General features: G+C 44.3%; 6 protein-coding genes, 6 non-coding genes and 1 pseudogene across 12 annotated transcripts in view; 4 read left to right on the forward strand and 9 right to left on the reverse strand.

Annotated features, from left to right (window-relative positions):
• Positions 1–2,827: 2,827 nt before the first annotated feature.
• On the reverse strand, positions 2,828–2,956 carry LOC126012619 (small nucleolar RNA SNORA51). Its single transcript, XR_007497070.1, has one exon. It is a non-coding gene; the product is annotated as a small nucleolar RNA SNORA51 (small nucleolar RNA).
• Positions 2,957–35,804: 32,848 nt separating this feature from the next.
• Positions 35,805–71,179, forward strand: LOC126011890 (protein-L-isoaspartate(D-aspartate) O-methyltransferase-like; annotated as a pseudogene).
• A 1,186-nt stretch (positions 71,180–72,365) lies between these two features.
• Positions 72,366–600,284, forward strand: SLIT3 (slit guidance ligand 3). The gene is made up of 36 exons (XM_049774569.1): positions 72,366–72,565; positions 122,913–122,984; positions 138,077–138,148; positions 199,520–199,591; positions 470,656–470,727; positions 507,384–507,455; positions 525,434–525,505; positions 530,961–531,124; positions 537,118–537,259; positions 542,062–542,133; positions 546,848–546,919; positions 549,995–550,066; positions 554,705–554,848; positions 555,943–556,106; positions 566,302–566,452; positions 567,192–567,266; positions 568,095–568,238; positions 568,901–569,044; positions 569,650–569,813; positions 570,619–570,751; positions 573,017–573,085; positions 574,610–574,681; positions 576,208–576,279; positions 582,795–582,866; positions 583,549–583,712; positions 585,814–585,938; positions 586,553–586,650; positions 587,078–587,217; positions 588,275–588,368; positions 589,916–590,053; positions 590,581–590,821; positions 591,923–592,053; positions 594,727–594,881; positions 595,078–595,363; positions 597,358–597,566; positions 599,770–600,284. The coding sequence occupies exons 1-36, from the start codon at positions 72,366–72,368 to the stop codon at positions 600,003–600,005; spliced, it is 4,575 nt and encodes a 1,524-aa protein (XP_049630526.1). The 3' UTR covers positions 600,006–600,284.
• Positions 337,717–337,823, reverse strand: LOC126012918 (U6 spliceosomal RNA). Its single transcript, XR_007497261.1, has one exon. It is a non-coding gene; the product is annotated as a U6 spliceosomal RNA (small nuclear RNA).
• Positions 405,116–405,222, forward strand: LOC126013014 (U6 spliceosomal RNA). The gene has a single exon (XR_007497352.1). It is a non-coding gene; the product is annotated as a U6 spliceosomal RNA (small nuclear RNA).
• A 19,856-nt stretch (positions 600,285–620,140) lies between the features above and the next one.
• Positions 620,141–620,247, reverse strand: LOC126012900 (U6 spliceosomal RNA). The gene has a single exon (XR_007497244.1). It is a non-coding gene; the product is annotated as a U6 spliceosomal RNA (small nuclear RNA).
• Positions 620,248–656,372: 36,125 nt separating this feature from the next.
• On the forward strand, positions 656,373–681,914 carry PANK3 (pantothenate kinase 3). The gene is made up of 7 exons (XM_049774573.1): positions 656,373–656,699; positions 663,057–663,409; positions 669,316–669,569; positions 672,285–672,461; positions 674,837–674,960; positions 679,490–679,615; positions 681,187–681,914. The coding sequence occupies exons 1-7, from the start codon at positions 656,672–656,674 to the stop codon at positions 681,235–681,237; spliced, it is 1,113 nt and encodes a 370-aa protein (XP_049630530.1). The 5' UTR covers positions 656,373–656,671; the 3' UTR covers positions 681,238–681,914.
• A 17,977-nt stretch (positions 681,915–699,891) lies between these two features.
• On the reverse strand, positions 699,892–701,237 carry FBLL1 (fibrillarin like 1). The gene has a single exon (XM_049775651.1). It carries the CDS (start codon positions 701,235–701,237, stop codon positions 699,957–699,959), a length of 1,281 nt encoding a protein of 426 aa, XP_049631608.1. The 3' UTR covers positions 699,892–699,956.
• A 13,620-nt stretch (positions 701,238–714,857) lies between these two features.
• Positions 714,858–748,599, reverse strand: RARS1 (arginyl-tRNA synthetase 1). The gene is made up of 15 exons (XM_049774572.1): positions 748,503–748,599; positions 747,230–747,364; positions 742,748–742,936; positions 740,700–740,808; positions 739,363–739,463; positions 738,860–738,981; positions 737,186–737,306; positions 734,665–734,794; positions 730,977–731,081; positions 726,970–727,148; positions 725,514–725,623; positions 722,420–722,525; positions 716,694–716,866; positions 716,360–716,607; positions 714,858–715,056 (listed from the first exon to the last, which is right to left on the reverse strand). The coding sequence occupies exons 1-15, from the start codon at positions 748,563–748,565 to the stop codon at positions 714,947–714,949; spliced, it is 2,001 nt and encodes a 666-aa protein (XP_049630529.1). The 5' UTR covers positions 748,566–748,599; the 3' UTR covers positions 714,858–714,946.
• Positions 748,600–752,291: 3,692 nt separating this feature from the next.
• On the reverse strand, positions 752,292–870,132 carry WWC1 (WW and C2 domain containing 1). Its single transcript, XM_049774570.1, has 23 exons — positions 869,871–870,132; positions 818,523–818,632; positions 809,439–809,642; positions 801,442–801,518; positions 799,319–799,398; positions 792,714–792,843; positions 789,070–789,216; positions 787,740–787,813; positions 783,860–784,102; positions 782,221–782,310; positions 778,982–779,508; positions 776,711–776,819; positions 776,405–776,485; positions 775,595–775,681; positions 774,521–774,713; positions 770,195–770,347; positions 769,200–769,291; positions 762,118–762,223; positions 760,054–760,218; positions 758,688–758,780; positions 756,771–757,004; positions 754,227–754,348; positions 752,292–752,682 (listed from the first exon to the last, which is right to left on the reverse strand). Exons 1-23 carry the CDS (start codon positions 869,987–869,989, stop codon positions 752,616–752,618), a joined length of 3,303 nt encoding a protein of 1,100 aa, XP_049630527.1. The 5' UTR covers positions 869,990–870,132; the 3' UTR covers positions 752,292–752,615.
• On the reverse strand, positions 762,658–762,766 carry LOC126012399 (U6 spliceosomal RNA). Its single transcript, XR_007496887.1, has one exon. It is a non-coding gene; the product is annotated as a U6 spliceosomal RNA (small nuclear RNA).
• Positions 870,133–892,004: 21,872 nt separating the features above from the next.
• TENM2 (teneurin transmembrane protein 2) overlaps positions 892,005–1,153,433 on the reverse strand; it is a 1,185,834-nt gene continuing 924,405 nt past the window's right edge. The window contains exons 7-31 of the mRNA XM_049774568.1: positions 1,125,884–1,126,122; positions 1,075,693–1,075,815; positions 1,059,232–1,059,437; positions 1,036,091–1,036,286; positions 1,030,747–1,030,848; positions 1,016,981–1,017,175; positions 1,006,650–1,006,850; positions 1,004,961–1,005,173; positions 974,697–974,843; positions 949,861–950,071; positions 943,786–943,905; positions 942,372–942,633; positions 940,816–941,083; positions 936,690–936,833; positions 935,660–935,909; positions 927,028–927,048; positions 923,885–924,117; positions 921,673–921,827; positions 917,961–918,835; positions 913,873–914,048; positions 912,212–912,447; positions 899,553–899,849; positions 896,512–898,126; positions 893,723–893,853; positions 892,005–893,104 (exon numbers count right to left, since the gene is read on the reverse strand). Of these exons, the coding sequence (XP_049630525.1) occupies positions 892,343–893,104; positions 893,723–893,853; positions 896,512–898,126; positions 899,553–899,849; positions 912,212–912,447; positions 913,873–914,048; positions 917,961–918,835; positions 921,673–921,827; positions 923,885–924,117; positions 927,028–927,048; positions 935,660–935,909; positions 936,690–936,833; positions 940,816–941,083; positions 942,372–942,633; positions 943,786–943,905; positions 949,861–950,071; positions 974,697–974,843; positions 1,004,961–1,005,173; positions 1,006,650–1,006,850; positions 1,016,981–1,017,175; positions 1,030,747–1,030,848; positions 1,036,091–1,036,286; positions 1,059,232–1,059,437; positions 1,075,693–1,075,815; positions 1,125,884–1,126,122 (7,378 nt within the window). The 3' untranslated portion in view covers positions 892,005–892,342. The remainder of the gene's footprint in view (positions 893,105–893,722; positions 893,854–896,511; positions 898,127–899,552; positions 899,850–912,211; positions 912,448–913,872; positions 914,049–917,960; positions 918,836–921,672; positions 921,828–923,884; positions 924,118–927,027; positions 927,049–935,659; positions 935,910–936,689; positions 936,834–940,815; positions 941,084–942,371; positions 942,634–943,785; positions 943,906–949,860; positions 950,072–974,696; positions 974,844–1,004,960; positions 1,005,174–1,006,649; positions 1,006,851–1,016,980; positions 1,017,176–1,030,746; positions 1,030,849–1,036,090; positions 1,036,287–1,059,231; positions 1,059,438–1,075,692; positions 1,075,816–1,125,883; positions 1,126,123–1,153,433) is intronic.
• On the reverse strand, positions 939,270–939,371 carry LOC126013149 (U6 spliceosomal RNA). Its single transcript, XR_007497478.1, has one exon. It is a non-coding gene; the product is annotated as a U6 spliceosomal RNA (small nuclear RNA).

The raw sequence follows: 1,153,433 nt of genomic DNA on the forward strand, positions 1-1,153,433 counted from the left end.
GACTTCAAGTTATTTGAGTTTCTGTGACACCATTGTGAATGGAATTTTTTTTTTTGTCAATGGGAATTTTTAAGGACAATTTCTCTTCTATCATTATTTGTGTATAAGAAGACCAATGATCTTTTTTTTTGTTTTTCTGGCCACACCCGTTTGATGCTCAGGGGTTACTCCTGGCTAAGTGCTCAGAAATTGCCCCTGGCTTGGGGGAACCATATGGTACGCCGGGGGATCAAACCGGGGTCGCGATCTTTCCTTGGCTAGGGCTTGCAAGGCAGACACCTTACCTCAAGCACCACTTTGCTGGCCCCAAGACCAATGATTTTTGCATGTTAATTTTGTAGCCTGAAACTGTGCTATATGAATCTATTGTTTCTAGAAGCTTGTTGGTAGAGTCTTTAGGGTTTTATAAACATAGTATCATGTCATCTCCTAACAGTGAGAGCTTGACTTCTTTCTTTCCTTTTGGATGCCCTTGATATATTTTTCTTGCCTAATTGCTATTTCAAGTACTTCCAGTACGACGTTGAATAGAAGTGGCAAGAGGGGGAAACCTTGTTTTATACTAGATTTTAGAGGAAAGGCTTTTAGTTTATCTCCATTGAGAATACTATTTGCCATTGGCTTGTGGTAGATAGCCTTGACTATATTGAAAAATGTTCCTTTCATACCCATGTTGTTGAGAGGTTTTTTTTTTTTTTTTTTTGGGGGGGGGTTTTGGGCCACACCCGTTTGACGCTCAGGGGTTACTCCTGGCTATGTGCTCAGAAATTGCCCCTGGCTTGGGGGGACCATATGGGACGCCGGGGGATCGAACCGCGGTCCTTCCTTGGCTAGCGCTTGCAAGGCAGACACCTTACCTCCAGCGCCACCTACCCGGCCCCCTAAAACATTTTGTTTATTTGTTTGGGAACCATATTCAGTGATACTCTGGGATTACTCTTTTTTTGTTTTTGTTTTTGGGCCACATCCGGCGGTGCTCAGGGGTTACTCCTGGCTGTCTGCTCAGAAATAGCTCCTGGCAGGCACGGGGGACCATAAGGGACACCGGGATTCGAACCAACCACCTTTGGTCCTGGATCGGCTGCTTGCGAGGCAAATGCCGCTGTGCTATCTCTCCAGGCCCCTGTTGAGAGGTTTTAACATGAATGGGTGCTAGACCTTATCAAATGCTTTCTCTGCATCAATTGATATGATCACATAGTTTTTAATTTTATTTTTGTTGACATTGTGTATTATGTTTATTGATGTACATATGTTAACGATCCTTGCATTCCTGGAATGAAACCTACTTGGTCATGGTGTATGACCTTCTTGATGAGGTATTGGATCCTATTCGCCAGGATTTTGTTGAGGATCTTTGCATCTTTGTTAATCAGGGATAGTTGTCTGTTCTTTTCTTTTTTTTTGCAGCAGCTCTGCCTGGTTTTGGTATCAAGGTGATGTTAGCTTCATAAAAACTATTTGGAAGTGTTTCTGTTCCTTCAATTTCCTGAAAGAAAGATACTGCAAAAGATTGGTAGTATTTCCTCTTAAAAGGTTTGAAAGAATTCATTAGTGAGTCCATCTGTGCATGGGCTTTTGAGGGGGGGTTGGGGCCACACCCAGTGATGCTCAGGGGTTACTCCTGGCTATGCACTCAGAAATCGCTCCTGGCTTGTGGGACCATATGGGATGCCAGGGGATCAAACCATGGTCCATTCTAGGCTAGTGTGTGCAAGGCAGATGCCTTACCTCTAGCACCACTGCTCCGGCTTCATGGGCTTTTGTTTTTGAAGAGGCTTTTTTTTCCTGTGTGGTGGTAGTGGTGGTGGATGAGTGGTGGTGGGTGATGGTGGATGAGTGGTGGTGGTGGTGGTGGTGGTGGTGGTGGTGGTGGTGGTGGTGGTGGTGGTGGTGGTGGTGGAAAGAGACTTTTGATTACCATTTTAATTTTTCTTAATAATGATGGGTCTGCTTAAATATACTAAGTCATCCTGATTCAATTGTATAAGGTTATAAAAGTCCAATAATTTATCCATTTCTTCCAAGTTTTCTTATTTTGTGGCATAGAGTTTCTCAAAAGGAGTCTCTGGTTACCCTTTGAATCTCTGTAGTATCTGTAGTAACTGTGATCTTTCCCTTTTCATTTATAATCTGATTTATTAAGTTTCTCTCCCTTTTTGTAATTTTCTTAGTGGTTTATCAATCTTGTTTAATTTTTCAAATAACTATCTTTTGCTTTCATTGATCTTTCAAATTGTTTTTTGGATGTCACTTCATTGATTTCGTCTCTAAATTTGTTATTTCCCTCTGCCTGCCTATTTTTGTTTAATTTTGTTGATCATTTTATAATTTAAAAGATGTGTCTTTACGGTTTTATGTAGGTCCCTTCTTTCTTCCTGATGTGTGCTTGCAAAGATATAAATTTTTCTGTTAGTCCCACTTTTTCTGTGTTCCATAGATTCTAACAATTTGTGTCTTCATTGTCATTTGTTTCCAGGAATGTTTTGATTGCCTCTTTTGGGGGGTGAATGCCCAGTGATGCTCAGGGGTTACTCTCAGAAATCACTCCTGGCTTGGGGAACCATATGGGACACTGGGGAATCAAATCACAGTCCATCCTGGGTCAGTTGCATGCAAGGCAAATGCTCTACCACTGCACCATTGTTCCGGCCCCTGATTTCTTCTTTGATTTCATCTCTAACCCACTGGTTATTTAGTAGTGAGCTTTTTGCTATCCAGGTGTTAAAGTTTTTCTTCTGTGTTCATTTATAGTTCACTTCTAATTTCAGTGCATTATGATCTAAGAACGTAGTCAGTAAGTACATCCTATTAATCCATCCTCTCTTTTTGTCCTCCAATTCACAATACAGACCAGGCAAAGGGCCTGGGTTGAGGAGTATATGGGGTGCATTTACTGTGCCTCCTCTTTCTATACAGTGTAAAGAACATAGCCTGTGGTAAGAATTGGGAGGCTTAATCCTTCCTCTTGATTATTTTTTTCTTTTTGGGCCACACCATTATGCTCAGGGGTTACTCCTGGTTATGAGCTCAGAAATCGTTCCTGGCTCAGGGGACCATATGGGATACCGGGGGATTGAACCACAATTCGTCTTAGATTGGTTGCATACAAGGCAAATGCCCTACCACTGTGCTATTGCTCAGGCCCCATCCATCCTCTTGATTTTATGGAGGTATGTTTTATGTGCCAGCACGTGACCTATCCTGGAGAATGACCCATGTGAATTGGAAAAGAATGTATATCCTGTTTTCTGGTGATGGGTGCCCTATGTATATTTACGAGGCCACTTTTTCCATTTCTCCTTTTAGAGCTAGTATATTCTTGTAGGGTTTCAGCCTGGTTGACCTATTAAGAGTTGACAGAGTGGTGTTGAGGTCTCCCACTATTATTTTGTTACTATTGATGTCTTTTTTCAAATTTGTCAGTTGTAGTAAATATTTTGCTTGTCCCCCATTGGGTATGTATACATTAAGAAGTGTGATATATTCCTGTTGTACATATTCCTTGATTATTATGAAATGTTCATTTTTGTCCCTTTTAACTTTTCTAAGTCTAAATTTTGTGTCACCTGATATTTATATGACCACTCCAGCTCTTTTAAAGGAGTTGTTTGCTTGAATGATTGTCCTCTAATCTTTGATTTTGAGTCTATGTTTGCTGTGACTATTCAGATGTGTTTCTTGTAGGTAGCAGAATGTTGGATTCAGCTTCTTGATCCATTTTGCCACTCTTTTTCTCCAAAATAGTGTATTTACTCCATTGATGTTGAGAAAGATAATTTTCATGGGATTTAGTGTCATCTTTATGTAGGATTTTGGTGTGTCTCTTGGTCTGTCTTGTCTAAAAGTAGATATTTCAGGTTTTTTTTTAAGGCTGGTCTTGAGTCTGTAAAGTTTCTGAGCTTTTGTTTATTCATATAACTATATATATTTCTTTCAAACCTAAAAGAGAGTCTGGTGGAGTGTAGTATTCTAAGAAAAGCTTTCATTTCTTTGTGTTTTGTTTTCTTTGGTTTGGTTTGGCTTGGTTTAGTTTTTGGGCCACACCCAGTGACACCTAGGGATTACTTCTCACTATGCACTCAGAAGTTGCTCCTGTCTCAGGGGACCATATTGGATGTCAGGGGATTGAACTGAGGACTGTCCTGGATTAGCCACATACAAGGCAAACACTCTACCGCTGTGCTTTCACTCTGATCTCTTCTTTGTGTTTTGTCACTGTATCCCACCATTGCGTTTACCCTTCAGGCATGCAGGAATGGGATGCATGCAGTATTTAACTCTGGGAGTTTCTCTGCAATGATGTCCTTGACTATTGATTCTTCATGGGGGATAATCTTCCTGGGTTTTTGGGACTCTAATGATTTTTATATTGTTTCTGTTGAGTTTATTAAAGACTTCTATTTTTGTCTGTTCACATTCTTTGAGCATTTTTCCCATTGTCTGATTGTTTTAAGGCTCTTTTCCAATCTCTCCTATTGGAGAGTGTATGTTATGTCATCTTCCAGCTCACTGATGCAGTCCTCATCTGCTGTTACTCTCTTGAAGAGGCCTTCCAGTGAGGTTTTTCATTTTGTCTACCAAGTTTTTCAGACATTTTATTTCACTTTGGAATTTTCTCATTTCTATTTTCATATCTTTTAAATTCTTATTTGTGGTTTATTCAGCTTGTTCTTGTTTGTTTGTTTGATTGTTTTAAGGTAAATGCAAGAGAGTTTATTTTAGCATGCTGGGGACCAATATCTCCTAAGAAATGAGGTCCCCATTAATGGCTCACATGTCAAATTTAAAAGGTACATGAGGCTCAGTGTAGAGGATCCTTGCTTCTGGGTATTGATCTTTTAAAATTATTGGTCTTTAGTTCAAGGTTGGCTAGAGTTGGTAGATTTTTTGTTTGATTGTTTTTATTTAAGCACTATGATTACAAACATGATTATAGTTGGGTTATAGTCACAAATGAAATATCCCCCTTCACAAGAGTAACATACCCTCCCTCATATTGTCCCCCTTCCCCCTTCCCATCCCTTGCCTGTATTTGAGGCAGGCATTCTACTACAGTTATTTACTTTTAAGTTCAGTAAATTGTTTTTTTTCCTGAAAGGATGTGTTAAAAAATATAATAGTAAAGGTGTGATAGTGGCAATTGCCATTGTTTGCATAGGCCCTGAAAAATATGGAGAAAATGAAAAAAATCCTTGGCCTTATTACAAAAAGGCCTCATCCCAGAAGTTTGTTGGCATAAGACTGACTCTGGGCTCCAGGTATACCAATCTCTCCAACCTGAGTCATTCTCCGTGTTCCCAGTAAAACTTTTTTACACTTCAGCTGTTGTTGGTACAGGTTCCTATATTTAAAGATTCTGGATTCTATGCATTTCTTTCATCGAAGTCAGGCTAATGTAGAGCATCCTATAGTTTCAGCACACCATTAGATGTGGGGTGATCTTCCCTGCAAGCAAGTTGTTGCTAAGTTGACTGGGTGTTGAGAACACTCTTTGGAGTAAGTCAATGCCAGAGCAGTGTTAGGTCTTCCATGGTAGAAGTTTGTATCCTGGAAATGTTATAGACAATTGTGGTTGTTTCCATAGATGGTATCCATTGTTCAGGGGTGTATGAGTAATGCCCATTCTTCTGAGGCCTAAGCCAAATCATTATACCAATGTTCAGGATATAAGGCCTAACTGCATTACCAAATTTGTGTTCCCATCTCTATTAGATAAGAACTTGTTTGCATCTGGAGTCCAACAGATCAAGTCCAACATTCCCCATAACTTGGTTCAAACATTAATTCTATACAAAGGTACTCTTAACAGCATTGCTTATAAGACATATCTCAATGGGGGAAAAGCAAACAAACAATCAAATAAAAAAAACAGTGGGCAAAATTGTCACTTTATAAGAGGATATTCAGAAAAGAGTTATAGATGTTAAGGAAATACATCTGAGATATACAAAGGAGATATACATGTCCCATTTTTGTTTTAGAAATAGTCGAGGGGGAGGATGTTGTTTCCTGAACACCACTTTGGTCTGTGATTTGGCCACTTAGAGTCTGTAAACAACTCACAGCACCTCATATCAGGAAATGTCCTTGACTGGGGATGTCTTGGAAACTGGTTGTGATAGCAAGCACAGGTACCCAGTGAAGGGAGTTGGAAGATAGGAGTCCATTGATAATAGATTGATAGGAACAGAGTTTTGGTTTCTTCTCAGGCGGAGAGTCTATTTTTTTTATTTTGGGAGCTGGCTGGAAGTTAGCTTGAGAGAGAATAATAATCTGCTTCAGAAGGAGCAAAGAGCTGAGGATAAAAATGGTCACATGTGGGGTGATAAACAGTGAGGGTGAGAGTAAAGGACTAGGAACGAGCCTGTAGGGTAGTGAGCCAGTGGGGGGAGAAAATAATACAACATAGATAATTCTGTATATTTTAAATATATATGAACCCCTATGATATCCTACTTAACTATCTGTACTGTATAATGAAAGTGGATTAAATGATATGATATCCTACATATATATACAAAAATTTTTGAAAATAGGAATTGATAGAAGGTGCGGGGGGCAGCCGAGGCTGCATCTTCCCCTAAGATTGGCCAAAAAGCCTACCTCATGGAGCCATGTCATCCCCATGTTGCCTGCTGAAGCTTCTGGCTCCCTGACAGGCGTTTGCTTCCTAATTGCTGGAAGCCGGAAGTTCAACAGATACTTCCCCGCCCCCTGCAGAAATGGGAAAGCCTGGGGTCTTTTTTAAACTGCTCCTCGCTGGAACCCACTTGCTGGGACCCTGAGCAGGCAGCCAGGGGTAACCCTGGGGCCCAGGAGGAAGGAGAGAAAAGGCTGTGGGGGGGCAGCCGAGGCTGCCTCTTCCCCTAAGATTGGCCAAAAAGCCTACTGCATGGAGCCATGTCATCCCTGTGTTGCCTGCTGAAGCTTCCCTGTTTTTTTTGTTTTTTTTTTTTTTTTTTTTTTTTGAGTTCTATGAGTATCTCCATATTTTTTCTCTAAATTCTTTATCTGAGTAGTGGTTAACACTTTTCTGGTTATCAGAACTGGCATCTTCATTCTCTATGCATGGTGGAGGCCTGTGTTCTTTATCACACTTGTAGTGTGTTTTTTGCTCCCTATGTGTTGTTCTGGTGTTCATTGACAAGGAGAAGTATATGGCCATGGAGTAGAGCAGCCAGAGTTCTTTTACTCCACCCTCCATGGGTGGAGTTAGCTCACCTCCGTTGATGTGGGTTCATCTGGAAGGGTTTGGTTCTAGCACCAGCATCTGTAAGTCTGGATGGCAGCCACATAGAAAAGTGTATGGTGGGGATAAGTAATCTTTTACTATTTTATTTTGAAAACAAATTCATGAACTGTTAAAAATTTCTAGAGATGATATTTTAAGTATCATTTCTCTGGTGCTGAAAATGGTATTGGAGTTTGTCCTCTCAGGAATGGTTTCAGAATATGGGTTTCAAACTCAAATGCAAAGAGTGGCTGAAAAGATATAGTAAACTAATGAAGCATTCTGAGTATAAGTGTAGGCACTAGAATTTAAAAGTTGGGGCAAGCCCCCTGGAAACTTGAGGGAAAACTTTTTCTTTATAAGAGGCAACCACTCTTTACCAGGACTTTCTAATCTTTGAGAGAAATCAGAAATTAAGAATTTAATATTAGATCTTATTTTTAAAATATTGCATCAAATATTATAAATAAAACTGTGTGCCAAACAAAACATGTTTGATTGATGTCTTTGATAAGTTCTTGGCAATCAGCTAAAGCTCAAACAAGCAATAAAATGCAGCAGGAAATGTCTTTACAGCTCTTTGAGAATTGCCTTTCAACCCACAGCCCATTGTCAGATAACTGGACAATTTTAAATGGAAGTCTCACTTCCAAGGTATAGCAGCTGAAGCCTTCAAATTTCAAGTCTCTCTTTTAGAATGAGTCATCTCAAATCTAATTATTGGAGCTCTCCTCTGGGCAGAGTGGGAAATGACTCAGACTGTGGAGCATGCAGTGCCTAATGGCTCCAGTATGTGGGGGGCTTTTGAGATTGCTGGGTTTGATGCTCATGGTGCCCAAAGGGAGTATGGAGGACTAGAGGTTCCAACATCCTTCGGCTAAACTTGCTGCTGGATTCTTTGAACTAAAAGAATTTGAGATATTTTCATCTGACCTCAGTGGTAAAGTAGGCACAGCATCTCAAAAAGATGTATTATTATAAACTTGCATACCCCCACATTATTATAAACTCTTCAGTCTCTGGCCCTCCTGCCTGCAAACTCTGCCCTTTGCAGATGAAATTTCCAAACTTTTTGCAGCTCTTTGAATCTCCTTTATAGCTTCTGTAGCTTTGTATATGCCGTTATGTGTTTATTGTTTTTCTTTTACTCTGTGTGCCTCTGGAAAACCTTGTGCTTTAAAACTTGAATTAGACTACCTGCTTTTGTTTTAAAACTGTCTTTAATATTTCACATTTGGGCTTAAATGTTGGCTTTTCCTTAACACTTCTACCCTTAATTTATCAGAACTCTGCCCTTTCTATTGTCAAAACATTATTGCTTATCTGATTACAGAGAGGCCCTTGAGATCAAGAATTTAGGCTATTCTCTGTTAGGTTTCTTAGTGCCTTATGCATGGGCAGGCCAGAAATAAAGGCTTAGAGAACTGTATTGAAATACCACACATCTCCGAGGTGAAAATGCTTCAGTTCTCTGGGCCAGACCTAAACCATCACTAACTTAACCCATTGAGTTAACTGTGAGCCTAAATGAATTGGTTGGAACAGGAAATACAGGAATGCATAGATAATCTCCAAACTGTTGGTTTCACTCTACCTTATCATTCACTCAAATTTTGCAAGCATTCATTGAATAAAAACTGCCAGCCACTGCTCTAAGTACTTGCAATATGTCAGTCATTAAGAAGAATCTATTTTCTGTTCTACAGATTATATGTGGTATCAATTTGAAACCAAATGTAGATCCATAGAATACTAAACCAAGCAGTGCATCAGAACAGGTCCATATCACATCAAAGGCCTATACATGTTAAGCAATCATCCTAAATCTCTCCTGAGGACCCCAGAGCCTTTTTGAACAATTCATTGTAAAATAGGAGTGAATTTGAAGTCATGCCTAAGCCTTGTGCATTCAGGAGTGACCTGTGGGGCAGCTGACACATATTTCTCTCTTCTAGGAATATCAACCCCTGCCCCTAGCTTCTTTCTTCAAGAAAGGTTCTCTTGTTGCATTTCTTCAAAGTCATGCACAGGATATTAGCTTCCTCCTTATTTGTAATTCATCCTTCCAATTTGCCATCTGGAATATTTTTCTTTTACAAATGCCTAAGTTGTTACATTTTGAGGCAGTTGAATCCTAAATTTGCCATTTTGGGTAATTTATTGTTTTTAATGTTTTCTTCCCCAAATTCAGATTCTGTGGTTTGAAACAGATTCCAGCCTAGATTTCTGCTTTCTAGTTGTTGGTGTTTGTCTTTTCTAGGTCTTCTCTGGGTTTATTTTTTAGTCTCCCATAAGTGACTATCAACATGTTTCTTTAGATAACTTTACCCACTAAACTCATTAATCTTTCCCACACCTTTAATAAACTGAAGTTCTTCATTAGATCCTTTGTGATCAGAAAAATAACTAACAAGAACTAGTAAAAAAGCAATTTTTTTTTATTTTTGGTTTTTGGGTCACACCTGGCAGTCTTCAGGGGTTACTACTGGCTCCATGCACAGAAATCACTCCTGGCAGGCTCAAGGGACCATATAAGGCCCGAAATTCGAACTAATGACCTTCTGCATGAAAGACAAATGCCTTACCTCCATGCTATCTTTCCAGCCCCATAAAACAGCAATTTCAATTGCAACACAAAAGTCTTCCTATCCTTAAGACTTTTTCCTTTCCCCAAGTACTACCTTTAAAAGTTTTTTCTTTTTTGGATACTAGTTACATAAACAATAGATAGAAATGAGTACAAGGGGGCCAGAGCAATAGCAAAAGGTAGGGTATTTGCCTTGCATGCGGCCAACCAGGACAGACAGGGGTTTGATCCCCGGCATCCCATATGGTCCCCTGAGCCTGCCAGGAACAATTTCTGAGTGTAGAGCCAGAAGTAATCCCTGAGCACTGCCATGTGGTATCCAAAAACCAACCAAAAACAACAACAACAACAAAAACAAAGAAATGAGTACAACAAGGGTTTAACAAAAGAGATTAAAGGAGAAGGGATTTTATATTTGTCAAGTATTTATTTGTCAATCCCTTAATGAATGGAATAGGCCACCTGATCCTTACTCTATAGATTGAAAAAACAAGGCTCAGAATAGTTGTCTCAAGGTTTTCTGGGTTTAAAGCTTGAATAGTCTAACTCAAAATCTATGTATTTGTTATTTGTTGGTGCTGTGACTTTAGTACTGTCAGGTTAAAAGAAGAATAGGACACCAAGTGGAGGATAAAAGCCTGTTTTTAGGGAGATTCAAGGGTGGAATAATTGAGTATAATTAAGTCAGGAGGAAGAATGGGGAATATTTGGACATAAGAAATTTCTTTTTTTTTAACATAGTTTTTATTTTGATATAGTGGCTTACATATTGTTGACAATAATATTTTGGTACATATTTACATAAAATCAGGGGGGATTCCCATCACCGGTTTGTCTTCCCTACTCCTCCGTTTTTGTCCTACCTTCCATATCCTCTTCCCTCACCCCCAGGGCTGCTAGAATATGTAGTCCCCTCTGTACCTATCCTATTACTTCGTAGTCTTACACCTGTTTGTTCCTGATGCCTCCTTTATTTCCCCCTCCAATTGGGGGGCAGGACTAGCTAGTTCAAGTTAAGTGGTTTTGTTTGAAGATGAAAAAAATAATAAACTGGGGTAAAAGTCTAATACGCCGGGAATAAGCAGAATTCTTCTAGAGGCTCTCGCCCTCGGTTTGAGAGACGAAAGAGAAAAAGAAGGTGAAACAGTCCACCCCTACGAAATGAAGTGTCAAATATCTATTAAGACTTCCAACATAACGCTAAGCACCTCAAAAACAGAACAAAACAAACAAACAAACAAACAAAAAATGTCGTGGTCTTGAGAAAGGCATCATGGCAGAGCCCATGAAGAGGGAAAAGAAGGGGCCTAAGAGATTACATGGAGGCAAGGCATCTGCCTTTCATGCAGGAGGTCATCGGCTCGAATCTCTGCGCCCCACATGGTCACTCGTGCCCGCCAGGAGCAATCTCTGCGCCCGGAGCCAGGCATAATCCCTGAGCACTGCCGGGTGCCATCCAGAAATCTGACAAAAGAAAAAAAATTTAAAAAAGGGAGAAAAAAAGATAAGTGGGGGACAATAACTTCAATAACCACACTAAAACAAAGAAATCGACCAAAAATAGATAGGTAAATAAAAATAATGATAGTAGTACATGAAGATAAAAAGTGATATATGAAAAATAAACAATGTGTTTTTTTTTCCCTCCTGCCCAGGCACAGTAAATATTGGGGTCATTCAAAAAGGGATTCACATGGCCTAAGAGATATGGGGTTTCTCCACCCTTGGAGTATATTGTCATGGGATCAACTATAGACTCTGTTCATGATTCTTTATTCTCCCGGTGGTGCATTTGTGGAGTTTGGGAGGCTTCTGCTCCGTCCTGGGTGTTATAGTGAGAGCTCTGTACCTAGAGATCTCAGTATTTGCACAGTTACAGGGGTAGGACTTATGATCAAGTCAGTCTTTGTGGTTGTAGAAGTTCTGTTCCCTCCGTGTCACTCCATGGACATAAGAAATGTCTATAACAGGGTACCAGGTACCAGACAGTGGCCCTGTGTTGAATTATTCTTAAAATTATTGAAAACTTTTATGTATTTTATAGATTTCTTACTTAAGGCAAGAGTCACACTTAAGTGAAGGATTACAACCTGCTTCAAAGAGTAGGGCAAGATATTTCCTAAACAACCTTTTTCTTGATTCTCTTTTAAGAGGGATTTTTCTGAAGGTAACAATACTCTGTGGCTTCTCAACTCGGGAACTGGGAATAATTCATGTACTTGGGCCATATCCAAGACCCACTGAGTTGGATTTCTAAGTGTGAGGCCCTGGCACTGTACTCGCTGAAGCTATCCAGGACTGATGTGCAGTCAGAGCTAAAACCACAGCCCCAAGATAAAGGACTTTACTATTTCCCCTTGTTCTGAGGAAAACGCAAAAAACACTGCATAATACTAGGTCGCATAAGAATAATGGGATAAATTTCTAGTACTGAAAAGTGGAAAATAATGTTTCTCTCATTACTAAGGAGAAAAGAACAAGTTTTAACCACTTCACTATATAGCCAAAGAAACAGTCACAGAAAGTCTCTTTGTCCCATATTTTGATGATTCTAATTTTCAGTGTTTAACATTGACCTTGGTGGTATCTGTCCCCATTTTTAAAGCTCAATTCTAACATGCATTACACTCCAAGTTCTCTCTGTCTAACATACTGACTGATAGTCAGGGGGAAATGATTGCTTTGTCAAGTTTATATTGAACCAGTTTCTTACTCAATGTGGAATCAACACTAGGTCTGCCCTCTTAGAATTGCCTCTTCAACTGGAGTACATGTAAGATGGCTCTGGAATGTGATAAGAAAAATAATTATCCCTATAAAATTAACAACAAGAAGTGCTGAGGGAGGCCAGTCTCTGTGTGCCTGTCTGACTCATTGTATCCTAGTAATGTCTATCAGAGGATCAATGGGCACCATGGTCATAGTTCCAATATGTAATCAAGGCTCTCCCTTTTTGGAATTGTTGCAAGACCCCCAAATGGAGTATGTCCCACTGAATTGCTAGAAAAAAATCAGGGTATATAGTTGGTTACCAACTTTGTAAAAAGTATGAAAGTAGAAGAAAGTACATGAACTTAATCATTTAAATTAAACCATTGAAATTGGCATTATTGGTCTGTTTTTGAGATGCTCAGATGATGATGTTTTACCTAATTTTTTTCTTGAGGATATGTAAAAACTATCTGAAAGTGTGTTCTGTATTTGATAATGCTGTTGTCTTTGATAGATGGTGGAGCTGAACTCACTAGGTGAGTTTATATGTGATACCTATTTTATATATAAATCACAGATCTATATATAAATAAAAATAAATATAATATAAATAAAAATAAACTATAAAAGAAGATAGAAACTTCATATAAAGATGAATACAGCCAGCATTTCCCCATTTAAGATTTATTCTGTGTCTGATTTGGGGGAATTTATCACAGCTGAGAAAAGAAGGCAGGAAACAGACTTACTGTCTCTAAATAAGCTATTTGACTAAGAGAAGGCATGCCAACAGGGAGCACATAGAAGTCACATAAACTAAGGAGACCTCTACAGTAAGTTCATCTATCAGGGTTATCAAGAAATGAAATTGTCTTTCTCTACTCATATGAGTTTCTCTTTGGCAAAATCTAATCTTCCTTGCAGAACCCTACCTTTAAACATGTAAGGCTGCTGAAAAGAAAATTGAGAGAATACCAGTATTGACCACAGAGAACATTTTTCAGTCTGTGTAAGAAAATATAGTGAGATGTAACTTTAATTTTTTCTCTTTAAGATATGGTTCTCAATTATATTTTCATCATGCTTGGCAAAACAATGCTAAACATGACTCTTCTGCACTGTACCTTAGGGTATTTCTTAGCAAAATATACACTCTAATATTGCTTCTTTGGGGCAGAGGATGGCAGGAGATCATGAATTGTAAACTTATTTACAGATGAGGAGACTGGAATCCAAGGAGTATCACTAAGGTGCCAGATGTTTCTATCAAAGCCTGAACTTGAATTCTTGACTCTTCAGTAGTCAGGACTGTTCTTGCTTTGAGGGAATGAAAGTTTAGGGAATCAGGCCAGCAAGAAAGGGGAAAGTTGACACTGACAGGAAGGTAAGAAGGGTAGAAATCCAGAGGAAGGTTAAGCATCCGTGTCTCTCCTGATTCTGAGAGAAGAAAACACGAAGGGACTCTGCATGTGTTTTGACCCACAGCCAAGATGAATTTATTAGAGAGGCTGGAGGCTTGAGACCACATCTCAAGCTCTCTTCACATGTGCCTAGAATATGCTATTGCTTCAGACTCAATTAGTAACAGGGAAAACCAGTTCTGTGGAACATGTCGCCTTTATAAATAGAACCAGAATCTAGTGGTTTCTAAACAGTCAGGAGACACTCTGTCTTCTGGTGTCAGCTATTTATTTGTATTTCCGTTTCATAAAATACATCTTATCCATTTCTAGGCTTTGCCTCCTTAGACAAAATCTGTTCTGCCCCAGATGTTTTGCCCAGATTCCTTGGCCTCTTGAATTAAAGATATGAAGGCAGGAACAGTGGGCACTTTTCCCAGCTGTCCCTGTCAAAGTTAGCACTAGGGTGAAGATATTTGGGTTTGTTGCGAAGTGGGAAGGATTTTGATGATCATCCCTCCCTTTGGAAAAGAAGAAAAAGAAAAATGTCTATCTTGACTGCCCCATCTCAGTGACTGTCTCTTTCTCTCTACCAGTGTGCAGTAATTCATTCTTTCTTATTTTGAGTGTGAAGAAGGGCAAGGGTATATCTGGTGATGCTCAGGCCTTATTCCTGGATCTGTGATCAGTGATCAGTCTGGCAGTACTCACAGGACTATTTGTGGTTCTTGGGATTGAACTGGAATCAACTACATGCAACACAAACAACATGCCTTAACCTCTGTACATTCTTTTATCCCTCTGTTAATTTTTTTTTTTACTTTATTTCAGGGGTGGCGAACACTCGGGTCTCGAGCCGCATGCAGCTCCTGGCCAAAATGAATGTGACTCTTTGCCTCTTATCATTATTTTGTATGCAGTAGCTCTTTGCCAAGTTTGGATTTTGCTCTGCTGCTTCTGAGGAGGGACCTCTGAGGAGAGATCTCCCAGAGCGTAGTCCCGCCCCCAGGCTGCGTCCTCCCATCTCCTATCCCTCAGAGACAACTGCACCGGCCAGCGAGCGGGGACCCGTGTGTCGCATGTTGTGTCATATCTGGCCATTAATTCTTAGTGTGGAGGACGCAGCACACCCTCACCATCACTGCAGCATTTTTACCCTCACTCAAAATGGCAAAATGCAATATGTGTTTAATAGATTATTGTTAAAAATTATATGCTTTTGTGTGAGTGTTTGTCTGTTTTGGCAGGACAGTGCATGGTGTGGCTCTCTGACTCTCACAGTTTAAAAATTTGGCTCTGTGTCGAACTGTTCGCCACCCCTGCTTTATTTTGTATGTTTCCATTCTCTTTGGATTGGGTCAGTATTGTTACTCATAGCAAATTAGAAAAGTTAACATTAAAGTCTAATAGCAATATTTAAGCAAGATTTAGCAAATCTTTTAGCAAGCCTACTACCAGTCTAGGATCTTATGTTTCTTCTTTTCACTTTGGCTCTTCTCTCTCTTCTGCTTCAGTTAACAGTTAACTATTCTCTTCTTCAACCAGAAAGGCTTAGAAGCACTTGGGAGTCTCCCCAAAATGAATACTTTCCTTTCCTGATAGATATACAGAAATTTTTATGATTTTATAAAAATCATCATGAAATGGGGAATTCACAACTCAGATTAGTTAGCTGTTTCAATTAGCCAAGGCATGCTTGGTTGCAAATATCAGAAAAGTCAACTAAGACTTGCTTAAGCCAAACTCATTCTCCCAAGAAGGCAATTTAATGATCACATGAAGAACAGATAAGGTATAAAATAACTTCTTAAATGCCTAGATCCAGGAGCTGACATGATGTCACCAGGAACCTGGTCTTTCTATCTCCAGCTTCCTCTATGTAACTTTGTTCTCAACAGAATCATTTCCAGATGTACCAGGATGGCATGCTTATATGTCTGTAGAAATAAAGATAATATCTTCCCACTGTTTAACAAATTTCTGGGATCTGTATCACTGGATCAAAATCAAGCATGTCCCGAACCATTCTCTGGCTATGTCCCATTCATTTGCTTGGCAAAGACTGGTCATGAGCTCATGTTTGGAGCCCCATCTGAGAGGATGTCACCAGAACCAAGGGCAATAGATGCTGGTCAGGAAAAAATACCACAAGTTATTCTATTTATCTTTATCCAATAATTTTCTTATATGCAGTGAGTTGAATTGAAAACTTGCTTCCAAGTAGATACTAGAAACAAAGTCCTGGATAACTTTTGTGCTTCTTTAAGAATGCAGCTCAAGAATTCTGTAAATATTCTCTCATTCCCATCTCAGCAAGAATGGGTATTGCCCTTCATGTTCCTAATATTCTCAGTGCTATGTAGCTGCACATACCACTCAGGATAATATTGATGCTTACTTATTTTTGGCCTCAATTTATCATGTTGTCCTGGAGGATAAATGCTATATTCTATTTGTCTTAGCTTTTTTGATAAGCTAACAGCTGATACAGTCATCTCTCTCAAAATCCTTGGTTGAAAAAAATACGAGTAATGTGAATTCATCTTCCCAGTTCTTGAGAATTTTGTAAGCCCTTTGGGAAGATAGATATGTAACTAACTTATTGAAACACAAAATTATTCTTGAAACAACAGCTATATAAGCAAAAGTCTGAGAAGCATAAAAGAAATGTAGTAGATATTTGAAGATATTCTTTGTTATTTTAAATCTAAATCTGTTTTCCTTTCATGTCTACCTACAGCCTTAGTTCTTGCAAAATTCAGATAAGTCTATCTGTTGTTCTAATATCTGAGACAATACCTGACAACACATATGGTACCCAGTCAGTATTTTGAAAAGAATGAATCACATCAGTGATGGGAAGGGTGGAAATATGCATTGCTGAAGGATGGCATACACTGTATGACTGAAACACAACAATAAACAATTTCATAACTATAGAGCTTAAGTAGAGAAAATTTAAAAGCGATGGTGAAAATTTTAAAAAATTCATGTTCAGAATTTCTGAGGCCCCACAGGACCATAATTGATGAGCACTCACTAAGCTTTCTTCTGAGGATTGCTGCTTTTGCTGCTTTTATTCTGTGATTGAGAATTGTGGAAGCAGAGATAAACAGATGGGAATATATTAAGCTGAGAAACTTCTGCACCTCAAAGAAATAGTGTCCAGGATACAAGAGCCATACACTAAGTGGGAGAAACTATTCACCCAATACCCATCAGATAAGGGGCTAATATCCAAAATATACAAGGCACTGACAGAACTTTACAAGAAAAAACTAAACTCATCAAAAACTGGGGAGAAGAAATGAACAGACACTTCGTCAAAGAAGAAATACAAATGGCCAAAAGACACATGTAAAAGTGCTCCACATCACTAATCATCAGGAAGATGCAAATCAAAAAAACTATGAGGTATCATCTCACACCACAGAGATTGGCACACATCACAAAGAATAAGAACAAGCAGTACTGGCAGGGATGTGGAGAGAAAGGAATTCTTAGTCACTGCTGGTGGGAATGCTGTCTAGTCCAGCCTTTATAGAAAACAATGTGGAGATTTCTCAAAAAACTGAAAATTGAATTCCCATATGATCCAGCTATTCCACTCCTAGGGATATACCCTAGGAACACAAAAATACAATTCAAAAGTCCCTTCCTCACATCTCTATTCATTGCAACACTATTTACAATAGCCAGACTCTGGAAACAACCAAAATGCCCTTCAACAGAGGAATGGCTAAAGAAACTATGGTACCATTTTGCTGGGCCTATGCAAACAACGGCGATTGCCACTTTCACACCTTTACTACTGTATTTTTTGGGGAGGTTTGGCCACACCCGTTTGGCTATGCGCTCAGAAGTCGCTCCTGGCTTGGGGGGACCATATGGGACGCCGGGGGATTGAACCGCGGTCCATCCTACGCTAGCGCTTACAAGGCAAACACCTTACCTCTAGCGCCACCTTCCCGGCCTTACTACTGTATTTTTAACACATATTCTTTAAGAAAGGAAAAAAGCAACCTAATGAACTTAAAAAATATAATAACTGTAGTAGAACACCTTTCTTGAATACAGGCAGGGGATGGGAATGAGGGAGGGGGAAGTAGGGGTGAGAATGTTGCATGGGTGAAGGGGTGTGTTCTGTTTGTGACTAAAACCCAACTATAAGCATGCTTGTAATCATAGTGCTTAAACAAAAAAATTAATAAAAAAAGAAACTGTGGTACCTATACATAATGGAATATTATGCAGCCATCAGGAGAAATGAAGTCATGAAATTTTCTTATACATGATGTGCATGGAATCTTTTATGCTGAGTGAAATAAGCCAGATGGAGAGAGATAGACACAGAATGGTCTCACTCATCTATGAGTTTTTAAAAAAAGTAAAGACATTATTGTTATAATTCCAGAGACAATAAAATAAATGGCTAAAAAGACCAGCCCACAATATGAAGCTCACAACAAAGAGTGGGAAATAACTACACTAACAACTAGCATGACAAAGTTAATGAATGAGAGAAGTAGAATGCCTGTCTTGAATACATTGGAAATCTTAAATGCCATTATCTTTATGTCAGTTATACCACCATAAACCTGGGAGTTAAGGCATTTTGTTTGCATGTGCCAGCCCTAGTTTAAACATTGGCACCTAATGGTCCCTCTGGCATATCCTGGTTCATCCCTGGAAATCTCCAAGTATTCCATATGTGTCCTTGGATTCTGGCATTGAATCTCAGGTCTGGTTGTCTTCGAATTACAAGGGGGGGGGGTCCTTGGGCTTCCTGCTCACTGCTAACAAAACTTATTCTAAAGCACTGAAAGAAAAGGTAGAGCTACAGGCATACCATCAATTTTGCTTTACCTTTATATTCTGAGCATGTATCAAGGTACATAGATAAACTGCATGCCCTAAATAAAGAAATTTTGAAATAACATATATAATCTAGAATCCTTCTATCTTATTGCTGAATTTAGGGAAAATGGGTATATGATTCCAATGTCATTCAAATAAATGAGAGACAGTGATGAGGACTTGAGTGGCTGGATTTTGTACAATCTAAATTGCCCCCTCTGCACCTTCAATTCCTTTTAGATATTTTTAGAAGCCCTACGTCCAAACAAAGCTCTGCAAGGAAAATTTATACCTCCAGCACCATCACCATGTGTGTGCTATGCAGCCAAGCAGAAAAACAATCAGAAGCATATTTGATGAAAGAGAAAGCAGCAGAATGTGAGTCCCTGGGCAAAGCATGTTGAGGAATGTAGCCCAACAGCTGCTTGCATTAGAATGATTGCTTTATATTTACGAAAGACAGGGAACAATAAGTAGTTTATAGCTATAATCTAACACAAATGACTTGGGAAAATATTCTTAATGGATATTTCATTGCAGTGTCCCAGGACATTAAGAAACCCAACAAGGAACACTATGAATTGGCCTTCATTGATCTGACTAATCCCTGGTGACTGACTACATGTTAAACCATTTCTCTAAACAATTTTTAAATAAATGATTTTATTGAAGAGAATTTAGAGAAATGTGAGAAGTGAAAAAAAGACAGTAAGATACAAATTTAGGAGAAAACATGGCTTTCTTTCTCCAGAGGGGGAAAAAGCCTCTGCACAGTTTTTTTTCTTTTTGGGACACACTCAGCAGAGCTTAGGGGTTACTCCTGACTACATGCAGGAATTATTCCTGTGGTGCATGGTGGACCATGTGGGATGCCAGGGATCAAACTCAGGTCAGCCACATGTGAGGCAAAAACCCTACTCTCTGTCATATTGCTCCAGCTCCAAAGCCTCGGTACATTTTTTGCTCTCCCACTTAGAGAGAAATAGACTTTGCCAAAAATCCACAAAACTCCAAGGGCATAGACTCTACGAAAGACTAGCTTCCTGGCTTCTTAGAGATTGAATCCTATATTCTGGGCTGCACCAAAGCAGAGAAATTAAGTGTGACCTTGTAAATATCAGTTCCTTGTTACCCTTCTCCCATTTCCTAATTGCAGGGATGTTACCATGAAAAAAATCATTTTCCAAACTCCATTCTGGAAAATGATATCTATCCGTGTGAATGCTGTGGCCAGGTGTGTTATCAAATTGGCAGGTTGGCAAGGACTCTGGTTTCTATAAGGGGTCAGCTGAAAGAGAGGCAGTGGACTCTGGTAATATTGTGTATTCTCTACTGTATGATCACATGAGAGAGAGAGGACCTAAATAACTAAGGCAGCAGAGGTCAAATGGTATAATGGGAATTCAGAAAGCAATTGTCCTTTCGTATGACCTTCTCTCCAATATCATGGAATTGATTGTGGTTTTCTTAGAATTTTCCTAATAATGTCTAGAAGAGACAAAGAGATCAATGGTGCAAATCAAAGTGTGTTGAGTGTGTGGTCCACTTGAACAGTTATACATACATGTGTACAATATGAAAACTAGCAATGTAAAAGAGTAAGCTCTAACTTTCCTGCCAAAAAGAGCACAAATTAGGAGTGTAGAACAGAAAATGAAGCCCCCGAGCTTGGGAAATCTTAGCAAAGATACAGGGCCTTCAGAAAAACTAAGAGGAGAATAGGCTTAATAGAATAATGACATGAGTAGAGAGCTTTAGGGAAGAAATAGAGGTCAGAGGTAATATAGCAGGCAGGGTTGTTGCTTTTTGCTCACAGACAACCAGAATCTGATCCTTGGCATCCCTTATGGTTTCCTGAGCATGGCCAGGAGTAATTCCTGACTTTAGAGCTATTTTAACCCCTGAGCATCATTGGGTGTGCACCCATCCTCCTACAAGAGTACTGAATTAAAAAAAGTCAAGAGATAGGTTATAAATTGAAGCATCCTATGTGTATTTAGAGAGAGAGAGGGACATAGGGCTAGAGGAAGCTTATACTCCTGGCTAACTGCACATGAATTAGAGGCTATTGAAGTCACACAATATTGGGGTAAGGAAGATAACTCAAAGCTCTACAGAGTGGAGACCTGGCTCTGATTCCTAGAACAACAATGATCCCTCAAGATATTTTACTCAGTGTTAATCCACATAAAATATGGGCTAGACTGCAACATTAATAAAAATTTAGATAAATAATGTGAATCTAGGCCCTGAAGAGATAATACAGGGCTTTAGGTATAAGTGTTGCAAACACTTAATTATTGTTCAGTCCCAGCACCACATGGTCCTCTGAAAATCACAGGTTACAGCCCTGGAGGTCCCTAAGTACTACTGGGGTGGTCTGAGTGCTCCCAAGCACTAGAAGATCTGAGCAGTTCTTTATCTTGGGCTATCACATTCAACTAGCATCCTGGTTAGTTGAAAATTAACAGAGGGTCTCCCAAGTCCCCTGCAAACCACATGGTACATTCCCAATACCCAACAAAAAATAAGAATTTTACAAGTATTTTGCACATCTGATGGCAGTTTAGAGCTCTGTTATCTGACCTTTGTAGAGGAACTTCTTAGTTGGTATGGCTACAAATTGGCATTTGCAGTAAATGAGAGAGGAGTTCCTGGTAGTAGAAATTGCATAAGACCAACAAACACGGGGCCCAGAGAGATAGCACAACAGCGTTTGCCTTGCAAGCAGCCTATCCAGGACCAAAGGTGGTTGGTTCAAATCCCAGTGTCCCATATGGTCCCCCGTGCCTGCCAGGAGCTATTTCTGAGCAGACAGACAGGAGTAACCCCTGAGCAACGTCGGGTATGCCCCCCCCCCAAAAAAAAAACCAACAAACACATATTTTTAATTAGAGAAAAATAGCAAAATTCTTTTCCTTATGTTAATCTCCAGAGGGAATAAGTTTTGAGAGAAGGCAGTCCTTGCCTAGGGGTGTCAGACCCTCCAGTATTCTCAAGTGACAAGAGATGGCTTATACATGGGGTGACTAATATAAATTGTGCCCTTGATATTTTGATGCGCCCTCAAATTAAACTATTTGTGACATGAAGTCATTGAAGTGGTTTCCATAGCTTAGAAGTTTTCTGTGTCAGAAATCTTCTATTCAGTGATCTTTAGTATAAATTCCATTTCCTATCTGTGAAAGGCTAGTTGCAATCTTGTCCCTGGCAACTGGTTACAATCACTTTTTATGTATGTATGTATGTATGTATGTATGTATGTATGTATGTATGTATGTATGTATGTATATTAAGGTATCTCAATTTTACAAAATTTTCTACAGTTGAGTTTTAAGCATATAATGATCCAACACTAAATCCTTCCACCAATCTCTATTTCTCTCCACCACTGTCCCCAGGTTCCCTCTCATGCCCCAGCATGGGACAGGCCCATTTTTAAATTTTAAATTATAATATATATATATATATATACACACACACACACATAAACACCACCATCATTTTGAACTAAACTGAAGTGTTACAGGAGATTTTCAAAAAAAAAGAAAAAACTCACAGGAATATAAAAGATGATGCTTTAAAAAAAAGAAATGTTTGCTGGCTATGCAAATAAAATGAAACTCATAGGAATTTAACAAATAGATTTTGCTAGGTTTTTTCTTTGTCCACCACACCTAAGTCAAAGGATGTACTCAACTATGATGATAGCTCCCTTTCTGGAGTAGGGCCTCTCTAAGTTTTAGTCACTTAAAGGAAAGGTCATGTACTTTTCTGAATCTTTTGACCTTGTCTGACTTCTAGTAAAAACAATCAACATGACAATGCTTGAAGCAGCTGCCTTGTCATATGAGCTTTCCCTTATCTTATCTTCTTTACACTGAAATATGTTTTAACATTTTTTAAATTTTTTATTTAATTATATTTTATTTATTATTTATTTTTTATTTTATTAAAAACATTATAATTTACAAAGTCCCTCATTGTTGTGTTTCAGACATACAATGAATCAGGGCCAATCTCCTGACCAGCATCGACCTTCCTCCACCAACGTTTCCCAGGTGCATCCCCTAGACCAGCCCCCTGCTCCAAAATCTGACAGCCTGACAGGCCAATTTTAAGCTTAGATTGTTAAAGTTTGGGTCTCTTGATTTCACTATTGTTGCCTTTGGCATGGGTATTTTGTTGTCCTTTTTTTAACACTACCAATGCACCTGAGACCACTTGACATCTGAACCCCATTCTTCCATATTTGTGTTTCTCCTCTTCCACTCAGTTTCTTTTGTTCTCCTTGCTATACTCAGGAGCCAATGGTGTTCAATACAACTATCATTTAGACTATTGTGTTTCTTCATGCAGTTGTTCTAAATATCACATAAAAGTGATATCATTCTATACTTATCCTTCTTCTAGCTTCATTTAACATAATATCTTCCCAGTTCCATTCATGTTACTGAAAATTGCATGATTGCATAATTTCTTACAGCTATGTAGTATGCTGTTGTATGTACCACAACTTCATGATCCACTCACCTGTTGTTGAACATCAGGATAATTCCAAGTCTTAGCTATTGTACTGAGTGCTACAGTGAATAGTAGTATTCATTCATTCTTTTGGATGAATGTTTTTCTGTCCTGGGGATAGATATCCAAAAGAGGGATTTCTGGATCATATGGCACCTCAGTTTTGGGTTTATTGAGAAACATCCATAAAGTTTTTCATAGGGTTTAGACCAGGCATAATGCCCAATAGCAGTAGATGAGAGTTGCTTTTTCACGACATCCTCACCAATAGCGGTTGTTCCCAGTATTTTTGATAGGTGCCATACTCACTGGTATAAGATGATATCTCATTGTTGTCTTGATTTAGATTTTCCTAATGATAAATGATGAGTATTTTTTGGGTGGAGAGGGCCACATCCATTTGATGCTTAGGGATTACTCCTGGCTACTCACTCAGAAATCACCCCTGGCTTGGGAGGACCATATGGGATGTGGGGGTATTGAACCATAGTCTGTCCTAGGCTAGCACTTTCAAGGAAGAGGCCTTACCTCTAGCGTCATCTCTCTGGCCCTGATGATGAGTATTTTTTATGTATCTATTGGTCATCTGTTGGTCTTCCTCAGAAGTGTCTGTTTATTTCTTTTCCCCATTTTTGATGGAATTTTTAGCATTTGTGGAGTTCAGCTTTTTGAACACTTTGTATATCCTAGATATCATTTATCTGATGTGTTGAGTGCAGAAATTTTCTCTCAATTAGTTACCCGTCTTCTAATTTTAGTCTGTGTTTCTTTCACCATAAGAAACTTTTTAGATCTATGCCTGCCAAGTGGGGCCCGACTGTGAGAAACTGTGAGTGCTGCCTGTGTGTGTTTGTCTCCTGACCTGTCTCCTGAACCTCTTGGGAGTGGGCTGAAAAGGGCCCAGAAAATTTGCTGTCCCAGAGGCTCATTCAAGGGCCTGAACGCCAAGGAACTGCTTCCAAATGTGAAAACCGGTTATAAGCAGTACTTTGCAGAAGGCAGGTCCCCTGTTTATGACGTCAGGCTGGGAAAATCTAAGAATCTATGCTTACCCAGTGGGGCCCGACTGTGAGAAACTGTGAGTGCTGCCTGTATGTGTTTGTCTCCTGTACTGTCTCCTGAACCTCTTGGGAGTGGGCCGAAAAGGGCTCAGAAAATTCACTCTTCTGGAGGCTCCAGAAGAGCCGCTTCACTATGTGGCTGTGCGCTCTTTCTAATGAAAGAATGCCACTGCAACAAGAAGAAAAAGATTACAGTAAGAACTGTGCTAAATAACTGAAGCCCAGCATTTCTCCCCGGACTGTCTTCTCTGCGGCATGCTCAGCCCTAAGATTTGATCCAGAGTGAGGCTTCATCCACAGAGGACTTCCTTACCTTGGAGACAAGTTGACACAGCCAGAAAGGGCAGAGCCAGAGGAGCATGGCTGTGTACATTATTTAGCCAATGAATACCGCCACAACACGTAGAAAACCCCACAATACAAGTGTGACAATGGGGAAACAATGCAGGCCAGCATCAGACATAGAGAATGAAGATGACAATTCTGATGACCAGAAAATGGCCAACCAACTTACCAATCTCTCAGATAAGGATTTTAGACAAGAAATATGGAAGGTGCTCAAAGAACTCAAAGAAACCATGGATCGAATTGAACAGGACACTAATAAGAACTAGGAAAATATGAAGACAGAAATCACAAAACTTCGGACTTAAATAACAGGTGAAATAACAGGCCTGAGAAACTCAGTAAACTAATTGAATGACAAAATAAATAAGCTCTCAAAAGGATAACAGAAGCTAAGAATAGAATTGGGGCTGTGGAAGATGAGATAAATAAAAACTCCATACAGCGGGAGAGATAGGGAAAAAACTTAAAGCAAATGAACAGACAATGGAAAAATTAGTCAAAGAATGTGAACAGATGAAAATAGAAGTCTATGATAAGCTCAACAGAAACAACTTAAGAATCATTAGAGTCCCAGAAACCCAGGAAGAAAATTTCCAAGAAGAATCAATGGTCAAGAACATTATTAAAGAGAAACTGGTGAATTAAATTAAATTATTAAAGAGAGCTGGAGAATATATGTGATCAAATTGTGCAAGCCCAAAGAGTACCAACCAAAAGAGACCCCAGAGAAAAAAAACACCAAGACACATCCTAGTCACAATGACAAATCCCACAATAGAAACAGAATTCTGAAAGCAGGAATATCAAAAAGGGAAATTACATAAAAGGGAGCATCGTTGAGATTTACAGCAGACCTGTCACCAGAAATACTCAAGGCCAGAAAGCAGTGGTGGGACATACTGACAAAACTCAATGAAATAAATGCATCACCTAGAACACTGTACCCAGCAAAACTCACTTTCAGATTTGATGGAAAAATACATGGTTTCACAGACTAAAAAAACAGCTCAGAAACTTTACAGACTCAAAACCAGTCTGAAGAGAAAAACTGAAAACCTAATTTAAGACAAGACTGACCAAAAGACACACCAAATTTTGATATAAAGATGGCATTAAATCCCAAGACAATTCTTTCAATGTCAATGGACTAAATGCACTAATTAAGAGACAGAGAGTGGCTAAATGGATCAAAAAACTCAATCCAACCTTCTGCTGCCTAAAAGAAACGCACCTGAATAGGCAGAACAAGCATAGACTCAAAATAAAAGGCTGTAGGAAAATTATCCAAGCAAACAACACCCATATAAAAGCTGGAGTGGCCATACTAATATCAGATGATGCAAACTGTTTTTGCAAAGATGTAAGGGAAAAAGTTGTAAGGGAAAGTTGTAAGGGAAAAAGATGGACATATTGTATTAATAAAAAGATATGAAGAGCATGAAAAAAATTACTCTCCAAAATATATATGCACCAAATGAGGGGCCAGAATAATATTTAATACAATTGTTGACAAATCTGAAAATTAATATCAAAAAGAATATACTAAACCTGAGAAGAGAAATGGAAGAAAGATGCCTAGTAGATATATATAGGACACTCCATCCCTAGAAACCTGGATTAATATTTTTCTCAAATGTACATGGGACATTCTCCAGGATAGACTACATGCTAGCACATAAAACATACCTTCATAATATCAAGAAGATAGAAATTTTGCAGGCTACCTTCGCTGACCACAAGGCTCTGAAATTATATGTGAATTACTAAAGGACACAGAAGAAAACCTTTAACACCTGAAAGTTAAACAGCCTCATACTGAATAACCAGTGGGTCTGAGGTGAAATCAAGGAGGAAATCAAAACTTTCCTGGAAACAAATGATAATAAAGACACAAACTATCAGAACTTATGGGACACAGCAAAAGCAGTACTGAGAGAAAAATTTATAGCTTTGCAAGCACACATCAGGAAGTAAGAAGGGGCCTACATAAATAGCTTAATGACACAGCTCACAGAATTAAAAAGTGCTCGACAAAAGGATCCAAAAATAAGGAGACAGAAGGAAATAACAAAGCTGAGAGTAGAAATCAACGAAGTGGAAACCCAAAGAACAATCCGAAAGATCAACGAAAGCAGAAGTTGGTTCTTTCAAAAAATAAACAAGATTGATAGACCACTGGCAAAACTAACAAAGAGACAGAGAGAAACTTGATAACTCGTATTAGTAATGAAAAAGGGGAGATCATTACTGATATGGCAGAGATTTAAAGGGTAATCAGAAACTACTTTGAGAAACTCTATGCCACTAAATATGAGAACCTGGAAGAAATGGATAAATTCTTGGACTCTTATAATCTTCTGCGGTTGAATGAAGAGGATGCAGCATATCTAAAAACCCCCATCACTATTGATGAAATTAAAATGGTAATCAAATGTCTGCCCTAAAACAAAAGTCCAGGCCCAGATGGATTCACTAATGAATTCTTTCAAACTTTCCAAGAGGAACTACTACCAATCCTGGCAAGACTCTTTCATGAATTCGAAAAAACAGAAACACTTTCAAATAGCTTTTATGAAGCCAACATCACCTTGATACCTAAACCAGACAGAGGTACTACGAAAAATAAAAATTGCAGACCAATATCACTGATAAATGCAGATGCAAAGATCCTCAACAAAAATCCTGGTAAATATGATTCAATGCCTCATTAAGAAGATCATCCACTACAATCAAGTAGGTTTCATCCCAGGAATGCAAGGCTGGTTTAACATCCATTAATCTATCAATATAATACACAACATCAATAACAAAAAAATAAAAATGACATGATCATCTCAATAGATGCAGAGAAAGCATTTGATAATGTCCAACACCCATTTGTGATCAAAACTCTCAGCAAGATGGGAATGAAAGGAACCTTTCTCTATATAGTTAAGGCCATCTACCACAAGCCAGTGGCAAATATTATCCTCAATGGAGAAAAAATAAAAATCCTTCCCTCTAAATTCTGGCATAAGACAAGGCTGTGCTCTCTCACCCCTCCTATTCAACATAGCACTGGAAAACTTGCTATAGCGATTAGGAAAAAAAAAGATATCAAGGAAATCCAGATAGGAAAGAAAGAAGTTAAGCTCTTGCTGTTTGCAGATGACATGATACTCTACTCCAGAAAATTCTAAAGACTCTACCAAAAAGCTTCTAGAAACAATAGACTCATACAGCAAGGTGGCAGGCAATAAAATTAACACACAAAAATCAATGGTCTTTCTATACACCAATAGTAATAAGGAAGTAATGGACATTAAAATACAACCCCATTCACAATAGTGCCACGCAAACTCAAATATCTTGGAATCAACTTGACTTAAAATGTGAAGATCTATACAAAGAAAACTATAAAACTCTTCTTCAAGAAATAAGAGAGGACACATGAAAATGGAAACACATACCCTGCTCATGGATTGGCAGGTTTAATATCATCAAAATGGCAACACTCCCCAAAGCATTGTACAGATTTAATGTGATCCCTCTAAAGATACATTCTTCAAAGAAGTGGATCAGGCATTTTGAAATTCATTTGGATCAATAAACACCCTAGAATAGCTAAAGCAATCATTGGGAAAAAGAATATGGGAGGCATTAATTTCTTCAACTTTAAACTTTACTACAAAGCAATAGTTATCAAAACAGTATGGTATTGGAATTAAGAGAGGCCCTCACATCAGTTGAATAGGCTTGAATACTCAGAGAATGTTCCCCAGACATACAGTCACCTAATTTTTTATAAAGGAGCAAGAAATCCTAAATGGAGCAAAGAAAGCCTATTCAACAAGTAATATTGGCACAACTGGCTAGCCACTTGCAAAATATTGAATTTAGACCCCCAGCTAACATCATGCACGAAGGTAAAATCCAAATGGATTAAAGACCTAGATGTCAGACCCAAAACCATAAGATATATAGAACAACACGTAGGCAAACACTCCAGGACATTGAGACTACAGGCATATTCAAGGAGGAAACTGCACTCTTCAAGCAAGTGAAAGCAGAGATTAACAGATGGGAATATATTAAACTGAGAAGCTCCTGCACCTCAAAGAAAATAGCGCCCAGGCTACAAGAGCCACCCACTGAGTGGGAGAAAGTATTCACCCAATACCCATCAGACAAGGGGCTAATCTCCAAAATATACAAGGTACTGACAGAAATTTACAAGGAAAAAACATCTAATCCCATCAAAAAATGGGGAGAAGAAATGGACAGACACTTTGACAAAGAAATACAAATGGCCAAAAGACACATGAAAAAATGCTCCACATCACTAATCATCAGGGAGATGCAAATCAAAACAACGATGAGATACCACCTCACTCCCCAGAGACTGGCACACATCACAAAGAATGAGAACAAACAGTGTTGGTGGGGATGTGTAGAGAAAGGATCTCTTATCCACTGCTGGTGGAAATGCCATCTAGTTCAACCTTTATGGAACTGACATGGAGATCTCTTTAAAAACTGGAAATCGAGCTCCCATATGACCCAGCTATACCACTCCTAAAAATATACCTTAGGAACACAAAAATACAATACAAAAATCCCTTTCTTACACGTATATTTATTGCAGCACTATTTACCATAGCAAGACTCTGGAAACAGCCAAGATACCCATCAACAGATGAATGGCTAAAGAAACTGTGGTACATATACACAATGGAATATTATGCAGCTGTCAGAAGAGATGAAGTCATGAAATTTTCCTATATATGGATGTACATGAAATCTATAATGCTGAGTGAAATAAGTCAGAGAGAGAGAGAGAAAAAAATGCAGAATGGTCTCACTCATCTATGGGTTTTAAGATAAATGAAGGACATTTGTGGCCTTATCCCCCCATTCTTCACAGGTAACTTGATCTTACCTGCAAGAACTGGCGCCCGAACAGGGACCTAATCCCCTGGGTCAAAAGCCTCATATAACCTTCCCAAGACCACTCCCTGGAATGGGAATGGTCTTACAGGTAAGATTACATGTAATATCTGGTTCCAAAGACCCCTCCCAGAAATGGGCCGGTCTCAGGTAGATACACCTACATCCAGGTGGATTTATATAAAGGCAGGGTTAGGATTACAAAAGCTTCATTTTTATTTCAGAGAAGGGGTAAATATGATTCCACCTGGATTTAGGTGTATCTACCTGAGACCCGCCCATTTCTGGGAGGGGTCTTGGGTACCGGATATTACATGTAACCTTACCTGCAAGACCCTCCCATTCCGGGGAGTGGTCTTTGGAAGGTTATATAAGGCTTTTAACCCAGTGGATTAGGTCCCTGTTCGGGCGCCAGTTCTTGCAGGTAAGATCAAGTTACCTGGGAAGAATGGGGGGATGAGGCTATACTGATATGGCCTCATTCCCCCATTCTTCCCAGATTACTTGATCTTACCTGGAAGACCCCGCCCATTCCTGGGAGGAGTCTTGGAAATTTCAGATAAGGCTTTGACCAGAGAGGATTAAGGTCTTTTGGCCTTTTTGGCCCTTTTGGTCTTTGGCCAGGATGGAGGTTGGAGGTGACATGGATGAAAGAATTAAGGTGCAGGGCTAGCAAAGAATGGCGTGCATAAATGGTTAGCAGCCACATTTGTTGGCCAGGGCAATAAAGATGTTATCTCTCTGGAAGCCTGCCTGTGAGTCAGTTCAATACCCGTCGCTTTCCTGGACCAGACCTGCCAGTTAATGGGGGATGGAGCCACATGTCCGAGGTCTAAGGACAAAGGCTTCCATCCACCATCCAAGGCCATCTTAAGGGCTGTTTTGCTATATCTGGCGCCCGGAACTTGGATGTAAACCCTGGACCCAACAAAACAGCAAATATGGTGAGATTTCTGCTTTTCAGTTTGATTTTGGGCTCTTTTCGAATGGACTGAGCCCAAAACCCTGGGCCATGTAGAACCATGTTCAAATATGGCCACAACCCCTTCCAGGGGCACATCAGCTATTAAAACAGAAGAGGGGAAAATATGGATCACCCCCATCCATGGCCCAGAACTGAAACTTTGTTGCTGAAAATTCTTTTTCCAAGGATTTCGGCCTCCTCAGAGACTGATAAAAGGCTTTGGTTGGAAAAGTACCAGGAAGAAAAATCTTCCCTAAATGGACTGTCTCCTGAATATGACCTTCAGCCTGAATTTTGATTTCGACTTTGAAAATTTCGGACTGGACTTTTAACTTGAAACACTTCAAATTTGAACACCCAAATGCACCTGGTGAAGCTGTGGCCAAGAGCTGCGGCAGTGAAACCTGCTTCCAAAATGCCGCAGCTGCAATCAGCCAACAACGCACCAACATCACGGCAAAGAGCTACACTTACAAATTCTGTCCGCTTGTGGAGACGGCAGCTGTAGCTGGCATCACTCTTAAGTGATTCAGGCTGCTTTTACTGTAGCCTGCAGCCGGGCGGGGCAGAAAAACAGCTGAGTGCCCTAGCTGTGGAAGACAAGCTTCTGCTCTGACCAGACGGAAACAAAGAACCCAGCCCTGAAGCAGCTGCAGGACCTGGGACCACATGGTCAGCAAAAAAACTCCATGGCAGTGAAGCCACGTGGTTAGAACAGCGTGGGACAAACTAGTGTCTGGACTTATGGTTTTAGGTGAAGGGTAGTTTACACATAGTTGGTGATGGGATAAGTTTTAGTTATTTAGTGGTTTAAACATTTTAAAAAAGGGGAGTAATACAGCTTAGCCCATTTAAAGATCTTAAATAATAACCGCTTGCATCTAACTTTAATCTAAGTCATGTTCTTGCTAATTTAATGTGCTTTATTGTTTTCCATAGTTAAGGTTTTCATTGGTGTAATGGTTTACTATGTATTTTTATGTATTGAGCCTATTTTTAAAATGTATGTTATGCATTTATGCTGTAGTACTTGTGTTTAGGGAAGGTTAGTAGAAACAGAAAGTTCCCCCAAAATAGTTTAAAAGTATAGGAACATTAAAGTTCCAGTATAGTGCTTGGTAAAAAGCATTAACATAATTTTAAGTTACAAATGTATGGTGTATTTTGCAGAAATGTTATTTTAAGATAGGCTGATATATTAATTTTACACTTTAAAGATTGTTGCTATGGAAATATTACCTGCCTTTGGCTATAGGAGGAAGCCACATAACTTATGCCTTTTGTCTTTATGTAAAAAAAGGGGGGGGGGCAGATGTAGCCCCACCCCCCATTCTAACCAGGTAACTTGATCTTACCTGCAAGACCCCGCCCATTCCTGGGAGGAGTCTTGGAAAGTTTAGATAAGGCTTTGACCAGAGAGGATTAAGGTCTTTTGGCCTTTTGGTCTTTGGCCAGGATGGAGAGGAATTGGCATTTAACTGGATGGAGAGCTATGGCTGAGGGAGAAGCAAAAAATGCAGGGCTGAATGAGTAAATGGTTAGCAGCCACATCTGTTGGCCAGGGCAATAGAGATGTTATCTCTTTGGAAGCCTGCCTGTGAGTGAGTTCAATACCCGTTGCTTTCCTGGACCCAGACCTGCTGGTTAATGGGGGATGGAGCCACGTGGCTGGGGCCTAAAACAAAGGCCTCTATCCTCCATCCAACACCATCCTAAGGGCAGGTTTGCAACAGACATTTTTACAATAATAATTTTCAGACACAAAAGAGAAAAGAGCTGGAAGTTACAGCTCACCTCATGAAGCTCACCACAAAGAATGATGAGTTTAGTTAAAGAAATAACTACATTTTGAACTATCCTAATAATGAGAATGTATGAGGGAAATAGAAAGCCTGTCTAGAGTACAGGCGGGGGTTGGTTGGGGAGGAGGGTTATTTGGGACATTGGTGAGGGGAATGTTGCACTGGTGATAAGTGGTGTTCTTTACATGACTGAAACCCAAACACAATCAAGTTGTTTAAATAAAATATAAAAAAAGAAACTTTTTAGTTTGATGTAGTCCCATTTATCCAGATTTGTTGCTATATCTCTTGCCATTGGTATCTTATCATTAAAGACTTATTTGAGGTCTAAGACTTGGAGTGTTATGCCTATGTTTTCCTCAATAAAATTCATAAATTCTGGTCAATATCAAGGTCCTTAATCCACATTGAATTGATTTATGTTAAGATGTGATATATGAATCAATCTTTAATTTCTTACACGTGGTTATCCTATTATATCAGCACCATTTGTTGAAGAGACTATCTTTATACCATTTCAAATTCTTGACTCCTTTGTCAAAGATTAATTGACCATATACTTGGGGGGGGTAGTTGTCACTGGATAGTCTATTCTGACCCATTTGTCTGAAAGTCTGTCTTTGTTCCAAAACCATGCTATTTTGATGACTGTGGCTTTGTAGTAGGGCTTCAAATTAAGTAATAAAATGCCTCTCAGTTTCTTGTTTTTCAATATAAATTTGACTATCTTATGTCTTTATGGTTCCACACAAACTTTGTAATCTATTGTTCTAAGTCCTTGAAGATTGTCTGAATTAGAATAAATGCTGCATTAAACTTATGTAGTAGTTTAAGTAAGATAGTCATTTTGATGATAGTGATTCTTCCAATCCATGAGCATAGAATGTTCTTCCATTTCCTTAGATCTTCTTCAATTTCCTTCTAAAGTGTTCTGATGTTTTCTTGATATAGGTCTTCCATCTCTCTTGATTGGTTAATTCCTAGGTACTTGAAAGTTTTGGACACTATTTTAAATGGCATGACTCTTTGATCTCTTTCTCCTCTGAATCATTATTTGTATAAAGGAATGGAATTGGATTTTGTGTATTGATTTTGTAGCCAGCCACTTTGCTATATTGGTTTATTGTTTCTAGAAGTCTTTTTTGGGATGCTTCAGGGGTTTCAATTTATACCATCATGTCATCTGTAAATAAAGATATTTTGAGTTCTTCTTTTCAGATTTGGATTCCTTTGATTTTCTTCTCTTGTCTGATTGTTAATGCTAGGACTTCTAATACTTTGTCAAGTAAGAATAGAGACAATAGAAAGCCGTCTTGAATATAGGCTGGGGGAAGAGGGAGATGGAGGGGCATTGGTGGTGGGAAAGTTGTGCTGGTGAAGGGGAGATGTTCTTTATATAACTGACAACCAACTACAATCATGTCTATAATCAAGGTGCTTAAATAAAAATATTATAATTTATAAAAAAAAAGAGGGAAGACAATGAACATCTTTGCCTAGTGCCTTAGTGGAAATGCTTTCATTTTTTTGCCATTAAAAATAATGTTGACTGTGGGCTTTTTATAGTTAGCTTTACTATCTTGAAGAAGGTTCCTTCCACACCTGTTTTGTGAGGATTTTCATAATGAATTGGTGTTGGATTCTGTCATATGCTTTCCTTGCATTGATTGACATAATCCTGTGGTTTTATCACTCCTTTTACTGATGTGGTGTCTGATGTTTATTGATTTGCATATGCTGAAATATCCTTGCAATGCTGGATTGTTGCATTGCTGCAACCCACTTGGTCATGATGTATAATTTTATTGATGTGTTGTTGAGTTTGGTTTACTAAGATTTTATTAATATTTTTGTATATATGTTTATTGGTTTGTAGTTCCTTTCTTTGGAATGAGTGTGATGTTAGCTTCATAGAAGACATTGGGGAGGGTTCCCATTTCTTCAATATTTTGGAAGAGTCTAAGGATCAATGATAATAATTCTTCTCTGAATGTTTGATACAACACAACCATAAAGCCATTTGGGGGAGTTTCTTAATTACTGTTTACATTTTATTACTTGTAATTGGCCTGTTTAGGCTTTCTGCTTCCTCCTCATTCAGATTGAGGATCATATATTTCCAGAAATCTATTCATTTCTTTCAGGTTCTCTAGCTTAACATTATTATAAACAATTGTTCATAATAAGCACTCATGGTGTCTTGGATTTCTTGAGATTCTGTTGTAATCTCTTTCCTTTCATTTCTGATCTGATTTATTTGGATATCTTCCTAATTTTGTGAATTCCCTATGTTTGTCTATTTTGTTCATTCTCTAAAAATACAGCTCTTGATTTCATCAATTGTTTTTATTGTTTTCTTTGTTTCTGTATTTTTTTTTCATTTTGGGGGATTTTGGCCACACCCTCTGATGCTCAGAGATTACTTCTAGCTATGTGCTCAGACATCGCTCCTGGCTTGGGGGACCATCTGGGACGCCGGTGGGGGGGGATCGAACCATGGTCCGTCCTAGGCTAGTGCAGGCAAGGCAGATGCCTTACCCCTAGCGCCACCACTCCAGCCCCACTGTATATTATTTCAGCCATTTTAAAAATTATTTCTTTTATTCTTCTTGTATTTTGGTTCCTTTGCTGATAGTTTTCCAGATATTTAATGTGTGCCTTTAGATTGTAGATTTTTTTTCTTCTCCAGTGCATATGGGTCATTTTCCAGGATAGACCACATGCTGGCCCATAAAACATATCTCCAGAAAATCAAAAGGATAGAAATTGTACGAACTATGTTCTCAGATCATAATGAACTAAAATAAGAAGTGAACTACAGAGGGACACAGAGGAAAAAGTTTAACAACTAAAATTAAACAGCTCACTACTGAATAAACAGTGGGCCAGAGATGAAATCAAGGAGGAAATTAAAAGATTCCTGGAAACAAATGCTAACAAAGACACAAATTATCAAAACTGATGGGACACAGAAAAAGTGGTACTAAGAGAAAATTCATAGCTTTGCAACCAATCAGGAAGGAAGAAGGGGCCTACATAAATATCTTAATTACACAGCTTATAAAATTGGAATGTGATCAATAAAATGAACCAAAATTAGATAGGCAGAAGGAAATCACAAAGCTTAGAGAAATTAACAAATTAGAAATCTAAAGAACAATTCAAAAGATCAATTAAAGCAAAAGTTAGCTATATAAAAAATCAATAAATCAGTAGCAAAACTCACAAAGAAAGAGAAAGAGAAAACTTAATAAGTCAGATTAGAAATGAAAAGGGGGAGGGGAGGAGCGCGCAGCGGCAGTGAAGCCTGCCACAGCCCCAGCGACTGCCATAGCAACAGCCCCAGCGGCTCTGGTGAGGACGAGAGGGCAGCGGCGAGCGGGTGGGAGGTGGTGTCGCTCCTGGGCAAGCTGCTGGGCACCGTTGCCGTGGGCCTCGCGATGGCCTGGAAGTCCGACGGCTCAGCCACTCGGAGTTCATCCACAACCTCCGCAAAAATAGAACCATCAAGACAGATAAAGTATTTGAAGTCATGTTGGCCACCGATCGCTCACACTATGCGACATCAAACCCTTCCATGAATTCTCCACAATCCATAGGATTCCAAGCAACAATTAGTGCTCCACATATGAATGCGTATGCACTAGAACTTCTAGTTGAACAATTGCATGAAGGAGCTAAAGCTCTTGATGTCGAATATGGAAGTGGAATCCTTACTGCATGTTTTACACATATGGTTGGCTCTACAGGGAAAGGTCATAGGAATTGACCATATTAAAGAGTTGGTAGATGACTCGATAAATAAATAACGTTAGAAAGGATGACTCAGCACTTCTGTCTTCAGGGAGAGTGCATTTGGTTGTGGGGGATGGAAGACTGGGATATGCCGAAGAAGCCCCTTAAGATGCTATTCATGTAGGAGCCGCAGCCCCAGTTGTGCCCCAGGCACTCATAGACCAGCTAAAGCCTGGCCGGAAGGTTGATCCTGCCCATGGGCCCCGCTGTGGGGAATCAGATGTTGGCAGTATGTCTGCCTGTCTTTGGGTTTACCTCATACCTTTGGGGAAGGGACGTGAGACTTGGATGGCACACTTTTTCTTTCTTTTTTTAAAGCTACTTTGAGCCAGTTTAGTCATTTCTAAGGGCATCTGGTTATGAACCACTGACGCTGCATTGTGTGTGTGTGTGTGTGTGTGTGTGTGTGTGTGTGTGTGTGTGCTACTAGGCAGTAGCATAATACAGTAGTGGCATAGACTTTAACACATTTGTAACTGCATTGGTAAGATTTTTTTTTAATTTTATTATTTTTTTTTTGTGACTGAAGTTCATTACACAGAATTATTTACGATACATAGTGACAATGAATGAAGGGCATTCCCACCACCAATGTTGTCCTCCCTCCACTCCTGTTCCCAGCATGTCTCCCACATCTCCCTCCTTTACCCCCCAGAATCCTAGTGCAACTGGTCTCCACCTTACAGCTTGTTATAGGGTGGGTATCTATTCTGTTTGGTGTTCCAGTCTGGTCATTTTTTATTTACACTACATGTTCATATGACTGGTCCTGGTATCATTCTTTCCCCCCTCAATTTATGAGGCTGAATGATTCAAATTATGCTATTCTGTTGGAGATAAAAAGGTTAAGGAAAAGAGGAGAAAAAATTTGGTATCAACTACTAAAAAAAAAAAATCACCTAATAATATCCACAAAAGTGGAAAAGAAAGAAAAAAGTGGAAGAAAAAAGAGAAGGAAAATAACATCAAAATAAAAAATAAATAAAACAGGGCCGGGCGGTGGCGCTGGAGGTAAGGTGCCTGCCTTGCCTGCGCTAGCCTAGGACGGACCGCGGTTCGATCCCCCGGTGTCCCATATGGTCCCCCAAGAAGCCAGGAGCAATTTCTGAGCGCATAGCCAGGAGTAACCCCTGAGCGTCACAGGGTGTGGCCCAAAAACCAAAATAAATAAATAAATAAATAAATAAATAAATAAATAAATAAATAAATAAATAAAACAAAACCAGAAAAAGTGCTGCAGTGGCAGGGTTTGGTGTTACCTCACCTTTTTTTTTTTTTGTTTGTTTGTTTTTTTTTGTTTTTTTTTTGTTTGTTTTGTTTTTGTATAGGCACAATAAGTATTGGGGAAGGAAGGAAATTTCCGTGGCCTAAGAGATTCAGGGTTTCTCCACTCTTGAAGCATATTGTCATGAGAACAACCACTGGCTCCATACCTTCTCATTGCCATATCCCAGGGTTTTGTGTGTGTGTGTGTGTGTGTGTGTGTGTGTGTGTGTGTGTGTGTGTGTGTGGTGTCAGGAACCTTTCCTCTCTGTTGTGGATGAGAAAATAAGGCCACTGTACAAGCAATCTTGGTATTTTGACGCTGCATTTTTAATTGTTTGGTAAGTGCTCACTGGCCATGGAAACAAAGGCTTTAGTCTGAAAGGAAGGACACTATCACCTCCTGACCCTCATTCTCCTTTGTGAAGAAAGAAAGGGAAAGGTGCTCCTGACCTAGATTTTGATGGTGTCAGAATTCCACGGGAGACAGAGAATTCTTCCTCTCTGCTTGATTTTTCTCGTGTCAGCTGGAGTCAACGATGTCTGACCCCCTGCTGGTTTTGCATCCAACTTTTTTAGATATGTGGAAAAAAAAACCCATGTTTTTTGGGGGGCATGGTGGGTGGGACCCAGTGCCATTCTCAGGGCAATGTAGAATTGGGAACAAAATCTGGGCTCCTGCTTGCAAAGCATGTGCCCTAGTTCTGTGGGGTTCTCCTGGTCTCACCAACATTTCAAGGCCTTAAACTAAGTTCCTGGAGGGGGGGGACTTTTCTGTAAGCCCTCCCCACTAAGTGCCCAGGTCTCACAAACCCACCCCAGGGCCAGCAGCATGCACCATTATCTCCAGCTCTGCATGCTTCATCATTGCAATGCCTACCTTTGATGTTTTGGCATAATCTGAATATTTTGTTTGAAGCCAAGATCTCTCTTCTTTCACTCCTTCTCCCTCCAGTCCCTAGTCCCCTGGTGGGAAGGAGTGACAGCAAATAATAATAAATAAATAATAAAATAAATAAGTAAATAAATAATAAAAATAATACATAATAATAAATTAGCTACAGATTACTTGAAACTAAATGTGAAAGTAAGAAGGGCTTTGCAATGTCCTTGTTGTAGAATTTAGTTGACAAAAGTACTTATTTTAAGGTTATTTATTTCACTAATAAGTAAAATAGTTTTTATAAGTTTAATCAGCCTTGGTTGTGTCTTCTGGAAAGAATGATACCTTTGGAATGAATGAATGTTGTAAAATGGTTATGAATTGAATTCAATTTGTTCAAAACAGTTTTACTTTTAAATAAATCAGATTGTCAACTTCTGAAAAAAAAATGAAAAGGGGGAAATCACTATATATATTACAGAGATTCAAATGTTAATCAGAGACTACTTTGACAAACTCTATGCCATAAAATAAGAGAACCTGGAAGAAATGGATAAATTCTTGGACTCTTATAATCTTCTATGGTTAAATCAGGATGATCTAGCATATCTAAACAGACCCATCACTATTGAGGAAATTAAAATAATAATCAAAAGTCTTCCCAAAAACAAAATCTCAGGCCCTGATGGATTCACTAATGAATTCTTTCAAATCTTTCAAGAGGATCTACTACCAATCCTTTTAGACTTTCCAGTAAATTGAAGAAACAGAAACATTTTCAAATAGTTTTTATGAATCTAACATTACCCTATTATCAAAAGCTGACAGAGATGCTATTAATAAAGAAAACTGCAGACCAATATCCCTGATAAACAGATTCAAAGATCTTAAGCAAAATCCTAGCAAATAAGATCCAATGCCTCATCAAGAAAAATCATACACCATGACCACATAGGTTTCATGCCAGGGATGCAAGGATGGTTTAACATATGCAAATCAATTAATATAATACACCATATCAACAAAAGAAAAAACTTAAAAACATATGATCATATTTAAAAGATGCAAAGAGTTTGATAAGGTCCAACACCCATTCATGATAAAAGAAAATTCTTAACAAGAAGGAAATGGAAGAATTTATAATTGGGAAAAGTGGTATCTTCCATTTCCTACCTAAGATATATAGAAGAAAACGCATTTTAAATTGTATTACAAAGCAATAGTCATTAAAAGTATGGTATTGGCATAAAGATGGACCTTCAGATCAATGGAATAGACTTGAGTATTCAGAGAATGTTTCCCAGACATTAAATCAATTAATGTTTGATAAAGGGGCAAGAATTGTAAAATGGACCAAGGAAAGTATCTTCAACAAGTGGTGTTGGGATGGCTGGTCTTTAATTTACATAAAGGTCAAATTCAAATAGATTAAAGACCTTGATATCAGACCTGGAATCATAAGGTATATAGAAGAATACATACAGTATTTGCCGGCGTATAAGACAACCTCCTAATTTTGCAGTTAAAACATAGGTTTAGGCCTATATTCGCTGTATCAGACAGAAAGTTCCTGTGCTGCAAGTGTATGTACCACAGTGAGCCAATCACAACAAGCAAAGGTTCAAAGGTTATACTGTAATAGACTTTCTCTCTGACTCTGGCCAATTTGAGCAGGCTTTTTACAGTGTAGATTCGGGTTCAGAATGTTGTTTAATTTGCATGCATAAAAAGCCTGCTTGGATTGGCTGAGTTAGAGAGGCGGTCCGAGCAGCCTTGCAGTGATTGGTGCAGGATCGAGTTGGAAAATTCGTTTTGTGGCAATATTCAGACAATTTTTATTTAGCGGCATATTGAAACATTTTTCAGGATACCTTGGCGTATAAGACAACCCCCGATTTTCGGTTGACTCTTTTTTGTTTCAAAAGTTGTCTTATACACTGGAAAATACGGTAGGTAAAAAACTCCATGACATTTAGACTAAAGGCATCTTCAAGAAGGAAACATTACTGTCCAAACAAGTGGAAACAGAGATAAATAAATGGGACTACATTAAACTAAGAAGCTTCTTTACCTCAAAAAAACAGTGACTAGGACACAAAGCTCACCCACGAATGAGAGAAACTATTCACCCAATACCTATCAGATAAGGGGCTAACAACTAAGATATACAAGTTACTGACAGAATTTAACAATAAAAGCACATCTACCCTCATTAAAAATGGGGAGAAGAAATGAACAGACACTTCCTCAAAGAAGAAATACATGTGGACAAAAGGCATATAAAAATGCTCCACATCACTAATAATGAGGGAAATGCAAATGAGAAAAACAATGAGGTACCATCTCATGCCAGAGATACTGGCACATATTACAAAGAAAAAGAACTATCAGTGCTGGTGGGGATGTAGGGAATAAGGAACTCTCATTTACTGCTATTCGGAATGCCATATAGTCCATCCTTTCTGGAAAAGAATATGGATATTCCTCAAAAAACTGGAAATTCCCTTGCTGTGCACTGTTGTTTGCTACCAGATTCAGTTTCTGAGAAGCCCCCAGCTCGAGGACCTTTCCTATTATGCATCTGCTGGGAACCATTTTTCAGACTCCACAAGACCATATCACATGCTGAAGCTGTGCTCCGAATTCTATCCCCTTCCCAAGACTATTTCAAAAGACTTAGAGGGGATATGTATATCTCCTTTAAATATTTCTTTTTTCCTTTTTGGTTTTTGGGTCACACAGCTGTGCTCAGAGTTTATTCTTGACTCTGCACTTAGAAATTATTCCTGGCAAGCTTGGGGGACCACATGGGATGACTAAATTCAAATCATCACCCATCCTGGGTCAGTTACATGCAAGACAAACACCGCTGTGCTATCTCTCTGGCTCCTCCTTTGAATATTTCTTTAAATGTATTTCCTCAATAGATATAACTCTTATTGTCTATCTTTTTATGTAGCAGCAGTTTCCCCCCATTCCTTTTATTGGATCTATTGAGTAGTAAATTCCAGTACGTAAGTTTCTCTAGTGTTCTGAGTTCATGTTAGAACCAGGTTATCAGGATTGTTTAGCTTGTTATTTTTACCCCCAAATGCACCAGTAGTACCCTGTGACATTGTTCCTTTTGCATAGGCATTGTTCCTTTTTGTATAAAACGGGGGAAATCTTATGAGTGCAAACAAGTTTTATCTAATAGAGATAGGAATACTTGTGAATTGGCTTAGGCTTCAGGAGATCAGACATTAACTGTTCACCCCTGAACCTTAAATTTTACCTATGGAACTAGCACAGTTTTCTACATCAGCACCAAGAATTGGACATTTACCAGGGAAGGCCCTAATGCTGCCCTAGCTTTGACTTGCTCCAGAGTGGGTTCATAGATACCCTGGCGACTTGTAATAGTACCAACCTGCTTTCAGGGTAGGGTTCTCTGCACTGCCACCTAATGGTGATATGAAACCAGAAGTAATCCATGTCCCAATGTTCTAGAAGAAAGGCAGGAGCCCCAATTTAAAAGATAAGATACAAAAAAATACAATAAATAATATAAAGGTGTGTGCATTGCAGGTTTTTGGTGTTTTATGTTTGTTTTGCATAAGCATGGCAAAATATGGGGGAAATAGAAAGAAAAAACATTTGGCCTAAAAACAGGGAGACTGTACCCATGAAGCATCCTGGCATAAAACCAACTACAGGCTCTAGGCATACTAAATTGTCTTACCCCAAATTCTTTCTCTGTGGTCACTGTAAAAGCTCTTCATAATTACAGTTGTTGTGGTCAGGTTTTTAATAATTAGAGACACTGGCTTTTGTACAGATCCTATGTCAAAGTCATGGTGACACAGAGCATCTTCTGGTTTCTTGCTTTGTTCTCAGGAGTGATTCCTAGCCTGACCATATGAGGTACCTGAAATTCAAACCTGTGTGGATGGCATGTGAAATACTAAATAGCAATTATAATTAATAAGTTTTATTTGTATTTTTAGCATATTTACAGCTTAAAATATGCTTATTAGGGGGAAAATTGCAGTGAATAACCACAATATGGTTCCATATAAGGTTTAAACCACAGATGGATACTATATATTACTTATGTACATACAACAAAAGTATAGATACATGAATAAGAAGGTTAAAAGTCATGTTAAAAATACCAGTGACCAAAAAAAAATATACCAGTGACCTCTTGAAAAAAGAGATGAGGGCCCGGAGAGATAGCACAGTGGTGTTTGCCTTGCAAGCAGTCAATCCAGGACCAAAGGTGGTTGGTTCAAATCCCGGTGTCCCATATGGTCCCCCGTGCCTGCCAGAAGCTATTTCTGAGCAGACAGCCAGGAGTAACCCCTGAACACCGCCGGGTGTGACCCAAAAACCACAAAAAAAAAAAAAAAAGAAAGAAAGAAAGAAAGAAAAAAGAAAAAATAGATGAAAATTAAACTGGAGGTCAAGAGAAGCCTTTACTAAAGATAAAAACTTTACAAGAGGAATAAAATCTCCAAGTTTTTACTTTGCACTATCTGAACAACATAGATTTATCTACCCAAAATGGATGTTTGAAGAAACACAGTCCAAGACCAATGAATTATTTGAAGCACTTTACAGAACCAGTTTCACAACATAGAGTACATATGCCTGCCTACTACACTAAGGCAGGGAGAAATGCCTATTGATGAGAGCTCAAAAACAAAAATTAAAATTAAAAATGCTCAAGGAAGTAATACATAAGACAAAGTTAAATTATACCACTAACTGAAGTGAGCCTATCAAATAATCTGCTGTTGTACAACATTCTCAAGAAACAAAATACCAATCAATAAATTCATTCCCATGGTAGGGTATCCTCTCTATGCAGAGATATTCAGAATTACTCCCTTCCATGGACAATTGTTGACTCCCCTTTCCTGTTTCTGAGTTTATTTAGTCACTGAAATTGTCCTATTGGTGTTATACTATTCAGCTGGGAAGAAGGACAGATAGATTTTATTTTGCTACAAAGGCAGAGAGAAGCCATGTCTGGATAGGATAGAGTTTGAAATAGATTAAATGACTAATAAACTTTTAGGTTGTTTTCCTTAAAGGAGGGGTGTGCTTGAGTACATTTTCTCAATGAAAAGAGAGAGGCATGGGACTTTCACTGCTCAGCAAATATTCAATTGATACCCAATTCTTATTTCTACACATTTGTAGTTACATAGAAACACAACCTTTTCTAGGTAGTAAACAGTAACTAGTATGGCACATACCTCTTCTTCACTAAAGCAGAGAAGCAAAGAATGCAGTTATCCCCTTTTTCTTTCTTTCCTCAGCTACAGTGGTAGCTTCATCTTGAGTCAGTTTAGCCACTAGATGGAAACAGCTGTGTTTCTGGAGCACTGCTTGGAAGGCAGCTGCAGACTTTGCAAGAGAGAAAAGTAAACTTTCATGTATTAAGCCAAAACTCATGTTGCATGTGACACTTAAACACACTCACACAAATGCACACACATTCTTTTCCATTGAAAAGAATAACACATACGAACATTAAAACTCTGCAGGAAGGAATAGCAGACTGAAAGCAATAGCAGATACAACAATTTGGTGCTCCCAAAGCCTGAAATCAGGGCATTATTGATCATAAAGATTATATTCAGAAGTACATTTTGAATATTTAAAGTAACACATAAGAAACATTGGGTATTAAGAAAATAAAAATTACTTGATATATAAGAAAATTTGGGGGGCATACTTGGCAATGCTCAGACTTACTTCTGGCTCTGTGCTCAGGGATCACTCCTGGTGGGACTCAGGAGACTCATATAGTGTACAAGGGATCAAGCCTGAGTCATTCATATGCAAGGCTACACCCTACCTACTGTATTATTGTACCAGTCTCCAAATCTTTTAAAAACAAAAACATTGCATTTATTTTTAAAATATGTATGAGGCACACATCTGCTTTCTTTGTTTATGACAAAGGTGAAACTGAAATGCAGTAATAAATAGTCTTTTTAATTAATTTTTATCTACTAGAGACCTATTAAAATTGAAGTTTGATTTGTGCCTTATATAAAAATTCCAGAGATATGATAGAAGTAAATGAAATTTTAGGAGATTTTCCTGGAATTTCTCATGTGCATAAATTAACCACAAGCATTCTTGAAGTGGAAAGCAGATAGTGGAAAAGGAAATCAGAAGAGAGAACCAGAAGAAAGAGTAAAAGAAGTATTAAGATCCAAGTTAATGGAGGAAGAAAAGCACAAGACAAAGAAAGTGGTATAGAAAACAATAAAGTGAATGACAGGTATCCATGTTTTTAAAAACTTATTATTTTATTTTGTCTTTTCAAAAAAGACTCACAATTAGTACTTGATTTCTCTTTACCATGAAAGTCTGTTAAAGCAACCGTTGTAGAAGTAGTACCATTCTGAACAATGAGACTAACATCATCCCTGCCGACTACTTTGCACAGGCTGTGTGTATATATATATATGTATATATATATACAGTATGGTAATGTATATTAGAAAGCCATACCATATATGTCAGGTTTTATGCTTTATTTAAAATGTACTTTTAGATTTTATGTTATTAGAAATTGGCAGGATTAACATCATTAAAATGGCAATACTTCCCAAAGCATTGTGCAGATTTAAAGCAATCTCTCTAAATATACAAGTGATAGTACAATAGGTAGGGCAGTTGCCTTGCATGCAGCTGACCAGGGTTTTATCCCCAAGAGCCCGTGAGTGCACCAGGAATAATCCCTGAACACTGGGTGTAACCCCAAACTCTCAAAAAAAATCCAGGTGTTAATATTGAATAATCAGTTGTACATATAAATTTAGAGTCTTGGATAAAGATGTAAAATTGAGAAACATCAGCATACAGATGTGTTGCAGATCTTAAAACAAGATTAGAACATGGGGCTGTATTGGTAGCACAGCAGTAGGGTGTTTGCCTTCCCTAAAGCTGACCCAGGATGGTGGTGGTTTGAATCCCAGCATCCTATATGTACCCCGTGCCTGCCAGGAGCGACTTCTGAGCACAGAGCCAGGAGTAGCCCCTGAGTGCCATGGGGTGTGGTCCAAAAACAAAATACAAACACCCCCTCCCCAAAAAACAAGATTAGAACAGTGAGGGAATTAGAAAAAATAATAAAAGGGTAAGGATGTGTCCTAGATCTTTTAACTATGAATAAGTTAGGAAGAATGAGCAGAGAATACTGTCAATAACTACAAAAGTAACCATATTTCTTTATTGCCATTTAAATCATTGTCAAATGAGAAGTATGATGAATTATCTCTGGACAGGGACTGGAGAGATAGCTCAAGGATTAAAGAATTTTTTAATCCAGTATTCTATCCCCAGAACCCTATATGTTCCACTGAGTACCACCACGAGTGCTCCTGAGCACAAAGCCCACAATAAACTCTGAGCACTTCTGGGTATTGTACCAAAGTAAATACATTTGGCAACTTAGGATAATATCTTGGGAGCATATTGCTCAGCAGGAAAGGAGTAAAGGTAGTAAACTACAGTGAAAGATTTTATACTAAGAAAGTGATCAATAATATCAAATAGGTCAAGACAAAGACACAGAATGTTTGACCATAGATCCATCCATTCATTCATGGAAGTCACACTGACTGTGATAAGGGATTTTTAGTTGAATGGAAAAGAAACCCTGGTGACAGCCTACATAGAAAATTTCTTTCCCAAAATGAAGTTGGTGAAGGACATTGATGTGAATTCAACAAGATTTTTTTGTTATTTTAATGAAAAAATTAGCATGTTTTACACCAAGGAGAAAGGCCCTATAGAGAAAATTAATTACACAGGAGATAGGGTGGAGGTGTGGGGAAGTAGTGGGACAGCAATGGAAGAGGGGAGGAAATAGAATGCAATTGATTGGGGAGAGGGGGCTGGAACAAATAGCCCAGCAGGAGAGCGTTTGCCTCACACGTGGCCAACTCTGCTGGCCCTGGTCCATCCCTGGCATCCCATATCTCCCCCCAGTACTGTCAGAAATGATGCCTAAGAGCAGTTAGGAGTAACCCTGAATGACTCTGGGTGTGGCCCCAAAGTAAACAAAGGAAAAGAATGCTCTGAAGGGTGCAGGAACTCAACTTTAGATGTTGGTACTGGCCCAGACCAAATGAGTTGGCATAAAAAGTTTGGACGCAAACCATAACAAGAGGGACTAGAGAGTCCCTTTTGATGCAACTCTTCCACCAATGGACCTGAATCTCCTTTATTTATTATTTTAAAATAAATTAATATACTTCAAGGAAAAGAGTGTTCTAGACAACTTCCATTAAAAGCATTGAAGTCCTTCATGCAGTTAAACTAAATGCTACATATTAGTAATATCAGCCTGTATTTATTCTTCTTCTGGATTACTTCATTTAACACAAGATCTTTCAGTTCTATCACTGTTGCAGCAAATTGCATGATTGCATCATTCCTTCAGCTGTGTACTATTCCATTGTATATATGTATCACATCTTCATAATCCACTTATCTCTTTTTGGACATCTAAGTTGACTCCAACTCTTAACTATTGTTCTAAATGCTGAGATGAATAGTATGGCGTGCATATGTCCTTTAGGGTGAATATTTTTCTGTCCTGGGAATAGATATCAAAAAGTAGAATTGCTGGATCATCTGGAAGCTTGATTTTGAGTTTACTGAGAAACCTCCATACTGTTTTTCAAGTTTAGGTTTGAAGGAAGGATACATAGCTTCACGGATAAGCAATAGCTCAGAAACTTTACAGATGCAAAACCAATATTAAAAAGAAAAGATGAAAAGTCTACTTTAAGACAAGACAGACCAAAAAAAAGACAAGACAGACCAACAGACACACCAAATTTATACACAAAGATGACATTAAATCCCATGACAATCATTTCCCTCAACGTTTATGGACTAAATGCACCAGTTAAGAGACTCAAGAGTGGCTTAAATGGATCAAAAAGCTGAATGCAACCTTCTGCTGCATAAAAGAAACACACTTGAATAGTCAGAACACATAGACTCAAAATCAAAGGCTGGAGGAAAATCACTCAAGCAGACAACACCCTTAAAAATATGGAATGGCCATATATAATATCAGACGACACAAACTTTAGACTCAGAAAAGTTGTAAGGGACAAATGAGGACACTTTGTACTAATAAAACACTACAAAACATATATGTGCCCAATGAGAGATCAGTAAAATATCTAATACAATTATTGACAAATTTGAAAGAGGATATCAATAATAATACAATAATTGTGGGAGACCTCAACACAGCCTTGTCAACACTTGATAGGTCAACCAGACTGAAACCAAACAAAAAATACTACCCCTGTAAAGAGTAAAGGAAGAAAGAGGACTAGTCAATATATATAGGAGACTCCATCCCCAGAAACCTGGATACACATTCTTCTTCAATGTACATGGGCCATTCCCTAGGATAGACCACATGCTATCACATAAAACATACCTCCAATAAATCAAGAGGATAGAAACCCTGCAGGCTACCTTCGCTGACCACAGGCTCTGAAATTAAATGTGAACTACAATGGGACACAGAAGAAAAACTTTAACAAATGAAAATTGAACAGCCTACTACTGAACAACCAATGGGTCTGAGACGAAATCAAAGAGGAAATCAAAACTTTTCTGGATACAAATGACAATGAAGACACAAACTATTAGAATCCATGGGACACAGCAAAAGCAGTACTGAGAGGAAAATTTATAGATTTGCTAGCCCACATCAGGAAGGAAGAAGGGACATACCTGAATAGCTTAATGACACAGCCATAAAATTAGAAAGTGATCAACAAAAGAAACCAAAAATACCGTATTTTTCAGCGTCTAAGACGACCCCATAATTTTACAGTTAAAACATATGTGTAGGCCTATATTTGCTGTATAAGATAGACCGATTCCTGTGCTGCAACTGTATGTACCACAGTGAGCCAATCACAACAAGCAAAGGTTCAAAGGTTATACTGTAACAGACTTCCTCTCTGACTATCTGAGCAGGCATTTTACAGTGTAGATTCAGGTACAGAACATTGTATAATTTAAATGCATAAAAAGCCTGCTTGTATTAGCTGAATAAAAGAGGCGGTCCGAGCAGCCTTGCAGTGATTGGTGCAGGATCAATTTGAAAAATTTGTTTCGTGGCAATATCTAGATGATTTTTGTTTAGTGGTGTATTGATTCGTTTTTTGGGATATACTTAGAACATAAGACGACCCCCGATTTTTGGTTGACTTTTTTTTCATTTCAAAAATTATTTTTAAATATTATTTATTTAAACACCATGGTTACAAACATGATTGTGGTTGGGTTTCAGTCATATAAGATGACACCCCCCCCCCCATCACCAGTGTAATATTCCCATCAGCAATGACCCAAATATTCCTCCTCCCCTCTCAGCCCTACCTGTAAACGAGACAGGCTTTCTATTTTCCTCATATATTCTCATTAAGATGGTTCACAATGTAGTTATTTCGCTAACTAAACTCATCACTCTTTGTGGTGAGATTCATGAGGTCAGCTGTAACGTCCAGCCCTCTTCTCTTTTGTCTCTGATGTCTTTCATTTTTCTTATAACCCATATATAAGTGAGATCATTCTCTGTCTTTCTCTTTCTCTCTGACTTATTTCACTCAGCATAATAGATTCCATGTACATCCATGTATAGGAAAATTTCATGATGTCATCTCTCCTGATGGCAGCATAATATTCCATTGTGTATATGTGCCACAGTTTCTTTAGCCATTCATCTGTTAAAGGGCATCTTGGTTGTTTCCAGAGTCTTGCTATGGTAAATAGTGCTGCAATAAATATAGGTGTAAGGAAGGGGGTTTTGTATTGTATTTTTGTGTTCCTAGAGTATATTCTTAGGGGTGGTATAGCTGGATTGTGTGGGAGCTCAATTTCCTGTTTTTTGAAGAATCTCCATATCGTTCTCCAGAAAGGTTGAACTAGTCGGCATTCCCACCAGCAGTGGATAAAAATTCCTGTCTCACCACATCCCCGCCAACACTGCTTATTCTCATTCTTTGTGATCTGTGCCAGTCTCTGTGGTGTGAGGTGGAACCTCATAGTTGTTTTGATTTGCATCTCCCTGATGATTAGTGATGTGCAGTTTTTCACAAGGCAAGGCTGTCCTCTCTCACCACTCCTATTCAACATAGCACTGGAAGTCCTTGCTATAGCGATCAGGCAAGAAAAAGATATCAAGGGTATCCAGATAAAGGAAGAAGTCAAGCTCTCACTGTTTGCAGATGACACGATACTCTACTTAGAAAACCCTAAAGACTCTACCAAAAATGTTTCTAGAAACAATAAACTCATATAGCAAGGTGACAGGCTACAAAATTAACACACAAAAATTAATGTCCTTTCTATACACCAATAATAATAGGGAACAAATGGACATTAAGAAAACAACCCTATTCACATTAGTGCCACGCAAACTCAAATAACTTGGAGTCAACTTGACTAAAGATGTGAAGGACCTATACAAAGAAAACTATAAAACCCTGCTCCAAGAAATAAGAGAGGACACAGGGAAATGGAAACACATACCCTGTTCATGGATTGGCAGGATTAACATCATTAAAATGGCAATACTCCCCAAAGCATTGTGAAGATTTAATGTGATCTCTCTAAATATACCCATGACAGTCTTCAAAGAAGTGAATCAGGCACTTTTGAAATTCATTTCGAACAATAAACAACATCGAATAGCCAAAGCAATTATTAGGAAAAAGAATATGGAAGGCATTACTTACCCCAACTTCAAACTGTACTACAAAGCAATAGTTATCAAAACAGCATGGTATTGGAATAAAGACAGACCCTCAGATCAGTGGAATAGACTTGAGTGCTCAGAGAATGCTCCCCAGACATACAATCATCTAATCTTTGATAAAGGAGCAAGAAGTCCTAAATGGAGCAAAGAAAGCCTCTTCAACAAGTAGTGTTCACACAACTGGCTAGGCACTTGCAAAAAAGCAAACCAGCTAACATCATGTATGAAGGTAAAATTCAAATGGATTAAAGACTTCAATATCAGACCTGAACCCATAAGGTATATAGAAAAACAGGTAGGTATAGCACTCCATGACATTCAGACTAAAGGCATCTTCAAGGAGAAAACTGCACTCTCCAAGCAAGTGAAAGCAGAGATTAACAGATGGGAATATATTAAGCTGAGAAGCTTCTGCACCTCGAAGAAAATAGTGCACAGGATACAAGAGCCACCCACTGATTGGGAGAAACTATTCACCCAATACCCCTCAGATAAGGGGCTAATATCCAAAATATACAGGGCTCTGACAGAACTCTACAAGAAAAATACATCTAATCCCATCAAAAAATGGGGAGAAGAAATTGACAGATACTTTGATAAAGAATTACTAATGGCCAAAAGGCACATGAGAAAATGCTCCACATCACTAATCATCAAAAGTCATCTTATATGGCAGAAAATATGGTAGGTAGACAGAAGGAAATAACAAAGCTTAGAGCAGAAATCAATGAAGTGTAACCCCCCCCCCAAAAAAAACAATCCAAAAGATCAAGAAAACAGAAGTTGGTTTTTTAAAAAAATATACAAGATAGATCGACAACTGGTAAAACTCACAAAGAGAGTGAAAAACTTGATAACCTGTATTAGAAACGAAAAGGGGGAGATCACTACAGATATTGCAGATATTCAAAGGGCAATCAGAGACTATTTTGAGAAACTGTGCCACAAAACATGAGAAACTGGATGATATGGATAAATTCTAGGACTATTATACCACTCCATGGTTGAATAAGGAGGATGTAGCATAAATAAACGCCCTCATCACTATTGAGGAAATTAAAACTATAATTATTGTCTGCCCAAAAAGAAAAGATAGGCCCAGATGGATTCACTAATGAATTCTTTCAAACCTTTCAAGAGGAAGTACTACAAATCCTTGCCAGACTCTTTCATGAAATTGAAAAAACAGAAACACTTTCAAATAGTTTTTATGAAGCCAACATCACCTGTATAACAAAACCATACAGAGATGCCACCAAAAAAGAAAATTACAGATCAACATCCCTGAAGAACACAGATGCAAAGATCCTAAATGAAATCCTGGCAAATAGGATCCAATGCCTCATCAAAAAGGTCATTCACTACAATCAAGTAGGTTTTATGTCAGGAATGCAAGGATGGTTTAACTTCCATAAATCTATCAACATAACACACAACATCACCAACAAGAAAAATAACAACCACATGATTATATCAATAGATGCAGAGAAAGCATTTGATAAGGTCATACACCCATTCTTGATAAAAAAAAAAGTCTCGCAGCAAGATGGGAATGAAAGGAACCTACCACCAGTCAATGGCAAATATTATCCTCAATGGAAAAACTAAAAGCCTTCCCTCTAAATTCTGGTACAAGACAATGCTGTCCTCTCTCACAACTCCTATTCAACTGGAAGTACTTGCTATAGCGATTAGGCAAGAAAAAGATATCAAGGGAATCCAGATAGGAAAGGAAGAAGTCAAGCTCTCACTGTTTGCAGATGACATGATACTATGTGTAGAAAACCTTAAAGACTCTACCAAAAAGCTTCTAGAAACAATTGATTCATATAGCAATGTGGCAGGCTACAAAATTAACACACCAAAATCAATGGCCTTTTTATACACCAATAATGATAGGGAAGAAATGGGCATTAAGAAAACAATTCCATTCACATTAGTGTCGCACAAATTCAAATATCTTGGAGTCTACTTGACTAAAGACATAAAGGACCTATACAAAAAACCCTATAAAACTGTGCTTCAAAAAATAAGAGAGGACATGAGGAAATGGAAACACATACCCTGCTCATGGATTGGCAGGATACACATAATTAAAATGGCAATACTCCCCAAAGCATTGTACAGATTTAATGTGATCCCTCTATAAAGATAACCATGACATTCTTCAAAGAAGTGGATCAAACACTTCTGAAATTAATGCCCACGAATATCTAAAGCAATCCTTGGGAAAAGAAATATAGGAGTCATTACTTTCCCCAATTTTAAACTGTATTACAAAGCAATAGTTATCAAAACAGCATGGTATTGGAATAAAGACTGATATTCAGATTATTCAAATGGCTAAAGAAACTGTGGTACATATACACAACGAAATACTATGCAGCCATCAGAGAGATGAAGTCATGAAATTATCCTATACATGGATGTACAGGGAATATATTATGCTGAATGAAATATGTCAGAGGGAGAAAGACACAGAATGGTCTCACTCATCTATGGGTTTTAAGAAAAATAAAAGACATTTTTGCAATAATTCTCAGAGACAAAAGAGATGAGGGCTGGAAGGTTTAGCTCAGGATATGAAGCTCACCACAAAATGTGGTGAGTGCAGTTAGAAAAATAACTACACTGACAACTATCATAACAATGTGAATGAATGAGTGAAGTAGAAAGCCTGTCTGGAGTACAGGTTGGGGAGAAGAGAGATTTGGGACATTGGTGTTGTAAATGTTGCACTGGTGAAAGGGGTGCTCTTTATATGACTAAAACCCAACTACAATCATATTTGTAATCAAGGTTTTTAAATAAAGATATTTTTAAAAAACGAAGAATTCTTGTATTTTTTATATTTTGAAATAACTTAAAGGTCAGTGGCAGTAATTCTTCTCTATATGTTTGATTAAACTCACCTGTAAACCCATCTGGTCCTGAACTTTTTTATTCTTGGAAAGATTCTTAATCACTGTTTTAATTTCCTTGTTTATAATTGGCTTGTTTAGGCTCTCTACTTTCTTTTCATTCAGTTTTCGGAGATTATATGGTTTCCAGAAATTTGTTCATTTATTTTAGATCTCTAGTTTAACAGAGTAAAGCAGTTCATAGTAATCCCTCATAATAATTTGGATTTCTGGGGATTCCATTGTAATGTTTCCTTTTCATTTCTGATTTAATTTATTTGAACACTTTATATTTTTTCCTCGAAACCCCTACTACATTTTTAAAAATAATTAGTCACTCTGATTTGCAGTACTGTTTCTGATAGAATTTTAGGCATACAATGTTCCAAAAGAATGTCATGTCCTCAAACTTAAACCTGTCTCCTCCCTTGATAAGTTTTATCTCTCAGTTTTATAGTGAAGTTTTCAGGTTTTGGTTTCTTAAAACACTCTTTTGTTGTTGTTTTTGAGGCACACCCTGCTTTTCTTAGAGCTTATTCCTGACACTGCACTCAGAGATCACTCCTGGCCGTGCTTGGGGCACATGGAATACTAGGGCTCAATCCCAGGTTGGCTATGTGTAAGGTAAACAAACATTTATTTACTGTACCATTGCTCCAGCCCCATCACAGACATTTTTGAAGCTCTTCATCAAGTTCTTTTATCCCATATCTGACTCCTATGCAGAATTGAGTGCATATTGCTATTGCTTTCCTAATCACCTTGTTCATATGAATGTCAAATGATATTGCTAATTTTAGACCTTAGATTAATGGGAAATATTATTGGCAGTTTAAATCTAATGTTCTTTTAAAGTTGATATCAATGCTGATACATGATGCAACTATCAATTCGAACAGCTGTGTAGTTTTCACAATATGTGTAATCTGGTATAATTTATTTCTCTATTATTTGGCCAGACATTTATGGCCTTTGTAACAATGTGCATTTGTGAGCAGTGATTGAATCAAAATCTTTTTATATGTGGGCACTTACCTGTAAAGTAGAACTAACAGCTGAGCTTTTCAGGATATAGGTGTGAAATTAATTATTCTTGAGTGGTGTTTAGGGATGGTAACATGTAGCAGAGAGTTGAGAAATGCTGCTCTAACTTTTTCTGAGGTAAAGCTAAGTTTTCTTTCTCTTTCACTTTATAGCTGTAGAATTAGGTGCTACTTCTTGGTTTCTGTGGAAGCTGACAGATCTTGAGAACAGCTTTGGATATGCCTCTCTTGAAGAATTTCAAATTTCAGAGTTGGAGAGATAATAGGTGTTAAGGCTATTTGTTACTTGCCTCTTTCCTATTGACCCTTTTTCAATTCCCCAGATGTCCCCCCAAGCACTTCCAGGGGTCACTACTGAGCACAGAGGCAGGAATAGCCCCCTGGACAATGCTAAGTGTGTCCTCTTCCGCCAAAGAAGAGATTATCAAGCACTAGATGTCACTAGATGACATCTCTAATTCCACCTTTTTCTGTGCTTTTATCTATAGAAAAAAGGGAACAAAATGGGAGCCAGACATGTTCTTTTAGGATAAGGATGGAATATGGCCTTTAACTCTCAGTGGTAATTGGTTACATCATAATAAAAATGATCAGGAAATCACCCATGAACTTGGAGGTGAAGAGTGATGTGATTGATTGGTAATGTGTTTAGTGAGTTGGCTATAGGTTAGTGGTTATATGAGTTTATAGTTTATAGTTACCTGCTTTCATGATTTTTCCACCGGCAGCCACTAAGAAAAACAGTTGTCAGGAGCTTGGCTCCATAATTTTCTATTTAGATTATTAGTATTCATATAGGAAATAAGAATCCATATGAAAATTCCATGGATGTTTTTAATTATTTCAGTTCTGATCAACTCACACTGCGATTGAGGTATACGGTAAGATTCGATTTTTTTTAATTAAAGGGGAGATCTAAAAGTAGTGACTGTCTAGGTTAGAGAAATGGTCTGTCAAATATTTTTCTGAAGTCTCATTCCTTTGTCTTTCCAAAATCTTAATGAAAATTAATTCCACCAAATAAAGCCATAGAAAAATGAGGAGATGAATGAATAGACACTTCTCTGAGAAAGACTGAAAGATGGCCAACAAACACATGAAAACATGCTCAGCTTCACTCATCATAAGGGAAATCCAAATCAAGACAACAATGAGATACTACCTCACACCAGTGAGGATGGCTCACATCAAAAATAATGGGAACAATCTCTGTTGGCGGGGATGTGGTATAAAAAGCACTCTCATCCACTTCTGGTGGGAATGCCCCTTAGTCCAACCCCTATGGAAAACAGTCTGTAGAGTGCTCAAGGAACTCAGAATTGAGCTGCCACTTGTTTTTTGTTGTTGTTGTTTTGTTTTTTGTTTTTGTTTTTGTGGTTTTTGGGTCACACCCGGCAGTGCTCAGGGGTTATTCCTGGCTCCAGGCTCAGAAATTGCTCCTGGCAGGCACAGGGAACCATATGGGGCGCCGGGATTCGAACCGTTGACCTCCTGCATGAAGGGCAAACATCTTACTTCCATGGTATCTCTCCGGCCCCATGAGCTGCCATTTGATTTAGCAATTGCTCTCCTAGGTATCTACCCCCAAATTGGAAGGACATTCATCCCAAAGTATGTGTGCACCCCACTATTTATCGCAGCACTCAGTATAATAGCAAAGTGTTGGAACAAACCGCGATGTCCAACAACTGATGAGTGGATTATAAAGATGTGGTATCTATACACAATGGAATACTACATGGCAGTTAGAAATTATACAGTCATATACTTTGCAGCAACATGGATGGACCTAGAAAATATTAAGTTAAATGAAGTAAGCCAGAAGATGAAAGATAAACACAGAATGATAGCATTATTCTGAAGTACCTAGAATATACACTAGATATACAACCAATACCCCGTGATCAAATAACAGGGTGTAACAGGATAGAAACCTCAAACACTGTAATAATCACCATATACTGGGGAATAGAGCCCAAAACAAAGGGAAGAGAAACAACACAAAGCCCGACTACACATTATATCATAAAGAAACTAGCAACAGCAGAAACAGCAGCGTAGAGAGAACAGGTATGTAGTTAGCGTTTTACTACAAAGACCCATAATAATTTACTAGGGATCTTATACAGGATTACAGGTAAAGATTATGATAGGAAATTACTGATTTCAACAAAAACATTTCAAAAAAATATGTTTGAATGCTTTAACATTACCACATATAAAATAACCTCTCAGTTTTTTTGTTCATAGCGGTTCCTGGATACAAAGGGTGAATATCCTACGGTGGTACCTCGGTGCTCAGTCACAGGAGGCACCATACTCAGTTTACATCATGAAAATGTCCGGATAAAACTCTTTAACATACCCTTTATCTCTATATTGTGCCTTTCTTTAGGACCTGAAGCACATGAACAGCCAGACCACTGAAGCAACAACCGTGACCTACTAATTTATACTACAGGGCCTAAACATCGAGCACGTCTAAGCAAACTAACATGCCCTTGCTCTGTTACCCTCCCCTCTCATTACTTCATATTTTTGGTGTTGTTGTTGTTGTTGTTTGATTGTTGGTTTGTTTTGTTTTTCTTTTCTCTCTTCTTGTCTCCCTCTTCTCCTTCTACCTTCTCCTCCTCATAATCATCAATTCAATCCATGTCAAACAAAAACCACACGGTTACCTACTTTATAGGAAAGGAAAGCTGACATATAGGGTGCTGCGGACAATACTGCAAAGGGTAAACACCTACATAGATAGACTTCACTAACACAAGGATTAGTACTCGAGACACGAATCCTATACACACCCAAAAGTCGATCTATTAGGTTTTTTTTCCTTACAAGTACTTTACTTATCTATCTTTCTATACTCAGTGCATCTCTTGCCCTCCCCACCTCTCTACATTAATATATACCTAAGCTAACTTCTACATGTTGATATGTGGGCAGAAGCACACAGAGATAGGGATCCTCCTCTTAAGGAGGATTAAGACAAGCCTAAACCACAAACAACCAAAACCTATACCCTATATAACCCTTCCCCATTCCCTCTCCACCTTCAGAAATATGACCATCCCTTCACCCCTCAATCCCATCTCCAATATCCCCACCACATCATAACTCTCCACCCTCAGTTCTTAATCCATTAGGCATCAAGACCGACCTCCTACCCCAATGATTCAGTACCCAGTACCCAAGTGAAGAGACTCCCACTCAAACTCACACTTGTTCCCAGCAAGAATAATACAACCAACACCCTGACAGACTCATGCAGTGTGGCCCTCTTAATCACCTCTCCCTAATGTGGACTGTGGCTTGATACCGGACCTAGCTCCAAAAGGACTCCCACTGCAAGAACTCTACCCAAGACCTCCCTGCCTGGAGCCCACACCCCACAAGGAAATCTCAAAAGACAATGGGGAAGCCTATACTTTCATCCTAAGTATAGACCTATATAACACTACCTCTTATCTCGTTTTTCCCCAAATGTAATCTGTATCACTTTCTCCCTTTTTGTTTGTTTTTTTCTTCTTGTTTGTTTTTTGTTTGTTTTGTTTTTTCTTTTTCTTTGTTTGGTTTTTGTTTTTAGATTTGATTTGTTTTTGTTTCTTTTGGGTCATACCTGGCGGCTCTTGGAGGGTACTCCTGGCTCTGTGCTAGAAGATCGCCCCTGGTGGGCACGGGGGACCATGTGGGATGTGGGGATTTGAGTCACCGTCCTTCTGCAGGAAGGACAGATGCCCTGCCTCCATGCTATCTCTCCCGGCCCCACTTTATTCCTTTAATTACATCTTTTATTTAATCTAAAGAAAAGAAAAAATATTTTTTCTTTAGATATGTGTGAGCATATATATTTTTAGTTTTTGTCTTGTATCTGTTTTCTTCTCTCTCCTCTCCCAAATCCACCAGCAATATAATGTAACACCACTTCTTCCTGTGCAAAGGCATATTTAAAAAAGGGGAAATTTTACATGTAAAAACAAGCCCTTATCTACTAGGAATAAGAACTTATACTTTTTTGCAACACAGGGGCATCTCCCACCCTGAACGTATGTCATGTGGAAACAACTTAGACCCCAGGGAATTAAGCACTGACTGTCCAGCCCTGACTCCTGGATCCCAGACATAGAAATGACAGAGTTCTCCACAACAGCTCCAGGAACCAAATCCTCTCCAGGGCATCCATAATGCTGCTCTGACACCAACATGTGCCAGTTCTAAATTGATAACCTGACAACAAAGAAATGAAAAAACTTGATCGACGAGCAAATTGTCCTTCCTCACCAGCCAACAATAAGACAAAATCAGGAGACATGTCACTCTTTGATCTCTGCAAAAGCCAAGATCACTATATACAGATGACTGGTCATTACAAACAGGACTGGACAGTATGCATCCTGGGACCACCACCACCACCAACAATAACAACAAAAAGCACTAGCCTAGCTTTTGGTCTACAATCTGTTCAACAAACAAGATCTCCAATTCCAGAGGTCTGACTTGAGACAATTGCAACTGAACAGGTCTTACGGAAGCATAAAAAAAGACTCTATTCCAGGCTCCATCATAGGAGCAATGTAAAGACCAAGACCACCAACTATAGAAGATGGATTAAAACGACACTGAAGAAGTAGAACTACTAGAACCACAAAGAAAGACTTCATCATAAGCTCCATTCCTTGAGCTGTACAGACACCAAGATCTCTAGATACAGAGGTCCGATTTTACCATCCATGATGAAGCAGAAGTCTTCTATATACCAAAAAAGCACCGAGGGAAGAGTAAATGATCATGCAAGGAGTCTATAGTTAATCCCATGACAGTATACTTCAGAGGTGGAGAAACCCTGTATCTCCTAAGCCAAGGGAATTCCCTCTATAATATCCCCAATAGTTACTGTGCCTATGCAGGAAGAAAAAGAGAGAAAAAGCATAAAATAATCATTTTTCCACATATAAATTTATTGATTGATCAATTTTTATTGACATCTTTTGGTGTAGATATTGAAGTTGATGTCTCCAATTTTATTTTATTTTATTTTATTATTTTATTTTATTTTATATTTTATTTTATTTTATTTTATCTTTTTCTTTCTTTTTGTACTCCGGCATGGTTTGATTTCAGAACTGAGACTAATGTGCAGTGCTTATCTTTATTGCTGTAGTGCTCATTGGATATTTAATTGGTATTTCTTTCTCTATTGATGTGGTGTTTCAATTACCTTTTTCATGTCTTCGCTCAAACTGAGGTTTAAAGCCTCTAGAAGAACCCTGCCATTTCAACTTATTTTATTTATTTATTTATTTATTTTTATTTTTTCTAATTTTTTTACTCCATTCTATTGCTTTTCTTTCCTTCAAACAAAACCACATAACTCGAATTATCGAGCTCCACCTCTCAAATAAAGGGGGAAACAAGGGAGGGTACCAGGACCAAACAGATATATGATCACTAATAGTAAGCTAGACAAAGAGGGGACCACCTACTCTAGCAGCCCGGGGGGTGATGGTGGGGATATGGTTGCAGGAAGGGAACAAGGATGGGGGGAGTACAAATTTGGTGATGAGTATTCCCCTGATTCAATGTTAATATGTACTTAAAATACTACTGTGAAAGATATGTAATCAATATAAAAATTTAAAAAATCTAAAAAAAAATAGAAAATTAATTCCTGGGCCAATAACATATTTCCTAATAACAGGTAGAGCTCTTGATTTCTTGGGTAATGGACACAGATTTAGGCTTATATTTGTATTGGAGAGCAGCTAACCTGAGTGAAGCCATCAATGAATGCTCTGGGTTCCAACTTGTCATAGTAAGATGGTGATCAGATTTCTGTCAAACAACACCAAGAGTCAGACTTAGGACTTTCACAAACTCAATTTCCATTAAATTTTTTCCTGAGATTTCATAGTTTATAATAATATTAAAGTTGCTATATTGTATTTACAGAGATGCACTAATCCCTCCACCAGTGATTTCAGATTCCTTATTATTGTTGTTAAGATTATTAACAAGTAAAATAGTGTCCATAATTGTGCAGTTTATAACTAGATGTGGCTTAGAAAATCCAGCAATGAGTATGTTTAGGGTGTCTGACTCCAGTTGAAATAAATGACTAGAAATTGAAGCTCATTTTCTAGTGGGATCACCGAGGTTATGAAACAAGAGTTACTATTAGGGTTGTAATAGGATGTAAATACAAGCTGAGTTCTGAGGTCAAGTAAGGAAGTAACCTCAACTTTTAGATGAAATGGAAAGGAAGAAAACACAAAATGAATTCAATTATTCTGAGTGAAATTATGTCAGCTATATAAATGCATTTACAAGTCACACTTCTATATGTCAGAACCTTGATAATTCCAGAGCTCTGAGAAAGAAATAGAAATATTTCTGAGAATTTTTCTCTTAACCAACTCGACATTCCATTACACACTAAAAAAAAGAGGGCAGGGCGTGAATTTGAAAGGCAAGTTGTTCTCACCAGGGGTTGTAGTATTTGCTTGGTTCCTTTAAAAACATACTTTTTCCTGTCTCTTTTATTAAATGCCATACTTATTTAAGTGTTGTGTAGTTGCCAGCCCATGAGGAGCATACTATTAGATGCTTATCATAAAAGATAAGAGTGTATTTTTACCAGTGACAAAGAATCACAAACGATAATCAAAGTGATGACTTAGGAATCAGGGTCAGTACAATATTCCTTTTGTTTTTAATTGGGGTAAGACATACCCAGTGGTACTCAGGGGTTACTCTTGAGGGAGAACATACCCAGTGGTACTCAGGGGTTACTCTTGAGGGAGAACATACCCAGTGGTACTCAGGGGTTACTCCTGGTTCTGCACTCTTGAATCATTCCTAGTATGCTCGAGATGCTGGGGATGAAAACCAGTTCAGCCATGTGCAAAGCAAATGCTCTACCTGCTGTAGTATCACTCTAGGCCAGGGTCATTATAATATTCCTATGAGGCAGGAGTTTTGTTTTGTTAGTTGTATGAGCTATACACAATGCTCTGAGACCAGGTGCCACCAGTACCTGGAATTCTGGTTCTTATATGGCACAACCTAGACTGTATACTTGAGGACATTGCTGGTCCAATAAAATAAATTTTAAGAAAAAAGGAACCATGACTACAATTTTATAAATGAAGAAACTGAGACTTGACTGATTATGGAAGGGTCGGGCTTACTGAGATATTCACAGAAAATTAAATATCCTTTAAAGAGAGTAGTTTGCAGTCATGTAACAGAATCATAACTACAATACAGAACATTTCCATCATTCCCTCTTCACTTATACCCGTCTCTCCTCTTTTATCATCTTCTTTCCCCTCTTTCCCCCTTCTCTCCTCTTGTAATAAAATGTCCACTTAGCATGAATCTCAGCCTGCAATACTACACTTAAGGGCCTCATATTCTACCCACTAAGCTGAAAAGTCAGGTGACCAATCAGATGTTCCTGCTTAAATCTGAAGAAAAGTGAGCAGCAGTTTAGGGTAATTATGCTGGAGTTCAGACCAAGGATAATATAATTCAGCTGCATACATCACATTACTATAGAAATGTCCTATTGGAGCTCCAGATAGGAATACCAGTATAAATTTCCATATAGAAATTCCATATATGAAATTTCCAGTAGGAAATTAGGATTCCACATAGGAAATTCCATGGATTATTTTACGTTATTCTCAGTTCTTACTGACTTACCAAGTGTGACATAAAAAAGAAATGGTAAGTTTAGATATTCTTTCCTTATTCATGGTTGTAGGAGGAAAGCATTAATTCTTTTATCATTAGGTAAACTCATTGCAGAACTTTACAAATAGATAGAAGACAAAGTCTTCTATCAAATTTTGTACTTTTTCTATGTTCAGCTTAAAAAGATTTAGTACAAAAATTTGAGAATTTTTGGAGCCAGAAATATAGTACAGTGGGTAGGATGCTTATGTTGCATGTGGTTGGCTGGGTTTGATCCCCACCACTCTATATGATACCCCAAGCATGGCCAGGATTGATTCTTAAGCGTAGAGCTAGTAGTATACATTGAGTACAGCCAGGTGTGACCTCAAATTGAAAAATTTTAATAACAATATGAATACTTTTTCTGAATCAGTCAAAATGATCGTGTATATACACACATATATACAAACCCCTTCTCTTTAATTCTGCTATTGTGCTAATCACAGTTTTTAGTTTTCAAATGTTGAACAAGCTAAAATCTATTTGGTCATTTCATATCTGCCTTTCACCATTGATTCCAACTAATACTATTTAGTAAATTCTTTGTGAGGGGAAATGCATATATATATATTTTTTTATTTTAAGAAATGGCTTTTTACCACTCAAGTGGTAGAGAGCAGAGTTCAATCCCTGGCACTTCATAGCCCTTCTCCCTCAGGACCTCCAGGTATAGTCCTGGTACCCTCTTCCCCACCCCACATTCCCATCCAGAGCAAATCATTGTCAGTAGCAGCCCCAAACTGTCAGGTACACATGCCCATGCTAAATATTGCTAAGAGAACTGAGAGAAACGGACATGAAGTGATCACCCTCATTTGAAAGATGTAAAGCAACAAAAATATGAGACCAGGAGGACAGGTTTATAGTTAAAAGTTTGCACAAAGTGGATGTAGTGTAGTTAGGGTAGAGAAAGGACTACTATGACAATAATTGAAAATAATAACTCTGGACAAAAACTGGGTGCTGAAAAGAGGTAAACTGATAAAACATGATGTCCTCTCGGTATTAGTAATACAAAGCAAGGCCTCTAAAAGGAAAAGGGTGGGCAGAGAGATATTAGAGAAGAAAAGTATCTGCCATAGATGTAGTGGGTGAAAGGAGAAATGATAGAGAACCTTGGAACATTGGTAGTGGGAAATGCACACTGGGGAAAGAAATGATTTTGGAACATTGTATGAAACTCAACTATCGACAACCTTTGAACTCTGTATCTCATGGTGATTTGATTAAAAAAAAAAACCAACCTGAGTACCTCAGGGACTCCAAGAAGGGCTCAGGAGAGCCACCATTAAAAAACCGCATAATGTCTTTGTCTGGTATTGCTATCAGGACAATTATGATCTCATAAATAGGCTGAAATTTCTCTCTTCGATCCTGCTCTCGAGAGTTTACATAAAGCTGGTCATATTTCCCTGAGAAGCTGTCTAATATAGATTCTCTTTGTGAGATTTAAAAAGACATATACTGGATGAGGAGAAAATATTTGTGCACCATAAACAGAAAAAGGACAAATACCCAAGCAATATAAAATTCTTGCAAAGCTCAATAACAACAAAACCTCATCAAAAATTGGTGAGAGAAGATGAAAAGACATCTTTGAGAGCACAAACAAAAAGCCAGTGGACATTTGGACAGTTGTTTGTGATTATTTATTACTAAGGAGATGCAAATAAAATAACAATGAGATATCATGTCATGTTACTGAGAATAACACTGATCAAAAGTATAGGAAACAGCCAGCGTTGGGGCTTGTTAAAAAGAAACCTATTCCCACTATTGCTGGAGATATTTAATTTAGCCTCCAAGGAAAACAATATGGAGACTTTTCTAATCGCTAAGAAAAGTCAACAGAGAGTACAGGGATTAAGGTAACTTTCCTTGCTTGCTAACTCTAGTTCCATTTCTAACACCATATATGCTCCCTCAGGGCAATGATTCCCTCAGTGCATAATTGGTAGTGAACTTCCAGCACAAGCAAGTGAGGCTACAAAACCAAAACAACATTTTTCCCCACAAAGTATAGAGCTACCATATAGTCTCACTATCCCATTTCTTGACATTTATCCTAAAAACACAAAAAGTATCTTCGATATTGACTTAAATCTACCATTTCAATTTTTTCTACTATTTGTCCCATTTGTTATTTTTGTTTTCCTTTCCTGATTTTATAGTAAATATTTTTACTATTTGATTTTTTTTGTTGTGGGGCCACACCTGGCAGTGCTCAGGGGTTACTCCAGGCTCTGCATTCAGAAATCACTCTTGGTGGTCTCAGGGGACCACATAGGATGTTGGGGATCAAACCCGAGTTGGCTTTATGCAAGATAAGTGCCCTACCTGCTGTATTATTGCTTTGGCTCCCAAATTTTTATTATTTTTATTATTTTTGATGGGTTCTTTTTTCTTAAATTTTTTATTTTTAATTATGAAAACAAAGATGCAAAGAAAGAGGACAAGGTAAAGTTACAGTGGAAAGACAATCACCCATAACATAATTCTCAGAAGAAGTCCCCTTGCTGATATCTTAACTTTGAACTTTCAGCCAAAGAACATTAAGATAAATAAGACAGAATCCATGTACAATTACTTTGTCCCTCAAGTCCCCAGATTGAGCTTTCCCGAATGTTCAAGCGCACCATGTACCTTTTTGGGAGCACATATTTGTGTGAAAAGTTATTCTCCACATTGAACTTCAATAAGTCAAAGTACAGGTCTAGACTTAATGATGATCATCTTCAAGCCATACTGAGGGTCTCAACTGCTTCCTCTCTAAAGCCAAATGTGGTTCAGATTTGTGAGAAGAAGCGCTGTCAAGTCTCTGGCAGCAAGGAATAGGCAAAAGATGCCATGTTCTGAAGAACTGTTCATGATCTTCACTCAATGTTCTATTCATGTTCAGAAGAAATAATTAAAACTGTTAATAATGAAAAAAAAGAACATAAAGATAAATAAAACAGAATCCATGTACAATTACTTTGTCCCTCAAGTCCCCAGATTGTAACACATTATAATATTTCTTAACAGCACACAAGGCAATCTAAAGCCATAAAACTTTCGTAACTCCTTAAACTTTAGAGGCATAGTATTTTTTTACATTTCCATGTACATGTATATTAGCTTAAGTTAACCTCAAATTTTAAGAGGTTTTTTTTAAGGATTAGAGTCAAAGGAGCACAATAAAAACAGTGTTAGAGTGGCAATTGTTGTTTGCATAGGCCCACCAAAATATGAGAGGCATGGAAAGAAATAACCTTGGCCTAAAGAGACCCTACCCCTGAAGTTTCCTGGCATAAGACCAACTCTAGGCTCCAGGCAAATTTGTATTATTTTTATTATTTAAAAGTAAAATGACCCTCTTTTAATTAATATCTTTATTTAAACACCTTGATTACAAAAATAATTGTAGTTGGGTTTCAGTCATATAAAGAACACCCCCTTCAACAGTGCAACATTCTCATCACCAATATCCGAAATCTCCCTCCTCCCCACCCCACCCCTGCCTGTACTCTAGACAGGCTTTCTACTTCTCCCATTCATTCACATTGTTATGATAGTTCTAATGTAGTTATTTCTCTGACTGCATTCATCACTCTTTGTGGTGAGCTTTATGTCATGAGCTGGACCTTCCAACCCTCCTCTTTTTGTCTCTGAGAATTATTGCAAAAATGTCTTATTTTTCTTAAAACTCATAGATGAGTGAGACTATTCTGTGTCTGTCTCTCTCCCTCTGGCTTATTTCACTCAGCATAATAGATCCATGTACATCCATGTATAGGAAAATTTCATGACTTCATCTCTCCTGACAGCTGCATAATATTCCATTGTGTATATATACCACAGTTTCTTTAGCCATTCATCTGTTGAAGGACATCTTGGTTGTTTCCAGAGTCTGGCTATTGCAAATAGCACTGCAATGAATATAAGTGTGAGGAAGGAATTTTTGTATTGTACTTTTGTGTTAGTGGTATAGATGGTATAGTTGAATCATATTGGAGCTCAATTTCTAGATTTTGGAGGAATCTCCATATCGGTTTCCATAAAGGTTGGACTAAATGGCATTCCCACCAGCAGTGAATCAGAATTCCTTTCTCTCCACATCCCGCCAGCACTGCTTGTTCTCATTCTTTGTGAAGAGCGTGACCCTCTTTGGTATGATCTGGTAGGTTATTTGGGGGGTTCAGGAAAACTACTACCACCAATTATATGTAAAATATTTTAGCATTACAGAATCCATATTTATTGAGGTATAATTTTATATAGTAAAACTACTCACTTTTATTTATTTTTATTTATTGTTTTAGTTTTGAGGCCACACCTATCAGTGCTCAGGACTTACTTCCTGACTTTAGGCTCAGGGTTCATTCCTAGCAATGCTTGGGGGACAATATGAGGTGACAGGATTTGAATTAGAATCTGTCACATCCAAGGCAAGAATCTTAACCCTTATAGTATCTCTGACTCCAAATCACCCATTGTAAATTCAATTTGATAAGTTTTAGTAAGTTAACTTAATTCTGTGATTAATGCCACAATCTATTCTTAGATAAACTCATCTAATTTATTTCCCAACATTTACTTACAATTATTTGTTTCACTACTCCAGTCTCCGGAAGACACTGATATGCATTCTGTCTCTCTAGGTTCTTTTTCTTTTTACATTATTATGAACATACTCAAAATATGTTGTCTTTTCTTGGTGTCTGGCTTTTTACAGTTAATATTATGTTTCATAGTTTCATCTACCTCAATTTGTACTCTTTAATTAGCAAGCAATATTGCATCACAAGAGACCTCAAAAAGAAAATCTGGAAATGATACTTTTGCACATACATCACTGGTCAAAAGAGCCATGGGGATCCCATATCCCGTATAAGTGCAGGCAAGCCTGGGAAACAGTCTTTCTGTGTCCCTGAGAAGAAGCTGGATCTGTGAGTCTGAAGATCATTCTGCCATTATACAGAAGTTCATTTGGTTGATGTAGAAGGTAGAGAATTAATACAAAAGAAACATTTAAAACAGTACCTTGTTCATTGGGGGGCATCCACAAGTCCAGTCTGGAGCATACGCAAGAGAAGTTTCTCTGAGTTTATTAATCACTGTTTGCTACACCAGGAAGGCATTCTGAAGTTTGTCTCAAGCTTAACAGCTGGGAGGAGAGTTTTGTGAGCCCCAGTGCCCAAATAGGCCAGCCAAGGATACAGATGTCACCACTGAGTCTGTGCAACTCATCCTCACGCTTTGTTTAATCTGGTTCCCTGGGAGGTATGAGTTTTATGAGCAGGTGTTCTGGCTAATTAGGTGATTAATACTCCTCAAATTGGAGAGGTATTTCCCCAGTGACACTTTTTGCTTTAGTCAAATATAAGACAAATCTTCCTTGGGTAGGTTGGAGAGATCTATGTTTGTATTCATCAGTTGACCAGCCTCTCTGGACTAGGCCCTGGCCCTGAGAACCAGGAATCTGACACTTAGCTAAGTCACATTTGAGTGCATCCTTTTAGGGACATAGGAGCTTCCCGAGACATTTGGCCTCAGTTCAGATGAGGTCAAAGTCAATCCAGGAGCACATTTTGAGTCTCTTTTAGGAATTCTTACTAGCATTATATCTCAAGGTCAGAACCATTATCTCTGCACATTTTCAGCTTCTAAAGCAAAATATCCAACTATATTCAAGGGAAAATCAGGCATCAAAGTCTTTTTTTACTTCTTAAATTGTCTCTTACACCATAAAAATCTGCTCCAAAACTCTCTGGTCTTCCACACTTCCAAAGCGTGCCCCTTTTGCACAGATCTTTCTATTCTTACCTCCTTGCCTTTGGTCCCTTCAATATAAAGCCCCCTTTTCTTCCCACTTGTAATAATCTTCCCACAATGTAATTCTTCCCACAATGCAATGATCTTACATTTGTGTCTCTTTCAAAAACTAAAAAGAATACCCCAATCCCTCCAATTCCACTGAATTTTACTGAAATGATTCCAATGAAATGATTTCTTCTCTTCAAACCCACATCAATAAACATTTAATTACATGTCATAGTTTTTATCTTCTTTCTTTCTTAATTTTGTCTTCCTAATTGGGTTATTGGCATCTATAAGTTGTGTCTTCTCTTGAGATGAATTAAATTCACAACGAATGGTAGTTTGATTGCTAAATAAAGCTGGTTGTCACTTAGACTTCTGAAAAATGGGTCAGATAAATTATGTTGAACCAGCTTATATCAGAACATATAAACAGGTTTACTTATTCCTGTCCCTCACATATTCCAGGTCACAAACACAGAGGAGCTGGATATATTTCCCTGGATCTAGTTGGAAAGATGCCAAGGAAGTCTGAAAGGCTCATTTCAGTCATGTGCTCTCTGAGAAAATCTGGGGTGTTGAGAGGAATGTGACCCTCTCAGAATATTCCAAACCACAGTCAGATAATTCTAAGATCAAGAGATGGTGTTCATCTCAGTAGATCTGGCATTTATAAGATTCTATTGCTGTATCTTCTTCGGGATAGGTTATTTTAAATGTACATACTTATGTATCAAATATTTACGTATTCAGAGTAGAGTCTGTCCTATGAAGAAGCTCAGCATATTAGCTAGCTGCAGATCTTTCTGGTCTTTCTTTCAGGAGAGAGAGAAATGATTGGAGCTGAAAAACCTGGCCTTTCCTGTTCTATCAAAGTACCTACTAGTATCTTTCCTTTAATCCTAATCTTCAAAATTGACCTGCAATTCATATAGTTGAGTTATTCTCTTTCCCAGGTGGGCTTCATAGGAACTAGAGTTTCAATGTCAAGTTAAGGTTTATTGTCAACCCCTCCTTTCCTGTTCACCTACCCTCCAGAGATCTGCCTTGATATCCCAGTGAGATATTCTGCATATGGGTTTCAGGGACATCAGGAGGAAACTGATAACACAACTTAAAAGAGTGATCTTTAAAGATGGTTTAGTAAAGGGACTGGCTATAAAGGACTCAGGATTAAGGAATCACCAAGTGATGAGGGTGATGGGGGACTGCCAAAAATTTAGCTTCACAAGGAAACTGCTCCTATTCCTTCCTACCCACTAGAGAAATCAGGCAGTGGGAGATGAAGCTGGGAAGTATTAACTATGATCTTTAGTAGAGGCAAAGAGTAACTCCAAAATCCACTCCTATATCTCATTTAGGTCATTGATCATTTTTTTGCTGGTGACATATTCCAGCGAAATGGGAGCAGACATATCAGAATGAGGGAGAATTATGACGATTCTGAAAGAATGTCACTGCCTCCTCACACCATTGAGTTACACCTTTACAAAAAAAGTTGCTTTTGATAAGCCAATAAAAAATAAGGGAGAAAAAATCCAACTGCTGGCTGGAGCAGATTTTGTAGAATCTGAATATCACATCACAGTGTGTAAAAATCCATCAGTGGCACTTGAACACAAAAAGACCTACTGAGATAACTTAGGAATTGACCCAGACTTCTCTGAGGAGGATAATTATTCTATGGCTGATGCACTTTGCAGGTGCCTTAGAATCAGCGAAGAAGGGTTAGGGAGGAAGCTCCAGAGCAGACACTGGGATGTATGTCCAGTTCCCTCACTGTAAACCTTGAACAGTTTGGACACCATACCAGTCCCTGCTCTCACCAAAACTCCAATACCAAGTTATTAAACACAGGATTGAATTATATTGAAGATTCTCCAGAAACTCCAAGAGTGCTAAGTGTAAATGAGAATGGGTAAGATATATTGTGAAATTGGGTTGAGTACAACTTAAACCCGTTTCATTTCTGCAGGACTTCTCAGCATCTTACACATGTTCATCTGTGATACAAATTTTCAGGAGAAGTAAGGGTGAGCAATATTTCTTAATTTTTCCACAAGAAAAGTTCTTCCTTTCCACCAAGAAACATATGGAACTAGTAACCATAAAACTTACTTGCACAAATGCTGGGTTAGATGATTTTTTAAGGTTGCCCCAGACCCGAAAATTCCCCAGTTCTTGTGCACATCCAGTTTCTTCCTCATGCCTCTTCCTTGGAAAGAAACTCCTGGTCCAGTTCTAAGGTGGATTGTCCAGAAATGACACTCCTGAATGTTTGTGAAATTACTTAAAGTTACATGCAGACTCATGAACCTTCTGGACATTAAAATGGAAAACACAAAATGCAAATGCAAATACACTTCATACCAATCTACCCCTTACTGTGCTCCATGCACAGACCCAGGCCCAGCCAGAAGGGGTTGCAAAAGGAAGTTCAGGCTAGTGTGCAGAGGGGAAAACAAAGAAAATCCCACTCTTCTTTTCCAGACATGCTGAGATGCTTGTGTGCCCTTGGGCCTCGGCCCAGATCTCTTCTCTCATCTGCCTCAGTCCTGGTACTAAATTGGTTCAAGGTTTCGAGGAAAGCTTAAGAAAGGATGTTTAGAGTTCTTAAATGCTGAAGTCACACTATGAACCCACGCAGAACACCTTGATGACCGCCAGAGGGCGATAATAATAGCGTCTGAACAGAAAAAACACTGGATGGAATAAGAGCAGTAAATAGCACTTAATGTGTTTATAAAGGAGAGAAGGGTTGAAGGGTGTGCTTGTGTGGACTAGTATGTACACACACATACACACACGTACCTCTGGGTGCCTGGAGCAACAATGTTGAAAGTCTGCTAAGTACAAGAAAATAAAACCTTCACCTCTGTTACATACTCACAGGATGTGGTCACATAGTTGAATGTTTCCTGGAAGGAAAATGAAGTAGAAGGAACCAGAGGGCATTTGTATGATAGAAAAGGCAAGAACTTAAAGAGCAGAGTTATAGTGTGTGTGTGTGTGTGTGTGTGTGTGTGTGTGTGTGTGTGTGTGTGTGTGTGTGTGTGTAGTATGACGTATATATGTATGTGACAAGAATGGGGACTTATGTTTTGGGTATATGAGTCTAAAGGCTTACGCATATACAAGTGTGTGTGTGTGTGTGTGTGTGTGTGTGTGTGTGTGTGTGTGTGTGCGTGTGCGCGCACGAAGTATGTACAGAGCTCAATCAGACTTTTCCACTGTGAGCAGACCTCAGGGAAGTCTGGGTAATACTTCCCCTAGTTCCTGTCCTTTCCCTCCAAACAAACAAACAAAATCATTCCAACGAGTATTTATGGAGTCTCTGACACATGCCCCTCCCCATCAGCATCTGGCAAAGCTCAGCCCTGGCCTGTTTAGAAGGGGCACTGGAGAAGGAAGGAAGGCACGGGGGCCGGGGAGTGGGGGTGGATGCCTTGCATGCGAATGACTTTTGCAGAAATACCTTCTCTTCTTCCATGCTCCAGACGGCAGAATTGTCACCCTGCATGATGAAACCAAGGCTCAGAGGTGACGGTGCTCACTCAGCAGCTCAAGAACTATGAACACTGGGCGTTACCAAGCCAGAGGTCCATTTTACTGTCATCCCTAGTGTTAGCAGCATGCCAGGCCTGCCAGGCCTGGGGTCTGAGCAAAGCAGACCAGGCCTCAGACCAGCAACTCAAATACCAGGCAAGACTGTTTCGTTTGCTGGAGGCTACGGTGTGCTTCTGTGTGCTTGAATGTCTCTGGTCCCTGGAGTAGGTCCTTGCTAAAGGTCACACGGAGGAGGTCACAGCTTTGTAGGTGAGGCAGGGAGGAAGCTTGGTTGGATGTACAATAAGGTCAAAATTGGGTCAACCAAGGTGTCTCAGGTGTCGTGATTTGGGAGTCCTAGTAGCAAACTGTGACTCAGGCAAGTGACTTCACTTCTCTGGCCTTTGGTTTTTCTGATCTATCATCTATATATAGTAAAGATGGTCAAATGCCTTCTTCTTGGGACCAAAAGCTAGGGGGAACCTAGCTTCGCGCCAGAGCAAAGGCCAAGTCCCATGCGCTGAGGGGCCCCCTAGGCCCCGATTCTGGGTGCAGGCAGGCCGGGCCCTTTCCTTTCGGTCCTTTCCTCGGCGTGCGTCCTCGCTCACTCACCTCCTCCCTCCTTCCAGCTCTCAGTTGCTCCAGCAAAGTTCCCAACTTAGTCGACAACACGACCCGCAGCTCAGCCAATGGGAGGCGGAGCTGGCGCTTGGGGTTGTTTTTTGGGGGGTGGAGGGAGAAAGGAGGGGTGGGCCCCGCGTCTCCGGTGTCTGCCCGGCTCAGTGCGTGGAGAGAGCGCGCGCCCCGCCAGCTCCCAAGTGCAAGTCCCGAGCCGGACCCCCCAGGCGCCCGAAGTCTCGCCTCGCGCGCTCCAGCTCTCCAGCTCTCCAAGAGGCCCGCGGGGCGCTAGGCACCTGGGCACACCGGTGGGGCAAGGCGCCGCGGGGCAGAGCGAGATGGAGATGGAGCTGCCGCCGCCTCCACCGCCGCCGCCTGGCGCGCCCCGCGCCCCGAGTGCCTGAGCGCCGAGCTCGCTCCTCCTCCGCGCCCACTCGGCCGCCCACCCACCTACCCACCCATCCACCCGGCCCGCGCGCCTCCAGCTCCGCACGCTCGGGCCCCGCGCAGGCAGGCAGGCAGGCAGGCAGGCAGCCGGCTCCGGGCGCGGGCCCCGCACGCACACCATGGACCCCGGGCGCACAGGGGCCGGCGCCGCGGTGCGCTCCCGCCTGGCGCTGCTGGCCTGGGCGCTGGCGAGCGTCCTGAGCGGACCCCCCGCCGCCGCCTGCCCCACCAAGTGTACCTGCTCGGCCGCCAGCGTGGACTGCCACGGGCTGGGCCTCCGCGCGGTCCCTCGGGGCATCCCCCGCAACGCCGAGCGCCTGTGAGTACCCCCGGCCCCCCGCCACCGCCCGGCCACCCACCTGGGTCCCTCCCTCCACGCTGGATGCAGCTTCTGTCTGTTCTTTCTCCCCTTCTCCTGGACTTCACCTGGGCCCCGGAGTTGGGGTGGGGGAGTTCTGATTTGGGGCTGGTTGGGATGGGCATGGGAAGGTCCGGCTCCCCGTGATGGAGAGAGAAAGAGAGAGAGAGAGAGATCCTGGCCTTTTGGGGTCAGGGTTCCGGATGGATGGAGGCCCGCTGACAGCTTCTAAGGGGGACAACCTGGCAGGAGGCGCGGGGAGAGAAGGCTGAGTCCAGAGAGGTCTTGCTTGGGGTGAGGGCAAGGATCCCTGCTCTTTCCAGAAGGTGAGGAAGGGAAAGCCCCAAGTGGGCTGGAGATGTCCCCCTGTTGGCAGCTCAGAAGGGTCCTACGCTCCTCGGCTGCCCTGGCAGAAGTTGAGAGTGTGTCCGGTCGCTGCAGAATGGGTGTTGCAAACACCCTACTGCCTCGCTGCAGCACAACCGCCTCCGAGATGCTGCTGAGTTGCAGCCCCAGTGAATCGGTGACTTATTTTTATGGTGGCTTGGGTAGAAGTGCCTCCCCAATAGGTCCAGAGAATGGAAACGCTGACAGCCCTTTACATGAGACCAAGGGTTATAATCTTACAAACCGCACTCAGCCTCGGGATCTTGAGCTTGGCAGCAGCGAGAGAGGCACTTGGAGAGTGGGGTGGATTGACACTCATTTTAACCCCAATTGTGCAACTAAATATTTACTTTTTATATGTCAACGTCTTGGAAACATTTATCACTGGGATCCTCGGACCAAATAAAAAACTTGGACTCTTCCTGGCCTATAGTTAGGTTGTCTGAAAGGTGGGAGAAGCGTTGGCAGTTCGTGCCAACCTGTGAACATCCCAGAATGGATTGAGGGTGTGCGCTGTGTGTAGAATTCCAATCTTGCTCCCCCAGATCGTCACGAGAGTGAGTGCCCAAGTCTTGGATCTGTGCTGTTGGTTTGGGGCTGGAAGAGAATAGCCTTGAAACAGGGAGCAGGTTAAGCTGCTTAATCGCTGGTTATATGCCTTCTTATTCCTCAGGTGTTTCTTACGTCTAAAGAGAACTGTTTTCCCTTCTCCTGAAATTTTGCTTTGGCTCGTGCAACATTTTCCCCCTCCTAAGTAAAGTGCTTATTCTGTGGAATCGAACCACGCAGTTCTCAGGGTTAGAGCTGAACCTTAATTAAACTCACACTGAAAACTCAGAAATGGGAAATGACTTGCCTAAGTTCATGCTGCGATTGAGTTGACGGATGGCACTAAAAGGGCTGGGCTCCAGGTTCCTACAACTTAGTTCAGACATTATTTTCAACTATTTTAGTAAACTGACTTCGGTGGTATTTGGCAGAGGCGTAGAGTCCTTTTTCTCCTCACACCCAGTTGGCTTTATGAGTTGGTAAAATAATGACTGTGGCTAATGTCTAACAAATGTGTTCATGCTTCACTTTGTGAACATGGGTATCTCATGAAATCCTTACAATTGTCTGACTGGTTTCATAGATTATGCATATTGGTCATTTTACAGTTAAGTCATCTTGTCATTTATTTGTTCCAGGTCAGAGAGCTGGTTAAGGATTTCAATCCAAGCTTACTGACTCCCAAGTTTCTCTCCCACCCACTCTACGAGTTCTCCTTGGAATCAGGGTCAGTTTGGGCCAATATCTATAAACAGATGGTCTTGGGAGGGTTCTAGCTGAGCTTGGGTTGCAGAATAGACTGCTTTTGCTGCTGCTTCAGAGATGCCATCCAAACACTGGGTTTTCTTTGACATTAGCACCCCTCTTTGGGGTCTGGAAACTGCTATCCCCACCTTCAAAATTATGTTGCTTGTTTGGCAGACAAAGAGTTGACCTCTCCACTCCTGGCAAGAGGAGAGTTTTCTAGAGCTGCAGGTAGAGCATTGCTGCCAGCATGCCATCCGGCTATCTCCTCTTCAAAGAGACCTGGGAAGCTAGGGATTGCCCATCTGTTCTACCACATGGAAAACTGGATGGACAGTAGCATCCTGAATATCACCAAGGGCTCTCTCTGCTGTAGTCAAGGGAACTGGCAGAATCAGAAGTATGTCTGAATGTGAATCTCATCCACCTTAGGTTTGGTTATAGGGTACCACTTTATTGGACTTCAGGGGCTACCAAGGTCAATTCCTTTTCCCAGTCACTGGGTAAAGATTGCTGCAGGGTGAGGGCAGCTCCACCTACACCCTGCCTTGATCACTCAGATGGAACATCTCAGTCCTTGAAACTCTTGGGGGGCTATTTGGCATTTCTAAGCCATGCCAAGCATTTTTTTTAAAAAGAGGAATGTCTCATTTATTCTTCCCTTTATTCATTCAACAAACATTACTTGAGCCCCTACTGCATTCCAGTGACTGTATATAAAACCATTGCATATACAGAAGAAAATCAGTGATTGAACTTAAAGAATGTAAGCAGAGGATGGAAAGACACTTCCGCTAAGGAGCCTCCTCAACTTCGAAGGGCTATTTTTCTTGGCCCGGGAAGTTTTTCAGCACTGCACTAGTGCTAGACTTTCTGAAAATCCTAGTTTCCTGATACCAACTGTTTTAAGTGTAGCAGGTTTTCCTTTTTTTTTTTTTTTTTTTTTTTCTTCTCCATTCCTGCTACCTTACAACTTCAAAAGAGGCTTTTCTGAAGGTGTGTGTGTGTGTGTGTGAGAGAGAGAGAGAGGAGTGAGTGAGTGAATGAGTGAGTGAGTGAGTGAGTGAGAGAGACAGAGAGAGACCAAGAGAGACAGAGAGGGACAAAGAGACAGAGAAACAGAAAGACACAGAGAGAAAGAGTTATTTCTGTGGGCATTTTGGCTTCTGAAACTTCATCTGTGCATGGAATTACTTTGAGGAGAACTTTGCATGAATATGTCATGAAGGACCATTTAGTCATTGTCTCCAGTCTGGAATGTGGCCTGTGAAATTGTTCACAATTACGCTAATATCAGATTGGGGGGTCTGTATTCCAGCTTCTTATGATGTGAGCACATCACAGAGCAAGAGAAACTCTTGTCTTTATAAACCCTCTGTGAGGAGGTGACACTCACAAGAAAGTAAAATAAACTCTGAGGCACAGGATTCAGTATAATTTATTATTGGAGCAGTACAGATAGAGACAAGAGGAAAGGAAGTGAATGGTGGTGCCTGAAACAAAACATTTACCATGGAGCCCAGAGTAAACAGATGTTGCGTTTACCCTTCTGAGGACAAAAGGAGCCCACAGATGTAATTCCTCTGCAACCACAGTCTTGGCCTGGAGGAGACAGATGAACATGAGCTCTCACACGGGGTTCCCTGCTCCCAGTTCTGATAAAGGCAGGAGGAGTCCCACTTCTCACCCACTGCGATGTGCTGGCCTACGCAGCAGAGAGGGGGCAAGAGTGGACATCTTTGGTATTACATTTGGCTCCAGAACATGCTGGAGACTGCTGTATTTAAATAAACATTTCCTGTTTGCGAAGGAGAATGGGCTAAAGGCTGAAACGTGAGAATGTGGTAACTTAATTTTCTCCATCACTCCAGATGACAGCGAGCTCCTCCGGTGGTTGGGTCCAATAAAAACCGACACTGTGTCATAGACTTTCCCTCACTTGACCACATAGGTCCAGAGGTCAAGTAGGAAACTTTCCAAGACATTCAGAAGCTAAGGCCTGTATCCTGGTACTCCTGGCCCTGAGGGCCAGCTCAGAGGACAGGGGCAAACCCATGAATTATTAGGCCTCTAGAGCTCACTCTGGAGATGTAGGGAAACTCAGTGCTCTCTCTCCTGGAAGCCTTTGGGGCTGGACATAGACAGCTGAGCCCCCCCAGTGAGGTACTGAGTTTCTTGACTTCTCCAGACCTCATTTTCCTGAAAATGTAATTCTAACCATGTATGTACTTTTCTTTTTGACCTGGCCTAAAGTTCACTGGAGAAGTGCCCTATTCGAATCCCTGTGCCTATGACTGGTTCATACTAGGCTTGCAGCAAGTGTGTATTGAGTGAATGAGCCTCAAAAATGCAAATCTTACAAGTGAAAAGTGGACAACTGTAAATTGCATTGTTTAAAGTATGGCTAAGGGCTACGTACTAGGAACTTTTTACATGAGTTACTAAGCGTTCCTAAAGCATGAACTGGAGTTATTACCTTACACATGCAGACTCCTAGTGAGTGAGCCACTCTGGAATCTGGTTGCCAGGCATTACATAGCAACCTTGCAAAACTCCTACTGTGTTCAGGCCTGGTTTAAAAAAAAACTCAGAAGCCCAGAACACTCAGATGGCAGGACTTTCTAATCAGAAGCTCATCAGCGTCATCCTATGCTTTCTTTGGTTGTTGATTGCAGCTTTTCTGGTATTAATTGGTGTGTTACTTACATCATTACTAAGTTTGGCTTATACTAATCTTCTGGGTCTCGTATTATTTTTGCATTTTTGCCACTTTGACTATTATTTTGTTCCACTCCAGTACTGTTTGTGATCACTAAGGAGCAAAAAGTCTAAGACATGTGGGCCCCTGTGGACATAGAGGGCCAGAGCCGGAAGGACTAGGGCATATGGATCAGATAAGCATGGGTTTTAGACAGGCCACTCTGAGTTGAATTCTGGCCCTTTTAAGTCTTCTCTGTGGTAACCTGGAAGATTATCCCATTCCTTTGGGCTGCAGTCTTCTTGCTCCCCAGCTGCTCCATTTTCACACCTGGAGTACAGGTGTGCTAATCACACTGGCCCCATGGGAATATCTTGAACATGGTCCAAGGTAATTCACATCATGTAATGATAAGTAGCACAATGCTCAGCCAGTTTTCTCTCCAGATACTATTCCTTTTCTGTACAACTGTACATAGAAAACATTTTTTGGGGGAAAGTGGAGTCTTAAGAGTAGAGGAGGGAAGGAGTCAATGACATAGTGTGCAGGAAATGTTTAATATGGTACCAGCATATAAGCCTCTATAGCAGGGGTCTCAAACTCAATTTACCTGGGGGCCGCAGGAGACAAAGTCGGGGTGAGGCAGGGCCGCATAAGGGATTTTGCTTACCAAATATTTGCAATAAAAAAATCACATTAAACATTTGCATACCCCAAACGGAACTGCTCGGGGTATGCGAATGTTTAATGCGATTTTTTTTTCTTACTAATGCGATTTTTATTGCGATTATTCGGTAAGCGAATAATCGCTAATACTGCGATATTTGAAGGCCAGCCGCGGGCCACAAAATGTTGTACAGAGGGCCGCAAACGGCCCGCAGGCCTCGAGTTTGAGACCCCTGCTCTATAGACTTTGTGTGTGTGGAGGGGCAAGGGTTGTACTACATCCAGCTTTTATCTGGCTCTCTGTTCAGGAATCATTCCAGGTGCTGCTTGGGGGACCATATGCCATGTTGAGGGTAAGCTGGAGTTAGTCACATGAGGGAAAAGTTAACAAATTGTTAACAATAAGCCACTATGTTGTTCGAAATTTTCACCTCTTCACCTCGAACCCTCAAGCTAGAAGGTTTGAGATGCCTATTCTGCATTTGCCTTGAGAAAACAAACTTTCCCACATACAGGTTCTATCAGTACCCTCATGCTGGTTTCCTTTCCTCTCCAGCAAAGTCCAGCTTGGCCTCTGTTCCATAAAAGGGGATAAGGTTGAAATGGTTTATATATTTTTCCATGGGCATATTGCTTTATGGTATATTTAAATAAAGAATGAGTTTTATTTATTTATTTTGGGAGGATATTTTTAGTAGGCATATGCCTTCCCATTGTTCATTCCTTCTATCTTGCCCTAAATACCTCCTTTTACTGACTTCCCTATCTGCTCTTGTTATTGCTTTGACTTGAAACAGCTGTATTTACTATCCTACTCCATCCTCATCATATAAGGTGGTCCTTAACCCTTTTGAGAACTGCCACACGTTAAAAAACAAAAACACATAAACAGAGAGCTTTTTTGGACAACCCCTAATCCTGAGTAGGGGAGATGCAGAGCATATTGTGTGTGGGGCAGGGTTTTGCATTTTCAAGATTCTGTTGTTTGTCATTCTCCAACCTTAAATCTAAATCAGCCCTTTTTAGGTGTGTCAAGTTCATAAGAGGAACCCTCACTTTTCTGTTCTGAAGACCTGGGCTGCGTTTTCTTGTGGCCAGGCTACCAAAGACTATACTTTTCCTCTCTACTCACTGTGGTATCCATATTTCAGCAGCATGTTGGATACAGCATTTCCTGGGAAATAATTGGCCTCAAGGATGTGATTCAGAGTTCTCCATACTGAGCCACTCCTGGAAGGCAGGGCCAGTAATGATCTCTGTGGACAAAGGTGTTGGACTTCAGGCTGAGACAGGGTGCAGTATTGCTTTACTACTTATTAGCCAGGAGACCTAAGTCTCTGCATTTGGTAAGTGGAAATAAGAATAGCTCCCCTTTATGAAATGATGGGGTATGGGCATTAGCTCACAGGATCACTGGTCCACAATGCCTACTCCACCAAAAAGCCAGATGTTATTCTCACTTTCATTATTATCAACCCCAATATTTCTTTCAGTATAGGCTCAAGATAAAGAAAGCTTGATATGTAAAAATGGACTTTTTTTTTTTGGTTTTTGGGCCACACCGTGACGCTCAGGGGTTATTCCTGACTATGCACTCAGAAATCACTCCTGGTTTAGGGGCCCATATGGGATGCCAGGGGATCGAACTGAGGTCCATCCTAGGTCAGCCGTATGCAAGGCAAACGCTTTACTACTGCACTACCTCTCTGGCCCCTAAAAATGGACTGAAGAGATAGTACAGAGGGTAGGGTGCTTGCCTTACATCTGCTAATGAGGGTTTGATCCTCTATGTCCCATATGGCCCCTCAAGCCCACCAGGAATGATTCCTGAGTGCAAAGCCAGATGTGACCCTCTCAAAAAAGGAAAAAACATAAACTTTGGGTCAGAAAGAGTCCCCTCATATAAATGCTGTCATATGCAAATTGATTTTCCCACTAACATAATTTAGAGCTGACCATTGTCCTTTACCAGTTCTCTCTAAGGCCAGGGGATCGAACTGAGGTCCATCCTAGGTCAGCCGTATGCAAGGCAAACACTTTACTACTGCACTACCTCTCTGGCCCCTAAAAATGGACTGAAGAGATAGTACAGAGGGTAGGGTGCTTGCCTTACATCTGCTAATGAGGGTTTGATCCTCTATGTCCCATATGGCCCCTCAAGCCCACCAGGAATGATTCCTGAGTGCAAAGCCAGATGTGACCCTCCCAAAAAAGGAAAAAACATAAACTTTGGGTCAGAAAGAGTCCCCTCATATAAATGCTGTCATATGCAAATTGATTTTCCCACTAACATAATTTAGAGCTGACCATTGTCCTTTACCAGTTCTCTCTAAGGCAATTTATTCCACTTTTAATAGCAGTTCTAAACTCCCCCTGTAGTCCCCCACCAAAAGTTTTTTGCTTCTTTGTTTATTTTAGGGTCTGAATTTACATTATGTTGTTGCTATTAAGAACAGGTACAATGAAGTTTTGGTTTTCTGTTTTTGTTTTGGTTTTGGTTTTTGTGTCACACATGGCAGCGCTCAAAGATTTCTCCTGGCTTTGTGCTCAGAAATTGCTCCTAGCAGGCTTGGAGGACCATATGGGATGCCAGGATTTGACCAACGACCTTCTGTGCCTAAGGCAAGCGCCTTACCACTGTGCTATCTCTCCGGCCCCAAAGTTATTTTTTTAAATATCTTTTTTTTCTGAATTATAGCATTTATTTTGGTTTACCTATGTAAATCTTAACCTATCTTTATTTAAGCACTTTGATTACAGACATGATTGTAGTTGGGTTTTCTTAATAGCAACTTATTTTATTAAGAACAAGTATACTTTCCTTAAATTTAAAAAAATCTTATTGTAATTGTGCTTCTCACCACTCTCTTCCCTCAGTCTCACCTTTTTTTCCCCACAAACTCTTATAACCACACCAGTCAATCGGTACTTCTTAATAGTTAATTTTTTTTATTTAAGTAAAGAACTGAGGGTTTTGATAGTTGAGTTTTAGCATTTGAAAAAGTGCTCAGCATCACTTATCATTAAGGAAATCCAGATCAAGACAATGATGAGCTATCTCACATCAGTGAGAATGGTACATATCAAAAATAGTAGGAACAATCTATGTTGGCAGGGTTGTGGTGAGATAGAAACTGTCATCCAGTGATGTGGGAATGTTGTCTGATTCAACCCCTGTGAAAAACAGTGGGGAGAGGTCTCAGTAAACTTAAAATCAAGCTGCCATCTGATCCAGAAATTCCACTTTTGGGTATCTATCCCCAGGGTTTGTTTATAGTTTTGAGACAGGCTCTCTCCTCTTTCTTAGTTACATTCCACTAAATAGGTTTCCATCTTCTTTCCCTGTAGAGGCTTCATCAAGGCCTTCCATTCCCTCCTTGACTTATTTGACTTCTGTCAAAGCATGTTAAAGGGACATTTTCACTTCACATCCCTGTGCTGGCTCCTTCCCCAGGCTGTGTTCCAGTGACTCTTGCCCTCAGTCCTGCTGATCTGTTTACCCTCCTCCCAGGCTGTGCAGTTGACTTTTTGGAGTCCAAGTGCAGCACTTTGTATTTATCCTAATTAAATGTTGGCAAATAGTTACATTTCATCAGCTTTTCAGGAACGTGTTCTATTTTGATTTTCTCATCTAGCATGTTAACAATTCCCCATTTCCTCTGCAATTTCAGTGAACTTGCCCAGATTGTCCAATAGAATAAAGTAGATCCTCCTACCTTTAATTATTTTTTTGTTCAGAGTTTCTCTATTACTAGGTTGAATTATGAGACTATATTATTCTGTTCTTTCTGACTGGTTTGATAAAATTGTTAAGGCCTTATTTATTGGCTTGTAGCCAATTCTGTTGGGTTCTATCACTCATATTTTCTCTAGAATTATTTTTTAATAATTCTTTGGCCATTGGATCAAATTTCTTACTTTTCACAACACTTCACACCATGACTTTAGCTTCATCCTTATCCTACAAGGTTGGTACTAGAAACCCTGCCAGCATGGGATATGGAATGTGTTTGTATTTGTGTAAGTGTATGTACATGCATTGGCATTCACTCCTTTAAACTATTTTAGCATGAGAAGTTGGGTCCTCCTGTCAGGAGCATGGCTCAGCAGAGAAATATCAACTTTATGCAATGATTCCTGAGATACCCTGGGCACGGGGCACACCAGTGATTGTATTTCCAGAAATGAGAGGAAAGGAATTGATGAGGAAAGGAATACTGAGGCCTATTTGCTTACCATATCTCTGAAAATAATAATAGTGAAAAGAGTCTCCACCACATTATTTCCCTTGTGGTGAGCCCCATTGTGGTGCCTGGCACCATTCTCACACTTAATGTGCATGGACTCATATAACTATTTAATACTTATGGGATCAGGAAACCACATGAGACACTGTATCAGCAGAGGAAATGGCTTCTCCAGTCAGGCATTGAAAAATCAGGGTTTCTTCAGGTAGACCAGCCTGAAATCTGCTCCAACAGCTCCCTGTACTGTTCTCCCCTAAAGCTTTCAACTCAGCCTTCCTTTCCTGTACCTCAAATTTAATTCTAGACCAACAGCTACAAGATGGAAAACAACAGTGAGTTCCATTGAATATATCTGTTTAATGTGAGAAATCATGAGTAGAAAACCAAAGTCTGGACCCCTGGAGGAAAGGCCTCCCAACTTGGAGAAGTTGGTGATTTTATTTGGAGCTGGAAGCATAGACAGGACGCCCATCAGGAGAAACAGAAATGAGGCTGAGATTTGCAAAATCACCATCGTATGGAACCTAAGCATCAGAGCACATTGTAAATGGATAGGAATTGTGTTTTAGAAAGTCTTGCCTACCAGTGACCTTTAGGATAGAGTGCAGTAGATGGAGACTCAGAAAAAATAAAATCCTTATTATGTGACTAATTAGTATATATTTTTATTTTGTATTTGAGGTTTTTTTTTTTTTTTTGGATCTGAGGGGATAAATCATCTGTGGATCACCTGAGGATTATTAGAGGATGAACCTTCCAAGAACATTTCTCATGAGCCTTCTTCACCAGCATTTACCCCTCTGAAGTACCTGTCTAATTTGGGCAGTGATTAGTTTTCTTTGCAGGTCAATGAATGTCTTGTCTTATCTTAGCCATGATGTCTGTGGTTCCTTCTGTTCTGAGATTGGGCCCCTTGCTAACAGAGGAGGATTTAAGATGCATCCTGACTGAAGACTTGGGACTGCTTCATTTTTCACAGCCTTATCTCTGTGTAGGTGGAGACTCCTCATGTCCGAACCCCTGACTCATTCTGCATTTTGGCAGCAGCTTGCATTGTGGTTTCTGAAAGTGTGCCAGCACCATTAACCACCCACCTTGACTCCCTCTTTGGTTTTTTTAGTTCTTTAGTGTTACTTGTTAGCTACCTGGCATACCCTTGTTTCTTTACTTTCTGGAATTTGAGTCTGCTTTACTCAGACTGCTCTGCATGTTATAGAGTTCAGAGGTTTTTTTTTTTTTTTTTTTTTATCTATTTTGAAGCCTGCAGGCTCAACCAGGGCGTATAAAACTTGGGCTTCTTTCCTTAAGCCTCCACTACTACCGGTATTACCTTGATCCTTTAAATCTTATTCCTTGCCCTGCCTTCCCCTTCGTATAGCTCACCTTATGCTTAGAATTGAACTTGGGGTCCCACCATTTAAGCCTTTGGTTTTAGGATAACATTTTAGGAAGGTCTTTTGGATTTGACCTTTGTTGGGGATTGGCGACTTGCATTCTATCAATGTTTCCTAGAAATAACTGAGGACTGGGTCTTCATGATCAGTGAAAATATTTCATCCCGAGGCGGTGGCGGTGGGGTGGGAAAAAAAAAGAAAATATTTCATCCCACACTGGCTGTATGTAAAAGAACTCAAACCATTACTTACAATAGTGGCTTCCAAATAGTTCAGCTGTGGATCAGTGCTGGTCTGCTGATTTAAAATCACTGACGTACAACTTGGTCTAGATCTTTTTGAGTATATCTTGGAACTAGAGTAGATTATTCTATGATAGAGAACCTTTATTGGAGTGTTATCTTGCTAAGAAATGTGCTGCAGAAGTTTTTGGATTGTCCAGTACCTCTTGACACTGTATTTTTCTTCTCAATCTGCCTGCCATTGGAATAGAAGAATAAAGATATCTTAGATGTGGTTTTCAAAATAGTATTCATGAGAAACCAATGAGGAATACAATTTGATGTAAACTCAAATTAAAAAAAAGACTGAATCCTGGTTTCCATCACTTTGTTTGATTGTAGAACCCTGTAAGAGATTCTTTCTCAGTCTTTGGATCTCAAATGTAACTTTTACATAGTAAGAATAGCACTTCACTCATGAGGCTGATGCAAGGATTAAATGAGATCAGATGTTGACAAATACTTCCTCCATTTAATCTCTGTAATTTGATTTATTAACTTTTGTGTCTGAAAGATGATCAGGGTTCTTCCTAGAATTTTTCATTACAGAGAAGTAATCTAGATGCTCAAAAATTGTGCTCAAAGTCTCCCCCATACTCAGATCTTTTTACTTGAGTTTCTCAAGTTGTATTTACTTAACAGATGCATAGAGCCCTACATTAGCCTTTTCATCTGGTTGGCCAGGTAGCATTTAGATGACTTTATGAATAACTTTATGAGTATTAAGTGGTAGGCAGGGTCCAAGATAACAGAACCAAATATGAGGCTTCATGTAGGATGGAACCATTCAAAAATTATTGAATGCCTATTGTGTGCTAGAAAAAATGATGGATAAAGCAAATGTATTGTCCTTAGAACTGGCTTACAACTGCTTTCCACTAAATGAATGTGGGGAGGAGATGGTCACCATGCTAGGCTCAAAGGAGACTTATAGGATTCAAAATGCAAGGAGGTGACACCAAACTCTTTGGAACCACTGATGGAAGCAAGCTCCACTCATTCTTTGTAGCAAGTACAAATATTCAGATAACTTACACATTGTAAAAAAAAATGTACAAGTGGAATTAGAAGAAAAACTCAGGGAAAATATTAATCTGAGAACAATTGTATCCAAGAAAGCATTCAAGTATGCCTTGGAACTAGCTAGCAAACAGCATGAGCTCTGCATTGTATTAGAGTCCTGACTGCGTAGAACACTGACCTTATTTGAGAGGCATTTCGCAAACACAAACACAGAACACAACAACATTTGTGGCCAGGAGGCTGGTCCAGCTAGAACTAGACCACAGGAGGTGGTTCCCACTCCTCAGGTATTCACCCCCTTATTCTCTTTTAGGCTTAACAAAGCAGGTAGGAATTTCCCCTAAGGGAAAAGGAGGAAGGGAAGCTGGGAAGAAAATTTGCTGTTAGAGCTGGTTTGCCTAAGAGCTGGGTAGATTATGGGGAAAAATTGGCTTTGGAGGGAAAGGGTCTGAGAACTTCCACATAGCCAGGTTTCCTGTGGGGGATTCTAAGTGTGGTCCCTAAGAAGCAGGCACACTCAATCTCTGCCTGTTCGATGCTGGCATTCCTCTTACTATCTGTTGCCAGCTTACACGCCCTGAATTTCTACCATGGAACTCAATTCTGTTTTTTCCTCTCTTGTTTCCTTCTGAAGCCAAGAGGTTTTCAGGCTTTTGAGTATCTCTGTAGAGTATGCAGTGTAACTGTTCCTCATTGTTCTCAACCCACCTGGAAACAGAGACATCTGGAAGCAATGAGAGGAAGGGACCCTCTGAGTGGTGGCGTGTTTCCACCTCTTTCACTGGTCCTCAATAAAGATCCCTTGGAACCATAGGAACTTGAAAGCTAGGAGACACACGAGGGATGGAAACTAAAGAATCATGGTGAGCTGGAGAGGAAGAGATGCCAGATGGGACTTTAAATTTAGGACTGCCCACGAAATTTTCAGTACTTTACATATCCAGGTATGTCTAGAAAGGGGAACTCTCAGTTGGGGGCATGGCTAGGGATAGAGCACTGAGAGCCAGAGTGGGGGCTGGGATTTAGAGTGAAAAACCCACTTACTTCTTGGGGGTTTTTAAGACTCTAGCTGCTCCCATCCCCTTTAATTACCACAAGATGGTAAGCAACCTGCTATTTATTCAACTTAGGCATAGTACATTTTAATACTTGCTGAAATCTTTCCCATAAGCCTCCTCCTGCCACATGCCTTCCTGGTTCATTCTAAAAATTTTTCAAAGACCCAAATCTTCTCTTGTTCTCTCATGATTGGAGTTGCATGATGACCTGAGCCATATTTAACCAGGAGGCCCTGCTCCCTGCTTTTGAACCAGAAGCCTTTCCTTTATAGGGGCAGGCTCCACTGTGTTGTTCCTTGATCTGTTCACACACAGATTTCCCCATGCAAAACAGCATTTTATGAGCAGAGAGAGATTGATAGCACCTCTTGCCAAGTGTGATTATATGGGGGAAATAGATTTGTCAAGAGGAAGGCTCTGGGAGGTGGCTTTGGGGAATTTTTAGCAATTTCAGTATGGAAAAAAATGCTTGTCTGAGAGTATGGGGACCTAATATACTTCTGACATGCTGTGTGACCTTGAACAAATCACTGACCTCTCTGGGTCTTGGTTTCCTCAGCTTTAAAGAGGATGAGGGGAATAGTCTGGCTGATCTCCAAGAATCCTTTCAGTCATATGCAAGCTGTGGGGCAGAGACTTGGGGTTTTGACCTGAGCCAACATCCAGCCAACATAAGGGACTCTCTAGAGGTAATAGAGTCCAGGACAGCTGCTTTGAGGCATGACTGGACCTAAATTATGGCTCAAATATTAGCTGAGCTCCAGAGTGAGCCTTCTGAAATTAAGAAAGAAGGAGATGTTTAGTTTCAAGTACAGTAGTTGTTTTTTTTTTTTAAAAGATGTTGACTTTGTAGTCTTCGTGTACAGCATAAGCTCCCTTCATTTGCCTCAGAGCAGTTTATAGTATCTGTGCTGGACTTAGTGTGATCAGGCTTGAATGCTAGTGCTCATAATCTCAGCTTTGCGCTTTAATGACTGCCTTCTTTATTGGGTTCTGGGAGAATCAAATGAGTTGATACATGTCAATCTCAATGCCTTCCATGAAATAATCATTCAAGAGGTTATTATTGTGAATTCCAGTTCAGCTGAAAACAGCATTACAAAGTTACTGACGTTTTTTGTTTGTTGGTTTTGTTTTTCTAATAATAATATCTTTAAGCACCATGATTACAAACATGTTTGTAGTTGGGCTTCAGTTATAAAATGAACACCCCCCCTTCACCAGTGCAACCTTCCCACCACCAATGTCCCCCATCTTCCTTCTCCTCCATCTCCCACTCCCTGCCTGTATTTGAGACAGGCATTCTATTTCTCTCACACACTACCACATTGTCATAATAGTTTTTTTTTAAGGTGGGGAAACATTTGGCAGTGCTTTAGGCTTACTTTTGGATCTGTACTAAGGGATCACTTCTGGCAGGGTTTGGTGAACCCTGTGGAATGCTGAGTATCAAACCCAGGTCAGCTGTGTGCAGCTCCCTGCTGTACTATTGCTCAGGCACCTGTAGCCATTGTTTTATGTTTCCTGGTTCTGTGGTTCAGTTTTTGGACATGGCTTCTCTCGGTTTCTTGGAGTTTGAGGCATTAGCTAGAGAGTGTGGGAATGACTGGTGGATATGACTGGCTGAGTGCCAGCAATATCTGCACACACAAACATACATACACAAACACACATCTCCCAACACATAGTACAGACTTAAGAAACAGTCCCTGTATGATGTATTACAGACTTAAGATACAGTCCCTGTGTAATGAGTTCTTTAATATTTATCAACGTAACAATAAGGAATTGTCCTTTGTATGTATTTGAATTCATTTGCTCAGATGCCACACAATCCTTCTGGAAGGAGCTGAAAGTCAACCTGATCACAGAGAGTTCTTTTTTTTTTCTTCTTTATTTTATATTTGCCATTGGCTTGTGGTAGATGGCCTTCACTATATTGAGAAAAGTTCCTTTCATTTTCATCTTTTTTTTATATATTTTATTTAAACACCTTGATTGCATACATGATTGTGTTTGGGTTTTAGTCATGTAAAGAACACCACCCATCACCAGTGCAACATTCCCATCACCAGTGTCCCAAATCTCTCTCCTCCCCACCCAACCCCCGCCTGTACTCTAGACAGGCTTTCTATTTCCCTCATACATTCTCATTATTAGGATAGTTCAAAATGTAGTTATTTCTCTAACTAAACTCATCCCTGTTTGTGGTGAGCTTCATGAGGTGAGCTGTAACTTCCATCTTGATCAGCGTTTTTATCAAGAATGGGTGTTGGACCTTATCAAATGCCTTTTCTGCATCTATTGCTATGATTATATGGTTTTTATTTTGTTTTTTTGTTGATATGGTGTATTATGTTGATTGATTTACGTATGATAAACCATCCTTGCTTTCCTGAAACTAAACCTACTTGGTCATGGTGTATGACTTTCTTGATGAGGTATTGAATTCTATTTGCTAGAATTTTGTTGAGGATCTTTGTATCCGTGTTCATCAGAGATATTGGTCTGTAGTTTTCTTTTTTAGCAGCATCTCTCTCTGGTTTTGGTATCAAGGTGATGTTAGCTTCATAAAAACTATTTGGGAGTGTTCCTGATTCTTCAGTTTCATGAAAGAGTCTGAGAAGGATTGGTAACAGTTCCTCTTGAAAGGTTTGAAAGAATTCGTTAGTAAATCCCTCTGGGTTTTTGTTTTGGGGAAGACTTTTGAGACCATCTTAATTTCCTCAGTAGTGATGTGTCTGTTTAGATATGCTAAGTTCATCTTGGTTTAACCATAGAAGAGTATAAGAGTCCAAGAATTTATCCATTTCTTCCAGGTTTTCTTGTTTTGTGGCATAAAGTTTCTCAAAGTAGTCTCTGATTACCCTTTGATTCTCTGCACTATCTGTATTGATCTTCTCCTTTGCATTTCTAATCCAGTTTATTGAGTTTCTCTCTCTATTTCTTTTGAGTTTTGCTAGTGGTTTATCAATCTTGCTTACTTTTTCCAAAAACCAACTTTTGCTTTCATTATCTTTCAGATTTCTTTTTATTTCCACTTCATTGATTTCTGCTCTAAGCTTTGTTATTTCCTTCTGCCTACCTATTTTTGCTTCCTTTTGTTGATCATTTTCTAACTTTATAAGCTGTATCATTAAGCTTTATATAAAGGACCCTTCTCCCTTTCTGATGTGTGCTTGCAAAGCAATAAAGTTTCCTTTTAGTATTGCTTTTGCTGTGTCCCATAAATTCTGATAATTTGTGTCTTCATTGTCATTTGTTTCCAGGAATGTTTTGATTTCCTTTTTCATTTCATCTCTGGCCCACTGGTTATTCAGTAGTGAGCTGTTTAATTTACAGGTGTTAAAGTTTTTCTTCTGTGCTTTTTTGTAGTTCACTTATAATTTCCCCCAAAACTGGATACACATTCTTTTTCAATGCACATGGGTCATTCTCTAGGATAGACTAAATGCTGGTCCATAAAGTCAAGAGGGTAGAAATTTTACAGACTACCTTCTCAGATCACAAGACACTGAAATTTGAAGTGAACAGACAAGCTCTGACAGTGATAACCCAGGCTTTTCTACTGCTTCTCCTCGTACTTCAGAAGGTGTGCCTATAAGTGCAGATGGCAGCAAAATAGAATCCATTGTTCCTTTCATCTTCCTATGGCCAGACACGTGATCCTTTTATCCACCTAATTATCAGAGTACTTCGTTAGGGCTCTCAAGCTCTTCCAATGATCCACACACTACTGAAGTGAAGGGAGTTACTTCTGGGCATTGTGCTTCAGTTACTCCTGGGCATTGTGCTTCAGGTGATGGAAAGCTTAGACATAGTCTCACTCATGAGGACCTTGAACATCTGAGAAACAAGGATGTCTCAAATTTCCTTTTGTTCTGTATCTTCTCCCTATCATGTGCAGCCTATCAGAAGGCTGCAGCTTAGTTTGGCCAGGTAGATGCTATCACTCTGGTAGGGTCCAAAAGAAGTATTCTGCTGTGTCTTCACTAGGTTTTTCTCATACTTTGGAGAAAACCAAGGCTGCTGAAGTATACCTGGACATGGAATTTAGGGTATTGCTTGCAGCCCAGATGCCTGTGTAGCCAGGCCCAAGTAGGGACCCCATGGCAGAATTCCTTCCCAGATCAGCACCGCTTAACCTCTCTGTTGGTTCCTCATCATCTTTTCTCTTCTACTTTCAACATCTACACATGCCAGTGTTAAAGAAGAGTAGGTGCTCAAGCAATTATTCAAACCTATTAACTCAAAGCAGCCTCATTTTCAAGACCATACAGCTTGGTTTCTTAGATCCAGGCATATACTCTCACTGGACTGAGTTCTGACCCTTTGAAAAACTGGTCAGGGAGCCCAGACCAGCTGCATGGGGCAGGACTCTATTGAAACTCAGCCACAGTAGAGTTTTCATTACCCCGGATGGCTTTTGGCCTCAGATAATCCCTGGATTCCTTAAGTTTTACCAATTTTGCTGACAAAGCTACATTTGGATTTACCCTTTTTCTTGCAGTTGTATAACCCCCCCCCCCAAATCCTGCCTCACTCTATGTCTCTTTTCTTTGTCTCCTCTTTAAAGCAGGGTCTTCCTGATTCATGTTTGGAGCACTGTATAGACCTTCCAGTATTGTGCCAAAGAGGACATCAGATTTCATGTTTCCTGATTGCTAGGTAGTTTCTGGGATCTGAAGTTGTTAGGAAGTATTTATTAGGAGGTCCTTCTTTTTTTCTCTAAAATATAAATCTAGAGATATCCTTCTTTTTTGTAATTTTGTTTTATTAGTTTTCCTGGGGAGCAGTCTCTCAAGCAGAGCTATAAAGCATCAGGATATACCTATTCAAGCTCAGGAGGTCTTGAAATGCCAGGGATCAAATTGGGTGCATGCCAGACATAAGCTACATCACTTTGCTATCTCCATGGCCAAAATGATTATCAATATGATAATATGATAAAAATAGGTGGATATTGTCCTCCTTAAAAGAGTACACAAATTCAAAATCACGCAAATGATTCTGACACTATTCACAATCTTCCCAGGTCCCATATTTCTTATGAGTGACCATGTTTTCTTTTCTTTTACATTCCTTCCTTCCTTCCTTCTTCCTTCCTTCCTTCCTCCCTTCCCCCCTCCTCCTTCCCTCCCTCCCTCCCTCCTCCCTCCCTCCCTCCCTCCCTCCCTCCCTCCCTCCCTCCCTCCCTCCTTCCTTCCTTCCTTCCTTCCTTCCTTCCTTCCTTCCTTCCTTCCTTCCTTCCTTCCTTCCTTCCTTCCTTCCTTCCTTCCTTCCTTCTTCCTTCACATGGCCTATAGGATTTTTGCTGAGATCTTTTTGACAATCATAATGTGCCTGTAAGACTGTCATGTCTTTTTGCTTATGTAAGTTCCCCATCTCTCCATCATAGTAGATAGGTGTTGTGCTTTGACTGGTCTAGAATTTTTTAAAGTCTCTCCTTTCCTAGTAGAATATTACCTCCTGAACCCAAAAGATATTGACTGTACATTTGTATTTAGAGATCTTTTTTTGCCTAAACTTAGATATTACATTAGTCGGGCACTTGCTTGGAAACAAAGAAACTGGACATTATGACCTGCTATTTTACTTGGGCATTTGTGCAAAAATCAGATATGCTTCCTTTCCTGTACTGCAGACTTGTTTATATATATATATATATATATATATATATATTTCAGCTGAATCCAGAAGTCCTGATTAGCCTTCTAGTAAATTCCTTTTGTTTTCAAATTTACAACATTACAATGAAGTAACTCTAACAGAAAACCACAGACAACAAGCTTCTGGGGGAAAGTGGCATATATCCAGTGTTTGGAGAAAGCAGGCCGGGGTTTGAGTCATAGTTTTACCATTTGTCAGCTCCCCTGAGCAAATTCATATTTCTCTTTAGGTATCATTGTAAAATCAAAGCATTGAGACCTAAAATCCTGATTTGCAAGTTGGGCTTCATACTTGAATCACCTATACAGATTTGAAAGTTTCTGATGCCCATCTTCAGGAGTTTTGATTTAATAATTTTGTTGTATTTCTTGTATGTTGGGATTCTCTAAAATTCTCAGGCATTTTTGATGTGCAAGAGTATTTGAGAAAACTTACTTAATGAAAGTCTTTAAGTTATAGAAAATATAAAAATAAGTTATGTAAAATATAAAACATATAGTACTATGTAGAGATTAAGGATTATTTTTTCTGTTGTTTTGTTATTTGGAGGGGAAGGGCACACCTAGAGAGGTTCAAGGCTTACTACTGGCTCTGCACTCAGCAATCACTCTTAGCAGTGCTCGGGGAAGTAGGATTAAAACCTAGTTGGCCATGTGCAAGGTAAGAACTTTATCGGCAATATAACCTCTTTGGCCTGGCCCCTCAGTATCCTAAGATGACTTAGAATACTTGCTTTAGCTTCTAGCTCAGTTTTCTTTGGAGTGTTTATAGCAATGTATTACAACCACTATTTGTTATGATCCTGCTTATTTATACTACTTGAGGTAAAAACCAATAAAATGTCATGGAGTTACAGAATAGACAACAATGTGATTATTTTTGCATCTAATGAATTATTAATTCAACAAGGTCTTTTGAGGGTCTTCTAAAATAACTGCTTTTCATGGGTAGATTAAATTGATATATAATTACTATGGCAACAGCAAACCAGAGTGCTCTCCTTCTGGATTATGCTGTCGTCCTGGATTAGGGCCCAAGATGGTTCTCTCCTACATCTGTTCTGCAGCTTGCTGGGTGATCTCAAACTGAGGAGATCAACAGTTCATCTCATAAGTCCTCAGTTTCCCCAGAGCCCATTTCCTGATCAGTGCAGCTGTTAAATAAATAGGTTGATGTGACAGTTTTATGATGATGAAAACTTTCTGTCAGAAAGAGACTGAAAGCAGGATCTTTAGCCTCTCAGAAGAGACAATTATGGGGTGTTGCCTTCCCCTTCTGACAGTCCCTCTCTTCTCTACCCCATATCCCCTCCTGTCTTACCATATAGGGACTTATCCTACATGAAGTCTTTCATGTAAAGAAGATGGGAAAAAAACAGCCCAGGGCTTCTCTGCCTCTGTTTATTGACATTTGGCTGGACTATTTTTATTATTGTTATGGAGGTTCCCCTGCTCATTTGAAAAACTTTAGCAACATCCTTGACCACTACCACCAGATTCCAGTAGCTTTCCTCCTTAATGTGATTACAGTGTTTCCAGACATTGCCAAATTTCCCAGCAGACAGTCACCTGGCTGGGAAGTACTGACCTAGTGTAATTTCAATCAAGTGTGTGTGCATGAACAAAGCTGCAAAAATGCTGTGTGCATACAAGGCAGTGCCACCCTCCAAGGTTTTTGTAGATATCTGGAGCCACACAGCTATCAGAAATGTTTTCTTCCTTTGTTACAGATGGGCCTTCTGAGTTACAGAACAGTTAATAGTAATAATGGTAACTGCAAGAGCTGCTATTTATAGAGTGTTTATTATGTGTTTGTGCATGGCTAAGTGCTTTATATCTCACACTGTCTCAATTAATACTCACATTGATAGAGTTTACAAACCTGTGGCTAGTATGCCAAGTCCAGCCCTTTGAGGTATTGTGTTTGGCTCACACAGTACTGGCTCACATCATTTTTTCAATGTCAATTTCTTGCCAACATTTTAAGATTAGCAAATTAATGTAAAAATCTATTTCTAATTTTATTATAATCAGAAAATTTGGCAGCAGGAGTGAGTGAGAGGTCAACTTGGCTCTGTGGCCGTAATTGATTGCCTGGTAGATGAGTCTGACTTCATTTTGCTATAGTCTCCAACTCTCCCTATGGTGATTTTAATTCTGCAACTGTGTGACTCTTCCAATTTTGGCATCAGCTTGTTTATCTCATGATCATCCCAACTTCTCTCTCATTATCATTTGTCCAGTTCTTCCAGATTGTTAGATTTGTAACTCCTTTCTTACACCCACACTATGTTGCATATATTACTGTTCTCATTTGAAAGATGAAAAAAACTGAGCTCCCAAATTCACACAAAAGATAAGTAAGCTTCAAAGCTGGGAGAAGAATTTGAGCCTTCCCTTCTCATCAGCAGAACCCTGCCTGACCTCACCAAGTAGTTGCTAGTGGTCTCCCAGTCATTGGGACACCTTAGTTGAATCCTCAGCCTCATATGATTTTCTGTAGGATCAAAATTTCTGTATTTTTTCTCTCACTAGGAAAGTCACATGTCACCAGGATAGGAAGAGTGTCCTCTGAGTATGGTTCCTTAGATGTGTCTTTCCTGCATCTCTGCCATTCTTTGGTTTGTGTCCAAAGGCTGCTTACACCCTCCCACGTAGCTGCGAGGCCAGCTGGTATGTGAGCTTCTGCCTGAGATGAGGATGGTTGCCTGTGGGGAGGATGTGATTGCTTTAGGAAATTAAGTGGGAGTGATTAATTAGGAAATGTACTGAGGAGTCTGGAAAGAAATAGCAGAGAAAGGGAAAAATTGGAATCCTAAATAGAGAATGCTTCTGGCCGCATGGCTAAGTATACTGTATTCAGTGGAACTGGAAGCATTTGATGCTTTTATTTCTGCTGTTGAGTTTCGATCCAGCTCCCTTTGTCCAATGCTACTAGAAAGAACCATATAGTCAGAGGCCCCACTGCTCCTGTGAGGTAGAGGGAGAGGAATAGACATAGAATGAGCCCAACCATTTGTTTTATATATATATGTATATATATGTATATATATATATAAGATTACATAGTATTAATATCCAGTGACTATAGAGATAAGAGCCAGGAAGATCAGTCTATGGTAGGAATCTTACCACAAATAGCGGGGTTGGGGGAGATCAGTTAGGGCAGAGAAGGGACCGCTATGACAATGATAATTAGAAATGATTGTCTGGACAAGAACTGGGTATTGAAATGTGGTAATACCACATGATACCACTTCAGAAACAATACTGCAAACCGCCATGTGTCAAAAAAAAAAAAAAAGGAACAGGAGAGAAAGAGAGAGAGAAAAGAAAAATTTCTGTAATAGAGGCAGGCAGGAGAGAGAAAGAGGGAAAGGTGGGGTGGGGGGAAATGGGACATTGGTGGCAGGAAAGTGCACTGGTGAAGGGTGTTGTACATTGTCTAACTGAAATTCAACCACTAACAACTTTATAACTGTGTATCTTGTGATTCAATGAAAGGATTTATTAAAAACCAAAACCCAAACCCCAAAACCAAAAATGGTAAATAAAGTCTTAGAGGACACTAGAAGAAGCCAGGAACATAGGAAGGCAGACCTTGGGACTCAGAGAAATCTGGGTTTGAACTGTTGGCACAGGTTTACTAGATATATAATCTCATGCTAACACCTGAATCTCAGGCTTCTCCCAATGGAGTGCAGGCAGCCTTGACAGTTGCCAAGGATGGTGATCAGAGCACAGTGACTGCTTATGAGTCATGTGATTATGAGTCCCTGCATGGTCAGTCCTGTAGTGCTGCTTGTGTTTTCTATGCTCAATGATCTTATGAGACTCAGACTGATTATGAGCTAATTTTACAGTAAAAACCAAAGACACTGAGAGAGTGGTTTGATTTACTCAGTGTCCATCATTAGTGTCAGAGCTAAGTCTCTTAGGCAGCCTAATTCAAGATTCCCATCACAACCACTAAACCTTGTGTCTCTTAGGTATGTTATATGACTTATAGATACAGAAGAAAGTAGGTCATTTATGTATGAAGTAGCATAGAAACTTGTTAATTATAAAAATAATAGTGTGATCAATTGGATGTATGAAATACCTGTATTCATAGAAAATAATGAGTGATTCCTTGGAATTCATCTTAATATATGATGCATAATTCATTTTATAGAAATTATTTTCTCTCCCCTTTTTATATAGATCACATATCTCTATGTGGATATATATGTACATGTAAATATATATAAAGACAGACAGAAAGTCAAGCAGAGACCCAGCAACTTACAAATTCTTATAAATTCTACAAAACTTACAAATTCTGAATCTTGGCATCTTTCATGTCAGGCTAAACTGAATTCAATTGCCCTTGCTGCATATACCATGATGCTGCAGCATGAAGTCCCACTCTCCCAGCCTCCTAGACTAGCATTTCTCAACTAGGTGTCATGAGCTTATAATATGAAACAAGGGGGGAAGAAAAGGTGAGAAGAGTCAAGTCTGAAGAAGTTTGATAAATACTGCCTTAGATAAGTCCTCCTGCTTTCTCTCAGATCCTCATAGTACATATGCTACAGTTCTTAATGCATTTTGGCTTGTTAACATTTTTGTTGGATACACTACCCAACTCCAATCCTACATGTGAATTGCTCTACACTACAGGAACATTCTGAACTCTTAAGCATGTGGGTTCTGAGTCTACGCAAGAGAGTCTTTTGGTGATAGCCTATTCTCTCTCCAAACTTTGTGCCAAAATAAGCTTGGAGATATCAGTAATACAAAGGCAGAAGATATTTAATCCTGGTCTTGTGTCCAGGATGGCTCTTGACCGTGCCTCTGCATGGCTATTCTAGTCCTTTAAATTGGCCTGGATGGTCATTAAGTGTTGAGCCTGGCTTCTTCCTGGAATTCTTTCCATTTTGCCAAAGTTGTGGGGATTAAAAGCAGCAGCTGAGGTGGGGATCATTTGTTTGTGCATTAGCCTTAAAGCTTCATAATAATAATGTTTGCTGATATCTCGTGTTATTCCACTGTGGTTTTTGTTTTATTTGATCACACAGGACTAGATTTGTTGAGGATTAACAGATTGTTGATGGCCATAACCAGGACACACTGTAGAGTTGTAATTCTGCCTTCTCTGACCCCACAGCTTTGCATTCTCCTCAGTTTAGTCTTCTGACCTTGCAGGCACTTTCAATGGGCTCCCCTGGGTTCTAATGCAGTAAACTTGACTGATTCATCGGCATAGGAACAAAACACAAAGATGGCACAGATGGTTCCCGAATTAAAACCCCAAGTCATTTGTGATCTCAGCTGCTGCCTGTCTCTCTTATAGTGGAGTGGACCTACCTGAAAGAGCTCCAAATCCGGTCCAAAGGAGAGACACGAAGAGTTGCACCAAATACCACATCTAAAGGTGCCACAGTCTCATGCATGGGAGAGCCCACTCCTATGTTCGACGCATATTCTGGTGAATTCTTCACATTTGCCTTTATAGAAAGCAACTATCTCATAATTATTATCATGGCTATAATAAGAAAATAAAAAACAGTAAATTTTGATGAGGATATGGAGAAATTAAAATGTAATGTAAAATTGCTGCAGTTGAGGCTGGAGCGATAGCACAGCAGGTAGGTCATTTGCCTTGAAAAGAGCCAACTGGGTTCAATCCTTGGCATCCCATATGGTCCCTTCTGCCTGCCAGGAGTGATTTCTGAGTGCAGAGCCAGGAATAAACCCTGAATGCCACTTAATGTGACCTCAACCCCACCCACAAATGGTGCAGCTGCTGTGGAAAGCATTATGAAAATTCCTAAAAAAAAGAATAAACAAAAAATTTTTTTATCAGTCAACAATTTTACCTCTGAGTTTATAGTCCAAGGAATTAAAAGCAAGACTTTATCAGAAACTCTGTCACTGTTTATTGTGACAGGTTTTTATAGTAGGTCTCTGGGCTGCCCAGAGAAAATTGGGGGTGATTGCATTCAACAGATAGATAAATAGACTAAAGGTGGGATATGTATCTGATGGAATGTTTGTCAGTCCTAAAGAGTAACTGAGTTCTGGTACACACTGTAATAAGAATGAACTTAAAAATTTTAGTTAAAAGCAAAGTAAGTCAGATACAAAAGGACAAATGTAGTAGGATTCCACTTAGATGAAATATTCAGAATAGGCAAATTCAAAAATACTGAAAATAGAGATTATCAAACCGGTGGTGGGAAAGAAAGGGCTATAAAGACTTACTGTTGAGTGGGCATACTATTTTTATTGTGGGTTGAATAAATTTAGAAATAATGGTGAATTTTTACATTATCAATATACTTTTTTAAATATATTTTCTTTAAAAATTACTTTAGGGGGCTGGAGTGATAGCACAGCGGGCATGGCATTTGCCTTGCACCTGGCTGACCTGAGTTTGATCCCTGGTATCCCATATGGTCCCTATAGCCTGGCAGGAGCAATTTATGAGCATAGGTCCAGGAGTAATTTTTTGTTTTCATGTTTTTTTTTGGTTTTTGGGCCACACCCAGTGACACTCTGGGGTTACTCCTGGCTATGCACTCAGAAATTGCTCCTCGCTTGGGGGACACTGGGGATCGAACCCAGGTCCATCCTGGGTCAGCTACTTGCAAGGCAAATGCCCTACTATCGTGCTATGGCTTCAGTTTCTGTTTTTAAAAAATTTACTTTAAGCATTGTACTTACAAAATTATTTATTATTGAGTTTCTGTCTTATAGTGCACACCACTCTTGTCCCCAGCTCCTTTCTTACCCTCTCCCCCGCCTGTCTCTGGAAAAGACATTTTACTCCTCTCTCTCTTTTTTTCCCCCCCTTTTTTGACACTGTGGTAGTTGCCATATTGTTAAGGAAGGGATATCACTTAATATCACTTTATCACCTTTCAGCACCCAGTTCTTGTCCAAAGTAAACAGTTCCAACTATCATTGTCATAGTAGACCCTTCTTTACCCTAACTGCACTCCCTGCTTTTTGTGCCAAGCTTCCTACCACTGGGTTGTACACTTAAAATGGCTAAGATGAGGTTTATTTTATTTTTGTTTGGAGGTCACTCATGGCTGTGCTCAGTACTTACTATATGCTCTATGCTTAGGGATCTCTCCTGGCAAGGCTCAGGGGGCCATATGTAATGCCAATCAAACCCAGGTTGACTGCATACCCAGAATGACATGCAATACCCTTTGTGGTATCTTTTCACACTTGATCTCAAACAATATTTATTTGACTATAATTTAAAAAATAGTCTTATCACAGGAGAAAAAAATCAACTTAGCAAAGGAGCATATATACACACACATATATATGTGCCACTTTCCATTTAATCTCCAGGCCTGGAATATAGTACATGTACATTTATTTTCCTTCTTCCTTTTACTTACTTATTTTTGATGAACCAAATGGGGACAGAATCCTTCCATTTGTACTTGATAATGACAGCAAGACTGTTAAGTGTAAATTTCACTACCATGGCAACTGTGTAACACAAAGATGATAAATATAAAAATGTCATATTATTTTTGGCAGAAGAGGTCAGCTGGAGGTACCAGGGGCCATTGCAAGTAAAAATAAGATTCGAGGGAGAGTAAATTATTAATAATTGTTATAAAATCTTCAAATTCTGGAGCCAGCATGATAGCACAGCGGGGACGACATTTGATTTGCAAGTGGCCGACTGAAGTTTGATCCCTAGCATCCCATATGGTCTCCTTAGCCTGCCAGGAATGACTTCTGAGTACAGAGCCAGGAGTAACTCCTGAGTGCCACTGGGTGTGGCCTAAAAACAAAAACAAATATAAAATAAAATAAAATCTTCTAAGGATAGATTGTGTCCTCTGTTCTATTCAAAACATCCAGTCAGCTCTTTGGACTGGTTAGGAGGTGAGAGGATGATGCTCCAGGCTGGTATTATTCTCCAGGAAATCTTTGTTCAAAGCATCCAAAGAAAAGAGAGCAACTGCTTCACAACTCAGCTCAGATCCACAGGAGCTTTTGTGGCTCTGCAAATCTTCTGGGCACCAGCATAGCCATAGCTGGGATCTAGGAGGAAGAAGACAGACCACAGTTTGGTACTTAAAGAAATAGACCTGGGAGGAGATAAAAAGGACTCCTCTTGCTATGTCATTTTATGAGTCAGACTGCTTTTAGAGGAGAAAACGGCTTGTGAATGTATGTTCAGTTATTCTGTCTTCATAGAAGCTTAACTCACCATTTTTTGGATCAGGAAGGAAAGTTCTGTTGTTCTACCAGCACTTCTTCCCTCTGACAGACATACAATAGTAAGGGGAACATGCTCATATAGACAGTCATCAGAAAAGGGGAGCAGTCAAATTTAGGTCTTACCTGATCAGTCTGATTTGATCCACCAGATTCCAAGATAATTCCAAGACTCCAGCCTACCTGTGACTTCTCTCTTCCATTCTCAGAGTTTTGAGCTACAACCTCTTTGTGATGCATAAAGTGACACATTACCTCATGAAAGGCCTTCTGACACTGCTTCTGTGGGAGTCACAGTGAGAGCTTTCTAGCTAGGCTGCTTCTGGGATGACTTTATAACAGTACAAAGGCTGCAAGGCTTGAGATTTGGGACGAATTCAAATCCGGACTTTAATCCTTGGTATTACATACTTTATGCACTTTGATTCCTATATGTCACTAAGTCATATGAGTCATATTTCATATGAGTCCCAGGGCTCATATGTGGATAGCACTATGCATAAGAAAGAAGCTGTGGTACATATACACAATGGAATATTATGCAGCCATCAGGAGAGATGAAGTCATGAGATTTTCCTATACATGGATAGACATGGAATCTATTATGCCGAGTGAAATAAGTCAGAGACAGAGAGAAATACACAGAATAGTCTCACTCATTTAAGGGTTTTAAGAAAAATAAAAGATATTATTGAAATAATTCCCAGAGATGAGGGCTGGAAAGATCAGCTCACATTACGAAGCTCACCACAAAAAGTGGTGAGTGCAGTTGGAGAAATAACTACACAGAACTATCATAACAATGTCAATGAGTGAGGGAAGTAGAAAGCCTATCTCAAATACAGGCAGGGGGTGGGGAGGGAGATGGGGGCATTGGTGATGGGACTGTTACACTGGTGAAGGGGGTGTGTGTTCTTTTTATGACTGAAACCTAACTACAACTACAATCATGTTTGTAATGACGGTGTTTAAATAAAGATTTTATTTTAAAAAGAGCACCTGCCTGTAGCCTACTCATTAGTTACCTCTATTGTGGAGAAACCAAACAGCAATTTTGCATTATTTGGATCTGAAACTCCACAAAAAGAAGTGCAGTGGTGCTGGATGCTTGAAAACTCCCAAGCAAAGTCCACAGTGACTTCCAGCTGCATGACATGCTTCTCAGATTGAACATGAGAGCTCAGTTATTCTATTTAAAGCTCCAAGCGAATTGTTTTACATACATTATCACCTTTGATTCTCACAGCCCTGTAGTGCTGGCACTGTTATTATTTTATCCTTTTTTTTAGATAAGGAACTGAGGGTTAATGAAGTTAAATAACTCATTTAAGGCCAATCAACTAGTAAGTCCCAGCACGTGGCCAGTCTGTCTTCAGCTCAGGTACATCGATAGTATATGGACTTCTCTGGCCAGAAAATCCTTCCTGGGTTGCTTTGAAGGCAGAGACAGGAAGATGCCAGCTCAAAATCTGTGATACAATGTGCTCTGACCACTCAGTCTTAGAAATTTCTGCCTTTTTTCTTGAACATTTCTCCATTTGTTTGTTGGATTATACCTCCATTTTATGTTGCCTTTCTATGCTTGCCAGACCCAGTCTCCTTCGATCAGTGAGCTCATTCCTGTTTTTATTTATTGCATCAATGCGTGTTTGCTAAGCATTTATTGTGGCTTCCAGTGCCGGAGGCCACTGATTCAGTACTCACTGGACTCCTATGGAGACAGACATTTTTCTGTGCATTCTTCATGCAACTCTACATGAACTTCCCCTTTTAAAAAGTCTGATTACCATGTACCATTGGTTTCTACTTTGAGTTGGCAAAATAGAGGCCACAGGATATTTAAGAAAATAAATTTCAACAATTATGCCAGAGCCAGGATTTATAGCCTTCAGGACTCTCATCAACCCTAACCAAGAAGGTGTTTTCCCTTTCTTAATGCTTGTAATCAGTGTTCTTGAATTGTGATTCCCAAATTTTTGCAAGCATCAGCATTATTGGGAAAAGGTTTGTTAAAACAAAGATCTGTAGGCCCCACCCAAGAGGTTCTGATTTAGAAAACTAGGGTGAGGCCTGAGAATGTTCATTTCTAATAACTATCTAGTTGATGCTATTGCTCCTGACCAGCGAGCCCTCTTTGAAAACCATTGGTCTCGTTTAGGTCTCTAGATTTGGTCCTCATTTCCCCCACAGTTGAAGAAGCTGATCCAAGATTTTGAAATATGGCGGAAACTTATTTTTATTGTTCCTCAAGTATAGAGATTCCCAAATTTATTTGGCCTAGCTCCCCCTTTAAATAAAATCACTCAACATTTTTATATGAATTTGCTTCCCCCCACTGTATCTAAGCTTGCTGTTGTCTTTCCAGTTCCCCTCAAACCCACCCCAGCCAGTATTACCCACATTAGAAAACTATTCTAGTATCTAGTAGAAACAACTCTTGTAGTTGTACCCTGGCATAAGTAGTTGTTTAATGTGTATTTACTATTTTAAATTCAACCACCACATGTATTTATTTATATGCTGCATTGTGTTTTTTTTTCTCACTGTATAGATTCTTAGGCTTTGCCATTAAAGATTCAGATGTAAATTTCTTTGCATTGCTGGTGGATCCTTGCAGACACTGGACGGTTGGACTAATGTCTGCTCATTGGTTGGCTCAACTAGAGGCCATCATCACTCATGACCCAAATTGTGAATCCAATGAATTCTTGAGACAGTACAAAAGATGCCTAGCACCTACCTGATGCTCGGTCAGACAGAATAATATGTCTCTGTGGCCTTTTGACAAACAAGCTGAGCATTTCTTAACATTCTGAGTCCATTTCGAGCCTGGAAACTCTAACTGGACATTTGAGTAGGTTGATGAAATTTTCTAGAATTTTAATTTATAACAATAAATTTGCAACCTGGAAATTCCTTGGGACTTTAGAATGCTATTGGTACCTGATTTTTACCTTAGAGATTCTGATTTCTTCACAGTAAAGTGTGCACTGGATAGCAAGTCTTCTAAAGTTCCCACTGTGATACTGATGTACACTCTCAATTCTGGATCCTTGGCTGTGAGTGAATACCCAAAGTAACTGTGTGCATATGTACAGATGGGTGAGCACCTGCATAAAGAACCAGAGTGAGTGCTGTGTGCTTCTTGAGTGGTACAAAGTGAGTACCTTTGACATTAGGATGAGGATTCAAAGCCTGAAAATCAAGCTGGGTGTAAAAACTTGGCAGTGACAGAAGGTACTTGAGATCATCAAGCAGGCCTGCCTTCTTCTCCTCTGACCTCTTTTGGCCCACTGCTGGTTGCCACATTCCAAGGCTGAGGGGCTCTGTTTCAAGGCTGATTGAATGGAGGTGGTGGGCTGAATGCAGGTGGTGTAGCTGTTGTAAAGCCCTTTTGTTCACCCTCAGTCTAGAGGGGTTCATCTTCCCAGGGGTTGAGGTGTGGGGTTGAGCATTTGGCACCATGCACAGCAGCATTGAGTTTATTCTTGGATTTCTCAATGGAACTGAACACGGCTATTTGAGACCCATGGACTGGCTTAGAGCACTGGGAAAGGTCATTCCTGGCCCCCCACCCCAGCAGGTTGCTTGACTCAGCACAATCCTGGTGTAATTAAGCATGACAAGAAGAAGGGGAAAGAGTTGGTGCTTACCAGTGTGCACTCAGCCCAGGTCCCAGGAGACCTAGGTATTCAGAAGTTCCAGCTGTTCTCAATTTTGTTGGAGTCAAATTTGGCTCACCTATAGTCATTGCCATCCTTTGTCTCTGAGTGGCTGGGATGCCTGTGATCTAGCAGACCCTCTGAATCAACTCTTCGAGAGATGAATGGGTAAGGAATTTACATTTCCTTCCTGTATCTTCTCTCCTCTCCTTTCATGTCTGTAAAGAACATGTTCACATCAAGATATTGAAATTGTTCACCATTGTTTGAAATAGACCATTGGGAGAGGTACTATGTTGGGTTCTGGGTCAAAGGCAAGTGCTTTCCTTGTGACTTGCTTTCCTAATAAAGATTTTGGTAGACTAGACTGTTTTTTGTTTGTTTTTTTAATGAAAACCATATACAGTTATCTACTAGATCTAATTCATATTAATGGTAAACTAGATTTCCTGAAAAGTCATAGGAATTAATGAGGGCTGAGGGAATCTTTGAACCAAGAACCACATTCTCAGTCCAAAGTGAATTTGTCAAGCAAACAAAACAAAATGGGATTCAAAGGTGGGTGACAAACTCTATACCCATTATATCCACTTTAGGTAGTGATCACTGAGTTAACTGGACCATAGGCTCTCTATGTCTTTATGAGGGTCTGGGACATCCAAGCTCAGAAAGATTGCATGCACCTGGAGATGTTGTTCTTTAGTCAGCTCCAACTGCAGTGGCTGATTGTCATTCTGACATTGACTGAGCATCTGAACCTCTCAAATGCAATGCACCAAATCAAGAATGGAACCTGGCTGGTGGCTCAGGAGGAATTGTCTGGTGGGCCCTTCCTTCAAGAGGTTGATGAAGAAACAGACTTGGGATCATGGAATTAGGGTGATGAGTTATTTTCTCTGGACTTCGAGAATCTATGAAGCATCCGATGATTTCTTGCTTCTGATATGACACTAAATTTTACTCTCTTTGTTCAACTATAAAAGATCCTTTCATAGTATTTTTTTCTATTTTTCCATACATGTACAAGTGTTTTCCCAAGAGTGGGTTGCAGTGAAATGGTTCCCATAAAGCCCCTTGTCTCCTTCCCAAAACAATTCACCCTTGCAGTGTCTCAAGGACCAACACCATGGCCCCCAGCCAAGTCAAAGTGAACAAACCACAGATTGAAATTATAGCCATTTAGGAGAGGAGTCTTTAATTTGGTCTTAAAATAGACCATAGTCTGAGGGTTTGAGAGATCAGAAGCAAGGTGTAATCATAGGAATGAATTTGGGGGACCCAACCCAGTCTGACCCAGAAAAGGTTGTGACAGTGACAAGCATAGAAGTTGAGGCTCTATGCTGGTATTCCCCATAGCTCATGAGAAGTTGTTTACTTCTTGAATTTCTTTCTCAACAGAAAAACAAATGTCAGTGTAGCAGAAACACATAAGTTCTGCCCAAGTTATCTGCCTCTAGTCCACCGCTTTCCTTTAAAATTGTGCAGCAATCTTTGGAACATTTGCTCCAACCAGAACAATTCTCTCTTGAATAACCCCCCCCCCTTAAACAGTTTAATCAACATTTCTGATCATAATAAGAGCAAGATGAATGTTTTGGGACTCAGTGTGTTATTCACTCTTCTTGACATTCATAAACTTGATACATTCTCAACCCAAGAAGGTCACTTTTTTAATATAATTTTTATTTTGATCATAGTGGCTTACATATTGTTGACAATAATAATAATAATAGATACATATTTACATAAAATCAGGGGGGATTCCCATCATCAATTTGTCCTCCCTACACCTCCGTTTTTGTCCTACCTCCCATATCCTCTTCCCTCACCCCCAGGGCTGCTAGAATATGTGGTCCCCTCTGTACCTTGCCTACTACTTAGTAGTCTTGCACCTGTTTGGTCTTGATGCCTCCCTTATTTTCCTTTCTAACTGGGAGGCAGGACTAGCTAGTTCAAGTTACGTGGTTTTGTTTGAAGAAGAGAAAAGTAATAAACTGGGGTAAGTCTAATACGCCGAAAATGGGCGGAATCCTTCTACAGGCTCTCATCATCGGTGTGAGAGATGAAGGAGAAAAAGAAGGTGAACACTCCACCAGTACAAAAGGAAGTGTCAAATATCCAGTGAGAACTCCAACAATAACGATAAGCACCACAAACAAAACAAAACAAAACAAAACAAACAAACAAACAAAAAAAATGCCATGGTCTTGAGATAAGAAACATGGCAGAGCACATAAAGAAAGAAAAGAAGAGAAAAAAATAAGTATAAATGGGGACAACAACTTCAATAACTACACCAAAACAAAGAAATTGACCAAAAATAGATAGGTAAATAAAAATAATAATAATAATAAATGAAGATAAAAAATAATATATAAAAAATAAACAATGTTTTGTGCTTTTTGCTTTTTTTTTCTTCCTGCCCTGGCACAGTAAATATTGGGGTCATTCAAAAAGAAATTCACTTGGCCTAAGAGATATGGGGTTTCTCCACCCTTGGAATATATTGTCACGGGATGAACTATAGACTCTGTTCAGGATCATTTACTCTCCTGGTGGTGCTTTCGTGGTGTTTGGAAGACTTCTGCTCCGTCCTGGGTGATAAAATCAGACCTCTGTATCTAGAGATCTCAATATCTGCACAGGTCCAGGAGTGGGACTTATGATGAAGTCAGTCTTTGTGGTTCTAGAAGTTCTGTGCCCTCAGTGTCATTTTAATCCATCTTCTGTGGTTGGTGGTCTTGGTCTTTGCACTGAACCTAGGATGGCACCTAGGATAGCATCTTTCTTTAGTTTCCAGAAGCCCCATTTCGTTGCAATTGTCTCTGCCAGACCTTTGGAACTGGGGATCATGGTTATTGTGCAGGTCGTAGTTCAAACCCTAGACTAGGGCTTTTTTATTGGTCCCAAGATATATACAGTCTGGTCATGGTTCTAGCAGCCAGTCATCTATAAATCGCGATCTTGGCTTTTGGACCTACCAAAGGGTGACAAGTCTTCTGATTTTGTCTTATCATTAGCTGGTAAGGTAGGATAACCTGCTCTTAAGGTCAAGTTGTTCTTATTTTCCTCATTGTCAGGATATCATATTAGAGCTGGCACTTGTAGGTAACCCAGCAGTATTAAGGCTGTCCCAGATGGGATTTGTTTCCTGCAGCTGTTGTGAAAAACTGTGCCGTTTCTATGTCCGGGATCCAGGGTTCAAGGCTGGACGGATGGTATCTAATCACCTGAGGTCTAAGTTGAGTTCACATGACATATTTTCAAGGTAGGAGATATCCCTGTATTGTAAACAACTATGAGTTCCTATCCCTAGTAGATGAGCTCTTTTTTATATGTAAGATTTCCCCTTTTTTAGTGTGCCTTTGCAGGGAGAAATGGTGCTACATTATATTGTCGGTGCATTTGGGGGTGGACAGAGAGGAAAACAGAAACAGGTCACATACCCAAAAAAGATAAAAAATAGGAATAAAAATGTATGTGCTCACATATGTATATGTAGAACAGACATTTAAAAAAAATGAATTAACGAAGTATTTAAAGGACCAAAGTGATGCAAAAGACTACCTTACTTTTGGGGAAAGCAGGTAAAGAGGTGGTGTAATACAGGTTTTATGCTTATGTTGGAAGTACAGGTTTTCCCATTGTCTTTTGGGTTTTTCTTGTGGTATGTCGGTTCCCAGGCACCTTTCCATCACAAGAAGGTCACTTTTTATATGAAGTTGAGATAACAGAGTTTTGTTTCTGTAGAGTCACATTGCCAGCTCAGTGTACTAAAAGCAGTGATCTTCATTCTGACCCATTGTTTATCACTCTCCAGTTCTTGTGGTGGTGGTTTTTCTCTTCTTTTCCTTAGTATGTGTTTTGATAATAAAATGCCATTTGAACACGTACTAAAATGACCAGGTGCATTGATTTTTTTAGTTCTGGAGGCTCTGAAATCAGGTACTTGCTTGGTCAGTTCTGATGACAGTCCTCTTGTTGGTCCACAATCATCTTCTTTGTGTCTTCACATGAGACAGAATGTGAGAATCTAGTGAGTATTCCTCTTCTATTTTTGCTCTTTTTTGAAGCCACACTTAGCCATGCTCAGAGCTTACTCCAGGATCTTGCTTATGGGGTCACCTTTGGATGGACTAGGGGGGCCATATGTGGTACTCTGGTTTGGGCCTGGGTCAGCCTATGGCTATGGCTATGGCCCTGTCTCTTCCTTTTATAAACTAGGTCCTTTTACAAGTTAGGTCACTGTGGAGCTCTGCCTTTGTGACATCATCCATACCTCATCACCAAAGATTCTATCACTTTGGAAAGATAACTAGGACTTCAACATATAAACTAGTGTCTGTAGTGGGGGCTATGGTTGATACAAAAGTTGTCATAGCACTACCATTTCCTTGTTTGTTTGTTTGTTTGTTTGTTTGTTTTTGTACCCTATTGGGCTAGACAAGCTCTGGATCAGGGTGAGCAAAGGTTCCAGAACAGGGCCACATAGTAAATATTTAGGCTCCAGGGACATAGTGGCAACTATTCAACTCAGCTCCTGAGCTCAAAAGCAACCATAGACAATCTATAAATGGATGAGCATGGCGGTGTTCCAAGAAAACGATATTTATGGATACAGAAATTTGAATTTCATATATAATTTTATGTGTCGTGAAATATTATTCTCTTTTTTCAAAATTTTAAAAATATAAAAAGCATTCTTCACTTCTGGGCCTACAGAAGTGGGCAGCAGGCTCCATTTGGCGTGTGGCTGTTTATTGGCTCTTGTGTTAGAACTGATGGATATGCAGGGTAGCTTTTCTTTAACTTAAGGCTTTCCAAGCTCTCAGTCCTGGACTTATTCCCTTCATAAATGTTAATTGAATGAACGGCCCACCCTATGGAAGTCTCAGAGAGACTTTTTTCAGAGAGTGAATAAGAAATTACCCACCCCCAATAAAGAATAGAAGTCCATGTGTCGCACCAGTGGGACTGTGTAGTAGACATTTTCATCCCAGCCTCTCTTCCTCCAGGCAGCATTCCGAGTCTCCTCCCGAGACTGTAGGTCTTTATAGGCCCAGAGATGATGCACAACGTAGAGCTCTCCTATCTGTGAGAAGAAGCCTCCCACTGCCTCCTGGTTCTCCTGCCGGTATTTGATGGCACGAGCCCAGTTGTTCCCCCATTCGATCATGGTTCCTGGCTTGAGCTTGTATGTCCTCAGCTCATAGATGTTGGGGCCTGCTCGGGGCTGGGGCTCATTCCAGAAGCTGAACTTCCAGTTGCCCACGAGCGAGCAGGGGTAGTCCTCATCCAAGTGGAGCTTGGGCAGCACAGCCTCCGTAAGGCTGTTGTAGGCAATAGGGTATAGGGGTGACTTCCAAACACTTGATTTTCAGAGAGTGAATAAGAAATTACCCACCCCCAATAAAGAATAGAAGTCAATTTTTTGTCACAGTACTGACACAAGTCTCCCTTCTATGGGACATCGTGAATGATTACAAGAAAGTGGAGAGAGATGTTTCCCCCCAATAAAGAGTCAGGATTCATTCTTCATAAATAGACCTATGGAACGTGATTCATAATAGGAAACAGATTTCCCCCCTGAAGATAAATGGAATGTCCCCACCTCCCAAACTGAGAGGAGAATTGTTTCCTTTTTACAAAGGAAACAAGTTGGATTCTCAAAGGAATAATCAGATTTTTTTTAAATTGTCATAATAAGCAAGATATGGTTTCATGAATGATGAAAGGGAGACTTGCCTTCCTAGGGTCTGGACATACTGGACTCCTCTCTTTCCCATCCCCCTTGGCATTTATCAGCTCCAGATGCAGGAGTGTGATTCCCACTGGAATAGGGCTGGGAGGCTCATTCTGTACCCATTGTCTCACTATAACAACATTCTCTTCCTTCCTAGCTCTTCTTCAGTTCTTCACTATGGCATATATTTCAACCCATGAAAAACTTCCTAAAAGTCGGGAGTCATATTATATGCTGGTATACGGCATGCTGAAACTTGTTCCAGCTTCAGGGACGAGTGATCCGCACCCCTCTTACTTTTAAGAAGTAACTTACTTTTAAGACTTTTAGGAAGTTTTTCATGGGTTGAAGGGTCGTCTTATACGCAGGCAAATACAGTAGGTCCCATTCCCCAGCTAAACTTCTGACAGCTATAGTTCATTTTGGGCCATGGGAGAGGGCACTGCAGGTGGGAGATTTGCCTGGCAAAAGCCTGGTGCTCAAAATGAGCCTATTGTGTGTTTGGGAACTGCCTGGGTGAACAAATGGTTCGGACTGTATTTATTTTATGTTCAGACAATTTATTCTTGTCTGAGTGGGGGCAGAAAATCATGTTGCTTGAGGAATAGGTAGCTTGTACCCAAATGGAAATCTACATCTGTGATTATGTGTTTGGTCAAATGTTGTTGGGCGTACTTGACACAAATCAGCATATGAATAAGATTGGGAGATAAAGGAACTGCAGTGCTTTGATACAAAAGCCTTACCTTCACAGTCCTACACTCTGTCCTAAAGATGTGGAGGGGACACTCACATAGCATCATAAAAAAGACAAAAGTAAAATTCTTCAATTCCCCAGAGTCTTTGGAACAATGGCAGGGCCTGCAATCCAACAATCTAGATCTTCCCTTAAGAATCAATACTTAGAAGAAGATATGTAAATTGAAGTGAGTTGTTTATCCACTAAGGACTTCAGTTTTCTGAAAATGGGCATTAAAAATAATAATCTACCTCATAGGATTGCTGGGATGACTCACAGGAGATGAACAGTGCCTGAAACATTATGTGAACTTAGCCCATGGCCAAACATTTGATTATTGTTATTCATTACTATGATATTTTCCTGGCAGTAATAAGTCTCTACATTTGCACACATCTTTTTTTAAATTCATAAAGTCCTTTCTCTTACAATATTTCATTTGATGATCTCAGAAGCTCTCCAAGGTTCAGCATATGCTATTTACCCATTTTTCAGAGGAAATGGGTGACTTTTCAGCACAACACAATGCCACAGACCGGGCTATATATTTTGTGTCTGGTTGTTGTCAACTCTGAAGTTCAACCTCCTTACCTAGATTCAGGGATATGTGATACCTACATATGCATAAAATGTTCTCTGCTTTCCAAGAGCTTATAGTCTAGTTAAAATTGGAGAGCCTTGGTCAAGAAAGTAGAGTCTCCATGCACATGGAAACATGGAGGCCACTTTTGCTGTCTCCAGAAAGAGAAGGCAAGCCAGACACTGACTAGCCAGGAGTCTAATATGGCGCCATCAGATGACACTCAGAATTTTCTTTGTGCTGAACCTGCAGAGACCTGCCTCTGGTTTCCTGCATGTCACTCGGCAAATTTCCTCCATGTGTGAAATGAACAAGGAAGCCAACTCGGTGGATGGTGTGAGCTCCAAGTTGCATCACATTCCCCCTCCTTTGCAACAGACCTTAACATTATTTTGTGATTACTTCGCATCATCCTTCCTAAATGTGCATCAAATTAAAGAGTTATTAGGGCATGGCAGGACATGTTTATAGGGAAGAATTTCCTTTAAAGTCACAACTCAGCCTGAACTCACTTTATTAGTGTTTATACAAAGTATGAAGACTGTTCCAATGCAATACATGTTTCTATTCCAGCAGCAATCATCCTATTCTTTGGACTGCTCCTTCCTGTTTTCTTAAAGTGATTTCTGCACCTATATTAAAAGTTAATAATGTATGTATTCTAGGGCTGGACAGGTTTAGAGCTGTACACCATTCAGAGAATGACAAAACACAGGACCAGTGAACTGTAAACTACATGATGTGGAAGGGGGTTGTGACACCTGTGAATGAGAACAGGGATGTCCGGGCATTCAGGCCTCCCTTTGAGCACTTTCCGTGCCATTCTGCTCTGCCCTGGATATTTTCTGACTCTGACTAGGGATTCCATTCATACTGACTTGCTGAGGGCAGTCCTAACTTTTCCTATTTTGCCTGGTATAAATATTAATAATGATCTCTTGATCACTAAAAACCAGTCAAGTTTGGGTGATAATTTATGTGGTCACTGCAGTCCTCATTGATTTTTAGATTTATTTGTACCAATGAAATAAAGGTGTCACTTTGGATCTTAAGTCATCATTAATAAAGGGCCAATATAATTCAGTTTAACCTGTCAAGCAGTGGCACAGAAGCTAGCACAGCAGGTAAAGTATTTTCCTTGTGTTCAGCCAACCTATGTATGATCTCCAGCATCCCCTATAGTCCCTTGAGTATAGCTAGAGTAATTCCTGAGTGCAGGAATAAGCCCCAAGCATGACCAGGTGTGACCCCAAAGGCAAAAATAAACAAAACCCTGTCAATACAGAGCTCAAGTTTAGATAATTAATTTACTTAACAGTGGTCTGTTTTAACCTTTTATGTGCCAGGCACTATGCTTAACCTTGTGTGTTTACTGCCTTTTCTTAAATAATTGCAGTGCCAGACACTGAACCCAGGGCCTCACATATACTAAGTCCTGGATTTGATTCCCAGTAAGGCAGATGCCCTACTACTGAGCCTCATGCCTTATTCTGAACTGTGGGGATGTGGAGATAAATAAATTAGGACCTTGGCTCCCATGAAGTCGGAGTTTATTCATTAAATAAAGTTTGAACTGTGTTACAAAAATTCTGTGAACTGATTAATTACATTTGTCTTTCACTATCTAGTACTCTATATTTATTTTTTGCTAGTTAATCACTAAGATCTTAGGCACAAATTCCTGACTAAATGGGCATAGGTACCTTATGGTTCTTAGTAGCTTCTGATCATTCTTCTTGTTCTTCATTCATAAAACAGGACTAAAGATGGCACTAGCCTGGTAGGCTAGTTGTAAGCATTATAAGAGGCACATACTACGAAGTGCTTGGCACAAGGTAAAAATCTGATACAAGCTGGCTCTTGCTTAGTAATTGCTATTTCTGTGGATATTTACTTAGACCTGTATGTGGGCTAGCTGACTATAGCTTTTATACCGATGTTGCCAGGAGGACTTAGGTGGTCTTCTTTGAACAAGGGCATTTGGGTCAGGAATGTGGCTAAGGAGTAGAGAAGAGCATTCCTTGTATGTGTGAGGCCTCACAATGTCACTGAGGGTTCAAAGTCAAAATTATCCTGGGAGGTAATTTATGGCCAGAAAACCTCACACCCTGAAAAATCAGACCAGCTTATTTTTCTTCTTTTATACTTTTATTATTTTATTTTTATTCTCTTTCTTTCTCTTTCTTTCCTTCCTTTCTTCCTTCCTTCCTTTCTTTCTCTTCTTCCTTCCTTTCTTTCTCTTCTTTCTCTTCTTCCTTTCTTTCTTTCCTTGTTTCTTTCTTTTCTTTTTCTTTTACTTACTTTCTCTCTCTTCCTTCCTTCCTTCCTTCCTTCCTTCTTTCCTTCTTTCCTTCTTTCTTTCTTTCTTTCTTTCTTTCTTTCTTTCTTTCTTTCTTTCTTTCTTTCTTTCTTTCTTTCTTTCTTTCTTTCTTTCTTTCTTTCTTTCTTTCTTTCTTTCTTTCTTTCTTTCTTTCTTTCTTTCTTTCTTTCTTTCTCCTTTCTTCTTTCTTTCTTTCCTTCCTTCCTTCCCTACACACAGACCTGCTAAGGGTTACTTTCTGATTCTGCTTAGGAATCATTCCTGGTGGGCTCAAAAAACCATATGGAATACTGGGCATTGATTCTAGGTTGGCCATGTTTAAGGCAAATTTCCTACATGTTATACTCTTTTTCTAGCTCCTAAGTTTCTAGTCATTCTATGAGTTAGAAATGAACATGGAGGAAGATCATGGAATAAAAGGATTGGTGGCAAAACTAAGTGTATCACTTCCTTACATCATAATTTCATAGTCCAGTGCAGATCGTATCGGTAGTGGTAGGTGACCCAGATCCCTCATGGTCACTCAGGAGCCTAGGTTTCTTCAAGCTTGGATGTCACCATTTTTGACACCCTGCCCACCCCACACTTCAAGGAAAATAAGTGTAATGTACCAAATATTTTATGGCCCTGCCTGTTTTTGCCATATATCACATGCACATTACTTCATTCAGAAATAAGCTGCATAGTCTCACCTTAATATAAGGGGTGCTGGGAAATTCAATGCAGTTGTTTGACTGTGAAATCGAAATCACTAATAATCACATAGTTGTCCCTGCTATCCCAAATCCAGCATTCTCTTCCATGTTTCCAAAGGCTGATCCTGATCTCTTCTGAGAGTCTGTTTTTCACTGCTCAGAATTTGTGGAGCCATGCCTAAAGATACTCTCATATGCAGTGTGGAGAGATTAAAAAAACAGTCCTTCTAGGAGAGCTCAGAAAGCTTTGAGATTCCTGGAAATAGTAATTGAACACAATGTGAGACTCTCTGAAACTTATTGCTCAGAAAGTAATGTTACCCTTTGTCATCATGGAAAGAATGGGACTGGAGTGGTAGCACAGTGGTGAGGCATTTATCTTGCATGCATCTGACCCAGGATGAATGTGTGTTCAATTCCAGGCATCTCATTTGGTCACCCGAGCCAGGAGCAATTTCTGAGCGCAGAACCGGAAATAACCCCTGAGCACCACTGGGTGTGCCCCCACCCCCACAAAAAAGTGAAAAAAAGAAAAAAAATACATCTTGGAAAGAATAGAGGAAAGATATTTTTCTTTATTTTCTGAGAATGAGAGCTGGCATGTCCTAGAATGTATCACAGAAGGAGAGTTTTTTGTGTGGATGTGAGACCACCAGATGTCATGATAGACTAGGAAGAGGTGTGGATTAAGCCAAGTATCCCTTCAAGACTAGATCTTGAGGTTCCCGGTCCCCTTTTATCTTTTATATGTTTTCACATTTTGCATGAAAAATTTTCAGCATATTGCTGGCAATGATGATTTTTAGAGTAGTTATTATATAATGTGTCCCTACACCACTTTCATCTTATTTAATCCTTATAACATCCCAGGTGTGGGGATCGCCTATGTACTCATTTTACACAGTAGGAAGCAGAGTTTAAGAATGTTCTCATTGGCTTGCATGATATCACAATGCAACTGGATAACATTTGAACCCCAGCAATCTAATTCTAAGACTTACTTTCATAAGCTGTATGTTCTAGAGCAGGTAAATCAAATGCTTTTAAGGAAGCAATTTCATCAGACTCTGAATGGTGATGTGTTGGTCTTGCCCAAATGAGGAATTGGTCTTAATTCCCTTTTACTGTGGCAAAAGGTCTAAGGATATCCAATTGTCTGATTTGGAGGTAATAGACCAAATTGGAAATTAATTTACGAATGATAAAAATCACACAGAAGGCCAGGTAAAACATATCTGCAGGTCAACATTGGCCTCGAGCTACCAATTTTCAAGTTCTACTCTGTGACTTGAGCAAAGAGCTGGATGTGGCTCGGGGAAGCCCTTTCCTGCTGGAGCAAAAAGTCAGCCATCTAGTACTGGACAGGAACATGCTGGAGAGCTCTGTTCTCCTCCCTCACCCCACCACTTTCATTCCTCTAGGATGCCTATTTGGCTGGTCTGCTCTCCTCCCTACAGGTAGCTGTCTGCATGACACTGGCAGAAAACTTTTGCAGGTGTAAAATTATATATGCATAAGTGTTGCCAAGCCAGACATTTAGCCCAAGGAGGCTTAGTTTCCAAACAACTGAGCTCATGTGAAGCCAGTTTTTAAAGTCAGATACACTTGTTTTCTCTTTCTATGTATGTGTATGTGAGTGTGTGTACATATTTGAAATTTGTTTGTGGTTATATAACTGATGAGAATGAAGTGGACAAGTCAGAGAATAGCTGAATAACACTCACTGTTGTACAAGCCCAAGCCAGGAGAGATAGAAGAGATTGGTACATCACGGATGAGGTTGATCCACAGAGAAGCATGGCTACTGTGATCTGGTGGGTTGACCTCCCTGTGGCTCCAGAATATTTGTCATGTCCTCTCTTTCATAACGAAGATAGTTTCTGGCATTGAGTTATTTTGACCAAAGTGATAAAGCAAATATAGTATGACACTACCAGGCAGGGTGATTGAAGCTATTCTTGGGATCATTGAAAAACATATCAGAAGTCAGTGAGAGAACTCCAAGAAATAGACTTTTTGTTTCTTTAGGCTTTCATGCATGAGGCACTGAGTTCAATCCCCTTAGCCACATGGTCATCCCTGATCATTTTTTATTGTGGCCCTAATGGTCGTTAGCTCTACTGAGCTAACATTTACTGAAGTCCCCAGACTTCTGAGCCAAGCTGATAAAATTCTTATGTAGAAAAACAAGAAAGAAATAGAAAAAGAAAGAAATTGCATTTTGGATATTCAGATTTTTAATTATGCTTTAGCCCTGCTGGTAACGTTAGCTATAGAGAGAGTTCTGTCTTGACAGGACTTTTCCAGCATATTTGGGTGGAGTGGAGAGAAGAGGATGCACAAGTAATACATATTTACAGTGAGAAACATTGGCAGCATGAACCAACAAACCGTAGAATGTTTAAAACACAAAACTATTTGCCCCAGCATCCAGAGAAAATTAGTATAGATTTCCCTGAGTGTCTCCAAGGAGTTTCACTTCATTCAACATGTCTGGGAGGAAGTGAGGGACTATAATCTGTGGTCTTGGCTCCCACGGAGCACCACACTCCTTTGGGAGATAGGGCAAACACACAGGAAACAGACAGCAATTTCAAATGTGATGAAAGCCCAAAACAAGTTGTGCAGAGACCAAGTGATGCAGAAGTTTCTCGGTTCAGTGACAGGGAAAATCAATGTAGGATGGAGAGGCTGAAATGCCTGCAGAGGATGGGGCTTTCTGAAGCCCTAAACAGAGTATATTCATTTCCCTAGTGTTACCAAAACAAAGTACCAGAGCCTGAGGTGGCTGAGAATAAGCACATATAATCTGTGACAGTTCCAGGGGTGACAGGAAGCCTTTGAGTCAAAGATGAGGAAGCTAGTAGTGCTGGGCTCACTCTGAAAGCTGCGGGAGAATTTGCCTTTGCCTCCTGCATTCTCCTCCTATATTCTTCTGATGCTAAACCTGATGGTTCTTGAATTGTTGGTCCAGCATCCATCTCTAGAAGTCTTTAGATTGAGTCCACTTCTGTCCTACACATACTTTTCCATGTGTCTTTCTCTCTTAATCCACTTCCAAGTTCTCAAGATAGTTAACCAAATTCGATTTCTTGTAAGCCTGTTTGACTGAGAGGTTTGGGCTCTTGGTGGTCATTGTAAACTTCATGCTTTTATTTAATGTTTTTATTTTATTTCTTGAACAAACAACACTGGCATCATCAATAACTTGCCATATGCCCCTAACTGTCTACTTGCTTCATCACTTATGCCATGACTAGCAAGACAAGCATTGCAGTTGTATGGACATAATCACAGAAACATCATCATTCATTCACATTTGCCATGTTTTATTGGGAAGAAACTAATAGGTCTGACTCACATTCAAGGAGTGGGAGTTACTCGAGGTGCTGCTACTGGGAGACAGAACTGGGCATTATGGAAACCACCTTATAATCAACCACACCCACCAAGAGAAGAAAGGAACTATTTGTTGTTCAACATTCCATTTCTCATCACAAATATAGGTCCAGTCAATAATGAATGTTTAATAGAGGCTAATTGTAGAAAGAATAGGAGGGTGGTGTGGAGACAGGGAATGGGAATGTCTCAGTTCTTCTTGCATCGATTTTGAGGGCCAAATACATCTGTTCAGCACTTATATCCTATGGCATTGCCACTGGGTTTTTATACATGTTTCTTTGACCTGGAATTCTTTTTCTTACTCTCATTTATCTCTATGCCAACCACCTGTCAATGACCATTCTGGAGATCTTAATTAAAATGTTATTTTATCTTGGAAACCTCTTTTTCTCCTTATAACTCCATTATATTTGACTGGCCATCCACTTTTCTTTATATTCTATACGTTTTCATTATAAATCTGACATGGAATGGATCTGAGGTCTTTAAATTAAGCCTCTCATTAAATATAGTCTTAAGTTTATCTTGTAAATGTGGTTTTATTGGATCAAGTCATACTTATTGTTATATTGTCTATTGTTACTTTTATGTGACAAAGCAGAATTAGATTGCCAAAATAAAATATATAGCTAGAAAAGTCTAAATTATTTATTATTTGGTTATTTAAAACTATTTGCTAGTCCCATTTTAGAGTTTATGGTAATTTTTTCTTATCTTTATTTGGAGTGCTTTGGCCAGGGACTATATTAGTCTGGCTCATAACTATACATTACAGTGAATTCAGCTTCTGAAAGCTAATGGTCAATGCAGTTTTGCTTACCCAGTGAGTGAATGAAGTATCAGAAACAAAACAGTTGGAGAACTTAGTTATTCCAAGAGAGTTCATATTCAAAGTGACATTTTTGAGGCTAAGAGTTGTAGAAAAGCAACTTGGACTAAGCATTGGAGCTGTTTTCACCCTCAAAACCGAAGGAATAAATGTTTTGGGGCCAGGAAATGGGCAGTGGTGAAAAGGAGCATGATTTTGATGGAGCCCCTAACTGACTTCAGTGACTCTTAAGGGAAGAGGTTACTTTCTCCTCATTCTGCTCCCTTCCTTCCATTTTCACTCAACCAAAAAAAAAAAGTTAAAGGATATGGGAGCTAGCTTGTTGATTTGATCCTTTCAGGTCAGCTTCCAGCATGGAAAAAAGTAGAGAGTGAATCATTGAAACTGAGGCTACCCCCTTGCCCACTCTTCTGGTTTGGTTGCAATCATCTTTGTTGGTGATAAACAAGTGGTTAGACTGGGTTATAAGGCATCTGCATTCTGCTTCTTTTTAGTCTTTACCTGAGCAGGATTGCCAAAGCTGATTAAGGAGTACTTAACATAAGTGCACCATAACAACTATAGACTTGCTTGGAAGCTTGTTTTCTGTATCCACAGATTGTTCACTTATCTGAGATTCCACCTTAGCAAGATACTTCAGGAAGGCTTTTACTTGTTTGCCTGATCTTACAGCTCTCTCAAATCTCTTCATGCTCCCCATGTAGTCCAGGCTATGTCCCTAAACACTGAACTTTGCAAATTCTTACATTATTATCTTAATGTCTCATAAGTCTTACTTCTCCTTGCCACCATTCCCCCAACTAGATTCTAAATTTCCTGAGACCAAGGCCCTAGCTATATTAGTAATGGAATTAATGACCTCACAATTTTTAGAATTTTACAGATCAAGTAGTCCAGTCCCCTAGCCATCATAAATATTCCTTCAGATGTATGATACTCAGCAAATAGTAATGACTAGTATCTTGTTTGATACCTCTGCAATAGAAGGTGCTCCATTGGGAGGCTGTGCTTTGTAGACACTTGTTCACAGAGCAGGTGATCCTAAAGTCTGAGCTAAATGAATGGCATTCTCTTTAACTCTGTTTGCTGCTCTCTTCTGGGGAAGCCAATCCTAACTGGCACTTCTGCATCTTCTCCCTCAGAGTGGTTGGCTGTGGGTAAAATATTAACTCCATCAGGTGCTATTTAGAAAGTGCTTCTGAGTACACCTTTTCTCTTGAGCCTGTGTAATCTTGTAGAGATAGAATTTGAGGGTCATATTTTACACAGCATCAATAACAACATCAGCAGCCAAGGGTCCATAAAGTTAAGAGACTTTTCCAAAATCACCTGGCTAAGAAGTGAGGAAATGGGGACTTAAAAATCTGTGTCTTTGGGGTTTATGATGAAAGCTCTTTTCTCCACATTATGCTACTTCACTGGAGCTGAGTTTTACTACTCTGCCCCCTCCCTCTACCTTCCCAGCTGTACCAAAAGGGGGAAAGAAAACAAAATTTGCAGGATGCCACAAAATGAATCAAAAGAAGGGTATGAAATTATGTGCCAAGATAGGAACAGCGGCCTGCCCTAGAACATTCTTGTTTCATTTTTTCCAACATTGTTTCAAATTCTTCCTCCCTAACCCACGCAAGGTGTCAAACAGATGTGAAAATACCAGAGTTTCGAGTCACAGCTTTGGTTTATGATTCACTGATTGGGATGGGGAAAATACTTTAGGAGATTACCATGGATCCCATTTTATGAAAGCAACATGGTTGATGATGGGCTGGCAGAAAGACCTGGGTGGACACAGCAAGGAAGCACTTTCCACTGAGCTCTCCATGGGACGTGGTATTCCCACTGTCCCAAGTCTCTCTGGAATATAGTACAGGAAGTGCCTCTTGGCCAGAAGGGGACTAGTAAGGTCATTAGGAGTATCTCTTTGCCTGTTCCAGTAATAAGAGATGGGGCAGGCTCTCCTATCTGCTTTCTAATCAACTCATATTTCACTCAGTCAATAGTGAACTTTATGTAGTGGAAAATACTCAGGTTCTTCGATGGTCCATGTGGTGTGTTGGAGGTGATAAAGTCTGCCTCTCTAGTCTCAAATCTCTGCTTCATTCAGAAGTCTTACCACTTACTGCTTGTAAACTTCATGGAAAGTTGCAGTTTTGCAAAAGTCTTTTAAGCAATGAAGCTGATAGATTCAGTGTCCTTGTGAAAAGTGGGATAAGTCCTTAGCACATAGAATTGCCATATAAACTTAGAGAGAATGATACATACACATTTTGTAGCACTGTGCCCGCCTGGTGCGTAGTTTGGGTCCAATGAATAGCAACTCTTAGAAAGATATTAAGCATTTGGGGAGGATGGTCACACTCAGTGCTACATAGAGCTGCTTAAGGATCACTCTTGGTGACATTTGAGGTGTTATTTCTTATGTTGGAAATCAAATTTCAGTAGTACATGTGCAGTGTAAATGCCCTGCCCCTCTACCATCTCTTCACCCCTGATACTCAGCACTTTTACTTCTAAAGAAATATATTAAGATTTACTTTTCAAAACTGTTGCAAATAGAAAGGGATGAAAAGAACAAAAAACTCCAGGCTTGGTGATACTGTTTTTTGTCAGTGTAGACCTCTCTAACAAATAGCCCCCAGTCTGACTGAAGTGTTGTTTCTTGAACATGGCAGAGTCTGATGTTAAATAGGGAGAAAGGAGTGCAAAATCTTCAGTTCCATATTCAAGATCTTTGGGTCTTTTTGCCATCCTTGATGTTCTCCCATTGGAACTTCCAAATCCAGCCCAAAATGAGAGAAGAGAAAGAATGTGGAAAATTGTACAGGTTTTATGAATCATGCAGATGGCCACATAGATTGTGTCTGCCCAGGGAACAGTGATCAGAACCTATCTACAAAGATAGGAAATGCTGCTTACTTCTAGTGTACCAGATAGATGAAAAATAGTTGCCAGTGTTTAATGAACTGGGAGGTGACAAGCAAGCCTCCAAAAGGGCACAGTACTGAGAGTTGTATGAATAGAGTTCCAATGTTAATAGTAAATTCAGAATTCTGAAGGTGGCTTTCTCTTTTTTATAACTGCAAAATAAGTAACTCCTATATTATGTCTAAAGACATAATAATACTCTGTTTAATATTTTCTCTCCAGGGTGTGTATATGTGTGTGTGTGGGGCGGGGAGGATGAGGAACATTAGTGGCAGGAAAGTTACACTGGTGAAGAGTGGTATACATTTGATTACTGAAATCCAACTACAAACATTTTTTGTAACTATGGTGCTTAAACAAATTATCAAAAATATATTCTCTCGTGGTTTCTGTGGGAAACCTGGGGCTAATGGGATTCTGGGGTGGAAATTCAGGATAAAAGTACCTTACTTCTAGATGCTAGAGAGATTCACACAACCAGGCTAGCATCTGGAATGTCTCCCACTTTCCTCTCTTATGGTCTTACATGATTCAAAGAGCCAAACAGCCATTTATTGCCTCTTCTAATCTATCCTGTCTCTGGTGGTGTCTGTTCTTTGCATGAACAGCTCTCCTTTATTTCTATAGTTCTTCCTCTTCCTTTACCAACACACTGTTTAGTTTGATAGATTCCAACATTACCTCTCTCCATCACAGGTAGTTTAAAAGCAACGTGGGTTGCTGCTTGCAATAACAGAAAAATGACTGGAGGAAGGCAGGTGGTCTTCAGAGAGGGTGTCAAGAACTCACTTGAATTTGTTGCAATATTATTTTCCAGATCAGGAGAATAAACCCTTCTTTAAATTTTATTTTTTCTTCTACAATGAGCTATAATTTAAACATTGTTTCCCTTTTCCTTCTGTGCAATTGAGAATTTTTATTCATTATTCACTTATTTATTCATCTTTCTGAGGTAAAATTACAATAAGGGAAACTTCAGTACCTGACTAGAAAAACCAAAGGGTTACTGGACATTTTAATGGGAATCTGTCACTGGGAAAGTGGCCTAATAATAGCACTTAAATGGTCTGAAGTAAAGCAAATACAGTTACAAATATGTGAAAAAACTCCCACAGGCCATACAAAAACCCTTGGAAAGTTTCCTAAGAAGGCATGGTGACTAGGAATGAGTTTTTCAACAAGTATTATTCAAATTATAAATTATTTAGGTTTCCTTTTTGCATCTACTTTTCTTGGGTAATCTTTGTATACTGGTTCAAAGCTTCATTATTCACTTTGGATTAAACAATTTTTGGACTTCTACCATCTGTGATGTTTCTTCTTTTTTTTTTTTTTTTTAGTTTTTGGGTCACACCCGGCAGTGCTCAGGGGTTACTCCTGGCTGTCTGCTCAGAAATAGCTCCTGGCAGGCACGGGGGACCATATGGGACACCAGGATTCGAACCAACCACCTTTGGTCCTGGATCGGCTGCTTGCAAGGCAAACACCGCTGTGCTATCTCTCCGGGCCTGTGATGTTTCTTCTTAACACCAGAAATATCATATACGCTGCTTTCCATTCTTCTTCATGTACTTGTGTTAGGACCTTATGCCTTTAAGCTAAGGCAGCAGTCATGTGCATAACTGTATTTATAACTAACAGAAGATATGACATATTTACCTTTTCTGTTTGTCAGGCCTACACCCTGATGTTGAACTTTGTAGATAAATGAAGTACAGTTTTTGCCTTTGTGAGATTTGCAAACTACCTGAAAACAGACAACTTCCTAGCTCAGTACCAAAGTACTCCAAAAACCAAAACTTCCACTCAAATTGGCTTAAGTGAAAATATAAATATAAATATTTTATATAATATATTTATATAAAACAGTTATATTTTATAAGTATAAAATATAATGGCTCATATAATCTTGAAAGTCAGAGGTATTTTGCTTTCCATTTGAATGAGTCAAGGCATTTAAAAGATAGCACCAGAAATCAGTTCCTCACAACTAGGCCTCACAACTAGAAAGAATAGGCAAAAGAGAGTTTATGGGAAGCTGAGTCATGAATGCATTTGTGAAACAACTACTGTGTCCAGAGAGAATAAAGATGCTTATAAGTCTGGCCTCAATCAGGCTTTCTACACTCATCTCCATAAGTGGAAAGAGGTCAGTCCCAGTTGTCTGATATATGAGAGTTGTGGTGGGGAGCTTACAAAGAAAAATGTGTTATCAGTGGAATGGACAATGGAAACCAGGCAGCTAAACTAGTAGATGTCTACTCCATACTAGTGAATGGCTTATCCCATACAATATCCTTATGATTATTTGAGCATGTCCAGAGGATGCATTAATCATTGAAATTACCTTCTCTTGGACACGCAATATTTCTGCAGTCCTAGATAGTCCCAGATAGTCTGGGTTGAATTGACCCTAAGTTTAAACCTACAATAATCTGACCCAATTTTTTTCTTTATTATAGTGACCTGGACAGAAATAACATCACCAGGATCACTAAGACGGACTTTGCTGGACTCAAGAACCTCCGAGTCTTGTAAGTATCATGTGATTCTTTAGTGCACTTTCACTTTCAGCTCTTCAACCTTGTGCAAATGTTCTACTGACCTGACATCACACCTATATATACGGGGGGCCTTAGGAGCTCAGTGTTTTACAGAAAAAAGCCTTTCATTAGTATCCTGGGTTTTCACAGTTATCTCATTTGGTGTCTCTGGCTGCTGGCTGGGCTAGCATGGAATGGAAGAAATCAGTTCAAGTGACAGGGAGAACAGAAGGCTGTACATGAATAATAAATCAGCATGCCTAGCTTCTGGATGAAAGCAATGTCAGGTTGACTAACCATGCTCCCCTTCCATTGAGATTATAATTTCTTCTTCAGTTTGTGGATTGATTGAAGGACCCACATTATTGATCTTGTTGCTTAATGGAGAGAAGAGGTGGGAGAAGGAAATTTAGAGAGGGTTAGAACCTTTGCTGAACACCCACAGCTGTGCAGATAGGTAGCAACATTTAAGACCACCATTGGTAGAATAAGGCAGCAAGAAGTATTGGACTTTATTGGAAAACATTGAATATTTTACATCCATTCCTGCCTGTCAGTGATGGACAAGCTTCCCAGATGCTTGTCCATTGACAGGTCTCAGATATTCAGAAGCACATGACATGAGTATAGATCTTTTTTCCTTTAAGTTTTCATCAAAAGTTAATTTTGACCCACAAGCTTGGCTTTATACATTGTGTCTGGGTCCTGTGCGTTTGTTTTTGGAATCTTGACTGATGGGCCCTTACTAGAAGTAATTGCTAAAAGTCTTGGCATCTGAAACAATTCCCTTCCTTTTCACTAATAACTTTTATAGTACAAAGTATTTGTTCTAGAATTAGGAAGTACCACATTTGGTTACTGATTCAAAGGGGCTCAGTTTTCTCAGATTTAAAATAGGCTACGAATAGTTTTTTATTGCTTAGAGCTACTATAACAGAGTGCTACCCTCTGGGTGTCTTAGACAACAGAACTAAGTGGTTTCAAAGTTTGTGAGGTAAATGTCCAAAATCAAGATGTGCAAAATTAACTGCTGGGTATTATAGAGGGCTGTTCAAGAAGGATTTGTCCTAGGTCTCTTTTCAAGCTTCTGGAGGACTTTCATATCTTTAGTTTCCATATTGTCTTTTCTCTGCATCTCTTCACATTTCTCAATGTATGTCTTCTCTGTGTCCAATATTTCTCTTTTTCATAAGGATACCATTGGTTTAGGGCCCACACTGATGTATTTTTTTTTTATTTTTATTGTGACCAAAGTGCATTACAAATCTTTCACTGCATCATTTATGGTACATAGTGACAATGAATGAGGGGCATTCCCACCACCAGTGCTGTCCTCCCTCCGCCCCTATTCCCAGTATGCATCGCATATCTCCCTCCTCTACCCCCCAGTGTGCTAGTGCAACTGGTCTCCACTTTACAGCTTGTTGTAGATTGAGCATGCATTCCACCGTCATTGGAGATAAAAAGGATAAGAAAAAGGGGAGAAAAAAAATTTGGTCACAACTACCAAAAAAAGAAAGGAGAAAAGAAAAAAAAATGGAAGAAAAAAGAAAAAAAAATGGACCCGGCAAATAAAAATAAAAATAAAAATAAATCTCTTAATAATAACCACAACTGTGAAAAAGAAAGAGAAAAGTGGAAGAAAAAGAGGAGGAAAATAAAGTAAAAAACTAACAAATCAACACAAAGCAAGAAAAAGTATGGGTATTGGAGTGGTAGGGTTTGGTGTTCCCCCCACTTTTTTTTTTTTTTTTTTTTTTTGCAGAGGCACAATAAGCATTGGGGAAGAAAGGGAATTCCCGTGGCCTAAGAGATTCAGGGTTTCTCCATCCTTGAAGCTTACCATCATGGGCTCAACTCCTGGCCCCATATATACTCATTACCCCATCCCAAAGGCTTTTTTGTGATGCCAGGAAAGTTTCCTCTCAGTTGTGTGTGAGAAAATCAAGCCACTGTAGCTAGGGATCTTGGTATTTGCGCAGGTTATAGGTCAGGGCCTAGGATAAAGTCTCTAGGTTCTAGAGGTTCCTATCCAACTGATGTAATTTTTTAGTTTGACAATTTGACTACCTAGGTCAATACTCTATCTTCAAATAAGGAAGGAAAGAAAGAAGGAAAGACACTTTATTTGCTACTGATGTCTCAAATAAGAAAGGAAAGAAGGAAGAAAAGACACTTTCATTGCTATTGATGTCTTTCTTCAAATCTATCAGCAATTGTTTTAAATATTTTGTTGGACCCTCATTGGGTACATATATATTTAAGAGTTTGATTCCCTCCCTCCCTTCTTTCTCTCTTCTCTCCCTCCCTCCTTCCTTTCTTCCCTCTCACCTCCTTCCTTCCTCCCTTCTCTCTGCCTCCCTTTCCTACCTTTCTTTCCTCCTTCCATTCTTCCTTTCCCCCTCCTTCCTACCTTCCTTTCTTCCTTCCCTCCATCCCTTCCTCCTTCCCTTCCTTCCTTCCCTCCCTTTCCTTCCTCCCTTCCCTCCCTCTTTCCTTCTGTCCTTCCCTCCCTCTCTCCTTCTTTCCTTTCTTACTTTCTTCCCTCCCTCTCTTTTCTTCATTTCTTTCTTCCCTCCTTCCCTTCTCCTTTCTCTTCCTCCCATCCCTCTCCCCTCCCCTCCTTTCCTCCCTCCCTTCCCTCTCCTCCTTCTCTCTTTTCCCTTTCTCCCTCCCCTCTCTCACCCCTCCTCCTTCCCTCTCTCCCCTCCCTCCCCTTCCCTCTTCTCCCTCTCTTCCTCCCTTCTCTTTATCTCTCCTTTCTCTCACACCTCCCTCCCCCTCCCCTTCCTCTTCTTCCCTCTTCCTCCTCACTCCCCTTCCTCCTCACTCCCCTTCCCTCCTCTTCCTTCCCCTCCCTCCCTCCCTCCCTCCCCTCCCTCTTCTTCCCCTCCCTCCCTCCCTTCCTGCCTTCCTTCTTTCCTTCCTTTCCTTCCTCCCTCCCTCCCCTCCTTTTTCTTCCCTCCTCCCCCTCCCCTTCCCTCCTCCTCCTTCCCCTCCCTCCTTCCCTCCCTACCTTCCTTCCTTCCTTCCTTCCTTCCTTCCTTCCTTCCTTCCTTCCTTCCTTCCTTCCTTCCTTCCTTCCTTTCTCCCTTAGTGATGGTCCAGGCTCTGTACATGGGATTGCTCAAGCAATATTTGAGGAACTACATGGTGCTTGGGGTTAAGTCCTTGCAGTAAATGATGCTTTTTGTTTGTTTTGTTTTGTTTTTGTTTTGTTTTTATGTTTTGTGTTTGGGGCCACCCTGGTGATGATCAGGGGTTACTCCTGGCTATGTGCTTGTAAATCACTCCTGGCTTGGAGGACCATACGGGATGCTGGGATCAAACCCAGGTTGGCCCTGAGTCAGCCACATGCTTGGCAAAGGCCCTACTGCTGTGCTATTACTTCAGCCATGAGATCATGAGTTTGATCCCCAGCTCTGCTGCATGCATAGTGAGATCTTGAAAGCTGTGCTGCTTGTGCCTGGGCTGAGACCTCCAACTCTGTAAGCATGTTTCAGAGAATATAGAGTGTATTCCAGAAGCGCCATGGAGCCCTACAATCCAGAATGTGATCCAATATAACCAAAAAGGTAACCCCCAAGTAAGCATCTGTGCAAGCTGGTGTGTGCCCCCTCTGAGCACTATGACCAAAAAATAGTGTGGGATTATCAGTCACCACAACAAAAGCAGGAAAGGTAAGTGGGGGGGGGGTAGGGAAGGGAATGGAGAATAAAATAAAGCTTTTGCTAGAGACTCCTATATTTTATTTGTCATAGGCATAGATAAGTGACAGAGGTTTTGTTTGCTTGTTTTGCTTGTTTTGAGGACACAAATAGTGGTGCTCATGGTTTACTGTTGGTTCCATGCTCAGCATATTATTGCTCTAGCCCTCAACATTTGATTATTACCTATATTTTCTTTTCTTTTCCTGTTACTAAAGAATTCTGCATACTGTGTGTTTTCAACTTATCAATAAAAATACAGGTGATTCTCATTTGTATTCCCCACTTCCTGTGCTTATGAGTGTCTTTTCTAACTTCTCTTTTCCTTAAAAAACTGATTTTATCCCAGTGGGGTGCTAGAGTTCTTTTTATATTAATATATTTATTCAAACATCTTGATTATAAATATGATTATAGTTGGGTTTTAGTCATGTAAAGAACATCTGCCTTCACCAATGCAACATTTACATCACCAGTGTCCCAAATCTCCTGTCTCCAAACCCCACTCCCAACTGTACTCTAGATAGGCTTTCTAATTCCCTCATTCATTCACATTGTTATGATAGTTCTCAATATAGTTGTATCTCTAACTGCACTCATTACTCTTTGTGGTGAGCTTCATGTCATGAGCTGGACCTTCCAGCCCTCTTCTCTTTTGTCTCTGAGAATTATTGTACAAATGTCTTTTATTTTTCTTAAAACCCATAGATAAGTGAGACTATTTTGCATCTATCTCTCTCCCTCTGACTTATTTCAATCAGCATAATAGATTCCATGTACATCCATGTATAGGAAAATTTCATGACTTCATCTCTCCTGACAGCTGCATAATATTCCATTGTGTATATGTACCACAGTTTTTAGCCATTTATCTGTTGAAGGGCATCTTGGTTGTTTCCAGAGTCTGGCTATTGATAGGAAGGGAAGAAGTCAAGCTCTCACTGTTTGCAGATGATGAAACTGAACTTAAAAAACACTGAAGACTCTACCAAAAATCTTCAAGAAACAATAGATTCATATAGCAATGTGGCAGGCTACAAAATTAAAACACAAAAATCAATGACCTTTTTATGCACCAATATCACCAGTATACACCTTGATATCTTTTTCTTGCCTTATTGCTATAGCAAATAGTTCTAGTACTATGTTGAACAGCAGTTGAGAGAGAGGACAGCCTTGTCTTGTACCAGAATTTAAAGGAAAGGCTTTAAGTTTTCTCCACTGAGAATAATATTTGCCATTGGATTGTGGTAGATGGCCTTAACTATATTGAGAAAGGTCCCTTTCATTTCTATCTTGCTGAGAGTTTTTGTCAAGAATGGGTGCTGGGGGGCCAGGAAGGTGGCGCTAGAGGTACGGTGTCTGCCTTGCAAGCGCTAGCATAGGACGAACAGTGGTTCGATCCCCCGGCGTCCCATATGGTCCCCCCAAGCCAGGGGCGATTTCTGAGCACATAGCCAGGAGTAACCCCTGAGCGTCAAACGGGTGTGGCCCAAAAACCTAAAAAAAAAAAAAAAAAAAAAAAAAAAAGAATGGGTGCTGGACCTTATCAAATACTTTCTCTGCATCTATTCATATGATCGTGTGATTTTTATTTTTCTTGTTGTTGATGTTGTATATTATGTTGATAGATTTATGGATGTTAAACCATCCTTGCATTTCCTGGGATGAAACCTACTTGATCATAATGAATGACCTTCTTGATGAGGCATTGAATCCTATTTGCCAGGATTTTGTTGAGGATCTTTGCATCTGTGTTCAACAGGGATATTGGTCTGTAATTTTCTTTTTTTTTTGGTAGCATCTCTGTCTGGTTTAAGTATCAAGGTTACGTTGGCTTCATCAAAACTTGGAAGTGTTCCCATTTTTTCAATTTTGTGAAAGAGTCTGGCCAGGATTGGTAGTAGTTTATCCTGAAAGGTTTGAAAGAATTCATTAGTGAATCCATCTGTGCCTGTACTTTCATTTTTGGGCAGACATTTGATTATCATTTTAATGTCCTCAATAATGATGGGGTGTTTAGATATGCTACATCCTCCTTATTCAATCATATAATATTATGAGTCCAAGTATTTATTCATTTCTTCCAGGTTCTCATGTTTCATGGCATAGAGTTTCTCAAAGTAGTCTCTATTACTCTGAATCTCTGCAATGTCTGTAGTGATCTCCCCATTTTCATTTCTGATATGTGTTACCAATTTCTCTCTCTTTCTTTGTTAGTTTTGCCAATGATCTATCAATATTGTTTGTTTTTTTTTCAAAGAACCAACTTCTGCTTTCATTGATTTTTCAGATTGTTTTTTGAGTTTCTACTTCATTGATATCTGCTCTAAGCTTTGTTATTTTCTTCTGTCTTACTTCTTGTTCCTTTTGTTGATCAGTTTCTAATTCTATAAGCTGCGTCATTAAGCTATTCAGGTATGCCCCCTCTTCCTTCCTTATATGTGCTTGCAAAGCTATAAATTTTCCTCTCAGTACAGCTTTTGCTGTGTCCCATAGGTTCTGAGAGTTTGTCTTCATTGTCATTTGTTTCCAGGAAAGTTTTGATTTCCTCTTTGATTTTATCTCAGACCCTAGTTGTTCAGTAGTAGGCTATTTAATTTCCAGGTGTTAAAGTTTTTATTCTTTGTCCCTTTGTAGTTGACGTCTAATTTTATAGCCTGTGGTCAGTGAAGGTAGCCTGCAAAATTTTTATCCTCTTGATTTTGTGGAGATGTGTTTAATGTGCCACCATGTGATCTATCCTGGAGAATGACCCATGTACATTAGAGATGAATGTGTATCCAGGTTTCTGTGGGTGGAGTGTTCTAAATATATCTACTAGGCCTCTTTCTTCTATTTCTCTTTTCATGTCTAGTATATTTTTGTTGGGTTTCAGTCTGCTTGACCTATCAAGTGTTGACAGGGCTGTGTCGAGGTCTCCCACAATTATTGTGTTGTTATTGATATCTTTTTCAGATTTGTCAATAATTGTATTAAATATTTTGCTGGTCTCTCATGGAATGCATATATGTTTAGAAGAGTGATTTATTCCTGCTGTACATATCCCTCGATTAGTACAAAATGTCCATCTTTGTCCCTTACGACTTTTCTGAGTTTAAAGTTTGTGTCATTTGATATTAGTATGGCTACTCCAGCTTTTTTTAAGGGTATTGTTTGCTTGCATGATTTTCCTCCAGCCTTTACTTTTGAGTCTATATTTGTTCTGACTATTCAGGTGTGTGTTTCTTGTAGGCAGCAGAAGGTTGGATTCAGTTTTTTTGATCCATTTAGCCACGCTGTGTCTCTTAACAGGTGCTTTTAGTCCATTGACATTGAGAGAGATAATTGTCTTGGGATTTAGAGCTGTCATTGTGTAGATGTTTGGTGTGTCTGTTGTTCAATCTTGTCTTAAAGTAGACCTTTCAGTTTTTCTTTTAAGGCTTGTTTTGAGTCTGTAAAGTTTCTGAGCTGTTTTTATCTGTGAAGCTATGTATACTTCCTACAAACCTGAAAGTGAGTTTTGCTGTGTGCAGTATTCTAGGTGAAGCATCTTTTTCATTGTTTTGTCACTATGTCCCACCACTGCCTTCTGACCTTGAGTGTGTCTTGTGACAGGTCTGCTGTAAATCTTAAGGATGCTCCCTTGAATGTAATTTATTTTTGATCTTGCTGCTTTCTGTATTCTGTCTTTATCTGTGGGATTTGTCATTGTGGCTAGAATGTATCTTGGCGTGTTTTCCCTGGGGTCTCTTTTAGCTGGTACTCTTTGGGCATGCAGAATTTGGTGATATGTATTCTTTACTTCTGGTAGTTTTTCTGTGATGATGTTCTTGACTGTTGATTCTTCCTGGAGATTTTCTTCCTGGGTCTCTGGGACTCAAATGATTCTTAATGTTGTTTCAGTTGAACTTATCAAAGACTTCTATTTTTATCTGTTCGCATTCTTTGAGTAATATTTCCATTGTCTGATAATTTGCTTTAAGGCTTTTTTCCAATCTCTTCTGCTGTATGGAGTTGTTATGCATTCCATCTTCTAGATCACTAATACTATTCTTAACTGCTTTTATCCTTTTGGAGATGCTTTCCATGGACTTTTTCAATTTGTCTACTGAGTTTTTCAGACCTGTTATTTGACCTGTTACGTGAGTTTGGAGTTTTCTGATTTCTATCTTCATATTCTCTTGATTCTTTTTAGTGTTTTGTTTAATTCGATCTATGCTTTCTTTGAGTTCTGTGAACACCCTCCATATTTCTTCTCTAAACTCCATATCTGAGAGACTAACTCGATGATTGGACATTTTTGGTTCATCAAAGTTGTCATCTTCATTCTCTATGCCTGGTGTTGGTCTGTGTTGTTTCCCAATTGTCATGTATTGTGAGTTTTCTACATGTGGTGGTATTCATTATGTAGATAATGTGCACAGCCATGAAGTGAAGTGGAGCAGTCATGCTCCTCTGGCTCCACCCTTTGTGGGCGGGTTAACTCACCTCCAAGGAATAGAAGCCCTCAGGAAAGAATGCCACACAGGATCAGTTCTTAGGCCAAAGCAAACAGAGAAAAGTCCAGAGATGTCTGCTGTGCTACAGACACACGGCAGAACTCCAAATGATGCTTTTCTTGCACCAATCATAGAATTATCTTTCTTGTCCAAGGCAACATTTTCATAGATCCGTGGGATAGAACATAAACATATGATTTTTGTGTGTGGGACTGAGAAGCAATTCAACCTGGAAGAGAGTTTATCTCACTTTTAGTTATCACAAAAATGCTGTATGGTTTTATGAATAGTCTATTCTCACTGCAACTTATGGAACATTATAAAACTTTGTATTTCTGATTGAAAAGTATGCAGTGGTAATGATTATAATCCTGATAGATAAGACCTTTCATAAACCAAGAAGTAACAGATAGGTATTATTTTTAATACCTATTTGTCCATAGGAAACAGACCTAGGTTGATTTTAATGTCCCAAGTCAATTTAGCAGGTAACAAAGTAAGAAGAAGGAAACATAGAATTCTTTCTAATCCCCATGCAGTACTGAAGTTCATTTTCATTATATAACAGGCTTAGAAACCTATGAAGGTGACATTAAACATTTTAATAAAGGCCACTCACAGCAGTGCTGGGGAATTCCAGGGTTGTCTCCAATGTGTGAAGGAAACCGTGTTGTGCTGGGGGTTGAATCTGGAACCCAGTGCATGCCAAGTGTGCATGCCAACTTTTTGAACCATCTGCCCAGCCTATAGGGTATTTTCTATTGAAGAGATATAATCAGTAAATTCTGGTCATTTTAAGAACTGACATTTAGCAGCTGCTTTCTCCTTCTTCCTCCATTTCTCCTCATGCATCTGTAAGAGATTTCCTTTCATAAAAATCAAAATTTTCACTGAATGCTTCCTTTTCTAGCAGTCAAAATAATCCTTTGATTTTCTTACTATTATATTAAAAAGACTAATAAAAATTTTGATGTTTGTTTTCTTTCTGCAAATAGAAAGTTTAAAATAATCATAAAAGATATTATTACCTTTTGGATGGTCTGCTATGTTTCTTTGCAGTTTATCTTTTTAGCTAGGGTTAAGGTTGAATAAATTTTTATTTTGATAAATCATATCAAAATCATCTAATGCCCCTCAACTTGGTTGATATCATAGTATTTTCTTATCTTCTTTAATAGCTCAAACTCTGCCCCGTAATTGCTTCTTTATTACTCAGTGAGAAGCAGCTGGGAAGGAGAACTGAAATTCTCTCTCACTAATTCCAATGAGTTTTTAAATCTAGACATTTAAACCATATTTCCCATAATCTGTCCTTTTCTCTGAGAACTTCGACAATTATCTTTTAAAGATTTAGTCACCTTGGCACATTCCCTGTTTGTTACTTAGAATTTATAATGAAGCTAGAAAAGTCATTCTTATCTTGAACAACTGAATTTGGCACCTATTTTCATACAGAGCAGTTATTACAGTGTAGGTGATTGGTAATATTGGGGAATTTGGGGCTTTATCCTAAGGCATTTTTCTCCAAAAGACAGTGAATTTTAGGAGAAGATATAAAAATTTCCCAGAGAGATCCTTTCACTCACTGGGCAGGAGTAGGGAAAAGTCTCTTCCAGTGGTATCAATTATAGTTTCTGTCTTGGTGGGCTGTCACAAGATGGGAGCCAGCTTTATCTAAAGCGAGGTTTATTAAAGAGTTAAACTCCACCCAACCATCATCATATCCCCATGGGGCCATTTCCGATTCTGATCCAGTTTAAGAAAAAAATTCTAGCTATGCCAAAAGAGCTGAAAATGAACACAGTCTGTGTTCCTTTAACTTAGAACAGACTTAGGCTATAAATTGCTTTTCTAGATGTCCATCCTGAATTCCATATCTTCCTGCTGGTGGCCAGTAAAATTAAAGTGTTATCAATGATTTTAATACAAATTCCTAAATTGCAACTCAGTTTAAAGTCTGAATGGGAGGTTTATAACTCATTCATTCACTGGGTTAATTAAATGTATGCTAGTTGTTGGTTGGCTAGTTTTGCTTGAATCATTAAGGTCAATATTAGATTATGAATAGTTAGGAAATACACCTAAAAAGGACCTGAGATGGGATCTGTTAGGATCCCAGAAGGAAAGAGATGACTTTTCACAAATGACAAATGAGAAGAGATTAAAAATGATCTGGTTTTGGGGCTGGAGCAGTGGCACAAGTGGTAGGGAGTTTGCCTTGCACATGCTAACCTAGGACAGACCATGGTTCGATCCCCCAGCATCCCATATGAGCCCCCACGCCAGGAGTGATTTCTGTGCACATAGCCAGGAGTAACACCCCTGTGTCATTGGGTGTGCCCCCCCAAAAGCAAAAAATGATATGGTTTTATAAAAGTAAAGGGGCACAGTCAACAAGAAGTGATGCTATGGTAAGGGAGCTGGGAATGAATCTCTGGTCTGATTCTCTTTATGTTCCCTGATCTGTCATTGGTAATTCTCATCATCTGACCCCAACAGGAAAAAGCCAGAGTCAAAGACCTTTCTTGATGTAGCTGAGGTAGAGAAAGGAAAGACCTCAAATATATGTATATTTTCAATTCCTACACTTCCCTTTCTGAAAACAAACAAATCTATTAGTGCTAAGTAAATTAGTATAAAATGAAGAGATTTATCAAAAACTAATGTGCCATTGTTGGTCCTGTTATAATTGGGAAATGATGACAAGTTCTGGATGGATTGATTGAGAGTAGAAACACAGTTGAATACGCAAGGTGTATGTAGTTATTCCCATGACAGTATACTTCAAGGGCGGACAAACCTTTTATCTCTTAGGCCAAGGGAATTCCTTTCTAATTTCCCTAATATTTACTGTGCCTTGGGGGGGGGGGTTATGGGAGGAGGATATGGGATACAAGCTGGGAATGGGGGTGGAGGGCGGACAACTTTGGTGATGGGAATTCCCCTGATACATTGTTAATATGTACCTAAAATATTACTGTGAAAGATATGTGAGCCACTTTGGTCAAAATAAAAATTATTGTAATAATTAAAAAAAAAAAAAAGAAACACAGTTGAATAGTAGAAACAGTAGAAACACAGCCTCTAATCCTGTTGTTGAACTGGTTCCCTGTTAGCAAGGTATGCTAATGGAAGCTTCTTAGCATTCTAAGGCCCTCCTAGCCATATGATAGAATGACAGAGGACAAGAAGGGAAGGACAAGAGCCTTCATTGAGCCATCAACTGTACTTCAGACCCTGGATTAAATACTGAAGAGTGGTGTTTTCTCACTGTAATGGGACTTTCCCCCACATTTAAAAAATGAGGAAATTCAGTCTTAAAAGTTGACTAAAAGCTGAATGTCACATCATTAGTTAAAAGAAAGCAGGCAAGGAGTGTTGGAGAGTTGGTACAGTTGGAAAGACACTAACCTTGGACTCTCCTGACCTGGCTTCCATTCCTAGCAGCACATATGGTTCCCTGAACATTGCCAACAGTGATCCCTGAGCACAGAACCTGGAGTAAGTCCTGGTCATTGTTGTTGTTGGCCTAAAAATTTAAAATAATAAGAAAAGAAAAGGGAAGGAAGGAAGGAAGGAAGGAAGGAAGGAAGGAAGGGAGGGAGGGAGGGAGGGAGGGAGGGAGGGAGGGAGGGAGGGAGGGAGGGAGGGAGGGAGGGAGGGAGGAAGGAAGGAAGGAAGGAAGGAAGGAAGGAAGGAAGGAAGGAAGGAAGGAAGGAAGGGGAAGGAAGGAGGAGGGAAGAAGGGAGGAAGAGGGGAAGAAAGTAAGGAAGAAGATGGAAGGAAGAAAAGAGATAGGGAAGAAGGGAGGAGGGGGAAGGAAGGAAGGAGGAAGAGAAGAGAGGGAAGGAAGGAGGGAGGAAGAAAGGAAGGAAGGTTGGAAGGAAGGATGAAAGGAGGAGTGGAAGGAAGGAAAGAGGTAAGGAGGAGGGAGGAGATAGAGAGGGAGGGAGGAAAAGAGGGAAAGAGAAAGAAAGGTAAGGAGGTAAGGAGGGAGGGAGGAAGTAAGGAGAGAGGAAGAAAGGAAGGAAAGAGGTAGGGAGAGAAAAGGAGGGATGGAGGGAGGAAGAAAGGAAGGAGGGAGGGAGAGAGGAGGGAGGAAAGGAAATAAGGAAGGAGGAGGGAGGGAAGGAGTGAAGGAAGGATGGTAGAAGAAAGGAAGGAGGGAAGGAGGAGATAAGGGAGGGAGGGAAGACAGTAAGGAGGAAGGAGCTAAGGAGGGAGGGGTAAGGAGAGAGGAAGAAAGAAAGGAAGGAAAGAGGTAGGGAGGGAGGAAGGAGGAGGGAGGAAAGGAGGTGAGGAAAGATGGAGGAAGAAAGGTAAGATGGAAGGATGGAAGGAAGGAAGAAGGTAGGAGAGAGGGAGAAGGGTGAGAGAGAAGGAAGGAGATAAGGAGTGAGGAAGGGATGTTAGGAAGGATGGAGGAAATAAGGAAGAAAGGAAGGAGGGGGGAAAGAAGGAAGGAGGGGAGGGGAGGGAGGGAGGGAGGGAGGAAGGCAAGGGATTCTAAACTAGAACCTGAGAGCTAGCTGTGTGACTTAATACAAATAGTTTCTCCTTGGAAATCCTTAGGCTTTCCATGTCATTGTATTCATGTCTGTTCATTGAGGAATCCATAAGGGACCCATCTCCAGTGTCCAGGTATCTCATCCATGTCAAAGTATAGCAGACTGGGGACTCAGGTGGCCTCCCTGAGCCATACTCACTCTTCCAAGTTTCAATGTTTAGAAACATGTGCACTGAATTTTTAAAATGAGGTTATTTTGTGGTGTGTACGTATGCTAAGCTTCTTTCTTAATTCTTTCAACAAAGAAATAAAGTGAAATATATAATTCAGCCCAAACAAAATACTCCTCTCTATCACTAAGAAACTGCACAAGTAACTTAGACAAACCTTTTTTTTTTTATTCTGGATGATATGTATGGTGGCCCAAAGTCTCCTATAATTTATCAGTTCATTAGCTTTTATTTTCACTTTTTTACATAATTAATTTGGTAGCTGGGCCACACCCATAGTACTCAGTGCTCAGACAGCACTCCTAGTAGTGTTCAGGTGGCCATATGAGGTACTGAGGATCCAACCTGGATTAGCAACATACAATGTCTATGAAGCTCACCACAAAGAGTGTTGAGTGCAGTTAGCAAAAATAACTACGCTAAAACTATCTGACCATCTTACAGAGTGAAAGAAGTAGAATGCCTGTCTCGAATACAGAAAGGGTTTGGGAAGGAAGTGGGGGGCATTGGTGGTGGGAATGTTGCACTGGTGAAGGAGGCAGTTCTGTCTATGACCGAAACCCAACTACAATCATGCTTAAATATGGTGCTTACATAAAGATTTTATAATAAATAATAAATAAATGTATTTATTTTAAAAAATACCCACAAAGTCAGTGATTTAAACTCCATACTGTTTCTCTGACACCCTTATTTTTATTCTTTTTTTTTTAAAGATTTTTCTTTTTTTATTTTATTTAAACACCTTGATTACATACATTCTTATTTTTATTCTTAATTTCTTAACTTCCCAAGCAGTGCTCAGGGGCCTGAGAGCCACATCAGTGATTTTGGGCCAATCTAGACAGATGGTTGGTCTGGGCCTTATAAATGTGATTGATACTTCTCTGTCCCATCAGTACTTAGGGGTCTCCAGAACTATGCTGGGTGGGACATCACATGCCGCCCAGTACCAGGCATCAAACTTAGGTCTTTGCATGTAGGAGATGTGTATGTCCTGGACCTCAAGCCTTTATTAAGAGGCTTATCTTCTGTATTAGGATTTGTAGTATAAAGGTGAACAGAAGTTCCTATGTTCTTCACCCTTAGGCATAGCAGACAGGGATAGGGGAAGGGGGCATTGGAAGGGTCACTGATGAAGGGGAGTATATATTTTTTTATGACTGAAACCCAACTACAAACATGTTTGGAACCATGATGCTTAAATAAAGATATTTTTATAAAGTTAAAAAATTACCACTTAACAAATAAAGCTTTTCCCCCATTAAAAAAAGTCAAGTCCTCTCTCAAGACAACTTCTGTCCTGGGCATGTCAGACTTCTTCCAGAGGAACCCACACACTTCCTAAGCCCCACCTTCCATCCTGGCATCCTTGCTAATTTCTAGTTATGCCTGGTCTCGGCCTCCTCACTATAAGACAAGCTGCCTTATTGGTTCTTCTTTTCATATCCATGGAATCCATTTTAAACAGTCATTTCTCTAAGTCAGGGAAACACACATTTCATTATGTGCCCAATTCTCAGGCTATGCCACAGACATGAACCACACTCTCATAGCTAGAGTTTATGAGTCTTATTAATCACCTGTTTGGAGCATCTCTGCATTGATAAAACTGTAACTGGGGAATTTTAGCCTTGGTGTGGTATAGCCTCAAGCTCTAGCAACCAGATACAGGGCAAGTGGGGTTCTTGGCAGAGCCAGTAATCCAACAATAGCTTTACCCTATCTGTGAGGTGACCCAGACAACACCAGCCCTTTACAATGAAATATTTTTAAATCCTTGGAGGAGGGAGCTCCAAAAGAATAGATGCTGAATATATGTGTGGTTTTTTTATTTTGGGGGGGGAGCAGGGATTTTTTTTACCTCTTTCTTTCTGTGCAACATCCTGCAGTGCTTGGGGGGACATTTGCTGAGAACATTCTTAAAATAGAGGCATGGAAACCAATCTGTCAGGTAGAAGTGTGCAGGCGGCAAAACCCTGGTAACAGTGACACCAAGCTGGGATGGGAGTTATCTTATCCCACCAGACTGATCATGCTAGAGGGGTCCACAGATTGTTGGGAGGGGCTGGGTGACAGTGCCCACATGGCCTGAAGCCCAGCCTAAGGAGCCCAGAGATTTGCTTCTCCTTGACCTTTGCTGCTGCTCTGATTCTAGGCATCTGGAAGACAACCAGGTGAGCGTCATCGAGAGAGGCGCCTTCCAGGATCTGAAGCAGCTGGAGCGACTGTAAGTACAGCACAACCTCCTTTCTTTGAAAGGGTTTCCTCCTTTCATTTTTAATAAAGTGGCCTCATTGTGACCTTGCTAAAAGAGAGTTTTTAATGTTCAAGAAAATGTTTGCTCTTTAAGGCACCGGAGATGCGTGTTAAAGAGACACAGAGATCCACTTAAACTCCTTTTGTCCTTAAAAGCTGAAAGAACTGGCCTTTGGGGTTTGTTTTTCTTCTTCTTCCCAACCTTGATCTTTTTCTCTCTCTTTCTCTCTCTCCCCCTCTCTCTTTCCTTTCTCTCTTCTCCTTTCCTCTCACTCTCCCTCTCTTCTCTCTCTTTTCCTTTCCTTTCTCTCTCCCCTCTTCTCTTCTCTCTCTTCCCTCCTCTTCCCCTTTCTCTTCCCCACTGCTCTTGCCCAAGCTTCAGGCTTCCCTGTCTGGAAGAAGGAAGTTGCATTTATTCCAGTCAGAGAATCCAAACTTATATACTCTGTAGTCTTCTGCATGCCCGCAGGATCCTCTTCTAACTCCCACCTCCCAAGCCCTCTCACTGGTTTGCATTCTGGTGGGAGAGTGATGCAGCGAGGGGGCAAGGCTGTGAAGTGCTGCCTCTCCTCTGAGAAAGCATCCCCATGCAAAGAAGCCTACATGTTTCCACGACAAAATGCATTGCCCAGATATAAAAATAGGCCACCGCTGCTTCGTTCTGCCTCTGTGAGAAGGTGTGAGGGAGATTGGGGATGGGAGCTGAATGGAGCCTCTATTTGTTCTGTGGATGAGCGCTTTTGTAGAAAACGCTGGGACCATGGGGAAGATGAGACAACTCTGATGGTTAAAGTGGACAACTTCACCTTAATTGCATTCAGCAGTTGCTGACATCTGGATAGTTTGCTTTCTCTCTCTAGGGTGGGCATGGTCCCGGGAATATTTAGTCATGCACGTGGGCGGCTCTCTCCCAAGCCTCCCTAGAAGCATTCTAGAAGATTCACTGCTTTGCCTAATTTCACCTGCAGAAATTCATTTGGGCAAGGTGGAAGGCTTGATGTTGCCAGCTTAAAGCTTTAAGATTTCCCATGCTTTCCCAGCAGTGGACTCAAATTGTCCCCACTCTATAGGGGAAAGAAGTTCCTTAATATTCTTTCTGGTCAGCATCTGTTCTACTTTTGTGATGTTGGAAATCTGACTTTCCTTTCTTCTAAGGGGAAATCACTATAAAATTTATGAATTTTGCCTTTGTTTATACTTTCAATTTTCTTGAAATCTAAATTCTGCTTCTTATTTAGACCTACGGGAAAAATAAATGTCAAATATCTTCTTTTTTAATCAAAGAATCAACATTTGCATGGAAAATAAAAGTCCTTTGTAAGATGGTCTCTTTCTTAGTATTCTAATTGGAAGGGTAAACGAATTCCCAGCTTATTAATTTTGTAGTTGTTGTGGGGGGAACTAATTGCATACCTTAGATTTGCTAGGATCTGCAGGTGTTTTCTCTGTCATTTAATCCTTTTTTACAGGGAATCTTAAGATGTGTTACTACCCTCATCTATAGATGAAAAAACAGGCCCAGGGAGATGAAACTAAAGAACTGTTGGAGGGGGGAAACCACATGTCCCTAACATCAAAACCTGTGTCCTTTCATGTTTCTGTGCTGGCTGTTCATGTACCTATTTAATTCCAGGCAAATTGGGAAACTATTCTGGCAAAAAGGCACATTTCCTTGGCATGGTGAGCATTACTCAAGTACAGTGCTTGCCTTGGAGTCTGATGGATTTTATATAACACAAGAAAAACTTCTCTCCCTTTGGTGCTTGGAAGGTCATGCCAGTTGCTGTGCCTGATTTACTCTCATAGCTTAGCACATTGGAAATGTATTTCTTATTCATGCCAAGCCCACTAGAGTTTAGTGTTTATTTTCTGATTACTGGGTCTCCTTTATTTAAGAGGAGACTTGGGGAATGGGGCTTCTTTCTCTCTTGAGATCTGCCTTCTTTAAATTGTGCCTCCATCATGTCATCACTTGAATCAGGTCATTAGAAAGGAAAGTGGCCTGAAAGTTGGCACAGGGTGGCTTTCAAGCATAGTGTTGGGAAGAGCCTTAGTCACTTCTGATTTTCCCTAAGGATTGTCATACAACCTTAGCAAACTTCAGAGCAAGTAGGAAAGTAGGGGAGATAAATGCCCATAGGAGAGTGAACACACATATTGAGGGCCTGACTTACCTGGAGTGTGTGGTCAGGAAGGAGAGTGGGTTGATAGGCCACTGTTCTGGTATGCACAGTGTGCCCCTCTCACAGGGGCAGTGAGAGGACCTGCACTGTGACAGTATCTTGACTCGGGATGATCTGAGTTTAGTTATTCAGTCTGCTTCCAAACTGATCGAGAACTAGAGAATAATATATTGTATATACACATAAATATGTACATATGCAATATGTTTGTACAGAAAGAAGTAAGCAGGTGGTTGTACTATCTCAGGCTCTGACTCCTGACTTGCTTTCTCTTTCTCTATATTTAATTAATCTTTCTTAATTATACTTTGAATATAGGCTAGAAATGAAATGAGTTTCACTATAATATTTGTTTCCATTTTGAACTGTCATTCTTAGTGGCTCTCTTGAGGTTTAACGTTAAAGAGGAAAGAATTGTGTCCTCTGATTTCAAATGTTCTATTCCAGCATATATGGAATAAGGTGCTCCCAAGAATCCCATGGTTAACTTTTAGCAGCACTTAAACCTTTATGGGGATTTGTTTAAGGGTCACACTTGGTGGTGCTTAGGATTCACTTCTGAAACTCTGTGTTCAGGAATCATCCCTGATAGTCCACAAGATAGTTTCTACAGAAGGAATTACCTGGTCCAACATGTTTAGAGTACAGAAGATGAGAAACTCTACTATTTACCATTATGTGCCATATAACTTTCTAGAAATAATACTTACTATATCTTTAATCCTTAGAACAGTGTTAGGAAGTTGGGAGCAGGAAGTAGGTCAGTGTCAGAGTCCTTGCCTTGTATATGTAATGGATAGGGATATACATTAGTTCTGATACTAGCACCCACACACACTGTTCCTGATAAGAAAAACACAAAATTCAAAGTCTTGTCAGTGAAGTATTATTAACTCAAAATCTACTTTAGTTATATCTTAAGGTCTTGTAAAATAGAAAGGATAGAGAACAAGTTAAATGAAACAAAGAAGAAACTATTTCTGCAAAAGTCGGTATCATCCATGTCATGATAAAGGAACAGTTGATTCTTCTAGTTTCTAAGAAGCTTGGGAGAAAAATAGTGGCCAAGAAAAGGGGAAGGTCAGTGGAATTAAAGTATTCTAACATCTTTTAACTATCCAGGAAATAAAAATACTAATATATATAGTCCCTTGTTAAACAAAGAATATGTATTGTAATCCATAGGATAGCCTCTAATAGAGAAGGAGGTTTAAAATATATAACATACTAAATGGAGAAACAGAATAGAGGACAAAGAAGGAATGATATGCAAATAGGTTATTATTGAAATAAGGATAACAGAAAATAAAGAGGAACATAGAACACATGATACAAATAACACACTGAGATTATACACTTAAACACAAATATAATTATACTGTATGTAAACAACTAATCCTCCAATTAAAAGTCAAATTTCCCAAGTAGGTAAAAGAATAAAGACTACTCTAAGCTGACTACAAAAGAAAAGCATTAATTAGACCTAATAATGGAGAAAGGTTGAAAGTAGAAGAATAGAAAAGTTGAAAGTAGTTACTCAGAATAGACCAAAAGGAGGACTATTCTGTGTGGCTTTATTTATAGAATATGAAATTAGTATACATTCTGCATAAATACAGGAAATATATTGGGGATAAAGAGGTTGTTTTTTTATTGATATATATTTCTTGGTGAACGTGAGAAGACAGTACATATGTTTTGAATATCTAAAGCATAGACTAAAATACATTCATCAAAGGACAGACAAGTTAAAATATAGTTAAAAGACTATTCTTATGGTTGATAGAACCAAGCTACCGAATTATTAGCAACAGTGTGGAGGTTTCTAATGATAAAAATGAGGGCACTGTGAACAATTGCAGAACAAGCAACATTCTTTTTAAGTATACTTGATTCTTTTTATCAAAACTGGTTAAGAAAGGTGGTCTTGGGGCCAGAGAGATAGCATAGAGGTAGGGTGTTTGCCTTGCATGCAGAAGGACAGTGGTTTGAATCCCGACATCCCATATGGTCCCCCGAGCCTGCCAGGAGCGATTTCTGAGCATAAAGCCAGGAGTAACCCCTGAGCGCTGCTGGGTGTGACCCCCCATTTAAAAATACAAAAACAAAAAACAAAAACAAGAGGGGTGGTCTCAACAAATAGTAATGATTGAGGCCGGAGCGATAGCACAGTGGGAGGGCGTTTGCCTTGCACCAGCTGATCCAGGATGGACCTCAGTTTGATTTCCTGCCAGGAGCGATTTCTGAGCACATAGCCAGGAGTAACCCCTGAGCATGACCGGGTATGGCCCAAAAACCAAAAAGAAATAGTAAATGATTGAAGTTATTATTTTTGTAACTACAGCAGAAATATAAAATAAATGAGTGTTTTGAAAAGGAAGAAATCACAAGGTATTTAGAAATTTAATAGCAAAACTCTAAATGATCACTATCTCTTTCTAATCAATCTGCTATCACAATGAAAATTGGAAAAGTATATTTTTCTGATTGTTAATGAAACAGAATATACTAATATATGTGCAAATTAAAGCCAAAGCCAGTCTCTGAGGAAACTTTATAGGGCTTAAGCTATATTAATTCAATTTTAGAAGCTATACATAATATATATTTTAAAAGAAATAATGCTAAAGTCTTGATTAAAGCATACCTCTTAAGCTAGAGAAAAAGCACAATAGAAGAGGGGAAACATTAAAAACAGTTTATAAAATAGAAATGTATAAATAATTCTAAAGACACAAGATTTTATTCTTCAAATAATAAATTTATAAAAATGGGAGAGAGACTCAAAATAGTCTCACACATCTGTGGGATTTAAGAAAAATAAGAGTATGTCAGTTATACCTAGAGACAATAGAGATGAGGGCTGGAAGGACCAGTACACGATATGAAGCTTACCATAAAGAGTGGTGAGTGCAGTTAGAGAAATAACTACACTAACAACTATCATAGCAATGATAGTGAGTGATAGAATTATAATGCCTGTCTTATATACAGGCAGCAGTGGGGGAGAAGGGAGATGGGGACATTGGTGGTGGTAATGTTGCACTAGTGAAGGGGGATGTTCTTTTTTATGACCGAAACCCTACTACAAACACATTTGTAATCATGGTGCTTAAAGATATTATTTAAAAAACCATAAAGGTTCATGCCAGTAAAATAATTATGTGTAGTATAAAATTGGGGGAAATTGATCAAAAAAGGAATACAAAAGTTATTACTGGAGTAGATAAAATTTATGACATATTTTAAACAAATTAATCACCGTGATTGTAAAAATTAAGTAAAATTGAAAACCCAAACAAGAAGACCTATAAACTTTGTGTAGTCTTATTGAAATATTACTCTAAGTATAGTTGAAGCTCAGATAGTTTCACCACTGACCTCCATCAAGTTTTTAGGAACAAATATTAATTTAATTGACATTCGTTTTATATATACATGATTGTTACTTGGACAGCAGAGTCCAGTAAGGGCATTGCAAAAAGATAACATACTTAAGGAATATGCATACAAGTTTCCTAACAAAAACTTAGTAAAATAAATATAGGAAAAAGATTCTTTTACAACCAGAATTGACTCATTTAAGAAAGGCAAGGTTGTTTTAATATTAAAAAAAAATCTTCCCTTTCAAAAGAAGCAGAGTGGCTAGAATAGCAAAACCAAAAACACACAGACAACAAAACAATAAGACTTATTCCAGAATTCTACACCTGCTTCTATCTTAATAGGTGGGGGATAAAACATTGTATTAGCTCCATCAGTATGATCTCTGAGCATAGCCAGGTGTGTCCCCCAAAGCAAAGAAAGAATTTTAAAAAAACAGCATTGGCTTTTCCTCTAAAATCTGGCTTCCCCCTCTCACTACTCCTATTGACCATAAATTTAATTGGGAGTACTTGCCATAGCAATTAGGAAAGAAAAAGATAGCAAAGGCATCCAGATAGGAAAGGAAGAAGCCAGGTTCTCACTGTTTGCAGATGACATGATATTATATTTAGAAAACCATAAGACTAACAGAAAGCTTCTAGAAGCAATATATTTAAATAGCAAAGTGGCAGGCTACAAACTTAAAGCACAAAAGCCAATGCCCTTCCTATATACAGATAATGATAGAGAAGAAATAGATATTAAAAAAATCCCATTCGGAGTAAGAAATGGCTGGCTGTGGGGACTGCCAGGTGAAGTGCTGATTGCTTCACCTGTGGAGTCTCTGCCCTGCTATGCTTCTGAGGAAACTGAGGGCCTGAAGGAAGCCCTGTCCTGTGCTTCTCTGTCTTTTCTGAATCCTTGAAGCTCTCTCCTCAGAGCCCTGGGAAGTGAACCCCCAAAAAACTGCGTTCTGAAGCTACCCAGCGAGCGACTGAGTGAGTGAGTAAGAAATGGCTGACTGTGGGGACTGCCAGGTGAAGTGCTGATTGCTTCACCTGCGGAGTCTCCGCCCAGCTGTGCTTCTTCTGAGGAAACTGAGGACCTGAAGAAATGGCTGACTTTACAAGCCCAGAAAGGGGAAGCCACTGAACTCTGCTGGAACTCAGATGCCAGCACCCCTATCTGCCTGTCTTCTGTGCTGTGCTCCATTTTTGGCCTGATTTCATCCTGTGTGTGGCTCATTTGCGGATGGCTCGCCTTCCCTGGAGCCTTCCCTGGAGGTGAGTTTACAAGCCCAGAAAGGGGAAGCCACTGAACTCTGCTGGAACTCAGATGCCAACACCCCTATCTGCCTGTCTTCTGTGCTGTGCTCCATTTTCGGCCTGATTTCATCCTGTGTGTGGCTCATCTGCGGATGGCTCACCTTCCCTGGAGCCTTCCCTGGAGGTGAGTTTACAAGCCCAGAAAAGATGGAGCCAGAGGAGCACGGCCACTCCACTTCGCTTCCCGGCCGTGCACATCAGCCAATGAATACAACCACAACACGTAGAAAAACTCACAATACAAGTGTGACAATGGGGAAACAATGCAGGCCAGCGCCAGACATAGAGAATGACGATGGCAACTCTGATGACTTGAACATGACCAACCAACTAGTCAGTCTCTCTGATAAGGAGTTTAGAGTCGCAATATGGAAGATGTTCAAAGAACTCAAAGAAAGTATAGAAGAGAACACTAATAAGAATCAAGAGAATATGAAGATAGAAATCAGAAAACTCCAAACTGAAATTTCAGGTCAAATAACAGGTCTGAAAAACTCAGTAGATAAATTGAAGCACAGCACAGAAGACAGGCAGATAAGGGTGCTGGCATCTGAGTTCCAGCAGAGTTCAGTGGCTTCCCCTTTCTGGGCGTGTAAGCTCACCTCCAGGAAAGGCTCCAGGGAAGGTGAGCCATCCGCAGATGAGCCACACACAGGATGAAATCAGGCCGAATATGGAGCACAGCACAGAAGACAGGCAGATAGGGGTGATGGCATCTGAGTTCCAGCAGAGTTCAGCGGCTTCCCCTTTCTGGGCTTGTAAAGTCAGCCATTTCTTACTCACTCGCTTGCTGGGTAGCTTCAGAATGCAATTTTTGGGGGGTTCGCTTCCCAGGGCTCTAAGGAGAGCTTCAAGGATTCAGAAAAGACAGAGAAGCACAGGATAGGGCTCCCTTCAGGTCCTCAGTTTCCTCAGAAGAAGCACAGCAGGGCGGAGACTCCGCAGGTGAAGCAATCAGCACCTCACCTGGCAGTCCCCACAGTCAGCCATTTCTTCTAGGGGCAATTTCTGAGCGCTTCGCCAGGAGTAACCCCTGAGCATCAAATGGGTGTGGCCCCAAAAACCAAATAAATAAATAAATAAAATGTGAGACAGTGTCATATATATATATATATATAGTATATGTATATATATATATAGTACATATATATACTCCCTGGAAGTTTGGTTGGGGACTTATGAGAGAGCTTTGCGATTCTGTGCACTCGCACCGTTATTAATCTTCTTGACTTGTTCTCTTTTCCTTTGCTAGCCAAACAGACAATACTTATATAGAAGTACCCTAGGAAGGTATTCAATGTGCTTTCTAACAGGCATTTGGCTATATGACATGAATAAATAGGATTTTATTATTTTAAGATTAACAATGTATTTAATGATCTTAACAGTAAAGTTATGTCTTTACAGATGCAAAATAGGTATTTGTTAAGAGTCAACACTAGTTCATGGTTTTGCAGCACTGAAAAGAGTAAAATTTAAATGAAAATTCTTTACAAAAAATAAACTCAAACAAGCATAATTAATAGTGAAGTATTGAAAATGTTTCTTCTCGGGCCGGAGAGGTTACACTAGAGGTAAGGTGTCTGCCTTGCAAGCGCTAGCCAAAGAAGGACCCCAGTTCGATCCCCCAGCATCCCATATGGTTCCCCAACCCAGGGGCAATTTCTGAGCACTTAGCCAGGAGTAACCCCTGAGCATCAAATGGGTGTGGCCCAAAAACAAAAACAAACAAACAAACAAACAAAAAAGAAAATGTTCCTTCTCAGAGGCACTTGTCATCGTGACTTCTGTTCATCGTTATATTAAAACTCTTATCCTGGCCACAATTAGACAAAGAACAAGCAAAAAGAAAAAAATGAGAAGGAAAGGAAGCAAAGAGAGAAGGAGGGAGGAAGGATAGGTATACATATTAAATAGAAACACAAATTGTAGAAATTTAGAGGCTGGAGAGATTGAACAATGGAGAGGCTGTTTTGATATGTGCATTTGTGTGAGGGGGCCAAGGGGCAAAGAGGGGAGAGGTAGTACTTTCACGTGGTGCCTCCAGACAGTGTCTGGGTAGCTAGACCGGATAGTTCAATGCTAGGCCCGGGCGATGTATTGTTGCTTGGCTCCAGGGGTGTAGAAGCAACCAGAAATTCCCTATGACAGTGCTTGGTGGTCACCTGGACTATACCTGGCTGAATTTGGGGCTTCCAGAGCAGTGTCCAGCAGTGTTTGAGGGAGCTGTGAAATGCCTGAGATTGAACTCTGGTCCTTATACAAGCAAGGCATCACCCTTTACCCCTGAATGAACTACCTAGTCCCTGGTGTCTTTATTTAAAAAAAATAATTGTTTTAAAAAAGATTTTAGATGCAGAGATAGTTATATGAGTTAAGGTGCTTGCTTTATATGAGGCCTGCCCCAGTTTGATCCTATACCCCATATGGTTGCCTAAACCCTGCTAAGTAATCCCTAAGCACAAAGCCCAAGAGTAAGCCCTGAGCACCACAAAATGTGTTCCTCCCCCAAAACAGAAACAGCTAGAACAATCTAACCTATGCATGACTTTTGATTGAAGTCTGATTTGAAGAAGCAAATGTACAAAATTATATTGAGAGGTGATGATAGGACATTGTTTTAATTTTTTTCAAGTGTAATAATTATCCACTTCTCATTACATAAGAGAAGATCTTTGGTCTTTGCCATGCATCCCTTCCTTACACCTATATTCATTGCAGCACTAGTTGCCATAGCAAGACTCTGGAAACAGCCAAGATACCCTTCAACAGATGAATGGCTAAAGAAACTGTGGTACATATACACAATGGAATATTATGCAGCTGTCAGGAGAGATGAAGTCATGAAATTTTCCTATACATGGATGTACATGGAATCTATTATGCTGAGTGAAATAAGTCAGAGAGAGAGAAAGACTCAGAATGGTCTCACTCATCTATGGGTTTTAAGAAAAATGAAAGACATTCTTGCAATAATAATTTTCAGACACAAAAGAGAAGAGAGCTGGAAGTTACAGCTCACCTCATGAAGCTCACCGCAAACAGGGATGAGTTTAGTTAGAGAAATAACTACGTTTTGAATTATCCCAATAATGAGAATGTACGAGGGAAATAGAAAGCCTATCTAGAGTACAGGTGGGGGCTGCATGGGGAGGAGGGAGATTTTGGACATTGGTGATGGGAATGCTGCACTGGTGATGTGTGGTGTTCTGTACATGACTGAAACCCAAACACAAGCATGTATGTAATAAAGTTGGTTAAATAAAAGAAAAAAATGAAAAAAAAAAACAAATGGTTTTGGGAAAACTGGTCAATTACACTGCTAAAAAGTGAACTCAGACCTTTTTTTAATGCTGTGCACAAAGGTCAGATCAAAATGGATTAAAGTCCTTGATATCAGACCTGAACTATTTTTCTTTAAATTTATTCCTGAAAGGACTTGTACAGTGGATAATGTGTCAGTCTTGCATGCAGCAAATTCAATTTCACTTCTTACTACATAGTCCCTTGAATATTGCCAGGTAAACCCCTCAGGAAAGACCCAAGAAGTGAAGCCCGGGGCACCACCAGATGTGTCCCAATTTCACCCCTCCAATAAAATTAAAATGGATCAGTAAAAAACAATATTGTAATTTGTTTTCAACTGGGGAAATCTGTTTATTTTTGTTTTTCCTATGTTCAAATTTGACACAGTTACAGACAAATTTTCATATAGCAAAACATTTCTTTCTTTCTATAAATACCTATTTTCCTATTAAATACCTTTTGTAATTTTTTTAGATTTTATTTTTTAATTAATTATAATTTACAAAGTTATTGATAGTTGAGTTTTTGGTATATAATATTGCAACATCAATTCCACAACAGTACCAATTCCCATGACCAGTGCTCCCATACTGTTGTCCTCTGACCCCTAAATAACATTCCCCACCCCTTCCTGCCACTTTGGTAGGCATATTAATGCTTGGTAGTTGCAACTTAGATGTCAGGACTTCAGTGTTGTTGAGTCTGTGCTTTGAATATATAGCTATATCACTTTCCCTTATCCCCAATATAACCAAAGCCCAGACACCTTTTACCCCAGTACTTCCCTTTATGTTTTTCCAAATGTAGTAAGTAAAAATTTATGTTCCATCTAAGTTGTAGGCATAGGCTGTTTAGAATAAAATTGTTTTTCTCTGTTTGAAGTTCTTCTTTCAGTTTTTATTGAAAATTGACTTACATAACGCACAATACTGTTAATGATAAGAGTTTCAATCATACAGGACCTGGCCCCACAACCTCCGTCAGTGTCTGTTTTACTCCTACATTGTCCCAATGTCTCCTCCTGTCTATTTTTACCACCCACCATTGGTAAGCTTAGTTCTGTGAACCACCTCCCTTTTGTTTTGCTATGTTTTATTATAACTACATATGAGGGAGATCGTTCTGTAGTTTTTCATCTTCATCTGACTGACTTCACTCAGCATGATACCCTCTGTTTCAATCAATCTAATTGCAAATTGCATGGTTTCATTTTTTCGTATAGCTTAGTAATATTCCCCAGTTTCTTTGCCCAGTCATATGTTCTTGTGTACTTGAATTGTTTCCAGATCTTGGCTATTGTGAATAGCGCTGAAGTGAATATAGAAGTGTAAAATATTTTTTAAAAAGTCTTTTTGAGGCGATGAAAAAAAAAGAAAATAAAAGTCTTTTTGAGGCCTTGGAGTGGATGCTAAGAAGTGGAATTGCTAGGTTATATGGAAAATCAATTCTTAGCTTTTTGGGGAAGTAATTTTATTGTTTTTCAAGACAATGAATCAATTGACATTCCTAGCAACAATGACAAGGGTTCTTTAGTCATTGGTACATATTACCAGCATTAATTGTTTTGGTTTGGTTTGGTTTTGGTTTTGGTTTTCTGTTTGCATTTGGTGTTCCATTGCATAATCCTGGCTTTGCACTGAGGGATCACTTCTGGCGTTCTAGACAGTATGGGATGCTGGGGATTGAATCTAAGCCAGCAATATGCAAGACAAGTATCCTACCCTATTTACTACAACTCTGGACCAAGCTTTTGTTCTTCTTTAAATGTACTAATTTCACTTGTGGGAAGTGATACCTCTGTTGTTTTGATTTGCATTTTCCTAATGATAAGGGATGAAGAGCATCTTTTGAAGTATACCATGGCCATCTCTCTGTATGTCTTTTTTAAAGTAGTGTCTGTTCTCATTTTGATGGGATTGTTTGGATTTTTTATGTGAAGATTCATAAGTGTCATATATCTTGTATATTAACTGTCATATAAATGGTGAGCAAATATTTTCTTCCAATCTGTGAAGGGAGACATCTGTGAGACATTCATTCTAGCTATCTTTTCTTTTGTGATGTAAGACCTTCTTTTTATTATTACTTTATTTAAACATCATTACTTACAAGGTTGTCCAAATACATTTTATTTCACAGTTACAGAGTTGTTCATGTTTCAGCTTCAGCCATATAGTGTAAAACATCCTTCACCAGTGCACATTTCCTACCACTAATGTCCCCAGTTTCCCTCTTTTCTCTCTTCTACCTGCCTCTGTGACAGACATTTTCCCCTTTCTTTTATTTCCTCTTAGATTTCATGGTTTGCAATACTGTTACTAAGGGAAAGGAGCTTTTTTATTCCAAGTTTTTAATTCAACATTTGCAATTAATACTTTTAAAAGTTAAGTCCTTTTCACAGAGAAAATAAACCACTGAAGTTCAGAAAATTAAAGTAAATTAATTAAGATTTGAATTCAGAATTTTGCCCACTGGTTTTTTTTATTTGATTGTTTGCTTTACCCCTTTGAGATCTGTTTTATAAGTAATACTGGTAGAGGAGTATCTCTGTATAGAATTCATGTTTGAACCAAGTTACGGGGAATGTTGGACTTGATCCATCAGATTCACCAACAATATCTTGTGGCATTGCTTCTCTTTTGCATAGGCACATTAAAATGGGAAAATAATACATATACAAACAAGTTCTTATCTAATAGAGATGAGAACACAAATTTGGTAATGCATGTAGGTCTTATACCCTGAACATTGGCATAATGATATGGCTTAGGCCTCAGAAGAATGGGCATCGCCCATACATACCTGAACAATAAATACCATCTATGGAAACAACCACAACTCTATAACATTACCAGGATACAAACTTCTACCATGGAAGACCTACCACTGCTCTGGCATTGACTTACTCCAAAGAGTGCTCTCAACACCCAGACGACTCAGTTAACAACCTGCTTGCAGGGCAGATTGCTCCACATCTAATGGTGTGCAGAAACTAGAGGAAGCTCCACATCAGCCTTACTTCGATGAAAGAAATGCATAGAATCCAGAATCTTTAAATATAGTAACCTGATATCAACAACAACTAAAGTGTGAAAAAGTTTCACCTGGACCACGGAGAATGACTCGGGTTAGACAGACTGATATGCCTGGAGACCAGAATTGGTTTTATGCCAATAAACTTCTGGGGTGAGGCCTTCTTGTATTCAGGCCAAGGATTTCTTTCCTGTTTTCCCCATATTTTTCTGGGCCTATTCCAACAATGGCGATTGCCACTGTCATACCTTTACTATTGTATGTTTTTTTTAAACACTTATCCTTTAAGAAAAAAATACAGTTTACTGAACTTAAAAACAAATAACTGTAGTAGAATGCCTGTTTTGAATACAGGTGGGGGATCGGAAGGGGGAGGGGGGCATTAGGAGGGAAGAATGTTACACTGGTGAAGGGGGATGTTCTGTTTGTGAGTATAACCCAAATATTATTATGTTTGTAATCATGGTGCTTAAAAAAAAGATTTCAATTCAGGACTTTTCCAAATTCAAGTGCTAGGAAAAGAAAACAACTTTGAAATTGTAAGAAGGAAGTGCTGGGGCCGGAGAGATAGCATGGGGGTAAGGCATTTACCTTTCATGCAGAAGGTCATCGGTTCGAATCCCGGCATCCCATATGGTCCCCCGTGCATGCCAGGAGCAATTTCTGAGCGCAGAGCCAGGAAAAACCCCTGAGCACTGCCAGGTGTGACCTAAAAACCACACACAGAAAAAAAGAAGGAAGTGCTGTATTTTTCAGTTTTCTCATTTACATACAAGGAAACAAGCTAGAGAGTAATATAATTTTCATGAAATCTTTTTGTCGGGGGTGGGGGGGACTTTGGGGTTGGGGCAGTCACAGGCAGTGATGCTCAGGGTTTTACTACTTTCTCCAGTGATCAGGTTTCCCTCCTGATAGTGCTCAGAGGTCCATTTTTGATGCTGGGGATCAAACCCATGTTGACCATAAGCAAGGCAAGCACCGTATCTGTGGCACTATCTCTCTGGCATAACCTCTGTGAAATTTTAATGTTGCATGAAGTGTTTAAGGATTTGAGTTGCTTTGGTACTAACTCTGTTTTTCCCAAAACCAGAACACAGGCTATCCTTAACTCTAATCTACTGTTCACATTTATTTACTCTTAAATGAAATATGAAGAAATTAGTTTATGTGTTGTAGTACATGTGTATTTGATATACATACCTATATTTAGATATGCACACAAATAAGTATATATGTATAGTTAACTTGCAAGAGTTATTTCTGTGTTTCTGATAGATAAACCACTGCTTGACCTGCCAATACTAGCATGTATATAATGTTCCTTGAACCAGTCATTTAAAGCCCTGATCCTCAAACAGCCTGTGAATGTGGCCTTTTTCTTCATTCAACCTCATTTGTATTGACATCAAAGCCTTGCCATTATTATTAGCTCAGAATTATGGACAGTGTTTTCTTTGTGAAATTTATAGCATGCCAGTGTCTGCACTTAAATTACCCCACGTCCATGAAAAAAATAAGCTCAGTGTCTGAGATGTGGGTAGAAGCTGCCAACCTTCATGTATCCCCGTTGACAGCTTTTCTATTGGTTTGTATGATTATTATTAAAGCCTTATCTTCTATTTTAGAATATTTTATTTAATTGCTAGATAGGCTGAAGGTAAAGACAGAAGTTGCTAATATTGGGAGAAAAAATAAAAGCTGAAGACTCTAAAAAACATTAGAAAGCTCAAGAAGGACTATGGTTGCATTAAAGGCAGACAGATGGAGAAACTTGTCAGAAGACAAGCATAAAACCTTCAAATGATCATAATCAAGGATGAGGCTATGACCCTCAGAACACTTGTAACCTCTGGGTTTTTTTGTTCTTTTTTTTTTTTTTTTTTGGTGGCTGAAATCTAAATGGACATGTAGGAAGAAACTTGAACATAGCATCTTGGCCATTATTATATGCTGTTTGAGTTTTATACAAGTAAATGAACTCCAGTTGCTTCATCTATATGACATCTGTCTCCTGCCAGAATGATATCATATAGGACAGAGTGTTGGCTTGTGGGAAATGCTCTTAAGTATTTTACAGCAGTCTCTGAAATAAGACTGTAAAAAAATGACTGATAGGATGTTCTTAGGGAATCCCTAAAATGAATAATTTTTTTACTTTTTCCCTCACAACTACCTCACCTATCTTACTTCACTTTAGTCCACCCATATCTAAGGTATGGCTGCAGGCATTATTTTTATTTTGTGCATTGGACAATCCATTGTGACACACATATGTTAGATACTATAATAGATATTAGTACAAGAGTTTTGCCCCAAGCCATTTACCTTCAACTAGAAAATAAATGGTATAAACACAAATCTGTCAGCACAACAGGAACTAGACTTTTAGGAGAAGGAAGAAAATTAAGTCCTCTAGCCATTGAGGCCAGAGAAGGCCATGTGGAGGAAGCATCACTAGAGTCAAATCCTGAAGATCAAATAGATGTAAAAATAAATACTTTTGGCAAAGAATGATGTTTCTGGGGTTATTCAAGGTGGAGGCAAGAATAGCAGCAACCACTGTCTAGAAATAAACAGTCCTTAGATCTGCCAGCATAATTCATGTACTCTTCAAGGGTACTTCACCAAAGATTTAGAGATCAAGAGCATAACTCCAGAGTGATGGTAGTCCTGGATTTGAATCTGGATAAATCCTCTCACCAGCCAAAAAATTCTTAGCAAGTTTTTTTCTGTTTTGTTTGGGGCCACACTTTCCTGACGCCATGCTCATTGGTCACTCCTTTCAGTGATCTGCAGACTATCTGAGGTAGGGGGTCTTGAATAGGAATCAGTTACATGCAAAATGCCTTAATTCTGTACTACCAAGTTTCTAAATACTTTCAGTACCACATTTTAATTGGAAGATAATCATGTATGGAGTTGATTTTTAAACAGAGTATTATTTCTAACGTTGTCAAGACATAAAATGGAATACATTCAGTTATTGATGGTTTATTTTTCATAAACAATTCATGAGAGGTTTATTTCATACTGAGAAGGATCTTGTCTTTGTCAATAGCATGCTGAATGGGATTGGTCTCTTAGAAAAGTACCATTAACCACTGAAATCAACATCAGCCAGATGCCCATCTGGAAAAGTCCAAAGGTCTAGAAGTTGAGGGAGAAGACCATATAGTTCATCAACTGAAGTTACGTGTTGCTTGATCAGTTTGGCAGGACAAACCTTTAATTTTCTTTTCTTTTCTTTGATCTTTGCTGAGTTCCTGACTTCAGTTCACTTATACTTTAAAGGCATATATGACATGGTTCCACTGGTTCCACTGGTCTACTTGACGAGGCTCTCATGAGATTATCCACGTGAAGTATTTCACATAGCAGTCAGCAGATTTCTCAGTATATTTAGCCATTCTCCCAGGCTCTCCATTCTCCACTTCATCATCCTCCAGACCAAGAATGATAGATAAGAAAAGAGAGCCATGTATTTGATCAAGTGAACTTAACCATAGCATTATTTACTCATGCCTTTTATTCCCTCTCTTAGTGGAATGCCTCATGCTAAATACAAACCACATTGCCTTCCACACTTTTGGTTCTCACACCAAAAGTTGCCAAAGAATATTTTTTAATCTGAAAAATGAGCTTAATAATATATTCTGTTTGATAGGAATGAGGGCATTGACAGAAGTCTGAGTCTGCTAAAGTACTCTAAAAAGGCAAAGCCACAAAACATTGCAGCTTATCGTTATGATTTCTGTATCACTATTTGGGGGGGGGCATGGCCACACAACCAGTTTATCATCATGCTCATTTTTTCTTGGAAGAATTTTGCCTTGAAAATAAAAAGAATTAATGTTTCAGGTCCAGGAATTGAACCTAGGATTGAACCTAGCTCGTGCAGGGCAAGCACCTATGCACTGTAATATCTCTCCAGTCTCTTTTAATGTTTCTCTCTTTCTGTTGAATATATAGTTGAATTAAAAATCTGTATCTAAATTTTTTATTTCAAAGTGTAATAAGAATTGATCTAAGCTCTAAGATATGCCCGGCAAACTTTGAGTTTCACAGTGCCTCTGTCTCTGACTGTGTGGGGGTTAGTGTGTCTCTGTCTCTGTCTCTGTGTGTGGGCATCTTCTCCAAGATTTTCAGGCATGGAATAAAAATGATAATTGCCCTTTAACAAGAGAGCCGAGAAAACTGTTTCTATGTATTATATGACTGTGAGCTGGTTTTTAAATGTTTGATTAAGTTTATTAGAGTATTTTGCCTTAGCATAATGCACTATAAATTCACAATTGCCAGCCAAAGCAGTTAGTCCATAGAGCAGAATAGATTGTTTCTGAGAGGTACTTCAAAACCTGGATTTTGCTCTTGGAGAGAAGGGGTATGAACTAAATCGTGTATTACAGATGAGAATTTCTGTAATTAAGGTTCTAATGAGAAAAATCCCTGGGTAAAAGGAAGGATGCTCCAGGACACTTTTCCTTTTCTTCCCTTTTCATTTTAAATTTATGTTTGGGTATGCTGCTTTGGTTTTAGGGGCCAGGAGACTAAACTTCACTCATTAAACATCCACAGTTCAGCCATTCATCTTGGAGCTGTGAGTGCTTTGGGTGGGGGGTGGGGGGTGGGTGGGTGGAGTGACAAGACAAACAAATGCAGAGAAAGAAAAGGCTCCCCAGCTGCCTCATGCTCTGTGAGCTTCCGTTTCTCAAGGTGCCTGTGAACAAACATACCCCCGTAATATTTGGAGCATTTCCCCTTGGTGGATCTCCCCTTCCCCCTCTTAGTATCATGTCATTTCATCTCTGGACAGCTTTTGTGTTTTCAGAGCATGTCCCCCTCCCACTGCTCCTGTAGTCCAGGAAATCTCTCTTAAATGGCTAGACCCCTCTTGGGGGCTTTATTCTGGCTCTCGGCCTCAGAGCCTCTCCCCAAGATTCTTCCAGCTGATTCCTCTAAGTCCCGCAGCCTACCCACAGCACCCCCGGCCCTTCTCGCAGGAGCACCTAAATCAATAAAGTGTAATGAAAAGTATGTGATAGGCTCTTGTACCATTTTATTTATGTGATATATACACACACTAGAGACATTTTTACTGCTCAGTGTACAAATACACCATTTATAATTGATTAAGTAGGGCAATTGTGGCCATTTCTAGGAAAGTATGCCATCTGGCCTGCTGCTAGGAAGCTGGGCATGAACTCTAACATGGTTTCCTTGGGATCCAGTGAAATCCAGTTGATCCTGTGGTCTTTTGCAGAAGCCTACAAGTGCCCCCTGCCTCCAGTGGGATTGCTAGAATGCTTATTTGTGCTGAGATTAGTTTGTGATTAGGAACTCAGCTGTGTTATCAGATTATCTATCTGGGGGTCTTCAGTTCTCCACTGGCCAGCTGTGTAGCTAGAGGCTAGTGACTTAATCTCTCCTCTGTGAAGAGGAGTAATGGTATTACCTACCTTGGAGGCATTGAGAGGGCTAAGTGAAATAATGCATGTCTTGTATCAAACAGTGTGCTTCAAGACAAACTAAGCACATATTACATAGTTGCTGTTAATGACATCATCATTGTCCTGAGATTTTAGTGACAGGATTCAATATATAAAGTGTTTCCTGAGAATGGAATCAAGGGAATTCAGCCATCCCTGAACTCATGACTACTCAGGTTATGTTCATCCAGTATATGTAGTTCATTCCAGGAGGAACCCCATCACCTGTCCATGGTGCAACCCCACTCCCACTCCCACTCCCAGTGGCCTCATGTGTCCCAAGACAAGTAATTACTGGTGGGTTCACTTTTTTTTATAAGCTAGTGCTCATGTCCTATACAATGCTGTGTATGTTGTGTCCACAGGACTGATGGATGCATTCCAGAGCTGGGGGCTGTTTAGATCAAGACATTGCAGCGCTCACTCTGGTCTTTGTATTTCTATTCCTGAGGCATTCTGGGACCACAACATTCAAACACATCCAAGGTGTAGGGTTAGAGAGTAGAAAAGCCCGAATCTTAGCAAGAAATAAATGCAATGCTTCCTTGAGTTTTGCTCAAGGCCTCTGCAGATTGGGATAAAGTGAGAAAAGGGGGTAAGGCTAACAAGCTGACATTTTTGACTTTGGCTTTCTCCTAATCTTTAGAATTGTGAACAGCAGAAGCATGGAACATCCAGGAGTTCTGTACACCCAGTGCCTTGGTATCTCCTCTGAAGGACCCTATATGGCAGGGATGCCATGAAACCTCATCCAGGGGAGTAGACGGATCACTTTGCTTTCAGTGTATAGAGTAGGGACTGGTACTTAGATTCAGCATGTGTCTGGTTCTCCATAGAACTTCTGTGTGGCAGAACTGAGGGAAATGGTTTTTAGACACACTCCATCCTATGCATGCAAAGCAGATGAGGAGTCTGCCCTGCCACCATTGGCACTTCTTACAACAGCTTCTCCATGGAGGTTGGTCTCAACTCTACACTGAATTTCTCTTTTCCCATAAGCTTCTAAGAGCTCACAAGTCTGCCCAGCTCTGCTGGGCATGTGAAGCCACAGGCAGAGGGTAGTGGCCACTTTCTGATAACAACCACTCATTCTCCTCCTGTCTCCGTTCCACTGCTGTAAGGCACCTCTGTCCCCTCAGCACCTTAGGCTAGATAGACCATAGACCTTCCTTGTGACCTGCCTGCTTCCACTTTGCCCCAGGAACCAGAGTTTCCATACCTGGGCTGGGCAGAGTGAGCTCCCCAACTATTGATGAGGCTTAAAATCTCCCCATACTTCCTTTGGCTCTTAATATCCCACTTATCATGATCCCCAAGACCCTGCAGTGTCAGGCTCCTGTCTCTCTCTCTCTCTCTCTCTTCTCTCTCTCCTCTCTCTCTCTCTCTCTCTCTCTCTCTCTCTCTCTCTCTCTCTCTCTCTCTCTCTTCTCTCTCCTCTCTCTCACTCTCTCTCTCTCTCTCTCTCTCTTCTCCTCTCTCTCTCTCTCTCTCTCTCTCCTCTCTTCTCTCTCTCTCTCTCTCTCTCTCTCTCTCTCTCTCTCTCTCTCTCTCTCTCCATTCTCCCCTGTCTGGCTCCTCCCCTTGAATCTTTTAGCTCGAAGTGCTACTTAGCAGACCATCTTCATTGGGGATTTGTCTCTTGCTCACCTCTTACCAGATTCTTGCTTCTTGCCCCTTGTTCAGTCAAAATACACACACACACACACACACACACACACACACACACACACACACACACACACACACACACACATTCTCTCTCTCTCTCTCTCATGAAGCTGGGCTGATGCTTTTCTTCCTCACTAAACGGAATACATGTGTTTCAGCCCAGCATTCCAATTACCTGATAGCACATCTGTACCATATATGCAGACTGACCATTGTCATATGAAAGCAGTATCACTGGCCCCAGTGCGTTGGAAACTCGGGTTATGCTGGGATATGACCCAGATCCATTTCCCTTTCATCTCCAATCACCTGAGTTCTCTGGGGCTGCACCCCACACACTCCATAAGGACATGACAGGCGCCTACGCCTTCCTGACCCACCTTTAAGAGGGGTGTATCCAGCTCAATGAGAGAGAGATCCCTCTTCCAGAACTGACTTGTCACATTGTCACAGATAGCCACCACATAGTAGGTATTCTGCAAATGGCTCTTGGATGCTCACAAGTGTTGCACATTAGAGCTGAACATTAAAGCAGCAACTTTTTAAGTTTGAGATGTAATTTACTATGTATTTTGCTATTTTTAGTCTGTGCATTGCCTTTGAAACACAGCAGTTTGGAGTAAGTTTGAGTAATTACAGTATATCAGTCAGCAGGGCAATCTCCTCTCCTAGTGATTTGCTGTGGAGAGTTGTGCCTTTATTTTCAGGGCAGACCTTACAAACTCCAGTGGATGCCTGAAACTGGGACTCAACTATTCTTCATGTTCATACCTCTGATAAAGTTTAATTTATGAATAAGGTACAGTGAGAAGGTAGCAATAGTAATTGATAAGAAAATAGAGCAGTTATATAAATATATGGTACTAAGAGTTTTGTGACTCTTACTGTACTGAGTCTTTTCTCTCTTCAAATACCCAATGTGTATCATGTATTGCTTTACTTCACACTATCTTCATATATTGGCAAGAATGAAACTGAGAGATTAATCCTTGAGAGATTAATAATTTAACTACAGTATCATTACTTGGAGTTGTTGCAATATATATATATATATATATATATATATAGGTTTTTTATTTTTGGGCCACACCTGGTGTCGCTCAGGGGTTACTCCTGGCTATGCGCTCAGAAATCACTCCTGGCTTGGGGGGACCATATGGGATGCCGGGGGATCGAACCATGGTCCGTCCTACACTAGTACTTGCAAGGCAGACACCTTACCTCTAGTGCCACCTCTCCAGCCCCACCTCTCCAGCCCCAATTGTTGCAATATTTTTTTAAATTTTTTATTTTTAATTATGATGCAAAGAGGACAGGTAAGGTTACAGTGAAAGGACAATCACCCATAAACAGAGTTCTCAGAAGAAATTCCCTTGCTGACGCCTAAATATTGAACTTACAGTCAAAGAACATTAAGAAAAATAAGGCAGAACCCATGCACAATTACTTTGTCCACAGTCCCCAGATTGTAGTACATTATAACATTTCTTAGCAGTACACAAAGCAACCTAAGGCCATGAGATTTATGTGACTCCTTAAACATTGAAGGCATAGTATTTTTTTTATATTTTCATGTGCATACATATTAGTTTAAGTTAACCTCAAAAGTTTAAGAGGTTTTTTTAAGGATTGGTCAAAAGGGCACAGTAAAAATGGTGTTAGTGTGGCAAATATTGTTTGCATAGGCCCACCAAAATATGGGGGACATGGAAAGGAAAAGCCTTGGTCTAAATACAAGGAGACCCCCTATCCCTGAAGTTTCCTGGCATAAGACCAACTCTAGGCTCCAGGAAAACTAGTTTATTCAATCCAAGTCATTGTCTGTAGTGCCAATACAGTTTTATTTTTCATGCAGTCCTATTGTTGGCATCAGGTTTCTGTATTAAAGATCCTGGAATCTGCACATCCTACATTGAAGTCAGGCTGGTGTGGAGTATCATCTAGTTTCACCTCACAATTAAGGGGCAATACAGAAAGCCCTGTCCAGTAAGCAGGTCATTGTTGTTGTTAAGTCTTCTCAGTGTTAAGGGAAGTCTCTTTTGAGTAGGTTGATGTCAGAGCAGTGGTAGGGTCTTCCCTGGTAGAGGATTGCCTCCAGCTGATGTTATAGACAACCTTGGATGTTTTGTAGATGTCTTCTCTAGATCAGGGGTGAATGGAGAATGCCCATTCTTCTGAGGCCTATGCCAGGTCTTTATGTCAATGTTCAGGGTGTAAGGTCCCATTGCACTACAAGATTTGTGTGTTCCCATCTCTATTAGATAAGAACTTATTGTATGTATAGTATTTTCCCGTTTTAGTGTGCCTATGCAAACAAGAAATAAAGCCACATGGCGTTATCAGAGTATATGGGGGCGTAAGAACACATCCAACAATACCCATGACTTGGTTCAAACATAAGCATTAAACTGAGGGTTCTTTCACACCAAATTCCATATTGAACAGTTCACAAAGAGAAGATAAAAAAAGGGGGGGGGGGATCGTCAGTGTATAAGAGAATATTCAGCAAAAGTTATAGCCGTCAAAAAAACACACATAAAATGCTGAAAAGACATACGTGTCCTTTCTATGCCTTTTGGAATAGTTGGGTGGGGTTAACTCCAGGGCACCACTTTGGTCTGTGACTTAGGACTCTACAGTACTTAAATTAAAAAGGGTAAATGAGGAGTAATGATGATAAGGGTTAAGAGAGTTAACGAGAAAAATGATCTTTTGTAGAGGTGTGCAAAAGGGCAGAGTACAAATTGGACATTCTGCATACATGAAAACATGATTCAATGATAGTGAGTACTATTAATGTATATTTTGAAAATATAGACTGGAAAGAGATTACCAGAGACTGCATCAAGAACCTGGGAGGCCAGAAGTTCAGAGCCCCCCCCCCAAAACCCTCCCTAAGGAACCGAATGGGGGAAAGCCTAGGGTACCTTCAAGCTCCGCCAAGGGACCCAACTCGCTGGCTTGCCCAGGCATGTGGCCTGGGGAAGCCCTGGAGATCTGGAGCAAGGCGGTAGAGGGGTGCTGGGGTTACCCAAGTCCCGCACCCCCCCACCAGGCCTAGTTAAGAAGGCCTCTGGCGATTAACAGATGGGAATATATTAAGCTGAGAAGCTTCTGCACCTCAAAGGAAATAGCACCCAGGATAGAAGAGCCACCCACTGAGTGGGAGAAACTATTCACCCAATACCCATCAGATAAGGGGCTAATCTCCAAAATATACAAGGCACTGACAGAAATTTACAAGGAAAAACATCTAATCCCATCAAAAAATGGGGAGAAGAAATGGACAGACACTGTGACAAAGAAGAAATACAAATGGCCAAAAGACACATGAAAAAATGCTCCACATCACTAATCATCAGGGAGATGCAAATCAAAACAACTATGAGGTACCACCTCACACCCCAGAGATTGGCACACATCACAGAGAATGAGAATAAACAGTGTTGGCGGGGATGTGGAGAGAAAGGAACTCTTATCCACTGCTGGTGGGAATGCCGCCTAGTTCAACCTTTAAGGAAAGCGATATGGAGATTCCTCCAAAAACTGGAAATCGAGCTCCCATACGATCCAGCTATACCACTCCTAGGAATATACCCTAGGAACACAAAAATACAATACAAAAATCCGTTCCTTACACCTATATTCATTGCAGCACTATTTACCATAGCAAGACTCTGGAAACAATCAAGATGCCCTTCAACAGACGAATGGCTAAAGAAACTGTGGTACATATACACAATGGAATATTATGCAGCTATCAGGAGAGATGAAGTCATGAAATTTTCCTATACATGGATGTACATGGAATCTATTATGCTGAGTGAAATAAGTCAGAGAGAGAGAAAAACATAGAATGGTCTCACTCATCTATGGGTTATAAGAAAAATGAAAGACATTCTTGGAATAATAATTTTCAGACACAAAAGAGAAAAGAGCTGGAAGTTACAGCTCACCTCAGGAAGCTCACCACAAAGAGTGATGAGTTTAGTTAGAAAAATAACTACATTCTGAACTGTCCTAATAATGAGAATGTATGAGGGAAATGGAAAGCCTGTCTAGAGTACAGGTGAGGGTCGGGTGGGGAGGAGGGAGATTTGGGACATTGGTGATGGGAATGTTGCACTGGTGATGGGTGGTGTTCTTTACATATAAAAGAAGGCCTCTGGCATGGTGGAGGCCTGCCGAATCCCATGCTGCTAGACTCCCGGCTCCCAGGAAGGAAAGAGATCCTTCAAGAAGTGTTGCAATATTTTAAAGCAGCTCTCAGGGCCTCCTAAACAGATGAAGCTCTCTTGCCCATGTCTTCATAAGACCTTAGTGAAGTATGGGGACACTCTGTGTCCTTTGAAAACTGTCTCTAAAAGTAGTGCTAGGGGACTTGCCCAGGAGCTCCTCCCTTCCCTTCCAGGCATTCCCTAGAGATCTGGGAGAGATCCCCTCCCTCATATTGCATCACTAAGGAAACAGATCTGAGACTCTTCTCTCTGAGGGTGGAGAGGGTGAGAAACCCCTTTGCTGGTTTTGTTTTTCTTAGTTGATTTATTTGACAGGGACCCATTTTATACATCATTTTGGAATTTTAACTTTTTCTTTCCTTTTAATCTCCAAAGGTCTTTTCTAAAAAGCAGAGGAAGAAATAAAAGACAAGTTACACATGCTGCTCCCCATGCAGTGCTTTTTAATTCCTTTTTACACTGTTTTCTGACCCTGAGATCACACAGGGTGAAGCTTGGGCTGTGCAGAGCTAAATCCTATCAGGTGGGAGTTGACTGTGTGTCTCTAAAGACATGTCTCATCTCTATCACTGTTGTTTGACTTGGCAAGACACCTAGGTTGCTAAGCCCTGGGGTGGAAGAACATGTGGATTATTCACTCTCACTCGGGGCTTCTCTAGGAGAATTAAAGGTTACAGCAGGCAGCAAAGGAAATATTCCCAACTCTGGTTGGCTGCATTTCAATGACCAGTGATCTTCTTCACCTTCTTTGCCTACCTCTGCAGTTGTAAGCTGGTGTCTGTGGGTCTGTGACTGTCACCGCCAATCATTTACAGAGGCATCCTTCACCCTGGCACAAAGCATGGCAGATGCCGTCGAAACAGGCACCAAGCTACCCTGGGAACTTTCTCCACTTGAACAAGTGTTTCAGCTGTGGGAAAAACACAAGGTCACAGAGGGGATGGGGGACCCTCAAGCTGAATTTACAGTTGCCTTTATTAAAGCTTTAATGCAGCTAAATTTATTAGATCACAGTGTCTCCTTTGAACTGTGGCATGGAATTTTCCATGGACAGTCTGGTTTCTCCTGTGAGAAGCAGACTTCCCCTTTGGTTTGCTCTGTCCTTGTTAGTGAAACTCCATTCCTGAGCCATTTGGTAAGGATCAGCTTTCATAAGGGGTGGGCTGGGACATTTCACCATGACCTTCCATGCTTGTACCATGATTGTACTGTGTCGAAGTCTGTCATTGGTGCCATAGCACCAATCTTTTCTCTTCCTAGCCTAAACTTCTGCATAGAAGTCCTGCACCTCTAGACCATCTTTCTCCTTGACACGTTCAAAATCTAATTGTCGTGCACCACATTTTGTAGATTCTTATCTAGATTGCATTTTTATTCTGTTAAAAATAAAAGCTATGACTTAGTTTTATCCATTTCCTTAGACCCTTCTAAATGAATCAAGGAGTCTTAGTTTTTTAAAAAATATTTTCTGAGTTCCGTTGCCTAAAGATCGTGGGAAAATTAGCTTAGATTCTGAAATAATTTTTCTTTTTATCACCATCCTGACAAATTTTGTTTAATAGTACCTGAGATCAAATCAAATTAGCAAGTTAAAATTGAACACTTTGAATGTGCAAGAGATAGATACCTTGCTAGCTAGGGATAAAGAGTTCAAGACACAATGGGGTCTATTGACTTCTGGGTGATTATTTTTCTTCCATGTGCACCAAGGTGTGACTGACATAACATTTTCATTTTCATGGATTTTTATGGATTTTTTTTCTGTATGTGTGTTAGATAAATGACTCTTCAAACATGTAGCCTTATGGGTATTTTTGCTTAGAATGAGAGCAAGGCAGTCATTTAGCAAAATCAGAAAAGCTAAATTGATTTACAGAAACCTATTAGTTAAATAATATTTTATCATTTCTAGGATGATGCCTAGAAAAGATAACAAGGTGGTACAAGTGAATGATTAGAATCACAAAAGGTACTATGTACTTAAACACGTGTTATTCCTGAGGAAGCAAGCTGGTTTATTATTCAGGGAGGTAAGCCAAGGGCCTTTGAGTATTTGACAATACCTGGTCATTAGCTTGCATGCCTCACTGCACAGCCAACTATAATGGACTTTTAATGAAATTGCTCTTACACATGTCCTTGTGTAGTTCCCATTGTCCACACAACAGTAGCATTGTGATGTAGACCACTCCTACCGACCTTGACTATCAGGGTGAGGAGGGGAAGAGATTTGGGGAAATGTTTCCAATTCATCTTCGATCATACATTCTGTACAATGGCATTGGAAGGGACGAAGCAAATGGCCAGTCTTACCCATAAGCTGATGGCTAGAGGTCAAAGGTGGGACAGAGGAAAAAGAGCTTCTTAAGGTGGGTGGGGACTAGTGGTACCATCTCAGTGACAGTCCATCCCTGCAGTGAATACAACTCTCCACGTGCCCCTCAAAGGAACCATAAACCCATTCAGATGTGTACTACTGTTGGGTGCAGTGAATAGACTCACATCATCTTGGCATCTCTGCAGTAACTAATTTGTGGGCTCTCTGATTTTGTTCTGAGTTAAGTGGTCTTTATGTTCCAATTCTGGCAGCACTAAACAGTGATATATTGTGTCCATGATTCTGCTAGTTTATTAGTGTGCCCATAATGACAGGCAGTTGAATGCGAAGAAGTAGTGCATAAACAGAGTGGCTGAGCCAGAGGGGAAGCACTAATTTCCCAGTCCTATTTGCTCGGAGTTAGTCATGAGTTTTTTCTTCTTAGAGTGTGAGCTGAGGTTTTCAGCCCTGAAACAAACTTAAGTTCACTTTTATGCTAGGAGCTCCAAAAGAGCTCAAGTTAGCTCAGACAGGAAATCAGGAATTAGCACAAAGGCATCTTTATAGATAGAAGACGTGAGTACTGGGATCTTGACCCTTCATGGTGACCAGGGTGGGACCCTCTGGGTTTGGGATTCCAGGAGTCAATCCAATATGCCCCATTCAAGGAAAAGCCTGAGGGCACATCATGGGCAGAAGGCTTTGTCCCAGAAAACCAGATTGGTTGATACAAAGAGTTGGAGCTGGAAAAGGGAGCGAAGTTCAGGGTCACACAGCAAAAAAGGGGCTGGTTTCAAAGGGGAGCAATTGAGGTTGCATGGAGGTGAATACAATGAGCTTGTCCACTGGGCTGTTTCTCACTGCACTGCTATTTGAGTGGGGGAGTAGTTGGCTTGAAGAAGCAATTTGAAGTGATCATAGGACATATCATATTTCTCTCACCAAGTCCACATTCTTTCTCTGGTTATTGCTGACTATTGTTGAAATGGAAATTAATGGATTCTTTATATTCCACTGTACAAAACTGTGAAGGATCACAGTACTTACTAATCCCAGCATCCCTGCCATCTTGATTCCTAGCTCTCTGTCCCAAATCTAGTTATTGTCTCCTTTCTTTGTATACATCCATAAATTACCCTCCACAAATTTAAGAGGTCAGAGGTGTGGTGAGGTTGCATTTATTCTCACACACTAAAGCTTTATCTATGAATATAGAAGATCATCATTTATCTGCTGTGATTGAAGGAAACCAGAAGTTCCCACAGCCAAAATAAGTATATCCCAAGGTTTGATAGGTATCCAGAATGATTTTTGGCTTTTAGGACCACACCTGGTGACACTCAGGGGTTACTCCTGGCTATACGCTCAGAAATTGCTTCTGACTTGGGAGACCATATGGGACTCTGGGGAATCCAACCGTGGTCCATCCTAGGTTAGTGCATGCAAGACAATTCTTTACTGCTTATGACACTACTTCAGCCCCATCCAGGATTTTTCAATTGAGTGTTTTTGGTGATGAGGATTGAATCCAAACCTCATACATATGAAGTATGTTTTGCCATTGTGTTATACTAATCCCAGCAATTTTTATTTTAAGCATTTGAAAATTATTCCTTAGATGAAAAAAAAAACAATAGGACAACTGTTAGAATAATTTTAGATTCATAGCCAAACTGAATATTGAAACTTCCTATCTATCCTTTCCTTCAGTCCAGGCCCTTGACTTCATGTTATCAACATCTCTCACCAAAGTGGGACTTTTGTTACAACCATTAATCCTACAATTGTATTTTATATTTACCCAAAGCCCAGAGTTTTCATTACCATTCACTTTTGGAGTTGTATATTCGATTGTCTTGAGTTTTATTGTCTTTGTTTTTATAAATTAAAATGGAGTTGTGTGTGTGTGTGTGTGTGTGTGGTTAGAATCCACCTGCTAGTTTGTGAATGAAGAATGCCTGCTTGCAAATGAGTATCTTTTAGAGTATCATACCTCTCCCTCTGGAGGGTTCATAAAAATCTTGAACTCATAATCATGGACTTGCCATTGTGATATCAAAAGTATCTTGAGGTCCCAAGAACAAAACAAAGACTGAACAAGAGTGGGATGCCATGGGCATGCAAAATTCAACAGGGAAAGAGATAGTATTTGGGGGAAGGAAACCAGGAGACTTAGCTAAGGACTAAGAAAAAATGTCCCAACTCCTGCAGATGGTTATGATGGTGTGTGAATAAGCTGACCCTGGTTGCAGATGCAGGCACAAAGCCAAGAGGCTGAGATTGCAGACTCAACATTGGACTTTACAGTAGGCTACACACACATACACACACACACACACACACACACACACACACACACACACACAATCTGTAGCCAGAGCCTTCCTGACAGTTGCAGACTCAGAGCTTCTGAGAGCTGCCAAGGAAAAGCCCCCAGAGACTGAGCACCTGTGATAGGCACCTTTGCTAACAGGTGTCCGTCTTTGTACTTAGAGTGAGAAACTCTTCTGTGATTTCATCTTTGAATTTCCATGAGCCTCTTTCCTAGGATTGGAATAGGCATCCCAGAAAGTGTTACCACTTGCTTGTAGACTAGACTGAAAAGGACAGTAAGCCCTCCCTTGCGCAGGGTCTGGGATCTCTAAGGTGGAGCAAGTTTACCCAGCTGCAGCCTGGGCATCAGAGAGAGGGTTTCTGGAGAGACAGAGCAGAGAGTGGCCATTGATTTCTTAAGACACAAAAGATGTGAGTGGTGCCTTCTTCACATGCCTAGAATTCAAGTTCTGCCACTCACTAGTGGTACAGTAGATTATGTAATAAGTAAATCTATTCTACCATCTGTAAAATGCAATTAATACTGGTCTGCACCTGATCAGTTGTTGACAGGATACAATTAAATACCATTAAGCTCTCAGGACACTTCTGGCACGATGCAGTACTACGATTCTCCTCTATCTGCTTTCTTCTGTCTCTGTTGCTTTTTAATGTCATTACCAGCATGACAGTGGGTCAGTCTGAGATGATGCTCTTTCTGTTCCTTCTGGCCATTCAGTTGGCTGGGAAGGACCTGAAGTTGACCTGATTCCTATCTGCTTCCATCTTCAGGGAACGTGGCCTACAGAGGCCCTAGTGTATTTGCTGATCTAATCAAGAGAGTCATTCAGGGCCCATTCCACTGTTTATGCTGGCACTGGGCCTAATCTAGTCTGTCTTGAAATTTGAGTTCATGAAGATGGGCCAGATCTGGTTTAAGTAGACTACAGAGTCGAAGCCTCCAAAGCAACAAGAGTGGTAAATGCATCTGGGAGGGTGACTGGTTTTCTGGAACTTCATCTCAGCATTAGCAGTTCCTCCCTTTAGGTGCATTCTGCTCCCTGACTAGCAGCCAATTGCACCATCATTCTGCCTCCTGTCATGGGCACTGCATTTTGAACAACTGTTGATGGCATTAATTGGGCGCTTACCATTTACAGGCTCTGTGTTAACCAGCTCCATATGCATACACTTGGTTGAACCCCAGAAGACAGCTTGATGGTTTCCTCCTTTGCTTTACTGAGGAAATGGAAGCTTAGGGATGTTAACTCACTCGAGAAGGTCATAGTCCTAGTGGGTGTGGAGTTCTAACCTCTCGCCTCTGCCCTCATGTGTCACCTGGGCACTGGTTCAGCATGGGCAGTTGCTGGCGGGAATATGTGTAGCTTTTCCCACCAGTGCCCAGATATGCCAAAGCTGATGACCCCTGGGCCTGGCTTTGAGTGACAAATTACCAAACTGGAAAGCCACATGGCTTTGGCGTAGTGTGTTCTGTTTGCTTTTCTGCAACTAAGCATTGTCCTCATCCACAGCCGCCTGGCAGTGACTCACTTGGCTACTCATATCCCAAAGCTTGTTCTCTAGGGCTCCCAAGTCTGGTAGAGGGTGAATCCTGTGTGACTTTGGGAAGTGAGAGTGATTGCTCTGCTCATAGATATGGCAAATCAGCCCTTCTCCCTTTTATCCTGAATAATGAATGAGATGGGGAGATCTCTGGTCCTGGCCTGTCACATCCTTTCATTCTCCCTTGAAAAATACTCCAGGAGTCAGTTCTTCCTCAGTCACAACTTTCCTTTGGTATCAAGTCCCAGTGGACTCAATCCTGTGCCATGTAATTCCTCTGGCTTCTCTGCCCCATCCCCAACTGATAGAAAGAGAAGTACAGACTTTTCTCCTCTTAGTAATTTAAGCCATATTTATTTGATAGCTGCTCTGTGAATAAGCTCCTTCATTGAGCCCTTGCTGCTATCCATGGAAGGTTCTATTATTACTGTTAGTTAGCTAATATACACATGGGACAAGAGATTCAAGGTGACCCAGATAGTGAATTTGGCCTTCAGGACTGAACCCAAGTATACTCTAGCACACTCCCCTCTCTATTTTCACTACAACTGGAGGTACCACCATCTAACTTATGCTTAGTCACTTGTTCATTCAACTATTAGACCATAAGTATGTAATAGCATGTTGTCAGGGAATTGAGATACAGTGGCAAGTGATATTTCCAGGATATCCCACCTTTATGAAATCTGACTTCACTCATTACACTTCTGCTACTTGTAAGCCACTCTTCAGAAGTGCTCAGAAATATAACCACTCCCAATGATACTCAGTCCAGTGTTTCTGAGTAAATAGTCCCAGCAGTGCTATGGGTCACCATGATTTCCCCAGTGGTACTGTGAGTGTCACTGTTGCACCCAGTTGTTTGAAGGGGGATAGAACTTGGAGCCTGTGATGTGCAATACATGTGTTTCAACACTTTGAACTATCTCTTATCATTAGCCACATTTTTTTTCTGATTGTTTAACCCATGTGAATTTATATGGTAATTGACTTGGTTTCCTTATCTACAAATAGAGAAAATTGTAGTACTGACCATTGTACTTATAGTACCAAAGGGATACTACAAATCTCCAATGTGATCTTGGATGTAGCACTTAGCACTAGCACAATGAGTAATAATTTTACCTGCATTGCATTTGAGTTAGATTCAGGTTTCTCAACCTACTGTTAAGTCTCCACCAAGCAGTGATCCATTAGCCACTAATCAAGCATCAAGAATGAGTGCTTACTTCTCTTGACAAGATTAACACATGGTTTGGATTCCATGAACTTATTTTCTCTCAATGTTTGAAAACTAATCTCACAATCACTGTCAAGCTCCTACTCATTCTTTGAAGTCCCACACAAATCTTGCTTCTTCCTCTAATGTGGACAATTCTTTTGTTTATTATATTATTTGGGGGAGGTGTTGGGCTTTGGGGCCATACCTGGTGATGCTCAGGAACTATTTCCAGCTCTATGCACAGGAATGACCCCTTTGTGGTGCCAAGGGTCAAACTTGTGTCAGCTGTCAGCAAGGCAAGTGCCTTTAACCCTGTACCTTCTCTCTACCTCTGGTTCCTGATCCTCTTGCAGGGCTAAATTTTCTTCTGACTTATAAATATGTCTGCTTTTCTCACTTCTTATATTTTCATTCAGCAAATATTTTATGAGAGATCCCTCTTTCATAAGCATGTACTTCATAGTGTGACATGTAATGGAATTGGTAACTGTCATGGAGGTGCCATTGAAAGGGGCAGGATGTCATGTCATGATCCAGTAGAACATTTTGTAATATTGGAGATTTTTCGTCTTGGTCCTGTTAATTTTACATCCATGTGTACTATAGGTGGCTATGAAGCACTTTCAAGGTGGCCAGCGAGAAGTACTGGAGTGATTCAAAGGGATAAGTGCATGTTTTGCATATAGGGACCCTGGTACCACTTGCTACCATGGGGTACTGTATGCCTGACTGGGTGTGACCCCAAAAGGCATGTTGGGGTGGTAGGAAAGAAGTGTCTGACCTAGCCTGTTTAGGTAGTGGGCAGAGAAAGCTTTGCTGCAGAAGTGATTATTGACCAAAAATATGAAACTGTTCAAAAGAATTCAAGGAGGACCTCATATCATAGGGGAGCAGCATATACAGATGATCTTTGGTGGAAAAGATCCAAGCCCAATAGATCTCTTGAGTTCAAAATCAGGCTTCCCTTCCCTCATTATTTCTTTGAAAATTTAGAGCACTTAGCATTATAGTGCTATATATATAGTGGAATATTGAACACAATTTCAAGTCTAGCTGCTGAGATCTCCTTGCCTGTATAACCTCACCCACTTACCTTTCTGAAATTCCTGGACCAAAGACCTAAGAAATAGGAGCTTCCATTTCATTTCTGCCCTGGAGCTTCTAGACCAGTGGTCCTTGAACTATGGCTTGTGGGCCACATATTGTATTTGTATCTGTTTTGTTTCTTCATTGCAAAATAAGATATATGCAGTGTGCATAAGAATTCATTCATAAGTTTTGTTTTTACTATAGTCAGACCCTTCAATGGTCTGAGGGACAGTGAACTGGCCCCCTGTTTAAAAAGTTTGAGGACCCCTGTTCTAGACAATAAGGGGACTTGTCTTTTTGTATCAAGGAATTTTCTTTTCTTGGCTGGCCACCTCCCACCTGTCCAGATTAATTTGATGAATAATTTGACTATACTTGGAAGAGTTATGGCCATAGATAAGGATTCACTTGCAATCAAACCTGTGTGTTCTTTCATTCATTCAGTCCATACTTATGAGTGCCTAGGTGTTTAGCATGCTGGGGAAAGAGAATGTCTGTGACCTTCTGGGATTTGTCTAATAGTGAGGACATCCAGGCCAGCCAGGTTGTAGAAGACATAGCCCCCAGCTCTAACTAGTATCTATAGGGTGCTGATAGCAAAGTATAATATTTTCCTGTGGAGTGCTTATACCATGGCATAGTGTTCTCCTGGAATACTGTACAATTTAAACATGCTCCCTAACTCACTCACTAGTATAGGGTCCTAAATACCTCAGTCACACAGTCCTTAGATTGCTAGGTATTTAAGCTGTGGGCTCCTGAGAATGACACATACCTTGCCCTGTATTCTCTATCAGAAACTCTGCCTGCATGCAGGTGGGGTGTGTGTGAGTTCTTTGGAGTCATCATTTTTATTAAGAAACAAATAACCCCTTGTTTTTACCCCAGTCTGTGGTCCCCACACCCATTCCTTATTTGCACCCATGGCTCACAAAGAGCTTAAGTAAAGTTTAATTTCCCAAGGCTGGGGGGCAGTGGGGAGTGTAGAAAGTAATTTTTTTTAACCTACTCAAGGTCTTGTCCAAACGAGTTGTCACCAAAAAATGAAAGCCAGATGTTATTTTAGTGAGAAATAAATATGTGGCCAAGCTGTAGATTGAACCTGAGGTCTCCCTGGATGGTTTCCACGTGTGTCAGTAGCTAGACTCCCATGTACCAGAGGCTCACGTTCTTGCTCTTGTCTTGAAGCTGAGACACAGCACCATAGATGGCTAATGCAATTAGCATCTAGCCATGCAGCCACCATAGTGATGCCCATTGACTCCAAAGTCAGATTCTATTCTGCACTATGAGCTGCCTGGGGCTGCTGAGTTTAGGGTGAAAGGCGGAGATCATATCCAGAAAGTGGGAAAAAGACAACTTCAGACCCTAGTGCTGCCTCTAGCTTCTCATCAAGGCATCTGCTTTCATTGGGAATCCTTAAATCCACATGGGGCACTTGCTTCAGATAACCATCACAGATGGAATCACAGCCTTAGAGCAAAGAGTGGCCCTTTGGGGTTTAACGTTACAGTGCTTCCTCCTTGAGTCAAATTCAATGGTGAGCATTCAGCCAAAGGAAGTGTTTTTGGTAATTGGCCGAATCTCCCTAGGAAGACTACAGTGCTTCTAGCAGAGCATTTCTTCTCTTTGGGGTTTTATTACACTTTTCAAGTTCTACATGCAGTCAGTCAATCCTGCATTGACTTTTGAAACTTATGATGATTTTAGAACTTCTGTGGAGGGCAGAATCAAGGTGAGAAGAAGGAAAAGAGAGAGACTGATCTCAAAGGATTGGTGGGACTCAGAGCAAAGAGAAAACCCCAGAAAAGAAGACACACAGGACGAACTTTGAGCAACACAGAGAAAGAAATGAGGGGGTTTGGAAGGCTGGTAATTCATATGTCCTACCCCAAGCTAGGTATATAGCACTTGGAAAGAGCTAGCCAATGGGAGATCTGGATTCAAGCAGCAAGCCTGGCCAATTGAAGGTCTGGATTCAGGCAGCAAAACTAAGGAAGCCTACCCTAGGGGCTGAATTGCTGGCACCTAGAACAGAAAGTAGGAGTGACCAAGTGTAGAGCCTCATCCTTGAGGAACTTCTATATTTCTGAAGTATCATTTATGCAAATTGAAGATAATAGTTCATAACTCATAGGGTTATTTAGGGGATCAAATAGATTATTCATTGTAAAGTGTTGAAAAGAGTGACACACAATAAAGCTATTATTAAAATTTCCAGGCAGGGATTTAGACAGGAGGGAGCAAGTAAAGACACAGTTCCTAAAAGTTGAATTTGATTCTAGGAAAAGAAGTTTTCCAAGTCAAGGTTAGCATGGCCTTTGAAATGTACCATTTCAAATTAATTTATTCATATATTAATTCAATCTTTTCCTCTTTGGTCAAGAAATCTTTATTGAGCTCCTTTGAAGTGCAGGTACTCATCAAAATTTTAAAATTCAGATGCCAAATAAAGCAGGGGTCTATAAATTGAAGCCCAAAGGACCAAGTGCAAGTGCAGGCCACTGTCCTATTCTGTATATAAAGTTTTATTGGAAGTTTTTATTGATCAGTCCTGGCCATTTGTTTATGGATTAATTATGGTTGCTCTCTTGAAGCACTGACAGGATAGAATAATTGTGACAGCTGCACAGAATCTGAAATATCTTAAAATGATTAGAAGCCATCTCTTTCCTAAGAATGTTTACTGACTCTGATCTACAAAGTTCTTTCAGTACATCATTCACCTTCTAATGAAAAAAATCAGATAAATAAGACATTTCAGTAGAGTAAAATAATTTCAGAGCTCCTAGGGGGGTTTAGACTTGTCAGCCAGCCTTCCTACTAGAGGAAGACCTGGAGGCAGAAAGAATTTGGTGACGTAGAAAAGGAAGAAAAAAGTGTCCTAGAAATAGAAAAATTATTTGCATAGACCAAAAAGGTGAGTTAAAAGCAGAGCATGTTCTGAACTGAACAAAATTGGGAGGACATGACCCCATACATAGAGATCTAAAAGTCGTATCCAGAGTTTGTAGATTGGAATGATAGTACAGCAGGCAGGGTGTTTGCCTTTCATATGGCTTACCCAGGTTTAATCTCTGGCATCTCATATGGTTCCCCTAGTACTACTGTCAGGAGTGATTCCTTAGTGCAAAGTCAGGAGTAGCCCCTGCACATTGCTGGGTGTGACCCCCAAAAAAACAAACAAAAAATGTTATAATGGTTTTTAAGGACAACAGGAAGTTGTTGAAGAGTTTTCCAGAGCGAATTGATCTGATTATAGGAAGATTATTTTACCTGCAATATAGAGAATGTATTCCAAAGTTGAGAAGGAAGGCAAGTGCAAGATTGGTGGCAAGGTGGTCAGTTTGGAGCCCATTTATTAATTATGAGTAAATTATGATACCCTAGAACAGGAAATTTACAAAACAATGAGAAGAATTCAGAGACACCTCAGTCATCATAGCTTAAAGCACACAATACAGGATTATCAGGGGAGGGAGAGTCAAGTGAAAATGAGTAGAGCTTGAATGATGGCCACTCTGACATGGAGACCATATGGACAGTACAAGTTTGGGTGTAGGGCTGTAGCAGAGACTATGATGGACATGTCTGTGGGATATCCATGAAGGATATCATAGTGTTCTTTCAGAGCAGCCTGGGCTATTTATCATTTATTCAGCTTTTAAGACTGGGTGGGGACAAAGACATTAGCAAATTGGCTATCTGTAAAGGGTGTTTTCAAAGTAGAAAGCAATGCAAAGGCTCCAAGGAGATTGTACCCTGATATGACCCCCAATAGTAGCAGGGCACTGTATCTGAAGTAGAGAGAGTAGGAAAGAAGAAGAGGTGAAGTCTGAGGGTCAAAGGGATTTTAAGGTGAGTAGATCATGCAGGCACATGTACTTCATGGACAGTAACTATCATGTTGAGAGACATGGGGTCAGAGGTTGGGGGCGGGTTCATGGGAAGCTGAATGATTTGATTAATAGTGGTTTTGAAAAAGTCACTGGCTACTAGTGGGGAACAAAAACAGGGACAGGGAGACAACTATAGATGTGCACACAACTTCTGCAAGTCAGTTTTCTGTCCAGACAACCTGAGAATTCCAGTGGCAGACAGAAATGTTTTTTCTTCTTCGTGAGTTGGCTGATTTCAGCTGATCTCAGTTAGACTCAGCTGGGCTTGAATTCAGGTTCGAATTGAGGTCATGATCTTCCATGTGACTTCTTAGTCTCCTTGGACCAATTTTCCTGTTTTAGTTGGGGTTTGTGGGATTTTTTTTTGCCCATCCATTCCTAGCTATGTTTCCCTTCTACTGTCAAACAGCCTCACATAATAGTCCCCTTCCCAAGAATGTTCTTGGGAATGTTCTTCCCATGAATCTCTTTCCTTCATATCAGACCTGCTCAAGAAATTTCAGTGACTGGGGGCTGGAGTGATAGTACAGTGGGGAAGGCATTTGTCTTGCACAGAGCTGACTTGGGTTTGATATCTGACATCTCATATTGTTCCTCTAGTCCACCAGGAATAATTTCTAATTGCAAAGCCAAGAGTAAGCCCAAACCAAGCCTGGATGTGACCACCTATCCCACAAAAAGGAAAAGAAATTTCAGTGGCCAGTCAACAAGCAACAAACTTGCACACATACCTCTCAGTTCTATATTTATTTTATCATTTTCCACAAGCAATATAACTTTGTACCATGGCTTAACATTTTCATTAATCTGACTCTAATAAGTCAACTTGTTTTCCTTCACCGTATTTTAAGTATAGTTAAGTTTATCAAAAACCATAAAAATGTATCCTGAATAAAACAGATTATTATTTTCATTCTCAAGTCTCTGCTGGCCTGATTTTTGTACTGGGGTGGCCTCTCCACAGGCTCCCACAGCTTCTGGTACCTGGTGCTTTTCACACTCATCTCTGTGTACTTCCAATGCTGGGGTCTGAAAGTCACCTCACTGTCACTGCATCTGTCACACAGGGTCTCACACCCACTGTATCTGTTGGACACTTCTGGCCTTTTAAACTGGCTTCCTCCATGATTTCCCAGCTTCCAGCGAGCTCCCGTATCTGATTCACTTATAGTCCCTTTGCCCAGATTTTCACTTCCTGCTTCTTTTATCACTCCACATGTTGATCTTGACTCACAAGTGACTTGTGTCTGCACAATCTTTCCCTCTATCTCCTACCAGGAGCTTCACCATTCTTCAAGTGCATGTGATCTTAATGTCCCATTGTAGTGCTTTAACTACCTGCTCTTTTATTTTTTTTTTGAATTTTTTTTATTTAAAGAAAAAGCATCACATAGTTGACATAACTGATCATAATACATGTTTCAAGATAAGGAAAAGCAAAGTTATTGAAAAAGTAGAAAGAAAAACTAAAAATAAAATGGAAGAGAAGAAAAAGAAAGAAGAAAAAGTTCAGTAGCAAGTATATTTGTGACTATCTGCTCTTACCACCCTTTTCCCAGTTTCTATTTTTGCAGCTTTTTCCTTTTCTTTCAAGATGCTCATCAACTCTTGCCTCATGCCCAAAGCCACAGACGTATGTGCCACAGCTCGATATATACACTTCTTTCTATTGTCATCATATGTGCCTGTGGTCAAGTCCCTATCCTGCCCCACCAAACCCTTAACTCTTTAGGAAAGGGTCTTGCTGGATTTTGTGTCCTAAGGAATGACATGGGCACTTAGTAAACTCTTGATGTTTAAACTGTGTAGTAGATTGTCTTTGTGTGCTGGAGATCAAGACAAGGTTATCTGACCAAAGCTACATCGCTGGCCTGAATTTCTTTCATCTTTTTGTTTAATATTCCTGTTTTTTTAGATATGTCCAGTGATATGCAAGGCTTACTTCTGACTACATTAAGAGATCACTCCCGGCAGTGCTCAGGGGTTGAATCTGTGTTGTCTGCATGCAAAGTAAATGCCATATCCACTGTATATTGCTCTGACTCTTGACCTGAAATTATTTTTTTAATTACTTTATTTTAACATTGGGATTACAAGGTTGCTCAGAGTACAGTAGGATATTTTTCAGAGTTATAAAGTGTTCACAATTGAGTTTCAGTCATACAATGTACAACACCCTTCACCAGTGCACATTTTCTTTCACCACTGTCCCCAGTTTCCCTTCTCCCTACCTGCCTCTTTTTCTTCTCTCTCTTTCCTTACAGGCTCTCTTTTTCTCTTTTCTTTTCTCCTTTGAGACAGTATGTTTTGCAAAATTGTTATTGAAGAGGTATTATAAATTCTCAAATTTTTGTGCAGAGTGATCATTTCCATCTATCATTGTCATTTTCTTCCCTAAACTGCACCCTTGCTCATTTGTGGCAAGCTTCCTACCACAGACTGGTCTTCCTGATCCTTGTCTCTATTATCTTTGGATATTATTATCATTCTATATTTTTAAATTTTATTAAAACAATTATAATCTAACAGAGTTCTTCATAGTTGAATTTCAAATATATAATGAGTCAGGGCCATTCCACCATCAGTGTCAACCTCCCTCCACCAATGGATCCAGAACTCCTCCTCTACCACTACCCCTTGCCCCCTGGCCTGTCAGTATAACAGACCCCTTTAGTTTAGGCCCCTTGATTCTATTACTGACTTTGGCTTAGATAGTTAGTTCTGTCCTTATTTCCCCACCAATGCATCTGAGACAACTTGGTCCCTGGCCCTCAGTCTTTCTTTATTCCTTTCTTCTTAGGGTATTTTTGTTTTTTGGTTTATGGGCCACACCCAGCAATGCTCAGGGGTTACTCCTGGCTATGCAATCAGAAATAGCTCCTGGCTTGGGGGATCATATGGGATGCCAGGGATCAAGCCCAGGTCCATCTTGGGTCAGCCGCATGCAAGACAAACACCCTACAACTGTGCTACGACTCCGGCCCTCCTTTCTCATTAGTTTTGTAGAAAAATGTGGGAATATGTGGTAAAACAAAGTAATTCATATCCTAAGATTCTATGAAAAAGTTAGCAGCCCTGATTTAAAATACAAGAAATAAAAAAATAAAATAAAAAATGTTTGTGTGTGGCAGGTTTTGTTTGTTTGTTTTGAATAGGCACAATAAAATATGGGGAAAATAGAAAGAATAAATCTTTGGCTTAAAAACAGGGAGACCTTACCCATCAATAATACTGCCATAAGACCAACCCCAGGTTCCTGGCATACTAAATTGTTAACTTCAAAGTCTTTCTCTGTGGTCCCAGGAAAAGTTCTTCACAATCACAATTATTGCAGATAGGTTTCTATAGTTATTATCATACTAAATTTTTATATCCTGAAAATGAGTGAGATTATTGTGTCTATGCCTCTTTCTCTGACACCATGTATAAGCAAATTATATTACTTCATTTTCTAACAGTTGTGTGTATTTCATTGTGTAAATATGCCACAGTTTCTTTATCTATTATCAGGCAATTGAGTTAGTTGATTTCAGGTTCTGGTTATTGTGACGAGAGCTGCAAAGACAGGCGTATAGAAAGCTTTCTGCATTGTGTTTTTATAAACTTCTAAGATATATTCCCAGGATTGGTATTACTGGCTCATATGGCCACTCAATTTCTAGTTCTTTGAAGAATATCCTATTGTTTTCTAAAAAGGCTGGATCAATCTGCATTCCCACTGGCAGTGAATAAGAATCCCTTTCTCCCCATATCTGCGCCAGCACTGGTTGTTCTTGTTCTGTGTGCCAGTCTTTGTAGTGTGAGATATATCATTGTTGATTTAATTTGCATTTTCCTGGTGATTAGAGACAATAGAAGTATTAGATTAGAAGCATTTTTTCACATGCCCTTTGTTCAAATGTATTTCTTTTTTGACAAAATGTCTGTTCATTTCTTCTCCCCATTTTTAGATGGATTAGATGTTATGTTCTTGCTAGGCTCTACCAATGCTTTGAATATCTTAAATATTAATCCTTTATCAGATGGATATTGGATGAGTAGTTTTTTCCATTCCATGGGTAGACTTTTGTATCCTAGTGACCATTTCCTTTGAGGTGCAGAAGATTCTCAGTTTAATGTAGACCCTTTTCATCTTTGCTACTTCTTGCTTGGTCAGTTGTGTTTTATCCTTAAGATGCCTTTAGTTTCATGGATTGATCTGACTGCATTTTCCGCTATGTATCTTATGGTTTTAGGTCTGATCTTAAGACCTTAAATCCATTTTGACTTGAGTTTTGTGCGAAATTACTGATAGATCTGATTTCACTTGTTTGCATATAGTTGAGCAGCTTTTCCAACAGCATTTGTTTCTTTTTCTTTTTTTTTAAATATATTTTATTTTATTTAAACACCTTGATTACATATATGATTGTGTTTGGGTTTCAGTCATGTAAAGAACACCACCCATCACCAGTGCAACATTCCCATCACCAATGTCCCAAATCTCCCTCCTCCCCACCCAACCCCCCGCCTGTACTCTAGACAGGCTTTCCATTTCCCTCATACATTCTCATTATTAGGACAGTTCAGAATGTAGTTATTTCTCTAACTAAACTCATGACTCTTTGTGGTGAGCTTCCTGAGGTGAGCTGTAACTTCCAGCTCTTTTCTCTTATGTGTCGGAAAATTATTATTGCAAGAATGTCTTTCATTTTTCTTATAACCCATAGATGAGCGAGACCATTCTGCATCTTTCTCTCTCTCTAACTTATTTCATTCAGCATAATAGATTCCATGTACATCCATGTATAGGAAAATTTCATGACTTCATCTCTTCTGACAGCTGCATAATATTCCATTGTGTATATGTACCACAGTGTCTTTAGCCATTTGTCTCTTGAAGGGCATCTAGGTTGTTTCCAGAGTCTTGCTATGGTAAATAGTGCTGAAATGAATATAGGTGTAAGGAAGGGGTTTTTGTATTGTATTTTTGTGTTCCTAGGGTATATTCCTAGGAGTGGTATAGCTGGGTCGTATGGGAGCTTGATTTCCAGTTTTTGGAGGAATCTCCATATCGCTTCCCATAAAGGTTGAACTAGGCGGCATTCCCACCAGCAGTGGATAAGAGTTCCTTTCTCTCCACATCCCCGCCAACACTATTTGTTCTCATTCTTTGTGATGTGTGCCAATCTCTGGGGTGTGAGGTGGTACCTCATAGTTGTTTTGATTTGCATCTCCCTGATGATTACTGATGTGGAGCATTTTTTTTTCATTTGTCTTTTGGCCATTTGTATTTCTTCTTTGTCAAAGTGTCTGTCCATTTCTTCTCCCCAATTTTGATGAGATTAGATGTTTTTTCTTGTAAATTTCTGTCAGTGCCTTGTATATTTTGGAGATTAGCCCCTTATCTGATGGGTATTGGGTGAATAGTTTCTCCTACTCAGTGGGTGTCTCTTGTATCCTGGGCACTATTTCCTTTGAGGTGCAGAAGCTTTTCAGCTTAATATATTCCCATCTGTTAATCTCTGTTTTCACTTGCTTGGAGAGTGCAGTTTCCTCCTTGAATATGCCTGTAGTCTCAATGTCCTGGAATGTTTTGGCTACGTGTTGTTTTATATATCTTATGGTTTCGGGTCTGATATTGAGATCTTTAATCCATTTGGATTTTACCTTTGTACATGATGTTAGCTGGGGGTCTAGGTTCAATTTTTTTCAAGTTGCTAGCCAGTTGTGCCAACACCACTTGTTGAAGAGGCTTTCTTTGCTCCATTTAGGATTTCTTGCTCCTTTATCAAAAATTAGGTGATTGAGGCTTGGAAAATCCATGAAACTACGCCTGCCCAGTGGGGCCCGACTGTGAAAAACTGTGAGTGCTACCTGTGTATGTCTGTCTACTGTCCTCTTGTGTGAAACTCTTGGGAGTGGGCCAAAAAGAGGCCCCAGAAAACTCACTCTCCCAGAGGCTATTTTCAGGGCGGGACTCCAGAACATAAAAACCGGCTAGCTTTTGCAGAAGCCGGGTCCCCTGTTTGTGACATCAGGCTGGGAAAATCCACGAAACTACGCCTGCCCAGTGGGGCCCAACTGTGAAAAACTGTGAGTGCTACCTGTGTATGTCTGTCTACTGCCCTCTTGTGTGAAACTCTTGGGAGTGGGCCAAAAAGAGGCTCCAGCAGAGCATGGCTGCTTTGCTTCACTATGCGGCCATGCGCTCTTTCTAAGAAAAGAACACCATTGCAACAAGAAGAAAAAAATCACACTAAGAACTGTGCTAGATCACAGAAGCAAGCATTTCTCTCCGGACTGTCTTCTCTGTTGCATGCTCGGGCCTAAGATTTGATCCAGTGTGAGGCTTCATCCACGGAGGATTCCCTCCCTTAGAGGCAAGTCAGCCCATCCAGAAAGGGCGGAGCCAGAGGAGTGTGCTGCCTGCATCATATAGCCAATGAATACCACCACAACACATAGAAAAACCCACAATACAAGTGTGACAATGGGAAAACAACACAGGCCAGCATCAGACATAGAGAATGAAGATGACAATTCTGAGGACCAGATAATGACCAACCAACTAATCAACCTCTCAGATAAGGACTTTAGACTAGGAATATGGAAGATGCTCAAAGAACTCAAAGAAACCATGGATAGAGTTGAACAGAACACTAATAAGAACCAAGAAAATATGAAGAGAGAAATCACAAAACTCCAAACTGAAATAACATGTCAACTAACAGGCCTGAAAAAGTCAGTAAATGAAGTGAATGACAAAATGGATAAGCTCTGGGACAGGGTATCAGAAGCTGAGAATAGATTTGGTGCTGTGGAAGATGAGATATATAACAATTCCATACAGCAGGAGAGATTGGAAAAAAAACTTAAAGCAAATGAGCAGACAATGGAAAAATTAGTCAAAGAATGGGAACAGATGAAAATAGAAGTCTATGATAAGATCAACAGAAACAACTTAAGAATCATTGGAGTCCCAGAACCCCAGGAAGAAAATTTCCAGGAAGAATCAAAGGTCAAGAACATCATTAAAGAGAAACTTCCAGAGCTAAAGAATATATGTGGTCAAATCCTGCATGCTCGAAGAGTACCAACCAAAAGAGACCCCAGAAAATCCACCCCAAGACACGTCCTTGTCACAATGACAAGTCCCACAGATAGAGACAGAATTCTGAAAACAGCAAGATCAAAAGGGGAAATTACATTCAAGCAAGCATCCTTGAGATTTACAGCAGACCTGTCACCAGAAACACTCAAGGCCAGAAAGCAGTGTAACATTCCCATCACCAATGTCCCAAATCTCCCTCCATCCTACCCCCCCACCTGAACTCCAGACAGGCTTTCCAGTTTCCTTATTCATTCACATGATTATGGTAGTTCTCTGTGTAGTTATTTCTATAACTGCACTCACCACTCTTTGTGGTGAGCTTCATGAAGTGAGCTGGAAGTTCCAGCCCTCCTCTCATTGTCTCTGAGGATTGTTGCAAAAATGACTTATTTTTCTTAAAACCCATAGATAGTACAATTTTTATGCTCTTGGTTTTATGGAGGTACATTTTATGGCCCAGAATCTGCTCTATCTTTTAAAATGTCCTATATGCATTGAAGAAAAATGTGTGTTCAGCTTTGGGGGATGGAAAACCATATATATGTACATAATATATTAATATATATTAAGCCCCATTTTCTATTACTTCCTTCAAAGTGAGCATATCCTTCTTAATTTTAGCCTGGTTGATCTATCAAGAGGTGATAGAGTGGTGTTGAAGTCTTGAATTACTATTGGGTTTCTATTGATACCTTTCTTCAAGTATATTAGGAGTTGTTTTAAGTATTTTGTTGGCCCCTCATTGGTTCATGTGTTTAGGAGTATGATTTATTCTTGATGTATATATCCCTTATTATTAAGAAATGACCCTCTCTGTCTCTGACCACCTTTTTAAACCAGAAATCTATGACATATGATAGCAATATGGCCACCTCAGTCTTTTTAAGAGTGTTTGCTTGAAATGAGTGTTTGTTTTCAACCTTTTCTTTTTTTAGTCTTTATTTGCTCTGATTATTTATTTGTGTTTCTTGAAGACAGCAAAATGTTTGATTCAATTTTATGATACATTTTGTCTCTCTTAACCAGTTTGTTGACATTGAGATAGATTATTTTTAGGGATTTTTGTAGCATCTTTATATAGAAGTTTTGTGTGTTTGTAGGATTTTTCTTACCTTAAAGTAGTCTTTTCAGTTCTTCCCAGGTTGGTTTTGTAAAGTTTTTTTAAAGTCTGTAAAGTCCCTGAGCTGTTGTTTATCCATGAAGCTGTGAATCTTTACTTCAAACCTGAATGAAAGTCTGACTGGATGAAGTACTCTTAGTGAGATGTTCATTTCATTGAGTTGTTTTTGCACTATATCTACCCAGTGCCTTTGGGCCTGGAGGGTTGCTTGTAATAAATTAGCATAAATCTTAAGGATATTTCTTTGAATGTAATTTCCTTATATGATCTTGCTGTGTTCAGTATTCTATCTCTTCACAATTTCACCATTGTGATTAGGATGCTTTATTTGGGTTTCTTTAAGCTGTCACTCTTTGGGTGTCGAGAATGTGGGTGCACAAACTCTTCAGCTCTGGAAACTTCCCAGAAAGTATGCCTTTAATGATTGATTCTTCATAAGGGTCTTCTTCATAGATTTCTGGGATGCCAATGATTCTGAGTTTCTCTGTTGAATTTATCCCAAAAGTTTATTGTCATTTCTTTACTTACTTTAAGGATTTTTCCATTTTCTATTCATTTATTTTAAGGCTCTTTTCCAACTTCTGTTGTATGGAGTTGTTGTGCAGCTCATCTTTCAGCTCACAGATTTTGTCCTCACTAGCTGTTATTCTATTGAGTTATTCTAGTCAATTTTTCTTTCTTTTTTTTTGGGGGGGGGGCACACACCTGGCGGTGCTCAGGGATTACTCCTGGCTGTCTGTTCAGAAATAGCTCCTGACAGGCACGGGGGCCCATATGGGACACCGGGATTCGAACCAACCACCTTTGGTCCTGGATCGGCTGCTTGCAAGGCAAACGCCGCTGTGCTATCTCTCCGGGCCCCATCTAGTCAATTTTTCATTTTGCTTACCAAGTTTTTTCAGTTCTGTAATTTGTGTTTGAAGTTTTCTCATTTCTACTCTCATATCCTTTTGAGTCTTATTGGCTATTCCATGGTTTCTTTCAGCCTCCTCAACATTTCCTTTCTAGAGTCCTTATTAGAGAAGCTATAATGGTTGCTGATACTAATTAAGTGTTCAGAACTAACATCTTTATTCACTAAGCTTGGTGGGGTTCTGCATTGTTTTCCCATTGTGACCTCTGAAGTGTGATGTTCTCTGTGTTGTTCTCTAGAAGAAATGTGTGGCCATAGAGCAAAACAGAGCAGCCCCACTCTTCTTGACATACACTGACTTGTAAAAATAGTTCTTCTGAGGAGCTTGTTGATGGTCTTTCTCCCCCCACCTCTGTTTTGCAACTGTACTCTTTTCAAGGCGCACTGACCTGGGTTGAAAATGGCCTATTCTGGACTGAACTTCTTAATTAATTTAATCATTGGATTTGAGTAAGACTATATGTGTATTTTCAGTCAGATCTTGTTTTCTCTCTTTTCCTTCCTTTATTACTAAGTTTTCAATAAAATTATTTGTATAGAAAATGTAAAACGTGATCAGAGGTTGACACGGAAACTGATGCCATTTAGAATTCAGAAAATTTCCTTGTACATGGATGGATTTGAGTCTATTACATTGAGTAAAATAAGTCAGAGGAGGAGAGAGATAAGTACAGAATAGTCTACTCATATATGGTATTTAAGAAAAATAAAAGACAGTATAATAATAATAATACCCAGAAAAAATAAAGATGAGGCCAAGAAAGACCAGCCCATAATAACAAGTTTATCACAAAGAATGGTAAATGCAGTTAGAGAAATAACTACACTAACAGCTACCATGACAATGTTAGAAAGAGATATAATGCATGTCTTGAAGACAAGCAGGGGGAGAGGGTAGTTAGGAATGTGGGGACAGTGGTGGTGGAAAAGTTGCACTGGTGAAAGGGGTGTGCATTTTATGGCTGAAACTTAATTGCAAACATATTTGTCACATGGTGTTTAAATGAAGAATTTATCTTAAAAATATATAAATAAATACATAAATAAAAATAAAAGCTGATGCTATTTAAGACAGTTATTCTAAGTTCTTTCAGGCCTAAGTTAATTTTATATGTCCTTTAAATTTTTTATTTTGGGGTCATACATGGCTGTGCTCAAGGTTTATTCTATGCTATGCAATCAAGAGTCACACATGGTGGGATTTGGCATATAATATCGGGTTGGTTGAATCTGGTTGGTCAGATGCAAGGCAAGTCATCTGCCATCTGCTAAGTTGATTTTAAACACCATGTTCATCATGATTTTGGTCATTGGTACACTGTATTTGGAATTTTTCTTTGTGATTAAAAAAAGAAATTCATGTTAGATACTTAGTTCTGTCTATTCTACATCAGCTTGGAATATGGAGATGGTGTCAAATTATATTCAGGATGGAACAGGTACTGTGTGTGTGCACTGTGTGTATGCATGTTTGTGTGTGTATATGTTTCAGAGAAAAAAGGAAAGGGCTATCCAGATGCCAGGACACCTGGAATTTATTTGTGAAGATCACTGGTTCTGTCCACAGAGTGGGTCATTCATTTGTTTCTTACTAAGTGAACGTCTGGGATTCAGTTTGAAATGCGGAAAAGTTTGGATGGGATCTCAAAGCCATAGCTAGGATGGAGAACTGCTCGCCTGATGTGGGAGTAAGAGGTGAGCAAGGCTTTTAAACTATTCTGCAGACTTCAATTTAAATGCAATAGCCAGAGGGTTGAGAAACCCTTCCCATGCTGGAAAATCACTCAAGAAAAGGAATTAACCAAAGAAGATTCAACCAGATCAAAGCAATAATATAATCTGAAAATTCTTCTCTTATCCCTAGTTTCCCTTTTCACCTCACAGTTCTAAATATAGTCAGTTATCTTTCTTTTTTAGGGAAAAGAAGCAACACACACACACACACAAACCTTGGACACACACACACACACACACACACACACAAACCTTGGACCTGAACAAGGAAGGAAATGTTATGAGAAAGTAAAATTCTAATTAGTTATAGATGAGAATTGGTCACAGATAATTATTCTGCATTCCTTGGCTCATGCCCGAGAAGGCTTAAAGGCTCTCTTTTTATTGTTGTTAGACATATAGTAGATACCTAGATAAACACACAGAGAAGCACCATCATTTACAGATCTGCAGTGTGTGAGTGTTTAGAACAAAAATGAAAGGGGAATTTGTCATTCACTAGTTGGAATGTTTGAATCTTTTGCTATTAGACCTCTTTTATTTCCTTTCTTTCTTTTTTTTAACTTTGAACTTTCTCAGAACAAAAGAAAAGGCAAGTAGGTTCAAACAGGTTCATTTTAAACAGTGTACTTCCAGAAAATGTGTGCTGAGTTGCATCTACCCTCTGTGTCATCCACCAGCCAGAGGATTTCTCTTTCAGTTCAGATTTGTCAACTCTTTACTTGTGGGTGGAAGCAGTTGGAGACCCAGCTGAAGAACCTTAAATAATTCCGAAAGAAGAGGCAAGACCCATGGTGGGTGTGCTCAGACCATTCAATTTAAACCAACTTTACTGCATTGTTTCAGGGATTTAATGGAGGAAAATCCTTATAGCTGCCTAACATATTTTTCTCTTGATTCCTGGTACAATTGACTGGACATTAACCCTGGGCTGATAACAGCATGCTTACTGTCCTGATGGAGCATGCTTCCTCAGAACAGTAATAAATTCTAATGAATTCTTTATTCCTGTTATGCCCACAATCTTCTTCCAGTTTCATTCTCAAAAGCTTAGACAAGAGGTGACCTTTGGACCCTTCTACCCCTTTCTTTTAGCATCTTTCACTTTACTGAGATAGCATTTTTTTTTCAGGTGCCCCACCTAATCCCAATGGAACCCTTACTTAGTCTCTAGTTTCACTCATTTCTGAAGTCATGCCTGCTTCGCATTTACACATATCTGGTGTGGACTTCATGCTCTATTTAAGACCTAGACTGTCCTAAGTATGTTGTCAAGTGTTTCATCCATACCCTTGTGTTGCAAACTGTCTGTAACCTACTCTCAATGCCCTAGAAGGTCTGGACCCAGATACACTGATTCTAAAAGACAAAAGTGAAAGCCAGCATGGGGACTTGGATAGTTTTGCAGAGGAACTCCTAGAACTCTAAGTTTTTCACACATACCTGACTATCTTTATCTTGCTTCTTAACTCTTCTGTTGAATAGGAAAAGTGACTATTCACTCATTTATCCTTCCATTCAATGAATCAGAGAACCTGTCAGCCAGTATTTATTGAGAGCGTACTAGTTTCTGGAACTATTCCAAGTTCTGAATTTGAGTAAACAAAGCAGACAGCCTCCTCCCTCTTTTCTCATAGCACTTTAGACTCGAATGGATATTCCAATAGGTATCCTTACTTCCATTTTTCATATGAACAACAACAAAAAAGACATTAGAGAGAATAAAAGTTTATGTGGATGACTCATTCAGTGATGAATTTTGAATTCAAGTCATCTCTCCAGCTCTTCAAATAAGGTGAATAGAATGGGGAGCTTAGAAATCATCTCCTCCACCAACTTATGTTGACATGGAAAGCTGAGATTCAGAGCAGTTCAGTTACACACCTGTGGTGACAGAACTAGGGCCATGGCATGGCTTCCCTAAATCCCTTTGAGTCATTGAGCTCAGACTTATCATAGGAACCTCTAATTCACAGATTTTCCTCTTGTCACTGACCATCAACACCTTAATGACATCTGTCTTAGTCCCTTTAGGACACTGAAACAAAAGATGGCAGATCAGTAGCTCTTCTCCAAGGACAAAGTATATCTTATTGTTCTGGAGGCTCGGAGTCACTCTCCAGGCTCTGTAGACAACCTGCTTTTCACTGCATCCTCAGTGGTGGAAGGGGCAAGAGCTCTTGAAAAGGCACGAATCGCTCATAAGATCATTGCCCTCATGTCTCACTTAGCTCCCAAAGGTCCACCTCCTTATCATTCTGGGAATTTCAGAAAGTGAATTGGGGGGGGCATGTTGGTAGAGGTGACACACACACAAACCTCTTTCACTTTTTTTCCTCTTTTACTTTCTTGAGCAACAAGAAACAATTTTTTGTTTGTTTTTTGGGGGGGAGGCAAAAAAAATCACACCCGGTGATGTGTAGAGGTTACTCCAGCTATGTGCTCAAAAATTGCTCCTAGCTTGGGGAAACATATGGGACTCTGGGGTATCAAACTGAAGTTTGTCCTAGGTCAGCCACATGCAAGGCAAATGCCTTACCACTGCACCACCACTCTGACTCCAAAGAAACACATTTTTAGAATTACTGTGAGCATGTTCTGTCTCCTCATCTTCTATCATGGTTACCTAGATAAACTGTAATCAAAGAAGTTCATTCTTTGATTATTTGTACCTTCTCACCCAGGCAGCTTGGATATAACTGAGAAATAAACACATACTTAAGTGGACAAGGCAATTTCACTTTCAACTCAATATTGCTAACCTCAAGGGGCCTTGTGCTGCCCGTAAAACCCGTAAGCCTTTCCTGGACAATTATTTCTCATTTTTTTCCTCAGTCATCAAACACTTCATTCTCTCTCCCCCTCCAATGACAATTGGATCTCCTTTTTTAAGGAAGAAAGTAGTCAGAAGTCCTACTCCAAATGCTCCACCCGCAGCTGCCATATTCTGGGACTCATTTCCCCTACCTCTGTTGTTGCCCAGGTCACCAATCATTGGCCCTGTCAGAGGTCATTGCCAACCTCATGTATTGGAACTTCCTCCCTTGCCTCATTCAGGAACCTCATTCTAACACCCACATTCCTGCTTTCTGGGTCATTCTCATAAGCATATAAAATATAAATGTAGTGCACCTTGAAAAAATAAAAGTAATCAGATATTTTTAAACTTTATATCCAGAGCTAGGTATTACCCAATATCTATGCTCCTATATAGACCCCAAAATGTCTTCTCTCTGATTTTTTCCTCACATTCATTCTTTAACCACTTCAGCTACTAGTCAAGGCCAGCCTCTATTTGGCTTCTCTTTATTGTTCACCAGTGAGCTCCACATTGCTAGTTCCACACTCAGCTTCTTGTCCCCTGATGGCATTTGGCATGCCAGTCCTTCCTCCTTCCCTCCATCTGCAAAGCCCTCTCTTTTCTTCTAAAACTCTATTTTCTAATGCTTCTTCTCCTAACATCTAACTGTTAATGCCCCCCTCCTTCTCCTTTCTTTAATCTCTAATGGATGATGCAGCCTCAAACCCAATTCTTACTCCTCCATTTTCTTCTTTATGTTCTTCTCCCTTGACAATTATATCTAGGTTCATGACTTGGCCTTATCCCTGAAGTCATTCTTAATTGCATGTTCAATAGTCTAATGGATATCTACACTGATATGTATATATATGCATGTTAGATTTAACATGTTCAAATCTGCCCCTTTCCAAGTCTGTTCTACCCAGTCTCCCCCATCTTGGGTAGCAACTTTCAGTTGCACTGGTTAGCACCTCATTATCATCCTTGAATCCCTTCATTCTCATACCTCATCTCAAATATACCAGCAAATCCTGTTTGTTCCACCTTAGTGTTTTTTCCAGCTTAGCACCTCTGCAGCTGCTACTCTGGGAGTGGGCAAACAGAAACCTCAGAGAGAAAGGAGATTCAGCCAGAACCCTGACTTGGAGGAGGATGCAAAGATGGGGTGTCTCAGTGAGGTCAGGACATGATTCTTGGATCTTAGGAATAGTTGTCCTGCTAGCCCCATTAAATTATATAGAATGAAGAGATCTCTGAGTTCCAACTGAGTCCAGCTTCTACCAAATGGATTTATAGGCAGCTCTGGGAAATAGATCAGACTCCATTAAGACGCATGCAATTGTATCTTCATTTGCAAATGTGTATCAAAGCATGTGTAATAATATGCATGCATAATAAGTATATTTTCTTCTACCTTAGATGTGTGTCCATGGTATTCAAGCCCATAATGTACCAAGTTGGTTTTCAGGTACTGTCCACTAAGAAATCCCCTGGCCAGGGCAGTAGTTCTTAATCAAGTAGCCCATTGGTCATAGCCCTAGGGACCTCCACATTGCTCAGAGCAAAAATTCCTTATGCACTATGAGCAGCTAGCTGCCTGGAACAGGCACTCTCTTCAGTGTCCTTAGTCAGTGCTTTACAAAGCTGGTAGTGCTCAGTAGCAGCTCTTTAGAGGAAAATCTGATCCTTCTGTCTCACTCATTTCTCTCCTTTTGAAATCAAGGCTTTTTTTGAGGAGGGATACTTAGGCTAAAGCTCGGTCAAGGGTCATAAGCAAGCAGATTTGGGTCACAAGTGTGCTCTGCATCCTGCCATAATAGCCGTATAATTGGAGGAAAATTGGTGAATGTAAGGTTCAAAGTAGTTCAGAGGAAGCTGGTTGGGACTCTTAATGCTTCTTTTTGATTTAATACTGGAGTGTTGAGCCAGATTCCAGCAATATGAGGTCCTGGCATGCCCCAGACTTCAATAGATCTATGCTCAGACCCAGGCTACCCAGAGAACTGGCAAGGGCTGAGGATACACTTGAGGAAATTCTTAAGGGACAGATTATATTTAGGTCTGAGAGGGCAGTGAGGACAAATTCTCTATTGGGTTGCTCAGGATTCTAATCCTTTCCTAGGACCCTCACAGTTTGCACCCTATTTTCTAGTTGCAAGGGCAGGATTTCTTTATCTGTATTGATTCTGCTTCTCCAGTTATAAAATTGATATATACTCCTAGCTACTGGTATCCTTCTTTGAATTCTCGGTAGTCCTTTTGGTCAACTAAGCACCAAAGAGAAGTATGGCAAAGAGGTTCAATACATAGGTTTTGATATCAGAGTGATATCAGAGAGACCTTTGAACAAATTTAGTTGTGCAACTTTAGACAAGTTATATAACTTCTCTTTGACTCAGAGTTTTCTCATAGGGGCCACCCCTGGCAGTGCTGGGCATGCAGGGTCATCCCTGCAGAGGTCAGCACAAGCCCAGTGATACTTAGGCGGATGTTGCCTGGGGAGCCACGAGGCCCACATCTAGGAGGCGGGGGATACAGGCAAGGAAGCAGATGGTGCTGGTGTACGTGATCAAACTCATGGTCTTATATTTTCAGATGTGTGGTCGATCTCTTGAGTTGTTTCCTGGACCTGCATCAGTTTTGTTAAGTACAATCATGGCAGTTATAATTATCTACTTCATTTCTGGGGCGTGAGATTTAAAACACAAAAAACACTCTTGTAGGTGCCCCCATGTTGACAGAATAAGGAAGGAACAAGAACAGAGACCACTGCAGTGGTTTTGATGCTCAGACAAGATGCTTTTACTAATTCTTACCGAATAGTCAAATGCCTCAGCCAGTTCCCCAATTCTCTTGCCATTGAACTTGTGCAGTGTGGCTGGTTTTGAAGACACTAGTCCCTCCTATCTAGCAACTTGAGAGCAGGTACAGCTTCTCCCTTCCCTTCTCCTCAGAGCCTGCAGGTTCTAAGTGACTTTGTCTGTGATGGACATGGATTTTTGTCGTGACTGTGAAGACTAAATTTGCTGTGTTCATCCACTCAAATTCTGGAGTCCATATTGTTGCTTCTAATAGCCCAAGTGATCAATATAGTACACTATATTCTTAACCTCTTGACGCATTTAAGGATGGCAATAATTACAGAAATAGACTATAGCTGCTACCACTTACTGAGAAGGAGATGCCTGCACAGCCCTTCAAGATGCAAAACCCTTCAGCTATCTCCCGAAATAATGGATTTGCTACTATAGAATAATCAGTAATAAACTTTAAATTACTGTTTTATTTTTTTTCTGTGGTTTTTGGGTCACACCCGGCAGTGCTCAGGGGTTACTCCTGGCTCCATGCTCAGAAATTGCTCCTGGCAGGCACGGGGGACCATATGGGACGCCGGGATTCGAACCGATGACCTCTTGCATGAAAGGCAAACGCCTTACCTCCATGCTATCTCTCCAGCCCCTAAATTACTGTTTTAAATGGAACTCAAACAACTCATTGAGGGGAAAACTGCTTGCCGAAGCAAGCAGAGAGAAGGCCCAAGATGTCTGACATGCTTCAGAAACACAGCAGAGTTAGCTAGTTCCACAGTCTTCTGGGCAGGGAAGATTCACCTCAGGAGAAGGCAAGTCCTTAGGGAAGGATGCCAGAGATCAAAGTTCCCAGGCTAAAGCAAGCAGAGAGAAGGCTCAAGATGTCTGCTGTCGTGGATCGATTTCTTGTATACCACTGTTGACTATAGTATTGTGTTTATTTTTTCATTTAATGATCATTGATTTATCTTGTTAGGTAAAATCTCTATTCCACTATTTTAATTTTAATTGGGTAATATAGGTGGGAGGTGGGAGCTACTTTCAACATCATATTTGGGGAATACTCCTGGGAGTACTCGGGGGAAATCCAGATTGAAGGATTCAACACGACTTATAGACATGCAAAAAGTGTGTCATCATTCCTATGCTCCCCCTGGTAACACCATTTAAAAATTATTTTGAACTATAAATACCAGATGTAGAATGCACCCTATTTATGGGGTCTCTAAAAACAGTGTGTGGATGGCCACTGAACGCAAGAGATTCAATTTGGGGCCCAATTACAAAGTGTGGCTTCCATCTTTTTCTGAGCTATTTTTCTTAGCCCAAGTCCATCTTTACAAATCCTAAAATATCAAATTATATTTTTACAGGGGCTGGTGAGATAGCACAGCAGTAAGGCATTTGCCTTTCATGTGGCCATCCCAGGATGGACCCGGGTTTGATTACTGGCATTTTATATAGTCCCTTGAGCTTGCCAGGAGTGATTTCTGAGCACAGAGCCAGGAGGAATCCATGAGTGTTGTTTTTGGGTGTGACCCAAAGACATATATATATATGTATATATTCATATATACACACATATGTATATATGTATATATACACATATATGAAAACACTGCAGATATATGCATATATGTATACATATATGTACATATATACATATATATGTGACCCAAAACATATATATGTAGATATATATATATGTAGGAATGTAGACTCTAACAACAAAGTTGTTTCTCTTACAGAAGTACAGAAATGTCAGAAGTAAAGTTTTGGTTTTCCTTTTTTTTTAAAATTACTATTAGGGCATCTTGAAGTCACAGACTAAAAATAACAGGTTTTCAGATCCAGCATAAGCCAATCTAAATGTCACTGATCAAATGATGAATTCCATGGAAGACAAGACTCAGGTCAACTTACTTCAGAACCAGCACAATAAATTGTGGCTTGACCCCTCAAGGCAATTATATCTCAGTACAATTGCTATTGAGAAATCTAGAAATAATTTTAATTAAAAAATTCTCTTGGCTAAAAACAATCTCTCAGCTGAGAAGAATTGTGGTAGATAGTCTTTCCTCCTACATTTGGGGGCCATCTCTAATCAGTATAGTGGTACAAAGCAGCAACCATCACAAATCAAATTTCTTACTGAAAAGAAACAAGTTTTATCCAATATGAAATTTTTAATTGCATAATAGAAATCATGATTTTGGGAGGTTGGTAGATTACACAGGAAGCAAGATAAAAAAAAAAAAACCAGCCTCAAATCAAAGTTCTCTAGATGGTGTGTGACTCTGTCCACAGAATCCTGCTGACATATGGCTGCTAGTGACACCTCAGAGCTGGGGTTCAAAGGGCCCTGCCCTTCCTGGAGCTTCCTAATAACTTTTGGGGTTTCTCTTCTAGGGCCTCCTAGTGACCTTCAGATCCTCCAGCTCCTACGAGGCCTCCTCGTGCATTGAACTTCCCCCCCATTGGCACTTCTGATCCCTGAGTAACATGTTGGTGTCTCTGAAAATGCCAGAAGGCTGGAAAGTAGCCCAGCTGCTTGGAAAAGTAGCTGGGGCAGGGGACCTGATCAGTTTTATTACTAAAGTGTGCATTTGTGGTGACATCTAAGAGTGAGCACACTGATTGCCTCTCTGTATTAGGTCCTTAGCTTGGCAACTAAACATTCCACACCTCCCTGGGACTGCTTTATTAAAGAGTGCTTTATTTTGGACCCTAGCCTGGCCCACCTCTGACAACCAGCTCCCTTTCTACCTAGAACACTCTTCCCTAGAAACCCTAAGCACTACCACATCCTGCTCTACTGTTTAGTAAGGCAGATGAGCCCTAAGACTAGAAGTTTCTGGAGGATGCAAGCAGGATATGCAAACATGAGTCATGTCCCCCAAATAGCTTAACTCCCCTCATCTTTCATAGGAGGCTACTGATCCTTCAGGTTCCCCATATTACTCATTTCTGCACTATAATATAATCTGTGAAAATCAAAGTTTTCAATCTCACAATAGTGTGGGGATGCTCACGTTTAGACACCAAAGAGAGATTTGATATATTGTTTTTTACAATCAAGATCTTTTCAACTTTATGAAAAGGTGAGCTCTTCACATTAGATGTGAAATTGAATTATAATGAAAGCCTTAGGTCAATCATCACTATCCATAATGTACAAGTATCTGACTGCAAATCTTACTACTCTCATTTTGGTCCAGTTTGACTTTGAGCAAGTTCTTTAACCTTTTTATTGTTTCTTTGATATAAGGAAACTAATAGTATGAACTTAAAGTGTTTTTGTGGATGAGGAAATGAGATAATACCTGCAGATGATTAGTTAGGTATCTGGCATACTTTTGATGTTATTAGTAGATACTTCTATTTGGTTATCAAATATTTGAAAGACCCCAATGTCTAGAGATCCAAATCTAAATGCACCATCTTCCTTTTCGATTCTTTTCCGTGGTAAGTAGGGATTTCCAGTAGCCATTCACCCATGTGGGAACCCTGGGTAATGCCTCCTCTCCTGTAATTCCCTCCCTCATATTGGCACAGTCAAAAACCCTAGGTATACCTGTCTCTTACATGCCAATACTACTGTCATCCTTAACCAGTGACACAGTCACATTTTTATGGCAGGAAACCAAAACAGTGTTGATCTTAGAGTGTTCAAGCTTGAACAAGGCAGGAAAGTTCTAGCTCTAGAGACAGGGTGACACATCATAAGTGATGGAGGGCACCATGGCCAGTTGCCATGGTCTGGCCCTTGTTCTAAGAGTACATATCCTCATGTTCCTTTTTTGCTCAAGATCTGAGTAACAGCCCCATGAGAAGGGCACCATTTTAACTCAGAGCCTTCCTCACCACTTTGAGAAGACCTTTCAGGACTCACTAGATTAACTAAGTAAACATGAAGAAATCCTGGAATGAACTGGAAAGGAAAAATAGCATCTGAGTTCTTGTGATAGGGAGAACCAGCATGTGGCCCGCCCAAGCCGAAGCGGAAAGACCCTGAGGCTTTTGGGAAAGGAGCCCAGCTCAGCCTCCCTGGAATCCTCATTCAGGGTTTATGAAGCAGCAGGCAGAGCACAATTGGCTAAACTTGGTTGTATTTTTATTTTTGTCCAGCCACAAATACCGGCAAAGAACTGAAAATGATTCCTTCCCTTGCTGGAGCATTGGCGCCAAAGGGGTTTTATTTTTAGCTTCAACTCTGGTTTAAGGCTTTTAGCACGCTAAACACCCCTGCCCACTGTAGGCAGCCGGGGGCCAGATTTTAGGATTTTTGCCTAGACTGGAGTGTTGGTTGTCTGAGCATAACTCTCACCAGGCTTTGTGCAGCTGTGACAATAGAGGGTGGTTCCAGACAGAACCACAGAGACTCAGTTCTGCCTTGGGAACCATAGAGACCTCCAAGAGAGTCCTTTCAGGGAGGGAAATAACCTCAAGCTGGGGTGGAGGAAGTGGCAACCTTGGATGAAAGGAAATGGAGGGAGAAAAAGAAAGGGAAAGGAGACATCCAATAACAGAGTAGTTCAAAGCCAAGACTCTGCAGCTAGATTGCCAGGGTTCAAATCCTGCCTCTGCTACCTCGTGAGACCTTGGCACCAGGAAATGTGCTCAGCCCCTCCCAGCATCAGGGTTCTTGTCTATAGTTTTTTTTTTTTTTTGATTTTTTGGTTTTGGGGTCATACCTAGCAGCGCTCAGGGGTTACTCCTGACTCTGTACTCAGAAATTGCTCCTGGCAGGCTCAGGGGACTATATGGGATGCTAGGATTTAAACCACTGTCCTTCTCCATGCAAGGCAAATGCCTTACCTCTATGCTATCTCTCTGGCCCCTCTTGTCTTTATAGTAGGGAAATTTATAAGGCCTTCTCCTCATGCACTTGGGACTCTGCAGGCTGCATTTTGTCCTTCTAGCCATGCTCTTTTCTCTGCGCCAAGCCCTGTTCAGTTATTTCTGCACAGTTCCCCAAAACCTTGTTCCAGTCCAATTGTTTCCTGGGGTTTCCACAGTAAGAGCATGACTGACCTAGACCTGAGCTCTCCCACACCACTCACACCACTGCATCTTCTCCACGATAAATGGTTAGCATGGGACTTGTCATGGACTATGAGAACTGCTCAAATGGGAACAAGTTTCTTCTTGACAACTCACTCTCTTTTCTGAGTTTCCTTAACATAAGTAGCACATTAAGAGTGGGTAGCAGAAGTGAGCAGAATCCAGAACACCTTTCTTTTTTTTTATTTCTTTTTTTTATTATTAACATCTTTATTTAAACACCTTGATTACAAATATGATTGTAGTTGGGTTTCAGTCAAGAATACCCCCCTTCACCAGTGCAACATTCCCATCACCAATGTCCCAAATCTCCCTCCTCCCCACCCCACCCCCGCCTGTACTCGAGACAGGCTTTCTTCTTTCCCCATTCATTCACTTTGTTAGGATAGTTCTCAATGTAGTTATTTCTCTAACTGCACTCACCACTCTTTTGTGGTGAGCTTCATGTTGTGAGCTGGACCTTCCAGCCCTCCTCTTTTTTGTCTCTGAAAATTATTGCAAAAAGTTTTTATTTTTCTTTTTTTTTCTTTTTTTTTAATTTTTTTTAAATTTATTTAAACACCTTAATTACATACATGATTGTGTTTGGGTTTCAGTCATGTAAAGAACACCACCCATCACCAGTGCAACATTCCCATCACCAATGTCCCAAGTCTCCCTTCTCCCCACCCGACCCCCGCCTGTACTCTAGACAGGCTCTCTATTTTCCTCATACATTCTCGTTATTAGGACAGTTCAAAATGTAGTTATTTCCCTAACTAAACTCATCACTCTTTGTGGTGAGCTTCCTGAGGTGAGCTGGAACTTCCAGCTCTTTTCTCTTTTGTGTCTGAAAATTATTATTACAAGGGTGTCTTTCATTTTTCTTAAAACCCATAGATGAGTGAGACCATTCTGCGTTTTTCTCTCTCTCTCTCTCTGACTTATTTCACTCAGCATAATAGATTCCGTGTACATCCATGTATAGGAAAATTTCACCTTTCAGGGTGAGGCGATAGCTCAAAATACTAGAGTACATGCTTTGTTCATAGAAGTCCTCTCACTTATCTCCCTGCCTCAAAAAAGACCACTTATCAAATTTATGGAAACAAAGAATGCAATGGTAGCTGTCGGGGACTATGGGACGGGTAGAGCATAACATTCTGCAAGGTGCAAATGCCTAAAGATCTTTTGTACAACAGTGTGAATATACTCAATGCTACTGAACTGCACATGTAAAAGGGTTAACATTTAACTTAAGTGTGGTTTGTGTGTGTGGAAGAGACAGAGAGAGAGAAAGAGTATATGTTTGAGCTCAAGTTTAAACATACTTGTGTTTAAGAACATAAAGAACATAAGAACATAAGGTAGGGCAAGACACTCAGGCTCTTTCTCTGGCTTTCCAATGGAAAACTCTCTAACAGAGTCCTGACACACTCTTTCCACTCCACTTACCCCCTCACCAAACACACAGGAGGCCATCGGGGCTGCATAACTCACCGAAGATAGAGCACTTCACTTCTCTCACATGTTTCTTTTTCCTGTTCAATCTCTTTCTAGTCATCCATCCCTTTGAAGTGTTTGTCACCTGGGATGAACAGGGACGGAGGGACTAGCAGGTTTGAACCCACAGAGCCATGTGTGCTTGGAGCAATGGAGTGAGCATGGAGCCTGTGACACTAAAGTGGGATCAAACAGTTATCTCACGAACCAGACACAGTTCAGCCCTAGCAGAGAAACTAAGCCAGACTCTAAACTATTCTTTTGTTCTTGGGCATTTGATGACATAGAACTCTAGGATTCCTTGGGGAAGAAGGATCAAAGACATAGATTGTGCTTTCATGATTCACGCTGATTGAGAATTGGAAAGAGAAATTGGAGCAAATATAGATCAGATACTAGTTAGTTATGAACTTCCAGGAGAGGCAGACTGCATGCCTTGGGGGGCCTGAGCATCTCAGGTGGTTTGCTCTTCTGTGGACAGCAGTACTGGGAATTCTTGGTTCAAGGAGTGGTGGGTGGGATGGGAGTCTGTACCCTGCATCCTGAGCCAAGTTTTGCCTTCTGCTATAAGCAGACCTCAGTCCTGACCCAGGTTTGAGCCCCTGACACACAGCAGAACCAGTGTCCAAAGCCCTCAGTACTTTGAAGGACCCACACCACAAATGTATATTTTTCTTTAAAATTAGATTAAAAAAAATTTAAATTGTAGTGAATGTTCCAATATCAACCAATGCTAAAATGTTTGTCTTATCCTAAAACAGTTACAAAGTAGAAATTATTTTTAAAGATTAATGGAGGAAAGAACTCACATGGACCAAGTGCCTGGAACTCAGAAAGCAGGTTCTGCTCAGATTCAGGGCAGTGAAGGTGCCATTTGACTTACTTACCTCTGTCCTCTGTTCCTATCCCTGCTCTCTTACCTTCATTTCCCCATTCCATTTAGGATCTCAAATGTTCATTTTTGTCATGTGCCAGTTCTATCATTTGGCAATAGCCATCTAGACCACATGGTGAGAAAAGGTCAGAAGCCTTGTTTGGGGTCCAGGGCAAAGAATGTGCTGATTAGTTAGTGATGTCAATTAGGGACTGCTGTATTGTTGCACATGAATCACCTCTGCATTTTCTGACTTCTTTAACTTAACTGCCTGCTCCTCCAAAACAGAAGGGTCTAGCCGCATGCCACATGCTGAGTAACCCATGCTGAAAGATCTAGGGTCTCTTAATCCCTGTTGATTGATTAATGGGGGTTGTGTCTGTGAATACACTTGATCCAACTGAATGCCCCTTCATCTTTTAAAAAATTTTTTTTCATTTGCAGGCGCCTGAACAAGAATAAGCTCCAAGTCCTTCCAGAAATGCTTTTCCAGAGCACACCGAAGCTCACCAGACTGTGAGTAGCACAGACGTATCTTCTATAGTAGCATCTTGACTGTTTAGTTCATATGGAGAATGTGGTGGTGTTGATTCACAGAGCCTATGTATGTGGCAGAACTCAATGATTAGGCTTAGAGCTTGGAGATGCAAATGGGATGTCAGTGTGAGGCATTAGCCTCCCCATACACATTGATGGTGAGAACTACTTTCTTGTGATAGGGAGGAAGAAAGTATTTCACATGGTCTGACCTTACTCAAGGTAGTTCCATGAAGGTGGGATCTGAGTTGAGTTGAGTTGAGACACTATAGTGATCTGAGATTAGTCTCAGCCTTCCAGCCTCCTCACCATGCTTGCTGAGAGGACTCTGCCCAGTAATTGCTTCTGACTGCTGCTATCTGAGGACATATGGGCCTAAAGGTCTATGACTTTGTGGGAAAAGGAGGAAAAACCTAGAATTTTACCTTATCCTCGTCCAGAATATAACGGCCCTCACCATGCTTGCTGAGAGGCCTCTATGCATTCATACACTGTGAGAACTTGGAAGCTTAGGAACTGGAGATGCTCCTTGGTGTGATTCTTGGATTTCCGGTGTCGAGCAAATGCTAATTTTTTTGTCAACAGCCTTGTGGTTTGGATACCCAAAGTCCTGCTCAAAGGGTTAATATGGACCATGGCATGACCCTTGTTTCCAAAAGTTTGGGTTCGAATTGAGTGACACTATGGGTTATTGCCCAATGGCCAGGTGGTGAGATCCACAAGTTGTCTAGTGAGACTCCAATACAATGGAGAAGGCCCCAGAGAATGGCCACCACCCTCATTTACCATGGCTATGTGTAATACCTACTTATGCAGTTAAACAATGCATGTAGGCTCCAGAATAAATTGGGAAATAGGAAACACATGTCAGCATGTACACTTGAAAATGAGTTTTGTATTAGGAATCTGTGTCTATATCTTTCTCAGAGACTGTATACAGAATTGGATTGCTAAGGGAACTTTGTTGGAACAAGAGCAAGCAGTGATTGGCTGGTCTTTTTGTGGTATATAGTGGTCATACTTGCTTTCTCTTAGAAATAACCTGTGCTGGGGCAAGGCCTCCTCTTGCTGCATACTTCATTTCTATTTCTAGTTTACCTTGCCTTTGTAAATCTGGGAGATGCTATTTCTCTCTTCCCTCCCTTTCACTTTGACTCTATCTGGTGGAACTCAAGGGTAGATAAAGTATGATTTGGAAGACAGAACCTAACAGATAATACCAAAAAGGCCTATGGGACAGCAGTCTAGTTTTTACGTTTTCCTTCCCTGTATAGTTTGCTTCCAAAAGACTCCCATAATGGCTGTCTTTCCAGCCAGGACTGCACTGTGCCTTCTCAGCCTGCTCTTAATTAAGTCCCACAGTCTGTGCCCTTCGTAAAACTCCCAGCATCACTCTTGACAAACAGCGGGGCCAGTAATCTTTGAGGATGGCAGGAACTGAGTGTTTATAGGGGTTGGTTCTTGCTTGTGGGAACCATAACCTTCAGATGCTCCCCACACTCAGCCCATTTTATGCAGGGTTGGTCCAAGAAGGAATTTCAAGTGGTGATAATAGGTCTTTAAGCGCACAGGCCTCAGGTAAGTCACACACACACACACACACACACACACACACACACACACACACACACACACAAATCCCGCTCCTCCCTGGATCACTGTGTGAGAGTCCAGTGTGTGCATGTTTCGGGTTGAAATTGCCCTGTAAATGTGATCAACAAGATAACTGTTGTTTTTCCTTTACTGCCTCCGTTTTCATCTGTTTTTTCTGAGAGTCTTGAAGCACAGAGGGATGGATTTGTGTTCTGAAATATATACCATCAAGATTTTGCTTCAAGTCAGAGATTCTATGTCAGAAAACAGACACTGGGTTGATTTTTGGTATCTGGTATCTTGGTAGCTCCCAAGTCCCAGGAAAACACAGAGTGTGGCACACATACTCACTTAACTGATTAAATAAAGGAACAGATGAATGAACATGAGAGGTCTGAGGATATTAGTGGAACTCTCAGGGAGAATTGACTCTTGTAATTCACCATTACTTTTCTTTCATTCAATCATTCACTCATTTAATCAGCTTCTTTGAGGTGCTTGTCCCAGCCTGGCCTCTGAGTTGGGTGTAGAGGTCTAAACACAAAGAGTATTCATTTATACAGAATCCTTACATGACACTTTTTAAATGGCTGACCAAAACATAAAGATATAAGATATAGATGCATATATATACATATATATATATATATGTATTTAACTGAAGCAACTACATTAACCCAGGTCAAGGCTGCAATCAGCAGCCTCTTTATTTCTCTCTGGGCTTGATCTTTGATTTTTCTTAATGGCCCTATTGTGTTTTTGTCTTATTTTGTCAGCCACTCCAGGACCTTTTTGGAAGTAAGCAGGATACAAATTAGAAATCAATAAATGTGCAATCATGACTGGGTATACATATGCCATTGGCTCTGTTTTGAAAGAGCAATGCATCTCTAAGGATACGGCAAGCTATTTCCTGGGAGTGTTTAATGTGGCTGTTATATTGTTGTCTACTCCTTAGCTTAGCTAGTGAAGGACAGACAGAAGACTGGTAATGACTTTTCTTAGTAGCTCTATGGACAAAAACTGCTTCTTCCTAGAAGTTTGTCCAAAAATTACATTTTAGAAAGTCTATGGGGGTATAATAAGGCATGTTTTTAGTTGCGATGAAAAAGAGAAATAACATCTGTTGAGAACTCAGGCCATTACAAGAACACTAGTACTTAGTACATGACAGAAATGTGACTAAAGTTCATCTAAGCCCAAGAGGAATATACTAGTTTATATGCTTCCAAATTCAGCAGCAGTTATGGGGGGGGGGGGGCAGTGAAACTTCATCTCATCCCATCCATTCATCTTGCTACCTAAGAGTACACATGGCGACTGGCCAAAACAGAGCACCTAAAGGATATTCCTCCATCAAGGGGATAGAGATGTCCTTATCCACAGTTCTGCAAAAAAGGACTGAAGGGAGCTTGCTTAGCTTGTTCACATGTCTATAAGCAAATTATGAGACAATGAATGCCCTTTGTGTAACAAATTTGGGTTGTGTGGAGATGTGAGAATGCAGGGTTTGGGAATGGTTTTCACCAAGGAAAAATCATTTCTCTTAAGTGACTGGAGAAGACTGACATAACCTAAAAGTAACAGTTTTCTTCAAGTTCACTAAGCACCTATTTATGTGGGTGCCATGCTTTGTGAATCCTTATGAGTCTTTGTTAAACAAGCCGAGTGCTAGTATGTGTACTTGTATAAGTCACTTGTTTCCCTTAACCCTTGTGATTATAATTCTATAGAAACTGAAGCTGCAGGAGGTTAGTGAACTTGGTCCCTTATCATACATGTACCAACTTAGTGACAAATTTAGGATTCAAATTCAGGTCATCCAATTCTGGGTTGTTTTCCCCCTCTATTGCCATTATATGTCTATTTTTCTAGGTGAAGAAACTGAAGGTGAGAGTTGAACACCTGGCTAAACAGTCTATATTATTATATGAAGAAACACCCCTCTGGGTACCTTGCCTCAAAGTTCATATTTAACGTTCACATAAAGTCCTGTAAAGAGAATTTTTATTAAATAGACTTGAAGTGTTTTAAATGGTTATCCAGCTTCCCCTGATTTATATAAGCAGATACAATAGAACCAGGACTCGAAGGCAAGTCTGTGTACTCTATTATCCTTTAACTAGATGGGAGTGATAATATAACAGGGAGGGTGATTGCCTTGCATATAGCTTTCTACTCTCTTTCTAGCACTCCATAGGGTCCCCTAAACCCAGCCAGGAGTAATCATCATATGAAGAGCCAGGAATAAGCCTGAAAAAAAAACAGATGTGACCCCAAAACAATAAATAGTCTTTTAGTTTCCTTGCATTCTACTTTAGAGAGCTGGAGTTAGATGAAGAGAGAACTTTTTAATATAATGTATATATATATATATACATATATATATATATATCCACGTACTTCTCTCAGGCCTTCATCGGTTATCATAGGCTCATTCATGTAGAACTGGCACTGCCTGATTTTTATTGACACTCACATTTATTAGTAATGTATTTATCCTCTTAAGCACATAAAGCACACAGAACAGAAATCCTAGGCTTGGAAGAAACCTGATGTTTAGATATTGTTCCCATTTTGAAAACACACAGCAGAGTGCTTGCCAAGCCTTGAGGACACTCAGTAAATGATAGTTCCCTTTCATCTGAATATAGATAAGAAGATTTTTCAGGGGCCGGAGCAATAGCATTGCATCAGGGCATTTGCCTTGCATGCAGTGGATTCAGAATGGACCTAGTTTGATCAACGCCCAGCATCCCATATGATCCCCCTAGCTAGGAGCAATTTCTGAGTGCATAGCCAGGAGTGTCACCTGAGCGTCACCAGGTGTGCCCCCCCCCCACAAAAAAGGGAAGATTTTCAAGTGCTAGGATTATACATCTGCCCTTTCTAGTTTCCTGACAGCCCCTAATCCTAGGGTGAGCGTAAGAGCATAGGAAAATGAAAGGGTGAAGGATTGGCTAGTGGGCTAATTGTTCAATCTCTGGGTGTCAAGTTCCTCTACAGGAAGAAAGAGTAGAACCTCTTATCTTTTCTTTGTGAGGATTCATGAAACTAACTCATGGACAGATTTAAGCATGGATTATAGCACAGAGTGGGTGCTCATTGCGGAAGGGCTGTGATGAACTCTTGGCGGTGATCACCAGGACTGGAGCATATGCTCAGGCATTGTGGTTGGAGGTATGAATTTCAGTGCCTGGAAAGAGTTCAGAGTACCATATAGATGAAGTTTTAGGGGAGCATATGCAGAGCAACCCACATGTTAGCTCCATCTTACACAAACTGTGTGACTGTAGTCATGTTCTTTCACCTCTCTGGGTCTCAAAGGGAATGGAATGGGACACAGCCAATTATGACAGAGTGTACAAACTGCAAATTTCTTTTTGCGGGAAGATCACACACCTGGCAATACTCGGCAATTGCTGCTGGTTTTACACTCAGGAATCACGTATGGCAGTCCTGAGGGGACCATATGGGATGTTGGGAAATGACTCCAGATTAGGTACATGCAAGGCAGGCACCCTACCCCCTTTTATTTTCACGTCCTCTTCCAGCTTCTCTTTGACCTACACATGGGGAGAGACTAAGAAAAGAAGCAAGAGAAAAATTGTAAACAGTAGTTAGAGGCTTTTTTCTGCTCCGCCCCTTGCTTCCACTAGAAGGGAGAGCTTTGAAGGATATCAGAGATGTTATGGTTCTTATATGTTTTAATAAGAACTTAACTTGGCTCTGCGATGCTGAGCACTTCACTTGTTCTAGATTCAAGTCTAAAGAGATGATTAAACCTTCACAAGTGGTTTAAAGCCTTGCAGCTGAAGAAGTGGTTATGCCTGCAGCAAGATAGAGGCCACAAATCACAGACTACTCCCTTCTAGATAGCTATAGAAAATGCCTTTGGTGTCAAACCTGCTGTCACTCACTGGGTCAGTGGACTTACAAGAGACTTGGGAAGTCAATTATCAGAGCACTGAAAATCATGAGATATAATCAGAAATCCCTAGGACTGGGTCTGGGGGAGAGGGAATGCAGGGGTATATGTGGGTTCCCTTTCTTTCCAGGGAAGTTAAGGCCCAGTTTCTGTGGAAAAGTTTCCTCCCAGGAATTCTCACTGCTCTTTGGGGTAACTCTTCTTCAGATTTATCATTTCTAGCTCCTATCACAGTTGTATGAAACCAGTTCTATCTTCCCACACCAAACAAAAGTTGCTTTCTACAAGTTAATATGATAATTCTTGGAGGTAGCCCAAGATTAGAGCAAAAAATGGGACCTTGGAACCATATAGATCTGGATTGGATGCAACCTTGGGTAGGTGACCTCTCTGTGTTCTCAGCCTCTGGCTAGATAATGCTGTGGTAAAGATAGTAATAGTTCTGGATCCTGGCCGGCCCAATTAACGGAATGTGTTTTCTTGTCCTTGTAGAGGCTAGAAGTTTAAGATCAAGTTTCTGTAGATGACTTTCTGGAGACCTTTCTCCATATTTTCTTGCTGCCCCTTTGCAAGGTCATCCCTCAGTACCTCCTCATTGCATCTGCTCTCCTCCCTCTTCTTGCAAGGACAACAGACCTTATTATGGGATAGGAAACCTACTTTATTGGCCTCATTTTAACAACCTCTGAGAAGACTTGATTGGCGAAGACAGTTCCATTTTGAAATACTAAAGGGCAAGGACTTTGAGATATAAATTGGGTGTGTGGTATGGTCCTGCCATGATAGTCCCAAGGATGTATTGTATATTTATTGTGGGCCAGCTGCTGGCTGGTCTGTAAATCTGTATTCTCCCACTCAATCTCAGCTAAGGATGTTGGATACTATACTATTCTCCTCTTAGAGATAAAGGAACATGAGGTTTAGAGGTTTAGATAATTTGCCTGAGTGTCAGAGCCAAAGTTCCAACCCCAGCCCACATCTCTAGCCACAGTTACCAAACTTGAGTTCCAAGCAGTTAAAGAGCCCTTCATATCTTAGGGGAATCTGTTAGCGTGGCATTTCATGATCTCTTTGAGCCCCTCAATGAGCCTAGAGTTGTTGAATGAATGGCTGAGGCATCTACCACTCAGTAATCTCTCCTGCTATCCATAGTTCTTTTTTCAGCCTCCTTGGTCTTCTGAACTAAAATAGAAAACATGACTATATACAATATGTGTCTCCATAAAACTCTGCATTGACATGCACAGTGGTACAAGCATGAAAAGAAAGATCAAATGCAAAGTTTGCTATTCAGTTTTGAAACAGAGTTGTTTGCTAATATGGTGAAATGATGACAGGACAGTAGATAAACAAAGGTACCTGGATGCTGGTGCCTAAAATCCTGCCCCTTGGCTGTTGACACACTCTGCAGAATTAAGGGACTGCTGTTGGGCAACTTACAGTCACCCACACAAGATCAATTTTTCTAAGAGCATAGATACATATAAACTCCTGGAAAATTGTCCTTTCAGACTAAAATGTTTCTCCTTCTCCCCATTTGCCCAGTCTCTGAACATCATGGTGAGACCAGTTTCCTGTTTGTTTCATCAAGTTTCATCATGTGTTAGAAGACTGGCTTACCTTTAATCGCTTGTGGATGTTTAATGGATTATGGTGGGTGCCATGGCATTTCTGTTTTGCATGAGTTGCATTCTCTGTGTAGTATCTTACTTTGGAGCCAGGAAATAAAAGACATGGAAGATTCCTTTCCTCTACTTCTTTGCTACTCGGGCTTTTTTGGAGGGTGAGGGTTGTTTTGCCTGAGCACAGAAGCCTGTTGTCTTATTCACAGTGCCAGTTATAAGGCTTGTATTTTTAATTGTCTCGTAGACTCATACCAGAGCATATCAAAGCTAAGAATATAGACTAACATTTCTCAGACTTTACTGTGCATCTGAACCTCGGAGCCTTGTTAAAATGCAGCTTCTGGTTCAGTCTAGGGAGAGACCCAGGAATGTGTTTCCCACTTCCCCATAATGCTCTTGGCCCAGGAGCATACTTTTCACAGCAGGAGGCATAGGTAGTAGCAATCTCAATCTTGGAAGTTAGAGGAAAGTTTCTAAAGTAATGGTTATAATGCTGACTCCCACAGTGTCCCTACGAGAAATAGTACAGTAAAATTGGAATGAACTTAAGGGGTTACTGAAGAGATTTCTAGGTGATTTTGGTGGGCATACTTTGAGATATATCATACCCAGTTGCTATATTCTTTATTTTCTTTATACATTGGTAGAGGGAACGAACCAAAGATCTCTTGAGCACTGACCATGCACTAGATACCTTGCTCAGTACTATCTTTTTCCCCACAAAGTCAATTATTAGGTCCACTACAAAGATTATGAATTTCAATCTTGTGGAGGTAAACTAACCAGAAATACCCTGGGTATTTCTAACCCCCTTTTAATGTGTTTTTCTACTTTAGAATGTATTTTCTATGCTAAAAGTCACATAAAGAGAGGCTAGGGGATAATCATCAACCTCCACATCTTTCAGGGGGGTTTATTTTCTACTTTGGGGAAGATGTGTACATACATGAGTTTATGTTCCTATTTAACACCTAAGGCATTAGATTTAAATTATTAAAAGAGAAACCTTAGTATACTTCAGCATATGCTTTCCTGTAGACCTTTATAAATTTCTTAGAGTGTATAAAGGTAGAGAAGTTACTTTAGTTCCTTTTTTAAAGTCCTTAGCCATTTGGGCCAACACAAAAATTTCCTAGAGTCATCAGGTAATACTCATATGCAGAAACTTCTGTCACTTTGAAAATTAAAAATAAAATTCTCCAAAGAAAGAAAACCAAGCTGCAACTTTACAGTGCTTTGGAATTACAGAATATGCTTGTAATTTTTACAATTCTGCACAGGCTTCTCTGCCACATCTGGTTGATATTACTGGCAGGGATATAGGGGGGAATAAACCAAGGGCTGGAATGCAAAACATCCCACAGAATGAGTTTCTTCTAGGTTGCTGCATTAAACATTTTGAGTCTTCCTCTTTGAAAGGACAGCTCAAGTGATTTCATGGATTTAGTATTTCTTTGGCTCAATTGTAGAAGTCATGCTGGACTCCTTGGCAGGGTTTCTGTGATGATGTTCTGAAGATGTATATGAAGGGGTTAAACCATTGCAGAGTCGGGCCATGGACTATGGCAAGAAAGACCACCCTGGAAGGAAGTCAGACCAAACACTGGTGAAAAACTCTGGGCACTCACTGGTAAGAACAGGGAAACCCAAACTACCTGAATCTTCTCTCTGGTGGTGCATGAAACAGCCAGTGGCAAGAATAACTTAGTTCTTTACACACTGTCAGAGATTCTGTACTTCTGTGCACCCTTGTGTTGTATGTGAAAGTGGTGAGTCAATAATATGAGAAATAAACAGGCAGTTGATAAGTGAGTTCAGCTGCTTTTCTGTCAGAGAAAAATTGACACAATTCTTAGAAATAAGACAGTGTGATCAAGAACAAGGTATGCTAGGCAACTACTCTGTGTGTATGAATACTGCATGTTGTTGGTCGGGTATCACACAAAACAAGATGTGTTTAATTGGAGCCCAGAGGTTGTGAGCTTGGGTTTCATACCACCTGGCTCTTCTCTGGCTTCCTGGGCTGAGACCCACTAGCAGAACTGGAACTCATCTGCATAGCCCTTCATGTGCTCTGAGCACCTTGAAGTGTGTGGCTGAGCTGACCAGTAGGTCAGAGCTGTGTGGCCATGGCCACACTAGTCAAGATCCAACTCTCCAGTGGTCACATTGCCCTTGGTAGAAGCTGGCCCAGAGGCCAGCCTTGCCCAATCCTAAGAGATTCCTTCTCCTTATCTGGAGTTAGAAATTGTCAAGGGAATTGGAAATGTCATGGAATTACCACATTGTATATAAAAAAAAAATATCAGCCTTTTGAGGTGGACAGACCCCAAACACACATTTTTCAATTGCCTGACTGATGCAAATATACCCACATCTAATAATATTAAAATATTTGTTCTTGAACCACATTGAGCAACAATAGAAATATTTCTAAAGAACCTAATCATCTCTCATTTTCGACCAACATTTGGGAATCTCTCCAGGGGACAAATAGCATTTTAATTTTCTGCCCCAAATTCTAGCATAATTTTAAAGCACACACATGTAAAAGCCTGCGTGCCTGTATGTGTGCACATACACATACACCCACACACACTTTGTAGTTTTGGCTCTCTTTTGACTTTAAAATGGGTTCAGTCTCCTGGATGTTGAACATTAATTTCCATTTGTAAGGTTTACAATCCATTTACAAAGTCCTGGAGATTGAAGCTTGTAATGAAAGTGTTGACACAGTATTAACAACAGCAAAACTATGATAACACAGTACTATCCAAACCAAATAGAAATGGAGAAGTTTAAGTAAATTTCATGGTCCTTGCTTGTATATGGTGTTTTGGACCCAATTTTTTTGATTTATGGTTTAGAATAATATTTGAATGTTTTATTCATGGTGTTCCTTTCTTCCCATCATTCCTTCTTCTCAACCTTTTTATGGTGATGAAGCCTGCTTGGAAGTCTGACTTCTTTTGATTGGCACTGCCTGTTGTATAGCCAAAAAATTCTCCCATTCTTTGGCTAAATAGAGTGTACAGCTATTGGACTGACTATATGGCCTCTCATTGGCATATTAAGGTTTCTGGGGCCCAATTTTTTCACCAGTGAGTCAGCTTTTGATTAAACCATACACAGAATTATATTAATATTTCTTCTGATGAAAGAATCATATTGACTTTTTTGGAGGGCATGAAGGTTAGGGAGGAAACTATTTTTCTAAGTTGAAATTAATACAAAGACTGAACCTCTCATTCTTAATATATCTTATTGGAACTTGTGAGGTGCCATAATATTCAAAGAGACCAAACTAACATTTTTAAGAGTGAAACATCAGTGGTAGTGATATGGGGAAAAGATTTGGGTCATCAGTTTATTCATCGTGTTGTTCTCATCAACACCTTCCTGGGAATCCAGATCTAAATCCATACTCATTCTTTTCCTTTGTTTGTGTTCAAAAGCACATGAACACAACATATTACCTAGCATCTATACACAGCTTCCTCTCTAGAAGATTCTCAGAGAAATAAATGAAAATTTCTGCCTGGTTGCTAACTCAACGCACAGATATAAGTTTGCTTTACTGCAAATCACTGACTTAAATTAGATCAAATTACTGAGCAATACTGTGATAAGAAGAGGGGTGGTATGGTCAGGAAAACAGCAGCCATGGTGGAGGCAGCAGATACTTTGTCTCCTTGGTTCATAATTGGTGTTTTGGGTGTGTGTAGATGGTGGTGTCAGATCTGTGTCAGAGACAGTAAATGATGAGTATGAATGGGTACCTTCTCTTTTCTCCCAAAGAGAAGTGCATAAAGCTGGTTGGGTTTCCACTGGAGACCTTTAGGAGCTTTCACTCCACTTGACCACGGAGCAGAACATTGTCAATCACTTGTTCCTCAGGGCTTAGCTATTGACCAAATTATTTTAGGAAATAATTGTTATGGCTTCCTTTGCCAACAGATCTCCCTGCAGATCCTCTCCCCATGGGTATGGCACTTCCTTTATTTAAATGAGAGTGAGGGATGGAAGATCATTAGATCTAATGAGGCCAGAAAAACAGAAATAGGGGAAGACTGATTGCTCAGGGAGTGCTCTGCTCACCAGTTTCATCAAATGAAGAGTCACTGACAAGAGGAGGGAGGAGATTCAGTAGAATTTGGCAACACTACATCTAACAGTGCATGTCAGTTTGTCCACCATTTTCTGTTTCTGCTTCCTACCCCCCCCTTAGTACCAGGGTCCATCTGACCTCCATTAGACACCTATGAGTACTTCCTCACAAAATTTTATACTTTCTTGAATTCCCTCAAAAAATGAATGAACATCCACTGTTCATTCAGCTACCACCATGATTGTTTCCATCAGATTGTCTCATTCCCTCAGTTTAATCTACCAATGGTGTCACTCTGTCCTAAGAAGAAGCTCAAAATTTCTACTCTCTGTGTAGCCTCTTAGACTATCCTAGGCCTCTGTTGCCACATTTTAACACATGGCAGCCTTATGGGTAACCTTTTTCCCCCTTTTCACACTCTGATCTCTTTTTCAGCACAGGGCCTTGGGCTTGCTGTCACTTCTGTCTGCAACATGTTGACCCCAGATGTCAACATCTCCAACTCTTTCTTGAAATTCAGGTCAATGTCATTCCATTAGAGATCTTTTCCTACTCATCCAACAACAGTGTGCCTTCCTAAATGTCTATGGCATGACCCTGTTTAATTTTATCCACAGCTTCATAAAAATCTCACATTCTTTTTTTAAAGTGTGCAGGAAGAGGTGGCCCACTTGGCAGTGCTCTGGCCTTACTCCTGGGATCATTCCTGAAAGTGCTAGGGGGACCATATGAGTGCCAGGATCAAACCTGGGTAAGAAATTCTAGTTTCTTTTTGGTTGTTATTTTAAAGCCATCCCAATGGTGCTCAGGACTTACTCCTAGCTCTGCATTGGGATCACTCCTGGCAGTGTTCAGAGAACTATATAGGGTACCACTGATTAATCCAGTGTTAGCTACATGCAAGGTGAATGCTCTACTTGCAGCGCTTTATCTCTGGTTTCTATTTGACTTCCTTGCTGATTCATTTACTTTCTCTCTCCATTCCCCAGGACCTCTTGAGGTATGGGTTTTGCCCAACTAATTGATTTTATGATTGCTTATTACTGCATCTATCATACTGTAGATGCTATTGGCATTCAACAAATAATATCTAATGAGTGAAAGAGAGAGGAAGCTGGTGTCTTTAAATCTGTTTTCTCCCCAATATATGCTCAAAGGCACCTTCTATTCAAAACCATAGTCCTCTGCTCATCACTCTGAAAAAAGTCCCAAATCATTGTTTAATAGCCTGTGTGTACCAAAGTTTACACGTAGCACATATACTCATCTAAACACATACACACAGATAATAATGAGGATAAAACTAATGTTCCCGTGGTTTCTGGTCCCTGTATACCCCACACACACACAACTCTTTGTGTGCCAAATGAATTGAGTTTCATAAAATAAAAGGATCCTGAGAGGAAGTGTGTGAGATGTATTCATACACAGGTGGGCTGGGCAGCAGAAGTGAGCTTCAAGCACCAGGATATGAGATTTTATGTTCTCACCAAAGAGAAAGAAATGGCCCAGGGATTTGCCTCCTGCAAATGTGAGCTGGTGCCCAGGATTGAGAAGTGGGATGACAAGTTTGTGTTATGATACAATGCAAGTCTATGATACAATGCAATGTAAAGAAAGGTAAGCTGTGTTTTCTTCCTCTCCAGGGCTCATTGATTTTTCCCCAATGGGCTTTGAAAGGAATTATCTAGCTTATTGGAAGCCTCAGCTCAGAGAAGCTTTACAAAATATAAAGTAAAAGATCTACAGAAACTCGCAACAAAATCCAAACTTTAGTCTGGAAAAAAATGTACTAATTTGCTGAACATTAACCTAAACCTCCAAATTATTTTTTTCTTGATCTCAGATCTAAACCAGAAGTTGTTTGAAAGACATTTGGTAAATTAGCCTAAACCTGAAGTGAACCATATCTTCTAAAATAATTGAACCAGAGCTATGCTAAAACATCAAAATATTGATGTTTTACAAACTAGCTCTCTCTGAATATCTGACTGGTGTATCTATACATCAACCTTCTGTTTCTTGCTCTTCTCCCCCACCCAGCCACTGGCCCCTTTTACTCTCCAACTTCAATTAGTTGGCCAGTCTCTGCACTGGGTAAATATAAGTCTTTAGGATGCTCACAGAATGATGAGAGGTACTTCATCTCTGTACTTTTTCAACAAGTCTTTCAATTCCACAGCACACTAGCCCTTTGAGCTATCTCCTAGACTCCACAAATTAATTTTGCTCTTTATTCCAAAGCAGGTGGAAGAGATTCCTACTTCACACATGCCTCTCCAATCTGCACAGAGCCCATTGTAAACCTTTGTGTTGGACAACAATATATACCATCTTCAGAAGAAGGCAAAAGAGAATAGCTGGAGCTCCAGAACTTCTACCAAAGAGGGTACGGCCCAGATAGAGGGGGAAGCAAAATCCAAGCCTTGCTATTTCTCATCTGGTGCTGTAGGCACAGCTCAAAGTTTCCCCCCATGTCCTTATTTTTCACCAAGTGACATTAGAAGAAAATTTGTTGGCTTACAAAGGATCAAGCATTCAAGATGCTTAATCCAGCTCAGACTGGTTAGGATACCAGTACAATTTTTTTCAGGATATTTTTTGAAAGAGTGATCCAAAGGATAAATTTGCTTATCCTAGTAAGGAAGTAGCTAAGACAAAGTGCTATCAGAGGATGTAAGAAAGAGGTCTGATGCCTCCAGGTGCTAGGAATTGCAACCCAGGGCCAGACATCAGGATAGCCACTCCCAAGATCAAGCCAACAAAGCAGGCAAGGAATAGAAAGCAAAGGCATTTTTCCAGAGAGGAAGACCAAAGATTTCTTGCTGATGGTGTGAAGTACCACCAGTGGGAAAGCAAGAGGAGTCCTGGTGGATCAGGCCTTTGGAGACTGCTTCTCTGAGCATGCATCTCCCCAGGACAGCAAGTCCTGGCACATTCAAAAATTCCACCCCTGGGGATCTTAGAAATTTGAAAGTAAGAGTTATCAAGACCCAACTCTTTCTGCCTATTCATGCCCCAGTAATTTTCACTACAGGCACCTTTTTGTATAAGTAGCCTCTGAACTTGAGAAACAAACAGAAAAATCCCAGCATATGACTTGTTCTGTAGTCACTGAGGGTCTAATCTAATGGTCAGGGTCCCCATAACCTGCTTACCTGTTGTCTCAGCCCATTTGTCTGTTGTTAATTAGCCAGTTCAGTGACAAGTCCCAAATTGCTGTTAATGATGGGCTCCTTCCACTCTCCAAAAGAGCAGGTTTCCCAACTCAGTTCGAGGGACTTTATAATATCTCTTTCCAGATATATAATTTGATTCCACCATGGGAGGCTGCTCTGGTCTTGGGTCGCTTAGCACTAAATCTCTCTCTACATACTCTTTTTACTTAATCTTTCCAAGCCCCTGCCCAGCTCAGACCTCTTATTTATTTATCTGGGGTCCTGTTTACTTCCCTGTTGTAAATTACTTCTGGCTCCTGGCCGTCTGATCAGAGCTACCACATTTGCCTTGTGTGATGAAGCAAATAATGTGCTTAATTATGAGAGAGGAGGGCACCCTCCATTTATTTTAGGGGGGAACATTATGGGTGGTGGTGGGGGAATCATTTACGTCATGGCTACTGGTGGAAGTTGGTGTGATTATGAATAAAGTTATAGGAAATTAATTGCCATATCCATAAACCTAAACCTCCCATTTATCAAGGCAGAAGGGGGATTTCTGTAACTGGTTGTATAAGGTTTGCCCGTTTTTGATGGATTTCTGCAGAAGAATTCTGCAGCTTATCATTGCTCAGCTCTGCTCCTTAGGCTGAAAGAGATTTGACTGTAAGTGGTGGTACAGGGCTAGCTCTTTTTATCAAGTTGTAAGAGTCACAGTCCATATCTTGTTTCCCCAAACTCAGCCTGGATTGCTATGTACTAGAAAACTGTACTATAGCAGAAGGCCTCTAAACACAAGAAAGCAACAATGCTCTACGTTTTTCTTTGTGATGGACAATTTTATTTCTCTCTCTATCATTCTCATTTTTTCTTTCCATCCTTACTTCAATATGACATTGGTGAAAAGGGTATAAGAAATTTTGGTTTCAGAGAAAGGAGAGAAGCCAGATCAATACCTATGTTCTTCCAATTCAGAGGCTATTATCTACTCTATTTTTCTTCACACTATAATGAGGAGATACTGACTTTATGTACTTCTCCCTTCAAAGACAATCCAAGTGCTTCCAAAGAATTTCTAGGTGCTATTTTAGGGATCAGGTATGGGTTCTTGGAAGTGGAACACTTCCACCTTAGTGGATTGATTAGGATTGATTAGGACCCTTGGAAATTGAAATAAATATAAAATGAAGTATAATTAATACAAAAAAAACAGGCATTTATGCCAACAACACAAAACAAGGACATAGGATTAATGGATTAATGCAAAATGTCACAGGACTAGACCAGTGCCCACTGGGTCTCTGCAGGTCTCATCTCTGTATCTTCCAGGAATAACTCAAATATTGAAGAAAGAGAGGAGGAAGAAACATTTGAATGATTGAGAAGGCACCATGACTTTTGTAGAAAATATGACTATATGAATTATTAAGATTGGGAAAATCATATAAAGAAGCAATGCAGACTCATGAAAGGAAGGAAGGGTAACCCTTATTTATAGGTCCTAAGAGGACCTTATTTACACGTCCTTGCACCTGGGAAAGACTTTAGGGTAAGAGAGGACTTGTTGGAACTTTCTTTTACCTCTGTCTTTCTCTATATTTCTTTCTTTTTTTCCCCTTCGGTTTTTGGGTCACACCCAGCAGCACTCAGGGGTTACACCTGGATCCATGTTCAGAAATCGCTCCTGGCAGGCACAGGGGACCATATGGGATGACAGGATTCAAACCAATGACCTTCTGCATGAAAGGCAAACGCCTTACCTCCATGCTATCGCTCTGGCCCCTTTATATTTCTTTCTTGCCATGCCTTATTTCATTTTTCTCTTCCTTTCACAGTTCAGAAATTTCCATGTTTGACTTTCTCTGCCTCTATTCCTTCTTCATCCCACCTGAAAGAATTGTCTCATATCCTGTGTTCTAACTGAATGGCACTCTGGGGAATTAAATTCCCATATCTCCTTCTTTATGAGGCCCAACCCTATGATACTGATCTTAATTAATAGTAAAACTTTCTCTGGCCCCTGTTTCTTGAATGAACCATGATTTCGCATGAGTTCACAGCTCTGAGACTATTGGTAGAGCTATTGTTGGTCTGTCTGTTTTCCCACCAGATTTGTGGGCTACTTGTGAGTGGGATTTATGTTTTTATTTTTTATTAGCAGGGGTTACTGCAGTGCCAAAATATTTTAATGGAAAAATTGAATGAATGGTGTCTTCACTTGTAGACCACTGCAGCAAAGTATCATGGACTAGATGAGCTGAACAAGAAATAATTTGTTCCTTACAATTCTAGAGTCAGGGTGTCTGAGAACAGTTGAGTTCTGGTGAGGACTTTGTTCAACTTGCAGATAATTGTCTTCTTGTGTATTTATAGTGGGGGAGGAGAGAAGGAGAGAGAAATGAATGAATGAATGAATGAATGAAAGAGCATTTTATACTCTGATCTCTTCTTACAAGAACAGTAAGTGCATGAAGAGAACCCTACTCTTTTGACTTCATCTATACTGAAAATAACGCCCCCAAATTTTCCACCTTGGGATACCATCTCTTTGAAGATTAGTGTTTCAACATGCAAATTTCAGGGTAAAGGGCATAATTATCCACAGTTAGACAAGGGAAATAGTGTCATTGATAGTGTCAAATAGTGTCAAAAAGTGTTGGCTTTATGGAATGTATTGCCTCTGAGGGGCTAGAGGCAGAGGATAGGATTATCAGCTTCAAATACTTATTTTCTCAAATCATTCCATCTTAATTGGTGTTCAGTAAAAGAAATGTGCTGTCAAATATGTTTGGGATATGTTCTAGAATTAAAATGGAAAATTCCTTGATTTGCGAGATTTCTTAGAATTCTTCACTCTGCTGATATTAGAATCTTTACTCCACTGATATACATTGTGAAATTCTCAGAAGTGAAAATAAGTATCCAAAGAGTTCCTAATCATTTTTAGTCTGTGGCATCTTTACTCAGGGTCTTTTTGGTGGAACTTCAGCCCATGTAGGACTGGTATTGAGAAAACATGTGGTTAAGGTTTGTGGGAATGCATTGGTGAGGAGGCTGAGAAAAAGGCCAAAAGAAAACTGTTAGGATTACAGCAAATTTGATGGGAAAGTTGCATAGAAGAGAACCACACTCACTGAGCCTAAACCATAACACAGAAGGCTCAGCGAGCATCAACCAACCCAGTAAATCTCAGACAATGACTTCAGTAACACCATTGAGAAATGTAACAGTTACTACAAGTTGATTTTTATTGATCTAAATGTTGATAATTCCATTTGTCTCTGTGTTGTAACGAACAATATTAAGTAAATCTGTGTCTGCAAGGGTGCAGGCTGGGGTGGTGGGTAGAGGGGAAAGTCATGCTAGTGATGGGATTTGAGCTGCAACATTTAATTCCTGAAGCAACTGCATCATGAACAACTTGGCAAATAATATTGTAATAATAAAATACTTTAAATAAAAATAAAAGTCTCCTTTTTAACTCCCCGCCCCCAAAAAGAGAAAAGTCTACTGTCAATTTAGTTCCCCCACAAATAAGAACACAATGATTGGTCAGTCCAGATTGGTGATTCTGAAACTCCAGGCCATCACCATGTTGAATTGGCCTTCAAAAGTCTATAGATTGTTGGTCCTGATTATTTGTCAAGGTCTTTTAGGTACTTGTTTTCATTGAGATAAGAAACATTTCAGAGGCTTTTGAAATATCCCACATCTTTCTCAACTGGTTTGCTGAAAGAAAAGTGGTATTTCCTTTTCATGTCAAACGTGTCTAAACTTGCAGATCCTGGTGAAGTTCTCCTCACCCACCAATCTCCTACCCTTTTGGCTCTGTCTTGGAGGGAGTCCGATGGTCCCAAGGGCAGAGAGTTTCTTAGGCTCCTGAAGCATTCTGGGTGGGTTGTTGAATTCCCTGTCTAAATTCAGTATCCCCACCCAGCTTCCCTTTAGGGGTGGAGTGAATTTTTCCCAGCTGAGTCTTTTGAGTTGGTGCCTGCAAATATTCAACAGCTTCCTCAAAAACAATGTATATTTATGTATTCTCTTGGGGGGCCTGCATTCCAGCCTGGTGGGCAGGGACCTTTCCTGTTTTGCCACCCCATACCTCAGGACTGTGGCTCTGTCCTTGTACCTCCCAGTGGGTAAAGGCCCCTCATCAGCTGAAATCTCATTCCTGAGGCTTCAGATCAAGACAGTGCTCCTCTAGCTGCTGCAGTGTTGGTGTGACTCACTTTCTCAAAGCCCAGAGGGAACATGTTCCCAGACTTCCATCCTTCATCCACACATTCCTTTGACCTCTTGACACTCCCAGACTTCTGAGCATTTTCCTGCCTGGTAAACTTGGTCGCTTGCAAGGTCTGTCCAAATCTAGAGACCATGCCCTCTGGTTCTTCAGAGTGAGATTTATAAATTAAAATATTAGTGCAAACTTGAAATAGATGATTCAATCTGAAGCCCTCAGCACATTACCTCTAACCTAGAGTCCTCAAACTTCAAATTTCCCTTAGTGTAAAGACTCACTCTCCATCCATCTCTCAGACTCATCAGCATGATCCTCAGAACTGTGTTGACCACATCTTTTATGATAGTTTTTTATGTTGCTTCAATTGAACTTATTACTATTCATCTTTGGTATTTTTAAATATATGGCTGAAATGGCTGATATGCTCTTTGTGTCTTTTTCTTCCAATTTGGCCAGAAGTTTGAAGGTTGGTAATTGTCTGATGGGCTAGAATGCATAGAACGGCTGGTTGATTCATTGGTCTATTTGAGTCTCCTATTGGATACTGTCAGAGATTTGAGAAAGGACTTTCATTCTTGCTCCTCTTGCAACTGCCCTTTCATTTAAAGAGGTAGAAAAAATGGTGATCCCATAGGTGGAGTCCTGCCCACAGATGTATTGTTTGTTTTATATAATTTGAAAAGGTCTATTTAAAAATTGAGATAGTGCATCTAAAACATCCAGAATCCTTCCCTTGAGTTGAGAGCTCTTGCAGAATTACAAGGTACTATTGCTCAGCTAGAAACTTACAGAGCCATGTCTTGGATGCTTCCTTGTAGAAACATGCTATTTCCAGTTTTCTAAAAGTCCCATCTTTCCTGTGGTCTACAAGAACCCAACTGATTAATTTTTATGCTCTTGATAGTATTTTAAATTTAGGAACACATTTTTTTTGTTCCTCAGCTGCACTCAGAGCAGAGGACATGTAGGGCAAATAGAAGCAAGGCAACTAATTGATTAGTGATGGTGGAGACCAAAAGGGTAGATTGGGGACCCTATTTCACTTCTCTAGCTGAGGACACAGGACAGATCAAGGCCTCCTTTATCCTTGGTGGGCTGCAAATTGAGAAACTCTTCTGGATATTTCCTTGCTGACTACCACACCACTGAGATCAAGATAGAGCAGACATAATGATTTCCAGTTCATAAATGTGGGCACCCAGAAGCACTTTGGTCTCAGATGTGCTTCTTAAAACTTTTCATGGTCATAGGGTGGGGTGTTCGAGTAACTAGTGGACCAACCTTCACATTCCACTTCTCATCTAGCAAAGCCAAATACCCTCTTGTACATGCAGCCAGGGAAGCAAAGACAGTTCCAGTTCCACTCCTCAGCTGTCTTAAAGAGAACCTTTGCCTGTGAGTAGCACCCCTTTTCTCCAAAGCACATGCTGGAGTTTTCAACTCTACATTGCAGGTGAACCTGGACTTGGTTTCTGAGGCCAGCTCTCACAGCCTCTGGTATTGTATGGTCAAGATCTGGTCTGAAAATTCCTCTCACTGGTGGGGCTTTGCAAATAAGAGGTTTAGATACATGAAGAGGTCTGTTTTTAATAAAAACAGTTACTTCATTTCATCATGGAATCCCTTGGTCATGGCCCTGTCTTGTGGTGACCAAGCTTCTCTCTCAAGTGTAAGCCCCTCTGTTTTCAAGTCTTTGTCATATTGCTGCCAGCAAGTGATTTGGGGTGTACTAATTACCATCTGAATGAAGTAAGCAGCAATTCTCTGATAGGGACCAATTTGTGGTAAGGAAGCTTTCCTTGCCAGGGATCCCCTCTCTAATTTCCTGAACCATGGAAACATCTTCCATTCTTTCTTTTTTGACATTGCTTGGACCTCTGGGCTCGGGACCTTTTTGCATGGAGAGGTTTGAGAGAAACCAGCCAATTTATTTTCCCAAGTTGTGTTATTGAAAACCAAGCCTATTATTTATTCCAGAAAAAAAAAACTCATGTATTTTTCTATCCTTTATGTATAGACATACCATAAAATGATGTATTCATCTGGAAGGGCCCTTTGAGATATTCTTATTTCAGCATGGCAAATAGATTGCATCTTGCATGCCAACTATGATTAGACAAATGATACCCAGGGTAAGATGCTGGAAAAGATTCTGCAGCTCATCCAAGTTCAAAAAAGGGTCCTGTGATTTGTTAAATCTACTTGCCATGGACCTAAGTTCAGCCACCTCACAGGAGGTTTGAGTTCCCCCATTTTACAGGTAAGGAACCTATGACCAGAGATTGGAAGTAACACTCCTCTTTCTTGTCACAGGTAATGACACTTTGTGTGAGTTGGAAACTGCATTTGTCTGTGGTGGAGATGGGTTCAGATTTGGGTTAATCTTAAATAAATGATTACTAAGTTTTTTCAACACCATGTTAGAAGAGGAGTATAGAAAGTAGGTGGTAAGGTCAGTTTCTCATTTGTCTCCCATTGCATTTCTTGTCATTTCTCTTAGAGGGTACATGCAGGTCAGGCCTTAGCTGCAAGCCTCTGGGGACATTCTTTAAAGCAAAGGGCTTTAAGAAGATTCCATGTAAGGAATTCTTTAAGGTTGATAGACCCAGACAGACCTTGGTTTGAATTCTGGCTTTGCTTCTTTGGGGACTATGGCCAACCTTCTTCATATCTCATATATGCACTTTTGTTTTGCAGTAGTGAGAACTAATATTTCTACCTCATCGAGCTGCTGTAAACATTAAATGAGATGGTGCATGTAAAACTATCACAGTGCATGGCATTTAATTAACACTGTCTCAGAAAGGTTTGCTATTTTTATCATCTGACTCTGATGAGCACATTTCTCTCTCTCAAAAGGTTCCAAAGCTGAGAATTTACTGGATTATTGAGCAATTCCAGTGCAGCATTGGAAAAGTGGGGATAAAAAAGATAGAATATCTTTTTAAGTGATTTTTCACCTTACTAAAAACTATGTGAACAATTTTGAAAATAAATATTAAATCAAGGCTTTGTGAAATACATCACCCAATTTCTGGGAACTGTTTTCATGACCGTGGGGTCATAGGAAGGGGCTGACCCATGTTCAGAATGGGTAGCCTAGGAGAATATACTAGATTAGGATTCTGTTGACTTGCAGCATAAAAGAAATTCTGGAAGGGATGAAGAGGCGTTCTTACAGGAAATTCCCTCATTAATGCTGGTCTTCATTGCCAGAAATCTCAACAGAACATTAAAGATCAGATCCTTAGTGTGAGAGGATTGGAAGTTCTTAGGTTATGTTCCAAGAGTGCTGTGTGCAATGCTTTTCCACAAACCAGAGAATTTCCAGGTTTCTCTGCTCCTCTTCTGTCATATTTGTTTCTGTTATACTGTGGCGACCAAGGGGGTGGGTGCTAGGAGGTAGCAGGAGTGGGCAGGACAGTGCCAGCAGTCACCCTGCCTGGGTTTGAATCATCTGCATTCAGTCTCAGTTTTGTGACCTATGAAAAGTGTATGGAAATACCACTCAGTTCAGAGGAATAGAACGAACTCTTGTGTTAGGATGCCTGGAAGCTCCTGCTACCAGTGAACATCCATGTTGCCTAATTCTTGTTAAAGTTAGAGAGTTGCTTTAGAGTATATTCAAGATTCTGCAGAATAGGAAGCACCATTCTTTCTATTTCAACAGTTCCTCTCACCTGTACTTTTAGTGATATTTATGAAATAAACCAGAAGTTGAAAATTTGAGAACTTAGAGGGTAATATTAAGGAAATGGCAAAAGGAGGGAAGGATAACTTTTATGGAACACCTACCAAGTTGCCAGTCCTGTGTTTTATTGATTGGTGTTGTTTAGATTTTGGACCACACACAGCTATGCTCAGGACTTACTCCTAACTCTGCTCTCAGAGATTATTCCTGGTGGTGTTAAGGGGTCCATTGGGGTGCCAGAGATAGAACCTAAATCAGCTGTGTGCTGAAGGTAAATGCCCTACCCTCTGTACTATCACCTGCTATTAAGTATTTACTGCTTTAGCCTAACCATACTTGAGTTCTGCTCAAAGTGTGGAGATGGAAACCAAGAGAAATAAACTGCATTGACCATACTTGAGTTCTGCTCAAAGTGTGGAGATGGAAACCAAGAGAAATAAACTGCATTGACCAAAATTTCACAGCTGTGTTGCCCTAAATTCTCAAGAGGATTAGAATGAGATGTATATGACTCTGAGGACCAGGGTATACATGCTATCTTATATCTCTGTCCTGTTGCTCCAGGAAATATCCACAACCTTCCAACAATAATACCACTGTCCATACCTTGATATGCCCACTGCTAAGTAAAGCATTGAGCATGAACAAGCTGAGTGAATTATCTACCCAAATACAGCCATCTCACTAAGAACGTGTCAGCAAAGAGGCTGTCTTAGCATTAGAAAATCTTTGAAGTGAAGAGCTCTTTGGTCTTCATGGCAAAGATAGCTAAAAACGTAGCAAAGATAGATTGTTGATCCCAGAAGAGAGGAATGAGGGAGAGAAGAAAATGGAGGTAGTTTTAGTGGAAAAACACCTTTCAGTGCAAAGTTGGAAGAATATAATGTGGTTTCTGGATTCCTGTTTAGGCTTTGACCTTTATTGTCTGACCTTGGGCAACTTGTTTAACTTTTCTGTGCTTCCTTTTCTTGATGTGCAATACAGATGTAATGATGTAAATGCCCCCTGCCTCTCAGTTCAAGTACCACATTGTGCTAAAACCTCAGGTATTTTATTTTAGGTGCTAGGGAACAGAGCTGGTAACTAACTAGCAATTCTTTGTTTTGATCAGGATTTGGTTTCATGTCTATAAGAAGGCCAATAAACAAAACAAATAATTTTTGAAAGAAGGATAATAAAAATAGCTGAACTGAGAAGGTCAATGCAGCTGATACATTGGATTTAAGAAACCCTCCCTATCATTATCTTTGAGTAATTAATTTGTGGAAGTGAAAGAGACACAGGTGTTGGATAAAGAGCATTGGGATGGATGAATGGGTAATAGATGAATGGGTGGATGGGTGAATTGATGATGGATATATAGGTGGATGATGGATAGCAGAAGTCTAAATGGATGGATGATGAAGGAATGGATCAGTGGATGATGTACATGAAATACCATCATTATAACTGTAAAACATGCATAATAGCACCTGTTGCATAATATATGCTCAGTAAATGTCACTTTTATATTTAGCAGAACAAGCAATGAAATTGACACACATCCTATGTCTGCCTTTCTGAAAGGTCATTTTCATGATAGACAAGTAGGAAAGTCTCAAGGCCTATTCTGACTTCAATAGCAGTCAGTGTACATCAGGACATTCTTTCAGGTTGTTCTGGGCACAGTTAAGATTCGCAACACATACAAGGATCATTATGTTCTCTGTGGTTTCTCTTCATTCTCCTATAATCCAGAAGGACTTGGGAGGGGGCAGAAGGAGGGAAGGAAATAACTTTTATGGAACACCTATCAAGTTGCCAGTCCTCTGTTGTATTATCACTGCTGTGTGAAAGGCAAGAAAACCAAGCTACTGTTTGGAGAAACCAAACATTCAGTGACTTTCTTGGATTCCATGAGCATCCAAGGGATGATGGATGATGAGATGATGAGTCTTCCCATCTTGATCCCTGTGTGAAGCCTCAATGTGCCACCTGAGGGCTGGCCGTCTTACATAGGACACCAAGGGAGAGGGTCTGTGGTCAGCCTGTCCTTTAAGTGAAGTGTAAAGCAGCCCAGCGAGGCAGGCACAAATCTGGTAATCCTGATTGACAAAACGCCAGTGATGGAGCAACCATAGACCCAGAGAATAATAGCTCCACATTCCTGCAGGAAAGGGCATCATCATTGTCCTACAGCTCAAATAACTGTGCTTTATCCCATAGAGCCAAAGCGTGGAGGGTTTGGCCAGGGACAATCCAAGAAAAGGCTGACTCATAAGAGATGCAAGAACAGTCCAGAGAAATAAGGGAATGCAGAAGCCAAGTGTTCCCCCAGTGATGTATGTTTGGGGGCTGAGTAATGTGACAGATACATCACTCTTTGTACCATCCCACCCAGAGTGGAAGCACATCCTCAAGTCCCAGAAGCAATGTTTACTAAAACAATCAAGATAAAAGAACCACAGATTCTGCTTATTCAAGAAAAGATGGTTCTATACCCACAACTTCTTTCCAAACAGAATCTTTGGGAAACAGCAGTTTCTGCAAAGAAATTGAAATAGCCAAATCCAACTTCAAACTCCGTTTCTGCTATCAGCAACTTCTATTTACTATTCTGATGGGGCGAGGGTGACGCAGTGAGTATATTTAAGAGATTCTAAAATAATAGGCTAGACTTTGAAAATGTGATCATGTGGAAATCAATAGGGCTACTTTTCCTTGGTTGTAAAGGAGCTATAAGAGATCTTGGATACTAAGAGCCTCTAGAACAGAAATCACTGGGTTCTCAGGGGTGGATGTTGGTTGTTGTCAGAACTTGTGAGATAGTTCAGTGCCTGTCCCCATGGTCTTACATCCATATTCTACCTTTTGTTCCTAGGATCTGACTGGGCACTTCCTCTACCAAGCCCAGAAGGAGTTAAAAGTCCAAGGAATTCACCTTGGCAAATTTTACTGGGACACTCACTTAAATATCAGAAGGTTCTGACATTGAAAGAGTATCCTGTCCTTCATCTTTCTGTTGCCCAAGACAATGACACCTCAATTGTTCCAAGACAATTTTATTGTTTGCTTATATGCCCCAGGCAGAAGCATAATGAAGTATCCACCCTTTTCTTTGCCCTTGCTCAGGGCCAAGAGCTCTTGCTCTCTAATCCCTGTGATGAGTTTATAGATCACTGCCCAAGAGGAAGCTTGATCGAATGATTCTGCTAGCTGTTTACTTCTCTTGTTTTACATTCCAGCATGTGAGTCAGTATTTTGGATGTACCCCCAGTGTCAAGAGAATGGGAAGCCACAGAGAATTCCACAGCCTCCTTTCTACACACCCCATAACTGAACAGAACTTGAGTTCTGATCTTGAGTGAAGTTTGTGTCTGAATCTATACCATTGTTGTGAACGTCATGACCTTACAGTTGATATGGTCTCCTTTGGGGATGGGATACCCCTGATCTCCTTTGCTAGGCAGCAGTAGTGCTATTTACTTTTCTGCCTCCAGCCCTCTGTTGAGGATTTTTACCCTGAATTGAAATCAAACTCAAGTTTACATTTGCTTTCAGAGCCCTCTTCCCATCTCCCTTTGTTTTCTCGGTATCTATCAGCTGATAACACATCTTAATGCTGACCCCTGAGATCTTTTTTTTTTTTATTCTTTTGGTGACCAAAGTGCATTACAAATCTTTCACTGCATCATTTATGGTACATAGTGACAATGAATGAGGGTCATTCCCACCACCATTGCTGTCCTCCCTCCGCCCCTGTTCCCAGTATGCATGCCATATCTCCCTCCTTTACCCCCCATAATGCTAGTGCAACTGGTCTCCACTTTACAGCTTGTTGTAGACTGAGCATCCATTCCACCGTCACTGGAGATAAAAAGGATAAGAAAAAAACGGAGAAAAAAATTTGGTGATGACTACCAAAAAAGGAAAGAAGAGAGAGGGAAAAAAATTGAAGAAAAAAGAAAAAAATGGACCCGGCAAATAAAAATAAAAATAAATCTCTAAATAATAACCACAAAAGTGAAAAAGAAAGAGAAAGGTGGAAGAAAAAAGAGAAGGAAAATAAAGTCAAAAATTAACAAATCATTGTACCCTAATCTATTGCTTTTCTTTCCTTCAAACAAAACCACATAACTCAGTTTATCTAGCTCCGCCTCTTAAATAGAGGGGGAAACAAGGGAGGGTAACAGAACCAAACAGATATATGATCACTAATAGTAAGCTAGACAAAGAGGGGACCACCTACTCTAGCAGCCCGGGGGTTGATGGTGGGGGATATGGGCTGCAGAAAGGGAACTGGGATAATTGGGTAGTCCCCTGATTCAATGTTAATATGTACCTAAGATACTACTGTGAAAGATATGTAAGCCATTATGATAAAAAAAATTGCATTTTAATCAGAAATGTTCTTTGACTTACATGTATTATTATATTATATTAATTATATGTTATGTCATGTTACTATATTATGTTATGCTAGTTCATCTCAATATGTTAATCAATTTTGTCTCTTGAATAAATTCTTACAATAAAAAAAAACCAAAAAACTAACAAATCAAAACAAAACAAGAAAAAGTATGGGTGCTGGAGTGGCAGGGTTTGATGTTCCCCCATTTTTTTTTTTGCATAGGCACAGTAAGCATTGGGGAAGAAAGGGAATTCCCATGGCCTAAGAGATTCAGGGTTTCTCCATCCTTGAAGCATACCATCATGGGTTCAACCCGTGGCTCCATATATACTTATTACCCCATCCCAAAGGCTTTTTTGTGATGCCAGGAAAGTTTCCTCTTGGTTGTGTGTGAGAAAATCAAGCCACTGTAGCTAGCAATCTTGTTATTTACGCGGGTTATAGGTCAGGGTCTAGGATAGAGTCTCTAGGTTCTAGAGGTTCCTATCCATTATTGTTGTTGTGTTCAGTCTTCTGTAACACTTGCTCCCTGTTTTCGTTCAGTCCCTAAGCCAAAGCCTAGGATATTTGGATCCAAAGGTTCTGCTCAGACTCTGTTGTCCAAGTTGGACCTCTGCAATAAGACATCTTGTTGTTGTTGTTGTTGTTGTTGTTATTGTTGTTGTTTATGTGTCCTGGGCTACAGCCCCTAGGATTTTCCTTATTAGTCCCAAGGTAGGTTCTGTTCAGTCACAGTTGTCAAAGTCAGTTTTCTGTTGTTGGTGCTCTTATTTTTCACAATTCAAAGGACGATAGCTCTTCTGATTTCCATTTAGTGTTAGGTGATGTGATAGACAGTCTGGTCTTAGGTCAAGTTTTTCTTTCCTCATCATATCAAAACTGGCACAAGTTGGTGCCAGAGCAGTGTTATAAATCTCCCAATGGAGCTTAGTTACTGGTGGTGTTGCCCGGAGCTGTATCATTTCTATGTCGGGGATCTGGGGTTTGGGATTGAACTAACACTGACAATCTCCTGGGGACTGTGTTGTATCCACATGACACATGTTCAGGATGGGAGGCACCCTTCTGCCATAAAAAGTGAGTTCTTATCCCTAGAAGATAAGATCTTGTTTCTGTGTCTATGGTTTTCTCTTTTTTTACTGTGCCCATACAAAAACGTATGGAGTCATACTGTGTTGCTGGTGCTATTCTGGGTAAGGATGACAGGCTGCACACACAGTCTCTGTCGTCTAGTTTTGTTCTGAGCTTTTATCCCAGTCAAGACTTTTTGTACCAAGCAGCACCAAAAATGGTAAGGATAGAGAAAAAATGTATATATTAAAATAGAACAAATAAATAAAACTGAGTTAAAAAGAAAAGGTATTTGAATAAAACAAGTGGTGGAGGAGGCTACCTGTATATTTAGGAATACACATCTTAAGATGTATTGTTATACAGGTATTGAGCTTCCATAGGCAATATAAGATTCCCAATTAGATTTTTTTTTTATATATTCTTGTGGGGAGTAAAAGCCAAGGTACTTTTCGATTCACAGGCCTTGGAATTGAGTTTGAGAGATGCTTTGCTGCATTATGAGACCATATAGTGTCTTTGAGGTGGGGGTTTTGCTGAGGCTGATTCCTGTATCGTGCAACAGTCCAGGATTTGGTGGGGGTGAGAGGGGCTGGTTATAGTTCTTTGCCGAGGCATGAGAACGAGGACCTAGAGGGTGTTTTTCACTGAGGAGCTGGAAGGTGGTTTGTTGGGGCAGGAGGTCAATCTTGGTGCCTACTGAGTTAGGAACTGAGGATAAAGAGGGTTAAATTAGGGGAAGACCATTATCTACTTCCTGACTTGTTGGCCCCTCACACTCTGAGCACTGATACTCTGACTCTCAGTGTGGTCTGCTGCTGGATAACTTTGTGCATGTCTTAGTCTGAGCTTGATGAAGGATTATCCTGTGTGGCAAGAAACTCACATTTCTTTGTGTCCCCAGGAAGACTGTGTTTCTGTCTGTTCGAGAGATGTGTGTGGCTTGTACCAGTTACCAGGAGACAGGAAGGCGGGTGCTTCTCCTCTTGTCTGAGGGGAAAATGGTGTTAAACAGAGCATCTTATCCTTGGGTCATGTTCTTCCAGGGTGCTGATTCAACCCTCTGCTTCTAGGGCTGGAGAGAAGGCTCAGGGGTTAAGGCAACTTGACTTGTATGTGACTGACCTTGGTTCAGTCTTCAGCATTGCATACGGTCCCCTTAGCACTGCCAGAAATGATCCCAGAATACAACTGGGTGTGGCCTAAAACCCCACTGCCAATCTACTTTTTGGTTTCTGAGTACATAGATCTGGGTGGGCCTGGATAATTATTCCATCTACCAAGTTCTTGGGTGATCTGGGACCTCATTTTGTCTGCTGTTGTCACATTGCCATTTTTAGTCTGACCACAGGCACATTTACACAATTCTGGGAGATCGAGGAGAGCTTTCTCTAAGGGATGAGTAATTACCTCAGCTATTGTGAAAGTGAGTTGAATATGATGTGTCTGCGTAGGATTTCTCTACCACCCATAGATGAGACTTCTGCTGTGTGCTGGGTCCCTGCCAGACCTTTCCAAATATGGATCCACTTAATACACATAGAGCCAAGGATCTTTTTGTCTTCATTGGGCAATGAGGGGACAGAGGCTGGAGAGGTTCTGGAGCTTATCCTATGCCCCTGCTTACTAAGTCTGTGTAATGGAGAATCTGCCCAGGAACCTGGTTCTGAAGTACTGAAATAGAGCCCACTAGCCACTGTGTGGGGCACATCTCTTTGGCTTTCAGGTTGGCTTCTTTTCTCTTACCAAAGGGCATAGAGGCCTGTATTCAAACTCACACACAGATTAACCAGCAACTACAAAGAAGGGACATCTAGTTTATTATCCCAGCTTTAAAATCACATGCTTGAAACTCCCTCCCATGGCTGGATGGGAGTGGCTGTTTCTCTTTAAACTTCTCTGGCACCAAGAAGTTTATCATTGCTTGAGAAGAGGGTTTTGAAAGAGGCCTCGTGGATCCAGAGAGTGGAGGAGGTGGGTTGCGGGTCAGTAATAAAAGTGAAGAGCAGTTGGCAGCCCCCATGAAAGCCCTCAGGAGTCTGGCAGGCAGTTGGGTGTGGAGGTATACATAGCCTAAGGAAGGGACAGTGATAGACAGGGCGGGAGGGCAGCAAATAGTTTCAGCCTGGCCGGGTAACTGAAGCTGAGATGGCAAGCAGTGGGAGAATTCCAGCTATGTCATGGGAAATGGCTATGGCCAGGGCTCTGATTAGCAGCCGACCACAAATCCCTTGGGACCTAGCCAGGGGTCAGGAGACTGAGGCGCCTCTAGGATGCCAAGTGCCATATTTCATTGTCAAAAAAAGGAGGCATTTCTGACTATGATCCTTGCATGTGCATGCTGGCACTGCCAGGAGCCAAGAACTGGGTGGGGACGGGGGAGTGAGAGGGAAGCTAGAAAAATTCACTTTTCATTCCATGGAACGTAGAGGAAAGACCAAACCACACAGCTTGGACTTGGCATGCTCTCAAACGTTTTTTTGGCTCCCATCTCTGAAACATTTCTGCCCTTTCTTCTCCTTTCTGCAAGGTGAGGCATCAAAGTCTCTTGTTGCCATGTTAGAAGCACGAAAGGGGAAAATTGACCTAGACCCTTGAAAATGTGAGGGATGGAAACTGCAGGACTCCTGGAGAATGGACTCCACAACTGAACCCCTAGAGTCTGCCTCTTTGACATCATGACTTGGAACTAAGCAACAAGATGTGGGGGGGGGGGGGAACGACAAATTGTAGAATAGATGAGCTCAGTGCTCACCATAATGGGGGCTCCCTAGAGGAAGGGACTGATTTACTTGATTCATTCTTCTTGCTTATTTCAAGGTCCAACAAAACAAAGCCTTTTAAACTGTTGGTTGAAAAAATAGCTTTCTGATTGGCTAGTTGGTTGATCAGATCCAAAGAGAACATTCAAACAGAACTTCTGCAAACTACAAAATGAATAAAACCTTCCACTGAGCTTCTCCCTGTTCTATGTGACTGTAGAAGGAAGCCTTTCAGCAAGACTAGAGAAAATAAGTCAGGTGGCTTTCCTGTAGGGGTTTTATAGTTAAGGCTAATAGTCCAGGCTATAAAATGAAACAGATTAGGTTTATGATCTTGAGCAAGACAATATCATCCAGGACCAGTAGTTTCCTCACTGTTATAAAGTAGAAAAATGCTAATGCTTCTTCCTTGACTCATGAGAATAACCTCTCTATAGGACTTGGTACATTGATAAATACAAACTCTTTGGTATCACTGAGAATTAAATTCTACTATAAGGAACAGTAAACCCACAGGGCTAAAGCAAAGTTGAGGCTTACTTGTCTCTGAATTGAGAATACATGGAGTGGGATTCCAGAAGTGATGCAGACACCTCGATTGCTTTAGCTTTTCTTTGGTCAGTGGTCAATGATTTCATTGTTGTAGCCTGACTTAGTAGTCTAAGTTGAAATGGCAATTATATAATATTTTCAAGAGAAACAATGAAGAAAAATTTAGAAGAAGAAAGCACCAGTGCTGTTGTTAATGTATTTAGATCATTTATATTTAATATAGTGTATGTTTAGCCTTCCATTATATTTTGGATTTCTATTTTTTATATTTTTTTTCACATGCCATAATTTTTATTTTGATCATAGTGTCTTACATATTGTTGACAATAACATTTTAGGTACATATTTATCTGTCTTATAGGTTGCACAAATGTCCTTTAAGAGTTCTATTTTAATTTACTAAGAATGTATGAGGGAAATAGAAAGCCTGTCTAGAGTACAGGTGGGAGCGGGGTGGGGAGGAGGTATATTTGGGACATTGGTGGTGGGAATGTTGCACTGGTGATTGGGGGGGGGTGTCCTCTTATATGACTGAAACCCAACCACAAACATGTTTGTAACCAAGGTGTTTAATAAAAAATATTATTTAAAAATAATAAATTGCTCCTAGCAGGCTCGGGGGACCATATGGGATGCTGGGATTTGAACAAAAAAAAAAAATTTTAATTTATCCATAGTGTTTTGCATGTCTCTTTTTGTGTAGTATTTTGGTCATTTTCATTAGTATTAAATTATATATACTTATCACAGTCAACTGGTGTTGAAAATTTGATAAGTCAAGCAAAGTTTAGAAATTTGAAATCTGTCGAGGTTCCATTTATTTGCCCCAATTTATAATTATCTTAAATATTTTCTTATGTGTATTAACTACCATAACCATGTGAATGAATGAGGGAACTGGAAAGCCTGTCTAGAGTACAGGTGGGGGTGGGGTGGGATGGAGGGAGATTTGGGGCATTGGTGGTGGGAATGTTGCACTGGTGAAGGGGGGTGTTCTTTACATGACTGAAACCTAATCACAATCATATTTGTAATCAAGATGCTTAATTAAAGATATTATAAATAAAAAAATACCAGTGTGTATGGGTGCTGGAGTGATAGCCCAGCAGTAAATTGTTTGCCTTGTACACAGGCAATACAGGACGAACCCCAGTTCGAATCCAGGCATCCCATTTGGTCTTCTGAGCCTGCCAGGAGTGATTTCTGAGTGCAGAGCCAGGAATAACTCCTGAGTGCCACCGCCAGGTGTGACCCAAAAAACCAAAAACAAACAAACAAAAAGTTCTAATGTGTACATATTATATGTGTATTAGGATGTTACAATTTTAATTAATTTATTTATTTAGATTGGGGAGCACATCCTGGAGTGCTCAGATGTTACTCCTGGCTCTATGCTCAGAAATTGCTCTGGCTGGGAACTATATAGGATACCAGGGATTGAACCTGGACTGGCCACAAGCAAGGCAAACACTCTGCTCACCGTGCTATCACCTCACCCCAGGTGTTATCATTTTTGCTTCAACCCCAAACATAATTTAGACAACTTAAGAGAAGGAAATGAATTTACTCAAAGATTATTCTTCTCATTGTTCTTTTCTGGTATTCATTTATTTTCTATTTACAGTCTACCTTGTTGCCATTTTTTGAGGAAAGATAGTCCTACTAATGGTAAATTTTCTTAGTTTTCCTTCATCTAATATTTCCTTAATTCTACCTTAATATTGAAGGATACTGTCTCATGACACCAATGTCATGAGACAATCTCAAGGCACTGTCCATTTCTTTTTTGTTTTCCTGGGGGCTGGGATGATGGTACAAAGTGTCAAGGTGCTTGCCTTACACATGGGCATACACCTAACCCTGTTTTGATCCTGTACTACATATGGTCCCCTGAGTACCACTAGGAGTGATTGCTGAAAACAGAGCTAGTAGTAAGCCCTGAGTCCTGTGTACCCTGCCACATACCCCCAAATAAAAGCCAAAATGGAAATAATTTTTTTCTGTTGACCAGAGTGGATAATTTCAATTGTCCTATCCTCAAAATTAGGGACTTCTTTTTTTTTTTTTTGGGGGGGGGTCCACACCTGGCAGCGCTCAGGGCTACTCCTAGCTCTATGCTCAGAAATCGACCCTGACAGCCCCTGGGGACCATATGGGATGCCGGGATTCGAACCACTGTCCTAGGCAAATGCCCTATCGCTGTGTTATCTCTCCGGCCCCCAAATTAGGGATTTCTTAAACTTCCTTTCTTTTTGCTATGAATCCCCTCTATTGAACTTTTACTTTGATTCTTGTATTTTTTTTTCTTTTCTTTTTTTTTTTTTTTTTGGTTTTTGGGCCACACCCATTTGATGCTCAGGGGTTATTCCTGGCTATGTGCTCAGAAATCGCCCCTGGCTTGGGGGGACCATATGGGACGCCGGGGGATCGAACTGCGGTCCGTTCCTTGGCTAGCGTTTGTAAGGCAGACACCTTACCTCTAGCGCCACCTTCCCGGCCCCTTGATTCTTGTATTTTATTTTCAGTTCTGAAGTCTCTATTATGTTCTTCTAGCATCAGTTTCTTTGCTGAGACCACCTAATTTTTTTGGTTATGTTTTTTTTTTCACTAGTGTCAAACATGTTCTTTGTTGCCCATGGAAGCATTTTTTGTCAGTTGCTTTAAAATCCCTGCTTATTTTAATTGTCTTCTCTTCTCAGTTGTTATTTTCCTTGTTTGTGGTATACTGAGTGATTTTCTGCTGAAATTCAATATATTTGGTAGGTAATATGACTTTGCTTCTAATGTTTTCTGTTCAAGTAGCTTGTAACATTACTCTGACAGGGGTAGAGGATAAAGGTGGGGCTCCATTGGTGCTGCAAAACTGAGGTAAAAATCTGGATTCTCCACTTACCTTCTGTTTATAGCTGGGTGGGAGTGGGAACTTTCACTCCTCATTTGGTCTCTTTCAATACCAAATGACTTAGTGTTATTCTACAATTGGCCACTCCAATACCACTGGGGCAATGGGAAAGTCATAAAGGTGGTCTTACTACTGCTAAGACCTCTTCTATTGTTCCAGTATTGTTCAGTGATTGGATATTTGCAATAGTCACCTTGTTATCTACTACAGGTGAGTATGGAAAGCCAAGCTCCTCACTTTGTCTCCACTGACACTATGGGACAGAGTTTATTATTATCATGAACCATTTGATTTTCTCTGATTCTGTGCCAACAAAGGGTAAGACTGACAAGGTTAGTCATCTATGGGTATGTTGTTGGCCCAGTCAAGGCTCCTAGCAACAAGGCTATGGATTTATCTGGGGTGTTTTACAAGTGTAGAGTGGTTTTCCATTTGCTAACCTGCCACTTCTCTTTCCCTTTGACTTTAGGCAGACTGTTTTTGTCTTTGCACATTGGAACATCAGGGTTGACTTCACAAGCACCATGTCTGGCTAAAGCAAAACAAAACAAAGCAAAGTATAAAACAGGAAAGTCACCACAAGGTTTTTCTTTGGGTTCAACATTTCTAATCAGACTGCTTTTTCTCCCCTTCTTTTAGAATTTTCTGATTTTTATTGCATTTTATGTCCAGGGCTTTAAATTTATCTCAGTGAGAAGAAATAGAAAAAATATCTTCCCAGTAACAGTAGTTCTCAAAAAGAACTTTTAAAATATTTAAAGCATTTCTAAATGGCTCTGGCAATGCACCCTGAACTTTGAGACCAGCATGGTTTGTTCATCTACCACCATTTTAAAAATTTCGCCTTTAAAACTGCTAGTGAATATTTTTAAAAGATTTTGAGTCTCTTCAGCAGAAACTGGCCAAAGATACTTTCTACAAAACTTTATGAGCAACTTCTCTTGAGGGAATAAGTAATTTAGGATACAGGGTAGAGAATGTTCAATGTTCCATTTATTTCCAGAGTTTCTGTCATCATTGATGGTATTTTCTCTTTTTGTTTGTTGGTTGTTGGTTTGGTTTTTGGGCCACACCCAGAAAGGCTAAAGGATTACTTCTGGCTTTGAGCTTAGAAATTACTGCTGGCCTTGCTCGGGGAACTTATATGGGATGCCTGGGAAGGAACCTGGATCAAATGCATGCAAGGCAAGCATCCTACCCACTGAATTATTACTCTGGCCCTGCATCAGGGCAATTTCACTGCTGATCATTAAAAGCAATGTTGCAACGTGTGTGTGCACATGTGCACACAATCAAACCCATGAGCACATCTGTGTGATTGCTCATAGCTTGTGGGCTTCTGAGAGGCATATGTCTTAGAGGAAACCATGTTTTCTTGAGTTCTCTTTGCTCTTATGTTTGTTTCTCCTCACCAGAAGCAATGGGGGATGTGTTGGGATGAGACTCATGGGTGTTCCCTGTGGCAATCAGAAGAATGAACTGGACAGTTTATTATAATAAGCCTGAAGTTTCCCAGAATGTTTCCTTAAACTTCTATGGGCTAGTAAATTAAAAAGTTCTGTGGTCAGAAACATTTGAGAAATACAAGGTTAAAAGAAGTTAAATATGTTTCTTTATTGTGGCACTTCTAAGAACCTTTAATATGCCGGCATACATTGTAAAAGCTGCAGCGTCTCCCAGATTTACCCAAATGGAAATTTGGTTTGTCATGCAGTATGCTTGGGATGGGAGACATCTTGTAGGAAAGGTGGCCCCAGACATGGCTGAGCACCGAAGAGAGGGAGCTGTGGATCCTCTTCCTAAAGAACCCAAACATGCTCCTTCCCATCCATCCAAGCCCACTCTTTTGCCATAGGAAAAGGTGGCACACTTTTTTTTTTCTGTTTCTTTCATTAGAGTGGTGATTTTGTTAGAACCAGCTTTTCTGCAGACTTTCATTTTAAAGGACAAGAAGTGTCAAACTCTGCCTTGGTGCTCCCCAAGGAGTCAAGTTCCTGGGTTACACAGGGTACATACAGGCTTATCCTAGTGATGTGACCTCTGATTATTTCCTCTTCTATCCCTGTATCTACATGAAAATAATAGTCTCACCTCATCATGGACCATTTACTTCTGTGATTTGATTTTACCTAAGCCCAAACAATTCATGCCTGTAGGGGCTTGGGGGACACCAAAGATTTTCAGTTGAATTAATTTCACATCCAAATTGTTGGTGATGTTGCATCATGTCAGTGTGACTTGGACTAGGAGACAACTGATCACTATCAGTTTCAGACCCTGAGGTGTTGACAGCAGTTGGAACAGTCTTGCTTTGTCTGAAGAGGAATGCAACTTCCCAAAGCTCACCACGTCAGTAGAGAACACTTGTGTGTGTTGTCTTCGTGCCTAGGCAAATATGAGGATGTGCTTTTTAGGCTGGCTTTTGTCTGACTCATGTATACAGGGAAATTCAACTCAAATAATAGCCTCTAATAACTTGCAACTAATAACTGTGAACATTGTAGTGACTAACCAGGTTCTGGTGGGAAATGATAGTCCAGATGTACAAAGAACTGCCTTGTCCTATTTGACTCAGAGTTGATTTGTAAATGATGTTCTCTTAAGTAAAGCGTTCTTTTAGCCATGGGATATGGATAAAAGATAGCTTTGTTTGAGATGGCTCTTAACCTAGTTAAGCTTATTATCTCAAAAAGAATATTTTAATTAAGAATAGAGTGATAGTATAGTAGATAGGGCATTTGCCTTGAACATGGCTAGCCCAATTCAATCCTCAGCATCCCATCTGGTCCCTCAAGCCTGTCAGGAGTCATCCCTAAGCAATGCTGGGTGTGGCCCAACTCCTCACTCCCAAAGATTATTCTAATTAAACCCATTTCCTCTGATCTTGGATTTTAAAATAAAATTTAGAATTTCTCAATATGTACACTGGATTCATGCATATCTAGTTAGTATAATAGTTAATATTTATTGTGTACTTACATGGTACCAAGTGTGATTCTTTTTCTATGCACTGTCTGATTTATCTCCTTCACAATTTCATAGCTCTGTCTTGACTTTCCACTGAGTAAATGGAAGCTCAGAGTGATTGAAGAACATGTTTCACAAAATGGGATTTGAACCAATGTGACCTTTGAGCCTGAATAGTTTTCTCTCTCAGGACACACCTGAACATAGCCCTATTCTTCCCAGTGATATGGGATAGGCAGGTACTAAGCTCTGAAAACCTGGGACTAGGCAGAAGAGGACCCAGGCTTAGCTGGAGGAGATGGCTAGGGAGCATAACCAATGAGTGCCAAGAAACTTTCAGCATAAGCAGTACAGTTAGGAGCACTGGAGCAGCACAGTGATGAAGAAGGATGCTAGCTTCCAAGAGCTGGAGAAGCCAGTGGCGCTGTGGAGTTAGTCCAAGACTCAGTGGGGTGAGTGGATGCAGAGCCTGAAACCCTATAATTGACTAGTTCTCAGATGTTACATTTCTGAGACTTGTTCTGAGTTAGAGGGGAGGATCCTCTAACCTGCCATCCTTTGATTTTTCTCCTGTGGATCAAGCTAAATTCCATTACCATAACTAGAGTCCAAGATGCAGAATGGATACTGAAAACAAAAACTGAGCTGGGCTATGGAGGCAGGGAATAGACCACGAGCCATTGGTGAAGGGCTGCTGACACTGGTGGAGGGTTTGGAGCAGGAGCATTGAACAACCAAACTCTGTCAATAACTTGGCCAGTTACTGTGAACACAGCAATTTTAAAAATTAAGCTAAGAGCTTCAAAATATAAGTTAGCTCAGAGTTAGCAGCTGGTGGGATGAGGGGGGACTCATAGAAGTTGAAGTAGGAATCCCAAGGTTCTCTCTGCCTCTCTGATAATTAACTCTTAGTATTGACTCAATACCAATACTTTTGTACCACCTCTCCCAGCCTAGGCTGAATGCAAGCAAACAACCAATTTGCTCTGGACAATGAAGAAACCCAGACCTAGACATTCCAGAAATAGTGGCAGATGTCATAGTGTAGTCTGAAAGCTGATTTGTAGAGAGAAAAGAACATAGCAGAAGTAATAAATAGCAGAGATGGTGTCACAAGGCCTGCTTGTTGAGAGGACCTGGACATGCCATTAGGGCCTATCACTGGCCTGGGAATAATTCCTAAAGACTGAAATTTAAACAGGAAGTTTTTTTTAAATTTCAGGATCTGTTTAGGGAAAGAAATCATCAGAGCTGTCCATTTGCCAAATTGTAGAACCTTGTTGAGTCAAGCAAGGCCCCCCTAGCTTGGGGACCCTTCTGCCCTTCGCTGGGCTTGTACACCATGAAAGGTGTGCTATATGCAACTTGTCACAAGGCAACTTGTTGATCTCAGTGCATGCTGAAAACCTGCCCACCATCAGCCAAATGATTCTTCCCTAGAAGTGTACCACAGTTGTGAAGGAGCTTGAAATCTGACCAAGAAGGCAATTTTAGAATGTTTTTATCCAGAAAAGGCAAAGGGACACCCAACTGGAAACCAAGAAGTGTCAATGGCTCTGAGCTCACCCAAGTCAATATTGGTTTTGAAAAGTCATTGGCTGTGCCCCTGGGGCCAAAATGGGAGCACCTGTCTCTGCCATATCCTGACAATGGCTTACAGGATCAGCTGCCTTCATAGCAGTCACTGTTTAACCAGTAACAAGCACACCTGCAGTGTTGGAGGAGGGAAGAAATGTTCCCACATTTGCGAATGTAGTTCACAAAATACAAAGATAGATTTGAAATCATTGAGAGTCTTGAGTGCACTGAGCATCCCTTGGCTTCCCCCATTCTTTCTTTTGCTTTTTTATTTGGGCCATACTCAGTGCCTAGGTCGCTCAGGGATTGGAGAACCAGATGGGTTGCTGGGAATTGCTACATGCCAGGTAAGCCCATTACCTTCTGTACTATCACTCCAGCCTCCCCCTTTTCTTTGATGAGGACCTGGAAATTTCCAGCCCATCTACACTTGTACCCACAAGAGAGCCTCAACTGAGCACATGAGTCCACAAAATGTGTATAGGGGGTGCCAGTGACAATACAGCAGGTAAGGTGCTTGCTTTACATGTGCTGGCCCAGATTTAATTCCCAGAACCCCTGAATCCTACCAGGAGTGATTCCTAAGCAGACTCAGATGTATATACCCTGATCACCACCAGGTATACCCCAATGATAAAGAAGAAAGAACACATTTACAACATAGAACCGATTTGCTTTTAAAATCTGCTTATGAAGGAGAGCATTTACAGTTCAATACCAAATCCCAAGTTGAGTTATTGTCTTATCTATTACTGGCCCTTTATGTCTGCTACTATAGCCACAAAATATTTGGGGATGAGAAAAGATGAGTTTTGCTTTCTCCATGTTACGAGTATCTCTGGTAAGGTGGCTCCTTAAGACAGAGGTAATTTCTGCAGGGATAGCTGTAGCTACTTTCTATACTCGAGTCCATGGCAGATGCATAGATAGAGCCCCTCTTATTCAGCTTGGAGGTCACAGTGCTAAAGTCATGATCACCAATACAAGCCAAGCTACCTACTTTCCAGACCAACCCTCTCAATTCTCAGCCTCTCACATCCTGATTTCTGAAGGTCAAGAGGCATGAGAGTGGCTGCACCCAATGACCTTATGTCACCATGTAAGGAAAAGTGACTGTGCTTGACTGAAAGAGAAAATGTATGTGTGTTTGTGAACAGAAAGTGGTGGTAGTGGTATGTGTATGCCTTTGCGCACACACATATAGGGTAGGAAGTTGTTCTTTAGTCTCAGGCTTGGCTAGAGATCATTTTTAGACCTTTCCTTATTTAGACCTTTGTTTAGACCTAAATGTCATCTGCTTGTCCCCAAGAACCTGCACAGCCTCACAACTGTGCCTTTATCTTACTTTATATATAACCTCATTAGCCATTTGCAGACCTGGCCTGGACCGGATCATAATGGCAGACACACAAGACCAGGGGCCCTGATGTTTATCTCCACAAGGAGTGTCTGGTGTGGTAATTAACTTTGTGGTTTCAAATGCAACAGGATATGAGGGGAAAATCAGAAAAATTCTTGCTGATTCATAGAACTTTTACGAAACAGAAATCAATTATTTGTTTCTTGCATACAAAACAATTACAAGTGAGATCATAGATATTAGCACAATACATAATAACCAATATATGTATGTGTATAAATTTAAAGGAAATGCCTTGTTTGGATATCAAACTTTCAGAATTGGAATGCCACTTACTCACTTCCTGGCGACTTGATCCTGGAAGTGTTCAGGACCTTGGTTTTCCTCACGAATAAAACAGGAGTAACAAACATGACTAGATGGAGTAGCAGTTAGAGCTCTTGGCCCTGCCCTTGGTGTGTAGGAAGTCAGTGGACACAGTAAACCCTATACTGGCTGCTTGCAGTCTGTGCCCTGGTACATGCAGTGGCCTAACATGAAGCCCCTTACTGCAAGAGTGAGGCCATCGTACCTTGTTCCTTTACGGTTCTGGAGAGCAAAGGCTTCTGGAATTGATTGCTAAGCAAGCACCCTAGGACCTAACTCATTCAGAACTTCATTGCATAATGGAATTTTAGAATATGTTTTACATTATTAATGCCCTTGATCTTGCTGGTGTGCAACACTAGACAATATTCCCCATATTCTTCTATTTCTTTGAATCTAGGGACCGGCGCTGATAGCCACTAGAGGGTGTCCCATGGACCTCTGGGTTCTTTGTCTCCCACTGATAGAAAGAAAAGACTCAAGTGAGTCATTGCAGAGCACTCCTGGGAAGAGCTGAGCATGTTAGAGCAGGGTTGGAGGTAGAATCAATGAGGAGCTTTACAACATGACCTTCCCCCAAGGCCCATGGTGTAGTCCTTTAGGCTATATCTTTATCTAACAAGACCATTTGTAGTGATTTTTAACCCCCCAAATAATCATTGAATGCAAAATGCTTTTCTAGGTGCAATCATAAAATCTGTTAATATTATTTTTTTTATTTTTATGCAATTAGTCATTAGACTCTTCCTCTTTTCTGCTTTCAGAAGCTACGTGGCTGGGGTCAATCTTAGCATTAGAGAAATCAGGGCTTGAGTGCTTTCTCCACTCTCTAGAAGTTTAACTTTGGACATTTTATGTGTGTCGCTTTTCTGAGCCTAAGTTTCTTGCCTATATAATTGGAACAGTGAGCTTCCATCAAAGGACTTCAATGGAGGGTTCAGAGCCATGGTACAGTGGTTAGGACATTTGCCTTTTACATTGCTGATCTGGGTTTGATTCCCAACCCCCAGATGGTTCCCCAAACCCCCCTCAGAGTCACAAATAAACCCTGAGCACTGCCAGGTGTGGACCCCCAACAAAAATAAATCAATTAAAAAATAAAGGACTTCAATGGAGAGTAGAAGAATAGTGAGTGCAATTTTTAGAATAGAGTAACTTTTCCATAAGTGACAGGTATTATGATTATTTTTATTTTTAAATATCACATTGCTAATCACCAGCATCACTGATCTGCCTTGGAGAGCTTGGCCTGCATGATATAAATGAATATGTCAGCTCCTCTACTGGTACAGATTAAATACCATCCGTCCTGTCTCCTTGTTAAGCATTTATTAGACTGTTTAAGCAATAATCATTTTATACAGAGCACCAATACCAAATCACAATTAATGACAATTTTTATGCAACACATAAAAGAGGTCAGAAACTGTTTATGCAAGACAAGAGCCACTGAACAATGTGCAAAGAAAATATTACACATCCTTGGCCATTCCTAACATTTCAAGTCAAGGTGTTGCATTTAATTAATCTCTAGAAGGTTTAATCTCAGACTTATTAAGAGTATTGTTTTATAAGAGCAAACAAATATCTTTGCTAGCAGCACCAAACATGTTTGTTCCAAATAGGTAATTAAATTGTGTTCTTTTCTGTCCTGAAGCTCAAACACTTCTCTGTTTTCCTCCCCAGGTGGACATTTTGTCATCATTCACTTTTATTTACTCTCAGGTCTTTTAAAAAGAAGCACAGAGCAGCAGCCCAAGCATGTATGTAGTTGGAACATTTTGCAAAGTTAAATTGGTTGGGTGCTGGCTCCTGGATCTGTTTTTATTCTTCAAAATCTCAGAAACTTTGAAACCTATCTGAGCACATCTGACCCAGAGCATATGTAACAATAGTGACTGAGTCTGAATGGAAAGCTGGTCTGAGTGGTTGGAAGTCCTTGGTGGGAAAAGCAGTCTAGAACCTTCAGGTCAGGAGAGCAGATGGTGTAAAGTACTTCCTTCTCTGATCTACAAGCCCTTGGATTGCAGCTTTGGGTATATCTCTAAGAAGAAGAAGGACTACCTTTTGGCTTTGGGTACCATCCTTATGTATGTATATGTGTGAGGTGCTAGAAGTGTATAGGAAAAAGATAGTTCTTTTTTTTTTTTTTTTTTTTTTTTTTGATTTTGGGCCACACCCGGCAGAGCTCAGGGGTTACTCCTGGCTATCTGCTCAGAAATAGCTCCTGGCAGGCACAGGGGACCATTTGGGACACCGGGATTCGAACCAACCACCTTAGGTCCTGGATTGGCTGCTTGCAAGGCAAACGCCGCTGTGCTATCTCTCCGGACCCAGGAAAAGATAGTTCTATTGATCTGGGCTTGCATGTGGGGTCAGACTACATCAGGAAGAATTTATTTCTTTCCTTTTTGGGGGTGGTGGGCCTCACTAGAAGTGCTCAGGGCTTACTCCTGACTCTGTGCTCAGGGATCATTCATGGAGGTGCTCCAGGAGCAATATGGAGTGTTGGGAATTGAACCCCAGATTGGCCTCAAGTTCTACTCACTGTATTATTGCTCTGACTCCAAGATTCATTTCTCAGATGTCTAAGATCGAGAGATATTGACCATTTGGTCAGGCTAGACTGGTCACGCTCCACTGAGAAATAGGAAGCTCTCATATTTCTACACATCTTGGCACCCTAGAGCAGGGCAGAAAGAAAGGGGCAGGTACTCCTAAACCAGTCTACAAATAAGTACTTGCAATACAATACTAACAATTCTTAAAGAAAAAAGAAAAAGAAAAACAGATAAAGCCACCTAAATGTGTGGAGAGTGCCAGAAATGTGTCTCAAATGCTTCCTTGGTGTCTAGCCCCCTGATAACCCAACATGACAGGTAGTAAGACAAGTCTGATGAAAGGCAGATCAGCACACAAGCATGTATTGCCTCCAGAATTGGCCTGTTCTGGGCTCATGGCAGTGCTGCACATGCATCTTAGCCACAGTTCCATCCACCCTGTAATCCGGGTGATCAACAATAATAACATTCATGGAACACTTACTAGGAGCCAGGAACTAGGATAAATAGGTCCCTGGCATCAACATCAATCAAATCTACAAGGAAGACACAAATCATTGTTTCTGTTTTACAGATAAGGAAATGACATAAAGAGAAATAAGGCAACTCATCCAACAAGCACATAGCTGGTAAATGGCAGCTCTAGGATTCTGCTGTATAAATGGATAGTGCATAGGATAGTGCAGTAAAGACAGATGGATGAGCAGTTACTGGCCTGGAACATTGGTGTGTGAAACAGTACATGAGCAAACAGGGAGAGAGAGGATTCCGGTCATAAAGGTCTCTTTGAGCTAAAGTTCTGGTCAAAATGCCACAAGGCAGAGAGTAGCCCAGCTGGGCTGGGAAGGTTTTATAAGCATGGAGAGAAGCAGGGAAAGACCCTAGTTGGAGTGAGTTGTACAGGCAGAGCTTGGGTGCACGTTCCTCATTGGCCCACAGCAGACGAGGGTATGAAAAGGGAATCTTAGAGCCATTGTTACTGAACCTAATCAGAAGAAATGGAGTGATCCTAAGTAGTGGAAGGAGCAGGCACCAGGCACCATGGGATCAGAGGCTTCTCTTTTCCTAAGAGTGTAAACTGCCTTTCTGAGAAGGCTTCTGGGCTGACCCTCATCCCTGATTTCTTGGTTACAAGGTCACAAACTGTACTTGAGAGGGCATTTTGTAGCAGTGAGGAGCCAATGCCTGATCTTTGTGCTGGTTCTGCCAACTCTTCTGTGCGCCCTTACAAGAAGGATTTCACTCTATATCTCAGTGGACTGAGAATCATGTGCATGGTATGTGCTAGGGTCTCATGTATGAGTAACATTATGATGATAGCACTGTCATCATTAACTGCAGCTTGAGACCTGAGAAATAATCCATAGTGCTGAGGACAGACCCAGGGAATGCTGAGAATTCTTTTGTGTCTCAGCCATCTGAGGTCACTAGTGACAGGGCTCCAATAAACAGAGCCTGGCTCACCTATGCCCAGACTGTCTTGAACATGGTAGTCTTTGGGGAGTCCATGGTCTCAGCCTGAAGCTGAGATTTTTTCATTTCTGCACACTAGCAATTCAAGAGTAGTGTGGAGGTAAGATGAATTAACACGGACTGCACTGGCCTTCCAAGAAAGACCACTTGCCCTCTACAGGTCTAGTGGGCCTTCGAGAGATAATAAACCATTTTTTCTCTTTATCCAGGAGCCTGGAAGAAGCACCAAATTGGACTCTAATTAACTTGGAAGGAACAATGGGTTTCTCCAGAGCCTGGCTGTTCAATTGGGTCCAAGGAGGTGTCATGCCGACTAGGGAAATAATTGCAGCCTGACGCTACACCTCAAACAAATGCATGTTTCTCCCTCCTCACAAGCTCCGCTGCCCTTAATTGCTACCCTGCTTCATTAGGGGGCAATTAATTTTGCTGCTGGGTTTTAAAAGGCAGTAATTATAAGGCGAGGACCCAGAGCCTGTGGTTAAACATAATCAGGCTGGATGTAAAGGTGCTCCCTGGCAGATTAATGAAGGAAGCAGCGGGCAGGGGAGATGCTTATATCCCTAGCAGAGGACTTTTTTTTTTCTCCTCAGCTTTTCTCTTCCAAAGTCTCAACTCTGTCTGCTTGTTTTAGGCTTGATTAAGGGACTGCTCAGGTCCCAAGATTTATAAGTTGTTGATTTCCAAGTTTCTGGCCAGTGAGTGTTCTTCTGCCATGAAGGTTCACCAGAGGTCTGAGTTAAGCTTACTGAACAGGGGCCTCAGGTAGTAGGCAAGGCTCCCCAAAGAAACTAGAACCCTCCTTAGAATTGTATGTTAGAGGAGCATTCTATTCCTGGACACACATTGATTCATTCATTGCTCACTGGAAATTTTTGGAGAGAACTCTAGGCACAGTGCTAGTAATAGGTGAGAAAAATAAATTTGTCTCATGCTGGCAGGAGCTTAGTATCAGATAGGACAGCTAGAGATTTTTTTTTTATTTTTTACCACTCAGACTACATCCTCTCCCTCTACCCCTTCCAAAGGAAGGGAAGAACAATCATCAATGGTAAAAGGCAGTCACAGAAGCAACAGACAGCTACAGATTTTAACAGGGTAATAACCCAAGGAAGTTGTGGAACAAGGAAGTTAGAAATAGTGGAACATGCCATAAAGAAAATGTGGGTAACTGGAGCACAAATGGAGGCATCAAAGTGACCTCAGTAAATGACCTTAAGAAAGGAACTTTTCAATCAGACAGAGCAGGGAGGAGTAAGGCACATGCCTTGACTGCAGCTAACTTGGTTTGATCCTCAGAACCACCGATCTTTTATACACTCCAAGCATACACTTCAAGTAAGTATAGCCCCTGAACACTGCCATAGGGCCCCAGCATCAATGCATTCTTGAGACATATCACCCAGAATTGCTGGGATGGGTCGCTAGGTCTTCTGAGCATCTCTTGGGAAAACCCACAGTACCACCCAGTTAAGTAAAGGAGCTTCTTGGCTGAGGCCAGTCAGAGTGAAACTTAGCCAGTTAGTGTGGGCTGGAGGGAGCTTCGTCCTGGTCTCAAGAAGCACAGTCCAAGAGCTCTGAGATATGAAAGTGCATGCCACCATCCAAGAACCAAAGAGACATGCAGCGAGCTGGAGTTCAGAGGTTAAGGGCATGAGTATTCCATTCATGAAGTTAAAAAAAAAATTCTTGCTATAAAGACATTGTAAGGGGGCCACAGAACTAGTTTAGCAGGCAGGGAGCTTGCCTTGTGGCCACCCCAGATTTGATCCTCAATATCCCATATTGTCTCTGAAACACTTCCAGGATGTGCACAGAATAGGAATAAGTCCTGAGTTCCACTGAATATGGGCCCCAAACAAAAACAAAATGAAAAATAAAATAAACATAGTAAGAATGAAGAATGAGAATAGTTTTGCTACTGTTACCTGTGCAACAAACAGTATTTAATGCATTATAATATTACCTTGCTCACAGTGGAAATTGTGGAGAATGACTCACAAGTTGGGAATTATTCTCCTAATTCAGAGGTATTCTTTAATTTATTAATGTTGGAAATGTGAGGTAGTATGGCTTTCTCCTTCGCTATTTCCTTATTATTGTTTTATACTATTGTCTTATGTGATCTGCTGATTGGGGATTCTTTATTTCTCACTCTTTCTCTCACACACATCTCATACAACTGTTTATGTTATGTTCTCTGTCTTTGATACACATGAACACATACTGTTTCTTCTAACAGAACCAAATTTTATATGACACCCAGAGTGTGGTGTTTAATGAATATATATATATATAATGAATATATATATATGTATATATCCTGGCTTGATGAATCATTAGCTACATAACCATGACCATGGGACTTTACCTCATCTGTATCTGCAATATGAAGATGAGTGTACCTCCTTCTCTGGTGGTATTTAAACAAGACAACCCATGACAAGCTCTTGGCAAATGTGGGCTGTCAGGAAATAGTCATAATCATAGAACTTCGTTGGCAATGAATGGTTTAGTACAATGTCTAGCAACTGGTAGCTGCTTAATAACCGATATCATAGTTACTAACCAAATAGATACAGGCTCTTTGGGATAAAGATACAGATATATGAATTAAAACTATTGCCCCTTTTCTTTCTTTCTCTTTCTACATCACTCTAGGACAAATGTTCTTTTTTTTCTATTTTTTCTTTATTGAAGCGATGCATACAGTTACAAAGTTGATGATAGTTGAATTTTATCCTTACAATGATCCAACACCCATTCTTTCAACAATGTGCATTTCTTGTCCCCAATTTCCCTCCAGCATTACCCTACCCCTCAGCTTGCCTCTGTGGTAGACACTTTTCTTTTCTTTCTCTTCCCAACTTTTTCCCTTTTAGTCACTGAGGTTCACAACTGTTACTGAAAATGCATGATGCTTTTTCAAATTGTAAAATTATAAATCAATTCTAAAATAAATGTTTGGGGAACACTTTCAGGTCAAAGAATACTTAATTGATATTAATATTATGCTTTGCTCCCTGAACACTTAAATATCCTCCCCAGTGGCTGACATTTCCCTCCAGAGTCCCCTTTTGTTCCAATTGGGGAACACTCTGTAGATGGGGACAAATGCAGTCACCTTTGGCCACCATCATGGTGTCATTTACTGTGGACACATAGGGAGAATTCTGATCTCTGGTTCTTCCAAGTTATGTTCCCTTATCATGTGATGTGTTTGAAAAGGGATTGTCCTCTTCTGTTCTATAAATATAAAATATAGAGTCCTAGTGTTGGAATGAGGCCTTTCTCAGCATGGCACCTGTAGCCCCTTGACCAGTGGGTCTGAAGGTTGCAGGATAACTGAGGAGAGATTCACAAGCAATCAGATGAAGTTTCAGGAAACAGCCAGCTTTATTACATGGCCCTAACTGCTATATACATTTCTCCACATGGCTTCTAAGCTTAGCTTTTCATGCAGCCTCTTTCCTGCTGCCCACTATGATCCCTTGCTGCCTTTCTCTCCTCCCTTTACACCCTCCCACAACACCTTTAACCCAATCACTGACCTCTCCCAGTTGAGTGGGTCTAAATGTCCAGGTGATATTAGTATATGGAATTGGGGAAGGGATAACACTCTTCCATTTCCAATGTGAACAGCCCTAAAGTGGACTCTCCTTAGCTCTATTTAGCCGAATTCTTCACCTCTTAACTACAGTCATGTGTATGTCAACTTGGGGATTGATTGGTAGTCCTAGCAAATGGATAGACTGAAGAAATGTTGATGTGGTGGGATTGGATTCTCCCATAGAAGCTGGAGTGGTTTAGTAGAGACACCTTCTGATTAAGACCCATGACCCAAGTGCTGCTCAGACTCCCATTCCAAATGTTCTTGATCCTAATAATTAGTTCCCCAAAGTTTGTATAGGGGCCTAGACATTTCATAAGTCCCAGTTTACGGTCTGTCTCAGACTTAATGAACTGCTTGAACATTTCATCTCTGAGCTAAATTCAGTGAACAATGACCCAATGCCCAAGTGATTTGTATGTCTGAAGGAGGAGGGAAGAAACTGATTATGGAGTCAGCAATTACTCTGCCCAAACCTATGCCTGGCAGGGCCTTATCATTATTTATAGCTGCCTGAGCCTCCCAGATCCCAGTTTTTGCCCTTGAGTGACTAGAGCACTGCAGTTTTAGTTCATAAAACATTGTTTGTTTATAATACTTAACGGGTTCTGTTTTATTAAAAGAAAAGTTTCTATCTACAATCTAAAGTTAGCTGGTTAAATTTAAGTTTATATTCACAATGCATAGGAAATAGATGGCACTCACCACTGACTTATGCATGCACATGGCCTGACTTTATCTGTCCTCTCCTCTGCCCCAAAAAAGGATGTCTATTTAACATGGAACAAACCTTTTCCAGTAGGTGGAGGGATGGGATGTTGGAATTTAAAACCCTACAAATTACTTTGGATTATTTTTATTTGAATCTTTTTTGGCTTTGTTTGCTTGACAGTATTGTAGGCAGTAGTCTTTGTATACAGAACCATTTCATGATTTAGAGGATGGAGTGGATGTATTTCTAGGACTATTTATATTTGAGTGTGTATACATAGAGAGAGAGAGTGAGAGAGAAACAGAGAGAGCAGAGAGATACAGAAACAGATCTTGCAATTGAAGGGAATAGTGAGGTTTCTTGAGAAGATAGCATCAAAATGAGTCTTGAAGGATGTTTAGATATAGAAAAAATAAAGGAAGGGGAAAATATGAGCCAATTTCATAAGAAAAATAAATTTGAGGACATTTATGATATTTATTATTATTTAATAGGATCGTTTGCAGAGGACATGAAGGTGGCATGAGGAAGATGATATGTAAGGACAGGTTTCTCTAATGGCTGATGACCCTATCCTGGGACCTTACACTCAATTTGGAGAACAAGGAGAGCCTCTGATTGCCTGACTTGTGGCATTTTTCATAAATCTTTGGCCTAGTTAATTCTTCCCTCCAGTACCAACCCTCAGAAACGGTTCTCTCTAAAGCAAGATTCACTCAGACCCCATTCTCGCCAGTTTGCCTCTCACCTTTACTTTTCTTTCTTTCTGCTCTCTGACACTGCAGCAACTCTTGGGGATGTAGGCCCTTCAAGATCTTTATTATTTAAAGGGATGCTGACAGAGCAGAATTTCTGGAGTGAACAGACTTTCCCAAGTCTTAATATTGCTCTAGGACTTCACATGTGATCATGGATGATAGAAAATCTTTCCGGCGTCTTTTGGTAGTAGATTTGTTAATCTAGGAATGAAAGTGAAGAATGTAAAGGTTGTGAAATTCTAAGTGGTACCAATAAAATTCTACCTACACTCCCTCTTGCTTCTTTCCTTCTATTGAATGTATTGTTTTCTGGGCATTCTGCAAATAATACCTCATCATCTCCTTGGAGGATCTGGAGAGACTTCTTGGAAAACAAAGATCAAAGCCTCAGGATTCTCATCTGTCTCTTCTCCCAATCTCCACTTATTTTTTTCCTTTTTTCTAGACTCTGGGGCCAAAGGTGATCTAGGCATTCTTCCTTTAGAGCATTTCATTTTCTTATCCAGTTATTCTAAATACCACATATAAGTAATAAGTTGACACTGGTGGTGGAATTTGTGCTTGAAATTTTGTATGTCTAAAACTCAAACTGTATGTAAACATAGTACTTTAATAAAAATAATAATAAAGCCTTGAACATAAAATAGAAAAACCCCAAGTAAAAATTTATTTATTTATTTATTCATTAGGGGGAGGGGGCACACACCTGGCAATGCTCGGGGGTTTCTCCTGGCTCTGCACATAGGAATTACTCCTGGTGAGGTCAGGAGGACCATATGGGCTGCTGGGGGTCAAACCCAGGTCAGCTGAGTGTAAGGAAAACTTCCTACCAGCTATACTATAGTTTTGACCCTCATTTGTTTTAATATATTTTTAATTCTCAATCTTCTACATTATCCTGCCATTTGGAAAAAGGGAAAATAACTGGCATGTTTGTGTAGATCACAGAACACTCAGCGCCAAGAAAAGGCCTCAGCATTATTCTAGAAACCACTCTCGGCAGCTACTTCTGATCAGTGAGAACTGGCTGCTTGGATTATTCTCTTATCCCTACAGTATATACTCAGACATGACTTTCTTAACATATGACTACAGGCTCACAAGTGCTCCCCCCACCTGTCAGTCCTCTCTGCTCCTCTTTCAGAACCCTAAACTTTCTGTGTTCCTTCAAGACTGAGAAGTCTGGCTGGAGTGATGGTGCAGAAGTAAGGCGTTTGCCTTGCATGCAGCTGACCTAGGATGGAACTGTGGTTTGATCCCCCAGCATCCCATATGGTCCCACAAGCCAGGAGAGATTTCTGAGTGCAGAGCCAAAAGTAACCCCTGAGTGTCACCCCCCTCCCCCAAATATAAACTGAAAAGTCACAATGCATCATCCACCCTGGAAATCGGCAGCAGTGTTTGTGGGTGAAGAGGATGCAGGAATTTAGTCAAGAGTAGTTTCAGGTCTGGATCTGGTACTGCCCTTCTAACAGGAACCTCAGACTTATTTATTTACTTGCTGACATCTCTGCCTTTCATGAGAGTTTGCATAAAGTGTCTAACCCTCCTGACTCTGGCACTGTCTCATAAACTTTACTAACTGTTTCTCTCTTAATCTAAGCAGCAAATTTCCCCCTCTTCCCATAAGCAATGGCAGGAATGACCAGAGGAAGAAAGAGAAACTACTTCCTGTTTGTAGCCTTCAATACTGTGAGATGTAAATAAGAGCTTTGAATTCAGTGTGCTAGTAGGACTCAGTGCTGGGTCTCCACTAGACAGTTGGCATCATTATCACATCTCTTGAGATCCTTGTTCCCTGGGTCCTTCCTCATGGCCTTAATTCACACTTTCCAAAGCCTATTCCTGGAGGTGATGGCAGGCCCCGCAGCGTCTCATGAACAGACTTTGGCTCTGGCCCCAGCCTGCTTGTCACACTTGCTCATCACTGGAAGTTTCTTATCCTGTCCCTTCCCCCACCAATTCTGGTGAGGTGGCCCACAAATTCCTCCCCCAGGAAGCAGCACCCCTTTCTGGCTTGAGGGGGACTGGAGGGTGGCAGCAAGCCAGTCCTGCTACCCCCTGCTGAGGCATGCTTGCTGCACTCAGTGTTTGGGCTGCGGTTAATATATCAATATTTCCTTGGGAGGGTATTTGGCACAGAGCTGGTCCCTGAGATACCGAAAGATAGATGGCCTTCCCTCATAGCATTCTTCCCTTTTGATGGTGGGGGTTACTAGCTGCTGACAGGAATCATGGAAAAGGAACCCCGACTTTTCCCATAAGCACTTGGGTCTCACGACTCAGCTCTGTAGGATGTTGTCAGAGCCTCATGTCTCCCCATCACTCATTGCTTCCTGGAGTATCTCACTCACTCCTCCTCTGTGAGGTTTTGTTCTTCACCCCCCCCCCCTGTTTCCACCACTTATCCAGAAATCCCCGGGAATAAGGCAGGCCCTGGAAGTAGAGCATGGCAACTGGAAATAGGGCCCTGAATCTGTTGCCTGCGATTAGTCCTGCTCTTCTGTGCTAGACTTGAACCAGGATATGCTCCTGAGGCTGTGACCTCAGCACAACCTCTGGAATGTGAGGAAAAAGAAGCTCGAAGAGCTGCAAAGCCTGGGGTGGGGGGCAAACTAGGATGGGGAACAACAGACAGTAGGGTACCATCAGCCCAACCTGTACAGCAGAGAGAGTGCAGTGAAATCATTCTTGTTCTTCCCATCAGTGTGTGCAACCTTCCGTGGGGGACCCCCCGACCCGGGGTCGATTTCTACATTCTTTTTGCTTGCCCAGGTTTCTCCCATCTCTCTGTAAAGAATTCTGGAAAACCTTTAGAGTAGGAAAATTCTTAATACAGGAAAAGGCTTCTGCACTAATGGATTTTCATTCATGAGAAGGGCCCAAGGAAGTGAAGAAAGTAAAGGAAGCAGCAGAATAGGGGAAGCCTCACCTCTGCTCAGCACAGGGAAGGTGCTGATGTCTAGAGATCCCTGAAGATCTTCTCTCCCTGATCTCCCTGGTCCCCTCCTATGAGGCAGCAGGCGCACCTCACTTCTCATGCATTCTTAGTATTCCAAACTTACCCAGAATTCAGTATTCTTCTGCATTTCTGGTATTCCAGAATTTAGTATTCTCATGTATTTCTGGTATTCCAAAATTCCAGTATTTAATACCTGACTATTATATTCCAGTCCTTAGAAGTCAAAACTCCTAGCAGCTGGGTCTGAGAAAACTGAGTGGATACCATCAGCCTCCACTGCTTTAGCTACACCTGATAGGCCCATTATCCAGGTGAGGAAACTGAGGCCAAACAATTTTAAAATATATTACTACTGTGTGGAACCAGTAGTAAGACTCAGGTATTGTCCTCAGAGTCCTTAACCTTACCTTTTCACCTCTCAAAACTCCTGTGTCCCGGAGAACTATAAACCAGCAAACTGAAGGGTGTGACATGGGTCAGGAGGCCTAGAGAGAAGAGAAGGCCTAAGGGGTAAAACTAGACTTTAACCATTTGCAGTGTTGACCCAGTCAGCCAGCTCTGCCCAGAGCTCTCCCAGCTTGCTGAAAACTCTCACCCTGCAGGCAGAAGCAGAGTAGGCTGTGAGGGGGCCAGAGGTGAATGCTTCCTGTGGAAGCCATTAAAGGTAACTCAGTTACCTTAGTAAGGGTGTTTTTGGGGGGTGGGGTGAGGGGTGCAGGCCAGTTAAAAACCCTGGTAGGGGGCTTCTAGCCAGAAGCAGAGCAGAGAGGGTGGTCTGAGATCCAGGGTGGGCTAATGAGAGGAGAGAGTTGCAGCGTCAGAAGAGGAGGGGAGTACATTACCAGCCCCCTGAGGCCTTCTCAGGGAACTTGCCAGAAATAGATACCCTTCTTCTACTTCCCACTTAGAAGCAGGCTGTTTGCTGTGGGGTGGGGGTGGGCGGGTGGAAGAATGTACATTTGAATTAATCCGAAAAGTAAATGTGATGTAGTTAAGTTCCTGCCCACCCTTATAGCTGGTCACTTTGAACAGCCTTATTTGCTCTTCTGAGTCTGAGAACCCAGGTAAGAACCTAGGGTTAAAGATCAAAAGGCAGGATCAGAGAGAATACAGCAAGTGAGACACTTGCCTTGCATGCAACTGACCTGGGTTCACTCCTCAGCACTACATACTGCTAGGAATCATCCCTGAACACAGAGCCAGAGGTAACTCTGAATACTGCTGGGTGTGGCCCCATAAAAAAAAAGAAAAAGAAAGGAGCAAAAAGCAGAAACAGACTCTGGGTCTTCAGGTCTTAGTTCTCATATATTTGTTTCAGATATATGTGATGGATATATGTAAATGCATATACATGTATTTGCATGTATTTATGTATATACACATACATGTGTGTATATAGGTATATGAGCACAAGAACATCTGTGTGCTCACACATATGTGTACATGCACCACAAATACACAAATATACATAAATGTACAAATCACACACACACATACGCACACGCACACAGAACCTTGGACTAGAAAAATACACTGACCTATATTTCCAGTTAGGATACTGAGCTCAGACCCAGGCATACATTAGGCTGTTTTTCAGAATTTGAAAGAAAAGATGACCAAGTGTACCTCTTTAGAGTCATGAAACATCAGCAACACAAACCCAACATTGTGGCAAGTGGTCTGAGCAGGCCCATTACATTGTCCTTCCTGCCTCCATAATGTCCAGGGACACGGGGGGGGGGGGGGGGGGATAGGGGGGGGATGAAGCTCTACCTTAACTCCCATTCTGGTAGGGTCTGTTGAGAAAAGTCACACCATCACCCCACCCCACCCCATCCCACCCCAGGCAGAATCCTGATTCCCTTTGATTCAGGAGCCTCCTTTCAACCCTGTATCTCTTTTTTCAAGCCTATTTTCTAAAGTTTCCCCATCCCTGTGGCTTTGGGAAGACTGCCCCTTTTGAGGAATGCCCTGGGGAAATGGCCCCTCAAACCCCTGAACTGGGTCTGACTGGGATGTCTAGCCTGGCCCCTCCCCATGCAATGGGGCAATGGGGGAGTCCCCTTTGCATCTAGTTCTCCCATTTCCTTCCATTTGGGAGTCTATCCCAGGAGGGAGTAGGCTGAGAAAGGGGCCTTTGTCTTTCCCAGGTCAGGACACAGAAGCCTGTTCTGTTCAGTGTTGTAGGTAAAGGCAGAGAGCACTTCCTGCCTGCCACATACTTGCCCATAGACTGAGTCAGTAGGCCCTCCTGGGGTGGGGTGAGGTGCGCAGTGCAGAAATTTCTTCTCCAATCTCCAGAGGTAGAGAAGGACCTGAGAAGGGCCAATCCAGGAGCATCTTAGGGCTCTCAGAGGGGCAGGCTCTACCTCTTTCCCAGCTCTTGGTGCCTTGAAACCTTTCCTGTCTTCCCACCCTACCCCTTTCACTTCATTTGTGATGATGTTGCACTGACAGGGGTTGTGCTCATGCCTGCTTGCTGCTTGTGATGCTCTTTAGGAGATTTTTAACTGGAAGCCTGTGGTGCTCACTAGTGGACATTGGAGGACTTGAAGCCATGAGAAAACATCTCAGTTTCTGGGCTCATTTGGTGGAATCTTCAAAACTATCTGGTGTGTATTAGTCTGTGTGCCACTGGAGGAGACAGGTAGACTTTACACTGGGACAAAGTAAGCTGACAAATACCAAAGACAGAGCCATGAAACAACACTTCCAGGATCACTGGTATTGAGGCTAAGTATTCTTTTTAGGCTCCTAGTAATTTATAATACTATTTCCTATTTTGGAAGAATTAATTTCAACATCACATAAGAGGTAGTCTTATGAACTCAGGATTAGGGAGCTACCTACAGTTTGAAAACAAGATGATCTCTAGCCTGCAGTTCTGTTTACAGAAAAGACCCAGTGAAAGGAAGTGACATGCCCAGGGTCACCTATGTCACTGTATTTATTGACCAGCTACTAAATACCATGAGCTCTCTTTGGCACTGGATAAATTGTGGCAAACAAATTAGGTATGCATTCTGGGCCTCCCAGTGTTTTGAGTCATGAGGAAGGTAGCAGGAAACAAAAACACAAAGTGACGCAGAAAATAGTGAAGCAAAAGTCAATCAGAGACAGAAAGGAAGCAAGCTGAGTCTAGTGGGGACGATGGGAGGTGTGTCATGCTTTTCACAGGGTGATCAGGAAAGATTTCCTCAAGGATGCAAAATATAAGTCAGGATCTGTTGTCAAGGTTTTCACCTCATTATGGGGTTAGAAAGGGTTAGGAGCAGGAGGTGAAGGAATGTTTTGAAGCAAGGGAGATGTAAGTTTGAAGACCTTGAATGAAAGAAAGTAGACTGAAATTCAGTAAGAAAGTCAGAGTCAGAGGCTATTAGCTTAGAAGCTCCCTTCTGTTGGCTCTTGGTCTGTAGTCATGGTCACTAGGAACCCCTCCCTGGCAGACCTAACACAGACATGTAGACATAGTCTGACCTATGACTTTCAAATGTCCCCCTGACTCATATGAAGAATGGCTGTTTGGATGTTGGGAGACTTCTGGTTTCTAATCCGCAGAATCTTTAGAGAAAAACCAGTGGCCTGGCGCCATGCACCCTTAGAAAGACTGCATTATTAACACAGCATTTGCATCTTAGGAAATGATAAAACAGGCTGCTACATGTAAAAATTAAGTAACTCAATTTGTTCTAACAGCTTGTGCTCTAGTACAGCAATTTGTTTGGCATATACACAGGACTCCATCTGAACAGTAATTATGCCATGTTAATTCTTCTCCTACATTGTGTACATCTGACATTTAATTATGGGAAGGTATGCTAAGCGAGATTTTCTTTCCCCACCCCCACCCTACCCAGCCCACATGACAGGTAGTTTTGTTTCTCGTACCTCTTTCCCACCTACATTGTCTTTATGCCAACTTGTCATCTGCCATGAAACTGTGTTTCCATGACAGCTTTGCTCAGCCATGTTGCCTGTGACTTGCAGACAATCACCAAAATAAACAGTTGACATATTTGTCACTCTCACCCTCTCCACCCATCCACTCCCTCCCCCTTGATCCAGATCCAACCATAAAGACTCTTTTCCTCCCACGTGGAGAAAGGAAGCGATCTTTGTCGGCCTTGAGCATCCTTTGATATGTTGGCCTGTCTCTTGGGAGACTTGCCTGGTGACCTCTGACCTTCTCCATGGTGACTTCTTGCAAGCTGACTCCCATGGCTCTAATTCTACCATGGTGCAGTTCTGCATCTGTGGGTGGTAGGCAGATAGGCTCCAAGCTCTGCATTCCTGGGAATATTGAAAAGGTGGTCTCCCCTGCTCAAGTTCCATCAAGTTGGACTGAAGCTAAGGCATGTGCTTGGAGGTTGTGATTAGCAAACTTTTGAAAGCCAGATTGGCTTGATGCCTACAGAGGTGGGCACAAGGGATAGGGGCCAGGAAGGTGGGGAGAGGGGAAGGAAGTTCCTGCCTTTGTGTAGATATACAAGGATGTTCCTTGGGTTCAAGAGAGGAAAAAGCTACTGAGGAATAGATCTCACCTCTTTCCTGGCTGTCATCTTGGCTGGGTGGATGTAATAGCATCTCCACCAACAGTGCATGACTAGATGCCTCTCTGCTGGATAGAATAGCTGAAGAGAGAAAAGATGCTGAGAAAGAAAGCTCAGAATTGAAAGTCAGCAAAGCACCCAAAGACATTTAAAAAATAGATGTCTTTCTATAGGACTTGAACATACTGTAAATACACATTAAAATACATATAAAAAGCACAGTAAAATATACATGCTGCAGATAGTAAAAGAATGTTCTGGGGCTTTAGAGATAACAGAAGTTCCCTGTGGCCACATCAGGAACTTGTCTCTTTCTATTCATTATATTATCTTGTTACCACCTTTCCAAAAAGTGGTACACTTAAGGAAATAAAGAGCAAAGACACAAAACTCTGTGACTTGGTACTGAATGTACTCTTTAAAAGGGAATGCTTCCTGTTAAGTTCAGCAATCTGAGATTTGGATCTTCCCAACTAACATTTTGCTGTTTCAGACCTAAAACTGCAAACCTTCTGGCTGAGAATTTGTCTCAGTCAGCGATCCTTACTGTTGCCAACTTGCCTGGATCACATGATGATTTGGGGTGGCACACAGACCATCTTTTTAAATGTAGTAATGTATTTATTTTAATTTGCATAAAATATGCATAATCAGCAATCAAACCCAGGTCCTAATGGCTATAATAAAGTTGCTTGTATAAATACTGGTTTGGCCATGCTTCTTTTCCTTCTCTTCCAAGCCTTTTCTCACTTACAAACTTGCTCAAAATTAACCTTTATTTTTTGGGGGCCACACCTGGCAGTGCCCAGAGGTTTCTCTGGGCTTTACTTTCAGGAAGACCATATGAGATGCCAGGAATTGAGCTTGGGTTGGCTGAAGATAAGGCAAATAAATGTTCTACCCACTGAGTTATCTCTCCAATCTCAAATTGACTCTTTTGAGGCATTTTGTCCTTATCGGTTGCACTTGGCTTTTTCCCCCTTCTCTACTTCATCCTCCCTCGACAACTTCTCTTCCTTCTCTTCTTCCCCCTCTCCTCCTCTTCCTCTTCCTCCTCACTCTCCTCCCTGCTATTAGAGCCTCATTTGTACGGGGCATTGGGGTATACACCAATCTGCAGGAGCAGAAGTCCCAGCAGGACTATATTGATTCTAATACCACATACACACACATTCTCCCCACTCTTTGACAGCTTGTAAGTCTTGCTTTTCACACCCCTGAAGTTGGTAGTCAGTAAACTTGGTCGTAAAGTCTAGATTCAGTTTATCACAAATGTCCAAAGGAGGCAGCATCTTCATTTAGAGCTTGATGGGAGGGTTCTGGCACTGAAGGGAAATTAACACTGTACCAAATCAGACAAGATCAGATGAAAAAGCAGCAGTCTTTCTACCCAGCAGCCTGTGTGCAATTCCAGAGTAAGAACATATTGTCTAAGGGGTTAAGAGAGTTTGCTGAGGATGGCAAATGGTAAAGGCAATGGACTCTCCCTCCAGTTCCTATCATAAATTCTGATGCATCCTTGTTCTTTCCATCTCTGTTGTGCTCCCGAAGTGCCTGTGTCTCCCAAAATTCAGTCCTGACTGCCTGGACTCCAATTAAAAGCTCTTCCTCCACCACAGGAGGCCAGGAGCCAGCTACCATTGCAGGCGCCCTGTGATGTTGTCACCAAGAGAAAATTTAATCATCACATTTGCCAGACCCACTGTCTGGCTTGGCCAGCAGCTTGGAGGGATCAGAGGGACCTGAAACAATGTCCAGATTGTTGATTAAGAGTTGTTAAGCTATAGAACAGCGGATCCCAGAAAAGGTCAGATCCTAGAACCTACTAATAGTCATTTTCTTTTTTCAGAAAGGCAGTATTTTGCAACAGTTGGCTTTATATTTATAGATGTAAAATATACATATATTCACTTTATTTTCTTTGTAAATGGATATATATGGTTATTGCTACTGCCCCTTTCATTTATACGACAAAATAAATACTAAAAATTTAGAAAAGTATTTAGAAAATAATATATAAAATTATTTATGATCTATTTTCTAAAAACATTTTTGTTTGTATTTTCACTGTTGCCATCTATATATTTATGTCCCTTTCCCTTGTCACATTATATAAAATACTCTAAAATAGTTTTTATCTAACCATCATGTGTTTGTTAAATACATATTATTTTTACTTGGCACTTAGTTAATTGAATAATTCTATGATACTTTGGGCTGATTTTCAACATTGTAAAGAATGTTTGTGAAAGTAGAGCTCTCTTTGTTTATACATTAAATGCTTTTGGGGGGCACACCTGGTGGTTTTCTGGACTTACTCCTCTCTGCTGAGGGCTCACTCCTGGCAGGGCTTAAAAGACCCTGTGAGGTGCTTGGATAGAGCCCAGGTCAGATGCATGCAAGGCAAGTATCCTATCTTTTCTATTCCAACTGTCTACTTCGAGCTTTGTTTTTCTAACTAAGCTGTTATGAGTGTAGAGAAAGCTGATCGCTTCACATTCTAGATGAGAGGCATAAGATTTGAGCCCAAGAGGAAAAAATGAACACATTTTCTCAGCATGTGGGCAGATCATTTTGTTAGCAGACCAATGCTTGGGCACCTTGCTGCTGCCACCTCCTTTAAACAATCAAAATGCAGTAGGATTTCTAGCAGTAAAAAGTGCAGTTAGGGGTTTCTGCCAGTGGTTTTAGGACATTGCTTGTTTTACTGTATTCTGCATCGGAGAGAAAAGTTTTGGGTCTTCTGTATCTTGCCTTCAGATACTTCTCATTTGTACTCCCCTTTCTTTCATGGGAATTTTGCTCACCACATTCTTTGTGAGGAAGACTTGGTGAGAAATGCACCAATATGACATGGCTTCCCTGTAGGAAAAAACAGCATGTGACTACATTTAACAGTTAAAGCCTCAGTCCAGCTCTGATAATGAATCCACACTCAGTCGTCTGGGGAATATTTTGTCAGAATCGCTTGTGTCATTGAAGTCAGCATAGACTTTTCACTATAATTATGTGGATCGTGAAGTACTAATGACTCCCAGTGGAGCTTGATAAAAAGTAAAGAATGGATCAAGGGGTCATGTGGTTAAGTTTGGGAGAAAATATGAGCCACCAAGGGTGAAGATTGGCTCAGTCTTCATTGGTGGCCAGTGTCAGACATATGCTATTTGTCTTGTCACCTAGGGCTCTGACTCATCCAGGTCTGCCTCCCCAACCTCCTGATACTCAGGCAAGCTCCAAACCCAGAGGCAGGTCCATGAATCTTCACTTTGCTCTTTGCCCCCTGACCCAGACCCCTACACATTGAAGAGCTGAGATCACTATGTACTGGAAGCTGAGCTGCGTGTGAGAGAAAAGCTGGCATGGAGATCTGGAAAAAGTCAGCACTGTGTCCACTGTGATGTCATTAGAGGGGATCAGCCTGACCCTGGCTGTGCTCTTTATGATATCACCATTAAAGTCCCTTGGCTCCAAGTCACTTGTTTCTCTCATGCTAAACATTTTAGTTCATTGGCAATGAGAGGAGAAAAGCTATAAGGATTATTTAGTATTTTACCTCTAGCAATATCCTGCTGGAGAATGAATGAGATCTTGTAGCTCTCCCTGCTCATTCTTTATTTGTCTTTCTTTCCTGTTCACCCTCTCTCTTGGTCTTCTTTATATAAATAGAAAGTCCATTTTATGATTTTTTAAAATAACATTAAACTTTTCCAAATCAAAATGCATGCTAGGATCATGTATAGGAAGACATTCCTACAAGGTCTCTTGAGGTTAATTGGTTGAGGCATTAGAGAGTTCAATGAGGCACATCCTGGGTAGCTGCCATCCTTCTGTACATGCAGAGTCTCCTGTACTCAGGCCATGGTGCTCCTTCTCTGTGATTCCCAATGCAAATGTATTATGAAAAGATGAGCTAAGATTCCTTCATGGGACTTCTGGGATAGCAATTGGTGCTCTTCCAGCAGCCAGACTTGAAGCATAACTCATCTCTTAGCAAACTAGTTTCATCTCTACCTGAGAAGAGATAAAGAACTTTTGCTCAGGAAATGTGAACCGCTGCTCCCAGGCCTTGTTCCCCTCAAACTGATGGACAGGTATGGAAAGAATGCATTTGTTGGCAGGAATTCGATGGTGCTCAGGCACAATTAGAAGTCATGTTCTTATCTGCTCCCTCTCTGCTTAGAATTGAGGGAGCTGGGGTGGAGGGGATGCCCTGCCATGCAAGGGGTACAGAACAAGCTGTCTCAGCCTCAGCCAGCTGCCACTTGTCAACAGATTTCAACAAAGGCATTCTGCACAATGAGTGTAGAAACAGGAATACACCTAATGTGGGAGTTCAGTGACCATTGGAAACTGAGTTAAACATGCCAGCAAGTCAGTGGCAAGCTGCAAAGGCTTTACTTGCCCTGTATGTAATACCCCAGGAAAGATGTGTCACTACCCTGTGTAGTTAGTGAATTGGGCACATCCCACTTTAATTGTGAGGATAACTCTTCACTTTGCTTCTATTTTCAGCTAGATGACTTTGTATAACTAGCAGGGGCTAAAAATGGAATTAAAAAACCTGACTAATCTGAAGTTTCAATCATAGGATTGACTAAACATGTTACAGTTCAAGAGTTCTCTGCATAGTTACTGCAAATGATGGGAATATATCTAGGGTCACATGCAGGATATATATTATAATAATACAATATAAAATGTAATATGACAACTATAAAGCTATGTCCATTGCATGCCAGGATGTTCTTTCTGTACTTACACATTTGGAAAACAATATACATTGAATTAGTCTTTTGTTTTCCAGACAATGAACCTACTTAATTTTCCATTCAGTTTTTCATTATTCTTTATTTCCTTTGACAACTTATAGTTACTCTAGTTCCAGTTCTACCTATATCTGTACTTCAAGACTCTACTTTTCTTCAAACTTCACTGCAGTGTGACAGGCTAATCTTAGACCCGGAACTGGTCAGGAGTGAATTGTCTCTGAAATTGATCTCTTGCTCCAAGAGATGATGCTCTCTTGCATACCTGGACTTTCTATTCCCAAAAGGAGTATCTTTTTCTAGTTCCCAATGGCTCTGAATTTTCCTGAAGTCTGTTTATATGTTCATATTGATCCTTTTGGCCATCTCAAACCATGCCCATGTTGCATTATAAGGGGAATAATTTCCCCTTGTTCATGTGACAGGATTTTTTATGTCAAATTCCGAGTTTAGAAATAGCTGTGTATATGGGATAGGTAAAATTCAAGAAGAGGAGGTTCTTTGGGCCTTGCTACTATGCTATTATGTGCTTAGAATCCATAACTCCTGGAGATGAGAATGGGTCGGGAAAGGAGCAAATCCCTTTCCTTTGAAATAGTAATAAACAGAACAATAAAAGGTAAAATAAAATAATAAAGTAGATAAAATAATAAAATTAAGCCCCCTTATGCCAATAGGAAGTGGACCACCTACTTTATTTATTCCAGGAGATGGTCACAATGTTACTAACCACCTAATTCAGGACACAATGACCATGTGGCTATGCTTTGCCGTGGGAGATGATCCGTTCCTTTCACCCTCTTCTATCTGCAATCCTCTGCAGGGCTTTCCTTCTATTATGGAATGAGGCTTAATAGAGAGAACACACATTAAGCATGCCATATCTGGTAAACTTAAAATAATGGAAACAAAATCCTCCTGGAATCTTTCTCAAGAAAAAGAAGATCTGTGATGAGCCAGTAGAAAATATGGTACCAGAACTTTGATGCACATGATGTGGGAAAGGGAACCAACCACATTCCATAAATAGCTATTCTGACCCCAGATACTGGAGTAGCCTTGCTTTAATTTCAGGTTTACAATAATGACAGTTTTCTGAACCAGCCCAATAGTTATTCTAGGTCCCTCTCTTAACAGTGTGGTTTGAGGGGCCGGGAAGGTGGCGCTAGAGGTAAGGTGTCTGCCTTGCAAGCGCTACCTTAGGACAGACAGCAGTTCGATCCCCAGGCGACCCATATGGTACTCCCAAGCCAGGGGCAATTTCTGAGCGCAATGCCAGGAGTAACCCCTGAGCGTCAAATGGGTGTGGCCCAAAACAAACAAACAAACAAAAAACAGTGTGGTTTGAGACCTGGGTTTGTGTAATCTAAGTATCTAATAGCATTTGATTATGCTCCCCATGAGCTTGTGGCAGTCGTCACTTTGAATTGTTTTTTAGAAATTCTCCTATCTGGGAGTGCCTAAACATAAGCCCAAGTAAGGTACACCTTAGAAGCAGTAACTCCTGCAGTGCATATGGAGCCATATTGATCAACTCCCCATGCTGTAGGAAGCCACAAAAAAATCCCCCTTGTTCCCCATACGTGTTTGGGAGTGATTAAAGGATTTTCTTTTTTAGAAAGGAGGGTCAGAGTCACCAGGATTCCCCCAAGAAACTCTAGAATTCTCAGAGAAGTCAGCAAAACTTGAAACAGTAGGACAGAAGAACATGGTATATTCCAAAGGGATATAGTTTTTAATGATGAGAACTGCTTCTACACCTATCCTAAAACCCAAACCCCAGGCTTAGGCAGCATACTGAAATCGAAAAAATGGACCAACTCGATGCTAGTCTGTGGGTTGTGCTTCAGAGGTAGTTGAACCACAACTATGTCAGAATAAATAGCAGCTCCACATAATACAGTGGCTGTGGGGGTAGGTACAGAGAAGCTAGGTATGCAAGGCAGAGAAGTTGGGCATCATGGGTTGTATTCATTTCTTCCCTTCCTCTACCAATTTGCAACAAGTCTAGGGTCATAAAGAACACAAATGCATTGGTGGGAATGCTGCACTGGTGATGGGGGGTGTTCTTTACATGACAGAAACCCAACCACAATCATATTTGTAATCAAGAGGTTTAAATAAAATATTTTAAAAAGTGCATTGTTTGACAGTTCTGGAGGTCAAAGTCTAGTTTACTGGACTGGAATCCAGATGCTGATGAATTCATTTCCTGGTCCTTTTCTCGATTCTAGAAGTTACCTGCATTCTTTGGCCTATGGCTCTTTCCTCCATCTGCAAAGCAGCAGCAACAAAGCATTGTATCTCACTTCTGATTCTATCATCACATCACCTCTCTCTTTTTAAGCCCTGTCTAGATCACTGGTGGATGGTACTATACAGAGCCCCATCTTTCAAAACACACACACACACACACACACACACAGTATTTCTCCAAATATGTATTCCAACACACACACACACACACACACACACACACACACACACACACACACACACAGTATTTCTCTAAATCTGTATTCCAGAGCAACTATATGGAGAAGGTGAGAAAATTAGGTGTCCCTATATCTTATGTCACTCCAAAGACAAGCATTCTGACTTCATAACTATGATTAAAAAAAAAGATAAATTAAGTCTGAATAAGTGAAATGAAACACAACTAGGACTCCTCTACCTTCTTATTTCAGATACTGTCCTTGATTCTGTTCTCTTCCTGCACCTGGAGTAAGGCTTTAAATCACCTGACCCCAGGATGGATTTTGAAAGCCAACGAGGGCATTTTAAAGAGTTTTATAATGAAAAGGCTTTCATTAGCTTCCCATCAGAGAGCCGATCATTTTTCTTTCTTTAAATAATACGACAAACAAGACTTCTGATATAGTTGTCTTTGGTGCGGTTTCATGAATTGACATAATTAAGAGCCATTTTCACTTGGCAGTGCCGCAAGAAAACCATCCAAGTCAGATGAACAAGGAAATTGCTTAATTAGCAACTCAGGTGAGCACTTGAGAAAGTGGATGTTGAGTTTGGAGTGGAGACAGGAGACTACTGGAGGCCGCATGCCACCTCAGATTGGTTAGCCAAGGGCAAATACCCCCACTATCTCCCTGCTGCTAAAATGAGTATCTGCTGCTTCCAATCCTGAAGCAGGATTTGGGTAGCTTTGACTTACTGTTACTACCAATCTGCATGTCTGTGCTCAGGAAAAATGGCTATGTTTCTGGTCCCCTCCATTTCTCAGAAAAGTATGCATCAACCAGGCAACTCCTAGAAGATTGACTACTACTCACTGAGTACCACTTTGCTCCTTCTGAGTTCATCGTTGTTTTAAACTGCAGCAGCATTGCTCAGTATATTAATTTCTAGGCATTAACAAAGTAGGAAGGTTTTGAGCCCCTTGAATTTTGACAAATTTCCTTTGTCAAAACATCATGAAGATGGAAAATGTACTGCCTTGGGGTGCCAATTCCTAGGAGAGCTACAAATATCCATACTGGGGAGGGAGGATGTTCCTGAGGTTGATTTTTGTTTTAGGTAAGTTATTTATGCTAGACAAGACTAAGGAAGTCTGTTCTCAGGAAACACCACATTCTTTAGCCTCAGTCAGCCAACATCTTCCACATCCTATGTTTCTACCTGCTTTGAGATTTTGAATAGCTCCAAGAGGCAGTCCAGTTTTCAGAGGCCATCCCATCAGATTTATGTTCTGCTCACTGCTCCAGCCCAAACCAGTCAAACCAGGTACAAACCAGGTATTGGGGAGCAAATTAATACAGAGGAATAAATACAGTGATCTGCAGACTATTGTCATAAATGGTATTTTAGAAACTGGAAACACCACTAATATCATTCTAAAAGATTTTTTTGAGACTTCATTCTATCCTGAAGGGAAATTGTGTGTGCAGATCACATGTAAAGAGGTCTGGCATGTCAGCTCTACAGATGAAAAAGTTTTGTGCTGCTGTATATGTATATATACACCCTTTTAAATTTTTACTATCATCTTTAGGTGATTACCAATTTTCTAAGCCCCCCTAACCTAACTATTCATGTGAATCCTGGTTATCTGTTCTCTGGAGTTCCACAACAGACCTAGCTTTAGTTTAAAGAATGCCTCAAGCTCTGCTCTTTGACCCCATTGTTTGAGGGTCAAGCCTAGAGTTGATCTGGTTCGGTTTAGAATTTCAAAAGAACAGAACAGAACCATCAAATCATCTTTTCCCTTCTTTGTCTCACCTCTGTGAAGTCAGAGAATCCTGATTGATGAAGGGAATCCTCCAGGTTCCATCCAGAGGAGACAAACTCACAGCATCCTAGTGCACGATTTTCACCATTATCACACAGCCTATAGGAACTCTGGGCAAATAGGCTCTGATATGCATGCACATCAGAAAGGGGCACCTTTCCAAAAGATTGGAGTAGAAAATGTTCCCTTAGAGAAGCAAATCCCACCACAGTATTCTAGGCTAAGGCGACTTGGCCTGTCTTCATTGCCTTGCTGTGTCATTTATGCTTAGGAAACACTAGAAGTACCAGGAGAAAGATCCCAGGAGAGAACAGAGGGCACATAATGGTGCTCAGAATACATTTTCTAGAATGGGGCCTTCCATTGTGCACTGGAAATAGCATCTTAAACAAATAGAACTTGGACTCACACTGCCCAGCAGTACCTATAGTGCCTAGAAAGCCTCTGTTCCCCCTCACAATGTCAAACTTGAGGTGAAGTTTGGGCTGGCAGAAGCTTGACTTGACCTTCGTGTCCAAACACCATTTTTTTTTCTGGCCTGAATTTGCTTCTCTTGGCAGGCTAGGGCCAAGTCCCAAGGAAACATCCATAGCTGTTAAAACTTTGGGGAAGAAATGCTGGGAGGAACGATGGCACTTGAGCAGGCAGGGGCGAGTGGAGTGCGACCCTGGTGATTGCTGCAAATGAGCCAGTGATGAGAACCTATATCCAGGAAGTCATTTGGGGAGGCCTCTGTTCACACTTCCAGTTTGGCTCTCCCAACACCCTCAGACCATGCACAGAGTGGCCCTTTTTGTAAACAGTCAGTCCACTGTGAAGTGATATATCTTGGCAGCTTGTGGAAAGTGGCTCCTTTATTCTTTGTGATGCCCAGGACAGCCCCAGTACACATACATACATTTGTTGCTGACTTTCCCTTCCATGTCATCCCTGATTCATCAAAGGTGCTGCCTATAGCTCCCCATAGAGAGGGTTGTGCCTTCTGGATGCAGGACAGCCTTCAAGTTTGCTGACTGAGAGGGCCCCATCTGGTCCAGAATGTTGTGGGAATGAAGGAGGAAAGAGGTTGGAGCCCTCCCAGAAAGGTTATATAAATCCAAATGGCTCTGTGGACTTTGAGGCCAGCCCAGAAAAACCTCAACAAATCAGTGAGCCTTTGCTTTTTATTAGATTCTCTCTAAACAAGCGGGCTGTGATTGCCGTGGGAAGCCCAGGACAGGAGGCTGGGTCATGCTTGAGGACCTCTCTCCAGTGCAAATGCCAAGCACTGGGGCCTCTTCTCACAATGAAGGCTGGAGGAAGCTGGTTCTTCTTCCAGAACTGGTGTCTCTGTGTCCAGAGACTAGAATGACTCGAAAGATCCTGTCCATGAGCTGTTGTCAGTGGCCGTTCTCTGAGTCTTTGTCCAGGCACAAACTCTCTTCACTCCATTGTCCCTGTCTTTGGCTTCTTGGATTGTTTTTTCCTCAAACCCAGATCAAGCACCTCATTCTGGCTGTTTATACCCGAGAGACAAACCCACACAAGCCTCCACAATCACTCTCCTGTTATCTTTACACAATGGGTTTCCTACCCCACACTCTTTCTGTAGAAAGTAGATCCAAGTGTTTGGAACTCAAAGCTGTGTAGATGGGCTTTCCTTGGGGGGGTCACTCCTGAAAGTCCTCATCCCTCGAAGAGAACTTATGTCAGTCCAAGTCTCTCCTCCAATTTTCTCCTTTTCTTTCTATTCTGGACACCTTTAGCACTTACCAGCTAAGAACTTACTTTAAACCCCTTCTCAAAAACTCCTCTAAGTTCAGGGTCTGTTTTCTTGTGTGTGTGTGTGTGTGTGTGTGTGTGTGTGTGTGTGTGTGTGTGTGTGTGTGTGTGTGTGTTGGGTCACACCCGGCAGTGCTCAGGAGTTATTTCTGGCTCCATGCTCAGAAATTGCTCCTGGCAGGCACAGGGGACCATATGGGATGCCGGGATTCGAACCGATGACCTTCTGCATGAAAGGCAAACGCCTTACCTCCATGCTATCTCTCCGGCCCCTCAGGGTCTGTTTTCTGCTTTGCTGGCCCCACTGTACTTTTCTTTGCGGGTCTTATTCAAGGTGGGACTGAGCAGATGTTAAAGCCAGGAGCTCCAGTCCATATTAAGAGGACTGAGGCTTGGATCCTGCTGTCTGCATGTGCGACCCCTGGCAAGTCCCTTCATCTCTCCAGTCCCCATTTTCTTATTTGCAAGTAAATGAGGGCATGAGGGCTTATTTGGCAGACATCCGTGTGAGGATTAAATTAGAGCTTCTGCATTAGGCACTTGGCATGGGGCTCAGTGTGTCGTTATTATTATCTTTCTCATGTTGTCGATGTGAGCTGTTGATAGAATCCTGGTAATGGTTCTGCCTTTGGGAGGGCCTGGGTATCTGTCCTGTTCTTCTCTGGAGCCCCACTAAGGGTGCTCTTTGGTCTTAGCTTCTTTTTCATGTGTTTATGGGAAGAACAGGCATATCCCACCTTCCAAACTCACCCCCCACTTTGCTTTGGGTAATTAACTTCAAATACTTGGTTAATAAGAGCACAAAGCTGTGCTGAGAGTCACAAGGTGCCACTGGCCAAGAGTTCTGGCCCATATCATGTCCAGGCCTTACTTTCCTTGGTATGCCTCAGTTTCTCCTATCCTAGAATGAAGCTCTCTCTCTTTCCTCTCTCTTCCTCTCTCTCTTCTCTCTCTCCTCTCTCTCCTCTCTCTCCTCTCCTCTCTCTCTCCTCTCTTCTTCTCTCTCCTCTCTCTCTCCTCTCCTCTCTCTCCTCTCTCTCATCTCTCTTCTCCTCTCTCCTCTCCTCTCTCTCTCCTCTCTCTCCTCTCTCTCCTCTGTCTCTGTCTCTCTGTCTCTCTCTGTCTCTCTGTCTCTGTCTCTCTCTCTCTCTGTCTGTCTCTCTCTCTCTCTCAATGTACTTCAGCATTTCCACGTTCATTTTACTGCTCAGATCAGAGCTGGGAGATCTGTGAGGATTTGGAGAGGTGGTATTCCTAGTTTACAAAACTGGGGTCCTTCAAGTGGGGCTTAGGAAGATAAACAGCCCCCATTTGTTCCAGGCAACTCCTCCAGCCCCTCCAAATGCCTCTCTGTGAATGCAGAGCCACCCCTGAGAGTTGGTGCTGTGGGTCACTGCTCTCCCGCTCACCCCCTCCATTTCATCAGCTTTATCCTGGGCTGGATAAGGTTTCTCTAACTGCCTAATTGGTAGAATTTAGCTGGAAAATTGCCATCATGTTCTCTTTTAAAGGGTGCCAGCAGCCAGAGGCTGCCTGCTGCAATGTCAGTGCAGAATCTGGCTTCCCTGCCACAGAGGCAGGAAGTCCCCCTCTTTCTGCAGCCTGATTTGCTGAGGTTAGAGTGGCCCATTGAGCTACCAAAAGAGACCAGTGAGCAAGACAGAGGAGATCCGGGACACTACTGCCAGCCCAGTCATCTCAACTCCTCCAGCCCTTCCCCTGCCTGCACCCCGGGAGGGAATTCCACTCCGCTGGAATGTCCACAGAACCTTAGCTTTACAGACTCCACTTCTGATTTTAGACTGAGTCTGGGGACTTTCCCAAACACAGGCGAATCTAATTGTGAAGCCTTGAGTCTAAGCTTAAGAAGAGAGTCGAGAGAGAGAGAGAGAGAGAGAGAGAGAGAGAGAGAGAGAGAGAGAGAGAGAGAGAGAGAGAGAGAGAGTGAGTCTGGGTAGAGGAGTGATTTGGAGTCTTTTTTTTATTTTAAACTTGATTGATTGATTGATTTGGGGGGCCATACCCAGCGGTGCTCAGGGGTCACTCCTATCTCTGCACTCAGAAATTGCCCCCAGCAGGCTAGGGGACCATATGGGATGTCGCAAGTAGAAACAGGTTCCTCCCAGGTTGACCGCATGCAAGGCAAATGCCCTACCACTGTGCTATTTCTCCGGCCCCTGATTTGGAGTCTTGTCCTATGTTCTCTAAGTGTTTGGGTGGGTTCAAATATAGATGCTGCTCTAGGAGAGGCACCAAATCTACTGATTTTATCTGATGTAGTCATATCATACATCTACATATGCTGCGTGTACAAGAAAGATCTCTGTTCTACCTGCTGGCCCAGGCTGAGAGCTAATTGATATTTAATATCAATTAGATAGCTAATTGATAGAGAGCTAATTGATAGCTAATGCTATCTTTGTTATTTTTGTTTTGAGGGACCATACCTGACTATGCTCAGGGATTACTTTTGCTCTATGCACAGGGATCATTCCTGAGGTAATCAGGAGACCCAGAAATCAAAACAAGTTAACTATGAGCATGGCAAGTATCTTACCAAGTACTGTCTCTCCAGCCCGTACTCCACCATCTTTAATACTTGGCACCAGAAATCTTTTACAAGATGGGTTCCTGTTCTACAAAAGGATGAGGCATAAAGGATTGCATGAGAGAGGTTTGGACAGCCAAGTATTGAAGGCTTTCATCATAGTCCACTTTTTTTTTTTTTTTTTTGGTTTTTGGGTCACACCCGGCAGCACTCAGGGGTTACTCCTGGCTCTATGCTCAGAAATCACCCTGGCAGGCACGAGGGACCATATGGGATGCCGGGATTTGAACCACTGTCCTTCTGTATGCGAGGCAAACGCCTTACCTCCATGTTCCACTTTAGTCATAATTCACCTGCTAAAATGCAATCATGTGGTCCTGTTCTCACTCTCTGGGGAAGAGCTTTAGCAAATGCCTCCCAGTCTCTGCCCCAGGGATACACACCTCATAACAGTGGGAATTAATTACAGTCTCACTCAGATCATTGTTCAAAGAAATATGGATGCCAGTTTTGGTAGAAACTCAATAGAACTTTCAAATAACTGTTAGAGTTTCAGGATATTTGTACACCCAGGGTTATAATCACATGAACCAACAAGAGAAACCTCTCAAGTTTCTGTATGAATGGATCAGCAAAGTACGGTGCCCAACCATAAAGGAGAAGGAATGACAATGCTCGCTGCAGTGGATAAGCCATCAGGTAGATGTGCTCAGTGAAATAAACCAGTCTTCAAAAGACAAGCACTGATGACTGCACTAACAGGAGGTGCATTGCCTAGATTGAAGAAAAGTGGCTGCTGGGGGACGGAAGAGGGGCGATAAAGATTTTTTTTGTTTTGCAAGATGAAAGGAGTTCTGGAGATGCATGCTGCTGCTGGTGCTGGCATACACAGCGTAAACTCTCTGTGTGAAAAGGTTGGACTCTACTAATCTTGTGCTTAAAAACTGTCAAGTTAAAAGCCCTGCCTGGGCTTGATCTACTGTCACCACACAAAATTGAAAACAAAGAAAGGGAACCAGAGAGATAGTACAGCTGGGTAAGGCTCTTGGCTTGCATGCGTGCAGCTGATCTGGGTTTGATTCCTGGAATCCCATATGGTCCCCTGAGCACTGCCAGGGGTAAATCCTGGGCACAGCCAGATGTGACAAGAAAAGGAAAGGGAAGAGAAGAGGAGGGAGGGAGGGAGAAAGGGAAGGAAGGAAGGAAGGAAGGAAGGAAGGAAGGAAGGAAGGAAGGAAGGAAGGAAGGAAGGAAGGAAGGAAGGAAGGAAGGAAGGAAGGAAGGAAGGAAGGAAGGAAGGAAGGAAGGAAGGAAAAGAAAGAAGAGTAAAGAGAGAGGAAGTGAGGGAAAAGGGGAAGACGGAAGGAAGGAAGGAGAATCAGCTAAAATCAGAGGCCAAAGGAAGTGGGTGATATCCTTCTCTGAATCACCTCCAAGACTTTGGCCAGCAGAGGGCAGCAGACAGATTTGAGGTGGAACAGCACTAGGAAAAGGTTGGTGCAGCCCCGGTTGGTTGTAGCTACTCCAGAGAGAAAGACCCAGAGTGAGAGTAACTCCCTCAAAACCACACTGTTAGCACATGAGCCTCCTGAGGGACAGGGCAACAGAAAGTGCAATATCACATAAATTTTGTGAGGTACCTCATACTGTGCTGCCTTATTCTCCAGGGACAAGAAGAGTGGCCTGCCCTCATGAGGAAACTAATAAACTGTAGATCCCAGGTTGCATACTTCCTTCCCACTACAGAGACCTTTATCTGGGCTCATTGTCACCTGCATCAAGAGACAGCGATGGAATGAGGGCTGATTTACATAATAGAGCATCTGTGTACAGGCTACATAACTTTCCTTACCTGCTGAGCCTTGGGGCCAAGTCCCTCCTCCCCCACAAAAAAAATTAGTATAAAAAACCATGTTCACCAAATTTGCACCAATGAACGTGGCCCTTATGTAGATACCAGAATGTTCACACTCAGAGCACTCAAAATTATGTAACAGCCCTCATTTTGGGCTCTGTCATGAGGTCACCATTTACTCAGCACCTGTCTAGTGCCCTGTGTGAACTAGACATGGGCTCACTCAAGAATATGACATCACCCCAGAACCAGAGATCTAAAACTATGGCCATGGTCCCCTGATGCCTGTATTAGGAAGTCAAGTTTGTTTGTTTGTTTTTTGTTTTTTGTGTCACACCCAGCAGCACTCAGGGGTTACTCCTGGCTCTGTGCTCAGAAATCGCTCCTGGCAGGCTCGGGGGACCCTATGGGATGCCGGGATTTGAACCATCATCCTTCGGCATGCAAGGCAAATGCCCTACCTCCATGGTAACTCTCTGGTCCCCAGGAAGTCAAGTTTTAAAGCTCCCAACCACTCCTTCCTATGAACCCATTGTCATTGAATGCTGCTTCACATCATAGCAGTTCAGCTCAGTAACTGTGACAGGGACAAAACAATTCCCGAAGCCAGCAATATTTGCCATCTGGACCTTCACAGACCAAGCTTGTTGACTCATGATTCAAGCCAAGAGCACAAGTGGTCTGTGCTGTCCAGAAAAGTTCCTCAATGTGGGTTACAGGATCAAACATATATTATTTCACAACTAGGGGTTGGACATCAGGTCACTCTGTCAGCTGGATTCAGTCTTCTTCAGCCTGGGGGTAGGGGGAGGCAGGAATCTGACCTGTGCCTCTTCCCTGGTTTCATGTAACTGCAGGCCTTCAAGGACTTGAAGATGGGTTCTCCCTGACTCTTCTTATTGTTCACTCTTTGTTTGGGCCTATCTGTCTATATGATTTCTTGGGGACATTTATATGGGATTTGGGTACGTACTTATGTCCTCGTCATTCCTGGATTGTTCAGAAAACCATATTACAATCAGTTCATATTCACAGGTGAAAGTTAGGCTATAATCTTTGGCAGAAACACAATTCAAGCCATAACAATACCCACCATAACTCCTTTATTTGTTTGTTTTGGATCACACTTGGTGTTGCTGAGGGTTTACTTATGGCTCTGTATTCAGGAATCACACCTGCAGGCGTGATGTGGGCCAGGTTGGCCGAATATAAGGCAAACATCCTACTTGCTTTACTTCACTTCAGCCCCTACCTAGATTATTTCTCCCTCGACAACAGCTTCTGGAAAAGTATCTTTGTATCTGTGTTGTTGCCAATGTGGTGGTGGTGGTGAGTAAGGTAGTCACACATGCATTGGGGTGGTGCTTGCCAGGAGCCACACACTTCAGTTGCTGTGATCAAGTATGTGTCTGCCAGGCACATTTGTATGGTTAGGATTCTATTGCACATTCTGATGTTGTGCTCATAAAAGGTCACACACCTTAGTTACTATGGTGCTCACATACCTGGCCATGCTCCAGAGGTCTCATATCCTTTGTGGCATCCCAAAAAGCATAACCACCCAGATAATGCCTGGAGTACATGAGTAGCATGGGGATCGAACTCATGATCTTATGCTACAATACAGGAACTTGGAGGCTCTGATCCATCCTCTGGACTCCCTCTGCTTGGCCATTTTGCTCTGCACCATTTCTGTCCTCAGCTACATTGTCCACTTACAGACTGGTCATTTAGGATGTCTATAGACAATATACTGTCTTTTGAAATCCTCCAGAGTATGTTCAGTGGTCAAGCATACAATGTGAAGTGCCCTGAGGACACCTACACCCCTCATCCCCTCTCCTGAAATCTCACTGGCTGTTTCAGTTACTCATGCTGGCCTTCCCCCTAGGGACCATCTTTCTGCTTCACCTATTATTCACATCACCTCTGTGTGTCCAACTCCTCCTGTCCTTCATAGATCACCCTCAACATCCGCCTCTCAGAGAACCATACCTAACCCTAATAAATAGCTCATGTCACCCACTGCTGGCCTTCTAGCACCTTCCTGACAGTTGTCCACAACCATAATGCTCCAGAAATGTGGTGATTCTGAGATAATGTGCCTCTTTATCATCATCAGATCAGATAGTCCCTAAGGATAAGATCTGAATATTCCAATGGAGTTGTTTTCTGCTTTGTATCTTGGTATCTAACACACAGTCAGGCTCTCTGTGAGGTAAGAAGCAAAGAGATTGGGGTGGGGTAGCGGTGAGGCATAGTAGTCAGATCCCTCCCATTTTGGGCCTAAGGCCCAAAAGAAATACATTATAGTGTCTGTTACTGTCCAGCGGCCACACTGAGCTTTATAGGAGCACAAATATGAGTCCCTAGGAAGAGCAGAGTGAGAAAAGGAGAACTCCATGGAAGAAGTGGTGCTAAATCTTAGTTTCACAGGAATCATAGTCCTCTCTTCTCAGATGGAGGACAAGCTGGGTAAAGACTGGGAGCTCTCATCCATTTCTGTTAGATAACCAGTCACTTGAAATGTAGAGGCTCTGAACAAAAACCTATTGATATTCAGCTGGGGTGCTGCTGATCACATTCTCCTCTGGGAGCTTGGCAGGGAGGTATCATACATGCCTTCCCAGTGCTGGCAGTGCCCATGGCTTTGTGCCTTTTACCCTCTGCCATTGCTGAGAGGCTGCACTCATGCCCTTGAATGAGGCTGATCTCAACTTGCCTTGCTTCAGTCTTCAAGGATCAGTGCTATAAAACCCTCCTGAGCTCTCCACTTACTAGTACCATGGCAGGACAGTGGTCCCTGTCACACCACCCCTTGACATCTGTCTCACCATTTTCAGTTATCTCTTCCTTACAAACTACTCTTTGCTCTTAATGATAGTGCAACTAAGCCCTCTATTATCTTAAACTTTTCTTCTTCCTCTCCCCACTCTCCAATTCCATTCCTTTCTGCTCCTGACGAAAACCTCTGGACTTCCAAGGAGTGGGGTATGATTAATCCATGAACTGTCTGCTTCACCATCCACAAATCAGGACTATGTGGTTGGAAGATTTCTTCCAACCTCTACAGTGCTCTTTGTGGTATTGAGAGCTCCCACTGCTCGTTTCCATGTAGAATCTGGAGCACTATGGAACTTTGACCTTTCACCATTGTTCACTGAGTGTGTCACCCATACTAGAACCTGTCCTAGGTGTTGAGAGCAATCAGACTTCTGCCTTTAGCAAGCTCTCAGGGGCAATTCAATAGCCACTAATGCCACCTCACATACAATGGGAAGGACCATAATTCCACTTCGGGGATCATGGGAGAGAGCTACAGGGATGACATCTGTGCTAGGTGGTGAGGCTGAATAAAGCATATCATCTCTGTTTCAGGGGTCACTGAGCTGAAACTCTGAAGAAGAAGGAAGTTAGCCACATAGGCGGGGAGGCAGCTAGAATGGTCAGTAAAGCAGACAGAGGGTAACACATATAGGCTCTACAGCAGAAAGCCCCATGGTGGTTCTTGCTGCAGATGAAATCAGGCCTCCAGATTCAAAGCAGGCACATGCAGAGGCCCTCATCCTCCTCCCTTCCCAGTCTCCCTTGATCCAGACATGGTAGGGGCTCCCATTTATCATTCTGAGGAGCCCTGCCATGCCTCCTCCCTGGGGCTGTCACCCCCTGGGAGAGGTTATCACCACCAGACATCCAACCAATCCTCTCACTGTACTCAAGACTCAGAGCTTAGAATAATAACAGTTTTTGTCAAGCCTTCAGAAATGTCAAACCTACGTCTGCTTGAACGGAAAGGCCCAGGTTAAAGCTCTCGACACTAGGGAAATATGCAGGCCGTGGCTCTTAGGGTACTGGAGAAAGCCAGCAAGTGCATTCAGATCTGCAAAGCCATAAAAGGGATGCCTGCTGGTTGTCCAGGGTGTTCAACCCCCAGCACATTGGGTTTCAGGGCACAAGCTTGAGCACAGATAAGTATGAGCTATAGTGCTGACTCCTGAAGCAGAGACAAAGAGAGATATTCTCACTCATTAGCTCAACAGCAGCAAAGATCAGGGTCTAGCCATATGGAGGATCATGAGGAAGCAAGAACTGAATGCCCAGGTTCAAATAACCCAAGGTCTGACTAAAGTATCTGCAAGGACACCCAACAGAGACTGTTGCTAGCCCTGAGCAGGCAGCGCCAGAAAAAGGCTGGTAGGCACTGCCTTTTTGGGATGCTCTGGCTGACAGGATCTCACCTGCTCCTATAGCCTGTGCTGTGATTGAGATGCATGTGACCTTGGAATGCCCAGGGAAGCTGAGTTTGATGAAAGCTTCTGGAGCCAGCTTTCTAGAGTCATGGCTGTGTCTCCCAAGCTCTCTCTTTTTCTTTAAGGACTTTGAATGTACAGGCTGAAGGACTTGCCACAGCTTGTTTTGCATTTTTGTTTGTCTGTTTGTTTGGGTTGTTTTATAATATCTTTACTTAAGTACCATAATTACAAAATATTTGTAGTTAGGTTTCAGTTATAAAAAAAAAAAGAAAAAGAACACCCCCTTCATCAGTACAACCTTCCCTCCATCAATGGCCCCATCTCTCTCTTCCCCATCCCCCGCCTGTCTTGGGAATAGGCATTATGTTTCTCTCGCTCAGTACTATTGTCATGATTGTTGTTAGTGTAGTTATTTCTCTAACTGCTATGAAACTGTGGTAAGCTTCATATTGTGGGCCGGTCCTTCCAGCCCTCATCTCTACTATCTCTGGGAATTATAAACATACTGTCTTTCATTTTTTTCTTAAATCCCACAGATGAGTGAAACTATTCTGTGTCTATCTCTTTCCCTCTGACACATTTCACTCAGCATAATAGTTTCCATATTCATCTATGTATAGGAAAATGACTTTATTTTCCTGACGGCTGCATAGTGTTCCATTGTGTATGTATGTATACCACAGTTTCTTTAGCCATTCATCTGTTGTCGAGCATATGGGTGCTGCAATGAAAATAGGTGTGCAGAAGACATTTTTGTATTGTGTTTTTGTGTCCCAGGGTATATCCCTAGGAGTGGTATAGTTGGATCATATGGGAGCTCAATTTCCAGTTTTTTTTGAGAAATCTCCATATTATTTTCCACAAAGGCTGAACTAGATGGCATTAACACCAGCAGTGAATGAGAGTTCCTTTCTTATTCTTGTTCTTTGTGATCTGTGCCATGATCTCATGTTATCTGTGGCTTGAGGTGGTACCTAATTGTTGTCCTGATTTTAATCTCCTCGATGATTAATGATGTGGAGCATTTTTCATGTGCCTTTTGGACATTTGTATTTCTTCTTTGAGGAAGTCTCTGTTCATTTCTTCTTCCATTTTTTGATGGAGTTAGATTTTTTCTTCTTAAGTTCTGTCATTACCTTGTATTTCTTAGATATTAGCCCCTTATCTGATAGGTATTGGGTGAATAGTTTCTCCCATTCTGTGGGTGGCCTTTGTATCCTAATCACTATACCCTTTGAGGTGTAGAAGCTTCTCAGTTTAATGTAGTTCCATTTGTTTATTTATGCTTCCACTTTTTTGGACAGTGATGTTTCCTCCTTGAAAATGACTTTAGTCTCAGTGTCATTGAGTGTTTTACCTAAGTTTTTTTCTATATACCTTATGGTTCCAGGTCTAATAATATCAAGGTCTTTAATCCATTTAGATTTGATTTTTGTGCATGGTGTTAGATGGAGATCTGAGTTTGTTTTTTTGCACGTGGCTGACCAGTTGTCCTGACACCACTTGTTGAAGAGACTTTTCCTTGCTCCATTTTGCATTTCTTGCCCCTTTATCAAAGATTAATTGATTATATGTCTGGGTTTCATTCTCTGAATACTCAAATCTATTCCATTGATCTATTTTTATTCCAAAACCATGCTGTTTTAATGACTATTGCTTTGTAGTACAATTTAAAGTTGAGATCACTGTCAAAATGATCATCTTAGGATGACCTGCATTATTGAATCTATGTGACAGTTTCCTCTTCTCTCTTCTCCTTTCACTCCTTTGGCCTACTAGAGCTTCCTCATCACTCCCTCATTACAACAGGCCCAGTATTGGCTGTGTGGTCCTCCCTTTATACTGTGGTCATAGGGCTTGGTTTGGGGGACACAGAGATCACTTCCAGTGATGCTCTGTGTTTTAAGATCTCTGTGGTCCCACAGGGATTAAAACACACACAGTTACCTAGCAAGGAATATATGGCATCTATATTCTGTTGGTCTGTGGATCACTGATTCTGATCTCTGAATCCCATATTTCTACTTCCTTCTGCTCAGGAATTGTTGGTTTATCTAGGCATTGTCATGAACTGGGGCATTGGTCTTCACTGCATTGGCCTGCTGTCTCAAAAGACTCCCCCCCTCCTCAGGGCCCCCATCAGTCGGTAAGTCTGGCTTTACTGAGAGATTGGGTGGAAGGAGCTCAGAGGAATGTTTTCTCAACCCAGTTGTCTGCCCTCCCTGTGATTCTTTGCCTGAAAACTACTTTTTCATGAGGAGTACAATGGACCTAAAAGTATCTATCCTATTTATTTGGCTTAAAGGAAAGAGAGGAGTAAAAAAAACACCTTGATCCATGTGAATCTATGTACATGTATGTACATCAGAATCATTAACGTTCTTTGGGGAGAGAATCCAAGTGATGTGCTTTGGGTTGGAAGCAAGAAACCCCATCCCATTCCATTAAATAGCATCTGGAAGGAAAACGAACAAGAACAAGCACTTGAACTCTACAAGCGTGAGAAAACAAAGGGGAAATTGAAATTGTGAATCTGCCAGAAACCTGCCATTCATTGAGCCCACAAATCACAGGGAAACAAAGAGAAATGGAAAGATTTGGTATTAAAAACCCATTCTCCCCTGAACCTCTGCCAGCATCTATAAAACAATTACATGTGATCATACTTGAGGCTTTTCTGGGATGCTAATTCTTCTCTTGACATTAGAATGTGATGCGGGCTGCTTTCAAAATGTCCAACTGTTAGAAGGGACATGTTCAAAGGCCAGGCTTGATGTGGGACAGACAGGTAAGCCCCCCTCCTGAGCATCCAGACCCTGGGTGGTTTGCTTTCCTTTTCTGCTCTTGAAGCTTCTGAATTTAGATTCCTGGGAAAAGATGAAATTAATCTGATACAAGGCATACTCTTGGGTTGCCCAGAGACCAGACAGGGCTGGATGGTCCCATGAAGCCCATTCCAACATTTGAGAAACACCAAAGTCCAGGATCCAAAAACATCGATAAGGGCTCCCTCGCAGCGTGACCTGAGCTGGAAAGAACATAGGTGCTCCAGGACGGAGAAAGTGGAGCCCTCATCCACGTAGACTTGAAGCTCCCTGTCGCCTTCAATGGGTCTTTGACTTAAGATTAAATAGGGCCCCTGTGTGAAGTCGGCTGTTAGTTTGAAAAAGTCTTTTCATTTTGACAGGTGAAACCCTCATCAGTATTACCCAGTGCAAAGATGTCAGGAAAAATATACAAAAGGAAATTGGAAAATGTGATTGAGCCGAGTGTGCACTTCCCCCACCCAGAGTCTCTGCACAGACACGTTTCTTTTTGACACATTCGTTCCTTGGGCATTTCCTTGCACGGAGTCTATACAAGTGCACCCATGGTTGGTGTTGCTACAGTTTAGTCCTTTCTTGCTGGCCTGGTTTCCTGGGAACACTACTCAGTAGGGGACCCACCTTCAGCTCCATTGCAACAGTATTTTCCAATCAGGCTCTGCAAGCTGGAGCGCCAGAGGAGAGGCAAGAAGAAAAATAGGTGAATTAAGTGAAAAGCATGTTGTGGGCCAATTTAATCAGGGCTAATATATCAGGCCCAGTATTGTTTTTGGAACAGGATTCGGGAGTAACAGGATCCTTGACAAGTTGTAGCCAGCCCTGCTAACAGTGACTCTGGGATTCACAGACCAGTCTGGAGGAAACCCCGGCACACAGCGAGTGGCAGGGCCAGAACATGGGGCCTCCTCAGCTCACTCACTTGCTCTCCTTGGTCTTCCTGCTAGGGAGAAGCAAAAGCTGGATGAAGCCCAGAGTTTTGGGCAGCTCAGCCAACTCCAGGCCTGTGTAGGCCTGCCCCTGGCCAAAGGGAGACATGGATGGGAGTAGGGCGCCAGTCTTGCTTTCCTGCACAGCAGGCTATGAGCAATTTCATCTTGGCCTCATAAAGGGCAGACCTGCCCAGTTCTCTGTCTCAGCACATTCCCCCCGAGGAAGGGGCTTTGAGATGTATAATCCAACCCTTGTCGTTAGCAAGGAGAAAAAACATGCCCACACTCTCTCCCTGTGCACTGCACAATTCCTGACTAGAACGTCACTTGCTTCAAATCAGCAGGGTGGGGCTGGGGACCACATGACTGAGTCTTCACAGCCCCCAGGCTCACTTGAGCGACAGCACTCAGCCACAGTAGCTTTCTCAAAACAGCTCAAGCCATGGGATGTTTTCAGTAGCAGAGAAATGACAGGTGCATCTCCATTTTTGGAAGTGCTCTCAGGATCCCTTGTGGAGATTGAACGAGATAGCAGGGAATAGACGAGGAGAGCAAGGCTCTCTCAGGCAGATGTCTATGGCTTTAAGATTCTCACCCATATGGGTAAAACCTGGCCACTATTACAAAGTGTATGGAGTAAGAATCCAGTCAACCATGTGTTAGCATGGTTCAGTGGAAGAACCTTAGGGTAGATTTCCATGTGTGGCATGGCTGCTCATTACCCAGGCTGAGAAGAGAAACCACTCAGAGGCCCTGTGACAACCTTGGTGGGTGGAAGTGGGGGATATTGTGAATGTTTCTGCTAGATGAGCAATCATGCAACAAGCTGGGATTTCCTTGTCTACACACACAAGAAAGCTTACAGCTTTCTTTTTTAAAGGTGACAGTTCTTTGTTGCCTAAGACATTAAGTGAAAATGGATTTCAAACACCCAGAGGTTCTTAAAATGAGCCTGAACTCTTTGTGAGCTTTTCCTGTGTCACAGCAAATAGGACCTAGAAGTAGTACCTGGAAGGAGGATTTTGATGGCCTGCCTACACCCTGATATACCCTGGGAGGAAGACTCTGGTGGTCTGCTTGTGCCCTGGCTCCCAGGCTGACCTGTTTATTTATTTTTAATTTATTTTCCTATTGAATCACCCTGAGATACAGAACTACAAAATTGTTGTTGATTGAGTTTCAGTAGTACAATATTCTAACACCCATCCTTTCACCTTTCATCTATGTACACTTCCCACCACCAGTATCCCCAGTTTCCCTCCAGCCTCCCTACACAGCCTACCTATAGAGGTATACATACATTTCTCTATCTCTTTCTCTTCCTTTCTCTCCCTATTTTTCTTTTTAGGAACTGTGGTTTGCAATACTTTAAAATAGGAGTTTGGAAAAAGAAGCCAGGAGCAATTTCTTGCCCACAGAGTTCGTTGAGAAATGGGAATTTCTGCTTCTGTCTTTCTCTGTTTTCTGTTGCTCACAGGGAACTGGAATGATTAAATGTAAAGCCCTAACCTTGAGCATTTCTGACTCTGCTGAGGCTGGAGTCACCTAGAATCAGCCTCAAGAACCCTGGAAGGGAAAATGAGGGTATCTGCACTATGCCTGCCTGACACAGGTTTTGGGAAAGCCTCCCAGGGCAGGTGGTCATCTTGAAGATCATAGTTCATGTCCTTTGTGCCTTTTCATCCTCATTTTCCAAAGAAGTGCCCTGGTAAGTTAGGTCACAGTACATAGTGTGTCCACCCCCAGCTCTCCTCCAACTCCCCCATTCACCCATTTCTCCTTTATGCCTGCAGCAGCCCTGTAAAATGGAATCATGTTCCACATCTGACAAATAGCAGAGACTCATCTCCTTTGAAAGATACAATGCAAGCTCCCAAAGAAGCCATTTTATCCTACCAGGACTGAACCCAGTTCACATCAGTACAAAGCATTGCTCCCCACCAGGCCAGTGATGTTTACCATTACCTCCATGCCCTCCTCCCACATTCTTCCTTGGGTCATCTTGCTTTGGACTGACCCTGTACTTACCTACTCTGCCCCAGGCATGGTCCCTGCTTCTCACTTTTTCTGCTCCTTGTCTCCCCCAAGCCTTATTTATCCCAAGCTAGCTTTCACAGCACCAGAGCTAGATTTGACAGGTGATTAGATAAGTGGAGGTGAAGCAGAGCAAGGCAAGGCTGCCAAAGTTAAAGGCCAGTTTCTGCTCTGACTTCTTCTCCCTGGGAAGATGCATTGTCTGGCTCTGGCTCCTGCTCCAAGGGCCTGGTGTATTTGTGACCTCAGCAGAGAAGTCTCAGCAGCCTTTAGGCTGCTACCTACTATCAGGACTGGTGCCCTCCAGTTAGCACTGCTCAAACCATGTTGCCATCCTCATGTGAACAAGCCACCATGCCCAATGCACAGTGTTCACACCAAGGTCATGGCTAGGATTCTGGGAAGCACTACCAGGACAGACAGTAAAGTCAGACTGCCTGGCTGTAAAACTCAAAAGTTGTGTGATCTACTACAAAGACCAGCTCTTGTAAGTCATAAGGGACGACTAGATTTACCCAATGGACTAGTTGTATCAGGCCCTGCATTTCTGTGCTCTTTCTGGTGGTGGTAGGGGATCGTCGTCCAGTGCTTCACCTTCACGTACTGTCCAGGTGTGTGAGCCTCCACCCTCTGGAATGTGACTGGGCTGGAGATGCAATCAGCAATGCTTCTCTGACTTCTCAAGAAAAGCCCCTTTGGGAGGGTGGAGTGCAAACAGGTTGGGAAAATGTGAGTGCTGCTTCTTGTGCCCAAATAATCACCCCATTGTGATGTCTGAGTGCTGGAAAGCACAAGTCTACAGTTTCAAATGAGATCTGTGCCAGAAGTCAGTGCACGGAACTTGCCTATCATTTCATGCATTTGTAGGTGGCTTGTCAGCTTCCTCTACTTTCACTGATGTAATTCTTTGCTGAGCAGTTTATTCCATAACTCTACATGAATGTACCTTCTCCCTATATGGGATTATCCAAGCTGTGCAGATCTAGGACTAGTCATGTGATGTGCGGCATAATAGGTGGGGGGGGTGGTATCCTCTGGTAGATGGTGTCCTTTGTGCCTTGATGTGTGTTCAGATTTTAGTTGAATATGTCTTATTTTTATTTGGTTTGGGGGGCCACACCAGGCCTTGCACAGAGATTACTTCTGGCTTTACACTTAAAAATTATTTGTATCGGACTCAGGGGATCATATGGGTGCTAGGGATTGAATCTTGGTCTGTCACATGAAAGGCAAGTGCCCTACCTGCTGTACTATCATTTCATTCTGGCCCATGAATATTTTAGAAAGTTTCTGCTAAATCTCTAGTCTTTAGTAAAACAAAATCAAAAGAAAACACCTGAAATCCATTCAGATGAATCCACTGAATCTACTATGAATTCATAGTTAGACCAAAAATGTAGTTAAGATTGTGCTAATAGCTCTTGTCTAGCATATTTAAAGCATTTTTAAAAAAGGAAACATTCTGAATGGCCTCATGTTCAGTCCCTCTGGGTTCCCCCACCCTCCATGTCTTTGTAGACAGCTCAGGCTTGACTAGTCTTGACTTTCTAGCTGGCAGGAAGCAGAATGGAAAATGTCCTTTAGTAAATTATACCTGCGGATCTAGGTTCAGACAGAATAAATTGCAGGTGAGGAGCAGCATTCAAGGAACTTCAAAATCACCAGAGAAGCAGCAGAAACTCGGTGTCCAACAGCCATTGCTCTTTCTTCTCCCCAGACCATGTTTTCTCAACTCCTGAAATGGCAGGAATGGAAGTCTGGGAGACAGACCTCTAGAACCATGACACACTTAAGAGTGTGATCTGTTGTGACAAGTCTATGCTTTCTCTCCTAGGGATGCAGCATTTAAGACCATGGGGTCAGGGAAAAGAAAGAACTGTCTGCCATAGATGGGAGAAGGAAATTAAGGACATTGGAAGTGGAAATGTGCACTGGTGTAGGCATGTGTTGGAAGATTGTTTACCTAAAACTCAATCATGAACAACTTTGTAACTATCTCACAGTGATATAAATAAAAAATTATTGATTAAAATAATACCTTACTCTGGAGTCCCACTGGCTGGGCAGGAATACCAGCTCCTTCTACTGCTTGCTCTATGTGTATGACCACCAAGCATTAAGATCTCTGAGATTCAAATCCTTCTACTACCCCTAAGAAGTTAAATGGATTAAATGGGAAGAATTACGTTAACCATGGGCTTGGTGCATTTAAGAAATTCGGCAAATATTCATCATCATTGGTGCTTTGTTGTGAAAAATCACTGAAGATTACCAGGAAACTCGAGGGCAGCAAACTGATCTATGGCCAATCCTGCTCATTGGATGGCTTCTCCCCTCCATGTAATATGGCCATGGATACTTTCAACCAAAAATCAACTCATAGTTATTCATTGTGTTAGGAACCTAATAATATACAGGATCTCTGTTGTTTACTGCCTGTCTCTTTACAGAGTACATTTACCAATTCTTGTTCTAAACACTTACATACAATAAGTAACACATAATCAATCCTGGAGATTGTTCAAGGAAGCATAGACAAAGATAGTTATAGAAAACAAACTAAATATCAGTCAGAAAAGAATGCTGTTCTCATAATAGGCAGAAAACAAAAGAAAAAAATCTATCTGTATTGTATATAGCATCTTCATTAGGGATTGTTGCATATAGAAGAATCTCCAGTAGGGATTATTGCATGGAAAAAAGCAGATATGTCATCATTTGTGTAAAATATGTAAAATGACATTGTATATTATTTTCATCTATAAAAACATAGATACACAGAAAGAACTCTGGAAATGACTGTTACTAAGGCTTAGGAAGAATGGAATTTGGAGGTATGTCAGTTGAGACCTGGAGAGTCATTTTATGTATTTCTTGTTTAATTATAACCCACTGACATAAATTGTGTAGAAAATGTGAATTTGAGCAGAACCTCAGTGGACAGGTCTGATTCTGATAGGCAGAAGACCAGAGAAGAACATCAAATCAGAGAAGAAACTGTAAGACAAAGTCAGTGATAGCTGAAAGTCACTGGGGTTACAGTGAGGACAGGGACAAGTGGGCTCACTGAGTGCAGGAGAAGGGGGAACATGAAAAGAAGTGGCAGTCGGGAAGGTAATAACGGCCACTGGGATCATTCAGCAGAGATTACAGAGAGCATCTCCCTGAGGCTACAGAAGGTGCTGGACCATCTGGCCTATCACTCTGGGATGTGGGGTTTATATCGGAATTTCTTTAGACTGTTCTAGCAAAAGCATGCCAGAAAGCCTCTCTACTTCTTTGGGCTTCATAAAAAAGACTAGACAGTGGCTTTGGTTTGGCACACTGTGGCGAGGGTGGGGGTGGGTGCCTATTTCTAAAGCAGTTGCTTGTACACATCAGTGCTACTCAGATGGGGTAAGATGATTCTGCGTTCCTATTTTTAACAATAGGAAATTCACCCTGTTGAAGGTGAACTTAAATGTATTCTTCAGAATGAGCAGGAGTTACACAGTAGAGAGAAAAACTGATAAAACTGAGTAGGTGACCAGATTTGAGGCTCCCATTTGAAACGATGTTGTGCCTTGGCTAAGAGAGCTTGACAGAGACAAAAAGTGGGACAGGGAAATAGCATTTCAAAACCATAAAAGACTTTCAAGCCCTGTCTCTGTTATTAGGCATTAGGGAAACATTCGTTCCTGACCATCACTCTCCTCTCCAAGGTAGACGATGGAACCCATGTCACAACCCATCCTATGACCTTGCTAGGTAGACTTGGTTGGGGCACTGCTTCTGTAAGGAGTCAAAGAGTAAATCTTTAAAGATATGTGGGATACATTTTTTCTATCACAGTAATTCAGTTCTGCTGTTGTGGCTTGAAAGTGGCCACAGACAGTACTTAGATGACTGGGAAGACAGTTCTGGTACAACTGTGTTTATATTGCAAAAGCATGTGCTTTTGAGCACAAGGAGCCATACTTGGCCAATTTCTGTTTGAGGATGACAGTTCTGCACCCTGGGATATCAGCACTGTGCACTCTCCTAGGGGATTTGGGAAGTGGATAAGGATAGAGGTATTAAATTTTAGCCCAAGCTTTTACACCTGTATGAATGCTGCAACCTCAGAAGGTTTCATAGTATTATCTGTGAAACATGCATAATACCCATTACATTACACTTTGTAGATAGTAAGTTAGGTTAAGGAATAATACAGGATAGCATAATGGATAAAAATAATTATATAAACTACTTATTAATTTGATTCATATCCTGATTCCAGAATTTATTAATGTTTCTTCTCAGGAAAGGTTCTTAATCATCTTATTTTTTATCATTGGTAGAATAGAATTTATAATAGTACTTACCTAGTTGTATATTAGGGCTGTCTTATGATAGGAAGAGCCTAGAATAGTTTTGGGAATGGGATGTTTCTTACTATACATTGGATACTAATAGGAAGCAGTAGATATTATTTTGTTGTTATTAATTTTAATTATTATCTGATGTAAAAGCAAAAACATCAAAGCAGATTCAAGGCTATCCTTGCAATAAAATCAACCTTATTTTGCAATATATTTCTAGAGTGAGGGATTAATGATGCATCTATTTGTCATCAGTAGGATATTCATACCTGGCCACAATCAATAATAAAAAGCAATTAACTTCTACTCAAAACATGGAAATTGTCAAAGAATAGCAGTGTTTTTTTTTTGTGTTAGGCTATATCCAGCTGGTCCTAGAGCTGACTCCTGACTTTGTGCTCAGAGACCACTCCTGAGGGTGCTCAACAGACCATTTATGGTGCTGGAATTTGAACCTGGGTTATCTGAGTGAGACAAGTACCTCACTCACTCTATTATCTCTCTAGACCAGAATAATGTATTTTTAATTATCTTTATTTAAACACCGTTATTACAAATATGATTATAGTTATATGATTACAGTCATGAAAAGAACAACCCCCTTCACCAGTGTAACATTCCCACCACCAATTTCCCAGATCTCCCATTTCCCCACCGCACCCACACCTGTACTCAAGACAGGCTTTCTACTTCCCTCATTCATTCACATTGTTATGGTAGATTTCAGTGTAGTTATTTCTCTAACTGCACCCATCACTCTTTGTGGTGAGCTTCATGTCATGAGCTGCACCTACCAGCCCTCATCTCTCTTGCCTCTGAGATACTGTTAAAAATGTCTTTCATTTTCCTTAAAACCCATAGATGAGTGAAACCATTCTTTGTTTTTCTCTCTCCCTCTGATTTACTTCACTCAGCACAATAGATTCCATGTACATCCATGTATAGGAGAATTTCATGACTTCATCTCTCCTGACGGCTGCATAGTATTCCATTGTGTATATGTACCACAGTTTCTTTAGCCACTCATCTGTTGAAGGGCATCTTGGTTGTTTCCAGAGTCTGGCTATTGTAAATAGTGCTGCAATGAATATAGGTGTGAGGAAGGGATTTTTGTGTTGTATTTTTGTGTTCCTCGGGTATATTCCTAGGAGTGGTATAGCTGGATCATATGGGAGCTCAATTTCCAGTTTGTGGAGGAATCTCCATATCACTTTCCATAAAGGTTGTACTAGACGGCATTCCCACCAGCAGTGAAAAAGAGTTACTATCTCTCCACATCCCCTCCAGCACTGCTTGTTTTCCTTCTTTGTGATGTGTGCCAAACTCAGTGGCATAGTAGTTTTTATTTGCATCTCTCTGAAGATTAGTGATGTTGAGCATCTTTTCGAATAATGTATCTTTTTGAATAATGTATTTTTAATGAGTTACCATGTTGTAAAAATTTACCTCCTATAAAGAAGGAAAATATGCAGGTAGGAGCTAAGTGTTTTCAGCAAAATCCGAGAACATTGAACATTTAATTGAAAGACTCAGCTCTATGACCCAATATAGACCTGAGCCAGATTTCTACTACCCTACCTCACCTCTTCGTGACCTCAAATTAGGGTGACTGACCACATCAGTCTACTTAATTATATGTAGTTAATGAATTGGAGGGAAATTTGGAGGGGCTGAAAAATTTCCTTTTTCTGGTTGGAATCGTTAAACTATAGAATAGAAGCCTGGAGGAGCCAGAGATCAGCATATGCACAGAAGCTACCTTACAATGAAGCTAGTGAAGAGCAAAGCAAGGGACAGGAGTTCTTGATATTATGTACTTCTCCAGGGCCAAAAGTACCTGTATCCTGTTAACCCCATACTTTCCACTTAGTATGTTCCCATGTTCTTGGACTAGTTTCTGTCACTTGTGTCTGTTTTTCTTCAGCCACACCTGTTTGATGCTCAGGGGAAACTCCTGGCTAAGCGCTCAGAAATTGCCCTGGCTTGGGGAGATATGGGACGCCAGGGAATCGAACCATGGTCCTTCCTTAGCTAGTGCTTGCAAGGAAGACACCTTACCTCTAGCGCCACCTCACTGGCCCCCGGTCACTTGTGTCTGAAAGAGGCCTTACAAATATATCCAAACTCTTCTGCCATGACAGTAAAAAAAAAAAAAAAAAAAACATTGAAAATCATCTGCCAATTCTCTTGTCCAGATAAAACATGGCTGGCTTTATTTATTCCATCTTCTCCCAAGTAACCCACAAGTAACACAATTGGGTTGAAGAGCAGCTTTTTTCTTTCACTCTTCATCACTTTGGAGGATTAAAGTTGATTAGTGTATGTGAGGTCACCTTCTCTGAGGGCTCTTGAGAGACTGTGTCCCTGCCTCTACCATCATTCTTTGGCTTGTGTTCATAGCTCTCCTATCTTCCTGCCTCCTTCCTCGGATCCTTTGTTCTAAGTCATTGCTCCCACCACCTCTCTTAAAAGGACACTTAGAGTGGGTTTTAGGTCCTCTCAGTACCCTCAGTCACACACCTCGAGATGCTGGGAAAGATGGTCATGTTTGCTAGTATTCAGAGGGCCCTGGCACCTGGAGTCCATGCTTTCCAGCCTACTTTAAACCCCATCTGGTGAAGGTGACAGAAGGCAGATTTTCTGGAAAAATGGAAGACTGTTGCCTCGAGACCACTTGGCCTTCCATGCCTTCCTTACCCTGATCTGTGCTGTTCTGTGCTCATACTACTCACACTCACCTGTTAGCTGGATCCCATCCAAATCCTTCCAATAAGGTTCATTCTTGGGAACTATGCAGGAAGGGGCTGGAAGGGAAAGCCAGGCTCTGTGACCCCAGTCCCCCTCAGAGGTGGCTGTGTCTCTCCAGGCTTTGGGAATACCCCAGAATGCTGAATCTGTGTGAGGTTTTAGCATTCTTTGTGGGGTTCTTATAAGGGGAGCACAGTGAAGGGAGAGTAGAAAGCCTGGGGGAGGCTGTGGTAGGGATTTCCACAGACCTTTTCTTTTAGTTGTTGTTAACATTATATTTGGTTAACAACATTGCTTAGGTTTCAAGTGTACAGGCTATAATTACATCTCTACAGACACCTCTAGTATCCAAGGTACTTCTAGAATTAATAACAGTGCCTCCCAGTCCCTAGATTCTGATCCACTTATGTGCTCTCCCACAAGTCACTTCTATTCATGGTGGTTGGAGGGAGGGAAGGAGAGAGAGAGAGAGAGAGAGAGAGAGAGAGAGAGAGAGAGAGAGAAGAAAGAAAGAAAGAAAGAAAGAAAGAAAGAAAGAAAGAAAGAAAGAAAGAAAGAAAGAAAGAAAGAAAGAAAGAAAGAAAGAAAGAAAGAAAGAAAGAAAGAAAGAAAGAAAGAAAGAAAATGGAAGGAAGGGAAAGGAAAGAGAGAGGAAGAAAGAAAAAGAAGGGAGGGAGGAAGGAACAAGGAAGGAAAGAGGCAGGGAAGGAAGGAAGGAAGGAAGGAAGGAAGGAAGGAAGGAAGGAAGGAAGGAAGGAAGGAAGGAAGGAAGGAAGGAAGGAAGGAAGGAAGGAAGGAAGGAAGGAAGGAAGGAAGGAAGGAAGGAAGGAAGGAAGGAAGGACTTGTGCCCCTTTGGTTGTGAGCCTATATGACTGAATTTTGAGGATGAAGATTGCTAGCCCTTGTCTGGAGTTTGGTGCTGAGTAGACTGACTACTCCAATCAAGATCTTTAGGAAGTGGTTTGTGAGATACCCTGGAACTAAGGTCAGTGCCAATGCTATAGGACTGAGGCTGCTGCTCAAACGCTGAGCGAGCTGAGGATAGAAGATGCTAAGACTGGGCAGCTTTGGATAAGGGCAAGATAGTATTGCCTATGGCATGACTTTCTGTGGTTTACACAGGTTCTCTTGAAATCTGAAAATCATAGACCAAAGTTTCTGTACTCACAGACCATTCATTATTCCTGAATCCAGAGAAGACATACCAATGCTAGGAAGAGAAGTGTTGTGCCCCCACTTACTAGTCTCTTTAAGATAGTCATACATGTCCAGGGAGATTGCTTCAAGGGCTAGAGCATTTCATATGCAAATAGAACCCAAGTTACACCCCAGAGAAAACATAGTCCCCCTTAAAACCACTGAATCTGGTTCTGGTAGTCTCCAAGCATTTCTGGAAAAGGCCCAAACTAGGAGCCTTGTCTGCCAAAAGGGCTGAGTGTCTGCCTGGCCAGGACAAACTGTGTTTGGTTTGGGTGCTGAGAGTGCAAAGATGTTCTGATTCACAGTAGGGCTCTCCTCCTTGTTTCCATTTCATTCATTTTCATTTAGGCTTAAAAGCCAAGCATGGGTTTTATTTGGGGAACAGGGTTGGATCGGTACATTGAAAGTCCTTTAAGTTTTGCAGAAAAAAAAAAGAAAAGAAAGAAAAATCTGCTTTTCCCCTCTTCATGCCATTCATTCTCCCCATTCCACTTCTCTTTTTATTGTGTTAGTTGAAGCAATTTCAGGGGGATTAATTGACTGTCAGAATGATTTGTATTTTATTGCCCAGCTCTGTCTATTGGGTCAGAAGATGTCATAGAAGCAGGAGCCCAAGGTTGCTGACAGGCTTGCTCTCTGCAAAAAGAAATCAGACCAGCCCTTCTCATTCTTTGTGGCCCAATGTCCACATGTGTTCAAAAATGATCTGCTCTGGCTCTGAAGTCAAATTTTGTGTTTCCCAGAATGTGCATAGAAGTGGGGGCTAAATTTGAGAAAGTAGGAAAGCTAGGCCCTAGATAAGGGTGAATTTGGGTGGCAATTCAGCCAGAACTTTCTCTAGAAACCTAAATAGAAATTCAATTAAGTGTTGGTGCTGCCGAACTTGTAAAAAGTTTATAGCTGTGGGTTCTTGTTGTCTGCAGTGGGATGGGCTACTCTTGTGGGGAGTTGCACGAACAGGCGTGGGTGAGCTGGTCAGGTGGTATCTAGCCCATGGGAGCCTTTTTTTCCTGTGCAAGGCATCTAATCCAGCTTTGATTTCAGATTTTATAGACCCTTCAGCCCACAGACCACATACAGTGTCCTCCATCTGAAAGATGCACCTTACTTGCCTTAAAACCTTTATCTTGCAGGGCTATGAATCCAGTTTGCTAACAGCTTCTGTTTTACTTGGGGGAGGGGGTTATGGGGCATTGTGGTTTGGGCCACACCCAGAAGTACACAGGGACTATTCCTGGCTCTGTGTTGAAAGTGACCCCCTAAAAATAGAGGTCAAGGAGCATAGCTGAGGAACTAGGGTTACATATCTTGCAGGCAAAGGGCCCTAAATTCAATCCCTCACATCACATAGCTCTCCGAGCACTACTGGGGTACTCCTGCGGATTCTCTCCACCTGTGATCCCAGGGCTCTCATATCACACTCTCTGGCCTGTCTCACCAGGAGTGGTCTGCAGGCCCCCTGAACACTGCTTCCGTTTTCCTACCCCCACTCTGGAACTGGAAATGCAAACTGGAAGTATGAAATACTAGCTGCATCTTCAGTTTCTCATCTTCCCTTTATGGCCTTAGAATGAACCCACAAGGGCCAAGTGTGTGAGGAGCAGATAGGAATGCATCTGTAGACTGACATCCTACTGTAAAGGAGTCACCAAGAAGCCACCTCTGTGCCCATGTGTGCACTCCCACAGAATGGCAGCAAAGGAACTGAGCAGTCTGGGATTCTTCATTTTGAGTCTTACACCCAGCTGAGCATGCCCTGGGAAAGAGCCAGTGCCAACTGGGAGCTTGTTCAGACTGGTACCTGTAGGAAGAGAGTGAATGCCAAAGTGGGAGCCACACGCCCTGTGGGGGGTAGCAGGAGCTGGTATTAAATGAGGCAAAGGGACCAAGTGGGGTTGGGGGAGATACTTCTGCCCTAGGTGCTTGTTGAATAGACCACAGTGGATTTAGTCTTTCAACTGTCAAGCAGGCTAGAGGGATCCCAGGTCTCCTGGGGCATCATAAAAGGGGGAAGGTGGGAGGAATTCCTGGATTCCTGGAGAGTGGCTGACATGTGGTTCCCTGGTGGACCCATGTCCTCCCAAGGCCTGTGACCTCGGTCCTGACAGTGTTTGGTCTGCCCTGCTGAGAATGGACTGAGTGTAAGGAGATGGCTAATTAAACTCGAGCTGACAAGCACGCTGGGGAGGCCTCCCCTTTGAAGAGCAGGAGATCACAGGGACAATTTCCGGTTTGTCAATTTGCAGCCACAGAGCTCATCTGGGGTTTGACTAAGTGAGGTTTAACTAAAGCGTGTTGATGGCACTCAGCAGCTGGGAATTCTCACTGCAGAGCGACAGTGACCTTTTCCCCCATTTTATTTTCAGGTATGTGTGCTTTGGGGTGGGGATGGGGAGAGTGCATGATTACACGAGTCAAGTTTTAAGGTTTGGTAACCTGAGAGTCTTTGGTGTGGATATGCCCATCTATGTCTACTCATATATGCCTCTAGATTACCACATATATTTTAAAAGTAAGTAAAAATATGTCTAATCAGTATGGAAGCACAGTCAGCAATGAGGTATTTTCTGTTTATCTAGCAAAAATATAGTCTTGTCTCAACCAACACTCAATCTAGCAGATAGTACAGAGTTCTAAAGAGTTGTACAAACCAAGTGTCTTTGAAAGGCCGAAGAAAACAGAAACAATAAACTTGTGCTAGAAGAAGAAAGGTTGGCTGTAGGATGTGGCAGGAATCTTCCAGGCAAATGACCTTGCAGTGCTGATTAGGTGATTCCATGCCTGAGAGGTGACTGCTACATTTCATTTGTACTTTGGTAACATGGAACTTAGCACAAGGGACTCTATTTTAGATCTGTTGCTGTTTTTTGACAGAGGTTAGTTTGGTTGGGGTCTTTTCTGTATTCTGTTCCCTTCTAGAGTGACCAGTTGGTGCTTCTCACCAATCAGTCTTCTTGCCTTAGAGAAGAGCCTCTCCCTATGGTAAGCTTTCATAGATGGTCAGGTTAGCTACACCTGTCACTGTTCCATCTTCTTCAGAACTGTATGAAAAAAATAGGCAAGAATAAGGTAGAACAGCATTGGGAATGCACCTGTCAGTGACTGTGTGGGTGACATTTTCAAGGCAGAGAGGGTGCAGGAAAAATTAGCTGGAAAAGTAAGATATTCCATCCACTGATTAAAGCACCAACCCTGGGCAAAATATGCATCAGACAAAAGAGGAATGTTAAACAGCATCACATTTCAGTCCATGCCACTTTCCCTAGCAATTCCAGACTATTCAGAACTGGTTAAGTAATAAATTAGGTGTTTGGTCCTAACTTGACCATTTCCCCCATTCTACTATGTATTTTAAACAGGAAGACACACATACATACATACATACACACACACACACACACACACACACACACACACACACACACACACACACACACACACCTCTTACACAGAGACTCACATGCACACAAGTCCTTAGAAACCCTGGATACAGGACATGAGCTGGAGACAGACACCCAACCTTGAGTTTTCACTGCATTGGAAGAGGCTTTCTGTGTTTGTTTGTTTGTTTGTTTGTTTATTTATTTATTTATTTATTTTTGTTTTTTGGGCCACACCCGGTAACGCTCAGGGGTTACTCCTGGCTATGCGCTCAGAAGTTGCTCCTGGCTTGAGGGACCGTATGGGACGCCGGGGGATCGAACCGCGGTCCGTCCAAGGCTAGCGCAGGCAAGGCAGGCACCTTACCTCTAGTGCCACCGCCCGGCCCCTGTGTTTATTATTTTAATGAGCTGTCCTGTTGCTCTTTGGATATGCTTTCAGCATAATGCAAAGGAAAAACTATACCCATAGTATCTTAAGTGAACTTTGGCCAAAAATTCAGCCTGGTAGCTCTTTATTTTAAAAATAAATGGTTTAAAATCACTAATAAAACGCCCACCTTGATCACCAGAATCCCTTCTTTGGAGGTTTATGAGGAATATGGGAAAATGCTAGAATCAATCGAGGGTTTTGTTTGGTTGGGGGGCTTAGAGAATTCTTTTGGTGGTGCTCAGGGTATAAGTCCCAGAACTCAAATTTAGGCCTGCCCCTTGCAAAGCATGTGCTCAGCTATTCCCCCTCAATGGAGTTTGTGCCAAGCATAGAAAGTGAAGGTTTGTCTTCTGAGCTGGTGCCAGTTGTTGAGAGGCCCCAGCTGTGTGATTCTAGCCACCGACCTTTGGGTGCACCTCCTGTTTCTCTGAGCTGTCTGTCATCTGTGAAGCCACCTTCCTAATGAGGATTTCAGAGTCGTTGCTGTTAAAATTGCATATCTCTTTGTCTAATATTCACTCAAGGTCACGGTGTATAGGAACTCTGACCTCAGACCCTAGGTTAATCTCAACCTTTGCATTGGCCTAGCTGTGTGGCCTTGGGCAAACCACTTAGGCCCTCTGGGTTTACTTCCCAGGACTAAAGGCCTGAACTGCTGAGGCTTTCTTTGTGTCTTGTGAGGAGCAGTGCAGTGTATGTAAAAATACAGAGCCTGGCCTTGAAGGACCTTTTTTCTTTTTGAATCTAAGTATTAATAGCTGCCTTTGACAGTCATTTAGTCTCTCCTACTCCCTAGACCATCACTTCTGACTGCTTGATGCTTACACTTCATTCCCACATTCTGTTCCACAGAGTTCAGGGCAGGAATAGGGAATTTTTCTGCCAAGGGCCATTTGGATATTGAACACACTCTTTGTGTGCCATATAAGACAGGCAGGCAGGCAGTCCATGGGCAGCTGAGGAGAGTAGACATGTATGTGTTATCATGCACCAAAGCTGGACATGAGTATTTCATGAATCTTAGAACACACCTACAGGCCAAATAGTTCCCACCCTATTTCCCTGGCTTCTGGAGCTTTCCCTGAGCAGCCCCTCAGTTCGGTATCTCTTCTCCTGGGCAGCCCTGATATAGAAAGGTTATGAAACTTCCAGAAACTCCAAACTGTAAGAGGAAAGAACCTATATCACTTGCCCATTTGGGGACATGGGTATGAGCAAAATGGCCAGGAGCTTCCCACTGCAACCCAGCCTGAGATTCTGGCGGGTTTATAAAGGAGGCCCTTCATTATGATGAATTATGGACCTGGGGTCTCCCCAGTTCAACTGGCTATGAGGGAGGCCCAGCCAACCCCTTCCTGTCAGACTTGAAATCCCTGCCTACCTCCCCTCAAGTCTTCTCACCCACTGCAAGCCCACAGTCTTGTTTAATGAAAGAGAAAGGCTCAAACTCTTCATCGGTCCAGAGCTAGAGTGTGGACACCTGGCTGACTTTATGGGGGTTGGGAGGACTCTCTGGCTACATATCTCTGGCTACTATAAACCCTGTACACAGCCAGGAGGGGAAGTCTGGCCCAGATTTCACAGTGCATTCTTCCCTTCCCCCAACCCCTTCACACACACAGGTCAGAGGTCTTCCTCGGCTTCTCCAGGGTGTGTGGCCTCTAGGTCTGCTGCTGTTTGTTCCTCTACAACTGTGAAATATGGCAAATGGTTGTTAAGAGAAGCCAAGAATACAAGCTTTCTGGATGCACATCCCCCATGTCAAGGTGGGCCACTGAGATCACATTGGGGGATGAGCAGTCAGCTGAGAGCTCTGTGGGATCCTCTGTAGTGTGTGGGCAGTAAAGGGACCCCAGAAGACTGCCAGCTGATCCCTAAGTCTTGAGTGCAAAGGGGTTGTGAAAGGAAAACAGTGGCAGGGAACAAAAGAAACTTCTGGCACCCTCCACTCTCTCCAGAGAGCCCATGAGTACATGTCTCGCCCTTCTGCTCGCATCAAAGTTGCCCCACTCTCCAGCAAGTTACAAGTCTCTACATCCTGCTTCTCATGGGCAAGTGTGCTAGATTGTTTTGGTATGCACCAGCCAACACTGAGTACAGTGCTTGGAACATTTATGCTTGGTGTTTTCCTTACCACCAGCACCATCGGCTAGGGCCATCCTGCTCTGACCCTCATGCCCAGGTAGGCTGCCTGCTCAGTAGCTGTGTGGATTGACATTCTCTGTGCATAGGGTCTCAGATGGAGAAATTTGCTTCTGTTCCTCACTGTGAAATCTGGAAGGAAAGGCCAGAAGGAGGCAGGTGTACAGGGAAAATCTTACCCTATCCTTGCATGGCTTATGCAGTCACAGAGAAAGCCCACCTGAGGTTGGGAGCCCCCTGAAGCTTTTGCTCCCAGATGGACAGAAGTGGATCATGTGAGTCACTGTGGGGGTGTGAGAGGAGAGCCAGGGCGTGGTTTTTTTCTCTTTCCCTGCCTTCCTCACTCACACACACACACACACACACACACACACACACACACACACACACACACACACACACACACACACCCTCTCTCCCTCTCTCTTTTTATTGCTATTTAGAAAGCTGAAGAGACTGATTGTAGGAAATGCTTTGTTCATTCACCATCACAAAACTTGAACTCTGGTGCCCTAAAAAGGGACTATGAGTTTGCACTACAAGGTTGAGAGGGTTAAGTGATTCTAAATTTCAGTTTCCTTTATCATTTGAATTTAAATGATATAAGAGTATAGTAACTCAAAGGCAAGCATTAAGCATTATTAGTTGGGGGGTGTACATTACCTCGCTGTGTGTGCTCAAGGATTACTCTTGGTTCTGTGCTTTGGGATGACTCCTGGAGGTGCTCAAGGTATGATATGCAGTGCCAGTGATTAAAATCTGGCCAGCCATGTGCAAGACAAACACCCTGTTTATTTTTTATGAGTGTAGACCAGCATTTACCATACCAGTCCATGGAATTTTGAATGAACTGAACCACTCCCCTCACTGTGAGATCAGAATCATTTATTGAGATGCCCTGTGTAACAGCCAGAAGCTGTTCATCTTTTCCTCATGCCAGGTATAGTCCTTCAGGAGAGGAAGATGGTTAAAGGCAGGCAAGTGATGGGAAAGGGGAGCTGGGGAGTGAGATAGAAAGAATAGTAGTGGTAATGAGAAGAAAGGGGGTGTCCTACATAAAGGAGATGGCCTTCATCACACTAGGCTAATGTTTTCCATCTGAACCTCTCACCGCCAAATCTTATCTCTGCCATGGGCAAGAGGTAAATAAAAAAATTTGTTTTCCATGTGGTGGGGAGTTAGGGAGAAGTCGAAGTATGGAAGCAAAGTCCTAGCAGACAGAAGGTCTGACATGGCATGGACTCAGAAATCAGAAAAGAAGAGAGAAGCAGTAAAAACAGTGAGATACAGGAGAAACAAAAGGAGAGAACAAGACAGTTTGGGGGGCCTGGAGATATAGCACAGTGGTGTTTGCCTTGCAAGCAGCCGATCCAGGACCAAAGGTGGTTGGTTCGAATCCCGGTGTCCCATATGGTCCCCCGTGCCTGCCAGGAGCTATTTCTGAGCAGACAGGCCAGGAGTAACCCCTGAGCACCGCTGGGTGTGGCCCAAAAACCAAAAAACAAACAAACAAAAAAACCAAACAAACAAAACAAACAAACAAACAAAAAAGACAATTTGGGGTCTCTGACTTCACAGCAGCCTGTTCCTGCTGCTTCTGGCCCCTTTCACTTGGACTGAGATCTGAGGAGTCTCTGTGTATGGTCATTAGCATGTAAGCATCAGTCGTTCCTTCTGGCAGAGGGGTGATTCAGCTAAAGCCATTTGTGGTTGGGTCAGGCGTCAGTAAGGAACATGCAAGGTGTGATCCCTGTGGAGGAAGCAATATGAACACTAAGGCCAACCTGACTGCAGGGGGAAGGGGGGTGGGTTTCCAGGCTTCTGCCAGTTGCAGAAAGCTGTCCTGAACCCATGGGGGTCAAGGGCAGTTTTCACTTGGTGTAGCCAAATAGATAGCAAACTGACTCTGACTGTGTGGGTAGACACTGGACAAGGGCATCAGGAAAGCATTGTGATTGTTTTAAATCGCATTTCATCATCTTTGTAGTGGCATGACACTTTTTATTCAGGAAGGTGTAGGCATTCATTCTGGAAATAAGAAAAATCAGAGGATGAATCACTTAAAATCTCTCATAATCTCACCCTTGACTTTCTGATATGTAAGCCTTAGTGTATAATGGTGTGTGTGTTTGTGTGTGTGCGTGTGTGTCCTTGTGTGCATGCACGTACATACACATTATTCTACTATGTATTCTAGAAATTTGAAGGGCTAGTGCTTCCAATTTTTACATTCTAATATGTTCCTACTTCTTTTTCACTCTCTTGATAAACTGTTTCCTGTCTTTTCTCTCCTCTTAGAGCAAGCAAAAAACCAGAAAAAAAGTACCATTTAGTCTCCTTTTTTCCTGATCTTTTCTTTTTTTTTTTTTTTTTTTTTTTGGTTTTTGGGCCACACCCGGTAACGCTCAGGGGTTACTCCTGGCTATGCGCTCAGAAGTCGCTCCTGGCTTGGGGAACCATATGGGACGCCGGGGGATCGAACCGCGGTCCGTCTCCTAGGCTAGCGCAGGTAAGGCAGGCACCTTACCTCCAGCGCCACCGCCCGGCCCCTGATCTTTTCTTAAGAAGTTTTCAGAAAGCTGGAGAGGGGGCTGTGGAGAAAGGGGTCCTTCAGGAATATTGGGAGTGGAAAGGCAAAGGCAGCAAATGGGAGGCAGAGAAGTTAGGTCCCACCACTATGGGCCTGCACATTCAAGGGATACTTGGGGTTTCTGGGGTCAGTTCTTGGTACCAACCCTCATTTTCCAAACAAGCCTGGTACTAATATTGGGGCTCATTCACCTCTTCAATATGAGAGCACCTTCAATCCCCTGGGTATTTGAATTCTTAAATGATCTGAGAAACTCTGTTTATTGACCCCTATTAAGGTCATGCCTCCCTGAATAGAATCTCCTACAAGGCTCTGCCATGCTCACTCAGGATAGAAACTGTCCTGCCAGTCTTTGGCCACACTCATATGCTCAGTGACCTCAGGCTGGCTAATTAACACCCCCAGATGCTGATACCTTTCCCCTACATACACACACTACTAGTAGGGACTTATAGTATGAAAGGTCTCAGAGAACATGTGGATAGATGAAGGGATGGAAGGTGGAAGATTAGAAGGAGGGCGTGGAAAGGGAGGGAGGGAGGGAGGGAGGAAGGAAGGATAAAAGGATGGAAAAGAACAGTTGCATTTGTGATATTGCTTAAGTGGACTCATTCAAGAAATATTTATTAAGAAAAAAGAGATAAATTTACAAGGCAATATATGTGTGCATTATCTAGAAGAAAGGAATTCTCCTACCAAAAATCTTTTAAAAGGTAAACTGAAACTTTTTTTAAAAAAATTTGAGAGGGCCCGGAGAGACAGCACAGCGGCGTTTGACTTGCAAGCAGCCAATCCAGGACCAAAGGTGGTTGGTTTGAATCCCGGTGTCCCATATGGTCCCCCGTGCCTGCCAGGAGCTATTTCTGAGCAGACAGCAGGAGTAACCCCTGAGCACCGCCAGGTATGGCCCAAAAAAACAAAACACACACAAAAAAAAAAATTTGAGAGGCAACAAGGCCAAAGTGATAGTAAAGCACTTGCCTTGCACTTGCCCAACCCTGATTAGATTCCCCAAACCTCACTAGATAGGAGTGATCCCTGAGCTCAGAGCCAGGTGTCAGCCCTGAGTATTACTGGGTATGGATTAAAAGCTAAAAAATAAAAATAAAAAAGCTAGAAGGTAGAGTTTGGGGTCACACTTGACAGTGTTCAGGGGCTAATCTGAACTCTGAGTTTGGGTCTTTCCCTGTAGTGGTCAAGTGAATGGGCAGTACCAGAGTTTCAGTGGGCCTTATGTAAGACAAGAGCCTTATCCCTAAACTGTCTTTCCAGTCCTGAAAACAAAAATGTAAGCATTTTTTTGAACAAAATATTGTTCCAGTCAGGTAACTCCAAATCATAGATGGCTGGGAGTGCTTAGAGGGCAGGAGCCCGGGGAAAGAAGCCAGCACATCAAACTGTTCTTTACTGCTTAAAGCCTCAGATTGTTTGTGACTGGCCAGTCCTAGTGTTTAGATATTCTAGTCTTGAAGAATTTACAGCCTTAGATTGTCCTCTCTTATGCCACTGCCCCCTCCCCCAAGCTTCAGAACCACCTCAGATGATAGGCCTAGGCTTCTTGCTTAATTAAATAAATGCATAAAGCCACCAAAATGCACGTTGGAAACATCTTTTTTTTTTTTTTTGGTTTTTGGGTCACACCTGGCAGTGCTCAGGGGTTACTCCTGGCGCTATGCTTAGAAATTGCTCCTGGCAGGCTCAGGGGACCATATGGGATTCTGGGATTTGAAGCACCATCCTTCTGCATGGAAGGCAAACGCTTTACCTCCATGCTATCTCTCCGGCCCTGGAAATATCTTAATATTTTGTCTATTATACCTCAATAAAGTTAAAAGTGAGTGAAGATATAGAATAGATGATAGGTAGACAGTACATAAAATAATTTACTTGGACAAAAATAAGGCAGAAATATTATATTGGTGCCTACAATGATGGCCTCAACTCTGAATGCTCTGGTTGGTTGTAAGCAAGACTTCAGTCTCTGAAGTCACACATAGAGGGACAACTCTAGGTCATGCTGAGAACTAGAGAGGGACAATTAGGGGAAGGGATGGTGGTGTGCAGTGATCAGGAGGGCTTTGTGGATAAGAGGCAGGTGGGGAGCCAGAAACCTTTTTTTATTACTTTATTAAAACCATTGTGATCTACAAAACCCTTCATAGTTGGGTTCCAGGCATGCAGTGAATCAGGGACAATCTCATCACCAGTGTCAACTTCCCTCCAATAATGTTCACTGAGTGTATTCCATACAACCATCCCCCGCCCCACCCCCCAGCCTGCTATCATAACTGACCCATTTTAAGTTTAGATTGTTAAAATTTGTGTCTCTTGATTTCATTGTTGTTGGCTTTAGCTTGGATAATTAGTTCTGTCATTTGGGGGGGGGTCAACACGTTTCTGGCAGGAGTGCGACAAGTTTAATTTTTTTATAATTATCTTTATTTAAACACGGTGATTACAAATATGATTATAGTTGTATGATTACAGTCATGTAAAGAACACCCCCTTCACCAGTGCAACATTCCCACCACCAATTTTCCAGATCTTCCTCCTCCCCTTATCAAAGACTTCTATTTTCATCTGCTCATATTCTTCGAGTAATTTCTTCATTGTCTGATCATTTGATTTAAGGCTTTTTTCCAATCTCTTCTGCTGTGTAAAGTTGTTATGCATTGCATCTTCCAGTGCACTAATTCTATCCTCAGCTGCTTTTAACCTGTTGGAAAGCTCATCCATTCATCTACTGAGTTTTTCAGACCTGTTATTTGACCTGATATTTCAGTTTGGAGTTTTCTGATTTCTATCTTCATATTCTCTTGATTTTTACTAGTGTTCTGATCTATACTTTCTTTGAGTTCTGTGAGCATCCTCCATATTTCTTCTCTAAACTCCATTTCTGAAAGACTGCTTAGGTGGTTGGCGATTGTTGGATCATCAGAGTTTCCATCTTCATTCTCTATGGCTGATGTTGGTCTGCGTAGTTTCCCCATTGTCATGCTTATGCTGTGGGTTTTTCTACGTGTTGTAATGGTATTCATTGGCTAGGTGGAGTGCGCAGCCGCGCACTCCTCTGCTTCGACCCCTTATAGGTGGGCTTAAGGGGGCCAGCAGAGTCAGCTTTATCCACAACTCCAGCCCAGAAAGACTGACCTCAGCCGAGGCAAGCCATCAGGGGATTAATGCCAGAGAAGATCAAAGTTCCCAGGTTGAAGCAAGCTGGGGGATGCCCCAAAATGTCTGCCGAGCCTAAGGGGCCCAGCAGTCAGCTTTATCCACAACTCTGGCCCGGAAAGACTCATCTCAGCCAAGGCAAGCCATCAGGGAATGAATGCCAGAGAAGATCAAAGTTCCCAGGTGGAAGCAAGCCGGGGGAAGCTCCAAAATGTCGCCGAGCTTAAGGGGCCCAGCAGAGTCTCTAGTTCTGTCATTTTTTTAACTCCACTAATGTACCTGAGACCACTTGGCTCCTGACTCCATCCTTTCATATTTGCATTTCTCCTTCTGTATTCAGTTTCTTTCCTTCTCCTCATAATACTCTGGGGTCAAGGGTGTTCAAGATAACTCCATTTAGACCATTACATTTCTTTGTGAAGTTATTCTAAATATTACATATAAGTGATATTATTCTATATTTATCCTTCTTTGGGCTCACTTCATTTAACATAATATTCAGTTCTATCCATGTTGTAGCAAATTGCATGATTGCATCATTTCTTACAGTTATGTAGTATTCCATTGTATATATATATCACATCTTCATGATCCACTTGTCTGCTTTGAATAGCAATAGCTATTATTATTGCTGCAATGAATAGTAGTGTGCATATGTCCTTCTGGATGAGTGTCTTTCTGTTCTGATGATTGATACCCAAAAGTGGCATTGCTGGGTTGATCATATGGCAGCTCAATTTTGAGTTTACAGAAATCTACTTCTTTCTCACATTTTCCAGTGCAGAGAGACTCCTTTTGCCCAGAAAACTTTGTTAAAATGTGGGCTTGAATTCAGAAGACCTAGTCAAAGCCTAAGACCTTGTAGTGCTAGTGTGCTAAGTGTGCTAATGCACCAAGGTTTGAGTAGTAAGTTCTGAGTGCTAATGAAGGTCTGCCAGCCTCCAACTTCTTGCAGGAAGGGTGCCAGGCAGGAAAATAGCCCATGGGCAGGCCAGTTCAGCCAGAAGAATGTACTAGATAAAATTGTGGAGAGGAGGGGGAAAAGACATTTCCTGCTTAGCTTTAGAGGAAAAGCACTTCCCTGGACTGTTCTTTGTGGAAGCTCACCATGTCCTGTCAATCCATCACAGATTTTTCCAGGGACCCAGAGAGAAATTTCCTTACAGAGCCCACATTCACACAAATCACCTTTTAGGCAAGCTCACACTCCTCAATCTAGGGTTGGAAGTTTTTTTTAGGGAGACTAGGAAAAATGCTCTCATCTTCACAATTCAGTGCATAACTTCTTGCTTCTGCTATTTCCCAAGTTTGGGGTATACATGCCAGCAATACCAACTTCTACCAACCAAGAAAGCCCCTTGTGCAGAGATTTCCTCCTCAGGGATGCACAAAACTGCCATTGAATGAGAAAAAATGTTAAAAGCCTGGCTGATCTCCTTTTTTCTTCTTTGCATACTGAAGACAGTTATTTTAAGCCTTCTAAGGAGCACATCAGCGAAAATCAACCCCCACCATCATCCTAAAATGTCTGATCCAAAATTAGAACACAGTGAAGGCCATCAATCAGTCCCAGGTGACAAGGCGTGACCCGCTGGCCGCAGAGCCCATGGTGATGGATCATGTTTACACCGTGAGCTTTCCACATGAAACCCTCCATGTGTGGGGGCAGCTTGTCTACTCAGCTCTCAGCCAAGTTGATCCAATGACTGGAGGTGATTCAGGGGTCAGCCATGACCTTTCCAGAGAGCATCCCATCTCCACAGCAGCCAAGCTTGCTCCTGCGGTCCCTGTCTTCAATGCTCTCAGATCCATACGGTGGTCATTCTTTCACTTTAGATCCTGCCCCCTCTTGCTTCTAGCAAAGCAGATCAAAGGTTAAGGTCATGGTTTGTTTCTACTCTGAACAAAGTTCAACTTCACATCTAGGAGCTCTGGAATAGTGTTGGTGTCCCCCCTTTAAAGAATACCCCAGATCCAAGGTAGGCAGGTTGTTTGATTCTTAGTTCTGTACTTGAGCCTGCACTTAAGGATGTGAAGGAAAGGTTGGCACTTGAAAACTCCTCAAAGTGACTTACCTTGCCCAGCCTCTGCCCCCTCAACTGGAAAATTGATGGCCCTCACTTCAAAGGGTCCTTCCTAGAAGTAAGTATGAAAACCAGGGAGCAAGGCCAGAGAGATAGCATGGAGGTAAGGTGTTTGCCTTTCATGCAGAAGGTCATCGGTTCGAATCCCGGCATCCCATATGGTCCCCAGTGCCTGCCAGGAGCAATTTCTGAGCATGGAGCCAGGAGTAACCCCTGAGCACTGCCGGGTGTGACCCAAAAACCACAAAGAAAGAAAGAAAGAAAAAGAAGGAAGGAAGGAAGGAAGGAAGGAAGGAAGGAAGGAAGGAAGGAAGGAAGGAAGGAAGGAAGGAAGGAAGGAGGGAGGGAGGGAGGGAGGGAGGGAGGGAGGGAGGGGGGGAGGGAGGGAGGAAGGAAGGAAGGAAGGAAGGAAGGAAGGAAGGAAGGAAGGAAGGAAGGAAGGAAGGAAGGAAGGAGGGAGGGAGGGAGGGAGGGAGGGAGGGAGGGGGGAGGGAGGAAGGGAGGGAGGGAGGGGGGAGGGAGGGAGGGAGGGGGGAGGGAGGGAGGGAGGGGGGAGGAAGGAAGGAAGGAAGGAAGGAAGGAAGAAGGAAGGAAGGAAGGAAGGAAGAAGGAAGGAAGGAAGGAGGAAGGAAGGAAGAAGGAAGGAAGGAAGGAAGGAAGGAAGGAAGGAAGGAAGGAAGGAAGGAAGGAAGGAAGGAAGGAAGGAAGGAAGGAAGGAAGGAAGGAAGGAAGGAAAAGGAAGGAAGGAAAGAAACCAGGGAGCACTGTGTGGAATGTGGGACTGCTCAGGAGATGCCAGTCGTTGTTACCATAATCCTGCTGTTATTTTTTGTGTCATTTAGTGCATCACTTAGAAGTTCAAGTCTCAAGTTCTGAACTCAGATGTGGCTGATTTGTAGAATTACTATGAATTTTAAAGGATGGCATGCAGCAATGCTCAGATAGCTGGAAATTAAAACTGGAGATGCCATAGCCAAGAATAGAATCAGAAGACCAAGGAAGAGAAGAGTACAGTAAAGGAGATGGTGGGGGGTGTTCAAGTCATGACCTCACTCTGGGATGGGCAGATCTCCCCTGTGTTTCCTGGGCTGTGTGGGTATCTGCCAATACAGTATCAGTTCATGAATATGCTGTATTACTGGGCCAGGCCCTTAGCTGCCAGAAGCTGCATGCATGTTGCAACTAGGCTGGAGTGGCTGTGGTGTTTCAGATTCAGTAAGTGGCTAATGCTCTTCCCAGGAGTAGGGCAGGTTGACCGCTGGCAAGTGCCAGTCAGAGAAAGGTGGTGGAGGCTGAGACGGGCCAGAACAGCATGAATTGGGCATAAGGTTCTTCAAGGGGTTCCTAGGGGCCAGACCCATCCAGACAGAGGAGCTAACAGGGTCTGATTTCCTCTGGCTGGACCCACTACATGGTGTGCCCCACTCCTTCCCCTTGGTGTCTAGAAGCATCTCACCCTCCCCTGGATGGCGATGTCAGGGTGATAATGCCTCTCCAGAGAGGCTAGCAATCTCATGTCTTCACATGAGCATCTGAGACTTTTTAGCCTTAAATTATAAGTCACATCTTCATTTGTACTTACCTTCCATCACAGCAGCTTTGTAACTTGAGAGGCTGAGGTGAATATCACAGGAGCTGATTTTGTACAGAGACATACTGATCTTAAGTCATTTGTTCCTTACAGCTTCTCACAGCGAAGGACCAGTTGGATAATATAAACGTCATTTGCTAGCTAAGGCCTCCAGGGTTCAGGATGTTTATGTGACTTTTCAAAGGTCACTCAGCAACAAGAAAAAGCCTCCATCTTCCCCCACAGTCCCCCCTTCCTCCCTTGCCTCCACAGACCCGTGTCTGATCAATTGTCAGCCTTCCTAGAGATTGGCCTCCTTATCTTCTTTGGGTCTTGCATTCTGTCTGGGAACTCGCCACTTCAGCAAGTAGGAAAGCAACTGGGCATGACAACCTTGGGATTGGGCATGCAACACCTTGTCTGCTCTAAGGATCAAAGGAGAAAACAGAAGAAAAACACTCAATGCAAAGCCAGTCCAGAGCAGCTTTCACTACTGTTCTGATCTTCACAGTTTCCCTTACTCTCCACTGTCCCCAGCTTATTCCTACATCCCAGATCCCAACATCATACCACACCTGCTATCACTCCCAGAAGTCTCCGCTGACCTCACTCACACTAGTCACTGGCTCCATCTTTCTCTGGCCCCTTTTGTCCTGCGGTCGGAAGGTTATTATGCTTGGACATGTGCATAGAGGGGGATTTGGGGAATCAAAACCAGAATGTGGTCCTACATTCCCATTCAAGACAACTGCCATCCCAAAAACAGCAAAGGAAGCTGCTTTCCCTTCTAGTATTTCCTAGTGACATTGCTTGAGAACCCCCACCATCATTCTCCCTTTCCCTCTCTCACTACCATCACCAGGTCCCTCTGCCTGCTCTGCCCACCCCAGTGACTCAAGGGGCAATTGAGAAATCAAGATTGACTGCTTCCTTAACAAGAGGCAAGTCAATGCCAGAGGGATAGCACAGTGAGTAGGGTGTTTGCCTTGCACATGGCCCACCCAGGCTCAATTCCCAGCATTCCATATGGTCTCTGAACCTGTTAGGAGTAATTCCTGAGCACAGAGCCAGGATTAAGCCAGATGTACAGCCAGATGTGTGCCCCATTCCCCACCCCCAAAAAATAAGAGGCCAAGTCAGACCTAGTGATGACTCCAGACCCTTGTGTTCCCCAACCTGACTCCTGCACCGTGAAGGTGGGACTTCCTCCCAGATCCAGGGCATTTCTCTCCCAAGAGCTGGCATTTAACCCATTAAATGGCCTCCAACAAGGAGACACCATCTCTCTTCATAAGTTGCATGGCTAGAATGAGTTAGTGGAACTAGAGAGATGGGTTCTGAAAGCACCTCCAGCATCTCTACCTACTCTGGTGACTCAGAAATTCCTAGCTTCACTTCATGTTACCTTTTTAGCACTTCCTCTGTACCCCTTCACCTGTCAACCAGCATAATACCACCCCTCATGATATGGAGATATCTAGGTGATGGTACCTGGACCGACTTTTGTTCCTCTCCCCTCTCCAACACTGGTTACTGGTGCCTTATCTGTGAAGTCAGAGGATAGTTGTGAGTCCCCAGAGAACTGTGGGAGAGTTACTGTAGTCCTCACAGCACTGACCTCCTTACTTCCCCCACACCTTCAACTCCCCCTACTAACAGCAAACCCTAACCAAAGACAAGCTGAGATTGACTTGTTCCTCAGCTAGTTCTACACTTTAGAAGGTCACTTTTTCAAGGGTACACTACAGAAATGATTCTGTATCCCTTTTTCAAAGGCTTTAATATGTATTTTATTTTTAACATTTTTGAATGAGATTCTGCGGTTTACAACATACTGTTAATAATGTTTCTCATGCACATAATTCTAAAATCACACCTATAATGTATGTGCCCATCTCTCTTCCAAAGACCCCAACACCTCTCCCTTTCAAGTACCATACCCCCTCCACTTAGTTATATGGAACAATTCTCCCATTGTGTTGCATTGGACCCTTTGTTCCTTCCTTGCTGTATATCTTTAAGTCATTCAGTGAGAGATCATTCTGGATTTGTCCCTTTTCATCCTGACTGATTTCACTCAGAATAATATTCTTCAGTTTCATCTATGTACAGAAAATATCAAGATTTTGTTCTTTCTTAAAACTGCATAGTAATCTGTTGCATATATACCACATCTTCTTGATCCATTCATCTGTAGTTGAGCATTTGGATTGTTTCTATATATTATTTATTTTATTTTATTATTATTTATTATTATATTTATTTTATTATTTATTCTATTTATTTTTATTCGTTTTTATATCAGCTATTTATTAAGCACATCAATGAGCACCAGTATCCAGATACCTTTTCAAATGAATGTTTTTGTTTAGGGGATAGATGCTGAGAAGTGGTATCACTTCAGTAGTTCTATTTCTGTTTGGGGGGGATAGGTGTCCAGATTGCTGCCATAATAGCTTTTAACACTTAGATAAAGGTTTAGTCAAAGGTTTACCTAGAGTAGGTGGAATGGAAAATACCACAGCCAATTCCCTGCTCTCCATCATCGAATGCAGTCACTTGGCAGACACATCACTGCTGGGACCCATTGGGTTACACCCACAAGTAACTTGTTCAGTCTGTGCCCAGTGGCATTAGAAGAAGCAGAAGCAGCCCTGGATAGCTTCCAGGACATGAACATTCTGAGGATATCACTCCAGTCCCATTTGGGACCTGGCTGAGGACATTCCTCCCAGCCATAGCTTGCCAGGAAGAACTGCATAAGGTCTAATGGTCCTCAAACTTTTTAAACAGGGGCCAGTTCACTGTCCCTCAGATCGTTGGAGGGCTGGACTATAGTAAAAACAAAAACTATGAACAAATTTCTATGCAGACTGCATATATTTTATTTTGGAGTAAAGAAACAAAATGGGAACAAATACAATATGTGGCCCAGGGGCTGTAGTTTGAGGAACACTGCTGGCTATTGTATTTGGAATGTCACTGTCACTCTGCTATGACCAACAGGCAGCTCAGACTGACCCTTTGGTCTTACCTTAAACAAGTCCCTCTAGAGCTCAGTACCACAGGCCGCAACTCAGTGGCCTGTCCTACTTTTGCTTCTGCTTCCATCTCTTCCCTTTGGCACCTGGCCCACAGTGAATCATTATCAAAGAGAAGCAAGCTTCCTAAATCTAGTGCCAATTGGCTAATTTTCATAATATTTTTCTGTAGAAATATATAGTTGTGACTTAAAATAAAGCAAAATGAAATAAGCAAAGACATTATTACTGGCATTTCTTTTTTTTGTCTCTCCCTCCGCCTTTTATTCCTCCCTCATTGTCTCTTAAAACATAGTGAGTTTCCCCAAAGCAGAATTTATTTTACTTTTACAACCGAATGGGGAATAGTCCTCACCAGCTCGACTGGTGGAAAATTTCCAAGCTGCACAGTTCACTAGTTTATATTACCTAATAGAGAGATAAATAAGCCATGATTCTTCTTAAGGACTGGCTTTTAATTAGATTTTTAATGGACCTGCTTTGACTTTCCCAGACATAAGTACTGCTGTATTAGTTCATTATTGTGATTAAAAGCAGCTAATAATGATCATAACTAAATAACTGTCCTCTCGTGTTCCATCCCCGATTGCTGTCCTGAGTGCCAGCAGTAACTGAACTAAGCCTCTTTCTTTGCCCTGCACATCAGAGCCACTCTCTGGGGAGCCTGCAGACATGGGAAAGTACAGGGGATAGAGGCTTAGAGCTCAGGGTTCCTGTTCTGTATTTAGTGGCATTATATTCACAATACCCTCCACTGCATCAGAGCTGCCAATAAATGTCTTCCTACTGTGATATTTCTCAGATGTATTAAGCCCCAGTATGGGATAAGTGTGGGGAAACCAGAAAGTCCAGGAACTTGAATTTTCAGATGGCTGACTCTGAGACTCCACTACATCTCTATTAGCTTTAGCACTGAAATTTATAACCTACGGTTTCCTCTCTTTGGACCAGTTCTCTTCTTGCCTTAGAGGTATAGAGGAGGATGGATTATCCTGCAGATGATGTAGGGAACCCCAGACCTAGGTAAGAAATTGATCTTCACACACACATACACACGTGCACAGAGAGTTGTGGTCATTGTGAATGTTTTTGAAAATGTCTCAAAAAATCAGATCACAGTTTGTTGAACTATTAACTTTTCATGTTAGTTCTGTCCTTTTTAAAGTATATGAATACATATATATTTTAGAAATGGCATCATGTCAAATTATATAATAATAGATAATGAACATTTTCCTATGCCCTTAAATCATCTTCTATAAGATCATTTAAGTTCTGTAGAATGTCATTACCTAACGCTCCATAATTTATTAATATGTGCCCGTTGTCACACATTTAAATGATTTTAAGATGTATTATAACCACCAATGCAATTAGTATTCTTTTGGAAAAAAGTATTTAAGTACAGCCATAATTATTTTCTTGAATGAAAATTTTAGATTCCAACCAGAGAGAGTCAAGAGTTTCTATTTTTTGTTTGTTTGTTTTTTTGCTCTGGGAATTATGACTTTTATGATGTACATTCTTTTCTGTTTCAGGAACCTAGGAATAGTAGTTGATTTAATTTGTGCTTTTCTTTCCACATATAAATTAGGTTGACTTTTTTCTCATGAATTCAAGTTTCTTTGGCTTCTTATCTTTTGCCCTTCCCCTTTTGCTCCTTGATGGGTCATATGGCTCCATGCCAAGGGGAGGACATGGTGAACTCTGCTTAAAATTGCCATCAAGTCTAGATTTCCCAAACATTTTATTAGGTTTTCTCTAATTCTGACATCTTTGTGTTGTTATTTTTATACCATGTTTAAATACTATCTGTGTTATTTACCCACTTTGTGAATCTGGGCCAGGCTGTCTTACTTCTGTAAGTCTCAATTTCCCCACCAATCAAATGAAATACAGTGACATCTCTATCTGAGTATTAGTTTTGATTTTTTAATAGTCATTGTATAGATTGAATAAAGCACAGTACCTGGCACTAAGATGGCAGTGATCGGAAGCCATTATTATTATTGCTAAAGAGACTGCAGAAGTAAGTTAAATTTTCTGTTCCCATATCACCCTGATGTATATATAACCCTTGACATCTCCTTTCCCTCTCTTCTTTCTTCTTTGGTAATGGGCAATCAAGTAAAATCCCATGTTGTGTAGAAAAGAAGTCTTCCTATCTCCCATGGAATGGGGCCCTCCGAGGTCTTTGCTGATAACCCATTCATGCCCTGGCCTTGGGAATAGATGTTGTCAAGGCAAAGACAAAGAGAAAGTCAAGTTCAGATTTGGAACTTTGGAGTAATCAGTCTCCTTCAATTTATCCCTTGGGACATGGCCTTAGACTATCTGGGGACATCTGGATGTTGGCTCAATTCTACACTTTAGAGAGGCCGCCTGAATGGAGGGAAAGAGGATTTACAATGACTTTGACATAAACCTTGGACCCAGCTGTGGGACATTGTCCATTTGGGATGGAACCGGTTGAAGTTCTATCTGCTTTTGGTTCTAGAATCTTGTGATACCCTATAAACAGTTACAAAGGTAGATGATGCTGAATTTTATTTATAGTTGAAGAGAAGTGATCATGCTTGATCTTTGAGAGAAGGGTTTGTTATTACTTCTTATAAGCATCTACAACTCTCTAAATGTTCTTTTTGAAACATTTGAGTTAGTAGCTACAGTTATAACTATAAACCTTTGTTTGTTTGTTTGTTTTTTGGGTCACACCCAGAAGTGCTCAGGGGTTACTTCTGGCTCTACTCAGGAGCTCAGAAATCTCTCCTGGCAGGCTCAGGGGACCATATGGGATGCTGGGATTCGAACCACCGTCCTTCTGCTTGCAAGGCAAACGTCTTACCTCCATGCTATCTCTTCGGCCCCAACTGTAAACCTTTCATACTACATACTAAGTCTTACATACTAATGCATATCCATGTCGTCTCTTCTCTACTGTGCTTTCTTCCCTTTAAGGACAGTTACCATCATTTCCTCCCCTTCCTCAGAGGAATGTGTCAGTGATTGTGCCAAATAGTAAGAATGAAAGGACAAAGCTAATAGTGTCAAATGAGCAATCAGCTCAGCTGATTTTTGGTTTCCAAACTTTTCAGAGAAAGGGGCCTATGAAGTTTTTATCTCCCCAGTTTTAAAAATGAGATTATTAAAAGAAAGAAAAAGAGGTGGTTGAACATAGACATAAACAGCAGCTCGAACTAAGTAAGTATTGAAGGAAATTGGGCCTCATAGGACAAAAATTGTGAGGAGAGAAGGTGGTAATGGCAGCCAGACCCAGGCAGCCTGCATTAAAAGCATATTTCACTTGGAAGCAAAAGACCTGAGTTCAAATCTTGACTCTGTCCCTTTCAAGGCCATGCACATACCTAGAAATAAGTTAGTTTTCCTCTCTGAGTTCACTTCCTTCCCACTTAAAAGTGGTAGCACTCCTGCTCAGTCCTGTGAGTGGCAGAAGAGGTCATGTATATATGGATGAGTACAGAGATGAGTCCAGAGTCTCACACACCCCAGAACTCACATTGTGCCCCCTATTGCTATTTTACCTGAAGCAGATAAAACATTTTAGCCCCCAAAGAAGCCATAGTGAGTGACCCAGAGCCTAGAAATGTTCGAACAAGGTAGAGATGGCTCAATTCCCTTAGCCCTCCTTGCTTCCCACTCTGCCAACTCCTTCCAGGAAGATATAGGTGAATTGCAAGAGCTGAAGTTGACTTTTGATCATCTAAGAAAGTGCATGCGTTGATCTGTTTTAAAGAGCAGCCCCAGAATTCATGTTTTTGGCACCATGTAGCACACAAAGGTGTTCATTTGTAATGTGCAGCTTTCATACCTCCAACCTCTCCCTTCTGAAAATAATTTACCCTCCTAATTACATCACATTAACCAACCATTCCCATTGCAGATTAAAGGACTGCCTTTTTGAAATCATTCCGTAAATTAAAAGCAGTCTTCCCAGATACATGATTTCATGGATAAATACTACATTTGTGTTGTCAGAATTTATGTCAAGAGGAAATGGAGGAAATGTAGCCTTAAAGAAATATTTTTCAGTAGTTGTTAACACCTTCCACTCCACTCCTTCTGCTCATTGCTTCGAGTATCATAATATCAATGTGCAAGCTGTTAGCCTGGGATGAACATTCTGGGGCTGTGAGGGCCACCTGCCTGCATGGCTGACTGCTTATTTTCAACCCCTCTGCATTTCACAGATTTAAATCGTGCTGGGGCAGATGGAGTCCGCATCATGCACATGGTCTTGCTTTGCTTGCACACGCATCTGAGGAAGACAGTAGTGGTCATGAGTGGGTTTGGGAGGCTTACAGTCCTCAGCAAGGTGTAAGGAACCCCAGCTACTTTTTAATGGGGATGTGAGAGTGACTGAAACCCTCAGTTCAGGTAATTTTATTCCTGCCCCTTTTGTCAGCCACCAGAATTTAGAGAACGTGGGAACACTGAGACAGACTAGCTAAGATGGGTCATTGCAATTGCAGGTAAGGGCTGGGACTCAGTAGGCTCACCAAATACAGGATTGACTGTGGTGTTGTGAACAGTCTCTGAGCACAGCTGGTGCCAGGGCTGGTAGGGATTTAGGGTCCCCACTTTTCATGTGCTGTCCATTGCTGTTTGCTCTAGAGGCAGATTGAGACTTGGCAGACAAGCCAGCAGGTGCCTTTTTCAAACGCGGCTCAAACAAGTCAATTTTCTGTTTTTAATGCAAGAATGATCTCCACAAAGACTTGATTTAGACGAGGTTTAAACAGTAATTCTTCCCCCTCCCTGGAAAGGATACAGTTCAAGATTCTTCCAGTCTTGAAATCACAGCATGCTGGAATTTATGCATATGGTGTTTCATATCTATAGCTTCATACCTATGGTGAAATTTAATTTGTAAATTAGATGCTGCAAGAAATTAAAAGCAATCACTGATAATAAATAGAGCAGTCTAATGTCATACTAGCATTTTAAAAATTATGTGAATTGGGGCTGGAGCGATAGCACAGCAGTAGTGCATTTGCCTTGCAAGCAGCTGATCCAGGACGGACCTTGGTTCATCCCACATGGTCCCTTGAGCCAGTAGCAATTTCTGAGTGGATAGCCAGGAGTAACCCCTGAGCATCACAAGGTGTGGCCCAAAAACCAAAAAAAAAAAATTATGTGAATTTTTTTCTCTCAAAATAACTTTATTTAATATTTTTGACCATCAGTAACAAGCCATGAAATGTGGCTAAAGTAAAGGGAGTAAGGAATGAGTGTTGTAGAACACACACATATTCCACATGCTCATTATAGTTATTGTTTGGAGACCTCACCCTGGGTGCCCCCAGCTCTGTGCATGGGGTAACTTCTAGCGTGCTTCTGTTGGAGGGGGAAATCATCCAATGTTAGGGACTAAAACTGGAACTCTTTAAGACCCAGTATGAGCTCTCTCCAGCCTCCACATCCTCTTCAAAAAACTCGTGTTCATCTTTCTAGATCTTCTTATTTCTAGATTATATTTCTCCACTTCAGCCACGTGAGAGTGTCTTCGTACAAGGGAGATGAGGAGGAAACACCAATGGGTAAATGATAGTCACAGCCATTTTTTAGTGAGAGTGATTTTGTGCAATGGGCTGTGATTTTGTTCTGGTATGATTTTGTATAGGTGTGTTTCTGTGCAGGGGGCAGAATTCGAGAACAGGGAGGTTCTCAGATATCTTGGAGTTTATATTGTCCTGGGGATAGACAAGTCCTATGAACCAAACAAAGGAGTAAATGAAATCATTTCAAGAGTTAGAAAATAGCAAGAAAACACTATAGGATGAGTGCATAATTTGGTGGCAGGGATGAGAAAAAATGGCCAGACTCAACTAGATCAAGGAATTGGCTATGGCAGGAACCAATCTCTTTATCTTATAATTAATAACTATTTAAATTTACTTCTTGATTTACTGTAATTACACAAAGTTGTTGATGGCTGATTTCCAGTCAGACAATGTTCCAAACCACCTTCACCATTGCACTCACTCTTCTCTCAAAATGAGCCCCTGGAAGAACTTCTTAGTTGTTGTAGCCAATCTCATTTGTATCTCAAGCTGCTACTCTTCACAAAGAGGGTGAAGTTAGCCCCAAACCTCTGCAGTAACTGTCAGCTCTTTTCACTAAAGTTGTGACCTCAAGGTGAACTGTTCTCTTCAGGGCCGGTGTTAAGTATTTCAGTGCTGCTTCCATTTCCCTAAGAGGCCTAGAAGGAGCAGGTCCCTGAGCAGGTACCAGTCCATGTACTGGTTCTGCTTCTTTTTGTTGTCTATGAAAACATTTCCATAAGATTATTCTTTGCCTGTTGTCCCACCTGGAAGGGGGCGCTGTTGAGAGCCAAATAAATAGTTTGGGAGCGAGGTATTCAGGGTCTTTTGGCAGAGTTTACTGGCTGGCTCCAGGTGTTTTGGGGAGCTGGTAGTAGGCTCACAAAGGACTCTCTGCGCCCAACCTTTTTACCCCTTTACCCTCCTGTCTGTGTGGATTATTTGCTGTGAATAAATAGTACCAAGATCTCCCCCCTCAAGGGGATAAGGGGATGGGAATCAATTTCTCATTCTGGGAGCTCTTTGAGGACACACAAATAACCAATAAAGGAGTAAACAGGATCCAACACTTTTCTTTTTAGTAATGTCTTTATTTCAGCACTGTGGTTACAAAAATGTTCTTCTGCTCAGCTGGTAGCCTTTGCTCATCCAAGCTGAGACCTTGCCTTTCTGGCTGCATAGAGAAATCCTCCTAATAACTGCCTCCCTTTTGCCTGGTGTCACCCACCATCCCCAGCTTTTCTGGGACTTATATATATGGTTCCCTTCTGGCTTCTTCCCCTCACTCCTCATATGACATGTCACAATGGACCCCCCCAGATCTCCACTTCAAGCCATCCACCATATCACATTCCTCAGAAGGTTAGGTTTAAGTCCTTCTCAGACTCTGCTAACCCAAGTTTTGTTTTTCTGCTCAAGCTTACCATGCTCACGACCATTCTGCCAGGTGAAAGGACACTTGGCAAGGAGGACTCCTCCCAGAAGGGATGGGCAGGACTCCACGTGTGCTCAGCTTCCTCCCACCCATCCTTCCAGTTCTCAGCCCAAAGATAGGGTAACAGATACCTCTACTGCAAGTCTCATCTTTGAATTTTCCCTTGTCCCAGAACATAATTTCTCTTTCTAACAGGGACTCACCACCATACCCTCCACTCACCTGCTCCCCTAAGTTCTGGTGAATGTTACTGCGAGTGCTTCCTCTTCTGTCCTGGAACATCACACTGTGATTAATGCCAGATAGGATAGAGAGAGGGGGGAATCTTACTCACCAGAAAGGAGGAGGTATTTTAAAAACATCAATACTATTTCACTTACAACTGGCTTACACTGGTCATAATGATCAGGACAATGAAATAATAGTGCCTTTCTATTTCACAGCAAGGAAAACAGAGGCTCAGAGAGGCCAAGAAATCTTCCAGGGTCACATAGCCCATGGGTGGCTCAGCTGAGAAGAGCCTGTGAGTGTACTGACTCTGGGTTGAATTCTCTTTTAGGGTAGGCATTCTGTACCCTGCCCCCATCCTACTGCCACTGGAGCCCTGCTCCTCCTCCAGGCTGGGAGGCAGGGGCTGGGAAGTCAGCCACAGGGCACTCTTGACTCTGCCAATCTGTTACCCTGTCCCTTAAAGTGATTATAAAGTGGAAACCATGAAATCAGCAGCTGCAAGAACGGCAGGAATGCTGCCTCAAATAGGCACAAATCCTGGAAACCAGCAGTTAATGCCCAAGTCTCTGTGAGCCTCATTTCATCTTGGTTTTCTTTTCATTTTTTTTTAAAGAGATTACCAGCTATGAATGACTGGGAGGTGGCCAGCAACCTTTTGTAAGCATTGAGTAATTTGTAGGCAAAACCTCTCTATTGATGGCCATGTGATATTGGAATCATTCACCTCAACACTACACATTAAAAAGACAAATCAATTTTGTTCAGCCCTCTCTGAAGGTGGTCGGGGAAGGCAGCCATTGATCCAGGCTTGTATAAACATATATACTCAGCGGAATGCAGAAGGAATCAAATTTGGCATATTAATTGAGGAATCTTTTGGACTCTGCCCTTCTTGCTGGGAAGCCTGCCCAGACAAGAAGCCACAACGCCCCCCAATCAAGCAGGAACCCCCTCTTAATCTCCCAGGCTTAGGAGAAAGTAAGGCTCCTGCTGCCCATAGCAAAGGATCCAGCACCATCCCAGTTTCCTTCCCATATGGTATTGTTGGCTCAAGAAGTCAAAATGGGGAACTGCCCCCTACACACACACACACACACACACACACACACACACACACACACACACAATCTACTTTGTCATTGTCTCTTCTGGGCCATGTATCTTCCACCTGGAGTCTGGAAACCAGCCTCTTCATTCCCAATGACTGTATTTTCACCTTCAGGTCAGCCTGTTGAGAACCCATTAGGTCATGGTTTGCCTCTGCTCAAATCCAGCCACTCCAGGGTCCAGTGTACCTAGAGCAAGACCTTGGTTTCTTATTTTGGCTGGTTTACTGCTTCTTGTTTGTTGTGACTCCTCTCTACTCCTCTGACTTATTTCTTGCCCCACATTTTTCCTCCAGCTGCATCTTTTTCTAGATACTGGTTCTAACTTGGACAGGTCCAGACACCCTTTTTGGAAACTTTTGCTTGGGACTTATATGCTAGCCTGATTGCTACTGGCATTCTCCACCAAGACTCCACCTGTTCTATTTTATTTTATTTTGGTTTATGAACCATGCTCTACTATGCCCAGGGGTTACTCCTGAAACTCTGCTCAGAGATCACTTCTGATGATGCTTATCAAGGGACCATACATATTGTCAGGAGCCAAACCCTGGTTGGCTGCATGCAAGGCACACCCCTTACTATCTCTCTGACCCAAACATGTTTTATTTATTTAGGCATAAGTCTCTATAACTAACTTCCTTACTCAATTTGCCAACTGCAATGGCAAGATCCAAAAATCGGGAACATTGTCTTCTTCAGATATGTAGCCAAAGGACCAGAGAAATACTATAGCAGGGAGGTCATTGCCTTGTACACAGCCAACCCAGATTTGATCCCTGGCACCTCATATGGTCTCCCCAAGCTTTCCAGGAGTAATTTCTGAGTATAGTTTGAGTAGTAATACATGAGCATCACTGGATATAGCATAAATAAATAAATAAATAAATAAATAAATAAATAAATAAGTGAAAAATGTATTCCAAGCACCTAGAGTGTGAGTGCTCCTGAGCTTGTGGCTGTCAAGCTTCCTGAAACATGATGGCTTGCACTGTCACTTTTCTCCGACTAATCAGTGCTTTTCCTTATAGTCTTGTCAAAGTCTACCAGAGATACTGTTCCTTTAAAAAATTATTTATTCAAAGAATAGTACTAATTTCTTACCATGTGCCCATCACCTCTCAGCCAGGCATTTGGAACTACAAAGCAGTCTCTTCTGTGATGTATCAAGATACATAACCAATATGTGTTTCACATGTGCATCAGGTTTATATAAGGGCTTTCAAGAAGTGGTTTCAAATGGATCTGAACCTTGAGGTGTCTCTTGGGGAGGGACAGCAGTTAGATAAAGACAGAGAGAGTGTTGGAAGCAAAGGAAAAGCTGGTCTCCAGAGCCTCCAGGAAGATGCCTCTTCATTCAGCTGCATCGCGGGGCATCCGGGAAGAAGCAGGAGAAAGATGCATGTGGGGCCTGGAATTCTCATTCCTTATTCCCTCTGCTGGGAAAGAGCTTGCACTGAGCTTGAAACCATTGTAAATTCTGAAGAAGGGAAGTGAATTAACATCTGTTGAGGATGACATCTTTGGTCACCATGGAAATGATATTTCAGAGGAGAAAGAAAGGGGACAGTAAAGAGCCCTGAGAAACTGTGGCCTTAAAAAATAAAATAAAACAAAATAAATAAAATAAAATAAACCTGGGCCCAGACTAGAGGGATGTCCCTTTTACCTAAGGTGGCTCTAGCAAAGTGCCATGAATTGGATGGCTCACATAACAGCTCTATGCTGCTCTGGGTCTGCGTCATGGAAACTGGGCGGCCAGCTATGTGCAGGACTCTGCTCACTCAGCTCTTTGACAAGAGACTCCACCTTTGCCTCTCCCAGCACCTGGAGCTCCTAGATATTCCTTTGCTTGTGGCTACATCATCCCAGTTCTTCTTCAGTACCCCAATGGCCCTTGCATCCTGTGACTGTTTTCACCAGCCTCGGTTGATGATTCCCACTACCCCCAGAATAAGCTCACACTCACAACCCTAGGGTAAGAGTTGTCTTATTTCATTCAGACTGCTACAGTATAATGTAATAAAATCATAAACAAGGTGCTTTATAAAGCCACAGAAATCTCTTCCCCTCTGTTCTGGGGGCTTTAAAGTTCACGATGAAGGCCCTTCAAATTTTGAGTCTGGAGAAAGATCCTTAGCATTGCAGATTGTTGGTGTCCTGTATTCTCACAATACCAAAAGGCTGAAGTGCTTTCTGGCATACTTATTAAGAAGCTTTAATTCTGTTTAGGAGGTTCTACCTTGTGGTCTCACCATCTCCTAATGCCATTACTTCTATGTGTGATGTAGGAGTCATTAGGAGTTAATTGAGGACTTTTTAGAACACAGATGCTCTTTATTGAGCACAAGGGTTCAGATGCAATGGCGTTTTTATTGTGGAGGGGAGGAACATAATTCAAACCCATCAGAAGGAATGAGTAGAAAGAAAGGGTGAAATCTCAGAGCTGAATGGGAATGGTTTCCACAAGTCTTGGGTGCTGAGTGGTTGTGAACATTTAAAGGAGAAGGAAGTGATCTAGAAGTAATGCCCTGATTTTTGTTTATGCCTTCCATAAAGATGGAAGCCATTCACTGAAATACTGAATTTTTGTATGGCATAGAAGCCATTAAATACAACACCCAAAACAATCTCAGAGCGGAAACAACACCCTTGGAGAAAGAAATGGTTAGGAAGGCAGTTGCAGAGTTAAAGCCTGAGGAAACAGTATCCTTCACAACTTAGCCAGAAACTAAAATCAAAATCAAAGTACTAGATTCAGTGGGCTTCTTAAAGACTAGTGCCTCACATATACCCCAAATTTTCCTTGTGGAGAAAAAGTAAGGAAGCATTTTTACATGTCTTTTAACTCTTCCTTTATTGGAGAGCCATGTTTATATCAGTAGTGTCTTTTTTCAGTGAGAAAACCTGAGGAAAAGGAGACCAGCTCCAGGAACAAAGATAATTTCTGAGGCACATTCATGGGCATTGGAAGCAGTAAACTCTCCAGGTACAACACCCTTCACTCTGGCTCCAGTAATCCAGAGCCTTTTTCCGAAACAGCTCATCCGGTGCCTGTTCCTGAGCCTCTTTGATATGTAGACCAAGCACACCCCCTTTTCCCAAGGGCTTCAGTGCCTTTCAGCACGTCTACCTGGAGGCACTAGTTCTCGGCAGCCTCCGCCTCAGCTTTGAAACAAGAGTGTGATGGAGGTAGCTGGGGGAAGCCCATGAAAAGGCTGATTGAATCTGTGAGCCCCCAGGCAGGCGATGATGTCTTCTTGCAGCAGTGGTCTGAGAAGGCTCTTAGGCGGTGTGGAATGAAATCTGCTTTCTCCTCCTTGGACTTCACTTCATCCAGGAAGACCCAACCATGAGGCATTAGAAAGTCAAAGCCAAGAATGATATAATGGGTCAGTTTACCTGGATCATTGACTGACTTAGTGGCCCCTCACTCTCTTCTTGGGATGGTTTTCCATGCCTTCTTTCTTTCAGCAATTTTGAAGTCATGTGGGGCCTCAATGGCCTGGACAAGCTTTCTGTTGCTGAAAGCAGAGAAAAATCCCCCCTTCTTCCAGCAATCCAGCTCATTGGCCTTAAGGAAGTAAATTATACAGAAAGCAAAGCTGTCTATGGTGGGTGCCACATAGATCTCCTAAGTACAAGAGCCACAAAGAGTGACCACAGCCTTAAAAATCTCTTGTGACCCCCTGGCCTCAGAGCAATAATAAATAGTGTTCTTGCAGGCTGTCCTGAAGATATGAAGACGTTTTCCAAAAACATCTGGCTTTCATTGACTCAGGAAAGGGAAGGGAGAAAAAAAATCACAAGCCCTGGGACAGAATTTCATTTTCTTTTCATGTTGCCATGTGGGTGAAGGAACTCTCTCGTCTTTGAGCAAATGTGTGTGGAGGGGGAGGGTTAGAGAGTGGTATGTGAGCTCCCTTTCAAGTTTAAAGAGGACATAAAAATGCACATGGAGTTCTGTGAAGAAGTTGGGGAGGGGGCATCTATTTTGAAGAGGTCTGGGGATGTCCGGTTATTGTAACTTGCTGTCGGTATGTCTTCTTGCCCTGGTGCTCCTGTGAAGTTTCCGCTGTGCTGCCCTCTGGGTCATAGATTATGAATTCTGGGGGTTGGTTAGGGGACACCAATACGAAAACCCCAAAAGCTAGCGTGCATGCTCTTTCTTTCACCCCTTCCAGGTCTTTCAAACCAACCTGTCTTGTCCTCTCAAAAGCCCTTAGGAACCTTGTGAGAGGCTGCCTCAGACTAGTATGGCTTCTCTCTTTCCCAAAGGATGATAATTTGCTCTCCATCCTACTCCCCTCCAATGATCAATGAGTTTAAATCAGAATCTGTCTTAGGTGGCCAAAAAGTGGCTTCGAATGTTGGCAAACTCTGGGATCCCATTTAATTTTTAACGGAACTCTAATTTGACCCTTTATGACTTGCTTGATTATCCTGGGCCCCTGAACAGCCATCTATTGATTCCAATTAACATGATTGACATCTCCTCTGGAAGGTACAAGCTAATCAACTATGGGATCCCCACCGAGAATTCATTTCCTTCTGCAGTCACTCCTGGGCAACAGGAAACTTGAATAGTGAATTGAGATTCAGCACCCACAGCTCAGATATACTCTTTTATATACAGCTCTCCATGACTTGTGAAGAGGGTGGTGGTGGGGATTCAAATCTATACATATGTTTTTTAGAAGAATGACAGTTTATATATGGAGTAAAATAGTTAATTCTGTTGGCATTTGTTTTCCTTCCTCTGCTTTTTAGAAATCTAAATTGATCCCCCAAATGTTTTATTTCCTTTTCCTTTCTGCTTCTGAAAAAAAAAAACCCAAATCTACCCTTGATTATTTCAGACAAGTTCAAAAGTTGACTCTGGTGCAGCACAATTTAATTTTACCATCTTCCCCTCCTTTCCTTTTTAGTTATTTGGATGCAGATCTTGGCTTTTTAATGATATTTTCAGATTTAAAAATATGCAAATAAGAGATAAATAATGATGGATAATAAACCAAGCTTCATAAAGATGGTAGAGGGCTAGAATGATACTAAATCCAATCTGAAACATGAAAGAAATTAAGTAAATTCATTCAACACATATTCTGCTTATTATGTGCCAGGTAGATGGAAATTTCCAGAAGGAGTAAATGTGATCTAGCTATCTTTTCTCTCCCTGTGTATCTTCCTAGTTAGAAACAAAATCTATGTGTTAACTTTTGGCAGCAAGATCAATTTTATTGCTTATATGGTTGAAAAAGAAACTGTATTCATTGAACAGTATCCAGTTCAAAGGGGTCAGTAGTTAGGCCAATTCTAACATTAGTTAGCATTTTATTTGTCTATAAATTTCATTATGGCAGACAAGATGTTGGTCTGGCTGATCAGCACATTGTGATAGCCTAGCACAGCAATTGGCATGTCACAGGCACTTGATAGCTATTTGTTGAATGAAGAAATTCTCTGGGTACAGAACCAACAATTTCAAAGCATGAGCCTATTTTGTGGTTAGAAAGCTGATCAGAGCGAATACTCACTGGGTAAATAGACAGAGGTTGGATAGAGAGAGAGATTTATCAGATAACTTGAGATAAGGATCAGGGAGATGAAAAATTTTTGGACAGTTGGCTTAAGATAATTGATAATGGGCAAATGATCCACTTACTTTTAAGGATAAGGAAGAACTCATTGAGATAGGGCAGTTGTTATCAGGAGACAGAACATCACCTCCCTGGCTGTTGAACAACTATTCTGGAGTTGGATTTGAGCATTAAGCAGATTAGAGAATTGAGCATTGAGAATAATTAGACAGTCCTTGACTTCAAACCTTCTGGTCCAGCAAATCCAGGAGTGTTTGGCAAATCTAGTCCATGGCTGACTTAGAAAATATTCTCCCCAATACACCTCTTCCCAGATACCCCATCTGGAGCCATGTTGTCAATAGGAGAAATGGAGAAGATGGGGAAAAGTCACACAAGAACCTAGGTCTCCACACTCCCTAGAAACCAATGCCTCCAGTGCCCACAATCAAATACAATGGCAGCATTACTCAGCCACAGTGGAACCAAGGACAACAAAGAGAAACAATCCTATAAACTCCCACCTGGGACCTCCCCAACACTTTTGTTTCTTTTTGCCCACTTCCCAATTTAGGTTTATGTCCACCAGATTTAAGCATGTTGTCTATCTTTTGTCAACCCTAAATGCCAGCTTCTCTATCTCAATATCACTCCTTCCCACTGCAATAAATCTTCCGACAATTAAGAGCCTCCCACTTCCTGCCAGCAGTTGGGTCCCAGCCAGGACTGTGTCAAAAGAGGTTATGGGTTCACATGTTACCTCCTCCATGACCTATAGAGGTTATTCCTGCTTATATAGCTTTTGCTAGAGGTAGAGGGATGAGTGGTCAGAGACATAAACAAATCAAAACTCAAACAAATCAATACCTTATTGATTCCAATAAAGATGTAGGTTGAGTCCTGTTAACTGACTCTGCTCATCTCAGAACCCTAAAATTCCTTATTTGGGGAGGGGTCTTAATCCCCACCATATCAGACATTTATACTACATGTTCAGGCAATAAAAAGATTAACTCCATTTTTTAAATTACTTTTCTATTTTTCTCATTTGGGGGCCATAACTAATGGTGCTTGGGACTTACTCCTGAGCATTCAGTGGTCACTTCTGGTGAGGCTCAGGGAGTCCGGGGGTAGGAGGGTAGGTAGCAGGTAGCAGGGTAGCAAATGTGGGTCTGCTAAGTACAAAGAAAGCATATCTATCATTCCAGGTCTCACTTTGCTTCTTATAATTTTGATTTTATTTATTTTCTTTCTTTCTTTCTTTTTTTTTTTTTTTTTTTTTTTTTTGGTTTTTGGGTCACACCCGGCGGTGCTCAGGGGTTACTCCTAGCTGTCTGCTCAGAAATAGCTCCTGGCAGGCACGGGGGACCATATGGGACAACGGGATTTGAACCAACCACCTTTGGTCCTGGATCGGCTGTTTGCAAGGCAAACGCTGCTGTGCTATCTCTCAGGGCCCGATTTTACTTATTTTCTACATGTGAAGATTAATTTTTTTTATGCCTCTAAATAATTTCCTGAGCCCTGAGAAAGCTCACAGAAAATACATGTTGCTACCCATATTCCAGGTGTGCACCTCCTCCCTTAAGCAGGCCACTGTTTTTCATAAGGAAATTGCCTAACTTTGTCCCATCATGATGAGTGTCCAGTGCTCTGTAAAGGTCCATTACAAGCATCACCTAGACCCCCACTGTTCTCAGTTCTGTTCTGTTTTTTGCTTGGTCTAGTCTGTACTCTGTTTCCAGAACAATAACTTAACTAAGTGGAGAATTTTCCATAGCAGCTGAAACAGTGAGGCAAAAGGACTTGAGTTCCCTTTTCCAGACTTTGACTCTTTCCAGGAGAATCCCACATCACCTGCAGAGATGAGAGAGATGAGATAGAACCAGTCGCTGGGATGTCATATGACAGTAATTACTGCCTGAGGCAAAAATACCATAGCATTTCCTGTGTTTTACTATGCTAGGATCTGGGTATGTGTTTTCTATCTGCCTGGCCTTCTCTCCTCAGACCTAATATGTACAAACCTTGTTTTAGTCATTGGCAGTGACACTGGAAGAAGTCTGTAGGCAAAACAAATACCTTTGGCTTTGAGCAGTCCTGCCTATTGGGAATGCTAATGACCTGAAACATGCAATTGAAGAAAATCAGTTTCCTTTTTAGATTGTCACACTTCATCTGCCACCCTAATTAGTCTACTGGCTTCCTCAGGACAGAAATGGCCATAAAGTTTGAGGATCTGTATTCAAGGAGAGCTAAGGAGTAATGATATAAAGTATCATTTATTGAATGCTTGGCAGATGTGCGACACTATAATCAACATGCTTTCTATTTTATCCCAATTGGTCCAACCTTCAGTCAGCTCAGTAGACTACCTTACACTCCTCTGCTAAAAAATGAGAAGATTGCTTTATATTTGTAAGCCCTAGATTTGATCCCCCATACTGCATGGTCCCCAGAGCACCGTGGAAATTGGATCCTGAACACTAAGATCTAAAGAGTTTGAGCTCAGGTTTGGAGAGAGAGTACAGTGGGGTACACTGCCTTGCACATGTTCAATCTATGTGTAATCCCCAACACCCAAACCCTAAGCACAGAATCAGGAGTAAGCCCTGAGCACCTTTAGGTATAATTCCCCCCAAGAAAGAGTTTTAGCTCACACAGTGAGTAGTGAGACTTTCAGCTGCTGCAGATCCTATGCTTAGATTCCCTTCTTCTTGTAGGACCTTACTCCAGGGGTGGAAGACACTTAAATGAACATTTCTTCCACAGTATTTCCTCCTTCCCTCTCCTTCCTTCCTCTCCTTTCATCCTGTATCCCAGTCCTGCTCTCAGCTTGCTTGTCTTCTAGAAGCACAACTTTTGCAGGGCTGAGTGCCATTTGAAAATGGCATCCTGGCAGGGAAAGAGATGTCAGCAACATGGGAAAGGCAGGAAAACCCTAAAGCACACAGACTGCTGAGGGTTGATGGTGCAGTAGGGTAGATGGATTGGATTGGCTTAAGTCATGAATGAATTGTATGCAATAAAGGTTATAAGGCTGAATGGAGAGATAGATGAGAACCATTCTGTGACCATTCTGTGTGGGGCTAAAAGTAGAGACACCAGATGGGTATTAGGGCTCACCCTAAAACAGAAGCAGAAATGGGAGTAAAAAGTTGAGTACAAAAGACACTTTTAACTGTAAAGTTCATGAAACTTGAAGATAAATTTGAAAAAGTCAACAGTGGTAGAGGGGTAACTATGTCTGAGGCTTAAGGTAGCTACCACTGAGTTGAAAAGAGTGCTGGTTGCAACACTGAGGATCTAAAGAAGATAGCAGAGAGAAGTCAGCAAGTACCATTTGGAGGTTGTGAGTCTGAGATGGCTATAGAATCCTCAAAGTAGAAATTTTCCTCTCTGGGTTGTTGCATGTTTTTATTGTTGTTGTTATTTTTTCCCCATTCTACAAGTAGAACTTGAATTCTTTTTAAAGAAATACAATTGCCAGTATAAATGTCAGAATTAGTGTGTCCTGACTGTAGCTGGAGCAGATCCCCTGTGGCAAAGCTCCGAATATGGAAAGCAAATGGGATTTCTGGCAGTCTGGGGCATGCTGAGTAGGATGGAGACCTGGAGGAGGGAGCCTGAAACAGTGGGGTGCTTGGTGGATGGAGAGGGGTTGTGTGGAGGAAAAAGTGGGGCAGAAGAATTATCTCTAAAAAGAAATCACTTTTGTTTTTAATTTTGCACACATGGGGCTCATAATACTGCAAGAACAAGGCTTAGCTGTGAGAAAGATGGTGAGATAGAGCGAGCCCGTTCACAAGGGGCTGGAGGGGTACGTTGCTTTCTGAAGAGATTCCAGCACTCTTAAGAAAGGGGAAGGGAAGGAGAAAGTGACTGCCAACCCTTTCTTTCCTGGCTGTCTTCATGCTTTTGCAAATGGTTTGGTCTGCTGACACATCCGTTCCAGAGTCCTCAGCTCTGATGGGGGTCCTCTCTGTGCCTCTGTCTCTCTGTCTCTTTCTCTGTCTGTCTCTGTCTCTATCTTTCTCATCACCATGTTTCTGCTCACTGACTTGCTTGCTTTTAAAGCAGTGTCAACACATTCTGCCCTGGGTTCCCTTCCAGGAGCCTCACCTCCCTTCTTGGATTAATTTAAGAATGTTTCATTTCCACCAAAAGGGTGCTGTGATCTTTGCTTTTCTATGCGGGCCTTTCATCTGCAGCTCTCATGTGCTGTACAGATGTTTCACCTCCAGACCCTGGTACCCCATAATTTGCTTTGAGGTCCTCTGCTTGTTATAGTCCCCCTACGCAATGCCTGCCCCTTTACCTGCAGCTAAGCACACAAACATGGTACCCCTGGAAGAAAGTGCTGCATCCACACACTATCTCAGACTTTTGCCTTTTCCACGAAAGCCTTTTTAGACTTTGCCCTCTCTCTCCCTCATCTATCTAACTTCTGCTCCTCAAGCCTGTTCGTTTGTCCATCCATCAAGTTAAAGTAGAGTTGTACACTGAGGTCTAGTGCTCCCTTTCTCCCCAAGGATGCAACAATGAGTGACACACAGTCACTTCCCCTATGGAGAAGGCTCAGCAGTGCAGAGGTGACAAGAAAAGCCTAAACCAGCAGCTGGTCTATTGGCTGCTAAGAGGGTCAACTCTGGGTGAATGGGGGTGCAGTGTATGAGCCTGGATTCACTGTAGTGAGACAGAGAGTGTAATCCTTTCTGTATTTTGGATCCTGGATCTATAATTTATAAGCTTTATTATTTTGGATAATAACGCTTTGTGCCTTTTCACATATGATCCTGTGGAGCGGGAGAGATAGTACAAGGATTAAGGCACTTGTCTTTCATAAGTCCAATGTCAATTTTATCCTTAGTACCACATGGTCCCTGAAGCATCACCAAGTACAGCCTGGAGGCCTGGGGTGGGGGTAATTCCTGACACCCAGGATACATATAGCCTTTGCATTGAACCACTGGTGGACCAGAAACTTCTAGAATAGTCCCATTGCCTCTTCAGCACTGCTTGAGAGAATCTCCAAAAAATAGATCATGGATAAGTAACATGTGTAGCTCATAATAATTGCTCAGTTATATCACACACTTGCTCATTCGTTCATTCATTCATTCAGCAAATCCCCATTGAGTAACTGCTGCATGCCAGATATGTTCTTGGAAGTGTGTAAATGTAACCCCAGGTTTTAAAATCCTGGTACTTGTTGCACGTGAATTGCTTCTTTCACATCATTTTTTCTTCTGTATATTCTGCATTTTAATTCCTACAGTGGAAAGAAATCTGTAGCGGTGAAGAAATAGCCAGTATAGATTTGCCTAACTGCACATTTCAAGGTTACATCTCACCTCCATTTCCAGACGAGCTTACCTCTCTGTGGATTTAAAGGGGTCTCCCACCCAATCTCCAGTTTAAATCGTGTCAGTGTGACAAGACACATAGGAATGTATTGTTATCCACTATTGTTGTCAGAAATAACCTAAAAACCAAATAGGAGGCCTTTTTACAACCATCCACAGTGTCTGAATACTTGAAATTCTTGGAAATAAATTGCACCGCTCCCAGGAGCTTTTCCTCAGGGAAAACCTGGTTGTCTCATTCCCGTGTCCAGCTGCAGCTATTTCAGGCCCTCATATAGAGCCACTGACCCCACTGAGTCCTTAACATGACCCAACAGGAACCAGAGAAGAGGCCTACTCTGGCTGTGACAGATGGGATCACTGGTTTTCCCAGTGGGATGCTAAAGAAGTTCTCACTGACTGCTCCGGGTTTTTTTTCTTTCTTTTTTTTTTATTTAAACACCGTGATTACAAACATGACTGTACTTGGATTTCAGTCACAAAAAGAATACCCCCCCTTCACCAGTGCAACTGTTCCTGTTGATGTTGCAAAAATGTAACTGGTATCTTCTACAGAAATCCTGAGCTGGGTTCTTTCTCTGTTAAAAAGTTAGGAAAGCACCATAGTCTGAGGTCATACTCTTTCCAGCAAAACCAGTGTTTGGGGACATTCTCTTTCCACCAAACTCTTGCCCTTTCTTTTTCCTTTTATTTGCCTCCTGGATATTAATGTTTAAATAACACAATATTCACCATCTTGAAGTACATAGTTGAGTGGGTTCAGGTACATACACTCACTTTTGCACCCAGTTACCACCAAATCTAACTCCAGGGTCTTCTATTACATATTAATTAGTATCTCTACTTATTTCCCACATTCTTGGCAAATACTATCTACTGTATATATATATAATTGATTTATATATATTTATATATATATAATTGATGTATATATATGATTTACCTGTTCTGAAAATTTCATGTAAATGAACCACACAACATGTGATTGGTTTTCCTTCTAAGCCAACTGCCTTCATCTGGCTTTATTTATTTATTTATTTATTTATTTATTCATGCCATAGCATGCAAATCAATGTCATTTCTTCTGTGGTTAAAGAAGATTCCACTGAATGGCTGTACTACTTTAGATTTAGCCATTCTTCATTTAATGGGCTTTTGGGTTATTTCTTTTGCCTGTTGCCTATAATGCTGCTATGAATAACCATGCACATATTTCTGTGTAGCTGTGTGCTTTCAGTTGTCTTGGGTATACATCCAGAAGGATCTTCATCAGTCATATGGTAGTTTAACTTTTAGAGAAGTGACCAAATCATTTTCCACAGTGGTGTGCCATTTATGGTTGTGCTGAATGTTCTAGTTTTTCCATCTCTTTGTCAATATCAATTGTTCTCCATTTTAAGTAGAGCAATTCTACTGCCTCAAGTGGGTGACCTTTCTAGCATCCATTAGTGTATTAATTTCACCACATTGACTTTTCCACTTCTCTCCATTCATTGTTGCTATCAGTATATATCTCTTCCATCTACAGTCCAGAATTTTTCTTAGAATACAAAGGAAGACAAAAAAAAGTGTAATATTGTCTCTTATAGTCTCCAGGTCTGATTAAAAAAATAATAAGGGCTGGAGTGAAATGCAGCAGTAGGGCATTTGCCTTGCATGCAGCTGACCCAGGATAGACCAAAGTTAGATCCTCAGCGTACCATATGGTCCCCCTAGCCAGGAGCAATTTCTGAGCACAGAGCCAAGAGTAACATCTGAGCATCACCAGGTGTAGCCCCAAAAACAACAACAAAAAAGAATAAGCAAGGAGATGTCTCCTTTCATAGGAAAGTCCCTTGATTTTCTTTATAAACCAGTTTGACATGTGTGTGTGTATATATATATATATATATATTTAGAAGAAATTAAAAGCAAAATTTAATCACTTCAAACACTTTACAATGGAATCATTTGTGGCCCCTCATTAAAAGTCAGTTTTAAGTGTCCTCAGAAGAAAATTTGACATGAATACTATCAAGTTGTACTAAACCAACTTAAAAGAATTAAATATTTTCATGTATTTTAACTCTATTTCTGGTGTCTGTGATTATGCCCGTAGTCTCATGAGATTCGATCCTGAAGGATATGCAGCAAACTCTTGCATCACCAGCACATAGTAGATGATTTTGAACATGGTTTGCAATTCAAACTTTTCAAGCAAATGTAAGCTGTCATGTATCTCAGACAAATTAATGAGGCTTTAAGAGTAAAATCATTGACTGATATCTAACAAGATGGAAATAGTGGAGAGCAAAGCAGAACAGACTCTCACTTGGATTCCAATTCCGCTGTGGCTTATGAGACCTCAGGCAAGTCATTTTTCTCCATATAAAATGAGATGCTGATACGCCGATTGTAGGGCTGTTTTGAGAAGTAAATGAGGTTACTTAAGTAAAGGGAAAGTCACATAAATAGAGGCAGTAATAAAAGAAAGTCATTTGGAGCAACAGTAGAATAATAAATGTACCTTTCTTTAGTGAATAGGTGTGTTCCAGAAAATGGTGCTACTCAAGGCCTTTCTTATTTTTTATTGAACAGTGAAGCATATAACTAGATTGGGGAGCTTATATTTAAGGAGTCCAGAAGTGAGTCCTCTTACATAAGTGGATTCACACTTAGGTATTATCTAAGTGTATAATTAGGTATTATCTGGTTTATATACTTGTTATTTTTGAATAGTGGGCTCCTTAATATGGGACACACCTGTCCAAAATCCCAGGCCCCCAATATTCTGCTTTTGCTTGAGAAATGTCACAGTGGGATATTCCAGTTGGCAATTGCTAGGAAGGGCAACAAATAGTGATAAACACCTCTTGATGTAACTGATGTATGTGGAAGCCTGGAATTTCTAGGTCAAAGGAGATGCTGGCTTCTGGGGGAAAGAAGGAATTTCATAAACTGTATTCTCTCTCGGGCTTTTAGGAGAAATCTCACAAAAAAAAATGTTTAGGTTAAAATGAAAGCAAAAGTGCTCAGATCATAATAATGATGGTAATGATAGTCCTTGGAGAGCAGATGGCACTGGATTTGATAGAGACATTCCTGTAGCACATCTGTCTTTGATAACTTCTGGAGCAGAATCTTTGAAATGAACTGCTTTCTTATAGCAGTGTTTTTAATAGTGCAACTGAGAACTTCTTGTTTGTATAACAGTCCTAACTGGTGTTGACTTTGGGAACTGCACTCAGTTTTCATGAGTTCTTAGTGCTCCAGGCCACCACTCCTGCTGCCTCTCCCAGTTTCTGGGGTTTTCTTTATTTTTGTTTCTCTGTATGCGGTATTAGAGGATTTCAATTTTCTCCTTGGTCTGTCTGGAAGAATGATGTTTGGAAACTCTGAAAGTTCTCTGTAGGGCCTATGAGCTGGCCAATCCCATTTTTCCTGCATTTTCTATTTGCCTTGCACATGCCCAATGGACCAGGATGAATGGGAACAGTAGTGGCTGCCCTCTTGGACAGAGTATGTCCCTTAGAGCAGCTATATGAATGAGGGAATAAATTCATCATTTAATTGGTATTTTGTCATTCCTAAGCCATGAATAGTGCTTGGGGGTTTGCCCAACCCATTTGGGTTTCAAAGAGGAATCCTCATAGTCTGGTATCTTAGACTTGACTAGGAGTAGTAGGGAGTACTTGCTTCATGGTTAGCCTCTTATACGAAACTTAACCTTATTTCTTGCTACTTTGTTTCTCAGACCCACTCTCCATCATCGCTTAGCATCCATGCTATCCTGCAGTGTGAAGTAAAGCCCATAATCATCCATAACCATTTATCAAACAGTATATCAGTGGCAGGAAAATAATCAAAGATACCAGTTAGCTTTCACAGATATGTCACCCTTAAATGGATTGCAAATTTAAGAATTGAGGAGGGTCTGACATTTACTTTAACAGGGAGGAAGGGAGGAAGATGGGGAACATGGCAGGAGGACTGTGGTTGGGTCATTTAGGAGACATGGTCTGTCTGCAGATCCACTGCAAACTCATGAGTCAAAAGAAATGCTTTGGGGCCCGGAGAGATAGCACAGCGGTGTTTGCCTTGCAAGCAGCCGATCCAGGACCAAAGGTGGTTGGTTCGAATCCCGGTGTCCCATATGGTCCCCCGTGCCTGCCAGGAGCTATTTCTGAGCAGACAGCCAGGAGTAACCCCTGAGCACCATCGGGTGTGACCCAAAAAAAAAAAAAAAGAAATGCTTTGAAGACCTTCATGTTCCAGCTTCCCATCTGTGGTCTCTGCCAGTCCTGAGGATACTCCCCTTAGTATCTGGTGCTCCCTCATGCCAACTCAGTGCACACTCAATTGTGGTGGCCTGTGTACATGCCATTCGCCTCAATAGCCTGTGTTCCTGGGCAACAGGGAATTGTTCTGTGTCTCTGTCTTGTTTTACAGAGCTCAGCCTACACATATCCTGGTGACTGTTGAGTGATTTAGGAAGTGTCAGAGGGACCTTGCGAATTAGTTGGGACTTCTTTTCAGAAGAAATGATACTTCAAGAAAACACATCTATTCAAGACATTGCGAACTGACTCAAAAAATACTGCATTTTCATAATTTCATTTGGGCAGAATGTCAGTGGAAATCATGGAAAGAGTGACAGTCTTGTTCTATTAAGAAATTGTGGGCAATCTTCTTCATGTTGTATTGACAGTTCACCTATTAAGCACCACCTCCACCAGCATTCATCTGCCTCCTAGTTATGCATCTATCATCATTTTCAGAAGTGGAAAAGAGAAATAAGTAAGAATGATTTCTGCCCATTGAGGGAAGCTAATCAGCTATGGTCAGTCTGATACCTATTGGTAGACCTCTTCAGGTTATAATGTATGCATAGTCTGTTTTATTTTCCCTTTATTAAGGATAATTGATTGAGGTCAGAAGTTTCATAGAGTTCTGGGAGATTTTTAACCCAGTTCCATCAGCAAAGCTTACTACATCAATAAGACAGTTCCATAGGGGGATGGAGTAATTGAGATGCCACACCAGCTGGAATCCAGATGAAGATACATTTGGAAGCTTAATCACAATCATGTTCTACACTAAATATTCATCCGTCTGTCTCCCAAAGAGGACAGGAAATTAAGTTGTCAAGGGTGGATGTGTGTGTGTGTGTGTGTGAGGGTTTGGCTGAAAGAAGAAACCCACACCTCAACCTTAATCTCTATATGGAAAACTGTCTTGGGTTGTTGCAGGGAAAGTCCTTTTTCTGGTTTTATTTCCTGAGAAATAATTGAGCTGTATATGTACAAACTTATCGGCTTTATAGTTAACAAAAATGGACTATTAGAATAACTCAGCCTTCTCACTGTGGAATATATACAGATAAGCAATGCCATGTCACTAGGAAAAATAAAACCTTTTATTGAGTCAATGTAGAGAAACATTAAAGTCGTGTCAACATGCAGAGGTGATGGGGAAATTCCCAAACAGAGCTGACAGACTATGATGGTATATATGATGGTACAAGATGCAAGTCCTGCTTCTTCCAGAGTCAAACCAAACCCTGGGTAGAGCTACTAGAATCATGTTCTCATTCTTTCTTTTTTAACTTCATGTTAACCTCTTTATAGCCCCTTCAACACATCTAAATTTATTACAATTGGTGATTTGAAAGTGCTCCTACACAGTGGTGGTGCATAAGATGAGCATTTCCTCTCCAGTTTCGGCCCAATTGTGTGGATTAAATACTGACCTCAATTAAAAAGAGCCATTTTTATTTTTATTTTCATCCAAGGTAAAGTCTATTGCCATTTGATCACGTGAAGAGGAGGCATTAGCCAGGTGCCCCCGGTAGCAAGTAATGGAGCAGTGCTCACTGGAGTTTGATCAAAGAATGGCACTTGCTATTGTATACAAGCTTTAGATGAGGGATGCTTCTGGAATGAGGTAATAGAGGGCTCTTGCTCTGTTTCTCTGGGGTTTTCCTGTGGTTCCCCCTTGTGTCAGTACCATTCTGCTCTTAGGTCTTTGAATGAGCACAGGCTACATGCATCAGCTCCAGCAGGTGAGGCCCCTGTGCTCACCTCTCTCCAGGAGGGAGTTAGCATTCCCTTAAAGTTCATTAGCAAACAGAATCTTGCCTGAAACTTACCAGGGGTATTTGATAGGAAAACTTTCATCCTCTTAGTCCTCTCTGGCATGGTGTGGTAAAAAGAAAATTCTGCCATCTGGTCTTTGAATCTTCTGTCACTGATTTGCTGTGTCACCTTGGTAAAACTGACCCTCATTGGTATTGTTGCCTGCCAGTAGATATGAGTATGGGAACAAAGAAGTGAAGTGTGGACCAGAGACAAGAACAGGGCACACTGCTCTCGGTTATTCCTTTCCACAAAGTGGCTCTTCTTGCCAATTTGCCAACCCATGTTTTCTTCTCTTTGTATATAGGTGTCCACTTAGCATCTCTTTCTATATAGTCAGGAGTATATAGTGTATATAGTATAGTGTATCTGCATATAGTTCTATTTGGAAAATGTCATCTTTAGGCATGTAGATAGATGTGTCTATGATGTGTGTGCATGGACCTTCAATGCTTATATTTCAGTATTGAGGAGCTGCTGCCGCACTGTTCTAAGCATTGAGGGTTCTCTTCAGATTAAACTCAAATTTTAATCCACAGTTATGGTGTCCATTAACAAACTGAGTTGCTACTTTGGACAAGATAAATATAAACAGAGTAAACACTGAGACTCCCAAGAAGTTCATCTCTACTAAACAAACCACACCATGTTTGTTTTCTAATACTGGATTTTTGTTTAATGTTCTGTAAACATAGTGTTGTTGCATGAGAGATTTCAAGTTAGGAAAACAGGCCAGCCAATGTGTCCTGGCTCTGCTCAGTCAGACTCACACAGAAGCTGCATGTGACCTCAGAGTTGAATGCTGAGGTTTATTTGAAGGGAGAATTACACAAAGTTGTTAAATAATAGTGCAAACACAACAGTGAGAAAGTAAGTCATGAGACACTCATAAATGACCCAGTGCCACATCAGTGACTGGGACACTGCCTCCCACAGACCCTCACAGGAGGATGCTGTCACCATGCAGACATCATGGGAATGTGGGTTCCTGAGGAGGTACATCTGGTTCAGTTTCCCCTCCATCCTGCATCAGGTTAGGAATCCCATCCCCATTTACTCAGCAGCCTGGTAGCTTCATGTCTTGGTGAATATGAGTCTGCGGATGAAGCAGCTGTAGTTAGGAATCAACCCGCAGTGGGCATGTACTTAAAGACCCTTTTCTGTCCTGCTTGGCAGGCCTTTTGATGTCCTGGTGAAACATGACAAGTCACACAGGCACCACATCATGTGTCAAAGCTGCCTTGGAGCTCCTTCCTGACACTTTAATTGGTATAAGCAAAGGAAGAGGGTGTATTATTTTTCTATTCCAAGATAAAGAGCCTAACACCCGTGACTATTTGGTTATGCCCCAGCCTCAATGTGGTCTCTCCTTTTCAACACATCGCTTATACCCCACTAGGAGAACAGTCCCTGCTAATGAACAGGGACATGAGCCAAGTATCAGAATTGCGACCTCCCCAGAGTCGGGCCTGCTGGTGCTGCCCACCCACGTGTGTTCCTATCCCTGGCCACATGGATGTTTAGTGTTTCCCAACTCTGCAAGTTTCTCAGTCTTAGAAAGTGAAATGTCCAGTGCTCTTATGTATCCCAAATGAGTATTGGCTGTTGACATGAGATAATGCTGGTGACAACAGAATTTCAGTTGCCACCAATTTCATCAGACTAAAGGAGGGGTGGGCACAGAGCCACCACCTGCCATAGGCACCCTCAGCCCATTAACTGGAAGCACCTTGGCCAGGTGAGGTGCCAGGGCTCAGCGATCTGTTCTACCCAGGAAAGAGTCCAGGCATGACCATAGCCCTTTGTCATTGTGAACTTGGCCCTGGGTAATGAGAAACCTGTGCTTTGCTCTCCACTCCCGGAAGAAGGTCATCCAACTTAATGCGAAGTGAAATGTCGGGTCGTCAATAAGCCGCATTCATTTTGACATCTAGACTCCTGTGTAATTAAGACCTCAGGTCTGGCGCTCAGTTTATCAGTGTGTGTCGATTCTCATTTACATAAGACTTTGGCTTTTCCCACATCTCTACACAGCTGCCCGCCAAAAATAATACTATTAACAATGAAAGGTCTGAGGATAGAGTTACACAGCCCATCATGTCCTTAATCCCTGCTTAACATTTCCCTTAAAAAGAACATTGCCCTATTTGGAAATTAAATGCACCGCCTGAGAAGGGAGGTAGATTTTCCACTCCTTTATTCTGAGCTCAGGAAAACATCCGATTTTATTCCCCTTGTTTAACTGTGAAGTAGAATCCACCGCTTCTGGTCTTTCATTTTTGCCACCTCCCTCATACTGATTGTTCAAATTGCTGCTGGACTGAGCCTCCTCAGTGAGTTCATCTCTGACTGTAAGTGGGACTGAATCCTACAAAAGGGAGATAGTGACTCCCCCTGCCCATCCTTCAAGTTTTCTCCAGAGCAAAGGCTAATGGTGGGGTGGGGTGAGGTGGGGTGAGGTGGAGTGGGGTTGGGTGGGGTGAGGGGACTGAACACTCCAAGTGCTGCCTCTTCTAACATTGGTGGCTACAAGATAGGGGTTGTTCTTACTATACAAATGAGAAATACCATGCCCAGAGAAGTGAGGAGGCTGTCATGAAGCTGCACATGTGCTATATATTACTTAGAAATAAGGCAACCTCATTAATGCTCATCTATAAAATGAGCAACAGGTTAAGAAAACCTTTAGCTATGACATACATAATAGTTAGCCCTCAGGTCTGCCTATTAGTAGGTACTACTACTGCTGCTGCTGCTGCTACTTCTAGTAGTAGTTGTTGTAGTACTTCTACTACTACTATCATTGTTTTTACTATTACCACCAATCCAGATAGCTGTATTTCTTTTTAGGGGTGAAGGTTTGGACCATACCTGGAGATGCTCAGGAGTTATTCCTGACTCAGAGTTTATGAATTCCTCCTGGTAGTCTTCATGTGAGGTTCTGGGGTCAAAAATCAAGACCACACAATTGAATTAAAGTTGAACAAAACTTTAATCCATCCACCAACAGCTCCAAACTGACTGGCCAGGATTGACTTTTGCAGGAGATGAACCCCACCCAAGGTCATGAGTCAAATTATATAGGGAGGAGATAAGGAGGTTCTATCTTTTTGATGATCTTTAAAATGAATGGCTGTTGTCTAGGGTACTTTCCTACTACTCCCTGGTGATTTTTCGAGGTGTTAATGGAAATAGGCTTGAGAAAGCCTAACATGTGGCTTATAACATGTGGTCCTTACAAAATGGTATCCCAAAAAAAAAAAAAAAAAAAGAATTCACTTACATCATAGGTGTATTAAACTTCTGGGCCCGGAGAGATAGCACAGCAGCGTTTACCTTGTAAGCAGCCAATCCAAGGACCAAAGGTGGTTGGTTCGAATCCCGGTGTCCCATACGGTCCCCTGTGACTGCCAGGAGCTATTTCTTAGCAGACAGCCAGGAGTAACCCCTGAACACCGCTGGGTGTGGCCCAAAAACCAAAAAAAAAAAAAAATGGTGTCCCTCCTTGCTCAGAACCCAGGACCCCACACCCAGGGAGGCAGGTTGAACCCAAGGTGGCCACATATAGGGCAAGTACCCTACCTACCAGACAAAAGTGGTGAGTGACTACACTGTTCTCCCCATAACCTTCTTCCTTAAAACCTGTCAACCTAGGTCCCCACACAGTTCCTATGAAGCATTTTAAGTATCATTGTCAGTGTTATTCAACCTGTCTTGGTTCATTGTCCAGAGATTTTAACAGTGATTCTGCATTCCAGTGCACATATAAATGGTTCAAGTTATTGTTTCCCAAATGCAGTGTTTGCTACTGGTGTTTTGAGAGAACCTGTTAGTTTACATTATTATGTCTATATGAATAGTTCTGTAATTATTTTTTTAAAAAATATGAAACGCTTCACGAATTTGCGTGTCATCTTTGCACAGGGGCCATGCTAATCTTCTCTGTATCGTTCCAATTTTAGTATATGTGCTGCCAAAGTGAGCACAGTCCTATAATTATTAAGGAAAATTATTGTACCCTATAATTTCATAGGTCAAAATTTCTTTAGGTCAAAAATGTTTTAAAAAGAAACAAAGGAGGGAACATACATATCTAAAAATTATATAAATTCACTTTAATTAAACATATCTAATATTGGGGCTAGAATGGTAGCATAGTATGTAGAACATTTGCCTTATCAACCCAAGTTTGATTCCTGGCATCCTATATGGTCCCCTGAGCCTGCCAGAAGAAATTTCTGAGTGCAGAGCCAATAATAATCTCTGAGCACGGCCAGGTGTGGCCTATAAATATATACCTAATATTGATACATTTCTAATGAAAAACCTAGCTGGTACATAAAAGACTAGGGCTAACACTGGAGAGATGGGTGAAGAATTCGCTTTGCACATAGCCAATTCCTGGTATCCCATATGGTACTCCGAGCCTACCAGTAGTGACAGAGTGTAGAAACAGGCATAAGCCCTGAACACCACTGAGTGTGACCCAAAACAAACAAACAAAAGACTATGACTTATGGAATATGATATAAGAATGATTATAATTCTGAGTAAATATGATCATTTAGTCTAAAGAATGAAATATTCTATTACATACAGAATTACAATTTTAGCAATTACAAAACTATATATTTATGAAATAAGTATGGGGAAATGTGGTGAAATTTCTAACCAAGCTAAGATTAACACAGAATTCTTGGTTTCCAGTAAACTATTGGCAGGACAAAATCTGAGATTTAAAATGTTATTCCATATTTACTCAGAACTATAATTATAATTACTTTGTATATATTGACATGGTTAGTGATAATGACATCCTGCATTTTTAATAATGCCTTACCATTTGCAAAGCACTTGCACTTACATTATTTAATTGGACTTCCTAATAACTTGCTGAGTGAGAGTGGATGGTTTGCCCCTTGTGACAGCTGGGGAAGGCAAGGTGTGGCCCTAGGGTCCTTTGCAAAGCCTCTGCCTACATTCCAGGTGAGCTGAGACAGTGCAGGGCAGAACTTGGTCTTTTCCTTCCAAGGTGCTGCTCGCTGTTGCTCAGCATGCCTCACTTCCATCTGAAGTCTTGCCTGAGCTGCCTACCTCTCTTCTGCATTAACTTGAATTTCTTCAAGGCAGTTCTCACAGCGTCACTGTGGATCTCCTCTATGATAACTATGACTGCACTCATGAGCCTGCCAGGGCCAGAAATGAAGAGCCATTGAACTCAAAGACTCATTTTAGCTGTCTCCACCTCACCTTGGTTCTCTGTGACAGCACATGATAATTCACCTTAAGAAACTGAGATCTGTATTCTAATCCGAACAACGCCACTTATCTGAAATTTATTGGTCAAATGTCAGTTTCCTTACCACTAAAATAGGTTTGTAATATTGCCTCTTCTACTTACCTTGCCTAAGTCAAATCTTAATTTATTGCATTGCTTTGTGGACAAACTTAGATGACAATGAAAAATATTTTGATAGGTAGTTGCATTTTATGTTACTATTTGAGCCCAAGTTCCATAGATATGATTTTTTTTCCGTTAGGGTTTTTAAATGAAAGATACACTGATTTTCATAGCTACAAAGACATTCCAAAGACACAAACATAGTGAAAGAATGAATACATTATTCATTAGCATAGGGTGGGTGGTCAGAAAGAGACAGTGTTCACTAGCAAAAAGATCATTGCCTGCAGATCAGAAGAGATGGGTTTGAACCTACCATCTCATCCAATTACTAGATGTGGGAGTTTGGTGGGTCACATAACCCCTGGAAGCCCCAGTACCCTCCTTTCTAAATTTGTAACAAGTTGCAGTGGGGGGGAAGGAGAATGATAATAACATGAGGTAGTTTGAAGAATCAAGTGCAAAGGCAACTAGCAAAGGTCTTAGGAAACATCAAACTGCCTTGGTGAGGCAAGACTTTAATTATTCAAGCACTTGCATTACTTTGCCAAGGGGCAGTTGAGGAGGTTGTCCGGGAAGGAGGCTCAAAATAGCAGAGACAACAAGATTTTCTTGAAAGCTGGTGGGAGAGTCCAGGTCTGGCAGAAAATATGTGCATCAGACAAGGGTGCAGCCTGTCTTTAGCTAAGGAGAGAATTTATTTCCAAACTGTGGGGCCACAGCCCTCCCACCTCCCTTCCAGGAGCTGAAGGGTTTCTAAGAGACCTGGACTGTAAGTAGAGGATGGCAACCAGGTGGGTAGAATGTGTCAAAAGAATCCCAAGTACACTCAAGGATGTTTGTTTTTGATGAAAAGATAAAGATTAACTGGATTAATGAAGGCTCATGGATGGAGAATGTGCAGACACTAATTGCCCCTAAATTACAGTGGATTCCATTGAAATTGTGTATTCTCCTCACAAACCTCACCACAGTCCCTCCCCGCCTCCCTCTTTGCACTCCCCATACAATGCTAAACGAACATGTCATTATAACTGAGATGAAAAGCCTTGAAATCTATTTCCACTTCCCTCCAAGATCTCTTGTTTGCAAAATATAGGAGGAACTAGGTTACTAATCTAGTTCATTTTATACTCTCCCCACCTCCACAGGGATTCAGTTTCTAGAAGTCTGATTTTTCTTATCACTCCACTGACCCATCAGAATCACTCAGAGTCGCTTCTAATGCATATTTATGAACACCACCCAATCTTACACTTCTTACTAGCTCCCCAGCAATAATGATGGTGGTAGTCCCAGACACTCATATTGAGTATCTCAATACTGGAAAAAATATGAAAATATTGGGGGACAAAAGAATTGAGTCCAAACCTCAAAGTCTTGGGGCAGTGTCTCCTTGGAAGGAGACTAACAGTTGGCCAAGTCAAACATGTTTTCTTGGCCTTGGATTTTATGGAACTTCTGGGTGTTGTTTGGGATAAATTCCCTTTAGGGTAGCATAGGAAATGCAAAAGTAACAGGCATGGATTTTTCCTGGTGGTTCTACTAGCTTCCACCTCTCTGAGCAACACTTCCTCTTCTGTTGATTATGGTGGTCATGTGTCTTTCTATCAGATCTACCTTTTCACCTCCAGAGCCTGGAACACTCCTCAAACATGAAGGCCATCAGCATGTGTCCAATGCTGAGCCATGCTGACCTACTGATCACTTTTGAGGAAGACAGGCTTTCAATTTTCTCAAGCACTGGACCAGGAGGCTGCAGATTGGGACTTTTAACTCTGGCCTTGCATCTGGTTTACCTCATGATAGTGTCAAAGGAAAGTCACTTTAAACCCCTGGGACATTTCTACCTTATATGGGAGAATGAAAGACAAGTATAAGGACTCCCACAGAAAAGTTCATATGTACACATAAATACTTACAAGAGTTGCTTACAATAGTTAGGCTGTTTAAGCAATGATATGTTAATGCGCTGTAATAATTATTGGCACTTATCAAACACCAACTACAACTTTGTGTAGATGATTTGGGGGGGGGGGGGTTTGGGCCACACCCGGTAACGCTCAGGGGTTACTCCTGGCTATGCGCTCAGAAGTTGCTCCTGGCTTGGGGGACCATATGGGACGCCAGGGGATCGAACCGTGGTCCATCCAAGGCTAGTGCAGGCAAGGCAGGCACATTACCTCTAGCACTACCGCCTGACCCCTGTGTAGATGATTTTTAAAGGTTATTTTATTAAATCCCTGCTATAACTCTGATGCCATAATGCCCAATTTTCTAATGAGAAAATTATGGTAGAGAGGGGAAGGGAAGGATTTCATCAAAAGCCAGCAGAATGAGGTGTTTAAGGCAACCAGTGCCATCCTGGTGTTAATGAAGGTTCCCCAAGCATCTGTGAAACTCAAAATTGTCAAGATTCCTATTCCAGAGCTTTTTTCTAGTTTCTTAACTCTGACGATCACATGCTATATAGTGATATTTTTTTTGCATCTTGATTTAGGAAACAAATGTTGGGGCAATATTCCATGCTATTCTCAGGGCTTTTGTGCATCAAGAGGCAGTTGGTAGTACTAGAATTTAAGGGTGGTTTGAAGTTCAGGCTCAGAAGAGCAAGTCACTGTGTCCTTTGTACCTGCCTTAAAAATCAAATGCTTTCTTGGTATTGGAAGAAAGACAGGCCCTCAGATCAGTGGAATAGGCTTGAATACTCAGAGAATGTTCCCCAGACATACAATCACCTAATTTTTGATAAAGGAGCAAGAAATCCTAAATGGAGCAAGGAAAGCCTCTTAAACAAATGGTGTTGGCCCACTTGCAAAAAATTGAACTTAGACCCCCAGCTAACATCATGTACAAAGGTTAAATCCAAATGGATGAAAGACCTCGATATCAGACCCAAAACCATAAGATATATAGAACAACACGTAGGTAAAACACTCCAGGACATTGAGACTAAAGGCATCTTCAAAGAGAAAACTGCACTCTCCGAGCAAGTGAAAGCAGAGATTAACAGATGAGAATATATTAAACTGAGAAGCTTCTGCACCTCAAAAGAAATAGCGCCCAGGATACAAGAGCCCCCCACTGAGTGGGAGAAACTATTCACCAAATACCCATCAGACAAGGGGCTAATCTTCAAAATATACAAGGCACTGACAGAAATTTACAAGGAAAAAACATCTAGGAGAAGAAATGGACAGACACTTTGACAAAGAAGAAATACAATTGGCCAAAAGACACATGAAAAAATACTCCACATCACTAATCATCAGGGAGATGCAAATCAAAACAACTATGAAGTACCACCTCACACCCCAGAGATTGGCTCACATCACAAAGAATGAGAACAAGCAGTGTTGGTGGGGATGTGGAGAGAAAGGAATTCTTATCCACTGCTGGTGGGAATGCCGTCTAGTTCAACCTTTATGGAAAGCAATATGGAGATTGCTCCAAAAACTGGAAATCAAGCTCCCATACGACCCAGCTATACCACTCCTAGGAATATACCCTAGGAACACAAAAATCCCTTCCTTACACCTATATTCATTTCAGCACTATTTACCATAGCAAGACTCTGGAAACAGCTAAGATACCCTTCAACAGATGAATGGCTAAAGAAATTGTGGTACATATACACAATGGAATATTATGCAGCTGTCAGGAGAGATGAAGTCATGAAATTTTCCTATACATGGATGTACATGGAATCTATTATGCTGAATGAAATAAGTCAGAGAGAGAGAGAAAGACACAAAATGGTCTCACTCATCTATGGGTTGTAAGAAAAATGAAAGACATTCTTGCAATAATAACTTTCAGACACAAAGGAGAAAAGAGCTGGAAGTTACAGCTCACCTCATGAAGCTCACCGCAAACAGGGATGAGTTTAGTTAGAGAAATAACTACGTTTTGAACTATCCCAATAATGAGAATGTACGAGGGAAATAGAAAGCCTGTCTAGAGTACAGGTGGGGGTTGGGTGGGGAGGAGGGAGATTTGGGACATTGGTGATGGGAATGTTGCACTGGTGATGGGGGGGTGTTCTTAACATGACTGAAACCCAAACACAATCATGTATGTAATAAAGTTGTTTAAATAAAAAAATTAAAAAAAATCAAATGCTTTCTTAATGCCTTTCTAAGCAAAGGTCACCGCCTCTAAAGCCGGAAGCATCCCATCTCAGCCTGTGCAGGTAGTAATGTGATATAAAGGGCAGTGTCCCTTAATGAAAACCACTCTGCCTCCTGCCAGCAAAGGACTTGGCTTAGTGCATTTCAAGTCCGCTAACACCTCTCCCCAGATCAATGGCTTTTCATAAATACACCAGGACATCTTTGAACCACTAATGCTTCAGGGGCTGTTTAGGTTTGGAGTCAAACTGTTTAATATAACTCTCCTCCAAGTCTGGCTCTCTAAAAAGGTCTCAGGAAACAAGGCAGAGGGATGTATAAAAAGCAGAACTGCCACAGTCTCCTGTTTATACAAGCAAATTGGACCAGGCTGATTACTTCAGGAGGGGTAAGGAAGAATGAAAGGGCTGTTGGTTATGGCAAAGCATTGCCTGCAAAGGAATCCAATCAGACATGCCTTCTGATTGGAATGGAGAAGGACATTTGCTGAGGAAGGGGTCTGAAAGGAGGGAAGCAGAGAGAATACTTAGATGGCTTCATCAGAATTTTAAGTGGCCAGCCGATTAAATAAAAACACCACCCTGTTAGGAAAGTGGGGGCCAGATTAGCCAAGATCCTGGGGAACAATGAGTGCCATTTTATTTAAATATTTGTTTAAATGCTTAAACGCAAGGCAGGCCTGTTTTCAGGGAAAGGTAACTGGCACACACCCAGAGGTTAGTCTGTCCTCTGCTGTGACTTCTGCCTACCTCCACCACACACTTGGCAAAATTGAGCATCAGATGATTGTGGCCACAGCTCCCATTTCCAAGCCCTCCTCCTGCATGCACTGTGGCACTTCTTAACCCATCTATGCCTCACATCCCCTTCAAAGGGACCCTCTAATGTTACACCCAGTGATGCTCAGAGGTTACTCCTGGCTCTTTGCTCAGAAATCGCTCCTGGCTAGGGGGACCATATGGGACACTGGGATGGAACCAAGGTCTGACCTAGGTCAGCCACATGCAAGGCAAATGCCCTACCACTGCACCACCGCTCCAGCCTCTTACCCCACTTTTTTTTCACCCCACTTTCTTTCTTTTCTTTTCTTTCTTTTTTTTTTTTTTTTTTTTTTTTTTTTTTGGTTTTTGGGCCACACCCGGCGGTGCTCAGGGGTGACTCCTGGCTGTCTGCTCAGAAATAGCTCCTGGCAGGCACGGGGGACCATATGGGACACCGGGATTCGAACCAACCACCTTTGGTCCTGGATCGGCTGCACCCCACTTTCTAATGGTAAAATTGAACCTTAAGACTTCTTGGCCAAGGTTACAGCCAACTAGAGGGAGAAACCTCAATGACCTCTTGCCCATCTAACCTCCAAAGTAGGTCTATCTCCCCAGTGCTGAATGCGGGGTCAGCCAAGGTGTTTCCTTGTTTCCTCCTACAGACCTGAAACTTGATACTTGTTTTGTTCTCCCCACATTTAGACTCTAGATCCTTGAAAGGCAGGGAGCTAGCCTTTAAACCCTAGCAACCACTTCTGTTTCTCTGAAAAAATTTATCTAAAAAGTAACTTTTGTTTGTTAGTTGAAGGGAAAGTTAATAACAAACTCAGTGCAAAAAATACTGCACCCAAATCATGAGCATGAAAAGATACATCCAGAAGTAACAGTCACCAGCATTCTTTGGTAGAAAGCCTTCTACTCTTTTCTTGTGCGTTCATATAAAGATTTGCTTGAAATAGGACTCTGTTTGCATGTTGCTTTGCATCCTGGCATTTGCTAACAACCTAGCTAGGGCATCTTTCCACATCAGTTGTCAGGAATCTGCAGGAAGTTTGGAATCAGAATCTTGCACAGTGCTCTGTCGTGTCCCTGGGTCTGATATTTCACTTCTCCACAGGGGCTGGACCTGGGTTGTCGGGATTATTTATTAGTTTCTCTGTAGAGCTGCAGCCAGCATTGCTGCAGTCACACCTCAGTGCTCTTATCTCTCTTGGCCCAGCTTCTTGAAAACCTCACACCCCCAACAGTTGCTTAGATGACAGTTCTAGAAATGGCAAAGCAGATACTCAGTCTGTTTCAGGATGCCTCAGAAGTTTTGCAGTTCAGTTTCCAATATAAAATTGAGATTGTGGCATTTCCCTTGCTAGGAAAGAAAGTTCCTGGTGATCATTCCTCAGCCTATCCATAAGAATATTCTAGTCTCATCTAGCCTCTGGGTTCACTGTTCACTATAGTGTGGCGCTTGGGGCCTTTCCCATAAATGTCCTGGCTACAAAATTGCTGTAGACAGCCAATAAACTTAGGATCAAAGGTTAATGAACCCAACAAGAGCCTAGGGAGAGGAGACCAGCTGGAGAGTTGGGAATTTGGGGAAAATGGATCTCTCCACTTTTCAGGTCATGGGCTCAAGTGCCCTGCTCTGACTTCAGCAGGTGCTGTGACTGACCTGGGCAAAACAGGTAAGGAGAGGTTCTGGGGAACTTGGAACACCAGTGAGAGTTCAGATAAAGTACAGACCCTAGGAGCCCTGTTTGTTATTTTTTATCAGCCAAATGAAGACAATTTTTAGATTCTGATTTTTTTGATGAGTTGTCACCATGGTGATGGAATTGGAAATTCTTTTTCCTGACAACATTGCTGTTAAGCCATTTGTTTAATTATTCGCATACATGGCTAGGAGGTCTCAGAAACCATATCCTTCCCTCTCTTGTTGAGAGGAGAGTTGATCTAGGTCAAATCTGGGGTTCTGTATAATCAGATTCCCTCTATACCTGATTTCTGCCATTCCATAAAAAGAAACTCAAGAGAGAAATGTAGAGTGCAGAGGAAATCAAGAATGTACCATCTATTCCATGGAGACCATTTTGTACTTCTGCTTCTGTTCTGCACATACCTCATTTGGTTTTCTTGCACATTATGTCTGCAAAGTCCACAAGAAGGAGACGGTAAGACCTTCCAAAATGCTCTGGGGACACAGAACTTTATGCTGCTGCTTCCATTACTAAACTACAGCTGGTTCTGAATTCAACCCTGTCTTTCTTTAAGTGCTAGTTTCTTTAAATTTCTGGATGTGTTCAAGATCGTGTTTAATTCATTTATTTAGCAATTGGCTAATTTCAGAACTGTATTTTTTCTAAATGGAAATCCCTTCTACAACAACCCCTATGAGTGCAGAGCCCAGCCAGAGAGGATAGATAGTATTTCAAAACTTATAAGATTTCTCGCCATTCATGACCTATTAAGGCCCAGCCCAAGATGGAGAACAGTTCATCTTATAAATTTGTTTTCTAACTTGGTGACATTTGGAGGTGTCTGCTTGGACTTGCATCTTTTCTTTGCCCCCTTTCTGCTATTATTGTATTACCCCTCATTGGAGGTAGGCAGGGGGTGGGTTTATTCTGGGTTGGTATCAGTTGGCTACTGGAAGATGTGGCACATGTGACAGCTGGTCAAGGCACAGGGCCCAGGTTGTTTGTGTCACATTCCATTCCCACTGACAAACATGGTTGCTTCTCTCCCCATCCAACTCTAATGCCACATATGTTCCACCTTTCTTTGCTGTTTGGATAACTGAAAAATCAGCATGAACTGGAGTGGGCTCTTGGTCTTAGTCTTACCTTTAAAGTTCCACCTCTTTTTATTCCTTCCCAAATAGCACATCCACTCCCAATATTGGGTGAGATATTTTTGACCCAGAACTTCCTAGGACAGTTTTTCTACTATTATTAGGAGTATAGGCCCTGAGCTCATATGGAGATGTGTTTTATTAGGAGAGGTTCTCTCTCCAGAGTCTCAACACACTGCTTATAAAATAATGCACATAGACAGTGTTTGGAACATCTGTAGCACTATAGCTTCTGAACATTCCTTTTTTCCCTTGGTCATCTGGCCTTTCTGGAGTCTCCAAGTTGCTAAATCCCAAAGCTGGAATCCCAGAGAGAACCACTAGTTCTGTGTGTGTGTGTGTGTGTGTTTGTGTGTGTGTGTGTGTGTGTGTGTGTGTGTGTGTGATTCAGCTCCTAATTCAGAGGCTTCCCAACTGAGTGTTGTGTTTCATCATTTATTTTTCTTCCCCAGATTAGGGAAAAGCTTAGCCATAATTTTCTTTTTTTTATATGTTGGGATGCCCTGGAGTGAACCCAAAATTTTCTACATGTGAAGTTTTTTCTGGTACTTTCCAAATGCAAAAGTTAGTCAGATTGATCTTCTCATATCAATCTTGATTGTATCTTTACTTCTCACTCTTTTTCCTTTCTGTTCCTCTAGTTGAATGACTTCCATCCCTCTCTTTTTGAGATTCCTTTTCCCTCCTTGTCACCTGCTGTTGAAATCCTACTGTAAGTTTTTTTTTTTACTTTCTTCTTTAAACACCATGATTACAAACATAATTTTAGTTGGGTTTCAGTCATAACAAGAACACGCCCCCCCTCACCCATGCAACCTTCCCATCGCCAATGCCCCATCTCTTTCCTCCCCCACCCCCTGCCTGTATTCAAAACAGACTTTCTACATCCCTCATTCACTGACACTGTTATGATAGTTCTCAGCGTAGTTATTTCTCTAACTGTACTCACTATTCTTTGTGGTGAGTTTCATATCTTGAGCCAGTTCTTCTGGCCCTCATCTCTGGGAAATATTTCAATGTCTTTAATTTTTTTGAAAAAAAAAACAAAAAACAATAGTTGAGTGAGACTATTGAGACTATTGAGTTCAGTGAGTCCTCTGACTAATTTCACTCAGCGTAATAGATTCCATGTACATCCAAATTTCATGACTTCATCTCTCCTGATGACTGCATAATATTCCATTGTGTATATGTACCATCATTTCTTTAGCCATTCATCTGTTGAAGGGCATCTTGGTTTTGTCCAGAGTCTGACTATTGTAAAAAGTGCTGTGATGAATAGAGGTGTGAGGAAGGGATTTTTGTATTGATTTTTGTGTTCCTAGGGTATATCTCTAGGAGTAGTAGAGCTGAATCAAATGGAAGCTCAATTTTCAGTTTTTTGAGGAATCTCCATATTGTTTTCCATAGTCTGAACTAGACCAGCAGTGAATGAAAGTTCCTTTCTCTCCACATCCCCACCAGCACTGATTGTTCTTATTCTTTTTTTTTTTTTTTTTTTTTTTTGGTTTTTGGTTTTTGGGTCACACCCAGTGGTGCTCAAGGGTTACTCCTGGCTGTCTGCTCAGAAATAGCTCCTGGCAGGCACGGGGGACCATATGGGACACCGGGATTCGAACCAAACACCTTAGATCCTGGATCGGCTGCTTGCAAGGCAAACGCTGCTGTGCTATCTCTTCGGGCCCTGATTGTTCTTATTCTTTGTGATATGTGCCAGTCTCTGTGGTGTGAGATGGTACCTCATTGTAGTTTTGATTTGCATCTCCCTGATGATCAGTGATGTGGAACATTTTTTCATGTGCCTTTTGGTCATTTGTATTTCTTCTTTGAGAAATTGTCTTTTCATTTCTTCTCCCCATTTTAATGGGATTAGAAGTTTTTTTCTTGTTAAGTTCTGTCAATACCTTGTATATCTTATAGATATTAGCACCTTATCTGATGGGTATTGGGTAAATAGCTTCTATTCTGTGGGTGGTTTTTGTATCCTAGGCATTATATCCTTTGAGATGCAGAAGCTTTTCAGCTTAATATAGTCCCGTTTGTGTATCTCTGCTTCAATTTGTTTGGCGAGTGCTGTTTCTTCCTTGAAGATGCCTTTAGTTTCAATATCCTGGAGTGTTTACCTACATGTTGTTCTATATACCTTATGGATTCAGGTCTGATATCAAGGTCTTTAATCCATTTGCATTTGACCTTGGTGCATGGTTGTGCAGTCCCGTTTACTCCTTTGTTATTTGTGTATCCTCATAGAGCTCCCAGAATGAGAAATTGATTCCCATCTCTTACTTCCCTTTTGGGGGGAGATCTTGGTAATATTTATCCACAGGAAATAATCCACACAGACAGGAGGATTAAGGGGTAAAAAGTTGGGCGAAGAGAGTCCTTTGTCAGCCTGCTTGTAGCTCCAAAAAACACCTGGAGCCCCCAGCAAACTCTCCTAAAAGACCCCGAACACCTCGCTCTCAAACTATTTATTCAGCTCTCAACAGCGCCCTCACCTGGAAGTTCAAGGTGGGACAACAGACAAAGATAATCTTACGGAAATATTTTCATATACAACACATGGTGTTAGCTGGAGGTCTGAGTCCATTTTTTGCAAGTGGCTGACTAGTTGTACTAACATCACTTGTTGAAGAGGCTTTTCTTCCTCCATTTTTGCATTTCTTGCCCCTTTATCAAAGATTAATTGATTATATATCTGGGGAGCATTCTCTGAATACCTTAGTCTATTCCACTGGTGAAGGTCTGTCTTTATTCCAATACCATGCTGTTTTAATGACTATTGCTTTGTAATACAATTTAAAGTTGGGAAAAATGATGCCTCCCATATTCCTTTTCCCAAGGGTTACTCTAACAATTCTTGGGTGTTAATTGTTCCAGATGAATTTTAAGATAATTTGATCCACGTCTTTGAAGAATGTTATGGGTATCCTTACCTAATATAAATGGGATTTTTTTTGATATCCACTTTTTCTCTATCATTATTGGTTTAAGAAGGTCATTGATTTCTGTATGTTAATTTTGTATCTGCCATTTTACTATATGAATCTATTGTTTCTAGAAGTTCTTTGGTAGTCTTTAGGGTTTTCTAAATATAGTATCATATCATCTGCAAACAGTGAGAGCTTGATTTCTTTCTTTCCTATCTGGATGCCCTTGAGAACTTCCAGTACTATGTTGAATAGGAGTGGTGAGAGGGGCCAGCTTTGTCTTGTACCAGATTTTAGAGGAAAGGCTTTTAGTTTATCACCATTGAGAATAATATTTGCCATTGGCTTGTGGTAGATTGCCTCTACTATATTGAGAAAAGTTCCTTCTATTCTCATCTTGATGAGAGTTTTTTTTTTTATCAAGAATGGGTGTTGGACCTTATCAAATGCTTTCTCTGCATCTATTGATATGAACATAATGGTTTCTATTTTTCTTTTTGTTGATATGGTGTTGGTATGATATGTTTATTGATTTATGGCTTTTAAACCATCCTTGCATTCCTGGGATGAAACCTACTTGGTCGTGATGAATGACTTTCTTGATGAGGCATTGGATCCTGTTTGCCAGAATTTTGTTGAGGATCTTTGCATTTGTGTTTATCAGGGATACTGGTCTGTAGTTTTCTTTTTTGCAGCATCTTCTGTTTTGGTATCAAGGTGATGTTAGCTTCATAAAAACTGTTTGGGATTGTTTCTGATTCTTCAATTTTATGAAAGAGCCTGAAGAGGATTGGTAGAAGTTCCTCTTGAAAGGTTTGAAAGAATACGGTATTGTATCTATCTGGGCCTGGGCTTTTGTTTTGGGGAAGACTCGATGAACATTTTAATTTCCTCAGTAGAGATGTGCTTGTTTAGATATGCAAGATCATCCTAGTTTGACTGTGGAAGATTATAAGAGTCCAAGAATTTATCCATTTCCTCCAGGTTTTTATGTTTCGTGGCATAATTTCTCAAAGTAATCTCTGATTACCCTTTGAATCTCTGCAGTATCTGTGGTGATCTCCCCTTTTTATTCCTAATGCAGTTAGTGGTTATTGATCCTGTTTATTTTTTCAAAGAACCAACTTTTGCTTTCGTTAATCTTTTGAATTGTTTTTTGGATTTCCATTTTATTGTTTCTGCTCTAAGCTTTGTTATTTCCTTCTGCCTACCTATTTTGGGTTCCTTTTGTTGGTCATTTTCTAGTTCTAAAAGCTGTGTCACTAACTTTATATATAGGCCCCTTCTTTCTTTATGATATATACTTGCAAGGCTATAATTTTTTCTCTTTGTACTGCTTTGGTTGTGTCCCATAAATTCTGACAATTTGTGTCTTCATTGTCATTTGTTTCCAGAAACGTTTGATTTTTTTTATTTCATCTCTGACCCACTGGTTGGTCAGTAGTGAACTGTTTAGTTTCCAGGTATTAAAGTTTTTCTTCTGTGTTTCTTTGTAGTTCATATCTAATTTTAGTGCCTTGTGGTCAGTAAGGTAGTTTGTACAATTTCTATCCTATTGACTTTATGGAGATATGTTTTATGGGCCAGCATGTGGTCTATCCTGGAGAATGACCTGTGTGCATTGGAAAAGAATGTGTATCCAGTTTTCTGGGGATGGAGTGTCATACACACACACACACACACACACACATACACATACACACACACACACCTACTAGTCTACTTTCTTACGTTTCTCTTTTCAGAACTAGTATATTCTTGTTGGGTTTCAGCCTGGTTGACCTATCTAGGGATGCCAGGGAAGGACTCCTACTATTACTGTGTTGCTATTGATGTCTTCTTTCAGGTTTGTCAACAGTTGTATTAAACATTTTGCTGGTCCCTCATTGGGTGCGTATATGTTTAGGAGAGTGATTTCTTCCTGCTGTACATATCCTTTGATGTACAAAATGACCGTCTTTGTCCTTTACAACTTTTCTGAGTCTAAAGTTTGTGTCATCTGATATTAATATGGCCACTCCAGCTTTTTTCTTTTTATCTTTTTTTCTTACTTTGCCAATTTTTTAATATAAATATTTATTTAAGCACCATGATTACAAACATTCGTAGTTGGGCTTCAGTCATAAACAGAATACCCCCCTTCACCAGTGCAACATTCCCACCACCAGTGCCCCCACTAATTCCCCTCCCCTGCCTGTATCTCTACAGGCATTCTACTTCTCTCATTCTTTAGCATTGTCATGCTAGTTGTTAGTGTAGTTATTTCCCTAACAGCATTCACTACTCTTTGTGGTAAGCTTCATATTGTGAGCTGGTCCTTCTGGTCCTTCCAGCCCTTAATTTTATTGTCTCTGGGCCTTATTACAGTAATGTCTTTAATTTTTCTTAAAACCCATTTATGAATGATATTATTCTGTGTCTATCTCTATTCCTCTAACTTATTTCACTCAGCATAATAGATTCCATGTACATCCATGAATAGGAAATTTTCATATTTATATTTATAATGTTCTCAGTATATTTATACTATTTTTCTCTTGAGACTGCTAAGCATCTTTTATAACAATTACTTGGAACACTTTTAGGTAAGTTGCTTATTTCCATTTGGTGTTTGTTGGGTGTTTGTTTTGGAGTTTTAGCACTCATTCAGACCATATTTGTGTTTCTCTGATTTGTTCAACTCCCTGCATGTCATATTGTACATATCTGAGGTACCACCTCTCCTTGTCTCTGTAGAAGCTGCATCTTACTTTTCAACATTGCCCTGCCTCTCTCTTGGCTATAATTCAAATCTTTGTGAAAGTCCAACACCATGTTATATTTTAAATTGCTACCAATGATAGCCTTCAGTGTCCTGAGGGAGAAATTGGTCAGTACCTAGATTCAAGCTGATGAGAAATTATACAGCAGCTTTTGAAAGATGAAAATATTTATTTCTAAGGACACTAGGTGTTTACACCTCTGGCCACCACTCCAGGATGACCTGTTGGTGACTCCTATATAGCAATCATAAGAACTGGAACTCCAGGGGCCAGAGAGAGAGAAAGAGTACAGGATAAGGGTGCTTGCCTTTCAGCAATGTCTGTGGGAGCTTGATCTCTGGCACCACTGTGCCAGAACACTACCAAAAGTGACCATCACTGAGTACCACGAAATCTGGTCTCCAAAGTGAAAAAAAAAAGAATCTGAAACACTGTATTAGTGTCTAAACTTTTTCTGAGATATAACAGTAAACTGTAATAGAGCATAAATGTAGTGCTCCCATCCTATATTCACTGAAGTTTCCCAATGTGAGCCCACGGATGTGGGGAAAACAGAATTTTGTCCCTGAATTCCTGGACAAGCAAATAGGATTCTTTCACAGAAACATTAGGGGTGTGTTTTACCATGCCTTGGACCTATCAAGAAATGTCTTTTCTATTTCTAAAGCCCAAGAAAATACATACATGCATACATACATGCATACATACATACACACAGACACACACACAGACACACACAAACCTCTGACTACTAGTTACTAGTCAGCAATCAAATAGAGTTGCCTAAGCAGTAGATGCCAAAAACACAAAAACAAGAGCACAGGCTTACTTTCTATTCCCAAACATACTGATTCAGAAGCATGTTTGAGAAGAATTCAAGGACGGGACCCCTAACAAAAAGGGGACTTAAATAGTGTCTCCCCAAAATAGAAAAAAGATGGCAACCACCATCTGGTCAAGCAAAAAATGATAGAGTGTAAAGGTTGTGTCCACCAAGCTTTTTTCCAGAGCATATTCTACTAGGCAACTTGGAGTAGGTGTGTTGAGGGTTGGTGGGGAAATGCCTGCATGAAATTTGTGCCCAGTTTTTAGGCCAACTCCTTAGTACATAAGCCTCTTTCACTAAACGTTTATCACAATTACCCCTCAGCTGGGGCTGGTGAATCCCAGCATGAGACCTTTAAGGGTCATTTCTCAGATTGCTACAGCTTTGTGTTCCTGGTATATGTAAGCCCCATACTTTTCTTTGGTTCTGCCACACTCAGCAAAGCTCAGAAGTTACTCCCAGCTCTGTGCTCAGGAATTAGTCCTAACAGTGTGCAGAGAACCCTGTGGAGTGCCAGGAATTGGCCCCAGATTTGATGTGTGCAAGGCTAGAGCTCTAAGTGCTGTACTGTCATGCCAGCTCTCAGTTATGTTTTTAAAGCTGGATGCTTGGGGAGCTCATTTCTTAGGGGCAAATGTGCATAATATCAATAAGTCCAGTCTTGAGTTCCACTCGCCTTCCAAATTGTGTATCTCCTTGCTTGAAGGTGGGCAAGAACTAAGTCCCGAGCTTTCCTGCCCACTTGAACGTGTTTTCCTCTGGTTTATCCACTATGTAGGAGTCACTAAACCAATCTCCTGATTCTTTCTCTCCATAGACTCAGTGTCAATGGGCAGATGTGAATTTAGACTTTTCTTATGTCACCATCTTGAAATAGGTCTTCAGAATCCTCTTCAGTACTTTTGTACTTTATTTAGTTATATACACAGGGGGAAGAGAGCCTCTCTTAACAACAGAAACATGAGCTACTCTTTCTGCAGGCATTTTTGTATATGTAGAGAATATTGTTTAAAATCAGACATGGCTAGCAATTCAGGCATGACAATGCCTTTACCAAGATGGTGGAGTTTTGTTTTGTTTAGTGAATGGCAGAAGGCCTCTTTCTCATTTCTTACAAAATAAAGGATGGCTTTAAGATAGATGGGACATCTTCTTTTGGTGCTGTAAGTGTTTAAGCTTAGAGAATACACTCCATTGTTTACTTAACATGGCTGTTTTTCTCTTGAGAAGAATGTCAGGGACACACACTGGAGAGGAGAATTAATTCTATCTTCTCTATATGCCTAGTATTTAATCTGAAATTGTGAAGGATTTGGAAGCATTTCTTGCATCTGTATGCTTCCCTAGAACTCAGTGTATTTAATAGGATTATTTATTTCCTCTCCCAGAGTTGTGACCAAATTTCGAGGTATTTGCATGGTGACTAACATAAAGAAAGTAGTCTCAGGCATCTTGTTCATAGAATTTAAGGTAATCTATATGTATTAGGATTCAGTGGGGCAATATCTTCTCTATCAACCTGAAGTTCTCCAGGACTCTGGAAACTCTGGAAGGCTGTTTTTCAAGTGAGGCTGCCAATTGCCACCATGAATCTGTCATTCGACCTAATATTTCCCCCAGAAGCCTTGATTCAAGGGAAATTCAGAAAAGCCTGATTTGTCTCCACCTCATTTGTCTCCACATGGTAGAGGGGGCCGCCCATATCTCTTCAGGCCTCAACTTCTATCATGCTTACTCCTCATCCCAACCACTTCCAATCGTGGTATGTGCAGAGGAGGGTAAAAGAGTGACCTCATACTGCATTTCCATCCACGTCTTGGGCAGCCAAGCAATGGATGGAGGTTATTCACACTGACTAATCAAGTGCTGACCAGCTAAGCATCAATGATGGAGATGTTCACTGTGGGCAGCACTGCAGATGTGACTCATGTGACAGAGAAATTGAATAGTTCATTTTTAGATGACTTAAGTTCAAATAATCACAAGGGGCTAGGAACTATAAGGAAGAGGTCTAGATTGTTCAAATTTTAAAAGCTAAGAATTATTACATCTGCTCTTTCTGCTGTGCTGGGGTAATTTGTCCCAGAGGCAAAGGTGAAATACAGCCTGTCTGCTCATGTATCGAATACATACTTGTCTTGAATGGTGCTGTGTGGAATGCATCAGTTTTCACTTCAAAACACTGTCATAGCTAAAGAAGTCAGGTCATGCTGATTGAATCTGAGCCGCTACAATATTCTCCCATTTCCTAAAAATTGCAGACACTGAGGTGTCACTGAAGGACCACAGGGGCCCTGCAAGTCGCTGTGGACATCACTGAGCTGGATAAAGTCCAGCCTGGTTCTGATATTCTAACAAGTGGATTTGATACATTAATGCATGGCTTCCAGAGGATAAAGACTTTCCTTAAGCTATACAACTGATATTTGCAGTCAAGATCTGAGTGCCAGGTAGACAAATCTATGTCAGAGCTCTTTGCAGTGTACTTTGAAGCTTCCTGTAGGGTTTGAGGCTGACACTGGGTTGATCCAAAAAAAAAAAAAAAACTTTAGAGAGAGGGAGCATATCTTTCCAACTAGCTGTGTATAGTGGAACATGGACAGTGATCTTTAGGCTGATCTCAGGGGGTGTGCATGGAAACCCCAAACAAAAGACATTCCCATAACTGCTATTCTCTCTGCATCTACACCTGCTCCCTCTCCTTTATACATATCCACAGTCCCTACACTACACATTCCATCCTCACTGTTGGTAGTGCTAAGGGGGCTTTGATAAAGGAAAAGCCCTTTCTCTTAATACTCTCTAACTTTCAGCCTAATGGAGGAGCTGTGTGTTTATTCAATTAATTCAGGTTTCTATTTCAAATTAGCTTGATATAATATATTTTTTTCAGGAAAGCATCATTCCTGAGCCTTATATTTTAAAAAAGACTCACTCAAATGAATTGAGTCTCTTTTTAAATAATTTTTATTAAAGCACAATGGTTACAAACATGTTTGTAATTGGGCTTCAGTCATAAAATGCACACCCTCTTTCACCATACAACTTTCCTGCCACCATTGCCCTCCCCACTTCCTACCTCCCCCCACCCCCTGCCTGTCTTTAAGACAGGCATTTTATTTCTCTCTATATCATTGTCATAATGACTGTTAGTGTAGTTATTTCTCTTGCTTCTCTCCATTCAAATCCAAAATGACATGTTTTGGGGTGAGTGGTTTGCCTCCAAGTAATGACTTTAGAGACCCAAACTCCTGTCTTACACTCCAAGGTTCCAGGCTTAACTTTCTATGGCATGGAACAGCAATTAGGGAAGATTTATTGGTCAGCCAAACTCACATCTCCCTAGACAGAACTCAGTTACATGACCATGCCTAACTGCAAGGAAAGCTGGGAAATGTAGTCTAGCTCTGTGCCAAGGAAAAGAAGAAAATGGGTTTAATCAGAAGCTTGCACATCTCTATCACCTTTCTAAATCAGCCTGCAAACTTCATTTCTGAAAAATTCCAAGTAGTAAATAATATTAGTTTCTTTGTCCCAGACATGACCCTCTGACTTGGTCATATAAAAGTCATCAGAGACAACTTGGAAACAAAATGATGTGAACATGCTCTAGTAAAACTTTCTCACGAAATCAGACAGGAGGCCTGTTCTTGAACCAAAAACTAAAGTTTGCCCCCTTCTGTCCTAAACCAAGGGAAATGCTGTTCTCCCACAAAACATTGAGAACAGAAGACCAAAATAAAAATAATATATGCATTACAGTTCTGAGTACTGAAGTCAACCTATGAAGAAGCTCTAAAAATGAGTTGAAAGACTTAATTATGTATCCTTTGTAAGAGAAATAGCTCCAGCTCTGATTTGGAGGAAAGGAGTGATAGTTAAGAAGATAATGTGTGGGGCCGGAGCGATAGCACAGCAGTAGGGTGTTGACCTTGCACACAGCCAACATATTACGGACCCTGTAATAATTTATATACAAATGTAGGCTTCAGGATCTTTCCCCCAGGTATCTACATGTTGGACACCCTTTCCCAGCTGCTTTGAATGCTGAGCATAGTTTGCTAAACCAGTAATTTTTCTGGACTCTCTTGGCTGTAACCAATGATTAGCTTTAGGACATAAGATGCACAGAATATGCACTTCTCTGATCTGACTAAAGTTCTACTTTCCTTTTTCTAGGGGAATCTATCAGAATACTAGGGATAGGGTAAGTTTATCGATATCCCTAAATGACTTAAATGAGCGTAGGCAAGACCTTAGGAATAAATGACATGTGTGGTCTCGACATAAATAAATGTAAAAGAGGAAATAGAGCCAAGGTTTCTGGCTTACTGGTGACTTTCAGGCAGTTGTGCTTTTTCAGGCCTTCCATCAAAAAAAAAGTGAGTCCCAGATCTGAGAAAGGACCATGTCTGGACCAGCACAAAAGTTCCAGGTCATAGACACTGTATGAATGCACTGAATGATCCTGCTTTAGTTCTGTGTCTCATTCCTTCCCTTTCCACAGTACAGCTGGAAATTCTCTGAGCTTGAGCCCCTAGTTCAACTCAGAGTGGGAGGGAATTGGCATAGGTGTCAGTTTACGGGACTAATGGTAACCCCAGTTTGAAGGCAGGTCAAAACATGCTGTGGGTCACCTTGGGAACATCCCAATAAGAGAGTCTGGAAGAGTTCCATATGCCAGATCCTGTGTGCATGTTCCAAAGATGTGGGGGCAAGGAAAGGAAAAATTAAGCTGCCTTCAACCAGATCATCCCCCCAAGTCACCTACATGCAGGATCAGTGGGGCTATTGACAGTTCTCTTAGAAAATGGTAAAGCACTGAAGATGAAGAGCAAATCTTCAACTCACCACCCACCACAGAGAATAGTGGAAGAAGAGACGAAGAGTTACTTCTTCTTTACCAGAGATCTGTGTGTGGGCATATTTTCTTCTGGTATCTTCAGGAAGAGACCTGGCAGCCCTCACATTTAGGTGCCTGCCAACTAGTGTTGCCAATGCCAATCCCTCTTCCTCGTCTTAGACACCTGCTGGTGCCCTCCAGCAGAGTAGCCCACTTGGTATAAAGGGCAGCTTTGGGTGTGCTGGCAAAGCCCACCTTCAACAGGAGATGAACTTGTGAGATGTGGGTCAGTGAACTCTTTGCTCTGAGAAATCAGAATCTCTGGTCTGGGTCCTGAAAACTTTCCTTTCCACACCATTTCTCATGCACTTCAATGTAAAGTATGTAAATGATTTTAAAAATGCAGGTAATAAGGCTAGCACCTAAACAGGACGCATACCAGCATCTAGAGAATCAGAGGAAAGCATTGCTTTTTGTGGGTGGTTTGTTTTCACTTTGCTTTGGAATTTTTTGTGAAGAATTTTGGGTAGATTTATGAGTAGAACTGGAGTATCTGCAGTATAATCTAACTAGCTGAGTAGCCTTACACTCAAGTTGGACTGGAACGTTCTTCAGGTTTTTTTTTGTTATTGTTTTTATTTGTTTGGGGGCCACAACCAGTGCTGCTCAGGGATTACTCATGGCTCTGCACTCAGAAATCTCTCCTGGAGGGCCCAAGGGATCGATTGGGATGCCAGAGATCAAATCCAGGTCACCTACTTACATGGCAAATGCCCTACCTACTGTGCTATATCTCCAGCCCCTGAAATGTTCTACAGTTTATAGGACCCACTTTTCTTTGCATCTCAGTGGCTACAGATTATTTATCCGACTTGTCCTTTAATCAGGTGAAACAGGAGCTGCTTGACGACCCTAAACCATTCCTTAGGATGTAGTTGGAGAGGAATTGCTCAGAGTCTCTTCTAAAAACTAATAGCCCAGGCATCTCTGCCACTCTTCTTCCGGCTACAGTAGCAGCAAGTACCTGCAATAACATCCGTTTCTATAGGATGTTTGGCCTGCTGCTACAAAGGCTCATGGGGAGCATTCAGTTGACTTTGAGGAGCTGGCTGCAGATGGTGTGCAATTTGGCTTGCCCTTTTCAGTCCTACTGTAGCAAGGCCTGGCATAAGTGTTACAAATATTCTCTATGCTGCCAAGAGAGCTGTCTCATCTCCTAAAATGCTTCCTTTGCAAGCCTCCAGAAAACATCACTACCCCCTCTGCTGCTTCTGTTTTTTCTCTCTAACCTTGCATGTAGAGATCATGGTTTCCAGCTCAAAAGAAAAAAGAGAAGCAGGTGTGTTCTTGAGAGAGAAGCTACATAGGCTGGCCTGACCTGGCCTTTGTGTTCATTTTTTTCTTAGATTTCAGCCATAGAAAAGTATTGATAGCCTGTCTTTCCCCCATCTCCTCTATTTTACCATCCTCTCTCTGACTCCCAGAGATTTTTTTTTACTTTTGCCAAATTTACACTGACTTTGCTCTCCATAGGGCTAAGGTGTCAGACTTCACCACTTTATGGTTCAGAATATTGGGTAGGTATTTTGAGAAAAGCAATGAGTATGGATAGTGTGGAATGGCATGCAATACCAGATAAATATTTCAAGTTGCTTAGTCCTATGTATAATGTCGTCAAGACTATTATGTTCATCCATGAGTGTTATAAAACGTTTGGACATCTAAAGAGCATAGTCAACCTACCTGTTTCTCTCCATTCCTTCTTTTCTTCCATCTTTCCATACATCCTCCTTTCAGTCCTCCCTTCCATCCATTTTTCATCTATACTTCCATCTTTCTGTCCTTCCATCCTTCCTATCTCCCATCATTCCTTCCATTTTTATTTCATTCCATCCTTATTTTCTTACATCCTTCTTTACTTTTATCCTTTCTTCTATCCTTGCTTCTATCCTTCCTTCCATCCTTCTTTTTTTCTGGTTTCTGGGCCACACCCAGTAACGCTCAGGAGTTACTCCTGGCTATGTGCTCAGAAATTGCTCCTGGCTTGGGGACCATATAGGATGCTGGGGGATTGAACCATAGTCTGTCCTAGGCTAGCATGCAGACACCTTACCATTTGTGCTACCACTCCAGCCCCATCCTTCTATCCTCTATCTATCCTTTCTTTCATTTTCTTTCCTCCCATCCCTCTATCCATCTATCCTTGCTTATTTCTATCCTTCCATCTATCCAGCCATCCTTCCTTTTTTCCTTCCATCTTTCCTCACATTTTTATTCTATCCTTCCATCTTCCCTTCCTCTTTTCATTCTTCCTCTCTATAAAATATTGTATTAGGGGACCAGAGTGATAATACAGTGAACAGAGCATTTATCTTGCACACAGCCAACCTGGGTTCAATCCACAGAATAGCATATGGTCTTCCAAGCTCAGCAGTAGTAGTTCCTGAGCACCATGGGATTCAGTCTAAATCAAAGAACAAAATCATTGTATTCCTTAAGGCCACTTGGTTTGGTGGAAGCAATTTCTAAAATTTATAAAAATTCTTTCCTTTTTTCACATCTGCTTAATCTAAGAACTAAGACAAAAAAATTCTGTTAGAGCCAGGTTTCTAACATAAACATGACTTATCTTAGAACTGATGGCCAGGAGGTGGCAGGCCAAAGCAAGTGACTGAATATACACACGGGGTGCTTTTAGGGTAAAATAGTGGCAAAAACAGTCACAAAGGAGTGTGTGCAGATGTGCTAACAGCTGATTTTTTCCTGGAAGTTTGAGGATTCTAACCATCGGACACCTAGAGGAGAAAGAGCCAGATTTACTATAAAAGCAATTGCCACCTGAGGGGTGGCTCCAGGTCTGGATTACCTGTAGAGCAGAGTTGGGTTCCATGAGGCTCATCCGGTCAGATGAGGCTCAGAGAAAAGGTCAAGAGGCTGCTGAACACAGTAACCCAATCTTGAGGATGAGTAGCCCTTAATAAGCAGCCAGGTAGTCCTTTGAAAATTGAGACTTCTCTGGTCAGTCTCCTAGACCAGAGGGATCCAGTTGCAGTTTTAATTATGAAACCAAAGAGAAACTCACTTTGCTCAATTTTAGCTTCCCCTGGAAGAACCTTCTTGTCTCAGCTCCCCTTTCCAAGGCCAAGGCTACTTTCCTCCAATAGATCCTGGCACTCTGAGCAAGGATGGACTTAAGCTTGTGTCCAATGGGCTCACTAAGTGGTAAGAAGGATGCAGAGGAGATGTGAGTGTCTGAATGATGAAAGGCATGAAGGTGAGGACTGGGCTACCCAGACTGACTGTGATCTGATCTTCTCATTATGACATCACACAAGCCAATGCCAAAGTTACCCCTGCTTTTCCCTCTTGCACAGACCAGACAAAACTGCCACAAAGCCCAGCAGAGCAATGCAGTGGGAAGACCAGGTGTCAGCTGAAGACCCACTGGCCCAAGGAGCATGCTTTGGTGCCTGTTGTATGTGGGATGCTCTATGCAGCCATTGCCAAGTAAGACAGCCTTTTCTGTGATAGGAGTTGTAGTAGAGCTAGATTTTCTTTCAACAGATGTGGAAAGTGGGACTTGGGTTAGGTGCTGGGCCTGAGAAGTCCCCTTCAAGCTGTTGCTTTGCTCCCTATCAGGCCTGTTCTAATAAGATAAATGGGGAGGCCCAACCTATCCTCCTGATGCCACTCTTTAAAATGACTCTGAAGGATACTGGATATAGGCAGATTTCCAGAATTAGCTCAGTCATTAGCTGCTTAACGTATGAATAAGTGGAATTGGGGCCCAGCAGTAAGCTAGGAGAGGCAGAGACAGAGAAGAGAAGGATTCTAAAGCTGAAACTCTTCATGTAACTTCAGTCAATTTTAACAAGGCCCTTTATGAAATCTCATAAAGGCTTTCATTTACAAGCCATTGGTAGATCATACCAAGTCCTAGGCTAAGCCCAAGCACTCCAAAGTAGAGCAGAATGTCCAGCCTAGTGTCCAGAGTGCCACCCAGGGCCAGGCCACTAAATCTTATATGTAAGTTGGTGTCTTGGCCTGAAGAGGTTAAGCCAAAAATTAGCATTAACAGACTCCCCTATTGCTAGTCATTTGGGAAGCAGGAGGAGTATTTTGAACCATACCTGGGAATGCTCAGGTATTACTCCTGTCTCTAAGCTGAGGAATTATTCCTGGCAGTTCTTGAGGGACTGACTACATGGGGTGCCAAGAATTGAACCCCGGTTGGCTATGGGCAAGGCAAGTTGCCTTCCCTGCTGTACTATTGCTCTGACCCCACTAATGCTAGTCAGCTCAGAGCCCACAATAACTTAATTGCTATTCCTTCAGCAGGAAAGATTGTTCTAGAGTTTGGACTCTACTCTAAATCAGGGAATACATGGACTCATGACCTCCTCAAACTTGGTGCTTATCAAATTTAACACTTTTTTTAAGCACCATGATTATAAATGTGTTTCAGTCATTAAATAACTCCCCCAATTGGAAAGCCTGTCTAGAGTACAGGTGAGGGTGGGGTGGGATGGAGGGAGATTTGGGACATTGGTGGTGGGAATGTTGCACTGGTGAAGGGGTTGTTCTTTACATGATTGAAGCCTAATCACAATCATATTTGTAATCAAGATGTTTAAATAAAGATATTATAAAAAATAATAAAATAGCCCCCCCTTTACCAGTGCAATATTACCACCACCAATGCCCACAATTTCTCTCCTTCGCAACCCCTGCCTGTATTCAAGACAGGCAGTCTACTCATTAACATTGTCATGATAGTGTAGTCATCTCTCTAACTAAACTCATCACTTTTTGTGGTGAGCTTCACATTGAAAGCCAATCCTTCCAGCCCTCATCTCTGTTGTCTCTGGGCATTATTACAATAATGTGTTTTTTTTTTAAACTCATAGATGAGTGAAACTATTCTGTGTCTCTCTCCCTCTGACATTTCACTCAGCATAATAGATTCCATGTACATTCATGTATAGGAAAATTTCATGATTTCATCTCTCCTGATGGCTGCATAATATTTCATTGTGTATATGTACCACAGTTTCTTTAGCCATTCATCTGTTGAAGGGCATCTTGGTTGTTTCCAGAACCTGGCTATTGTAAATAGTGCTGCAATAAATATAAGTGTGAGGAAGGCATTTTGTATTGTGTTTTTGTGTTCCTAGGGTACATTCCTAGTAGTGATATTGCTGGATCATATGGGAGCTCAATTTCCAGTCTTTTGAGGAATCTCCATATTGTTTTCCATAAAGGCTGGACAAAAGGGCATTCCTACCAGCAATGAATGAAGTTCCTTTCTCTCCATATATCTGCCAGCACTGATTGTTTTTGTTCTTTGTGATATGTACCGGTCTCTGTGGCATGAGATGGTACCTCATTATTGTTTTGATTTGTATATCCTAGATGATTAGTGATGTGGTGCATTTTTTCATGTACCTTTTGGCCATTTGTATTACTTTGAGAAATTTTCTGTTCATTCTCCCCATTTTTTGATGGGGTTAGATTTTTTTTTCTTGTTAAGTTCTATCAGTGCCTTGTATATTTCCAATATTAGCCCTTTGTCTTATGTATATTGGGTGAATAGTTTCTCTCATTCTGTGGGTGGCTTTTGTATCCTAGGCACTGTTTCCTTTGAGATGCAGAAGCTTCTCAGCTTAATATAGTCTCATTGGTTTATCTCTGATTCCACTTAACTCTCAAATTAATTTCTACCCAAACCCCCAAACTAAGGTTGACAGGTTTAGCACATAAAAGCACAGATGAAGACCGAATCCGATGTCTTTTCAACAGCTTTAGCTGTTCCAGTCGTAGGGGTGTGGGCAGTGTCTTCATAAGGGGAAGCCAAGTACGTTTCCTGGGAGAATTCTGTACCCACCAAATGGCCTTAGCAGTGGTAGCAGTACTCTTGGTCATAGTGATCACTGCTTTATGACCTATATTTGCCTGGATATAGCTCACAGACTTGACTTTAGGACTCTTTCCCTCCCTCTGTGTCTCACTCACCTAATTCTACCTAAGGGCCTAATCCTTCATTTGGAAAGAAAGCCTCCCTCTACTGTGGCTTTCTCCAGGACATTTAGCTTCTTCCTACAAATCCTTCCATGCCTCCCGCTTCCTCCATAAACCTTGATTGAACTCAGGGTTTTTGCTTCCAGAATACCAAAGCCAGGACTTCTTCTATGATAATTCTCCCTTCCCTCTGTTGAGTCTGCAGCAATAAAGGCAACAACTGATTGGTTACTTGCTTGAGAAGTAAGGACAGACGATGAAATAGAAGAATGGGTGCCAGAGCAATAGTACACTTGCATTTTACACAGCCTTCTCTAGTTAAATTCTTGGTATCTAAGAGATGCCAAGTATCACCAAGAGTCATTCCTGAACACAGAGCCAGGAGTAAACTTTGAGCATCACTGGGTATGCCATCCTCAATAAATTAGAGAAAAATACACTTAAGGTAATATGTCAGAATATGTTCACACCCCAGTTGAAGTATTTATTTAACATAAGTGTAATTGTACCGTGCATTATGGCATGTGTTGGTTTTTCCCCAGGGGAACAAGAGGTGCTTTATCTTGTCTGCCCTCTGACTTTAAATATGGCTCTGAGTGTTGATTGAACTTCTTTTGATAACTGCTAGCTACCCAGGATGTATTGGGGCGAAGCATTTACTGAAGATCTTTTACGAGATCCATCCTAAACACCTGTCAATAGGTTTCATGACAAGAAGGACAAAAGCCCCCCTCCTTGTCTAACCGTGTTTCTGTGCCTTATCAGCCTGGAGAGCTGAGTGGACTGAATAGCCTTCCACAGAAAGGTGGCCTGTGAAGAAGCTGGGGACCATCCTAAATGCTTGTTTTCTGGCACAGAGAGACGGGAATGTTTGCAGATGGACTCCCTGGTGACATTTGGCATCAGTTCCAACTAGCACTATCTTTCTAAGGGACTCACAGGCCTTGTCGGCCTATTCCATCAAGTTACGATCACCCAGAGACCCAACTACATAGGGTCTGGAAAGTAAATTAGCAGCCTGTGGTTTCCAGAGCAGCAGGGAGGGAAGCAGGGGAGGGGATGCCAATGCAGAATGGAAAATGAAGACCTTCTCAGTTTGATACTTTTTTTGGGGGGTGGGGAATTTAGCTCTTGTTTTGTGTTCCAGTGTGACTTTTGCCTCCTAATTCCTGCTTCCTTATTTCTTCTAAAGAGAGAAGTATAGTGTTGATACTGAAATATTACCTCTAGTGCAGAAAGGTCGACCGCTCAGGCCCCAGCAGGGCCACTCTAGGGGCTTGACCTAAAACAGTGTGTTCTTCCTGTACCTTCAGCTTTTCTAGAGACGTAAATAGTGGCTACACAGCCAAGCATCTCCATGCAGTAGCTGGGAGCTCGCAGAATAAGCACAGTCATGTGCTAGCTGCAGCACCTGGCATGTGATAAGAAGTGTTGTGTTTGCTATTATTGCTTTGAGAGTCATTCGACTGTCAAAATGGCTAAGATCTCTCATGTTTAGAAGGACATAGTGGGACCAGACTTAGGGGCTTGTCCAGACTTATAAGTCACCCCTGAACTGGACGTGACTTGGACTTCTATTCTGTGGATTCCTTTATCTTTTCCAAAGTGGCAGATCGAGCTCTTAACAATGTCCTCTTTGCCAAACTGCAGCACCCCTCTGCACGGCCAGGCAACCAAGTCCCCTTCTCTTGCACCTCCCTGTTATAAATCCTTCCATCTTTAAGCTTCATTGCTCCCAAGGGTACCCCATCCAAAGGTTGCCTTGTTGTAGAAGCCTTAAAGGAACCTCTTTCCCACAACAAGTGGGTTATTTCCTTATTCACACAGTACGAGTTTCTTTCCATCCCAATTAACAGATCTTGTTTCTGTCTTTTTACTCTCACCCTTCCCTCATATGGTCTTTACCCAGGAGAAGGATAAAGTTTGCATCCTTTCACTAAGAACCAGTTAATTCCAGGAATATCAATCCAACATCACGGCACAGAGACCCACCACAGTGGAACCAAAGGAAAATAGTCAATGCACCTGAGTCTTGGGGGCATAAGGCCAAGAGCCCCCTAGTTGGACTGAAAGAGTTTTCTGGTATTTCATTAAACCAGAAAAAAAGAGATTAGCAAGAAAAGCAAAGTCCAGATTAATACCCAAAGTTGACTTTCTTGGCTCTGAGCATTCATGGGGAGGGAGTGTATTTATGAAGAGCCAAAGATTTCTGAAAACAAAATATGTGTGTGTACACACAAACTTTTGCATTTATAAAATATCTGCATTAAGAAGATATAGCTATCTGTCTTCAGCTCTGATAAACCTCGGAAGAAAAGCTGTTGAGAGTCTTTTTCTATTTAGAAAAAGTCAGCCTAACTGCTACTAGGCATCCAGAAAAGCAAGAGGGACTGTGGTATCTGTAGGCAAATAGATACACAGATGCCAGTGCCCCGGCCATACCACCTGGTACAGAGATCATGAAAATATGTGCACACATCTACCCATCTAGCTAATTTCACTTGAAAACATATTGTTGGAACCATGTAGAAGGAGGTCGTGCGAGAAGAGCCTCATGTTGTGCCCTTTCATTCTTGATTATCAGAACAGATGACCTACAAGTATGCCTCATAAAGGCAGTGAGAGGACAGCTGTAGCTTGGATGAGGAGAGTTGGGAGTACATTGGGGCCATGTGTCAGGACTGGCTCACTGAATGCTAGGCCACTTCTCAGGTATTACCTGTGATTCTGAACACTGGGGAAGAGTAAGGAAGATCCCACTGGAGGAAAATTGGCTTTCCCCTCTAGGGAAATGTTCTTTCTACGTGAACTGGACAGCCTTGGGCAAGCACTAACTCACTGAGGGAACTTTTCAGGGAATAGCCAGAGCTGGAGAAGAGTTGCCTGGAAAATTCACAGTTGAGTTTTTATCCTGTTTCTAATAGTAAAACCCTAGGTTGTAGTCAGCTCTTTAAGCTCAGAGAGGTGTGTGTGTGTGTGTGTGTGTGTGTGTGTGTGTGTGTGTGTGTGTGTGTGAAAAAGAGAGAGGTGGGGGAGGAGAGAGTCTTTAATTTTTAATTGGTCTGCAATGAAAGATTTAACTGTTTTAAAAACAAAACCCTCTTAGTCCCAGACCACAGCTTCTGTGTTAATGTGGGAGGTTGGGGGCTAGTGAAGAAGGAGGGAGGGAGAAGCAGAGGTGTAATCGAGCCCTCCGGAGTCAGCTTTTAAGGGACCAAAGCAGCTGTGTGCATAGTCCGATAGTCACTATATACATGCAGATAGTCCGGATCTCCAAATTCTTTCACTGTCCCAGCTCTCAGGCAGGGAAGGCAATCTTCTGTTTCCTTCATTTCATTATCCTGGAAATGAAATACATGACAAAACCTCACTATCCCCGGCTTCAGAAGAACACCTGGCTAATGTATGGCCTTGAAATATAAGAAACAGTGCCATAGGAGCCCAACTATTTGCATTAGTTTAGGATCTCTCCCTCTTCCACATAGGCTCTGAGCTCTAATCTTGGAGCATTCCCTGAGCCTAAAATTATGCCTGGTATTGAGAAAAGGCCAGCATAAGCCTGTTAGATTCCTTATGTATTTTGGAAAAAGCAGAGCTGCTGTACTTCTATAGTTCTGACTGACAGTTTTTTTTCTCTTGCCAGTTGAAGGCAGCACTAACCTTTGGTAATAATTCAGGTCACCTAAGACACCTTAAGACTCTGCTTGTTCCAACCTCACCCTTTGCCACCCCACTCAGTAGCCGCTGTGGCAGAGGTTCTGAGAGGATGGTTTCAAGTGTTTGAAACTTCGTGAAATGTGTGCTGAACGAATGGGTCTATGGACATATGAACCAATGAGCACCGCAGCTGTCTTTGCCTGCATTCTGGCTGGGAACAAAGCTTGGTTGGGCCTACTGATGCTCCAGCGAGCCCCACTTGTAAAATCTCCTCCAAATGGTGATAAAATTGCTATCATTCAGCCCTGCCTCTGGTTCTGAGGGAAGGAAGGCATTAGTGGTGTGATAATGCCACTGTGAAGGGGAGGGGACTGCTAATGTACCTCCTATATTCCAGGCTCTCTCTGACTCCTGGGATATGCCCCTGAATCTCAGAGCCTCACCACTGTGCAGTTGTTCGATTTTCCTCTGGATACAGAAAGTGATGCTCAGAGGGTTCAGATCTCCTGGCCAAAGCCATAGTTAGAAAGACATTGCAGCGGTGTTTATGTTAACTCTGCTTTGTGGCCTAACCCCGTAGCTTCTCTAGTCCCTATGTCCCACAGACACTGTCAGACAGCATTGGGGTGGGGGAGTCAGCCACAGAAGACAAATTAGCTAGAGTCTGTTAGAGCTTATCTTAAAAGCCTTGTAATGACCACATTTTCTCCAGAGGCACCCTGTACGGCAGCGATTTTCCATGGTCCCCTGGTTTGGAGGGTGGGGGAGATAGCCAGATTCTCCATCCCTTACTTGTATCCCCTGGGGCACCCACCTAGTCCAGCAAGGGTTTTGAGGGAGCTGTTGCCAACTATTCTTTTACAAAAATCTTGTATTTCTTTTTCTTCCAGGCAAGTCATGGGCTTCTAGCCAAAAAAAAAAAATCAAGATCCTTTCAATTAATGCACTAGGAGTAGCACCCATGGAGAAAATGAGAAACAGATAAGGAGGCTCTCGTGCGCAGAGAGGGAAAAGGGAATAACTCTTGGCTTATGCTGATGATTTACCAATGTTTTTCTAACGTGAGAATCGGTCAGCAGGGGCCTGGGTTTCTTATGAGGGAGGAACCTCTTCCTGACAGCCTTCTCCCCAAAAGCTCTGCTCAGTCCCCACACCCCCACTTCCAGCAAGAACACGGCCCCTTCCCAGAGCCGCCGTGTCAAAGCCTGTTCTCTCTGCTGTGCTTATCAGCCTCAACCCCAACATGAGTTCATGCTTGGAATATGAAGCTATTTCATATTCTTGTTGTATCTGGCAAAGAGCTTTAAACAAAAAGAAAAAGTCCCCTGCCGGCGCTGTTCAACTCATATCTTAATAGTCTCCTGAATTGATTTGACAAAGGATCACTGGCCATGGGGGAGACAAACACTCATCTCCGAGCTGCTCAATACATTCTCTTCCTCACATCAACAGGTGCTTTTATGTCAGTCTGGACATGACTGAGGGGCTGGGCTGAGGAATCTGAGCTGTTGCCAACTTGCTTTCTTTGGACCTATACTATGTATAGTTTCAGGGGGAACCCCCAAAATCAATGAGGATGTCCAAAGAGCTGTCAGGAATAGGACATTCACCAAAGTGTCAAATGGAAAGTTTCCTACTAAGCTACCATGAGTTATGGGAAGATTTGTCAAGTGGCCTGCCCTGTTGAGAAGCTGAGGCACAACATTGCCAACCTCAATGAGTCTAGGAGGTCCACACCCTGAGGCGGCAAAAGCCTGAAATAGGGTGTTGTAGGTTGTGTGTGAAGCTGAAGTATGTCTATTTCCTGGGAAAAGGGGACAGATATTTGGAGTTGGCAGCGAAAGGGACAGTGGCCCCAGTCCATCTAAGAACTTTGGAGCAGAGGTTCATTTATTTGTTGGTGGTTTGTGGTGATTATAAAATAATTCCAAATGCCCATGTTTAATCAGTATACTCAGTCTTGTGCTGCCTAATACCTAATGGCGTCCTCTGTGATGCCATTCCACACCCTCCTGGCATGATACTGGTCACAATGGTAACCTGGTAGTGTAGGAAGCACTATCAATGGGCTTTATGCCATTAAAATATGATGTTCACATAGAGCAATTGTCTAACGGTAAATTTCTCAGATGCTATCCTATCTTTAAGTGAGTCATGTCTATGTTTGATTTTCTATGGGATATAGAGAGAGTTTATGAATTCATTAATATCATCAAAATAAAACAAACATATCAGTTTGAATTGAATGATTAATGGGTAAGAATAAAAAATATAGTGTAGAGTAATTTTTGTGCGCTATGGCAGAACTGGTCATTAGTAACTCTGGACAAACTTCAATCAAGGAAGAGAAACGGGCCAGAGAGATAGCACAGTGGTGGGGCATTTGCCTTGCACGCGGCAGACCCAGGACGGATCTGGGTTTGATTCCCAGAATTTCAAATGGTCCCTGAGCCTGCCAAGAGTGATTTCTGAGTGCATAGCCAGGAGTAACCCCTGGGTGCTGCCGGGTGTGGCCCAAAAACAAACAAACAAAAAAAAATGAAAGAGAATGGAAAAACCCAGGCCTCCTCATATGCCTTTGTTCTAACTACAGAGATACTTCACCATGGGGCTTCTGCTTCATGTTATTCTCCTTTTGTTTCCACTGTCATTGTTCTGATACCCACTTGGTGCATAAGACCTTTCTACTCTACGATAGTCCAGAGCTCCCCAGAGTTCTCTAAGCTTTATATGCAATGTCCAAACTCCTCAAACTGAGTTTTTAAGCCCAGCCCAAAGCCTGCTTCCATGATTTCCTCATTTGGGGACTCTTCTCAGGGAATTCATGTCCCCTCTTTCCCTCCCATGCTTCACATTTTTGTATTTTTGCTTTTACTAGCATATTACCTCCATGTCTCTTTGCCTCTTATTCCTCTCTTGAGTCATCTCCCCATACCCACTTTTTATAAAACAACTACTCTTTGCTGTTGTTCCCTGGGTGTCTCCCTTCTCTGGAATACTGCTGACTTACAATTCTTCATGTCGGGAAAATTTAAAAAAAAAAAAGAAAGAAAAATGCAGAGACTTTGGTTAATTACCACTTCATTTGGCACCAGTAAGCCTAGATTAAAAGCAAAGTCTTCGCCAGGAGTCTAAACCCTCCCTTTTGGCTGGTTGAAGTTGTTGACGAAATGGGCTAAGTTTGGGATTAATCATGGAGAAACAAGTGAGATAAACTCCAGGCTTCCAGAGATATTAACTCCTTGGTCCTCATCCCAGCTTAGGTTATCAAAATCAAAAATTGTTCATTTTTCACAGTTTATGAGGTTTATCTTTGGCCTGTCCTGAGATGCTGACAGAAAAAAATGAAATTGGTCTGTTTCTAGTCTGTTTCACTTTCTCATTCCCATTTTCTCATAATAAGTTGAAATGCTCCACTGTAAACACTGCGGGGTGGGGGTTAATAAAACAGAGACATGCATTGTGAATGCGTATGTATCTTGGGGTGGTTATCTCACTTTTTATTGTAAAAACCAAACTTGAGATGGGTGCTTCTTCCATGCAAAGTTAGCACCAGTAATTCAATAGGGATAGGTTTCTGCAAATTACTCAGTTGGGGATACAGGGAGGAGTTTGAGGACTTCATATTTTCTCAAGGTTGGGCAAAGAAGACACAGGTTCAACAATGGAGATATTATATAGGAAATATGTCAGCTGTATCATTTCATCCCCATCAGGCAATCATTAAACACCAGTAAAGCATCTGGACAAACATGGAACAGCTCCCTGCTTCCAGAAAAATAAAACTTGTTTTATTTTAGCTTTTGAATTAAATAAAACTATTTATGCCCCCCCTCTGAATCACAACTTGACTAATAAATAAGATGAGACAGTAAGGTGCTTGTCAAAACCATAGCAGAAATCATGTAGAAAAAAATAACTTTTCTAAAACTATTCAAATGACTAAACAACTATAAAACTTATTCAGATTATTCAAGCTAAATAATTTTAGTTCTAAAATTTTGGAATGTTAGGGGCAATAATGAACCTCTATGATAAAATTAGAAATGACTTAAAACCTAGTTTCTGTTTTATTTAATAGAGTCTGTCCATCAGTATTTATTGGCTACACACTTTGTGCTTGAGGGATGTTTTGTGTTGTTACATGGTTGTTTCTAAGCCTATATTTGTATGAAAATGCTTTCTTTTCCTTTCCTTTTTTTTTTTTGTTTCGGTTTTAGTTTTGGGGCTGCACCCAACACTGCTCAGAACTTACTCCCTGCTCTGTGCTCACAGTTCAGGTCTAGAATCCTGGATCACATAGGATGCCAGTAATCAAATCCAGGTCAGCCATTTGCAAGGTGAAGGCCTTCCCCTCTGTCCTCATTTGCAAGGTGAAAGCCTTCCCCTCTGTCCTATCACTCCAGCCAAAAGATCCATTTTAACTCGCCTTTCACACGTTTGCTGACTCTTTTGCTCAGTAGGTTTGCTTTTTCTCAATCTCTGACTTCTGAGACCACAAACTTTCCATTTCAAGCTCTGACCTAAAGGAGTTTCATTGCCATCAATGGTTTTTAGGTTGTTGAGCACTATCTGCTGTGTAATCTATTATGTGTGTCTCCTTTGCATAATTTTTAATTTTGTAGACTTAAACCTTAAGCAACAGAAAAGATTCTTCAATTCTTTTTTAATAATATCTGTAAGCACCATGATTATAAATATGTTTATAGTTGGGTTTCAGTCATAAAAAGAATTCCCCCCTTCACCAGTGCAATATTCCCACTACCAATGCCCCTCATCTCCCTCCTCCCCCACCCCCTGCCTGTATTTGGGCAGGCATTCTACTTCTCTCATTCATTAGCATTGTCATGATAGTTGTTAGTGTAGTTATTTCTCTAACTGCACTCACCACACTTTGTGGAATGCTTCATATCTTGAGCCGGTCCTTCTAGCCCTCATCTATATTGGATATATCTATATCTGGACATTATTAAAATAATGTCTTATTTTTCTTGAAACCAATAGATGAGTGAGACTATTCTGTGTCTATCTCTCTCCTTCTGACTTATTTCATTCAGCATAATAGTTTTCATAAAACTCTCTAATTCTTAAACAACAGAGCCTGTGGCTAATTTTTAACAGTGTTTGCATTCTTTGTTCATTTTCTTTTTATGGTTTGGTTTTTGCTTGTATATTTTGGGCCACACCTGGTGGTGCTCAGGGGTAACTTCCTGACTCGCACTCAGGAATCACTCCTGGTGGGCTCAAATGACCATATGGGATGCCAGGATTGAACTACGGTCAGCTACATGCAAGGCAAACACCCTTCCCACTCCACTATCACTTTGGCCCCTCTCTTTTCCTTTCCTTTTTTTATTTAATTACCTTATTTAAACACCATTGTTACAAAAGTGTTCATAATACAGTTGGTTGTTTTATTTTTAACAGTTGTAAAGTTGTTCATGATTGAGTTTCAATTACACAATGTACATTTTTATGGCAAATTTACATGTGCTCAGAATGTCCAGCTGGTCCAGCTACAGTGGAGCCACAGCTCCAGGAGGCAGATCACTGGGACATGAACTTGAGCTTCCTCACTCCTGGGCTGTGTCACTCTTAGCTCTATCTGAGCATTTCGCCCCTCCACTTCCTTGTGTGTCAGTCTGAAGCATTCCACCCGCCACAGAGTGACGAGCTTTCAATGGCTGGTTCATCACAGTTCTCCATTGGTACGGAGTTGTGCTCTCCCTTTCTGCCCTTTTTATTTACCTTGCAGCCATGTGGAAATATAACAGCTTTTATTGGGCACTGACTCTGCAAGTGATGGGAAGAAAATGCTTTTGCCTCTATTTCCAGAAGGTTGGAAACATCTAAACCCCAAAAGGAGAACTCTGGACAGTCTTTCATATTCCTCTGTCCCAAAGCTCTGAGCAACAAGGACTGAGACCTGGCCCAAAATGGTCCTCTTCAGTGTGAACGTGCCAGTTCCCAGATGGACCTACTTGTACCTGTAGCCTCCAGGCCAAGACTCCTGGCTGTGCTCGGGGGACATTTGGGATGCCAGGGGATTGAACCTGAATCAGCTGTATGCAAGGCAAGTGCCTTAAGCACTGTCCTATCTCACTGGCCCCTGACATAGCATCTTACTACTATTAATTTCCTTTTTCACCTAGGAAAAGTTGAGAGGAGGAAAAGGTTTTGGAGTGTAGATTATCAAAGTAGTAATGCAGCCTGTTAGTGTGGCCTTTTGGCCTGAAGGACTAATAGGCCTTTTACCTTTCAAAGAAAAGGAAAGCCCATCTCCTCACAAGGAAAAATCCTACCCACTTGCATGAACAAAGGTCTTTTCCAGGTCTCTCTTTACACCAGTGGCTTTAAGTTGCATTTGTTCACAATGATGGGAATGCCACATGACAATGGGGAAGGTCACATGTCTGAGGAAATCCTATTTTAAACACCACCAGTCTCCATGTCTAGGAATTTCTCACCAGTCCAAGAATGTGCACCCTCCTCCACTCCTTACAGGCATCCTTCCAGCTGAAGAAAAAGTTTGCATGTGTGTTACCCAAAAGTATACAAGCAGGACAGCCAGTGCTGGGTCTTTATTGCCCAGGGTCCCAAGGCCCCCACAGCTACACCATCTCTGAGGTCTTCCTGGAAAGGGAAATTTTGTGAATAGGTCTGGAGCAGGAGCCAAGGCCTCTCCCAAATCCTTTCTAGTTTTGGGGGAAGGAGTCCCATTTCTTTCTCCCTTCAAATCTGGCTCTTTCTCCAGAACATGTACTCAGCGCCCAACACTCAGCTCTTCCCAGGAGGACCTTTGCCTGGGCCCAGAACAGGGGCAGAGAGAGGGTTGGCAGCAGAGAACAGATCAGACCCCCAGGGTGTCAGTTTTTAAGTACCCTGAGAGACAGGTTGGCAGCAGCAGGAAGTTCCCTGCTCAGCAGTTTACACTCTCTGAGACCTGGTTTCCAGAGGTGCCAAACCCAGCTCTTTCCAGTTTCCAAGTGAGTCCCCAGAGTGATCTTTCATGGGCTGTTCAACATTGTTTTCTTCAAAAAGGGGTCAGCACATGGATAGCCTTTGGGCTGGCTCTAGGCGCTTGCCCCTCTCTGTCCACGCAGGGAGGTAGAAGGTCATTTGGTTCTCCTCAATCCTATCTATAGAGTGCGTAGTTACCTTATCTACAACTGTGAGGGAGGTTTTCCCTACATACACACCTCTCCAAGGCTATATAGCAGACTAGGAATACAGCACCCCTGGAGAGCTTCAGGCCATTGAGGTTGTACAGAGTCCTGAGAACTCTGAGCTCTGAGAATGAGCACAGACTACTGAGAGCTTCTAGGCAGAGCCGCTTCTTTCTGGACAACTCCCTGCATTTCATTTGCTTCTGCTCCCAGAAGAGGATGCTGCACATTTGAGGCCCAGTAAAGCAAGCTCCCAACAGAGCTTCTATATCCCCAGGCCTGAGGACCAGCACAGTTGTCAAATCATTGATGTGTCCAGAGTGACCTGACTATATGAGGCCAATTCAGTCTGCTGCTGTGATATTTTGCACAACAAGCTTAATTGAAGCTCCCAGGGGGATTCTGAGTTCATTTTTTGTCACCCCAAACACCAGCATCATAAAAGGGGGTTGACTTTGGAACTACAGCCCCAAAAGAATCTCAGCAAGCTTGGAGATTCCGATACCATCTCTCTCATAACCTTTGGGCATATGGACTTAGAAAAGAATATTTTATGGCTGGCCATTAAGAAAATAATGAAACTTTAGCTCCCATCCTCCCTCATCCCATCCCCACTGGCTGAAAATGGAGCCATTTTATGTCACCCTGGTGTGAAACAGGGAAGGATATTTACAGATCAGGTATCCTGAACTGGCTTCAAAATAGATAAATCATGAATGTAGGAAAAGGGGACAGGGACAGGCTCTGTGCAGCTCTGCTTGCAGGCCCCCAACTGGCCTCTGCATCATGGCCTCAGTTGCAAGAGGCAGAGGCTTCCCTGCAAGGGAACTTAGCCCAGGATTCAGGCCCCACATGCACTGAGGTTCTCAGCTGCTTCTGACCACCCTGAGCTTCCATCTGCTTCCTGACTTGGGCCTGAGCCTACATAAACTTGATCATCCCCAAAAGAACATTTTAGACTGGAAAGAACGGAGTTCACCATCATTTAGAAGAGCCTGAAAAAAAAAAAAAAAGCCAGGGTTAGTACAGGACTCCAATGCTAAAGAGTGTGAGTCCTGGCTGTATGTACCCTAGCACTGTGTGGAAGCACTTCTGGATATAGCCCTGGTGGCTTCTAAGCACCCCCCCCCCAGATCAGGAGACCAGCATGAGCCCTCCATGTTGTTTCACTCACATCACTGACAAGATTATAGGTGCCTTTCAGTTACTGTCTCCCATGGGGTCGAAGCTGCCACTTTCCACAAAACAGCACGAAACCCAAATAGGTCCCAGGCCAGCACCCTCTGTGATAGCACAAGTGTCTCTCCTCTCTCTAGTGCTGTGACCACATGATACTTAAGGAAAGTCCCTGTTCAGAGGACCCACTTGCCATTGGACCAGAGGATGGCATGGTTCTGAATCCTGAGGGGATGGTGGGGTTTAGGAGTGGGGGTGACAGTTACCTAATCCCTAAATGGGAAAGTCAGGTCAGAAAGAAAAGGATCAATTTCAGGCTCCTCCTCACCAAAACACAGAAAGATCTCAGCCCAGAAAGCTCACCGCACCAGTTGCTTCCCAGCTCCAAGGAACTCAGGGATCCCTCAGGTCTGAATCTTCCACATCAACAAACAGCCTTCAAATGTTCCTTTTCTGTTGCCTCCCCCAACCACACCCTAGTTAGGGTAAGGTTAGAAGAGAGCCCCACTATCCTGGTTTCTCCCCAGCATGCACACCACCACCATCCTGGTTCTAGAACCCCTGCCAACTTCTGCTGGATACTTGCATTTGCAGACTTAGTGGTTTCCACTTGTGAATTGACATGGTGGCGTAAGGAGACCCCCAGGCCTTGTGGGAAGGGAAAAGGGTTGGAAGATTACTTCTTCCTTCCTGCTGTGCAGCAGTAGGGGGTGGGGGTCTTTTAACAGCCACCTCTGGGATCCCTGCCTTGATTTCTGCCTTCCCTACCAGAAGCCCTTCGTGGTTGCTTAGCAAGCAGGCAAGAAAACAAAGCTTTCCATCTGTCATCAGTCATGGTGGGGAGATGGAGAAGTGTGTAGTCACTTCCAGTGGGTAATCCTTCCAGTTCAAAGCACCTCAGAGTAGGACTCGAGGAACCTTGAACTGATCAGAACAACCTGCCCCCTTGGGAGGGGCTGTGGTTTGTTCTTTCTGCAGGGACCACTGTCCTAACTGTGTACAGAGCATGATGTGAAGCACAGGAGCTAGGGAAACCCCATGCTGGCTGGAGCCTGCAGGCAGCACAGACCAAAGTCCCTGAGCCCTGCTGCAGGCCACAGTCTGTCCCCTCCTAGGGGACCCCATGGCTCTGCACTTGGCCAACAACTCGGATTTTCCACCCCCTTAGGAGCTGGGAGGAAATGTGTGTTTTCAGTTGCAGAAACACATAAATCTCTGGGCTGACAGGCTGTCTCAGGGGCATGCATAGGGCTCTGTTGATGGAGGGACTGACAGTGCATGCGGGCATCTTGACCTCAAAACACCTGCCTACCAGCAGACCCAGAGACAGACCACAGACCCCACTCCCATTTGAAGTGAATGCCATATTTGGTGGTCGCTGTTCAGCATGTAAGGAGACTGTGCTAAGGAGCCCCCTGGCAGGTGGGCATCTCCAAAAGAACAACAGTGCTGATAACACTGAGTGGCAAAGCTACAGTTCCTGCAGTCCAGGCAGATGGTGACCAGAGCAGATGTCCCAAAGGGCAGTTTCTCAGACTCATGCCTTGGAACCCCAAGGCTTTATGCCCTGTGGCAGGAACTGAAATGAAGCCAGGCGCAGAAGGAAAAGGCAGGGACTTGGGGACCAAGGGGGCTGCACCCATGACTGCTCACTTCCAGCTCAGCCAAAGAACAGCTTTTGTCTCATGATATGACCAGGGGGTCTCACTACCAAGGTTTTACTCCTATTAGGAGTCTGCAGGTCACAGGCTGAGGCTGAGGTTCCTTGCAAGTGACTCAGACTGTGATAATACTCAGGGTATAGAAAAAATCAACACCCCCTTTACAAATGGCTGCTATTTTGCCTTGGGTCAAAGGGAATGTGAGCCTCCTCACTAGAACCCTGGTCCTTTCCAGGCTGTATTTGAAGGTTCCTGAGTCACACTGGAGTAAGCCAACTGGGACTCTGTACCAGCCCCTCTAACACAGATGAACTGCATGCCGGGGGGGGGGGGGGGGGGGGGATCTCTTCTCTGCCAGTGGGCAGGCTGAGGGCAAGTCCAGTGGCAAATACAATGGTTTGAGGCCAAATTTGAGTGAAAGATGCCCATTTTCGGGGAAATTAGGAAAATATGCCCAAGGGGAGCTCTTAGAGGGGCCCTTTCACATTACTATTTGTTGCATTTTTTTACATTTAAAACATGAGTGTCTGCCACCTGGAAGAGGCCTCAGGCCCTGGGTCAGAGCTGATGGGGAGTGCAGAAGTGGGTCACATGGGGTACATTGGGGGTTGGGGATGGGACTGGACCTGAGAAAAGGCTTCTATGCTGTGGATAGGGCAGGCTGCTAACAAGACTGAGAAGGAACTTCGGGGGTTCCAGGGAGAGAAGGAAGTGTGCAGCCCATCTTGCACCCCAACTTACCCTATCATGCTGTACAGGTGGGAAAACCAAGCAGAGATGCCCACCCAGGCTTTAAAGTCTGTGAGATTGAACTAGGTTCATTGACAGCTCCCATGGCTGCCCTCCACCCCCCAAGCTTGGCTAGTCCAGACTCAGACAGGTGGCAGGGTGAGGCTAAGCACCCCTTAGTAAGAAGGGAAGGTCTAGAATCCTTCTCATCCTGCTACACCTATTGGGTGCTGTGGGCACCCCAGATGGGAGGTGATGGGTTTCTGTTTCTTCTTTTTGACCCTCATTAGGGCTCTAACTTGCTTTCTCAGAATTATGTCCTTCTGGTGCTGCAGTACCATTGGGTACTACCGTTATGGGGCACTCTTACTCTGTTTGCTTAACGGTTGCTTTTAATATCAGTTTGGGGACTTCTGGGCAGGGAAGCGGGCTTTTGCTGAAAGTTTTGGAGCTAGGATTCGAGCTTCTCCCTGGCCTACCCTCCCCAGGCCCCCTCTTACTCTCTGTTTTGTTGCTCCATTCGGACAGGCAGGGTAAGGAAATAGGCTGAGAAAGAGAAAGTGTGGTGGGCCTGGTGGGCCCTTTGGAAACTTGAGATTCAAAACCCTTATCCAGCTTCAGGAGAAAGGTTTTAGGGTCTAAAGCCCAGGATGGCATGGCCAGTGCAAGTGGACAGTGGTAAAGGAAAGTTAGCAGGGAACAGGAAAGTGTGTGTGTGTGTGTGTGTGTGTGTGTGTGTGTGTGTGTGTGTACTTATGTATGTGTATGTTGGGGACCACACCTGTTAGTGTTCAGGGCTCTCTCCTGCCTCTTTACTCACACATCACTTCTAGTGGCCTTGAGGGATCATATGGGGTGCCAGGGATCAAACCAGGGCCAGCCATGTGCAAGGGAAGCACCTTACTGCTGAACATTCTTCTTCTCTCTCTCTCTCTCTGTCTGTCTGTCTCTGTCTCTCCCTCCTTGTCCCTCCTCCATCCTCCCTCTCCCATTTCCCCTCTCCTCCCCTTCCCCCTCTCTTCCCTGTTCCTTCTCCCTCACCTTCTCCCTCTCCTTCTCTCTCCCTTTCTCCCTCTCCTTCCCTCTCCCCTTTTCCCTCTCCCTCTCCCTTTCTCCTCTGTCTCTCTCTGTCTCTCCTCCCTCTCTCTGTCTCTCTCTGTCTGTCTCTCTGTCTCTCTCTGTCTGTCTCTGTCTCTCTCTGTCTCTGTCTCTGTCTCTCTCTGTCTGTCTCTGTCTCTCTCTGTCTCTCTCTGTCTCTCTCTGTCTCTCTCTGTCTCTCTCTCTGTCTCTCTCTCTGTCTCTCTCTCTCTCTCTCTCTCTCTCTCTCTCTCTCTCTCTCTCTCTCTCTCTCTCTCTCTCTCCCCTTCTCCCTCTCCCCCCTCGCCTGCAACTTAGCTTCTTGACCACAGTGTATCAACTTCGTGTATAATTTCCACATTAATACACATTAGAGGTAGGACATTTGGCCTGACATTCACTGCTCAGGATATAAAAACCAAACACACCTCAGAGATCTGGGGAAGTGGTTGCCGCCCTTTCTGGCCTTCAAAGTCTAGCTCCTGGCCTCTTCCTTGCTTTCTCTGCTTCCATCTAAAGCCAGACCCTAGGGGCCTCCCTGACTTTCATCTTTCAGACCTTCCCACTTTCTCCTGGAGGTTGGTTAACTCAGGCTCACCTTATTCTGAGTTATGGCCAGCTCACACCCAGAACATCTAACTTAGAGTAGGTATGAGAAGTTTGTAGACCTTTTTCTTTTTTTGGGTTTTTGGGCCACACCCGGTAACGCTCAGGGATTACTCCTGGCTATGTGCTCAGAAGTTGCTCCTGGCTTGGGGGACCATATGGGACACCGGGGGATCGAACCGCCGTCCGTCCAAGGCTAGCGCAGGCAAGGCAGGCACCTTACCTTCAGCGCCACCGCCCAGCCCCAAAATTCTTTTTTTTTTTTTGTTTTTTTGTCTTTTTGGGTCACACCTGGCGGTGCTCAGGGGTTACTTACTCCTGGCTGTCTGCTCAGAAATAGCTCCTGGCAGGCACGGGGGACCATGTGGGACACTGGGATTCGAACCAATCACCTTAGGTCCTGGATCAGCTGCTTGCAAGGCAAACGCCGCTGTGCTATCTCTCCGGGCCCCTAGAAGTTTGTAGACTTTTGAACTAAAAAAATTGGACCAGTCTACATTCCCAACAGCAATGAATGAGAATCCCTTTCATCCTGCTTCCACAACAGCACTGGTTCTTTTTTTATCATTTATTTAAAGAATTATTATTTACAAAGTTATTCACAGTTGAGTTGTAGACATACATATATTGTTTTCGCACCAATCTTACTATCAGTGTCAACCTTCCTCCACCAGTATTCCCAGAATCCATCCTATCCTTCCTTCCAACCTGACTCAGCCTGCTATCATAACAGGTGCCTGTTAAAGTTTGGTTGTTCCTATCATGACAATGATAATAAGTGAGAGAAATAGAATGCCTATTTAGAATACAGGCAGGGGTTTAGGAGGTGGGAGGGAGAATATTAGTGGGGGAATATTGCAGTGGTGAAGGGGGGGTGTTCTTTTTATGACTGAAACCCAACTACAATCATGTTTGTAATCATGGTGCTTAAATAAAAGTATTATTTTAAAAATAAAATTTTAAAAAATAAATAAAGTTTGGTTGTTCAAGTTTGGATCTCATGAGTTCAGTGCTGTTGACTTCCTGTTTGGATATTTAGTTCTGTCCTTCCTTAACACCACAAAACACCTGAATCCCCTTGACTCCTGTCACCTGTTATTTCACATCTGTCTTTCTCTTCCTCCATTCTATTTCTTTCCTCTTCCTCAGCACTCTACTCTGGGGCCAAGAATACACTAAGCACCCCCTATTTAAGCCATTGCATTCCTTGATGCAGTTATACCACATATATGTGATATTATCCTGTATGTCTTCTCCTCCTTCTTCTTCTCCTGACTTACTTCATTTCACATAAAATCTTACCATTCCATCTGTGTTGCTGTAGATTGCATGACTGATTTTACCTAGAGCTATATAGTATTCTATGTTTATGTTGCCATATCTTCATGATCCCCTCATCTTCTGTTGGACATCTAGCTTAATTCCAAATCTTTGTTCTTTGCTGAGCAGTACTGGTGTTCTTGAGAAAAAGAAAACGTCATTTAATGAAAGGAGCAAAGTGGCCAAGAAGCCCTACCCTGACCCAGGGTGGCAAGCCATGAAAGGACTTTCTGGGTCAAAATCAACTGTTTTAAACCAGAAAAGCCCTGGACACAGAGTTCACCTTACATGCTCACTTTACACACTATACTGCCTTCCCACTCCGACCATAACTATTGGGACTATGGGACTAAGAGCCCAGACAGCAAAGTTTTTCTAATCCCAAATTTTCTGCTGAAGCCTGCATGAAAGCATGGGCAGAACCAGCCACCCTTCCTAGAGGAATTACACCTGCAAGGGTAATCAGCTTCAGCGCTGCCACTTTGGGAACCTGGGCATCCAAATCGCATTCGCTGACGATGGAAACAGGCACCTGAGGGTTATCAGTCCACCAGCACCAAAAAGAAAAAGAAAAGTTATCTGTATCTTCCATCAGAAATTATTTCATCCTCTCTCCCTGCACTGGGTATAGCAGTTTTCTCCATAATGGATAGACTGCCACCTTGTGGCTGTTTATGGAATAACTGCATGGGAGCACACGGAGCCCGGGGCAGGGTATGCAAAGAACCAGGCAAGCAAATAAATTATAAATTATTGCTTAAAGACTAGAATTAAGTCAGCACAGAACTTGCCGAGTGCTTGTGATAAATATATAACAATATAATTATTTATATATAAATTATATTGCATATTATATTATATTAATTATATAATATATGTTATATATTAATTATATAATTATATATATATATGCTTAGCACTGGAAATGCATTATTCCCAGTCACCCTGACAGGTGGACATAGTTATCACACTTTTCACAGTGAGGAATTAACACCTAGACGAAAGCAGGAATAAATGTCCCTATAAAGATCATAGTCCTGACCCCTCAGTTGTGCTGGAGGTAGTGATTTGCCTGGCAAAGGTTTGGATGTCATGGATTGTCTGTGAGGGAGAAATGAGCTGCGCTGTCATCTGTCATTCTCACATTGCTCTCGGCATGGCTCTCTTATGTGTGATGTTTCTGGATCACCGATTTTTTTTACAAGCACTTGATGGTGCACCCCTAAATCTGATCCGAAGGGACCAGGCAGGGAGTCTGCTGTTAACCAGGTACCCATAATTGTCACCTCCACTGGGGTTTGAAGTAAAGCGCTCTGACATGAATCATGTTTTATCAACACCCATCTGCAAAGCGGCCCAGCCTTCCCATTAGTGTTCTCTAAGCTCTAAGGGGGGAATCCTTTCAGGTGTTGAAAAGGTTGTAAATCTCCCTCCCTCAACCCCCAAGATAGGGCAGGTGAGCAGCTTTCAGAGTTAGCCTGAAATTGCACGAAGTCAGTAAGCCCTTGTGGCCTTGCCCTGATATTTTTCTCTTGGAGCTAAAAAAAATTTCTTCTTCTCTTGTTGGCCTTGGAAAGACATTGTTTCCGCCTTGGCTTCCAGATATTCAGAGGCCAAAACCGAAAAAGACAATTAGGACTAATTGGCAGGAAGTAGGCCAGGTGAGCTCCACTTAATTTGGGCTCTTCTAAGGGGGAGTTTCTTCTCATTTAAAAAATTCAGATTGACTGATTGACTAGTCAGCAACCTGGTGACAGGGAGATGCAACTTTTGGTTTGGGGGGTCAAACCTGTAAACCTACACCTATTCTTTGTGTAACCTTACCTACAAGAAAGGCCTTCCCGTTTCTGGGAGGGGTCTTTGGGAGGTTATAAAAGATTTTGCCTGAGGGGCAAAGGGGGATTTACCTGGATGGAGAAGTTGCAGGAGAAAAGATGGCTGAAAGAAGCTAGACGCAGGGCAAGTTAACAAGACCATGCTTAAATAGGTTTAAGATTATAGGCCACACATACTGGCCAGGGATGAATAAAGCTGATATCTCCCGAAGCCTGCTTGTGAGTGGATTTTCTCCTCACCACCACCCCTACAGCTGAAGGGGGTTGCAGAGCCATGTGGTCCTGGGCTGGAGAAGAAAGGCCTCCATGCATCCCATCACCATCCACCGCCATCCAAGCCCATCCTAAGGGTTCTGATGTAACAGGGGTTCCTCCTGGTTCTCTGCTCAGAAATAGCTCCTGGCAGGCACTGGGGACCATATGAGATGATGGGATTCGAACCACTGTCCATCCTGAAACCGCTGCATGCAAGGCAAACACCCTACAGCTGTGCTATCTCTCCAGCCCCGGGAAATGCGATTTGAGGAGCTTCACCATCCAGAACAGTCCCTGAGGCCTTTTTTCAGTGCACACCCACTCGGTGCTTACTGCTTTCCCTCTCCCTTCTGAGGCTTTTAAGTTATAATTCTGTGCTACCAGGTTCCAAAGTCAAAAAATTCACTGGTGTGTTATCTGTTCATGTATGTTCCCTTCTTTTATACTTTGTGACATAGCATATCAGTTCTCCACTTTCTTTTTTTTAATTTTTAATAAAATATTTATTTAAGCACCATGATTACAAGCATGATTATAGTTGGGTTTCAGTCATAAACAAAACACCCCTTTCACCAGTGCAACATTCCCACCACCAATGCTCCGCTCCCTCCTTCCCAACCCCTGCCTATTTTTGAGACAGATATTCTACTTCTCTCACTCATCAAGATTATCATGATAGTTGTTAGTGTAGTTATTTCCCTAACTGCACTCGCCATTCTTTGTGGTGAGCTTCATATTGTGAGTTGCTCCTTCTGACCCTCATCTCTATTGTCTCTGGGCATTATTACAATAATATCTTTAATTTGTTTTCTTCTTTATTTTCTTTTTTATTTTATTTTCTTCATATTTTTGTTTGTTTGGCTACATGTGACAGTGCTCGGGGCTTATTTTTGGCTCTTCATTCAGGGATCTCTCCTGGTGGTATCTCAGGGGACTGAATAGGATGCCAGATAGGGAACCTGCGTTGACTACATGCAAAGCAAGCACCCTACCCACTGTACTTACTCAGGCCCCTCTCCAGTTCCTTTGTTGTTGTTGTTGTTGTTGTTGGGCCACACTCAGCAGCATTCAGGGGTTACACCTGGCTCTGTGCTCAGAAATCACTCCTGGCAGTCTACTGCTTGGGGACTGAACCCTGGCTGCCAGCATGCAAGGCAAATGCCTTACTTTCTGTGCTCTAATACCGCCTTTCTTTCTTGCAATAATACCCCAACCTAACTTAAGTGGAGATACAAATTTGGGAAGTTTGTTTATTTTTTGAGAAAGAAAAAACATTTTTTATTTCTCTCCCCATATTATGTATCTCAGAAAACCTTTGGAATCTGCTTCAATAAATAATTATAGGAGTAAATATGTGCTACTGTGTACCAGGAAGTTTTGTAAGTGCTTTAGAATTTTATTTTTATACTAATTCTAGGAATAGGTTCCCTGTTTTCTAGATGAGGAAATAAAGACACAGAGAAGTGATGTGATTCACCTCAGATCCTCCTAAAAGGTGATAGGGCAGGGAAGGACTAAAACCCCGAACCACAACCCCCACCCAGACCCAGAAATTGTCGCTCTGAATACCAGGACCTTTCCCACGGGGTATGTGGGATTTGCTGTATTTCTAAAAAAGATATTTGCTCCCATACTGGGGAACAAATTGCAGGGCTTACATGGAGAGAAATTTAGTACTAACTTACTATTGATTTATATGAAAGGATAAATTGGCACCAGACAGGGAAATCCCTGGCTTTAGGTAATATTGGGGAGTTTACCTGTAGAATAAGTCTCAGGAGAGCTAAGACTTATTGAGAAACATTTTATTGCATAGGAAGTGATATTAGGATGGTGACATTACCTACAGCCAGTAGATGCCAGAAGTCTGTGTCAGTGTTTGACTCTCAAATCCCTATGGAACGTGATGGAAATGTGGCTTAAGGAATGGCGATTGGGGCCAGAGAGAGCGTGTTACAGTACTACAGCATGTTACAGCCAGTGTTACAGTGCTGGCCTTGCATCCCACTGACCCCAGTTCAAATCCCCAGCATCCCGACCACTAGGTGAAGCCTAAACCCCTTCCAAAGATAAAAAGAAATAAACAAAAAGACATTATTAAAAGTCAGGAGACATCAGGACCAGATCACATCTTGCTTTTAACTTTGAATATTTTATGTCTGATAGCAGGGCTTCAAAAGTATGATTATTTTTTCTCTAACGAAACTGAGCAGGTAAGTCAAAAGTGTGGACAATAATAATATTTCCACCACACCACTTTTTATTGGGGTTCACATCCAGTGGTATTTGAATCTGCACCAGTGACTTTTAGAGGACCAAAACATGTGGAGAAAAGGGTACAAAACAACTCCACATGTAGCATGCACTCCAGCTCTTTCTACAGAATGGACCCTGCTTTCCCCCAGCTTAAAAAAATAATTTTTAATTATTGATTTAATTAATTTAATTAATTAATTTAATTGTGGAGAGGTAGTATAGCAGGTAAGGTATTTGCTTCGCATACAGCCAACCCAGGTTCATCCCTGGTAATCTCATCTGGTTCCTGAGTCCACCAGGAGTAATTCCTGAGAAGAGAACTAGAAGTAACCCCTGAGAGTATCACTGGGTATGACCCCCCCCCCAATTTTTAATTTTAGCAGAGCTTATTATAGATTTTAAAAAATGCAGTCAGAACAACTTCAAACCCTTATGTTTGACTGATATTGCAATAAGGCAGAGTTCAGAGGGGGAATAGCAGCATTTGAAATAAAGATATTACTAACAAGGTGTCCCTCTGCACAAAACAAGGGGATCAAGCTCTAGAATTCTCTTGGTCTATTGACCTTTCTATCAATCCAGTGTCTCTTTGGAATGACTCCCAGTTGCAGTTCTACTCAAAAGCAAAGCTACACCCAAATACCAGAGAGTATTCAGTGCTTGATTATCTCCATTAATCATAATTTTTAAACATCTAAGGACTAAACCCACACCTGTTTAACACTTCTTAAATTATCTGTAGAGGTAGCTTTTGTTCTTTAAAAAGCAAAGACCAAGTCTATCCTGTGAGCCTAATAGGTCTAGCAACCATAATAAAAACTGACTTATAGAAAAAAATGAAATTAAAAAGACAAATATAGTGGTGAGATACTACAGCAGGTAGCGTGCTTGTCTTGTATGAGGCTGGCCTGAGTTTTCTCTACAGAACCACATATTGCCCCTCAGTTACTGCCAGGAGTGATCCTTGAACACAGAAGCAGGTGTAAGTCCTGAGCACTGCTGGGTATGGCCCAAGAACAAGCAATGTAGACAAAGACCCAGATATTTAATCACAATAGCAAAGAGATCCAGAGTTTCATTTCAGATACTATAACCAGACTATACATAATTAGGATTAAGCACAATACACAAATCCTAAGAAGTATGTTTAATAATATATACTCAAATGTGATGAGGTCCACTTATTAGGAGAGTTTCTAGAAAACTTACTGTCAGCTTCTCTATTTCTGAAACCAGTGATCAACAGTTTGTGGCCTTACAGTGATCATCAAAAGACTTAACAAGATTTCAGTCCTCATTCCAACCTGCAGGGCCCTAAAATAGCCAGGACTGGGGCTGGAGAGGTGGCGCTAGAAGTAAGGCATCTGCTTTGTAAGCGCTAGCCTAGGACAGACTGCAGTTCGATCCCCCAGTGTCCCATATGGTCCCCCCAAGCTAGAGGCGATTTCTGAGCACATAGTCAGGACTAACCCCTGAGCGTCAAATGGGTGTGGCCAAAAAATAAAATAAACATAAATAAATAAATAAATAAATAAATAAATAAATAAACAAATAAATAAAATAGCCAGGATTATGCTAGAAACATCTCAGGAACCCAAATGCCTGTGATAAAGTAAGACAGAGCTGCTGAGCTTAATGTATCTACAGTGGATTAAGCCATATGTCAGAGGAATAGGTGAGCCAGGGATGTTTCTTTAGAATTCAGGCCTGAGAAGAAACTGGTCCTTTGGTTATTAGAGATAGGGTACCTGAGAGTCAGGGGCACCATTGTGCGAATGTCTGTGTGTGTGTGTGTGTGTGTGTGTGTGTGTGTGTGTGTGTGTGTGTGTGTGTGTGTGTGGTAGGGCTTCCAGGTGTGATCATGAGCCAGGGAGTGTTGGATGTTGGCAGGGAACAGTGCAGTGCCTGCTGACTAGGCCCAAGTTTAGCTGCCTTCTTGCTGCCCCTGGCACTTGATACTTTGCTCACTCATGTCATTGTACTGTGCGAGCAATGAGGAGACTCCAAGGAAGAGCAGCCATGTGAGTTGGCACTGTTGTTAAGAGGTGGGTCTGTCTCCCAGCTATAAAGACAGTCTCCTCCACCTTATCCCCACTTCTTCAGATCTCTTCATGAAGCTAGTCTGCTGCATAGTCAAATCCCTGCTCACTGCCCCCCCCCCACAGTGTTCAAATGTACCCTGATGCGTGAACCACAGACACACATTTCCAACCCCATCCCTATGGTTAAGCAAAAACAGCCTTGCTCATTTATAATAACATCATCACTCATATCATGACTAGATCACACACTAGGGCAGTTTGTAAAATTAGTGGCCTGCATGGGATTGCCAGAACGTGTTTTCAATGCCGTTTTTTCTCTTTCAAGCACACACATGGGCACGATCTGGGGAAAGGTGCAAATTAGTTGAAGAAGAATCTTTTTCAGTACTTTTCTTCATTCTTTCCTAGGCAACATCATCTCCCATGGAGGTCTGTTAATCTTATGGATGAGCACTTGCATCCATGCTTCTTGCCTTTCACTGAACATTGTGTTGTAAACATTACATGCCTTTCAGTCATTTTCTAACAATTACCTTGTATTCTCTTGTGTAGAAGTAATATTACTTAACCAATATCCATACTTTTCACCAAACTTCTCCCATTATTAGTGGTATCACTGAACCCCTTCACAAATGTATCTATGTCTTCATTTCTCTCTTTGTTAAAGTCCATCTTCAGCTCTGAGTCAAGGAACACGAACAATTTAGGGCTTTCCAGAGCATTGTGGTATTGCCTAAGTAATTGTGGGAAGACAATAGTGGGCTGTGAAGAAGGGCAACTCTTGGTTATAATCCTTAGCCCGCTTCTTATGAAGCTATGCAGTAAGCTCAGAAGTTCTTTGAATTTTAGCTGCCTTACTATAGCACAGGATTGTCTTAGAGCTCTGTTCTCACAGACCTATCCAGAAGCTGAAATACAATTGTGCATTTCCTCCCCAGAACGGTTCTTGGGTCCAGAACCTTCCACTTGGGATGATGCCCAACAAGCAGGTCCCATCATCAGCTCTGCCACCTCTGTCAGCTTTTACCTGGGCTTCTAACCTGGGCATTGTTCCATGGGACAGTTTAGTTCCAGGGGGGTGGGGTGGGGAAAAGGGGTGCAGAGACCAGAGCTTCCAAGGCTTTCAGAACTGATCTTAGCTCCCCTCCAACTTGAATCAAACCTCTTATGAGGTAAAAAGAAAAAAAAAAAGATTGGGGGTTTGCATTCTCTGAGGTTTGTGTTCCCTGGGCCCAGAGCTGTGTGAATTTACTTCCTTGATGAGTAAGTGACTGAGACAGGCTGTACTGAACTCTCAGGAGGTGAGGGAAGGCCTTTGCCCTGATTCCTGCTCTCCTAGGTTTCTTATGGATGTGAGCCAGGAGAAAGTATGTGCAATGACCCCTCTGGGCTCCGGCCAAACTATACATGCCTCCCTTTGAGCTTCTCAGGCCAGACTTACAAAGGTTAACTTGGAGAAAACCCTTTGGTAAAGTGAGGGCAAGCAGTTAGTTTGGGGTGGGTCTGGGTGAAGGCTGCATCTGCCTTTGACTTTGCTGCAGGCACATGTGTGTGTGTTTGGTTTTTGCAGAAGGGATAAATCACACAAACAGAGCACCTGGGGGACCCTTCCAGGGCAACCCCTCCTGCCCCTTTGTTAAACACATACACTCCTTTCTCCGAGCCTGGGGCATGCATACAAGTTTGCAGCGTCTGAGCTGCTCTCTCTGGAAAACTCATTCTTGGAGAGAACTTTCTTTGTGCAATCATTCAGCCTCTTAGACTAAACACACAAGGAGAAAATAGTGGAGGCCAGAAAAAAAAAATCCGCATTCCTTTGGGCAAACAGAAGGAAAGGATGCAAGGATGCTTCCCTTCTCTATCATGGCTGGGATGCTCCTCTTGTCTCCAGTTCTCATGCCTCTTGGTGACAGCAACACCCAAGCCAAGAAAGATATGAAGGACAGAAAAACAGACCCTCCATCTCACCCCATTCACCAAGAGCCACTTCTCTTTGTTCTCCCAGAGAATATACTGTCCCCTGCAGGCCCCTGCAGGCCTGCGGTCTTTAGCCTGCAGAGCAGTATTTGTTTCAGATCAAAGCTGGGGAGGTTAGTGTGCTGTGAGAAAAATCAGGGAGCATGGTGTTAGTCTTTGGCATGCCGAGGTCTGGGGATGAAGCAGAAAGAGGGGACTAGCTTCCTGGGATGGGGCCCACCAATCTGAGTCCATCCACATAGCAGCTTGAAACCAAAGCCAGACCAGTTTGTCCTTTGCCTTGGCCCTCTGCTTCCCCAAATCAGGCCTAATCTGGGGGGGGGGGGGTGTTGAGAGGGCACACAACCTGTTTTTATTATGAAGAGAATCTCAATTACAGCTCCTTTTGCTACAGACAGACAGGCACAAGCATGTGTATACACACACACACACACACACACACACACACACACACCATTAACCTGTAGAGGGACCCAAAGTTGAGCTTTCAATTGCAGAAGGAGGGAGGGAGGGAGGGAGGGAATCTTGGCCCAGCAATTTCGGGAGACAGTTAAGAGATTAGATAGTAAATTTACTTAACAGAGACTAATCGCCAGGGACTGGGTTTCATATCCTGTTTTGAAATAATGTATTTTCTTTTGTGCTCTGGTCTGAATCTGTCATCTTCCTCTAATAATGAGAGGCAGTGGATTTTTAATCTTTGACCCTCTTCCATATAATCTAATCACGGTGGTTTTCTGATTCTCTCTCTCCTTATTTGGGGAAGTTGGGGCCAGGGGTGAACTCATACTTCTGGCATTGCTGCTTATTCCTCAACTTCCTGTAAGGACCTGGGTGGGTGGGGCAAATCAGGCTCTACCTGTAACATCTTCTGCCTCATGCTCTTTGGATAAATATTAGGGGGAACTACAAGGAGGGAATGTAAAGGAAAAAGAGATGAAAGGAAAGACCCCAAAGTGCCAGCTTCATGAATTAATGAGTCAAGGGCCAGTTTAGGCATTTGCCTAAAATGCAGCCAACCTAGGTTAGATCCCTGGCACCCCCGGTGGCTCCCACAAGCACAACCAGGAATAATTCCTGAGTGTAGGGCCAGGAGTAACCCCAGAGCTTCACCCAGTGTGGAACAAAAACCAAACAAAATGAATGAATGAGATGAATGAAGGGAAATAATGGGAAGGACAGTCAAGTAGTTCGCTGGTCTTTTGCTTCGCACCCTGGAACCCCCCAGAGCTGTGAGTGACCAGCAGGAAGTGTTAGAGAGGTAGCACCTCCCTCCTGGTGCCAAGTTAAGCAGACCCAGTGAGACCCAGGTAATTCCCCAGTTATTTCCCCGTGGAAACTCCAGGCACTATTCAGCCTCCCCTTCCCTGGCAAGCTGAAGGGCAGGAGACACAGTTGTCTTTGGGTGTCTTTTTTTTTTGCTCTTAGGGTTTAGCTCATTCCTATGCAGCTACTTGACCCCACAACACTCTTCCCCCCGCCCCCCAGATACTAGCACTGAGATATCTTTCTTCTGGGCTTATCAGAGGGGCTGGTGTCTCTAGGTTCAGCAATCTGGGATGCAGCCCCCATAGGAATGTGCGTGGACAGAAAGGCTGGTGCAGCTCCAAAAGGAGCAGAAGGAAATGGACACAGTTCATCTTTGGCACTGCCCACACCCATCCATTTATGTCACTGTGGCTGGACACAGTTGATTTCAGCTCCCCCCTTCACCTTCTCCACCTCTCAGGGCTCATTACAGAGAAAGCCAAGCTCTCTGGACACTTTTTTGCCAGGGCAGATGGAGGACACAGAGGAAAACCCCAGACAGGCCAATTTAGCTCAGCCTCCCTGGATCCACTTCTCATGGGAACTGTTGCAGCTTGGTAAGTCTTGCTCTGATGTTTGCAGAGCAGCATAAAAGGCCTCACTGGAGGAAGTGGCAGTGCTGAGGGATGGTGCTGTCCTTCCTGCCACACCCTCCCAGTGCCAGTGTTGCTGCCCCCAAGCCCGCCCTCTTGTCATTCTCAGGTATCACAAACAGACTCCTAGAAACAGTTCAAGCTCTGGCTACACTCAGCTTTTCTCCTGGGCTTCTTTGTTCTCCCCATTTAGATCCTGGCCATCACTTAGATGGTAACTCTCACAGCATATGTGCCCCCCAACTCTTCTACACCTCCATCCTACCTCCTCCCCAAAATTCTTGGCTAAGATCAATAATTCATAGGCAAAATAAATACCCAGCACCCATCCCCAGCTCTGTATAATTACCTCCCTGGGGTGAATCGGTTTTGCCCCTCTGGGAAATGTGAGAAGAGAAACGGGCCCTGTTAGCTGTGCAGTGCTTTATTATTTTGATGCATGTGTGCGGAAGGAATAAGAGACAAAATAAAGTTAATAATACATCGCCGTGTAGATAATTCATCACTTAAATCAATACGAACTGCAGGTCACTGAACTGGAACTGGTGTTACTATGATCCAAACATGGAATTAATAATTGAAACGACACTGATCCATCTTCCTGGAATGGGGAGAGAGACAACCCCAGGGATAGATACATACAGCACAGGAGGAACGAGGTGATGGAGATGGACAGATGATTCATTTAATTCCTACAGCTGTCACATACAGTAAATAGGAAAATCTGCTTTCTATCTGGACTCAACCTCATTTGGGAGCGAGGTTAGTTGAATTATATCCTCGGCTCTGTGTTTATTTTTTCATTTTTTCGTAGGAATCTCAAATGATTGGTTAGCCGGGTGAGTCGCTTTCTCTGAGAAGGAAAAGTGCTCTAGAAACTGCTGGCAGGGGGGTGGTATGTGCAACATATGCAGCCCTAATATCTCCTATATAACCCCTGGCTCATTCAACTTCTCTGTTCTTAGGAAGTTTAGGAGGTCACTGACCACAGGGAGCAACGACAACACAGCAGAGTCAAGAAGATATGTTTGTGGGGTTGGAACAACAGTCAAGTGGGTAGGGCATTTGCCTTGTCTGCTAATAATCTGGGTTCAGTCCCCAGTGTCCCTTGAGACCCCACGATTATGCCTGGAGTAAATTCTGAACAGAAAGCCAGGATGAACCTCAGCGCTGCTGGGTGTAACCAAACCCCTTAAGCCCCAAAAGTGATATGCTAGAAGGAAAATCTTCAACTCTGCACTGTTGAGTAAATTGTACATTCTCTCCCAGCCTCAGTTTCCCTCCCCATAAAAGGAGGCAATGATAGCACCTACCTCCCAGGCACTAAAACACCAAATTCAGTGGTGAATGAATGCAGAGCACTTAGGGTCACAGTGGTGCCTGGCACATTCCAAGGGCCCTTGTTCTTGTGGGCAGCATGGGATCATTTGGCCAGTAAGGTGACATTGGTGGTTTTGAGAGAGTCTAAATTGCTATTTCAAATTAAAGTCAACCCTAATGATATTTTGCCTCTGAAAATCAGAATTGATTATGAGCATTAGTTGGTATTGTTCTTCTTTTGCTTATAAGAGGAGCATCTCACCTAATAAAATGGCAGGCTTTGGTGTAAAGGACAGGTATCTCAGAGGCTCTGAAGAGAGGAAACCCAAGAAGAGAATCCAGGGAAGGCCAGCAGGTAGAGTTTTGCAGAAAATGTGAGTGGAGTTTTAAGAGCAGCTATACCTCTTCCTCATTTTGCAGTCTGTGTATACTCATCTCCACTTGTATCTATAGGGATACTATGTAAGTAAATTTGTTGAACAGGTATGTTCATGTGTGTGAGAATATATGTTGATATGTATGTTTGTGCATAGGGGTATATGTGAGTGGGGGTGTATTTGCATGTGAGTGTGACTGGTATTCATTAATGAAGGTAGCCATGATCAAAATGACTTTTCAGAAGAGACCTCCTCTCTTCTCCAGATGATACCAGGGTTCAACTAAATCTCCTGGTGAGAGCTGATTTTGAAGAGAAATGGTCCATTTCATGCAAATATTTGAGTCTGAAGTCAGCCAGGATTTAAGGCTTGAATATACTCTTGGAAATCCCTATGGCTTCCTTTCATTTCCAGAACCTGGCTCCTTTCAAAGCTCAGGAGCCAAAAAAAAGAAACTTCCTTTGTGTGTGTGTGTGTGTTTGGTTTTTGGGCCACACCTGGTAATGCTCAGGTGTTACTCCTGGCTATGCACTCAGAAATTGCTCCTGGCTTGGGGGACCATATAGGACGCTGGGGATCTAACTAAGGTCCGTACTTGGTAAGCAGTGTGCAAGGCAAATGCCCTGTCGCTGAGCTATCACTGCAGTCCCAGAAACTTCCTTTAAAACTATTCCATTTCCTTTTGGGATATGGCCTTCCCTGGAATAGTAAAGACTAGCTAGCGTAGAGCTGGATGGCTGGTAGTTGCACCCAGGAATTCCCTCATTCTACTGAACACAACAGTTCTGTTCCAACAGCCAAATTTCAGTAAATATGGGGAGTGAAGAGACCATGCTCCTTGCCCTAGGCCAGCGGTCACTCTTGATGACCACCATCTGGTGTGGCCCAGCCCCATACACCTCAAAATAAAGGAGATTCATATAATCCATGCTAAATGTATTCTTCTTTAGGAGTTAATCAGCTAATGCATTATTATGTTTGTCCTTCTTATTAACCAAGAAAAACCCTTCCTTGGCTATGTTCTAGACATTGTATGTGTTGGGCTGAAGACATATTAGGATCAGGTCTTGGTCAACCTTCTAGAGCCTCGGATGAACTGGAGTTATCATATTACCTCTCAGAATGTAAAGATTTGACCATTTAGGCCTAGGCACTGTTTTGGTTTGGTTTGGTTTGGTTTGGGTTGATTTGGTTTGGTTTGATTTGGGTTAGAGTTTAGGTTTGGTTTTGAGGCCATATCCAGCAGAGCTAATGTCTGGCTCTACATGAAGGGATCACTCATGACCACTCATGACTGGACTCAGGGGACCACATGTGGTACTTGAGATTGACCCCACTTACTATCTCTCTAGCACCAAGGACTTTGTCTTTGTTTTAAATAATTACATTTTTACTTATTCACCATAATTTACAGAGTTGTTTAAAATGTGGTTAATATGTACAAGATTTTCACCGTTAGTGTCACTACCCATGACCTCATCCCTTCACAAATAACCCAAATCTTCCTCCTCCCCCAACCCAAATACTTGGCAAATACATTTAAATTTTTAATTACGATAGCTTGGAGCCCATGCTTTTGTGTGTCATGCATAATTCAAAAGTAACTCCCCAAGGACTCTATTAGACAACACTTTTAGGGGATTTACCTCTGACTATGAATTTTTACCTAAATAAAAACCATGAAGATATTGGGCCTTTCACATTCTTTGACAAGGTTCCTTAGATGCACCCCCATGGCCTTTGGCAGGAGTGGGGTAGTGAGAAAGAACCTTGAGGAAAACTCCAACTGCCAAGACTCCAGGCTCCCCTTCTTTCAAGCATACAGCTCTCCTTTTTTCTGATTTATAGATTAAGTTCTTCATGTCTGGTTTTATCTAAAAAAAAAAGGTACATGATGGGAAAGTGTGGGGAGGAGATTATTTGTACAGTCAAAGGTCTCTTATGTCTAGGTTTTTGAGATGTTTAAGTAGAGAAACAGACATGAATCAGAGTTTATGAGCCCTGAACCAAATATCCAACCTCTGCTGGCTTCCAAAAATGAGCTGAGATTCTTCTCCAGTTGCCAAGTCAACCTGGACCATAACATCAGAACCCAGTAGTTCTTTATATGCATGATACACTTTTTTTGGGGGGGGGCCACACCTGGCATGCTCAGGGGTTACTCCTGGCTGTCTGTTCAGAAATAGCCCCTGGCAGGCACAGGGGACCATATGGGACACCGGGATTCGAACCAACCACCTTTGGTCCTGGATCGGCTGCTTGCAAGGCAAACACCGCTGTGCTATCTCTCCGGGCCCGCATGATACACTTTTTGCTAGTCATTCTAGACAACAAATTTGTGTGTGTAGACCCACTGCTCCATGAGGGATTGCTTAGAGAAAATCCTCTTACAATATAAAACTATTCATATGGCAGTGGAACAAGAATTTTAACCTCAACACCCTGACCCTGAACCCAGCTGACTTAGTCTTCTGCCACCACCCAGACTCCCCTCAGCTAGCAGCCATGGGTTTGACTCTAGTTGAGTCTTTATGTGGGATAGCTTAGGTTTTATTTGGTTGGTAGCTGCACTAAACTTATGCAAAAACTCTACGAGGTTCTAGGAGAAGTCTCACAGGACTGATTGGTGCATGTTTTGCCTGAGTGAATCTTGATTTTCATCCCAGCAGTTCACGATAACCCCAGCAACTCCAGAGAGACCCTGAGCAATGCCAGGTGTGCTCCTCCCAAAATCAAACAAAAGCTTTGGAATATTGACTTGGGGGTTATAGATAAATTTGAATAGGCTGATAAACTTGCAAAGATGAAATCTTGCAAATAATGCCCCATCAGCTATTTGTATTCTGGTTGCAGCCCCATGAGTAATACATTCTGCTCTTCATTCATTCCTATGTGCAACACCTATTATGTATCTATTTGCTTACCATGGAGATCGTATGTTGGTCAAATGAGCTGGGCAGGACACCTTGAAGAAGCGAAAGATTGTCCTAGTCTTCTAATGCAGAGAAACTGAGTAAAAACTGATGCGTGGGAAAGAGAAACTAGTAGCCACATGGATCCTTTGTACCCTTCATTGTTCTCTCTCTATTTTCCTGCTACCTCCCACAACTCCTGCTCCTCTAAACACAAGTTTCATTTTCACTAACCTCCTTTCTTGAGGGGCAGGGTAAATTATATTGCATCTGGAGTGCTGGCTGGGCTATCTGAGCGGGCAAGCAGAATCCCTAGCATGGGGACAAGCAGAATCGCCAGCATCTGACAGAGATCAGGAGAGGGTGTGGCATGTGAGAGTCTTCCTCTCATTAGGGGCGATGATCGAGATCTGAGCATCAGTTGGGATTCCCTGTCTATCCTCTGTGGTTATTTAGCTATGTGTTGAGATGTTGTTCTATGTGGCCACAGAGGCCAGAGTGGCAGAAGGCTGTAGGGTGGAGCTATGCCTGTCTGTGAACACTTGTGTTCATGGTGACCTCTTGAGAACATTGTGACGTAGTGGTGAAGTTGTGAGAGCACAGGAAGACCTCAGGTGTCAAGTATGAAAATACATGTCATTCTGAATAAAGGAATATGATTTTTTATCACATCACTAAGGGTTGCAGAGGACATGACCCACCAGAAGGAAAGTTCCCTGGATCAGTCTGTCCTTTCTTATTGGAGTCTCCTCAGAAGGTGAACAAAACTGGTTGATATTTAGGAGCCTCTCATTCCTCTGACATTAAACTCTTGAAGCCTCCATTTATTTATCTCTAAATTTAGGATAATATTAGGTATCACCTCTTGCCAGTTAAATAAGTTAATGCCATGAATTACAAATTTAAGATTGAATTTCAGGTGCACAGTGACCGAGCACTAGCGTCCCCTTTCCTCCACTAATGGGGCAAGGTTATTTCTAGATGAGTTAGCTTCCACTGTCAGAACTGCCCCCCAACCCCCAGCCCTGGCAGACTTGGAAGGCGACAGCAGGAGCTTGTCTCTGCCCCTTTCTGCACCCTGCACTCTGCCAGGACAGTTCCCAGCAGCAATGTGAAGCTGAGGCTTTGCATTCTGCAGCTGGAAAGAATTCCAGGGGTCATCACAAGAAAGTGCAACCCTTCGCTCCCACCTTCTCAACTCAGCCAAATACATCTTAACCTCTGCTTTTACCAGGAAATGACACCTAGAGATGAGAAAGGCACCCCCCCTCCCAAAGCAGGGCCCATGTGAGAGATATTTGTGAACTGAGCTGGGGAGCGGACTGACTGGGAAAGAATTTGATTGACCCCAGGAGTGGGGGCAGAGGGCAGAGTGACAGCAGCTGTCCTGAAGTGTGTGTGACATGTCGCATGTGGTCTCACACAGTATGCAGCAGGGATGAATTTCAAAGGCCAATGGCAGGGAGGAAAAGCAAGAGAAGGGCAGTGAAGAGGGTACCTGTGAGGTACCTTGGATGTCCAAGGCTTAAAGCAGGGGGCTCTGCAGAAGGTGCCCTTTCACCAGTTAGGGAAACTGAGTTTCAAAGTCTATGCTCCAGGGTTGGGGCTGAATAATGAGAGGGAGTTTGACCTTGTGGGTCTCAGCATTGGTTGTAATCACATTGGCTGAGCGACAGGAGACAGCATGGTCCCCTGCCCTGCCAGGCACTGGGGCCTCCCACCCTAGCCAGTTTGTCTTCAAGAAGCCTCCAGGTCTTTCAGACCTCTCCAGGCACTCCTAATCTATGCCCTCAAGTGCTACCTACCCTTTCCAAGGGGGTCCTCTGAGAGGGGCAGCAATAGGCTACAAGGTTCCAGCACTAGGCACACTTGCTGTGCTTCAGCTCTTTCATGCTTCCAGTTCTAGGGAGCAGGAGACTTATTGGCTTTTCCCTCTGACCCATCTGCACTCATGTGTCTGGTCATCATGGTCATATCAGTGCTGTTTTCGGGTGAATAAATCAGGAGACATGTCCTGTCATTACCCACCCACATGGGAATGTTTCCCAGGCTGTTATGGGCTTTTTATTTTGGGGGAGGGTGCTCCTCTCTGCAGACATGGTGCCTAGAGAAGATCATGTGGAATAAGCCAGTCAGACATACCTTTATCCAAGGAGGAGATATGACTGTGTGAGATAGACTAGCACCCAGTGGAAAGGGGGTCCAAGCCAACTCTTACTCTCAGAACAAAAGGGGATTTATCTTGTTCTAGGTTGAGATAAATGAGTTGGATCTCTCTCTCTCTCTCTCTCTCTCTCTCTCTCTCTCTCTCTCAAACACATAGACACACACACACACACACACATACACAACACTCATGCTTATGTTACATTGTCAAACACTCTAAGTCTGAGGTTTTCAACGTGTTCTACAGACAATTGTAGCCCCACAGCAAGTGTGAAGAAAGGTTGAAACTTCAGCCCCGAGTAGTCTGAGTCATGATGAGCAGGTAGCCCAGCTCCATTCTCTTCCCCAGACCCTAGTCCTGGGCTTCCTCATAGAGTTAACTGCCCATCCCCCTGAATGTTTCTTCAGGGCTGGAGCAATGGTACTGAGAGTAGGATGCTTGTCTTGCACATACCCAACCTAGGTTCGATGCCTGGCATCCCAGATGATCTCCTGAACACCACCAGAAGTAAAACCTGAGTATAAAGCCAGGCGTAAGCTTATAGCTTACACATACACATAGCTGATGTGTCCCAAAAACAAAAGTGGATTTCTTCTGATTTGCTTACATTAGTTTCCTATGTTTAAAGGAGAGGGTGGCCAGGAGGATTTAAGGTGCTTCCTTGTCTTCATTTTTTATGAGAAATGTTGTTTTGGGCCCATCAGAGAATGCAGGGAACACCAGGACGGCAGCTAAACAAGCACAGATTCTGGGTTTCTTTCCCATTGGTCACCTGTCAGGAAGCCATCATGATATGTTTATCAGCCAGCGCTCAGAGAGCTGAGCCCACCACCAGCTGCTACTGGCTCTTTCGGGGGGTCCCCCCAAAGACAGGAAAAGAGAAAATAACAAGAGGAGATGGAGAGTCCAAAAAGGAACCTACAGAATCAATGGTCTGAGTCCAGGGCTTGCCACAGTTGACAGAGACAGCTAGCTCTGTCCTTGCCCTGATGCAGGCTATCTCTGTTCTTGTCCAGTTTTATGCCATTCCCTGGGCAGCAAAGGAACTCAAGGGACTTGTCAACTGAGGGGATAATTCAAGCTGAAAACCTCTAGCTAATCTATGCCTTCCAATTCAGAGTTGACTGCCCACTGGCTGGCATTCTGGTTAGCTAGCTTCCTCAACTGTTTGCGCTGTTTAAAGAAACAAACAGAAAAAATCAGCTCAGGGGGTAAGATAAATGAAAACACACACACACACACACACACACACACACACACCAACAAGAAATCTTTGCTTTTATTTCTCAAATTTTTTGTTTCTCTTGATATGTTAAGATTAAAATGATTCTGCATCAGTATTAGGTGACTTTTTGCTATTGCTTCAAATTTGGGATCTCTGCAGGAAAAGGAAACATTAAGATTCTTATTCAGCTAAAGGTTTGTGTGGTAGAAAAGCACTGAGCCAACTGCCAACTCCATCTAAGTTTCCTTCTGCTTTAGAAAATATCCATGCCCAATTGATATTATTGTTACCATTTTTTGCAGATGGAGATCAGAAAATGTGCAGTGAGTTATCCATGGTCACACAGCTAGAAGGAGTCAGAACTAAGACTTGCTCCCTCAGTGTCTTGGTCACCAAATTTTCCTGAGGAGGACACGATGAATAGGTCAGACTGTCACCAGGACTCTGTGGCATTAAGAGTGGCATTGTGGCTGAGAGGGGCTACTGTAAATTTAAAGGGTGTTTGAGGCTGGTAACTGAGTAGGCATTAGTGGGCATGTTCTGTGTGGTTGTCTCACCTAGAGACTAGTATTTGCATGCACCTGGTTACTGCCTGTATTGCCCCCACCAATGCCCTAAACAAGGATAGCACCCCCGGTTTACAAGGACACTGATGACAAGGAAGGCAACAAAGGTGGGTGTCTGCCAGACCGGTGAGAAGCTAGGGCTCCTGCCACAATGAAGAGTTGAGAGAAGACCTGCCATCTTTGTGTGGGAAAGGACAGTTCAAAATTGCAGAAGAGGAGGGAGAAGCCTGTGAGAAGATTTACATGCCATGTTGGGAGAAGCAGGGGAGAAGGGCCAGGCCAGTGCCTATGGGTAAGTGATGCAGCCAGCCCATTGATAAGGCAAGAGCTGAGCTGAGCTAGGCAAGTGTCAGGCTGTGTGAGGGAAAGAATGGCATCTCTCTGGGAGGAGAGAAATAACCTTTTATCTTTGGGTCTAGAGGGAGGGTGGGGGGAATTCCAAGCTCCTGCTGTCTTGTCCAAGCACACAGTGTGCAGTGAGGAAGGAATGAGAGGCTCTACCAGAGCAGGTGAGCTGAGGCTAGATCAGCAGGGGCCAGCAGGGAGAGGCTGGTATCTGGCAGGTGTGCCACCTGGGCACACAGTGCTTGACTCACCTCCTGCCAACTCAGCTGCAGCAGGGAGCAAAGTGAGGAGGAAGCATAGGCCTTCCTGCAAGGAAGGCTGACTGTGTTGGGGGGTGTGAGGGGCACAGGTACCCCAGGTGGCCAGAATGGCTCAGAGCTGAGAGAAGGTATCAGAGGCATGGGAGAAAATGTTATTAATAATTGTACAGGGGATGGAGTTGCTGCAGAGAAGGGACAGACACAAGAGGAACTAGAAGTTGAGAATAATAATTTCTCAATCATCTAGAAATAACCTGCTTCTAAGATTTGTGAATGGCTTTCTCCAGGCCTCCTTACACCCACTCAGATAGGCACACACAAACACATAGACTCACAGGGATGCTCAGAGATACACTCATACAAAGACATACACAATACAAGCACACACAGAAAAACACAAGGATGTCTCAGAGTTAAGTGCCAGAAGGACCAGCTCACAATATGAAGCTCACCACAAAGAGTGGTGAACGCTGTTAGGGAAATAACTACACTAACAACTATCATAACAATGTTAATGAATGCAAGAAGTAGAATGCCTGTCTTGAATATAGACAGGGGAGGGGGACGAGGGAGATCGGGGGCATCGGTGGTGGGAATGTTGCACTGGTGAAAGGGGGTGTTCTGTTTATGACTGAAACCCAACTATAATCATGCTTGTAATTAGGGTGCTTAAATAAAGATTTTATTAAAAAAAAGTATCTCAGAGACACAATGGGACACACAGATGTAAACAAGTATAGACACAAAGACAGACATGCACATCAGATTGCACTATGACTATTCTTTGGACACCTCTTACATTCAGAAATACAAACCAAGTATTTCCCTGAAGTCATTAATGTCACCAGATTGTAAGTGGCTGCTGGACCATGAGGCCTCTTTGCCCATTCAGAAGGGGTTCAGGGAACAACTGTATGCACCAATTTCTTGTACTATCACCAGGTCCTTTCCTCATGAAAATAACAGGTTATGCACACATTAGGAGTGTTTGAGATGTGCTGCCAACTTGCCCAGCAGAAAGAAGCATTACCAGTTCTATTCCTTCCAGAAAGACATAATGAGTGCATCTGGCTGTCCCATCCACACTCGCCCAAGGAGAGGGAGATTTTGGCATTTGCCAAAATCAGCAGTGCTTCAGGTTTGAAAGATGTCCAGGAGTGCCAAGACCAAACTCTGTGGAGTCCCCCTTAGCATGTTTTCAGCAGCAAAGATTCGGCCTTTTGAGAAAGTGACAGTCCCCCATAGTTGGGTTTGTGGGGCTTAAACCACAGATAAAAGAATAATTTAATATATGGGGGTGCTGGTGTCTGCCAGTTTCTGTCTAATTCACTATGGAGACTCAAGACAATTTTTGCCACCAGATCTGATCCTTACAGACAGAACTTATAGGGGTAGGAGAGCAGGCAGGGATGAGAGGTGGCAGAAAATTAAGAGGGCCATGTACCACATCTACTGATTTCCACCCTCTTCTAGTCCTGTGCTTCTGGGGCCTCTAGCAAGCAAGATCTTGAATTTTTGTTCTTTCTTTATAAAAAAAAAATCACCAAGAAGTCCAGTCAACTTCTCCATCTCTTCTCAGTAAAGAACTGAGTCGACTCCCTAACCCAGTGAGCAGACTTGCCAAAGAGCTCATAAGTCTGACAAAAAATGGCCCCATGTGCTCACCTGGGACCCTTGAACTATTTCTCATTCCAAGCACACAGCTCTCATGCTAATCAGATGACCCCTAGCATTTAGTTCATACATCTAGCACACAACTCTCACTTTTCTGTTCTCTCTCTTTTTCTCTTTCTCTCTTCTTTGAGATCCTCAGGTCTGAGTTCTACATCTTTGGGTGACTGGTCCACACAGCAGGTCTTACTTCCCCAGCAGAGCAGGCTGGAGTGATGCTGAGCTGAGGTCACAACTGGGAAGGTGGGTGCCCCTCCCCATGCCTCAACAGGCAGTGTAGAGTGGAGCTCCCTAGAAACCAGAAGCACCCACACAGAAGCCAGGAGATGGAGGCATCATGCTCAATAAGCGACAGAAGAATTCTGTCTGGGGCCCAGACTCTGGGCTAAGGGCCATGCCAGCTGGCAACACTAGCACAGCAGCCTGCTCTGGCTTGAAGTACATTTTGGATGTCAGGGCAAGGCTATGCCCCCAAGGGGGGCCTGCACTTGACTGAGCAGAACTCCTAATTTTCCTCAAGTAACATAATGCCAGTCTCAATGCAGTGGAAACTCGTGACATATTTGGGGAGTGGTGGGGTTCAACCTTGTCATTTAGTCTTTGATTGCTGCCTTGATTTCTCTTAGAAAGGCAGAAGGGAAAACGCCCTTTACCAGCAGATGTGGTAACATAACTCTCTAGGTCTCAAAATTTATTCAGCCTCCTGTTTTCACTTTCCTGAAAGTGTTTTAGAGGTACAGCAGGAAGGCTGCTTGCTTTGCACGTGGTCAACCTGGGTTCCATCTCCGGCATCCCTTATGGTCCCCCAGCACTGCCAGTAGTGATCCCTGAGTGCAGAACCAAGAATAAGTTCTGAGCATCACTGATGTGCCCCCAAAACAAATAAAAAATAAAAAGTTTTAGTATCTTCCCTTGTTGAAGGGAGAAGTTCTCACACTTCTCACTGCTCAAAGAATAAGATAGTGCCATAATTTTGTTCTTTAATATTTTTTCTGCAATAGTTATTGGTCATCATCCCATAGGGTCTCTCAACCTTTTTTTCTGACCATTCCCCCTTTCTGGCCTTGTTGACTTCCTGGGCAATCCTACTTGGCCAGTTATGTGCCTCCCACTGATGTTATTTTTGCCTGTGGCCCCCTGGAATATCCTGAATTTATTTTACAGGGTTCTTTCAATCTGAAGAGCCCAGTTACCCTGGAGACACACCTCCAGATTGAATGAAGCAAGACTACCTTGTTCTCCAGATATGACCAGACAGTCAAATATGGCCTTGGAAATTAAACCACATGCATGCAAAACACACACACACACACACACACACACACACACACTATGCTGCATATCTGTCAGAAACCTTTTCCCCTGGACAAAGCAATGATTTATGAGAGTCCGCTCTATTTCCCGCCTCGCTCTTGCTCTATATTCGGAGACTCCATCCAGATCATGTGTTTTTGCTTAACCTGACACATTCCAAGCAGGCTTTCTATATTCCATGTGCTAGTGAAAGGTCCTCCCTCTAGAGCTAGATGGGGGAAAAAAACAAAGGAGAGGGCGCCCTCCCCCTAGTTTCCCTGGGGATGCCAGAAGAGAAATCATTGTCTAGGTAGTGAATACAGGCCCCCTGCATGAAGTTTTCACAGTCAGATCCAAGAGGCTCCCCACTTTAGGCTCAAAGAAGGTTGAGTATGCTGGGAGATGGCCTCCAGAACCTGTTAGCCAAAACTCTCCTTGCTGTGGGACTGCTGAACCTCACTTTTCTCCTGGGGTCTTCTGACTTCTTCTTATTCCAACTCTCAGTTTTCCCACAGTTCCCCAAATTAGCACGTTCTTGTCCCCTCTACTTCAGCACTACGTTTGTCATTCAGTGATCACATGTGCTGGTGGAACTATTGCCTTCCTGCCTCATACTTGTATTTTCCTGTCACTTGCATTAACTATCGTCACCAGTTAATGTGGTTAAAGTTGCGTGGGGACACAGTCACTCATGTTTCTAACTTTTTCTCTAGATTGCCTGTAGCAGAGGTGGGGCATGGGGGTAGAGATCGGGTGGTTTCCAAACTGAAGAAGTTTACTCTCGATGGAGCTGGAAAGAGTTTCAGGACCCCTGAGTTAGACCACAGGCTCTTCAGGAGACAATATCTGTCTGCATCTGTTCTGTTTCACATCCCTCACGTCTGTACACTGCCTTGGGACCTGGAACCCAGTCTCTAAGAAGCATCTGGGGCACATAGCAAACAGACCTTAAGAAATCCTGCACGGTGCTTGCTTCAGTAGCACATATACTAAAATTGGAACGATACAGAGAAGATTAGCATGGCCCCTGCACAAGGATGACACGCAAATTCATGAAGTATTCCATTAAAAAATAAAAAAATAGAAATGCTTCATGGTGGAGCATTGGCATCTGAGACTTTCTGAATTCTGCCATGTCTCAGGATAGCTTTGTACTTTGAGATTAAAAACTAGGAGAAGATATTTTATTTCTAGAACACAGTGCCTTTTAAGAATAAGAAAGAAGGACAGCAGGTAAAGTTTTAAGATAAAAAATAAAATCTTTCAGGGCTGGAATGATAGCATGGAGGTAAGGCATTTGCCTTGCATGCAGAAGGATGGTGGTTCAAATCCCAGCATCCCATATGGTCCCCTGAGCCTGCCAGGAGCTATTTCTGAGCTTAGAGCCAGGAGTAACCCCTGAGCGCTGCCGGGTGTGACCCAAAAACAAAAACAAAAAAAGAAGCTTTCAAACTAGATATTAAAAGACCATCTACATATACACAATGGAATACTATGCAGCCGTCAGAAGAGATGAGGTCATGAAATTTTCCTATACATGAGTGGAAATGGAATCTATTATGCTGAGTGATATAAGTCAGAAGGAGAGAGATAGACACAGAATATTCTCTCTCCTATGGCTTTTTAGAAAAGTAAAAGGCATTATGTAATACACTGAAACAATAGAGATGAGAGCTAGAAGGCCCAGCCCCACAATACAAAGCTTTCCACAAAGAGTGGTGAGTTCAGTTGGAGAAATGACCACACTGACAACTACCGTGACAATCATAGTGAGTAAGAAAAATAGAATGCCTGCCTTGATTGCAGGAAAGGGGTGAGGGAGGAGGGAGATGGAGGGCGTTGGGGATGTTGCACTGGTAAAGGGTAGTGTTCTTTTTTTAATATATAACTGAAACCCAATTATAAACATGTTTGTAATCATGGTTATTAAATAGAGATATGTATTACAGGAGCTGGAGCAGTGGTGCAAGTGGTAGAGCATTTGCCTTGTATGCACTGACCTAGGTTAGACTGCGGTTCGATCCCCCAGCATTCCATATGGTCCCCCTAGCCAGGAATGATTTCTGAGCACATAACCAGGAGCAACCCCTGAGCATCACTGGCTGTGGCCCAAAAACAAACAAAAAAAGATATGTATTAAAAAACAGACCACCAAAGCCATAAATATGAGTCATTCTGACTTATAAAGCCACAGAGGGTTTCCCTAATTGCAACAAGATCCAAGAGATGGTGACCCAAATGATGCTGTACGGGTGAGGAGAAAGAAACAGTAACAGATATATATGTGTGTGTGTGTGTGTGTGTATACACACACATATATATGAGTTTGAATTTTCTCCAAGTATGCAAAGATTTCCTGTTGCTAAATAGTGAACCCTTCTTCAAATTCTAGTTTCATAAAGCAATGGGGAAAATCCATTTGAACACAATCCGATTTTGGAAGTCATTCAGTCATGGGAAAAAATTAGGGACAATGTAACTGGACTAGGTGCTGGAATCCTTTAAAAATTGTAATTTGATCAGAAACAGCCAGTGTGGGTTTACAGGAGGGACAGTTTAATGCCTGACTGGTTGGAAATAAGCTTCCTGGATAGATGGCTACCAGGGGAGGGAGAAAGACGGGTACTTGAAACTTTCAAGTCCTCCCAGAAACCCTGGTACACAGTTTCAGTTATTAGTGGTCAACAAAACATATGAGGGGAGATTAGGAGACTTTCCTAATACATATTGCCTATCACCTCCAAAAAAATTTTTTTCATAGTTCACTTTCAAGTTGAACAAAGGGTAAAAAATCAGATGCACTTTACCACCCAAAAAAAGCAAAATCTGGGGAAAAAAATACTATTATTTCAAGGCAGTCATATAATGAGTTGTCTAAAATCTTTGACTGGGATGGGGTACATGGAGGCTCTGCTCTGCTTGCCAACTAGGATGAGCCCTGAGGAGGAAGCCACAGCCTGGAAAGGGTCATGAGATCCTCAGCTGCCCAGTATATCTATTGGTCTTCACAGCAGCATGGAAAGCATCTCTGGGCTGTTCCTCGGGTCCCTGATCCATTTGCAGTGAAGAAATCTGTAGAAACTGGGCATCTGGAGCCAGGGCTGCAGGGAAGCTGGCAGAAGCAACACTAAAGGAAGAATTTACTCAGGACAGTCTGTGCTTTGCTCTCTCAAGAGGGTATAAGCCTCCTGAGCGCTGTGCTTAACTCCCACTCATCACCAGATGTTCCACTTAGAACTACCAGGCTCAAGTAGATTGAAAACTTCAGAGAGATGTCATGATTTCCTTTCTTTACAGCAATGTTGCTCCCTGGAGTGGAGTCTCAAATGGACCAGACAGCCTGGTGGGGCTGGAGCTGAGTAGGTGGATGCTTTGGACTCTGGCACTTTGGGGTCCATCTTTCTGCTCATCAGAATATTGAGATGCAGTATTCTTCTGCAGAGGGAGTGTTGACAGAGCCAGGGCCTTGTTGGCTTTGTCACCTTCCTTCCCTGTCCTTGACTCTTTAAAATCCCCAGCTTAATGTATTCCCTGCTCTTTGTTACTTCCTTCCCTCTTTCCCTCCCTTTATCCTTTCTTCCCTCCTTCCTTTATTCTTTCCCTTTTCTTCCTTCATTACTTTCTCAACTTGCTTTTTCTCCTCTTTCTTTTTTCTTTCTTTCTTTTTTTTTTTTAATTTCACACTGGGAATCAGACTTCTCAAATTGAGCCTGGTACAGCACAATCTTTGCTAAAAAATCTTGCCAATGGTCTCACTCATTTATTGGTTTTAAAAAAAATGAAAGACATTTTTGCAATAATTTTTAAAGACAAAAGAGAGGAAGGCTGGAAGTTCCAGCTCAACTCATGAAGCTCACCACAAAGAGTGATGAGCTTAGTTAGAGAAATAACTACATTGAGAACTATCCTAACAATGAGAATGTCTGAGGAAAATAGAAAGCCTGTGTAGAGTATAGGCAGGGGTGGGGTGGGGAGGAGGGAGATTTGGGACATTGGTGATGGAAATGTTGTATTGTGAATGGGGGGTGACAGAAACCCAACCACAATCATGTTTGTAATTAAGGTATTTAAATAAAATATTAAAAAAAATCTTTGCCCTGCCCAGTATTCAGTCTCTGTGTATGTCTGACTTTTTACACATAAGTATAGTACACATACACAGAAATACACACAGATGTATTCATATGCACACACTATAAGTGAGGTTCTGTAGCACTTAAGATTCCTAACCTGGGGGCCAGAGAGATAGCATGGAGGTAAGGCATTTGCCTTTCATGCAGAAGATCGGTGGTTCGAATCCCGACATCCCATATGGTCCCCTGAGCCTGCCAGGAGCGATTTCTGAGCATAGAACCATGAGTAACCCCTGAGCGCTGCCGGGTGTGACCCAAACACCAAAAAAAAAAAAAAGGTTCCTAACCTGGCACAAATTACCCCTGTAGTTAGGCCCTCAGGATCTCTCATCTTTGGACTTACCTTGAACTTGACAATTTCACTGAACTCTCCACCTCTACCAAATCTCCTGCTTCTTTCTGCACAGAGCCTTTGCACATATTTTTCCCTAATGGAGCTCTCTATTCCCTGCTCGCCATTCACCTTATCCTCTGCTCCAATGCCAGGCCTCATCATCCGACCCAGGTTCTCGCCTCTGAATTCTTGTAACACCCCCATATTTACCTTTCAAAGAAAGCATTATCCCTGTCAGTTTGTTTTGTGTTGTGTTGTATTGTTTCTAGGCCTCACTGGCAGCATTCAGGTATTACTCCTGGCTTCAGAAATTACTCCTGGCAGGCTCAGGGGACCATATGGAATGCCAGGGATCAAACCCATACAATGCAAATACCCTATTCACTGTGCTATTGCTCCAGCTCCAAGATATGCTATTCTTACATGTTGATTAATCTCTGGTTAATCTGCCTTCTTGCCTCACACCCCCTCCTCATCAGTCTTTGGGCAACTGGTGCAGGATCTGGGTTGAGTCTATTTTTGGTCTGATGTGTTCATTCATTCTGGCACTAATGGAGTGTCTGCTGAAACTAAATTAGTATCTCCAATGAATGAGTGAATTTGCTGGCTGCAGCCTACTGTGGCACCATCTTGATCCTGTGACCTGAGCATCTTCCCTACCTGCATGTTTAAGCCTCCTATGGACACATTGCCCCCTGGCACGCTGTTTGAGCAGTGAAAGGAGAAGAACAACAGTGCTCCTGGAAAGGAAGGTTTTTCTGAGCCTCGTCCTTGGAGTTCACTGCCTCTTCTTTGAATAGGTGAGGAGATAAAGGTTTTCGAGGTGAGGAGATCATGGTGTTCCCAACTCTCTTCACAGCTCTAGTGCTTATCTATCAAGATACTGATTTCTGCTGGTATGAAGCTGGAGTTTGCTCAGGAGTCTGCTGTCATCTTGGTACATTGAACTTTCCAGGCTATAGCAAACATCTCTCGCTTGCTCTCTCTCTCTCTCTTCTTAAATCAAGGTTATTCTTCAACAAGTGGATTAAATCTCCAGCTTCTTGCCCCCACCCTCTGTACCCCCCTCTCACTACCCACCCCTGATGGACACAGCATCTATACTCCTAAGCCTTCCTCTCCTGACCTTAGATCATCCTCATAACTTACCTGTCTTAGATCCACACCACATCCAACTGAAATAGTGCTCCACTTAATACTCCCATTCTTCTCTGCCCTTGCTCAGAGCCTTCCTTAGAGTCTTCAGTAGGACAATCAAAGAGTCAAGTATGGATGCTCTTATCCCAGCCCTAGTCTGGGCAGAAAAGCTCAAGACTTTCTCTCTCAAGCAAGGATTTCCTGGAGCCTTGGGCCTTTCTGGCTTTTCTACAGCATCAAACCAAACAGACATAATGTAATCACTTTTTTTTTTGGAGGGGGGGTGTTCACACCTGGCAGCACTCAGGAGTTACTCCTGGCTCTACACTCAGAAATTGCTCCTGGCAGGCTCAGGGACCATATGGGATGCCGGGATTCAAACCACCGTCCTGCAGGCAAGGCAAATGCCCTACCTCCATGCTATCTCTTCAGTCCCAATTTAATCACTCTTTCCAGTTAGGTGGGGACCAGACTGAAATCCTAAATGGGATTTTTCACCTGCATGAGTAGTGAAAGTCCTTTAGGCTCCCAGCTCCCACTGAACCATGGAAAATGAAATTCCCTGCACTTCATCCTGGACTCAGTTGTGTTGTTTGGAGCCAATTCTCCCTGTCTGAAATTACCTGCAGCTGTGGGCTGTGTTGCCACTTCCTAAACCTCAACATGCCCATCTGTAAAATGGCTCTGCTTGCTGTTTTGTCCTAGGCACCTGCATGTTCTTCTCTGTCATTGGAGGGAGAGGGACATGAATCAGATTCATTGTCTCAAATCGGGGAGACATGGCTAAGACACCCACATTTTGAAGCAGTGGAATGTGAAATGGAGAGCAGTAGTAACTGCTACTATCCAAGACAAAGGATATCTTTATTTATTTACATATTTATTTATTTATTCATTTATTTATTGAAATCTCTGATATACCTTTCCCTATCAGGGAGAGTATTCACATGGTTAGGGGATTCACTCACCTCTGGCCTCTTGTCGCATGGTTGACTGGTGGAAAATCATCTGAAGCCCCAGACCATCTTGCTTAATTCCAGGAATGCAAGTGTAAATCCATTATGGCTTTGTTGTTCCTAAAGCCAAGGATATAAATCCTTTAAGTATCCTTCAAGATAGTTGGTTAGCCCAAAGTCTGGGGTCTTTCCTGGAACTACATATCTCATTTGCTTTTTCTTCAATTTACAGATGTGGGGGGCAAGAGCATTATGTCGAGTGGTGCTTACACACATGTGGGGTTCTCTTTAATCTGGACCTGGGAGAGTTCTCTTAGGAGTACAAGTACCCCTGATCCAGCGTATCTCACAGAACTTGGAATGTTATCCTCACTCAGTTCTCTAGAGCAGAATTAACTTCTTTCTCCCTTTCCATCCGGGTGAGTTGATATCCAAGTGAGCTATCTGCCAAGCCAGTTTAGTGGAAACTGAGATTCAGACTCAATCTTTCATATTCCCAGATCTGAAAAAGACAATCTCTTGCTTTTCAAATCTCCAGTTGAACCTATGGGTGACATCTGCCTAGACTGTGCATAGGGCAGCCTGTGTGAGGTGCAATTGTGAGCTCAGCCACGTGTCACTCCTGAGTCCTCATGCATGCTCAGTTTTATGAGGGGTGTTACCGGAGCTGGCAGCTGGAGGGAAGATCTAAGGCAGGGGTCTCAAACTCACGGCCCACGGGCCATTTGTGGCCCTCCGTACAACATTTTGTGGCCCTGCCCTAGAGAAATCTTTTTTGTTTTGTTTTGTTTCAGTTGTTTGGGTCTCACCCCCCATTGTTCAAGGCTTACTACTGACTTTGCACTCAAGGATCACCCCGACTTTGCCTCCTGCGGCCCCCAGGTAAATTGAGTTTGAGACCCCTGATCTAAGGTGACAGGTTAGAGAGACTTGGGGCACTGGAGGGACATATGGAGACTATATTAGTGTATCCTTCCACTCTCCCATCACATAACCAAGTACTATCCCTACGTGTACCCCACTAGCACCCTGTCCTTGCCACCTTCTCCTTTGTTACCCAAGGGAAAGTTTTCTCAGGAGCAGTGATCATACATATGTGAGAACGGCAGAGCATTTTGGGGTCTGGACATTAGGCAGGTCACTCATTCTGGCTTGGCACCCCAGCTCCCTTCATCTAAACAGTTACTTTGACAAGTAATTAAGTATTTGGGGGCCTCAATTTTCTTATCTATCGAGTAGAGAGGGTAATGCCCACTTCTCACATTTCACCAGGGTTTTGTGAGGTTTAAAAGAGGGGAAATGTGTTAAAACATAAATTCATTCATTCATTAAGAAACACTGAGGCATGGAGCTGGAGCAATGGCTCAGCCGGTAGGGTGTTTGCCTTGTATGCCACTGACCCAGGACAGGCCTCGGTTCGATGCCCCAGCATCCCATATGGTCCCCCAAACCAGGAGCGATTTCTGAGCGCATAGCCAGAAGTAACACCTGAGCATCAACAGGTGTGACCCAAAAATCTAAAAAACAAACAAATAAACAAAAACATTGATGCCATTCCTGGCATGTAACAAACTCTGGGAAGCTAGCAGGAAGACACAATTGAATCTTGATAGAATAAATCAGAGCAGTGAAGTGTGGCTTGGCCATTCGTCCAGTTGGAGAGCTAATGTATGAACATAGCTATAATCTGAAAGTTTGGAGTCCACAGTGAAGATTCTTAGAAACTGTACAGAGAGCCATGGTGTACCTAAGATCTGAAAATGAGCATGAATGGCATATAAGGTGACTACCTATGTTCAAACATAGCTGTAGCTATTTTATTTTAGAAACTCTGCCTCTACAGTGGCCTGAGTGGTGTGATAATACTGTGGTTCTCAAAACAGTAGCCCTTCAAGTTTCAGAAAAACAACAGAGACTGGGGAGAGAAAATTAAATGCTTTGGTGATCTACTCAGTGGTTGAAATACTTCTACTAAGGAGAGGAAGGAAGGAGTGGACATGTAGGTAACCCAAATGGGCTCTTGACATGAAAGCACCAGCCCCATGGTTGAGAGTTGAGCTCACTGCTAACATGACATATATTCGATCCTTGCCCCCCTTCACATGTTTACTGAAAAACATCCGGTTTAAAGCCTTCTTGCTCAGAACCTTTCAAAGAGCCTGTGAGCAGAACAACATGCTCAAACCAGGTGATTCTGCTATAAAGTTACGTCCAGGTGTGGCCAAGATGCAAGACACTGCCCAGAAGCCTTATGGGAATGGAGGGTTCCAGGCCCCGTTCTGTCTGTGTGTTAACAGGACCCCAATCCCTGCAAAGACCCTGCTGGACTCCCTGGGGCATATTGTCTTCAAAACCTCAGCATGGGGCTCTTTTGCAGTGAGTTTCTTACAGCCTCCATATCAGATGGGCTGGGGATTAACCAAAGCTCTGAGTCCATGCGAATTGGTGTAGAGTGGACTAAGCTTTGACACTGGAGGCAGCTCGGAAGCTGTTGATTTAATATAAAATATAAAGTCTAAAGTCCACGTGTTGGATGAGGCCTCCTTCTGCACCGAGCCTCTAGGGCCTAGAGCAGAGATCCTCAAACTTTTTAAACAGGGGGCCAGTTCACTGTCCCTCAGACCATTGGGGGTCTGACTATAGTAAAAACAAAACTTATGAACGAATTCTTATGCACACTGCATATATCTTATTTTGCAATGAAGAAACAAAACAGATACAAATACAATATGTGGCCGCAGGCCATAGTTTGAGGACCACTGGCCTAGAGTCTAGGCCCTTCGGCCAACAGGTCTGAAGATGCAGCATAATGACAAAAAAATAATCACAAGCTGTCAGTTAAAGTTTCATCAGAGACAGCTCAGTTTATTCTATAACCCAGTCCACCATGTGTATTTCCTCATATGGCTTCTATGCTAAGCCTCTTCCAAGCAGCTTCCTCTTGCTGCTGCTTCTCTGGCTTTCCACCTCTTTATTTTCTTCTCCCTTTCCTCCAAACAGACTTTCTTTATTCAAAATTACCTCCCTATTCCAGGTGTGGGCAGGTCTGACCATCTAGGAGGGATTAACATACATTGGGGGAAGGAATAACTTACAAGCAGCATTTTCCAAGTCTTGAGGATGGGTGTCTCTTCATCACAAGGGCCAGCTGGCAAGGTCTTCTCACCCCAAGTCAGTAGAAAATTCATTTCATCTTTATCATGTATATGACTCTTCTCCCAGTGTCCTTGCTTGTGATGTCTTGTTGCACTCACTTGGTCACTGGGTCTTGTGGTACACTGAGTAAATGGTGGCTGTAGAAAAGCTGATTACTTGGTTTTCAGGTTCTTTGCATCAGTCTCAGCATTTTCAGTGAGTTTTGCACCAGTAACACCCCACTGGCTCTCTACTTTACTGGCAATGGTATAGCCCCAATGTTTTCTTGTCCTTTCTCCCTTCTTGAGCAAGGCTAAAAACAAATGAGGGGGAGGGGGGGCGTGTCACATTCCCAATAGTCTATCAAATTCTTGCTTGTTTTGTTTCGGTTTTGGAGCAACACCCAATGATGCTCAGGGCTCTGCCCTCAGGAATAACTGGCAGTGCTTGGGGGACCCTATAAGACACTGGGTATAAAACCCAAGTCAGCTGCGTGCAAGGCAGTCTTGCTGCCCTCTGGCCTATCACTCTAGCCCTTGCTTTTATGGAAATATTTTGCAGCCTTTTGACCTTTCTGGGTACAGTGAAAACTTGAACGTGGGTCCAAGGTGACCTAATTTTAGAACCTGCTGGATACAGACAGTGCTGTCCTACCGACACTAGAGCATGTGTCTAAGTAATGGCCATGGTCTCAGTGCCCTTCTCACCTAATCTGGGGTATTACAGGAGAAAGAACTCTGGCACCAGAGAAGGGCTGGAGCTATGGGCTGGGAGGCATAGAAGGGCTGGTGGGAGGTGGGAGGGAGCCTTCCCATTAGTGTGTTAACACAGAGCAGACAGCTCCTGACTCAGGGCCTCTGGGGATCACTCCCGCCAACCTGTGCAAATAGAAAAATCATTCTCTTCTCAAACAAAAAACCTGCCTTCCTGACCAGTTGACTTGCTAATGGTTTCTGGCAGCCTTTGTAATAGTCTGAGAAGCCACTCAGACCACCAGCTGACAATGTCAAACTTATAAATTGCTCTCGTTAAAACCTGCGCATCAAAACAAAACAGGGAGCTCCTGCTGAACTGCCCCTGTCAAGGGTTTCCTCAAGGGGAATCTGAAGCATGATCCCAAGAGGAAACTGGGTCCTGCCAAGACACCTTTACCAGGACATTCCGAAGTCCTTTTGGGGGGCTTGGGGAGAGAACTTCAGTCTTGGGCCCAAATCTAACACAGGCACTTTTGTGTTTGTGGATCATTCAAATGCTCCAAGGTTTAATTTTGCTTGACAGACAAGAAATGTAGCCCCTTACTCTGCACTTCAGCATCACTAGTAAACAGATGGACATGTGTGAGATGCGTGAAACTATGTTATGTCTGTGGACTTGTATATTTTGAGCTCTGGGCATTTAGAGAAACAGGATGTATGTGGCCTTGTATTGCCTTGAGAAACAAAGGCCGATTGTAAACCTTGGTTTTCTCATCCCTAAATTTGAGGTGACCTCACCTTCTTTGATAACGGTATCCACTAAACCCAAAGGAGTTTTGAGCTCCAAGGACACTGTTTTTCTCTCTTTTTTAGAGAGGAGTGTGCAGACAAAGGAAGCCACATATAGTAGTAGTCAGAGCTACTCCTGATATAGTGCTTGGGAGATCAATGTAGTGTCAGGGAAAAAGTCCAGGGTGTTCCCAAGTTCTCATCTTTGCCACTATCTCCACAGCCCCATTGTAAAGTATTAAGCAGCTTAAAACTCTGTAGCTGGAATCATGGAATGCCAGTCATTTCTTTATTGCTAGGAGAATGCTTCCAGTTTTATTCCATAGGCCCTTACACAAGGATGATGAGTGATTGGAATATCTAAGGTCTAGGAACAGTCTGATGGACTCACACACTCCTCACTTCCTGTCTGTTTTCTGTGCTCCCTGATGGCCTGGTCAAGCTAGGCTGGTTCCTGCCAAGGCGCTTAGAAAGATAGAGGGGCTCCCAGGCCAGTGAGAAACTTGCCCCAAAAGAAGCATCTTTGCCGAAGCATTTCTCTTACTCTCTTCCCGGCTTCTTCCCCTCTTGTGTCTGATCACTCAAAATAAGACAATTTTCAGTGAATTGTCGGCCTCTGAAGTGACACCTCTCCCCTGCACGCGCACATACACACACACACCCCAGAAAAGAAATGACACCATGGAAGTAAAATCTTTTCACCTCAGAGTTCCACAGGAAAATCTATTTGAGGGCCCATTATGTCTGTGTCCTGGAAGCTGCAAACTCTGAGGCTTAAATATAGCATGTCTTGGAGTTCTCAGCCACTGGCAGCCGGGAAAACACTTTTGAAGGGCAGATAAATATTTATGTCTGAGGATGCTTTGCTCGCAGTGCATGGTTGATTCTGTTGCCCCACTTCCCTGGACTAAGAGTCGATTATGGAGCCGAGAGCATGGGTGGGAGTGGATGAACATTCAGCACCTTCATTCTGCATGGCTGGGGGAGCCATTAGCAGTTTCTCAGGGGCCTGCTGGCAACTTTCTCGCCTCCCCCTTCACTTCATCTGGCAGCATGAGCCGTAGTGGGGTGGCAGCCCAGGTTGCTCAGCCTAGGCTAAGGATGAGCACTTTCACAACCCTGCTCCCTCTCCTCCAGGGTCCTCTCTAAGGAAGCATCTGTTGTCATTCTGAGCCTCATCCTGCCAGTGCAAGGGCAGGACTGGAAGGTAATGGGACTCCATGTTGCCCATTCTCCAGTTCTGGAGACATCAAAGAGGAGAGCCTCTAGGCTTAGGGCATAGCAAGAGAGATTCCCTATCCTTCTGACTCAGTTTCCTCCTCTCTCTCTCTCCCTCCCTTTCTTCCTTTCTCCCTTCCTTCCTCCTCCTTTTCTTCCTCTTCCTTTCCCTCTTCCTTCCCTCCTCTTTCTCCTTCCCTCTCTCCCTTATTTCCTTCCCTGCTTTTCTTTTTCCTGTTGGCCTTTCCCCCCCACGATTTCTGTTTTCTCCTTCCTTCTGTTCCTGTTATTTATATTCTATTTTTCTTCCCCTATCACAACAGCCCCTAAGACATCTAAAATCTCAAGAGGAAATGTCTGCAAGATCTGGAGGTGACAGGGTGGGGGGCAGAGGTAGCAGGGAGGAAAGCACCTAGGCTCTAGGACATTTATGTCTCCATCCCCCACTCTACCTTTATTCTGAAGGGTGATCCATCTTCCCCCAAGTTTATTGGAGGCGGTTTTCCAACACTACTTATAAAATATTACAGGCAGGCCCGTGATTCACGGCCTCATTTATAACCCACAGCACTTGGAAACTTGGGGGAAGGGAAATATATCTCCTCAAAGCCACTTCTCACTTTTGGGGGCTGCCTCCCACTTCTTCCAAGAAGCACCAGGAAATGCAATACGAGTTTGAGGTGTAGGCAGGTACCCTGGTGCTAAGCCAGTAGTTTCAACCATCCTAAGGACTGTTAGCTTTTCTTCCAGGCCTTTACCATCTCTGAGAACATGACCCATGGGTCTGCTTCTGCATGCTTGTATCTGTCTTTGCTTTGAGTGTCCCTTCCTGAGACAGGTTTGTAGAAACAGGGAGAGGGACAGATGGGGCCAGGGCTCCTGGGTCATCAAGAATCTCATTGGTGGTCAAAGACATAGCATAGAGAAGAGGATGCTGCTTTGCATACAGAAGACACTGATTTGATCCCTGGCACCCCGTAAACCACTCCCTGAGCCCCTCTAGGTGTTAAATTTGAGTGTAATCTTGTATGCCCCCCCAATTACAAAAAACTAGTAAGAACTCCTTTATCTGGAGAGACCTTCTGAGTGTGTTAGCCAGAGACTTACCTTGTGGTCCTCCCCTTGAGTGCAGCTCCTTCCTGTTGCCAGGACAGACATTTTTAACACTAACCATTGCCCATCACCTAGATGATGGCTTAGCATGACACCTTACAAGGGCATGTTTCAGTAATGTATTTATGCCAAATTTTGTGTTTTGACATTGTGTTAAAAACAGCAATAACAGGAATTGGAGCAATAGGACAGTGGGGGGTGTTTGCCTTGCACACAGATCACCTAGGATTGATTTCTGCCATCCTTTATGACCCGCCAGCACTGCCTGGAGTGACTTCTGAGTGCACAGCCAAAAATAAGCCCTAAATATCATCAGGTGTGATCCAGAAACAAACACGTGAACCCTAAAATTACAGCAATAAACTGTGGTTGAACTTTCTGGGTATTGAAGAAACTCTCAAGCACTCCTGTCTCATGAACACTCAAAATCATTTGCTCCAGCCTCATGGACTCTTATGGGCCCACTTTTCTTTTGATAGTCACTGACATACCCACTGGCTCCCCTCCTTCCCAGCTGTGATTCAGGCAAGCAAAGCCAGGCAGTCATGACAAGCATAGGGTTGGTTTCTTTAAGTGAATGTTGGCTACTGAATGCGACGGTCACCTTAGTCTTCTGCTTCAGAGGAGGTAGCACAAAGCATTTACATCTAGGATGACCAGCCATACTTGTTTAAAGGGGAGGCTGAACCCACTCAAGCCTCGTTCACACCACCTACATCCTAAGCAGTAGAACTGTTAGGAGACAGAGACTCCTGTCTAATCCCACCCTCTTCACTGTATTCTGTAACCCGCTGTGACTGGAAAGCTGGTCCCCAGCTTCTGGCCCCTGGCCCATTCTTGTCAGGTCATGACAGATACATGGAACCATGAAACCATGGAGTCTTTGTTTGTTTGCTTGCTTTTGGGCCACACCCTGTGGTGCTCAGGGGTTATCCTGGCTATCTGCTCAGAAATAGCTCCTGGCAGGCATGGGGGACCATATGGGATGCCGGGATTCTAACCAACCTCTTTAGGTCCTGGGTCGGCTGCTTACAAGGCAAACGCCGCTGTGCTATCTCTCTGGCCACAGAACCATGAAACTTTAAACATTGACTATCTGGCTCTTGAAGTAAAAGTTCCAAAAGTACCCCAGGCTCTGTAGATGGATTAACTCCTCCCATGGGTTCAATACTGAGAATTGGACCAATGCTATAGTCCAGCAGGTGGGACATTTACCTTGTATGCAGTCAACCCAGGTTAATCCCATATGGTTTCCTGAGTACTGAGAGGAGTGTTTCCTGAGTGCAAAGCCAGGAGTACTTCTGAGCATTGCCAGTTGTGGCCAAACCAAAAAAATGAAAAGAAAAGAAAAAAGAGAAATGGTATTTTCTGAGGCTTAAAGTAGTCCCTGCCACAGCAGCTTCTGAGCCAAACCCCAGGACACAAGGCATGGCATTGAGATTTTGTGCAGTTGATTTCTTTCTGGTCTCATGGGGACGTGGTCATAGCATGTGCCAGTGGGAGGTTCCTGGAGCAATTCTCCAACAGAGAGATCTGTTTTGAATCCAGGAGGCTGCCTTTAGGAGATCTTAGGGACACACCTCTTAGGGATCCTCTTAAGAAAAGGCAAGATCTTAAGAAAAAGGCAAGATCCTTTTACTCTGCATGGTTCCAGAAGTACCAAAGGTTTCCAGTACTGTTTGGTTCCTTTATGGCAGGGAGACTCATGACCAGGATGAAAGCTTAGTTCAGGGGACATGCAAAACTACAGAGCCTAAGGACACTCAGGAGGGAAGAGCCTGACCTGGCTGAGCCAGCCCAGGGTGTCCAGTCCCATGACCAGGCGCCCATCAGCTCTAGCGCTGGCCCAGCAGAACACAGTGGAGGACAATGGGCATCAGAGTTCTGACAAGCTCCATGGAGCACCCAGAGAAGAGCAGTGGGTGGTGTTGTGGGGCTCCCCACACTCTCCCGTGCCCTGAGCCTCAGGAGGGGTGAAGGCCGGGGCCACCTACAGTCTCCATCTATGTGCTTTAATACTGGTTTGAGGGAAGGTCCAAGGCAGGCTTATCCTTTCAATCTATATGCATTAGAGTCATTTTCAGATACATCCCCCCTCTCTCACACATACACCCCTACACCTACCTGCGTGCTTTAGAATCATGTGCAAATATATTCTTTCTTTCACACATTTGTGCATACACAAACATACACACATTTGCATGCATTAGTATCATATTTAAATATGTTCTCTCTCTTCACACACACACACACACACACACACACACACACACACACACACATACACATACACACACCCCTATACCTGCTCATGGGAAACATTTTAACTCTTGCTCAAATGTTCAGGGGATCATCACACCTCCCCCATCAGGTTTCTCCTTTTTTTAAACATTTCTGGAGGGTTGAATCCCTAAACTTGCCTTGGGTATCCCAGACCCACACTCACAGGGGAAGCCCCCCCAATTGGGCCCAGAGCTTCCATAGTGATACACCTACTGATGTGAGACCCTAAGCCAGGCACACGAGGTGAGAAAGGAAGAGGGTAGCCTTCTTCGCATCCTCTAGCATGTTCCCTCCACCTGCCTTTCAGGTAGAGGCTATTTCCACAAATCTTGGCACAGGCATTCTGACCTGCCCTCAGCATTCTTATCCAACCCAACAAAGTATGGGTGGGACAGATACCCACTTGTCCTGTTGGCATCCCTGAAGCTCTGAATAAGCTGTGCATGCAATGACCAAGGAGGGTGCAGGGCACAATTCACCAATGCCTTAGCACCCGACCCCCACTTCCCTAAAGCCCTTTGGGGAGCCTATCCAGTGTCATATCTCTGTGCTGCCACCTCCTGGCCATCGCAAGTAGTGATCGCGTTCAGAAATGAAATGCTAGTGGCGGCAGGCCCCAGAAGTGTCCACAGCTCCCGAGGATCCCAGGAACACCTCAGAATGCAGAGCTGCTTTGGAAGTGACACCTGCAAGCTGTGGAGAGGTGATGGGAAGACAGCTGCTCCCTCAGAGAATGGTCTTGAGGGAAGCTGGGATCTGATCTGTCTTGTTGCATTTCTTTTACTTCTTAGTTTCTCTTGCCTCAGCACCTGCTTTTGTGTGTGTGTGTGTGTGTGTGTGTGTGTGTGTGTGTGTGTGTGTGTGTGTGAGGTGTGCAGCTCCTCAACTAGGACCCCCCATGATATAACAAGGGTGTCCAAGGAGAGAATAGTGTCAATGGGGCAGCCATGGCATGAGGTTAGGGTCCAACCAGTAAGTAAGATAAGGTGAGGGTAGGGGTATAGGAAGGAAACAAAGTTGGAAAGGGAACCCTGACTTTATCTCTGGGGTGTAGGCATTTGTCCCCTTCAATAAGCCACATCACATCCATGAGGCCAGGGGCGAGCGAGCGAGCATGGGAGAGGACAGCATGAGAGGCTGAGACTCAGCACTTGAGCCCCAGAACCTTCTCTGTCCTTGGGCGGTGCTGACAAGTCTTCCAGAATGGAGATAGATGTTTGCAGGGAGCTGTAATGCATTGGGTCTGGGAGGTCTGAGATCTCGTCCCTTACTGTTAGTGGGGGCAGAGAGCTGGGCTCAGGGCAGCCAACATACAAGAGAGAACCCTCATCAGGTTGCACACCTATATCAGCCCTGCCATCCCCTGGACTTTCCCCTGGATGTCACTGTCGCACTGTGAGGATGGCGCGGGGAGACCAGAGAGGCAGGACAGTCCTGGAGGAAGCCCCTGGGGGAGAGGCACAGGGGCGGAGCAAGGCTGCCAGCCCAGACCTACGTACTAATACCAGGAGGCCAGCCTGGCTGAGAGGCAGGGAGTCAGCCCTTCAGTCCCCCGCAGCTCTGGAGCTCTTAGACGAGGCTTCAAGGCTCGACTAACTACCGCAATGGACACAGCTCACAGCCCCCTAAACTGGGAGACTTTCTCACTTCTCAGCCTCCCTTGTGTCACCCACATTATGTAGGAGGCCCCAGTGGGTGCTGTGCGCAATGGCTGGGAGGAAAGGGATCAGAGCTGATAGTGCACCTGCTGGTGTTACTTAGAATTGGTGTAGGGGGAGAGGCAGCACCCCTTCTTTGAGACCACCATGAAAATGAGCATTCATGAAAGAGGAGAATCAGGAACACGTGGAAAAGTCTGTTTGCCCTTGATTTGCTTTCAGGGTCCCCATGGTGCTGGCTTCTGTGTCCTCTAGCCGTGCCTTGGTGTATGTGTTTTCACTGTGTGTGTTTGTTTTTAATTTTTTATTAGTATACCATGATTTCTCGAGTTGGTCATAATACAGTCATTTCAGGCATTAAATATTCAAACACCAATTCCACCACCAGTGGGATCTTCCCTTCACCAGTGCCTCCAATTTCCCACCCATCACCCTAGTTTGCCTCCTTGCAGGCACGAACCAATTTACTTCCTGTTTGTTACAACACCAAGGCAAATGGAATTATCAAAACTTAGATCAACACAGATCAATTTGAAATGATTTTTCTGTCTCCATAATGTTACTAAAGTCAGCGTGTAAGGATTTACTGGTCTGTGGTTGGCACCCACTTTTTAGTCAAACATTTGGGTTGGTTTCTTTAGTTGATTTTTTTTTCTTTCGTGTTGATGCCATTGGAACAAGCTAAAGGTGGGTGAAAACATCTTACAAGCAAAGCCAGAAGCTTACAAGTGTGTTAAGTTACACCTTATTTTACCTAAAACAAAGATCATCCCTGGTTCCTTTGTATGTTTGTTTACAACTTGGATTTACCCCAAAACAGAGCTTGTCATACTAGTAAACCTGGGTGGGACTGGCTCAGGATAGCCTGAGCTCTCTGTCCTTACTACCCCACCCAGAGATGGTCTCCATACTCAATAAAAATGGCAGTTCTGACAAACAGCTGGAGATACGAGGTAGAAGATGGCCAAATTATATGTATTTTGCCCTCTGCCTGGTTTGGATTATTTCATGTACAACCCTGATTCAGACTTGTTCACCTGGGGCTAGAAATACACATGTGGAGTGATTTTACACAGGTCAACAATGAGAAGGGGCACAGTCTCCTCTGCCCAAGGATGGTCAAACTGAAATATATCACTATGGCCCTTCCCCAGACACCCCTCAGCCCCCATGAAGCTGTATGGCCTGAAAGACTATCTTCCTTCCCTACCCTCTTTGCATAACTTTTGCTGTACACTTATGTCTGTCCCATCAACAGTTTCTGGGTAACAGAAGCACGGTCTTTCTAAGCTTGAGATGCTTATATGTGGGACACCCCACTCTGTTTAGTGCAGTGGTTCTCAAATAGTGGGGCACTCCCCCCAGGGGGGGCTTGAGGCTCCATAACGGCGGATGCATTTGACCTCAACAAACACTGTTATAACAAGCTAAGCCCCATGTTTATGTTTCTGTATGTCTCTGGAGCTGAGAGTTTCTGTGTCCTGCTTCAAAACCCGCTTCGAAAAACTATGCATTGCAAAACGTGGTCATTGTAGCCATTCATCCAGACATCACCTCTGATTAAAAAAAATCAGCTCAAATTATTTTATATCTTTTTGTTTTGCAGGTTAAAGTTTTTTAATAAAGATACTATTTACAGTCACATGGGGGGTGTGAAAAATGTTTTCTTCTTCCTAGGAGGGGCATGACAGAAAATAATTGAGAAGCACCAGTTTAGTGTAACTCAGCGGCCAAGATTTTTCAGGTCCCTTTGGGGGGGCGGGGGGTCCCAGCTTGGGGGACTAGCCAAATCAGCCCGGCTTCCCTCTGCCACCCACACATGGATGGGGTAGGTGGCATTTACAAGGACTATGTTTGGCTTTTTTTTTTTTCTTTTTGTTTTTGGGTCACATCCAGCAGTGCTCGGGTTCCTCCTGGTTCTACGCTCAGAAATTGCTCTTGGCAAGCTCGGGGGACCATATGGGATGCTGGGATTCAAACCACCATCCTTCTGCAGGCAAGGCAAATGCCCTACCTCCATACTATCTTTCTGGCCCAGGTGTTTGGCATCTTTATTCCTTGAGAGATGCTGTAACCCTTGCTTCCTCATTGAAAGAAGAAGCATCCCAGAGAGGCTTTGCAAAGTGGGATGTGGGAAGCAAGATAAGGCAAATAAGAGCAAAAAGAGACAGTTACCTTAGCAACTACGAACTAGTTCAAAACCATTTTCTCAATGAGGTTAATTCTTCTCCCCATCCCCACTCCCAAGGAGCACCAACACCTAGGTACCCCAAGTCTTGCAAGGAGCATCCTGTGAAGAGAGTGTCTGACCTGAGAAACAAACTCTTCTGTCTTGCCTCATTCCAGTCCTCTCCTATAACACCCCTGTACCCCCAAGACAAGACAGCTGCTCTCACTCTGTCCTTGGCATCAGCTTTATCACTGGGGTGGGGGTGGGGGCTAGTGTCAGGCAGGGGAGAACACACAGACTCCAGCCAGCTCTGCTTGAAGAGTAGGAATAATTACAGAATCTGGGGCCATTATCCAATTACTCTGACATGTGGCTGTGCTAGGGAGTTCTAACTGGATTAAGTTCATTATAAAGAGATTAGTCTTGGGATGGGGACTTGTGCATAACAAAGTGAACCTTCAGAATCCGTGCTGTTGGGTCCACCAAGGACTTTGGGGGTAAAACTGTGTGAATGACTTGGTTTATTGAATTACTGCTTGGGGATTCACCGAGGAGTTTTTGTTCACCAAGAGTTGGTGGCTTACAGCAACTGTCAGCAGGTGTTTTTCAGCACAGTTCTTCAGGGCCAGTGCACAATGTACTAATCCAAGATATTTGTCCTCAGTGTTCTATCTGAGCACTGAGGTGAGGCTATTGATTAGCGTGATGTGAGACCCACAGAGCTCATAGACTATTCATGGGCTGTGAGCTTACACAGAGGAAGTGTGTGTCCAAACCTTACATTTGCATAACGCCTCACATCTTTACAAAGCACTTCCTGCCCTTCTCTACCTCACATAGCCACACTTGGGGACAAGCAGGTGGCAGGACACTCATTGACAGATAATGCAGCAGAGACTCTCAGGAGATATCTATGGTCACCCAGTTAGACTCCAGAACCTCTGAGCCCAGCTGTTTGCAGACTGACATTCTGGAAACACACATGATCTCAGTTGACAAAGCTATGTCCCATGACTGAGGAATATTCCCATCTGCTGATAGGGTGAGTTTCCATCCTTCATTTGACATGCAGATTATATGAGATTGGGAGCTTTTGAAAGATTCCTCTGTCCCTTAGTGCTTTTTCCTGAGCTCAGAAATCATCCTAGCACTGGGCTCTGGAAAGTTTCTCTCCATCCTGATCATTTCCTGCCATCCTCACTAGAATCTGTCCTTCACTGAATAAAATGGCATTTGACTTTCTTTAATAAAGTTTCCAAGTGTCTCAAGAATCCTGGGGTAGAGGCCATGGAGTTAGGTGCCAATTCAGGACCAAACCTCTCTGAGTGACCTTGTAAACACAGGTTCCAAGTAGGTAAATCAGGCTCCTGATATCTGATAGGCTCAGTTATGCCTCTGCTTTCTCAAGACACTGTGAACAGACCTTCACAGGCTTCTGCTTACCTTGGCCTTCCCTGCCTAGCAGGTCTCAAAACCACTGATCAGGACCAAGAATTGTCCTACAAGTGAGTCTTTTCACCATCCTGATTCTGGACTCTAGGAATCCCCCAGAAAATCCTCAAGACCCAGCTTCCTGAGCAGCTGCTCTTTTGTGTCTCATGTCTTCCTCATGGTCTCCTTTTGTGATCAGCCATTCAAGGACGCAAGCAGGGTCAAAGAGAATGTGAAGTGATCAAAGGGAAGTGAATTAGAGTTCAGAAGCAAATGTCTTCCGAGCACAGTTACAGTCAAGATCAGAGTAGGAGCCAATTTGCCATCAAAGAAAGGAGGTTTTGTGCATAAGCAGAAATCCAAATTGCTGCCAGCCAATGATTATCTAACCTCACCCCCCCCATCCCCCTAAGAAAAATCCATGGATCAAACAGGCATTCTCACAAACTCTTATTTTCTGTAGCACATCATGCTGATAAGCCAAAGTAAAAACAAGTGAGTAAACAATATAAACTCCTGAAATACTGTCTCATTTGCAGATAATGGAACCCATGTTCAAAATGGCTTAAAAGTCAGAGCCGGTGAGATAGCACAGCAGTAAGGTGTTTGCCTTGCATGCGGCCAACACAGGATGGACCCCAGTTCGATTCCCAGCATCCCATATGGTCCCCTAAGCCTGCGAGGAGCGATTTCTGAGTGCAGAGTCAAAAGCAATCCCTGAGTGCCACCAGATGTGACCCAACCCCCACACCCAAAGTCAAAGAGAAAGGAAATAGTTTGGGCTTATTAAATTAAAAATTCAGGCAAAGCTGAACCTAGTGGTTCAATAATGTCATTCAGACTGTTTTTGCCAAGTGTTTTCTCCCAGCACACTCACTGCTTCAGCATAATGGGTTTTTTTATTTTTATTTTTTGGCAGAAGTGGTGTGTGTGTGTGTGTGTGTGTGTGTGTGTTTTACCCTGAAATAGTTTCTTGAACTAACTCCCATTCATTCTGGCTCAATCAGTACTGGAGGCCAGTTGGCCAAATATGGGTCACATGAGGTCCCCAGAGATTTGTTGGGCTCCCACTGGCATCCCCAGAACTTACACCAAGAACGTTGTCTGCTGGGTGGGTTGGAGGAAAAGCTGATAAATTCTGACAGATCACATTTCAGAGAGGCCCGTAGCTTCACAAGTCACTCAGTCCTGACAGATACAAGCTCTTTCTACTCCCACCATCTGCAAAGTTAAGGAAATTTTATATCCAGGGGCTATATTGTAACTCCATGGCATGGACCTAACCCTGGACCTTCAACTGCTCAGACTTTCTCAACTCGACCCTGTTCCTCACAGTCTGGCCTCCAGATTAGTAATAGCATTAGCATCAAATTTTGAAATTCTTCATACATTCACCACTGGAGTTTAGTTTATCTGCTTATGGATGAGCCTTGAACTCCAAATGCATGATAAGGAGACTTGGATTCCCTCTGACGCGTCAGGATTTAGCACCTAAAATTAATAGCAGATATAGTTTTCTTGGACTTGTCATGTGCCTGGTTTTATGCAGCACTTTCAAAGAATATCCTTTGGGGCTGGAGAGATAGAATGGAGGTGGGGCATTTGCCTTGCATGCAGAAGGACAATGGTTCAAATCCCAACATCCTATATGGTCCCCCAAAGCTGCCAGGAGTGATTTCTGAGCATAGAGCCAAGAGTAACCCCTGAGCACTGCCGGGTGTGACCCCAAAACAACAAGAAAAGAATATTCTTTGGTGCTGGAGCAATAGTACAGTAGGGAGAGTGTTTGCCTTGCATGTAGTTGACCCAGGTTCAATCCCAGGCATCCCATCTTTGCTTTAGGCACCACCTGGAGTGAATTCCTGAGCAGAGTCTACAGAGCCAAGAATAAGCACTGATCACAAATGGATGTGACCCCAAAATAAATGAAATCATTAAAACTGTGATTTCTTTTAGCTAGGAAAGGCAAGTCTCCACAAGAAAGAACCTAAATTGGGTGGCGTCCAGGTGAGAGTTGAACCACAGTCTGTGGCCTTCCACAGACTCTCAGAGTCCTCTGTCATAGGCATTTGATTCCCATCACCTGCTTACTAGTTTTAATGTTTATTTGCAAAAGTGATCAAAGAAGGGTGCCAAAAGCTACCATCCCAAACTTGATGGGAGACCAAAAAAGGAGAATAAAATTATATTTTTATCAAATTGCTGGTTACTCAAAAGAAGCAATATTAAGAAACAAAAATAAACACACAAAGTACACACACATACACACACACACACACATACACACACACACACTCTCTCTCTCTCTCTCTCTCTCTCTCTCTCTCTCTCTCTCTCTCTCTCTCTCTCTGAGAGGGAGAGGAGGAAAGAGGGAATATCATGTTTCAAAGATGTCCAGCAGTTAAAACTGACTACATTTGGTTTTTTCTTGAGCCCACTGTGGGGAGGAAGGAGAGATTGTGAGCCGCTCTCTCTGGGGTAGGCCAGGCTGCTCGCCATTACCTGCTCCTGTCACTCTCAGGAATGCCAGTGAACTGAAGACCCTGGGCTGATCTTTCCAGAGGCCCATCAACTGCCTCAAGCAGGCACTGCAGAAATGAAAGACTCTCTCAGGCCTCCCCGCCACCTCCTCAGCACCTCGAACCAGCACATTCACCTCCTTTCCACTTTCCCAGGGCTCATGCCTCATGGCAACCCTGGCAGCTTTCAATTTATTAGGCTGATTAGCAAATAAAACTGTCCTGAAAAGCCCAGATCTGAGGTGGGGAAGATTCATTTCAGGACTGATTTAATGCCTCCTGCCGAGTTTGCTGATTTCTCGTCTGCAGGTTGGATCTAAATCATCCCTGTCTTGTTGATACCTTTCCTATACAGTTGGTGTTTGCAAAACAGATCAGATTGTCAAAGAATTTAAAGACTTTTGTTGCTTTATTTTTTTAAACAGAGGATAAAAATGTTTGATAACTTTGTATGTGCATTTCCGCCCCCCCCATGTCCCATGCCCCCATCAGTGGATGGTTCATATATGTCAGGATGTAGCTATTCCTTGTTTTGTTTTGTTTTGTTTTATTTTGCTTGGGAGGGACTACACTCAGAAATCACTCCTGACAGGCTCATGGAACCATATGATGCCAAGAATTGAACCCAGGTTGGCCACATGCAATGTAAATACCCTTCCCACTGTACTATTATTCCAGCCCCTGCAGCTCTTCTAAATGCTAGGGAAGTCACCTGTTTTCTCTGGAGTCTATACTCTTGGTGAAGGGCTGGTGACATCTAAAATGATGCCACACCTAGAGATGCGTATTCCAGGAACATTTCATCTCAGGCAGCTTCTCTGGGGGGCAGCCATCATAGTTATCCAAGATGAAAGTTTGAGCAGAACCAACCCTGTTATTAGCCATCCTGCCATGGTACTTACCAAGAGCTGTTATTCTGTTAGCACATCTCCCCTCATATAGTTGATACCATTTAATGTCTGAAGTTTTTATTTGGTTTTTATCTTCTGCTTACACACACACACACACACACACACACACACACACATCATTACCATCTGTTCAGAGCATGGAGCCCAGAATGAGTCTAATCCAGTTCAGATCTCTTATACCCCATTTATTAGAGAACCAAAAAAGTGTTGAACATCCCACCCCACCCCATCTTGGCTTGATCAGTTGTACCAAAGAGGCAAATACAGCACCTTCTTGAACAGCTTGTCAAGTGCCTGCAAAGTGTTGTAATAAATGACAGCTGTCATTATTATGGATCATGTAGGGCTAAGAAGATGAAGACTTCTAAGGAAGCGCACCTTTCTGGCTTGTGCTAATGACAGCAGCTGCTGTGTATATGTGGAAACACTTGTTTGTAGGGTCCTCATGGAGGAAATAATCCTCCTCTTGCCATATCATAAAACTGAGCATTCTCAGGTGAGACAGTGCCCCCACAGTGATACATAGGGCAGCCCACTAGGGAAAGAGAGTGAAGAGTTGCTTGGAACACTTGACTTTTCTGGCAGCTCCCAGCTCCCTCCATCTTGTTCGTATCTATCCAGTGAGTCTTACCTCCTTGAAATTTACTTAGTTCATCAGCCCTTCTCCCCACATGCTTCATTCTGCTGTTGCCATGCCCTTGCTTGACTGGGGTGCTTCCTATGTGTTGATTTTGGTGTGAGGAAGATAGCACACTTCTGGTGTTGCTCAAGCACATTCCAGTAGCACACCCCAAGGGTACTGTGGTACTCATGTTGTGCTTGCTAGAGCTGAGCTCATCTAAGTGGGACTCACTGAGGTGGGCGTTGGGGGAGGACGACTTTAGCATCAGTGCTCAAACACACACCTGACTGTGACATACCCAGAAATCACCTCCAGCACCAGGGCTCTTGGACAGCGGAGCTGCGGAAGCTGACCAGCGTATGCAGCTGACATTAGGCATCAAACTCTGGGCCTCATGCTCACAAGCAGATACTGTGGTCACTAAGTCAGCGCCTCACCCACAGATATCCTTAGTAAGGGACAGTCCATCACAAAGAAGGTGGATTACAAATCATATTGCTGTATTCCTAAACTCTCCATCAGGCCCCTCATTGATCATTTTCTGCAGACATCTCACTTTCCTCACACAGGGCCCTTTTTATTCACACACTAGCACCTGATTTTAGAGTCAAATGATTTCTTTAAAAGCTGAGTGTTGGGGTCAGCGAGGTGGTGCTAGAGGTAAGGTGTCTGCCTTGCCTTGCAAGCACTAGCCAAGGAAGGACCATGGTTCGATCCCCCCGGCATCCCATATGCTCCCCCCAAGCTAGGGGCAATTTCTGAGCGCTTAGCCAGGAGTAACCTCTGAGCATCAAACAGGTGTAGCCCAAAAAAAAAAAAAAAAAAGCTGAGTGTTAAATCCATCCACACTGGCAACTTACACTGGCAGGATTTTCAGGTTCTTTTATTGCGCTGAATATTAGGCCAGACAGTGCTTCATGTGCTGTCATTGTGGACAGACCCACCATGAGAGGTACTAGTGGGCAGGGGCCTACCTGTCAGGAAGTCCTGAGGGTGTGTTGGTTTGTCAGAGCAAAGGTTCCCTTGCCATATTCTGGAGATGAAAATACAGGCCTACAGTGATTGGACCAGTCCTAGGATATCATGTAATCATGCTAGTGTATGCATGGCAGAATGTTTTACTTCAAACCATTTTTTGTTTTGTTTTGTTTCGGGCCATACCCGATGGTGCTCAGGAGTTACTCCTGGCTCTGTGCTCAGAAATAGCTCCTGGCAGGCACAGAGGACTATATGGGCTGCTGAGAATTGAACTCGAGTTTGTCCTGTGTTGGCTATGTGCAAGGCAAACACCTTGCCACTGTGCTATCACTCTGGCCCCACTTCAAACCATTTAGATCACACAGTTAGGTGTCAATCTGATGGTTTGCATTGGAAAAAGATTAATGATAATTAGAAATACTGTTGTTTGGGGCTGGAGCAGTGGTGCAGTGGTAGGGTGTTTGCCTTGCAAGTGACTGACCCAGTATGGACTGCGATTCGATCCCTAATCTCCGGTGTCCCATATGGTCCCCCAAGCCAGGAGTGATTTCTGAGCATATAGCCAGGAGTAACCCCTGAGCATCACCAGGTGTGGTCCAAAATCCTCCCCCAAAAATGCTATTGTTTATTGGGATCTTTTATGCTATGTATCTAGATTCTAGCACACATTTTAAAAAAGTACAAGGTTAGGGACAGAACAATAGTACAACAGGTAAGGCATTTGCTTTGCACACAGCTGATCCAGGATCAGTCCCTAATAGAGTCTTCCCAAACCTTCCAAGAGTGATCCCAGAGCACAAAGCCAGGAATAAGCCCTGAGCACCACCAGGTGTGACCTCCAAAGTAAAAAGTACGAGGGAGCTGGTGATATTCTGATTTATTCAGAGGAGGAAAAGGGGGGTGTCAGGAGGAGTTGACCCTTATGAGGCTCCTTGTTAACTGGCAGCTCCTCACGTGTGGCTGATCTTCCTCCCCAATCCCAGTCACCTCCCAACCTCAGAATTCCCAACCACACTCCCCACATCCAACTGTCACTCCCAGGGGTGCTCCTCATCACCCCTACGCCATCTCAGGAGTCTGATGGATGAAACTTCCCAAAAATCATACATACCCATCTACCACCTCCACTGCCACCTCCAAACTGAGGGATCCTATTTAGGACCTCAAGCACCCTTGTCCCTCTGTGAAACCAGCATGTCATTCTCAAATTGCCCTGCACCCCCTTGTTCTCCTGCTCAAAGCAAGACGCGTCCCCCCTTCTCTCTATGTGTAGACACCAGCGCCATCAGCCGAGAGTCACCCATGAATGTAGCTTCATCAACATAGACTGTAGCCCCAGCAACCGTGTGTGTGAGGGCAGATATGAAAACACTTCCCCTGGACCCACCATCACAAGTTCACTCAGCCTCTCAACCCCCTTTCCTCGGCCTGTGACATGTGAGACTTTTTCCCACCATGATGTAAACTTCTCCCTTAATTCCCCAGGTTGACTCCCCTTTTCCAGTTCAAATGTTCCTTTCTCAGAGGGCTTCCTCTGAGATTGTACCCTTGCCTCAGCCTGTGACATAAACCCATTCCCATAGCTTTAAGCCTAATTATAGTTCCAGTTATTGAATCCCTAGGTGACTGCCACACAACTGATAGTGCTACTGTGGACCCAGAGAGATAGTAGAATGGACTGAGTCCATGCTATGCTTGCAGGAGGCCTGGATTTTATCTGCTGGGTGCGACTCACAAGCACCCCAGATACCCCAGGTATAAACCCAATCCCCAAAATGAAAATAAATAAATTCACTCTTCCCATTGTGACTCCAGTTCCCAGCATGAGATATTCAGAAAAATTACCCAATAGGTGCTCAGTGAATCCACGTAGACTGATCCCAACACCTGCTGTGGGTGCTAAATATCACATACACACACATTCTCACACACACATAAATACACTTATACGCATCACACATATAATCACTGACACACCTTCACACAATCTCACACTCACATAATATCTCTCTCTCTCTCTCTCTCTCTCTCTCTCTCTCTCTCTCTCACACACACACACACACACACATTCTGACACTCACACCACAGAGAGCAGTGCTGGCCGGTGAGCCTGCGTCAGCCAGGCTGTTCCAACAGAGCTGTGTGCCTATGTTCCGATGTCCCCCATGCTCTAGATTCGGGAGGCATGGAGTCTTTCTGGTAGATGCTATGGTTTGATGAGATGGCCACTTGCTATGATCCAGGAGGGACACGAGAGGGAGCTGGCCGCACGGTCAGTCTAGACACAGTCTAGGCTGTCGAGCTGCTATGTCCACATTACAGGTTCCTGGACAGTTGTGCAGGCGGGTGCAGGTGGGTGCACTGCAGGTCCTCTGGGTGGACTCAGTGTCCCATTGTGCTGACCTCATGCCTATCTGGTCCTGCCTCCACCAAGCATCCCTGATCCTGCAGGAAGGTGATCACAGCCAAGGAATCTCAGTGTTGCTGCTTGCTATGGATCCTGGGCATTGTTTGAAACTTTGCTTTCTGTCTGCTGCATTTTTTATTTCTGATTGTTATAGTTGCCAGACAAATATAAATATATTTGCTGCCTGAATGTTTACCATCCGACGAGACTAGACTCTCAACAAAAATTAGACACACATAGGCCGAGTCATAGTACAGTGGGTAGGGTGTTTACCTTGAACCTGGGTTCAATCCTGGCATCTCCTATGGTCCTTCAAGCATCTTTGAGGGTAATTCATGAGTGCAGAGCCATCAGTAACTCCTGAGCATAGCTGGATATGGACAAAAACCCCAAAATAATATTTAACTAACAATAAGTAATAATAATAATAAAATTTGGGCTGGAGTGATAGTACAGTGGGGAGGGCTTTGCCTTGCAAGTAGATGACCCAGGTTCTATTTCCAGTTCTCCTTATATACCCCTGAGTGATTCTTGAGCACAGAGCCAGGAGTAAGCCCGAATCACTGCTGGATATGTCCCCAAACCCCCCAAAAATATGAGACACACTTATAAAGTGCACTTCACCAAAAACTGGGAGCTGGGAGCTTTGTTAAGGACTCTGCCTCTTACCAGACCCTCCGAGCTCAGACAGGGGACTTGTCTTAAATTCTCCCTGATCTGTACCCAGGGAACCCTGGTCATCCATCCCATAAAAGCTGAATTCACACCATTTCCCTCTTGGTCAGAAGTCTGAGACACATCAAATCCTGACAGGCATTTCCCTTTCGAAGAAAAATTCTGCTCCTCTGTGTGGCTCAGGAATGAAAGAAAATTCAGTCAGTTCATCCTCCTGAAGAGAATACCAGAGCAAATTGGTGAGCACTCTTCTGAGAGAGTTAGGTGGAGGCTGCTTCCTGCCCCTGAGGAAAAGGTTTTAAATAGAGTAGCTGGGACCAAACATCCTGCAGCTTGATTCAGTCAAGGAAGGCTTTCTGGAGGATGCCAGATATAACTGGAAGACCCAGTATAGTACTTGTTTCAGATGTTGGGGGTACAGTGGGGAGATAACTTAAATCTAAACCCCACTTTCACATTTTTTTTTTGGTTTTGGGTCCATACGCACTGATGCTCAGGGGTTACTCCTGGCTGTGCACTCAGGAATCACTCCTGGCAGTGCTCAGGGAATCCTATTGGATGGAATGAACCTGGGTTGGTCACATTCAAGGCAAACATCCTACCCACTGTACTATCTCTCCAGTATTCTTTGAAGACTTTCTTTTGTCATATTTCACACATCAATGACAGTTTCCCATAGATTGAAGAAGTAAGGACAGCCTGTACTTAGTAACAAGCCCTCAGTACTCACGAATGCCAGGCTTTGCATTATGCTGGTGGCTTTGGTTTCCCAGGTAGGCATTCTGTCCCCCTCTGCAGACTGCCTGTCCTCCTGCTTTTACACTCTTGCCTAGTTTTAGGGCTGACTTTCCTCTCTCCCCATCTGAGCCTGAATGTCAGTTCTAGAAAGAAGCCTCCATCTCACCCAGTGTGACTTTCCCAGTCTTATGCTTCCCCATCATTTTGGTGTGTCTTGGCCTGACATTTCCTGAAGGGACTCTGTCATGTTGGCACCCACTGATTCCCCATACAGGGAATGGAATGAGTGAGTGAGTGAGTGAGTGAGTGATTGAGTGTGAGTAAAAAATGAGTGAATGTGTGAATGAGCAAGTGGGTGTGTAAATAAATGAGTGGGTGAATGAAAGAGTATGAATGGAAAGGGGATGAGAGTATGAATGGATGAGAGAGTGAATGGGTGGACCAGTGATTGGATTGGTGAGTACATGGGTGAGTGAATGAATGCATGGATTAGTGGATAGTGAGTGAATGTATGAATGAGTTTATGGTGAGTGAATAGGTGGGTGAGTGAGTGTATGAATGAGTGGATGGGGAGGGAGGGAGGGAGAAGATGAGTAGGTGGATGCATAGAGAGCGAGTGAGTGAACGAGCGCTGCTGAGGAAGCAGGAAGCAGGGTGGCTGCTATCCCTGCAATGGCTGTTTTCATGGAATCCAGGCCAGCAAGAGGAGACACTAGTATTCTCCAGCAGTCTGACATGCTGGCTAGTCTCTCTGCTGAACAGGATCTCCAGTGGGCTAATTGACCCTTAGGGGAGCTCTCATCTCTGCAGGCAGCTGTGCCATCTGCTGGAGAGCTCTCCCACTCTGGCATATGAACTTCTTTCCTGGATATCCCTAAAGTCCTACAGAGCTGCTGGCAGGCAGCTCTTACCTCTTCCCTCAGAGCCCTGCACTTGGTATATTTATCACCAGTCCAGGGCCACCTCTACCAAGCCAAAAAGTGGGGGCAATATAGTAAAGCAGCACCATGCTCTATAAATCACAACTGAGCAATGATAGAGAAATTCCCACCACTTTTTCCTCTATTGCACGCACCATCCAGTCTTCTAATGAGGACCATCCTTGGGAAACTGCTCCCTCAAGTCAGACCTCGGTTCTCAGGGGCTGCTCCTGGCTCAGTGTTCCAGGCTCATTTCTGGAAGAGCTCAGGGGGACCTTGCAGGCACCCAGGCTTCCTGCATACAGAGTTCCAGCCTCTCATGCAATTATTCTCCCCTACTTCTCCTTCTTGCTGCTCTTAGATTGAAAAATCTTCCTCCCCACCCAAAAATCTGGACTTTTTAACTTCATAAATTTATCCGCTTCCCTTCCCTATGCTGTCACTGCTTTTGCAATGCCAAGGACCAGCAAAACTGGTTGTTAGTTGTACCCTTTTAGTAGTGATGTTTACACATGTCTGGCTGTGTAGCAGCTGCAGATCTCCTGAGGCACCAGGAATTAGATGGCAGAGCTGTCAGTCTATGCTTGGCGCAGACAGGTGGGCTCCAAGGGTCTCACTTATGGCCTCACACTTGCAACCTCCATGCTTTGGTCATTTCCATCAATGCCCCCCAACCACTCAGAAACTGTTGGATTTCACCTCCTCCCCCCCCAAAAAAAAAACACTGACCAAAAAAGTGACATGTACATGCCACTCAGTGCCCACCTTCAGTATAATCTCTGGCCACACAGGAGGGACAGCCCTGGGTAACTCCCTGCACCTCAGAATACTACTTGTGTCCCAGCTTCCAGAAATAGTGTAACAAGAGAGTAGGGAAAGGGATGTAGATATACTTTGTCTCTGAAAGTTCTATTTTAAATAAAATAGTATCTAAATAGTCATTCATTTTGGCTGCTTAAATATAAATAAATAAGCATTTTAAAAATAAAAACTTCTAGGGCCAAGAAGACGGTTCAAAAGGATGGATGGAGTACAAGCTTAGTATGCAAGAGCCCCAGTTCAATCCCCAACATTGCAAAGTGTCCCAAGCTAAACCCTCCCTACACCAATCAAATGTGAAGGCATTCTCCAAGGATGAAGGTAGACTGTCAAATTCTGAAGATTTTGATGTGAGGTTTGGCGTTTTCTCCTTCTGGAATGATTTGTGCACTGACACGCAGGGTAACTGCCAGGAGCACAGTTTCACCCCAAGGTATTTATGCCCTGTCAGTCAACCCACACACACACACACCATTCTGTCCACCTTCTCTATCCAGTCCCTTCTGCATCTGCTCACCTCACTCTGTAAGAAACTAAGATTTTGTAGAGAGGGAGCACTGTTTCTTTCCTTCGTATTCCACATGAGTGAAAGCATGCAGTATTTCCTCAACCCTCAAGATCCACCTATGTTGACTCGAATGTCTCCATAGCTCAGGGATTTTTATGGCTGAGTTGGGTCCCCTTGGTGTGCAGAGACCCCATCTTTTTCCACTCATCTGTCAATGGACACCGAGAACTTGGACAGGCATGTCACCCAGAAAAACCTGCAGCCTCAGTCAGACACATGGAATAATGTTCAGGTTCTCTGACCATTAGAGACGTGTAAATGAAACCACAAGTACCTGTCTGAGGGGTAGTTACACAACAGACAAGAAACAAGTGCCGGCAAAGGTGCATCTAGTGAGGGGGTGGGGTGAGGAGACGGGGTCACCTGTGGTGAGGAGGTAAACCAGAAAGAAAGCTATATGGAAAATGAGATAAAGGAATCTCAAAAATTCAGAACAGAGGATCTGGAGACATAATACAGCAGGTAGGGTATTTGTTGCCTTGCATGTAGCCAATCCAGATTCAATTTCCAGCACCCTATATGGTCCCCTGTGTACAACCAAGAGTGTTTCCTGATTATACAGCCAGGTGAAACCCTGAGTACCACTGATCCATATCAAATAAGCAAACATTGGGCCGGAGAGATAGCTTTTGCAAGCAGTCAATCCAGGACCCAAGGTGGTTGGTTTGAATCCCGGCGTCCCATATGGTCCCCCGTGCCTACCAGGAGCTATTTCTGAGCAGATAGCCAAAAGTAACCCCTGAGCACCGCCGGGTGTGGCCCAAAAATCAAATAAGCAAACACTGATAAGAAAAAAATCAGAATAAATATATGATCCAGCAATTCAGGGTATATATGCATACATATATATATGTATGTATATTTATAATTCAAGATATATATCCAGGGTACATATCTGAATGCTCTGAAAACTTAATTTCAAAGATGTATATATTCCTATATTTGTTGCAGCACTTTTCTTAATAGCCAGGATCAAAAAACAGTTGAGTGTCCATCAACAGATGAATAAAACTCATTCTTTAAACTACTGTTCTCCAATGAATGAGTCAACATAATTTTTAAAAGCATATAGAAGAACCTTTTTTAATATTATAATCATGCATTTCATTTAATAAACAGTGCATCAAACCCTTGATTTTCTAACTAACTTCCTGTTTTTTCTCTCTGTTTTGTTTGGGGAACATATGCTGCATTTCTGGGGTCACCTTTCTAGTCAGAGCTCAGAGTCCCCCATTTTTATAATATATTTAAACACTGTGATTACAAACATGATTGTAGTTGGGTTTCAGTCATACAAAGAACACCCCCCTTCACCAGAGCAACATTCCCACCACAAATGCCCCCATCTCTCTCCTCCCCCACCCCCTGCCTGTATTCAAGACAGGCATTCTACTTCTCTCTCTCATTAACATTGTCATGGTAGTTGTTAGTGCAGTTATTTCTCTAACTTCACTCACCACTCTTTGTGGTGAGCTTCATATTGGTCCTCCCAGCCCACATCTCTGGGCATTATTACAATAATGTTTTTTATTTTCTTAAAATCCATAGATGAGTGAGACTATTTAGAGTCCCACCATTCCCTTTTGATGGTGCTCAGGGGAACTGGGCAGTGCTGGGATTGAATCTGGGGCTCCCATATGCAAAACATATATATATTCTTCCCTTTGCATTCTCCCCCTGATCCTCTTTTTCTTCTTCAAATAGTTTTTAAAATATGAGCCAACTTCAAGGAAAGTACAAGTGAATATGGCAAAGCTCTTGAAGGTCAATGATAAAAGACAAAAGTTTAAGAAAATGTCACATTAGACGACATTCTGAGCTCCCTGTTTTTGCCAAGCATGCTCCCATGTGCCAGGGCTGTCAGGTATTCTATGATCCCTGGCTCCAAGCTCTCTGCCTGGTATAAAGTTTCCTCATCACATTTACAGGAATGCAGTGCAGTGTGCTAGCAGCTCAAGAGGGTGCAAACCAGACCAGACAGAAAAGGGGTCCACTCTTCCAGGCTCACCAACCAGGTCTCTAAATTCAGTTCTCCTCTTTTTGATGCTCTTTCCTTAGAGCATCTTTGCTCTAGATTACCTGGTTGAAAAACTACACACACACACACACACACACACACACACACACACACACACACACACACACACACACGTTAACAGACTAAGGTAGCAGAAGCCAAGAGTTAAGTACAGATTTTTTACTTTTGATGATTTGGGGAGGGTGTTGATGGCCCTAACCCCCAACTTATTCAAGGTCCAGCCTTTCTTGGGTTCAGAGCATGTGCTGGGAAAGGGTGATCTTCTCTTTTCCTTATTTAATTTGAGGAACAAACCGTTCTTCCTAGGATTGTGGTCAGTTTGGGGGAAACTGAAGATCAGGCACATTACCTGGGCCAAGGGAGCAGCAGCTGGGATGGGAATGGGTGGAAGGAGAAGCTAATATGCACATTTCCCAAAATCAACTTTGTCTCATTTTTAATTTTGCTAATGGCTAGTCTTTATTTGAGGTGTCATGCTGAAATAGCTCTTTTAATAAAGGAGAACTAATGCTCTCATTTTTCTCCCCTCCCTCCCTCTGCATCAGCAAGGACTCAGGGTGGTGATGTATATCACCCTGTTATTTTAATTAAGCGGATCGCCGTGAGAGGCTTGTAAAAACGTTGCCAACAGAGAAACGCTTTAACTGATGTGAACTTGAGGTTGGCCTGTCCCATATATCTTGACTGCATAAAATCGCCCTGGCCCTCTTGAACGTGAGGTGAATGGATGAACTTTGGCGTGTTGCATATTTTTGCAGGGAAACAAGGAGGGGAGGTTGACGTTTGAGAATATGACCCCAGGGGCAGTATTGGGAACTTGGGGAAGTTCAGAAAGGACAGGAAGTAATCGTGCACAAGAAAGCAGCCTCTTGTACCAAGTTCTATCCTTTTTTAATTCCATATATTCAATGACAGTTGATGTAAGGCACAGAGATTTCGAGAAAGAAGTTGGGAGTTTAAACCAGAGAGAATCCTGAGTTTTTTAACACCTGACATTGAACCTAAGGTGTCTGCATTCAGTTTTTCTGCTAAGCAACTTGGGCTCTAAAGAAACATTTGTGGGCAGCATTTTGCATGGGTATGGTATTGGAAAAGAGAGAGTTGCAGTGATGCCTCATGCATAAGTGCCCCTTATGCCTGCTCTTTCATTGCAGTGTGGAAAACTTGGAGGGAGAGTAGGGCCTCAGGTTCGTTTATTCAATAGGGAAAGCAATGAGTGAGATAGAGAGAGAGACAGTGAGAGAGAGAGACTTAAAAAAAAGACTTTCTAAAAAGTATCAAAAGAAAAGTGGCCCACAACTTCCTGTCCTCACCCAGAAAATTCTCTTGAACCAGAAACAGGCTGGGTTCTGAATGCATGAGCCTGTCCTCCAAAGGACCTGGAAGGGTTTGTCCAAACACTTGATGAGAGTCAGTATGCTGCTACCTCTCTGGAGTGAGAATCTACATCCATCTGTGAGGCCATGCTAGCCTCCCTGATATGATGATTCCCAAAGCATCCTGACCACTTCCCATTCCCATTCTCTGCTATCACCCTTGCTGTCTTAACTGGTCACTTGGGGTGTGTCAAACTATTGTAGTTATTCTCCAATCATGGCATGCCTGTCTGGAGGGGGGAAGTGAGTGACCAGGTGAAGCCCATGGATCTGATGTCCAGGGATAAGGGGGCAGTGTGGCAGGGTCCGAGGTGTCATGGCACAAATTTTCTGACAACCACAGATAAGTCACACCCAGTGAGTGCAAGCAGATCCACAAAAAATAGATTAGCTTCCATTGTGCTGACCTTCCCCATTCTCTGCTAGAATCCCCATTCCAAATGGGGCCCCAAGTCCAAAAGTTCTTGATTGTCCAGAGTCAAGGTCTCTAGCACTGCATTTCCTTCTTGGGATGCCCCAGATGCTAAAGATTTCTGGTGGCAGGAAAAGAGAGTGGAGTTGGAAGGTTTTCCCATATCATATGGCTATCAAAGCAATGGGAACCCCCCGAAATGATAATTATTTCCACATAGCAAAAGCTAACCCTTCCCTAATGGAATCTAAGTCACTTCACTGATTACAGACTAACTGACAACAGCATCTTCAAGAGAGAAAACCATGTTGGTTAATATTAAATTGGGGCAAATCACCCAAACTTGACATGGAAGTTTTCACACTTCTTGCCGGTTCCCAATCTATGCCAATATGCAAGTGGCATTAAATAGTAAATGTGTCAACTCCATCATCTAATCTCTTTTATTGTTGTTGAAAAATGAAAGCACTTGAGGGTGTTTGGAAAAGCCCAAGGTTTGATTCAAATTCACTTTGTTCAAGAAGATCTTTATCTTCAGTTTTGAATTATAATAATAAATGGTGTTTGTTTTCAGCAAAGTGCTTGCCACTTCATCTTACAATAGAAAAGTCCCTCTCCCTTCTCCATCCTTCTCCACAGAAGTTGTTATTTTAAGCTAGACTGTCTACCCCAGTAGGTTTCTATGTGTGGTGAAATGGGGATGAGCTGTATGCTGCTTGCGATTTCATTTACCTGAGCATGGTTCTGTGTCCATACCAGGGTAGTCTTATTTTTCAGAGACACCATGCAGTATTCTGTCCCCCTGTGCTCTGGAATTTGGTTTAACATTAGTCAGGTAAATCATTGATAGAATGTAATATGACCATGATAGTTGGAAATGATCACTATAGGCAAGAACTGGGAGCTAGCAAGAACTAAAAGGAGCTAAAGTGATATGCATGATACCCCTTCAGTTACAGTATTGTAAACCAAAGTGTCTAAAAAGAAAAGAGAGAGAAGAAAATAACTGCCACAGAGGCAAGCAGGGGACAGAGCAAGGACAGAGGGCAGGAAGGAAACTAGGGACATTGGTGGTAGGAAATGTGCACTGTTGAAGAGTGTTATATATTGTATGTCTGAAACTCAGTCGTGAATAACTTGGTAACTGTGTGTCTCGTGATGATTTAATTAAAGAATTTAGTTTTTAAAAAATAATATCTTCAAGAACCACCATTCTACCTGTACCTTTGTGCCTTTCTCTGCAGGCATCTGTAGGATAGATTACAGATGTGGAGCCAATGAGATGAATTTGCATGCAAAAGGCTGTTGACTAATGAGACCACTACAAGATTCTCAGTTGAGAAGACCAATGGTTCAATGCAGAGCTTAGAGGTGCAGTGATGCTCAGGCTCTGTAGTGCTCAGGACTCCCCATCAGTTCTCAGGCATCTCCAGGGATACACCCAACAATGCAGGGCACCAGGTGGTGCTGGAAGTCTAACCCCAGTTAAACATGCATCCCAGCCTCTCCTGTACTAACTCCCAGCCCCCAGAGGAATACTTTTTCATTGTAGTTACACAGTAGAAGGATGAATTTTATGACTTGTAAACTAATATTTCAATAAGGCTGTTATAGTAACAATACTACAAACCAGAGTTTGCAATACTGCAAGCTGAGAGAGAGAGAGAGAGAGAGAGAGAGAGAGAGAGAGAGAGAGAGAGAGAGAGAGAGAGAGAGAGAGAGGAGGGGAGGGGAGGGGAGGGGAGGGAAAAGGAAGGGAGGGGAGGGAAGGGGTGACAGAACAAAAAAAAATGCCGGCCACAAAAGCAGGCAAAGGGAAGGAAGGATGGGAGGGAAATATTGGATATTGGTGGTGGGAAATATGCACTAGTAAAGGAATAGGTTTTGGATATGTATGACAAACTCAATCCTGAACAACTTTGTAAATATGTCTCATAATGATTCAATTTTAAAAAATACTATAAAACAAGACTTATAAGATAAAAATAAAATGGAAGGAGGTCTTTTTCAGAAGCATTGAAAATATATTTCTATCAAAATATCTCAACTTTTGATAGGCACAGACCATTTTTTTTTTTGATTTTTGGGCCACACCCGGCAGTGCTCAGGGGTTACTCCTGGCTGTCTGCTCAGAAATAGCTCCTGGCAGGCACGGGGGACCATATGGGACACCGGGATTTGAACCAACCACCTTGGGTCCTGGATCGGCTGCTTGCAAGGCAAAGGCCGCTGTGCTATCTCTCGGGGCCCGGCACAGACCATTTTAAATAAGATCTTTTAAAGGACACAAAATGGAGTGTAACTGGCTGAAATGGAAATCCTAGCTATACTACTTACTAACTGAGTGGTCTTAAGCAACTGGACTGTGCAGAACACTTAAAAATATATGAAACAGTCACAAATTGAAGCCCGAGCTCATTGGAGCTGGGGAGAAAGCAGAATATTGTAATCCTGGTCTGATCTCTAGCATATGGCCAGGTTGTCTAAACTCCTTCACTAAAGTAACTTGAGAAACGACCAGATTCCCGAGGGGTGAGTTCCAGCCCCAAGCTGAGTTCTTCCACCTACTGTGATTGGACTGTGAGTGGCACATGTAAATACCAGTCAGGTTGCTCCCCCAGACCCCAAGGCCCAAAGACAGCTGAGGACAAAAGTCCTTCCCCAAAGCTATATCAGACCCTGTGGATTCTGTCTCCTTTTCTTTCTCCCATACCAGAAGAAGAGCACTGACATGCACCTCTGTGTCAGAGAAACGTGGCACACGGCTGAGATTTCTCCTGCTCAGAGGCTCTCTTTGCACTTGGAATTTTTGGACTCTCGAGCTATTTTCAAACGCAGCTTCATTTTTCTTCCCTGTCATTACCTGATTTCATCTGAAAATATCAGCATGTGGCTCTCTTTCCCCTTAATTCATTAGATTTGGCATTGCTGTTTATTATATCAACGTGACATCTGTCTAATATAACATCTTTGAAGCACCAGGATATTTAAAAAAGAGAGAGAGAGAGAGGGTTTGACTCCTCAGGGCAGCTGGAAACTGTTTAAATTTATAGAGGTGACTTTAGCCCTTTGTAGATCTTTCTCTTGATAGAAATAGATTTGTAATCAAAATGATAATTCATATTTTCTCATTCCTCAGCTGAGGTGAATGGAAAGAGACTTGGGGAAAAACCTAGGCTATTTATTTGCAGATTGTTTAAAGTCAGAGTTAGTCTGTCTTGGGAGAGAGATCTTATTAGCTTGATAAACCCTTTCAACCTGGCTGAGGGGGGCAGGGGAGAAAATGACACAATAGCCTGACTAAGGCTTCCTTAGCATCTCCAAGTAGGAATCCTTTTAACACACTTGAGTCCCAGGCCTGCCTGGGCTTCTAGTAGTGATGTGAAAGGGAAAGAGAAGCACTAAGGGATCTTTTTCCCCAGTTTGGTGGACAACAAGAGACATTAGAGTGGACCGCAGGATGTAAGCAGAAAGCTGGCAGAGGTAGTAGTGGAGCAGTGGAGGGCTGTGTCTGGTCTGTCTTTCCCAGAACAATAACCCAGAATTGGTTTCGAAAAATTAACATGACTGCCTGCAGCAAGACACCTTGTTTGAGTTCTGCTTGTATTTCTTGGCTTTGAGTACCAATAAAAGGCAACTTTCCAATATATATTGGGGACCAGTTTTGAGTTTGGGTTTTGTGTGTGTGTGTGTTGTGTATATGTGTCTATTTGTGTGTGTGTGTGTGTGTATGTGTGTGTGTGTGTGTGTGTGTGCTTGGTTTTTGGTTTTTGGGCCACACCCGGTGACACTCAGGGGTTACTCCTGGCTATGCGCTCAGAAATCACTCCACTCCTGGCTTGGGGGACCATATGGGACGTGGGGGCATTGAACCGTGGTCCATCCTAGGTTAGCACGTGCAAGGCAAAAGCCCTACTACTGCGCCACCACTCCAGACCCTGACTGTGCATTTTTTTTTTTACCAGGGATCCATCCCAGGCTTTACAAAAGTTGAGAATGTGTTCCATTATGCTTTCCTGGTTTCCAGAGAAGTCCCAGTTCTTTCCTGCAACTCTACTCATGGATTCCAAAGCAGGCAAGAAAAGGAACTAATGCCCAAAGCTCTTGGAAGCTTAAGCAGAGCAGCAGACTTTTAGAGGCTCTAGAACCCATCTATTTTTATTACTATTGTTCATATGTTTTAATTGAATCGCCATGAGATATACAGTTACAAAGTTGTCCGTGATTGAATTTCAGTCATACAGTGTTCCAATACCCATCCCTGCACCAGTGCATCCCATCACCAGTGTCCCCAGTTTCCCTCCCACCACATACCTAAGTCTGCCTCTATGACAGACCTTCCTTTCTTTCTTTCTTCTTTCTTTCTTTCTTTCTCTTTCTTTCTTTCTTTCTTTCTTTCTTTCTTTCTTCTTTCTTTTCTTTCTTTCTTCCTTGCTTTTTTCTTTTCTTTCTTTTTCCTTCCTTTCTTTCCTCCTTTCTTCCTTTTCCTTCTTTCCTTCCTTCTTTCCTTTCTTTACTTTTTGCTTTTCTGTTATTTTTTGCTTGCTTGCTTTCCTTCCTTCTTTTTTTTCTTGCTTGCTTGCTTTCTCTCTCCCCCCCTCTCCCCTCCCTAACTATCCCTCTCCATCCTTCCCTCTCTCCCATTCTCATTCCCTCCTCCCCCTTTTAGGCATTGTGGTTTGTAATACTGCTACATTGAAAGTGTATCATGTATATCACTTTACCTCCTTTCAGCACCCAGTTCTTGTTCAAAGTGATCCTTTCCAGCTATCATGGAATCAGGAATAGAACCATTTTTACATCCCCCCAGGGTGAAAGATAGCACCAGACTTTCAGAGCTACTAGAGCTATCTCTATAGCCCCCTGAGGTGATAGCACCAGGCTATATAGCATGGAACTGTTGAAGACTCGGACCCTGAGCACACACTCACACTATACTTGACCTTCGAGAGTGTGTTGATTTCCTCATCCTCGAAGAGTCTCTCAGGCCCTCCACTTGAGGATGATTCTGTTATGATGCTCATAACTGTCTGTTTCCACTTATTCATGGTCCCTGCGGAGGGATAGGAGAAACTTCTCTTTAGTGAGCCCTTCATTTATTTCTGTCTCTTTTGAGCATCCTGAGCTGAGTGCATTTGTCATGCTGTAAAACAAGGATTGCAGGATATTCCCAGCTGTTGGGAAGACGAAAGGGAGAGATGACAGGCAGAAAAGCCACTATCAATAATACAAAGCACCGTGGGTGCAGTGTGCCGTGTTCTGGCCATGTCAGCAGGTTCCCCAATCCAGTCAATCTCCTGGATGAGATTCCCGGAGGGACAGAGAGAAAAGTTGTCTGGAACAAGGAGAGGTGAATCTGGGGGGCGGGGGGGAGAAAAGAAAGAAAAAAGAAATGAAAAGAAAAGAAAATTTAAAAAAAGGAACTCAGTAAGTCTGGGAAATGCATTATTTCTAAACTTGGCACTCCTAATTGGTGAGTTTAGTAGAAGTGAGTTACGATGTAAATCAATAGAATTGATAGTTTTCATCCTGAAAGGTCAACTATATTTTTGACACTTACCTATCTCTCAAGCAGCTTGGCTTTTAAGAAAGAAAAAAAAAGAAGATGAAGAAAAGGAATGGGGGGTGGTGGTGGAGGAAATATCCTCTGGGCAAGGAGCCCAAGAGACACTTAATTTAGGACTGATGTTTATGGCTTGGTCATGGACCTTGAACTTCCATTAGCGCTAATGAAGGGCAGTGCCGGCTGAGTCCTGCCTGGTGTTCGGTAAATGACGCACTTGGCGTCCGACCGGAGTGCCTTCCGCCCCCATTCCCAGCTGGTATCCAAGGATCCTGGGTCCTGCTGCCTCTGGCTCAGCCCTGTACCCCAGTTCTGCAGTCAGTCACCCCTGGCGGCATGTTCTCCAAGGAGAAAAGTAGTAGATGTCTAGGGTCGCTGCTCTACTTGGTTTTACCCTCCCAAGCCCAGCAGACTTCAGGCAGATATGCAGCTGGATTCTCCCCTGCTCTATCCAGAAGAGACTTTCTGTCACCAAACGGAGACCCACCAGCTAGACTTAACAGTTACAGGGATTTGGTCATTTGTGATACTTTCTTCTTCTTCTTCTTCTTCTTCTTCTTCTTCTTCTTCTTCTTCTTCTTCTTCTTCTTCTTCTTCTTCTTCTTCTTCTTCTTCTTCTTCTTTTTGATACTTTCAAATATTGTACTAGAATGTAAAAAAAATGTGTTTCTGTGCCTAACACTGAATAAGTTCATAATATCAACCAATACTTAGTCTTTCACATATATTGCCCTAAAAATACTTTAGCAGTTATTTTGTTCCAACAGCTAGACAGTTCTGGTGGTAGGCTTGGGAGTCACACCTCTTTCAGGCTAAATGCACTCCATTGTGCATGATCCCCTCTGTCCACTGTGGTTGCTGAGCACTTGAGACAGGACAAAACTGAGCAAAATTATTTCATGAGTGTGAATTACATACTGAACTCTGAGGACAGTGCTCTTCCAAAAAATATAACAGAGTTCATTCACAATCTTATATTGATTCTCTCTTGAAATGATCATAGTTTGGATATGGTAGGCATAGCAACAGAGAGTATTAAATATTTCCAATGTGCTTTCTTTTCCCTCCTATGTTTCGTTTTCCCAGAAAAGAAGTGGTTGGCATTTGTGGTTCAATTTTTTCTCCTTTCTTGCTGTTCATTGACTTGAAAAAACCAGTTCATAAAGCATTCCCTGCTTTCTGAATTTTTCTTATTGGTCCTCTATACTCGAGTTTAGCTTTTCTAGCTACTAGCTAATTAACTTGCTGAGATACAGATTTAAAGATTTTGACAGTGACACTTTGTGTTTCTTTGATCTTTCTTTCGCTTAGTTTTCTCATCCATTGATAAATTTTTCCTGAATTTCCCAATTGGAAGATAGGGCAAAAAAATTTTTTTCTACCATTAGTATTAGGCATGTGTTTTACCACTCAACCTGTCTCCCTGATTCAAGATTTTACACTTCAACATTATTTTTTAAATTTTGTACCATGCTAAGAATCCAACCTGCAGTCTGTTTCATACCTGCAAAGTAAGTACTCTACTACTGAGCTACTTCCCTGTACCCTAAATTCTTGAATTTGTTTTTAACATTGAAACAGCTAGAAAAGGAATGTTGGCAGTTGGCGTCCATCTCACTCTGTTGGTTCCTATGGGCAGCTGGGAGCTCTGGAGCTTCTAGCATCATCTGGCTTCCATGACCCCACACTTCCCTAGAGCAGAATTTAGTTTTGTCCTTTCCTCTTTTGAGAGACATCTCACCCAGACAGAATTAGCTGTCAGCCACATCCCCAATGTTTCAGTGTTTGCCCCCAGCCCCTGGAACTTGAAGTCCATAAAGATTTGCTGAGCACAGAAAGACAAAACAAGAACAGAAGTGGAACTCAGTCAGAATCCTGGCTCTCGGGACCACCAAGTCCATCCCGCATTAACCAGAGATTGTTCGAGAAAGCACAAGTAGTATCCAGGCAGCTCATATGTGCTCTGCACTGTCCACATGCAGATGAAAGCTTAATGTTGCCATCCCTGAGAGTCCCTGTGACCACAATGAATGAAGAGATTCCCAAACCCTGGGCTGATGCCCCTGGTGGCATTAGCCCTGGTGGCGGCCACTCTGGGGGGACTCGATGTGAACGACTTAGAGTAAATAGAATTAGCGTGGCCTCTTTGCAGGCTCTCTTGGGGGCTATTTATCAAAAATAGAAGTTCATAGACCTTTTAGACCAAGCAATTGCCCTGCTGGGAATTTTCCTAACAGATACATTCTTTGACTAAACTGTGATCTCTGTGCCATGAGAACCACACTCTCCGAGACAGACTTCCTTCCATAGGAGACCAGTTCATCGTTTGATTAGTTGTGTTTTGTTTTTGTTTTATTTTGTTTTGTTGACAGAAGAGAGGAATGGGGCATACTCAGCTGTGCTTACTCCCAGCTCTGAACTCAGGAAATACTTATTCCTGGTGATTCTTAGGGACTATATGGGAATCCAGGAATCCAACCTGGTTGGCTGCATACAAGGCAAATGCCTTCCCTGCTGTCCTATTGCTCTGGCCCCTCTGAAACATTCTGATATGAAAAAATTATGTGGGCTGCTGAAAAGCATTAAAACTACATGTGCAGGTATGGGGAAATACAGTTAAGGAAGAAAAATATACAGCAATGTGTCATTTTCTTTCCCCTTATCCTAAGCAATTTATATCCGTGTCAGCACATATATAAACATTTTAAATAAAAATACACAGGAAATATTAATATCTTTAGAATAAGAGATCAGAGTGAGGGAGAAGGCAGTTGTTACGTTTTATTCTTTAAATATATGTCTTTATGGGCTTTTTAAACCAGACATGTGTTATTTTGAGTGTGGAAAGAAATAGGGGAGACCAGAGGTACAGTGCTTGAACCCCAATTTCTGGACACAGAACAGAAGGACAAGCAGGCTTCTCCAGGCAGCAACAGCCAATATCATTTCCATGTCGCACTTCTGAGCCCTATGCTAAGCACCAAAAGGGGTGCAGGGAGAGAGCCACACGCAAAAGCAAGACATCTTCTGTCAAATGAAGAAGAAAAAAAGCACTTGCTCTAAAATGACTCAGAAACATCACTGCCCATCTGGAATTCAGTGCCCATAGTGGCACCCAGATGCTTGAGACTTTGGAATAACAAAGAGACCCTTTCCCGTAAGACACACAAAGAATCCCTAAAGCAACTGACTTGCTGAGCCCAGATTGGATCTACCTTGGAGAAGGGACAGCAGCAGGGAAAATTTTAGGCAGAGCAAGGGAGCTGAGCAATCAGCTAAGCACTAGGAGGCCAGCCCTGCAGGAAGCTCAAGGGCACCTGGCTCAGGAAGAACCTAGATGGATAGGCTAGCGCCGCAGTAGGCAAACGTCTGCATCCTAGTTCTCTCATCTGTGAAAGCCGGCAAATACTTATCCTGAGGAAGTGCACATCTTCGGCTTGTATGTATGTGGTTCACTCTCAAACCACTTCAGCTCTCCTTAGGGGAAGAGGATGAAAAGTGGGAGAGCAAGAAGGGTAGAGGTAGCATGTGGCAGAAAGGATGGCTTTGAGTCGGGGGTATGATTCTGCTAATGACAGCGGGCTATGCTTACCTCTGGGCCTTTGGTTTCTCAGAATGTTGAATGGGAAGGTAAAGAGGGAGGAGGGAGGGAGAGAGGGTAGATTGAAGAGAGGAAAGAAGGAAAGATGGAAGAAGGGGAAGAAGGAAGAAATAAAGGAAGGAAGGAAGGAAAGATGGAAGAAAGGAATGAAAGAAGGGAGGAACGAAAAGTGAGGAAGAGAGGAAAGATGGAGGGAAATAAGGGAGAAGAAGGATAGAAAGAAAGAAGGATGAAAAGATGGGAGGGAAAAGGAAGGGAAAGGGAGGAAGGAAGGAAGGAAGGAAGGAAGGAAGGAAGGAAGGAAGGAAGGAAGGAAGGAAGGAAGGAAGGAAGGAAGGAAGGAAGGAAGGAAAGAAGGAAGGAAGGAAGAAGAAAGGAAGGAAGAAAGAAGGAAGGAAGGAAAAGAGGGAGGGAGGGAAAGAGAGAGGGAAGGAAGGGAGAAAGGAAGGAAATAAGGAAATGAGGGAGGGAGGAAAAGAAGGTGGGAGGAAGGGAGGGAGGGAGACAGAGAGGGAGAGGGAGGGAGGAGTAGAGGAGTAAGTGCTTTTACTTAGGAAAGACAGCTCAGAATATTGAAGGGTACATGGCATTTCCCATAGTTGATCTGTGCCATCTAGGTTTCAGCAGGTGACTTTGAAATGTACTCTCAGACCCTCGGGGGCCTAGACTATCCCCATGTGAGGAAAGAGCAAGGACAGTGAGGAAACAGTATCTTAGGCAGGGACACGATCTCCTCCTAATTGCCAGCTTTCCCTATCTTAAGCCATGTCTAGCAGCCCCAATGCGAGTGGGTGAAATTGTTGAGAAAAGTTGGAATGCCAAATGAGTGCTGTTCATTCCCAAAGCATGCCTTGTTTCCACACTACTACTGAGTTAGATGCATATCAAGACTGCATAAAAATATAAAAGATATCCTAAGCCAGCATTTTGTTTCATTTAGATGTTTGAAAAACTCTATTTTTGTTTGCTTATTTAAAGGCCCAGCCAGCAATTCTTAGGGCTTACTCTAGCTCTGGGAATCACTCCTGGAGGGCTCAGTGGGCCATGTAAGATGGCAGGGATGGAACCCATGTTGGCTGCATTCATGGCAAGCACTGTTCCCATTGTACTATCTCTCTGCCCCCCCAAAAGACTTCATTTTTAATCAGTCTGTCTCCTCATTTTAAAGGGGGTATTCTTTGCATGCTAATGATTAACCAGAGGAAATAAATCCGAATGCAGTTGGAATCCCGCATGCAGTTATTTGGAGATGGTAGAGAAAAGGGAAAATGAGAACTGACTGGTTCCTGCGGGCCCTGCTTCTCCATCAATTATTCAGCACCCATATACTGCAGTCTCTCACACATTTATCTGTTACATCCATAATAATTATTCCTTCACGAGTGTTTTTTAATAATCATTTGGCATTTTATTAACGTGGGTTATTTATCTTGGGAAGCCTAGTGGAGGTGTGAGTTTGGGACAGAGAGGAGATGGGCTTTCATCAAACCAGCAAAAAGCAACGCAATTTCCAACAAGTATGTCTTTCTTTCTTTCTTTCTTTCTTTCTTTCTTTCTTTCTTTCTTTCTTTCTTTCTTTCTTTCTTTCTTTCTTTCTTTCTTTCTTTCTTTCTTTCTTTCTTTCTTTCTTTCTTTCTTTCTTTCTTTCTTTCTTTCTTTCTTTCTTTCTTTCTTTCTTTCTTTCTTTCCCTGCTCTTGCTTTTGTACCTGTGCAAAACCTATTTGCACACTCCAGTTTCAAGAGTCTAGAATTTTCATTGGTGTTTTCTTTACAGAAGAGGCAATGGGTATCTGACCATTCCAGCACACCCTGCTAGATGGGGCTGCATAAGATCATGCTCATTCAGTGTGGTAAAAAAGATTCTTTTCACAGTCATTTCCATTACATTTATTAAATACATCTGATAAGATCATCTAAGTTTACACTACTGTGCAATCTATTTTATGGCTGTGGATGAATATGTATTTGTGAATATATAGAAGCATATATTTCTTCAAAAATTATATTTGTGTTTATATGATTAGAGGTGTGCTTTTATGGTGAAATTTTTTTTCTCTAAACAAATGGAGTTGGATAGCCTTGGAAATTTTGCTCATGGAAATTTGTTTGTTTATTTTTGTTTTTCATTTGGTTCTGTGACAGCTGTGTGTAATTTCCACTGGATAGTACATAGATTTCTATCTAGAGTCGAAGACATCAGCCAGAGCTGACTCTCAAGGAGTGAAGTGGGTAGTTCTAACACACTGATTTTCAGAGAGATGGTTTGATTCTGCACAAAAGCTGCTTTGCTTCTGTGCTTCTCTCCCAACTGGAATCACTATCCTCTTCCTGTTGAATAGAAAGGGAAACATTTGCACTTTTGTAATAACCCCATTTGTAATAGGGTTAATGGACTTAAAGCAGAAGGTGAAAGGGGGAAAGAGATCCTGATCTGGGAAGAGACTCCAGTGACTATAGTCACAGCTTAGCAGACAGGCAGGAAGTCTCTGCTTAGTGGAGCGTGCGCTTCTGTCCTTGGCCAAATGACTCAGATGCAGAACAGAGACTGGGCATTCAGGCAAGGATGAAGAGGAAACTAGAGCCATTGATGGATTTTTTCTACCTGCTCAAATGCCCAAACAAATATTTGCACTCTGGCACACTTTGGCCCAGGATTGCAACCCAAGTGCCTTCAAGTCATTGAGTGAGGTGAGCAGACACGATAAAGTTATTTCTCTATGATCAGAACAGTGTATGTTGTTTTTTGATGGATTTCAGGGGCCCCAGAGACCACTGTGTCAGGATGAGAATGTGGGACGTCTGCAGATCATCCTTCTCCCCAAATAGAGGAGCTGCTGGCCAGCTCTGTGCATGGCTGAGAGGATCTAGATGGATGGCTACCTGGGTTACTGGACAGATGGCTACCCAGGATTCAACAGCACCAGGGTTCAGCTCTTTACCTCTGCTTTTCACTTTCAGAGGGTGACTCATGTTCTTTTATTAGAACTTGCAAGCCAAAATAAACACTGATTTGCAACATCTGCTGGAGGCCAGGGGAGACTCCACACAAAGTTAAAAAGAAGCTCTTCGTAGTGACCAAACAGACCAGACAAAGCAGGTGGATTTTCCTGGGGAAGGTCTCGGTCCAATCCGTGGCTCCATATGGTCTCCTGAGCAATACCAGAGCATAGAGTCAGGAGTAAATACCTATCCCATACCCTCAGAACCCTACCAGAACCTGTCTGGAAGAGTTTTATTTGAAATACAGGTGGAACGTCTTTTTCAGTACTTGATGTACAATCTAGGATAATGAAGGATAGGGAAATTGCTGTTGAAGTTTATCATCTACTCCCTGCATTTTTTAATATACTTTGGGACAAGAAAGCTCTGTAGTAAGCTCAATTGCTGGTTGTGGTTTTTGTTTGTTTGTGTTTGTTTTAGTGCAGATCTTACATTTTTCCTTGCATAGTTTGTTGCCCTGTGTGTGGCTAACACAGATATAGTCACACACATGAGGTCCTTGAGCAGTGGGTTCCAGGATTCACATCCCTCTTCCCATGAGTGTTCCATGGTTTGGCCAGTCGTCAAACACACATTTAGTCTTGGCCTTGGTCCTGCACAGCCCAGCACAGACTGTAGGAAAAAAGCTAACCTCAGAGACTGTGCTGTAGAGGCTTAGACTCTCCTTTGAGAGAACACAGAATTCCTTCCTTGCTGCCAGAGCCAGTAAACGGACATGCTTAGCCATGCCCATTCATCTTAACCTTGAAGACAACACAATTGACTTGTGAAAGTTCACTATGAAATTTATTTTTAAAACATAAATATCAAAAGTTAATAAAGGAGCCAGAGCAATAGCACAGCAAGAAGGACATTTTCCTTGTATGCAGCCAACCCTGGTTCGATCCCTGGCATCCCATATGATCCCCAGAACCAACCATGAGTGATTTCTAAGAAAAGAACCAGGAGTAATGCCTGAGCACTGCTTGGTGTGGCCCAAAAACAACGTACTAGGGTTAAAGTGATAATACAGAGTGCTTGCTTTGCACATAGCTTACTCAGGTTTGATACCTCTAACACCCTATAGGGTCCCCTTAGCCCACAAGGAATGACCCCTAAGCACAGAGCCTGGAGTCAGCTCTGAACACCACCAGGTGTGACCCCCCACCAAAAAAAAGGAAAACAAAAGTTTATAAGTACATTATGGGGTTATGATTTTCTTTGTCTCTCTACTTTTAATTGTTTTTGTTTGTTCATTTATTTTAAGGCTAGCAAGTCTCCTTAATAAACTCTGCTCTCCTCTCTACTTACCAGAATCTGGGATCCAGACAGGCTTTTTCCCAAGGAGCTTATTATTGTTTTACAGTGAATCTTGGGGAATATCAAAGAATCAGCTTCACACTTCTGTAGTACGGTCATTGTACTAACTCCAGCCACCAAAGTTCCAGTGGCTCTGACTCCAAGCACCCCCTAACCCCCTGCTCACCACCCTAGTATTCATGAGTCTAGGTACTGGTTTTGCTGTTTCTTGTTGTAGTCCATGTTCAGATTCTACATATGGGCAAAACCAACCAGAAATTGTCTCTCACTTTTACACTTACTTTTCTTAGCATCATCACCCCACCCCCATTCCTCCTGTGTAATCTTATCTGCTAATAGACCTTCCATTTCTGGGATCTTTGGTTGATAATAAAAGGCTTTGACCAGAAAGGCAAAAGGGATTTACCTAGATGGAAAAGGAGCAGGAGGAGAGTTGGCTGGAAAAGGCTAGACGCAGAGCAAGCTGACAAGACCATGCTTAAATAGGTTTAAGATTATAGGCCACACATGTTGGCCAGGGAAAATAAAGCTGATATTTCCTGAAGCCTGTTTGTGGATGATTTACTCGCCTCTACCTGAACCTGCTGACCCGCCAGCTGGAGGGGTTTGGAGCCACATGGCCTGGGACAACAGAGAAAAGTCCCTCCATTCATCCCATCACCATCCAAGCTCATCCAAAGGGCTTAATGCAACAGTCCATGTGCTCAGATTCCACATATAGGCAAAACCATCCAGAAATTGTCTCTCACTTTTACACTTACTTTTCTTAGCATCATCACTTCAAATCCTGTTCATTTTGTCACCAAACATCCCAATCTCATTTTTTTTTTTATTTTTTGGGACTACAGCTAACTATGCTCATGGTTTATTCCTAGCTCTCTGCTCAGGGGTCATTCCTGATGGTGCTCAGGAGATTATAGGTGGTTTCAGGGATCAAACCCTGGTCAGCCTTATGCACAACATTTGTCCTGGTAATATCATTCTGGCACCCAATACAAATATTTATTTGTTTATTTTACCATAAAAATGTTTATTATGGGCTGGAGAAATAGTGTAGCAGATAGGAATCAGGTTCCAACCTGATTTCCATTTGGCCCCCAGAATTTGCCAGGAGTTACCCCTGTGCCTATGCACAGCTAGGTGCCCCCAAAACCAAAAAAAAAAATGGTTTAGTGATATTTGACAAGGATGGCATAAGATTGTTTAAAAACAAGCTGGCCACTTTAATCATTTTTATTCTTCTCCATAAGTACAGGATGTCTTATTTTCTTTAAATGGAATTTTTCTGAGGCACTTACATCAAAATTAATAAATATGCACAAATATACAATGAATCTATGCCTATTTATTTTTATTTTTGGGCCAAACCTAGTTGTCCTCAGGGATTACTCCTTTCTCTGCACTCAGGGATCACTCCTGGCAAGCTTGGGGGACCATATGTGGTGCCAGGGATTGAACCTAAGTCTGCTACATGCAAGATAAGTGCCTTACTGTACTATTGCTTAGACCCATGCCCTTAAAAAACAATTAAATTAAACTCTCCAGTTTTTAATTCCTGGAATTTAACCACACTTCTTCTAAGCTCTTTGCCAGAGAATTAATGGTTCCCACATATGAATCACTAAATGCTAAATGTACTCATCAAAGAAAGTGCAATTCATTTGAGAATAACCTAATAAATTACCTGTAATGTTTATCACTGTAACAATACACAATGCCAAGGCAATAAAGGGTTGTACTAAACCAGCCATCAGTTTTCATATAGATGGGCAGTTTTCATTCTTTCTGCAGTTTTCTAAGTATAAAACATGCTATGTCACTTAAGATTTCTTTTCTTTTTTTATTCTTCATTTATGTCTTGAACATTGAAATCCAAAGGGATGGAGGAAAGAAGAATGGTAGTTGTCCTTGATGAAAACACATTGCTAACCCTGACTTTGAATAATCTGAGGGATGTGGGGCAGAAATTAGAACCTGCTGATGAGTGAAGTTCTAGGCTTGCCTTTTTTTGCTCTCTAGAAGAATGCTTGAAGAACCCTGGAATTTCTCTAGCTCTCATCCCTTTACTGCTTTCTTTCTAACAGTGGAAACTTTAACTAAAGTGCTTAATCAGAGTAAGGTTCAAGTGTTTCTTTGTGCTTCTTAACCTGCGATGTCTCTCAGTTTTCAATGATTCATAATACTTTATTATTACTCAAATAGTACTTTCCTTACACACTTCTTTTACACTTGCTAATGCTAGCCCCAGTAAATGAAATTTGTTGTGATAAGACACTATTTTACTCCAGAACATTTCAAATGAGTAGTGAAGGGCCTTTGGTGTTTGGGGGCACAACACAGCAACTTTGTACACTGATATCATAAACAATAGTACTACGTTAACCATGTGGCCTAACTGGCTTCTTAAAGCCAGCCAATAAGGACAGATGATCCCATTACAGAGAACATTTTCTTTCATACATCATGGAAATAAATTACATTCTTGACAAAATGATAGGGATTCACTTAGTATTATTATGTAAATATTCTTATCCACTGTACTCAGTACAGATAGGAGCAACTGTCTCACCCCCAAAATAAAGTTTTTAGGAGCTGGAGTGGTGGCATAAGCAGTAGGGCATTTGCCTTGCTATGCACTAACCTAGGACAGACCGCAGTTTGATCCCCTGGTGTTCCATATGGTCCTCCAAGCCAGGTGCGATTTCTGAGCGCACAGCCAGGAGTAACCCCTGAATGTTACCAGTGTGTTACCAAAAACAAAACAAAAAGTTTTTATTAAATATGATTTTTTAAAAAAGAGTTAGAACTGATGCTTTCCTCTATGATATGGACTCTGGGTGATTCAGGGATGGTGGAGAGTCGTGATCAAGAGTAGAGAATTTAAATTAATGTATGCTTTCTTGTTTATAAATGCCTGATTTTAAAAAGAAAAAAGAGAGTAGAGAATTTGGATTTTTTTCCCTCACAATCCTTCTACTAATCCTATGCTCTAAATTTAACAGAAAAGTCCTCCAAGCCAGGTGCGATTTCTGAGCGCACAGCCAGGAGTAACCCCTGAATGTTACCAGTGTGTTACCAAAAACAAAACAAAAAGTTTTTATTAAATATGATTTTTTAAAAAAGAGTTAGAACTGATGCTTTCCTCTATGATATGGACTCTGGGTGATTCAGGGATGGTGGAGAGTCATGATCAAGAGTAGAGAATTTAAATTAATGTATGCTTTCTTGTTTATAAATGCCTGATTTTAAAAAGAAAAAAGGGAGTAGAGAATTTGGATTTTTTTTTCCTCACAATCCTTCTACTAATCCTATGCTCTAAATTTAACAGAAAAGACCAGAAAAACAGTACAGTGTGGCTTTTCCTATCCAAAATGTTGATGATGCGGTTTACTAAACAATGACCCACTAGGACCAGCGACTTCAGGGTAAAAGATAGCCAAGTCTGCTTTGCGTATGACCACCGTGCTTGGAACATTTATTTCAGAGTGTCTGGGACTGAGGGAGAAAGAAGGGTATGAAAATGAAGCAAGACAGAACCAGAGTCCGGAGCCCTGTCTGTCAGGTGTAAGCCTGCATGCCTGAGTGACATCCTTACTTTTCTTCTCTCTGCTTTCCATCTTTGAGCTAGCAGACACTGGTTACACACAGAAGCCTGCTGATTCAGATATTTCAGAAGGGCCGAAAAAATAGATCACTGAGCTGCCTGCAGGTTTTGTATGATGGAAGAACTGGCTTCAATCAATCCCTGATACTGCATGTCCCGGCCAGGAATGGCTGCAGAGCGTGGCACTGGGAATAGCCCCAGACGTTTCTCCATTCAGAATACAGAAAAAATGCTGCCATTAACCCTGGCTCTTGCCTTCAAGGTTGAGATTTCATACAGAGGTTTGCACACTCCGGGCAAAACTCCTTTCATGCATTTGAACCTTTCCCCCCATTCCTTGTTCTGTTGTAGTTTGTCAGGACAGAGTATATGTCCATGAAGCTCTTGGGAGGCCAGGAATCCAGAAAGACATTATTTTACAATCAAGATCCAAAGAGTCTGAAGAAAGTGAGCATATTTACAGGCTCAAAATATGATGCTTAGAAGCATTGATAAGAAGGATAAGAAAAAGAGGGAAGGAAGGAAGGAAGGAAGGAAGGAAGGAAGGAAGGAAGGAAGGAAGGAAGGAAGGAAGGAAGGAAGGAAGGAAGGAAGGAAGGAAGGAAGGAAGGAAGGAAGGGGAAGGAAGGAAGGAAGGAATGGAGGGAGGAAGGAAGGAAGGAAGGGAGGGAGGGAGGGAGGGAGGGAGGGAGGAAGGAAGGAAGGAAGGAAGGAAGGAAGGAAGGAAGGAAGGAAGGAAGGAAGGAAGGAAGGAAGGAAGGAAGGAAGGAAGGGAGGGAGGGAGGGAGGAAGGAAGGGGAAGGAAGGAGGGAGGGAGGGAGGAAGGAAAGAAAGGGAGGAAGGAAAGAAAGGAAGGAAGGGAGGAAGGAAGGGAGGGAAAGAGGGGAGAAAGAAAAAGAGAGAAGGGAGGAAAGGAGGGAGGGAGAGAGGGAGGGAAAGAGGGAGGGAGGGAGGGAGGGAAGAAGAAAAACTCTTCAAATGCCAGTCCATTGACCAGCTGGCTACTTCCTACCCAGTTTCCATATTGTCAGGAATAATGGTGGGAGGGACAAAGAGGAGGCAAAAATAAAACTGACTTTGGTTCAGAGCCTCAATTATATTCTCTCTTCTTTTAAAACCCCTTTTTACAATTTATTTGATATTTTGAACAGTGGCCAAAAAAGCTATTATAACTATAAAACACATTCATTGCTATAAATCTCATTAAGTCGAACCATCTAATTAAGGTATTGACATGCCTAATTGATACACGGAAGCTGAGGCCGTTTGCATAGTTCATTTCCATATGCTTCTGCTTGAAGTGAGGTTAGGAGCTGGATTTTTCTTGTTCAAGTCTCCCTCCATAAAAATGCTATAGATTCATCTGTCTGACATCCCAGGGGGCCTTTTGCTGCCACTCTTCTTGATTCCCGGCCAGCTTCTCCTCTAAGTGGTGCCACTCAGAGAGGGGTGATGTATTCCCAGCCCAAGTGCCTGTCAGGCCCTCTTATGATCAATAGGAGAATATTTATATTAATAAAGCACCAAGTTAATTAAATAAAACGGTCCTCGGGGTAAACTTAAGATACTAGAGGATGGGCCAGAATCAATAGATTCTGCCATTTGAGCATTAAGTATGTGCCTGGAAATTTGATGCAGCTTTTAAAAACTCACTTTGTAATGTGAAAAGTTTGAAGTCCCCTTGGTACTGGCTGTGGCGGGCAACAGCAAACAGGAAGGGCCTGGAAGACAGACACACCTCCCTCCATCTGGGGCAGGGTCTCTAGGTGTAGGATAAGAGACCTGAGCTCAGAGCAAGGCCAGATCATGGCATCACAGGCTTTCTTGTCCCCCAGCAGCCTTCTAAGCCCCTGGGGAAGAGACTTTGGGCCCCAACCCAGAAGGGTTAAAGTCATTTCTGGGAAGCTCGGGTGCACAGACTCTTCCAGAAGAAGCTCTGCCTCCACAAACACTCACATCACTGCCCCCAAGTGTTTCCACCTGAGGCCTCTAACCTCCTCCCTAGAACCATTTTCCTCTGCATATACCTCACCTCCCTTTCTGCACCTCTCCCTTCTTTGTTTTCTCATTTCAGTATCTGTCCCCACCTACTGTTCTAACTTATTGTCTTCCCTGGAGACCTTTGTCTCTGTCTGTCTACATTCTCTGTGCTTTATCCCTCTGTCTGCCTACCTGTGTCTCTTTCTCCCACTTCTCCTCCTTCACTGTGACTGTGTAGATCTGAGTGTCCTTTTGCCTTTCATCAACTGATCTCTAAGGTCTCTTTCTTAGTTTCCCAGTTCTCCACAGCCAATGTCCTGCCTGCCTGTGCACTCTTTTTCCTTGCAGTTACCAACTCCAATTGGTGTGGAAACAGAAAAAATGGCAGAGATCTCAGCATCTTTTCTGTAGTGTCTACGTCCACCTGCAGAAGTGATGCGCACTTCCTGGCAGGTGACGTCACCCTCACTGTTCCCTTTTTCCTGGTCCACGGGCTATTTTCTTTGCCCTGGCACACATCAGAATCAAGCTCTAAATAAGGATCCTTCATTGCAATGGTGCAGGGCACTAAGGTATTGCTCCTTAGAGGGAGCAAGGTCATTCTGGGAGCTGGTCCTGGTAGCATACATTACTTATCTCCCCACCTTGACTGATGTTCATGTCTCTTGCAGAGGTCCGCACCCCAGGGAGTGCCAGGTGCCCCCAGATTTCTGGGAAGGTGAGGGGAGACAGTCCATGGCCAGATGCTGCTAATCTGTGATGGAACTTTCTTGTTGATGATGTGTGCACCACGTTCTCTTTCATATTCACAAGTAGGGGAAGAGCGTCTATTCTCCTTTGAGCCAGTACAGCACACACGTACCCCAATTTGACAATATGTAAAAGCTGTTAAATGTTCAGTCCTGTGCCCAAAATAGTTTCTCACCACACGAAGCCAGTCATGTGCTGAGGTACCTGTGGAAGGCCACTTTATACTGCAAGCTTGTACCACCCCTACCCTATTCAGCTATCAGTTAACAATGATCTCTCCAAAAATAAATGCATGCTAACTATGTTGCTAATTTACCCCTATGGAGCTCTTTGGCAAAATCAGATGTCACTTTTGCTTGCTTTGGGATGGGGCTTACATTAATTAGATCACACTGGTGGGTGATCTGCTGTGTTGCTTGTGCTTTTCCTTCAGGAGGAAATAGAATAGAATATAGAACAGAGAATGAGTGCTTCAGTATCACCCTCCCCTCCCAGATGGTAATTGAAAACTTGAGCTCTACAAAGAAACATGATTCAAAAGCACATGCACCACCCCCTTGTATTTTGCTAATTACTGCACAGGAAGGTCTTTACCTATAAAATAGGACATCTTAGATCCTAGCCCACCAGGCCACCTTCTGGGAGGTGAATGACAATGTCAAGTCAGCCATTAATCACAAAGTAAGCCAAAGGCACCCTCTCGACTTCCCAGCAATTCCAAAAACATCCCTCCCACTTCCCCACACCCCCCCCCCCCAAGGTCTCATCTCCTAATTGCAAAAGCTTTTTGGTATGGGAATGTCTTGGTGAAGGAGAGAGCACTCAATTTGGGCCATCTCTCCAAAGACACAGGAACAAGGACATTTCTCCAGCTAATCAGCAAATGCTCTGCTCCAGCTCTTGGCCTAAAAGATCGATTTACATAAAGCTACTTTTCAAGATGAATTCATGTCTTTCCCCAGCCCCCACATTCCCTTGTCCAGCCAGCATTAGACATGCAAGTGGATTTCAGATTGACAGTGTCAGCTCCAACAATCGAATTAGGAATGAAAGTCTCCGTGGGCTGCCAAGGGAAGGGGGGACAGTGGGGACGGGTTGGGGTAGGATGTATATCAGCCTCAGTAAAGAATGGATTGTGCAGAGTTGGGACTCTCTCTCTCCAACTCCATTGGGCAGACATGACGCTTCAAACAAAGGTCAAGGAGAAAACACCCCCCATCTTTATCAGACTGGATTCTTTGGGTTCAACACACACATACACACACAGTTTATCGGTTTTGAAAGATGACATGGGGGCTGTCAGATTCATGAGTAGGTCCTCACAATCAAGTCATTTGCAGTGTCCAATTTGTGCATATATTATAAGGACAGCACAACACAATTATACCTGTGGAGTCCACGCTCAGGGGCACATGGGCTAATAGAATCCTAGTGATGGTTTTCTGAACCACTTGTGGACATGGGGTATCTGGCAAGGCATAAATAGCACAATGGGAGTGATACTAAGAGCTCTTTCCAATCCTATGTAATGTAAATGCCTTGTCACTAAATTGTGCTAATCCCAGGGATTAGTGAGCTACTGAGCAGTTCAGCCTCTGTGCCATCCGCTGGAGATCACCAGTCAATTATAATGCTTTTTCATGTGCACAAAGAGCATTAGTTGGGATTGCATAGGATAATCTAATGAAAAGAGCTTCTGGCCGAACTGGAAGTATTGGTTAACTTTGCTGGCCCCAAAAAGGTGGTGATGTGGACTCAGAGGCAGTGTAGTAACTAAGAAGTATCCTGCTCACAAGAAAAATGGCAGTGACAGGACTCTTTTAGGTTAGCCCTAGACCCAGATATTTTCATCTTTGTTTAATTAAAGTAGCATTAGGTTATAATATGATATGAGTAGGAGTCCAGCCTTATAAATCTATGGCAGTCTGTGCTATGTCAGAGTCAGGTCCAATTTCCACTCAACATCATAGTCCTGTTTTACCCAGTTTGCCCACCACCACATCTTCTACTTTTCCTTCTGGAGTCAGAATTTTGAGTACAATGATTTGGAGGGCTTTTGTTATTCACTTATTTCATTTTCTGTGTCTTCCACACAAGTGGCACTGGTGTTTACCTTTTTCCATCCAAATCCATTCACCAAGCCTAAGTGTCTCTTGGTCCATGCAGTTTGCCGCAAATGGCTGTTTCATTTCTTCTTGCAAGCAAGAAGGAAAGCTAAGCCGAGCTCACTGTGTAAATGAATCCCTTTGTTATGGGCACTTAGGTTGTTTCCTACACTTAGGCTTGTGGATAGCACTGAAATGCTCAGGCAGGGGCATCACTGTCTCTTTGAATTTGTGTCATGACATTCATTGAACTATTCCCCAGAAGTAGCCTAACTGAAGTTCTGATTTTGACTTTTCTGTTCTGGCTCGTGGCTGTTGATTGATCCCAGGGCCTTGCGTAAGTTCCTGTGTGCTACTACTTGAACAAAGCCTCTGGCCCCTGATCTTGACTTGTAAGGTGCCTTCCTAGGGTGCCTGACCCTTCTACATTTCTCCCAACAGTGGATCCAGGTTACCTCTCCACGGCATCCTCACCAGCCCTTGCAGATGCTTGTCTGTCTGATGATTGTGTTGCTCTCAACTGGTTCTGGTCTCTCAGTGGACTTTTCTGTGCTTTGCTCTTAAGGGATGTGAACTTCTTTTCATGTGCCTGTCAGCTATCTGTAGATCATCTTTGGAGTTTATTTAACTTGGAAGTTTTCATTTTGCCCTGGTGCTCTCTCTATTTTCTCTCTTCCCATCCTCTCACCCAAATGTAACTCCACATTGGATCCTTTCGGTGGGCTCCAACTCTGAGATTTTCTCTTTCCCTGGCAACCAGCAGGTCCTGGGCTGCCACGTCCAATTTCTCCTTGTTCTGGATCCACATAGTCCCCCAGATATTGGTTGTGTGTGATACCTTGAGCAGTTGAATCATGGCTGGTGACTTGTGGGTTGTATAAAATGCATACCAAATTCTGAGGACTTGGAAAGGAAAAAAGAACATAAAGTAACCCATTTGCTAATGTTCACACTGATTTCATGCTGACGTGATGATATTTCACCCATATGCTAAGAGCCTTCAAGCAGAGAGAGTTGAGGGCCAGAGCAACTCACCATCCTCTGCCAGAGGTTCAAGAGCTCATGAATAATTAGAATCTTCTGTAAACTCTTCCCTGAGAGGGGCTAGAGTACCATGAGTAAAGGGCTCTAGTGGCTGGCCCATATTTGATCTCCAGCATCCCATATGGTTCCCTGAGTATTATTCAGGAATAATTCCTGAATACAGAGGCAGGAGTAACCCCTGAGCATCACTGGGAGGAGTCCCACCACCAAGAAAAATATTTGGGGACCAGAGAGATAGCACCGAGTGCAGGGTGCTTTTTCTGCATACAGCCATAACAGATTTGATCCCCAGTATCCCCTCTGGTTCCCTGAGTTTCACCAGGAGTGATCTCTGTGTGCAGAGCCCAAAGCATGTAATGAATGATCCCCCTGCACCCTTGCAAATGTCTGCCTTGATGCAAAAAAGGACCTTTTTAAAAAAAAAAAAAAACTGTGAAAGGAGAGACTGGGGACCTGAGCCAAGCAAAGCTGTGAAAGAACTCTGGTTTGGTTAGGTGTAAGTAGCAGAGAGAGTTCAAACACAGGGTTAGTCGCCGCTTTATCTCTTCTTTGTAGTTTCTCCATGTTTGTATTCTGATTACATATGCGAAGGGTCCATGTATTTGGATCTGTGATCAGTGTGAATGTGTGAATACAGGAGAGAACTCGTGTGATTGTGCTCATTTCCTGGTATTCAGTGTCTCAGACCTGGAGCACATTTTAGCAGCTCAGTCTATTTCACTGAGCCAAGCCAGTGTGGAATCTACCTGTATTAAACTTGTCTGGGATGTTCCCCATGATCATGGCAGAGGAGGCAGAAAGAAGGAGTGAGGGAGAAAATGTCTTAGATTCTGGCTACCCTGGTAGGAGACTCAGAAGTGACTGTTGGCTAATTCCCTATACACAGAGATTCTTTAGCTCCCTGAGGTGGGTGGCAGTTCTTTCAGATGCTTCCGGACTCCTCTGTGATCTCCTTGGGACAAAGGATGTATGAGGCGCCCTGCTGGAGACATAGATTGGGAGCCTCATTTGGTCTTGACAGTGACCCAATTGCAAACATATAATCTGGTTTATTAAGATAAATTGTCTGCAGAAGAGATTCACCTTTTCAGATCAATCTTCCCTGAAGTCTACATTGTAAAATCCCCCGGGAACAATGTTTCCTGAATGTCTGTCTCCATTGCTTATAAAATCAAGTGAGCAAATCAGGGTCTTTTGTTGCCAGAGCAGTGAACTGTCCGTAGAATGATCCAGATTCCTGTCGACTAGAGTGGGGAGTCATGGCTAGTCCTGGCCAGAGTGGAAGTGTTAAAAGTACAAGAAACATTCAATTCCAGGATTTTCCAGGAAACTGCTTTTAGTCTCTATCTTGGTTTGAATCAATCCATAAGGTACAAATAGTTCCCCTACCTCTACCCTGGACAATACATAAGCAAGTGGTTGATTTTAGGTCAACAGGAAACAGGTACAGGCAAAATCTTTGACTCCCCGATCCCAAATCCAATCCAATCCCATTATAGCATCTAAATGCTTTCAGATCACACCTCCTCCCTGTGCATTGCCTAATCAAGAGCTGATGGTTTGTTTGGTTTGTTTGTTTTTTTTTTTTAATGCTAGTGAAAGGGATCCTGACTGATCTCACTGAAGTTGTCTATAGAAGCAGGCAAAGAAGGTTGGTCAGTGCTCAGCTTTCTCTGGTCAGTTAGCTTCCCCTGAGTTCTCTTGATTGATATTTACTACTGAATATGAAAGTTCTTAGATTTTTTTTTACTTTTCATGGAAACTAGCTTGGAAGCAGCCTTGAATCCTTGTTTGAGGGTTGTTCCCATGGTCCTATTTGCTGATGATGACTCCAATCTTCTGGTCTTTATACTTTTTGCTGAAGGCCATGGCTGCAGCTTTCTTAAGCAGTCCTCTTTTGGGTCCCAAGAGTCACTTTGTCCATCCAATAGAATAGCAAGCAGGACAGGATTTGCATTTCCTTAGGTGGTTTCTGGCCACCATTTGTCTGATGTTCTGCTATAAAGGCCCAGTTCTCTTGCCTAGAGGGAGCCTCTCAGGATATTGGACTCAAGCTCCAATCTGCCTTAATTGTCCTATAGTCCCCTTCCCCAGCCTGTTTTTTCCTCTTCTTACTGATTTCTTCTAGCATTTTGTCAATCTGGCATTTAACCATTCTCACTTCTCGGCTCTGTTTGTGTTTCTGATTAAGTCTAGTCAAAGACAGACCTTCTCTCCTGAATCGACCTCTTACGTTTCATCCAAAAGAATCAAGAACAATAATACAACAGGTAGGGTTTACAGATTCAGGTTCAATCCTTGGTTCCTCATATTGTCCCCTGAGTCCCACCAGGAATCACCCATAAGCACAGAATCAGGAATGAGCCCTAAGCACTGCTTGTTATGCAATTGCCCTTAAAAAAGAACACAAAAGAAAAGAAGACATGAGGCCAGAGAGATAGTACAGCAGGTAGGATGCTTGTGTTTCATTCTTTACAAATGAATAGAGTCCTGAAAAACATCTCCTGTCACATAAATCTAAAGCCACAGAGAAGCAAGTCACAAAATGAAAGAAGTGCCCATTCACTGAATGAGTCCCTCCAGGGTTAGAAGTGCTATGTACTCTGTGTCTCTATCCATCATATCTCTAACATTAATACCTCAACTGTAGCACTAAGGAAACTGAGGCCCAGAGCCTAAGGCTTTGTCATGCAGATAATAAATGACTGCATTCCTGTCAGAAGTAGGAATTCTGGGGCTGGAGCAGTGATATGAAGCAGTAAGGCATATGCCTCGCCGGCACTAGCCTAGGATGGACCACGGTCTGATCCCCCGGCATTCCCTATGGTCCCCTATGGTTCCCTAAGCCAGGAGCAATTTCTGAGTGCATAGCCAGGAGTAACCCCTGAGCATCACTGGGTATGGCCCCAACAAAACAAAACAAACAAAAAAATGACAGGAATTCCCCAGGAATTTGGGGATGCTTCCAAGTCCCCCTTGAGTAACTTCAGAAGTTCTGAGCTTAGCATCTGGGAGCAATTCACAAAATGTAGTTTAACCTTTGGGAGCATAGATGACTCTCAGATGGCACACAGGTCATTCTTCCCTACTCCTTCAGTCAAGATAGCCTTCCTGCTCTCACACAGGTCATTCTTCCCTACTCCTTCAGTCAAGATAGCCTTCCTGCTCTGGCCTGGTGAGCTTACCTGGTAACTTGAGGTGGCCAGGACAGAGTATAGGGGGTGACTGATCCCTCACAGTCATTCTAAGAACAAAGTGTGCCCAGCATGGCAGAAAGATGCCCTAAGATGCATTTCTGAAGCTCCTGGAACTAGACAAATCTCTCCATCCATTTATCAAAGTCTTCGCCCATGCCCATTCGTTTCAAGGGAGATGAAGCAATAATAAATTTGCAAAGAAAGTTAATCTGTGTCCAAAGCATTTTAGTAAATTAAAAAGAGGAGGAGGGAGCAGGTTGGCTGCAAGGGGGATATATTGGTCCTTGCCAGCTCCTATTTGACTAACTGTCTTCTAAAGAAGTTTACCCCAGTCCTATGTTTGGCGATTGGAATAATCTGTCAGTTAATCATTTTCCGGAAGCAAGAAAATGCACTTTAGCTAATGCAGTTGTCCGTTTCTTCCAGAACCCTAATTATTTAAAAAGGCCTCTTGATCCCCATCCCCAACTTCCTAGCTCCGGGTGCCATTTTCAACTGCCTCTTTCCTCTGTCTCTCTAGAATGCAAACACTCCAACCACCCCTCTTTAAGCTTACCCCTCCTCCAACCTTATAGCTTTTGTTGAATTATTTTCTTTATGGCTGCAAGATCCCCAATCCCCTCTCAGCACTTCCCCTTGGAAGAAGAGACCTGAAACCCCCAACAGGCAGTCGGCCTGGACCAAACTCTTGGGCCCTACAGATAGTGATGAGCATTTTTACTTTCTTCTTTATAGTGTCAGCCAAACACAAGTGGGTCTTGTCTCTCTCAAGAATCAGGCTTAACAATGGCTCTGTGCTCCGGCCTCACTCTAAGATTAAACACACTATTAGGAACCCTCACAAAGTACCCCCAGATAATTATGAAGGGACAGTCCAACCCTCAGCCTTCATCCACACCCCATCAGTAACTCCATTCGAGCCACCAGCTTGTCAGCCTGTCAGAGGTAGTTATGAAATCAATACACAGCTGTGTAGATGGATGGATGACAGTGCTGCTGTCAAACTCGAGAGGAGATACTCAATGGAAAATAAAAATGAATAAAATTCGCAAGCGGAGCATAGTGGGGAACAATTAAAGACCCTGCTGGCTAGCTACCATTTTACTCCACTGAGGAGGCACAAGTCCAGTGCAGGTAGAAAGAAAATCATTCTGGAAACAGCCTCCTAAGTGAGGGCAGGCATGGAGGGTTTCATGCAAGGAGATGCACACAAAGACCAAGACAGGGTGTTGTTCCCCTGGGAGCTCTAGCACCCACAAAGCTTTCTGCTTCAATCCAGCTATCTTCTCTGGTTCCCACAGTATTGCCCACCAGAGCCTGGGTGCAGATTCATTTCCTACATATGCTGGGGGCTTCTGATACCTAAGAGGTTAATATGCTGCTGTCACTTGTAACCTGGTTGGAATTTCAAACAGGAATTAAGCTGATAGTTAAAAACATCGCGCAACACACACACACACACACACACACACACACACACACACACACACACCACCTAATTTGGACCACCAACTTTTTGCCAGAAATGTGACTAAGATTTGTGACCAGAGACCCAGCAGGCCAGACTGGTTCTTTGGTTGGTGTCCTAGTCACTAGCCAGGCTTAGTGTCTACAGAGCCATGGAGGACAACCCTAATGCTGGTGGGAAATTGCATTAGGAGAATGACAGGCCCCATCCCCCCTTGTCTCTTGGGGGCTGATGGAGAGTAGTGGCATGGTCTTGGTGACATGTGCTGACCTCTGCTGTCATCAGGGACTCTGTTCAGTGCTCTAACTCCAGTCTGGAGCCCTGCTCATTAAATCAGGCCTTACCAGGGGAGCCAAGAGAGCACTGGGACACACCTAAATGTACTTACATCCCATGCACACAGAGGAAGCTGGACTTGAGGGGAGAGGATGTGTCCTGCTTTTCAGCTCTGGGGTCAGGCCTGTACAGAGAGCAGCATTCTGTCCCCAACTCTGTGTCTGGCTCTGAGACCTCACAGAGTGCCCCAGGCAAGCCCCTCTTGATAGGGTCAGCAGACAAATGTATATCTTGTCTCCTATCCTCTACTTGCTACCTACCTTTTGGGTGCAGAAGGTCCAGCTTTCACAGAGAAGGCAAGGATCTGTCCATTCCAGGAGAGCTCCGGGAAATGGCTATGGGGGATCCATTGATGCCCCAGGGCTCAGTGATGGCTCAGCCTAGGATGTTGCTTCCAACAGAGGCCAAACCCAGCATGGGAGCTGGACATGGGTGCCCAGATCCTTGCTCCTTGAAGTGGCAAACAAATGAACAACCTGCTGTGGGATTGCAGAGCTGTCCGTGCTGGGGCATGGTAGGGAGACTGTGAGTGGTTATGGGCACATGTTCTAACAAAGTAAGCAAAAGAGGAGACCCTGGACTCCCATTCCTACTGGGCTGTGAAATCATCTTAGTCAACTCTGTTTATTTCCTACTCCCAGTAAATATATATAACTCCTACTCCCAGTCGGTATCTGTAACTGTCTGAGCTGGTACCTTTTTGTTTTGTTTAGTTATTTTTGGTTTGGGGTGGCACCTGGCAATGTTCATACATTACTCCTGTTTCTGCACTCAGGAATTACTTCTGGAAATTCTCAGGGGACCATATGCCAGGGATCAAATTCTGGTTGGCCACATGCAAGGCAAGCACCGCACCCTCCATACTGAACTGTCTCTTGGTCCCTGGACAGAGGATACCTTTGAACCTTAGCATTTGAGAACATTGGTCCTAAGACAAACCTTTGCTCTGTGTGTGTATGTGCATATATGTGTGAATATATGTGTGTATAAGTATACAATGTCTCTGGTGTTTGCTGAACCTTTTGGGGGGGTGCATAAGTGTGAGTGTATACAATATGCCTGGTGTGTGTCTGAGTATCTGAGTATGTGCAGGGATATATGTGATGATGTGTGAGTTTGTGTGAGATTATGTGTGAATGTATGTATGTGTATTAAGTTATGTGTGTGGAGATGTGTGTGAGTTGATTCTGTGTGATTGTGTTGATTGTGAGTTGTGTGTGTATGTACATATATGAAATATCTGGTGATTGGAGCCTTCCCACAAGAGAAAGTGTGTCTTTGGAATCTGTAGAAAAGAGTGCTGTTTGCCCATTCCACCTCACCTCTGCCTCACACCCCTTTTTCCCTCCATCTTGATGCTTCCACTTCCTGTGTCTGTAGAGAATTAGAGTCCCAAAGACAGGTACATGGTGTTCCTGGGTTTCTACCATATGGATCATTCCCTGAGCTCCATAACCAGCTCAAGATCAAGTAAAACCAAGTCTGGGTGGAAAAAAAAATGCAGAAAGCACAGTGGAAAAGGGAGTCTGTGTCTCAGAGAAAATGGAGGTGGTGAGGATGTTCCCAAAGCGATGGGCATGGCTGGGTTATGTCACCCAGTCCTGCCTTTCTCCTCACAGCTGCACCTTAGCACTTTGTAATGCTCCTTGAGGTCTCTCATGGGGCCTGTTTTGGATGAGTGTATGGAAATGCATGAATTTTTTGTTTGTTTTGGGCCACACCTGGTAACGCTAAGGGGTTACTCCTGGCTCTGCGCTCAGAAATTGTTCCTGGCTTGGGGGACCTTATGGGATGCTGGGGGATCAAACCATGGTCTGTCCTAGGTCAGCCACGTGCAAGGCAAATGCCCTACTACAGTGCCATCGCTCCAGCCCTGGAAATGCGTGAATTTTGCATGCCTGTCTCTGATGATCAGGGAGCCCCAGGAGTGGGAATGGACTCTGGCCTCTAATATGGGCTGATGCCCACCCCCTCAGGAACTCAGCGGGGCCCTGTGTAGGCAGCCAAAGTGATGGGAAACTGGGCAGTGGGAAACTGGGCAGTGCTGGCCAGTAGTGAGGGGCAGGGAGTAGATTGATGTGTGTGCAACAACTGACCTAGCAGCCTGACTCATGGCCTGAGACCACCCACCAAGCCCACCCTGCTGGCCTCCCAATGACTGGCTCAGCAGAGGCAGCCTCTGCAGGCAGTGAGAGGCTCGTGGCCACACCCCCAGGCCCTGGGCTACAGTTTGCTCTTATGGAGAAAGAGGAGAAAACCAGCCTTGGCCCCTAACTATGTACCTCTTTCTTTTTTTCTTTAATTTTTTTATTTAAACAACTTTATTACATACATGATTGTGTTTGGGTTTCAGTCATGTAAAGAACACCACCCATCACCAGTGCAACATTCCCATCACCAATGTTCCAAATCTCCCTCCTCCCCACCCAACCCCCGCCTGTACTCTAGACGGGCTTTCTATTTCCCTTGTACATTCTCATTATTAGGATAGTTCGAAACTTAGTTGCACCTCTTTCTTTTAGGGACCTGAGTGACAACCAGATCCTGGGCATCCCGAGGAAGGCGTTCCGAGGCATTGCTGATGTCAAGAACCTGTGAGTGATGTTTCCTCTGTGTTTGCTACAGTTGTTCATGCGTGACTCTGGACAGAGCTGGGCTGGTGGGCAGGAACACAACCTCAGGCCAGGGACCTGGAGAGAGGCTAAGGTTTGCACTTCCCTGGATCCACATGTCTAATGCCAAGACAGCCCCCCACCAAAGTCCTGTTGATCTCACCCTAGTTATTGGTCTTGTTTGAACATTGTGGTGTCAGGGCTGGGTCAGAGCTGCACACACCTTCCCTTTAGTCCCTCTGTGGTCTGGGGCTAAGCCAGTGTGCTTCTAAGTTATTTTCTGTCGTGCCCCCCTAGGAAGAGAAAGCATTTTTCACGCCCCCCCATGCGACTGTAAATAGTATCTTTATTTTAAAAAACTTTAACCTGCAAAATAAAAATATATAAAATAATTTGAGCTGATTTTTTAAATCAGAGGTGATGTCTGGATTAATGGCTACAATGAGCATAGCCTTTCAAAGTGGGGTTTGAAGCAGGACACGGCAACTCTCAGCTCCAGAGACATACAGAGACATAAACACGGGGCTTAGCTTGTTATGACAGTGTTTGCCGAGGTCAAATGCATCCCCCTTTACGAAGTCTCACACCCCCCCAGGGGGGCGTACCCACTATTTGAGAAGCACTGTCAGCTTCTGTCAAAGCAGCAAGATCTGGGCTGGGGGTGACACTTGAGCAGTTGCCAAAGTGTTGAATACATTGAGTCAGTGTTTAGTAGAGGCTGAAGAAAGGACAGAACTGATGACGGGGGCTTAGGGCTCCTCTTCACAAGGAGCTGGCCATGTTGAGTGAGACCTGTGTCCCAGAGCCTAGGCAGGCATCCCCAAATAGACTTTCCTGGACATGTGGATTTGGGGATTGTTGTCACCATCATTGTTAGTAACTTGATTCATGGAAGTTTCAGAAACTAGTGAGCAGGTCCATGTACCCTTCTACCCATTCCTCTCTCGTACAAAGCCTCTTAGCTGACTATAGCATCAGCTCAGAACCAGGAAATGAGCCCCAGGCCCACCCACAGACCTTTACATGTGCTACTCATAAAAAATAAAATTATGCAGTTCCCATGAAGTGGGTAGAATTATGCTGAGTGAAATCAGTCAGGAAAGAAACAGATACAGAATGATCTCATTTATGGGACATAAGAAAGTGTGGTGTTGGAACAACAAATTGTCAAAGACAACAGACCCTGAGAACTTGTCAGAAATGAGCTTTCCAAGGGTGGGTTTTCAGGGACTGATCAGTGGAGACCTGAGACAATGGTAGAAGGAAGCAGACATTCTGGTGGGGGGCAAGGCATGGTACTGAAATATTGCAAGTATGGAACTCTATAATGTACTAAAAGCCAGTGTGCTTCAAATAAGAAAATAAAATAAAATAAATCGAATGGCTAGTAAGTGCCTTTCCAGAAGTTTCTATGATATCCAACTTGAAGAAATAGTAGAAAAGCCCGAAGAAACTCATCCCCCTAGTGAACCTGAATCAGCTGTGTGCAAGGAAAATGCCCTCCCTGTAGTATTATTGTTTCAGCTGCATGAGTAGCAATGTTTAAATCCCAGGAAGAGCTCTCCCTGCATTGATCTTTTGAGAATCAGTCCCTGTTCTTTCCTCATCCCCCTTGGGAATAAATGCCATCCTACTATTATTGTGAGTCCAGTGGGAGAAGATAAAGCAAGGGAGGGCTAGTCTTAGAAGAAAATTATAGTAAGATCACAGCTGGTTGGACCAACCTACAATAAGCCACAGGAAAAGGAGGGGGCAAATAAACAGGTCTTTTTTAAATGTTTTAAGTCTTGACATAGATTATTATTTTATTTTATTTTATTATTTTATTCTATTCCAATTTGGCTTTTCTTGACATTTCCACTTCAAGAAGGAAGAGACAGCAATCTCCTATTCCCCAGATACTCAAATCAGATCTTCCTCAGCTTATCTAAGTTGGTAACTGTGAGCAAACAAGATCAAGACTGGCTTCCCCCACTTTCACCCCCTCAGCCAGGCCAATTTTAGACAAGAACAGACAGAGGAGGAACCAAAAGAGGCAGGCAGTGAGCACAGGTAGAGCTGAAATTCTGGAGCCAGCAGACCAGCTGCCGCCTCTGTCAGAACTGGGGGAAGGATTAATAGGGAGGTGGGAACCCAGTAGATAAGAGGATGCTGGGCACCCTGTCCCCTCACCCTTTTCAAGGCAGCAGCAGAAACCCCTAATTGTTTCCTGCTTCTCCAGAAAAAGAAAATCATTAGCTAGGAACCCTGTTTTGCTATGCTTTGTTTAGTTCCTAAAAGCTGGTGTTATGGGCTCTCCTTTGCTGGAAGGAAGCGAGCATGTGTTTAAGGAGAGTTAGTTCGACAAATTGATGTAAAAAAAAAAAAAAAGGCACTCAGACTAACCTGTATTCAGACGAATTTTTGGCATACCTTTATTAAACACCTACTGTACGCTCATGCTGAGTTAGGGGGCTGGTAAAGACAAGGTGAGGAGGAGGACAGAGAAGAGAAGGAATCATCAGAAATCCAGCTCGGAAAGAAAAAAAAAAAAGAAGAAATTGAAAGAAGCCTTGACGTGCACAGGAAAAACAAGTAGAGATTGTTTTAAGAGGAGGGGACAAATTTTGTCCCCTCACCTTATCTTTCTGCGTGCGTATGTTTTCCTCTGTTTTTCAGTTTCTATTTGTGAGGCTTCTGTAGGACATGCATTCCAGAAGGGAAAATCAATAAACCCTGTCTCGGCCAGCTAACAGAATTCGGAATTGACGGCTTCAAAACAAAGCCGGGCAGACGGCCTTTGTGTTCGGCGGCTCCTCTCTCGCTGCCTGCGTCTGCCCGCTGCTTCCGAGATTAATGAGGGTTGTCTCCTCAGGGCGGCGTGATCTCCTAGGAGGAGGAGGAGGCCCGCGCCATCCCCATTAATCGGGAGATCCCCGACCACTCAGCTCACAGCCAGCACAGCAGGGACAAAGTTCCTCTTGCTCTGGCTCAGGCCAGACTGCACCATCTGGAGCCTATTCCAGTCTCTGATGCCTCCCAAGCCCTGCTGCTAGCTCTGTAGCACCTGCAGTTTATCCTGCCCCCCTGCCCCTGGGCCTTTGCACCTGCTACTGCTCAATACCTGCCCCTTCTCTTTCATTCAGGTTCTGCATTCAGCTCTTGTTTCAAGGGGGGCGGGGATCTCCCCCATCCCACCCATAGCAATCCCCACCCAGCCCTCACAGCCCTTCCTCTCTTCTCTCTCTTGTTATGCCCTGGCATCCCACTGAATGTATCTTCATTCTGTCTTTTCAAACAGCCTTTTATACTTAGCTTATCATGGTCTGGGGTTGTTATCAAAGTGAAAGAGAAAATGGTAGAATAAGCTGTGCCCAGGTGTTAAAAGGACCCAATCGAGGGCAAAACAATAAGCTAGGCATGGCAGGACATGGGCAAGGACCTTATCAGTGGTGAAGACATAGGTGGGGTTGGGAGAAAGCAGATAGGTCTGCTAGCTGCCCCTCCCCAGTGATATGATCCAGGTATTGAAGGATGAATAGGAGTTCATCCAGGGAAAGGCGGTTAAGGCTAAATAGGGTGGCCTTGAAAAGTGTCCCACCAAAAAAACAGAGGTGAGTGTTTCTCAGATTCCTGGCTTGTGTGGAGCCAGGTGTTAGGTCCCTGAGTAAGTAACAGGAGGACCGTAACCCACAAAGCAGTGGATATTCATCTTCCTATGGACTTTACCAGGAAAGCAACACAGTTCAATGCAGCTCCAGCCAGTGAATTGAGAGGTGAATGGGAGAGGAGGCTGAACCTGAAGTCCAGAGATCACCAGGGGGCTTTTGTAGGTCAGAAATGAGGGAGGGAGGGTGAACCCCAGGAGGCCACAGCCCACTGCAAAGACTGGCAGAAGCCCCTGGTGTGGACCTTACTAGGCAGAGGTGATGGGCTCTCCATGCCTGAGATAGTCGGAGCTTCAGGGAAATGTGCACCCAGAGGAGACAGCTGCCCATCTCATTCATCCAAGGGCAGCCTTCCCACCTTTGTATGGAGTCCATGAAAGCTGCTCCAGGGGGCCAGACTGGTTGCACAACGGTAGAGTGTTTGCAAGTAGCTGACCCAGGATAGATGCAGGTTCAATCCCTGGCATCCCATATGGTCCCCCAAGCCAGGAGTGATATTTTTTTCTCTTCATATTTATCTTTTTATTTCTTCTTTTATTTAATATATAATTTTTATTTTGACTTATGGATTTACATAACTTTTACAATAATATTTAGGTACATATTAACATTGAACTAGGGGAATTTCCGTCACCAAGTTTGTCCTCCCTCCCCCCCCTTCCCATCCTGCCTCCTATATCCCCCCTCACCCCCCGGGCCGCCAGAACAGGTGGTCCCCTCTGTGTTCAGTTTACTACTTATTGATCATATATCTGTTTGGTCCTGGTATCCTCCTTTATTTCCCCCTCTATTTGAGAGGGGGAAAGTGAGGGGCCAGTGAGGTGGCACTAGAAGTAAGGTGTCTGCCTTGCAAGAGCTAGCCAAGGAAGGACCGGGTTTGATCCCCCGGGGTCCCGGGTCCCATATGGTCCGCCCAAGCCAGGGGCAATTTCTGAGTGTTTAGCCAGGAGTAACCCCTGAGCATCAAACAGGTGTGGCCGAAAGAAGAAATATAAGAAAGAAAAGAACAACAAAAAAGTAGGGTAAAAATCAGATAAGCCGAAAATGGGTGTAGTCCTTCTAGAGGCTCTCAACCTCTGGTTTGAAAGAGGACAGGAAAAAAGGAATTGAAGTACCACAATAATACAAGAAGAAATATCAAATAAAATATTCAGTGAGCACTACAGCACTAAAGGCAAGCACCACATAATAATCTCAGTCCTGCAATAAGACCATACCAGGGCACAAAACTGAAAAGAAAGATAAAATAACATTAGATGGAATTGGAGACATCAACTTCCATATCCACACCAAAACACAGAAATAAAAAAATAGAATAAAAATATAAATAGATAAAAAAAAAGAAGAAAAAAGGAAAATAAGAAAGCAGGAAAAAAAAAGAAAGAAAAAGAGAAAAAGCATAGTAAATGTTGGGGGCATTAGGGATGAAATTTCCTCGGCCTAGGATATACAAGGTTTCTCCCCCCTTGAAGTATGCTGTCATGGGACTGTCTGTAGACTTCCAGGAGTGATTTTTGAGTGCAGAGCCAGGAGTAACTCCTGAACGGTGCTGGGTGTGGCCAAAAATATCAGAAAAGCTGCTCCAGGAAGCTCTGCTGACCCCATCCACCCACCCACCCACACAATCAATGAGGTGCTGCCCAGTAGACTCCACTGTAAGGGTGGCCTGCACACCTCCCTCCTTTCTTCTCATCCCTGCTTCCCTCTCTCTCTGCCTGCCATCACTGGGCCCATCGTCTCACCAGGTTCCAAAGCAACTCCTAGAAATAGAAGGATGAACAGGACACAGAAGTAACAAATGCGAACGTGTAGGACATGAAGAAGGTATTGACCAGGATCAGGACTTTCTCCAGAGTCTACCTCATTCTCTTCCCTCAGCCAACACAGTGAATGGTCAATAAAAACCACTGGTTTGTTCAAGTAAATCCCCTGAAATGAGAAAAATAGTAGCCAGAACAGGTAATTAGATTTCACTCATCTGGAAAGGTGTGAGGTAGTGTAAACCAGGTGAGGAGATAATGAGGCAAGAGCCCTTTCCCCAGCCCTCTCAGGGGCTACATTGATGTTGGAATCTCCACTTGTATTCCCAGCCAAGTTACAGAGGTGACTCAGCTCCCAAAAGGGTCAAAACATGTCCAAAACTGGTCCAAAAATACAGTCCCCAGGCTGGAGAGTTAGTAAAGCACATAGAGTATTTGCCTTGCATATGGCTGGATCCAGGTTCAATCCCAGGTATCCCATATGATCCTTCAAGCCCATCAGAAATAATCCCTGAGCATCTCTGGGTATGACCCCCAAAATACAAAACCAGAAAAACAGAAACACAAAGGAAACACACACACACACACACACACACAACACACACACAAACAGAAAAACAAAACACAGTCCCTGGTGGAGAATTGGTGGTTTGTCCTGTCAATTGTGTGGCTGACTGTATCTGTGGCCTGCAACCATGGTCCAGTGTCACGAGAGCATCTTATTGCACTAATTACTACTCTGATGACATCAGAGTCCACAACAGGCTTCCCCCTCAGTGACTCCAGCCTTCCCATCCTGGTAAAGTCAAAATTCTCTGAAGTCAGGTCAGATGCCAGACACAGATACAAAGAATGGTTGTGGGGATTTGCTTCTTACTACCTGCAAAAGGTCTTTCTCCTCCTGCTACGTAGAGGGGGAAATTGAGCCTATCTCACCTTGAGCCCACCCACCCCAGCCATTTGATTTAGGAATTTGAATCTCAGAGATAGAATTGGCTGCCCTGCAGACAGTGAGCTGGACATTTGATCCCAGGCATTGCCCAGTGACCTCCAGACAGTCCTGCAGTTTGGGAATCCCTTACATTCTAATGACATTCCCTGATGCTCCAGTGAGGGACTCTGCCAGTGTTTGTAATGCCCCACCCCCAGTCATTGCAATAGAAGCAAAAGGGAAGAAGGAAAAACCCAAGTGGGTCCCATGTATGTTTAAGTGCCCAGGAAACAGAAAGCATATGAGAATAAGTGGTGGCTGCAGAGAACCAGGCATGCAGAGAACCAGGCAGATATTGGAGCACAGGCCCCGTGGTATCCAGGAGCAGAAAAGAAAACAAGCCAAACAGCAGACCCAACTCGAAAAGCTTCCATGTTTTCTCTGGATATTAGAGGGAGATCATTGTTTTGGGAGTTACTTAAAAATTTATTACATAGCATATTTCTATGGGGTTGAGGGAGAGATTTTATTTTTAAACAGTTCAAGCACTAGATCTACAGCAAACAGGGAATTTAAGTGTAGCACGTAAAAAAGGATCCTATCCTCTCTGCACCCCAAGACAACCTATTGATTTACCCTCAATCCCTCTGTTTTGAGGCTTGACAAGTACCACTGCACTGGGTCGTGGCCTGGGGTCTTGCAATTCCAAAGAGAGAAGAAAGGCATGAGAGCTTCAGTGGCTTTGAGACTCTACTAACTGTTGATGTCCTCATTCTTGTTCTCGTTGGAGTCGATTTCAGAAGAATGAAAAGCATGGATTTAGGGATCAGGCAGGATTTTCTTTTCATAATTCCAGTTTTGCCTGGTATGACCCAGGCAAAGTATGTAACCCTTTCTGGGTTTCTACTCTGAGAAACAAGGCCAAAACATTAAATAGGAATAAAGCAATGATATCACAATGGCCTTGTAGTTGTCAGTCACAATGCTTTACCAAAGGTATTTTTAATTCATGCAAAAGCATTGCCAGATCATGGAAGGAAAAAAGGTTTTACTGGCCTCTTAGTAGATAGATGGGAAAATTGAGGCTCAAAGCAAGGCTGAAGCTCTCCCGGGGCCCCAGAGCTGGACGGTGGCCACACTAAGGCAGAATCTCAGTCTGGGCCTGATGCGTCAGCACTTTGCTGCTTGTTTTTTCTTCTAAGCCAGGAAAATCCTTGAGACACAGTCGACCCAGAGCTATGTCTTGCAGGAACAGCAGACAAGGATCAGCAGGGTTTTTGATTGGTTGCTTTGTGTTTGGGGCCACACTCGATGGTACTCAGGGCTAAGTCCTGGTCCTGTGATCAGGAATCACTCACTCCTGGCAGGGCTCAGGGGGCTGCATGGGGTGCAAAGGATTGAACTCAGGTCAGTGGTGTGCAAGTCAAATTCCCTCCCCACTAAGATGTGTTCATTCTATGTTTATCCCTCTCCCTCTGACTAAAAAAAAAATAACATGGTACTAATATCTAGATACAATAAAGATCAGGGCCAGGAGGTCCAGTAGATTGTAGGAAGTGTGCCACAAATAATTGGGAAGTGCAGTTACAGCAAGAAGGGACCACTATGACTAGGTACTGAAAAAAGGTAAAGTGATATGCATGATACCCCTTCATGCAAACTACAGTGTCTAAAATGGAAAAGAAGAAGAAGAAGAAGAAGAAGAAGAGAGAGAGAGAGAGAGAGAGAGAGAGAGAGAGAGAGAGAGAGAGAGAGAGAGAGAGAGAGAGAGAGAGAGAAAGGAAATATGTCTCCCACAGTGGCAGGCAGAGGATAGGGCAGGAGGGAAACTGAAGACAAGACATGGTAGCAGGAAATATGCACTGGTGAAGGGTGTTGTACATTGTCTTAAACTCAGGTGTGAACAACTTAGTAATTGTATATCTCACAGTGATTCAGTTAAAAATGTATTTATTAAAAAAATAATAATAAGATCTTTTGGAAAAGCAGGTTCCGTTCAGGGCCTGGGCAGGCATAGACAGTCATTCATAATTTAGGAGAAGCTCTTTTTGTGAAGATTACTGAGCCCTGAGAGTGTGGACACCACCCTCCAGTGGACCAGCGTTAGGGAGCACATCTAGGCTGAGGGAGTAATTGAGTGGAAGGCAACAGAGAGCACCATGAATGAGACACCACTCACCAGCCCTCACTCGGGCCTCTGAAACTCTCTTAAGTCACTAGCTCCTTGAATCAGTGCTCATCTCAGCTATTGAATGGACATGGATGTGCATTAACCTATATCTGCTGGGACTCACATCCCACACTGCCCATGACTAATAGTATGGATCCATCCTCATAGGACTCTGAACTCCCTAAAATTCCCCTCTGTTGGGCCCTTCTCCCCACACCCCACTATCTTATTATTCCCAGAAACACCTAAAGTGTGAGCACTGACCTGGAGCTTATTTTTCTTCTCTGAAGAAGGCAAGTGTCATCCTACAAACTCAGTGCCACAGAGTCAAGACTCGCAGTGGTCTTCAAGCTATGGCCCATGGTCCACATATTGTAATTGTTCTCATTTTGTTTCTTCACTTCAAAATAAAATATATGCAGTGTGCATAGGAATTTTTTCATAATTTTTGTTTTTACTATAGGTCAGCCCTCCAATGGAACCTTGAGGAACAGTGAATTGGTCCCTTGTTTAAAAAGTTTGAGGACCCCTGGCAGAGCAAGGCCTAAGCACCATCATAATTTCCCTCCTTTCCAGAAGCCCCAGATTCCTAGGACCAGCCCATTAGGCATATTAGTGAAAAGTAAAGTATCTACCTGCTCAGGTGCTCAATCTGGCTGCCTAACCCCAAAACCCTGTTCCAGCTCCTCACGTGACCTTATACAAATTACCTGAATGCTTTCTTGGCCTTATTTCCCCAGATATGAACACAAAAAAGACACTGGTTGACCGTGGCCCTTATACAGCTACTGCCAAGTCTATTTGGGCCTTAATCAGGTTCAAATCCTTTACTGGGCCTCAAGGATAATAGAAATGAAGAGCAGACTTTCCCCTTAGTAGGAAGCTTGTCACTGTGGTGGTGGCGGAAGGTGGGGGTCAAAGAAGGAACCATTAGGACAGTGATATAGGGAAGTGGTCACTCTGGAGAGGATGAGGTGCTGGAAGGAGAGAAGGTAATATGCATGATGCCTGATCTATAACAGTATTGCCAACCATAGTGCCTGAAAGGAAGAAAAAAATGAAAGGGAAAGGTGTTTGTCATGGAGAGGGAAACTCGGGACATTGGTGGCAAGAAGTAGACACTGGTGAAGAGATGGGTGTTCAAACAACACACACCTGAAACCAAATCATGAATAACTTTGGAAGTTTGTATTTAATGGAAGAAAGAAGGAAGGAAGGAAGGAAGGAAGGAAGGAAGGAAGGAAGGAAGGAAGGAAGGAGGGAGGGAGGGAGGGAGGGAGGGAGGGAGGGAGGGAGGGAGGGAGGGAGGGAGGGAGGAAGGAAGGAAGGAAGGAAGGAAGGAAGGAAGGAAGGAAGGAAGGAAGGAAGGAAGGAAGGAAGGAAGGAAGGAAGGAAGGAAGGAAGGAAGGAAGGTTGGTTTTAAATTTAAGGAACAAAAAGTATCTTGGCCCACCCTACAACTGAGAATATAGTGTTAGGCCAGAATGAATGCAAGTTTTTTTCAACTTTTCTCCATGGAGACTAAAGGTAGTTGCAAAATTGGATGTGGTCTGTAAAAAAAAGAAAACCCTACCCATCCTAAGCACATTAAAGGCCTTGTGCATCTCATCAGATGGTGCCCACAAGCCTGCACAGTAAGGAAGGCTCCTCTGGACTCCACTCTGCAAGGTTAGGGGGGTTCTCAGAGACACCACACAGCATTCATCAAAGTGAAGTGGACTTAGATTAGGAATTCTACTTAGAGAAATGGGGTGGCGAGAGCATGGACCCAGATGTCAAGGGAGAGGGCCAGACAGCTAGGTGTTGCTGTGCTTTCCACTGATTCAGTCCCAGCAATGCAAAGGATTCCCTGAGCAGAGAGCCAAGAGTAAGCACTGAGCATTGCTGGGTGTGGCTCAACCCCCCACTCACAAACACACACACAAATATAAATGACCATTAAAGTGAGAATGTCAAAGCCTGGAGACAAAGGAGGCAGGATGTCGCCCATGAGCCAGCCCACCTGGTGGTTTTTTGGTTGTTTTTTTTTCTGTTTTTGTTTTTCTTGTTTTTTTATTTGTTTGCTTGTTTGTTTTTTTAGAAAAAAACTGTGGTCAGTGATCAAGATCCTTTTGAGTGTGCTGCCCTAACCTCTCCTCAGCTGCTCTTAAAGTCTCAGTCCTGAGCTCAGTGGAAGAGAACCCCTAACTGTGTCAGGAGCCAGAGAACAAAGCCTCCCTTTCAGATCCTGGAGACTTTTGTCTCCCCTAGCTCACAGAGGGGTGAGGGAGCTCTGGCTTGTTTGGGGGCCTACTGTATAAGCACTGTGAGCTGAACTATGAACTAAAAAAAGTGACCCCCAGCTGAGCAGTATCCTCCATCTGCCCAGAATCAGTGCAGACCCTACTTTCTCCCAGAGCACAGGGAGAAGAATAAAGGCAGGTACCAACCACCAAGATACCCTGACTTACGGGGGCCGGAGAGATAGCATGGAGGTAAGGCATTTGCCTTTCATGCAGAAGGTCATTGGTTCGAATCCCAGCATCCCATATGGTCCACCGAGCCTGCCAGGAGCAATTTCTGAGTCTGGAGCCAGGAGTAATCCCTGAGTGCTGCTGGGTGTGACCCCCAAAAAACAAACAAACAACAAAACCCTGACTTGCTCAATCTGGGTAGGTGGATCTTGTATGCTACTGTAGATCAGGCTCTAGATACACCTCAGAATTTTACAAGCTTAGTGCCAGAGTACTCTGCTAAAGTCAGTACTGCAGCCCAGCAGTTCCTAAGAACTTTTTGGCCTCCTGGTACATGTAAAACTTTTTAGTTCTGCAGTAGAGCTCTGAGTGTATAACAGTATTCTATCTGAAAAGGCAAGGTGTGGGCATTGCAGAGACAGACAGACAGCATGTGTTGCTGGGAAATGGCACCATAGACCCACACTGTGTAGTTACCACAAACTTTCAAATGGTAAAAGCCCTCGGCATCTGGGAAGTGCACTGCAGTGAACCACAATAAAGAGAGGCAAGCCCTGACATAGCTAAAAATTATGATGCGGCACAGACCTTCACCTGGCCTTGACCAAAAGAAATGGGAGCACTCCTGGCTTGCTTCCTGGCATGAGACATGCTACATGTTTTTCCGAACAAGAAGTCATGGAGCTGAGGCAGCCAGGCTCCAGGTCACCTGCCTTTCTGCCACGGCTGACCCTCTATAACTGGAAGCTATAATATCACCATTTGCATAAGTGCAACCACGTTGACCCACAGCTGGTCGTGGCTGCCTGTTTTGAATGAGGCGGTTATTGGTATTCCATGGGCATCTCTGACTGTGGCCTTGGCCAGCCCTGAGATCTCTTTCAACCACGCTCGCCAGCAGCCAACCCCTCTGACCTTTGGGAAATGAATTGGCCTCTCACCCATTGGGCCAACCCCGGCTCTCCTGGTCACATCAAATGTCAATTCGATCCCCAGCTGAATATCACTTTTGTCTACTTAAGCGTTTTCCACTCACAGCCCCACAGATGCTTCTTTTCCTGGGAAAGAGACAACACACAAGTTCTCCGTGTGTCCCTGGCTGCTTGCAGTCACTGAGCCAGTGGCACTTTGATGCATCAGGAAGATACTGTTAGGCAGGGCTGATGATTTTGCAAGCAGCCTGCATTTCATTTGGGTTCACATTCCTCCTGGTCTTCAAAGTATGATGGCTACTGTACGGCATGTTCCAGTACTTGGTTAACCAGCCAGGTCACAGAGAAGACTTGACTAACCCTTCTCTTTAGTGACCCACAGCAGTTACAGAGCTGAAGTAAATGATGGGAAGGAAGGCGCCATTCAATCTGGAATCTCTGCTTAGTGAAAAACTTCCCTGCCAGCATTCTAGCATCTGTTTCTTGAGGGTTTCACTGTGTCTATGAGTGTGTGTGTGTGTGTGTGTGTGTGTGTGTGTGTGTGTGTGTTGGAAGTTATTTGTTTAGTTTATTGTGCCTGAACTCTATGGCATTCTTACAAGAAACAAAGGGATTTTTCAAAAGCTTTCCTAACAGAGAACATCCCATCCCACCTAAATCTGCCTTTTACTGACAAGGCCTTGTTTTATATATCCCAAAGGAATTCTTGGTTTTGAGAAGGTCTGTCTCTTCTAGTCACATCTCTAAAACCCAAACCAACAACAAAAGCATCCTCTCTGCCTGTACAAGCAATTTCCAAGATTGTGATGGAACTCTTCTAGATAGCCTCCTTCATGAGCGATCTCAGGTGCTGGGCACTTAGAAGCAAATCCTCCAGGGTTCTCAAGACAGTTTGAAAGACAGAACTAGACCCATCTTCCTTGTGGAGGTTTTCTAGGAACTTCTCTTCAGCAACTGAACCCTTCCCAGAGTTAAGAAAGTCCATCCTGGTCAACCTGAGCCGTCAAGTCCATTGCTCTGCAGTGTGGCTCCTTGCAGAGAAAAACGCTTTCTCAGTAAGCCTGTCCATCCCAGACCCTTTTCTGAAGTCAGTGCCTTAATGCAATTAGATTTCCTGAAATGAATTCCTTCCTCTGCCCATTTTACTGCTGAGACACGTAGAAGCGGTGCTTTTATAATAAGTGGTTTGGCTGGCTTATACTTCCTCTACGGCAGCCAGCCCGTCTGCCTGTTGAATTAAAGACTTAGAATTCAGGTCTCTCCACTTAGGATCATGAGCTTACCAAGCTAAAAAGGGCTTCAGGAAAAAAAAAAATTCACACCTTCTCTTTGTTTAGGAAGAAAAAAAACACAGATATGCTACTGATCTATAATCATTCCATAAGGACTACTCAGGACCAAAATCTTGGTCCCTTTGACCTTGGTCCCTTTGCTCTTGATTGATGAAGACAGGAAGTAATAATGTGGGGGACCATGGTAAGGCAAGTTTATCATTGCTCACTTTCCTAGAAGTATGGGGTCCACTGTGCCTTCAGGCCACCTGGGCAAGCACCAATTAACAGAAGTAAAACAGAAGTAAGGCCAGAGAGATAAAACACTTGTCTTCCATGCAACCAGTGTGGGTTCAATCCCTGGCATCCCAAATGGTCCCCCAAGCACCACCAGGAGTTATTCCTGAGCACAGACCCAGGAGTAAGTCCTGGACATTTCTGAGTATGGCCAAAGAAAAATAAAAGGAGTCAGAACAGAATAGAAAGAAAATGTCCCTTTATTCAGCATTTCGTGAGGTTTCCATGGAATGACAAGACAGAACAGGTTGAACAGCCTAAGATAGACCAGTTTAAAGAATTCTGGCAAGCTCTGGGACAGAGGGGATGTTGCTAATTGGTTTAATGCCTAGCCATGGGGTCATTGAAGGCAGAAAAATACTGGTTTGGTGTGTAAGAATCATATATCAAGGAGGTAGTTGGTCCTGGGATTTGAGGGGAATGTGGTTTCTAGCTGTTTTCAGCCCTTACTGCTAGCTTTATGCTCAGGGATCACTCCTGGTAAGACATAAAGCATCTTATTCCATGCCAGGGGTTGAACTGGGTTTGATCTGGATTGGTTGCATACAAAAGAGCATCTTATTTGCTAGTTTTGACGTGAAAGGCAAATTGTTTGATCTTTGGTAACCAGCTCTGGGAGGGGTTTCACTACCCTAGCATATCAAACCACTGTAATGTAGAAAAAAATAAAACAGAGTGAATACTCCCTAAATCCCTAGAATGTTTCAATTCTTCCCTACCCTTACAGCCATAGATGAGAGAATCCTGCAGCCCTGGGTCACAGAGATTTTCAGACTTAACAGTACAGCTTAGCTGTACAAGCTGCTGCTGGTGCTCTTAACCTGTCTTCATTGCCGTCGCCTTTATCATCCCACTCCCAAACGGTAGGACCCAAGAGGATCCCTCAAGTCCAAAATATCCTGAATACTCTGGCCCATCCTCACTGGCCCCTCTTCTGTTAAAAGTGATGGGGTGTGGACCCGATGACTCTTTGATTGCTTCCAACACTAATACACACAGTTAAAATCTTCAGGGACCCCCCCCCCGAGCGCTGCTGGGTGTGATCCCAAAAAAACAAAAACAAACAAACAAAAAATCTTCAGGGAATGGGCAGGGTGGGCAGAAAAACAAACAGGAGGAAAGGCACGAGGCTGGCCCGAATTCATATCCCAGCACCACATAGGGTTCCCCCTTACCCCTGAGCCCCACCAAGAATAAGCACAGAGCCAGAGTAAATTCTGAGTATCACCAGGGGTGACCCAAAACAAACAAAATCTTCCAAGAAACAGCTCCTGCTTCAGAGGGAAAGACTTCATCATTGGTGGCAATCTTTATGACAGTAAAGCAAACTGTGGAGTTCTTATGTGAGGTCGACAGATAGGCAGGCTGGTAAGGCACATCCAACCCTCTTTTTGGCTAACAGCAAAGTGCAAGAAATTAACCCTGAAGAAGAGAAAACTTGTTCTGACTGAATCTTAATGCCCTCTTCCTTCCCACTTCACCCTCCTCTCACTCCCCAAAGCAACCCAAAGCAAAGCTTCTCGTACTCAGGAACAGTGCAGTGTTACTCTTTGAGTTTCCTAGCAAATGCAGCCAGAACTCAAATTAGGCAAACACAGAGACAGCAGTTTTGGTCTCATTGAAAAGTAGTTGTCAGAAATACGCCGTTCATTCTGCGTCTCTAAGTGCTCTGTCAAGTTTTAACTTGATTAAAATCGAGAGCCCCAGCGCTTGAAAACCAAATGTGAAATCGAAATCTCTTTACTCAGTGCGCTTACATGCTGAAGCCCAGGCTTATGGATTAGCTTCCGGCTAATTTATGCCATCTTGATGCCATACATTAATTTCGAATATATTTGTTGAAAATTTCCTGTAGCTTGCATTTATGGTTGTCAAAGGGGCTTTTATCTTGAAAAAAATGAGGCTGGTTTTAATTACAATTCTAAATAGCTTCATAACCATCGTGAACCCTGGATCTACATCATCTTTATGACAGGCACGCAATTCCCGCTGTATTGATTTTGTCATTTGCTTCATTACAGCTAATGCAAACCTTTTGTACGGGCCCAATTCTGGCACGACTCCGCTTCTTGAAGGGGTGCAGGGAGGACATTGTGGCCAACACAGACCCCTGTCCCTCCATCCCCTACTTCCACCTCAGTGCTGACTAAAGGGAAAATCAGGACAGAAAATGTTCCAAGTTGGAAATATTCACCCTGCCTAGGGCAGCCCCAGTGGCATTAAGCCGGTCTGTTTTTACAATCCTGTAAGCCAAGCTCATCCAGTAAGAGGACTCTTTCTGCACTGGTCAGAGCCTGGACCCCACACATATTACTTCTTCTGTGAGTGCAGGGAAGGGAAAGTCCATCAAGCATGGAGACAGAGAGGTAACCCTGCTGACCCATGCTTGAGCTGTGCATGTGAGCACCTGAGTAAGTCATGATCCCAGAGGCAGGACTTTGAGAACCAACTTGGCAGGGAGAGGCTAAGAAGGTAGAAGATGCTAGCTAGCAGCTCACTGTGTCTGCCAGTCACAGGCTCCACTTGGTTCTCTGTAAGGAGACATCTATAGACACAAGACCCTACAGATAGGAATCCCAGTGTCAAACTAGATGGGGCCTCATATCTATAGACTCAGTGATGAGTCTTGAGAAGGTTCTAGAAGGCCTGGTCCAGAGATGGCTTTCTCTGATTTGTTTCCCAAGGCTCGGCTTCCCACTTGCAGAGCACTCTCTTCTGGTGCTCTGTTTGATGCAGGTCTGTGGTCTCAGCTTTCCAGGACTACTGCAGATGTCACTGACTGATTTTAAGAAGTCTCTAAGGTTAATGTTGGAGGCATAAGGAAATGTGGTGAGGGTCTGTCTATAAGACTTTTCCATTTTTTGACCAGAAAGAAGTGACTTTACTTTCTTTTGTTTAAATTTATTTCTTTGGGGCTGGAGAGATTTCACAGCAGTAGGATATTGGCCTTGCATGCAGCCGACCCAGGATAGATGGTGGTTCAAATCCCACTACCCCATATGGTCCCCCAAGCCAGCCATGAGTGATTTCTGAGTTTAGAGCTATGAGTAACCCCTGAGTGCTGCCGGATGTGACCCAAAAACAAACAAACAAAAAGTATTTCCTTAAAGAATCACAATTTACAAAGCCATTGTAGTTGAGTTTAAGGCAAATAATATTCCTAACACCAGTACCACCACCAGTGTCAACTTTTCAGTGTCCCCATATTCCATCCCCACTCAAATTTCCATTTTGATGGGCATATGACAAAGTTCTCTGGTTACAGCTTAGCTCTCATAAGAGGATACTTTTTAAGAAGGCCTGGTAGACGGGATCTGTATAGTCTGACCCCTCATTTCTAGCCCCATAAATACATCTCAAGAAGCTTGAGGTTGCAGGCCAGTCCTACTGGAGAAAAGCTACATACCACCTCAAATGTTAAAAAGAGGTCTGAGGACTGGAGTGATAGCATAGTGGTAAGGGGTTTGCCTTGTACGTGGCTGCCCAGGACAAACCTGGATTTGATCTTCGTGTCCCATATGCTCCCCCCTATGGGGGATTTCTGAGCACATAGCCAAGAGTAACCCCTGAGCGTCACCAGGTGTGACCCCCCCCTACCCAAAAAAGAGGTCTGAAATCATGTTTTGGCTTGGGCAAACCAGTTTTCCCAGTACCACTTGTTGAAGAGGCTTTCCTTACTTTATTTCATACTTCTTATTCCCTAATCAGTTATTTAACTGAGGGTTCTGTCTGGATTCTCAATTCTATTACCTTAATCTGCGTACCTGTCCTTATTCCATTATCATGCTGTTTTAAGTACTACCTCTTTGTGGTACAGTTTGAGGTTGGGAAAGTGATGTCTCCCATCTTTTTTTTCTTGAGGATTGCTTTTACTATTGGGGTGGAAATAAGGGAGAACAGGTATTGTTCCAAATGAATTTCAGAATTGAGATTTTGTACGTGAAATTCTATTTCTTTGGAAAATTCCATTGCTATACTTACAAGGACTGAATTGAGCCTGTATTATGTTTTGGAGCTTATTACCCTTTTGGCGATTTCAGTACTCTTAGTCCATGAGCAGAGGTTTTGTTTCCATTTCCTCAAAGCCTTTTTTATTTCTTCTAATAGTGAATTGTACTTTTCTTTGTCAGGTCTTTCACATCTTTTGTTAAACTGATTGCAAGGTACTTAATTTCCTGAGGAATAATTGTGAATGGGATTATTTGCCCTTTGGGCTCCCACCCAACTTTTCTGTTATTTAGCACAAGTATGTGTGTGTGCGTACAAACACACACACACACACACACACACACACACACACACACACGGATCTAATTACTCCCCTGCCTTGCTAATTTTGTCTTTCCTGGTGGTTCTTTGGAGTCAGCCCCAAGTGGCATCTCACCCTAATCCTATAGGGAAAGTGTGTGTGTGTGTGTGTGTGTGTGTGTGTGTGTATGTGTGTGTGTGTGTGTGTGTGTGTTTTAATAATTTTTATTTTGACCACAGTGGATTACAAATTTTCCACAGTACTATTTTAGGTACATAGTGACATAGAATCAGGGGCAACCTACCACCAATGTTGTCCTCCCTCCACCCCTGTTCCCAGCATGCATCCTATATTCCCCTCCTTTGCCCCCCAGGCTGCTAGTATAAGTGGTCCCCTCTGTGTCTAGCTTGTAGATTGGGTATCGATTCTGTTGTCATTGGCTTTGGATTTGGTGTTTTAGTCTGATCATTTTTTATTTCTATTCGATGTTCATATGACTGTTTGGTCCCAAAGGGAAAGTTTTAACCATGCACACCCAAGTGCCAGCTGTGGCCCAAGCAAGAGGATGCCAATTTTTGCCCCTGAATCTCTCTCCTGTTAACCCTGAGTTTGGCAGTAACTTCTGACCAACAGCAGCTGTACAGAGCAAGCTGACTTCTCTCTGAGCATGTTCTTTCTGAGCAGAATGCTACCATGTTAAGATGACCCCCTTTTCAACATTTAATCAAAAACCATCTTCTACCTCTTACCCTGAGATGCATTTCTATTGGTCTGTGCTGCCACTCTTACCTTTGTGGGGTACCACATTAATAATCACTGACCCCACACATTCTAGTACACATGGCCTGACTCCTCTTGCCCAGTTGTCTCAGACCATGCCTGTGATAAGGCCCTTACCTAGCAAAAACTGACTAGAATCTCTGTGACTAGACATTCACCTGTTACAGTAACTTCTCATTCCAAATGTGCCTTTACTCTGCTTGAGAAAACACTAAACTCTTCAGCCTCCCGCTGAGTCCCCAAAAATGCCATGCATTGCCATGTCTCTGTCAGTAAGGACCTGCTATCTATCATCAGAAAACTTCAGTATGCTTCCCGGAAGTGACACCCAAAGTTAAATGGACTTAATTCCCAGAAGTCTAATTGAGAGACATGCAGGGCAATATCTGCGGATTTATTCGTGGCCTCACCTGCCACTCAGGGAAAAACCCTAGCCATCGAGGCCAGAACAATAGTATGGAGGAGATGTTGCTTGCTTTTCACACAGTCAACCCAAGTTTAATCCCACTTACCCCACATAAGACCCCTAGCACTGCCAGGAGTGATTTTTTTTAATAATTTATATTATTTAAATATCATGTTTTATAGTTTACATAGTTGATCATAATATACTTGTTTCTGGGTAAATGGGAACAAGATTATTTTGAAAGAAAGAGAAAAATTGAATACAGCAACAGAAACATTTATGAAAATTATTGTATCATTGTGAACTGCCTCTGCTCTGCTGTGTGCTGGCCATGAACCAACCTGCTAAGAACATTCCCTGAGGGCATGTCATCATAGGTGAACAGCTATCAATGCCTATGAAGGGCAGAGCCATAGGAGCATGGCCACTCTACTTTGTTTCTTGACTGTGCATAATTCCTAGCCAATGAACCCCAGCACAACACAAAGAAATAACCACACTACAAGTGTGACAATGGGGAAACAACATAGGCCAAAAACAAGCATAGAGAATGAGATGGCAACTCTGATGACATAAGAAGTCCCAACCACTTAGTTAGCCTCTCAGATAAGGACTTTAGAGAAGAAATATGGAGGATCCTCATAGAAATCAAAGAAAGCATGAAAAAAGAGAGAGAAAGAGAGAAAGAAAGAAAGAAAGAAAGAAAGAAAGAAAGAAAGAAGGAAGGAAGGAAGGAAGGAAGGAAGGAAGGAAGGAAGGAAGGAAGGAAGGAAGGAAGGAAGGAAGGAAGGAAGGAAAGCATGGATCAAGCTGAAGGAACCACAAATAAGAATCAACAGAATATGAAAATAGAAATAAGAAAACTTCAAACTGAAATAACAGAACTAAAAAACTTAGTAGGTAAAATGAAAACCTCACTGGAAAGTCTATCCTACAGAGTAACAGCAAAGGAACAAAATCAATAAGTTGGAAGATGAGATGCATAACAACTCCATCCAACAGAAGAGTTTGGAAAAGAGCCTTGAAGCAAATGATCAGACAATGGAAAAAATTCTCAAAGACTGTGAACCGAAAATATAGAAGTCTTTAATAAATTCAACAGAAACAACATAAGAATCATCGGAGTTGCAGAGACTGTGAACCAACAAATATAGAAGTCTTTAATAAATTCAACAGAAACAACGTAAGAATCATTGGAGTTGCAGAGACCCTGGAAGAAAATCCCCAGAAAGAATCAACAGTTAAGGATATCACAGTAGAGAAAGTCCCAGAGCTAAAGAATGCCTGCAACCAAATCCTGCATACCTGAAGAGTACCAACTAAAGAGACCCAAAGAAAAGCACCCCAGGACACATCCTAGTCACAAAGATGAATCCCACAGATAGAGATAGAATACTGAAAACAGCAAGATCAAAAAGGAAAATTACATTCAAAGGTGCACCCTTAATATTTACAGCAGACCTGTCACCAGAAACCCTCAAGGCCAGAAGGCAGTGGTGGGATTTTAGTACCAAAACTCAATGAAATGAATGCTTTGCCTAGAATACTTTAACCAGCTAGACTCACATTTAGGTTTAAAAGAAGTATACATTGCTTCATGGATAAACAACAGCTCAGAAACTTTACAGACTCAAAACCAGCCTTAAAAGAAAAACTGAAAGGTCTACTTTTTATTTCTTTTTTTCTGAAAGGACTAGATTAAGACAAGACAGACCAAAAAACACACCAAAGTCCTATATAAAGACACTAAATCCCATGACAATTATCTCTATCAACTTTAATGGACTAAATGCACCAGTTCAGAGAAAAATAGTGGCAAAATGGATCAAGAAGCTAAATCCAACATTCTGCTGCCTACAAAAACACATCTAAATAGTCAGAACAAACATACACTCAAAATCAAAGGTTGGAGGCTAATCATTCAAGCAAACAACTCTCTTAAAAAAGCTGAAGTTAGGGGCCCGGAGAGATAGCACAGTGGCATTTGCCTTGCAAGCAGCCAATCCAGGATCAAAGGTGGTTGGTTCGAATCCTGGTGTCCCATATGGTCCCCTGTGCCTGCCAGGAGCTATTTCTGAGCAGACAGCCAGGAGTAACCCCTGAGCATTGCCGGGTGTGGCTCAAAAAAAACAAAAAAACAAAAACAAAAACAAAAAAAAACTGGAGTTGGGCCTGGAGAGATAGCACAGCGGCGTTTGCCTTGCAAGCAGCCGATCCAGGACCAAAGGTGATTGGTTCGAATCCCGGTGTCCCATATGGTCCCCCGTGCCTGCCAGGAGCTATTTCTGAGCAGACATCCAGGAGTAATCCCTGAGCATCGCTGGGTGTGGCCCAAACCCCCCCCCCAAAAAAAAAGCTGGAGTAGGGGGACAAAAGTGACAGCATGGAGGTAAAGCATTTGCCTTGCATGCAATTCAGTGGTTCAAATCCCGGCATCCCATATGGTCCCCCAAGCCTGTCAGGAGTAATTTCTAAGTGTAGAGCCAGGAGTATAAACCCTGAGCGCTTCAGGGTGTGACCCAAAAAGCAAAAAAACAAACAAAACAAAACAAACAAACAAAAAATAACCACGCACACACAAAGAAAGCACTGATCAAAGACAAAAACAACTAGCCCCCAGGACAGATGCTAAGACCAAACACCAACTTTCTCACCAGCTTCTTGCTAGCTCATCTTAGGATCATTTAAAATGACACACTGCCCTGGGTCTGGAGAGATGACTCAGTCGACTGAGTGAGCACTTGGCATGTCGAAACTCCCTGAGCATTAAGTTAGGAGCAACCCCTGAGCACTGTTTAAAACTCCCACCCCCATAAAATAAAGACCTCCCTGTTATCAGATTCCCCTGTCTTTGTTCTCTGAAGGCCAAAGAGAAGGGAGGAGAGCTTGGAGCATTCCCCTAAACCCCTATTAGGAAACCAAGTTTTGCATGAACTGTTGGAGATTTTTGCTGGGTCCCTATAAGGTGCTACAATTTCTGAACCTTGGTTTCTACCTCAGTTTATAACCTAGGTTCTTTTATGGGTTGGGTGTATGACCAAAAAGTCCTGGACATTTAAAGAGAAAACTTTCCCTTTTTTGTGTTTTATTGAATGGGGCATACATGATGGTACCCAATTATATGCTTAGGGGATCTCTCTCTCTCTCTCTCTCTCTCTCTCTCTCTCTCTCTCTCTCTCTCTCTCTCTCTCTCTCTCTCTCTCTCTCTCTCTCTCTCTCTCTCTCTCTCTCCCTTTTTGTTTTTTGTTTTTGGGTCACACCCGGCAGTGCTCAGGGGTTACTCCTGGCTCTACGCTCAGAAATCACTCCTGGCAGGCTCAGGGGACCATATGGGATGCCAGGATTCCTTCTGCATGAAAGGCAAACGCCTTCCCTCCATGCTATCTCTCCAGCCCCAGGGGATCTCTATGATGGTGCCAGGAATCAAAGCGTGGGATCCTCCATACAATGAATGCACTCAGCTCAATGAATTTTATCCCTGGGCCCCAAGAATACTTCCCTTTGCCTGAATTAATTTGATTTGGTTTGAGGGTCATATCTGGATATACTTGGGGCTTCCTCCTGGCTCTGCATTCAGAGATCACCCAGAAGGACTTGGGAAATCATAATGGGTACCAAGTGACCAACCCAGGTCACTTTTGCCTGAGTCTGTACAGGATAAAAGGGCCAGCATAAAGGGTTTTTTTCTTTTTTCAGGAAAGCAGTATTCCCAAAGATCACAGGGATAGGCAGACTCAGAACCCACATGGTTTCTGTCTCACTGGCTTTCTGTAAATCAATCAGACATTAATAGTCAATGCTACATCACTCCTGTGGCCTTATGCTGTTTCAATTTCTGCTGAAGACTGGTGGACTGATGAAGGAAGTTTGGATTGAGAAATTATGCACCCTAAAGCAAAGACATGGCATCTGTTTCAGGGGCTCAATTCATTGCTATTATTAATTGAAAATGGTGGGCATGAGATGAGGTTAAATGTTGCCATCTCTTTCCTTGTGCTTCTCACCAATAGAAATGCATACGAGGATCCATACTGGCTTCATTCTTCCAGTAGGAGAAAGTTTGTCTTTTGTATAGATTTTTGATGTCTTCTCATATTTCAATCCCATAGCAACAAGGGAAGTACAAAAGCATATGAGTCTGAACCCTTCTCCAGAAACAATATGTTGAATATCACAAATAATAGTCTTTAGTCTGGGAGAGATGAAGGGAAAAAAGGGATCAATTCAAGTCAGAGAAATCCAAGTAAGATAAATAACTTTTTCTTAAGAATCTCATAAGAAATTGACCTCAGATGATATAATTTCAGAGCTGAAAGAGACTTCCGGTGATTATATAGAACAGAGGCCTATGTTTAATATTATTTATTTCAATCCAAGAAAATTTGGTCATGTCAGCTATATTTTAGAGTGCATGCATTTCATTATTTTTCACGCTCAAAATTTCCTATTTTGGGGGTAAGCATTTGTTTATTTTAAGTAATAGAAAACTGAGTCTTAGAATGCTAACTTTGGATGGAGCAGGAGGGAAATGGGGAGGATTGGTGGTGGGAATGTTGCACTGGTGAAGGGGGAGTGTACTTTTATATAACTGAAACCCAACTAAAACATTCTTGTAATCATGGTACTTAAATAAAGATATTAAGGGAAAAAAAAAACTCTCTAGCCTTTACTATTCTTTTTTTTTTACACGTTTGAGCTCATTTTAATTTTTTTTATTTAAACAAATTTATCACATACATGATTGTGTTTGGGTTTCAGTCATGTAAATAACACCACCCATCACCAGTGCAACATTCCCATCACCAATGTCCCAAATCTCCCTCCTCCCCACCCAACCCCCGCCTGAGCTCATTTTAATTTAAAAAAATGCTAGCTTTGGTTCATGTGGGCTTCTCCAACAAAATACCAGATGGGAATAGCTTCTAAACAGCTGAAACTTGTTTCTGGTCACTGGGAAATCCAAGATCAAGGTACAGAAGATTTGGCATCTTAAGAGGGCAAGTTTTTGAGCTGGCTTTCAGTAAAAACCACTTAGAAGGGAAAAGGGAGACTCTAGCATCTTTTGGTAAGATTGAAAGCAGGTAGATTGGGTTTGGGAGCACTCCCAGAAGTGCTTGGGAGCTACTCCAGATCTTGCAGTATAAGTAACTCCTGGAAATGTTGAGGGGTTCATGAGGAGATCAAATTAGCAGTGGCCAGCAAGCCACATAAGTGCCTGAACTGTCTCTCCAAATCCAACTCACTTTTTTTTCTTCTGAGGACACTAATTTCATTCATGAGCTATAGCTCATGACCTAATCACAAAGACCTCCACCCCTTCATACATTCAATCTGAGGGTCTATTTTTTTCATATTAGCTGAGGTAAAGAAAAGCAAATATTAATATTATAAGTGGTCTGCCTATCTCTATCTCACAAAATTCATATCCTTCTCCAAAGACAAAATATTCATGTAAAAATATCCATTTCATCCCAATAGACCCACACTCATTCCAGTATCAACAACAAAATTTAAAGTTCAAAGTCAAATGAATCTCATGTAAATCAGAAGTTTTCAACAGTTGATACTGGTTGCAGGTGTAGAAAATGTTTACAACCCCTGATCTCAGAAGCTAGAGAGATAGGACAGTAGGTATGGCTCTTGCCTTGCACAAAGCTTATCCAGGATTGATATCTGGCACCCCATATCACCCCCCTAGAAGTGCCAGAAGTGATACTCAAGTACAGTGCCAGGAGTAATCATTAAACATTGGCCCATAAATGAAGGGAGGAAGGAAGGAGGGAGGGAAGGAAGGAAGAAGGAAGGAAGGAAGGAAGGAAGGAAGGAAGGAAGGAAGGAAGGAAGGAAGGAAGGAAGAGAGGGAGGGAAGGAAGGAAGGAAGGAAGGAAGGAAGGAAGGAAGGAAGGAAGGAAGGAAGGAAGAGAGGGAGGGAGGAAGAAAGGGAGGGAGGGAGGAAGAGAGGGAGGGAGGAAGGAAGGAAGAAAGGGAGGGGGGAAGGAAGGAAGGAAGGGAGGAAGAAAGGAAAGAAGGGAGGAAGGAAGGAAGAAGAAAGGAAGGGAGGGAGGAAGGAAGTAAGGAAGGAGGAAGGAAGGAGGAAGGAAGGAATAAGGAAGGAAGGGAGGAAGGAAGTAAGGAAGGAGGAAGGAAGGAATAAGGAAGGAAGGAAGGAGGGAGGGAGGGAAGGAAGGAAGGAAGGGAGGGAAGGAGGGAGGGAGGGAACAAAAAATTAAAAACCCCTATCTCATTGCAGGAAGGATAAAGATGAAATATATTCTTTTTGGAACCAGCTGTCAACCCTAAGAAATCAAACCTATTTCTTTCATGACTTCATTTGTACTGATGGCTACATAGTATTCCATTGTGTTTATGGGGTTTTTTTGGTGTTTTTTTTGTTTTGTTTTTGTTTTATTGATGTGTGCCAGTCTCTGTGGTATGAGATGGTACTTCATTGTTGTTTTGATTTATATCTCCCTGATGATATGGATGAGCATGGAAATTATTATGCTGAGTGAAATAAATTAGAGAGAGAAAGATAGACACAGAATAGTTTTACTCATCTATGGGAGTTAAGAAAAACAAAAGACGGGGCCGGGCGGTGGCGCTAAAGGTAAGGTGTCTGCCTTACCTGCGCTAGCCTAGGACGGATGACGGTTCGATCCCCCGGCGTCCCATATGGTCCCCCAAGCCAGGAGCGACTTCTGAGCGCATAGCCAGGAGTAACCCCTGAGCATCACCGGGTGTGGCCCAAAAACCAAAAAAAAAAAACAAACAAACAAAAAAACAAAAAGAAAAACAAAAGACATTGTAATGATGCACATAGACAATAGAGATGTACCACAGCTTCTTTAACCACTTATCTGTTGTTGGGCATCTGGGTTGTTTACAGATTCTGGATTATAAATAGTGCTGTAATGAATATAAGAGTACAGAAGGTATTTTTGTATTGGGTTTTTGTGTTTTTAGGGTATATCCCTAGAGGCTATAATTGGATCATATGGGAGCTCAATTTTCAATTTTTTTTGTTTAGCAGTTTGATATTTTCTTTTTTAATATAATTTTTATTTTAATCATAGTGGCTTACATATCATTCACAGTAATATTTTAGGTACATATTAACATTGAATCAGGGAAATACCCATCACCGAATTGTCCTCCCTCCACTTCCGTTCCCGTCCTGCCTCCCATATCCTCCACCCTCAACCCCGGGGCTGCTAGGATGAGTGGTCCCCTCTGTGCCTAGCTTACTACTTAGTGATCTTACAACTGTTTGGTCATGGTACCTCTATTATATCCCCCTCTAATTGGGAGGCGGGACTAGATAGTTCAAGTTATGTAGTTTTGTTTGAAGAAGAGAAAAGTAACAAAATGCTGTAAAAATCAAATACGCCAAAAATGGGCGGAGTCCTTTTAGAGTCTCTCATCCTCAGTTTGAGAGACAAAGGGGAAAAAGAAGGTGAAACACTACAACAGTATATAAAGAAGTATCAAATAAAATATCCAGTGAGCACTACAGCAATAAAAATAGGCACCACATAATAGCTATGGTCTTAAAATAAAAAACATGACAGAGCACAATACAGAAGAAGAGAAAAGAAGAAAGAAAAATAAATAAATAAAAATGGAGACAAGTTCAATATCCACACTAAATCAAAGAAATCGACAAAAACTAGATAGATAAATTAAAAAAAAAGATTATTTTGTGCTTTTTGTCTTTTTTTTTTCTCTCCTGCATAGGCACAGTAAACATTGGGGTCATTCAAAAAGGAATTCCCTTTGCCTAAGAGATACACAAGGTTTCTCCACCGTTGGAGTATATTGTCATGGGATTAACTCAATTTTCAATTTTTTGAGGAATCTCCATATTGTTTTCCATAAAGGTTGGACTAGACAGCTTTCCCACCAGCAGTGAATGAGAGTTCCTTTCTCTCCCCACATTTTCACCAGTACTGATTGCTTGGGGGTTCTTTTTTGGTGTTTTTTAGTTTGTTTGTTTTTGTTTGTTTTTGTTTTATTGATGTGTGCCAGTCTCTGTGGTATGAGATGGTACTTCATTGTTGTTTTGATTTATATCTCCCTGATGATATGGATGGGCATGGAAATTATTATGCTGAGTGAAATACATTAGAGAGAAAGATAGACACAGAATAGTTTTACTCATCTATGAGATTTAAGAAAACAAAAGACATTGTAATGATACGCATAGACAATAGAGATGAGGGCTGAAAGGACCAGCCCACGATATGAAACTTACCACAAAGAGTGCTGAGTGCAGTTACAAAAATAACTACACTAACGACTATCATGACAATGGCAGTGAGTGAGTGAGAGAAATGTCTGTCTCAAATACAGGCAAGGGTTGGGGGAGGAGGAAGTTGGGGGGGCATTGGTGGTGCAAACGTTGCACTGGTAAAGGGGTGAACTTTATTTTTATGACTGTAACCCAACTACAAATGTGTTTGTAATCATGGTGTTTAAATAAAGATATCTTTTAAAAAAAGAAATCAAACTTATTAAATATGGCTAAGATAGTGGTAGGGCCATGATTCTCATTCTAAAGGAGGGGGGAAGAAGGAAGGAGGGAGGGAGGGTGGGAGGGAGGAAGGAGGGAAGAAAAGAAAGGAAGGAAGGGGTAAGGGAGGGAGGGAAGAATAAGAGGGAAAGAGGAAGGGAGGGAGGAATGGTAAGAGGAAGGGAGGGAGAAATAAGAGAGAAAGAGGGAGGGAGAAGGGAGACAAGAAGGGAGGAAAGAACAATGGAGGAAGGGAAAGAACCATTTGAGTGAGTCTTTGCTTAGAGCATAAGCCCTCACTTGCAACCTCAAGGGTCAATGGAACAGTCAATTTCCCTGCCTATGAAAGTAAAGAACTTGTGTTCTGGTCACTAAAAACCCATAGCAGACATGCAGCACCTGCCTCTGGTTAACTAGTTAGCATGCATTGAAAATAGGAACAACTTCAATGAAGAAATGTCAAACCCAGAGATTCATGAAATTTTCTGAAGGGAATCAGAGGTCTGTAAGTGCTTCACTGCCCTCTGCAGCCTGATGCACCAGCATGGAGCGATGCAGACGGGCTTCTGCCCAGGATTTTGCAGCTTGTGATCTGGACCAGCATGAAAATCTGCCAGGGTCAGAGGCCACATCCCCTTTCCTTTTAGAAAACCCTTGGTTCTGGCTTCCTGCTTCTTGGCCCTATTTATGTTATCTGAAGAATTTCTCTCTTGAGGGTGGGGTGAAATTCCAAGACCCCCCCCCACAGGGGTGAAAATATGAACAAACTCACTGCTATTTGTGGTGGTTGATATTAAAAGAGAGAGCAAGATGTGGGAGATAACTTTCAGGGCTGGTCGCAGAAGCTCATTTCTTCTGCCCGAAGATGGGTATCGCTCCCAAGTGTAACTAGGGAAACCACGAATCTGCCCCATCGCTATGGAGACAGTCTTTTATATGTCCTGTCTCTGAGTGTTCATGACATTAGCGAGGCCACCAAGTAAGACAGAATGCTTCTTGACAGACATTTTCTCTCCCAGCAGTGACAGTGTATGCTGCCCGGTAGAATGGACATTTCTTCTAGGTGCTGCAGAGTTCATGAGAGGTGTACTCACGAAGGGACACCCTGTGCTCTGTGATCCAGGCAGTGTGGCCCCTATGAAAGCTCATGGGACTGAAAGCCAAATCCATGCATCAACAGACCTTTGCAAGTGCAGGCAGCTAAAACTTAGAGTTACAAAGAATATGCCATTTCTGATAGAGTCATCTAGGGTGGGGGAGCAGTCTGGTCATAGAGAAAATCCCACAAACCTGGGCAAGTCAGACTTTCAAGGTGTATAAAAGATCTTTGGTTTCAGCATCAGGTCAACACAGAAAGGAAGGTTCTGGGGCGGGCGGTGGCGCTAGAGGTAAGGTGTCTGCCTTGCCAGTGCTAGCCTAGGACGGACCGCGGTTCGATCCCCTGGTGTCCCATATGGTCCCCCAAGCCAGGAGCGACTTCTGAGCGCATAGCCAGGAGTAACCCCTGAGCGTCACCAGGTGTGGCCCAAAAGCCAAAAAAAAAAGAAAGGAAGGTTCTGTGGCCAAAATAATAGGGTGCTTTTTCTTTTCTTTTCTTTTTAATTAGGGACCAAGATGTAGCTTGATCAGTAGCTCACAGGCTGTATATGTATAAAACCCTGGGTTAGATTTGATCCCTGGCAACACACACACACACACACACACACACACACACACACACACACACACACACACTTTCCCCCTTTTTTGTTGCTCCCAGGGTGATGATCAGACCTTAGCTATGCTGTCCACTGTGGGATTCCTACACTGCTTCCCATTTGCAAGGCACTCTGGACCTTTAACAACAAGCTGCTCTGGGTTCCATTGAAGCCCATTTGGTCAACTTTATTGGTCCCTTGGTCTAATTGCTTATGTACACAGGCACTTTAGTTTTTTGTTTGTTTGTTTTTTGGGTCACACCCAGTGGTACTCAAGAGTTACTCCTGGGTCTGCGCTCAGAAATCACTCCTCACTTGGGGGGCCTTACCAGCGATCAAACCCACGTCCATTTTGGGTCAGCCACATGCAAAGCAAATGCCCTAATGCTGTGCTACCACTCTAGTCCTGCTCTTTTTCTCTCTTTCCCTCCTTTTTTCTTAGATACATTAGTTTTGTGTTGCCCTTTGTTTATTGTTGTTTGATTTATCCACAAATCCACTTTGACTAGAAACCAATCCAAATTAAATGAGAATGCAACTTCTTCCCAGTAACTATCCTTCCTGCTAAATGGTCTTGCAAACATTTCCCTCCCTGCATTGTTCAGCACAAATGCACTTTGCCAAATTCCCAACATGCTGGAAACTATGTAAACACAGCAGTGGCATTATTGATATTTCCTAGCCATGTGTAAAACACCCCTTTATTCTCCAAGGTCTGGTGTGCCTCTTTGTGCTAATCGGCCGTGTGTGCTTGCTTTCGGTAGCATCTACTGGATTCGATGGAAAGAGTTTCCTGCTGGGAAGTTACAAATGTGGAAGAGCAATACAATAGACACTAAAGAAAAAGTTCTAATACTAACTGCACACAAAATACACAGAATGATGCTGATTAAAATAGATTCCTGTCTCAATTTTAATGAATTTCTATGCAGGATATTTTGATCAATTAATTAACCTAGGACTTTATCCTTTATGAAGAAGTTGGGTTAGAATTTGTGGAATGCTGACTGTAGCTCCATTCTCTAAGTGTTTTTGTGTGACTGGACTAAGAATAATAAAATTCAGAGATTGACCCTCATCTTATCTGTGTTTGTGATACATGTGTTCGTTTACCTGCACATAATAGGGAGATGCTGTGTGTAATTATTAATGTAAGGGAAATGCATAAAGTTTCCTGGTTTATAGACAGGATTATTCGTGGCTACATAAATAATTCAAGGATCAGTAAACACCTATCTATATGCATGTATTCTTGGGTCTGGGAGACAAGTGCCCAAAATGTGCGAAATAACAGATTTACCTCTCTGCTCATTTACAGAACAGTTTTTAACATGAAATTACAGTAGCTTCTTAATAATGAGCAGTGGTGACAATTCATTAGCAGATTGTGGCTTATATCAAGCATTTGATGTGCCTCCAAAGTGTGACCAGTACTCAGTTTTATAAAGTATATTCATTGCTTTTGAACATCACTTCTTTTCTTTTTGCCAGTTAAAATAACCTTGAGCTTTATTATTTTCTTTTGAAGACCCCAGCTAGCAGCAGACAAATGTTTCTATAATTTGCTCTTCAGTAATGATTTTTTTGAGAATGTTAAACTGTCATTTAAAAGGAGAAGAGGAAAGAAATAAAACAAACCCTTCACAAGCTCTAGCAGATTTGTTTTCCGCTTGAAGGACAATTGGATAACGAGGAGAAAAGCAGTGACAATGTCAAAGCTACTTCAGGTTTTATCTTTGGGCTTATTTAAAGAAGCAAGGATTCTCAGGTTGGTTTCTTTTTGAAAACTAATTTTCCAGATTTGTTTACTCCCCTGTAGAAAAAACAATGTGCCTCAGAGAGGTCCACATATAAACATTTCTGTCTCATAAAAATTTTTTTTCAAATTTATGTCATTCTTAGAATTCACTGATACCTTTTCAGATGCTTGAATGAAAGAACTGTCCTCCAAGTGCTGTCAAAGGAAGCCTGACCCTCTTGGTCATTCGATCCGTGTTGCAGCTTCCTCCCTTGGCTTCGCTTTTTCTCCTGCCCAGATGTCTGTTTGCAGGGGTTCTGAGAGCACAGGTTTCCAGCCATCCAAACTCTTTAGACCTGCTGTGTGTGGCCAGGGAGTAAGTCCTCCCTGTGAAGTCCATGCTGGTGTCTTTCTGCTTGTTTTTACCCTTTAGTTGACCAGAATTTTGTTCAGAAATCAGCCTGGTATTTACCTTCAAAGAGCTTTAGCTAGTTCTTTTATTCAGCAAACAGATCTTAAAGATCTTTCACTACAGTCTTAAAGCAAAATGCTGCTGCTGGAGATGGGATGAGTGGTGACATAGATGAGACAAGAGGCTGGGGTCCTCTGGAACATCTGGAGAAAAAAAACATCTGGATGGATTTTCCCTGCTCTGTAGACTTCGCATCTAGTGAACTAGTTGAGAATTTCCCTTCTCTTCCCACAATCCAAAGTCTATATCTGGAGTTCTGTTTGCAAAGTATTCAGCATAGGGACCCAAAAGCATCCTTGAAATTATAAAAATATGACTCTGATTCTATCCCTAGTTCCTACAGTTTCCCTAGCTTATGGAATTGACCCCCAAACACGGAACCAGTAGTGGTCCCCAAAAAGCAAACAAAAAATGTTTAAATCATGAAATGTTCTTTTTTACCCGCAGTACTGGTGCTTTTTAATTCATGTTAAGAATTTTGATCACTTTTTTATTATTTTTGGAACCACAGCAATGTCTTGATTTCCCCCCTTCGATTATGAAATTTGAAATTGTGGAAGAAAGAGATGGATTCAGGTGATAATACGCTTGCACTTGGGAATTCTCACGGAAGCGCCGCATCCCTGTCTGGTGCGATGGAGATTATTTTAAGTCCTGACTCATGCTGGCTTTTCTTTCCAGCTTGTTTATGTTTCCCAGAGTACAAAAATACAGTAGTCAAGAAAGCACATGCCAGGGAGTCTGCCTGTAGCTCTCCTCTGAAGATTCCTTTCTAAATGGACTTTGCTATCACTGGAGCTCTCACATTGTTTGCCGAAAGCCCAGCTTCTCGGGGAAATTAGAGCAGTTAATTTAATATCGTGGACATTTGGGGGCTTCTGGGCTTATTCACTAGGCAGAAGAGTATAATTCAAGGAGTATTCAGGATGAAAGAAGAGACAATAAATTTTGCTTCCGAAAGATGGCCAAACCCCACACTCAGTCTGCACTGCCTTCCTGCCCATCTTATCCCAGAGTATGATGCCTTCCCAGGCTCTGTCTCTGGGTATTTACTGCAGAGAGGCAGCTTTCCACTCATGCAGGCAGCAGAGTAGGGTTCAGGACTCCTTTTTCTGCATGCGAGCCCACCTCATTTTTTAACACAAAACTCCTCTGGGGCCAAAGGTGGCTTGGTGAGAAGGCCCTGCCCTTCAGTCATTGCAGTATGCTGAGAGAAAGAAAAGGCTACAGCAACTGCCTTGAAACTCCTGCCCATTGCCAAGGGAAGAGAAACAGTCACAAAGGTGCAAGCTCTGTGCTGTTTCCCGCCTGCCCCCTCTCTGCTGTCCTTCTGCATAGGTCTCTGGAGTAACAGTGTGCCTCTTCAAGGGTGAGACAGCAACTTCTTAAATTTTCCTTTAGAGGGTCTTTGAAGGAGTATTTTCTTTTTTTTTTTTTTCTTTTTTTTTTTTTGACCACACCCGTTTGATGCTCAGGGGTTACTCCTAGCTAAGCGCTCAGAAATTGCCCCTGGTTTGGGGGGGACCATATGGGATGCCGGAGGATCGAACCACAGTCCTTCCTTGGCTAGCGCTTGCAAAGCAGACACCTTACCCCTAGTGCCACCTCGCCGGCCCCTGAAGGAGTATTTTCAAAGGTAGAATACAGGCCTTTGCCCTGAAAGAACCCCAGGAACAGCCCTCCAGCTCCAGAAGCAGATGGCAGGGTTCATTGTGCTAGAAGCTTCTCTGTGAAACTTGGGAATTCTCTACTTCCACAAAGAACTGCTAGGCTTGCTGGTAATTCATCTGCATTCTCATATCAGATTTGACGTGTGTATGTCTTGAGCTGTACTTCAAACGTGGGGGGACAGGAGAGCCCCATCTAAAGCAAATGTGCATTTTATTTTAGGGATCTGGCTTATAGGCTTTTGAAACATCAAAGGGATTGCACACAACGAATGAACTTTTTATGAACACCCCAATACCAAGTGCCACAGAGTTATAATCTCAGGGACATGGAATGTTGCTTTGGATTTGTTTGTGTTTGGGGGGTAGTTGTTTGTTTTTATCTTGATATCATCCATACAGACCTGCACCCAGTAGACTCATGAAATGAAGGATTCAGATTGGAAATATCTCCTGAACTCCTGAGGCCTTTGAGACTGTTTATCTCTGGCTGAAACAAAAAAAAAAAAAAAAAGTCATCGGTGATCATGTCTCCCAGCTAGACATCAGGCATCAATGTTTTATACCTTGATGCATTCTGAAGATTATAAAATAGTCTGAAAAATACACCCACAAGATGCTTATTAATCTCAGCTCAGTTTTCCTGGTTACTGACAAGCAAGTAGGACTTGAGCCACAGCTGCTTAAGCAAGGTGTCATTGTGCCCTGCATCTCTGATCTCACCTCAAAGAACTCTTTCTCCCATCACCTCAGTATCCTGGGGTGTAGGACCTAGGTCTGATACTGAGAAGTGTGCTGGTTGGTTTTTTGGTGGACTTTTTTTTTTTAATATCTTAGATGTTTCTTTCCCAAACTTTTGAAACTCTTTCTATATTTGATCTCCCCTTTCTTCTCTGGGCTTTCCTTACCACTTGGTATGCCTCCTCCCACAAAAATTCTATACATTTAGAGTCTGCTATTGGGTATCTGGAGCTCTCAAAAAGAAAAAAAGGGGAACATAGTGGTGGTGCAACGGTAAAGCATTTGCCTTGCATGCCTCTAACCTAGGACAGAACCACAAGGTTCAATCCCTTTGTGTCCCATATGGTTCCCCAAGCCAGAAGCAATTTCTGAGCACAGAGCCAGGAGTAACCCCTGAGTGTCATCGGATGTGGCCCAAAGTCCAAAAAGAAAAAGGAAGAAAGGAAGGAAGGAAGGAAGGAAGGAAGGAAGGAAGGAAGGAAGGAAGGAAGGAAGGAAGGAAGGAAGGAAGGAAGGAAGGAAGGAAGGAAGGAAGAAAAAGGCAAAGGAATATGGAGCTCTCAAAAAGAAAAGGGAATTGAGACTCTCAAAACAGTGCTATCAAAAAGAAATAAGGACTATGGAGCAGAAGCGATAGTTCAGTGGAGAAGGTGATTGACTTGAACACAGCTGACCTGGGTTCAATCTCCAGCATCCTTTACAGTTTCCCTGATTCTTCCAGGAATGATTCCTAAACATGAAAGTAACCCCCAAGTAACACCAAGTGTGCCCCAAGCTTCCTCCCCGTAAAAATGCATAGAAAAAAAATAAACATCAAAAACCCAGAAAATAAATACTGTACTCCTAGCAAAAACTTATCAGATGTGCCGCACAGATGCAGATGGGCTTCCCACTGTCTTTGTGCTGGGTCTGCCCAATTCCCAATTTATGTCTCTGACGATGAAGGTATTTTCCAATTTGGGTGGATGATGCAGGATGTTGTTGCTTTGCTTTTCTGGTAAGTAAAACACACACACACGCGCACACACACACACACACACACACACACACACACACACACACACACTGCTGAATACAGCATATTTGTTGAACAGTTTACCAGATTCCCAAATACCCTGTACTTCTGCCTGGTAAAACAGGGTGACCTTAGCATTGAATGACCACAATGGATTCATTGGTCTTTCAACAATAATAAATCTCAGTGCTGCCTTATGATACATTTGGTGGGGGGGATCGGTGGTCTCCCTACATTTCTGGGAAATCTCAAAGGCAGATTCAGCTGACACATGTGGACAGGGAGGTCACCCGGATTCTTGGGCATGAGAGGACTAGTAACAGGCTTGAAGACCAGATAAAGAATGCACAGTAGAATGCATTTTGCGACTTCCATTCTTTGTTAGCTTCTATTTCTTTATCCTAAATATCTGTATCTTTGGGTGCAGAGATGGTTTGTGTCTCCTGCCTGTTACGTCTGAAACTCCTAAATCTCTGGGGACCCACTGGGTCCCTGGTGTTTCCAGGCACCTTTATGGAGTCCCCCAGCTGTGCCCTGTCTCTCCAAAGATGCGTGAGCTTTGATTTTACCCCTCGGTGAAGAGGACAGAGTGCAACTCACAATAGCGCTAGTCACCACTATTGTTCTCAACACTCATCAGGGCGAGTTCAGAGTGGAAATTCCAGAATCTGGCCAACGTACAGCATCTTAGAAGGTGTCTCCGCCTTTGGAGACAAAAGAAAGAACAAAGTCTGAGGGTGTTTCCTAGGGTCCCCTCACATCTCCCCAACCGCCCCCATCCTTGGGTTGTTCTGTGTCTACCACATAATGGAGAGCTACCAGATGGACTATGTTTTACAAATCCAGAGGAGTTTCTATAGAAGCTAGGATCTTTAAGTTGGGTGTGGTCATGATGCATATTCCCACTCTGACATCAGAAATGTCTCAGGACAATTGTGTATCTATTTGCCTTGCTTCCACCGCATCCCTCAGCTGTATTAGTCAAGGCATCTTTTTCCAAACCATTCTAAAGCCTGCTAAGATGGAAAGGAAAAATAAAAAGGGAGTCTTGAAATGGGTGCATTTAATCCTGTCCAATTTAAATTTAAATGGTACATATTTAAGGCAATAATGTGAGTCCCTCTTTCCCCCAGCCTCCACCCCCCAAATCAGGAGCATTTCCATCAATGGATTTCTTTAATGTTGATGATGGTTTGGTGCAGTTTGAGGGAATCTGTATTTAGTCAGAAAATGCTTCAATAGAATGACCCACCAGATGGGCCCATAACAAAGCACAGAGGCATCAAACCACCACAGACATTTGGTGCTTAGAATAATAAAAAGACTATAAAATTAGATTAGTCGAGTCTAATTTGGAATTGGTATATTCCCCATGCCCCCTCGCCGCTCTTGGGCAGATAAAGCCCTGAGATTTAGCGCTGTGTCAGAGGCAGGAGACAGCAACTTCCAGTAAAAGGGAGCCGGGGGGTGAGGGGGGGAAGGGAGCGAGGAGAAAAAGCATTCTGGGAGGTCGCAGAGGGCAGAGCAAGTGACCTCCAATGATTTACAGGCCTTTAGCTTAATGAAATTGTTTCACTGGCATGACGGTAAGAGCCCGTAATGGATTGGATGCCCTAATGTAATGAAATTACTCCCTTCTGCCTAAAAAAAAAAATGCGCAATTAATATTTACTGAGACCTGCCAGCCTTTGGTGCGCGCGTCTGTGCGGGTCTCAGACAGTCGGAGAGAAGAGGAGAGACAGAGCAGCGTGGCAGATAGGCTGGCTCTGTGCAAGCTCCCAGCAGGGGCGAGCCAAGCCTGCGGGGTCTGCAGGGGGACAGGCACTCGAGTGGCCCCGTGGCTGCCCAGCTCCCCACCGCAGCACCCGATCTGCCTTCACGCTCTCCCCTTTCTCTCCCACAGGCAACTGGACAACAACCACATCGGCTGCATTGAAGATGGAGCCTTCCGTGCGCTGCGCGATCTGGAGATCCTGTGAGTGGCTTTGGCGACCGCTGCCTTGTGTGTGCGTGTCTCTGTCTGTGTATGTGTGCGTGTGTGTATGTGTGTGTCCGGGCGAGGAGAGAAGAGGGAGAGCGGGTGTGTGCAGGGGGGTCCGTGCAGAAGCTTGCCTGTGCCTCCTGCTGCAGTGCTATTAAAATTGAATCCAGAAGGTCCCTCCGGCTCACCTTGGCCAAAAGTGTTTGCGGGCAGCAAAGTGCCACCTCTCACCCTCCTGCTATCTGGGGTGCCTGCTGACTGAACCGCAATTGAGTCTTTTCTTCCTGGGCACTCTCCCGCGGTATTTGTTCATGTGGGGGGAACAGATGGGCTGAGGTAGCCCCTCAGCGCCTGCCCTGCCATCCAGTGCTGGACTGTGTGCTAAGCGTGGATGTGCAAGGAGACACGGGGTGCAGGTCAGGGAGACTGGGGGAAGGAGAGAGCAACCCAGGAAGACTCGGTGGAATCACCCCGAATCAGAAGGAAACAGTGGTGAAGGGCTGGGGGGCAGTGCCACATGGCCCTGTCAGAACCCAGTGGTTGTCATCACTCCTGACTGCTTCTCCATCCAAACCCAAACTTTCAGTGACAATTGCAGAACGTCTATGGGGAAGGACACAGGCCAGTAGGCGGGCTCCTACCCAGAACCCGCCCTGTGTGCCAGGCTTTAAGGGAGGGAAATAGAGTAACTAGCTCTCTAGGGCTGAGACTGGCTCAGGAACATTTACTGCTGGGGAAGTGGTGGTGAGAGTTGGCTGGCAGGTCTGGGAGGGTAGGGGACATGGGTCAGGCCAACTAAAGCTGACTTGTGTAAGAAAGAAAGAAAAGTGTGTCTGTCCTCATCAAAGCTGCACTTGTCTTTTCCAGTCTGGGGAGACTCCATGGGAAGGTAGGACAGCCCAGTTAGGACTCATGCAGGAAGGAAGCAGGTGAGCAGCCACTTGACCTTGGACCAGTCACCCCCAGCTTTGCGCTTACACCTCTTCTTTCTCCCTTTTGGAAATGAGGTGGCCAGTCATGGTGCTGTTGTCATGGGGGGCTGATCTGCCCCTGCCCAGTTATGTAGTAACTCTCTCGAGCTCCAAAAACATTGTCCTGCCACTGCTTCTGTCACTGAGTGACCAGAATCCCTGGGTCACTGTGTCTGCAGCAGTGAGCAAGTCGGCAGACATAGAGCAGCAAAGATCTGGCTAGGGGTATCCTCACTCCTAGGGAAGAAAGGAATATAGTTCCTTTTCTGCCTGCCTCTGCCCCTTGCCCACAGACCTTAGCAGGAAGATGATTCCGGAGGGATGGCAGGGAAAAGACAGCTGCTGGAGACCAAGGGGAACAAGCGTTCCCCGGACCCAAATTGTCATCCAAAGACAGATGGGCTCTCCTCACTCCATCTCTGATACCCCTCCCCCAGCTGCTGGTGGGGAGAGAAGGTTCCCACTTCTCGTCATAAATAGCCAGTCAGAAAGCTAGAGAGATAGTACAGTGTGTGGGGTGTTTTCTTGCACACAACTAGCCCAGGTTTGATCCCATACAGTTCCTCGAGCACTGTCAGGAATAATTCCTGAGTGTGAAGCTAGAAGTAACTGTTGAGCATTGCAGGTGTAGCCCCAAAGAATAAAGAAGTGACCTCTCAAAGGGATAGTATAACAGGTAGGGTACTTGCCTTACACGTGTCTCACCCAAGTTCAATCCCTTCATATCCCATACAGTACCTGAGCACAGAGCCAGGAGTCAGCCCTGAGCATAGCTGGGTGTGGTGTCATGAGTGGTAAGGCATCTGCTGATCCCCCGGCGTCCCATATGCTCTCCCAAGCCAGGAGCAATTTCTGAGCACAGAGCCAGGAGTAATTCCTGAGTGTCACCAAGGGTGGCCCAAAAATTAAAAAAAAAAAAAAGGCCACCTAATCAAGGTCCCCCTGTGTGGCTCAGAAAGCATCATAGGGAAGGCCCAGAGTGCTCTTCAGTCAATTTTTGGAGAGCAAAAACTCCTCAGGAAAAAAAATGGAAGTCACCAGCTGCTAGAAACAGTTGTACTGACCCCCAGCCCACTTGTGGGCAGGAGAGCCAAGTGCTCCCAGGCAGGCAGACATGCTGGGTTACATGGAATCCCCAAAAGTGGCAGGACTTGGGCCAAGGTTACTGCGCTGCTCCTGAGCATGAAGGAGGGAGAACAATTCAAAGGAGGTGCCCTTCCTTAGCTCCCCTCTAAGCCTGTCTGTACCCCCTCCCCAAGCCCCTGTTCAGAGCTGAAGTAAAAGTGCAACTCTTGGGTAATGGGGATTATTCAGGAAGAGTCTGTCAGTGTCGGGGGGGGCTTCTTTCTACTTGAAGCCTCAAAACCTGGACTGGGAGAGGTGGGGGGAAGTTCTTGGTTCCTGTTGGGGCAGTGGGCCCACGTGATAAAGTGGGCTTTATCTTCTCAGTTTCAAACAAAGCCGATCCGAGTCTGTGTTTGAAAGAAACTCTCCTTCCGCTCCACGTGGCTGAGCATTTAATATTAATTATAATCTGGTTTTTTTTGTTGTTGTTGTATTCCTCTCGCCCCGTGGGTTTTTCATTTCCAACAAAGCCACACAGCTTTGGAACCATCCATCTTCAGGGTGTGCCATCTCAAAATTAGCTGGAGCTGTGTCTCCATTTAAAAAACCTCATCCCAGCCAGGCCTCTGCCACCCCCATCTGTCTCCATGGCGGCATTTGGGGGGACCTTTCCTGATCCTAAGGCACCCTAGGGAATCTGGACAGTGAAGTCCCACATAGCAAGTGAGCAAGAACATCCCATGAACTTGATTCTTTAGAGGCAGGCAAAAAGAGAAGGGGTTCAAATTCCCCAACTCCCCCAGACCTGCTTTCAAGTTTTTGAGATTTCTCAAGTCTGTGCTTAACGAAGCCAACTCCACTTTGAGGGGTTTCTTCTCTCTGGCAGTAGAGAGTGGAAATCGAGGAGATTCATCATGTTTGCACTCGCAAGAAGAACTTATTGAAAGGCGAGTGTTTTATTTATTTGCATATTTCTGTTTTGGGGCCACACTTAGCTGTGTTTAAAAGCTGCTCCCAACTCTATGCTCCAGCATCATTCCCAATGGTGCCAGGAATGGGGAGGGGGGGCAATGCAGTGCCAGGGATTAAATCTGTCCCTCACCCCCCCCCCCCGGCCACATGCAAAGTCTGTGCTCAGCCAGCTAAATTCTTCTCGTAGCCCCACCAATAAGAAGTTTGTGGATGTCTGCTACCAGATATCTGCTATGGGATAGTCACAGGCTCTCCCTGGTACCCTCTTTTCTGAGGTTGGGTGGTCTGATGAGTTATGATGAGTGAGGACTTAGATGAGTGTGGGAGTGAGATGAGATCGGTGCATGAGGGATACTGAATTCTGCATGCTTCCTCTTTGCTTTGGGTTCCTGCTGCAAATCCGGACACCAGGAAACAAGTCAGAAAAGACCTTTTGAGCTGATCCCTTGCTTCCTGAGCAGCAGGGACCCAGGAAAATAGAGCTTCCCCACAGACACCAGGACTTGCCCCATATTTAGTCTCATTCTCCAACATTGCCCTTGGCTTTGAGCACTTGAGAGCACTGGGCTTGGCTTCACTGATAACCCCAAGCAGAGCACCCACCTTGCTTCCTTGGACCTATGAGTTTCTTATAAGTTAGATGCTGCCTTCTTCCTTCACTCCTGTTCCATCCTCTCCATCATTCAGGGACTCGGCTTTCTCCTTCCTTTCATTAATGCCTCTCAAATAATGCCCTGTACATTCAGTTTCCCAAGCCGCTCTGCCCCTTGCATTTCTTCTTGTTTTGTTTTTGGGCCACACTCAGTAGAGTTCTTCGAACTTGGGGATCTCTCCCGGTGGGGCTCTGGGGACCCTGTTCAATTCCACAGATGGAACCCAGGTTGACTACATGCAAAACAAGTATACAAGACTCATTGTACTATCTCTCTGGCTTCTGAGCTGTGGGTTTCTAGTCCCTTTTGTTTGAACACAGTCAAGCCCTTTGCCAATTAGACTAGATCCCACTCTGCCCAGCATGCCAGCTTGGAGAGAAAAGTGTCTAATGACAAGTGAATCAAGAGGCTAGACAGGGTCAAAGCGGTGGCGCAGGCAGTAGAGCATTTGCCTTGTATGCACTAACCTAGGAAGGACTGCAGAACAATCCCCTGGCATCCCATATAGTCCCCCAAGCCAGGAGTGATTTCTGAACACATAGCCAGGGTAAGCCCTGAGCATCACCAAGTGTGGCCCCAAAATCAAAACAAAACAAAAAAAGAGGCTGGACAAAGGAAGTATAACAGGAGCACCCTAGTCAGCACAATGCTTTTTCTGTATGCAGAAGCCCAGAATTTCAGGCGTTGTTTTCTGATGCTATGTCCCGACTCAGGACCACAAATCAAAAGTTCCATAAACATGTGTTGTCACACATGCCTAAACAGAAATGTCAAGAGCACAGCCCCAAAGCCCCGCAACTCCCAGCAAAAGGTCTGCTCTTGATATACCCCAAGACCCAGCCTGCCTAACTGCAAACTGTCCAGCAATGTTCTGCAGAGCCAGACAAAACCATTGAATGTCTGTTGCCAACCTAGGAACTGCAGTGACTGTTCTGTGGGTCAGCCTTAGATGGTTCTCCTTTTGTAGAGAGAAGGTAAAGAGAAGCCTAGAGCCGAGCAGGAGGGCTATGTGTTCTCATAGTCTGCTCCCTTTACCCCGCTTTTCTTTCCCAGCTCCCAGCCCCAGGGCATTATCCACTTGGCATCTAGGACTCAGAATCTCTGCTCCCAAATCCTGATTCCACATTGAGCATCTCTCAACCATGTAGTTATGCCTAGAACGACCCCCGCTAAGTAAGAGTGGGGCTTCTGGCACAATTACCCATCTGAAATCTGTCCTTAGGCATCTGATGTCATTTAGGCAGTAGAGAGGAAGGAAGCTTGTCAATGGCAAAATTAAGAAATGGGAGTTAGAGGTAGAACAGGGGTAAAGCACTTGCCTTACCACAGTTTGATTCCTGGTACTTCCAGATATGTCCCCTAAAACAAAACAAACAAAAAAATTACATCATAGTCAAGACTGTCACTAACTATATTGTCCTAGTAATTTTTCTTTAGTTCTATAGAGTATATCTTTAAGGATTAAAATTGAGCATTTATATTTTATATCATTTTTTTTGTAAACATTGAGATTACTGGCATCATGTATTTGGGCCATATCCAGTGGTGTAGATGATACTCCAGGCTCTGTGCTCTATGCGCTCTGTGCTCAGCACCCTCACTGCTGTAGACTAAACCATCTTGCATGTGCAAAGCCCCTTTGTGTCTCCTCCCAAAATTTCTAGCTCTGAACTGTAGGCCAGTGAGATGTTTGGCCAGTGCGGGGCCATCCTGGGGCACTGCATATATTCCACTTTAGTGGATCAGCTCATGCCCTCCCTTTGATGGGGTGTATTAAAACGACACTCTTGCCCCACTGACCAGCACTCCCCCTTCACTTCCTGCCAGTCCTAGAAGCCACAAGCAAAAAGCTAGGGTTTATAGTCTGCACACCAGGTGCCAAAACCAGTACAGGGAAACTTTAAATACTAAAATTCTGGGGCCAGATGGATAGCACAGCATGTAGGGAGTTTGCCTTGTATGCAGTTGACCCAGGTTCAATTCCCAGCAGCTCATATGGTCCCCTGAACCTGCCAGGAGTAATTTCTGAGCATAGAGCTATCCCCATGCACAAGTGTAGAAAGATTGTGAATCACTAGACCTGGGATTGAAACTCTCAAAACCTGCAAACATCTCAGTCCCAAAGAATTTCCCAGGACTAGAACATCACCAATTCCTTCAATATGAAGGCAAGTAGAATGAAATATTTTGTTGTTGTTTTGAGTTTTATTTATTTATTTTTTTGTGGAGGGGATTTTGGGTCACACCCGGCAGTGCTCAGGGGTTACTCCTGGCAGGCTCGGGGGACCATATGGGATGCCGGGATTCAAACCACCATCCTTCTGCATGTAAGGCAAACGCCCCACCTCCATGCTATCTCTTCGGCCCTGTGAATGAAATATTTTTGAAGATAAGCAGCCAGAGGGGAAACTCTCCCTTCTGCATCCTGTTTTATACACCCCAGCCATTCTCACTAAGTGCATCTGTGTGTTGGACCCACTCTCCAGAGATGAGCCAAGAGTATTAGCTGTCATAGGAACCAAGCAGACATTAGGGTGGTTCTAGATCATCGCATCCTTAAGCATAACATGGGCTTCCTAAGCCCTTTGTAATAGACATACAAGAGAAAGTAGGAACAAACGCCTGGCGAGCCCGGCAGACTTACCTCCTCATCCACCCTCCTCTGCCCAGGGCTGTTGGCTCCAGGTGCTGGACATACACAGTGGCAGCCTCAGTCATGGACATAGATCAAGCCTAGAAAATCCAGAGTTAGATATTTATGGCCACCTTCATCCACTTCAGCCTTACGTCCTGTAGGTGAAGAATTATATGGTCATTCACAGTGATCAGTGACCATCACAATGGCTAATACAGTAGAAATGGATTCCTAAGTGGTATAGGCACATCTGCATCAGATTGACCTTGTAGAGATGGTCATTCACAATGGCCATCACAATGAGCAATATAGTGAGAAAGTAGCCCTGAGTGGTATATGTATTGTTTGTTTGGTTTGGTTTGGTTTGGGGGCCACACCCAGCAATGCTCAGGAAAGCCATATAGGATGCTAGAGATTAAATCTGGGTCAGCTATGTACAAGAAAAATGCCCTACTATACTATCACTCAGATTCCATGGCAAACGTTCTTGGCACTAACAGGACATCTGGCTTTCTTTTCAGTGTGCCCTGTCTTCTGGGCACTGTGATAAGATATCAGGACATCTTACCCTGGGCCAGTCCTCAGCACATCCTTATCATGGGGTGCTATTCCTTTTGTTTCACAAAGGAAAGGTCTTAGGCTCAGAGAATCACCTGCGAGAGACACTGCCAATTTCCAGGGAACAGCTCTATCCCCATGGATCCAGCTCACTTGAGCTCTGCTCCTAAAATGCAAACATAGGAAAGTCTAAATTAAAAAGTATATACTAAAAAGCTGAGGAATAATATAGTTCTGGGGTAAGGTACTTGACTTGCATGATACGGGCCTGGGTTCAATCCTTAGCACCATACATGTTTCCCCAAATACCACCAGGAGTGATTCCTGAGTGAAAAGTCAGGAGTAATTCCTGAGCACCATCAGATATGGCCTCAAAACCAATATCCCCCCAATAAGTATATACAAAAATACACAACCCAGAGAACCGCTTTATGTGGCCATGAAATTACTGACTGTGGTAAACATCCATAATCACTCAGGAAATCTTTTCTTTTAGAAAAATTGATCTGTTGAAGCGTTCAGATCTAACCCAGATGAGCTTAATCAGCATTACATCCAACCCCTCAAAACTGCCCCAGATGTGGAGACTCAAAGCCAAAGTGAGACCTGGAGGAGTTTCAACCTCCCAGACAATTGGCTGTCACACTATCATCACCAAACACCCTGTGGCCCTTATTTAAATGCAGAAATGACTGTACCTATCCCCTACACTAGTTTTGTGACCTCGAAGAGACACAATCATACAGTGTCCAGTGGATCGGGCTGCTGAGAATAGCCTCTGTGGGCACCCACTGCCTTGTCTCTTCACTCGGGCCTGGCATAGAGCAGGTGGTCTATTGAAGTCCAGGCTCCAATGTAAGTTAACTGGGATCAAGCTTTTCCCACCCACACTGTACACTCTGTGTCAGCCCAGGCAGAGCAGAGGCAGTAGTTTTCCCAGAATCCGTTGAAAAGGCAAACGGTGGACTATTGTACTGAAATCACCCTGTTTCTCACATTTTCTTTGTTTTGTTTTTTTCTATCTCTCCAACTAAGTCGCGAAGAGCTTTGTTTTGTTTTGATGGTTTTTTCTTACTAAAATAAACAGAATTAGCCACAGACAGTATCAGTGCTTTCTAACAGACAAAACCCGTTTTTATTTACTTTTAAGTGTCTCATCCAGGTTTCTCCAAACACTGCAGATGTTTTGTCCCTGAAGCTTGGGAAATAAGTTTACTGTTGACATGGCTTTAAAGACCATACTCTTGTCTAATGAAAGTCTTCTTTTGTGTTTTGTTTTGTTTTTGCTTTGAAAGCACGTCTAGCTGTGCCTTACTCCTGACTCTGCACTCAGGACTCACTCCTGTTCATACTCAGGAGATTACATGGGGTACTGAGAATTGCACCTGGGTTAGCTGTGTGCAAGACAAACATCCTCTCTGCCAGGGGTCCTCAAACTTTTTAAACAGGGGGCCAGTTCACTGTCCCTCAGACCATTGGAGGGTCTGACTATAGTAAAAACAAAACTTATGAACGAATTCTTATGCACACTGCATATATCTTACTTTGCAATGAAGAAACAAAACAGATACAAATACAATACGTGGCCTGCGGGCCATAGTTTGAGGACCACTGTGTCTCTGTTATGCTATCTCTGTGCCTCCCCACCCCAATAAAAATCTTAAGGTGTCTCAGGAAGTTTGGAGTTATGTGCTACAAATTATAATCTCTTCAGGGTGTCAGGATTGGATTGAAATCACACTTTGTAGAAAACACTAGTGACTTCTGTTTTGCACCCAGCATGCCAAGATAGAGCCTAGGGGGTCTCCGCAGCTACCTTTATGTCACTTCACACCCAGTCCCTCACTGTCCACACACTACCATCAGGTAATAGTCACACTCTTGAAGTGGCTCGTTTGGTTTTTTGATACCATCTTGAGGCAAAAGTGAAAATGTTGTTGCACTAGATGTCCCATACACAAATAAGCAGTGACTTTAATGGTTCAATTAACTGTTAGGAATATCTCAGAGCTGTGCTTGGGTGACTTGGGGCAATGGAAAATTTGTCCTCAGAAGCTGGGCAGTGAGACCTCCATTATCCTCAGTCCTTAGCTCTGCAGAACTCGGTCCTGGGTCCCACAGGACACATTGGCTTCTCCTACCACTGATCTGCTGGCAGGGTTGGGGACAAGGTAGGTAGGATCTGATGGTGGAGGAGGTTGGAGGGGATGGGAGCAGAGCCCGGAGGGCAAAGCCTCCTTCCTGCCTCTCCCAGAGCCTCCCCAGGCCCAGACAGACCTATGGGAACAAGTAGAGGTAGAGAGAAAGGGGCTCTGAGTCCAGGAATGGGAGTTCACTGTTCCACAGACTGTTACCTTGTAGAAAAGTCCCAGAGAGGAGCTGGAGCATTAGTACAGCAGGAAGGTTGTGTGCTTTTCATGCAGCCAACTTGGGTTCAATCCCCAGCATTCTATATGGTCCCCAAAGCACCATCAGAGAGGGATTCCTATGTATAAAGCCAGAATTAATCCCTGAGTGTCAATGGGTTTGCCCCCCCCCCAAAAAAAAGGAAAATAAAAAAAATGAAAAGCCCCAGAGAGCTCAGTCTTGCTGTCTACAAATCTCAGGACTCCCCTATTGGCCCTGCTGTAATCATGGTTATAGAATATGAAATTTAGTGTGTGTGTTTATTTGTTCATTTGTTTTTTGACTCATTGGTTGATCTTGCCACTGTTTAAAAAGTTTCTGAATATGGGGCCAGAACAATAATACAGTAGAAAAAGCATTTACCTACACACAGCTGACCTGGCTGTGTCATATGGTCCCTCAGCACTGCAAGAGGTGATCCCTGGGCATAGACCCATGAGTAAGCCCTGTGCACCACTGGGTGTATACAAAAAAAAGAAGAAAAAGTTTCTGCATTAGTTTCTGGTACATAAAGCTCAAGCCATTCTACTGGAAAGTGCATGAATCCCCTTGAACATCTGGATGCTATGATCTAGGTGAGAACTTTTAGCTGCAAAGCGGCCTGCAACTTCCCTGTGCCATATTCCCTATGCCAACTCAAAGTATCTTGGGAAAGGAACTGACAGTGTCATGCAAAAACTTGGCATGAGCACCTTTACCTGGCAGGCAAAGACATTCCTGTGTGGGGGAAAAAGCTTCTTCAGGCCACACAGTCCCTGAGTAATGATTGTGGCATAAAATTTGAGAATCAGGGGCCAGAATAGTGGTGCGAGCTTTGTGCGTACTAGCCTAGAATGATCCCCTGGCGTCCCATATGGTCCCCCAAGCCAGGAGCGATTTCTGAGTGCATAGCCAGGGGTAACCCCTGAGCATCATTGGGGGTGGCCGAAAAATAAACAAACAAAAAATTATGTGAATCAGTGGAAGTCCTTGGAGTATTTTGGGGCAGGTGACCATCCCCAGGAGACACGTAGTAGAAATAAGGCTTCTCTGCCATGTGAGTACTTTGACTATACTGGCAGAACTCACATAAATTCACCATTTCTGCCATGCCAGGGCACACAATGTGAATGACCAAATAACTTGAACTGTAGGGTGTAGTAACCAGAACCTGCCATGGCAAGCCAAACCCAGCCCTCATGTGTATAACTAGTGTCCCATAAGGTAATTTTTTTGTGGGCACCCTTACTTTCTTTTTTATAAATACTTACAGGTATCATATAAAAATTCTAGCTATTAGGGCCAGAATGATAGTACAGTGAGGAACGGGCTTACTTTGTATGCAGTCAACCTGGGTTCAATCCCTAACATCCCATGTCATCCCCTCAAACCCTGTCAGGATTAATTCCTGAACACAGAGTTAGGAGTCCTGAGCACTGCAAGATGTGACTCAAAAGACAACATAACAAAATTTCTTGCTATTGAGGTCAGATTGATAGAATAGCGGGGAATGCACTAGCTTTGTTCGAAGTCAACCCAGTTTTGATCCCCAATCTTTGGCTTTCATATGGTCCCTTAAGCATGTCCAGGAGTAAGCCTTCAGCATCACCGGTTGTGGCCCAAAAACAACAACAACAAAGTGTAGTTATCCAGATTTCTCTCAAAAAAAGGGGCAGCTCAGCACCCCTCATAGAACAACCTTGGTTTGACATGGGAGGTGATGACCCAGTAACTGCCTTCCCTTCATGTCATTCTCACCCCTGTAAGCCATCAAGTTTATTCTACTAAATCATCCTAGGAGGCAGTTTGGGGAAAAAGTGTGATTTTTTTTATTTTTATCAAATAATACCACATGCAAGAACCCTGGCCATCCCTTTAATAGAGAGCTTCAGTTCCATGCTGTGTGCCAGATACTGCCTGCACCCCTGCTCAAAGCATACTTGCACCCATCCCCTCCATAGAAGCACATTGGGGGTCTGTAAACACTGTCCTCTCTTCCCATGTGGAACAGCCCCTGCTTGGCTCAGCACCCCACTATCACCTGACTTTTAAAAGCACCTGGCACAAAACAGATGGTTCAGGGTCCCCATCTATAAATGAGGGAATCCAATTGGGAGACTGAGCATTCGTGTTATCTGGGATTCAAACATGACTGTCGCTTAACTAACACAAATTGTCACACCACTCTCCACGTATTCAATCCCTCTCTGGGAGGTGTTGGGCCACACAGATCCCTAGTCAAAGCTGTGATGGTACGAAGCTCAATAAATTAGAGTTGTGTGGGTGCTTGTGAATACTCAAAACTTCCAGGCTTCTGGGGCTGTATGATGATTTGGAAGAACTGACATTCTCCTATGATCTGCACTTTGAGCATTTATTTGAGTGCCATTGCTCCCCCAACTTAACACCCGGGCTTATGCCTGGTGGAAGGAGATGAGGGTCTGCCTGTATCTCTAATGAAGAGCCAGAGGCCAGCCTTTTTGTGAAGGAATCTGGAATCATCAAAGGCCCGACTTGTCAGCTGATTGTTTTTATTTATTTCTGTGGGTTTTTACATGACACCTGGAGACCATTTAAAATGTTCCTTGGCGGTGAGAGCCTGGTGTTTAAAAATAACGCTCGCCCGGCGCCAAATCACTTTAGAGTCGGGTACAAATATTGAGACAAAAACCCCAGCTGTTATTGCTTTGGCTGCTAATTTGAGGTGTCAAATGAGAACTCGGCTGCTATACGTCAGTGAGTAAGGCCCCTTGTGAGATCATTATGTTTTCTAACAGAGGAGAGTAATGGGCTAATCAGTGCAGCATCAGTTGTTTTCATTATATGCCCACACAATGGTTATGAGCTTGAATTTAAACGGTCCACAGGGAGGGTGGGGAACTCAGTCCCTCTCAGCAGCACCCAGGACCGTCCCTGAGAGTGAAGAAGACATGCCAGCCCCCTCCCTTTTTTTTGCCCTGTACCCTCGACACTCCCCTCCGACCCCAGCTGCCCTCAGAGATGCATTACCTACTTCAAACAGGCGGCAGAGAAGCTGTACTTAAGGATTCTTCAGTGTTCTTCAGGGCCTTCCAAAAGGGCCCGTCAATCATCCCAGCCTGAGCAGAGTTTTGGGCAACACTTCGGTCTAAGAGCCAACCCTTGATCATGGACCATTGCAGGCATTGAGACAAACACCCTAAATCATTCCTTCATCACCCAGTTATCTATTTGAGCATTGTCTCTGTCCTCTCTTTCTCTGTGTGTGTCTCTCTCTATCTATATCTCTGTCTCTGGGCCTCTGTCTCTCCTTTCCTCTCCCTCTCTCCTCCACCCCACATTCAATGCATAATGCTATTGCTTGGGGCAGCCTCGAACTTGAACCTCATGTTGCCCGTGGATATGCTCATTCCTCATGTACAGTGGCTTCCAGCATTTTGCCCATGCAGATTGCCGCAGAGGGTGGGCCTGGCCATCCAGCACCCCCATTTGTAGAGAGCAATGCACTCAGGAGATTGGGCCCAGCTCATTCATGTTCTTACAGAAAGGTGTGTCCTATAGTTAGTCAGCTGTCAGAGGGCTGCTGGCTTGTCCTGACCCACCTGACCTATCCTTTGCTCATCGGGGAGGAGAAATCACCCTCTCAGAGTGGCTTTGAGTGGTCCTGGAAGACAAAGAGACAGTCTAGTGGGGAAGGCACTTGCCTTGCAAGCGATCAACCCAAGTTCAATTTCCAGCATTTTATACGATCCATACCACCAGGTGTGGCCCAAAAACAAAAACAAGACATAGATCCTGAATTTTGACTGTTGTTTCTGTAGACATGTGATCTGGGCAGATTTTACTGATGGTTAAGGGCAGTTGTTTGGGGTTATACCTGGCTGTGCCCAGGGCCCATTCCTGCCTTCTACGTTCAGGAATGGCCAGGGACATATACAGTTCAGAGTCTCAAGTGTGTGTGTGTGTGTACTGTGTGCCACAACTCCCTACACCATTTCTCTAGCACCCTCCACCCCCTCAGATTTCTTTGATTTCTGTGGGGTGGAGGAGTCACCAAAATGGAAATGGACAGTGGGATCTCAGAACTGCTGAGAGAATTAAATGAGCTGATGTGAAAGAAGCCCTGGATGTGGTGCCAGCCTTCAGTCTGTGTTCAGTAAGCAGAACTGCCACTATTGTGCTGGGGAACATCTTTCCTAGAACTCAGAAGGCCCCCTGCAAGGCAGTAGAAAGGAAAGCGGCACGTTCCTGGGCAAAACTGTAATCGCAGTTTAGTTTGTCTTCACAGATGCCTGATGGGACATCTTTCTCCATCACTGCTGCAGTTTCCCAGTGCCTCAGGCCAGACTGGAGCCATAGGGAGAAAGGAGGCAGTGGAAAGTCCCAGAAAGTTACCACTGCTGAGGTTGGGGAGTAGGCACCCTGGGTCCAGACAGCGATCCCTGTGATCTCCTGCCACATACCACCTAAGAGTTGATCCAGCTCCACATTCTCATTCCTGGGATCTTGCTCAGTCTTGATTCTGGGTGCCGAGGGAACTGCCACTCCACAGCCCTACGTAATAGTGGGCAAGTGCCTGCTTTCCCCTGTGAACCAGAGAATAAGGTCGGCCCATTTCCCACTAAAGCCAGCAAAAGGGGGAGAAAGGAGGAGCCACCATATCTCTCCTCCAGGCTTCAGGAAACCCCTGATCCCATTTGTGCAGGTCAGCACAGGAGGTGCTACCACAGGATTTGACTGATGGACACAGAACAGTGCAGTCCCTTGTCCACATTCAGGGTGTTGGCGAGGAGATGTCCAGGCTCACTTTCAGAAGACCCCCTGTTACCATGACCACTGATGACTCCCCCAGAGCTTCCTGGGGAGTCCCCTAATTAACACAGCCTGCCTTGAAATCCTGGTGGTGGAGGGGACCAGACTGCTAGTCACTGGATTGGTGACCAGAGCAGTGTCTGTCCCCAGCTGTGTGGAGAGGAGGTGGAGAGCCCTGCCCCACCTCCCCATCTCCTACCACCACCAGAGTCTGCCCTGTGACACTTACTGAGGCCTCCTGAGCAGCAGTGATGTGATCCATACTCCCAGATCACACTGCTGCATTAGGGCCAATTACCCTGCGCCGCAGAGGACACCCCGCACACAGAGCACACCAGAGTCAGGAAGCTCAGAGTGATGAAGCACCGGCCTAATCGGAGGAGATGGAGGGAAATGTCAGGCTTATTACGGTTGCCAGGGTGGCCTGGCTGTACTGGGCTTAGCCACGGGCCTCAGATGGTTATCTTGGGCTGTGCAGGCTAGCAGTCCTCGGGGCTGAGGGGCTCATCGGGCAATGAGTGCCACTGCATCCGGTGAGGGCTGTGCTCTCTCCCAGGACTATGGGCTCCTCCCTGGCCTGAAAATCAGACCCTCCTCGATAAAGATCTCCAAGGGACCAGAGACAAAATAAAGCAGGGAGGGCACTTGCCTTGTACACAGCCAACACAGCACTCCATAGGCTCCCCCAATCACCAGAAGTGATCTCTGAGCACCACAGCATATGGCCCAAAGGAAAGGAAAGAAAGAGGGGCCACCAGTGAGAGCCAAAGGGGCTGTGGCAGGGGTTCGAGGTTGATATTGAAGCTGAGAGTGAGGAGAAGTGCCTGGGAAGGCTACAGGGAGCGTAGAGGATCTCTGAAAGCCACAGAAGGCAGGGAAAGAAACTCACTACCAGCAGCCCCTCCAGAAATTCACTATGAATCCCTATGGAACCCCTGTGGTCCCATGTAGATGCCCTGTGAGTCTCCTGTGAGCCCCCCACAACCCCCATATGTACTTCAGAAGTGCAAATTGAGCCAATAAACTGCTGCTTCCAGCCCCTGACTTTGTAGGCTTCTGGTCCAGCAGCCTTGGACAACTTACCTTGGCCCCATCCTGGAGTCAGGCTAGCTTGAAGATGCCCACTGCTTTTGGGAGATGGAGAGAGAAGAATCAGACCAAAGCACTGTGTGGCCCATCATTATCTTCATGGACCAGAGCAGATAGCATGGGACAGTTTCTGCCCATGGTCCCGGCAGCAGAGAGTGGCATGGCCAGCACCAGAGCTTGCCTCCATCCCTCACCCTCTGCTGCAGGAGGCTGGGTTGATGGGGACAGTACTTCTGAGACAGGGGCCAGCACCCTATAGAGTGCCGTGCTTTCTGGGTGGGCCAGCTTGGGCCAGGCTGGAAATCACAGTCTGTGTTTAGCAGGGAAGCAAAAGTGGGATCTGCCATGGAAATGGGCACCCAAAAGGCTACCACCCCTGACATCCCTGGTCTAGCAAATCCTGAGCTCCTGGACACTGTGTTTAAGTCATCTGAGCCCTGAAATAATTGCTATTATCATTAATGTTTTATGGTCCTCATTACTTCTCACATTTAAATATCAGGGTGGTAATACATTAATAAGTCATGGCTGCCCAGACTCCTGCTGGATCCAGCCAGACCTCAGGCCCGGCATGAGACCCACTGTCTGCTCAGCTGCAGCCTGACTGGCTGGGTGCTCACCCCAGTGATGTGGAGTGTAATCAGACTGAAATGTCTTTTGCAAAGACACCTACTCTTTGCTTCTTAGAGGTGAGGCGGCGACTGCAGCTCAGATTTTATAGGCTATGGGATCCTGAATGCAATCATGGAGAGAAAGCGGGAACACTGGGTGGAAAAGAAGGGGATCAAAGGGATGACTTTAAGCCTGACTCATTCCCCATGCAAGGAAAAGGGCAGGAAGGGCCAGGTCTACAGCCCAGAATGTACCCACACAGAGCCTGGCAGGAAAAGATGCTTCTGCCTATCTAAGGAAGTTTCTGAAGAATTCCTGGATGGACCCACCTGAGACACACACACGACACACACGCACACACACACACACAGACACCCCACATACCAGATACACACATGATAGATATTCACACACAACAGATAAATATATGCACACACAGGAGGAAGCACAAGCCCCACAAAACAAAGCAGCCAGGGAAGTTCAAGCATGGAGACTGGCTGAGGAGAGGCATCCTCAGCCCCCAGTTCCCCTCTCTTCTCTTGATCACCTGACATTTCTAGGGGTGGGAGGCAGGGTTGTTGCCACCCAGGGAGGCAAGACGAAGTTCCATGGACCTAGCCTTTGTGTGCACAAAGGCCTTATAGGCTCCACACATGACGCTCAGACATGGACAGCTAGGGCATGGATAGCATGAGGGCATCACCAGGACCTGCTGTTGGCTGAAGAAAGACCTGAAGCAGGGATGGGGGCCAGCTGTGTGCTGGACAAAGCTCCTTCTGTAGCTTAGGGTTTGAGATTGAGGTAGCAGGAAGGGCCAGGCAAGGTGACTCTGCCCCATGGTGAGTGAGGTGTTCACCTCTATTGACTGAACCTAGGGTCCATCTACCTTCTTCCTTGCTACTAGTACTCTCGCAAGTGAGATGTTAATCATTTGCCTAGCAAGGCTCAGTGTGAGCATGAGTGACTCCATTGGGAATCTGCTGTTCCACATGAGGAAAAGAATGTTTTTGAAATCTAGAGGGCATCATAAGAGGAAAGGGCATTTATTAAGAGCTGAAAGGCACATGAAGACACTTACATAGCAAGGACTGGTGGGGCCATAGCATGGGAAAGAGCTGCCAGGCCGGTACAGCTGGGTAAAGCAGAGCAGAAACAGGTGGCCCTCGAGGTTCATGTGCCCAACACTTGCTGTCTAGGATACAATCTGTGTGGGGTGGGTGGCAGGAGTCCAAGTTTGCTCCCCTTCTCCACATTTTCTCACACACTTAACTGTCACCCCTAACTCTCTCTAGAAGGGCAGGTCTAACACAGGGCCATGCTTGGCCCCTGTCTCATTCAGTTCTTTGGCAAGTCTCCATTCAGTTTGGTCCATGAATGGAGCTCACTTTTCTTTCCTCTTCTTGGTCCAAGGGCAAAGTGGCGTCAGTGCCCATAGGACACTGTTGGAAACTCTAGTATGTGGCATTGGAATGCATGAGAATGAGAAAGAATGTCCCTGCCCACAGGCTTACTTAGCTTCAAGGCACAACAAACACCCACAGATTTAAAAAAATCTGTACAGGCCTTTGGATGTAAGCAGTACATGTGCAAGGGCCATGCATAGCAAGGAGTCTGGCAAAAGTCTGGCTTCAAATCCATCTCCAAAGCTTTTCCACTCTTGATCCTGGGATCTTGAGCTCAGCCTTTTTATCTGTACTCAAGGGCAGTAGTATCTAGCCTTCCAGCTTGTTCTCTCTAAGCAGAGGGTGATAAAATGTTTATAGCTAGGGCAGTGGCAAGGATCAGAGTTACTGTAACTGCATTGTCCAGTGGTACAGGGTACCTGGTGCTCAGAGATACAAAGAATGAGAGGGAGATAGACAACTGACTGATGGTCAATAGTAGTAAGTTTATTAGGGGACGAGACTGTTTATGAGTGATTTCAAGCACTCATTTGAATGAAGTGGGAATGAAGCTATGAATATTTGCCCGTGGCCCAAAACCCAGATAAGATGTTTGTATAAGGTATATCCTAATTGTAAACAACCAGGTTATTCCTGGACTCCAGTGGTAACAAAGTACACAATAAAATTTCAGGGAGCCGGATTGCTGGCCCTCAGTTTGGTTGGGAGAGAAAGGGTAAGGGCAGCAATGGTGTAGCAGGGCTCCTCCTGCCCTCTAAAGATCCATGTACTTGTCTTTCATCACCCACTCTCCCTTTCTGCTTCCTCATTGACCCCAGCCCTTTTCCTGTCTCCACAGCACCCTCAACAACAACAACATCAGCCGCATCCTGGTCACCAGCTTCAACCATATGCCGAAGATCCGGACACTGTGAGTACTGGCCTCTCTGCCCACACCCACCTTTCACTACCCCCAAAATAGCACCTGAGATGGGCCCTGTCATAATTTGACATCCAGTTTCTCCAACCCAGTGTTGCTGCCTTCTGCTGTTAACTAATGGATGGGAAAAACCAAGGACCCCTTTGGTGCTGTCCATGGTCCTGAAACACCATTGCCCAGCAGCTAGCCTAGTCTCTCTGGGCCCAGACATAGGAATCCTTTGTGTTTTCCAAGGGAAAGAATTGATGTTATCACAGGATACACAGGACAGGGGTTGATGAGGTACATTCTCCTTAGCTACTGTTCTGCATCATTACTTCTGATTAGGACTGTGTCCTGCTCTGGGACACCCTCCCAGGGGCAAAGGCTTCTCTCATTCCTCCCTGTCTACACACCTCTCCCCTATCTGCCATCCTTCCACCAAATTTTTTTCTAATTTTGTTTACCAAGTTGTTCATAATACAGTCATATTCACACACCAATCCCACCACCAGTAAGATCTTCCTTTCAACCAGTGTTCCCAGTCTCCCACCCACCATCTTAGATTGCCTCTTGGAGACACAAATTTATTATGTATTGTTTGTTATAACACAAAGGCAAATGGGATTATATAAACTTATATCAGACAGACCAATTTGAAATTATTGGTTCTATATCTCTATAGTGTTAATATAGTCAATGTATAAGGCTTTACTGGGCTATGAGTGGAGTTAGGTGATCCTATCATTACTGTTTAGGCTCACTTGAGCCCTGTAGATGTCTATGTAACTTTCCCATCAGATTTCTTGGGATACTATTATAAAATATTTCAGCCACAAAGAATAGGATTTATAGATATAAAACAAATTTGGTGACTTAAAAGTTTGATAAGGTTAAGCTGTGGAGCTAGGCTGTTTCTGTTGGAGGGTTTAGGGGGTGCCATTGCAGAAAAAGAAATATGTCCTCCCTTTTTCTGAAAAGTACACAGAGGTATCAGCCAGGAGCAGAATGCCCAGAAAGTATCAGCAGCCATTAATTCCCTTTAGAGTATCCACCACAGTTCTTGTCCACATCCTCAATCCACTCATTGTTCACATACTCCCCAGATGAGGTTCTAACCTGGAATTCTGTAACTTGGCTCATGATCTTGGTTATTCCAGATAAATTCTGGCCTTTGGGGCTCAGGGAAGGAGAGAACTCAGAAAATGCCTCTCCCACAGAACACCTGTACCAAGCACAGTTCTCATATCCTTTGGACCAAGTGTTATCCCTCAATTTCAGCTTGAAATTCTTGAATCATTCAGTAGATACATCATAGTAGATCCTGTGGCCTTTCCAGAAAGTTTCATTCCCCTTTCCTTCCCTTTTGTGGTTGTTGCTGTGACTGTTGGGACAGGATCAAGGGGACCCACACACTTGGTTGTGATGCTCATGCATTTGTCTGTGTAAGACTGTGCCACCACATACTTGCTGTAGCATGCTCACACACACACACACAGCTCACCAAGGGCTGACACAGGGTTGTGATTTATGTGGCCTTCATTGTGTCATACAGTTCTGCATGTGACACTCACGGTTGGCTACATTGTGCATGAGTCCATTATGCATTACAGTGCTAAGGGTCACATTTACCTGGGGAATATTGTCTGGATCAAACTCCTGTCTTCAGGCCTGCAGGGCAGTTTCTGGACCACTAGGCATTCTCAGGACCTCATTCTGGTGGTCACAGAGTGTAGGTGGTGTTGACATCCCAGCAACAGCAAGGAACCTGCCCCCAAGAGCAGCTGCAGATTCTTAGAGTCTAGGCAAAGGACTAGGCTTCTTGCTGGTCCCTTATTAGTCCCACCTCTATCACTTACTGTGTAAGCAGGAATGGTGTTGAGCCCCCAAAAAAGATGTGAAGTAGGAAATGTCTGGCATGTAGGAGACAGTCAAAGGCACTGAGTGTTTTCTTTTTATTATATCATCACACTATTAATCAAAATTTAAAAAAAATAATCCTAAGAAACCAGTGTAAATGAGCACCATGATTACACATGGAATCCATAGGGACCAGGAAATCCCAAATTGATAGACCTGGACCAACAGTGTAGCACCCCAGGAAATTGAGAAAGTGGCCTTGGCTGCCTCTTCCAAGATGCAGGGTAGCATGAGGCTTCCTGAGGATGTCCAGGGCTGGAAGGAAGCATGGAACTAGCCAGAAGTCCCCTTATCAAAGGGGAATACAGACCAAGGAGCAGAGAAGCTATGTAGGCAGAAACTGGGGGACTGCTCAGAGCACAGAATGGGAGTTAGACCCATGCAGCCAAGTCTACATACAGCCTTTCCTTGGCCCAGCCACTCACTGTGGAGTCAATTTGTTCACAGTGGCATAAAATACACTTAGCAGGGGAGAGGAGGGAATCTCCTGTGTCCCCTCTTTCTTAGCCCCTTCACATGGCTGTGTGCTTCAGCCCAGGAAGTTGGTTCTTTTCCATCCTTACCCTTAAAAAGCCACCTAGGTTAGATCACTGGCACCACATGTGGTCCCTAAGTGCACCAAGAGTGACCCCTGAGTATAGTAGAGTCAGGAGTAAGTCCTGAGCACTGTTGGGTGTAACCAGAGAGATAGAAAGAGAGAAGAGAGAGAGAGAGACAGAGAGAGGAGAGAGAGAAAGAGAGAGAGAGAGAGAGAGAGAGAGACCATAGTCTGTACAGACTTGCTCATAGTCCTACAGCAGCAGCATTAGATAGACATGACCTATGGATTTAAAAGTGAATTTAGGGACCAGAATGATAATCCAATGGGTAGGACATTTTCCTTGCAAATAGCCAAAACAATTTCCATCCTCAGCATCCCAATTTTGTCCCTGAGCCTGCCATTTCTTAAGAGCAAAGCCAGGAGTATCCCCTGAGCACCACCGAGTGTGACCTGAAACCAAAACAAAAACAAAAAAACAGTGAATTTCAGGGTAGTGGGCTTGCCTTCCCCAGTGGGGAGGAGAGAAATGATCCTGCCCTCCAGAAATTTTTCAGGATTGTGACTCCTCCCCCTTCTTTAGCCCTAGCTGGGAGCAGACGGGCAGAGCCATGGGGTGGGGGGGCGGTTAGTTAACAGGAGATGCTACTGCATCTAGAACGGGGGGGGGGGGGCTTTGTGGTGGAGGGAGAGGAGTGAGAGTATGATGCTGGCCTCATTGCTTTGCTCCTCCTTTCCTGTTCTGGACCACCGGTTTGGCCAACTGCAATGGGTCAATCAGTCCATCTCATCTGCTCTCTTCACTCCCTGCCCACTGCCATTTTCTCTTTAGTTTAATTTCCGAGATGGCTCTGTATGGAACTCCCCAGAGACTGGGCTGACTAACCCCCCTTTGCTGTAATTAAAGTTGGGAGGGGGTGGGACTGGTGGTGGAGAAGGGCTAGGGAGCAGGGGAGAGGGGAGAGAGAGGAAGTATTAAAAAGGATTTCTAAAGAAAAGCCTTTCTGTTGAATCAAGAAAACCACATTTTGCAGGAAACTAATGCTGACCCTCTAAAATGATTGGGTGGAAATGCAATTTGGCTTTTCTGGCTAACAGGCTATGCTTATGCATAGGAGCTTTCCTCCATTCACCTTCTATTCTGTACCTCAGATCCCCCTATGACTGGGTTTTCTGCTCACCAAAGATGGCCAAACTCCCAGAAGGGGTCTGTACCCACCTTGGTGTTGTGAGTAAGCAGTGAGAACCAGCTGGCAGCAACAGCACTGGAATTACTGAAAGCAGGACTGGTCTGAATGTCCTCATCGTCACTGCATTGGTGATGAGAACTAATGTTTCCCCTACTGTTGAGCCTCATGCCTTAAAAACCCTACAGATCCTCAGAATAAGGCACCATGAAATGCTCCCATTTTACAGATGGTAATATAAAAACATAAAAACTGCTGGCATGGCCAGATTGACACTCGGCCCCCTCACCTTCCAGATGGTGAGTCACTGACAGGCCTTGGGGCCTCCTCTTCCCTCTTCATACGTAAGTGCTGGAGATAGTCTTGCCAGGCCCGGACTTGGCCTGATGATCCCAGCATCTTTTTTCTCTAAAATGTCATTGTTAGGGACTACAGAGATAATAAAGAAAGTAGGGTGCTTGCCTTGCACATGGTTGACCTGGGTTTGATACCCAGTCCTCCTAGCCTATCTGTGATCCCTGAGCACAGAGCCAGGAGAATGTCCTGAGCACTACCAGGTATGGCCAAAAAAAGCAAATGTCAATGTTGTGGATGAGAGTGAAATAATCTACTCTCCAGAACATGCCATAAAGAGTACCGTGGTGGGTCCTTGCCAGCTCTATCTGCATGGCACCTTGGGTGAGCCACGTCCAAAGAGACATTCAAGCCAACTAGCAGCCTGGTTGGTGACAAGAGAGCATTCATGTGGTTTCAGCACCTGTTTGCCTCACAATGTCCCATAAAAGAGTCTCCCAGTGTCTGATAGTACATCAGGGACCAGCAAGAGGCAGCTCTTGGGGGCCAGAGAGATAGCATGGATGCAGGGCATTTGCCTTGCATACTGAAAGATGGTGGTTTGAATCCCAGCATCGCATATGGTCCCCCGAGCCTGCCAGGAGCAATTTCTGAGCACAGAGCCAGGAGGAGCCCCTGAATGCTGCCCGATGTCACACACACACACACACACACACACACACACACACACACACAGAGGCAGCCTTCAGAGCTGCCTTCCCAAGGGAAGTCTGAAGTGGTGAGTCTCCCAGACATTACTCAGCTCAGTAAGTAGTTGACTCACCTAAGCCTCCAGTTTGCTGCCATTGATCTCTTACCCCAGATTGAAGCTGACGAGGTTCAGTTGGGGCATTGATCCTCACAGGCCTGTGGTGAGGCGGTTGACAAGACTTCCCTAAAGAAAGCCAAATACTTCTGGATGTCCTAATAGTCTGCACATGAGAAGCATCACCCTCCCTCACTCCTTGCCTCTCCCTCAGCTCAGTTGATGGTGTCTCCACTCAAGCTGCAGCTCCTCAGTATAAAAACAGAGTCCCCTTATTACCACCAACCTTTCTGTAGTGTTGGCCCACTCCAACACCACCAGCCCCCTCTATCCAGGGCACTAAGTGGTCTTTGTGGAATCACTGGGTCTTCCCTTTCCTCTTGGAATAGAATCACCCAAAAGCCAGACAGAAAGCACAGGGATAAAGGCACATGCCTTACACAAGGCCAAACTTGGTTTCATCCCTTGCATCCCATAGGATCCTGCCATCCTGAACCAACCAGGAGATTTCCCTGAACACCACCAGGGTGAAGGGATTTGCTGGATCGAGGGGAGGAAGGGATGGTGAATACATGTGAAGTTGTCACTCGTGGGGTTTCAGGATCTGGGATCTCCCAACAGGGCAGAGGGAAGCATGTCCCCATTATTATGCTGCCACCCCACCCCCTCCCACACACACTTCACACTGTGACTGTGTCTCCCCTCTACACCTTCTCTCCCCAGGCGCCTTCACTCCAACAACCTCCTATGCGACTGTCACCTAGCATGGCTTTCGGATTGGCTGCGGCAGCGGCGGGCCATTGGCCAGTTCACGCTCTGCATGGCCCCCGTGCATCTGCGGGGCTTCAGCGTAGCGGATGTGCAGAAAAAGGAGTACGTATGCCCAGGTGAGGCCACCCCGTAGTACCCCCCCCAATCTCTAGCAGTCCCCTGAGTGTAGAGCCTCTAAGGCTACAGTAGATCTTTTGTCACTTAACACACAGGGGAAGCCTGGAGTGGGGACAGAATGCACCAGAAACTCAGGGACCACTGACTGGCACAGGTTTCTGACCCTTGAAGCAGTCACTTCCCTTTTCTTCAGCCTTTGCTAATTTGCTAATAAGCATGTGCTTAGTACCTGGCTTGTTGCTCAGGGAAATCCAGATAATAATGGCTTGCGGGGACAACCTGCAAGTCTGAAAATCCCAGATCTGCTCCTTACTTAGTATGTGACTTCTGGAGGAAGCTACCCCCAAGTCTGCAGAGCAAAGAAGATAATGGGGAAATAATGACAGAAATAATGCATCAAAAGCACTTGGGGGGCTCCAGTGCAAATTATATAGTCAATTATTTGAGTATAGTGGACACACAGAATGAGCTGCACTGATGCTAGATTTGATCTGTGCACGACTGATGTGGAGACAGAGCATGAATTGCTGCTTCCTGGGGCTTGGGTGTTGTGGGGGGGGGACCGACTGCCTGGGCACCCAGGGACTTGAGGTGGCTATGGGTGCAAGAGAATGTGCTATAGGAAGGGCCAGCCTCTGGGGCTTCAAACTGGCTTGCTCATATTTGTTCTCGCCTCCTCTGCACCCAAGGGGCTCTTTCCTCCTCTTCTGTTGGCAAAAAAAAGTAGAACAAACTCTCGGGATTTTACCTGAATAGAAGGGAGGAAGAGAAAGTTCTCAGGAGACACTTCGAGAACTACATTCCTCATACCTCTTTGGTGGGGTCAGAGGTCTCACCAAAAGTAACCTGTATGAATCCACAAGGGAAATAAGGAATGCACAGTTCTAGAATGGGGTTCTCTTTGATCTCAGAGTTGCTGTGCAAGGAGGAAAGACAGGGGGCTCCATGCTGGGGGCTACTTTCCCCATCATTCATACCTAGTGCCCCTTTCAATAGCAAAGGGATATGAGGGTTTTTTTTTGGGGGGGGGGGTCTACAGAGCAGCCCAGTCCTGCACTGCGAAGCATCAGACGCTTCCTTGCACTCAGCGCTGCCTCACATTCTGCTGCTTCCTCCTGTCAGTATAGCCCATTGCATAAATTATTCCCACCCACCCACTCCCGCAAAAAAAAAAAAAAAAAAAAAAAAAAAAACATTTTTATAAGGCCAGAGCAGTTCCTCGATCATTTCCACTCACCGCCCACTTAGAAATTGCTTCCCATCAAATACGTATGATAAAACCGTTGATCACACAGGCACCAAACTCAAAATATAGTGACTGTAATTACAGTAATTATCAAGCAAAGGGTACAATATCGGCATAAGTGCCCGTGAAAGAAATAATTATAGAGGGAAGAAGTCGACCACCGCAGGGAGAGAGGAAACCTAATTAGAGATGCCATCCTTACAGCCAGGCCTGCTGCCACCAATGCCTACCCCCAGCCAATCAGGAGACGCCTGGCCTACTCCTTCCCACCCCTGGCCAATCAGGAGAGCACTCGACCTGCTCTCACAGCCCCAGCCAATCAGGAGAGCACTTGGCCTGCTCCCACCATCCCTAGCCAATCAGAAGAGTGCCAGGCTCGCTCCCTTGGGGCAACCCAAAGGAACTCATCCTCTACCATCCTGTAGAAGCCAATGGCCCAAGGTTGCATTCGGCAGACAGGTTTCCCAGTGTGGTGCAGCAGGTCCTAACCATGTCTTCTGTCCCTAGTGACTGAGCCAATCCCTGGAGCTGCTCCTTGCACAGCCCTGCCAAGAGTCTTTGGGAGGTGTGATTTTTAGCCCACTGACCCCTCAAGGTCAATGAGCAGTTAAGTTGCACCCCGCCCACCCCAGGAATGAGAGCAAGGAACCCCCTTTTTTTTTCTTTAAGGAACCCCCTTTTAGATACTAACCCGGGTACTCAAGAGTACAAAGGGAGCATGTGTGGTGTGCACACGTGCATATGCGTGAGTGTTGAGGCTTTGCTTTCAGGAGAAACCAATGTCAGATACAATCTGGGGGAAATGGAGATTGGAACCTCTATGGCCAATGACCTGCCCCCAGAATTACTGGATTTCTGGGGTGCAGGAGACAGAACCCTCTTGAAAGGCTGTGTCTCTATTGATTGGTGGAGGGAGAATGCATGAGATGGTGAGCAGTGATGGCAGGAAAATGTGTCCCCATATGCAGCCAGAGGTCATGGAAAGGGCTGTTTGCACATGACTGTCCCATGTCACACACACACACACACACACACACACACACACACACACACACACCTCTACTTGTCCTTCATGAGTGAGAGTCTGCTGTCCTCTCTCTCATGCCACACAGTGCCTAGAAGAGACAGAGTTCAGATGAATGAGTCCCAGCAGATACCACCTCATTACGAAAACTGAAATAGGCCTGGGGTGAAATCTCCCTGGAAACAAGAAACTTGTCCCCCTCTCCTTTTATTTTTTTTTCAAAAATAAAATTGGGGCCTGGTTAGCAAGTATAAAGACAATTAAGGTAAGCTGTGGCTAGCTGCCCATCCCCTTAAGAGCTTTTAATTAAAACACCATAATTGGATATTGCAGGAATTAGATGATTAGGTTTATTTAGCCATTCTCAAAATTATCATGCCTCTGGTATTTAAATCATGTTCATTTATATTCTCATCATAATTGCTGGGGGGTGGGGGCTCAGCTTTGCAGGCTGTTGTTGGCTTTTGAAAGGTCAGAGGCCAATGGAGATGCTTCATTTAAATACTGGAGTTAATTTATTCCCACCAGCTCCCAGGACCAGAAGAGCTTTTGACTCTGGGCACCCCACTGGGGAGAGTTCTGTAGCATACAGACAGGAACTCCGCCCACTTCAGGACAGAGCCTACTCCCCAAGCACCACCTGCTTCCTTTTCCTCCCCACCTCCATACCACAGGTTCTGAGTGACTTCCAGCCCAGCTGGTGAGACTGTGAAAGAGATGGTGGGAAGTGCACTGGGCCATCCTGGGTCTCTGGGACAGATGACTGAACCCACACTTACTCCCTATCCCTATGTTTGTTTCTGAATTTTGTTTGTTTTGTTTGGGGGTTCACACCATCTTCTTATAGGGGAATCACACTATCTCCCTAGGAGAGGTAGCCCAACTCCCTATGGGGGGGACACATACCCTGTATCCCAAGTGGGTGTGCTCTTCCCTCCCCCTGGTATGGGAGCATGTCACACCTGTGCAGAGCTCTAAGCATAGACACTGCACTACTGAAGAGTTTCATGATAAAGTGGGTTGTCAAGCTGTGGCCTCCTAGGGGCGTAGAGAGGGTTTGCTTTTGGCAGAAGGAGGCATCAGCCCTGACCCATACCCCAATCTACCCTGTTACCCTCACAGAAAAGAGTCTCAGTAAGAAATGGAGTGAACTAAGTTATACTTGGAGATTATGGAGAGAGAAAGGGGGAACAGGCAGAGAATAAAGGTGAAATTCTCCTATGGACCAACGGGAACTTCTCAAGTGGAGATGCCATTGACCCCCAGAGAGTGAGGGTCTCCTGTCCTCTTAGTGGTTTTCTCTCAAAACATCCAGCTTTGGCCTTTCTATGTAGACAGAGTCCACTGCCATGGTGTGGAAAGGGGGAATTGGAACTTTTGGTGGCCCACCTCTACATTCTTGTTCCTCTCCCAGAGGGTATTCAGCTTTCTCTAGACTGGGCCTCAGACAGTCAGAGTCTTATTAACCTGGGGTTCTACATCCAGGCAAGACATCTGGCCTTTATGCTTTGAAGACTGGACTGGCTACTTTAAATCACATTGTGGTGTTATTTTTTGAATTTAGAATTATTCAGTGCCAGGACACTGCCCTGCCCCCCCCCCCCCATCTGTCTGCTCTAATGTGGCAACATTCAGGTTCCATGTGTGACTTCAGGGCCCCAGCACTGCTCTCCTCTGGTACCCCAGGAGCTTTGGTGGAGTCCAGTTTTGTGGGCAACACAATATCAGCTACTGTTCTAGTGAAGAGAAACAGTCACAGACCAGCCAGATGTGGCCTGTCCAGAAGAGGGAGCAAATAAGAAGCAGAGGAGGGAGGTTCTCCCTCTCAGCCACAGGGGTATCCTCCAGGTGAGGGTGCTAGAGGAAACCAAGCCCAACTCTCCCATGGGCTTTGCTTCAGCAGGAGGTTGACATCCAGTTGAGCATAAAGAATGTTGCTCTCCAGAACAGAAAAGGTACTGATAGTGACCTGGTGAAGGAGGGCCTGGCCTTTCTCACATACCTTTGTGCCTTGGCATTATCCTTTGAAGCCTGGTGCAGGTGAAGCCATGGAGCACCCATCCCCACTGCAAGTCAGGCACAGTGCCCTCCTGATGGGTTCAGATGGAATTTTTGTCTGCATGGAAGAGTAAAGGGCTCTCAACCTTCTCTCCCACACACCCCAACCCACTCCTGGAAAGAGAACAATGGTGACCCTATGACCTCTGCAGGGTAGCTGTGTCTGGACTCTGGAAGGTACCCAGGGCATCAGGGGCCCTCCCCAGCTGGATCAAGCACCTGCCTTTGATATTCTGGGCAGGTGTGGAGTGTCCTTTGGGGAGCAGCATCTGCATTTCAAAAACCCTGACTTCTAAAGCCCAGTCACTCCTTCCAGCTTCCCTCCTGGAAAGAGAAGGGAGAGGGCAACTTGCACAGAGAGTTCCAGCTGCTTCTGTAGACCTAGAGCAGAGCTGCCCACCTGAGACCCAAAAGGGAGCTACCTCCAGGCCATAGCCCAAGTCTAGGGGGTGAGGTGTTCTTGTATGTAGCAGATCCCAATCTAGTAGCACAGGGTGAGAATAACCCCTAAGCACTGCCCACCACACCCCACAGAGAAATGGCCCTTGGAAATGTGTGCTGGATTCTCCCCCACTGAGCCCAAAGATGCATTGGAGCTGGGGTGTGTGTGTGTGTGTGTGTGTGTGTGTGTGTGTGTGTGGCAATTGACCCCACTAAATGTAACTGAACCACTTCCTGTAACAGTGACAGAACCTGCATCTATGTATCTCCCCTTCTTCAAATCATGACTCCCCAAAGTGGATGATGCCACCTTCCAGAGGCACTTGAACAACTGGGCGGTCAGTATTCCCTCTGGTGTCATTGGGGAGTACATCTGTTTGCTTAAAGGAGGTAAATTTCTAGGGAATAGTAGGTCCAATAAGAATGGGACCTGCTCTAAATATTCTTTATGCGTTCATTTCTCTGTCCACAACTATGCTAGAAAGTGAGTGGCGTTACTCCCGCTCCCACTGTACCTAAAGGGGAAACTGAGGTCCAGGGACATACAGATGAAAGGGTCATGCTGAGAGACCCCAAAGGTCACCCTCTCCTTCTTTAGCTCAGACCCCTCCAGGCTGCCTTTTGGGGATTCCATTTTCTCGAAAATGGTTCCCCCATTTGGGAGTAAGCCAGTCTCACTTGACTGTCAGAGAGCATGAGAGGATGTGTGTACTTATTGTGTCATCTGGCATTTTTTTGGTCTCCATTGGAGCCACTGATGTGACATGGAAACTTTGTGCTTTGTGTTAGACAGTTTGTTCAAGTGTGTGTGTGTGTGTGTGTGTGTGTGTGTGTGTGTGTACGAGAGAGAGAGAGAGAGAGAGAGAGAGAGAGAGAGAGAGAAAGAGAGAGAGAGAAAGAGAGAGAGAGAGAGAAAGAGAGAGGAGAGAAGCTTGGGTCAAGAGATTGCCTTTCTGGCTGGACAAATGTCCCTATTTAAGCCTTAGGCAGCAATCAAGCCCTTACCAGCCTGCAGAAAGCAGAATGCAGGGTGTAGATATTCCACGTGGCTGCCTCAGGATCCTATTGAGGACCTAAGTAGATCTTAGATTCTGCCTTCTGATGGCCTCACCTTCCAGCTCTGCTTCTCCAGGGAGCAGACTCAGGCCCAAATCATTCCTCTTTGCAGATGTCTCCTGAGTCCTGACTTAACCACTGACCTTTGTATTTTGGCTCCTTCCCAGGCCCCCACTCGGAGCCACCCACCTGCAATGCCAATTCCATTTCCTGTCCTTCGGCCTGTACCTGCAGTAATAACATCGTGGACTGTCGAGGGAAGGGCCTGACAGAGATCCCAGCCAACCTCCCGGAGGGCATCGTGGAAATGTAAGTGCTCAGAAATGTTGACCTCTCTCTGACTCTGCCCACACACCCCCATTAAGCAAACAGTGGGGGGGCAATAGTTAGCAGTACTCAGGACCTCTCATGTCCTCCTAGACTCTCCCCAAACCCAAATTGGCAGCTTAGTCATCAAGAGCATGAACGGTAGAGAAGAGCAAGGGACAAAATGCACAGATGAATTTATTTTGTGAATAAATCTTTATTGGTTTGGAGGTCAAGTGCACAGACAACCTCATTTTATAAATAAAGCTCTATTGGATAAAGGGCCAAGAGTACAGACCACCTCCTTTTGTAAATAAAGTTTTATTGGGCTGGGCCCGGAGAGATAGCACAGTGGCGTTTGCCTTGCAAGCAGCCGATCCAGGACCAAAGGTGGTTGGTTCGAATCCCGGTGTCCCATATGGTCCCCCGTGCCTGCCAGGAGCTATTTCTGAGCAGACAGCCAGGAATAACCCCTGAGCAACGCTGGGTATGGCCCAAAAACCCAAAAAAAAAAAAGTTTTATTGGGCTACCTTGTTCACTTGTATTTGGGGACCTTTGTCCTTAGGCAATATGAAGGAGGGACAACCAAGAAACTCTGGGCTCACGACACCTAATGTGTGTTCTGTCTGGCCAATCCCTGCCCAGGCTTCAGACTGTGGTTACAAGCCAGCTCTGCCATTCAGAGTCTGTCTCTGAGCAAGAAAGAATGGCTCTCTTTCATCTTTGTTTTCCTCCTTGCCTCCCTAATAATGTGGTGATTGTAGGCTGAGTCAATGGGTCCTTGTGGGCAGTAAGTGAAAAGCCACATGGAGAGACAGTGCTGGTGATACAGGGGAGATTAGGAAGCCTGAAGCGGTGCCCTCCGTCATTGAAAGCAAGTCTCGTCTTTTGGGCTAGCATTTTAGGTCAGGAGGAAAGGCTTTGTGTGTATTTGTGTATCTCTGGTTCACTCTGGCCTGGGTCTCACTCTAGACTCAAGAAGGGTCCATCTACCATGACGCATTCTCTTTCTTTCTTCTGTTTTCCTTTCACTTCTCTCTTCAGCCTCTCATCTCTTTCTTTCTTTCTCTCCTTCCTCCTCTCTCTCCTGTCAGAACTTTCTTGCTGAGAACCTTGCTAGAATCCCTCAATGACAGCCCTTTTCCTTCTCCTCCCCTCATGTCTCCAGTGCATTTTAACAGTGACTGAGGGCTTGTTCATCCCTCAGAGATTCACCCAAACATCCTCTGAGCCTGGCATGTTAGGGCAGCATTGTACTTGCAGGCAGCCTCAGTCAACACCTGAACTATGTTCGGATTTTACATTCCATGGGTCAGGGCAGCAGCCTGGGGGAGATTAAAAGGTGGTGAGATGGTGGGGGAGGGGGTGGGACAAAGAAAACGGTGATAAGATAGATGAGACAGACATGTTTGGCCAACTGAGGTCCATATTGGGGGGGGGAGGCATTCCCAGGAAGGGTCTCCACAGAGACTGCCAGAGTTGTGCCTACCCATAGCCCAGAGTAGAAGTCGATAGCTCACATCTGGCGGGAAAGAGTGCAGGAAGATGCATGTACTGATACATCCTTAAAAAGTTCCCATATCCCGGGGCCGGGCGGTGGCGCTGGAGGTAAGGTGCCTGCCTTGCCTGCGCTAACCTAGGACGGACCGCGGTTCGATCCCCCGGCGTCCCATATGGTCCCCCAAGAAGCCAGGAGCTACTTCTGAGCACATAGCCAGGAGTAACCCCTGAGCCTCACAGGGTGTGGCCCAAAAACCAAAAAAAAAAGTTCCCATATCCCCTACAAGAAGGTCAGGTGGGTTTTACAGCCATCCTTATTACTCAGGGTAGGGGCCGACATCCTGCTATTCCCCTGCAGTTAGTCCTCCTGATTTATGATATGAGCTGATATCTGATGTCTTCAGGTCTAACCAGACCTTGTGGTGGGGATGGGGATTGCTTGATTTTTTTCCCCACAAACCTTACAGAGATCTCTTGCCCTGGACCCCTCAGGCACCTCGCCTCCTCACCCCCTTCTCTTCCCACCCTTCCACAGTTGTCAAAGGTGCACCTCCACACACAGATCAGTTCCAGGGTGCCATAGACTGAGCCTTCCCTTGGCCAGTGGGTGGGTCAGCCAGAACCCATCCCCAGCATGACAGACAAGAGCTGCAGAGACAGCATTAGCCCCAAGCATAAGGCAAGCACAGGGTGTATACTGGGGCAGATAGACTTATACCCAGACCCTTGGCCCTAAGGTTGCAAACTACTTCTATGCTCTCAGCTTACTCCTTTTATATAGTCACCTTCAGTGTTTCTTTCTCAGCTCCTGCATCTTCTCAGAGGGTCTCCAAGGGGTCTAGAGGAGCAGCAGAGGCTGGCACCCCTACCCCCACATACACACTTATGTTTTCTATGGCCTTGAGAGAGCCAGCGGGACCTCTAGGACTGGAAAGGTTACTTTGGATGGAGCATTGGTCCTTTCGGAGGGGACTTGGGGTGGTTTTATGCTTCTCATCCCCAAGAGCCTCATAGAATCAGGTCTCAAAGGTAACTCTTCTGGCTAGGTTGCCCTTAGCAGAGCTCTCCCCACTGTTGGGTTAACAACAAAGCATCCCTGCAGGGATCCATCTTGGGTGGTCTCTATCATATCAGTTTATCAGTACTGCTCCTTGATCCCCTAATCCCTCACAAGTGGGATTACCTAGGCATGTATGTGTTGGAGAACCTCTAACACAGGCCTGTTGCAAGGCCCCCAAACTTTGCTTCAGCAAACTTGTCTTGCACAAATTGCCCTACTGCCACACATGCACACCACCCTTGAGACATCACTTGGCCACCACTGTACTGCCAAAATGGCAAGTAGATCTGGGATTCCTGAAGCGCCTCAGTCACTAAGCTCTGAGAAATCACTGCTGCAAGGAAGAATGTCCTTGAAACATCTTAGGCAGAGTGGCTGGTGGCGGGAGGCACGCTGTTACACCACCACTCCCATAGTGTCTGGGAACTGCTTCTGGGCTTCACCTACAGTCAGTCAGGCCCAGGGCATCCAGCCTGGATGGATGCATGCCCAGCAGTGCCCTCAACCTGCACCTCCTTTCTCTTCACGTCTTGGCAGTCCCACCTGCTGACTCCATCAGGCAGCCGAGAAGGATCTGACCGGCTCCTCTCAGCCCAGCCTCTGGCCCAGAGAGTGATTTGTCTGTGTTATAGGTAGGCCTGACAAACTGTTCCACATTAGCAGTCGAGATGTTGTTTGCGATGGGAAAATTGCTGGCAAACTGCTCCATTAGTGGTTCCGGTAACAAATACTCTACTGCCCCCAATGAAGATAAGCACATACAGCACAAATTAATAAGTCTGTCTCCCTTGTTCTGCAGCAGCGATTAGTCTTGGAGATGAATGGAATCATCCTGGCCAGAAATGCGTACCCACTCGCCTTGGCCTCCCACCTGATTCTTCTGCCCTCCTCCTTTCCCTCCCCATACTCACAAGCCTTTTCTATGTCTTCTCAGAGGAGCTTTTTAGGGAGTACCAGTGCCAGGTGAGGAGGTGATGAAAAGATAGGTCCCTTGGAGGAAGGCAGATGGATGTGGGCGCTGTGCTGAGTCCTCAGCCTGGGTCACACACACCATCCATCACCTGTAACAGAGCCCCAATTCCCACCCAGGCCTGTCCCTGCCACACCTGTTCTGGGTGACAGGAAGTCATTTGAAAAATGAAAGAATGAAGGATGGAAGTGCTCACATCCACACACCATGTTCTGTCTCTCCCCAGCCTCTGTGTAGGCAAGGTCACCCCTCAGGAAGGTCCAGGACAGGGCCTAGACCCAATGTCCAGCAGAAGCCCCCAAAGAGATCCTGGACCCTCCCAGATGTGATAGGCAAATGCATTGTCATGCTGGGAGCTGGCTTTGCTTCCTTTTTCCTCTTTCTCTATTCTGGAAAAACCTAGAAATGAAGTGACCATCATTTGCTTCTACCTGTGCCCTTTTAACTGGAGTGGGTGCATGGCACCCAGGCAAGAATTATGGCCCACTCCCCACCTGCCCCATCATTTCTTTCAATTATTTTTTGTTTTTGCTGAAAGTCTTCTATTCTAACTCCATTAAGGTTTAATTGATGAGTTAAAAAACACTTAGAGTGAACCATGGGTAGTATTAATATTCACATGCATTGTGGAAAGGACTCTCACAAGCAAGTTAATTAATATAGCTATGGGTGGGGGGAGAGAGAGAGAGAGAAGGAGAGAAAGAGAGAGAGACTAGTAATACTACTACTACTTTCTCACAGTTTCTATCTACATGATCTGCTATATGAACACACAGCATGCTATGAATGTTTTAGCTCCTGTTTAACATTAAATCTCCTAGGACCAGAAAGATAGTACAGTGGATAAAGTTCCAGTTTGACCCCTGGCATCCCATATAGTCACCCTTGCACTGCCAGGAGTGATTCCTGAGTGCAGAGCCAGGAGTGGCCCCTGAGCATTGTGAGTGTAGCCAAAATAAATAAAATAGCAGAGCTCCTTCTTTTCCTAGCCTCTGATTTGCTCAGCAGCAGACTTCTCTCCACAGCTTTTCCTGAGGTAGGGAGCTGTCCACACCGACAGCCCATGAAATGTTAGACTCATACATTCTTGAGAAGTCACCTTCTCCCAATTTCCCTAAGTAGCTGAGTCCTGGGCTAGGCACATCACACCCAGAACATGAACTTGGACACCGTGGTGGCTCCATCTCCTCTGGTCATGGAGGCCACACAATCCTTAAACCCTCAGAGACCACTATGCAAAGTGGATGGCTAATGGACCCCACTTTGCTTTACAGACGCCTGGAGCAGAATTCCATCAAATCCATCCCTGCAGGAGCCTTCACCCAGTACAAGAAGCTGAAGCGCATGTGAGTGTCCCCCTTGAAGAAATGGAAGCCCAAATATTTGCAGGTTGGGGTGGAAGTAGCATGTCTAATATTTTTGTGGGGTTTGACCTCATGGCCAGCCATATCACTCTCTTCCTGACCACCTCTTTGTTGGACTGGGGTGCTGTCCTGAAACTGGCAGATAAGACTCAGAGTGTCACATCCAGATGAGGTGTGTGGGCTCAGGGCAAGGCCAACTAAGCCAAGTCAGGTGGTTTGGGGGAACAGAGTTGGCCTTTGAAGAAACCCACATCTTACTCATTTCTCAAATCTGAAGACAACAAAGTGACAAAGACCCAGTGGAGAAGGCCATAGATGGTGCCATGCAAAAAGGCTAGAGACAGAGGCAGAAATAGTTGGGATCTGGGTAAAGCCTGGCCCCCTGAGCTGGGCTCTCCAGCTCCTTCTCCTCCATGGTGATACATCTAGGTAACAGGCTGTGAGCTGCTACCATGAACACCAATGTGGATCCTGAGGAATTTTTGGAGATAGTTGGGAACTGAGTGAGGTAGCAAGGCTTTTCAAAGGGCACAGAAAACAAGTAACCATGATAGAGAGGTTCTAGAGCCACCTGGGGCAGGGGAGGGGAAAGTGTAAGGTGGTCTTCTACTAGTGGTAGCCCCCAATGGCATCTCTCTGCAGAGGAAAGGAGGGCCAGGAAGGCAGGAAGAGACTGAGTCACAAAGGCATTTGTGAGGGTGCAGGGAGAGACCGAAATAAACATGGAAAAGAAGGAGAGGCAGGTAGGAGCCTAGAAGGATTTCCTATCCTTTATTTCCCATAGAAGACATGCCAACTGGGGCCGGTGAGGTGGCGCTAGAGGTAAGGTGTCTGCCTTGCAAGCACTAGCCAAGGAAGGACTGTGGTTCCATCCCCTGGCGTCCCATATGGTCCCCCCAAGCCAGGGGCAATTTCTGAGCTCTTAGCCAGGAGTAACCCCTGAGTATCAAATGGGTGTGGCCTCAAAAACCAAAAAAGAAAAAAAGAAGAAGAAGACATGCCAACTAGCACCTCCCAAATTCCCACCTGATAACTGTCTATACCTGGTGACACTCTACCAGGGTACCACCATTGGCAGGATCAAAGTCACATGTGTGCCCTCATCCTGGACATTAGGTCACACATGCACTGCCCCTTCCCATCACAGGATCTCCCCAGAAATGGAGTGTGGGGCCCACCTTCCAGGACCCTCTCTCCAGCTATAAAGAATTTGAGTCAGAGAAATAGTACAATGGGGAGGGTATTTGCCTTGAAAGCAGCACACCAAGGTTTAATCCCTGGCATCCCATATGGTCCCCCAACAACCACCAGAAGTGATTCCTGAGTGTAGAACCAGGAGTAACACCTGAGCATTGCCAGTTGTGACCCAAAAACAAAAATAATTTTATATTTATAATCTGGTAAAGAGACTTTCCTGTCCCTTTCCAGGCTGGGAACTCACTTCTGAGCCCACTAAGAAAGGATTGCTTCATTCAAATAAGAGAGGTTCTGCTTTATTCTCTCTGGCTTCCCTGCCGCAGGACAGAGATTGAGCAGAGGTATACCTATCCTTCCAAGCCAGCACTCCTTGTTGCTCCCACCCTGGCCTAGTCATCAAGTGTGCTGATTCCGTTTTGATCCAGAATAAATAGCAGCATCAGATTCCCCCCCTCAGATCTCAGCAATACAACTTCCCATCTCCCCTCTGGAAATCCAAACCAAACCTGATTTTCTCCTGGTTCCCAGCCCAACTCTTGGTATATCCTCCTTCCCTCTGCAGACAGCATTCCTGCCACAGGAGCTATAGAAATAGAGGCCTTAATATTTAAAACCCTGGCCCATTAATCTACTAGTCTTCTAGCTTCCAACATTCTCCCTCCATAGTTCTCTCCCATTCATTTTTAAAGCCCCTCTTGATTATGCAGCCAGATAGTAATTTTAGTGAAAAATGACAAGTCCAGTCGTTGCCCCAGCCTCTAGCTCTTCCATGATTTAAGCTACTGCTCTAATTTTGGTGAGGTCTGGGTAATTTAGAGCTGGACTGAGTTTTACTGTCCTTGCTCCTGCCATAGAATTCCTTAGTCCTCCTTAGTCACAGTCCGGGGAGTGCATTTAATTTTTGTTCACTTCCAGTGCTATTGATATGTGCCATACTGCCCTTTCTCTCTCCTGAGAGGATGATGGGCGGGAAAAGACAGCACTTCAAATAAAATATTTCGACTCTCAGAGCTTCAAAAAGCCTGACTACAGATGGTGAGTTGGGGAAAGCAGAAAGTCTAGGAGGAAGGGTTTTTTTTTTTAACTTTTTAGGGAGGGGCTCCCCAACTGTGCTTGAGAACCCACGATCTCCTCCCAGAGATTTTTGACCCAGTACAGCAAGTTGGTTGCTTGCCTTGAAACGTGGCCCACTCAGGTTCAATATTCAGCACCCCATATAACCCTGCAGGAATGATCTCTGAGCACAGAGCCAGGAGTAAGCCCTGAGCACTGCCTGGTTTGTTTGTATGGTTAATGCCCAGGCCAGTGTGGTTGTGGAAGGAGAAAGAGAGAGATAGGACTACAGCCAAAATCCCCCTATTTTGTACCCATCCTCATGGCTCTAACACCCTAACTGCTCTCGCCCATGACTTCCTGCCCACAGAATTAAGATTTGCAGGGCTGGGATTGATATATAGCAGATGGGGCACTTGCCTACCTTGAATGTGGCTGACCCAGATTCCATCTTGGATGTCCTTTATGGTCCCACAGGCACTACCAGATGTGATCCCTGAGCATAGAACCAGGAGTAAGTCCTAAGTATCACCAAGTGTGTCCCCAAAATGAACAGACTGAAAAAGACAACTGAGTGACAGTCAGGTTAATATCCAGCTTAACTCTCACTTGTCTGCTTTCCACTCCCATATCACCTCCCAAACCTCAAGACCACTCAGCTGGTTTGAAAGTCTGGGCTAGCTGAAATGCCAGTAGTGCTGCTGTCTAAAACAAAAGTTTCCCTCCTCCTGTGTGCTTGTGGCCAGATCAGAAACCCAAGAAACCAACCAATAGGAGCTCCCCAGGCAGCCCAGCTGGAAAGTGTATGGAACCAGGATATTCCCCACAGCATTAACAAGTTAAGACCCTCTGAGGTGGAGCACAAAAGAAAAGCCCCTGTAAGCTGGTAATTGTGGGTGCCCTATCTGCAGATTAGTCAGGGGTGATCCTATCAGTAAGGGATAAACCCAACAGCTGTGTCTAAGAAGTCTTTTTTTTTTTTTTTTTTTTTTTTTTTGGTTTTTGGTTTTTGGGCCACACCCAGCAGTGCTCAGGGGCTACTCCTGGCTGTCTGCTCAGAAATAGCTCCTGGCAGGCACGGGGGACCATATGGGACACCGGGATTAGAACCAACCACCTTAGGTCCTGGATTGGCTGCTTGCAAGGCAAACACCGCTGTGCTATCTCTTGGCCCTCTAAGAAGTCTTAACCTGTGATGCAGCACTCAATTTACAGACTTTGGAAATAGAGAGGGGAGGCATGGAGGATGTCAACAGTGGCCTCCTGGTTCCTCTGGAGGGAATTAAACAGAGAGGTCTTAAGAAGCTGGCCTTGTAAGCAGCTGAACTGGGTTCCATCCCTAATGTCCCTTATGGTCCCCCAAGCACTACCAGGAGTAAGTAATTCCTGAGTGCAGTGTAAGGAGTAAACCCTGACTATTGAAAAAAAAATGAAAAGGAATGAGGGGAAGGAGAAAGGAAGAGAAAAGAAAGTAGAAAGAAGTGAAGGGAAAGGTAAGGAAGGGGAAGAAAGAGAAGGAGAAGAAGAAAGGGAAGGAGGAGGAGGGAAGGGGAGGTGAAGGAGAGGTAAAGGGGAGGGTGCTTGGCATAACCAGGCAGTTTTTATATCTTCTGAGCTTTTCTCCCCCGTCACTCTCTCCTTCTCACTATCCCTCCTAAACCCCAATCCACTTCTGCAAAAAAAGCAAAGATTTATCTATCAGTTTTGTTCAAAAAGAAGGATCTTGCCACTGGCCATGGGAGCCCCCACCCCCACCCCCCGGCCGCCACAGACATAAACCCAGAGTCTGAGCCCAGCTCTGGGGAAGGTCCTCCATCATGGTGAAGAAGCATTGGCCATAACAAGACTCAAGCTCAAAGCCATGAGAAGGCAGCAAAGTGGCCATTCCACCTACAAACACCAGATTCTGAAAGACCTGCTGACCTGCCCAGTGCTGGCAGAACCTCTGGTGCCCTAATGGGCACCCAGACCCAACACCCCAGATCTCCCCTTCCTGGGCTGGGAGTACCTCATCACTGCTTGGTCCCCATTTTCTTTCCAGCCCTAAGAAGGCCCAGACTTAGAGACTTGAGTTGCTGCCTTAAAGCTTCTTTTAAACTGGAAGGGATGTGTGTTGTGAGAGAGCCAAAAGGACTCAGGGATGGGGGAAAAAAACAAAGATTTAAGAAGGCACAAGGCAAGGACTTCGTGCTTTGCCCAGGCTGCTTGGTGATGCCAGTGACCTTCTTTCTGAGGGATGAAGTGTCTCCCTTACAGGTACTCAGCGGCTATGTGGAGCTTGCCCATAGGGTTGCCTCATACAGGGTTGGGAGAGGGATGGGCAGCCGCATAGCCTTGGAGCCCCTTTCCCTGCATGTGGCAGTTCACTCTCACCCACAGCATGTCAGAAATGCTAGGTCCCCACTTGGGGCCTTGAACTTAGTCCCTCTCTCATTGGTGTTTCCAGAGACATAAGCAAGAATCAGATCTCCGACATCGCCCCAGATGCTTTCCAAGGTCTGAAGTCGCTGACATCACTGTAAGTGGGAGGAGGTACTGAGGGGGCTGAAGAGTGGGAGAGTGTCAGGGGGGTGTGTGGGGAAGATGTTTATTGGTGTTTTGTTTCCTCTCACACTCTTTGGCAACTTGGCCCAAGAAATAAATCTCTCCGGTCAGGGAGGAATTGATTTCAGAGAATATTTCTACAACCTAAATGCATTATTTTTATTGATTAAGTGCCCGGCCAGCTTCCCAAGCACTAGCTGTTAATTCGAATACATCTTCCACATGCTCAGCGACCCCCACTCCCACACACACTTTGGCCACACTCTCCTGGGAGGAAGAAGAGTAGGAGGGCACAGAACAGTATCTATTCCCCAGGTACCATTTCTCCCTATTCCCAAGGTCCTGTGAACATAGGTTTTATCTTCCCCCTGATTCTCAGCCATTTTTTTCAAACCCACCTCACAGCCCTTATTCTTGGAAACAACACAAACCCAGTCTGCCCTCTGCTTTTGATAACTCTGTATCCTGCCAGGTTCATATCTAGGGGTTGGAGGGGCTTATGTACCCCAGAAGCAGGGATAAGGCAGAGCAAGGGTGGCTCCGTTCCCCTACTATCAGGGATTGCAAAGCAAGAGTGAGCCCAAAGCCTTGATCTTCCTTACACAGACAAACCCGACTGCAATTACAGTAATCAGTCCTCAGAGTATTTATCACCCAATCAATGCATACTTGGTAGTGCTCTCAGAGTCTTAAATTTTGATCCTCAGAGGAACTTGCAACTAAATCCACCCTTGTTTCTCTCTCACAGTTGAAGTAACTAGTGCCAATGCACACACACTTGCACACACACATACACACACACGTGCACATATATGCATTGCTTTTCTGTTTTGGATGAAGTTTATGGTTCTGGCAGTGTTCAGGAGAATGCTGACCTCCTGCAGGCCAAACCCATAATGGCCTTCTGGACTGTTTCCATCCTGACTTCTGTCTCTGTGCACTGAACTGTAGCAGACACAGAGCGATTGCACACCCCAACATGGGTGCTGGCTAAACAAATCTGACCTCCCGAGCACAGGGGTCAGCAGCAGGGTTGAAAGGCAGCATCTGGCTATACCAGGCACACTGGGCCCCCAGATCTGACACTACCAAGTGAGATAAGGTGAGAAGAAACAGCCAGAGCTGCAGTGGATGTATCATCTGGTATTACTGGTTATGGTACCTGGGCTCAAGCTCTCAGAGGCTTCCTATCTAGGCTGGACCTATCCTTGGCCTAACCTGAGTGTCCAGATATGTAGAGACACTCCCCCTCTTCACTACCCCCTTCATCCCATCTTGCTAGGAAAGGGCTGGGAGGCAGTACAATCTCCACCAATTCTGCAGCTGTCTGCTGCTGGCAGCTAAATAAGCTTTGTTTATCACAGAGAACATCTGGCAGGGAAATCTAAGGCAGGAGCAGTTCCTAGATGACTGTCTGCCCATTGTCCAGAGGAGCACAGAGAAATGGGGCATCTGCACTTGGGATTCCCCCACCCCGTTTCCCCTCAGCTGGGGACAGTCTGAGGACAAGGAGGCTTTTGGTCTTACCCGAAAGGAATGTCAGAACCTGCTTTCCAAATGTTGTGACTTAATGACATGGATGGGCTCCAGGCTGGGGACTGCATCTCTCAGGCTCTGCTGCTCCTCACATCCAGTGGCAGGCCCAGCCAGCTAAACCTCGGGCATGTCGTTCAGTATCTCACCCCACACAGAAGCCTCCCTTGCAGGGAGGCTGGCAAGGGAGGCCCCAAAAATGTAAAGCCTAGGTGAGAGTAGAACATGCTGTTGAGTAATAGATGCAAGTGACAGGATACCAGAAAAGCTTCTCAAGGTTGGGGCATTTGAGCTCAAAAGCAGAGAGATTTGCAGGTCCAAGAAAGCTTTCTTGGGGGATAAAAGGGAGCCAATATGCCCATATGTCCTATGGTAGTCTCAGTCTGCCTGTGAGTGGATTGGAGACATCCCATCAAGAGGAAAGACAAGTGAGTCCTGGACCCTGAACCCCCACCCCACCTTATCCTGGAATCTCCAACTCTGCCTAGAGTAGCTGACAGCCTCATATTATAGCATCAGACACCTATTTGCAGGTGGGAACCGTGGATGAAGCCTTCACACAAACTCTCTTAATTTTTCCTTTACTGAAAACATTCTTGAAACAGCCTTGGGATCTAAGGGATTTGGTTCCCTACTCTCTCCACCTTTTCATCCTCTGGACATGTCCCTTCAGATGTTCCACAGTCTCGTTGTGCCTCCAAGTTAGGGTGGAATCGTGATTCATTCAGGAGGAAGCAGAGAAGTAGGCAGAACCGGCTTTGAGTCTCCCTTACCTGCTGTCAGACAAAGCTGGTTCAGAAAAGTTCAGGGCTTGAGTGAGAGTGGAAGAGGCAGCAGGACCCACCTGCATCAGGCTGGTGAGGAAGGCCCCAGAAACTTGCTCCCCATTCCTTAGCAATCAGTGGAGAGCCTAGGAGTAAGAACCTCTTCTGTCTTTCCCAAAGGAACAGAGGGGAACAGAGTTAAGACTTCTCGCAGCTCCCTCAAGCCAAAAGGCCAGGGGAAGAGGCAGGGCTGTAAAACCACCATGCTCTGAGGTATCAACTTCCTCCTCCCTCATTTCTTCTGAGAGCCAAGCAATAGCCCCTGGCTCATCTGTATAGGACACCCAGGACCCCAAATATCCCCATCTGGATGGTTAATAGAAGTGCTAAGCTCAGGAATTCCTAGCTACAGTGGCATATGGAAAGGAAGCCATCTCCCAGTTGGGCTCAGCCTAATCCATAGCCCTGGAAAAAAAGAAGACACAGACCTGGCCAGAAACCAACATGTCTTACTTATTGCCAGGATGTGAGACAGATCAGCTGCAAAGGGGCCTCTGTTTCAGCTGCCCTAGACCAAGAGCAGATACCCCCACTTTTGCTGGTCTCTGAACATCTCATGCCAGCTGAAGGGCCTGAGAGGAGAAAGCTGGCTCAGGTGGGAAGGAGCTGGCCTGGGCTGCTTACCACACACACAAAGCTGGCCCTGGTGGTGTCTCTGCTCTCAGTGACCGCTGTCCCTCTCTCTTCTCCAGAGTTCTCTATGGGAACAAGATCTCGGAGATTCCCAAGGAGCTGTTTAGTGGGCTGGTGTCACTGCAGCTGCTGTGAGTAGAGCCTTGCTAAGTTGTGATCTCTGGGACCCCCTGCACACTCCCTTACTGGCAGCCGACTGAGGTCATGCCTGCTAGAGAGCTTTTGTGGCCTTTATGCACACCAGGAGTAGGGGTGTACTCAGCCGTTGTGGAGGGAAAGCCAGAGACTGGCAGGTGAAGATAGGGATCGTGTTCACTGAATCTCTACGGTTCTGCTCATAGCCTGCTAGCGGAAGCCAAGGTCTGGAGGGACTGGGGGCTAGGACTTGAATGGCATAAGTCCTCCATGAGGAAGCATGGACCAAGCTAGTAATTCAGGAACTCGTGTGTCCATGTGTTATTTGGATGCTAGTTTTTTTGGAGACAGTTGCTGTTGAAAGGATTTTCAAGGATTCTAGGATTGAAATCCTAGAAAGGATTTCTAAGTCAGTTGCACCAGGGTAGGGCAGAGGGACACCTGATTGTTTGATTTAAGAGAAATGGCTTGTGTTAGATTTTAAGCTCTGAGGTTATTTATTTGCATTTATTTCATTCCTATCCCAAGCTTATAAGTGTTTGAAAAAGATCATTTAAAGTCTTCTGTGGTGGGACCAGAGAGATAGCATGGAGTTAAAGCATTGGCCTTGCATGCAGAAGGTCAGTGGTTCGAATCCCGGCATCCTACATGGTCCCCCGAGTCTGCCAGGAGTGATTTCTGAGCGTAGAGCTGGGAATAACTCCTGAGTACTGCCGGGTGTGACCCAAAAACCCCACCCCACCCCACCCCCAAAAAAAAAAAGGAAAGAAATTCTCCTGTGGTGAGGCAAGGGATTTAGTTCCTCCACATTTCATGATCATATGATACGAAGAGATTGATCTCTGTTCTGTGATATGCTGGTATGTGCATATGTGGTATGTACACTGCTGTGTCTACCCTGAGGCCATGGAGAACACAACTGCCACCAGGGATGGATCTTGGGTGTCCGGTGAGCCTCTAGTCTAACAAGGCCATCAGTCTTAAAGAGGCCCATCACCTGCCCTCAGTCACACAGCAGTCAGTGTTGATGTAGGAGCCAAGCTCTTGTAATTTTGCAGCTCAGAGGGTGCCTCTGGGCACTACAGGGTAAATGCTAACAGCTGGGGCAGGTGTGTGTGCGCACAAGTATATATGTTTGTGTGTAAGGTGTGTGCGCTCATGTGTGCATGTTTAATTGGGTGTTGGCATGTGGGCATTGCTGTGTGTGGGTGTTCATGCGTACAAGTATGCATGTGTGTACTTTTTAATTTCTCTATGTGGGGCCCATGTGTACATCTGTGTATTTATATGTATCAATATGTAAGATACTTGTGCCTGGGTGTTCATGAGTACAGCTGTGTGGGCATGTTGTGTGTAGACAAGCATGTGCATGTACTGACATAGGGTGAGTGTTGTGGTAGCATTTGTGTGTATGCGCATATATGCATGCAGGTGCTCTGAGAAGTCACCTGCTAGCTGGGGCCTCAGCCTCCACACGCCCTGAAGCCAGGCCATGGCACATGTCTGCAAACAGGCTGTGTGGGCCCAGAAGCAGGGCTAGAGAGAAGAAGGCAGGCAGTGTGCCTCACAAGGCAACACGAAAAGTGTCTTGGAGGAAAAGAAAATGACACTTTTCCTCCAATCTCTCCCTGCTCACATCATTCCTCCCTCCCTTTCCCTGTCTCAGACTCAGCCTGACAGACTCTCTGAGGTCTGAATATTCCAGTGGCTTGTCCCTCAGGACACCCAGCCAACTCCCATGTATCAGACTTGCTCTGATAGAACTGCAAGTCAGACACTTCTTTTTGTACTGGTGGAGTGTTTCACCTTCTTTTTCTCCTTCGTCTCTCAAACCGATGAGGAGAGCCTCTAGAAAAATTCCGCTTATTTTCGGCGTATTAGACTTTTACCCCAGTTTATTACTTTCCTCTTCTTCAAACAAAACCACGTAATTTGAACTAGCTAGTCCTGCCCCCCAGTTAGAGGGGGAAATAAGGGAGGCACCAGGACCAAACAGGCGTAAGACTACTAAGTAGTAGGCTAGATACAGAGGGGACCACATATTCTGGCAGCCCTGGGGGTGAGGAAAGAGGATATGAGAGGTAGGACAAAAACGGAGGTGTAGGGAGGACAATTTGGTGATGGGAATCCCCCTGATTTTATGTAAATATGTACCTAAAATATTATTGTCAACAATATGTAAGCCACTATGATCAAAATAAAAATTATATTTTTAAAAAAAAAAAAGAACTGCAAGTCAGAGGAAGAAAATTCTCCTCTGCTCCCCTTCGTGTGTCATCCAGAGCATATGAGGTGGGGTGGGGAGAAGAGATGCACATTCATATCCTGAGGCCCAAATCCTCAATGGACTGCCTTGGTGCAAGTGGGGGCCCCTGTGGGGAGTAGGTCCTCAGAAGGTGGCAGCTGTTGCTTGTAGTCAGGAAGCTCTGGATTGCAGCAGCCGCCAGAGGCCTGTTAACTCCAGGTCTTACTCCCTGGGAAGCAGACAAAAAAATGGTGTTGTCCTTGAGGTCAGCTTTGGGGTGCTGTGTTCTGTGGGGCTGAATGAATAGCTTCCCACATGCTAATGGCTGGTGTGGAAACAGCCTGAAGGAGAAGCGTCAGTGCACCTCACCACAGGTAGTCCCTGTGGTGAAGATTTTTTTAAATGCAGTCCCAGAGAAAGCAATTTCCGTTTAATAGCCCCATGGGAAACAGATGAAGTTGTGAAGCTGGGGATGAAGAACACGTCAGCCAGGCGCCCCCTGCAGGAAATCGAGAGGCAGGTCCCTGTTAGACCCTAATTCCGCCCTGGGGAGATTGCATTTCTCCTCATTAGGCTGGAGCCGCTCTGACTAGAGTACCCTGCTTGTCTGCGTCATTTCCTCTCCTTGGCCCAGCAGGCAGTTAGCACCTCCGAGGGTTCTATTTCCTCCTTCCCACCACAGGCTGCCTTGGACACCATCCACTTGGCAGAGGGTCACCTCAAGCACGGAGGGCAATGGTTGTCTTTTCTCTGGCTTCCTTCCCAGCTGTCCCACCAAAGCAGCCAGGATGGAGCCAGATGCCTCGTTGCCCGCAAGGCCCTGAGCAAAAACACCTAGGAAGTTATTCAGGTCTTCTGCCTTGTGAGAGGAAGTGCAGACACACTCCATGCATTCCATCCCAAACCACTTTTGTTTTGTTCTAGGAGCACTTAGCCCAGAGTCCTCACCATCCTTTTCAACGTGGGAAGCAAGGCAGACTTAGATGTGCCTTCAGCATCTACTTCCCAGATCCTGGGGAGATCATGTGTTTATACCTAGTGGGTATGGGTGCCAATGTGAGCACACGTTTGCATGCATGTTTATGCAGAACATGCGTGTACTTCTCTGTGTTTGTGTGTGCATGCATGGTATAGGTGTGCATGTGTGTACTGGAGGAAGTGCCTACATGGGTCAGCTCACAGCTGGTCAGGACAGGCTTTGCCCCAGCACATGTTCCCATGCTAGGATCTGGCACAACTGAGGTCTCAGAGAAGCCCCTGGGTGCCCTTGGTTCAACTTCCATCCCCAAACCTAAACTCACTCCCCTGCTCACTGTGTCTGTGAAGAAGGTGGGAGGCCCCCAGAAGCATCTTATAGAGCTTGGGTCAGCACCTCCAAAGCAAGAAAAGGGAGAGCAGTGTACTTCTCTGGCTGCTGCATCCCCTCTGCCTTGAAGCTGCAGGCTGTGCTGCCTCTCAGAGGCACTTTCCACTGTGAAGAGGGCACTGTAGAGGACTCTTGAGTTAGTGCTCCAAGAGGGGCCAGAGTAATATCCACTTTGGTTAACCCTTTTTGGGGATGTCCCCTCATTTGGTGCCCAACACTCCCCAGGTCAGTAGCCACAGCTGGACTCTGCCCTGGCTTCTTTGCTATAGACACTTCCTCTGGCCAGGCAGCAGGGAGAGTAAGCAATCGAGAACAGTAAGGACTGTGACAAACAACAGACTGTCTTTGAAGGGCTGTGTCCTTGGTGGTGTTACAATCTATGGAAAATCCATCAAAATTTGGGGAAAGGAATGGGAGGGAGAATATAAGTGTAAGAGAAATAGTGTGTGTCTGCGTCAGCGTGTGTGTATGTGTGAGACAGTATCTGTGTGTAGGAGACAGTAGAAGCGTGCACGTGTGTTTGTGTTGTACAAGTGTGTGAGGGGGAGCGCATGTGTGTGTACATAGGCCTACTCAGAGATTACCTGTTTCCATTAGAGGCTGAGGCTGAGGTTCAGCGATAGAGCATTTGCCTTGCATTTGCAAGGCCCTGAGTTCTACCCCTAGGATCACAAAAAATAAAATATGATCCGGTTCCCAGAAAGCTAGTGCTTTAAAAAAAAAAAAAAGCCCTATAATCAAATAGCCTTTAGTACATCAGTTTCAAGACAGTGATATCTATCGATGACTTCTGGGAGAAGAGAGTAAAGTATAGAGGCCCCATCTCTAGTGCATCTCTCCCGCCCTCCTTCCAGTAAGTATTTGTGGGGGTGGTTCTTGTGCCAATCCCAGACACTCAGGACTGTGTAGATGTCAGTGCCTCTTGCTGCACTGTAGGGCCTCGGTCTGGGACTTGGAGAGAGGGTATAGAGTACTTGGCAGATGCCTAGGGGCAGTCGGTCATCAGGTCTGCCTGGCTTGCAGCCTCCTGAACGCCAACAAGATCAACTGCCTGCGGGTCAACACGTTCCAGGACCTGCAGAGCCTCAGCCTGCTCTCCCTGTATGACAACAAGCTCCAGACCATCAGCAAAGGGCTCTTCACCCCCCTGCAGGCCATCCAGACCCTGTGAGTAGGCTGCTAGCCCACCCCTGACTAGAGAACCCCAGGGTAAAAGCCAGGGAGAGGAGCAGGCTCCAGGCAGAGGGATGGAACAGTGCCACAGCCTCCTATGCCCAAGTGCACACACTGAGGGCTCTCCCTGAAATACCTCCTGCCTCATTGCTGCCCTTTCCCTTTCTCCCCATTTCTGCATGATTCAGAGAGGGTAGATTGTCCGTTCAAGGGGGGCACAGCTAGGGAGAAACCTAATGTGAGTCTAGACGGTGTTGCCCACTGAAACCCTATCTGAGCTGAGTGCATCTTCCAAGCAATCTCTGAGCGAGGTGCTCAGGCTATTAATTGCCTTTCTCAGTGCTTTAGGGTATCTTCCCTCATGTGATTGTGGGGATCTGGGGGTTGGAGCTATGGCACTGGTCTTAGAGGGCACCAGTCCTAAGCTTCACCTTAGTCCATGCCTGACTCTGGGGCCAAGGGACCACCTCAGCTATCTGGAACTTTCTCTCCAGGGAGCCAGAGGTCAGAGCTAGGCCTGTTCCCACATGCTAGGCCTGGTGCTTACTAGGAAGCGTGAGTTGTGGCCCAGGGCCACATACTTTCTGCACAGTGCCCACTGTGCCAGCCATTTGCTGTGCTAGGGTCACTGAGCTCAGAAAAAAATGCACTTGGTCTGCCCTGAGCAGAAGCCCCAAGCCTGGCCCTTGCTTTGCCCATTAGAATGAGCACAGGAGATAGAGTAATAATACAGCAGGGAGTCCACTTGCCTTGTATGTTGCCAACCCAGGTTTGATTCCTGGCATCCCATAGGGTCCCCTGAGCACTGCAGGGTAAGAAACCCCACCCAAAAAATAAAAACAATGTGCACAAGTGAGAGTCCAGGGATTATACTGGGAGCAGCTTGGCCACATGGCTGCTGGCTGCTCCCTGACTGGCTTTTACAGTCAGAGGAGTGTAGTTGCATCCTCTCTGTGGCTAAGGGGATACTGGGGTGAAGGAGCCTAGCTCTCAGCCACTGGGATCGGGCGCAGCCCCACGCTGAGGAGAGGATAGACAACCTCCCAGCTGTCTCTGTCCCCCTCACTACTACCTCCTGCACCCCCCAGCCACCTTGCTCAGAACCCGTTCATGTGCGACTGTCACCTGAAGTGGCTGTCTGAGTTCCTCCAGGACAACCCCATCGAGACAAGTGGGGCCCGCTGCAGTGGCCCTCGCCGGCTGGCCAACAAGCGCATCAGCCAGATCAAGAGCAAGAAGTTCCGCTGCTCAGGTAATGAGGGGCTGGGCTGGGCCCCCTTGCTCCTGCCCCTGTCTGCTGTCAGAGCAGCTGCCCCCAGAGAGATTGCCCTAATTCAATCTGGAGGACAGCGGGCACTGTGACGGCTCCCCAGAGCATCTTTGCAAATTAAATTGGGGAAATTCTGTTAGCCCCACAGAAAACCAATTACCTGATGGATTTAGACTCTCTCCCTCCCTCCTTCCCTTCTCTCTTCTTCCTTCCCAATCTCCCTCTCTCCCCTTCCTTTCTCTTTCTCTCTCTTCCTCCCTCACTCCCTCCTTCCCTCCCTCCCTCTGTCACTTTCTCTCTTCCTCCCTCTCTCTCCTTTCCTTCTCTCTCCTCTTTTTCTTTCATCTCTCCCTCTCCCTCTCCTCTTTCTCTTCTCCTTCCTCCCTTTCCCTCTATATTTCTCTCACTCCTTCTGTTCCTCTCTATCTCTCTCACCTTCCCTCCATCCCTCTCTCCCCTCTTCCTTCTTCCCTTTCTCCCTCTCTCTTTTTCTGTCTCCCCTCCCCCTTCCCTCTCTCCCTAAATCCTTCACTCTTTTTCTCCTTCTCTCCTCTCCTTTCCCTTCTCCACTCTCCTTCCTAGAGACCCAGCCTAGCTTAGGGACTTGGATAAAGCAGGAACTCAGCCTTGTGCCTCCTCACTCCTGCACCCCTCCAAATCTTCCATCCCTCTCCTCAACATTAGTTTCCAAAAGTGATAACAGCAAAAGAACAACAGTGGGGGAAGGGAGGGATAGAGCAGAGCCCCAACAATGGTCTCAGGCTAGACTGCAGGGGGCTTAATCCTGGGGTCCCTCTATCCCCCCTCGGTGCCCCCAGACCATAGTGAATATATTTCAGTGCTCAGCCTTGCTATCTGTCTCATCTCCAGGCAGGGGCACTGCTTTATGGTGATAAAATGCAGACATGGTAGAATAAAGCAGCACTTTGCTGTCCATTCCCTGGGTCTCCCAGATACCACCTGGCCATTGCCACCTCCAGGAAGGGCACAGGGCAAAGTGGGTGATGTTGGAGGCTCCTCAACATCTTGTTTCATCTTGGAAACAGAAGTCATTGTCTCCACTGTGCTGGCACTTCAAAACCACTTTGGTTGTCATTAGCTACTAGGGAGCACAGACAGCTATTATCATCATGTGCCCCAGGATGAGAGACTGACCTAGAGGTAGAGGGGGCCAGGCTGGGAGGGGTAAAACAGAACTCCACTGTCTGTATCTCACCAAGACCCCCCTCTACTGCCTGTCCCCAGAATACCTCACACCTTCAGTCACCTTTCTCCTGGGGAGCAGGCCAGCATCACACCGGCAGCCAATGCCATCTCCTTGTCCCCTGCAGAACTGGCCTTGGTAGCTTCTCTCCATGGGGACACTACAGCAGGGCACTACAGGGAGAAATTGTTCCTTTTGCCCATGTCACTCAAGGGAAATCCAGAATAGTTTTTGGTCTGGGTATTTGTGGTTAAATTTGGGTCCTCCCTTGTGTGCAAGCTCAGGTAGGCAGGGCCAGAGAGCCTCCAATACCCTGGAGCACTAGGGAAGGAGCACTTCCTCCCTGGCTCTGGGCCAGGAGTAGTTTCTTTAATTACTGTCCAGGTAAGAGTCACTTACTATACTGAAACAATGGTGCTAGGACAGAGGGACAGAAGGCAGAGAAGGGCCAGTGACACCCTCTCTCCTGGAATCCTGTCTGGCTCTTGGGCCCCAAATGGATGTCCAATATAAGGTGGAGGTCTCATGGACATAACCCTGTCCTGGTCTAGATTGACAGCATAAGTGGAGGAAGGGTCCCCAAGATGCAGACAAAACCAAGTGAGAGGCAGAGTGAGCAGCCGGATGTTCTCCCAGGAAGTAGCTGTGTCTCCACCTTCTTTCAGGCTTCTCAGAGCAGCCCTGTCTTGGGGGGCAGGTTCTAGACTAGTCCTAGATGAGAACAGAGCTCCCAGCATCCCCGAGATTGCAGAGATCCTGAGGCCACATCTGCCCGGACCCTGTCTCAGCAGACAACAAAACCTGCTCCAGGTTTCCAGGATGGTCCAGAGAGAAGGAAGAGGAGGAAGAGAAAGTGAAGAGGAGGAGAAAGTGAGGAAGAGAAGGAAGGAAGGCAGAGGAATTAGAAGGAAGAAATTAGGAGGAGAAGAAAAATAGGAGGAGGAGGAAGGGCAAGTGACATGGACAGGATCTGACAGATAGCAGCACTCTGCATTTCACTCTCCCCTAAAAGCACTGCCTCTCCTAACGCTGATAGAATTAGAAACCAATTTGTGGGCTATGCCTGATTAGGCCTCCGCCTGCAGGCAGAGGGGCATCTGGTCTCCCAGCATCCACCTCACCCCTGTTCTAGGCAGAGAGATAGACTCAGAGACTCAAGACCTCCTCCTGGGTAGGGCCCCCATCTGGCAGGGGGATAGGAGAGCACGTGTCCATGGGAGATGCTGCCTGGCTTTCATCATATACCCCCCCTCTGTGGGACTCAGGAAGGGGGAGACGAAGTGAAAAGGATGCCCTGGGTGCAGGTGTGGACAGAAGGCTGAGGTCTGTCTCACAAGGAAGGTGACATCTGGGCACTGCAGAGGTGTCTTTATTGGGGATAGATGGGAAGGTGAAGCTTCACTAAGCAAAAGCAGACCAAGAAACAAATTCGCAAGACAAGAGGGAGGCCTCCTATTTATTTATGTATGCATGCTCCATCTGGCTATTACCAAAAGGGCCAGAGCCCCAAATGCAGTTCACATTGGCTTTTATTTGACCTATTTTTAAAAGGTTCTCTACTCTCCAAATTTTAGTCTTTTGGGGGAGGCAGTGCTTGGGGCTTATTGCTGGTATAGCATTCAAGAATCACACTTGGGCCAGGGGATCCTGTGGGGTACAGGGGATGGAAGCCAGGCTGGCCATGTGTGAGGCAAGTGCCCTCCCCACTGTGGTAAGGCTCCAGCTCTTCACGTGGTGCTTTTATTTGTAGGTTCCAGGCTTCTTGAAGAGGGAACAGTTTTTATTTAACGTATCCAGAGATTGCTAATTTATATAGTCAGCAATGAATATGGTTAGTTTCAATTCTACACAGACACGGGCATAGTGTTTTGTCAGCAATTCCTGTTCACTCGCTCTGTTCTGGTCTTAACTCGCACTTTACAAATTATTCATCTTTGTGCAGCTCTTGGAAGGGGCCGCTAAGGGAGTCCCCTCCCCTAAATTTTCACATCATCAGGAAGGGGTTAGAACAGCAGTTCTCAGCCTCTTGCCCTTGTTCTATGGATAAAGATTTGCCCCAGCCCAATCTACCATGTGAGAGAGGATCCTCGATCGCTTTCTCCCCTTTCTGCTCCAGGAAGGGACTCCAAAGAAAAAGGGAGCCTTTCAAAGGCTTCGTGGGGAGCATAGAGGGTATTCCCTACAGGGGAATGGGGAAAACTCTGCTCAAATATGAGTGCAAGAAGAAACCCTCATGCCTGGGATAGTCCTTGTGGAAGCGAGCCTGGTCATACTTGTATCTTGGGAGGACTACCTAGGTCCTGTCACTGTGCCTGAACAAGGGGCACAAAGTCGGTACCCCAGACTCTTAAGACACCAGGAGAATGAGCCTGGCACACGCAGTGGATGTGGGTGCTGCTCTGAGCTGGGGAGGTGAGTTCCTCCCGCCCTGAGCAAGGGGCACGGACCACAGGAGCAGCCATCCCCCTTCTTGCACCCAGAGACACCCCTGGACACCACAGCTCCCACTCTGTGCCACAGTCAGCCAGCCAGCCAAAGTCAGGGCAACCTGGAAGACCCTTCTGAGCTGAACAGTCTCTGGCTTTGCTCAGCCCCTGAGAACATCTCCCACGGGAGGTGCTGAGCAAACCCACTGTCCAACGGCCACCCTGTGTCCCATGTCCTGCCCAGCAGAGGACCAAGTAGCATTTGAGGCTCCGCTGTGCAGATGCCGCAGCTGACCAGGATCCCTGTGAGGAGGCTCCATGAGGGTGGGGTAGACCTTCTGACTGTCCCCTGCCCTCCTGCGTCTCGGGTGGGCAAGGGGAGGAGAGGACAGGGTGGGAGCTGGGATGTGACCTCGGCACCGATCCGCCCAGGGGGAATGCCCCTGGCTGCCGCTGGTCCACGCTGCTTCCTCTGAGCGCATGTCTCTGCCTCGCCTGCTCGCCGGCCACCTGGCCGCGGCGCTTTCCTTTGTGCTTGATCTAACCATGTGGTGGAACGATGGAAACGGAACATGGTTCTGTCAAGCACCGCGGGAAGCTCCGCTCTGCTGCAGCATCGCCGACGCCTCCTCTCTGCTCTGGACCACCCCGACCCCCGCCGCCGCCGACACCTCCTCTCTGCTCTGGACCACCTTGGCCCCCCACGACCTCGCTCACCTCTCCTGCTCTAGCTGTTCCAGGGCGGGGGGGGCACCCCCAGGATCCACAGAGCCTCTCCAAGAGCAGATTCGGGCATGGAGAAGCAACCAGGGGCCAGCAAGCATCTGTGTCCACCTTTCCACACACCTGGAGCTGCCTCCAAACCCCCAAAGGCCTACATAGGGGGGTCTGTGCTCCTCTTACCCCCCCAATTGGGGATCTGTGCATCTCCAACTCCCCAAATAAGCACCCAGGGGTCTGTGCAACTCCAACCCTCCAAACATCCATCAGAGTGCCTGGGTCTTGCCCAGGCTTGCTCCCCAGACTTACAGTGCATCTTCCAGTATTGGAAAGGAAAGGATAGGCAATGACAGGTATAGGCCTTACATATGCATAAGGAACTCCCAGCCCCCACTTCCCAGCAGTGAGCCCCATCACCCACCACCACCATATCCTGTGTAGAAGTGAGCATGAGGACAGGTAAAATTGGCTGGATTCTGCCAGTTTAATCTTAACTCTGCCCCAGTCATATTTATACTTAGCTGCTGCCACCTTCCCAACCTTCCTGAGCAGAAGCCAGAGTGCCAGCTGCTCCCTTGCAGAAACTAGATAGACATCATGTGGGGGCCTATGGACAACCTCACCCTTAGGCTGCCATTCTGCTGGATTCTTGGGAGACCACCTCCTTGGAGAGGCCCCGCTTACTGATCTAGCCAAGCCTATCAGAACATGCACTGGGCCACGTTAGACTCCAGGCACACTGTGGTCCCAGGTCACGCCCTGGCTGGATGTGCTGAGGCTCAGAGGGACTCTCCCAGCAGCCCTGTGTCCTCCCAGCCAATAACAGCTGCTCCAAGCCAGGAGATGGCCCAAGGAATGAGGTATAGGCCTGGTGTTTTCGAGATCCTAAATTCAATCCCCAGCACTGCTCCAGTGGATCCCCAAATTTAAATTAATCTATTTTTGAGGCCATACCCGGGCGATATTCCGGGCTTACTACTACTAACTCTGGAATTCAGGTTAGCACTCAGGAACCACTCCTGGCAGTGCTAAAGGAATCATATGGAACCCAGGTTGGCCACATACAGGGCAAGCACCTTCCCTACTAAAGCTCCAGCCCCACAAGATTCATCTTTTAAATAAAAAGAGCAGGATAGGCCTCTGGTAGCAATAATTTTTCATCTTGGGTTATAAACCTAAATGAGCCTGATAGAAGTCACTAGAAAGAGAGGAATGCTCAGGAGGGTCCCCCCTTCTCGGTCCAAGAATACAAGGTCTGTTGGTACCAAAACCTCTGCCCAAAGGCATCTTCCCTTGCTTTGGAATTCTAGCAGGCCTTGGGCAATTGGTCTCCATGGGCCAGTAGCAGTCACTGGCCTCGAGCACCTCAACTTTACATCTCCACAAGGCAGTCTCCCCAGAGTCCTGGGTCAGATTGTTAATATTGACTGTGGGATGCTGTCCTTGCATGGAATCTATAGCGCTCTCTCTCTCTCTCTCTCTCTCTCTCTCTCTCTCTCTCTCTCTCTCTCTCTCTCTCTCTTTCTCTCTCTCTCTTTCTTACTCTGTCTTCTCTTCTCTCTCCTCATTCTCCTTTCTCTCCTCTTTTTTTCTCTCTCTCCTTTCTCCTCTTTCCCTCTCTCCTCATTTGATGGTCTCTTCTTGTCCACATAACTCTCCAAGCTGATGCAGCCAGACCTCCCCCCATTCCTCTTCTTGCTCTGCCCCTCCCCCTCTCCTCCCTGCCTGCCTTAGGGATGGGATGGGGAGGCTGGACCTGCGTACACATTGCATGTCCACGTCGGTTCATGGGAAGTCTCTGGCTTCTGTTCCACATGCTGGTGGCCCAAAGAATGAGATAAGACACATGTGCTAAGGAGGGCTCTGGGGGCTCCTATCCCCATTTCTGTCTCCTCAGCACCCCTAAAGTGGACACAAGGCAGGGAAGATGTGGATCCCCACCTACCCACCCCATCTATTAAACTCCTCTGCCATCCTGTGCTGAGTGTCCTCTGTGATCTGGTGCCGCGTGCTTTTGAGCTGCCTGCAAAGAGTGGAGGCCAAGGGATGGGGTACGGTGTTCCTAGGTCATCAGTGCCTGCCAGAGGCAGGAATCTCTGCCTCAGGACTTTTGTTTGTCCCTCTCAGCTGACCCCAAAGAGAGGAAGCCATGGTCCCCCTTTACTTCTCCCTCTCTTGCTAAATGTTTCTGGCAGTGACAGATAGGTCTGGAGATGGAAAGTGACTTTTAAATTCCAGAAATGTTAAGAAATAACTTTGGGGTCAATTATGAGCATTGGGCTCATCCAGTGGCTCCACACTGCAATGAAGCAGGAAATGAAAGAAGTGCTGTCTTGGGGTTATTGGCCTGCATACCCTGCATCAAACACAATGGCGACTCCCTCACTCTCAAAAAACAACCGTGAGGCAGCTCTGTCCACTGACTCGAGTTACAGAATTGGTTCATTTCAGTAGGTTGGGGTCACCTTCCAGCTCTGCTGTGACAGGCAGTGGTGCCCACCCAACCCTATGACAAGAGACGCGCGTTTGGGCAGCTTGGGTTGAAGGGAAGCCCCGTTCTGTGCACTTGGTAGGGTTCCTGGTACAGATACCACCTACAGGAAACTAGGCCCACTCTGAGCACCCCTGTTCCCACTTATATGTCACATGCAGGATGTGACCCTATATTAGGGGGCCTCATAGCAGGAGGGCAGAAGGCATCCAAGAAAGTGACTGATCAGGACACATAGGACAGGAGGAAGGAAGAGGGTGGGAAGAGACAGGCCTGCTGACAACCAGCCCTAGAGCCTCTCTCATGTGACACCTGAGAGCAAAGGCAAGTAGCTTCTTATCTCATCTCACCAGGGCCACCTGCTAGGCCCTCCATGAGCACAGGGACAAAGGTGTCCAGATCCATGTACAGTCAAAAGGGAAATCCCTAAAGCCTGGGGAAGTCCACCTGGTGCATCCTCCTGCCTTCACCCTCCTCTAGAAGTCTCAGACTCACTTCGGGGTATTGCCAGGATTGAAGAGGCAGAGCGGGGTATCAGTGGGGACCCAGTCCTTTGAGGTTGGACCCAGTCCTTTGAGGCTGGTTTTGGAGCCATGGGAGCCCTACATCAGAAAATGTCTCCCCTGAGACGTTGATCCTATAAGAGCATCACATGAAAGAACCAGCCACACAGAGTATCAACAGCACCCGGTGACATTCCATGCAGTTCTAAGGGAAAAGCAGCAGAAGTGAATAACAGGCAGGATAGAACTCTTGTTTGTTTGGGGCCACACCCAGGGATGCGCAGGGCTTATTCCTGGCTCTACACTCAGTAATCATTCCTGACAGTGCTTTGGGTAATGGGGTCAAACCTATTCAGCTTTGTACATGTGCCCTGTCCTGCTGCCCCACTTCTCTAATTCATTCTAATGACTTGCCTCCCTCCATTCACCTCTGTGTCCTCCAAATCCCCATAGAAACCCCTGTGCCATGATGGGGTATGGTCCAGAACACCTTGTTGCTAGGTCGCTGGAGAAACCCGCAACACGCCATGTGTGTTTACTAAGGCATCTGTGAGCCACCGTTGGTAGACGCCATGTATCATGTTCACATGTATAACTGTGATAGCATGTGGGCCTTGAATGATGTAGCTCTTCATGATGGCTGGAGGTTAAACCCTCCCATCAGGGCTCTAATTAAACCCTGTCAGGAACATGGAGATGCCACGCACACATGTGGCCACACTCAGATAGTCCTACCCTCAGATCCCAGGTTCATTAGGTCACTGATGGATGCTCAGCCCAGTCAGAGGCAGTGCCCTGAGACTTGAACACTTTATGCGTACAGAATACCCACAAGGAACTAGAGACTCCCTGTTGCACATTAAGCAGATGCTGGTCCAGACACCTTGTCTCTTAGCATTGTGTCCACAAAATGTGGAGGGTGGGAAGATCCACATATCAGCTTCCCTGTTCCTTTTGCAGGGTTTGTGGGCTCACAGAGGGGTCTGGCAGGACCTTTACCCTCATCAAATCAATAGAACCCCACACTGTGACTCAATGGGATGATTCAGGTCTCACAGGCTGAGGTGCAGAGTTCCAATCCCAGCACTACATTTCAAAACCACTGAGTGCCTGATTGTTAAATCAGCATCCCAGGCCTTCTCCCCAGAGACAACTCCCCTCCTTGGAGCTGTTGCCATACTGTGACCAGGAGATAAGTGGGTAAAGCTAAGCTCTCCTTCCACCTCCCAGGAATTGCACACCACTCATGACAATACAGTGCCACTAGCTTGCAGAGGGGTCGAATCGAGGTTGTCCCCGTCTTCACAACATTTAAGATTCAAATATAGGGCCAGAGTGATAGTACAGCAGGAAGGAAGGGTGCTTGTCTTTCACTCAGCTAAACCAGGTTTAATCCCTGGCATCCCATATGGTTTCCCAAGCACCTCCGGGAGTGATTTCTGAGTGCAGAGCCAGGAATAAATCCTGAGCACTGCAGGGTATGGTACCATTCCCCCATTCAAATGCATGGACCAGAGATAAAGTACAAGGGTAAAGTGCTTGCCTGGCCTGTGACCAACCCAATTCAGTTTCTGGCACCACATGTGGTCTCCTGAGCATCACAAGATGTGGTCCCCAAAAAATCCACACAGGTCCAGAGGAATAGTACAGTGAGGCCACTTGCCTTGCATGCAGCCAACGTTGGTTCGATTCCTGGCATTCCATATGGTCTCCCAAGTCCTCCAGGAGAGATCCATGAATGCAGAGTTTCGTGTGCCCCTCCAGAAAAATCACTCACACACACACACACACACACACACACACACACACACACACACTAACATTTCCATGGTCAATATGTATATTTTTTCATCCTTTTTTTTGAATTTTTAGATTTTTTGGGGGGGCCACGCCCGGCTGTGGCTGTTACTCCTGGCTATTTGCTCAGAAATAGCTCCTGGCAGGCACAGGGGACCATATGGGACGCCGGAATTCGAACCAACCACCTTAGGTCCTGGTCCTGCATCAGCTGCTTGCAAGGCAAACACCACTGTGCTATCTCTCTGGCCCCTTTATTGAATTTTTGGGCCACACCCAGTGATGCTCAGGGGTTACTCCTGGCTATGCACTCAGAAATCACTCCTGGCTTGGAGGATCATATGGGATGCTGGAGATCAAACCCAGGTCCATCCTGGGTCAGCTGCATGCAAGGCAAATGCCCTACTGCTGTCATATCTCTCAGGCCCTTCATCTTTTTCTTTTTTAACCAAGCATTGTTCAGAGCCTGGGGAGTCTTGGGACCACACTCAACTGTGTTGGGGGCGGGGAGACCATGTGGTACTCAGGAGCAAATCCAGCCCCTCTTGGGATATGTGCTCCAGTCCCTTGAATTCTGGACAGTAATTTATGGAGTTTCTGGACAAGTCAGTTCCAAATCATAAAGATCACACCCCACTTCCTGTTACCCCTCTTTCATCTTTACCTTCTGCCAATTAAGGCCAGCAGCCCTGTATCCCCTTATACGAGGATATCTCTGCTTCTCTGTCCACCTGCCTAAATCCAGCATCTACCATAGTTTCATATGGATCTGTGAGGCTATCTGCTGAGATGGCCAAGGTGGTCAAGGGTCAGGGACTAAGTGGCCTGTGAGGTTGAAGCCAGGTTCTTCCCCACATGTCTCTCAATAGGACAGGCTCCCCAGCAAGGTCTGTGGCCCACCAGAGACCATGCACCTAGTGACACTGGAGGGACTCTAAGTAAGGAGGGACCAGGACCCAGTGGGAGGGAGACCCCACAAAGCAGTGCTGCAATACTGCCAGACCCCACATTGAGGCTCCCCCTCTGCCCTGCCCAGGCTCAGAGGATTACCGCAACCGCTTCAGCAGTGCTTGCTTCATGGACCTCGTATGCCCAGAGAAGTGCCGTTGCGAGGGCACCGTCGTAGACTGCTCTAATCAGAAGCTGCTCCGCATCCCCAGCCACCTCCCTGAATATGTCACTGACCTGTAAGTGCACCCCTCCTCCCACCATCTAGCACCTAGGCAAGACCCACCCCTTATGGACACACACACAGACACCCCACTCCCACCACCAACACCTACTCAGTCAAGTGGGTGTCCTCGCAGCCCTCTATCCCCTGCACTGCTCGGCAATAGGTTGCCTACCCCTAAGGGCAGCTGACTCCACCCTGGTTCACTCAGCTTATAAAGATGTTGGAAAAGGGTGTGTGAGCATTTAGTACCTCAGGGTCCCCCAGGAAGCCCAGAGGATGGAGATTCTGTAGCAAAGTCAGGTCAGAGAGCAAGTGGGAGGCTCATGTCTGAGGGGCCTCTCTGAGGGGCCTGAAACTCTGGTGGGATGGGGCTGGCAGTTTTTATCCAAGACAGACTTGGTATGAAGTGGGGGTACTGCATGGGGAGTAGATGGGGAGACTGACGCAGAGAGACTGCACCCTGCCATGGAGGTGGATATCACTGCTGCTATCTTTCCTTTGGACCCAACAAGTGGAGGCAGACACGGAGGGCACAGCCTAGTCCTGCAGCCCTCACTGCCACCAGCCATGGGGGCCTGGGTTTTCCCATGTGCCCCTGACAGAGAGGGTCTTAGGCAAGGGCCTGACTCTTTTCTGACCATGGCCCTGTGTCCAAATGGCGTCACACCTGCTGGCATGGCAGAATAGAAATGGGGTATCTCCCCCCATCAACTGCAGCTAACTAGATGCCCCTTTGCTCGGTTCCCATGCAGGCGGCTGAATGACAATGAGATCATGGTTCTGGAGGCCACAGGCATCTTCAAGAAGCTTCCCAACCTGCGCAAGATGTAAGTGTGCCACTGGGTCTAGGATGCTCACTAAGGATGCCAAGCTGGGAGCCAGTGCATGCTGTGGGGTGCAGAAGTACCATCGCTCTCCAATTGAGGATCTCAGAATAATTGATGCCTCACCAAAGCTGCATCCAGAGGGACCTGAGGTTCATAGGCATCAACCCCTGCATTTTCTTCATGGCAATGCTATGGCACAATAGTGGCCAGTTCAATTCCCCTCATGACTTTGTAAACTGCAGAGACAGACCCTTGTCTCTACCTTGTGCTCAGGTCTCCCACCATGAACTCCACAGGCAGGAGAAGATGGACCTTCTGCCCACCAGCTCCCCATTTCTGCCCTGGCAGCTTCCTGGTCTCCTTAAGAGCTTGGCTGTCTTCCTCCCATCTTCCTTATCCACAGAACCTCTGACCCCTATGGCTTCAGGGTCCCAGGGTCTGGTAGGGATAAGAGACAGCAGGTCCCCTATCAGCTCCCAGGATACAGTATGTACACCCTACACCTGCTAGAATAGGTGACTGTTTTCATTCAAGCATGACAGGGACAAGTGTGTGCAGCCTCCAGACAGACACACATGTGGATGAAAGCATAGATCAGCACACCCGACTCTCAAAAAGCAGACAATTCTCTTTCTTGCCCTGAACTGCTCTGACACCCAGTGCTCAGCAAAGCAAATATCCACAGTTTGTAAATCTTCAGGGCTGGGACGTGAGGCCACTCGCTCTGGGCCATGCCAGGCTTTTCTCTCTAGGGTAGCACCCACTCCACCAGGTGCTGGCTTATGGGCTGACTCCCAGGAGATCCTGAGCTGTTTTGTCTCCTCCTAGAAATTTGAGCAACAATAAGATCAAGGAGGTGAAAGAGGGCGCCTTCGACGGGGCAGCCAGCGTGCAGGAGCTCATGCTGACCGGGAACCAGTTGGAAGCAGTGCATGGCCGCATGTTCCGTGGACTCAGTGGCCTCAAGACCTTGTGAGTGGCTGGGCAGAAGAATGGGAGGGTAGCACAGCCCAGACATCCATTCCCAGGCCTGTGCTGGATCCTTCTCCCCACCCTGATGCATAGGAACTCAGTGTGCTCAGCTCCTCCACACTCCACAAATGGGGTGGCTGCAGGAGCTGAGAGGCATGCACGATTCACACACACACATACACACACACACACACACACACACACACACACACAGCACACACATACACAGACTCTAACACACATATACCTTTACATTCTCACAACAGTGGTTGTGGGACTCACTCTCACATACATACATTCAGACACTCACAGCTTCACACATTCAAACACTGTTATACTCACAGTCTCAAATGCTCTAACTGATGTGTATAGTGTACTCATAAACATATATGTAGACTCAAACACACACATGCCTGAACACACATACACACTTGCTCTTGCACTCACACTCATACATCTTTGCACGCATATTCACTCACATGTACAAACATTCTCACACACACCTCTGCACACATCTACACATATACACACATGCTAGCTCTCACACCTTTGCACATGTATGTACAGCTTCATAGGAGCACAGTCACACACATACTCATAGCTTCACATGTATGCTCATTCTCGTGCAAACATTCTGCATTTGCTCCCCCTTAACTCTCCAGGATGCTGCGGAGTAACCTGCTCAGCTGCGTGACCAATGACACCTTCTCGGGCCTGAGCTCCGTCCGCCTGCTGTCCCTGTATGACAATCGGCTTAGCACCATCGCCCCTGGTGCCTTCAGCACACTCGTGTCCCTCTCTACCATGTACGTTCTTGTACCCTCCCTCACTAGGTCCCCTCCTCCTGCTGAGACCCGTTGAGGCACCTAGGTACTATGGGGGCTTCCTGTCATGGCACAGTGAGTGACCTAGCTGGAGGCCTGGCGTGGTCTTTAGGCCCACCTGAGTTCTGTCACATCCTGGAAGAGTGAGAACTGGTTCAAGGGAGAAAATTTTGTGGGTCCTTCAGCCAGAAAAATTTGTGCAAAGACCCTGGGGTGGGCTGGCACAGAATTGACAGGAACTGAGCCCCAGGAGGTCAGCACAGAGTAGAACCAGCCCAGTATGAATCAGAGCTGGAGATGTAAGGAAGTTGTTCCGGGTCCTAAGCCATATTCACATGTCCAAGCCTGGAGTCTCAGTCAGGAAATGTCCACCGACCCAGATCCTTCCAATCTAAGGATCATGCAGGAGACCAGCATGGACCCACAGGCAGGGTCATGTCCATAGGTAGAGGGCTGTTGAGCTGCTCTGGCAAACACCACACACATGCCCCCTTTCCCAGGGTCCCCCCCTTCACATCCCCTGGCCTAGCATATAGCCAGGTTGCAGCACAGGAGGCATTTCTGAGACAGTCCATTTCTCTTGCCAGAAATCTCCTGTCCAACCCCTTCAACTGCAACTGCCACCTGGCCTGGCTGGGCAAGTGGCTACGCCGGAGAAGGGTGGTGAGTGGGAATCCACGCTGCCAGAAGCCTTTCTTCCTCAAGGAGATCCCCATCCAGGATGTGGCCATCCAGGACTTCACCTGCGAAGGTGAGCAGGTTTGCATGGAATGACCTAGAGATCTATGTAGATGATTTAGGAGAAAGGGCCCCTACCCCTGGACACAGGCATTAGTAAAAACCAGGTGGTTGGTTAGTTGCCACATGTGAAACCCTGCCTAGCCTGGTATAGCCTGGTATATGGCTGGGAAAACGATGCCATGGTGCAGTGGGCCACCTGCACACCTGCACATGGCCATCCTGGACCATAGTTTTCCCCTGCCTGCCCCATGAGGAGGCTCGGGGTAGGTGTTCACAAGAATCAGGCTTCAAGGGAAGACTTTGGGGAGGGGGGTGGCCCTTCTTGGCAAAGGGGATGAAAATACAGAGCTGCGAGTGCTGGGCTTGTGCTGTCAGCAGCAATTCCACCAAGAGCTATAAAGATAGAGAAGGAACCATGGCAGTGGCTGGTGGGCCTAGTGGACCTAATGAATAATAGGTGGGGGGAGGCCACACCCATTCTGTGAAGGTCACACCCATCATTGGAGGCCACTCCCATACCATTGGGCCCTGTCTGTCGTGGTCACACCCATCAGGGGTCACGCCCACCCCATGGTTCCTTCTGCTTCTGGCCTTTTGGGATCTCATGTCCTTCCTATCTCAGACTGCTCAGCCACATTCTCAGAATGTAGGCAGCCCCGTTTCCCAGACCAGGCGAACATCTTCCCTGCCAGCACGATGAACATCTGGTAGAGGCCAGCTGCAGCACCTTCTGAGTGGGAGCAGAGGGATTTCCTGTACCCACTTGGGAACCCCAACTGCACCGCCCTACACTCCTCCTTGGCTCTCTTCTACAGGCAACGATGAGAACAGCTGCCGGCTGGGCCCACGCTGCCCAGCACAGTGCACCTGTGTGGACATGGTGGTGAGGTGCAGCAACCAGGGCCTACGTGTCCTGCCCAAGGGTATCCCCAAGGATGTGACAGAGCTGTGAGTGTCTCCCACACCCATGTGATTCTCCTATATCACCCTGGGCTGAGCCAGAAGGGCCTAAGTAGAAGGTTCTGGAAGGTTCTGGAAGCTGGACAACTGCCACCATAGGAGACTTTCCAGCCCATATTCCTTCCTTCTTTCCTTCACCTCACATGGGTATTTCCAGGCACCTTATGTGTTTGCTAACATTAAGGTGGTGAGCAAGAATGGGGGACCATCCTTAGCAGTGCCAGAGGTGTTAGCACATCCACCAAGGCAGTTTGAGACTTGATGAGTGAAAAGTGACAAACTTGAGGCACTAGCTTTTAAGCTGGTCAAACCACCAGGAATCCCTAATGGTTTGATGGTTTTATTCCATCAAATGGAATAAAACCATCAAACGGAATAAAACCATCAAACCATGGTTTTGAGGATGGGAGATGGTTTCCGTGGGGATAGAAGGTAGTGCTACCCTTTGGGGGAGGAGAGGGTGGCACCAATGATTAGGAGGTAGGGATGGGAAGGACCCTTGAGCAGGGCCATGCTGCACTCAGGGTTGGAGCTGACAGAAGCTGGAGCCACTATCACTCATCCCCACTTCTCAGATTTGTTCTGCAGCACCAAACTTTAGGCCAGATTGACTGTGCTCTTAGTCACCCCAGCAGAACCCCCAGACTTAATGCCCAGTCCTCAGCACAGCTTCCACATTGGACCTATGTCTTAGGGAAAAGGTAGATTGTGAGAAGAGAGTGGTGGGTGTTGTCTCTAGGTCTGACTAGAACTGCCTGAACCAGGAGGAAGGAATGGAGAGAGGGAGGGAGAAAATGCCTCATCTTATAGAAAGTGCCTACACACACACACACACACACACACACACACACACACACACACACACACACACACACACACACATTTCTCTGGGCAGGGCAGGGGCCAGTGCGTGAGAGTTGCCATTGCTGATCCTGGGCAGCTCCTTCTGACTGGGCCAAAGCTCCTTCAGACCAAGGGCCAAAGAGCAGAAAATGTGGGAAACAGGCCTGGATGCTTTTCCAAAAGCTCCAGAGTCAGAGATTTATAAAAATGAAGATAACTGACTAATTCTAAAGTCAACTACAGTTTTGGGGAGTTCTGCTTACAGGTTCTGGGTGGCACAGACATAATCCTGGGGTTCCCACAGGGCCTTTACTTCTGTTCCCTCCTCCCCTGCCAACACCCAAGGAAACTGAGTATCTCAGGGGTTCAGGGACTTGAGTTGAGGGGGCTCAGCTCATCCCATTCTGCCCTCAGGGTTCAGGAAACAGTAACTGATGGGGTAGGAAACATGGAAGGGGGAGGAAGGAAACTGCTCAGGCAGGCCCATGCAAGAGAAAATGGAAGAGGATTGTGGGGGAGGGCAAAGAAGGAGTAACATTATGAAGATACATTTTCTGAAGACCTTCCAAAGATGGCAGAATCTGTAAGTCAAGAAACAAAGGAGACCCCAGGGTAGAGAAGCAGAGCAGCAGTGAGACTGGCTAGTGGGCACTGGAACATGGAAGTAAGGTCACTTTGCTTATGACATGCAGATCATGGCTGGTGCTCCCAAGAAAGGCAGGGCAATAACAGGGCATGAAAGCAGTGGTATGGACCTGCTCCAAAAGGCTCACTGTCAAGGGGGTCATTGTTTGGTTTATGATCACATCTGACCAGATGGGCATGCAGAGAGGGAAAGTGTGATATAGCTGTGTGTGTATATGTGTCCCTGTGATGGACTGTGTATCTAGAAATGCACTGACTGGGCCAGAGTAGTAACACAGCAGTAGGGCGTTTGCCTTGCATGTGGCTGACTCAGGACAGATGCAGGTTCAATCCTATGTATCCCATATGTCCCCTTGAGCCAGGAGTGATTTCTGAGCACAGAGCCAAAAGTAACCCCTGAGTACTACCAGATCTGGTCAAAAAAAAATGGAAATGCAATGGGCACCAAGGTGCCAGGCTTTTGGACAAATTTCCTCATGGAAAAGCTCCTTTAATACCACTCATCACTTCCAGTAGCCATTATAGAGAAACAAATACAAGCTCAGAGGGACAAAGTCTCTTCTCCCGTTTCACCCAGCACTGTGCACTGAGCATAAACATGCACTAGACCTTCCACAAGAAACAGAACATGTGCTTAGAGGTCAGCATGATGCATATGTATGGTAAAAATGGGCCTATTTTTGAGGTCAGGGGAAGCTCTGGGAGGCACAGTGAGATTATGGGGTGAACTTCACTAAACCCCATCACTCGCTCATTCTCTTCCAGGTACCTGGAAGGAAACTACTTAACAGCTGTCCCCCGGGAGCTGTCAGCCCTTCGACATCTCACCCTGATGTAAGGAGCTTGTCTTGGGGAGACCTTAGACCTCCTGAGGGGGGGGGCAGGTGCAATGAGCAACAAACTAGGAGTTTCTAACGAATACACAGAGCCTCTGGCACCCCCTTCCTTGCTATGAACCTTTCATTCTGGAGTTCATTTTCATTTCCTGGAGTTCCACACCCACTGCACCTCTCTGCTGCAGTGCTTGCTTGCTCTAAGCTTTGCCAAAAGTGTGATGGTTTTTCCTCTTCCTGAGTCTCTAGAAAGTACTCCTGTTGAAAGGTCTAGGAACTGGGATCTGGGAAGAACTCAGATGGAGTTCTTGAAAGACTCACCTGTTCCCTGAGGGGCCAAGAAGCTTCTAGAACAGAGATCCCCAAACTTACATGTTCTATTGCCCCCTTTTCAGAAATAAAACGTAATCACTCAGAGCATACCCTGGGAATCTGCCTCCTTTACACAATCAAAGCACTCACCAGGGTACCCCTGGGCCAGTGCTGCCTATCTACCCCCCTTCTTCCAACTTTGCTTTCTTCTTTGCTTGCTTTTGCTCCTGTGACTCCTGTCCTAGCAGTTAATCCCCTTAATCTTGTGTCTGGCTCCCCCAGTCCTTATTGACTTGTTTTTCACCTGCTTCCCCCTTGACTTCTCCTAGGGGCACACAGGGATCCACATAAACCCCAGTTTAGAAAAGCTGTCTTAGGGGCCGGCGAGGTGTCTGCCTTGCAAGCGCTAGCCAAGGAAGGACCGCGGTTCGATCCCCCCGGCGTCCCATATGGTCCCCCCAAGCCAGGGGCAATTTCTGAGCTCTTAGCCAGGAGTAACCCCTGAGCATCAAATGGGTATGGCCCGAAAAACAAAAAACAAACACAAAAAAAAAAAAAAAGAAAAGAAAAGCTGTCTTAGATCCAGAGTACTAGTATAGTGGCTAAGTGGCTAGCCTTGGATGCAGCCAGCTATGATTCAATTCCTGGCACCCCATGGGGTCCCCTGAGTCCACCCAGGAGTGATCCCTGAGCACAGAGCCAGAAACCCTAGCTCTTCTGAGTGTGGTTCAAGAACTAAACGTAAATGAATGAAGCAGGTACCTATGATGGATGGATCAGCATCTGCTGCGGTCCTAAACATTGACGCACCTCCACAGGCTTTATTTCCTGAGGAGGCTCCAGGGACTGTGGGTAGTAGAAGGGCCTCCAGTTCCAATTCTCTCAAGAAAGGGGCCGAGAGTTAGACCCCAGGACTGCCAGAAGAGACAGGTGGGAATGGTAAGGAAACTTGGTCCAAGATGCAGAAGGTTCTAGAAGCAGGGAGTCTAGTGTTATATGTTCTGATGTTAGAGTGATGCCAATGTGTATAGAGGAATGGCGGTGGCTGGTAGGGGGTTGGGGAGGTCACAGTGGATGCATCTGGAGGCCTAGAGTCAGAGGAACAGGTGGGTGGGCAAACTAGACATCAGGTAAGCATGTGTTGGTGTACACGCCAACTACACTGGGGTACGGCCAAATTTCAGGTATGATGGTTTTACTTCCCCTGCTCTAGTGACCTGAGCAACAACAGTATCAGCGTGCTGACCAACTATACCTTCAGAAACATGTCTCACCTCTCCACACTGTAAGTATTGGGTTTCATGGTATGGGGGTGGGAAGAGGGAACCTTGGCAGCGTCCTCTGGGCTTAGTCCTCAGCCGAGCAAGCCCCAGAACTGTGGCTTCTCTTCACGTTAAGCGGACTCTCACCATCCAGAGGAAAACAAGGGCCATAGGGGGGAAGATAATGCTGAGGCTAAAGTGGTTACCTCACCAAGTTTAATCACGAGCATGTTGTGATTCCCCAAGTTCAGAGGTGGGAGTAACTTCAAAGCATACTCCCTAATCCCCCAAACTAGCATATGGAATTGGCATAGTTGGAAATGAAGATGAAATTTAGAACCAAGATTGAGAAGATGGGGGCCGGTGAGGTGGTGCTAGTTACAAGTGCTAACCAAGGAAGGATCGAAGTTCAATCCCCCGGCGTCCCATATGGTCCCCCCAAGCCAGGGGCAATTTCTGAGTGCTTAGCCAGGAGTAACCCCTGAGTATCAACCGGTGTGGCCCAAAAAACAAACAAAACAAAAAAAAGATTGAGAAGATGGCATATTTGCAGAAGGGCTATTAAAAATGTAAAACTTGGTTGCATTATTTGTGGAGGCTCAAATGTATGAAGGCTAATATCATACTTTTTCCATTTGTTCTGCATTTTGATTTTTTGTTTTGCTTTGTTTTGTTTTGTTTTGGGGCCACACCCGGCAGTGCTCAGGAGTTACTCCTGGCTATCTGCTCAGAAATAGCTCCTGGTAGGCACGGGGGATCATATGGGATGCTGGGATTCGAACCAACCACCTTAGGTCCTGGGTCGGCTGCTTGCAAGGCAAACACCACTGTGCTATCTCTTTGATTCTTATGAGAAAGTTAACTTTGCCCATTTCTTATTTTTTTAATATTTTTATTTAAACACCATAATTATAAACATGACTGTAGTTGGGTTTCAGTCACAAAAAAGACCACCCCCCCTTCACCAGTACAACATTACCACCACCAATGCCCCCATCTCCCTACTTCCACACCCCCTGCTTATATATGAAACAGGCATTCTACTTCTCTCACTCACTAACATTATCTTGGTAGTTGCTAGTGTTATATTTCTCTAACTGCACTCACTCCTCTTTGAGGTATTGTTTGCCCATTTCTTATCTTAAAAAGCCTATTGTAAAAAAAGAAAGAAAAGAAAATTTATTGTAAAAAAATTAAAATAAGAGTCGAAGAGATAGCACAGTGGTAGGGCTTTGCCTTGCAAGCAGCTGACCCAGGACCAATGGTGGTTTGAATCTCAGCATCCCATATGGTCCCCCAGGCCTGCCAGGTGTGACTTCTGAGCATAGAGCCAGGAATAACACCTTAGCCTGAATGCTGCTGGGTGTGACCCAAAAAACAAACAAACAAAAATTTTAAATAAAGCTGTTGAGGGCTGCAAAGGGGAGCTGCAGTTAAGGGATGTTGCTGAAGGCCCCTTGTGGATGACCTTCTGTGGATCTTCTCTCCTCTGGAGGGACCTCAGATCTCTGGGGTTTGTACCATGTCAGTTCTGCGCCTTCTTCCACAGGATCCTGAGTTACAACCGGCTGCGTTGCATCCCCCAACATGCCTTTGATGGGCTGCGGTCTCTGCGTGTGCTGTGAGTATCCAGCCCGACCCTGGCACCCGCTACCCCAGGGAAGTGAGTGAGCTCACAGTGGTGCTGATGTAGAACCCTTAGAGCATTGGTCAGCCCTGAATACCAGGGTGAGTTGTGGGTAGCAAATTACCCCTGGAGTTTAGTGGGAACCGAAGCACCAGTATTTGCAAACCAACTTGGGGCTTCCTCAGAGCTACACTCTGAGCTCAGTGAGGTCACATTCCTGGTCAGAGTGTTGGTCTCTCTCTATTGGCTTGCATGCCTGGAGTCTTATACTTTCTCTCATCGGGTTCAGCTCTGGTCTGGTGGCTTACAGCTTATAACACAGAGCTTTTGCTCCCAGAACACCCTGTACACTCCAGCTGCTGTAAAATTTGGTTTGGCAGGGTTTCCATGTGGCTGTCGATGGCAGATGTTCATCCACTTGATAGTTGTTTCTAGCAGCCCAGGGCCAAGGCCAACTCATGGATGGCCCTTGGTAGCAAGAGCAGGGCTGTAGCAGAGCATCTTGATTGAAAAAGACCCAAGATTTTCCTGGGTCAATCTTGAGTGATAGTGCAGTGGGAAGGGCACTTGCCTTACAGACATTAAACTTGTCTTCAACCCGCAGTATCCCAGAGGGTCCCCCAAGCACTGTTGGGCATGGCCCAAAAGCCATAAAACTAAAGTTTTTCTGTATTCCTGGGTCACAGCCATTATAGTAAGTAGGACACGTGCCTTACATGCAGTCAACCCAGTTTTGACCCAGCATCCCATAGGGTACCCCAAGCACTGTTGTGTGTGTGTTACAAAATATCCCCCCAAGCAGGAGGTCATCGGTTCGAATCCCGGTGCCCCATATGGTCCCCTGTGCCTGCCAGGAGCAATTTCTGAGCCTGGAGCCAGGAATAACCCCTGAGCACTGCCAGGTGTGACCCAAAAACCAAAAAAAAAAAAAAAAAAAGAAGAGAAAGGAGAGAGATCTCTCTGGCCCCACAACTTTCTGGGCCGGGTAGGTGGCGCTGGAGGTAAGGTGTCTGCCTTGCAAGCGCTAGCCAAGGAAGGACCGCGGTTCGATCCCCCGGCGTCCCATATGGTCCCCCCAAGCCAGGGGCGATTTCTGAGCACATAGCCAGGAGTAACCCCTGAGCGTCAAACGGGTGTGGCCCAAAAACCAAAAAAAAAAAAAAAAAAGAAAAAAAAATATCCCCCCAAAAAATGTCTTCCTGGGTTGCCATAAAATTTCCATGTTGAAGGGCCGGAGAGATAGCATGGAGATAAGGTGTTTGCCTTTCATGCAGAAGGTCATTGGTTCGAATCCCAGCATCCCATATGGTCCCCCGCGCCTGCCAGGAGTGATTTCTATGTGTGGAGCCAGGAGTAACACCTGAGCACTGCCAGGTGTGACCCAAACCGCCCCCAAATGTCCATGTTGAACAGTTTCTCTCTCTCTTTTTCTCTTACTTTAATTGCCACACTCTCTTTGGGATACCAATGAGACTTGATTTTCTCTGTGCTCCATCCACTCCCAAGTGGGGTATCCCCACCCTTACAAGTTTAGGTGCTCATGGCAATCACCTTCAGGGTCTTAGGGGCGTGAGTAAAGCATTTGCCAGGATGGACACCTAATCCTATCCTGCCCCACCCCAGCACCCCAGCTGCCACCTGAACTTTGAGCCCTCTCATGTTGCATGGATTCTGTTGCCTAAGAGGAGATCTGGGTGCTGGTCCCACAAGAACAGTGATGGTAGGTGCTCTGCAGCTTGTCCATGTCTTTTCTAGCTCTTCATCCTCTGAAGAGTGTAGCGAACATGTGAGGGGCATCTCTTTTTGACACTGGTTTACATAACTCCTATGGACACTTCCCCTTGTCAAGAAAGAGAAACTGAGGCCCGGATTGGTGCCATTTATAGCCCCAAACTAAGTGCTGGTAGGAAAAGGAAGTGGCTGAATTCAGCCACCAACCTGGACCCCAGTGGGAAGGGGCGTCCCTCAGCCTCCTGGCTGGCGTGATTTATCGAGGCCCAGAAAACACTGTTGTCAGCGACAACCTCCTGCCACATGTCATCTGCACTGTTATTAAAAATCAATTCTCAGGGGGCCAAAGAATGCCCACAGTGACAGCGTGCCATCCGTTACTGTCACTTATTTATTACCAGCCTTCTCCAGGGACTGGAAGCATCCATCAGCAGAAAGCACAGTCCCTGGTGTCAGAGAGCCACAACCCCCTCCTTGGCAGGGCTGTGGTGGCCCTGGCCCCCCTTATTCTGCCATCCTGGTCCCCCCTCCTCTGCTTAGGCAGCCATGGTCAAGGGTGCAGAGTGCCTCATGGTCAGCCTTTCAAGCTAGCTAGGAAAGAGAGGGGAAGGCACTGCTGTCGAAATGTCCAGCCAGCCACTGTCCACCTGCCCTCAGCGCTACAGTCAGGAGCTTACACAGACTTCCAACACACTGAATTTGGGCACACATGAAGATGAGGCGCTTTAGCCAGAAATATTTGAGAGTCATGGGACATTTTGTAAGCACAAAAGGGTTTTGGAGAGGCCAGAAAGATAGCATGGAGGTAGTGCATTTGCCTTGCATGCAGAAGGACGATGGTTCGAATCTCGGCATCCCATATGGTCCCCCGTGCCTGCCAGGAGCGATTTCTAAACGCAGAGCCAGGAGTAACTTCTGAGCGCTGCCAAGTGTGACCCAAAAACAAAAAAATGGGGAGGGGGGGACTGAAGATACAACTGTGTTGGGCAGAAGGGCCGATACAAAGAATGTGAGCAGGTTACTCTGGACCTCATCTTGCACCCAACATGTGTGTATCTGAAAATTCCTACAGAAGAAGCCCAAGTGGAGAGAGGTCCCTGCCTCCCATCTCAGCCACATAGTTTTTCCTAAGCTGACATGGTGCACAGGTCCCTGGAACAGTACCACAGTAGAGATAGTTAGATGGATGAAAGGCAATGTGCATGTGGCTGGCACTAGGTATAGGCACAGTTGTGGGCAGTTGTGGTCATGAGCTGCAGCACTCACAGGCTGTGTGCCACAATGGGTTCACTTCAGCTTCCAGAACTTGCCCATTGCGTGCCGGAGCGGTAGCACAGTGGTTGGACATTTGCCATGCATTCAGCTGACCCAGGATGGATGTAGGTTCGATTCCTGGCATCCCATATGGTCCCCTGAGCTAGGAGCAATTTCTGAGCACAGAGCCAGAAGTAACCCCTAAGCCCCACCAGATATGGCCCAAACAAAAAACAAAAACAAAACAACAACAAAAAAGGACTTGTCCTTTGCACCCTACCCCTCGTTCTGCTGGCACCCCTGGATCTGTTCTCAACCTCTGCAGACTCTCTTTCATTTGTTTTGCTCTAATTGCTATTCTGGCAGATATGAGGCAATTTCTCAAAGGGGTTTGGCTTGTATTTCATGACACCGAGCAATTTCCCTGTTTTCCTGTGTGAGAAGCAGGATCTTACAGGGATGCAGTGTAGGAAAGTGCCCCTGGAGTGTAAATAGGGGGAGCAAAAGCTACTGTGTACAGAGACTACACTTGTGGTCTGCAATATGTGTGTGGCGTAGGTTCCTGCCAACCCTTTCTGCAAGAGAAGTTAGAGTGAAGAAATAGAGAAAGTGACCTGTGTAAAGAATATGTCTGTGAGGATATGTCTGGGTGATTATATGCATATGAATGTGTAGAGTGAATGTACTTGTGTGAGTGTGTCAAGGGGTTAAGGGTAAAAGTGAGTGAGAGGATGTGTGTCCATGTGTGTCTGTGTGTCTATATGAGTATGTGAGAGAATGTATGTAAGAGAATGTCTGTGTGAGAGTGTGGATTTGTGTGTTCATGTTTGTGAGAATGTGTGTCTATGTGAGACTATGGAGAGTGTGACTGTGTGCGAGAGAATGTTTTGTGTGTGAGGATATAAGAAAGTATGCGTCTGTGAGGAAGTGTGAGAGCATGAAAGTCTATGTGTAAAAGTGTGAATCAGTGCGAGTACATGTGAGAGTGAATACATGAGTATGAATGCATGAGGGAGTGTGGGAGGATGTAATGTGTATATATGTGTGTCTGTGTGAGAGTGTGTGTGAATGTGGGTTGTTTATTGTTGTTGTTGTTTTGGGGTTTGGGGCCACACCTAATGATGCTCAGGGGTTACACCTGACTACGCGCTCAGAAATCACTCTGGGGTCAGACTTGATCCGGTGTGGCTTCATTGCCGGAGGTCTCCCCTCCCTTGGAGGTGAGTCGACCAGCTCACAAAGGGTGGAGCCAGAGGAGCACGGCTGCGTAGCTACCACAACGTATAGGAAAAACCCACAATACAAGCATGACAATGGGGGAAACAATGCAGGCCAGCACCAGGCATAGGGAATGAAGATGACGACAACTCTGATGACCCGAAAACGGCCAACCACTTAGTTAGTCTCTCAGATATGAAGTTTAGAGAAGAAATATGGAGGATGTTCACAGAGTTCAAAGGAAGCATAGATCAAGTTGAACAGAACACTAATTAAAAAAAGCCAAGAAAATATGAAGACAGAAATAAGAAAACTCCAAACTGAAATAACAGGTCAAATAACAGGTCTGAAAAACTCAGTAGACGAATTGAAAGACTCAATGGAAAACCTCTCCATCAGGGTATCAGCAGCTCAGGATAGAATTAGTGAGCTGGAAGATGTTGATGCATAACAACTCCATACAGCAGAAGAGATTGGAAAAAAGAAATTACTCTGGGGGCCAGAGCAGTGACACGAAGCGGTAAGGCAACTGCCTTGCTGATGCTAGCCTAGGACGAATCAAGGTTCAAACCCCCGGCATCCCATATGGTCCCCCCCAAGCCAGGAGCGATTTCTGAGCACATAGCCAGGAGTAACCCCTGAGCATTACTAGGTGTGGCCCAAAAAAAAACAAACAAAAAGAAAAAGCTTAGCAGAAATCGCTCTGGCTCAGGGGACCATATGGGATGCCAGGGGATCGAACCACGGTCCATCCTAGTCAGCCATGTGCAAGGCTGACCCGACTGCTGCACCATCACTCCAGCCCTGTGAATATGTGTTTTAGTGTGTTGTGTATGAGTGTTTGTGTGTGTGAGACTGAGAGTGTGTGATTGACCAGGTGTGTATGAAAGTATGTGTGAATGTGTATCTATACATGACCATGTGTGTGTGTACACTTCAGGAAACTCAGCTTAAAGAGGCACTGAGGGCGCCTTGAGTCTGAAATGCTGCCTGAGAACGACTTGCTCCTACTTTCTTGATCTAAAAAGAGCCAGAATGCTTTCACAGACATTCCAGCCCACCACAGATGTGCATTTTCTGGTTTCTGCCATCTGGAATCACGTGATTCCTGTGTGCGTGTGGTCCCTGCTATCACTCCCCTCCCAGCCCAGGCAGGCCACCTGGAATGGGTTAGCTTGAGGGTAGGGGATATGTGTCTGTGTGTGAGATTGAGAGAGAGTGTGTGAGTCCGTGTGCATGTGTGTGTGATTTGTGTGAGAGTTTGAGTATATATGTGTGGGTCTCATCATCTCCAATTCATTGAGCACTCAGAGACTGAAGAGAGAGAGAGAGCATGTAAGCAGGTGCATGGGTGTGCAGACATGTGTGTATACATGCATCAGCACACTCCCTGGACTGCAGACAGCGCTGCCCATGCCTGCCCATGTCCCTGTAGAATTTGCAGTGTTACTCTCTGTGGGGAATTCACACCCCACGTGACTCAGCTCCAAGTGAACGGGAGTGAGGCAGCTAGCAGGGAGCCGTCTTGTGGGAAGCTGCCTTTAGATCATTGTACGTTTCTAAATCGGGGCTCCACACCTCTCCGAGGCCCAGGCTGCCTTCAGAAATGATTAACCACGGGGCTCATGCATTTGTCAGATGGTAAGCAGCCGTGGCGCCCAGCGAGTTCATCACAAGCAGGAACCCGCCTGGTTCATATATAACCGCACACACTGGAGGTTAAATGATGCTGAAAAGTATCAGAGATGCTCCTGGCCTGCTTCTGGGGTTCTCTTCTTCCTGTCCTGGGACCCGAGGAAAGAGTAGGTCATGGTGATGAAAGTGACACCTGAGGCATCTGTGTGTTTCTCCAAGCAGAAGGAGCCTGGGCAGTCCTGCAGGACCTTTGGGACCCTGTGTCAGATGCCACCATGTGTGTGAATATATGAGAGTGGGGTATGGGAAGGGCCCAAGAATCGCAGTCTATGATATTCATTCAGCTTGTACTTCACAGCTTTGAGAAGGGGATTCAGGCGAAGCTTCGAAAGAGTCATTGTGTTTACTCAGGTCACACAACCAGTGAGTGGCAGCATCCAGGTCTGCCAGCATCCATGGCTCTTCACTTGATTCCTGAAGTCCACCTTTCAGGAGGTTGTGGCCTCACTCCCTATTTCAGCCACAAACACAGAAGTTCAGGAATGAAAGTGGCTTGCCCTAGGTCCCCAGCTCTGACCTCACCCTGCCGCACCCCTACAACCTGCAGGAAAGGGTGTGAGCCCAGCTGAGGAGCCCGGAGCTGGGTTGTAACTTTCTTGTTTCTGTTCTAGAACCCTCCATGGCAATGATATTTCCAGCGTCCCTGAAGGCTCCTTCAACGACCTCACCTCACTGTCCCATCTGTGAGTAGCCCCTGCCCCTTGCCCTCACCCCTTGTGCAGAGATGAGCTATCCTTGGCAGGAGTGAATGGGGTGCAAGGGTTTGTATAGCCTGTCCTCCCAGGCACAGAGATAATGCTTCCTAGTGGCCTGCAGACTCTACCCTCCCCTGCATGCACAGACAGTCAAGCTCATGGCCCAACTTCTACCCCATAGCACCTTGGGACCTCACTACTGTCAGATGGACAGACAGAAGGGTGGTGCATCCCCTCCCATGTCTGTGGGACTTACAGACCCAAAATGACCCATCAAGGAAAGCAGGGACCTGCCAGAGACAGTGACACTACAGGGGCACTCTGGGCCACCAGGACTCCTTCCTGTGGCATAGCCAAGTGCATTTGACACAAAGGAGCAGCCCTGAGATGCACATAGGGCAGGAGCTGCTAGAAGCTTCTCTACAAAATGCAGTGGCCTATGGCCCTGCTGTGGCCTGAGGCGTGAGATCACTAAGAAACATGCCAGCGTAGGCAAATGGGGCTATGGGTAGCCAGACTGCTGCAGCAATTGGGATACATTTGAGAGTTGCACTCTAGTGGTCCCTTTCCCACTGGTTCTCATAGCTGATATGTCCTGCCTATCCCCAGTCTGAATATTAGTTTTGCTGAGTGCCCAGTGGGCTAGCACTGACAGCTTACTTTGTCCTAGGGCCCTGGGGACCAATCCTCTGCACTGCGACTGTCGCCTGCGCTGGCTCTCCGAGTGGGTGAAGGCTGGCTTCAAGGAGCCTGGCATTGCACGCTGTAGTACCCCCGAATCCATGGCCGACCGGCTGCTGCTCACCACCCCCACCCACCGCTTTCAGTGCAAAGGTGGGTGCTGGCCTCCCCCACTTCAGTTCCTCTTCTCTCATTTCCTGTGTACCTGAGTGGTTCCTCATCATCTCCTTAAAGGGGCAGACTTTCCCCTCCTCCTGATTTATTAAAAGGGAGAAATATGGGCTAGATGGTATGGGGTGTAGATACTGAGCTCAGGTAGCCTGCTGGCTCTAGTTCAATTTCCTGGTACTCTGTATGCCTCCCTAAACAAATGTCCAGAGGTCACTTCTGAGCACAGAGCCAAGAATCTCACTGAGTATCACTGGTGTGGCCAAAAAAATGATAGTTGAAGGGATAAATGGGTAAAAAGTGGACAGAGAGAAGCCGAGTGAGAGTACAGCAGGCAAAGTGCTTGCCTTGCATGCAGCTAATGCCGGTTTGATCCCTAGCAATCCATATGGTCCCCCAAGCCTGCCAGGAGTAATCCCTGAGTTCGGATTCAAGGAGTTAAGCACTGAGCCTGACTGTTAGGGCCAAAAAAAAAAAAAAATGAATACAAAAAAAAACTATCTAAATAGAGAATAGGTAGATGAAAAGATAGTAGAATTAAAATGAAGATGCAGAGGCTTCCTGAGATGAGTGACTTCTTGGGATCACACAGGCAGCTTTGGGGTCTTTCAGTTCCAAACTATACACTTGTGCCCACCCCCTGTCATGTCCCAACTCAACCCCAGTTCACCACTGTGCAATGATACCCTGATGCTCAGAGAACAGAATCCCCTTGTCAGGCCATTGCTGAGGCATGTCCACAGTGGGCTGTGCCCATCAGTTCCCCCCCAGTTTCATTAGATACCTGTTATACTCTTATTGTTTATCATTTAGCAATTTCATTTTTTCTATTGATTCTACTGTTTTCCATTGGCTTTTTCATTGATTTCCCATTGATCCCATTGTTTTCCATTGATTTAATCATTTACTATTTATTTATTGATTGATTCCATAGTTTTCACTTATGTCCATTGATTCCATTGTTTTCCATTGATTCCATCCTTTGAAAACTCATAACTGACTATTTATTTGTCTGCCTTTGATCACAAGGGAAAGGGGGGGGGGCCTTTCCAAAATTTCTTCTTTTCTTATATTACATGTCTGTAATGTCCTTGGCCCATTAATGTTTCTCTGGATTCAAAGACATATTTGGTGCCCTCTAAAGCGTCGCTGTGTACCCAGGATACCACATCTCTGTGAGGTAAAGCTGGGACTATCTCCTTAGCCCACCCACAGTGGCCAGACATTCCACCACTCCTGGGGCCCTCTGAATCCAGTCTCCAAATGCACAACTGTTGCCCACTTTTTGAAGATCTGAGTGTCCAGGACTCACTGTCTAGGCTGTACTGTCTGGGCCACAGACCACTACAGTGCTCTGGGCAGAGACAAGGCCTCTCTCCCCAACCCACCTTTTGAAGGCAGTCACAGGACTGGGAGGACACAACGTGCATCTAAGCTCAGTTCTGCTGCCCATCATGGACACCACTGCTGGGTCCTCAGAGCCTTCGACTCAAGGCCCTTCTAGGCATATTTTCTTGACGTCCCTTTGGCCCTGGCCTATGCCCTCCTGAGCCTAGCATAGACAATGCCACAAAAAAGGTTGTTTGAGGGTGGAGGGATGAGAGCCAGATCAGGGAGATAAAAAGATACATGCAAGGAAGGAGGGAAGGGAGGCAGAGAAATAGTATAGAGAAAAGACTACTTTCTTTGCATGCAGTCAACCTGAATTTGATCCCAAGCACTTCATAGGCTCCTCTGAGCCCCACCAGGAGTGATTTCCTGAACTCAGAGCCAGGAGTGAGACCTGAGCATACCCCCAAAACTAAAACAAAGTATAAGGGGCTCCTGATAAAGCCCCAAAGTTTGCAGATTTGTATCCAGAATGGACCAGGCCAGTCTGGAGAAAGGTTAGACACACCTGGTTTCTGGATATGCCCGCCCCCCAGTCTACATCTCCCCCAGACAACTGGCCTCTGGGCTGAGCTGGACAGAGTGGGTGGGCTGTGGTGGTTGAGAAAGAACAGAGCTTGGGTAGGCTGTGGTGGTTGAGAAAGAACAGAGCTTGGGTAGGAGAGGCCTCTCTGACACCCTGCGGTTCTCCTGGCAGGGCTGCCAGATATCAGCATTATGGCCAAGTGCGATGCCTGCCTCTCGGGCCCTTGCAAGAATAATGGGACCTGCACCCAGGACCCTGTGGAGCACTTCCGCTGTGCCTGCCCCTACGGCTACAAGGTAGGGTGGAAACCCTGGGTAACCCCTGGGTCTTCACTGGCCACACACAAATGCATTCACATATTCACATATATGTGGGGGGACTATGGAAAGTGGAGGCTCATCACCTTTCTCATGGACTTAGGTGTAGCAGGGAGCTGAGAGGTGCTGACGAGTCCAACCTTGCCCACAAGACATTTTTCACAGCATGCTGCGGACAGAAATGCCCCTACTGGCCTAGTGATGGGCCATCAAGTGCCAGGTTCTTCTCCTAGAACTGGGAAAAACCCAACGTGCCAATCTCAGACTCTGTGATTGCTGGGGAGTCCCCTATTGAAGCTGGCCCTTGCAAGTGCCAGGTCCTGCCTGGAGTGTCCTTTGGCACCAAAGAGTGTCACTTATCCAGTCCTGTGGCTAAAGAGTCACAAGGAGGGAACTCTGGTTTCAGAGGAAAGTGGAGAAGCCTCTGTGAAGGCCCCTGGTTGGCTCCCCACTTCCTACACTAGTCTTGTGCCCAGCAGCTTGCTCTCTTATTTCTGTGAAAATGATGGGTGGGGAATACATATTCTGGGGTCAGGACAGAGAAGGGCGTAGGCCTCTCTGGATGAAGTCAGTGCTGCCCATCCATTCCCCAGGGCAGAGACTGCTCAGTGCCCATCAACAGCTGTGTTCGGAACCCATGCCAGCATGGTGCCACCTGCCACCTGAGTGACACCCACAAGGAGGGTTTCAGGTAATTCCCATAATATTGGGCTGTTTGAATCTAGGCTCCCCTCCATGGAGCACACTCAGAAGGGAACCCAGGAAATGTTGGGGTTCCCTTCCCCCCTTCTTCCATTCTGAGTGGGAATCACAGAGCTTCAAGTCTGGGTGGGGGCAGGTGCTGGGCAAAATAGCCCCATCATGGTATTAAAGCAACACTTGAGTAGGAAGGGCATTTGTCTTGCATGCAGCCTCCCCTGGTTCAATACCCAGCATCCCATATGGTCCCCTTGAGCACCTCCAGGAGTGCAAAGCCAGAAAAAAGTCCTGAGCACCACAAGGGGTAGCCCCCCAAAAATAAAAAAACAACAAGGCCCCCAACTCCCAGGGTGTTCCCAGGTGGTCTTCCTGGTGAGGAGCAGCTGGCCTTATTCTATCCTCTACCATCACCCCCAAAGCTGCTCCTGTCCTCTGGGCTTTGAGGGACAGCGGTGTGAAATCAACCCTGATGATTGTGAAGACAATGACTGTGAGAACAACGCCACCTGCGTGGACGGCATCAACAACTATGTGTGTGTCTGTCCCCCCAACTACACAGGTGCGTCTGTTCCCCAACTACTCCCCCTCTCCATTTCCACCCTCAGATCTGCATCCTTAAACCATCAGAAAGCACCCCCCAGAGGCACCCAAGGTGCTAGCCCTGTGATTCCAGTGTATGCCCCACTGAGGGATACTTTATGCTTTTTAGAGAGAAAGTTCTAGAAGAGTAACTCATCCTCACCAGGGCCCCCACCACAGCTCTTCAGAGAGACTTGAGTCCTCCGGATGTTCCTAAGGGACTTCCTCAAGACCTTCTCCCCTGAACTCTGGTCCCATATCCTGACTCCAAGGGGATGAACAGAGGTGTCGGGCAGCAGTGCCCACGCTCCTGACTGCTTCCTGGGGCCATGGACTTGGTTTACTCATGAGCCCCTCTTTACTGAACCTCGAAGAAATGTTGTCTTCCTCCCAGAAACCCCTTACAACCCCAAGACCTCAGGGAGCCAGAAACTTGTCTCAGAAACTATAGGTCGGGGCCGGAGAGATAGCATGGAGGTAAAGCGTTTGCCTTTCATGCAGGAGGTCATCGGTTCGAATCCCGGCGTCCCATATGGTCCCCCGTGCCTGCCAGGAGCAATTTCTGAGCCTGGAGCCAGGAATAACCCCTGAGCACTGCCTGGTGTGACCCAAAAACCAAAAAAAAAAAAAAAAAAAGAAACTATAGGTCATCATGAAAATGCAGGTCTGCCTCCAGCCCCCAGCTCTGAGGCCCAGGATGAACCACCCAGAGAAGAGGGCTGGCTCCCCAGGAGCACCCCAAAGCACTCTCAGGGCATCTGCCAGGCCCTGCACCACCAGGAGAGTCCAGCAGAGACCTTACTTGGCCACAGGCTCCCCCAGAAGTCTCCACAAGTGCCCAGCTGAATCTGTTTCCAGACATGAGCAGGCCTAATGGCCCTCAAGTCCCCAGCCAAGGGCATGCTCCGTTCATGGATGTGTGGTCTGAGGGCCTCAGAGAGATGGCCCCACCCAGAATCTGTGCCTGGGATGAGTGTGGGGCTTCTGGCTGAGGCACCCTATTACCTCCCCAACACCCTATTCTCATCCCCATCCAGGAGAGCTGTGTGATGAGGTTATAGATCACTGTGTGCCCGAGCTCAACCTATGCCAGCATGATGCCAAGTGTATCTCCTTGGATCGAGGGTTCAGGTAAGCACCCTGGTGTCTTCCATGCTAACCGGGTTCTGGAGGCTTTCTCCCCCTCATTTTCCCTGTCCTTGTTTTGTGGTACCACACACTCCTCTGTACTTCCTCAACCCATTCACTCAGCCTCTGGTCCTTCCTGACCATCAACCTCATTGCTTCCTTGGATTCCAAAAGGAAGTGGATTCATGTTTCTGGGGGTGGATGAATGGAGAGGTGGAGGTGGGTGCTGGAGGGATGGAAAGAATGAGGGATTGATGCTGACTGAATGGCACTTCTCCTCCAGTAGGTGGCAGAACCTGGTGAAGAGCTTGCCTCAGGCATCCCCAGGCATCTTTTTGTTTTTGGTTTTGGTTTTTTGGTTTTTGGGCCACACCCGGCTATGCTCAGGGGTTACTCCTGGCTATCTGCTCAGAAATGGCTCCTGGCAGGTACGGGGGACCATGTGCCCCGTGATTCAAACCAACCACCTTAGGTCCTGGATCGGCTGCTTGCAAGGCAAACACTGCTGTGCTATCTCTCCAGCCCGAGATTTTTTTCCCCCAGGCATCTTTATTTAAAAACTTTTAGAGGCCAAGAGATAGTACAACAGTAGGGCATTTGCCTTGCATGCAGAAGGACGGTGGTTTGAATCCCGGCATCCCATCTGGTCCCCCGAGCCTGCCAAGGGCTATTTCTGAGCATAGAGCCAGGAGTAGCCCTTGAGCGCTGCTGGGTGTGACCCAAAACCAAAATCAAACAAACAAACAAACAAAAAAACAGACTTTTAAACCAGGGACTGGAGTGATATAGCACAGCAGTAGGCCGTTTGTCTTGCAAGTGGCAGACTCAGACAGACCTGGGTTCAATCCCCAGCATCCTGTATGGTCCCCTGAGCCAGCCAGAAGTGATTTCTTTTTTTTTTTTTTTTTTTTTTTTTTTTTTTGTGGTTTTTGGGTCACACCCGGCAGTGCTCAGGGCTTATTCCTGGCTCCAGGCTCAGAAATTGCTCCTGGCAGGCACGGGGGACCATATGGGACGCCGGGATTCGAACCGATGACCTCCTGCATGAAAGGCAAACACTTTACCTCCATGCTATCTCTCCGGCCCCAGAAGTGATTTCTGATCGCAGAGCCAAGTGTTACTCCTGAGCACCTCTGGGTGTTCCCCCCCCCCCAAAAAAAAAAGCTTTTAAACCAGGGACCAGAGATAGTACAGCACAGCTAGAAAAACATGCACCTTGACCCAGCTCAATCCTCATAAGGTCCCCAAGTCCCCCAGGAGTGAACCCTGAATACAGAATCAGGAGTTATTCCTAAGCCCCACCTAGTGTGACCCAGCCCCCCTTTCCCAGAAAGAAGGTGGGGAGAAGCCACTCCTGGTTAGGTGACAGGTGGGTAGACAGTAGACAGCCACTGGGGGGCGCTGCAGGCGATTACTACCAGACATCCCCTGTGGAGAGGTTCTGACCCCTCACCAGTGTGGTCCTACCTGCCACAGGCAAAATCTGGAGGGGGTCAACGTCTTGGGGATACCCAAAGAGCAGACATCCCCAGTCTGTTGCTGCTTTCCAGGTGCGAGTGTCTCCCTGGCTACAGCGGGAAACTGTGTGAGATGGACGTGGACGAGTGTGTGGGACATATGTGCCAGCATGGTGCCCGCTGTGTGGATGCAGTCAACGGCTACACATGCATCTGCCCCCAGGGGTTCAGGTAGGGCCCCCTGCCCCAGCCTGAGTGCAGTCCTCAGGTCTCCCTTTTCAATGAGTCCATGAGCAAACAGTCCCTGAACCGTGTGGACAGTTATTTCCAGGTGGGTTTGAGTTTTGTCTAGTTAGCACAACTAGACCTGCTTTCTAGAGCAAAGCATCGTCCCTTGCACCCAAACACCTTTCTCCTACCTGCTTTGAGTGGGCAAGCGTTTGTCACTTACCTCCAACCCAGGGAACCCCATGACACTGACAAATCTGAGGGAACCCTTGCTCAGCTCCAGCCCCCATCATATAAAATGGGTAGTACTGGGCTGGAAAGATAGCAGAGTGAGAAAGGGTGCTTGCCTTGCATGTGGCCAGCCCAGCATCTCATATGGTCCCCCAAGTACTACAAAAAGCCAGGAATCACTGAGCATCACCACTAGTCACCCCAAAAAGCGAAAAATAAAAGGAGTGCCATGGTCCCAGGAAAAAGCTTGTGGGGTGCCAGGTCCTCTTGCCTCCCTGATGTTGTCCCCTTCCCCTCAGTGGTGCCCTATGCGAGCAGCCCCCACCCATGGTGCTGCTGCAGACCAGCCCGTGTGACCAGCATGAGTGTCAGAACGGGGCACCCTGCATCTTGCTGGAGCAGGAGCCCACGTGCCGCTGTCCTCCTGGCTTTGCCGGCCCTCGCTGTGAGAAGCTCATCACGGTCAACTTCGGGGGCAAGGACTCCTATGTGGAACTGGCCTCTGCCAAGGTCCGGCCCCAGGCCAACATCTCCCTGCAGGTACCCGAAAAAAGATGCCCCCTCCCTGCCACCCCATATAGGCGTTGGATCAGCTCAGAGGCTGGGTGGCTTCTGAGCACCGTCAGATCCCACCACCTGAACTTGTTTCTCTGTGGAAATGATGGAAACGGCGGGGTGTGGGGGGATACCTCTGGATCTGACAGAAGGGCTGCAGGAGGCCCAGAAAGCAGGGACGGTACCAAAGACAATAAGATCTGCAGGACAGATCTGCTGAGATCTGCAGGACAGAGAGAGGAGTTGGCCTGGGGAATGGTGGGAGAGAGGAGCATGGGGACCCCAACCAAGGACTGAGGCAGCAGCACCTGTAGATTGGAGTCATAGAGAAGGTTCTGAGGGCCACTGAGCTCACACACACACACACACACACACACACACACACACACACACACACACACACACACACACACATACAGGTCTAGCTCCCCAAGACACAGACAAGAGGAAGAAGCCTGCCCTGGGGTGTCCTTAGCGCCCAGAGCCACCAGTGTCTGGATACACCAATGCCTGGAGGTGTCCTCAGGCTATGCTGTGCTTGGGTTTCCCCCAAACTGCCTGCAACAATGCCCAGACGGCACCCTTAGCGAGCCCAGACAGAGGTCAGGGCACTGGCCTTGGTCTTGCCTGGACCCAAGTCAAATTCAATCCCTGGCACTTCATAGTGTCCCCTGAGCACTGCCAGGTGGGATCCTGAGCACTGCGTGATTCCTGACACTGTCAGGTTTGGGATCAAAACAAAAGTTCTCAGCCTCATTTGAGGTGAGCCACTTTCGGATGGGTTTAGGGGCTGCCCCAGCTGTCAGAGCACATGCTTTGCCTCTTGAGCACAGTGTCCCAGAAGGCAGCTATAAGTGTCCAATTCTATGCCACCCCAAGCCCTAAGGGAACAGGCGAGGCCAGTCAGGCCAACAAAGCAGCTCACCCGGCATCTGCTCCCGGCATCCTGGCCACGTCCATGCAGAAGTCCTCTGCTGCATCCACACATGGGTCTCCCTACGGGGGCTCTGTGGGCCCTGTGAGGGAAGAGTTGGAAACCCACCACAGATAGGCCAGACCTCAAGAGCCCCCACTGCATCCCTGCAGGTGGCCACAGACAAGGACAATGGGATCCTGCTGTACAAGGGGGACAATGATCCGCTGGCGCTGGAGCTGTACCAGGGCCACGTGAGGTTGGTCTACGACAGCCTGAGTTCCCCACCGACCACCGTGTACAGGTGAGGACCCCACCACTTTAATCTCACTCCCTGCTCTGACCTAGGTTTGTGGGAACCCATCCCTTCTAGGTCTTGAAATGGGCACATTGCAGACACCAGAAAGCAACACCCACCCTGTCCCTAGCACTAGTCCTAGACTAGCACTGTCTCACTTATTTAATTTGCAGGAGGGGGCGGGAAGCATGGGGACACCCAATTTCAGGGTGTCTGACCTACAGGCCAAGTCTGTCCTCTACTGATTTCTGCTCCCAAGCCCCTGTTTTAGGGGATATAAACCTGGTGCTCTGAGAGACAGGCCGGTGGAGGGTGGGGGCAGCACAGAGCTGGGATTCAAACCCAAACCTGGAAGCATTCAATAAAGACTATGCTTTTCTTTCCTTCAAACAAAACCACATAAGTTGAATTATCTAGCTCCGCCTCTCAAATAGAGGGGAAAACAAGGGAGGGTACCAGGACCAAACAGATATATGATCACTAATAGTTAGCTAGACACAAAAGGGACCACTTACTCTAGCAGCCCCAGGGATAATGGTGGGGGATATGGGTTGCAGGAAGGGAATAGAGATGGGGAGAAGACAAATTTGGTGATGGGTATTCCCCTGATTTAATGTTAATATGTACCTAAAATACTACTGTGTAAGATATGTAAGCCAATACGATCAAAAAAAAAAAAAATGGGACCAGAGAGATAGCATGGAGGTAAGGCGTTTGTCTTTCATGCACAAGATCATTGGTTCGAATTCCAGCATCCCATATGGTCCCCTGAGCCTGCAAGAGCGATTTCTGAGCATAGAGTCAGGAGTAACCCCCTGAGCGTGGCCAAGTGTGACCCAAAAACAAAAACAAATGCAAAAAAAAAAAAAAAAAAAAAAGATTATGGCATGGAGTCTAGGAAGCCGCTTTGGCTCTCATGGGGCTCTGGCGCCACCTATAGGTGTCAGCTCAACACTGAGAATTTCCCACTGTCCCAAGGTGAGGGGATCTAGGAGGGGGCTTTGGTTCCAATCCTTGCAGAGGACCTCAGGCCTTTTTTCTTTCTAAAATAAAGATTTTTATGGGGGCTGTGGGGCGGCTGCAGAAAGGTTGGACTTTGTCAAGATCTGGAGTGGATTCTATAGGACTAATAACTCTGCTCCTGCCAGCCCCATGGCTGTGTGTCCCAGTGTTTGGCTGCCTGCACTCCATATAAACTGTGAGCCACTAGGGTCTCTGATTTCTCTTTTTTTTTTTTTCTTTTCTGGTTTTTGGGTCACACCCGCCAGCGTTCAGGGGTTACTCCTGTCTCTATGCTCAAAAATCGCTCCTAGCAGGCTCGGGGGACCATATGGGATCCTGGGTTTTGAACCACCATCCTTCTGCATGCAAGGCAAACGCCCTACTCCATGCTATCTCTCCAGCCCCAGGTCTCTGATTTCTTGACTCCAGCTTCCACTTGCTGCATTGGTGGTTTGAGTTAGTTAGCTAAGAGAATTTGAGCGAGCAAGTGAGCGATAATGAGCTGGGCCACTGAAACCTAAGTACAGTTCAGAGCAGATAACAGGCAGGGACATGTGTGACAGGGCCCTGCTCCCTCACATCGCCGTCTACCACCACACCCTCCCAGAACTTGGTAGGTTCTGATGAAGCTTGCCTGGGTGAACTCCACCACTCCTTTGTGTCTCTGATGGGGGAGGGATGGGAGGCAAGTTAATTCCCATGTGGTAACAAGGCAAATGTCTGGAAGCCTGACTGTGACATGACTTTGCACAGCTTCTGTACTAGAACAAGCCTGAATTGCTCCAAAGTAGTCTTCATGGGGCCAGAGTGATAGCACAGCAGGAAGGACTCCCTTCTGCTTGCTTTGCATGTAAACAGACCTGGGTTCAGTCCCTGACTTCTGAGCACTACCACAAGTGATTCTTGAGCTCAGTAGCCCTGAGACCATCAGGTGTGGCCCAAATACCAGAAATAAAAAGGAAAAGAAAATGGAGGGTCCAGAGCAATAGCACAGTGGGTAGGGTATTTGCCTTGCATGCAGCCGACCCAGATTAGATCCCTGGGCCTGCCAGGGATTTCTGAGTGCAGAGAACCAGGAGTAACCCCTGAGTGCCGCCAGGTGTGGTCCAAAAACAAAAAAGAAAGGAAAAATCTTCATGGGTTGAAGTCCTTAGCACAACAGATGAGTGTTATTGAGGGGGAAAGGACAGAATAAAGGAAATATTCAGAGCATAATCAAGGTGGTCTCCTGGAAGGATCTGTCTGTGAAATGTAAGAAAGAGTGATGGAGCTTGTGGTGAAACAGAAATGTACTGATCGGACCCTGGGAAATTGGATCTGCTCTCAGCTAGTACTATCCATGCTCCAATCTGAGCCATTTTAGACAGCTCAAAAGCACCAAGTGTTGAGGCCAGAGCAATAGCACAGTAGTAAGGTGTTTGCCATGCATACAGCCAACACAGGATGGACCCCGGTTCGAATCTCAGCCCTGAGCCTGCCAGGAACAACTCTGAGTGCAGAACTAAGTGTGACCCAAAAATAAAACAAAACAAAAAATGTGTCAAGTGTTAAGACAGATAATGAATGAGAAGCAATAGGCCCAATGGGCTGTCAGAGTTCTCTGTGTTGCCTTTACTGGACACCCAAAGTTTGAAGTGCTTCCCAGTGACTCCAGCATTGCTCCCCTTTTTCCCCCAGTGTGGAGACAGTGAATGATGGGCAGTTCCATAGTGTGGAGCTGGTGATGCTGAACCAGACCTTGAACCTGGTGGTGGACAAGGGGGCCCCCAAGAGCCTGGGGAAACTCCAGAAGCAGCTGGCTGTGGGCAGCAACAGCCCCCTCTATCTTGGAGGTAAGGTTCCTGCCAGTGAGGGAGGGCTTCCTGGAGGCAATGGTAGCCACGCTGACTCTAGAAGGGTAAAATAAGGGCTCATCCCCTGAGGCCTCTGTCCACAGAGGACCAAGGGCCCATGCAGGTGCAACTATTCACCAGGGAGGCCCATGCAGTGCTCCAAGGGGTCCTCAGGAAGTCCCCATCATCCTCACAGGCATCCCCACGTCCACGGGCCTGTCTGCCTTGCGCCAGGGCGCGGACCGGCCCCTTGGCGGCTTCCACGGCTGCATCGGCGAGGTGCGCATCAACAATGAGCTGCAGGGCTTCAAGGCGCTGCCACCACGGGCGCTGGGGGTGTCGCCTGGATGCAAGTCGTGCTCTGTGTGTCGGCACGGAATGTGCCGCGTGCTGGAGAAGGACAGTGTGGTGTGTGAGTGCCACCCGGGCTGGACCGGCCCGCTCTGTGACCAGGAGGCCGGAGACCCATGTCTGGACCACAGGTCAGTGCACACTGAGCTGCATACAGCTTTCCATCAGTTTGGCCTTCCTTGACTTCTAGATCTTTCCTTCCCTCTTCTCTTGCTCTGACTTCTCCCACCTTTAACAACTCTCAACTCCCGCTTTTCTGCTTCTGCTCCACCTCTTACATCTTTGCTTCTCTCTGATTCTTCTATTTAGTTCATCTTCTCTTTTCATTCTCTCTTCTTTAATGCCAATCAAACTGTCTTCTCTGCATCTAGTTCTATTCTACACCATTCCTGGCTTCTTGGATTCTCTCTCATTTCTTCCCATCTATCCCTGGTCTTCAGCTTTTTCTTTCTTCCAGTTCTCTGCTTTACTCCACCAAGTGCTTGCAATGATTCAGTAAGGGGCCATCCAAGTGCTTCTGTCGCTGAGAGGATTAGGGTCAGTTATTAAGGCTCAGAGGGCCAAGAATGGCCAAAGCATTTTTCTCAGCAGTGTAGGCGATAGTTCAGGAGGTAACCTATGTAGGTAGGTCTGCAGGAAGGTAGATTAGGGACAGACACATTTCTAGACCAAGGTAGGGAGACAAGAAAGAGAAGTGGGAGGAAGAGAAGGAAAGATGTAATTAGCACAGGAGTGAGGAGAGAAGGAGAGAGGGCAGCAGTATATGTGTAAAAACTTGGTGGGGACTTTGTCTTAGTGTTTGTCATAGTGTCTTAGTATAATAAAACACTCATGTTTTATTATAAATGTGTCTTTATCAGAGTTGGTTCCCAGTGTCTGTACTCCATCTTCCCATTTGCATCTTGAGCCCAGCATCGTCCCTGGACACTCATTGCCCCCCCCCAATGGCCACTCCTCAAAGCACACACCTCCCCATCTCAGGAGCACACTTACTGAGATGCAGCAGCTCTCCCAGAACACAGCAACCTCCTGGGAGCCCCCAACAAGCAGGGAAGAAAGAGACACCCACAGCTGACCTACAGGATCCCAGAGGTGTGTGGCACTGACCTACGGACATTGGCTGTTTCCAGGAGACACCAAGTTAGCTGAGGGGCTCAATAGTGGTGGGGACTGGCCTCCTGTGATAAATAAGGTGGAGATAGCCCTGGACATTAAGGGCTGATGATACACCCTTTATCTATTCATCCGCATCTCATCCCTCTAACTTACGCTTCACCCTGCACCAGAACTGCCCCCAAAACCTCTCCTCATCTGCACCCTGCACCCCATCATCTCCTGTTTCCTTAGCCCTTTATTCTCTGTGCCCTTTCTGGATGCATTCTGTCATCTATTGTTTCCTTAATCCCTCATCTGCTCCTCCAATTGGCCTCCTCTCTTTTTCTAGTTCTGTCCTTTTCTGATACTTCTTTACATTCATTTCATTTCATCTCCCCTCCTTTCAATCTCTGTGTTTACCCCCTCTCAACTCCAACCTCTGTTTATCTTCTCTCTATTTATCCTTCTCTCCTATTTCCACCTTCTTTTCCTTTTCCATTTGACCTCTCTTATTATCATCTCTGGTCTATTTCTCTCATATTCTTCTTTTCTCAATTGTATTCTTTGTCCATCCATCTGTCTTCTTGTCCCTTCTTTGGTGAGGCACATCTGGCGGTGCTCAGGGGACCATATGGGGTGCCAGGGATCAAACCTGGGTTGACCGTGTTTGACCTGGTCATTTACCACAAGGCATATACTTTCCCTCCCCCTTCATTGTACTATTTCTCTGGCCCCATCCTTTTTTCCTCCAACGTCTCTGCTTTTATTCTATCCTCCTATTCTCATTCTCTCTACTTGGCTTTCTCCAGTGGCCCTCTTCAACTACTTTCTCTCCTTCATCTCTCTCTTCCCCTAACTTTTCTCCCTCTGTCCTCCTTGTCCTTATCCCTTTCCCATGTGATGTGCACTCACCGTGATCACTGGTACCGTCCTCAGGACCAGTCCCACCCTGAGCAGCAGCCTTAGTTCTCTGTGTCCTGCATAGAGAAATGCCACAGCTGACATTCACCTATCCATCTTCTCATCACAGCTGCAGCCATGGAAAATGTGTGGCCTCCGGGTCCTCATATACATGCCACTGCGCAGAGGGTTATAGCGGAGACTTGTGTGACCACAAGAATGACTCAACCAGTGCCTGCTCTGCCTCCAAGTGCCAGCATGGGCAGTGCCAGGTCTCAGAACAAGGAGAGCCGTATTGCGTGTGCCAACCCGGCTTCACTGGGCAGCACTGTGAGCAAGGTGAGGTGTCCAGCCACATGGAGCAGGTTTCATCTCTCTGTTTTCACTTGCTCTCACAGCTCAGCCAGGACTGTGCTTACCTGGGGACTCAGGCCTCCCCTGGGTGAGTGTCTGCAGTGGGACTGTACTAGCTGAGTCTACTTCCCATATGCTAGAGCTGTGGCTTTCTTGGCAAACAGATTCCTGAGGGTCCCCAGAACCCCCCAGAGGTATGAACTTTAGGGCTCTTGTGCATGACACAGTGAGCCACTATGTTATCCCATGGACATCACTTCCCATTCTTAGCTGCCAGTCTGTTCTTTATATGTCACCTAAAAATAAAATCTGGGGCCAGAGCACTAGGACAGTGAGTAGGAAGTTTGCCTTACTCAAGGCTAACCCAAGTACAATCCCCAGCATCCCCCAAACCCACTAGGAGTGATTTTTGAGTGCAGAACAAGCATGACCCAAAAACAAAGGAAAAATGAAATACTAAGGTATGTCTTTCTCACTTTATTTACTTAGCATGAACCTGCAAGGCACATTCATATGATCACCAATGACTGAACTGAAATCCATTGCATATAGCTGCATATGTAAAAATGCACATAATTATGTATTTTTTAAATAAGGGATACATTTGTACAAGCTCCTACACACTTAGTCCACTGCAGCATTATCCACAGTAGCCTAATACCTTTTAAAACTAACAGAATCTTGGGGTACCATGACAGTTAAATAGGGGTTATACAAAGCCTGCCCTAGTCTCATCATTCTAGTCAAGACCCTCCCTCCCACTTTCCAAGATGGCATCTTAGCTCCTGCTCCAGGCTCCCCTTTCTTGCCTTCTGGGTGTCTCTTTTATGAGGAGCACAGAGCAGCGGTGTCTCCACTGAAAACATGGCTCCATCTCCTCTCAGGCTCTGTAGACTTTAGCTGCCTGTTTGCTTTAACATGTACAAGAGAGAGGACAGGGACTGAGGCGCTTACCTGCATTCATCCTAATACTGTGCTCCATATAGTGTACTGAGCTAGGGGTGGCCCAAAAACCCCAGAGAAGAGAAGGGCATCTCCACTCCCTCTGTTGAGGAGTATGCTCTTCTGTCTTGCTACATCTCCCGGAAGGTGTTGCCATCCAAGTTGGTCTTTTCAACGTTTGAGGAATCACAAATTACTCATACAAAGGATTTCAGATGTACTTTCTGTTGGCATGAGCATGTCAGGCCAGCATATGGGGCTACTTCTCACCATGCTAACCACCACCATCCTAAGTTCTGCATAGCTCCTGCATAGCTCCCAAAGGAAGGAGGTGCCAAAGAACACACTGAGACATTCCCAGGCCAACAGAGCTGCTCAGACAGTTTGTCTCTGCCATAAAAACAGAATCAGAGGGCAGCCATCTGCACTGTTATAACTAACTTACCAAAACAGATCACCTCTGGGGTTTGAAGTAATTTAAAATATTACAAGGGAGGGAGGAAACAATAGCTTTCTCCTGCTATAGGTCCATGAACCTCCTCCCTTTATAAAGACCTGGAAAATACTCATCAGTGTCCCTGTGACAGTTCATGGCAGCACCTGTAGCCATGCATGCATTACATCCTCACTTGTCCTACTCTTGTGGGCCTGGCCTATGGAAGACATGGAGGAGCCTAAAGAGAGGACAAGGGTTAAAACACTGGCCTTGGGGCCGGGCGGTGGCGCTAAAGGTAAGGTGCCTGACTTGCCTGCGCTAGCCTTGGACGGACCGCGGTTCGATCCCCCGGTGTCCCATATGGTCCCCCAAGCCAGGAGCAACTTCTGAGCACATAGCCAGGAGTAACCCCTGAGCATTACCGGGTGTGGCCCAAAAACCAAAAAAAAAAAAACAAAAAAACAAAAAAATAACACTGGCCTTGTAGCCAGAACAATAGTACCTTACATGTAGCCAACCCAGGTTCAATCCCTGGCATCCCATTTGGTCCCCCCAAGCACTGCCAAGAGTAACTCCAAAATGCAAAGTCCAGAAAAAGCTATGTTGTAGCCCAAAAGAAATGACAACAACAACAACGATAGCAAACCAAAGCGCTGGCCTTGGGTGAAGCCCCCAGAAATGAGCAATGAGGCTCCAGAGAGCAGCTTCTGAGTCACAGTGTTTGTAGGGTTGGGGTGTCCCCTATTTCTGGAATGAAGAGCCATGCCAGCCCGTGTCCTTGGGGATGACCCTGGCCTGTGTCCTCCACAGAAAGCCCCTGTCGTGGGGAGCTGGTCCGAGAGGTGATCCGCCGCCAGAAGGGCTACGCGGCATGCGCCACCGCAGCCAAGGTGCCCACCGTGGAGTGCCGAGGGGGTTGCGGGACACAGTGCTGCGGGCCCACACGCAGCAAGCGGCGGAAGTACGTCTTCCAGTGCACTGATGGCTCTTCATTGGTGGAGGAAGTGGAGCGGCACCTGGAATGCGGCTGCCGGGCCTGCTCCTAGGAGGCGGCCTGGGAGAGAGAGATGAAGTCTATTGTAAAATAAACACCCACAAAAGACAGATAGAACTTATTTTTATTATGGAAAGTGACTATTTTCATCTTTTATTATATAAATATTATCACACCCGGTCAAGTCCTTTGTATCATATAGTGCGTTATTTTCACCAAGTTTTGGTGTTTGTGTATGTGTCGCGTTTGTATGAACAGCTGTTAAAAAAAAAATGTTTTACGGAAACAAAAGACTAATAAACTATGTTTGAAAACCAAAAGTGAAGAATAAGGCCATGAGTGGGAAAAGGAAAAACTGGTTCCATAGCACAGCAGTAAGACATTTACCTTGCATGCTGTCAACACAAGACAAACCTGGTTTGGAGTTGGAATCCCGGTATCCCATATGGTCCCTCAAGCCTGCCAGGATCGACTTCTGAGTGCAGAACCAGGAGTAACCCCTGAGAGCCACTGGGTGTGACCCAAAAACAACAACAACAACAACAAAATCGGTTGTTATTCATGGCCCTAAAATTGTCAGCTTTGGAGCAAGGGGTCCTCAGCGCCCTGACCCCCCACTCTCAGCCTTTCTCCATCTGTACCTAAGGTGGGAGACCCCTTTTTCCCATTAGCTGGGCTAGAACTGCCTGTTTTCAGGCAGGCCTCAGCCACCCAACGCCATGACCAAGGCCCCTGACATACACATTGCTTGCCCAGGTATGCCCACACTGTACCGTTGGCCCCTTTAACCAGCACAGCCCTACACACACACTATGGAGGGTGGTGAGAGCTCACAACCTGCCCTTCCCAAACACCCCTCTTGCCCCTTCTGATCCTCATGCTAATGCTGAGGCCTGGTCTTCTCAGGAGTACCCCCAGTTTTCAGCCCCCAAAGCCTCTGCTGCAGACATATGAGAAGCATAGGGGGCAGTGATGTGCCAGAGGTATGGAAGACAGAGTGGGCATGAGGATACGTGGAAATAAGTCACAGTGTCACAGGCAGGTCACTGTGCAGTGTCACATGGCAATCTGCTCCATGGAGGTTTACAGGTGAATCTTCACAGATGTGCATTCAGTTCTCTAAGCAGACTCAGAGCTCAGACATCTGACCATCTGTAAATGGAGGCATGCAGCAATGAGGCAAGGGAGCTGGTAGGAAGAGGGCACACTGTGGGCCAAGAGCCTCATAGGCTTTGTGGCCATGGACCACCCTTGACAAGGGTTCCGCCTGAGGCATTCCTCAATCCAGGAGCTCAGAAAAGAAAGTCACTTTTTCAGGAATGGAAAAATTATTTAAAAGTGGTGCAGGGTTGGGGCTGGAGCGATGGCGCAGCAGTAGGGCATTTGCCTTGCATGCAGTTGACCCAGGAATGACCGCGGTTCAATCCCCTGACATCGCATATGGTCCCCCAAGCCAGGAGTGATTTCTGAGGGCATAACCAGGAGTAATCCCTGAGCATCGACAGGTGTGGCCCAAAAAGCAAATTAATTAATTAATTGATGGTGCAGGGTAAAGACCAGGAGAGTGCGGTTAGGGCAGAGAAGGAACCACAATGACAATGATAGCTGGAAATAATCATTCTGGACAAAAACTGGATGCTGATGGGGTAAAGTGATATGCATGTTACCCCTTCAATAACAATATTGTCAACAGCAAGTTTTTTAAAGGGAGGGGCTGGACTGATAGCACAGTGGGTAAGGCATTTACCTTGCAGAAGGCTAACCTGGCTTCAATCCCTGGAGTCCCAAAGGGTCCTGAGTCTGCCAGGAGTAAACCCTGATTACCACCAGGTGAGACCCAAAAAGGAAAAATAAAGGAAGAGAGAGAGAAGAAAAATGTCTGCTATAGAGGCAGGTTGGGGTCTAGAGAAACTTGGGACATTGGTGGCAAGAAATGTGCACTGAGGAAGAGGTGAGTGCTTGGACATTGTATTACTGAAACTCAATCATGAGCAACTTTTTAACTGTTTATCTCACATTGATTCAATTAAAAAATTATTTTTAAAAAAAGAGCCTGGGATATAGGACAGGGGTTAAGACACGCGCCTTGAATGTGGCTGACCTTGGTTTCATCCCTGGCATCCATGAGCACATCTGGGCAAGGACCAAAATGAAAGAGTAATGAAAAGCTTGCACAAAGAGCATGCAGAAAACTGAGTTCCATCCTGGCCCTGCATGGTCCTCTGAACACCACCAGGGGTCGCTCCAGAACAACAAAAATTGTCAAAGCACCCTGGAGTATGCCTGGTGGCCCCAGCAATACAAACAAACTCTCAGCACTGAGCTGCCTGGTCTGAGGGACCTCGAGCCCTGTTTGGGAAACCACCATCACCTTTCCCCCCCACCCCCCAAAATGAAGTAGGAGACAACCTAAGTGCTAGAGGTGAGCAGAAGAAGGGAATTAGAGGATGTGGGTAGGCAGGTACTAGCCAGCTGTCTTGGGATTGGGAGTGGGAGTTATACCTAACAGATCCACAAGGTTCTAAGTCTGTGTTTCAGGAACTGGTGACCATGATATGTTCCTCCAGGCCTGGGGACTCCCTGAGGCTCTTTTGGCCTTGCTGTGGCCATACAATGCAAATATCCATAAGGGTCACTAGGTCTTTGTGGGGGTTCAGAGCTGCTTTGGAGGGATTGTTCTGGGGTCTGCTGGTGCCCAGGGCTGAAAAATCACATCCCTCCATCACCCCCTCCACCTGATGGCTTTGTTCCCTCACACCCTCCCCTGCCAGCTCCAGAGCCAGTGGGTCACAGGCTGGAAAGTGGAGTGGGGGTGCCTGCTGCTGGCTGAACTGGCCCTTCCGCAGCCTGGTCGCCTTGGTTACGGGGAGAGAGGATACGGACACGCGCTGATCCCCTAGGGAGAAGCCTGCTTTGCCTGTCAGTTCCTGAGGTTGCAGCAAGAAGACTGATTGGGAGTAGAAGAGCAAGGGGGAAACCAGATCCCCTGGGTGGAGGGGGTAGAGCAAACCTGGAAAACAAACCTAAGGGCCCTCCAATACCCAAGCGGCAGAGAGCTGCTCCCCCTCACTATAGCCCCCTATGTACCCCCATCACCTTGGCAGGGAGCAGCAGTGAGACACGCCCCATTCACCCCCAGAGTAAGCAGCCCCTAGCACAGACCCACACAGAGGGAGGAGCAGCCCCTCCCCTGGGCAGCAGTTCAGCTAGTCTCCAGTCCCTGCTGACAGGTACACCTGACAGAGCACCCCTCCCAGCCAGCTGTAGGGGTGCTCCCCACCTCATTTCCACGCAGGGAGAGAAGTGGGAGATGCTCAGGGGACACTGGCAGGAGTCATAAGAGGCTGTGGGTTCCCAGACCAGATGTGAGAAGTCTTTCAAAGCAATGTCAGGGGCCAGAGAGATAGCATGGAGGTAGGGTTTTGCCCTGCATGCAGAAGGACGATGGTTCGAATCCCGGCATCCCATATGGTTCTCTGAGCCTGCTAGAAGCGATTTCTGAGTGTAGAGCCAGGAGTAACCCCTGAGCGCTACTGGGTGTAATAAAAATAAATAAATAAATAAATAAACAAAAAAAAAGCAATGTCAGAGGTTGAAGCTATAGTACAGGGGGATGGTGCTTGCCTTGCATGCCACTGACCTGAGTTCAATCCTCAGCATCCCATAGGGTCCCTTGAGCTACCAGAAATAATTCCTAAGTGTACAGAGTCTGGAGTCAGCAGTCAGCCCAAGAACTACCAGATGTCCCTCCCCCCTCCACAAGAAAAAAGAAAAACCAAAGCAGTATCAGTGTCCAAGTGCCCCAGGACCCAGAGAAGGAAGTTTGTTTTCCCAAACAAACTGCCACATCCTGATGTGGTTCAAATTCATGGAGGAGTTCCAGAGAATTGAAAGAGACCCAGCTCTGCATCCTTCACCTCTGGATCAGATGGCCCCCAAATGCCCCAGAAAGAACCAGCCATGAGGCTGTGGTGATAAATATAGTGGGATAGACTGGCACGTAGCCCAGCTCAGTTCTATCCCCAGCATCCTGTGTGGTCCCCCAAGAAGTGATCCCTTATCTATAGCCAAGAGTAAGTCCTGAGCACTGCTGAGTGTGGCCCAAAAACAAACAAATTAAAAAGATGCTGGGTTGGGGCCGGAGAGATAGCATGGAGGTAAGGCATTTGCCTTTCATGCAGAAGGTCATCAGTTCGAATCCCGGCGTCCCATATGGTCCCCCGAGCCTGCCAGGGGCGATTTCTGAGCATAGAGCCAGGAGGAAACCCTGAGCACTGCTGGGTGTGACCCAAAAACAAACAAACAAACAAAAAAAAAAACAGAGTACAGGCCCAGAAGTAACCCCTGAACATCACCGGGTGGCCACAACCTATACCCCACATATACCCCCAAAAAAGAACCCTGTAAGGGATCAGAGCAATAGTACAAGTGCTCCTGCCTTGCATACAGCTTATCTGGGTTCAACCCTTGGATTCCATAAAACACCAAGTACAGTCAGGAGTAAACCCTGAGCACCACTGGGTATGGTAAAAAAAAAATAATAATAATAAAATAAAAAAGAAGAAGCTGTGAGGCCCTGCAGAGACAAAGACGCCACTAGCTCTTGAGCCAGCTCTGAGAACACTGCAATTGTACATGTTTTCTGCCAGCTCTTCATAAGTAGTTGGAGAAATTCAAGGCAGGTCTCACTGCGGGAGAGACATTGGAGGGTCTGGGCTTCACAGCACCAGCAAGACTGTGTCTCTGCCTGCCTGGCTCCTGGGCAGATGGGACTGGTGGACAGTTCACACCACTAATTACAGTGGCCAGGGCCAAAGGGCTCTCTGAGTGCCACAGATCAGAAATCAATGGGTGAAAAGGCAGTTACCAAATGAGGTTTGACAGATAAGCTAAGATAGGCCAGTTATTCTATTTCACCATAGATTTGCTACAGGTTTTTAAGTCTTAAAAAATATGTGATGTAATAATTATGTGAAACATTTCCCCCCTTATTCTGCCCACATTTCTTGGGAGTGGGAGGAGAAATGAGAGCAATAATTATGTGTAGGGGTGATTTTGCAGTGATATATGGTTGATAGATGAGAAGACTCAGCTCAGATACTCAGAGACAGAGAACAGGGTCTCCCCACCACCAGCAGTACTTGTGTGGCCCCAAGACTAAGCCAGAGAAATTATGTGATCAGTTGGTCAGGAAGATGATGCTAAGGATACGAAGGCCTACGTTGAATACCCTGAATACCCACCCTATAGGCAACCCCAGCACTGTTAGTAGGTGAGACAGTGACCAGAAAGGGGGGGGGGGGAGGCCCAGAGGCCAAGCCAGAGAGAAAGTACTTGGGTTAAGGCACCTGCATGGCATGCAGCTCACCCTGGCACCCTATCTGATCCTGAGTACAGAGCCAGGAGTAACTCTTGAACACTACTGGGTGTGGCCTTAACACAAGAGCCCTGGGAAAAAAAATTTAAAAGAGTATATAAAATACAAAATAAGGGCCAGGAGATATAGCTTGCCTTGCAAGCAGCCGATCCAGGACCAAAGGTGGTTGGTTCGAATCCCGGTGTCCCATATGGTCCCCTGTGCCTGCCAGGAGCTATTTCTGAGCAGACAGCCAGGAGCAACCCCTGAGCACCGCTGGGTGTGGCCCAAAACCTAAATAAATAAATAAATAAATAAATAAATAAATAAATAAATATAAAAAATAAGAATAATATAATAGAGTCTAGAAAAAAAGGGAAGATAGGCAGAAATCTCTTTTGAATGAAAGAACAAGATAAAAACCCCAAGAGGATAAAGTGATAGAACAGTGGGTAGAGTGCTTGCTTTGCATATGTCTGACATGGGTTCAATCTCCAGCATCCCATATGATCTTGTGAGCCCACCAGGATCGATTCCTGAGTGCAGAACCAGGAAGTAACTGCTGCTGACTAGCTCTTGGGGTCCAGTTTGAAGTAGAGGACTTCTTTGAATCCTCTTGAGGAGAGTGGTTGCACAGGCGGTGAAATATAAAAAAAATGAGAACACACACAATCTGTGTGGAGAACAGCATTCTAATTTTACTATCCAGACTAGGAATTTTTATGAGGGGTATATTGCCAATCACAGGTATAAAATAAAATGCTCACATTTTGCTTCTTTGCAAAGTACAGAAATTTATCAGTGTACATTTTTGATCTTTAAAACAATACACATGGCTCTAGGTGGTTTGAACCTTAGAATGGAATATAGTTCAGTTAGGAGAACAGAGGATAAAAGGAAGGTAAGTTTTTTTGTTTGTTTGTTTGTTTTTTGGTTTTGTGTGTGTGTGTGTGTGTGTGTGTGTGTGTGTGTGTGTGTGTGTGTGTGTGGTTTTTGGGTCACACCCGGCAGTGCTCAGGGGTTATTCCTGGCTCCAGGTTCAGAAATTGCTCCTGGCAGGCTCGGGGGACCATATGGGGCGCCGGGATTCTAACCAATGACCTCCTGCATGAAAGGCAAACGCCTTACCTCCATGCTATCTCTCCATCCTGGAAGGTAAGCTTTTAACATTTCAAAGTAGTTCCTCTTGGGTCATACTGATGTAAATTAAGAGATTAGCAAGAAGCCAGGTGTCCTAATCAAATTTCCTTTACCTAAGGGAAAAGCTTTCTAGATCTAGGGGCTAAGACTAACTTCCTAAGATCTGGTTTTGAAAGAAATAAACTTATATGAAAGTGGTACAGAATCTATACCTAGTAAAATTCAATAGCCTAATGCTATTCTGGCCAAATCTTTTCAGAGTGTAAATTAGTTAGCACATATTCAAAGTGTCAGGGAAGTCCCTGAAGCAAAGCAATCCTTTCTGTTACATACTGTTATGGCATTCAAAGACAAGGAGGATAAACTGTTTTGATGCTAAATTTTCCAGGAAAAGAGAAATGTAATTGAGGATATGTATTTCCTATAAACATGCACAGCAGAAGGGAAAATAATTTTAGATCAAATAATATGAAGGAAATATAATGTTAGTACCATACCATGTGTAACTCCACCCTGGATTTAGGTGTAGCTACCTGAGACCCACCCATTTCTGGGAGGGGTCTTGGGAACTGAATATTAAGTGTGACCTTACCTGCTAGACCCCGCCCATTTCTGGGAGGGGTCTTGAAATAGGTAGATAAACCTTTGAGCGAGGGGATTAGAGAGGGGGTCTGCCCTGCTGAGCTCCCTGGCTTTTGGGTCTCTGCGTTCTGGTCTTTGACCAGCATGGAGCCCAAAGGGAAGATGGCTGAAAGGAATTAAGATGCAGGGCCTAGAATAACTAGTGCTTGAAAGGTTATGAGTAGGCCACACACATGTGGTGAATAGGGCATGAATAAAGTTGATGCTTCCTGATGCCTGTCTCTGGATGAGTTTGTTGCCGCCTTTCACCTGGGCCTGGAACCCGCCGGCTGGATGGGGTTTCGGAGCCACGTGGCCTGGAATGCCATCCACCTCCATCCAGCCCCATCGTTATTTATTTAATTCAACACCATGGATCTCAAAAATATCTCTATGGCATTTCTCCAACTCTCCACCCCATGTTTCCACGGTGAGCCTTTGGTGAAATTTCCTTACGGGCATACGAATAGCCATCCATGCCAGGGACATGACTTCTGGTGGGCCTTCTGTCTGTCCCCCTTATAGAAATATAGAAATTCCTATAGATGGTGGAACAAGTAACTCTTGAACACTGCCAGGTATGGCCTGAAAGACCAAAAAAAAAAAAAAAAAAAATACACACACACATATAACCCCAGAAGAGAGGGTTACAGAAATAAGAAAGATAAGCATATTGCTTGATAGAGTTCCAGGATCATCAAGTTGAAGAGTGAAGTCATTAGTCACTAGAAGATAGAGCATCACATGCAAAGAAGTATCAACAAAGAGAAACTAGGAGAAAGTAACAAGGTTGATTCCCAGCGCACAGTCCAGCACTGCTAGGAATAGCCACAGAGATCCTGAAACATCTGGCTACATCTGAACAACTGTCACTAGAACTGACCTCCATGACCCCTTAAGCACTGCTTAGAAGCACATACACACACAAATATAGCATCTTCAATCAAGGGTGCTGGGAAACATACCATTTGTTCCTCTTTGCACATGCTCCATCAGAGACAGAAATGAGCTCGCATGTGAGACCTAAACCCACGAGACCTCTAAAAGAACTGGATGGAGGGAGAGGAAGAGGCTCTTCAATATACATACCTCTAGAGAGTGATCTTTTAGAAATGAAACCCAAAGCACAAGCAATTACATTGCAGGGGGGGGGGGGTTTGAGTCACACCCAGTGGCACTCAGGGGTTACTTCTGGCTCTGCACTCAGTAGTCACTCTGGGCAGGCACGGGGGATCATATGTCATACTGGGGTTCAAACTACCATCTGTCCTGAATTGGCTGCATGCAAGGCAAATGCACTACTGCTGTGCTATCTCACTGGCCCAAGCATTAAATTTTTAAAAACAAATAGTTACAGGATCACAGAGAAAAAGTAAGTATGTGTGTGTGTGTGTGTGTGTGTGTGTGTGTGAGAGAGAGAGAGAGAGAGAGAGAGAGAGAGAGAGAGAGAGAGAGAGAGAATAGTGTATAGTGGGGAAGGCACTTGTCTTATATAGAGCTGATCCAGGTTCCATCCCCTGCACCCCATAGGTACCCTAAACATACATACATACCCGCCTAAGCATACAGCGAACATCACTGAGCACAGAATCAGAAGTAAAACCTGAGCACTCCTAGGCATAGCCAAAAATAACAAACAACAACAACAACATCAACTAAAAAATAACGGAGGAGCAAGGAAATTATTCAAATAATAGAACACGTGAGATGTGTGTGTTGTCCGTAAATTTCATTCCTGCCATCATAAACCTCTAGCATGTGACCAAGCAGTCTTGGGCCTAACCCCTGAGCTATCAGGCCAACACTCCTATGTCAAGCTTTGGCCCCATGTTGCCCCCAAGCTAGCAGCCGCTCAGCACTGTTGTGTGGCTCCTATATAAATAATAAAAAAAAAATTTATTTTGGTTTTTGGGCCACACCCGGCGGTGCTCAGGGGTTACTTTGGACTGTCTGCTCAGAAATAGCTCCTGGCAGGCACGAGGACCATGTGGGATGCCGGGATTGGAACCAACCACCTTTGGCCCTGGATTGGCTGCTTGCAAGGCAAACGCCACTGTGCTATCTCTCCGGCCCCAAAAATAATAAAATATTTTAAATTGCATCACCTACAGAGCTCTGATACCACCTGGGACTCAGAGCCAGATATAGGCCCTCAGAACTGCCACATGTGGTCCCAAAGCCACCAAAAGAAAAATATAAACAAAAGTTACTACCTGGGGCCAAATGATAATACAACAGGGAGGGCACTTGCTTTGCACGTGGGTGACCAGGCTCTATTCCTAGAACCTCATATGGTTTCCCAGAGCTACCAGGAATGATGCTTGACTGCAGAGCTGGGAGTAACCTCAGAGTACTGATGAGTGTAACCCAAAAACAAACAGAAACAATCAACAGATGAGCTAGAGAGATAGTACAAGTAGAGCGGGTGTCTTGGAGACTGCCAACCCAGATTCAATCCTTGTCACCCCATATGATTCTCTAAGCACTGCCAGGTATGGCCCAAAAGCCAAAAATAAAAAATACAGAATAGGAAAGTAAACATATAAAACATCTATCTGGTAAGAGGTTATTATAAAAAGTTATAAACTTCTACAGCAAATTAATATATAATGCAATTTAAAATGCATATAGGACCTTAATAGACTTTTTTTCCAAAGAAGATATACAAGAGGCTAGGGGTATTGTATAGTGGGGAGGGCATTTCCCTACATATAACTAATGCAAGTTTGATCCCCAACATCTCATTTAGTTCCCAGAGTGATCCCTAAATACAGAGTTCAGAGTGATCTCCGAACACAGATCCAAGAGTAAACCCTGAATACTGTGGAACCACACACACACACACACACACACACACACACACACACACACACACACAGTGCAACTGTGTCTGGTGGTAGATATTAATGAGACAGAATGCAGTGATTACCTCACAGTACATGCAAGTATTGAATCCTGTCCCATACTGGGACAGAACACGAGTTCTGTCAATTACAACATGATTTTAAAAATCAGGAAATCACACCAAAGAAACTCACAGAACAGGAGTACACAGCTTTGGTCACAGATGCCAGCAATGACCATCTTAAAACAGAGTCAAATATAGCTCCTAAGCACACAGCTGTAATATTCCCACACTCCATCCCAGGCACCATATAAGGTCCCTGAGAACCAGCAGGAGTCACTCCTGAGCACAGAGCCTGGAGAAGATCCTGAGCATGGCACAAGCGGTAAGGCATCTGCCTTGTCCACACTAGCCTAGGACAGACCAAGGTTTGATCCCTGGGTGTCCCATATGTTCCCCCAAGCTAGGAGCTATTTCTGAACACATAGCCAGGAGTAACCCCTGAGCACCACTGGGTGTGGCCCAAGAAGGAAGGAAGGAAGGAAGGAAGGAAGGAAGGAAGGAAGGAAGGAAGGAAGGAAGGAAGGAAGGAAGGAAGGAAGGAAGGAAGGAAGGAAGGGAGGGAGGGAGGGAGGGAGGAAGGGAGGGAGGGAGGGAGGGAGGGAGGGAGGGAGGGAGAGAAAGGAAGGGAGGGAGGGAGGGAGAGAAAGGAAGGGAGGGAGGGAGGGAGAGAAAGGAAGGGAGGGAGGGAGGGAGAGAAAGGAAGGGAGGGAGGGAGGGAGAGAAAGGAAGGGAGGGAGGGAGGGAGAGAAAGGAAGGGAGGGAGGGAGGGAAGAAGGGAGAGAGAGAAAGAAGGAAGGAAGGAAAGAAGGAAGGAAGGAAGGAAAGAAGGAAGGAAGGAAGGGAGGGAGGGAGGGAGGGAGGGAGGGAGGGAAGGAGGGAGAGAGAAAGGAAGAAAGGAAGGAAGGAAGGAAAGAAAGAAGGAAAGAAGGAAGGGAGGGAGGGAAGGAGGGAGAGAGAAAGAAAGAAAGGAAGGAAGGGAGGAAGGGAGAGAGAGAAGAAGGAAAGAAGGAAGGAAGGAAAGAAAGAAAGAAAGAAAGAAAGAAAGAAAGAAAGAAAGAAAGAAAGAAAGAAAGAAAGAAAGAAAGAAAGAAAGAAAGAAAGAAAGAAAGAAAGAAAGAAAGAAAGAAAGAAAGAAAGAAAGAAAGAAAGAAAAAAAAGAAAAAGAAAGAAAGAAGAGGGAGGGCCCGGAGAGATAGCACAGCGGCATTTGCCAGGACCAAAGGTGGTTGGTTCCAATCTCGGTGACCCATATGGTCCCCCGTGCCTGCCAGGAGCTATTTCTGAGCAGACAGACAGAAGTAACCCCTGAGCAATGCCGGGTGTGCCCCCCCCCAAAAAAAAAGAAGGAAAGAAAGAAAAAGAGAGAGAGAGAAAGAGAGAGAGATTGGCATATCTATACATCCAAAGCTCATGTTTAACAACACTGAAACCATGAGATCTATGCTGTGACCACCAATCTTTGGAATATGGAGGTGCAGGTGTTGATGGGGATGACTATGAAAGCATTGGTGGAGGGAGGGAAGTTCACACTGATAATGAAATTGGTGTTGAAATATTATGTGCCTAAAGCTCAACTAATAACTGTAAATCACAATTTTTTAATTAAACAAAAATATTTTATTTAAAAGAAAGAAGCAATAAGAGAACACAAAAGAGAAGAGAGAAGAAAAGAAAAGAGAGAAGAAAGAAGACAGAAGTGGGGGAACAGAAGGAAGGGGAGGAAGAGTAAGTAGAGGAAAAAAAGAGGAGGGAAGGAGGAGGAGGTGGTAGGAAAAGAAGAAGGAGAAGAACAAGAACAAGAAGGGAAAGGAGAAAGAAGAGGAGAAGGAGGAGGAGGAAAAGCAAAGGAGGATGAAGAAGGAAGAAGACAGAAGTAGTAGTGAAAGGTCCGGGCGTCCTAATCTAGCTGCCCGACGCAGAGAAATAAGAGGCTGAGGCCCCAGCAAATGCTCCAGTAAGTGCTTTATTACTGACCGGAATGGTCAGGGTCAATGTGTGCCCAGAATGGACAGAGACAAAGACCACGTGGCAGTCTAAATTCGTTCTTATATACCCTAAGAAGGGGGAGGGAGAAGGGGCAGTGACGACTCCCTTAAGGGCGGGATATCCGCCAAGGTAATACGAGTTATTGGTGGGGTCGAGGTAGTGATGACTTCCTTAAGGGCGGGACATCCGCCAAGGTTGGTGGAGGCGGGGTTGACTTCCCTTTTCAGTAGTAGTCTAAGTTGTATTAGTTATAAGGTTCCAGAGTAGAAGGACGAGACCACACAACTGGAATAAAGTTTAATACCTTAATCCGTCTGCCAACAAAACCCCCAGCCTGGCCAGCCAGGGCCATCACCCCAAAAGAGAGGAGCCCGGCGCAAGGTCATGATGAAGATTATATAGGAAAGGAATATAGGGAGGTTCCAGCTTTCTGATGATCCCTAAAATAATTGTCTCTTGTCTAGAGATACTTTCCTACTGCTCCCTGTCCTTCCCTGTTAGGCTACCTGGTATGACCAGGCAGCTTGGGGTGGGGTCTATGGAAATAGGCTTGTGAAGACCAACATGTGATTTACCATTTGGTCCTTACAAAATGGTATCTCTCCCTGCTCAAAACCTAAGAAGCTGCCATGTGACCTTTACAAAATGGCATCCTCCTTGTTCAGAATTAAGGTCCCAACATTAGTAAGTCCTGGTGGGTCAGGTAAGTGGAATGAGTGGAGAGAGTTTATGCCTTGCATGTCTGGTGCCCTATAGTGAGAAAACAGGGTAATCTAGTGGTGGGACACTGTTCTAGCTCTAGAGAGAAAATCACACCCTGGTCCCCTATTCCCTGCACTTAGGGTCCCTGCAGGCTCATGTTCCCATGACTGCAGGACAGGCTTTAAATCCCAGTCCACCATCCACTTAGTGTTTTGGACTTTATCTGAGAGACAGGGGTTGTCTCCCAAGTTGTTCTTAGGGGTGCCCCAGCAATTCTCAGGCAGGGGTATCAATGCAAAAGCTTGGATGAAGGGAATGCCCATGCCACTCCAGCCATACTCGGGGGGGTTGGGATCAAACCAGGGGCAGCCCAGTGTGTGTCCCTCTGCCCTATATCTCCGACCTGTTGACTGTTCTGTGTTTCAAAACTGCCAGGCCAGAGGGCAGCTGACAGGAGCCACAACAAGCTGGCCCCACATGGCAAGTCATGACCCCACTTCCTGCTCCCTAAAACCTACTAGCCTGAGATCACCCGAGGCCCAAATAGGGGCTCTGCTTTCCCTACCCTGAAGCAATCAGCACCACAGGCCCTCTGGCCTTTCCCCCTTTTCCTTCCTGGCTTTAATCCTGGAATTTGGAGTTGTGTGGAGGTTGGAGGGAGTTGAGTTCTTGGGAGATGGGAGGAGGTGGTTGGCCCTAATGCTAAGAGAATGACAGAATAAAAATGAGGGAGGCAGATGGAAGGAGGACAAGGCTGGTCACAAAGGACCCCTTCCACAGGACTGCATAGATACCACCCGGGACAGGCAGTCTGGGGACAGGAGCAGGTGGCCAGAGGCCAGGGCCCAGGAGGAGCTGGAGGAGGGGCTCGAGGACTGAGCCTGTCCAGGGCCCTTTTGTGATGAAAATATTGGCGACTTTCCCAGTGGCAGCCACCGCCTGGCCTGTGGGCTCCTACAAATGACAAGGCACACTGTTTGCTGAAAAAGCTTTGGCTTTTAAGGGGTGTGAATCACCCCTTTGTCAGAAAATGTTTCAGAAACAGGGAAAGGGAAAAAATAGTAAAAGAGGGGCGGGAGAGAGGGAGGAAGATACAGCTGGAGTTAACCCATCCCTGCCCACAGCCAAGCAAAACCCCACATCACTCTTCTTTCTAGTTTAAGAAATTGCTAATCCTGGAGATCCTCTCAGTTTCCCAGTCTCTCCCTCATGTCTCTTTCATTCTTTTTCTCTCCTTCTCTACCCTCTCCCTCCTCACCTCCTCTTCCTCTCTCTCTCCTCTCTCTCTCCTCTCTCTCTTCTCTCTGTCTCTGCCTCTCTGTCTCTCTCTGTCTGTCTCTGTCTCTGTTTTTCTCTCTCTCTTTCTCCCCCTCCCTCACATCCCCCCAACTCAGCTGGCTTGAGGACTTTTGTCTGGTGCCTCTACATTCTTGAGACCACACCTGCTTCTCTGGGGGTCCTGGACTGGTCCATCATGCAATTGGGGCAAAAGCTGCTGGCCCTACTGCTTGCTGTTCACCCCACCAACCCACCACCCCCAGGGAGAAAAGTCCTTATATGGGTCGAGCTGTATATACCTAAGTAGGACAGAACTTGCCTAGTTGGTGTGAGGATGTGGGTTCAACACACAAAACCACAGTCTAAAAAGGAGATGGGGCCGGAGTTTACCTTGCACACAGCCAAGCCAGGTTCAATCCCGACATCCCATAGGCTTCCCCAGGCCAACCAGGAGTGCAAAACTAGGAGTAAGCCCTGAGCACTGCCAGGTATAACCTCCCTGGTCATTGTTAGGGTCCAGAAATGGAAGGACAAGACCACATAAATTGGAGTAAAGTTTAAACTTTATTTACCTGCCAACAGCTCCTAACTGACCGGTCAAGGTTCTCTTCCAGGAGGGATGAAAGAACCCCGCCCAAGGTTGTGAATGGGATTATATAGGATAGGGATATAAGGAGGTTCTAACTTTCTGATGATCTTTAAAATAATTAACTCTTGTCCAGGGGTACCTTCCTATTGCTCCCTTGTCCTTTCCTGATAGGCTACCTAGTATGGCCAGGTAGACTGAGGTGGGGTCTATGGAAATAGGCTTCTGAAGCCCCAGCATGAAGCCCACACCATGTGGTCCTTACAAAATGGTGTTTCTCCCTGCTCAAAACCTAAGAAGAAGTCAGCCTTGTGACTTTTACAGAATGGTGTCCCTCTTTGTTCAGAATTCAGGTCCCAACAGTCATACCTGGCTAAAAAAAAATCATAAACTAGAGAGATAATAGAGCTGGAGATAATAGCACCAACCAGAGATCACAACACCAACTCAAGTTCAGTCTGCAGCATCGTCAGGAATGACCTTTGAGCACTGAGCCTGAACACAGTTGGATGTGGCCCAAGAGAAGGCAAACCTTCACTTCAAACCATCTGAAATAGCCTGGGGAGGGGGAGTGACCCAGCAGCAAGCACATGCCTTGTGTGTATGTGATTCCTGCCACCTGAATAAATAATATAAAGTGATGTGAAAAATATGCACAAAAAGCAACACCTACATGTGACTGAATAGCATTTAATCTACTGAAGATGGGGTGTTCATTTTGTTTTGGTACCGTTGTAGGATTCTATAGTAGAAGGATAAAACCACACAACTGGAATAAAGGTTTTTGTTTTTTTTTTTTTTTAGTTTTTTCAGGGGTTACTTTGATGTTCAGGGGTTACTCCTGACTAAGTGCTCAGAAATTGCCCCTGGCTTGGGGGGACCATATGGGACGCCGGGGGATCGAACCGCGGTCGTGGTCCTTCCTTGGCTAGCGCTTGCAAGGCAGACACCTTACCTCTAGCGCCACTCACTGGCCCCTGGAATAAAGTTTTTTAACACTTTAACCAGTCTGCCAACAAGACTCCTCAGCCTGGCCAGCCAGGGGCCATCCCCTGAAGGAGATGAGCCAGGCCCAAGGTCATGATGAGGATTATATAGGGGTCTATGGAAATAGGCTCACAACATGTGGTCCTTACAAAATGGTGTTTCTCCCTGCTCAGAACCTAAAGAAGCCTGCCATGTGACTTTTACAAAATGGCGCCCCTCCTTATTCAGAATTCAGGTCCCAACAATACATTCACATACAATCACACAAACACATGACAAATACACATATATATTCTCATTCATACTCACATATACAGTTACATACATATATACACACATATACTCACACAAGTGAAACACAGACTCATATACACACTGCCACACAGAGATACACATATATACAGTCATATACTCTCACACAGTGGCACATACTCGTATATACACAAAACCACATGCACATAGTCACACACATACATACATTTTTGCCTTCTGAAGCCCAGTCCCATTCAATTCTTTCCCCTTCCCACATGTGTGATGTGTCTGTGTGCTTGGCCGTGTGCATATGCGCATGTACGTGTGCACATCTTCCCTCCCCTTTCTCTCTGTCTCTGTCTCTCTGTCTCTCTCTGTCTCTGTCTCTGTCTCTCTGTCTCTCTCTGTCTGTCTGTCTGTCTGTCTGTCTCTCTCTCCCCTCTCTCCGTCCCTGGGATTCTTTTTTTTTTGGTTTTTGGGCCACTCCCTGCGGTGCTCAGGGGTTACTCCTGGCTGTCTGCTCAGAAATAGCTCCTGACAGGCAAGGGGGACCATATGGGACACCGGGATTCGAACCAACCACCTTTGGTCCTGGATCGGCTGCTTGCAAGGCAAACGCCGCTGTGCTATCTCTCCGGGCCCCCCCTGGGATTCTTAATGACAGCTGGGAAGAAGGAGGTGAAGAAAAGGGAAGCGTGCAAGCCCACCACAGAGGTATGCACAGCACAGCACAGCACATATTACAACCCTTAACTTCCTCCCTCTCCCCTCTCCCCTCTCCCCTTTCTCCCTTCTCTCCCCTCTCCCTTTTCCCCCTCTCTCCTCTCCCCCCTCCATCTTTCTCTCTCCTCCTCTCCCCCTTTGCCCCCCTCTGCTCTCTCCCTTTTGCCTCCCTCTCTCCCTTCTCCTCCCTCTCCACCCTTTGCTCCCACTCCTCTCCCTCTCCTCTTTACTTGTGGCACAACTAGGAAATTCTTTTCCCTATGAGCTTGAATCTGGGGAGGGAGAGAAGCAGCTCCAGTATCTGCCTTGATGTCCCCTGAGGGCCCTCACACCCACATTGACAATGAAGGCAGCCAGAGCTCAGCATTTGCAGATAAGATGGAGCATCTCAGGGATGACTCTGTGTGTGTGTGTGTGTGTGTGTGTGTGTGTGTGTGTGTGTGTGTGTGCATGTAAATTTTATCCTACACTCTTCTGTTCATTCTTCTGAACCCAACCTTCCTTAAAAAAAAATCCTATTAGGGGCGGGGAAGGTGGCGCTAGAGGTAAGGTGTCTGCCTTGCAAGTGCTAGCGTAGGACGGACCGCAGTTCGATCCCCCGGCGTCCCATATGGTCCCCCCAAGCCAGGGGCAATTTCTGAGTGCATAGCCAGGAGAAACCCCTGAGCGTCAAATGGGTGTGGCCCAAAAACCAAAAAAAAAAAAAAAAAAAAAGGGCCCGGAGAGATAGCACAGCGGTGTTTGCCTTGCAAGCAGCCGATCCAGGACCAAAGTTGGTTGGTTCGAATCCCGGTGTCCCATATGGTCCCCCGTGCCTGCCAGGAGCTATTTCTGAGTAAACAGCCAGGAGTAACCCCTGAGCACCACTGGGTGTGGCCCCCCAAAAAAAAATCCTATTAAAAAAAATAAAGGGTGCTGCCCTGTTTTCTTTCTCTCTAAAAACCCTGATGTGACCCATTCACACAATAGCTTAATTTGAGTCTGTCTTGTGTCTCTCACAGCAAACTTCATAACCAAAAGAAAAAATATATTTGTGGAGAGGCCAAAGTGATAAAACAGCCAGAGAGGGAATTTTTCTTGAATAAGGCTGACCTGGATTTGATCCTTAGTATCTTTTATGGTCCCCTGTGCCTGCCAGGAGGGATCCCTGAGCACAACCAGGTATACCCCCTCCAAAAAAAAAAATGGGGTATTTAAATTCTGGCAAAGAATAAGAGGATTAGGTGTTCCCCATACACAGCAGAAGAAACCTTTGCCGTCACACAAACACAGGCTTTTGCCAAGACTTTCAGCCCAAATATCCAGGCCCCTCCCGTGAAGTTAGCCTTTTCCCAAAGGCCTCTGTACATGGTAGAACTTGCTTCACTGCATTTCACACTGCACTCTGCATCCATCCTCAACCCCATTGTGCAGATCTTTTTGCTCGACTCTCTAGCTTTTTCTCTACCTGGGAGCCAGAAAGATAGTACAGCTTGCCTTGCAGGTAGCCCAAGTCAGGTTTAATCTCCAACATTGCATATGGTTTCTCCCTCATCTCAAGTCCCACCAGAAGTGATCCCCAAGTAAGCCAAACACCCAAATAAATAGCATAACTTATCTTCTGATTGCCAATGCAATAAATGGGAATTACAGGAAATGTGGGTCATAGAAAATAGAAAAAAAGAAAAGAAAGACTTTTCCAAATGGCCAGAGACAACACTAGTCACTCTTTCTTTTTTGGTTCAACTATTTTATTTTTCCTTATTAATATTGAGATCTTCCTGGCTTATTAACTACAGGTAATAAGTACTTCCTCAGTGACTGCAGAGGAATGTTATGAAGAGTAGGAAAAATTGCTTCACACTTGTTCCCCAGAGGCATTTAAATGCCAGGTACCAGCTTCCTGAGGGATTCAATTCATCCCTCATAAGGCCTGGCACACACAAACACACACACACACACACACACACACACACACACACACACACACACACTCAGCATACTGATGCTTGAGGAGTTTAGTGTGGTACAACTTGGTGTTGCTTAATCACCTGAACTTTGCACCTCTGCACTCTGGTTTCGATTCTATCAACACACTTGTCTTGCATGTGGCTGATTCGTGTTTAATTCCCAGCACCCTAATAGATCCCCTAAGCCTCACCAGAAGTGATCCTTGAGCATAGCAGCAGGATGAAACACAGATAACCACTAGGAGTGACTTCCTTACAAAATAAGACTCAAATAAGGTGTATAAGGCATTGCATGCCACACTTAAAACAAAAAACTAGGGCTCTGGGCTTACTGCCAGTCCTTCTCCTCCCTTTTACTCACACAAGATAATGATGAGTTCTGAGAGGTAAACACTCTCACAACTTACTGATAGGTCCTGCTGCCAAAATAACAGAGCTCAGGGAGAGCCATAGAACAGCTGGAGAAGACTTGCTTTGTTAGAGTCAGAGAAGACAAAGGGTTGCCCATCACCCCCAAACCCAGAAAGACAGAGACTGCCAATTGGTGACTCTGGTACTATCAGGATTTATTATTACCTGGGCCCCAGGGGTCTGACAGTCTAGTCTGGTCTGTGAACCCCAAGTGCCAGTTACTTATACTTACAACCTTTATAGCAGTGGTCCTCAAACTACAGCCCATGGGCCACATATTGTATTTGTTCCTATTTTGTTTCTTCATTTCAAAGTAAGATATATTCGGGGCCGGAGAGATAGCATGGAGGTAAGGCATTTGCCTTTCATGCAGAAGGTCATCGGTTCGAATCCCGGCGTCCCATATGGTCCCCGGTGCCTGCCGGGAGCAATTTCTGAGCATGGAGCCAGGAGTGGCCCCTGAGCACTGCCGGGTGTGACCCCCCCCCCAAAAAAAAAAAAAACCACAAAGTAAGATATATTCAGTGTGCATAGGAATTTGTTCATAGTTTTTGTTTTTACTATAGTCTGGCCCTCCAACGATCTGGGAGACAGTGAACTACCCCTCTCTGTTTAAAAAGTTTGAGGAGCACTGCTTTATAGGGTTTCTAAAATGTTACATAGGTCATTTAATAAATCATCAAGCAGCAATTTTAACCACAAGTATCTGCTGCAGGTTGCTTCTGTTCTGCAGCTCCAGTGAAATTTCGATGAATCCACTTCAGGGAAGTGGGATTGCAAGGACCGGCATACAGAAAAATATGAAAAAAATGAGACCACACAATGAATGTATGGGGAAACACGTTCTGGCAAGTGTGCTACAAATTTAATCTCCAAAGTAGGAGTATTTAAGAGGTAAAAGGCCAGTCACACATATGCGAAGAATGCTCACATTTTGTTTCTTTGCAAAGTACAGAAACTTATCAGTGTACATTGTTTGATGTTTAAAACAATACACATGGTTCTAAGTGGTTTGTAATCTTAGAATAGAATATAGTTCAGTTAGAAGCCCAGAGGATAAAAAGAATACATTTTAAAGTAGTGCCTCTCAAACCTGGCCTAGGTGTCATACTGATGTAAATTAAGAGATTAGCAAGAAGTCAGGTTTCCTATAACAAATTTCCTTTACCTAAGGGAACAGGTTTGTAGTTTAGGGGCTTAGAACAACTTCTAATGTCTGTTTTTGAAAGAGATAATACATATATGAAAGGGGTACAGAATTTATACCTAGTAAAAAAAATTTTTTTTAAAAAATATGGAACGCTTCACGAATTTGCGTGTCATCCTTGCGCAGGGGCCATGCTAATCTTCTCTGTAGCGTTCCAATTTTAGTATATGTGCTGCTGAAGCCAGCACTAGTAAAAATTTTAATAGCCCAATGTTGGACTTAAAACTGAATCAACAAAATATTGACACATGGTGAGTGAGTTCACCATGCCTTGAGGCAAAATGTCCATTAAATTACTGCATGGGGGCCCTAATATTGAGAGAAGGAATAGAAAAGGCAAAGCCCTTTCTGCCTTTTGGGTAAATGGAAATGTTATAAAAACAATCTTTTAAGTCAATTTGCTATCAGAGGCCAGTCTTTTAGAATGGCTACTGGTGAAGGTAAGCCATTCAGCATCTTGCCCATCAAAACCATCTGAGAATTACAGACCTAAAATTAGTGAAAAGTCTCCAGTTACCTGATGATTTCTTTTTTTGTTTGTTTGTTTGTTTTTTGGGGGCAGTCACACCTGGCAGTGCTCAGGGGTTACTCCTGGCTCTATGCTCAGAAATTGCTCCTGGCAGGCTCAGGGGACAATATGGAATGCCAGGATTTGAATCATCGACCTTCTGCATGAAAGGCAAACGCTTTACCTCCATGTTATCTCTCCAGTCCCACCTGATGATTTCATAATAACAAATACTGGTGAATTACAATTAGATAAAGAGACTTCAATGTGCCCCAGTTTCAACTACTCATCACTAAGTTTCTAAATGTCTCTAATTTTGTGCTGCGGATGGGCCATTAGAGGATTCAGATTGGAACATCAGATTTTCATTCAATGGGAATGGGTTCTGAGAGCTTTCACCCAGTGGCCCCAACTAAAAAGGTAAAACCATTGATTTAATATACTGGGAGGTGTTTTGGAAAGGGATGTGATATTTTTCCCTCGTTGTTTATGCAAATCATATCCCCATAGACTCAAAGAAACCAAAACAATGTATAATATGAATACTACCTATTGATATTCCAGTCCTATGCACTTCAAATACCTAGCACTCTGGCAAACAGAATTTGGAGGCAAGACCTTTTCTATTCCTTCTAAACTGTTCTGAATTTCTTGTAGGACCCGATTTTGGAGCCAATCTCATAAAGAAATCACAGATACGGGGCTGGCGATGTGGTGCTAGAGGTAAGGTATTTGCCTTGCAAGCACTAGCCAAGGAACGGTTAGATCTCCCGGCATCCCATATGGTTCCCCCAAGCCAGAGGCAATTTCTGAGCGCTTAGCCAGGAGTAACCCCTGAGCATCAAATGGGTGTGGCCCTTAAAACTAAAAAAAGAAAGAAAGAAATCACAGATACTTCAGTGCCAAAGTCAAACATTCTTTCAAACTTCCTGCCCTGAATTTAAAGAGTTAACATTAGATTTTCCTTATGCATTAGCATAAGCTTCAGAGTTAGAACTTCCAAAGTTCCCTTCCCTGATGTGTTTGAACTTTCCAAGCATAACATAAGAAAGTAATAAAGTTTGAACTATATTTTCACATTTCTTAAAGGTTCAGACTGTGGGTACTGAGACAATAACTATTATTCCACTATGTAGTCAGAATCTAATCACCAGGTGAATTACTATTTCTTTGAGCATTAAACTGCTTCTTCCTAAAATCATTCCCAAAGTCCCTGGAGGTATTGGCCCTGTTATGCTAGACCTAATGCTATAAGGGCACTGAGCCCAGCGGATGGGTAAGTCCTCTGGACAGGGGATATATAAACCACAACTTCCAGAGTGGCAAGCTTTAATGAGCTTAAGATGCAGAGTTTTCTTGGTCTAGACTGGGAAGCTGAATTATTGATGCCAAGGTTCACTGATTTTTATGGGGCTAAGGAATGGCTCCTGACTCCGTTTCCCAAAAAAGGTTGATTAAGTCTTTGTCTTGAGGAGCGGGTCCTTGAGCCAGTACAAAAAGAGGTTGTGACCTGCATAGTTTTCATAAATGCCCCATATTACCACTGACCTCCTAGATAAGATTTGGATCCCACCCCCGGTTTCTGGGGAGACTGTAAATAACTGAATGACAGTCTCTTGTACAATGAAGTTTTTTGGAGAAAGCCACTGATCTGATTCCCTGGAGTTTGCATCTGAATAACATATAGTTTTAAAGGTGCAGCAGTGGAAGGCAGGGAGAGATAATTGTAAGTTCCAATATTTCTTTTCTTTTCTTTTCTTTTTTTTTGGTTTTTGGGCCACACCCAGCGGTGCTCAGGGGTTACTCCTGGCTGTCTTCTCAGAAATAGCTCCTGGCAGGCACAGGGGACCATATGGGACACTGGGATTCGAACCAACCACGTTAGGTCCTGGATCGGCTGCTTGCAAGGCAAACACTGCTGTGCTATCTCTCCAGGCCCAAGTTCCAATATTTCTACAAGCATGTAGAAATCCCATGACATCTTCTCTCTCCCTAATTGGATATAAAATATCCTGGCAATTAAACTGGGAAAATATTATACATACAAACAAGTTCTTATCTAATAGAGATATGAACACACAAATCTTGTAATGCAGTGGGCCTTACACCCTGAACATTGTCATAATGACCTGACTCAGGCCTAAGAAGAACGGGCATTATCCATTCACCTCTGAACCAGGGACATCAACTACAAAACAACCATAGTTGTCTATAACATCACCTGGAAGAAATCCTCTACCAGGGAAGACCCTACCGCTGCCCTGGCATCAACTTACTCCAAAGAGGGTTCCCTTAACACCTAGAAGACTTAACAATAACAGCAAACTGCTTTCAGGACATGGCTCTCCATATTGCCCTCTAATTGTGAGGTGAAACTAGAGGATACTCCACATCATCCTGACTTAAATGTAGGATATGCACAGAATCCAGGATCTTTAACTACAGAAACCTGATACCAGCAACAGCGATTGTTCGAAAAAATATATATACTGGGATCACAGAGAATGACTCAGGGGTTGGATAACCTAGTATGCCTGGAGCCCAGAGTTGGTCTTATGCCAGAAAACTTCAGGGGTAAGGTCTCCTGTATTTAGGCCAAGGCTTTTTCTTTCCATTTCCCCCATATTTTGCTGGGCCTATGCAAACAACAATTGCCACACTAACACGATTTTTACTGTATTTCTTTTTTTTTTTTTTTTTGGTTTTTGGGCCACACCCGGTGGTGCTCAGGAGTTACTCCTGGCTGTCTGCTCAGAAATAGCTCCTGGCAGGCACGGGGGACCATATGGGACATCGGGATTCGAACCAACCACCTTTGGTCCTGGATCGGCTGCTTGCAAGGCAAACACCACTGTGCTATCTCTCCGGGCCCTACTGTATTTCTTTAACTCTCATCCTTAAAAAAAAAAAAAAAAAAAAAAAGAAGAGCTTACTAAACCTTCTTCTAGGGCTTTAATGAGTTCATCAGTGATTCAATAATTTTCAAAAATATACTTGCTACTGAACTTTTACTTCTTTCCTTTCTCCATCTCTTTATTTTTTTGTTTTTTGTTTTGTTTTGTTTTGTTTTGGGGGGTGTCACACCTGGCAATTCTCAGGGGTTACTCCTGGCTCTATGCTCAGAAATCACTCCTGGCAGGCTCGGGGAACTATATAGGATGCCAGGATTTGAACCACCGTCCTTTTGCACCTAAGGCAAATGCCTTACTGCTGTGCTATCTCTCCGGCCCCATCTCTTTAGTTTTTATCTCTATTTTTTTAAGTAACTTTGCCTTTGTTCTTTCTTTTTTTTTTTTTTTTTTTTTTTTTTTTTGGTTTTTGGGCCACACCCGGTGACGCTCAGGGGTTACTCCTGGCTATGCGCTCAGAAGTCGCTCCTGGCTTGGGGGACCATATGGGACGCCGGGGGATCGAACCGCGGTCCGTCTCCTACGCTAGCGCAGGTAAGGCAGGCACCTTACCTCCAGCGCCACCGCCCGGCCCCGCCTTTGTTCTTTCTAAAACAAATATATTATGATCAATTGTGTCAATTATGTGATGTATTTTCTTTTTTTTTTTTTTTTTTTTTTTTTTGGTTTTTGGGCCACACCCGGCAGTGCTCAGGGGTTACTCCTGGCTGTCTGCTCAGAAATAGCTCCTGGCAGGCACGGGGGACCATATGGGACACCGGGATTCAAACCAACCACCTTTGGTCCTGGATCGGCTGCTTGCAAGGCAAACGCCGCTGTGCTATCTCTCCGGGCCCTGATGTATTTTCTTTAAATAATTTTTTTTGTTTGTTTGTTTTTGGTTTTTGGGCCACACCCGGCAGTGCTCAGGGGTTACTCCTGGCTGTCTTCTCAGAAATAGCTCCTGGCGGGGCCGGGCGGTGGCGCTGGAGGTAAGGTGCCTGCCTTACCTGCGCTAGCCTAGGAGACGGACCTCGGTTCGATTCCCCGGCGTCCCATATGGTCCCCCAAGCCAGGAGCGACTTCTAAGCGCATAGCCAGGAGTAACCCCTGAGCGTCACCGGGTGTGGCCCAAAAACCAAAAAAAAAAAAAAAAAAAAAAAAAAGAAATAGCTCCTGGCAGGCACGGGGGACCATATGGGACACCGGGATTCGAACCAACCACCTTTGGTCCTGGATCGGCTGCTTGCAAGGCAAACACAGCTGTGCTATCTCTCCGGGCCCTCTTTAAATAATTTTTAAAAAATATCCTGACAATATTCATTGGCATTATCAAAGGCTAAGGTTTACATGAGGAGTTTTTGAATTTCCAAATCTCTAATCTGCCTTCTAGGCATCTCTGTCAATTTCCCTAAAATTCTGCATATGGCTCCATAACTCCCTAAAATGATTTTGTATAACTATCCTTGTACTCAGTTTCTGAGTCAATTTTTTCCTAAGTCTTCAAAGGAAGTTCCCTGACAAGTCTCAAAACAGCACGGGGTAGTCTGCCCCCTTCTTCTATCAGCATTTCATAAAACAATGTGACTCCTGAAACCATCCTTCCAGAGTGATTATTATTATTATTCTCAGGAACGCCAAGTTTGATTCCTTAATGAATGCACATAAAGTCAGGGAGGGAAAACTGAGTTTGCCATGGCCTGCGGTGTTCCTGCAGCTTCAACTCAGAGCTTCTCAGCCACTTTTGGTCCCTTCTGTCCTCCTCCCTGCAACTGCCTTGGGAGAAACTGTATCAGACTGGCATGGCAATGAATGGAAACGTTGTCAAGCCTGAAATGGGGGTGGAGGTGAAGTTGGCTTCTTTCTTTCCCAGAGAAACTGGGCTGAGGCCAAACCTCTTCTCCGAGTCTCTCTCCCATGAGGCTGAAGTGCCTTTCCTAGAAACTGGTTTCTAAGAAAAAGCCAGAAGGATAGGGGCCAGCTGCTGGGACAGTAGTGGATCCCAGTCCCACTGCTCCGTCCTCCTGAACTTTCTTCCAGATACTCTAATTCTCATTCCCTGACTTTCTTGCTCCCTCTAACAGTAATAATAATAATAATAATAATAATAATAATAGTAGTAGTAGTAGTAGTAGTAGTTCAGGGGTTGGAGGGATACTACAGCAGGTATGTCACTTGCCTAACATACAGCCAACTCAGGTTCAATCCCCAGCACCTCATAGGGGCCCCCAACCATAGCCAGGAATGATGCCTAAGAGCAGAGCCAGGAGTAACCCCTAAGCATCACTGTGTGAACCCCCCACAAAACAACAAGCATATTAAAGCGGATGAGCAATGAACCCCTTCCTGGACTCTGCTGCCAGGGGCACCCTGCAGAGGGTGGGTACCAGAGTGGCCCAGGAGTCATGCCCAGTGTTCAGGAGCAGAGTCCCCGGCATGTGACAGACAGAAGTAACCAAAATATAGGTAGGTACACATAGGCCCCCTTAACCCACTTTGGTGCCACTTGCCCTGACCCTTACAAGCCAGCAGGGAGCAGCAAGCAGAATGCAGACACGGGAGGGGCAAGGCTGGGCTTTGTAAATCAGGAAACAAGTGGAGCCCAATGCTGGGACTTCTCAAACTCAAGCAAGTGGCTGGTCTGGGCCATTGTGCAGAATGGGATGTAGAGGGGTGCATGACCACAAACTCAGTATCAAAACTTGCTCAACACCAATGAGCCCCGGTAGCCACCACCATAGCCCACAGGGTCCCTTCTGGGGTTTTGTATATGTTTGTTTGTCTTTTTGTTTGGGGGTCTGAGCACTGGCAGGTGTGGACCAAAAAAAAGTGACCCCTGGTGGTACTCTGGGATCACTTCTGGCAGGGCTCAGAGGACCGACCATATGGGATGCCAGCAATCGACCCCAAGTCTACTGTGTGCTAGGCAAGTACCTTACTTGCTGCTGTATTATGGCTTCAGCCCCCAAAATGAACATGTTTATACATGTATGTAGGGGGTTAGGATCCAGGCATTACGGACATTATAAAAACCTTAAGAGAAGATATAAGGTTTAAGGCACTTGTTTTAACCATTCTTCCCTTTCCTTAGAATTCTTTTTCTGTGAGATGTGAGGGAAATTGATGGGAATCTGGGAACATGAGAAAACTAGCAGAGATGTACAGGCATAAGGGGGAGTGAAGGAAGGTGATGAAGAATTATGAGCAGAAGAAAGGCCTGAATCACCAGAGCAGAGAAACTAAAGCAAGACAGTTCTGTGCAAAACCTTTGTTCTTCAAAGCCACATCAGCCTTAATAACTGCAATTTAGCTTGCTTACTTTTGTGTTTGAGGACATAAAATCAGAGTGGACCCTTTGTTCAGGGCCAAGAGCTGGCAGGCTACCTGAAATCTTGGTCGGTAATAATGAACTCCTCTCTCTTCCACCTACCTTGGACTGCAATCTCCATTTCTTGAACTTTCCCTAACATTTGTGGAGGCCCCTGGAAAATGTGGATAGGATTTCGGACTGGCTTTCCTCTCCTTCCAAGAGCAGCCCCTCTCTCTGGCCAGATTTCATGGCTCCCTGAAAGAAATGGAGTGGCAAGATCATTTCCCATACTGTCTATCTAGTCTAGTTGGGAGACTACTGTGTGGAGCTGGTAATGGATGAAAGGGTCTGTGGTGAATAGAGGCTCAAAACAGACTTCCCTGGGCATGACTTTCATGACCAAAGGGGTCAAGAAAAAAGTGGTAGGCCCCAGGTTGGAGTCTCTCCTCACAGCACATAAATCACTTGCAGTACATGCAAACACAGGATGCATCTACCGGTCTAATTCTGTTGCAATGTAAACTGTTTCCTGATAATCAACAGCACCATAAATTTGTGTGTCTCTCATAAATTGTGTGTGTGTGTGTGTGTGTGTGTGTGTGTGTGTGCATGTCTGAAGTGTCAAAGGGCTCAATAGCCTAATAAAAGATAAAACTGGGGTCAAAGAGAACACAGAGGGTAGGGAATTTGCATGCAGATAACCTGGTTTGGATCCCTAGCACTTGGGAGCAACCAGAAATGATCCCTGAGACAGGAATAAGCCCTGAGCACAGGTAGGAGTGGCTCCAAAACAACAACAACAAATAGTCCAAAAATAAAATTGGGCTTAGAGTGGTGAATGTAGAATAAACACATGTTGATTTGTAATGATGCACACCTTATCCTAATGCATTGTTCTTGGATGCTATTATTTTACAATGTAGTGCACTATAAAACTTATTGCAAAGCACTGTGACTTCCACCCAGAAATGAAACAGGGCAGAGAAAATGGCCCAGAGGTAGAGTGTGTGATGTACATGCCCGAGAGCCGGGTTTTGATTCTGTTATGCAATCAATGCAGAAATAAATGGGCCAATTACAAAGTACTTTGCACTGCCATTACCTGGGCCCCAGTCCTGGAAGTGTAATTTGTGTATTTGCTCAAGCTTTCTCTTCCCATTTGTGTCTCTGAATTAGATCTAGCTGATTTCACCATCTGCCTTCTCTGGAAGCTCTTTTCGACACTGAAATACAGCCTTGAGCTGGTGGACCTTAGACCTGACCTGCCAAGAGCTTCAACTCACCTCAGCCCCTGGAGCATAACTTTCAGAAAACTCTCCAGCCAGAGTTGGTGGGTTATAGGAGTGATCACAGGCCACCTTAGTGTCCACCCAGGTGGGCACTGTGCAGATTTTAATTGGTTCCCATCCACTGCAGAAGTCCAGCTGGCATGGCTGGAGTGATAGCATAGAGGTAGGGCATTTGCCTTGCTCACAGCCCACCCAGGACCCACCTGGGTTTGATCCCTGGTATCCCATATGGTACCCCTGAAACTGCCAGGACGATTTCTGAGTGCAGTGCCAGGAGTAGCACCTGAGTGCCACTAGGTATGGCCTCAAACTCCCCAAAAGAAGTCCAACTGTTTCTAGAGACTCTTGTGACCCTAAAACACAGAGCAAAGCTGTGGGGGTGGGGGGAGGTGTGGGAGATGCCAAGGACAACCTTGACAATGAGTTTTTCTTTTTTTGTTTGTTTTTGTTTTTGTTTTTTGGCCACACCCGGTGATGCTCAGAGGCTAGTTACTCCTGGCTATGAGCTCAGAAATCGCTCCTGGCTTGGGGCACAATATGGGATACTGGGGATCTAACGGAGGTCTGTCCTGGGTCAGCCGCGTACAAGGCAAATGCCCTACTGCTGCTCTATCACTCCAGCCCTGGCAATGAGTTTTTCTTCTGAACAAAAACCAAAATGAAATTTCAAGAAACTGTTTCCCAACACCACCACCACCAGCCTGGCCGCTGAAACCCCTTTGAGCAAATACTGGGCTCTGCGGAGGTGCCATGCATAAAATAAGCCACACTGACATGAAGGGTGGGGAACCCTGGACTAAAGAAGCTGAGGGAGAAACAAAGACTGTGCCAGCTCAGAGTCCAAAGTGCACAATTTGGATTAAGGTGTGTGCAGAGAACTTCAGATAACAATTTAAAAGCCCTGCCAAAGGCAGGAGAGAAATAGAAACAGAGAGAGACAGACAGACAAAGACAGAGACAGAGAGACAGAGACAGAGAATATATTCATACATAATGCATGCATGCATACATACATACATACATACATACATATATATATAATCTTGGGGCTGTGCTCAGTGTTGCTTTGCACATGGCCAACCTAGATTCAATCCTCCACAGTTCATATAGTCCCCAAGCCCTACCAGGAGTGATCCCTGAATGCAGAGTCAGGAGTCAGCCCTGAACACTGCCAGGTGTGGCCCTACCACAAAAAAAAAAAAAAAAGAGTAAGCAAAGAAGAAATAAAAAGCAACTGCACAGACACAAAAAGTCACAAATAGGATAAGAAATAGTTTGGAGATTAGGGCACCTACTCTGTATTTACCATCCCCTTTCCTCAGGGCCACCTAAGCATCCCTTGGGGTAACTCTGGTTCCCAGAGCACTCCTAGTTCTCAGCTTTGACCTGCAGCCCAGTTTGGCTAAGAATGGCTGGGAATGTCTACCAGATCCACTTAGCACGGCATAAAAGACCACCACACCCAGGGGCAATAAAAGACCCCAGTAGGCCAGAGAGATAGCACAGTGGGTAGAGCATTTACCTTGCACATGGAGGACCCAGGTTAGATCCTTGGCATCCCATCTGGTCCACTGAACATCGCCAGGAATGACCCCTGCCTTTCCTGGTGTAAAGCCCCACCAGGAATGATCCCTGAATTCAAAGCAGGAGTAACTCTTGAGCACCATCCGGTATGGCCCAAAAACAAAATAAAATAGATAAGAGACCCAAAGAATGTGCTTTCTACCTTTAAAAATAGGAATTTAGGGGGCCGGCATGGTGGCGCTAGAGGTAAGGTGCCTGCCTTGCCTGTGCTAGCCTAGGACAGACCTAGGTTCGATCCCCCGGTGTTCCATCTGGTCCCCCAAGCCAGGCGCAGTTTATGAGCTCATAGGCAGGAATAACCCCTGAGCATCACCGGGTGTGGGCCAAAAACCAAAAAATAAAAATAAAAGAAATAGGGATTTAGAAGAATCTGCCTAGATGAGACCATTATCCTCATCAGAATATCACTTTATTGTTGTTTGTTAGAGTCACTTCCCTCAGCCCTGCAGTGGAGGTCTGGTTGCTGAGTACTCAAGACCCCACATTGCTTGGGCTAGCAGAGCCCCAAAGAGATGGAGAAGACGTTCAGAGCCTAGGATCAAACTTGCTAGCCCTATGCCCCCTCCCTTAGAGACACAACACTGTCTCCACTTGCCAGAATATATTTGTTTTGGTTTCTTGTGGGTCACACTGGCAGTACTCAGGCTTTACTCAGGCTCTGCACTCAGGAATCACTCTTGCCAGGCTCAAGGGGATCATATGGGATGCCAGGGATCAAACCTGGGTCAGTTTCTTGCAGGGCAAGTACTGTAGTACCTTACCTGCTGTACTATCATCAATCTGACCCCCATGATTTTGTTTTTGGGCCACACCCAGTGACGCTCAGGGGTTACTCCTGGTTATGCTCTCAGAAATTAATCCTGGCTTGGGGGACCATATGGTATGCTGGGGATTGAACCACGGTTCGTTCAGCCACGTGCAAGGCAAATGCCCTACTGCTGTGTCATCACTCTGCCCCTCCCCATGACTTTTTTTTTTTGGTTTTTTGGGCTACACTCGTTTGATGCTCAGGGGTCACTCCTGGCTAAGTGCTCAGAAATCGCTCCTGGCTTGGGGGGACCATATGAGATGCCGGGGGATCGAACCGTGGTTCTTCCTTGGCTAGTGCTTGCAAGGCAGACACCTTACCTCTACCACCACCTCACGGCCCCCCCCCCCATGATTTTTTTAATCAAATCACTCTTTACAGTGCAGTTACAAGCCCGAAGAGATAGCACAGCGGTGTTTGCCTTGCAAGCAGCCGATCCAGGACCAAAGGTGGTTGGTTCGAATCCTGGTGTCCCATATGGTCCCCCGTGCCTGCCAGGAGCTATTTCTGAGCAGACAGCCAGGAGTAACCCCTGAGCACCGCCGGGTGTGACCCAAAAACCAAAAAAAAAAAAAAAAAAACCAAACAAACAATGCAGTTACAAAGTTGTTGATAATTGAGTTTTGGTAATACAATGTGCCAACATCCAAGATATTTTATTTGGTTGATTTTTATGGGGAGGGCCACACTTGGCAATGCTCAAGGGTTATTCTTGGCTTTGCACTTTGGAGTCATCCCTGGTGGGTTCAGGGGACCATATGGGATGCCAGGGATCAAACCCAGGTCAGCTGCTTGCAAGGCAAGTCCTCTACCTGTTGTACTATCACCCTACCCACAATATTTTAAATGAACAACTGGCTTCTTCTCAAATAGCAAGTGTAAACAAAAGCCTTTCTAGGAAACTAAAATCTTTTTATAGTTCTATGAAACAGTCTATAGATAAAATATTCTCTTGCCAAGCAAACTCATTTTCCACAACATGAAAATTCATCTTCCCCACATCTTTCCCATACCCTACTATGAAATTCAGAGTCACATCTAGACACAGCCCCTTCTCCTGTGTGACAAGTGCCAGAACTTTCAACCACATGAGCTGCAGTTTCTCTGCCCTATCAGATCTGGCCCAGTCTGTTTTTCAAGCCAGGATGGCTCAACAGACCTGGTTAATGCTAAATCATTGGAGGTTATGAAACAGGCTAGACAGGTCCATGCCACAAGACTGGCTTAGTCTCTCTTCTCTTGGTGCTGTTCAGTTTGGGTCTAGAGGTGTGGGAGGGGGTGGTAACAAGGAGCCAGATAGGGCTCGGAGAGATAGCACAGCGGCATTTGTCTTGCAAGCAGCCGATCCAGGACCAAAGGTGGTTGGTTCGAATCCCGGTGTCCCATATAGTCCCCTGTGCCTGCCAGGAGCTATTTCTGAGCAGACAGCCAGGAGTAACCCCTGAGCACCGATAGGTGTGGCCAAAACAAACAAACAAACAAACAAAAACAAAACAAACAAAAAAAAAGAGCCAGATAAAAAAAGAAGGGAAAATGCCAATGTGAATGTTTTTGAGCTGTCAGGGGCCTAAGCTTATAGGCAGAAAAATAAGGCTTATAGCTTTTTTGTTGTTGCTTTGTTTTGGGGCTACACCTAGCAGTGATCAAGGGTTGCTCCTATCTCGGCACTCAGGGTTCACTCCAGGCAGTGCCCATATGGGATGCCAGGGATCAAATCTGCATCAGCCATATGCAAGGCAAATGTCCTATTTGCTGTATATATATATATATATATATATATATATATATATATATATATATATATATATATATATATATATATATATATATATATATATATATCAGGTCCCAGAACCTCTAGCTCTCTGTGAAAATTCATGATTTGCAACTGGCAATGATTCTTTTTTATTTTTATTTTTATTTCATTTTTTTGGTTTTTAGGTCACACCCATACCAGGCAGCACTCAGGGGTTACTCTTGGCTCTATACTCAGAAGTCACTCCTGGCAACCTCGGGGCAGCATATGGGATGCCGAGATTCAAACCATTGTCTGTCCTGGGTTGGCTACATGCAAAGTAAATGCTCTACCACTGTGCTATCTCTCCGGCCCCAGGCAGTGATTCTTTTATTATTGTTGTTGTTATTATTATTATTATTGTTTGTTTGTTTGTTTGGGGGCCTCATCCAGTGGTGCTCAGGGGTTACTTCTGGCTCTTTGCTCAGAAATCACTCCTAGTAGGCTCAGGGGACCATATGGGATGCTGGGGATTGAACCTGGGTCAGCCGCATGCAAGACAAATGCCCATCCGTACTATTACTCTGGCCCTGGCAGTGATTCTTGCCTATTTCATCCACCATTCCCTCACCCCATGTGACAATGTGTGGAAACATTTTTGATAATCATAATAGGGTGCAGGGGGGAAGGTTACTACAAAAGTGTTAGCCAAGAGTGTTGCTAAGCATCCCATAGGGTTCAAGATAGTCCCCCAATCAACATCAACACTTATCTCACCAGATTTAAGAAAACATGAGTTGGAGAAAGGTACCCAAATATTTACATTCCATAGCATAAATATACACAGAGTATTGTTTCATTTTCACCCGAATATCACAAAATGAAGCCCATTGCCCAAAGAAAGAAATGATCCCTCCTCCCCCAATTCAGTGAGAACTTTGCACAGCAGGTGACTGGCAGGGGAGGGCTTTGAACTTGGCTCTAGATAATTCTTTTTAGACTTTGAGCTCTGTGAGGGCAGAGACCTTGAGCTACTGCCTCCTCACTTCTGAATCTCCAGAGCCCTGGCAGAAGTTAGTTCAACAACGTTTTTCTTGGAATAGGGAATAAGCCAATGCCTGAACCAAGTTATCTGAGTTCACATTCCTTGTTCCCTTCACACTAGAAAATGCTGGAGACCTTCACAGTGTTTTGCCAGACTCTGGCAAGGCATGTCAGAAGGGAAATCTTCCCAACTGCTCAGGTCAAAGTCAGTGTTTGAGGGGCTCAAGATATAGTATAGCAGATAGAATGCTAGCCTTGCACACAGCCCACCTGTGTTCCATCTCTGGCATCCCATAAGGACCTCTGAACACTGTCAGGAGTGATTCATGAGTGCAGAGCCAGGAGTAACCCCTAAGCACCATTGGGTGTGGACCAAAATCAAACAAACATAAAAAGTCAAAGTTTGGGCCAGAGAGATAACATAGTGGTAGGACGTTTGCCTTAGACACAGAAGGATGGTGGTTCAAATCCCAGAGCCAGGAGTAGACTATGGCTGACTAGATAGATGCCAGTTTTATACGCAGACATGGGATTAGAAAATGAGAAATAGAGATGATGAGTTGAGGACTGGCCTTTAGATATCTGAAGTTCCTATAGAGAATCCAAACAGGCATCAGATATGAAGGTCTGAAGTTGAGACATAAACTACAATTATTAAAATAGAGTGTAGGGCCAGAGAGATAGCACAGCGGTAGGGCACTGGCCTTGTACACCGCCGATCCAGGACAGATGACGGTTAGAATTCCGGCATCCCATATGGTCCCCCAAGCCTGCCAGGAGCGATTTCTGAGCATAGAGCCAGGAGTAACCCCTGAGCACTGCCGGGTGTGACCCAAAAAAACAAAACCAAAAAAAGTATTATTATGTCTATGTAGTAAGACAAAGATGTTTTTTCTTTTTTTTTTTTTTTTTTTGGTTTTTGGGCCACACCCGGTGACACTCAGGGTTTACTCCTGGCTATGCGCTCAGAAGTCGCTCCTGGCTTGGGGGACCATATGGGACGCCAGGGGATCGAACCGCGGTCCGTCCTAGGCTAGCGCAGGCAAGGCAGGTACCTTACTTCTAGCGCCACCGCCCGGCCCAGATGTTTTTTCTTTATTAAGACAAAGATGATCTGGTATTGGCCCAATAGTCTTATATACCAGTGTCCACTCCTATTTTTCCCTAAAAGTCCCACAGCCTCTTTTCCTGGCCCCATTTAGCTCAGTAGCTCCATGAAGTAGGTCTTTGGATATCCCAGTCCTACCTCTCCAGAGAGAAAAAGAGCCAGCTAGACATGAAATGAGATTTCACCCCACACATAACCACAGCTGCCTGGGCAGTCCAATGAGAACCAACAGATGATCCACTTCAACTAGAGGCTTGGGAAACACCAGAACTTTGAGCTGAAGTGATGCCATTTTTTATTTTTATTTTTATTTTTTTTGCTTCAAGAGCTTCCTGAAACAGCTCTCAGAAACCAGAGTGAGTTTCGGTATGGGATGTGGGCTGCTCCTAAAACAGAAACCTGCAGATGTGTCATTGCTACATGTGTGCTCCCAGGAGCCACTTCTGGAGCCAAAGTCAGTATTATTATGTCACAACATCACTGTCATCCCCATGTCAGATCAGAAGGCAGAAGCTAAGGAGTCATAAAGAACCTGTTAAAGAAGACATGATGATGGACTTGAAGGAAAGAGGAAATTGCTCGAAGCTGAGAGAAAAGAAACTTGTCTTGCATAGTGTTGTCACGGCTTCAATCTCCAGCATTCCATAGCATCCCTAAGCCTGCCAAGAGTTTTACCTGAGTGCAGAGCCAGGAATGAGCCCCTGAGCACCAATGGGCATGGCAAAAAAAAAAAAAATGATTCTAAGGAATATGACCATGCCAATGCATCTATAGAGAGATGCAAAACAGAAAAAGGAATTCTGTGGGGCAGTGGAAGGCCACTCCAGTGCTCAGGGCCTCCTAACTCTGTGTTTAGAGATCATTCCTGGAGAAGCTCAGTGAACTTGGTCAGCTTCGTGCAAGACAAGGCCCCTACTAGCTGTTACTCTATCTATAGATCCATATTTTGCTTTTCTTTTATAGGCCAAAACAGAAGCTTAAAAGTTTGGAAAGAAGGGGCCCGGAGAGATAGCACAGCGGCGTTTGCCTTGTAAGCAGCTGATCCAGGACCAAAGGTGGTTGGTTCTAATCCCAGTGTCCCATATGATCCCCCATGCCTGCCAGGAGCTATTTCTGAGCAGACAGCCAGGAGTAACCCCTGAGCATCGCCAGGTGTGGCCCAAAAACCAAAAAAAAAAGTTTGGAAAGAAGGGGCCAGCGTGTTGGCACTAGAGGTAAGGTGTCTGCCTGCCAGCGCTAGCCTAGGATGGACTGCGGTTCGATCCCCCGGTGTCCCATATGGTCCCCCAAGCCAGGAGCGACTTCTGAGCACATAGCCAGAAGTAACCCCTGAGCGTCACCAGGTGTGGCCCAAAATCCATTAAAAAAAAAAAAAAAAAAAAAAAGTTGGGGCCGGGCGGTGGCGCTAAAGGTAAGGTGCCTGCCTTGCCTGCGCTAGCCTTGGACGGACCGCGGTTCGATCCCCCGGTGTCCCATATGGTCCCCCGAGCCAGGAGCAACTTCTGAGCACATAGCCAGGAGTAACCCCTGAGCATTACCGGGTGTGGCCCAAAAACCAAAAAAAAAAAAAAAAAGTTTGAAAGAAAACTATCTCAGGGCTGGGGTAAACTCAACTCCAACTCCTTCTCTACTGAAACTGTGGGGGCTGCACACACAGATCTGTCCTACAACTGCCACCATATCAATGTTCCAGCTTCACCACTTTTCCACTAATATCTGCAGAGACTCTAATTGCAAACACTCCAGATATTTATGGATTTTATGGTAGACATTTTATGGTAGATTTTATGGTAGACATCTCCAGGGACCTTTGGAGCCTACCCCAATGCCCTCTGCCTTAGGTCCCAACACCCCAGAGCCTCCATCAAATAGTATCAGCTCAGTTCTACAGAGCCTGGAGCTCCTGGAGCACACAGCTACATGTACCTCAACTCTCTCAATGACACTCCAGTAGGACGACACCAAATTAGATGGAAAAGCAGCATAGAAGAGCCAACTAAGCTTAATAAGCAAAATAACACAGAAAGCTTAGCTAGCAACAAACAGCTCAGCAAATCCTCGTGACTTAATGATGCCACTGTGTAACAATTTTCTCAAATTTTCTTTTACTAATTTTTAATTATTTATTTTTTTGGTTTTTGGGTCACACCCGGCAGTGCTCAGGAGTTACTCCTGTCTCTACACTCAGAAATCGCCCCTGGCAGGCACAGGGGATCATATGGGATGCCAGGATTCGAACCACCGTCCTTCTGCATGAAAGGCAAATGCCTTACCTCCATGCTATCTCTCTTACTGAATATTTTTAATTATTTCCATTAGCCATTTATTTGTAATAAGCAACATCAATAATCTTGTGCCAACCAAGGTGCTAGAAACTGGGGACAATGGTAGAGAAACTGATACACTGGTGGTGGAATTGGTATCAGTGAATGCCGAAAGCAACTGTATTATGAACATCTTTGTAAACCAAACTTTTTAAATAAAGTTTAACAAAACAAAACTATGGCCTTTATGAAGTAGCCCCTCCAGGGCCAAAGAGAGAGCTCAGAAAACCAAGCACATAGGCTTTGTATCCAGGAAGCCTGGGTTCAATCCCTGGCATCCTGTGATACCCTAACACTAGAGAATAGCTCTACTGAGTACTAGAATACTCTGATTTTACCCAAAACAAAGGCGGTCCCCAGATTCCTCTTTCCTTTGTACCAATTCCTTCGACATGTAAATGTTCACCTAAACCCAATTGATAGGTACTTTGCCTCTCATGTGACCTTCCCCCTCCCCAATGGATTTGAGCTGGTCAAAAAAGACAGGTTTTGGTTAGTTGGTCTGGAGACCATGAGTTTAGAAACCACCAAATTCCATGCTTTTCCCCTCATGGCTTGGTTTATTACTTTTTGGTTTATTAATTTGCATGGCGATTCTGCTTCAGACTTATTCACCCAGGGTTGGAAATTCGGTGTATGAGGTACAACTGAGCTCTGCCAAATGTGCCCCAAAACAAAGGAAAAAAAAGTTAAATCTCTAAATTCTTTCACCTTTCTGTCCTGGAATTTCCTTATGTCTTTGCCTTCCCCTGCCTGAGCTCATTTCTGCAAATGCTGGCTCAGTTGAAAAAAGCAGAAGTGACACTGTGTTCATTTTTGGCCCCATCTTAAGAAATGTTCAGTTTCTGCTACTTCTCTCTGAAGCCAAGGAGATGGCTCAAAGGGCTAAGCACAAATTACACTTGCAGGGCCAGAGAGATAGCATGAAGGTAAGGCATTGGCCTTTTTTTTTTTGTTTTTTTTTTTTTGTTTTTTTTGTTTGTTTGTTTTTGGTGGTTTTTGGGTCACACCCGGCAGTGCTCAGGGGTTATTCCTGGCTCCAGGCTCAGAAATTGCTCCTGGCAGGCACGGGGCACGCCTTACCTCCATGCTATCTCTCCGTCCCGGCATTTGCCTTTAATGTAGAAGGTCATCGGTTCGAATCCCGGCATCCCATATGGTCACCGAGCCTGCCAGAAGTGATTTCTGAGCGTGGAGCCAGGAGCAACCCCTGAGCGCTGCTGGGTGTGACCCAAAAACCAAAAACCAAAAAAAAAAAAAAAAACAAATTACACACCACAGGAGGCAAATCTTGAGCATTGAGCCAAGAGTAGCCCTCCAGCACCTCCTGGTATGACCCCTAAACAACAATCACAAAAACAAAAATTCTAGAGGCTGTAGCCTCTAGAATTGATTTAACCTCTAGAATTGATTGCATGCAGCCAACCTAAATTCAATCTCTGGTATTCCCTATGGTCCCCCTGAGCCTGCTAGGACTTAATCCTGAATGCAGAGCCAGGTGAGGCCCAAACCAATAAAATGAAAGAGAAAGAAAGAAAGAAAGAAAGAAAGAAAGAAAGAAAGAAAGAAAGAAAGAAAGAAAGAAAGAAAGAAAGAAAGACAGAAAGAAACGAAAGAAAGAAAGAAAGAAAGAAGAAGGAAAGGAAAGAAAGAAAGAAAGAAAGAAAGAAAGTAAAGAGAAAGAAAGAAAGAAGAGAAGAAGAAAGAAAGAAAGAAAGGAAAGAAGAGAAGAAAGAAAGAAAGAAAGAAGAAGAAAGAAAGAAAGAAAGAAAGAAAGAAAGAAAGAAGAAAGAGGGGCCGGAGAGATAGCATGGAGGTAAGGCGTTTGCCTTTCATGCAGGAGGTCATCGGTTCGAATCCCGGCGCCCCATATGGTCCCCTGTGCCTGCCAGGAGCAATTTCTGAGCCTGGAGCCAGGAATAACCCCTGAGCACTGCCAGGTGTGACCCAAAAACCAAAAAAAAAAAAAAAAAAAAAAAAAAAAAAAAAAAGAAAGAAAGAAAGAAAGAAAGAGAAACAAAGAAAGAAAGAAAGAAAGAGAGAGAGAAAGAGAGAGAGAGAGAGAGAGAAGGAAGGAAAAGAAAGAAAGAAAGAAAGAAAGAAAGAAAGAAAAGAAAGAAGAAAAGAAAGAAAGTAAAGAAAGAAAGAAAGAAAGAAAGAAAGAAAGAGAAGAGAAGAAAGAAAGAAAGAAAAGAAAAAGGAAAGAAAGAAAGAAAGAAAGAAAGAAAGAAGAAAGAAAGAAAGAAAGAAAAGAAAGAAAGAAAGAAAGAAAAGAAAGAAAGAAAGAATAAAGAAAGAAAGAAAGAAAGAAATAACCTTCCCTGTCTGACCTGTGTGCTTCAGGCATCAGGGATCTTGGAGCAAACAGGCAAGCACGGAGAGATAAAGGGGAGCAGAGAAGCTGCCCCCCTCGAATCCCTGGTGCTGCTTGAACACACAAATTTGGCTTCTGCCTTGTACATGGGGGACTGAGACTAGCTATAAGGCAGTTGGGTCTGCTGGTAGAAGGTTAACGAAAATCTGACTTGCCCGCAGAGGTAAGGTCTGTGCCGTAGAATAGCTAATGCTACAGGAGTTGGCTGAGGGGCAGACTGACTGACTGACTCTGTGTGTGTGTGTGTGTGTGTGTGTGTGTGTGTGTGTGTGTGTGTGTGTGTGTGTGTGTGTGTGTGTGTGCGTGTGTGGTGTTGGCCATACCCAGTGGTACTTGGGAACCATGCAGACATGCAGATGCTGGCTTGGACACAAGGAAAGCATCCCTTCAGCCTGCAGTTCTCTTCAGCTGCTCCTTTGCTTAAAATTCTCAAGTGAGATTTCAGTCTCTTGTTATTTTGTTTGTTTCTTTTTGGGGCCACATCTAGTGGTGCCCCAAAATCTGGCTCTACACTCAGAAATTGCCCCTGGCATGCTTGGGGGACTATATGGGATAACAGGAATGGAGCCCGGGTCCGTCCCAGGTCGGCTGCATGCAAGGCAAATGCCCTACTGCTGTGCTATCACTTTAGCCCCAGTCTCTTGTTCTTCAGAAAAAATCTGAACTCTTTTGTACTGGAAAGATAGTGTAAAGGAAAATTTTCCCCTAAGTTCCTTGACTGCCCTGATCACCTACCCCCCTTCACAATTCTGGGAACTTGTAGACCCAGTTACAGTTTAACTTTCTTTCTGTTCTGACATGGTTCTGACCTGGTCATGTTAACCCTGTAAACTTGCACCTAAACCTTGCAAAAATGTGATTGAGCAAATGCCAGATGTCATGTATTTCCTGAAGCAAACCAATCTACTGTAACTTTCTATTGTTTGAAATACTATATACAGCTTGTAAGTTCATGGCTCGGGGCTGGCAGTTTCTGGCTTATGCTGGATTCTAGTGCAGCCCCTGCATATGCTTGTAAGAAAATAAACCCCCTGCTTTTGCATGAGACTGTGGTCTTGGTGTCTTTGAATGGCGCATCGTTCTCCTGGACTTAACAATAGTGCAGCAGATAGAGTTTGCCTTGCACGATGACTTGGATTCAGTTCCCAGCATTCCACCTGGTCCCTCAAGCATTGCTAGGAGTGATCTGAATATAGAGCCAGAGAACCTCTGAGCATTTTGGGGTGTGACCCAAAAACTAAAAATTAAAAAAAAATCTAAACTCTTAAAACACAGTTATCAAGAAGGGTGGAATGATAATACAGCAGCTGGGATATTTGCTTCACACACAGTTGATCTGGGTTCCATACCCGGCACCCTGCCAGGAGTAATCCCTAAGTACAGATCCTGGAGTAAACCCTGCACATCATAAAGTTTCACCCCTCAAACAACTCCCCCAATAAACAAACCAAAAAAACCCCACAGTGGACAAGAATCTTTATGTTATCATATAAAATCCTCCAGTGGTCTTGCAATGCTTTTAGATTGGGATCCAAACTCTGCTCTGTGCTCCCCTCCCTCACTTCATGCCAGACATTTCTGATTCTCTTGTGTCCCCAAAAGCCTTGGAGCCTCTCGTTGGCTCTGCCCTCTGCCTGAAGGGCTCCAGCTCCAGCTAGCAGGCTCCCTCTTAAACCTCTCAAACGAAGTCCTCTCTCATCACTGGAGCTGTCACTTGTGTGTCAGAGTGGCTGACTGTCTTCACAGTCTTTCTCATAAGCTAACACAGCCTTGGTTCTTTTGGAGCTAGTTCCTACAAAGCTGGAATCCTATCAACTGTGGTGTAGGCAGCATCACACAGGAACAATATCTTCTACAGACTGTGTACCTGTACTGCATTGGGCATAAATTTTATTGGGCCTGAGTCTCTATTTCCAGACTTTGGGTCTACAGCTCAGGGGGCTTTGGGAAAGACTAAAGTAGTAAGGGCTGAGTCAGACTTCTAAAGTTCATGCCCTGGACCAGAGCTACTCAAAACAGTTGGTCAGCAAAATCCTTTCTGGCTGATCTGAATCTAAAGTAACATCATCAAATATTGAGGTGTTATCTTCATGGAGCAGATCTTGGGGCCGGAGTGGTGGCACAAGGCATAAGGTGTCTGCCTTGCGCTCACTAGCCTAGGATGAACCGCAGTTTGATCCCCCAGCGTCCCATATGGTCCCCCAAGCCAGGAATGATTTCTGAGCGCATAGCCAGGAATAACCTGAGTGTCACCGGTGTGGCCAAAAAACAAAAACAAACAAACGAAGAAACAGGGAGCAGATCTTGTCATAAAGAAAGGTGAGAAAAAGTCTCAGCTGAGGATGGGGGTCTGGACAGTGCATAGTACAGTAGGTAGAGCGCTTGCCTTGCACTCAGCTGACCCAGGTTTGATCCCTGGTATCCCATATGGTTCCCTGCACACCACCATGAGTGATCCCTGAGTACAGAACCAGGAATAATAACTCCAGAATATTAACAGATGTGCCCCCCCAAAACAAACAGTCTCAGCTACACTGAACAGCTTGTGCTCTTAGTGATAGAGTGGATGTAGCTCAGCAGCAAGCTCCATTCACTTGGGAACTGACCAGGACATTTAAAGGACCAGGTTTTGAAGTTTATGACTTTCCTCTGGCTTCCCTGCTGGTCTCTCTACCCCTCTGAATCCCCTAAGCCAGTCTTCTCATGAAGTACTGGCTTTATTCCAGGCTCGCCTGCTCATGGCAAATGTCTAGTAACATGTCTCCTAGCTGAGGGTTTGGGTTTTTGTTGTTGTTATTGAATCCTGATTTTCAAAGCCAGTGTTGTTGTTGTTTTACCTGTTTGTTGGAGAAAAGCACACCTACCAGTGCTCAGTGCCAGTGATTGAAGCTGGGCCTCCTGTAAACAAATCACATGCTCTTAATCCACTGAGCGCTCTTGCTATCTATGGTCCTATATATACATGTATATATACATATATATATTATGCACACATAAATACATAAATATATATATAAATTATCCCACTTTTTAGGAACTTTTACAAGATTTCAGGAAGTTATTCCTGTCAGCTGTTTGGCTGAGCTCTCTCTCTCTCTCTCTCTCTCTCTCTCTCTCTCTCTCTCTGGCTGAGCTCTCAAACTCTGAGTTCTAAGCTAAAATGTACAAATCATTCTTTTTGTTGGGGGCTGGAGGATGGGGAAAACATCCCAGCAATGCTTTGGGGCTGTTCATAACTCTCTGAGGAATTATGTGGAGCTGGGGTTCAAACCAGGGTTATTCAGATGAAATGTGACATTAAAAGTCACATTTAAACCCTGTACTTAGCCAGAGAGATAATAAAGTGGGGAGTGGGATTACCTTGCATGTGGCTAAACCTGGTTTCATCCTCAGCATTCTAAAGAATCCCCCAAACCTGCCAGGAGTGGTTCATGATTGCAGAGCCCAGAGTAACCCCTGAGTACCACTGGGTATGGTCTCCAAACCAAAGCCAAACAAAAAAAAAAGTCTGTACAGTCTCTTAGGTTACACACTATTCTTTTTGGTTTGAGGTGTATTTTGAGGGGGGACCACACCCAGCAGTGTTCAAGGCTTGCTTCTGGCTCTGTGCTCAGGAATCACTTCTGGATGGGCTCAGGGGAACATATGCAGCACTGGGAATCAAGTCCGGGTTGGCCACGTGCAAAGCAACTGCCTTTCCTGCTATACTATCTCTCTGGCCTTGCTCCTGAATTATTCTTACATAAATATTGGCCTCACTGTCTAAAAGCATGGACACCTTAAATCCCGATTATGAAGAAATCATCCTGCTGTGTTCCTGTACAGTTATCATGCTCCCTAACTGCCCCACTCCCCATCACTTGGGCTTTCTGCCCAAGTAACATGTGCACGCACACACACACACACACACACACACACACACACACACACACACACAGTCCCTGCCAAAATAACAGGAGAGGTTTGCTCATTTGCTCAAATGTCTTGTGGAAACTTTCAAGGTTCCAAGAACTGTAGGGTTGGAAGATCAAGACCAGAGCAATAGCAAGGTGGAAAAGGTGTTTACCTTGCACAGGCTTGGGTGGATCCCCAACATTCCATATGATACTCCAATCACTGCCAGGAGTGATTCTTGGATGCAGAACCAGAAGTAAGCACTGAACATTGCTGGGTGTGCCTCCAACACCCCAAAAATCCACAGCTGGAGGATTAGGAGTTGGAGACATAATACAAAGGTAAAGTACTTGCCTGGCATGTGACTAATCTTGGTTGGCATCCAGAACTGCCTAACCACTGGGCGACCCACAGGAGTGACCCCTTAGCACAGAGCTAGAACTAGGCACTGAGCACCACTAGATATGGCCCAACCTCATACACACATGCCTGTGAACTAAAGCTTTATTCCTTCTGGCAGCTTTCAGAAAAGGCTGAGAAAGTCACACAGCTAGTGGCACCAGCATCATGAGAAGGGGACGCTGACACCTGCTCTGGCCTATGCATGTGCACTAGCAGAGACAGGAGGGACACTAGTTAGGCATAGAGCTCACTCTGGCCAGGAGTCATTATTCTACCCAGGTATTGGACTGGACTCTGAGACACACAAAGTTTATGTTGGTTCATGTTGCAGAGGCTGAGTGGCATGACAGCCCTGTGCATCCCCACACTGCAACTGAGGGCCAGTGCCAGCTTCCAAGGACAAAGCACACCAGCTGCTGCCCTAATCCTGTCTGATGCCAATGATTCACAAGCCCCGGTCCCCCAGTTCCTCACAGGAAAGCAGCCCTCGTCATCAGTGCCTCAGTATCAGCCCCTTAAAGTCCAAGGACTTCCTCCTACTCAAATGACTTTGTCATCATTGGCCTCTGCTTGTTTGGTCTTTTGAAAAGGATACGATTCTCCTTGTCACAATAGGACTTGGACACAAATACAGTATGAGTCTGTGGTTTGTGAGCTACTATCCCAGTTCAAACCCTAGGCTGGGCTTGGGTATACTATGAAGAGTCCAATAGTATTTACCTTTCTCTGCTGCCCCCTAAAAAAGTCACAACTCTTGCCTTCAGAGTTCATCTGCTCCTGAAGGATAAGCAGAGGGAGGACCATCTGGTTATATAATGAGTAGCCAAGAGAAGTACAGACAGGGTGACAGACATGGCCCAGAAAAACAGTCTTGGGCTAGAGAAATAATACAAAAGGTAAGGCATTTTCTTTGTATGTGGTCAATCCAAGTTTGATTCCTAGTAGCCCATATGTTCCGCTGAGCAACACTGGAGTGATTCCCAAATGCAGAGTCAGGAGTAAGCCCTGAGCATTGCTGGTGTACTCCTCTTCCCCTAAAATAAAAACTAAAAGTAAAAATACAATCATGGGCTAGAGAGATAGCACTGTGGGTACAGTACTCATTTTGCACTCAGCTGATGAAGGTTCCATCCCTGGCATCCAGAGCCCTGCCAGGAGAGACTCCTGAGCACAGAGTCAGGAATAAACCCCAGAAGTGGTCCAAAACCAAAACCAAATCAAGTCTTTGGGGAGGAGGGATTTCTGGTTCTGTTCTGGCAACACACCTGGCAGTGCTCAGGGGTTACACCCATACACAGTGCCTGGTGATAAGGCTGAAGAGATATTGCAGAGGTTAAGGTTCTTGCCTTGCAATCAGTCAACTTCAAATATGGTCATCCCCACCCCCAGCACATAGAAGAGTGAGCCCAAACCCTGGAATAGCCTCTCAGCATCCCCGCCCCTCCTTGCCATAAAAAGAAATCAAACGAATAATAAAACCACTCCTAGTTGTGCTTGGGTTGGGGGGAGGGACCCAGATCTCATGCATATTAAGTGCTCCCTCAGCCTGCTGAGCTTGCTCTCCTGCTCCCCTGGGCTCCAGCTCTGAGAATCTGATACCGGAAATGGGGTGACCGCCTGGGGCAGAATCATGTATTCAGTCTGCTATGAGCAGTTTCAGTCTGACAAACTCATAATGAAGGGTTCACTGGTGCAAGAACTACAGCAACAGGTTCTTAGCAGACCATCCTGCTGGATGGCCCAGGGCCAAGAATTTTATCCTGGTGACAAAGGTGGGTGTGGGGGAAGAGGCTTAGGGAAGAAACAAAAATTACAACAATCCTGCCTGAGCCAATGTTTAAGAAAACTCGTGCTTGGGCCAGGGAGCCAGCTCAAAGGGCTTCAGTATAGGGGCCCAAAGTTTGAGCTGGGCACCCCATGGCTTCTTGAACACCACTGGGGGTCTGGGGGTAATCCCTGAGCACCAACCATTGCCAGCTGTGGCCCCTCAAACAAAAATAAGATATTCTCTAAATAAGAAGAGATGTGGAGGGAGGGAGGGAGAATGAGCTGGAGAGCTAGGAGAGCTAGTCCACTCAGACAATGCATTCATTTATTCTGGCATCTCTAAGGAGAGTTGATAAGGAAGAGGCAGCCAGGGCTTCTGGGAACAAATGGGTGAGACACTGAGGCAGGAAGCCAGGGGAGAGAGATGAGGGTGGACAGGAAAGGAAGAGACTGGATGCATTGAGGTGATGAGGGGCAGGAGTTGTCAGGACTAACGAGCACCTGGGTTCATGGGAAGATGCTGATAGAGGGGGCGGGACACAGAGCAAGACCCTGACAGAAGCGACCCACCCCCTCCCAGTCACCAAGCCAGAAGTAGAGCCCCAAGCATCACCAGGTAGGATCCCAAACCCAACACATAGGAAAGAGTGGTAAGAAGTAGGCCAGATAGATGGGGATCAGCTGTAGAGACACAGGTCCTCTTCCCATCCAGGAGGAAATGAAAAGACACTCCACACACACACTTCATAAAAGGAGAATGAGGGAAGAAGGGAGGCAACACTCAGCTACTGAAATGGGAACAAGGTCCCCATCCCAGTGGTTCGAATTTTGGCTTCCTATATGGTCCCCTGTGCCTGCCAGGGGCGATTTCTGAGCATAGAGCCAGGAGTAACCCCTGAGCGCTGCTGGGTGACCCAAAAACCAAAATAAATAAATAAATAAATAAATAAATAAATAAATAAATAAATAACACCCCAAGCTCAAGCCTGATGATATACAGGCCCTTTATGCTTCCCTTTGCCTCATCCCATCCATCTCCTCTCTCTGGTTCCTGGCATCTCAATCAGCTGGTAATCAGCCCCTCTACTCAGAATTACCCCCCATTTCCTGCTGGCCATCAGGGACAATATCTCCATAACACTTCGTAATCAAAGCCCTTCATTCCAGCCTTTCACCCAATCCTTGACACTTGACAGAAGTCCCTCCCAGGATGTTTCCTAAGTGCTCTCTGGAGCCCCAAACCCCCGATGGCTTTGGTGATGAAGTCACAGAGGAAGAGGAGGAGAAACCTGACCAGAAGTCCACTGTCCAGTCACATACCTTTGCCCCTTTTGACTAAGCATTCCAGAAACATTGACTGGCCGCTGCTCTGCTTAAAATTTAGCTTCTGTGGGCAGAACACAAGAAGGAGGCCAGAGCTCCATCTTTAGTGACCACCCATCCCACTACCACCAACAGGAGTGACCCCAGCACTAAACTGGAAGAAGCTCCCAGCAATGCTAGTGGTGCCTCCCCAAGCAAAGACTTACAATGACCTGAAGTCCACTCGGCCTGCTCCTTCCTTTCCCTTCCCCTTCTCACTGTCCTTTGCAGTCTAGTGCATATACTCTAGCCCAAAGTCCACTGCCTGGGAGAAGGCCCCTCAAGCCACCCCACTGAAGGAGAGACCTCTCCTGCCCTCACTCCCACCTCCCCATTATCTCCTTCATTACACAGTCCTCAGTTTTATTTCATTGGCTTGGTGATTTATTCTTTTTCCTTTTCTCTTGCTTTCACCCACACCCATTCCAGGCATCCCAACCCCCAGCATGGAGTCCAGTGCCCTAACTACTCCAAGCTCAGTCTGAGTTCAGACCTGTATTCCTGCTACCGGGGTGGTGGCAATGCTGCTGCTGCTGAAAGGCAATCATGCTTTCGTGTGTGTGTGTGTGTGTGTGTGTGTGTGTGTGTACCTCAATCCACCAGATCTCCCTCTCTGTCATCACTTGGTACAATCTCCCATCTGTCTCCATGGAGATCCAGTCAGGAAACACAAAAACCAGGTGATGTCAGGTCTCTATGGTTTTGCAAGCCAGGGAGGGTGGACTCATTATGTTTGGAGACCTGGATGCTGACTGGGGCCCCTTTAAAGGCGTTTCCCACCTCCCTCCTTCATTTTGCCAGGAAAGGACTTGAGGAGCCACTAGATAAGGGGTGTCTGGTGGGGGGAGAAATACAGGTGATGTTTGGAAGGATTAGGACATGGGCCTCATCAAGGAGCCTCTAAGAAAAGATTCTGCCAAAACCCAGGTTGGATGGGACAGTCTTAGTAAGGCTGGGAAAAAACTAAAGACAAACCAAGTGAACACACTTCCTAATTGTTCTGATAAGCACACATCCTTTAGTGAACCTCAAAATCAGATATATGGGAAGGGGAAGCAGCTCTAAGAGGACCAGGTTGTTTTTAGAGGGCTCAGAGTTTCAGACTGCATCCAGCAGGGTTCAGATATCACTCCTGATAGGGCTAAGGGGCCGTATGCAGTGCTGCGGGTTGGCCACGTACAAGGCAAGCACCCTATCTACTGTACTATCACTCCAGCTCCCAGAGAGGTGAGATTGAACTCCAGCACTGAATGATCCGTGAATATCCAGCAGGAAATAGCACCTCCAAATCTAAAATAAATACATGGAAAAAAAAAAAAGAAAAAAATCAGAGATGGAAGAATTTTACGTCATTTCATTCATAAATGAGTCATTTGAAGCCCAGAAAAGACCTTTCTTCCCAAGGCCACAGAGAAATTCTGTTGCCGATAAAGATGAGAATATATACTTTTTTAAGATGAGAATTTTAACTCTTCAAAGTTCAGTGTTTTTCTAACACATATCTTCCCAGGGATAGCCTTTTTTTTTTTTTTTGGTTTTTGGGCCACACTCGTTTGACGCTCAGGGGTTACTCCTGGCTATGTGCTCAGAAATCGCCCCTGGCTTGGGGGGACCATATGGGACGCCGGGGGATCGAACCGCGGTCCTTCCTTGGCTAGCGCTTGCAAGGCAGACACCTTACCTCCAGCGCCACCTACCCGGCCCCGAATAGCCTTTTTTTTTAAAAAAAAAAAAATTGTTTCGGGGCTGGTGAGGTGGCACTAGAGGTAAGGTGTCTGCCTTGCAAGCACTACCTAAGGAAGGACCATGGTTCGATCCCCCGGCATCCCATATAGTCCCCCAAGCCAGGGGCAATTTCTGAACCCTTAGCCAGGAGTAATCCCTGAGCATAAAACAGGTGTGACCCCCCCAAAAAAAATTTGTTTCAGGGCCGACGAGGTGTCGCTAGAAGTAAGGTGTCTGCCTTGCAAGCGCTAGCCAAGGAGGGATCAATCCCTGGGCGTCCCATATGGTCCCCCCAAGCCAGGGGCAATTCCTGAGTGCTCAGCCAGGAGTAACCCCTGAGCATCAAACGGGTGTGGCCCAAAAAACCAAAAAAAAAAAAAATTTGTTTCTGGGGCCACAACCATCTATATTCAGGGGTTACTCCCAGATCTGTGCTCAGGTGTCACTTGAGGGAACCTGGGGGACCATATGGGATGCCTGGAATTTTGAATCTGGGTCTGCTGCATTCAAGGCAAACACTCTTCTTATAGTATTGCTTCCCCACCATTAAAAATTTGTTTTAATTCAAAAAAAATTTGACCACACCGCTAGGTGGGACCCAAAAACAAAACAAAACAAAAATTTTTGAACGCATGCCAGCCCCTATCCCTTTAAAAAAATATTGGCTTTTGGGGCCAGAGAAATAGCACAGTGGTAAGACGTTTGCCTTACATGCAGCCAATCCAGGACAAACCTGAGTTTGATCCTGGCATCCCACGTGTCCCCCCAAGCTGGCCAGGAGCAACTTCTGAGCACAGAGCCAGGAGTAACCACTGAGCCTGATTGGGTGTGGCCCCCAAACAAACAAAAATGGCTTCTGGGGCCGAAGAGATAGCATAGAGGTAGGGCGTTTGCCTTGCAGGCAGAAGAACAGTGATTCAAATCCCGGCATCCCATATGGTCCCCTAGCCTGCCAGGAGCGATTTCTGAGCATAGAGCCAGGAGTAAAACCCTTGTGCACTGCCAGGTGGGACCCCCCCCCCAAATTGGCTTTTGAGATACACCTGGTGATGCTTATGGGTTATTTCTGGCTCAATACTCAGAGGACCATATGATGCGAAGGAACAAATCCAGGACTCCTGAATGAAAAGCCTGTCCTCAATCCTGTGAGTTCTCTCTCCAGTCCTAGACTTTCTCATGTATCTCAAAGCAACAAGTCAAATTGTTCCCTCATCCCCCTAAGTTCTTTTTATTTTATTTAATTTTAATTTTAATTTTTTTATTTTTGGGTCACACCAGGCAGCACTCAGGGGTTACTCCTGGCTCTACGCTCAGAAATCACTCCTGGCAGGCTTAGGGGACCATGTGGGATGCTGAGATTCAAACCACCGTCCTGATGCAAGGCACAAACCCTTCATCTATGCTATCTCTCCAGCCCCTCACCCCCCTAAGTTCTACAGCACCCTTTGAGTTAATACCTCCCACTTTCCTTCAGAGCATAGCCTGCATCTTTCTGTTCTACTTCATTTTCTGAAACTAACATGTAAACTGAGTCAGATTAACATGGCATCTAGTTCTGGCTTTATCCACTTGGGTCTCACTCTGTGCAGGTCACAAACTGTCCCAAACAGTGTCATGTCTCTTGCTCATGTTCCTTCCACATTGGCTCACTGTATTAAAACTGTACTGTGTGTCTTTCCACTTACTGGCTGGATGTTTAGGATGGAAACAATATCCACTGTAAGCACCCCACAAGAGTATTTACCTGTGTTTTCTTGCAGTTTTTCTTGAGTTTCTTTTTTTTCCTCCTGGGAAAAATCTAGCAAAAGGCTCATTAAGCAGTCTGGTAGTAAAGGTCTGGCTTTTTAAGAACTGAGAAACTGGGGCCGGGCGGTGGCGCTGGAGGTAAGGTGCCTGCCTTGCCTGCTAGCCTAGGACGGACCGCGGTTCGATCCCCTGCGTCCCAGCTAGCCTAGGACGGACCGCGGTTCGATCCCCCGGCGTCCCATATGGTCCCCCAAGAAGCCAGGAGCAACTTCTGAGCGCATAGCCAGGAGTAACCCCTGAGCGTCACAGGGTGTGGCCCAAAAACCAAAAAAAAAAAAAAAAAAAGAACTGAGAGACTGATTTCAAAAAATTCCTATATAATGTTATCTTTGCATTTCTACCACCAACAAATATGTTGGTCTCTACACATTCTTATTAGCACTTGGCATTTCAAAGTGGATTTATTATTACTATTATTATTTTGGTGTACGGCCAAACTTGATAGTGCTCAGGACTTACTCCTTTTTCTGTGCTCTGGTATCCCTCCTGGTGGAATTCAGGAGACCCTATGTGATGCAAGGAATTAAACCCAGATCAGTTTTATGTAAGGCAAATATCCTACCCTCTGAAGTTCCTAGGTTTGATCCACAGCATTGTTTTTTTGTTTTTTTTGTTTTTGTTTTTTTTTTTTTTTTGGTTTTTGGTTTTTGGGCCACACTCGGCGGTGCTCAGGGGTTACTCCCGACTGTCTGCTTAGAAATAGCTCCTGGCAGGCATGGGGACCATATAGGACACTGGGATTCGAACCAACCACCTTTGGTCCTGGATCGGCTGCTTGCAAGGCAAACACCGCTGTGCTACCTCTCCGGGCCCACACAGCATTGTTTTAAAAGAAAACAAAATAGGGGCCAGAGCAATAGTACAGGGGTAGGTTGTTTGTCTTGCACATGACCAACTGGAGAAGAATCCCGGTTCAATTCCTGGCATCCCATATGGTCCCCAAGCCTGCCAGGAGTGATTTCTGAGCGCGGAGCCAGGAGTTATCACTGAGCGCAGCTGGTTGTGAACCCCAAAAATAAAATAAACAACTATTTAAAAAAAAAACTGCCAAATAACTTTTGAGCTAAATTATGCTAGAACATTCATTCATCTCTGTGGTCACAGAAATTAGCAAGAGATGTATCTAAAATTCACCCAAAACGGGGCTGGAGAGATAGCACAGCGGTGTTTGCCTTGGAAGCAGCCGGTGTAGGACCTAAGGTGTCCCATATGGTCCTCCGTGCCTTCCAGGAGCTATTTCTGAGCAGATAGCCAGGAGTAACCCCTGGACACAGCTGGGTGTGGCCCAAAACCAAAAAAAAAAAAAAAAAATTCACCCAAAGTCCTAGGCTTCTTGTTTCTAGCTGTCCTTCCTCTCAGCCTTGGGCTCCATATCACAAGGCATCTGTCTCACTTCCTCTCTGACTTCCAAGCTCATGTCATCAAACAGGAAACAACCCTCAGATAAATGTGGTTCAAAACCCCCCAAAAGACCCAGGACTTATAGAACTGAGGGTGATTTATGGGATACTGATACTGGTTTCTCCTCTGTTTCTCTAGGGATAGTTCAGTAAGCTTTTATTGAAGCTGTGTCAGATCAGAAATCAGGTCCATCAAGAACAGCTCAAGTTTTGTGGAATGGAGTCACAGGAGGTGACGAAAAATGAAAAGTGACTGAGTTTGACATTTAGGATTCAAGTTATCTGTCTGGGAGCACAAAACAATGCTGCACCAAGAAATGGAATTAATGGGGCTGGAGAGATAGCACAGTAGTAGGGCATTTGCCTTGCACGCAGTCAACCCAGGATGAACCCAGGTTCAAATCCTGGCATCCCATATGGTCCCCTGTGCCTGCCAAGAGCAATTTCTGAGTGCAGAGCCAGGAGTAACTCTTGAGCACCACAAGGTATGACCCAAAAATCAAAAACCAAAATCTAAAAAAACAAAAGGAATGGAATTAAGAAAATTTCTTTCTTTCTTTCTTTTCTTTTTTTTTTCTTTTGGTTTTTGGTTTTTGGGTCACACCCAGTGGCACTCAGGGGTTAATTCCTGGCAGGCACAGGGGACCATGTGGAATTCAAACCACCATCTGTCCTGAATTAGCTGTGTGCAAAGCAAACACCCTACTGTTGTGCTATCTCTCCAGCTCCAGAATTAAGAACATTTCTAAGCAATAAATGTGGACTCTAAGGGAAAAGTCACAAAGTACTAATTAGGAGTTCAGGTCAGAGCAATAGTACAGCAAGTAGATCATTTGCTTTGACATAGTCAACGTGGGTTTGTTACCAGGCATTTCATATAGTTAGTCCCTCAAGCACCGTCAGGAGTGATTCCTGAGTGGACAGCCCTGAGTATCACCCAGTGTGGCCCACCCTCCCCCCAAAAAACTGGGATCCAACTTTAGGTCCAAGTATCTTAGACCTACGCAGTCTACACTTTGGTTTCTTTTTGTTGTTGTTTCTAGGTCACACCCAATTGTGCTCAAGGCTTACTCCTGGCTCTGTACTCAGGGGTCACTCCTAGAGGTATTTGGGAGACAATATGTAATACTGGGGATTGAATGTGTATGGCAAGGGCCCTACTCACTGTACTTCTCCAGTCCCTAGATCTTAACTTTTTTTTTTTTTTTTAATATACCCTGCCTCTCTTCTCTCCCCAAGACCCTAGTTTATTTATTTAGATTTTAAGGCCACACCAGGTGATGCTCAGGAATTACTCCTGACTCTGTGCTCAGAAATCACTCCTAGGGCAGGAGAGATAGCATGGAGGTAAGGCGTTTGCCTTGCATGTAGGATAGTGGTTCGAATCCCGACATCCCATATGGTCCCCCGGGGCCTCCAGGAGCGATTTCTGAGCATAGAGCTAGGAGTAACCCCTGAGCGATGCTGGGTGTGACCCAAAAACAAAAACAAATAAAGAAATCACTTTTGGCAGGCTCAAGGGACCATGTGGGATGCTGGGAATCAAACCTGGGCTCTTCCTGGGTCAGCCACATGCAAGGCAGACACCATATCACTGTGTTATTGCTCTGGCCCCCAAGATCCAACTTATTAAACTGCGAGTTGCCATGCATATGAGGTTATATAGCTGTTTTGCTTTGGGGTTGGCCACATTTGGCAATTCTTAAGCCTTACTCCTAGCTCTGTGATCATGGCTTGACCCTGGGGAAAGTGAATTCAGGTTGGTTGTAAGCAAGGCAAGTTTTGTACTAATTGTTGTACTATCTCTCTGACCCCATTAAATTTCCTTTTAATAATTATATTTCATGAACATTGGATGGGGGATGTAACATTATATGAAATTCAATCATCAACAGCTTTTTAACTTTGTATCTCACAATAATTCAATAAAAATTATTATATTTCAAAGGGTGGTTGAGGGTTGAGTTTAAAATTTACAAAGCAGAGGGCCGGAGAGATAGCATGGAGGTAGTGCATTTGCCTTGCATGCAAAAGGTCAGTGGTTCGAATCCCGGCATCCCATATGGTCCCCTGAGCCTTCCAGGAGCAGTTTCTAAGCATAGACCCAGGAGTATCCTCTGAGGAGCGCTGCCAAGTGTGACCCAAAAACAAACAAACAAAAAAACCCCAAAACAAACAAACAAACAAAAAGCAAAGGGGGCTGGAGAGATAGCATGGAGGTAGGGCATTTGCTTTGCATGCAGAAGGACTGTGGTTCAAATCCCATATGGTCCCCCAGAGCCTGCCAGGAGTGATTTCTGAGCCTAGAGACAGGAGTAACCCCTGAGTGCTGCCAGGTGTGACCCAAAAATAAAACAAATTTACAAAGCAAAGCACCATGCTGAGTGAAGTTAGCCAGAGGCATAGGGACAGATGCAGAAAGATCTTTCATATGCAGAGTATAAAGAAACATAGTTGGGGGGCTGGCGAGGTGGTGCTAGAGGTAAGGTGTTTGCCTTGCAAGCGCTAGCCAAGGATCAGGACCATGGTTCGATCCCCCGGTGTCCCATATGGTCCACCCAAGCCAGGGGCAATTTCTGAGCCCTTAGCCAGGAGTAACCCCTAAGCATCAAACGGGTGTGGCCCGAAAAAACCAAAAACAAACAAACAAACAAACAAAAACCAAAAAAAATAGTTGGAAAACAACAAATATCCAAAGGATGCAGAAATAAAGAGCATGAGAACTGGTCTTTGTTAGAAATCTGGGGGAAAATCCTCCTCTGGGGAGGAAGATGGGGAGGGAACAGGTCAGGGAAGAAACACTATGACAATGATAGAGGGAAATGGTCACTATGAAGGACAGGGTGCTCAAAGGAAGCAAAATGATTTACATGATGTCCTATCACTAACAGTATTGTAAATCACAATGCATAAAAGAAAAAAGAAAAATAAATGCCTGTTATAGAAGTAGTCAGTGTGTGGATAAGAGGGAAACTGAGGATAGTGGTAGAGAGAAGTGGATACTGCTGAAGGAACTGGTGTTGAGACTCAATAAATAACTTTTTTTTTTTTTTTTTTTTGGTTTTTGGGCCGCACCCGGCGGTGCTCAGGGGTTACTCCTGGCTGTCTGCTCAGAAATAGCTCCTGGCAGGCACGGGGGACCATATGGGACACCGGGATTCGAACCAACCACCTTTGGTCCTGGATCAGCTGCTTGCAAGGCAAACGCCGCTGTGCTATGTCTCCGGGCCCTCAATAAATAACTTTACAACTTCATAATTCATAGTGATTCAATAAATAAATAAATAAATATCACAAACCTTATAAAGAACCAACCCTTAGTTTCATGCTCCTTAAATGGTTGTCTGTCTGTCCTTCCTTCTTCCCCTCCCTCCTATTCCCAGGAATGCTCAGGGCTACTCCTGGTGGTGCTCAGGGAACCATTTGCAATGCTGGGGATTGAGCCAGGATGAACCACATACAACAAATGCACATTAACCACTGTACTATATCTATCCCTGTCTCTATCCTGGTCTAACTATATACATAGTACCTCCACCACCATCTCAAGCCACCTCTTGTCTAAGAAACTGAATTCATATTCAGTTAGCCCTTGGACAGAGGCCAGGGATGTGGCTCAGTTGGGAAGCACTTGCATTGCGCAGATGAGGCTCTAGATTTGAGGTTACACATCCGAAAAATAAATGGAGGGGAGAGCCAGAAGATCTCCAATACCTGCCCTTTCCTTTGCAGCTGCGACCTTCTGAATCCAGCAGGCCAAGGGAAAGGTACAGGAGCTTTCTGCCCCAAATGGGACACCTGCCTTTCTCCGTTAGGGACCAAGTTCTTGGAAGCGGGGTGCCCGGAGCACTTGGAGAACAGTGGCAGAGAGCACGTTGTGCTCTGGCAGACTGCTTCTCAGATCCTGTACCTGTTTCAACACCCAAAAACCAGCGAAAGTGAATTAACAGTATGTGATCTGCAGTTTCCCAACTAAAAACAACGATTTGCAATCAGGGTTTCGTAAGTGGTCAGCCTTCAAAAGGTGTCAGGATGGCCATCACCAACCATCAAGCCAACTCCATTAACCTCAGTAAAACTGCTAGGTGTGATTAACAAAGGCACTCGGTGGTCCAGTTGCTTTTTGGGTTTTTTTGTTTGTCAGGGAACGATAACGGGCAGTACTCAGAGCTTCCTCCTGCTTGAAGCTCAGAGATCAACCCTGGTAGGTCTCAAACCAAGGGCCTGGCCAAAGCATGCAAAGAAAGGCTCATGAAGGCCAGAGCCTTTTCCAGCTGTTACTCTCTCTCTCTGTTTTTTGTGGCTTTTGGGTCACACCCGGCAGTGCTCAGGAAAAACTCCTGGCTCCTTGCTCAGAAACTGCTCCTGGCAGGCACGGGGGACCATATGGGAAGCCGGATTCGAACTGATGACTTTCTGCAGGAAAGGCAAACGCCTTACCTCCATGCTATCTCTCCAGACCCGCTGTCACTCTCTTTCCTGCCCTTTCATGATTTGTCTGGAAAGCCACTCAAGAATCCTTTCTAACCATTTTCCCCACATAGGAGAATCCAGCTCCTGCCCAAATGGAGAGGTTGCAACCATGTGGTGAAACAGTCTGGATTTAAAACACACTACAAGCAAAAGGGCCTCAAGCCCCTTCTCTTGCCTTCCTCCTTCCTCCTTTTGTAGCGGGTGGGCGGGGCCTCCGCCACAAACTTCCGCAGCCTGTCCATTTGGAGCCTCCCCATTGGCTGCCGCGCTTCTGGCGTGACTAAGGCCCCGCCCACTTCCTCCTGGGACCACTCTGGGCCGATCTCTTCCCGCGGAGGAGGGTGGGGGCGAAGCTCTGCGCGGCCGCCGCGATGCATTTCGGGATTTGTAGTCCGTTTGCGCAAAAGCCGGCCGAGAATGGGGTAGCACCATCCGGAGAACTACAACTCCCAGCAGCCTGTAGTCAGGGTGGGAGGGGAGAAAGAGGCGGTCACGTGAGCGAGCGGGCCTGGGCGGGCTATTTCCTAGCTCGGGGCTCGGGGCCTTTTGTTTGCAGCAGCTGCTGAGGTTGGGGGGTTCGGGGGGCACCCCCACAACTCCCCGGAGCGGAGAGGCGTGTGGAGAGGCCCCAGCTCTCGGGGTTCCTGCTCCAGCCCTCGTGGGGGTGGGCGCCCCGCCCTCGGCCCGCCCCGTGGGTGGGGAGGACCGGCGGGCCCAGGCCCAAGCCTAAGCCCTGCACCCTCCGCCTTGCAGCCCTTCTGCCCTCGGTGCCCCAGACCCAAGGCCGCCCTGCGCTCCTCGGGCCTTCACCATGAAGATCAAAGATGCCAAGAAACCCTGTAAGATGGGGGCTCAGGCCCACCGGGGTGGGGGAGCAGTTTGGGGTTCCTGAGCAGCCTGACTCCCCAGCCCATGGTGGGGTGGGCCTAGAGACCTGGGTTGCATCCAGCTCCGGGCTCTCTTCCCCGTCCCCCTGGCCCCACACCTCCCCTCTTTCCTGATCTCACTTCCTTCTGCAGATTCCTGAGGTGTGCCAGAGGGATTATTGGGTTTATGGGGTTTGGTCTTGCTAGCCTGGATCAGCTCCCCCTGAGTGATTTGGGGTGATCTTGGTTTGGGTGTCTGTCTGCATTAATTGCCAAGTGACTTACTGGCTTCTTCCTTTGAGTCTTTGAAACCCCAAATGAGTTTCTGGGAGTTTTCACTGGTGTTTCAAAGAGATTCCCTGGGAGGCCGAGCTCATCTTTTCTTCCCTGCCTAGGAGCTTGAGAATTAACTGGCTTATGTATTTTGAAAACACTGACACTGAAAAGAGGTTTACAGCGTCACCCTTATTCCCCTTCTCTCGGGGCCCACCACTCTTCCTGGTATTTGGCGAATGCCCATGGAAATGGGTTCTACGCCTAGATGTGCATGTTCTTCTTCAAGTCCTTCCTAACTGGGAGCAGATCAGTTTTCTTTCGTTGGCTTTTTTTTGGCTTTCAACCACTCAAAAAGCCTTTTACTCCTGGTAATCACCCACTGTTCTGATGGGCATGCGTTTTAACCCATGTTTTCAGAGTTTCTCGGAGTGTGTGTGTTTAAGATCTAATTCGATCTTAGAATTGTATTGATAGTCTAACATATTGTTTGTAGGCCACACCCTGAGACTCTCTGGGGTTACACCTAACTCTGTACTTAAAAATTCCTCCTAGCAGGCTCGGGGGTCCATATGGGATGCGGGGGTCCTTCCCGGGTTAGCAGCGTGCAAGGCAAATTCCCTACCGCTTTACTATCGCTCCAGCCCCAGATATTCCGAATTTTTTAAATTGACCCTCCCTACACTTTTAAGAAATCTGCTTGTGTTTAGGTTTGTTTGTTTTGGGGCCACACACGGAGATAACTGCTTAGGACTTCCCCCACCCCTTCTGCACTAGGGATCACTCCTGGCAGAACCCTGGTCTGGCTTTTTGATTCCTGGAATCGATTCGCAGTCCGATGCATGCCCTACCTTCATACTAACCCCCTGACCCTGAAATCTCTTGTAAGATAGCCATAAACCCACCTCCTAGCAAGGTCTACCTGAAGAAGAAACACTCCAAAGCATTCTGGAAAAATTGCTAATTTTTCAGTTGATTTAAGCATTATTGAAATAGACCAGTTAATGCAGTGTTGGTCTTTTCCATGGAGCATGGGATTTACTAAGCCCCAAAAGAACTTTTCTTCCTGCTTCTCAGCTCCTGAGGCTGGTCAATGACTCTTGATCCAGGGTTTCTTCACCCATGAGGCATACTAGAGTATCCCCAAGAAAAGCAAGAGTTTAAAATGCCCCTTTAAAAATTTGATGGTTTATTGTAAAAGCATAAGAGTTTTTGTTTAAGGATTTAAAAAAAAAATGACAACATAAATGGCAGTGTAAGAATACTTCCAAACTTACATTTGCTGAATACAATTACTGTTTTGTTTGTTTGTTTGTGCCAGACCTGGTGACGGATTACTCCTGGCTCTGCATTCAGAAATGACTTCTGGTAGGGCATATCTGATGCTGGAGATTGAACCCAGGTCGGCTGTGCTAGCACTCCTGCCTATAAGTATTCTTTGAACTGATGGCAATGATATAGAAAACTTAAACAGCTTCCCTAATACCTGCATTTTCCTAGGGCTTTTTGTTGTTGTTTGTTTGGTGCTTGTTAGTTTTGGGGGCCACACCTGCTGCTGTTCAGTGCTTACTCCTGATTCTGAGCACAGGGAGCACTTCTGGCTATGCTTGAGGTACCATATGAGGTGCTAGGATTGAATCCCAGGTCATCACATGCAAGGCAGGTGCCCTCCCTGCTGTGTTATCCCAGCTCCTAACATGTGCAATTTTTGGTTCTTAGAATCTCCTTTTAGAACAAATGAGCTTCACAAGATTGTTTTTTTTTTGTTTGTTTGTTTTTGCCAAGATGATGATTTGGTTCCTTGAGTTTATTCAGATAAAGTATTAATCAGAAGAATACCTCTCTTGTCAGTTTCCAGAAAGGATCCTTTCACGTTTTTTTTTGTTTTTGTTTTTGTTTCATTTTGTTTTGGGGCCACACCCGGCAGTGCTCGGGAATCATTCCTGGCAGGCTCAAAGGATGCCAGGGATGGAATCTGGGTCAGCAAATGTCCTACCATTGCTTGGGCCCCTGTAATACCATTATTGATTTGTTTTTGTTTCTTGGGCCACACTGGATGGCACCGAGGGGTTGCTATTGCTCTGAAATTGGGTCCCTGACATACCACTTTTGTCTATTCATTCACCCACTTGGGGGCATTTGGGTTCGATCCACTTTGTGTCTCTCTCAAATCATGCTGTCATCCGTTTAAGTTTTGGGAAGGTTCTCAGTATTCAGGGATCACTCCTGATTAGTATCAGCTGTGTGCAAAACAAATATCCTCCCAGCTGCCTTATCTCCAGCACTTTGCCCTTCACAACTTTAACCTGCACTCCTTTTTTTGTTTTGTTTTGTTTTTGGACCACACCCAGAGGTGCTCATGGATTATTCCTAGCTCTGCTCAGAAATCACTCTTGGCAGGCTTGGAGGACCATAAGGGATGCTGGGAATCGAATCTGGTTCGGCAGCATGCAAGGCAAAATGCCTCCCTGTTGTGCCATCGCTCTGACACCCCCCTTCTATTTTCTAAGTAAAATTATTTTATTTATTTATTTATTTATTTATTTTGGTTTTGGTCACACCTGGCAGCGCTCAGGGGTTACTCCTGGCTCTACGCTCAGAAATCGCTCCTGGCAGGCTCAGGGGACCATATGGGATGCCAGGATTTGAACCGTCCTTCTGCATTGCAAGGCAAACCCCTTACCTTCATGCTATCTCTCTGGCCCCAGAGGGTCACTCCTGGTAGGGCTCAGAGGATTTTTTGAGGTTCCAATGATGGAATCCATGTCAGCTGCAGGCATGCAGCCCTACCTGCTATATTATCTCTGGCCCCTTGAGTAAATAATGTTTTAAACATTTAGCATTTAAGTACTACTTTACATGTATGGCATCATTTAACCATTTAACAACAGCTCTAGCAATGGAGAAATTTCTTTTTTGTTGGTTCGTTTTTTGGTTATACCTGGTGGTGCTCTCCTGGTTCTGCTCAGAAATTGCTTCTGGCACACCCTGGGGACCAGATGGGATGCTGGGACTCAAACCATCATCTGTCCTGGGTCAGTCATGTGCAAGGCAAATGCCCTACCTACCACTGTGCTATATCTCCCCTTTGTTTTGTCCCCCTTGTTGCCTTGTGGCTCAAATCTAGGGCTGCTCACTAGTAGCCAAGTGTTCTACTGTTCCCTTTAATTGCCTGTTAATTGCTTTTATCTTTGCTTTGCTTCCTATATTCTTTTTTTGTTTTGTTTTGTTTTGGTTTTTGGTTTTTCGGGCCACACCCGTTAGATGCTCAGGGGTTACTCCTGGCTACGCACTCAGAAATTGCCCCTGGCTTGGGGGGACCATATGGGACGCCGGGGGATCGAACCATGGTTCTTTCCTTGGCTAGCACTTGCAAGGCAGACACCTTACCTCTAGCGCCACCTCACCGGCCCCGCTTCCTATATTCTATTTCATTATTCATCATAGTATTAGGAAATCACTAGAGTTTAGCTACATACGTCCCATGTACTGGATTATATATACCAAATGCATGCAATTTAACCAGAAAGTAAAAAAGAGGAAACAGGGCCCGGAGAGATAGCCCGGAGAGATAGCACAGCGGCGTTTGCCTTGCAAGCAGCCTATCCAGGACCAAAGGTGGTTGGTTCGAATCCCGGTGTCCCCCATGGCATGGTCCCCCATGCCTGCCAGGAGCTATTTCTGAGCAGACAGCCAGGAGTAACCCCTGAGCACGGCCGGGTGTGGCTCAAAAACCAAAAAAAAAAAAAAAGAGAGAGAGAGAGAACTATGTATGGGGTCAGAGCAATAACATAGTGAGCAGGTGGGGCTTTTGCCTTGTATGCAGCCAATCTGAGTTCGACCCCAGGCATCCCATATGATCCCTTGAGCCTGCCAGGAGTAATTTCTGAGTGCAGTCAAAAGGGAGGAAGGAAGGGATGGAGGTAGGGAAAGAAGAAGGAAAATGAAAATTAAAACAGTGGAACTATTTGTTTGCAATGACTTGGGTTTTTCACTGGTTTAAATATTAGTTTTGAGGGGCCAGAGCTGATAGCGCAGCAGTAGGGCATTTGACTTGCATGAAGCTAACCCAAGACAGACCTCGTTTTGATCCCTGATGTCCACAGCCAGGAGTAATCCCTGAGTGTCACCAGGTGTGCCCCAAAAACCAAAAAAATACTAGTTTTGAGAAACCCCAGGCATACAATCATTTGTTTCCTATACCTCTACTAACATCTGTTCCCCACCTTGGTTATTTGGAGCCATACCCAGTGAGGCTTGGGGGCTACTTCTGGCTCTTACACTCAAGGGACCCCATTGTCTGGAGAATGAATGCCTTTTGAGCATCTTGAATCATTTTCACCTGCCAACGTAATTTCATTTTTGTTTTCTGGGGGGATTCTGGGCCATGACTACTGGCAGGGGTTGGGGATGGGGTTCCTGGCTGTGTACAGGTGCTATACAGGACAGGATCTGGGGGTCCCACATGAAAATTAGGTACTCTGGCTCTTTGTACCATCTCCTGTGCCCCCTGAGATAAATTAGATGGGGAGCCACTCCTAATGGTACTTGGGAGGACCATAGACCATATTAAGATTCGAACCAGTGTTGTAGCCTTAGCTGCATGCAGGGCAAGCTTCATGCTCTCTCTGGTTCCTCCCAAAGAAAAGTTGTGGGTTTTTTTTTTGTGTGTTTTTGTTTTTTGTTTGTTTGTTTTGTTTTTGGGTCACACCCGGCAGCGCTCAGGGGTTACTCTTGGCTCTGTGCTCAGAAATAGCACCTGGCAGGCTGGAGAGACCATATGGGATGTCGGGATTCGAACCACCGTCCTTCTGCATGCAAGGCAAATGCCCTATCTCCACACTATCTCTCTGGGCCCAAAACATTTTTTAAAATTCAGATTTAGTATAGATTTGGGTGGGGGGGACCTGGCAGTGCTCAGGGCTTGTTCCTGGCTCTGCTCAGAAATTGCTACTGGCAGGCTTGGGGGACCATATGGCATGCCGGAATTTGAACCACTGTCCTTCTGCATGCAAGGCAAACACCCTACCTCCATGCTATCTCTCCAGCCCCTAGATTTTTTCTTTAAACTATTTATATAATTTATTTCTGGACCTGATCTTAGAGCCAGGAGTAGCCACTGAGCGTTGCTGGGTGTGACCCAAAAACCAAAAAAAAAAAGAAGGGAAGAAAAGGAAAAGAAAGTACTTAGTATGTTTTTTTTCCCTTAATATTATCTTCATTTAAACGCCTTAATTACAAACATGATTACTGTAGTTTGGTTCCAGTCATGAAAAGAACACCACCTACCTTCACCACTGCAACATTGCAACATTCCCACCACTAATGCCCCCATCTCCCTTTTCCCTCACCCCCAAGCCTGTATTCGATACAGGCATTCTACTTCTCTCACTGTTGTCATGATAGTTGTTAGTGTAGTTATTTCCCTAACTGCACGCACTATTCTTTGTGGTGAATGTCGTATTGCGAGCCAGTTCTTCTGGTCCTCGTCTCTGGGCATTATTACAATAATGTCTTTTATTTTTCTTAAATCCCATAGATGGGTGATACTATAACCTAGTGTGTTTAAAGATACTTTTTCCTGGGGTAATTTAATGTGATTGTAAACTACTTTATTACCAGAATCTTTAGAAACAAAGATTTTTATGCCACAAGTGATGAGATTTATTAAACCAGTGTGTCCAAATTTTCTAAACTCAAAGGCACTTAATACATAAGGCATTTAATAGAAAGTTCTGAGCTCGGATCAATACTGGAGGGACTTGGGACCATGTGGCGGCTACAGGGATTGCACATGGTCTGCCATATACCTTACCTGCTGTTATATCTCTCTGGCCCCTAATACATAATTTTTAATACATTTATATTTAAACTGAAAAAGAAAGTCTGTCAGACCGGAACTAAAAAGACCCTGGTCCAGCTCCAATCATCTTATGTTAAGGGATTTTAGAAAAATCACAAGTGACGTGACATTTAACAGTTTATGACTGGGGTCTGTGAAGTTTGTGACTGTTTAGCTCCTAATTTGCTTTTTTTTTTCTGCTCCCCAATTCACAGCTTTCCCATGGTTTGGCATGGACATTGGAGGGACTTTAGTAAAGCTCTCGTATTTTGAGCCCATTGATATCACAGCAGAAGAAGAACAAGAAGAAGTTGAAAGTTTAAAAAGTATCCGCAAGTATTTGACTTCTAATGTGGCATATGGCTCCACTGGAATTCGGGACGTACACTTGGAACTCAAGGACTTAACCCTTTTTGGTCGAAGAGGGAACTTGCACTTTATCAGATTTCCAACCCACGACTTGCCTACTTTTATCCAAATGGGAAGAGATAAGAACTTCTCCACATTACACACGGTGCTCTGTGCAACTGGAGGTGGTGCTTACAAGTTTGAAGAAGATTTTCGTACAGTACGTATTGTCTTCTCATCCATAACATGTTACCTTTCTTGACTTGCATGCTGCCAAACGGGTTTAATTCCCAACATTTCGTATGGTGCCCTGAGTGATTCCTGAGTATAGCGCTAGGAATAATTTCTGCACATTGCTGGAAGTTATTCCTAACAAAACAAAACATAAAGCTCAATTTGCCTGTAGCATAGTTCTTAAGTTGGATTCCAGGGATTAAACCCAGGTCAGCCAGGTTTGAAGTAAGTTTAAGTGCCCGACCCACTGTTCAATCATTTTGAACTAGTTTTGTTTAATATGGGGGCTACAGGGATCACTCCTTGAGGAGTTTGGGGTACTCTGCATGATGCCGGGATCATAACCAAGTCCGCTGGCTCTGCAAGGCAAGTACCTCAAATTGTTTACTATCCATCTCCCAGTGCTGGTTATTTATTTTGGTGTTTGGGTCATTCCTAGCAGTGCTCAGGTCAGGGCTCACTCTGTTGGGGCTCAGGGAACCAGATAGGTGCTGGGAATCCAAACTGAGTTAGCTGCACGCAGGGCAACTACCCTCCCCACTGTCCAATCTCTCCAGCCCCCTGGTTGTTTGCTTTTATTTTGTTTTTCTATCAGGAGGCCCAGGGACACTGGTGGTGATACTCTGCCAACCAAGGTAGGGCCCAGTTATGTCACACTGCTCTGACCCAGTAGTTCTGGCAGGGCCACTTGCAGCACCAGGGATTGAGCTCAGGATCTCTTGTAGGCATATACTACTGTTGGCAGATAATTGAAGGTGGGATTCTTACTGGTTTTGTTTTACTGGTGTTTGGTTTTATTTTATTATACTGATTTAAATATAGCTTACTCTGTAATTTGCACTTAAAATGTTATTAATTTGTGACCCATTTGTTTGAATTTGTGGTATATGATGCTTGCCAAAGTTCTTGCCTGAAGTGTATCGGGAAGCTGGCTTTCACCTAGTGGGTGAAGATACAGAGCCGAACCCTGACACAGATACATACAAACAGTTTTAAGATGTGTGTTTTCTTTCTTTTGGGGTGTGTGTGTTGGACCAAATATAATGTTAGGATCAAATAGCCCCTTTACAATGTATTTTCAGCTCCAAATAAGATTTGGGGGCCAGAGTCCTAGTGCAGTGGAAAGGGCATTTGCCTTGCACATGGCCAACCTAGATTCGCTCCCCAACACCTCATATTATCCCCCAGGCTGTCAGAAATGTCCCTGTGCATCAACCAGGAGTAAGCCCTGAATACCACCACCAGGTGTGGCTCAAAATCTAAACAAAAATACTTGAACACATAGCATATGTCATTCATGATGTCAGAAACTGAGAACATGGTCTGATAAAACAGTATGATGGGCCTGTTTTTTTTCCATCTTTTCTTGACTATAGATCCTTTCTGTTTCCTGCCCACTTGCTTCTGTTCTCAATGCTGTGATGCTCACTTGAAGCTATTTTCACCTCTGGCCCACTTGGACTCTCTGTGGGTGGGTGGGGGGTGTCTCTAGGGGCCCTCATTGCCCTTAGTTGGGAAATACTGTACCAGACCAAACAAAACAACTGAACTAAAAGCACAAGTATGATGCAGCACATGCAGTGCTATTGTTGCATCACACAGTGGACTCTACCAAACTGCAGGCAAACCAACTGGCTTCCCAGAGTCACCCCTCATTTTGGGGGGAATGTAAGTGCTCAGGAGTTATTCCCAGCTTGGTGCTGGAAAGATTAAACCCAGGCCTCCTACATGCACTTGTTCTAGTCCTTTGGACTCCCTCTCTGACTCAAATCCTCCCCTCTATTTTTGGGCGGGCGTAGCTTGAGGTGCTCAGGGCTTACTCCTGGCTTTGCTCCATGTGCAGATTGAACCTGGGTGTGTCGTATGCAAAACAAACAAGAGCCTTTCCCACTGTGCTGTCTCTCCAGCTTCACTCAAATCTAGTTCTGTTTTGTTTGTGGACCATTCTCAGTGAGGCATAAGCTGTCCCTGCCTTGACCCCATACTTCTAGGAACACCCATTCTGGGGGTTGAAGTCAGGCCTCCTGGGTGCAAAACATGTGTTCAGCCCATTGAGCTTCTCGGTAGCTGATACTTTAGCTTTTATGAGAAATTGGTTTTAGGAATTTGGGGGGGTTGTTTTCCTGTACCTAGGATTAAATGAAGGACCTCATATATACACACCAGACACTATCACTGAGCTAGCTATCTGTGGTCCACTATAAGTAGTATTTAAGGAGCTGGACGGACACACATTAGCATGCGTACCCAGCACTACCAGGAGTGATCACTGAGCACCATCAGATATGATCCAAAACAAACAAAAAGTGTTTTAACTGGCCAGAGTGATAGCATAACAGTAGGGCAGGCACTTGCATGCTGCCAACCCAGTTCAGACCCAGGGTTCGATGCCTGGCATTTCATACGGTCCCACAAACCTTCCAGGAGCGATTTCTGAGTGCAGAGCCAATAGTAACCCATGACTGCTGCTGGTGTAGCCCAAAAACTTAAAAAAAAAAAAAAAAAAAAAGGTATTTTATTTATTTTTTTTGTCCTCAAGAAGCACCGCCTGGATATGACATGCAGGGGGTACAGGGAGGTACCCCTAAAAAAAGGTATTTTAAGAGTGTTGGAGTGACAGCACATCAGGTAGGGGTCTTGCTTTCATATAGCCAACACAGGTTCAATTCCAGACACCCACCAGAAAATCTTTTAAGTCTATGTGGTCCCCTCAAAAAATAATTTGGAGGGGCTGGAGAGATGGTGCTAGAGGTAAGGTGTCTGCCTTGCAAGCGCTAGCCAAGGAAGGACTGCAGTTGGTTCCCCCAGCGTCCCATATGGTCCCCCCAAGCCAGGGGCAATTTCTGAGCGCTTAGCCAGGAGTAACCCCTGAGCATCAAACGGGTGTGGCCCCCCCAAAAAAATTTTTTGGTGGGGTAAAGCACTTGCCTTGCATGTGGCCAACCCCAGTTTGATCTCTGACACCAAACATGTCCCCTGATCACTGCTAGGAATGATCTATGAGCACAGATCTAGGAGTAAGCCCTGAGCATAGCTGGGTGTAGCCATAAGGGGAAAAAGCACTTTAAATACTGAATTAAATTTTAATAATTCTGTACTTATATGCAAGCCATAAAGAGAAATTATCTGGTATGATAAGAGAAGGCATAACAAATCAATAACAGATTATGGTAAATACCAAAAGCCTCAAGTGTTGCCTTGTTGAATGATTTATTAGAAAATCTACTAGTATAGAGTATTGGGGCTGGAGTGATAGTACAGTGGGGAGAGCAATTGCTTTGCACACAGCTGACCTAGGTTCAATTCCGGTATTCCATATGGTTCCATGAGCCTGCCAGGAGTCAGCCCTAAGCACCACCTAGTGTGTCCTATATACCAAAACACCCCCACTCCCCAATAGTATGAACTTAATTGATATGGTGGCCACATTTTCAGCACACTCAGAATAAAAGCATTAAAAAAGCGATAGCACTTTAATGGGTAGAGTGTTTGCCTTGTATGTGGCTGGCTCAGGTTCAGTCCTTGAGCCTTCCAGAGTAATCCCTGAGTGTTGCCAGTTGTGGCCCCAAAACCAAGAAAAATAAAAATCACACAGAAGCATAATAGATAAAATGCTTCTGGGGAATTTGATTCATGCCCTCTAATGCATGAGGGCTGCTCAGACTCTGCTTGGGGGGGGAGGGGTATTGCCCCCAGAAGTGCTCAGAGCTAAATACTAAGGATATAACTTATATATAGAATATAAAACATATATATGTTCGCTGAGCTGTACAGCTCCCAATAACTGCATGGTTTCCTTGACCTCTGCTAATGTTTCAAAATGCTTAGAGATAATTTAACTCAGAAATTGGAAATTCTCTGTCCTGCCTAAATAACAGCCTCACCCACTACAGAGGTTTGATTTCGGGTCCTTATCTGCATCATGCAATTGGTTCTTCCTTCCTCATCTTTAGAAAGCTAAAAAGCATCCCAGATTTCAATAGTGCCTTCCAGCCTTGGACTTTGCTCTGAAAGCTAGACAACCTCATGAAATTTCTAAGAGATTGTGTGTGTGTGTGTGTGTGTGTGTGTGTGTGCGCGCGCGCGCGCTTGGACTTTGCTCTGAAAGCTAGACAACCTCATGAAATTTCTAAGAGAGAGAGAGAGAGAGAGAGAGAGAGAGAGAGAGAGAGAGTGTGTGTGTGTGTGTGTGTGTGTGTGTGTGTGTGTGTGTCTATCCAAAGTATAAGAGATTGGGGGGGGGTGTCCGTCCGTCCAAGGCATATGCCCTACCCACTGTGTTCTCACTCCGGCCCCTCCTAAGAAATTTTTGTTTGGACTTTGCTCTGAAAGCTAGACAACCTCATGAAATTTCTAAGAGAGAGAGAGAGAGAGAGAGTGTGTGTGTGTGTGTGTGTGTGTGTGTGTGTGTCTGTCCAAAGTATAAGAGATTGGGGGGGGGTGTCCGTCCGTCCAAGGCATATGCCCTACCCACTGTGTTCTCACTCCGGCCCCTCCTAAGAAATTTTTGTTTGGACTTTGCTCTGAAAGCTAGACAACCTCATGAAATTTCTAAGAGATTGTGTGTGTGTGTGTGTGTTTTGCTCTGAAAGCTAGACAACCTCATGAAATTTCTAAGAGAGAGAGAGAGAGAGAGAGAGAGAGAGAGAGAGAGTGTGTGTGTGTGTGTGTGTGTGTGTGTGTGTGTGTCTGTCCAAAGTATAAGAGATTGGGGGGGGGTGTGTCCGTCCGTCCAAGGCATATGCCCTACCCACTGTGTTCTCACTCCGGCCCCTCCTAAGAAATTTTTGTTTGGACTTTGCTCTGAAAGCTAGACAACCTCATGAAATTTCTAAGAGATTGGGGTATGTGTGTGTGTGTGTGAGTGTGATTGGGGGTGTGTGTGTGTCCAAGGCATATGCCCTACCTCCTAAGAGATTGTGTGTGTGTGTGTGTGTGTGTGTGTGTGTGTGTGTGTGTGTGTGTGTGTGTGTGAGATTGGGTATGGGTGGGTTTGTGTCCAAGGCATATGCCCTACCTCCTAAGAAATTTTTGTTAAAAACATGGGGCTGGAGAGATAGCATGAAGGTAAGGCATTTGCCTTGCACGCAGAAGGTCGATGGTTCGAACCCCAGCATTCCATATGGTCCCCTGAGCCTGCCAGGAGCGTAGAGCCAGGAGTAATCCCTGAGTGCTGCCGGGTGTGACCCAAAAAAAAAAATTGATAAGGCCTGGGCGTTAGCACAGTGGAGGGCATTTGCCTTCCACGCAGCTGACCCAGGATGGACCTCAGTTCGATCCCTGGCGTCCTATATGGTCCCCCAAGCTAGGAGTTATTTCTTTTTCTTTTTTGCTTTTTGGGCCACACCCGGTGACACTCAAGGATTACTCCTGACTATGTGCCCAGAAATCGCTCCTGGCTTGGAGGACCATATGGATGCCAGGGGATAGATCCTAGGTTAGTGCATGCAAGGCAAAAGCCTACTGCTTGCACCATCACTGTAGCCCAGGAGTGATTTCTGAGCACTTAGCACTTAGTAACCCCTGAGCGTCACCAAGTGTGTCCCAAAAACCAAAAAAAAAAAAATGTGGTTCATGGATGACTGAGTTTTTCATAAAATACACTAAGGATGGGGCCGGAGCGATAGCATGGAGGTAAGGCGTTTGCCTTTCATGCAGAAGGTCATCGGTTCAAATCCCGGCGTCCCATATGGTCCCCCGTGCCTGCCAGGAGCAATTTCTGAGCATGGAGCCAGGAGTAACCCCTGAGCACTGCCGGGTGTGACCCAAAAACCACATACAAAAAAAAAAACTACACTAAGGAAACCAACTAAGTGCCATTTTAAATGCCTTTTTTACTATCAGAATATTTTTCTTGTGGTGGTGATTATTTGTTTGTTTTTATTTTAACAGATTGGAAACCTCCACTTGCACAAACTGGATGAACTTGATTGCCTTGTAAAGGGCTTGCTGTACATAGACTCCGTCAGTTTCAATGGACAGGCAGAATGTTATTATTTTGCCAATGCCTCAGAGCCTGAGCGATGCCAAAAGATGCCTTTTAACCTGGATGACCCTTACCCGCTGTTGGTCGTCAACATCGGCTCTGGAGTCAGTATTTTAGCAGTCCATTCCAAAGACTGCTATAAACGAGTCACTGGGACAAGGTATCCTTCTTTCTCTGTGGACTCCAATCTTCATACTGTTTTGTATGTAAAGAAATCGTGAAATAACATGAATGTCAATCATTTGTACAGCAGTAGCAAAAAAAAAAAAGTGGGTGTATAAATTGGGACCATCACTCAGTGACAAACAGCAATTTTCACTTAGGTGAGCTCTGTCCTGGATTCAATTTCTGGTGCAGAACCCCCTTGCTACCACCCCGCTTCCAAGTAGTCATTGCTGTATACGAAGTGTTGCAGATAATACTTTGAGTTTTATGTATGTCAGAACTGTTAAGTCATGAAGTATATATATCTGATTTACATTAGACTAATATGTGCCAGGAGTGAAACAGTTGAGGCATTAACTGTGCTGCTGAGCCACATTCCAATCCCTGCAATTTCCGTAATTATAAGGTGCATTTTCTACTTGGAACAATTCCAATAATTTAATAACCAGAGGAAAACAGTTTTTATTCGGTTGTCCCCTTTTATCTCTCTTTTTTCCCCCTTGAGTGAGATCTTCTCCTTTGGGGGGCCTCCAGGGTTGTGCCTAGCAGTGCTTGGAATCCATGTGGTGTTGGGGATGGGGTCGGATACCTAGACCCCTAGACTCTCAGGTTCCACTCCTTATTTTGTTTTACTTTGTTGTAGATAAACTGTAAGTTCTCAGATAACATCATTTTATATAACGTTAATGTGAAGAAGCAAACCCTGGTCCGGTTATGCATTTTATGTGGCTTTTCACTTAAAACCACCTTTTATATAAGTGATAGTAATGCTAATTTGTATCTTGGGGGCTGGGGAATGTTGCTGTGCTCAGGGATTACTCTGGCAGTGCTGGGGGGGGGGGGGGCCCTACACAGTGCCAGGGATTCAAACCTAGGCTTGGCTGCATGCACGACTACTATCCTAATCACTATCCTGTCCCTCAAACCTTGACTTGTTTTTTTTTGTTTGTTTTTTTGACTGCATTTGTTTTTAAGTCTGCATTGAAGCTAAGCTATAGATTGACAGTATTTTTCAAAGAAAGACATTTAACCTATTATTTGAATTCCAAGAGTAAACCAGGATTAGAAACAAATTACACTGGTGAGGGCTGGAGAAAGAATAAAGCAGGTAGGGTGCTTGCCTTTCATGCACCTGACTTGATTTCAACCCCTGGCATTCCATACAGTTCCCTTGGTCTACTCAACCTTTCCAGGAGGGATTCCTGATGCAGAGCCAGGAATAACCCCTGAGCATTGCCAGGTATAGCTCGAATTTAATAAAGACATTATGCAGGATGAGGTAGCAAATGTCTTGAATTTATGTGTTAGAAAGATATGAGCATATAGACAGGGCCAAGCAAGTTTTTATTATTAACTCAGTAACTAATCTGACCAGTTTCCTTAGTATATCATGTAGAACTGATTGCATATCAGTGGGATTTAGACACAGTCATTTCCTGGGTAACATGTTAAGATTCCAAGTCCTATCTTTTGTGTACATAGGATACAGATTCATACAACTTTTCACCTGCATGGAAATCCTTTTTTTTTAGTTAGTTTATTTGCTTTTGTTTTTGGTTTTTGGGTTACACCTGCCCGAGCTCAGGGATTCCTCCTGGCTTTCCGCTCAGAAATTGCTTCTTGCAGGCTAGGGGGACCATATGGGATACCAGGATTCAAACCACCATCTGTCCTGGATCATCTGAGTTCAAGGCAAATGCCTTACTGCTGTGCCTTACTGCTTTGGTCCCTGCATAGACTTTTTTTAAACTTTTTTTTTTTTTAATGGTTTTTGGGTCACACCTAGCAGTGCTCAGGGGTTAATCCTGGCTCCACGCTCAGAAATCGCCCCTGGAAGGCTCGGGGAGACCATATTAGATGCCAGGATTTGAACCACCGTTCTTCTCCATGCGAGGCAAACACCTTACTGCTGTGCTATCTCTCGGGCCCTCTAAACTTTTTTTGTTTTGTTTTTTTGTTTTTGGGCCACACCTGGTGACACTTAGGGGTTACTCCTGGCTCTGCTCTCAGAAATTGCTCCTGGTAGGCCAGGGGCAGTCCATCCTAGGTTAGCGCTTGCAAGGCAAATGCTCTACCACTTGCACTCGCTCTGGCATTATTTTTATTTGGGGCCACACCGGGCAATGCTTAAAGGTTACTCCTGGCTCTGTACTCAGAAATCTGGGGACCATATGGGATGTCTGAGATCAAATCCAGATTGTCTGCATGCAAGACAAATGCCTTACGTGCTGTACTATTCCTCTGACCCCACAGAAACCTTTATAGCAATAGCAATTGAACCAAGACAGCAGGAAACTTACTGGAAGAGAAAGAATTCCTGTTTTGTCTTTGCCTACCCTGTAGGTTCGTCTGCCTGGCAAACTTGGTTTTGCTAAGGAGTTTTCTCATCTTCATTATGCTGATATTTCAGCAGTTGATTTTAGTACTGCATACATTGTCTTATGAATGCATCATGGTTGTATCCCCTTTTACTGTTGAGGAAGAAACCATATGCAGTTTTTTGGTTTTGGGGCCATATCTGGTGGTGCTCAGGGCTTACTCCTGGTTCTGAGCTCAGAAATTGCTCCTGTAGGCTTGGGGAATCATATGGGATGCTGGGAACCCAACCTGGGTCTATCCTGGGTTGGCTGCTCAAAAGGCAAACCCCCCTGCTGCTATCGCTCCGGCCCTAGAAATCATATGTGGATGCCACTTTATTTCTTCCCTTTAGCCTTGGTGGGGGCACCTTCCTAGGATTGTGCAGTTTATTGACGGGCTGCGAAAGCTTTGAAGAGGCTCTTGAAATGGCATCCAAAGGAGACAGTACCCAAGCTGACAAGCTGGTCCGTGATATTTATGGAGGAGACTATGAAAGATTTGGTCTGCCTGGGTGGGCCGTAGCATCCAGGTAAGTAACATTTAACTCTGGTCAAATTTGCTCCAGTGTTTTGTTTGTTTCGAGTTTTGTTTTGTTATGTTTTGGTTTGGTTTGGTTTTTTTTTTGGGGGGGTGAGGGGGGAGCCACACTCAGCTCTGCACTCAGGAATTACTCCTAGCAGTGCTTGAGGAACCATATGGGATGCCAGGGATTGAACCCAGGTTAGCTGCATGCAAGGCAAGCACCCTAACTTCTGTGCTAAATAGAGTTTTGGGGAAGCTTTTATTATATCCACTTAGAATTCCAACTTTGGAACTTTTGTTTCCAAATTCAGTATTGTCTGCCTGGATACTGTTTCAATTCCTTATCTCTGCAAATATAGATTCATAATTTGTATATGCACAGTATATACAGAGATGTGTATTCCTGTTTTCCCCTTCTTTAGAAAGAGTAAAGTGCTGTAGGCGTCTTGCGTCTCAGCATCTCTAGTGGGGAGCAAATCCTGCAACGAGAGGAAAACGGGTAACACAACCGATCGAATATGAAATAATGAAACCATACACAGAGTATGTGGGGTCAACACATCTTATATTTTGAGCAGGGGAATTTATAGGGGTAAAATTAGCCATAGGTGAAGGATAATTATAATCACAAAGCACAGTACAACGTAAGCCTTGAGTGTGACTAAAAATTCTAGGTTACAAAGGAGAAGGTTACAACTCAAGGCAACTCTGCACCAACTCTTTTTTTTTTGGTTTTTGGGCCACACCTGGCGGCGCTCAGGGGTTACTCCTGGCTGTCTGCTTAGAAATAGCTCCTGGCACGGGGACCATATGGGACACCGGGATTCGAACCAACCACCTTAGGTCCTGGATCGGCTGCTTGCAAGGCAAACACCGCTGTTCTATCTCTCCAGGCCCAATGAAAGTCTCTCTCTCTCTCTTTTTTTTTTTTTGGTTTTGGGGCCACACTCGGCAGCACTCAGGGGTTACTCCTGGCTATGTGCTCAGAAATAGCTCCTGGCAGGCACGGGGGGACCATATGGGACACTGGGATTCGAACTAACCAGCTTTGGTCCTGGATCGGCTGCTTGCAAGGCAAAGGCCGCTGTGCTATCTCTCAGGTCCCCTTTGCACCAACTCTTTACACGCTTACTTTAAATGCAAAATTAGGATTATGAGGGAGTAGAAAATATCTAGGAACTTGATCTTTACTGGGCTGGACTCTATTGTTTTAGAGGTTAAGTAAAGGGAGGAGCCAAATCCCCCAAAAAATGAGTTTCCCTTTTTCTTTTATCTTTTTTTTTGGTTTTTGGGTCACACCCGGCGGTGCTCAGGGGTTACTCCTGGCTGTCTGCTCAGAAATAGCTCCTGGCAGGCATGGGGGACCATATGGGACACCAGGATTCGAACCAACCACCTTTGGTCCTGGATCGGCTGCTTGCAAGGCAAAAACCGATGTGCTATCTCTCCAGCCCGAGTTTCCCTTTTTCTAAGGAGAGTTAATAGCCCAGGGTCTGCTTTCTGGCTTCGCCCTTGATTACCAGAAACTGCAGCTGCAAAGACATATTTGAAAAAGAGACAAAACATTGTCTTTGTTTTTAGGGCTAGCTATATCCAGAAAAGGGGTTCTCTTAGTAACCTTTGGTGCTGGAATTTCTGAGCCAAATTATTTGATAGAGATAATTTTGCCTGATATTTACAAAGGAGAGTAGCCAAATACTGACTGAAAATGTAATGCCAAGCCTCTCTTTGGAAATTCCTCAACCATCCACGCAGGGGAAAAAGGCGTTCACAGCGGGCCTTTTGAGGAACCCCATGGGGGCTATTTTAGTTCTCCCCACCAGGAAAATCTGAGGATACATCTGGTGGGCTGAGCCCTTCTAAAAGTTTATATATGCCTTGGCAAGAAAGGGTTTTTTTTTTTTTTTTTTTTTTTTTTTTGGTTTTTGGGCCACACCCGTTTGACGCTCAGGGGTTACTCCTGGCTATGTGCTCAGAAATCGCCCCTGGCTTGGGGGGACCATATGGGACGCCGGGGGATCGAAACCGCGGTCCGTTCCTTGGTAGCGCTTACAAGGCAGACACCTTATCTCTAGCGCCACCTTCCCGGCCCCAAGAAAGGGTTTTTATCTACTTTTGTTACATACTAAAATGCCTTTCTATAACATACTATATATATGCTTGAATAGATCCTAGTCTTCCTTTTTCCCTCCCCTTCTCTCCCTTCCGCCTTCCCCATACTGTTCTCTTCCAACTGATTGACTGTGGGTAGTTTGGTAGGTCAGTGAGTAATCTTGTACCTGCATGTCTTGTTTTTATGTGTCAAGTTCTCTGTAGGATAAATTCTCCAAATGTGTGACGTGGCTCCTAGCAGATTCAATTTTGTTTTCCATCTTTCTGCAGCTTTGGGAATATGATTTATAAGGAGAAGCGAGAAGCTGTTAGTAAAGAGGATCTAGCAAGAGCCACCTTAGTGACCATCACCAATAACATCGGCTCTGTGGCACGGATGTGTGCTGTTAATGAGGTAAAAGTGAATTCTGTAAGGAATGTTAATTGTTTGATTATTGAATAAAATTTTTCAATGTATTTATATCCACATAGTTGAGCAGCCTTTCACATATCCTAAACAGAGCCTTGTGATTAAGATCCCATAGTCATTTAAATTACAACTCTGATGAAGAGTATATGCTATGTATATCTAATTATTGTTCTGTTACCTCTAAAATAACAGATAATCTACAACAGAAACAGGACAAATAGATTACAGCTCCTATTTATACAGAATCCTTCCCACACCTGTAGTATCTCAGTTTATCCAAGAGATGAACATATGTTGAACAGAACACATTTTTTTGTTTTGTTTTGTTTTTTGGGCCACACCCGGCAGTGCTCAGGGGTTACTCCTAGCTGTCTGCTCAGAAATAGCTCCTGGCAGGCACGGGGGACCATATGGGACACTGGGATTCGAACCAACCATCTTAGGTCCTGGATCGGCTGCTTGCAAGGTAAACACCACTGTGCTATCTCTCCGGGCCCCAAACAGAACACATTTTGAAGGGACTGGCTAGTGAATGTTATGCTGTTTTCTGCCATCTGAGCAGTGAAGGGCTGGGAGGTTTTCTCAGCTGCCTTTGGCTTCTTTACAGTGCTGCCTTGTTGCATATGGATCAAGCAGCATTGTACAGGGCTATGAAGGCACTGAGATATGTCTTCACATTGCTTCGGGGCAACCAGCACTCTGAAATAGCACTTTGCTTCAGGGTGGACTTCTGCCTTTGTGTAATAGATTCCCTGCTCACTGATGTTTGTAAATATAAAAGCCTTTAAATGAGTTGAGAAGTTTGCATTGTATTTGTTTGGGGTATTTTAGGAAGTGTGAAAACTGGAGAATCACTCCTGGTGACACACACAGACACACACTCACACACAGACACACACACACAGACACACACACACACACACACACCCGGGATGCTTGTGCACACACACACACACACACACACACACACACACACACACACACACACACACACACACACACACACACACACACACACACACACACACCCGGGATGCTTGTGCATGAATGGAAACTTGGATTTAGCCCTTTCAGCCCTTCCTGGTCCAAGGGAAGTTTACTTTTTAATTTTCTAAATTTTGAGCCATACTCAGTGGTGCTCATGGTTTACTCCTAGAAATGCTTGTGGGATCCTGTGGGATGAACGGTTTGAACCCGGTTTGGCTGTGTACAAGGCAAGCACCCTCCCACTGTACTGTTGCTGGCCTGGAAAATTTGCTTTTTCTTTTCTTACACTTATTTGTTCATTGATTCACTTAATCAGTGAATGAACCCTGAACCTGGGATTGTCTTAGGCACTTGGGTTCTATTAGGGAAGAGAACAAAAATGCCCGACTTTGGCTTGGCTTAGGGCATTGTACGTGGTGCTAGGAATCAAGTTGAGGTTTGCTGCATGCAAGACGTGCCTTACCTGCTATATATGACTTTTTAAAGTTTCTTAAATTTTTTTTAAAAAAATTTTAACATTTATTTAATAACTTCTTGGTTTGGGGGTTACAATGGTAATGCTCAAAGGTTACTCCTTACTGCACTTAGAAATCACTCCTGGTAGTGTTTGGGGGACATGTGGGATCCTGAGGATTGAACACAGGTCGGTTGCATGTCAGGCAAACTCTACCTGCTGTTTTATAGCTCCAACCCCTTAAGTGCTGTTTTTGTTTTTTGGGTCATACCTGGCATTGCTCAGTGGTTACTCCTGGCTCTGTGCTCAGATATCGCTCCAGGCAGGCTCTGGGGACTATATGGGATACTAGGAATCGAACCACTCTGTCCTAGGTGTGAGACAAACGCCCTACAACTGTGCTAAAGGAAGAAAAAGCAGGTTAGGAACCATAAAGATGCTCAGTGGGCTGAGCCCATGGTTTGCATGCAGGAGGCCCAGCATCACCATGTGTGATCCTCAAACAAAAACAAGCTGAGGGTAGCTCAGTGTCAGCGATGAGATGCTAAGTACTTTTGTGGCTAAGGAAAGTTTTACTGAAATGGGAAGCCAGGATGAAGTGTGGGAGGTGAGAGAAGCCTGAACTCTGATCACGAGAAGATTGCTCCAGCCAGAATAGTTCCGCAAAGGCCTGATCCTTTTGAATAATTTTTCCTTTAGGGGGTGACCCACTGGACCTCTCCTGTCCTGTGAATTATTGTCAAATCTGGCAATGTTAGGGGCCTTGCCAAAAGGGACCATTTGTTACTGCGGATTGAACTTGGTTTCCATGTGCAAAGTGTATGCACTTCAGCTCTAGCCCTTTGAGCTAGCTTCCTGGCTTTTTGGGGGTGAGTGTGTGGAGAGGTAGAGGTAGGGTAGGGTTTGTGCCATCGTTAATTACTTAATTCTACAGTACTACACCAGCAATATTTGGGAGATACTTCTGGCTCTGTGCTCTGAGGTCACTCCTGTTGGTATCCAGTATCCTCTCTGGCGCCCTTCTGTTTCCAGACTATAATTTGCTCTTTAGTTTCTTAGCAGTGTGGTCAATTGTAGCAAGTCTTTTAAAGTTTGGTTGGTTGGTTTCTTTTTATTATTTCATTTGTTTATAACGCTTCGCAGTTCTTGTTAGGACCATATCGGGGTTCAAACTGGGGTTGTCTGGATGCAAGGGGGAAATTTCTTAATTCCTGTATTATATCTCCAATCCCTGCTTTACTTTTATTTATTTTTTAAATTTTGGGGCCATACCTGGTGGTGTTCTCAGAGGTTACTCCTGTCCCTGTACTCTCTGGGGATTATGGGGTACGGGGATTGAATCCGGATAAGCTGGGTGCAAGGCAAACACCCTACTTGCTGTTCTATCGCTCCAGCCCCTGCTATAATGTCTTAAAGAGCTGATATAGAAAAGAAGTTTGGGGGCCAGTGTGGTGGCGCTAAAGGTAAGGTGTCTGCCTTGTCAGCGCTAGCCTAGGACGGACTGCGGTTTGATCCCCTGGCGTCCCATATGGTCCCCCAAGCCAGGAGCGACTTCTGAGCACAAAGCCAGGAGCAACCCCTGAGTGTTACTGGATGTGGCCCAAAAACCAAAAAAAAAAAAAAATTATGAAAATATATTTTTTTGGGGGGGTGAGAGATAGGGCAGCGCGGAGGGCTGTCAGATTTCTGGCATCCCATTTGGTCCCCAGGGCACTGTCGGGAGTAATTACTGAGTACAGAGCACAGCCAGGTATGGGCCAAAAACCAAAAGAGGAAGAGGTGGGAGTAAGAGGGAGAATCTATTTTCTTTTTGGTTTTGGCTTTTGGCAGCGCTCAGGGGTTACTCCTGGCTTTGCACTCAGAAATCGCTCCTGGCAGACTCAGGGATGCCGGGATTTGAGCCACCGTCCTTTTGCATGCAAGGCAAATGTCCTACATCTGTGCTATCTCTCCAGCCTCATCAAAATCTTTTTTTTTTTTTTTTTTTTCAGGAAATGTTTTTTTGAAAGCTGACAATAACCTGGGTTTTGTTTTTCTTTTATCCTTTGTTTATAGGTCTAGGTTTTCACTGGCCATTTGATTAGACAGCAGTCAAAGCCATTTACTGTAGCCTTCTCAATACATTGTCAAAATCGTATTACTGTGAGATTAGAAATAGGTTCTCTGAAGATTCAAGCACAAGTTTGTGTAGCTAAGATTTTTGAGATGTAGAGTCCTTGAGGAACACAATCAGTACTCAGAGAATTCTGGAAGCCTGCAGCCTGGATATACATGCCAGCACCTCATCTTGCTCTGCCCCTCAGGATGGTTGCATCTCAATGCTGACTGTTGTACACATTGGCAAAAAGTTTAAAACTTTTCGTGTTTGTGTTTGGGGCCCATACCTGGCAGAGATCAGGGGACCCTATGGAATGGTGGGGATTGGTCCCCATTTGTCAATGTGCAAAAGCAAGTGCCTTACCCTTTGTACTATCTCTTTGCCCTCCCCAGTTTACAATTTAATACTAAATACATTGGGAGTCTGTATAATCACTTCCTAAAATATTTCTAGAACTTTGCTTGTTTGGTGGCCACACCCTGCAATACTTAGGGAATACTCTTGGCTCTGTATTCAGGAATTGTTCCTGGTGGTGTTTGGGGAACCATATAGGATACTGGGATTGAACCCGGGTTGGCTGCGTGCAAGGCAGCCTTCTATTTCTCCTGCATGAGAAATGTTCTTATTTTAGCAAATAGGTAGTGAAATTTCCAAAACTAGTTTTAAATATTCACGTTATAGAGATACACACAAGGAATTCAGTAGACCCTACGGAAATAGATCTTGACCCCACCCCCAGAAAACACCAAAACTTAGAAGGTGTTTTTGGGGTCACATCTGGAGGCGCTCAGGTTACTCCTGGCTCTGTGCTCAAAAATTATTCCTGGCAAGCTTGGGAAATCATATAGAATACCTGGGATTGATCACTGGTCAGATGCCTGCTATTGCTCTAGCCCGCTGAAGTTGTTTTTAACTAAGAGATTTTGTAAGTTATTAGTCATTTTTAAAGTGATTTTCTTTGTTCTTTTCTTTTAGAAAATAAACAGAGTTGTCTTTGTCGGGAATTTTTTACGGGTCAACACTCTGTCAATGAAACTTCTGGCATATGCACTGGATTACTGGTCGAAAGGCCAACTGAAGGCGCTGTTTCTAGAGCATGAGGTATGGTCATGGGAAGACACTGCTGTGTGAAACCTTTGTGTGAAGGTTTCGTTTTGCACCTTGGGGTGGGAGGTACATCCAGTATGCCCTGGGAATAACCTCAGGGTTCCAACATGCAAAACCCCTCATTTATTGGGCTTGTAAAATTTTATTTGGCTCACATATTGATCTTGAGGCTAGGGAAATAACTAGGGACATAGATAGGGACATGTGGGGATAGCCCCTCCCGTACCCTGAGTCATGACTTGGGAGCTCCCCCTCACCCACCCACCCCCAATATATATGCATTCTGTCAATTTCATTTCAGTAAAGGGGTAGAGGGGATGCTTGTGGCATGGCGTGGTGGGTGTCCCATGAAGAAGTGAGTTTGAAAAAAAAAAAAAAAGAAGTGAGTTTGACAGCATTGTCAGGCCTGATCCCCCTCCCCGCACAGATCACAGGGCTGACTTTAGTATCTAAAGGGTGAGATACACACACACACACACACACACACACACACACACACCCCCACGCGCGCGCGCGAGGGAAGGTTATAAAGATATAGATTAAGAAAATAGAGTTTGGTTTGGTTGGGGGGGATTAAGAAAATAGAGTTTGGTTTGGTTGGGGGCAGAGCTTGTGGGACTAGTTCTAGCTCTGTCTTGGGGTCACTCGTGGTTGTGAAAGGGACCAAATGCTTGTGGTGCTAAGGATTGAACCAGATCTTCCTGAATGCGAACATGCTCTTGGCCCATTGAGCTCACTCTCCAGCTCCCAGAATGGCATTTTAAAAATAAATAGGTTGGGGCTGGAGAGATAGCATGGAGGTAAGGGGTTTGCCTTTCATGCAGAAGGTCATTGGTTCGAATCCCGGCATCCCATATGGTGTCCCCCATGCCTGCCAGGGGCGATTTCTGAGCATAGAGCCAGGAGTAACCCCTGAGCGCTGCCGGATGTGACCCAAAAACCAAAATAGGTTTGGTGCAGGAGCGATGGCGTTTCGATAGAGCGCTTGCCTTGCACGCGGCTGACCCAGGACGAACCTTAGTTCCATCCTCAGTGTTCCAAATGGTCCGCCAAGCCAGGAGCAGTTTCTGAGTGCAGAGCCAGGAGTAACCCCTGAGTGTCACCGGGTGTGACCCCTAAACCAAACCAAAAATAAGTAGGTTAATAAGATACTAAAGAGATAGGACAGTACTTGCTTTGCATGTGGCTGACCTGGATTCGATCCCCAGCATCCCCTGCCAAGCTTAATTCCTGAGTGTAGAGCCAGGCATGGCCCCCACAACCAAAAATAGGTTATACATACACGTGTGTTTTTTGTTGTTGTTGTTTTTCGGGCCACACCCATTTGATGCTCAGGGGTTACTCCTGGCTAAGTGCTCAGAAATTGCTCCCGGCTTGGGGGGACCTTATGGGATGCCGGGGGATCGAACCGTGGTCCTTCTTTGGCTAGCGCTTGCAAAGCAGACACCTTACCTCTAGTGCCACCTCGCTGGCCCCACAAGTGTGTTTTTTTTTTTTTAATAGTGATTAATAGTATATGTTTAACTGCAAAGATGTACATTAATCGTCACTTTGACTCTCTGTAGGGGTACTTTGGAGCAGTTGGTGCACTTCTTGGACTGCCAAATTTCAGCTAAAGCATCGGCTTTATCTCTGCTAATAAGTATGACGCAAGAGGAAGCAAGAACCAGAGGCACTATTACTGCATTATTTGTCACTGGGCACCAAAGGAGTTAAGAAAAAAAAAGTGGTTGATTTTTTTTTTTTTTTAATGTCAAAATGGTAAGCTGCTAAGTCGCCGTATCGGAAAAGAGCTTTGTAATATGAAGTGTTTCGAACAGAAATGCTTTCCCCTTTTGTATGCTCAGAGTTGAGTCCTCGATGCAATACGACCTCTGATCATTGAACTTCTTGTCTGGAAAGTTTTCTATTTATTTTATGTACCAGCATTTCAGTACTGTATGCTAAACCAATCTTTTAGTTCATGAGAATAATTGATTCTGAATACTTGTTACCAATCTGTTCTTTGGGGTTATTCGTGAACAGACAGTAACACAAAATTTAATGAAATGGCAATCAGACAAAGATGAACATTTTTCTGGGATTTTAGACACATGAAGGCAATGTTATTGTTATTTTTATTATTGTAGTTTTTCAGTCACCTCACCAAAAGCACGTTTATTGATTTTTCACTCTTAAACTTTTCCCAGATGCCATAATTCGGTTTACACTGTGTTAAATTAGTACCCTAATTTAAACATGAATTCTAGAACATTTTTGGAATATGAATTTTTTTTTCAGAGTGGAGACTTAGTTGCTTATTCTAGCAAGACTCTTTTATTTCCTTATCCGGCTTCTGAGGATTGAACCCAGGTCTCAAGCACTCAACACCAATGCTGTACCACTGAGCCAGATCCCCATCTCTTGCTCATAATATTCTAATGAAGTATGGTTTGAGTGCATTGGTAGGGTTCTAGGTTCTTTTTATACCACATTGTTCTCGGGCCCAAATGTAGTCATTTCTCTCCACTTAGGCTTGCCCATTAAAGCTAAAGATATTGTTCTGCTGTGACAAAAATTACATTTATCATAAATTGATGTTATTGGAAGTTCTAAAAGATGAGCTATTGAGAAATTCTGTGAGCTGAGGCAGTATTACAGAATCATAAAAGAATCAGTGTTTCATACATTCAGGTCATAAAGCCATAGAGTTCCAGAATGCATCGATCTTTTGCCATGGAATTGTTTTGAAGTTATTAAAACGTTAAAAGTTTTCTGAGTTTACTTTGGTAGTAATATATGGGATGCCCAATAATTCAGCCAAGTTATTCAAGATTTATTGTTTAGGAAATAAAAGACTTAAACAGTCTATCTCTTTAAATACCACAAAGTCTTGATATACTTTGAAATCCTTTCAAACTGTTTACAGTATAGGAGGAAAGAAGAATTATGGTATGTGATTTTCTATTATCAGAGGTGCCTGATAAAAACATTTCTCTTGAACTTAGATTTTGTGCTCAATTACTCACTTTTGTTCATTATAGACATGAACATAATGAATTTAGAGGAAAGAATACAGTGTATTTGGGATTTAGAATTCTGGTTTTTGTTTTTTCTTTCTTTGCCACACAGGCACCACTCGGGTTACTCCTGGCTCTGCACTTAGAAATTGCTCTTGATGGGGCCAGAGAGATAGCACAGTGGCGTTTGTCTTTCAAGCAGTCGACCCAAGACCTAAGGTGGTTGGTTTGAATCCCGGTGTTCCATATGGTCACTCTACACTCTGGCCCCTTCTGGTCAATTTTTAAGGAAAAGTTATAAAACCAAATGCTTGAGTATTTTTATTCTATTTACTAGGTATTTTAACCAAAAGCCATATGTGCTTAGTTAATTTGAAATTGTCTTTGCTGGGCATCTGTGCAAAATTTTTTTTGAATGATAGTTACTTCAAATTGTATGTCCTTGGCAAATTGTACTGTGACCGTTACTGGTTTGAGAGTTGTCATTTAAGAGAATGACCAAATTGGATATCCTCTTTTTTGCTTATTGGGGGCTACAATTTATACTTGTCTTTTGAAATGGAAATAAGTGAATAACTATCCTGCCTCTATCAGTACTTTTTTTATGTCTAAATTACCGGAGTTAATAAGAGCACAGAATCATGATCAAAACTGCCAAGAATGCCATTTGCTAGTGTCAAGAAATTCCTTAAGTGGATAGTAGTTTGGTTCTAACCCCTTTGAGTATCATACCTCCAAGCTTTTATACTCTTTTTTTTTAATTTAATTTAAATTTTTTGGTTTTGGGCCACACCCAGGAGCGCTCAAAGGTTTCTCCTCATTCTGTGCTCAGTAATCACACCTGGCAAGCTGGGGGACCATATGGGATACGGGGAATTGAACCTGGGTTCGTCCCAGGTTGGCAGCATGCAAGGCAAAGGCCCTATTGCTATGCTATCACTTCTGGCCCCAATGTTTATGCTCTTAAACAGTGCTGTGTAATAGAAACAAAATGTGAGCCTCAGGGCCAGAGAAATAGCACAGCAGGTAGGCAATCCGAGCATCCCGGGTGGTCCCCTGAGCACCACCAGGTGTGACCCCCCCCCAAAATGTGAGCTTCGTGGAATATTACAATTACTAGTAAATATAAATAAATATAAAAAATGATGAAGTGGGGGCTGGAGAGATAGCATGGAGGTAGGGTGTTTGCCTTGTGTGCAGAAGGACAGTGATTCGAATCCTGACATCCCATATGGTCCCCTGAGCACTGCTGGATATGACCCAAAAACAAAAAAATGATGAAGTGGAGGGAGAACATAGGGCATAAGCTCAGCTCTGCATGATAAAGGCATGGAGTTGGTCCCTGGCACTATTGGGATTTGATTCCTTCCCCCACTCCAGATCTGAGCCAAGAGTAAGTCCAAATGCCCCCCCCCCCCTTGTGGTTCCCAAACACAACAAAATGTGAAATGCGGTACTTTAAAAGTTTCATTATAATCCTATTTTCTTGTCTGTCCCAGTATATCTGATATTGTTACTTCATCAGTTAATATTGTCTGATACTGTTTCTTTAATCAGCACAAAAGGCTATATAGAAGTCACTTTTCCCTTTTTGTGTTTTGGAGGTAGGGGATTTTTTTTTCTTTTTTTTTTCCTTCTCGGTGGTGGTGAGCCCAGACCTCACACATACAAATATTGTGATGTCCCAAATGCTCTGTGGTTGTGCTGTCTTACGTGCTATGTGAACTGTCTTTTTGTCTCTTCTCAGGAGCAGTGGTCTGGGCAGTGGTGACTGCACTAGATAGTGAAATGCTAGAATTATTAACTAAAGGCTTTGGAGTGGGGAGGTGTTGGTTTTCTTTATCCTTTTGCAGTGCCAAGGATCCAGACCAGGGCTTTAGTATGTAGGAGCCCTGGACTTGGTCTGCAGAACTGCCTGCTCCCCAGAGCACTGTTGGGAATGGCCCCATCTGCCCTTCCTTCAGCACAGTACTAGAAGTTCTTCTAGAAGCACACACCAGGCACATGGCCTCCCTCCTCCTCCCAAGTAATTGTCACAATATAAAAAACTTAGGAATATGCACTCTTTAAAGCATGCTTTACAGGGAAAATAGGACAAAAATTTTTTTTGAAATATATTTTCTCACCATTCCAAAATACTTGGCCACTGCCATCCCACCCCCAATGTGCTCAGAGTACTGTGCATGGCAGGGATGAACCTGGAGCCCAGCATGCAAGATGTGCACTCTTAGCTTTGAACTAGCTCTAAAATATCTTCACTTGTATCATTGTAGTGTTGCCATTTTTTATTTTAAATTTAATTTTAGGCGCCTGTTGCATAAAACATACCACAGCCTCCACTGGAGTTTCCCCTTTCCTCCACAGATGTCAGTGTCCTCTCCCACCACACCATATCCAGTGTTACTTTTCCCATTTATACCAATAACATTTCCAGCATGTTTTGACATTTCTAAGCTAATTCAGAAATTAATGTTTTCACTTAAACAAATTTGAGGATTTTACTGCTTAGATTTTCTCTATCTTACTTGATTAAACTCTGAGAACCAATTTCAAAGGATTTTTTTTAAATCACTTGCTGCTTTGTTGCGATCTATGCAAATAATAAAATCTCCTTGGGGGGGGGGAGAGAGAGAGAGTGTGTGTGTGTGTGTATGTGTGGGTGGTTGCCAGCAGTTGCCAGGAGTGTGTGTGTGTGTGTGTGTGTGTGTGTGTGTGTGTGGTTGCCAGCAGTTGCCAGGGCCTACTTCCAGCTCTGCTAGAGGGGATCATGCAGTGCTGGGGATTGAATTAGGGTCAGTTGCATGCCATGCTGACACCCTAACCTCTGCATTCTCCCCAGATTTATTTTTTCCAGTTATCAAAAACTCAGATACCATTTTCATGTTAAATTTGTCCTGGAGCTTAGTAAAGAGCACAGGTTCTAGAACTTTGTCTCACACACCATGACCACACTGTGCCCCCAAATATTGCCTTTTTATTAAACCTTTTTAAAACTTATGGGTTTCAGACTCTTCTCCAAAGACCAGGTATTGTAGACTTGTTTCCCTGCAGACCTGTAAGTGGGGAGTCGGCAATTGGGTAAAGTCAGTCCAGGCCTTTGCCAGCAAAATCCAGTGGTTTTCCAAATACTGGATTCTGTAAACTAGGTTTCTTCCCACTGTGTGTCAAAGTGAGCACTGCTGTAAGTACCAACTCCTGATAGGCTGCTTCTCTAAGCACAATAGAAAGAGCTGCAATAGAAAGGGGGAAAAGTTTTCCTCCCTCTCCTGCACTCTCTTGCCTCTTTCTCACTGCAGCCCACCACACACACACACACACACACACACACACACACACGCACGCACGCACGCATGCACGATGGCTTAATTAAGGCTGTGCTCTTGGGAACCTTTGGGTGTATTTATTTGGGGGACCATCTGGGATGCCAGTAATTGGCAGCGTGCCAGGAGAAAAATGCCCTACCTGCTGTGCTATTGCTTTGGCCCATGGGTGTGTTTTCAATTGCAAAGGAAGTAAGCCAATGTGGTCTCTGTTATGATAGGAGAATCTCAGTTTAAAGTATTTTATAGAGCCCTGTTTCAGTGCTTGCGAAAACGACTTCTCTCGTTTTCTCTTGCACCTAGTAATAACCAGAAAAGATCCCAAAAAAGCTCTTTCCTCCTTTACAGTATTTTAATCAGCAGTTCATTTGAATTGGGGGCTGAGTTTAGCCAAATTTTAAGTCATTTCTAGCGTCAGAAAGCTCAAATGTGTTTCTTACAGCTCTACTTCCTGGTTGTGTTCATAGAAACAGCATCAGTTGCTGGTTTAGCTCCGCTTCTTTGGATTTGTTTTCTCTCTTTTTTTTTTTTTTTTTTTTTGTAAAATGAGAGGTTTGGCCTGTTACTATAGGAAGTGGTTACGTTTCCATGTGGTTCTGAGAGAGATGGTTGCTGTGTTCGGGTTTGTTCTAAAAGGTTTTGTTCAGACCTTTGGCATCATGCTTTGACTCTAGTTTTTATATGTAGGTAGTGATAGGAGTTGGATTTGGACTCACCCTCATACAGTAGATCGATGCTTGTAGTCACAAAGACTAGATGGCTAAGTAGATATGCCCTAAAGAAGTAAGTTTTATTATGTTTGTAAAAGCATACCTACTTTATTCTTTAGAAGGACTTCTGAGTGATACCTGAAAGCATCATGGTTTGAGAGAAGGAACTGGCCCCTCTAAAACAAAGCATGCATATAGTCCTTGGAGCTAACTCCCTAGTCCCAACCAGATGTACTTGAATCTAGAGTGGTCTTCTGTTAGTGTGTTTCCATCAAGATTTTGGACCCTGCATGACAAATCTGGGCTGCTCAATGTTTACTCCTGGTCTGTGCTCAGAAGTGGCTTCGGCTGCTTGAGTTGGTGTCAGGGAGAAAACTAGATTGGGCCACATGCAAGGCCAAGTGCTTAACTTTTGTAACTATCCCTTCAACCTTTTTGGATATGTTTTTCCCAATGGCCCTTTTCTTAAAAAAACTTTTTTTTGTTTTTTGTTTTTTGGGGCCACACCTGGGAATGCTCAGAGGTTATTCCTGGCTCTGTGCTCAGAAATCACTCCTGGCAGGAACCATATGGGATGTTGGGGATTAAACCCGGATCTGTCCCACGTCAGTAGCGTGCAAGGCAAACACCCTACTGCTGTGCTACCACTCCAGCCCCTCTTCAAACTATTTTTGATAATTCAGAGTGTGATAAACTTTCTAGAATTGCTTTTGTCAGGGCCAGAGTGATAGATCTAGATAGGGCACTTGCCTTGAACCTGGCTGGGTTGGATTGCAGGCATCCGATGTGGTCTCCTGAAAGTGCCAGGAGTGATTTCTGAGCACCACTGTGTTAGCCACCTTCCGCTGGCCCCCAAAAAGTAGCTTAAATTTTTTTTTATTATTGATAACTAAAATATTCAAATGTGTTTGAAAATCTTAGATACATTTATCCTTCAGATTGAGAATATGTGAGTTGGACCTGTATCTGACATTCCAGGTCTAAAATAAACATAGCAATGAACTACAACTGGGATTTCAGGTTTAGCTTGTTAATGAATGATGTGTTTGAGAAGAAACTGACCTTATCAGATAACGATCTAAAATGTTTTTGTACATTCCAACACTTTGTGTGGTGAAGGCATTCTTTTTAGATTTATGGCATTTTACTGAAACCTGGCCATAAAACCTGCTTTAAAAGGACTAGTAAGGAATGTTGCTTTTCAAAGGAAGTTAAAAATTTAACTCCTGAGATTCTGGTGATAAATTTTGTCATTGTGGGCTATTTCTTGCATTTTTCTTACATCTAGTGCTTCTGGTTCTCTGCACTTCAAAAGAAAACAGTTAAACTTTTATGTGGTTTACAGAGTATGCATAAATAATATAGATATTTGGGATTAATTTAGCTCTCTAGAACTGGAGTAGCAGGGCCAGAGCTGTGCACTCATTTTTTTTTGTTTGGTTGTTTTCTTTTGGGGGGGGCACACCCAGCGGTGGCGCTCAGGTTACACCTGGCTTTGCACTTAGAAATCGCTTCTGGCAGGCTGGGGGATGCTGGGGATCGAACCCAGGCCCATCCTGGGTTGGCCACGTACAAGGCAAACACCCGACCACTGTACTATCACTCTGGTCCCCCCCCCTCCTTTTTTTGCACCCATTTTGTAGTGTTTCACTGTTGACTTAACAACCTATTTCATTTCCAGCATTTAGACATAAAGGAAAATAATTTAGAAACCTAACATCAATAGCCCAGTCTCCTAGTCTCAAATGGAATGAGTGGAATTAGGGCGTCTGTCATGTTTAAGATGGTCTTTATCTTTGATATATATTATTTGCTTTTGCTTTTCATTTAAACTACAGCAAAACATCGACTTTAAATAAATTTAATGGCGTATTCCCAGTCACTGACCAAAATCATTCATCCCTAGACATTTGTGGGTTCTTTTACTATATACAAGCCATTTCAGTTTCAATTGCCTTATCCTCTTTCTCTTGCATTGTGTTTGATCAAGACTAAGGTTTTGTCATGTTGAAATTCTTCTGACATTGAGTATACAGTGTAAAAAATAATGTATTATGTGATATGCTACAAATTTTATTCATTATAATCTTAAGTTATAGCTTTATACTTCAGAAACATTTCTTGTAAATTGTCTAATTTATTCATTTATGTATAGTTTCATATGTAAATTTTAAAATATTTGTTGTGACCTGTTCTGTAAACATTTTCCTGCCTGTATTCTTTTCACTAATGCTTATTTGCATGAAACAAACTTTTGGTTTTTGCTTGTTTGTACTGTAAGGCAAATAAGCCAGCTACAGTACCCTCTGCCTTCTTTTCTTGTGACTTAACTTTTTCTAGTTTTGTTCATATTCTTAATGTCAAATCATGCTTTTTAATTGCTACTTTCAAAATAAATTCTTTGTTTACTATACGTATTTCTTTATTATTTATTTTATATATGTACTCTTTATTTCCAAATAGATTTAAGATTTTAACTGATGGGGCCAGGAGAGATAGCATGGAGGTACAGCATTTGTCTTGCATGCAGAAGGACGGTGGTTCGAATCCCAGCATCCCATATGGTCCCCCGAGCTTGCCAGAAGTGATTTCTGAGCATAGAGCCAGGAGTAACCCCTGAGTGCTGCTGGATGAGACCCAAAAACAAAATCTCCCCAAAAAAATTTAACTGAAACTAAACACTGTCCTAGAGAATGTCAATTTTGTGTACAAGGATTTCATAAACTTTTTTGTTTGTTCTAATTTTTTTGTTTGGGGCCACATCCCATAATGTTCAGGGCTTGGTTACTCCTGCCTCTGCACTCATAGCAAGGCTTGGGGAGGACCCTCTGGGATGCCAGGAATCAAACCTGGGCTGATTGCATGCAAGAGAAGTGCCCTGTCCCGCTGTACTATTGCTCCAGCCTATAACTTCATAGTCTTATTTGTCTTTATATTCTTGGTACTTGGAACCAAGAAGAGACTCAATGAGTACTTGAGTGAATTCACTGTAGAGAGTGTTCTGGGGACCAGAGAGGTAGTAGTGCAAGGCTTAGGTATTTGGTTGCCTTGTTGTCTAGTATACTCTTGGCCCCAGAGTTTATTGAGGAGAAGGAAAGAAATTGATTGGACGAGGGGCCAGAGCAGTGGCACGAGTGGTGTCTGCCTTGCCCGCACTAGCCTAGGACGGACCACTGTTTGATCCCCCAGCATCCCATATGATCCCCCAAGCCAGAAGCGATTTCTAAGCACATAGCTAGGAGTAACCCCTGAGTGTCACTGGTATGGCCCAAAAACCAAAAAGGAAAATTGAGTGAATGAGGAGAAAGACATGAAATAAAGGGAACTCATATGTATTGGTCGTGTTAAGAAGGGACAGACCAGGGGCCGGGCGGTGGCGCTGGAGGTAAGGTGCCTGCCTTACCTGCGCTAGCCTAGGAGACGGACCGCGGTTCGATCCCCCGGCGTCCCATTTGGTCCCCCAAGCCAGGAGCGACTTCTGAGCGCATAGCCAGGAGTAACCCCTGAGCGTTACCGGGTGTGGCCCAAAAACCAAAAAAAAAAAAAGAAGGGACAGACCTAAATATCCAAGCCATGGAGTCAACACTCATGAAATCATGAGACCCAGCTTTAACAACCAAACTTAAAACTCTCACGATGGCAGGTTGAGGTGGTGGAGTGGTGACAAGGGATGAACTCTGGGAACATTGGCGAAGGGAGGCTGACACTGGTGATTGGATTGGTGCTGAACGTTGTATGTCTAAAGCTCAGCTATGAGTAACGATGCCAGTCATAATGCTTTAATTAAAAATAATTTTTTAATTACAAAATAAGTATATTTTCTCTACTTCCCTTTTCCCAACATTAGAGAGCTGGAGTAATAGTACAGTAGGTAGGGAGGGCACTTGCCTTACACAGGGTTGACTCATGTTCCATTCCACATATAACCCCTGAACCCTACCAGGAGTGATGCCTGAATAAGGGAATGTTGGCCCAAACAACAAGGAAAAATAAAATCTTTCAACTTCAGATATGTTTACTAATATGAAAGTTAGTAAACTTCACATTTCTTCGAAAAAATTTTCTGAACTAACTGAAAGCCAAACCAAAGTGGCCCTAAATAAAGATTTCAGTGGTACCAATCCACAAAAGTAATGCTACTGGTGCTCATGTATCACCATTTGGGAAGAGTTAATACTGAGTCCTTATGAACTTTCTAAAGCCCTGTTCTTCTATTTGTGTTCTGCCAACCAGTGAGGATCTCTAGAAGTGATTTTCTGGGTGGGGGAAGCAAGTCCACCAGAAATTTCCCTCCAATCATGTAGCTGCTTAAGAAACAGCATACATCACACTGGCTGAAAGCTGTCATTGGTGCCAGTGTGATTGCAGGTCATTTGCCTTGCATGTGACTGACCCAAGTTTGTTCCCCTCTGGCATCACATGTGATCCCCCAAGCCTGCCCTGAGCGATTTCTGAGTGTAGAGCCAGGAGTAACCCTGAGCATCCCTGGTGTGGCCCCCAAAAAAACAAAAACAAAAATGTCATTGTGAAATAGTGAATTTGTGGAATATTATCTGCATGAGTTTTGTTTCTGTTCTAGCCATCAATGACCCATAAAATACTGTTTTCCCCAATGTACAAGCTAAAGAAGACTGCTCTTAGCCAAAGTCATTTGGGTACTTTGCAGGGTGAAAGAGCACATAGAGTATGTTTTCAAGGACTTTGCGGTGCTGAGGATCACATTCATGGTCCCCACATGCAAAACATGTGTTCTAATCCTTTGGCCATCTCTCCCACCCCTTGGTGATTTTATCCTTAGAACTGAGAAGTTGGGATAGAGAAATAGTACAACGAATGGGTCTTGCCTTGCACACAGCCAATCTAGGTTTAACCCTGACACCAAATATGGTCTTTGTTCCCACCAGGATTGATCCCTAAACACAGAGCCAAGTGTAAGCTTTAAGCACTGATGGGTCTGGCTCCAAAACCAAAAAAAAAAAAAAAAAAAAAAGTCGAGGTGCTTATAATTTTTATTGGATACTGACTTGTACAGTAAATTTCACTTCACATTTGACCAACATACACAAGAGATGTTTTCTACTTGTAAATTCTATTGGATTCTGAGTTATATTCAAGTTTCTGCCAATATCTGGCTATAATCCCCAACTAATATTTCTCAGTGTTTTACACACACACACACACACACACACACACACACCATGATAATATAAAAAAACTGGGGGCTAGAGAATACATTGAGGGAGCTGCTTGCTTAGCTTATTGCTGACCCTGGTTTTAATCCTGGTAGCCCTTGTATGATTTCCTGTGGCCTGTCAGGAGTGATCTCTCAGTGCCACTGGCTGTGGCTCCTTATGAAAAATAATCAGGAAAAACACCACGTCATAGCTTCTTACAGGCCATAGCTTCATAGTTTTCATAGCTCTTACAGGCCATCCAGGGAAGTTCAAAAACACATTATGATCATCTTCAAAACTGCAAGTAGAGTGTTTGTCTTTTATGTGGCCAATCTGAGTTCTACCATCCTATATGGTCCCCCTGAGCTTGCCTGGAGTATTTGGGGGGGGGGGTTGGGTCACACTCGGCAGCGCTCAGGTTACTCCTGGCAGGCACGGGGGAACATATGGGACACCGGGATTCGAACCAACCCCCTTAGGTCCTGGATCGGCTGCTTGCAAGGCAAACAATGCTGTGCTATCTCTCCGGGCCCTTGCCAGGAGTATTTTTTTATTTTGCTTTATTTTGGTTTTTGTTTTGTTTTGGGGGCCATACCCTGTGGCGCTCAGGGGTTACTCCTGGCAGGTTTGGGGGACCATGTGGGATGCCAGGGCTCGAACCCGGCTGGGTCCATCTCAGGTAGGCCGCATAGAAGGCAAACATCCTACCCCTGTACTATTATCTTTCTAGCCCCTGCTATCTCTTTGGCCCTGCCAGGAGTAGTATCTGAGTGCAGAGCCAGAAGTAACTAACACCTAAGTACTTCCAGGTGTGCTCCACAAAATAAACAATAAAATGCCCTGTATAACAGCAAAATCCACATCACAGAATGAAAGGAAGAATCTAGTTCAAATCTAGGAGAGAAAGTGTATAGTGGGCGGGGCTCTTGTCTTGCATATGTATTTGATCCCTGACATCCATATGGTCCTCCATGTGCCACCAGGAGGAACTCAGTATTGTTGGGAGTGGCTCAAAACAAACAAAAAACCCAAAGCAAAAATCAAATCTGGAACCTTCCCTGGGTTTGAGGCTCAGAAACAATTCATATACTGAACTATTAGCCATATTTTGGTCTCTCTTGCACCATCACCCCTCCCCGTACTAGTGACTCATTCAAGTCCGTGATTCCCTCCAGCTGATTGAGCTGCAGTGTAGTGGGCTGATTAAGAAAGGTCAGACTTCAATTAGATCATTACGGATTTTCATTATTAGATTGGTTACATTTGGGCAGTTTTCCTGTCTCTGGCCACGGAGCCCTCCTGTCGCCATAGTAACCTCTCCAGTATGTGTGCACTGTACATTCTCTGATTTTTATTTGTATTTTCCCAGTGCTCAGGATTGATGTATTGCCTCACACCTTCAAGGTAAGCGCCTCCATTGTTAACTTCCACATCTCCAGACACTTCACGAAGCATCTTGTCTAGGTCCCCAAACCCGAAACAAAATCCCTAGCAGGGCCAGGGATTGAACCGGACCTGCTTGCAGCCTACCGAGCTTTTCCAGCCTCCTGAGGGAGGGTCTTTAATGCTTGTGGGCATCTACTCATGAATCAAGTGGTGCCCATTAAGTACCAGATGCCTGGCTGAAGCCAACTTTCACGTAAATGATGGAAGGGGAGCCGAGACAGCCCTCTATGATCTTGATTCAACTAACAAACAACTAGCGGGCTATGATTCTGCGGTCTGAGCATATTTGAAGCCGTACTCAGGGCAGAAACTAGAGTAGCTGCTCTTAGGCTCTCAGCCTAAAAGGGTTATAAACAAATCAAATGCACTTTGGACAATCCCATGAACACAAAACTGCAGTAGACAAGCCAAGACAAGCCTTATGGGGCACCATTGGCTTGGCTCCTGTCTTTGTACACCCTGGGTAAAACCCAAAACTGCCCCTCCAAGTAGAGCCATAACCAACACCAATTCTCTCATTTGAGAAAAACGAAAATCAAAGGAACACTCAATTTCTGGAGAATAAACAGTCACACTCTGACTTGAAACTCCTTGCTAGCACCTCTACCCTCTTTCCTTGCCTCGTCCTGCCCTTGGCCAGAGCCGAATTTGGGGTTTAACACGCATCATTTTGGCAGGTGTGTTAAGAAACACGCTCGTTTTTCAGGGAATGACTCATCAGCCTTTATGAAGTGACTCATTGGTTTTCCTTCTGCTATTTCTGAAGTTTTAAGAAAAGACCTGTATGCTGAGGACCTTTCTAGGCTTTAGAACAAGACCATGTCCTGGCCATAGGCTTCCACGTCTAGTTCTGACATCCTTCCTGTGTTCTTGTCGCAGCAATCCAGGAAGCTGAATATGATCGTGTCTTAATCTTTATCCTCAAGCCATTAGTTGTGGGGATGTGCTTTAAAACAATACTTGAAAAAAACTGCAAGTGGGCTGAGGTCTTAGGTAAGTCCTTGATAATTAGGAAGGAATGAAGTGAAAAGTCTCAAGTACTCACCACTGCACTGATGTGCCAACACAGAGCTGGGGCTAGCTGAAATCTGCACTCGAAAGGGAACTGGTTTCTTCTGGATAATGTTTCCAGGTTCCAGTGGGTCATGTACTCCCCCCCCCCCCCCCCAGCTCTCCTTTACCAGGAGGCCTCTAGCTTTACCGGCTGTCAGAGTGTAGCTGGGATCTTCATGCCTGCCTCACAATCCTCTGCTCACACTTGGGGCATTTACCTGGTCTTTAATCTTGCAGCACCTACTCTAAGGTGCTTGCAGCTGGTCTGCTGGGCATCTGTGTCAAGCCTAGCTCCTGTGAGGCTGCTGATTCTCTGAAACATCAGTGAGTATTCTCTAGCCTCTGCCCAGAACCAGGACTCTTAGAATTCTCCCTTAGCATTCCCTCTAACTCCCCAATCACCTACTGACTGACCTTTGTGCTCAAGCAGTTCTGAGACTTAGGCATTTTTGTTTGTTTGTTTTTGGGTCCCACCCGGTGGTGCTTCGGGTTACTCCTGGCTCTATGCTCAGAAATCGCCCCTGGCAGGCACAGGGGACCATATGGGGTGCCGGGATTCTAACCACCATCTGTCCTGTGTTGATCGCATGCAAGGCAAACGCCTTACCACTGTGTTGTCGTTCCGGCCCCAAAATTAGGCATTTTATATTGATAATTAAAAAAAATAATGGGTTAGAGAGATGGCTTAAAGGGGCCTAGAGTGCATAGTTTACATGCAGAGTCCTGGGTTCAACACCAGGGTCCCCTGGTGACCAGGAGTATACCTCCCCATACACCTCTCCACACACACAAGAAATTTTTAAAAAGGGGGAACCCCACCCCAAACAAAACAAAACCTAGGGAGACCAGCCTGGACTATGTCATGCACAGATAAAAACTACCTGAATTATAGCAACGAAGTTGAATGTGTGAGAACTTGACCGGGTCATCTTTGTTCAATGTCTCTGGACATGGACAGCGCTTAAAATGTCTCCCACCCCACCTCCTCCAGAGGGAGACGAGATAACTGCCAACACATTCCCATCATTTAAGGAACAGGGAATGTTCTAGTCTTCTCTGTAGATCAGTCGAGCTGCAGCTGCTTGAGCTGAGCTCTGAAAACACCCACCCATCCTGGTGCGCTATGGGGTTGCTCTGCTCCCCGTGATAGTCACGTGCACAAGAAATTCTCACTTGTTACTACTGCAGTGAAGCAACAGCTTTCTGCTGTTTCTGAATTGATGACAATGGCAGGGAAGGAGTGGGAAGGAGGCCACTACTTGCAGAGCACATACAGACAGCGTTACACACGACACGGATCTTCTCAGTCACTCACAGAAGACAGTGGGTAAAACCTCCTTCAGAGCTGTGTCTCCCCCACACCCCACATTTTCCAAGACACAAGTGACTCTCATTGTGACTGCATTTGGAGCTGGAGCCTTTAAGAATGATTTAAGGAAGCTGGAGCTTTGCATATAGGATACTTAGGGTGTGTGTGGGGGGCAATTCAATCCTTGACTCCAAGGCCTGCTGAGTGACCCTGGGAGAATGCCCACTAGTGTAGCCCCCAAAACGAATAAAAATGCATTTATAGGGCCAGAGAGACAGTATAAGGGTTAAGGCATTTGCCTGGCATGTAGCTGACTCCAGATCAAATTCCCAGCATGTCACATAGGTTTCTTTACTTAGTCTCACCAACCTGAACCAGCCAACACTGACTTCTGAGTACAGGGCCAGGAGTAGATGGAACTGTCCAGAGTGTCTCAAAAAAAAAAAAAAAAAGTATTTATGGTTGAATGGGATCCTGAAGGGTCCTAATCTGAGAGAATCGTGTATTTGAAAGAGGAAAAGATTCTCCTTACACCTCCCTCTCCTTTTTCCCCTCTTCCAATCTCTACAAATTGGCCTTCCTCCCACTCTGTCTCCCTCAGTTGGGAAACAGAATTCTACAGAATTGGAGGGAACCCCCAAAATAAACTGAGGGAAAAGGCCTGACTAAAAATTTCCCCAGCTCCAATCTTTTTTTTTTTTTTTTTTTTTTTTTTTTTGTGGTTTTTGGGTCACACCTGGCAGTGCTCAGGGGCCACTCCTGGCTCCATGCTCAGAAATTGCTCCCGGCAGGCACGGGGGACCATATGGGACGCCGGGATTCGAACCGATGACCTTCTGCATGAAAGGCAAACGCCTTACCTTCATGCTATCTCTCCGGCCCCCCAGCTCCAATCTTGCTTGGGCAGGAGAATGCTATGTCTATTGTTTGACCCCCTCCTTCCTCCCACCCCGCCCACACAGTGATGTTTGTTATAATAGTCCCAGTGGTCTAAGACAATTTGAGAAGCTAATGTTGGGGCCAGAGCAATAGCACAGCATGTAGCTGACCCAGAATGGAATGGGACGGACCCAGGTTTGATCTCTGGCATCTCATATGGTCCCCTGAGCCTGCCAGGAGTGATTTTTGAGTGCAAAGCCAGAGTAATCTCTGAGTGGCACCGGGTGTGGCCCATACAAAATGAAACAAACAAAAGAAAAATAGAGAAGCTAATGTAGTGATTGGTTCCAGGTATCCTTGGTTATACTGGCCTGGTGTCTGGTGTCACTGCTACATCCCTGGATGTCCTGAGTATTAGTGCCCACTTCAGTTGCACATCCACACGTACCCCTGCCCTCTTTCTCCAGTGCTAGCTTTCAGCTGCCCACTCTGTGCCCTTATTCCCACATTCCTGTTCTCAACAGGCTTTTGGTCCAGGGACAAATTAGACCTTTTTTTTGTGGAGGGGGGCACACCCAACAGTGTTCAGGAATTACCCCTGGTTCTGTACCCACAAATTACTCCTGGCAGACTTGATGGACCATATTGGATGCGGAGGATCAAACCTAGGTGGGCTGTATGCAAGGCAAATGTCCTACTCACTGTGCTATTGCAGGTTGGGCATTCTTCAGCAGTTCTCTTTCACACCTTCTCTTCTTTGATGGCCCTTATTTCAAGCAACTTCAGACATAGATGCAAATGTGTGTGTTTGCATGTGCATATGTGACCTACCTCCAGAACACAGGCACTCTACAGGGAAGAAGGAAGACCCGCTTGGGAGGTTGAGCCCACTATGAGGAAGGGTCAAACTCTGTCCAAATCTAGTAACATCTTCCTGTTTTCTGGAAGAGTTTCATCTGGGCAATACATTGATTAGCCTAGGAACAAAGAGAGTGCTTTTCAAAGTAGAAAGATCCACAGAGAGGCTGAAGAGATGGCATGGGGATTAAGGTCTTGAATGGATCTTACAAGCATCCAATCCCAGTTTCATTGCCGGCTCTGCTGATGGTTCTCTTGAGCACAGAGCCAGGAGTAGCTCTTCAGCATTGCCAGGTATAGTCCAAAGTTGAAAAAGAAAAAAGGACAAGAAAGAAAGCAGAGAGGTCTTTGTAGAAGGGCCATAGGTTTTGAAGTCACTCCTTTCCGTTTATTTTCCCACTTACAGGGGATCCTAGCAGGACATCTCATCTTTCAGAGGTGTTTTCTCAATTGTCAAGTGGAAATTTGTTTTTCCTGACTCCACATACTGAACAGACATATCTCAACCTTCCTGGAGCATTGACTACTATGAACAGGTGAGGAAGAGACACTGGGGCTAGCAGTAGAGAGAAAACTGTCTTGAAAAATAATTTGCTTTATCTGTTGTTGCTGTTTAGGCAAATGTAGAGTAACTGCAATCTTCTCTTAACACATCTTTGGTTTTTGTTTGTTTGTTTTTGGGAGAAGAAGGGGTGCAGTACTCAAGGACCCATGCAGTGCCAGGCTCATATCAGCCACATGCAAGGCAAATGCCTTAACCCCAGTATTACCATCTCTCTTGCCCAAGGACTCCTGCATGCACTCTTAGCCTCTGAGCCACATCCTTGGCCAAGCATTTCTTTAGGAAGGCAGTCCCTTCCCCCCTCCCCAGAATGCATTAGTGAAGCAATCCTTCCCAGGCTAAATGTTGACAAGTTTGGCAAAAGGCAATGGGAATAAAAAAAAAAAAATGTGTGTGTGAAGGAACTAATAAATAAAAGGCCTGTTGAATGTGGGCTTTGGACTGGTCCCAGCTTTCCAGTCCCACTCTCTTCAGGCTGCTTTGGAGCACCAGAATGGAATGTTCTGAGTCCCACAACGTGCACACACTTGAGAGAGAGAGAGAGAGAGAGAGAGAGAGAGAGAGAGAGAGAGAGAGAGAGAGAGAGAGAGAGACAGAGAGAGAGAGAGAGAGACAGAGACAGAGACAGAGACAGAGAGAACAGACAGAGAGAGAACAGACAGAGAGAGAGAGAAATTATTTTGGGGACTGTTTTCTTTCCTTTCTTTTTTTTTTCTTTTGTCTTCTGTGCTGGGCATTGACCCAGGTCCTCACAGAAGCCAGGCAAGTGCTCTACCACTGAGCTATATTCCTCCCCCCATCCCTGTAGTTTTGTTTTCCCCATTGGGTAGTGACTGGAATAGTTTTAGATGATGAGTTATTGTTAGGTTTAGGGGTTAGGGTCAGGGTTTATATTTAGAATTGAGTTATATTTGGGGATAAGGTCAGGGTCAATGGTTAGACTTAGGTGAAATTTCATTATTACTTGCTTTAGAGTCAAGGTTAAGGCAAGAGTTCCCTAGAATTAGAATTTGGGTCTACAGTCTGTGGGTTTACAGCATCTGGGTTGCCTTTAGAGTTAGAACTAGCTAGAGCTAGGGTTTAGGATGAACATGTCTGGGACCCACCTGTTTTGGACTTTCTCAGACTCTTGGCGAGGGGCCTTTGGCTTTGAGGCTATGCTATGTCTTCTAGCTGGAACAAGAACTCGGTGAGAGGTGATCTCAGCACCTTTCTTCTTTTGTCCCTTTAAGTTCTAAGAAAAGGGGACACAGGCAGGCACCAGGGAGGCTTTGGAGTGGCGCTGTACTGAGACCCATCATCTGTGAGGTGGCCAAGGCAAGGGGGAGCAGAGGTCCCGTAGGTGGCTAGGAACTGCAATGGCTTTGGAGCCCAAGACTGGCTTTGAACACCCTTCTCCTTCCTGGCTGTGGTGGAAGCTTTGGGGAACCACTTTGGAACTGTAGCTCCACAGGGAACCCAGGGAAAAATGGTCATCAAATCTAAACCAAACCATTCTAGGCCTTCACTCTCCCGCCTATTTCCCTGATGACAGGCTGGCTGAGCCAGGAAAGGAAGCAGCACCCTCCCTCGGGAACCCCTAATTCCCTCCCAGACTGTGAAAAGAACACAGTGGGAGGTCGGGCCCCTCCCTTCCATCCCTTCCATCTTCCCCCATTCTCCCCATCTCCCTCTTCACTCAGTCCCCCCACCCACCCCAACTGCTTGTTAGGTTTAAGAACCTGAGAGATAGCCCAGTTTCTAGTGGGGTTGGCCCCACCTGTTGTTACCCAGCTTCCTAGGGCTGCCAGCCCCCATCTCACCCCACTCACCCCATCCACCACCAGACCAATCCACCACACCAGGCTGCAGTTTAGGCCATTTAATAGAATACCAAAGGAAAGCAGAAAACAGCACAGAGAGAAAGCAGGGACACAGTGACACCAACAGCCGGAGGGAGGGAGAGAAGGAGGCCGAGAGATCTTTGGGGATAGGGAGAGAACCCGTGTGCGGGGTTTCGGGGGGCTGGGGTTCGGCGCTGGGAGTCTAGTCGCTGCTACTCGGGCTGGGGCTGGGGCTGGGCGGGGTGGGCCGATAGACCCCGATGACCACGGCGTGGTCCCGCTCGTAGGGCTCGAGCGTGAGCTGCTCCTGTGGCCGCAGGTTCTCGCGCTGCAGCTTGCGCACCTCGGCGGCGAAGACGGCCTCGGGAGCGGCGGCCGAGTCGATGCAGTTGGCCTTGATGGACATGAGGAAGTGGCCGCCGTTGCGCAGGAAGGAGTGCGCGTTGAGGGCCACGATGCGCGACTGGTCGGGCTGCGCCACGTCGGCGAAGAGCACGTCCACCATGCCGATGAGCATGCGGTACTTGAGCGGGTGGCGCGCGTCCTCCAGCACGGGCACGATGTTGGCGCGCCGGCTGGCCACATGCACCAGGTCGCGGCCCGTGCGGCGCGAGAACTCCACGGCGTACACCAGGCCCTCGGGCCCGATGATGTCCGACACGTGCGACACGGTGGTGCCCGACGCGGCGCCCAGGTACAGCACCTTGGCGCGCGGCTTGATGTGGATGCGCGCCACGCCACCCAGGATGGCCGCGGCCAGCTTGGAGCGGAACGGGTCCCACAGGCGGTACTCCACGCTGCCCAGGGCGCCCTGGCGCACCGTCACACGCCGCTCGCCGTACACCGACTGGCCCGGCACCAGGTTCAGCGTGACCAGGGCTTCGGCACTGCCGCGGTAGATGAAGACGCCTTCGTGCCGGTGCGGCTCCACGGTGCTCAGGGCGTTGCGCGCCCGGCGGTGGCGGCCCTTGCCCTTGGCCACGCCGCCGCGCCGTTGCCCGCCGCCGCCGCGGGTCCGGGGGTCGCTCCCGCGGCGCCCTCCGAAGCCGAAGCCGAAGCCGAAGCCGAACCCGCGTGTCCGCGCCCCCGCGCGCCCCGCGCGCTGCCCCGGAGGAACCTGATGCCCGTGCGCACGGCTCTGGCTCCCCGCGCGCCGGCCCTGGCTCCGCGCGCTGCTGCGCCCCTGGCTCCCGGAGCGCCCCGAGCGCCCCGCGCTGCTGCGGCGGCTCTGGCTGCCGGCCCGCCTCTGCCCGCTGCTGCCACCCGAGCGCCGGCTCTGGCTCCCCGAGCGGCGCCTCTGGGCGCTGGGGCTGCGCGCCTGGCCCTGGCTGCTGCTCCCCGGGCCGCGCCTCTGGCTGCTCCCCGAGCGGCCGCCGCTGGCGTCTCTGCGTCCCTGACTGCCATGCCGCCGCCGTCCGCTCCGGCTGCTGCTCCGGCTGCTTCGCGATCTCACTCGGCGACTCAGGCTCACGGCTGATTTCATAGCGCGCCCCGGTTCCCCGGGCGGGCGGTCTCCGTCTCGGGTACCCGCCCGCTCGCTCCCGGGGTAGTCTGGCCGCTGGACCCAAAGGGTTCCGAGGACACCAGGGTCTGGGAGCGTCGGGCACAGTCCGGCAGAGGTTGGCGGTGGTGGTCGAGGGGTTGCCCGCGGCTCTGGCTGTGGGGTTTGGTGCTCGGGGTGTCCCGCTCACTCCTAGCGGTGGTGCTGGAGTAGGACCGAGGCTTCGCCACGCCACGCCACGCCACGACGGGCTCAAGGGACGGGACAGGGCAGGACAGGAGACGGCTGGAACCCGCCGCTACTGCAGTCCCCGCATCTCAGGAGCCGCCCTTTGACGCAGTGGCTGGCGTGATTGCATCACGCCGGCTATGGCTATGGCAACCTGCAGCCCCCCTTGTCGGCGCGCATACGCAGCCCTCTCCCCTGCAGCCCTCTCTCACCCCCTCTCTGCTCACTCGGGGACACCCACACGCACACACCCCACACACCCTCACACACATGCGCGCGCGTTTCTAGGCTCTAGGGGTAGGGGCGGCAGCTCTGCAGGGAGAGGGTAGGGGTGCACAGAAGAAAGGCACTGACTGGGGTGAGGGGTGGGTGCGGCGGTTATGGCCCTTCCCTGGTCACTCACTCTCTTGCTACATAGTCTTGACAAGAGCAGCGGACCATCTCGGAGGAATTCTCTGGATTTCATAATTTCGAAACAGAACATTCCAGTTGTCAATCTTTAAACAGAGATTTTCAAAAGCACCAGGGTAAAGGTGCATGGCCCATCCCTGTTGGACTGGAATCCCCACAAAAATCTGCCCCCCCCCCCCGCACATGGCCAGGAGTAGCCCCGAACCTCCTTTTTTCTTTTCTTTCTTAAAATCATCATTTACATCTATCTCAGCCATGGTACATGCTAAATATTCTATTAGTGCTAGTTCTTAATTTTTTTTAAATGTATTTAATTCGGTCAGTTGACTGTGGTATCCTTCATATACTGCATTTCACATCGTCTCTCGCCCCCTTCTCCCTCTCTCTCAGTTCTAAATGAAAGCATTACTCTTAGAGCATTTTTGCACCAGAAAGGTATTTTGAACTGTTAGGCACAGTTGCTGGAATGCGAAGTGGTATGTTACCAATCTTCTGACAAAACAATGTACCTGTGTTTCAACTTATTTATTCCATGTTGAAAATCTTAGCCTAAAACAAAAAATCTCTGTAGGGAAATCTAGTAGTCAGAACTGCAAGAATGTGGGAGGGTAGCAATGGCAGAGACCATTATCATGGTGAAGGAGAGAAGTAAACATATTTTGGGGGGCAGAGTTGGTGATAACTTACTGTGTTTAGGGGTTGCTCCCAATGGTCTTGGACAGGGGGGAATACTGTGCTGGAGAATGAACCCAGACTGTCGCACACAAAGCTTACACTTGTATGCTATTTAGCCTATAAGGCAAAAATCTCTGTGGTTCTCAAAAGATATTTAGAAGATAGTGTCTGGGGCTGAATGGATAATACAATGGGTAAGTAACTTGCCTTGCCTGCAGCTGGCTTTGGTTCAATTCATACCACGACATAGGGTTTGCTGAGCATTGCCAGGAGTGATCCCTGAATACAGAATCAGGAGTAAGTCCTGAATACTCTCCAAAATTATAGGAATCCAAAATATCTCCAAATTATAGAAATTTTTGGATACCATATTGGTATAGGGGATTGAACTCAGGACTTAATGCATGCTAGACAACTGCTTTATCAATGAGTCACAACCTGACTGAGAACTTTTCTGTTTTTTTTTTTGTTTGGTTTTGGTGCATACCTAGTGCTCAGAAGTTACTCCTAAAAAATGAAATTACTCCTGGCTGACTTGAGGGACCATATGAGATGCCCGGATTAAAATTGGGTTGGCTGTGTACAAGACAAATGCCTTACTCATTGTACTATTGTTCTGGCCCCTGGCTGAACACTTTTTTTTTTTTTTTTATCAATTGGATCTAGTTGCTCAGAAAGTGTAAAATTTCAAGTCCGACATCCAATGCACTGGAGCTTCCCTCCCATAGCTGACAGCCCACAATCCACAACCCTGGTACTTTCTGGTTAGTCTGCTTCTCCCACTCCCTGTCCTGAGACTTGTAGGCAGCAGGAAAAAGGTATGAGTGGAAACATACATTAGCCAGAGTCCTACACCCTATTATATACAATGGGCATCAGAAATCACCAGGCCACCATAATCCTCAACTTCTAGCTTATACATTAAAAAAAAAAAAAACCAACAACTTTGTTTTCACTGTGCCACATCATTTTGAGCTACTTTCCAAAAGAAACATTTGGAAGCACCAAGAACAGTGAAAGGCATGTGCGATCAGCACCACGGACAGCAACAGCATGGCCAGGGGCTAAGGGAGAGAGAAGGCTTGGGGTGGGAGGGCCCTGGTGTGAGAAATCTGCAAATCTCTTGAACAAGAGAGTCAAGCTCCTAGTCTAAGGAGAAAGGAAATGTGGCCCAGCTTTAGGGCAAGTGTCCGGCTGGGGGAACTGAGTGTGAATTCGTCTTGTGTCCATTCTGTCTTGGCCCTAGACTCTGTCTTAAATGCACAAATGGCAAGCCCAGGTTTGACCTTCCATGAGAGTTTATGTGCCTCCTTAGTGGTGTATAGAAATTTCTGTGATAAAATGTGGACCAGGCGGTTGAGAAGACATGAAGTAGATCTCAGTACAGTGTTGCCAACATGAGAGTTTATTTCAAACAATCTGCTCAGAGATTTCTGCTCATTATAAACAGAGGGCCTTGGGGATATGAAGCAAGGGGCCAATAATGACCACTCCCACTCACTTGCATGCCAGATATAAGTAGAAATTTATAAATTAGATAATGTGCATCAGGGATGCAGCTTAGCAGTGAACTGTATGCTTGCATGTGAGATCCTGGGTTTAAGAAAAGGAAAAGTGTGTTTACTAAAGAAAAGTCCACAAGCTCCATAGAGCTTATTTATAGCAGGAGATCAAGTCATACTATCAATACATTCACCACCTGCGTATTGTCTGTATTATTTATTCACCTGTATTAGGCTTTCAAGTCAGCAGAACAGAGTTCTCATGAACGAACATTAATGTTTGTTGCACTGCTGTCCAGGTCCGTGGGGCCTGGGCTTTATGAATAGCTTTTCTTCTCCTTATTCAGGTACTAAGGCCCCACTTCCCACAATGAATTCAACAATCTAGAAAACTGCCAAATCCATCCTCCACTCCAGATGTAAGCCTGAAAGACCACAACTATGGGCACATTTACGCACTTTCCTTTACCACTAAGTTCCACCTCACCCCTATATACTTAGAAAGGTGCCTTACTAGTATGTGTTGCTCATTTTAGAATTGATACACTCAAAGATGTTATGTATTCCCTGGTGATCACTTGAATGGGATCCACTGGGAGGGATGCCTAGTAATTATAAGCTCTAAATCTCACCAACAGCCTTCTATGAAAATGTAATTGTTTCTTGGGAGTAATTAAAGTGCAGTAACAATAAGAGGGCCACCCCACCCACAGTGCCCTGGGCTTGGAGGTTCACTCATTCCCCCAGATTCCCTAACTGGGCTCAGGCAGTTTCCACTGTGCCCTTAACAGTGTCCATTTCTCCTCAAAGTGCTAGGAACTATTCTGGGCTATACTTTCCATGACCCTTCAACCCATTTCTCCTCGTTTCCTCAAAGGTGAAGGCAATTTGTTCATTAGTTTATTAGTAAATTATAGCCCTAAAATCTATCAGTTATCAAGTCTTTTTGGGAGGATATTTTGGGCCACATCTGGGAGTGCTCAGAGGCTATTTCCAGCTCAATTATTGGAGGATCCAAGTGGAGATAAAATCTGGGGCTTCTGCATGCAAAGTTGTCTCCCCATTCCCAATTCAGTTATCAAGACTTTCTTTTTTTTTTTTTTTTTTTGCCATATTCAGGAGCGTTAAGGGGTCACACTTGGCTCTGTGCCCAGGAATCACTCCTGGCAGGCTTGGGGAACTATAATGAAATGCCAGGATCAAACCATATCAACCATATACAAGGCAAACACCCTACCCACTATATTGCTGCTTTTGTTCCTCAGTCATCAAGACTTTGAGTCTGCTGGGGACATGGTGCCATGGCAGAGTGCATGCCTCTTGGTTCAAGCCACTAAATCACAAAACAAAAATCAAATTCAAATAAAACTAGATTTTTTTTGTTTTGGTTTTTGGGCCACACCCAGCGATGCTCAGGGGTTACTCCTGGCTGTCTGCTCAGAAATAGCTCCTGGCAGGCACCGGGGACCATATGGGACACCGGGATTTGAACCAACCACCTTTGGTCCTGAATCGGCTGCTTGCAAGGCAAACGCCGCTGTGCTATCTCTCCGGGCCCAAAACTAGATTTTTTTTATCTACTTGAAAATACTCTAACCTAGGTTCTGGAGTGGTAATACAGTGAGTAGGGCATTTGCAGTGCACATGGCCAACCCAGGTTCAATCCCCAGTATCCCATCATGTCCTCAGAACCCTGCTAGGTGTAATTTCTAAGCACAGACCAGGAAGAACCTCTGAGCATAACTGGGTGCTGCCAGAATAAGAAACTATCCTAACCTACATAAAAATATCCTAATATTTGCATGTGTATGTTGCTAAAGCAGAGACTCAGGTCAACCACTGGCAAATTAAGGGGCTAAGGTTTTCTAGAAACCACTTCGCTAAAATTTCCATCTGAGGGCCAGAGAGATAGCACAGCGTTACATGCAGTTACATGCAGTCAACCTAAGACCAAGATGGTTTGATTCCCGGCATCCCATAATCGATTCCTGGCATCTGATCCTGCCAGGAGCGATTTTTGAGCGTAGACCCACGACTAACCCCAAAGAGTCGTGACCTTTGGGGTATGACCTTCCCCCCCCAAAAAAAACAAAGAAAAAAACGAAGTGCCCCCAGAAGAGACAAAATACTTTTCTCTTGGGGCTGGAGTCGTAGAACAGCGATAGGGCATTTGCCTTGCACATGGCCGACCTGGGTCAGAGCCAGGTTAGATCCCCAGAATCCCACATGGTGCCCTGAATCTGCCAGTAGAGACTTCTGAGCACAGAGCCAGGAGTAACCCCTAGTGCCACCAGATGTGGTTCAAAAACAAAAAAAATTTTTCCATCTGAAATTATGGATAATACTAAAATCTGTCTCTTCTAAAAGCTTTGCTTGCAGGCAGCCCAATGTTCTAAAGAGACAAACTGACATAGTGATTCATACATATTTTTCTGATAGCCTATAAGAATAAATACAACTTTTGATTCAAATTGATTGTTTTTAAGTAAGCAAGATTGAGGTCAGAGTGATAATACAGTAGGTAGTAGGGAACTTGCCTTGTACACAGCTGAAACAGGTTCAATCCCCAGCACTGTGCTCAAAATTTGCTCCTGGCTCCTGGCATCCCATATGGTCTCCCGGGATTTGAACCACTGTCCATCCTGGATCAGCTTCATGCAAGGCAAATGCCCTACCACTGTGCTATCTCTCTGGTCCCTATTGGTCTAATTTTAAGCCAGATATTTTTCCTTTTCTCTAGTCTGTTTTTGGGCCACACCTGGAGGTGCCTGGGTGACTATATGGGAAGCTGGGGATCGAACGCAGGTCAGCCATGTGCAAGGCAAATGCCCTCCCCACTGTGCTATCGTTCCAGCCCCAGATATTTTTTTTCAATTGAGTACTATCAGTTCCTTATATATTGTTATATGTGGCTTATAAATATTCGCTCTCATTCCATAGGTTGCCATTTGCTGTGATCATTTCCCTGCTTTATAGGGAATAATCCCACTTGTTTTTGTGTCCAATGCTTTTGGTGGCCTAGCTTAAAATATCATCTCCAAGACCAAAACCAAGAAGCTTTACCACTTTTTTTTTAGTTTTAGTTACAGATCTTACATCCTATTCTTCATTTAATGTAATCTGTGAGTGTTGAAGATAGGGGTTGGCCTCTTTTTCTGCATAAGTATCACAAACTGCTAAAAATAATCTTTTTCTCATTGAATATTTTTTACTTTTTTTGTGGTGTTTATGTTTGGGCAAACCAGGTGGCACTCGTGTTATTCCTGGACCTGCGCTCAGAAGTCACTCCTGGCAGGCTCGGAGGAACATAAGGGATGCCAGGGATCGAGCCTGGGTCTGTCCTGGGTTGGCTGCCTGCAAGGCAAACGTCTTACTGCTGTCCTATCATTCCGGCCCATACTTTTTTGGGTTAGTTTTTGTCTTATGGCCACACCTGGAAGTGCTTAGGCTCACTCCTGGTTTGTATTCATGCATCACTCCTAGATGTGCTCAGGGGGCCTTTAATGCAGAGCCAGGGATTGAACTGGGAGTTGGCTGCATGCAAGGCAAGTGCCTTACCATCATACCAGCTGTGAGTACCCTCATTAAGCATTTATTTTTGTTTTTATGAGCAGTGATGCTTAGGGCTTACTTCTGGCTTTGCATCCAGGAATTAGTCCTGGTGGTGTTTAGAAGATGCTGGAGATTAAACCCGGATCAGGACCATGTAAGGCAAGTGCCTTACCCACTATACTATCTCTCTAACTCTCATGGAGTATTTTTGATTTCTCATTTGCTGTCTTCATTGTAATCCTCAGGTTGGACCTTAAAATAGTGCTCAATAATGCGCAGATTTTATTTAAAAACAAAACAAAACATTAAGCCAGAGCAGATGCCAATGTGTTTGGCATGCTTTTGTTGATAGATCATGAATCATCATTATTTAACTATACTACAACTTCCAACACAGCCTTTAGGAAGCCAGAAATAGTTAAAGAGTTAAGGTATTTGCCTAGCACATACCTGATTTAATCCTGTTTTGAACTCTCAGCATTGCATATGATCCCCTGAGCACCGACAGGGGTTACTCCTGAACACAGAGCCAGGAGTTTCTTGTAACTGTCTGGATAGTAATTTTCTGAACTACCTTTGTTGTCATCTCTTTTCCATTATCTTAGTGGTTATTTGATGATTAGACAAGCATTTCCTAGAAAGCCTGGAATCCCAAATGTCTTCTAGTTTGCACATGGGCATCTATCTAGGTCAGTCTTCAGTGTTCAGCTAGGTGGTTTATAATTTTGCCTTACACTCTACTCTGCTCTCTGGGCACATGCAGACCTCTGGGCATGTTTCTAGATGCCCAAGAATCTATCACAGCTTTGCAAAAGCCTTGTTCCCTAGCCTTTTCCTGCAGGCTCCATTGTTAGACAAGTGTTTGCTCTCTACTGTGACCTATTTCCTTTCTAAGGGAGTATAGGTTGTGGGGAGAGACAGGATTACAGATGCTTAAGTAACCCTCTCCTAGCTCTTTACAGGTGAGACAAAGGGACAAATACCTGTCACACAAGGGACTTAGTTCCAGAACTCTCAACTCAACAGGCCACACAATGGACTTTGTTCTTAAGTCAACATGCTCTTTTCTGAACCCTGAGAACTGTCTCAAGTCTCTCTTATTTATGAGACCTGCACTACTAGTATTTTACCTCTCATATCCCATTCCCCCAGTGACAATCCTAGTCCTGCATCTATACCTTGTTCAGACCGTCCAACTTAGCTGTCAGTTACAAAAATCCTTTATTTTTTCTAACCAGGTGGGACAGGCCCAGAAGACTTTCGGTTCTGAAGTAGTTAAGAAAATAATACTGTAGGGCTAGAGATAGTGCAGTGAGGAGGGTAATTGCCTTGCACATTGTCAACCCAGGTTCGATCCCCAGCATCCCATATGGTCCCCTGAGCCCTGCCAGCAGTAATTCCTGAATGCAGAGCCAGGAGTATCCCAACCATCATCACTGGATGTATTCCCAAAACAAAACAAAAAGAAAGTAACACTAATATAAAAGCTTTCAAAGTAGTTACATTTAATTCTACTACATGTTTATATTACATATTTTGGTCATACCATCACATTCAGTGTTCAGGGGTTGCTTCAGTTGTAAACTGGTTGGTGACCCAAGCATTGTTTGGGACTGAATCCAGGCTTCCTGTGTGCTTTGCATGTGTACTATCTTTCCTTCCTCACTGGGAGGAACAGTTTACAAAATTGTTAATGGTAGGATTTCATGCATAAAACATTCCTGTACCACACCTTCCTACAAATATGTCTGCTTCCATCTCCCAGTCTCCCACCCATCCTATTCCCCCATCAATGTGGTAAATTTCCTATCAACTCCAGTTCTGTTTCTATTGCCTTTGAACATTTGTTACTCTATTGACCCGTTTCTTTATATCCTGTGTCTGTCCTTTTCCTTCTAGGAGATTTAAAAACAAACAAACAAACAAAAAGTTTGTTTACTTTGATTTTGGGTCACACCCAGCAGTGTTCAGGGGTTACTTCTGGCTCTACGCTCAGAAATCACTCCTGGCAGGCTCGGGGGACCATATGGGATGCCTGGATTTGAACCTCCATCCTTCTGCATCTAAGGCAAACACCCTACCTCTGTGCTATCTCTCTGGCCCCAGGAGATTTTTTTTAAGCTTTGGGTTGTCAGGTCATACTTGGTGATACTCAGGGTTTATTCCTGGCTCTGTGCTCAGACATCATTCTTGGTGGGGCTAGGGGCACCAAATGGGATGCTGGGAAATCAAACCTGGGCCAGCTGCATGCAAGGCAAGTGTCCTGCCTACAGTACTAACTCTCCGGCTCCACTTCTGGGTCATTTTTATACAAGAAATAATGTTGGTTTAGATGTGAGCAGTCATAGCCCCTTGCAGTCCCTCTCCTTTTTGTGTGCCCAATGTAACAGTGCTAATAATCAATCTGTGTGCTTGTGCTATTTGAAAGTTTTTCTAGGTATGAAGTTATTTCAAAGTAAAAGGTAAACGTGTTATTTTAGAAATTTAGTTTTGCCTATTCATTGAATATAGAAATAAATTTATAAAATCTGCAGGGACTGGAGTGGGCAGTACAGCAGGTATAGTGTTTGCCTTGCATGCGGCTGCACCCACACAGTTCAATTCTAGATGGTCCCCTGAGCACTGTCAGGGGTGCTTCCTGAGTGCAGAGCTACGAGTAACCTCTGATCATAGCTGGGTATGACTCCCAAACAATAAAATACCCCTCCTCTCCGGAGAAAATCAGGTAGCTGTCTCAGAAGTAACTGAGCTCAGAACGTGGCACAGGCGCTAGGAGGAGCCACTGTGTAGAAGCACTTTACACAATAATGAGATGTCTGGACAACTTGCTTTCTTTTCTGAATCTTCCATTTCAGTAATCCTGCAGCATCAATAACTAGTTAACAGTGAGGCTATAAAAGGAGTATAAACATGATACATGAAAGAATACTTGGGTCATCCTAGGTTACTTTCTTAGTACTTTTGTTTGTTTGGGGGCCATACCTGGTGGTGTTTGGTGTCTACATGTGATACTGTGGGTTGAACCCAGGTTGGTTGTGTGCAAACCAAGCATCTTACCTGCTGTATTCTATCTTTGTACTTCCATTTTTTGGTTTTGTTTTTGGGCCAAACTTGAATGCCTAGGGATTACTCCTGGCTCTGAACTTAGAGATTGCTCCTGGTGGTGTTTGTGATTGTATGGGATATTAGGGGTTGAATCAGGGTCTACTATGTGCAAAAAAGTGCTCCTTACACTGTGCTATTGCTCCAGTCCCACAAGTGAAAGTTTTATCATTGTGTATAAGGTGAAAATTCTAACTTACATGTAAGTTGTATCGATTTAATTGACTCAGTATTTTATTTTATTTTGATTTTGGGCCACACCCAGCAGCTCTCAGGTATTACTCCTGGCTCTGTGCTCAGAAATTGCACTTGGCAGGCTCATATGGGATACTGAGGATCAAACGCAGGTCAGTCCAGGTCAGCCACGTACAAAGCAAATGCTCTACCACTAAGCTATCGCTCCAACCCCTGGCTCAGTATTCTTAGTGAAGGAAAAAAAAAACATTTAAAAGTCTTGCACTCTATTTTTTTTTTTTTTTGGTGTTTTGGGCCACACCCGTTTGATGCTCAGGGGTTACTCCTGGCTAAGCATTCAGAAATTGCCCCTGGCTTGGGGGGACCATATGGGACGCCAAGGGATCGAACCGTGGTCCTTCCTTGGCTAGCGCTTGCCTCTAGCGCCACCTCTTCGGCCCGTCTTAGATTCTAATAAAGTATAGTAGTGTATTTCCTAGAATTTAGAATATAAATATAGGGTCACAAAAAGATAATTCCATCATGATTACAATTAATAAATCAACATGGGACCGGAGAGATAGCATGGAGGTAAGGCATTTGCCTTTCATGCAGAAGGTCATTGGTGAATCCTGGCATCCCATATGGTCCCCTGAGCCTGCCAGGAGTGATTTCTGAGCATGGAGCCAGGAGTAACTCTTGAGCACTGCTGGGTGTGACCCAAAAACCAAACCAAACCAAACCAAAAATAACATGTGGTTATTTATTTGTTTGTTTGTTTTTGGGTCACACCCAGCGGTGCTCAGGGGTTACTCCTGGGTCTACACTCAGAAATCGCTCCTGGGTCCCCCAAGCCAGGAGCGACTTCTGAGCGCATAGCCAGGAGTAACCCCTGAGCGTCACCGGGTGTGGCCCAAAAACCAAAAAAAAAAAAAAGAAATCGCTCCTGGCAGGCTCGGGGGACCACATGGGATGTCGGGATTCGAACCAACGTCCTTCTGCATGCAAGGCAAATGCCTTGCCTTCCATGCTATCTCTCTGGCCCCAACATGTGGCTATTTAAAATGCTGTTTTTTCCTGTTAACCTATAACTTGGTCTCTTTGTGGAGGTCAAATGACATCAAGCTTGAGGCTCACAAAACTTTAGAGACTTGTATAAGAGCAATTAAGGATTATCTGAAGACTGCAACTAACTGCAACTACATCTTATTTTTAATTTTTCTAGTACATTAACACTGGTAATGGGGCCCGGAGAGATAGCACAGTGGTGTTTGCCTTGCAAGCAGCCGATCCAGGACCAAAGGTGGTTGGTTCGAATCCCAGTGTATGTATGTCTATATATGTGTCTATATATTGGGTTTTTGGGCCACCCCAGCTCAGGAGTCTGAAGGCAGGGATCACTCCCGGCAGTGCTGAGGACCAGATAGGATGCTGGGGATTAAATGTGGGTTAGCTGTATACAAGGAAAGGTCCCTCCCCACTGTACTATTGCTCCACACCCAAGTGAATGACATTTCGATTTCTACAAGTAATACAATGTTTTAAAAACGACTTCAGATGTAGTGGATGCACCCTTGCAGGAATCTGAGACCCACTTATCAGCACAAAAATCAGGCACAAAGTAGGCTAATTTTTTTTATTTTTGTTTTTGGGTCACACCCAGCAGTGCTCAGGGGTTACTCCTGGCTCTATGCTCAGAAATCGCTCCTGGCAGGCTCAGGAGACCACCTGGTATGCCGGGATTTGAACCATCCCAGGTGTCATGCAAGCAAGGCAAATGCACTACCTCCATGCTATCTCTCTGGCCCCAAAGTAGGCTAATTAACATATTCCTCTAGTCTTTCACTGAATGTTTTATTGAGCTATGGTATAGTTTAACCATACCAACAGTGCTCTAGAGTGACACCTGGCAGTGCTTGGGGACCTTATGCTATGCCCTGGATAAAATCCAGGTTGGTTACACATATCAAAGCATATTTAATAAGCCCCTATACTCTCAATCCTTTGTTTTACCCTAAAAACAACTGCATCTTCTAACCCACTGACTCAATAGTATGGACAGAGATCTGTGTGCAGAGATCAGGTATGAAAAAACTGCGTAGCCAAGGAACAGTGATCTGATCAGAAGAAAGTCACCATGCTTTCGTGATGGTCTGGTGAGATTAGCCAATATGACAGCACATTCAGCTCCTCTCTATTGGTCCTCATGGATCTTTGGAAATAGTATCGAATCAGAGTTTATGTTTTGTTTTGGGCCACCCTGGTAACACTCAGGGGTTACTTCTGGCAATGCGCTCAGAAATCGCTCCTGGTTTGGGGGACCATATGGGATGCTGGGGATCAAACCGAGGTCCATCCTAGGCTAGCGCGGGCAAGGCAGACGCCTTATCTTTTGAGCCACCACTCCAGCCCCCAGAGTTTGTGATCTTTGCACTCATATTCCAGGTGTCATGTTAGCTTCTTTACACAATTTCCTTTCAGTTATGCATTAACACTAACCTGACAAACAAGACTACCTAACTGCCACCAAAACTCTTTACCTTTTGTAATACTAGAAGCCTAAAACTTGTATTGGAGTCCAAACTGGTAGTGCTCTGAGAATAAATCTCAGTGGTGGTAGGGGAAATATGTGGTACAGGGGATTGAACTAAGGCTCTTGCATGCAGATCACGTGCTCTGCTTTTTAAGCCATCCATCTCTCTGATCCTAGAACTCCAATTTCATGGAGTGAATGAAATATGCCAAACTCAAGAATGATCTAAGAAAACTACAGAAATTCTGCTTTCCGCTCACTCATTTCTAAAATAAAAAACATAAATTTTCGCTTTTCTTGGTTACACCCAGCAGTGCTCAGGACTTATTCCTGACTCTGTGCTCAGGGATCACTCACGGTGAGGCTCAGGGGATAGTATGTGGTGTTGGGGATCAAACTCAGGAAGGTGGATGCCAAGGCAAGCACTTTACCCCTGGTTTTATCTTTTTGAATCACTTAGTCCCCCAACACTACCCCCCTGCTCCTTGGGTCACATAGAGTGGTGCTGAGGGCTTACTCCTTCATTCAGGTATCACTCCTAGTGGGCCAGGGGACCATATGGGATGCTGGGGATCGAATCTGGGTCAGCCATATGCAAGGCACTTAAGAAACTTTCCCACTGTACTAGCTCTCTAGCGTGGATTACTTAGTTATTTTTTCCAATTCCCTTACAACTAGGATTGGCCCATGACCAGTAAGAGTTAATTTGGTTTAGGCAAATTTTCATTCTCTTAAATTTCTGCCTTTAATGTTATGTTTGCTATCATGATTAATAGGGCATTCTGTTAATATTTAAAAAGCTTAAGGGAGCTAGATAAACATGGATAAGAATTTTACTCCTTAGCAATCCAGGGCAAATTGCTCATTTCTATGAGCTCTAATTTTGTCACCTGTTAAACAGTGATAAGCATCTCCACTAAAATCAATGAAATAGGGGCCAGAGTGAGCACAGTGGTAGCTGCCAGTTGCCAACCCGGGACACCTGGGTTCGATCTCTGACATCCCATTAGGTCCCCCAGGCTGCTAGGAGTGATTTCTGAGAGCAGAGCCAGGAGTAGACCCTAAGCACCGCTGGGTGTGGCCCCAAACCCCCCTAAAAACAAACAATAAAATAAACATTAAATGAAACAAAGAATGTATGCTCTGGAGTTGACAGAGCTCACTAGGGAATTTCACTTTCAAATAAAGCTAATGAAAGTATTTCCCTGACAAGTCAATAAAGTAAAGTAAACCTTCATGTTTGTAAACCTTGTAAAAGTACTTTGTAAAGTAAAACTTGTGTTCTTTCACAGTCCCCAATAAGTCTTCTTAGATTAATAATCAGCAGAAATGAGCTTTCATTTGTGGAAAATAATTCTTTCCAGAACTCTAATGAATAAAAAGAATCACATATTACATACATAGTTGACAAATTTCGTTTACTCGTTTTTATTTTTAGTCCACATGATCGTAAAAAAAAAATGCCAACAGTGCTAATAGCCACTTTGGTTCAAAGAGTGTTTCAAACCGAAGGGTCACATTCTTTGGACAGGTTTTATTCCCAGGATATCAAAGGCCTTTGCCATGACAGCAGCCACTGCTTCACATAGCAGCAATCGCCACACATTCACCTTCAGCACTTTCCCTGAGAAGACAGAACAAAGATGGTATTAATTTTTTTCTTTTTTCTTTTTGTTCTTCAGTCACACCTGGCGGTGCTCATGTTTTACTCCTTGCTCTGCCTCAGGAACCATTCCTGGTGGTCTTGAGGGATCCTATGGGATGTGAGAGATCAAACTGGGATGGCTGTGTACGACTGGCATCTTTGAAGCCTTCAAATTCAAGGCCACATGTCTAAGAATAGGGAAACTGACTAAATAGAAAGAATTACCATTTTTTTCGTACCATAAGACACACCCCACCCCACCCCCAAATGGGAGAAAATGTCTGTGCATTTTATAAAATGAATGCCTCCTGTAGCTGAAGTCTGAGTGCAGCCCTTATTTTTTTTATATTAACAAAAAAGGATTAAAAATGTTTTTTATGGGGCCGGGCGGTGGCGCTAAAGGTAAGGTGCCTGCCTTGCCTGCGCTAGCCTTGGACGGACTGTGGTTCGATCCCCCGGTGTCCCATATGGTCCCCCAAGCCTGGAGCAACTTCTGAGCACATAGCCAGGAGTAACCCCTGAGCGTTACCGGGTGTGGCCCAAAAACCAAAAAAAAAAAAAAAAATGTTTTTTATTTTCTGATAAAAAAAAAAATAGGTAGGGGCCGGTGTGGTGGCACAAGAAGTAAGGCATCTGCCTTGTGCACGCTAGCCTAGGATGGACCATGGTTTGATCCTCGGCATCCTATATGATCTCCCAAGCCAGGAGCAATTTCTGAGCGCATAGCCAGGAGTAACCCCTGAGAATCACCGGGTGTGGCCAACCCCTTCCCCCTCAAAAAAAGTTAGGTAAATATGTTTAACCAGCAATAGAACAGAGTATTGTAAATATACTTCAGCCTCATAGGCTGGTTGTTCCCAGCTGCCATCTCCTGACATCTCTTGTTTTCCTCATTTATAAACTATGTGCGTCTTATGGTCAGGTGCATCTTACAAAGTGAAAAATATAGTCATTACATTTATGATTGTAAAAGGACTATTTAAAAAAAAATTTTTTTTTTTTTAAAGATTTTGGGCCACAGTATTGCCCAAAGAACCCTATAAAATGCTGGGAATCAAACGTAGGCCAGACATGTTCAAGGGAAGCACCTCACCTGCTGTGTTTTTTCTCCAGCTCTCAATTTTTATCTATTATTATAGGAGACATGAATCACTATGCAACTATTTGGGGCAAGTAGAGATGTTCCCATGATCAAAACAGGTGTGAACACAACCAATACTCCATTCAAATAAAGGCCTTGCAGACGCCCCACTCCCATCATGACCTGTAAAAAAACACTCACCAGTCTCTCGATCTTTTTCCACACAATAGCAGCTATCATAGAACTCTGTGAAAGTAGTTGCCAGCTCATAGATGTAATCACAAAGCGTATGGAGAAATAAGTCATCTAAAATCTTGTGCAGAATCTCGGGGAAGCGTAAAATGCACCGGCCGAGTTTCCATTCCTTCTCGTGGTCCAAAATGATCTTGGTGTCCTGAGCAGCTTTCCGGAGCATCTCTTCATCTACGTTGGCCAGGCGTGCGATAGACCTGCAAGAGCAGGCAGTGGCCATCACCCTCTGTGTCACAGAAGTCATCCTTCCCCACTACCCAAGCTGGCTGGGGCCCCCCATCACCTGATTCTGGTGAAAGCGTACAACAGGTAAGCAGCCGTGTTTCCTCTATCGTCCAGCATTTTGTCAAAAGAGAAGATGTAGTCATTTAGTCGGTTATGGGAAAGGTCGGCATATTTAATACAGCCATATGCAACTGACGTCTGAGCGGCTTTCAGCTCCTCTGCAGTCAAGACCTGTGGAAAAAAGAACACTTCAGTTGACAGACACTACCTCTGACCTGGTGTTGCAGAGGTAGAAGACAAGAATCCTAACTTTTGGGGCTAAAGTGATACCACAGCAGAGAGGGTGCCTGCTTTGCATCCAGCTGATATGGCTTTGATCCCCGGCATCCCAGGCACAGCCAGGAGCGATTCTTTAGTGCAGAGTCAGGAGTAAGCTCTGAGCACTGCCAGATGTGACCCCAAAACAAACAAAAAATCTGAGTGAGTACCCAAACCCAAATAGTCAGCTGACAGACACATTTTTTTCAAGTTGTCATGGGGCAGTGTGTAAAAGGCAACACCCCTAAATTTCAGCAGGACCGAGGAAGAGGTTGGCTGGGGTATTAGTAGAAATGTGATGTTGGGGAATCTGACAGTAGAAAGGACAAGAGCAATGGAAGCATCCCTGAAAAGACAGAGAACAAGGGCCTTTATCTAGGGGAGAGGCACACTTTAGACAGTTCAGCCTTCACACCCAACCAAGATTCACCTGCTGTGGTATTGGTTAGTCAAGAAAACTATCCTTGAGGCCAGAGCAACTGCAGAGTGGTAGGGCATTTGCCTTGCATGCCAACAACCCAGGATGGACCTGGGTTCAATCCTCGGCATCCCATATGGTCCCCTGAGCCAAGAGCGATTTCTGAGCGCAAGGCCAGGAGTAACCTCTGAGCGTTACCAGGTGTGGCCCCCAAACCAAAACCAAACAAAAAAACCATCCTCTCTGGAGGAAGATGGCACTCCATTTATTCACAATACCCAGCCAGGAAAAAAAAAAAAAAAAAGAAGTCTGCTAAAATGCCCAATGAAGAGGCCAGAGAGATAGGCATTTGCCTTTCATGCAGAAGGACAGTAGTTCGAATCCCAGCATCCCATATGGTCCCCTTTGCCTGCCAGGGGCGATTTCTGAGCATAGAGCCAGGAGTAACCCCTGAGCATTGCCCAAAAAAAAAAAAAAAAAAAAAAAAAAAAAAGCCCAATGAAATGACTAAAAAAACCGAGATAATAGGGAGGAGAGAAACAAGACAACAACAAAAAAGATAAAGACTGGAACTGTAGTGACAGCGTAGAGGTAAGGCATCTGCCTTGCATGCACTGACCCAGAACGGACTGGGTTCGATCCCCAGAGTCCAATATGGTCCCCCAAGCCAGGAGCAATTTCTGGGCACAGAGTCAGGAGTAACCCCTGAGCGTCACCAGGTGTGGGCCCCCCAAAAAAGATAGACACCCCAATCTTATTTTTATTTATTTATTTGGTTTTTGGCTTACACCCGTTGGTGCTCAGAAATCGCCCCTGGCTGGCTTGGAGGACCATATGGGATGCTGGGATTCGAACCACCATCCATCCTGGATCAGCCGAGTGCAAGGCAAACACCCTACCGCTGTGCTATCTCTCCAGCCACATGAGATGCCCCAATATTAAAGCCTGGAGATTTTGTTTTGTAGTGTGTTGTGTATGTGTGTGTGTGTGTTTTGTAGTGTGTGCTTTGTAGAGTGTGTGTGTGTGTGTGTGTGTACACGCGCGCACATGTGTGGGATAGGGGCATGGGTGTTGGGAGTCACAAAGGTGGCATGTTCAAAGGCTAGTTCTGAACTCCTAGAGGTACTTAGGACTTGTGCTAGAGATGTTTTTGTTTTGTTTCATTTTTGGGTCAGACTCAGATGTGCTCAGGATCCTGGAGGTGCTCTTGGTGGTGCTGAGGGGATCATATGTGATGCTGGGGATCAAACCTGGGTCAGCCACATGTAAAGCAAATGCCCTCCCTCCTATACTATTGCTCCAGCCCCCAGTGCTACTAGAGATAAACTGGGAACTGCTGTATCCAAGGCAGGTGTCTAACCCTCTGTACTATCTCTCTAGCCCAAAATTGATATTTAAAAATAATAATTACAAAGGGAAAAACACTTTTTTTTTTGTCACACCCAGCGGTGCTCGGGGTTACTCCTGGCTCTGTGCTCAGAAGTTGCTCCTGGCAGGCTCGGGGAACCATATGGGATGCTGGAATTTGAACCTGAGTCCATTCTGTGTTGGCCGCATGCAAAGCAAATGCCTTACCACTGTAATATCGCTCTGGCCCCGGGAAAAGTACTTTTATAAAAAGAAAAACCTCAGAGTATTTAAAAATAAGTGACAATGAATAACCTTATATATCTTCTCTGGAGTAATCTTACATTCTGTAAAAATGATAAGGGACTGCTCCATATCACTAATCATCAGGGAGATGCAATTCAAAACAACAATGAGGTACTATCTCACACCACAGAGACTGGCACACATCACAAAGACCAAGACCAATCAGTGCTGGTGGGGAGGTGGGAATGTTATCTAGTCTAGCCTTTATGGAAAACAATATGGAGATTCCTCAAAAAACTGGAAATTGAGTTCCCATATGATCCAGCTATACCACTTCTAGGGATATACCCTAGGAACACAAAAATACAATTCAAAAATCCCTTCCTCTCACCTATATTCATTGCAGAGCTATTTAACAATAGTCAGACTCTGGAAACAACCAAGATGCCCTTCAACAGATGAATGTCTAAAGAAACTGTGGTACATATACACAATGGAATATTATGCAGCCATCAGGAGAGATGAAGTCATGACATTTTTCTATATGTGGATGTAAATGGAATCTATTATGCTGAATGAAATCAGTCAGAGGCAGAGAGATAGACACAGAATAGTTTCACTGATCTATGGGTTTTAAGAAAAATTAAGGACATTATGGTAATAATTCCCAGAGACAATGAAACAGGGCTGGAAGGACAGGCTCACAATATGAAGCTCACCACAGAGAGTAGTGGTGCAGTTAGAGAAATAACTACACTAACAACTATGACAATCTTAATGAGTGAGAGAAGTAGAATGCCTGTCTCAAATACAGGCAGGGGTTGTGGAAGGAGGGAGATGGGGGGCATTGGTGGTAGGAATGTTGCACTGGTGAAGGAGGGGTGTTCAATTATAGTCATGTTTGTAATCACAGTATTTAAATAAAGATATGATTAAAAATTATTAAAATTTAAAGGACTACTACTGTTCTGTGCTTAGAGCATCATATGGTATTGGGGATCAAACTCAAGCTTCTTAAAGTACAAAGCATGTTTTCAAACCATTGAGCTATGTAACTCCTCTAAGAGATTTTTTTTTGGTGGACGGAGCCACACCCAGTTGTGCTCAGGAATCACTCTTGGAGGGTCTTGGGGGACCAAATGGGAAATTGGAGACAGAACCTGGTTTGGTCATATGGAAGGCAAGCACCATACCCATTGTACTCTTTCCAGCCCCTACAATTTTATTTTGTAGTTTTCCTCTTCTGTATTTGTTAGGGGGGGAGGGTCCACACGTGGCACTGATGAGAGTTACTCTGCTTGAGGTTGCTCCTGGCTGTGCATGAAGGATCATAAGTTGCCAGCAATCAAACTGGGAACACTCACTTGCATTCAGCCCACTGACCTAGTTCAGTTCTTTTTAGGGGGTAGGTCTATAGTTATTTGCAAATGAAAAATTAAAACTATTAACAATGATGCAAAAAATATTAGAAAAGGGACAAAATTGAATGAAAATTTAGATGTAAAATTTCAGCAGTTTTGTGAAATGTTGAATACAAATATAATATCTGAAGAAATACTATTCAAAATGAAGCACAAATGGCCGGAGAGATAGCATGGAGGTAAGGTGTTTGCCTTGCATGCAGAAGGATGATGGTTCGAATCCCGGCATGGTCCCCTGAGCCTGCCAGAAGCGATTTTTGAGTATAGAACCAGGAGTAACCAGCCCGAGTGCTGCTGGGTGTGACCCCCCCCCCCAAAAAAAAACAAAAATAAACAAGCACAAAGATGGAAAACAAGGGTTGGAGTGATAGTACTGAGGGGAGGGCGTTTGCCTTGCTTGTGACCGACCTGGGTTTGATCCCCAGAATCCCATATGGTTCCTGAGGACAGCCAGGAATGAAGGGAAAAAATAAGAGCCCAGTATGAGACACATGGGATACAGTCCAAATTCCTAATATATTTATGATCTATTATTAGTAATTAATTGACTGTTAAAATATATACCTATAAACCTGAAGTCATGTAAAATTTTCTTGGATGATAAAATGGCTGTAAGCGTAAAAAATTTAAGAAGGCTGGACAAAATCACTTGATATAGTGACTACATTTCCCACTTTTCATCTGATTGCATAGCAAAAATGCTAGGGCAGGGCTAAAAGATAAAACGCTTCTGGAGAAAAGAGCAGCTTGCTTTTCATTTTGTGGGCAGTGGTGGATAACACAGTTTTCCAACCTGCCTTCACTCTCTGGAATGTCCATGATCCAGACGAGCCATAGGAGCTTCTTGGCAAAGGGCCTGTTTTACTGCCTGGCTCTTTCATGTCTATAGTGTATCATATTTGCTCTCTCCTTTGTGATTTTTTTTTCTTTCGCTCTCTCCTTTATAATATTACTCTTTGGTTAACAGAAACCAAGCTATGAAAAATACTAAAAAGAAAAAATAACACTCTTTGGATCTTAATCTTTGATTGCTGTTCCACTCCTTAGGCACATTTTCCTGGGGCGAGACAGAGATCAAGGAATGAATTGCAAACTTAAGTTCCGTTGGCAGTGACAGGCTAGCCTCAGTTTTTATTACAGCCCTGCAGGCCTGAGGACAAAACTATCAGGCCATAGCACTGGGCTGAGTATCATCACTAGGAGTGGTCCCCTAGTCCCTCAAGAATGACAAGGGAGGCCAATACTTTTTTTTTTTTTTTGTCTTTTGGGCCACACTTGCGGTGCTCAGGGGTTACATCTGGCTGTCTCAGAAATTGCTCCTGGATCATATGGAATGGTCAGTAGACCATATGAGATGCAGGGCACTGAACGTGCATGTCCTGGGTCAGCTGTGTGCAAGGCAAATGCCATACCACTGTGCTATCATTCTGGCCCCCCCAATACAGGTTTTGGCATTTTGACATAGCTCCTCCAAATTCTTACATAAGTCTGAGCAGTCCATTCTCTTCCTAAGGATGTCATGATCACCTTATTCTGATGGCCTTGGTTACTAATGGACTATGCTATAAATGCTCCCAAAGAAGGTGGATAAACAGCTGTAGGTTGCCATGGAGGTGGGAAACTCAAACCCGACAGTCCACAGTAACCTCCCCTCAAAATTCCATTGTATTGTTGTTTTTTGGGGCCACATCCAGATGTGTGCAGGGCTCACTCTTGGAAGAATCATTCTTGGCAGTCCTCGGAGGACCCCATACAGTGCTGGTCTAGAACAAGGACTAGCTACATGTAAGGCATAAGGGATCTCTCAGGTTCCACTAATTCTAATCTGCCAATAAATATCAAGATACTATGCCACACACACAAATAAGAGGCCTACCCAAGAACTATCCTTTGGAAGTTATCCTTCTATGAAACACTCACAGAGCTGTGATCCAAATAAGCCTTGAATGGAATGACTCAAAATCCTTCTCAGACAGTTCTTTCAACGAGGCATCAGCACATGATGTACAAAAAGCAAGTAAGGTCTTGGATTACCTTGTCTCTTTCTTTTTCCTTTAATTTGTCCATGGATCGTTTTAGCCCTTCTTCCAGAAGATCTATTAGGCGCACAGTTTCACCGGAACGAGTTTTAAACTTCTTCCTGAAAAATTTAAAAGTGTTTGGTGAAGATTTTGGGGGGAAGGGCAGGAGTGGGGGCCACACCTGGCAGCATTCAGGGCTTACTTCTGCCTCTACTGGCAGAGCTTGGGGACTATATGGGGTGCCAAGAGTTGAAGCCGGGTTAATCACATGTAAGGCAAGTACTCTATTTCCCAAACTATCTCGCTGGGCCCCAGATGAAGATTTTAAAATAGACCATCATGGGCCTGGACTGACAGAACAGCAGGTAGGGTGTTTGCCTTGCATGGGGCTAACCTGGGTTCAATCTCTGGCATCCCATCTGGTCCCCTCAGCCTGCCAGGAGTGATTCCTGAATGTAAAACCAGGAGTGATTTCTCGTTATCACCAGGTATGGCTCAAAACCAAAACTAAATACATCATCAGACTAAGATATCTTTGAAAAACTGAGAGCTCTCCAAAACCTTCTCCGCTGTTCTAAGAAGGAAAGATGCAAAAAGAAATGAGTACTTGGGGGCTAGAGTGATAGCATTGTAGGTAAGATGCTTGTCTTGTATGTAACCAACCCATATGGTCCCCTAAGCACTGCCAAGAGCGAGTCCTGAATGTAGTGCCAGAAGTAACCCTTGAGCATGGGTGTGCCCCACACCCAAAACAAAACAAAACAAAACAGGTACTTGTGCCTTCCTTTACAGCCACTCAAAATATTCTATGCTTTATGTTCCTACATTACACACTTGCTTCTATTTGGGGGAGTTACTTTTTGCTACAGTTGCAGTGCCTGGGAAGGAATTCAGGACAGTGCTCTACCACTGAGTTCCATTCCCCAGCCCATGTTCACTGTTAATATATCCCCTAAAAAAATTCATCTGTCAATGTGTTCATTTTCCTGAAAACACTTTGACATTATTATTTTACCTTCGAAAGGCAGGAGAGGCTGGCTGGATCACACCAGTTTGCTCAGGGATTAGCATAAGGCTTGTGGGGGTCCTGAGAGCAAAGCCCTCTAAGCTATCACCCTGGTCTATAAGAAAATTCTATTGTACCTAGCTAGATGTGCTCCTTAGTGTTACAGGTTTAATCCCCAGCACTGTAGGATGTCCAGGTACTATCAGAGATAATCTTCAAGCACTGAAATGGGAATAGTCCCTGAGCACCAGTAGTATACACACAGACACGCATGGTCACATACACAGACACACACACAATGCTTCTGCCCAACCCCTGGCACATGTATTCTAACAGGGTCTGCAAGGAACTGCTCTGCTCCAGAAGACAGGCTCCTCCTTCAGGAAAGAGGCCACTTTTTTTTGGGGGGGGGGGAGCGCCCACACCCGGTGGTGCTCAGAAATCGCTTCTGGCAGGCCGAGGATCAAACCCAGGTCGGCTGCGTGCAACCCGTGGTGCTATCACTCTGGTCCCAAAAGGCCATGTTTTATGAGTTTTCAGGTACACATTCTGAAACACCCAGTGTTACGCACCTGAGGTGTTTAAAAAATATTTTTAAGGCATAACAAAGATGAATACATTATCTGTTTAAGAAAAACAAACATCTTCAAACAGAAAATTTTGCCAAAAAGTAGACAATGCAGGGTCAGAGAAATAGTATAGTGTGGAGGGCACTGCCTTGAACAGAAGATGACCCAGGTTTAATCCTCAGCACCCCATTATGGTCCCCAGCAAGGCAGGTAGAAGTGATTCCTGACAGCAGAACTAGGAATGAACCCTGAGCACTGCCAGGTATGGCCCCAAACCAAAACTGGTGGAACTTGTGTGAATGCTATAATTAAACCAAGTAGGATGCCACTGCCTAACCACTTCACTCTTCCTATGTACTAATCTAAGGGGCTTAATAGCATGCTGAGAGCACAAAAATTAAAAATGATAAAAATGACCATAACAAGATGTGCAAGTCAAATGTCAAAATACTAATAATGCTGATAAAAACAGGTATGGGAAGTAAATTTGATAACTTGTTCCAACTGTAAGAATGATCTAAATGTTACCCTCCAAAATCAACCATTAAAAAATTATGATAGTACAAGCAATACTAATTGGTCTATGAGTACTTTTTCTTTTAAATTCATAAACATAGGGCCAGAGCGATAGCACAGCGGTAAGGCGTTTTCCGAGTGTGGAGTCAGTAGTAACCCCTGAGTGCTGCTGGGTGTGACCCAAAAACCAAAAAAAGAAAAAAAAAGAAATAGCTCCTGGCAGGCTCGGGGGACCATATGGGATGCTGGAATTTGAACCACCGTCCTTCTGCATGCAAGGCAAACAGCCTACCTCTGTGCTATTTCTCCTGCCCCCCCCCCAATTTTTTTTAAACTACCTTTAATTCCAAAAAGTGAAACTTTATAGAAGATAATTTATCATTCAAAAACTGTTTTATGTTGGGGCCGGAGTGATAGTACAGTGGTAGAGCATTTGCCTTGCATGTGGTGGTCCAGGATGAACCTGGGTTCAATCCCCGGTGTTCCATATGGTCCGTGAGCCAGGAGTGATTTCTGAGTGCATAGCCAGGAGTAGCCCCTGAGAATCACTGGGTGTAGCCCAAAAACAAACAAAAAAACAAACAAAACACTAAAACACCAAACCCCAAAAACAACTGTTCTGTGTTGACTACAAACAAAACCATAATCAATTTTATTTTGTTTTTGTTTTTGGGTCACACTCGGCAGTGCTCAGGGGTTACTCCTGGCTATCTGGCTCAGAAATAGCTCCTGTCAAGCACAGGGGTCCATATGGGATGCCGGGATTCGAACCAACACCTTAGGTCCTGGGTCGGTTGCTTGTAAGGCAAACACTACTGTGCTATCTCTCTGGCCTCCATAATCAATTTTAAGATAAGTCTTTCACATATCTTTTCACATATCAAAAGCTTGATTTCGGCTTTTGATCATTGGCTAAGCTGCTTTATGTGGTTTTAGCTTTGTGTGATGGTAATATTTTGCCAATGTCACCAAACCTGAAATTTATCGTAAGTATCCTTAGAATGCTACAGACTTACTTGTCTTCCCCCAGCACCACACCAAATCCAGCATGAAATACCCGAGTTATGTTAGGGTCATACCATCCCATCATCTGAGCAGCACTAAATATTGTTTGGAAGTGCAGAGCCTGCAGAGAAACAAAAATAAGTGACAGATCAAACTTCCTGAGAAAATTACTTTATGGGCTGGAGGGAGAGTGGAGAGGTGCTTCTAACATGCCTTGCATGCCTCTGATCTGTTTTTGAGTCTGGGGTCTATCCCATTCTCACAATCCCTTGATATCACTGGAAACAGCTTCTAAACAGAATTGGGAATAGCCCCAGAACAAAGCCAGGTGAGGTCCAAAATGTGCCCTCCCCAGTCCTTTCCTAAAGACTAAAAGCTCTTTTGCTCTTAGGATTAAAGAGTTGTGAAATCACAATTTTGGAGAAGAAAGCTTTTTTCATTTCCTATATCTGTGAAATAAGAGTGTAACTACTGTTATAGTCTGTCAGTTCAAAGGTTTTGTTTGAAATGAAATTAATGAATTAAGGACAGATTCACATGAAATAATTTTAATTTTTTTTTTTTTTTAATTTCGGTGAGGTGGTTCTCCTAAACAGTGTTCAGGTAACTAGAGTAAGTGGTTCAATGCAATAATCTGGGGATGCAGTAGTGCTTGGGCATTGCAGTGCCAGGAATTTCCTGGATCACCTAGAGCTGCTCAGAGATGATGTACTTGGTACCAAAAATTAAATTCACTGTACTCTGAATTCCTGTACTCTCTCCAGCACCTCAATTAAGTTTTATTTCTTATAACTAGTCTCTAAGATTAGAAGACCATCACTGAGATTCAGTGATGAAGAGTTGGGAATCATTCACATTTGGCTAAAGCCAAACCTGGTTCTTCCTCCATATTGCTCCACTGAAACGAAATCTTTGGAGGAAATGATTTTAGGAGTCTTAATAGTGTCAGATGTGGGCTGGAGTGATAGCTTTGCATGCAGCTGACCCTGGATGGATCTTGGTTTGATCCCCAGCATCCCATATAGTCCCCCACGCCTGCCAGGAGTGATTTCTGAGTGAAGAGCCAGGAATAACTTGAGTGCCACTAGCTATGCCCCAAAAACCAAAAACCAAAAAAAAAAAAAAAAAAAGGTGGGGCCGGGCGGTGGCGCTGGAGGTAAGGTGCCTGCCTTGCCTGCGCTAGCCTAGGACGGACCGCGGTTCGATCCCCCGGTGTCCCATATGGTCCCCCAAGAAGCCAGGAGCAACTTCTGAGCGCATAGCCAGGAGTAACCCCTGAGCACAGGGTGTGGCCCAAAAACAAAAAACAAAAAAAAAAAAAAAAAAAAAAAAAAAAAAGGTGTCAGATGTGACAAACTATATCATCTTCCCCTTCAGATAATGTAATATAATAATATATTGTATAATATATAAAAATATATTTTAATATATAATATAAAGATAATGTTATAGCATGTTCAAACTTACCTGTCCACTGTCCACCACATAGATAACCTTATCTGCTTTTTCCTCAAATAGTCTTTGTTTAATAGCTGCCAGGTCAGATGTATCATAAGTATAACCCCCATCTGATTTTACTATAGTTAATGGTACAGAAGATCCTGGGACAAACACAATCTTTCTGCCATCATCCACTTGAACAAACCCTAAGAGAAAAATATTTATTAATATTTAAAAAAATACTGAATATTCCTGAGGGATAGTACAGAGGGATAGTACCGAAAGCAAGATACTTGCTAAGTATGCAGCTTGACCTAGTGCGAATCCTTGATACCACAGTTCCCCAAGCACTGCCAGGGGTCACTCCTGAGCTCTGTATATACCCCGTAATTCCTCCAAGGGGAAAAAAAAAACCCCGAAAAAGAACAAATGCTCAGTCATGCAAGGATTCTTTTTTTTTCTTTTTTCTTTTTTTGTTTTTTTGGGCCACACCCGGCGTTGCTCAGGGGTTACTCCTGGCTGTCTGCTCAGAAATAGCTCCTGGCAGGCACGGGGGACCATATGGGACACCGGGATTCGAACCAACCACCTTTGGTCCTGGATCGGTTGCTTGCAAGGCAAATGCCGCTGTGCTATCTCTCCGGGCCCATGCAAGGATTCTTATTGAAGCATTAAAGCAATCAGATATTTTCCTTCCATAACCAATATAAACCTTGGAAAATGGCATTTAACAAGACTATCTGGCTGTCCAAGGTGTTTTCAGAACACAGGTAAGAAAGATTCCCTGGGGCCAGAGTGGTGGCGCAGCAATAAAGCGTTTGCCTTGCACGTGGCTGAGCTAGAATGGACCGTGGTTCGATCCCCCAGTGTCCAATATGGTCCCCCAAGCCAGGAGCAATTTCTGAAGCAGAGCGAGGAGTGACCCGAGTGTCACCGGGTGTGGCCAAAAAAAAATTCCCTGGCCTTTTTATTTTGGTTTTGGTCACAACCGGTGGTACTCAGGGGTTACTCCTTGCTCTGTGCTCAGAAATTGCTCCTAGAAGGCTCTTGGAGACTATATGGGATGCTGAAATTCGAACCACCATTCGTCCTGGATTTGCTGTGTGCATGGCAAATGCCCTACCACTGTACTATCTCTCCGGTACTCCATGACTTTTTTTTCCACATTCTATAGAGCAGTGATGGCTAACTTTTATGAGCCCGTGTGCCTAAATTGCTACACAAAACCAAAGAATTTCCTCAAAAGTGCCAGCACATCAATTAAACCTTAATAACAAGATTGTAGTATCTAAAACTATGTGGCACGCACCACTATCTTAATTGCGGACCTTCCCTCGTGCCAGCTGCAAGGTCTTCGCGTGCCACAACTGGCACGCGTGCCATAGGTTCACCATCACGGCTATAGACTATCTCACTGGAGCCCATTTATTCAGTTGAAAAAAACATATTTCCAATCCAGAGTATTGGAAAAAAAATGCAATAAATATGATTGCTTCTTAAAATGTGGTAGGGCATTTGCTTTGCTTGCAGACAACTCAGGCTTGATCCCTGGCATCGCATTTGGTTCCCTAAGCCTACCAGGAGTGAGTTCTGAGCATAGAGCCAGCAGTAACCCTTGAGCACTGCTGGGTGGGGCCCAAAACACCAAAAAGCAAACAAACAAACAAACAAACAAAAACAAGCAAATAACATTCAGAAAACAGCATTTAGCATTTTGGTTTTGAGTTTTAAAACAATTTTGTTTTTTAGTTACCCAGGGACCAATCCTGGTGGGGTTCAGGGAACCATATGTTGGGGATTGAACCCGAGTCTGCTTATGACAAGACAAGAACCCTTCTGCTATATTATTTCTCCATTGTAAGCACTTTTTTTTTTTTTTTTTGTTTTGGGGCCACACCCGGCGTTGCTCAGGGGTTACTCCTGGCTGTCTGCTCAGAAATCGCTCCTGGCAGGCACGGGGGACCATATGGGACACCGGGATTCGAACCAACCACCTTTGGTCCTGGATCGGCTGCTTGCAAGGCAAATGCCGCTGTACTATCTTTCCGGGCCCAGCACTTTTTCTTTTTCTTTTTCTTTTTTTTTTTTTTTTTTTTTTGTGATTTTTGGGTCACACCCGGCAGTGCTCAGGGGTTATTCCTGGCTCCAGGCTCAGAAATTGCTCCTGGCAGGCACGGGGGACCATATGGGACGCCGGGATTCGAACCGATGACCTCCTGCATGAAAGGCAAACACCTTACCTCCATGCTATCTCTCCGGCCCCACTTTTTCTTTTTCTTTTCTTTCTTTTTTTTTTTTTTTTTTGGGGTGGGGGCACACCCAGTGATGTTCAGGGGTTATTCCTGGCTCCGCACTCAGAAATTGCTTCTGGCTTGGGGGACCACAAAGACACCAGGGGATGGAACCTCGTTTTGTCCTGGGTCAGCTGCATGCAAGGCAAGCACCCTACTGCTGTGCTATCACGCTCGCCCCGCATGCAAGCATTTTTGATGAAAAATAGAAGGCAAAAATAAAGTGGGGAAAAATAATTTGGGGGCTTTATAGCCTTATATATAAGGGGCAGGAAATAATGTGGTAATAGTAAGTTACATCTGAATACTAGAGATAGATTACGAACCAATTTAGGAACTTTTTACTCTACTGATTTTATTACTGCTTACTTAATAGTATTAAGAAATTATTAGGGCCCGGAGAGATAGCACAGCGGCGTTTGCCTTGCAAGCAGCCGATCCAGGACCAAAGGTGGTTGGTTCAAATCCCGGTGTCCCATATGGTCCCCCGTGCCTGCCAGGAGCTATTTCTGAGCAGACAGCCAGGAGTAACCCCTGAGCACCGCCGGGTGTGGCCCCAAAACAAAAAAAAAAAAAAAAAAAGAAATTATTAGGGTTGGGGCCAGAGAGATAGCATAGCAGTAGGGTGTTTGCCATGCACTCGGATGACCTAGGACTAATGGTGGTTCGAATCCTGGTATCCCATAAGGTCCCCTGAACTAGGAGAGATTTCTGAGCGTCACTGGGTGTGACCCAAAAAACAAACAACAAAAAATTATTAGGAGACCAGAGCAATAGCACAGTGGTAGGGTGTTTGCCTTGCACACAAATGACCTAAGTTCGATCCCTGGCATCTCATATGTTCCCAAATCTGCCAGGGGCGATTTCGAGCACAGAGCTGGAAGTAACCTGAATGCCACCAGGTGTGGCCCAGAAACAACAAAAGAAATCATTAAAACAATTTTTATTGGGTTAAGTAAATAAGAACAGGCTTTAAGTTACTGAGGAGGGAGGGAGAGGAAAGAAAGGGTGAGAGTAAACTGCTCAAGAGGGAGCGCAAGTTTCTCCAAAGATGAAGAGCCCCTGTACACTACCCCGCATTAAAGTAGGAAAAAGTAACATCTCTGGAAAGGAGATATGGGTGACATGTGCGTGGGCTGATAGCACACATGTGTGCAGTATTGGCATATGGGTCCAGGGAGCACATAAGCCAAGAAATTATTATTATTTTGGGGAGCCACACCCAGCAGCATTCTGTTACTCCTGGCTCTGTGCTCAGAATCATTCTGGCAGGCTCAGGGGATTAAATGGGATGCTGGGGATTGAATCTGGGTCGGCTTCATGCAAGGCAAATGCATCCCTGCTGTGCTATCACTCCGGTCCCAATATTATTTTTTGGGGGTGATAGGGTGATATCACAGCAGATAGGGTGTTTTGCTGTGTACACAATGAACCTGTGTTTGATCCCTGGTATCCTATATGGTTCCCTGAACCTACCAGGAGTAATCTCTGAGCTCCGCCAGGTGTGGCCCCCCAAAAAAATAAAGTAATTTTTTATGGAGAAATAATATTCTGGATTTCTGAGTGGGAGGAAGAATTTATTCTCTCTAAGACACATACCAAAGTAATTCCTTAAACAAATGTTAGTAAGCATTGTATATAGAAGTTCTATATATAATTTACAGGGATACTGCAATATTCTCTCCACTTCTGCTTATATTTGAAAATACCCATAAAATGTTTACTAAAAAGCAGAATGCTTACCTTTATCTTCAAATTCCTTTACAATATCATTCATCCTGTCTTGATAGAAAGACTCTCCCCTCTCTATTAACGAAATGTCCAAAGCATTGTAGATTTTATTAAACTCTGGTGTGGGCATCACATAATAAAGAAAACATAAAGAAGTAATTTAATTTTCTTGGTATGAGGCAGAGGGAGATCAAATTCAGGGTATTATGCACTGCTGAGCTATATCAATGGATGACAAGAATTTAACAGAAAATGTATATAAAACTTGTATCTTATATAAAAGAAATTTACTGTACAATCAAAATATTTGCAAGGAAAACTTAGGTTTAAAAAATGTGGGGTCAGGCGGTGGCGCTAAAGGTAAGGTGCCTGTCTTGCCTGCGCTAGCCTTGGACGGACCGCGGTTCGATCCCCAGGTTTCACATATGGTCCCCCAAGCCAGGAGTAACCCCTGAGCGTTACCAGGTGTGGCCCAAAAACCAAAAAAAAAAAAAAAAAAAAAAAAAAAAGTGTCAGAATGTTATGTACATACTGCCATTTTGTAAATTTAGAAAAAAACATGGTAAGAAACACCAAAGTATTAACAATGAGTGTGGTCATAATAAAATTTTTGTTTGTATTTACATTTTTTAAACAAAGGACACATACTGGGGCTGGTGAGGTGGCGCTAGAGGTAAGGTGTCTGCCTTGCAAGCGCTAGCCAAGGAAGGACCACGGTTCGATCCCCCGGCGTCCCATATGGTCCTCCCAAGCCAGGGGCAATTTCTGAGCGCTTAGCCAGGAGTAACCTCTGAGTATCAAATGGTTGTGGCCCGAAAAGCCAAACAAACAAACAAAAAAAAACACCCCAAAACAAAGAACACATACTATAGACATCTGAAATTCTTTGGCTTGGGGGCCACATTGGTGATGTTCAGGACTTATTCCTAGCTCTATGCTCAGGGATCAGTCCTGGAGGTGCTTGAGTCCTGCAGTGCTCAGGACCAAACCTGAGTTCTGAATTCTCTTATCAACCCCAATTATTTAACTTAAAAAAAATTATTTGATGGGACCGGGAAGGTGGCGTTAGAGGTAAGATGTCTGCTTTGCAAGCGCTAGCGTAGGATGGACAGCGGTTTGATCCCCCGGCATCCCATATGGTCCCCCCAAGCCAGGGACGATTTCTGAGCGCATAGCCAGGAGTAACCCCTGAGCGTCAAACGGGTTTGGCCCAAAAACAAAAACAAAAAATTATTTGAGGCCTAAAAAATAGTACAGCAAGTAGGGTGCTTGCCTTGTATATGGCTGACCTGGGTTCAATCCCCAGCATCCCACATGGTCCTCAGAGCCCACCAGGAATAATTCCTGAGTGCAGAGTCAAGACTAACCCTTAAATACCATGGGTTGTGCTCCCCAGTCAAAAAAAAAAACAAAACTTATTTTGGGGGCTGGAGACAGTACAATATGTAGGGTGTTTGCTTTGCATGTGACTGATGCAGGAGTGATTCCTTTCCCAGCATCTCATATGGTCTCCTGAGCCAGATCTGAGCACAGATCAGGAATAAACTTTGAGCAAAAGCAGACTGCTCAAAAACCAAAACCAAAAAGAACTGGGCTGGAGGGCCGGAGAGATAGCATGGGGGTAAAGTGTTTGCCTTTCATGCAGGAGGTCATCGGTTCGAATCCTGGCATCCCATATGGTCCCCCGTGCCTGCCAGGAGCAATTTCTGAGCCTGGAGCCAGGAATAACCCCTGAGCACTGCCGGGTGTGACCCAAAAACCACCAAAAAAAAAAAAAAAAAAAGAACTGGGCTGGAGTGATATAGTACAGCAGGTAGGGTGCTTACATGCATGTGTTTGACCTTGGTTTGATCCCCAGCATTGCATATTGTTCCCTGATCACTGCCAGGATTAATTCCTGAGTGTAGAGCCAGTGTAGTAACTCCTGAGTGTCAAGTATGGACCCCAAAATAAAAAATTAGCTGGGGGCCATGAAAAAAGCACCCCCCAAAAACCCATAAATAAAATTTATTTTCAAAATATAGGGGCCGGGCGGTGGCGCTGGAGGTAAGGTGCCTGCCTTGCCTGCGCTAGCCTAGGACGGACCGAGGTTCGATCCCCCGGCGTCCCATATGGTCCCCCAAGCCAGGAGCGACTTCTGAGCGCATAGCCAGGAGTAACCCCTGAGCGTCACCAGGTGTGGCCCAAAAACCAAAAAAAAAAAAAAAAATATATGAATGAGAGAAAGAGGCTTTTCTATTTGGAGACCAAACATTTACCAAATACTTAGTTCTTCCTGATCTGTAACATTTATTTTGTCTCTCAGTGTCCTAAACTATCCACTGTAGTGCTGTAAAATATTAGTTTGGGGGACCAAAGAGATAGCACAGTAGACGGGGCATTTGCCTTGCATATGACCAACCTGGGTTTGGCATCCCATATGGTTTCTCAAGTCTGTCAGGAGTAATTTCTGAGGGGAGAGTCAGAAGTGATCCCTGAATGCCATGTGTGGGCCCCCAAAATAAAAAATTAGCCTGGAGGGTTCAACAGAAGGGAGTGAGTGCCCAGTTTATAGCAGGAGCCCAGGGTTTAATCATCAGCAACACGGTCATCCCTGACCAACACCAAATGTGACCCCCTAACTCAAACAAAATTTTACTACTTAGTGCTACAAACCAGTCATCATTAGACTTTTTCCCAAGATCTACTGGTTATTCTTTTTTGTTCTTTGGGACACACCTGGAAGTTGTTCAGGGCTCCCTCCTGAGTCGACTCAAGGATTACTCCTGGTGGTGCTCAGGGAAACATATGGAATGCAGGTCAAGTGCATGCAAGGCAAGTACCCTATTCATTGTATTATCACTCTGGCCCCCAATCTACTAGTTTTTGTCATTCATTCATTTTTAACAAGAGCTTTTAAAATCACTTTGAAAAGTTGCAATTATCTTAAAACTATAAACAAATCTGCAAAACAAACAGTCAATGGCACCCTGCCATATTCAATTTTTTCATTTATGTCTGATTTCCAGGTAAATTCATTCCTGTTTTGGGCAGGACAGACAGTCCAAGGGTGGATGTGGGTACTTGTTCTGAACTCTAGCTTGATCCCTGGCATTGTATACAGGTGAGTACAAAGCCAGGGGGTAAATCCTGAGCACTGCTGGATGTGGCACCTAAGCCTCAAAGCACCCCTTCCTCCAATGTATTCCTGCTGAACACATTTTAGTTTTGTTTTGGGGCTACACCCATGTACTCAGGGTTTACTTGTCGGCCATGTGTAAGAACCCTCCCCAGTGAACTATTGCTCTAGCCCCATTTAACATAGTTGAATGCCATTGTAACTAGCCTTAGTAGTGGCACACTTGGCAGTGACTGGAGCCCATGCAGTGCTGTGATCACCCCAGGGCTCTTAAATGCAAAGCATGAATTGCAGCTCTTTGACTCATCTCCCTGATCCATGCGAATAGTCTTTCTTTCATTTTTGCTTACTTCTAAGAAAGTTAAATGTTAGAGTATCTCACTTTTTCTTTCTAAGTATATTAAGTCCTTACTTAACACTGTTGACAGGATCACAGAAAATTGTTACAATACAGTGCATTTTATAAGCAATTCCTTAAACTTGTTATAATGTTGATGAGAAAAATTAAATTCTGGTCCATAAGCAAAATGATGTTCTCTGAAAACTTGCTATTTGCCAGATAAAAGAAGCCCAGAAATTCACCTTGGCGGGAGACATCACATATAAGGTTCCAAGCTTTTATGATATCTGGATCTTTACTCTGGAGCATAACTACACACTGATATGCTCGCTTCTTAAACTCTTCTTCAGTATCAAACCTCTTCTTGGATTCCTGGTTTACAAAGAAAAAGGTAAAACTTCTCATGTAGCCCTTCATAACTGTTAATATCTTGAATATAACCAGACCCCTAGGTTTCCTCCCCCAAACATCACCACCATAAAGCAACAAGGGCTAGAATGATAGCACATTGGTAGGGTGTTTGCCTTGCATGTGGCCAACCTGGGACTGACATGAACATGGATTCAATCCCTGGTATCCCATATGGTCCCCCAAGCCTGCCAGGAGTGATTTCTGAGTGCAGAACATGGCGTAATCCCTGAGCAATGACGGGTGTGGCCATAAACAAAAAAACGGAAAACAAATAAAAAAATGACTTTAAATGGGCCATCTCCCTGGCCACCAATGAATTCAATTTAAAAATGGGAAATGGGTAGGACATTTTTTTTTTTTTTGCAAGACCAGGGTTTGATCCTTTGATCCCTGCATCCCAAATGGTTGGTTCTCCAGGAGTAATTTTTTTCTTCTGGTTTTGGGGTCACACCTGGCAGCACTCAGGGGTTACTCCAGGCTCTGATCTCAGAAAACTGGCAGGTTGGGGAGACCATATGAGATGCCAGGAATTGAACCTGGATTGACCACGTGCAAGGCAAATGCCCTACCAGCTGTGCTATCACTCTGGCCCCAGGAGTAATTTCTGAGTGCAGAGCCAGGAGTAATCCCTGAGCGCTGCTGGGTGCATTCCCAAGACAAACAAAATCAAAACTCCACTAAAAAACAGGGAAAACTGGCGAGAGGAGAGAGCTGAAAGGGATAGGGCACATACCTTTGCATGTGGGGGTCCTGGGTTTAATTCCTGGCACAGCATGGTGCCAGGAGTAGCCCCTGAGCACCACTGGGTGTTGTCCAAAACCCAAAGAGGAAAATTAGGAGAAAAATCCTACATGTATCAAGTGGTTTATTCAGGGCAAAGAGTCAAAATTTTCTCTCATAAAATGCAAAAATGATCAGTACTTGATACTTTTAATCCAATAGAACCTTGTATAATTGAGCTTATAATCAAATGTCCAATGTTATTAAAAGCTCTCAGGGCTGTAGCAATAGTACAGCAGGTAAATTGATTGCACTGCATGCACCAGACCTGGGTTCAATCCATTGTATTCCATATAGTCTCTTCTGAGCCCGCCAGAGTAATTCCTGAGCACAGAAACAAGAATAACTCCTGATCATCACCAGGTGTGACCCCCAAACAATAAACCAAAACCAAGTTATTAAAACTCTGTTAAAATATTTTTTTTAGAAATTATAGTAAAATCAGGCGGCGCTCAGGGGTTACTCCTGGCTCTGTGCACAGAAATCGCTCCTGGCAGGACCAGGGGAATCACATGGGATGCCAGGATTCGAATCACCATCCATCCTGGATCGGCTGCATGCAAGACAAATGCCCTACCTCTGTCTATCTCTCTAGCCCCTATGTCTTTTTAAGTTTTATAATTGTAGTTAACTTTAAAAATTGCTGTTTAATTTAACAACACTTTAAGTGCTGTTTATCCTAGTTATTGAGCAATTCATTTAATTAAAATTAAAGCAATTAAAAAAAGAAATTATAGTAAATTTTGCCTGTTAAGAAATGTTTCTACAGAAAATTATTTTCAAAATACAAAAATTGAGAATAACATCAAAAGCATTTTAAAATACAAAAATGATTTTGAGGGCCCAGAGAGATAGCACAGCGGCGTTTGCCTTGCAAGCAGCCAATCCAGGACCAAAGGTGGCTGGTTCGAATCCCAGTGTCCCATATGGTCCCCCCTTGCCTGCCAGGAGCTATTTCTGAGCAGACAGCCAGGAGTAACCCCTGAGCACTGCCGGGTGTGGCCCAAAAACCAAAAAAAAAAAAAAAAAAGATTTTGAGGAACTTCTATGTTCACTTGTAAGTGCCAGAGAGAGCACTCAATGGGCTGGAGCATATGTTTTGCATGTATCAGGCACCATTGGGAATGACCTGAGTACCACATAGGAGGAAGCCGAGTCTCACAAGATGTGGCTCCCAAACAAAAGACAAATCAAAAATCTTAGTTAAGGGCCGGGCGGTGGCGCTGGAGGTAAGGTGCCTGCCTTGCCTGCGCTAGCCTAGGACGGACTGCGGTTCGATCCCCCGGTGTCCCATATGGTCCCCCAAGAAGCCAGGAGCAACTTCTGAGCGCATAGCCAGGAGTAACCCCTGAGCGGCACAGGGTGTGGCCCAAAAACCAAAAAAAAAAAAAAAAAAAAAAAAAAAAAAAAAAAAAAAAAAAAAAATCTTAGTTAACAAAAAGTAACATGGTGGAATTAAAACTTAACAAAAAACAACAAGAGCAAAGATGATAAGCACATGAAACCTTCTATCAAGTTCTACTTAACCCCACAAGATAAAATACCAGAAGTTAGCAATAAATAATACCAAACCTTATAAAAGGCCTGAAGATCCCCAATAGGAGGCGACACTGTTAGGTAATCAGGAAATTTATCTTGCAGGTGAGCAATAAGCATTCCAAACTGGGTGCCCCAATCTCCTACATGGTTCAACCTAGTACCAGAAAACAGAAAATTCATTTAAAAAATGATAGATGATGGGGCTGGACAGACAGTACAGGGGTTAGTGACATGCCTTACATCTTCAGCACAACATAGGATTCCCTGGCCACCACCAAGAGTAATCCCTGAGAAAGGCCAGGAATAGCTCTGAGCACAGCCAGATGTGGCCAAAGGGGGGGAGGGGAAATTAACCAACCAACCAAAAATGATGATGATAAACATTTAAATTTCAGAAACTAAATTCCACTGGGAAAGATGAACATTTAAATGTCAGGGCATTATGTTCAGCTCTCCTCTTGATGACCTGTTTCCTCAACTGTGTTGGAAACCAATGCGTTGATTTTTGCTGTGTCCCAGGGTGGGCTGCAAACAGCTAGTGTTCAGGAGTGGAGGAAGTTGTTCCTATTGGTGGACTAAGATCTTTCATTCTGTAGTTATTGGACTTGCACTTTATACCTAAGAACCAGTGGTGGAAAACTACCAACTTGGATGATGTTCATTAGCACAATTTCATAATATTTTAACAAAACAACAATCCGTTCTTTCCTTTTTTGGTATTTGGGCCATACCTGGCCACACTCAGGTATCACTCTTGGCTGTGCTCTGGGAATCATCTGGGATGCCAGGAATCAAACCTGGGTCAGCCACTTGCAAGGTAAGCTTCCTACCCACTTTGCTATCTCTCTGGCCCTAATTGATTATCTTAATATAATTATCCAATGTCAATGGACTAAAAAAATGGGGTGGGTGAGAGCAGTTTGGGTCATATTCAGCAGTGTTTAGCGGTTATTCCTGGTGCTTCGTGCTCAGATTATTCCTGGATCTTCAGTGCTGGGGATTCTAACCAGGGATTGTCAGAATGTACTGCAGCACCTCCCCCCATACTATCTCATCACTGGCCTGGATAAAATTTTGATTCTAATCACTTCTCATTGCTTTCTACTTTTATCTAACTTCCAACTTGTGGCTCATCTCTAAACTGGATTGTTTTCCAGCATATTATGATTATTTTCCTTTCTGTATAGAGGCTTTTTTTTTTTTTTAACTTTTTGGCCACAATCAGCAGTTCTCAGAGTTTTCTTCTTCCTGGCTCTGCAGTCAGAGCTCACTCCTAGCAGGCTTTGAAGAACTATATGTGGTTGCTGGGGAGTGAATCAAGGTTAGTTGCTTGTCAGACCAAGTACTAAATTCTTTTTTTCTCTTTTTGGATTTTGGGCCACACTTGGCGGTGCTCAGGGGTTACTCCTGGCTCTGTGCTCAGAACTCGCTCCTGGCAGTGGACCATATGGGATGCTGGGATTCGAATCAACGCCAGTCCTGGGTCGGCCGCTTGCAAGGCAAACACCCTACTGCTATGCCCCAAGTACTAGATTCTTAAACAGAGCATATTGCTGTATTAATTATGACCCTCTAAGGGTCTTCCATCACACCTAGACTAAATTGCAATTTCCTACTCTGGCCTAAAAATCCTAAAAATCTCTTTACAGAACCAACTTCCAGTTTACAGAAAGCACTCAAGGAATCTCCAGAGATAAGAACACATACCTCAGCACATCATAACCAGCAAACTCAAAGAGGCGGCACACACTCTCTCCAATGATGGTGGATCTGAGATGGCCGACATGCATCTCTTTTGCGATGTTGGGAGAAGAAAAGTCAACTATAACCTGAGACAGACAATAAAAACTGACACTTGAAAAAGTGGTTTATGTTGCTACCACATCCATTAGCAACAAAATCAGTTTTAATTTTAGACTAGGTTAGAATTTAAATGTATTAGGTTTTCCAAAGAGCTACTTATTAAATAAAAAAAATTTTTTTTCACTTACACAAACGATCCAGTCTCTACCTCAAATTAACTGGCTATCACAAATGCCTTATGGAATGAGAAAACAAATCACAGAATAACTAAGAACCAGGATGAAGCAAGCTTATTCCATTATTCCATTCTTACTGGTTCTCTAATCCCAAATGCCAGTGGTTAAAGAAAAAAGAGAAGCTTTTCACTGCCTAAGGTACTAGTTAACAATTGAGGACTGTAGATATACCTTTTTATTTTTTCCAAGAGCAGAGATATGAACGCCATTCACCAGAAGATTGGTCAACTGCTCTGAGACAAAGTTCTTTTTCAAGTGAATATTAATAAAACCTAATGAACAGTAGAGAGAGAACAATCAATCACCCATCTTTACTCAAACCGAAACTGAACTTGCATTCATTTATGTTGGCCCCAGAATGCTGATCTGTCTCTTTACCAAACTCTTACAAATTTCAACAAATCTCAATACCACTTGGGATGATTACGAGGGTCCTCTAATGAGCTCTAGCCTCAGAAAATCATATCAAGTCTTCAAGTCTTCTGAAAAATTTCCCTTAACTCAAGGCACATGATCTGTCTGGCAAAAGAGAAAATGGCTATTTCCCCATAAATTTATCCACTCATCATCAAGCCCCATTTTGACCACAAAAACGGAATTACACAGTGAGGGTAGATAGGCACAGAGTAACTCAAGCAGGGTCAGGCAGCTGAATTGGGAATAAAGTTTTCAGCATGTTGTTCAATATTCAAAACTGGAGAGGACTGGAGAGATAGTACAATGGATAAGTCACAATTTACATATGGTGGACCCAGGTTCAATCCCCAGCATCCCCTGATGCTGAGCACTGCCATGAGTAATCCCTGAGTGCACAGCCAGGAGTAGCTCCTGACCATTATTAGGCATGGCCCCAAAACCAAACCAATTTAAACCAAAAATAACTAAATCCTAGGTTTAAGAATGCTTTTCTGGGCCCGGAGAGATAGCACAGCGGTTTTTGCCTTGCAAGCAGTCAATCCAGGACCAAAGGTGGTTGGTTTGAATCCCGGTGTTCCATATGGTCCCCCGTGCCTGCCAGGAGCTATTTCTGAGCAGACAACCAGGAGTAACCCCTGAGCATCGCCGGGTGTGACCCAAAAACCAAAAGAAAAAATAAAAAGAATGCTTTTCTTTAAAAAGAACTGGGGGGGGGGGGCATGCAGTGTCACTAGAGATAAGGTGTCTGCCTTGCCAGCGCTAGCATAGGACGGACCTCGGTTCGATCCCCTGGTGTCCCATATGGTCCCCCAAGCCAGGAGCGACTTCTGAGTGCATAGCCAGGAGTAACCCCTGAGCGTTACCGGGTGTGGTCCAAAAACAAAAACAAAAACAAAAAACAAAAAAAAGAAAAAAATAGAACTTAGGGGCCTGGGGATCCATAAAATGGAGTACACTCCCTTATACATGATGTCCCATGTCTTATTTTCCTAAGCTGATAGCCCTCAAGTAACACTTACCAGGGAAGGCCTTTTCCCTCAAAAAGAAAAAAAAGAAATACAATGATTAAGAAGGACAAAAGTATGTCATACCAGGACCAGCAATTTCAACTTTTTCAATGCAGTCATTGCCTGGGAGGTGTTTGGTGATGTTTTCAGCAATTTCTCTTGGGTTAACTTTTTGTTCCTTGGCTTTGAACATCTGTAACACAACAGAAAATGATTTAATACACAACAAGATTCAGCAAACTGCTTAGAGATACACAACTGAAAAGGCATGTGATGTATCTGATACAAGAAGGCAGACATTAAGAGAAGTTCAAAGGTTTAAGAATTGTGAGATTAGGGGCTGGGAAGGTGGTGCTAGAGGTAAGGTGTCTGCCTTGCAAGCGCTAGCGTAGGACCGACCGGACCGTGGTTCAATCCCCCGGCGTCCCATATGGTCCCCCCAAGCCAGGGGCGATTTCTGAGCGCATAGCCAGGAGTAACCCCTGAGCGTCAAACGGGTGTGGCCCAAAAACCAAAACCAACCAAACAAACAAACAAAAAAAAGAATTGTGAGATTAGGGGCCAGAGAGTACAGCAGTGGAGTGTTTGCCTTGCACGTGGCCGACCTGGGACACACCTGGGTTCAATCCCTAGCATCCGATATTGTCCCGTGAGCCTGCCAGGAGTGATTTCTGAGCGCAGAGCTAAGAGTAACCCCAAAGCGCTGCCGAGTGTGGCCCCCCCAAAAAAGAATTGTAAAAGAATTGTGAGATTAAAGCAAAATGCATTAGCAATACAGCAAGAAGAAATAGAAAAGTGCCAAGCTATACAATCATCACTTTTTAATAGCTGTCATTAAAATACTAAAATAAATAATAAATAATAGAATAAATGTACTAAAAATGTACTAATGTACTAATATACTAAAAAATGTACTAAGTGTACTAAAGACATAAAAATAACCTAAAAGGGGGCTAAAGCGGGAGGGGCATTTGCCTTGCTTGCAGCCAACCAAGGTTTGATCCCTGGTACTTCATATGGTCTCCCTAACCTGACCAGGAAGGATTTCTGAGTGCAGAGCCAGGAATAAGCCCTGGGTACCACTGGGTGTGGTATCCTCCACAAATTTTATCTAATTTTATCTATGCATTCCTTTACAGTGTGATTGTGTAATTGTGTGTTGATGCAGTACCCAGACATCACCAAACAGCAGCTTCAACAGAGGGAATGAAGACAAACCTGGAGACACATGACTGTGAATAACAAAGGTGCCAGATCTGCATCAAAAAATCTGATGAGAATGCTGGCTGATAAGTAGGTATCAAAGTGGTTTAATTAAAAAAACAATACCAGCAATTTTGCACACATTAATTCCCTACAGTTGTATCAAAGCAATAACAATCACAGCCCTGACATTCTGAAAACAAAAACAAAAACATCAACATCAGGCTTTACATATGCTTGCTTGAGCTCTACCATTTCACCACATCTCTGGCCCTTAAGTGGACCATATTGGGCATTATAGTTCGAACTAGGGTGGTACATGTGCAAAGCAAGGGCTTTCCCCACTGTAAAAGCTCTCTAGCCCCCCACTGAGTTTTATATGTATGTGTGTATGTTTTGGGGCCACACTAATGGTGCTCAGAGCTTACTCCTCGCTCTGTGCTCAGAGACCACCCTAGTGAAACTTGAGGGATCATGTGGGATACTGGGGATCAAACCTAGGTTGGTCACGTGAAAGGCAGTGCCCTATTCACTATACTATCTCTATCCCCTTAAGGCAGGGGTCTCAAACTCAATTTACCTGGGGGCCACAGGAGGCAAAGTCGGGGTGATCCTTGAGTGCAAAGTCAGTAGTAAGCCTTGAACATTGGGGTGTATGACCCAAACAACTAAAAACAAAAAAAGATTCCTCTAGGGCAGGGCCACAAAATGTTGTACGGAGGGCTGGAAACGGCGGGCCACGAGTTTGAGATCCTTGCCTTAAAGGATATTTAAAAAATTGAAAGTACACATTCCCTTTTCTCAAGCTTTCAGAAGTTATCTTTAAAGTTTAAAGATATTAATAACCTGCTGTTAACTTATTGGTAACAATCATAATGAACAAGAAAAGAAAGCAAATCTCCACAAGTGCTTGCTAATAATATAATCACCTGAGAAATACTCATAGCACTGTTACATTGATAGTCCCCAAACTTGGGCTGCTGACTTGGTGTCACGAGCAGGGGTGGGTTTTCCAAATCTGGATATGCAGACTTAATGGCACAGCCAAAGATCTCTTGTAGGCGTCTGTTGATGTTGATCATGTTTTTGGTTGGTCTGTTCCTTTCTGCTTGGAGACTCTGTAGAAAAAGTAGAATCGTGTCAACAAAACACTCAATGATGGGCCAGAGCAGTAGTGCTAGCGGTAAGGCATTTGCTTTGCCCACGCTTACCTAGGACGGACTGTAGTACGATCCCCCAGTGTCCCATATGGTCCCCCATGCCAGGAGCAATTTCTGAGTGCATAGTCAGGAGTAACCCCTGAGCATCACCGGGTGTGGCTCCCCCCACAAAATTAAAATAAAATAAAAAACACTCAATGGTCCTGTGTGAGGTACCAACAAAGGACCAAAGGATAACATACATTCACACTGTAACATCCTCAAAACTAGGCTACGCTGAAAAATGCAACAGTATAAAAATGGTTCTAAGTAATTTCACATCACATTTTATATATTTTTATTGTATTTGGTTTGGTTTGTGGTTAGTTTTTTTTGGGCCACTCCTGGCAGTGCTTAGCAGTTACTCCTGGCTTCTGCACTCAGGAATCATTCCTGGTGGTGCTGGGGGAACCATATGGAAATGAACCCGGGTCAGCAGCATGCAAAGCAAATGCCTTCTCACTGTACTTAATATCACTCTGTCCCTCCTCACACTTTAGATATGAAAACTCCACAGACTTACAACTGCGATCTGTGTTTGTTTTGGAATCACCAAATCCTATCTATAATCATGTGGAGACAGAAAGTGAACCCGAACCTGTGCTCCAATATGCAAAACATGTGATTCGGCCCAATTAGCTATGTCTCGATGGCAAGGATATTTCTCTTATTTAAAATGTTGACTTCTGGGGCCGGAGAGATAGCATGGAGGTAAAGCGTTTGCCTTTCATGCAGGAGGTCATCGGTTCGAATCCCGGCGTCCCATATGGTCCCCCGTGCCTGCCAGGAGCAATTTCTGAGCCTGGAGCCAGGAATAACCCCTGAGCACTGCCTGGTGTGACCCAAAAACTAAAATGTTGACTTCTGGAGTCAGAGAGATAGCATGGAGGTAAGGCAGTTTGCCTTGCATGCAGAAGGTCAGTGTTTTGAATCCCGGCATCCCATATGATCCCCGGAGCCTGCCAGGAGTGATTTCTGAGCATAGAACCAGGAGTAATAACCCTGTAACCAAAAAACAAAAAACACTTTTTCAAAATGTTGACTTTCATAAGACATAAAAGGACAGCAAAATCGATTATATCAAAATGTCATAAAATTACTTTGTCTCACTATCAAACAATTCTTTTTTGTTTATTTGTTTGTTTTTTTGTTTTTTTGGGTCACATCCGGCAGCTCTCAGGGGTTACTCCTGGTTCTATGCTCAGAAATCGACCCTGTCAGGCACAGGGGACCATAAGTGATGCCGGGATTCGAACCACTGTCCTTCTGCATTAAAGGCAAACACCTTACCTCCATGCTATTTCTCCGGCCCCATCAAACAATTCTAAGTTGGACCAATATCTCCGATTTCTCAAATATGGACTATGTACTTTTAAAATTACATCTATTACTGTACTTTCTCAAAATTTTCTCTATAAGACATCTAAATGCTGGGAAAGGACTTAAAAATAGTTTGGGGGGGGGGGTCTAGCACATGGCTGATCCAGGACAGACCTGGGTTTTATCCCCAGCGTCCCATATGGTCCCCCAAACCAAAAGCAATTTCTGAGCGCATAGCCAGGAGTAACCCCTGAATATCACCAGGTGTGCCAGCAAGTAGGGTACTTGCCTGGCATGTCTCCTAGCTGGGGTCAACCCCCAGGAGTGATTCCTGAACTCAAGAGTGAGAAGTAAGCATCTCTCCAGCCCCAGTAAATCTATCTTAAGAAAAGATAAAGGCAGCTTATCTATAGAAGGGTGTATAAGGAAGAATAAGTGGTCAAGGTAAGCCAGGTGCAGAAGAGAAAGTGAAAGGAGATTCTATAAAGCACTTTCGTTTTCTGTAAAGTACTCAGGTACTTTGATCACTGTTACTCAGAGGGCAAAATATCTGTAAAGAAGTCAACTGTGCTCTCTTCATATAACACTGACAACATTCTTTACACACCAGTGTTCATGTACTAGTCAGAATACACAGCATTTTCTTTTGCATTACTCCATTACATCCTCTAGTGTACATTAGCTATTCAATAATATTTTGGGAGAGCACCTGATGTTGATCCTCATAGTTACTCCTGGTGGTGCTTGGGGGAAACATATGCTTCTGGGGATCAAACCAGGACATGCCAGCCCCTCAGTATTTTGATTTTAAATCAAAGAAACAAAGGAATGCCAATGCAATGTATACAGCAGTCAGGTCAGATATTTTAAATAGGATTTCATAGGAAATAATTCAGCTAAGTAAAATAGATGGTCCAGCGCGCGCGCGCACACACACACACACACACACACACACACACACACACACACACACACACACACACGAGCAATTAGATGAGTGAGGTCATCTGGAGAGGAAGTAGCAATCAAAACGAGCTGATAAAGTTGATAAGGCACTGCCAGAGTATGAAGTCATTAAATCGCACACACAGCACAGCTTCATGAATGATGATTTCCAACAGGGCAGGAAGATAATTCAGAGGTGAGGCACTTGCCTTGCACAAAACTGAATCCAACTTGGTCCTGACACCAAATCTGATCCCATGACCCCTGCCAGGAATGATCTCTGAGTACAGAGCAGAGAACAAGTGCTGAGCACCAATAAGTTTAACACCCTCCCCACTTTCTCAAGTATAAAACATAAAATCACAAAACAAATACCCCCCCACTAAATTTGATACTATAAAATGTAAAAATGAAACTGAAAACAGACCTTTAGGGTAGAGAAAGACTAATTTTTTTTTTGGTTTTGATGTTTCGGGATGACACTTGTGCTGAGGACAATGTGGGGGATTGGCTACACCCATGCTGAGTATCGTAAGGGGTTATTAGCTATACCTATGCTGAGGACTATGTGCACAGGGACCCCATGCATGCAAAGCACGAACTCTAGTTCACTGAGTTAATGCTCCAGTTCAGAGAGTACATTTTTAAGCATTTCCTTTCAATAGAGGCAATTATTTGAAATAAAAAAAAAAGTCAGATGGGGCCCGGAGAGATAGCACAGCGGCATTTGCCTTGCAAGCATCTGATCCAGGACCAAAGGTGGTTGGTTCGAATCCCGGTGTCCCATATGGTCCCCCGTGCCTGCCAGGAGCTATTTCTGAGCAGACAGCCAGGAGTAACCCCTGAGCACCGCCGGGTGTGCCCCCCCCCCCTCCAAAAAAAAAGTCAGATGAATTAAAAATCTTGAGGAGAGAAATGGAAGGGAAATTAGGAAGTTGGTGGTGAATTTTTTTTTTTTTTTTTTTGGTTTTTGGGTCCCACCCGGCAGCGCTCAGGGGTTCCTCCTGGCTCAATGCTCAGAAATCCCCCCTGGCAGGCACAGGGGACCATATGGGCATCGTCCTTCTACATGAAAGGCAAACACCTTACCTCCCTGCTATTTCTCTGGCCTCTGGTGGTGAAAATTTAACACTGGTAAAGGGGTGGGTGATAGAACATTGTATGACTAAAAATCAACCATCAACAACTTTTTAACTTTGTATCTCAAGATGATTCACTAAAACAATTTTTTAAATGTCACAAAATCTCCACTGTCTAAGGAAAAATGGGGAAATAAAGTAATTAATCAGGAAAAAGTAACTAATATTCACAGCCACAAACTATTGAAAAAAATGTCTAACTCTCCTTTGATCAATGGGGACATTCCAGAGGACTCCAGGATGTAGCAGAAAAAAAAAATGTCTTGAAATATATTAAACAGACAAAACCAGTTTAGCTATCCAAATAAAACTAAATTCCCCTATTGTTCGTGAGACAATCCAAGAAGAAATCATAAGAGAAACTTAAAACTATTTCCCATCAAGTAACCACCAAAAAATATCCCTATCTTTAAGAGAATATAATACCATATAATCAGTTGCTGGAAAAAGAAACAGGCATTATTTTCACTTTATAAGTTGTTTTCTAACATGTATCTCCAAATCTTAGAGTCTTTCATTTATTTTCTTGATATAATCTTCTAGATGTGCATACAAGTAACTTTTACTTATTACTACTTTGGGGATATACTGGTTTTATTTCAGAATATTTGACAAAGGACAGATCATCATTACCATCCCATTAATTGTGCAACAACAACTTGATACAGGACATGAGAGATGTTTCAAGGTTGAGCACAAACTTTGCATGTAGGAGACCTAGGTTCAGTCCCCAGCACTTGGTGTCACTTCCATCAAGAGATATAATTCATTCAAACTGTGGAATGAAGCCAGAACTCAGAGAACTTACCTTCCGAAGGATGTTCAGCCGGTACTTTAATTTTAAATTCTCTTCTCGCAACTGTTCCAAATTTGAAGAAACTTCTAAACAGCCTCCGTTTTTCAACGCTTCGATTTCAGCAGTCAGAGACTTGATGTCCTTTTCCTGTGTAAGACATGGCACTGTTCAGTCCAGCACAGCTGATGGCTTCCAAGATAAAATAAACTGCACCCTACCCAGACTTCCTGTTAGCCTTCTCCACCCAGTGCAAGGTTCAAGGCCCCCAGGGAAGGAGGAGGGCCTTCTATGGGGGTAAGCAGGGATCATTTCCCTAGATGCTCTGAATAGCACTAGTATACAATTGTTTGCAAGAAAAAAATTAATATATGAATATGCTGGAGGAACCTCACACATTTAAGTTGAGAGAGAGAGAGAGAGAGAGAGAGAGAGAGAGAGAGAGAGAGAGAGAGAGAGAGGGAGAGAGAGAGAGAGTGTGTGTGTGTGTGTGTTTTAGAACCACACCCACACCCAGTTAATGCTCTGGGCTTACTCCTAGCTCTGCACTCAGGATGTGTGTGTGTGTGTGTGTGTGTGTGTGTGTGTGTGTGTTGGAACCACACCCCACACCCAGTTAATGCTCTGGGCTTACTCCTGACTCTGCACTCAGGAATTAATCCTGACTAATAAAAGATCGTATGGGATGCCAAACACTGAATCTGGATGGGGGCCATGTAAGGAAAATGCTCTCCCTGCTGTACTATTGCTCTGGCTCCTAAGTGCCTTCATCTTTAATAAATAAAAGATTCTGATGTCATGAGAGTACCAGCTAAGGATTAGACTGTTTCTAATTCATGTTATGCCCGAACTTTACAAAGTAGAACTCTCTAATCCAATTCCTTGTGCTGGAGAGATAAGACAGAGGATTAAGGTACTTGCTATCTTCCCCTTTCAGATCCTGGGCACAAGTATGGTCCCCTAAGCCCCGCCAGGAGTGATCCTTGAGCACTGACTGAGTGAGGAATAAGCTGAGTAGCGCCAAGTGAAACAAAAGAGGAAAGAAAGGAAAAGAATAAGAGAAAAGAAGCAGAACCCGAAGACCCCTGAGTGCCCCCCCAAAACCAAACAAACCAATAAAAGAAAAAGTAAAGAGAAATAGGGAAAAGTTGATAGGGCAGAGGGCGGTTCCGGGGGGACCCTCTACACCCCAAGCGAAACCATCCCGGGAATCCCGGAAAGTTGGCGAGTCTTCCTCCTCTTCCCCCACTCCCGCTCCAACTTTGGAGCGGGCTCGAGGTCGACTGACCTGCTGCAAGAGTCGCGCGGAGCACTGAGCCGCCAGCCCGTCCATCCTCCTGTCAAAGCACATAGACCAACGTGCCGGAAGCGGATGCAGAAACTTGACCCGGAAGCGGAAGTGGTGTTTGACCCGGAAGCGGAGGCGCTTCCCGCTGGCGGCCGCCCATGGGTGGACCTAGTAGAGAGCCGGCTCTGCTGCCCCCTAGCGGAATGTAGGCGACACGGCAGGAAGGGAACCGGAAGGGCTCTGGGTTTTTTTGGCCTGACTGGGCTGGAGCAACTAGTGTGCCCTGGGAAAAATTCGGTATTTACTTTGCATTTGGTCAACCTGGATTCAATCTCTGGCACCCCAAACAATCCCAAGCACTATCAGGAGTGAATTCTGAACACAGAAACAGAAGTAAACGCTGAATACTGCCAAATGTGGCCCCCAAACCAAAATAAATGAACATAAATGTGTTTAAAAACAGGGACCCTATCTGTCTTGTTTATTCTTCCTTAGGGCCCCAGAAGTGCAGCAATACTCTCTTAACTTTACATGTGTATTCAGTATGCTTTTACAATCCATGCCCAAAGCATGGAGTTTTCCATATGGATCTCAGGAACAACGATGGTCACATCAGGCCAGCTACTATTTCTTGTCTGCTGCTGTTGCTGCTGCTTCTCCACATCCACTGAAATGGGACTGGAGCATCCAACTTCAGGTGAGGTTAGGGTAAAACTAGAGAAGAGGCCAAGCAGAAAGAGACTGGGAACATCATTTCCTTGGACCTTCTAGGCCTGAGCTTGAGGGAAAGAGGAATGAGGAGTGCTTTGGGGCACAAAGCAATTGGAGACTCCTTACTGCCATCACTTTTTGGAGGGTTTGGGTACTGACATAACCAGACTGCATTGGTTTCTTTCTGGTCAGTAGGAGGCCAGTGGTCAAGATTAGAAGTTACTGATTTACTTTTTTTTTTGGGGGGGGGGCACCAGGCTTTGCTCTGGGCTTACTCCTGACTCTGTGTTCATGGATTAGTCCTGGTGGGCTCAGGGGACCATATGGGATGATTGGGATTGAATCTTTGCTGTATGCAAGGCAAAAATCCTATGCACTGTACTATCTTTATACCCCCCCAATTTTTAAAAATATATTCATTTAGGGGGGACAGCTTGGGCATTACCTGGGCTCAGGAGTGATCCCTGGTGGTGCTTTAGTAACCATATGTGGTGCAGGTGATTGGATTCAGGTATGTGGCAGATAAAGAACTGAAACTGAAGCGGGTGGTAGTTGTATGTTGGAGCCTATTGCTACCAGCCTACTGCTACCCTGGTCACCACTGAACATTTTCCCCAAATCAAAAATAAAACAAAGACAAGTATATGTAACAAACACTTTCAGCATTGAAGACCAAATGAGTGTTTGGCAGAGGAAAGAGGAAGGTGTGTGCATATGTGTGGGGATTGATCAAGTCAAAGGAGTGAATCTCCCAGCAGAGTTGGGTTCAAATCCAGGTCCCCTGCTGGTTACATGTTTGCTAGATTGCTCAGCTGTGTCCTGGCCCCACAGCTATCTATTCTCTGAGCACTCCCTGAGCTGGTCCACATGACTGCCTATTGATGCTGCTGGAGAAGACACAGCACAGCTCCACCCAAAAGTTTCCCTATGTCCAGTTTCTTGCTAAGCACACAGTTGGGTATGTGAGTACCTAGCTGGTGATGTGGCGAGAATCCAGCTGCAGTTCACAGGTGGTCTGATAGCCTCCCACAAGCTCCACATGCTGAGTGACAAGGAGATGCATGGTTCCAGCAGGAGGAAGACATACATGTTGCTTTTTCTGAGAGGAGTCTCCCACCCCATCTTGTTGGTGCCACTTTGAAGATGCGAGTGGCTGGTCCTTCTTAGAAGCTGCGCATGCCTGCAGATAACACCAGTTGAGCCAATCCCAGTGCTCATCTATGTTCATTTTATTTTTTCTGTGTGTGTGTGTGTGTGTGTGTGTGTGTGTGTGTGTGTGTGTGTGTGTGTGTGTGTGTAAGCGCGTGCTATACCCAGCAATGCTCAGGATTCAGTTCAGGCTTTATGTTCAGGGATTATTCCTGATGGGGCAGGGGTCCTTTAGGGGTATCTGGATAGGCAGTTTAATAAGCTGGTTCAGGGGCCAGAGAAATAGCATGGAGGTAGGGTGTTTGCCTTGCATGCAGAAAGATGGTGGTTCGAACCCCGATATCCCATAGGGTCCCCAGCGCCTGCCATGAGCAATTTCTGAGCGTAGAGCCAGGAGTAACCCTTGAGCACTGCTGAGTGCGACCCAAAAACCAAAACCAAAACCAAAAAAACAAAAACAAAGAAGCTGGTTCAAATAATTATGTATTGGGACTGAAGTGATAGTTCAGCAGGTAGAATACTTGGTTTTTACACATGGCTGATGGGTTCAATCCTGGCATTCTATATGGTCCTCTGAGTCCACCAGGAGTGATCCCTGAGTAACACTGAGTGTGATCAAAAACAGAACCAGGGCCCGGAGAGATAGCACAGTGGCGTTTGCCTTGCAAGCAGCCAATCCAGGACCTAAGGTGGTTGGTTCAAATCCCGGTGTCCCATATGGTCCCCCGTGCCTGCCAGGAGCTATTTCTGAGCGGACAGCCAGGAGTGACCCCTGAGCACCGCTGGGTGTGGCCCAAAAACCAAAAACCAAAAAAAAAAAAAAAAAAACAGAACCAAAGGGGCTGGAGAGATAGCATGGAGGTAAAATGTTTGCCTTGCATGCAGAAGGACAGTGTTTCGAATCCCGGCATCCCATATGGTCCCCTGAGCCTGCCAGGAGCGATTTCTGAGCATAGAGCCAGGAGTAACCCCTGAGTGCCCCCCCCCCAAAAAAAAAAAAACCCAGAACCAAAGAAAAATGAAAGGTTATGCATTGTTTGTTGTTTTATTTTGCCTCTTGTGTGTATATGTGGTACTGAGATCAAGCCCGGAGATCTGCCACCCCCCTTTTACCCTCCCTTTCTTGCTAGGGGTTGAAACCAGAGCCTCACACTTGCCAAATGACCAGTCTCTAAGTTTACATTTTGGTTTTGGGTCCCACCCAGAGTGAGGCTCTTTAGAGGCTACTCCCAGCAATGCTTGGGGGTGACTTCCAGTGTGGTGCTTTTGGGGGGGGGTCACTTTGGATCATGTGAATGGACTATCATACAGTGCTAGGAATTGAACCTGGGGATGCTTTAAGCCAAGCTTGTGCTCCAGTTCTTGGGGTTCTCTCCTCTTCCTTTTCAACTGATTCTGAGGGTATGCTAGAATTAGCCTAGGAAGAAGGTGAGGAGCACCTGCATGTCAGGGATGTGGGGTTGAGCTCCAACACCTATAGCAGCAAAGGGCACTAAGGGCAAGTGAGGAACAAGGTCACCTGGACTGGGGGGGAAAGGATTGGATGGGGGAGTTTCCCAGACACCAGGGGAACCCAGGGGCCATGGTGGAAAAAGTGAGAGAAGATGCATTCAGAAAGGGCACTTTATTGATGGACACACTGGAGGGGTCCTCCACAGCCCTCCCCCCCATGTTGGCTTCATTGGGCATCTGAGACCTCCCCACCCCCAAGGACAGCCTGTGTGTGCCTGGCTCAGGTGGCCACATCAAAACACATCACAGCTCATAAATACTCCTCCAGATACACCCTGGAACGTGCCCGTGGTGTGTGTCAAAGCCATGAGCTGGGACCCCCCGCATGACACTCTTTGGGGGGCTAATTGCCTCACCCCCCTATAGGATTTCTTATTGCAAGTGAAACCTCTAGAAGGTAGAGCTGTACAAAAAAAAATCTAAAGAATTTTATTTTCAGAGCAGCCACTGAATACTGCTTTAGTTCATTAAAATTTTCTTTCTCAAAAATACATTCCTAAATATACAAACTATACAATCTTGTCATTGTAATGCTGGTTTTGTTTCGTGTGTGTGTTTGCTTTGTTTTTAATAATAAGAGAATCCAAACTAAAAAAAAAATCCATTCATCTTCAAACCAATGGGCGTGCTAGGGAGAGGATGTGAAACTGGGTACCTTCATATAATACCACATAAATAAATGTTTTAACCACAGTCTCTGCTCGCAGCCTGGGCCAGGAATGGAAGATGCTATTCTGTGGGTCAGACATCATCTGCAGACAGGGTGGGGATGTTCAGTCGAGGCCGGGTGAAAAATGCCATCTTCTCCCTAGAAAATAGAATGAAATTTTCAGGGTGTCACAGCATGGGATACCTGTATGTATACTGAAGGATACTGGGGGCCCTCTATGGCCTCCACTCTCTTCTTTCTAGCAACAGCTTCTTCCATCTGCCCTTTCTAATCGTGATAACACTCAGATTAAGCTCTAGGCATTGCTAAATGGTCCCTATGCAGAAGAGACCCAGAAGCTTTGCAGATAGAGGATTACTTCCTTTATTAGTTATTATTAAATAACATTTTTATTATAACACTGTGACTTACCAAGTTGCTCATAGTAGTCATTTCAGGTAGTAAATCTTCCAACAGCAATCCCACTGGTAACCAGTGGGACCTTTCCTACCTTTCCTTTCACCATTGTTCTGTTTCCCAACCATCACCATAAACAAATTTATTTCATATTGTTTGTTAGAACACAAAAGCAAATAGAATGATCAAAACTCAGATCAACAAGGGTCAATTTGAAATAATTGTTCTATCACTCTCTGGCATTACTAAAGTTAATGTCTAAGGATTTACTGGTCTATGGTTGGTGCTACTTGAGCCTTCTGAGTTACTGTTTAGGCTTACTGAGCTTGGTAGATTATATTTTGTAACTTTCTCATTAAATTTCCTGTGACATTACTGTGCTACTATAAAATTTTGAGGTTTCGGGCCCGGAGAGATAGCACAGCGGTGTTTGCCTTGCAAGCAGCAGATCCAGGACCTAAGGTTGGTTCAAATCCCAGTGTCCCATATGGTCCCGTTCCCCCCCCCCCCCCCCCCCCGTGCCTGCCAGGAGCTATTTCTGAGCAGACAGCCAGGAGTAACCCCTGAGCACTGCTGGGTGTGGCCCAAAAACCAAAAAAAATTTTTTTTGAGGTTTCCTGAATCCTATTCATTTATTATTATTATTATTATTATTATTATTATTATTATTTTGGTTTGGGGACCAAATCTGGCAGTGATGCTAAAAGGTTACCCCTAACTCTGTGCTAGGAGGGGTTATTCTCAGCAGTGCTCTGGAGACTATTTGATGCTGGGGAATCAGACCTGGACTTGGGGCTGGAGAGAAAGGGGTTTGCATGTGTCACACCCTGCTTCAAATCCTACTTCGAATCCCTGCACCACATAGGATTCCCTGAGTAAACACACCAAGTTAACACCTGACCGCAGAGCCAAGAGTAAACTCTGAGCAAATTGAGTGTGGCCTACCTCGCCACCTAAAATATCCAGATCTTTTACATGCCTGTGCTTATGGCCAGAGCAAGAGTTTGGAGGGGACACCATCACCCAGCAAGTATCTGACCCATTTCTACACCTGGTATTTCATATAGACCCTGAATCTGCCAAGAGTCATTCCTGAGCACAGAGCCAGGAGCAACCCCCGAGTATTGCCAAGTATGAGCCAAACACCAAACAAACAAACCCCAAGCAAAAACTAAAATTTTCATTCATGAGACAATAGGTGTTCACAGATCAACTGGAGACAAAAAGCACCCACAGACTTGCAGTAGGGAAATGTTAAGGGCACAGGCTGGATCCCACCAGCTTACCGGAAAGACTGCACCTCCGGTGGCTCCTTGCAGCTCTGACCCCGAAGCCTGTGAACATCCTTGGCGGCTGCCCTCATCATCTTCTCAGTCTGTAGCTCCCCCTTGTTCTCTGCTCGGTCCACCTGTTGGATAAAGCGGTAGCAAAGAGAGGTCTTAGGGCACTCCGGGTGAATCTGGGAGAATATTCTAGAAATGAGTGAATCTGGAGAATCAATCTGGACTTGGGGAATATATTCTAGAAAGTAGTGAAACTGGGAGAACATTCTAGAACTGAGTGAACCTGGAAGAACATAGAGCACCAAGGAGAAGCCTCAGAACCAGCAACTCCATTTACTTAGAGCAATGAGGTCTAGAGCAAAGCCATCTACTATCAGCATTAGCAGCTAATTTGGGGAGACCCAAGGGATTGCTTCTCTGGTGAAAGTAAGAATGAACACTGCCAGCTGACATGCATGTGGCCCCCTGCTCATCTACAGGGCCATCTGGGAAGGCATGTCTGAGAGAAACTACTATAGTACAAAGAAATAGGTTCAGGTATATGGAGACATTTCTTTAATATCAGAATAAATGACAAAATAGAGACAGAGCTCAAAGGGCTGGTGCATATGCCAGGCAAAGCCCTGAGTTTGGTCCATGGCATCAAGTGACCCCAGGAGCACTGAGAGGTGTAGCTCTACTAGCCACCAGCTCCACTGTGCCTGCACAGAGCAGCATCACATGGTCCAAGCACCAAGGGATCCAGCAGAGTATACATACAGCAGAGTACCACTAGGAATCACCCTTCTACTCCTACACACAAAAAAAACTCAAACAATGTAATCTAGTGGTATAAACCCACATTTTTTGTGTGTATTTTTGTTCTTATTTCTTGCTTTTGTGTCACACACAGTGGTACTCAGGGTTTATGCCTTGTTCCGTGTTTAGGGATTACTGGTAGGCTAGGAACCATTTGGGTTGCTGGGTTTGGGCTGGCCTTGTGCAAGGCAAGCACTTAACCCACTGTACCATCTCTCCAGCCCCTCATCTTTTCCTTAAAATCTCCAATTTCTTGGGGAGGAGGACGGGCAGATATCTGGCTTCCAGTTCCCTCTTTGATTCTGGAGGCCAGCTCTTGCCAGGTATGGGTTTGGGGAGGCCCCAGGTCGTAGGCCTTCTCCCTAGCTTGGGGGGTCCTGGGAGGCTTGGCAGGCCTCTAGCCATCCCTCTCTTTCTACCCTGGACTCCAGGCCTTCCCTGGGTGCTGGCCCAGGTGGCCAGAAGTGGGTGCCAGGTGGACTCTATAGGGGTCCTCGGCTCCCCCCTCCCATTTGAGTGGGGAGGGGCAAAAAAAATCTCTGATTTCTTATGTTCTCTGGACTTTTGTTCTACATACACAAGTCATCAATTAGAAAGAAGCATGTGAGCTGCCAGAGTGAATCTGAAGCTTTGACCCAGGTCAGAATCTGAGATGCTAAAGCTTTCCAGCCCCTTCCAATAGTGAGGCAGCAACCCCAGCAGCAGAAAAGCTGGAACTGCAGCTTAAGGCTCCTCCTCTCTTCCTGACCACCCAGGTAGGCACCCTTGCTTGGGCAGGTGGTGTGCATGGTGCAACCAAGGGCAGAGAACTTGCTTACCAGGGTCTCTGGGAGTGGCAGGTATCACCAAAACCAATGGCATGTTTATTGGCCCTGATGGCAATTAAAAGGCTCTGTAATATCTTTTGTTTGTTTATATTTGGGCACACCCGGTGGCAATCAGGGATAACTCCTGGCTCTGAGCTCAGAAAATCACTCCTGGCAGGCTCGAAGGACCATATAGGATGCCATTGATGGAATTGCCCTACCTGCTGTGCTATCGCCATTGATGCCATTGATGGAACTGCCCTACCAGCAAATGCCCTACCCGCTGTGCATTGCTCTGGCCCCTACTCTCAGATCCCAGCAGAGCCCTGGCTCCTAGCAGCTTTGGCCTCGCCCATCAGCATTACCCCACCCATTTGCTGTGGCTCCAGCTCAGCAGCCTTAACTGAGAATTAAGTCATGAAATTTTCCTATACATGGATGTACATGAAATCTATAATGCTGAGTAAAATAAGTCAGAGGGAGAGAGAGACACACAGAATAGTCTCACTCATCTATGGGTTTTAAGAAAAATAAAAGACATTTGTGCAATAATTCTCAGAGACAAAAGAAATGAAGGCTGGAAGGTCAAGCTCATGCTATGAAGCTCACCACAAAGAGTGGTGAGTGCAGTTAGAGAAATAACTACAGTGACAACTATCATAACAATGTGAATGGATGAGGGAAGTAGAAAGCCTGTCTCAAACACAGGCGGGGTGGGGAGGAGGGAGATTTGGGACATTGGGAATGGGAATGCTGCATGAGTGAAGGTGGGTGTTTTTTATATGACTGAAACCCAACCACAATCATATTTGTAATCAAGGTGTTTAAATAAAGATATTAAAAAATAAAACAACCTTGGCCCCACCCATCTAGAGCTGCCCTGCCCAAAAGCCTCGGCCACACCAATCCCCAGCCAGCAGAGTTTCCAGGAGTTGGGGCTCACCTTCTTCTCCAACAACCTCAGCAGCAGGCGGAAGCGCTCATCCTCCCGCAGGCACTGAGGCAGCTCCTTCTCCCCGTGGCTCTTGGCTTGTTCGAGCTGTTCCTTGAGCTCTTTGAGCACCGAGATCTCCTGAGTCAGCTGGCTGTGCCAAGTCCTGGTGGCCTGCAGGTCCAGCTCAAGGTCCAGCGAGGTGCGGATCAGGCGCTCTGTGTGCAGGGCCTTGACCGATGAAGGCTGCAGGAGTCGGGGAGGGGAGACAGTTCTTACCTGGGACTTAGGGCGGGGTGTGCAATGAATCCACAAAACCCTTCCTCTGAACCTCAGTTGGTTACCTCTGTTCATCACCCCCTAAGAACTTGTTTGGGTTCCCTGCATGTACCTGGGGTCTCCTATGTAACTTCCTATCTGCAACAAACCTCTGTGGTCCCTACTGGGTTCATATGCAATACTCCTCCCAGTTAGCAATGGACCTGTCACTCCTCACCAGGATCCCGAACATGAACAAGCACAGAAAATGGAGTCTTGTCTCTGACCTGCTCTCTGCTACCTGGGGAATGTGGTACTTCCTGGACTTTGCAGAGCTGGGGACTACTAACGAACACCCCAGCTGTTCTTGGGGGGACATACACAGTGCCAGTTATTGAACTTGGGGTGCTGGGCTAGCAAAGCATATGCCCTATACACTGAGGTATCTCTCTGGTCCCTGAACTCTGTCCTCTAAATCCAGGTTCTCATCTGCCCTTGGGAACCTGCTCCCTCCCTTTCCCTCACCTCTTGTACATCACAGGAGATGGTTCTTCTGGGGTTTTAGGGGCAGGAAGAGGCCTGATCCTAGCCAGAGATCCTTCCTCATTGCTTCTAGGTATGTTAAACAAGTGCCATTTATTTCAGCACTGGTGTGGTTCTAGCTAGAAGAAAGTCAGCACCGATACCTAGGCAGACCCTGCTTGTTGGGCAAAGTAGGTGATGGTCCTGAAGCAGCCTAGAAGAGTAGGGGTGAGGCCTCTACTGTCTCTACCCACTGCCACACCCTGAGGTACCCTGTGGCCCTGCCCACAGCTGGCATACTCTCTTTTCTGGGGTACCTTCTCCTTGCTCACTCTAGTTCTTTCGGGAGATGGGGGGTGGCAGATGCAGATGATGAGAAGAGGGGGTCCTGACTTTTAGGGCAGGGTACAGGCATTTCTGGGTGTCCATGTCCCAGGCATTCTCATCCACTGTCCTCTGGCTCCTCAACCCAGCACAACTGTGGCCATGATGACATGGACAGGCCCCGTAGAGGCCGCTTTGTGTCTCCTGCATTCCTGACAGTCCTCCTTAGCCCAGTGACAGCTCACCTATCCCCTCTGCCAGAGCTGCTCAGCAAAGGAGCCATTGCCTGCACAGATCCCTGCTTTCCTGAGTTTTTGTGGCCAGCTGAGGAAGCCAGCAACTTCCTGCCTCAGCTCAGAGCCTAATCTCTGACTGCTCAAAACACACAGAAGGCAATGTGTGGTGTGAGGCTGGCTCTAGTGGTGACCATGGCAGCTGGCCACTCTGATTTCCACCCAGGAATGCTAAGGACAGGAATGCACAATCCTGACCTCACCTGCCCATCTCCACTAGGCACAACCTGGTCTCATGCCACCCCAACCAGGCTCACACCCCCTGTTCTAACCTGTCAGAGTCCACAAACATAGTGGTACTTTGGTATCTTCCCCTGAGGCCTTCAGTCTGCAATCCCTGCTGGCCAGTGCAAGAGTGACTTTCCCTAATGGGGTGCCCAGGACACAGGAGGGGTCAGCAGGTCTGTAGCAGTTCAGAGATACTTTTGACAGGGAGAGGCACACCTGGAGGTGCTTAGGGCTTACTCCTGGCAGGGTTTAGGGACCTATGTGCCCTCATACTGTTGCTCCAGACCCTCAGCAATACTCTCACCCGCTTCATGCGGACACTGCGCCGCTCCAGGGAGTTCCGGACAAAGGGCGGCTTCCTAGACAGAGTGGAGCTGTCACTGTCACTCCGATTCAGCTGCCAGAGACAAAAACAAGTGCAACTATAAGTGTAGTGCCTTTAGCAAATGCCCTACAGAAAGGTGGTGAAGGAGCCACATTCAATAAACAACCGAATTTCCTGTTCTTGGGAAGTGTAAACAGTTGGGGCATGGGAACAAAATGCTGGGACAAGCCTGACATGATGCTTCTGCCTGGGCAGTGTCACCACTGAGTGGCACCAGTGAGAATCCAGGCTGTGGCATTCAGATAGATACATCTGAAGCTGGCCAGCATGAGACTTGGGCCAGTGTTGTTTGTCTCTCCTTGAGCTCCTCAGACCAGGCAGCTGCATGGTTCTTCACTGTGGCCACAGGGCTGGGGTCCCCCTTCTAGGGACCCTTTTGGCCACTTGACCTTTGACCCTCCTCCAGAGGCCTGATAGTCCTTACCCCTGGTCTGAAGTCAATGGGATGCTTTAAGTCTGGGGGTGGGTTCCCTCTGTCCCAGGGAGTATAGTAGTCTCTCTCTCTCTCTCTCTCTCTCTCTCTCTCTCTCTCTCTCTCTCTCTCTCTCTCTCTCTCTCTCTCTCGCTCTCTGTCTCTCTCTCTTTTCTCTCTCTGTCTCTCTGTCTCTCTCTCTGTCTCTCTGTCTCTCTCTCTCTCTCCTGCCCCTCAGAGCTTACTCCTGGCTTTGCACTCATGATTCATTCCTGGCAGTACTTGGGGAACCATATCGGGTGTCAGGGATTCAAACCAGGTTAGGTACAAGACAAGCACCCTCCCCACTGTAGTAATTTTCTGCTCCCACTTATCTGCTGAGTCCTTTTAGTGTGTGTGTGTGTGTGTGTTGTGTGTGTGTGTGTGTGTGTGTGTGTGTGTGTGTGTAAAGCAGACAGTTTTTATTGAAATTTACTTAGAAAGACATGAAAGGGAGAAATATGTGCTCAAGAGAGAACACAGGCTTCTGCAGAATGGAGACAGGCAAGCAAAAAGGCAGTAATACGTGTACAAGAAAGAACATCACAGACTTTTAGAGCAAGTCCTTCTTGCAGGAGATTCACAAACAGTAGGAGCGGCCTGCCCCTTTGAGCATCATATATGGGAACACCAGCACCTGAACTCTTGACCCTGAGCTTGACAGTCAAGACCTCTAGCCACTGAGCCCTCTCTGAGGCCCCAACTCCAATCCTTAAAATAACCCCATGCAGCTTCCCATTACTACATGATAGGGTGGAAACCAAAGATCTGAGCCTAGACTAGCTCTGTTATGAGAAGAACTAGAATTTATGCCAGGAAGAGGCAGATGCTTACCCTGCACACATGCTGGCTCTGGGGCCCTGGGGAGAAAGTCTTGGAGCGGATGATGGTGCTCCCTCGCAGAAATGGCCCTGGGGATGGGGTGCCCACTCGCCCATCCTTGGGCCGCACCACAGGGGGAGAGGGTGCTGGTGTCTCTGTGTTGGTCTCTTTGTCAACCTGGGGAAAAAGTCAGAGCTTAGATGCGGCCAATATCTAGACCCTGCTGAAGTCTGTCATGAGGCTGACTGCAAAACTGCACCCCACTGCTATCAGCTTAATCTCTGGCCCCATGCACCTCTGGGGGCTTCCACAACTCCAGCCTGGACCCCAGGGGCTTAGTGTTGTACCCATCCCATCATGGCATCCTTCAGTAGTATCTGCAGCCCCCCAAAATCAATATACAGAAGCAGGGAAAGACTTCAGTACTGAAGGTCTGGCTTTCAACTCTCTCCAAGCCGTGTTCCTTTTTTTGTTTTGTTTTAGACCATGCCTAGCGATGCTCAGGGGTTACTCCTGGCTCTGTGATCACGAATCATGCCTGGAGGTCTCAGGGTGACTAGATGGGGTCCCAGATTGACCCCATGCAAAGCTAATACTCTATATGCTATGCAATCCTCTGGTCCCATTCACTTGCTAGGTTGACAATGCTGTCCTATATCCCCAGCCCCCCACAGCAGATGCTATCAGAACCTCATGAGCTATCAGCTCCTTTTGGGGCTGGGAAGATGGTTTGCAGGGCAAGAGTGTGTGCTTGGTATGTGGGAGCCTCAGATTCAATCTCCGGTGCCAAAGATTCCGCTAAGAACTCCTGGGAGACACCTCTATACACTGAGCTTATATTGTCCTCACTGAGTGTCACTGGTGTGGCCCCAGACAGGAAAACTCCCTAAACACCACCTTCCTTTTTTTTTGGTTTTTGGGTCACACCTGGCAGTGCTCAGGAGTTACTCCTGGCTCTATACTCAGGAATTATTCCTGGCAAGCTTGGGACCATATGGGGTGCCAGGGATCTAATTTGGATTGGCCCCGTGCAAGGTACACGCCCTGCCTGCTGTGTAGGTATTGCTCTGGCCCACAATGCCTTCATTTTAGTAGAAAAAATTATTCAAAGATTATCTCTGAGTGTGTAGTCACAGAGAAGGCAGTACAAGGTTTCCTGCAACATTCCGCTCCTGGCAAGTGTGACCCTCATAGGCACTCCAAGGCCTCCCTCTGTTGCCCAGAGCCCTGCAGAGAAAGAAGCCCAAACTCTGGTGGGGATATGGATTCTGACATCATGCAGCCTGAAGCCAGAGTCCTGCAGAGCTTAGCTGCTCTTTGTCCCCAGGTACTCTGAACTGGCTGAGTGAATGCACACATGCCTTCCTCATAAAAACTCAGGGTCCAGGGTATGTAGCTCATGCCTTGCCTGTGCAGCAAGTGGATGCTGCAGGCCCCAAATCTAGACTCCCAGCCTGTAAAGCCTGAGATGTCTCCATTTCAGGAAGCAGGAGAGATGAAGGGGTAGTAGTCTGCCCTGCTAGGCTGCCTCCAAAGGAGCAGAAATGGAGGAGGGGTGAGAAAGTCATCCTTCCAACCTGTTTTGTTTTGTTTTGTTTTGTTGTAGTTTTGGTTTTTGGATCACACCCACACCACAGGAATAACTCCTGCTGTGTACACAGGGGATCACTCCTAGTTCTTCGATCAGAGATCACTCTTGGCTCGGTGCTCAGGGATCACTTTTGGTTCTGTGCTCAGGGCTGACTTATTGCTCTATGCTCTATGCTCAGGGATCACTCCTAGTGGACTCAGGGGACCACCTGAGGTCCTGGGGGTTAATTCCAGGTGGCTGTGTGCATGGCAAGTACCCGATTTAGCCCCAAGGTCACCCCCTTCTGAGAGTCTGCTGAAATTAGAGAATAAAACTATCCTGAGCCTTTTCTTTTCTTTCTTTATCTCTCGTCACACGTGGTGGTTCTGGGGTTACTCCTTGTGCTGCTTAGGTTGAACCTGGAGTTCCTGCATTAAAGCCCCAGCTCTCCAAAAGCTTCTCCGGACTATACCAGGATACCTCTTCGCAGTTGCCCACATCTCTACCTTTAAGGCTGGGTGCTCCTCTGCATTGGGGGAGGCTTTCTCAGCAAAAACGTCCTCCTCCACCTCCTCAGTTGTCGCCTCATTCTCGCTGCTCTCCTCAAACCTCCTGTGATGACAAAGTGCTTGGTTATCCCTCAGATCTACTCACCTGCCTTGTTTTGTTTCGTTTTGGCTACACTCAGCGATGCTCAGGGGTTACTCCTCACTCTACACTCAGAAACTGCTCCTGGCTCAAGGGACCATATAGGATGCCCAGGATCGAAGCTGTGTCCATCCTGGGTCAGCGGTGTGCAAAGCAAACACCATACCACTGTGCTACCACTCCGGCCCCATTTATTTTTAATTTTTTTTTTTTTGGGTTTTTGGGCCACACCCGGCGATGCTCAGGGGTTACTCCTGGCTGTCTGCTCAGAAATAGCTCCTGGCAGGCACGGGGGACCATATGGGACACCGGGATTCGAACCAACCACCTTTGGTTCTGGATCGGCTGCTTGCAAGGCAAACACCGCTGTGCTATCTCTCCGGGCCCCTATTTTTAATTTTAATATGGAATGCTTCACGAATTTGCATGTCTTTCTTGCTCAGGGGCCATACTAATCTCTGTATCATTCCATTCCAATTTTAGTATACGTGCTGCCAAAGCGAGCACTACCTTTTTTTTTTTTTAGCTTCACAACCAGCTAAGCTCAGGAGTTACTCCTGACTAAGCTTTCAAAAATTACTCTTAAAGGTACTTGGGGGACCATATAGGATGACCAGGATTAAATCCAGGTCAGCTGTGTGCAAGACAAGTGCCTAACCCACTCCCACCCACAAATAATCAATGTTAAGAGGGATCCTTTATAGATAACACCAAACATAGACAGCATGCAGGGGAATGAGTTTGGCGCCTCTGCTCCAAAAGGACTTTGTTCATGCATGTGAGAGGTGGATTTGCATGTGTGGATTCAATCCCTAGCACCACCCCCTCCCAAACACACACACACCTCAGCCCAAGATCCCCTTTTGGGGATCTTGCTTTCATAACCTCTCCCTAATCACCTCTGCCATTATTGATTAGATCTGATTTTTCTAGCATTTTCTAGAAGAATACATATGGACTCTGGGGCCGGAGTGATAGCACAGAAGTAGGGCATTTGCCTTGCACGCGGCCAACCCAGGATGGATGGTTGTTCAAATACTGACATCCCATCTGGTCCCCCAAGCCTGCCAGGGGTGATTTCTGAATGTAGAGCTAGGAGTAACCCCTGAGTGCCACCAGGTGTGATCCAAAAACCAAAAAAAACAAAAAACAAAAAACAAAATGTATATGGGCTTTACACAGTAAGTATTGTCTGTAGCAGTAATTATTGTACTTTTTGCATTCTCAGTAATTACCATATTTCATCACAGTGTCATTGCCGGTTTCCTTTTTCTTGTTTTGTTTTTGTGGATCATACTCAGCAGGGCTCAAAGCTTATCCCTGGCCCTGCACTCCCGGATTACTGCTGACAGTGCTCAGGGGACCAAATGGGATGGGGGACCAAGGTTGGCCATATGCAAGACAAGCATCGTCCCTATTGCAATATTTATCTGGTCTTTTTTAGTTTGTTTTTTTTTTTGGGGGGGTGCCCACCCTATGATGCTTAGGGGTTACTCCTGGCTATGTGTTCAGAAATCACTCCTGGCTAGGGGAATCATATGGGATACCGGGGATTGAACCAGGTCTGTCCTGGATCTGCAGCATACAAGGCAAATGCCCTACTGCTGTGCTATCGCTACGGCCCCTTATCTGGTCTTTTTAAAGACTTTTTGTACCCTCCAAACGTGGTGTATTCCATTACAAGAAGTTAGAAAATTCCTGAAAAAAAAAAAATGGGAGGAGAGATGTGGTACTGGAAGGAGCTAATGACAAGATCCTATTGCAGAACAATTCCACAGTTACTGTTATTTTGTTTGTTTGTTTGTTTTGGGGCCACACCCTGTGACGCTCAGGGGTTACTCCTGACTCTGCACTTAGGAATTGCTCCTGGTGATGCTGGGTGGACCATATGAGATGCTTGGGATCAAATTTGCATGCATTGGCCACATGAAAAACAAGCACTGTTATCACTGTACTATCTATCTAACTCCTGCTAACATGTTAAACACACATGCCATGGAACCTAGCAAAATCACCTCTCTGCCTTAGACACATATTCCCAAAAATTACCAGGGGAGACAGCTACAAGAATTTTCATTCTGGCATTACTGATGAAGAAGGCCCACACTCTGCCCAGGCCCTGTATTTGGGGCCACACCTGTTCATACCTAGGGGAGACCAAGAGATGCTGGGGTTCAAACCCAGAGCACTAACATGAAGTATATGAGCTCCGCCATTTGTTATTTTTTCAGGGCAGTGATCACACCTGGCTGTGTTCAGAACTTACTTTTGGCTCTATACTCAGGCATTACTCCTGGCAGTTCTAGGAAGACCATATGGGATGCCAAGGATCAAACCTAGGTCAGTCACATTCAGGGCAAGCATTCTACCTACTGGTCTTTGGCTCTGGCCCAAACTCCACCCTTTGAACCTTCTCCCTGGCCCTAGTCTTTATTTTTTAATACCCTTTGGTGCCCAGTGCCCCCCACCCCCTTTGGGTCACACCCGGCGGCACTCAGGGGTTACTCTTGGCTCTACACTCAGAAATTACTCATGGCAGGCATGGGAACCATTTGGGATGCTGGGATTCGAACCACCTTCTGTCCTGGGTTGGCTGCATGTAAGGTAAGTGCCCTACTGCTGTGCTATCTCTCTGGCCCCTATTTTCTAATACTCTTTGATTTTGTTTTGCCTGTATATGGATTTTGGGGGTAGGGAAGAACACTCAGGGTTTATTTATTCCAGCCTCTGTGCTCAGGGATCATTCCTGGCAATGTACTGGAGATGTTATAGGATACTAGGGATTGAATCGGAGTGGGCTGCATGCCAAAAAATCACCCCAAACCTACATTCTCTCTCTAGCCCTTGTAGATGGATATGAAGGAGGAATAAAAAAAACTAGTTCTTTTTTTTTGTTTTTTTTTTTTTTTTTTTTTTGGTTTTTGGGCCACACCCGGCAGCGCTCAGGGGTTACTCCTGGCTCTATGCTCAGAAATCGCTCCTGAGGCTCAGTGGATCAAATGGGATGCTGGGATTCGAACCACCAACCTTCTAATTGCAAGGCAAATGCCTTACCTCCATGCTATCTCTCTGGCCCCAAAAGAACTAGTTTTGTGATGGTTCTTTACACTCAGGAAACCTAAGTAAAATGAGGAGCAGGAATCACAAGTGAACTTGGGTACTAAGGGAGAAAACCTGACTAAGAGGAGGGGTAAGAATCACACAGTGGCCTTAGGTGTTGATGGAGGAAACTTGAATAAGAGGAACATTAAAAATCACACGATGGGGGCCAGAGCAAGAGCACAGTGGTAGGGCATTTGTCTTGCATGTGGCTGACTCGAGACGAACCTGGGTTTGATCCCTAGCATCCCATTTGTTCCCTCGAGCCTGCCAGGAGTGATTTTGAGTGCAGAGCCAGGAGGAACCCCTAAGCACTACTGAGTGTGCCACTCCCCAAAACAGACAAACAAAAAATAATCACACAATGGGCCTGGGGTACTGAGAGAAGAGGTGCAAATCCCAATAGCAGGCTAGTGTTTTAGAGACCCCCAATCCCTACCCCAAGTAGGCCTGCAAGCCTCGTTAGCATTCTAGAGCCAAAGGAAGCCTCTGTGCTGGGAAAAGCACTGCAGATGGATTTACCCACAAACAGCAGCCTGGGATTCCCAGCCCTCTTTGTCAGTCAGTGTCTGGGCAAGTCTGAATGGCTGAGGGTGGGGGAGAGGGGGCCACAAGGGGAGAGAGAACAGAGGCGGTTGCTAGGAGCTGGCGTGAAAAGTCTTCACATGGGTTTGGAATTTGTCAGAAACCATTGATCCCGTGCCAGAGTTTTGGAAGACAGGTCCTGGGCCTATTTCCGGCATCAGACCTTCGCCTGCGAATCACAGTCATGATCATCTTAGTAGAGGGAAAGAGAGGGAGAGCGAAGAAGAGGGGCAGAGAGAAAAAGTAAGTGAGGAGAGAGAAAAAAGTGAGAGACAATGTGAAAGAGAGAGTGAGAGAGGGTATGAAAGAGTATGAAAGAGAGAGTGACTTTCAGTTCAGGATGTGTTACACGGGCTTTCTTAAAATGTAAACCCATTGGCCTAATGAATCTTTCATATTTAGGTGGCCACATTTTGCCTGCCAATACTTGGTGTAAAGAAGAATCCCTCATCTCCACTGTATACTACTTTGGGTGTTATCACCAAAGGAACTGTCATTGAGGTCAACGTCAGCGAGTTGGGCCTTGTCACACAGGGAGGCAAGGTTATTTGGGGGAAAAACGCCCAGGTTACCAATAATCTGGAAAATGATGGATGCATCAATGCAGTCTTACTGGTTTAACGGCAGTTTCATAAAAATAACTCCTCGTAATTACAGAAGACCAGACACCAGTCAGGAAAGCCACTATTAAGCTACAGTCATCAAGAAAAATGCATATTGCACAAAACATTAAAGTGGTCCAGGCTTAAAAAAAAGAGAGTGAGAAGCACCTTTTTTTTTTTTTTTTTTTTTTTTTTTTTGGGATTTTGGGTCACACCCGGTAGCACTCGGATTACTCCTGGCTCTATACTAAGAAATTGCTCCCAGCAGGCACAGGGGACCATATGGGAGGCCTGGATTCGAACCACCATCCTTCTGCATGCAAGGCAAATGCCCTATCTCCATGCTATCTCTCCGACTCAAGGGGCACTTTTTTTTTGTTTGTTTTTGTTTTGTTTTTGGACCATACTCCAGGCTCTGTACTCAGGAATTACTCCTGGAGGTGCTTGAGGGTCCATATGGGATGCAAGGGATTGAACCAAGGTGGCCATGAACAAAGCAAATGTCCTACCCACTATTCTATTCCTCTAGCCTCCCAAAGTGAGACACTTTAGAGAGAACTCCAATACAGACACACAGGCAGAAACGTCAGGTACTGACCATCCTCCAGAGCAGAGAGGGATGGAGACAGAGGAAACAGTGAAAGAGGCTTCAATCCAGGCACTGAAGCCAGTCCAATGATGTTTTCTGGACTGTGAATCAAGGAGTAGTTTCCATCTTTGTATAAGGCTGGGGGTGGGGGGGGGGGGAAGCACATGCAGAGGAGAAATGTTTTGTAGAACACAGAACTGATTCTGTGCAATTCTTTAGTTTGGGGATTACACTGAAGGTGCTGGGGGGGGGGTGTTGTTTAAGGCAGAGCTAAGGAAGCATTTGGACCAGGGGTTCCTAGCAGATACTCTAGCCCTTGGAGCCATCTCTGGGCCAGTAAAATTAAATATCAATGGCAACAAAGTAGAGTTGGAGAGTGTGTGGTTTTTCACAGCTTCTATATCCTGACAGCAGAGCTAAGTAGATGCACCAGGCAAAGAAAGACCCAAGAAGCAGCCGTATTTTCTATCTGGTTCTTTCCAGAAAGCACTGCTGGACCCTGCACCCCAGGATACCAAGGCAAGAGTCTAACAACTGCATAGCATGGAAGGTTGCCCAAGGATCATGGTGGTCTGTGCTCATGGACCATGGTGGTCTGTGCTCAATGCGTAGCATGAATGCATTTACAGAGTGTACAAATGCCTCCAGAAAACAATAGGTGCTTCTTAAAAACCTGTATTTCACAGATGAGCAAACAGAAGTTCAGAGCAGTGGCACTTGGCAGGCTGAGACTTCATAAGTTAGACCATTTAGAAACTCACAGCCACCCCCGGAGCCAGGGTCCTCCAGGAAGTCAGCAGAGTAAAAGCCCTATTGAATTCCTATCTTTTCAATTCAGAACACCTGTACTGAAACCCCAGACTACTTTCTCCAAAAGGCCAGGCTCAAGTGCTACAAAACTTGTCAAAAAGATATCTGGGGGCCAGAGAGATAGCATGGAGGTAGGGTGTTTGCCTTGCATGTAGAAGGGGGGCTGGAGAGATAGGATGGAGGTAGGGTGTTTGCTTTGCATGCAGAAGGACGGTGTTTCGAGTCCCAACATCCCATATAGTCCCCCAAGCCTGCCAGGAGTGATTTCTGAGCCTAGAGCCAGGAGGAACCCCTGAGCGCTGCTGGGTGTGACCCAAAAACCAAAAACCAAAAAAAAAATGTATCTGAGCCACAACCAGTGGAATTCCTGGGGGATGGGGGATGAGGGATGAGGTCAAGGGGACCATGAGGTGCTGGGAATCAAACTTGTGCTCTTGCATGATAAATATGTGGTCCGGCTCTGCACACCTGCTCTCTGCCCAGCTGGTACTCAGCAATATTCCTAATCTTTGCCTTAGTAATTCTGCCTTCTATGGAAAAGTGTGCTCTGAGCAGTTTCTTCTGTCCGTTCTGCTGGTCCAAGCCGTGGCTGTTTTCCCTTCTAGGATCACACAAGCAGAGAATGCCTTGCCTTGCAGTGGTGGCCTCAGAGGGGAGGGAAAGGACAGTGGCTAGAAGGACACAGGCTTTGGGCTTCTGGAATGTAGGTAATGTTCACTTCCTGAGCTGGGTGCTGCCTGCGTGGGCAATTTAATTTCCTGAAAGTTCATTAATCTGGACACTTAGGTGAACTTTTCGGTCCATATATTCTAACAGAGATAAAAAGTTTTAAAATGGCTTTGGGGGGAGGGGGAAGCTATATACAGAGAGAATACAGCAAGGGGGGTGCTTGCTTGTACACAGCCAACCTGGGTTCCATCTCAGCACTACATATGGTCCTCTGAGCCTGCCAGCAATGATCCCTGAGCATAGAGCAAGGAATAACTCCTGAGTACTGCTGGGTGTGGCCCAAATACTTTGCCCCAACACACATACTCTCTCTCTCTCTCTCTCTCTCTCTCTCTCTCTCTCTCTCTCTCTCTCTCTCTCTCTCTCTGTCTCTGTCTCTCTCTCTCTCTCACTCTCTCTTCCCCCTCCCCCCCTTATACAAAAGAGCTGAACCTAGTTCTGTAATTGCACTCTTAGGAAAGAGTGCCTCAGTTTCCTCAAAGTGGTTTCCCTGGTTGTTGTGGGGGAGGGGGTGCCCCTCGCTTACCAGCTTTCCTCAGTTGGCTGTACTCTATTTCTTCCTTCCTGTCTCTTCTCCAATTCCATTGCTGTCTGTTCCAGCAGAGCCGACACTGCGTCCTGCAGAAGTGACAAGGGCCAATGATTGGTCTCTAAGGGTTACTTTGATGTAGCTCCACTGGGTAACTCAGAGAAACTTCCCCAAAGTCCAAAACTGGGTGAGGACCTATGTCCCTAAGGTCCCATGCACAAAGGCATCAGATCATTGTTTTTGTTTTTAGAGCCACATCTGGAGGTGCTTGGGGCTTACTTCTGGCTCTGTGCCCAGGGGTCACTCCTAGAGATGCTTGGGAGACCCGGTGGGATGCTGGGATTGAACCTGAGTAGGTCGACTGCAAGGCAAATGCCCTACCTGCTATGCTATCACTATAGTTCCTGTCACATTCTTTTTCGCCTGTTTTTCAGTCACATCTGGCGAAGCTCAGTGGCTACTCCTGGCTCTGTGCACCAATTGGTGCTGGGGAGACTATCTGGGACACTATCAATCCAACACTGGTTGTCACCTACAAGGCAAATGCCCTACCCACTTTGCTATCACTCTGGCCCCTGTCACTCTTACTGAGAGTTCTCTCTAAATACACCTCTGAAGCTTCACAACAATCTTCACAGACATAGGTCAGACATGAGAATGTGGAGGCTCAGGACATATCACCCCACTAAGAAACAGCCCAGGTGCTACCTTTCCCTAATACCTTGCTGCTGTTTTATGAGGTCAAGGCCAGGTCAAGGTGTGAAACAGCATCACCACTTAACCTTACACCTCCTTTTTTGTATTATGTCATCAAAACCCCACAAATTTCCACTTGCCATGTTAGTTAAGGTGACCCAAGGAATTGAACAGGAAAGAAAGGCCCCAGGTGAGAGGTCCAGCTGCAGATGGGGAGCTCCCTGCCTTGAAGGCTTCTCTCTTCATGCAGTTCTCTCCTGTCACTCCCTTTGGCTCTGAGGGGTACAGAGGCTCACCGTGCTTTCAGGCCCTGGGCTGGGGGGCAGGACTCCCACTGGCCTTGGCTCCCTGATCTGTTGCTTCAAGTATTTGTAACTCAGGAGGTTGTACCAGCGTGTCGACCTCTCCCCAGAGCGGCTGACTTCAGCAAGGCTGATCTGCGCACCTCCCTGTGAGGATGGGAAAGAGAAGACTGTGAACAAGGGGACCAGGGTTTTTGGGGAACCCCTGCTGGGAAGAGTGGTTTCTAGGGGAGAGGAGTTGCTTCCTAGGGAGATTTTTAGGGGGAACCATGTCTAGTAACCATTTTCTTCTCACTCTTCACTACCATACTCCCTCATGCCTTTGCTCATTTGTGACACCTTTTGCTTTGTTGGAGGGGTGGGAGGGGTCCCCCAAGTCAAGCTTAAGAGATCTGGAGGCGTGTGTCCTCCTAGGGATTCTCAGCCAATAGGCTAGAGGTTCAATGCTTTCACCACACCAGGGATGTGATTCTGACTCCAAAACGGAAGATGTGAATCCATACTCATACTTCTGGGGAGATAGACAAATACATTGAGATTAAGATACAGCAAATGCTGGGTGATGTTTAAGAAGTGGGGGCTGTGGAACTGGGGGGTTGGGGTGCAGAGATGACCCCAGAAGTCATTATCTGCCACCTTATCATTCTGGTAAGCACAGCTCAGCTGGGTACACTGGATGCATATTGCATGCAGTCTGTGAATGAATTTACATGTTTGTTCATTTGTTCAACACATACATCCCTGTGGGCTTGGCTTTGTGAGGAGCTACAGGATTCAAATAAATTCGGATAAAATTCCTGCCCTCAGCAACAGTACAGTGGAAAGGGCACTTACCTTACACACACAGTTGACCAGGTGACCCTGGTTCAATCCCCAGAATCCCATATGGTCCCTTGAGGACAGCCAGGAATGGTTTCTGAGCACTGCAGTTGCAACACCCGAACAAAAACACACACACAAAAAATTCCTGCCTCTTGAGCACATATTGGAGTCTGAGATGGAATGGGGTGGAATGGAGAGGCAGACCCACAAATAGGTAAAGTCTATAGACTCTGTTCCACTGAATCTAAGATAACATCAACTATAAGGGGTATTATTCATTCTTTATTTTTGGTAACTCCTCTCCTGGAAGTGCTTTGGCCTTCCTCCTGGCTCTTTTTTTTTTTCTTTTTGGACCACACCCAGTGATGCTCATGGGATACTCCTGGCTCTGCACTCAGAAATCACTTCTGGCTCGAGGGACCATATGGGATGGCGGGGATCAAACCAAGGTCCGTCCTGGATCAGCTGCCTGCAACCCGCCCTACCACTGCTCCATCACTCCAGCCCTCTCCTGGTTCTTTTGTTAGAGCTCACTACTGGTGTGTTCAGGGAATCTGCCCCTAGTCCCTAACATATTTATTTATTTATTTATTTATTTATTTATTTATTTATTTATTTATTTATTTATTTATTTATTTATTAACATATACCTTTAATTCCTATAGCACTAAGAAGGAATAATAATCACTTGATTTACACAAACTAAACAAAATACTTATGTTAGAGTTAACATAGTAAGACACTTAGGTATACTTTCTCCCCTCAGATAACGTAACATATGTGGTAATTTTCTGGTCTGATCTGACATTAACTCATCAATAATGTCTGCCTTTAACAATAACAAATATAAACATTTTGAGGTGGGAGGAAAGAAAATGAAGATACTCATTGGATTCTGAGAGATAGCATAAGTGGGTAGGGGACTTGCATGCAGCTGACCCTGGTTCAGTCTCCAGCAATCATAAGGTGTTTTGATACCTGAGTGAAGAACCAGGAGTAAGCCCAGCATACTGCTGGATATGATCCAGAAACAAATAAATTAAAAAAAAAGCCTGATTTTTTTGTTTACCATATTCAGTGACGCTCAGAGATTACTACTGGCTCTATTCACAGGAATCTACTGGCAGTACTCAGGGGACCATATGGGGTGCTAAAGTGAGAGGCACTTATTCAGTCAGGCCACACTGTTCTATCTGGGGTCCACAACAGACCAGGAAGCCAGGCCCCTGGTCCAGCACTTCCCTTCAGAGAGAGCAGACAGGGTGATCTGACATTCCTGTCCTCATCAGGTGTGGGAACACTGGTCTCTCATTGGACAAGAGAGTCTGGCTGCTGTCACAGCAACCAGCAGAGGCCAGACCTCAATTAGGAGGAGGAAAAAAACCATCCAATTAGGAGCAGGAACTAGAAAGGGGGGCCCTGGGACTGCCTGGAGCAGGGGCAGAAATACTTCACCAGAGGAGCCTGGGCTTTCTGCCGTGTTATTCTACCTGCAAAAATCTTCCAGCTTACAAGTGTTCAGATCCCCTGAAGAAAACACGAAAGGACTGAGAGACCCCAGTCTGTAGACTTTGGGGAATTCTGCCTCTCAGTGCTTCATTTTCTTTCTTGTATTTTTAAAATTGGTTTTGGGGCCATACCCATCAAAGCTCAAGGGTTATTCCTGGCTCTGTGCTTAAGAATTACTTTCGGTTGGTTCAGAAATCATCTGAGATGCCAGATCAAACCCTGATTGACAATGTGCAAGGCAAACTAATGTCTTCCTGGTTATACTATCTCATCAACCCGGGATGCCTTATTTTCTTCACTGCATAATGGTACCTACTTTAGGTATAGGGAGCTAGTACAGTAAATGCTTGCCTTGCACATCCTGATTTAATCCCCAGCACCTCTTAAGGTCCTGCCAGGGGTGAGCCCAGAATGCAGAATCAGGAGCAAACCCTGTTTGCCATATAATACAAAACAAAAAACCCAATGGTGCCTTGTTTTTAAAATGGGTGAGGATTGAGAGCTTTAGCTTTGTCTGCCTTGGACTATAGCAGTACTACACTATGGTCAATAGTGATCACAGTATCAATATCCATGGCACAGTGAGAGGGTTGAGCTCCAGTAAGGGCCAACCGAGATGTGTCGCTTTACCCCATGCACCCCAATGTGTGCTCCAGGGTCTGGTGGTCTTGCAGGGACCTTGTACAAAATGCAGACTCAGTCAGGTCTCAGTCTCACAGATCTGCACAAATCATATGGTCCCCCAAGCCAGGAGCGACTTCTGAGCGCATAGCCAGGAGTAACCCCTGAGCGTCACCGGGTGTGGCCCAAAAACAAAAAAAAAAAAAACAACAAAAAAAAAAACAAAAAAAAAAAAAACAGAGCCTGATCTCTCACCAGCATCCTGGGCAATCCTGCACCTTACAAGAGGGCTACAGTTTCAGAGTGCCCCTCTTGGGCTCTTCAGAGAAGTGATTGTGAAGGCCAAAGTGGCAGCAGACAAGGGGACCCATAGAGAATTGAAGTCTTGGTCAGAGCAGCCCCACCTGCCATGGAAGAGAAAGGCCTATTGGCACAAACAAGAATGGAGAGCAAAACTGCCATGTAGGGATGGAAGGATGGTCCAGAATGGAGGGCACTTGCCATGCACAGGGCTGACCTGGGTTCAGAGCCAGGTTCACTCCTGGGCACAGCGGGGGTGGCTCAAGCAAACACACAGAAAAAATGGTGACATGCTCAAAGCAGGATTGGCATGTATGCCAAAAAACAAAAACAAAAACAAAAAACAAAAAACAAAAACCAGCTCTCCTCCACCTCTCTGCCTCCCTAGGCTGCCTTTAGACTCTGCATGCTCCAGATTCCTGGAAGTGGGAGAGGGCAGAGATGCTTTTTGGGGCATCTCTGTTGCAGCTGTAGTTGCTATTTGGCTTAGTGGTGGGGGGCACACCAAGTAGAGCTCAGGGATTACTACTGACAGTGCATGAGGGACCTTATGGGATAGCAGGGATTGAACCTGCATCAGCCACTGCAAGGCAAGCATCCTACCAATGAACTATTGTGTTGGACTTCTGTAGCACTGCTGACACTGCAGGTATGACCATACAGGTGGCCAGTGGTCAGCATTCTCCGGGGCTCAGCCACTTAAGCAGTACTTTGGGTAGGTGTTGCTTTCTCCCTCACCACTCTGGCCATTCTGAGAATATGGTCCAGAGGCTAGCCCAAGGTAAGTGCCCCACTGGCATGGTGGCGCTAGAGATAAGGTGCCTGCCTTGCCTTCGTTAGCCTAGGATGGACCGCAGTTCGATCCCCCGGTGTCCCATATGGTCCCCCAAGCCAGGAGTGATTTCTGAGTGCATAGACAGGAGTAACCTCTGAGCGTTACCAGGTGTGGCCCAAAAACCAAAAAAAAAAAAAAAAAAGTTAAGTGCCCTAGATCTTCCAACCTGTATGTGCCCCCACTCTTGTGAAATGGTCAGCTCAGGACAGTTGGCTGGCTGGCCAAGCTCTTACCAGACACTCCTCCATGTGGTTGTGGTCCGTGGTGCAGACATCCACTCGTAAGGTCTTCTGGTGCAGAGCTGGGTAGGATGCACACACCCAGAAGGCTTCGTTGAACTGGAGGCTGTCAGCATAGTCCAGGGGTCGTGTTCGAAATAGGCAGATTGTGCTCTCAGAGCAAGGCAGAATGGCGACTCGGATGTTACTGGAAGGGATGGAAGTGCAGAGGGCTAGTTCAGCCCAGGGCTGGAGTTCACAACCACGGCAAACCCCGATGTTATTACAGCAGATGAGAGCTTGTGTTTTTTCAAGTCCATTCTGTTGTTTTGGGGCAATACCCAGCAATGCTAGGGCTTACTCCTGGCTCAGTACTCAGGGATCACTCCTGGGTACTCAGGAGACCCTGGGTTGGCATGTGCAAGTGCCCTCCCCACTATATTATAGCTCTGGCTTCTTATTTATGTATTTATTTAATTCTGGGCCACACCCAGCCATGCTCAGGGGTTACTTCTGGCTCTCTGCTCAGAAATCACTCCTGGCAGGCACGGGGGACCATATGGGATGCCGGGATTTAAACCAACGCAGGTCCTAGGTCGGCCACTTGCAAGGTAAACGCCCTACCACTGTGCTATCTCTCCAGCCCCCCTTATTTATTCTTAGGTTATTGTGGGAACTGCATTCAGTGATACTCAGGGAGCTAAGAACTTTCCTTGGCAGTGCTCAGGTGTGGTGGTACTGGGGAGATGGGTTAGACAGGATGAGGAATCAGGCCCAGGGCCTTGCATATGCTAGCTATGTGCTGTGCCATATGTTGCTATACCCAACCCCAGAGAGCTTCCCTCTGGAGATCATGACTGCCACAGATCTGCACTTTGCCTCAAGGCCACATGCACTGAGGAGAACTGTAGGGTTTGGGAAGATGGTGCCAAGTGGCATGTGAGAACCCCAAATCAACTCTTGGCTCTGTATAGTGCCCTGAACATGGTCAGGTGTGGTTTAAATCCAAAAAAGAAAGACCACTATGGTGTCTGGGGTCCAGGAGAAGAGGTCACTGAGGACACATCCATGCCATCAGCCCACACTCACACTTTCTGATCTTGCTGCACCAACAGAGCAGAAAGGTTGCTCAACTGGATAATCAATATTGCAAACTGCTTATTCTTCTCATCATACCTGCAATGAAAAGGGGCATGTGAAATGAAGCTTGTGAGCAACTTTTTTCTTTTTCTCTCTTTATAATCTCTTATCAGCTGTTCTAAGCAGGGTGGGGTACTGAGAACAGGCAGAGAACATTGCTACATGCAGAGACTGAGAGGCTGCCTGCATTTTTCTTTCTTTTCTTTCTCTGTCCTTCCTCCCACCCTCCCTCTCTCCTACCTTCCTCCCCCCCTTTCCTTTCACTTTTTTTTTAAGCTTCTGGGCCACAGTCGGCAGTATTCAGGGGGTTATGCCTGGTTTTTGGCTCAGAAATCACTCTGGCAGGCTCAGGGGACCATATGGAATGCTGGGATTTGAACCATCGTCAGTCTTGGTTCATCTGCTTGCAAGGCAAATGCCCTACCGCTGTGCTATCTCTCCAGCCCCTCTCTCTTCTTTCTTGGCCGCACCTTGTACTCAATACTTATTTCTGACTCTCCACTCAGGAATCAGTCCTGGAAGTACTCATGGATACTAGAAATCAAACCCGGCCACGTGCAAGGCAAATGCCCTACCAACTGTCCTATATAGCACTCGCACCTATGTGTTTCTCTTTTGCAAGATCAGAAGCCAGGTAGGAGGAAAGAGGGCACCCAGAACACAACTTTCAGCAGGTTAAGCTCTTCCTTGCCTAGGCAACCCTGAAAACAAGGACTTCTCTCCCTCACCCTGCCTCCATCCCAACCCCCATTCACTTACTTCAGGGCCACCTGGACTCGGGTGGCTCCCAGGGCCTCTGACTCGTCACTGTCAAATGTTGTGGCATCAAAAGCACCCAGTCTGGAAGGTGGCAGAGAGATGATCAGGCCCTGCTCAGCCTGGCAAGGTTGTGACCCAGGCAGTTCCCCATAGCTGGCACACTTCCTCCCCAACATGGCCCAGACACCAGTTTGTGGCCATCCCTTATCCCTTCAGTTTTCTTTCTCATGCTCCCCATGTAGCCAAGTGCTCCAACTCTTTCTCTCTCCTCCCCCCTTCTTTCCCTCCCATGATGTAGCCACCTACCGTTGCACTGAAGCCTCATACACGCCACTGTCCCCTGCCACAGATTCATCAGACACGGCAGCTGAGACACAGGCAACTTTCAGGCCACAGCCCTGGGCAGGATTCATAGCTAGAGGGAGAAGAGAGGTTCTGTTTAGAAACTTCGACCTGAGTGTCTTCCCTCTATTGATACCAATTTCAGCCTCTCTGATGTCCAAAGCAAAGCCTGTCTTTCTGGTTTCACAGTGTGAAGTAGTGAGGCTGTTTGGCATCTCAAATGAGGACCCAGACTTTTTAGGATCAAATCTGGGTTCTGTGGGAGCCAAGGGGAAACACTGAAAGGGCTACCTCTGAACAGTGCCTCCACCCAATGCCCCAAATCCCTTTAACCCTAATAGAATGTAGGTTTTGTTTTGGGGCCACACCAGGCACTCTCAGGGGTTACTCCTGGATCTGCACTCAGGACTCAGCATAGGAGGTGCTCAGGGGACCATTTGGGATGCTAGGAATTAAACCTGGGTTGACTGTGTGCAAGGCAAACACCCTCCTCATTGTACTATCACTGTGGCCCTCATAAAAGAATGTGGGAAGGGGATATGACTCAGTAGTCAAGCTCAAGCCATGCATATTTGAGACCTGGGTTCGATTTCCGGCACCCCCAAACCAAACCTGACCAACCAATTTAAGCTTTACTAGTTTAATGCCTTTAAGGGTTGGATTCCTCATGTGTAAAAAGGGGACCGACCACAGCCTTGCCACACTGTATGTGATTTTTGTCTCTGGGTAGACAGCTGAGGGCTATGTAAGGATGGGCTGGCTTCACTGTCCACTGCACACTCATCTCAGTCTCCCTGTTCAAAATTTTGGAGTTGGGGGAGAAGAGGCACATTTGGTAGTGCTTAGTGTTGAGGGATCACTCCTGGGGATTCTCAGGGGACCTATGGGATGCTAGGGATAGCTCTTGGATCATCTGTGGGCAAGGCAAATGTCCTACCTGCTGTACTATTGTTCTGGTCTCAAACAACTATTTTTTATCTGACTCAAATAGGAAAGAGAAAAGACACAGCATTAGGAATGAATGTGAGAAAGAGATTCGGGCCCTGAGTTCAGTTTCCAGTTCTGCATGACCCCCTCAAAAAAATACAGATGGTGCTCCTAACCATTCCTAAGGTGTGACTCCTGTGTGTGTGTGTGTGTGTGTGTGTGTGTGTGTGTGTTTAAAGGGGGTAAGATCTTTCCCTTTTTTCCTTTTCTTTCAAGTTTTGGACACTTGGCAATGCTCAGGGCTTACTCCAGGTCTATGCTCAGGGATCACTCCTGGCAGTATTCAGGAGACCAGATGGGATCCCAAGGAACAAACCCAGGTTGGCTGCATGTAAAGCAAGCACTGTACTATTGCTTCAATCCCTCAGCCTCCAGATCCTTAATGGAAACTACCATGTCTCTGACAGGCTGGAGGGGTGGATTATAGCTCCTGCACTCCAAGCACAGTGGAATGAGTTTAATCTTGTGCCCAGCATGGTCCCAGCAGCTTAGATATCACTAATGCTTGGAGTCAAGTACTGCAATCTCATGTGTGAGCATGGAAGGGCATGTGTGCACCAGGTAACTAGAGAGCATATGGCTGGCTGGTGTCTGAGTGACCCCAGCCACCCAGGAACAATGATCACAGACTGAGGAAAAAGGAGACTGGGATGTCTGATGGAACCCAGACAGGCACTTGTGTGTACCTCTTCTCATTCCTTCCTCTTTGGAGCCAGGTGAAGGGGTGGAGAGATAAATGGGTAAGTGGATGGCTGAGAGGGTTGTGTGGGTGGGTAGATGGATGATGAATTGGTGCATGGGTAAATGGATGAGAGGTAAATGGATGGATAGTGGATGATAGATGGATAAACAGATGGGTGGGTGGATGGATGGATGGGTACCAGTGGATGTTGATGGATTGGTACATGGATGATGAATGGATGGATAGGAAGTAAACGGTGGATAAATTGATGGATGGATTAGAGGACAGAAGGATAGGTGGAAAGGTTAATGGATAAATACGTGGGAGAGTAGATGGATGGATGAGTGGGTAGATAGACATACAAATAGATGAGAGAATGGATGAATGTGCAGATAGATGGGTGGGTGGATGGACAGATATGTAGATGGTGGTTAGATTTCTATGTGAATCCCTGACACAAAGAGAGCGGTCTATAAATGCTGGCCCTAATAAATATGATTATTACTTAGGTCAATAGCTAGACCAAGTTAGTCACCCAATCCTCCACCCTAGACAGCCATCCCTACCTTGGCCCAAAGGTTGACCCTCCGCTCCCGGGTCCTCCAGTCGGAACCTCTCCTGGGCGCTGCTGCCAAGTCCCATTTCGCATAGAGCAGCACTCAGTTCTGGCTCCTCAAATTCCAGTGGGCTCAGGAAGGCATCGGCAGCCAGGAGGGGGTCAGTGATGAGAGGGGAGCAAGGCGGGGACGGAGAGGAGAGGGAAGAGCGGGGGGACAGGGAAGTCATGGATTTGGGGGTGCCAGACAAGGAGCGGAGGGCCTGCAGGCGGCTGCCCCCCTCAGCACGGTGGGTCTTGGCCACCTCATCCTCATGGATGGTGGTGATGCAGCCGGAGGGCCGGAAGCCAGTGGCCCCCTCTAGGAGAAGGAATTCCACCTTGCTCTGCAGCTCTGAGTCCAGCGGCTCCAAGGGCTCATAGTAGAGGTCAGTGAAGCTGGCTGAGGTGGAGGAGTCGAGGCTGGAGGCGGCGAGGGAGCCCCGGCTGGATGTGAGGGAACTTCCAGAGGAAAGCGATTGCATGCTGCCAGAGAGACTGGGACAGGGAGGGGAGGGCAGGTGAAGTGCCATGTTTTTCTTTCTTTCCTTTTCTTTTTGATTTCTTTTGGGCCACACCCGAAATGCTCAGGGTGTGAGCATTACTCCTTTCTGTACCCAGGTATCTCTTAACAGTGCTTGGGGAAATCATATGGAATGCTGGGGACCGAACCTAGCCATTGTTGTGTTGACCATGTGCAAGGCAAACACCCTCCCCACACCAGCCCCAGTGGCATGTTTTTACTTTCTTCTCCCTTATTTTTGAGGGGGCCCACACCTGGCAGTACTCAGGGTTTACTCCTTGTTCTACATTTGGATCACCCCTGGTAAGCTCAATGGATCACATAGGATGCTGATTGGCAGGTTGGCTGCGTGCAATGCAAGTGCCTTGTCTGCTGTACTTTTTGCTTAAGCCCCTCTGAACGTAACTTTTTCATGGGACCCTCTTTTTTGGTTTGCTTTCATTGATTCCATTATTGTTTTCCTGTTTTCAATGTCATAGTTTTCTTTTAAATAAATTATTTAATTGAATCACCATGAGATATAGTTACAAAGTTGTTCATGATTGAGTTTCAGTCATACAATGTCCAATACCCATGCCCTCACCAGTGGACATTTTCTACCACTGATGTCCCCACCTTCTTTCCTGCCCAACACCCTGTCCTGCCTCTCACCTCTATGGCAGATATTTTTCCTTTTCCTTTTCCTTTTCCTTTTCCTTTTCCTTTCCTTTCCTTTCCTTTCCTTTCCTTTCCTTTCCTTTCCTTTCCTTTCCTTTCCTTTCCTTTCCTTTCCTTTCCTTCTTTCTTTCTTTCTTTCTTTCTTTCTTTCTTTCTTTCTTTCTTTCTTTCTTTCTTTCTTTCTTTCTTTCTTTCTTTCTTTCTTTCTTTCTTTCTTTCTTCTTTCCTTCCTTCCTTCCTTCTTTTTTTCCTTCCTTTCCTTCCTTCCTTCCTTCCTTCCTTCCTTCCTTCCTTCCTTCCTTCCTTCCTTCCTTCCTTCCTTCCTTCCTTCCTTCCTTCCTTCCTTCCATCCTCCTTCCTTCCTTCCTCCCTCCCTCCTTCCTTCCTTCCTCCCTCCCTCCTTCCTTCCTTTTTCCCCTCCCTCCCTCTGTCCCTCCCTCCCTCTGTCCCTCCCTCCCTCTCTCTCTTCTTTTCTTTCTTTCTTTCTTTCTTTCTTTCTTTCTTTCTTTCTTTCTTTCTTTCTTTCTTTCTTTCTTTCTTTCTTTCTTTCTTTCTTTCTTTCTTTCTTTCTTTTTCTCTCTCTCTCTCTTTCCTTTCTTTCTTTCCTTTCCTTCCTTCCTTCCTTCCTTCCTTCCTTCCTTCCTTCCTTCCTTCCTTCCTTCCTTCCTTCCTTCCTTCCTTCCTTCCTTCCTTCCTTCCTTCCTTTCTCTCCCCCTCCCTCTCTCCCTCTTCCTCTTAGAAATTGTGATTTGCAACACGGTTACTGATGGGGTATCTATCACGCATATCACTTTACCTACTTTTAGCACCCAGTTCTTGTCCAGAATGATCATTTCCAATTACAGTGATCGCAGAACTCTCTCACGAGCTTCAGGGAGGATTGTGTACCCACCCTTTCATAGCAGTGGCTGCTGAAAATCACAACCAAGCCCATTTTCCTGAGGCCTGAGAATCAGCAAGACTGTGCAAGCAGTAGGTCATGATTCATTTCTGAGCACCCCCTCAAGTGACTCCTGAAGAGGAAGCTAGGAGGAGCCCCCAAGCTCCACCAGGTGTTATCCAAAACCTCAAACCTTCAAAACGTGACATCTTTTTTCCTCAACACGCATTTTCAAAATTCCATTGGCCCCTTCCATTTTCATATTTGTGAGACTTGAATTGAATCCCAAATGTTACTGATTTTCTTCTAGAGAATTCATTCTTGGCATTTTAGTTTCTTTGTCTAAAATAAAACTCAGTATCCTGGGTGTAATTAAAATGGCAGCATCAACATACTGGATGCAAATGAAATGTATGGGGACTGCAGTGATAGTACAGTGGGAAGGTAACTTGCTTTGCATGTGTCCGACATAGTTTCAATTCCCAGCATCATATATGGTTCCCTGAGCATGGCCAGGAATGATTCTTAAATGCAGATCCAGCAGTAACCTCTGAGCACTGTTGGGTGTAGCCTGAACCCCACCAAATGTATTGGAGCCACAGAGATAGTACAGCAGGTAAAGTGCTTGCTTTGTATGTGCAAGACCTGGGTTCAATTCCCAATATCCCATATGATTCCCTAAGCATCACCAGGAGTGGTTCCTGAATGTAGCACCAGAACTAAGTCCTAAGCACTGCTGGGTGTGGCCACAAAACTAAAACTAAAATCAAAAAAGGAAGAAGAAAATATTTAAGTTCCAGCCACACATTGTTGTCCATCGTGACCTAAGACCACTTTTGGCTCCTAAGGAGAGAGCAGGTAGACAGCAATTTAAAGGCCAAAAAGTACCAGAGTTAAGGATTTGATTCCAAAGAAGTTTCTAGCACTGTGTGGTCCCCTTGCCTCCCTCTGAAACCCTTCAGAGTTGAAGAACCCTACCCTGGGCCATGCCCTTCCAATCACTGTGCTTCATACGTTAGCATGTGAGTAAATGTTCACATTTGAGGAGTGGGGAAACTGCAGAAGGCAGAGCCTGGGCTGGGCCCACCTGAGGTGTGGGTACGCTGTACCTGGAAGCCTCCCTGGCCCTACCCCCAGGTACCCCTCTTACCTCTTCAGCTGGGCATGCAGAGCGGCCACCTGCCTTGTGGCTTCCTCCAGTTCTCTCACTAGCTGGTTCCGCTTACTGTTTAACTTCAGCCTGGAGGGAAGGAAGGTGGGTGTGGGGAAGAAGAATCACAGCATGAATTCGCTGATTTGAACAAATGGCCTGCAAGAGAACTTTGTGCAGCATTGTCTGCAGGGTTTTGTGGTAGGACACTTCAGCAATGAGGGAGATTCATTTCTGTCGGCCAGGCACTGTGCTAGGAAGCTTGGGATGTTGCCTAATTCACACACATTAAGAATTCAGCAGGCTAAGATCAGTTTTGCCTCTTATATAGGCAATTAGACATACACATATTAAGTTAAAGGTATAGAATTAACGGGAAAATTAGGATTGTACTCAAACCTCCCCCCGTTTTTCTTTGTGGGTAAAGTAACACATATCCATATATGCTCAGGGCTTACTCCTGGCTCTGCACTCAGGAATCAAACCTGAAGACTTGAGGGACCATATGGGGTACCAGGGATCAGATCCAGATCAGCCATGTGCAAGCCCTCCCTCCCCTACTGCTCTACCTCTCAGGCCCCAAAGGAGTACACAGGTCTGAATGTTCTGTTTTGTCTTGTTCTAGGACCATATCTGTTATGCTCAGAGGTCACCCCTGGTATGCTTAGGAACCCTATTTGTTGCCAGGGATTAAACCCAGGTCAGCCACATGCAAGGAAAGCACTTAGGCCCGGAGAGATAGCACAGCGGCGTTTGCCTTGCAAGCAGCCAATCCAGGACCAAAGGTGGTTGGTTCGAATCCCGGTGTCCCATATAGTCCCCCGTGCCTGCCAGGAGCTATTTCTGAGCAAACAGCCAGGAGTAACCCCTGAGCACTGCCGGGTGGGGCCCAAAAACAAAACAACAAAAAACAAAAAAACAAAACAAAAAAGAACCAAAAAGCAAGGAAAGCACTCTACCCACTGCACTTTCACTTCAGCCCCATTCCTACATTTTCTGGTCACTGGAACCCCAGCAAGGTGACCACAAACTCTTTTCTTGTGAGTGTAGGATCCTAGCCTGGGCCTTCCTAGGACACTAGCTCGCCCCCACACCCAATTCCATAGCAGCAGGCCACGGTGTCATACAACCCTTGTTTTCTTTTTTCTTTTTTTTGGGGGGGGGCACACCCAGTGATGTTCAGGGGTTACTCCTGGCAATGGGCTCTGAAATCGTTCCTGGCTTGGGGGACCATATGGGATGCCAGGAATTGAACCCAGGTCGGTTGGTCCTGGGTCAGCTGCATGCAAGGCAAATACCCCACCGCTGGGCTATCGCTCCTGCGATAACCCAAGATATCCAAGATAACCCCTTGTTTTCTTAAGAAGGAAGGATGTTTGAGGTTATAGCCAGGGAGGCTTATGGGTTAGTTCAGTTCACTCTGGCAGTGTGAGAGAAATCAAGGATTGAACCCTGGATAGTCTGCTGCACTCAAGGCAAGCGACTTAATCTCATTCATGCTTTCTCTCTCTGCACAATTCCATCCTGCTTCAAATGATATCTTACCCCATATATTATCATTCTCTTCCTCCCACCCGCCAGCATCCCCACCATTTAGAACATTGTAAAGTCAGTCAGCTGAGGCTTTGGGGGCTCCCACCTCTCTGTCAATGCCTTGCTCTGTGTGTCCCGGGCGGCCTGCAGGTCTTTCTCCAGCCGTCTTCGTGCATTCTCCAGCTGCTCCACCTCACCCTGTGTCCACCGGCAGGGACTGACGAAGCGCATCTCCTTCAGCAGCTCCTCCTTCTCGCTGATGAGGATCAGCCTGTCCCGCTCCGAGTCCAGCACCCCAGGCCAGGCCTCACTATCCAGCTTCGCCAGCTGGATCTTCAGATTGGCGATCCTAAGGGCCGAGAAAGGGGGTACCTGAGCCTGAGCACAAGTTGGGGTTGGGTGGTTTCCCAGAGGACAGACTGCCTTTGTGAAAGTGAAGTAGACTAAGGTTAAAACTGAGGAAAGAACAGGGTAAAGGGGCCCAGAGTGAAAGGACAGCAGGAAGCTCTGGCATCCCATATGGTCCCGACCACTGCCAGGTATGATCCAAAAACAAAAACAAAATTAAAATGTTTTAAAAAGTGAAGTTCAGGGCACAGCGGTGTTTGCCCTGCAAGCAGCCGATCCAGGACCAAAGGTGGTTGGTTCGAATCCCGGTGTCCCATATGGTCCCCAGTGCCTGCCAGGAGCTATTTCTGAGCAGACAGCCAGGAGTAACCCCTGAGCACCGCCGGTGTGACCCAAAAACCAAAAACCAAAAAAAAAAAAAAAAAAAAGTGAAGTTCAAGGGAGAGAACCAGAGAGATGGGATGGGGGGAAGGTGCGGTGGTTTTTCAATAACCTTAGTGTAAACCTGGGCACTGCAGAGGGTCCCCTAAGCACCACCAAGAATGACCCTGAGACACTGTGACAAAAACAGTTGGGAATGATCACTGTGGACAAGAACTGGGTGCTGAAAGGAGGTAAAATCATATGCACAATACTCTTTCAATAACAATATTTCAAACATTGACATATAAAAGGAAACAAAATATTGCAACCAGAAAAGAAGAAAAGAGAAAGAGAGAGGTGAAAGAAAAATGTTACCTCAGGAGCAGAAGGGGCTGGGGATCAGGAGAGAGAAACAGGGAGACATTAGTGGCGGGAAATGTGTACTTGTACAGGGAAGGGTGTTGAACATGGTCTGATTGAGACTCAATCATGAACGACTTTGTAACTGTGTATCTCATGGTGACTAAATTTAAAAAATTATGAAAAAAATTACCCTTGAGCACAGAGCCAGGAGTAAGCCCTGAGCACCACTAGGTGTGACCCCCAAACAAAATAGGGGCCTGAGAGATAGCACAGCGGTAGGGCATTTGCCTTGCATGCAGCTGATCCGGAAAGGATGGTGGTTCGAATTCTGGCATCTCTTATGGTCCCCTGTACCTGCCAGGAGTGATTTCTGAGCGCAGAGCCAGGAGTAACCCCTGAGCATTGCTGGGTGTGAACCAAAAATTAAAAAAGCAAACAATACCAAGACCAAACAGTTATAAGATCACTAAGTAGTAAGCTAGACACAGAGGGGACCACTCATTCTAACAGCACCGGGGGTGAGGGTGGAGGATATGGGAGGCAGGATGGGAACGGAGGTGGAGGGACGACAATTCGGTGATGGGAATTCCCCTGATTCAATGTTAATATGTACCTAAAATATTACTATGAACGATATGTAAGCCATTATGATTAAAATAAAAATTATATTAAAAAGAGAATGACAAATTTTAAGTAATTAAAAAAAAGCAAACAAACCAAAAAAACCAACCAGCCAACCAAACAAACAAAAAACAAAATGGGGAGTAGCTTGGCCTAGACTTGGGGGGGAGGTGTCTCACAAGAAGGTATCAGGTGCTTTGGGATACTCTGAGCAAGAGCTAAAGAAATGGTGGGACATATGCCCTGGGTACAGCTGCTGTGTCTCTCCGCTTAAATCCATGTCGGGGCAGGAAAGACATTGGGGGGAAGTCCTGATGGGTCAGGGAGGTCATGAGGGGCTCCAGATTCAACTCTAGAGGGATGACTTCAAGGCTACAGTTCTTCAGGATGAGTGAGGAGTGAGGGGTGGGGGCAAATGCAAGGAGGTGGCTTCAGAGCAGTGCCCTGAGTTCTGAAGGGACATGGGGAAACTGAAGAGATGCAAGGAGGCTGGAGAAGGCTCAGTGGTGTCCATTGCCTGTCTTAATCACTGGGTTCCCACCAAGATAACCACAAGCTCCTTCCCTTTGATGCAGGACCCTGGTCTGGCCTTCTGAGGAGGACACTAACCCCATGCTCCATCCCACAGCAGCAAGGGATTAGTGTCACAGCAGTGGGGGCAGAGGGTCACACTACCCTAAACTGGTTGCTCTTTTGGGAGGGGTTCTTGGGAACACAACTTGTGATGCTAAGGATTCAGAGTTCAATTTGACAGTGCTCAGGGACCAAGGGTTGAACCCAGTGTTCCGTAATCCTGTGCTCTCTCTAGCCCTTCACAATTCCATCCTGCTTCAAGCTGCGGGCAAAGGGGGCAGAGAAATAGTATCGCAGATAGGGCACTTGCCTTGCATGTGGCTGATGCAGGTTTGATCCCTGGTACCCTGAGCACCATCAGGAGTGATCCCTGAATGCAGAGCCAGAGGTAACCCCTGAGCATCACTGGGTATGGGCTCCTCCCCACAAAATCATTGCTGTTAAGGTTGGGATGTGACCCAGCAGTAAAACCCATGTTCCTTGGATTCAGTTCCCCAAACTGCAGGAAAAAATTCAAGTTTAAATGTTTATTTCATTTAGGCGTAGTTACCAACACTCTGAGATCCTTGGGGAGGATGGTTTAGAGGTACAGCATGCAGCATGCTCCCCAAAGAGCAGGAGATGCCTGAGGTCCTACAGTCTTTGATTTTTTTGGACCATACCTGTCTGTACTCAGGAATCACATCTGGAGATGCTCAAAGAACCATATGGGATGTCTAGAATTGAACCTGAGTCAGTCACATGCCAGTTAAGAGTCTTTCTCACTGTACTATTTCTCTTATCTAGCCCAAAGGTTTTTGTTTTGTCTCTTTTTTTTGGGGGGGGGGGAGCGCAATACCCAGCAGTCCTCAGGTCTGACTCCTGCCTCTGCACTCAGGTATCTCTCCTGGTGGAGTTCAGGGGTTCCTACGGGATGCTAGAGGTCGAATCCAGGTTGGACTAGTGTGAGGCAAGTGCCCTACCCACTGTACTATGGTTCCAGCTTCCCCCTGACTTTTTAACATGCTTCAAATAAATACACCAGGGCCCGGAGAGATAGCACAGCGGTGTTTGCCTTGCAAGCGGCCGATCCAGGACCGAAGGTGGTTGGTTCGAATCCCGGTGTCCCATATGGTCCCCCGTGCCTGCCAGGAGCTATTTCTGAGCAGACAGCCAGGAGTAACCCCTGAGCACCGCCGGGTGTGGCCCAAAAACCAAAAAAAAAAAAAAAAAAAAAAAAAAAATAAATACACCAGTTGTGATCCTTTGACTGACGCATTGCTGGGGAGCAGGACAGACAGGGAGCCTGGAAGCAGGAAGGATATTGAACAGACTTGGGCTTAGATTTTTTAATTTTTTTTGAATTTTGTTGTTTTTTTGTGCTGCACCCGGCAGCACTCAGGTTACTCCTGGCTTTGCGCTCAGAAATCGCTCCTGGCATGCTCGGGGGACACATGGGATGCCAGGGATCGAACCCAGGTCTGTCCCAAGTCATCTTTTTGCAAAGCAAATGCCCTACGGCTGTGCTATCGTTCCGGCCCACAGGCCTGGACTTAAAGCCCAGCTCCACACTTCCTCTGAGGGTCCTGCCAACCCTCCTTCCCTCTCTCTATTGGCCTCAGAAAGGACAAAGACAAGACAAGGTGTGCAGAAGGTCAGCCCCAGGGTGAATACTTGAGACATAGAGGGTGATTCATGTGGGACCCTCCCACCTAGCCCTCAGCCCTGTCCCCCACTACCTTCGCTTCGCCTCTTCATAACGCAGACGCAGCCGAACCTTCTCTGCCAACTGGTTGTTGCTGGTGGTACCAAACTGTGGGAAAGAATAAAGTTGGGAATCACTTGGCTGTGATGGCAGGGGCTGGGCTTGGTTTGTGGGAGCAGGAGCTGAAAACAGACCCTCCCCGACCACCCCACCCCCATATAGCTGCTGCAGGCTGAGAAGTGAGGGAGTGGAGAACATGTCAACCCAGCCCAGGGAAGGGCCTCTGACTCAATTTGTCCTATCTAGAAGAGAAACAGAGGGCCTAAATTACTATCTTGCAACTATCTTGTATCTAACCCCATACAACCTTGCACTCACATCCGGAATCCCCTTCAAGCCACAGAACCAACAAGGATGTAGGGGTGTGGGTAAAACAAAGAAGCCATTCTCAGGGTGCTAGGAGAGGGCACCAAGGGAGCACTGGGAGAAGTTGCAGAGAGGAGTAAGGGAAAAGGTTCTAGCATGTGAGAAGGAGGTGCCGAGTTCCCCTCACAGATGTGGGGGTGCTATAGGGGAATGAAGGAGTGGGGGGGTGAGTCATATGTGCTGGGCCAGTCCGGGAAAGTGGCAAGAAGCTAAAGGCTCACCCAGCTGCAGGCAGACAAAGCTCTTATCTTCAGAAGTGGGAATAGAGTTACAGAGGCTAGGGAGGAAAGGTGGAGTTAGAGGGATTGGGAGGTGGTTCTTTCAGTGTTCTGCGGACACAGAAGCAATGGGAATGGAGGGGACCACCATGTGCCCGTGTTTGTGGAGCTCAGACCAGCTCAATGTTTGCAGAGCTCCACAGAGTTCTCTGCATTGCTCATTTCCTGACACCACAATAAGCATTAGGTTTGGGGTGGTCTGGCCTTTGCCGGAGAGGCCTGGTTTCGTTGGGTTTGTTGTTTGGTTGTTTTTGGATCACACCCAGCAGTGTTCAGGAAGCCAGGGCTTACTCCTGGCTCTGTGCTTAGTGATCACTCCTGGGGGTACTACATGGGATGTCAGGGCTCACACACGGGTCACCTGCATGCAAAGCAAGTGCCTTCCTTCTTCAGTCCTTTCCTGCTTTGGGATAAATAGAAAGAAATTATCCCCTGCTGTAAAAGAAAAGCAGCATAAGGCTGCAGAACTATAGGAAGGAGATAAAGAAAGATCCATTTGATTAAAAACAGGAGCTAGAGACCCTGGCTGTCACCTCCCCTTATCCTGGATGCCTGCAAGAAGATGTAGTTCCAGACAGGTCTCACCAGCTTGGGTGGGGGGGGGGGTGTCCCAGCAATATCACATGGTGTTCCAGCTGCCTTCCCTTCTAGCCAACTTACATTTCCTGAGATGTCCGTCTGGGAGCTCACATCCAGGTATTGCTTAGGCAGCAGGATGCCAGAACTCTCCAGAGAGCTGCTACTGGACCACAGGTCTGAGTGGGACCCTCTGTCGGTGTAGAAGCCATCCTTGAGCATAGCAAGGCTCTGCAGAAAGGGAGGTGGTTGGGTGAATGTTGGAACCTGGGCCTTCTACATGCAGCCCTTTGAGTCCCATTTCTCTTGGTCCTTTGCCCTTCAATGTTCTGTGGGAGTCCTGCTTATAGCACGCTAGCAGGGGCCAGGCCAGGAGATAGTGGAGGGGATACTGGTTCTGGCACCACATTGCCTGCACTGGCAACCCTGCACTGCTCCTTCCTTGTGCTGCAAATTAAAGGACTTGATTATCTTCTCTGGGCCTCTGCTCATTCTCCAGCAAAAATGGAGTAAGCCTGGGTCCAAACTTGCAGCTGTATCCTACTGTGTAATATGACCAATATGTAACCACATTTCTCATGAACATTAGTAAGCTCCACAAATTCATTTTTTAAAAGGTTAGAATTAGATAGTGGAGAGACAGTACAGTAGGAAGGGCATTTGTCTTGCATATGTCCAACCCTGGTTCTATCTCTGGCATCCTCTATATCCCCCAAACACAGGAGTAATCCTTGAGTGCAGAGCCAGGAGTAAGCCCTGAGCAATGGTGGATGTGGCTTCCCAAAAAGTAAAAACAGAACACCAAAAATGGTTTGAATTAAAATGTTTTTTCTTTGATTTCAAATTCATTTGTACTTAGTTCTGTTTTATTTTGGGGGAGTGGGGGGCATGGTTTGGACCACAACTGACAGTGCTCAGAGGTTACTTCTGGCTCTGCACTCAGGATTCACTCCTAGCAGGTTTGGGGAATAAAATGGGATGGGCAGGATTGAACCCACAGTGGCTGCATGCAAGGCAATAGACCTATCTACTGTACATCACTCGAGCCCTTCTCCCTTTTTAAAAAGAACTTAATTTGGGGCCAGAGAAATAGCACAGTGGTGTTTGCCTTGCAAGCAGCCGATCCAGGACCTAAGGTGGTTGGTTCGAATCCTGGTGTCCCATATGGTCCCCCGTGCCTGCCAGGAGCTATTTCTGAGCAGATAGCCAGGCGTAACCCCTGAGCACTGCTGGGTGTGGCTCCCCCCCCCAGAAAAAAAACAACTTAATTTGTAGTTTGTCATTTGGGGCACCCCAAAGACTGCTCAGGAGATCTAGGGTCCCATGTCAATTTTTTGCAAACCAGGCTGGAGGTTCAGTGCAAGGGCCTAAGGATGTAAAATTCTTGGAGCCCTACAATGCTGGGGAGACCAGGATCAGCCTTATAATACTGGGGGCCTCTGGGGCTACACTTGGTGTTGCTCAGGGGACCACACTGCACAGGAATAGAACCAGGCTGTAACTACTGTACTATCTCTCTGCTCCCCCCCCCCCCACATTTTTTTCTTTAATCTCATTTTGTCATTGTTGTTTTATTTGTGAACTACACCTGCCTGTGCTCAGGCTTACTCTTGGCTCTGCACTCAGGATCACTTCTGGCAATGTCAGAGGATCAAAATTGGTTGGACACATGAAAGCCAAGTGCCCTCCCCACTATACACTCCATCCCCTTCTTTTTGGTTTAGTTTTGTTTTGTTTTTGGGGAGGTCACACCCAGCAGCACTCAGGGGTTACTCCTGGCTCTGCTCAGAAATCGCTCCTGTCAGGCTTGGAGGACAATATGAGATGCCAGGATTCGAACCACCGTCCTTCTGCATGCAAGGCAAACACCCTACCTCAGTGCTATCTCTCCGGCCCCCCTCCACCCCTTCTTTAAAGTTTCGAATAAAATAGGGTTGGGGTAGGAGGAGAGAATGGCAACTAGTAAAACACTGGCAAATACTGACTAAACAGCTTGCCCATGATCTCACTAAACTCTGACCTGCTCTGTGAGAAATATCTAGAGGGAGTTAGGTTTGATCTCACTGTCTAAGACTCAGAGCTGAGAGATGCTGCTCAGGATATGCCTCTGGATCACATGCTCTTCCTCCCAGGCCACTGTGCTGAGCATGAGCTTCTGCATTCCTGTTCCACTACTCCTAAATACCCTGCAGTCTCTGATCCTGCCTCCCTGGGCTGCCTCTATGAATTGCCAGCAGGATCTCAGAGTTCCAGGTGTTTCCCTTAAGGCAGCTGGGACAGGCATCTGGGTTTGAATCCAGAACCTATGACACAGATCCAACAGCCTCCATCTGTGTTATGGGGATAAGTGAGGGGTATTGGGTGGAATGAGGGGGTCTGATGTGTGCCATGGGCTGGACTCCACTGCCTGGCACCTGGAAGGAAACCTCTTGTGGTTAGTACCCTGCAGAGCCAACCAAAGCTATGAAATGCCTATAAAAATACATACAATGGAATTCTACAGTGCTCCAAGGAATGATGCAAATATGCAGTTTGCTACAACATAGATGGAACTGGAAGATATCATGTTAAATGAAGTAAGCCACATGAAGGATAAATACAGGATGGTATTTAGAAAACTGCATGAGGGAATGCAAGGGCTTAAATGGAGAGTTGCCTAGAACACTTGGGCCCAGAGCATAGTGAGAAGGAGGAGAGAAATAGGGTGGGAGGGGAGAAAAATAGATGTGAAAAAACAGGGGCAAGGAGATTCAGACACATTGGTAGTATTAGGGAAGGACAGAATGAAATATCCCAACCACAGTTAACCACACTGAAATCATTAGACACAAACTTTAACAAGAAAACTTATAGGGGCTGGAGTGATAGCACAGCAGTAGGGTGTTTGCCTTGCTGATCTAGAACGGACCTTGGTTCGATCCCCTGGTGTCCCATATGATTCCCCAAGTCAGGAGTGATTTCTGAGTGCAGAGTCAGGAGTAACCCCTGAGCGTCACCGATTGTGGCCCAAAAACCAAAAAACCAAAAATAAAAAAAAAAAAAGAAAAGAAAAAAGGAAACTTATAAAGGTTCTTGTGAATGTGGCAGGCTGCAATGGACTCTGGAAATATTGGTGGAGGAGGTTGAAACTGGTGGTGGGACTAGTGCTGAAACATTGCATGTTTAAAACTTAATTATGAATGACTTTGCAAATCACAGTGTTTTAAAAACAAAATCCAAAAAAACGTGAGGCCATCGTGATGTCGACCTGAGCACTGCTGGCTGATGTTAGCATTCCTTTCCTCAGCTCGGTCCTTGGAAAAGGCAGGAACAGCTGACAGGCCCTTGAGGGTGCACCAGAGGGTGAGACACACCAGAGGGCGCTGTTCCCACTCTGCCCAATTGTACCGGTTGTACCCGCGCGGGCAAGTTCATAGTTGTGAAGGCGTTTGCCTTGCATGTGGCTGACCAGGGTTCAACCCCTTGCACAGAGTCCCTTGAGCACCGCCACGAGTGATCCCCGAGTGCAGAGTTAGATCAGCCTTGAGTACTGCTAGGTGTGGCCCCCAAACAAACAAAAACAAAACAAAGCTGCAAAGTGCACAGGCTTTGTGGCCTCAAGTCTCTGAAGCCCTGGCATTGCCCTGGAGACTGGAAGGCCAAGAAAGAGTCCTGAAAGCTCAGTGAGCCATGCAGTAGCTGGCACAGGAAAAATAAGATGGGGTCCCCACCCATACCCCGACTCCTACCTTAATGAGGTCTTGCTTTTCCCGTTCTCCACACGTGATGGCCTTTTTGATGGCTTTTGTCTCTCTCAAGACAGCCTGTGCTTCATCCAGTTTGTAGCTGCCCCGAGCATCAGACATCTTCTTATCAATTCTAGGAGACAGGGGACAGGGCTGGGGTGGCACCAGGGGACAGCAGAGAGCACGGTCCCTCTCTGTCCTATGGGACAATGCACAAAATGTTCCTTGCTGAATAAATTATGGAAGCATCCACACTCTGAACTCCTGATTCCTCAGTGCCACCTCTTATAGGAAGTCTTCCTTGGCTACCTTCTTGGTTCCCTCAGGCAGGGCTAGTGTCCTCATAACCCACGTGCACAGCAGCAACCTGAGTTTCCTTGCTTGACTGTGACTTGAGGACCCGGGCAAGTGGACTGTTTAAGCAGACCGAGCTCTAATTTGAAGCAGGCTTTGCTCTATTTTGTCCACGGTGGCATGTCCGCGGTTCACCCTGGCCTTTGCTCATGAAATGTTTGTAGCATCCTGACCCCAGGTTGTACCTTTGAAGGGCAGAAGAGCCAGCACCCTGGTGAGATGTGGTGTCCTGGTTACCCAGAACAAGCTTGACCTGATTCCATTAACACATGTAGCAAATGCTAGGAATCACTCACAAGCTCTTAACTCTCTATACTATGTTTCCAGTCACAATAAAATTTTTTTATTTATTTTGTTTTTTGGGTCACACCCGGCGGCACTCAGGGGTTACTCCTGGCAGGCACGGGGATCATTTGGGATGCCGGGATTTGAACCATCGTCTGTCCTTGCTTGGGAGCATGCAAGGCAAACGCCCTTACCAATGTGCTATCTCTCCGGCCCATGGGTCACAAAATATTAAACAAATATATCCTGAGCTGGAAATACAGGGATCAAAGCAGTTGCCTTTCCCATTCCCTGACACCACATATAGTGCCCTGAATATCACCAGGCGATGTCATGAAGCATGAGGAAGCCTTAGCACTACCAGGTGTGGCCCAATGCCACACTCACCCCATGTAATAAAAGAAAAAAAGGGTAATTTCTGTTTTGGGGCCATATCTGATAGCGTTCAGGGGACCATGTGGTACCAGGGATAGAATTGCATGCAAAGCCAATGGAGACACTTCCCCAATCCCTGTTTAAGATCCAGCTTGAAGTAATTCTGGATTTATTTAGGCCTTGCATACAGCTTCATTCTAATGGGTTTGGTAGGAAGGGAGAGGTAAAGGTCCAGAGCGATTTTGTTCTCGAAGGTGGGTGCAAAGAGAACTGGCTGAAATCGCTAGCCTGGGCAAGCAGAATGGACCCTGGCTGGCAGTGAATGTGTGTAAAGAAACTCAACCCATTTCACACTTGCTCAAGGCCAGGTCTGAGGGTTTCATCTCAGAGGAAGAAAAGAAAGCTGTGCAGTTGGAGGGAACATGGCAAACCCATTCTTTCAGGCTGAACAGCCACTTGCGCACACACACCAAAACACAGACAGATACACACACATAGCAGACTCCATTTCTGGTCTCTTTTGTTTTTGGATTATACCCAGCATTGCTCCAGGCTTACTCCTGGCTCTGTGCTCAGAGATCACTCCTAAGAAGGCTCGGAGAACCACATGGGATGCTGGGGATTGAACGTGGGCCGGATATATGCAAAGCTAATGCCTTACTCTCTGTTCCAGTTCCTCCTTTCTGGTTTCTTGCCATGGACTACGTTGCCCTGGATTGAAAATAAATCCAAGTGGGGGAACCGGAGGAGGATGCACAGATAGATGGTCAGACAGACAGATGCATAGATAGTAGGTTTCCATTGCATCTCACATCTCCCGAGCAAACGCAGGGAGCAGTGAGGGAAGTTGGTGCAGCATTTCAGCATAGCTCTCTTTCCCTGACTCTGAGCATGAAACTGGAAGCTGCCTTTATGCTTCCCCAGCTAAAACAGCCTGTCTGGCCCTCCTGAGGCCTGAGCTTGCCTGTCAGGTCAATGAAGACTAAGACTAGAAAAATTGATCTCAAGGCTGGAGTGATATAGTACAGTGGGAAGGGCACTTGCCCTGTAAGCAGCTACCTTGGGGTCAATTCCTGGTATCCTATATGGTCCCCAAGCACTGCTCAGAGTGATCTTTGTGAGCAGAAACAGGAGTAAACCTCGAGCATACTGGGCATGGCCCCAAAAGAAAAAAATAAAATTGGTCTTAGGGGCCTTTGCCCTGCAGAGGCTGCTAGGGATGCTCTGGGGGAAGGAAATTTTCTCCACCACACCCTGCTCTGGCCCCTCTCCCCCAATTTGGGACAGGTTGCCCTTGCTGCCAATGCCAGCAAGCAGGCAGGGGTGGCTGGGAACCATCAAAAGGAGGAGACAGAAGCGTCTTGTCTGCGGGGCCCTCACAGCCTATACCTGATTCTCTCAGGGGCCTTAGCAACCCAGCTCTGGAATTTGGCTGTACAAGAGCAGCTCGGGACAGGGAGCACTCTTGGGACTGGGGGTGGGGTGGGGAACAGAGGGTCACCATTATGCCCTCAGTGAATGAATCTTTTTTTCCCCCTTTCTCCCTAAGGGAAAGAAAAGTGGTGCTGGCCAGGAAAGATGGGGGAAGGGGGCTGGCGGGGGCTGGTGTGCTTTAGAATTTCCACAGGATGTAGCTGTCCTTTTGCTTGCACTTTAGAGGTTCATGTGAGCACCCTGGAGGAGCAAAGCCTGCATCTCTCTACCTCCAGGCACAGAAGCTTTGGGGACCTTTAAGGAGAACCTGCCCTGTACCTTTTCCTCCCAGCAAGGCTCAAGGCTGCATATCAGAGAAGCTAAGCTTTTTCTTCTAGAACATTCCTTGCCCCTATGAGACCTCCTCTGATCTTTCGGCTTTTGTTAACCAGGGCAGCTTCCAGAGCAGAACAGATAGCCAGGGCTTACCCTCTGGAGAGAAACTTATACGAACCCCACTCCGGAGGTGGGAAAAGATTATGGAAAAGAAGGTTGGTTTTAAGGTATGCTGGGTGGATCTGGTACCAGAAATGAGGGAGAGGACCCGAGTTGATCTCAGCTCTGACACTTACTAGCTGTAGGCTCCCTGAATGCCTCTCCATGCTGGCCGGGACCCCCCTCAGAAAAGCAGATCACAATAGTCCAAATCTGGAAACAACCAAGGTGTCCAAGAACAGACAATGAATAGAGAAACAGCAGGAGTGGGAGAGTAGAAAGAAAGTACAGCAGGAAGAACGCTTGCCTTGCATACAGCTGACCAGGGTTCAATTCCCGGCATCCCAAAAAGTCCCTTGAGTACTGCCAGGAGTGATCCCTAAGCACAGAGTCAGGAGAAACCCCCGAGAATTGTAGGATGTGACCCCAAACAAACAAAAATGGTGGGACAGTTATATGTGCAATACTACTTGGCTGTAGGAAAGGACCAAGTTATGTGATTTGTTGCATATGGAGGGATGTGAAGAGGATTGTGCTGAGTGGAGTGTCAGCAGGAAAGGGTCAGTCCAGTGACAGTACAGAGATAGTACAGTATGCCTTACACACAGCTGACCTGGGTTCGATTTCCAGTATCCCAGCTGGTGCCCCAAGATCCTCCAAAAGTAACCCCTGAACTCTACTGGTGTGGCCCAAAATCCACCCCCCAAAAGATAAAAGGAGTGGAACAGATGCAAAATAATTTCTCTCAGATGCAGGCTATAAAGAAGCAGAGTAGGGGCCGTAGAGATAGCATGGAGGCAGGGTGTTTGCCTTGCATGCAGAAGGATGGTGGTTTGAATTCCGGCATCACATATGGTCTCCCGAGCCTGCCAGAAGCGATTTCTGAGCATAGAGCTAGGAGTAACCCCTGAGCACTGCCAGGTATGACCCAAAAACCAAAAATCAAAAAAAAAAAAAAAAAAAAAAAAAAGAAGCAGAGTAAAGATTTGCTCTTTGATCTTTCTTTGAACACATATCTCACTTTCTTGTCTCTACATTTCCTTGCTTGCCTATTTCCATTCTGGAGAAGACCATTCCCTGTCTTGAATGCATTTCCCTTCTCTCATTTCACATTTATGAAGCAAGTTTCGTTAATAAAATTTACCTTGCTTTGCATCAAAGCAGGTAAGGCACTTGCCAGGCATGCAGCAGGCCCAGGTTCAGTACCACATAGTCAGCTCCTAATCCCTACCAATCCCGGAGTACAAAGCCAGGAGTAAACCATGAGGATCACTGGCTGTGGCCTCAATACAAAAACAATATCCTTCTCCCGCAATAAATAAATAAATAAAAAGAGAGAAAGAAAGAAAAAGATTGCATTACTGAAGAAAAAGGGGACAATGTAGGGGAATAATAAGTGTCTAAAGGGAACAGAACCTGAGAGTTGTTCAGTAGAAAGGTCCCCAGGGAAAGACAGGTGCAAGAAAGGAGGAAATGGTGAAAAGAAGTGGGCATTGGTGGTGGTGGTGGGGCGCGACGAGGGACTGTGTTATGCTTGAAACTCCATCACAAACAACATTGTAAAACATGGTGCCTAAAATAATTTTCTTTCTAAAAAACAGGATAAATTTACAACTCCTCTCTGGGGGTAAGTTCAGAGACTAAGTGAGTGACCAGCACAGCCACTTTTGGGGGGAGAAAGGCAAATTCTTCCCGAGCCCTGGCTTTATGCAGGTCTGATAGCTCCTGGCCAGCACCGCCCCGTCCATCTGCTCCATTCAGAAACGAATTTCAGATAAAGAAACTAATGCTCTGGCAGCTCTGGCAGTTGGGGTGTAGGGGAGATGTTCAAGTCATGTCAGGTTCCCAGGGAGTGAGGACGGAACACCCAGATACCTGCCACTGTGCTGCACCCTGAAAATGCAAGGCCAGGTGTGCCTGGGAGAGGTGTGGCTTCCAGATGGTGGAGCCAGGGAGCAGGCTGCAGGCAGGCTAGCCAGCCCAGCACCACTGGAGGAGGAGGAAGGTGGGAAGCAGGGACGGTGCTGGGAGTCAGTGTATCTGGGTGTGATATCAAACATGGGGGCGGAGGGAGGGAAAAGAAAGGAGGCTTGTCTTTGGGGTTTCAGATCGGCTTACCGAAGCACAAGCACTTTCAATGCTCTACAGGGGGACAAAGTAGTAAAACAGGTTTGTGGTGGCTGGGAGAATAATGGCAAGTGTTGGAGGAAAAGCTCGGAGGGGGAAGAGAGGCAGAGAATGACTGGGAATACCTGGCTTGGAGTCTTTTCCACTCCCGAGAAAGGCCACTAACTTTATGCAACCACCAATCAGGCATTTCGGGGAGGGCATTGGTCTTGCACTCAGTCAACCTGGGTTTGATCACTGGCATTCCATATGGACCCCCTGAGCATACCAGGAGTGATTCCTAAGAGCAGAGCCAAGGCTAAGTCCTGAGCACCATGGGGGATAGCTCGAAAATAACAACAAAAAAGCAGGCAATCCCCAGCCTCTCATGAATGCGCTAGCCTTGGGCTGACAGCAACATGCAGCCGGGTGCTCTGCCCACAACCCAAAGAACTACTGCACACACTTGGCATATAGGAGACCCAGATCTGATTCCTGAACACTGCTGGGGGCAACTCTGACTGGGAGTAGTCCCGAGTACTACAGGGGGTGGTCCCCAAGCCAACTATACATATATATATATATATATATATATACATATATATATACATATATAACTATATGTAACATATTTGTATACAAATGTGTATATTTATACACATACATATGTGTGTATTTTATGTATTTTATGTATTTTATGAGTACCTATATAAAATATATTTCTTTATATTTTTTCTGTATGTAATGGGTGGGGCACACCCAACAGTACTCAGGGCTTGCTCCTGCTCCAGGCTCAGGGAGCACTCCTGGAAATGATCAAGAGACTGTATAGGATGTTGAGAACACCAGGGTCAGCCACACGCAAAGCAAGTACCCTCCCTCTATCCATTTTCTCCAGTGCTGTGAAAGACCTTGTTCCTTCAGGGAACCACCAGATGAAGTGGGTGCTGACTTCCAGGGGACTGTGGGGGAAAAGCAGAAATACTGAGAGCATATGAGGTTCCAAAGCCTTTCCTCAAGGCCAGAGCCAGGAGTAACCCCTGAGTGCTGCTGGGTGTGACCCCCCAAAAAAAAAAGAATTCAGGGGACTGGTGTTAGAGCTCAGTCGTAGGGTGTTTGCTTTGCATGTGGCCGACCCAGGACAGGCCCGGGTTTGATCTCCAGCATCCCATATGAGAACCAAGAGTAACCCCTGAGCGCCACCGAGTGTGGCCCCAAAATGAAAACAAACAGAAATGGAATTCAGCAGACAATGAGAATTACCAGGGTTCAAAGTGGTCCACTTATTCTCTTTCTTAAGAGCTCTACCTTGGGTGCTCAGAAGAGTTGGGAGATTCATATTTCAAGGAAGGAGAGAGGGACCAGGAGGACACCTGGGAAGATGAAGGAGTGGGACAGAGGACGTGGCAAGAGGCAGGGCAGGGTGTGGGTCAAGGCAGGCAATGGAATAAAGCAGGAGAACAGCACAGGGTGAGGGAGATGTAAGAGGGGTGCAGGGAAAACAGGACCAGGAATACAGCAGGTATGAAGATGGGCAAGGTATGGTGAGGGGAAGGGCAGGGCAGGCAGGATTTACTCACTTCTTTAGGGTCTGGAAACCATGCTCCTTGAATTGGAGCTCTTGCTGCAGGTGAACCATCTCTCTCTTCAGCTTGTTGACCTGTGGTGGGGGACAACACAGAGATTCCTGAAGGGGGACCTAGAGACCTACACCCCCCTACTGCTCCTGCATAACAACTCAGTCCCATTCCTGCACCCATGTTGGCTACAACATGGTCCCCTCATTGGGTCAGCACCACATGATAGATTCTTTGCAAGTGATTCCCAGCCTCCCTCTTTGGGGTTGGGTCATTGCTTTCAAACCAGCTCCCCGAAATTCCCTTTTCTGCCCTGGAGGTTATGTGTCACTGGAGAGCCTTGTCTGTGTGGTGGCATTCCTGAGTCTCTAAAAGTGGTTGCTAAGAACTTGATAATGAGGATCCATCCAATAAACCTGGTTATTCACTAAAAACAGGAAAATTGCCAACTTTCTAGAAGGGCCACTCTCTTAAGATGCCATGTGGTAGAGCAGCAATCCAACAGCAGCCCCTCAGTGAGGCCCTCATCTCTGCAGGCACCACAGTCCCCTACTGCCTCATCCCTAGCCTGCTCCTTCCACCTCTTTTTATGAGGACATCTGAGTACCTCACTGAAGTTTAACTAAGTCTGTACTTCTGTGCCTCCATTTTTAGACAGTAAAATGGGAATAAAATCAATCCTCTTAGTTCATCATGATAACGTGGAGAGAGCAACAGCTAGGAAGAGAGCACACACTTCCTTCGAGCTTGGACTCACCTGTCACCTTAGCTAACCCTGTTAGATCATTTCTATTTCTTTTTTTTCTTGTTGGTTTGGGGCCCACACCCAGCAATGCTCAGGTCCTGGCATGAGCATGCATGCTAGCCCTTTAGCATCATCTCTCTATCCTTTACTAATTTTTTTATTTTTTAAATAACAGTGCTGAGGTTCAAACCATCAGCCTCATATATGCAAATGGTCTAACACTGAGCTGTCTCCAGCTCTTTGCTCATCTTTAAAATACAGATATTGGGGCCAGAGTAATAAATATCACAGTGGTAGGGCATTTGCCTTGCACATGGCCAACCTGGGACTGATGTGGGTTTGATCCCCAGCATCCCATATGGTCCTCCAAGCCTGCCAGGTGTGATTTCTGGCAGAAGTAAACCCTGCGCGCAGATGGGTGTGGTCCAAAAACCAATAAATAAATAAATAGATAAAAATTAAATACAGATGTTGAAGTAGAGTAATAGCACAGTGAATAGGGTGCTTGCCTTGCAAGTAGCCAGTCCATGTTCTATCCCTGGCATCCAATATGGATCCGTGGGCACTGCCAGAGTAACCCCTGAGCAATACTGGGTGTAGTCAAAAAAACAAAAACTAAATAAAATAGATGCTGGACTGGAGCAAGAGTATTTATTGCATGTAGGATGCTTGCTTTATAAATGGCAGGCCTGGGTTCAATCCCTGCACCTCTTATGGTTCCCCTGGGGGTCACCAGGAGTAATCTGTTTCTGTTTGTTTGTTTTTGGGCCACAACTGGCTGGTTCAGGGGTTACTCCTGGCTCTGTGCTCAGAAATCACTCCTGGCAGGCTCAGGGGACCATACGGGATGCCGGGGATCAAACCTGTGTCCGTCCTGGGTCAGCAGCATGCAAGACAAATAAATGCCCTACTGCTGTGCTATCATTCACGCGCCACCAGGAATAATCTCTGACCACAGAGCCAAGAGTAAATCCTGAGCACTGCCAGGTGTGGCAAAGAAGGCTAAAGGAAGAAAAGGAATGAGGAAGACCTGCTTTGTATCTTGCAGCGCCACCTTCCATCTACAGCACTGCAAGATCCCCCAAGTACTGCAGGAAATAAGTGTGGCCCCCAAATCAACAACACAAGAGCTGAAATTCAGATGCTGCCAGTAGCTCGTTCGTAGGATTTTTATGAACCTAACACTCTCGGTAGTTAGCATTCAGCACGGCAGACAGCTGAAACAGCTTTGTAGATGCTATTGTTCTCACCTGTTTCTCCTGTTACTATCTCGGGGCTCACCAGCTATCATTGTCACTGATGTCACTGCCAAGAAAACTAGTGTCTGAGACTGTCTGGTGACTACCCCCTCTCCCAGCAAATTCAGGCCTAGACATCCTACCCGGGATTTAGCTGTGGCGATTTCCGCTTTCAGGATCTCAGGATCATACTTTGAGCTGGACGATGAGCCAGAGACCACTGCAATGAGAAAAGTGCTGGAGAAGAATCCCCACTTTGCAATTCTTTCACACACACACACACACACACACACACACACACACACACACACACACACACACACCGCCCCCCAGATGAGCCCAGACAGGGATGGATAATGGCCAATGGGCTAAATGTTCAACAACATGGGCTAAAGGTTCAACAAGGTGGGCGGGCTGTGAAATGAAGCTGGTACCTGTATAAAAAAGGGTCTGGGTGGGGAAAGCAATCTCAAATTAAGGTGCAATCATATTCCTTGCAATATTCAGTACAATAATTAACATTTGGAATCAAGCTAGTTGTCCAATGACAGAGGAGTTGGAAGTTGGTATATACATATATGTGTGCTGTGTGTATATATGCATATATGTGTGCATACATATGTATACATGTGTGTATATAAACACAATGGAATACTAATAGCTGTAAGAAATGATGCAGTCATAGAATTCACTAAAACATGGATGGAATTGGAAGATATTATGTTAAATGAAATAGACCAGAAGGATAAATGCAAGATACCATTTATATGTGGTATTTAGAGAAACTGCATGAGAGAAGGAGGCTTAAAGGAACCACTCTTGGCCCCAGAGTGTACGGAGTAGAAAAAATGAAATGGGGCTACAGATGAGAAGTCACTGGGGAACAGGGGACAAAGGCAATTCAGGCATACCGGTGGTATTCAGGAAGGATAGAGCTAAATATCGAAACCACAAAGTCAGCAACAATAAAATCATGAGATCCAAACTTTAACCAAACTTAAAGATGCTTGTCCAGTTCCAAAACATAGAACATGGAGCCAGGTACAAGTCCCGAGCACTACCATGTGGGGTCCAATCTCCCACCTAAAGAAATACATGCTGGAACAGGAGCTATAATACAGCAGGTAGGGTGTTTGCCTTGCACAGGATCTACGTGGGCTCGATCCCTGGCATTCTATATGGTCTCCTGAGCCCACCAGGAGTGACTCCAGTGTGTAGAGCCAGAACTAGCTCCTGAGCATTGTTGGGTGTGGCCCCCAAACAAAAGACATATACTGCTAACATAATGCCAGTATCTAGAATTTGAATCATTCATAATATTTTCATCCCATGGGCCGAAAATATAGCACAGTGGTAGGGGGTTTGCCTTTCCTGCATGATGGACAGTAGTTCGATTTCTGGCATCCCATAGGTCCCCCAAGCCTGCCAGGAGTGATTTCTAAGCACTGATTCAGTAGTAATCCCTGAGCACTGCTAGGTGTGATCCAAAAACAAACAAAAAATAATATTTTCATCTTATTTGTGATTGTGAAGAGGCTCCCTATACATTAATTTACTTTTTGATACATTTCTCTTCGCCCCTGCTCCCCTTTCTGATGCTATTTTGGATTCTAGGACACACTTAGAGGCACTCAAGAGGCAACTCTTGGCTTCTGATCAAGGGATTGCTCCCTGGCAGTTCTCAGAGATCATCATGCAGAGCTGGCAATCGAACCTGGGGTTGCAACAGGCAAACCAAGTACTCCAGCCTTTGGAGCACTTCTCAAGCCCCTTTTCTTCGTTTCCCCAATAAACAAATATTGCTGATAGAAAGATTATTAAAGGGGATATGTTTGCCTTGCATGTGGCTGACCCAGGTTTGATTTCTCGTATCCCATATGGTACCCTGAGCCCCGTGATGAATAAATCCTCAGCACATAGTCAGGAGTAACCCCTCATCATCACCAGGTGTGGTTCCCCACCCAACAATTAAGGTTATTGTTGGAAATTTCAATAGTAATGTACATTCAAGAGAAAAATAAACACTTTTATCCCCAAGACAAATTTTCCCATCTTTGCCTTCCAGTGTCTCTAAAGGTTTTAACATGAAGCTAAATTTGTTTTGGTCGTTTTGGTGCAACACCCAGCAGTGCTCAGAGAACCATATACGATGCAGGATAGAACCAGGCCATGTGCAAGGCAAAGGCCTTAACCCCTGTCCTATCTTTCTGGCCTAGAACTGTGATCTTAATGTATTTTTGTTTGTTTGTGGGAAACAGCTGGCGTGCTCAGGGTTTATTCCTGGCTCACCACTAAGGAATCAATCCTGGTAGTGCTCAGAAAACCTTATGGGATGCCGGGGGTTGAACTTGGGTCAGCATTGTGCAAGGCAAGCACTCTACACATAGTACTATCTCTTCAGCCTCCTTAATGCATTTTTTAAAAATCATTATATTTTTATTATCTTGCAGTTTTAAGACTTTATAATGCAGTTTTTTTATGGTCCCCCCCTATAATGCAGTTTTAAGACAACTTAATTAGCTCTAAAGACGGACTTTAAGGTATACAACAATATCCACCAGAGAGAAATTCACTTCAAGAAAGAAGCAAGATGAAACCCAAGGAAGAGAATGAGGAAACCAGGTGGTGCAAGGTGGGGTGCACTGACCTCCCTCAGCCCCACAACCCACAGAGCACCTGGATAGGTGACTCTGGGCATGAGGACTGAGCACCTCTTATTCGCCCAGCCCCGAAGTGCCACCACCTGCATGCAGGCTCCCAGCCCCTTCCAGGGAAAGCACAGAAGTCAGCTTGAGGCCAGCCTGGTGTTTGCACTGCTGTGTCTGTCAACACCGCAAGAGGCATGTGGCCAGTCTGCTTTTCCTTTCAAGCACATTTTTATGGTGTTTTTCCTAGAGTTAATTGCCTTTTTTTCTTTATATATATAAACTTTATTTTATTTTATTTTTTTTGGAGTTTGCTTACTTAGTCTGCATGTATTTGGTGGTGCTTTGCCCCCATCCTAGCTAAAGCTGCTCTCCCTGGTGCAGGTTGGCTCAGGCTGTCTTAGGCAGGTATGTGCACACGTCACTCTGTGCTGGGGAAACCTGCCAGTTCCCCGCTGGGCTCTCTCCTTGCTCCCAAATGCCACGTAGCCTCCCTAGGCTCACCCATTCAGAATGATCAAACTCCATTTCCACTGGTGCATTGGGCACGGGCCCATGAAGGAACTACAATCTTGGGGGAGAGGGGGAGAGGGGGAGAGGGAGAGGGGGAGAGAGGGAGAGAGTGTGTGTGTGTATAAAGTCATGCAGGTCTAAAACTATTAGATTTATTCTACCTTACACAGTCATGCCTCGCACATTCTGGTGGATGGAGATAGAACAGTTTGGTGAACACTTGCCTTGCACAAGGCTGACCAAGGTTCAACCCTCAGCATCTCACAGGGTCATCTGAGCCCTGCCAGGAGTGATCTTTGAGTGAAGAGCCAGTAGTAAGCTCAGAGCACCACCAGGTGTGGCCCCCCTAACAAACAAACAACACCCCCCCCCCAACCAAGTTAGGTCCGTTTGGCTCTTCTGGCGAGCAGAGCTGCTTCACTCTCTGCCCCATGTCCTGACGGACCGAACAGGAGCAACTGCATTCTACAGGCCCGGGTGTGTGCAGGGGTGGGAGGTGGCCATGCCCAGCACAGAGGGCAGCGCCCTGCCTGCAGCTCCAAGGGCTGGGCTGGGAGCACACAAGCACCGCCCATGCAGCTCCTCCTCCCCAGATTGCATCAGAGCAAAGACAACAAAGACAATATCCCCAGGGAAGGTCCCCGCCTGAGGCCCAGTAGCAGCACACAGGCCAGGTGGCACAGGCCCTGGCAGGCGGACAGGTGAGTTGTGGGCGAGGCATGCGACCCCACCTGTCTGTCCTCAGGCTTGTAAACCCTGCTGAGTCAGGAGGCAGGCACGCCTCTCTCCCTGGGAAGTTCAGCACTGTAGAGCCGCTGACCTGAGCTGACCCCAGGTCCTGCCTACAGAAGCTCGGGTACATTCTGACTGGTGCTGCCTTTGAAGTTGCTGCCTTTGCTGTTGGAAGTGCTAAGACAGGCTGGCTTCCCATCATCACCCGGTCATGTACTGATTCTGATATCCGGGATCGCTCAGAACACCTGTCATTTCCATTCCAATGCAACCATTGGGTCAGAGGCTCTGGGAAGCCACCGAGGGCTGTCATTGTGGTCAGTGACATAACTTGAACTGGACCTTGGATTTTTATTGATTTCTTTTTTTGGACTATATTTTTATTTGGGTCTGGATCTTTCACAACACCTTGAGATGCTCAATTGAGCTCCAACCAGCTTGGAGATCAGAGGTGTACCCTGAGGAAGAGAAGCCTGTGGTGCCAGGAATAGAACTTGAGCATCTGGCCTGCAAGGCATGAGCTTAAGTCTGGTAAACCTAACATCTCCGTATAGTGGGGAGGGCACTGGTCTTGCATGAGGATGAATTGGATTTGATCTCTAGAGCCTCATAGGGTTGCCCAAGTCCTGCCTGGAGTGATGCCGAACAGAGCCCAGAGTAAGCTTTAATAAGCTCTGCCAGGTGAGGCGCAAAAGCAAAAAAAAAAAGTGTTTTGTTTTGATTTTTTGGGCCATACCAGGTGGTGCTCAGGGGATCATATGGGATGCCAGAGATTAAACCTGGGCCCAATCCAGGATCAGCCATGTGCAAGGTAAACGCCCTACTGCTGTACTATCGCTCTGGCTCCCAACAGTTTTTTTTTTTTTTTTAAAGGAAGAAACCATGAATCATCTCTTCAGTTTCCCTTTCACCATTCTTATGTCTAGTTCTTATGTCTCTAGAGGCATCAAATTGTGTGTGTGTGTGTGTGTGTGTGTGTGTGTGTGTGTGTGTGTGTACATATGCTATCACCATGTATCTCTGCAACACTTTTATCTTTTTTGCTGTTGTTTTGGGCTGGCAATGGTCAGTAATCCCTAGCTCTGCACTCAGGAATTACTTCTGCTGGTGCTTAGAAAGCCATATGGGATACCAAGAATCCAAACCTGGGTTGGATGAGTGCAAGGTAAACACCCTCCCCGCTGTACTGTTGCTCTGGCCCTTTTATCCTTCTAAGCTGAAAGTCCATCTCTAATGAGTAAGAATTCCTTACCCTCTCCACACCCAACCCAACAGTGTAGGCTTAGAACCCAACTGGCATTCTGAGATAATGACAAATGACTGAAAAGAGGTGGAGGGCCCAGGGAAAGTTAAAGTGGCTAAAAAGCAGCTGTTTTCCTGTTGGAAATGTAAACATTCAGGAAATAAGTATGCTTAGCTAGAAAAATGATAGTCTGAAGAGAAAGGCTAAAAAGCTGATATAGAAACTTTAATTACTGGAATGACAGCATATCTTATTGGTGAGTGTCCTGTATTCATTCTTTTATCCCACCTCTTCCAGAAGACTTTTACATTAGCTATTCCAGGCCCCTCTGATATGTAAAGGCTTGGCCAGGTTAGATTAGAATAGATAGGCAACTCTGTTGATGTTCCTTCCCCGTCCCGTGTTCACTGGTTCTAGTCAGTAAATACCATATTTGTGAAGGGCAGTCAGCATTCTAGTCCATGAGGCTGTGAGTCTCCTGACCCTATGCTTCTCTTTCTTATGTCTGTCTTATTTCTTAATCCTTGCAGCCCCCTGCTTCAGGTCCATTCACCTGGGACTGATTTCCAGCACTTTCTAAGCATGAGGCCAAAAGTTGTTCTCCGCTGCCCACATGAATAGTAGACTCTCCAGTGCTGCTACTGTCTCTGGGGCCTCTGGCACCACCACAGGCTGTGTGATCTCTACTGCAGCACAACTGAAGTGTATGATAGCTGTGAGTGCCTGGGTCCAGGGCACAAATTCTGTAACCATTGTGCCTACACCACCATCATATCAGTGGTGGTAACCAGGAGAAGGGGCTCATATTTGGAACTGCATGATTTTCTGCACAAGCACCAGGAATCGGACTTCTACTGGGGAAGGCCCTAATGCTGCCCTGGCACCAAATTGCTCCATAGTGGGTTCATATGGCATTCTGATGATTTGGAAACAGCAATAACTTGCTTTCAGGGCAGAGTTCTCTGCATTGTCACCTAAAGGTGAGATGAAACCAGAAGATGCTCCATGACACCTCGACTTTGACAGAGGATCTGTGCAAAAAAACAGAATCTTAACTATAGAAACCTGACTGTGACAACTGTGAGTGAGAAGAACTTTTACTGAGACCACAAAGAAAGTCTTTGGGTTCCAGGGATCTCAAACTCAATATACCTGGGGGCCACAGGAGGCAAAGTTGGGGTGGTCCTTTAGTGCAAAGTAAGTATTAAGCCTTGAATATTGGAGGGTGTCACCCAAACAACTAAAACAAAACAAAACAAAACAAAAAAAGATTCCTCTAGGGCAGGGCCACAAAATGTTGTACGGAGGACCGTTCGCAGCCCGCGGGCCGTGAGTTTGAGACCCCTGGCTTAGACAACTTAGTATGCCTGAAGCTTGCACTTGGTCTTTTCACAGTGGGTAAAGTCTCCCTGTTTTTAGGCCAAAGGTTATTTTCTTTCTATTTTGTCTATCTTTTGCTATGCCTATGCAAAAAACAAACAAAAACCCTGCCACACACACTTTTTTTTTTTCTCATTTTTTAAATAGGGGCACTCACCTTTTTCATAGAATCTTGGTACACAGATTACTTTGTTTTTACCACATATTTCTGTCTTTTTCTATAAAACTAAGAAGAAAGGAAAAAAAAAAGTCTGGGGACCAAGAGCCAAGTGGTCTCACTTTTCATTGTATATCTGAAATTCAACTATGAAGGACTTTGTAGAACACAATGGTTTCAATAAAATAAAATTAAAAAATAAATGAAGTAAGCCAGAGAAGGATAAATACAAAATATTACTTATATGTGGTATTTAGAATAACTGCATGAAGAAATGCAATGGTCTAAATGGGAGTTGTCTTGAATACCTTTGGTATTTCAAAGTATAGTGAGGAGAGGGAAAGAAACTAAGTGGAGGAGGAAAAACACAAATATGAAAAGATGGGAGCCAGGGGCCAAGTGATCTTAGGTGCATTAGTGGAGATAAAGTGACAGAATTCAATATCCAAGCGAAAGGCAACAACAATGAACTCAAGAGACCCAAACTTTAACAATCTAAACTTTAAATGAACCTGTTATATTGGCAGGCTGGGGGCAAATGGTGGTAGTATGGGATACACTCTGGGAATATGGTGGAGGGAGATTGATACTGGTGATGGGATTGGCTCTGATTCACTGTATGTCTGACACCCAACCATGAAGGGATTTGTAAATCACAATAGTTTCAATATAATAAAAAAAAAGGAGGAGAAGGGGAGGGAAAAATAAAGGAATGGTAAGATATAGCAATCAGAGTCACTATCAGGCAGAAGAATAAAGAAATGACATCAGAATTGCTGCCAGGCAGGAGGAGGAGTAGAAAGAGCAGAAGGGTGGAGGGAGGCTTACCCAGAAAGTGGAGGTGGGGGAAAGGACCATTTTCTGATGCAGAGATAGGAAATACAGACAGGAACTGCCATGGCTGCACTAAGTACAGTGGCAGAGGAGGGACAGTGATGTGGTAGGGGAGATGGTGTGGGCAGGGGAGACAATGGTGGTAGTGGTGGTGATACGGGTGGTGGTGGTGATGGTGGTGATGACAGTGTTAATGGTGGTGATGTATTGATGGTTGTGGTGAAGATGGTGACATTGGTGGTGATGGTAGTGTTGGTGACAGTGGTGATAATATTGTAGAGTTGGTGATGGTGGTGGAGATGATGAGGCTGGTGATGGTCATCATGGTGATGGTGATGACAGTAGTGGTACTGGGGGAGTCATAGTGTTAGTGGTGGTGATTGTATGTGTGGTTGAGGTGATGATGATCTTAGTAGTGTTGGTGGCGACGCTGGTGGTGGTATTGGTGACAGCTGTGATAGTGTTGGTAGTGGTGGTGATGGGGTTGGGGATAATATGGTGGTGCTACTGATAGTGTGGGGGTGACAGTGGTGATGGTGCCTGTAGTGGTGGTGGAAGTGCTGGTTATGATGGTAGTGTTATGATGGTGGTGGTGCTGGGAGGTAGTGGTGGTAGGGTGGGGAGGGGGATACTCACAGCTGACCTGGGAGCCCAGCTTGTGCTCCCACACAGAGTGTAGCTGCTGGTACTCCTGCTGCGCAAGCTCCAGGCGCTGCTGCTTCACCTGGTAGATCTCCTTCTGTGCACTCAGCGCCTCCTGAGCAACCACCAGGTAATCTTTCAGCATGTGCTCCTGTTCCCGTCGCCATTGCACCCGGGGGTCTTCAATCTGTGTGGTCTCTGCAACAGACGCCAACCCCCGATCAGGACCTCACTTACTAGCTGGTGTGCAAACTGGGACATCCGCCACAGGGAGCCAGAGAGCAGTGACACAAAAGCGCGATAATGGTGAATAGGTTAAAGCTATCAGAGGGACCAGAGCGATAGTACAGTGGGTAGGTGCTTGCCTTGCATGCAGTAGGCCTGGGTTCAATGCCAGGCATCCACTAGGGTCCTGCAGTACTACCAGGAATAATTCCTGAGGACAGAGCCAGAAGTAAGCCCTGATCATTGTGACCTCAAAACCAAAAAAGTAAATAAAGTTACCACAGCATGCATAGGTGCTATGTTTGAACACACACACACACACACACACACACACACACACACACACACACACACACCACCACCACCACCACCACCACCACCAAATACAGAGTCCAGTTGTCTGAGAACAGCCAGTAGCAGGGCCAAGTTCAAGTTCTAAATCAAGACGTAGAAGTTTGAGGGCATCTGTTCTGGAGAAAAATAAAATATGTAGAAGAAAGTCACCTCACTTTGGGAAATGCAATCTAGAATCAACTCACTGAAGGCTGCTTATCAGGAGATGTAAAGAAAGAGACTTAGAATCTCAGGCCTGGAGAGATAGCACAGCGGTGTTTGCCTTGCAAGCAGCCGATCCAGGACCTAAGGTGGTTGGTTCGAATCCCAGTGTCCCATATGGTCCCTCGTGCCCGCCAGGAACTATTTCTGAGCAGACAGCCAGGAGTAACCCCTGAGCACCGCCGGGTGTGACCCAAAAACCAAAAACCAAAAAAAAAAAAAAAAAAAAAAAAAAAAAAAAGAATCTAAATACCCCGGGTCCGGAGAGATGAAGGTAAGACGTTGGTTTGCCTTGAAGGTAAGGCGTTGGTTTGCCTTGCATGCAGAAGGACGGTGGTTCAAATCCCTGCAACCCATATGGTCCTCCAAGCCGGCCAGGAACAATTTCTGAGCATAGAGCCAGGAATAACCCCTGAGTGCTGCTGGGTGTGACCCAAACCCCACTCCCCCTCCAAAAGAAAAGAATCGTAATACCCTTCACCAGGCATTTTCCTCTATAGTAAAAATTCAGGAAAAATAAGAACAATACTGAAAAAGAAAAAGGAGTCCATATTTACCTGATTGCAAGCATTGTTCTAAGTTATTTCTACCTATAGGCGCCTATGCTCTTTATACCCATAGAGGAGATTGTTAACCCTGTTATACAAAAGAAAAATCCGAAATGCCCAGAGATATAGAGATAAGGGCCAGAAGGACCAGCTCACAATATGAAGCTCACCACAAAGAATGCAAGTGTTGTTAGGGAAATAACTACACTTTCAACTAGATGACAATCTAGATAAGTGAGAGAAGTAGAATGCCTATCTTGAATACGGGAAGGAGTTGAGAAGGAGGGAGGGGGGCATTGGTGGTGAAAATGTTGCACTGGTGAAGGGGGTGTTATGACTGAAGCCCAACTATAATCATGCTTGTAATCATGGTGCTTAAATAAAGATCTTATTTAAAGACGGGGACGGGGCTGGAGAGATAGCACAGAGGTAGGGTGTTTGCCTTGCATGCAGAAGGATGGTGGTTCAAATCCCGGCATCTCAAATGGTCGCCAGGAGCGATTTTTGAGCATGGAGTCAGGAGTAACCCCTGAGCACTGCCAGGTGTGACCCACAAACCAAAAAAAAAAAAGAAAGAAAGAAAAATCCGAGACACAGAGAGGTTAAGAACGTTGTTCAAATCACACAGGAAATAACTGAGAATCAAATATATTTATTCAATATGCTAATGCCTTTGAAGAAATAATAAAATGAAAAGATGTACAGGAATAAAAATGAGTGAAAATGCAAGGTGCAGATCTACAAAAATAATTTTGTTTTTAAAAGCGAAAACAGGTAGAAACATAGCAAATGAACAAGAATCGATAGTTCTCAGTAGTTTTTTTCTTACATTCTTTTTGATTTGAATACCCAATAAATATCCCACATGGTGGCAATTATGGAGGAAAGGATATAAAATGAACAAGAGAACCAGAGAAATAGTACAGAGGTTAAGGCACTTGCTTGCATACAAGGCTGGTTTAATTCTCAGCATCTTAGTGGGTCTCCCAAGCACCTTTAAGAGTGACCTTGAACAGAAAGCCATGTGTAAGGCCTGAGCACCACTGGTGTGACCTAAAAGCTTAAAAACCATATACCAGAGCAAGTAAACAAGAAGAATTCAGGTGTCATGAAAAGGGACAGCCAGGGTTGGAGTGAGAGGACAAAAGGAAAAATGTTTACCTGGCATGCATTTGACCCAGGTTTAATCCAGGGCAACTTTTATGGTCCCCTAAGCATCACCAAGAGTGATCTCTGTGTCAGTCAGGAGTAAGCCCTGAGCATCACTGGATGTGGCAAAGAACATGCCATAAATAGGGCCAACTGGCTCCTGAGTTAATGTGGAAAAGGCCCAAACATGTTGGCAAAGTTCAGACTCTGTCCTCTTGCTGATTTCTGGGGTTGGTGGTGGGTCAAGTTACTGACACATCCATACCCATGTATTTTGTTTAGCCCAAAGGATTTTTATTAATCTTGAACTGGTCTCTGGGATGGAATAATGAGGAGATGAAAACCTGAGGGCCCTCATCCCTGTGCCATCTTGACCACGAGGCTTTGCAGCTTTGCAGCCTTCAGCATCTGGTTGGCCCTTTCACTTTTGGTTGCCAGAAGGTTCAGTTGGTGCCTGATCTTGTAATGCTAGTATTGCTCATTCTTCCTGCTCAGGGGACATTGAGTTCCTAGGAAAAGGAATTGGGGAGCATGATCTTAGAGGCTGCAGGACCAGACTCCTCTCTGCTTGAGTTAAGAGCTGAAACAGTATGTGGGATGCTTCTGCTCTCTGGAAACCCTTCCTCATGCATTATTTTTTAATTAAAATTTTTAATTGAATCACCATGAGATATATGTTAGAAAGTTGTTCATGACTGAGTTTCAGTCATACAATGTTCCAACACCCATCCCTTCACCAGTGCACATTTCCTACTATCAATGTCCCCAGTTTCTCTCTTGTCTTCTTCTTCTCTCACCTCCACTCCCCTGCCTACCTCTATGGCAGACTTAATGGAATACTATACAGCTGTTAGAAAAATGAAGTCATAAAATTTGCTTATACATGAATGGATATGGAGATTATTATGCTGAAATGAGTCAGAAGAAGAGGGATAGACATAGAATGATCACACTCACTTGTGGGATATAAAAATAAAAGATAACCAAAGACAATAATACCCAAAAAATAATACTCAAAGACAATACAGACAAGGGCCAGGAGGACTGGTCCATAATAGGAAGCTTGCCACAAAGAATAGTGGAGTGCAGATAAGGCAGAAGCAGGACCATTATGACACTGATAGTTGAAATGATCGCTATACAAGAACTGGGTGCTGAAAGGAGGTAAAGTGATATGCCTTGTACCCCTTCAGCAACAATACTGCAAATAACAGTCATGTCAGGTGTGTGTGTGTGTGTGTGTGTGTGTGTGTGTGAGAGAGAGAGAGAGAGAGAGAGAGAGAGAGAGAGAGAGAGAGAGAGAGAGAGAGAGAAGAAAAAATAAATGTCCTAATTCATCATTTTCGCCCCCTGGGGCCATACCCAACAGCACTTAGGGATTACTCATGGCTCTGCACTCAGAAATTACTCCTGGCAGACTCGGGGTACCATATGAGATGCTGGGGATAGAACCTGGGTCTGTCCGGGTCGGCCATGTGCAAGTAAAGCACCCTACCACTGTGCAATGCTATCACCCCGGCCCCCTAATTTATTATTAAAGAGAATAACAAGCCCAGTCTTTAAGAATGTGGAAAATGCTCCAGGTCAGAGCAAGCCAAGAGGAAGGAGAAAACAGACTGAAAATCTTCTAGGCATGGTTCGGTGTGGCCTGTGAAAGGCAATTTTCTTTCCTCTCTCCCCTCTCCCCTCTCCCCTCTCCCCTCCCCCCCTCTCTCTCCCTCTCCCTCCCCCCCCCCCCCACACACAAACTCATTCATAAAGAAAAGCAAGGCTGGGTGGCTGCTGGCTGAGGGACCACAAAATGTTTTCTATAAGGAAGGAAGCTCGGCAACCCTTCAACCAAGCAAGATAGAGGAAAACAGTTGCCAAGAATGGGGGGTGAGGGGAAGGGAGATGCTAGGAAACAATTTACATGGCTGGGCTGAAGATCAGTCAATCAGTCACTGTGAGTCTTTCTTTCCTTCTTTTTTCCTTGATTCAATCAGAGCATTTTTATGAGGAACAATGGCAAATGCTGATGGCATATGTTGATGAAACTTGCCTGAATACTGATAGGATTTTTTTTTAATCTGGTTAAAGGCTTGTAACCACCCCTTCCTTGTCTCTGACACCAGTCACCCAGCTGGTTCTAATGTGAGGACAACGCATCAAATGCATTTTCCTAGGAAAAGCTCTGCGGGAGAACAAGCTTGCATTCCTTACAGCAGGAGGCACTGGCATTCTGTTTCCCAGTTTAGTGACATTCCCAAGGTCCCATCCAGCGGTTTCTACTTACCAGTAGATGGGGGACTACCACTCCTCTTAAGGCTCCCACATCTCCAGTTTATAAGCTCTTTATATGTCTCAGGTCCCACCTCCTACATACCCTCTCTCTCCTTCCTCTTCCCCCTGCTCCCTCTTTCCCCTCCTCTCCTTCCTCCTCATGAAGCTAGGACAACAACAACAACAACAACAACTACTACTACTACTTCTACGACCACCACCACCACCACCACAACTACTATTACTACCACCACTACCACTACTATTATTATTACTCACCCCTTCTACCTCTAACTTCTACATTTACCAAGGACTTTAACAATTGTCTTAAAACCACCCAACATTTGGAAAAGATCCAGCAATGTTACTATGCAAAAGAATGCAAATAAAAGAATGCAAACAAAGTACCTTAAAAAAAAAATCCCCCCCACTTCCCGTCACATCTGATGATCCTCAGGGAACCGTATGAGATGCTGGGGATCGAACCATGGTCAGCTCATGCAAGGCAAGCACCCTACCTGCTGTACTATTGCTGCATCTCCCCAAGTGCCATTTTATTTTAAATCTACCTGAATTTTCCAGACTTCCTCCTCATGAAGCTAGGAGAACAGCATCCATATTTCTTGTGACAATACATATGCATCATCCTTGGTAGCATTAAAAGTCAAATGTACAACAATTCTCAAACACTCATGGTCTGTATAAAGTATGTATCACATGGTAAAGAGCAAAACTGAGCCTATTCTGGGTTCCCTGATTAAATTCTCTGACGGGACATTAGGACAATGGGAAAGATGGATTTGGTTAACATTTGTTAATTTCTATTTGCTGCATCTAATTCCTTTGGGGGAGAGAAGAGACCTTCTGGGGATTGGCCAATGGCTCAAGGCAGGGTTTTGGGGAAAAGTTGGGGATTATCTGGGCCACCCCAGTAGTGTTTAGGGACCTCTGGTGCTAAACCTAGTAATGATGCTGGGATTGAACTGGAGTCAGCTGCATTCAAGGCCTGCTTGTTCCTTAACTATCTCCCTAGTCCCAATCTTTTTTTCCTTCAGTTTTTATTATAACACCGTGATTTACCAAGTTCTTCAAAAATAGTCATTTCAGGTATTAAATGTTTAGACACCAATCCCACCACCAGTGGGACCTTCCCTTCATCTGTGTCCTTATTCTCCTACCCCACAGCCCTAGCCTGTCCCTTGTAGGCACAAACAAACTTATTTCATATTGCTTGCTACAACACAAAAGCAAATGGAATTATCAAGACTTATCAACACGGGCCAATTTGAAATGATTGTTATATCTCTTTGTGTGTTACTAAAGTCACTGCCTAGCCCCAATGACTTGCAATTCATTCTCTCTGCTTGGTTTCATTGTCACTGGAGTTTGGCTCCTGTCTGGAATGAGTCCTTGCCCAGAGCAGCCCTTCAAAAATGCAGGTCAGCAAGGGTGGCAGCCAGAAATGGGAAAGGTATGATTGAAAGATTGAGAGTGCCATCCCTCTGTGTTTAACCCACATCTTGTGTGGCCTTTGAGTGTATCAAACTTCCCCACACATGTGACACTAAAAGGCACTGACATATCTTCCTGTTACATTACACATGTGCAACACCTCTCCAATATTCACAACCTGTATGAAGGATGTACCACATGGCATGAGATGATACATTCTTATGATATAGCAGGATGTGATCATTCCATCCATGCTACTAAACTACTCTGCTTGGGGCCAGAGAGATAGCACAGTGGTAGGGCCTTTGCCTTGCATGCAGCTGACCCAGGATGGACAGTGGTTTGAATCCCGTCTCCCATATGGTTCCCTGAGCCTGCCAGGAGCAATTTCTGAGCACAGAGCCAGGAGTAACCCCTGAGTACCACTGAGTGTGACCCCAAAACCAAAAATAAATAAATAAAAATGAATAAAATACTTTGTTCCCCCCAGCACTGCAATGAATGCCTTCAATTCTCTTTAGGGTAAGTGTTTCCATGTGGGGGTGCCAGCCTCAGGAAGTTCTTTCATCCTGTTAGCCAGGTACTCAGGTACTTGTGTTCTTTTTTATTCAGTGGGGCCAGAGCAATAGCACAGTGGTAAGGCGTTTGCTTTGCATGTGGCCAACACAGGATGAACCCCGGTTCGAATCACAGCATCCCATATAGTCCTCCAAGCCTGCCAGGAGCAGCCCAAAAACCAAAATAAAAAAGTCTTTTCTATTCAGTAAAGGTTGTGCGCTCACCTACCAGGTACTTCACTATGGTGAAAATCAAGAGGAAGGACTGGCCATGGCAGGGGAAGGCTGCATGGCAGAGTGATGGTTAAGACTGCAGGGCAGCCAGGCATGGGAGCAAGTGGCTGAACAAGAATTGCTATTTCCCCATGCCTACTCATATCCCATATCCCAGTTTCAGCTAGGAATCTTTTTTAGTTTTGGCCTTTGGGCCAAATGCAATGCTCAGGGCTTACTCTTGGTTCTGTGTTCAGGGATCACTCCCGGTGGTATTTGATGATGCTGGGGATAGAACCCAGGTAGGCCATTTGCAAAACTGTTTGCAAGGCAAGCAACCAGAGTGTACTATCACTCCAGCCCCTTTAGCTCTGAGTCTGAAAAGATCATTAACTCTAAATTCCATCTACAAAATAGGGACAAAATATCCTAGTGCCCCCAAGAAATGGGGTTTGATGAAATGAAAACCCACATAGCACAGGTTATAGATACCTGCTTTGCCAACAAGGGTGAGTGGAATTTGGGGTTACTATTCTCAGCTTTCAAGCTCTCCCATGCACATTCCTTGCTCTGTCTTGCCTGACAGAACCACGAGGTTCTTGAGAGAATTGAGAGTGTGACAGGAAAACTCTCTTTCCTCAAGAAACCACAGGGGAGGAAATTTCAGAGGGGCAGGATTAGTGTTGGCCAAGAAGGGGGACAAGGAATGGGATCCCCTGGACACATCCATTCCTGGAAGATTCCAAGCTGGGTTCAGTGTCTTGCTGATATACCTCTCCATTCCTCAACCTCTTTGGCCAGACCCAAAGACAAAGATAGTAGGAACCTGCTTTTTTTTTTAACTATGGAACGCTTCATGAATTCGCATTTCATTCTTGCACAGGGGCCATCTAATCTTCTCTTGCTTTTTTTTTTTAAACCTGTATTTTGGGGTCAGGACTCTGATCACAGGACACAAAGTAAGAGTGGGACAATGGGGTGGACATACACACACCTGTCAGTGGAGAATGGACAAAGTGATTCAAAGTACGGGGGGCTATCCAGGATTCTGGCTGTCTATACAGTGAGTGCATTAGCTCTGTCAGTGAAATACTGCTTTTAATGGGTGAGGGAGGGAAATCTATGTACAAACGTTGACATATGCAAAGGGGTAAAAAAAAAAAAATAAAAGAATATCTGCGGGGCCGGCGAGGTGGCGTTAGAGGTAAGGTGTCTGCCTTGCAAGCACTAGCCAAGGAAGGACCGGAGGACCGCGATTTGATCCCCCAGCGTCCCATATGGTCCCCCCAAGCCAGGGGTGATTTCTGAGCGCTTAGTCAGGAGTAACCCCTGAGTATCAAATGGGTGTACCCCCCCCAAAAAAAAAGAATATCTGCACACACATAGGATCCAGGTCTCTGGAACAATAAACCAAGGTATGTTCAATGAAACTGAGTTGCAAAAAACAGTTTTCAATTCTTTAGAAAATGTTGCTTTTATATGAGCATTTAAAAAGGTATGAGTCAGGGGCCGGGAAGGTGGCGCTAGAGATAAGGTGTCTGCCTTGTAAGCGCTACCAAGGAACGGACCGCGGTTCGATCCCCCGGCGTCCCATATGGTCCCCCCAAGCCAGGGGCGATTTCTGAGCACATAGCCAGGAGTAACCCCTGAGCATCAAACGGGTGTGGCCCAAAAACCAAAAAAAAAAAAAAAAAAAAAGGTATGAGTCTGTGGCTGGAGAGATAGCACAGCGGTAAGGCGTTTGTTTGCCTTAGACGCAGAAGGATGGTGGTTTGAATCTCGGCATCCCATATGGTCCCCCGAGCCTGCCAGGAGCAATTTCTGAGCATGGAGCCAGGAGTAACCCCTGAGCGCTGCCGGTTGTGACCCAAAAACCAAAAAAAAAAAAAAAAAAAAAGGTCTGAGTCTCTGTTGACACCATTATTGCTAACTTGATATTGAACAAAACAATCTCATTTCAAGAACCTCTGACAGTAACAGCTCTTCTGGACATGGGTACATCTGGGAGCAGAGGAGACTGCAGAGGAAGGCAGGCAGGCAAGGAAGAGAAAGGAAAGCCCAGAGGAAAGGAGGTGGGGTAGGGTTCCAAGCCCAGCGTGGGGTTTGGAGGAACTTACTGGTATTGTGGTCGATGAAGTAATCTCCAACTTGGGGGTCGTAGGCCTCTTCCCATCCCAGTGGTAGCTCATCACTAATGCAGTCAGCAAAGGTCAGCGGCTTGGTATACCTGACATGGGACAGGAGACATAGAAGAAGCCATCAGCCACAATCAGGCCCTTGTTGCCTCTCTCCTGACTTCTGGGCCAGCCAGAGGCTTTGCAATATTCTGGGGTTTGGATGAAAAGGACCAGCTCCAATAACAGCATCAGCCCATCCACGGGTCTGGAGAGATAGTGCAGGAGGGAGGGTGCTTGCCTTGCATCCCGCTGACCCAATGTACCATCCCAAGCATCCCATACTGTCCCCTGAGAGCCAACACAAGTAATTCCTGAGTGCAAAGCCAGGAGTAACCCAGGCATTGCTGGGTATAACCCAAAAACTAAAAAAGTAATGTATCAGTTCATCCATCAGGACTCAGCATGGGATTCTGATTTTTTGTTTGTTTGTTAACTTTTCACCTTCTGGGATTTTGGGTTACATCTGGTGATATTCAGGGGTTATTTCTGGCTCTGTTCTCAGGAATTATTCCTGCTGGTGCTTGGGGTATCATATGGGATGTCAGGATGGAACCCAGTTCAGGCCCCATGCAAGGTAAGTGTCCTCCCTGATGCAGGGTCTCTCCTGCCCAAGATCTCCTCCTAAGCAGAACAAAGAGCCAAACTAAGAGTCACATTATACCCCACTTTACCTTCTCCAACTCCACTGTTTCTTTCTCTTAGAACTTCAGCTAGAAAAATCCACAGAAGCCAAGGTGGGGGGGGGGGGTATGAGGTCACAGAATCCATATTACCATTTCCAACCCAAAACACAAAGATGCATTCCTTCTCGACAATGCACCTGAGTCCAAGTTACCTATCATAACATTTCAAAATTTCCTGTTAAGAGGTGAGGTGTGACTCAGTGATAGAGTACATGTCTTGCCTGTGTGGGGTCCTGGGTTCGATCCCTAGCACCTTGGAATTGGGGAGAAGAGATAATAAAACAAACAAAAATCAAAAAGCCAAACCAAATTCTTCCCTTGAGCACTAGTTAAATGAGTCATAACAGGCACAGATAAGGAATGAAATCCAGTCTCCTACAACTAGTGCTCAGTAAATACTTGGTAATGGATAAATATATTAATAAATATGCAGACCAAAAAATAATGAGATTGTGTGCTAAGTACTACAAACTAGCCTTGAAGAACGTATTTCACATAGGATATGAGAAATAACATTATGATAGCATAACATGCTGCTGAAAATGTATGTGTGTACTTGTAAAAGAAAAACTGGGAATTTTTAACACGGTTTTATTAGATATTTAATATTAATATATTTAACATATATTTAATATAATTTGGGTTATAATACAGCATTAGGACTGGAGCCATAGCACAGTGGGTAGGGCATTCACCTTGCATGTGGCTGATCTGGGTTTCATCCCCAGCTCCCATATGGTTCCCCAAGCACTGCCAGGAATAATTTCTGAGTGTAGAGCCAGGAGTAGCTTCTGAGCATCACCGGATGTGGCTCAAAAATCAAACAAAAAAAAAAACAGCCCTATACATATAGAATACTAGATTTTTAACACATTAAAATAGTATGGGGGAGGGGAATATCTAGAGCACATGCCCTTGATGTGTGAAGCTCTGAGTTATATCCCTCATACCACCTGGGTCTACTCTACTGACCCTTAGCACTACTGGACACAACAGTCTCACGTTTGGCCTGGTCATCTGAGTTTTGTTGGTGGTTGCCTTGGATCCCCAGAACACTACTTGGGTGGCTGCCTCTCCAATAAATAAAATGATATTTGGGCACAAAGTTTTTTCTGTTTGTTTTTTGGATTCAACTTGACAGTACTCAGGGGTTACTTACTCCTTGCTCTGTGCTCAGGAATCCTGGCAGGGCTTGGGGATCATATGGGATGCCAGAAACCGAACCTGGATCAGCTGAGTGCAAGTGCCCTACCCACTGTACTATCTCTTTGACCCCTCATTTTACTCTTCCCTAATTTCTCTGAAATGTTCAATATTACTTATAATTAAAATATTTCATAATGAAAAGCATTGCATAAATATGAACATATAATACACATATTGCCTTTTTTATTACATAGCAGGTGATTCCATTCTATAAATGAGAAAATGGACCAAGGTAAAAAGCACAGTAGGTAAGGCACTTGCCATGCATGAGGCTAACTAGAGTTCAATTTCTGGCATCCCATAGAACCCTTGAGCGTTGCCAGTAGGGCTCACTGAGTACATAGCCAGGAATAAGCCCTGAGCACTGGCAGGTAAATCCCCAAAACTAAACAAACCACCCCCCCAAAAGAAAAAATATGTCCAACACAGTTGGACAACCAGAATCTACAACTAAGAGCAGGTTATGCTGAGACTCAGAGGATGAAGCAGGGTCACAGAGAAATCTATACAGGCACACAACATTGAGACTTTGTCCTCTGCATTTCCCCCAAAGTCCCCCTGATGTCACCTGTTTTACGGCACCTTGTACAATAGCCACTGAATGCTGCACACAACCCCGTTTCCTCTGCTCAGAAGCAACTGCCTATTTGCTGCCACAAGCCATCTACCAAGCTTCTTGTGTGTGAGGATGGGGATGGGAAGAAACACTGCAAATGGATCAGGGGGTCTGAGCCAGTTCAGAGAAATGAGGGGACTCCCAGGCACCTCTCATGGGACCCATACAAGTGAGGACCGAATAGGACAAAGAAAGGCTCAGGGAGATCAGAGTCAGACAAAGATGGAGAGAAGGTGGAGGAAGGCTCGTTGGTATCTGGGTTCCCTTCATACCATGATAGAGGAGCACTCCAAAAATCCATCTCCTGGCTCTCAGTGCCTTTTCATGGGAAAGAGAAAAGCTTCTCTTGGGTGATCGCGCAACTTGCACGGAATGTGGACAAGCGAGACTCTCTTGGGGACGGATGCCAAGTGGGGGTGGATGATTTGGGTGCAGAGATGTGCCATTCAGAGCCTAGTTGGTTCTAGTTGCACGAGGATATTATTTTTGTTTGAGACTTTGGGGGCCACACCCGGTGGTGCTCAGGGTGTGCTCAGCACTATGTCATACCTGCTGTATATATTCTCTTTCCAGCCCCTGTGGAGTGATTTTAAACTAACCCTCTGTCTCTGTTTTCTCTCTCTCTCTCTCTCTCTCTCTCTCTCTCTCTCTCTCTCTCTCTCTCTCTCTCTCTCTCTTTCTTCCTGACACAGAGAAGACTGTCTCACCCATTGACCCCTGGAAAACTGTGGGGTTCTCTCTGAGCTTGGAAAAGGGCCAAAAATGTGAGCAGGGAAGAACTGTCTACTTTCCAATGAGGCAAGGACTTGGGGTACTGTCTGTGCCCCCTGCAACCTCATGTATGCATTCATGCAGGTGTCAGGGCTGCTTCAAACCCCAATCGTGAAATCAAATGACCCAAATGCCGAGGTGCCAGGAGGGGGAGCAGGGTGCTGAGCAAGAACCAGTTCTGTGTCTCATCCTAGACAAAGCCTGTGGAACACACGCAGCATTCCTGCAGCTTTCACAACCATCAGGTCCTCCTGGAAGGAATCCCAGATGTGTCACCTTGGAGATGGAGAGGTGGTGCCCCAGCAGGCCCTCTGGGAGCACATGGGGTCCCCATGCTAGGAAGCTGACTGCACACTCCTGCCAGCTACACTCTGCAGGCTTGGGGGCTATCCAGGGTGTCATGCTGCCAGCATGGTGCACAGGGGTCCCCAACAAAGTGCCTTTTCTCCAGGGCAGGTCAAAGAGGATCTGAGACTCTGCTGCTAATCTAGTACAGGGGTGGGGGTGCAAGTCTTTGGGGGCTGTAGAACACTAAGAGCTTCCCCTGTTCTGATTGAAGAAGCCTTGGCCATAACCAGTTTTCACACAGAAACCTCTGCTGGGCCCCCACAGGCAACCTTCGTGGCCAGCAGGGTGGTCTTATTTTCTACAGGGTCCCCCAGAAGACCTGCCAAGAACTGTCCAAACTTTCAGCCTCACCTTCCTTCCCTTCCCTTCTATTCTCCTCCCCTCTTAGATTTTCCTCTCTCCTCTCCCTTCCCTTCCCTCTTTCATCATTTCCTCTCCTCCCCTCTTCTTTCCTCTCCTCCTTCCTTCCTCTCCTCTCTTATCTTCTCTTCCTTTACCTTCCTCTCCTCCTCTCCTGCCCTCAAAGCAGGTAGCACAATGCACAGAGGGAGGTCCAGGCCCAGGCTCTTTCACACACATACCTGTCATAGCAGCACCAGAGTCCACACCTTCACACCTCCCCGAGCACTCTGCACCACCCTCTGCTACCAAGTTGAAGGGAGACTCAATACCACCTCCCTCCTCTGTAGTCAGTGTAAATGCTTGGACTGAAGTAGCATAATGAAGATGGGCAGCTGCAACTGATGCAGGACGAGCTGGGTGGCTGGAATGACCATGACAGAAGTGACAGTGGCTGGAGCCATAGGAGAGTGAGGGAGAGTACTTGCCTTGCACAGGCCAAACCAGATTCAACCCCTGTCAACCCATAGGGTTCTCTGAGCCTAGTGATTCTTGAGTTTTGGGTCTCAAAACAAAACAAACAAAACAAAACAAAAACAATAACAGAGAGGAGTGACAGAAGTTGTGACCCCAAGAAACTTTCAACTCAGGTTGCCAGACCCAAGGAGGAATCAAATCTGGAGGATGGTGGGGCAAAACTGGCCACAGAGAAGGGCAGAGCAAGGGGGTAGCTAATAATGGCCACGGCCTGAGTTTGGAGGGAGGACAGCCTCTGTATGATGTGGCCAGGTGTGCAGAATAGAGAACAAGAAGCAGAAATCTTGGGCTTGGCAGTAAGAGGACACCAAGCAGTCACCGCTCTCCAGCCTGTCTCACCATCCACTCCCCTCCCAGATCTTTCCCTGAATATCCACTCCCCTGGAGAAAACTTTATTTTTTGCCTTTTAAGCAGAGGCTGGATGTGACTACTGATGGTCTGGGTCTGCAGGCCCCTGAATGGGGGCTGAGAGAATTAGGGGAGCCAGATGGATGCAAAGAGAATTTGGGAGAAAGGAGGGAAGTGGGAGAGAGACACAAAGACAGTGCTAGAGAGTGCTAGAGAGTGAAGGTCGGCGGGTTACTTGTACACAGCAGACCCCAGTTTGATTCCTAGCACAGTGCTGGATATGGCTCCAAAAACAGAGTGAGAGAGGAGAGGAGAATGAGAGAAGAGAGAGAAGTGGGGGTGAGAGGAGAGAGAAGCCTGTGAGGAAGGCAGGGCTGGAGGGAAACTTCTAGGAGAGAGAGGAGCAGGCAGGAAGTGCAGGACAGATACTGCTCTGATGTCGGAGCGCTGAGCTCCTTGCCTTTTCAGTCCAGGGCCAGTGTCACATGTAACCTGTTGGGAGGAGCTTCTTCATGCGAAACCTAGGAGCATCCCCATTTCGCAAGGCTGCTGCAGGGACTGATCAATAGAATATGCAGAGAGGAACTGAAACTCTCCCTGGGAGCCAAGGGCTCCATAAGCCTGGGATCAGTGTTCAGTCCCCATCATTCATCATCAGCACGCTCCTATGGGATTCCTATTTAGGCAATGTGGATACCTCAGGCTCTGGCCCATAACATCCCCTTCCCCATCTGAAATCGCTTCACCTGTAAAGGGGTAAGTAACATTTGGAGCGACCCGATTAAAATGAGCTGCACTCTGGGACAGAGAAATAGTACGACAGGGTACTTGTTTTGTACATGGATAACCTGGGTTCAATCCCTGGCACCCCATTTGCTCCCTTAAGTCCCACTGGAGTGATTTCTGAGCGAAGAGCCAGGAGTAAGTTCTGAGCAACACAGGTTGTGGCTCCCAAACCAAAGCAATAGAATAAAATTAATTGTACTGAGCACACAGTATATAGGGTCCGGCCAACATTTCCCTTCCTGTCCTTTTATTGAACAGCATGGGGTCAACATGGGAGTGGAGAGAGAAGGTGCACCCCTTCTTTTCCAGATACAGAAGGTCCCCACTGCTTTCTGGCAGAGAAGAGTGGGCAAGAGCCAGGGTTCTGGAGCCTGCTTCTTGCAGGGTTTGAAACCAGGATCTGCCACAGAAATGGTATGATCTAGGGCTGAACACCCCAACTCTCTGTGTGGCTCAGTTTGCATTCCTATTCAAGAGGGGTGTGTGTATTTGCTGAAAAATTCATATTTTTTTGAGCACTTCTGGTAGGGCCAGGAACTGTTCCAAACACTTTACATCAACCTCCTCTCTTGGTTCTAGCCATGTCCCTCCCAGGCATTACCGTGTAGCCCTACCCCACAGTGCTCTATGAAGATTAAATGAGACCATGCATGAAACAGCACTCTGCACGCACAGTGGATACTCAATAAATCAGAAGTAATTCATTGATACAATTCTCACTGCCATCCAAATGAGTGTGCTAAGATAAAGGCATTAAGGAAGATAAATTCTGTAAGAGATCTTGGACAAATGAAATCAGACAACTCCATCCTCTTGTTTCTCTGGCTGGAATATGAAAAGAGATTTGCTTGAGGCCAAACAAGGCTGGGGTTCCCCCTGCAACCAGGAGAGTGAGCTAAAAAGAAATCCCTACATTCACATCACTATTTTTTTTCACATCTTTATTTTTGCCCTTTTTTTGTTTGCTTTTTCCTCTCTTAATTTTTTAATTAATAAATTCTTTTTTTTTTTTTTTGGTATTTGGGCCACACCCGGCAGTGCTCAGGGGTTACTCCTGGCTGTCTGCTCAGAAATAGCTCCTGGCAGGCACGGGGGATCATATGGGACACCGGGATTCGAACCAACCACCTTTGGTCCTGGATCGGCTGCTTGCAAGGCAAACGCCGCTGTGCTATCTCTCCGGGCCCAATTAATAAATTCTTTGACCGAATCACTATGAGAGTTGTAAAGTGGCTTTCAGTCATACAAAGTGAAGTCATAGCCAGCTGTACCCAAGGCTTATTCTTGATGGGCTCTGGTGCTTTGGGATCCTGGGGATTGAACCCAGGTCAGCTGCATGCAATACAACCTACCCTCTATTTTATCTTTCCAGACCCAAGCTGATTCTTTGGAAAAAAAAATAGAAAAAAGAAAACAAGATTGACAAACCATTAGCAAGATTCACAGAGAGAGAGAGAGAGAGAGAGAGAGAGAGAGAGAGAGAGAGAGAGAGAGAGAGAGAGAGAGAGAGAGAGAGAGAGAGAGCTCTAATAAATTATATCAGGAATGAAAGGGGGAAGTCACAACAGACACTACAGAAATTCAAAGGATAATCGAGATTACTTTGAGAATCTTTATGCCATAAAATGAGAAAGCTTAGAAGAAATGGATAAATTCTTGGATTTCTATAACTTCCACATCACACTCTGGATACGGAAAGATGATCCAGCCCAGCTGCTGGATTCTATTCCGTTAGGGGTCTCAAACTCTCGGCCCGAGGGCCGCAAACGGCCCTCTGTACAACATTTTGTGGCCCTGCCCTAGAGGAATCTTTTTCTGTTTTGTTTTGTTTTAGTTGTTTGGGTCACACCCCCCAATGTTCAAGGTTTACTACTGACTTTACACTCAAGGATCACCCCGACTTTGCCTCCTGCGGCCCCCAGGTAAATTGAGTTTGAGACCCCTGGATGTGGTTAAGTGTTTGAACAGACTCATGCCAAGAAATCATCCTTGCAGGTAGTTTCTTGGGCTAATGAACTTTCTTCCACCAGAAACAAAATAATCTCTAAAAGATGAAACATGACTCCCTCTTCATGGAGAGCTGTTTGGAAGATCCATCCTTTGCCTTGTTTCTTCCTGGGAATAATAAAAACATCTGGACAGGTAGCTAGAATGGAACCAGACATCTGTCTGACCTAGTCCTAGCCCCATCATCATCTTCATCCTTTCTGAATTTGCAGTAAAACTATAAAAGTCCCAGGCCTTTCAAACAGGACAAAGAGGTCCAAGAGACCCTCTCAGACCCCATATTTTGTTTGTCTTTCATTTTGGGGCCATAACCAGGGCATATTTTTGGCCTACACTAGAGGATCATTCCTGGCTGTACTCAGGGAACCATACAGAATGCTGGGGATTGAATATAGGTTGGCTGTGTGCAAGGCAAGTGTCTTCTGCATTTTATCACTCCATCTTTCTTGGCTGTGAGATTGTACCTCCTTCCTTTTTCCAGTTTACCCCCAGGGATTGGCTGGGTTGGGCTCTTGCAGGGATTAGATATGGGGTGACTCAATGCTGGGCAGGCATGCACAATTCCTCCTTTCTGCATGTGGGACTGTGGCTTGTATCGGGCACTCAGTTTGATTCCTTCCAATCACGAGGTGAGTTTCCAAGTAGTCCCTCAGGTGTTAAGCTGACCAGGAATGCCTCAGTTCAAAGAGGAGGATAATGCAGTGATAGTACAGTAAATAGGGCACTTGCTAAGCACACAACAGACCCAGATTTGATCCCTAGCAGTCCATATTATCCTCTGAGCACTTCTAGGAGTGATCCCTGAGTGCAGAACCAGGAATAAGCCCTAAGCAACATCAGGTATGTCCCCAAAACTTAAATTAAAAAAAAAAGTGGAGGCAGAAGTCCCTGGGATTCAGACACTGTTCTCCAGGCTCAAGTCCTGGTCTACTTTGAAACAGGAGTGATAGTGATGGTGCCTCTGGAGTCACTGTGTCTATAAAGGATTCCTTCTGTAGAAAGCTGAGCTGAAAGGGGCACAAGGAGATGCTTCAAGTTTACAACTGATTGTTTTGTTGTTATTTAGTGCCTACACCCAGTTTTAATTGGCTCCTGGCTCTTCACTCAAGGATCACTCCTGGTGGAGGGAAGTGAGAAAAATGACACTTTGGTTCAAACTCTGGTCAGCCACATGCACGGCAAATGCCCTACCCACTAGATTATCTTTCAGGTCACCAAGTTGCTAGATTAGTAATGCCCATGAGCAATGGCTTGCTGACCCTCTCTGGACTTCTCATCTGCAAATAAATGAATAAATAAAAACCAAGGGAGCCAGACTATGGGCATGGACATCTATGAGAACCGAGTCCCCTGAGTACTGCCTACCTCTCCTAAGACAATGCCACAATTCTGACAACTTTCCTAAGACAAGGCAACAATCCTGAGCATATCTGCTGAGAAACAACCAAGGACTAACAAGTGTACCAAAGCTATGCTTGAATAGGCTGGTTCCTTTATCTTCACAGCATTCCAAGGGGCCAGAAGGCATAGTGCAGGAGATGGCTGGACTTGCATAGGGCAGATCCCCCTGAGCACTACAGAGTATGGCCTAATCACCCCTCCAAAATAAACCCAAACAAATGACTAAACAGTTCTATGTCCTTTCTACCAGCAACAACACAGAGACTTCATAGTTAGAGCAAGAAGAAAAGCTCAATTGCATGAAGGATTTGCATCATGCCGGGCACTGGGTGTCCCTCACCTGGGTCCTTTCCAGAATGCAAAGCTGTAGTGTTGGAAACCAGGAGTGCCTGTCTGGAGTAGTACCTGCAGTCCATTTAGCATCACACCTGGTCTGTGACCTTCATCAAAGTTGTCCAGAGCTTGGGACAAAATCCCAGATACAGTAGGGGAGCCCTCTTAACCCCAGGACCCGGCTGACTGCCAGCCAGGGCCAGGGTGGAGGTGGTGGCCAGACATGCTGAGCAACATTCCCAAGCAGAAGTATAATAATCACCTGCACCAAAAGTTCCTGCCATAGGGGTTCCTGGTCATATGGGTCCCTGCCACCTGCCGTATGGATGGCACAAAGTGTAATGTTACAAGCAAAGATCCCCCTGAACTCTGAGTTCAAAGTCACTCTGAAGATGTGAATTCAGGATGGAAAGGACTAGACATTTTGCTTTTCTGTACATATAGAAACAGTCACATGTCCAAGAAAATGGAAGCTGGGGAGATTTCTGCAAGTCTAAAATAACATAACTTAATAACAGTGGGTAATAATTTAATGGCTGGCATTTCTGGCTTCTTGGTGGCATATTAAAATCAAGGTACTATTTTCCTCCTCTCACCCCTTTGTTGTTTTGTTTTTTTTGCTTGTTTGTTTGTTTGTTTTGGGCCACAACTGACATTGCTCAGGGGCTATTCCTGGCCTTGCAATCAGGAATCACTACTGATGACCCTATGGGATTCCGGGGATCAGACCTGGGTCAGCTGCACATGCAAGGCCAACACCCTCCCCACTGTGCTATTGCTCTGCCTCACTGTGCACTTTTGGGATTGTCTCTGGATAATGGGGTTCACAATGAGCTGGTTGGGATGCACTGCAGATGGCATTCGAATCCCACATGGCAAAACCACTGGGAACGCAATGTGAGCATGTAGGGTGGTGGCAGGGATCAAACTCCCCCACAATCAGCATGACCTTCTGGTGTCCTGCGTCTTCAGATGGACACATGTCATCTCAGCAGTCACTTGCCTTCCATTCTCCCAGACTTAGAGAACTCTCTTGTCTTTCTCAAGATCACTGGATCTTGGCTTTTCCAAAAGGGCTGGTCCTTCTACACAAGAAGCTCCTGCCAGGGCCCCCAGACAGACAAGACACTGGCAGGATGGGTCCCCAGGCTGCCCGTCTAGATAGGTAGACCCTTCCTGGCACACTCTTAGATGCTGCATATTTAGGGGTTTGCACATGTGTTGGGCAGTGCTAAGGCTGGACAAGCTTCAGCGACCCCCTCACCCCCAGATTTGGACTGCTGCACGGAAGGGACCGAGCGGGTGAGCTGGCCCTGACCATCCACCTAACTGTTCCAGCTTTATTCTCTGGCACCACAAAGACCCACAGTTCCCAACCACAAAGGCCCTCTCTGCCCAGGAGCTGAGAAAACGGTCCTCCCTTCCGCAAAACGGAGACATTCCTCTAAGCCTTTTTTTTCCTCCCATCATTTTTCTGTAAAGCAGAAAATAAACAGCTGCTGGCTGGAAACTCCCCCCACATGTCCCCTTACAAGTCTGTCTTAATACCACAGCCTTGAGAGCTGAACTCGAGTCAGCAGAGAAACAAATAAGCAATTAAAACGGCTATTTTGGGAAGCCCTGGAAAGCAGCAAAGACAATATGAATTATTCATTCATATTGCTGGATGACTTCTGGGCATTGTCCTCGATGCCTCTGTCTCTTGCCGGTTTGTTCAGTCAGCCATTCAAGCACAGAGAAGGGACACAATGCTCTGGGCGAGACACAGGTGCCCAAGTGTGCATGTATGCGTGTGCAAGCGAATACACACACATGTACACACACACACAATGAACCCAGGTGGCCACTCCAGATGGTGAGCCACATGGAAAAGAAACCTACAGGTTGGCAGATGCTGGCAGGGGAGGGAGGAGAATGCATAAATTTCTCATTGGCTCAAGGGGAGATGAGGAGGGAGAGAAAGGCATTACATGAGATTCCCTGCTCTGTGGAGGGAGAACATACAGGATTCTCATACTCCATAAGCATTCCAGCTGCTCTGATAGAGGCTGGTCCAGGGGCTCAGCCCCTGTTTTTGGGAACTGTTTTTGGGTCTGTTTTAGGGTCACACTCTTCAGTGCTCAAGAACTACTCCTAAAGCCTGAGAGATAGAACGGAGATAGAGCTTTGCCTTGCATGCAGAAGGATGGTGGTTCGAATCCTGGCATCCCATATAGTCCCCCAAGCCTGCCAGGAGTGATTTCTGAATGTAGAGCCAGGAGTGACCCCGGAGCGCAGCCAGGTGTGACCCCCCCCCAAAAAAAACAAACAAACGAACAAAAAAACTACTTCTAGTGGTGCTGTATTGCTGGAGATTGAAACCAAGTTGGCAGCATGCAAGGCAAGGGCCCTACCACTGTGCTATCACTTTGGGTCCTGGCAATGGAATCTAAAGTCTGTGCTCCTTCATCTCTGCATGGAGAACTGAGCTCTCCAGGACAGGCTATTCTGCATCTTCTGCTGCTCCCCACAAACCCAGTCCCTTTTCTCCTCCTGCCCACAGAAGCTGCTCTCGAATGGGTCTTACACCCAACCAGATGACTCAGAAGTAGTCTGTCTCCTCTGTGGGCCTCAGTTTTCCCAACCAGGAAACAAAGAGTATTGACTCCATCTCAGCTCAACCTTTCTCCTTTTCCTCAATCTACCTCTACCATCACCATGACAATCAAAAGCCCCTCTGTGAGGATCCAGAGTGGGAATAGAGAATGACAATGTTGTGTCCTCCACTGTCACTGACCTCACCCCCCTGCTAAATCATCACAAGCTACTTACTGTCACATGGGATTCAAAGTCAGTGGTGCTCCAGAAGATAGCAGTCCCCAAAGAGATTGTATGTTTTAAGGGGTTGATAAATGATCTATTTCTTTTTAATTTTAATTGAATTTATTTTAGGCACCGTGATTTACAGCATTTATGATAGGACTTCATGCATACAACCTTCCAATATCATGCCTTCCACCACCGTCTTAGGTACTGTATCCTATTCCCCAGTACTATGATAAAGTTCAGTTCTATAGAGCAGTTCTCAGATTTTAAATTTAGGTCTAAACTCACCTCCCAGACTTAGGTGTAGCTAAGTGACCAACAGAGCAACTTAAAAATTACTGTGGAATTTAAAGCTATTCCCTGTGAGGCACAGACAGTATAGGTATTTGCATTGCATGCTGCTGATCCTATTCAGAATCCCTGATAGTAACTATGACCCTCCAATCACCATCAGGGGGCACTCCTGAGTAGAGAGCAAGGGAGAGCCCCTGAGTACATCTGGGTATGCCCAAAACCCTCTATACTTACAAACAAAAACAAAACTACCTTTTATAGTTTCCACCATAAAATCTGGTATACCAGAAGGGGACACTGGCATGTCTACAAAATGGAAACTAGGGTTATTTCTAGGGATACTGGGGTTGCAACTTCGTACGGAGGGGTGGGGGTGGCCATGTAAGACTAAGAAACAAAAATTTGGGGCCAGAGGGGTAGTACGGCAGGTAGGAAATTTGCCTTGCATGCAGCCAATCTATGTTCCATCCCCAGCATCCCAAATGGTCCCAGACAGACAGGAATAACTTTTGAATGCAGAGCCAGGAGAAAGTCCTGAGTATTTAATTAAATTTAATTAAATAACGAGGGGGGCTGGAGCGATTGCACTGCAGTAGGGCATTTGCCTTGCACACGGATGACCCAAGATGAACCATGGTTTGATCCCCAGTGTACCATATGGTCCCCCCAAGCCAGAAGCTATTTCTGAGCACATAGCCAGGAGTAACCCCTGAGCAGAGTGTCACAGGGTGTGGCCCCCCCCCAAATTAAATAAAGAAGGAAAAAATCCTGTGCTTAATTGTTGGGAAAAGATACTGACTATCAGACCCCAATTCAGGAGAAGGAGTCCTAGGATAACAAAAGACTTTACCAACACACGGGTTCTGAGAAGAGGTGATAGTCCAAGAATGATTCTCTCCTGAGGAGAAAGGCAGCCATTAGCAAGCACCCCAGGGCAAAGCTGAGTCTCACAGGGCAAAGGTCAGCCATGTGCATGTACAGCTCATTTTATCCTAGCAGAGACAGGACTCGGGGTCCTGGGGATGGGGCAAGTGGCAATGCTGGTGCCTGATGTGTGTGAGTTCCTGAGTTCATTTCTGACATGCAAGTTCCCAGCAAACTGTCAGGTCCATATTCTCAGACCTCAGTAATTCTGGGAGTGGCTCCAATAGAAAGCACATACAGGGGTGGAGTAATAATACAGAGGGGAGGGCTCTTGCCTTGCTCACAGCTGACTTGGGCTCAATCCCAGCACCCATAGGGTCCCCTGAGCGATCCCTGAACATAGAGCCAGGAGTATGTTCTGAGCATGGCTGAATGGGCCCCACACAAAACAATAAAGAAAGCAGATCAGATCAACAGGGAATAAAGCTTGGCTGACCACTGAGCTCACATTTGATGCAACTGTTTGAAATGGCAGCTGGTGCAGCCACTCAAATGACAGTGGGGAGAAAGGCACAGGTACAGAATAGAAATAGAAACTTAAAAAATGGGCCCGGAGAAATAGCACAGTGGCGTTTGCCTTGCAAGCAGCCGATCCTGGACCAAAGGTGGTTGATTCGAATCCCGGTGTCCCATATGGTCCCCCGTGCCTGCCAGGAGCTATTTCTGAGCAGACAGCCAGGAGTGAACCCTGAGAACCCTGAGCACCGCCGGGTGTGACCCAAAAACCAAAAAAAAAAAAAAAAAAAAAAAAAGAAATAAAGTGCAAGCTAGGGGACCGGAGAGATAGCACAGCCATAGGGCATTTGCCTTACATGCAGCTGACTTGGGCGGGACCTGGTTCAATTCTCAGCACCCATACGGTCCCCCAGCCTGCCAGCAGTGAATTTTGAGTGCAGATCCAGGAATAATCCCTGAACACCAGTGGGTGTGGCCCAACAACCAATCAATTAATCAATCAATAAATACAGTTTAAAAAAATAAAATATGGGGTCGGAGAGGTGGCACTAGAGGTAAGGTGTCTGCCTTGCAAGTGCTAGCGTAGGACAGACTGCGGTTCAATACCCCGGCATTCCATATCCAAGCCAGGAGCAATTTCTGAGCGCATAGCCAGGAGTAACCCCTGAGCGTCAAACGGGTGTGGCCCCCAAACAAAAAATAAATAAAATATGATTGCCAAAAAAAAAAAATCTTGAAAGGGCCCGGAGAGATAGCACAGCGGCGTTTGCCTTGTAAGCAGCCGATCCAGGACCAAAGGTGGTTGGTTTGAATCCCGGTGTCCCATATGGTTGGTCCCCTGTGCCTGCCAGGAGCTATTTCTGAGCAGACAGCCAGGAGTAACACCCGAGCACCATCAGGTGTGGCCCAAAAACCAAATATATATATATATATATCCTAAAAAATGTGGGGTGCAAAAACATGTGTGCAGCATAATCTTACTTCACTATAAAAGAAAGACGCTGTAAGGAAAAGCTGGGCAATGTTGACACTTATTTGCCTTTCAGAGTTGTGTGTGTGTGTGTGTGTGTGTGTGTGAGAGAGAGAGAGAGAGAGAGAGAGAGAGAGAGAGAGAGAGAGAGAGAGAGAGAGAGAGAGAGAGAGAGAGAGAGAGAGAGAGAGAGAGAGAGAATCTTTCCTTTTTTTGGGGATTTTTTGATTGCTGCTTGGGGCCACACCCTGTGCTGCTTTCGGAACCAGGGGGCGCTGGGATCAAACCTGGGCCTCCAACATGCAAAGCCTATACCCCGCCTGTAAGCCAACTCCCTGAGCCTGCAGGAAAAAGTCTAACCCGATTTCATTCCTATTCAGAACAGCTTTCTCCTTCCTCAGAAAGATGTAGGCCTGCCAGGAACTCTGATGGGCTTCGGACACAAAACAGGGCTGGGGCCCATTGATTCTCTCAGGATGGCATGGTCCCTGGTCCAGCTGCCCACCCTCTATCTTTCCACCCCATCCCCAAAATCCTACCTCCTAGGGACCAGTCTGGGAGCTGTGGAAGAACTTTTTTTGGTTTGTTTTAGTTTGTCTAGGGCCATATCTGGCTGTGCTGAATAATCACTCCTGGTAGTCCCTGAAGGGCCATATGGGATGCTGGGGATTGAATGGTCAGCTCCATCAAGACAATTGCCCTACCCACTATGCTAGCACACTGGCCCTGAGAGCGGGAAATGATTTCCAGATCCTCTGGGCTTCTAGATATAGAAAAAAAAAAAAAACCAAACCACTGCTTATTCCCCTAGGTACCCCCTAATTAGACTTCACTAAAGGAAATGCTGGCTGAGGGCCCTAGATGGAGAGAGCCTGGAAGATTCTGGGTATGAATCTGAAAGCTAGGAGACCTCAGTGGCCGAGGACTCGCAGCAGGAACCGTTCAACAAGGCTCCCCGGAAACCCCGGGAATGTTTCAGAAACACAGCAGCTATTCTGCAGTCTCTGGGAAGGATGAGGCAAGCCCAATCCCACACACGCGCCCCGCTTCCTCACACCTCCTTGCTCTGCTTTTGTTATTCCTTCTGCCCAGAACACTTGTCCCCACTGGTAAGGCGACAACTGGGGGCCATTTCTTTTTCTGGCTTTCATTCTGTTTTGTTTTGGGGCCATACCTGGCAGTGCTCAGGGTTTTCTCCTGACTCTATACTCAGGCATCACTCCTGGCAGGGCTCAGAGAACTCTATGGGATGCTAGAGATCGAATCTGGGTCTGCCACATGCAATGCAAGGCAAGGCAAGGCAAGGCAAGGCAAGGCAAGGCAAGGCAAGGCAAGGCAAGGCAAGGCAAGAGCTTTCCCTTTGTACTGTCTCTCCAATCCCTGGAGAGCTATTTCTTTACAAGGTGCACATTTCCCTTATTTGTTGCTATGTCTGGCTCTTCCATGAACGACAGTCTGTCCATGGATGCAACCTCATGTAAGCAGCTGGGGAGTGAACCTGATTGCAGGAATAGAAAGGAGAGGGAGCAAGAGAGAAAAGAGAGCAAACCCTTGGAACCCACAGACATGTTTCAGGTCCCCCAAGTACTGGCTGAGCATCTATCCTTAAAGCAGTGGTAGAAATAATCATATAGAAGCGACTATATGCTATTTCACGGATGTGCAAAGCTATGCTTTCCCTTTCCCAGGATTGCCTGGGGCCCCCAAACTTCTGCCAGAATTGGATGTGGGTCACCAGAGCCCTGGCACATGGCTCTATCCCCGCCCCCAGGAATGGCCCCTGTGGTCTCCCCACTCTCATTCCCAGTTGGTAACTGGAGCCATGAGCAGCAGCCAATTCTCCTTCCTGGGGGCCAGGCCAGCCCAAGGGGGTGGCCAGTCTGTGACTCCTGCTCAGGTTTCATCCTTTTAGTCTCATGGGGCTCCTGCAAGAAGCTCCACTTCTCAGGGAAAGAGAACCTCTCGAGGTTCCAACTGAACCAGGATCACGACCTACAGAACAGAATATAAACCTAGAACAGACCCTGCCTGGCTGAGAGGGTCTCCAGTTCATTTATATGGAAAAAAAAAGTGGAGCCCAGAGGGTGTGAGCGAAGGCTTGGGGACCCAGAGAGTGGGACAGACCTGGGAGTAAGAACTGAGAAACAGGAGGTTCAGGATTGGGAGAAAGCTCACAGGGCAGAGCACATGCCCAACAAGTTCGAGGACTGGTACAATCCCCGGGTGCCACCAGGACTACAGGGCATTGGACTTTCTGTCTGGCCTGTTAGTTGTAAATATCACACTGATTACAGCTCTGGGAGTCTATCTCCTTCGAAAATAAAAATTAATGCAACACTCTTCAGCCTCTAAGAAGTGGACCTTGGAGAAGAGATTTGGTCCAGCTCTGGAATCTAACCCCAGGAAGGGGAAACTGATCAGGAAGCTTCCCCTTTTGCTATCTGTGCCCTACATCTGAATCTGCCTACTTCTCAAAGGTTCAGGGTGGGGGTTCCCCATCAGCTCTCTTCATGGGGATCTAGGAGTGCTAATGCAAAGCTGCCTCAGGCTTGGCTCCATTGTCCACACCCTAAGCAGGGGTCTCAAATTCAATTTACCTGGGGCCGCAGGAGGCAAAGTCGGGGTGATCCTTTAGTGCAAAGTCAATAGTAAGCCTTGAACAATGGGGGGTGAGACCCAAACAACTAAAACAAAACAAAACAAAAAAAGATGGGGCTGGGTGGTGGCGCTGGAGGTAAGGTGCTTGCCTTGCCTGCGCTAGCCTAGGACGGACCGCGGTTCGATCCCCCGGCGTCCCATATGGTCCCCCAAGAAAGCCAGGAGCAACTTCTGAGCGCATAGCCAGGAGTAACCCCTGAGCATCACAGGGTGTGGCCCAAAAACAAAAACAAAAACAAAAAAAAAACAAAAAAAAGATTCCTCTAGGGCAGAGCCACAAAATGTTGTATAGAGGGCCGTTTGTGGCCCGAGGGCCTCGAGTTTGAGACCCCTGAAGGCTAAGGTCCCTACCCCACTCTGCTTCTCCAAATTAGGGATGGCAGATCTCCGCTCCATTCACCCTCTTCCCATTAAAAAACTCCAACCTGGAGGTCAGAACGATAGTACAGTGGTAGGGTGTTTGCCTTGCACAACTAACAACAAACAAACCACAGTTTGATTCCTAGCATCCCATATGATCCCCCGAGCCCGCCAGGAGCGATTTCTAAGCACTGAGCCAGGAGTAGCCCCGAGCGATAGCATGGAGGTAAGTGTTTGCCTTGCATGCAGAAGGTCGATGGCTCAAATCCTAGCATCCCATATGGTCCCTGGAGCATGCCAGGAGGGACCCAAAAAACAAAAACAAACAAACAAACAAAACAACAAAAAACCCAAAACCCAAAAACAAAACAAAACAAAAAAATAATAAAGACACCTCCAAATGGAGGGTCTGAGTGATAACACAGCAAATAGGGCATTTGCCTTGCACATTGCTGACCTGGGTTCAATCTCCCGCATCCCAAATGGTTCCCCAAGCCCATTAGCAGTAATCCCTGACTTCCACTAGGTATGGCCCCAACACAAAACAAGAAAACCTTCAACTTTGGGGCCTAAAAGATTGTACAAACAAAAACGTCTCCAACTGATACATTCTTCAGAGTTTGGCCAACAAACCAGATTCTTTGCCTTGCATTTTTTATTTTGTATTTTGCCCACACCTGGCAGCGCTCACGGGTTACTCCTGGTTCTGCACTCAGGCAGTTCTTAGGGAACCATATGGGATTCTGGGGATGGAACTTGGTTTGCTGAATGCAAAGCAAAGCCCTACCCACTCTACTACACATCCAGTTCCCCAAAACCTCTCCTTGTCCTGACACCCTCTCTTTGGCATGTATCTTTGGCCAACCACTCACCTCTCTTTGGCATGTCTCCTTGGTTTGTTGTCATTGTCTTTTTTGGGGGGTAGGGGCACACACCCAGCAGCATTCATCAGTTACTCCTGGCTCTCCCCTCAGAAATCACTCCTGGCCAGGTCAGGGGACCATATGGAATGTCAGGGATCAAACCCAGGTCAATCCAGGGTCAGCAAATGTCCCACTGCTGTGCTATCACTCCAGCCCTGTCTCCTTGCCTCAGCTCCCAGTTCCCACTTACCAGCTTGGACTCCTTACTCAGTACCTGTTCAGGCCACCATCGCCCACACATCTAACATTGCTGAGTCTGTCTGCTCTGCCTATTCCTTAGCTCCCAGCAACTGCCATGATGCACAGATCTGCCAGGCAGCCCACCTACTGGGCTCTGCTTATTTGGTCCCGTTATCTATTTGATGACCTGCTATCTAATTGTCCTGTCTGTCCCACAGACATACAGCCCCTATTGGTTGAGTGGTGAAACTCCCATCTCCAACGAAGTCAGGATTATTTTTTTTGACCACACCCCATGAAGCTCAGTGCTTCATGGCTTTATGCTCAGGAATCACTCCTATCAGTGTTCAAGGAACCTTATAGAGGGGAATGCCAGGGATCAAACTTGAGTGGATCACATGCAAGGCAAGCACCCTATCCACTGTACTATCTCTCCAGCCCCAGGAAAAACGTGTTGGTTTTTTTTTGTATGTGTGTGGTTTGGGGGGAGGGGTTACTCCTGACTATGCCCTCAGAAATCACTCCTGGCTTGGGGGACCATATGGGATGCCGGGAGATCCAACCGCAGTACTAGGCTAGTGAGTACAAGGCAGATGGTGCCCTACTGCCTGCGCCACCGCTCTGGCCCAGAAAAAAGTGTTGAGGACTGCAATCTGTTTTCAATCTTTATTTCCCCTCTCGTCTCTCCCTCAAGGCAGAAGCCCCAAGCCCCACATTAACTGAGCCAGTACAAACCTTCAACAGAATAGCTAGGAACAATTCCTAACTGATCACAGAGCTAGGAGTAGCCTGTACAGTAAGGAACTGGCACAAAATACCCTCCTGGGGCTGGAGAGATAGCACGGAGGTAGGGCATTTGCCTTGAATGCAGAGGTCGGTGGTTCAATTCCTGGCATCCCATATGGTCCCCCGAGCCTGCTAGGAGTGATTTCTGAGCATAGAGCTAGGAGTAACCCCTGACCGCTGGCGGGTGTAACCCAAAAACAAAACAAAAATACCCTCCTACATGGCAGGTGGGTGTGCTAGGTTTGAAAGATTTGGGAACATCTGCACAGAAACAGATAGACATGGGTGAGTGGGGTGGGGGGAGGCAGGAGTACAAAACAGAGGAACATGTGAGGATCCCCTTCCCTGACCTTTAAGTTTGTGTTCTACAAGCATACAGAATCCTGGGCACAGAGAAGGTTTTTAGAAGTCACTCAACAAGGAGATGGGGAGCAGCTTGATCATGGATTGCTGGTGACACAGCTGGGAGGAAAAACCAGCTTGTGGCTCTGTTACCCTGCTTGACTTTCTCGGTGTCCCTCAAGGTCACAGGGACCACCTCCATTTCCTATCTCTGGCAAGAGATGTTGAGGGTACAGATCCTGCAGCAGACTATGCTGGCCATTCCAGATCGTTCAGGCACATCTCCACCATGAGAAAACCCCTCTGCTCAAAGCACCCAGGGCCTGGCTAGTGCTCACCCCACTTGAGTAAAATTCTGTCCAGGCCACATGGAGGAGGAGCTCCCATAAGCCCTTCCCTGCCTGATTGTTTCTTTCCATCTTTGAGCTTCTTGAATGCAGCCAGACCCCACTGCGACTCATCAGAGGGCCCAGCACGGCCCTTGGAGGCCCTCACGGTCCATGTTGGAGAGATTCTTGTTTGTAATGGCCACCACTCCCAGTGGCCATGCCAGCAACAGGGGATAAAGGCAGGCCTGTGCTCAGGGCCAAGCTGTCACCCCACCCCGGAACTTGTTGCGAGGTGTGCTTCATGGAAGGGACAATGATGTGGGTCTTTTCCACACGGGCGCCTGCCAGAAGTTCTTGCCATCCGGTGGTGAGCAGAAGTTGCTGGGTAAATGCCCAGGCGGAATAAAGCAGGCAAATGTCCAGGTCCACCCTCTGGCAGGAGAGCAACAGAGAGGTGCAAAAGAGGCCTCAGTTTCCCCAACTTGCACTGTACCTCTATGTACTCACACATATGCACGCAGAGAGGAGCATCCCCCGAGTTCAGGTGCCAGTCCTGCACACAACATCTCCATTTCCCCTCTCTGTGTATGGCTGTCCACCTCAGGGGACCCCAGGGACAGTAGGAGGGGTGAGGTCCTGGATGTGTCCACAACTGTCCCCAGGCAATGCTGTAAAACCCCCTTTCACATGGTCCCATTACCAGCTTCTCCCTCTGCAGTTTCTTGTCAGTGAGTGGTGATGAAGATCTGGAAAAGGAAATGCTACAGGATTTTTCTGCCTGAGATTCCTTCCTCCTGCTTCTGTACAGTAAGAATATGTGAGAACATGAATAACATGCAAACATACTTGCCAACTGTCTGTTCTTGGTTAAGTGGTTACAGGGGAGTCAGCACAAGAAATAAAGCACTTGCCTTGCACCAGCCTGACCCTGCCTTGATCCCTGAAGGAAGAGTCGAGAATAAACCCTGATACTGCTGGGTGTGGACTAAAAACAAAAAAGTAAATGAAAAAACTTCAATGGGGGCTGGGAAGTAGTGCTCCTGAATACTATGGCTCCAGCAGGATCAACATTTTCAATTTTTCTCTTGCAGTGCCTGGAACTGAACTCACTTGCAAATGTTCAATCCTTCCCATCTAAGGGCTGGAACAATAGTACAGTGCATAGGACACTTGCCTTGCTCGTGGCAGACCCACGTTTAATACCTAGTATCCCATATAGTCCCTCCAGTCTACCAGGAGTGATTCCTGGGCACAGAGCAGGAGGAAGCCCTGAACACTGCTGAGTATGGCCCCAAAGCAAAATAATTTTTTTTTTTTTTTTGCCGGAGAGATAGCACAGCGGTAGGGTGTTGGCCTTGCACGCAGCTGGCCCAGGACTGTTGGTGTTTCGAATCCTGGCATCCCAAATGGTCCCCCGAGCCTGCCAGGAGAGATTTCTGTGCACAGAACCAGGAGTAACCCCTGAGTGCTGCTGGGTCTGACCCAAAAACAAAACAAAAAGCAAATAAAAGAAAAATATTTTTAATTCTTCCTGTCTCCTCCACTTCCTTTCCAATATATGCTTCTTTGTAGATCTCTCACATGTAGCTGTGAGGCTCAGACATCTGTAGAGGAGGAACTCACAGGGAATGGCTTCTGGTGCAGCCAGTAGAACTGACAGGCTCAAGAACTGAGCCAATCAGGGCTGTGATCAGAGGATGTGGCAACTCTGAGGGTGTAACTCCCAAGTCCATGTTTACCAGGCAGATTCTCTAAGCCTCTGAGCTACCCCAGATCCATTACTCAGTATTGTTTCTTTTAGAAAACAACTGAAGTGAAACCAAGTAGTGTTCAGGGCATTGGGGGTTGATATTAGCAATTTTTTTTATTTTGGGGGGACAAAACGCCCTACCTCCATGCTATCTCTCTGGCCCCGATCCTAGAAATTTTCAAATAAAAGGCTGCATCTCGATGCTAGAACCTGAAGATGTAGTTCCGGGGTCACAGGGTCAACCCAGGTGGTTCTTGCACCACACCAAAGCTGTGTAGGGCACGCCATGCACCTGTACCATCTCCCCGGCCCTGTACAAAAACTCTATGCTGTCATAGGCATGTTGGAACATTCAGTCACCACCACTAATGCTCAGATCCTGCAGACTGCCGAACCCCAGATCCATTTATAGCCCTTCATCACCTTTTTCCATAGACAGAGAACCCTCTCATCCCCCTGGGGTCCAGTGAGGATGCACAGGATGCTGTAGCACTTAGGGTGACTAGAATCATGTCAGATATTGGAACCAGAGTGAAAGTACAGCAGGGGAATGTTTGCCTTGCACATAGCTGACATGGGTTCATCCTTACCCTTCCATATCACCTCCTGAGCACCTTCAGGAGTAACTCCTGAGTGCAGAGTTAGCACCAGGGTGCCCTTTCTGAGAGCGAGAGAGAACGAGAGAGAGCAAGAGAGAGAGAGAGAGAGAGAGAGAGAGAGAGAGAGAAGAGCGAGAGAGCGAGAGAGCGAGAGAGAGAGAAAGAGAGAGTTTTAAACCAGCATTTAGGGTACTTTCATGTGAATAACCCCAGTTCAATCCACAGCACTGCCTTTGGTCCCCTAAGCATCTGTAGGGTGATCCCTGAGTACAGAGCTTGTTCAGGGTGAGGCCCCCCAACAGAGAGAAGAATCACATTTACATAAAGGAAAAAGCAGAGAGGCACAAGCCGTCCCTTACTGCTTCTGTTCACTGCATGAAGGCAATTAAATGAACAAAGCAAATCTGTGTGCTGGCAAATTGGGACACAGTTCCAACTACCACTCACATTTGATTCAAGGCAACATTAAATCCATTTGTAAAAATGGATTTGCTTCTCCAATGAGAGTTGTAACCATGTTTCCTTCCAGTATTCCAGAGTTAGGTTTGCTCTCTATTTTATGGAGCATCTCTTCTACAGGAATCCCGGTCTTAGAACACAGACTCATTTTCTACCCCATGTGCAGTTTTCTGCTGTCTGCGTCAAGGACATACTGCTTCTGCTTGAACAGAACCACAACCCAGAGATGCACAGAGCCCTGGCACCAAAATGTATGCACACGCAACTGAAGACTTGTGCCACTTTTTGCGGTTCTCCATAGAGTGCCCCACAAACAAGCATGTAAGAACCCCGGTGACTGCAACGTAAAAAGAGGGCAATGGAAGGGGAAACAAATTAAAACAAAAGCCCCCAAATAAAATAACTAAAGAAGGAATTCGCCAAGGACTGGTGGTGTGGGTTCCACGTAAGAAAGTGGTGTTTCTTCTGAGGATGATGAAGAAGTTCAAAAGGATGATGTTCTAACATGATGGCTGTATCACTTTGCCAACACACTGAAGTGATAGAACTGGATATGGTATATGGTGTGATTTGCCTGGTGTGTGAATTGCAGATCAGTCAGGTGATTTTTAAGAATCAGAGTCCTGGGGCTGGGAAGGTGGCGCTAGAGGTAAGGTGTCTGCCTTGCAAGCGCGTAGGACGGACCACCATTCGATCCCCTGGAGTCCCATATGGTCCCCCCAAGCCAGGAGCGATTTCTGAGCACATAGCCAGGAGTAACCCCTGAGTGCCAAATGGGTGTGGCCCAAAAAAACAAAACAAAAAAAAATACAAAAAAAAAAAAAAACCCAACCCCAAAGAATCAGAGCCCTATCTCATAGTCTTTTGTTGAGGTTCATGTGGGACCAGAGCAATAGTACAGTGAGTAGAATAATTGCCTTGAATTGTCCAACCTAGGTTTGATCTCAGCGTCCCATGTGGTCCCTTGAGCACCACTAAGAGTGATACATGAGCACAGAGCCAGAAGTAAGCCCTGGGCACAGCCAGGTGTGGTCCTCCAACAAAACAACAACAAAACATAAGATAATCTCCTGTCAGGAGTTTAAAGTTATTTTAAATAAGCACTATCAGGAATTTAAATTAAAAAATAAAATTGGGTGGGAGGACCCACCCAATACAGCTAGTAGAGTATTGCCTTGTACACAGCTAATCCAGGCTGATCTCTGGCATCCCATGTGGCCCCCTGAGGATCACTAGGATTAAGCCCAGAGCCTTGCTAGATGTGGCCCCTGAAAAATGAAGGGAAGAAAACAAAGTCAAATTGGGTGGGGGCAATACGCAACAGTGCTCAAGATTTGCTCCTGGCTCCGTGTTCATTGCTGGTGAGGCTGCAGGGCCAGGAATCAAACTTGAGTTGGCCATATGCAAGGCGAGTTGCTTAACTCTTGTGCTATTTCTCTGGCCCCAAGAGCATTTCAGTTCTTTGAGCCAAATTCCTCCTCTGCTTCACAGGTTGCTCATAGGACTAAGTGCAGGGAGGCTGCCAGTGATTCAGCACATAGACACTGCCCTGTCCCGCCTCCAGCCCCTGTCAGATGCAGGGGATTGCCCTAAAGCAGCAGCTATGGGTCCCATGAATGCAGATGTGGGAATGGAAGTCTCTGAGACAGCAGCCTGAGCTCCAGTTGGGAGAAAGTGCTGCCTAATCTAACCTTTTATCTTGGGGGGAGCTCAGGGAGGGGCGAAGAACTTCAAGATTAAGTTCACTTCCTTGCAGGCTCCTTCTGGGCTGAATTGAAATGTCAAGAATGCAGCCTTGGGCCCAGTTTACATTTCCATTTTCATATCCAAGAGATGGATGCAGCCCTGCATTGGTCCTGCAGCCCAGGGTCCCTCCCAGGGCCAGATGCAAGCTCCAGATCAGGAGGGGGAGGATGCTCTCAGTCACTAGTCCACAAGCCTGGGCAAAGGGCACTTGGGGCACAGGATCCTGCAAAAAAGAAGTCCTGTCCTCTTACATATGTGTGTAGTATGCATAGATGCATGTGTGTGGTCCATGTGTGGTGTGAGGGGTGCCCATGTGTGTATGTGAATTATATAGGGCTGTGTACATTCCTGTGTGTGGTGACTATATGCATATGTATGGAAATGAACATGTTAATGGAGGAGTGCATGTTCCTATGTGGTAAAAGTGTATGGTAGCATGTCCCTCATGTGTATATGGTGTTTACATGCTTGTGTGTAGGGGTTTGTTTATGTGTGATGTGTAAGGCATGTGGGGTAGAGTGGATATGGTGTACACATGTTTGTGTGTAGCAGTGTGCATATGTTAGTGTGTATGTGTCTGTGCATGCTAAACAGAGCTGAGCAGGACTGGGACTGTACTCAGAGCACACGCAGGCCTGAGGGAGGGAGGTGTGACCCCGGCATTGCTTGTACCCAGAGTATCTCTGAAAGTTTCCCACAAACATCACCTGAAGTAGCCTCTAGGGGCCAGGTGTGGCCCAACAAAACCAAAACAACTCAGCCCCTCTCTCCAGAATGGCCCCGTGGCCACGTGTGTATGAAGCTGGCAGGTGCTGGGAGACAAGCAGAAAAGTGGCCTGTTTCTGTGGGTGCAGAGGGCGCAGTACACTTTGTTGGCTGACATTTCTGCTAAACTCATCCCAACCTTGAAGCAACATCATCCCTGTGAAGAGAGGACAAGACACCCCCTCTGCAAGCATAGCTCTGAGGGCAAATTCTTGGCTCCTGGTAACCATGAGTGAAGCACTGCAGGGGCAGACACTTTCCGGCCAATTCTGGTGCCATGGGAACACCTTCTAAAACTCCAGACATAGAGGAACATCTTTGATTTTGGGGCCATACCCAAGCTGTATACTCAGGGCTAGCTCCTGGCTCTGCACTCAGGGATCACTCCTGGCAGGACTCAGGGGACTATACTACGGGGCGCCAGGAATACAACACAGATGAATCACATGCAAGGCAAGTTCCATAACCCAGCCTGTCTCTTCGATCCCTAGAAGTACCTTCATGGACTTGTCTGTGGGCATGGACTTCCTGCAGCAAACAGGCACTCACACATGCACTCACAGACTGCATGTGTGCCTGTCACACACATGTACACGCATCCCATTTCAAACCTATTAAAGTCTCAACTGTAGAATAATGAAGCAATGAAAACACAGCCAGTGTCTCTTACACTTTCTTGACCTTAAAATATTTACTGGGTGGGTCGTGGAGAAGGTCGATCAGACTCACTGAGCGTGCAGCTCTCTTCTCTGGAAACGAAGATACAAGCATAAAAATCAAATTGAGCTGGGTTATCTCTGAGGAGTGGACCCTCTTTCCTTAGGGGTCTCTGCACCATCAGTTTCTCTCACTGTCGTAATCTATAGAGGTTCACGGGACAGAATGTGGACCTCAGACATGCAAGGCAAGTAAGTTCCTGGTTGCTGGATTCTTAGCCATAGGCTTGTTTGCTTTGGGGTTTCTTGGGAGCCATATTCAGTGCTTACTTCTGGATCTCAACTCAGGGATCCCTTTTGGTGGGGCTTGCAGGACAATATGGAATGCTGGGTTTGGAACCTGGGTGGGCCTCAAACAAAGCAAGTGCTCCCCACCCTCCTCCGCCACTTTTGGTTTTTTGTTTTTGTTTTGCCTTTTTTTGGGGGGGTGGGGTCTCACCCGGCAGTGCTCAGGGAAAATTCCTGGCTCCATGCTCAGAAATTGCTCCTGGCAGGCACAGGGGACCATATGGGAAGCCAGATTCGAACTGATGACCTTCTGCATGAAAGGCAAACGCCTTACCTCCATGCTATCTCTCCGGCCCCTCCTCTGCCACTTTTAATATGAATATTTATTTATACCCTTTCTTTTGTGTGCCACATTCAATGGTACCCAGCGGTTACCCCTGGCTCTGCATTCAGTAAACACTCCTGGGATGCTGGGAATTGAACCTACTTTGGCTGTATACAAGGCAAACTCGTGACCCACCGTACTATCTTTTCAACCCCTCTCAGGCCACTTTCACCTTGAACTTTCCACCTTGGGGGACAGGAGCTGAGGGGGGGGCACCAAGATGGAACCTGGCAGTGCCAGGGCTGGAACTATGGACATTGCAGGTGCTGGCACAGAGGGTAGCTGTCGAAACTCTCTCCAAATCTCCCCAGCCCCATTTCCATGGCTGCTTTGCCCAGTTCTTCCTCCCATCACCACCAGTACCTAACTGGGAAGGAGCTGGGGATGGTTTTCTCTCTCATGTCAGCAAGCATTGGGGGTAGGGGGAGGCTGTCAAATTCCAGCCTCATCAACACGGCTCATAATTATAAGTGCTCCCGCCCTACAACCCTCTCCCTCAAAACACTCAGCACAGCAGATTAAGCTTTAACTTTTGCTGGCAGGACACCTGCTTCTGAACCAGCCCCCTCTAACCCAAACACAGACACACACCACCACCTTCAGATTTACAACATAAAAGTAAACATTTACACTGGTTAAGATTTACCAAAAGGAAGTGTGGCCAGGAATGCTTACTTTGAAGTTACAGCTCAAAAAGGAGCCCCATACTATTTGGGACAGAAGAACCCTAAAATAAAGTCTCTGAGGCAGCAGACACTGCAGGGATAGTACCTGCCTAAACAGTGGACAAGGGCATATGCCTTGCCTGTGTCCTAACTAGGTATGCCTCCATTCCCAGCCATATAGGTATGGTACTCCATGCAGTGCCCGGTGTAATTCCTGAGTGCAGAGCCAAGAGTAAGACCAGAACACCATGGGATGTGAGCCTCATCCATTCCCCACAAAATGTCTCTGGAGCAGAAATTCCCCTGCCCACCTGGCTCCCTGCCCTAGGACACCATGATGCCCTCTGGCTGCTGGGTAGTAAAATGTGTGACATTACTTCTTCCCTCAGTCACAAAGCCCACAGAGGTTAATTCTCCCTCTCATACACTCAAGCACGAACATCTGTCTTCTGTCTTCTAGGATGGGCAGACAGACAGACAAACAGACAAGCAAATGCTGCCCAACTCAGCCTTCCTCCCAGGTTCTCACCAGTGTTGGGTCCAGCCAGCAGGAAGACTCTCAGAACCAGAACCACACAGAACAACACACCCCTCCCAGCCAACCCCTGGTGCTACATGTAAATCCAGGTCCATTTCTCTGTGGTTCTGAAACTCCAGGCTCTGGCTTCTATACACAGCACAGAGTGAGGGACCTTTTGATGGTCTGCAGAACTGGAAAGAGGCCAGAAAGGAAGATGCTTTTCCACATCATGGTTCCAGCATTGACTGAGGGCTGGGTGCTGAAACCTTATCTTCAAAGGAGCCCATGTGAGAGAAAGCATAACCAAAGTAAATGCAAAGATGCAGGACACAGAACAAGCACCTGCGTCAATGCAAGAACAGTGGGAATGTTGGGGTTGGAGTCATAGCACAGCATAGAGGGCACCTGTCTTGTGTGGGGCAGACCTGAATTCAATCATGCATCCTAGAGGGTCCCCTGAGTCCCATCAGGAGTGATCCCTGAGTACAGATCCTAGAGTAACCCTGAGCACCACTGCATGTAGCCCAGAAACAAAACAAAGAATGATGGAAAGAAAAGGAGGTATGGGATAGAACTTGAAAAGTTAGTATGAGGGGAGTTGGAAAGCCCTGGACGCTGAAAAGGGGATTTGGTGTTTCCTATAATCACTGCAGAAGCACAAGAAAGGAACCCCAAAAGTGCTTCCCTAGAGTGAGCTGGTGAGTGCTCTGAGTCTGGTATCCATTTGCTGCTGTTGCAGGAACTAGAGAAATAGCATTGGAGTTAAAGCATTTGCCCCATGCCCCCCCAAAGCATAATTCTCTCCAGTAAGGAAGCTCACAAGTGGGTCTTTAGCACCCCATCCATTCCCCTAAGACAGCAATAAGAAATAAGACAGAAATAAGAAATGACCTCGAACAATGAAGCTTGGGCAAACCCCTACCAACCAGGTTTAGGAGATGAAGCAAGTAGTAAGGGTGTGTCTCGCCCACCTGAGGTGCTCAACTGGATCCCCTTATGCAAAGAAACCAGAAGTGCTCAGCCATGGATGGACGAGGTAGCTCTGTCCCCTCACAACCTGCCAACCACCTCTCAGCACATCCAGAGCCACTCATGGCCACCCCCATGCTCTCCTCTGCACCTTGGACCAAAACAAAATGAATCCAAGAACAGCCACCTACACATGGCCATGACAGTGCCATTCAGCACCCCAGCAGGCAGCGGTAAAAATGCATTCACACAGGGGAAGGGAGTGATAGTATACAAGGCTAGGGCATTTGCCTTGCATGAAGCTGACTCACATTTGATCTCCAGGACCCCAACGAGACCCCAAGCCTGCCAGGAGTTATCCTTGAGCGTAGAGCCAGGAGTAAGCCCCGGACAATGCTGGATGTGGCCCTTAAACAAATAAAATTCATGCACACAGGCATGTGTGTACCCACAGCTAAGGCTCTAGATACCACAGAGCTCCTGATACAACCCTGAGGCTTGTCGTTCATGTCCATGGGCTGGGATACCCACGGCAAATGCTGCTGGAGGGAGGAGAATGGTCTAGGGACAAATCAGGGATGTTCGGAGGCATGTTAGAGCATCAGAGAGTGTGTTGATATTGAGGGAGCATTTGCATTAAGCAGAGAAGACTGAGCCCTGAAGACAGTAGACACTGCCATTGCATCACATCGGCACAAAGTGGATATGGTGATATGCAGTTTATAGACAATTCTGTATTATGTGAATTTGATTATGATACTTTATAAGAGGGTGGGGAGAGCCAGACACACAGAAAGACAGAAGTGAGGAGTGAGGGATGGAGAAAGGAGGGATTGAAGGAGAAAAAGAGGGAGGTAGGGAAAGAGGAAAAGATGAAGGGAAGAGCAACTGGAAATTAGAATTTCTTTGAAAATAAAATTGCAGGGGGCATAGTGATAGTACAGCAGGGAGGGTGCTTGTCTTGCACACGGCCAATCCAGGCTCAATCCCTAGCACCACATATGGTTCCCAAATTGGCCAGGAGTGATTCCTCAGGACGGACCCAGGAGAGATCCCTAAGCACAGCTGGATGTGGCCCAGAAAATAACAATGCAATACAAGCCAAAATAAACCTCACTTTTATCACTGTTTTCCAACCCCATCCAAAAAATTGGTGAGAAGAATGAGATGATTTACTGCTTTGCAAATCTCTATAGTATGGTGTGGTTTCATTATCTAGCAAAAAAGGCTTTAGGTGCTAGAGAGATAGCATGAAGTTAAGGTGTTTTGCCTTGCATGCAGAAGGGCAGTGGGTTGAATCCCTGCATCCCATATGGTCCCCTGAGCCTGCCAGGAGAGATTTCTGAGCATAGAGCCAGGAGTAACCCCTGAGTGCTGCTGGGCTTAAGAGTTGCTTTAATATATACTTGGTGCAAAAAATCGTAGGTCAGGTGAAAGAGAGAGAGAGGAGAGAGACAGAGGGAAGAGAGGGAAAAAGAGAGAGAGAGAGGGGCCGGAGAGATAGCATGGAGGTAAAGCGCTTGCCTTTCATGCAAAAGGTCATCAGTTCGAATCCCGGAGTCCCATATGGTCCCCAGTGCCTGCCAGGAGCAATTTCTGAGCATGGAGCCAGGAATAACCCCTGAGCACTGCTGGGTGTGACCCAAAACCACAAAAAAAAAAAAAAAAAAAAGAGAGAGAGAGAGAGAGAAAGAGAGAGAGATATCAAGAAACAGCATGGATGCAGAGGCTGCTTAGCTTAGAAGCCATGTAAGATATATGCACATGGCAGTTAGGGCCTTATTAATAAAATGTCATGTCTCCGGAAATCTGACTGCTGTGGATCATTTCCTCGCTGTTATCCTGAACCTACAGACCTGCCAGGCTAAAAGGGACTGCAGGCGCCGGGCTGAGAAAGGCCTCACCATCCATGCACCATCTATGACTCTATAATTAATATTTAATACAACAGGAATCACCATATGTGGTGCTGAGGCAGCTGAGACAGCTGCTTACAAAGCAAGCATCTTACTGTGTGTTGTAATATTGCTCTGGCCTCCAAGTAAAAGGCAATTTTAAAAAATATTCTAATAGGATTTGAACTTCAGGACTCCAAGACTCTCAGGAACCACATTTTGAAAATGGCTTGACCAAAACAAAAGTCCTAAGTATATACTAAATATAAATATAAATATGTTGACTTTATACTTCAACAGTCACTACTATTGAAGTATATACTATATAGCAGGGGTCCTCAAACTTTTTAAACAGGGGACCAGTTCACTGTCCTTCAGACTGTTGGAGGGCCAGATTATAGTAAAAACAAAAATTATGAACAAATTTCTATGCACACTTGCATATATCTTATTTAGAAGTGAAGAAACAGGGGCCGGGCGGTGGCGCTGGAGGTAAGGTGCCTGCCTTGCCTGCGCTAGCCTAGGACGGACCGCGGTTCGATCCCCCGGCGTCCCATATGGTCCCCCAAGAAGCCAGGAGCAACTTCTGAGCGCATAGCCAGGAGTAACCCCTGAGCGTCACAGGGTGTGGCCCAAAAACCAAAAAAAAAAAAAAAAAAAAAAGAAGTGAAGAAACAAAATGGGAATAAATACAATATGTGGCCCGCGGGCCATAGTTTGAGGACCATTGCTATATAGGGTACAAGAAACCATGGAAGGAAAATAACCACAGACCCCATCCAGAAAGGACAGGAGGTGAAAACTGCAGGTGGATGTGCTAAGTCTGTTCCTCCAGCCTCGCTGAGGAACTCAGCTTTCTCCACATGATTTATGCATGGGATTCATGCACTTTTGGTGTGAGAGACAAGTTGGAATGCAGTTCCTAGAAATTGAGGCCCAAGGACCTTCCAATACTCCCAGAATTCCCTGTAGGTCAGGGAAGCCCAAATCTCTCAAGATTCCTATCTCTCTAAGATCTCTTGGGAACAGGGGTGAAGTCTGAGGCTCAGAGAAGAACTATACAGGCCATGGACTGCCATGCATTCTAGTTCAGTTCCACTTCTTAGTTCACTGTGTTACTAGGCTGTTCTGTGGCCAGTCCTCACCAAGATTATCTCCACTAAGGGTTGAGCACATTCTGCAGGCCCAGCTCAGGCATTGCATGGTCCTCCAGAATCACAGGGGCTAGAAAAGGTGAGACCCTCAGCAAAGAGCTCATGATTACTGCTAAGTATAATCGCAAAGCAAGTTAAAATGAGACCAACAGTAGAGTCTTGAAACCTGGGGTTTGCTCTCTGGCACCACATTTCTGCCAACTCCGACCTTCAATAGTACATGGCACAAAATAATCTCATAACACATGAGAATAAAGGTGGAATATTTAGGTACACGTATTCACCCATTTGAAATTTTTGTTTATTTTGTTTTTGGGCCACACCCTATGCTCAGAAATTACTCATAGCTCTGCATTCAGGAATTGGGAATCACTCCTGATGGTGCTCGGGGACCATATGGGATGCCAGGGATCAAACTTGGATCAGACACTTGCAAGTCCAGTGCCATCCACACTGACTATTTATCTGGCCCTCAACTTAAACACTATTAAAGGGGTGAGAGAGAGAGAGACAGAGAGATAGAGAAAGACAGAGAGAGAGAGACAGAGAGAGAGAGAGAGAGAGAGAGAGAGAGTTCAAGGGTGAAAGCTAAGTATCCTGAACATCCCTGGGAAAAACTGTGAAGCATAGAGCCCAGGAGTACTGCCAAGTAAGTCTTAAATTTTTTTAAAGTTCAATAGAGGCTGCAGTGATAGCCCAGTGGTAGGGCATTTGCCTGGGAAGGTTCCAGATTCAATTCATGACAACCCATATGGTCTCCCGAGCCAGAACTGACTTCTGAGCGCAGAGCCAAGAGTAACTCTGAGCACTGCTGGGTGTGGCCCCCAAACAATAAAGTTCGATAATAATTATAAAATATATTTTTATTAAACAAACTCTGTGTCCTAAGCCTTAGAACATCTATTATTTTATTTAGTTTTTAGTTTTGGGGTCACATCCGGCAGCGCTCAGGGGTTACTTCTGGCTCTCTGCTCAGAAATCACTCTTGGCAGGCACAGGGGACCATAAGGGATGCCGGGATTCGAACCACCGTCTTTCGGCATGCAAGGCAAGGCATACGCTTCCCTCCATGCTATCACTCCGGCCCCAGAACATATATTATTTTAATGATGGTTATAATTAACATGTATGTTTCTAAAGGAGGCTGACTGAAGTCTTGCATTTCTACAACCCCAAGAATATTTGCCTTTTGGGGGACCCAATAAAATTTAAAGGGGTGATGAGGGGCCTGAGCAATAGCACAGTGGGAAGGATTCTTGCCTTGTAAATGATGAACCCAGGTTCAATCCCTGGCACCACATATGGTCTGGTCCCCAGACAACTGCCAGGAATAAATCCTGAACATAAAGCCAGGAGCAACCTCTGAGTACTGTGTGTGACCAAAATAAAATAAAATAAAATAAAATGAAATAAAATAAAATTAAGAGATGATCAGTGATTCCAGTTTGATTTTTGGTTTCGGGGCCACATCTTGCAACTCTCAGCGCTGACTCCTGGCAGGTATATGGGATGGTGGGGATAGAACCTGGGTCTGCTGCATACAAGGCAAGTGCCCTACTCACTGTACTATCACTCCTAATTCAAAGTCTAATTTCTGATCTAAAATGTGCTGTGTTGGAGGTACAAGTAGGAACACAGGTGCTGAAACCTATAGCAGATGGACACGTTGTGTGCTGGACCACCAGCCCCCCTGTTGAGTGTACCTCCATCCTGTCCAAACTCCCAAAACCCCCAGAGGGCAGGAGTCAGGGGCCATCAGAAAGGTGACGTTAGGGGCCGGAGAAATAACACAGCGGTAGGGTGTTTGTCTTGCATGCAGCTGACCTAGGACAGAGGACGATAGTTCCAATCCTGGCATTCCATATGGTCCCCCGTGCCTACCAAGAGTGATTTCTGAGCGCAAAGCCAGGAGTAACCCTAGAGTGCTGCCAGATGTGACCTCCCCTCAAAAAAAGGGGGACTGAAGAAATAGCATGGAGGTAGGGCATTTGCCTTGCATGCAGAAGGTCGGTGGTTCGAATCCCGGCATCCTATATGGTCCCCTGAGCCTACCAGGAGCGATTTCTGAGCATAGAGAAAGGAGTAACCCCTGAGCACTGTCGGGTGTGATCCAAAAACCGAAAAAAAGAAGAAAGAAAAGGAGATCTTGGCAGGGGGTGGACCCTAGAAACTGACAGAGTGGCCTGCACCACCCCCACCTGCTTTGCAATTCCTGTCCCAACCATGACATCTATGGTGTTCATCCTCTCCCCTGAAGAGGGTCTGTGGGATCTGGTGAGTTCCTTCTGCACTGCTGCCTGCCACCCTCCACCACCATCCCAAAAGGAAGGACTTAACTCATCCACAGAGCAGGACCCAGATCAAACACTGCCCTTGGTTACAGATGCCACAGGCATCAGGGAATCTCTGGGAGATGAGGTTATCAAGCTATGTAGTCAGGGGCCCAGAGTTAAAAATTCAGCCCACTTGGTACTAAGAGGATACAGGGATTATGGCTCTTGCCATATGGGTTCCCCTGAAGACTAACAGGATAGACCCGGGAGCAAAGAGACGAGGCGTAAGGGTACTTCTGAGCACTATGAGAGGAGGGGAAGGGAGAGGAGGGAGGGAGGGAGAAAGATATTCAATCTTCTTGCCAACTTGTTGTGTGACCTTTAGAAATTTCCAAACTTCTCTGAGCCTCAGTACTTGACCTCGCTTGGAGGAAGAGGGAGACATTCACAACCTTCCTCCTGAAAGAGGATCAGGCATCCAGGGTGCAGGTGTAGAGAAGAAGGAAAACAAATAGAAATAAGCAGGTGAGGGGGCCAGAGAGATAGCATGGAGGCAGAGCATTTGCCTTGCATGCAGAAGGACAGTGGTTTGAATCCCGGCATCCCGTATGGTCCCCCGAGCCTGCCAGGATCAATTACTGAGCGTAGAGCCAGGAGTGGCCCCTGAGTGCTGCCGGGTGTAACCCAAAAACCGAAAGCCAAGAAAAGAAAAAAAAAAAAAGCGAGGGGCTGGAAGAATAGCAGATGGGTATTTGCCTTATATGCAGCCAACCAGGATTCAATTCCCAGCATCCCATATGGTTCCCTAAGTCCTGCCAGAAGTGACTTCTAAGTGCAGAACTCAGAAGTAAGCCCTGAGCATTGTGGGTGTGGGCCCCCTCCCCCCAAAAGAGAAATAAGAGTTGAAGAGGCCTGGCCATAACCTTTGATCTTGCAGAGCTCAACTTCCCAACTGAAAGGAACCACAGTGAACGCCAAAGATCTCCTCAGGAGTCAAATGAAAGCTGGATGCTCCGAATTCCATACAAAGCACTTTCACTGCCTGAGCCCCCAACCTCCTAATTCCACAACCTTCCTTTTTAAAGAACTAAAGGGATTGTGGCTGGAGTGATAGTATAGCCAGGAGGGTGCTTGCCTTGCACACAGTCAACCTGGGTTCAACCCCTGGCATCCCCTATGGTCCTCTGAACACCGCCTGGCATCATTCCTGAGGACATAGCCAGGAGTAAGCTTGGAGCATCGCTGGGTGTGCCCCCTCACCCCCCAACCAAGGAACCAGAGAAGTGTCTGTGCTTCTCTGCATGGGCATATGGGCAACAAACAGTCCACTCCCAACCCTGAGCCTCATGCCTCAAACCTCAGGGGTGACACCATCTAGTCTGGGTGAACCCACAGGAGGCCTTTGCAAAGCCACCTGGACTGCCCCCCTCTGCAAAAGTCCCCCACCCCCCACTATCAACAGATAAGCGGGCAAGATCACAGGCCACCAGGACTGGCCCAGCAGGTCTGGTCAGGAATAAGGAAATGCGAGTTGTTCTTTTAGGGAGGAGGCGGTGCTGGGCACATTCCTCAACTGAGTGCCCTGCCAGGAGGCTGAGCTGTCTCCCTCCCTATGTGCCCGGCCGCTCTGCTCTCCTACAGTCTGGTTCTGAGAAATCCAAGGACTCTGGGAGTTTCATGGTTCCATTCTTTAAAAATAATTTGTCAAAACCCGAGGGATAGCATGGAGGTAGGACATTTGCCTTGCATGCAAAGGACGGTGGTTCGAATCCCAGTATCCCATATGGTCCCCTGAGCCTGCCAGGAGCGATTTCTGAGCGTAGAGCCAGGAGGAACCCCTGAGCACTGCCGGGTGTGACCCAAAAACCAAAAATAAAAGAAAATAAAAATAATAATAATTTGTCATTGGAATGATTTTTTTTATTTGAATCACCATGAGATAGTTTTAAAATTGTTGATGTTTGAGTTTCAGTCCTGTAATGTTCCAACCCTCATCCAGTGCATATTTCCAGCCACCAATGTTCCCAGTTTCCCTCCTGCTCACTTCCCTAACTTGCCTCTATGGCAGATATTTTTCTCCCCTTCCCTCTCCTTCTCTCCACTCTCCTCTCTTCTCTTTCTTTTTGGCACTGTGGTTTGCAATACTCTTACTGAAGGGGTATCTTGCATATCACTTTACCTCTTTTCAGCACCTAGTGATTATTATCCAGGGTTATTATTCCCGACTATCACTGTCATAGTGGTTCCTTTTCTGCCCTAACTCCCCCACTCTTTGTGGCAAGCTTCCTACCATGGACAAGTTCTCCTGGCTCTTGTCTCTATTGTCCTTGGGTATTATTACCATGATTCCATCCTTTAGCACCCCTCATGCCTGCCCAAGCATGGGAGGGTTGGATATTTTTTGTGGTTGTTTTAGGGCTGTTTAAGGAGAAAAGGGGCATCAGAGCCCTAAGGCACCACAAACAGCCTATGCAAAGAAGAGGAGGCATTTCAGGAGTTCAGAAGAGGAAGCATTTTTTTCCAATCTAATTAAGTTACAACCTTCTGGGGTGGGTGAATTAGAAACACAAATTCCCAGAAGCAACACGAGGTTCTGATTCTGCAGGTTGCAGGTGGAACAGAGGTAATGATGGAGGTCCAGGAATCTGTTCTACAGGCTCCTTGGGAACGTAAAAGCAGAAGCAGGTGTGTGGCCGTGCTTGACAAACCCTGCTTTGAAGGCAGGGAGGGAAAGGGGAAAAGGAAAGAGAAAAGGCCATTTGTGGTTTTGGCAAAATCTTGGTTTATATTCCTGGAATGTGCCAAAAATGCACAGCTGACTTACTGGTTGCGCATTTTGGAAGTACAAGCACCAAAGACGCTGCAGACAAATGCTGGTCCATATAGTGGACCCTGGTTCTACTCCCATGCACCACAAGGAGTGGCCCCTGAGCACTGCCAAGCGCCAGGTGAAATTCCTTAGCACCACAAGGCAAATTTATACCTCCCCAAAGCAGGTCCCCCAATTTGCCTCTAGAATTAACTTAAGAGTTTCTAAAAATTCTGTGCCCAGACCATACACTCTCAGAAACAATTATTTTTTGGGGGTGGGACACACCTGGCAGTGCTCAGGGGTTACTCCTGGCTCTGCACTCAGAAGTTATTGGTCAGCTTGCAAGGCAAACACCATACCCGCTGTGCTATTGTTCAGGCTCCCATGCTATTGCCACTCACCCCCACCAACAATTAAACCCAAATCTCTTTGGAGTAGGTCAAATGTGAGTATTTTTAGCATCCCCTCTGGCCAATGCAATGTGCCATGAATTTGATAACAAAGCAGCTTGGTCCTCCGGTTCAGGGGCTCCAGAGCTCTGGCACCAAAGACATCCTGCAAAGATGATCAAAGGTCATTCGCTGACCCCTTCCCTTTTCCCCTAGGGTAAGGGTCAAGGGCACCTAGACTTGGCTCACGGGTTCCTTTAATCTTAGGAGAGAGGCCAAGGGCTGGAGAGATTGCACAGGGGTAGGGTGCATGCACCAGACTGTGGATTGATCCCTGGCACCACATAGGGTTCCTTAAGCAGAGTCAGAAGTAAGCCCTGAGCAAAGAGCCAGAAAAGAGTCCTAAGCACAGAAACAAACCAAAAAACCAAAAACAAACCAAAAAAGCAAAAGGAGAGCCAAGCTCCCACACCTACCTCATTCACAGAACAGGGGGCAATTCTCCAGTATTGGTGAGGATGCAACCAATCTGCCTGTGTTTCTCAGAATATTAGGCATTTCCAGTGGGCAGCTGAAAATACAAACCCTCACCCACTCCTCTGCAGTTCGGCAGACTCACTACCATCACAATGTTTAAGAAAACTTCCTGGGGTTAGTGTGAGGGTAAAGCAAGAAAGATGCTCTTCCTGCATGAGGTGGCCAAGGTTTGTTCCCCAACATTTCATATGTTCTCCTGAGCTCCACTAGAGTAGCCCTAAGCAGCTGGTGTGAAACCAAAACAAAATAAAAAGGGGCTGGAGTGATAACATAGTAGCTCCTGGGGCCAGAGTGATAGGACAGCAGGTAACGCACTTGCCTTGCAAATGGCCAACCTAGGTTCAATCCTTGGCATCACATAATGGTTCCCCAAGCACCACCAGAAAATATCTTCAAGTAAAGAGCCAGGAGTAAGCCCTGAGTATTGTTCATTCTTCCTCAAGTTATAGAGAGGTTTAAGTAAACTTCCAGGGGCTGGAGCAATAGTACAGCAGGTAGAAAACTTACCTTGCACATGACCAACCTGGGTTCAATTCCCAGCAAGCCAATGAGTCCACCAAACTCTACCAGCAATGACCTCTGATCATAAAGCCAGGAGTAAGCCCTAAATACCACCGAGTGTGACCCCAAAACCCTAACAAAAAGGGAAACTCTCAGGGAGAAGGCTGTGGCTCAAGGCCTTCTGGAGCTTGTGCTTTGCATGAATTTAATTTAATTAATTTGCATTAATCCTCCTGTGCGGAGCTTTCTCCCAAGCAGTGCAGAAAGTTGGCTACTCTCAACCCCTGGAACAGAGCTGGGATTGGAACCTGAGCACTGCAGGGTGTGACAGGACCCTACAGATGCTCCATTCGTGCTGATAGGCACTCAAATATTCTTCCAAGTGCAATAAGAGGATGGGCTGCAGGATTCAGGCCAGCCGGCCTGTGACTTATCTCCCTAGCACACAGTCCAACTTTATGATTCATATCATCAGCTTCTTCCTAGGAGTTTGCTCAGCACCCAGCACACTTTAGGCTCTGGTTGGGGACGCATTCCCAAATGCACAAAGGTCCCCAATCCACAGGCCCACTGCAATCACAAAACTGCCCCCACGATGCTTGCAAGAATTCTCAAGATGGGGACAGAGTGATAGTACAGTGGCAGGGTGCTCACCTTGCACAAGGCTGACCTGGTTTAATTCCTGACATGTCATAAGGTTCCCTGAGCACTTTCAGGAGTAATTCCCCCTGAACATTCACCAGTGTGCCCCCCAATGAAACAAAAAAAAATCTAGGTATCCCCTAACCTTCCAAGGGAGGGAGTCTTAATACCATATTATGTGTCTTACTGTTTGCTCATTCCCATCACCCAGAGAACCTGGTGGTTATGGGGACTTTGCTCCCATCTTTGGCACGAGCCCGACGCTCGGTAAGCACCCAATAAATACCTGTGGAATGAGTGGCCAGGCCAGGGCTGGGCAGGAAGTAATAGATACCAAGGCACATGCCTCAGGGACCATGCCACTGGGCAGATCTGCTCTCCGAGCATTCCCATGGACCTGAGACCCCCTCAACTCTGGTATTGTGCACTTTCTCAGCCCTGCTACGATGCCTGGGTACTCATCACTTCTGCATCCCAAGGAACAGCCCTGGTGCCAGCTCTCAGTGGCAAGAGTGTCTGCCCTACTGGAATTCCAGAGAAGGGCTTGCCACCGATAAGACCAGAGGGAAAAGAATTTATTGATTTATTTGACCACAAATGCCGCTGAGGTGATTTGCAAAGCTGGCATGTCAAAATGGCTCTGTGGAACTTGGGCACAGAGGAAGAGTCTCCCCAAGAGAAAGGGGGCTTGGTTTGAGCTACCTGCCTAAGGAGACTTACTAGGACCAGCTGTCAGCTGACAGCCAGGACAACATCTGATGCATGACTGCTCAAAGTGTGAGGCGCTAAGTGTGCTCTGCCCTTCTAACAGAGGCCTGGATTTGAACTCTCAGTACCACAGGATCAGCTTGTGAGCAGAAGCATCCTCCAAATTCTGCTCGGTGGTGCCATATCAGCCATCAGCCTCACTTGCCATGACCTTTGGAGGTTTGGAGATGGGTGAAAGAATTTCTTTGAGGTCAAAGGTGACAAAGGAATGGCAGCCCTCAGAAGCTCTTTATGGGACCTTTTATCAGGTGCAAGGAAAACACGTGCATTCTGTCCTGCTGCGTTCCAACCCCCACTTCATGGGACACCTACAAATATTTATCTCCATGGGGAACAAGGCATATGTCTATACAGAGAGCTACGTTCCCTTTCTTTTTGGGGGAGTCACAGACATCTCCCGATTCAGTGTTGAGAAGAGCCAACTCCTGACAATACTGGCAGATGCCAACTCTACCCCAGTCTGCGTGAGAGCCCTAAATTCATCCTTTGAACGATTCTCAGTCCCAGTTTCCCCACTTGCCCAGGAACGAGGCAGAAGAATACAAGGTGCCCAGCATATACAGGCACAAATATGATGGAAGATGTTGGAAGCTAAGTGCCAGTGGTGAGTTGCTGGGCCTGACAGAGGCCTGGGACTGAGTATATGTCCCCGAGGCCCCCCCCCCCCCCCCGCACTGCTGGGACTTTCCCAAGCACAGAGCCTAGAGAGCCCCCTGAGCAATGCCAGGTGTACCCCCCAAAGGAAAACAACAACAAAATATCATCTTGAAGGCTACCAGGTACCAAGAATTGTTCTCATTGTTTGTGACACAAAGACTCCCCAGGGAGCAAGAAATTCCTGGATTCCACGGGGAGTATTTGGTATTTGGAGACCTGAAGATGCAGACAAGCCTCAGCAGGAGCTGATGGGGGAAGGTCCAGGGATCAGCTCACCCTAGCCACCCAGTCCATGCTTTTCTTTCCTTCTTTTTTTTTTTCTTTTTGGCCAACACCCTGTGACGATCAGGGGTTACTCCTGGCTATGCACTCAGAAATCACTCCTGGCTCAGGGGATCATATGGGACACCGGAGGGGGGGATTGAACCAAGGTCCATCCTGGATCGGCCATGTGCAAGGCAAACGCCCTACGCCCTACTGTTGTGGTTGAGCTATGACTCTGGCCCCAGCTTTTCTTCTTTCTGTTCTGGCTTCTCCTCTCTTCCCCTCTCCTCCCCCTCCCCTCTCTTCCTCTCTCCCTCCCCCCTCTGCAAAAAAAGAGGGGCTGGAAAGGTAGTACAGTGGGTAAGGCACTTTCATGCAGTTGACCTAGGTTATATCTCCAGCATCCCATATGGTCTCCGAGCACTACTAGGAGTGACAATTGAGCACAGAACCAGAGTAACTACGGAGCATCACAAACAAATAAACAAAGAATGAAACATAAGAGTTTGGGAAAATAAGCACTGAAGTCATAACACTCAACTTTTTTGCTTATCTTGTTTTATGTTTTTTGGTGGTTTTTTTTTTTTTTTTTTTTTGAGGGCCATGCCCAGCTGTTCTCAGAACTTGCTCATGTCTCTGTTCAGGGTTCCTTTTTGGTGGAGCTCAGAGGACTTTCTATAATGCCAGGGATCAAACTTGGATTGGCAGCTTGCCAGGCAACACCTCTGGTCCTGTGTTCGTGTCAGCACAGTTTAGTTCTGTTAGTCAATGGATCTGCAGAGCTGCCTTGGGAATAAATGCCACAAGTAGGAGAAGCCTGAGGAGAAGCTGCCTGGGCTTGGGAGGTGAGGAATGGTTCAGGCTGCCAGAGAGTAATGAATAGGGGAGACCAAAAGAGGGGGGCCAAGAAAACATGCCAACAAAGGTGTCCCTAATCTTGATGCAGATCCATTTTTTTTCCCTTCTGGTTGACCATAAAAACAGGAACTTAAGCCTCAGCCCTTTCTCTCTGGCAGACATTTGAAACGCAAAGATCCCGTTTCTGCTCGGCGGTGAGAAGTCGCGGGTAGATGCACTGAAGAGGTGGGGGGGCATGGATGCACCTCAGCCACATTTGTCCTTTTCTTTCCCTCCTCCCCACGCTCCCAACTCCACTCCTTTTTCTCTTTTTAGCATCCTGATAGAATGTTCTATGTTCTGTCCACCACCACCACCACCCCTCTTCACTCACACTCCATTCCACCTTAATCTCCTCTCATCAGTTTTGGCTAGAGGTTTAATGGGTGGCTGGAGGGTTAACAAAACGCCACTGTATCCAGTTTCTGCATTTTCTCTTCTTTTATCTCACTCAGAAACAGGGATTCCAAGGGGCCCACACCCCACCCTTGGGCTGTCTGTGCTGGGAGAGCAAGAGAGCAAATACAAGGGGAGGCAGCTCTGCAAGAGCTGAGGGCTGTTAGGCCCTCCCTAGCCCTGCAAAATTCGGCTAAGACCCATGCATCATGGTGTCTGCATAGCCCATGAGTGGTGGTGTCTGAATGCTGTGGCCTATGTGTCACCATATCTGCCTGCTGAGGCCTATGTGCCGCCTGTCTGCACACCCTAGCGGATGCATGGCCATGTCTGCATGTAAAGGCCACCCGTGGCAAATGCCTCTGAGGGTGGCCAAGGCTTCTCCATCCTGGCACTTGGCAGCCTCTCTCTCTCTCTCCCCTCTCCCTCCCCTCTCTCTCCCCTCTCCCTCCCCTATCTCTCCCCTCCCCCTCCCCCTCCCCCTCCCCCCCTCCCCCTCCCCCTCCCTCCCTCCCTCCCTCCCTCCCTCCCTCCCTCCCTCCCTCCCTCCCTCCCTCCCTCTCTCTCTCTCTCTCTCTCTCTCTCTCTCTCTCTCTCTCTCTCTCTCTCTCTCTCTCTCTCTCTCTCTCTCTCTCTCTCTCTCTCTCTCTCTCTCTCTCTCTCTCTCTCTCTCTCTCTCTCTCTCTCTCTCTCTCTCTCTCTCTCTCTCTCTCAGCTCTGGTGTTCCCACCTGCTCAGAGGCTGCAGCAACCTGATTCTCTTCAAAGGAGAGTAGGTTTCACACAGATCTGGGATCCTGGAGAGCAAAGGTAGTTTGGCTGGGCCAAAGCAGGGGACAGAGAGAGTAGTCTGCGACCTCAGGGTCTCAAGCCAGCCCCAGGCCCTGGAGAGTATTTACCTAAACTTGAGATTTGGACTTGAGATGTGCTCCCACCCCCATCCCTGCTTGGCAACTGGCTGCTCCCAAGAGGCCCAACAGCCTCTGAAGCTACCAGGAAGATTCTCTCCTGGGTGTTGGGAGCCAGAGAGGGGACCTGAGGTATGAGAAACTGAACTCAGCCCTAGAGCATTTCCAGCATGTGGGCCTCAACCCTGGGCTGCTTCTTTCCTACCTGGCACACTTGGTATAGTCCCGTGTATGTTACACTCCTATGAAACGTGCTCACTTTTATCATCTTAAAACTCATTGGGAGGGAGAGCAAGAAGGCTGTGGCTAGCTTGGACAGACCCATGGGCATTTGTCCATGGGGAAGAGGAAGTGGTTAGGGATAGAAGTATGGGGAAGTATGAGGCCAGTTCCTTGGCAGGCTGCTTTGAGCCCAAGAACTAGATCTGGGTGCATGCCCTTCATGTCTGACCCCCAGCATCTGAACATTTCTGGGTGTGACCCCAGGCACTGGAGCCAAGAGTAGACCCTAGCACTGAGGTTGTGTTCGTACTCCTCCCACCCCCAAATCAACTCCTGCTAAGCAGGTAGACACTGATAGAGAGTGACATCCACCTGAAAATAACCAAAAAGTCACATAATTGATTATAGAACAGTGACTCTCAGACGAATGCTGAGACTCAGTTTGTATCACAGGTCCCATTTAGCGTGGAAACACATGGCTGAGAACACAGCTCACCACTGTCCATGGATAAGCATCATGCATATCTGTGCAGCCACGAACATAAAATATCCTCCCTGTCTTACCATAGAGAATAGAATAGAGACCTGTCACCAATCCTAGGGTCCCAGATGCTACTTATTTGTAGTGAAGGTGGAAGCAAATTCAGTCTTTTCAGAGCCAGCTTCACCACAAACTGAGATTCAAGTTTTGTCCCAGCTGTTCCAGAGACCTGCAGAAAACCCATCAACGCCACATCACCTAAGGCTTTTCATACACTTTTGAGCAGCATAGCTGGAGAACTGGCATTACCCAGCATGCCAACTTTTCAAAAGTCACTAGTTAGCGCATCTGTTTGGTTTGGGAGTGGGGCTCACACCAGCAATGCAATCAGGGATGATGCTCCCAGCTGAATGCTCAGAGGTCTGTCTGCAGTACTGGGGGGGGAACCATACAACGCTAGGAGGGAAATAAGGGCTGCAGCCCTGGTGCAAGCTCCCTGGTCCTGACAAGCCACTTAATACTCAAACTCACACTCAATGGCTGACACATCTCCTCGTCCTGAAGAAAACAGCCAGGAAGAGACTTGATGAGCAGCCAATGTCACCCATGCCTGTCTCTGTTCCCTTTCCCAACACTGCACTCCACAGCCTCTGGAGCACAGGCTGAGATCCAATCATTTGTTGCCCAGCAGTTGAGCAGGACAATGGGCAAAAATGAGAGTTCTGGGTTCAACCTGATATATTTTTTTTTCAACCTGATATTTTTATCGTGACTTGCAGAATGGCTCCATTCAAACCCAGCTCTCTGGGTTGAAGAGATTTGGAGCAGGTAGGGCATGTGCCTTGCATGCAGTGACCCAGGTTTGATCCCTGAGACACCTGAACCCTGCAAGGAGGGATCACTGAGAGAACGAAGCACACTGCAAAGTGTGCTTAGGCCCCCAAACAAACAAACAAACAAAAAATCAATAGAACTAACTCAGTCCTCCCCAGAGCCAGATTGCCTCTGAAGATCATCACTGCCCAGGGTTGCTGGGGAATAAAAGAAAGTGGCCAGTCAACCATACAGCAGACCACCCCTCAGCCTACATGCAATTGTTTCTTCTTACCACGCTGGCCAAAGGAGCATGGGGAAATGCCCTTTTTATTTCTTTGTGTTTTGGAGGCCACCCCCGGGCCTCAAGAATCATTCCTAGTGGTGCTCAGAAGACCATAGGTGGTGGTGCCAGAGCATCAAAGTGGGGCCAATGACATGCAAAGCAAGCCCCCTGTCCTCTGTCCAGACTTTGGTGCCCACATTTGAAGGTTATGGCCCCAACTTTCAACCACTGACATTTTTGCCTGAGAAAGCTAGGGTGAGCAGAAATCTCAGGTGTCTTCTGTGAACCTCTGCCCTAAACACAGACCCAGAAAAATTATCAGACCCCAGGCTCAGGAGATCTCTGAACAAAGGTTTGAAACAGCTCCAGAAAAGAAAAAAAAAAAAAAAACCAACAAAAAACAGCAGGAACTGGGCTTCAAGACCCTTCGCTGGCACAGCACAGCGAGTGCAACCACCCATTCTTCTAGGGAGAACAATCTGGGCGTTTGTGTTTGCATACCAAAAGCTAAATACACACAGAAGCCTGGCCCTCGCCCTCACCCTCTGCTGGGAGCTTCAGCTGCACCAAGGTGTTCACTCCAATCAAGGGGTCCAGCTCCCAGAAGTTGTTCAGCCTGACAACCTGAGGAATTGGTGGCCCCAATTCCCTCAAGGAATTAATACCTCCCAGCACCGGTGAAAGGATGGAGCTGCCGAAGCCTTTAGCCCAGTCGGCAGTGCCCAAGCTGTCCACTGGCCCCTCTCCGGTTGTTGGGACAACTGTGCTCAGGAATGTGGGCCTCCCCATGCCTCCTGGGTGAGAAGGGGGCTGCACTGGCAAAGCTGCCCGCCTGGCAGGCCTGCCAGCCTCCTGGTCGCAGGGGAAGCTGCAAACTGGATTTCCTACCCCCAGCAGCCTGCATGCTGGACGGCACACAAAACAGCTTGGCCTAGAGGCAGTTGGGTGCCAGGACATTCTTCAGGCTTGGTAACCGAGACGCTATTTTGTTCCTGGTGGGTAAGAAATCACTTTGGGGACTAAAGGGCCATTGGGCTGACTCTGGCATTCAGGGGAATAGGTGGGTGTCTCCAGGATGCAGGTAAGCAAAAAACAGAAGCCAATGCCAAGGGGCTGTCATGGGGCCAGCAGACAAAGACTTCACATCCATACCACATACATGTGCTCTCTCACACACACTCTATTGTTTGAAATGCTATTTAAAAACTCTTTTTTTATTTCAAAACATTTTTGAATATTTTTCTTTTCTTTTTTCTTTTTGGCCACACCCATTTGATGCTCAGGAGTTACTCCTGGCTAAGCGCTCAGAAATTGCCCCTGGCTTGGGGGACCATATGGGACGCCGGGGGATCGAACCACGGTCCTTCCTTGGCTAGCGCTTGCAAGGCAGACACCTCACCTCTAGCACCACCATACCGGTCCCCATTTTTGAATATTTTTAATTGAATCATCTGAGATATGCAGTTACAAAGTTGTTCATGTTTGAGTTCAGTCATAAAAGTGTCCAACACCCATCCCTTCACCAGTGCATTTTCCACTACCAACATCCATAGTTTCCCTCTTCCCTCCCACTGTCCTCCACTCTGCCTGCTTTGATGGCAAACATTTTTCTCTTCTCTCTCTTCTTTTTCCTTTGAAACCAATCGTGTGTGTGTGTGTGTGTGTGTGTGTGTGTGTGTGTGTGTGTGTGTGTGTGTGTGTGTTTAATTTTACTGCAGTGACTAGTCTCAGATGTAACTGCTTTGGCAGAGTTTCTCTTTCGCCACCCACCCCTACAAAAGTCTGGCTCTCTTTTCAATCTGCTTCAATTTATTCATCCTCCTCCTCCTCCTCTCTCCCCAAGCTCCCTGTTCTCAGCTGCAGTGAAGTCAAGAGAGGCAAAGGAGCCCTAAATCATAGTTGAGAGCTGGCAGGGTCCCTGGAAATCATCTCACCACCCCTCCTCTCAGCCTGTGTCCCTATGAGGTGAAGGGATGTATGTGAAAACCATAGAGGTAGGTAAGTAGACAGAAATACCTAGTATACCAAGTAGGCAGAGGAGTGCAGAAAGGGACCTGCTAAGCACAGATGTGCATGTCCCGCCTCTGTTAGGACACCCCAGGGGTGTTCCCAGAACCCTGCAGCCATCCAGAGCTAGTGGGATAACCAGATGGTGTTGAAGACCCAGCATTAAAAGCTCAAAGCTTGGGCTGGTTGGTGGCAAGCAGAGAAGGTGCTTGCCTTACATGCAGCCTATCCAGTCCATAGAGTTCCCCAAGCACACTGCCAAAAGTTATCCCTGAATGCCAAGAGTAGGCCCTGAGCATCACTGGGTATGGCCTCAAAAATGAAACAAAACAAAAAGAGAAGAAATGAAATGCCAGGTGAAGGAAGTGAGCAGCTTGGGTTCTATGCCAGCATGATTTCAATTCCTCTCCACTGTTCACCAATGAACCTAATAACAAAGACCTGGGGTAAGCATCGTAATAAGGAAAAACAAAATAGTATTGGAAGTGGTGAAACCCCACCTATATACACACACACCTGAATTTTTTTAAGGCTCCGTTCCATTTATGGTGATAGATAGAACTGAGTAGTGAGTCCAAGATTCTCAGATTCACTTGATGGAACTCACTTTAGCAATTCAGGGAGGTTGAGTCACTGAATTGCGAAGGACAGGTACCCCAATGCTGAGATTTGGGAAATGATGGCTCAGCTGAGGTAGTTTTCCATGAAAGCTATTCTGCTTAACCTCTCCTACAGGAAAAGAAGACTGGAGCAAACACAAAGCAATCCAAACTCGCTGGTGGTTGCCAGATAGATGGGGTGGGCAGAATGGGTAAAAAGGGTGAGAAAGAACAAACTTCCAGTTGTAAAAACAAGCAACTCTTAGAAAGCTACAACCTGGAAACTATTGGTCAAAAATAATATTGTAGGGGCCAGCCAGAACGATGCAGAAAGGGCACTTTCCTGGCATACAACATACATACTGAACCTGGGTTCAATTCCTATCACCCCATATGATCCCAGGCGTGCCAGGAGAAACTCCTGAACACTACCGGGTATAACCCCCAAACAAAAAAAGCAAACAAAACAAAAAATGATGTTGTAAACTATATAAACACAGGCACAATTCACTCATGGGGCAGTGGGGATTTAAAACAGTGAACGTGTCATTCTTTAAAAGTTATTTACTTATTTGGGGGGGGGGCAATGCCCACTATGCTCAGAGCTTATTCCTTGCTCTGCACTTAGGAATTGCTCCTGGCAGTGGTCTGAGGACCATATGTTAGGGTTGGAACCCTAGCTGTATGCATGGCAAGTGCCCTCCCTGCTTTATTGCTCCAGCCTGAATTTTCCCCTGTGATGTCAGAGAACTAAAATTCAGGGCCTCACTAAATCAAGCTCAAATGACAAAGTTTAGTGCCACCATCAAAAATAGTTTAGTTGACAAACTGTACAAGTGGGGAACAGTTCCACTAGCATTACGGGGGCGGGGTGGTAAAGGAGGGAAATGTGGGAAGCATGCTGGAAACAGGGGTGGAGAGAGGACAACACTGGTGGTGGGAATGTCTCTCATTCATTGTCACTATGTGCCTTAAGTATTACTGTGAGAGATTTGTAATTCACTTTGACCACAATAAAAATTAAAGAAAAGTTAAATTGCCCAAATTATGTGTAGTTTCCTACAATTAAAAGAAATCAGGGGAGCCAAAGAGATAGCATGGAGGTAAGCGTTTTTCTTGCATGCAGAATGGTGGTTCAAATTCCGGCATTCCATATGGTCCCTTGAGCCTGCCAGGAGTGATTTCTGAGCATAGAGCCAGGAGTAATGCCTGAGCACTGCCGGATGTGACCCCCCGCCCCAAAAAAAAAAAAATCAGGGGCCGGAGAAATAGCACAGTGGTAGGGCTTGCAAGTGACCAACCCAGGGCTGACAGTGCTTCAATTCCTGGCATCCCATATGATCCCCTGAGCTGCCAGGAGTAACCCCTGGGTGCTGCTGCCAGGTGTGGCCCAAAAACAAAACAAAAAAAAATCAATATGGGGTCAGAGAAGAGGAAGCTAAACTGGCTGAGCATAGGCTCTGCATGCAGGAGCTATGAAGACCATACCCAACACTGCATGGTTCCCAGAATCACTGTCAATAGTGACTCCTGAAGTTCCCCCCCCCCCCCCAACAAAACAGTAATGTACAGCAGTGTGAGAGTCTCTAACTATATTCTTCTCCCAGACTCGTGCCGGGAGTAAGCTAGCTGTGCAGGCTATGGGAATTGCTCTAAGAGCCAACTGCACCCAAAACCTCAGACTTGGGGAGGCGCCAGGGGGTGAGGGGAGGATGGACACCATGGCCACTCTGCTCACCAACCCTGATCCCAGTGGCCTGGGAAAATATTGGGAGGGAGCAGGAGCCTGGAGACCAACATGCTGCTTAGAAGAGCAAGAGAAAGGCTGGAGAAATAGGGCAGTGGGGAGGGCATTTGCCTTGGCTATGGCTAGCCCAGGTTCCATTCCCAGCATTCCACAGGATCCCCAAGTCCACCAGGAGTAACCCCTGAGCACCACTGGGTGTGACCCAAACACAAAATCAAAAAAGAACAGGCGCAGGTGAAAAACTCCTGGCAAAGGGCACAGTGGGAATAGATCAGAACCTAAGGCAACCTTCTCCCAGAGACGCTGCCGTCTCTACATTCAGACATGGGGACTAAGTTTGGGTCATGTCATTTTCTGCTTGAAGAGCAACTACTGGATCTGAGGGGACAGCTCAAAGAACTAATGCTAAGCTTTGTATGCAGAACATCTAGCTCTGCCCTCCTGCATGGCTAGGGTCTCCTGAGAGCTGCCAAAAGTGACCACTAAGCACAGAACTGGAAGTTACCTCTGTGCACCCCAGTTGTGATCGCCCCAAATCTGATAAATGGTGTTTTGGGGTTAAAGCCACTTGTCCAAGAGACGATTGGCTGGCACATCCCTTTGGTGGGGCTGGAGAGATAAATTAGGAAGTTAGCTAAGGCTCTTGCTTTGCAATGTGGCCTACCTCAGTTCTATTCCTGGCATGGCAAAGGGTCCCCCAAGTACTGCCAAGTTTATAATCCCAGAGCACAGAGTCAGGAGTAATCCCTGAGCACTGCCAGGTGAGTCTCTTTCCCCAAAATAAAGACAAAAATATCTTTCGGATGGCACGAATGAACCCACGAGCGGAGCAGAGAACAGCACCACACCCTCCACACTGAATGAAGTGATCCCCGAAATAACTGGCAAACAGAACTTGTTTCCTTCGTGTGTTCAGAGTCTTCTCCCTCCTCCCCAGCCTGACTGTGTGGAAGGGGCCAGAAACTTCCCCTGGATTTGTTTTACAGGCACCTGAGGCCCAAGGTCACAGGGATCAGGTGAGATTCCACATTCCAGAAAAACAGATCCCCCTCCTGGGGAGACAAAGGACAACAAAGTTCCAGAGTTGGACCTTCCCTTCCTCCTAGAACATAATGGAGGCCAAGAAATGCCTTTCAAAACCCCCTTCCTCCCCAAAAAGTCTCCCCCTGAAACGGTCAGAGTTCTTCCTCCGCCAGCCACAGCTTTCCACCTGGCCAGATTTAAATAATAATAAGATAAATATAAATTATTTTTAAATGACTGAAATGAAATCGCGAGCTGCATACAGCCAGGGCAGTGGGCCGCCAAGGTCAGGACGCCAGGAACGCCTGAAAGGGGTGCGGGGCTGAGCACCCCAAGTCGAGAGGCGAAAGGGAGAAAGAAGGGATTGAGAATTCAGCAGGGACTCCCCTTCCCTCCTTCCTTCCCTCCTCTCCCAAGCTCACAGCTTTGCAGCGACTTGAGATTCCTGGAGAAGCAGAGTGTCTGTCTCCCAACGCACCCTCCCCATCTGCCGCAGGCACCCCCAAAGGGGCCACCTGTCACCATCCCACCCGAGACTGTCCCTCCCTGTCCCTAGACCCCAAGGCCTCTCCACCCCCCTACCCACCTACCCACCCACCCGGTGCGCCCTAGCTTGGAGCGCGCGCTCCCTTCCTCGGCCTGGGCACCAGCTAGCTACCTGGGCAGGTGAGACCTTGGGGGTCTGCGGCAACCACACCTCCAAGGGCGCAGGAGGTGGGGAGTGGAGGGGCGCAGAGGGGAGGCCCTCCCAGCCGGCTAGGGGCTTGGGGGGGCATGTGCCACCGTGCTTGGGGCGCGTGCAGGGGGTCCTACCGGTCCCGAGGGTCCACCCAGCTGGTGGTGCGGCTGGTGTGGTCGATGTAGTAGGCTTTGCCGTCGAAGTCGCGCGCCTCCTCCCAGCCGTCGGGCAGGGGCAGCTCGGGCCGGGGCATCTTCCCGAGCGCGGCGCGCGCTCCCCCATGCAAGCTCCGGGCCGGGCCTCCCCGCGCCCCCGCTTCAGCCGCGGCTCCTCCGTGCGGCGAGGCTGGGCCTCCGCGGTACCATGCTGCGGGGCCGGGGCCGGCGATGGGGAGCACCGGGCGGGCCGGCCGGCCGGCCGGGGTGCGCTGCGGGCTCACGCTTTAAAGGCCATGTGCGGCGCTCCTCTCCTCCTCTCCGCTCCTCTCCTCTCTCCTCTCTCCTCTCCGCTCGGCCCTGCTCCTGCTCCTGCTCCTGCGCCCGCCGCTCCCCGGCTCCCTTCCACGGCCCAGCGCGGACCCAGGTGCGGCCGTACCGGGCAGGTAACCGCGCTGCCCCGGAAACGGGAGGCGGAGCGCGGGCGCGGGTTCCCGGCTGCCTGCCCGCCCGCCCGCCCGCCCGCCCACCCGCGCCCAGCGCCCGGCCCGCGCACCCCAGATGGCACCCGCGCCGCCCTCCGGCCACCAGCGGCAAATAGGGGAGCAAGTTTGTGCCCATTCATTCCCACCCAGCCAGCCCTTCTTCCCCGCCCCCAATGTCATACCATCTGTCACCGTCTGCGAGTCTTCTTGCGTGGAGACAGCCACCACCGATCCATCCACCCCCCCCCCCCCAAGTTTGCACATGAACATCTGGGCCCCTAAACTTTAGGGTTGCCGGTGGAGCCTTGCTTGCCCCAGGGCAGGGAGTGGCCGGAGAAGATAGGTTAGAGAAGATTGGGGTTGGGGGGGGGGGGTAGAGGGAGTTAGTGGGAGTTGAGGGCTTTTTAGGGGGGTGGTTTGGAATTTTGTCTTGTTTTGGTTTGGGTTTTTTTTTTGGGGGGGGGGTGTCATACCCAGCAGCGCTCAGGAGTTACTCCTGGCTCTATGCTCAGAAGTCACTCCTGGCAGGCTCAGGGGACCATATGGGATGCCAGGGTTTGAACCACTGTCTTTCTGCATGCAAGGCAAATGCCCTACCCCCAAGCTACTTCTCTCTCTGGCCTCTGGTTTTTGTTTTTACAGATATAATAGTAATTTTATAGATACAATAGTAATATAATAGTATTTTTTTAAACGTTATTTATTGATTGATACGATTGGCCACACCCGGCAGCCTACAGGGGCTATTCCTGGCTTTCTGCACTCAGAAATCGCTACCCCCACCCATGCAGTCTGGGGGACCATATGGGATGCTGGAAATCGAACCGGGTCCCTCCTGGGTCGGTTACATGCAACGCTCTACTTTCCATGCAAGGCTGTGCTATCTCTCTTGCCCCAGTAATGCTGTTTTGGACAGCAAAAGGGAGGACTGGAGCTGTCCCAGGCCCGGGCTAAAGATTTCACAACAAGCCTTTTCTCCTGTGTAACTCTTGGGGGTAGCAAACGGTTGGATTTGGGAGAATGGGAAACACAAGGAAAAAGAGGGGTGGTAGGTGGGTAGGGAAAGGGCTTGCTTTTGCGTAGGGCTGGTCAGATTCAATTATGGTCCCCTGAGTCCAGAACCAGAAGTAAACCCAGAGTTGAAAAACCAAACAGGGGCCGGCGAGGTGGCACTAGAGGTAAGGTGTCTGCCTTGCAAGCGCTAGCCAAGGAAGGACCAAGGTTCGATCCCCCGGTGTCCCATATGGTTCCCCCCTCCCCGCGTCCCATATGGTCCCCCAAGCCAGGGGCAATTTCTGAGCGCTTAGCCAGGAGTAACCCCTGAGCATCAAATGGGTGTGGCTCAAAAAACAAACAAACAAATAAACAAAAACAAAAGAAAAAAAAAGAAAAAAAGAAAAAACAAACGAACAAAAACCAAGCAAGGAAAAAGAAACGAAAGCTCAGATTTCATTTTGAAAATAAAAAAGAATCATGGGGAAAAGATGAACACTCAGACATGATTTCATGAGAAGTTTCTATGATTTGAGAACTAGAAAGCTAATACAATGTAAGGTCAATTGGCCAATCCCGGTTCAATTCCATGCACTAGATGGTCTCCTGGTTACCACAGGAGGGATGTCCTGAACAGAGCCAAGAGTAAACCTGGAGCTCTGCTGGGGTGACCTGTTTCCTCTTTCCCACTCACCCTCAGTGATTTGTTTGTTTGTTTGTTTTGGGGCAGACCCGGTGGTGCTCAGGTGTTACTTCTGTTCTGCACTCTGAACCACTCCTGGTGGTGGTAGGAATTATTTGGGATGCCCAGCACCAAACCTGGGTCAGCCACATGCAAGGCAAATACTCTCCCTACTCCAGCCCATCTCCAAAGAAATATTAATGTTTATTCAATGAATTAAATGCCCATAAATTGCAATGAAATTCAGAGTCCACTGTCCCCATCTGGTCTGCTGGGCAGTGAGCTGGGTTGCCTTTTCTCTTTTTCATTCCAGAGATACTGTGGACCAAAGTCCAGGAATGCGGGACCACAGATCAGAAGGAAGCCCAGCTTCTCTTTTCCCGTGATCCTCTGGGTTCTCTTTGTTCCCTGTCTTGGTGCCGCATCTTTCCAGTGACAGCCCTGAGTGAGGCGATTTTGCTGCCTCTCCAGGGTATCTACCTCATATAGAACCTCATACCTCAAATTCAACCCTCTGGAGTGGGGATTGTGCTTGTCTTTGTTTGTTTGCTTGTTTGGGGGCAACACTCGGAGTCCTTAGGGCTTGAGTCCTTGAGGCTCTGTCCTCAGGAATCAATTCTGACAGGGCTGGGAGGGACCTCATGGGGTGGCAGGGATTGAACTAGGGTCAGCTGCATGCAAGCCACTAGCTCTCCAGTCTTGCTTTTGTTTTGTTTTGTTTTGTTTTGTTTTTTTGTCTCTGTATCACTATCACTGGGGGAAAAGCGCAATTAGGACATGCAGAGACACAGGACACTCCCCAAAATGGGATTGGGGGGGGCAGCTGAGTAAAAGAAGAGGTGCAAGTGGGTCTGAGGTCTGCACAATGCTTCTCAACCAGGTGCCTGGACACACACATCCACCTTTTTATTTTCTCTTCTGTTTTACTCCCTTGGACCTGCTATAGACCCCGCAGATGTGATCCAATCTCAGTTTGGATGCTGATGGCTGCTACCCTCTGTGGGGAATTGCTCTGCAAATGTTTTGCACAAAGAGGTGAAAACTCTGAAAACAGGGTTGTGGGGTGTCCAAAGCCAGCCCGTTTTTCCAGCCATGTCAGCTGGAGTAACATGCTGGATGCAAGTCTGTTTTAGGTTGGAATCAGACCCTTGACCCCTTGAACCCTGAGACAGGTGGAGGGGCTGAAGGAGACTCAATGGAAGGAGCTGGGTACCCTCTGTCAAAAGTCCCCAGATGCCCATGGTGGGTGAAATACCTGAGATCCCAGCGAAGCCTGCATCTCCTCCTAAGTGTTGCCACAGAACTACCCTCGGCCCCCACTCCCTGCTCCCTACCCCTTTTCATTCTGCCTTTCCATTCCATGTGCAACGAATTCCATTCCATTTGCAAAGTAGCCTCCTGCTGACAGAGAAGCTGGGAAGCCTTGGGCTCTGACTACCTGGAGTTTTCCCTTCTGCTCCGACCCGCTTCCCAGCACACCCCATGCATGTTCTGCCTTTGACCCTTGAAACCTGAGCTGAGCTAGGGCGTTGGGGAGGTTGTCATGCCCAGGCCTCAAGCCTTGGGTCTCTTTGCCCACTTCCCCCTCCACGGAGAATATCCCGGCAGGACTAAGTGAGGTCAAGAAGCAGAAGCCTCCCCCCCCCCCCAGCACCCTCCAGCAGTGAGTCAGCCCCGACTTTCCCCGGGGCTGAGACAGGAGATTAAAGGTGAAACCGGCTCTGCCACGTGATGGCCAGTGGGATGTTCCCCGCATAGGTGACTGCGCTGAGGAATGTGCCTGAAGGAGTCACGCCCAGCGTCTGTCCAGGTCGGGTGGTGCAAAGGGATGGAGGTGCAAAGGGGACCCAGGCCAAGCCTTTCTGCATTGGTTCTCAGGGGTCTCCAGGTTGTCCTGAGTTTTACTTGTTTGTTCTTATTTGGGGGCTACACCTGGCAGTGCTCAGGAATTACCCCTGGCGATGCTCAGGGGACTATATGGGTACTCCAGATCTAATCTGGGCGGGCCACATGTAAGGCAAGCACCCTACCCATTGTACTATCTCTCCAGTTACTGGAGTTACACAGTCTTTTTTTTTGTGTGTGTGTGTGTCGCACCCGGCAGTGCTCAGGGGTTATTCCTGACTCCAGGCTCAGAAATTGCTCCTGGCAGGCACGGGGGACCATATGGGGCGCCGGGATTCGAACCGATGACCTCCTGCATGAAAGGCAAATGCCTTACCTCCATGCTATCTCTCCGGCCCCGAGTTACACAGTCTTGTCATAACAGTCCATTGTCTTTCCCCATGGTGGCAGCACCTGGGCCAGGCACAGTAGGAGGAGAAGGAATGACACTGTCCCATGTATCTCCTATGCTTGGAAATCAGTGGAAATGAGGTACTGGTGAGGCAAGATAGGGGTGAAGGTGGTTCCAGTTCCAATCCCAACACCACATAGGATCCCTAAGGAGTGAACCTCCCGTCCCCAGCACAGAGCTGGTAATAGTCTTTGAGCACCATGAGGTGTGGCCCCTACCAAAAATAAAATAAACCTAAATAAAAATAAACACATACATGGAAATAAGTTTAGGATAGCTTTGTTCTATCACAAATTAACAGAAGGTTACTCAGAGAGCTGCTCCTATGAAACCCACTACACAGGTGTGGAAGCTGAGACTCAGAAATGTCACTAGCCATCCAGAAAAAAAAAAACAAAAACAGCATGATTTCGACTCTGTCAGAGGCAGGGATGAGGGGGGATGCATTTTGCTGCTTGTATCACTTTGATGTGGATTCTAGAATGCCCCAAAGGAGGAAGTGGGGTGTGTGCCTGGTGGATAACAGGCTGAGGAACAGGCTAGAGACAGAATGGGATTGTTTGCAGAGAGGAAAGGAGGGTATGTGCTGGTGGTCAGAGGTGAGTTTACAAGGCAGGGGATGGGAAGATAGTATAGTATCTGTAATAGAGATACCTTGCAGTCAAGCTAGATTCAACCTTCTATGGCACCTGAACTGCATCAGAGTGATCCTTGAGCACCAAGGCAGGAGAAAACCCTGAGCACCATTAGCTGTAGCTCCAAAACACTCCTACCAAAAAAGGGCAGAGTGGAAGTGGGAATTCAGAATTCTAAGCTGCAGCTTGGCTGGGCTGCTCTGGCGGGGGCCCCACAATGCTGTGTGTGTGTGTGTGTGTGTGTGTGTGTGTGTGTGTGTGTGTGTGTGTGTGTGTGTGAGAGAGAGAGAGAGAGAGAGAGAGAGAGAAAACAGAGACAGAGGGACAGACAGACAGACAAACAGAGAGACAGAAACAGAGACTCAGACAGAGAGACAGACAGAGAGAAAGAGAGAGAGACAGAGACAGACACAGACATACTGAAGATAGACAGGCGGGGAGCAGATGCAGCAGTGGCTAGAGAAAGCTTGAAGAAGACACTTCTCCCTCTGCCCTACAGTCCCTCTTCTCCCTTCTCTACCTGGCACCCCTTTATCCATGCGCTGAGTTTCTGGACATAAGACTCTGAGGCTTCCCTCTGTATCCTGAGATTTGGGGGTGCCCTGAGCATGGCTGTGCCTGTCATCAGGAAATGAATTGTGCACAGTCAAAGGGGTGGGGTGAGGTCTGTTTCCAGAATGGGGTACACCCTGGGAGGGAGTCCCCCCCTAGGCTGTGTCTTCTTCCGCTCTCACGTGGGAGGTAGAGGAATTTGGTGAGAAATGGGGGTGGGAAAACCAGCAGCCCCTGGAAGCAGCCTCTCTGAGGTATTTATAGAGTCGCCATGGTACCCAGTGCTTAAATTAAACTCCATCCCCACTGCCGTGGGAGTTGGCTGCAGTCTCCTTTGCTGATCAATGTGTCCAGCTCCAATGCTCAGGTTCTGCCTCCTCCTGTGGCACTACAGAAGCACTGTGGCCTTTTGCAGTGCCACTGACTGTAGGTGCAGGTTACAGTCCACCCCCCAGAATAGAGGCCAGCACAGACATGTATGGACAACAGAACAAATCTGCATGAAGCTGGATTCCTGACCTTGGCACCTGTATGGCTGGAGGCATAGGATGACACCTCCTTGAGCCTTCATTTCCCCATCAGTCAGTGAGAGCTGAATTACGTGCCTTACAGTCAACTGGAGTTATTCATTCATGTATTTAAGTTTTGAGGCTACACCTAGCTAAACTCAGAGTTTACTTCTGATTCTATGTTTATCAATCACCCTTGGCAGTGCTATGGGACCATGTGGGGTGCTGGGGATTGAATCTGGGTCAAACACCTGTGAGGCAAGTGTTGTCTCCATGGTCCAATCTCTCCAGCCCATTACTGGTCTTTTAACCAATTGTTTCAACACTTACCCCTCACCTTCAACAATAGAAAGCACTGAAGGGATGCAGAGATAATACAGATGCCAAGTGCTTGGTAGCTTATGTGCAGTGGGGAGGAGAAAGGGGGCAGCCTTGAGATTGGTCCCTGCCACTTCCCTTTCCTTCTCAGTTCCTAGGGGCAGTGACTAGGGACTTTCACACTGCTGAGAGTCAGCTCTGGATCCTGTATGTCTGAGATCTGCTGTCTCACCAGCCCATAAGGCCATTATCAAGCCACACCTGGGTTCCACTTGTTCTACTTCAAGTGGGAAAATGATTCTCTTCACCCAAATTCTTATAGAGCCATGGAACCCAGGCTGAAGTGAGAAATTGTTGGTAGCGACCTTTGGATTGGTTCTCATATTGCCTTCTAATTAAGTGTCTCTCAACTGGTTCCTTTGGTTTTCCTGTTAAAAAGATGTTTCCCCATTGCCTCCTTCCTTGGCATTTCCCCTCCTGGCGGCCTGGAGGGGTGGCTGTCATCTTGGCTCGTGGTTCCAAGTGATGGAGCGACTGGCTTGTGGGTGAACAGTATTAGTTTCTGGCCTGCTATACCTTCCAAACTTTGTGTGGATTATTTTCTGTGTTGGAATTGCTGCCGGATTAACATCTCTTGCTCTACCCAGACAGGGGGCATGGGTATTCCTTCCCCTCTCTGGGGATTTTGGAACACACAACCCACTATTCAACCAGGAATGGATCTTTGTAAATGCCCTACCCTCTGGGCTACCTCTCTGCCCTAAAATACCATTCCAGTGACAGACCTGGCTGTCTTCCTTCATTTTCCCCACTTCCTGAATCCCTCTGTAAGTTCATCTATGATTGCTCTTAGGATAATATCTCCAGAAATGTACTGTTTCCATCTCTCCAGCTCCATTCCTTAGAGCAGGCAAACTTCAGTCCCAGTTCTCACACAGCCTCCCATCCCGTGGGGCTGGCTCCCTCTGTTCATTTCTCCATGAGGGGCACTGAGAGAAGGACCTTCATGTGGCACCTCTCCCTGGCCTTGAAACAAAGCCCTGGGCTACCCTCCTTCCTTCAGGCTCTGCCATGAAGCTTGGGCTTTGAACACATATGCAATGTATATCTTTTGGTCCTTTAGGATCCTTAGAATCCTCCTGTCTTCCCATGGGACTCCATCTTCCAGTTCAGTGCCAAGTTTTGGGGTTTTGCTACTATTTTGTGCTCAGAGACCCAGCAAAATCATGGCTAATCCCCACTCTCACTTATATACAACTTGGGTCAGCCCCCTTAACTTTCTTGGCTTTCTAGATGGGATTTCTTAGTGCTTGATTGATAGTACAGTGGCTTTGCACACAGCTAGTCTGGGTTCAAACCCCAGCACCACATTTGGTCCCCTGAAGCTCACCAAGAAGGATCCTTGAAGGCAGGACAGAGTAATTCTTGAGCATCACCAAGTTGTGGCCCAAACAACAGCAGCAAGAACTTAGAGGAGGGATGGGGAAAAAAAAGAACTGAGATGTGACTTCTTTCTACTCTGTTGACAGCAAGGATCTTGGTCTCCCATCTACATCATTAACATTGTTACTGAGGGAAGTCATACTTGGTGGTACTCAGGGGCCAATCTTGCTGTGATGACCAGGAGTCCTTTCTGGTGGTTTGCAAGGGGTCTTGGATGTGGATGTTAGCATTGTGAGAGAGGCTGTACTGGTGAGCTCCATCTTTCTTTACAGACTTTGTGTTTTTTCCTTTGAAACACCAGCCATTTAGTGGGATTAGCCTTTTCATGGGATTAATTTCTGGACTAGTTTGTTGTTGTTGTTGTTGTTGTTTTGTGGTTTTTGGGTCACACCCGGCAGTGCTCAGGGGTTATTCCTGGCTCCACGCTCAGAAATTGCTCCTGGCAGGCACAGGGGACCATATGGGATGCCAGGATTTGAACCGATGACCTCCTGCATGAAAGGCAAATGCCTTACCTCCATGCTATCTCTCGGGCCCCTGATTTTTAAGGTATAAAAGCACATGGGTGGCCTTGTTTGGGGAATAGGGCTATGGAACTTTTCAGAGGGGTCAGGGTGTCAGAACTCACTGTCTCAGGAACGGAGTAGAACTATAGCTATGTGGGAGCGTATTGATGGGTGCCTTGCTTTACAACTAGCCTTCCAATGGCCTGTCACCAATTGGCCATTTCAGAGGGGTGGAGGGAAGACATTGATAGCAGAAGGAATGAAAGCAATGCAGTGAAAAGCACCATTATTGCTATTGTTGTTGTTGTTGTTATTTTGGGGCCAGGAATTACTCCTGGTTCTGAATTAAAAAATTATTCCTGAGAGGCTCCAGGGACTATTTGGGATGCTGGGGATTAAACCTAAGTCTGCCATATGCAAGACAATGCTTTACCCACAGTACTATTGTTCCATCTTCTCCTTTTTCAATTTTTTTTCTACTTTTTGTTTGTTTTTGGGCCATACCCAGTGGTGCTCAGGAGTTGTTTCTGGCTCTGAACTCAGAAATAGTTCCTGGCAGGCTCAGGGGACCATTTGAAATGCCAGGGATCAAACCTGGGTTGGCATGTGCAAGTCAAATGCCCTACTTGCTGTACCATTGCGCTGGCCCTGTTTTATTTTGGAGGCACGTTCAGATGTGCGCAGAGATTACTTCTGACTCTGAGCTCAAGAAGCACTCCTAGTGAGGCTTGGGAATTATGTGGGGTCCTGAATAGAAAACCCAGGTCAGCCATGTGCAAGGCAAGTACTCTTCCACCATACTATCTCTCCTGCATCATCTACTGATTATTTTGTTGTTGTTTTTGGTGTGGTTATTCGTGGCTCTGGGAGTAGACATCACTCCTAGTAGGCTCAGGAAATCATATGGGATGCTAAAGGTTGAACCCAGGTTGGCTGCATACAATGCCCTACCTGCTGTGCTATTGCTCCAGCCCTGATTTCTTAACTAGCAGTGGCTGAATTAGGTTCTGAGCAGTCCTGGCACATAGCTGCCTCACTGTTGATAAGTCTCAGGACCAAGTCAGGGAGTTGGTTCAGGGGGTGGAGCTCATGCAAGGTCCAGATGGTGATCCCCAATACTACGTGTTCCCCAACATCAGGATGACTCTAGAGGCCCCAAGCACCAAACCTTTGATCCTACACTGCCAGGCCATGTATCACAGGGAATGATGCTCAGGTAGGGAGATGATGGTGATGGAAATGGTGGCTTTATCCCATAGGATTGTGGCATCTGTCAAAACAATCCAGAATGAGAACTGGATGAGCACAGCAGTAGGGCATCTGCCTTGCATGCAGCCGATTCAGGATGGATGGTAGTTCGAATCCCATATGGTCCCCTGAGCATACCAGGAGCGATTTCTGCCAGGTGTGACCCAAAATACTAATCAAAAAAATTCAGAATGGAAGGAAAGATCTTGACAGGGAAAACCAAAATGAGGAACTTGTTCTTCGGTTCTCAAGATGGGAGTCAAAAGCCAGGTTTCGGTTCACCCCAAAGAGGGGAATGTCTATGTTGAGACACCCCACAATGTCCAGCCATAGGCTTCTCCTCATCATGGGGGTCAATCCTGGCTGGCGCTAGGCTGGTTGCAGACCTTCCCTACACTGATGTTTCTGTTTCTGGCATAAGCCCAGATCCTAGCAGAAACCCTAGAACTTTTTTTTTGGTGGGGGGACACTCAGTGGTGGTGCTCAGGAGTTACTCCTGGCTCTCTGTTCAGAAATCATTTCTGGCAGGCTCAGGAGACCATATGGGATGCTGGAGATTGAACCCGGGTTCGTCCCAGGTCAGCATGTGCAAGGCAAATGCCCTGCTTCTGTGCTATTGCTTTGGCCCCAACCCTAGAACTTTTAAACCTGAAGACCATGGGTCAGTAATGGCCCATGAGCCAGAAGATGGGACAGGTCTGGGCAGGGCACAGGCTGGCTTGGGATCACCTGGGGGGTGGGTCCTCCCTAGGAAAGGGACATCTTAAGAACATTCATGAGGTGGCACTAAATTTGGAGGGAGTTGGGCCACAGGGCTGAATTCTGGTTCTGTGCTCAGGTATCATTTCTTTTTTTAAATGCTTTTTTTTTGTGGTTTTTGGGTCACACTCGGCAGTGCTCGGGGGTTACTCCTGGCTTCATGCTCAGAAATTGCTCCTGGCAGGCACTGGGGACCGTATGGGACGCTGGGATTCGAACCGATGACCTTCTGCATGAAAGGCAAATGCCTTACCTCCATGCTATCACTCCAGCCCCCAGGTATCATTTCTGGCGGGGTTTTGGAGATCCTCTGGGATGGAACTTGGACTGACCATGTGCAAAGCCAGTGCCCTGCTCACTGTTTTATCTTTTTTTTTTTTTTTTTTTTTTTTTTTTTTAGTTTTTGGGTCACACCCGGCGGTGTTCAGGGGTTACTCCTGGCTGTCTGCTCAGAAATAGCTCCTGGCAGGCACGGGGGACCATATGGGACACCGGGATTTGAACCAACCACCTTTGGTCCTGGATCGGCTTCTTGCAAGGCAAACACCGCTGTGCTATCTCTCCGGGCCCTGTTTTATCTTTTTAAGGGCTAATTTTTGTTTGGTGTTTGGGTCATACCTAGTGGTATTTAGGGATTGCTCTTGGCAGTACTTGGGAGATTGAATATGGGCCAACCATGAACAAGGGGAATGCCTTCCCCCTGTCCTAGCTCTCTGATGCTGAGAATGGGCTGTCTTGTGGACTCACTGGATACCACACTGAGTGGACAGTCCCAGGGGCACAGGCTGCATGAAAGGACAAGGAGAGAGGATAATGCTAGATGTAGGCACTGCCCCAGTGACCCATGTCTGGGAATAAGGGAGAGAGCACCAACTCAAGGGTTCTTGCTTCTGAATGCTTTGAAAGTTCCAGATAAGGGGGCCGGAGAGATAGCATGGAGGTAAGTAAGGCATTTGTCTTTCATGCAAAAGGTCAGTGGTTGGAATCCCGACATCCCATATGGTCCCTCGAGCCTGCCAGGAGTGATTTCTGAAATTTCTGAGTGTAGAGCCAGGAGTAACTGAGTACTGCTGGGTGTGACCCCTCAAAAAAAAAAGTTCCAGATAAATCTCTTTTTAAGAGAAAGTTTTCTTTCTTCCTTTTTGTTTTGTTTTGTTTTGGGTCACATCCAGTGACACTCAAGAGTTACCCTTGGTTCTGTGCTCAGAAGTTGCTCCTGGCAGGCTCTGGGGATCTGGAGACCATATGGGATGCTGGGATTCGAACCAGAGTCTGTCCTGTGTTGGCCAACTGCCTTACCACTGTGCTATCTCTCTGCCCCCTGAAAGTTTTCTTTTTGGGAGGAAGCAGGAACATGGCTTGGGCCTCACCTGGCTGTGCTTGGAGATGCTTTGGCTTTGTGCTCTGAGTTATTCCCTGTAGTGCCAGGGAGGGAATTGGGGTCTTTGTATAACAGGCAGAACTCTGGCTTCCACTCTCGACCCCTCTCCCAGGTCTCAAGCTGAATATGGATCTCAGGGCTCAGGAAGCCATGCCCTCCCTCAAGATTTGCATTTTCCCAATAGAGTTTTATCACTATCTCCCCTTTTTCCCTCACCCCCATCCAACATCCTCAAAAGCTGCTCCCCTCCCAAGGTGCAGGCAACCACTCAAGATTCTTCCGAGCTAGTATGAGGGGTGTATGCAAGTATGTGTGTGTGTAAAGATGGGGTGAGGGCTCCTGGCAGGATTCACTGCAGCACACCCTGCACCCATCCTTCCTGGCAGGGAGACAGGCGTTGGTTGGTCCTGGATTCAAATGCTCAGGGAAATAGACTGTGGATATTTCTTAAAATGTCCCTGGAGGGACCTGGGACATGTGCAAGAAAGGGTGCTGAATGAGGCAGAGGGAGAGTTGGGGGGTACAGGGTCCTAGCCTCAAGGGGTACTGTTGGGGGCTTGAGATGGTCTGGTGTCACTGCACAGACGAAGTCTTTGTATTTGGTTTAGACCAACCACTCAATGGAGGAGTCCCCTAGAAGGGGAAACCTGGAAGGGGGAACCTTGCACTTCCTTTCTTTGATTTTTGTTGGTTTTGTTGGTTTGGGTGCCGAATAATGCTGGGGGCTAGGCCCAATCCAAGGCTCAGAGTTGTTCTCAAGAGACCCTCTGTGCTGGGATCTTGGCCTCTTGCATGCAGAGCATGTCCTCAGACCCCACCCTCTGCAATTCCCTGTTGTGCTCACTGGCAGTGTCCCTGCTAGGGTCTGACCTCTGGGCCTCATGGCCCCACAGGCTTTTGTGAACAGCTAACAGGCTACTCTGGAGTAGCAAATGGGGAGCAGGATTTCTTTGCTTAAAAAAAAAAAAAAGCATTTTGGGGCCGGAGAGATAGCATGGAGGTAAGGCGTTTGCCTTTCATGAAGAAGGTCAGTGGTTCGAATCCCGGCATCCCATATGGTCCCCTGTGCCTGCCAGGGGCGATTTCTGAGCATAGAGCCAGGAGTAATCCCTGAGCACTGCTGGGTGTGACCCAAAAACCAAAAAATAAATAAATAAAAATAAAAAGTTTTATAGTTCAAGTGATCAGGGGTTGGGTGATCAGTATAGCAGTGGGTTTTTTTGGGGGGTGTTAGAGTCATTGGAGTCAAGATGTACTCAGGGTCAATCCTGGTATTGCTTGTCACCTCTCCCCCCATGTCCTTGTACCTACCAATGTCCCTTCACCTGCAGCCCCAAGCCTTCACTGGGACCTCAAGTGTGTGACATGATACCCACACATACACGCACACATGTGAACTCACCCACAGACACATATTCACATATACTTCCACACAATCATGCACACATATACAGAGACACAGTCACATCACCATCAAATACACTCATACACTCAGGTGTGGGGCATATGTGTGGGGTGATAGAGTGTATTCATGATCATTGGATGTGTGTTCATGGAAGTGGGATGTACTCCTGGACATAGGTGTAGTCACAGATGCAAAGTATATGAAGCTGTTCATAGTGTATTCATGCCTGTGGATATAGAGTGTATTCACAGGGTGTGATATTAAAGTACATACACGGATGTGCAGTGTATTGATATATGTGGGGTGTTTTCAGGGTTGTGGGCAGCAGAGTTTTTTCATGCATCAGGTACGTAGAGGAGGTTGGCATCAAAGCTGGAACACTGTTCAGTTACTCTCACTGCAAACTCTGCCGTTCTGTCCTCACAGAATGGGGGTACAAGCTGAGCATGAGGTGATTCTGCTCATTTTCCAGGTACATGCAGAGGCTTCTGAGTATCGGACATTCACCAGGTTGCCAGGAAGGGGCACCCTGGAGATTTAATGTGCTTTTTCCTGAGGGAATGTGCCCTTCTCCCAGGCAATGCTCAGGAGATGTGGGGAGCCCTCGCAGACATTCTTGGCTACCTGGGTTGAAGCTCCAGGTCAAGGGCCCAGGGTCATGGTGCTGTTTGCACCCGGCAGTGCTGAGAGTCGTAGGGACCCTGTGCTTAGGGGACTCAAGAGCCACAGCAGGCAATGCTTGGCAGAGTGGGTGCCAGAGATTAAAACAGGTTCATCCATATGTGAGGTAAGTCCTTAACTCATGTACTGTGGAGGCTTGCTCTTGGTTTTGTTCTGTTTTTGGTTTTAGGGCCATTCCTGGAGGTGTTCTTTTGAAAGGCAAGCACCTAACCCTGCATGGTCTCTCCAGCCCTCTTTCTTTTTCCCTTCCCTTCCCTCCCCTTTTCTTCCCTCCCCTTCCCTCCCTTTCCTTTCCCTCCCCTTCCTTCCCCTTCCCTCCCCTTCCTTTTCTTTTCCTCCCCTCCCCTCCCCTCCCTTTCCTTCCCCTTCTCTTCCCTCCCCTTCCTTCCCCTTCCTTTCCCTTCTTTTCCCTCCTCTTCCTTCACCTCCCCTTCCTTTCCCTTTCCTTCCCTCTCCTTCCTTCCCCTTTCTTTCCTTACCTTTCCTTCTCCTCCCCTTCCCTCTTCTAACCTCCCTTCCTTTCCCATGAACCTTGTCAGCCATGTACTATCACTCTGTGCCATATTTAATTTTTTTTTTCAATTCAAAGACCACAAAGCCAAAAATCTCTCCATTTTCCTGTCCTAATAATGCCTTATCCATCACAAAGTGTGTGTGTCAACAAAGTGCCTGGCACTTGCCAGGCTCCTTGCAGATTTCTTTTCTTTTTTCTTTCTTTTTCTTTTTAGTTTTTGGGCCACACCCAGTGATGCTCAGGGGTTACTCCTGGCCATGCACTCAGAAATCGCTTCTGGCTTGGGGGACCATATGGGACACCAGGGGATTGAGCCGTGGTCAGTCCTAGGTTAGTGCGTTCAAGGCAAATGCCTTACCGCTTGCGTCACCACTCCAGCCCCTTCTTTCTTATTTATGGGAGGCCGCATCTAGTGATGCTCAGGGCTTACTCCTGGTTCTGAGCTCAGAGATTGGGGACTACCTAGGGTTCAGGGGATCAAATCTAGATTGACTGCATGGAAGGTGAGCAGCTCTCTCCCAGCTCTGTTTCTCTTGCCCATCCTTTGAGGATATTTGCCTTTCAAATCACTCCGCAGAGGTGTTTCTGTTCTATTTTCACAGAAGGAAGTAAAAGTCTGGTGTTCTCAGTCGGGCAACCGAGGGAGGCCCTGAACTCAGAATCCCACTTGCCTCATGGACCCAACTAGGACTGTTCTTCCCTCAGCTGTCCACAGCCAGGCTCCATGGGGAAGATTCATGGGGGAAGACTGCCACCCTGTGGCCACACAGTGCGTGGCGGCTCCAGAAGCCTCGACTTGAGGCTAGATTCTCCTTGCTTGGTGGCTGCTGCCTTGGTCCAAAGCGCAGCACTGGGTATGCAAGTCAGATTGCAGGCTTCTTCCCTTGTCTTGGGGTGAAAAGTGGGGCTCATATGTGTGTTTGTGTTGGGTCATAACCCTTGTGGCATGTTTCAGAGTATCCACTAAGGGTAAGCCTTAGCTGGGCTTCTTAAAAAAAAAAAAAGAATCTGGGCCAGAGAGATAGCATAAAGGTAAGGCATTTGCCTTGCATGCAGAAGGATGGTGGTTTGTATCCTGGCATCCCATATGGTCCTCCGAACCTACCAGGAGCAATTTCTGAGCGTAGAGCCAAGAGTAACCCCTGAGCACTGCCAGATGTGACCCCAAAACAAACAAACAAACAAACAAAAAGAATCTCTGTGATATATAGTTTCAAAGTTATTCATGATTGAGGCCCGAAGAGATAGCACAGCGGCGTTTGCCTTGCAAGCAGCCGATCCAGGACCTAAGGTGGGGTTGGTTTGAATCCCAGCGACCCATATGGTCCCCTGTGCCTGCAGGATCTATTTCTGAGCAGACAGTCAGGAGTAACCCCTGAGCACCGCTGGGTGTGGCCCAAAACCAAAACCAAAACCAAAACAAAAAAAGTTATTCATGATTATCAGTCCTGTAATGTTTCCAGTTAATGTCTCTAGTTTTCCTCCTTCCCCATCCTCAGCATGCTTCCAGAGCAGAAATCATTTCTTCTTCTTCTTCTTCTTCTTCTTCTTCTTCTTCTTCTTCTTCTTCTTCTTCTTCTTCTTCTTCTTCTTCTTCTTCTTCTTCTTCTTCTTCTTCTTCTTCTTCTTCTTCTTCTTCTTCTTCTTCTTCTTCTTCTCTTCTTCTTCTTCTTCTTCTTCTTCTTCTTCTTCTTCTTCTTCTCCTCCTCTTCCTCCTCCTCCTCCTTCTTCTTCTTCTACTCCTCCTCCTTCTCCTCCTTCTTCTTCTTCTTCTTCTTCTTCTTCTTCTTCTTCTCCTCCTCCTCCTCCTCCTCCTCCTTCTTCTTCTTCTTCTTCTTCTTTCTCCTTCTTTCTCCTCCTCCTCCTTCTTCTTCCTTCTTCCTCCTCCTTTTCTTCTTCCTCCTCCTCCTCCTTCTTCCTCCTCCTCCTCTTTCTTTTTCTTCTTCTTCCTCCTCCTCCTCTCTTTTTTCCTCTTCTCTTCTTTCTCCTCCCCCCCATTCCTTTTCTCTCTCTCACTTTTGGGCCACACCTGGCAGTGCTCAGGGCTTACTCCTGGCTCTGCACTCAGGGATCACTCCTAGCAGGTTTAGAGGACCCTATCCTCTCCAATGGTCCTCAAACTATGGTCCGCGGGCCACATATTGTATTTATTCCCATTTTGTTTCTTCACTTCTAAATAATATATAAGATATATGCAGTGTGCATAGAAATTTGTTCATAATTTTTGTTTTTACTATAATCTGGCCCTCCAACAGTCTGAAGGACACTGAACTGGCCCCCTGTTTAAAAAGTTTGAGGACCCCTGATAGCTCTAGCCCCTTTGTGCTCTCTTTCTTCTTTTAGACAGTGTGATTTGCAATAATGTTGGTGAAGGAGTATCATGCATGTCACTTTACTTCCTTCCAGCACCCAGAATGTCTGTCTCCAATCATCATTGTCATAGTGTTCCTTCTCTGCCCTAACTACACTCCCCCACTCTTTGTGGCAAGCTTCTTATCATGGACAAGTCCTCCTGGCCCTCATTTCTATGGACTCCGCAAATCTCAAGTGAGTCTTTTTATAAATTGCTTTGGGCCACATTTGGCTCTGTACTCATTGATCAGTACTGGCTTGTTCAGGGGCTGCTATGAGGTTCCAGGGGTTGGACCCAGGTTGGCTGTGTGCACAGTAAACAGCATCTCCATTGTACTCTGGTACCCATGAGAGAATCTTATGCTAATTCCTGGCCTCCCTGTGGTCAATCTAACAGGCCTCCATTTCCATCTGAAGAAAGTAGACCAAATAGAAACAATACAAATAGAAGCCTGGATGCAAATGTTTGCTCTATGAATGTGAGACCCCAAGCTCAAACCCAGGTGTCCCAAAGTTGAAGAAAACAAGACAAGAAAGAAAGAGCCCAGGGAGATAGTACAGAATAAGGTGTTTGTCTTGTCTACAGTGAACCCTGGTCTGTCACTGCACTGCATACAGCCAGGCTAAGTTTTGGTCACCACTGGGATGACCCCCAAAACAAAAGCAAAGAAAACATAAGCAAAAAGACAAAAACATATTGGGTGGTGGGAGAAGCTGAGTGTTTGGTTTAAGTGGTAGAACAGATGTTTTGTAAGTGTGAGGTCCTGGGTTTGATTCCCTGAACTGAATGTGCCCCCCATCTCACTGCCAGTAGTACCCCCAAATAATAATGAAGCTTAGCATTTACTCAATACTTAACCCTGTGACAGTGCTCACAGCAGCCTAAACTTTCTTTTTTGGCCCCATGCAAGGCCCTCTTTGTTAGAGTTTCACTCTGGCCCAACCTGGCACAATTTCCCACTGGCTTTTGTGGCAATGGGAGACAGGAGATCCTATGGAAGTGAAAAGAATGACAGTTTCCAACTTCTGTCATGCACATTAATAGTGAGATGGAGGCTGGAAAGAGTTGAGCACCACACGGTCCTCTAAACACCATTGAGAGTGGCCTATGACACAAAAGCAGGATCAGAGAAGAGTTGGGTTTGGGGTCTCACAGCTTCTCCCTCCCCATCAACTGCCTGGGGCTGCACGTGGGATCCTGATGAGTTGGCAGAAGATGGAAGGAGCCCAGGGACTATGCCATTCCCACTTTGGGCCTCCACATGACCAGAGACAATGAGGGAAAATCTTTCTTTGTTTCTCCAGTGCTCTCTCAAGCACTCATGTATGTTCTCTCCTGATTCACACTTGCTGCCCACTTGAATTTTTCTGTCTCTGGAGTTCAGGCAGGTCAGTTCCCCAACATGTCTGTGGTCCTCCCTGCACTGTTTTTCTAGAAGTTTCCCTCCAACTCCTGAAAGAGGCCAGACATTTCATTCTAGCCATAGTGTGTGCATGCAGGGAGGGTAGGATCTGGGGATCGAGGCTTGAGATGTCTAGTGACATCCTGCTGATGGGATGATTCTCTGCATATCACCTGATATATTTGCGATCTGGGGTTGTCCCCAAACCTCCAGGCTGGATGAAGCAGCTGAGCCCCCCTCTCTCGGCTTCTGTGCTTGAAGCCTGCTCTCTGTCACTCTGGCTGTGCTATCTACACAGTATGCTCAATCCTCTGGCAGCTTCCATGCACCAGGGTTTACTCTGCCCTCCAGACCTTCTGCATATGGTCTTCACACACCCCCAACCCCCACATTGGGCCCCTAAAGGAAACAGCATGGAAAAAGAGGGTGTATATGCCTGGGATTGCTAAAAAGCTATTTATTCTCTAGAATGTTCTACTCCCCCATTTGCTGAGAGATCGGGGTGCTCAGAAACCAAACCCCACCCCACGCCCCCCATCACTCCAGGCCTCCTAATGTGTATTTGAAACCATCACATCCTGTTATGTACCGGTGATGTTGCCAAGTTGGATTCAGTGACATCTCCTGCAAAGTCAAGTGTACCAGGAGCTCATCCATTTTCGTGTGTGTGTGTGTGTGTGTGTGTGTGTGTGTGTGTGTGTGTGTGTGTGTGTGTGTGTGTGTGTGTGTGTGTGTGAGAGAGAGAGAGAGAGAGAGACAGAGACAGAGACAGAGACAGAGACAGAGAAGAGAGAGACAGAGAGAAAGAAAGAGAGAGACAGAGACAAAGAGAAAGAGAGAGAGAAAGAATGGGGTAAAGGCTCTGACCTTGCAGACCTGATACCAAATGGGCCCCTGAGCATGGCACAGAAGAATCAGGAGTACGCCCTGTGCACCATCAAATGTGCTCTCCTCTCCCTATTCCTAACTGAAAGTTTGGTGATGGTGATGGCTTCTGAATGTGCAGTTACCCAAAGGTAACTAGAAAATCAACTGCATGATGCATTCCAGGTGCTTGTGTGAGATGGGATCATGAGAGGCACATGTTTCAGAAGCCCTGAGTGGGGATGGTGAGGAGCTAGGGTACGGACTTGCTATGCCCCTAGGGGGCTCAGACACTAGACAAGAACATAAAGGGATGTGCATGGCCTGGCTCTCCAGGGTGCCCTCTGGTTCTTCTCCACCCTGTACCCCAAGACCTTGAGGATGACATGAGCAAGAAGGAGTTCTCTGTTTATTTCCTGAATTCCCTTCTGGCCTGTGACTACAGGGCCTTTGAACAGAGTAGTAGGGCCTTAGATGCCTCTCTCTCTCTCTCTCTCTCTCTCTCTCTCTCTCTCTCTCTCTCTCTCTCTCTCCTGCTGTGTGGGTCAGACTGATCTCCCTCAGTGACCCTGATACCAGCCCTGCCAGCTCCCCTCTGCCATCTGGCCTTATACATCTCCCCTCCTGGTATCCCCCAACATACCAGGGTGAGTGTCTGTTCTGTGGGTCAGATGATCATTTCCTGCAGAAGCAGAGCAGGGTGTGGGGGTCCCCCAGCTCTCCAGGCCTACTCCACTTGCTCAGGGATGCTACTATTTGTCATGTCACTGCAGAGCAGATGTACAAAGAAATCCACCCAGATCCTCGACCTTCTCTCTCACTCTCCCCAAGAGTGCTGGTTTAGGGGTGTACCTGAGGTGAGAGGACTTGTTCTGAGTACCCCTGATTCCTCTCAGAATCAGAATATGGCCCAGGGGTTCCCTTTGAACAGGGGGTTGAGGGTTCTGTGTGCTCTCTAACCCCCCTCTGCATCTTGTGGAAACTGCAAATCTGGACAGAGGAAGCAGCACTGGAATACAGAGTCCCACTTTTTTTGGACCCGACACCCCCTTTCAGCATATTGTTCTTCATTTCTCCAGAAAGTGCCCTGGAGATGCCTTGGAGTGACTTACTGCTGGCCCCAGAGGTAGAGGTTCTGGTGTCCCCTTGGGTGGCCATATCACATTGTTGTGGAATCTTGAGTGCTCTGATACTAAGATACTTATAAAGTGACTTCCTCTGAGTGTTCCAGGGCCTAACTCTTGCTGTATGAGCAGAAAACTCCTGAGCACTACAGGGAGCACTCCTGAGCATTGGTCTGGAGCAGCCCCCCAATTCTACAAAGAATATGTTTTTTTGTGGGGATACACCCATTGGTGCTGACATCTTACTCCTGACACTGATCCACTAAAGCTCAAGTCAAGTCACTGTGACAAATGAAGAACAATAGGTGAAAGAATTTGCTTACTGAGCATAAATATATGCTCTGTATGCACTGCACAGCCCCATGAGCCCTATATGAAGTGACCCCAAGCATTCAACTAGACATCCGTACTCTTTGTTTTTGGGCCACACCAAGCAGTGCACAAGGCTCTGGCTCTGCACTCAGGGTTCATTCCTCATGGTGTGTGGGGAACTGTATAGAATGCTGGGGATCAAACTTGGTTTGTTTGAGTGCAAGGCAAGTGCCCTCCCGCTGTATCATCTCTCCAGTCCTGTTTTCAGTTTTCAATATTAGGATATCAGATCAGGAGAAAAGTTCATAGGCTGATGATCGCTGACCATAGAGCCAGGTGTGTCTCCCCATAAAACAAAAAAACCAAAATCAAGACCCTCCAACCCCAGCTTGGCCCAAATGCCTGCACTCCCCTTGAAGCATTTCCACAGAAGACCCGTGTCCACAGGAGTTTTAGACTTTATTTATGTATAAACAATTTAAACACTTTGCCATAAATTATCTTTGCCTGTCCCTAGTCTTTGCTTAGCAGCAAATTAAAATTAATATAAAAACTCGATGAACAATTCATACATGTATATTACAAAAAAGTTCCTGTACCAAAGTTCTTAATAGACATTTTGCGTGTGTTTTTTTTTTAATTTTTGTGATTGTTTTTCTTATTTTTTTTTAAATTCGTTTTTTGACATTTTAAAATTGTCTCCTCTCCTCATGGTGATCATCATGTGATTGTCTCAGTTTCTGGACCAAACAAACACACTAATAATTTTAAATCTGCAACAGTGATTGTGCCTCAAGGCTTATGTATGTACAGGGTGATCTGAAGTGGTGCCCGTTAGCAAAAAGAGGGTCACGATGCCACAGTTCTATTGTAACTGATACCCACGAACTACGGATTCTAGACGGACTATACCCTGTATGACTGTCCACAATGGAATCTTCAACGACAAAAGAATATGAACTGGATCTGGAGTGATTAGAGCCATTTTTTTGTCTTTTCTTTTCTTTTCTTTCTTTCTTTTTTTTTTTCTTTTTCTTTTTTTGGAATTCCAGGTTACGCTCTTGGGCTCCAAGCTCAAGCCAGGCGCAGGGGAGACCTGCGAATTAAGTGCTCAACGGTCATGGGGTGCTTCCAACCGATTTTTCTTTTTGCCCTAAAAGGGGCAACTTATCTTTTTTTTTCTTTTCTGGTGTTATTTTTTCTCTTGAAAAAGAATTTCCAGTGTGCACTGTCTCACTCTCATACCCTTTCCCCACGGTCAGCTACACACAAATCACCCCCCACCCCCAAGTCATGTTTTATGTTTATTTTTTTTTTAAATGCACCTGTATCGGTTGAAACGAAAAAATTGTCTCAGGTAGGAGTCCGGCCAGCCATTGTGGGGTTCTTGAGGCGCTATTGGGTTGGGGCCCCGGCGCCTGGTGGGGTGGGAGGGTGGGGGTGTCTCCGCAGCTCGTGTTGGGAGCAGGTGAGGTATTGAAGCAGGAGGCCTTTGTTCTGCGGTTGCCTTGTGGGCTTTGTTTGCTTTCCCCGGATTCTGGTGTGTTGTGCATGCATCTGCATGTGTGTATTCTTTTGGGTGGTTCTTCTTGCTCCATGTGAGACCCAGAGCAAGTGGTGTGTGTGTGTGTGTGTGTGTGTGTGTGTGTGTGTGTGTTGGGGGGAGAGGGGGGACCCGCAGTGAGGCGCATTCATTCTTTTGGGTTTTTCCTAGGGGGAATTTTCATCCGGGTTTTGTTGTTGGTTTATTTTTTGTTGTTGTTGCTGTTGTTTATTTTCTTTTCGAAGTCGGCTTCAGGAGGCGGAAACATCTTGCTAGGACGGTGGCATTGGAACTCAAAAAATGTGAGCTTTGTCTGCCCTTGGGTACCCCTGGCACAACCCCGCCTCGGCCAGGCTCCCTGCTATGCCCTCGTCTCCTTAGGAGAGGAGGGGACAGTTTACTGGCGCTCAGCCACCCAGGTACGGGGTGGCAGCAGGGCGATGCTGTTACCTCTTGCCCATTTCATTCTGTCTTAAGAACTGGATGTTGCTACTGCTGTCTGCCAGCTCCGGGTACTGCTCCACGGGCAGCACGTAATAGCCCTCGTAGCCTGGCACCCGGCCCGCACCCAGAAGCTGCTGCTTCTCGCCCTCTGTCCACAGGCGGCTGCCCTCTCGCCCGTCCCTGGCTCTCTGCTGCTCCTTGAGCCAGGCGGTGCCCAGCGCCCTTTGGCGGGCCTGGTCCAGGACACGCGCCTTCTCTTCGTCCACCGTGTCGGGGCTGAGGCCGTAGCGGACACTGAGCAGCAGCGTGGCATGCTGGAACTCGATGTGGGTGAACCTTCGAGTCCTGCCGTTGACCAGCAGCGTGGGCTGAGACACGGTCACATTCACCCCGCTCTCCAGCACCTTGCGGCCGATGGTGGTGCCCAGCGTGAGCAGGTCAGCGTCGGCCGAGCCGATCTTCACAAAGTAGTGGGTGTCCTTGCCTTCGATGCTGTAGTGCATCCGTTCTAGGTAGTAGGCATTGTTGAGCACCGAGGCCACCTTACGGCTGTCCTCGCTGGCCACGCTGGACATGCCCGTGGTCACCCGGCCTTCCTTGATGGCGAACATGATGCCCTTGCCGATGATGGGTGTGGTGGTGGCGAACCAGTGGCCAGCTTTCTCACGGACGCTGGCATGCAGCCTCTTGGTGATGATCTGGCCCTCCAGAGCGAGGAAGGCCTGGTTATGCCTCGCTGTGGTCTGCTGGACCCCTGTGATGAGCTGTGGGGGGGAAGAAGAGGCAGAGAGTTGAACCGAGGGGTTGACGACTTGGGGACACCACCACCAGGGCCCTCGTTGGATGTCCCTGGGATGTCTCTCAGATCAACAACTTGTGTGTGTGTGTGTGTGTGTGTGTGTGTGTGTGTGTGTGTGTGTGTATGTATTTGGTTAGACTGGCTGGGTTCTGGCATGGCACCACCTCTTCAAAAGGCAATGGCATCTGGTCACATCTGCCCACATGTGAGTCAGAGATGGTTGCAGGGGTGTAGTTTTTCTGCAGTCCTGAGACTCTCTGACTCCTCCCCCCAGGGTGCAGTTTTGACCATCTCCCCATTCCCCACAGTGATGAGAATATTCTTGAGACCAAGATCATCAACTGCCCTGGGCTTAGATCTTGCTACTAGAACAATTTTGTTTTGTTTTGTTTTGGCGATACTCAGTGGTGCTCAGGGCTTATTTCTGGCTGTGTGTTCAGGGATCACTCTTGGTGGTGCTTTGGGGACCATATGGAATGTCTGGGACTGAACCCATGTTGGACCATGCAAGGCCCCTGGGCCCTGACTCTGATGGCAAAGGGACCAGAGATGGCCATGCGGTACTGACAGTCGCTGCACTTACCTGCCCATCCTCACTTGCTTGGCTCTCGGAAAGCTCGTAGGGAGGTGGGACAAAGTACATCTTGGCTCTTGGGAAACCAGGAATAATGTTGCTCAGTTGGAACCCAAACATCACCAGCCAGCTTTTCACATCTGTGGGGGAAGTAAAAATAAAAATGGAAATTTTCTTTTGTTTATTTTTGGGTCACACCCAACAGTGCTGAGGGCATCCTCCTGGCTTTGTGCTCAGAGATCACTCCTGGCAGGGCTCAGGGGGTCAAGCCCCAGTCAGTCACATGTGAGGCAAGCGTTCTACTTCCTGAATCTCTCTCCTTTTTTTCTTTTCTTTTTTTTTTGGCGGGGGAGGGATGTGGTGAAATATTTTGGACGACACCTGGCGGTACTCAGGGCTAACTCCTGGCTCTCCACTCAGGGATTATTCCTAGCTGTGCTCAAGGGGTTGCTATGCAGTGTAGAGGTTTGAACAGGGCTGAGTGGCAGACAAGCACCCCACTTGCTGTTCTATCTCTCCAGCCTTAAGAACATAGTTCCAGAGGGATGAAGAGATGAACACCCCTGGCCCAGGGCTTTTTGGAGGGATATTCTATTGATTTGCCACCTTGACATAGACATCCAGAGCCCCCTCGGGAAGGCAGATTGGGATCCACAATGTCACTGCCTGCCAGGTGCCTTTCTGGATGCTACAGTCAGAGACCTATGTCTAGGACATGGTGGATATGTGAGAGGTCCTCCCCAGCAAGGGAGATATGCCCACTGCAGGTGACATTTGAAACTGCCAGTGCTGGGAAAGGAACTTGGGATGTTGTGCTTGCCAGCATGTGTGGTCCTGCACCTGGAGTCATTGTCTTGTCCTGGCACTGTGATTTGGGGGGAAGAACTTTATCTTTTATTTTTCTTTTTTGGGGGGTGGTGTATCTGGTGATGCTCAGAGCTTACTCCCGACTCTGTACTCAGGGAATCACTCCTGGGAATTCTTGGGGGACCTTGTGGGATGCCAGGATGAAACCGGGGCTAGCAGCTTGCAAGGCAAGTGTTTTACCCACCTGTACCATTTCTCTGCAGCCTAGTCCCCAACCAAATGTTAATTATTTCTTTCATTTAGCCTGGGAGCAGTAAGGACTCCTCTCCCTGATGGCAAATGGAGACTCAGTGGGGCTTGGAAATAGGCCACTTTGGGTGGGTGGGAAGGGGTTTCTTGCTAATTCACTGTTCAGGGGACATTTTAGTCTACCAGACAGCAAGATAGTCTCAGGTTGGCCTGAGTCTTGACTCCTCCTGCCCCTTCCATATACCTTCTCATTGTGCATGCTGCCCCAATCACCCTTTTTTGCACAGAGGTGCCTTTCAATAGCTTTAGGGTGCAATCTCATGAGTCTGAATTTGAAGTGGTTCTATTTCCATGAATCCAGTGTCCAGAAGCACCACAGGTGGAATGTGACCCCATGGCCAGTGAGGAAACCTCTTGTCCTTGCCTCTGTTTATGGATTTACTTATTTTTTCTGAACATCTTTTTCATAGGGGTTTTAAGAGGTATCATGCTATGTTGCTGGGAGCAATAGCAGGCAATGGTCAGAGTGGGGGTATGAACTCTCTGATCCTTGGGTGCAAACTAGACAGGATTTTGGACTTTTCGAGTCTACCCCCTGGCCCTTTAAGCCATCTCCCCATAAATCCCTGTTATTGTCTTTATTTTATTACTTTATAGGGGACACAGGAAAGCAGTGGCCCAAGCCCATGAGGTTGACCACATCCTGTGAATGGTTTGATTCAGGGCCTGGGTGCTCCATCCATCAGAGCAGTTTCTTGCTCCTTCCATCAGTCATTTCCTCCACCAGGTAACTCTGCTAGGGGTGGGTCACTGCAGGAATAAGAGGGTTGGTTGGGAGATTCTTCTCTTGGGCCTCAGTGTGTCCAACTGGTTGCCTGTGTAGTTTTCTGTACTTAAAAATTTGTCCTTCCTCTTCTGCTCCATCATGGCCTGTCCCATGTTATTACCTTCAGAGGTCTGTGTGGGCATTGTCAACCCACCTGCCCACCCCACATCACCGTCATCTTCACCGTTCCCCCATCCAAGGGTTGCTTTCCTGGTTGAGGCTCAAAAATTCTTCAATAATTTCAGGGGCCAGAGAGATAGTCCAGCAGTATAGCATTTAGCGTGTGTGTATACAGCCCTGGGTTCTATGCTTGTCACTATCAAAACAATACCCCAAATCATGCAGTCGGATGAACGGCAAATTATCAGCCTATCTGACGTGTGTGTGTGTGTGTGTGTGTGTGTGTGTGTGTGTTTGTATGTGTGTGTGTTTGATCCACACCTTTTGGTGCTCATGTTTTACTCTTGTCTCTGCACTGAGGGATCACTCCTAGTAGTCCTTAGGGTACCAGGGACTGAATTTGGGTTGGTCACATGTAAAGCAAGTGTCCTCCCTCCTATACTATTGTTTCAGCCCCTCATCATCCCATCTTTTTTTTTTTTTTTTTTTGGTTTTTCGGGCCACACCCGTTTGATGCTCAGGGGTTACTTCTGGCTAAGCACTCAGAAATTGCCCCTGGCTTGGGGGGACTATATGGGACGCCGGGGGATCCAACCGTGGTCCTTCCTTGGCTAGCGCTTGCAAAGCAGACACCTTACCTCTAGCGCCACCTCACTGGCCCCTCATCATCCCATCTTGAGGCAGATAAACAAGCACCTGCTCTGTCAGTGTGTACTGTGGGTGGGATTTGTCTGGAAGCACCCAATGGTCTGCCAGGGGCCACCATCACTACCCAATGGGGCATCAGGATACTTACCTGTCACATAGTTCTTCAGGTCCAGCTCATTGCTGAGCGGGTTGTTGCTTTTGAACATGTACAGGTTAAAAGGGGCAGGCTCTTTGCCCACGTTCTTCCACATGGTGTAGTCGGGAGAGGTCCAGCGACCGGCCAGCACATCATAGTCACGCTGCGTGAAGTGGACAAGCTTGGTCAGGGGGTCATAGAGCCCCCCATGGAAGCCGATGACCATCTGGAAGTCGGGGTTGGAGTCGTGGTAGATTTCCCCATAGGCCGTGTACTGTAATTGCTTGATCATAAGGCCATTGATGCTGAACACAGCCAGGGGTGTGCCTGTGTTGTCCGAGGCCACATAATACTCCTCGCCGCTGCTGCTCTCCATGGCAAAGAGGTGGCCCTGGAGGTCGTAGTAGAGTGAAGTGATCTCCGAGTTGGAGTGGTTGTACACATGGGTGATGCGCGTGGGGTTGTGTAGGTCCGAGTAGAAATACTGCAGGTGGTGGCCCAGGTTGGTCTTGTAGGAAGCACGCCGGCCCACGCCGTCATAGCGGTACTGCACACTCCAGCCACTGGCTTTATTGTATGCCCGTGTGAGCAGACCCTTGGAATTATACTCAAAGATGTCAGCACCCCGTTGGCATAGGAAGCCATCATCGTCCACCTTGTATTGCACGTCACCCAGCCGAGTGATGCGGTCCCTCAGGTCATAACGCAGCGGGGTGAGACGCACACTGTTGCCCGCATTGAGCAAGTGTAAGTTCCCATTGAGGTCATAGCTGTAGCGCCAGGTGGGCCGGTCATTGACAGCCACACTCTGCAGTTGCCCGTCACCATCATAGTCATAGGTATATTTGGTGGTGTTGGCATAGGGCCCTAGCTTCAGTTCCCTCTTGATCACTCGGCCCATACTGTCATACTGTACTGTCATCCAATACATGAGTGAGCGGAACATCTCATATTGCACCTCCTTGATGCGGCCGTGCGTGTCGAAGTGCTTGCTCAGTGTCATCACGGCCGTGGTGATGATCTGGTTGATGTCATAGTAGATGACACCGAACTTGCCGAAGTGTTCCACCTTACCCGAGATCTCATCATAGCGGTAGAGGTCGACCGGCAGTGGCGTCTCGCTGATGACTGGCTTGATGCTGGCGATGCGGAAGCTATTGCCATGGTAGGTGTAGTCGAACCTGGCATTGACCATGCCCTCCTCAGAGAAGCGGTAGATCTGCTTGTCCACCAGTGGGCCCACCTTCCTGTAGCGGATGGTGCAAGAAAAGCCACCGCTCTGCAGGTTGACCATCTTGAGCACGCCTGTGGTCTCATCATACCCAAAGGTGACCGCAGTGCTGTCGTAGACCATTTCTGCCAGCTTGGACAGCTTCCCATACTTGTAGAACACCTGGCGCCCAGTACCCAGAAACGATGTCTTCAGGATGCGCCCATCGTCACTGTAGTCAAAGATTACCGAAGCATTGCTCTCAGGCGGGGTGTAGATATTACGGATGTAGCCAATAGACGTGTGTGTGGACATGCTGTGCCGGGCCACGCTGGGCATGGTGACAGCGAGGAGGCGGTCGGATGCGTCGTACTCGAAGATGTATTGGCGTTGGCTCTGCAGAAGGAGGACCATGGACTGCAGGGAAAAACACAGAAAACGGGAAGAAGTGGGAAGGGTGCACATGAACTGATGCTCTGGGATCTGGATAAATGAATGGATGGATAAATGATGGGGTCCATATTCTTTCCTCTTCCCAAACCTGGAAAAAGGGAAGGGTGGCAGTGTAGACGGGAGAGGACAGATGAGGCTGATTCCCTCAGTCATGCCTTCAATAGAGTAGAGCTGCCCTGACATAAATAGTGCTCAGAGCACTGTGTGGAGGGGCAGAAGGTGGCAAAGCCTGAGAACTTGCTTCTGTACTCACTTATGTATTTGCTCTTACGGGAGACCTTACAGCCTTATATTGCCCTAAGAGGCACTTGCTGCCCTTTTATTGGTTTGTTTGTGGGCTGCATCCAGCAGCACTTAGGGGTTACACCTAGCTCTACACTCAGAGATCACTCTTCATGGTGTTCAGGGATCATATGGGATGCCAGGAATCAAATCCTGGTTAGCTGTGTGCAAGACAAGAACCTTCCCTGCTGTATTATTGCTCCACCACTGAGATACTTTCTCTTTGCCTCTAGTTCTGCTGACAGATAGTCCTGAGCTGGCTGTAAAGTCCTGCCAGTGCCCTGCATCAAGGCAAAACACACTGTGTTTTGGTCACAAGTGATGATTCAGTGCCTCCATCTGTAAGCACCTGGAAAAGGTTCTTAACTGAAAAAAAGTATGATAATCATTCCTTGTTTTTTGCTTTGGGGCCCTGCCTGGCTATGCTCAGGGCTTACTCCTGACTCTGCTCAGGAATCACGCCTAAAGGGGGTTAGAAAACCATGTGTGATCTCAAGGAGCAAACTCTGGGCCAGAGATGTGTAAGGCGAGCACCTTAACCTCTGTACTATTTCTCTTGCTTCTGAAAGTTTTAATGTGTTTTGGGGCCACCTTGATGGTGCTCAGGGATTACTCCTATCTCTGAGCGCAGGGATAACTCCTGGATTCTAAGAGGTGTCAGAGATTGAACAGCAAGTGCTGTCCCCACTGTACTATCACTCTAGCCCCAGTCCATTGTTTTTGCCATTACTGTCCAGCATTTTCTTTTTTGGGCGGGGGTTCTACCACACTCAGTAGTACTCAGAAATCACCCTTGATGAGCTTTGGGGAACCCTACAGGGTGCCAGGGATTGAACCTACTTCCTGTAAAGCACGTGTCTTACCTGCTGTACTATCTTTCTGCCCCCCATATATTTTTTATTTTAATTTTTGCTTTGGTGGATTTGAACAGTCCATCTTTTTTTGCTATTATTAAGTATCTAGTTATGTTTTTTTTGGTGACACTAGAAAGTTGGGCACAAAAGGGAAACCCTTGTAGAGACCAAGCAAGGCTATTAGACACATAGGGTCAGCTTATACTGGCAGGGGAGCAGGGTTGGCCGGCAGGGCAGGGGGCTCACACACTCACCTTGTCCAGGTAGGAGTAGCTCCAGACCTTGCCATCAGCGAACATGCGGGACACTATGCGACCCTGCTTGTCGATGTCTGTTCTCTCGCTCATGGCACCACGCTGCAGCCCTGCCAGGCGCCCGTTGAAGAAGTAGGAGACATTGACAGCAGCCAGCCCACTGCTAGGCAGCCAGAGAAAGGGCCGGCCCACCTGGTCATAAATGATCCTCAGGGTGAACTTGCGGTGATCATCATAGATCTTCTCTGTGCGAATGTTCCGGTCATAGTCAATGGATAAGAGATTTCTCCCGTGGACCTAAAACACACAGACACACACAAACATAAACACACATATACAAGGGAACTTGTTTGGTTTCACCTGCCATGTTTTGTGTGTGTGTGTGTGTGTGTGTGTGTGTGTGTGTGTGTTTTCGGGCCATACCTGCTTGATGCTCAGGGGTTACTCCTGACTAAGCGCTCAGAAATTGCCCCTGGCTTGGGGGGATCATATGGGACTCGGGGGGATCGAACTGCAGTCCTTCCTTGGCTAGCACTTGCAAGGTAGACACCTTACCTCTAGCACCACCTCGCTGGCCCCTTACCTGCCATGTTGAATCCCACCACACAGAGCCTGCTGTTAGCAGTTGGTCTGGTGTATGGAACTCAGGATAGTGCAGAGAATTATTGGTAAGTTATGGAGGTTTGTGTTCTCTAGACCCAATGGGACCAGAGTGATAGGACAGCAGGGAGGGAGGGTACTTGTTTTGCATGTGCTGACTCAGGGTTGATCCCCAGCAGCCCATAGGATCCCTCAAGTCCATCAGGTGTGATCCCTGAGAGCAGAGCCAAGTATAAGCTTTGAGTACCACCAGGTGTGACCCAAAACCCAAAATTAAAATATGACCCAAACCCAAAATTTGGGTTTGTGACCCAAAACCCAAAATTAAAATATGTCGCACCACACAGAAAATAGGGTTGTATTTTTTGGGGATCCTAAAATGCAGAGATGGGGGCCTTATGGTCAGAGATGACACAGCTACTATAAACAGGAACATAGGCCATGCAAACTCAAGGAAAAATGCTTTCACACAGCTGTGTGTTTGCTGTTCTGGGGGAGGAGCTGAGTTCAGCATCTTCCCCTCTCAACCCATTGAACTAGAACTCCCAGTTCCTTTTGGAGATGCCACCTGCCAATGATGAAATTTTTTTTTTGTTTACACCCGGCAGCGTTCAGGGGTTACTCCTGGCTCTATGCTCAGAAATCACTCTTGGAAGGCTTGGGGGACCATATGGGATGCCGGGATTCATACCACTGACCTACATGCAAGGCAAATACCTTATCTCCATGCTATCTCTCCAACCCCCAAGATGAGTTTTAATTAGATATGACACCATCACTGGAAACAGAGGCCATGGGTTCTAGCATATCATAGAATGGGTCAGAATGTTTTATTTCTGGTTCTTCCTTCTTAGAGGACAGGTGGGACTGCAGGGAGTGGTGCATATGAAGTGCATACTTGGCTCTTTGCAAAAACCTTTTTTCCTCCCCCAGTTTTGGCGTCTACAGGAGCATAAATGCAGCCACCCTGCTCTCTCACTCAATGAAATAATCCATCTGACCATATTGAAATGACCCTTGAGGCTTCTCAGAGACCATCAAAGTTATGTTGAATTATTTTCCTAGCCGTGATCAGCACCATTTCCTTCCCAGGCAGCACCGCAGGTAGGCAGTGAATGAGAAACAAGGTTTTATAGGAATACAATTTTGAGTTTGTGAGGAAGCCATTATTTTTAATTATTGGACGTTTTCCTCAGCTGGGCTTCCCCAGTTAATAAAGACAAAACTCCTTAGCTGGGTTTTTATTTCTGCAATGGGCAGAGTTTAGAGGAGCTAACCCCTAATGTTCTGATATCATCAGTGCTGGATTGTCACAAAAAGGTTCCAGAAAATGTCCAGACAAGGGACACCTGGGACTGGGAAAAAGCTCAGTGGGCTGAGCACAGGCTTTGCTCACTGCAGAGCTAGGATTGAAACCTGTCACCATCTGCAGCCTCAAGCTCAGAGATGGGGATGACCACAGAGCACCTTAGGTTTTGAACCCAAAGCAAAACAGGGACTGGGAATACGTGATAAATGCAGTGCCAGATCCCAAAAACCTTCCATTGCTAGTGAGAGAAGACTGCAGGAAGCAGCCTGGGCCAGGAAGTTAGCATCTGAGTTTGGGAATTATTTTCCAGCAGGAATTCAGACTTAGCTCTGTTACGTCTCTACCTGCCTTGACCCCCCTCTATGGGCCTCCCCTGTGTCAGCCTTCTGCTTTCTGATAAGGGTCAGTGCTATTGGCTCAAAGGCAGCTTCTGTGCTCCCAGCCTAGACCCTGTGCCACACTGGGATCAGTGCAGACAAAAAACAGCAAGGTGCATATTTAATATTTGCTTAAATAATGCATAATTAGGTTAAGTCTCTGCAAACATACTAAATAATGCATCTCTCAAGCAAACATTAGGTTTTTGAATGCTTTTTTTTTAAGGGGTATAAAGGGCCTGATATTGATGAGGAGGAAGATGATTATTTTTTGCTGTTTGGGATCATACCTGGCAGTGCTAAGGGTTTATTTCTGTCTCTCGGGAGTAATTTTCTGAGTGTTTGGGGGATCTTCTGGTGTGTCAGAGCACAAACTTAAGTCAGCTGAAATCAAGGCAAAGTACTCTACCTGTTGTCCTATTGCTTCAGCACTGAGCTGTGATTTTAAAGTGTTGCATGACTCCGTTTCCCTATGTGTCTGATGTGGGAGAGCTTGGGAGAGGGACTTTCCTTTTATTTACATCCTCAATAATTTGGGACATGCATGGCTCTCAAGTGAAATTTGTGAGTCATCCATTTGTATTAGAACCAGTGGAAGACTTAGGCTACTCTGATGATCTCAGCTAGAAAACCATGATGGAAAGTGAGTTCAATTTGCTGCTCATGGACTGCACACAGGTGGAGTTTGAGACCCAGCAATGACTGTTTTTGTAAGCACTAGTGTCAAGAGTCATTCCTGCATCAATCTCTCTCCCCCAAATATAAAGGGAACACTGAGATGAGAAAATGTGACCCGTTAAGACCTTACAGATCTCTGAATGTCAGAAAAGCTTCATTCACTTTAAAGAATGAATCACATCCTTTCTGGTAATTTTTGCACAGAGGTGGGACTCGGGCTGCCCTATAGTCCTATTAGTAAGCCCACGTGGTCAGCACTGATTTGAGAGTGAAGCATTCAGGGCACTTGGAAGCCACAGTCACAATCCTGAATGGGTACAGAAGGTTGGCTTCTGGGATCGCAGGAGGGCATTCACCTGGGACCTGACAAGGCTGGATTGTCAGCGGTCAGGAGCCTCTGTGGGGAGGGTACCAGGAAGGGTGGAGAGCAAATGCAAATGGGCAGAAAGCAGGGCAGCTCCTTGGGTGAGAACCCAGCTTTGATGCAGTGAGAGATTGTGTTCCAGTGGAGAGAGGTGGATAAGGAAAGGGAGGTGGCAGGAAGAGGGAGGATCGGGGCTGAGGGTCTAGACAACCTGGAGTGGATGTTCCTCCTTTCCCCCAAATATTTAGAAGTCAGGAATGGTGCAAGCTTATAGAGCAGACCCCTTGCAGTCTTCTCTTGCCTTTGTCAAGGGGCTCTCATCTTCATCAGCATCAAAAAGGCACCATACCTTGGAATTAAATCCCCAGCTAATACAGCTATCTGTCAGCTCAGGATATAAGTTCCAGTGCATCCAACCCTAGGACCTCTGCCCTAGCAGACTCTCTTGCCTAGAAAATTTTCTTTCTCTCCTATGCTCTAGAAATTCCTCTTCACGTAGATCTCAGCAGGAATGTGTTTATTATTATGACTACTATATTTTTTAGTGAAGTAGTTTTTGTTTTGTTTGTTTTTGGTTTTGGGACCACACCAGGCAGCACTCAGGAGTTACTCCTGACTCTGTGCTAGAAATCCCTGCTGACAGGCTCAGGGGACCAGATGAGATGCTGGGATTGAACTCAAGTCCGTCTGGGTCTGCCAAGTGCAAGGCAAATGCCCTACCACTGTGCTATTGCTCCAGTCCTAGAAGTGAAGTAGTTTTATTACACACAACTTAAGATTTGAGAGGAGAAAAAGAAGAGCAAAGAGATTTTCAAGAGTGCACACAGGTTTCTCCAGAGTGGAAAATAAGCAAGCAAAGAAATACAGAGACCAGCCAATGAGATACAGGCTCAAAGGGAAGCAAGAGATACTTGTTCTTCATGGGAAAACACAGTCTAAGAATGCTATTCCTAGAATGATCTCATGCTCAGATACACTCCTAGACCTAACCTATATCTTCCTTATTTCTTGTTTATTATTGGTGCCTTTGGTGGGTGAAGATCTATGTATCTGTACCCAAAGGGTATTTTTGTAGCACCACTCAAAGCCGTGAGTCATCACAACTGGTGTTTGCTATGTTTTCAGGGACATGCCCTTGTAGTCTAGCATGATTAAAACTGCTGTTAAATTGATCACCAGTTGCTTTGCCCACACAGGCCTTGCTCAGTGTCACCCAAAGTCTGTCACTTCCGTTCACCCAAATGCTCTTATGTGGCAGTCCCAAAGGAAAAAATGAAGTATCAGGGCTGGAAGAAGACCAGAGCATCTTGCAGACAGACTATTGAAGACTGGTGGACTCAGTGGGCTCGGTGGAGCAGAGCTGAATACTTTTGTGTCTTCACATGCAGGCCTGCCTCCCGTGTCGCTCTGGTGTCCTCTCACCTGCCACGAAAGTAACACCAGCCACGCATAATTGCTGTGTCAGATGCATTAGATGGAAACCAAAACAAATGACTAACTCCCACTCCTTCTCAGAGCAGGATTAACACTGATACCCATATCATGCTGCAAGATGATCTCAGAGATAATTTTTCTTTTGTTCTGCCACCTACAGATGTAACTGTTTTTTGCTTTTGCCATTGCTATGTAAATCATCAGCCAGGAGGGAATAGCCCTAAGGGTGGGTTTCTACTTTTTGATTAAGAACCTTGCACTTCAATGCATTTTAGTGGTTTTTTTGTTGTGGTGGTTTTTTTTTGCTTTAGTGCCACACCCAGCAGTGCTCAAGGCATACTCCTGGCTCTGTGCTCTGGGATCTACTCTGGTGAGGCTCAGGGGATTTATCTGGGGTGCAGGTGATTGAACTGGATCAGTTGCATGAAAACTTTACCTGCTGTACTCTTGGTCTGGCCCCTTCATGCATGTTTGGAAAGAAATTCCATCCTTTCCTGGCAGGAAACAGTGAATTCCATTATCCCTTTCAAAGTGTGTGCAGTGGGGAGCAAAGGGAAGCAGCCTCAGCCCTGGTCTCATCTCTGAATTTGCACCTCCCATTTTTCTCCCACTTCTCTGAAACCTGTCCCATGAATCTATGTATCTTATGATGGTCCCAGAGGAGATCTTAGATGTCTAATTGTGGCTTATAAATAAACCACAATTAGAAAGAAGTGACAGGCGGGAGAGGTAGTACAGAGGTTAAGGCACTTGCCTGTCTGTAGCCAATCCCAGTTCTATCTCCGGCACCATGGGTGGTTCCTCAAGCACTGGCCCATAGTGATTCCAGGTAACTAGCAGGTGTGGCCAAAACAAAACATTTTCAAATAGAAGAGAGGCAGAACCCCCTCCCCCTTTTTGTACCAGCTACAGCAACTGAATATCATGCTCTACATCCTCTGATAGAAATGGCCCAGCTCCACAAACTTAACCTTATCAGACTTCCAAGCCAACAAATTTGTTTCACATCAATAAATCTTGAATCTGGGGCCAGAGAGATAGAATGGAGGTGGTGTGTTTGTCTTGCATGCAGAATCCCGGCATCCCATATGGTCCCCCGAGCCTGCCAGGAGGGATTTCTGAGCGTAGAGCCAGTAGTGACCCCTGAGCACTGGCAGTGTGACCCCAAAACAGAACAAAACAAAACAAAAACAACAACAAAATCTTGAATCTCTTTTTTTGTTTTTGGGCCAGACCCAGTGACGCTCAGGGCTTACTCCTGGCTATGCACTCAGAAACCGCTCCTGGCTTGGGTTACTATATGGGATGCCAGGGATCGAACCTGTGTCTGTCCTGTGTCAGCTGCATGTAAGGCAAACTCCCTACCACTCTGCTACTGCTCCAGCCCTGAGAATAGAAGCTTTTATATGATATTTTTTTTCCTGCCATGAGGTATCAGCGAGAAAGGGTTTACAGGAGGAACTATTGTGAATAGTGACATAAGGCAGGTAAAGGAAGGTGAAGGATTGATTGAATGATGTGGGTTTGGAATGATAAGGACAGCGGGTAGCAGAGCATATGGTGTCAATGAGCACTAAAATGAGTGTTGAGGGACAGGCATGTACTTTGCATGCAGCTGCTATAGGTTCAGTCTCCAGTATTCCATAGGGTCCTTTTAGTGATACCCGACAGTGGTCTAAAACCAAATAAGAGTGTAGCTCATTGCAAATTAGTCAGCCACAAGAGAAGAGAAAGTCACGTAATTAACTGCTATGTGGATAGATGTGGAGAGTATGATGTTGAATAGTTAAATTAGAAGGCAAGAAACAGACACATTGATCTCTTTCATTTGTAGGATACAAAGAAACATAACAGGGGCCAGAGAGATAGTACAATGACTAGTGCATTTGCTTGGCATGTGGCTGAAATGAGTTCTATCCCTGGAATCCTCTAGGGTTCCCTGATTCCCGCAAGAAGTGATCCCTGAGTGTAGTGGCAGAAGAAAGTATTGAACACCACTGGGTGTGGCTTAAAATATAAGAACCTAGTGATAGGATAAGAAATGTCTAAAGGTAGTAGAAATAAAGAGCATGAGGACTCGTCTTCAGGATGTGTGCCCCTTGTGGGGGTTAGGGAGATAGGACAGGCAAGGGACTAACAGTGTTCCTCAAACTTTTTAAACAGGGGGCCAGTTCACTGTTCCTCAGACCATTGGAAGGTCCAGACTATAGTAAAACAAAAACTATGAATAAATTCCTATGCATGCTGCATATATCTTATTTTGAAGTGAAGAAACAAAATGGAACAAATACAATATGTGGCCCGTGAGCTGTAGTTTGAGGATGACGGTGGAGGGAATCAGCTGGGAGGTATCAATAGGCAAGTGAAAGGTAGTAAAATATTATGCATGAGGCCTTTTCAGTGGATTAGTAGGTGGGAGGCAAATGGGTCATTGATGTTGAAACCTGTCAGGAATAACTCTGTAACTCACAGCGATTAAAAATAAGTGTGAAGTGGCCAGAGAGATAACATGGAGGTAGGGCATTTGCCTTGCATGCAGGACAGTGATTTGAATCCTGGCATCCCATATGGTCCCCCATGCCTACAAGTGCCGATTTCTGAGCGTAGAGCCAGGAGTAACCCCTGAGCGCTGCCAGGTGTGACCCCAAAACCAAAAAAAATTAAATAAATAAGTGTGAAGCTTTGAAAAGCAAGGAGGATATGTTTCATAGGAAAGGGATGATGGTGTGTGAACAGTGGAGGGTCGTGGTGTGAAGGTGAGTATATGCAATGGTGTCAATTCTGGGCTTGTTTGGTATGTCTGTGGGCAAAAATCATGTATTTGGTATCTCTGCCACACTCACACACATTCTTACTGACCATAGCAGTCACAGTGCTAAAGAGTTTTTCCTCCCCACTCCCTGTTTGGGTCTCCTAGATGTCCCATCATTCATCAGTGGGCTTTTTACAGGTGCTCTGGAGTGTTGTCTATGAAACAGGTCCAAGGAACCATAGAAGGGAAGCATCTTGACATAGTTGGAAGTTATAAAATTATCCTCACCAAGGAGACCTGTGATTATTGATGAGGCCTGTATGAGCGCAGAAGAGGGAATCAGTGAAGAAAGAAAAGGTGGAGAAAAGTGCCTCAATGAGGAATTAACGAAGGACTTAAGTGGGAAGAGGGTGGAAAGTGGAAAAAGAGCACTTTTAATGAGCTCTCGAAGGGTCGAAGACCCAACCTGCACCAGGATAGGCAGGAAACGAATAACCCTGACGGTTAAGTAATGCTTGAGTTTGATTATGACTCAGGAAATGAAGCCAGTGCCATTCTTTTATAGTTCATTTGCATACATGCAAAAACTTAAATTATGTGCACACAAAATTTGCATACAGGGGCTATTCAAATGAATTCGCAAATGAGCATTGGGTATTTTTGTGGTAGGTTTTAGGGTAAATCTCCGAGCAGATCAACAGTGTGTGGGGAGAAAACAGGTGATTTCTTACTAATCATTTGCAAGGAAGCAGGTATTCGACTCTCATAGTATATATACAGTTGTGCCTATCACCTCTCAGGAGCCAGACAGAAAAATTCCACATACTGCCCAACTGGGTTCAATGCCCAGCATAGTATATTATATATATATATATATATACATATATATAATATTATATATATATAGGGTTCCCGAGATCACTTCCTCAGAACCCTCAAGGGTTTTATATATATAATATAATATAATATATATATATTATATATATATGGGGTTCCCGAGCCCCACAGGAATGATCCCTCTGCAAAAAAAGATCTACACAGAAAGGCTCACGAGCATCAAACTGGACAGTTTGAGCAGAAGATGTTTAAGAATGTCACATGGTCTCTGTGGAAGCTCATGACAATGTGGGTTCAAACCCCTGTGTTTGGGCATAGGGGGAGCCTCCCCTGTAGATCTCAGGTGAGGGCCAGGAAAATCAGTCCCTTGACCTAGCCTCCCTTCCTGCACAGGCACAGAGAATGTAGAAAGGAACCAGCCCAACAACGGAGCAAAGCTAACACAGAGGGAAAGATAAGAAACACTCATGAAATGAAAAGGCTGTTATCTACCTAACTATTACAGTGGGATTAAGTTAGTTAAGGGCCAGAACAATAGTACAGCAGCTAGAAAGTTGCCTTGCACAAAACTGACCCAGATTTTTTGGCACCTCAATATAGTCCCCAAAGACTACCAGGAGTGATCCTTGAGCACTGATGGATGTGCTCTCAAAAACTAACACAAACAAAACCAAATAATTTATTTAAAAGTTTGCAAGCGGGGCCGGAGAGATAGCATGGAGGTAAGGTGTTTGCCTTTTGTGCAGAAGGACGGTGGTTCGAATCCCAGCACCCATATGGTCCTCCGTGCCTGCCAGGGGCAATTTCTGAGCATAGAGCCAGGAGTAACCCCTGAGCGCTGCCGGGTGTGACCCCAAAACAAAACAAAACAAAACAAAACAAAACAAAAGTTTGCAAGCATCAACATCCCAGAATGTATGACTGCTTTATGGTGACCATGTAGCTCTGGCTAAATAGCAGGAGATATAAACCCTTACCCTGTGATGAGTCAAGAAGCTATTGTTCACTCGATGTATGCCAGTATTTGTGGCAAGATATTTTGTTTAAACTTTAGAGAGTGTTGATTCTGGCTTACCCAGCTGTCTGTCAACTTAGAATTTAGCTTTAGAATATAAATGTAACATCAGTTTTTAAATCATAACTGAATGGGTTGGGCTTTGTAATCCATCATGATCCCTGGAGTCACCTAGATAGAATAAACTTAAGTCCTACTGACCTTCTTGATCTCAGCTATCTCATTGAGTTATGACAAATTCAATCATCATATGACAGAGCAGAACTCATTCCCAGAGCTATATATAATAGGCGGAAGATGAACCAAACAGAACTCAAAAGACTCAATAACAAAGTATGTCATGACCAAGACCAAATGAAGAGAGGACCTCACCTCATCTGATTCGTGGCCAAACAAGAAAGAGGTTCACTCATGAATGATCAATGAAATACAAATAAAACTCACAATTAAGATAGCACAAAACACTCCTGGTCTCTCTCTTCTTTCTCATAATCAAGAATTAAATGTTTTCCTCCACTCTCAGTGTTGGCACTTAGCAAACTTTGATTTTTTTTTTTAATAAAAGATATTAGAAAATATGTTTACTAGGCAATCCCTCAACAGAGGATGCTTCAAGTTGAGAGCATAATAGATCTACACTTGAATAGGTAAATGATGATAGATATAAAATCAAATGTTCTCCTAAGATCTCAGCCTCATACACACAGTTTGAATACAAATCATTGCCAGGGCCCCATGTCAGAAATGTGACTTCCCCACTGATTATGGTCAGCCGAGAGTTATCCTGAGCTTTAGGTTACCGGTTTCTCTGCCAGGGCCCCACAAAACATCCCACAGTGAAAATCCTCCTCAGTTTTCTCTTTTTCCCTAGCACCCCACCCACCTTTCCTTCCGCTGCTTCCAGTCGCTGGTCTGCCACTTCCAGAGGTGGGTTTTTTATTTCATTCACTAAACAATTTCTGAATTGAATTAAAATAAATGAGATGCAAATAAATTCCAGGCTTTCTCCCTCATTTTCAAATTACATTTTCAGTCCACTCAACCTGCTATAATCTCATCGTGATTTTCATTTAAGAGAGCTAAATGGATATGTGATTATTGTTACAGGAACTAACACCACACAATTAAATGTTGAGGTGTTGATAGATAAAGCTGTGTTTGGATTTGCATAAACATGATGCCAGCAATTCTAACGCTGGCAGAAATTCACTTAAAAGACTTTCATGCCCAACTCTGACTAATTACCGCCAGGACCCTTCAGAAGACTTTTCATATTCAGACTTGGGATTATAGCCATTTAATTGGAGGGCCCCATTTATCTTCTATTTGGAAAACTAAACTCAGAATGCCTGATTTATCAGGGAAAAGGCAAAATTCCTACTTATTGTTGCCTTCTATAGGGCAGTGTACTCAAAATCAATTATCCGAAGCCAGAATCCAGTCATTAAGGAATTAGCTGCTAATCGCATTTCATTTTTTTTGTCTTTCAGAAGAGACTGCAGCTTGAAACTTTGCAGATACCAGTAGAGGAAGGAAGAAGACATGGGGACCATTGATAACCTGCCTTATGCAGAGAATTAAATTCCAAGTCAACGAAGAGAAACTTTGGAGCAAACCATAGGAAGCTCACCTGGCCAGGTTGGATCTCAGTTGAGAGATGTACTCGACTGGGTTCATTCTCATGCTGAACCTACAATGCTTGGGGACCCCAAAGTATGTGTCATACCCAGATGTGTCTCCCATGAGCTCTTTCTCTGCCTCTCTGCCTCTGTCCCCCACATGTTCAATGGAAGCTGCTGTAGCTGAAAGGAATTGGTGTTTGTCTTTTCTTGTCCCATCATGAGTGAATCCAGGGAACATATCTGTGCTGCTTTGGAAAAGCTAAAATTACATACTAGGGTCCATACTAGCAGAACCCCTGTGATTTGAATGACATGGGAGGCAGAAACAGAGCTGGGTGGTATGGCAGGCAGGATGAGCTCAATGAGTGAGCAAGGCTGTATGAGTCATGGGGTGAGGGGTGAGTTGCTGCTTGGTCTTCTATAGCCCTTACACCTTTAGAACCATCACAAGTTTTGTGGAGCCTCATCTGAATAGCAGAAGTGACAGAAACTCACACCTGAGAAGGCCACAGAGACCCAGGTTTTCACCACCAAGGTCTGCATCCTTCAACAACATTCTTTACTTTCTGTTGGTTTCTGGACTGCATGGGTGATTTCAGAAATTACCTATATCTCTGCACTCGGAAATCATTTCTGGCAGTGCTCAGTGACCATATGCGGTGCCGGGGATGGACTCTTAGTCAGCTGCATGCAAGGTAAACAATATACTATATCTCCAACACTTCCTTCTTTTCCTCCACACTTGGGTCACACACAGTGGTACCTGGGATCTCACCTAGGTCTCCTATCTGTACTGAAGTCCTTTGAGCCATCATCCAGGTCACCTCCAGTGACCTCCCCCTAACTAATTCATAACACATTCATGCTACATGTACCACCAGTAACTCACATTCACACATGGTTTAATGAACAGCCGTCATTCGTGTGTTAAGACAACAAGTGAGGCATGTGTGTGTGTGTGTGTGTGTGTGTGTGTGTGTGTGTGTGTGTGTGTGGGCCAGGGAGAATATAGAACTAACTCACTTCTGGATTTGCTAGCGAATCCCCACAGTAATCCTATCCTAGTAGAGATAGAAACAACTCTCCTCGGGGCCGGAGAGATAGCATGGAGGTAAGGCGTTTGCCTTTCATGCAGGAGGTCATCGGTTCGAATCCCGGCGCCCCATATGGTCCTCTGTGCCTGCCAGGAGCAATTTCTGAGCCTGGAGCCAGAAATAACCCCTGAGCACTGCCGGGTGTGACCCAAAAACCACAAAAAAAAAAAAAAAAAAAAAAAAAAAAAAAGAAACAACTCTCCTCGGCTTACTACCAAGTGACTTCACATCTTTACCTTCTATGACAGGCGAGTGGGTTGTACACCTGGCAGCCTCAGCCGACTGGGAGCTGCTGTAACCCCCACAGATGGAAATGGCACATGTAGAGGAAGAAGGTGGTGGGTATGAAAGTAAGAGCAAAGTTAGTCCTAGAGCTGGGGAAAATCTTAGTTCCCAGCCCATTTCTTTTGAGGACCAAATCTGGGGGGGGGGGGAAGAGAGAGAGAGAGCGAGAGAGCGAGAGAGAGAGAGAGAGAGCTGTTACCTTGCCACAGAAAGAAGTATGTATGATGTGGGGGTGCCAGGGAATGCATGTATGCGTATGTGTGCATATGTGGGGTTGTTAGTAGCTACTTACCCGAAGTTTCCGTCCAAAGATGGTCACTTTGCCTTTGATCTGTTCCTTCCGCAGACGCCACTCGATGGAGTTGAGGCCATTCTCCATGGGCAGTGAAATGTTGCAGCGGCCGATGGTGGGGGTGACTGTGCCAGCCAGAACGTGGGGCTCACTGTGGAAGCTCACAGCCATGCCGTTAGCATACAGCACCCGCAAAGTTCCATTACTGCACAGCTGGTAGCTGTTCCGCACTTGATCTGCAGCCGGACATGGGGATAGAAATCACCCAGCATGTGAGGCACAGAGAACAGAACATGCCCAGTCCTAAACCCCACCATCTCCTTTATTATTATTATTATTATTATTATTATCATCATTTTTATGGGACAGCATTTTTGATGATACTCAGGTTTTACTCCTGGCTTTTCCCTTAGGAATTATTCTAGGCGGGGGTCAAGAATTCCGGGGATGGAACTCAGGTGGATCACATGCAAGGCAAGTGCCCTCCCTGCTGTACGCTCTCTTCAGCCTCCCACCTCTTGGATTTTCCCCTCCACGTTTCCATGGCACCCGCTACTGTCAGTGTCTGGCTGCCTTCAATTAACACGAGTACAATGTGAAGGCAAGTAGCGGAGATGCTACTAATCCACGGAAAGAAACACATTATGAATACGTGACACTCGAGAAATAATTGTGCTGCGGGACTTTGCTTTTTACTCACCGTGGGCTATTAATAGCACGTTGAAAGACGGCTTTTGCCTACATGCAGGGTGTCGATCATATCCCCAGCCTTACTAATATATTTATGTTTCAGCTCACATGGGAACCGTGCAGAAACTAGCCACTCTTATTTTGGGGCCAGTTTTTGTTTTCCTTGGGCTTTCCATCTAATATAATGTTTCTCTGCTCCTTCCAATCTTGCTTTCAACCTGTGTTGCTAGCTGTCCTCTAATGTGGCATTGTGGCACCCTACTGACTTTTACCCCATACTATCCTGGGGGTCCCTATGGCCCTTCTGGCTGGCTGAGAAGTGCTGATATCATTGGAGACTGTGAAAGCAATCACAGGTGGGACCACCTGTACTGTGAGTCTGAGAATTTCCTTGGCAATTAAAGGAAAGAAAAGCAATGTTTGCTTCCTCATGACTGGACAGGAAATACCTCCATGAGACATTCCCCCTCCCCCCACATTCAGGGACCTGGGGTGAATATTAGGCAATAAATGATGGGCTATGGGGTGGGGGACAAGTACACCTGAGCACTGCCCAAAGTTCGGAAGGAAAAGTGACCCCAAAGGTCTTCTTTATTATTATTATTATTATTATTATTATTATTATTATTATTTTGGTTTTTGGGTCACACTCAGGAGCGCTCAGGGGTTACGCCTGGCTCTACGCTCAGAAATCGCTCCTGGCAGGCTTGGGGACCGTATGAAATGTCGGGATTCGAACCACCATCCTAAGGCATGCAAACAATGCCTTACCTCCATGCTATCTCTCTGGCCCTGTAAAGGTCTGATGGGCACATGGACAAAGAAGTTTTGGGGGCCATGGGTGAATCCTGGGGTATATTACTCCTGCCACACACCCGGATGGAGTCAACACCATCACAGGTATAGCTGGAGAATAATGTGTGGGCTGTCTGGGGGGGGGTCACAGTAATGGACCTAGGGGTGCCTCTCACCTTGTACCACAGTGTATGATGCTTCCACTGAAGACAGGTTGGTAATGACGGTGACATCATCATCACGGTTGGAGTTCTCAATGTCGATGGTGATGGCACGCTCCATCTCCCGGTGCAGGCTGGTCACCACGCCTGTGGGCCGTGTCACGTTGCTCAGGCGTCCCTCGGGGTCATAGCTACAGAAGAGATATGCTGTTCAGACATGGAATTTGAATGCTCTGGGGACCCAGCACTTAGAACCACTGTGGGGACACATCTGGGGAGTGAAGTGCTATCCCCCAGCCACTGCCAAGTGGGGCCAAACTGCCCACAAATCTAACCCAAACAATAAGACAAGTAGAATATTCTTGGGACAGAAGGGCTGTAAAGAGGGGCTTTAATCTATATGACAGAGTCAAGCCTGGCCCCACACCCTCTTGAGTTAGGAGGGAAAGAGGATGCCTTAGTTTCCCCTTGCTAGCAACTTCTAACAGCTTTATCCTTGTTGTCTCCACTCCCTTTTTGAAAAAATTCATTTTAGGGCTACACCTGGCAATGCTCAGGGGATAATCCTGGCTCTGTGCTCAGGAATAACTCCTGGTGGTGGTCAGGGGACCATATGGGGGTGCTGGGGATTGAACCTGGGTCAGCTGCATGCAAGGCAAATGCCATCCCTGCTGTGTTATTGCTCTGGCCCCTCCATCCCTTCATTTTAAACATCCTGCCGATTCCTGGTCTCTTTCTGAGAACAGGAAATCAATATCTCCTCATGATCATAAACTCTGCTCCAGACTTAGGCTCAGAGGAAAAGGAAAGATAGTGGGCAGCTGGTCAAATAGAAAACCTAAAAATTCCCACACGAGCTAGACCATTCTGAAAAATCCTCACATTCTCTGCAACATTCTTGTCACTGGATGATTAACACAGAGACCCACTTTTTCTATCAAGACCACAAAACAAGCCTCACTTAACTGAATCCTCTACTAAGTTGCTCCCTGCATGGGGAGTTTCTCTCTTCAACTTTCCTAAACTTTTTTGTGTTTTTTTTTGGGTCACACCCAGAGGTGCTCAGGGTTACTCCTGGCTCTATGCTCAGAAATAGCTCCTGGCAGGCTTGGGAAACCATATGGGATGCTGGGATTCGAACCAGTCATCATTCTACATGCAAGGCCAACACCCTGCCTCCATGTTATCTCTCGGGCTACTTTCCTAAACTTTTAAACTTTACATCTCAGTGTCTTTATTACTCAGCATTTTTATTCCTGAAAATACTGAAGAATCTGATGACCATGAGACTCACCACCATCCACATTCCCTCATCAGCAACAGCACACACATACATGAGAGCCGAGTTTGGTCCCCAAACAACACAGATGGAAAGAACAACAAGTAAGCAGGGTGGGAGGTCTTGAGTCATCTAGCAAGGGAGAACTACCCCATGATCAGGCCCCTGAAGCCTGGGTATCTCAGCCTCTGGCATCTCATATCCTCAGCACCTGTGTCTGCTTCCTTATCCACTGAGTCCCTCATTCTCAAGTTTTTGTTTTTGGGCCATATCCGGTGATACTCAGAGGTTTCTCCTGGCTATGTGCTTAGAAATGGCTCCTGGCTTGGGGGACCATATGGGACACTGAAGGATCAAACCTCAGTCTGTCCTAGGCTAGCGTGGGCAAGGCAGACACCTTACCACTTGCGCCACCACTCTGGACCCCTTGTTCTCAAGTTCTTCTCAAAAGCTCGGCCGCCACAGGAAGTGTTAATTGTGTGAAAAATTTTCAAAACTGGCTTGTGGCTCCCACATACATACCAAAGGACCAATAATTTTGTCATCACACTTAGAAAGTACAGTGATCCCACCTCTACACATATCTCACTACCAATCTCACTAACATATAACCAGAATCACCAAACTTAACACCATGTATACACGGTGTCATCATTTCATCACCATACTCACAAAGTACCTTCAATTTCACCACAGTGTACACACAGTCCCACCAATCTCACCAAGCATATGAAGTCCCCCCAATATTGCCACCATGCCTATCCAGTGCTGCCTCACTCATCACCACAATTATCATCAAACTCACAACCATGTGTTCACAGACCATGCACACTGTTCTGGCCCCACGTGTACAAAGTACCATCAATCTCACTACCTTGTATGCACAGTACCACTCATCGCCATGACAATATCCAAGAACCACACATCTCACCACCATGAACACATAGTAACATTGATCTTGCTAACACCTGAACAAAGTATCCCTAATCATGCCAACGCTTGAGAAGGGGACATTGGCCTGCATTCACTCCCCCGAAGAACGAAATAGTGACTCATCTAAGGAGCCAGAAACCAGGCAGTTTCTTGGAAGTCTATGACATTTCTTGTTTCCTTGTCACAAGATGAGACTGTGCTCTTGTCTTCACGAGCTTTCTTGGTAGATATCAAGCCAAAGGAGACATCTCAACTTAAAATCTTCCCTGTAGGGGCCGGAGAGATAGCGTGGAGGTAAGGCATTTGCCTTTCATGCAGAAGGTCATTGGTTCGAATCCCGGCATCCCATATGGCCCCCTGAGTCTGCCAGGAACAATTTCTGAGCACAGAGCTAGGAGTAACCCCCGAGCACTGCCGGGTGTGACCCAAAAACAAACAAAACAAAACAAAGAAAAAATTTTCCTCATAGTTTCCAAGTCACCCAAACTCTCACTGTCCTTATTGAGAAGAACTGAGATCCTTTGTCCTCTCTCAGGTGGGCATGAAATGTCAGGGCCTTCCCTCAGTTGAGGGCAAATGCCAGCTCTGGGGGTTCCGGGGCAAGCAGCAAGGAGTTAAATGACTGAAAGCATTTGCCTGTCACTACTGCTCTGTGAGCCGGTAGGCAGGACTGATGCTGGCCCTTGGGTGGCGGCAGAGGCAGGGAGAAAAACTAATTAGGGGGGCGAAGGAATAGCACAGCGGTAAGGTATTTGCCTTGCATGCAGCCAACACAGGAGGGACCCTGGTTCGAATCCCGGCATCCCATATGGTTCCCCAAGCCTGCCAGGAGAGACTTCTGAGAGAAGAGCCAGGAGTAACTCCTGAGTGCTGCCAGGTGTGACCACAAACAAACAAACAAACAAACAAAAGAAAAAGAAAAGAAAAACTAATGGGTTCCAGAACAGCTTCACAAATCTGACAAATTCCCCCTTTTTCCAAAAACGGAGCCCGCACTCTGAGAGCTATGATGCAGTGCACAGTTCTTCCAGCAGGTGACACCAGCTTCCTATTCCATCCTTGCCAGCCTGATGCTAAAGGGAGATGAAATTTCGACAATGTTTTTGTTCTCTCACACCCTTCTTTCTCTCTGGACAACTTGCTCCCGGACGTTACTAAATTCACAGCTAGCATCAACAGCTACACAGAAAACAAACAAGGGCTTCGAAGGCACTAGAGTTCCAGGAATCCTTCCTCCAACAAGCATCAACTGCACCCCCTTTAAGGAGCATAAGTGCGTCCTCTCCTGCAACCGGCAACCCACCAGTTAAAGCCCGTAGCACCAGGCAAGAGTTGCTCGCGGGAGGCAGGGAGACGTGTGTTTGGGCTAAAGGCACGGCAAGACTGATAAGTAGGAGATAATTGTTCGGGGAAATATGACCAGCTCACCCATCCTTTAATATACAGAGCACTTTATCTGGATCGATCTGCTTCTGCTTAAGGAGGAAATTCAGAGTTTATCTACCTGTCTGTGCAATCAAGTGTGCTGTTGGACCTATTGGCAAATTACAGGGGTCCCACAGGGACCTAGCCTTTGCGGCTCTAATTTCCGCATCCTCGGCAAACATGAATAATCAGCAGAGCTAATCAACACTTCTCTTCCAGGTGCTGTGCGGGTATGCAAGATGGAAAGGCAGAAGGAATTCCCAACCCTGAGATGCAGGATGGTCGGGGTTCAAGACCCATCCAGCAAACCAGATCTGGCTGAGATCTGGGATTGGGAAGGTGAATTTTTTTTGGGACCCGCACATAGATGTTGGGAAGCCATGGAAAAGCCTTGGGCCACGGCTAGGCCATGGATGGAGAAGACAGGGTCCACAGGGGGCAAGATAAGTCACCAGGTTATACTTACTCATAAAAAGTTGTCCATCCAGTTTCATCGCTCTTGGTGGCAAGGAGGCCAGAACTGCCATCGTAGGTCATGTGGCCCAGCTCCAAATTCTGTGTGGCCACGACCTTGAGGCCACCATTGGCCCCAATGGTGAGAGTGATAACCTGGTTGTCGGGCATGAGCAGATGGCGAGGCAGCCCATTGTTGTCCCGTCGGATCTTAAGTGAATTGCCATTGTTGTCGATCAACTCAGTGACATCGTTGTCTGCACTGTAGGTAAAGTTGTACAGATATTCACCCGTCACCAAGCTCATGGTGTATTGGTGGACACCATCAGCATTGAAGATGTACAGCTCCTGCTCGCCTGGTGAGGCAGCCTCGTACTGGTTAAAAGCATTCAGAACTGGCTTATTCTTGCTCACCGCCCGAATCCGGATGTTTCCCAGGTCTGCGATGTAGATGGTGCCATCAGGGGCCACAGCTAGCGATGATGGTGCATTTAGGATGGCGTCTGTGGCATAGGCCTCATCGCCCGAGTAGCAGTTGCAGTTGACATCGTTCTTGCAGTCACAGTCCGAGGGAGCCCCTGCCAAGAGGCAGATCTCGCCATTGGTGGTGACTTGGCGCAGCCGGTTGATCTTCTTCTCATCCGTCTCGGTGATGTAGAGGATGCCCGTGTGGGAGATGGCGATGGCACTGGCCGACTCCAGGGCTGAGTGGATGGCGAGTTTGCTGAGCGAGTAGTCAATGCCGGGCACCTGGCAGTGCATGGGGCGGCCTGCAATGATGCTCACCTGGTGGTTCTCGGTGATGCGCAGGACAACGTTGTTCTCCAGCACATACAGGGAGTTGTCCATGGGGTTGATGGCAAGGTCCGTGGGCCACTCCAGGCGCACCTGCAGATGGCATGGATCATGTTATAGAGCAGCCCTTCCAGCCCCGTGCTGAGTGAGGCACTTGGGTCAGTTATGTGTCGCCATGTATGTGTGTGTATGTGGGACACAAAGACTTATCTTTTCTTCTTTTATTTCCTTGGTGTGGAGGGTCTATACCCAGTTATGCTCAGGGTCTACTTCTACATATGTGCTCAGTAAGCACTCCATATGTTCAGACCATATACAGTGCTAGGAATTGAACCTGAGTCAGCTACATGCATGACAAGTGCCCTGCCTGCTGTAGTATCTCTCTACCTCATGACTGTGTGACTTGATTTTTGTTTGTTTTCAGTTCATAGCCAGAAGTGTTCAGGGTTTACTCCTATCTCTGTGCTCAGAAATCATTCCTGGTGAGCTTAGGGGACCAGATGGGGTATAGGGATCAAACCTGTGTCAACTACATGCAAAGCAAGGACCTCAATTGCTCCAGCCCTCATGTCTGTGTGGCTTGGAACCATACATTCATTCTTTATGCTTTACTTTGCTTGTTTTCTTATTTTGCTTTTTGGCCACACCTGGCAAAAAAGGCTTACTCCTGGTTCTGTACTTAGGAATTACTACTAGTGATTCTCAGGATACCAAATAGAATGATAGGGATTAAAACTGGGTTGGAGTGTGCAAGACATGTTCCCTATTTGCTGTACTAGCTCTGGGGCCTCTAATACTTAGCTTTTCAGAAACATGCTGTATAAGGAAGTGCTGATGCTGGAGCCCACTGGCCACAGCCCAGAATGAGTGAGTCCCACAGAGAAGAGCTTCTTTAACTACCACTGCTGGCTGCTTCAGCTGAAGAGTCCAGAGAGTGTTGGCTCTTCATATGATTGCACCCAGGACAGAGTTATTCTGAATAGTTTATTTTGGGCCACACCTGGTGGGGGTTACTCCTGGCTTTCTTCTTTGAGTCATTCCTGGCACTGCTCAGGGGACCATATGGGATGCCTGAGATCAAACCTGGATTGGCTGCTTACAAGGCAAATGTCCTACCCATTGTGCTATCGCTCTGGCCTCTGGACAGTTTTTTGATTAGTTTCTTTCTGCTTTTTTGGGCCATACCTGATAGTATTCAGGACTTATTCCTGGATCTGTACTCAGGAATCACTCCTGGCAGGGTGACTCAGGGGATCAAATGTGGTGCTAAGGACCAGGCCAGGACCTTACAAGGCAAGATTGGACCCAAGCAAGACTCCTACAAGGCAAGTCCTTCCCCACTGTGCTATCACTCCAGCTCCTGTTCTGGAGAAGTGCAGGTGCATGCATTATCAGAAGACAGCAGTCAGAAACACCATCTTACCATACTCTTCACTATATCTCTTCATCTAAGTCACCAAAGGGATTCATGTGGCTCTATGACTTCTTGTATATTTACTTGGAGAAAAAAATTACACACACACACACACACACACACACACACACACACACACACACACACACACACACACACACACACGCCAGATCACAGACATTCCTTGCCTGCAGCATGGAAAATGAAAATCTTGGTAGCACTTGGTTCAGAGCATTGTGAAATCTGAGCTGCCACTGAGCTGTGTGGGTGCCTAAGGTTTCATTTGGATTCTTCTCTTTGTTTCTGAGCCACAGCCAGGGGCATGCAAGCAGGGCTTACTCCTGGTTCTATGCTCAGGGGTCACTCCTGGAGGGGTTTGGGGAAACAACCAGGGCTGGCTGCATGCTTGTTTTGTAACTACTGTTCTGTACCCCACCTCCAATCTGATTGGGGGGGGTCACAACTGACAAGTTCAGGCATTACTCCTGTGCTCAGGGGACCATATGGGATGTTGTGAATCGAACTCACATTACCCACTTACCAGAATGGCCCCATGAATTATTATTATTATTATTATTATTATTATTATTATTATTATTATTATTATTGGTTTTTGGGCCACACCCGGCGATGCTCAGGGGTTATTCCTGGCTGTCTGCTCAGAAATAGCTCCTGGCAGGCACGGGGGACCATATGGGACACTGGGACTCGAACCAACCACCTTAGGTCCTGGATCGGCTGCTTGCAAGGCAAACGCTGTGCTATCTCTCCGGGCCCGAATTCTTTATTTTTTAAAAAACATTTTTAAATGTACCTGGAAGTTCCTGGCTCTATACTCAGGGCTAAATCTGGTAGGATCCTGTGCAGAGTTGGGGATAGGATGGGAATTGAGCCCTGTGTTATTCTTCCCCCCCCCCCCCCCGCCCATCCCCACTTGCATTCTTAAACAGCATAGCTTTTGCACTGGATTTGGGGAGGGTCAGTGTGCAAAGCTGTTTAAGAATCCGGACAACAAAGCCCAATTTTCCCTGCTGCTCATGTGTATGAGTTCCTTCCCCTGCCATGAAGACAGCTTCTTCTTGGGGAAGAGGATATGGAAGTGCCATAGTGAGCTCCAGTGATGAGTACAGAAAGCAGAGGGTTATGGACTGAGGAGGTACTAGTGTTCCCATGTACAGAAAATTTCTTACCTACAATAATGACAGGGGAAGGATAACATATATGGGACTCATATCCTGACCTGGGCAATGGCTGAACTATATCACCACTCTCTCTCTCTCCTTCTCTCTCCCTCTCTCTCCCTCTCTCTCCCTCTCTCTCCCTCTCTCTCCCTCTCTCTCCCTCTCTCCCCCTCTCTCCCCCCTCTCTCCCTCTCTCTTCTCTCTCTCTCTCCCTCTCTCCCTCTCCTCTCTCTCTCTCTCTCTTTCCCTCCCTCCCTCCTTCCCTCCCTCCCCCCCTTTCCCTTTCCAGGGATGGTGGAAAAGAGGGCTTAGAGAGAGGTGAGTGGGGGTTGCACCTGGGCCACATCCATGCTGGAGTCGCAGCTCAGGGGGCGCACAGCTGTGAGGTCGTTGGAGCCCAGCAGGGTAGAGATGACACCATTCTGGTCCACCTTTCGAATCATGGTGGCATCCACAAAGTACATGAGTCCATTCTTGTCCACTGCAATGCCTGTGTGACAAAGAGCGTGTTGACCATGCTGGGGTGAGGGTGTGGTTGGGCAGGGAGCAGGAAGTGGGTAGTGGTGGGCTCTGGGGGAGGTCTCAGAACAGGGTCTTAACTCCCCCCCCCTTTTTTTTTTGGGTATATAGACATAAAAGAAATAAACACACTTAGTTAGAAAGATGATAGTCTGGGGAAAGGGGTCAAAGGGTGATTTAGGGACTCTTAATTACTAATTACCTGAATGAAGGCAACCTTAGGGAACACCCTATTAGTAGGATTCCTGCATTCACTTTTTTTTTTTTTTTTGCCTCCTCTCCAGTAGAAGACTGTCCAAAGACTTTTGCATGAGTTCCCCCACCCCCTTTGATATGATAAAAACTAGCCAGGTTAGATTAGCATAGATCAGTAGGCTATGTTGATGTCCCCTTTCCTTTTTCAGTGTTTACTGGTTCTAAACAGTAAATGCTATATATGAAGATCAATCAGAGCTTGAGCTCACATGGCTGTGAGTTCTCTGATTCCCTGTTTTCTCTCTGTCTTGTCTTATTTTCTTAAAATTTGCAGTGCCCCTGCTTCAAATCCATTCACCTAGGGCAAGCTCCAAATTCATAAATACTGTGCTCATCTGCATAATTGCTGGGGGGCATGATTCTATCCCTCCCTCACAGTGAACAAAATTCTTGGCTACCATTGAGCCCTGGCTGTGAAGGTAAACCTCTTTGCATGACACAATTTGTTCCTCAAGGTCATGGCTTCTAAAAGGACAATGACTGGCAATGACTCAAGTTCTCTAACTACAGGTGACAGCCCCCAACTCTTACTTCAAAATGCTTCTAGGAAGCAGTCCCAGGGAGGCTACAACTTTTCTTGAAAAATGGATATGTTGGTGGTGGTAGGGTGGGCATTAATTCTAGCACCCCATCTTCACTGCCCCATTAGATGTAGATTATAAGATGTAAGTGGCAGCTTCTATCCCTCTCTGCATCTCTACCCCAGTTCCCAAACTCTGAACTCATGTCAACTGCTGCAGGACAGTCAGAACTGTTCATAGAAATAGATTCTCCAAACATTTGGGGTTTTATTTATGTACCTTTGTTTGGAGAAGAGAGCCTTCGGCTCCACAGACATCTCAATACAGAAACCCTGAAAATGGTACTCAATCTATTTGGGGGGATGCTGGCTCTGCACTCAGGAATTACTCCTGATGATACTGGGGAAACATGGGATGCTGGGTGTTGAACCTAGATCAGCTTCATGCAAGAGAAGTATCCGCCCTGTACTACTATTGCCCCTGCTGCCATGATACCCATTCTTGACTGCTATCAAATAGTTGGCATTGACCAAGTGTTGCCCACCAAGCTTTATTTAGAGGGGTTGGGCCATATCACTGTGCTTACAGCTCCTTCCTGGAAGGAATTTGGGGACCTTATGGGTTGCCAGGGATTGAACCTGGGTCATTCGTGTACAAGCTGAGCACCTTTCCAATTATACTATATCTCTGGCCTCATGGATACTGTCATTTAGACTTGAGACATGTTAACATGAAATATGAATCCTCAGGAGACAACCTGAACCATGGACTCTGTTCTTTCCCAGCCCTCTGATTCTAGAAACAATCCATTTGACATGCCATTTTTAGAGCCCATGGTGATGCTAATAGAGTTGCCTTCCAATAAATACTCATTTTTTTTAATTAAGAAAACATTCACTGGGCCCAGAGAGATAGCACAGTAGCGTTTGCCTTGCAAACAGCCTATCCAGGACCAAAGGTGGTTGGTTCGAATCCCGGTGTCCCATATGGTCCCCCGTGCCTGCCAGGAGCAGTTTCTGAGCAGATAGCCAGGAGTAACCCCTGAGCACCGCCGGGTGTGGCCCAAATACCAAATAAATAAATAAATAAATAAATACATAAAAAAGGAAAAGAAAACATTCACCTCCTCACCAGAGTAAAACCTCTTGGGCTCTATGATTTTTGGGGGTGCTGTGCATTGAGAATTGGTCCATTAATTGGGGATGAGGTGGGAGTTGGTGGCCTTCTCTGGGTCAGGGATCTCCCCATTTACCTCGGGGGCTCATCAGTGTGGCATCCACAGCCTTGCCTCCATCCCCACATCGGGCCTCATCAAAGGGCAGACATTGTTCGCCAGTGCCTGCCACCACTTCAGAATTCCCTGCCAGGTCCTTGGCACCGCTCAGAGCCTTGACCCGGAAGATGCGGCGACTGTTGGTGTCAGACACGAAGAGGGAGCCAGACACAGGGTCCACTGCCAGGTAGTACTTGTGTGCTGGGTTGTTGCTTGAGAAGCAGCAGCAAGAGACAGAGAGGGAGAGAGAGACACACAGAGAGATGAGAAGGGACCCTACACTAGCCTGCTGGAGCAAAGAGATGACAAATGTCCTAATAATGCATGTTGGCTATTCCAGCCTCTACTTTAGTGAACTGGAAACAATCTGAAAATTAATGAGTGTGGACCTGGAGCTATCGGTGATTGCCCCTATATGTGTGGGGCCAGTGTGTGGATTCCGACATGCCCTGGCCTACTTTACCAGGCTATGGCAGAGTTGGTGCTAGGTGTAGCTGGATTCTTCACATCCCCAAGACCTCTGATAGCCATTGATGATCACTGGTTCAACAATTCTGGGGCAATCCTGGATCTTTGTCCCTTCTGCCCAGGCAGTGCAGAGCCATTTGACCTAGTCGCTACAACTTTTTTGCTCCTCCTCAGCTATGCTCTGAAAGTGCCTGACACTGAGTGGGGAGAAAAGGTGAGTCTGTCTGCTCTCATGGCCACAGTCTGCATTACTAGGAGGTCTTTGGGGATCTGTGGTCTCTGCAGAGGGGACTACTGAGGATGCAGAATTGCCAGAGCTCTGGGTAAGAGCACAGCTTAAAGACCATGACATATCTATGTGTATGTGGACATATGTTTGTGTATGTGTGTGTATGCACATGCATGTGTGTGTATGTGTCCTGCTGTCTCAGACATCTTGACCACTTTTTTTTATCTTGTAGATACTTGGGATGACCAGAAAGACAATGATGACCCAGTAGACCAACTTTGATCTGCCTGGAAGACCACTCACTGGGTTCCTTTTCAATCTAAGTAAGGGAAGAATTTAGAAATTATTTTGAGAGACAATTTCTGAATTAGTATCATCTCTAATTCTCACTTCATCTATTTTTTGGGGGGAGGGTCTATACTCAGCTATGCTCAGGGTTTATTCTTAGCTCTGTATTCAGGGATCATTCCTGGCAGGTTTTGGGACCCTATGGAATGCTAGGAATCGAACCCGGGTCAAATGTTTTATCTACTCTTACTCACATTCCAGCTTCATTTTGTGTCACTGTTAAGAAGCATAACAGAACTAGAAGCCAAAATCTTTCTAAAAGTCTAATCTAGATTATGAGTTTGAGGGACTATGTATGTTTATTTCTGCCCCTCCCTTTCTTATTCATATTAATTTTTGACTATTAAATCATTTGATTGTTCTCCACATATGCAAAGACAAATTCCAGCTGAAAAGGAAAGAAATGCTATTTTTTAATTAGACAGATAGCTGGCACAGTCTGTGGAAGGATCAGAGGCGGAGCCATCTGTGCCTCTCTTTGAGCACAAGAATTAATTCTGAAATTTCTAGGAGCCTGACTCAGGAAGATTGTTAGAGATATCTGCCAGAAGCAGCAGTGTGCAGGAATGAGGGGTTCACTTCCTGTCATGGGAGGGGGGTCCTGTATTTCTCTGCCTACTGCTTGGTCCAGCCAAGCTTCAGTGGACAGCATGCTTGGGGCCGTGAATCACACTTAAATATCCATGGCATGGTAAAGAGTCTAGCGGGTGATGCCTGTTTGAAGGGGTGTCTTTACAACTTTACTGCTGCTTTCTAAAACTTGGTCCCATAGAGGGTATCTCTGGCCAGTGAATCTGGGGGTGGGTGTTTGGGAGGGTGGCAGAAAAGTGCCTTCTCACAACTTTTCCACTTTCTTTGAGGAGCTGGTTCAAGTCATTATTGCTCATCTAATTTAGACCCCAAATTAGTTTGAAGAAACTTCTTGTACTTTGCTTTTAAGGAGTGAGGAGAAGGGGGCTTCCTAAAGAGATATTGGCTGTTGTTTGGGTCTCTCCAAAGAAACACAAAGCCACTTCACTCCCAGACTAAAGTTTCATCCTTTCTGTGCAACTAGGCCAACTTGGCACATGTCTGACTTTGAAATAAGTGTCTAAGAAATAAGAAGCTTCTGTGAGTGCTACACTCACAGTAGGTGAACTGCATGTTGTACAGTATGTGTATCAGATTCTATGTACCTGTTGTATATTACCTATGTCCTATACTATGTGCATGTTGTGTGACAGGTTATCTGTGTGTTGTGCATACTGTGTGTATTGTACACTAAGTGTGTAGCACACAATATGTGCTAGATTATGTATGTAGTACATGGCATGCATGTAGTTCAATACTGGTAAACTATCACTACATGTCTTGTAGCATGTTGTATGCTCCATGTGTATTGTACCCAAAGTACATATTGTACACTACATCCAAGAGATGTATCCCACAGGCATTTGAACCCTGCATGTTACTATCATGCTTGGTATATGAATGGTACCCAGCTTAAGCCAGAAAATAACCTTGGAGCTGCTGAATGACAAGAGCTATTTAGACAAAAAGGACTTAGATCTACTCAACACCCATTGAGTGCCATCAAAATTCCTAATACATCTGAACACTGGACTTACAGCAGATTGGCAATTAGCTTGCTTTTTTTTTTTTTTTTTTAAATTTCAATGAACTTATTTCCAAGGGAAAACTCATTAATGAGTTGAGAATGAGTTTTTGACCCGTTTCCAGTTCATTAAAGCTTTTGTGAACCCCGTCCAGCATCACCAAAGCCAGAAGTTTGCCTCGACTGTTTAGCCCAATTATGGCCCATGCCGCGCATCAGGATAAAAGTTCGTGGAAGGTTCATTATCTTGAACATCGCATCTCCCGGAAACTCTAATTACCGCCAGCTTACTTGGGTGCTTTTTGACTGCATTTCATAATTACTATAGCTTATCATCACCACAACACACAATTAACACATAAAAAAGGGACTCTATGGGGGTACATAAAAATATATAACACTAGGCAAGAAGCACAGAAACAAGCAAACACAAAGCAGCAAACGGACCATATCACATTACATGGGAAAGCATTCTCGTCTTACCTATGTTTAAACTCTTTATTTCTTTAGAGAAAGAAAACAGAGGGAGAAAGAACAAACAGTTAGCTGGAGAACTGATGATGACACAAACTGAACATTTTTGGGGGTCTTGTATAAAGGCCCCCACATCCCTCCCCAACACTTGGCAAAGTCTGGTGGTTTTGTCTTTCCAGTCACCTACATTACTTGGGGTCTTTCTGATCATGGGAAAATCTAGACAAAGTGGGGCCATGACAGACACTAGAGCGGGGCTTCTGGCCATGGAAGGAGAGCAAAGGGATGTTGGCCGGGAGCCATTGCAATGGGCCCTGGGTGCTGAGTGCTTGGGAATCCCAGAGCCATCTTCAAATTTCACCGGATTCAGGGTGGTTACTCGCCTGTGAACTGGAACCTTTGTTGCTGCTCTGCTTTTAGTGCTTCTGCAGATTGGCTAAATACTGTGGATCCCTGACAGCTTGACCCCCATCCTATCCACCTATACCCTCACCCTTTCCTCTCTCTTGCCATTTCACAACCAAGCCTGCATTCTTGTCCTAGAACCAACCCAGACCCATGACTCTCAAAGAACAAAATCCTTTATCTTCTAAAGGCCAAAGCCAAACACAAAACAAAGCCTTCTCATTTTGGGGAAATCAAGGCAAACTTATACTTTTTAAAATTATTCTTATTTTCATTTTTTGTTTTATGGGCCATGACTTATGCTCAGGGCTTATTTCTGCTTCTGATCAGGGATCATTCCTGGCAAACTCCAAGGACCATATGAGATGCTGGGGATTGAACTCAGGTCAGCTGTGTGCAAGGCAAGAATCCTACCTGCTGTACTGTAGTTCTTTTTTTTTTTTTTTTGGTTTTTGGTTTTTGGGCCACACCCGGCGGTGCTCAGGGGTTACTCCTGGCTGTCTGCTTAGAAATAGCTCCTGGCAGGCACGGGGGACCATATGGGACACCAGGATTCGAACCAACCACCTTTGGTCCTGGATTGGCTGCTTGCAAGGCAAATACTGCTGTGCTATCTCTCTGGGACCTGTAGTTCTTTTTGTTTGTTTGTTTGTTTGTTTTTTGTTTTTGGGTCACACCCGGCAGTGCTCAGGGGTTACTACACTCAGAAATCGCCCCTGGCAAACATGGTGGACTGACCATATGGGGATGCCGGGATTCGAACCACCATCCTGCATGAGAGGCAGACGCCTTACCTCCAGGCTATCTCTCCGGCCCCTGTATTGTAGTTCTAATCCCAGTTATTTTATTTTATTTTGGCCATACCTAGCAATGCTTAGGGCTTACTCCCAGATTTGTTCTCAGGGATCATTCTTGGTGGGACTTGGGGTACCAAATAGGATGCTGGGGATCAAACTGGGGTCAGTTGTATACAAGTATTCTACCTGCTGCTACTAGCCCCAGTTATGATTCCTTTCAAGAATAAAAATACGTTCTTTCTTTTTGACAGTTGAAAGTGATTTACTTTGAGAAGAAGAGAGAGGCTAGAGCCTCATGGAATGAGAATAGCATTCTACAATTGTAAGAGTTCCTGATTGTCAGGAGGACTGGTCCAGGATAGGAAACTTGGCACAAAGAGCAGGGGAGTTCATTTAGGGCATGGGAGGGACCACTATGACAATAGTGGAAATGATAACACTGACCAAGAATGGAGAAGAGGTAAAGTGATATGATATGATATTCTTTCAGTAATCATATTGCAAACCATTTAGAAGGGTAAAAAAAGGGAAGAGAGAGAGAAATATATCCATGCATCCATCCATCCATCCATCAAGGAGTGTCTGCTACAGAGGCAGGCAGAAGGGAGAGCAGTGGGGAGGGTGGAAAGCAAACTTGGGACAATGGTGGCAGGAAATGTAAACTGGTGAAGAGATGGGTGTTGGACATTGGTGCTCAGTCATGAACAGCTTTCTAATTGTGTCTCACAGTAATTTAATTAAAATTTTATTAAAAAAAGAAGAAAAAAAAAAGAGTTCCTGGCCAAAGTGAAGGAGCCAGGGACAATACTTCCTTTCCCTGATCGATGAGGGAGTGTTTGGGGAAAAAGCACAGAAGGGTGAAAGGTGTCAACTCTGGCTTGGCCCTAAGCAGGCTTCCGCTGGAGGTCATCAGTGGTGAATAATTTGCATAGGACTCATATTTTTATATTTTATTCCAGAGTGTTATTTTTTTTAAGTTAATTAAATGATGCTGATAACTCCTGAGCTCTGAGTGACATTGTGCAATTTAAGATTCATTCTGCAAAGCCTGGGTTGGCAGGGAGGCTGCCGGGAATTCTCGTGTCTATTTTATATTGCTTAATGAAAGTGAAATGTTATCTGCCACCAGTGGTAGTCATATTTGGTTCTTAATTATTGCAATATCAATTCTATTTTTTCTGGGTGTGTGTGTGTCAAGATTTTGTGAAAAGACTGAATAGGAATTGGATCGGCAGACCAGACTTACTTGCTAATCAAAACACCTGATTTTCCTGGATTCATCTGCCATCTGTTGAGGGGAAGAAGGTGAGGTAGGTGAGAGGTTGAATCACCAGGCCAAGTGGAGACCCGTTGATCAAAAGGTGTAAATGGAGGTGGTGAGAGAGGACAAAATCACAGCTAGGCCAGTTCAGGGCCACTGCCGGGGATATCCCAGCAAGTCACTTTTCCTAGATGTCTACAAGTAATTTACTTTCAAAGGGACAAGCCTAGACTCTGTGTTCATGGCCTGATAACTACAATCCTATAGACTGAGTCGTACCTTCAGGAATTCCTACAAAGCCTTCTAATTTTTCAAAAACTCTCTCTAAATCAATAGTCAATATTCAACAAGTTATACATAGAGGTGACCAGTTATCCTAGCAGTTTGTGGGGCAAAGGTGGGGGATTCTGGGAACTGGGGTGGAAGGAGTGCAACATTGGTGGTGGGAATACCCCTGAATCAATGCCACTATGTACCTCAAATATTACTGTGAAAGATTTATAATTCACGTTGGTCACAATAAAAATTATTAAAAAAAACTTCTGTTTAATTTCTCAGCACCTGCTCCCACATCTGACTGCACTCTTTAAGACTGGGGAATCAAGTTGGAGGGCTAATGTGGCTCATGCACAGGCCTTTGTCCATGCTTATTCGAGTGTGGATTTATAACACTAAGAGTATTTCATGATGTTCCTTCCTCACACTGGCAATTAATTCAATAATAAATTTGATTAATGAATTGATTAAATCATCCATCCTGGATGGGGCATGCTCAAGACCTAATGAAAGTTTTATTTCATTTCACAAGGACAAATTAGTTTGTGGGTCTAGATCCTGAGAGTACTTGGATGATTGGATGGATGCATGAAAATACCTAAAGACCCAGGGGCTGGAGTGGTGGTGCAGCCGTAAGGTGTTTGCCTTTCACTCGGCTGACCAAGGATAGACTGCGGTTTGATACCCCGGTGTCCCATATGGCCCCCAAGCCAGGATCGATTTCTGAGCGCATAGCCAAGAGTAACTCCTGAGTGTCACTAGGTGTGTCCCCCAAACAAAAACAAACAAACAAACAAAACCTAAAGACCCAGCAAGAGGGCCAGAACTACTGGAAGGAAGTGGACATTGGGAAAGGGATGGGTGCTGACCAATGTATAACTGAAACTCAATGATGAGCAACTTTGTAATTGTTTTTCATCTCATGGTGATTCAATAAATAAAAAACATTAAAAAAGAAAAGATGCCCTGAACTGCTAGATAGTATTCTCAAATCTTTGATCTTAGGTCACAGTCAGGTGTTCAGTCCTGGCTCTGTACTCAAGAATCACTCCTGGTGGGACTCAGGGGACCTTATGTGGTGCCAAGATTTTAAAAGCAGGGTTGGAATATATGCAAGGCAAGTATCCCATACCCTGTACTCTCTGACTGAAAATTATTATTATTTTGGTTTTTGGGCCACACCTGGAGGTGTTCAGGGCAAACTCCTCGCTCTTATTTTAGGAATTACTCCTGGCAGTGCTCAGGGGATCATGTAGGATGCCGGGGAGAAAACCTAGTTTGGCCACATGCAAGGTAAGAGATCACTATACTATTACTCTAGCTTCTGAAATTTATCATTAACTTAATATTAAGAATAATTGTTTTATTGAGGAAGCACACCTGGTGCTGTTCAAGGGCTATTTCTGACTTTTCTGAGTCTGAGCAGCTGGCACTTATATCATTACCCAGACAAACAATTGTGGACATGACAGAAGGCTTTTGAATTTATCAATAATCTGATAACCAATCCCAACCCTCTCTGTGGGAGGAAAGATGAAATGTCTGTTCTTCAGATAAATAATGACACTACAAAATCCACAGTTTATGAAAGACAAAAAGGACACAGTCCAGAAGCCCAGAACAAGAAGTATCCTAGTGGTTAACAAATCCAAAAGACTTTGAGCTATTTGCACTGAACGTCAGTTCTCAGAAATTTGTAATTTGTCTGGTTTCTCCTTTCATCACAACTGACAGGGGACCAAGCCTGGCAGGGCGCTTGCCTTGCTGGTGGCTTACGTGGGTACGATCTCTGGCATCCTATATGGTCCTCCCCGAGCCCACCAGGGGTGATCCCTAAACAAAAAGCCAGGGATAAGCTTTAAGAACTTCGGAGTATGGTCTCAAAACAAAACAAAGTTTCAGGTCCAATGAAACCATTGGACTGTTTAGAGAAAAGGGCCACTGAACATAGTGCCAAGCAAGCAGCTTCCAAGATTCCTGGGGAGGTTTGTTGTCAGGACTCAGATCTGTATTTTCTGACCTCTACCATTTTCCATACAGGAAAGACATTTTCTCTCTCACAGGAATTGTACATGGCCTACCAGAACATTATACTTGGGTAACAGGCGGGGTATCAGCTTCCTAGTGGAAACTCCTGGGCAAAGCTCACAGGGGTGTAGCTTATTGCTGAGTTCAACTGCCTCCTCTTCCCATCAAGGCTCCCACAGTCCATGCCTCTTCCTCTCCAGCCTGAACACATCCCAGCTGGACAATTCTCTTTCCCCTCATACAAAGCAAGGAAGGATCTGCCCAGAATCAGATCAGAAGTAGAATCCCAGCAGGGTGAGTCAGGAGCATCACAACACATGTGGCCACAGAACTGTGAGCTCAGGAAAGAACAGGCTTTGCCTGGAGCTCGTCAAGCCTGATAATTTATCAGAAAGGCCTGCGAATGAGTCCAAAAGACACAGTCATGCCTTTATGGCCTGACCAGGTGGGAACAACTCTCTATGACACGTCTCAAATTTGGAGCGGGGAAGAGATTGTTCTTGGACACAAGAGAATTCTAAGACAGCAGTGATGGACTGTTAAAATAAATACTCAATTCTGAAGTGTGAACCATGGAATCTCAAATAAAGGGTGGGGCTTTCCCCAAAAGGTAGGAAGTAGCCTTTTTGTTGGTGAAGGAGCATGTGCTAGAAATGTCTCCAGTGCTGGGGCAAAGAATGTGCAAGCAAGATTCATCTTCGGACATAAAGAGTCTTTCAAGCATCCATGGTTTTTGTTTTCAGGACAGGAAAAGAGGGGAAGGTGGGAGACAAAGTGCCACAGAACTCATAAAAACAAGGAACTCCAACCCTGAATCTGAAGAGGGCTCCTGGCATGGGGATGTGAGATGGGGCTGGCATTGACTTTGTGTGAGGATCACTTAACTGCCAACTTACAATGGAAACAAGACAGAAGCAAGGAGAACCACCCCCTCACCGTAGTGAGTGAACATTTGACAGTAGGGACTGACAGTGCTTTGTTTTCAGGAATGTAGTGGGAAGAAAAGAGGCATCAAACCAATATTTCTTGCAAAAGCGTAACTTCTCATCGGCTCTGGCTACCTGGCTGATGAAAGCAAGCACAGAAGCAAAGGCGGTGAAGAAGGGGGAGAAACCACTCAACCTCTCTGCTTCTTCTCTTGCTTTGGCATGTTCAGTGGGGGCCTTCATAGTCATCTATGCCAAATACAAAGGCCAGTGATGCTCTGTAAAATTCTCACATAATGGCCCCCAAAGGCTTACCCAGAAACAACAATAAAAATGGTAAGAAAGTCTAGAGCAAGAATGAAGAGAGAGAAAAAGAGATCCAGAGGGAGCTTTCAAGATGAGTCTTAAGGAGGATAAAGGAGAGGTAAACACCCCACCACCACTATTTAAAAACTATGTATTTTGGGGCTGGAGAGATAGCATGGAGGTAAGGTGTTTGCCTTTCATGCAGAAGGTCATTGGTTCGAATCCCGGCGTCCCATATGGTCCCCCGTGCCTGCCAGGAGCAATTTCTGAGCATGGAGCCAGGAGTAACCCCTGAGCACTGCTAGGGTGTGACCCAAAAACCACAAACCCCCACCAAAATTATGTATTTTAATTTTTGCTGCACCTAGTAATCCTTGGGGGTTATACCTGTCTCTGCTCTCAGGAATCACTCCTGTCAGTGCTCAGAGGACCATATTAAATGCTGAGGTACAAGCCTGGGCTGGCTGTATGCAAAGCAAGAGTCTTACCCACTGTACTATACTTCCACCCCATCATTTATTTTTATGATGTTGGGATGGAACTCAGGCCCTGAACATGCAAAGGCAGTGCATTGAAGTGGCCTCATGTCCTGGCCTGCAGAAGATTCCTTGTGTTGAGTGAGCAGCATGACAAGGCTGAAAGGGGTGGGTGGTTAGGGAGGGAGGAGATGAGTCATGGTGTCCATGACGAAACATAAGATCTCCTTGATCCCTGAGCCTGTGCCCACAGCTCTGAGTCCTTCTCACAGGAACAAAGCAAGAATCCAGTTGCTTCCCTGTAGCATCCTCCTTATCACAGACTTTGCTGTATAATGCCCCATGACCTGTGCCAACAAGTTCCCACAAAGGTTGGTCTTATACCATGTGCCATAGGAGCTGATGTTATTTATCTTGTCTGGGTGGGATGCTCTTTGATTATGCCTATGTCCCTCCCCTGAACCTTCAGAGCCTAGCTCTGAATTATAGCTTGTCTAACTGTTATGTCTTATTGGATCACCGAGGCTGGAATATAGTTGATGTATGCCCTACATTGAATCCTGCCCTCCCAGTAACTCTCAGGTCACCACCTCCCAAATCCACTCAGTAGCATTAAATATCAGTTAGGTCAATAATAGGGCTACCCAGACACTGATATTCAAATGCACTTTATGTCTTTTCCTAACCCTTTCACCTGGCAGTGATGTCTGCTTTAGAAGGACCCTCCATTCACTCAAAGTCCCTGGTCTAAATTCTAAGCATTGCTGTTTTCCACCAATCCCCTCTAATTCTTTTTCTCTGATGCTGCATCCATAAGCAAGTTTTAGGAGAACTGTTTGAAAAAAATCAACCCCAATCAATGTACACTCCCCCATGCCTTGTCCCTCTATACAAATGTGACAATTGGGCTTTGCTTTTCCTTACTTTTCCCCAGGCAGCTGCTGGCCCATTCCACACATTTACCAACAGACTAGATGAATGGAGCCTTTCCCTTCATTTCCCTTCATACCCTTCATTTCTCCTCCATTTGTGGTTCCCTCTGTTAGTTCAAGGACCTGGAATAATAATCTTTTCCAATAAGAGGTTTTCCAGAATTTTTGCCTAGTATAGAAGTTGAGATTAAAAAGTGAGTAATTGGGGCCAGAGAGATAGCACAGCGGTAGGGCATTTGCCTTGCACACAGCTGACCCGGGTTCCATCAATGGCATCCCATATGGTCCCCTATGCCTGCCAGGGGCGATTTCTGAGCACAAAACCAGAAGTAGCCACTGAGCGCTGCCGTGTGCCCCAAAACAAAAACAAACACAAAAAATTCACAAAAATGAGCAATTGTGAAGCCAAGTGGGGGTGACCATGAGTGACTAGGTAGGGCCTTGGCAAGAATTCCAAGACAAATCCCATGGAAAGAGCAAAAGTCCAGACGTCCCTGAAGATCTGGTACACATAATGTGCAGAAGATGACCCTGACACTTGTGGCAATCAAATAATATTTGTTGTTTATCACCCTTGGTTGGCTACTAGACTCTTCTACGGGTCAAATGGAAAAGAGCTCTTGGTCCTTCTTTTAACCATACTAAACCTCAAAGGTGTCTCCAAAAACTTGGATATGGGATCAAGTGATGCTTGAGAAATGGCTTCATTTGAACTTGAATTTCAATAAGTTGATCTTTAGCTCTTTGGGTAGAATCACCCACAGAGGCTCAGAAACTGCAGCATCATTTGGTCCCACCCCTAACTCCAGCACTTCTAGTTTGTAAACTGGCTTGTTTGCCAAGGAGGTGTTTGTTGGAACACTGGATCACATTCAGAAAGGCTGCTTTAGATATGCAAAGCAGTTCCCTATTCCCTTATTGACCTGGCCTGAGTTTTAATTCCTTGCTCATCACATCTCTATTCTCTACATCTACGTTTCTCAACCAGGGCACACATGCCCCTCTGGGGGCCCCAAAGAGTCTTAAGGGCCAGTGAAAATTGTGTAAATTGGAGGAGGCAGGCACAGCATGAGAAGTAAAAAGTCATCAACTGGTATGACTGGGGGCCCCAGGGAGGAAGCAAGGTTAGAAGGGGCCATGGTTGGAGAAAGGTGGAGAACCATAGAATTCCCAACATGCCCACATTGTAATAGAGGGTGGTATAAGGGGGTCAAACACCCAGCTTTCCAGTTACCGTAACTCCAGGATGCTGGTCACGTTTCGGGAGGGAAAGATGCGCCGGATGTAGTTGAAGTCCCCCACGAAGAGGCTCCCATCCACCCCCAAGGCTAGTGCCACGGGGGCCAACAGCTTATTGCCCTCAGCCAGTCCGTTGCAGCTGGGACAGGAGATGCTGCGTCGTCGGCCATTGCCCATGATGCTGGTGATGATGGCTGGCTGCTGTGTCAGGAACTGGTTCTCTCCCGTGCCTTTGTGCAGGATTCCTGGGGGTGAGGTGGGGATGTGCTTAGTGGCTGAGAAGAGTCTCAGAGAAAGACAAAGCCTCTGGGGACACCCAGAGCCCCCAATTTTATTGCCATCTAAAAGACAGTCCTGGGTTGGGTGACTTCTCTCTACCCCCAGCCAGTGCATGGCTGGGACAAGATCACCTTCAAGGAAAAGAAGGGAGAATTGCATGAGTGGGGGTTGGGGGTGGGGAGCACTAAGACATGGGGCCTGGAAAAGCAGCCCAGCAAGTTGATTTTTTTTTTTTTTGGATTTTGGGTCACACCTGGCAGCACTCAGGGGTTACTCCTGGCTCTATGCTCAGAAATTGCCGGGGGCAGGCACAGGGGACCAATATGGGATGCCGGGATTCGAATCACCGCCCTTCTGCATGAAAGGCAAATGCCTTACCTCCATGCTATCTCTCTGGCCCAACAAGTTGATATTTAGAAGGAGAAGTGGGAACACCTCTGAATTTTTCTGGCATCTGATGGAAAATAGTGAGCATAGGGAGGGGCTGTTGTGGAAAGGGCCAGGTAGGAGGGAAGATTCCAGAGAAATCTGGGTACCTCTGAGGGTAGAGGCTGAGCTCACATAATACTTTTTGAGGTAGGATGGGTCACACCCAGCAGTGCTCAGAACATACTCCTGGCTCTGCACTCAGGAATCACTCCTGGTAGACTTGGTTGACTGTATGAGAAGGCAGGGATTGAACTTGGGTTGTCTGTATATAAGGCAAGCACCCTCCACTGTACTATCACTCTGGCCCCATCACTTACCACTTTTGATATTGAGGATGTGATGCTTGTCCAGGGACCAGCCACCAAGGTTGGAAGGGTCCAGCTCGAAGCCTTGCAGGAGGGCAGTCCTTTTCTCCCAAAGAATCAGGCTGGGACACGTCTCATACTCGAAGCCAACGGACACTGTGGGACACAGAGAGTTCCCCAAATCACTCCAGAGTTTTCCAGAAAGAATGAGAAGTTTGAGACAATCCAGACTCCACTCCTGCAAGAGGTAGTGGTGGACTGCATTTTTTCTTTCCTTCTTCACAATAGAAAATGAAGATACATGGTAAAGGAAATCCAGCTTGTAAACTTGACATAGCATTTTCTGTGCCCCAGAATATTCTTTTTTTTGAATTTACTTTGAATCACTGTGAGATACAGTTACAAAGTTGTTCATGATTGAGCTTCAGTTATATAACAACACTGATCCCTACACAAGTACACATTTCCTGTTACTATTGTCCCCAGTTTCCCTCACTCCACCCCAGACCTCTCCTTTTTAGAAGAACTCTCTCTCTCTCTCTCTTGGTTTTTGGCTCACACACGGCAGCACTCAGGGATCACTCCTGGATCCATGCTCAGAAATCGCTCCTGGCAGGCTCAGGGAACCATATGGGATGCCGGGATTCAAACCACCATCTTTCTGCATGCAAGGCAAATACTCTACCTCCATGGTATCTCTCTGCCCCCCCCCACTCTCTCTTTCTCTGTGTGTGTGTTTATTCCTTTTTTCCCTTTTCAACACTGTGTTTTACAATATGGTTACTGAAGGGGTATCATGAGTACCACATTACCTCCTTTGAGCACTCAGTTCTTGTCCAAAGGGATCATTCCTAACTATAATCATCATAGTGGTTTCTTCTCTGTCCTAACTGCACTCCCCTGCAATCAGTGGTAAGATTCCTACCATGGACAAGTCCTCCTGCACCAGAAAATCCTGCAGGGGTTGGGGGTTAGGGGTGGGGAGGATAAAATAACCTTTCTAGAAACCGGAGCAATGGCACAGCAGGTAGGGCTTTTGCCTTGCAATTGGCTGTTCTGGGTTCAATCTCCAGCATCCCATTTGGTCCCTCGAGCCTGCCAGGAGTGATTTCTGAGTGCAGAGCCAAAAATCATCCCTGAGCATTTCCAGATGTGATCCCCAAACCAAACCAAACCAAATCAAGCCAAACAAAACCCAACAAAAAATACCAATTCAACAGCAAACAAACCCTTTCTAGACCCAAACCCCAGACCCTTTCTAGGGTCAGAATGGACCTGGCTGTTCCTCACTGTTCTTTCAGAAGGATGGACATGCTTTCTCAGCCTGAGGCCCAATGCATGCAGGATTACAATTCTCAGGTATTTATTCTCACCCACAAGGAGATAGGCTCATGAGAGTGTTGTGGCTCATTGAGGAGAATGCTTAGAGCTTGGTAAAGTTTGTGTACTTGGTAAGTTTGCTTGGATGCTGAGGAACCAGAGGCAAGGAAAGCAGTGGAGAACCAACTGCCACTCAGCTTGGGGCAGAATTCAAAAATTATTTGCAAAATATTTTGCTTGTATCCACAGGGGCAAGTGTGGGGCTGTGGGTATAGCTTTGGCCTGCAGCAGCTCCATTTTCCTTCAGGTACCTTATTCTCAGGTGTAAAATGGGGACCAGGTAAAAACTTCCTAGTCTCAGAGATGTATGACAAAAGACTGGGGTGTCATGCATTTTTAATTAGGAGCATTGCTTTAAAATTCCAAGTCTTGCTATTATTACTATTCCTATGACATTATGTCCTTAACTATGCATATCACCTTTGGGGATACTCCACAATTTTCTGCAATCCTCAGCTATAGAAGTATGGCTGGGAAGAGAAGATGCATTTTATCTTAAGCCAAATCAAATCAAACATCATCTATTTTCTTAGCTTGTCTTCTGAAGAGTCCAAGAAACAATGACCAAGCTGGGAGCACAGAGGACCAGAGAGAACACCTGGCTTCTGGCCTTGAAATATTATTTCTCATTAAAAGGGATTGAGGCTGCTTGTGAGAAACAGCTCAAGGAAGAAATAAACAAGATGAGACGAAGTCACTTCATCACCTGGGAGCATGGAAGAATCAGAGACTGCAAGGGCCCTTCAGAGAGGATTTTGGAAGACAGCTTTGAAAAAAATCTCAGTGGGAGAAAGCTCAGACAATTAGTGAAATCTCCCATCTTGGATGTATGAGACACATTTCCACCAATGAGTTTATTATGGTTGTTATAGAGCAGCAGTACAATGGATGGGGCACTTACTTTGCTTGCAGCAGAACTGGGTGCAATCACTAGCACCCATACATCCTCCAAGCCCCTCTATGAGTGACCCTGAGTGCAGAGCCAAAAGTAAGATCTGATAACTGTCCAGTCTGAGCCCCAAACCAACCAAACCAAACCAAAAAACTTCAATTGTAGATGAGTCTATAGTATTTATCCACAATGACAAGAATGACTGATTGTACAGTGGTTAGGGCACTTACCTTGCATTACAGACCTAGGTTTGATCCCTGGAATCCCACATGCTCCCTGCCCTTTGAACCCACTAAGCATTTATACATATATATATATATTTAAATATGGAATGCTTCACGAATTTGCGTATCATCCTTGTGCAGGGGCCATGCTAATCTTCTCTGTATCATTCCTAGTATATGTGCTGCCAAAGCGAGCACAGCATTTATATTTTTTGTCTTCCTTTTTTAATTTTTTAATTTTTTTATTTTTAAACAATGATGCAAAGAAGGAGGACAAGGTAAAGTTACAGTGGAAGGACAATCACCCAAAAAACAGAGTTCTCAGAAGAAATCCCCCTGCTGACACCTTAATTTTGAACTTACAAAGAACATTAACAAAAATAAAACAGAACCCATGTACAATTACTTTGTCCCTCAAGACCCAAGATTATAGTACATTATAACATTTCTTAGTGGTATACAAAGCAATCTAAAGCCATAAAATTTATGTAACTCCTTAAACTTGAAGGCATAGTAGTTTTTTTTTTTTTTTTTTTTTTTGTGGTTTTTGGGTCACACCCGGCAGTGCTCAGGGGTTACTCCTGGCTCCATGCTCAGAAATTGCTCCTGGCAGGCACAGGGGACCATATGGGACGCTGGGATTCGAACCGATGACCTCTTGCATGAAAGGCAAACGCTTTACCTCCATGCTATCTCTCCAGCCCCGGCATAGTAGTTTTTTACATTTCCATGCACATGCATATTAGTTTAAGTTAACCTCAAAAGTTTAAGTGGGCTTTTTTTTTTAAGGTTTAGAGCCAAAGGAGCACAGTAAAAACGGTGTTAGAGTGGCACTTATCGTTTGCATAGGCCCACCAAAGTATGGGGGACATGGAAAGGAAAAGCCTTGCCTAAATACAAGGAGACTCTACCCCTGAAGTTTCCTGTTTGTCTTCCTTTTAAAAAACATTAGTGCATACTCTATAATATTCAGGGCTTAGTTCTGGATTTGTGGTGAGGGATAACTCCTATAGTGCTCAGGGATCCCATGGGGTGCTGGGAATTAAACCCTGGTCAATTGTGTGCAATATAAACACTTTGTCTGCTTAAACATTATTTCTTCAGTGCACAATTCACTTTTCATTCTTTGAACTGTACGTAAGTGAGCAAGTCATTGTAGGAGAAGGATTTTGGCCAGCAGTAGAGTATTGTCCCCACACTGCCACCAATACACCAACACACTTGTGTACTGCATTTCTTCTTCAAGTTTTGGTTTTGGGCTCATACCCTGTGGTGCTACTCAGGAATCATGCCTGCGGTGTTTGGGATATGCAAATGGTGATAGAGATCAAAATGGGGCTGGCTATCTTGTACTATCTCTCTCACCCTTAATGGTGGAGCATGCTCTTTGTATCTGATCAGCAAGGCAAGCAATACTGCATGGATGCTTTCTTGGCAATCTGCAAGGGCCCAAATTACCCAATATTGTCTACACTCTTCCATTCATTAGAGTCTGCTAGATTCACACGCTGAGATAAACACTGGGAAGGGATGTGCAGCTTTCTTGGAAATTCCTGCACCTTTGTTACTGGATGGGGCCTAGTACATGAGGGACACAAATTCTGCTGAGCTGCCTGCCCCTTGCAAGGGGAAAGAGACTTACCCACAGCATCTGAGAGCCCATATACCCGTTGGCCGTAGGCATCTGTCTTGTCCCAGATGAAGGTATAGGCCAGGTTGGGTGAGGCCTGGAAGGACTTCTGGAAGAGATGCCCCTCCACGGCCACCATTAGGTGGACTTTGATGAGGTTCAGGGGGACTGTGGACTGTGTCATGGTGATCTTCAGCAGTGACTTATAGCCAGCTGTCCGTGAGCTCAGGTAGCGAAGCTTCACTGTGGAAGCTGGGAGCTCAATTTCTTCATGCAGGACCTGGGAGAGGAAACTCATGATGAGGCAGGCTGTAATGCACCCCCAATCCCCAAACCTTGGAAGAGCCACTTTCCAAAGCTAAAATCAGAACAAGACAAGTGGGGGAAAGAAATAAAATAAACTCAACTTGATGCTATCCGCCCTCTGGAACAAAGGTGTCCAGGGGCTGAAAATTGAATTTATAATGATTAATGTCCATTTTCTTTCTCCAAACCAAGCCTGGGCAGGAGATGTTAATGACACCCTCAGCTTCATGGCTTAGCTGTGTGTGTGGGCATGAGAGGTGGCACTTAGCACAGCTTCCACCCTGAAGACAGTAGATACAAAGCCACTGTACAAAGCCTTCATTGTGGTGGAAGGCAAGGGGTTCTCTAATGTAAAACATCCTGTGTGGAAACAAACACTCATGTAGATCTTAGAGTGCCACTTCTGATTGTGGGTGGGTGCAAGTGACAGGAACACAATAGCAACCTATGTGGTCCCTGGGGAAGTACACATATTTGTTTTTTGTTTTGTTTTTTTTTTTTTGTTTTTGGGCCACACCTGGTAATGCTCAGGGGTTACTCCTGGCTATGTGCTCAGAAGTTGCTCCTGGCTTGGGGGACCATATGGGACACCAGGGGATCCAACCGAGGTCCGTCCAAGGCTAGCGCAGGCAAGGCAGGCACCTTACCTTTAGCGCCACCGCCCGGCCCCCACATATTTGTTTTAATTTATTTTATTTCATTTCATTTTAGGGAAGGGTAAGCCATATCCAGTGGTGCTCAGAACTTATTCCTGGCTCTGCACTCAGGGATCACTTCTGGCAAGGCTTAGAGGACCCTGTGGGATGACAGGGATAAATCTAGGGGCCAGCCACATGCAAGTAAATACTTTTATCTGCTGTATTGTCTCTCTAGTTCCTGTCTTAATTTTATTAAAATGCTTAAACATTTGTAAGTTCTTGAAAGGGTTCAAAAAAAATTTTTTTTTGGTTTTTGGACCATACCCGGCGGTGCTCAGGGGTTACTCCTGGCTGTCTGCTCAGAAATAGCTCCTGGCAGGCACGGGGGACCATATGGGACACCGGGATTTGAACCAACCACCTTTGGTCCTGGATCAGCTGCTTGCAAGGAAAACACCGCTGTGCTATCTCTCCGGGCCTGGGTTTAAAATTTTGTCTCCGGGGTGCCGTGTCCTGTTCATCCCTTCACATTATGTTCTGGTATTTTCTGCTCAGCCAAGGAGAATGATGTGGGGGAAGAGGTGAGCTGGTGGATGTGGGGGCAGTGATTCCCACTTTCCCTACCTGGGTCTCTGGAATGATGGGGTTCTGTGCAGGTGCAGCGCTGAAGAAGGTAGACAGGGGGGATGCTATGATGATGGGGTCCGGTCGGACGAAGCCACTGAGGTCACAGCTGGGAATAGAATTCTCCTCCGTCTTCATCACCAGTGTGTCCATGGCATAGAAGCTGTTCCAAGGCAACCAGACTGTGCGCTCTTGGCTCATGAATGGGGCGCGCTCAAAGTGCAGGGTCAGAGCGGCACCCCCATTGGCAATGAGGTCAAACCTGGAAGAAGAAATGGTGGAGATATTGGCTCAGGGGAAGGTGGACGTAGAGGTAGCTACATAAGGGTAGCTCCTGCTTTTGAATTGTGTGGCCACAGGCAGGGTGCATGCCCTCTCTAAACCCCACTTTCTCCACCTGTGAGATGGTACTAAGGACAGTGAAACTGCTATTAATAAAAGGCCCCAGTGAGAGCATATGGGGGGGGGAAATACTAGGCCCAGAGTTCTGAGCTGCCTCTGATTTAAAACAGGAACTGTCCCATAAGTGACCTCCCTTCTCTTTTCTGGAGTCCATCCCCACTCCTGATATTCACGTATATCGACATACACTCCACATCTACAGAGATACCCCCCATGCATATTTCTACATACTTCACACATACCAGAATATATTTGCTACACACATTTATACACTATGCACAAGCCATACACATATACATAACTCAACCATAACATGCATAAACCTCACATATACCACACATCATACTACAGAGACAAACTACCCACATATATATACTATACATATACCATATGTATACATACCACTCACATATCATAAACATATACTACATAACATCATATATACATCTTCATAACACACATTTACTACAAAATATACTACACATATATACAAATCACACACATAATTATACATAAGTGCCACACACATACAAATATACCATGCACGTCTCACACAGGAATGCAGCACATACAATATACATATATATACAACAGACACTTATATATTCAACATACATATATACAACACACATATCACATGTATGTAACACCACACAATACATAACACACATATATAGATCAAGCATATCTACCATACACACATAATACACAACACACATGTATCGCACACACAATTTAACACTACACACATCTACGTAGCACTGGATGTGCCTCTCTCTCACATGTGCATCACACATACACACACACACACACACACAGAAAGGCACTTTTAGCGTGAGACAAAGCAGAAGGCTGTCACTGCCTCTACCTTGGTCTTTGGTTACTCATTTTTCACTTCTGCTACCATGCCCTGAAGCAGGGTATCTCTCTGAGTATACTCATGTGGGTGGTGGGGAGTCCCCCTGGAGTGCCCCCACCAGAATGAGGGCCCCTGGTCCCCAATGTTACTCACGTGCCATCCTGCCGAGTGATGGTATAGCCGTATTTGGGGTACTTGACAAAAGACACATTCACACCCACAAGAGGGGTCCCATCTGCCGTCACCACTTGGCCACGGATGAGAGAAACCAGGCTAGAGGAGAGACACATGGGGGTGGTAGGGACATAGGGCAAGCAGGGCTCCTGCCCCATCCCTGCACATATTGGAGACACAGCACGACTGTCAGCATCAAGTTTCGACTCCCCCAAACCCTCTCTGTGGGCAACTGTTGCTGCTTCAGAGCAGTTGAGCTGATGATGTTGAGATCAGGACTACAGCAGCTCCCCAGGGCACTGACAGAGCCAAGGAGGCCTGGGTCTCATGATATCTCTTGCCGTTGTTTGACCTTTGCTGGGCCAGGGCCTCAGACTACTTTCCTCGCACACCTTTCCTGACAGTTTCCCACCAGGCTTTGGAGGAAGGCTGTGGGCTGCCTTTTTCAGAGAAAATGGAGTGGTGAAAACAGACACTGGATGTGCATCTCTCTCTCTCTCTTTTTCTCTCTCCCCCTCCCTCTCTCTCTCCCTCCCTCCCCCAAACACACACACACACACACACACACACACACACACACACACACACACACACACACGATTTTCTGTTGATCTTGAAGAGCAAAAGTTCTCACAGTGGAGAAAAAGAGAATATGCTGAGGATTCTTTTTCCTCTTCCGCAGACATCTCTAGGGTTCTGGATTGCCAATAGCTCCATGACGCTTAGATCTAGTTATGGTTATCTTAACAGAAAGAAGAGGCCTGGCTTTGAATTCAGGGTCTTTTTTTTTTTTTTTTTTTTTTTTTTTTTTGGTTTTTGGGCCACACCCGGTGACGCTCAGGGGTTACTCCTGGCTATGCGCTCAGAAGTCGCTCCTGGCTTGGGGGACCATATGGGACGCCGGGGGATCGAACCGCGGTCTGTCTCCTAGGCTAGCGCAGGTAAGGCAGGCACCTTACCTCGAGCGCCACCGCCCGGCCCCGAATTCAGGGTCTTTTTTAGGGTCAGAGAATAGCTCCCTCTTCTTAGATCCTGGCAGGCAGGAATTGCCCAGATATGTCAGAATCCGTAACGTCTTTGTTGTTGTTATTGTTTTTGTTGTTTTTGTTGTGACCATACCCTGCCTCTCTGCCTTGACCAAATTCAAGCTAGGGAGAACGCACATACCCCACCTCACTTCTGGAAAAATGGGTAAGTGGGAAGTCCTGTCTCTTTACTCAGTCAGCAGCTGGGGGTTCATCAGGCACCAAGAAATTTTATAAGCCCAGAGGTGCCCAGTTGTCTCTATTCTTGGCCACTTCTCTGATGTCTAGATTAAGAAAACAAGTGGGGAGCTGGAGAGATAGCATAGAGGTAAGGCATTTGCCTTGCATGCAGAAGAACAGTGGTTTTGCATGTCTTCTTTTGAAACCATGCCTGTGACTACAGAGAAGAGCTGGTACCCAGTGCCAGAGAAATAAAAGGAGCTGGGCGGGCGTATGGCTGCCCCATGAGCGTTACCCTCTATTTTTTTTTTTTTTGCATGCAGAAGAACAGTGTATGCCTTGCATGCAGAAGAATCCCGGCATCCCATATGGTCTCCTGAGCCTGGCAGGAGTGACTTCTGAGCACAGAGCCAGGAGTAACTCATGAGCACTGCCGGGTGACCCAAAAACCAAAACCAAAACCAAAAAAAAACAACAAAAACCCAGAAAAAAGAAAACAAGCGGATCCTTTCTTTGCCAGAAACTATCTTGCTAAACACTGCTTCATTTCTGCCTTTTTTGCTTGTTTGTTTTTGGGCTATACCGGCCAATGCTCAGGGCTCACTCCTGACTCTACTCAGGGCTCACTCCTGCTAGTGATTGAGGGGCCATATCGGATATTGGGGACTGAGCCCATATAGGCCAAGGCAAGTACCTTCTTTGCTGTACTCTCTCTCTCTCTGGCCACTCTATTTCTGCAAGACACTAACTTCCCTCATTTGCAGTGAAACTACTCCCCTTCCACCCCCGCCTGGCCCTATCTGGAGGGGTACTTTCTCCAAGCACCTCTCTTCTTATTTGCAACACCCCCAAGGCTCCCTGCACCCCTCTGATGCTCTCAGGAGGGTTCTCTGACAGTTCTAATTGCTTCTGGCTGCCTAACAAATGAATCCCATTTTTAGCTGGTTTCCACCCCCAATGCTAGTCTTTGGAAAGAGGAAAACTAGTTTATGAAAAGAATTCTTTTGTTCAGTGCCGTTTTCTTCTCTCCACTCAGATGAAGACACTTTTTTAGGCTCTCAAAGATTCTGTTCAGGGGTGACAACGGGGAGAAGGCATCCCATTAGAATACCTGAGCCTCGTCAGGAATGATTCCTGAGTATGTAGCTCTATGTACTGCATAGAGCATGAGCACTGCTAAGGGTGACCTCCCCAACAATCCAAACCAAACCAAACCAAACCAAACCAAACCAAACCAAACCAAACCAAACCAAACCAAAAGAAATCAGCAATGTGTGGGTTACTGGCTACCTGAAATGCAGTAAGATTAGGGGGCAGAATTGGGAAATGCCCTGTTGTGGGGTTCATTTCTCCCACCTCACTATCGTTTCAGACAACTGGCCTTCTTTCAAAACCATTCCTGTGATTGCAGAGATGAGCTATGCCAAGTGCCAGAAGAATAAAAGGAGCTGGGCGGGCGTATGGCTGCCCCACGAGCGCTACCCTCTATTTTTCTAATTCTTCCTTGTGGCTGGTTTCCCGTGATTCTTGCCAAGCAGTCGATTTGCTGGGAAGACTCAGCGAAGGCATTGGGTCATTTCTATTTATGATTATTGATGTGCAACGATTATCACATTATCTGAAGAGTGAGATCTGCTCTATAAATTATAGTGGTGGAGCCACATCAGTTTGGTTATTTTTGTATGCCATTATCTTGGGGACTGCCTTCTCAAGGAGTTTTGAATTAAGTTATTTTATCTCTCTACTTCTGCCTCTGGCCATTAGAATTTGTGCTCAGACAATCTTGCACTGACAAGTGAAGGCCTCGGGAAATCCAGCCTTGGTTCTGTGTTTCTGAACTTGGAATCCAGGCTGTCATGCCCAAAAGCCTGGGATCAGCTTTTGCAAAGGGTTTATCACTCTGTGCAAAGCTACAGATATGCTTTCTCCCCCAAAACTTCCTTTGACCCTTTTCAGCCATATATTCTGGAGGGTACAGTCATCTCTCCTGCATCTCAGCTCTTTCTCATGAGGCCTGTTGGAGTGGCAACTATGGCAGCAGGAGAGTAAGAATGAGTGAGGATCAGGGAAAGAAAGAGGAAGAAAAGAAGACACTCAGGGAAATGAGGGACTTGGGTTAGGAACAATAAGATGGGATCAAATAGTGCAAAGCAATAGGTTAAGCACATACCAATATACATAATAAATTTTATAAATATTTTAAAATATAAGATATAGTTATTACATGGATTATAGCAATATATATGTATATTATAAGATGTACTGAATATTAAAATATATGTTATGTATAATTATAGTAAATATACTGTATATAATGTGTATTATATAAAATATGTATCATGCATATATTTTAAGTGATTGTGGTCTCTTTTGCTGAGGGCTTCTCATACCCAAACACTGCCATGCACTTTTCATGTAGCTCCATTTTTGCCAACCATGAGAATAAAGTTTATGAACCTGAATAACTCTTGGACATGTTGGGTGGTGACAGGGCAAAAACAGATGTAGCAGAGGCGACTTTTCCTTCCTGTTACTGCATCAATTTCACTGATAATGACTCCAAGACAATGAGGAGATAGTATGGCTGGTCCATGGCGGTTGTGTCGAGAGGCAGGAAGTGGGACTATCTGCCTTCTTGTGCCTGCTCCATTACCTACCACTTTCTTTTTTTTTTTTTTTTTTGGTTTTTGGGTCACACCTGGCAGTGCTCAGGGGTTATTCCTGGCTCCAGGCTCAGAAATTGCTCCTGGCAGGCACAGGGGACCATATGGGGCGCCGGGATTCGAACCGATGACCTCCTGCATGAAAGGCAAACGCCTTACCTCCATGCTATCTCTCCGGCCCCTACCTACCACTTTCAAGCCCCCTTGTCAGAGCCTCCCTGGGATGGAGGATCTAGTGGGGTGCCCCTCCCTCCAAAACCATCTCCTGAAGTCTGCTTCAGACCACCAAGAAAGGTGCAGAAAGCCTCTCACCCTTTCTTCCCATCAGAATGAGCACTCAGAGGAAAGCAGGTCTGGGGGTACAGGTTTCCCCATTAGCTCTCTCCCTTGTTCTATTTTTGAGGGATGTAGCTGCTTTTAATTTGGATGGATGCCTAGATCCTTGCCCATACCTCTGACTCATGCAGGTAGCTGCATCCCAAAGCAGGCTTGGGAGGAGGCTCCCATATGCAGTGGGAGGTTTGCAGGGGTACGGGCCCGCAGAGCACTCTACCAGAGAGCAGGGCAACAGTAGGGACAAACAACAGGGTGGCTGCAAGGATGACAAAAGATCAGTGGAAAGTCTCTGTTACAGTGTAGCTGCTCAAGAAATTCTTACAAAGGCAACATCCTTATGCCAACACTGCCCACTCTGTTTCTGGGCCATATCCGGCAGTGCTCAGGGCTTAGTCCTGGCTCTGAGCTCAGGGATTACTCCTGGCAGGGCTCAGAGGACCCTAGGGGTACAAGGGTTTAAAACTGTATTGGCTACATGTAAGACAAGCATTCTGCCTACTACACTACTGTATAGCCCCAAGATCTGACAATCTTTTGTTGTCGTTAGGTTTTTGTTTTGGGGTCACACTTGACAATGCTTGGGGGTTACTCTTGGCTCTGCACTCATGAATCACTCCTTGAAGGTACTGAAGGGGGGAACCATCTGAAATGTCAGGGAACAAACTTGGTCAGCTGTGCGCAAAACAAAGTCTCTACCCACTGCACTATCTCTCTGTCTCACAATCCCTAATGTGATGTTCTCTTTTTATTTCTAAATGTGATATTAAAGAATATCTTTATTTAAAGAATATTTTAATAAATATCATAATAATAAACATATAATAATAAATATAATAAATAAATAAATAATAAATAAAATATTTATTTTTGTGGGGGGGCATACCCAGCAATGCTCAGGGCTTATTCCTGACTCGGCACTCATGAATCACTCCTGAATGGCTTGGGGGACTACAGGAGATATTAGGGACTGAACCTGATTCAGCCTCATGCAAGGCAGCACCCTACCCTCTGTATTATCTCTCTGCCTTTCCCCCACCTTCAGGATATATGTACTATTCTTTTTTGTTTTGTTTTGTTTTGTTTTTGTTGTTTTTTTTTTTTGGTCACACCGGGCATTGCTCAGGGGTTACTCCTGGCTGTCTGCTCAGAAATAGCTCCTGGCAGGCACGGGGGACCATATGGGACACCGGGATTCGAACCAACCACCTTTGGTCCTGGATCGGCTGCTTGCAAGGCAAACACCACTGTGCTATTTCTCCGGGCCCATATGTACTATTCTTTTTTTTTTTTTTTATGATAAATTTTTTTTATTTAAACACCTTGATTACATACATGATTGTGTTTGGGTTTCAGTCATAAAAGGAACACCACCCATCACCAGTGCAACATTCCCATCACCCAAGTCCCAAATCTCCCTCCTCCCCCCCCAACCCCCGCCTGTACCCTAAACAGGCTCTACATTTCCCTCATACATTCTCAATATTAGGACAGTATATGTACTATTCTTAAGGTGAGTCATGAGCTCCTCCATGTGCCATTGGAAGCTTGACTTAGAATCCCTGAGAAGGGAAAGAGAAGCTACTAACAAGCAACCAACAAAGAGCAGAGATAGTAGAGACTGGAGAGCAGCTAGTACCTGTGATAGGTTTTAGATCCTGACCCAGTCCTGGTCCACCCAAAGAGAAGAGGGGGCCTTCTGAGAATTAGGGTGAGAAGCCACCCCTGGAGTAGGGTGTTGTGTTCCTAAGACTACTAGCCTCTCCAGGAAACCAGGAGCATCTCCTCCTACTTTGAGGTGAGAGTGGTGGGGAGGTGCCCAAGACAGCCTGCAGGGTTGGGGTGCTGCCTACCTGCTGTTGAAGGGATTTTCTCCTGGAATGATGTGGGTGCTATCTTTTCCTGCCAAGAGCTTGATGCGGTCATAGAAGGATTTCACTGCAGGTGAGTCCGTCTGGCCCTGCTGGATGATGTCCAGGGGGTCCCGGGCCCCCCGACATAGCACGCTGTTCTGGCAGGCAGACTGAAGGCAGCAGTCAGGATCCAGACAATCCACAAGGCCATCTGGAAAGGCAGGAGAAAGCTGAGTGCACAACACAGGGCCCCCCACTCTCCAATCCCGAAGTTTCAGCGCTGTGCCGTAGTCAGTACCAATATGGTGACACAGCTGCAAAGCAATGAACAGAAATAAGGAACAAACTTCAAGTGGCTATTCCAGACAGAGGTGCTCACACTGTTCCTCTTAGCCCTGCCTAGAATGCAACCATTTCAAAGTAAAACCAGGGCTGAAGAGATAGGGTAGTGGGTAAGGCACCTGCTTTGTATGGTGCAGATCCAGATTTGGTCCCCAGCACTGCAGATGGTCCCCAAAGTCTTGCCAAGAGTTATTCCTGAGCACAGAGCCAGGAGTGACCCCTGAACACCCCTGGGTTTGACCCCAAATTTAAAAAGAAATAAATTAAAATAAGACCTCAGAGTAAGTATGATTCAAAACAAACCCTTTCCCTGGAATCATTACAGGAGAGATAACACAACAGATTAAGATACTTGCCTTGAACAGGTTGACCCTGGTTTAATCCCCAGCACCTCATTGACCCCTGAATCACAGAAAATAGTGACGCCAAACTCCTTCTATCCTTCTCAAAAAAAAAAAAAAAAAAAAGAACCTCCAAATTAATTCTTCTATTATAAAAAGCCCAGACTTCCAGGCTTATACGCTCAGCTAGAGGCTAACAGGGTAAAACACAGGATAAGATAAGAAGAAAATGTTAGGTACATTCTCACATCTTAACAGGAGATGGGAACTCTGAGTTACTCTCTCTACACAAAACTACTTGCACTCAATTAAAATAAATAAATAAAAAATTAGCAGGATTCTCCAGCAACCCCAAAGTCCTACGTAGTCAGTTCTCAGAACTCTGTGCCACCACTGAGTACCTACAGAATCAAGAGGCAGGGGTCCCTCTATTTCTAGCTAAAGGTTAAAGTCATTCAATGCTTGATCCTATGAGGCCCAGGAAACTGGAGAACCTGAAATATGATGTTTGAACTTTTCTAACAGTACGTGGGGAAGTGGCTCTGATGAGAGTCCTCCAGAATAAAACTCTGAGGACATCTATTTGCTTCTGGAATCCTCCTGCTTTTGAGAATTATTTCCCCACACCCAGTAATAATCAGGACTTATTCCTGGCTCTGGACTCAGGAATCACTTTTGGTGGGTGCAGGGGACTGACAACCATATGGGATATTGAGGACTGAACCCAGGTTGGCTGCATGCTAGGCCAATCTCTTACCCACTGTAATATCATTCTAGTCTCCATGAGGACTTTGGAGCATGATTTGTACTCGCTGGATCCACCTCTTCCCCTACTCATTCACTAACCATCCACAGGGACCCACGTTAAAGCATCTTTCTGCCTCTGAAAAGCCGATAGTAAAGACAACAAAAAGCAAGTACAACCTAAGCTAATGTTGGAGTTGGGAGAAGGTGACTGTACACCATACAGCTGATGAAGCAGAGTGAGAGCTCATACTAATTCACAACTACCTCCAAAATCAAGCAACCCCATTAATGTGCAGATGTGCAGGGGAGCAGGGGTGCTGGCACAATGGGCAGGGTATTTGTCTTGCATGTTATCAACCTGGGTTCAATTCCTGGTGCCCCATATTGTCTTCTGAGCCAGCCATGAGTGATTTATGAGCACTTCTGGGTGCAGGATCCTCCACCCCAAATATGGGCAAAGTGGGAGAGAGACAAAGTACTTCAAGGATGGTACATGCCTTGTATACAGCTGTCCTAGAAATCACTGTCAGTGTCATTCCCTGAGTATAGAGCCAGGAGTAAACCTTGAGCACCACTGGGCGTGGCCTCAATGCCCTTATCACCCCAGCCCCTAAATATGAAAAAGACCTGAATATATACTTCCTTAAAGAAGACTCCAGAGGGCCAGGAAGATAATACAGGGGGGAGGGCACTAGCCTTACCGGGTTCGATCCCCAGCACCCCATATGGTTCCTGGAGTTCTACCAGGAGTGATCTCTGAGTGCAGAGCCAAGCCAACCTGTGAGCACTGCCAAATGTGGTCCAAAAAACAAACATCACAAAACCCAAACCCCCTAACTCAGACTCATGGAAATGCTCAGTGAACTGATTATTGGGGACATGCAAATCAACAGAACAGTGAGATGTCACCTCATACCCTTGACAGTGGCCAAAGACAGGCAGAACTAGAGACAACAGGTGGTGTGAAGGATGTGGAGACACAGGCTGACTGCCCATGGGAATAGTAAAATGGCACAGACTTGACAGAAAATGCCATGCAGATTTTTTAAGCAAACCAAACCAGGAATTCTCTATGAGCCAGCAACATGGATCCTGGGTACTGACACACTCCCAAGGCTGGAGAGATAGTGCAAGGGGCAGAGCACATAACTGGCATGTGCAAGGCCCCAAGTTTGACCCCTGACAACCCTCTGAGGCTCCTGAGAACTCTGTCCTTGTTCCCCCCTCTTCCCCAGAAAGTACTGTATGTCCCTCAAAGAAAACACTATTTTCAAAGGATATTTAGACTCCCCACTCCTTCATTGTTCATAGCAACACAACTGACACTCACCTAAGCATGGAATCAATCTGAATGCCCAGCGACAGATGACTGACTATAAAAAGCAGGATTCTAGATCCTCAGTGGAATATTTCTCATTCATTATAAAAGATTAAATTTTAAAAAAAGAACCAGAAACTAGAATTTGACCCTAAGGAACTTTCAACTACAATGAAGGAGGACAGATACATCTCTTGTGATCCAGATTGGGGATGGTCTCCTCTAGGAAGTTTCCCTGGCCATACCTCTGGCAAGGTGAAGCATTTCAGTTCTGAGATTTGTCCTTGAATGGGAAGTTCTTGGAGGACATTTCTGTTTCTTCAAAACCCTGAGAGTGTGTGAAGAACTCAGATCTGTGCCAGAGTTTTTTTGTTTTATTTATTTATTTATTTATTTATTTTTATTTTTTTATTTTTTTGGGTTTTGGTCACACCTGGTGGTGCTTAGGGGTTACTCCTGGCTATCTGCTCAGAAATTGCTCCTGACAGGCATATGGGCTGCCAGATTCAAACTACCTTTGGTTCTGGGTCTGCTGCTTGCATGGCAAACACCCTACTGCTGTGCTATATCTCTGGCCCCATAGGTTCTGCATTTTAAACAAGTTTCTCAGGGGAACTCTAAGTCCCAGCAGAGTTTCAGAAATCGCTGCTAGCCATGCTAGCTTGCTCAGAATGGAGCCCATAATCTCTGCGTGCTTCTCTCTTTCTCTCTGGAAGATGAAATTTGTGAAGAAAAACATGGCATCTCATTTACTCACATCTTATCATGACTCTGTGGCAGAGCACTGGGCTCAGGGGAAGTGGGCTCATGCCATAGCTCTGTCCTCATGCGGCCCTTATAGCTGAGCACTGGCGTTCCCAAACACTGCTTGCTCCATGGAATTTCAGCATTAGCAGGTCCATCCTATTCTCTCTGCTGGAAACTGATTTACACAGTGGAAGGATTTGGAGAAGGATGTGCTTCTCTTCCCGGGAGGGAAACAGTGGGACTTAACCCCCATGAAGAAACACTGAATCAGAGGTCACCAAGTGCTTTTAAATTTACCATGAAGAAATTTGGGGCATTCCCCTTTTCCTGTGGTTCCACAAAAACTGAATATATAATTTTGCCCAAGTTTTGCTGTCATTAAGCAATGCATGTATAATTTTTTAATGCGCTATCTTCTCTTTTCTTTTTTTAGCAAAGAAATTGATTTGAAGGTGGCATGATTTATGGGGCTTTATTTATTTGATTTAAATTTTTTGGCTTTTGAGTCATACCTAGTGGTGCTCAAGACGAAACTCCTGGCTTTCTTTTCAGGCATCATCACTCCTAGTAGGCTTGGGGACCCTATGGGGTGCTGGGCATTGAACCTGGTTGGCTATGTGCAAGGTAAGCACCTTTTGTGCTGTACTATCTATCTGGCCCCTGTTTTGTGAAGCTTTATATGCCTAAAAAAGTACCTCCACTCCCACATGAGAGATATACTTCACAAATAAATTCTTGTAAGTCCAGACTTTATTTTTCTAGCAAGGGAGTAGGCTTTACATTGAGACTTAAGTGAGGACCCTGAACATCACACCCCAATGTAGCAAAAAAAACCTGGGGGCTTAGCAGAGTTTGGCAAACCTCAGACTCAAGACACAGCACTGGGGGTATGAAGTCTTGGCCCTAGGAGGAAACTGAGGCATGTGTCCCACCCTCAAGCTCATATTGTTCAGCACATCCAGGATCTTCTGCAGGATCAGAGAAAAGAGAAGGGAGAGCAAGAATGTAATTCCATCTCAAATATCTTCCAGGGGCCAAGTCGAGCCAGTAGAAGAGATATACTGAACAGGTGCTGCTCTTAGATAGAGAAAGAACTTGCCAATGGCAAATATCTGCTTGATTCTGGGGAGCCGCATTTTGCAGCATTTGAAAAAATCTCATTGCTTCTAGCATGGCAGATTTCCTTCTGGCTCCAGCCTCTTTCCATGAGCATTTCCATCCATGGGGGGGTTGCCAGCAGTGGGGGGAGTGCTTGTCTATGTGAAACTGGGAACATTCTTGTCTGCTCTGCCCCATTCCATTTACTCCTATTTCCATCATCAGTGCGAGATCTCACTGGGCTCCAATACTGATGGGAAAGTTTCCTTTGAAGCTCCAGAATCTTCCTCCTAAGGCTCTGGGGAGAAGCTGGCAGGTATTCTGGTTTTGTGGCTGCCTTAAAATGCAAGGACCTCGGGGCCGGTGAGGTGGCGCTAGAGGTAAGGTGTCTGCCTTGCAAACGCTAGACAAGGAAGGACCGAGGTTCAATCCCCCGGCATCCCATATGGTCCCCCAAGCCAAGGGCAATTTCTGAGCTCTTAGCCAGGAGTAACCCCTGAGTATCAAATGGGTGTGACCCAAAAAACAAACAAAAAAAAATGCAAGGACCTCAAATCCTCTCCTCTACTACCACAGTTTGGTTGATTCTCAGCTTTTCTTCTTTCTGAGTCCTGTTTTTTTGGGTCATGCCGTTTGGTTCTCAGGGGTCACTTTGAGTGTTAGAGCTGGAGAGACCATGCAGTGCCAGGGATCAAACCTTAATGGGTACAGAGCCTACTGAGCTATCTCTCTGGTCCCCCATTCTAGGCTTGTCACTCAAGGGTCTTTCTGGCAGAATGTCCTAAAAACATGTGAGCAGCTGAAGATGACAAAAGTGAAAGGAAAGGGGAGAATGGACACAAGTGCTTTGGTTTTGTATCTTTACTCACTTGCGTACAAGTTATGCAGACCATTTCTGCATTTAGGGTTCCCTAAACCTGCATTTCCATCTTCCTGCTGCTTGCCAATCTCCAGAGGAGCCCTGATGCCCATCCTTGCATGCAGCCTGGATCATCAGCAAATTGCCCTGTCACTAACAATCTCCCCAAGATCACACAAACAAGTAGGCAGGCAATCACACCATCCAAATTGCCAGCTCAGCCTGAGTGGTACCCATGTCTCCATCCCACAGGGATAACCCTTAATCCCCACTATATAATTTCTCTGGTCATACATAAAAATACATGTTTTTTGGTTTTACTTTGGGGCCATACCAAACAATGTTCAGACCTTATTCCTGACTCTTCACTCAGGAATTACTCATATATATATATATATATAAATCTTTAAGCATCATGATTACAAGCATTCAGCAATTACTCGTAATGGTGCTTGGGGAAGTTTATGAGATGCCTGGTATCAAACACAGGTTGTTTGCATGCAAGGCAAGCTCCCTTTCCACTGTACTATTGCTCTGGCTCCTATTTTCTATGTGAATGTGTCACCTCCTAGCTTGGGCCAGATTCCAAGTATGCAAGTGCCAATTTTAGAGGAACAAGGCCTAGAGAAATTCAGAAAACCTTCCACCCATTTCCAAATTGTTCATTGCCCTTAGTCCTGGCAGGCACCAGGGCTTGGGAGCCAGGCAAATACTTCATTGAATTCTTTAGATCAGTATTTTTGGAAGCAGAAAGTGACCCCAACTGGTCAGGAAGAACCTGGCTTGAGGGCAAACACAGACAGGTCTGGTGGCACTTCTCTCCACTTCTCCCTGGCTCTGTGTGAGTTTAGAAACATCGTTGACCTTGCTCAACCTCAATTCATTGCTTTTAAAATCAAATTGCATGGGCTCAGACCATGTCTGCATGTGGGGGGTCTGGGTCTCCTGAGCACAGAGCCAGGTGGAGGCCCTAAGTACCACCAGGTATGGTCTCCCAGTCCTTTTGAAATCTTGACCAGATTGTCCCTCCTAGAAGTCATTGTGGGAGACCAGAGCAGAATTGTGTGTGTCTTCACCTCTGGATTTTCTTCCTTTCCTTCTTTCTGCCTCTCCAAGGCATTACAAAAGTTGATTTAAATACCTCACCTATGGTGAAGATTTCCCAAATTCTTATTTCTCTTGAGAAAATCAGGAGGGACACCCAGGTGTGAACACTGATCACAATTTGGGTCTTTGTGTGTGTGTGTGTGTGTGTGTGTGTGTGTGTGTTGGGTCACAACCAGAGGCTCTTAAAGGTGTTAATCCTGGCTCTGTACTCAGAAATCATACCTGGCTGGGGGGACCATATAGAATGCCAGGATCAAACTCGCATCCATCCTGGATCAGTTGTGGGCAAGACAAATGCCACTAAACTACTACTATGGCCCATTTTGGGCCAGTTTTTGAGGTGAGTTAAAGATGGAGAGATGGAAAAGAAATGAAGCTTGTTGGGCCAGAGTGATAGCACAGTGGGTAGGACACTTGCTATGCACACAGCATTCCATTATGGTCCCCTCCCCCAGCACCTCCAGGAGTGACTCCTGAGTGTAGAGCCAGGAGTAATGCCTGAGCATCGATGGTGTGGCTCCCAAAGCAAGCAAACAAACGAAACAAAGAAATGAAGCTGTGGAAAGAAAGAAGGCAGGAAACCACCAGTTTGGGATGGTGTAGTTTGTTCTTGAAGAGGAAAATGAGGAATGGGGTGGGAGACTGCAAAGGCAGTAGAAATTTCTTATAGAGTGAATATTACAGGGTCATTTGGCCTTGGGAGTGACTTTGTTTTCAGGGGACTTTTACAGGACCACACCTAAGATGTTCTTGAGTAGTAGGGTGAGATGCTGATTTTGACAAATACAGAATGTTTACTGGATCCCTGAGGATAAAAACAAGAGGTTGCTCCAAAACAGCATAGCAACACATTCTGTAACCTGATCTCACATGATCTTGGAAACAAAACAAAACAAAACAAAATAACAATAACAAAACAAAACCACACCAACCAAACCAAACTAACAAACCCAAAGCATTCCCAAATAGCTGGAGTAATCCACTTGCTCCTGTATCTCCAGAACTGGAGATGGCCACTGACCCTTCACAGGGGGGAGATTTGTGACATTGGCCTGAATATTTGGGAGCAACTAGACAGCTCTATAGGTATACAGGGGTGGATGAATGGCAGCAGATCAGAGCGCTGCCTGATGGGGAGAAATGGGATCAGTACACATGTGTGTTTTATACTGGGCTTGAAGTTCTACTTTTAGGGAGAAGTGGTCTCCAGAAGAACTCAAAAAAAGACCGAGAGTTCAAAGCTTCAGGAGTCCACATGCTTAGGCCAGCACTGAGCCTTTGACTCAAATACCTAGCAACTGAACCCAGACTCTACAGTCATGATAAAATCTGCTCTAAGCTCTAGTATTGATGCAACCTCGGCAAGCAACTGGCATCCTGGGACTGTTTTCTGAACTATAGAATAGAAGTGTTGATACTAGCTTTGGGACATGCCCATGAATAAGATGATTCTCTCAATGCAGAGGAAAAGTGCAGGCAATGAAGGCAATTCCTATACACAGGAAGAACACAGTATTTCATTTGCATTTTTTCTTTCTTCTTCTTTTTTTTTTTACCCAGAGCCTGTTGACAAGTTGGAAGTGAGGGATAATTGAAAGTATTCTGGCTTGATGTAACTAAGAAGTGAAGGGAACGGGCAAGGCTGACTTGATTTAACCCGGCAATATGAGATTAGTTCTTCATTGCCTCTGTGAGGTCTCCCGCATGGCCAACCTTTTAAAGCAATAGATTGGCTGACAGGGTGCTCATTTGGAAGGTTTCACCTGCCATTAATACCCTGGCAGCCTGATGGACCGTTGTTCTGCAACGGTGTACCTTCCCACCCCCAACTGCTCCCTAACACCATAAAGCAACTTTCATTCTTAAATATTGCAGGAAGTTTAACTGTATTTGTATTCTCTTTGGAAGACCAGGTGGAAATGTTCTTCTTGCTTCCTGCCAACTCATGTTGTCAGTTCCAAGGCCAGAGATCTTGACCACAGAGACCCTTCCTGCTTTTCTGAGGATGTTACAATGGAAGATCAATCATGTCTGCCTGAGACCTGGCAGAGAGAGGCATGCACATGATGGCTGGCATTTCTATTGTTCAGGATGTATGTGAAAAGAAAGTAAAGGCAACATAGGAAAGCCTATTCCCAGAAGTAGGGGCAGACTTTAAAACTTCTTTAAGTTGATAACCTTGAAGCTACTGGGTGGGACATCTAGTCGACCCCACTGCACAAAGCAAGGACTGGGGATGGTCCAGGTAGCACCAAGTTTCCATTGGGTGTCCTCCTATCCCTTTTAAAGAGTTCTTCACCAGAAACCAAATAAACAAAACAACAGAAGGAAAACAAACACCATCGACAAAACCCTTTTCACATTAATGTTTTTCAGATTGGAATCAGCATGTGAATCACCTGGGGACCTTGTTAGTCTATAGATTCTAAAGCCTGCTCCCAGGGCAGAGCTTGGCAGCTTGCGTTTCTCACACTCTCCCAGGAGATACCAACACTGTTGTTCCCAGCACATTCTCCCAGCATCTAGGCACTGAGCCAGGATTGGTCAACATGTATTGTACTCTCTGACCTGCTGGCCTAGAATCCTCTCTATGATCCTCTCTATGATTTTCCCTGTGGTCCTCTTTATAATCTGCTCTGTGATATTCTCTATGATCCTCTATTCCTCTTTACAATAGGATAGAGAAATAGTCTAGAAGGTAAGTTCTATGCACTCTTCTCATAAGAGGAATAAGAAGAGCTGTGACATAGAAGCATCAATAAGAAGTCCTCACTAAAGCCCATAGGAAGACAGAGAAATTGATTAGAGAGTTTCTGAACTGGATCTAAGCAATAGTACAGCAAGCAGGTTGCCTGCCTTGCACACAGCTGACTGAGTTAAGAGATGGCATCCCATATGATTCCCTGTGCACCACCAAGTACAATTCCTGGGTATACAGCAAGGAATAACCTCTGAACATCAAGTGTAGCCCCCCCAAACAATAACAACAACAAAAAAACCTTATTGGACTGCAATAAAACCGGGTGTTTCTTAAACTTTTTCCAATTGTGCCTCCTTCTAACCTTGTTTCTTTCTTATGCTCCCCTGTCCTACCAGTTGTACCCCTTATCTCATGAGTTCTTTTATACATTACTTTTACCTAAGGCTAGCTTGGAATATTTTAAAGACCCACCGTGGTCATGGAGCTATTGCTGAGAAATGTTATAGACTTAAGGAGCATTATTAGAAAGTTAAGGACATGGCATAGCTACACAAACGTAAGATTTATGGCAAAGGGGAAAGCATAGTGTTAGAGATGGAAAAACTGTTTTACAGAAGCTTTGTATTCAATATTTTTGCATAGTGAAGTAGAGAATAATGTAAGGTGCTTACTTTCACATTGATCTGAGTTTGTTTCTTAGCATCCCATATGATCTGCTGAGCTACACCTAGAGTGATCCTTCAGCAGAGCCAGGAGTAAGCCCTGAGCACTGCTGGGTACGGCCCAAATCAACAACAACAAAAACAATAATAAAAAGCTGATTCCAGTTGGATCATCGCATCACAGAGACTGGGAACTGATACTCAAAGAAGGCTTTCAGAGATACCATGGAGGTAAGGCATTAGCCTTGCATGCAGAAGGATGGTGGTTCAAATCCCAGCATCCCATATTGTCCCCCTAGCCTGCCAGGAGTGATTTCTGAGTGTAGAGCCAGGAGTAACCACTGAGTGCTGCCAGGGTATGACCCCAAAACAAAACAAAGCAAAACAAAAAAAGAAGGCTTCCAGACTTTTGCTCACTAACATGATTGATTTACATTAATGAAAATGTTCTTCAAACATCAGATGCTGAGGGACTCAAACAACTTTTCCAAACAGGGACACGTAGTACAAGAGGATTTAATACAATTTGGAGGATTTTGACTAACCAAAGTTGAGCTAATTTCTTTTTTTTTTTTATTTCTTTTTTATTTTATTTTATTTTTTGGTTTTTGGGCCACACCCGGCGATGGTCAGGGGTTACTCCTGGCTGTCTGCTCAGAAATAGCTCCTGGCAGGCACGGGGGACCATATGGGATACCGGGATTCGAACCAACCACCTTTGGTCTTGAATTGGCTGCTTGCAAGGCAAACGCCGCTGTGCTATCTCTCCGGGCCCTGAGCTGATTTCTTAATAGCAAGACACCCCAGAGACTTTGCTATGTATGTGCACCTTATAAAACATTTTCAAAAATCAAAGAAGCTACAATTCATAGGACATAACATGACCTTTTGCCAAAACTTCCATGGGATCATAATATCTTGCAATGGTGTAGTTTGGAAGAAAGACTTCGTGAGAACTTGTCTTAAAAAGACAAGACCAAAGGGGGAAAAAAAGACAAGACCAATTACCTGGGTGTACCCAAGTGTCTGCCCCATGCTGAATGGCATCCTAATACGCAGGATCTCAGGAATCCTACCACAAATCACAATATTTCAACTAACGAGCACAGAGTACAGAGCCCATCCCTCAAGTCAAGCATATAGGAGAGGAATCCATTCTAACTGATAACATCCTAGATCAGCAGGATGACAAAGCACTTGTAGAAATCCTGTGACACAACGACTAAGTGTGGAAGAGACACTTAGAGGCACTTAGCTTACTAGATACCAGAAACTGTGGTCAGAACTTTGCCTGCAACCTTCCCTGAGAACTGCTGTTGGGAATTCCAGTTGTACAGAATTGAGAATCTGGAGCTAGAGTCCCCTAAGACCAGAAACTTCCACACAAAGCATGCAACAACCAAACTGTCATGCCAAGCAGAGTCGATCATGTAATTATGCCAGGTAGAGTCTCCTGCTGAGTTCACTTCACGTAGGGCAGAACTAGGTCTGATGGAAGTAGAGCCCTTTAACAAATACATGAGAGAGGCCAGAGTGATAGCGCTTGCCCTCCTCATGGTCAAACTGGATTCAATCCCTTTAACTCCATATTGTCCTCTGAGTCCCACCAGGAGTGACCCCTGAATAAGCCCTGAGCACCACCAGGTTTGGTCTAAAATATAATGACACAAAATAAAGATGAGTGAGAGGGTGATTTATTCAGCTACCACCCAGAACTGCTCATGGGAACCCTGAAAGTGTTCCTTATACAAGTTGCACTTTGCAGACAAATGAGACTTAGAGAGAGTGAGGCTGCACTGCTAGGACATGATGGAGGATGTCCCAAGCAATGTCCACCACTGGTGCCCACCTTCCAAATCACTACTCTTATCTTCCACTCTTTCTGTACAGGGTTCCCCTGTTCCTGGCTAGAGGAGCACGAATACTTTCTTTTCTTTTCATGGTTGTTTTAATCTCTAGCTCTTCCTTTCCCCGCCACCTCTTCTTTTCCTTCCTCCCTTCTTTTCTGTCTTCCCTCAACCAGACAAGGCCACTGGGTGTCAAGATTTACTTGACATCAACTCTGGCCTGGACCCTCACTGACAAGTTTCTTGGCAAGTGTTAGCATGAGGCCAGGCCTGTCATCCTGGGGGATATTCTTTCCAGGCTGAGGCAGTCTCCCCGCTTTCCTCTTACAAAAATCCAAATTCAACCTAGAGCAGGGGGCTCTGACCACTCTGGTACTCATCTCCCCAAATGTATGTCCTTTGCCCTGTGCTCAGGGCTCCTCATGGCCCAGCTTCCTGCTCCTGCTGGCCCCATCAACCTCTGTCTCCCAGCCCTGAGCTGATGGCCTGCCGAGTCCAGGCTGGGGATATTGAAATAGTGAGTTCCTTGGGAGAAAAGGGATGTCACCACTGACACTTTAGACAAGTCGGAATTTGCCACTGAGGACGGACTCTGCCTTTTGGAGGAGGCAGAGGCAGGGTTCCAAAGCTGAGAAAATTAATAGGAGCATGAAACCTTCCTGACTGAAAAAGGAGTTTCTCTGGTTCAGTCCTGAGTCTCAAAAGCCATAACCATGGTTCCTGTCTTGCTCCAGGTTAGCCTATTTTTCAGCATTTGCTGCAAATTTCCCATTTTGGTTTCACATTCATACCAGGCTGCCAAGTAGGAATCACAGGATTCAGAGGTTTGCAGCCGCAGATTGGCTGGTGACTTTGGACAAGTTGTCTTTCCCTCTCTGGGGAAAGACATGGCCCTCATGCCTACAATAAAATAACTGAAACTTCACAGGTGGTCTCTAAAAAGGAACAGCCAAAGCATAACTGTTTGTGCATTACTAAACATTCAGGCGGAAAACCTAGTCTTGGAGTGGTGCTATGGTAGGGACTGCTAGGAAGGGATGGTTAAAGGTAGGAGGCAACTGGTTAGGCTGGATGTGGCTGATCTTCCCAGGACCCCAGATCTCACCAAGCTGAAGGTGAGAGTTCCTGGAGTCTAAACTCTTATTTCAAGGGAGGATTAGGAACAGAGCTCACTTGTATCTATGCTTCCTGCCACAACTCTACAGCTCAACAGCTCATGAACCACCTGTCTTCTGCTTATGCCTAACTAATGGGAAATACTGTCTCCTGCATTGGGGTTTCCTTTGCCATCAGTGCTGTAGGCTATTACTCTCTGAATGAATGTTTCATTCATCTGTAGATGAAATTCATTCATTCTAAGATCTTCTATTGAATCAACTGCCATGGCTTATGATCCTAATACTTCTAACCAAAGATTTCAGTCATCTACAAATTCTTCTTCATCTGGGGCCATAGAAAGAGCTCAAAGGGCTAGTGCAGCTTTGCACACCGGATGCTAGATTCCATCCCAGCATTTCAAGAGCACCTATGTGACTCCTGAGTCCAGAGTCAGAGTAGCCCCTGAACACTGCCAGCTGTGCACTCTCTCACCACAACAAAAAAAGTTAAGTTAAAAAAGGAGTTGAGGTTAGGGTGTGTGCCAGGCATGTGCCTGATCCAGGTTCAATGTTCAGCACAACATGGATCCTCGAGCATTGGTGGGTGCAGCCCTGGAGGCCCCTAAAGCACTTGGCTGGTGGTTACTCCTGGCATTGCTTGGTACTGTGGCCTCTTTGAACCCATGCAATAAACTGAATGAAGACCTGATTGGCTGAGGAGCTCCAGTGGGGACCTGGGTCTTCTGGACATTGCTCAGCAAAGTTAGATCTACTGCACTAGCTTCTTGTACATTTTGCTTAATACCCATTGAAGATTCTTTGCAGACAGAGTGTAGATTAGCTCACTCACCTTGCCAGGCACAGAGCAAAGGCTGGAAGTGGGAATTTTACTGAGCATATAGGAAAATGTCTGCATGGTTTTATAATTGTTCCTTTCCCTCCTGGCGGGGTGAGTGTGTTTCTGTAAAGACAAGTGGTTGTTTGCTGGGGAGCTGTTTGCTCTCAGCTCCTTGCAGCAATGGTGGGGTTGGGACTTCAGTGAGCAGCGAGGCAGCTCTATGAAGCTGTAAATCTTTGCCCTACCCTGTTGTGGCTCTGGAGGCATTTTTCTCTGTCCTTGGGAACAGACTGGGAACTTGCTATTGTTGCTTTTTGTGCCATAACCGAGCCATGATTCCCACCCACCAGACAGTTGGCATCCCTCAGCTTGTGACCATGGTGTGATGGGACAGTGATGACCTTGAAGAGGTTGCAGGAAGGAGTCTGCTATAAGGGATGCACCAGGCATCCTGCTCAGGGAGGGACACCTTGCAAATTTTCTTTGCCTTCACATTTGGCACTAGCATCCTGGCCCTTCTCCAATCCCCCAGAGCTCTTGGCTGAGAAGATGGAAAGTCAGAGAGAAGAAGAGCACAGGCCTCGGGCAGCTGCTTGAGCTGCCGTCACTGTGGAGGATGCCCAGCTATTTAAAGTCCAACTGCTCTACTTTCCCGGGTGTGCCTGCCGGCATTGCGGCGCTTAAGCAATTCCATGCAGAAATGCACCCACATGCCAGATTCCTGGTGTGGGGAGCAGATGCCAAGGCCACTGTGTTTTTCCAGGGAATTGCAGAATGCATGCTTCTTGAGGCTCATGAAGCTATGTACTATGAATACTCATAATCTGCCCTGCTCTGACCCTAGGCTTGGAGACTTGAAGTCTGCGGGTGGGAGAGCAAAGCCATCTCCCAGTACTATGTCTCCTCTCTGGCCTGTCCTTTCTGTGTCCATGTCAAGGATAAGCGGCTCTGAGCACTCACAGCATTCAAGCCATATTTCTCTGTGTCAGCAGGGCACAAGCAATGTCCTGGCAGTGCCCTCATTAGGCCTTGGTCTTAATACCAATGGGTGAGACCTGTTCTGGGACCTCAGGCATCTTGGCTATGCTTCTGGGATGTATATGTGTGCTCACTAATGTCTGTTGCACATGTTTCAGACACATGTGTGTCCTTTGAAGCTGGACCTTTCCTTGTGGAAGGGCTCTCCTGAGGCACTGGGCCTCAGTTCACCAGATGTTAGCAGCAGTGTCTCCCTTCCTTTTCCTGGAAGTTTCACGTAAACTCTCTCAATATCCTTAGGGAGGGAAGCTTTCCAGACAGCAGAGAATTGTGGAAGAAAGAAAGAGGCCATACTTCCCTAGTCACCTCTATTCACACCTCTGTTTACCCCCTATTCATCCCTTTCATCATGAATTTTCCATACCTTCTATCTATCCTCTATTCAACGCTTCTATTTATGAACTCTCAATATCTTCTATTCATCCTCTAATAAACCCATCTATTCACTTCCTCTATCCCTCTGTATATATCTTCTATTCACACCTCTGGGTTACACTCTAATTGCACCATTATTCATACTTTGGCCACTAAAACCAAAAGGGCACTGGTACACATCTTAGGGTTTCTCTGAAACCAAAATCCATGACTACAACAGCATGATGAGAAGGTTTCCCTCTTTGCTACCAGAGAACCGATGTTTTGGAACTTTCATTTCCTAACATAAGATTACACTGATTTAAATAGCTTTTTCTTTTTGCCACAGATGATGCATTTAATCACAATTTGATGAGCAATCTTTGATTTGTTATTTTGTGAGGTGAGAAAATCTATTCCTCAAGAGATAATAACTGCTTAAACTACTAGATACTTACTGAGAAAACATAGGTTATGTGTTGGGTAAACGCATGAATTTTATTTTGGGCAATTCTCTTGATTTCTCCTGGCTCTGTAGTCAGGGATGATTCCTAGTAGTGCTCTAGGGATAATAATAGTGCTGGAGATAGAACTGGAATAGTAGCATGCAAGGAAACTGTGCTCAGGGTTCACTCCTGAGGGTGCTCAAGAGGCCCATATATCTTTTGGGCCAGGGATCAGATCATGAAAGACATGCAAGGCAAACTCCCAATCCCTGTACTATCTTTCTGGCCCATACAAATTAGTGAAACTTATTTAATTTTTTTTTGCCATACTTGGTGATGCTCAGGGGTTACTCTTAGCTCTGTGCTCAGAAATCACTCATTGCCATGCTTAGGGGATCATATGGGATGCTGGGGATCGAACCCTGGTTGCTCACATGCAAAGCAAGTGCCCTACCTGCTATGCAGTGCCTGGGGAGGCAGGCCCCCAGCCATCCCCCTCTTTCTCCCCTGGACCCCAGGCCTTCCCTGGGTGCCGGTCCAGGTGGACTCTATAGGGGTCATCAGGCTTTCCCAATACCTCTCCCTACACTAATGGGAATGCGTTTTGGGAGGAAGGCAGGCTGTTGCAGCACTGGTTTATGTTGGGACAGTCACTGGAAATTTTTTTCCTTGGTCTCCATTTCCAAAACCATGTGGGGGATAGTGCCCCCATGTGTACAATATATATTGATAGTATTATATGCATATACTTTATATATGCATAATATCCATCTTGTATTGTGACCCTGATACTGCCCTACAAAGCTCATTTCTAATCGTTTACTGCCTCAGTCCCAACCATTATTTTCCCCCCTTTACCCATGTAAGTGCAGCTCATGACATGAAGCTCACCACATAGAGTGATGAGTGCAGTTAGAGCAACAACTACACTGAAAACTATCATAACAATGTGAATGGATGAGGGAAATAGAAAGCCTGTCTCGAGTACAGGTGTGGGTGGGGTGGGGAGGAGGGAGATCTGGGAAATTGGTGTTGGTAATCTTGCACTGGTGAAGAGGGGTGTTCTTTATATGACTAATCATACAACTACGATCATATTTGTAATCATGGTGTTTAAATAAAGATAAAAAACAAAACAAAACAAAACAAACAAACAAACAAAAAAACGCAAGTGCCCTACCTGCTATGCTTTCTCCCTGGTTCCCAAACTCATGAAATTCAAACACCCTTTGTTTCTGTTCATTAATTCCATTGAAAGATCAACCACTGTGGTGAAGGGGCTCAATGGGAAAGATTTCTCTTTGAGGTGATTTTTCCAGAAGCCCGTAACACTCAGTCTTTACTTGTTTGAATTTCCTTCAGAATTCTTCCCCATTGTGCTTGCACTGAAGATGCTTCCGAAGGAAGGAGGCAGTGGCTTTGAGATGGGAAAATAGTAAATCCCATTTGGAATCTGATCTCTTATCTGACCTCATTTCCTTCTCTTGGACCTGGAAAATTTATGAGCAAAGATAGCATGCACTTTTTCCCCATTTATTTCTATATTTTTATTTATTTATGTTCTTGGGGCATTTCTGGTGATGCTTAGGGCTTATTTCTGGCTCTACACTCAGGAATTACTCCTGTTGGCAATCACAGGACTATATGGGATGCCAGGGATCAAACCCTGGTCAGCTCCATAGAAGGCAAGCATCCTACCCATTATAATAGCACTCTATCTTGTTTCTATTTTTAAATTTTATTTTAAGCATCATGATTTACAATACTGTTAATGCATAACACAACCAATCATCATAATCTCCTCCAAAGTGTTCCCTATTCTGGGTTTTGGTTGTCACTGGACATTTGTAAATTTCTCTACTATGAGTCTAAACGCACATATGAGAGAGATAATTCTGTGCATTTATGGCATGAAGAAAACACAACCTGGAAGGATCCAAGCAAAATGTGCAGACCAGTGCCAGAAAAATAGTATAGGAGGTATGGTGCTTGCCTGGCATGTGGCCGACCCTGTGTGGATACCTGAATACAGAGCCTGGTCCATGAGCACAGAGCCAGGAGTAGCTGGTGTAGTTCAAGGTGTAGTCTAAATGCTATGAAAACAACCAAAATGCATAGCATAGAGCAATCTCAGCCCCAGGTCTGTGCAGATTCTGGTGCTAAAGTTGTGAACATAGGGATAACTGCTGATTCAGGCCCTTGGACAAACTTAGACCCATAAATGAACCCACCAAGTCATAGTATCATGGCTTATGACTTGGTGGGTTCACTAATGAGTCTAGGTATGCCATCACCCACTAATTTATATGGGAAAAATGTCAAGCATTAGTCAGCCAAAAGCCACCTATTCTGTCATAAGGACTCAGAGCCACATAACTGCAGAAAGAGGAGAAAATGCACAAAATGGTGAATTCAGAAATTCAGAATAAGAAGTCTCTCAATATATGCAGGAATGAGTCTTTTCATTGGGGCCAACATTCAGCAGTGAGTGGTAGAGTTGAGAGAGGAGAAGAGAGGGGGAAGAGAGAATGAATCTGAACTTAATTGGAAGATGTAGAAAAATTTCTACTTCCTGTTGTCCTAAGTGCCCCTCACTCTACCCTCCCGGACTTCAGTTCAAGCTACTCCTGCTTCTTCCAGGGAAGAGAGACCCAGAACCTGGCCAGCTGGCAGAGACCCTAAGGCCCCACTTTTCTTGTAAATGTTTGATAGATTGCTTCCCTCTTGGGAGCTAAGCAGGACTCTGTTCTCGGCTCCAGTTACATTTGCCACAAGGTCTTTGGCCTACAAAGGGAATCCTCATCCAACTCAATTAATAGGGCCATGAAGCACTTTTAAGCTGTGTGCCACCCAAACAATCCATCAATGCAATGTGTATGCATTAATCAAGGTGCCTACAACGGCTTCTACAATGCTCCACTCTCACTGGACCAAGAGACAGGACCATTTGGACTTGAGAAATCCATAGCTCTTCCAGAACCCCTGAGGTCTCAAGCTTGGCTCTACTAAAATGCACAGGCCAGGTGAGTTATTAATTAACAATGGAGATAAATGCCGGAAGAGCATCTTTTGGACCATGTCAAACCAATTTGAATGAAGATTGGCTAGGGAGGGAGGAGGAGACTGGTAGGCGAGGGTGGGTTCCCTCTTTTCCAAGTGCTTTGGAGAAACTCCAGGGTAACTCTCTCCTCATTTAGACCTGGCTGGAGTGCTTGCTGCTGAGGCCAGCTCAGGCATCTCTTAACCAGAGGCAGCTTCCACTGGAGCAAAGCAAAAAACACAACCTTGCATGTGGCAAGCTGGAGGATTGCTGTTCTGAAGAGCAGCCTCCTGGAGCACTACTTCATTTAGGGAGGAAACTGGAGTCACTGGGGGCCAGAGGTGAGGGTGGGCTTTCAGTGCCTTAGGAGTTACTGATCTCATAAACTTGTGGCCCAGACTCATCTTCTGGAGCCAAGCTGAAGACTTGGGGCGAAAAATGGCTGTAGCAATTTCTCTCTGTACCAGATCTTTCTATGTACCAGATCACAGCTATCTGCCAAAACATAACAACATATTTCGTTCATCTTCCCTCTTCACCTGGAGGTAAGTGAGTTGTGAACAGATGCTTGTTAGACCGACCTGCTTCTGGTACCTAATGTTCCAGGAATGCATGTCCGTGAAACCCTGAGTGAATAGCTCACAGTCGCACTCTCAGAGTCACAAGCTTTTCTTATGCAGAAGCAAAGGACAGACACTTTTCTGGTGAAGAACAGAGGGAAGCTTTATTTCTACAAAAAGTCCATTTATTTCTACAATAGGGTGCGCTTAACATTTTGTTTTGTTTTGACTGGGGGCCACAATTGTTGATGCTATGGTGTTATCCTTAGCTCTGCATCCAGGGATCACTCCTGGTGGGACATGGGACCATACTGGATGCTGTAGATTAAACCTGAGTCACCTGTGAGGAAGGCAAGCACCCTCTCACTGTACTCCTGGCTCCAAGCACCCATTTCTCATTGAAAGAAAACTTCCTTCTCTTCATTTTATTTCTGAAGAGTTCTGGGAATTCTTGGGGTAGGATATTGGGGTAGAGACCTGATGATCTTGATGATTCAAAAAAAACATCCCTTAAGCAAGTTTTTCCTCAAAATAGCAGTCTATGAACCCTTAACCTTAAAATTCTGTAGGGTGAAAAATTCAGGTGACTGATTCCCATAAATGAGCAATATGACCAATTCAGAATCTCAAGGGAGTCGCAGCCCAGCACTTGCACTTAAAAATTAATTTTTCTTACAATTATGATTCTTAATATTTTGGGCCTGGGATACACCCAGTCGTGCTCAGGGTTTACTCTTGGTGCTGGCTCAGGGAGTCAAATACAACTCTGAACAAGGCAAGCACTACAAACCTTGTACTTGGGTCCATTATTATCATACTTATATTATTATTATTATTATTATTATTATTATTTTATGCTGGGGAGAGAACTCAGGGCCTCATACATACAAGGCAAGTGCCTACCACTGAGCTATCTTTCTTGCCCCCAAACCTAAATTTTGAACACACTCTCTATGGTTACAGAGCACTGTTTGATGTGCTGGTGCCTGGGATCCCAGTGGGTATGTCTAGGCAGGGTTTCACCTCTTCAAGCTCCACCTTAGCCAATCCCAGACAGCATACCCAGCATGACTGGCACTGCATTTCTCTCAACATCATGCCCTCTCATCGGGGAAGCCTCCTTATGCCCATTTCACTGAAGGGGAAACTGAGGTTTGGAGGAAAAAGGGGATGTCCCTGGCTTGTATGGGATTTCCTACATCTCTGCCACTTGGATGTGACAGGGCTGTTTGCTCAGACACCAGGGGTCAGGTGGGGGAGATGGAAAGACTGGGACTGAGGAAATGCCAGAGCATAGGAAGAAGGGTTGAGATGTGGCAGACACAAGGGCGGCTCTGGACAAAACACTTTCCTGCAAGGTGGGCTGCAAAGGATGGGCTCTGGGCTGGGTGCCTGCTTCTCAGTGGCAAAGGGGCCGTGAGAGGCAGTTGAAACTGTGTTTTCGGGGCCAGACAGTCTAACAGCGTTGTGCTGCCACGACGCCCCCACTTTTGAGAGGAAATCTACACCCTTTCTCTTACCCCCTGGCTGTGATGAGCCGAATCTCACACCTCCGTCTGGGTGGTGATAATTAAATATTATCTGCCTGTCATTCCATGCACATGTTGTGTGTGTTCCCAGCCTTTAATGAGCTGGTATTTGTCTACTGTAAGCAAAAATATGTCTTTGAGTCGTGCATTTTTCAAATTGGGGTGAGCAGTTCAAGTGAAGATCTCTCACTCTTAAAAAGACAGTCTGTTCGCCCGCAGAATGGGGGGAACCTGTCAACACATCTTTTCTGGGGGAGGTGGCAGTAAAAGCCTGTACCCTTCAGAGTCCATGACCTTTGCTTGTAAGGGGACAAAAGGGGGGTACCATAGCCAAAAGGGTGGTAGAATTTCAAAGCCACAAATATGAACATTAAGCATTTATTGTAAGCTGGCCCTGGTCTGGCTTTTCCTCATGACATTCTAGAAGATAGATTATCCCACCCTTGGCAATTTGCAATTTTCCTTGTGATTCTTCCAAGACAAGTTCTGTAGATTACATGACATGCAGAGTAGAGAAATCTGCTCACTTGTTTCCAACCTTCCTGAGAACTCTAAGGGGCAAGAAAACTTGCATCCATCTGTAGCACATCTTCATGGCCTTGAAGTCCAAGGTTTTGTACCTTCAACCAGAATTATAGAACCAGCAACTCATGGGACCAGCCAGCTGTATCCTTCTAGATAGTTCTGCTTTGAGTGTGGGCATTTGGAAGGTACCAGAGCCTAATTCTCTTACAGAATAAAACAGATTAAAAATACTTTAAGGGTCCAAAGAGAAGGTAGAATAGATAGGGCATTTGCCTTGCACACAGCTGACCCAGATTCAAATGCCCAGATCCTAGAGTGTCACTTGAGCCCCATCAGGAGTGATCCCTGAGGGAAGAGCCCTAAGCACTGCCAAGTGTGACTTTTGGGGGTGGGTTATTCTTGGCTCTGAACTCAGAAATTATTGCTGACAGGCTCAAGGGGAACCATATGGGATGCGAGGGATTGAACCCAGGTTGGCTGTTGCAAGGCAAACATCCTACCCATTGTGGTATGGCTCTGGCCCCAAACCAAAAGCTTTAAGGACTTTGCATATCATCATTTTAGTGTATCAGTATATCGGTTTCAGTTAAAAAACAACAACAACAGTGCTTTAAACAGAGTATTTTTTTTTAAACAGAACATTCCTAGATGGAAGAATGATTGGTTTCCTGAAATCTACTTGGCCAGAGAGCTCTATTATCTTCCCCATGGATGAGGTTTATTACTCATGTACTCACTGCACCTGCTCCCTAGGCGGGCTGCTGATGGACCCCTCTGTCTGGTCCAGATCTGGAGACCTACAGAGTCCCAACACTCAGCAGGATGCCATGGCCACCACTCCCCCCCCCCATTCCCCGCCACAATGATCTAATTAGTATGCTGTGGATGAGGAGCAACTTTAATATTTGTCAATAAACAGCAAAGTGCTTAGCACACCTCCTTGGGAAGTCATTAACCAAAGAAAGGAACTCCGCGCTGAGGAATCTCCTCTGCAAAAAGCACATGGTTCATTGTGTAATGCTTACGCCAAGTGAGAGAAAACCAGCGTCTGCCTTTCTCTCACCTGACATAAGCAACTCGAAATTAACTGGGAGTTTCTTTTTATAAACACCACTCCACAAAGCCTTTTCTTCTGGGTGGTTAATTGCTTCCTTGGGAGGTTTGCTTTAATAGTTCCCATAACAAGGCCATTATTGTCTTTAGCATAATCACTGCCTCATTTGCTTTTGTGTCCTGCCTCTCTCCAAGGAGGCTTTGGCTTTCCCTGACAGGAAGAACACTGACAGGAGGGTGTCCTTGGGCAGTGCCCAGGTTCAGGATGAGGTTTCTGCCTGGTGGGGGCAGCAGGGGAGAGAGTAGGGGTATGCTGGCACCCAAGACTGGCCCCTTACCCTTTTCTGGGGAGCTTTCTAGTCATTTACTGAGATCTGGGGGACTGATTCTCTGCCAAAGGAAAGGGAGGGAGATCACAGTTTCTTTCTGAAAACCAAAGAATCTGATTCAGTTGCAGTGCTTAAACTGGGCAAAATCACCAGGGTCCAGATGCCAAAACAGTGAGGCTTCCCAGATGAGTACAATTTTGACTCTCTCTCTCTCTCTGTCTCTCTCTGCCCACCTTCTCTCTCTCCTTCTCTCTCTCTTTCTCTCTCACTCACACACACATACACACACTTTGTGTAGTTACTCCTCACTTAGTTAAAAAATAAAGTGACTTCTATTTTAACTCTGCTTCCAGAAAGTAAATGAACAAATGGGCACTCTGTCGATGACTTCTCGTCTGTAGACTTTCTGGGCTTCCATGAACTCAGATTAATACATGTGTACTCATTATTTACCAAAATGACTAATGGCAGAAATGGCATAATGTCTATAAAGAGTATGAAGGAACATCCTAAAATGTAATTAGGGAGTAGACCCTAATGCTGACAGTGTTAACATTTTGTGGGCATGGCTATTAGGAAGTCAGGCAGCCAATCCTGCTGAACCCTCGAAATCTCAGCAATCCATCTGGTCATAACAACCCAGGGAAATTTAGCTTAGATATTTAGGGTAGGAGCTGGGAAACTTCTTTTTTGGGGGGGATGGGAGAGTGCCCAGAAGGCTCCCTAGAGGTTAGGGATTCAGTGCAGGGTTAGCCCTGTGGTGCTCAAGGGGACACACGCCTAGCCATGTGCCAGGAACTAAGACAAAGTAAACTACTTATAAGGCCAAGACCTTTGGCTTGGTCCTATGTCTCACCTCCGGTCCATCTGTTTAGAATGTATATATATATTTTTTGTCACACCAAATGGTACTCTATACTCAGAGATTACTCCTGGCATGCTTGGGGGATGCTGGGATCAGACCAAGGTTGATGACACACAAATCATGCACTCTGCCTGCTGTCCTACCACTGTCCTTAGAGAGTTAGAGTGGACATATAAAGCTCTGGTGCTTCTGCAATCTCTTTCCAGCTGCTTAACCATACTAAGAGCAGCTGTGCATACTCTACAAAACCCACAGGCATGAGGCATCAGAGAGAGGCAGAGAATCCCAATTCTATGCCCTTCCCACATGTCAGAGGGATAGGATAGTTCTCTAGATTTTTCTCTATAGGTAAAGGCCTCTTTGAGTTGGCTGGAGGGAATAGTTCAGATAAGAATGGGCGGGGGTGGGGCAGATTTGGCTTAGAGTGCTTGCATGCCAGCCACTTAGGAAAAGTCTTAAGTTTACTGATGTATGTGTAGAAAATTGCATCATCTTTATAATATCACATTGGTGTGAATTAAGCCTTTCTTAAGGGCTTAAGTTGGTTTTGTGCTCAGAAGTGACCCCTGACAGTGCTTGGGGGAATCATATGTGTTGCATGGGATCAAACCAGGGTGAAATATATCACAAGTCAAGTGATAGCACAGTGGGAGGGCACTTGCCTTGCACATGGCCAACCCATGTTCGATCTCCAGCACCCCAATAGGTCTCCCGAGCCAGCCAAGTGCAATGAGGACAGAGTGCAGAGTAAGGAGTAACCCTTGAGAATGACCTATGTGACCCCTAAAATGAAAAAAAAATAAAACTTCCACAAACAAAGTATCTTCTCCCCTGTACCATCTTGGTAGTCTCTAGAAAGTGGCCTCTCTAATGGCTGTTTTGTTGATGAGATTTCAGGCAAGTGGAGGATAGAGACTGTCATCCTCATCCTCATCAGAGATTCTGCTGTTGATCCTCAGCCCCAGAAGCCTGGCAGGCAAAAATCATCCAAAAGTACATCCAGCACCAGATTTTCTGAGACACATTTCTGAGACTCAGAGGCCAAAGAAGAGTACAGGAGGGTGCTTGCCTTGTAAGCTGCCAACCCAAGCTCAATCCTCAGCAGTCCATATGGCCTACCCAGCACAACAAGAGTAATTCTGGAGTGCAGAGCTAGGAGTAAGCCCTGAGTGCCACCATATGTGGCCCCCCCAACCAAGAATAAACAAATGAACAAACTAACAAAAACCAAAACCATTTCTGAAACGCAACAACCAACCCCAGACCTGCAGTGCTCCCAACGGAACCCCCAACTACACTGCCCAGAAGTGCACAAAAGACATGCATGGAGAAGCACCTGGCACACGTGTGTGTGTGCTCGCGCGGGCCTAGGATGAGATGCCGCATTGCTCACCTCCCTCATTATCCTTGTTGTCAGCGCAGGAGGTTTCCATGGCGACGTTGCATCCAGGCCCCCTCCAGCCGGTCTGGCAGACACACTGCCAGCTGCTCGGACCCAGCGTGCATCTCCCGTTGCCGCTGCACAGATCGGGACAGCCATCTGCTTGGAGAAACGGAGAAGATGAGAAGGGGGGATGTGAGGCCATGGCGCGGGGCTGGGGACAGTGGGGCAACAGCCATGCAGGGGGCCGGCCTTGGAGAAGGAGCAGGACGGAGAAAGACGCCGCATGCAGGAGCAAGACAGAGTGGGAAGGGGCATACCAGATGCAGGGGAGCCCCGGTGACACTGACCTGTGTGGAAGGGTTTGAGACCACTTTCCCAAAGTGGGCGATAGTCCAGAAAACTAAAGCAGCTTCTTTCTAGTTCATAAGGCCCAGCAGGATGACCCTGCCAGTAGGGGGTGGGTGTGAGGGGTCACCTCCAAATCCAAGCCTTCCTGTCCCTTTTGTGGGGGGGGCATCTTCTACCAGAGAGAAAAATTCCCTAGCACCTTGGACACTAAAAGCGCCCCCATGCTGAAGGTGGCCATTGCCGGCCATTGCCTGGTCTTGGGGGGGGGGCAATTGCTGGAAGATTCTGCTGGGTTATTCTGCTATTGTATTGTGGTCCAGCAGTGCCTTCTTACCCAGTCTTGCTTTTCTATGGTTTCCACAGCTCAAGATCTGAAAATATCACCCATGATAGCTTGGAGAGGCGCCACTTTCACTGCTGTTCTGTGTGCTTCGTCTGAGGGCTGTACTTGGCAATGCTTAGGGGCTATTACTACCTCTTTGCTCAGGGGATCACTCTCAGTGGTGCTGGGCAATCCATGCTGGGTACCAGAGATAGAACCCAGGCATCCTGTATGCAAAGCATAAGCCCTCTGCGTTTTCTACCTGGCGCCTGGCTTAGCTCTGGTTACTGTAGATAGTTCTATGCCCTGGTTATCACTACTTATCTCTTAACAGCCTAACTCATGAGTGAGACTTTTTCAGATGGGGAGCAGTGTAATCAAGGGCTTGGACTTCTCATGAACTTGATCATTGTCTGAGTACTGGATCATGTGTCTCCCATTCTCCCAGATAAAGATGGACTCAACCACACTTATTTTGAAGAGCCTCAAGGCATTGGTTACATTGGCTCAACAAAAAGTCAGGATGGGAGGTTATGGAAGGTGCCAGGAGAGGAAGCAGAGTATGACAGGAAGTGATGGGGCAGGGGTCCAGGCTGACATGGTTCCTGTTCTGGGGTTTCTGTTTGTTGAGGGGTATGTGAAATTTTCCAGCAACTTGGATCACTGTCGGGTTGCAGTGCTGACTTGAACTTGGGAAGAGGGTTCTGGGAGGAGGGTAGAGGGAACTAAAGGGAGTAGAGATCCCCTATTCCCCACTATGAACTCTCCGGCATCATCACCTTCCCAACAAGAGAAGCTCAGATTTGGTAGCTGATAGCCACATGCACAAAACCTACTGTCAGGCCACGATTCCTAGAGGTTTCTTTTGGATATTTTATTTTATTATTTTAGTTTATTTTATTGCTATACCCAGGGCTCAGGGCTTACTCTTGGCTCTATGCTCAGGAATTACTCCTAGCAGGCTCAGAGGACCCTTTGGGTACCAGGGATCAAACCTGGATCTGCTGTGTGCAAGGAAAGCATACACATCTGCTGTATTACAGCTTCAGCCCTTCAAGGGCAGAGTAAGATGGGAAAATACCCTAAAATCCATAGTCTCCCATAAATTCACCTTCTATGGCACAAGGTGCCATTGGCCACTTGGCATTTTCACTGGTGATGCAAACTCCAGATTTCTTTCCTTCATTTTTTTTTTTAAAATATATCCCCTGATGGTATCCCCAACCCAGATATCCCCAAAGCAACTGCTTTAAGTCTCTGTCTCTCTAATTCTAGCTCGGCCTGTGCATTTCTGGTTGCCTCTATTTTTAAACCACAAGAAGAGTAGGGGTGTGGGGAGATGAGCTTTGTCAGGAATGTATAAGTTTGGAAACTCTGGGCCTGAATTTTTCTGGATAGAGGAAATGCCTGCCCCATGGCTGTGATGGAGATGGTGGATGATGTCCATCAGGTCCCATGGCTCTCTCCTCCGAGCCTAGAGGAGAGACCAATACATCTGGTGTGCGTAGCTGGAAGTGTGTTTACATGGGTGTTGGTCAGTGTGTGTTTCTCTGTATGTATTTGTGTCAATATGTGTGTCTATATCTGTCAACATATAAATCTATGTGCATTTGTGTCAATGTATGTCTGTATCAATGTGTGTCTTGTATCAATGTATCTGTGTATGTTCATGCATGTATCTGGGTGTGTCTGTATTTGCCTATGATTGTTTCTGTATCTGTGTGTGTGCTGGAGTCTGTATATCTGTGTTTCTCTGTGTGTGCTGCTTTCTCTGTGTATCTGTATCTATATCATATATGTTTGCATGTCTCTGAATCTGTGTGTGTCTGCATGTGTTTCTGTATGTGTTTGTGTATGTTTATATATCTGTGTCTTTGTATTTTCTGACTTTGTGTGTATACGTTTTTGCATTTGTGTATATGTTTCTATATCTGTGTATATCTCTGTATGTGTCTTTCTGTGTCTATTTCTGCATATGTTCCAGTGTCTATTGATGTTGATGTTTTGTGTCTGTGTGTGTCTGAGTACATTTCTGTATTTGTGTGTCTGTGTGTACCTATTTCTCTGCACATTGCTGTGTCTGTGCATTTTTCTGTATCGTGTGTGATGTATCTGAGTGTGGGAAGCATTTAAAGAATTCCTAGGAAATAAGCTGAGCAGGATCTCAGATGACCTTCCTTAAGAGCATCTGTCCTCCATGCGTCCCACTCGTCTTGCAACCAAGAAAGAACCAGTGTAGGCAAAGCTCAGAGAGATCTGATGGTTTCCACCCACATCTGCCCACATGCTACCCAGTCATGTCCTATTCCCCCCCCCCCCCCCCCCCCCCGGCTAGATGATTGGGCACAGAATGAGAGTGAGTATGTTGGATGGTAGGGATTTTGCCCTTCACAAAAAGATTAGCAACATTTCTGGGTGAGGGAGGGAAAGAGAGAGAGAGAGAGAGAGAGAGAGAGAGAGAGAGAGAGAGAGAGAGAGAGAGAGAGAGAGAGAGAGAGTTCAGAATAGCCCAACAGTCCATACAGAATTTCTAGAATGAAAGCTTCTTCCAGCACTGGCCACTTCCAGCTGTACATTTCCCCCCAGTAGAGTATTGGGGAGCAGATCACAGAGCAATATACTAAAGGACTCCCTCCACTGCTTCCACCCCAGACCCCCATACACAATGAGCCCAGCCTGGGGCTGATCTATGCTCTTGGCTATTCTGCTTCTGGGAGGTTTGGGGGAGATTCACAAACAAGCCTTACCAAGTCTCAATAGAAGCCTCATCACATAGGAAAGCCATATGGGCTCTGTCACATTTAAATGTGAAGAGAACACTGGCATGATGCTCCAGACGCTACTGGACAATACCAGGACTATCTGCCCTGTCCCCCATCTCCGTCTTTGTCCACTCCCAACCCTGCCCACGACCCCCAACTCACTGCAGTGTACTAAACAGACCCCAGGAACGGGATTTCTCTGCTTCCTCCCAGGAAGATGAAAACAAGACCGTGGGGAAGCTGGCAAGTCTCTAAGAAGTTTAAGGCAGCTGGGAATTAATGGACAGGACTTTGCTTTTAGCTTGAAGAGGAAGAAAGCAGCATGGTGAGTGCGTGGTGTTGCTAGGCAACCCTATGCCATCTCCCCACCTCTCCCAGCCCTCCTGCTCCCCACCAACTTGGGGGCCCTGAGAGAGGAGGAGGTGACCATTGTGCTTGGCAAATGCAAAACCAATCTCTGCTAAAAGAAAACCAAACCTTAGGAAATGATTCATTTAGGGGGTAAGTGGGTATCAGGTGGGGCAGGTTCAGTTCTTCTCAGAGGAGTATCTTTTAACTCAGAGGTCCCCCACCCCCATCACTCACCATCATCCTGAAAAGCTATCTTCTCAAATACATGCTGAGCAATTGGTGCTATTTAAACCACATCCACATGTGAGCCCTTGTGGTACATGCTGGTGTCCATGTGTGTGTGCTATAAACAGAAAGCAACCCCTAAATGCAGCAGAGGTTACCACTACAGTGCCAGCACACCCTAGAGGCGGTATCCGTCCCTTTAGGAAATGCAGCTTTAGCTGGAGTTGGCTTTGCTGGAGGGGCTTATTCTGGAGACAATTAGAGCCATCTACAGTCTCAGAGCCCAGAGTTCCAGAGCCCTTGAGCACAACACACACACACACACACACACACACACACACACACACACACACCACATACACACAGTGACTCCCAGATCCCTCATCATTGATTCTGAACTAAGCTGTCCAGGCCGGCATCTTTCTCCCTCTGCAGACACTTGGGCAATGGTTGGAGACATATTTGATGATGCCAATGTCTGGAGGATGAACCCAGCATCTAGTGGATAGAAATAGAGGAAGGGGGACTCCTGCCTGACATGAGATGGACAGATCACCACACAATAGAAAAGGTCAACATCCAAAATTGGGAGTGAGCTGGTTGAGAAATGTGTCCCAGATTTTGGACTCCAGATTGGGCTCCTCTTAGATCCAAAAGTGCCGTCTCCTGGAGCCAGACTGGAGGTGCTTGAGAGGATGGAAAGTGGTGTGTGTGTGTGTGTGTGTGTGTGTGTGTATTGTTGTTGTTGTTTCCACAGAGCCCTTTATCTATATTCTCTTCCAAGAGCCATTAGAACTTCTCTTCTAGAAGTTCATTCTCAAAGATGAAAAGTCCTCTTCCCAGAGATAACATTCAATATTCTAGAGATAACATCTGTGTATTCTTGGATTTGTCCAAGTTATGAGTTATGGATGCAGATTTGGCATTGATTACAAAACAAAGCAACAATGAAAATCCTCCCCAACTTACATCCCATCAGCTTTCCCTGTGTTCCTTTTGTTTTTTATTTTTTGGTTTTTGGGCCACACCCAGTAATGCTCAGGGCTTACTCCTGGCTATGTGGTCAGAAGTCGCTCCTGCCTTGGGCGACCATATGGGACGCTGGGGGATCGAACCACGGTCTGTCCTAAGCTAGCACTGGCAAGGCAGACACCTTACCTCTAGCGCCACTGCGCTGGCCCCATTCCTAAAGTTTTCGGACTCATTCTGCTCCAGGACTGAACTCTGACGCCACTCCAACATCTCTTGTTTCAGTGAGTGACCTTCAGAGGTATCTGCAGGCTTCTTCCTAGTCTCAGCCCTCCTCATTCTGACCCCAGCCTAAACTTTCTCTCATCTCTCCTTTTGAGTCAGCAATAGCCACGTGTTGCTGAAATTTCCTGTGCCATGGAAGAAAGTCTGTCCTTTTTCTGGCAAAATCTCCAGCATCTGCCCTCTTGTCCCACCCCACTATTGCTGCTATGTCCCCTTAGCTGTCCTCCTCCTGTCCTAGTGGCCCTGCAGCACACAATCCTCCTCTTTAGTTTCTTGCTGTGCTGGGATGTTGTGACACTCATCTCAGTGTCCCAAAGCTTTGACCCTGTTGAAGAGATTGAGAACTGCTTCCTGTCATACTAAGTCCTTCTCAGTCTTAAGTGAGTCTTGGTTGGACCAGGGTTTTACTGCTTTTCCTTCTCCTTTCTGCAATGGCCTCACTTCAATCAGCCTTTGAATTTCCCCCCAAAGTCATCTCCAAAAACTGTGGTACTAACACAGTCTGTTTATCTATCTACCTATTTATCTACTACTTACTTATCTGTCTACCTAGGCACATTCTGTGGTGCTCAAAATGACTCCTGGCAGGGGCCGGCACAATAGCGCAGTGGTAGAGCATTTGCCTTGCATGCAGCTGACCCATTTTAGATGGATCTGAGTTTAATCCCTGGCATCCCATATGGACCCCTTAGCCAGGAGTGATTTCTGAGCGCATAGCCAGGAGTAACCCCTGAGTGTCACTGGGTGTGGCCCCCAAACAAGCAAAAAACAAAACAAAATAAAATGACTCCTGGCAGTGCTTGGAGCCACATAGTGCCATGGATTGAATGGAGGCCAACGGATGCAAGTAAGCTCTATCCTATCCAGCCCATTGTAACACTATTTATAGCCTCTAATTTTCTATTCTCAGTACTGTCCCAGACATTATCACAGCTTTCTGCCTCTTTCTTCATGTCTGCTAGCCTGTCCCTTAAGACTTGGGACTACTTCCTACTGGGAAATTGAAACAAATCTACAACCATGATTACCTATAATTTGAATAAAGTCCTGAGAGTTGAGCTGTGTGCAATGTGACAATTGCCCTGAGTTTATGTCCTGTTATGACATAAACCAATGTGGGAAGAAAGGAGTGCTCAGTAAGTACCAGGATGGAGGAATGAATGACTCAACCCAAATCAGTACTTTCGATGGCTCTAGTGGAGTGGAAATGAAACTGTTCCCAAGACTTTCCTATGCACAAAAGTACACACACACACACACACACACACACACACACACACACACACACACACACACACACACACACACACACTGCCCACATAGTTACCAGGAAGGCAGGCCTTTTTGCCTTCACAAAAATTAGGCATGAGCAAAATAATGTCTACCACACAGTGAAAGGGGAGCGTAAATGCACTTGAAGAAAGCTATAATTACCATAAAAGGCTTTTATCAAAAAGCATCAAGAAATGTTCTGCCATGTGTGGCAATTTAGAAAGTAGAATAAGTGGTTAATAATGCACAAGAGTTATGGTATAGAGGGAGAAATGAGAGTTGATTTTTTTGTGGTGGGGGGACCACAGCCAGCAGTACTTAGGGCTTACACCTGGATCTGTGCTTAGTGATGACACTTGGTGGTGCTCAGGGGATCTTATGAGGTGCTGAAGATTTGCCGTATACAAATCAAGTGCTCTTTCTGCTGTACTATCACTCTGTCCCCAGAAATGGGATCTAATGTTCTGCATCAAGCACTTCCTATAATGACCCAGGCCCCTAGAAAGGAAAACTAGGCAAAGGCAAATCAGACATTTGTCAGTACACAGGGTGATGGGGCAAGTTTGAGAAGACAGCCAGCTGCTTCCTTCAAAAGACTGCCAGGAGAGCAGCGATGCTTCCCAGCAAATTCTGACTCAGTTTTTCCCAGTCTGGGGGGAATCCCAGCTACAACTGGAGTCATAATTCTGGGGTGAACATTCATATCTGCCTCCTGCTTGGCTGCATAACTTCTGAGCAGGAGAAACATACCCCTCATGCACCTTATTCAACTTTAGCTACTGAAACCAGCAGCCCCTAGGAAAACAGTTGGCAAGAGCAACTGAAGCGCAGAGAGGGTGCTTGCCTGGCACACGGTTGATCAGGTTTGATTCCTGGCACCCAGTAAAGTTCTCTGAGCCCTACTAGGAGTGATCCCTGAGTGTAAAGCCAGTTGTTAGCCATGAATACTTCCAGGTCTGGCCCCCCTAAATCAAAACCAAAAGCTACCAGCAAAACGGCTGGCATACAAGAGATGATACTGTGTGTGCTGAGAGTGAAATGAGATGAGGAGAGTACTTTATAAGAAGGGCAGATGAGAATAAGGACAGAGGTTTTATTTTGTTTGAGGAATACACATACTCATTCTCAAAATCACTTCTGTTGGGGTTCATGAACTTTTGTGGTGCAGGGGATCAGGTTTGCAACAGACAAGGCAAATGCCTTGACCCCTGTACTCTCTTTCTGGCCCAAGGCACTCAGTGACAGCTCAGTAGACCCTGGGTTGATATACTCAGGGCTTTTTACACATGTCAGGCTCTTTATTTGGGACCCTGTAAAGTGTGGGTGTTTTAATTTTGTCCTCAGCTGCAAGTTAAGAGAAAACAAGAATCTATTTAGATTTCCATCAAGAAGGTCCTTGGGTGTTTCTGTGGCTAACATTGGGAAATCCGTTCTCCTCTCACCACCACTCCCACTCCCAAATTCAATAGAATTTGATCTCTCAAACTGGCCAAGAGAAAGAGAAGAAAAACCCATGGAAACAGTGAAGCATGTTCTGGAAAGTAAGAGAGGCTGAAGGAGAATAGAAAATAGTTTCTCTCCTCAGGCAGGGATATGCTTCTACATCTGAGCTTAATGAGGAACAGTGTTCTCTGCGAACTGTTTCTGAATATAACTGTTCCTGTGAGCTCTGAATTTTGGGGATGACGAAGACACTCAGACCTCTGAGAGCTTGCCTATGCCTATCATTGCCACTCAGACTTGAAACAATTGAGCTATCGAGAACTGGAGATCACTGGAGGTTCCATGGCCATTTATACTCAACAGCAGTGGCAAATGTTTAGGAAATTAATATAGTAACTTGGAGCCACTTTAGGAAAAACTGCCCAATAATTTTGGTAGCCAGACTGCAAAGGCAGGTTTTTGGTCTCTGGGAAACAGTGGGCTGAACCTTGCCCATTCCCCAGCGCACCGGCAAAGGGGACTCTACCTGTTGTCACGAATTGACCTGGACCCTCAGTCATGGATCTGAACTTATTGCAGAAGATCCTGAACAACCCAGGAGCAGATATGCTCCTGCAGTCTCTGTCTGTCTTTGAGAGTTGGTCTAGTCACGAGCATTGGGGTTATATAGAGTTGGGGGACACCAGGGAAAGCAAATGAACCTTTGAAGGGTATAAAACGCCCTGCTCCAGTGCCTTTGAGGGGATCCAGTTTGGATCCAGCTATCTCTGTGGAACATTCCCAGAAGGCTCTGGTCCCTCTTCAATCTTTCTGTCAGGCTCAGCATTAAAAAATATAAATTTAAAAAAGTCTTTGGCTACTGAATTAAAGGAAGACATATCCTAATACTCTTTTGGTGTTTCATGTCCTCAGTAATACCTTTTTAGTTTGTCTGCTTATGGGTTAATATCCAGTTTTGTTCAGAGTTTACTCCTGGTCCTGTGTTCAGAGATCACTCCTGGTGGAGCTCATGGAGTCCGATGTGGTACCAGAGATTGAATCCAAGTTAGCTACATGCATGGCAAGTGGCTTCCTGGATGCGCTCTCTCTCCAGTCTTTTTTATTGTTCTTGCTATTGTTATGTTTTGGGTCACACCTGACAGTGTTTATTGCTAACTCCTGGCTCTGTGCTCAGGGGGATTCTATGGCATGTCAGTGATAGAATCCATGTCAGTCACATGAAAAGGGAGAGCACTACCCACTGGCCTGCTGCTTCTGCCTTATTATTTTGTTTATATATTTTTTAAAGCTCATGGTGGGAAGAGGGTCCAGATCACAGGAATATGCAGCAGCTCTTGTTGGGAAAAAACTGAGTCACTTAGAGATGAGGCTGCTGTCCTTCAGCAGACTGAACTATCCCCAAACTTGGGCTTCCCTGGGAAGAACCTGCTCTCTCCCTCTCCTCTGGATCTACCTTAGCTCTCACTGACATTGGATGGGGAGCAGTATGGCACAGAATCTGATCATCAACATGGAGAAAGGGGCTTCTACTCTGATTCTGGCTAAGTTTATCCCACAGTGTGGTCTGGAGACTCCTTCAGCATCCCCCTGGGTAACTAGTTAGAAAGGCACCATTTCAACCTCTACCCCACCCCACAGGGATACAGCCTAGTGCATCTGGGTGATCCCATGCATAATGTTCTGCCTTAGTGGCCTTGTGGTCCCCATAGGCAAGGCAACAACATGGGGTCACAGGCCATACCTAGTCCTAGAAGATAAGGGGATCAAAAGTTAAGGGGTTTCAAAGGAGAAATCTTAACCCATTACCCAATACTGAGTTATTCCACCATGCTTATTTCTGAGGTTGGTCTATGAGTTTCATTCACTCCTTCATTTCCTCATTCACTCACTCATTCTTTCATTTATTCAATTATTTACTCATTCATTCATTTACTTGCTTATTCATTTAATCACTCACTACTCATTCATTCATTCACTAATTCACCCATTCATTCATTCACTCATTCACTGACTCACTCACTCATTTACTCGCTCATTCACTCACTGATTTCATTTACTCACTCACTTATTTATTTGTTCACTTATTCACATAATGACTCACTAAATCATTCACAAACTCACCCATTCATTCATTAATTCATATACTCATTTACTTAATCATTTATTTACTGATTCATTCACTCTCACTCATTCGCTGACTCATCCATTAACTCATTCATTTACTCATTCATTTACTTATTCACTTACTCAGTCACTCCCTCACTGGACAAATAAATATTTACTTAGTTTGCATTTCTAGTAGCAAACAAAATAACATCAAATTTCCTCTCAATTCAGGGTATGTGAGTGGCAGGAATAAGTAGAGGAACAATATAATTGGGCTTGAATTATGTATGTATATATATATATGCACACACATATATACATATATATTTTTTGGCCACATTTGGTAGTGCTCAGGGGTTACTCCTGGCTTTAAACTCAAAAATTACTCCTTGTAGGCTAGGGAGATCATATGGGATACTGGGGATTAAATCTGTGTGCAGGGCCAATGCCCTACCCACTGGCTATTGTTCCAGCCTCTTGAATTATATTTTTATTTAATTATGGAAGGTTTTAGACCACCTCTAGTGATGTTTGTGGCCTAAGCCTGGCTCTGAGCTCAGGAGACCATATGCATTCCTGGGGGTGGAAGCAGAGGTCAGTTATTGTTACCCTCCCCCCAACTTCCTTCTTATCTCACTCAGCAAGAGAAGGAGCAGGAAGATGAAGGAGAAAGGGAAGGAGGGTGGAAGGAGGGAAGGAGAGAGAGAGAGTGAGAGAGAGTGAGAGAGAGAGTGAGAGAGAGTGAGTGAGAGAGAGAGAGAGAGAGAGAGAGAGAGAGAGAGAGAGAGAGAGAGAGGCTGAGAGGCCATGAATGTAGAGGCTGTTTAGCTTAGAAGCCATGTGAAATATGCACACGGCAGTTAGGGCCTTATAATAAAGCTTTATGTCTCCTGAGAACTGATTGCTATGGATTACTTCTTCACAATTATCCTGAACCCTCAGACCCGCTTGCCTAAAGGGGCTGCAGACATGAACCATCCAACCTTCATGAACACCTAGGACTTTATAATTAATATTCAATACAACAAGTTCTCTCTCTGTCTCTGTCTCTGTCTCTGTCTCTGTCTCTGTCTCTCTCTCTCTCTCTCTCTCTCTCTCTCTCTCTTTCCAGCCCTAACTTCAATATGAAATTTTCCTGTTGTACTGGGAGAACCTCATGGGACCCTCTCAAGGGTTCTCATGGAGACTGACTGAGAAGAACAGAGGAAGATGGAGAAGCAGAGAATGAAGAGAAGGGTGATACCATGAATGCTAAGGTATTCAGCACCACATCTAGAAATGGGGATACAAGGTTACGTTGAGAGGGCTGGGTCCCACAGAAAGAAATAATACATACTGAAAAAATATATACTGGGGAGCAGGATGATGGGTTATGGAAAGTGTTGAACATAGCACCATGAGACTATCTGAATTCTGTAAGTGGGACAGTGCTGAAATCCAAAAGTAGGGTCATCAGCTCAGGAATGGAGTCCTCAACTTTTACAATTCCAGACTCAAGTATGGCACTGGAACAATCTTACTTTTCAGAGCTCTGGGATTTCTCTGGAACCCCCTAAACCTTCCTAAGTGATGACTAGAGGAGTTTTCACCCTTTTGCATTCGGACCCTGTTGTTCAACCTTCTGTTGGAACTTGTCTCAAATCCGCAAGTGCTCTATAACCCAACAACCTATTTCCACACATCTATTTATCCATCTGCCAGGACTTCCTAATCAACCAGACCCACAACAAAGCTTCTGAGGATTCATTCTCTAGATAAGTCCAGCACCAAGTGATCTCACTCTATCATTTTGATATTTGTCATGTTCTGCCTTACGACATACCTGAGAAACATTTCATTCTTTCTTCTGCCTCTTTACCTTCTTTACTTTTTTGAGGTACCTTCTACCACTTTCCCCAGAAATCCACATGAGAAATCTCTCCATTCTTCTGGCCTTGCACAGGGACCCAAACTTGGCAAATGTACCCCTCCCTCCAAAACTCAACCGGTGGGGGGGGGATTGGGCCACATACAGTAGTGGTCACGGGTTACTACTAGTTCTGAACTCAGGAACTATTCTTGGTGGTGCTCAGGGGCCTATGTGGAATGCCAGGAATGGAACCCAGGCCAGCCGTGTGCAAGACAAGAGCCCTTCCTGCTGTATGATCACTTTGGCTTTTCCAGAACTCTATTTGTCTTGTCTGTCTTCTAGTCATTTTCTGAACTTGGTTTCTAGCTGATCAAAGACTTGGAATTGTACCTTAACACCTATCACAGCCCTCTAGGCTGGGAGGGAGGTTTATTGGGGGCAGGAAAGGAAACTTGCTTTCTTATGGAGAACAGAATCTGAATTCCCACAACTTAGCATCTGCTTCTTAATTGTTATTTTCCCCTCAGTGTGGTGTAAGGTGAGTGCTCTTGGGGAAAAGGCACGGCTGCCTCTCCCAAATCCTCTTCACAGAGAAGCAAAACTTCTTGGAAATACTTTTGAAACATGCCAAACAGGAGTGTGTTTCTGCTAAGTCACATTTAGCTAAAGGGATAATTGAATGGCGAATGGGAACTGTTACTTGACTGCTAATCTGAATGTTCACATACATAAACACACATTTGCCCTCCCTCCCTTCTTCTCTTCTCCCCTCCCTCCTCACACCCTCCCCCCATCTATCTCTGATTCACTCAGTCCCAAAGAACAACAAAATAATCCACAGGATGCAGAATGCATGATGATTGGTTTGATGTTAAGAAAATCAATAATTCTTGCAGATGGAACCCAAGTATAGGCATCCCTAGCCACTTCTGCATTCTAGCTCCCTCTGTGGGTCCCCCAGGCCAGCCCCGATACTTACCCTGATGATTTTCACTCCCCTCCTCCCCGCAGGGCCAACCACCAAGACTTAGCCCAGTAGCACCGCTGAACTGATGTCTTAGAAAGACCCTTGCACATACATCTCAGTTCAGATGTGCTTGAATTTTCATTTGGCTCTGGGAAATGTGGCTTAGCTTTTCTGGAGTGCCAGCAAATTCTGATGTATGGCTGTGTGTGGGTTTGCAGTATTCTAATAGTGCTCAAGGGTCACCCTTCATGAAGAGAAAACCTAACACAGATCTGAGAGCACCAGTGGGAAGGAAACTCCTGGCTCTAGTGCTCTGATGGTTGGCAAGAGATTTGAGGAGTCATCCAAGTGATCGAAGAAAAGGTCACACCCTTCCCACACCCATATTTAAGATAAACCCATAAGTATTCTGTCTCCCTGAAGACATTCTGGGGTAGGGGGCAGGGTCAGTGAGAAACTTGGTGGCCTCTCACTGGACTTCAAAGTTCAGGGCAGAGAGGAGACAAGTGAGTTGACAGAAGCTCCCATGCAAACTGTACTCTGGTGGGCGATGCTGCAGCTGCAAATTTCAATGCACCAAAGTCAGGAGAATAGAAATGATGGTCCCCACAGCAACGATAACTCAGTTCTCTGGTGAATATAAAATTAACTTTATTGCAAAACATGCTGTTCAATTTACGCCTTAATATAGTCGTGGCAGAGTTACAGTTGCTGTGAGGATGCTAACTTGGAATTGTTTTGAATAATTAATCAAAAAAGAAGTTGGGGAGGGAGGGAGTGAAATATGAACTCTGGATAGTAAACTCAACTGACATTTCGGAAAGCTGGGTGCAGCCGCTACTGTCAACCAATCCGAGGGAACTAGAAATTGATGTCAGAATTTGGGGTGGTGTGGAGTGTTCTGGGGTCTGAGGAGACACTAGGACAGCTAAATCTCACCAGGGCTGAACAACTTCCCCGAAGGCAGGCAGCTCTCTGACTTCACTAGAAGCCACGGAATGGACCTCTTGCAGTAAGTTTAGGGTTTGAGCCAAAGTCAGCATTGCACCAGATCTGAGCTTAAAACACCCACTCTGAGCACTGCTGTGTGTGGCCCAAACACTATCAACAATGACAACAACAAATCCCCCAAATAAATGTGAATGAAATGCACAGACTTTTAAAAACAACCCATGTGGTTTTCCGGGGTGTAGAAGCAAGCAGAAGCATTAGGATTGATTGTGAAAGGAGTGAAAGGAATGCCTCCAGGAGAGATTTTCTTTTTTTTTTTTTTTTTTTTTGGTTTTTTTTTGGGTCACACCTGGCTGTGATCAGGGGTTATTTCTGGCTCCAGGCTCAGAAATTGCTCCTGGCAGGCACAGGGGACCATATGGGGCACCGGGATTCGAACTGATGACCTCCTGCATGAAAGGCAAACGCCTTACCTCCATGCTATCTCTCTGGCCCCTCCAGGAGAGATTTTCAATGTTACTTTTCCCCTTTGGTTTTGAGGCTACACTCAACAATACTCAGGGCTTACTTCTGGTTCTGGTGGCGCTCAGGGGACCATATAGGATGCCAAGATTGAACTGGGTTGGCAGCATGCAAGGCAAGTGTTCTCCCTATCACCTGCTGTACTTTTGCTATGGCCCCTAGATTTTCAATTTTTTTCCCATGGGATCTTTAAGGTTGTCAGGCCTGAAAAAGGTAGCTTCCATTCAAGCTCAAGAGGTGTTCTGCCATATCAGCTCAGGAAGGGAGCTGGCAGGAGGATTGGCAGGAATATCTTGGGCTCCATTCATCTATGCATGGGTGAGGCACAAGCACTGCAGTTGGTCAGGTGCTTCTGCCTTTACCTCGCCTGAAAGGTGTGTGGATATTGTGTTCATATGCAGAAGGTGTGAGTAATGGGACAAGGATTCCATGCTGAGGGCTATTCCAAACTCCAAATTGGGAGTTAGAGCAATACTGACTGTTCAGAAGAAGCCAGGTCCTTTGGAGAACACATGATACTTGTGTCTATTTCCCTGGGCAATGAGAGCTGCAAGTCTATACTGCTGTCCACAAGTCTGTCTACACAACTGCAGAGTCTTCTCTCACGGGCATGCTTGAAGAGCTCAAAGTAGGCCCTGGAGCAATCTGAACAGTTGGGAATGGAGCCTGGGTACTGAAGGAGCTGAGGGCAGTGTAGCAAAACCCTTAGCCCTGCAGAGGGGAAGTTGAGTCAAGGGGTCAGTATTGCTGGCCCTTGGGACATTCTTGGGTGCTATACCCATGCAGCTCAGATATAAGCAGCACCCACACTCTGCATTCCCTGCTGAAGCTTAACCCCATGTGATGTGGCATTCCAAAAAAAGCACATATATTCTTTAACTGCTGAAACTTTTGCTTTGTGCTAATAATCCCAGAGTGAGAGCATAGCAGGAAAAGCATTTGCTTGTATTCAGCCGACACAAGTTTGAGTTCTGCCACCCCAGATATCCTTTGAGCTCTACTCGGAGTGATTCTTGAGCACAGAGCAAGGAGTAAGCCCTGAGCACAGCTGGGTATGACCCCCAAATAAAATGATCCTGAAGTTGGAAGCAGTGATTCTCAAGCTTTTCCTATCCCTCCTGACTTTAGTTCTCTCCTCTGCACAGTGCTGTGTTGGCTCATGGTCTCATACCTCAACCTCATTGGCATGATTTCACCTGGCCCTGTTTGGGACACTCCTGGATCCCCTGTTGAAGACATGCTGGTCTAAAGGAGTGAAATGGGCCAGTGGGGTACCAAGCAATGCAAGTTTTCAGGCATGGTCAGGACCTAATTGGGGTTCCCGGGTCTGACACATGAGGCATTTTCAAGCAGGGCATCATATCAGGCCTCTCCCTGGTGACCCAACCTTAACCCATGCAGAGATGTGGGATGGCTGCAGAGAGACATGCTGGGGGCTGCCGAGCAGTTAGACGGACAAACACAGACACGCGTGCACACACGGACATTATATACTCACACACATAACAGGGGGTAGGGCACAGGCTCAGTGAAGCAGGTAGAGGTCTGGATTTTTGATGAAAGGAGGGCAAGCCAGAATGGGGTACATTGAAAACCCCACCATGCTCCTCAAATGCATGAATGCACTGGCCCATGGCATAGACCATGGGGTTCAATCCAGGAGCTGACCCAGCTAGTTTGTATCAAATGCTGTCAGAAGGAATTGTTTGTGTGTCTCTATGTATATGTTTTGTGTGTGCCCACCTCACACACTCATGGTAAGACTGACTGAGGTAACACAAAGACTTTTGAGCTCCTCTGAGAAAAATCCGCCATGCAGGTGCCAATGTCACCACTGTACCCAGTTAAGGGGTTTCCGCCTGCATAAACCAGTTGTAGAGATCTGGGGCCTCAAAGTAGTCAAAGTTATCCCCATGTCAGCACAGACGAAAGCCACCTAAAACTGGAAGCATTGGGCCAACCCAGAAAGCATCTTGATTCCAAATTGCATGCTTGGGAAAGGGGAAAGGAGGTACATAAATGCCAGGATCTATTGCAAAACACAGCAGACCACATCCAGCTAGGTTGGCATTGATGCATTGGCAACATTTAGCTGGGGGTGGGACAATCCTAAAGGAAGAGTCACCTACTATTTTTGGCCCTCTTGCCACTGTTTTATGCTTTGTTGTTGTACATGCTCATGTTATTCTTGCTTCATCTGCACTGTGCATGCTCCCCCTCCCCCAAATCTCTTCTCCCCTCCTTTTTTTCCCCTCATTCATCCACAGAGCCTCTGAGTTCATGGTGACCTCATTATCCTAATCTAGGCCAGACCCCCAAACACAGGCACATCTCAACCAGTCTCCTTTTGTCAGGAGAGAGAACTTGGTTTCTTCTTGTACCTCTCCCTTTGGTCTAGCACAGTGTTCCCGAGTCTCTGAGCCCCAATGCTTTAGAGACACGTTTAAGCAATCATCTGATTAAATTAGACGATGAGCATCTAAAGGTTTTTTATAATAAATAAAATACAGATACGGCTAAGAGAAGATGAGACTTAATTAATGAGTGTGATTTAAAAAAACAAGTTGAGCCATATAGAGAGGATTAAGAGATTTCCTTAAAAAAAAAAGAGGGCTAGAAGAGAAAAATGAAAATTTAACGAGTTGTCGCCTGCCTTTGATTTCACTAAATTTCTTCCATGGCTAAAAATATAAACACTTGCGAGGGAGTCGTCTAGGCTTCCCATAGTTTGCTCCTGGCTGCACCCTTTGATGCCATCCCATTGTATGACAAAAGCATGGCAACCATCTTTTGAAGTTGCAGGCTACCACCCTGACATTGGTTTTAGGGGAAGGTGGGAGCTGTGAGCAAGGACCACTGTTGCAAAATCAGTCAGAAATGATTGGTGGGCACATGAGGGAAGCATTTAGCTGTGATATCAAAAGCCCCACAGCTGTAATGCACATCCCCACATCTCTTTGGTGCTTGGCCTTAGGGACACATGGGAGGGTGCCACATCCATTAGTCCTGACATAATCAATGCATAGCCAATGTTTCAGGAATGAGAGGAATCTGCCACTAGATGCAACAGAGAAGCCTGTGATCTCCTAGAATTCTATTTCTAACCTGTCACAGCCCCACTATTCATTCCTATGCAGCCCTTGCTTGGTGCATGAACACTCTAGCTCCTTCCTGCCAAAGGAGTGGAGGATCCAGGAGGCATCAGAACTATTGCTGCAAGAGGGAGCCTTGAGGAGGTGGCCTGACTCTTGTGTGTCCCTGGCCACTTGCTCGGAGTCTGGAGGGGTCATGGGGGTTGTTTCTGTTCATCCACAGTTTTGCTGTCTCCTTGTTTCCTAAACTGCCCATATGGTCATGCCAGGGGAATTGGCAGGCAGGCAGAAACTCCACTCTGAATGTCACTGAATGTTGGAGGAAGTGTGAGCTCTGCATTCAGGAAGCTGAGTCCTCACCCCAACAGGGTATTGAGGTTATTAGTTCTAACTTATAGCAGGGGAAAGAACACCTGAGAGACTGGTCAGTAGTCAGATGTTACTCAAATGGCCAAAAATGGCTTTGAAGTTTGTACCTAGGTTTCTTTGAGACAAAGCTCACACATTCATTCATTTTCAATAGTTGGGGCAGTTGGCAGGTAGCACCAAGGATTATACCCAGGGCCTGGTGTTTGGTAACTTCACTGTGCATTTCCTGCACCAGCTGCTCCCAGTCACAACAGTAAAGTGTCTACACTGAGTGTCCCCGTCTACAAAGAGGAGGAAGATATTACATTTTACAAACATGATATGGACAGATGAAGGGTTTGGAGTGATTGTAGGCAACTAGTGTGTGTCTCAAGCAGCTTAATTCTGGGCAGGCTAGGCCGGTTCTTGGTTTGGGCCCCTCTGATTTGATGGCATTCCCCAGAGTGGATCTCTAGAGATCTAGTCTAGTCTACTGATCTTTCTTGGCCTGATCAAGCCAATTATTAGTGAAAGGATGATGAGAAATGGAAGGGCCCATACTTCAGGGTCCCAAATCTAAAACAGTTTTGCTTATTCTCTTTTCACAGGAAATGCCATCATGGGTGACACTGGGGCTTTAGTCAGAGACAATCTCTCTGCTCATGCCCCAAAAGTTGCTGCTTCTTGTCTCTGGGCTGGCTGATTTGTGTGGCCTGTAGTAAGAGACAGAAGCTGCCACTGGGCTGGTGAGGTGACTTCGTATCTCTCATCTTTTGGGCTCCCCTGTTTCTGTGGCTTCTTGACAATTTTATGGGACTGCCCTGCCACCCCCTTGAAGTTAAAACATTGCTTTAGACAAACAAAAAATTTAAGAAAATTCAATTCACACTTAAGAAGGCCCATATGTGGGATGGACAAAGGTGTGGGCCCAGTTCTAAGCAATCTCTCTGCTCAGCCAGCTGGGGGTACTGTTGTAGCCATATTCCTTCCTCTGGGATGGCAATTCCAAAAGGTTTCCTATCTTCTAAGGGGTGGGGTCCTTCGTCTCATTTCCAGAGGAAATGACCCACATTCAGTGTGCTCAGGGTTGCCTGGGACTGGTGGATTAGGTGTGATGTGAGGGGGTGGCCCCCAAGAACCAATTTGGTAGTCCTCCCTTGACCATCCAAGACTCTCTCCTTCCCCTTGCCTTTTGGGAAGGTTATATGGTCACATAATAAGTGTGTACAGCCAATGGGTGAGAGTGTGTATCAAAAGGTAGGATATGCAGTCACAGGGTAAGGCTGTGTAATCACAGAGGAGTGTACTGTCGCAGGGTGAGGATGGGCTTTCTCATAAGACCTGAAAAGGAAGCAACCTTCAACATACCAGAGACAACTCTTGGTAAAGAGCAAGCTGGGACAGGGAGAAGGGGCTGGATTCTAAATGGGAATTTGGAGCCTGTTGTGAGTGCCTGTCACTGCTCCTGGATCTAAGAGAGGTGATCTGAGAGGAAAGGGTAACGAAAGGATCCCTGTAGCCTGAACCTTGCAGGTAAAAGATGACGGAATGGAGGTTTGTACCCAGGAAAAACCCAGAGTGGCTGATTAAATGGGGCAGCGTAGCTTCTCCTCCATGGGGAGACACGACTGCATGTCCATGGGGGCTGAAACAAGGAGGCACCATAGGCCATAAAACTGGGAAGGTCCCCCTGCAGTGAGCTGGTGGGGGCCCCTGAGTGGGCTCATCCTACCAGTGTGAGGGTCCCCTCAGTAGCTCTGGAGCATTTAGGGTGAACTGTAAGTTTTGCAATGGGGCTGGGCTGGAAGGAAATGGTGAGGGGATGTGGATGGTGCCTGCTTGGAAGCCAGAATCATGAGAGGATGGAAGGTCCATCAGACCCGCTTGGCACTTGAGGTGCTCAAATGTGCTCCTGATCTGTATGTTGGATGTCTTGGCTACCTGCCAGCCCCAGGGACCATATCAGAGGGCACTTGCAAACCACCTGGCAAATGGCCTGGTCATGTGACACTCACTGACCCTCAGTACAGACCTTCCAAAGTCTGAGGTTACCCCAGAAAGTCTGTCTACAGAACGAAGGGTTGGAGGTGAGGAGAGCATTTTTGGAAAATTCCATGATAAATGCTGTGGGAGAATTCTGAGCAGGCTGCTTACAGATCTTAATAATAATTATTATTTAAAAAAGAAAAGAAACCACTGGCTGGTAGATTTAATTACCTAGAGATGATGTAGCTGAACATGAAGATTCAGTCAGGGTTTCTTGTCCCACACTGAGTACAATAAAATTTTAAACAAACACTTGCCTTAAAACTCGGGATATTTTTTTAATTAGAGGAAAGATGAACTAAACATATTTCCTCTTGTAATTTAATCTTGCCTAATTACCCTGAGGATTCTTATGATGGAATAATACTTGAGCTTTTCCTTGCTGCCATATCACTTGCTTTTCTTTCTTTCCGTACTTGGGGTAGGACACACTATGAGGTAGTCAGTGACCACCAAAGCCTAGAAATGCATGGGGAGAAAAGCAAAAAAACCCAAATCCTTAGGGAAGGTCTTGCAAAAAATATGGAGCTCTGTTTCCCAAGGAAGATAAAAACAAACAATTTAAAAAAAGCTTGAGAAAGAATCTTAATAAAGAAATAAAACGGTTTAAGGCTGAAACCGATGAGGCAGGCAACTTGGAAGGCAATGCAAAATCTGGTTCTTATCAAGCATCTAAGGCATCGTATGTGGTTCCTGATAACCCAGGAGATGAGCCACGAAATTGCAGAGGATCCTCAGATATTCGTTGTGGGCCCTGCTCCAAGGTGTCAGGGAATTGCAGTGAAGGCTGGGAGTGTTAGGAAGTTTGCTAGATTTCCAGGGACAATAGTATAGGTTGAGTTCCTGCAAGGTACATGTACTCAGCTGCATTTGGGCTGATCTCCCTGGTCTAGCTGGGTGTAGAAGTGGGTGAACATATGCTTGAATCCCAAAGTGGGAAAGAAGAAGAATGAGTAAAAAGGGGCCTGGGAGTAAAAAGCTGATAGGCAATTCTCTGCCAGACACTACTGTTCCCTCCTGCTTGACTAAAAGCCACTGTGTCCTCCTAAAGCAGCATAACTTATCTCTATAGATTTCAAGATGCTGAACTTAGGGCTGGAGAGAGAGTACATGGTAGGGAGTTTGCCTGGTATGCAGCTGACATGGGTTTAATACCTGGCACCTCATATGCTCTCTACACTATAACCTGCAAGAAGTGATCCTTGAGTGTAGAGTGAGTAATAAGCCCTGAATACTGCTGGTGGTGTCTCCAAAACAACACAGAGCTGAAACCTCATTCAGGAACAGAGGAGGAATTCTAGACCAATGTTTTAAAGAAACTATTTCTCCCCATAAAAATGAACTCCAAAACTACAAATAGTCACACATATCTTAAGGATCATCCAGATAATGTCTGCTAAGTCTAAATCAAAAAAGATGGCACAAAGTTGAAAAACTCCAATAGGTTGATAGTCATTGGAAGGTTCCTGAGAGATCTGATTCCAGGCAGTAGAGAAGTGGAGGTCAATGCCAGGGAAGGGGCAATGGATCCTTCTCGTAAGAGCCAGAATACAAAGTGGTGTGAGAAATGGGGAATGAATGGGTGTCACTTTTGAGGTTCTCTTGATTCTTAGTGGATGAAGCAGAGATGCCTTTAGCAGAAGCAAATTTGATCTGGAGTTACCTTCTGTTAGTCCCAGCTAAGAATGGGCACTGATGGAGATGATGCCATTAGTGCAACATTTCTTTGGCTCTAATACTGTGTCAGGTTCAGTGTTCAGCATCTTACATTGAGCCCAGTGTAGTATGCATGTAATGTAAAATGACAAAGAAACCAGGGCTCCAGAGATCTGCTAGGCTCTGAGTCCCAGTTGATGGACCCAAACCCACATCCTCAAACTTCATTATTCTGCATGCATTGCCATGCATCTAGAAATGGATCTAGACAGGTGCACTTTGCTTTAACACCATCACCATTTTTAATCAACAAGGATGAACATAAAGGAATGGAATGGAATCTGGTTATTTAGGCTCTCTAAGAAGTTTTTCAAGGAGTAAGAGCAATAATACAGTGGGTAGGGCACCTGCCTTGCACAGAGCTGACCTGGAGTCATTCCCTGGCACCACAAATGGTTCCTAGAGCCCTGCAAGGAGTGATCCCTGAGTGTAGAGCTAGGAATAATGCCTGATCACTACCAAGTATGATCAATAAAAGAGTAAAAAAGAGATAAAAATGGGGGGGCACAGAGAGATAGTGTAGCAGGTAAGACACTTTCTTTGCATGTGGTCAACCCAACAAGGTCCATCTCCAATATTCCATATGGTCCCTGGAGCATTGCCAGGGATGGTTATTGAGTTTAGAGCAAGGAATACTCATGAGTATTGTCAGGTATGGTTCTCAAATCAAAAGTAAGTTTTCCAAAGCACACCAAGATTTCCTAGGTAAATTGGCTATAAAAGAGAGCTGATGTGAGTAGAGAAAAGTAAGTAACAATGGTGATCAACAGTTGGGCAGTGCCTGCTGAGCTGTGCTATGAGCTGAAGTAGCTTTCCTTGAGCATGAGTCACAGATCATGGGCGCCTCCTTCATAAGAGAGAAAAGAACTGGAATGATCCATGTATGTGATGCTGAATCCAAAGTAATTACATTCGTAGATGGCCACTCCTCAGAGACCATCTCATCCAAGTGTGCTCTAAATTCAGACAACTGCCTATTTTATTTGTGATATTTGCAATATTAGCACTGTTATTTACTTAATATTTTTTATTAATTTTTTATTTTTAATTATGAGAACAAGGATGCAAAGAAAGAGGACAAGGTAAATGTTATTTACTTAATATTTTTTAAAAAATTCACTCAGGCCTAAAATGGCTTCCACTTTCACAATGTTCCTCAGCAACAAGACCAGAATCAATAGGGGTTGGATGAAGTAGTTTATAGTTTCCTTGCACTGGTTTTAAAAAGCACTACACAAAGATTGCATTAGAAACTGCTGCAGTGCAAAGCAGTGGACCACAAGCTAGAAAGCAATCAAGTTTCCCAAACATTCCTTGTAGGTCACATACAGCAAGAAAAGTGAGGCCAGAAAGTTGAGGGACTTCTCCATGGTCACTTGGAGGGTTTGTAGTATAGTTGGGTATCGAATATACAAATATCCAGCAGATAAATATGCTTAGCTAGAAAGATGATAGTCTGAGGGGAGGGGCCAAAAACTGATTTATGGATTCTTAATTATTGATTACCAAAATACCTGGACCCTTAGAGAATATTCTATTGGTGGGGTTCACTTTTTTATCTGCCACCTCTTCCAGAAGATGACAATTTAGAGACTTTTGCATTACCTGCTCCAGGCACTTTTGATATATTAAATCCTAGCCAGGTTATATTAGCCTAGGTAGGTAAATCTGTTGGTGCTTGCCCTCCTCTTCCATTATTTACTGGTTCTAAACAATAATACTGTATGTGAAGGTCAGGGCTGTCAGTCTACAAGGCTGTGAGATTCATGACCCCTAGTTTTCTCTCTTTTCATGTTTTCTTAATCCACATAGAGTCCCTGCTTCAGGCCCGTTCAACCAGGGCTGGTCTCTGCAGTTGAGAGATCACATAGAACAGACATCTGCAAAATGTGTCTTCAGAACACCAGGATGAATGCATAAATGGGAATACAAAGGCAAAGAGAATAGTAGGCAATTCCATTGTCCCCAACCCTTCATCTTTGGCCAGTGCAGATTTGTGGGATCCACAAATTAGAGGCACAGAAATTGATCTGTTGATTGATCAGATATTGAACATCCCATTCCATTACCCCACACTTATGTGCATTGCTGCCCTTTCCCCCATACCTTACATTCTCAACATTACAACACAAGCTTTTTTCTTTTGCTTCTGGAGTACACGTGGTGCAACTCTCACTAATGTGCTTTTATATGGTTTGTCTGTTTGTCTGAACACTTGTTTGGGGTCATACCTGGAGGTACTCAGGGCTGTTTCAGAACTCTGCACTCAGGGATCACTTCTAGTGGAGTCTGAGTGGAACCTAAGTGGTGTTGGAGATTAAATTCAGGTTGGCTACATGCAAGGCCAGCCTCCTACTTGTTGTACTATAGTTCTGACCCCATCATCCAAGTGCTTCTGTGCCAAGAATACAAATGATTTTTAGTTGCTCTGGTGAAGTCAGAAACAGATCTCATTAAGTTCTATACTTGGTTCTGATCTTGTCCCATCTGCCCTCTGGGGCATGGGAGGGTTACTTAAAGAATTGCCTTCCTACAGAAAGAAAACACAGACATTTCCCCATAATTTCTCCTTTTTGGGGTGGCCTACACCTGGCAATGTTTAGGAGTTACTGCTGACTTGCTCAGAGAACCATATGGGATGGTGGGGCTCAAACTCTTGGCTGCATGCAAGGCAAGCCTTTCTGCTGTATTATTGCTCCAGAGGGGCCTCTGTCTTATTTTCTCTTTTGACAGGAGCTCCTTCCTTGGATACATGTCATCAAACTGCACCAGAAACTATGCAAAGAAGGTCTCTGTTGAGAATCTCTGAGCCACAGACAGAGTTAGGGTGAGTATACCTTCCTGCTGGTATGAAAGGCTCATCCCTTCTCTTAGGTTCAGAGAACAAGCACTGTTAGCGATACAAAGGTCACTCCTAAAGGCATATTTCTTTTTCCAGTGTGCTTTGCTTACTGCTATCAAAATGTGCCTCTCTTGCTTTCTTTGTGGTCTCAGGAATCAAGTCCACAATATCACCCCTGGGAAGCAGGGACTATTAGAGCCACATCTCTGGTCTTAGCACTTGCATCTTGATCTAGGTTTAGGCAGGAAAGTTGGGCAGATCATCTGTCAGACTTAGATTCAATGAGAACAAACTTTGGGGCACAAGTTGAGCTCTGCACTTTGCAGAGAAGGTTCACAGTTTGGGCCAAATGTGGGGTGGAAATAATTGTAATGCAACAATCTTTCTGCTCTGCTAAATATATGTCTGAGTAAGAGATTATTGTTTCTAGAGCAAAAGGTACACACAAAAATGAGCTCACCAATTACCCTCAAAGAAGAGATTCATTAACCATTGCTGATTTCCTAGGCTTGAAGGGGGGGGGCATGTGGTTACCCAACATATAATTTTTTTCCAAATGTTGGAAAAATAGTATAGGTATTAAGTATACCTATGGTATAGGTAATTAAGGCACTTGCCGTGTCAAAGCCTGGTCAAAGCTTACTTTAATCCCTGGCAGGGTATAGGGTCTCCCAAATCCAATCCAAAAGTGATTCCTAAGCACAGAATCAGGAGTAAACTCTGAGCATAATGGGCTACGACCTTTTTCTTCCTCCAAAATGCCACTCAAAAATAGAAATTAATTTCATTTCCACTGAATGTCATTGCAGCGAGAAGAAAATTCAAGTGTTTAACACTAATTGCTACAAAGGGATTGTTGTTGGTGATGGTGGCAAGAGTTACCCTAACTCACAGTGAAACTGGAATAAGCAGAAGGTGGTTAATTTCTTCCTCACCATTCCTGTCACCCTGAATCTCCCCTCCCTATGGCCTGGGACCTGTCTGCTCCTGATGACAATCCAATTATCACTTAAGCATGCTCATCATTGTCCCATGGTTGCTTTCACCTTGGGTAAAGATATGCTTTCTTTATTAATATCATAAGAAATTAGTTCACCCACCAACCAATCAGAGCAGGAATAAGAAAGAAGAGATACCTCTGATTGGGAAATTCAGTCCCCAGAACTCTGTAGAGTCAGGGACCACATAGATCAAGCCAGATATCAAGGTCTACAGCTGATATCTTCACCCAGACCCCTGAGATGCACAGTGTGACCATACTTACTCGAATACATAGGCGCTTCCATTATTTGGGGTGGCGATCTGGCCAGTTCCCATGTAGGAAACTGCAACAACTCCTCCATCAGTATTTTGTCTTGTTCTGGCACTTTGTGGCCATATGTGAATATGGCCTTCTCTCAGTGTTCTGCTCAGGCAATCATTTTATAAAACATGCCAATGTCTATTTTGGTTTGCTCTGGGGACACACCAGGTGATGCTTAGGGCTTACTCCTGGTTCTGTACTTAGGGATCACTCCTGGCAGTACTTGGAGAACTATATGGAAAGCCAGGGATTGAATCTGGATTGGCTTTGTGCAAGGCAAGCACCCTACACACTATACTATTGCTCTGGCCTAATGTACCAACATCTTTTTGTTTTGGCCACACCCATTTGATGTTCAGGGGTTACTCCTGGCTATGCACTCAGAAATCGCCCCTGGCTTGGGGGGACTATATGGGACACTGGGGGGATCCATCCTAGGTTAGCGCTTGCAAGGCAGATGCCTTACCTCTAGTGCTACTTCTCCGGCCCACATACCAACATCTTTTTTTTTTTTGTGTGTGTGTTTTTTAGGTCACACCCAGCAGTGCTCAGGGGTTACTCCTGGCTCCATGCTCAGAAATTGCTCCTGGCAGGCACGGGGGACCATATGGGACGCCGGGATTCGAACCGATGACCTTCTGCATGAAAGGCAAATGCCTTACCTCCGTGCTATCTCTCCGGCCCCAACATACCAACATCTTAACTTTACTTCTTTAAGAGATGAGAGCTCCTTATCCAGGGTCACTCTCATTTGTAGTTATTTATGATCAACTCCAGGTTTCCTTGATGCCTGGTTTTAGGGCCTCCTGATGATCTTCTTCAGTAAAATCCCCAGGATTAACTGGGGAAGGTGGGAATAGTGGTGAGTAGAAGCAACGAGTCATTTTAAGATAATATTTAAATAATGAAGCTATTCTTACTTTACCATGTTCTGGTTTATGCACAAGAGTATACCACAGCCTATCCAAATGAAAGTTAATATATGCCAGAGATATTACAGATATATCTGTAATTCTGTAGATGTTAGCAGTGACTTACTTTGCATTTACTGAGTTAGAGATAATAATAGCAGCAAACCTGCTACAGAGATTCCAGATGATCAAAACATTAGCTCTGTTACCACTGAACTTTTTTTTACCTTCTATCTATACCTTGAACCAGATGGACTAAATTCCCAAACATATAGAAAACTCAATTCAAATACTACACAGATTCCTTTTGTCAACCATGGCACATTCCTGGTGATTCACCTGGGCTGATTTTGGTCATTCTGTACTTTGATCTTCAGCTTTATTATCTTCTCCCCATCTATTCCACCCTAGTCTGTTTTCTTGCTTCTGTCAGCAAAATCAATGTCCTGGACAAATATAAATGTGAATAGTTCAGCTAATTCTTCAAAAAGGCCTTAAGGAAATGGATTCTGTATGGTCTTTTGATGAAAGACTACAGACAAGAGAGTATCATAGTTCCAATGTAACCTCACCCCATATTTCCAAACATGCACTATTTACATAGACTAAATGATCTTTTATTTTTACTTATTTTCTGTTTCCCAGAGCACTGCACTGAAAGCTCTGCTGAAGGCAGTCATAGGAATCTTCCCTTCTTAACTGTGGTTATATCTCAGGGGAAGGATGGTTTCATTTACCAGAACACTGGTAAATGATGTATTTATTTAAAATGAATCAACAGGCAAGTCTGTTCAAAATAAAAAAAATGGAAATTCCAAAGAACACCTTTGTTGCCCAAGGTGGGAAGACAAAGGAAGTGGTGATATACATGGGCTCATTTCTAGGTTTTCAACAGCAGCAAAAACGGGCCAAGGCATGCTTGTTTGGTTTTTCTGGGGAAAAAATCCCAGTGAACAAAAGAGGCACAAGGAGAGTATTTCCAATTTGTGAAATTACTGAACTCTCCTCTCTCATGATACAGATGTGAGCATTGAAAGTTTTTACTATGCAAAGTCATGATTGATGACGTTTCAAAATACAGCTTTTCCCAGCAACCCATACTCTACTTCATTTCTTCTGGCTTATCAATATGTATGTTTTCTGGCTCTAGGAAACTGGCTACAAGGAGCTTGAATTCAAATGCCTTTTCTGACTCAAAGGGCCAGCAGAGACAGCTCCACAGAGCTCCATGGAAATGCCAAGTTGCCATTTCCACCTCACTCTCAGATCTCTCTGTTCTAGATATCTCAAAGATGACTTTCTCTTTATTCCTAGCTACATTTTTTCTCTCTGCCAAGCTCCTATTCAGCCCTTGGGCTCTTTCCCCAGTGCTCCAATAGGTCTGTTTACAGAAATACTCTCTCCACAGGAACTGGCAAGACTTTGACTCAGGTCTCAGGTAAGTTCTCCTTGCAAATGGTGGGATAACCAAGGGCTCTAGGACCAGGCCAGCTATAAGAGAATTGCTCAAAGCCCAGACTTTCCACAAAGCTGCCTAGAGACCTGCAGGAATAGATATGGCTGCCTTTGTGTCCTCAACACAGAGACACAAAATCCACAGTGTCATGTGCCTTGGGAGAATTTGGTTGATTTTCTTTAATAACTACATACACACACTCATACACACACACACACACACACACACACACACACACACACACACATACATACACACACACAGCTGGAAAATTCTATAACAAAAGGCCATATTTGCCCCTTGCTGCCATGCTTTTCACTTTATCCTTGAACATCCCAGCCACCTTTCCTTTCCTTTGAGAGTGCACTCTCAGAGGAAAGACCAGAAGGAGGTAGGCCAAGATAAGCAGGCATCTGCGAGGGGCCTTGGACCCCAAGAGATGTTGAAAGGAGAGAGCAAAGGGGAGGAAGGAGGATTTTCCCTGAAGGTGGCTGAGTACAAATTTCCTTTGTTGGTGTGTAGGGGGATGGGGATGAGAAGATGGGAGAAATAGCAGCATGTAGTGCAGGAACCTAAATAAATGCTTATATGTGCCCAGAAGAGACTCCTTGATCCCTGAAGCCTACAAAAACTGCCCTGGAAATGAACTATATCCTTGTACCTAGAAGTTTTCTGAATAATCCCCAGGGCTCCCCAGGGAACTTGAGATGGAAAAGGCTGGGGAGTGGGGGTGGGAGTGGGGGAGGACCCGTAGCATCATTGAGAGATTTTGCAAAAAACAATTCACTGCCACCAGACTGTCCCTGCAAGGTCCCGGGTGCTTGGCCATGACCTAATGAACATGCTGCTCTCTTGTGCCCAGTTGGATAAAACTGGGTGTGGGGGGGATCATGAGCAGAGCAAATGCCTGAGTGAATAGCTTGGGAATGAGTCTGATCTCACATGTGAGCCAACTGCTCAGCCTCCCTCTGTCAGTTCTGGAGGGTTAAGGCCAAAATGAGGCTCCTACAATCAGAGGTGAGAAGAAAGGGGGGGGTCCAAAGCAGTCAAGTTGGCTGGGAACTTCTCTGAGATGTTCCCTGCATGCCAGCGGTGTAAGCCAGTTTGGCATAAAATCAATCCCGAAAGGGACTTGAAGAACAACAGCAAAAGTAGAAGGTCAGTAAATATAAGGCAATGGCTGACACCTTCACAGCCCCAACTGTTCCCAAGGTAGAAATACCCTCAACAAAGGAGAGACTATGTCTCTGAAAGGAAAACTGACAATTGCAGAGCTGGGGCTCAATGAAATAGGGCACAGGGATAAGGGGACTGGATACCTCAACTATGAGATGTAAGAGTCACTGCAAAAAATCAGCCACCCCCAAAGAAAAATTTGAGTGCTGTGACTTCTTAACACAGAGAAGGACCTGGTTGAATGAATCACCCTCAATCAGAAGCAGCTTCCAGGGAGAAGTAGCAGGTGGTGTGGGGAGTGATTTTATAATGGGAGAAGTGATGGACAGGGCCAGGAACCCATGGAGGTGGGCAGAGATGAAGCTTTGCTTTGAGACAGCAGCAAGAAAATGCTCAAAATCACTTCACAGGCCACCTGGATGGACCCTTGCCCATAGAAGTTATGTTCTAAAGAGGGAGGGAGTGTCCAATGGCAGCTGGCCCAGAGGATTCAAAATTGGGAGTCTCTCAGACAACAATGGTCTTTGAGGAGCTTGAAGCATTTATTTTTGTTTTGGGGCAACACTCAGCTTGCTTATTTCTGTTCTGTGCTCAGGGATTACTGCTGGTGTGGCTCAGAGGGGAATATATGGGATGCCTGGGATTGAATCTGGGTCAGTCACATGCATGGCAAGTAACCTACTCACTGAACTACTGCTCTGGCCTCAAAAGTGCTTGAAGCTTTGGAATTCAACTGTTTCCCATGTGTTTCCCTCCCTGAGAGCAGACACTGTGCATTTGCTCTGGTCCCATTCCTCCCCATTTGGAACTTGGCAAAGGAGGCTGAGGGTCTTTCCCAACTCCACCCACCCTATCCCCCAAACATCCAGGAACAGATTTGGAGAGGCAGCAGGAAAGTCGGGGGCTGGGGTAGGGAGTGGAGTCAGCTCCTGTGTCCCTCCAGAAACAGCCGGTGGCAATGCACAACCAACACTATCGCTCTACGATTTATGAGAAGAAAGCAATATGTGCCTGTTTCGGTGCCTGCCGTTTGCCTACCAATGGTGCAGTGTTCACCATTCCAGCCCTCTCGACATTCACATTTGCCATCTCTACAGGTCCCGTGCTCAGTGCAGCGGGGGTGGCATACGCGCTGGTCGCAGGCGGCGCCTGTCCAGCCCTCTTCACAGCGGCAGGCTCTCCCGATGCAGACGCCGTGAGTGCCACAGTCTACTGAGCACACTTCTGCAAGAAAAACAATGATTACAGCTCACTGGCATGGCAGGGTGGCCCCGGGCACACATGCGGGCACCTCGGGGCGCCCCCATGCTCCCTTCTCAGCCACCAGGCGGGTCCTGGTGCCTGGGGGTGGCATTGCAGTCAGCTGAGGGCACACGGGAGGAAGGCAAATGCTTGAGTTGGGGTTGACCCTCTGGATCTGGAATCTGGTGGTGGGCATGAGGATAGGGGGCTGTGCGTGGGTGAAGACCAGGAATGTGTTTGCACAAGGCAACTGGTATGGGAGCCGGCAGGTGCTTGCAAAAGGACCACATGTCTGAGCTGAGCCCACCGGCAAAGCTCTGCAGAGACACCCTTGCAGCCCACAGGGCTCTGTAACCCCTTCCCAGAGATCTGAGCTGGGGATCCATCTGGCCAGCCCCCGCATTGGTGGCGGTGAGGAGGGGTGTGACTGCACATGCAGTCTCTTTCTCGGAGGAGCTCAAATTTAGGTGGGGGATTTGGGGAGTGGGAGGGGTGGGGAGACAGACAGACAGATGTACACGCTCTGGCGTTCAGACCTCTCACGTGAGGACAAACACGGGCCAGACACTCATCCTCACTGCAGACCCCTTTTGAGGGGAGCTCACTCGGCAGGTAGGTCCCTGGGGCTGGGGGTGTTGGGCTCTCAGGTTCTCCACACTCTGTCAGAACCTGGCTGGGGCCCCCAACACAAGACGCAAAGCCAGAGTCAACTATTTGAGAGGAGAGCCCATGAGGATGTCTCTCCCCTCTCTTGTTCTCTCTTTTCCATTTTCCATTTTTTGGAATGAAATAGTCAAGTCTTTCCCCATTGAGGCCAAAGTAGCACTTGCATTTCTTTCCCATTGCCATAACAATCTGACAGTTCTCTCCCTACTCAGAGGAAGGGGGCGACCTGCTGAGCCCCACACCTAAAGAGGTGATCATCAGAGTAGAACAGAACCAGGCTGGGAAGGGTAGGACTGGGGTAAATTGCTGTACCAAAGTGTGTTCAGGAGACCTGAGAGAGAGGCCCACAGTTCCTGATTCTGAACAAAAGCAAGCATCCAGAGTAGCGATGCTACTCCTTTCACATTAGGCAAGGGCATGGCTCCTGCTGAGGTGCTCATGGCACCCCAGAGAGCCTCTTTTCTACTTTCTGGGGTTCTGTGTGAGCCAGCGTTGCTTATTTGTTCCCAATGCTTTTAGGGAGGCACAGAAGCAAATAGAAGTGACATCACCTCCTACATCCCCTCCTGTTGTCCCCCTGTCCATTCGCCAACAGACCAGGAGCAAGAACTTTGAGGAGGGCGGGGGCATGTTCTTTAGTCAGTGTGTCAGGATCATAGATGTCACAACAGAAGTGAGAAAGGAACGACGCAGCAGACGCAAGTCCCTTCACCCCAGGCTGAGCACACCCCTATTTATCCTGGGTGCAGGGCAGCATTGGGAAGAGCAAGAGAACGAAGTACCTCCACTTACCAACAGAGCAGTCAGGGCCCATCCAGTTGGGGTCACAGGTACAGAGCCCTGTATCTGGGAGGTAGGTGCCATGGCCACTGCACTGGTCTGGGCACTGTACCCTTGCCAGCTCGCAGTTGAGCCCTCCCCAGCCGGGGCTGCAGAGGCATTCTCCATTGACACACACTCCATGGCTGGAGCATGTTGGGTCCAAACAATCCACTGGAAGAAAGAAGGAGAGTCCATGGTTACTTGGGAGATGTAGGCTAGTGGACATGTGCTTGTTGCTGACAAAGGGGGCAAGAGAGGTCACTGATTCTCGCCTCCCTACAAATAAATGAGCAGTCCATGAAATACTTTCAAGGTACCTTGATGAACATCATAAAAGTACCCAAAGGGTCAGAGCAATAGTACAGCAGGGAGATGTTTGTCTTCCATGCATCCAGGTTTGATCCCCAGCATCCCATATGGTTCCCAAACCCACCAGGTACAAAGCCAGGTGTCCTTCCTGAGAACCGCTGAGTGTGATTTTGAGATCCTCAAGATCCTAATGAACACAAGGACTTTAACTGGATGTTCAGAGTCTATTTTTTAAGTGGGGAGGAAGATTTTGGGCCACACCTAACAGTGTTCAGGGTTTACTTCTAGCTTTGTGCTCAGGGATCATTCCTGTGGTGTGCAAGAGACCATATGGAATGCCAGAGATCAGGTCATCTGTAAGCAAGACAAGTGCCCTCCAACACTGTACTATCACTCCAGCCTCTATTTCAGAACTCTTGTGACCAGAACACAAATGGTAGTGGTGGTGAAGAGGCCTCACTCCCTGTATCCCCAATCCTCTGTGACCCTATGACTCTCAAGAGGGTAAAAAGTAAAGCAATTTCTTTTAACACTCCCAACACTTGACATCAGAAGGGAACAAAGAGTTCCAAAGAAAGCCACCACAACGCACACATGAGTCACTCTCCTCATTAAATTTCACTTTGGTTCCATCTAAAATTAGTTTCTATGCTCTGAGCATGCCTGCATCTTGACTGAAGGGGTGCCTGGAGGAGGGGGAACTGACAGAACTGGCAGGTGTGCAGAGTGGAAGAAGCCAAGTTGTGGAAATGATTCTAGGTGATCTACAATGGGTCAAATGGGCTGGCTGAGTTTCCCTCAGTCTCCCAATCCATACCCTGTCTCTAGTCTTTGTTGCTCTCACTATGCTCTGAGACCCAAGTTGAATCACGTCTCTGAGTAGATGGGCATTCAAGAGGCAACTTGAAGATGATTACTCTGTTGTTTTTTTTGTTTTGTCTTATTTCTTATTTTCTTGGAGGTTGGCGAAGGGGCATACCCAGAAGTACAAAAGGGCTACTTAACTCTGCGTTCAAGGTCCCTTGTGGCAGTGCTTGGAGACCATATGTAAAAAAAGGGATGAAAGCATGGTTGGCTGTATGCCAGGCCAGAGCCTTACCCTCATGCTATCATACTGGCCATGCAGATCTTTACTCTAATCAATTCAAACTGATAAGAGAGGTGAGTGGCAAAATTTGGTTCTTGAGGACAAGCATGTATACTTGGGATCAGATTCAGGTGTCAAACATTAACACAGATCATTGAGTTTTATCTTAGTCCCCAGAGAATCTTGTAAGATTCTCTCTCTCTTTCTCTCTCTCTCTCGCTCTCTCTCTCTTTACAGGGGGCACATCAGACAGCACTTAGGGGCTACTCTTGACTCTCTCAGGGTTCTCTCCTGGTGAGGCTATATGGGCCATATGTGATGTTAGAGACTAAACTGGGGTCAGTAATATCCAAGATTTATACCCCTATGCCCTTACACTGTCTCTTATAATTTTTTCTTATGGTGTAGAAAGAAGCAGCGCTCTTAAAAATCTGCGATACAACAGCTGTAGGTAGATATTATTTAGATTACCCATGCTACAAGTGGTTTCATTTTGGAGGCCATTAGACTTGAGGAATTTGGGCTTATCGAAAATCACAAATATCTTAAGAAGTTTATAAAGCAAAGCCATCCCACTGCAAAAAATATGAATGTACAGAGATGTTTCTTGGACCCCATTTGGGTCATCTTAAGAAGGAAAGTGATTCAATACTTTGGGGCCATAGAGACAGTGACTGTTAAAGACTGATTTTTATTTTATTTTATTTTATTTTGGTTTTTGGGTCACACCCAGCTGCACTCAGGGGTTCCTCCTGGCTCTATGCTCAGAAATTGCTCCTGGCAGGCTTGGGGGAACCATATGGGATACCAGAATTTGAACCGCCGTCCTTCCACATGCAAGGCAAACAAACGCCTTACCTCCATGCTATCTTTCCGGCTCCCGATTTTATTTGTTTTTAGTCAGGAATTCACTCTCAGAAAGGTGAACTTTTAGGGTGAATATGTTTTGATTTGGAGATAGTTACAATAAACTTGTCCTGCTGACTGTTATTCCAAGGCTGAATTGGTGGGCTGGGGACTATTCCCCCTGATGACAGACCCCCATTTCAATGCCTTTACATGTGCTTCTATGGGAAGGTTAGGAAGTGAGGTCAGCAGAGCTGAAGCTCCAGTTACATGTAAAACATTTCCACAGAGCATATTCCCTGCCTCTGGTGTCTCTTACTGGCATTGCCAGGGGCACTAGGGTAGTTGTGTTGTTTTTGCACAATCAACACTGGCATGAGTGATGGGTTTATGCTCTAAATGTTTGTTGCTCATGAGACAAATTTTCACTGCAAAGGTCCAATGAGAAAGAGAAACTGTGCTAAGCGCTTTGTGCTTTTGGGAAGAAGCCTGTGTGATTTGTGGTTTGCCAAATATAAATTAATTCACTCAAAATCAATTTTGCTCACAATCTTCTAATAAAACCAAAGTTCTTTTTGTTTTGGGGTCATACCTTGTTATGTTAAGGGGTTACTTCTGGCTCTGCACTCAGGAATTACTCCTGATGGTGCTCAGGGACCATATGGGATTTCGGGAATCAAATAAATCCAAAGTTCTGGTTGCAATGTTTTTAACCCTGTCCTCATTCCTAATATAGCAAAATCATAATATATACATAACCATCTGGTATGCTACATGTCTCAGAAGTAATCCCCACCAATAATTAGCCATTAAAATGTTTGGTGAAAGACTACAGAAATGGTGGATTGTAAGTGCAGTTAAGAGAGTTGACAATAATAGTTGAACATGATCACTCAAGACAAAAACTTGGAATTGAAAGGAAGGAAAGTGATATGCCTAGGGAAACTGGAGGATCACTGGGGAAACTAATGGTGGGAAATGAACACTGGTTAAGGGATGGGTGTTGGAACATTGTATGACCAAATTCAAATATCAACAACATTTTTAAATTTTTTGGGGGCCACATCCATTTGATGCTCAGGGGTTACTCCTGGCTAAGCACTCAAAAATTGCTCCTGCCTTGGGGGGACCATATGGGATGCCGGGGGATCGAACCGCGGTCCTTCCTTGGCTAGCGCTTGCAAGCAGGCACCTTACCTCTAGCTCCACCTCACTGGCCCCACATTTTTTAATTTTTATTTATTTTTGGTTGTTTTTTGGGGGGGCCATGGGGGCATGGTGGCACTCAAGGGTTACTCCTGGCTCTACGCTCAGAAATCACTCCTGGCTCCGGGGACCATATGGGATGCTGGGGATCAAATATGTGTCCATCCTGGGTCAGCTGTATGTAAGGCAAATGCCCTACTGCTGTGCTACCACTCCAGCCCAACAACATTTTTTAAAACCAGAAAAGAGGAAGTCAAACTATCTCTATTTGCAGATGACATGATGATATATATCAAAAAACCCCCAAGTTTACAAAAAAGCTCCTAGAAACAATAAACCAATAACCCAATACAGCAAAGTGGCCAGCTACAAAGTTAATACACAAAAGAATTTCATTCCTTTATAGAAATAACAACTCAGAGGAGAAAAAGATCAGAGTGTCTATTTCATTTAAAACAGTGTCCAAAATTGGGGCCGGCGAGGTGGCACTAGAGGTAAGGTGTCTGCCTTGCAAGCGCTAGCCAAGGATCAGGACCTCGGGAGTCCCATATGGTCCCTCCAAGCCAGGGGCAATTTCTGAGTGCTTAGCCAGGAGTAACCCCTGAGCATCAAGTGGGTGTGGCCCGAAAAACCAAAAAAACAAAGAATCAAAAAAAAATAGTGTCCAAAATTATCAAGTACCTAGGATCAACTGAACAAGAGAGGTGAAATACCATGAAAATACCATGAAAACTTTAAAACACTTTAGAAAGAAATTGAAGAAAATCTTAGGAAATGGAAGAACATTACATACCCAGGGATTGGAAGAATCAATATCATCAAAATGACCACCTAAACTACTAAACTACTATATAAATTCAATACAATCCTTATTCAAATTAAGGCAATTTTCTTCAAGGACTTAGAACAACCAATTATAAAGTTTGTGTGGAATCAAAAAAGACCAAGAATAGCCAAATCCATATGGCTGGGAGGCATTCCATTACATGATTTGAAGCTCTACTAAAAAGCTATAGTGATCAAAATGGCATGGTATTGAAACAAAGACAGACTTTCAGACCAATGGGTCAGAATAGAATATCAAATGATAATCCCCCAAGTTTATGGTCAATTAATATTTGACAAAGGAGCTGAGAATTTGGAATGGAATAAAGACAGTCTCTTCAAAAATGGTGCTGGAGCAATTGGGTAGTCACAAATAAGAAATTAAAAATTGATTCATATCTCATACCTTACAGAAAAGTCAATTCAAAGTATATTAAAGACCTTGAGATTAGAACTGTATCCATAAAGTTTACTGAGGAAAACATGGACCTTACAGAAAAGTCAATTCAAAGTATATTAAAGACCTTGAGATTAGAACTGTATCCATAAAGTTTACTGAGGAAAACATGGACAGAATACTCCAAGACTTAGACCTCAAAGAATTCTTCAATGATAGGATGACAATGACAAGAGCTATAGCATCAAACCTGAATAAATGGGACTACATAAAACTAAAATGTTTCTGTATGGTAAATGAAACACAGACTAAAATTAGAAGACAGCTAACTGAATGAGAAAAAAATTTTGTACTCAACACATCAGTTAAAGATATATCTAGGATATGCAAAGTAATCACAAAGGCTAACTCCACAAAACCTAAAAAAAATACACATCAAAAATGAGAAGAGGAAATAAACAGACACTTCTCTGAAGAAGACCAACAGATAGCCAACAGACACATAAAAAATATTCATCATCACTTATCATTAGGGAAATACAAATAAAGATAACAATGAAATATCATCTTACACCAGTGAGGATGACACATATCAAAAAGACTCATAACAATCTCTGTTGGTGGGTATGTGGTGAGAAAGAAACTCTCATACACTGTTGGTGGGAATGCTGCCCGGTCCAACCCCTATGGAAAACAGTATGGTGGGTTCTCAGTAAACTCAAAATTGAGCTGCCATATGACCCAGAAATTCTGTTTTTGGGTATCTATCCCCAGGACAGATAAACATTCATCCAAAAGGATGTATGAATACCACTATTCATTGCACTTAGTACAATAGCACTTAGTACAATAGCCAAGATTTGGAATCAACCTATATGTCCAACAACAGATGAATAGATCATGAAGATGTGGTACATATATACAATGGAGCTATAAAGTGTAATGCAATCATGCAATTTGCAGCTACATGGATGGAACTGGAAGATATTATGAAGTAATCCAGAAGAAGGATAAATACAGAATGATATTACTTATATGTGGTATTAAGAATAACTGTACAAAGAAATGAAATGAAATGGTCTAAATGGGAGTTGTCTCGAACACCCTTGTCCCAGAGTATAGGGAGGAGAAGGAAAGAAACTGAGTAGAAGAAGAGACACACAAATCTGAAAGGATGGGGCCAGGGGCTAAGTGGTCTCAGGTGCATTGATAGTATTAAAAAAAGGACAGAACTATATAACCAACCCAAGGACAGCAACAATGGAATCAAGAAACCCAAACTTTAACAAGCTAAACTTTTTTTTTTATTTAACCAACTTTATTACATACATGATTGTATTTGGGTTTCAGTCATGTAAAGAAAACCACCCATCACCAGTTAACAAGCTAAACTTAAAATTGACCCATTATACTGGTAGGCTAAGGCACAGGAGGTGGTATGGGATACACTTGGAGAACACTGGTGGAAGGAGGTGGACACAGGTGGTGGGATTGGCCACCATTGTATGTCTGAAACCCAACTATGAAGGACTTTGTAAATTATATGAGTTATAATAATATTAAAATTTAAAAGGTATCATAATCTTCACAAAAGAATAAAATATAAATTAATATACCACCATCAAAAATGGCATTTCTCCTCTTCCAGATAAATGAGCTTTCTCTTTTTTTTTTTCTCAAATCTGAGAATGAAGAGAGGAAGGAAATCTCTGGAGATGATTATTAGCCCAGCAATAGGAGGTCATTCAAAGAATCATTTATTATATCTAGAAACAGGACCTGCTCTTTCTGTGATCACTAATATCAGCCCTGAGTGCTGTGTAATTATAGAGACCAGAAGGATAGCTACATTCAGAGGGAGGAGGAGCAGTTTGCTGGTGAATCTAAAATTTGCTTTCAACTTCTCATGACTGCTTTTTGGCCAAGTCTTTTGAGCCCATTGCAGGTAACAGGTGCTCTAGAGGTTTATAAAGAGGCAGAATTAGAAGCGGCATTTTCTCTCAAAGAGGCAGCTGGCCTGTCCAGGCTAAATTCATAGTCCTCTAATGCAGGTCCCAGGTAGCTGAGATCATTAAAAATCATTTCAGTCATGGGCCCTCTGTAGGTTTGACAAAGAGGGAGCTGTGAAGGTGATTACTATCCCTGAGGATAGAAAAGGAGGTCAAAGAAAGAGATCTACATACAATACATTCTAGAGGCACCCTCCCTCTCCTGAAAAAAATCATGAGTCACATTTGTGATGATAATTGTCCTTGAAAATGACAACCATGAAACTGACATGAAAACATGGCAGACTCAAATATATGTGTTGGCTCTGCTCTTTCACTTTCTCTCCATTTCCCCAGGCCTGAAGAACCCTCACAAATGGGGCCTTTCCTTTCCATGCGTAAATTTGTTAATGGGCCCTCAATGTTTATGTAGTGCAAAGGGAGAATGACAACTATTGATTTACTTGCCCCAGCCACTTCAGGTAAATTGTTTGCTTCTGATGATTATCAGAAATCTAAAACAGAACAAAATAAAACAAAAACAAAAAACAACCCAAGGGTGCTAAGTGGAAGAAAATGTGCTGACCCAACTTTCTGATTCCATTTCTGATTTTGAAAAGAACATATAAATCATGTTTATTCTTTGGGAACTTTTGTGTGGGGGGTGGGTAGCAGAAATTAATGGATGACCAATGTGCCTTCCTTGTTTTTGGTGGCGGAGGGTTAATTCATTTTGAACATTGAAACTGGGCACATTGACAGAATGAAAGAAGTGGAGAAAGCACTTGAAATTCCACTCATATGGATAGGCACAATTTTTACTGGAGGGAAAAATAGCCGAAGATGGCCAGTGTCATTGTTTGGCCATTTTGCTCTCATCCAATGATGAGTGCAAAGGGTTCTTTTTAACCTCTCACTGTATTACTTGCTTCACCCATTTCCAGCAAAGGCAGCTTTGCTCTGTGATCCATTTATCTTAGGGAACTTTAACCTTTCCTGTAGGGTTTTTAAATCAGAACTTTCTTCATCCTGATGCCCAATTTGGTTTTATGATGCAGATGAAGGGAGAAGGGAGAAAGAGTTGAGAGAATGAAGAACAAGAAATGGGTGGGGCAGATTTTGGAGCCTCTTTGCTGACATTAGCAGCAACACCCTGGCAAGTCTGGTCAAGAGTAATGCTGTGGAAGAACCAGAATGCACAGTGGGTAAAGAGTTTGTCTTGCATGTGCCCAATCTGAGTTTGATCCCCTGTTCCTCATATGGTCCCTTGAGGTCCATGAGAAATAATCCATGAACACAGATCTAGGAATAAGCCCTGAGCAACATTAATTGGAATGCTAAACTAAACAAAAATAATACTATCACAGAAGCTGACTCTTTATAGCCAGTGTCCTAAAAACAAAGAAATGAGAATGTTTTGAAGAGGGTATTGTTGAGGGTTTGTAAGAAGTGTCTTTTATTCCCTTGTGGATTGGACTGCAAGATCTAGACATCAACGGGATGAGAGAGCAGATCTTCGTGGATCTGAGAAGGCCAATGCTCAAAGCCCCTCTGATTCAGCACTGTGCCAGTGAGAAATCTGGAGAGAAGAAAGTGCACAGTTATCCCCATGATCCTGGTTCTCAGGTAGGGCTGGTGGTGGGTTGGTGGGTAGTGTTTTATTCCCTCCCCTTGGTTTGGTAGACAAGCAGATGCTTCTTTTTTTTTTTTTTTTCTGGGACCATGGGAAGGAAAAGAGTTTTCTGAAATCATTTTGCTGAGACGTCATAGAGGAAAATGGTTCATCTAGAAGACAGTACTGAGTCCACAAAAGGCTAAGGAACAAGAAGAGGACCCATTCTTACCTTCCTCCCTATTGGGTTGCTTCTTTATACAGAAGTGGACATTGTTTGGGCAACTGGATCGCATATTTGAGAAGGCCGGCAAGCAGGTGGACTAGCTATCTTGCATTGAGCTTGGCCAGCCCCTAGGTACCAAAGCACTCTTGTGAAGGCTGTCACCAGAGTTGGTAGTATGAATCCTGACAATGGGAGCAGCGATGAGAAGTTCTTCTGTGTTCCATTGCCCAGGCCCCTTCTCCTGGTCACTAGGCTTTTGAAGATGATTTGTTAGTTGAGTTTGTTATATGCCCCAGTCATCTCCCAGCAGTCCATTGGCGGGAGTCCTAATGAGCTCTCCCAGATGTATTAAATCCAGCCCACATGCTCAGCTGAGTGATGTCAAGAGACCAGGGGAGCTGGTCCAACATGGACTCTCCAAGTGACATGAGAAAATCAAAGCCTAGACGCCTGACTGCACCCTACTAATTCCTGCTGGACTAAGGGCCCAGACAATCATGGGTATGAAACTCTAGCAATATTGAGAAACTATCATAAAATCAAAGACCTTTGGGGCAGATGGAAGACCAAGAATTGTCAGTATGTTTGCTTCTCAATAGTTTCAATGTTTAATTCAGAGAAAAAGGATGTCTTTGCTCCAGGGGAAAGAGAAGGAAGAAAAAGCAGAAAAAAAATGAAGAAAAGATATACTTGTAAAAATAAAAGATGCAAAAAATGTCTTTATCAACTTATCATTGATTTTCAATTTTGTGGAATTTCAGGCAAGCTTTATTCATCTATATGTGTATGGCTGTGAACTCCACAGTAATAATAATAATGATAATAGTAAAATAATAATAAAAATAGATCTTTCAGATGTGAGCCAAAAAGAAAAATATTAAGGGAACCACAGATAAAGTGGCCAAAGTCACATGAACCAGAGATTTTGTCTACACACCTGACCTTATGTGTGTGTGGTGGTGGTGGGGAAGAGCTGAGAGGTGCTCTGGGTCACTGATAGAGGAAAGCTGGTTCTCTGGTTCTGGGTGCTGTGTTAGAATGATAGATGCATTGTATATCACAATACTTCAATCAACATGATTTTTAAAAAACACCAAGTTCACTCTCTGAAGAAACTTTTCAGAAGACAAAATATAATGTTGCACCATATCTATACATTTCTTTAAAATGAAGGAAGAACATATAGACAAAGTGAGGGAAATGCCAGGCTGTGCTCTGGGCTCACTCCTGGATCTGTACTCAGGGGTTCTTCCTGATGAGATTCAGGGACTTGAATTGGTGCCAGGGATTGAATTTGGTCAGTAAGATGTAAGGCAAATACTTTATCTGCTGCACTATCATGCTCAGAGAAAGGAATTACAAGAGAAGAAAACAAAGGAGAAAATAGAAAGGGACAAATGCCATTAAAGGGCAAAAGTGAGCATTTCTTTTTCCTTTTTTTGGTTTTTGGGTCACACCCGGTGATGCTCAGGAGTTACTCCTGGTTAGGTGCTCAGAAATTGCTCCTGGCTCAAGGAACCATATGGGACACTGGGGATTGAACCCAGGTCCGTCCTGGATCTGCCATGTGCTAGGCAAATGCCCTACCGCTGTTGATCCGTCCCCCAAATTGAGCATTTCTTGCAGTGTCTTATATCAAGTTGTCTGAGTTTCTTCACATCCAAAGAGCCAATGGGTGAGACATCTTTTTGAGACAACAGGCTCAAGTTTCCGCTGCAAAACCCAGAGGCAGGCCAGGGCACCCAGGCAGAGGTCTGCACAGCAGAGTTTATCCCAGCAGGGAGACCTGACCAGCATGCACTTACCTTCCTCACAGTGATCACCCTTGTAGCCCGTGGAGCAGACACAATTTCCATCGATGCATGAGCCGTGGCCTCCACAGGCGGGGTCAATGCACTGGTTCATGGGCACATCACACTCAGCCCCCTTCCAGCCGCTGTAGCACTGGCATGAGCCTTTTGAGTATTGTCCATTTCCGCTGCACAGCACAGGGCAGGCTGCTGTAAAAACAAGAGATATAACACCAGGTCACCATTGAGGGTTTGAAAGATTGTGCTGGTGTGGGCAGAGATTCCAGGAGGCAGAGCTGGCCTGAACATTTCAGCACTGCTCACCCTGATCTCAGTAGGGGAAATTGGGCCAATGAGGGGTGCTGAGCTTATATGATCGAAATGACAGCCACAACAGAAAAGGCCAAGATGCTTTGAGAATTGGGGCTGGAGAGATAGCACAGCGGTGTTTGCCTTGCAAGCAGCTGACCCAGGACCTAAGGTGGATGGTTCGAATCCCGGTGTCCCATATGGCCCGTGCCTGCCAGAAGCTATTTCTGAGCAGATAGCCAGGAGTAACCCCTGAGCACCGCCGGATATGGCCCCCAAAACAAAAACAAACAAACAAAAAAAAAGATGCTTTGAGAATTGGCAGCTACTTTCCTCACTGCACACTGAGCACCTCGCTTGGCTCAGGGAGCCATCTATACCACTTATTATTGAAACACTATCATCACTTTGTAGGGTACAGGCTCGGATCAGGAACCCTGCTTTCAGAGAAAGCATTGATTGGCCAAGTTAGCAGCAGATGTAACCCATGAGGTACAAAGGATATATTGGCACAGGGATTCCTACTAGAAACCCAACTCCTTTATTAGGGGCTGTTGTATATTTGGTTGAACATTCCACAGTCCCAATGGGGGAAAGGGGAATCCTGTACCTCTTATCTGGGGAGGATAAGAAAAGCTAGTTCGGTAGGTAATAAATAATCTACACGGATATGGAGATTTTAGCAGGCAAGAAAACTCACACTGCAAGCTGTTCACCCACAAACCAGTTGCTCCACCCCGTGGAATCACAAGCCTAGAAGGCAGCTTTCATCTAAGGTCTCCTAACAAGTATTATTGAGATAAAAAAAAAAAAAACCCAAGCCCCACCCCCAAGGGGAGGGGAAAAACCAGATGAAAGGCAATGGGGAAACGACCTAGGGGAATAATTCAGATACAAACGAGGGTTAATTCAAAGACCTCTATTTACATCACAAAGGGCTATGGATTCAGGGTTTCTGCTGCTAGCAGAAATAGGAATTAGAAGCCATGATGCAGCTTACAGGTCTCTCAGGTTTCTTTCCTCTCATAGCTATTTAAAGGAAAGAATGTTGGGCTATGAATTAGCCTTTATTTCTGGAGGCCCCAGTTTCCTTATTTAGACATGGAAGAAATAATTGTGCCCATTTCTAAGGGTAGGATGAGTCACAATGAATAAAAACAGGGAGTGAACACAAAGGCCGGGACATGTGGAAGAGGTTCAAGCTTTATCCTGTCTGGACCCCTTTACCTCTAGCAGAAGTGACACCCAAACACTGAGTTTGGACTAGCTCCTGAGAACTGCAGGATTAAATCCCTCCAGCGGCCCAAAGACCATCGTAGGCAAGGAAGGATAGACAAATCGTCAATAGTCAGCACCTCTCCTCTGGGCCTAAGCCAGCAAGCATCAGTGATGGGCAGATGGCTGGGCAGGGGACAATTGGTGACTCTAGCATTTTGGCCTCCAGTGTGCTCACTGGCCCCTTTTAGAGAGAGAGTGAGAATGTATGTCGGAGGAAGGCATCACATCAGCCTGTAGGATTTCACTGGGGTGAGATTCACAGAAACAAAGCCAATTATTTTTTTTAAATAATTACTTTAAGTCTCCTTCCTCCCTCCCTCCCTTCCCTTCCTTCCCTCCCTCCCTCCCTCCCTCCCTCCCTCCCTCCCTCCCTCCCTCCCTCCCTCCCTCCCCTCCCTCCCTCCTTTCCCTCCCTCCCTCCCTCCCTCTTCCTTCCCTCCTTCCTTCCTTCCTTCCTTCCTTCCTTCCTTCCTTCCTTCCTTCCTTCCTTCCTTCCTTCCTTCCTTCCTTCCTTCCTTCCTTCCTTCCTTCCTTCCTTCCTTCCTTCCTTCCTTCCTTCCCTTTCTTTTTCTGAAAATTCTTACTCTAGCTCTCTCCCTTGTCTTTTCCCTTTCCATTCCCCTTCCTTCACTCTCTCTTTCTCTTTCCTGTACTCAGGGGTTGCTCCTGGCTCTGCTCAAGCATCAGACTGGGTGAGTTTAGGGGACTCTAAGAGTTCTGGGGAGCAAACTTGAGCCAGTTATTAGTCAAATACAAGACCCAAAGTTGCCCTACTGCTGTGCCATATCTTGGTCCCCTAGAAACTTTGTTTCTGCTCAGGGCCATTTAGGTATTTATAGCATCACTTAATGGTTGCATGATATCGGCAGAAGGGTCCCAGGTAATTCAAGTGAAACATTTTGTGTATCCTGTCATGGACTAGATGTCAGCATTTGGCAGTCTCAGTTGGACCTTCCTCACCTTGCTCTAGACCAGGGGTCTCAAACTCGCAGCCCATGGGCTGCAAACGGCCCCCCATACAACATTTTGTGGCCCTTCCCTAGAGGAATCTTTTTTTGTTTTGTTTTGTTTTAGTTGTTTGGGTCACACTCCCAATGTTCAAGGCTTACTACTGACTTTGCACTCAAAGATCATCCTGACTTTGCCTCCTGCAGCCCCCAGGTAAATTGAGTTTGAGACCCCTACTCTAGACCATAGAAATGACTTTCTGAGATGTCCAGAAACCACCTGGGCAGATGATACTATAGCTCCAGTTTTGCTCTGGAAGGTTTAACAAGTTTACCTAGTTACCTGCAAGCACCACCCAAAGAGCCTACCATTCCATGAGACAAGTGGGCATCTTCCTGTTATCCCTCCCCAACTTCCTGCTTATCTCATCTGGATAGTGAGGCCCTTCCACAGCTAGGAGGGGTCTGTGGTTGATAATTAAGGTGTTGCCTGTGGGAAGGGGAGAGAGATCAGACAAAGGAAGGGTGCTTGCAGGGCAGCTGATGGAGGCTGCTTAACAGAGCTTAGCTTAGAGGCCATGTGAGAAATATGAATGTGGCTGATTAGGGCCTTGTAAGAAAGCTGGATATCTCTTGAAACTTCAGCTGACTGCCTGTGGATCATTTCTTCGCGATCAACCTGCACCTACAGACAGGCGCTGGGCCAAGCTGAGAGAGGCCTCACCATCTACCCATAACACTAGGACTTTATAATCAATAATTAATACAATATCTTGTATCATCCTGCCTCCTAGCAACATCCCGCTCACTGTTGCTGTGTTTCTAATCGGCTTGTATATAGTCATTAACGTTTCCTTTATGGACCTCTCTTTTCCCAATAACCCAAATGAACTCACAAATTGGACCATATCTGCCTACATTAAAGCTGCTTCAATATACTCTCCACTTGTGATCCTTTTTTTAACCCAAGAAATAGAATATGAGAAAACTCTACAATAGACATCTGGGGTTCATGAGGTGATTGAGTGTGAATTAATTTTTGGTCACTCAAATCTCTTGGTCATTCAAGAGTCAGAACTCTTGAATAAGTTTATAGTTGTCTCTGCTTCATTTCTTCCATATTTAGTTGTGCTCTCCAATGTTAGATTAAGTCAGTAGTCCTAAGATTCAGTGATTCCTGTAGTCCTTGGCAGGCACTACATGGCAACAGAAAAGATGGCTAAGAATTGTTTCTGAGTTGCTCATATTTTGCCTAATACATGGGCTTTATGGGGTGAGGTTATATAGGGGTGAGGTATACATGCTTTACTTTAACTCCCAGGTGACATAGAACCAAAAAATATATCAACAATTGACACAGGATTGATGGAGAGGGCCCCAAATGTTTTATAACAGGATAGCTGCAAAATTATTATTTGGGTGTCAGTTCCCAGTAGCATTCTTTTCCTGACAAATCAAACAGAAAAGCTGGAATTCAACACTAAGAATATGAGAGCCTTGAGAAGAATTCTCTTCCCACAGGGGGAATGCCGCTTTCTATTTCCAGCTACTTGAGTTCAGAGCCCTGCCCAGAACAGTTATCCAGTATGAGAGCTGAACAGAGGGTTTAAGAAAGTGCTCCAAGCTGAGGCTGTACACAACCTAAATTGGGAATAATGTAAATCTAAATTAGCATGAAAGATTTTGAGAAGACTTGACAAAGACAATTTGCTTCTCATGAAACTTCAGTTGTACTATGGGTAAGGGAGGCCAAGAGGTTTACATGGTAAATACTTTCCCATCCTGCAAGTCTGCAGCATCAACCAGGTGTAACAGCTGGGTTGAATTCCCTTTCCTCACCCACAGAGCTTCACACGGAGCAAGGTAGTGGACAGTCTGACATCTGGAGCTGAGTTAGCATTCTGAATAATACCTTTGGTATTTCTGTTTTGCTGGGGAGTCTAGAACCAGGATCTTTGGTAGATAACAAAAAAGTTTGGCTGGAGGGACAAGGGGATTTGCATGGATGGAGGTTGGAGGAGAGATGGCTGAAAGAAGCTGACAAGACCATGCTCTTAAATAGGTTTAAGATTATAGATCACACATGTTGGCTAGGGCATGAATAAAGCTGATATTTCTTGGAACCTGTCTGTGGATGAGTTTTCTACCGCCGTGATCAACTGAACTTGCAGACCTGCCGGCTGATGGGGATTGGGTCACCACGTGGCCTGGGACGGCAGAGAAAGACCCCTCCATTCATCCCATCACCATCCAGCTCCATCCAAAGGGCCTTATTTATTATTTAATTCAACAATCACCACCACCACAATCATTTCCACCAACTGTCATTATCATTACCTAAGATTCATCACCACCATTACTAGAATTCTATCATTATTATTATCAGTACCATTACTACCACCATAAATAATCATTACTACCACTACTGCTGCCATCATTATAATCATCAGAATCATCATCACTATTACTATAACTGCCATCACTATCGACATTGCCAATACCCCCATCACTGCACTACCCACCATTAGTAAAACATATAATAAATATAATAATAAGCACATAAAGCAGAGATTAACGAAAGATCCTGTCTTGTCCATCCCGTTTTCTCTGGCTGTGCAATGAGCTGGCTGTTGGATCAGACATGGAATGTTTCACCATGTTTCTGTCTTCATCACACAATTCTTACTCCAAATCCTTACAGGAACAGTGTGTATTCAGGCTTCTATTTAAAATTAATTAAAATGTTTGTACAAAGTTACTATTCCTGTTTTACTAAATCTAGTAAATGGAAGCTCGAAAATGCAGGCAAAGGACAAGTAAATTACTACCTCTACGAACAACAGACAAGTTAACAGGCTGATGACAAAGAAATGACACAATTTAGATTCACCTAAATGGTATAAAGCTCATTTTAATGATCAAGTGGGAGCACTTTCTTCTTTTGCTCCCCCAATGCTCTCTGGAAGGGATGAGATGGAATATATTGTTTACTCCCTGGGAAGCCACAGGACAAAGCACTTGAGTCTGAGGAGTTAAGTAAATTAAGTCAAGCCCCCGATCCTTGGAGGCTGGTATAATCAGCATTGCACAGGAAAAGGTGGAGATGGTGAAAGAGCTGATTCCAGAGGTGGTGTAAGCATGCCTGTGTATTAACAAGTCCTTTGTGGGCTAGGTTAGATAAGCAGAGGGCATTGCAAATAATCTATCTTTAAGCTACCCTAAATTGTTTGAAATCTATTTAAAAGCTCTGTAGAAAAGAGACCTCAACACCCTTGAATCTAATAACTTGGTGGAGTGTCAAACAGCACAAATAACTGTCTGTCTTGCACCCAAGTGAATCCATCAATATTTGGGGACAACCTACTATGGGTATCGCTTGTCAGGAAAAGATGTGGAGAAATGCAGGTACATGCTGCCTCTGAAAGATGCATGTATTGTTTGAATGACAAGAAGTTAAAAAAAGTGACAACAAAGTCAACATTCTGGACATAACACTTTGTTTGGCTCTGCTCCCTGACCAGGTACCAAGCTGTGTGCTGAGCAAAAGAGGCTATGAAAGAGGTTTGCTTTCTACTAGATCTCTGCAATTGACAACCTATCTGATAGACAACAACGTTTCACCTCTATTGCAAAAATCTATATTCAAATATCAAATCCAAAGAGATAAAAAATCTAGATGGAAAAAGTTTAATTAAGTGCCTTACAAAAATCAGAAAAAAATGTGTAAAGACTAATTAAATTTTTTGCAAGAGGAATATGTAAGGAATTCCAGAAATCAAGAAGGAAAAGGTGATCAGATTTGATTCCATAAAATTTCAATCTTCTATACAACAAGGATTTCCATCCTAGACAGAAAGGAAGAAAATGTTGGAAGAGAGATTTAGGCATCACAAGACAGTGCTCAGGGGTTGTGCTTGGCTTTGTGCTCAGAGATCACTCCTGGTGGTGCTCAGGGGGACATATTTAGTGCCAGGGATCAAACAGGAGTTGGCTACAAACAAAGGACAATGGCTTAACCCCTGGTACCATCCATCTCTCTGGCAACAATCAGTTTTGACAGAATAAAGTTTGATATCTAAAATTCATAAAGAACTTTCAAATCAGTAACAAGAGATAAAAGAATACAATATTGGCAAAGGACAGAGAAATGTTAAAAAGACAGAATGATAGTAAAAGTATTAGAAGTACTGGTTTTATTAGAGTTCTGAAAATGATACTAAAAATAATAGTGGACAATGAGTAGAGGATTCCCGGATTTAGTAAAAACAATTCTGGGAAAAACTGGTATTGGATGGAGTCAGAGAGAATAAGTCCAGAGGCTTGCCTGCCACCAGGAGTGATCATTGAGCACAGATCTAGGGGTGATCCCTGAGCACTGATCCAAGAATGATCTTTGAGCACCAAGTCAGGAATGATCTCTAAGCACTGAGCCAGGAGTGATCCTTGAGCACTGAGCCTATGATTGATCCCTTAGCTAAGAGTTAGGAGGAAACTCTGAGCACAATTTGGTGTGGTCACAAACAAACAGAAAGGATTTTGCTGTGTCCCCACCTTGTCACATCTCTGGGGAAATTGTCTTGTCAAATGAAGCTGGTGGTGTGAACATTTGAATCAACTTTTTTGGAGGGCGGGAGGAGGATCATTTTTTACTATTTAGATAACCCACTGATCCCCAGAACCCTTCAGAGACATTCATACCCTTGGCACCTCAGTACTACTTATCTTTTATTTTTAGCTTTTTTAGCAGTGGCTCATCCAGCTATGCTCAAGACTTACTACTGACTTTGTGCTCAGAGATTACTCCTGGTAGTGCTCAAGGGACCATATGGGATGCTGCGATGGCAACCAGGTAGGCAGCATGCAAGGCAAGCACCCTACTGTTGTACAATCACTCTGGCCCTTGCTTCCCTTTTAAACAGTAGGGCCAGAAAGAGCTTCAAGTGATGGAAGAACATTGACAAAGAAAAAGAGAATTTAGAAGAGATGATGAAAGTACAAATGCAAACACCTCCAGCCATTTGGATCATCTCCATGGTCCCCACTGTCCAGCCTAGAACACCCAGAAATTCTTGTAGCTCCCAGTGTATGGGCAGATTGGGGCAAGGCTAAATCAGACCTCCAAACACATTCCCAGAAAAGGAAAACAAAGGGTGTTATGGTCAGAAAAGGAACCAAAGTTCAGGGGCACCAGCATTTGTGGCCCCCGACTGTCAAATGGCACATTAATAAGCAGGGAAATGATTCCGGGCAGAATTTCCAGAAGGACAAAAAATTCATCAGGTATGCCAGAACTCTGACATTCTTGCACCGTGTGGGGATGGCACACACGCTGACTTAAGCACGAAGGTATGGATGCTTTAATTAATCTGGGGTGAATTTAATTGCTTTAGTTAAGTGGAAATCGGGTTAAAAATGATACAGAGCATGCTGGGGTGTGTTAAAAACATGACATATGAGTTGGATGAATCGATAAATTAAAAGTGCACAGATGTTTTAATTAAACCCAGGGAAGTTAACGAAGATCGCAAGAGACTTTTAAGCTGATGATTAATTCAATTCATTTAAAATACCTGTAGAGATAGGGGGATGCTTCCACGATGAGTTATAAAAGTTTTCAATCGATAACGTGCTTAAGCTGTTCTTTTTAACAACACCTGAAGTTGTTTCTACTTTGTTTGTCTGAGAGACGGAACAGCATTAATTACATAACGACTATTTAAATTCTTAGCATCTTCAACTCAAATCTGGACAAAATAGCTTTTCCTTCCAAGAGTGATTTAAGAGTTTGTGAGAAGGATTTGTAAATTTTGGTTTGGGGCCACACCCAGTGGTGCTCACTGCTGACTCCTGGTTTGTGTGCTCAGGGATCACTCCTGGTAGGGCTTAGCGGAACCATTTGTAGTGTTGAGGATCAAACTGGGATTGAGTACATGCTAGAAAATGGCTCTGGCTTCAGAAGGCTTTTAAGGAAAATTTCTTTTTGTTTTTATATTGTTCTTGAGGGATCTTTCTTTTTCCAATACCAAACTCTCCATCAAAGTGCCCCTTTGCCCAGCCTAACCCCCAACCTCCACCAAGTTCAGTTCTTCATACCAGATCCCAGACTCTGTGGCCTTAGGCTTTTGTTATTTTCTTACTATGTTTGTTTATGTTCCACATATGAGAGAGATGGTTCTGTATCTGTATCTGAATCTCCTTTTGACTGACTTCAGTCAACTTGACCCTCTCCAGTTCCATCCATGGAAGTAGCAAATTGCATGCATGTGTCCTATAGCCAGAGCAGTACTCCATTATATATATATATATATGATATATATATATATCATATATATATATACCATAGTTTTTTATTCAGTCATTTGATTATGGACACTAGGCTTATTTCTAGATCTTGGCTATTATGAATAGTGCTGCAATGAACATAGGAGCATAAACAGTTTTGGGGTCCTCTGGGATCCAAAAGTAATCTCCAGAAGTGGGCTAGCTGGGCCATATGGAAACTCAATTCTTCATGTTTTTGACACATGTTTATATTGTTTCAATTAAGGTTGAACTAGTTGAAATTTCCACCAGTAGTGGATGAGATTTCCCCCCATAACTGCCCAACACTGGTTGATTTTATTCTTTGTAATGTGAAGCCATGTCACTAATATGACCAGAATTAAAAAGACACTCCTCAGGTTGGGAGACAAGATGTGTCCACACTTGTGAGATGAAGAGTTAATATCCACAATAATTAATGTATTTGGAAAACTTAACAAGTATAACCATCAAAAGTGAGGAGAAGAGAAACTTTCTCAAAGACGCACAGAAAGATGGCTGCAACAGACAATGTACAAAAACAACCCAAATGTCCAACAGATAAATGAATCAAGAAGTGTGGTTTATAAACACAACAGAATACCACACAGCTCTAAGAAAAAACAAAATAATGCATTTGCCATGACATAGATGAGAGTCACAGAGGACAACATGCTGAAAGAAGTCAGTCAGAAGAAAAGGGAGAGATCCAGAATGATCTCCCCTATGTAGAACTTAAAGATACACCAGTAGTGGGGCCGGGAAGGTGGCACTGGAGGTAAGGTGTCTGCCTTGCAAGCGCTAGCGTAGGACCGACCGGACCGTGGTTCGATCCCCCGGCGTCCCATATGGTCCCCCCAAGCCAGGGGCGATTTCTGAGCGCATAGCCAGGAGTAACCCCTGAGCGTCAAACGGGTGTGGCCCCAAAACAAACAAACAAACAAACAAAAAAAGATACACCAGTAGTAACAAAAAGCCAAAAGCAACACAATGAGAAAACTGATCCTCAAAACAGAGTTTGGGAGGGAGGCTCAAAAGAAGAGATGATGGGGGCTTGGAGGGAGGGAGGAAAATACCATGGGAGGGGTATATTTTGGAACTACATGCATGGGCAAACATCATTATAACTACTGTAAATCACAAAACCTCAATTAATAAAAAAAAAGTTAAAGGAAAGCAAAAAGTCTCCCAGCCTAGATGGTGGAGTAGACTGTGGGTAATGTTACAATGTGGGAGTGATGCTCTGGGTGGGGTGAGGTGAAGGACAGAAAATGACCCAGCTCATGGAAGGCTCTGTGTGCCAATCTGGCAAATGTGCACTTTATCTTTCCCCTCGGCCAGATTACCTGAGAGCCACTTTCAGAGCCTTTTATGGCCTGAACCTGTAAGACCAACCAGAAGGGACAGACTTAAAAGGACCGGGACTGATGAGAGTGCACAGGAGAGAAGGCACTTGGCTAGCAAGCATAGAGCTGTGGCGGCAATGACCCTATTTCCATTCCTGTCAGCACTGCCAGGGTCACTCCTGAGCACAGAGGCAGGAATAGTAACTGAGCACCACTAGGTGTAGTAATCCTCTGCCTCTCTCCCCCAGCCATTCACAAACAAAAACTGGATAATGCATTCCAAAACTGTTGCACTCTATTCTAAGCATAGACTTAAAAATGGTTGCAGATTGGAGGAAGCTAAATACTAACTACAGTCACACACACACACACACACACACACACACACAAAATCAGGAAAAGGCTACAAATGAATCAACAATATTCCCTCAGTGTTCACCTCTTGGTTTCAATCATCCAACTATGCTCAGTTAGCACATGGACTTTCGAGGTTCCTAGGTGAAGATCGAGGATGCTACTATTTTTGCAACTTGCCTACAAATCTACAATAATTTTGATGGGAATACTGGGGGATGTTGTCACAGTTAGAATGGATCTCCTTCAGTTGCTATGAGAACAGATAGGATAGTAGGAGGTACTATGCACAATGCCTAAGGGCATAGTTAACACTTAATTAATATAGTTAATACTTTGCAGCGATTGAGACCTGGTTGGAAAAGAAGGCTTATAACCCCACAACTCAATTGGGTACTATTCCTTCTATGTTCCTCTTGGAAGCTGTTCTATTTAAAGTACTGTTCCTACAGGTATCTGTCTACTTAGTAATATGATATAAAAATACATGATGCCAATAATAATAATAATGAGGCCTGGAAATGGTTCCTCAGCAGAGTGTGTCCTCCTTCCAAGGATGAGCTTGGGGAGGCTCTGAGTTTGATCCCTGGATCTGGGTGGCTCTAATCACTGTTTGTGATCCCTGATATCACATGACAGCGTGTCATCCTCAGAGCCTCACAACGAGTCTTTGCAAGGAACCCAACTAAAGCGTGACTCTTGGTGGGCAACTGAAGCCATGTTTGGGGAGCAGCCAAGCCTGTGAAACACAGAAATGCTACCAACAAGTAAAGGTAAGAGAAAGGGGTGATATAAAAAAATCACAACAATCCTGACTGTCCCATGTAATTGACAGAAATTCATCAAGGCATGACTTAAGAGAGGCACGTCTGGGAGAGGGTGGCTGAGGTGCCACCCAATACTGATGCTTTATATTAAGTGGACACTTAAATCATGTTTCAAAAGCACTTTGAAAGTTACATAACTTGGGTGAGAAAGTCAATGCTTTGTCTTTTACACTCCTGGAACTGGCTTGCCAAGAATATGGGGAATTTGGAGAAGATGATTTCACTCCTTCAATTCTGCCCACCACATGCATCAATAGTTAAACTTAAAAACAAAACAAAACAAAACACCTCAGGCTCAAAGGCTGACTTTGGGGATGGCTTCTAAGGGGGACAGCAGTGGTTACTGTGAACAACTGGATGTATGCGGATAAATTATATGGAGGTGGGGGGGAAGACTAATACATGCGAGGTGCCAGCCTAAAGCAGGTATTAAATGCAAAACACACACAGAGAGACATTTTAAATAGCTAAGCGTGCATCCCATTATAGATCCATAAGGCCAAGGGACCACGTGTCTGCAAATGGATTGTGAGCAGAGAGTTCTTAAATGGCCCAGGTACTTACGGCTGAAAGTCTGGGAGCTGCATGAGTGGCCCTGATCTGCACGGGCTTGAGGGTTAATAATACATCAATATATGTCAGTGTTAATACACATTCACAGATCACAGGCTATGTGGTGGAGGGTTTGGTCCATCTGTAGTCCAATCTAAGAGGACTGTAATGCCTTTCATCTCATTAAAATCTTCAGTCTGAGTAGTCCTCAGAAAATTAGATGATGCCCGAAAAGCCAGGTTCTGAGGTTTTTTTCTTACACAACTGAAAGCACTTGACAGATAGGGGGCTGTGGATGTCATCTGTCTTCTGCCATCTGGGAGCAAAGGGGAGCAAAGCCTTGGACCCAGAGTCAAACAAGTACCACAGTGCTTAGTTGGTGATGTGTCCATGTGCTGTAGGTGAAATTGGCAGGTTGATGGTGGAATTGGATGGTTGCTAGCTGGGATGTCCCTTAGCTTCTGAAAGATTTGTAAGCCTTTCCTCTGCAGAAGCTGTTTTAGGCTGTGTGTCACTGAGGGAAGGAATTTCTTACAAGTGCTAGACATGTCCAGGACCTCAAACCAAGTTTTCTACCCCAACTCTCATGTCTCATGCTGTCAGTCAGCATTCAACAGATCTTGAAGCTCTTACAAACACTCAAAATACCACCTTTTCATACTGTGAGTGGGGAAACGAAAGTGATTTTGCTAAGCACTGACAGAGTGGGAATGACTTATTCCTATGCAAATGATAGGTGAGGAATCATTAGTGAGTAGTTTCCTTTCTCAGCATGCCAAGGCAGGATGGTCTTTGGACGAAGCACCCTAAAAACATCATGACTGTGTTAGAGATAATTTGTATTTGACTAGGATGAGGCTAAATAAATGCATTGTTTGGCTAAAGGTGCTGGTATATGAGCTCAAATTGGCCTCATGATGAGCACAGAGATTCTCCACCTTTCCTAGGATGGAACTAGAGGTGCAGATACCTGAGCTAATGGTTCTGGGTCACAGAGTGAGCAGAGCTAGACTGACACTCAGAAATGTCTGACTTTGGAGCAGAGGACCAAAATGGCTCTTGTATTGAACTCTCAGACTAGGATATTACTTACTGGTGGGTGGGGAGTTGGGACAATAAAATCAGAATCCTAAAAAGTGGAAAAAGAATAGTATAGAAATGAACAGGCAGTGAAGAAACTCCTTTAAAACTGCAATTGTATTTACCTGGGCATATGTGTGTATGTACACATGTGTGCTATGGCCAAAGACACTGAGAAATTTCACTCTGCATTCTGCCTGCCCCTGATAGAACTATGTGAAAGTCATGTCAAGGACTCTTACCAGGCCAGTGGGCAGCCCCCCAAAGCATCCCCATTTTTGGGGCAGAGTCATTTTCTTTCTGATGCTCCTTTTTCCCAAGAAACCCACATCCCCAGTCATTCAGTGCAAAGCTGTGTAGATACATCCATAATACAATTTAAAACCGATTCCACCAAGATAAATAGTGCTTTCTAGAATAAGAGCATGGCTGGCCAGAAAGAATGAAATTTACTAACCCTGAGATGCTTAATCTTCCATTACAGAGAAGTTAATGATTATAAGAAAGGAGTGATGGTAATTCACTTCTGCTTTTACAGGAAATCCAACCAACTCATTTTTAGCAAATCTTTCTTCCAAGCACACCTCAGTGCCAAGGATAACTGTCCTGCTCCTCCAGGTACAATGACTAATAATCATCCATCAAAGCCTGCTTTTGGCCATGGGATGTATCTGCCAGCAGAGCAAACCTGGGGTTTCCAACCTGAGAATTTGCTGTGGAGCTCCCAAATCTCTCCCTCTTTCTATCCCACACACCTGGTTTGGGAATAAAGTGTTAGTGGCACCCACCTTTAGCACAGTCTGCTCCAAGGAAACCAGGAAAACAGTGGCACAGCCCTGACACACACTCGCCATTTCCATGGCAATTCCGGGGACAGTCCTGTACTGAATCTGAAAGAGAAGAAATAGAGCTATTAAGAACTCTTTTCTATACCTACAAGGAAACCATAGAATGATTGGACATGCCTTGTTTCACAAGAACTGTGGTCACACTTCAGATGGGAAGGGAGCAGATGTGAATGGTGTGGGTGGGAGTACAGTAGGAAGTAGATGGGAGTCGGGCATATGGCACAGTTCAGGGAGAGATCTCATGGTCTCTAGCTCAAAGAGTCCAGACTGCCACAGAGATTTTCTTTTTAGAGGAAATTACTGATCTAGTTTGATCTCAAACTGGAACTCTACCATGCTTGAATCTTAACATTTCAAAATAAACATTCCTTGGAAGACAAAATACTATTTCCTCACTCCAAGCCCTCACACCCCAATAACATCCTACCCATATAAGATTTGTTTTCACAAGTGGCATCAGCTTTGATCTCAGACACTGAGGGTGATTTTCCACATGATGGTGGTTGTTCCTAATCTTGGGGTTTATAGAGTATCTATTGATGTCTTCAATCCCTGCTAGAGGGAATTCCAAAAAAAAAAATATCCCCAAACACCCTGATTTATTGTCACTATGTACCTTAAACATTACTGTGAAAGACTTGTAATTCACTTTGGTCACAATAAAAATTACTAAAAAATAAAAAGAGAAAAATCTAAAAACATTTGACTGATTCAGTTAGCATTGCTTCAAAGTTTCCAGAAGTAGTGGAATTAGGGTTACATAATGCCCTCTTATGCCTAGCTTTTACAGTTTTTTCCTTTTTCCAGGTAAATCCATTTGCTGACATTTGTTGTAACCATTATAGCCACCTTTTGTCCCCCTTGTATCTGTTTTCATGGGGATTCTCCAAAGGGAATAATCTGGAACCTTTTCCTGTTGATCCAGATCCACAGAAAAAAGTATCATTAAAAAGCATTATTATTTTTTTTAAATGAATCTAATTAAAAGAAACATAACTAAACTTTCTGATTCTGCATTACTAAGATGATGATAAGAAAAATAACAGGCGACTCCCAAGAGACACAGCCATAGTATAATCATGTGAATTACAGTTAAGTCTAATTGTTTTGGGGTTGGAGCCATAGTACAATGGGGAGGGCACTTGTCTTGTATTTGGCTGTTCTAGGTTTGACCCCTGGCACCCATATCCACCCCCACTGGAGAAATGCTAGGAGTAACTCCTGAGTGTAGAGTTAGGTATAACCTCTAAACATCATTTGGCATGATCTGAAACATCACCCTCTCCAGAAAAAAATCAAATTATTTCTAAATGAATCACCTGAGCAAAAGAGGCACTTTTCCCTCATATGGCATTTCCTGCATTTCTCTCTCACAGAGCAACTCATCCATCAACACATCAGCACAGGTAGGTCCTATTCATGGGGCTTTGGGGAACTGGAAGATGTGCCAATAGCTCTGGATATTGTCTTGCTCTGATCAATCAAGTCCTTCATCTTTCACATAGGAGTCGGATACATTCAAGTGAGATCTACAGGACTGTGACCAAGTCAACACATTTTTAGTTATGATTTAGGTGAGTGTTCAGGCCACATAGTTTGTCTTAATCACTGAATATTTATTATATGCAAGAGGCTTAGTGAATGAGACAGGCCTTTGGTAGGCCCTTCTAGGGTTTTCATAGCCATAGTGAACACAGGAAAAATCATGGGAAAAACCCAAAATAGAAGCAAAACCCCAGAGTATTTGGATAAGCACTGCATGCTGTGATGTGGAGGAACTCTCCTATGAGGAGGAAGCTCTATGGGTAAGATGCCATCCAGGGCCCAGATTTGCCTCTCTGATGAATAAGCTAGAGCAGTTGAGAACAACCTTCTTCAATTTTACTGTACCCACAGGCTGAGTCCTATCTGGCATAACTGTCCACAGACCAACAGATCTAACCAAAGTGGTAGATCAGTGGTGTTCACCCTGTCTACACCCACAGACTAGTATCAGTCTGCCAACAGGTGGTTAAAGACTGCGGGGACAGGAGACTAGGATTCTAGGCAGGAGAAAAGTTTATGTGAATTTTGGTTTCATGCAAGTTGGTGGGTGAGAAGAGGGACGGAGATCGACAGAGTTAGAGACCAGGGCAGGTGGATGGGATGGCCAGAAATCTACAGACTACATGGGTGAGTAGTGTTTGTTCTGGGATGAATGGGAGAGAAGGAAAAGGTATTATTTATTTACTTTTTAGAATTAAAAAAATGACTCTGGAAACATGATTCCAGTAGTGCTCATGTTTTTTTCCAGACAAAGTTACTCCATCCCACCACCAATGAGGTGTCCCAAGCCCTCATTTGGAAGCAAGATGCCTCCCTCCAAATATCCAGGAGGATATCCACACCTTGCCTGGATCCAAGGGCTTATGTAGGGTGCAGGCTGGCAGCCAGCCACCATCCTTCTTAGTTTGTTTCCTATTCTGGACTGTCTGTGCTCTGGCTGTGCTTGGCAGTGTACATCACGATAACAGCTGCACGTGGGGCTTCCTGGGATCCCAATAAAACACTGTTCTCTCCTGTACATTTACCCCAATTACAATTATTGTTCCATTGAGATGTCTACCCCAACTATTAGGACAATTACCTCTGACTTTTTCTTGGAACTGCAGTTCAGACAAGAGAAAGCCTTGGGCAGTGGAGAGAAGTATGATTTGATGCTCCCAAGGGCCAGCCCAATAGGTAATGTCTATGGGAAAGACACCTCAATGTCACAGTGTGTGTGTGTAGGTATATATGTGTATGTAAATAAGGGGAAGGGTAAAGGGATTTACTGGAATTAGAGTTTGGACTGGACAGTGAATCTGGCCTCTACCTCTTAGCTTGGGTGTTGTGGAACTTCTTTCAATTGCAAACTAGAATCCAGTAGGACCTAGTTTTTAAAGGTAATGCTGTAGCTTCAGGGGAGTCCCCCTTTTCCCAATTTGCTGGAAGGGGTTGGTACTTAATCAACTCATACTCCTGAAGGTGTTGCTATTCTGCTTTGTAATCAATTATGCCCCAGAGTCTGTCTAGAATTTTCTCAATTGGCTGCTCTCTGGTGCTGTTTTTGGGTGAAGATTTTTGCATGTATGCCAGGCAAAGACAATGACTCCATTTCTCATTATGTTCTTCCATGAAGAGTTGCATCTCAGCTCCACAATCTCAAGCTAACCCTACATTTAGGGCTGGTGTCTGCTTTTCCCAAACAGGTTTTGTATTTTTTTTTCTTTTGTTTTTCTCTCACTCTGCCCACTGATTCTAGAATTTTCCCTAACATTGGATGAGGTTTCCAGTGGCTTCATTACACAAATCTGGCAACATCAGCCTAGAGCTGGGACTGGAAAAACTTTTTCTTTTAAGAGACTTGGAGTCAATATTTTGGCTTAGGAGCCAAATAGTCTCTGTTGCAGCTGCTTGCTTCTGTCACTGAAGTTGCTGCATAAAGTATGTTAACAAATGAAGATGGCATGATGCAATAAAACTTTATTTATAAAAACCAGGCAGCAGGCCATTCTGAGTTGATAGGCTACTGTGTGTCAAACCCCAATTTAGAGAATTTGGCCAGTCAGATAGTGCTGATTTTTCCTAAGCAGAGCAGAAAAGAACTTAAATTCAACCTTGTGGTGCATTCCAAATATATGTCTTTCCTTGATTTAGTTTTTGGGAAGAGAAGGGAGATCATACCTGGAAGTATTAGGGAACAATGAGATGCAGCGGATCAAACTCAGACCTCTGCATGCAAAGCATAAACTTAGCTTCTTTGAACAGCCTGCATTCAGGTTCAGGTTTTCTGATTTAACTTTAAATTTTTCTAAACTTTGATTTTCATTGTGCTTTAGGTGAGATGGTTGCTACAATACTAATGCTTATAGTTCTGGTGTGTGTTTTCACAACACTAGAGCTGCAAGACTCCCCTGCAAGATACCCCCACCCCACTATCTCAACGTCAATTCTTGTCTGCCTATTCCAACTCCACCAGTCCCTCAACTTTGCTTGATAGTATCAGTTAAATGGATTTTGAACATGTAAAACAAATTATTTTATAATCCTACTTAAATAGATAATTTTGAACTTACTGTAAATTTTTTATTAGTAATCTCAGTTAATTGTATCATTTTGGACTTGCCGTGAAACTTTTTGTTTAATAATTTAGTAAATAAAATCCATTTGAATAGCTTTACTAAGTGGACAGTATTTCAAAGGTTTCTAGTGCTAAACTGTCATACCCTAGGCCATCACATCCATTCTATATTTTCTCACCAACTCAAATGAATCAAAGTCAAGTCCTGGAAGAAACATTTACAAGGGTCTCATGCAGGGGGCCATATATTTATTTATTTTTGTTTTGGGGCCACATTTGGCAGAACTCAGGGCTTATTTCTGGCTCTGTGCTCAGGAGTTATTCCTGAGTGGAATTTGAGGGATGCCATGTGTTGCTGGGGATCAAACTTGGACCAGGTATTTGTGTAGAGCAAGTGACTTACTGCTGTACAATTACTACAGATCCATACAGATTTCTTATTTTGGGGAGATACACCTGACAATGTTCATGAGTTACTCCTGGCTCTGCACTTAGGAGCTACTCCTTGTGGCATCAGAGGACCATATGGGATACCAGGCCAACCCAGGTTGGCCACATTCAAGGGAAATGCTATACTTGCTGTATTATCACTTTACCCCCATATTTGTTTTCTACTGTACTTTATTGCACTTTTTTACAGGCTCAGTGTTTACACACAGACATGCTGTAACATGTCACTGCAGCACTTTATCCCCTGCAATAGGGAACCTAGGTGCTGGAAGCTATTCTAGAGAGCTGAGGCAGGTCATAGGTGGAATTCCTGGTGATGCTCTGGGGACAATATGGGATGCTGAGAATTGAATTCAGGTTGGCTGCATACAAAACAAGTGCCCTACCTGTTTGATTTTTTAGGGCAGTTTTTAAGGTCTGGCTTTATTGAATGTTCACTGAGACTTGGCTTCTTTGATTCTATGTGATGGTACTGAGAGGTAAAAACTGGGGTTTACTATTGACCTGGGCTGAGAGTGAGGTTTGCAGATGCGAGGAATTTTGTGATGCTGTTCTGACCTGAGTGGGCTTGCTTAGTTCCCTCAGCACCTCTCCAAGTTGGGGTTCGTAGTAATTCATTCATGACAAAAAGAGAGCATATCTGTCTCCAAAAGGGTGAGTTTTAGACAGTAGCCAGCTCTTCAAAGAAATCCCTGATGGTCATCTTTTGGCAGTCAGGAGTCCCGTACCCACCTAAGACTACGGTGCTGAAGGACACTGTCTCCTTGTCTTTGCCATCATTGTAGAAGGCCAGGTGCCATAGCCCCATGTCCAGGTACTGCACAAACACGGCTTCATTCTGGACCAGTGTCTGGATACTTCTGCGCTCACGTGGGGACTCCACCACACTCCACTTCTCCTTGCCATCCAGGCGCTCCATGAAGTCATACTAGGAAAAACAGAGAGTGCTAGATGAGATGGGAGCACCTGGCCCTCACCTATGAGAGTAGGGTCTCATTCCAAGACCCCCAAGTCCATAATAGTCTCTCTTCCAATGCTTCTCAGTATCACCAACATCACCAACAGTCATTACCCATCACTCTAGGTCACACCCTGCCTTCCGCAGTCCTCAAATCCTTAAAGCTCTAAAATTCCAGCATTGGGAACCTTTTTTGAGTAAACTTTTTTTTAAAGGCTCTTTATTTTTGTTTTGGGGCTATCCCTAGTGATTCTCAGGGGTTACCCTTGGCTCTGTACCTAGGAATTAGTCCTGATGGTATTCAGCGAACTACATGGGATGATGAGAATGGAACCTGGGTCAGTTGCATGCAAAGCAAGCACTTTACCTTCTGGACTATCTCTCTGTCCCTTAACAAAAACTTAAAAAAATAATTTAACTAATTTATTTATTTATTTTTGTTGTTGTTGTTTTTTTTATTGAGGGTCATACCCAGTGATGATCAGGGCTCTGTGCTCAGGAATGACCCCAGGCAGTGTTGAGGGAACATATGTGGTAACTGGAGTTTGAACTGAGATCAGTAGCATGCAAAGCCTTGCTCTCTGCACTATCTCTCTGGTCTCTATGTATCGTTAGCTTTTTGGATTCCTCTGTGTGTGTATGTGTGTGTGTGTGTGTGTGTGTGTGTGTGTATGGTTGTTATTACACCAGTCCCTAACGGGGTCTTACAAAATACACAGTTCATGAAGCGGTGAAACATTTTCCTCATAACTCAGCTGAATGTTACCAGCTACACACTGTGGTGTGATTACTAAGAAAAGATGGTAGAATAGTGCAATTAAGAGTGATAGCTACACCACTTGGGAGCGAGTGTGGCAGGAAATGCCTCAGTTTCCCCATCAACAAACTATGAACATAATACCCCCGATGTTACCCAGTTATTTAGAGAAATATTTAAGATAATCTTTAACATCTCACACTAAGCAAATAAGAGGTATGCATCAGCAATCATCATCCTCAACACTGTCCCCCTCAGTTCAGGCCCAAATCCTTTCAGTTTGGTGCGCTTTGCATCTGATTTTACACAAGCAAATCTGAGGACCAGAGAAATCAAGCCACTAGTCAAATGCCATACAGCAACTGAGCAGATAAGCAAGAATTTACATGCTAATTTTTTTAGCTGCAGTGTCCATGCTCCCTCAGTACACAGATTAAGTTCACCCAATAGGTATATGTCAAGTTTCATTTCACAAAGAGGAAGAGATCAGTGAGGCATGAAGTGGTCACTGCAGGTTTCGGGGCATGAGGAGGAGACCAAGAAAGGGGGTTGTAGAAAATAGTGAAATCTGGGGGTGGCTGAGTGGGAGCTACTCAGAGGGTTCTGAGACTGGCTGATGAGGTGAAGGGAATATTAGGAGGATGTTGTTGTTGAAAGAAGATGAAATATTCAAGAGGATTAAAAGCAGTGGGGAGACTGAATCATAGGAATAGATATAGGTCTCTACACTGATGGTTAATGAGAAGAGAAGACAAATTCGGTGGGACATCAAATTAATTATGTTGCATTTGAGTGATACTCAACAGTACTCAATCAAGGTTTATTCCTGGTTCTGAGCTGAGGAATCACTCCTGGCAGGAATTAGGGGACCCAGTGGGATGCTAGGGATTGAATCTGGGTCAACAGCATGCAAATCAAATGCTCTGCCTGCTATACTACTGCTTTAGTCACTTGGACGGACATTTCTAAGGAACGAAAGATATGACTTGGCTGTGGTCTGGAGAAATGGGAAGAAGGAATGGCAAGTGTTCCTCATTTGTCACCAATTTTCTCATTTGTCAACAAGAAAATCAATGAGAGCGTGGGAAGAAAGAACGGCTCAGTCACTCTCCCAGAATCCATGCACAGAAAAGGCATTTGCATCGGGATGCCCAGACACCATGCAAAGTGGAGATCTCCAGCAGTAGAAATGAGGAAAGTGAGATTGAGCAAATGTTCCCCACCTTCTTGACTACATCAAACTTTTCAGTTGTGCTGTCTTTATTTATTTATTTATTTATTTATTTATTTATTTATTTATTTATTTATTTATTTATTTATTTATTTATTTATTTATTTATTACTTAGGAATCATGGCTAGTGCACTTGGGAGACCATATAGGATGCTAGTATCCAATCTAGGAGGACTCTATACAAGTCACTCTGATTCCCAGAAAGGATGATGTTATGAGCCTTCACATTCTTTTTTTTTTTTTTATTGAAACAACTTTATTACATACATGATTGTGTTTGTATTTCAGTCATGTAAAGGACACCACCCATCACCAGTGCAACATTCCCATCACCAATGTCCCAAATCTCCCTCCTCCCCACCCAACCCCCACCTGTACTCTAGACAGGCTTTCTATTTCCCTCGTACATTCTCATTATTAGGATAGTTCAAAACATAGTTATTTCTCTAACTAAACTCATCCCTGTTTGTAGTGAGATTCATGAGGTTAGCTGTTACTTCCAGCTCTTTTCCTTTCATGTCTGAAAGTTGTTATTGCAAGAATGTCTTTTATTTTTCTTAAAACCCATAGATGAGTGAGACCATTCTGCATCTCTCTCTCTCTCTGACTTATTTCACTCAACATAATAGATTCCATATACATCCATGTATAGAAAAATTTCATGACTTCATTTCTCCTGACATAATATTCCATTGTGTATATGTACCACAGTTTCTTTAGCCATTCATCTGTTGAAGGGCATCTTGGCTGTTTCTAGAGTCTTGCTATGGTAAATAGTGCTGCAATGAATATAGGTGTAAGGGATTTTTGTATTGTATTTTTGTGTTCCTAGGGTATATTCCTAGAGTGGTATAGCTGGGTCATATGGGAGCTCGATTTCCAGTTTTTGGAGGAATCTCCATATTGCTTTCCATAAAGGTTGAACTAGATGGCATTCCCAACAGCAGTGGATAAGAGTGCCTTTCTCTCCACATCCCCACCAACACTGCTTGTTCTCATTCTTTGTGATGTATGCCAATCTCTGGGGTATGAGGTGGTACCTCATAGTTGTTTTGATTTGCATTTCCCTGATGATTAGTGATGTGGAGCATTTTTTCATGTGTCTTTTGGTCACCTGTATTTCTTCTTTGTCAAAGTGTCTGTCCATTTCTTCTCCCCATTTTTTGATGGGATTAGATGTTTTTTTCTTGTAAATTTCTGTCAGTGCCTTGTATATTAGCCCCTTGTCTGATGGGTATTGGGTGAATAGTTTCTCCCACTCAGTGAGGGGCTCTTATATCCTGGGCGCTATTTCTTTTGAGGTGCAGAAGCTTCTCAGTTTAATATATTCCCATCTGTTAATTTCTGCGTTCACTTGCTTGGAGATTGCAGTTTCCTCTTTGAAGATGCCTTTAGTCTCAATGTCCTGGAGAGTTTTACCTATGTGTTGTTCTATGTATCTTATGGTTTCGGGTCTGATATCAAGGTCTTTCATTCATTTGGATTTAACCTTCATACATGACATTAGCTGGGGATCTAAATTCAATTTTTTGCAAGTGGCTAGCCAGTTGTGCCAACACCACTTGTTGAAGAGGCTTTCTTTGCTCCATTTAGGATTTCTTGCTCCTTCATCAAAAGTTAGGTGATTGTATGTCTGGGGAACATTCTCTGAGTATTCAAGCCTATTCCACTGATCTGAGGGCCTGTCTTTATTCCAATACCATGCTGTTTTGATAACTATTGCTTTGTAGTACAGTTTAAAGTTGGGGAAAGTAATTCCTCCCATATTCTTTTCCCCAATGATTGCTTTAGCTATTCTAGGGTGTTTATTGTTCCATATGAATTTCAAAAGTGCCTGATCCACTTCTTTGAAGAATGTCATCGGTATCTTTAGAGGGATGGCATTAAATCTGTACAATGCTTTGGGGAGTATTGCCATTTTAATGATGTTAATTCTGCCAATCCATGAGCATGTATGTGCTTCCATTTCCACGTGTCCTCTCTTATAGTTTTTTTTGTATAGGTCCTTCATATTTTTAGTCAATTTGATTGCAAGATATTTGAGTTTGTGTGGCACTATTGTGAATGGGGTTGTTTTCTTAATGTTCATTTCTTCCCTATTACTATTGGTGTATAGAAAGGACATTGATTTTTGTGTGTTAATTTTGTAGCCTGCCACCTTGCTATATGAGTTTATTGTTTCTAGAAGCTTTTTAGTAGAGACTTTAGGGTTTTCTAGGTGGAGTATCATGTCATCTGCAAACAATGAGAGCTTGACTTCTTCCTTTCCTATCTGGATTTCCTTGATATCTTTTTCTTGCCTAATCGCTATAGCAAGTACTTCCAGTGCTATGTTGAATAGGAGTGGTGAGAGAGGACAGCCTTGTCTTGTGACAGAATTTAGAGGAAAGGCTTTCAGTTTTTTTTCATTGAGGACAATATTTGCCTCTGGCTTGTGGTAGATGGCCTTAACTATATTGAGAAAGGTTCCTTTCATTCCGGTCTTGCTGAGAGTTTTGATCAAGGATGAGTGTTGGACCTTATCAAATGCTTTCTGTGTCTATTGATATGATTATGTGATTTTTATTTTTCTTGTTGTTGATGTTGTTTATGATGTTGATAGATTTACGGATGTTAAACCATCCTTGCATTCCTGGGATGAAACCTACTTGATCGTAGTGGATGATCTTCTTAATGAGGCATTGAATCCTATTTGCCAGGATTTTGTTGAGGATCTTTGCATCTGTATTCATCAGCGATATTAGTCTGTAATTTTCTTTTTTGGTAGCATCTCTGTCTGGTTTAGGTATCAAGGTGATGTTGGCTTCATAAAAGCTATTTAGAAGTGTTCCTGTTTTTTCGATTTCATGAAAGAGTCTTGCCAGGATTGGTAGAAGTTCCTCTTGAAAGGTTTGAAAGAATTTATTAGTAAATCCATCTGGGCCTGGACTTTTGTTTTGGGGCAGACATTTGATTACTGTCTTAATTTCCTCAATAATGATGGGTGTGTTTAGATATGGTATATCCTCTTCATTTAACCGTGGAAGATGATCAGAGTCCAAAAATTTATCCATTTCTTCCAGGTTTTCATTTTTAGTGGCATAGTTTCTCAAAGTAGTTTCTGATTACCCTTTGAATCTCTAATCTCTGCCATATCAGTAGTGATCTCTCCTTTTTCATTCCTAATACGAGTTATCAAGTTTCTCTCTCTCTCTCTCTCTCTATTAGTTTTTCCAGTGATCTTTCAATCTTGTTTATTTTTTCAAAGAACCAACTTCTGCTTTCGTTGATCTTTTGGATTGTTTTTTGGGTTTCCACTTCATTGATTTCTGCTCTCAGCTTTGTTATTTCCTTCTGTCTCCCAATTTTGGGGTCCTTTTGTTGAGTACTTTCTAATTTTATGAGCTGAGTCATTAATCTATCCAGGTATGCCCCTTCTTCTTTCCTTATGTGTGGTTGAAAAGCTATAAATTTTCCTCTCAGTACCGTTTTTGCTGTGTCCCATAGGTTCTGATAGTTTGTGTCTTCATTGTCATTTGTTTCTAGGAAGGTTTTGATTTCTTCTTTGATTTCATCTCGGACCCACTGATTATTCAGTATTAGGCTGTTTAACTTACAGGTATTAAAGGTATTTTTCTTTTGTGTCCCTTTGTAGTTCACATATAATTTCAGGGCCTTGTGGTCAGCGAAGGTAGCCTGCAAAATTTCTATCCTCTTGATATTATGGAGGTATGTTTTATGTGCTAGCATGTAGTCTATCCTAGAGCATGTCCCATGTACATTAGAGAAGAATGTGTATCCAGGCTTCTGGGGGTGGAGTGTCCTGTATATATCTACTAGGCCTCTTTCTTCCATTTCTCTTTTCAGGTCTAGTATATTCTTGTTGGGTTTCAGTCTGGTTGACCTGTCAAGTGTTGACAATGCCATGTTGAGGTCCCCCACAATTATTGTGTTGTTATTGATATTATATTTCAGGTTTGTCAACTATTTTATTAAATATTTTGCTGGCTTCTCATTCGGAGCATATATGTTTAGGAGAGTGATTTCTTCCTGCTGTACATATCTTGATTAATACAAAATGTCCATCTTTGTCCCTTACAACTTTCCTAAGTATAAAGTTTGCATCATCTGATATTAGTATGGCCACTCCAGCTTTTTTTGTGTGTTGTTTGCTTGGATGATTTTCCTCCAGCCTTTTATTTTGAGTCTATGTTTGTTCTGACTATTCAGGTGCATTTCTTGTAGGCAGCAGAAGGTTGGATTGAGTTTTTTGATCCATTTAGCCACTCTGTGTCTCTTAACTGGGGCATTTAGTCAATTGACATTGAGAGAAAGAATTGTCCTGGAAGTTGGTGCCATCTTTATTTTGGAGTTTGGTGTGTCTGTTGGTCAATCTTGTCTTAAAGTAGGCCGTTCAGTTTTTCTTTTAAGAATTGTTTTGAGTCTGTAAAGTTTCTGAGCTGTTGTTTGTCTGTGAAACCATGTACTGTTCCTTCAAACCTAAAAGTGAGTTTTGCTGGGTGAAGTATCCTAGGCGAAACATTTATTTCATTGAGTTTTGTTGCTATGCCCCACCACTGTCTTCTGGCCTTGAGTGTTTCCAGTGACAGGTCTGCAGTAAATCTCAAGGATGTTCCCTTGAATATTATTTCTCTTTTCAATCTTGCTGCTTTCAGAATTCTTTCTCTATCTGTGGGATTCTTCATTGTGACTAGGATGTGTCTTGGGGTGTTTTTCCTGGGGTCTCTTTTAGTTGGTACTCTTCGGGCATGTAGGATTTGATCGCATGTATTCATTAGCTCTGGTAGTTTCTCTTTAATAATGTTCTTTACTGTTGATTCTTCCTGGATATTTTCTTCCTGGGTCTTTGGGACTTCAATGATTCTTAAGTTGTTTCTGTTGAGCTTATCATAGACTTTTATTTTCATCTGTTCCCATTCTTTGAGTAATTTTTCCATTGTTTGATCATTTGCTTTAAGGCTCCCCCCCCTAAATTTCTTCTGCTGTATGGAATTGTTATTCATCGCATCTTCCAGTGTACTAATTCTATCCTCAGCTGCTGTTAACCTGTGGGAAAGCTCAACCATGTTTTTCTTCAATTCATCTACTGAATTTTTCAGACCTGTTATTTGACCTGAAATTTCAGTTTGGAGTTTCTGATTTCTATCTTCATATTCTCTTGATTCTTATTAGTGTTCTCTTCTATACTTTCTTTGAGTTCTTTGAACATCTTCCATATTGCAACTCTAAACTCCTTATCTGAGAGACTGACTAGTTGGTTGGTCAATTTCAAGTCATCAGAGTTGCCATCGTCATTCTCTATGTCTGGCACTGGCCTGTGTTGTTTTTCCATTGTCACACTTGTATTGTGGGTTTTTCTACGTGTTGTGGTTGTATTCGTTGGCTAAATGATGTGCATGGCTGGGAAGCAAAGCGGCTCGGCCATGCTCCTCTGGCTCCACCCTTTCTGGGCTTGTAAACTCACCTCCAGGGAAGGTTCCAGGGAATGCTAGCTGTCTGCAGATGAGCCACACACAGGATAAAATCAGGCCGAAAATAGAGCACAGCACAGAAGACAGGCAGATAGGGGTGCTGGCATCTGAGTTCCAGCAGAGTTCAGCCTCCAGCACAGTTCTTAGTGATTTTTTCTTCTTGTTTCAATGGCGTTCTTTCCTTAGAAAGAGTGCATGGCCGCTCTGCTTCGCTATGCTGCCGTGCTCTACAGGAGCCTCTTTTTGGCCCACTCCAAAGAGGTTCAAGCGACAGGACAGGAGACAGACACACAAAGGCAGCACTCACAATTTCTCACGGTCGGGCCCCACTGGGCAGGCATAGTTTTGTAGATTTTCCCAGCCTGACGTCACAAACAGGGCACCTGACTTTGGCAAAGTACTGCTTATAGCCGGTTTTCACATTGTGAAGCAGTTCCTTGGTGTGCCCGCCCTTGAATGAGCCTCTGGGAGAGCGAGTTTTCTGGAGCCTCTTTTTGGCCCACTACCAAGAGGGTCAAGCGACAGGACAGGAGACAGACACATACAGGCAGCACTCACAATTTCTCACGGTCTGGCCCCACTGGGCAGGCGTCGTTTTGTAGATTTTCCCAGCCTGACGTTAACAAACAGGGTTTATTTATTTATTTATTTGTTTACATTTTTGGGTTTTGGGCCACACCTGGTGAATCTCAGGGATTACTCGTGGCTATGCACTCAGACATCGCCCTTGGCTTGGGGGACCATATGGGATGCTGGGGATTGAACCTCTGTCTGTCCTAGGTTAACACATGTAAGGCGAACACCCTACCGCCTGTGCTACCACTCTGGCCCCTGTTTGTTTTTTAAATAGCTGATTGCCATGTACTCAAACCCATTACAGCAGCTTTTCAAATTAAACTCTGGGCCACCTTAAAATATCACAAATCGGGGCCAGGCGGTGGTGCTAGACATAAGGCACCTGCCTTGCCTGCTCTAGCCTTGGATGGACCGGGGTTTGATCCCCCGGCGTCCCATATGGTCCCCCAAGCCAGGAGCAACTTCTGAGTGCATAGCCAGGAGTAACCCCTGAGTGTCACCGGTGTGGCCCCCCCAAAAAAAAATCACAAATTGCCGAAATGCCCAGATCCCACCGCCAAGAAGTGATTATTAAAAGTCAGACTCACAACAGTTTTCAGAGCCAAGATTTCCCCCATCACAGGAGCCTGGGTGTGTGTGGATCCAGATTTTGCCTTTTGTTCTAGTGGGATGTCGGCATCTCTGGATAAATGACAACACTGAACTCAAAGGAACGCTCTAACACCTGACACAAGAGCCCACACAGGAGCTGCCTGGGAGATATTCACTTTCTTATGAAGTACTGCAGTGCCCCCCCCCCCCCCGCCATAATGAACCATAAGTATCCCAGAAGAGAAACTAGAGAAACTAAAGGGATTGCTCTTGAGAAGGTGGAAACCTTCCCTCTGACTCTTAACAAAGTACTATCGACAGTTAGTTTCCCACTTCTCCCTAGATCTCAGAGGTCATGGCTGTTTATCTGGGACACCAGGCCTGATTTAAAGTGCTCTGACAAACTGGTACAGCTGTTGTCACAAACCTTTGTTCCTTTGCAACCCTCGTGGTGTCCAGCCATGAAAGCCCTGGCCTACAAATCTGAGTGGCTCTTCCTCTGTGCTGGCGTAAGAATATACTTCATTTGGGGTGGGGGTATTGGAGATCAAGCCCATGAGAACCAGTGGAGAGGAGACGACTTGTGGAGGGCCTCTGCTCAACATTAATGTGGCTATTTGTCGATGCTTGCCAAGTTGGGCTCTGCACCTGCCTTGTCATGTCTGAGTGCCTGCAATTACTGTCTGCTCAAACAAATGAGTCTGGGGTGAGGGCAACTGTCAGAGAAGGGAGTGGGCCTCAGGTGAGACTGGCTGTTTGGAGCAACTGCAGGCTCATGAGGGAAGAACCTGTAGGCCAGGGATGCCTAAAGAGGGAAGGTAGTGGGGTCTGCAGCCCAATTTATTGTGCTTTGCTTATATCCAAAGCACTGGAGACCCTCTCAACTGTCATTGTTTGTCTATTTTGTTCTTTGAAGGGCCACATTTGGTGATGCTCAGGGCTTACTCCTGGCTCTGCACTCAAGGATCACTTCTGGTAAGGCTTGGGGAACTATATGGAGTGCCACAAATCCAACCTAGGTGAATTATATGCAAGGCAAGCACATTACCTGTTGTATTATTTCTTTAGCCCCCATTCTTTGTCTTTTAGGCCTATAGTTGGGCCTCTTAGAAACGTGTAAAGCAAGAATGCCTGGAGGTAAAGTAGATGGTCAGAGCCAGGCTCCCTACAAATGACACCACAGTCCTCTCATTTAGTTACCATGACAGTGAAATAGCCACTTATATTCTGTGTGCCTAAATTTATTTGGGGTTAAAAGGGGCCAGATAGTTAGTACAATGAGTAGGACACTTGCCTTGCATGAAGTTTATCTAGGTTCTATCCCTGGCACATGGTCCCCTATTCTCCATCAGGAAGGATCCCTGAGCTTATTGCCAGTAGTGAGCCCTGGGCACTACTGAGTGTGGCTCCCAAACAAAACCAACAATAACAATGAAGATAATAAGACCTTTTTCAGAATAGCACTGTGAACATGCAAGGGCCCACTAACATCCAGGGTTTAAAACAGCACAGAGCCTGTATATGCAGATCAGCTTCAAATACATCTATCACGACTGGGATTCATTGCTGTATCTGATCAAATGGGAACAAATGGGATTTACTGCTGTAACTGATCCATCTGGAACAGAGTCTGATCAACCCATAGCAAATGAGCAAAAAGCTGAATCTGTTGGTAAATTCTAATGAAAAGCAGTGGGATCAAATGCAGTCATGGTTGTCTTTATTAACAATCACATGTGCTTGTTTGTTTGTTTTGGGGACTCACCTGGCAGTATTCAGAGGTCACTCCTGGCTCTGTACTCAGAAATCATGCCAGGTGGTGCTCAGGAGACCACATGGTATGCTGGGCACATTGAATCTGGGTTGACTGGGTGCAAGACAAGTGCCCTATGCACCGTACTATCACATATGCACTTTTTCATGGGCTTCCTTGGACTCATGAGCAGAGGTGCAGTCATAATGGGCAAAAGCTGAACTGCAGAGCACACATAAGAGGAGAGGCTAGGCAGTTTACACAAATGCATATGCCAAGATGCCAGAGTTGGGGCTGGCTAGGAACCTCACTGGACTCTGTGCATGTTTTGTTTGCAGGGAGCTGGGGGATCTGGTCCCTGCCATTGCATATCTGGTCTCCTTAACACGCCACAAGTAATCTCCAAACACTGAGCAGGAAGTAGTCTAAATCCTTATGGGTGTGCCCCCCTCCAAATATAAACTAAAAACTAAAAGATTAGGATTCCAGAGTTGGGTTCCTTGGGTTACTATAATTCAATTTATAATTTTTTTCTGTTTTAAATTTTGGCCCACACCCAGTGGTATTCAGGAGTTACTCCTGGCTCAGCACTCAGGAATCATTCCTGATGGTTCTTGGAAGACCTTATGCTGGGATTGAATTCAGGTTGGCCAGGTGCAAGGCAAGTGCTCTCACTCCAGCCCTATGATTTGACCTTTGTAGCTCTCAAATGGTGCAAGAGTTTTTTCCTTTGAAGGGAAGGAGCAGGAAAGGGAATCAATCAATGCTGCTGTGCATGTATTCAGAGAAGAAATGAGGAGAGATGGGAAGGTGCCCAACTTTTGCCATTTGTACTTGGCAATCTTTATGAATTCTTAACACCTAAGCGTGGGCACTTAGCATTGAAATTGAAATGAAATCTAGAAGGACCATCCACAAACATACCATTCCATGGAGTAGAAAAAAGTTACACACTGGGACCCTGAAGTTTTCACTATTAAGGTGAAATTACTCCTTTACCATAATCCTTCACCCAGGATCAACTGCCCCCTTCCCCACATGAGGCTCCCACTTTCTTTGCTCAGGGATCCTGAATGGAAGCAGGTGGGTCACGTCTCTAGGGAGATCCAGTAGAGAAAAGTCAGTGAGTGGTTGAGGTGTACCTGGTAAAGTAGTTCTGAGCCAGGCCCACCTGATCAGGAGACACTTTATCAATATTAGCTGGGCCCAACAGAAGTTATTAAGGTTTTTTTGGGCCAGAACATATTTTTACATATCTCTGGTTCTCATAGACAAGGAACATACAAAAGGTATTTGTGCAAGAGTCAGCTTGTCTAAGCTCTGAGCTCTGCCAGACAAGCAGACATCCCAGGCACAAACAACTTGGAGGACACAGCTTCCAAGAGCAGGTGAGGTCCACTGGACCAACCTGGGCCCCCTATGGCCACCCCATCCCACATGGTAAGTTTGTGCTCTTGGCTTCCTTGGAGAAAAAGAGAAAGATGCAATGAGAGTTCACTGAAAAGCAAGTTCTCTGAGTTGGAGAAAGGAATAAATCTAAGCTGGCAAAAACTAATATGACTAATAGTTTTCTATAAATTTGTATATTTTTGGGAAAATGTCCTTAGGGGAAATCAGGCCAATGAGGATAAAGATGAATGTTTCCTCAGCACACTTTGTCCAAGGCTTGCGGACTCATTGGAGTATTTGGTATAAGCATGAAGGCATGGTTCATAGTCTCTCTGCCTGTTGCTGTGCAGACTTTTGCTGGCAATGGAAAGAGGAACCCATGAGGTTGGGGGTGAAGCCACAGGAGCTGTGAGTCCCCTCTCTTTCCTCCCACCTCTGGAGGTCACTGGCTGAGGGCCCCATAATCTGAATAATGAACAAGGCTATTTTTGTTTTTGGGTTTTTGGTGGGTGGGGGTTGTTTTTGGCCACATCCAATGATGCTCTGGGGTTACTCCAGGTTCTGAATTCAGGAATTACTCCTGGCAGTGCTGAGGGGGGGCATATGGGATGCTGGGATTGGAATCTGGGTTGGCCATATGCAAGGCAAGTGTCCTCCCTACTAGACAGTTGTTATAAAATTTGCTAAAAAAGAATCTGGAGATAGTATGTGTGTGTGTGGGGGGGGCAGGGGAATAGGCAGGGGACAGAAGACCTGTCAGTGGGGCTCCTAAGAAGTGAGGGGTCTTGTAGGGAGTTCAGGTCAGTCACACACCTCATTCATCAATATCTGACCTTATTTTTTTTATCTCACAAAGAATTTTCTCAGGCTCGCCATATCAGGAGCTTCCATGATAAACTCTTAGGCCAGCTTGCTGGAACTTTTGACCCTGGCAACAAGGTCACTAGGGTTTCCCTAGCATGTCTTGATCTACTGCCATGTCTGAGAAAAAAAGCCTGTGACTTCTGATCCACTTCTTTTTTCTAGATAAGATTGAGCACATTTGGTATAGTTTGTGGTACATAGCAGCCTACCCACTCCCCATGTGCCCCCTTCACTCCTGAGAACTTGAAATGAAAGATAAAGAACTACTTGAACAGTCCCAGTCTTCCAAAAGGCTCTGTTGACTGCCACAAAAGTGATGCTTAGAGAAAAACAGAGCCCAGCTATTTACATTCATAAAGATGAAATAAACGCTAATATTCAGTTGTTGTGGGGCTCAATAAGGTGAAATGGGCACTTTTCTGCTAATTGAACCTCTAGGATTATGGTGGGTTTTGTTGTTATTTTCATTGTTTTAGTTTCATACCCAGTGGTGCTCAGGCCTTATTCCTGACTCAGGGATCATTTCTGGCAGGCTTGGGGGACAATGTGGGATGCCAGGGTTGAAACCTGGGTTGGCCATGTACAAAGCAAACATCCTACCAACTTAATTTATATTTTATTCTTTTATTCCAGTTCATTATTTATTTTTTATTCTTAATTAAAAGCACATACATACACACATAAACCCTGAACAATTCTTGGTGTTGGGGGTTATTATTGAACTGGTAAATCTTAGGAGACCATATATAGTGCCTGGATAGAATGGGGCCTATGCCAGGAAAGTGACTTACCTTCTGTATTATTTCTCTACCTTTGTATTTTCTTTTAAATAAAACTGCATTATTTGGCTTATTAAAAATTTCATACCAATATTTAGCAAAAGGGAACAGGTTCAAGTTACATATTCTAACTTTCTTCACTTTATGGTGCTTCCTATTGACACTCTGTTCTTAAACAAGAAACTAGAAAAAAATCAGATGTTTAAACTACACCATTGATCAACACAAATGGGTTTGGGACCATTTAGACACTGACTTCCTTGTGTTAAGGAATCTGTTAGTCCACTCAAATGCTGTAAATGCATCTTCTCTTCCTCGTGATTTTACTAATAATGCCTTCCCTCTCTCTAGCTGCCTTGTTTGTGATCACACAGACTATAGCACATATTCCAAAATATGTGTTAATTCAACAACTGTCGATTAGTCTTTAGCTTGAAGAAAGGTCACATAAACATTTTTTGACTGTATGTGTGGTACGGTAAAAAGTGTTTTTCCTTTCTTTCTTTCTTTCTTTCTTTCTTTCTTTCTTTCTTTCTTTCTTTCTTTCTTTCTTTCTTTCTTTCTTTCTTTCTTTCTTTCTTCCTTCCTTCCTTCCTTCCTTCCTTCCTTCCTTCCTTCCTTCCTTCCTTCCTTCCTTCCTTCCTTCCTTCCTTCCTTCCTTCCTTCCTTCCTCTCCTCCTTCCTTCCTTCCTCTCCTTTCTTTCCTTCTTCCTTTTCTTTCTTTCTTTCTTTCTCTTCTCTCTCTTCTTTCTCTCTCTCTCTCTCTCTTTCTTTCTTTCTTTCTTTCTTTCTTTCTTTCTTTCTTTCTTTCTTTCTTTCTCTCGCTCTCTCTTTCTTTCTTTCTTTCTTTCTTTCTTTCTTTCTTTCTTTCTTTCTTTCTTTCTTTCTTTCTTTCTTTCTTTCTTTCTTTCTTTCTTTCTTTCTTTCTCTCGCTCTCTCTTTCTTTCTTTCTTTCTTTTCTTTCTTTCTTTCTTTCTTTCTTTCTCTCTCTTTCTTTCTTTCTTTCATTTCTTTCTTTCTTTCTTTCTTTCTTTCTTTCTTTCTTCTCTTTCTTTTTCTTTCTCTTTCTCTCTCTTTCTCCCCCCTCCCTCCCTCCCTCCCCCCCCTCCCTCCCTCCCCCTCCCCTTCCTTCCTTCCTTCCTTCCTTCTTCTTTTTTTTTTTTTTTTTTTTTTGGTGTTTGGGCCACACCTGGTGGCACTCAGAGGTTACTCCTGGCTCTGCACTCAGAAATCACTCCTGGCAAGCTGGGGGAACCATATGGGATGCCGGGATTTAAACCACCATTCATCCTGAATCAGCTGAGTGCAAGGCAAATGCCCTACTGCTGTGCTATTTTACCGGCCTTGTAAAAGGTTTCTTGTAAGAAGATCAACCAATCACTTACATAATTAACAATTACTAACCCGAATAGACAGATGATTGCCAGGGACATGCAGAACTTTCAAAATGCCCAATATGCATTTTATAGGGACTTTCCATTGCAAAGTCTACTTCTGTAATTGCCACATGACACAGAACCATGAGGAAAATGAGGCTAGGATGTTGAGTTGTGTGTTCATGGTCACTCAGAGAATGTGCAGCAGAGATGACAATATGGACATCTTCTGATTCCAGTATTTTCTCCCCTCAGTCACGTTGGCTCTCACTACCTCTATAAAAAGCTGCTTTTGGCAAGTCAACTGGAACAGATTCTGAAGCATGGGAAATTAAAGCAGGTAAAAACAAAATTCTATTATCGCAGCTACTTGGATGAGACTACTAAACTGCATGGGTTTCTGGTCAGAGCATACTCATTTGATGCTACACAGTCAATAGAATATCACAATATCTCTCCCCTTCTACTCTCTCTTTCTCTCTCTCTCTCATTCTCTCTCTCTCTCTCTCTCATGGCGAACCAGCCAATCCTTATAGAACTTATGTTTCTCAATTGGTTATGCCAATAGGAACAAGGAATTCCACAGCAGCTTGAGATGTCCATGAAGTCACCTGGGGCTACAAGAAGCTTGGCATGTATTTGGGAGCAAATGGAGCTCGTCAATGCAGGTAATAGTGATGAGGGAATGTGAGAACATACACAAAGTCATCCTCTTTCTTTTCTTTTACATTTTAGGATGCGCCTGCATACTGTCCCTATCTGAAGTCTGTGTAAGTCTTTGCACTGTGTCTTGCTTCTCTGACCCCCCAACACAGGCTTGGCACCTAAACTGGCAGCTGGATGCATGCCAGCTTGTGCCTATTCATTTCCTTTCCCTGGGAATCTGAAGGGGAGCTATTTCTAGAGGACAATCACTAGAACCACCAGTGTCTTGGCAGGAGACGACAATGTGGGGTAGCCACTGAAAGAAGACAGGACTATTTTTGCTAAGAATTTGAGTTGTGAGTGTCAGAGCAGCAGGGAAAAGGGGCAGGAAGGAGAGCTATCAGTCAGTTCCAGAAAGATGCCAACTGGACCAGACATCACTACTGGCTCAGATAATGCTGAGGAAGAGCACTGGGGTGCCTGGGAAGAGTGTCAGAAGAAGCACTTCCCCCAGACAAGCTCCCTTCATTCAACACAAAGCAAAGCTACCCTCACTGTTTTTGTGGTGGAGATACACTCATATTTCTCCAATGATGCCCATTAAAGGTTCCTATGCTGTAAGTCTTTTATCTTGCCAGAGTGGAATCAGTGAAGCCTGGAAGTCAAGGAGAAGTCTGAAAAGTCTGCATAACTTCCTGGAGTAATGCCCAGCTAGAAATTATGGAAATGCCCCCCTGGGGGTCTTCTCTTTGTCAGAATCAGAGTCTTTTATTCTTTTTTTGGGGGGGGTCACCCTTGGCAGAGTTCAGAACTTACTACTGGCTCAGCATTCAGGGATCACTCTTGACAGTTTCAGACAACCAGAGAGGGTGCCTTGGACTGAATCCAGGTTGGCAACATGCAAGGCAAATGCCCTACTGGCTATAGTATTGCTCCAGTGCTAGGACTAGAATCTTTTAGAAGAGATTTGATTTCTAAAGTGGGATTTACTTCTGCTTGCTCAGAGGCCATACTAACTCATGTCTAAATCATCAGCATCTAGGTGAATGCATTATTTGTTTCTGGATAGATGGAGGCTGCAACAATGGCAACTTTATATGCAATTGCATTTGGCCATAAAATCTTACATAGTCCCCTGCTTAAAAAGAAATAATTATTTTTTTGCTTTTCTTTTTGTTTGTTTTTTATTTGGGTCACACCCGGCAGCACTCAGAGGCAGCACTCCTGGCTCTACACTCAGAAATCAACCCTGGCAGGCTTGGGGGACCATATGGGATGCCGGAATTCCAACCACCATCCTTCCTTATGCAAGACAAATGCCCTACTGCTGTGCTATCTCTCCGGCCCCAAAAGAAATGATTCTTTGAGTATCTCCTAGAGCTACAATTTCAGGCTGTAAGGATGAACTGGCCAAGAAGCTTTATTTTTTTGTTTGTTTGTTTGGGGGCCACACCTGGCAGCACTCAGGGATTACTTCCTGGCTCTGCATTAAGAAATCACTCCTGGCAGGCTCAGGGGAGTACATGGAATGCCAGGGATTGAACCTAGATTGACCATGTACAAGGCAAATACCCTATCACTCTGGCCCCAAGAACCTTTATCTTGAGAGCCAACACTGATCAACTAGTTTTGGCTATGCAGAAGTGTCTGTTGGAGATATTGATGCTGGGAGCTCAGGAAGAAAGGAATGTGGCCATTGATTAGCAATATCTGCATGTGCTGAGGACCAAGACATGGTAGTCTGTCTGCTCCATGTTCATCAATGAGCTTATAGCTTTACATTCCTCCTAGCAAATGTTCTAGATGAATACCTTTCCAGCACCTTTTAAAGACAGCTTCGACTGGATATAATGGGCAATTAAGGCTGCCTTCCCTCCATTGGTATGTTTTCCTAAAGCATTGCTTTTATGTTCTTGCTGGATTTGAAAGCAAATGAAGCAAGAAAATCCCTACTTGGTTTTCCTTTTGCAAGTCTACTTCTTATTGGAAAAGAAAACCAGCTGGGAGTGATGGTTGGGGGCTAATTTCTCCCAAGTGGTATGAGTTATAAAGTCTCTACTTGGACAAGTTACAGGAGAAGGTGAGAAAAAAAATTAAGGAAAGAAACCTGTCAGGTAATGTCACCTTTTCACTGCCCACATTAGGGACATCACCTTTCACCATGCCAACGACTTCCTGAGAAATACAGTAGTAGGAAGAACAGGAGAAATAGCTGCTGGTACTGAGATAATGGTCAATCTACCTCTACATACACACACATACACACATGCACACACACATATACACATGCACACACAGATGTCTCCTAGTGATATTTTAACCAACTAACTTGATAACCAGAGCACCACCTGAACAGAGTGCGTTTGTCTATAGATTGAGCAAAACTTATCCATGCAGAGGGGACACTGCTCATACCTTTCATTTTCCAGAAAAAAATCCACATATCATCAATGCTACTAATTCATACTTTCCAAGTTCAGAGTCTACTTACTGCATGGTACAATCATTACTGCTAATCTCAGAATGTTTGCTTCATACCACTTATAAACAATAACCCTGTCCACAACTCATCTCCCCTCTGCCTCTGTGTATTTGTCCATTTTGGCACTACGAGTGGTATCATATAATACATAGCTTTTGTATCGCCTTCTCTCTTTTAGCATACTGGGTTCCATTTGTAACCCTGGAGTTTGGGGTTGCCTATAAGAATGCCATGCTCTAGGCACTTTAAAATGGAAAATACTATACACACAAATAAATTCTTATCTAATAGAGAATGGAACACACAAATCTTGTAGTGCAATGAGACCTTATACCCTGAACATTGACATAATGACCGGGCACAGGCTTCAGAAGAATGGGCATTCTCCATTTACCCCTGAACCAGGGAAGCTATCTATGAAACATCTAAGGTTTTTTATAACAACACCTGGAAGCAATCCTCTACCAGGGAAGACCCTACCGCTGCTCTGACATCGATCTACTCAAAAGAGACTTCCCTTAACACTGAGAAGACTTAAGAACATCAATGATCTGCATACTGGACAGGGCTTTCTCCATTGCCCTTTAATTGTGAGGTGAAACTCGAGGATGCTCCACGTCCTGACTTCCATGTAGAATATGCAGATTCCAGGATCTTTAATACAGAAACATGATACCAACAACAGAGACTGTGAGAAAAATAAAAGTGTGTTGGCACTACAGACAACGACTTGGATTGGACAAACTAGTTTGCCTGGAGCCTAGAGTTGGTCTTATGCCAGGAAACTTCAGGGGTAGGGTCTCCTTGTATTTAGGCCAAGGTTTTCCCTTTCCATGTCCCCCATATTTTGGTCGGCCTATGCAAACAATTATTGCCACTCTAACACCGATTTTACTGTGCTCCTTTGACTCATCCTTTAAAAGAAAAACCCACTTTTGAGGTTAACTTAAACTAATATGCATGTGCATGGAAATGTAAATAAGTACTATGTCTTCAATATTTAAGGAGTTACATAAGTTTCATGGCTTTAGATTGCTTGATAAGAAATATGTATTACAATCTGGGGACTTGGGGGACAAAGTAATTGTTCATGGGTTCTGTTTTATTTTTCTTAATGTTCTTTGGCTGAAAGTTCAATGTTAAGATATCAACAAGGGGACTTCTATGAATTCTGTTTATGGGTGATTGTCCCTCCACTGTAACTTTACCTTGTCCTCTTTCTTTGCATCTTTGTTCTCATAATTAAAAATAAAAATATTAATTAAAAAAAACATACACTTTATCTCTAGGTAATACCTCCATTTAGGAATTGAAGCACGTGATCATTCAGATCATTGAAGCAGTACCTGAGATGTACAGACTTAAACCACAGGCTTGATTCTTCAAACACTTTTAATTAAACCAGCATTCCCTTGCTAGTCTCTCCTCTCTTCTTACTACTTTTCTTTTCTTTTTTTTTTCTTTTTTTTTCTCTCTATTCTGCTTATTACTTTTTTTCTCTTTCTCTTCCCCTTTTCTCTCTAAGGTATTTTCTTTTTTCTCTTCCTTCATACCTTTCCCATATAACTTCCCCTTTGTCCCGTCCGGAAATCCAACTATCCCTTTACCCCTCAATCCCATCCAGATTTTCCACCATATTAAAATTTTTCACCCTCAGTCCTTATTCTATTAGGCATCAAGATCGACCTCCTACTCAACGAACCAGTACTCTGCACCCAGGCGAGGGGACACCCAGATAAACCCACACCTTGTCTCCTGAAAGAAAAGACAGCCAACTCCCCTGTGGACTCATGCTGCGAGGCCCTCCCTACTAACTCTCCCTAACGCGGATTGTTCCTTGAAACTGGGCCTAGCTCCAAAAGTATCCCCATTGCAAGAACTCTTCCAAGACCTCCCTGCCGCAAATTTTAATAATTGAAAAAATTGTAATCAAATTTTTGTTGTTGATTTTTCCTTTCAGTTCATGATTGCCCCCAATTTAACGTTTTTTTGCCTGTTTCACTAGTTTATCTCCCCCATTGTTTTACATTTGTTTCTTTAGTCCTAGTACCACTGTGCTTTGGTTGTTTTAATGCCTAAATTGACTGTTAGATCAAAAATTGCCTTATTACCTCTTAAATATAATCTTGTGTCTCTCCCCGCTGCAGTACAAAAATCAAACACTGCCATCACCCTAGCCTTATTAAAAGGCCTAGGTGTTATTGGTGTAAGCACAAATATTTATTCATTGGTTCATACTCTAGAATCTGCTAATGCCTTATAACTGTGGCTAAAAATGTTTACAAACTTAAAGAAGTTTACACTACTGTTGATTTCCTAGCAAAGAGTGCAGAATAACCGCCATGGTTCAAAATTAACATTTTTTTGAGGGAGGGGGGAATTTGTGTCATCCTTAGAGTAAAATGTTGCTTTTTAAAATAAATTTGGCTTAGCTAGAGATAGCATTCAACACATAGAGGATAATTTAGTAAATAGACAAAAAGATATAGAGCAGAGTGAGAGCTGGTACAAAAATTGGTTTTCTACCACTCCATGGATAACAACAGTGCTCCCAGCCTTTTTGGGGCCCTTCATTGGATTTATGTTGCTAGTTTCCTTTGGTCCTTGGGCTTTTCACAAACTCACCACCTTCGTAAAGAATCAAGTGGATGAAGCAACCAGAAAGGACTCAAAGGTTCTGTACCAACAACTATGCACCTCAGAAGACCAGCTGACACCTGACATCTCCCCTCCTGCCAACTCTCCGCCACTTAAGTTTGAAGTTATTGAGGAGCTGGCGCATAGACCTCAATCTGTGCCTTGCCAAGCTTTGGAAACGACTGAATCAAGGGTAGCAGATGCGGTGACTGGAAGCCCCACACCTCTTCACCCAGTGTGGCCAGTCCACCGAGGCACGTCTGTCCCTTCTATATTGTATACTAAACAGGGGGAGATGTGGGAGATCGAGCACCCCACATATCAAAGGAACTCTGAATGAATTTTCCACCGCCTGTCTGATTCAAGCCACAAAAGTTTGCATAGCCCCGAACCAACAGAAAACTCTGCAAATAAATTTAGCTCAGCACAAAGAATCTGGCTTAACCAGATGCCTTAACCTCTCCATGGAACCTGTTTTTGTAACTGCTCTCAAGTATGTAGTTATTGATATGTTTTTGTAAAGTTTAAATTATGATCCTTATTGCTTGCACAAAAGATAGATCTAAATGGAAAATAGGCTAAACAAATAATTGTATTTGCGTAAATATCATTTAGCTATTTGTTTAAGAATTTGCTTCCCCTCCCCCCATCATGCCAGGTTCCTCTTTATCCTTCCCGCCATCAAAATGTGTTTAGGCTCCCATTGGTTAAAATTGTTGTACTTGTACAAATCTGATTGGTTTATGTTTCAATCCTATGTTACTAAAATAGGCCCTGGATTGAGCTATTATGAAAGGGGCCCTAGGGCTACTGTGAAGGTTAGAAGCGCTCAGGCCATGGGGGTACTGTTGGAAAGTTGTGTGCAGAAATAATGTTAACCGTATATTAACTTCTGATCTTCAATAAAAATAAGCTATTATAAAAAAAAAGGAAAAGAAAAAAATATATGTACATACACATATATGTGTATATATATGTGTGTGTATATATACTTATACAGAGAGAAAAGAAAATATCTCACTCAGATGCAGCAGGGCAGGAGGAAATTAGGGAAAGTGGTGGCAGAAAACATACACTGGTGAATTGTGTTGTGCATTGTATAACTGAAATTCAATCATGTATACTTTGCAACTGTAAAAAAATACTCCTGACTGTATTGTGAACAACCTGTATTATGGTCTTTAAATAAAGCAATTTAAAATGTCAAAAAAAAATTGTCAATAGAATTTGAAAACAAACAAACAAAAAAAGAATGCCATGCTCCCTTTTCTTGCCCACACCCTTTATTCTGGCCACTCCTGGTAGTGCTCAGTGGCTATTCCCAGGTTGCTATTTGTGGATCACTTCTTGGTGGGGTTGTGAAGCCACATGAAGTGCTGGCGATCAAATCCTTGTCTCCCACATACAAAGCATGCACTCTCACATATCATTTTTCCCATTTATCTGCTGATGCACTTTTGGATTCTTTCCACATCCTGTTGATTCTGAATAAAACTGCTACAGGAACATTTATGTATATGCTTTGATGAGAAATAAAATGTCCACTGCCAGAGCAATGGTACAGTGGGTAATGTTCTTTCATGTATTTCACATTGCCAAACTGGGTCCTATCCCTGGTATCCCTTGCAGGGGTCTCAAACTCGCGGCCCACGGGCTGCAAAGAGCCCTCCGTGCAACATTTTGTGGCCCTGCCCTAGAGGAATCTGTTTTTGTTTTGTTTTGTTTTAGTTGTTTGGGTCACACCCCCCCAATGTTCAAGGCTTACCACTGACTTTGCTCTCAAGGATCACCCCGGCTTTGCCTCCTGCGGCCCCCAGGTAAATTGAGTTTGAGGCCCCTGCATGGTCTCCTGAGCCTTCTAGGAATGATCCTTGAGTGCAGATCCAGGAGTAATCTGGGCACTTCCAGGTGTGCTCTCCTTCAAATAAAAGGCCAATCTCTGTACTCTATCTAGAAATGGATTGCTTTATTCTGATGGTAATTATTTATAAAATTAATTTTTGGGGGGACATACCCAAGTGGGTACCTAGGGCTTACTCCTGGATCTGTGCTCAGAGATCACTCCTGGCAATACTTGGGAGACCATAGGTGGTATTCGGGGGATTAAACCCAGGTCAGCTGCCTACAAGGGCAAGGTCTTACCTACTGTACTTTTTCTCTGTCCCTTTTGTGAAAATTCTGAAGACGCATCAAACACTTTTGTACTCTAGCTGCACTATTAATAGACACATACCAAAGAGTCATGGATTTCATAACCACCCCAACCACGACAATGCTTGTCCCTGCATCACAGCCGTCCACATTGGTGGCAAGTGGAACTTCAAACAACACATCCATCATGGCTGCCCTGCATGAAGTCTTACCTGAGCATGTGAAGGTGGCAGTCCCCGCCGGATGTAGACCCCAAAGAGTGCATCCTTCCCGAGTGAGACATTGAACTTTAAGAACTGGGGCTGTCCAATGTGGATCTGGGACCTCCAAAACACGCCTGGGGGAACTTCCTGAGTGATTCTCCGGCCAACTTCTGCCTCGCCGCTGTCTATGCTGCTGTTTCTCATTGACCAGGGCACTGAAAAACAGCAATGCGAAGAGTCATGAAAGGGCACACACAGTGTGGCTCTCCATTACTGTTTTATTATATGTCTGTGTTTAGGGTTTTATTTTTTAGGGACACACCTGAAAATGTTCAGAGCTTACTCCTGGCTCTCCACTCAGGAATCACTTCTAGTAGGACTCAGGGGACCATATGGAATACTGGGGATTAAACCTGAGTTAGCAGATTGTAAGGCAAGCACTCTGCCCACTGGACTCCAGCTCTTCATACCAAATATATATATTTTTTGTTGGGCCACACCTGGTGATACTCAGGGGTTACTCCTGTCTCTCTGCTCAGAAATCGTTCCTGGCTTGGGGGGGGGGGAGGAGAAACCATATGAGCGCCGGGCATCAGTCGCACACAAGGCAAATGCCCTACCACTGCACTATTGCTTCGGCCGTACCAAATTTTCAAATGATTCAACTAACTAATGCACATTTCTCTTTCAGCCATGCTTAAACCATTAAGATTTTACATAACAAAGCTATGAACTCATCATGGTCTCCACCTCCTGGGCATCTGAACAACTGGCACCAGATTTCCCAAAACTTCAGTGACTGCTCTTTGCTGATCAAATATAAGAAGACCGAGTCTGAGAAGCACATGCAAAGCTTCCAGCAATTCTGAAATGTGACTCAGATGTAAATCGGCAGGGAAGGGGAGAATCATATTAATTTGGCACCACATTGAATTCTCACAGCCTTTAATTATTCTTTCCAAGCCACAAACAAGTCCAATGTGCTCTGACATTTTCATAAATTAAAATAAAAAGCCACAGTGAACAAAAATCGGTCCAAAGTAAATAACTGAGTAGAGAGTGGGAGTTCTCAATCTGGCACACCAAATATTGATAATGACCCCCTCTTTCCTGAGTCAGAGAGAAGGGGGTCTTATCCCTACAGAAGTCACCCTTGTCTCATGAATGCATTAGTGCTGCTCTCCCTTCATTATTTGAAGCCTCATATTGAAATCATCACTTATCTCCACTTAGGATTTTAATATTTGGAGTCCCTGAAATACCAATTATTAGTATAGGTCACAAAATCATCAGTGAGGCTGCCTATGCCTCCTGCCTGGAGGCACAGTGAGTTTTCTGGGGGAAAATGCAGAATAAAGAGAGCAAAGGAGCAAGTCACAAGATGACATACCAAACTCATCAAGCTAATCTAGATGGTTCTCTAGTTGTCACCTGTGAGTAGGGACTACCAAGTCACCTAGAATAACTCATCTCCACTCATCCTGAGAACCTGGAAGACAAAGTTCAAAGGCAGAATGCATTCATATTGGGGTTTGGAAGAACTTCTTTCTGTTGAGGTTCCCCATCATGGATCCATTTGGTGGGTCTGCAGATGGAGAGATTGCACACAATGGCAAACTAGCATAGAGCATCAGTCTGCCAGGAGTGGGCACAGCTCAACATTTTCATCTGTGTCTGCCAAACACGTTCTCTTCAAAAGGCTTGGACAGTTGGGATTGCTGAAATGATTAACTACTGTCAGGGAAAGCTCCTAAAGCTGCCAGACTCAGGGGTCTGGCTCTGTCCCTCTCCAGAAACTGTATCAAGGCAAGAGAATGTTATACTTTGGGAAGCCATTTCTTCATATCCACTGCTGGTGGGAATACCGTCTAGTTCAACCTTTATGGAAAGCGATATGGAGATTCCTCCAAAAACTGGAAATCGAGCTTCCATACGATCCAGCTATACCACTCCTAGGAATATACCCTAGGAACACAAAAATACAATACAAAAATTCCTTCCTTACACCTATATTCATTGCAGCACTATTTACCATAGCAAGACTCTGGAAACAACCAAGATACCTTTCAAAAGACAGATGGCTAAAGAAACTGTGGTACATATACACAATGGAATATTATGCAGCTGTCAGGAGAGATGAAGTCATGAAATTTTCCTATACATGGATGTACACGGAATCTATTATGCTGAGTGAAATAAGTCAGAGAGAGAGAGAGAGAGAGAGAGAAAAACACAAAATGGTCTCACTCATCTATGGGTTTTAAGAAAAATGAAAGACATTCTTGCAATAATAATTTTCAGACACCAAAGAGAGAAGGGCTGGAAGTAACAGCTCACCTCATGAAGCTCACCACAAACAGAGAAGAGTTTAGTTAGAGAAATAACTACATTTTGAACTATCCTAATAATGAGAATGTATGAAGGAAATAGAAAGCCTGTCTATAGTACAGACGGGGGTTGGATGGGGAGCAGGGAGACTTGGGACATTGCTGATGGGAATGTTGCACTGGTGATGGGTGGTGTTCTTTACATGACTGAAACCCAAACAACACAATCATGCATGTAATAAAGGTGTTTAAATAAAAAATATATTAAAAAAATGCAGAGACGCCACAGTCAGATTGTTGAACATTTTTCCAACCTAAATGATCAAAATTAAAAATAAAAACAGTGACTCAGTTATCTCCTATTCCCATATTTTAAAGTGAAGATCTTTTTTAATTATTTATTTATTTATTTTGGTTTTTGGGTCACACCCAGCAGTGCTCAGGAGTTACTCCTGGCTCTACACTCAGAAGTTGCCCCTGGCAGGCACAGGGGACCATATGGGATGCTGGGATTCGAACCACTGTCCTTCTGCATGCAAGGCAAACACCTTACCTCCATGCTATCTCTCTGGTCCCTGAAGATCATTTTTTTAAAATTTAGCTCAATCAGATTAAAGAAGTCAATGGCACTTAAAAGTAGGAGAAACAGTGGTTTGGAGGTTAGGACGAAATTCAGAACTTCTAAGATGATAAAACCAGGTAAGTTAGAAACCTTAGATTTCATCACATTTTTAAGAAGAGAATTAAAACTAGTGGGTGTGGTGTGGTTCAGTTCTTCCAAGGAGGCATATGGGTTGGTTTCTCAAACATTCAACATATTTTTTCTTTCTGTTTTGTTTTTAGGTGATACTCAGTGGTGCTCAGAACTTACTCCTGACTTTGCATTCAGGAATCATTCCTGATGGAGCTTGAGGCATCAGATGAGGATCATACTCAGCTCTACTTGCTGTACTATCGCTCTAACCATAGTCTGCACATTTTTGGTTTCAGGCCATACCCAGCAGTGCTCAGAGCTTGCTTGTGGCTTTGTATTCTGGGATCACTCCTAGGTGTGGAGGACCATATGGGATACTGGGGATTGAATCCAGGTAGATCATGTTCAAGCATCTTCCCTGCTGTACTATATCTTTAGGCTCTCTTCAAAAGGCTTCAAATATATATACACATATATAAATATATTTATATAAAATTTTATATTTATATAAACAAATAAAACTGAGCTACTTTCCCATCAGGGAGGGAAAGTTGGAGAAGCTTACATCCCTAACTGAATGTGTGCCAAGTTGTAGTCATTCCTATCTTTTGTCATTGTACGTGGGATAATCAATATTAGTTATATCAAGGGGTTGTTAGGAGGATTTGATGAATTAATTTGCATAGAGCTCTTAGAGTTTGGGATACACAAAGTATCACATAAAAATAGTCGCTATCATTATATTTAAGGCCATAAATGTAGATCATGTCATCTATTTTGCAGAAATAATAACATACCCAGGTGAAACACTTGTTATAATGACAAGTGGCTGAGAAGCACTGATTTACTATCAATTGGAGATGAGTTTTTCCTTAAAAACATTGCTTCTGAAAGACTCCCGAATAAACACTCTTTGGGAAAAGGAACATCATCATCATCATCATCATCATCATCAACTTAGCAAGGAAATGGAGTGATAAAAAGATCCCTGAAGATCCTCTTGAAGGATGCCCAGAAATCATAGACTGACCAGAGGTTAAAGAAATTCATTAAAATTAAAGATGTGGAAAGAGATGCTTCATCTTCAAACTTAATCAGACTGGCATCCTTGCTCCATCTGTTGGGCTTTGCAGGGTTTTCTGGGTTAATGACAGGACTCGAGAGAGAAGCAGAGAGCAGCACCCATGAGTGTACTCAGCGGCAGTGGCTGCATCTCTGCATGGATTCTGATAGCTAGAGTCAAACGTGGATATCAGAGTCACTCCACAGACTTCCGGACCATGCTGGAAGCCCCAAGGAGGCTCAGGAGTTTCAGGTGTAGGAATCTTCTGGTTGTGGAATCTCCCACACTTTTACAAGACCCCCAACTTTAGAATACTGCCATAACAGATTAAGGGGACTACTCAAGATTTTTACTTTTTCTTGTACACAACATGTTGCTTAATCTTTCTGCACCTCTTTACCATGCAAATATATTTATATGTGTTTTTTCAATCAGAGACAATAATAGTCATAATCTTTTAAGTGGGGGAATAAGTGGGTGTATACCAAGAAGGACCAATAGTGCATAGAGTACAAAGAGATATAAGAAAACATCTGACTTAATAGTAAAAGATTTAAGTATATCTGTGACATATACATATGTAAATTTAAGCATATGTATGCATGTATTTGTGTATCTAAATATGAGAATCTAATTCTTTTTCTGTTCTTTTTTCTATCATTATCCCCCCCCAATGAATTACAAAGTTATTTGTTATTAACTTTCCAACACTCATCCCTTCACCAGTGTTCAGTTCTTCCACCAATGTCCCCAATTCTTTTAAAAGCAGAACTATTTATATGTAGCTGCAGTGCAGGGAGTAGACTCAGCTCCAGGGAATGCTGGGAATCAGGCACTCGTGGCTAATTGGGGCAGGATCTTGGAGGAGCCAGTCTGGCTATGTTATTGGTAACACTGCTAAAATGAACAGTGGCAAGATTTGGATCAGCTGCATCTTTATTCTGATGCCAAGTTTCCTCCTTAGACTGTCTAGTGTCCCCTGCTATGGCTCAGCAGTTATGGAGCAGAGTGGCTGGATTTCCTGTATCTTTCTCACTCATCACAGTGTGCCCTGATTATCAGCCAGGCTCAGGTATTCTCATTCTTGGTGGTTAGCAGCAGGAAATCCACAGGTGCCCTTTCAATGCTTACTAACTAGAATCAGCTTTCATCTACCCATCTGCTAAGGGCATTTTAGACCCCACACTCTGACCATTACTTGAAATGAAGGCTTTAAGAGGTTTCACTATACCTACGTATAAATAGATTTTGCTTTTAAAAGAAAATTACCTTTTCCAAATCTTGACGGCACTGCATACTATTTAAGGCATCCTTTCTCATGAATTCCTTTGAAAAACCAACACATCAACTATTCATTTTGTATTGGTGAAATTAAGTAGCCAACCAGCGGGCTGCTAGGTTGGACCATCATTTGAGAATAGTGTCATCTAAATCCTGAAGCTTAAAGATCTTAACATTTTGGTGGAAAGAGCTAGGGATCTGAATAGATGGTTTGGTTAAGCTCTGATACATGGCAGATGGCTGGTTTGGGGCAATGTTGTCAGGGACCAATATTCTTTTTAATAGGAAAAGAGTTTAAATTCTTTGAATGCATCTGCGATATCCCACCGTCTTACCTGCCATCTGCAAAGCAAAGCTAGGCGTGGGATGCCAGGAATCTGTTAAAATACACACACACATGTGTGGGTGCACATGTGCAGGCAAGTATGTTATGTGGGTGATTGGCAAGAGGGAGGAGATGAGCCAAAAATGATGGGGCTTCACTTTGAATATACCCTATTAGTTTAATGCACATTAAGTAAGCTATCATTACTGCAAACTAGTGACTGCTTTCAATCTAAATTCTCCAGATGTGCAAGTGAATGACAGTGTTGCAAAATGGGGGGACTTTTTACTTTTCCATATATAAACATGTGTACATATATATGTACTTCTCTGTAGAAATAATTACAGATTTACAACACATTTTCCAAAATGCCATCAAGATGCTTATGCATCCTTCCTCTGGGTGATGCAAAGGTTACACACTGGCTCTATCATTTTACTTCTTGATCATACACATCTATTTTCTGAAACATTAAGGCATATTGATAAAAACTTCCTTTTCCTCTATAGTCTTCTGTTCATCAAAAGAAAGACTTTATGATGCAGTTATCACAGATCAGAAAACACATATTGCTACAGCTTTAATTTAGAATTGTTGATTATGCCACTAATATTCTTTGTAGTCCCCCCAAATGCCATTTTACATATGCTAAATTTTTATTTTCCAATGAGTATGCATACCTTCTGGAGTCATAAAAATGTAAAAGCCTTGAAAAAAAACAACAGGTGGCTTTTGCAAATTACTATGGCCAGTGCTTACTGATGGAAAGTCCCTAGATTGGAGTCTGTGATCAAAGATCAGTGTTGTCCCCCACAGCCCAAGGTACTGGCAGTCAAGTCCAGTTTCAATGTCACAAACGAGTCCTAGCTGCTCTTGAAAGTCAGTTCTTCTACCATCACATGACAAGAAAATAAGAATAGGTTTCTGTCTCTCCATCTGGATCTGGGGTCATGTTGAAATGCTCTGGAACCCTCACAGATAGAGGAATCAGCTTGGATAGGCACCTGCCATGAGACAAGCTCTGTACCTTTAGGTTCTTTAGTTCCCTGCTCTGAGTGTGTCCATAGGCTCTACAATGGGGTGCTGTTTTGAATCACAGCAGGATAACCCAGGCAGCAAGAACTGTATGTGTCTTTAAACCCATATGTCCCATTGAAACTACCTGGTCACTGGGAAGAAAAATATACAATGTCTTTTTTGAAGTACAAACAACTCAAGCCATTTGCGATAGCCACGGTTTGGAAATGACCCAGATCCAAATGCATGGAAAGTGAAGATGGAGTGTACATATGCAAGGGATAAAGGCCCAGCTTAGAGCAAAGTTGAAAGTCTTGCTATTACCTGGATGGAGTTAAACAGGGGCATGTGAAAAGATAGGAGAGAAACACATGCCAGCTGATCTCAAATGCAGGTGGAACATGGAGCAACAAAGCAAAGAATAAGACTTCAAATGTAGCCTTAGACTCTGCTCAGACAATCAGCCCATGAAAGATACACACTGAGATGGAAGCACCCAATAGACTGGGGTGGAGACTTCATTGAGGAAAATCAAGGTGTGATAGCATTGCACCCATAACGTACATAAGTGTTCATATGCCTGCAAATCATGGTGATCTAATAAAGAAACTTTAAAGAAAAAATAGGTTATTATTGTATACATGAAAAACAGTAGAAGGTCAGAGGACAGGGCTTCATCCAAACAGCTGTTCTGTTTCAGAGTAGCTGAATCCCACATTCATGGCATGGTCCTTGGGTAGACAGGAAGGGACCCTACATGCCACAAGTCACAAATACCTTTGCTCTAAAGTGGAGCTATGACATGTACTATGGATGCTTGTCAGCTGGGTGACCTGAGCAGACAGTGTCAGTGCTAGGTGGCCAGATCTCATTTATTAAACCATGATGGATGAACATCCCAAACAAGGTGGCATGCCTGCATGCTCAAGCAACAAATAACAAGTAAAGACCATATCACTAGATGGATCATTTATCCAGCAACCTGTGCTTGGGGGTCCCCATGTACTTGATTTGCTTTAACTGGTAGTACTCTTGGCAGAGGAATAAAGTAGCTGGGCTCTGATAATTTGGCAAAAGTCAGGTCATAGCCAAACATGAATCAATAGACAGCAATAGTCATTTCACATCCCCCAGAGCTATAGCCTCCCCTTTTGTGGGCAGAGGGGTATTTGCACCCAGTAGTGCTCAAGACTCATGGCAGTGCTCAGGGGACTTATTGAATGCCTGATAGCAGACCAGAGTCAGCTGCACACAAGGCAAGTGCCCTCCTCACTGCTCCAGCCCCCACGCTGTGGCCTTCCTTTTTTGCCACACTCTGCACAGTATGAAGGAGAGACTGAGTATCAGTTTTCCCAAAGAAATAGATTATTATGACCAGGTGGTCCTGGCTGGTTTTTCGCCAGCAGAAAAGGGGAAATTCCCGAGATTTTTAGTGGCAACACACTTGTAATCAACTTTGCACGGCAGAGGTGTGCTCTAGCTGCACGGGAGATTGCTCATGTAAATGGAAAGCTATCACCTATTCCAGGAACATGCACCCAAATTTCCAACCTGTTAAATAAGACGATGGTGAGCAAAACGACAGTCTTCCAGAGACACATTAGGAGCTAATCATTTCCGAAAATGTTGCCATAATTCATTAAGGCAAACTGTGAAACTATTCACCAAACAAGTGATAAAGGGGACGGGACCCTTGGCCATCAGACCGGGGAAATGAAGCTTCCGATTAATGCTTCCTAAATGGAACCATCTCCTGACGCTCTTTGGCATAAATCCACCCTATGGATTATTCTGCCTCACATATTTTTATCTATTGCAAATAAAGCTGAATTTGGAATATTGCTTTAGTTATTACACCTCATTGCCATTTATTTGGGAATCGGGACAATTATCCGGAGGAGATTTTCTGAAGGATATTAGATATGCTGCAGTGGACTTACACTTCACTGTGTGATCATCCAGCAGCCCCTGGCCTCCTCCCTTCTGACCAGCAGTGGGTCGCCAGGCAGTGAGTGGATCCTCAATTAACCATTCCTACTGCCTCATGCCACAGCAAGGATGATTTCTAAAGAACCATTGAGTGTTCGGGGCAAAGCAGGACCATTCCATCTTCTGAACCCTTAATGAATTGCCATTGGTAAAGACAACCAGTTTGAGCAAACCAATAGTACAGGGGAGAAGGTGCTGGCCTTGCATGCAATTTCATTGGCTACAACTCTGGGTTGAATACTTGGCACCACATATGGTTCCCTGAATATTGCCAGAGATCACTCCTAAGCATAGAGCCAAGAATAGATCCTGAGTGTTATGGCCACAAAAAATTTATTTTTGCAATGACCAATTCCTGGACACTGATTTTTAATGAATATTTGAACAACTGACTGTTCATGTGAACTTGCCTTTTCCTGAATATACTGTTAAGTGTATCAGGAAACCAAATGGTTTATTGAGGATTGAACCTCAGGTAGTCATGTGTGAGGCAAATACCCTACTACTGTACTATCACTCCAGAATCTATTTTCTGATTTCCCCCCTATTGTTCAGAGGCAAAAAATTCCGGAAAGCAGGCCTGGAGAGATAGCACAGTGGTGCTTGCCTGGCAAACAGCCGATCCAGAACCTAAGGAGGTTGGTTTGAATCCTGGTGTCCCATAGGGTCCCCCGTGCCTGCCAGGAGCTATTTCTGAGTAGACAGCTAGGAGTAACCCCTGAGCACCGCCGGGTGTGACCCAAAAACCAAAAAACCAAAAAAAAAAAACAAAAAAAAATTCCAGAAAGCAATTGGACCTGTTAATCATCACATTGCTTGTAAGCAGAGGAGCTGGGGACCAAACCTACCTATCTAACCTCTACACCTACTGCATTCCAGGCACTGTGCTAAGTATGAGAGGTCCTATAAGGTGGGCTTCCAAGCACAGCATTGATACTCATCTCTAGACAAGCAAGTTAATTCTGACAGAGACATGAGCCCATGCAATAGCAGATGTGACAGCAGTTAACTGGAGTCTTATGACAAATGTGTGTCCAGCCACCATGAAGCAGCATCACAGAAATGGTTTGAATTGGAACAGAGAAGCAGGTGGTGCTCAAGCTGACATCTACCAATGTAAAGCACCCCCAGCGATATCCCTCTCAAACAGTGGACAAGCAAGACTTCCCAAGGGTAGAGGTTGGGGCCATCGGGCTCACTTCCAGGAGAATGTCATATTGCAATGGTGGTGCCAAGTCATGACCTCTGGCCATTCTGGAAACTTCAGCTTTGAAAGGCACTCCCTACTGGGAAGTGATCATTTCGAAACCCTGGGCTGCATGTATGGGAGCCAGAGGAAAAATTACTAGCCTCCCTGTGAGGCTGGCTTCTGGTACTATGCATTAAGCCAACTAGTAAAAATCATAATGAAGTTTCTGCTGAAAGGGCAAGTGTAGAAAAACATGTTTCTAAACAGAATCACAGGCTTTGCCATTTTTTCCCCCAACTTGCATACCATCTGGAAATTCTGATCTTTTTTTTTTCCAAAAGAGGAGGAAAGAAATGTGCTCCAGGCACAAATAAATGTTTACAGCTGAGTTATAAACCGAGAATGGTGGGGTTTAAAACAGACAGGCTGGCAATGGTGAAAGTCAAGCTGCAGGAAGACAAATAATGTCCAGGAGGGAGGGGCCAGCTTGCTTTGCACATTAGTATTTATGATTGAAAAGGCCAGCTTCTCACCCACCCATTTAGTAAGTGTCTGGGAAGATGTCTTCATAGAGGTCTTAGACATAAAGAGAAAAGAGGATACTTAGAGTGTATAACCGGAAGTTCTATAGGCATCATCATTGGATAGGGCTTTGCTTCTCTCTCACAAGAAGCCGTTGCTGAGACCTGCTAGCAGGCCCAAGGGAGGAAGATATAGTACAATGACATGGCAATGACTACTCATGGATCCCCCCAAAATGCCCAGTAGCACACAGTACATTTGATAAGCATCATCTCCTACTGATTAGATGCAGGTAACACACAAGTACTTGAGAAAGGAGTTTGTACATGTACTCTACTCAGGCTAGCTCCAGTATTCCAAGCTGCTGAGAATCTGACAATGCAAAGCTGCTAAAATATAGTTTGGCCAATTCTGGGTGGAGAAGGAAAATGGAGACATGGGGAGTTTGGGCTCTTTTTCCTCATTTCCTATAATTTGAGTGGTTGCAGAAAAGGCCCTAGAAGGAAGAAATGTGTTTGCAAATGATCGGGTCACCTGGCAAACTTTTTCCCTGAAGAGCCAGATTGTAAATATTTCAGGATCAGCAGGCCAATAAATCCCCCATTTGCATCTCCTCAGTGGCACTGGGCTAGCGGAAAAGGAGCCACAGACAATGAATGGACATAAACTGCAATGAAACTGCATTTGCAGAAACAGGCAACTTGCCAGATTGGAATGAGTTTAGTGGAAAAGATACTTTGAATCTTTCAATGAGAGGGTGTTTCAGGATGCTCTATGAAATTCTGGTTGGGATGCTGATGCTTCCTCCTTCCTTTCTCCAATTTTTGTTATAACACCATGATTTACCAAGTTATTCATAATACAATCATCCCAGGCATGAAATGATCCAACAACAATCCCATCACCAGAGTGACCTTCCCTTCACCAGTGTCCCCAATTTCCCACCCATCACCTCCCCTGCTCTCCTGCAGGCACAAATTTACTTTAAATTGTTAGTTGCAATACAAAGAAAAATAGAATTATCAAAGCTTAAATCAACAAATGTCAATTCAAAATGATAGTTCAATTTTTTTTGGGGGGGGGGACACACCCAGCAGCACTCAGGGGTTACTCCCGGCTCTATACTCATAAATCGCTCCTGACTGGCTCAGGAGACCATACGGATGCTAGGATTCAAACCACCATTCTTCTGCATGCAAGGCAAATGCCCTATTTCCATGCTATCTCTCCGGCCTTCAAATGATAGTTCTATCTCTCTAAGTGTTACTAAGATCAGTAAGGATCTTACTTACAGTAAGTGATCTTATTAAGATCACTAAGGATTTACAGGGCTGTGACAAGTGCTAATTGAGTCTTAGGTGTTACTGTTTAGGCTCACTGAGCTTGGTAGATTTTTATAACTTTGCCATCAGATCTCTTGTGATACTACTAGGCTGACACTACAACAAAATATTGGTGTCATGTAGCGGCTGCATGAGGTTATGTGGTCAAAGATTTACTGATCTACACCAAATTTGGTAGCTTTGAAGTTTGATAAAGTTAAATCAGGTAACTGGATTATTTTCTTTGGAGGGTGTAGGGTGTAGCATTGGGCTGCTGTAGTTTATGCAGAAAGGAGAATCTGCAACTCCTTTCTGAGAATGCCACAGAGGTATCAGCCAGGACCAGACTATCTGGGAAGTATTGGGGACTATTATTTTCTTTTTGTTGTTGATGCTTTTTTTTTTTTTTTGGTTTATGGGCCACACCCGTTTGACGCTCAGGGGTTACTCCTGGCTATGTGCTCAGAAATCGCCCCTGGCTTGGGGGGACCATATGGGATGCCGGGGGATCGAACTGCGGTCCGTTCCTTGGCTAGCGCTTGTAAGGCAGACACCTTACCTCTAGCGCCACCTTCCCGGCCCTGTTGATGCTTTCTTAAGAAAGATATACAAATCGGCTCCCTAAGATGCGCCCTTTAAAAGCACTTGGACACACTGTCTCTGAGCCCAGCTAATCAAACTGGATTCTCTTATATTATCTGACCAGGTCAGAACACTGTATTGAATCTCTGTTCTCTGGGCTCAGCTCAGCCCAGATTTATAGAAAGAGAGCACCGTGCTCTTGTAATGAAGATGTATGAGTTCATTCCTTTTAACACAGAAATACACGCAAGATGGTGAGTGCATCTGGCAGCTTGTAGGCTGCTTTTCCTGGAGGTGAAACCCAGCTACTAGTCACCTGAAGGTTTAATTGAAAGAGAAGATGGAGAAAAAAACACACCACTGCCAACAACAAATGGAAAAGGAAAGAGGAAGGTCTAAGAACATCTACTCCCCGCTAATTAATCAAGGGCTTTGTTTCCACTAACACATCCGAGTGTGTAGGCTGCCCTGTCTATTATACTCCCTTCCAGATTGGAGGAATGTAAACACTCCTAAAGAGCAGATAATGAAATCGCCATCGACGTGCCATCGTACAGAATCTTCGATGGGGCTCCCAGGCCCGTGTTTTGCTTACATTTTAATTTGCTTCTGCTGGATACTTACCCAGTAATTGCTTAATAAGATTAACCTCCCTGGCAGTTGTGTGGTGTATCTTGATTAAAATGTTACTGGAGTGAAGGATTATCGCATACCACACACAAAAAATGGAGGGGGTGTTATTTAATTAACTTATTGCCAATATATCTTGATTGTCTGTTGAAAACACTGGAAAACCAGTCAGTTGGAATGAATTCCGGTTCTTGAAATGTACAGAATCAGGGAGTAGGAGAGGAGAGGTCAGTGGGCAAAGAAGGTCAAAGGTGCAAGGTCGTCAGCATCTCTAAGTGATTCAGGCACACTGGCGGAATCAATAACTGTTTGTGTCATGTTTTTAAACATGATTTGGCAACTTCAGAAAAAAATGTAGCATCTCTCGTCATGGGAAAATTATGAGTTTGGTGTTCAGAAGGGAAGCAGGCGGTGGTTGAGTTGTGCCTTCAGCAATACTAAACTCATCAGGGTCCCATTGATGAAATTTCCTGGACAGGGATCTGGCAGCCATTTTCTTTCCATCTCCAAACTAACGAGGGAAAACCTCTGAACTGGTGATGTTATAATGGTTCACACAGCCTTGCCAGGGCATGTTGACTGCATGGGGAAATTGAGCTGGTTCTTTCCAAAGACACTATGGAAAGTGTTTTCTTATTTGCAGATCGAGAGACAATCCCCTGAGTTAGAGCTTGGTTTCTGCAGCCACTGGGGAATTAGCTTGTGGGAAATTCAAGTGGGCGGCAGGCTGGAAGCAAGGCTTCATCCTGCCGGCAGGAAATATGGACTACCTGAATTTGCCAAGACTGACTCAACAGTGATGGCCTTTTCATGAGTGCACTGCTGAAAAAACAAAAAAACAAAAACAAACCTTAAAATGCATGAACACACAGGGGTCATGTTGATAGGCATTCTGGGCTCTCCCTTCTAGGATGGGCTTGTTCACTCAAGAACACTGTGGAAAAAATGTACTAGGTTTCCTCTTTAATCACTGCATGCATATTTCAGATGGAATAATTAGCTTTGTGGGGTGTGTGGCAGGGTTATCTTGGGGTGGTTAAATTATATTTCCACCTTTGCCCACTACATACCAGATTCTGTAAGTGATAAAAGGGTCAGTGAAAACATCTTCAAATTTTGCCATACCACCAAAGGCCCTCTTAGAGACACCACCCTCTGCCCCCAGCTTGGCACCAGAGTCAAGATTGGTGTTAAAAGAGGGCAGCAAACAAGCAGCCCATCTTAGATCATCAAACTGGATTTACTTTTGGTTGATAAAGGCAAAAAAAAAAATCTATGTGCTTTTTTCCCCCGTCGTGAGGTCTGGTTATAACAACTGACACCTGGAAACAACTCACCTCCTTAGACTAAACCTCATCATCAGGCTCATAGAAGGTTAAATCAGTACCCGGATTCCATTCGAAGATGCACTTCATCAAAAGGAAGTTGTGCCTGAGGCAGGAGGATAACCAGAGAGCCTAAAGCTCCTGCTAAGCTCAGATCACACACATTCTGAGTTCTGAACCTTCTCTGTGCTCTAACTACTCAAAACCCCAGCATCATGCGCAGTGGAGTACAGGGAACCACAGCATGTACCTGCTCTATCTTCAGCCATGAACATCTAAATAAAGCATTTCTCTAGGATCACGGTTTCCTTGTTGAGTGAGGGAAGATTCACACCATTTAAAGAGGTCACACCCAAGACACCCAATAATGGTATTTGTTGGGGCAAGAAGGGGACAGGCAAATTGAGATTGGGAATATTGTCCTAAAAAGGGATTATTGATATGGAAAGTCATCGGGATGGGCCTAGGTTGTGTTTAATTAACTTTCATGACCTGAATGATCTAGATGGACAGATACCAGTAGATCATCATCTCACTTATCCTAGTTTTACCAGGCCATCTCTTTAGAACTCAATAAGCATATGCTCACTCACTGTGTCATCTTTGTTATGAAATGTATAAAAGGAGGGAAATGTTTGTTCTTTCTCTGAAAGGCTGCTTCAGGAGCCCTCTCCATCACCTGAGAATTCACCTGCTCTCATTTCCTTTCCTTCCTCCCCCCTTTAATAAATTTAATACATTTGTTCCCAAATTTGGCCATTCACTCTCCAGTCCCTTGCGCTTTTTTTTTTTTTTTTTTTTTTTTTTGGTGGGCAGTGGCAGGGGGAAGAGCCCAACCAGAAATATACTCAGGGATCATTCCTGGCAGTGATCGAGGGACTAGTCATAGGGGATGTCTGGGATCAAGCCTGGGTCAGCTGTGTGCAAGACAAGCACCCTATTTTTTGTGCTTTCTCTTTGGCCCAATTCCTTACTGTTTGAAGGCAAGAGCCTAAGCATTGGTGTCCCCCAGCTAGAACACCTTCCTGATTCTACTCCAAAATATTCTGATGGGGGTTATATAGACATGGGGTGGGGTTGGGAGTGTTGGGGGGGGGGGGGAAGAGACACTGATGTGTTCCAAAGAAAACTTTGTTTGGTAAAACCATTCCAGGAAGCAGCCCTGCTTCAATCCTGTACTTAATTGTCCCAAGCAAGTCCCCAATCTCCCCAGGGCTCTGTTTGCTTCCCTTCTCCTTAGAGCCATGTTAGCACATACTTTTTCTTCCTTGCAAGGAGCTTGACTGCTTCCAAAATGATTTCTGTGGGCCTCAATTATCTGTTGAGAAGGGAAGCATTGACCCTACTCTTTAAAAAATTTTTTTTTAAAATTTCATTGAAACCATTGTGATTTACAAAGTCTTCATAGTCGGGTTTCAGACATCAGGGCCAATCACACCCCTAGAGTCTACCTCCCTCTACCAATGTTCCCCAAGTGCAGCCCATACCACCCCCACACCCCCAGCCTGCCAGTATTAACTGTCCATTGTTATAGTTTGGGTCTCTTGATTTCACTGATGTTGCCTTTGGCTTGGATGTTTAGGTCTATCCTTTTTTTTTTTTTTAACACTACCAGTACACCTGAGACTGATTGGTCCCCAACCCTTTTGAAACCTCAACCCCTTTCCTTTCCCCTTATAAATCCAGCTAGGAGAAATTTGCATCTGGAAACCTGTGTTTCTGTCTCTACTCCCAAAGAGGGGACGCATTCAGATTTGGCAGGCCTGTCTCCCAGGAAAAGGCTGCATCTCTGTCTCCTGGGGATCTAGTGTGTCTGGGGGCCTGGGCTCCCTGGATTAGGCCGGACTTTCCTCTGCTGAGCCTGTCACTGCTGCTACTGCTGCTGCTTCTATCCAGGCTTGGGGAGGTTTCCGAGTTACTCCCAACTGTGCCAGCTATTGATGCAGAGAGCAAAGGCATTCAGGCTCTGTGCCAGTTCTTGTGACTCCAGCCAAACATGGCGGTGCCCAGGCAGGAAAAGCAGGCAGCTCTGAGCAGGAACACCTAACCAAGGCGACCCTGCCCCACTTTTTAAAAGCAACTCACTTCTTTTCTTTCCCTTCCTCTGGACGGGAAAGATTTGCATTTGGAAACCTGAAGCAGCTGGTGAGGGCTCTGAATTTCCCTGTTGGCCTCCAGAGGGCCAGCAGCAGCTGTAACCTCACCTTTGCCTCCAGATGGCATTGTTGCCCCATCCTCGGTGCCTGGTAAGCCGGTTCTTATCCCATTGTTAAAGGTGTGTCCATCTGCCGGCTGCAGTTGCCAATTGAGTCCGAGCAGATGCATTGCTGCAGGAGAGACAAAGTAATGAAAATATGAATGGAGAATTCAGCCACGCAAATGTCAAGAGGGGGAGGGCCAGGTGCGGGCTCCCAGGCATGCCTATGAAAAAGAAGCTGCCTGTTCAAAAAGGCTGGCAGAGGGTTAGGGAGGTGGAGAGGTGGGGAGAGCACCCCGGCATCGGATTAGCTGCCAACAGAGTCCTATAGATCTAGTGGGGGTGGGGTGGGGGATGTATAGCCACTCCCACATCCCCTCTGGGAGAGGATCTCTTGATGGACAAAACAGAGGAAATAATGTCTCCTCCTCTCTCTGCTCCAGTCCATGCAGTTTGCCTCACACTCAAGGCATTCTTGAGGATCACAGCCCCCCTAAAGACCACTACAGTGCATCTCAGAATGAAAGATCCTACATGGAGAGGCCTGCTGGTCTCACTGCCCAGCTCTGCAAGAACCACAGCTGCCTCAGCCCAAGGTCAGGACCAGGTCCCTGTGGCCCTCAAACTTGAATTTGTTTTCCTCCTTGTAGATCCTTTTCATGCTGGCTAAGTGGACCCCATTGTGGATGAAGCCTGTGAGAATTGGGGGGGGGGAGAATAAGGTCTTCTGGAAACTGTATCTCTCTCTCTCTCTCTCTCTCTCTCTCTCTCTCTCTCTCACACACACACACACACACACACACACACACACACACACACACACACACACCCTTTGGTGGATCCCAGCTTTCCTTCTGTGTGACACCCCGAACTTTCAAACACAAACTTCCTTTTGCTTTTTTTGTCAGTCTGTCTGGGCCAAAAGTGACCCCCTGCTTTTCAATTAATTTAGCAAACTCAATTCACACCCCCCCCCCCCCCATCTCCAATGAGGGTTCTTAGAGTGACCTGTTTTCCCTGTAGAAAATGAAAAGCAAATCCCAAATGCCTATATCCTTTCAAAGCCTGGAGCAAAGAAATGCTTCATTTGCAAATAAATAAGGAATCGTCTGCTATTGCTTTCTGTCCAAATTCAACTGGACTTAGACTGATGCTGTTGAAAGTGTGTGTGTGTGTGTGTTTGTGTGTGTGTGTGTGTGTGTGTGTGTGTGTGTGTATGTGTATAAGGGGGAAGGGGATTTGTTGGGGACCGTGTGAGGGAAAGAGTCCTTGACAATGGGTGATCACCACAGGTTGATGGGGGGGGGGTATGGGGTGGGAGAAACAATTAGCCACAGGAAATGCAATTAACAATGCTTAGGAGATTGTTCACACAGCAATTAATTCTCCTGCCTGCCACCACTCACGGGCAGACTGCATTCCATTAAGGTTAAAAACCCATCTTCAAACAATTCGGCTCAGACTGACGCGGGTGAAAGCGGCACGTCTTCTGTCTGCCTCTTCATTACACGCATCTCCACTACAGAGCCACGTTGTCTTTGTATAGGGTCCTTCTCAAGTGCAGGGCCCAGTTGGCTTATTAGTATTAGATGCGAAATACTAATAAGCTGCGGTGACATTTATTGTGCACTTTCCATCAAAGGTAATGCTTCGTTTTCCTCCCACATTTTATCTGTTAGGTGTAAGTCACCTACTTGCAGAGCTCAGATTTTATTGCCTCAAATGATGCCACATTTTCACTATACAGAGGTCAAGAAATGAGAACTAATTGTGGCGGCTTCCAGATGAACGATAGCTTCTGATTTGTAATTACCTAGTGGAGGGAGCCAAGGAATTAGCTATTTCAAAACGATTTTGTAGATGTTCGTACTGGGTGATCGGGGCCTCGCCTTGAGTTGGGAACTGTGATCTTTTCTAGGTTGAAAGGCAGACATGAACATGCATGATTGGTGTCACAGGGGCCCTGACTAAACCAAGAAGTTGTTGTGCTGGAGAATGAAATGAATCCAGGTCTCTTGCATGCAAGATGAGTGTTTTACCATGGAACTTCTCTCATATGCTAAACTAACCACGCTTGGGGTGTGTGTGTGAAGGGACCCCAGCTGGCGAAGAGGATCCCATCTCCAAGGTCCCATCACTGTGAAAACCTCATTGTGAACTGTAAAATAAAAATCTATGAGTTGTGAGACTGCCTCAGGCACCATATTTCTAAACCTCACACAGCCGGGCCTGAAGAAGCGGGTAGTGGTGAAGAAATACAACCCCAAGCAGTCAGGAAAGGATGGACAAGGGATCTGTGGCCTTTTGCCTCAAACTCTCTCTGCCTCAGCCAAAAAGCCAAAATTCTACCTTCTTTATTAAAAACAATTCCCAATACCAGGAGGGGGCAGGTAGAAAGAGACAAAAGTACTATCTGGTGGGCTTTTACGTATCAAAGGAAGAGCTTTTAGGAAGGAGGAAGTTGGGGGAATGCCTTTGTTTGGGGTTGGTAGCTGAATTTTAACCTACAGTGTCAGACCAGACTACTGCTGCTAGTGGGGGCTGGGTGGGAGGGAGGAGAAGACAAGATGTGGATGCAATCAAAACTTCTGCAACACTTTGTGGGCATTTCTGGTGAGAGGTACACTGGTTCAGTTTCTCTTAAGTCCGTCCCCTTCCCCGCCCTCCCCCCCCCCCCATTAACAAAACACAGTGGAGAGTCCGGTGAGATAGTACGGTGGGTAGGGCACTTGCTTTGTATGTAGCTGGGCCAGGTTCAATCTCTAGCATCCCATATGGTCCTCTGAGCACTGCCAGGAGTGATTCCTGAATGCAGAGCCATGAATAAACCCTGAGCACTGCCAGGTGTAGCCCCCAAATAAAACACAGAATCGAAATACACTGGAAAAGGTTTAGGAGACACATGTGAGGCAGCTGGGGTGAACAGTGTCAGGCAGAGCTTGCCCATTACTACTCAGACAAATGATAGCAGTGACAAGGGATGAGAAAGTGAGCCCAAGAGATGGAGCCATGCTGGGGACAGGGCAGAGTGAGAGCTCTGAGCTTCATGTTCCTGAGGAAGCAGGCAGGAAACTCAAGTTGGGGCATATTTTCTGCTGTTAGATTGAATGGCAAATAAATAAGTGAGAATTATATCAGGGGTACATGCTACCTTCTCCTGTTTTGGGTGATAGTGTCTGAAATAGTCTTTTGTTTGCTTTTTTCTTTCATCATCAGCTATATTTCCTTCCTTGCCTGAGTTTGTCTTCCTGGCTTTTGAAGGATGGATGCAAAGGGGTTCAGGACGGACAAAGACTCCATGATACTGAACAGTCCTGCATTTCCTGAGGCTCCCTGCTTCTATAACTGCTCCATCTGGACTCTAGGGTTCCCCAGGATGAGTAAACATAACAGATGTTTAAGGTTTAATAGTGAGATGAAGGCTTTGCAACCTCAACCCCAAGATCTAGGGGCAAACAGAATGTCCTGGATGGAGCAGACTACCTAGTAAGAAATAAAAATTTGTAATGCCACATGGAAGGAAATTTGAAGAGTTTCACGGAAGGGTAGTGCAGTCTCCTACAAACAACAGAGCCACAGCATAAAGTGATCATAGGTGGCATGGAGTAGTGCTGGAAATGAATGGGTGAGGCTGCAGAGTGAAGGCATATTTCCATCCAGGCATATTACTTGGTCTGGCACCTTCCACAGGCAGTACATGAACAGATCCTGCACCAAGACTCTGGCACCTGAAGTTTACATGATTGCTCCCACATAGTCACAAAAGTGGAAAGAGTTGCCTAGAGGAAGAAGAATGTTGGCAAGGGGGATGGTCTTGCAGGGGTGGGTGCTTAGCTCAGATCCCCTTCAGCTCCTATAGCAGATCCTATAAGTACAGGGAATTTTCACCCACTATGAAAGTCTCTGCCCATGTCAGGAGTTTCCACCTACCTCCGGAGCCTCTGCCCACCTCATGTCATCTTGAGACCATGGAGTAAGGTGGAGGGCCCATTTCTCTGCTCAACACCTCTTCCCAAAAATACAGCCTCCCCTTGCTAATTCAGTGCAAGCATACATACTGTCCTCGGTTTTCATTCTCCCTCTTCTACACAAGTCAGCCTAGGTCTTGGGTGACAAGGACAAGGCTCAAAACAGGCATGGTGCAGAGACAAAGTAAAGAAAGGAAGCATGACAAAAGGTGTTAAATTCAGGGAGCAAAAGCTGTTCTATAACCCAGCCCAGAAGAATTGGGACTGGCAAGAGTCACTACATTTGCTTCCATGGGTAACTACCACCAACAGTGCCTTAAACTTGAGGTCCTAAGAGCTTGGATTTTGATCCTTGTTAAACCCAGAGTATGTTCTCCTTCATTTGGAGATTGTGGACAACTGGTTTAGCCAATTTGACACTTGGTGGTCCCTCTCTCACACTCCCACTAAGGTTCTAGCAGCTCCACCCTGGTGGTCCTGTTCATATTTTTCTCTGGTGGTGATGGGGGTCAGAGAGATAGTATAGGTAGACACTTGTCTTGCATGCGATGAGACAGGTTTGATCTCTGGTATCCATATGGTCCCCAGTGTAGAACCAGGAATAAGCCCTGAGCATCACTGGGTGTGGCCCCAAACAAAACAAAACAAACAACCAGATTCTCTTCTGGGTCAGAAATGACTTTGGGAGGATGTGTCCCAAGAGTTCCTGACCGACCCCCTGCCCCACCCCCAGCCCAAAGCACAATTTATCACTATATGACAGCATCTGCTCCAGAGAGACCCAGGGATGGAACAACGAAGCTCTGTTGGTTAGCAAGGATGAAGCAGGGAACAGCTCCAAGCAGAGGCTCGTGGCATCCAGGTGGCAGCTGGGAAATGAGCCACTAAAAACACAATAGGCAGCCAAGCACTGTAAGTTTCCCTCTGGCTAATGGGAGAGAACTTTCATCGAGTGTTGAAAATGAAACAAAGCCCAGTGGACAGACCACACACAGATCCCAAGAGGCCAGCGAGAATAATAAACAGCTCTGCCAAAAGTTGGGTTGGGGGAAGGAATAGATTTTGACTGAAATTTCCCAAAGGCGATCTAAAATTATGGTTTTGTCCAGAAAGATAGCACAGCAGGTAAAAAAGCTTGCTTTGCGCACAGCCAACCTGGGTTCAATTCCGGGTACTGCAAAAGTTCCCCTGAACCTACTAGGTGTGTTCCCTGAGCTCAGAGCCAGGACTAAGACCTGAGAACCAATTGGTCTAACTCTAAAACCAAAATTAAAACGTGATTTTTCAATTGTGGGGGTTGGTCACATGGACTCCATTGAGTCTCCAGGATATTTCAAGGGGATCACAGGTAAAAATGGTGACAGTAGGGTCCAGTGAATGAGAATAGGGTAAAAAGTAATAGAAAGAGGCAGCACAGGAGGAAAATAAAGTTGAAAGGGTTCATGGTTAAGAAAAGATTGAGAAACACTGATCTAAACATGAGACTTCAGGGGCCAGAAGATAATGTTGAGGCATTTACATGGCATCCTAATATATACCCATCCTAGTCTTGAATTTCACACTACATGGTCCACAGAACATTACCAAAAAAGCACCATGTAATACTGGGCACTGTTGGTTCTGCACAACATCACATCTTCAGGCCCCTGCACTGAATCATCAGCCTGATTGCCAGTGTGGAAGTTGGGCCTCCAGGGTATGGCTTGGGAGGTCCACCAAAAAAATAAAGGGGGGAGGAACAAAACAACCAAAGAGGCATAAACAAAGACTTAACTAACTTTAAAGTCAGGAGCAAGGATGGCTGAAGGTAAATGCAATTCTCCAGCATCTACAGGGACAAGAGAATCTTGGCCTTGGAAGCCATGGCTGGGATGTGATGGTGGCCTGAAATCATACTGAGGGGCAGTGTGGGTACTGCTAGTAACACTTAGATCCTTCCCAATCCACTAGTTGGCAGAAGATCAGGCTAACATGAGATTGAATCAACATGAGGCCTTTCCTGGGGCAGAGAGTATAGTTTGGCTAGCCCCAGCATTTAAAGAGGAGCTTTGTTGGGGCTAGTGGATAAGAGGCTTGCCTTGACATAATTGAGTCATGGTTTATTTCTGGCTTCTTATAGGGTCCCCCAAGCATACCAGGAGTGATTCCTGAGTGGAAAGGTTGGAGTAATCCTGAGAACTGTCATACTTTGCTCAAACTGTCACTCCAATAGAGATCAGCCTTATTGTACATACTGTAACCAACAGAGTTTTATTCACCCATCTTGCACCAGCAGACTGCAGAGGAAAGAGTTGTGGTCTGAGATAAGGATATCTGGACATGGAGAAGCCACATGACCAGCCTGAAGCTGGGGGACCTGGATTTGGAGTAAGACCAGACTTAACAGTTCTCAGCACCTGTTTCCTCTACCGCACTCTCTAGCCAGAGACACACTTAGAGTTCTCCACTAGTGGACAAGGGGGGTGCCCGTGAGTTCTCAGAGAACCAACCAGCCTGAGGTGTGATTGCTGGGCACACAGGTTGTGGAGATCCCAACTAGTGTCTGGGTGCATGCTGGACTACCCTCTCTATGAGCGGTGTCCATGAGTACATGACCATCTTGGCAGTTAATTGCAAAGGAATGATATGGTCCACATAAAATAAATCTCTTTGGCAACATGGACCTATAGTCAGTCAGGCTGCCTTTGACCTGGGGTGTAGTGTTTTCCCACAAGGGGGCACTATCGCTGTCCAAGGCATTGTCTCTCTCCAAGACACTAAAAAGACTGCAGTGATAGTACAGTGAGTATGGGGCACTTGCCTTGCACATGATTGACCAGGATTTAATCTATGGCACCCCGTATGGATCCTCAGCCTCACAGAAGTGATGCCCAGGACTGGTCCTTGGAAGCAGACACTATGAATGTTAGAGATTGGGATGTTTCAGGGATCAGCGGATGAATGGGCAAAGCTGGCTAGAACAAGGGCTGGCCTCAGGAGAGTACCCTCTGAGGGCCAGGGGATACAGCCCAAGCAGAGTCTCCATTAGACCAGTACACTTTTTGATAAAATGTCCAACAGGCCTGGGGCTGTGGGAAGCATGCGGCCCAATCCTTTCAGGGCACTCAATGATTCTTGAGTGGGACCTGAGTAGAGCCCCAGAGAACTCAGTGAATAGAACACTAGGAAAGTCCTGGCTAGGAATAAGTTGGACACAGTTCAATGGTCTATACCCATCTCTTCCTGGTCGCTTATAACTCCAGGATCCAAGTACCATTCCTCTCTGGTGTTGGTAGAAAATAGGGACAATCTTGGGTTCCTAAAAAAGATCCATGTGCACTTGACAATGCTGAATACTGTAAATATATATTCAGCTCACTCTGTGGTGAAGGCTCAGCTATTTTTCCCATCCTTCTAGAAGGCAGTTCATTACTCCAAGAGGTGATGTCTTCCTTCTGCCATGTAAGACTGCTACTGCACTAAAGACAAACAGATACTCCTGAAACATTCCACTTAGAGGCCAACACTTCAACTGGAAAAAAAACCAGACAAACAACAGGACTCCTGTGGAGATATATTTTTCCTCTGGCAGAGTATTTAATAGAAGTTAGAGCTGCTGCCAGCCAAAGGAAGCTTATTCCTGTTTCCAGAAGGAGGTGAGCCAGGAAGTTCAACTTTGTCTTTTGTTGACTCTCTCCTATTCTGCTGTGAGGCAGGACTGTCTCAATCCTGCACCCCTGAGTCTCAGAGAAAAGCAGGGAGGTCAGAATTAGGACACCTGAACACCCAGCCAGGAACCAAGTCAGTTCTAGGAAAGTTCTGGAATTGAGCAAATCTCCCTATTTTTCCTCAAGTCTATCAAGAGAAGCTACAATATAGGTTATAGGTTAAGACATTTGTCTTGCATATGAAAAACCCTGTTTTATACCTAAGAATTGCTGGTAATGACCCCTAAGTATATAACCCAAAGAAGTTACTTTACTGGAAATGATGAGTAAATTATCTTACTGCATGCATGTGTGCACACGTGTGTATGTATCTGTATACAGGTGTGTGTATATTTCCTGCTATTTCCTAGCAGGAACACCTGTGGTCACTATGTCCATGGAAGGTATTACTGTTTTAATAAATGGTTTTTACTAATGGGTCCATCCCAGATGCCAACTTTGATATCTTTATTCCAGATAGACACTGGAAGGAGGTCCTGATCAATTTGTGGGTGGATTTACTTTCTGAATTCTACCTGAGTCCCTGGTTTCATGGCTCTCTGAAATCTGGACTGACATATGGTATAAAAGCATGCTTTTGTATATTCAGAACCAAGCACACTTCATGGTTTCTGTACTTCCTGCCTTTCCAGGCACTGTGCTCAGTGTGAAGTCAAGAATTTGCTCACTTCATCTCAATGGACTCATCTTGAAAGAGGAAAACTGAGTCACAGACAGGTTCATGTGGCTTTAGAGTGGGAAAGTGGGGGACTTGATCCTGGGGAACACAACTTTTAGAAGTTAGTCTCTGTCTTATACCAGAAAAAGTTGATCTTATAAATGAGTATGTGAATGAATTCATATCTCCACAAAACTAAGATTTTCATTCTTACTTGTCCAGTCCAGAATTTGTTTTATTTGTTTGTTTTATTTTGAGGCCATATCCGGAGGTGCTTAGGATTTAGTCCTGGTTCAACTCTCAGGGATTATGCCTGATGAATGTGGTGGATCATAGAGGGCACTAGAGATTAAAGCTGGGGTCAGCCATATGCAAGAAAAACATCCTTGATGCATACTATCACTCTGTCTCCCTGTCTAGAATTTACCTAAATTCTCTAATGGAAAAGCCCATATTAGTCTTTTTCGGTCCCAAAGTCCACTGTCCTCACCAGTCCATCCTGAATTCACCATCTGGGGCAAGTCCTGCTCCTTTTGTCCCTCAAGTTCACTTCTCTGGAGCCATCACTAAGTGATAATGTTCTGGTTTGAACAGCTGCCACTGCCACTGCCACTACCACTTATGTGAGAATGGACCACTATGCTCCACAAGGTCAAGCCCCCACAGGTCAAGCCTCTCACAGTGGGACATACTTCCTTGGACCCCCATAAGAACCTCTCCTAAGTTCACACTTTGAAAAGAGCAAATGATACAAAAAGTCCCACACACCACACCCATATCATTCCAAAGCTGATTGATGATGGAGCCTTGTGAGTGAAGAATGGTGACAAATCCCAGAACCCAGAGAGATCAGGGCCAATGACCCCACCCAGTCAAGGGAGAACAAAGTCACCCTAAAGTGGAGCTCCAATCTCCTTCCCAAGCCTCATTAGCCAATTATGCTTGCATTCCTGGTAAATGAACACATTGAAAGAAGTGATTTAAAACCTTTTCATGTTCAGACCTTCAATGGAAGTTTTATATAAATAATTCCCCAGTGGTGGAATTTCTGGCATCCTGCACACATGGCACATGATTCTCAGATTCTCTAACCAATGGTGCAGCCTGGGCCTAGAGTGAGAGTACAGGCATTAAAGTACTCGTCTTGCACGTGGCTGGCCCCTATTCTGTACCCACCATGGCATATGGTGCCTTGAGCACTGCCATGGGTTCCTCTTGAACACAGAGCCAAAAATAGTCCCTGAGCATTACTGGGTGTAGGATCAATCTGTGTTCCACCAAACCAAACCAAACCAAAACCAAATATGCAGCCTACTGTATTCACACATTCGAGTTTACTCCAGCACATATGCTCAGAGGGAGACAAGAGAACACTTATAAGATCCTAATCTATGTTACCCTGTTCATCCATTAAACCTCAGGGACCCAAGACTTGAGGAAACAAAAGACTTTTGTCATTAGGATTCTTATGTTCTACTCCATGGCACTATCCATGTGTCCTCATGACTATATCATCTATCAAGGACATTATCCATTATCCAGCAGTTAAGCAGAGTAAAAGAACTTGATGTTTCCAACCAATTCCCAAGTATTGCTCTTAAAGAGAAGCACCACGTAGGCCTCCACTTTAATCACGTTCAAAAACTCTGAAGGAATCTTCTCCTTGGAACCAGTAACGCCATTAGCATGGATGCTATGCAAATGAAATGCAGGGCTGCGTTTGTTTGGCTTCCTTGAAATTGTTTCAGAAACCTGATCACATCAAATATTTTTCAGTTTATGCAAAATAGAACCTCTCGATACATTGCTTTTTCTTAGGGGCGGGGGGAGGTGGGAAGGAGAGATAGACTGTGGTTTTTCATTTGCATCCGCATTTACACATTGAGTAGAGTATCAACACATTGCCCTGCCAGGACTGTGTTTGGAAACTTAATCAGGAATATGTCATCTTTACACACCAAGGGCATGACACCCAACCACATTCTCAGGGCCCGGATGTAGGAGCCATTTGCATTCGAGATGCCGGCTTTAAGCTGCAAACACCATGGGTGGGGCATTATTTCAGCCAATGTCCTTTCAAATGTGGTCTTGGGTTATCTTGGAGAATCTAGGGTCAAGGGAACACTTTGTGTAGCTAAGAAACCTCTCAAATGCTGGAGCCACATGTCTGTCATTGAAAACCCTTTTCTAAACTGCTCTTTCCCAGCCTGGCAAGCAGGCCAGGAAGAAGCCCTGCCTCGCTGCCAGGGAGCAATGTTGAGGCTGGAGTGAGTCGTGCACCATGGAGTTTCCGGTTGCATTCACGATCTTTCTCTTAATTGTCCTGAGATCCTAGAAAAGAAACAAGCGTCTGTGCTGACAGAGGAGCTCAGCGTGAACTCTCATTTTTCACACGGAGCTAATTAAAAACTGAAATTAGTTAAATATGGAAATGACACTTGCAAGCACTTTAGGAGAATTTTGGCAAAATCCCTCCGGAGTGCTGTGACATTACCTGCTGCTCCGAAACTCCCCAACTGAATTTCACAGTTAAAAGGCTGAGCAAAGGGAAAGTTGTTATTGAGATTTCAGATTCAGAACGTGTCGGTAAGACTCCAAATTAAATTTCACGGCTGGCCCTTGAGTGGTTGGCGTCAGAGAGCATGGGGCCAATGGAGAAAGGCGCCAACAATGAGGCCCTGCTCTTATGCTGGCCGATTACAGCTCTTTAGGGATGGGTGTCAGAGATGGGGCCATCAGAAGGTTTAAGAATGGTTTCTTCCCAACATTTGATCCAGACACACACACACACACACACACACACACACACACACACACACACACACACACACACACACATTTCCACAAAGTCTGGAGTCAGGCATATATTGTGTTGGGCCTGATGTTAGATTAGAGGAGGTTATAAGTGGTCATACATAAGACATGTATTCTCTGATGAAGGGTGCCTGCATGTATCTTATTCAACATCCAATGTATATGTGCATACACACATATCTCTTTCCAGACACATGAAGATTGTATAGGTGCTTTGGGTAACACCTAGTAATGCTCAGGGCTTATTCCTGGCTCTGTTCAGGGAACACAACTGGTGGGCTTGGGAAACACTATGGGTTGTGAGGAATTCAACCCAGGTTGGCCGCTTGCAGAGCAAATGCCCCTCTCATTGTATTATCTCTCTGGTCCCTGATGTTTAAGAGTTTTGATGCATAACTGGGAGATCCACCCACTCCTTGAGCTGGGAAATCAAACAACTATAGTTCTGAGGGAGGTAAGGTGTGGGGTAGGTGCAAGACTGCCTGTTTTTAAAATGATCAGCAGAAACATATGGTCTCCCAAGCCTGCCAGGCGTGATTTTTGAGCACAGCCAGGAGTAATGTGTGAGCACCACAAGGTGTGGCCCATAAACAAAAAGTGAATCAAAGCAAAAAGACCAGCAGAGTATCTGGGCTAGTATTACCAGAATATTTTTTGGAGTGAGTGTGGGCACCTAAAGACCCACCCCGCCTGAGCTCAACCTTTCCATACTTCCCGAAACTGTGGTCACCAAAACAATGCCCACAAATGTAGTCATCAAGTCTGTACCTAGCCAGCTCCAGAGACTCACTCCATTCTTGAAAGAGATGTAAACCAAGTTAAGAAAGTATGGATACACCAGTCATGCAGCTGAAAGTTGGCAATCTTGGGAGGAGAGGACAGGCAAACTCTCCACATTGCTGAATCCATACTTGCTGTATCCATCACCCACAATCACCATTTCACTAATGGCCTCACCACTCCTCTACGGTTCTCTCTAGAGACACCAATCTGACCAAAGCTCCAGGTATGCTGGTATTTGGGATGGTATCACTAGGACATTTTTGAAGTAAATATGGGCACTCCCACCCCACCTTCACATACTTCCAGAAGTCCTAGCAGCCAAAAATATACCCCACAAAAGCCACAGTATAGCAACAGTGCTTGGAATTCCTGAACTATTCTAAAACTCCATTTTTGTTTTATACTGTCATCCCCATAGGAATACACCAATAGAAGCCAATGAATATTAGAAGCCACCCAATTTTCAGAAACAAATGAAGTAACAGAATAGTCAATGAGTGACCAGTGCTTACTAAATATGACAATGACTGAATGACTTATTGGAGATAAAATAATTTTCACAAATTCCTTGTTGCAGGACTCCTTCCTTCCTTCCTTCCTTCCTTCCTTCCTTCCTTCCTTCCTTCCTTCCTTCCTTCCTTCCTTCCTTCCTTCCTTCCTCCCTCCCTCCCTCCCTCCCTCCCTCCCTCCCTCCCTTTCTTTCTTAGAATTTCCTCTTACCTGAAAACAAATGTATTATGATCAACTGTGTAATAGTGTTCTTTAACTAAAATATATAAAATAAATCATTGGCAGAGTGAAGAAGGAATCATTTAGAGCAGGTGGAAAGAGAAGGCCAGCCAAGATCCATGTCCTCAGATGGCCCTCCCATTCCCTTTCTGGGGGGAAAAACCCAGGAACAATTCGCTCAAGAGTGACATCTGCACGTGATTTAATTTAAACCCGCCTACATGTCTGAGGGTTGGGATCTGAGTTGGGTACTCAGGAAGTCCAGCCATCCTTTCAACAACTGTAGTATTGTGATTTTTTTTCTGACACCCCATCCATTTGCCCTGGAGGTGTCCCCTCTCCCTGCCCTTCCACCCACTTTGGATGCTGCAGCCTGTCCCTGCCTGGGCAAGCTAGTGGGTGCCAAGGCAGGTTCAGCTCTGTAAGGGAGGCTGGCAGGGTTCTGTTAGCAGACTGGGCAGCCAGCAAGAGTTTTCTGGTAGCTTGGCTCTGCTCTCCTCCTCACCCGGGCTCTGTGTGGCCTTGTCAGGCCCTGGAAATTGTGAAGGCTTACCCAGCTGGATGGGCGGAATGATGCAGCTGTACCATCAGGCTGGCTTCTTTTTATTGAATTTTGAATATCCAATTTCAAAGCAATTCAAATAAATTTGCCCAAGGCCTCAGATCCGTGTGGCTGCAGACACTCTCTTCAGCAGGGGATCTGAGTTCATATTTCTAAACAAAGGCATGATTACAGAAGTTTTCCTGGTCAGAACAGGTACCTCTAAGAACCACCTTCACTGACAATATTAGGTCACAGGCTAATGGTGGGGCTCACCATTTGGCTGATCTGCGCTCTGTCCCTCTATGCAGGCCCTAGGGGCGAAGCAAAATTTTTCCACAAATCAGGGGTACTGAAACAAAGGATGCAGAACCAGAGAGCTGGTCACTCCTGGTTTGGTCTCTGGCACCACGTGGTCCCTCAAACACCACTGGTGGTGCCTCTGGAAATCCCCAGGCGCTGCCATAGTGTCCTTGGAGGTCCCTGGTTACAAAGGGCCCAAGCAAAATTATAACCTCAGGCCCTTGCATTGAATCAGTGGCCCAATTGGTCCAAAATTGCTAGGAGGGCCCTTAAACAGCCTAAGAGTGAGTGATTCTCTCAGAAAAAAAAAGAGACTCAAACAAACAAACAAACAAACAAAAATAGCTCTAAACTATCCCAAGGACAGAATACTGATTTTTGGAGGAGAGAGGAAGGGAGTTTAGGTTTTTGAGTCACCTCTGGAGGTGCTTAGGGCTTCCTCTTGGCTCTCTTTTCAGGGATCACTTCTGGTGGTACTGGAGGTGGGGTGGGAAATCATTTGTGGTGCCAAAGATGGAAGTGTGTAGACAAGTGCCATTCCTACCTACTGTGACCCAAAGACAGAATTTCATGAAGGGAAAATGTGGCTGTTTAAACCCCATTGGCAACCAGAACTTGGGGTATCTGGTTATATGCTTTTAGCTTCGGGGAGGACTGCAGAATAAAGTTCAGAATTCATTTCCCTTTAGTGTGCAAATCACTCAGTTTTAAACATCATTTACCCCTTTCAGTAAACAGAGCAGCTGCTGGTTAGTACTCTAGGAGATGTTTTTAATTGCAAGTGGAGAAAGTCATTCAGTGATCCTGAATTTGGTGCCTCCTGCCTAAGAAACGCTTTTTAATATTTATGCATCTAAAAAGGCTTTGCCCTTCCAGACAGAGAAAAATCACTAGGAAGCCTTCTTCAGGGGCTTTAACTTCAGTCAAGGTCACATAGAAGTTACTGACCTATCTCAGGCATGCTTTTTTTTTTACCAGTAGGGGCCACTTTTGGACCAGAAACTAGGGCAACTCATTCTCAGCTTGATTTCTAAGTACTCAATTTTAATTTTTTAAGATATATTTTTCTCCTTTAAGAATTTTTCAAATTGGGACTGGAGAGATAGCATGGAGGTAAGGTGTTTGCCTTTCATGCAGAAGGACGGTGGTTCAAATCCCGGCATCCCATATGGTCCCCCGTGCCTGCCAGGAGCGATTTCTGAGCATAGAGCCAGGAGTAACCCCTGAGCGCTGCTGGGTGTGACCCAAAAAACAAAACAAAACAAACAAACAAACAAAAAAAAACAAAAAGAAAAAAAGGAATTTTTCAGATTGAAATATTGGGATTTACAATAGCATGAATAAGTTTCAAGCATACATCACTCTAACATCACCACCACAGTGCTTGATTCTCTCCTCCAGTGTCTCCACATCTCCATGGTCTCCATGGCCTTCTGCTTTCTTTGTGAGAATGTTTCTGCCCCACATAAAAAATTAGTCTGTATCGACAGGTGTTCAATTTTAAAAAAAAGTGTTAGGAAGCACAGCAATAGGCTGTGCAGGCCATTCTGAAAGTCAAGGGAACTCCTGTTTTTTTTTTTTTGTTTTGTTTTGTTTTTTTTTCCTTTTTTACCCCGGTGACTTGGCAGATCTATGTAGATGTCACTATCCCTTGCAATGCTGCAGATGAATGGACAAAGCAAGGAGACAATGCTCTGAGATTTGATGATAGCTTTCATTCAAGGATGTTGTGTCCCCTCTCACACTATCTGAGGAACAGATGCCATCAAAGCTATGAGCACAGACAGAAACAGCCCGGATGATGTACAGAGGCCTACGCTAGCTTAGCTGCTTCCCAAGTTTGAGGAGAGCCAGTGTGCAAGGGTTGGAAGCAGCTGGTGGAGGGCCAATTCTGTCCTGCTCTGAAATCCCTAATGGCTAAGTCCCCGGGTCAGGGCATTCTATTCACTCTATGTCCCCAGAGATACCAAGTTCCTGATACATGGCAGGCAGCTCCCTCCTCAAGAAAACCAAAATAAGGAGACCTGACACCCCCAATAGTGAATCCCAAGTGGGATTACACCTTTCCTGCTGAAAAGTATGCCTGAAAAGCACACTGGACCATGTTGCCCTTCTTAAAACAAAATTTTGGAGTTGACACGGGAGAGTAGGAACCACACCTTTTTGTTTGTTTTGCTTTGGGTCAGAACCAGTGGTACTCAGAGATTACTGCAGGCTGTCCAGGATTCTGGAGATTGAATCTAGGTTGGCTGCATGCAAGACAAATGTCCTACCCACTCTTTTATCATTTTGGCTTCAGTAATGGGGCATTTGATCCCAAGGGTGTCCCTCTAAGAACTGGGTATATCTCTGCCTTATAACAAGCAAAGTTTCCCAGGGATCTTTTATTGGTTATTTCTGGAGAACTAAGAAATTTTAAACTCCCCCAAATACTTTTGGTGGGGCTCTGGTTTCTTAGTGAAGTGTGGTCAGCGTACATCTGAGTGGTGCTGAGTCAATGAAGTGGCCCCAGCATTTCACCTGAGATCCTTGACATTAGCTTTCTGTCACAACACTCTAGGTCTGGGGCTGCTCAGTCCTGAGAATGGTCCTGGCCTTTGGAATTCCCAGCCCTGCAGCCTGATTTATGTCCCAAAACTCAAGAGACTGACATTGCTCTCACATGAGCAGAGATTCATTACCTTCTCCATCAATATTAATGCCCAGGGGGCAGGATTTTATTGGGAGACCTGTGTTTGACCCTCTGAGCACTGTATAAATGATACCAGAGCACAGTGCCTGGAGTAGCCAGAAGGAATACAATGAGAAATATGGGGTGTGTTACAAAATTCAAACCCCCCAAATACCCATAAATGTCAACACTCACAAAAATATGATGAGTACTCCAGTAAAAAATGAAGAATTGAATTGAATCACACATAATGTGGTATGAAAGGCTGTCATGGAGATTTTGATCCACATCCACATCCCAAGTAAAAATTAGTGGTTTCCTTCACAGGCTCTTGTCATCCTTGTTTTTTTTTTTTTTTTTTTTTTTTTAAGTACTATTACTTTGTGAAAACATTGTGGTTTACAAAGTCACTCATACTACAGTTGTTTCTGGCATTCAGTGTTCTAACACCAAACCCATCATTACTATAATATTCCTTCCACCATTGTCCCAGTTTCCCGCCCCCCATCCACCAAATTTGGCTCGTTGGCAGGTATAAAGAATTTACTTACTATTGCTTGTTAAAACTAAATGGCAATGGAATTATCAAAAAAAAAAAAAAACTTTACTAAAAGAAAATTTGTGGAAATTGTCTTATCTAACAAGCCATTAAGTCAATGTCTGAAGATTTACTAAGCTGTTTATTGTGAGTTGAACACTCTCTGTTTTTGGTTTTGTTTGTTGAGCTTAGGGTGGCTTCTATGATAACTTTACATCTAATTTGGCATGCTTCTACTGGTATGTCAGTATTGCAAAATGTGGAGATGTTGTGCAATCAGGTATATAGCTGTGAACTCCAGAAATTCCAGGGCTTGTGGAAGGGTAGGAATTGAGCTGACATGGTGGCAGCTATGGGTCATGGTGTGGCTGCCTGGGCTTCCAGAGGGATAGGAGGAAGCTGAATGCTCTGACTTGGAAAAGACTACCCCTTAGAGTTGTTCTTATATTCACAAGTAGCCTAATGACCTTGTCTACCTGCCAAGCACCAGACCCCATTCTGGGGAGTGATAGGTTAGTATCTCTTCACTGAAATGGACCCAATGCCTTGAGGGAATCTCCTCCTTCCACTATCCCCCCAAGATGTGGCTAACCAGGTACAACCACCATCAGAATTGGTTGGATGGGGTCTTGGTGGGATCTGGTCTCCCCTTTCTGCACCTCAAGGCTTTTTCTTCTCTTTTTCTTGGGGGCACACCCAGTTGTGCTCAGGGCTTATTTCTGGCTTTCCACATAGTGATCACCCCTGGCAGGGCTTGGAGGACCCTATGGGATGCCAGAGAGTGAACTCAAGTTGGTCACATACTAGGCAAGCATCCTTGCCACTGTACTATTGTTCCAGTCCCACTCAGAGGGGTTCTTCTTAGATCAAAAAGAGGATTTGGCCAATGCCTGGGGAGAGAGAAAAATCCATCCCAGAACCAGTCCAACTCAGTCAAGAGTCTTCAAAGCAAAGCCCCTAAAAGGGATTTTATTGCATAATGACTCAGCAGCTACCCACTTGGCTTTGTTTTTAGGTTTTCTCCTCCCCTCTCTCCTTCTTCTTTTTGCCTCTGGGACTTGGGGATCAAGATTGGAAGAAGGATTGATGCTGTCCTATCCTCCCTCCACTCAGGGACCTAAAGATCCCCATTTGCACGTACCCTTAGTAATTACCAGTAAAAAAGACTTAAGAACAAAGAGCCACCCAGTAAAGAAAATCTTTTCCTCTAGGCTCAATTCCCTGAAAAATGCTTATTTCCTTATGAAAAAGAAAGAGGAGGGTGTAATGCACACAAGACCCATCTTAAAGCAAACACTGAGAAAATATTTTTGAAACATTTGCAAGTAATTTCTATTCACAAATTATCTCCATTCACAAAATGAAAAGGCAAATTATGTGAGCTGGATAAATTGAGGGAGAGAAGAAATCAGACTTAATGCAGGGAGCAGAAGAGGGAAAAAGGAATCGAGAAAAAGGATAGTAATTCTTGCATTGCCAGAGTCAGGGGGATTTCTATGGTGCTGGAACTGATGATATCCTATGAGTGTTACAAACTTCTCTAAAGTCACAGTGGCATGTTTCTCTTCTTGGTATGTAGCAAGAGAGTTTAAAGTAAACCAGGTTATTTTTATCACCCAACTAGGGGCTGGCTAGCAAGGCATATAGGAAAGGCTGAATAAACACTAGGAGGTGCATAGAAATGACTGAGAGTACCACACAGAGAATGAGGTGTGCAACAACTAGTTTAAGTAAGTTCATTCTTGCTACCATTTCAGTGATAATTAAAATCTCAGAGAGGTTGAGCTACCCACTCAACATCACACCATTGCTGAGAGAGAGAAACAGAGAGAGAGAGAGAGAGAGAGAGAGAGAGAGAGAGAGAGAGAGAGAGAGAGAGAGAGAGAGAGAAACAGAGACAGAGAGAAATGTGTGTTGTAGGGGTGTTGGTAAAGGCTTTGGGATTGGTCCTCATATCATCTTCTAATTAGATGTCTCTTGATTGATTTCTTTGGTTTTCTTGTTAAAAAGATGTTTCCCTACTCAGACCCCCAGCTAACACCATGTACGAAGGTAAAATCCAAATGGATTAAAAACCTTGATATCAGACCTGAAACCATAAGGTATACAGAACAACACGTAGGTATAACACTCTATGACATTGAGACTAAAGGCATCTTCAAGGCGGCAACTGCACTCTCCAAACAAGTGGAAGCAGAGATAAACAGATGGGAATATATTAAGCTGAGAAGCTTCTGCACCTCAGTATTTCAAAGGAAATAGTGTCCAAGATACAAGAGCCACCCACTGAGTGGGAGAAACTATTCACCCAATACCCATCAGATAAGGGGCTAATCTCCAAAATATACAAGGCACTGACAGAACTTTACAAGAAAAAACATCTAATCCCATCAAAAAATGGGGAGAAAAAATGAACAGACACTTTGCCAAAGAAGAAGTACAAATTACCAAAAGGCACATAAAAAATGCTCCACATCACTAATCATCAGGGAGATACAAATCAAAACAAATATGAGGTACCATCTCATGCCACAGAGATTGGTGCACATCACAAGGAATGAGAACAAGCAATGCTGGTGGGGACATGGAGAGAAAAAAACTCTTATTCACTGCTGGTGGGAATGCTGTCTAGTCTAACCTTTATGGAAAGCGATATGGAGATTCCTCCAAAAACTGGAAATTAGCTCCCATACATATACCACTCCTAGGGATATACCCTAACAGTAGTCGGCAACCTGCGGCTCGCGAGCCAAATGTGGCTCTTTACACTTTTAATTTGGCTCTTCTGTGTGCCTGGTGGCTGCTCCAGGAGTCAGGACTCGGCTCCTAGCCTCTGTCAGTGTGCGCCCTGTGTGCAGCTCCGGAGGCTGGCTCCAAGAGTGTAAGATGATACCCAGTATCAACCCTAAACAAAGGTGTTCCCCCAACGTCATCCTTTCTTAAATCTCTTCCTTTGATATGTAAAAGTCCACTAAATAAGTACTTCTCTCTCTCTCTCTCTCTCTCTCTCTCTCTCTCTCTCTCTCTCTCTCTCTCTCTCTCTCTCTCTCTCGACCTGAAGCCTCATGGTATTGGGAATTGGTTTTAATAAAGAAAGAGCTTTATGGGCTCGAGGCAGAGAGTACAAGGTAAAAGGCCATGGACTCCATGATCATCCTTTCCTGGCTAGCTTGGTTTATTATTTCTTTCCTGCTATCCTGCTTCTTCAGACCAGGTTGTGTGGGGTTTAGAAATTCAGTGCTTGGAGTGATCTTAAAACACATATATTATTTTGCACAAGAGTGGGCATCTTCCATGAAGGGATTCTCAACCCAGAGTTTTCTTTTCCGTGGATTCTCATATTCAGAGTACTCATGATTAAAGTTGTGAGCTAATGCCCTTAAATGCTGTTTTTCATATTGATTATGACTTTCTGCATAATATAAGTGCCAATCAGAAATTTTTTTCAAGAGTGGAAACATTTCAATATCTCCTTTTGAGACACAGATATCCCAGAATCAGATTCTTTTTTAAACACATCCATCTTATGTCTCACTGTAAAAACTGCTTGTTAAACTCCCCTGCAGAGAAATATTAAGTTCATAGAGAAAATGGACAATATCTGCCAAATACACAAGCTTAGCTACCCATTCCTTGTCCAACTGGGGCTGTACAAAGTCAGAGTTCTGCTCTCACAGGAACTGCACTACTTCTTCCCTCTTGCCAACAAGGTGAGAGAGCACCCTTCCCCTGAACAGCCACTTACTTCACTTCTTCATGGAGAAGATGCTAGTAGTGGGCATCCATACTCTCACCCAGAGTGGTGAATGATCACAATTGTGAATTTCACAAATTATCTTTACTGTGTCATCTGTTTTTAGTTCAGCAGGGAGTTTTTTGAATCCAGTCTATCATACAATGAGTGGATACAATGTATGGGTGTGCAACTTGTTTCTTGTGACTACACAAAAACACTGAGCCATGCACAGTGCATCATCTATACATACATCAACACATCAGATTATTATTCTGAGTGAAATGAGTCAGAAGGAGATGTGTAGACACAGAATAATCAATCATTTGTGGCATATAAGAATAATAAATGGCAATATGTTAGTAATATCTAGAGAAAATAGGGATGAGGGACAGGAGGGCTAGTCCATGATAGGAAGCTTGCCATAAAAAGTGATGAGTTCAGTTAGAATAGAGAAAGGTACATTATGACATTGATAGTTGGAACATATCACTCTGGACAAGAACTGGATGCTGAAAATGGATAAGTGACATGCATGGTACCCTTTAATTAACAATATTGCAAACCACGGTGTCATAAAGGAAATTATGCAAACCTCAGTGTCATAAAGAAAAAGAGAGATAGAGAGAAAAAAGCAAAATGCCTGCCATGATATAGCAGAGGAGGGTGAAGGGGAAGGAAACAAGGGACATTGGTGGTGGGGAAAGTGCACTGGTGAAGGGTGGTGTACATTCTATGATTGAAACTCAAGTATGAATAATTTTGTAACAAATACGCTTAAATAAAAATTATTTTTAAAATGTTCAGGCACTCTATCATAATTACTTTATGATATATCATATGCCTTTAAAAAAGTGCTGTTTTTTTGTTTTTATGTGTATTTTAGTTTGGTTTCTTGCAGCACACACTAAAGTGTCAATAGATTTTTTTCCCTTCAGTGAAAGCACTACTTTTCTCTGGAACACTGTCCTTGCTTTTAAAGATTGTTAAAAGGGTTTTCTCTTTTACCTGTTTCATCTCCATATTGTAAGGTTTCAAAATTTCAGCACATTTTTGTTATCAAGAGAAAACATTTTGAAATGTTTTGCTTCCTTATTATCAGAAATCAAAGCATTTTTCCTCGAGAAGGGTGTTCACTATCCAGAATTAACAAACGATCAGTGGATTCAAAAACTGTATTTCATGATGGATGTTACTTCACATCTAAATCAGCTTAATCATAAATTAGAGGGGAAGGGAAACACATTTTTTTTCAATGTTAGAAGGAATTATTTCATTTGAAAACAAATTATCTGTTTTTGCTCAAGATTTTGACAGAGAAACTTTGATTCACCTTCCAAGCCTGTTGAAACATCGCCAAGAAAATAATTCTGATATTGACATTATCTATTTTAAAACAGCACTTTTAAATTTGAGGGAAGCTTTTCTCAAGAGGTTTCAGGATTTCAGAAACAGCAAAGCGACAAAGCCTTTGTTAAAAAAGCTCTGGATGCCACTGTAACAAAATTAAATTTCTCTCTCTTTAATATCAATATTAGCAACTTTGAAATGCAATTTCTGGATTTAAAAAACAAAGAACTGTGGAGCTCGAAATTTGAATGTCTTTGTGCTAATTTAGAAATATTGGAGAAACACAAATGTGAACTTAGTTCACAGCACAAGTGGTCTGCTTTGAAAGGCCTGGAGAAGGAAGATATGTTGATTTTTAACACCTGGAATAGTATTCCTGACTCATATAATCAACTAAAAAAGCTAGCATTTGCTGTTCTTTCCTTGTTCGGGTCTACATATTTACGCGAACAATCATTTTCAAGTGTGAATCTTATCAAGAGTAAATTAAGAAATTGTCTCATCGATGAGAACCTGGAATCGTGCCTAAAATTAAAAACAACAACATACAAACCTGACTTACTCAAACTACCCAAGGAAATGCAAGGCCAATGTTCACATTAGTATTTGTGATTTTGTCAGTCATTGTCAGGATGTAATTTTCTCTACATTCCAAATTTTATGGAATTTAACGTTATTGATAAATAATATCGTTCTAAAGTTTTTGTTTTATTAGTTGTGTTATTTGTATCCTCCCGACCTATGTGGATACTTGCATGCAAAATATTCTCAATAAAAACTTATTGAAACAAAAAACAGCATACCATCCTATGTATTTTCGGTTTTAAAAATGTGGCTCTCGAGGCTGGAGAGATAGCATGGAGGTAAGGTGTTTGCTTCTCATGCAGAAGGTTGGTGGTTCCAATCCCGGCATCCCATATGGTCCCCTGAGCCTGCCAGGAGTGATTTCTGAGCATAGAGCCAGGAGTTACACCTGAGTGCTGCCAAAAACAAACAAACAAACAAAAAAACCCCCCAAAAATGTGGCTCTCAAAATAAATTTCAATCGTGGTTTTGGCGAGATTTGGCTCAGTTGAAAAAAAAAGGTTGCTGACCACTGCCTTAGGAATACAAAAATACAATAAAAAAATCCCTTCCTGACACCTATATTCATTGCAGCACTATTTACAATAGCCAAACTCTGGAAACAACCAAGATGCCCTTCAACAAATGAATGGCTAAAGAAACACAATATACAATAGAATATTATATAGCTGTCAGGATAAATTAAGTCATGAAGTTTTCCTATGCATGAATGTACATGAAATCTATTACGCTGAGTGAAATAAGTCAGAGGGAGAGATAAAGATGCTGAATAGTCTCACTCATCTATGGGTTTTAAGAAAAATAAAAGACATTTTTGCAATAATTCTCAGAGACTAAAGGAAGGAGGGCTGGAAGATGCAGCTTACGACATGAAGCTCACCACAAAGAGTGATGAGTGCAGTTAGAGAAATAACTACATTGAGAACTATCCTCACAATGTGAATGAATGAGGGAAATAGAAAGCCTGTCTAGAGTACAGGTGGGGGGGGGAGGGAGATTTGGGACATTGATGATGGGAATGTTGCATTGGTGAAGGGGGGGTGTTCTTTACATGACTGAGACCCAACTATAATCATATTTCTAATCAAGGTGTTTAAATAAAGATAAAAAACACAGAATATAAACTTTACCATCATTTTCATTCCTTTTTTTTGTGTTTGTTTTTTTTGTTATAGAGCTATTCACAATAGTCAAACTCTAAAAAAAAGATATTTCCCCATTGCCTCCTCATTTGGCTTTTCCCCCCTGGATACTCTCCTTGGGGGTGGGCTTTGTTTATCCCAAAAAAGACTACTCAGGAGGCCTGGAGGAGGAGCTGCCATCTAGGCTTGTGGTTCCATGTGGTAGAGCGACTGGCTTGTGGGTCAACAGCTTTCAGTGTGAGTTTCTGGCCTGCTATTCCTTCCCAACCATGTGTGGATTATTTCTTGCACTGTCCAGAGTGGCTGCTGGGCCTGTTATTCTTGTCCTACCTGGACAGGGTACATGGATTCCCTCTCTGGGATTGTGGAACACACAACCCACCATTTCCCATGGGGACTTTCTTAGTCCTGCACTTTCTGGTTCCAGGGGGTCTGCTAGAAAACACAAAGTACCCAGGGTTCTTTCTCTCTGATAGAACTGGTGTTTGGGGATCAGAGCTTCACTGCTCAGTGTGAGTCGGGGAGAGAAGGGAGTCAATATGGTTCTGAGTTATCAGTTCTCTGCCATCTGTGTTTCAGGAAATTCAGGGCAGGAGGTGGTGGTGGGCTCTGCTCAAAGCCTTCCCTTCTCTTTAGTAAGGTTTACATGGCTATTTTTTGACTCTGCATGGGAAGAGGTGAAGGTGATATATATTCTTCTTTTCTCTTTTTGGTAGTGGGGGAGGACCATACTCAGCAATATTCAGGACTTACTTCTGTACTCAGGAATTGCTCTGGTAGTGCTCTGGGACCATTGGGATTGATATTAGGATGCTACAACTCTACCTACTGTACTCTCATTCTAGCCCTGGTAAAACACACTTTGAAACAGAAGTGGGACCAGAGAATAGGCTCCAGGTTCTCAGAGAAAAACAGGCAAGGTCTAGAAAACAGGCAAAAATGGTGACAAATTGACAAGAGTAGAGGGGCCTTGGGTGTCAGTGCACAAATGCTCTGCCTAGGTGACAACTAGCTCAGTGTGACCCTGGGCAAATCATCAAATATCTCTAAGCCTCAGTTTCTCCAATTGGGAAGTGGATATTCAAAATAAGACAAGACTGCGCTTGCTTGTCAAGCCCATGTTCTCCATTGCACCTATATCTCCCTTGCTTATCTCTTTTCTTAACTATTCTGAAGCAGATGAGTTCTCTCTTGAACACAATTCACCTCTTTCTCTCCTCTCAAAGCTTCCAAAGCAAGTTGGAATAAAAACTATCTTGCATTACTAAAAAAATAAATAAAGCAGGGGCCGGAGAGATAACATGGAGGCAAGGCATTTGCCTTGCATGCAGAAGGATGGTGGTTCAAATCCCGGCATCCCATATGGTCCCCGGATTCTGCCAGGAGCGATTTCTGAGCATAGAGCCAGGAGTAACCCCTGAGTGGCACTGGGTGTGACCCCCCAAAATATATAAAGTACAGTGGGTCAGGTGTTACACATGGGAGACATCACTTGGATCCCAGCACCCCATTGGTTTTCCTGTGTGATTCCACCGAGGGTAATTCCTGAGCCACAGAACAAAGAGTGAATCATGAGCTCTTCCAGGTATGAGTGAGGAGGAACAAGAGGAGACAACCAAGATGTTTAGTGGAAGTGCTGCACCAATGCACACTAAGTGGGGGAAACTGAGGCCTTGGGTCTGGGTCTGGGTGAATGCATGGCCAGATCTGCAGCCCAGTGATTAGTATAGGGAGAAAAAGATGTGTGTGGTACTGGGTTCCCTGTTTATGCTGCTTACCTTAGCATTGTACCCTTGCATGAGTTACTCTGTATCTGCCAACCAATGGGATCATCTGCCAAACTGTTTTGCAGAGGCGGCTGTAGAGGGGATCAAGGGGCCAGTGCCAGCAGCACTGGAAGCACATGGAAAGCTTTCCTCTGGAATCACTCCTTGCCAGAGTCAGAGAGGAGGGTCTACTTTAAAATAATTTCCTTAGGGGCCAGAAATATCTCTGGCACAGTGGTAGGGTTTGTCTTGCAAACAGCCAATCCAGGATTAATGGTGGTTGGAATCCTGGCATCCCATATTGTCCCCCGTGCCTGCCAGGAGTGATTTCTGAACACAGAGCTAGGAGTAGCCCTGAGCGCCACCAGGTGTGACTCCCCCCAGACAATCTAAAAAGTTTCTTTAATGAAAATAAAATTTTTTACAGCAGGTAAAGCACTTGCAATCTATGTGGCTGACTTGGGTTGGATCTCCAGCATCCCATTATGACCTTCAAACCCTGCCAAGAGTGATCCCTGAGCACTGCCTGGTGTGTCTCCCTCCCCCCCCCCCAAAAAAAAAACAAACATTTTTTTTACCCATAGCTCAGAAAAGCTAGGGTTTTGGAGCTTTTGCTCATAGATCCTTAACTGGCTCTGCAAAGAAGAAAACACTCCAGCAGAGAAAAATATCCAGGGAGAGGCGAGGGCAGATGTGGGTGCTGATGAGGATGCCTGGGGCCCCTCTATGTGAAAGTCCTTTCTTTTCTGATTGTATAAGTTTCATTCAGCTCACACAGAAGAACCCAGTTGCAGTTCTACACAACTATACAACATGGTCCCTTGGGAGGAAGTGAAGGGTTTAGAGGTGGGCAGCCCAGCTCCCTGTGCCAGCTGGCTCTACCCTGCCCTGGCGGCGCTATCTGCGGCTGTAGCATGTAGCTAATAACGCCTGCTGTTGCGCTCCTCACTCTCATTTCCTGAGCTGTCTGCCCCCACTAGAGAGGAAATGAGAGCTCTGTGCAGTTGCCTTTCAAAAGCCCAATTTCCTCTGGAGCCGCTGCTGGCCTTTTATTTAAAGAGAGGTGGGTCTTCTTGACCAGCTGAGGCACTGGATTTGACTGGATGACTTGGAGGCTGCTGTAGGGCAAGAAGGATGGGAGGCAGGACAGGGCAGGGTGGGTCAAGGTTGCAAGGCCAAGGAAGTGTGGGCCAGTCTCCAAGAGGTTGAGGGACTATGCAGACCAAGCAGCACTGTTCGGTGGGTGGTTCCATGGTTTTTTCTCACTCACCAGAACCCTACTTCATCCTCCCTGGGCCTTAAGAGGAGAATCACACTGTCCTGCTTCTAAGACTGGGTAGAACCACAGTTTCCTCCTGATCTGCCCCTCAGGACACACCAAGCTTGTCCTCCTTCCCAGGGGCCAGGTCTGGTTTTCTTCCCCAGCCACCAGCCTCAGGCTGGGAATCCTCATGTTTCGTTGTCCTTGAAGACCATTTTCATCTTTCCAGTGGACTCCCAGGAATGAGGAAATGAAATGCCTGTACAGATGGTTCTGCATTTGAATAAGGGAAAACCATCCTGCCCAGAGCAGAATGAAGTGTTTTATTTGTGTTTCTAAGGCAGCAAAGAAAGCTTAGGAGGGGAAAAAAATCTCGCTCTCTTTTTTTATAGTTGCAAGGAAACCAAGAGGTTTGTCCTTATTTGTCTTCCAACACAGAAGAAGATCCCCAGGAATAGCTGAAACCAGATGGGAAAAGGTCTTTGAGTCGAAAGACTGAAAGAGGGTTAGAACTTGTTCCTGTCATTTATTTATTAAGCCTGTGATTCGGTTCACCTAATATTTTTGTGCCTCAGTTTCTTCTTCTGTGAGACAGCACCAATCACATGATTGGGGGCATGAGCGCAGGTTAACTAAGTAGATTATATTTACAAAACTAGCATTTTGTAAATGTATGAAATCATCACCTATTACCATTACAGCTGTTTGCTCCTATTCCCTCTTACTCCCAGTGATGAAAGAAATAAAAGAGAGAGTTTTTGTGAATCCCTTCATATTCATATGAAAATGCCATCTTCAATAGAAACCGTTATTGTTCATTTATACTTCTTGGAGCACCTTATTTAGAGCACTTGGTTTCAAGATTGGTTTCAATGTCTCTCTCCCCAGAGACATTGGCTATGGCCACCATAAAGCTCAAATGCAGGCAGGACTTCAGGGAACAAGTCCTGTGCTTTTTAAAAATTCCTTTTGGGAGGTCAAATCTCAGGGCTCTGCACTCATAAATCACTCCTGGTGGACCACATGGGGTACTTGGCTGATCATATGGGGTGCTGGGGACTGAACTTGGGTTGGCCATTTTCAAGGCAAATGCTCTACTATTGCTCTGGCCCTTGCACCTTTTCATTAGATGCCAAGAAGAGCCATATGGGAAGGTGGGGGCCAACTGAGCTGCTCTCAGGTGCTGATCACAGTGATTGGTTAATTAATCTCTTTCCTAATTCCATCTCAAATTCTTCCTGGGAATATCCCAACTTTTATCCAACTCTGCCATGTCCAGGTAGATGTATTCCTGTTACAAGAGGCCCAGGGAAGGGCAGCTGAGACTGAGAATGCTGTCCAATGTCCTGGCTGAAAAGTGAAATGACAGCCAGGGAACAAAACTTGCACAAGGATAATGGAAAGATGAGTTTGGGAAGATGGAGGAACAACCCACAATGAGCCACTTCTCAACTCTGAGACATGGCATGTGACTCTGGGATCCTCCATCATGGCTGCTAGGGGACCATAGAGGATGAGTTCCTTCCTCCACTTTCTATTTTCAGGGTGGGTTTATCAAAGTCTCATGGGATTGCATCTTTTTCTGCTGTGATTGGGTCTAACCTGAGCAAGCTTGGAAATAGCACCAGATTGAGGATCCCTTAAATCAGAACTCTGGTGTTGGAGTCTCCCAATCAATGCAAATGGACTGGCTGGCACCACAGCCAAATCTTAGTGCTGGCCTCCAGATGGCAGAAAGGAGACTCAAAAGAGGGAGAAGAGGGATAAATATTAAGAAAAAATAAAAGGAGGCCCTGAGACATAATTATCTACTATATTTAGGATCATCCTCACAGTCAATCCAGATAACACAAAGCAAAGTGCCTTTGGGGCTGAAATTATCTTGGTTAGTTGGAAGCTAATTCTAAAATTCCCCAGGTAGGTCTGCTGCTGTATGCTTTTTCTTTGGGAACCCAGAATTGTAAGAGGGTCTTTCATGCACTCCAGTAAAATGCTAAGGCCTAGAAAATAAATGGAGACTTAAATGTAGAGCAAAGAGAAGGCGGGGGGTGGTTGGGGAGATGAGGGCAAAGGCCCATTCCCTGATGTCTGGCCCTCTCGCCCAGATCCATAAACCCATAACCAACTTCATCCATTTCTCCTTTCAGCCTGGATACAGAGAACATGCCTCATTTGCTAAGACACAGCAACCATATTCGAGTTGAAACCTGCTCGGACAGTGAATATGTAATAAATTTATCATAATTTTAGCTCTGGCGTTCACTTGCTGATCAAAAGGCAAGCTTCTTATTTGAAGATTTCCATTTGGAAGTATCATGGTCCTAAATCAGAAAGAGACCTTTGGTCTGCACTCTGCAAGGCAAGAACCTTAAAAAATGTGTAGTGTGGTTGTCTACTCAGAAATAGACAACTAAGTTTGCATGATTGTCCAAATTTTTGTCTGTCTGTCTGTCTGTCTGCCTTCCTGCCTGCCTCTCTCTCTCTCTCTCTTTCTCTCACTCCCTCTCCCCCACTCAGTTTACAACATTTGTGCGACATCTAAGCTCCATGTTCTGGAAGAATTTTGCTAGCCTTTTAGAAATGAGCTTAACCCGATTCAACTCTGCTTTTTCTCCACAGACTTTCATACCAAATCCAGAGTGAATGCCTCAGAAGGGGTCTTGATGGGCTTTATTAGATCAAAAAGCTCTCTTATCATAAAAAACTGCACAGAAGTTTACAGTGCATTACAAAAGCAGGGTTTCTCACAACCCCTAAGAGAGCTACACACAAATAAAATAAGAAAAAGAGGTATTTGGGCCAATCAGGCTTTTGGAAAAGCAAGTGGGTGATTTAAAAGAGAGGAGGGGGATAATTTTTAACTTTCCAATTTCTTCCAAGAATGCTCCTCTAGTGATCCTATTAGAAATGGGAAATGCAGATGAGGTACTTTGGTTTCTGTATCTCCAGTGTTAGCACAAGACACATTCTATTACCAACCTGTCTTTCCTTCTTCAGAAGCAACCTCCCGCTGAGTCTTTTTCCCCTTTCACAGCAACTTCCTTGCTCTCACCTCTCCTCTGATAATCCTGAAGAAGCCTCCTGTTTCCTTCTCAATAATCTGGTCTGACCCCTCCATCCTTGAGCAAGCAAAAATTCATGGCACCCATATTCATACTAGGCTACTGACAGGCCATCATGCCAAAACTAAACCCAATCATACTTCTCTTTATAAACTCCAAAGTTATCTCCCCCACTGCCATATTCCTTCAAGTTCCTGCTAGATTTCCACTCATCTCACCTCCAGCCTTATTCAGCTCACCTCCTACTTTATATTCTTTGGAAAACCTTCTCCTTACTTCCTCCTCACTAGACTATTCATCCTATCCTCTCACCTCCCCTGCTGTGACTCCCTTGACCAATCCATCCCTCGTTCTCCTTCTGTCCCTCTTCCTATGACTTGGTCGGCTAGAATCTCTTCCAGACCCAGGTCTTCCCTTCTCAAAACTTGAAGACTCAATTCCTACATGGTACATCAGCAATTCACTATTTTCTCTTGAAGGATGCACAGAGAATATGAAACAATCAATGGTGAGTCAAACATTACAGGAAGATACTTTGCAATTTTTTCATCATCCTGGCATCCATCACCAATTGTTTCTTTAATTTTTTCTTTTTACAAATTTCTATTAAAGAATGCCACCTGGGTTCTGGAATAACCTGGTTTCAAAGCTTCCAAAACAAAACTCAGGATGGCCTGCACTGCACCCCTTTAATGCACAGCTGGCCTGAAGTGAAGCATGACCTCTTCCTGGGAAGAACTACCATTTGTGTCCCGTTCCACCTGGCTGCCTCTGCAGATGTGTGCAGGAGGTAGGGATAGAGAAACCGAGATGGTGTCTGGAGGCTGTGGGGCAGGGGATAGGAGTATGTAGTTTTATTTTCACCCATGCATGCTCACCCAAATGGAGGATTTGTGGTCCTTTGGAAGATGGAGCCACATTTTAGGAGTTTTTTTGTTTGATTTGGGAGCCACACCTGGTGATGCTCAGGGCTTAGTTCTGGTTCTGCACTCAGGGATCACTCCTGGTAGCATCACCCTGGAAGCATTACATATCAATGTGTCCCTGTTTGAGTCTGGATTCAACCAAAAAAGAGAATTAAACACGATTGACCACATGGATAAAGAAAATTTGAGTCAAATGTATGATTAACCTGGCCCTTCTAAACTCAGTCGCCACTCTTTCTCCCAGTACTATAAAAACTTGTGTCTCAAAGTCCCACAGTTCTCTTAGCTGCCAAGGGTCAAGGTGGGTTCCATCTCTGGAGTCTTGAAGACTACAGGGCCTGGGATTAAGCCTGCTACTAGTTTGAGTCTATTAGGAAATGCTCAAAATAATGTGTGTATGCCTTAGAATGCAATGACCAAAACTTGGCCCAGTGGGAAGGGCACTTGCCTTGCATACAGCCAACCTGGGTTTGATCCATGGCATCCTCATGGTCCCCTAAATGTACCAGGAGTGATCCCTGAGTGCAGAGCCAGAACTAAGCCCTGAGCATCACCAGGCGTGGCTCCCAAATCAAACAAAAAAACTCCTAAAATGTGGCCCCATCTTCCAAAGGACCACAAATCCTCCATTTGGGTGAGCATGCATGGGTGAAAATAAAACTGCATACTCCTATCCCCTGCCCCACAGCCTCCAGACACCATCTCGGTTTCTCTATCCCTGCCTCCTGCACACATCTGCAGAGGCAGCCAGGTGGAACGGGACACAAATGGTAGTTCATTAGCACAAATGATTGGAAGTTTCAGAAAAGTGTGTGGTAAACAAGGGTAATCTGATCTAAAGCAGGAGAAAGAGGCCTTTCTGTTCTACCTCCTGCGAGGGTTAGTCTGGGGGCTGCATGCACCTCTTTGCCTATTGCCAGCTAATACGGTGACGTCTGGCGAGCAGGGACGCAGCTGTGGCCCCGAGAATGGGCGCTGCATTCCGCAGGCACATAATCCCTCATGTAATGAAAAACCTATTTCTATTTCTGAGGCCTCACTACTCTTCATACTGAAGAACCTTGTGCCTGTCACACATTTATTGGGGTTTATTACTCATCTCGGCAGCGGGGCCCAGTTAGTATTTGGAATTATATTTTAAATCACAATTTTTCTATTATTTATTTGAGGATTCCAAGGCTAAGGCAAAAGCATGTCAGTGTTCCTCTGGAGGTGCGTTCAGAGGCATTAAATCCCCAAATCAGAATTCTCTTCTGCGTGCTGAGAACGTCTTGAAAAAGGGGCAAAAGCTTTTGGCCCAGACTCGGATAACCCTGATATGAGGCAAACCTGGGGACTCCCCTAGGGCTAGAGAGGTAAGAGGAAGACGTTCTGAGGTTCCTGGCTCTGCACCAGGGTCCTGGTGACCATCATACATCTGTCTCGATACACCTCAAAACTATGCTCTGTGGTTTTCAAAAATCAATGGACAAGTCTCTAAGGAATTCAAGGATTGACCTAAGCTCTAACTTCGTCATATCAGGGAAAAATAAAAATGGCACTAGTCCTATAAGTGGTCAGTCCTGGTGCAACTCCCTGGCATCACAGAGGGTCCCCCAAGCACCACAGAGGTAAATTCTGAGCACAGCACTTGAAATAACAGTTTCTGAGTACTACTAGGCATGTCCAAACCTGTCCCCCACCACCCAAAGCACAAATATTCCAAAATGTTCCTGCGCAGCATATTCCAGGCAGAACTGTGGGAGGAGGCCGGCTCCCTTTCTTAATTTTTCAGTCGTATTTCCCTTCCTACCAAGCAAGTTGCTATCAATTTGCTCATACCTATCTTGCATCTTAGATCAAGAAGAGCCTGATGTGTTTCTCTAAATGCTGTAAGTTCCTAAGCACAGCAGATTTGCCTCAGAGTTGAAATCCAGAGCCCCTCAATATTCTCTACCAATGCTGCCTTTCATCACAAAGATAAGCAAGAGTTTCAAGAAAAAGATCTAGTATAAAATCATTCTTCTTGTTTATTTGAATTGAGATGAGAACAGTGGCAAGACATCAAGACCCTCATTTCACCAGCAAACAAATACATTGGCTGGCTAGTGGGGTCAGCTCAAAGACAGCACATCTGAAGACAAAAGTGATTTGCAACCCTCCTAGCTTGCAATGTTTTCCCGGGTCCATTCTTTCCACCTCTTACATCATCTTCAGCAGCCAAGATTATAGTGGTATTACACAGATATCAATTAGAAGCAACAGTAAAAAAAAAAAAAAACAAAAAAAAAACCAATCTCAGGGGGAAAGAGCTTTCGAAGAAGGGTGTTTTAAGAGTCACCCACCCCCACTATTTTCGTACATAGGATTGAAAATACAGATAGATGCTCAACATCAGACGCATTACTCTCTTCTATTAGGCAGGAAGAGCTCAGCGTGCCTACAAATTCAATTCCCTTTATCAGGTAGCCTTCTGGTTTATTTGGATAAATGTTCAGCTGTCCACTGTTATTTATCTAAGTAGTTCATGAGGGAACCCAAAGTTTAATGATGTAAGATGAGCTGGTGAAATAGCACCTCCAAGCAATTCTCAAGGATTGCTTTTCATCTCATTACTGTGGTTGGACTTATTGGTTCAAGAAATTGTGCATAAGATGCTGTGTAATTTGGTGTGCTGGTCAGCCATTTCTGCCTGAAACTTGGGTCTTCTAATTGTTCCATGTTTTTTATTCTGTGCATGGATGACATTTCATAGTTTGCATGCTATTAACATTTCTGAGTACTGTAGTCACAGTGACCAACACTCTTTTCTTGCTTCCTGTCCTCATTTTTTTCCACTCTTCCAATTATTTAGTCTAAATACTGGGCTGAGCCACACCAAGCTGTGCTAAATGATTATTCAAGTTTCTGTGCTCAGGAGTCACTCCTGGAGGTACTCAGGATCAGCTGTGTGGAAGGCAGGGGTCTTAACCCTGTATTATCATTTTAGCCCCCATGTACTTAAATTTTCATTTTCCTTGGATTACTTTATATTATATTTATATTATGTTTCCAAGAAGCATAAGTTAATTTCAGCTAGACTCTTATTTTAGAAGCTTTATAATTTTGAAAACAAGTTCAAGAAAGGATTATATCTTAATTTCCCAAAGAGACACAAATTTCAGCTTCTTATATAATGCTCAAGATGACTGCATATGTTGTGAGGAGAAAAGGAAGTGATGGCCCACCACTGATTCACACCCAATGTGCTATTAAGAAACTTTTTAGTTTAAGGGCATTTGCTTTACCTGGTTTTGTCCTGAGTTTGATCCCCCTCCCATATGATCCCTTGAGTCTGCCAGGAGTGATTTCTGAGTGCAAGGCCAGGAGTAACCCTTAAGTACTGCTGGGTGTGACCCAAAAACCAAAAGAAAAGTTTTTAGGTTAAAAATTCTTTGTCTCTACTGTATCTTCAGAAAAGAAAACTCCACGGCATAGGCCAATTTTGCAAACAGAATTTACCTTGGCTTCCTAAACTTTCCTAAATTACGTTTGCTGTGGCTTATTAAAGTTGAGGTCTGGGAAAACGTTTCAAGTAAAATGATCCCATATTCTGAGGACTGTCAGCCGATTCAATATCTAATATAACTGATCAATTACTTGCCTAAATAAAAGTTCTTGCCCAATATAACTAGATATAATAAGTGCAATAAACTTCAAATAGACATAGAAGTATAGAACATTAATACAGAACATTCAAGAATTTATTTTCAAGGGAAATAGAATCTTAAAACCACAATTCTCTCATGATATAAGAAGTCATGCTAAGAAGAATTTGGAGTGTTTTGCATGTGTGAAACCTTGAGCTCCATCCCTGTCACTTCATGGCTTCCCTCAAGAAAAGTTGAATGTGGCCCCCACAATTGTCACAAAAAAATTCAAAAGAATTGGAAGATAATACCAGAATTAAGGTCCTTGCTTTGAATATAGCTGACCCCAGTTTGAACCCTAGTTACCACATATAGTCCCCAGAGCACAGCATCAGAAATAGGCCCTGAACACTGCCATTTGCACCCCCAGTACAGAAATATAAAAGATTAAAAAATATTTCGAAAGACTATAAATCTTTGTACAGTTAAGGGCGAGGCTGATCAATAGTAAAGTGCATGCCTTGCAGGCATGGGACCTGGGTTCAATCCTCAGCACTACCAAAATATAACATGACAAAAAAAATCATACATACTCTGATTTAGCAAATTCATTTTAAAAACATATTTGATTCAAATTCATATTGAAATTCCTTAAAGGAGCTTTCAAACAAAACTCTGAAAGCTGGGAGAGAATGGAGAGATACAGTATAAAAACTTAATGGAAATGAACACCTCACCAAGAATACTCTATCCAGCTATATTATCATTCAGATTTGACGAGGCTATACCAAAGATTCATGTACAGGCAACTGCTTAGGGAATTCATAGCTTTAAAATCAGTTTTGTAAAAGCATTGAAAGAACTCCTTTATTTTATTTTTTTTTTAATGCATAATTTTTTTTTATTTAAACACCTTGATTACATACATGATTGTGTTTGGGTTTCAGTCATAAAAGGAACACCACCCATCACCAGTGCAACATTCCCATCACCCAAGTCCCAAATCTCCCTCCTCCCCACCCAACCCCCGCCTGTACCCTAAACAGGCTCTACATTTCCCTCATACATTCTCAATATTAGGACAGTTCAAAATGTAGTTATTTCTCTAACTAAACTCATCACTCTTTGTGGTGAGCTTCCTGAGGTGAGCTGGAACTTCCAGCTCTTTTCTCTTTTGTGTCTGAAAATTATTATTACAAGGGTGTCTTTCATTTTTCTTAAAACCCATAGATGAGTGAGACCATTCTGCGTTTTTCTCTCTCTCTCTGACTTATTTCACTCAGCATAATAGATTCCATGTACATCCATGTATAGGAAAATTTCATGACTTCATTTCTCCTGACAGCTGCATAATATTCCATTGTGTATATGTACCACAGTTTCTTTAGCCATTCGTCTGTTGAAGGGCATCTTGGTTGTTTCCAGAGTCTTGCTATGGTAAATAGAGCTGCAATGAATATAGGTGTAAGGAAGGGGTTTTTGTATTGTATTTTTGTGTTCCTAGGGTATATTCCTAGGAGTGGTATAGCTGGATCGTATGGGAGCTCGATTTCCAGTTTTTGGAGGAATCTCCATATCGCTTTCCATAAAGGTTGAACTAGACAGCATTCCCACCAGCAGTGGATAAGAGTTCCTTTCTCTCCACATCCCCGCCAACACTGTTTATTCTCATTCTTTGTGATGTGTGCCATTCTCTGGGGTGTGAGGTGGTATCTCATCGTTGTTTTGATTTGCATCTCCCTGATGATTAGTGATGTGGAACATTTTTTCATGTGTCTTTTGGCCATGCGTATTTCTTCTTTGTCAAAGTGTCTGTTCATTTCTTCTCCCCATTTTTTGATGGGGTTAGATGTTTTTTTCTTGTAAAGTTCTGTCAGTGCCTTGTATATTTTGGAGATTAGCCCCTTATCTGATGGGTATTGGGTGAATAGTTTCTCCCACTCAGTGGGTGGCTCTTGTATCCTGGGCACTATTTCCTTTGAGGTGCAGAAGCTTCTCAGCTTAATATATTCCCATCTGTTAATCTCTGCTTTCACTTGCTTGGAGAGTGCAGTTTCCTCCTTGAAGATGCCTGTAATGTCCTGGAGTGTTTTGCCTATGTGCTGTTCTATATATCTTATGGTTTTGGGGCTGATATCGAGGTCTTTAATCCATTTGGATTTTACCTTTGTACATGATGTTAGCTGGGGGTCTAAGTTTAATTTTTTGCAAGTGGCTATCCAATTGTGCCAACACCACTTGTTGAAGAGGCTTTCCCTGCTCCATTTAGGATTTCCTGCTCCTTTATCAAAAATTAGATGGTTGTATGTCTGGGGAACATTTTCTGAGTATTCAAGCCTATTCCACTGATCTGAGGACCTATCCTTATTCCAATACCATGCTGTTTTGATAACTGTTGCTTTGTAGTACAGTTTAAAGTTGGGAAAAGTAATTCCTCCCATATTCTTTTTCCCAATGATTGCTTTAGCTATTCGAGGGTGTTTATTGTTCCAAATGAATTTCAAGAGTGTCTGATCCACTTCTTTGAAGAATGTCATGGGTATCTTTAGAGGGATGGCATTAAATCTGTATAATGCCTTGGGGAGTATTGACATTTTGATGATGTTAATCCTGCCAATCCATGAGCAGGGTATGTGTTTCCATTTCCGTGTGTCCTCTCTTATTTCTTGGAGCAGAGTTTTATAGTTTTCTTTGTATAGGTCCTTCACATATTTAGTCAAGTTGATTCCAAGATATTTGAGTTTGTGTGGTACTATTGTGAATGGGGTTGTTTTCTTAATGTCCATTTCATCCTTATTACTATTGGTATATAGAAAGGCCATTGATTTTTGTGTGTTAATTTTGTAGCCTGCCACCTTGCTATATGAGTCTATTGTTTCTAGAAGCTTTTTGATAGAGTCTTTAGGGTTTTCTAAGTAGAGTATCATGTCATCTGCAAACAGTGAGAGCTTGACTTCTTCCTTTCCTATCTGGATTCCCTTGATATCCTTTTCTTGCCTAATCGCTATAGCAAGTACTTCCAGTGCTATGTTGAATAGGAGTGGTGAGAGAGGACAGCCTTGTCTTGTGCCAGAATTTAGAGGGAAGGCTTTCAGTTTTTCTCCATTGAGGATAATATTTGCCACTGGCTTGTGGTAGATGGCCTTCACTATATTGAGAAAGGTTCCCTCCATTCCCATCTTGCTGAGAGTTTTGATCAAGAATGGGTGTTGGACCTTATCAAATGCTTTCTCTGCATCTATTGATATGATCATGTGGTTTTTATTTTTCTTGTTATTGATGTTGTGTATTATGTTGATAGATTTACGGATGTTAAACCAGCCTTGCATTCCTGGGATGAAACCTACTTGATCGTAGTGGATGATCTTCTTAACGAGGCATTGAATCCTATTTGCCAGGATTTTGTTGAGGATCTTTGCATCTGCATTCATCAGTGATTTTGGTCTGTAATTTTCTTTTTTGGTAGCGTCTCTGTCTGGTTTAGGTATCAAGGTGATGTTGGCTTCATAAAAGCTATTTGGAAGTGTTTCTGTTTGTTCAATTTCATGAAAGAGTCTTGCCAAGATTGGCAGTAGTTCCTCTTGGAAAGTTTGATAGAATTCATTAGTGAATCCATCTGGACCTGGGCTTTTGTTTTTCGGCAGACATTTTATTACTGTTTTAATTTCATCAATGGTGATGGGGGTGTTTAGATATGCTACATCCTCTTCCTTCAACCGTGGAAGATTATAAGAGTCCAAGAATTTATCCATTTCTTCCAGGTTCTCATTTTTAGTGGCGTAGAGTTTTTCAAAGTAGTTTCTGATTACCCTTTGAATCTCTGTCATATCAGTAGTGATCTCTCCTTTTTCATTCCTGATACGAGTTATCAAGTTTCTCTCTCTCTCTTTCTTTGTTAGGTTTGCCAGTGGTCTATCAATCTTGTTTATTTTTTCAAAGAACCAACTTCTGCTTTCGTTGATCTTTCGGATTGTTTTTTGAGTTTCCACTTCGTTGATTTCTGCTCTCAACTTTGTTATTTCCTTCTGTCTTCCTATTCTTGGGTCCTTTTGTTGAGCATTTTCTAGTTCTATTAGCTGTGTCATTAAGCTACTCAGGTAAGCTCCTTCTTCCTTCCTGATGTGTGCTTGCAAAGCTATAAATTTTCCTCTCAGTACTGCTTTTGCTGTGTCCCATAAGTTCTGAGAGTTTGTGTCTTTATTGTCATTTGTTTCCAGGAACCTTTTTATTTCCTCCTTGATTTCATCTCGGACCCACTGGTTATTGAGCATGAGGCTGTTTAACTTCCAGGTGTTAAAGTGTTTCTTCTGAGTCCCTTTGGAGTTCACAAATAATTTCAGAGCCTTGTGGTCAGCGAAGGTAGTCTGCAAAATTTCTATCCTCTTGATCTTATGGAGGTATGTTTTATGTGCCAGCATGTAGTCTATCCTGGAGAATGTCCCATGTACATTGGAGAAGAATGTGTATCCAGGTTTCTGGGGATGGAGTGTCCTATATATATCCACTAGGCCTCTTTCTTCCATTTCTCTCCTCAGGTCTAGTATATTCTTGTTGGGTTTCAGTCTGGTTGACCTGTCCAGTGTTGACAAAGCCGTGTTAAGGTCCCCCACAATTATTGTGTTGTTGTTGATGTTATTTTTCAGATTTGTCAACAGTTGTATTAAATATTTTGCTGGCCCCTCATTCGGTGCATATATGTTTAGGAGAGTGAATTCTTCCTGCTCTACGTACCCCTTGATTAATATAAAATGTCCGTCTTTGTCCCTTACAACCTTCCTGAGTATAAAGTTTGCATTATCTGATATTAGTATGGCCACTCCAGCTTTTTTATGGGTGTTGTTTGCTTGGATAACTTTTCTCCAGCCTTTTATTTTGAGTCTATGTTTGTTCTGACTATTCAGGTGCGTTTCTTGTAGGCAGCAGAAGGTTGGATTGAGTTTTTTGATCCATTTAGCCACTCTGTGTCTCTTAACTGGTGCATTTAGTCCATTGACGTTGAGAGAAAGAATTGTCCTGGGATTTAACGCCATCTTTATTTCAAAATTTGGTGTGTCTTTTGGGTAGTCTTGTCTTAGATTAGGTCTTTCAGTTTTTCTCTTAAGACTGGTTTTGTGTCTGTGAAGTTTCTGAGCTGTTTTTTGTCTGTGAAACCATGTATTCTTCCATCAAAACGGAAAGTGAGTTTTGCTGGGTATAGTATTCTGGGTGAAGCATTCATTTCATTCAGTCTTGTCACAATATCCCACCACTGCTTTCTGGCATTGAGCGTTTCTGGTGACAGGTCTGCTGTAAATCTCAGGGAAGCTTGCTTGAACATGATTTCCCCTTTTGATCTTGCTGTTTTCAGAATTCTGTCTCTATCTGTGGGATTTGTCATTGTGACTAGGATGTGTCTTGGGGTGGTTTTTCTGGGGTCTCTTTTGGTTGGTACTCTTCGGGCATGCAGGATTTGATCACATATATTCTTTAGCTCTGGAAGTTTCTCTTTAATGATGTTCTTGGCCATTGATTCTTCCTGGAAATTTTCTTCCTGGGTCTCTGGGACTCCAATGATTCTTAAGTTGTTTCTGTTGATCTTATCATAGACTTCTATTTTCATCTGTTCCCATTCTTTGACTAATTTTTCCATTGTCTGCTCATTTGCTTTAAGTTTTTTGTCCAATCTCTCCTGCTGTATGGAATTGTTATGTATCTCATCTTCCACAGCACCAAGTCTATTCTCAGCTTCTGATACCCTGTCCCAGAGCTTATCCATTTTGTCATTCACTTCGTTTACTGACTTTTTCAGTCCTGTTAGTTGACATGTTATTTCAGTTTGGAGTTTTGTCATTTCTGCCTTCATATTTTCTTGGTTCTTATTAGTGTTCTGTTCAACTCGATCCATGGTTTCTTGGAGTCTGTTGAGCACCTTCCATATTGCTAGTCTAAAGTCTTTATCTGAGAGGTTGATTAGTTGTTCAGTCATTATCTGGTCCTCAGAATTGTCATCTTCATTCTCTATGTCTGATGCTGGCCTGCGTTGTTTCCCCATTGTCACACTTGTATTGTGGGTTTTTCTACGTGTTGTGGTGGTATTCATTGTCTATATGATGTAGGCAGCACACTCCTCTGGCTCCTCCCTTTCTGGATGGGCTGACTTGCCTCTAAGGGAGGGGAGTCCTTTGTGGATGAAGCCTCACACTGGGTCAAATCTTAGGCCCGAGCATGCAACAGAGAAGAGAGTCCAGAGAGAAATGTTTGCTTCTGTGATATAGCGCCGTTCTTAGTGTGATTTTTCCTTCTTGTTGCAATGGAGTTCTTTCCTTAGAAAGAGTGCACGGCCGCGTATCGAAGCGGAGCGGCCGTGCTCCTCTGAGCCTCTTTTTGCCCCACTCGCAAGAGTTTCACGCAAGAGGACAGTAGACAGACATAGACAGGTCACACTCACAGTCTTTTACAGCTGAGCCCCACTGGGCTGGTGTACTTTCGCGGATTTTCCCCGCCTGGTGTCACACACAGGGAGCCCGAAAGAACTCCTTTAAAAGCCAGGAGAAACTTCCCAACATGTGGCACTGAATATGGTACTCACTAATGGAACATATGGTTGTTCTCTACTAGATTAAGAAAGGTTAAAAAATATAGCAATTAATCATCACAAATTGACTTTTATTGATTTATTTTTTGATAATTCTATTTGTCATTCCTTTAAGTTTTATTGAGCCAAGTAATATGAGATAAATTTGCCAAGGGGACAGGCTGGGAGGTAGAAGAGAACCTGGGGGCATTGGTGGAAGGAAGGGAACGCTGGTGGTGGGATTGATGTTGGATACTGTATGCCTGAAAAGACCCTACCATGAGCAACTTTTAAAAGCACCATGTCTTGATAAAAATTAAAAAAAAAAACCATTATATTAAAAAGATACTAAGGAAAAAATGTCATGCTATTCATCATGGCCTGAAGAACAGACTGCATTTGACACACAGCCATTTACAAGTCCCTGCAGAATATAAGCAAGTCTAATCTAAATTTCATTAACGAGCCTCTGAAGTGCTCCTGGTGTAATATAAGTAAGTCAACGGATAGAATTGCATCATGACCATGGCACAGGCAAAGAGAGGTCATGTGCTTTTCTTTCATATAGACCTTCAGGGATCACTCATCAAGTTGGTGCAAACCTTTGCCCAAAACACTCAATCATACACAAAGTCCATTTTAGAGAAAGGCACACTCTGTCCAGGAGAAACAAATTACGGAAAAAATATAAGAAGGAGTTTCCCTTTTTATCCACAGCTCTGATTTATTTTTCTTGAGGAAAAACATTTTTTTGGTAACTGACATCTGATGTATGTTATATATTTCCCCTTTTCCTTCATTATCTTGTTTTAAATATTTTTAACTTTAATTAAAGAACCATAATTCACAAAGTTATTGATAGTTGAGTTTTATTTATTTATTTATTTATTTATTTTGTTTGGTCCACACTTTGCTGTGTTCAAGTCTTACTCCTGACTCTGTGCTCACTTCTGGTGGGGTTTGGATGACCACATGAAAAATCAAGGATTGAACCTGTCTGTGCCTGCTATGTGCAAGGAGAGTGTTGACTTTTAGAAATACTAGCTCCAGCACTGATCAATGTTCTAGGCATTGATTCCACCACCATGTCAGCTTCTCACACCAGTGTCTCCATGTTGTCTTCCCACTCCCTATCCCGGACTGTAACCTTGATGGGCATATTTTGAAATTTCGATTGTAGTTCGTATCTCTTGTTTTCAGTGTTGTTCGCTGTATGGTTTGAATATTTATAGCTGTATCACTTCCCCACATTACTGATGTACCCAAAGCCCCTAATACTGGCTTCCTTTACTTCCCCTCTTCATTTTCTTTATTTTCCTCCTAATTTCTTTTCCCCTCTGTCCTTCTCCCTTAGATATTTCTGCTTTTTCTGAGAAGCAGTATTTACTTCAGCAATGAGCTGTTAGTAATACATGGCTTAGTTAGTACTCCTATATTTCCTGAAATGTGCTAGTATTTACTTATTTATGAAGGCTAGGGATTGATGATATAAAAAGGAAATTAGTAGAACATGCAATGCATTATCCCTTTTGTTAATGGTAGTATTAAATATGTTAATATAGTTGATGCTCCATTTGCTCTCCCAAGGCAGAGACTCCTATTATGGGCTATCAACTTAATACAATACGTATCTGATGAGAAAAAAGAGGACTCAGGGGGAAAGAAAATTCAATTCTGGGAGTCTCTTCTTACAATCCCAATATGAATTTTCTACAAAGGAATTTTCAATGAAGAAGGCTGGTTCAAGGTGACCTTGAGAGAAACAAAGATGTTTTTGCTCAGTTCACTCAGGTCAACTTTCTGCATGTGCAGTATCAGAGCATTTCAGAGCAGGGCATTTTAGTGCACAAAAGATGGTGCATGGCTTGTGTACCTAGACCAAATTTACCATATAATAGTTCTTTTCTCTACGTGGTACCTTGAAGCAATTGCTTACATTTCTTAGCACATCCTCATTTACAGAGCAGCAGCCAAACAGACTTTCAGATTTATGCCATTATTTGCTTCTTCACCTTGAACTCCAACTAAATCCTGCTACACTTTTGCAGTGTGAGTGCCAAATGGTGGCTGTATGCCAGACACAACACTTCCCAACTTCACTCAGGGAGCTTGCTCTGTTTCAGGGAAATCGCAGATTCCTGCAGAAGGCTCCAACGCAGTGTTTTTGCAGCCTCTCCATGGTTCCTTAGCTAGAATGCTTCCTAACTGGGAAATGCAATTGGAAACAGAGGCAATGGCTTCAGGCAGCCAGAAACTTCCCTCTGGGGGAAAGGGCAAGTAAAATTATGGATCCAGGATTCTTGGTACTTGCAGACACTGTGTACAAATGATTGAACTCAGCCCTCTTCCTTATTAGCATTCAACACACACTTACCGATGACCTATAAGATACTAAGTACTTTTGGGGAGATACAATAACTCTAAAACATTTGCTTGTCTCATTGAACCTGTAATGCAAACATTACAACCTCACATTCTACCTGAGTCTCTGTTGTGTGGCAGGTAACACTGAATTTCACAAATTCTAAGACCTGGATTAGTGCATTCCCCCCACCCCCCAATATATACACATCTTCACACATGGGAAATCAAATGCACTTGGTCAGGGAGCTTTTCTGGCAGTAACAGTCAGCTAGGTCAGTGAGGCCAGACACCGATCCAGGTGGTCTGTGCCCATCTCTGGCCCAATTAGAGATGCATATGATAAAGCTACAGTAGCATGTTACTGAGTTATAACCTCTTCCTCCACATGATGATGGCATAGTTTCGACTTTATGATGGGGACAAAAGAAGTTCCATAAACAGGAATCATTTCTAGAATGGTGGAAGTGGAAGAAAAGAGTAGACTAGAGTAATAGTACAGAGGACAGGGACTTTGCCTAGTGTGTGGATAACCTGGGTTTGATCCCATTATTCCATATGATTCCCCAAGTACTAGCAGGATGAATTTCTGACCATAAGTTCCAAGCACCATTGGGTTCCCCACCACCATCAATAAAAGCCACGAAAAACTCAACAAGTTGTGGAAAGGGATTGAAAGTTTAGAGATCGGTGTGCAGAATTTTAGATACACATGCACAGATAGGCTAATGTTGAGTCACTTAAAACATGTGAAAAAAAATTTCCTATAATTCCGATAAGGAAACGGGGCTATGACATAGCAAACCCGCACATAGACAGCTCTTAGACATACACATCAGAACTTGAGGCCAGGAGAGCTCTCACATCAAATTCCATGTCTGTACTTTCAAACATATCAAACATCTTTTGCAATTACTCACATAAGGCCAGGGGCCTGTGTACCTGGTTAAACCTAGAACTGAAGACTGACTTACAACACAATAAAAGCAAAATTTAGGCCTAGAATCCTAAATCATGAGAAAAGTATGAAGAGAAAAGTCTATGAAAGACATGGGGAACAAAGAATCCCACAACTTTCCAAGACAGCTGAAGGATTTGTGGGTTGGGTGAACCCTCAGTAAAGTAGTAGATAAAACTTAAACTGTATGTGTAGGAAGGATAATGTCATAGCTACCTATCCCCGCTTCCAGGCTGAGAGATACAAGGTCATTATTATAAAACCTCAGGACAGAGGGAAGAAGAGGAGTGGAGGTGGGGGTGGAGGGGAAAGAGACAATCAGACAGAGACTAAAAGAGACAAAGACACAGAGAGAGAACAAGTGTTAAGGTGCTTCCTTTGTAGACAGCCAACCTTGGTTCCATCCTGAGACCATACATGCATATAGGTAGGAGTGATCCCTGAGCACAGAGCCAGAAGTAAGCCCTGAGAACCACTGGGTAAGGCCTCTCTACCCAAACCCAAATAAAAAACAACAACAACAACAACAACAACAACAACAAGAAGAAGTCCAGGACATAGGACAGGATAGAGGGACTATCCAAGAGAGATCTGGGCATCAATTCTGCCAAACCTGATCCTGCATCCCAACCTTCATTGAGAGGCAATGTCCTAGAAATGCAGGCAGGTCCTGGGTGGCAGCCTTGAGGGACCTCTGGACACAATTCATAGTCACTTCTGCCTTTCTCTGAGTTACTATTTGCTATTTGCTGTATCACTCACTGCTCTCTCATTCTCATTCCAGAATTGCCCAAAGGGCGGGGGGAGGGGGAAAGCCCTGATTGAGTCTCCCTTGACTTCTGATTGGATGTCTTCAGAGCAGTCAAGGCTCCTCCCCTCAGAGCAAAACTACTTTTTTCTATGCCAGGGTCCCAGTTGAACTTGATTTTTGTACCCAGACACACCCTAACTTCAGACATTGGTGATTAAAAGCACATTAGCATATCCATTAGATAGCAAATCAATACACTATGAGTATGGTGTTGGAATTATGGGCAGGAGAAATCATTATTAAGAGCATTGTAAACCACAAAATCACCATCAATCAAAGAATTTAAAAAAAAAAAAAGAATGTTGGCTTCCAACACATCAGAATGCTGAGAAATGGGTTCTTTGCTTTCCCTTTCTTGGTGTGGTTCTGACTAGGTTTGTGGGGTCAGAGGAGCAGGATTGAGGTATTATTTGGGGAACTGCTAACATCAAATTATTTATTAACATTTGTCCCTTGTATAACGTGGAGTGTGGAGACAGAACCTGGAATTCAGATGGAATCCTGAGGCTGAGAGCTGTGATCTGAAATGGGAAGGTCAAGCCCTGGAGGGAGGACTGGTAGCCCTACATGGTGCGTGTCATCTGCTGTCACTTTCTACGTGTCCCCCCCACCCCCCAAAAAAAAATCACTCCTCCCCAGATCTGTTTCTGCTCCGCAGGCACGCTGAGCTGGGAATACACAAAACATCAACAGAGAGTGCGGGGACTCAATGCATCACCTTTCCGTCTCAACACATCAATTTCTCAGGCATAGCGACTTTCAACACACAGCGAGGCTTTTAGTTCCCATAGAAAATAATCTCTCATTGTTTGCAAAAGAAACTGAAAGCACCCCAAATTACAACACTTTTAACATCCTGACACATTGATGGCCTGCCTTCTTCCCAGATCAAAGCTGAGAGAATGGCAGAGCGCTGAGCAGCTTAAGGAAGACACAGGCTCTCATAGGCACCACAAACTGCTTGCAGTGAGAAAGCCAAGGTACTTTCGTATATTTCAATGTATTTTGTTTGGCAGAGATCTGAAGAGCTAGGAACCAATCAGGGATTGAGATTAATCTTCCTGGGTGGCCATCTTCCCTATCCTTATCCCCCCACCCCCACCCCCAGCAGACTTTTTAACACAAGCTTGGTCACAATTAAGTGCTGGATTTAATTTAATTCACCAGCCACTGTTTCCTCTTGTGACACAATAAACTTCATAAAAGAACGTCCAAGATTACCAAGACTGAACCCATGATGTTACACATCACAAAGCTGCTTTCCTCCTGGGTTGCAGGGTTTATTTCTACAAGAACTATGTTGCCTTTGGGGGAGACTGGATCTAATGTGCATGAACCAGGGATAGGAAAGGGATCAAAACAGTTCTAAAAACTCAGCAGATATTTATAAAACCTGTTGGAAAATGTCAACAAAGAAGGAAGTGGGTCATGTTTTATTTTCCTTAGTAGAAGTGATGAGGAGGAGGAGAAAGGGGAGAGAGAGAGAGAGAGAGAGAGAGAGAGAGAGAGAGAGAGAGAGAGAGAGAGAGAGAGAAAGAGAGAGAGAAAGAGAGAGAGAGAAAGAGAGAGAGAATGCTTTTGTGTATGTATATATGCATATGTGTGCATGTGCACATTGTGTTTGACTCACACTCACATTGCAAAAGGGCTATTCCTGGTTTTGTGTTCAAGGCTCCCAAACAGTACTCAAATGTGAGACTGGAGACAGAAGTGGGATTGGCCACATTCAAGGCAAGAACCTTAACCCATGTCAGATCTCACTGGCATAATCACATAGTGATGTTTCAAAATGAGTCTTGCAGGTGCCAGAGCAATAGCATAGAGGTAGGGCGCTTGCCTTGCATGTGGCTGACCCAGGACAAACGCAGTTCAATCCTCGGAATCCCATATGGTCACCCAAGCCAGGGGCAATTTCTGAGTGCATAGCCAGGAGTAACCCTTGAGTTGTCACTGGGTATGACAAAAAAAATGTGACAACAACAATGGGAATGCTTCTACCCCAGATAACTTATTTTTGGGGTGTTTGTGTGGATCAGGGACAAAACCTAGAGCTTCACACATACAAAAATTTCTTAGAGAAAGTTTTCACAAAAGGGAAAGGGGACCTTATTTCCCAGCTCTTGGGTTTTCATCAATCTGAGGTTTAGAAGTCATCAGTCTGCACAAGTGCTTTCAATAGAAATGCTTCCAGCCGAGTAAGTCTGAACTTGGCATCATGAGGCTGAACAGGAAGATACGAATATGCCCCATGAGCAGGAATCATGAGAGAATCTGCCCATTGGTGGCAAAATCCAGGGGACAACCAGGAAATGTGCAAGGACAAAGCTACCAAGTGCTCCTCAGTCACAGCTACAGAATTAGAGTCCCCAAGAATCAGTTGAGGACTCACAGAATGGTTCCAGGGCTCTGGCCATTTTCTAGCAAGTTCTCTACAAGCTAGGAAGACGTGTGTCTCACCCAAAATCCCTGAGCTCCACAACTAACAGGAATCAGAGCTCAATCCTGACTAGGCAGGAGACCCACATCCTCTGTGCCTTCTGTGTAAGACTGGGACCACTGTGTGACACCCTTCACAGGTTGATTGGAAGCAAAAATGTGTCACCAGGCTTGATCTGCCTGCAGTTTGCTCTTTTTTAGAAAGTTCTCCCTGGACAGTGAAGATGAGGTTTGGGGGCATATATGCCCTTATGACTGGTGGGCTCTGTCCCAGAACCTGTTCTCTAAAGTCCTAGAGGTGATGCTCCCATTTCTGCCCTGTTATGTTTGGTCACCTGCAATCCCCAATGTGAACCAGGGTGGACTCAGGGAAGAGATGGGCTGCTGTCTGTCTGCAAACCAGGATGGGGAAGGGATCTCTGAGTCCTTTCTGATGGCTCCAGGTAGACACCTCATGGGGGTTTGGGGGAAGCACAACTATGCGTTTCCCTGTGTTTGAGATGTGCCTGAGGGTCTGTTATTAATGAATTTCCTCTACAACGTGATTTATATGCATGAATTCATTCTCACAGTACTTCGACATTTCTGCCTTTAAATCACCAATCACTTGCCCGTCACTGAGCACTTGGGGCAACTGAGATGCTGGAAGAGAACAACTTTACCAAGACAATAGGGAGAAAGGGCCTCCCTTTGAGATCAAGATCAGCTGTCATAGTCATGCCCTGGTTGATGCATGCAGTCCTACTCTGACCCCTCATGAGTATCCCTGGAGCTCACACCTGCCACCTTCTGGAGCTCTCAGTCCTCATTCTGATTCATCAATTCTCAAGGGTCAGTGCAAGATTTTCCTTCAAGAAGACGTAGCTGGACAGGATGGATTCTACATAGATGCTCCAGTCCAGCTTGGGGTCGCCTCTGGACTGGGCATTAATATGTTTCCTAATCCCTCATTCACAAGTGCCATGCCCAGTTCAAACATTCACGTCTCACCCAACACATTCCAATCTGGATGATGGCGTTGGAGAAAGTGATTCTATTTTAACTCTCAAGCTTAATCAGGCAGTGACCGTTTTTCTCTCTTTCTCCTTCAGGTGCAAGAAGGGTACACTAGGGCTGGAATAAATTTGCAGCAACATGGCCTGGGCCTCTATGTTGGAGCTAGCTTAGGAGCTAGCAGAACATTAAGTCTGAGATGTGAGCACAGGCCCTTTCTGCCATGAAGTCAGACCTTGCAAACTACCCTCCAGGCCTTTTGGGTGCATCTATGCAGTTCCATCAAGGCTCCTGTACAGCTACCTGGAGAGCTACAACAAACTGTCTGGACTACCAGAAGATTCTAACCTTGCAGCAGAAAATGTGGACACCTCTCAAGGCAACCCATGGCTTGGTTCTCATCAAGAGGAAGCGATGAACAGATGGAACTTTGGGTGCAGGTGTGTGGGTGTCAGCCTCCATGCAAACTCGAGGTTGAGCTTTTGCAAAAACCTCAGACATACTTGGCATGTTGTTCCGGAGAGTTTGATTTCTCCCTGGACTCTTACTGGGCAGTTTCTGACCAATGAAGAAGGAAAATCTGTGTACTCATTGCCGTGTGCAGACAAGCACTTGGGACAGACTGAAACTGTAAAACCCACAATTGCTTTTGACTTATAATGGTCTTCCCTAGGTGGGGCCTGAGACCTATGGGGATGTTTGGTTACTCTCTTTTGCTATTAGGCAAAGGTAATCTGGCAGGCAGAATCATTAAAATTATTCTGTGCTTTTGTTTTTTTAATTTTTGAGGGGAGCATAACCTTAGTGCCCAGGGCTTATTCCTGGCTCTGTGTTCAGGGGTCACTCCTGGTGGGACTCAGGGAACCCTACATGGTGCGACGAATCAAACCAGGGATGGTTGTGTGCAATGCCAATACCTTACCCCTTTATTCTATTTTTTCATGTCTTTATAAAATTTTATAAAGGGCTACAGTGGACATGCTGAGACCCATTTTCCAATGGGTTTCTCTCTCTCTCTCTCTCTCTCTCTCTCTCTCTCTCTCTGCTAGCCTGGCACAGTTTGCTTTGCAATATAGCCAAGCCCAAAATGGTGTGAGGAGTGGGTGAGGGTGTTGAGGGAGCCAGAACAGATGCTCTGAAACCCAGCCCGAACACTCAATTGTTTCAAAATTAACTTTAGGGCATCACTGCCCCTGGCCAGCCTCATTGCCAGAAGATCAGAAATGAGGCTCTAGGTTGGGGTGATAGCCTGTGAGCAGTTGTGTGTCTAAATCAGCGTGTTCACATGCTCCTCAATCACAAATGCAAAGCGACCTCCCTAGCTTTCTAAGTGTGGTACCCAGGCGACACCATCAATCTGAAACCTTCAGATCAGGACCCCCCCCCCCCCAGTTCCAACAAGCACAGCTCCCTGGGAAAGTAAACCCCACCAGATACAGTGGCACTTGGAGGGGAGAGAATCAGCCAGATCCCCAGGTTTTCCCTAGCTCAGAACAGATTCTGCATAAAATCTGGGGCTGACTCCGTAGTCGCTCCAGCCTCCTTCCATTTCCAGCTTTGAAGATGGGCTAGCGAGGCTGGCTCGGGCTTGTCATTTTGCGAGCCCTGGCTTACTCTTCCTCCTTCTGTTGGGTTGTTGAAGGAACAATGTCTGCACAGTGTTCAAATATGGGTGATGGAAGCAACCAGAAGGCTACTTTGGAAGTGAGGGATGGGTTCTCAAGAAGGAACGTTCTCTCTCAGCTTATCTCTGAGAAAAGAATACCATAAGGATGCTTAATTTCACTTCTGATGGATGTCATTTAGAATCATGCAGGAGAAACTCATCAGGTCTAAATGGACTTCAGGAGGGGGAAAAAATCACTCCCATCCATCATTCATTTTTACATCTTTCAAGGAGCCCAGAAGGCGGCATGGAGACGAGGGCCTGCTGCCACTTACCTATGAAATAGGCCAGCAGGATGGCCAGGAGCAGCGCGGCTGCGATGGCGGACAGGGCGGCACATTTCCAGCTGCAGTATTTGGACGGCTTCTTCAGCTTGAAGGCTTTTCGGGAGAAGGTGTTGCGGGGCAGCAGGCGGGGTGGAGGCGTGTAAACGGTTCCTGAGGTCAAAGGGTAGCCCGGAGAAGAGCTGCTAAATAGGGGTGTGCTTCCCGAGGAGGTCTTAAAGAGAAAATGCCTGCGTGGGAGAGAGAGAGAAAGAGAAAGAGTCAGGAACAGGTACTCCATGAGCAGAATTGCAACAAAGGTGGACTCTAAGCTTGCCTTTGCCAAGATCATCTTTGGAGATGATGACAGAAAATGATGTTTATGGCCTACAAGGTAATACAGGGAGGGCGTTTGCCTTGCTACACATGGGTTCTATCACCAGTATCACAGGGTTCCACCCTGAGCACCGCCAGGAATGATCCCTGAATACAGAACCAGGACTAAGCTCTGAGCGCTGCTAGGGAGGATGGACAGGTAAAGGAAGGAAGTGAAGAAGGAAGGAAGGAAGGAAGGAAGGAAGGAAGGAAGGAAGGAAGGAAGGAAGGAAGGAAGGAAGGAAGGAAGGAAGGAAGGAAGGAAGGAAGGAAGAAGGGAGGGAGGGAGGGAAAGAAGGAAGAAAGAAGGAAAGGAAGGGAAAGGGAGGAAGGAAAAAGAAGTTAGCAAAAGGGAAGGAAGGAAGAAAGGAAGGCAGTTAAAAGGAAAAGGGAAAAAAGGAGAGAGAGGAAAGAAGGAGGGAAGGAAGGTAGGAAGGAAAGAGGGGAAAATGGAAAAAAGAAGGAAAGAAGGAAGATGAAACCCAGTTACCCGAATTGGGGTAATACAGCTCAGTCAATGAGGCCAATAAGAAATAGGGGGTGAGAAGGGGGCCCATGGAGGCATTTTAGAGTCTTTGGAAGTGTGGGGCAAAAGATGCTAGGAATGGCAGATGAAGAGATAGTATATTGCACTTATGCACTTGCCTTGCAGGAGGTCAATCCAGGTTCTATCCCTAATAACCTACTAGGTCTTCTTATATCCTCTAGGAGTCATCTCTGAGCACAGAGCCAGGAGAAACCCTGAGCACTCCTAGGTGTGTATATCCCCTCTCCACAACAACAAACTAAATGATGATGAAGCTCAGCACTAGCAGATACCTCAGATCCTCTATCCACAGCTCTTATCATCATCACCACTCATAGCTTCATACCAAGTTGGGAGTTAGAGTTAGACATGGGAATTTATTGCCTAAACATCTAAGCTCCATGCTCCCTCTTACATCTGTGCTTTTGCATGATCCCTGAAGATTTTTCTCATGAATATTTTTCTTCTCTGGAATCCACATCCTGCTTTCTTCTCTGAGATCACCTCTCTAAGGCACACCATTATGGATCTATTTTTTTTTGATATATGCTTGTCTGTCCATACAAAGAGGCACACTTGGTCATTGGAGCCCTACTGGGATCACAGGAGTATGGAATCTCCTGTTCACAACTCATGCCCTGTCTTTGGAGTCAGGACACTACTCCTTTTGAGCACTTCAAGTTCTATCAGTACATAATAGATAATTTTTTTCTGTGGCAACATTTGTCATATTTCTAGCATGTAGGATTTCTACATGGATAGATGGGGAGGGAGGGAGCGAAAGCAGAAGGAAGTGGAAGGAAAAAAGGAATGAAAGAACAAAGGAAAAAAGGAGAAAAGAAAAGCAAGGTAAGAAACAAACTATTAAAATGACAAACTATGAAGATGACAAGGTATGGATTAGAGATTAGACTCTGAGGATATGTAGACTGTAAATTAGCATATTTTGCACCTAATTTGTCTTTATGATCCCTTATATTGCCACCCAAAGATTAGCATGCAGGACAGACAATTGAAAGAATTAATGAATGGATGGATGGGTGGGCAGGTGGGTGGATGGATGGATAGGTAGATAAATGAATGGGTAGCTAGATAGGTAGATAAGTAGATTGATGGATAGATGATGGATAGATGAATAGGTGGCTACAAAGATGGATGTGTGAATGGATAAATGAGTAGATGAATGGATGAATGGAGGACAATTTCCTCATTGTTCATCCTCTTACTTGGCATCACCTCTGACATTTCAAATGCCACATGTAAGTTTACTTTGTCTTTGAGTGGTTGGAGGTATGACCATGTTACCAGGTTCAGTGTTTTATTACAACTTAGTCAAACATCCATCCTATGAAATGGGCACAGTGAAAATGGTAGTTTAACCATTCTGCACCACCTCTGCCTTTGTATGTAGTGTGTGTGTGTGTGTTCACGTGCATACAGGGAGCAACTGACTTTCCCAACAGGTTTCTGAAGCAAGACTGATGTTATTCTAACTAGTTCCCTTCAGATAAATTTTTGAAAGGTATTTTGATCCTTGACAAAGATCACAGGAGCCTGACATGACTGACAACCACTTCAGAAAATGAGTACCTGATTAATGAAGTATTTAGCATTGCTAACATTGAAATAAACAACGGATATTTAAGCTATATTTGTACTATAAGCATATTCTGTGATCTGATAAAGCAAGTGGCTTGATTCATAAGATTGGATTTCTTTTTCAATAACTTTCTTTAAATGCTTTACATAACAGAGGAGGCAACACACATCTTGTTTAGAAATGCATTTTGGGGTGCGGGGGATTGGGCCACACCTGTCTGTTTAGGGGGATATCCTATGTCTGTTCAGCAGTGATCCCTACTGGTGTTTGGTGTTTCACACATAGAAACCAGAGTCCATTGCATGCAAGACAAGCCCTTTTGTACTGTCTCAACCCCAAGAGATACATTTTGGAGCATGATACACCTGGATAAGTGAAAACATGAAAACTACTAATAGCATCTAGCCCTTCAAAGAACACCACTAAGCATCAGTTTCTCCGATTAGGAGATGGGGATAAAATAGTACAAATATAGAAGAGAGAGCACAGGAGGGAAGGTGCTTGGCTTGCACATGGCTGACCATAGTTTGATACCTAGCACCCCATAAGGTCCTTCAAGCCCCACCAGGAGTGATCTCTGAGCACAGAGCCAGGAATAAGCCCTGAACACAGCCAGGTGTGATCCCCAAACATAACAAAAATTATTTATTTATATATATATATATGTTTTGGAGTGTCAATTATACCTAGGAGTGCTTGGGAATTATGTGCTTTACTCCTGACTTCATGCATGGGTGGGGACCACTCCAGGAGGTGCTCAGGAGAACCACTAGGTACCAGCTCTCCTTCATCTTTGGCTCCCACACAGAGCAGGTAGGATCAATCATCTGAATCATCTCCCTGGCCCTGAGCCTAGCTGTTCTATTCATGTTGGAACTGCTGTGCCTGTAGGCAGAAGCTCACTTTTGAAATATGGGACCAGATTCTTTCCAGCCACAACCCAACCTAATCTACCTCATCACTAACAATCTCTTGGCTTCAGTGGCACCAAAAGACGCATCTCTCTTTAATAGCCTGGTCATGCCTCCAGCCCTCGGGGTTGATGGTTAATATTTTCTGCAATGGCTTTTCCTGGCTTCCCACCAAACTCCAGCCATTAGCTTCTCCCTTTCCAAGGACCTACATGGGCAACCTTATTGCAAAGTCCCCACTAGAATGAAGCATACATAAGAATCAATTCTCCTTTCTTCTGCCTCTTGCTTTATCTCCAGTCTATAACATTGGAATAAAATCAGAAGTTCTTTACTTTGCATGGCTTGGCTCTTTTGGGCAGGCTCTCTCGTGAGAACTTCCACTACTAGCCTCTCTCATGCACTTGGTTACATGTTTGTTCCATATGTGACTTTTCAGCTTCTCCCAATATTCTGCCCCCAAGGTTTTTGCACACATACTAATAGACTTCTTCTGCCTGGAAGTATCTGTAAAATTTGATTCTTCTTGTAGACCCCCTTCCCTGAAGTATTGTCACTTTGTCCGAAGTTCCCCCTGGGCCCCCTCACTGCTGTCTGACACTCCATTTTTATACAACACATGGTTTTTCTTTATTATCTATGTCTGTGCATTATTGACTATCTCCCTTTTTCATGAGAAGTGCATGTCTATGATATTTCAAAGAACGGGGCCTTTGGTTTTTTTTTTTTTTATGTTTTCCTGTACACAGCTAACCTGGATTCTATCCTTGGCATCTGTCTAGCCAGAATCATTCCTGCTCAGCCTCAGTTAGACGGCAGTTTCTTTACAGCATCCCATATAGTCCCCCAAAGCAACACTAGGAGTAATTTCTGAGTGCAGAGTCAAGAGCAACCCCTGATTATTGATGGCTGTGGACTCCTCCAAAAGATGTGATTTTTTTTTATATTGGGTCCCCAAATTCTTGCTCTAAGAGAAGAAAAGTACAGATTCCTGGACTCTGTCTACACTTAGGCTGTGGAAATTAAGGAGTGAATGAAGAAAGAAGCTCCTAAGTGCTTCTAATCAGAAGACATGCCACCATCACTGATTTTGCACCTTTGTAGTATGTCTGATTGACAGACATATTCTAGATGGCTGCCGTGCTCATTCTTTAATGAATGTCTTAAATGTTGACATTTCTAGGACTAAAGTGGCATGAGGTCCACTATGAACACTAAGAGGATTCTACAGTGGAGAAGAATGTTTTACCTCATTTATCCAACAAAGGGTCAATACCAACTCTGCCAAGAATTTATCAAACCCAACAGCCAACCCCAGCATCCCAATTTAAAGCATGAGCAAAGTACCTGAACAGATATATTTCCAAGGAAGAGACACACGATGGCCAAGAGACAACTGGAATGACGTCTAGAACCCACACCATCAAATGCAAATTAGGACAAGGAGCTAGTACCATATTTTTATGCTGATGGCTTCAAAATACAGGAGACAAGGGCTCTCCAAGAAGGAACCCCTTGGGAAGAAAGGGTTAATGGGAATGTCAGTGGGTGAAGTCACTATGGTAAACAGGGTAGAGACTCCTCAAAAAGTCCAAAATCCATTATATACATTTTTACATATAAAAATACGTATTTTCAGACACCTATGTACCCCATACTTATTGCAAGATTAGTTATAATAGCTCAGAACATGAAAGAGTAGAAATGCCTGCCAACACATCACATCAGATAAAAGAAAGGAATCCCATATACAATGGGACCCCAAACAACAAAGCCCAACCTTCTATCTTTTTTTTTTACAGTGACAATAAATGAGAGCCTTTCCACCACCAGTGTTGTCCTCCCTTCATCCCTGTTCCCAAGCATATATCCCTTATCTCCCTTCTTTATCCCCAGAATGCTAGTGTAACTAAAAGCTTATATGTTAACACTAATGTAAACCATTTTTTGTTTGAAGTTCCAGATATTTTTCTAGTGGTTTCTTAAAGGTTTGGAGTCAAAGGAGCACTGTAAAAACAATGTTAGTGTGGCAATTATCGTTTGCATGGGCCACCAAAGTATGGGAGTCATGGAAAGGAAAAACTTTGGCCTAAGTACAAGGAGACCCTACCCCTGAAGTTTCCTGACATAAGACCATTTCTAGGCTCCAGGCAAACTAGTTTGTCCAATCCCGGTCATTGTCTGTAGTGCCCATACAGTTAGTCTCTGTTGTTGATCCCACGTTTCTGTATTGAAGGTCCTGAAAGCCCAACCTTCTAAAGTCTAGTTAGTAGTTACAAGAGGAAAAGAGACAGGGAAGTGGGTAAGTTCAGTTAAAAAATCTATTCTCTGGTGAGGGATAGAACTGAACTTCTAGGGGTTACTTTCTTCCTGAAGTCTATACTATGGCAATTCATTAGGATATATGCCTAAAACTTACTTGTTTTGTTTTGTATTTTGTTTTTCTTTTTGGCTACACAGCTATGCTCAGGGATTACTCCTGACTCTGTGGTCAGGGATCGCTCTTGGTGGTGCTCAGGGAACCATCTCTGGTTTCAGGGATTGAACCCAGGTCATTTGTATTCAAGGCAAGCATCCTTCCCACTGTAATATCTTTCTGGCTCCTGAATATAACCTAACCATAAATGTCATCACATAATTTTATCTCAATTAAAAATTGAATAAAAAGAAGGATTTAACCAAAATCAATCTGTCTTTCTTCCCTGATAAGAGAAATGTGACCAAATGATAGCAGTTGTTGTGACTCAGAGGTGGTTATTCTTATTTGTTTATTTTGTGGGGGAACCCACATATGGTGGTGCTTAGGGGTTATTCCTGACTCTGTACTCAGGAATTATTCCTGGTGGAGTCAGGAGACCATAGGGGATAAAACCTAGGTCAACAGCGTGCAAAGCAAGCACCCTACCTGTTGTACTATCTCTCTGGTTCAAATTACTCTTTTATTGCCTGAAGATTCTTCCAATGTTGCTATATTTTTGAAAATTCCCAGAATTTCAAGTTAAATAAAGGGAAGTTCTACTTCACACAAGGATTGCCATCCCACCTCAGGAAAAACGGTGAATAAAACAAAACCAAAATTGTAAGGTAAAGGGGAGGTGCAAAAGGTCAGTGAGAGGACGACTATGAAGGCTCACAGGTCTTCTTCAAACTCCTCCCAGATTGGTTATGAAGACAGTATTCCCCCCAGCACTCTGTCCTGTGTGTTCCCTAAATCATCTGTGATGCCCCAACTGAACTTCTTCCCAGCAGTTGGCCAAGGAAGCAGCTGAGCTCAGGACTTCGGGAGCAGCAAAGCTGTGGAGCTTTCAAAGGCACTTGACATTTTTCGAGCACAACTCAATTGCTCTCAGAATTGGCCACTTGTGTTACAGAAAGGAAAGGCAAATGAGGGACCCCCAAAGGCTGTCCTTGGAGGCAGCAAACACTCCCAGAGAGAGAACAGGCCAACTCACTGCTCTCCATTCCTAACAGAGAGGGTGTTGGGCCTTCAGTTCCAGCACCTACCTGCCACTAAATATTCAGGCAGAGGGTGGCATGTTCATGGATCTGGAATAAGTCATATTTTGGGGAAGAATTAACCACTGTACCTCATGTGAAGGCAGACCCATATACAGGTTTGTTCTAATTTATTAATTCGTTTCTTATTGAGTCACCATAAGGTACACTGTCGCAAAGTTGTTGATGTTTGAGTTCCAACATTAGTGTTTCATCCCACTGGTGGAGGAAAGTGTATTTCCCCAGTTTTCCTCCCATCCTCACCTCGCCTCTGTGAATACACTTTTCTTCTCTGTTTTTCTCTGTCTCTGTTTCTCTCTCACTCTCTCTTTTTTCTCTCTCTCCCTCCCATTTTCTTTTTTGGCACACCTAGTTTCTTGCAATACTGTTTTTGAAAGGGTATTGCTCATTAATTCTTTACCTCCTCCACTTCTCAAACATTCCACTTAGGATAACCTGTGTTTTATGAGGGACTCATCTTAGACATGTTTTCACTAATAGAGAAATATGAAAAGTATTTCTGCATTAAGGACAATGAGCAAGGAACATTAAGGGTGTCAAGCAGCATTACCATAAACCTCTGGAGTGGCCTCTTCCCATTCCTTCCCCAGTGCTCATTCCTTAGTAGCAATGAGATAAGGGACTTATAAACCTACTTCTGTGCCTCAGTGGTTGAAGGGTCTATGTGGGACCTGGTAGGTAATTTGAGGGGTTAGAGAAAGCTCCAATCTTTTTCCATATGAATTAGTGGCAAGTGTGGTTTTGCTCTATGCCACTTCAGTTTAAGGAAGATTTCATAACCTGTAAAATACACACACACACACACACACACACACACACACACACACACACTGGCCCTAACACCATTTCCCCATGCACTGTATCCAACAGCACAAATTTGAGTTTGAAGCTACATCTTGGCAGCCCACCCAAGCTTTTGCCTGAAATTGGCTTAGAAAAGCAGTGGGCAGGCATTTTTTTTCTGATGAGACAGCCATAGAAGAGTTTTTATTTACTTATTTTTTTAAAGAGAGAAGTCAAACAAGCAAGAAACTAACTCAAGCACAGCATTGAAGGAAAGAAGCCCCAAGAACTCAAGGTTTTGTTTTGTTTTGTTTTGTTTGTTTTGTTTTTCTTTTTAATGACAACTGCAGCCTTACTATTCTGGAGCACAAGCTTTGAGATAGGTGGTCACTAAACTACTGATCCCCACAAAAAGATCCTGATCTCCCTCCTGATGCCTTCTCCACACTTTGTTCACCACAAGTCAACTCAACATTAACTTCTATCCAAACCAAAGAAAGCAGCAGAGACACGAAATCCCTCCACAGCAGGTAACATTTTCAGCTGTCAAGCAGAAGGGGTCTCAAGAGATGGTGTTCCTATATTCTGTGGGATTGTCTTTATTCCCAGGAGGAAATTCCAATGGGGCTTTGAGAGAGAAAAATGATCCACAAACAATTCTCCTTCCTCCATTGTGAAGGTTAAGGTTGTGCTTGTTTTTTTCTATTTTATCTCTATTCCTTCTGTCTCCTCACTGCAACCCATGCCTGAAAGTGCAGGTAAGGTCTCCTTGGCTCAGAATGTTGGTAGGAATCAACTTTCTCAAGAAATCAAGGGGATTTCCTCTTGTTGTTGGCATCTCAATGTTTGTGCTAGGTACCCCTCTAAAGCTGCATGGTTGTCAGGAAAATTGGGTGCTAATTGTTACTCTACTGGGAAAAGAAATGAACCTCCCTAAGAAATAAGCTCGCTGGGGTTCAGAGGAGCAGATAGAAATGTTGATATACAGCCTAATCATCCTGAAAAGAATCTTTAAAAATTCTCCACTGCAGTCACTGGAATTGGATTAAAAGCAGAGACAAGATGGTTGTGGCCATGGACTGCTGGTGGTGCATGATGCCCAGCAAAGGTGATGAGGTGTGGCCCAAAGAAATGGCAGATTCCTTCACATTTTACTGGGTCTGGTCATGTCCTTTGGAAATAGTGGGTTTACTGTCTCTTAAGGAGTCAGTTTAATAAAGAGGCAGCTCATAAAAGGCACTGTAGCATGTAAAGTTACTGTAATTAGGTTTTCAGGATATATAATAAAACATTTAGCTGGAGAGAGGTTAAATAACCACCACACTTTGCGTCTTCATTATTAGCCTTTTCAATAGGAGCTAGGTGATGGTGGGTGAGGATGAGTTCAAAGGGTGTGGGGACCAGGAGGGAAAGAGGGCAAGAGAAAAACAGCAAAAACAGTAGACGGATGAGACAGAAAAAGCAAGCAAATGAAAAAGACAAATGATGGGGGAGGGGGATATGCTCAAAAGGGCTGGAACATAAGCTTTGCCTACTGAAACTCCAGGTTCTGTCCCCAGCACCCATAAGCACTGAACCCAGAGTCTCCCTAAAGCACTGCCAGGCATGATCCAAATACTAAAATTATATATTTATAATATAATATATATATGAAGATACAGTACTGTACTTACTAAAGCAAGGAATCTTATAAATAAAGCCCCTCTGGACCAGAGAGATAGTACAGTGGAGAGGGTGCTTGCCTTGCACATGATCCACCTGGGTTCCATTCCTGGTACCACATATTATCCTCAAGCCTGGAGTGATCTCAGAGTGTAGAGGTAGGAGTAATTCCTAAGCAACCCCAGATCTGTCCAAAACAGACAACAATAAACACAGACAAAACTTCCCCTCTTTTTGCTCTTTAAGATTTGTTTATTATGTTGGGCCACACCCTGCAGTGCTAAATGAACTCAGGGGTTACTCAGGGTTCACTCCTATGCAAGACAAATGCCCTACCGATTACTATCACTCCAGTCTCAAACTTTTCCTAACCTTGATGTTGGGTGTCAAACTTCTCTGCTCCATATAAGTATTCACTTGAGACTAATTTGAATACATAGCCAAGGTGAATTAGTAAGCCTATATAGATCCAGGATTTGGGGCAACTAAGGTTTGAAATTTGGCTTCTGGCTTTACCTATATGTGATACCAAGTACATATTAGCTTCCATCGAAAGAGCAGTTAACACCTATTTCATGGACTTGGAGGTCCCCATACTTTCTAGGGGTGGGGACTGAGTAGGTGTCTTTATTCATATGAAATGCTAAACCTTGAGCTTGACCTCCAGTAAGTTCACTAATTGAAGGCAGGACACACAGAGACCCTTAGAGATGCTAGATATGCTGATCTGAGCTCAGCTCAGTGCAGCTCATTTGCAAGAACGGGTGGATGAAAGGTTTGTTCTGATCCGCTAGGGAACTGATTGAAGACACCTTCACACCCTCAAACGCAATTTTATCAGGCAGGGACTGAAGATGTTACTAATGGGCTTATTCTCTTCTAGTTGAAAAAAATGGTTTTCTTTTATTGGCTTAGATGGAGAGGCGGACTGTTGCTCTTCAAATGTTTTCTTTTCTTTTTTAAAACCTGCTGCTTCTCAAGTTTGAAAAAGAAGCCAATAATCTAATTAGCATAATTAAAAGCCCATTTTACTCCACGATTCCCTAAGCAGAGATTTAAACCAATTTTAATTCAACAATCAAAAAAAAAAAAAGAAGGAAGGAAAGAAAAAAGAATAAAAGACTTTCAAGGTTTCTGTGCTTTGAACCTCATAGGTCAGAGGTAATTGCCACTGTATTTGCATATTCCATAAACAACAGAAAAAATCCTCTTGCCCTCTTCAAAATTTGCAGTCATACCAAAAATACGCACACCTGGAATAATTAGCAGCTCAATTTATTGCCTTCCGTCTTCGAAAAAGAAGCTTTGATTTTTGATATTTGAACAGTGTCACACTGTCATAGAATGTAGCCTTTTTCATAGTCCAACTTTCACCCCCCATAGACAATGTCTGTGGAGATCAGTAAAGAAACGTGGTGTTTTTTGAGCAAACTCAATTCATTTTTTGGGGATACTATGAGGATTCTTAAGGCTCTACCTTCCCCCCAAGCTGTTTAACATGTCGACTTTTATTTTTTTAATTTGATTGGTTCAAATCTTGATAATATAAGGGGGTTGGGAAGATTTCAGACTTGGACTTCAGACTTCTGTTCTTAAATTCACAAAAATAGGGGCACAGAAAGACAAATTTGTCTGGTAGAGCTGCTGCATTTGTGCTACCAGCAGTTAAGAGTAAAATGTAGTAAAATGCACACAACAGATGCAATCACTGAGCAGAATGATTTCCTCCAGTGCGGTTATTGCCTCTACCACTCACACAGGCCAAGAAGTTTAAGATGGAAAGAATCTACAGGTAGTTGCCTTCATTTAAATCAATTTCTTGCTGTTACATCTCCTTGATTTTGTCTTGGGTCTCTAATGATGAGGTTCTCAAAAGCAGGGTCATAGGACTTTATTTTTGGTTTTGTTTTATTTTGTTTTTGCATAATAGGTGCTCAGAATATCCACTGAATGACTATGTGAACAAGTAGGACAGTAGAAAATAGACAAGCTTTGGACTCAGTCAGTCTGGAACTCCACCAGCAATTGCAGGCTTTGGGGTGTGGGGGCGGGGAGCCAGTGAGCCCTCCCTGAACTTCAACTGGATTCCTCAGACCCCGGGAATAAGAATAACTTCATTATAAAATGGTTGGAAGAGATAATAGAGTTTATGAATACAATTTGTAAGCACAGAAGATGTGAGTCACAGAAGACTACCCATGAAAGGTGAAGGTGTTTAAAACACAGCAATCCTATCTATATCCATTTCACTTTGTTGTTGGAAAAAACATTCGCTCTAAAACAAGAAGGTATGAACCAACCAGCATTTATTTAGCATCTGGACACCACAAAAATGAGTCATTAGAATTTTCAACTGGAGAACCAGAACAAATAAGCAAAACCCAAGTCCACAAAAGCCAACACAATTTCAATTTAATTCTTTTCCTTGAGTAAAGGAAGTTTCAGTAACATTTAAAATGAGCAATTAATGATGAAGGATACTCATTCAAAGTTATTTTTTCTAGCAAAGATATAGTCTGCCTCACAAAGAAATATTGAAATAGTAAAAGGAATATGACTGGAGAATCCACTGCCCATACACTTCTACCTCCAGTATGAAGTCTGCACAAATGAAAGTCAACAAGGTAGCTCACCAGGGAAGCCATCTTTTGTTCCAATCCTTTTCAAGACAGCTGGTAGGAAAAGAGTTTATTCCCAAGACAAAATTGGAGACGACTAACTTTGAAGGCATGACACATGCACACAACATGTGTGACTTGATTAATACTGACAAAAAGACCCCAGTGTGTGATATGAAAACATCTGGAAGATGGTTCATTTGATCCCCTTTCAACATCAGGGTAAATGCAATGTTTTTGACTGCTTTGAGGCCATCAAAGAACCAATGGTGGGGAAGTAAGAACATGTGTAAGTATATGGGGTTCTTCTGTATTAGGAGAGAAAGAGAAAAAAGAGGACAAATGTATTCTTTTCTGGTGGCGGAGGGTACACATAGGGTTTTACAGAGATGAAAGTCATTCTCAATATCTTTTTTAAAAAAGATTTGGAAGAGCAAATGGGCACCTTTGCAGAGACATCAAACCTATGAAGAAAAATTGCTCTGTGGGCAAGCAGAGTAGTAAGAGATAAGGAGCAGGTGAATTTATCATATTTTCTTACAGACTTAAAGGAAGATCATCTCAGAGAGTCTGTGACTGGCCCTGAGGTGCCTGGGAAATATGCAGCATCCCTTAAGAAAACCGTCAAAATAAAACAACAACAACAATAACAACACACCAAAGCTCTTGTGTGTTTCCTGCAGAAATAAGTCATGTGATTATGGTTTACCCCTCAAGAGTGAGAGAAAAGTTGAGAGAAATTCCAACCTAATTGCTCAAGAAAATGGGAAGGCAGTCATAGACTTTGCTATAAAACAAACCCCCTACTAAGCAGAATAATACAGATTTCTCAAAGGGGCCTAAAGTGGGCACTCATTTTCCCCAAATTTTGCAAACAAGAGACTTTAAGAAAACTGTAAGAGGAACTTTAAGAGACACTTTAAGAGAAACCCATGAATGTATGGTATCTAAGAATAGAAAGGTAACTGGAAATGTAGGTATCACTTCTTTATAGGAAGTGTAAAAAACAAACTGTTCAAGATTTAGGTGGGCTTGGTATTCATTCATTTACTCTTAAGCACCAAACATGGACCAGACACATTGATAAAGCTTTTCCTTTCATTATTTCTTCTTGAGGTAGAATATGTACTTGATAGAAAAGTTATTTTGAATCTGTATCATTCAGTGGCTTTTAGTGCTTTCTATATGTTGTTAAGTACCCCTTTTTAAAAATTTTATTTGCGATTACTTTAATTAGCTAGTAAAAATAATTTATTTAACTTGAAAGGTCATTTAAACTTTCCCTTTGTATTCTAGTCTCATGATTGAATTACAGTCATTCAATGTACAACAACTTCATCAGTACACATTTCCTATCAGCAATATCCCTATTTTCCCTCTCCCCTCCCCATGCCCTCTCCCCTTTTTTTGTGAGGCATACATTTTCTTCTCTCTCTCTCTCTCTCTCTCTCTCTCTCTCTCTCTCTCTCTCTCTCTCTCTCTCCCCCCTATTTTTTTCCTTCTAGACACTTTGGTTTGTGGTACAGTGCAAATTTTCTGCCACCAATCACCAATGTTCCCAGTTTCTCTCCCACCCATTCTCACCCATTTGCCCCTGAGGCAGGCATTATATTTCTCTCTCTCTCTCTCTCCATTTTCTTTTGATATCATGACTTGCACTATTTTTCCTCCTTCCTTTCTTTTTGTTTGTATTTTGGGCCACACCTGGCAGTACTCTAGGCGAAACATTCATTTCACTCAGTTTTGTCACTATATCTCACCACTGCCTTCTGGTCTTGAGGTTTTCTTGGACATGACTGCTCCTTTAAATGTAATTTTTCTTTTTTATCTTGCTGCTTTCAGTATTCTATCCCTATATGTGGTATTCGTCTTTGTGACTAGGATGTGTCTTAGTGTGCTTTCCTTTCTTTCTTTTTTTGGTTTTTGGGCCACACCCGGTAATGCTCAGAAGTCACTCCTGGCTTGGGGGACCATATGAGATGCCGGGGATCAAACCACGGTCCGTCCTAGGCTAGCGCTGGCAAGGCAGACACCTTAACTCTAGTGCCACCGCCCCAGCCCCTTACGGTGCTTTTCTTTGGGTATCTTTTAGCTGGTACTGTTCAGGCATGCAGGATTTGGCATGCCATCTTTAGCTCTGGGAGTTTCTCTGTAATGATGTATTTGACTGTTGATTCATCCCAGGGATCTTCTTCCTGGGTCTCTGGGACTCCAATGATTCTTATGTTGTGTTTGTTGAGCTTATCAAAGACTTCTATTTTCATCTATTCACATTCTTTGAGTATTTTTTTTTCCATTGTCTAATCATTTGCTGTAAGGTTCTTTTCCAGTCTCTTCTGCTGTATGGAGTCCTTATGCATCTCATCTTCCAACTCACTGATTCTGTCCTCAGCTGCTTGAGGTTTTCATTTTATCCACCAAATTTTTCAGTCCTGTTATTTCACTTTGGAGGTTTCTGATTTCTATCTTTGTTTTCTGTTTAGCTTGATCTATGTTTTCTTTGAGTTTTAGTAACATCTTCCATATTCTCTAAAATCCTTATCTGAGAGGCTGACTAGGAGGGTGGAACTTTTCGGGTAATCAGAGCTGCCATCTTCATTCTCTGTGCATAGTGTTTGCCTATGTTGTTTCCCCATTATCATAATTGTAGTCTGATTTTTTTCTATGTGTTATGATGGGGTTCATTGGCTAGAAGATGTGCACAGCTGTGAAGAGGGGCAGCCACACTCCTCTGGCTCCAACCTTGGCAGGCAGAGAGAGGCTACCTTGCTGCAGAGCCCCTAGAAGATAATTTTCGCTGGGTCTTTCTTGGCCTCTTCAGGCAAGAAAGCAGGGAACAGAAGAGCAAGCAGGAGGAAGCAGCAGCAATCTCTCAGTTTGTCTCCTTTGGCAAAGCACACAGCAAGGGTCAGGCTCCACTCTAGGTGGGCACAGAGTCTACCTTGCTGTAGAGCCTCTAGGAAATAATTTTTTCTGGATCTTTCTTGGCCTCCTCAGGCAGGAAAGCAGAGAACAGAACTGCTTTGTTGCTTTAAAAAAACCCATACTCAATGAAAGATGGTTGTCTCTAACACAATTTACTTTTTCATTTGAATTTCTATCATTTTCTTTGAGGCAGGAGCCAAGAGAATACGTCCTGGCAGCATGCTTACCCTGTTTCTTTCTACATGCAATATCCATAGGTATAGTATTTTCTTCTTCTTTACCAGGCCTCATCGAAATGATCTAAGAGCTTTTTGGGATATTAATTAAGCTTTAGAGAAACCCCTCTGACATGCCTGCCTGCTGACATATATCTGTTGGACACTTTGAAATTAATGCCCTGCAGAAGTGTGCTATTTAAGTGTGTTTGTAGGCCAGCCACATACCCACTGACAATACATGGACAGATCCATACATTTCTGTTGCTAAAAAAAATTACAGAAAGGCAGCCATCATTTGATATCAACACATAAATATTGCCCAGTTGCTTATTATGCTTACCAGCAGATACTGAAAATTCCCTGTCACCTAGCAAATCTCAGGAAAGCAAGCTCTGAAGGCTGGGTTTCATTGAAAGGCTCCTATTTCTTAAATGTTGGCTTTCCTAGGCCTCAGGCAAGGCATTTTTACAAAACAAAACAAAACAAAATTCAAGTGTCAAGGAAAGATGTCAGGCACTTCTGCCTCAGGACCTACTAGCTTGTCAGCGCCATCTTGAAAATCTTGATGAAGATGCAATTGGACATGCCCAGGCCTGATAAATTGAAAATGGCCTGACAGGGAGGTGGCATGTTGAACTAAAAAGGCAGGTATTCACCTGCAGGCACTTTTTTGCAAGGAGCACAATTAAACAGAACCCAAAGAAGAGTCCATGGAGAAAGAGGGGCGGTGGTGGTGGGTTACTTTTACAGGCATATTAATGACTTGATTTGAAACTGGGGCTTCTCTGGCTTAAGAAGGTTTTACTTGACAGGTGATTAAGGCATGGCATAAAGTACAGAAATGTTGGCTGCCCTGCAAGGGTGCTGGGAAGGAGTAGGAATGGAGAGGGTGGAAAACAGAGGCAGTTCATGTGCACCTGTCCTAGAAGGCTAGGCAGGGCTGTGTTTAGTGAGCATGGCAGTAAGGTTCAGAATCTGATTGCCCCTAACATATCCCCCATGTGCATTTGTAGGTCAATGACTGAGTAATTGCATCTCAGTTTCCTTGTGGTGGAAACATAGTGAAAAGAAGTAAAAATGTTTTATGGGACAGTGTGGATGAAATAGAAATGAGAGTGAGAATACATGTGTTACATTCAGCAAACTATTTCTGAGGTGGACATACTTTGAGGGGAATGTCCTAAAGCCCTGTTTAACTCCCATTTTTCTTATGATCTCCTTTCCTTCCTTTCCTTCCCCTGCATGACTCTCTCATTCTCTTCTTTTTCCCATCCTTCAATTTGCCTCCTTTGGCTAGTTGACCTAGCACTTTTGAGGCCTCACAGGTGTGCCAGTCATAGCTGCTCCTCTTCTTTATTGCAAGTGTGATCACAGCACACACCTTCTTTGACACATACCATGTGGCATCTTAGGATACTTCTAGAAAGTTCTGGGCCATGAGACTGTCCAACCCCACGTCCTAAGTACCAGCCTAGTGTGCCCAACAAAACTCACATATACTTTCCTAATTTTCCCTACTTCCATGTTCCTGTATGGGATACCCTTCAGTTAAGCTAACTCATTTTCCCATCCCCAAATTTCCCACAGCTAGCACCACTCCCACTTAACTAGGTATCTATAGGCATCCCCTTTACCTCTTAGTTCCCAGAGTGCCTCCAAGTCTATGACCTTTCCTGGGATCCACACCTACCCATGTTCATGTTCAAACACTCTCTCTGCTCAGCTGGCCTTCTCTCTCTCCATCCTAGAGGACCAGGGCAGGTTGCTTTTTACATCCTTCATCTTTAGTGCCCAACAGGACGCTCAGCTTTCTATGGGCCTTCTGTAATTGTGGATGACTTATTAGAATCAAGGAAGTAGGTAAATTTGACATGAAGTGGCAGTTTCAGATAAAGAGGAGAAGGGTCACTGGAGTAGGATTAGGTGCTAAAAGGAGGTAAATGACATGCCTGCTACCTTCTTAGTAATAGTATTAAAAACCACAAGAAAGATTAAAGAAGGAATAGGAGGAAGAAAAAAAAACAGAAATAAAAAGCCTGCCATAGAAGTAGACTGGGCAACTGGAGTGAACCTGGGACAATGATGGAGGAAAGTAGAGACAAGAGAAGGAATTGGTTTTAGAACAGTGCTGCCCTGAAACTTAATCATGAGTAACTTTGTAATTCATAAACAAGCAATAAAAATAAAAATATTTAAATAAAAAATGGTTTAAGACTAAGGATGACCAAAGCAGCCAAAGTTGGAAGTCTTCAGTAATATCTTCAAAGCCTTCTTGCAGGCTGGGTCTGACAAGCAAATCATCCCTGACAGGAACTGGAGTGATAGTACAGCAGGTACAGCAAGCATTTATCTTGCACACAACAAAACTGGGTTTGATCCTTGGCACCTCATATAGGTCCTTTGAGCATTGCCATGAGTGATCCACGAGTAAGCCCTGTGAACCTCTGGGTATGGCCCAAAATGCAAAAAAAACCAAAAAAGAAAAAACAAAACAAAGAAAAAACCTTTGGACAAGAACCAAGTCAACTGTCCTCCACAGCCAAGATTTCTCTCATCCTATAATTATGTCACAAGGTAAGATACATATCTAGAGAGTAATATCTAGTACATGATTCACTGAAAAAAAATTTCTTTAGATAGGATATTTAAAATCCAGCTCTGAAAGTGTTTTCAACATACAAAAGAAAGGACGGTCATGCAAGAAGAAAAAATAAAGAAAGAAGGTCACATTCCAATTAAGATGAGCCTAACTGGACTCAGTATAGCCACATCCAAAATGCACGTTTCAGGTACATTTTGCTCTAGCAACTCCATTTAGTAGGAATTTAACTTTAGAATATTATCTTTCTCTGTGCAAATAAAGTGATAGAACAAGTCCATTTGTTGAAGTTTTGTTTGTAATTACAAAATAAACCCTCAAGACTGATCTAAATGCTTATGAAGAAATTGGTCAAATAATTAACAGTAGCAAAGAATATTACAGACTTTAAAAAGAACAAGGTGAGTCTTCATGGAATTATCTGAAATAACTTCCAAAACACCCTTCGAAGTTACAAAGGGAAGTAACCAAAGGTCTTTGAAATCTGGCTCCTTTTCATTTAACTTTAAAAATAGATGCTCACCACAAACACTTTTGGAATAATAACCTGAAAGTGAGGTTTCCTTGAAATCCAGAATGGACAGATAGCCATGATGCTTTGAGTTTTAATCTTTGGAAATGCTGAATACCTTTACCACTTGAATGTATAATAAAATGACCATCAATACCTGTTTGGTTGCAATAGGTGCTCTAATTATTTGTCTTCAATTTAGGAACATTCCTATGCAAAAGGACAAAGAGCTATAGGATCAATAAGCACCAAAGTCCCTTAACAGTGCAGGAAACAGTGTAGGGTGCAAGGGACAGCACTGCTCTCCAAAATCCTCTGATGCTAAAAGGGGAAGCTTTGCTGAGTTTCAGACTATATTAGAACCATGTGTCAGTAAGGCACCAGATAAAGCTCTCTGAACTCCGATTCTAATTGAGAATTGTGTCCTTCCATGGCCAAAGGAGTTCTCTTTTTCTTCAATGACTTGGCTAGCCAGAGTCTGCTGGCATTGGTTTGTCTCTTGGTCTGTCTTCTGAATAAGGTTTTGGAGTCAAGGAATCAAATTTCTAGAACAGAACCTATATTGGGTGCAGAGCAATATCATAGCAGGTAAGTTGCTTGCTTTGTATATAACTCACTCAGGTTCAATCCTTGGCATGCCATGTTGTCCCCAGAACACCACCAGGAGTGACTACTGAGTACAGAGCCAGGAGTAGCCCCCGAGTCCTGCTAGGCATAGCTCAAAAACCAACCAAACAAACAAACAGAATAGAACTATGTACTAATCTCTGAATCCTTATCACTAGAATCTCTCTTGCACAGACACAAACATGGACATACACACACACCCTATGCTTATAGTTTAAATTATAGAAAATTCTATACCACTTTTTCCTTTTTCCCTAAACTAAATGCAAATATAAAAATAAAAATATGAATAAATACATATTAGAGGTAGGTAGAGAAGATTCTTCACCTAATAATGTTGCTTTTGTACTTCTAAATGAGGCCAACAACATCCAAAGCTTTGATAATAAAACATCTCATGAGCCAGAAAGATAGCATGGAGGTAAGGCATTTGTCTTGCATGTAGAAGGACAGTGGTTGGAATCCCGATATCTCATATGATCCCCGGAGCCTGCCAGGAGCGATTTCTGAGCATAGAACCAAAAATAACCCCTGAGCGCTGCCAGGTCTGACCCAAAAATCAAAACAAACAAACAAACAAACAACAAAAACAAAAAAATATCTCAGACATATCCTGACTTAGCCTGTCCTAACTCTCAATACAATGCCATCTTCATAGCAGTACTAGGATCCTGGTGGTCTTAGCAAAAGTGTGTTATCCCTCCCTGTACTCTTTGCATTATCTGACTCCTTCTGATAATTTAGTCACTTCTGGATCACTGACAAGGAGTATTAATACTGATATTAGGACTTGTTGCATTCTAAGTCAAATAAAAAAAAGAAATCTTAAGAGAATTTACACTATAAAGAACAATTCTGATATTACCTATATTATAGAACATTATGGAGTTGACTGACCTCTGCTAAATATCCTGATTTTTACTACCAAGGGAGGGGGGGAAACTATAGCAATGATGGGATTCACGTGGAGCATAAAGTTAAAAGTTTTCCATGCTTCGTTTTATTAAAAGGCAAAAACAAAAATCCTCCAAAGTAATTCAACTTTATAAAAGTGAAACTGCTTCTCCAGCCATTTTTAGAAGATGGGAAATGCATTGAGTTGCTCTGAGTTAACTTTCTCATCATGAGCCCTCGTAAAGAGCACTGGTTAGTAAGACAATAAATGAGTATGTTTTAATTAGAAAATGTGGAATCCAAGCACTTTTGCAGGAAAGAAGATGATAGCTTGAAAGAGACATCAGGAGACTAATAAAAGTTAAAATGCATTAAGTGGCTGCAGTGAACTCCAAGGTAAAGTCGTAGGACGTTTGAGAAGTGAACCAAAGAGGATGATGAATCAGAAGGGGATGGAATTAGTCAGTGGAACTTACTCTATTTCTCTACACTCCCTTCTGTGCCCAGTAAGGAAGATAACCCAGTATCCTAAAATTCTTCCAACCCCCACTCTAGCCAGGATTGTGTGTGCCCAGGAGAAAACCCCTACAGTGAGGTAAAAAGAAGTAAGTTAGACAGGGACAGGGCCACCACTGTACTTGACCTGGTTTGTAAGTTTTGACTTTTTGTTTGTAAGACCTTCAGTGTATGGCCTCTTAACATGACCATTCTTGGGCTGTCACCACACCCATCTTCCCACAATTGGTCTGACCTGGGCATGTGATTTCCCCAAATCTGGCCAATCAACATGGTCTGTTCACTGGGTGGCACCGTGGGTTTATAACTCAAGTGGGGCTTGGGAGGCGACAATGAAAGACCATTCAGGGGCCCGGAGAGATAGCACAGCGGCGTTTGCCTTGCAAGCAGCCGATCCAGACCAAAGGTGGTTGGTTCGAATCCCGGTGTCCCATATGGTCCCCCGTGCCTGCCAGGAGCTATTTCTGAGCAGACAGCCAGAAGTGACCCCTGAGCACTGCCAGGTGTGGCCCAAAAACCAAGGGAAGTGTTACTAAAACATAAGAAGAACTCCTCTTTCTAAGTATGTCAACTGTGAGAATATAATCTATAGCTCCAAATAAATCTACCCAACAAGGACAATGGGAAACAGAAAAAGTGAAACTGGGAGAGTTAACCTGAGTTTAATTTGACCAAAACCTCTCCTTTATGCTAGACCTTTACCTTGGCAAGTCAGCCCAAGGAGATGCTCATTTATCCTACAGGGCTAAAACTCAGATGACACAAAGTACCTCCTGAAATATGTGATGCGAAAGAGGCATTTAGGAGAGGACGATGTCCAAAACTAGAAACAAAGAGATTTTTAAGTTATTTCCAGGTAGCAATAAGATTTTCAATCTGGCTACAATTTTCCAAGTCCTACACCACCACCCCACAGATGGTTTAAGTGGATTTTTTGCAGTCTTCTCTCTTTCCTCTCTCTTTTTTTGGGGGAGGGTCACCTATAGGTGCTTAGGGCTTACTCCCGTCTTAGTGACTTACACTAAGTAAGTGTGTAAGTAAGTGTCTTACCCTAAGATGTGTGTGCACTCAGGGATCACTTCTGGTGGTGCTAAGTGTTTACTCCTGACTGAACTTTGGAATCGTTTTTGGCGGGACTCGAGGGACCCTATTAGTCTATGGGTTGCTGGGGACTGAACATGGGTAAGCCACATGCAAGGCAAGTGCCCTCTCTACTTCCTCTCTAGCACCATCCTCTATTTTCTTTTAAGCTTGTAGGCCACTCCCATGTCAAGCAAAGGGCACTAAGAATAAAATACATTTCCTCAAATACTTCAATGGATCTTAAAAACACTCTATGTATTCCTATCCAGAATTCACAAGTGTTTGAAGAGGATCTAGATTAAGAGATTGAAAGTTCCTTTTTAGTTTTGAAGTCACAACTACACAACTTGAGGGCTTCTCTTGTCTCTGTGTTGGGAGAGGGGTTCCATCCTGGCAATGCTTAGGGGTCCGGTGGTGCCAAGGATTGAACCTCCCACATGCAAAGCCTTTATGCCTCCCATAAAGATTATCGCTCTGGCCCTAGTTTTCCATTTTAAAATCTCTTTTAAGCACATGCGAATGTAACAAAATCAGTTTCTACTTTCTCAGTGCAGGATTTGTAATGCATATCTCCAAGTATTTCAGAAAAATAAGTTTTGGATAGTTATATCATGGGTATACAACATCTTTATAGAAAGGCTAATTGTCATGAAATGCAAATACTGTATTGCATGGGTACTCTGCACCAACTGAAGCTTTAACACACTGAAATTCAATCCAATGTCAACCAAACAGAAGTGTTATACACTCATTTGTGAACTATGTCAGAAGCAGTGGAGATATTGCTGAGAGAAATTGGAAGCATTTGCTGATCCTCCCATCAATACCCTAAGCAAGATGGGGTTTTATAAGTGCCTTTAAAAGACAGGGTTCTGAGGGTGACCCTGCATCACGAATTTTAAAAAGAATATTTTTGTAAACTAGACTCAGAGAAAAGAGCAACATTGCTTGGTGGGGAAAGTTTCTTGAACATGCTACAGTATCTGTAGCCCCATTTGGGTAGCATGGTGAAGGATGGCAATTGCTGGAGACACGCCTCCCACCTCCAAAGGCAAGTCACGAAGCTTCCAGGAAGTTGCAGAGCTTGCTTGCTCTGCCCTGGAGAACAACGGAGGCCTCATATGATTTCTGTGCAAAAGAAAAGACCCATTGGGGGGTGGTCCGAATTAGAGAAGGAAAAACTTTATCAGCACTCTCCCTGTTTGCTCCAGATAAAACAGCTTCTGAAAAAACTTTAGAAAATGTCCCCAAGGGGCTGACTGTCAACATTGACCAACTGCGTGAAAGAGCATAGACAGAATGGAGAATGAAAATATTTGGCTTTATTTATTTATTATTATTTTGTAAAATAAAATTTGTGAACTTAACTCAAGTCTTGGTCATTTACAGAATCAGGGGTAGAATCTTGTGCTTCTGAGTATGACCACCAGGTGGCACCACTCCATAAACTGGGTCCCCCAAGGTCCACGCTTCTGAAGGACCATTGTTTAAAAAGTTCTTTCTGCCATGGACTGGCCCTTCTGCTCCTCATATAGGAAGCTTGCCACAAAGAGTGGTGAGTGCAGTTAGGGCAAAAAAAGGGTTCGCTATGACAATGATAGTTGGAACTGATCTCTCTGGAAAAGAACTGGGTGCTGAAAGGGGATAAAGTGATACTCTTTGTATTCCTTCATTGACAGTAGTACTAACCAATGTCATAGAAAGAGAGAGAAGTAAAATGCCTGCCCCAGAGACAAGTGTGGGTGTGTGGGTGGAAACTGGGACATTAGTAGTGAAAATGTGGAAATGTACACTAGTGAAGGGTGGTGTACATTCTATGACTATAACGTAATCATGAACAATTTTGTAACCACAGTGCTTAAATAAAGTTATTATTAAAAATTCTTTCTGGGGGCCAGTGATTATAGAATCTTGCATATGGGTGGCTTAGGTTTGATCCCTGGCATAGAACCTAAGTTCTTTGGGGCATATTGTTCACCAAACATCATTAGGAGTGATTCCTGAGGGCAGAGCAGGGAGTAACCCTTGAGCACTGCAGGGTAGGGCCCCCAAATATAACAAAACAAACACACAAAAATGTTCTTTCTACCTAAAGGCTAAGTGGTGGTAACTTGTTAGTAATAAGTTCAAGTCCTCAGAGACTCAATAAACTTAAAAGGGCTTTTATTTTACAGTGAGAACCATATTTGAAAGTATGTTTTTAAATTTGCCAACCATGCCAAGAGCAGGTTGGAGTGGTCCTCAGGAGAGGCAATGCCCATTTCTCTCTTAATTCACCTTGTAATTTGCACACATGCCACAACTCTCAATCCCATTATTAATAATTTGGGATGTGTTTAATGCCCTCCCCAGTCATAAATTTTAGGGCTATGGTGCGGTTTTGGCCTCAACTTTTCTGCCAATTGTATGAAAGTGGTACCAGGCACCCCTTTTAGACATTTTCTCTGCTCCTCCCTTGCTAAGCAACCTTTGGGAGGGGAAGAGACACAGAAAGAGAGAAAGAGAGAGAGAGAGAGACCGAGAAAGAGAGAGAGAGAGAGAGAGAGAGACCGAGAGAGAGACCGAGAGACCGAGAGTCCGAGAGACTGAGAGACTGAGAGACCGAGAGACTGGTTTCTCATTGGAAGCTTGCCTATTGAACAGCTCAGTTATTGAGATTAATAAGCTGCCAGTTTCCAAGGAAGACTAAGAAAACTACAAAATTAAAGTTCACTGCAACGTGAAATGCTGTTGGTGGCCAGGCGGGATCATGGTGTCAAAAAGGCAAGGTAAGGCTATAAAATAAGGCTGAGCTTGAAAGGCTAACCTAAAGGTCTCATTAATTTTCATGTTGCTTCTGATGAGAATTTAGAGGGGGTATAATGCCTTGCAATATGGAGAAATCAAGCTCCCTATTGATTTGAAAAGTGCTTCCATGCATTTAGTTCAACCAGAATGAATTCTACACTAGAAACATTAAAAAAATAAAGAAGAGGCTGAAGTGAAGAAGTATAGTGGAAGGGCACTTACTTGCCTTGCCCCTAGACAACCTAGGTTCAATCCTCAGTTTCCCTTACAGTGCCCAGATCCCACCAGGAATGATTCATGAATGCAGAGCTAGGAGTGACTCCTGAAGCATGGCCGGTGTGGTCCAAAAAATGAACAAATAAAAGAAAAGGCAAAAAAAGAAAAGCAAAAAGAGTTCTTGGTTTAATATTATCAAGATTGAGCTTGTCAGTGATACTGCCGTAAGTGCAATCTGTAGGTAGAAAAATCAATCTGAGAACAAGTTTGGAACAGTATTATCTGGGTTCAGTCTTGGGGGGGGGGGGAAAGTTTCATAATTACATTGCTTCTCCATGAAAACCTTACAAAGGTCTTGTGTCCTGATTCTCAAGTATGTTCTGCCAATAAGGCATCTGGGAGAGGCTAAGGACTTGGAGACAAAAAAGTTCTCAAATATGTTCTATCAACCAGACATCTGGGGGAGAGACACGAAGACAAAAAATTTTTTGTATGTTTCCTAAAATTGTGATACAAACTTGGATTCCCAAGATGGCTGAGGTGGTTAGGCAAAAGTGGTCAGGCAAGTAGAGTCCAAAGAGCAAATTAAGGCTAAATGCTAGAGTGCCTTCATCTCCTTATTAGAGCTTGTCTTAACGCCTCCTGCTGGTAGGACTGAGGAATATCGGCTAAGAAATGGTCAGCCATGGGATGGACCCCTGCCCATTGGCTTTCTCTTTTCAACCTTGCACAACCTTATTTGGGAGATAAAAATTCTGCACATTACGGAGGTAACAAAAGAGCAGGGCTTCATATTTCGGTTGTGCCCATTGGCTGTCACATTTTGTAACAAATAGATCACGGAAGCCCAATAAGTCAGTTCATACTTGCCCTGTGTTCTCCATGCCCTAACCTATGAAGTCTTAAATTTACTAACCCAGATAACCATCACACAGATACTTGAAATCTTTCCTAGCTTAGGATTCTGTTAAAGATGAAGCTGCTATGCTTCATGTAACGGGTTGAGATTTGTCCTACCGAGTATTTCTCAGTTTGTTTTGTATATAATGCATTTGCTTCACCACTTTCCTTAGTCTGAATAAATTAATGTATTGTTTGCCATTAGAATTAGTATAGGGTTTGTTATTTTTTTAATTTTCATTCCAAATGTATTACCATGTGATTTATGAAAATATGGAATTTGGAGTCAGGTAGATAGACCCAAGTTCAGAACCTAACTATACCATTTAGCTATTGTGGGGGAAGTGTAGGAAATTTCACTTTCTTGAACCTCAGAATCTTTTCTTTTGAATAAGAACAGTAACATTAGTCATCTAGTAACCTAGCATAGGTATTGGACAAATTAAAGGTGACCAAGAACAGATTTTTTTCTCTGACATTGAGAGCAAAGCACTTCTTATAATTTGGAAAAGCACATTTCTTGGCATTTGGAGATGCTAAAAATTGTTCAATAGAGGGGCTAGAGTGATATAACAGCAGTTAGGGCATTTGCCTTACATGCAGCAAATCCCGAGTTTGATCCCTTGTTTTCCATATGGTCTCCAAAACATCACCAGGAATGATTTCTGACTGTAAAGCCAGGAGTAACTGCTGAGCATTGCTGAGTATGCCCCCCCCAAAAAGCCAAAAACAAACAAAAAATAAATTATTTAATAAAAATAAATAAATAAATAACAATAAATATTAAATAAAGAAATAAAGGCAACTGTGCTCCATAACCATAACAAAATATTTCTATCAAATCATATCTAATGGGAAGTCTCTACTTTTAAAGAGTTGGGAAAATCCATATGTAAAACCATTAAGTAAAACAAAATCAACAAATTAAAGTTAATTTGTTAACTTTATACCAATATGAGTCCACTGAGTAATCATTCCATTGAGTCAAGTATGCAGGGAGATTCCTTCTTTCAGAAAAGGAAAAGTCAATTGCTGACAGCTCTGAAGTTACATGGTATGATCTTGCTGATAAAGGGATGAACTTCTCTCTAGGATATCTTTAATTTTAAAATCAGGCAAGTCTGACCTATAAAGGCTCTACTGATTTCAGCTCAACACATCTTCAACCAATCTTTCATGTCTCAGGAATTTGTTCCTTCTTCAGCAAATCAGCACTCGTCTCCTAACCCTTTTGCTCCCAAACTGGGTGTCTTCCTAGACCCTGCCCTTACTTCTGTCTACAAACAGTCACTAATCCCAACTGATTTGACCTTCAAATATTCCACAAACCTCTCTAAATGTTCCAGTACCAGTCAGATTGGTAGGAGAAAGACAGAGAAAATAGGACCCCCTCAGCCCTGAAAATCACCCCACTTTCCATTAAATTATGGCAGCACTCCATCCTGGGTCTGTGAGTTGACCTTTAACATCTTTCCACCTTACCCCACCCAGAAACTCCCCTAATTAAAGACCACAAAACTTGGTACCACTATTTCAGTCTCCCGTGATAAAGGCATTTGTGATGTTTTTTCATAGTTGTGGGTATTGTTCAAACTCTACCCCAGGTTCATCCTGGTCTCACCTGTCTCTGGGCTGCCTTTTCTTCCTGCCTTCTCAGACTTTCCTCAGTGGCTCAATGGTTTATATATATGTGCTTAGTTTTGCTTTCTGCCATTTAGCTTTTCTCACTGATTTTTTTTTTCTAACATGACCCCACTCCAATCTTATTTTCTTTCCTGTGTCACCTGTTTCTTACTGTAGTGTCCTGTTGTGGCTTTTGTGTATGTAATTTTCACCTGTTACTCCTATGGAATATCATTGTGGATCATGGGGGGGGGTTATATGGATCCTGTTTTGTTTTGTTTTAATTTGTTTTGTCTTGTCTTTTGGGCTGCCCTACTATGTTGAGGCCTTACATCCTGGCTCTGTGCTTAGGAATCAGTCCTAGGATGCTCAGAGGACCATATTGGATGTTGGGGTTCAAACTCAGACCATGTTCAATGCACGTGCCCTGTCTGCTATTCTGTCTAACCCCATGATTTTAGTGTGATGAACAACATTCTGTACAACTGAGAACTTACTGCATATCCTCTAGGCCTGACTTAAATATCAGTTCCTGGGGAGAATTGCTTCTCTCTACCCCACAAGACTCAGTCTGGCTCTTAGCAGAGGATGTCTAGCTACTTGTTGGCTATTTCTGTCAACATGTCTGGGATTGCCATGAAAGGGCAGGAACTAGGCTGTCAAAATTGTAGC

Source organism: Suncus etruscus, chromosome 6 (assembly GCF_024139225.1).
Source record: "Suncus etruscus isolate mSunEtr1 chromosome 6, mSunEtr1.pri.cur, whole genome shotgun sequence".
Lineage (NCBI taxonomy): Eukaryota > Metazoa > Chordata > Mammalia > Eulipotyphla > Soricidae > Suncus > Suncus etruscus.

Excerpts from the sequence above, each read along its gene's own strand:
- FBLL1 (XM_049775651.1), bottom strand. The coding sequence starts at position 701,237 with ATGAAATCAGCCGTGAGCCTGAGTCGCCGAGTGAGATCGCGAAGCAGC.
- SLIT3 (XM_049774569.1), top strand. The coding sequence starts at position 72,366 with ATGGACCCCGGGCGCACAGGGGCCGGCGCCGCGGTGCGCTCCCGCCTG. Across the intron at positions 525,506-530,960 it reads ATGCCGAAGATCCGGACACT|GCGCCTTCACTCCAACAACC; the intron begins GTGAGTACTGGC and ends TTCTCTCCCCAG. Across the intron at positions 588,369-589,915 it reads TCCTTGGATCGAGGGTTCAG|GTGCGAGTGTCTCCCTGGCT; the intron begins GTAAGCACCCTG and ends GCTGCTTTCCAG.
- PANK3 (XM_049774573.1), top strand. The coding sequence starts at position 656,672 with ATGAAGATCAAAGATGCCAAGAAACCCT. Across the intron at positions 663,410-669,315 it reads TTGAAGAAGATTTTCGTACA|ATTGGAAACCTCCACTTGCA; the intron begins GTACGTATTGTC and ends TTATTTTAACAG. Across the intron at positions 672,462-674,836 it reads GGGTGGGCCGTAGCATCCAG|CTTTGGGAATATGATTTATA; the intron begins GTAAGTAACATT and ends ATCTTTCTGCAG.
- RARS1 (XM_049774572.1), bottom strand. The coding sequence starts at position 748,565 with ATGTGCTTTGACAGGAGGATGGACGGGCTGGCGGCTCAGTGCTCCGCG. Across the intron at positions 727,149-730,976 it reads AAAGGAATTTGAAGATAAAG|GGTTTGTTCAAGTGGATGAT; the intron begins GTAAGCATTCTG and ends TTTTTCTCTTAG. Across the intron at positions 715,057-716,359 it reads GGAAAAAGATCGAGAGACTG|GGAAAGTGCTGAAGGTGAAT; the intron begins GTGAGTGTTTTT and ends CTGTCTTCTCAG.
- WWC1 (XM_049774570.1), bottom strand. The coding sequence starts at position 869,989 with ATGCCCCGGCCCGAGCTGCCCCTGCCCGACGGCTGGGAGGAGGCGCGC. Across the intron at positions 774,714-775,594 it reads GTGCAGCAAGATCAGAAAGT|TAACATCCGAGTCGCCATTC; the intron begins GTGAGTGTGGGC and ends CATCCCTTCCAG. Across the intron at positions 758,781-760,053 it reads AGAGCCAGCATGTGTGCAGG|CTGAATCGGAGTGACAGTGA; the intron begins GTAAGCATCTGC and ends TGTCTCTGGCAG.